The sequence below is a fragment of the Lutra lutra genome, chromosome 11 (assembly GCF_902655055.1).
Source record: "Lutra lutra chromosome 11, mLutLut1.2, whole genome shotgun sequence".
In the NCBI taxonomy this organism is placed as follows: domain Eukaryota; kingdom Metazoa; phylum Chordata; class Mammalia; order Carnivora; family Mustelidae; genus Lutra; species Lutra lutra.
The window spans coordinates 26,338,774-27,375,103 of NC_062288.1; the positions used below are offsets into that span (position 1 = coordinate 26,338,774).

Here is a 1,036,330-nt window from a genome sequence, read left to right on the forward strand (position 1 = left end):
TCAGATGCAGAAACATTCACAGACATAATCAAAACTGTATCAGGCTGTATGAAGTAAACACCTCCATTCATTAGCAAGCTACAATCTACTTCTCCATTTTTACTTTTAATGACCACATTTACAAATATAAAGGTATAATACTCTTCAGATTTAACAACTCCTCTTTTTTCCAACTGTGTGCTCTGGTGTGTAAAATACAATAGACCATTGAAAAATAGTCCCACTTACTAATTCAAATCTAAATATGAAACCCTAAAATTCTTAATCCTTACTGAGATTTGCCTAATTTTTACAAAAATTGCACATCTTTGTGTAATATTGATAAACCTTCAAAAAGAGGGTGGTTTATAGAATACTAATAATTGTAAAATATCCATAGAGTATCATAACAGGTGAACCACTGTGCAAAATAAAGAATATACAAATATTAATAACAAGACATTGCTTATGTCTCTGAGCAGCTCAAACTGGGTGGAGGCAGTTTGCAAGTTAAAAACAAAACCGAATAGGGACTCCTGGGTGGCTCAGTCAGTTAAGCCTCTGCCTTTGGCTCGGGCCATGGTCCCAGGGTCCTGGGATAGAGTCCCACATCGGGCTCCTTGCTCTGCAGGGAGCTTGCTTCTCTCTCCTCCTCTGTCTGCCACTCTGCCTGCTTATGCGTGCACTCTCTCTCTCTCTCTCTCTGACAAATAAATAAATAAAATCTTTAAAAACAAAACAGAATAAAACAAAACAAAACAAAATAAATCTCATGCCATCATAGGAAGACTCTGATAACAAATGGAAAGGAACCATCAGCAAACCCAGCCTAGAGCTGGAAAAGTAATGACTTCTAGATAAAAGGTGTTGAGGATGGATTCCCAAGAGAAATTATGTGACATTTAAAGGCTGAGGGTATTAAAGAGAAGCCTGGTATTCACAAGGAATGTTTGAACACAGGCATGACGTTTATTCTTTTTTAAAGATTTTATTTATTTATTTGGGGGGGATGGGCACAAGCTGGGTGAGTGGCAGAGGGAGAGGGAGAAGCAGTCTCCACGCTGAGCAGGGAGCCCTTCCTGGGACTGGATCCCAGATCCCTGGGATCATGACCTGAGTCAAAAATAGAGGCTTAACTTACTGAGCCACCCAGGTGTCCCATGGCATGAAGTTTAAAAGTGAAGACATTTATGAAGTGAAATAAAATAATGAAAATAAAATGACTGATGTTCAGGAGTATTTGAGAAAAATGAGGGCCCAAAGTCAGTTTGGAATTAGCTATTAGGTCATATTGATAGGTTTTGTTTTGTTTTGAGGTTCTTCTCTATCTTTTTAAAAGCATAAAAATATATATATAATCTATAATCACACACTTCTTTTGAATTATTTCCTTTGCTCAGCATTTTCTGTCTTGCTTAGATGTGCTTCAGGCAATAACATATTCTTCCTAGGACTATAAACTTTAACCAAATTACTACAAATATTCTTTTTATATTGAAGTTACTTTTAAATTTTGGCTCTCCTAAGCAACACATGCAGTTGAGATATTTGTAAATATAAAGAACCAGACAGATAGATAGATAGATAGATAGATATAGACTGTGTAGTATAATACTTTTAATCTGGATTTTAATGAAAGGGAAGGGTTTCAATTTGGTAAAATGACATAGAAAGCACTTTTAGGGTTGTATAGATTAAGGCTGGTGCCTGTGTCAGAAAATAGTGAAATAGAATAGCAATGAAACTTCTGGACTAAAACTTTGAGGGAATGCAAACTTAGTTGAAATATTCAGGACTTTGACAAATGGGGTAATTAAAGCATTACAATTTATAAGAATAAATAAATAAACTATAATAAGAAACCAACAAAAATATTGTCCAAGTTTTATTTATTAGACCCCATATTTACCTAGCTTGCTCTTTCATGCCTGCTCAAATACCATCTCTTAGAGAACCTTTCCTGGAGTATTTGGCTTAAAACAGCAGACTATAGGTTTAGAATAGAATAGAGTTCTTTAAAAAAAGAAGAAAAAGAGAAAATTTAGAAAAATCATCAATATATGTATTTAAAAATTCTTTGATACTGCTACCAGAAATATAGATACCATAACTGAATAAATGCATATATTCTGCTTAGATAATAATCATTAGGAAGAGAAGATACTATCAAAGATCTAGAGTTAGATATATTAATCATCAACCGAGATAGGTATCTATGCCAGAAAATTAATAGTGCAACTTTTTTGGGGAAGAGACAATATAACTTGAAATAATCAATGGTGTTATAGAGTTCTGTTGGGTTAGATCAATTAATTTGTTCTTTCAAGCTTGCTTTCAATTTGAATTAGGTGAGTCTGTTGGATTCACATTTATTCTGAATTTAATGATTATTTTAAGGAGGTATAGATTGATTAATTGATTAATTGGATCATTTACAATTACTTTTGTGATACCTAGTGGTAGTGGTAAGGGAATTTAGATGATCCTTCATGACAATATTTTGCCTATATTAGCAAGTTATATCACAGCACCATTCTAGCAAATACGAAAAGAACTAAATAATTGTATATTACAGTAGGAGAAATCAAAGTGCATGGAGATTAATGGTTTAGCGAAGACCACTGATAATGCCATGGATAGAAGCTGGAAAAAAATAATGGCTATTTGTCTTAGTTCTAGTATTTCTTGCAACAAAGTATATGTAATTTCTGTCAGTATGATCCTTGTTGTTTTCTGCATTAAGTCCTAGAGCAGATTCAAACATGTCCATGTAGATAATTATAAGAGAAAGGAAGCATTTTGATAAAATATTTTTATTATTATTAATAACAATAATATAATCATGGTTATAAAAATAGCAACTTTATTAACTACAGAAACTTTATATACAAGTCATAACCACAGTGTTCCCTTTTTGGGTAAGCATCCAGCTATACCACTCTATAGGCAGCTTATCAATTTCCTATTTACACCAAGACAAACAGTCATAACATCCACAGTATTCCATTTTCAGTTTCCTAAAGACAGAAACTTTCTGTGCAAATGGAAATGAACCTACTTAAATTTACACTGTCAAGGTTTGGGGGACCAGAAAATTTTAACTTTTTTTTTTTGTATTAGTAAATTCTTAGTATGAAACTCAGTTGAACATTGAAGGAGAACTTCTTTTTGAACTTCATTGTGTAAAGTGTTTACACATAGACTATGTCTTTTTATTCAAGTTAACTTTATCATTCAAATGAGTTTGTCTATAAATATGGGGTAAAATTAAATGTGATATGTGGAAACTTAGTAAATCAATTTAAATTTTGTTAGTATGAGAGCTTATTAAAATTCTTTACCTCATGATTTCTATATTGCAGTACTAGTATCTCTTTTAAAAAAGAAAGAAAGAAAATATTTAAAAACAAGAACAAAATGCTGACAACAGTTTCTTACTTCTTGACAGTGCTTTTTTTTTTTTTCCCCCTAAGAGAATGTTGTGGCTATAACATTCACTTTGTATAGTACCATTGGTACCAACAAGAAATATTCACAGGAATAAGTGAAATACAATTTTGCTATCACATGCCATTATTGTTTATTTTTCTTGCCTTCCAGTGTCTCACGTTTCCCATAGTTTGAAACACTTAGATAGCAAGCAGGAGCCTATTAATGCTAGAGACTGACTCAATATAAACCATTTTACTGAGGACCTGCCCACAGCAAATAGGTAAAACTCATTACATATTTTACAATAAAATTAAAGAAGTATACAAAAGGATTATCATCCCTTCTGCACGGCAGAGGCATTATGACAAATATTTTAATTTTATGTTACTATTCCTGGCAGACATAAGAAAATGTCCACAATTACAACAGCACATAACCGTTATTCAAACAGCCCAAACAAAAAATAACATTGAAACTTCTAGATTAAAAGATCTGTTTGTCCATTACTCAAAATACAATGGATTTTGGATAAGTTGTAGTTTTCATTTCTTGTCATTTATTAAGAAAAGAATGACCAGGAAATAGTATTTTTCTCCAGAGAAAAATGACATGATTATTCATTGTCTTACCACCTAAAATTGCATGGATCTTGTTCATCTTGCTTTTACTGTCAAGTCTACTGATCTCCCCTTATTACAAAGGGAACTTTTCAAAGCCAGGACTGCTTTGTGCAGCATGTCTGATGTTTTATTGGTGGTATGTCTTAACAAAATGAAATAAATGGAAAACATTTATAAAATGGGAATAGAATGGAAAACATTGAGTTCAAAATATCTAAAAAGTTAGCTGCATCTTGTATCTATTCCTATTTCTCTTTCCATGGAAATTTAGAAAAGAGACAAGAAAGAAATATCTTAAAATGTGAGAATTTAGATATATTAGAATTTCATAAATGTTTTATAAATATCATTAATATATGATTTAATCAAATTTTACCACTTTGAGAAAAAAACTGAAAAGTTCTTTAATTTGGGGACAATATACCTTTGAAATTTCTAGTGTTTTTATTAAAATGATATATCACATAAGGAAAGAAAAATATAATCAAAGAAGATAATGTGGACTGACCACTTTTTAGATCTTTCTTTACTTTCACTGTTTCTTGATATCAGAACATATTTTATTAGAATATGTTCAATTTGTATGGCACAATCTGGATAGATATTCTGGATTTGAATAGTTATTTCTGGATTTGCTATGCTGTACTCTCTGGACTAAACTTTCAAGTAAATTTAAGAGCGTTTTACTCAAGATTGAACAGTGTCCTATGAAGCGTTGAGCATTGTTTGGATCTCTGGTCTTAATTGATATCATTCAAGAGAAACAAATTAGAGAAATGGGAATACTGGATTGGAATCACTCAAAAAATTATTTCTAAATTTGTACAAGGTGATTTTGTGAAAATTCACAGCCTATCCTATTAGACCTTGTTGTCTCATTTCTTGACAAATACAGGATTTTTAGTTGATCATGCCAAATACAATAACAAATATGATAATTTTGCATTATGAGACAATACAAAATTTGAACGAATATTCCCCTTGGCATTTGAAAGATTTATGTAAAATGAAATAAGATAAAATGGAGAAATTTTCATAAGATATTTCATTCTGAAGATTTAACTCCCCTTTAGAAAATAATTGAAGTCAGTTTAGACAAGCTAGTTCCTTTCTTTTCCTTTTACATTTTTTTTTTTTCCTTTACTTGAGTGAAGTTTCATTAGGCTAAAAAACTTTTAGGTTGAGATATGTATCCTGTTTTTTTTGTCTATTTACAAATCTTTGGAAACATGGAAATTTTCCTCTGAAATAATTTTTAAAAATTTAAAGAAGATGAGCTACAAGCCAATCACAGCAGCAAGTCTTAGAATTAACCTACTTAAGTACTTTTTTAAGCTTCAGTTAGACAATTACCTAAGAATAATAAGGAAAATACTTTAGGAAAGTAGATCTAAAAATATTTTGCATAAATAAGGGTCCCTAAATTTAAAAGAAAGAAATAATACTAATACACATAACCCTCTTCCCTTTAAGAATTAGAAACTACACAATGACTAGGATGATAAATACAGTTAAACACATAGATTTTAGGTGTTACTTAACTTTGTGGGTCATGACCACACCTTAAATGTCAACCAGTAGAGAGGTCATCTGCAGATTACATATACAGAATGAGTTGGTCACTTCTTTCTTTCTCCTTTCCTTGAAATTTCTACTGGTCTTTATAAATTTCTCTTTTTCTCTTAAGGAAAAACTACAGGAACACACTTTCAGAATATTTAGAGGTTACATTAGATATACCATGATTTGAACTCTAGTGCATGCACATGTGTACCCAGGTCTGCATAGTTGGGCACATGATTTTGTAGAAAGCATATGGACCAGTATTAGAGGGTACACAGTGAAGAGAAATGAATGAAATATAATGTATGACATATGAAAGGTAATATAATTTAATATAGAGTTACAAGTTAAGGACAAAGGTATAAATTGTCTTCGTGAGGTTAAAATAATGTTTAACTTACGGTTTATTCATAAACTAACCTTGGAAAGCAGCGTAGAGAGATTAATTGAACTTTTCCATAAATCTTTTATCATCTAGCAATTATACCTTTGCAGTTTTTAATCCATTCAAGTATCTTCAGGAGATATGTTACTACACTTGCATGTACCTTAATTCACTTCAACATTTACAAAATAACACTGACAAACAAAACAACAGAAAACACCCATAAATATTAATGAGTATCTTAACAAACATGACACTCAAGTAGTTGTCTTAGGATTGCTTTAAGTGACATTTTAATTCCACGTTCTCCGAAATCTTCATGTAAAATAGAATTCTATTGATTGAAGCTTCAGACAAAATTCCATCAGCTATGACTGTGGTATCTTATAAGTTAATATAATTTTGTGTATCCATTTTGCATAATATGCTACTCGGACAAAAATGCCAGGACGATTTGGAATGGCACATCCACGACCAGGAACAATGACACCAAGAACCATTCTCATTTTATGTTGTTCACAAACAAGTGGGCCACCGTAATCTCCCTAGGAAGAAAACATGCAACAATAAAAACAACAAAAAGGTATTATACTAGAAATAAAAATTAATAGTTCATTAATATTTCCTATACAGATTTAGATCTCAAATATACACATTTACAAAAAAGGAATAGCTGCAACTGAGATATGAAGACATAAATAGATGTACTAGGCCATTGGTCATCTTTTTATTGAATTACCCAAGTCAGGCTGAGAGAAGTACAGAAGTTCAAAGTGTTCTATCATGTGGAGTATTCCTTTAATAATGACTTATCTAGGGGCACCTAATGGCTCAGTGGGCTAAGCCTCTGCCTTCAGCTCAGGTCATGATCTCAGGGTCCTGGGATCGAGTCCCGCATCGGGCTCTCTGCTTGGCGGGGAGCCTGCTTCCTCCTCTCTCTCTCTCTGCCTGCTTCTCTGCTTCTCTGCCTACTTGTGATCTTTCTCTGTCAAATAAATAAAAATTTAACAAGGTTAAAACAAGGTTAGTTAATGAATAAACCGTAAGTTAAATTTTTAAATAAAAATTTAACAACAAAAAAAAAAAAGAATGACTTCTCTAGGGGAGCCTGGGTTGGCTCTTGATTTCAGCTCAGGTTGTGATCTCAGGGTCATGGGATCAAGCCCCACATCAGTCTCCACACTCAGCATGGAGTCTGCTTGTACCTCTCCCTTTGCTTCTCCTCCTGCTTGCACACACACACTCTCTCTCTCTTTCTCAATTTAGTTAATTAATTATTTAAAATACATAAAAAAGAATGACTTGTCTTATACAAAATATCCACTCATCTTTTAAAATGTTTTTTCTTTGTTGAATGCAGATACATTAACACAAAATAAAAGATAGCTATTTATAAGGTAGGCTTTATATTTATTTTTATTTTCCTCTGATGTTCAAAATATGTTCAATATAGACAATTTAGAAAATGCAAAAAATATAAGAACTTTTGTACTCCACCTATAATCATACAGTTTGAATTATTAAATTGCATCAAAATTTCCCTTATTTCTGAAGCTTTTTGCTTTCCTTCCTTTAATCTTGTCCCCAAAAAATTTTTAGAAAATTAAATATAAATCATAATTGATAAAATAATTCTATTTACTGTTTGGAAATTATGTTTGGGGGCATAAAGAACGAATATTTCTGAATTTACTGTTGTATTTGTAGTTAACATAATTATATTTATGTATTTTTTTTTGTCTCATACCCCCCTTTGTAGAAGGTAGCTCCTGATTTCATGACATTTTTTTTTATATGGTTACCTTGTTTTATCATCACACACAGATAGATGATAGATGAAATATGAATAGATTGATAGATTGATTTGTGTGTATATTTTATAAACATGTATACACTAATGCATATTATTATATATAATCATTACAAATACGCTGCATCATTTTCATGCACCATGCAGCCTTCTAAGATTGCAGTGACTGACTTTTGGCATCCTTTTGTGAAGAAGAGTCTTTGAGACAACCTTAATTTTCTCCTAATGTGATCAATGAAAATGAAACTACTATAGGATTTACTCCTGTAACACATGTAAAGAAGAGCACTATCAGGACGCCTGGGTGGCTCAGTGGGTTAAGCCTCTGCTTTTGGATCAGGTCATGATCTCAGGGTCCTAGAATCGAGTCCTGCATAGGGCTCTCTGCTCAGCAGGGAGCCCGCGCCCCGCCCCCCCCGCCTGCATCTCTGCCTACTTGTGATCTCTGTCTTTCAAATAAATAAATGAAATCTTTAAAAAAAAAAAAAAAAGGAAGAGCATTGTCAACATTGTATGATGGGGAAATCAAGATGGGGGGTGAAACAGGAAATAAAACAGTAAGGGAAAATAAGTTATTCTAAGAGACATATAAATTATGACACATAAGTTAATAAATCTGATTTTAAAAAAAATACAGCAGTGATTACTGATACAAACTCTTTAAAGCAATTCACTTTGGCAGACTTTCACCAAATGTGATCCTATTGCTATTATACAAACATCTGGGAGGTCTTCAAGTGTTTAGATTTCAGTGGCTTCAGGGATTATATTACCTTTTAAATATAAGTGATTAAAAAAACATAAATGCATTTTTGAGAAGTGGCAGAATCAATTTAAAATTATCTTGCCAATATGGATAATAATAACAAATACATGATACTGCAATAAATAATTCAATGCTAAAGTTAGAAATCTAACAATGTATAAATGATAAATCATATTGTAGGCTATTCCTGATGATCAGTTGTCAAAGCATTTTTAGTAATGACAGTAGGACTGGATAAGTGCATAGATTCTTAAATGATCTTAAAGATTGGGTTGAGCTCAAAGCTTTGTATTTAAAGGGCTCTTAGTGTAAATAGTTAGCTAAGTAAGAAATCAATCAATTAATCAATCATTCTTCCAGCAAATTTTCAGTTCTAATAATGAATGAAGTAATACTGATTTACTGGGAAAACATCATACCTGAAAGTGGTTATACACAATCTGTTTCTAACTATGTCATTTTATTTATTTTTTTCAAAGATTTTATTTATTTATTTGACAGAGAGAGATTGCAAGTAGGCAGAGCGGCAGGCAGAGAGAGAAAGGGAAGCAGGCTCCCCGCTGAGCAGAGAGCCTGATGTGGGGCTCGATCCCAGGACCCTGAGATCATGACCCGAGCCAAAGGCAGAGGTTTAACCCACTGAGCCACCCAGGTGCCCCCTAACTATGTCATTTTAAAGCAGTTTTTAAGACTCTTTAACTTATGAAATGTATTTTTTTCAGGGATAGAATCTCAGACCAACATATATAGCACATGCATGGAAATACGTATTTATGCTCCATATTTATTTTCCTACATGTCAAAAGAGATTTCACTTTTTATTGAACTCATTCCATATCTTATCTCACATACTATTCCCCAACTCCAAAGCTCCTAGGCTTGGAGACTGTGTCTCTTATATTCAAAATACATCTAAACACTCCAATCAAAAGACATAAGGTGACAGAATGGATAAAAAAGCAAGACCCTTGTGTATGCTGCCTAGAGGAGAATCATATTAAACCTAAAGACATATGGAGATTGGAAATAAATGGATGGAAAATCATTTATCATGCAAATGGAAGTGAAAAGAAAGCCAGGGATAGGAATACTTATATCATACAAAATACACTTTAAAACAAAGACTGTAACAAGAGATAAAGAAGGACACTATATAACCATACAGGGATGAATCCAATAAGAAGATAGAACAATTGCATGGAGCACTGGGTGTTATATACAAACAATGAATCATGAAACACTAAAAAACAAAGGAGGTACTGTATGGTGTCTAACAAAGCATCATAAAAAATAGTAGATTTTTATGTACCTAACATGGGAGCACCCTAATACATAAAGAAGCTAATAACAAACATAAAGGAAGTAATTTATAGTAATGCAACAATAGTAGGAAAACTTTAAGACTCCACTTACATCAATGGATAAATCATCCAAACAGAAAATCAACAAAGAAACAGTGGCTTTGAATGATACAATGGACCAGATGGATTTTACAGATATATTCAGAAAATTTCATTCTAAAACAGCAGAAGTCAATTGCACATGTGACATTCTCCAGAATAGATCACATATAAGGCCACAAGGCAAGTCTCAACAAATTCAAAAAGATTGAAGTTGTATCATGCATCTTTTCTAACCACAACACTATAAAACTAGAAATCAACCACAAGAAAAAATCTGGGAAGACCACAAATATATTTAGGTTAAATAACATGCTGCTAAACAACCAAAAAATCAAAGATGAAATTTAAAAAACAAACAAACATGGAGACAAATGAATATGAAAATACAGTGGTCAAAAATCTTTGGGATGCAGCAGAAGCTGTTACAAAAGAAATTTATAGCAATCCAGGCCTACTTCAAGAAGCAAGAAAAATCTCAAGTAAACAACCTAACCTTATACCTAAAGGAGCTATACAAAGAATAAACAAAACCCAGACCCAAGGAATTATAAAGATTAGGGGAGAAAAAAAAAATAGGAACTAAGCACACAATAGAGCAGATCAATGAAACTAGAAGCTGGCTCTTTGGAAAGACTAACAAAATCAATGAATCTTTAGCCAGACTCATCATAGAGAAAGAGAGACAGAAGGAAGACTCAAATAAAATCAGAAATGAAGAGGAGATATAACATCTGACAATACAAAAATACAATTATAATTGAATATTACAAAAAATTATATGCCAACAAATTGGACAACCTAGAAGAAATGGATAAATTCCTAGAAACATATAAATTTCCAAAACTGAATCAGGAGAAACTAGAAAATTTGAAAACAGACCAATTACCACCAATGAAATTAAATCAGTAATAAAAAAAACTCTCAACAAACAAAAGTCTGGGACCAGAAGACTTCTCAGGTGAATTCCACCAAACATTTAAAAAAGAATTAATATTTATTCTCAAACAATCCCAACAAATAGAAGAGGAAGAAAAGCTTTCAAATTCATTCTATGAAGTCAGCATTACCTTGATATCAAAACCAGATAAAGATGCTACAGAAAAAGAGTACAGGCCAATATCTCTGATGAACATAGATGCAGAAATCCTCATCCAAGTATTAACAAACCAAACCCAACAATACATTTAAAAATCATTCACCATGACAGATTTATTCCTGGGATATAAGAGTGATTCAATATTTGCAAATCAATCAACATAATACATTATATGAATAAGAGAATGGATAAAAACCATGATTAGTTCAATAGATACAGAAAAAGCATTTGACAAAGTACAACATCTATTCATGATTTTTTTAAAAAAACCTTCCACAAAATGGGTTTGGTGGGAACCTGCCTCAACATCATAAAGGCTATCTATGAAAAATCCATAGCTAATATCATCCTCACTGGGGAAAAACTGAAGCTTTTCCTATATTGTTGGGAACAAGACAGGGATGTCCCCTCTCACCACTGTTACTTAACATAGTACTGGAAGTCCTAGCCACAGCAATCAGACACAAGAAAGAAAAGAAAGGCATCCAAATAAGCAAGGAAGCAGTCAAATTTTCACTATTTGCAGATGATGTGATATTCTACATAGAAAACCCTAAAAACTCCACTAAGAAACTACTAGATCTGATAAATGAATTTAGTGAGGTCACAGGATACAAAATCAATGTATAGAGATCTAATGCCAAAGAGATTACTGCCTATGTTCTCCTCTAGGATTTTGATGGATTCCTGTCTCATGTTGACACCTTTCATCCATTGTGAGTCTATCTTTGTGTATGGTATAAGAGAATGGTCAAGTTTCATTCTTCTATACATAGCTGTCCAATTTTCCCACCACCATTTATTGGAGAGACTGTCTTTTTTCTGCTGGATATTTTTTTCCTGCTTTGTCAAAGATTATTTGACCATAGAGTTGAGGGTCCATATCTGGTGTCTCTACCCTGTTCCATTAGTCTATGTGTCTTGTTTTTTTTGCTAGTACCATGATGTCTTGGTGATCACAGCTTTGTAGTAAAGCTTGAAATCAGGCAACATGATGCCCCCAGCTTTATTTTTCTTTTTCAACATTTTCTTAGCAATTTGGGGTCTCTTCTGGTTCCATACAAATTTTAGGATTGTTTGTTTTTTGAGAAACTTTGAGAAATGCCAGTGGAATTTTCATCGGGATGGCATTGAAAGTATAGATTGCTCTGGGCAGTATAGACATTTTAACAATGTTTATTCTTCCAATCCATGAACATGGAATGTTTTTCCATTCTTTGTGTCTTCTTTGAATTCTTTCATGAGTGTTTTGTAGCTCCTCCTTTACCTCTTTGGTTAGGTTTATTCCCAGGTATCTTATGGTTCTTGATGCTATAGTAAATGGAATCCATTCTCTAATTTCCCTTTCTATATTTTCATTGTTAGTGTATAAGAAAGCAACTGATTTCTATGCATTGATTTTGTATCCTGCCACATTACTGAATTGTTTTATGAGTTCTAGTAGTTTGGGAGTGGATTCTTTTGGGTTTTCCATATAAAGTACCATGTCATCAGCGAAGAGAGAGTTTGACTTCTTCTTTGCCAAGTTGAATACCTTTTATTTCTTTTTGTTGTCTGATTGCTGTTGCTAGGACTTCTAGTAGTATGTTGAACAACAGTGGCGAGAGTAGGGATCCTTGTCATGTTCCTGATCTCAAAGGGAAGACTGTCAGCTTTTCCCCATTGAGAATGATATTCACTGTGGGGTTTTCATAGATGGATTTTTATGAAGCTGAGGAATCTTCCCTCTATCCCTATACTTTGAAGCATTTTAATCAGGACAGAGTGCTATATTTTGTCATTTTGGGACTTCATTAAGATAAAAAGCTTCTGCACAGAAAAGGAAACAGTCAGCAAAACAGAGGCAACACACAGAATGGGAGAAGATGTTTGCAAATGACACTACAGACAAAGGGCTGATATCCAAGATCTATAAAGAACTACTCAAACTCAACACACACAGAATAGATAATCATGTCAAAAAATAGGCAGAAGACATGAACAGACACTTCTCCAAAGAAGACATAAAAATGGCTAGCAGACACATGAAAATATGTTCACCATCATTAGCCATCAGGGAAATTTAAATCAAAACCACACTGAGATACCACCTTACACCAGTTAGAATGGCAAAGATTAACAAGACAGGAAGCAACAACTGTTGGAGAGGATGTGGAGGAAGGGGAACCCTCTTACACTGTTTGTGGGAATACAAGCTGGTGCAGCCACTTTGGAAAACAGTGTGGAGATTCCTTAAGAAATTAAAAATAGAGCTACCCTATGACCCTGCAATTGCATTACTGGGTATTTACCCCAACGATACAGATGTAGTGAAAAGAAGGGCCATCTGTACCCCCATGTTCATAGCAACAATAGCCACAGTCACCAAACTGTGGAAAGAACCAAGATGCCCTTCAACAGACGACTGGATAAAGAAGATATGGTCTACGTATACAATGGAATATAACACAGCTATCAGGATGAATACTCAACTTTTGTATCAACATGGATGGGACTGGAAGAGATTATGTTGAGTGAAATAAGTCAAGCAGTGAAAGTCAATTATCATATGGTTTCACTTCCTTGTGGAACATAAGGAATAACATGGAGGTTATTAGGAGAAGGAAAGGAAAAGTGAAGTGGGGGAAATAGGAGGGGGAGATGAACCATAAGAGACTGTGGACTCTGAGAAACAAACTGCGGGTTTTGGAGGAGAGGGGGTTGGGGGGTTAGGTGAGCCCTTGGTGGGTATTATGGAGGGCACATATTGCATGGAGTACTGGGTGTGGTACATAAACAATGAATCTTGGAACACTGAAAAAATAAAATTAAATTAAAAAAAAGAAATCTAATGCATTTCCATATACAAATAATGAAGTAGCAGAAAGAGAAATTAAGAAAACAATCCCATTTACGATTGCACCAAAGATAATGAAATACCTAGAAATTAACTTAACCAAGGTAGTGAAAGACCTGTGTTCTGAAAACTGTAAAACAATGATGAAAGAAATTGAAGATAACACAAAGAAAGGGAATGACAGTCCAGGTTCATGGACTGAGAGAACAAATATTGTTAAAATGTCCATGCTACACAGAGCAATCTAGAGATTTAATAGAATCCCTATCAAAATACCAACACCATTTTTCACAGAACTAGAAAAAACAACCAATCAAATTTGTATGGAACCACAAAATACCCTGAATGGGCAAAACAATTGAAAAAGAAGAATGAAACTGGAGGCATCACAATCCTAGATTTTAAGATATACTACAAAGCTGTCATAATCAAAACTGTATGGTACTGGCAAACAACAGACACATAGATCAATGGAATGAAATAGAAAATTCAGAAATAAACCCACAATTATATAGTCAATTAAACTTCGGCAAAGGAGGAAAGAAGATGTAATGGGAAAACGACAGTCTCTTCAACAAATGGTGTTTGGAAAACTGACTACAGGCAAAAGAATGAAACTGGACCACTTTTTACACCATACACAAAAATAAATTCAAAATGGATTAAGGACATAAATGTGAGACTTGAATCCACTAAAATCATAGAAGAGAGCACAGGCAATAATTTCTCTGAAATAAGCCATAAGTCATTTTTTCTAGCTATGTCTCTTGAGGTAAGGGAAACAAAAGCAAAATATAAATTACTGGGACTACATCAAACATCAAAATAAAAAGCCTTTGCATTGTGAAAGAAACAGTCAACAAACTAAAAGGCTACCTAATGAATGGGAGAGGATATTTGCAAATGACATATCTGATGAAGGGTTAACATCCAAAATATATAAAGCTTATATAAATCAACACCCAAAAAATAAATAATCCAATGGAAAAATGGTCAGAAGATAAGAAAAAACATTTCTTCAAAAATACACAGATGGCCAACAGACACATGAAAAGATGCTCAACATCACTTAACATCAGGGAAATGCAAATCAAAACCACAAGATATTATCTCATACCTGTTAGAATGACTAAAATTAAAAACACTAGAAACAGCAAGTATTGGCCAGGATGTGGAAAAACAAGGAAACCTCTTGCCCTATTGGTGGGAATGCCAACTGGTATAACTACTGTGAAAGACAGTATGGAGGTTCCTCAAAAAATTAAAAATAGAACTACTGTATGATCCAGTAATTCCACTACAAGGTATTCACTCTAGAAATATGAAAACAGTAATTCAAAAAGGTATATGCACTCCTGTTTATTGTAGCATTACTTAAAATAGCCAAATTATGGAAGCAGCTCAAGTGTCCATCAATAGACAAATGGATAATGAAGATCTGACACACACACACACACACACACACAGAAATATTACTCAGCCATAAAAAAGAATGAGATCTTACTTTGCAGCAACAAGGATGAATCTAGAGTATAATGCTAAGTGAAATAAGTGAGTCAGAGAAAGACAAATACCATATAATTTCACTCATATGTACAATTTAGGAAACACAACAAAGAAAAAAAGACAAACCAAAAAACAAAACAAAACAAAACAAAAACAAAAACACCCAGAATCTTAACAATAGAAAGCATCATGGTTACCAGAGGAAGGTGAAATAGGTGAAGGGGATTAAGATTACATGATGAGCCTTGAGTAATGTGTTGAATTTTTGAATCACTATATTGTATAGAATAAACTGATATAACACTTAATGTTAACCATAATGGAATTAAAATTTTGAATAAAAATGTAAAAAAAAAAGTTCTCAACTTCAGAAATAATTTTAAAAGCACAAAATGTGCATAAAATAAAATAGATACAATTTAAAATATAAAAAAAATGTAAAATAATGGTTTAACAGCTTGTCTATGTAAAATAAAATTTGGAATACTGCCAAGTTGAAAAAAACAGTTGCCTAACAAATGAAAATGTTCAAGCTCTTAAAGTCACCAACTTCGACCTTTTGGTTTTTTAAAATAGAATTCGTTTAAACCACACACACGCACAAGCGCACACACACTGGCTTAACCAAAAACACATTTAAAAGTTTAAAACCAGACATAGAGTTCATTTAGGCAGAATTTGGGAAGATCTGATAACTTTAGAAAACATTAGAAAAATGCAAGCTATTGTATCAAACTGCATATTGGATACTTTTTTTTTTTTCATATTGGATACTTTTAATTTGAACAGCTTTCCCCTAGAGTTCTGGTTGTATTAGTTTATTGCCTTTCTGAGAGACCAATATCATTACAGCTTGCCGATAATGAAATATGGATTTTCTTACTGTTTATTTAAAATAAGTGTACAAGGATAACGAAGGGAGTTATCTTTCCCAAATTCTCTTTATTAGTAGAGAATGATTTTTATTTGAGAAAAGTGGACCAAACACACACACAAAAGAAACATAAGTAGCTATGATATTTATTATATACTTCTTAATTTTTAAAAAATGCTCTTTTTACCTCACATGGTCCCGAAGCAATGTTTTCAGCTCCAGCACATATTTCAGACTCATTCAGAGTCACCTTCCCTTGATGGTATTGGCTGCATTTCTCATTTCCCATAATATAAAGATGTGCTACTCGTAACAGACCATCAAAGCTGATGGCTAGAATGGGATAAAAAATGTACAGTTAGAATTGTTTTAAATAAAATAAGTATGATATTGCCTTATCCTTTTAAAAATAGCTTACATCCAGTATACCCCCAGCCATAAACACTGCAAGTGGTTTTTTCAGGAATGGTGCATCCATAATTAGGTAAATCGATTGTACTAACAAAATCATCCAGGACAGCAGGCCTGAAAATAGAAAATACAATGGTAAATATCTTTGTTTGAATTCAACACAAGATTAACAAATTAAAATTTGGTGTGAATTTTTAATATGAGATTAAGAGAGAATAAACAGTCTTATTTCTTAAGAAAAAGAGAATGTCTAATATACAATGTATGTAGTAAAGGTAGGAGTAGGTAGCAGAGAAATGAGTCACTTCCTTGCTAATATTACTTGCTAAATGGTAACTGCATTTTTTTATTCATTATTTTAACTATTAAAGTTATCAAATGATTATTCACTAAGTTTTGATTTTAGAGCAGGCTGATCAGACTGTTGGTCAAACTTCATTAATTTTTGAAAATTTTGAAGATGACTCTCTTTTTCTCTATACACACACACACAGGACATATGACAAGCTTTTATAATATGTTTACATAAAAGAGAGAATAGCCACATAGCTGAAGAAAAAGCTTCACGAATTCCACTGTAGCTTAAAAATGCAAAACAGTCTCAAGCAACTAACCTAGCAAGCTTCAGTAATACCAGATCTGATCCTTCAGGGCCATATACCAGCTGGGACACATTTAGAACCTGTTTGCGTTTCTCATCTCCTTTTCCGTGGACATCATGAATCCCAAGCCAAGCTTCATAATCTTTCAAGTCTTTGTTTCTACGTAAAAAATTAAAATGTAAAATATAATTTTAAACTGGGTGATATTGTTCACACATATTATTATTTCAGTTTATAAGGGCAGATAAATAACCTAAATTTAAAATTTGAATCAAAGCATAATAAAGAGCAACACATTTGTTATGGAGATTCTGAATGCTACAAGCACACAGAACCAAAAAGAGCCTTTAAACTGCTCAATTTTGAAACAGCTATTTAAGAAAAAAGAAAACCTTTTGATTACGCTTAAGAGTAAATCATATTTGAAAAATTTTCAGGTAAAGCACATTACATGAATTATAATTTTCTGCAGATTTTCCTTCTTAACTTGGTATACGTTTGATTTGTCAATTAGGATTAAAAATTTATACTAACAAAATCAGTGACCTTGATGAGAATCAGGAAGTAAGCTTACAAATGCTGCCTCCCTAATTTTCCTTAGGCTAATTCTCATTAAAAATTATTCCCAGGATATCTACCTACACATACAGCATGCAAGGAAGAAGTTGAGGAAAAGTTATTTGCATAATTCTAGCAAAATTTCCCCCCAAATGAGAGCAATGCCAATTGTGGAAAGAACGGAGCAGGAGTATCCAGTCGTAAATATCCATTACATCAAAGTAGGCTTTGTAAACTAAATCTAAAGAAAGAAATTAATTTATTCATCCCTTGTTGCTGAATCTGTTAAATGAATACACATTCTAAGCCTGAAAGCTAAATGGAAGCCCTACATATTTTTAAGTGCTCAAAACAAATACTGGTTTCAGAAACACTTACCGAGAAGGGAAACATTGTCTTGCCGTAAGAATCCAACTTTCCTTTATCAATGATCCTCCACAGATATGTTTATTTCTATGAGAAACAGAAAAGAGAAACAAGTAACATCTGTGTGGAAAGGGTGCCTGCCAATTAATGCAAAACCTATGGCTCTGTTTGTTAAAAAATAAGTGCATTTGGGAGAAAAATGTAGAAATTAACTCAACTAGAATAAAGTGAGTAATCCTTTGACTGAAAGGATGATATTTGATGATTGTAGCATTAGCATTTTTTAATAATGTGATTACGATTTTAGGAAATCGACTTTATTTTTGTATAAGGAGCCCTGTCACTACACACCAACATCCATTTCCAACACGCACGTTCACATGTGTGTGTCTCTATCCTTGGGAGAGCAAGTATGTACTACAAAAATAGAATAGTTAGAATAAACAAAAAAAAATCACAAAAGAACAACAAAAACAACATGGTTTTAAATTCAGTGTCTGATTATAAAAATGCGAATCTGAGTTTTTACATAAACTATGAAAACTATCTGATGGTAGCAATACATATTTATACACTATTCCCTTCTTAATTACCATTATTTATTTCTGATACATTAACTTAGAACATCGCTGAGTTTGAGTAAATTTGTTCAGCTTAAAAGAAGCAATATAAAATTTCGCTTATAAAATTAAAACAATTTTGTAAATGTATCATCTAGGAAATTATAAAATATTTGCAGAGAATAAAAAATACTAGTACATTTGTTTGATCATATCCTAAATCTGTAGATGCATTATTTTTTGGCAGAGAAATGGAAAAAGCACAACTTTTCACAATTTTACATTTCCAAAGAGTACAGATGTTCAGTGCTTCAGAGGGTAATAGAAGAAGTTTCCCAGACTAAGACCTCAATTATTTACGGCCTGTACCACAGAGGAGGATGAGATTATATATCGAGTTTTAATTTCTGTTCCTCTCAGTAAGTGTTTTGGAAGAATAACTAACCAGCTGTTTTTACTGAGGACTTGGATTTAAAAGAAAAATATACTTATCTAAAAGTTTATACTACTCTAATCTGATGTAAAAGAGTTTCACCTGCTCCTCAAAGGATGGAGACTTCCAAAGGAGAATTCTTATACATTCTCCCGTGGGTAATAAAAAATTTAGAAGTATATGCTTTTTTTTTTCCCCTGGAGTCATGAGATTTGCAAAGAATCACTTATTCATTCAGATATATGGATTCCTGGAACATTTTCTTTCACAAATAAAATGAAACACTCTTCCCCCAAAGTTGGCAGCTTTTATTAAATCTTTATATTTCATAATTGGCTGTAATATTCTGGTGAGTTTCACAATTCTGTTTCAGTACTACACACCTAGGACAGCTACACTATAATTATCAACATAAATATTTGTAAAATTTGATGGGTTTCTCCTTGCAAGAAGGATATATTAAAAGAAGTTTAGACCATCTTCTACCTGGTGTCTAAAGTCTTATGTATGTTTATATAAAAGGATATAAACTCCGTGCTTCTTAAAAATTGGCTTATTCATAAAATCCCAAGTTTCAAGTTGTCTTTATTCTAAAGGTCACTGTGGAGTTTAATTGTAGCAAAAGATGTACTTTCTCTACTCTAGGAAGTTAGAGGTAAAGGAACAAAAAGGGTCACCAAATAGAGGAGATATTTGAGTTAGTATTTGAAGAATGAGAAGGCTTTTGCAGGCACAAAATATGGAGAAAGAAAGCTACAACATTTAGTGGGAACAACAGCTTAAAGGTTTGGAGGGAAAAACATGGGGTATCTTTAAAACAAGGAATAATGTGGTTTGAATTCTGGTGTATTTGGGGTTAAGTTGTATGATGAGTTTCCAGTAGAGACAGAAACAAAGATACTTTAACATTCTGATTACTATATGACAGTATATAGGAATTTGTAAGATCAGATTTTAACTTAACTCCTATTTTCAATATTTAATTCTTCAAACGTAATTACTAATCTTAATTTTTGTATAGGAATATATTGTGCAAAGTGATATTACTGAGAACACATCTTTGATTCTCAAGAGCATTGAGACATAGACAACGAGAATTTTTTTTATCCATACTGAACAGTATAATAGCAGGGCTAGTCAACTATCAATATAGTTTGATATACCATACTCTCAGAATAGCATGTCATTTTAAAAAAAGTGATAAAATATTCTAGAACTTAAAATTATTGTTATTTTCATTTGAATTACAATGAAAAAAAGAAATTAAAAGCAAATGTAAAATTTCTGGTATGATTATGCATGAGTGTGTTAGAAAGTCAAGTCATAATATCCTAGATTAGGAGAAATAATTACATGTGTATTACAACTATTACAGTGATATTAAGGTATAAGTAGTTTCTCTGTGTAGTTGTGTTTTCTCAAACACTCTGAAGCATCACTTGTAATCAGAGACAGTGTCATCACATATGGGACCTCATGAACATTTAAAAAGGCACTATCTCTGAAGGCACATATTGTAAAATCCAGGGATGTTCAGCAAGCAGAATACAGTCAGTCTCTTCTTGTATCCCACTCAAATGGGTGCTTACAACCATCTTGTTGGAAATATGACTTTTGCAAATAATCCAAACACATACGATTTGTGTCTATTAATAATTACCTGTATTTCAAACTAACCATCCATCCTACATTAGTTCGCGTTGGAATTCCATTTACAACTCGTAATTGCTTTGTTTTGGCACAAGATATTACAGGATCTAAAAAGAGGACCAAAGATAAATAACATTTTAATAAAACATTTTGAAATAATCAATGCCTCTCAGTTTCTTAAAAGCAATGGTAATTAAAGAAATGTAACTACTGTAATTTTGTCGTACATTTGGGGGGAAAGAAGGTAAGTATTAAGACTGGAGTGTCAAAGCAGGCCTAAAATGTTTGCTATGCTTATCTAAGGAGACAAGCAACATAGAAAAATGAATTAACTCTAGGTATTTCCACAGTGACAATGATTTTGCTCACCAAGCACTAAGTATAGGCTCTTCAAGACTAATACTAATTGTATTTCTTTCACAAATCTCAATATAAAATGAAACCATTGTATTTACAACAGTTATTTCTAAATGTCAGTGGAAATCAATAGTCTCATTAAAAAAACTATTTATTTTTTTATTACTCCTGAATTTTTATGTTAAGAATGTAGAGCCATTTTGAAACAGCTTACCAACATTGTATTTACTGAAATTATATCCAGATGACATAATTGTTATGTCCAAATCATTATATCCAAATGACACAATACCAAATTCTTTGGAGTCAACTTTTTCCTGACCCTCCTCCATATTCCTTGCCTTATCCTTTCTACTCCTGTGCATGGTCTAAAATTTCCATTTGTTTCTTCAGCCTTGAGTATCTTCCTTTGGCTCAAGAAGTATGTAAAAATCAAAAACAAGCAGCTCCGAAGATTTTCTTAAATTGAGGATTCACTGAACCTCTCAGTTTGTATCATCTTTTACCTAGTGGATCATTTAAAGAGCCTTAAAGATAAAGTAGGATAGACACCCTGCATAATTTTCCGACCTTCTGATTTTATTCTTTCTAACTTTAGCATCCTGATTTAATTTAAAGGATGGTGAAAATCCATTACATACATTTTGTCCAAAATGACAAACAAGAGAAATGCTCTTTTCAAAGTTAAATATAACATCCTATATTTTCTGAGAATTGAATTTTGATATTCAGTATGTAGTTGCCTTTGTAACCTCTTTTACAGAAAAATTAATAAAAACAAATAGATTAACTTATTTTTAGGATAGAAGTTAATATAGTGAAATTTTTCCATGAAGAAAATTATGACATCATTTCTGACACGTAGAGAGTCAAATAAACTATAATTTGAAAAGATTACTTACGGTCTAAATTGACTATTGTAGGTGTGGTATCACCTTCACCTGTAAAAATAAATTTATACACATATGTGTTTCTGTTATATAGAGACATACATATACATACATGTAAATACACAAACATACATATTTCTGTTATATAGAACCAAAACTATATATTGAAATGCAGATGTTTGCTTGGGTCATTTGTACAGATTTACTGTAATTTGGGCACTTTTTATTTTTTCTGAAAATTACTCTTATTTTTTAATATGGTTGAAGATAATTGAAACATCATGTTTCAGAAAACTCTTCAAGAATTCTAGAAGGTAGAAATCAATGTCACTAATGGAAAAAGAGGCATAACAAAATATAATTATGTTTCATTAGAATATTTAAAAGATTGTTTTTTCCATACTGTAATAACAATGTATGAAAAAGGAGAACTAAAACATCATAACTTACTACTTTTTCATAACCTCCCTACTGGGGTTTAATGGCTGCAAAGAGAAAAGCTTGGAAGATGCTAGGATTAGAAAATACTTATGCAATAATGAATGAGGCATAGGACATTTCCTGTAGTTTAATGTCTGTCTGTTCAGAATTGATGGTATAGAGTTTAGCCAGGCACTGTTTAGACCCAGCTGGTTGTTAATCCCTGGAAATGCCCTGAGCTCAAATAAACCGGCAACAAGACAATAATGGCATATGGATTCATTTGTAATACATGCAAATTTGATTGTTATTTATGGGGAATCTCATAAGAATTAATACATGCGAAAGAGCTTTTATTATGTTCATCTTCCAGATCTAGATATTTTAAATGAATAAGTGTAAAGGAAAACTTATAAATTTCATCATTTCCTTTTCCCTTTAGCGTAGCCTGGGGGAGGTTCTGTCTTAGAGTCAGCAGAGGTCAGTGTTTCAGCTCATACTACAAATTAGGATTGAGGCCAACTATGGTCATTAAAACATCAAGGATATTGTTTTTTCCATTCAAATCAATTACTTAAAATTCTAATATTAAAAACTAGATATTTATTCCTTCTGGTATTGTGATGAAGAAGACTAGACTTCTCCTTAATTGTATATCAAGTTTTCTATTTCTAAGCATCAAATTAATAGGTCAACAAAATATTTCATTATTATAATTTACCACAGTACTTAAATTTAAAAAATATATAGATATTGTATATTTGGGAATTTGATAATTTATAGTTATTTTATACTTACATATTTTTCCTTTAAACCGATATTTCTTATACTTTAGAATAAGCTGAAATATCACTTGGAATCAGATTTCTAGAGATTCTGATTTGGTGGCTAGATTATGAGTTTTTAAAAACATTTTAGGTTCTTTTGCACACTTTGAGCCAAACTTTGGGAAACTGCACTCTAGGACTTTGCCATTTTACCATCAAATACTGTTCTTACTTCTTTTTGCCTCACCACAGTACTAAAATCTGAAATTTATATATCATATATATATTTATCATGTATATGTCATATATATATGATACAAATCTTCAGTATTGATTCAATTTAAATTTGAAGGGAAACATATCAATAATAAAACTTTTACCTGTAGAAGTATAGGTAAATGTGTGTGTGTGTGGGGGGGGGGGGGTGGGTGGGTGGGTGTTTATATGGCCTCAGAACCAAATATGAGTTCTTACTAAAAAAAACTTCCTTTAATGTATTCTGAAAGTTTCAAACAAATTCAGAACATTATGGACATCACAAATTTCTCCAGGCAGGTATCTATGTTCCCATTTTCATTACATATTTTAATGTGAATATATATTTGTTAAATTATTATAGTTACATAAATGTCTCTACACTGAGAACTAACCAAAGGAAAAAAATATTGTTTCTATTGCTGTATATTTAGCATATTCTAATATGGGGCTTTGCACACAACAGCCACTCAATTTAAAATTATTAATAAATGAATAATAATGCAAACTGAAATGAAAGTTAAGTTGTCCAAGGCAATTACAGTGAGAGAACTGAAATTCTTAACCAGGAAGTTGAAGCTCTTAACCACTACACTCTAAGTATTTAATACTGAGTATTTTTCCAAGATCTACAAAGTATGTATGTGTATAGATTAATATATAGGCATTTCTATAATTTTATTTTTACATATCTGATAATCTTTAAAATGTATGCTAAGTAATACTCTGTAAGCATTTTTTTAAAAGAAATAAAACTTTTATATGTTTTGTAATACAAATGTATAGTGTGAAAATGATTTATACAGCCTCTACAGTTAAATAAATAAGAACTCAAATCTTCTAAAGATAAATTTTATTAGCCTTTCACCAGCAGGAAAGTGTAAATAAATCCTGGCTATAAATATTATTTAGAAAAATGACAGTATAAAAATATTTATTGAAATTAGTGTTCAGAATATATTGAAATAAAAATGAGTTATCTGCAATAACATTTAATCATATGCTAGTGACACTCTGAAGTCTTCCAATAGCACATTACTAACTTTTAATTTTAAAATGTTAGTTGAAAGTATGTTTTGAAAACATTTAAATTATTAGAGTCCTTTGTCAGATTTATAAACCAAATCACAGTTCGATTCTACAAGAGCATTTTTCTGTGTCTACATGCAATAGAACTGTCTTAGAAATTGGAAGGGGAGGTGAACAATGAGAGACTATGGACTCTGAAAAACAATCTGAAGAGTTTGAAGAGGTGGGAGGGTGGGAGGTTGGGGGAACCAGGTGGTGGGTATTAGAGAGGGCACAGATTGCGTGGAGCACTGGGTGTGGTACAAAAAACAATGAATACTGTTGTGCTGAAAATAAATTAAAAAAGTGATTAAAAAAAAAGAACTGTCTTAGAAGACTGACTTTTTTTCCTTCTTCCTAGACCATTGGATATTTTATTAGCCTCCATTATTCTTTTTTTTTTTTTAAGATTTTATTTATTTATTTGACAGAGAGAGATCACAACTAGGCAGAGAGGTAGGCAGAGAGGGAGAGAGGAGGAAGCAGGCTCGCCACTGAGCAGAGAGCCTGATGCGGGGCTCGAACCCAGGACCTTGAGATCATGACCTGAGCTGAAGGCAGAGGCTTCAACCCACTGAGCCACCCAGGTGCCCCAGCCTCCATTATTCTTAATCATAGATTAAGATTCACAACTCACAAAAAGGTACCATCAGGTAAAGCTAATATTTATAAAAAACAATAATTTAATCATTAAAAAGATATATGTCCCAGAGAGGTAGTAACTTTGCTTTGTAGTGTTAAAACTAGAAAGATATCTTTTAAAGAAGAACATTTTCAGGACCTATGCAAACCCTAATATGAGAAAAATAGAAAATTAGGAACACATGAATTATTGAAAGGCTATGATTACAGCTGATGGAATAAAATATAATAGTATGATATGCTATTTCTTTCCAAACCTATAAGGTGTTTATTTACCATTATATAAATAACTTATTTCTTCAAAATAGGTTGGGAATTTCTGAGTTTTAATTATAGCCATACTAGATGAAGGTCATATTTAAGAAGTTTGCCTTTCTATGCTAAATTTTCATGAAACAGGACTACTGTTTCCACTTAAGGTGAGAAATTACCTCTTTAATTTGCCATAAATTATGTGTTTGTATTTCATGTTTTAAAGCAAACACCATTTCTTCAATCTAATCTTTTTAAAATCGGTACTTCTGTTCCTATTGTCAAGGTACTTGCTACTAGCTTTCCTCACACGAAAAACATTCTTTTAATTTTATTAATAAACATTCTTTTACTTTTATTTATTTAGTTGGTTTTTAAAATTTTAATCCCAGTATAGTTAACATACAGTGTTACTATACTAGTTTCAGGTGTACAATATAGTGATTCAACAGTTGTATTCATTACTCAGTGCTCATCAAAATAAGAGTACTCCTTAATCCCCATCACCTATTTCACTCATCCTCCCCATCCATGAAGAGAAATATTCCTAAATAGGACTCCTATTGAACTTATGCAAATATGTCCTTTTTAGACAGGAGATAGTTTAACATAGTGTTTAAAGATGTTTGTTATAGGGGCACCTGGGTGATTCAGTCGTTAAGCATCTGCCTTGGGCTCAGGTCATGATCCCAGGGTGCTGGTTTTGAGCTCCACATCAGGCTGCCTGCTTGCAAGGAGCCTGCTTCTCTCTCTCCCACACCCCCTGCCTGTGTTCCCTCTCTTGATCTCTCTCTCTCTGTCAAATAAATAAATAAATAAAATCTTTTAAAAAGGTATTTTTGTTATAAACACAGAGCTATGAGATATGTAATCTAGTAAAATGATCTTTCGCTACTGACACAGCTTTCTAATAAGACTTTTTCACTCAATATCATACAGAGGATATACTCCCATCTCAATATATATTATTCAGTGGTACTCATTGGGGATGACTTTGTTCCCCAGGGGGACTCTTGGCAATGTCTGAAGATAGTTTTTGGTTCTCATGACTGGAGGCAGGGGTGGTTTAATTGACACCTAGTGGGTAAAGGCCAGGGACACCACCAAATATTTCATAGTGCATAGGACAGCTTCCTACACCAAAGACTCCTGCAGTACAAAATATCAGTAGTGCCGATATTGAAAAATCCTGAGACATTTCTCAAAATTGACTTTCAGACAAGCTTTCCAATTCACAAAGTAGCACAGTATTGAAAGATTCTGACTATCCAGAACTTCAGTAATATTGGGCATTAACTATTCTTTTCTTATTTGCCAACCTGATTGGTGAAAATGACCTTATGCTACTAAAATTTCACTTTTTCTTACTATTAAGCTTTAATGTATTTTATTTGTTTATTAATTATACTTATTCTTGAAGATTTATTTTCTTCATTTTTCTCCTAAATTATCTCAATTTTTCTTATTAATATTTAGGAGCTCTTTAAATGAGGCATATCAGTTATATATATTTTATGTATCTTTTACTTTACACACTGATACTCTTAAAAAATCATCTTCAAAAGAAATCATCTTTGACTCAGAGATATGGATGGGATATTCTAGGCTCTTTGGTCTTTGGCTAATGCACTGAGAAGAAAGCGAAAACAACAGTATCTCAGGTCTGTCGATGGGTCTGTTACTGGGTGGGGGCTTTGTTAGAGCTCTGCTATAGCTTGAACAGTTAGTATTGGGAGGGGGGTCTTTTCTGGTGCAGTCATATTAAAATGATGGCCATTTATTGCTTCTGGATTTCAAATGAGGATGGTCTGAGGAGGAAAATCTTCTTTAAAAGGTCAGCAGAATGTCTCCTTGTCTACAGGAGAGATGAAGAAAGGGGCGCACATGCATGCGCGCGCGCGCGTGTGTGTGTGTGTGTGTGTGTGTGTGTTGTTGTTGTTGTTGTTGTCTGGAATGCATCCCCACTTTAGAATTGATTCCAACCCTCCTATATTTCCTCCTCTGAATGAGGTATCAATTTAAAGGACATTCAGAGTATTTAAAATATTTCACCTGAAGAAGGTCATTAAAAATACTCACAACGAGAAATAGGACAATAATCCCATGGAATGAGAGGATTTCCTGTGTAACACCAGGGACCATGGGCATCATCATCAGGATTCCGACAGTAATTCTTATTCAGCTTACTAGCATCTGGTTCCCAGAAGATATGCCTGCATAAACAACACACTCTAAACATCACAAGATGCTCACTGCGTCCAACAGAAACAAACTGTCACCAAGAAGATAAAATCCTAGCACATAACTTTCATTATAGATACAACACAAGCTTCTATTTGGTGTGAATTTTGGTTATATTATTTTAGACTTATTTTGTTGTTCTTCCAGCTTGGAAGCATATTCTCTACTCAGAATTATGAAATAAGGCTACAAAATTTGCATAGATAAAATGATGAAATATTTTGTGATTTTGCTTCTATTTAATAAGTATAGTGGCAAGGTGAAAACCAACATCCCTATGCATAGAAATGGAGAAACACTGCCAGAGAAAGAGCAGATGACAAAGAAGATCAAGGTCATAAAATACATAGAAAATGCAAGCTATTGCAAAATCATTTTTCATGTTTCAAAAACATAAAAAGCATTACTAGCAAAATCATGACAGGACAGAAAGATACACTAAAAATTAATAATAGTGTGCTAATGAAATAATTAAAATCTAAACTTTCAGTGATTATATAGTTACAATATGTGAGTTTTTGACAGTTAACCGAGTAACAGTTTCTCACTTTACATCTTAAATAAGTTTATTACAAAAGGAAAGCAAAAATACTCTTATTTTATTAGATCATGCACAGTCATAAAGTATCAGTATTTATTTTGATAAGATTAATAAAGCCAAATTCCAAATGGCCATCCTGACCAAGTCATGAAAACTACACAAGTAACTGAATTGTTTTGGATTATTAATTATGACCATGCTTGAATGTAACTAATGGGTCATTTAAAAACTGGAAAGAGCTTAGTCAGGTAAAGTTGGACTATCTTTCCAAACTCAGGTTCATTTCCTAGACCAATAATAACAGCAAACACAAATAGGACTTACTATGTGCCAGATTCTATTTTATGTGATTTACATATATAACCATAGACCAACCTAATCAGACTGGCTCTAAGATTATGCTAATTTATATTTGATGAACTAGAAATCCACAGAAAACAATTTTTCTGAAATCACATGGCCTATAAGCAGTGGAGCAGAGGTTTGAACAAATGGCTCTTTCCAGAATCAGTGTTCAAACCACCATTCTGTACAATGTCCTTACCCAATTGCAGTTTATTCTTAAACCAAAATGGTACCATGAGACTTAACCATTCATCAATTCACTGCAAATTGTTTTCAAATGACTTTCAACTATTTCCGAATGTCCAACCCAAATTCCATGAATTAAGAGTTATAACTATGAGTTCCCTAAATAAATATGTAATGTATTTCCAATTGTATGTTGATAATGTTTAAAAGGGGACTCTGAGATGTTTAAGAAATCTTTATTTGTTGTCCTTACTAATTTGTGAGGTGTAAATTCTTCTGCCATAAAAATATCAAGTTTCTAATGTCCAAATCTTCAGAGATTTCTGAAGGCAGAGTCAGTATAGTCGTCTCTCACAAATTCATAAGAGCTAGAGCCACCAAATAGCAGTGTTGACATTAACATTCAATCTTCATCATGCTAATTTTCACTTAAAATTCTGTAATGATCTTAATGCTTAAGATAAAATCCAAAGTTCTTAACACAGCTTACAAGGCTGTATATGGTCTTGCTACTGCAGAGTTCCTTTTCTGTGGACATTAACCAAATTACACTATCTTTCTCCCCCACACCCCAAAAAAAGATGGGGGTTGGTGGGGAGCAGAGGGAGACAGAGAATCTTAAGCAGGTTGCATGCCCACTGCAGAGCCCAGCACTGGGCTTGATCTCACAACCCTGAAATTATGACCTTAGCCAAAATCGAGAGAGATGCTTAACCATCTGAGCCACCCAGGTGCCTCCAAAACACATATTTAAATAAAAAGACAAATGACAAATTCGTTTTAGTGATGAAAAATAAGCAGAAGATAAGAAATAGGTGATGGGGCGCCTGGGTGGCTCAGTGGGTTAAATCCTCTGCCTTCAGTTCAGGTCATGATCCCAGGGTTCTGGATTCGAGCCCCGCATCGGGCTCTCTGCTCAGCGGGGAGCCTGCTTCCTCCTCTCTCTCTCTCTGCCTGTTTCTCTGCCTGCTTGTGATCTCTGTCTGTCAAAAATCTTAAAAAAAGAAAGGAAAGAAGGAAAGAAAGAAAGAAAGAAAGAAAGAAAGAAAGAAAGAAAGAAAGGAAGGAAGGAAGGAAGGAAGGAAGAAAGAAAAGAAAGAAAGAAAGAAAGAAATAGGTGCCAAGAGTGCTTTCATTATATGTGAATTTAAGCATAATTTCCATGTGTTTGAAGGGAATTTATATATACATTTTTTTTTTTTGAAATCTCAACGTGTTTTGTTCATTACTTAAGTTTTTTGGTCCTTAACTTTTTCGTTTCCAGAATTTTTGTATATTAAAAATATTTTCTCTTTATCTATAACATACCTGTTTTTTTCAACCTTACCAAAATTATTTCTGATTTTCAAACAATTCAATCTTTGGGCTTTGGGGCAAGCTACTTTTTCTGCCTTATGTATGCTCCTTCTACACTTCCTTTGACAAACTTCTACTTAACACATATATTCTAATTAATTTCTCTTTCTCTAGGAAGCCTTCCTGACCATCTAAGTCTAGACACTTCTTTGCACTCTCATAGCATAAAATATGCTATTTTTCCTGATTTTTATAATATGGTATGGATATTTGCTGTTGGCTGGCATTCTGGAGTGTGAGATCCATGAGGTTAGAATTCTCCATATCTTTGAACTCCTAGAGCTGCAGTGTCCAAAACAGTAGCTACTAGCCACATGTGGCTACTGAAACATTGGTATGTGGCTAGCCCAAATAGAGAGGCACTCTAATTTGGTTATTTTGTTTTAGACTTATTTTGGTGGTGTTCCTGCAGTTTGGAAGCATATTCTCTACTCAGGATTATGAAATAGAGCTACAAAATTACCATAGATAAAATGACGAAAAGTTTTGCGATTTTTATTTCTATTTAATAATTAAAATGGAATTATAGTAGAATTACATTCTAATGAACAGTTACAGTACTATTTATAATTATGCATACTAGATCTTGAAGACTTAATGTGAAAACATGTAAAAAACTCTAACAATTTTCATATTGAATACATATTGAAATGAAAATGCTTTTAGAGACATTTAATTAATAAGAAATATTATCTAAAATAGTCTTGCCTATTCATTTGTACTCCTTTAAATGTAGCTATTAGAAAACAAAAGTGTACATGCAACTTACATATGTGAAATCTGTATTTATGTTGGAGAGCACTGCTTTAGAACTATCACTGTTTATAAAGTAAATTAATTGAAACCATATCATCCACTAGTAAGTACATTTTGGAAGAGAATAAAGTTAAAATTAAAGTATGACTAGAGGTAAAATAACTCAACCTCTTGGAGCCCTTAAATTCTTTTTCACACATACAGAAATATCTTCTAGGTAGGATTGTGATGGCCAAATAAGATAATAACTCACATATAACAACATGGCATAAGTGCTTGATCATATGATACTAACCTTTTTCCTTCTATTCTACTGCATAATCTATTCTGGGATTTTGGAAAACTTCAGTTTTTTGTCACGAGTATGTCTCAGACTTTTTTAGTAATTTCAAACACGCTAGCACTATTGCTAGGGTGGAACGGCAGACATATTTTTCTCTGAATATGTCCAATGTCAAAATCTCTAATTCTCTGAAATATATAATTTTTTTCAATTACATATAATACCTTCCTTTAGTTGTAGAAAAATTTAATTACGTCAAAATAAAGCTATACCAGGAAACCTGTTTCTATAAGTTTTTAATAGTTAAGTGGATATTTAAGGTATATATGTCCATGAAGATGGTCACTTACTAATTTTTCATGAACTGATGTTAATAATTATGAGAACACAATCATATAATGTACTATTTGAAATACTAGATTTGCCACTTAATTTGCACTGTCTTATCAAGTTATACAGTTGTTTTTTCAACATGACCATATCATCCTTGAAGGTGAAGCTAAAATGTATGCCCATTTTTTATTAATGTCTCCTATGGGCACCTACCACAGAACACATCGTAAACATTCAATAAAAATGTTCTAGATTGAATTGCTTATTTAAAAGTTTGGGGGCACCTGGGTGGTTCAGTCAGTTAAGTGGCTGACTCTTGATGTCAACTCAGGTCATGATCTCCAGGTCAGGCTCCCAGTGGGGAGTTCACTTTAGGATTCTCTCTCTCCTTCTGCCTCTCTCGCCTCCCTGCTTTCTCTCTCACACTCTCTCTTTCCCATAAATAAATAAATCTTTATAAAGAAAAAAGGTTGTTACATGAAGGGAATACACTAAGTTGAGTTGCACAGAAAAACAAATCTAATGTTTTTATTAGCTTACTATAATGTAAAAGAGAAATGAAAGAAATGGCAACATGCATATCTGAATATACTATCTGCTATTATCACTACATATTATGTATTGAAAGAAAGATATTTATACACCTGTGTAAGTCTTCCATGTTCTTCTCCCACATCGAACACGTTAGTCCAGATCGGGTTTTGGATAAATTGCCCATGTAATTTTTGCCATTCCCACGATAACAATCTAAACATAAAATATATGAAAAGGACTAGTGAATACAAGGAAGTATAGAACAAAAACATTTATTACAAGCATGCAAATTCATGAAAGTCAACATAAAAGTTGACAACACACTCTGTACAAATCAAAGATACTCAAATATTTCAGATTAAAGTGTCTTTATTTTCAGCCAAATTTCTTCTTCCTTAAATAAGGGTTTATGGATTTCATTACAGATTTTAAAAATAATCAAAGAAAAAATTAATGAGTGGCCCTTAGGGATACCAAAGAAATGGGAATTTTTAGAATGACATATATATTTCCCAACATTTTCTTTGGAAAAATTTTCTCCACAGAAAAGTCACAAGAATGATACAATGAACACTCATATACTTGTCAGATTTACAGTGTTTGGGTTTTTTTCTTTCACGAGATTAACATTCTGAGTCACCCAAGCCAGCTGTTTTACAAGTGCCCTTTAATTCCATTTTGTGTGATTATTCTCTCATGATCAAAATCAAGTTAAGGACAGGATTGGGGCATAGAAGATAGATTGTCCTTTTCAGAGCATTTTATCTCTTGACATCTGATATTAGTTTGTTCCATTGTTGTTGGTGAGTTTGATAACTTGGTTAAAGGATGTAAAGGAAAATTGTTGGGACCTCTGAGACTGAGTAAGTATCTTCATTCCAAAGAAATTTTCATAAAATGGCTTAAGCATACTGTGATTACTTTTGCATGAATCAGTCATTACTAGGCTGGTTTTAAAATAGTTGTTTTTTGGGCTTCTGGGTGGCTCAGTGGGTTAAGCCTCTGTCTTTGGCTCAGGTCATGATTTCAGGGTCCTGGGATAGAGCACTGAATTGGGCTCTCTGCTCAGCGGGGAGCCTGCTTCCCCCTCTCTCTCTCTGCCTGCCTCTCTGCCTACTTGTGATCTCTGTCTGTCAAATAAATAAATAAAATCTTTTTTAAAAAGTTGTTTTCCAACTTCCTACATTTCTTTATTGATTATCATTTTTCTGCAAATAAGAGTTTTTCCTTCTCTTCTACTCCTTCCGTGTAAGTATTCTATTACTACCACGGGTGCTGCTGGAGCCACTGCTGCTACTACTACTAATAGTAGTGCCTGCAGTAGAAGTGGGACTATGCACAGAGACTCCTATGGCCTCTTTGTACTTGGCATGAGAAATAATCTATTCCTGTTGCTCATTCTGTTGCTCAAAGTTATTCCAAAGTTAGCTGATGGAAGCCACTTTAAACTGACTTCTGTGCCTTTTACTGTGTCCCATGTGGTTTTTTCACTTTTTTTTAAATGAGTAATTTATGTTTTTATTAAACATTGATAGAAGTGTCCATATTCCTAGTTTTAAAATAACATGAAAAAGAAGTCAAGTTCTTCCAAACATATTGAGTTGCAGTTCTATATTTAAAAAGAAACACTGTTCCAAATTTTAAATTAATAACACATATTTAAAAAGTGACTACCTATTAAACATTCCTGATTTTTATATGACTGAGGACTGTAGATTTGGGCATAAAATGTTATCTACCAATATACGTCAAGAGTATTTCTGTTTTAAACTTGGTAAACCGGACTCCTGGGTGGCTCTGTCGGTTACACATCTGCCTTTGGCTCAGGCCATGATCCTGGGGTCCTAGGACTGAGCCCCACGTCAGGCTCCCCTCTAAAACCCTCAGTTTGTTTTTCAAAGTCCACAGTTTTTCACGGTTCGTCTCCCCCTCCAATTTCCCCCAATTCACTTTTCCTTTCCTTCTCCATGCCCTGATGTCCTCTATGCCCTTTTATTTGAATAAAGGCTATGATATATATTTTTTTTCCTTCTTAGTAAAGTTTTTATTTTAGACTAGATTTAACTTATAGGAAAGTTGTAAGTTGGTACAGAGAGTTCTCATATACCACACAGTTTTCCCTACTTTTAATATTTAATGACATTAAAATGATAGATTTTTTGTAACTATTGAGCCATACTGATGCATTATTAACCGAAGACAATAGTTTGGCCTTCATGGTCTCAGAAATATCTTTAGTTGTTAACCTAATATCCTTTTTTGTATTCTAGGATTCCACATTTTACATTATATTTAGTTGTCATGTTTGCTAAGGCACTTCTAAATGTTGCAGTTTTTAGACTTGCTTATTTGATGACCTTGTCACTTTTGAGGACAATTGGTCAAGTATATTTTTTTGAACATTTTTAAAAAGATTTATTTATTTAAGGAGGCAGGGGCAGAGGGAGAAAAAGAATCTCAAGCAGACTCCCCCAAAGGGCACAAAGCCTGACATGGAGCTTGATCCCACTATCTCATGACCTTGAGATCATGACCTGAGCCAAAATCCAGAGAGGGATGTTTAACCAACTGAGCCCCCCAGGCACCCCAAGCAAGTTTGGTTTTTGGGGTTTTTGTTTTGTTTTGTTTAATGTCCATTGGTTGGGTTTGTCTGATGTTTATCTCATGATTAGATATGGGCTATAGGTTTGTTTTTTTTTTTTTTTAAGATTTTATTTATTTATTTGACAGACACAGATTACAAGTAGTCAGAGAGGCCCGAAGAGAGAGAGAGGGGGAAGCAGGCTCCCTGCCGAGCAGAGAGCCTGATGCCGAGCAGAGAGCCTGATGAGGAGCAGAGAGCCTGATGCGGGGCTCGATCCAAGGACCACTGGGATCATGACCTGAGCTGAAGGCAGAGGCTTTAACCCACTGAGCCACCCAGGCGCCCTGGGCTATAGGTTTTTAAGAGGAAGACATGAGGTTTCTTTTAGCACTTCTTTACTCGTTAGTCAAAGATATTCCAGCCTCATCTTGTTCTTTTCTTGTCCCAGGCCTCCTGGAATCATCAGTGTCTCCAAGAGACCTTTATTTGTTTTACAGTTGAAAAGTAAGCAGAAGATAAGAAATAGATGCCAAGGGTGCTTTTGTTATATGTGACTTTAAACATAATTTCCATGTGTTTGAAGGGAATTTATATATACTTTTTTTTTCTTTTTTTTTTTTTAGAAATCTTAACGTATTTTATTCATTACTTAAGTTTTTTTGGTCCTTAACTTTTTAGTTTCCAGAATTTTTATATATTAAAAATATTTTCTTGGGGTGCCTGGGTAGTTTAGTGGGTTAAAGCCTCTGCCTTCGGCTCAGGTCATGATCTCAGGTCCTGGGATCGAGCCCCGCATCGGGCTCTCTGCTCAGTAGGGCGCCTGTTTCCCTTCCTCTCTCTCTGCCTGCCTCTCTGCCTACTTGTGATCTCTGTCAAATAAATAAATAAAATCTTAAAAAAATAAAAAAAATAAACATTGGTTTCAACTTTATTTCCAACCAACCTTTAAAATCTGCCAAAGAACAGTGAAATTAACTGAAAAGGGACTCAACCTCTCTTCCCTCTAAAACTTTTAACAGTTGCTCATGAAAAATGGCACTGCAGAAAAAGTTAAAGGATGGAAGAAGTATGTATAGAATAATAAATCTATGAAATGGAGCTTTAAATTTGGCTTGGGCTTTTTAGGATGATTTATGACTAACCATGACCATCATAATTAAATTTATGGCCAAGAATATGATTATTTAAAAATCATAACCCTCAATTCATTATATACTAATAAATGCCCAGATTCCAACATCATCATTAACCTTTGACAAATGATTTCTTTTTTAAACCTATCTCAATCTACTTTTCTGTACTGCTGCTCCCTGAAACAATGATCTTCAATGGCATCTATGTTTCCCAGTACAATGATGATTTATTCCAAACCCCATTGCTATACATTATCTCCACTGCTGACCCCCAGGTCCACATCACTCTCCTCTCTCCTGAATTACTGAAACAGCCACATAATGAATTCTCCTGTTTGGGAGAAGTTGTCAAAAGTTCAAAAATTATGGCTGTTTTCCATAATGCACCCAGAGTCATCCTGTTAAAACTTAAACCAAACAGATCATCTAATTTATCTTTTTGGAACCATACAATAGAGTCCCTTCTCTTTCAGAATAAAAATGTAAATCCTTCCAATTCCTCTAAGGCGTATGCGATTTTAGTCCAACTCTTCTCTAACCACATCCCCTGTGACTCTACCCCTTGCTCTGTACAGGCCACAACGATGTGACTCTAACCCTTGCTCTGTACCGGCCACAGCGATGTGCTTGCTATCTCTTTACCTTTCAAGCACTGTCCCATCTCATGCCATTTGCATTTGCAAGTTTCCTCTACCTCAAATGCTGTTTACATGCTGCTTCTTCCAGATCCTCCTTAAGTATTCCCTTGGTATGTCAGATCTTCCCATACCATTAAAATATGAAATAACACCCTGTCCTCTAACCCTGGGGCATTTTTCTCTCTGGCACTTACCACAAACTAACTCATTCCCACTTCTATTTTGCTTGTTTTGTTCCTGTTTTCTGTTTGCTGGAGTTTCTGGATTTCCACGGGAGTCAGAGAATTTTGTTGTGTTTACTAGTATATCCCCAGTGTCTAAAACAGAGTCTGACACTAGTATAAGCTCAAATAAATGAGTGTTGAGCAAAAGAATGTATAAAAGAAATGCAACTTCAGACTTGGTGATTTTGTTTGAGAACTAGCAAAACTAGTGCAACAAGAAGTAGGTCTCTCTTGAGGCATTTCCCCTGAATTTAATCTTGCCCACCCTGCAAAATGTCAGCTATTACCTTGTCCACTTGACACATCACATTTTGGAATTTGGGAGCAGTAGCCAACTCGGATGTTTGGATCAGTGGTAAAACACCAGGGTGACTCAGCCCCATCTGGATTTCGGCAATAATTTTCTCTTAGGTCCCTATTGAGAATAAGCATGTTAATGTAAATTGCCAGACTTCTTACAAATGGTAAGTTAGCGCTATTAAATTTCTAGAATCCCAGAATGCACGCATGTTTATAAATAGAGTCCTAAGTTTTAGATTTAGGATAGTTACAACAATTTAGAATTCAGCATACACAACTGACATTGCCCACATTACTGAAATAAAGGCTGTCAGATGTCAGTATTCTCTTCATTGCACAGGCCTGGAGTTCCACACAAACACTATTGCTTCATGAAAGGGGAAAAATAGTACCACTTCATTTTTCTCACTCATTCTCAACACTCAGACTCTCAACTATTACAATTTTTAAAAACTGGCCTATTATTTATTATGTTTTCACGGCCCATAGATAATGTAGAAACAACATCTATCTCTCTTTGCTGAAGAAAGGCTATTATGAATAACTGTTAACTATTCTCATTTAAAAATGGGAGTTCTACTTATCCAACATTTGATACAAAAAACCACAATAGCTATTTCTTCCTTGAATTCTGTACTTTTTTTTTACTTAATTTGCTGCGTAGATTTCTTTGCCTTACAAAGTACTTCTTTATTGATTCACAAAAGTTATTTGAAATCTTTATAAATATTTCTATAAAATGAAGGCCTTTATAATACAGAAAACTTAACTGTAAAATAAATTGTCAATGTAGTAAATGTACATCCTTTATTAGCAGTGATTTAATTAACACTGAAACGTTTCAACAAGGAAAGAGTCTATACTAATATTCTCTATATGTAAAAGAATTTTACCTTAACATAGGGTTCACATTAAATAAAATGTGAACTTCATTATTTACTCTTCTGAAAAATGTTCTTTAATTTGAAACAAGCGTGGGTTTTCTCCTCATAGACCCCTGGCTAGTAATTTAACAAAATCAATATTCAACATATTAGAAACTGCCTTATATATATCACTTAGGTCCAATAAGAAGTACTACAATTTTATTAATACCCAAGTTCACAATTAGTAATGGAGAAAATTTTTAAGGAAGAAACTTGGGTTTTGCTGTAAAATCAACAAGTTAAGAGGTTATCTAGTCAAAATCGGTGCTGACACAAACTGTGTTATTTAAGATTATGAGAACAGTGATTGCCAATAGTTACAGCCACTGGACAGCAAGTGTCCATAGTTACAACTCATATTAAAGTCATTAGTTTTCTTATAAAATTATTAAATTATTACGATAAAGATAATCTTTTATTTCTCTTAACTAATTTGCACTTACATTTTAAAAATTTATGATGGTATAAAATATGTGCATTGAGTTTTACATCAAGTTTACACAAGTTTACTATTTTAGATGAATAATTGCTTAGTTAAATTCTCTTGAAAATTTGTACATATACAATTTCTTACTTGAGTATTATTACCAGTCATTAGAAATTAACAAAACATGTGAATGGCACTGACACTGTCTTCTCTGTTTGTCTTAACTAATCTTTTGTCATTTTCTTTGCTTTCTCTACTTTGGTATTTATTTCTGAGGTGTGAAACACATGGGTCAGGAACAGAGAGAACTGCTATGAAGAATAGGAGGGAAGCAAACTTACAATGACAAGTAAATAGTTGTTACTATAAAATAATGAAAATATAATAACGTGAATATTTACTATCTGAGCAAATACACTGAACTGGCTAAAACAAACAAACAAAAAACACTTATAAAATATCCTCTCTCCAGTGGATAGGCCAACTAGTGCTCATACTTCCCCATCTTGAAATGTTAAGCTCTCTTATTAAAAGCCAATTATATAAAGCCAATATATGTTATTTATAGGTGCTATTTCAGCAAAGCCACTATGAATGGCACGTGTGTTATAAGTTTCAAAAGCAATCATTTTATGTTCCTCATAACAAGGCGGACAATTTAAAAACACATGGCATCGTGGCTGTTCTGTGTAGCAAAAGTCAAGTGGTGAAAAAAAACAGCCACGGAGAAGGTACATAACAGCAATATAATTGATATTCAAGGGCAGTTTCTTTGGCTTGATACATCTAAACAATTGGTTTACTTTCCCACTCTTTAAAGGAAATCTGAAACAGCAGAAAACATATTTAAAATTTTAAAAAATAATATTACTTCAAGGTCAAAAATGTATCAGTTTACATTGTTGAGTGCAATCAAGGCATGCCTCTTCTTGTGAAAGAAAAAAATATGTAATTTCCCTTAAAATTAATGTGAAATATTAAGAAGGCACTAATTTGAAACTTGCCTGGTTATCATTACCATTAATGATTTATTAAAGGAACCTGCAAAATCAAAGCTGTGATCAGAAAACTGGGGATGTGTTTCCCAAAATACAGTACATCAACCATCTGATTCAAAATTACCTAGAGTGTTCATTAAAATGGATATTTGGCCTCAGACCTAAGGAATCAAAATATCTGAGTGGATGAATCTGCCTTTTAACTCAATTGTCCCTAGACACACTACAGTTTAAGAATTACTAACACCAAAATTCATTGAGTAATCATTCCACCTCATTTCCTGCAGAGTCTACTGAAATTTATATGTGCCTAATATACTCACTTGCACTTGAAATTTTCAGGAGTTATGTCATGCTGGTGAGGATACTGGGAATCCCAACGCTGACATGGAATTCCATTCCAAATAGTACTGATGGTGCCCCGGTAGCCTTCTCCTTGACCTTGAATGCATTCAGTTGTTTCCATAGGGACATCTGTGTCATTCATAGTACCATGAGCTATTGGTAAGAAGAAATATTAAATTTGAGTAAAATCTTTTAATCTGTCATTTACCTCTTAGTTTTAATTTGCATATGTATTACTAGAGTTTTCTGTCACACAGGTTTTTATAAAAATTGAGGAGAATTAAAATTCAAGTTATCATATTGCTATCTCATTCAACCTAAAGGAATGAGTTACTATGGTGGACTCAACTATAGGATTTCTCTGCTCATGAAATAGAATGTTCTAGCTTGGCTTGACATAGACTAGTTTGAAAGAACATCATATGATAGCACTTAAATTTCCTAGATCTATCCACTCATTGATTAATATTAGATGTAAAATCTTTCTATTTATTAATGTTTTTCAAATGTGTTTTTTAATCACTTTTCTTACTTTAGAAATTGAAAAACATCTATTAAGTAATATAGTGACCACATAGGAAGATTAAAAGGTGCTATGTTGGGGCATCTGGGTGGCTCAGTCACTTAAACATCTTCCTTTGGCTCAGATCACAATTCCAGGGCCCTGGGATGGAGCCCCATGTCAGGTTCCCTGGTCAGCGAGAAGTCTCCTTCTCCCTCTGCTCCTTCCCCTGCTCATGTTCTTTCTCTCTTTCTCTCTCAAATAAATAGATAAAATCTTTTAAGAAATTTTAAAAAATAAATAAAAAGCACTATGCTATATGTTTGGCCATAAAAAAAGTGAGAAAGGGAAAATTTGACTAGAGAACAGTTATTTTTTTAATCAATTTATCATTATTACCAGCCCCATTCCAATTTTCTTTTCATTCAAACACTAAAATAGTATATTTTTTGGAAAAATTCTTTAAAGTCATTTTACTTCCTTGTGGCACTATAACTAATATATGCTAAATAGACAGTATTTTTTTTTGCATTTTAAGGTTACTTATTTATTTATTTATTAGAGAGAGAGAGAGTGCTGGGGGGGTGGGGAGAAGGGACAGAGTGGGAAGCAGGCTCCCTGCTGAGCAATGCGTCTGATGTGGGACTTGATTCCAGGACCCTGGGTTCATGGCCTAAGCTGAAGGCAGACACTTAACTGACTGAGCCACCGAGGTGTCCCTAGACAGTATTTCTGAAATGACTCTATAGTTAATCCTAATGAGTTTGTTTAAATGCATATAAAAGTTGGTAATGGTATTATCCATGATTTTCCTCCAGTATGATAAATATATTCTAAGCTGGTGTCTTAATTTTTAATCAGTTTTTTAGTATTAAAAGAAATCAGCTGTTCCTAGGCAGAATTATCTCCTGTTTTTTTTTCCTAGTCCAAGTACAATTCTTACCACATTTCATGCAGATCAAAAAATCTCCATAACAAAGTAAGAAGTACAAACTTAAAATTTTACTACAACTTGGACTTTCTCTTTAGTCTTTAATGTTTATCCAAACAAAATGTAACTGAAAACTTTCTAGAGCAACTAAAATTCATACACTTTCTCAAAACATACATAAAAATATTTATGATTCAATAAAGTCAATGTAAACTCCCCAGTTACCTTTACAATCTAAATGGTCATTAAAGATGTCCCTGGATAAAACTCAAACTGACATACTCTAATACAATTTAGGATTTGAATAAATGCCTTTGATTCATCCATTTAGGAATTATATGTATCATTTCCCAAAAGAAGTCAGAATTAGACATGCCTTCAGAGGCTAGGGATGTCTATAAAATGTTCCATAATTAATAGTGTAAGTTCTTTTTAAATGGATCCTCAATTTCATTTAAATGTATTTCTTTCTGGAGTGCGTGGCTGGCTCAGTTGGTTAAGTATCGAACTTTGATTTTCATTGTGGTCATGGAATTGAGCCCCACGTGGGACTCCATGTGCAGTGGGGAGTCTTCTTGAGATTCTCTCTCCCTCTCCCTTTGCCCTTCCCTCTGCTCACATGTGCTCTCTTTCTAAAATAGATAAATCTTTTAAAATTAATGAATGAATGATTAATAAATTAATTAATACATAAATACATACATACATAAATTTCTTACAAATTACTACTCTTTATGGCGCTTAATGTTTTATTTCATTCAACTCCATGCAAACTAAGTGGAACCCAAGTTTGGAGTTATTCTATGAAACTTAGTGAAAAAGAAGGAAGATTAATTAATGACCATGTCAACCACTGGAATATGTTGTATAAGCGGATTTCCATATGTTGCCCTTAAAATAACTTTTCTTCAGTTCCATTTAAAAAATATTTTTATCTTATATATCTACTGCAGGCAATGAAAATTTGGCCCAGAAATACCCTAAATTAAAAGGAACTTCAAATGGAGATAAGCAAAATGTCCAGAGAGTGATCCACAAAGTGGTCATTGACAGTTGATTTCTGAGAGTTAATATATACTGATATTGGTAACATATCAATTCAAGAAGAACAAAATTTATTGGCCTGAAGAAATGACTTGTATGGAAAAACTTAGTGCTAGTTAATCAAGTCCTTTATTATTTTAATATTTAAGTTCTTAGATTAGGGGCTTCTGAGTGGCCCAATTTCTTAAACATCTGCCTTCGGCTAAGGTCATGATCCCAGAGTACTGGGATCAAGTCCCACAGCCTCTCCCTCTCCCTTTGCCCCTCCCCCTGCTCATGCTCTCTCTCTCTCTCTCTCTCAAATAAATACATAAAATCTGTAGAAAAATAAAATAAAGTTCTTAAATGAAACAGAAAGTAAGATAGATTATACAGGAACTATATTTTATCAAAACAAATGCCACCAAGCTACTATATTTCTGATGATTTAAGTTAACTGTTAAATGATTTTAAGATACTGGGTGTATGTGGAGGGGAGCATCTTTAAAGGGTGATAACTTTAAAACAGTTAAGAGATCAAACTTGTACTGACCTATTTCATATCTAGTTACAAAACGATGATGTAAAAAAGACAAAAACAAATGTCTTCAGCAACATATCAATTCATTACCTTAACATTTTAAGAAGTAAAGTTTATTCCCCCACTTCCGGGGCACAAGTTCATGGGAAGCAAACTGAGAATTTAGAACCCAGACAAAGGGAGGAAGGTCAGAGTTATGGCAGCCAGAACAAAAGTACTTTAGTTAATCTTCTTAGGGACTATTTTTCTGTCTTGGGTACTTCTACTGTCTCACTTTCCTGTGTATTTGTGTGCATTTGGTTTTATATGTTTATTACTGACATATTTTTCTCAACTATTACTGTGACACTGTGAACATATAATCTAAAAACCCAGTCTTGGTGAGTTTCAGGGTCAATCAGGGCAGCCTTTGGCTAGACGTGGGTCCATCACATCTCACTGAGAACATAGCTAGAGGCTGAGCCAATGAAAGATTAACATGTTCTGCTCTTTGGACACTACAATGTCAATTTAAGATTAAAAATCAGATATTATTTCTAGAATTGTTTTATACAAGAGTAATTGGATTTACAAAGTATTTTTTCATAAATATCTTTATTAAGGCAACATTTTATAGAAATAACCCATGATAATTAAAATTTGAAACACAGAGCCTTAAACTCAAAACAATTTAATTGCATTTTTTAAAATAAAAGGACAGATAATAAACAAATATTATCATAATTCATGAAAAAATCAATACCTAGGAAATTCGGTGAGTAATCACATGTTCATCAGAAAATTTGAAGAGGAATCATAAAATTTTAAGGCTAGTAGAAAGTGGACATTTTCCTAATTTGAGGTAGAAGTTTTCAAATTTTAGGAGTATCTGTGAAAAGTAATATCTATATTACAAAGTAATATCTATATTATAAAACCCTATGTAAAAAAAAACTTGAATAAAAATATTGAGGAAAATATTTCACTATTGATTCATCCACTAAAATTCCAGTGTCAAGTTCAGAGACCTACCTGTTGATACTAACTTTGCACCTCAACTACAGAGGTCCCCAACAAGTTTTAATTAAAGATTTTTTTGCTGCAATCATAAAATCATCATTTGGACAATTTTGTTGAACAGTTTTTTTCTTGAATTTCATTAGTATAATTTAAAATCTTTGATATAAATTTAAGGAATCACTAAATATTCACTTAAAGACAGTGTAAGTTAAAATGAATAAATAAAAACACAAGCTTGGATTTGTTTTAAATAATTGGATTATTTAACAGATTCTAATCTTTTGGTGGAAACTTGAACCTTTTGAAATTATAGAAATTACACAATACAAAGAATTACTGCACATTAATAAAAATAGAGCATAGTACAGAATAAATAGAACTTTTTATTAGACCTTGCTATAGGCTGAATGCTTGTGTCTCCCCTAAATTCATACCTTGAAATCCTGTTACTGGACAAGAGTAATTGAATTAATGTGATGGTATTAGGATGTAGGGCTTTTGGTGGGTGATTAGATTATGAAGGCAGATTGTTAATGAATGGGATCAGTGCATGTCTAAAAAAGATACCACAGAACTCCCTCATCCTTCCACCATATGAGGAATCTCCTGGCACCTTGATCTTTGATTTCTCAGCCCTCAGAACTCTCAGAAATAAATATCTGTTGTTTAGAAGCCTCCTGGCCCTTGGTGTTCTGTTACGCAGCCCAAAACAGGCCTCAACAAAATATTTTAAAAATCTAATTAGTAATATTCTTTTTTAACTTTTATTTTAATAAGCACCCATAACTTTGAAATATATAACCTCAAAGAACTTGATGTTTTAATTCATTGGAAATATTCCTTATGATTTTAACTATGAACTAGCAGTACTGAGATAATTTTTTTTCATTAACTAAAAAGTGCCCTCTGAAGTTAGCATGTCTGTATTTATCCCATTTGACACTCAGCTCCTAGAAGTGACCTCATAAACAAAAACTGCATTTCTGGTGGCAATTATAGAATAAAATGAAAAACTTATTATATTTTTGAATATATTATCTGATGAGGATCATGTGAATGATTTTTCATAGACCATTTACCTGTGATGCAAATGTTTCAACTCTGTTCCCTACATAGGTAGTTCATACTCAAACAAGATGAATTATTCTTGAATTGCCATAAAATAGACTCCTTTATCTGTCCTACTGTATAAATAACAAAACTTGGTGCAAAAACAAAACAAATGTTTCATACCAATCAATTTGGGAAAAACTATTAAATCTGGGGGAAAGCTATCCCTTTGAACTTAAAACTTTAACATGGGATCTAAATAAGAGAAGATTTTGAAGTGTCTAGTGCCAAGCAAAGTGTTAAAGAATCACAAGAACATCCCTAAATATCAGCGGACATTGATCAAGTTTAGCCAAAGCAACATGTGTGTATCTTCATATACACAAACATTTTTGCAAGTATGTCTACCAGGCACACCGAAAATACTAGAAACACAAATAAGAGAGTTCCTCACAAATAAAATATTTGTTCAAGGCTGTCAGTAGTGACTACCCTTTAGAGCAAGTGCAAAAATAGTTATATGATCCTTAGTGGCCTATGAATGAAGAAATGTTTTTCTTTGATGATTGACAAAAAATGTTCTATTTGAAACTGCTTTACAAAGAACATGTGCTACTGACAGTTTTCACTGTCCTTTCACAACATAATCAAATACCATAGGTGCCTCTTGGAACATTCATTTCACCTCATTGGTATGGATGTGTAATGATGATTGCTATAATATCTGGTCAGGAATTTCAAAGTTTGAATAGATTTTTTGAAAGAATAAACATGAACTGTTATGTAATCCTTTAGATGAACATCTTGCCACTTAACAAAAAAGCCACTAGAACAAGATGACTAAAAAGAAATATGATCCATTTTCTCGGTGAAAGTCTAGCCAAATTTTTGCTGAGATACCACACAGCTCTGATGGAGGTCTGAGAAAGGCAACTGGAGAATATGAGTGCATGTGTATGTTACAGAGAGCCATGCCCAGAGCTCATAACCTCTACATAACAATTAGTAAATCCTTGCAGTTACAGTCCCCTTCTCCCCACAAATTCTAAATTTCCCCATCACAGTAAACTATTGCTGTTCTTTTGCCTATAGCTAAAAGCAAGTAGTTCCTTAGACCATTGGACAAATACCTGATTATTCCTTGGAACACTTCAGCCCAACCTAATCTATTCCCACTTCAGCTACTGAAGAGCAACTGAAACATAGGGTTTGCTTTAGGTTGATCCCTGGAGACTGAGAACAGTGTGTAAAGCTATTCTCCCATCAACGGACTTGTGCTTTTTGGTCCACAAATGGCAAGATCAGGCTCAATGAAAATTTAAAGAGCTTCTTGTTTTAAAATTGACATGGGAAAGTAGTATAAAGACCTCCAAAGTACAAACCTCAGATTGGTTGTACATTTGCTTTCCATGTGAATCTAGAATTCCTATCTGAAACTTTTCCTTGGACTTTATCCAAGCCTTTTCTGGTAGAAAATGCTCAAGAGACAAGACTTTCATGAAAGGTTTTCAATTCTATACTCTTATTCCTTAGAAGATGACTTGAAAAAGACCTCCAAGTATAAGATCTGTCCCTTGAGAAAGGGTGTTGATGTTATTGTTTTTTCCTGACTCAGAATCAATGAGATTTTATGTCTATGAATCTCTTCTAGCCTTGGATGAAATAATAAAATACAGAGAAATATAGGCTTTCTTTAAGAAAGAAAATAATTAGCTAAAATTATTTTCCCAACATGTAAACACACAAGGGTACATATTCTCTTAAAATGACACCAATGTACATTGGTTACTGGAAGGAAGGATTCTTTTATTTATTACCAGTGGCAACATGCCTGTATTAGTCTGCTTGGATCACCATAACAAAATACTATAGATGAGGTGGCTTAAGCAATAGAAATGTACTTCTCGCAATTCTGGAGGCTGGGAAGAACAAAATCAAGGTGCCAGCCAGTTTGGTTTCTAGTGAGAGCTGTCTTCCTGGCTAGCAGATGGTCACCTTCTTGCCATGTCCTCATATGGAGAAAAGAGAGAGATCTCTCTCTTACTCTAAGGCTACTCATCCCAGCAAATTAGCATCCCACATTTATGACCTCATTTAACCTTAATTACCTCCTAAAAACCCTATCTCCAAATATAGTCACATTGGGGATTTAAGGCTTAAATTATGAATTTGTGGTGGAGGGGCGTTGCCTGGTTCAGTCTATAACAATAGGCTGAATAGAAAGATATCAAAAATCTGCCTTGGTCACATTTCTGAAATGAAGAGTTGTCTTATGGGTATAAAGTTTCAGTTGTTCAAGATGAATAAATTCTAGAGAACTAGACATTTCTACAACATAGTACCTATAGTTAACAATACTATATCATATACTAAAAAGATATCAAGAGTAGATCTCAGGTTAAGTGTTCTTACACATACTTAAAAAAGTGGGGGCCAGGCAGGAGGAAACTTTTGGAAGTGATTATTATGTTTATTACCTTGATTTTGGAGATGGTTTCATGGATATACAGCCATGTTCACACCCATCAAATTGTATACATTAAATATGTTGAGATTATATCAACTACACCACAGTAAGTTGTTAAAAAAATTAACGAAATGGTTCTGGGCACATATGTATCTAGAACTTAAAAGGAAAAAAGAAAAAAGAGGAAGAGGAAAATAAGGTAAAACATGATGAAACTTGTCTATTTTTTTGGTAAAGAAAATGCCATTGAGACAACCAGCAACAAATGAACAAAAGTAGCTCAGGGAAGCGTGAAACCTTAGGATGAGTTGAGGATATAGGAAGAAACCTTCCTGGGTAGTACTATGTCTAAGAAAAGCTAAGTTGTCATATGAAAGAAAATCTAGAACCATAGAAAAAATTCCAGGAGATGCGCTCGTGCACACATGCACGCACACACACACACACACACACACACACACACACGAAAAGCTACCATTGTGTAGAAATAACATTCATTCATTCAACAAATCCCTGTCATGTCCAAGGCAATGTGCTGACACAAAAAAGAGACATGATCTTTGCTCCGTTGGAACTTAGAAATTTTGATAGACTTATTAATCAAATAATTTCAAAATCAAAGGTAAGGACCAGACTCTGAAAAGTACTTAAAAGGAGAGGTTTATGGTGGTATAAACATATAATAAGGAATTTGACAAGTCAGAGAAGTCAAATGAAGAAATGATAACTGAAGAGATCATAACTGAGTTAAAATTTGAACAATAAGTCACTGTCAACTGGGCGGGGAAGGATGAAAAAAACTTTCAAGGCAGAGGAGATGGCAGGGGTAAAGGAACTGCAAATGAGAATGTGGAAAAAATGAAGTACAGGAAGTAAGCTATTCTGGCTGGAATAGACAGGAATACTATACAGTGGTAGTATAGAAGGTGGGAGATATGGGTAGGGAACTAAAAATGGCTTTGTATTTGTTCAAAAGGTTTTTTGTCTTTGTAAGGTCAAAGTAAATCATTGAAGCATTTTTACTTGGGGGTGTGTGTGTGTGTGGTGTGGTGTATTAAGGATACGAAATGATATACTCAGATTTTTATATCATTCTGTTTGTAGTGTGAAGAAGGGAGTAAGGGGAAAAAAACAAGTAAATATGGATCCAGCTCCTTTCAGAAGGCCATTTAAATATTCAAGACAAAAATAACACTCTCTTACATAAAGGAGACAGCATGGGAGTGATGGCCAGATTTGAGAGGTACATACAAGAGAAACTGACAAGTCTTAGTGATGGACCCAATGTGAAGAGTAAAGGAAAGAGCATGTCTAGGATTATTCTAGGTTTTTGGATTTTAAATGTAATGGTGGTACCAGTCGTACAAATGAGGGTTGAAAAGCAGATTAGACCATCCTACAAGATAAAGGAAGAATATCAAGAACAGTGATAGATGATGGAAATCTCCAACTGGGTGAGTCACTGGTGGTAAGAAGTAGAAGACAATTGGAGCAGCCAACAGGTATATGAGAGTTAACGTATATTCTTTTTTTTTTTTGAGTTAATATATATTCTAATGGAACCTCAGCCTATTTTTCTGAAAAACATAGTTATTTTTAATTTTAAATATGTTGTATTTATTAGCATCCAATTAGATTACTATTTTAATGAATTAATATTTTAATTTATATTTTAATTTCCAATTTTATAAATATTGATTCATATAGTTCAATACATGATTTGGGGTTCTCAATAATGGTAGAGTGTAAAAATATCTTCAGTCCAAGAAGTTTGTGAACAACTAATTTATATAATCAATTAGATTTTCTATGACATATCAAACAAAAGACAGATTTTCAATTTCCAGAGAACTATTTCCACTTCAGAAAAATATAGTTACTCCCAACAAATATTATATCTCTTTGAAAAGTAGTGAACTAATCTATGGAACAAACTATTATTCAGAATACAAAGTGATTATAGAGGAAAATCATAAGAAAATCAGTACTTCATTCAGGGGCTATACAGGACTCCCAATCTTGTTTAATATTTGTAATGTCTTAAAATTCCAAATACCTGGAAATCTGTTAAAAATTATATAGCTTGGTAGACCCACATATGGATGGTGCAGAGCAAAGGTCACTCTGTGCAGCACATGTGAAACATGGTCGTGGAATTTTTAAGGAAGAAGATCCATGAAGACACCCGTGCCCATTAGCTCCTTCAGGCCAACGTCTCAGAGTTCCATTTCATCCAGTTCTGCTCACTCAACTCAGATGTTGTCGGGATAACTTGGTGAAATGACTCCCTCTGTGAGACTCAGTGAGTCTACCTCAACATGGAGATGAGAGACTTGGTGAAATGACTCCCTCTGTGAGACTCAGTGAGCCTACCTCAACATGGAGATGAGAGACTTGACCCAAAATTCTGAATCAGGTGACTCTGACCCCTGAAACAATCAATTGCCTTCTACATGCTCCTGTTGACTGAGAAAGAAGCCTGGTAGAGGAGGAAAAAGACAGAACAGGAGCCAGAAATAGGATGACATTCAGGGGTGGGGCACAGAATTCTCTCAGGAGCAAATGGGAATGCCTGGACCCTGCTCAGAGGGCCTTGTACAGCGATGTGATGTTGCAGAACAAACAGTAGGAACCTGGTCTCTCTGGGTGAGGATAACTAGCTTACAGATGACAGGATCTACCCTTGGGTATCTACATTTTCCCTCTGTGCCTCTAGGGAGCCCCTGCACTGATTGACTGAGATAGAAACCTTATTGACTCAGAAATAGAAAGCTTGCTTAATAGCAGCATCTGGACTTGAAACTTGCCCCTTCTTCAGATGACCAGCTTACTTCATTCCACAACAGGGGTGGCTCCAGAGCGTAAGCATGCTGAAACCTTATGGCAGCTATAACGTATCCAATTCCCTCTTTTCTACCCCTGTGCTTTTTTGATTGAGTAATTCTTAGAAGAGAACTGGATATATGCATATTATACTATTCCGGATGCATTCAGAAGGAGGCAATCTGTTCATAAAATTTTGAAACCACTTCTCAGCTTTCTTGAGTATAACTGTCAAATAAAATTGTAATATGTTTTTAAAAAGGTACACAGCCAGAATATTTGTGAGCGGTTGCCATTTGGGTAGAAATCGCCTACTGTGTGGGGGGTAACTGAGAAGGCCAGTCCCAGAACCCTGAGGCCCACATTCACTTTCAGGGATGTACTCACTGATTATAGGATTAAAAGATTGGAAACAAAACGACAGGAACAAATTTGTGGTTCATTCAGCTATTTAACAAATAAAAGGAACAGAACAAAGTATTCAAAACCTCTACTCTGAAAGGGCTCTGAATATGCCCATGTCAAGGCAATATCAGCTTTTACTTTACTAGTAAGAACCAATGCTCTGAAATTCCAATTTTATATAAAACTTGGAGTGTTTTGTTCACTTCTATATCCCCAGAATCTAGAAAAGGGTTTCAGGTATAAGAGCTAGACAGTAAATATGTATTGAATAAACCCTATGGAAAAGGGGCCACCGATCTTTCTTGTGTTTTCTGTGTGCTCCCTGGAATTGCTGCTCATACAAGCATGAGCTTCAGAAGAGACTGAACTTAGATGTGGTCTGAGCACAGACATCAAGCACATACACTTCGACATAAGAAGGACTAAACTTTACCTTTCTCCTCAAAGTTACGTGTCTCTTAAATATGCATCATTTATCTAATAACTTAAAAAAATATTTGACTTTCCTCTCTCCCTCCCTTCACATCCAACTTGTCATCATATATTGGACACCCAAGCTCTTCAATATTGTTCACATCCTTCCTCACCTTGTTATTCTCACTGCTTGTTGCATTAATTCACATGACTGAATTAATGCAGCCTGTTCAAATCAGCTCTTCTCAGACCCACCTGCCTCCTTTCTCAGCCCTCTCCACACCAGTTACTGGGAATGTATAGTAATTCTTCTGGTTCAGTGGTCTTTAGCTGGTGTTGGTATTTTTCGTTTTGCTTTTGTTTTTTGTTCCTGTTACTAAAAGAATTTTTTTTTAAGTATTTAAGTTCCCTCACATGTTTTTAAGTTGACATCTACATTTTTATGGCTGCAAAAGATGTGATTTCTAGCATATGTTAACTACTGACATGTTGAAACCAAAAATTTTATATCACACTTTTATATGTGTGAATGGACTCTAAATACTGGAGTGATTTGAGACCTACCTATTCCTGGATAAGTGTACATTATCAAGCTCTTTTTCTCCTTGAATCATTTTTTATTCCATTCTACTTTACTCATGGAATGTTATTTGAATTTAATGTATTTTATGTTGGAGAGACCTATTCTTCACCCTATCATACTTTTCTGAAAGACTTTTATATTTCAAAATTATTTATTTACATTTCTTGTGACCACAGAATTCCAAGAGATAAATACGAATATACACAACACACGCATATACACACACAAACATATATATGCTGGATAGAGTTATGTAACACTACTGCATAAATGATAAGCAGCATGAATATATAGTATTTTCAAAGGTCTCTTGGTTGAGTGTCACCAAGGTTTTTAGGACAGTGCACCACAATAAAATTCAGGAAGGATGGGCAGCTTGCCTTTGTTCAGTAGGTAAGAAAGGGAAATTATGAATGGGAAGGAAGGATTTTGAACTTGACTAACTCCTTAGTAACACATGCACTTCAAGCAGAAGATTTGGGGCGAGAATTCATACGGAAGTAAAAGAGCTAGAATTTGAACCTCTAAGTTGTTCATGCCCACAGACCCTGAGGAGAGACTTTGTGTCCCCCTGACTACCTGGATACCAATTTGGAGACTTCTGTAATTAGCTTATGCCATACATCAAAAGTGAAGAGATTTTGCAGGTGTAAGTAAAGTCCCTAATAAGCTGACTTTAACTTAATTAAAGGGAGTTTGCCATGGATGGTCCTGACCTAATCAGGCGAGCTCTTTAAAAAAGGATGTAGAGGGGCGCCTGGGTGGCTCAGTGGTTAAAGCCTCTGCCTTCGGCTCAGGTCATAATCTCAGGGTCCTGGGATCCCGTCCCGCATCGGGCTCTCTGCTCAGTGGGGAGCCTGCCTCCTCCTCCTGTCTCTCTCTGCCTGCCTCTCTGCCTACTTGTGATCTGTCTGTCAAAAAAAAATCTTTAAAAAAAAAAAAAAAGAATGTAGAAGTCAGAGGCTCAAACTAACAGAAAACTATGCTGTTGGCCTTGAAGAAGTAAACCTCCCTATTGTGGAGAGAGTCATGTAGTAGGAAGTATCAGACAGTCTTTAGGACCTGAGGACCTCAGCACTGCAACCCAAGAAACTGAATCCTGCCAACAACCAGTGAACTTGGAATGGGATGCTGAGTCTTAAATGATACAGTGTGGCAGGCACCTGGGTCATGGCCCTGTAAAGTCCTATGCAGAGAACCCACCTGAGTCATGCCTGGACTTTTGACCCCCAGAAATTATGACATAATAAATATACGTTGTTTTAAGCCACTACGTTTTTGGTAATTTGTTATACAGTGATAGAAAACTGTTACACAGTTAAAAGCATCACCAAATGTCTTGGTGTTGCATCATAGGCTGTACTGTAAATGTAGACCAAAATATTTGGAAGCATATTCATAAAACATTATATCATAGGCTTTCCAGAATTGCAGAATGTCAACTTTAATTCATTTGAATAAAAATGTAGTCTCCATATATGATTTTACAAACTAAAAGCCTTGCCGTAATGAAATATTTCTAAAATATTCCCAATGTTTAAAACATTATTTTGTTCTTAACTCTATAGGTTTGGCTTACAAATTCTACCATCCTTTCCTTAGAATTAACATCCTATAAACATCATCCTCTGTTTAGCAAAGTCATCTGAATCATTGCATGTTAGTTGCATAATTAGCCAACTCTTCTTTGGACAGAAAAGAGAAAGAAATCTATCTAGTAGTGACGAAGTGTCATACTTATTTTATTTCTTTTCTCTCACAATATCTTTTAAAATAACCAAACACTGATTGGTAAATGTATAGAAGGACAACAGTAAATGTGCAGGTGAGCATGCATGTGAATGTGTGTGTACCTGTGTGTGTATTTATACAGATCTTATTCCAGAGACAATTTATAAAAGTATGAGTACTTAAAACACACACACATACACACACCCAGAATGGAAGGGAAACAAGGTTTATAGTACCTAAGTAGTCTATAACAATGGAAAGCTTAACAAGATTTTAAAAGTCAGTGAGTGGAACTAACCCGATCTATACAGAGAAACACTGTCACAGGAGTCATCTTTTATTTTAAGGGACCAAACAGATGATTCAGTTTCCTTGGAACATTGTGTTCGCGTCGAGAGCCTACCAGATTCTGCAGTTACTTCACATATGCTAGACACATCCTCTTTTTATGGGCTTTATTTGAGTTGTCCAAAACATTTCCTTTTATTAGCAGGTCTAAGTGGGGAGAGATTTACTTTGGCACTATCTCAGTGTGGATAATATTGAATTAAGTTTGTTCAAAGGAATATCTCCATCAGGCTGTACTAGGAAAATATGCAAATGCCTATCCCTACCCTCAGAACTGTCCACTTATCATTTAGGCTGCTGGCACCTGATCCTATGTAAGTTATTTGTCTTTATATATCCATATGTATGCATATCCTTATATTATCAAGCCAATTTATAATGTAATTATACCTTACTAAACTCATGTGATTCTACTGGTCTTAAAGCATTTTAGGATCCAGCTGAAAAAATAAGACTTGTACTCATAGAAATAAAAGCATGGCCAAATCTAATTATCCAGAATTATTTCAAAGAGTAAAAAAGTGTAAGTTAACCATGGAGGAGAGGACCAAGTATACAGACTTAAAAAGCTACCACAAAGCAAGTGAGGACAGAAGGTTTTATCAGAAATGCAGGAGTGTTGAGTAAAGGCCGGTACATAGAAAACAACCATAGCGCAGATAGAGGACAGGTTGGAACAACACAGGCTGTGGACAAGGCAGACAGAGAGGTGGGGTCAGCAACCAGAGATTAAGGATGTCTGTGAGAATCTTCCAGTAGACTTCTTAGTCTTCCTTGCAACTCTGCCATTCACCAAAAGAGGTTCACCGTCACTTGACAGCTCATGTTATGTCTGGGGAGGAACGGTATGGAAAGGATACCAGGTTGGAAAGTAAAAATCTAAGGTCCTTGCTTTTATGGCCCTAATGACATTAGGATACTGCACATATTCCCTGATCTTTTTCTCCCTCAGTGGGGTTTTTTTTTTTATAACATGAGAATGTTTAGGCCTTCACTGTAATTATAAATGTTTTCTGTATATATGTTCACTTGCATATTTATCTCTTTCAAAACAATGACTCTGAAAATTCCAAAAATTTGGGTAGAGTTATGTAACACATTCTTAAAATATTAAAACCTACACACACTAAAGCATCAAGTAAAATAGCTGTTAACCTGTCTCACTAATAATCGCCTGCTTAGACCCAGTCTGTGAGAGGAAAAGGAAGCAATAAATTTGACCTTAACTTACCGCACATTTTAATTGCACAGTACTCCCACGGGGTGTCAGGGTCAAGAGTATAGCACCATGGCCTCGGCTTGCCATCAGGATTGCGGCAATAATTATCATCAAAGCCTTTGTCGGGATATCTGCGAACCACACCAAGAAAAGTGTCGTGTAAATCTGCCTGGAAACACCACCCACCCTTCAGTTCACAAAATAATGTTCGACCTAGCTTGGCTACTACTAGATGGGGGAAGAAAAGATTTCCTGTTGTGCCTTACGAAAACTGCTATTTATCAACTATTGCATCTGTTAGCTTATGTATCTAATAAGTACAGAATACATCCCTTTTGCTGATAAGTTAGGTCCATTTGGTACCTGTCCACCAGCTGAGGTCCCAAACTGAATCCTCTTCTCACAAAGCCCAATTAAGGACAGATTACATAAACATGACCTCAGGTAGAATGCTCATTAAGAAAAGGGGTCCTTTTCTGAGGATGGCTCAAAGTTCAAACTGAAAGTTAGGTTCCAATAGTTCTGTTACTAATGATAGCTCAATTTTGAAAATAGAGCCCTTCTAGGTCATACCCTCTCCTCCACCATGGCAAGAGAGAAACTCCATCACACCAGTCTCTCTATACCTTCCTCTCTTTAAATTAATAAGGTCCTGAATTGGTGACTTGATTTTAATTGCTACCATATTCCTTCTGCACTCACTTAAAAGACAAGAGATACACTTAAAAAAGCCCCAAAACACATAGTTTGAATTTAAGAGAACAACAAACAAACAAAAAGGAAAAAAAAAACCACCTTTCAGAAAGGTGGGGATAAAGCTTCCCCTATAATTGTATTTTTATTCTTTATAATAAAAATAATTTTTTACTAAATATTTCATATGAAATGCATGAACCAAAGTAGATATATTTTTTAAACCATTTTATCTCAAAACCCAATCCTGAGGAGAAAAGTAGATTTGGTGGCATGACTTCTCCAGACTGGCAATTCTAAAATACGCTAGGATAAAGCAGCCAAAGAATTGTTTGCTTCACCTTGCATTCCCTTCCTATGGGCATAACTTATGTCATGGTGTCACACATGTGACCCCACTTTACCCAGTCACTGAAGATGTGGCTTTAGAAGGACATTAGCTTGTATCTAGCAACAATGCCTCCTCCCATAGCTTGGACTATGGTCATTACTTAATGAGCCTCTGTCTTTTTCCTGCCATGGAAGAGAAAGAGGAAGCTTCTGTTAGTGCTCCCCCTCTGCACCCCACTGATGCTCCTGTGTTCAGGACCATTATGACTTCAAGGGACTCAGTCTACTCAGCAGACACCAGTCAAATGTGTAGCCAGCATTCTCATATACTTCATAAGTCCCTTCGCCCCAAGGCTATCCAGAAAATATGACATAAAGAGAATTTCTAAAGGCAGTTCATCATGGAGCAAATGCCAGTTTGTAAAAAGAATCATTGGAAGGATGATTTGGTAATATTTTACCTTTCTGGCAAGAATTTGTGCCGGTGTGGTGTCTGATGATCCCAACGCTGACAAATCTTGCCTGATTCTGTGTGATCCATGGGACCTCGATAACTTTCCCCATTGCAGGTCATGCATTCAACTAATAAAATTAAAGTATGGCATGTTAATTGCTTCTGACAGAAAAATCAAGAACACCACTTTTCCATTGAAAGAACATTAAATCATCTCTCTAGCAAAAAGATTTTTAGAACAATTTATGTACCACTTTAATGTTGAATTGGGGTCTAATGTCCATGAAGAGTGACATAAAATACTCCCTACAGAGCTCTTCATATAGTTTACATGGTATTTGTGTAGTTAGTGTCATGCATTTTTGCCATAGTACCAGGACGCTACCTTTCTAATTTTTCAATAGCTGTCCAAAAAGCACCCAGAAACTGGAAATATAAGACAGGCCCTTGAGATCTACCCCTTCCTGGTCTAAAATGCACAGAATTTCAGTGTCTATACTGAGAGTAGAATAATTCTCTTCTCTCAATGTACCTCAAAACACATAAATAGGAAATACACAGTTTAAAATGAGTACACATCATGCCCCTAGGTTTAATGCCAAAATCAGGACCAGGTAAACTTGAGAGATCAACTTCAAACATAAGTGTGGTACTATTCAAAGAACAGCAATATTTTAAAAGAAATCATGGCTCCTTTCTGTTCCTGAGTATCCATGTTGAATAACTGGGCAGCCTTACATTCTTATCTAGACTAGGATAGAAGATGACCTGCTATTGAACTCCTTGTACTCACTGTCTTTAAAATGTATAAGCTCGTGTAATTATGCAGGATCCCACTGATGATTCTGTGAGGTTAATTAATAGTTCTCCTCTGGCTGGCCTCTTATGTCACACTGAAAACTCTGAATCACATCAGCTAGCTGAGAATGAGACTTCTCAAATGGACAGGTTGATTTGTAGCACAGCAGGAATCCTGTGGAATAAATCATTGCTTGGCTTTCTTACGAATCCGGCAAACTTCCCCAAACACATCATTTGTATCTTGTGACTACTGACCATCTAACTTTAGCCAAAGCAGAGAACAGATATAAATGTTTAGCTTTATCCGTTGGTATCTGGCCGAATAGGTATCTGTAATAATTTGGGATATAATATTAGAATAATCACTTCTGGACCTTTGATTTTTATAACCTAATAGAACAGTAACTATTAACTTTCTGAAATATAAGACCATTTGGCTTGATCCATCTACTTCTTTTTATGTAGCTTAATCTATGAACAAGACAAGATATGAATTCAGCTTCTTCTCATTCAATTCTGAGATTCCCCAGACTACAGTCAATAAACACCTGAACTATAAATGAGAGGTGCTCTTTTTGGCCAAGGTCATTTCCACAGTAACATGTTCAACATGGATTATGCATTATCACATCTCAGCTTTCCAGTTCAACGGGGTACAGATTTATTTAGTTCCCTTCTTCAGAAGAATGCAAGGTTTGATATCTTCACAGAAAATAATGTGGCATTTATCATTCTTTGTTCTTTTGTACTGAATGAAAAAGTAGAATAGAATACTATGGTCAGGGGCGCCTGGGTGGCTCAGCGGGTTAAGCCGCTGCCTTCGGCTCAGGTCATGATCTCAGGGTCCTGGGATCGAGCCCCGCATCGGGCTCTCTGCTCAGTGGAGAACCTGCTTCCTCCTCCCTCTCTGCCTGCCTCTCTGCCTGCTTGTGATCTCTCTCTGTCAAATAAAAAAAAAAAAAAAATCTTTAAAGAATACTATGGTCACATGTAAGAAATAAGTGTCCACATGTTCATTCTCTAGCCTTGTATGGTACACAGGAATCAGAAATATATCTTTGTCTCCTTTAGCAGATGCAAGTTGATAAGAGTATATCCCTTTCTAATGAGAGTGAATTAAATTATTTTCTGCAAAGCAGTATTGTGGGGATTATTACAAAACATTTTTCCTAAGCTTTAGGATTTTTAATCTTCTTAAGGGAAAATACTATACAAATTAAACAAATGATTCTATAAGACAACTGCTTTACAAGAATGAGTGTGTTAGATCACTGCTACTCCAAACCTCAATGTACATCAAAGTCACTTTGAGATCTTGTTAATAAACAAATTCTGATTCAGAGGATCAGGACGGGGGCATCCATCATTAGTTCCCAGGGGATACTGATGTTTCTGGTCCTTGGAATTCACATTGAGTAGAAAGTGTGTGGATAATTCATTCTACTCTAGAAGTTCTAAGTGTTTGTTGATAATGGCTTTGTAGGAGAGAATGGATTTTACTCAGATATTGAAGGGAGGATGGATTTGGATAAGCTATTATGGAGCAAAATAAAACAAAATGGTACAGAAACATAAATTAGTGTATTATGTTTATAGCAAAGTGAAGAGAGAGTTATGGATGCAGTTGCAGACCAAAGAAAATTTTTAAAAATAATAAAAGTCAGCAAGAATAGCATCAGATTTTGGTAGGCAATGAAAGTTGTTGTTGGGGTGGGAATAAAATGTGTCCTGTGATAGAACTGAGATGATAAGTATATTATGGTTATAAATTCTTTGATTACTCAGTACTTTTAACATATAAGAAATCATTTGACCCTTGCAATGAGGAAAACAAGGCTTACACAAGTTTTAAGGGACTTACCTAAAACAGAAAATTTCAGACTTGTGCCTGGAACACGGACCTTCTGACCACAGTCCAGGGTTCATTCCATTCTTCCTAATAATCTTTTTGTCTCATGTATTTTAATTTGTTTCTTATGCATTCTGATTGGTCATACTTTTAAGATAGACTCTTAGCAATAATTTTAGAAAGTCAATCTTCCTGCCTTTTCAACATTGTCTTCATTACCCACTCTGCTTTCCTATTCCTAACAGTAGGTTGCCCTGTTGTAGTCTCACCTATTGGAGGATGGGGAGAAGGGGAGCAAGTAGATTGGCCATCTTACTCGGGCTGAAAATTTTGTTGTTTCACTATTCCATCAAGCATCAGGTTTCTAGTAAAAATTTCCTCAAGAAAGCCAAGTTTTAAACTCATAGTCACTTTTCAAACTTCCAGAATTCTGTGAAGGTTCTAAGTTGTTCAAGCTCAGTCAAGCAGTAGGAATGGAAATCAAGTCCATCTACTCAGGGAGGTAGGTGAAAGTAGGATCTATATAACACATAACATATAGTATGATCTATAGAACACTGAGGATCACCCCTCTTCCTCTATGTCCTTTTGGCTCTTTTTTTGCCAGTGTATTTTCCAATGGTTCTAGCAAGTTCATCCTTTTAAAAACAAAACAAAACAAAACAAAAACAAAAAAACAAAAGCAAAATACTGTCCCAGGGCACATAGACTCAAACTAAGTAAATGTTTCTATTCATAACTAGTTTTCCTAAATATACCACTGGCCTAAACAAAAGTAGAAAACTATATTAACTACACATGAATTATAATATGAATAGTATTCATTCAACATCTTTCTTATCATACTAACCAACTAACTCAAAAATTATTGTGTTCTATTTTTCTCAATTATAAAACTACAAGTGATTTGAGTTTACAGACTAAAACAACTATTTTGAAAATATCTCTCATAAAAATCCATGCCGGTGATTACTTCAGCAAAACTGTATGTTTGAAATATGGATAGTTTCACAAACCCACATTTATAAGTAATCGTTTTATTTAAATCTTTGTTTTTAAAAGTCCTTCTCCACAGAATATGAAATTATACATATAAAGTTATAGCAGTATTATTTGGGATTTTAAATGTAAGTTATTAAAAATAATGAGTATGACTTAAAAAATGTATTTACTTGAATATTTGGCAGTCATTAAAAGAGACATCTGTTCCAGTAACTGGTGATTGCTTTGTTCTAAATCCCAAGCAAGTGTTAAAGCAAGAAATCAGATTTTAGATACCTAAGTTTGCCATATTTGAATTAAACATTAGTGCTATTATTTTCTTTACATAATTGTGTAAGCTTCTAAATGTGATAAAAGTATTCATTTTCTCTTGTAATGCTTAATATATTTCAAAGACTAAATGAGAAAATAATATTAATCACTGGATATCAGAAATACTTCTCTTATGAACCAAACTTTCAGATAAATTTCAGATGACAATTTAGCCAAGAGTTTAATAGAGTTACAAAAATTTTAAGAAATACATCTACATTATTTTGTATATTTTGTATTACTCATTTTAAAATAGCTCTGTTTTTCTCTATTAATGTATTGACAGTGCTTCTTATTTTAGATCCTCTTCAGTAAAATCCTGCTAACGCATTATTCAATATCGTGTGAATTTAAATATCACAGCTCAATTCACGCTCCCTGAAATATGTTTAGCCTATAGGGCAGGTGTTGGCTCACTCTTCTCACAGGAGGTTATTCAACTACCATCAGATTTCTAATTACTTCCAGAAAAAGCCTATCTGCAACCTTTAGTGCCATGGTGATCAATAACATCATATGCCATTAATAGTAATGAGCAATGCTCTTTTCTAAGGGAAATATAATAACCCCAAATTATTAAAGGATAATAGAGATGTACATTCTAATGAGATGTTGATAACTCGAAATAAGATTTTTCCAATTACTTCTTTTCTAGCATGATTATTCTATGTTGTCTTATCAGTCCAGATCTATGCCAGTGTACTTTGATGAAGTTTCTTGTAAACCAGGGTTGAGACATCATATTCCCACACGAACTAGGCAGGTAACATAAATGCTCAGCTATTTAAAGTTCGACCAAATTACCTTCCCTTGAAAATACTTTCCCAGGTCAAAAAAAAAAAAATCACTAAACAAAACTCCTTGCAATGACTTTCAACCTCAGAAAACTGTGATAGTGGAGAGCTCCCCCAAAAAAGTAGGGTTTTTCCCTTCCATGTGTAAATTTAAAGCAAGTATTAATTACAGATTTATTCATACAAAACAGACTTGTTCATAACGTTATCACAGATCAGTTTATTATTTTTAAAAGAGAAGAAAACAACGAAGAAGTTATAGTGAACAGAATATGATATGGAATGGAAAGTAAGAATTTACAAACAGAGATGGAACTGGCTCTAGCACATGAAGTCAAGAATTTTAAATAACAACAGAAAACAAATTCACCTTCTCCATGACAATTCGCTAACAATGGCCTTTTTATGTGATCAATATCGACCTAATATTAAATGGATATTTATGGAAAAAATAGTTTAAAAAATTGGGTTAATAACAAACAGGTAAGATATTTTACTATAAAAAATTGGACAGCGTCCCAGCCGCCCTCTACCCCCAAGTATTTCAAAATCCGACTAAATTTCTATCAGAACTTAATCCATGTTTCATTTGGATTTTTAGAATTTTAGTTTCTGACAGAACTGAAAAGCCAGCTGTTCGGTAGACAGGCAACTAAGAAAAGTGAAACCACATGCAATGCTGAAGTGGTTACTCTTCCTTCTTGTCAGGCCTTCAGTTTTCCAGTGCAAGAGTGAGGGCAGGGCCCCCCTTGTGAGGGGAGGTAAAAACAGACATGGCCTTAGGGTGCCTGCCTTCAAGAAAGCGTGGGCTCTATGGCTTTGATCTCTTCAGGTACTATTCTCAGTGGTGTGTAGTGTCAGTCTATGTATCAGATTTGCTTTTCACCAGAAGGCACACAACCCGATCGAACTTCCAGCGACCCCTCCCCATAGTCTCTTCTGGGCTCATATACTCTGGCCACACCACTTCCGGGTAGGTTTGACAAAATTTCTGCAGAAGCAGGTGCTGGATGAATAGAATTAACATTACTCTTAAAGAGCTAAGCTTCCTTTGGCTCCTTTCAGGTGACATGTGGGAAGAGACTGTGAGGTATGTGAACTCAAGACAGTAGGTGAGGAAGCCCAAACTTTTACTCTCCCCAGAGAGATGCCTCAGGCTCCGTTGAAATTCAAACTGATAACCCCTTTGTATTAATCTGATGAAAATCAGTTTTTAAAATACCGTGTAAAAATGCTCAAATAATTATCTATAGTTGCATTTGAATGAACAACATATTTATTACGGTTTGATTCATCTCTGTTAACCTTTAATGCGAGTTGCAGTTCTACAGAAAGCGGGAGCAGAGTGCCCCACACGGCATTCAGGTTCATTTACCTTCTGAACACTGAGGAATGTCACAGACTTCGTAGCGTACCTCTGGATTGCTTGTGAAACACCAAGGTCCCCCTTCTTCCCCTCGAGGGTTTCGACAGTAGTTTTCCTGTAGGTCTTTACCCCGATAGCTCGAAGGCAAAAAGCTAGTTTTAAAATGATAATCATTACAGTATAAGAGCATGCAACTTTATTTTGGGCCTCTTAATTTTACTCATTAGTGGGCAAGTTTTTCCTGAAGTACAGAAATCCTTTATTCTACCTCAGACCTCCATATCTCATCCACCCTTAAGATACTTAAATTTTATAAATATTTACCTGACCAAATTCCCACATTCAACATCATTAACAATGACTAATCTCTGGAGTAGCTAATAGCCAATCATTCTAGAACCTAACTGACATTGTTCGAACCACAATTTCAAAGCTCCCCTCAAAGACAGCACGTGATTGAGCAAGGCCAAGTAGGAGAGAATGGAAGAAACACTGCAGTCGACCTTGAAATCTCACTATTACACTGCTTATCTGAGATAATTACTTGTTTATTCCTTTTCTCGTGAAGAATAGCCCACTTTTTTTCTGCCCAGCTGAGAAACAGGTTGATGAAGTGACACAAACAAAAGGTCTAGAATCAAATTAAACCTGGATTCAAATTTCAGTTCTCTCTTTGACTAACTGGAGACCCCAGCAGGTAATTTAGACTCTCTCAGCCTTTTAGCTTACCTGCACACGGAGTATAACCATAACTTACAGCATCCTACGCTTTTTAGGGTGTTTTTGAGAAGTTCAAAGAGATGACAGAGTAATCAACATTCAATAAATGCTACTTATTATTAAGCTCACTCCATTTAGTAGTGTTTACCCTGTCACAGTGAAAAACAGAATTATTTATTCTCTTCAAAAAATGAGCAATCTTCACTGCAACTGGGGTTTAGTGGATTAGTGCTTCCAGACTGTGTTTGTAACAGTTTGCCACTGGGTGCAGAGACTATAATGCATTGCCTTCTTTTGAAATTTGTAATGCCCTAGTTATAGTTATATCAGCATAGAGTATTTCAACACAAAATCAAAAAAATCCAACGGCTTTTTCATTCATTTGTACTGCTTGTGGCATTGGCCTCAATGATGCTTTCTTCTGCTGGACTGATTGCAAAAAAATCTTGTAAGGAAGAATATATACCGTGGGTGACGCTAAACTTTTTTTGAAAATCCAGTTACATTTTCGATACTCAGTTCATTATTGCTATAAAGCTTTATTTGTAATCTTAGTATTTCTGAGTTTTGACTTATACTTCTAAGTGAAGTCAAATGTGTTTCTGATCCATTGAAACTTATTTAGACATCATTGTTTTTTTGTTATGTTGTGCCACAAAATGTATATGGATGTGTGCTGGGTACCCAAAAATATTTCATAATGACATTTTTTCATTTGGACATGAAATATGCCAAAGTTAAGTCCTCAGAAAATATAAATTATTGGTTAAAAAAGTTAAGAGACTTACTACTAACCAAACATTTTCAAGGAAACTAGTGTTATAAATATTATGAAATTCCAAAATGTCTTTAGATAGAATTTATATCCTTACTTCATTAGATTTTTAAATGTGGGGAAACAAAAATTAGACATCAGGCCATATCATTGACGTAAATTGTAATACAATTAACGCTAATCATGATTTCACAGTTTCTAACAGTATTTAATTTTAAAATAAAAAGAAGGCATTTTTTTAATTAATTTTGGCCCTTTTATTCCAGAATAGCTTAAGATACCTTTTGTTTGTTCCACTGCTTGAAATTTTCTTATAGTTTTGCCAGTTTTCCAAAAACTTTTCATAATAAATTTCTAATGAAATACTCATTTTTCTGACAGAATCAAAACTGACTTTTACTTCAGATTGTTTTTTGTAAAGAAATGCATAAATTTATCTAAGAAAATGCTCCTATAACTCTATTTTATGGAAAAAAAAAACTTGGCATAGTAGAGTAGAAAGAATAAATTATTGTTAATCATAAAATCTACATTGTTGCCCCCAAAAGAACACTTGGCTACTTATATGACACTAGTCTTTAGTCCCTACCTAATTTATTTATTCTTTGCTTTTCACTTCTTCACTTATAAGATATATGGCGTGAATTTATTATAAGGTACTTTTTGCTATTTTATGTATTGAGTTTACTTAGAAGAAATTAAATAATGGATTTAGTTAAAAATCAATGATTTTGGAGTAGACCTTTGTTGTATACACACACACACAAACATACAAAGAACACATATACCTTGCCAGTGGATTTGTAAAGCTAAAAAGAAGCTGTAAAGAAGTAGTGAATGAATCAGTCAATGGTTTAGTAGTAAAAATACAAGTAAGAAGAGAGAAAAAGTAGAAATCAAAATAGATATGGCAGAAATATGAATAAAATTTTCTCACTGGGGGCACCTGGGTAGCTCAGTGGGTTAAAGCCTCTGCCTTCGGCTCAGGTCATGATCCCAGGGTCCTGGGATCGAGCCCCGCATCGGGCTTTCTGCTCGGCAGGGAGCCTGCTCCCCCCTCTCTCTCTGCCTGCCTCTCTGCCTGCTTGTGATCTCTGTCTGTCAAATAAATAAATAAAATCTTTAAAAAAAAAATTTCTCACTGGAACTAATAAAATTCAACTGAAAAGGAAAGGTGCTGCTTTCCATGATTCTATGTCAATGCATATGAAATTCCTTTTTAGGACATTCATGACAGTCTGGTCATCTCTTTCTTCATCCTTTGGTGTATATGGCTTTTTATCCAAATTAGCTGATTTTCTTTTGTGTCCTGAGGTATAGCCTTCTTTTCTTTAGCATGCTATTCTTGGCCAAGGGATGAAGCCAGCCCTGCTCTTTCCACTTTTCTATGTTCATTCAACCAATGTTGAATTACACACAAGTCCTCTGCCAGTCAAAGGCTCTGTAATAAACTTTTATTCACATATATACTATTCGTGGTTCTTTGTCATTGTTAGCAAGGCTTTAAGAGAGAGAAGTAAAGAAATATTTAAAGCTTAGTAATATCATCATATACTTTGAATTATAAATTGGTTCTTCTGGGTGCTAGTCACCTTTTCTTTTCTTTTAATATAAACTGCATTTATGGGAAACTTGATCTATTCTATCATCTGCTTCATTAATGAATGCTGGTGGCCAGTGAAGGATATAGATGTAGATATCGAGTCACCTGATTTTCTGGTTAAGCTTCTATACTAATTTCATCATCTATCATCATCTTCCCATTAAGCTACTTGTAAAATATTTCAATTTAGGAGTCAACAATAAATCACTCTTCCAGACAGATATATGTATATTTTTTTCCATTTCTCATAAAGTTAATCTTTAGGTAACACTTAACTTAAAAGTGTAAAGTTTTCATGCAGATAAACCAATAATCTGCTACTCGATAAAATTTAAGTGTTACCATTGTTAAACAAAAAAACAAACAAAAGAAGATTTGATTAATATACAAGATCTTCTCAGCCCTAAATCTCTATATCACAAGGAAATGTTTGTTGGTAAAATAGCTGATTGGACGGGGAAGCCAGTTCCCAGGGAGATCTATTTCACATGTACTCTTCTCACACAGAATCACAATCATAGAGAATTTGGGTTGAAATAAGACCTCTACTGGGTCAGTCCAGTGCACTCAACTAGGGTAGGATTGATTTCAAATGCTATTCCTTTGTTCATGAAAAACTTAGATTGATCTATTTAAATAAAATCTTTTCCTCATATGGTGTCATGGGAGTCACACCATGCAAATGCTTATGAGGGAAGAAACCAATTATATTGGATTTTTTGCTTTGTAATATAACGCTATGTTTCAGAGGTATTTGTGTGTTATTGTAAGTAACTAATTTGGGGCAAAAATTAGTTGTTTTCTGTTATTAGAACCCTGTAAACTAATCAGCTTAGATACTTACTAGCAAGTGTTAAATTAGGCCAGAATCACAGGTTTGATTCCAGTGTGGAGCAACTAACTCTTTTTCTTTATAGATGGGACAATTAACTCATGTCTGTTTATAGAAGTAAAATCATCTTGCATAATTATGCCCCTCAAAAATGAATGAAATGATGGGGTGCCTGGGTGGCTCAGTGGGTTAAGCCTTCGGCTCAGGTCATGATCTCAGGGTCCTGGGATCGAGCCCCACATCAGGCTCTCTGCTTAGCAGGTAGCCTGCTTTCCCCTCTCTCTCTGCCTGTCTCTCTGTCTACTTGTGATCTCTCTCTTTCTGTCAAATAAAATCTTCAAAGAAAAAAAAATGAATGAAATGAGATAAAAAAGTGAATTAATCAAGGCGAAGTCATCTACATTATTGCAAAAACAAGTCACAGTCTGTGTCCTACTACTCAGTGTTTCATGCTCTATTTTATGTTAAAAACACAGGTTAGGGACCCATGGGTGGCTCAGTTGGTTAAGCAGCTGCCTTTGGCTCAGGTCATGATCCCAGTGTCCTGGGATCGAGTCCCACATCGGGCTCCTTGCTCGGCGGGGAGCCTGCTTCTCCCTCTGCCTCTGCCTGCCATTCTGTCTGCCTGTGCTCGCTCTCTCTCACTCTCTCTCTGACAAATAAATTTAAAAAATCTTTAAAAAAAAAAAAACACAGGTTATACAGTGACACTGGCTGGGTTCACAGTCCGGCCAGAGCACTTACTAGTTGTGCATGACCTTAAAAAGTTCCTAAGGCTCTTTGTTCTTCAGTTTCACTGTATATAAAACAGAATTAATAAAACCACCCACTATGTGGTTCTTGGGGGGATTAAACGAGATAGGCAAGATAGACTGCTCAGCAAGGTACTTGGCTCATGGTAAACTAGATCTTCCAATGCACTTACTAACCAGGGAGAACTGTTTTAAACTTAGTTCCTGTCCAAATTATTTGTGAAATAAATCCTGAAAAACTGGGGCTAAATTTAGTTCTTTAGTGAGTATTAGAAATCTATGTTTCCTCCACGATGATTAAAACTCTCAGACTAATGAGCCCATGGATGCTGTGTTTACTCATCTTTAAATAGAATCCATCTGTTATAATGAACACAATTCTTCTCTGCAGTGTAGACATTTAATTTCCACGCAATGAGAAGTTTTCTCAAGTCATTAGGCAATAGGTAAAATGGGAAAGCTGGTCAGTCTCTGGTATGAGTTATTAGCAGAGGTTCTCAGTTTTGTCTGTACTTTGGAATCATCTAGGGAGCTTTAAAAAACAAAATGCCAGTGCATGGGTTATTCCCCTAAAAGATTCTAATTTAATTGGCCTGTGTTGATGCCTGGGTGGTGAGATTTGTTAAGGGCTCATAGAAGGTGATTTTTAAAGTGTAGCCAAGGTTGTGTACCACCATAGTTAAAGTACAGTCAGGCCCTGGCTCAGGCCAGAATCTGATCCATCATTTTTATATCAGGGTCAACCTCTCCACTCCAGCTGGAGAGTGCTGTACTTTCTGGAAGGCAAAGAGAGGAGGAGGAAAAATTTTTTTTTAATCACCTTTTCATTACTTCCTCACCAACACCAAGATGTATGAGCTGACATTTTTGAGGTAAGATACCGTTAGGCTTCATCTTCATGATAAATTTATTCATCTTTGAATCTCAGTCATGAATTCACGTAATCCTTGGCTTAATGCAATTCAGCAAAATTGGCCATTATTATAGAACCGTAGGATTATTCTGAAGGACTCACAGGAGATTGCTAACACACATGTAAAAAAGAAAGGTTCTACCCTCTTTTTTTCATGCTTTTCTTACCTGTGTTCATGAGGGATCATGGAATTCCAGGGTTGGCATTTGATGCCACTCTTAGTGATAGATACCGTTCCCTTGTAGCTACCTCCTTTACCAATGATGCAGTTTCTAATGTAGTCTATCAGAAGAAAGCAGGGAAAAATTTTATAACTATGCGTAACATATATTATATATATTTAAAAAGAAAAAGAAAATTCTATCCAAATCTTTAAGTATTTAATGTTTATAAGTTCTCTCAAATCATACTGACATTTCTTGCCTACAGTTTCTACTATTTTCAAAATAATACATTTCAGAATAATACAAAACAAGAAAAAGACTTCTGAGAAGTTTTAATTTTATGACTATATTCCTGGATAACAGCAGAGATTAGTTTATGTACTTAATGTAGATTAGGCTATATACACAACTGGCCAGGCAAACTTAATTTGACAGAATGATTTGCTCAAATATACATACTATTTTAAGAAAATGTTAAAAATAAAAATTAAATAATATGTAAAATCTATTCAATTCAAAGGGTTACTTTAAGATAATAAAAATAACTAACTTATCTTTATCTTAATAAAATTGTATAGGTTTTTGTATATGCGTCTGTGTGTATGTCTAAGTGACAGTTGTATTACGTTGATTCTTATTTTCTATATTTTTGTTAACTATTTGGCTGCAAAACTATAAAGCAATTCAATTTAAACAAACTATATATTCCTATCAAATAATAGTATATACAGTTACTAGCAACCTAAAAAATTAAAAGATGATCTTATACTAGATCATAAATTATGATTAGGATTTATATGTAGAGATCATCTTATTTTCTTTTTTTTTTAGGATTATCTTATTTTCTATCATAAATTAATTTTAATTTAAGTGTCTATGTTTTTAACAGGGAGATATTTGTGTATATTACCAAATACTCAAATTTAATGACACAATACAATTTAAGAAAATACTTAACTTGAAATAAATACTATCATAAATATAATCCATAATTATTATTTCATGTGATAAGAGATTTATTTTGTAAAACTCATATTTATTTAACATTCTCCAATTATTTCCTTGATATAAATCTGCTTTGGACCAAAGTAAATACCTGTGAATATAGTATCAGATAAACAAAATAGACACATTAATAAATAATATGATGTCAATTCTTCTTTTAAAGATTTTCAAAGTATATAATTAGGAAAAGACACAACTAATATTTCAAAATCTCCACATTTTATTATCAGCAATCACCACCATGACAGATTAGTTACCGGAAGTTTTTAACATTTAAAATACTATGTAATAAGATCAAAATATACTATAATATAAGGTGTTTTAAACTATTAATTTAAGGTGGCACTTTCTAAAATGAACATGGACAACATCAGTTCTAGGATATGCTCCTAGAAATAAAGAGGGAAGTTTGGGAAATACTCTCTTTAAAATATCATATTGAAATAGTCAAGACACTAGTATACTCTGTCTTAAAGGACTAACTGACTGTGTAACAGATCCAGCATATAATAGAAAAATTAGTGGGAAAGAGCACTGTGACAGAAAATTACATATATTTTATGCTTTATATTGTTATGAAATATTTAGGGAGAACCAGTTACCTTTGTTTTCATAGAGATCAAATTCATGACCAAACTCTTTTTTCACTCCACTTGTCATGCTATTGAAAGGGAACCAGAGGCATCGTTTCCTTGCTTTATCAAAAACAAAGGCCCTGAAAAAAATATCTAAATGAAAAGAAGGAATACTACAATTTATACAGTTTTTAAAGAATGGGTACATGATTTAACCAAGGAGGGCAATATAAAAGAAAACACACAGTTATATCTGCATAATAAAAACATGAGTGATATTTGAAACTACCAATTTTGAAGGCCAAATACGAAAGAACAAAATTAAGTTTTCATACGTGTAGATTTAAATATAAGAATACTATTTAGATATGTTCTCGTTACTTTAAACAATGTGTAGAAAAACGAAGTCTTAAACAAGCAAAATCAATATATAACACAACTGCCTGGATTATTTCTGAAGACTTTTTTTGTAAGTACACAGCAAGTGGGAAGATTTTGTTTGTAAGTATGTACAAATGATTATATCTGATATATCATGACTAATTCCCAAAGTTTGTAATTGTGTAAAGTACATTCTAAAAGGATATTTCCTAAAATGTATTAGACAAATCACAGTCCAGGAGATTCTCTTGGCAAAAGGGATCTGAAATCAAATGTCTGTAAAATTTGGCATATTATATCCCTTCTTGGTGAGTTATAAAACATGGAAGCTTATTAAAGGCTATGAAAATCTTGTATCAGGATCAGTGTTTATGTAAAGCAATGTTCCCTAAATAGACTTGCTTGCTAGGTATTTTTAATTTAAAAAATCTATTAATATCACATTGCATATGCTCTTGATATATCTGTCTTGAAGAAAATTTCTAAAATGTGTCACTCCTACAATCATCATTCCTATAGCTAAGTACGATATTGGGTTTTGTTGTTCACTAAAAAAAGTCTCTCTAAACAAAATGATAAGTAGGAAAAAACCCTTAACTGAGAATAGTGAAGAACTTGATAAAATTTTCAACATATTAAGTGTTACCATGTCTTACAATGTAGAAAATGAAGTGGAAATGTAGAAATGTAGAAACTGAACTGTTTACCTTCCTTTAAGAAATGGTATTAAAACTCCTCACTATGTTTGTGCTAATTACAATGCCACCACCATTAGCTTAAGTAACTAATTAAAAGAAATACAGATTTTCTAAGAATAATGATTTTTTTCATTTCTAATCCATATAATATCTTTTAAGAACACATATTTTTCTCATAATTTTAGATATTCCAAGCTAGTCCCTTATTTCTTAGTAATTGCCAACTTTTAAATAATTTTAAATACGGAGAAATAACTTTTATGAAACATAAAATATGTTATAAAATTATTTAAAGTATTTTACCTATGATCTCATATTTTTATATAGTACATTTTATTCAATATCCAAATAACTTCAAAAAATTATATGCATAAACTTTGAGCTTTGACTTACACATTGAAGATTTGAAATATCTAACTACAAGAACATCTTACAGCTGAAATTGTAATTAAGAGCAAATCATAAAAAGTATATTTTTGCAGCGCTGGCAGGTAACTTCAGAGGATTGGCTATTAATAGACTTGAATTTTGATCTGGTGGACTGTAGCCTTATGCAATACATGTTAAAGTCTCTATAATGTTATTATAGCATGCTGGGGGTGTGTTAAATGACTTTGAAGGCATAGTAATTAGAAAAAGACGACATATTAAAAAAACTAAACAGACATCTAAAACCAAATGTTAAAGTTACAGTTGCTACTTTACTTCACATTAAAATAAAGTTGAGCCACACATATATAACTACTTTTCTATGGATAATATGGCTTTGACATGAGAATGCCTTGGAGGTGACTCATGAGCCCCATCAGGAACATGCAAGATTTGTTTCCATGAATACACACAGGCAATTCCATCTGACAAGTGGGTAACCAAGTTTCCAGTTTGCTGACTTGACTTCACCCTTTTTGCTCATTCCATTACAATGCCATATTCTCTCAGAAAAGTATTTCCTTGAATCACTTCATGCCTCCAAATAAACTGGATCCAAAAAGCAGATTCTAGAGTTGCATCTTCTTTTAAGTTTGACTTTAAGAGTCTTTATCTTATCCTATTTTAATTATTATATTCCTTTCAATAATTTACTTTGTCTAGTTTCTAGTTGTTTACAGCAGGTAGGCAATTCCAGTACCAGTTACTCAGTCATGGGTGGAAGAAGAAAGCCTCGTATTTTCTTCTCTTGACTCAAGTCATGGATAGCAGCTTTCTGAGGAGCTTAGAATCAGGCATTCTGGTCCTCTTTCCTACCCAGCAAAAAAGAACTCCGATCTCTGTAAAATCAATATTGTTGATACCTTCTCAGGAGGAGATCGTGTTTGAGAATGTTCCACCCCTCACCCACTGAATCACAGATGTTTTCACACAGCATTGTTGGTGTTTTCCAAGCACTTTGCATATTTGCCATTGTCTTTCAATGACTCTAGTCCATTTAACAAGCCTGCAAAAAGATCCTTTAATTCATTAAGAATCTAATTTCAGAGTATCACAATATGTCCATTCAGTTTTGAACAACCAATGTATTTAGTGATTGCAAATACATGTGCATATATATAGACAAGTGAGAAGGATGACACATTTCTGGGCAGAAGAATTCTTTCTGTACAAAGATATTATACATGTGGTTTTCTGCACAGTTTGCAGTAAATTTGAAGGCTAAATGTAACTCAACCAGAATATAGTAGGAAAGTATGAAACCTCATATACATGGGATATGCAAAGATTTGTAATCAATTTACATGTGTTCTTTAATGCAGCAAAATCATCCTAGTTCCTCCTAAATAAAACATAGGGAAGGTTTTTGTTTTATTTTGCTTTCTAGAGATAAGGCTGACTAAGGTGAAAATGAAAAGATAGTAATACTTTCCTTTCTCATGGATTCAGGACACTGTATTTTCAAGTTCAGAGTTAAAAATAAATAATAAGATGAAGTTCTCCCATTTCCCTTGCCCCACCTTCCCAAGCCTGTGAGGTGAGAATACAATAAATCCAACCTCCTCAATTGTCAGAATATCACCATAAATCTACACAGCTCTGATGTTGATTGGGAGTAGTTTTCTCTAATTTATTTTTAACAATCCCAAGGCACGAAAGTCAGGAAAAGAAACAGAATTATCATAGGAATATACTTGCAAAGTCAATTCCCCACTCCACTTGCCAGGAAATATCTCCCTGAAAGTGGCAGTTTGGCAATAAAAATACTTTCAGAGGAGCTGTAAATGAATAGAAGGGAGATAGTCTGCCTCCACTACATCTGTTGAGGACCTCCTCTGACCAGGTCCTTTCCCCCAGGCCCGTAACACTCATTTCTCTGAAAAAGGTAAAATGAGATTAGCATCGCTTGCCACAGCATTACTAAAATGGGTTCACATTACATGTCACTGTCCAAATGCAGTAGAGTAGAATTCAAAACTGAAAGGATATCATGCACACTCCTGTAAAAAACAGAATGAAATAGGGAATAAATGGGTATAAAGTAAATGAGGGGATGGGAATGTTTACAAAGAAGAATGAGGATTGCATTTTCTTCTGGCAATTCAGAAAATTATTCACATGCACGAGTCTCCTTTGTGGCCCAAAACTCCCAAGTCTTATCCTTGAGATCATTGGCAAAGTAGGAAGGAATTCTTCCCTATGTGGTTATACAGGGAATTTCAAATGATAAGAAAACCCTCCATTTGGATCCCCTCATACCTCTTTGAATCTTTCTTTAACTTTTCACCTGAAACTTCATCATCACTACACCTAACTCCTTTTGAACAGCCTTTGCTGCTGACACCAATCCATTTTTTTTTTTATCTAATTCTTTCAACACCTTTTATTTAAATCCCTAAAGACAATGATTCAAGTTGCAGTAAATTCTGGCTCTGATCCAACTTATATTCTGAAAATTCCTTCACTCCTCTTGCAAGAAAAAAAAATTTACTCTGAATAGAATATTTTAAAATGTTGGATAAAAGGCAATCTAATGGAATTTTAGTTTCTAAAGTCCAACTGTTCATAAGATGAGAAAACACAAATTCCATAACCAAAGGCACTCTGAGATCTAAAAGATACCTGTATATGTGCTCTCCTTTACTCATATTTCCATCAACTTAGAGCTATTTTTTCTGTTATAATGAGTTAAGACTAAAGTCAAACTTATGCTTTTAAGGGCAAATTACACTGAATACAAAGGAAAAAAAAAACAAAACCAAAAAACCCATGATGATAATTAATAGATGCTATATTTGGATAGTTATCCTAAGAACAAAATGAAGCAACTTACTTGCAAGTGAATGGAAGTCCTTTATTCCTAATACATCTATTGGCACATTGGTCTGCAGTGTTCATTTTTTTTGTTTTTATCTTCAGTAATGGGTCTTCTTTAATTAGAGTAGTCTTTGCTGACTTTTTGAATTCATGAAGTGTGTTTCTTCTTTTCTTCTGTCCTTCTATTAATAATAATAATTTTTTTAAAAAAAAATGGAGGAAAAGCTTTTAAGGCTCATATAGAAAAAAATCTCCTTAAGGATCATCCACAAGATAGTGATTTTATCTGAGAACATTCTAGAGTTCCAAGGATTGGGAGTGAAGTGAGGTGGGGATTGATACTCTTGGATAGTTAAGAGCAAGAGAAGAATATTGTAATCAGTGAAGAATAAGTAACTTGTCATATAGGGTCACTCAACTACATACTTTAAAATGAAATATGCTTTTAAAAATTAGGACAGAGTTCACTCTACAGAAATAAATGACATGATATTCTCCAAACAGTATGAAAGCAAATGCCCAGGCATATCATATCATGCTCTATAATTAAATTTGTCATTTCCTTCTACAGTTGGTCTTTATGTAAGTTATAGTATTAATTAGATAAGTCAATTCAATTACACGTGAGAAACTTCTCACTAAAAATGGTGCAATGGATAAATTCTTCTGGCTCGCTTTAAAGTATTTCATATTATTCATATTTTAGCCCTTCTCATTTCCTACAGAAGTGTTTTCTGTGCTTGGGGGCACTATTTTTTAAGTATAACTGAATTGTTTATCTTGAAATTAAGCCAAATGCTATAAATCAAATGTATGTAAAACTTCAAGCTTTAATGTAGCAATATCATTTTTCTTCATGAGTGTATTCTACAAGGCCCCTAGATAATCTAGCACAAAGCCTCCTATTAAAAATGGGAAAAACAGCACTAAAACATCCGAAAGGACTTAATCTTATAGATGACTTTAGAGTATCAAGAACTACTGCTTCATTCTTGATGTACTCAAAGTTACCTAGTTTCTAGTGATGGTTACCATCTTCAAAATGAGGATCAAAATGTCTAAGAGACTGCATCTGTTGTACAATAAGGATGGGCATGATTGGGCCTCTCTTCTGCCTGCCAATTCTTTTGAACATCCTTATAACAAAGGCAGCAATAATATATTCATTTTTAAGATGAAAAAGCCAAGACACAGGGAAAAATTAATTGCCCATTTAGTAAACCTCCTATGAAACCCAGCTGCCTCACTTCAGAACCCTCAGCCCCCCCTCTTTAACAGTCATGATGCCATCTTTTAATTCTAAGTAGGTAGAAATATGGCTTATAAATATTTTCTGAAGATCCGGTTCAGAGCTATCAGTAGAGAAGAAACTTGGATGCTCGAACAGGAAATGCATTCCTGGTCTTTATATGTGGTGAAATGTGCCAAGAAAAGAAGGTGAAAATTTTTGTGCAGAAAACTTGGAAATATGGCTAGCAGAGTGAGGTACAAACAATGGCATCATACCCTCAATTTGCCAGCAACCGCTGGCTCCAGTTGGTTCATTAAACATGCAGATGCTATTCATTAATGTCCAGCCTAACCTGAAGTCCACAATAAATAAAAGAAAACATGAAGTCCTCTAAATTTCTGGTCCTCTGTAAAACTCTACAGCACAACCACCAAAAGACTGGTACTAATTTCTGTAAAAACGTTTTCATTTTTAACTTTTCTTTGCCCTACAAGATGGAATGGCCATGGTAAACAGATATAATTTAAAAGACATTTTAACATAGAAATTCATTCAACCAAATAATCTATCAACATGTTATTTATTGAGTGTGGAGCAAATGACTTGCATAATGTTGGCAGACAGATGATAATCCTGGCATTCTTACCGACTTGCCAAATGACTTTGTTGAATTACCTGAAATGCTAATATACTGATGACTCAGTCTACTAAAATAAAAGTTATGTTATATTTGAAGCTATTTAAATTATAATTATTAAGTAAATATTTAGACATTAATTTGGATAAAAATGTTATGAATATGCAAAGTTTCAGCTTTGTTTTTGAAATTCCATTCTTTAATTTCTGACATAGAGAAGAAATTGTTATTCTCCCAAGCAAAGAAGTGGTATAATTCTTTTCACATTTTGGTTTCTGCCACAGAACCATGTTAATGGAAGATATGTCTCTGCATTAGGAGTTTCTTCCTTTGACCGTAGTGCACTATATCTTAAGTGCTGTGAAGTGTTTCACAGAATAGTAATAATCTGATTTCCTATGTAAATTGGAGTATTTCTTAGAAACAAATAGTAGTTTATGGATGCTGAAAATCTATTAAATAAAACTATATAGAGATATGTGGGTTATATACATATATATATTTCTCAAATAAATTCTAACTGAATTTAACTGAATTCTAAAAATATAGAATTAAAATTGGCCTGATGAATAATGTGTTTATTATACATATCTAAATGTGAGAGAAGAGCAGAAAACTAAATTTTAAAAGCCTGAGGCAAACATTAAATTCAGAAATGTAGGGGCGCCTGGGTGGCTCAGTGGGTTAAGCCGCTGCCTTCGGCTCGGGTCATGATCTCAGAGTCCTGGGATCGAGCCCCGCATCGGGCTCTCTGCTCAGCAGGGAGCCTGCTTCCTCCTCTCTCTCTGCCTGCCTCTCTGCCTGCTTGTGATCTCTCTGTCAAATAAATAAATAAAATCTTAAAAAAAAATTCAGAAATGTATTTTACTAATTAGCAAATAAAACAGAACCCCTTGTGGATGCTCCAGCTTCTTGGCTCAATACCATGCAATATGAAGGCAAGTATTGAAGACTACTGTAGAGAAAAGAGGTCTCTGTGGGATTGTTCGTTGTGTTTAATCCTACTGATCCTCAGTTGTCCTATTGAGATGTGTTAATGTGTGACTATACCTCATAAAAGTAGTCTAATTCTTACTTGTTGATAAGTTTTTCCATCACCTCTTTCATCTAAAGATCAAAAAGCATTCAGAAAAGCAAATAAATCTATGATTTCCCTTTACTAGATAATAGATAGGATATAATAGATAATAGATAGGAGTGAAAAGCTTGTATGGGGCTACAGAGCTAACCAAAGGCAATGGAAACTAGATACCAGAATCCTCTTTTCACTATTTATTTCTCATGATTTAGAAGCTTTCCTTTATAGTTTAGTCATTTCTACTGGGTCAGTAACAAATTACTCAAAAATGTGAAGTTCAAGCTCGTTGTACATCATGTAATCTAGGCATCTACAAAACTAATTTCTTCTTCAATAAAAGAAAAATTTAAACAGGCGTCTGGAAGACAGCATGTCAAAATAAAACTCCTTTTCTGAAAAGATTTCCAACTTTTTCTTCCATATGTATTAACAACTGATGATTGTTTTACTGAAAACAGTTAAAAGATCAGCTTAATTTGGGAACAAACTAACTAAAACAAAAACAACAACAACAAAAAAACCACCACTTTGGATCAGATTTTTCTGTTTGTGTGTGTGTGTGTGTGTGTGTGTGTGTGCATAATTATTAGTTGAAGTTTAAAAACAAAATATTGAAATGAAATCAAAGGGTGAGAGATCACTGCAACTTTGTCATGCTTTCTTGTACTTTAAATTACAACTCCTTTCTCCTCACCTCCCAGTATGGGAAAACATTCTGGAAGCTATATTTCCTGAAGAACCAGAAATCCCTGTTTTAGAGCTGAAATCATTAGGATCTTAGTGAAAACCTACAAACAGAAAGTAGGGTCAAATGTATCAAGGTGCTTGAAGAAAGACACATTTCTCCCTCTGGTCCGTGGCTTCACACTCATTTCTCTCAGTACCTCATATATTTTCTTCTCTGTATGGACTAACCACTGACTTCAAAGGAAAATCATGCAAGGAAAGGATTTGCAGGGTGTGGGAAGAAGCAGGAATCTGGCTCCACATATTCTGAGAGACCTACCCACATGATTAGTGATTAACAGCTTGAAGTGGCAAGATGTTAAGATGAAAGTACACAAATAATTAATGGAGGGAATGGTTGTGACTGGAGATTTTAGCCTTCCCAAGGACAAGAATCATAAATACTAGTTCACAGTTTCATTGCTGTTATCTAGGACTTGGATTTCCCAGTGGGTATTTGAGAAGTAAGCGAAATAATCCCTTCCAAAGAGGTTTATACAATGAAGTGATAGTCAAGGTGTGGTTCAGGGCCTCCCTTCTTCATCTTAATTCAGCTTCCTTGTTCAGGATGTCATTGTCACAGACATTTCGTCCTGGTCTCTTCCCTCACCACCTGTTTCTGCCAACAACTCTCCCTCCATGCGGTAACCAAAACAACCATGCTGAAGTGCAACTTAAGTCAGGTCTCTTGTCTACTCTTTAGATTTCCAACTACTACCCAAGATGTTCAGAACAGTTTGGCACAATATTCATGCTTATGCATGCAACCCTATCTCATTTTTCTAATCACAGGCCATACTACTCAGGTGCTCAGTACATCAGTCGCACATGGTTACCTATCCTCATACTTTTCACCTCTATGTCTTTGGCCACTTTGTGTTCCCCCGACTTCCGTACTGACCATACTATTATCCATTTTTTCATATTCAATTTGGGTACCATATTTCCCCCAAATTTCTTAAGCTAGAAATGAACTCTAAACCATAGTATTATAGTACTTCTAACACGGAGATTTTCATATATTGCTTAGCAAAATGGATTTTTAAAAAGCAATTTCAGTTGATTTCACTGTTTCTAGCTTCAATATAAATAAAAGGGCAAAAAAAAAAAAGCACATATTGCCTTCTCATAGATTTGGGTAGGAATCTCAGCTCTATCTCTTTACCATAAGATAATTAAGGTCAATTTCCCCATGTAAAATAAGTTGAATACTGCAAATCTTATTAGAGTTAGATAATTTCTTTTTTAGGACATTGTCCATAACAGTTGCTTAACAAATGTAGGTTTCTTTCTCATTTGTCCATCTTTATATTCCCACAGGTTCCTGGACATTAGATGCTTACTTAGTGCTTCTTTTGGTACAGGGAATTGTATATCTGTTTCCAGTGTAGGTGGAAGTGGATGGGGGTAATTCTATGTAGATCAGCTCCTCCCCTTAAGGATGGCTTGGATCCCCTATTTGCGTATTTCTTAAGAAACATTGCAATAAATGATCTCCATAATACATTCTGCTTATAATTGGTTGTCACCTCATTATAGTATCCACTACTTTTCTAACATTGTATTATTTTGCAATATGTACAAGTGTAGACTGATAGGATAAACCTAAAAGTATAACCAAAGCAATTAACAACAACAAAAAATCCTAAATGTTCAATGTTAGAGGATACAAAAAAAGACAAACTTTGTATGTTCTAAGGACTATCCATGGTCTCCATTTTGGAGAATGTTATTAAAAAAAAAAAAATCCATCAAAATAAACTTGCCACCCAACCTAAGCCAGACCCTTTCTTGATGACAATTTTAGCATTATGCACTTCAGGAATTATTCACAGCATATCTGTAATTCCCAGTTGGCCTTGCCTTGCCTGCCAGCACACTCTTGGGCGGCATTCTCCCTATACTCAGGAAACGCAGTCATTTCAACATTAGCCAAAGTGAAATATAATTGTGAATGTATATCTCCTGCCAAAACATCGTAATGCATGCCAAAAACAAATAGACATTGTCTATGGTTGATCTACCGTTTGGGTTTTCCACATTGTGTTTCCTTTGCTTTAGCAAGATGATTTCAGGTAACCATACTATACTTCAGACCGTCACCATTTGAATCCTTAAAAATGAAAGCCCTCCAAATATTAGCCGTGATTTCAGTTTACGCTCAACATCCCCTAAAATCAGCAATGCCTTATGAGAGTTCATTTTAGCATGACACACCTCAAGCATGATAACCTGCCTGATGGACTAACTTCTTTTCGCCTCTTTGGAAATCGTACCTACAGGTTTTCAAACTGGTCCTTCCTGCACACTGTTGTTTTTCACAAGGACCACTTTACAAAATAGAAGAAAGCCATGTGGGTAGAATGCTTTCCCTTGTCATTTAGCAAATTCTCGATGTTTTCAACCAGGGTATTACATCAGAAACTGATCAGAGCTCTGATAAATTTCATATTTAGCTTATCTCCAAAGATATGGCCAGTCCTCTGGTTTGTATTATGAAAGGGCCATGTCTACCATGTGGGCATTTGTTCCATTCTTTTATTCCCTCGTGCCTACCCATGGTGCTCACTACCTTCTCCCATTGGCATCTCAGCCACTACAATGATAGTACAAACAAATACAGATGTTTCCTCTTGCCCTGATAACAACAGAAAACTTCCCAAAGCGGCAAATGGAATCTCTACACTTCCAGGAAGGTAGTATGATTTCGCCAGCAGTTCCTTCCCAACCTGTAAATTCGAGGGAGAAAATGGGAGACTGAAAGGAGCCGTTCACCAGCTTTAATCAGAGTCACGCAGTTTGTGCCTCCCTTGCACTGCAGTTTCAAAGGGCAGGCATCCATACCCAGACAGAATGAGATCTCAGAAGAGAGGCTTTCTCTTTCATTTTTATGACATGCATATCTCCAGAGTTTAACCTGCCTTCTCCAGATGAAAACCTGTATAAAGTCATCATTTAGCCCTGAAGGTTGACTGAGTGACATGGGGTAGAGGAATGTCATGGCAAATAATCCTCTGGAAAGAAGGGAGTCCCTGCTGTACTGACAGTCACTCTCCCCTCTTCAAGCCCAGACCTTCTGTTCAGCTTTAAACTTGTCCAAACCCAGCAAAATTTCAGCCAGCGTTAGCACTTCATTCCTGCCCCACAGTCCACAACCAGGAGGCTAAAGGGGAGCCTGGGCTGGGGTTGGGGAGGAGGACACATTTGGGGGGGATGTTAATTATCATTGTAAATGATTTGCAAACAGAAAAAGAGAATACCAAAAGAAAGAGCCACGAGATGTTTAAAACAAAAAACAAAAAACCCATGCCACACACTGAGTTAAGAAAGGATGCTGAGGCTGGGGTGAAGAGGGTGTTAAGGAAAGGAGAGGTTAGCAGGAGAGAGTTAAAGAAGACTAATAAGGAAGAAGAGAAGACTAACCTGCATAGGGGATGGCGATGGGAAGCAGAAGGAGATGGAGGAGGACATGCTGCAGCAGCAGGACTGGCAGAAGTTTGGTCCCCCACATGGTGCTGCCGGACGCGCTGGCGGATCCCACTGGACGAGATGCCTGGCTGAGAGAAGCCTGTTCCGACTCAGTGCCTAAAAGAACCAGTCGGCTCTGAGCAGCTTTTTATTGCGATGAGCTAAGTTTGTTGTGTGATTAACTGGAAAGATCTAGGTCTGAACTCCCTCTTACGGTAAGAAACTGTTTAACAACAGCCCTTACTCTCTTCCACCCCCTTTCTCTCCTCACTAACTCCCCCCCCCAACAACACCAAAGAGATCCCAGGTCCCCACCGCCCCCCTCCCCAATGCTGCTTAGGAAAGAAACTTACAAAGAAAAGGTCACCTGGCCTGAGGCCAGCTCAATTTGGAATCTCGAGCTCCAGATCCCTGTGACTCCTAACCGAGTAGGGAAGGGAGGAGCAAGGCTCAGCCCAATAGCTAAATCAAGGCACAGGCAGAGGATCAACTCGCTAAATTTAAACAGGAAAATACATGTGTTTACATGTCTCTTTGGGAAAAGAGGAAGGGGAAGCAGCAGCAGAAGAAAGCGAAGAGCTGCCTTTCAGTCAAATGTGCTTTAGCTTCTAATCTGTCTGGTTTCCCTGCTGGAGCAAAGTAGGGATTCAAAACACTGACACAGGTTCCCTGGAGTGGGAGAGACAGGGAGGGAGGAGGGAGGCAGGCAAGGAGGCAGAGCCAGGCAGGTCCAGCCCAAATAAAAGGACCTTAGTAAGAAAAGATGTGGTATTGTGGGGTAAAAATAAACAAGCAACAGACACCCACTGTGTCAGGTAAGAAAACTGCCCCAGCCCGAAATGCTCAGAGCAGGCAGCTTCTTTTGGCAGCTACACTAACCTGTGCAAACAACACAAATGTACCTAAAGTGCATCAGAGCAACTTGCCTGATTTGGGATCCGTGATAAAATCTGGTCATGTTCTCTCTTAAAATATCTAAGAGATTAGGATTATCTGCTGCCCATCTCTGACAGATAAATGCAGCATGGACTATGTGTCCTTATACCGCACGCACACATGCACGTATGTCTGTATGATGCACGTAACTTCTAAGACTTTAACTGGAAATCTCTCAATCTGTTTTAATTCCTAAATAATGAAAGTGCCTCTCTTCTCCAGCTCCATCCCTCTGAATTAACCCACTAGCCTCCCAAAATCTAAACAGAGAAATAGAGCGATTGCATGGGGAGAGTGGAAGGAGGTTGGGGGTGGGGAGACTCATGTCTGCAGAATCTGTCAGATCATGGCTCAAACCTTTCCTTTTACTGAGAGGATTGATTTATCTTTGCATCCCCAGGTGATGCTCTGACTACTTCAGGCAAGAGCTGACTTTATTTGGAATGGCTTTGGGGGGATAGTTCCCTGTGCATCTCTGAGATGGGCACAAATTGGAACCAGCTTTTCTGTTGACAGAGGAAGAGAAAGTGGGCATGATGTGAAAATGACTCTGGGGCAGTGTGCAGCTGCACAGAAGTGGTAGTGGGCAGAATTAATGCCATCCACACAGAACTGCCTTCCCTTCCAGTGCGGCTGTCATTCCTCCTCCTCCAGCTCCACCCACCACCGCCCCTCCAGAAAACACCCAAGTTTAGGATAGCAAGAGAAGCCTGGGATTAAGAAAATTACTTTTCAGTTATCTACTTTATAGTAACTTCTCTTACTGTAAATCCTCTTTAATCATTTTCTCCTTATAAAAACAAAACCGAGCAAACTGAAAAATCGTTTGGCAGCCTCTCCCTGGTGTCCCAAATATCCATGTTACTGTCTTTTTACTTTCTGATAGGCTTTTTGGAAAATCTCAATTTCAGTGTATTGCCTGGCCGTGATCCTGAAATGCCCCACAGCATCTCTTGTGCTCTATTAGGGATTCAAACTCTTTTTTAAAGAAGCTAGATTTTGCTATAAGTAAATACTCGTAGGTAAAGAATAAAGGAGACCAGTCTTTGTTTTTTGTTTTTGTTTTTGTTTTTGTTTTCTCTCTCTCTCTCTCACAGAAAGCAGAATCAGGGCTCTAAGCATGATTGCAATTATCATTATAGGCTTGGAGCAAAAGCCATCTTGGATAAGAGATTTAGAGCACCACAAGGAAGTTGAATAAACTTATTTAATAGGTCACACATTTTCACAATTTTTATTGTCACACTAAATACAATAAACACTTAAACCTATCTATAATTATATGTTTATATTTCTCTTTTGACAAGTTATTTGGTTTCTCTGTGTTAAAATGATAGCTAATATGCGTTGAGCTTTTAGTATATGCTGGCATTGGGTCCAATGCTCTTTAAAATTTGTCTTATATAATCCTTACAATAAACTCATAAATAGAAAGAATTATTATAATTCCTATTTTATAGCTGAGAAAATTTAGGTAAATTATTTCTCTCCTAAAATAACTTCCAAAAGATCCCAAAGGAACAAAGATCCAGGTATAAGACTCAAAGAGTTGGTCATAGCCCATAGAATGGAAAAATTTCTGTAAGTCCATGAGAAGAACCACCTGTCTTTTGTTTAAGATTATAATCTCCAAAATTAGCCCAGGATGGAACATATAAGAAATGCTCAGTAATAAGCTACAAAACAAACCAATATATAAATAACTTAAAATCTCCCTAAACTATAAAGAAATATGCACATGAAATAAATTATTAGTTGTGCTATTATTTCACTTTGTCCTGGTAACACATTCCCTTTGTTCTTTCTAAGTTATAGTATTGATGATTTGCCCATCCCTTGCTCTCACTTTTATACTCTTTAAGTGTTAAACTGTTTGGAAAAGTCCCCCAAAATGTGTCTGAAAATTTTTTGATAAAACAGAGAATCTTGTAAGGAGAATTTTTAATTGCTACACCCTGTGTAATTACTTAAATGCAAGTTGAATACTCATTGCCAATATAATATCATTTTAAATCGTTGATAACTTTGAAGTCTCTAATAAGCCATATAAACTAGATGGATTGATAGGAAAAAATGTACATTATTATACTTGCTGTTTTAAAAAGTTGTCCATAGTTTTAAAAAATTATATTTTCAAAAGCCCCAACTTTTCAAGCACAAGTGATATTGGCATTTGTATACATGGGGAAGAAGCTGGTGTGACTTTGTGCTTTGCAGACCACTGATGAGTTCTGTGCTCTTGGACGAGTCATTTCATTTTAACAAATCACTTAACAGTGACTGGCACGTGCATGGTGCCATTCTGTTTGGTGCCTCTACTCTTAGACCCAGTTTAGTCAGATACCTGGTTTCAGGTCCCAGCTATATCATGAAATGAGCCGCTAATTGAGAAAATTAATTACGCTCCTTAAGCTCTGTTTCCCTACCACTAAAATGGGACACTATGTGCCAGATACTGTGCTAAACATCTCACAGGTATTATCTCACCTACCAATCCTCCTATCTGGGGGAAAAAAAAGAGATATGTATATCTAACAGGTATGTATTTCTATTGTCACTGACTTATAAGTAAGGAAACTGAGATTTGGAGGTGGTATGTAACTAGCATTCGGTTAAACTGTTAATAAAGCATGACTTGAAGCCACAGCTGTCCAGGTATAAGTTGCCACATTGACAGAAATCCAGATTGAGAGATTTCCAACATCCTTCCCAGCTTGAAAATGTGATTATTCTACTGAATTCTTTAGGAGTCACCATACTTTTATACAATTCTTACCTACCACATCTGAGAAAGAGGCACCTGTGTAATTTTTGGTGTTGCTTATCTTTCCCATGCCCATATTTTCTTATTCTTTCCTTCCTTATTTGTTACACCTTCTAATTGGTGATTTGTCATCTATAGGACTCACCACTGAAGAATTCGTGTTGACTAACTTTAATGTAGGAACGTATTGCGAAATTCATCGTCATTTGTTTTAATTTTCTTTATATAATATGGTTCATTTCAGAGCACGTATATAAAATGTTGGTCAACACATTAATTCACCTTGGCCTAAATCCAAGGGGCAATCATCTGAACGTTTGTGTTCCCCCAAAGTGCAAATACTGAAATCCTAAGCCCAGGGATGACAGTATGAGGAGGCAGGGGCTTCGGGTGAAATCCTGATGAACAGGATTAGTGCCTGTAAAAAGAGACTCCAGAGAGATCTCTCACTTCTTCCACCTTATGAGGGCACAACAAAGCACCATCTGTGAACTAGAAAGCAGGCCCTCACAAGACCGAATCTGCTGGTGCCCTCATCTTGAACTTTCAGCTTCCAGAACTATAGGAAATAAATGTCTGTTGTTTGTAAACCAGCCACTCTGTAGCATTTTGTTGTAGCAACTAAGGACTAGGACATGCGTATCTTTTATAGGAGCTCCTCATGAAAAAGGAATATATACTCCAAGGACAGAAAATGGCTATTGGGTAATTGCTATACAGAAAACAAAATTTAAAAGTGTGTCTAATGCCTAACACTGAGTAGTAGTTCAACTAAAATGTTGGATCAGATAGATAACCTTTTTAAATATATGAAGCGGAATCAAAAAACAGAACGATACAAGCAGGTGTGATGGCATATTCAACTGAAGAGTGGGTACAGTGATCACACAAAAGCCTACATCTGTACTGTCAGTCTGAAGGCCTCAAGGCATTTATGCTTTCATAAATTCCAGTGGAAATTAAGTAAAACTAAAACTGAACTTTAAAGTTGCACTTTGTTCCAAATACTCAATAGCTAAATGTGTGCGGCCACCAGCTCTCCTGGTGGACGATGCAGATAGAGACTTTCATCATTGCCAAGAATTCTATTAGATAACATTGCTCCAGTCTAAGATGGTTAATATAAATGTCATCTAAATGTGATTACAGGCTCAATGAGAGGGGCATGGCAAGGCAATATTAATGATAAAAGAGGATACCAAAGAGTAATCTGTATACTGGTGACATTTCCTCTGAAGTTCCCCCCTTTCTCTCCATTCCTACTTCACACAGCTTGAACATGCCTAACAGGACTTCAGTTACTTCATCTTTTGAACATAGAGTAACAATGACTGAAGACAGCCCATTGTTTGAAGGATGAGTCCAGCACATAGTATGGACACACGCACAGAGAAATTGGCCAGGAGAAAAACTTTTTAAAATAGGGATTTTTAACAAAACTTCTGTCTTCTAAGGAATCAGATGCAATCTATACTTTTGAGTAGAGGGTCCTGGGAATGTGGCAAGTCTTTGCCTATAACATTAAAAAGAAAAAAAGAAAAGAAAAGAAAAAAAAAAAGACCTGACTGAAAACAATAGACAGGACTTAAGGATGAATTATAGGCGTAATGTAAAGTGTTTTTTTTTTAATTCAACATGGATTAACCACTAAAAAGACTCTAAAGTTTACTCAAGCAAATCATAGACTCATCCACTCACTCATGACTTTTGCCACACTCCCAGGAAATCTGTTGCAGAGTTTGTGGTGAGACCACAAAGCAACATCCAGGGAAGCGACAGTAACAGTTAAAGTATGTCATCACAAGGTAGGAATTGTCAAGTGAGTTAAAAAGCAGGGTTATCGGGTGCCTGGGTGGCTCAGTTGGTTAAGTGACTGCCTTCAGCTCAGGTCATGATCCTGGAGTCCTGGGGTGGAGTCCCACATCAAGCTCCCAGCTCCATGGGGAGTCTGCGTCCCCCTCTGACCTCCCCTCTCTTGCTCTCTCACTCTGTCTCTCTTTCTCTCTCTCAAATAAATAAATACAGTTTTTTAAAAAAGCAGGATTATCTTTCTTCTAGAAATATGTCATATCCACTTCAACAGAAATCAGCATTTTTTTCCTTGCTGTTCACAGCAGTAGCATGGCGCATATTAAAAGAAATTCTCCAAAATTCAAAAGGACAGTCCTAACTAGAGCTGTTTCTTGCCTTTTGGGAGTAGAGAAGATAGGCATTGAGAACACCAGGAAATCTGAGCTAAAACTAAACTCTTATGATGCTGCCTTTCGGTTTTCTTTTCTGAGCCACGAGGGGCCATTCTCTGAATCCAGGGGGCCTAGTTAACTAACACTCATCACCTTGTGCTTAGAGGCCAGCTTTTATGTATTTCCAGGTGTTGGCTGCTTTGTTAAATCTGCAGTGCCCCCAAACTTATAAAGCCCAAGCATTCCACACCTGGTATGCTGGGCACTGGCATATTAGTAAAATGTATGAACTTGGGGAATCGATATCTTTTTTTCTGAGTTGAAAATCCAACGAGGATAAAATCATTAGTGTGAGAAAAATGAAATATTCATGATAAGACCCTTTTCAAAGCAACTGTTTAATCCATTCATTGAGTATCTTAAAAGCCACATAATAAAAGCGAGGTTTCCCTTTTATTATATGTACATGTTGCATGTTTATTGTGGTCTTGGGGATATCTGAGGGCAACTCCATTTACCAGATGGCACTCAACACCAGGAATTACATTTCAAACTTGAGAGAAAAAGGCTTCACCTGGTGAGGCACTGCTTTTGTGTGAATGTGTATGTCTATATATGCGTAGGGGTGTGTGGGGGGGGGAGGGTTCTTTATAATATACTATACTATGTAGCATCTGGTATATTGGACCTACTCATGAATTACTTAAAGAGCTATTTAATGCTATGATATCATTGTCCCATATAACATAAGGACTTGGTAATTTTTTTGAAATGACTAAATTTATATCTAGTTTGTTTGTTAAAAGACCGTATGGTTTAGGTTTTTTTGTTTGTTTGTTTGCTTTTAAATCTTACACTTAAATTCCTAATCTGTGAGCCTGGGACTTCTCATTCTAAATGGTGCGGTACTTGGCAGACTTCTTACCTCTCTCGAGTTTGGGTGTCTTTGTACTCACTGGACTCCTGAGACTTTATAGAGCTAAGGGACTCTCAGATCCACCAGAAACATCACTGTTTTCTAGCCATGTAATGTTGAATATGAGGAGGCAAATTATGGTTCCTTAAACTGTCTATATTCCTTAATTAATCTTGCTATATTTATATGCTTTTATAATTCACAATAATGTTAGGAAAAAAATAGCAAAGTTATGGAAATTGCCAAGCTTAAAGGACAGATGAAGTATGTTGCTCAATGTTTTAATCTAATTCTGAAAAAAGAGAGAAAAATGAACTCTAGAATGAACAAAATATTCTCACCCTGAAACTCTAAAACAGAATTATACCTCGTATATTTACTAGGTGATGACATTTAGCAGAACACCCACAATGAAGAACACCAGATTATAACTATCTCAAACTTATTTTCTTCTTTGCCCTGATAAAAGAAAAAAATGTTCCTAGAGTTTTCTGAATCTCTTTCACATGCTTCGTTTACTTATTTATTTATTTTTAGGAGTAAGAGAGGTTACAGCCTTCTCTTCTAAAAGTAAATAAAATAATTTCTTTAGCCACCTCTGTCCATCCCCAAGAGAATATACTTATTCTAACATTTCTTAGTTTAAAGTCATACTAATATTTTTTCCAGGTTTGGTTTTTTTTTTTTTTTTTTTTTTTTTTTTTTCCTCAGAAACAAATTTCCACCTCCCCAAAGGTCTACGTGCCTTGTGGTTACTCAGCAGCATCACAAGAGTTACTTATCAGAAGAAAACATTGTGTCTTGCTTAATTTTTAATTCAGGATTTTTGTACAATATATAGCTTTAATGCCCTGTGATTTAACATTTCTCATTATGAATTTATTTAATTTTCTTACGCATACAAAAAGATAAAGTCAAGGCCCACTGCTTCAAACCCTAAATAAACCACTGACTAACCGAGAAAACCTGAACAAATTAATTCACTTAACTCCTCTGAAAAATGATTATAACAAAGGTGTGACAGTGATTTATAATTATATTTATTTTATAATAATCAATTATGTTAACGGTGGTTAATAGTCATACAAAGCATGTGGGAAATATTTAGGAACATAATACAATTTTAGTTATTATTATTCTTATTGGTACTGAAATATTTAAGATACTCTTTTGGTCATTAATATCTCAAACAGAAAATACCTAAAGTGAAAACGCAAAGTGATGACATACGTTTGGCATAATGATATTAGGAAACAGCTATTTAATCTAAAATTCCGTTATTATTTTACAATAAATTTTGAGTAACACTAACTATGAATTTAAATTTCCAGATGCATCACTGTATTAACTAATCTAGAGAGGCAGAAAAAGTCACAGAATTCCATGTGATAAAATATTGCTAGTGAAAAATTGTATATAAGTAAAACTTTGATATTTTAAAATGTAAAAATTTGGGGCATGCTTAACTTTGCATTGGCATTTTGCCTGGCTTCATGCCATTACAATAATTTTCTTGAAGTTACATAAGGGAAATACAACATCCAGAAACTCATTTGTGGGCTTTTTTTCCATTAAATCAGTTAAAAAGAAGACCGACTGTTGACATGCTCCATCCAAAAAAATCCTTATTGACTCAATTTCTCAATAATAAAATATTAACTTTTTCTTATATCCAAATAATTCAAGCTAGTTCCTCATTTTACATTCAAGTCTATAAAGTAAACAAAGATACTGTCCACCTTGCAGTTTATAGCAAGCGGTGTCTAGAACATCTTACTGACTATTAAAAGTAGGCTCTGGGTAGGCTTTATTAATTTTCCCCTAATATACCCAAAATGTGTGATGTTTGTCTTTAAGCAACATGACAAGAGAGTAGCAAATTTACCATTTAATTTTATGCACATAAACACACATATACATATACACACATATGAATCATAAATAAAATCTTTTTGTCAAAACCACCCCAAACTACTCTTAAGAACACCAGTTTACCAGCTAGTGGACTGTTAGATTTTTAAGTGACCCAAAGTCTGTCAATTTACAAAAGAAGAAATTGAAACTGAAAATAAAAATCTACTTTTCTAGAACTCTCAAAGACCCCTATTCTCTGACACACATCTTTAGACATTGATTTAAGACAAAACCCAAGATCCATGTCCATTGATGCTCTAATGAAATTGATTTCAGCTCTTAGAAATACCATCTTAATAATATATCATTTTTCATAACAAAATTTAGGAGCTATTAACATGCATTGACATTAGAATTTATTACTGATACTTAAAACAACACCCAAGAATATATTTATGAGCATATACTAAAATAAATTCTAAATTGATATGTTTAAGTCTTTTGACTTGGAATCTTTTGACTTCAAACAATTAGATATTTCTGTAACCATACCCAAGCTCTGTAAATTTATGTACAAGTGCTGTGTATTTCCTAAATACAGTTCCCTTATATCTTTAATACATTGCTTTATGTATCTTTCTATTCATTCATTGATTCAAAACATTTATGGAGCACTCTGCAAGGTGCTAAAGATACTACATTGATTTTATATGTTGTGGTAGGCAGAAGAATGGCCCCCAAAATGCCCCTGGTCCTGGTGGCTCCACCCAATGAATGTCACCTTACAGAGCAAAGGGACTTGGCATATGTGATTAAGGTTAAAGACTTTGGGGTGGGAGATTATCCTGGGTTATTAAGGTGGACTCTACCTCATCCTATGAGTCCTTTAAATCAGAGAACCTTCCCCAGCTGTGTTCAGAGAGACCTTGCTATGACGGCTGAAGAAGGGTCAGAGAAATGCAAATTGCTGACTTTCCAGATGAAGGGAGAGGGCCACAACTGAAGGACTGGGGCAGCCTCCTGAAGCTGAAAAAGGCAGGAAGCAGATTTTCCCTTAGAGTTCCCACAAGGAATGCTGGTAGGCCATCATGTGCATTTTTTCCTAGGGAGACTCATGGGAGACTTCTGACCTACATGAACAAAGATAATAAACTTGCATTGTTTTAAGCCACTGAGTTTGTAGTAGTGATTACAACAACAACAAACATCCACCCATATGTGTTGTCTTAGTTTTCTGAGTAGTTTGTAAACTCGTTAAAGGTAGAAGTTAGGCCTTACATTTCTTTGTATCTTTCAAATTATTTATTTCTAGCTTTTCACTTAGTAAGCACTCAAGAAATCTTGACTGAATGATATAATAAGGAAGTTTTAAAAAGTTATTTATACTGATTAAGTCGTGATGGCAGTCTTAACCTCGTAGTGGTTTCTGTCTCGTCCTGCGCAATGATGCTGCCCCAGAGAAGCATTTTGCAATGTGCTGTTTATTCAAGTAATCAGGAGAAAGCACAAAAATTACACTTGACATTGCAGGAAGATTAGCAAACAATAGTGCTGTTTTGAAAGACAGAGATCTGTATCTTTGAAAGGGGAAGTTGCAAAACTGTCTTTTCCTTTATCTGTTCAGATTCCTAAGGAAGGAGGATTTTACAGCTAGTATTATCCTTGTTGGAGGTTCTTTTATAAGTCTGGCGCTCCTCCAGTCCAAGTTTATCTGATACCCTAAGGCTTCCCAGAGGCTCCTCTGGGATCCAAATCCAAAATTCTTGAGCAAAATGTAACTGAAAAATTGATGTAACAGTGCAAAAAATTTGCCAAATAATTTATTTAAGAGGAGCAGAAAATAGAGGAATTACACAAAGTCTGTCAACTACAGATGGGTTTTGCTAAAAATCCTGGCCCACCTCCTCTAGGACCTGTGGGTATAAAGTGGGTAACTGAAAGTATTTTTATCCGCCTCCCCCCCCCCCACCGTATTGGCCCATTTACTATGTCTTGGATGACTGTTGTATTTACACATCTTATTACAAACATAAATCATATGTTAAAACCTACTCCCATTCTTGCACCTGCTGGGAAATGACATTAATAATCTCTGAGTGCCCAATGTACTAATAGATATGAGGTCATACAAGGAAGTAGGAGATATGCTCTCTCCAGCCACAGTAGAAATGATCTTCTACCAGTAACCCTAACAACAATAACCTAAGAGAATTGCTAAAGCTATATAAATTTATTTCATGGATTTTTTTACATTCCATTTTGCATCTCCATTCTTTGTATTACATTTTTCATGATTTTTAAGCTATAAGTAGGACTGAATTTATTATCTTTCTTTCTTCCTCAAGTATCCTTTTGATCATTGTGATGGCTAGTCAGTACTGTTCATCTGATTATAGTTTCTGCAACCTTACTATTTTCACTATATTTTTTTAATTTAAAAATAACCAGAAATACCATCTTCATTAATGTGCCTGGGAAATCACCAGATTATCTCCCTTATTGATTTTGCTATAAGTAACTTAAATGCATCAACTCTAGAGCATAAATAATAATAGACATTTATCAGAGCACCGTTTTAAGCATATTCCACATTTTATGTCTCTTAAGTATTTTTGTATATCTTCATGACAAACATATGGATAACTATTATTATTACCTGCACTTTACAGATAAAGTATTGAGGTTACCTGTATATTTTTAGTACATGAAAATCTAGGATTGGTACCCAAAGTTATGTTACTAACCTCCAACAAGAAAAAAAAGAAGAAAGAAAGAAAAGAAAAAGAAAAAAGAGTAAAGTACTGCACAAGAGTAAAGTCTACAACAGAGGATAGAGTTTTTCCTCTAATTTAAATTTGAATTAAACGTGGAAAATGGGGAAATTTACTCCTTAGCAATCTTCTTGACTTCTCCATTTGGTTGGTGGCAGTATGGATCAGTCATTTCTCTTAATCACAACGCAAGACTTCCCCATGCCCTATATACATCTATATCACCTTCCACTTCTTCTGAACCCTCTTAGTGATTAGTTCTTTGGACATTGAAATAAAACATCAATTCTAAAATACTAGTTACCCATTGCCACAAGCGACACCTTCAGCTAACAGTCACTTATCTTCTCGTATTTCTTCGAAGAAATCCACAATCATTTCAGGTAGTGCTTTCTGCTGTTGATCATGGATACCATTGGAAATTCTCCTTCATTCATACTAATCCGAAATCTACCACCTTATAATTTTCAGGGATTTGGTCCTGATTCTGCCTCTCAAAGACAATTACTATTCCCTTTCAAATAACGAATATGTGTACCACTTCAAGTGACGGACCTCATCTTTGTCCTTTCAACTACTTACTTTCAGCTCTCGCTTATGTTCAAATGCCCTCTTAAATCACTAAGTTCAGAGAAGAATGAACACCATCAACATGATCCAAGCTACACAGAATAGAACTCAACTTATCTCTCTTCAGGCATTAAAAACTAAAGAGATGTCAATTGGATTCAATCCTTTTAATGCAGAATCTGCCATCTATTGACAGGCTATTATAGGTCCAGAACTGGGCAAGATTTTTATATAACATCATACCATTTAATCCTCATAACAACCCCCCGGGGTGGGTCATGTGAGGAGCAAAGCATACTATTTCTGCCCAGATGCAAATTTTCTTTCCCTACATTTTGTACAGTGCGGTCTCTCAGTGCCCACCCAGTATCACTTCTTTAAGCAGCCTTGTGAAACTTCTCTTACATATTTTGTGGATATTTAGGAACAATAAAATATAAAATGTACATAAATATATTTTATAGCAGTATTAAAACAATGTAGTAAAACTATTCCCACATAATAAATCCTCATAAATGCAGTAATTTTAAAGTGTTATTTTCCCATGTAACCCATTCTTTAGCTCATGCTTCTAAGGTTATGTCAGCCCATATATTTACATACAATTTGATTATGTAATATTTACAGATAAATATTTGGTCATAGAATTTTTACTCTTTTTTTTTTGAAGTTGAAATCCACCATGAATAGAAAAAAATACTTATTGTTAAGGAAAAGCGTTTGGAACATAAAAATAAAAACACCTATACAAAAAGTACCCATAAATCAAAAGCCTTTGAAACATTTACCCACTTTCAAAACCAGAGACCTTGTTTTTCAACTAGAATAAAATTTAATTATGATACCATTAAGATCAAGAATAGCTATCCAATAATGTGTTTTAAATTAACTAAATGACACCTTACACTCCTTTCACATCTACTCTAGGAACCCCTGATCTTCATAGTTCACAAAAATATAAACAGACTTGTCAGACCTCACTAAATTTATTAAGGTTTGGCAGAATGCCTATGGGGGGAAAAATCATATTTCAGAATAAAGTTTAAAATGAGCAAGAAAAATAACCTCTTGAAAGCTAAGCAGCAGAGCAAAGCCGATTGCAGCTTACTGGTAAAATAATGAGTTCCTTTAGTACTTATCTGTCATATATTTACCATTCTTTTTTTTTTCTTTTTTTAATAAAGTTCTAAAACAGATTTACTGCAGACTGAGTTCTGCTCATTCTGGCAGATGTAATCAAAATCTTACTGAGGTAAATATGGGTCGAGAAAATAAAGGAGCAAGATGAAGATAAGGATATGAGCTAGATGACGCTGTCTCGTACCCTGAAGCCTTCAATTTGTTTTCACCTGCCCTCGAGTTTATATAATACTTGGTAAATCACCCTTATATTATGTGGGCTTATCGGACTTTAGGGGTAGGACTGTGGCTACTTCAAAATAATAAAACAATGGATAAAATAGTTCATAATATGTATAGAAATAAAATGCATTTAAATTACCATCCTTTAATTTCCTTATAAGGAAATTAAGAAAATATTAAAGAAAAATGAATGTGCTTATATGAAAATGTATTCACAGATTCAAAATGTGTATAGGGAAACTACAAGTAGCAAATTCACAGATAGTCCTTAAAATAACTGAGTGTTTGATGGGATTATTCTCGAAGGGTCATCTCCCCAAAACTGTGTTTGCTTTTTACTTACAAAGATTTTGATACTATTCATTCAGGATTTCTGGTGGTGTAACATTTTTCAAAGACAAATCCATTTTAAAGTATAATGACTCAGTATATTTAAGAACAAAAAACTTTTTCAGTAGGGTATAAGTTACCCAAGGGCTTATTAATGTGGTGCATTAATTATCTTCATGATTAACGTAATTTTCTGCTACTGTAGTTAAAAGTGTGTGTGAGAGTGTTATAGTCCCATAAACAGAGGAGATGGATTTTTCAAAGGGATCTACGATTTAAACTGATTGTTTTTAGTGACAGGAAGGAAAACAACTCCTGAAAAACAACAACAACAACAACAATGAATTGTTATATAAATTTTTTATTTTACTTTAATCCTTGAAATAAAAACAAAAAGAAGTCAGTGTTCTACCTCCTATCAGATATATCATAACAACAAAGACATTCAAGAGAAAATAGTCAAAACTCAAACAAATTTGAAGACTAAACTATTAAGTATATAATTACCCCATGAGTTACAGATTAAGTGTAGGTTTCACTAAAATAAAATTTAAATGGTAATAATTAAAATGTAATTTTAATTTTCCGCCAAACGAAAGATTGTTTTCATTTTTGCTAATCTTTTCCAGCTATTGAACTACCACTAATGTTACACTTAACTCCAAGTAGGGCCACTGATTTCAGAGGAAGATGGTAATATATAACAGGCCAAATATTGTACTCTGATGTAGAAAAGGGCAATTCTACTTAACTGTGAGGATATAGCACATAGTATTATACTCTTTTCTACTCTTATTATATATTCATTATGTTATACAAATGTGACATAAAAGCACATGCAAATTTGTATTAAAAATATTACCATAGGAAAACTTTAGGAATGTGTGGGGCCAAGAGCAAAAATACTATAAATTAACTCATGACTCATCTTTGAATAGAACTAAGAGTTAATAAATGAGCATCTAAGTAAGTCCTACATATTTTTTAATGATGTCTGAAATTAACCAGCAAATTACATTTTAATTTTTTTTCATCCTATACCATAAATGTTCACCAGGAAGCACTGGTGACAATTTAGACAAAGGTCTCTGGTGATCTGGAGATGATATTTTGGTGGGGAGAGACAGCCGACAAGTAAATAAATAATGACGAAGATTATTTCAGATAAAAAGTGCTATGGTGGAAAAAAAGCATAGCAATGTGTTGGAATGGTGGGATAGGTAAGGATGGAAAATTTAGATTGGTCTAGGGAAGACTAAGCGGGAGAGGTGACAAGACAGTTAAGACCAAAATATCAAAAGGAAATAGTTCTGAAAAATGTGGGACAGGGAATTTCAGGCAGAGGGAACAGCAAGTATGATTTTAAAGTTACACTTCCAGAATGTGCTGTCACCTGACTTACCCTCTCAATAATTTTCAGTTATCTTTTGGCCATCTCCGTGAATATTTGGACATCAATTCAGAGTCCCTTTAACAGACCAACATATTAACTTTATTTTAAATTTGCCAACCCATTTAACTTGAAAATGTTTTTGATGACGTTACAATTTTCAGATCACCGGGTTCAGAATCTTGAATTAGCTGAGACCTTTTTCAGGAAGCACTGGCCATTATTCTTTTAAGATGCTCTCCTATCTTTCTTCTTGCTTCCCTGGATGGGTCAACCTAGACCAGTTAGGTGATTTCCTTAAAACATAGTTTCTCATGTGTAAAATAGAGATAAAAATTAAATGCACTCCTAGTGGAAATAACATGGTTTTGGGAAAGAGATAGACAAATTTAAAATGTGGTCCAGCACTTACCACTATGACATCAGGAATGTAGACAACCTATTTTAATATCCCTCACCTTATAGAGAGAGATTCCACAAAATAAAAATGGTGTATTTGCTTCACAAAATTTTTGTAAAGAATAAGGGGAACCTAACAAATAATTAATGAGTGCCAAGTAAACTGTCTTTTCCTTTTTGACCGTGGAACTAAAGGAATTAATATAGGAAAGTACTGACGATATAAAACATTTTGTCAATTTTTTGTGTATGTTTTTTGTCCCCCTTATATTCCCAGTGTCACCATCTGATACAAATTCTCATCTCTTCCCACTTAAATTTTTCACTGATCTTTGGATGCCAAATAAAAAATTCAGAATTCTTCTGCCTTTAGCTTTTTCATGCCAAGCAAATTGGAATTGGGACATTGGAGCATACAGCCTGGAGAATTTCTCTAGAATAGGTTATAGGAAACAGGAAGTGTGATGAGGACAGAGTCTTGGCAGTTAAAGTGCCATGTGATTCTTGCTCCACTACAGAATTCCCTGGGAATGAGAGTCGAAGTTCAGGGTAAGGTAGAAAGTGGATTCCAACCACTTTATTAGAAGAATTTTCTCCATTAAACTGTGATCTCCTGGAGGTCAAAGCCAGATCTCATTCATCTCAATACCACGGGTGCATAGCACAGTTTTTAGAACATGGTACGTGCTTAATAAATGCAAGTATTTATTTTCACATGATGCTGATATAGTCAAATGAGTCTTGAAATAGGAGGGGGATTGATCACTGAATATAAAACCATATAAAAGACTTCATCACAGTGCCCATGATTGAGTTTCTAAGGGTGCAGAGGTTTGCATGGAACAATCTTTGACTCCTGCCTCCAGGTGACTCGAGTGACTGGTTGTCCTGAAAGGACTATATTCGATGAGCCAACTGGGAAGGGAGTCCTCTCTTAGTCCTGTAAACCACCCCCACCACCCATGATCAGGAGCCTAGCAGCTTCTTCTGCAGACTTAGCCAACACAATGACTATAATATAAGAGCAGGTCCTAGCCCTCAAAGAGCAACAGAAAATCTCTTTTTGAAGCTATCATTCCCTGCACTGGGAGGTCTAGCAAAGAGGGTCTTTTGCTGTGGTTGCTATATTTGTTTTCATTTTCGGTTTTGTTTTTGCTTTTGCTTTTTTTTTTTTTTTTTTTAACAAAGTTCAAGGCCAAAGAAGTGTATCGCCCATAAAGTAACCCCAGAACTTCATGCCAGAGGAATTTCTGACAAAATGAATGGTTTCAAGTGCAACAGCCTGCTACCAAGTTCCCAGCTTGCAATCTCCCTGGAATCTGAAGTCTTGGATTAGCCCCCAGCAAAAAAGCCCCTCATTCTGATGCCTCTGCCATCCCTATTGTCTGCTCCAACCCTATGGACTCTCCAGGCTAGGCAAGCTAATTTGGACAACTAGATGTGTGCTTATACTCAAAAGCCATTTTGTTCTATTCCTTCCAAATATATTTTTAAATGAAACTGAGGAGAAAGTAGCAAAGCTTCTTTAAAAACCCAAATTCAAACACAGCAGAAGGAACACAGGAAGTTTTACTGAGTAATTGAAGTGATTACATGCAAAGCACTTTCCCATAATCAAGGAGTTTCAAAGGAGGGTAGAGGGTGATTGACAGTGTTGGCCACCCTTGAAACTACATCCTGATTGGAGGAAATAATTACAAGCAGGGAGAAAGAGACCCAGTACTCTACATTTTCCTTATTTTCAGATCTAATCTGGAAGAGGAAAGGCAATGGTAAAAACTAATATTTCAAAAGTTTGGAAATCTTGTTCTTGGGGAATAAGAAAGCAAGAGACCCAGCTTATACCCACACAGATTTTCCTCCTCCCCACCCCCCTTTATTTATTTACTGAACACCTATTATGCTCCAGGCTGTGGGAAATATCAAAAGATATGACGTCATGAAAGCCATCCTTGTGAATTGTGAACTCTAAGAAGATAAAAGGTGTCACTGGGGATATTAAATTTTTAAGAAAAGTAATTAGAGCCAAGGGACAAACTACAATGCCAGATGGAGTTTGCTTCCTATCTGCCAGGATGGACATCCACATACACATATGCACTGATAGGTACAGAGCAATTTCAGTTGAAGCAGGCAAGGGGCCACTTGACTCCAAGAATTTCAGAGCTCCAGGAAATCATTTGAAAACCACTGGGCTAGAAGAAAGTATTCATGCGTTTCTGTTTCCTACTGACAGTTTGGCCCCTCAGAAAGATTCAGGCTCTTTTCCTGACGTCTGTGAAATGCTTCCGCCTCCTTCCTTCTATCTTGTTCTTTCACCTTAGTTCTTGATGTTTTTTTTTAATTCCAAAAAAACAAAAGCTTGACCATCTTCTCTGCAGATTCCTGGATTCACACTTATCTTTTGATTTCTCCCATTTGCCTGTAGCAGCTACTAAAAATACGGTATCTAATTTGTACATTTTATTACTCATTCAGTGCATGATTTTATCACAAGCCCCTAAAAACTCATGAGATAATTCTCTACAACTTTTGGAATACTTACCACAAGTGCTCAGTCTTTGGAGTCAGGTTTAGAAGACTTGAATCCCGGCTCTACCACTTAATGGCCATTGCCTTTAAGTAAGCTACTTACCAGTTCTCTGCTTCAGTTCTTCAATTACAGAATGGTCTTAATATTAGTATTTTCCCTTTATAATTGTTTTAAGTGTTAAATAAAATAATGAGTGTGTAGTGTTTAGCATAGTGCCTGGCACATAGTAAGTACTTGATCAATCTCAGCCGCTATTATTATCAGTATTATATTATTTTCTTAGGAAAGGCTTACGAAATGGAATTCTGTGGAATAAAAACTAGAAGAGGTCTATGTTTCACATTCTTTCTCAAGGAGAAAAATCGAAACTTTTCAGAATGCCACCCATTCACAAGAATGCATTGCCAAAGCCAAATGGGAAGGGACTAGGAAATACTGAATGGAACTGGCTAAGCAGAAAGTATATTAGACTAAACAATAAGCTGGGTGATGGAGGGGGATAAGGCATTCATGAAAAAGCATTGGCTTTGAAATCCCTGGTCACCCATGGTCAAGTTGGATGAGCAGAACATGATGTGGCCCAGCTGTCTTCCTCTCCATGCTCCTTCCGTGCTGCCAGACTTTTTTTATGATAGGCGTAACACCAACAGTATTTAATGCTATCTCTAAGTATTCTGACCCATTTTATTATTAAATCATTCTCTAAGATCTTTAGTAGATTTTGTAAAATTAATTATAGCTGCCAGAATTTAATTGGTCTAGAAGCAAGTACAGAACTTAGATGTTTTGAAAGACACAGAATCAGCCCTCTTGGTGTAAGGCTGGACCTCTTAGTCCTGCTCTGTGCCTTAGCTAGTGATATAGAGAGTGAACCATCAAATCCCGAGCAAAACTTTAGATTCTACCAAAGAGAAAAAAATTGTAATATTTACAAAACAAAATTATTTTATGAAAGGTACATTACACAATGAAACACCTTTAAAGGACTTGCTTTAACCATGTTCGTGTAAATCTTTAATCTTGTAAATTTGTCCAATTTGGTTGACATTCTCTGAGCCATCTTGTTAACTAAAATATGTTGGCTATTTGTCCAATACCATCTTGTATGTACAAAAAGCTACTTTATAAATAATTGAAATTTTAACTACTCCATCCTGTATGTGACATATAAAATAAAAGCAAAATGTTGAATCTCATCAAAAAAATAAACTGTATAAATTGTATAATCCACTGGAAACATTTATGATCACACAAGTAATTAAATTACCTTAGACTCAACATGTAGTGATCATTTTGAAGGGCAGAAGAGAAGAGATAATATTTTTAATTCTTCAATTATTCTCCTTATTTTAAAGCCAAAGAATCATAGGATAAAACTAAGCCTTTCATTTCACATATATTTATTAAACTCCTTCTATGGCCCTGAACAGTTATAATTATCTGGTGTACAAAAAAAGTTACATGCATTTTATTTTATTATATATATTGTGTGTGTGTGTGTAGCAAAGAGCTCTTTGCATGTGTTTCATATAGAACTCTATAGAAAGTATATAACTCTTTTCTGGTGCCATAAATTTCTTAGAACATTTTACCCATTTAAGAATTTAAACAACCCAGAGAAATATATATTATCTACCATTTCGTTGATGAATAAACTGAGACTCAGAGATGTCAAATGAATGCCTTAAAATCCCACAGCTATTAAGTAGCTATAAACCTAGCCAATCCAGGGTGCCTGGGTGGCTCAGCCAGTTAAACACCTGTCTGCCTGACTGCTTTTGACTCATCAGGTCATGGTTTCAACAGTCTTAGAGTCCTGGGATTGAGCTCCACATGGAGCCCCACATGGAGCCTGAGGTCAAGACCCACACTGGGCTCCCTGCTCAGCAGGGAGTCTGCTTCTCCCTCTCCTACTCATCTTCATGTTCTCCCTCAAATAAATAAATAAATAAAATCTTTAAAAAAAAACAACAAACAAACAAACAAAAACCCTAGCCAGTATGCCTCCACAGAAGATGGATGAAAAGAAGAATTCTAACCATGGCAAGAACTTTTGATCAAGAAGAAAACCAGAACATTGAATTTGTTTTTGCCAAGTTCTTGGCTGTTTGATGACAGAAAAGAAATTTTTCTTTCTTCTGAGTTTAAACAACAGGAGTTTATGTTCAAGAGAAACTTTTTTTTTACAGATTTTATTTATTTATTTGAGAGAGAGAGAGCACAAGCAGAAGGGAGGAGCAGAATCAGAGGGAGAAACAGGTTCCCCACTCTTCAGGGAGTCCCACACTGGGCTCAATTCAAGACCCAAAGATCAAGACCTGAGTCAAAGACAGACACAACTGACTGAGCCACCCAGGTGCCCCAAAAGAAACATTTAATCATTACTTATAAAGCTGATTTCTCTCTGGTTCTTGAATCACTCTTGCATTGATAGTCTACTTGGGAGAGGCTTCGATCACAACACCTGGCATTTATATAAAGTTTATGAAAGATGGCTTTATTTTTTTTAAATAGTAACAACACTCCAAAAAAAGAAACTTTTGGAAAAGATTCTTCAGCTTGGGTTTGAAATGTTTCTTGTTTTATCATTTCTTGGCCCTTGGGCTAAGATCAAGTGTGAAATTTTTCTTGCATTTTTTTGGTTGTTGTTCATTACACCAAATTACTTCCCAGGCAACGAGGCAAATATTGTTTTGTCCATTTAACAGATTAGAAAACTGTAGCATAAAGAGGTCAGGAAACTTGCTAATTCCATTACATTGGACCAAGATGAGACTAAAAGCCAAGTCACTTCATTCTTATTTCAGCGTTTCTCAGCCACTCCATGCTCCTTTCTTACATCAAATCATAGTGTAAGCACTGAGGAGTGTATAGTGGATAATGTTGGTAGCAGATAATGTTGCTGTCCCATCCAGTTTGCCCTTTATCTGCCTACCCACTGGGTGATTTTACTTTCAATATCCAGCTCCTGTGACTCTTCTTCTGAGGGTGACTGCTAGGACTTGGGAATTTTTAGCCCTCTGGAATGGCCTAGAAGCAATCCTAAATGTACCTAAGCTTTCTTGCCTGAGAGAACAAGGATGAAGCACAATCCAAACTTCAGAGTCCCCCTACAAGGGGATGTGGCTGACTCAGTCAGGAGAGCCTGTTACTCTTGATCTGGGGGTGGTGGGTCTGAGCCCCACATTGGGTATAGAGATTCCTCAAAATAAATAAATAAAACAAAGTTCCCCCACAGCATCAGGTCAAAGCTGCCTCTTGTGGGATTTTGCCTATGATCACTCTGTTGTTTGGCCCTGTCCTGCCTTCCTCTTCTTTTGCCACAGTCCCCTGAGGGGTCCTCCTTAATAAATCACGCACACCTGTGTCCTTGTCTGGAGTTTGCCTCAGAGGAGCTGAATCTCAGACAGATGGCATTTGTTTATTATTGTTAATGTTATTGTTATTATTGTCATAATAACTGAATTTTTGCTTTCTGTACAGTCCCACTGCCCAAACTACTCTTGTGACACCTCCCTACTGCTCCTGAGAGCTAAATTTAGGTTGGCTACTACTGAGCACCATCTATGTTGAAATTTCGAAAGTCGTCCTAATATCCAAAACAGGGTCCAGAGTCTTCCTACATTCTTGCTGCCTCTCCTACTTATCTCTACTAGTGGAAATTTCTAAGGAAAAAACATCAGTCATTTTAACATTTTAAAAAATATTCTTCTATTAAAGTTGTTACCAATACCTAACTGTTCATACATTTTTTAGAATAATTTTTATTATTTTCTTTTCATTACTACTTAGTTTATATTCTCATCAGTTGCTTCTTGTCCTAGTCTAATAATATTCTACATTCCCTCATAGTCTTCATTACATTCCCTTAAATTTATCCTACACCAGAATGATCTTGAGATTTGACTATGTTCTTTGCCCGAGGAACTTAAGGCTTTCCGGGGTCGGGGATACAAGCCCCATCCCAACTCAGCTGTAATCAAATCTCCAGTCTCATCTCATGACAAATTCCTCTACTCTATGCAGTGCCAAAACCAGTCAGAGTTACGGGCAAGCTTTATGAATGCACCCTGAACTTGACATGTGAGTGTCCGTGGAGTGTCCTCTCTGCCTGGAACACACTCTTTCCAGTTCATCTGGCTTATGCTCATCCTTTATCATCCTATTTTACAACCCAGCACCTCCACTGAATTATATTCTCTGTCTTCACCAGACAATAGTTCTTCCCTCCTCATTTGTATAATGCGCTGATTACAATATTTGTCACATGGTTTTATCTACGGTGTGTCTGTCTCTCTCACTTTAGACTCTTCTTAGATCCTTAAGGGCGAGGACTGTATTAAATATCTTTGTATTTTCAGTTGGAGTCACAGAATAGCTAAACAAAATATGAATGTTAAAAAAACAAATGATAGATATTTTATGAATAAAATACACTTATTTTCTAAGTTTTCTACTAAGTCTGAGGTCTGACTTACAGAACTCTGCTAAGTTACTTTCCTGGATTAGAAGTTGTCCAACCCACATTCCAATTCCAAGAAGCCCATTAACAGTGTCCTTGATACGTATGGTTCACTTACAGTGTGCTTGGACACAATGTTCTGAGTTTCATTTCCTTGTCTGCAAATGAGTATAATTATATCCACTCCACAGATAATATGTAAAATAAGCAAATGACAACAATAAAACTCAAGACACTAATCAGCTTTTACCAATGCAGATGTTACTGTTGGCACTAAAGAGTAACAGCAAGAGAGGCAATAACCTTTGAGAGTGTGCCCACTGCAAGGCCATTTCCAGGAGAAAAGATTTGTCTGTTACACTGAACAAACACATTCTTTTTAAGGAGATCTCTCAGTCCGCATTTCAGTAAACAGTGGTCATCTTAAAATGTTAATGAAAATGCCATATAGTGATCTTTCAAAGGACAAAAAAGCATACTTAGGTCTCCAGAATCCTCAGTGACCTCTAAGTACATCAGACTGAATCAATCAAAAAATTCCATTGGGTGACCAGTGGGTTGCTATAGATTTGACTGTTTCTAGATTTATTAGAAATAACTTCTAGATTCTCTCATCATCTCATCTCATGAAAACAACATATTTTCATTAAAAAATAAGTTAAACATTGTAGGTTCTGTGTTTTGAAGTTTGTTTATTTCTAAGAAAATACCATTTGCTTCTAGATATTCTTTGGCTCCATGTAATTCTTTGATCCTTATAAGATAGAGATCGATGTGCAAACTGATATATAGATTGCAATCAATATTTATATATGTGCTTTGCTAAATCAAAATACATGAGAATACTTAAAATTTCCAGATTTAAATGATAACACATTTAGCCATGCCTGTATTTCCTGTAGCCCCTACTTCTGATTTTTAAAAAGTGTAAAATATACATATTGACAGACACTTTTATTGAAACACCCTGACTGATCTCGATCTCTCTAGGTATTGCCCTAAAGAACTGCATTTCTTTGTTATATAAAAAATGCAAAAAATTTTCCGGTGAATTTTATAATGCATGTTGTTCAGTGAAGTTTATAAGATGGTACAAACGGTAAGGACTTTTATTTAAATTACTCCCAAGGAAATATCGAGATAGGTTAGAAAATAGCCAAGGCGTAATAGGAAATGTGTTTACCTTAGAACATGGTGTATATATATATTTCCTTAGGGGTGGGAATAATAATCAGGAGTTATTTGCTCCATTGTACTATAGCCCTATATTGAAAAGGTTCATAACAGACTTCCACTAATTAGACAGTGGCTGAAAAGAACCCTGGTACAGAATTTTAAATCCATTTAACCAGTGTTGGTCAGAAAATCTCCACCAGCACCAAAACACGAAATCAAAATGTAAATAAAGATCAAAGGCTCTGCACAGCTGGCGATGGTGGCCATCAATTCACACCAGGCCTCACTGAGCAGTTAGCAAAATCGTGGTTAATGGCTGTGCTGAGTGTCAGTGTCACCCCGAAACCAGTGTACGGCTGGAGATCAGGGAAGGAAAATGGACGAGGGGTTATAAAGAAGGGAAGCTGAAACTGCCAGCAAATTCACCAGGACAACCTTGCCCCACAGAGAACAAAAATGGTTTTGGCTTTCAAACTTATTTTGCAGATTCGTTTTGCGGACAACCATTGTAAACTGTTTCTTGAATCAGTAAACATTTTATTCTCAAACAAGGCTACAGGGCATTATCAAGTAACCTTAAACAAGATCGGACGCACAGTACATCATCAAGCTCTCTCTTTAAATCAGGCGTGCAAATTCCAAGTCCCTTGCTAGGGCTCAAGACTGAATTATGTCTTGCTTATTTAAACGAGGTTGCTTTATCCACAGACTCTTCATTCATGGAATAATGTCAAGGAGCATGGTGATAAATATGAATTAAATTCTTCCAGAATGAGATTATTATACAGAGCAACAATGGGTGGATCCCACAGTTTGAGAAGTAGAACATTTTCCCCTTGCCTTTATAATGCTCTTTAAAGTCTGTCTATAATACATCTGGTGTTTGTTCTCCTAGACTGAAAATAACTAGTAGACCACCAGTAATTTAAATTGTACCCTGTTCCAAGGATATTTGACATGTGGTCCCTTTGGAAGAGCTAATGCAAAAAACTGGCTCTAACCCTGGAAATAAGGTTACTATAGACTCACAGAAGGTTGCAATTAAGTAATATCAAGAAGATTAACCTGCAAATTTCTCTCTCAAATACATACTAATCTCATTTGTAAACCATTTTATGCAGTTATAGAGAATGAAATAATAAGGGTTATAATGTTTAATTTTAAATTTGATTTCTTTTCTCTAAAAAGAAAAATAAGAAGGAAATGTCACATTAAGTTAATAGTTACCAGTTTGCCAAAGAACACACACGTGGTGAATTTATTTAATGTCTCAAGTTTTATAGATAGATATGAAAGAGAGAAGGAGAGATTCCTTCTGAAGACCACCATACCTGTTTTTACTTAAACAATTTTAAAAGAAAGACATAAACCTTGATCTTTGAAGGGCTTCTTCCATCATTCTCCATCATTTGGATTTCCCAGTCAGGTAGGGGTAGGGGGAAAGGATAGACTCATTAGACTACTGGAGCACAAAGGGTTGGAAATTCTGTAATTTACCCACTGCACTGCACCTCACAGATCAGCAAACTCAAACAGATCACTGCGGTGACTTGCCGTGTTGTGCACAGTTACTGGCAAAAGTGAGCTGGAAATCTGTTTTCCTGATTCAAAGTCCAGAACCCTTTTTTACAATACCATGGTGTCTCTCATAAAATATTCTGCATGTATCTCTGTAATTGATAAAATGTGGCCATACTTAACCAGAAGGTTAAAATGGAAGCATATAAAACTTGGTGACAAATTTAAATAAATTTCTGTATAAAAAAAATCTCCTATTTTAGAATATTTTTTTTAATGGAAATGGGCAAAGAGAGTGACTTTTCTAATTAGAGGAAATCATCCATTTACTTGAGTTTTTAAAAAATAAATACATAAAGAAATCTAACCATGAAACATTTAAGACTTACCAATAGTTTAAAGAATTACGTTAGTTTCACATTGACTATTTGGAACAAAGTGCTTAAACTAGAATAGGGAGGGAGGCACACGTTACTCCAGTAGCCTATGAATTAGGGAGTTGTCTATCCATGCATAAGAGGATGAGTAGAAATTCCTGGGAGATTTTCTTTTTTTACCTCGGTTCCTTAAGAGATCATGTTGTAGAACCACACACCAAGCTAAAAAAGGCAAAATAAAATACAATAATATAAAAAATTGAAACATAGAATATTAATGTATGTGACAATAAAATAGAAGATTTGTCTATAAAATAAAGACCAATATATAATTATCTTCCGAGTAAATAACTTATTGATCACTTTAGTCATTTATGTTTGCTCTGCAGCCCTGCTGCACCCTCTCCCCAAGGACCACCTTCTTTCCTGTGCTTTCCAGTGTTCTTTTGTCTTGGCTATCCCTCTTTGGAAAAGAGGATAATGCATTTTTTCCCCAATATAAATATTAAATACTGAAATACAACTCATAACATCATTAAAGCCTAAAACTATAAGTACTGTTGCACTGAAATCATTCTTGGTTCTTATAACATGTTCAAAATAAAGAAAATTGAAGAGTGGATTTGACATTAAAAATGTGAACAGTCCGGCTGAAATGTAGAACTTTAGCATGGGGAGGGAAATGAACATTTGAAGGACTTAAAGTATTATCACTAATAGTATAGTTAATAATCCCCATACATAAACCCATCAGTATCTACAAGTGATATTTTTGTAAAGGAAAATATTTCCTGTATACAAAATATTTCTTGTATAAAAAATATGTCTTGTATATGAAACTATATAAAGTGAAAATATCAGAAAATGTTATTTTCTGATCATGAAATTTTGACATACTATTGACAAAATTTTACTCATGGAGATCTGATCCTGAGAAGTATGATAAATCAGAAAAGATTGAAAAAATATGCAAAGACAAATGAATAAAAACAATATTTGGCAACTGCTTCATATATGATCAAGTTAATTTCCAAAAGTTGGTGTAGGAACTTTTGTTTTTGAGACAAATTCGCCTTAAAGGAAGTATATCAAATTTTACCTTCAAGGTCTGGAGAAAGGTTCTTCTAGAAGGTGAAGTTATAAAGTAGCTATGAAATCATAGAGATTAGCAGTGTGACTCACTGCTCCAATCTCTTAAACCACACTTTCCTCATCTGAAAAATATGGAAACCAATAAATGCCTTACAGAGTTGTGTTGAGTTTCATGAGTAGCATACGTAAAATGCCCGGTGCACAAGAGGAGGATAATAAATGATAGCTAGTGTTATTAATGTGATAGGAGGACATAGGCTCAGCAAAGCATGGGGGAAATTTCAGACAGAGGAAATGAATAGAAAACACCACAATTTTGTAGGGTTTGGCTCTATTAAACATCATCTTGGCAAGAACAAATCATTTGTACAATGTAGCATTTTTTTATGCAGGTGCAAATGCATGATTTATGTACTTATAAATAAATCTGGCTTTACACAAAGTTGACTATGTAAAATGGGACTTTTTTTCCTGGGGATTTGTGATCATGATATCTGTGTATAAATGAAAGCGGAATTGTTGAGAACTCATAACAATAGGAATTGTATGACAATATTAGGAAAGCTTGGGATATTTGAAAATGTATTCTATATATGAACTTTAATATTGTCTTCCCCAATTTCATAAAATAATACACTAGACTTCTAAATGGAATTAATGAAATTCCTATGTTAATTTTAGAATTGTTGACAATTTTTTTAAGACCTACCTTGACTTTCCTAGAGACAGAATAATTTTCTTGATTGTATTGCTACAGAATAATTTTGTTAAATTTACCTCTGAATATTTTTATTAGTCTCTAGTAGTCTCTTGGGTTTTCTCCATATGAAAATCATATAATTTGTAATTCAAAGTATTTTACCTCCTCTTTTAGTGTTTGTATCAGTTATTTCATTTTCTACTTTTATTGTCTTAGAGAAATGGAACAACCTCAAAAATGATTCCAAATATAGAGAGGTAAGAAAACAACAACAACAAAAAACAAACAACAAAAAAAAAAGAAAATGCATTTTTTTAAATGTTGTTATACCCAAACCCGTCATTATGTTTTACTTAAAAAGTTAATAGTGGTGTTTAATACAGTATAATCAGCATCAGTGTGCAAGAAATTATATTCTCCAGGTAACTAGATGAGTGAAAAGAAGTTTATAATTAAATTCATACACTGTGTTCTACCACAGAAAGATCTATATGGGATCATTAAACGGGGGGTAGGATTTTGGTTGTTCAGTTTCTATTGGGACCATAGACAAAACACTGCATTTTAGCTTTACTAACAATAAGTAAGCAGTGTGTTGCTGCTTTTCTCTTTTCTTTTCTTTTCTTTTCCCTTTTCTTTTCTCTTTTATCTTGTCTTGTCTTTTATAATTGTTTTTGTTTAGCCATGAATTTCTTCCTTCAGAAGCTAGTTTACTTATATGCTGGCTATTTAAGGCAGATAAAACTCCATCTTCTTTTTTTTTTTTTAAGATTTTATTTTATTTGATGGAGAGAGAGATATCACAAGTAGGCAGAGAGGCAGGCAGAGAGAGAGAGGGGAGGAAGCAGACTCCCTGCTGAGCAGAGAGCCCAATGCGGGGCTCAATCCCAGGACCTGGGATCATGACCTGAGCCGAAGGCAGAGGCTTTAACCCACTGAGCCACCCAGATGCCCCTCCATCTTCTCTAAATGAAGCATTCTTCCAGCTTCCAGATTGGCCTGCATACCTTCATCCTAAACATTTCATGGTACTACGGAGCTCAGTTTGAAACAATCTTTTCAGGAGTCTTTTAACAGAAAAATGTTTGGTCCAATAGTTCATTTACTACAAGTGTTAACGCTTTTCTTAAAAGTATTATCTCCCTTGGAGCACCTGGGTGGCACAGTTGGTTAAGCTCCCGACTCTTGGTTTTAGCTCAGGTTGTGAACTCAGGGTCATGAAGCTGAGCCCAGCGCAGAGCCTCATGTCAGGCTCTACTTGAGATTGTCTCCTTCTCCTCTGCCCCTCCTACTGGTGTTTGCTCTCTCTCGGACATGCATGATCTCTCCTTCTTTCTCTAAAATAAATAAATCTTTCAAAAGAAGAGTATATCTCCCTGTTTGATTATTCAAAGAATAATTACCCTTTCTCATTCGATAACATTTTGACATGAGTTACCCACAGTTCTGAAAAGATAGGGTGGTATGAAGTAAGTAACTTACTTACTTAGGTTTTAGGGCAACAAAATTTGATTTGGTTCCATTGCCTCCATTTACACCCAAGGTGACCTTGATCAAATCTGACTTCTGTGAGGCTCAGTGTTCTCAGATGTGTAATGTACACAATGATCTCTACTTACCTCAAAGTATTGTTGTGAACTTCCAGTAAGATAAATATTAAAAATTGCTTATAATATTTACAACATTCACGACCTATACTAAAACATCAGATTTCCACAGATTCAGGTTATAAATTTTTGTTCAATATGCAAATTGATTACTAAGTCACTTCTCTCTTTAAATCTTTGCAAATAACTACTTTGGAGGATAAAAAATACCAACTTATAGTTATCATTAATAAGGCAGAATTTTTCACTTACAATAACATATATATATATATACACACACACACATTTATACATTTTTAAAAAGATATATATATATGTATATATATATATATATACATATATATATATGAGAAAAGAGAGAGAGCAGAGGGAGAGGGACAAGCCCTGCTGAAGGCTGAGGCCAAACTGGGACTCAGTCTCAGGACCCTAAGATCCTGGCCTGAGTAGAAACCAAGAGTCAATGCTTACCATCAACCAACTAGTCACCCAGGTGCCCCTATACTTTAATTCTTAATAGAATTGCAATGTGTGAAACACATGGGAATCTTTGACTCTAAGGGAGGTAATTATTCAGATATGTCAAATCAATGTTATCGGTGTGGTCTGTTTCTTTTATTGACATTGATATGGCAATTAGATTTCACAGGAATCCAGTCACTTTTCATATACAAACTCAGAAATGCCAACAATGATATGGAAGCAGATAATCAACTTTTTGGCTTTCCCAAGGCCTACAATGAAGATAAAGCTAATTAGCACATTTGGGCCAAATTTAAGGACTGAAGGAGATCCCTGACTTGTCTTCAAATGTATTTAAGCTTCATGAGTTCTTTCTTGTTTTCCCTTTGTTCTTTTCTTTCTTTTGTCTTATTCTGAGACCGTGGAAATGATTATCGTTTCAAATCTATCCAAGGTAATTTATAAAGATGTATTCAGGTTTGCTTCCCTGTTCCAAGTAGGGAAAGTCTGCCACACAGTGTGGGAGCCTCACAGCGCCCTGTGCTCAGAAAATGTGTCTCTCTTGGTTTAATACTCGTATGTGGCTATCTTGAAATCTTTAATAAGTTTTGAACAGTGGGACCGAATTTTTTTTAACTGAGCTCCACAAATTATGTGGCTCTTCTTGTGCAAAATCCACTTTTGTTTCCCCTTGGGTCAATTTTATTCTTCTCATTGTTTACCCTGTTCTCTTATTTTGAAGTTGTTTCTTCTCTGCCTCTCTCTAGACATCTTCGGTTGCGTGCTAATTTTTTTAAGGGGAACCAATTGAAAATGGTTTTGGTATATGAGTGTTACAGGCAGGGCTTTGCCTAAGGAAACTTCCCCTCCCTGTGGTGACTTATAGCTTGTTCTTGGCATTCACTTTCTCCACAGAACAAATTTCTAGTTAAATTTAATACTGATACAGTTACCTTTCAAGTTAGGGTCACTCTAAAGTACAAATGAAAACAGACCCCTCCTTATCCTCCCCATCTAGGAGAAGACATCTATATAAAATATTTTCTCAGAAAAATTCATTTTCTATGATGATCCTCCTGTTATTTTATCATCAAACATCTAACAAATGATTTGTTTCCAGAATTAAGTAATATAAAATGTTAAGATTGATTTAGTGGGAGAGATGAGTTTTGAGTAGCTAAAGGAAAGCCACTTTATAAGTAAGGTGGTTCAGGCATAGAAAATACTTAAGGAAACTTCAAGATAAGATACTTCCGTGTTCATTGGATATGAGAAAATGTTACCCCTCTATATCCTGTGCCCACATATGTTGGTACCTCCACCTGCATCTCTTCAATAATAGTAAGTAGGTGAATTGAAGAGAGTTGGGATGTACAGAGATGCCTGGGGATGCTGAGAAAAATTAGTAAAATCGAGTCTCAATTTAATCTGTCTTGCTCTTGCCCATTTCCTATTCAAAGTGTTTATATGTTTTTAATTTTTTAATTATTTTTTTATTAATTTTTAAAATTTTTATAAACATATAATGTATTTTTATTCCCAGGGGTACAGGTCTCTGAATCACCAGGTTTACACATTTCACAGCATATTTTTAAATTGAAAGACTACCTTAAAAGTGTAGTCAGTAATTCCTTTCTCAAAAGGTACTCAAAATAATAGAAATTCTCTGTAACAGCTCAATCTATGCAACAGAGATACAATTTAAATTTGTAACAAAATAACACCATTTTGTATGTGTGATTATATATATATGTATGTCATGGACTTCATGGCATATAATGGCAAAATTTCCTGGTTTAATCTCTCAGTACACCTTCCCATAAATAAATTCACAAGTTAAAAAAAAATTAAAATGGGAGGTCTTACCATAGAACTATTGTCCCTTGGAAGGTTTTATGAGTTAATGAACTCTGCAAATTATTCATAGACTTGTGGGAAGCACATATGTACATGCAGGTGTATTTATGTACATATTTTTTTTTTCGTGAGAAGAGTAGAGAAAAAAGATTCAGAGTTATTATCAAATTCCCCCATGGTTCTGAACCTCAACAGAGTTAAAAAAATAAATAAATTAAAAACTAAGAATAGAGAGCAGTGACAGAAATTAGGATTAGTAGAGGGATATATTTCTTCAATTTCTTATCCTTGCAACTCTTAAATAATTTCATGATCATTGTCTTAGAGGAAAATATAAAAGATATTTAAGATTTAGTGCTATGTTGGGGCGCCTGGGTGGCTCAGTGGGTTAAAGCCTCTGCCTTCTGCTCAGGTCATGATCCCAGAGTCCTGGGATCGAGCCCCGCATCGGGCTCTCTGCTCAGCAGGGAGCCTGCTTTCTCCTCTCTCTCCCTCTGCCTGCCTCTGCCTACTTGTAATCTCTGTCTGTCAAATAAATAAATAAAATCTTAAAAAAATAAAAAAGATTTAGTGCTATGAAAGTTCAATAAATTGATAGGCTTCTCTTTTATTTAGCTTTAGTATACATGCTACTGAAGTGAACACTCGTTTATTTGGCTTTAATTACTGGTTAGAAATATACCATAGAAGTTGAACAGCCTGCTTGTTCTTTGTGAAGAGGAGCATTTTCAAAACTTACACCTTAAACTATTTTCATCTAGGGAATGGGACTAACTGGCAGCAGATTTGGGAATGACTGACAAAGAATTTTGTTTTTTAAGTTGGGAATATCTGAATTTTTATAAAATTATTGGCAACAGATTTTTTTACTGTTCTTGTTTTTTTTTAAATATACAAATAGCAAAAAATAATAATAATAAATTACCCTGTCTGGACTAGAAAGATACATTTATCAAAATACACAGAGAAAATACATAGAGAAAACAAAATCTCTAAAAAACAAACAAGAACAAAAATCACCTTTATTTTTCCTGAAATGGTATTGACCTATTGATATCGACCATTGACAGTCTCCTGTGTTTAGGTTTCTTTTTGGCACGCACTGGATACTAGAGTGTTTTTTAAATAATATATTTAACATAATTTTCACAATGTATTTGATTATATACACAGGTGTATATAAGTTCTGATTTTGCATTTATCTTCATGGAAGCAGCTATATGAAGAGTTTCTGCATCTATTTTAAAACAGTGAGTGTTGGTGCTCATAGGGATTCAGAACGAGAGTCCTGTAGTCAAGTTTGAATCCTTATTCCATCCGTGACCATCTGGGTGTCTTTGGCAACTAACTTACTAAAATCACAATTATAAATGAGTGTACTGCTTTCGCAGGGAGGTTGTGGGGCTGAACAAATGTTAAGTACAAATAACAGTGTCTAGCAGATGGTAAGCACCCACTAAATGTCCGATAAAATACTGCTACCATGGTGGCTGCTGCCGTCCTTTGTACCGGGCATGGATCCATTCAGGATCGATCATTCAGCAATCCATTTCCCCTATTGTAAGAGAACACTGATTTCCTTTTGGAGAATTGTCACTCGTCACTCTGTGTAGCCTCAAAGGGATCGGTGGTTAGGATGCCTCCTTTCCTACCAGGGAGGCCAGTGAGCTCCCCGGAGGTTCCTTAGTCTGGGCAGTCCCCTTGCTGCCCCAGACAGCATTCCTAAGGGCTTGAGTGTTACCCAAGCTCAGCCGGTCACTTTCTCACCGGACTTTACATCCTGAACATCTTACGGACATGGAGCTGTGTTTTAAAATGTTGGATTTTTTTTTTTTTTTTTTGCTTTTTTAGGGTTAGCTCTCTACAGTCTCCTCCCTGAAGGCAGATTCTCTCCTCCTTCTTCCTGCACTCTGGCCTGGAGGTAGGGGTGAGGAAGAGAAAAGACTAAGATTCCCACTGAAAGTGCTTCATTTTCTCCTGAAAAAAGTATGTCTTTAAGTGCACTGATTTGTAGTCTCATTGGATTATTAAATTTCATTCTCATTTCAGTTCTATATTCTCTCTCCCCTCAAACTCTTTTGCTTAATTTAACCATATTCATCTTGACCCGCCAAGGTCCGTTAGCCATTGACATAGTGGGAAGAGGTTAGGGAGACTCTGATGGCAGGAGAAGGGAAGCAGCTCCAGATCTCAAATGACTGACACAAGTAAATCCTTGTTATGGAATCAAGGGCATCAGAAAAAGCTGGACCCATTCATTAGACTAGCGCCAGGGAGAAACTGTCAAACTCCTTCTGCTATTGAGACACAGGTCACCTTGTGATAGTCGCAGACACTGGGACGGCAGGGGAGTGGCATCATTGAAGTGCTACTGCCTGGGAAAGGCTGTCACAATGTTCCAGCTGCTAAGACTCTAAAAGACCTGATTCCTCCTGGGTCCAAGCCTGGTTTTTCAACTTTCCCTTTGATTCTGAGAACTCCCTCATATCTTTTCAATAAATTTCTTCATGTTACCCAGAGGTGCTTTCTGCTGTTTGAAACTGAAAACTAACTGAATCAATGCTATACAATGTCACTTACCAGATAAACTCCTGAAAATTAGTGCCACAAGAAACTTTGTTTCCCTAGCATTCTCTTACTTGTCCCATGAGATAATTTGTTCTATTTCTCCTTCTGCTTAGCTGCTACAAAGTTAGGGCTGGAAATAGTTCATAACTACCATAGTTCTTCTTGCAGTAGGATTTTGGGGGGGAAATAATGCCCTCTTTTTCTCCTATTAGTACCTATGTGCCTTATTTTAATTATGTTTTACCTTATTTTAATTTTAACTACATATCTGCTTTTTATCACAAGTTGCTTCCTTTACGCTTAGATGGATGCAAAAGTTTTTTTTTAAGTGCACCTTTTAAAAATTACCAACTCAGAGATAGAGATGGTACATTTTAATTTCAGACTGTTAAAGCATTGCCCCAATTCCATCTACTCTGCTGTTCTCCTACACATACCCCAAAAGAGTCAGCTGTGAAGACATAAATTTTTACTCTGTGTAATAAATTAGTCTTTAAGTTTCTTTTATCGGATTTCTTTTAAACCTGATCTTTGCATATATGTATAGTCATGAACTTTCGTGTCAGTAAGTCAGATTATCATGAAAATTTGTACATTTTTTTCCCTCTGATATTTAATGTCCTTGGACTCTTTTCATTATATTTAAACTCTTCAGTGACACTCACTAATGATTAATGACCCACTGGCTCGTGCTGCCCTTATAACATGAAAGTCACCGAAATGCCTTTTCCCTAGAGAGCAATTATTCTATGGAACAATATCCCCTACCTGGTGCATTGAAGTCCCAAAGGCTGGCTGTTAAACTTGCAGTTGTAATTCGTGAAAAAGTCCAGAAATCCAAGTTTTGAACTGCTGGGGATTTTATGCAGTTTCATTTTACTAGAAAAACTTGTTCCTTTTCTGCCATTGCTTGCAATGATTTTGAATATGTGGCAGGACTGGCAGTAACTTAAATTAGATGTTTTCTATTTGAGTCCAAGGACACCTAACAGTGAGCTATGTATTTTTCAGCTTTTTGGTTTGTGAAATTATGCTGCTGACATGAAAAATTTTCAGAAATTCAGGCATGTGTATGTATTCAGATGCTCATTAATTTTGATATGACAATTAGACAAGATGATGCAGCTCAGGCATCAGAGTTACATTTTAAATTAGGATAGGAAAAAAAATAGGATAGAACTTCAATATATAATTTTGCATGTAAGTCTCTAGTCCTTAAAGTAAAGGATGTTTCCTATTCTGATACTTCCCTTGTTAACAAAATATTCAAAATATTTGGCTCAGGGTAAGTATATAAATAAAGCTAAAATTATTCAACTTGTAAAAATCTAAAGAAGTCACTCATTTCCTTGAGATATTTGATGCCAAGGGATGCCTTGCCCACTTGTCCTGTCTGCTTATTAAAAAATAATAATCCATGTTTAATGAATCAGTTAGTAAAATATCACTTTTATGTGTCTTCAACTGTTTTGACACTATGAGAGGTGCAAGTGATATTAGTTCTACATAATTAGTATTTATAGTCTTTCTGATAAGATAAATACATCATATCCATTAAAGCATAGTGGAGACCCAAAGCACATGATACTGCTGAAAAATCATATGAATTCAGGAAATAGAGAAATCATACGAACTTTTTCAATCAGAGAAAATGGGGGACAATGATTTTGAGCTGAGCTTCCAAGTATGATTATAGTTTGAGTAAAAAGGAAAGGTAAGAAGGAAGGAAGAGAAAATTATTCAAGACAAACTTTGGTAGCAGAAATCAAGTGACTTGCATTGGAAAGTGGATGGAAAATGGTCTCCCTCAAGTCGAGAGTAAATGTTAGAAAATAGATTAGAAAGACTCAGAATCCCAGAAGAAGTATTTGGACTAACTAGTGGCTGGGAATACTGACGGGCCACTAATCTGAGGCCAGAGTGGTAGATGATGGAGTATAGGCAAGGGACCCCATCAGTAATTTAAGTCTAAGGTGATGAAAACCCTGAGTACGAGGAAGCTCTGGGAATCAAGCAGGGGAGTCAAAGATGAAGGGATGAGAACTCTCGGGGACAGATCGTAATTAGTCGACGAAGGAGCAGAATGAGTAAAAGATGACTCTAAAATTTCTAGTCTCATTCAGATGACTAGAAGAATAACAGTATCTGTGAGAGATATGATGCAGTTAGGACTTGATGAATTGAATGCAGTGGCAAGACAGTTCAGTGGAAACACCCTACAAGCAGTTGGAAATATGACTCAGGAGAACTGTTGAAAGATCCCATACATACATACACATACACACATATATATATCTTGGGATGTAAGTGTTTCTATGACACTATGACACTTGGATGAGTGCCATAGACATTAATAAACAGGGAACTGGGAAACCTAAACTAATTTCAATTTTGATATAAGTAAAAATAAAATGCCATAGTAAGAAAGCCTTTTATTCAAACATAATATCTGGCAACTCCAGAGAAGTGCCTTGGCCACTTTAAACACCAGTGTCTCCCTATCCATAAGCTGGCGTTAATAACCTCAGACTTTCCCAACTCAAAAAAAAAGTATCTCAACTTTTTCATCTCAGTAATGCTCTATACTTATAAAAAAATGCCTTTTAGTCCATTAGCCAATAAGTCGAAATCTTTTTTGTGTTTGCATTTTGTATTATCTCTTAGTGATATAAAGATATATATATATATATATATATATATATATATATATATATAATATAAGCTATATGTGGCAATTTCTGACTAATGCACACATTCCACATCTATGTTTGTTACTTATGATTAACTACCTCAACTGGCCAGCTGTGGGGCTTACTCTCTGGTTACTATAGACTATATCACTTGCCTTCCCCAACTCATGGGTAACGTGATCCATTAATGTCTAATAAGCCTACTGCAACTCACCACCACCTGCCTAGCATGATTTCCTTCTGTCTCTTCCATTCTAGAGGTCTGTGGGGAGCAGGAGAACATAGCGGCACAAGCAGTGGTATAAGGAGGGGCAAGTTCTGAGAAGAGGGTGTACTGTTCCCCAGATACCATCAGGCTGTGAGCAACCATAGCATTCCACAGTTCTCCTGCTGCAGTAGAGAGGAAGTAGAATGAAAAGGAGAAGAAAGAGGCCAAGAGTAGTGTTGAGAAGGACAATAAATCATGGGGAAAGAACAAGATACAATCCTTCTCAATTCCCAGCAAGTGTTCTGTGGCCCCTCCTTACTTTACCAATTTAAGACTTCACCCCTATTTCTTGGCCCTCATCTCTTATACTTGAATTCTGCTGTGTCTCTTCTCTCCTCTCTCTGGACTCTTTGCTTTCCACAGTCCTCAGGTCCAGGGTATTGAAGATGGTTTAATTAGTCTGGAGTTGGGGACAGACCTGTCCATCATCTTCTATTAACATCTGGCAGGCTACAAAGAAATGGAACAGTGAGAAACGAAAAAGAGGGATAGTTTTTGGCCCTTGGAACTGTTGTACAATCACAAATGAGATCTTCTTCACCTTGAAGGTCACTGTTATAAAAGGGATTGATGGCATAAAAATGTGAAGATTTTATTGTCCATTTTCTCTCTGCTATATGTGATGCATCTTCAAAGCTCTTTTTTTTTCTTTTTAATTTTTTTTAACTATTTAAGCCTTGGGAATTCTATTTTATAGTGTTCAGTTCATAGTGTATTTATTCCATTTTTTTTTAAAGATTTTATTTATTTATTTGACAGAGAGATATCACAAGTAGGCAGAGAGGCAGGCAGAGAGAGAGGAAGGGAAGCAGGCTTCCTGCTGAGCAGCAAGCCTGATGCGGGACTCGATCCCAGGACTCTGGGATCATGACCTGAGCCGAAGGCAGCGGCTTAACCCACTGAGCCACCCAGGCGCCCCTCCATTTTTTTAAATCTCTAGGCTAGATCCAGTTATTGATATTTTCTAATTTGACTTTTAATTAAATATTTTAGATCTTCTCTATAATTCTGTAGGAAAGAAAGCACCAAATCAATGTTTTTAATTTAGTTTTTCCCAACTCTGCCTCAGTGGCCTTGGGCAAATCACAATGATGTCAGTCTTTCTAAGTGTATGTCATCTCTGAAATTCAGTTCCCTCAATGTAAACTTGTGGTAATAATATTTGTCTTACTAGGCTCTTGTGACCTTTAAATTAGGTAATGTACTTTGACTATTTGGTAACTATTATATTTAGTAATAGCTTTAACATTTTATCTTTTTTAAAAGATTTTATTTATTTGAGAAAGAAAGGGGGGGTACAGAGGAAGAGGGGCAAGCAGACTGCACTGAGAGGACACTGTCATGACCTGAGCCAAAACCAAGTGTCGGATGCTCAGCCCACTGAATCACCCAGGCACCCTTCTCCTATTACTCTGTAATAAGAGAATCACAAATGTGTTGCCATATGGGATGAATTCATTAGTAGAATGGATCATGAAATTAAGAAATCAAGGCACATTTTGAGTTGAACATTTTTAATTCAAAAACTCTTGATTTTATAAAGACCTAAAGATTGTTTTCAAATAGAAAGGTTGCATTTTAAGACAAAAGAAAGTTGGATAAAAATAGAGTTGACAGATGTCTAATGCCTCAAATAAGTAGATGAATACCTATGTGTTCTTGGAAAATAAAACAGTGAAACCACACTGCTGGTTCTGATCTACTGTCAGCCTTGCCTTTTCCTTTCTCAGTTGTCACCTGCTCTGTATTTAAGTAGTGTTTGAGCCCCATAATTAAGGCAGTACCAGAGTTACAGATAGGGAAACACCAAGTGCCTGCTTTAGCAGGTATAGTAGAAGATAACTAGGTGGTCTTAATGATGTTGCAAATGAGCTTGTAAATATATTTTTAAATTTAATTTGATTTGATTATTAGAATCATGAAGATTAAAAATAAAAATATAAAATTTGAATTATGTCAAAAAGAATTCAATACTAGAAATGGTTTGACAGATTTACAACATGCTTGTTTCTTTCACTATATGTCCGTGCCTTTCGGTGCCAAGTTCATTTTATGACTAGAGGAATTAAAAACCACACCTGTATTCAGTTGACATTTAAATAAATATTTTAATAATGGAAAAATAGATACTCCATTGTAAGAAATTTTGCTTCAATTTTCCCAAATCTATGACCTTCCTGTAGGTATTTCCATACTTAATCAATAAGGTGTACAAGTATATGTTTATTCATCTGAAAATTAGTAATATCATTTTCCTCTATTCATTCACATTCTGAGGGAAACAATCCTGTTTTGTGTTATAATATGTATCATAAAGATAGTATGTGAATTGTTTGCAAACATCATACTATCAGCAACCTTGAAGAGAAAAGATTAGATTTCCTCTATTCCATCGTTTGGCACTTTGAATTGTCTTTATAAAATACTTATTAACTTCAGAGGTTTGGTCTTTAGCATGTTTAGAGATAACATAGAAAGTATATATACAATGGAAAAAGGCCAAGTTCGTAAAATACCAGCTCAACTTCCTGGACAAGTCATTTCATTTCCCTTTGCCTTATCTATGAAATAGGGGTGCTGGGATGACTTTCTAAGTTAAGTCCTGACTCTTGATTTCGGCTTAGGTCATGATCTTGGGGTCGTGAGCTCAAGCTCCACATTGGGCTCCACACTGGGCATGGAGCCTGCTTAAGATATCCTCTCACCCTCTGCCCCCACCCCCAGCACTCTCTTATGCACCCTCTCTCTCTGTAAAATAAATAAATCTTTTTTTTTTTTTTTAAGTGATGCCTGTGTGACGGAGTTGTTTAAGTGATATACTCTTGATTTGGGCTCAGGTTGTATCCTCAGGGTTTTGAGATCCAGCCCTGCATTGGGGTCCAGGCTCAGCGCTGAGTCTACTTGAGATTCTGTCTCCCACTCTCTGTCCCTCCCACTTATGTGCTCTCTCTGACTCTCTGTTTCAAGTAATAAATCTTTTTAAAATATAAAAATAAAAAATGAAAGAGATAGAGCTAATAATGCCCTTCTCATTAGGTTGTTAGGATCAACATAGCACATAAAGACAACACATGACCTAGGAAAACTGTTCAACACCCCTCCCATGCTTGGCATTGACCTGGGACTGGGAGGTTAAGGGCATGAGCATATGTGCACCCAACACACACTCCTTCCTCCTTAGGGCTGAAAGAGGCAATGACGCTGTTCTGAAAAGCACAGTTTACAAATGCAAACTCTGTGCACACGAACATAAAATACATCAGATTTGAATTAATTTTCTCTTTTGACCTCCTGTACCTTGCTCTACCAATCACAACTTAAACTGCAGACCCTCAAGTCAGTGAAGCAGGGAGCAGTTGTACTCTCTACACGTGACTGCACAGTAGGCGAGATGCATCATCTCAGCTTCCTATCAGCTGGTTTATAACAGCCTCCCCTCAGGCCTCAGAAGAGTGCAGGTCTAAAGGAAAGTCATCCTGTTTAGGACACTTCCCAAAACATAGCAAACTGGACAGTAGAGCAAATTTTAAAAGGAAAAGAAATTTTAGAAGCCCAACTTGAATGCCGCTTTGCTCTGTGGCTCGGGGCTAGTTGGCAGCCGGCCGGTAAGCACCTTACATGCTCATGGGAGAGGCCTTCTTAGACTTTTTAAAAAGAGTTTCATTCTGTAACTGGGATGAGACAATGCAGGACTAAGACTTGACCCATTCAGCAAGAGGCACTGGGTGGGGGAAGTTTAACCTCATGTATTGTCAGACCAGAAAGACCAAAGTTAATTTAGGGAACTTAGCAAGAAGTTATGCCAAAAATATATTTCCAGTGATATAGTCCTTATATTTTGATAGTTTCTAGAGTTGGTCTTCCCATGCAGAGAAGAGCCCAGTCTTGATTAAACACAAGAGCAATGGTCTTTTACTTTTACTTGGGGAAAAGAGAAGGGAGTGATGCTGTCCTCACAGTAAACCTAGTCTCTCAGGGTTTCAGGAGTGAGGACAAACTAGGAGACTTGCCTACAGTGGTCAGTGCAAGATGCTGAACTTACCCCACCAGGCTGTACGATCATGTGTCCACCAAAGCCTTGCGCTGACAGCACAGGGATTGCTTGCTGAGGCAGCAGGATTATTTTTAAGTATTATTTAATGGTCTTGAGTCCCTCATTGGAAAAAAAAAAAAAAAAAACAGTGAGATAATAATTCCTCTTTTTCTTCTAAGTATGGCAATGTATATGGGGAGGCTCTGACCAGATCACCGAGATCTGATGCAGTGAAGGTCAGCTGACCCACTCCGTCACCACACAGAGACCAATTTAGGGATGAAGAGAAGACAGCAGGTCCTATAATGTTTGTCCAAGAGCATTCATTTCAGAAATTCCCTTACAACAGTTTGTGAAGGAAATTAATCACGGAATGAGCATATCAGCCCTATTGACCCTAAGAGAGCTGACTCTAACTAAACATATGGTGTGGGTACATAAACACAGGGCACAGAGGTACTAAGGCCAGCACTGTTGGTCTTTGAAAAGAAGGCAGCTGTGGTTAAGACTGGGTTCTGCCACTCATGTGACTTTCTAAGAGGCTTCCTGGTTTGACAGTTCCCTAAAGGGATTATCTGTTCTTTGTAATTGAGAAGTGCGAAAACTTTATTTGGTCAACATACCACAAGTAGTCTACAGCAAATATATTAATCTAGCTTATAATAATCTCTGGATAAGTCAGAATGACAGTTATCAATTTACAACAAGAAATGCAGTTGTATTGGAAACTGAAAACATTGTTCATCTGACCATTTTCTTTCTGTGATAGGCTGGCATGGGAATCCAAACCATAACTCAAAGTGATAAGCACAAAATCAAAATAAAGGGAATTAGCCCGATCATCTGAACTGGGGTGCATATCTAGATCTTAAGCTAAAAATATGGATTACCTAGCCATACTCTGGAGATTCTGAGTGGGATGTGGGAATTGTATTTTAAAAGCACCTTGGATAATTCTGCTGCATTTGGGAATGATTAAAGGATTATCTAATGTGTATTAGACTTGCTCTAGGACAATGCAATGTGTTTACCTCCGCATCAGTTTTTGACTGAACAGTTCATATCCTCATCCCTTGTCCCCTGGACTTAGTTACAAGAAGACTGACACTGAAGTGCCTTCTCGAAGTATCTATCATTGAGTTTCTAACGAATATTTTCTTTATTTATGCACTTCCTTAACGTCATTTGATTTTGTTATAACCAGGGATCTAATCTGTTCCTCAAAGGCAGATTGCTCAGATAATAATATTATTTATAGAGCACCTATTTCTAATGTAAGATCTGATGCAATGTATTTCACAGACATTTTCCCATTTAATCTTCACAATTGCCCTGATAATTGATTCCTATTTTACAGAGAAGGGAAATGAATTTCAGTGAATTAACTAACTTTCCCAAAGTAAAAACTAATAAACAAACAAACAAACAAAACCTGGTGAAACTGGAAATTAGCTATATTTTGGATTAATTTCTATCCCAATACCATAACCACAAGGCATATTGTCTTGTATACTGGTTTTATACTTCAGCTTATGAAGGACACTACTAATTCCAAACACTTGTGTATTCTCCTTCTGTTTTCTCTTTCTCTTCGTGTATTTTCTGCCTAGACACTTGAGAAAGCTGATTGTCTAGCAGAGCATTTGCCTGTCCAAACAAAGAATTAAGGAATTTTATGTATTTATTTATGTAGTCCATTTCCTAATTCTATGCATAGGCTCAATGACAAAATCCTGGTATTAAGCTCACATTTGTTTTAATGGAATATTGGGGAATGTCTAATAATAGGGGACAAATTTAAATTAGTTGTTTTTAAAGCAGAAGTTAAATAATAGTATAATTGGAGTGCCTGGGTGGCACAGTAGGTTGAATGCCAGACTCTCGGTTTCTGCTCAGGTCATGATCTCAGGGTCATGAGACTGAGGCCCGGTGATTGGCTTGCACTCAGTGTGGAGCCTGCTTGGGATTCTCTCCATCCCCCTCTGCCCCTCATGTTTGTCTACTTGCTCTCTCTCAAATAAACAATAAATCTTTGTAATAAATAAGTAAATAATAGTATAATTTTATTAGGAGAATATACACAGATATGATGGAATAGGAAATGACTAATAAATGTTGAAGAAATTGTGTTCTTAATTCACCACAGCATTCTTGGAAAAATGTAAATTGCTTAATCTTGAAACACAAGAGGTCAGAATACTCTCCTCATTTTTGTTACTTCCCTTCCTCACCCATGGTGGTAAGGTAAGATTAAGGCAAGGTGTATTGGTAATAGGATGATAATACAAGGAATGAAAACACATACTTAGTTTCCATGAAACTCCAATTGGAAACACATGAATTATTTAAAAATTTCTTCTGGCAGTGAAAGTAACTTTGCTACCTGCCTGCAGGGAGTATGATCTAGAATGTCCATTATTGCAAGGACATTTCTCCTTAGGACCACATCATGAGAATTAGAAATACTTGAGGAGATGATGGGAAAAAGAGATAGACAGTAAAAGTCTATGGTGAAAGGATTTCAGAACATTGGCAAAAAATTCTAATTAAGCCGAAAATTAACTCAGTAAATAAAGGAAATGAACATTTGACAGCACTGAACAGCCTCTAGACTTTCCTAGCATTCTGTGTCATCTGAAATGTTTGTTTCCTTTCAAGTAGGAAACTGTACCTAAATATCTAGAGAGATGTTGAAGATATAAGAGATTGGCTTATGTTATACAGATTCTCTTCTAGAAGCTTGTCCATTAAAGAAAGTGGTATCACTAAACCTCAAATTCTGCCAAGTCCTACCTTATTATTTTGCAGAAAGTATAAGTGTACTTGGCTAATGTTCAAAGAAGAAAAATGTTTATTCTACTCCTCCCTTATTCCATGTTTACTTCTTCCCAATTTGATTTGGAAATTGTTCAACTTGTATTCACTCAACAAACTTTTGTTGAACAACTAGTATGATCTAGGCACAGTTGTATAGTGATTGATCTACTTGTAGATTAAAGTTTACCACTTGATGAGTTCATAACAATTAACCTTCCAGTTGTTTATTGTGTTTTTATACTACTCAAGGTCTCCCTGCTTGCTGTCATGTCTTACTACTCTGGTCCCAAAATTAAACATCTTGTTCATATTTTAAAACTTAGGCCAGGGACGCCTGGGTGGCTCAGTTGGTTAAGCAGCTGCCTTCGGCTCAGGTCATGATCCCAGCGTCCTGGGATCGAATCCCACATCGGGCTCCTTGCTTGGCGGGGAGCCTGCTTCTCCCTCTGCCTCTGCCTGCCATTCTGTCCGCCTGTGCTCGCTCTCTCTCCCTCTCTCTCTAACAAATAAAAAAAAAAATTAAAAAAAAAAAACTTAGGCCAAAGTTTACGTACTCTCTTAAGCCTTCCTTGACCCTTCCCAACCCTCTAGAGCATTGAACATCACTTCCTTTGTTCTTTGATTAAACTCCGCTTTGTTTCTACAATGATTCCTATGTTACATACATACCCTTTTAAGTATCTGTAATGGACATATTTTATGTTTCTTGCCGATTTTTGAAAAATTATTTCTTCCCATTTTAGTCCTTGTGATTCAGAGGGACCTGCCTCCACTTTCTTGCTTGCAGGATAGACACACAACCCAAGTCAAAGCCAATCATAATACTAAATTTCCCTGGTTATGCTGAATAACTTAAGGAAAACAAATGGCCAAGTGGTAAAAACCAGATTTCACTCTGAAATTGACATGGACACTTGAAAAGAAAGTGTCTCTTTTCTAAGATCACAACTGCTAAGCATCACGTAAATATGTGAGTGAAGCCAGTAAGGAGTAAAGAACCAGGAAGTCGAGAGAAATAGCATAAACCCTACCAATATCATTTCAGCACCTAGATTTAGCTTTGGCCACAGCCATTGATACTGCCAGATATTTCAGCTCTTCTCGCTAGTGCACATTTTTGTTTGGGTTGTGTTTTCATCATTTTCAACTGGAAGAAACTGCATTAATATATCATGTCTCTCTCTGTCTCTACACTGTGACATAGAAATTGCCTCTCTGGTTTAATGACACGACTAGGAACAAAATGGGCATTCATCTTGTTTACTGATTAAACAAGTAAAGAATGAATAAATGAAAATAAATAAATAAATGAAATATAGCCTAGGAATACAAGAAAAATACATCTTTTGCCCAAGTCCCAGTATATCAACACTTTGATGCCATCCTACCAAAATAAACAAAAATCTTCCAAGTGAAAATTAACTATGTTCAAATTATGGTACTACATATGCTGGGTCATAATGGGTCACAATTCCTCAAAAAAAAAAAAAATCCTTAATATGTCTTATTCAGATTGAATGGATTTAGTAAATATCTTGGGATAAGCAAGCCCTTTATTTACTTCTTAACACCAAATGATATCCTCCAGGTCCTAAAGTTATTTTAAATGGCACATGAGATGGCGTCTCTGTCAGTTCCCTTGGGATTGGGTTTCATGGCCTAATCAGACTCACCATTAACAGTCTTCTCCTGGACAGGAGCAGAACTAATCTAGTGTGATGAGAGAGTGTTGGCCGGTGGCTCAACCAGCTCCACAAGTCTGCACATGTGGATTCTATTTCCAAACCTATGATTGATTTACTTTCTGACTATAGCAAACCACTCCATTCTCCCATATGATGCTTATCAACAAATGGTGTCTGGTTAACTCATTTATTGAGAAAAATATAACTGCGTTTCAAAAATTGGGAATTATTTCCCACGAACAATTTTTGCTTTCTTACCACTGAGCTGTTCTGCATGTGTGATTTACTACCTGATCAAAATAAAGTCACTTTGGGACAGTTACTTAAATTTTGGAAATTTATTATTTCCTCCTAATAAAGATATTGACCTCTTTTGATGATTCGATATTTCTCGTATCTCAATTCCTATGTTATTTATAATCTCTAAGGTAAAAATACCTTTTGAGGATGTATTGTCTCTAAAAGTTCTCCAGTTAGTTCTCTACAGATTGCAAATTCCTTGACAGGGAGGGTTGAGTACTGAACAAGCATTTGTTGATTTGACTTATTGACTTTGGAACTTGATGCAAGAATTATCAATTTCACGTACTCATATACAGTGATGTGTGTGTGTGCGTGTGTGTGATTTCCAAATGCAAACTACTAGAAGGAAAAGGAACTTACTTGGGGTTCTTTTTTTGATGTTATAAATTTGAGCTAGCTTGTATTGGAGAGAAATGCCATGAGCTGTGAAAAATAATTAGGGTTCCTGAATTTCTGCTGTACCTCAAAGTCAGGAGTTAGGGCAAGGACCTTAAGGGATACTTTAGAAGTGATTCTGCTATTTCAAAACTGGTAATGGATTATGGGAGAAATTATAAAACATGATGTCTTACGTCCAAATTTTTTCTTTGATTTTTTTAATCTACATTTTTGTATATGGATTTATAGTCAGAGTAATGCTGAGTTAATTTCCTGTCTCTATGATATGGAACACATTAAATAAGAGCATCATTGTCAATTCCTTCAAGAACTGAAAAAGAAAAGCTACTTGGAAAATTATCTGAGCCTGACACTTTGCAAAGAGTATTAACTCATGATTCTGTGGCCATTTTCCCCACGGTGAATGGTTTGTTCAGTGTTTCTCCCTATGCTAGGATCATTTATTTGTTAGTTCTTTTCTTTTCTTTTTTTAGCTTTTTTATGTCTATTGGTTTTTATTAGAGAAAATGTATGTTTTTTAGGTTTTTGCATTTATTTACCAACACTTTTAAATTGCCCATGTCTGTGCCTTGTTACTTCTGTTTCCTTTTTTTTTTTTTTTTTTTACTTTTTTTCAGTGTTCCAAAATCCCTTGTTTATGCACCACACCCAGTGCTCCATGCAATAAGTGCCCTCCATAATACCCACCTCCAGGCTCATCCAACCCCCCACCCTCCTCCCCTCCAAAACCCTCAGTTTGTTTCTGAGTCCACAGTCTCTCATGGTTTGTCTCCCCCTCCAATTTCCCCCAACTCACAATTGTTTAATTTTGTTTTATTTCTTTTTTTTTATTATAAATGTATCTAAAAAGTGGCTTTTTGCTTTCTTTTTTTTCTTTTTTTCATTAATTTGTGACTGTTTTAAACTCTCTTTGTACCCTTTATTATTCTTTCCTTAGATTTCTTTTGCGGTCTATGTCTTGTTTTAGTAAATGCTTAATTTAATCTTATAACTTCTAGGTTTTAAATGTGCATATTTTATAATTTCCTAATAGTGCCTTATTTTTTAATTCTGTGATGACATGGTTTTGATTTTCAGTTTGTTTCCTCAGTTGTATAGTCTCTATTTTTAAAATCACTCTGTTGTTTCATTATCTCATCCTCGATCTCATTTGGTTTATTTTTTGTTTCATGGGTTCCATGTTCCTTAACATATTTCTTCTAGATTTCAAAGTATTTCTTAAGAAAATATTTTTCAGTATCTTTCATAAATTCTCTAAGAAGGGGATTTGATCTTATATTGCACTTTATGTTCTTAAAAATGTTGTGGCATCTCTTTTCATAATGATCAGAGTCTTTCTTTTCATCTTTCTCATATTTAATGTGGGTAGTTTTGTCTGAATATTTTCCCCCAGATACAGTTTATATGAATACCCCATGATTCTTTTACTTCCATCTAAAACTTCTTAGTGTTCACCTCAGACTGTCATGTAGTTGAGGACCAAGTATTGCTGGTTTGCCTTCCGTCTGTATTTTGGGGCTCTTATTTTAGATGGAGGGCATGGGTTCATCAGTGGAAGCTGTGTGTTGACATGTTGGTGGATTTGGTATCTGAACTTTTTTTTTTTTTTAAAGATTTTATTTATTTATTTGACAGAGAGAAATCACAAGTAAGCAGAGAGGCAGGCAGAGAGAGAGGAGGAAGCAGGCTCCCTGCTGAGCAGAAAGCCCGATGTGGGGCTCGAACCCAGGACCTGGGATCATGACCTGAGCCGAAGGCAGCGGCTTAACCCACTGAGCCACCCAGGCGCCCCTGAACTTTTTTTTTTAATCAAAGGTTTTATCCTGCTTAGAGGTCTCATCACGTCTAACAGATGATACATTTGAATTTGATACCAAATGAAATAAAGAAGATTTCATCTTGGAAGGGGTTGAGCTCCTCCCCTTTGCCAGCCTTTCCCCAGAGCACCTCATCTCCTCTCTCAGCCAGAGGGGACAAAAACAGACATACTTTGTAGAATCTAAATAGAACTTTTTTTGAGGCCCTTCCCTTGGGTACTTACACAACCTCAGAGTTCCTGTGTTACTCACCTCTTTTGTGTTTCTGGCAATCCTATCTTCATTGTGTTGGCCATTATCATTCTATGTTGCCTCTCCCACTACCCTCTGTAGAAATCTGGGAAAAGACAAACTCACCTACCTTTAATGAATAATTCTTATGATGATGATGACATTTGCCTTCTCTTCCCTCTAGTTATCTGTCTGCAAATAAAATTAATTACTCTGGAAATGAGGTTTGCCAATTATTTAACCTGAAGTAATCCCATTTTCCACAGCTCAATCAAAATTCTGGGAGGTAAAACGTTCGGAAAAAATTGTTCTTCATAGTCACAATGATAAACCAACCAAAATACTCATTTTATTCTGAAAAATACTCATTTTGTTTTCTTAGTTCTGTAATGATGATGAGACACACCAAGTCTTATAAAAAATTTCGTATTTTTTATTTTAAAATGTCTATAGGCTATGATTTCTTGGAGGCTAAAGGGAAGGCTATTTCTTTAGCTTTGCCACACTAATTTGTCCTGGTCAAGCCAAAATATCATTTTAGTTCATGTGGTATTTAATTGTGAACAGCAATGGCTGGAGAATTTTAAGGGTCACTAGGTCCAGATGTCTGGTCATTAGTCACCACCATATAACCCACCTTCAATATAATAAATATGGATAAAATAAGGAAACACTTCAGCCGTCAACAAGATTAGTGTTCAAGACTAATAGGAGCCTGATTTCTGCTTTTTAACTTTGTTAACATTTAACCCTTTGAGGGCAGAGGATTTCACTTGAAGTAAATCTCTCCTCACACACTCTGCTCTTATTTTCTGAAGTTTATATACCTTCATTAATGGCACGTCCATTCACCAAAGAAGTGCAGGCATGCTTTTAAGTATTTTAATACTTAACATCACACTTCATATCTTTTTCTTAACAACATATTGGAATGTTTAAGAAGGTGGTTTTTTTGGACAGTCAGGTAATTGTCTGATAGAGTGACCTATGTCTGTGGCTATGGAGCCCCTATTTAAAAGAATTTATTGGACATATTGGGCTGATCTGTATTCTCCCATACAATAAAAATTCTTTTAAAACCCTCTTTGTGTGTTTACTTTTTTGGAATCATATAAAATGAAAAGTAAATATCCTAAAATCTTTTCTCTCTAATGTAGTGTTTCGCACCTGGTGCGATGGAAATAAAAACATGCAGCCAGATGGTGCAGACCTTAGAATCCCACTACCCTACAAGCCATTATCTGTAGGTTCCTCTGCAGAAAACTGGGGATAATGACAATACTACCCATGTGGAGTTGCTGTTTGGATTTAATGAGATTATGTAGGTGCCCAATAAATGCTTATTTTCTTTTTCTTATTTGCAGAGAAATACAGTGCACACATATGTTTGCAAATCAGAAATATGTACTTGAAAAAGTAGATGATATTAATGAATACAAAGTACATAGTACCCAGTTTGGATCCTTTTGCTGATATTTTGCTGGTATTTTGGTATTACATAATACCTGTGATGTCCATTATTTTACATCTAACCCTTTTATGGAAATTCTTATGTTTCATTATTAGATGAAGTATCTCTTGGATTCCATATTTGGGCAAATTTTTTTTTGTCAAAACAGTCCTCATTCAGAACTATTAATAAGTACCTGAATTCTAGCTATATCTTAAAAAAAATTCTTAATTAGAAAAAACAGAAAGGAAAATATATACCTTTGGTTAGTTGATTTGGATTATCAATGATTTGGATTATCAAATTATGTATTTTTAATAAAGTCACAATGGCAGTTATGACCCCCTTGATTACAGATTATCTATGTTCTAGTCCATTGCTCTATATCTTTAAGCCTTGCCCTATGAAAATCATAACTTGGCTTTCCCAGGCCTTTGAGGCCTTCCTTGACCTATCATAGGAGAGAGGTGGCAATGATTCAGGTGAAATTAATTGTTTCACGGAAGCAAAGTAGTGGGAAAACAAAGGATCACCCAGTCCAAGCAAAAAGTGAGAATCCATTGATTAAATCCCACAAAAGCCTCAGAAATCCTTTCTCTCATTATGAATTGTATAGCTTTCTGTTTTCTTCTATTTTCTCCTCTCCTTACTCCTGCTTCCTCTTCTCTCTTTCTCTTTCTATAATTTATCCTTTCCTCTGCTGCACATATTAAGACAAGTAATCCCATACCATATGGCCAATTCTCCTGGTGCAATACATTTTTATGCAAGAAAAAAAATAAGTAATTTATTTATATGTCAATTACATGATTGCAAAAAGTCAAATATTTGTAAGCACCTCTGTATTAATTAGCTGCATTGTTCAATTTCTGTTGAAATGTTTTCATATTTTGAAACTCAATCAGCTTTTGGTTTTATTTAAATATTAAACCAAATTATCTGTTTGCTTATCTACATTTTTCAAGCGAGTTTGTCAAGACTATTTCTCAATCAAAACTTATAAAATAGTTACATTTAGTATGTATATGTAATGCATCCATAGATAAGTATACACTGTTCACACCAGTATATACATGTGTGTAAATAATTATGCAAATTGATATTCATTTGCTCTTATAAATCTAGAGATAAACTCTCCAGTGCTTACATCTATTCCTATTGAATCTGGAAACGTTGTCACAATTCACGTATGTGCTTCTATATGAAGCTAGGAGAAAATATCCAATTTCTTTTTCAAATGTCAACCAAACACTTTATAGATTTTTTTTTTCTCCATCCCCTCCTGTAACCCTTTTAGTTAAATTAGTACAGCTGTCCGAAAAATCAGATTTAAAGCCTTCAAACGTTTCCTTGGTCTTAGAACAGATGCCTCAGGAGACTTTCTAACAGAAAGGTACATTGGATTAGCACAGCCTGTTTTCCTACCACATTCTTTAAACAAAACTGACAGCCCCCAAATAAGGAGGACAATTTATTGTCAGGACATATGTGGAATTTAAAGAGAGGACATAGTTTCACCCTACCAGCATGGAGACAAAAATAGATTATTTTGTAAACAATTTTATACCATTCTGGTGAACTATAGGAGGTCAAATAAAATACTTAAAACTGGCAGGCTTCCATCAATGAAATGGATGCTTGCAAAGTGAGAAGAGGTTTAAGGGCAATAAAATTTAGTGTTCTCAGTTTAGAAGAGCTATCAATCCAGATACAATCCTATGCTAAAGATACTTGACATATAATAGCAATCTTGAGTGCACACACTATGATCTGGTTTTATTGGAACACACATCAATAGAAGCCATGTTTATTGATTAGGCAGAAATGAGGCATGTGAGACCTGAGACAGAATCTGCAACCTTTGAAGAGAAAAATGGGTTTAGCTATGAACACAGCACCTGCTGCTGCTTTTCACCAATGAGATTTGAAGATCTGCTTTTTGTTTCAGTTTTTTTTTTGTTTGTTTTTTGCTTGTGTTTATGTTTTGGTGTGTGTGTGTGTGTGTGTGTGTGTGTGTGTGTGTGTGTGTGTTTAACTCTGATCTAAGAATTTAGACTTTGGATAAATACCTGACAATTGGGAAACACAACTGTCAGATGAGAAGTAAAACTATGTCACCAATTATAGAGAGGTAACTCATAAAACATAAATAGGAAATATATGCAAAATAAAAAGAATTTTACTGCTCTATTCCAATTAGGTGAAGGGGGAAATGGGACTAAGTACAAACTTGTGTTTGGAAGATCTACAAAGATTTCCTCTTTGGCAAAGGAATATTCCTTCATGAAACAATAGCTTTTGTATTTTGATATTTGTATATAGCTTCTGATGTAGTTTATGCAGGCACTAATCGTGCTAATGGTGTTATTCACATACTGAAACACATTCTGATGGAGTGAAGATCAAGAATCCCCAAACAACCTGCATGTGCATTTTCACTTCATTATTTTAAGAACAAAATATATTTTGATTTTAATGCTTGTGAGGCAAAATTGCAGCTAATTATGATTTCTTATGCATATCTAAATTTTTTTTACAAAGCTATACCAAATAGAATAGTCTTCTTTAAGGCAAAGAAGAGGCTACACTTTCAACACCAACCAATCAAATCAATCAATCAATAAAATATATGAGAAGAGACAAAATATTTTTTGAGTATTTTCTATGGGCCAGTTGACTTTAGATTTCTGGTACAATATACCAAGAGCTTGGAAATCATCACTCTCATCTAGACATGAAAAATGCTGAATAGACTGAAAGTCAATATTCTTTTTATATACCAAAGAATTCAGGTCACAGGCCTAACTGCTAAAAACTGAAAGACAGACAGGCAGATACAGAGAATCCCTACTTATTTGAAGCAGAAGCACAGGAGCAGAACCCTACGACTGGAGCCAGTATCAGTCAAGACTTTAAACTATAATTGAGGAATTGGGGGCAGCACAGTAATAGTTAAAAACTCATAGGTGACCCATTCCTGGGGGTGAGGGGCATGGGAAACACAGCAAATATAAATACCCCCTACACCCCGAAAGACATAAAACCTTACACAAAAGTCCTATCTACTTCACTTCCTTTTACTTGGTAGTCATGTACTGCTTTTAACAAAAAATAGCAAAGCATAGTTAAGACAAAAACACACTCTGTAGAGGCAAAGCATCAAAACCAAAACCGGATATACTGCACCCCCCATTCACAGAATATATATTCCAAGAGCTTCACTACATGTGTGCAATTGTGGATAGCATACAACCCTATATATGCTATGTTTTCCTATTACATAAATACCTATGATAAAGTTTAATTTATAAGCTTGATACAACAAGGAATTGACAACAATAATAAAATAGGACAATTATAACAATATACTGTAATAAAAGTTATTTGAATATGGTAGCTTTCTCTCAAAATATCTTACTATACTGTACTCACTTCTCTTCTTCCTGTGATGATGTGGGTTGGTAAAATTCCTGTGTGATGAGATGAAGTGAGATGAATGGCACAGGCATTGTGATGGAGCATTAGGCTACTATTGACCCTCTGACAATACATCAGAATGAGGATCCTCTGCTTCTGGACTGTGGTTGACCACGGGTAACTGAAACCATAGAAAACAAACACATGGAAAATGAAGTTATGGAAGGCAAAACCATGGATAAGAGGGGACCACTATGTAGGAAGATTTTTAAATGGTCACCTTGGGAATTTAAAATAATTATGATTAATATGTTTAGGGGTTTACTGGAAAAGGCAGACAAGATGTAGGAACAGATAGGTAATATAAGCAGAGAGATGGAAAATCTAAAAAAAAAAAAATAAGAGGAAATGCTAGAAATAAAAAGACTAACAAAAATATCCTTTTAGGGGCGCCTGGGTGGCTCAGTGGGTTAAGCCGCTGCCTTCGGCTCAGGTCATGATCCCAGGGTCCTGGGATCGAGTCCCACATCGGGCTCTCTGCTCGGCAGGGAGCCTGCTTCCCTCTCTCTCTCTCTCTCTGCCTGCCTGCCTCTCTGTCTACTTGTGATCTCTCTCTGTCAAATAAATAAATAAAACCTTTAAAAAAATATCCTTTTAATGAGCTCATCAACAGACTAGACATAACTGTAGAAAGAATTAGTAAATTTGAAGCTATGTCAATAAAAACCTGAAATGCAAAGAGAAAGGGAAAAAAAGATGGAATAGAGTATCAAATCACTGTGGGTTGATTACAAAAGATGTAACATATGTATAATGGGAAAACCAGAAGGAGAAGAAAGAGAGAAAAGAGCTGAAGAAATTTTTGAAAAATAATAGAATTTTCTAAAATTAATGACAAACACCAAATTAGAGATGTAAGAAGCTCAGCAAAATTAAAAACAGGACAAATACTAAAATTCTATACCTAAGCACATCAGGTTCAACTTTAGAAAAATCAAAGCCAAAGAGAAAATTTTGAAAGAAGCCCAAGAATAAAGAGCATTTCTTTCATAAGAACAGGGATAAGAATAACATCGGACATCGCTTCAGAAACTGCTGAGACTATACACGCAAAAAGCGAATGGAGTGAAATATTTAAGTTATTAAAAAGAAAAAATGCCAACTTAAAATTTTGTTTTCAACAAAATTATCCTTCAAAGGTAAAAGAGAGTATTTTGATGATTCTGGTGTGTCAAGACCAGCTCACTACTTGTAACAAATGTACCACTGTGGTGAGAGATGTTGTTAATGGGGGAGGCTATGCATGTATATGGGTAGGGAATATTTGGCAACTCTATGTAGCTTCTCCTCATTTTTTCTGTGAATCTAAAACTTTTCTGAAAAAAAAAAAAGTCTTTTTAAAAATTAGTTTCTTAGATTTAAAGAAAAAAGCGAAGCAAAAATACTTTCTCAGACAAATAAGACTTAAGGGAATTTGGGGATTTTGTTTTGTTTTGTTTTGTTTTTCTGTCTTCTTTTATTGGGAAACTGACACAGGGCATATCACAGGGCAGGAAAGAGTGTGATGCCTCCTGGCAAGATCCAGGACAATGGTAGCCAGAATCAGGGATCCCACCGCCATGGCCAGAACCTAAGCCCCACATCACAGAGGTGTGAAGAGAGGTTGACCCCTCCACACCATGATCACCAGTCTTCCCCAGGAAGATGAGAGGCTCCACAGCGACATCTGCTTCTTCTGTCACATGCCTGTGATTTTCATTTCCAGAAGCAGACTTGTGCCACCCTCTTTCTCGGTGGGACATTCTCCTGGAATGGCCTGGAAAGCCACAGCTACCTTTGTTACAATATTGACACTTATCAGCAGTACCTTCTACTAGGGATCCTCTGTTGGTAGACTTAACCCACAAGAAATGTTTAAAGAAGTTTTTCAAAGAAATGACAAATTATACAGGTCAGAAACTCAAAATTACATAAAGAAAGAGCGTTAGAGAAGGAGAAAATGAAGGTAAAATTTTTTTAAAAAATTTTCTATTCTTAATTGATCTGCTAGATAATAGTTTGTCAAAATAATAACAATAATGTATCTGGTGATTATAGCTTATGGATAAGTGAAACAAATGACATCAATGTTACAATGGATGGGAGGGACGAAATGGGAATACTCTGTTACAAGTACTTGCATTACCTATTAATCAATATGGTATTATTTGAACATGAATTTGGGTTAGTTTTAAATGGGTATTGTAAACTCCAGGGCAAATATGGGCCAGTCATCTTACATGTTTAATTTACATAACTTATCCAGCTCTGTGTTGTAATACTTTTATTCTATTATAAATGTGAAAAGGAAACATAGTTTAGAAAATCAAACTAAACATTTATAGAAGAGAAAACTAAGGCTCATAGAAATTAGTTAAATCAAGTACTTAATACGTGGAATACTCATGATTTTAACCCATTTACGTCTGCTTTCAAAGCTTGTGATTTCTACCACAGTTCCATGATGCTTCTCATTTATGAGCTGCCTTTAAAAGATCAAGGAGCAAACTCATTAAATGATAAAAGAAAATCAAAACAAAACAATAGATAATATTATTTTTTAAAAATGAGAGAAGGAACATACTGGAAGTAACACATCTATTTGTCACATTTACCTTAAGTAAAGGGTGGTGGTAGAAAATACATATTTGAAAAAGTCTAATTCTTTATAATCCTAGGGTCATACTGATATTAACCAACCTAAAGATATAAATCATCAAGAGATGGAAAACTGATGTCCTCCAGTCTTCTGGAAAGGCATCCAGATCTTACTTCCTAATTCAGTTCAAAAGTTCCTGCATGCCTCTCATAAATTTTATCCATCAGGTACACCATGTCCTGGAGGAGAAGACCCTCTGGGATTTGTGTACCAGAATAGCTCTAATTGTTAGAAAGTTCATCTTTATATTGTATTAGAAACTACCTTCATTGGTCCTAATCCTGCTTTTTGAATAAAAACAAGTACCTTTGCCACACGACAGTCTTAGGCATATTTAAAGTATGTCTCATGACTTGTCTGGACTAAACATTCCTGTGCTTTCCCTTTGGGAGGAAGAGTCAAGACTTTGAATTTTCTAGCTGCTATCTCGAGGCATAGTTCCAGATTGGTGGTGCATGCTTGCAGAATATTTTTCGTGGCCCACACATAGTTAAAAACATCAATTGCCAAGATGAAAATTTAGAAGATCTGCATAATAATAAATCCTTCTCACATTTTGGGAAGTACTTGAAGGTGTCCAGATCAAAGGCCCCTAACATGGTCACCCCTTCACCAGGGCACACACTACCCAGTTCATCACAACCTTCACCAGTCACTGCCTGAGGCGGGCCAGTGGCAGCTGACATGTCAACATCTTGCTCTTTCTTTCTCTCCCTCTCTTTCACACACTGTCTCTCTCCCTCCCTCCCACTCACTCCCCTCTCTTCCTGACTTCCTTTCTTCCTTCTTTCTTTTCATTCTGGGTCTACTTTACTCCTTTTCAGTACCTGCCTGGCACCTGAGGCAATTAAATTTTTTCCTAAACCATGATGTTACTGTCCTTCACAAGACTTTATATCCAGAACTAAGCACAATACAGCATTTTTTTTAGACCGCCCTCTTTGATCATGATGAAGACAACTGCACTACATTTCTGGTATTTAATTCACAGTCAAGTGCTACTTTCTACACAGCTGGAATTCCTTGAAAACCACTTGCAGACTCAACACTCCCCTACATCCTAGAGGGATACTTGGAGCTCCAGCTAACTGAGACAAAACATAAGTCTCTCCAGCAGTGACTCTTAACTGTGTTCCAATAAGTCAGCTTTTCCCCTATTCTCACTTGAACCTTTATTGTAATGATTAGGTCCTTGACTCTTTAGCTGTGCTAAAGCTCCTGCTTGGAAACTTGTCATTCCAGAACGTGCACCTGGTCTTTAGACTTAGTCTTTAAACTGATGCTGTTCCTGACCATAAATGGACAGCCAATTGCTTGCATGTCAGAATGAATCCTGATGTTGGATTTCACCGTTATACCAGCATCATTATTTGTCATTGTCTTCCCCTAGCTGCAGGGTTAATATGCCTGCTTCTGCACAGGGCTCTCGTCCCCTCTGTGGCAACTGTATGTCTGGGGACAGGATCATATCCAGGTCCCAGACATTGTTAGCGGTCTGCATGATGCTTCTGTTAAGTTAGTCACACACACTTTATATGTATATAAAGTGTGTGTGACATATATATATATATATATAGTAGTTATATATATATATATAGTAGTTTTATATATATATATATATATATATATAGTAGGTAAGTAATTCTTTGTTCCATGCCATTTGAATTTTTAGTCTCAATATTTACTAGTAATATAATTAACAATGTAGCATATGACTGTTTTATATTAGCATGGAGTTACATTCACAAAATATTCACAGAGGGCCATATTTCTGAGTTTTCTTTTCTTTCAGTTACCATCAACCTCCTTGTTGCTCAGCTGAGCACTAAACCATAAGTTGCAGTTGGATTTTTTGACCAAAATGCGGAATTTTATGTCCCTACTACATTTACCTAGCTAGATATAGCCTTTCGCTTCATTTTATAAATACCTTTACAGCCTTGATTAAGTCAATCCATTTATTACATATGCATTCTAATTTTCAAGCTAGAAATTGGTAATTATCCCTTTCTTACCTACAAAGTAACTAAAGCAAACTGTGAACAGGCGAAGTACAGAGACTTGTGGCTTCTTACTATTGATGATTCTCTGAGTTAGTACATTTCCTGATTTATAACCTCATTAGGACTTGAGTTTTAGTGTTTTCCCCTCTTATTATAACAATGATGTTTTTAAGAATTGGAGAATATTCAATAAATAAAAATAGATTATGGTATTTAAAATTCTGAGTTAAAATTTCTTCACCAAATACTCAAGGTGGAAATGATAGAAATTTGATGTATAAAAGATATATGTAATATTTGAATGTATCTGCAGATCTTGGGGGCATTTGGGTGCCAGAGTCCGTTAAGCATCCAACTCTTGGTTTCGGCTGGGGTCCTGGGAATTCAGCCCCACAGGCTCTGAGCTCAACACTGAATCTGCTTAGGACCCTCTCTCCTGCTCCCTCTGCTCCTCCCCACTGTGCACTCTCTCTAAAATAGATTTTTTTAAAAATCTGTAGAAAAAAAAATGAATCTGTAGAACTGAGGCTAATTCAAAGTGAGGCAGAGAAAATAAATCAGAATCTAGTCTGACTCCTAAGTCTATGATGCGTGATGAGGTATATGGAGTACCCCAGCTAATAAAGGATGGGACTTAAGAAGGAGGAAGAGAGTAAATTCTATTTTAGGTATGTGGTGTGTCAGGGTCCTATGGGACATCCTAGTATAGATAGATGTATTAATTATGCACAGAGAGATGTATTAATTTGGAACTCTAGAAGTTCTGTAGAGGAGGAACAAGATCTGGAATTCAATAGTGAAGAGGCATGATGACATGAGGATGAGAAAGGGGAATGTGCAGAAAAAAGAACATTAAGGGACATTACAGGACTTGCTTAAATTGTGATGTTAACTACCCCACTGAATAAACAATATTCAAAAAGAAATCGGGGGCGCCTGGATGGCTCAGTTGGTTAAGCGACGGCCTTCAGGTCAGATCATGATCCTGGAGTCCCGGGATTGAGTCCCGCATCAGACTCCCAGCTCCACGGGGAGTCTGCTTCTCTCTCTGAGAGAGTCAAGAAGGACTTATTAAAGGAAAAATTTTAAGAAAAAAGTAGCTTATTCTTATCTTACATTTGAAAATAAAATGAAATTCCACACTAAAACTACCAAAGACAATAATGATAAAATTATGAGTAAAGCTTACTTAAAATTGTTGATCTATGTACACAAATGCAATGTGAGCTGGTCCTTTCTTATTAAAATCAGACACCATGACTGAAAAGGCTTTATTTCAAGAGCACATGGATGGTTCAATAAAAGCAAATCTGATAGTAATATCTAATTTCAAAAATAATGGATAAAAACTGCATCTCAGCATAGCCCAGAAAGTGTTTCATAAAATTCAATATCCAACCCTAATTAAAAGATAATAATGCCAGCCTAATCATTAAAATAATATTTCTTAACATGGCAAAAAATATTTATATAATAAAAAAATGGTATTGAACAGTGAACTAGTAGATGCATTTCTATTAGAATTAGGAATAAGAAGAGTGTGACAGTCATTACTGTATTAGGTTATATTCTATAACATAATAAGACAAGAAAATATCTAATATAAATGAAAGAGAAAAAAGCATTATCGACATAAAATATTTTTGATGCTTAGAGAATTCATGAAAAAAGGTAGCAAAATATTCAAATTTTGAGAGAATATAGAAAATTTTATTAAAAGAAAGTTTTAAAAATCATTACTTTATTTCATACTAGGGCATATCAGCTAATCATGAAAAGTTAAAATTGTCTTTCTATTCTATCTAGTAATAAAGATAGTAAGCTTAAAACAGAGGCCATATTTTGGTTTTGGCTACTCACTATCTCTTCCTCCTGTTTGATATAGTAATCTCCCAGTTTTATGGAGGGGAGCTGGAGATGTCCATTCCATGAGCCATCTAGATCCCAGAGCCACTCTGGCCATCTGTTCTTTTTGAGACCATTATTATCCTTTGTTTATAGAGATACCCTATAAAAGTTTAATTGATTTGAAACTGTTAGGGTAGTTTTATTGCTTTCAACCAAGGAACTAAAAAATAGATATGGGGACCAAAAGAAAGAAAAATGTAATCACGAGAGCCAAAGAACATATGAACAATTAGGTGTATGTTGCTCCTGGAAGGAGAGACCCAATCAACAAAGATGAAGTTTTTCCCCAAATTAAGGATTATAACTCTATGCAAGCACAATTCTACTTTTGGAGATGTGACCTTAACTAATTAACACTGTATTTTATTTGAAAAACAAATGCAAGAATATAGGGCAACTTTTACAAATATAATGCTATGCCTCTTCCCATCAGATAAAAAATAATAATAAAGAACAAATAGGCCCTGTTTACTATAGCAAGGAACAAGAATAAACACATAAAAAGACATTAAAGAAATTCTGGCAATAACTGCACATAGGATAAAATTATAATTGAAAAGTAGCAAAAAATTATTCGGTGATATGGTCTCCCCCTATGTAACACACACACACACACACACACACAAGATTCCAGTTTCATTAACGTGTTTAGATTTAGACTATAAAATTAAAATTTTCATCCCCTTGTTGTAGGATGGGTTTAGGTTTGGGCGGGGGGAGGAGAAGACCAAACATCATAAAGGACTGAAATATATCCATTTACATGAAAATATAAAAATAAAAATCGGTGCATTTCAAAATTCGCCGTAGATAAAGTTTAAAATACATTTGACAAGTGAAAAGATATTTTCCCTCATTAGCAATCCAATATTGTAGTTGTAAACAACCAATCAAACTGAGAATGAGTGAACAAACCTAGTGGAAGGAGGACCCCCAAACACTGTGGAGAACAGATCAGTACATTTCTAAAGGGCAATTTGGTAAAAAAAAAAAGAAATAAATAGATAAATAAATAAATTTTAAATTCTAAGTGTACAGCAATTTCTATTCAGCAAATTTATTTCTAGAATTTATTAAAATAAAATAATGTGACCAAAAAAAACCACATAAGTGCATGGTTCTTTGAACATAACAGTAATAATTTGGAAATGACCTGAATGACCAATGGCAGTGAGTTATTTATAAGAAAGTGTAGCATAACCATGCTGGAAAACACTATTTAGTCATTAAAATGTCTCAATTATAACTAGTGGTAATGAGCACATAGCCACAAGATAGCAAGTATAATAGAGCTGGTTGCTATATTCAGTATACAGACTCTACTTTCTGGGGCACAATCCTAAATTATTAAATGAAAGTCTGGAGGAATAGACAGCAAATAATTAGAGTGATTACTGAGGCATAGGAAATTAGGCTTTTTAGTTTTTCTTATTTTTTACTTCATACATTTTTGTGCCACTTGCATTTTCACAATAGGTCAACTATTATTTTGTAATTATAACAGTAATAGAAGTTCAATTTTGAAAGAAAACTTGGGTCAGAAAAAAATAAATCATACTTTTGGACCCAGTAATCTCACATACTATAGTTGATTCAGAGAAAATAATTCAGAAGAAGAAAAATCTATAGACTATTTTATTGGAACAAAATTTATAATTGTTAATTATTAAAACCAACAATGTATCCAACAATAATAAAATATGCCATTTGATATAATACTGCAAGCTATTTAAGTATGTTTATGAAGTTCCGTAAGAACCTGACACAATGTATTTGACAAAAATAATGAGTGACAAAGCAAGATATAAGTGGTCTGTGTATAAACAATACAACTGTGGGCATATAGATGATAGATTTCAACAGGCATCATTAAGGTGGGTAGGAATTTTGTTAGTGTGTAGATTTATTTCACTTTTTCACATTTCCTAAGTTCTATTTTTTCCAGTTTTACTAACTTCTAAGCAATATGAGGGCAACTACCAGATCTGTTTATTTATACTTTTCAAATAAAGTTATTACAATATTTCCACATTTACACCTCAGTGGTATTAATCTCAGAAGAAGATAACACCCAGATTGGAAATTAGGTTTTATAAACAAGAAAGAAGGGCCCAGTAAGGGGATGGTGGTGGGAACACACAGTTGACACTGATACAGTCCGTTAGTAGGTTCTAGGCACTGGCTTTTTTGTTTGTTTGTTTGTTTTAAGATTTTATTTTTATTTATTTGACAGACAGAGATCACAAGCAGGCAGAGAGGCAGGCAGAGAGAGAGGAGGAAGTAGGCCTCTGGCGGAGGCTCGACCCCAGGACCTGGGACCATGACCTAAGCCGAAGGCAGAGGCTTTAACCCACTGAGCCACCCAGATGCCCCGGTTCTAGGCACTGTTGCAAGCATGTCACAAGCATTAACTTCTTTAATCCTCATCCTGTCATGGAGGGACTATTGATAAACTATTTTACAGATGAAAAAAGATGCCTTATAAAAAATGTTAAAGACTGATGGAAACAGTCTTTAACTGCATCTGAATGCAGGTAACCTGGGACATTCTGACCCCAGAGTTTGCCATTTGTAACACCTTATGTTAGCTAATATGGTTCTCACATAACATTCCTTTTCTCTAAGTCCAAAGTATTATTTAAAATTAAGAAACAAAAATGCATATATTTAACTTACACAGAATCTAGACTGTGTGGGGAGTTTATCAGTATTCATTGTTTGTTTGTTTGTTTTTGAGACAGACCAAGTAGATAAGACTGACAATTGCAAAATATGGTTGGTTGAATTTTTCCTGAGTCATCTTAATGGATCCCTGGCAGTGGAACACAAATTTCCATTACATAGAGAGGAGCAGCCACTAATTCTGCTTAAAGCCAATCGACTGAAAGATTTTGGTCAGAAATGTTATAAAGTCATTTGCAATGCAGCACAAAAAGTATTTTCAGCGAGAAAAAATGATTATTTTTAGCAGGTAGATTTTCCACAGGGTACAAATGTGTTCCTCACTTATATTTCCTATGCTTTTTGTGAACTGTAAACTGTACAGATTAAGCTTTACATCTACTGCCAATGCAATACAAAGTCAACTATTAAGCTGTTTCAACTGTAAGGATAATTAACTTGTACGTCTTAGAGATAATGCTTTACAAATATAATCATACATTTGTAAGCCCTTCTTTTTCTTCATTTCATAATGGTTTGAGGCAATTGTATCCTATAGCTGGGATGGTCCTATCTAGTCTGATGTTATTTTATTGTTTTGGTACACTTGATTTTAAGAAACATAATTATCTTTTCAACAGATCTACGGATGGTACTGTGAGACATTAGCAATCTACAAAATCTACATTGAGCAATCTGCAAAAGCATGACATATTTTATACCTCTTTGATGATATGATAATATGAAAAGCATTCATATTTTATACTTCTTTAAGAGTCAATGAAATGGACGATAGCGCTCTACTATTCTGTAATATATAGCAATTTTTGTTTCTTTCTTGTTTTGAAGCACCCAGTGCCATCTATAGCCAGTGGATCTCACACCTCTAAAAGAGTGTTTGAAACAAGATGATAGACAAAAAAGCTCTCAGGAAGATAAAAATAGAGCAATATATTCTTCTCTATCATTCTTAACGTTTAATTCTTACGCCTTTTTTATTACATCTCACTCTCCCTTTCCTTCAGCCTAAATATCTAACCTCCCTCCTTTCATCCTACAGGGGGTAGATTTCCTGCTAGTCATCAATCAATGAAGACATTCAGTCTACTTTGGGTATGGTCAGGGAACTTACCTCACATTCCAAAATTTTCATTAACTTATGTTTAAACAACGGGAGTAGATAAGCCATCAATTCACTATACTGTCATTCAAAAATTAAACCTATCTAGTTAAAGCATCTGTGATTTGACACTTCCTTTTCTGGTCTTTAAATTCATATCTCCATCACCTTAAATGGATCCCAGCTTGAGTCACAGCAGGAAACATCAGTTAATATAAAACACGTGCACTTTGATATCAGACAGAACTGGGTCCCCATCCTTGTCTTGCTATTTCATGTTTGTGGGTTTACCATTGACCTACGTAATCTTTCTAAACATTGCTTTCCTTATCTGCCAAGTAAGCCCAGAAACAGGGCCTCGCAAGTTGTTATGAAGTCTCATACATCCTATGCCGTTTAACGAACCCTCTCTGTGTGATAAGAAGTGTAGTTTTTTTTTTTCTTTCCATAATAGTTAAATCAAGTCCTCTTTGGACAGTGATTTTTAAGAGTCCTAAATAGTCTTTAATACCTAGATGATAGGTGGTATAAACTCTTTGCCTCTCGGTCTTAACAGGCGTGACCAAATTACATCTAAGCCAAAGGTCCTGAAACATCCAAACCAATACGGTATTTGTTTGAGAATTAGATGTATCCTACAGGCTAATTGGGATTCTAGATGTTTGGTTTTCTCTTTCATTCTGCCTGCAACCGAGATGAGAACTGAAAAGAGATATAAGAAATGTTTACAGTTCAGTTTATCCTCCCGTGTTCTTCATTAACTTACTGCGGGTGTTGTTCTTTTAAAAGGCCAAGGTTCACGGTTCTGTTTTTTAATTGCCATTCACTCTGTCCTACTTCTTCCAGGAGCATCGGCTTTATCATTGCCTGTGCGATTTACAGTGCTTCCTTCCATCGTCAGCTTGCTAATAGGCAGTTGTTGAACTCCCTGGAGTCTAAACTAGGAAATCTGAGCAGTATGTAATTGCTACAGCTGGAATCGCATTCCACTTCAGAAGCTCCTAAACAGCATTCTCAGATGTGTGAATATCCATTAGTGACCCAAGGGGATTACTCCCTGGCACCAAGTTACCCTTTACGAGAGGCCTGGACGATGAGACTTTCCCCTCCCGGAAGCAGAAGGTGAGGAGAGGCAAGGGGCGTAGAGTTGGTGAATTCAAAGAGAAAAGGGGTGGCTCAAGCCAGTGCTTTTAAAAGAGAGGAATTCCAAAGGGAAACTATAAAATTTGGCCTCGGGGGTATGTAAGTTTAATATTTATATTGAGTAAATAGCTAACATATTTATCAGAACATCCAAGGGCACTAAGGCTAAGAAACATGACTTGATCTTCCTGTGTCTGTTTATGTGGATGGTAATTGACAGTAAGCAACACTGAACTTTCACTTCCTGTTCGCTGTATCTAGGACGGACAATACTGGGAGGATGACTCAGTTGCTCCAGCAGCAACTGCCCTTTGAGGAAAAAGCTTCCTGATTTCACCATGTCTTTTTAAATATTTCTACTCTTCCTGCCCACCCCCAACAGCTCTTCAGCTTCTCTTTTTGCAACAGCACCTCTAACCACTGTCCCCTCGATGTTCTAGCAATCAGAAAAGCTCCCCTTCCCAGTTTTCAGATCAAGGGAAAAATCATTTTGCACAGATATGCCTATTTTACAGAAGAGGTTCACGGGTTTTCTTGCATAAATGATGTCTGCGTTATTACATTTGCACAATCAATGTGAAAAGTCTACCATGTGTTCAAGTATATGCATGGTGAGAGGAGAAACAAAGAGAAAATTCTAGGGACAAATTTATGTTTTAAAAAATTTTTTTTATCAAATTTATGATTTAAACCCATGCTATCAGCTAAGTGAGGAAAGAGTCCAATTCAGAATCAGGAAAGTATCTGACCACATTGTGTAGTTTTTCACAATGCCTAGGAGAAAATTTTACTTCTCGTAGTAAATATACCGTGTAATATGAGTGTAACAAATAGAAGATTCAATAAGATAAGATTTAAAATGGTAAGTTTTGAATGAATAAGTGAATGCATGAATATAAAGATCATTTCATTGGGATTAGAAATTTCCTAGGCCAAGAGTAATAGCTTGAATGGTTCATGAACAGATGGGTCTTCAGATTTCATCCATTACAAGCATGTTTCACAACCCTGGCTGCACATTAGAATCACCCAGGGAGCTTTAAAAAAAAAATGTTGCCTGAGCCCCACCTCCAGAAATGCTGATTTAATTGGTCTGCGGTGGGCCTAGGCATGGGTATTTATTAAAATCTCCCCAGGTGATTCTAATGTGCAGTCAGGGTTAAGAATCACCACATTACAACCTTGCAGGTAGGTTCTTAGAATGACTTGCAGATTGAGGAATACACATCTTTTGCTGATCAATTAGGGGAAGGGAAAGAGAGAAAGAGAGAGAGAAACAAGGAATAGTGTGAGAATATGAGAGAGGAAGGACGAGAGAGAAAAGAAAGAGAGGGAGGGAGGGAAAGGAGAGAGAGAGAAAGTCTGATTATTCTAATTTATAATACTGTAACATTTTTTGAACTGAGATCTTCATTACAAACAAAGATGAAAAAGTGGAGTGTTATGTGACAGAGGGGCCTGCATGTACAAATGTCCTGAGCCAGTAAGGCTGTCATATAAAGATAAGGGAAGTATTAGTTTGATATGTCCCTAGAAAAATATGCAAGAGTTAGTTCATGCTTCTTGGCCATATAATGTTGGTTTGTGTGGCACATTAAGGCTTTTTTTTTTTTTAAGATTTTATTTATTTATTTGAGACAGAGAGAGAGAGAGAGAGAGAGAGTGAGTAGGGGGAGGGGCAAAGGAAGAGGAAGCAGCAGACTCTCCACTGAGCAAGGAGCCAGATTCTGGCCTAGATCCCCAGACCCTGATAAGGCAGACACTTAACCAACTGAGCCACCCAGGCACCCCCCTCCCCATTAAGGCTTTGATTATTACTCTAAAAGCAGAGGAAGTCAATGAAGCATTTTAAATAAAAGTGAAGTATTATCAGATTTGTATTTGTAATGACCATCTAATCATTAGGAGGAGACTATGTTGGAAGAAGGTAAGTGTAGATAAAGGGAGACTAGCAAACTAGTCTGGGTAAGAAAAGATAGAAGTTTGGCTTAGGGAGTTAGCAGCTCAAACGAAGAGAAGTAGAGGATTTCAAAGGGCATTTAAAATAAGAAATGTAGTGGGGAAATAAAATGTGGAAGAGGACCACATTTGGGGAGAAGACCAGGAATGTTTTTTTGTACATGTCAAATTAGAGTTAGTTTTAGATCATCTAAGTGAAAATATCAAGCTAGTTATAGGTTTTGTGGGTCTAAGGTGCAAAGAAGAGTTTTTTAATAGGAAATACAAATTTGGGAGTCATTTGCAAAAAAAGTGGGTTAATGAATACCAACAGATGAAATTCTTTTGGAGAAAGTATAGGGTTTGAAGAGAAGAGAGCCTAGGGCTTGATCTTTAAAAACATCTGGTATTGCGACCAGAAGAAAACTAGAAAAGCATGTCTTACATTTATTTCAAATTTTTCCCCCTTTCATTTTCCTGGATTTATGCATCACGATATAGACATTTCCATGAAGTTAGGATTCATTTATACCAAAACATTGTCATTAATGTTTTTGTTCCCAACCAATACACTTCTCAAAGTCGTAGATTTATTATAGTTTTATAATAAAGACACACTGAGAAAGGATGATCTGTTGCTCAGAGAAAAATAGATGATTTGAAAGGGAGTGAGAGGTTTAAAATTATTTTAACACCTGAAATTTTATGAAAATTAGTATAGATCTAATCAACAGGGTACTGATGATTAACAACTAGTTCTTGAAAATGGAAAAGCAAATCTGATTTAGAACAATTGTCCATTTTTATGGTGTAAATATCCCCACCACGGTTGATTTCCAGTTTCCACAATGTCACTGAATTCAGAGTTCAGAGAAGAGTCACAAAATTGGTTCTAACACAATAGGTTCTAACTCCAATAAGAGCCAGTTTGAGGAAAAAATGAAATCTCAAGAGACCACCCAACTTCCATAATCTCATAGTTTTCATAATGTTTCATAAACTTTCATAATCTCATAATCTCCTCACAAAGTGCAATATCTGAGAAAGAACCCAGATCATCTCATGAGTCCCGTGTTTTTTCTACTCACCTTGTTAATAATAGTAATATAGACCAGTGGTTCTCAAAGTATGATCCTGGGACTAGCAGCCTCAGCAGTATCTGAGCAATTCATAGACATGAAAAACTTACAAGCCCTCCTCAAGCCTACTAAACTGGAAGATCTAGGACCAGGCAAAGTGTGCTTTAGCAAACAAGGGTTTCTGATACATGCTAAGGAGATGAGAATCAGACCTGGACAATACTATCTTGACTTTTTAGATACTTGATGCTTCTCAAGGAATTATTATTCTCTCAGCCATGTTTCCTATAAACCCTAATTCTAATAACAGTGTAAAACTGCTCTTTAGGAAAATCAGCCTGGCAGCTTTCTTGAATTCGACAACGGGAAAATGAAAATTCAGAAAAAAAATTGAGATCCTGATTTATTTTGCTGTGAACCAAACAAGAAATGGTCCCAAGGTAGAAGCTGTAGCAACATCTTAATGGAAGTGAAGCCTAACAAAGAAATTTTAAATGTCTCCAAGGTTTTCAGCTTGGTGAGCTAGAGGGAGAAGGGTTTCATCAAATAAAAATAGTAATTATTATTATAGTCTTGTCCACAAATCTATCCTTGTTTCTCTGCAATTGATGATTCCTTGTCTTTTGAACACACTCAGAGCTATGCATGTAACTTTTGTAACATATATTCTATTTTATTTTCAATCTCTCCACTGTGGATACAGGTCTTTATTTATATCCCTTGCAAAATTTGGTAGAGTGTCTTTAACATAGTAGATAATTCTAATAACAGAAATAAGGAGTTCATATGTAGAAATCACTTTGCAAAAGTCATTAATTTGGTCAGTATTTACTTGAGGGGCGCCTGGGTGGCTCAGTGGGTTAAAGCCTCTGCCTTCAGCTCAGGTCATGATCCAGGGGTCCTGGAATCGATCCTGCATCAGGCTGTTTACTCAGCAGGGAGCCTGCTTCTCTTTCTCTCTCTCTGCCTGCCTCTCTGCCTACTTGTGATCTCTATCTGCCAAATAAATAAATAAAATCTTTAAAAAATATATATTTACTTGACACTTCAGGACAATGGGACACAGTTGGAGTAAACTTTGCAGGAGTGCCCTGACCACACATAAACCTTCAGAACTAAGTTCAAACCAATGCATTCTTTTTTTTTTTTTTAAGATTTTATTCATTCATTCATTCATTCATTCATTTAATTTAGAGAGCATGCACATGTGCACACATGCAGTGGATGTGGGGGGTGGAGGGAGAAAGAGAATCTTAAGCAGACTCCCTGCTGAGCACAGAGCTGGTCACAGGGCTCAATCCCACAACACTGTGATCATGACCTGAGCTGAAATCAAGAGTCAACACTCAACTGAAATTGGTCCCAAAGCAATTGGCCCCAAACCAATACATTCTTAAGTGAATTTCCTTTGCTTCAGCCAACATGCATTCCATACACCACAACAAATCCCCCTGATTTTAGTGCTCCCGTGATTTGTTTATATTCCTATAGTTTTGGGTCCTAAAACTGTTAAACCTCTATTTTATATTCACAGAGAGGCCAATCTCAATTATGGAACCTATTTTTTAAAATTTAAATGTAGAATTATACACCCAAATATATCCTTAAATTAATTCTATAATAGTCTCTCTCTCTCTCTGACATATTTTAGCTAAGGGGAAAGAAGCATAAACATTTTTTTGCAGAAAATAAAATTGAAACTCCTAGTAAGTTTATTAAATGAATAGGCATTTCTGAGTTGGTAAGTGAAAATGTAAATATGTTTGTTTTGGAAAAGAAGGAAGGGAAGGAGGGAGGGAGGAGAGAGAGAGAGAGAGAGGAAGCAAAAGGAAGGAAGAAAGGGTGGAAGGAAGGAAAAATTTTACATTTTCAATATATGTTTAATTTCAGAAAAAAAATGTTATATTTTTGGGACAGTTCCATTCCTTATATTCTTCTACCCTGAAATAAGCTAAATTATATGGATCTGAGTATGAAAGAGCATGCATACTAGAACAAGATTCCTAGAACTGAACCAGTTCTATCCCTTAAACTCTGACCTTTATTTCATATAGGTCTCAATCTGAAAAATTTGAGATCATAATAATATTTACAACAAAGAAGACTAAAATGTTGGTCTGAATAGAGAAATCAGCACAGGACTTGAACCAATCACAGCCCATGCATCTAAAACCTACATAAGAACATTTTAAGAGGTAAGAATTTAGTTAGTTGAAAGTCACTCGTATAAAAGAATTCTTATTTATTTTTAGTTGTCATAATTGGATTGTGGTTATGTTTTTGTTTAAAGAATATTTGTCTTTTAGAGATTTATTGAACTATCCATAGAAGAAATAATATAATACTTAGATTTGTAAGTATTACTTAATATAATACTTAATCTAGTGAGAAGCCACATATGAAACAAAATCAGACACACTGCTGAAATTAGAATATATACACATGGGTTTTATTTTACTATTCCATTCATTTTTGCATACATTTTAAAAACATCTAATAAGAATAATAAGAGTTAACCAACGAACTACACTCTCCTGTGCTTTAATTCTTTTTGCTGTTCTTTGAAAAGCTTGACTCAAGTAGGCAACTGCTTCGACTATATGCCCATGGCTTTAAGGACTGACAAAATGTAAAGAAGTCAGTGAAATAACTCTCTCCTAGCGACAAAGAGGTGCATCCCTCCCACCCAAACATATGGATAAGGGGGATTTTCATGCAAAAAATAGTATATTGTATATAAATACAGTAATTTTTCAGTACCTATGAGCAAGAACAATACTTTCTTGTGGCTCAAAGGTCTAATAACCTAGTCAATTTAGAAAACTGTCCCGTTGGGTGAGGCATATTTATATATTGATTAGACAGCAAGGAATAAGGCAATTTCAGTATAAAGGGATATCAGAGTAATGAAAACATGGTCAGTGGTGGCCAAATGACAAATTCACCACAACTATTAAAATAGAGAATACTTTTCCAAACCTTTGCATATCTACCTTTGTGGAAAAGCTTTTTAAGTAACAGATGTGCTCTACGAGAATCAAAAAGAAAATGCACAGATAACATTGAACCTCATTTCACCTAATTAAGTCTTAGGTAACTGAGAGAAGGCAGGTTTCAAACCATCCCTAAATAATGCATCTCAAGATAATATACATATATAATATTTATATTAAATATACATATTTCTAGTATATATATTTCTTCCATTTAGATCTGATTTTGGTGGTCTCTCTTATTAAGTTGCTTTATATTTATCAGGACAAGATTGTTTTTGATCTTTTAATGTAACCCATTGTTAAGTCATCGTTGTGGCAAAAGAGAATGTTTGACTTCCAAGGAATTTTGATAAGGAGATGTTGTATGACTTTGGTAACTAATATACTTTAATTAGACCTATTCTTACAAATGTTCTAAATGTACCTATAATTTTGGCTTTCCTCTCTTACAAATATCTGACTTTCTGACAGCCAAATACTGGTAATTAAATATAGATTCACTGTAAAGATGAGAAGCCATAAATCATAGTATCTTTCTTAAAATAGCTTAACGTGCAATGTATTTATTTCAGAAAACTGGGCGTATGTTAAGTTTGCTCAAAACAAAGCAAACAAACTCTTCTCTATTACACTTGAGGTGTATTATTATTATTGCTGCTGTTGTTGTTATAGTCATTTAGCAGTTAAGAGAAGCAACAGACAAATTTCTAATTCATGAGAGCTGAAGTTTTTTTAAAAAATCCATTTGTTTAACCTCAGAAGAACTTGTTCTGACATTATCCTCGAAACCTAATATCAGACTACTGAAAAGAAAAAAGATTAGGTTGAACAATGTTATTTTTATAAGTAGTATTATAAAGCATGTCCTTGAAGTTGAATTTATTGATACTCATGGGCAGAATTCATGATACTTTTCTACCTAAGCAATTGTTTGCATACAGTTTGATTTATATGCAAAGAATGCATGAGAAACCACAGAGGCTTATCTTTTATTTTTAACTTTACATTCTTAGGTTATGGCGGTATAACATCCATGGGTATATTGCACTAATTTTAAGTTAATGCTAATGAGTTATGGTGTCCAGGGAAAGGGGGCTTTGAGTTTTACAGTTTTGGGGCACATTTTATTTTTTCAAACATACAAAGTCTCTCCTTAGCCCACATGGCATTATTATAGGATGTTACTCACCGTTAGTGATAACCCTTGACTTTAGCGGTGCTGTCAAGCAACAGGCTGAACAAACAAGTAGCCTTAGATGGTGATATGATCGCATACTCTTTTCAGTTGGATTTAGACAGTATTAGTGTTAAGTTACCTTGCATTCATCATGATGACATGAATACACATGATGTAGTGTAGGAACAGACACCTGACCCAAACTTTGAACTCAGTCATTGTCCTTCGCATGGATACTTCTTGATCTGCTCTGAATAACAGAACAATTCCGTTGGTCTGACAGACTAATTAAAGCTAAGCATATTATAAATCCATCAGATGTCTCAAACTACACTCAGACATTTTGTATTTTACTGTTTATATCATATGTCATTTTGTATTTCATTAAGCTGCATGTTATTTTTTAATTCGTTTTTTTTCTTTGTGCACAAATCTCCCAATATGTGTTGCCTTTTGGGGTGGCCCCTGAAATCAAAGCATCTCCTTCTAATAGAAGGCATAATTGGCAAAGAAATAAATGTGTCTTGTATTTCTCATATGCATACTTTAGAGGGAATGAAATCCAAATGTCTATTCTTTTAGACATAAGCTATCAAAATTTTGGAGAACTAACCCAAGAAATGTTTGTTTCCCACTTCAAAGAAGATTATATTAGCACATGTACATCAATCTCAAAGTCATGCATTCTATTTATGAAACTCGGAGGAGGAATTTCTCACACATTTTCTCACCCATATTCCTTTGTATGCCTCAAAAATCTCCTCTCTCTCTCCCTCTCCCTTTCCCTCTCTCTATCTCTCTCTCTCAAACACACCATAGACTCTCCCAGCACCTCTAATATTTTTTTATGCTGCAAAGATATTTAGGTCTATGTGGGTCTTAAAGAAGACATTATCACTGATACGAGAGAAAATGTTATTATTCTTTGCTTTTTCTTTTAGAATAAGTGAAGTAGATGTTCTACATTTAATGCAGCTCTCAATACAGGAAGAAAGTATATAACCTGCTCTTTTTTCACTCAGATTTAGGAACAATATTGTAAGGAACTTGCACAAAGAAATTGAACAGGAGTACATGAAGACAGCGGGAGCCTGTGATTACTAGACTACATGAGCAGATAGATGTTTTGTTTGTTTGTTGTTTTATCATTTTTTATTGAAGTATATTTGAAGCAGACGTAAGTTTTAAGGGATGTAGTGAGATAACCAACGGTCATTCATGGTAGCTCAAGGATTATTGCACAGATTTACAAAATGGTTGACATATTTAGTTTTGACTCCTAAATTAGTGTGACAGAGGAATATATTTAATAAATACTAACAGTATGAGGATACTAATGATTTGAGTACTGATCAGATCTTTCTCATACCCCTGCAAGTTATGAGTAATTTTTCAGTTCTGAGATCTAAAGGCAATAGGTATATCAAACAGTCTTTTTCATAACTCCAGAATCCCTGTCTGACCCACAAAATGTGTATTGGGTAAGTCCCTTCTCCAGAGGATAAGTTTTATAGTCCAACCCCTAGTGGAAAATGACTCTCTGGAATGCTGAGTTTTCTATTAGGGGTCAAAAGATCATAAATAACTATGAACCAAACTGAAAAAAAAAGAACTATTTCCTTGTTTTAAATATTTAAAATTGTAGTAGGAGGAATATTTTCCATTTGTCACTTAAGTATTTTTAATAACAAAGTAGTATAAGGTGTCATGAAATTCTGCTGATTAATATCATCATTTCTATGTCCTGAATTCTAGATTAGTATTGCAGTAGGTTAAAAGCTGGCATCTAAAAAGATAAGGCTGCATCCTAACCCCAGGGCCCGTGAATGTGATCTTATCTGGAAAAAAGAAGTCTTTGCAGATGTAACTAACTTAAGGGTCTCTAAATGAGATGATTGTGGATTATCAAGGTGGGTCCTAAATCCAGTGCCAATTGCCTTTCTAAGAAGTACACAAAGAAAAAAACTAGAGGGAGAAGAGGAAAAGCCAAGTGAAGATAGTCAGAAATCGGAGTTGTACAGCCATAAGCCAAGGAATGCCAGAAGTATCCAGAAGCTGGGAGAGGCATCCAAGATTGTCCCCTGGAGCCTGTGAGGGACTTTGGCTCTGCTAACACCCTAATCTCAGACTTCTGGTCTCCAAAATTGTGAGAGAATAAATTCTGTTGTTGTAAGCCACCCACTTTCCGATAATTTATTATGGCAGCCTTAGGAAATGAATTCAGTGTCCAGTTGAATAAATTAAAGAAAATATACACTTCAGTTGTAATTATAGACCATTAGACAGGCCAGGCAGGAGCTCTACTTCTTTGGGTCACCACCAGACACAGACAGCCAGGCACAGAGCTGATGCTCAATGTGTGCTAATTTATCTATCATTTCTTTTAATGCCACAGTTCATATGAAGTGGAAGATTTAAAGGACAGAAAGTAAAGATTTCATATCCTGTGGGTTTTTAAAATTATATTAAATATGTATAATGGGGGAAGCAAATTTTCAGTGTTTCTAAAGTTAGTGTAGAATCGACAGGAATTAATGAGCTGAGAGAGAACCTCACACCTATCCTTTGTGAAAATACACTGTGTAATACATGTCTTTTTTGAAAGGAAATTTACATTTGAAAAGATTGTCAAAGTACCGTAGAACTTGATTTTGGCAGAAAGCTGAATTGAACAACACAAGAGTTTTACACTATTTCTGTGTCATAGGAGATACGCACATGACAAACAAGTAGAACATGTCTTATATATGTTATGAAGTGCAGAGAAAGAGCAAAGACAGACCCTCTTCCCATTCACTTCAAACTTAGCACATCAGGCACGAGACTGGTTTTAGTTCTGTCCTTCTGTGGCTTCCCGCCCCTCCCCTTCCACCCGCCCCACCTCTATCACTTTCCTTTTGCTGCTGAAAAAAATCAACAAATCTTAGTGGCTTAAAGCAACAACCATTCATCACTGCAGAGTCTGAGTTCTCTGCCTCAGGGAAAAGTGAAATGTGCTCATTAAACGTACCATTGTGTTACTAAAAAGCTTCTGTGTCCCAAAATGCTTGGGCCCAAAATGCTGGTTCCTAAAGCTGTTTCTAAGGTTCCTGGCCCAACATGGCCAGTGTATTCTGAATCAACTGAGAAGTAGATAGATACTAGGATCAGATGGAACTCAAAACTTTCTCTTTATTTCCAGTATGGCTAGATTAGAAAATGCAGTTTGATTACAGGAACAAACTCAAATATCGTCATACTATTCCTTCTCCTGCTATTGAATACAGCATTACACCCAGCCATCTCACAGTAGACCATTAGTCTAACCTTTATTTTTACAGTATTCAATGCTACTGCTGGTTCTGTAGGCACTCAAAAACTTTAAGGAATGGGGTTCTTGGGTGGCTCAGTCAGTTAAGCATCTGATACTTGGTTTCAGCTCAGGTCATGATCTCAGGGTCATGGGAGCGAGCCCCGGATCTAGCCCTGCTTTGGGCTCCATGCTTAGCAGGGAGTCTGCTTGAGACTCTCTCTCTCTCTCTCTCTCTCTCTCTCTCTCTCGGAAGCTAAGCAGGGTCGGGCCTGGTTAGTACTTGGATGGGAGACTCTCTCTCTCCCTCTCCCTCTGTCCCTCCCCAAGCGCGCACTCTCTCTCTCTCTCTAAAAATAATAAATCTTAAAAAAAAAAAAAAAGATAAGGAAACTTGAAGTTTCCAAAGCAACACCTGAAGCTTCATTTCATTCCAGAAATGAAGAGGGAATATAAAAGCAAATGGGAAATTCACTAGCTCATGCTTCGGAAGGAAGAATTAGGCCTTAATATAGAATCTGGCATCTAGGGAGCTGAAGATTTAATAGCCAACTGCAAGAGAAAACATGGTATTGGATCTGAATTCAGAGTCAGTTGGAAATTGGACTTCTAAATAAACCTGGGGCTCAGAAGATTTGACCACTCAAAACAAACAAAGAGGTTCTAAAAAAAAATAATTCTCTGTGTCCTATTGTAATGATACAGAAATCTTGCCTATGTCAGGGCTTTCTTTGGGTGGCAAAAAAAAAAAAAAAAAAAGTCATCCATGAGAAGTAAAATGCCAAGCTTTCACACAGCTTTTTTTTTTTTTAAAGATTTTATTTATTTATTTGAGAGAGAGACAGTGAGAGAGAGCATGAGCGAGGAGAAGGTCAGAGAGAGAAGCAGACTCCCCGCGTAGCCGGGAGCCCGATGTGGGACTCGATCCCGGGGCTCCAGGATCATGACCTGAGCCGAAGGCAGTCATCCAACCAACTGAGCCACCCAGGCGTCCCTTTCACACAGCTTTGTACATGTGTCACTCTTTGCCGGGGGAGGGGGGTGGTATGGGGGATGGGCATCTTACCAAAAAAAAATTATAAAACCACAGTTAGAACACATTCGCCCTAAGGAAGACAGTTAACAAGGGGTCTGTTAAAATGGCCTTGTTAGACCCTCAGACCAATCAGACTGGATATGAGACAACATTTATTCTACCCCAAGCATAAGAAAAAAGACTTATCCTCTTTAGTATTGAAAGATACATATCTGTAAAAGCCCAAATAAGGATGCAATTCTGGAACGCTTTTTGAGGCTATTTCACTCGTTTCCCAAGGCTGCCGTAACAAAGCCCCCCAGACAGGTGGCTTAAAACAACAGAAGTATATTCTCTCACAGTTCTGGAGGCTTGAAGTCCAAAATCAAGTTATTGGCAGGGCCATTGTCCCTTGAAAGGCTTTGGGGAGAATCCCTGCTTGCCTCTTTTGGTTTGTGGTGCCTCCCAGCAATCCCTAACATTCCTTGGTCTGTGGCTGCCTAACTCCAATCTCTGCCTCTGTCTTCAAGGGTCTTACTCCCTGTGTCTCCTCTGCGTCTCCATGTGTCTCCAAACCTCGCTCTCCTTATGGAGACTTCAGCCCTTGGGCTTAAGGTGCACCTTAATCCAGGATGATCTCAAATTAACTGTATCTGTCAAGACCTTATTTCCAAGTAAGGTTACATTCACAGATACATGGGGTCAGGACTTTAACATTTCTTTCTGGGAGACACAATTCAACTCATGACATATATAAATGCTTATGATAATTCAAAGACATAGACATTCTCATAATTTGCTGCCAAATGTTTGGCAACTATGCAACAATAATAATCAAGAGATACAAAATGTTTCATTTACAATAAAAGAATATTTAAAAATGCATACTATTTCTATGAAAGCCTTTAAAGTCCGTATCAAGTAATACGTAGGAAAATGCTAATTAAATAATTTAAAGTAAAAAATAATGAACCACAGTTCTTGAGGTGTGGTATTCACACATTAAAAGATCATTTTTTAGGCACCTGTAGTTTTTTCTTTTCCTTTTTACGTATTTGTATGTGTTTTTTCAAGTTTTCTCCAATGGGCATACACATGTGTTACCTTTATAAGTCAGGAAAAAAAATAAAACAATGTTATTTAAAAAATCCAGCTATTCTTGTGGTCATTCCCACTGCAATGACCTCTCAATCTCCAGTTGTAATAGATTGTATCTGTTCATCTGCTTTTCTGTCTTTTGTTTTCCTGAATTGTAATCAGGTCTTTCCTCAGGCTCTTTCGATCACTGCTGTTATTGTTTTTCATGTCCTACTGAAATAATAACGTACTATGTGTGATTGCAGACCTACTGAGGTAAATAGAAAATGATCCTGAAAAACAGCTGCTGGAGGAAAAAACAAAAAAGAATACTACAAACTCTATCAGACACATGTCTAGTGAGTCACATAACACTCTAAAAGCATGCTGAAAAATCATGCTATTTCACAAATATGGCAGACAGCCACCAGTGAAAGGGTAGCAAAGAGACCATAGCAAGAAGGAAAAGGATCAAGAAAAACCATAATAATCCACAACTGGGAAACTGAGGAACTAAGTAGCTAAAATACACTCAAATTTTTTGGATTATTTCAATATAATGGGGAACTCCTTTTTTGTTATCTTTGTTTCAATAAAAGGTACAGCCAAAAAGTAGGATCTCTCTATAATTCAGAAATGAGCACATGCTGCTAGTATTTTATTACGCAATGTGTGATGAGCACCAAGGAGACCTATCCAGGAAATCCACTCTATTGGTCTGCAGTGTAGGAATTTACAGTCTTGTTATGAACAACACCTTAACATTGGGAACCTGGAGAGTAAAAATTTAGATTAACTATGATGGTAAATTATCACAATATTAAACAATCATTTAGAGCTATGAATTGAAAAGAGAAAAGTTAGACCTGAGAGCATAAATTTTAAATTGAACATTGGGGTCAAAGAGAACATCAAGAAAAACTGGGGCATAGGGAAAGCATGAAGGGCAGAATGAGCTATGACCCAATCACTGGCTACAATATCCCTGTTGTGAATATATGTCTTGAGGACTTCAGAGAAGAGATTTGGTTGTTAATGAACCTGACATTCAGCAAGAGTAAAATGAAACATTCTGCATGCCATTAGCCATTCAGTCTTCTTACAAAAACCTCATGGATGAGAAAAGTCTTCAGATATGTATGTATAATATTTTAGTGAACTGAGGTTGTGTGTGGAAGTTATAGAGATAGGTAATTGCTCTGAGATGCTATTGCTTCTAAATCAGTTACACACCTATTCTAACATGAGGTCTTTTAACCACAGTGATTATCAATAAAAAACTTATTTGAAACAATATCCTGCTGTTTTCTTATATTGGACTGTGAACTTTAACAAAAATGATTTTGCTGATTGTTGTTGGTTCTCTTTATTCTGTTCGCACCTGTATAAATAGTTCTTCCTTTAAACTGTTGGCATACTCTTTTAAGTGTGCTGTTTCCTGACTGGACAATTACTGATATTTAATTTTTTTTACAAACTTTGCCTCCCCAAAATAGACCTTCAACATTGTATTTAGAACTGTTACATATATATTTGAAGAATGGAAACAGGGAATCTCCTTATTTGAAAGAATGGGACACTGCTAATTTGTGGCTTGCGTCGGTATTACGATTACTCACAGTACCACCAGTGGTGGCATGGGATGGAATGCTGGTGGAGGGTAAGGCATGCGCAAATCCTGTGGTAGTGAAGCCTTTAGTCACTATGGTGATTATAAAAATGTGGGACAAGTTAGTTTGTTCTAAATAACATAAAACCATGAAAAAGGAGAGACACTTGATTTACAAACTCAAAACATGGATGAAAAATCAGCTAACTTTAAGGCAGTTATAAAAGAATTGTCTTATGTAGCCACAGGAAAGACCAGCTGTGGGTCTACTCACTGGGTTACAGAATTTCAGTTCCGTTAAATATGTGACACCTTCGGCTTCTCTGAAAGATAGAGCTTTAACGGGAAGAGTACCCCGAGATGGGGCATGGCGGCCTGTGGGCAGACCCCGACAAGACAGAAGGCACTGAACACTCAAATCCTTCTCAACAATCCCTGGACAACTGTTTCTTCCTCCCTCTGGCCCCCAGAGAACAAGCCTCCCCTTTTATAAAGACTTTAAATAACTTCATCAGTAACAAGGAGTTACAGATCCTCTTGGTCACTTAGGGTAATCCCCTCAACCTTAGGCCCCTAGAAGATTTACAGCTCAGCACAGCCCGGGTATAAAAGTGAAAAACCTGCTCAAAGGACCTTGTCTATTTGCATAGCCAGGAGGTGAGGCAGCATAAATGGAAATTATTTACACAAATGTAAGACCACAGAGGACAGAATACAAGATTGATTTTAACTGAATTAGGGAAACCGTCCTGGGACGAATTTAATGTTAGCTCAAGAACTTAGGACTGCAGTTAACAGTGGCTTGGTTCATTAACCAAATGAAAACCGAACTCAGTGGTGAAATACTACCAATGAAGTTGAAATGACACTTTTTGGCATGCCAACGGAAGGAGTGTGAGGGCCTTAGGGATATCGGGCAGATCTATTTTGTGTAAGCTGCTCAGGCCCCCTACTGCTATCTTCCTGGAAAGGCCAGAAGACACTCTCTTCTCCAAAGATTTAGTGAAAGCTCTGGGATAACCGTCTTCTATAGGCTGGAGATAATGATGGGGAGGGAGGATGGATTGGAAAAAAAAAGATGTTTGGATTTAATTTTAATGATAAACTCCTGGTCCTCCATGCCAGAAGCAGGCCTAAACCATAAGACACAATGTGGCCACAGTGTAACCACGAATCTTTCTCTAAGTCTTCCCCAAATGGAGGGAGGCGGTGGTAGAAATCTACACCAGAGATGAAAATAGGCAGATTTTTGGAAGATTACTGGAACTACCCAGAGGCTCTTCCCTGAAGTTAATCCCTAGAAATCAAACCAGTAACCCATCTTGTGATTATTTATCAGTAGTAGCAGACACAATAAGAATGTAGGTAATTAGTAACTGGCAAAACAATCTATTAAATAGCTGACTTATTAATTAGCTGACTGTGGGGAAGGGACTATTATGAGAGAAAAATTTTAGCTTTAGTGGAAGCCCCTATAAATGCTACTCTCCATTCAAAATAGAACTTTCACGGCAAAACTGCATCTATCGGGGAAGGACAGAAGTTGTTAGAACTATCATTAACATCTTGACAAATGCAGGGTTTGCAATTCCTCTTACATCACTGTTTAGCTTGTCTCTTTAGCCATTACCAAACCAAATGAGCCTGGACTAATGACTGAATTTTCTTCAGGATGATCATTAGCTTGAGCTAATCCCAGCTGCTCTTGGTACCATTGCCACAAATCAGTCCTTGGTGCTTGATATACATCTATTGAATAAGAAATCACTTTCTTTTGTAGAAGTAATAGATCTGCTCCTGGAAAGGTAGAAGAATTTTGTTTCCTGGATGTGGCCTAGAGGAATAAGCAAGCATATTACATACATTGTAATCATCTAGTGTAATGTTCTTTTTTTTTTTTTTTTTTTTTTTAGTGTAATGTTCTTTTAATGGACCAACAAGGTGATCATAGTTGCTCTGGGTTACGACAGAAGGGAGAGTTGACACAGTTCTGAGATGAGGCAGTGATCATATACACCTGCCTTTTCCTCATATCATTCAATTACCTTTACTATCTCTGTCAATGGAAACTGACCTTTAAAATGGTCAATTTGGTAGCATGTAAAATAGGATCTTGGTAGAGCTGTTATTTATGAAACCATGGATTCTGGGAGTGTAGAAGGGATGGGCTGTTGTGATTATTTTTTTATTTTGCCCACCAGATCTGCCTCTCCCTTTCTCTGCCACCACTCTTGCTCTCAGAGGCTTTCCTTCACAGTGTGTATCTCCCAGACTCCCAGCAATGTTTGGCCTCAGCAGTCAGTCACAGGATGGAAAGAGACATATCAGAGTGTTTACTCCCTTTACTCACTGCCTGATGAACTAGAGGTTATTAGTATCTGTTTCTCTACCTAGAGCCATCAGCTGCTGTAAACAGGTAACAACATCTCTCCTCCTGCTTTCACTCTTAGGATGGTAATGGCTTCCAGCTGTTGCTAGTCTGTGGGTGTTTTCCCATGCCGCTGCAGCCTTCCCAGTCCTTATAAATAGTCCCTAATGACCCCTTATGTTACGCTTTTGCGTGGTCAACTCTTCTGCCGGAACGTCAGCGGGTGTGGAAGTTCTGGCCGCGATGTGAGAAGGTAAGATTTGCGAAGATACTCTACGAAGGAGCAAACAATATGAACATACAGAGAAAGAGTGTTTTATCACAACTTCAGAGCAGACGCTAAGGTTTTGAGACAAGAGTATAACCAACTACCTTGCTGAAGAGGCAGAGAAGGACCAAATTCTGTTGAAGTAGAAAAAACAAAGGGGAAAAATTATGCAAAATGAGAGTAGATGTTGGAAAGAGTATGAGATCATGTAGTAACTGGAAAGTGCTTGTGGAGACTCTGGGTTTTAAGCTGTAAAATGGGTAACAATCAGAAGGTTAAAATGCAAAAGTTAAATTGTTTAATTGGATCACTCTGGCTGCTGTGTGGTGAATAGAACATAGGGCCAAGGGTGACAGAGATACTTAGAAATGATCTTGCAGTGATTCTAGAGACACAAGGGACTTGGATCAAAGTGGTAGCTGTGGCGGTGATGACAAGGACTCAGTCTGAACACAGTTTGAAAGTAAGACCGGTGGTATTTGTTTCTGGATTGGACAGAGTGTAAAAGAAATAAGAGGCAAGAATGACTACAACTCTTATGATTTGAGTGAAAGAAAGACTAGATTCACCGTAAGTTGAGAGGACCTTTGAATAGTTTCAAAGGAAAACAGAATAAACTTTTAATTATTAATACACATCTTAAACTTTTGAGAAGAAACATAGTATTTTTGTCTATCGGCCTTATCTCCCCAGATACAAGATTAGATAACCTGTTGGTTTATTGTTATGTCGTTTTATGAAGATATTCTAAATATAGTTTTATTATGTTGTTTTATGAATATGTTCTAAATAACAAACCTGCTAAAATTCTCACAATTTCCTCGTTTTAAAGATGCATGGAGTTTTTATACTCTATTTTCATAACACCGTGTATAAGACCGTATAAACTAAAGAACTGTTTGATAATGGCTTCTCTGTCTTTAGAATCATCCATCCTTTTTTTTCCATGTTAATAATACACTTACATTACTAAAGAAAATGCTAAAAGTGTTTCTTGGGAATGGCTAGGATTCTGAAGATCATAAAATATACTGTCAAGGGTACTTTTAAAAAAAACTCAAGAAAAATTTATTACATGTGGTTAAGTCACTGACGTCAAAGCAGTGATGTCTCTCAAGAACAGATGGAGGTTTTCAAAAATTTCACAAATTTAAACACATTGTTTTCTTAGAAGTGTTTCTGTTTACAGTAATTAGAATCTGATGTCTATTTAAAAGAATTTGAAGTTATTATTGTGAATGGTCCCACAACTGGCATAAGATAAAAATGAACTATATTGATGAATTATTAAGACACTGGTTAAGGCTCTGTATTTCCCTTTAAGAAGTTTATTGAAACTTAAAAAAGAACTTTATTATTGAATATTCAGACACAATTTTAGTGAGGCGTGATTAAACACTTAAATTAACGTCCACACATGGGTTTATCAAGACAAAATCAGGAAGCAAGAATGTTGCCTTTAATTCCTTTTAATGCAAACCTGGTTGCATCCCTTTTCCTCTGTATAGAACTCCTTTAGGAAACTAATGTTAGTCAGCTGAAAGACTGACTTCATCTTAGGTTACATTTGTAATTTTACAGATTTCTAACAAGGGCAAAGGACATAACTGTCATATCTGAGTGTCAGAGATGATGGTAATAAGAGTAAAAGTCAGCAATCCAACAATCACAATACCGTAATATTTTACTGGGCCTTGAGAATTTCAGTGGCTTTTCATTGAAAATGTATTACATAATTCTTAAAATGACTACATGAACTTCCATCTGGTTAATTTGTACATACGGTATATTGTGATTCAGATTATAAAAGTTTATCTATTGAAACTGTCTTTTTACTATACATCCATGTCTTTCTACATATAAAGCCAATAGCCCAATTTTGGATGGGTCCCCAAAATAATTCTCTTACATGAATATCTAATGGTGATTGTCTGCTGCTCATTAACCAATACTTAAAATGAAATGCTAAATCTACCTAACATGCAGTCATCAATACTTCAATAGTATCTGCACATACACTCTCATGAATAATAGAATAAAACATGCATGGAGCTCTTGCTAACCCAGAAAAATATAGAAGGCAGATGGGCATACAAAAACCATTTAAATTACCACTTTAATGTAATTGTACTAATTTTGATGAGCAGCATTTAAAAACATGAATGAGTTGATTAGGTTTATTGCTAAAATAACATATTTAGAGTAGTGGGGTCTTTGCATATACATAGCACTTTGGTTTTTTAAATCTCTCTGCCCCATTTTGTTGGCACTATTAATTTGTTCTGGGAAATATTTTTAAAAACCTATCAAAAGTGAATTTAAGTAAGACTGCTGAAAAATTTTTCAGAGTCTAAAATATTGGAATCTAAAGTAATGCCAGAAACTGAGTTTTGTCCTTAATTCCTCTTCATTCCTAACTACATAGTCCCATTCAATAACGGCTTTTAAATACCTCTACAGTATATACATTGCATTTTATATTGTAATTTGTGTTAAATACAATTCCCTAAGAAGTCTATATCTTTTTTACGTCCAATCTCAAATTATTCTGAATGACTGTCAATACGACAATGACAAAGATAACAAAGATACCTATGATAGAATTCTGAACGATTCATGTTTTTTTTTTTTTTAAGATTTTATTTATTTGTCAGAGAGAGGGAGAGAAAGCGAGCACAGGCAGACAGAATGGCAGGCAGAGGCAGAGGGAGAAGCAGGCTCCCTGCCGAGCTAGGAGCCTGATGCGGGACTGGATCCCAGGACGCTGGGATCATGACCTGAGCCGAAGGCAGCTGCTTAACCAACTGAGCCACCCAGGTGTCCCCAACGATTCATGTTTAAAGGCCCTTGGGGGCTTTCCATTGTTCCAAACATCATACCCAAAATAATAATAATAATATTATTATTAATATTAATAATAATATTATAAATTATTATAATATTTAATATTTAATATAATATTATAAATAATAATAATCCTTAGTAAGCTTCCATGATACTTTTTTTATTAATAGAAGCATTTTTAATAATTATAAAACAAGTAATGGATAAAAAATAAACAACCACATTAAAGCTCATTTAAAATGCTTCTTTATAAGTTAGATAATGCTATTTGTTTGTATTCCAATAGGAGTTTAAGCCGGTGAGTTGTGAATCTGTATGTGAAGGTGTCACAAGTTGCCATGAGTGCAGATCTCATTGATGTGCCTCACCATTTCTCTTATGTGTTTCCTCTCCTTTATTGCTGGTAGACATGGAGCATGATGGGTCTTTGAGGGCTCAGTACATTTCCATCTTTTCCGTTGATAGTTCTGTCCATAGTCACCTGTTTGATGGCATCACCCAAATGTTGAAGTTGATGGGGCTTCAGCTGTAATAGTTCTTCATGTCTCTCTCACTGACCCGCACTTACCTTTCCTTCTTATCTTCTCCAACTTCCTAAACTCTACAAGTCTGCCTTTTGCCTCAGCCATGCTGACTTCCTTGAACATTTCCTGAATTTTCCACATTCCCTTCTAGTCTTTGCACATGCTCTTCTAAAGGTTAACTTAAAAGTTCCATCTTTCTGTAAATTTTGTTAACCCTCCCACCTTTTTAAAGACTGGTTTAGGTGTTCCTTCTGACCTACGGTATCATTCCAATGTATTAATCACTTTGTTGGTCTCACTGTCTCATTGGTCATTTAAGCACCCATCCTTTTATTCCCAATACTTAGAGGTCCTCCCATCTAAAAAGTAAAATTGATTTGATCCATGACATTGTAATTTCTTGCATATCATTTACTTTATTTGAAGTCACTAAAAGGTTGCTGAAACAGTGGAGAATAAGCAAAAATTAATGGCGTAATCATCACAGTTGTTGGAGGCCCTCCACTTGACTCTGCAGACTAGCTCTCCCAACACAGCAGACACCTAGTGGCCATAGAAAGGATTTGAAACAAAAATCAGTGATGCTGATTAGATGGTCTATAAAGCCTTATATGATCCAGTCTAACTCCTACTCTCACTCTCAGGCCACTTCAAGTATTGTGTAGTTTCCTCCCGCATCCTAGATCCTTCCTTTAGGCTTCTTAGAGGAGTAACTGTCTCTGCCCTGAGTTACTTGCATGACTCCAGCCCTGATTTAAGTCTTGCTCAAACAACAACCCTCAGTAACTGTCCTAGGCACACCATCTAAACTGTCAGTTCCTCAGATGCCACCACTCTCTTGCCTAACTGTAATTTCTATGTTTTCTAAGTAGTTCTTTTCAATACCTGATAGGGATTTGTGTATTTATGCATTTAGTGACTCCCCTAATGAGAATATAAAGTCTGTGATAACAAGGACTTTGTTTCATAAGCAGCTGTATTTCCAGAATGTTCTAAGAGTATATCTGGAAAGAAGAATAGATTAAAAAATTTTAACTGTTAATTTTTTAAGCAGTTTATTCAATGCCTTAAACTAACTGAATAGCTGCCTTTGTCATACAATCAAAATAGGTCTTTTAATTAATTTCAGATTTTATTTTATTTATTTGTTTTTAATTAATTTCAAATAATGGATGGATTAAATGGTAGATTTAGTGATTGTGTATAAATCCTATCAGAATTACATATATTTTAATATATTGTGAATGCAATAGAAATTTATATAAAATTTCACTAATTAAGGAGATTATAGTCAGGATGTTTACTAAATACTTGGACTTTTTTATTTTTTTCAATGTTTATATTTTAACAAACTTGTCTCTGGGCTATTAATTCCATAAATATTTGAGGGTTGACCATTGCAAAACACTGGGGGACATAATAGGGACTTTAGCTGGGTCAATAATGATATTTTATTCCCCTAGCTTTAATGGTTCAAGTGATGGCAAGTGAACCAATCTCGCCCTTCTGAAAAGCAGAATCTTTGAAAGGATTGTTTAGCAGAAGTAATCTTTTTAGCTTCAGAAGTGAGCTTTTGAGGACTGAGCTGCAGGTGGCTATTTCCCCCTGCTTTATGGAGAATCCCGTCTATAGTTACACAAAGATAAATCACAACTAGAAACAGTGATAGGCAAAATCTTACAGGCATTTGTGGGGTGGTTTGAACTGGTCTGACTTTGCAGCTGTCTGCTGGATACTTCGGTATGCAGCTTTCCTTCAGTTCTCGGTTCTTCCACAGTACATGTCCAGTACATTGCTTGTTAGTGATTAAGCTATTATGAATTGATTTATCTTTGGAACTAAGAGTTCTGATAAACATCAAGATTATTTATAACAGAATATTTAAAAAGAAAGTAGTATACCTGAACTCCATGAAATTTGTTGATTTTCAAGAACATGAAGGGGTGCCTGGTTGGCTCATTTGGTTAAGCATCTGATTCTTGATTTCAGCTCAGGTCGTGATCTCAGGGTCCTGAGATCAAGCCCCATTTTGGGCTCTGCACAGAGTCTGCTTGGGATTCTCTCTCTCCCTCTCCCATCTCTGCCTCAGGCTTCCTCCCTCAAATCTTTAAAAAAAAAATGGAGATAAATTAGCACTTGGAATTGGCCTCTGTATACTCTATGAACAAATCAAAAATAGCATACATCCTGAAATATCATTTGGACTGAGAGCTGGGAGTACTGGAGAGGGCAAGAGAACTTAATACATTGTATATTATATTTAAAATATTATGTTTAAACTTTTTAATAAATGTAGTACTATTTAAAAAGGAAGTAAACAAAGAAGAATCTGTTTGCTAATCTAAGGGAGTTTAGCCTACACTGAGAATACTAATGCTGTGTACTAAACCATGTATGTATATTTGTTAGCTAAAATGTTGTCAGTAAGCAGACTATAATGACAATTACACTTTGACCATTTTTTGATTGCTACGAACCTCCCCCCCCCCCAATAAGGCAACTCCATAGACATAGTGTATGGTTCTGAGATCAAGTCAGGATCTTTATTCAAGTTTTATATGCTATACTGCAGAAATTTAACAATGTGGAACAAGAGGTATATATAGCTAAAAGAAAAAGAAAATTTCTCCCTGTAAACAGTTAAGAAAGGAAACCCGGAGCTAGGGTTACACACAGATTATTTTGTGTAGAGACACATTTTGGACCCATACCCTTTAAACTGCATTATAAGGCAGAGAGTGAAGCTCTTAGTCCTAGGGCTCACCTGCTCTGTGGTTAACAACAGACACACAGTTAAGTATTGGTTGGCATTTTGGGTCTAGAGTCTCACAGAAATATGATGTGGCTTTCCAGCTGTTGCAATGAATTAACTTCCCATAGAAAATATGATACTTCTCATATCAAGCACTGATGCCACATAAGAATTACTGGAATCAACTTGGGATTCCACAGTGCCTGGATCCTTTTCATCAGGTAAAGATGATCTATCAAAGTGGAAAAGAGCAGGACATTTGAGTCATTCCAGTCTGGATTTGAAATCCTGATTTTACTACTAAGCTTTGGGATTTAGAGAAAATGATTGTTTTATGCATGTTTTCCTAGTAAGAGAAATGGGTTGCTAACATGGAATGTATAGTTAACAAAAACGGTGTGTTTGTCACATAATAGTACCTCAATTATTTAGGACCATTAGCCTTACTCTAGCCAATATCCAGTTCAGTCACACTGAAAAGGTGTTGAGTAAAAACCTCATAGTGAGTAGTGACAGTATATTTTAATATTTTTCTATGAGCAAATATTTTAACCTTCACTAAATACACCAATTTATCAGTTATTATTTTAAGAATGTAATTTGCTTAGGGGCACCTCAGGGACACGGTCACTTAAGCGTCTGACTCTTGAGGTTTTGGCTCAGGTTGTGATTTGAGGGTTTTGAGATTGAGCCCTGTGTCTGCCTTGGAGCTCAGCAGGGAGTCTGCTAGAGATTCTCTTCCTGCTCCCTCTGCTTCTCCCACTTGTGTTCTGTCTCAAGTAAACAAAAGACAACTTTAAAAAAAAAAAAAGAATATAATTTATTTTGACTATTAGAGTACCACATTAAATCTAGTAGAAATATGATAGTCATTATGACTACAGTAAAAATTAGCATACATCCTAAGCTTTCAGAGATGAAGCCTATGGAAGAATTATCTAGAATTTCGCATCTAAAAATGATCTCACTTTGTAGAATGGATCTGAAAGGAACTTCCCAAATTTTACCTGTAAGAATTTACTAAAAGTTGGGGCGCCTGGGTGGCTCAGTGGGTTAAAGCCTCTGCCTCTGGCTCAGGTCATGATCCCAGGGTCCTGGGATCGAGCCCCACATCGGGCTCTCTGCTCAGCAGGGAGCCTGCTTCCCCCTCTCTCTATGCCTGCCTCTCTGCCTACTTGTGATATCTGTCAAATAAATAAATAAAATCTTTAAAAAAAAAAGAATTTACTAAAAGTTGATTTCAATGCATAAGTTCCTCAATGGCTATAATTAGCTTTCAATAATTTACAAGCCTTAAGTAGTCGTTGGAGAATAGAGCTTTTAAGAAAAAGGTGACTTAATTGTTTAAAAAGCCAGACAATAAAATAACTGGTTTTGGGGAGAATGAGAAAATTGCAACCCAGATATCTCTTGCTTGTTTGCTCTAATGTAATCCTAATTGTGTGACAGGATTTTTTCAACAACTTCTGCATTTGTACAGACAACAAGACCAGCAAGTATGATTTCCTTTTGTAAGTCCCATCAGGGTACAGTGTCCTTTGCATGAGTGACAGTTGATACTAGATGACACGCCAATAATGAGAAAATAAAAGGGGCCAAAGAGAGGGTCTATGCAAAAAAATAAATAAATAAAGGGGGGGGGTGGGTGGTGCAAAGACAGGATCTAGTGGAGATTAGATCAACTCCTGATCCTTTAAATATTCAAATATTTCAGTAAATGTCCCATTTTTTATGTTTTAATAAGAAAATTAATAGTGATCCATAAAACATCTTAAGAGCATAGGATTCATAAGATTTATATAGCTTTCAATAGTTCAACGGATATTTATTTACAAACTTCAACAAATACTGCTTCCATTCTATACTTAGACCTTGGCATCCTTGAACAGATTTTCCAGAAATGAACTTGGCCCTTTGCTTCCTCTGACAAATTGAGAGAACTATTTGTACAAGAAGTTTTTATCTGGATACTAGATAACAGAAAAAATATGGAGACTAATGACTATTCAGAATCCCAAATGTCATGGCTATGATATATTAATGTCTTAGTTACAGAATATGTTTTTAAAAATGCATTATACTATGTGATAATTTAGGATAATGCAAGTTAAGTCTCCTAAATAAACAAATAAACAAAAAATCTAAATTTGTTCAAGATTTAGATACAAAAGAAATTAGGGTTAAAGCCTCTGCCTTCGGCTCAGGTCATGATCTCTGGTTCCTGGGAATCTCTGCTCAGCGGGGAGCCTGCTTCCCTTTCTCTCTCTCTGCCAGCCTCTCTGCTTACTTGTGATCTCTGTCTGTCAAATAAATAAATAAATAAATAAATAAATAAATAAATAATCTTAAAAGAAAAAACTTAGGGACACAAGCCAGAAGGAAATAGGATTAAAGCAAGACTACATCACAGCAGTTGACCACACAAAAACTGTCTGTAGGAGAAGCTTTGGAAATGCTAACTTTGGATCCTGCCATTTTGCTTCTAGGAATGTTAACAACATATGTGTGTACCCTTATGTACAGAGATGTTTTTTGCAAGTAGATTGATAGTAACAAGAAATTTAAAATCTAAAAAAAACTTAGTATTCAACCCCAATTTTTTTTTTTAAGATTTTATCTACTTATCTGAGAGAGAGAGAGTAAGAGAGAGTATGAGCCAGGGGTGAGGGGCATTGGGGGTAGAAGCAGACTTGCTCCTGAGCAGGGAGCCTGATGCAGGACCCAGTCCCAGGACCCTGAGATCATGACCTAAGCCAAAGGCAGATGCTTAACTGACTGAGCCACCCAGGTGCCCTTAGCCTCATGTCTAACAACAGAGTGACTGAATTTGACTTGTTATAGACCTAAAAGGGATAATACATTCTTAAAGAACTTTTAAGGAGAAGGGATGACGCTAATGCTGGATTAAGTGAAACTAGGACGCAAGCACAGTGCAGTTCCATTGATGACAAATAATAAGGAAGTGTTAATAAGGATTGTGGAGTGGCAGAATTGGGATGATTATTCTCTTCTGTATATTCTATATTTTTAATTTTTATAAAGTCACTAACTTCATGTTTAAGTGAAAATAAACATCAAACTAAAAAACATGACATGTATATGCATGTGACTTTGTCTAGCTTTGTAGATGAGGAAGACAATTGAGGTTTTGGTTTTTCAGTTCGTGAGAGCTTTTCTAATCTATCAGTGACAAGCTTATTCTTAGTAAAACAAATACAAAAACAACAGAGCATTTTCTATAAATACCCATTAAATGAACAATAGTAATCAGATTAAGGGGGTGCCTGGGTGGCTCAGTGGGTTAAAGCCTCTGCCTTCGGCTCAGGTCACGATCCCAGGGTCCTGGGATCAAGCCCTGCATGAGGCTCTCTGCTCAGCGGGGAGCCTGCTTCCTCCTCTCTCTCTGCCTGTCTCTCTGCTACTTGTGATCTCTGTCAAATAAATAAGTAAAATCTTTTTAAAAAATTAATATTAATCAGATTAATGGGATTTAGCTATGACAGGTTTCGCTGAGGGATCTGGAACAGAGCACATTTTTCTTCGCTTACATTTTTTTTTTCTGAAAAGAGTTTGATACTTTACGTGTTAATTGTAGTATATACACAATAGTTCTCAAATATTTAAAAAGACCTATCAGAACCTCAGGCAGGAGGACAGTACCCCCTTTAATGGAAACAGCACAGAGAAATTTGGATGCCATCTTCCTCAAGAACATGCAGTTGTCACCATGGCTAAAATGATGTTTGTTGTTCTAGTTTGAAGCAAGTTAGTGTAACAGTTGACAAAATAAAACTCGAAGAATATAGTACACAATTTAAAATCTCTTCTGTTTCAAATATCTCCCCTTGCTCATAAAGTCCATTTTGTCCAATTGTAGTCACACTAACCAGATCTTTCACTCACTGATTGCTATTTATTCATTACACACACATTATACTAATAGTATATTTAAACCATGTTTAAAGGGAACCTCAAGACTAATGTCATCTTTTGATAGCATAATACATTTCATAATAAGATACAACAGAAGTGATAAATGATAAAAGTTGTAGCCATTAATGTCCTACTTTAAAAATAAGACAATAGGTTATTTCCAGGTGTGTTGTGTGTGTATATATATTTCCAGGTGTATGTTGTGTGTATCAGAGTATGTATGAGTTTCTGATACTAGTATCTTGCTCCTCTTCATCTTCTGTGGACCAATAAAGACAATAATCTCTCTAAATGTGGGTTTTATTATGAAAAAAATTATCTGAGGGACTGTAATCATCTAGAAGAGTGCGAAGATAAATGAGAATCAGGGATGATAATAAAGTGAGGTAAAGGGGATTGATCCATCAGAGCAGAAAGATAATACAACTGACTTTCAGAAATGCAAACAGCATAGTAGAAGAAAAAAGCACATGCTTGGTTCCAGGTCATAAGCTATCCTCTTAACAGAGTGGATATAGGCGAAAATGCTAGCTACTCTTTAGTGACTAGTTACTTTCTCAGGTGCTATAAATGTTTTTCCTAATCACCAAAAACAATTGAAAGAAATTATCAGTGCCTGGCATATCCTAAGTACTTAACAGGTATTTATTATTTTTACTACTTTTAAATATTTATGTAGGTTCGAACAGAAAGACTCACGTGACACATAATGATATCAATTTCACCTGCCAAGTCAAACACGAACAAATGTGTTTTAAACAAGTGTGTTTAAACTAGACAGTTACAATTTTAAATGTTCTCTCCAGCTCTAAGAACTGTCTTTCTTACAGAATTTCTTGGCCTTGGACTGTTGTAGTAACATTATTATAGCCTGTCCTCGTTACACTTTCTCCCCAGGTGGAAATGATTACTCTTCTCCCTCAACCACAGGTATTTCTTTGGCCTTTGGTCATTTTATGAATTCTCCATCTTCACAACTGTCCCAACAGCTGTTTTTGACTATCTTGTCCTTAGACCACAAGTTAGAAACAAGAAAACATGACAAAATACAAGTTGACCACTGAAACAATTTTCATTATTGAAAACCCAAGATTTATTGGAAGTCATCAGTGTTTGGAAGTTACCAAAGATAGCCACAAAGATGATACTCCTACTAACCCCAGCATTTTAAAAGACTCCAGTTGGATGGATTTTCTCATGGAGGGCCCTTAGAAGCAGTGGATTCCATGTTTTATTTATAAACCTACAGGTAAAATTTGAAGCTCCAGATCAATAAACCTATAGATTGGAACCTATTCAAAACTACACAACTATAGTTCTCTAGGGAAAGGAGTTTCCATTTTTTCAATGTCACCATTCTGTTCCACATGGTCAAAGCTATTGACAGGAATGCTCCTGCTGTAATATGTGTTTGCCCAGTCCCCTGGCTTCTCTACAGTCTTCTGTTTTGCTCACATAGACTCCAATTTGCTGGTCTTACAGAAGTATTGTTTTTCCAGGACAAAATACCTGGTCACCCTGGTCTCTGATACAGTAGATATGGCCATGCTTTCTCCAACCTACTCTTGCAGGAATCTCAACCGAGTTGACTTTTAGGATCAATCTCTTTAAATTTCTCATACATACTGTTTATATTCATGTTGAATGAGGTTCCTCAGGTTTTCCTTTCACATGACTTATGTTCAACATTTACTTGTGCCTATCATTTATTGGTACATAAATTTCTTGGTCCTATCAAATTTTTCACAGCTTCATTTGAGTGTCTTCTTCATTACCATAGTCCTGGGTGATAAATGCTGGCCTGAAGAAGTCAGCCTATGAAACAAAGCATCATTGCTTCTGCATGGTAAATCTGGGACAGTATAGAGAGCTCTGGTTGAATCATTATTTTTTCAGTGAATAATTTATTCCCATTCGATGAGAAAATTGAGATACAGAAATGTTTAGAAGTGCATCTACATGGACTCAAGCAGCAAGTGTAGCATTATGATCCATTGCTGGATCATCCAGACTTGAAAAGTTCTCGGCTAAGTCAGCAACTACCATCAGCAACCTCAGGACATTCTTGTTTTCTTACACCCAATCCCAAACCTGGGGCAGATGCTAATTGATCATACCACCCTTCCAGCTGGATCTGAACTTAACCCTAGTCTTAAGAGAAATGTGCACACAAGCACTAGCAATTGACAAGAGTTGGTGGTCTGACAGAAAGCTGTATTCTGTCCCAAAGTTAGAATTCTCTCTCTCTCTCTGAATTTTAGCTCTTTGTTTATGTATCTGCAGAATGGCAGAATTGGACTAGAAAATTTCTAAAGTCTTTGGTGATCTTTAAAAAAAAATTAGTCTGGCAATCTGTATATTCCCGGGGAATCCATAGTTAATGAATTCCTAGGTATTCTCCATAAAAAATATATTTGAACTATAATATGTTTACAATATAAAAGTAGTGCTACCTATGAACTCACATTCATTTTGCTTCCCTTCAAACATTTTTTCCTCGGGGTGGAAATTTCTCATGCTTGATCACAGCCCAGAGATAATTTGGTCCTGAAAAATACACACACCATATCTGTATTCATCTAGACGGCATATCCTGTATGTGAAGAAAAAGGAAAAAAAAAGTGAAGAAGAGCCACACACAGTTGAAATATTCCATGTGTCTGGTCTTTACTAAGGCATAGTCTCCTGAGAATAACCATTTGAAATATGTTTTACAAATTGAATTTTTAATGGAATATATGTAGTATGAGGTCAGGAGAAATTCTTTAGTTACTTCTTTGAAGTTTAGTGTTGTAAAAACAACGCCAATACAGATTGAGGAATCTTTTGAAATTACATAACTGTGGTTTAGTCTTGCTTTTTAACCTGGAGGTATAATCTTTTTTCCCTTTTGAAAGACACCAGCAAAGCACTGCTCTGAGAAATCTCTTTCCCACCCACCCCCTGCATTTCAGCCAAAATTATGCTCACGCCTGTCCAGAGCTGATGAAGTCCCAGCCACCACGTGCAACCTCTGTGCTTTCAGCCTGCAGTCCAGAAATTACCACCTGTGTGGGCAGTTCCTTAGATCCCACAAAGCAAAGGACTCAGTGAAAGAGATTTGGGAGAGAAATGGAGGGAGTGGGGAGAGAGAAGGAGAAAGAAAAAAAGTCTCTGCCTCTTCCACCAAAATACTTATCATCTTTGAGTGTTTCCTAGCAAGGGTTACAAAGCAGAATAGAGAGTTGATATATGTTCTCTTATAGATGAAAACAAAGCAAAATACATAAAATACCTTTAATGACTTTTAAGAACATGTTTACACAAAAATAATAGATTCACCAAGTGAAAACTCTGTGCCAGAGTTTACCCATTTACTCATCACCTTGAGTCTATTTACTAGATTATGATCTCCACATGGTAGGTGAAGAAATGGACACAAAGAGTAATAAACTGTCCACAGTTATGGGGGGCTTAAGTAGTGATGCTAGCATTTGGTTCCTGGGCCTCTAACCCGCAGTCATAACCCCTGACTTATTATTGTCCCACTGCTAGAACGTATTTATGCATAACCCATGCATCATTCTTAGAGCCTTTATAGCACCACAGAAAATAATGTGTTGTAATTATTCTGTAATAGGAAACAAGTATGGGTATATCTGTCTTGAGGGCTCATCATTCTGCATAGACTTTAGCCTGTGAGCAGATGCTATTTTGGGAATCATCTACATTCTTCTCTGCTCTGCAACACCCCTAAACAACCCCTAATATAACCTAATAATCTAATAGGGTGGCACGCGACTAAGTCATTCATTCATTCCGCCCCTCTCTTACCCTAAGCAATCCAGGGGGACATTAATACACGATCAACTTAAAGAGGCAGGTTGTGTAGCTGTCCTCCCATTTTGCAGCACTTAATATTTTAACTCTAAATATCTGAAACCTCACCAGTAAACAGTAGCCTCCATGGTATCTAAAAATGAATTTGTCCATCTCTGAGTTCCTCTTCCTCCCTTCCCAACACTGGAAATGTTCAAGCAGAGAATGGTGACGCATCTTCCATGGCAATAATAGAATACCTGTACCAGTAGAAAGTTTGGATGGGAAGGTTCAAGAGCCCATCTTGTTATAAGTAATTATGATTCTGGGAGATTGTGTAGTATTCCTGTATTAGGAATAAAGAAGGATATAAATCTTAATTATGAGTTTTAAGCTATTTAGAATACAAATTAAACCTAAACCAATTTCTATATGAGTGGTGGTAAATTGAATTAGGTTTTAAAAAAAAAAAATCTTTTGGCTATGTTCCCTGCAGCTAATCTATATGGTTATGCCATGTGGTTGGGACAGGAAACACCTGTCTCCCGGCTTGCTAGCACTCACTTAACATGATCCCTGGCAAAACAGTTTTTTCAGGCCTGTCCAATTCACCAGAGGTCATTTCAATATGGACTATTTCAACTTGTATTACAAACCATCAGTGTTTAACAATTTTCAAGCACTTTCTGGATATGAATCATTATATAGTCACCAGAGGTTTTTAAACTATTGTCCTGAGGTCCTCTGAAAGAGATCATTTGCAAATTTCAAATTCATTGGGATCTCAATACATAAAATACCTTATTTTTACATTTTTATTGTCAGAGAGAGAATATATCTCACCTTGCAAAATGGAATGTGTATTTCTAGTTCTTTGTTTTTAAAAAGCATAATAAATAAATCCATTGTAAGAGTTTCAAATGTCAATGCAATATATTTGCCTTAGGGCTTTTAGTCTCTTTCTTTCTTTTTACAGTGCTTGAAAACAGAATCCTCACCCTCATATTTAATATCCCACTCAGATTCTGGCTTTGAATTTTGCAATGCAAAGTTTGACAGTTACCACCAATACAGATGCTTCAAATATGCCAAAAATGTCAGCTTTGGGAATGAATATCTAGGTGGGTTTTTTTTTCTTCTTCTTTTTTTTTTTTTTAACATTGCCATGGTTTCATAATTGGCAATCTGCCTAGAGTGACCAAGAAAACAGTGAGTTTGGGCAATTGCTTTACCATTCCCTCTGGTGTGAGTATATTTCCTTTTTTAAAAGGAGATTGGAATGAAAAGACCAGATTACCCCCTCTCACACTTGGAAGGGTTAGGAGGCAAATATGGACTTAAAAATAGCAAACTGCAGAATATTTGTTAGAAAACACCAATCCACAATTACTGCACTGGTCGGTCATCTTGTGTGACTAATTGGGTGCTTGAAAGAGCAGTTTTCACCCCTGATTTAACCACTCTTTTCTACCTATCACCGGATAAAATTATTTGATATCCCAAGTAAACATCACATGGCTCTAGCTTTCCATTACCCTGACACTCTGTACCCTACCCTTTGAATTCATATCAGTGCTACAGCATGTTTTACAACCAGTTTCATTCTAAAAAGTCAGTTTGACAGACATCAGTCTAACACCATGTATCTTCAATGAAAACAAAAATAAATTTTATGCATAATTTAAAATTTGGTAGCCTGCTTGTGAACCATTTAATAGTCCATCAGCTTACCTTGTACAGAGGTGGAAAAAGAGCTGATGAAGCCTAAATTGAGCAGCCAAGCAACAGGGTAAACTATAAGACCAATGTTGGATTAAGTAGATCAAATTAGAAATGTTGGCATATTGCCCTAACTTTGCAATACAACCTAGCCCTGTATCACAACTCCCACCTCCAGGACCTGGAGACGTTTTTGTACAATTATTTCAATAATGAAGTTGATCCAGGGTGGTGGGGGAGCACATGGTGTTGGAGGGAATCATGTGTAGTGTTCAAAACAAGAAAAGCTGACAGGCATGAGTTCTCTGGGCATCAACGTGCCTATCCATTGTAGAAATAGGCAACCAGGGGCCACCTGGGTGATTTAGTTCGTTGTGTCTGACTCTTGGTTTCAGTTCAGGTCATATCCTAGGCTGTGAGATCATGCTCCTTGCTGGGCTCCAAGTTCAGCACAGGGTCTGCTTGGGATTCTCTCCTTTTCCCTCTGCCCCTCTTCCTGCTTGTGTTCACACTCTATCCCGCTCTCTAAATAAAGAAAATTTTTTAAAAGGCAACCACATGTCAACATTTTTCAGGGATCAATCTCTCCCAATGAACATGTCTGTCTAAACCCAAGGAATTCTCTGCCAGTTCTCAATTATTGCACAGTATTAAAAAAATGCATTATACTTTGGGAATCCTATCCTTACCAAGAAAACTGTGGCTCAAAGATGGCTCAGGAGAACATGAGCAAGGCTTTTTCCTTACAGCAAAAAGGTATCAATTGCTGCAAGGGAATATTTCAAAATTGAAATTAATTCTTAAATCATCCCATGTTTACTTATTCTAATTTGGAGATTAAAAAATAAAAAGAAAGGAGGGAAATAATACCTTACTAAATAAAAATGAAAATGGAGCAGAGATTTACCTTTGCCTTTGAGCCAATGGCCTACATCCAGGTTATCAAAGCTCAAAGAGATACACTTCCTAAATCCTAAAATACCCACTTAAACTCTGGCCAAAGTTTGAGCTTAATTTTTTTTTTTTTTTTTTTTTTTTTTTTTTTTTTTTTTTTTGGTTAGCATGACTCAGCCCATTATAGCCAATCAGCAAGAATGTAACTAACCTCATTCTAATCAATGAGAATCATGGCCTATGAACTTCTTCCTTTGTGCTTCATAAATCTTACTGTAACATTCCAGAAACTAGTTTCTTTGTGCTTTTTGGTTTTGAAGTCTTCTCTTTCCAGGCACAGTTTGTTTCTTGGCCAGTAAAAACCCCTATCAAGTGAACCACTTGGATTATTTTTTGATACCCTTTACACATAAAATCTTAATTTTAGGATGGGAAAAAGAAAAAGGAAAGCAAAACATTCAATAGGATAGTTTAGGTGAAGTAAAAATTTTAAAAAAAAATTGACTTTGATTTGTATCCAGTAATACCCTGAACAACTTGGGCCATTTCTTCTGGGCACAGATTTTGTGAGATTTTCCTGCTCTTGTACATTCTCTAGTTACAAGATGATTATGAAGACACAGAAATAATTAGCTTATAATCATTACCTCCCCAAAAGAGTTTATGAAGGTGTTTTTAGGGAGGGGTTTTGGGCTATTCTACTTTCTAATTAAAAAAAAAAAAAAAGTAAAAGGAGATTTGATAACAAAAAGAAAGTCACTCCCCCACCACCTGAATCCAAATCTCTTTCCTTCTACCACCTCGCATTCTGACTTCACACAAAATGGAACTCCTTTGACCAATCCTCTGTGTTGATTTTCAGTTGATTAAGTGGTATTTCTTGAGTTTTAGAATCAATTCAAAACAAATGGATATCTTTTGTGAGGAAAAAAAAACATTTTCTTAGTGGTGATTTCTCCAGGAAAGACCGGCAAGTTCAAATCCTTATTATATATTATTGAAGCACCTGGGTAAAATGTTTCATGTTGTAATTTGAATCCCAGAATGAGGTCTACTGTGGCAGGAGGTTTTGAGCACTTTGCTGAAAAGTGTGGAATAGTTTAATTTACTTTGGGTGAACTTTACTAAGTTCTTAAAAAAAGGAGTAGACCTCAAAGTCCATTGATATGAAGGCAGAAATGGAACTTTCTTAAAAAAAAAACAAATCTTACAACAAGGTTCTAAAACAACTAATTGTAAAACAGAATCCTGCAGAGCAGTAACCTCCAGTTCTCTGACACTCGCTGAAGTTCACAGGGGAAAAGGCCTGAAATTGGAAATAAATTGGCTTCTGATAAAGAAGAGAAATGGGAATAGCCTGAATCTTTAGGTACCTCCAGATTAAGTCCTGTGTACTATTTCCCCCTGAGTACGTAACAACATTCTCTCCTTCTTCCCCACGGCTTAAAGTGGGGCTCCCTCAATATAACATTGAGGTAATTGGCATATTACATCTGCCTCACATTTGAATAGGGGAGGTAAAAGCTGAGACTGTAGCTTTAATCTGGGAGCGAGATCTTTTATCCCAGGGGTTAAACAGCAATGTTCTCTAAGTTACCAAGAGTTAGCTTTGTCAGAATACACCAAGACTAGTAAGCATAGATAGAAGAGTCCTTATAGAATGTTCCAGAAACAGTAAGACTCAGAATCACTGGCTTTTTTAATCTCTCTGTTCTATAAGCTACCGCAGTATACTTTCCAGAAAAATGGGGTGGTGCTTCCCCCTCACCATTAAATAACTTGAAATCAGTTTCTTCTTCCTCTAAAGAATTCTAATTGTTAAAAAAAAATGGAAATAAAAACCAATTTTCTCAACAGATATAAAGCAACCTGGGTTTTTGAGTGGGTATCCTTGCCTTAGCCTCATAGGAAATATTAATGAAGCCTTTTGAAGTTTTTGTTTTGGTTTGGTTTGGTTGGGGTTTTTTGTTTGTTTGTTTGTTTTTTGGGGTTTTTTTTGTAAGCTGCCATTCCTAGAGGAGGAGATGGGAGAAGGGGAATTCACAGCATGTGAGCTTTCCAGTGCTGGGAAGTTTTCTGCTGACTGAAGTCAAGAGTTTATATATTAGATTCACTACAGGGAAGAATCTGAAGACACCTGGGAAACTTGCAGCCTTCTTTTGAAGATGACTTCTGCTCAGACAACCTCGAATTAAAATGTGGATTTATTTCTTGTCTGACAAAGACAACATCAGTAAGGTATATCTTGCCAAAGATGATGTCAGCCCTGAAAACAGAAAAGACTTGACATGATTTCAAAGTAATGTTTTCGAGAATTTCGAATTTCCTTGACATAAGCTGCTCTTATCTGGAGAAGTGGCTATGAAAATTCACTCCATTTCTTTTGCTAATGCTCACTTTTATGAATTAGGATTTTCTGTATCCTGCTGTTAAATAGAAAAGGGTCAAAATTAATTGTTTGTTAATAATAGCATGTGTATTACCATGTGAAAGACCACTTACCAATTCAAATTATTATTCATATCCACAACAGCAGCCTTTATATTGAAAATTACTTCAAGCAGAATTAAACTAATTTGCACAAGTTGAACTTAGCTCTATTTTTTTTGGGGGGGGGGGGACTGGCATTCAGTTTTGCAGGAAAATTCCTAAAGATGTTTAATTTTTTATATAAAAATTTTTAAGTTTAACTGTATGAGGGAAATAAACTTTGAATGCAATACAGTAAATTTTAATACAAGTGTTGATACAGTAGAATAAACAGAAGTGGAAGAAGTTTGTAATCTTAAAAAGAAAGGCCTATGGTAACAGTATGGTACTGGCACAAAAAATAGGCACATAGATCAATGGAACAGGGTAGAGTACCATGCTTATATGGTCAATTAATCTACAACAAAAGAAGGGAGAATATATAATGGGAGAAATAGAATCTCTTCAATAGATGGTGCTGGGAAAACTGGATCACTCTCTTATACCATATACAGAAATAATGTATACCATACACAGAAAATGGATTAATGACCTAAATGTGAGAACTGAAACCATATAATTTGTGTAAGAACCCATAGGTAATAATCAATTAGACATCTGCTTAACAACACATTTTTGGATAGGTCTTTTCAGGCAAGGGAAACAAAATAAAAAATAAAGGATTGGAACTACACCAAAATAAAAAACTTTTGCATAGCAAAAGGAACCATTACAGGGGCACCTGGGTGGCTCAGTCGCTAGGCATCTGCCTTGGTTCAGGCCATGATTCCGGGGTGCTGGGATTGAGTCCCACATCCAGCTTCCTGTTCAGCAGGAAGCCTGCTTCTCCCTCTCCCACTCCCCCTGCTTATCTTCTCTCCCTCACTGTCTCTCTTTCTCTCTCTCTGTCAAATAAAGAAACCATTACAAAAGGAAAAACAACCTAGTGAATGGGAGAAGATATTTGCAAGTAATATATCTGATTAGGATTAATACCGAAAATATATAAAGAACTTACATAACAACAAAGAATCCCAAATAATCTAATTAAAAATGGGCAAAGGACATGAATAGACAGGTTTCCAAGGAAGACCTAAAGATGACCAACAGACACATGAAAAGATGTGCAATATCACTAATCTTCAGGGAAATGAAAACACCGCAATGAAATATCATCTCATGCCTGTCGGAATGACTAGTATCAAAAGATTAGAAATAACAACTGTTGGTAAGGATGTGGGCAAAGGAACCCTCACATACTGTTGACAGGAAGGTTAATTGGTGAAATCACAGTGGAAAACGATACGGAGTTTCCTCAGAAAATTAAAAAGAATACTACCATAGGATCCAGTAAATCCACTACTGGGTATTTACCCAAAGGAAATGAAAACACTGATTTGAAAAGATCTATGCAAACTTGTGTTTATTGCAGCATTATTTAAAAGAGCCAAGATATGGAAGCACCTGAAGTGTTCATTGACAGATGCATGGATAAGGAAGATATTATACATATGCACATTTATACATACTGGGACGAGATCTTGCCATTTGCAACAATATGGGTGGACATAGAGGATGTTAAGTGAAACAAGTCAGAGAGACAAATACCTTATTTCACTTATATGAAATTTCAAAAAAAAAGAAAAAAGAACAACAACAAAAACAAAAACTCATAAACTAATAATTGCCAGAGGGGAAGGGTTTGGGGGGTGAGTGGAACAGGTGCAGGGGATTGAGGTACAAAATTCCAGGAGCACCTGGATGGCTTAATTGGTTAAGTGTCTGACTCTTGGTTTCAGCTCAGGTCATGATTGCAGGGTCATGAGATCAAGCCCCACAGTCTCCATGTTGCATGTGGAGCCTGCTTAAGATTCTCCCTCTCCCTCTGCCCTTCCCCCATCTCTCTCTCTCTCCCTCTTAAAAAGAAAAAAAAAAAGGTACAAACTTCCAGTTATAAGTCATGGAGATGAAAAGTATAGTGTAGGAAATATAGTCAGTAATACTGTAATAATATTAAAAAAAATCCAAAATTAAAAAACAAGTCACTTTTATGTAGTTTCCTTTTTTTGTAAGATTTTTAAATAATTGGCAATATATAAATCGTGCCTGCATTTAAAATTTTTTCTCTAATATATTTTGATTATTAATAAGTCTTCTGATTTTCATTGTATAAACATAATTTAACATTATTTTATGAACTCTTAAAATTGGAGCCGCATAGATTTCTATTGAATATACTTCTTGTTTTTAGGCCCTGTTTATTAAGGGCTATATTTTTAAATATCCATATGAACTTTGAAGTATTATTTTTGTAGTTAGCCTCCATTTTGCCATCATATTTACTGAAAGTATTCAGAAGACTGTTTAAATGTCTCAATATCCAAATGCTGGTCCTTTTTATTTTCCTTTTTCTTAAATATGCATTTCAAAAATTGATGAAGTGTTTAATATTTCTAAGCCATATTGATATCTGAGAAAAACTTACTATAGTTTTCAAACAAAATGATCATTCTAACTGCAAATGTGAAATTCTTATAAACTTGTACTTTAAAACTACAGTGATAATGTGATGTGGTGGTCTAGATCATCATCTTCAGTTCCAGTCTGATTTTTGCTCAATTTTAAATTTTTATCCTCTAAAATTTGTTATAGATTGCTATAACTCATATTTTTATTGTATTGTTTTATATAAAATGTGTTTGCTAAACTCACTATTTTTTCATGATATGAGGAAAAGTATAAGAAAAGGAATGAATGGGTATTTTTTTTAGGAGTATGGAGACTGATTATATGTTTGGTTTTATTAGTGCATTCTTCATGACTGGTATAATTTTGATACCTTGTTAAGAATTACTAATTTTCAGGGGTGCCTGAGTGGCTCAGTGGGCTAAAGCCTCTGCCTTTTGCTCAGGTCATGGTCCCAGGGTTCTGGGATCGAGTGCCACATTGGGCTCTGTTCAGCAGGGACCCTGCCCCCCCCCACCTGCTCTCTGCCTGCCTCCCTGCCTACTTGTGATCTCTGTCTGTCAAATAAATAAATAAAATCTTTTAAAAATATTACTAATTTTCAAACATTGAATCCTTTTATCCGTCCACAACATATATTTTCTTTGTTTTCCTAAGGCTAACCTACTTGTCTATTTTTACATCATTATAATACCATAGATGTGCTCTCTACTGAATTGATTTAATTTCTGTAGTGTCTATTCTATCTACCACCTGAAATATGAATTTTTACTAGTACCAATATTTTAGTTAAAATCATTTAAAAAATCTTATGAGTAACAGTCTTACATCTTTCTTATGTATGTGTGTGTGTATATATATATATATATATATATATATACACATATATAAAAGGTATTATGAATGGTTGTTTAATATTGTCTTTTTTTTTAATTTATAATTTTTGAACCAATTTCACCCATTTTGTTAAACCCTCACCTCTGGCGACTACAAACCCATTCTCTGTATCTATGAATTTAGTTTGTAAATTTCACATATAAATGACATGATAAAGTATTTGTCTTGCTCTAGCTTATTTTGATTACCTTTATGCCTTCAAGGTCAATCATGTTTCACAAATGCCAAGATTTTATTTTTCTTAATGGTTGAATAATATGCCACTCTATTTGTGCACACGTGTGTGTCTGTGTATCACATTTTTATTCATCCATTGATGGACACTTATGTTGTTTCCATGTCTTAACTGTTGTAAATAATATTGCATTGAACATAATGGTGCAGTTATCTTTTTGAGATTTTGCTTTCTTTGGATAAATATCCAGATGTAAGATTAGTGAGTCATATGGTAGTTGTATTTTTAATTTTCTGAGGAGTCTCCATACTATTTTTTATAGTGGTTACACCAATTTACATTGTCACCAACAGTATAAAAGGGCTCCCTCTTCTCTACATCCTTACCAACATGTGTTAGATTTTACCTTTTCGAAAGTATTCTAGTAAGATAGTCATGTGGTTTCAATTTGCAATTCCCTGATGACTAGTAATATTTAGCACCTTTCTTTGTACTTGTTGGCCATTTGGATGTCTTCTTTGAAAAAAGGTCTATTCAGGTCCTCTGCCTATTTTTTTTTTAATTAGGTGGGTTTTTGTTTTGGTTTGGTTTTTTGCCATTGAGTTGTATGAGTTCTTTATATATTTTGGATATTAACCCTTTATCAGGTAAGTTGTTTGAAAATACTCTCATTCTATAGAATAACTTTTCAATCTTTAATAGTTCTCCTTGCTATACAGAAACATTTTAGTTTGATGAAGTCCCACTTGTTTATTTTTGCTTTTTGTTGCCTTTGCTTTTGGTGTCAAATCCAAAAAATCTTCACCAAGACTGATGTCAAGGAGCTTACTTCCTATGTTTTCATCTAGGAATTTTACTCTTTCAGGTATTACATTCACATCATTAATTCACTTTGAGTTGATTTTTATGTAAGATGTAAAATAATGGCCCAGTTTCATTCTTTTGTGTGCAGCTATCCAGTTTTCTAAGCACTATTTATTGAAGAGACTGTCCTGTCCCCGTTGTATATGCTTGGCTCTTCTGTTGTGAAGTAATTGACCATACATGTGTGAATTTACTTCTGGGCTCTGTATTCTGTTCCATGATTTATGTGTCTGTTTTTATGTTAATACCATACTGTTTTGATTGCGATAGCTTTATAGTATTGTTTGAAATCAGGAAGTGTGATGTCTCCATCTTCCTTCTTCAAAATTGCTTTGGCTATTCATGGTCTTTGTGGTTCAATACAAATTACTGGATAGTTATTTCAATTTCTGTGAAAAATGTCTTTGGAATTTTGATAGGGATTGCATTGAATTTGTAGATTGCTTCAGGTAGTATGAACATTTTAATATTCTGTCCATGAGCATGGGATGTCTTTCCATTTACTTGTATGTTTCTTAATTTTTTTCATTAATTCTTCATACTTTTCAGGGTACTGGTCTTTCATTTCCTTACTTATATTTATTTCTAGGTATTTTTATTCTTTTGTTACATTTGTATACAAGATTATTTTTTTAATTCCCTTTTATTATATAGCTTATTAGTAATGTAAAGGAATGCAACTGTTTTTTGTATCACATATTACAATAATTTATTTTGCAGTATGCATTCATTTGCAATAATAATTGCATATTGCAAAATGCAAATTGATTTTGTATACTGTATTTGTTTATTAGTCTTTTTTTTTAAAGATTTTATTTATTTATTTGACAGAGAGAGATCACAAGCAGGCAGAGAGGCAGGCAGAGAGAGAGGAGGAAGCAGGCTCCCTGCTGAGCAGAGAGCCCGATGCGGGGCTCGATCCCAGGACCCCGAGATCACGACCTGAGCCGAAGGCAGCGGCTTAACCCACTGAGCCACCCAGGCGCCCCTGTTTATTAGTCTTAATAGGGTCTTTTTTTGTGGTATCTTGAGGATTTTCTGTATATAGTATGTTGCAAATAGACATTTTTACTTCTGTTCTGATTTGGATGCCTTTTATTTCCTTTTCTTGTCTAATTTCCCTACCTAGGATTTCCATTAGTATGTTGAGTAAAACTGGTAAGAATGGGCAGCCTTGTCTTGGTCATGATCTTAGAGGCAAAGCTTTCTGGTTTTCATTTTAGAGTAAGATATTAGCTCTGGGCTTGTCTTGTGCATCTTTTATTATGTTGAAGTACATTCCCTGGGTAGTCACTCTATGACTTTTTATCACAAATAGATGTTGAATTTTGTCAAATGTTTTTCTGCATCTACTAAGATGATCATATAATTTTTACCTTTCATTTTGTTAATGTTCTATACCACATTGATTGTGGATATTGAACCATCCTTTCATCTTTGTAATAAATCCTTCTTGATCATAGTATATGATTCCTTCAATATGCTGTTGAATTCAGTTTGTTAGTATTTTATGAAGGATGTTAGTCCCTATATCTGTCACAGATATTAGCCTATAGTAATTTGTGTGTATGTGTTAACTTTGCTTGATTTTGTAGTATCAGGGTAATGCTGTCCTCATGAAACAATTTTAGAAGTACTCCCTCTTTTGTTCGTTTGGTTTTTTTGAAAAGTTTAGGAAAAATTGGCATTAATTCTTTGATTATTTGTTAGAATCACCCATGAAGCCATCAGGTTCTGCACTTTTCTTTAGGTGACTTTTTTTTTTTTAAAGATTTTATTTATTTATTTGACAGACAGAGATCACAAGTAGGCAGAGAGGCAGGCAGAGAGAGAGGAGGAAGCAGGCTCCCTGCTGAGCAGAGAGCCCGAGGCGGGACTCGATCCCAGGACCCTGAGATCATGACCTGAGCCGAAGGCAGAGGCTTTAACCCACTGAGCCACCCAGGCACCCTCTTTAGGTGACTTTTGATTACTGATTCATTTTCTGTATTTTTATAGATCTCTTCAGGCTTTCTATTTCTTATAAAGTCAACTTTTGTATATTGCAGAATTCTGAAATTTCTTGTATGTTATCCAATTTGTTGATATGTAATTGTTCATAATTGTGCTTTATGTTTTTATTTGAGATATTTATTTTAATGTCTACTCTTTCATTTCTGATTTTATTTATTGAGTCCTCTCTTTTTCTTAGTTAATATAGCTAAGAGGCTGTCAATTAACTTTTTCAAAAAACCAACTCTTCATTTGATGTTTTTGTCTAGTCATTATTTATTATTTATATATTTATTATTTATATAATATTTATAAACCACATAATTATATATTATTTATAATGATTATCTAGTTATTATTTATTCCATACTTGATTTATTTCTACTGTAATCTTTATTTCCTTCTGTTAACTTTAGATCTAGTTCTTTTTATTTTAGTTCCTTGAATTGTAATATTAGTTACTTATTAAGGGTTTTTCTTCTTTTTCAACAAATGCATGTATTTGGTGTAAATTTCTGTCTTATTTTTGCATTTGCTATATCCCATAGGGTTTGATGTATTTTGTTTTCATTTTTTCTCAAGATATTTCAAAATTTCTTCAACAAATTTTTGTTTAATAAGGTTTTCTTGAGTTTCTATGTATCTATTACTTTTCCTATTTCCTTATCATTGATTTCTAGTTTCACTCCATTTTGGTTGGAAAAAAAAATACTTGAAATTATAGGTGAACCTCAAATAATAAATGGTTTTAATTTTTCATGTCCCCTTATACACAGATTTTTTTTCAAAAAATACGGTACAGTCCTGTAAATGTATTTTCTCTTATGATTTTCTTACTAACATTTTCTTTACTCTAGCTTATTTATTATAAGAATTTCGTATACAAAATATGTGTTAATCAACTGTTTCTGTATCAGTGGGGCTTCCAGTCAACAATAGGCTATTAGTAGTTAAGTTTTTGAGGAGTCAAGAGTTACAAAAAGTTACACCTAGATTTTCAACTGAAAGGCACATTGGCACCCCTTACCTCCATGTTGTTCAAAAGTCAACTGTATCTTGATCTCCTTAAATTTGTTAAAACTTGTTTTGAGACTTAGCTGGTGGTCTATCATGAAGAATATTTCATGTGCATAAGGAGAAAACTATGGGCTGAGCTCTAGCTGGAAAATTCACTGATTAGATTAGTTACATCGGTGAGATTTTTGGGATTGTTCAAGTCAATTTTTTTAAATTAACATATAATGTATTATTTGCTTCAGGAGTACAGGTCTGTGAATCATCAGTCTTACACAATCCCCAGCACTCACCATAGCACATACACTTCCCAATATCCATAACCCAGCTACCCTATCCCTACCCCCACACCCCCCAGCAAACCTCAGATTCTTTCCTGAGATTAACGGTCTCTTATGGTTTGTCTCCCTCCCGATCCCATCTTGTTTCATTTTCTCCCTCCCTGCTCCCCATGACCCCCCACCCTGCCTCTCAAATTCCTCATATCAGAGAAATTATATTATAATTGTCTTTCTCTGATTGACTTATTTCACTTAGCATAATCCCCTCTAGTTCCATCTATGCATGGCAAGATTTGGGGGTTTTTGGTGGCTGCATAGTATTCTATCATATATATATATGTATATATATATACACACACACACACACACACACACACACACACACAACACTTCTTTATTCATTCATCTGTTGATGGACATCTAGGTTCTTTCCATAGTTTGGCTATTGTGGACATTGCTGCTATAAACATTTGGGTGCACATGCCCCTTTGGATCTCTATATTTGTATCTTTAGAGTAAATACCCAGTAGTGTGATTACTGTGTCGTAAGGTAGCTCTATTTTCAACTTTTTGAGGAACCTCCATACTGTTTTCCAGAGTGGCGGCACCAGCTTGCATTCTCACCAAAAGTGTATGAGGGTTCCCCTTTTTCCACATCCTAACCAATACCTGTCATTTCCTGACTTGCTAATTTTAGCCAGTCTGACTGATGTGAGGTGGTATCTCACTGGGATTTTGATTTGTATTTCCCTGATGCCAAGTGATTAGCACTTTTTCATGTGTCTGTTGGCCATTTGGATGTCTTCTTTGCAGAAATGTCTGTTCCTGTCTTCTGCTCATTTCTTGATTGGATTATTTGTTCTTTGAGTGTTGAGTTTGATAAGTTCTTTATAGATTTTGGATACTAGCCCTTTATCTGATATGTCATTTGCAAATATCTCCTCCCATTCTGTCAGTTGTCTTTTGGTTTTATTGACTGTTTCCTTTGCTGTACAAAAGTTTTTGATCTTCGTGAAGTCCCAATAGCTAATTTTTGCCCTTGCTTCCCTTGCCTTTGGCAATGTTCCTAGGAATAAGTTGCTGTGGCGGAGGTTGAAGAGGTTGCTGCCTGTGTGCTCTTCAAGGATTTTGATGGATTCCTGTCTCACATTGAGATTTTTCATTTTGAGTCTATTTTCGTGTGTGGTGTAAGGAAATGGTCCAGTTTCATTTTTCTGCATGTGGGTGTCCAATTTTACCAACACCATTCGTTGAAGAGATTGCCTTTTCTCCATTGGACATTCTTTCCTGCTTTTTCGAAGATCAGTTGACCATAGAGTTAAGGGTCTATTTCTGGTCTATTTCTCTCTATTCTGTTCCATTATCTATGTGTCTGTTTTTGTGACTGGACCATATTATCTTGATGATTACAGCTTTGTAATAGAGCTTGAAGTCTAGAATTATGCTGTCACCAACTTTGGTTTTCTTTTTCAAAATTCCTCCGGCTATTTGGGGTCTTTTCTGGTTCCATATAAATCTTGGAGTTATTTGTTCCATTTTCACAACATCTATTGTTCCAATCCATAAGCATGGAACATTTTTCCAATTCCTTGTGTCTTCCTCAATTTCTTTCATGAGTACCTTATAGTTTTCTGAGTACAGATTCTTTGCCTCTCTGGTTAGGTTTATTCCTAGGTATCTAATGGTTTGGGTGCAATTATAAATGGGATGACTCCTTAATTTCTCTTTCTTTTGTCTTGTTGTTGGTTTATGGAAATGCAACTGATTTCTGTGCATTGATTTTATATCCTGACACTTTACTGAATTCCTGTATGAGTTCTAGCAGTTTTGGAGTGCAGTCTTTTGGGTTTTCCACATAAAGCATCATATCATCTGCGAAGAGTGAGAGTTTGACTTCTTCTTTGCTGATTCAGATAGATGCCTTTTATTTCTTTTAGTTGTCAGATTGCTGAGGCTAGGACTTCTAGTACTATGTTGAATAGCAGTGATGATAGTGGACACCCCTGCTGTGCTCCTGACCTTAGGGGGAAAGCTCTCAGTTTTTTCTCCATTGAGAATGATATTTGCTGTGTGTTTTTCATAGATAGCTTTGATGATATTGAAGTACATACCCTCTACCCCTACACTGTGAAGAGTTTTGATCAAGAAAGGATGCTGTACTTTGTCAAATGCTTTTCAGCACCTATTGAGAGTATCATATGGTTCTTGTTCTTTCTTTTATTAATGTGTTGTACCACATTGATTGATTTGCAGATGTTGAAGTATGATATAGTGTCCTTCCTCATCTCTTATTATAGGTTTTGGCTTAAAATCCAATTTATCTGATATAAGGATTGCTGCCCCAACTTTCTATTGATGTCCATTAACATGGTAAATTGTTTCCCACCCTTTGACTTTAAATCTGGAGGTGTCTTTGGGTCTAAAATGAGTTTCTTACAGACAGCGTATTGATGGGTCTTGTTTTTTTTTTTTTAATCCATTCTGATACCCTATGTCCTTTGATTGGGACATTTAGCCCATTTACATTCAGGGTAACTACTGAAAGGTATGAATTTAGCACCATTGTTTTGACTGTAAGGTAACTATTACTGTATATTGTCTCTGTTCCTTTCTGGTCTGTGTTACTTTTAGGTTCTCTCTTTGCTTAGAGGACCCCTCTCAATATCTCCTGTAGGGCTGGCTTGGTGCTTGCAAATTCATTTAGATTTGTTTGTCCCAGAAGCTTTTTATCTCTCCTTCTATTTTCAGTGACAGCCTAGCTGGATATAATATTCTTGGCTGCACATTTTTCTCATTCAGTGCTCTGAATATATCATGCCAGTCCTTTCTGGCCTGCCAGGTCTCTGTGGATAAGTCTGCTGACAATCTAATATTTCTACTGTTGTATGTTATAGACCTCTTGTCCCAAGCTGCTTTCAGGATTTTCTCTTTGGCACTGAGACTTGTAAGTTTAACTATTAGTTGATGGGGTGTGGACCTATTTTTATTGATTTTGAGGGAAGTTCTCTGTACCTTCTGGATTTTGATGCTTGTTCCCTTCTCCAAGTTAGGGAAATTCTCGCTATACTTTGCTCCAATATACCTTCTTCCCCTCTCTCGCTTTCTTCTTCTTCCAGGATCCCAATTATTCTAATATTCTTTCATCTTATGGTACTATTTATCTCTCAAATTCTCCCCTCGTGGCCCAGTAGTTGTTTGTCTTTCTTTTTCTCAGTTTCTTTATTCTCCATCATTTGGTCTTCTATATCACTAATTCTCTCTTCTGCCTCATTTATCCTAGCAGTAAGAGCCCCCATTTTTTATTGCACCTCATTAATAGCGTTTAAGATTTCAACTTGGTTAGATTTTAGTTCTTTTATTTCTCTGGAAAAGGGTTTTATTTCTCCAGAAAGGAATTCTTTAGTATCCTTCATGTTTTTTTTGAACCAAGCTAGCACTTTGATAATCATCATTCTGAACTCCAGTTCTGACATATTACTAATGTCCATATTGATTAGGTCCCTAACCATCAGTACTGCCACTTGTTCCTTTTTTTTGTGGTGAGTTATTCTACCTTGTCCTTTTATCCAGATAAAAATAAATGAAAGAGAGAACAAAACACTAAAAGGGTAGCAATGATCCCAGAAAAATATACACTAGCCAAATCAGAAGAGACCAAAGACTGGGGGGAGAAGAAAAGAGAAAAAAAAAAAAAAATAATATATATATATATATATTAGACTGGTGAGTAGAACAGAGCCACACACTTGATTTTGGGTGTATTTTGGTCTTTTAGAAGAAACTACATACTAAAATTTAATAGGAAGAAAAACTTAGATATATACAAAAATAAGAGTACACATGATGAAGGGACAGAATATGGCTGTAAAGATGAAAATTTAAAAAGATTCTAAAAAAGGAATTGATAAGAAATTGGTTATAAAAAGAAAAAAAAGAGGAAATAATGATCATGCTGGGGACTAGAACAAAGCTATGTACTAGATTTAGGGTATATTTTGATCTATTAGAAGAAACTGTATCCCAAAATTTTAAAGAAAGAAAAACCTATATAACACAGAAAATAAGGTTAAATACAATGAAGGGATAGAATATGACTTTAACAATGAAAATTTTAAAAGATTTTTTAAAAAGGTATTGATAAGATAAAATAGTTTAAAAAATGTTAAAATAGGAAAGAGGAAAAATTAAAAATATAAAATAAGAAAAAAATAAAATTTAAATTTTAAGTTTGAAAGACTAAAGAATCCTGGAGAAAAAGCCATGAATTCTATGTGTTGCTTTCCCCTAGCTCTGGAGTTTTGCTGTTCTCATTGATCAGTTATAGCTAGATATTCTTGCTAATCTTCTGTGGGAGGGGCCTATTGCCATGATTTTCTAATGTCTTTGCCTGAGGTGGAATTGCACCGCCCTTGCCAGGGGCCAGCTAAGTAATCTGCTAGGGTTTGCTCTATGAAGCTTTTGATCCCTGAATGTTTTCCTTACTGCTGTAGAGGATGGGAATGAAAATGGCCTCCCAATCTCTGGCCCAGTAGGAGCTGAGAGCTCAGAGCCCCACTCCTCAATGTGCCCACAGAGAAAAACAGTCAGTCCCTCCCATCTCCCTGGTCTCCAGCCATACTCTGTGCTCACCTGAACTGTGACCAAGCATTTCTGTCTCTGGTGCATGGCCCCATTTGGAATCTCCAGACCCAGCATTTTACTGCAGCATACTTCCATGCTGCTCCTCCCAGAGGAGAAAGGAGGGGTCTTCCTGGATCTGCAAATTGTGGAGTTCCTCCTAGAAGAGAGCAGCCCAACTGTGCCTTGGATCACAGTTTAAGGTAACCCCGAGCTGAGAGCCCACTCCTCGGCTCTGTCTCTGCAGATGGCTTACCTGCTTTGATACCTTGGGGCTCTGCTGCATCCTGGTCTTTTTGGACCCTATGGGTCCTGAGTCCCCACTCTCCCTGCTAGGTCTCCACACCCCGCTTAGCCTCTGGAGCAATGTCCTCAGTGGAGCAGACTTCTAAAAGTTCTGATTTTGTGCTCCACTGCTCCACCGCTTGCCAGGAGCTGGTCCCTCCCCCTGTGGTCTCTCTTCCTGTATATTGCTTCGGATTCATGCCTCCACATGTCCTACCTTCCAGAAAGTGGTTGGTTTTCTGTTCCTAGAATTGCTGCTCTTCTTCTCTTCAGTCTCCTGTTGAGTTTATAGGTGTTCATAATGGTTTAATAACTATCTATCTGTACTCCTGGGACTTGATGATATTTAGGTCTCCTACTCCTCCACCAAATCAGTCATTTTTTGAGTTACATCTAAAAGTTCTACCCATTATTGTTAGTAGGGTATTGAAATTCCCTGCTAGTATTTACTAGTGTTGTCAATTTCTGCCTTCAGATCTGCCAATATTTGTTTTATATATGTAGCTTCTGTGATATTGTTTGCATTTATACTTAGAATGGCTTCAGCCTCTTCCTGTTAAGCAGGCCCTATAATTATCATTATGTAATTACATTTTTTATAATAACTTTTTCTCTCAAAATAAGACTTTAGAGTCTACTCTATCTGATAACATTATAGCTAATCCTTTCTTTGGATGACCATTTCCATTATTTTTTTTTTTCATTTTTCATCTCTTTATCTTCAGCTTATGTGTATCTTCTAAAATGAGTCTCTTCTAGACAGCATATCACTGAATCTTGTTTTTGTCTTTCTTTTTTGAATCCACTCACCCACTGTATGTCTATTGATTGGTGAGTTTAATCCATTTACATTTAAGATAATTATTGACAAGGAACAAATTTGTATTACCATTTTAATTATTTTCTATTTATCTTGCAGGATTTTTTGGTGGGGTTGGGGAGGCATCCCATTCATCTTCCTCAACTCATTTCTTTTATTATTTGGTTAATTTTTGTAGTGATTTGTTTTTCTTTTTTTTGTGTATGTTTTATGTGTTGTTGTTGTGTTTGTGTTTTTTGTTTTTTGGGGGTTTTTTGGAGGGGTTGCCCTGAGGTTTAAATAAAATCTCTTGTAGTTATAACATATTTTAAGTTTCAAACATGTAACTTAACTCTCATACAAAACATTACACTTTTACTTCATCCCACACATATTTTGTGTTCTAATAGCCAGAAGTTGATTCTTTTCATGTTGTATATCCATTAGCAAGTTTTCACCTATTAACTTTTATATTGGGATTATAACAATATTAAAAACCCTTTATGGCACTCTATTAACCTGTATATGTGTATATACTTAGCTTTTCCTCTGAGATTTATGCTTTCATATGCCTTCACACTATTGTTTAGTATTTTTCACTGCAGTTGGGAGAATTTTGTTAATCATTTCTTATAAATCAAGTCTAGTAGTGATGGGTTTTCTCGGTTTTTGTTTGTCTAGGAAAGAGTTTATTTCTCCTCTATTTTTAAAGGATAATTTTCCTGAGTGTAGTATTTTTGGTTGGCAGGGTTTTTTTTTTTTTTTAACTTGGAATACATAAATTATAACATCCCACTCTTTCCTGAATTGCAAAGTTTCTCCTGAAAACTTTGTGTATATTCTTAATGTATTCCTTAATGAGGATTTGCTTTTCTCTGGATGCTTTTAAAATTTCCCTTGACTTTTACAATTTGATTATAGTACAGCTTGGTTAGCCTTCTTTGTGTTGTTCCTGTTTGAGAAACTGTAGTTTTATGAATGATAATGTCCATTTCCTTCCCAAAGTAGGGACGTTTTTATCCATTATTTATTTAAATAAGTGTTTGTATTTGTTCTCTCATTGGTTTCCCTTAGATTTCTTCACTATTTTCACACTTTTCCTTTTTTTGTTCTTTTTTTCCTCTTTATCTTCTGACTGGATAACTTCCAATGACCTGCCTAAAAGTTTATAGATGCTTTCTTCTGCTTGAGTAATCTGGTCAAGCTCTTAAAATACTCTTAAAGCTCTTCTTTGTATTTTCATTTCATTTACTGTATTCTTCAGCTCCGGTATTTGGTTCTGTGTGTGTGTGTGTGTGTGTGTAGTTTCTCTTTGTTGTGTTGGCCTTGTAGCTTCCTTATTTTTTTTTTAAAAAACTTAATTTAATTTTTTTCAGTGTTCCAAAATTTATTATTTATGCACCACACCCAGTGCTCTATGCAATACCTGCCCTCCTTAATATCCACCACCAGGCTCACCCAACCTCCAAACCACCTCCCCTCCAAAACCCTCAGTTTGTTTCTCAGAGTCCACAGTCTCTCATGGCTTGCTTCCCCCTCCAATTTCCCCCAAGTCACTTCTCTCCATCTCCCAATGTCCTCCATCTTATTCCTTATGCTCCACAAGTAAGTGAAACCATATGATAATTGACTCTCTCTGCTTGACTTATTGCACTCAGCATAATCTCTTCCAGTCCTATCCATGTTGATACAAAAGTTGGGTATTCATCCTTTCAGATGGGGGCATAATACTCCATTGTATATATGGACCATATCTTCTTTATCCATTCATCTGTTGAAGGGCATCTTGGCTCTTTCCACAGTTTGGTGACTGTGGCCATTGCAGCTATGAACATTGGGGTACAAATGGCCTTTCTTTTCATTACATCTGTATCTCTGAGGTAAATACCCAGTAGTGCAATTGCAGGGTCATAAGGTAGCTCTATTTTTAATTTCTTATGGAATCTCCATGCTATTTTCCAAAGTGGCTGCACCAACTTGCATTCCCACCAACAGGGTAAGAGGGTTCCCCTTTCTCCACATCCTCTCCAACACTTGTTTACTATCTTGTTGATTTTGGCCATTTTAACTGGTGTAGGGTGGTATCTCAATGTGGTTTTGATTTGAATCTCCCTGTTAGCTAATGATGATTAACATTTTTCATGTGTCTGTTAGCCATTTGTATGTCGTCTTTGGAGAAGTGTCTATTCATGTCTTCTACCCATTTTTTGACCTGATTATTCTGATTTGTGTGTGTTGAGTTTGAGGAATTCTTTATAGGTCTTGGATATCAGCCCCTTTGTCTGTAATGTCATTTGTGAATATCTTCTTCCATTCTGTGGGTTGCCTCTTTGTTTTGTAGACCGTTTCCTTTGTTGTGCAGGAAATTTTGATCTTGGTGAAGTCCCAAAAGTTCATTTTTGCTTTTGTTTCCTTTGCCTTTGGGGTCATGTCTTGAAAGAAGTTGCTGTGGCGATGTCGAAAAGGTTATTACCTATGTTCTTTCTAGGATTTTGTTAGATTCCTGCCTCATGTTGAGGTCTTCTATCCATTTCGAGTTTATCTTTGTGTATGGTGTAAGAGAATGGTTGAGTTTCAGTCTGCTATACATAGCTGTCCAATTTTCCCAGCACCATTTATTGAAGAGACTGTCTTTTTTTCCACTGTATATTCTTTCCTGCTTTGTGGAAGATTATTTGACCATAGAGTTGAGGGTCCATATCTGGGTTCTCTACTCTGTTCCACTGGTCTATGAGTCTGTTTTTGTGCCAGTACCATGCTGTCTTGGTGATCATAGCTTTGTAGTAAAGCTTGAAATCAGGTGGAGAATTCTATCAAACATTCAAAGAAATAGTACGTATTCTCCTGAACCTGTTTCAAAAAACAGAAACAGAAGGAAAACTTCCAGACTCTTTTTATGAAGCCAGCATTATCCTGATCCCCAAACCAGGCAAAGACCCCACCAAAAAGGACAATTTCAGACCACTATCCCTAATGAATATGGATGCCAAATTCTCCACAAGATCCTAGCTAACAGGATCCAACAGTACATTAAAAAGATTATCCACCATGACCAGGTGGGATTTATCCAAGGGATGCAAGGGTGGTTCAACATTTAAAAATCAATCAATGTGATAGAAAAAATCAATAAGAGAAGAGAGAAGAACCACATGGTCCTCTCAATTGATGCAGAAAAAGCATTTGACAAGATACAGCATCATTCCTGATTAAAACACCAAAGTATAGGGATAGAGGGAACATTGCTCAACTTCATGAAAAACCCACAGCGAATATCATTCTCAATGGGGAAAAGCTGACAGCCTTCCCTTTGAGATAAGGAACATGATAAGGATGTCCACTCTCATTTTTCTTAAAACAACTATTTTGATTTTTGTTTTATCAGGCAATTTGTAGATCTTCATTTACTTAGGGCCAATTTCTATAAAAGTATTGTGCCTTTTTTACATCATAGTTCTTTAATCAGGTATATGTGTGTGTATGTGTGTGTATTTCATAGCTTTTCATTGATGTCTGTTCATTTGAGGAAGCAGTCACCTCTTTCAGACTGGCTTTTACTGGGGAAAGAACTTCATCTATTGGTGGGGGTGATGGTGCCATATGGGTGGGGTGCAGCAGCTCTTACTGTTGTAGGGGTGCAGTGCAAAGCCAAGGTTATGTGTATCCATGGTGGTAACAAGGGCTGCTGGTGTCTTTGGTAGAAAAATCTACTGTGATCTGATTTTTCCCCCTGTGGGAGAGATCATAGTTGTTAGGGTCTTTGTTGGCACTGGCCCTAGTGACACTGAGCCTAGTGCCTGGGCACAAAAATGGTAGCAGCAGTGCTGGGATCTGGGGAGTACATGTCCTTAGGGCAGCCAGTGGTAATGGTGTCAAGAGTGTGGGAGTATACTGAATGGCCACAGAGCTAGAGTCCAGAGCTCAGGGGTTTTCAGAACAACTATGGCACCTGGCCTAGTGTTCAGGCTCACTCACCACAAATGCATCCATGTCTGAAATGTAGGTATGTACTGAGTGGTCGATTTGGGGTCTAAGGCATGTATGTGGTTGCAAAAGGGGAATGTTGGGTGGTGTAAGATGTAGCCATGGATCTGGCCCCAGGAGTTGGGGGGCAAGAAACAGAGATGGTTCCAGTCCCAGGGTTTAGGTTGGGGTTTAGTTTAGGTGTGTCAATAGTAAGTCCTTTTTCCCAGCCCCAGAATAAGGATTGTACACACAAGGCCCAAATACGCTTCATCTAGATTCACCTATTCCCATTTTGTCCTACTTGATCAGTCATTCGTGTTCTTATATGTGATCTTTCTCCCTCTGCACCAATATTATGGCCTTTAATATTTCGGTTGGTATATCCTAGGGATATTCTAATTCAGCACACTGAACACTGATGCAGTACTTTAACTTACTACTCATGGTTCTTGAGTTTGGCCAAGAAAGGACTCAAAGCAAAACTCTTAAGTAAGCAGGGGTTTAATAATTTAAGTAAAAGGACACTTTTGAGAAGGAAGAGTGGGCAGGCCCAGAGGTTGCATCTGCAGTGGGGCTCAGGGTTGTCTTTGCTTTTTATGTTTGAATAGATTATGGGTCATAGCTGTGCAGTTCCTGACTAGGGTTACAGCCAGTCATCTAAAAGAACTCCTCCAACAATTGAGACAGGAAGTTTTGGGCCCTATTTGGTCTTTGTCAGCCTTCCTCTGCTCAAGGCAAGAGGGGTTAAGACCACAATGTAAGTATATTATAATGAATCCATAGGTTAATGGAGGGTAGTGGTCAAAGAAGAGAGTGCTTGTGTATCCCCTGTGGTCTGTCCCAACTCTTGGAACATGATTTCTGCCTTTTTATCAGTCAGAAAGCGCTTGTTCCTTGCTCATATATAATTAACCGCCTTGTCTTTCAGATGTAGCGATGGGACTCCAGGCAGCTTCTTCAGCCCTCCTCAGTTTCTGTGACTCCCGGTGTTTCTGCAAATCCTTTATTGTATTCTAGAGCTTCCCCAGAGCTATTTTTCTTGTTAGACAGTTGCTTATTCCTTCTTTTTGTTGTTTCTGTTGGGTGGGTTCCGCGGGCAAGCACTGGCATCTCCTAGTCTACTATCTTGTTCACCTGTTAGCTTTTCCTTCTTTATTACCTATATCATCCTCCTCCAATAATAAGAAACCTGGTTCCCACAATCCACTGTTTTTTATATTTTTTTGATTTATAAATTCCTTTTTGTCTTTAGCCCTACAATAGGCAGTCAAACATTTTCCTAGATTAAGTCCATTTTTTCCCCACTTATCCTTTAGTGTGGTCATGTCATATATTGTTAATGCAATTTATTTCATTTGTTACAGTCTGCATTCCATTATGGGCATCCCCCAGCATCCTGACTGATAATCCTTTTACCTTTTCAAACATTGTATACATTAAATTTAATTTCTGGTGTATAGTTCTATGAGTTTTAACAAATGCAGATTCATATATCCACCATTGAAATATGATAGAACATTTCCCCTCTATGTCCTGTTTGTAGTTAACTTCCCACTCCACTTGAGTAACCATTAGCAACTACTGAACTGTTTCCCATCTTGATTATATTGCCTTTCCCAGAAGTTTATATAAATGGAATCAATTAATAGGTAGACTTTTCTCTGTGGATTTTTCTACTTAGCAAAATGCATTTAAGATACATTCATGTAGCATAAAACAATACTTCCATTTCTTTTTATTTCTAGACCATATTACATTATTTGTTTTTCCAATTCCCTGTTGGAAGACAACTTAGGTTGCTTCTAATTTTAGCTATTATGAATAAAATTGCTATAAGAAGGTTTTGTGTATGACTATAAGTATTCATATAACCTGGGTGAATACCTAGAAGTGTAATTGCTAGATCATATGATAAGTCTATATACATTTATAAAAAAAAAAAAAACCGCCAGGGGCACCTGGGTGGCTCAGTGGTTAAGCCTCTGCCTTCAGCTCAGGTCATGATCTCAGGGTCCTGGGATCGAGTCCGAGTCCCACATCGGGCTCTCTGCTCTGCAGGGAGCCTGCTTCCTCCTCTCTCTCTCTCTCTGCTTGCCTGTCTGCCCACTTGTGATCTCTCTCTGTCAGATAAATAAAATCTTTAAAAAAAAAAAACGCCAAACTCCCCTCCAAAGTGTATGAACCATTTGGAATTCTCTAGGCAAATAAATGTCCCACATCTAAGCCCACATTAGCATAACAGCTTATATATATATATACACATACATACATACATATACATATGTATATGTATATATATATAATTTTAGTTACTTAAATTAGTGGCATCTCATTGTTTTGATTTACATTTCCCTAATAACAAATGTTGTTGAGCATCATTTTATGTATTATCCAACTGCTTATCTTTGATGCAGTTATGTTCACATCTTTTGTCCATATATTATTGGGTTGTTTGTTTTATTAAGATTGAATTCTGAGAGTTTTTTTAATGCATTCTGGATCAAACCCTTTATTGAATAAGTAATTTTCAAACCCTTTTCACAGTCTGATTTGTCTTTTTAATCTTCTAGTGTCCTTTGCAGAACAATATTGTCCAACTTATTTATAATTTCTTTCATAGATTTTGCGTTTTGTACTGTCTCTAAAAATAGCTTGTCAAAGTCAAGGCAATAAAGATTTTCTTAGACATTTTATAGTTGTAGACCTTAGATTTTGGTGTATGTTAGTTTTTTGTATAGGATGTGAGCTAGGTGTTGGTGCTTAGTATGGTTTTTATTTTGGCATACTGATGTCCAATTTTTCCAGTCTTATTTGTTAAAAATACTATCATTTTTCTGTTGAATTACCTTTGAATTTTTGTTGAAAACTGTTGACAATATTTGCATGGAACTATTCTTGGGATTTTCTATTGGATTCCTTGATTTATGGGTCTATCTTTTCTCTAGTACTACATTGTCTTGATAACCAAAGTGTTACAGAGTAAATCTTGAAATAGGAAAATGTGAGTTTTTCAACTTTGTTCTTCTTTTATAGAATTGTTTATCTAATCTAGTTCCTTTGCTTTTGCATATAAATTTTAGAATCAGCTAGTGAGTATCTAGTAAGTGCTTTTTGAATTATTGATTAAAATTGTATCAAATCTATTAACCAAATTGGAAGGAACATTTTAACAATATTCAGATTTCTAATTCATGGATGTGATTTTTTTCTCAAGTTATTTGGATTTCTTCATTTCTTTAATCTGTGAGTTAAAGTTTTCTACATATATATAATGGGCAAATTGTATAGGTTTATACTGATGTATTTCATATTTTGGTTATACTATAAATGGTATTTTTAACTTCACATTCCATTAGTTAATTTCCAGTACCTCAGAATACAACTGATTTTTGTAAATTGATCTTATATTTTGAAACCTTAAACTAATTATTTCCAGGAAAAAATTATAAATTCATTGGGACTTACCACATAGAAAATTATGTCTTCTAAATAAAGACAGTTTTATTTTTTTCCTTTCCAATTTGTGCACTTTTAATTTTTCTTGCTGTATTGGTGAAAGAATACATTCTCATCATGTTTCAGATATTAGAATAAAATCATTCAGTTTTCCATGATTAGGTAAAATGCTAGCTATAAACTCATAAATACCCTGCATTAAACATTAGGTTAAAGATCTTATTTTCTATGCCAGTTTGCTGAGAATTTGTTATAATGAATGGATAATGCTTTTTGTCAAATGCTTTTTCTACATCTGTTGATTTGGTCATATGGTTTATTCTATGGTCAAATCTATTGATTAAATTTCAGTTTTGAGCCAGCCTTGCATTCTCAGGATAAACTCCCCTTGGATATGATCTGTTACCTTTTTTTATATATCACTGGATTAGTTTGCTATCAGATTTTTTTTAGGGATTTTTGTGCCTATATTCATGAGAGATAATGGTTGATACTTAAAATGTCTTTGTCTAATTTTAATAATATGCCAGAATCAAAAAAGGTGGAAGTGCTCCTTTTGATTCTGTTTTCTGGAAGTGATTATGTAGTTCTACCAGTACCTATACTGTGTAATTCTGCCATTATAAATAACTGGCATTGTTTACTTTTAAATGTTGAGTAGAATTCACTATTAAAATCATTTGGTCTTCAAGTCTGTTAAAACTGAAAATTTTAGGGGCACCTGGGTGGTTCAGTGGGTTAAAGCCTCTGCCTTCAGCTCAGGTCATGGTCCCAGTGTCCTGGGATCGAGCCCCACGTCGGGCTCTCTGCTCTGCAGGGAGCCTGCTTCCACCTCCCTCTCTATCTGTCTGCCTCTCTGCCTACTTGTGATCTCTGTCTGTCAAATAAATAAATAAAATCTTTATAAAAAAAAACTGAAAATTTTAGGGGTGCCTGGATGGTTCAGTTAGTTAAGCACCTGATTCAATTTCAGCTCAGGTCATGATTTTAGGGTCATGAGTCTGGGCCCGATATCAGGCTGTGTGCTGGGTGTGGAGCCTGCTTAGGATTCTATCTCTCCCTCACCCTTTCCCCCTCCATGCAACTTGCTTTCTTTCTTCTCTCTCTGTCTCTCAAAAAAAAAAGGAAAAGAAAAAATAAATACTTATAATTTTGAACTACAATGTGATTTCTTTAATATGCTTTAACCACAATTTAATTTAATAGACATAGGAATATTTGGTTTAACTATTTCTTCTTTAGTAGAAATTTTTGTAGTTTTGTGATTGTGTTTTTCAAAGAATTACTCCATTTCACTTAAGTTATTGAATTTATGGGCATTTTTTTTGGTAGTATTTAGTTATCCTTTTAATCAGCAGTGAGGTTTCCATTTGATTCTTGATATTGATATTGATAAATTCTTGATATTGATCAATTATGTTCCCTCTCTTTAGCTTGGGTAGAATATAGATTTCAGCTAGTAAAACAACGTATACGAAATATAAGGGGAAATGGAAACAGCTTGTTAGAAATAGGGTATTTTAATATGTATTTCTCTCAAATAAAGCCAAAGGATAAATATAGTAATTCAAAATATATTTAAAAAGGAAGATCTAATTGATATACATCAAAGAAATTATCTTCTTTTCCATGATTTATGAAACAGTCACAAGAATCGACCATATCTTACTTCGCAAATGAAACAGCCTAAAAATATAAAGGAGCAGCACTATTATAAACAACATTCTCTGATAACACTAAATAACAAGTAAATATTAATCAATGACAAGTATCATAAACAATTTTGGTAGTAAACCATAGTGATAATGGCCTTATTAGATATTAAGCCATTAACAGAAACCGGGAGTTTCTGCCTTGTAAGACAAGCCAAAATGAAAGCAAATCAAACCAATTAAGGCGTATATAATTCCTCTTTGAAAAATCACCAATTCAACCATAGTGAATACTGCATGGAACTAACCATTTAAAAATTTCTGTGTGCTAGTAGTAAATAGCATAATTCAACATCATTACTTCTATTTATAATTTTTTTAAGTAGAAAGTTACTTGTGCACCTTCTTAAATTTGTAGCATAAATATATAATATCTCACTTAAACTTTATAAAATTTTTGATCAATTTACACCATACTCTAAGAATGCTTCTAGTTTATTATAGAGTTTTTACAGTGCTCTGAGGTGATTCTAGAAACATTAGGAGAGGTAATTTTATATTTTGTATTAATAGTTTATCTTAAATGGAGAATCTGTAAATTACATAGTTATTAATACCCTTTTCATGACATGACTTTAGATAGTGGAGACCCATGTAGTAATTGGAGATGAAACTACTTCTTTAAGATGTAGTAAATGCATTTAATCCCATACATTGGAAAATGTGGACTTCCAAATATTAAATTTTTAATAACATGTGATCAAAAAGCCACTTTTCCATTAAAGCTTCATATCACATAGTAGATGCTAGCTATAGAAGGGAAAATAAATCTTTCAAGCTTGCTAGAATTTTATATCTAAACAGAATTGATGAGGATAGATTAATTTTATCTTTGACATGTCTAGTGAATTTCCATTCTAATGGAGGGTTTTTTGTGTTTTGTTTTGTTTTTATAGTGGTTTATTTTAAAAGGCTACAAGAGTATCAACAATAGATCTATAGTCCTACTAAGAATATGTTTGAAATGGTGATTTAATGATGTTTAGTTATGACAATCAGACACTGTTGCCATTAGGAGACTATTAAGATTGAACAAAACATTTTTTATTGCAGAATAGAAAATTAAAGGAATTATGTCAGTTTCATACAAAAATTAGTGAGAACAGTCACCTCATATTTTTTTCTCAGACTTCCTTTGGGACTATTTTAATTCTACACACTGGCTCAATTCAAATGCAGATTTGTTGATTGTCACAATGCATATTTGTTTCAAGAAACAAAATTTGAATCCTACTTTCCCTATAACTTTATCTTTCTACAATTATCCGCTGAATAACTCATTGGCTCACTAGCAATGTAACATACTTTTAATGCCTTTATGTCAATTCCTGCTTAAGTCATTAAGGGTGGTTTCTGTCCCTAACACTTCATTGCCATCCCCGTCATTAAGGTCAGTGGTTGGTGAGTAATATCTACTTTGTTTAATCTCATCAACACCATTAACCTAAAGTGTCACTCTTTCAGTCTCTCTCCCCCTTCTTCCTTTTTTACTATTCTTCCTCATTGTATGACTCTCCTTCTCTTGTACCTTCCTGATACTGGGCATGAAATCAGCAGTGAAAAAGTCAAAATATTCCATCTGCAGGTAAACTGTGTGTGCACTTTGGCAAAAAAAAAAAAAAGAAGAAGAAGAAGAAAAGAAAAAGAAAGAAACATTCCAGAGTGTGTAAAAAATAAACTTTCAGATGACCCAAATGTCATTTTTGTATTTTGGTTGAAACAATATGCCTCTCCTATAAAATATATTATAAAATGAACACTAGTGATAAATTAACCATATTGCTCAAAGGGTGTAAAATGAATGACTTCTCCTGAAACAAAAATGAATACATACAATACAGTTGCTTTGTTAATTTAAGCATTTTAGAGGTCATTTTTCAAACTGTTTCAGTGGCCTAGAGCCAAATTCTATGCTTCAGGTGAACAAAAATCTATCCTTTCTAAATGAAAAGTATGGACTGGCAGTTTACTTAGGGGGGAGAAATGTTAAATGTATTTTCTTTACTAAAACTATCAGTAATGATATAAACTACAAAATTTAAAAAAAAAAACACCTCTGGGTAGAATAAGCACTTTGCTTCACCTCTGTGTTAAGATAAATGCAATTTGTATTCACAGAGAAACAAAAATCTAAAATCTAGTGCTATGTCATATCAGTCTTAAAAGGCTTACTTATGTCTCGACCATATGGATGAACATCAGAAAAAAAAATGTCAACTAGATATATGTTTTTAGCAAAAGAAAAAAATATATGTGTTTTCATTTTCTGGCTTAAAATATTGCTGTTTTGAATGTTTTTCCCCCTCCAAAGCACAGGAGTATACCATTCATCTAAAATAATACCAGTGAATTATGAAACTGTAAACTCTCCAGTGTTTTAATAAATTAATAATGGATATGAAATTATGCGATAAATCCACATAGCATCTAGCACACAATTAACTCTTCATGGACTAATAATTTTTGAAACTCAAATCAGATTATTTTCCAATAAAACATGTCATAATAATTTACTTTATGGTTGCGATTAGGAAAGTAAGATATAATAAAAAGTGATGTCAAGGTTTATTGACTCAATATGTAAAGGCAAGGGACATGATTATATCTTTATAGCAGCAAATATAAGAATGCTGGTAGTTTCAGTTGTAGTTAAATAGAATTGATTCAAGCAGCATTGTTTGTTGTGCAGTCTATAGGAAGGAAATGTATTATCAAAAAACCTGTGATTAGTTTTTCTCTATTTGTCTTATTTCACTTAGCTTAATACCCTCTAAGGTCCATCCATGTTGTTGCAAATGGCAAGATCTCAATATTATATAATATTTTTTATGGCTGAGTAATATTCCTGTTTGTGTGTGTGTCTGAGGGAGAGAGGGAAAGAGACATTTTTAAATTGAAGTTTAAATAACATTCAATATCTTATTAGATATGAACACTTCGGTTGCTTCCATATCTTGGCTAAGTAAATAATGCTACAATAAACATAGGGGTAAATCTATATTTTTAAATTAGTATTTTCCTTTTCTTTGGGTAAAGTCCCAGTGGTGGAATTACTGGATTCTATAGAAGTTCTCTTTTTAAATTTTTTGTGGGACCTCCATACTGTTTTTCACAGTGGTTACACAATTTATAATACCACCAACAGTGCACAAGAGTTCCCTTACCTCCACATCCTTATCATTTTGATACTGGTCTTTCTGACTGATGTGAGATGATATTTCATTGTGATTTTTTTTTAAGATTTTATTTATTTATTTGACAGAGATCACAAGTAGGCAGAGACGCAGGCAGAGAGAGAAAGGAAGCAGGATCCCTGCTGAGCAGAGAGCCTGATGCAGGGCTCGATCCCAGGACCTGAGATCATGACCTGAACTGAAGGCAAAGGCTTTAACCCACTGAGCCACCCAGGTGCCCCTTCATTGTGATTTTGACTTGCATTTCCCTGATGAATAGTGTTATTGAGCATCTTTTCATCTGTTAGTTAGCCATCTATATGTCTTTGGAAAAAGGTCTTTTTCAGTCCTTTTTTCATGTTTTAATTGGATTATTTGGGGATTTTGGTGTTGAGTTGTATAAGTTCTTTATACATCCCTCCATGGATAAAACATTTGCAAATATCTTCTCCAGTTCACTAGGTTGCTTTTCTGTTTTGCTGATGGTTTCCTTTACTGTGCAAAAGCTTTTTATGTTGGTGTAGTGCCAGTAGTTTATTTTTCCTTTTGTTTCCCTTGTCTGAGGAGACATATGCATAAATATGTTAAAGATAATGATTGTTTGAATGTAAAAAAATAAAACAATTTAATATACAGAGAACAAAACGGTGGTGGACAAAGGGAGATGGGTAGGGGAGTAAGCAAAATAGTTAAAGGGGATTAAGAAGTATAAACTTTGAGTTGTAAATAAGTCACAGGGATGAAGTACAACATTGGAAATATAGTCAGTAGTGTAATAACATTGGAGTAATGTATAGAATTGTCAAGCCAATATTGTATGCACCTGAAACTAATAAGATATTGAATGTTATTTAAACTTCAATTTAAAAAATGGATGGAAGCAATGAGGTCAAGGTAGGGTTAAGCTTTGGGCTGTGAAAGGGAGGCCTCAGAAGAGACTTAAAGATGGAAAATGTGAGTCAGATCAGAAGAACAGAGCAATTGTTATACTGACAGTGTTGGTAAGCTGAATGAGGCTGGTGAATGATGTAAACCTCCCCCGCCCACCCCCCCACCATTTCAGATGACCTTCAAGCCTACAAACATATATACCACATCTTTATCCATTCATCAGTCGATGGACATATGGGCTGCTTCCATAATTTGGCTATTTTAAATCATGCAGTAAATATAAAGGTCATGTATTCCTTTGAATTAGTGTCTTTGTATTCTTTTTCATTAAATACCCAGTAGTGCAATTCCTGGATCGTAGGGTACTTCCATTTTAATTTTTTAAAAGATTTTATTTATTTATTTGATAGAGAGGGAGGTCACAAGTAGGCAGAGAGGCAGGCAGAGAGAGAGGAGGAAGCAGGCTCCCTGCCAAGCAGAGAGCCCGATGCGGGGCTCAATCCCAGAACCCTGGGACCATGACCTGAGCCAAAGGCAGAGGCTTAACCCACTGAGCCACCCAGGTGTCCCCATTTTTTAATTTTTTTAGGAACCTCCACACTGTTTTCCATAGTGGCTGTATCAATTTACATTCCTACTAATAGTGTATGAGGGTTCCTTTCTCCATATATCCTGCCCAACACTTGTTGTTTCCTGAATTTTTATTTTAGCCATTCTGACATGTTTAAGGTGGAATCTCATTGTTTTGATTTGCATTTCCCTGGTGATACATGATGTTGGATATCTTGTGTCTGTTAGCCATCTCCCTATCTTCTTGGGAGAAATGTCTGTTCATGACTTCTGCCTATTTCTAATTGGATTATTTGGGTTTTGGGGTATTGAGTTGTATCAACTCTTTATATTTTGGGATATTAACCTTTTATCAGATATGTCATTTGCAAATATCTTTTCCCATTTAGGTTGCCTTTTAGTTTTGTTGGTTGTTTCCTTTGTTGTGCAGAAACTTAATTTTGATGTAGTCCCAGTAGTTTATTTTTGCTTTTGTTTCCCTAGCTTATCTAGGAGAGTGTTGCTGCAGTTAATGTCAGAGAGGTAACTGCCTGTCTCTCTTCAGGGATTTTTATGGTTGCAGTTCTCACATTTACATCTTCTAACCATTTTGAGGGGTTTTTTGTGTGTATGGTGAAAGTGGTTCAGTTTCACTCTTTTGCATGTGGCTATCCACTTTTCCCAACACCATTTCTTTAAGAGATTTTGGCCCATTGCATCTTCTTTCCTCCTTTGTTAAAGATGAATTGATCATATAGTGGTGGGTTTATTTCTGGGTTTTCTGTTCTCTGTTGATCTATGTGCTTATTTTTATGCAATATCATACTATTTTAATCACTATGGCTTCATAATATAAATTGAAACCTGAAATCGTGATACCTCCAATTTTGTTTTTATTTTTCAAGACTTCTTTGTTATTTGAGGTCCTTTCTGGTTCCATACAAATTTTAGGATTGTTTGCTCTAGTTCTGTGGAAAATGTTGTTGGTATTTTGATAGGAATTACATTAAATTGATTAGATGGCTTTGAATAGTATACACATTTTAACAGTAATTTTTCTTCCAACCCATGACCATGGAATGCCTTTCTATTTCTTTGTATTGTCTTCAGGTTCTTTCATCAGTGTTTTATACTTCTCGGAGTACAGGTTTTTAGCATCTTTGTTTAAGTTTATTCCTAAATATTTTATTGTTTTTGGTGCAATTATAAGTGGAATTTTTTTTATTTAACTTTCTGCTGCTTCCTTATCGGTGTAGAGGAATACAGCTGTTTTCTATTTATTGATTTTTGTATCCTGCAGTCTTACAGAGTTCACTTCTCAGTTCTAGAAGTTTTTGGTGGAGTCTTTATGGTTTTCTGTATATATTATGTCATCTGTAAATAGTGAGAAATTTACTTCTTCCTTGCCAGTTCGGATGCCACTTATTTCTTTATGTTGTCTACTTGCTATGGATAGTACTTCCAGCGCTCTATTGAGTAAAAGGGTGAGAAGAGCACGTAGATGGCTTAGTCGAGCCTCCCTTTGGCTCAGGTCATGATATCTGGGTCCTGGTACAGAGCCCCACTTCAGACTCTCTGCTCAGTTTCTCCCCCTACCCCAGCTCATGTTCTCTCTCTCTCTCTCAAATAAATAAAATCTTTTAAAAAATGAAAAATAAATTTTAAAAAGTGGTGAATGTGGACATTTTTGTCTTGTTCCTGACCTTTAGGGAAAAGTTCTCAGGTTTTCATCAAGTATAATGTTGGCTGTGGGTTTTTCATATAAGACCTTAATTGTATTGAAGTATGTTCCCTTTAGACCGACTTTGCAGGGTTTTTTTTTTTTTAATCATGAATGGATATTGTACTTTAGCAAATGCTTTTTTCTGTATGTATTAAAATGATCATACAGATTTTATCCTTTCTCTTATTGAGGTAATGTATCACATTGATTGTTTTACAAATGTTGAACCTCCCTTGCATTCTGGGGATAAATTGAACTTGATCATGGTGTATGATTTTCTTAATGTAATGTTGGATTCAGTCTGTTAATATTTTGTTGAAGATATTTGCATCCATACTGAGAGAGATTGGCCTATAGTTCTCCTTTTTAGTGGTGTCTTTGTCTAGTTTTGATATCGGGCTGATCCTGGCCTCATAGAATGAATTTGGGTTTTCCTTTTCCATTTTTTGGACTGCTTTGAGAAGAATAGGTATTAACTCTTTAAACATTTGGTAGAATTCACTGTGAAGCCATCCAGTCCTGGACATTTGTTTTGGAGAAGTTTTTTGATTAATGATTTAATTTCATTACTGACAATTAGCATGTTAACATTTTCTATTTCTTTCTGCTTTGGTTTTGGTAGGTTATATGTTTCTAGGAATTTATCTGTTTCCTTTAATTTGTCCAATTTGTTGACATATAAGATTTCATAATATTCTGTTACAATTGTTTGTGTTCTGTGGTTTTGTTGATATTTCTTCTCTTTCATTAGTAATTTTGTTTATTTGGGTCATTTCTCTCTCTTTCAATGAGTCTTGCTAGAAGTTTATCAAATTTTTTGATATTTTCAAAGAACCAACTCCTGGTTTCATTGATCTGTTCTATGTTGTCTCTATGTCATTTATTTCTATAGCATTTATTTATTTCTACATCATGTATCGAATCTTTATTATTTCTTTCCTTTTGTTGGGTTTTGGTTTGCTCTTTTGGGGGGGTTTTGGGTTTTTGCTCTAACTTCAGGTGTAAGATTAGGTTGTTTATTTATTTGACATGTTTTTTGCTTCTTAAGGTAGGTCTGTATTACTATAAACTTTCCTCTTGGAACCACTTTTGTTACATCCCAAAGATTTTGGACTGTTGTGTTTTAATTTTCTTTTGTTTTCAGGTAATATTTTATTTCTTCTTTGATTTCTTCATTGACCCATTCATTGTTTAATAGGATGTTATTTAACCTCCATGTATTCATGCTCTTGCCAGATTTTTCATATGGTTGATTTCTAGTTTGTGTTGTGGTCAGAAGAGATGCGTAGTATGATTTTCATTTTTTTTTAATTTGTTGAGACTTGTTTTGTGGTTCAATATGTGATATATTCAGGAGAATGTTCTTTGTGCACTTGAAAGAATGTATATTCTGCAGTTTTAGGATGGAATGTTCTGAATATATCTGTTAAGTACATCCGGTCCTGTATGTCATTCAAAGCCACATTTCCTTATTTCTTTGTTTGGATGACCTTTCTGTCAATGTAAATGGGGTCTTAAAGTCCACTACTATTATTGTATAATCATTTATTATCTCTTTTATGTTTGCTATTAACTCTTTTATGAATTAGGGTGTTCCCATGTTGGGTGCATAAATATTTACAATTGTTATAGCCTCAAGTTGGATTGTCCTCTTTATTTTTTTTAAGGTTTTATTTATTTATTTGAGAGAGAGGGCATGAGAGAGCACAAGCCAGTAGGGGTTGCAGGGGAGGAGCAGAAGGGGGTTCAGAGCAGAGCAAGGAGTGGGAGGGTAGAAGGAGAAATGGGCTCCCTGCCTGCTGACAAGGCAGACACTTAACTGAGCCACCCAGGCACCCCTGGATTGTCCTCTTTATTATTTTTTTTAAAGATTTGTATTTATTTATTTACTTACTTGACAGAGAGAGAGAAAGAGAAAGGACAAGCAGGGGGAGCAGTAGGCAGAGGGAGAAGCAGACTCCCTGCTGAGCAGGGAGCCTGATGTGGGGCTCAATCCCAGGATGCTGGGATCATGACCTGAGCAGAAGGCAGATGCGTAACAACTGAGTACCCAGGCACCCCTGTCCTCTTTATTATTATATCATGTCCTTCTTTGTTGCTTGTTGCTGGTCTTTGTTGTAAAGTCTATTTTGTCCAAAATAAGCACCGCTACTCCAGGTGTCTTTTGGCATTCATTTGCATGATAAAGGTTTTTCTGTCTGCTCACTTTCAATGTGGAGGTATCTTTATGTCTGAAATGAGTCTCTTATAGGTAACATGTAGATCTTGTCTTTTGATTGTAGCATTTCGTCTGTTTACATTCAAAGTAATTATTGATAGTTATATATTTATTTCCATTTTACTGCTTGTTTTGTGATTGTTTTGATATTCTCTGAAATTTCTCTCGCTTTCTTCCCTGGTTTGTTGGCTTTCTTTAGTGATATTCTTGAATTCCTTTATCTTTATTCTTGCATATCTATTAGTGGTTTTTTATTTGTGGTTACCTTTAGGTTTGCATATCACATCTGCACATAACAGTCTATATTAAATTGATGGTCGTTTAAGTTTAAACCCATTCCTTCCTCTTTCCCTCTCCATGTTTTGGGTATAAAGTGTCATATTTACATCCTTTTATTTTATGAATTCCTTTAGTGATTTTAATAGATAATTATTTTTACTACTTCACTGTTTTTTACTTTTGTTTTCTTTGAGAGAGAGCACCCATGACCCTGAGATCATGATCTGAGTCAAAATCAAGAGTCGGACACTTAACTGACAGAACCACCCAGGCACCCCTAGCTTTTTTTTACTTTTCATACTCTCATTTATGGTCTCTCTTTGCACTCAAAGGTCCCCCTTTAATATGTTCAGTACTCATGAATTCCTTTAATTTTTGCTTGTCCAAGAAACTCTCTCCATTTCTTCTGAACGATAGTCATGCTAGATAAAGTATCCTTGGCTGCAGATATACCCCTTTCAGCACTTTGAATGTATCATACCACTACTTTCTGGCCGGCAAAGTTTCTGCTGAAAAATCCACTAATAGCTTATAGGATTGCCCTTGTATGTAATGGTCTTCTTTTCTCTTGCTACTTCTAAGAATTTTTAAAGACTTCATTATTTGTCAGAGAGAGAGAGAGAGAAAGCACATGCACAAGCAGGGGGAGCAGCAGGCAGAGGAAGGGGGACAAGCAGACTCCACACTGAGTAGGGAACCCAGTGTCAGACTCGATCCTAGGACCTTGGGATCATGAACTGAGCTGAAGGCAGACTCTTAACTTACTGAGCCTTTAGCTATGGAGTCTGTTCTTCTAGTCTTTGAACTGTTTCTGGGTTATTTGTGTTGATAGGAATGTTATCTAGTTGAATCTATGGGTTGGGGTAAACTTAGAGTCCTCCAACTCTGCCATCTTCCCAGCTGACCTTATTTTTTCATATATTCTTTCCCTTATGAACTTTGAAGTTAATATGTTTAGTATTAAAAATAAATTCCAATTATTTTTGCTTTCTGTTAATTTTAGAAAAGGTAATTGAGTGATAACTGGCATCCTTATCATAGATTTTCTAATTAAACTCAGAGAATGTTCTATTTTAAGTTTCTTAGAAGCGCTTATTTTTTTTTTTTTAATTTGTCAGAGAGAGAGAGAGAGAGAGATCACAAGCAGGCAGAGAGGCAGGCAGAGAGAGAGGGGAAAGCAGGCTTCCCACCGAGCAGAGAGCCCAACACGCTGCTTGATCCCAGGATCTCGACCTGAGCCGAAGGCAGAGGCCCAACCCACTGAGCCACCCAGGTGACTTGAAGCACTTATTTGACAATTTATTTTTCCACATTCTCTGTTAATATTTTTTCCTAAATATTCTTTTTGTTCTTATTTTCTAATCTCCTATTTGTATAAAAGAAGGTTCTTGATAACATATATTAATTTTGCACCCACCACTTTACTATATAACTTAGTGTTTGGAATATTCCGTCGGGTTTAGCTAGTACTATTTCATCAATTAGTTTTGTCTTCTCCTTCACAATTTTTTAAACTCGTTTCTTTTTTCTTTCTCATTTCACTATTTACATGGTACCATTCAAAATGCCTATGTCATAATAACTTTGTTAGGTTATTGTGCAATTTTTTTGTGGAAGAGGAATATGTCAGAATGTTTTGAAGTATTGATGATCAGAATGAATGGAAAAGTAACTGAGAGGAATATTTTGTGAGAAGTTTCTGAAGTGGAGAATAGGACTGATGTAGGTCCTGAGTATTCCAAGAAATGGTTTGTTGACTTCATTTTGCTGTGCAAGTAACCAAGGCAGAGGTAACACTTGCTTTTTGGTGTTACCCTTGTTTGATCTAACATAGTTTGGTTTGTTCTGTTTCTCCTAACTGATATCTGATGCTGATTGAGGGTCTTAAGCTACTCTGGTTGTCACTTCAACTATTCAGTGGCCTGTCTTTAGTACTAAGTGTGGTAATCTCCCATGTGCTACCACTTACATGTGGAATTTACTTCCCACTTGGTTCCACTAATCACTCAGGTTTATCCCGGAATGATAGCTCTCTTCACTGTTATTCCCAGTACTAGAGCTTGTCTTTCCTGCAGGGACTGAGCCCAGTCCAGTATCTTGTGACCTGCTTTTTTCAAGGGCAAAACTTGGAATTGATTATGTAACTCATGAGTTCCCAACCTTGACAACATATTATGATATGTAGGGAGCTATAAAAAACTTGTACATGTCTGTTTCAACCCTACATGTCTGAGTTTCAATTCTAGATATCTGATTTTATTAGTCTAAGATGGACTCCACAACTGCGCAGTTTGAAAGCGACTCATCTTACCTGGCTCTAAAATTCCTTCTGCCTGGCTGACATTCTGTCACTATATGGACACCTATGGGTAACTATGGCCTGGAGTAGTCTGGGTTTAACAATTTCCTTTGACCATGCTTTTTGTATTGTCCTCTGGTAGATACTCTCTTGTCACCCTGGTTCACCTATCAGCCTCTTCAAATCTGGTAAATGGTTCCCTCTTTTTACCTTACCTGGGATATAAGGACCATGCATAATTAATATTTCAGTCACTCATATTGGTAGTTAGTGGCAAAACCAAGGCCTAAAACCAGGTGTACTGACTTCTAGACATCTGTTCCTTGCATTATGCCTGAATGCCTTTAACTTGGTTCATTATTTACTTTGCCGTGTTCTAGATTCTATCTTTTTCCCCTCATTTGGGCCTAGTACACTCAATAAATATAAGTTGGCAGTTATTTTTTTATTTTTTCACATTTTTCTCCCTTTGTACACATATCTTATTTTAGACAATGCTGAAAAGAACATGATTCATTATTCCACATAGTAACTAACAGCTGGAGTCAATTAAAGGGAGTCTAATTCATATACCACATGGTACAGAAGCTGGATGAAGTTTTTATTGAAGCTAGACATTGGTAATGTAATATATAATGTATACAGACTCTTTATCATGTTTCATTCCACATGTCCTTGAACTTAGGTGCTATAAGAAGGGCAAGATCAGACAATGAGAAATTATGAACTCTCCATTTTTTTTTCAAATAATTAATTGTTTCTTCTAGCTTACATCCCGACAACTATGCTTTAAAACAAATTAGAAATACAAATTATTTTTCACACTCTTAAGACTAAGAGGATCTTGAAATAGAAAAATGTGACCTAAGGCATTTGATAACTGATGTTTCTTATAAGGAAGTCATTACATTTGTACATACACATATACACACGTATATGTACATACATACATACATGTAGATATATATGCATATACATACACATACATATATATATATTTCTCTTTAATGAACAAGCAAGAGGCCTTTTTGCTTTTTAAATTGTCATTGATAACCAGGATTTTCTATTTTAAAATTAATCTACTAGGAAGAAAAGTTAATCCAAATATGGGCCTAAAAAAAACATTTCCAAAGATCATATTTCTAAACTAAGCTATCATACTAAACTTGAACATCATATTATATAGTTCAATACTTGGATCACTTAAATCTTACAGAGATATATATTTGGCTTAAAACAAATAGCAAAAAAATAGCAAATATTAAATTGTTCAATGTTATATTGTCAAATATAGTTGGACCAAAATGAAAAAAATCATAAAATATTAAAGTATTTTTCTTAACTGTGGGAAACCACACTCAAATGGCATTGTATGTGAATCTGAGAGACATTCATAGACTTTAAAGTTGAAAACTGAGCCTTAGATCATATTGTTCATGTGTCAAATCATATTCAGGACTAAACTCTCATTCTTACTCACTGATTAGGGTAGTTGTCTAAATAGTGGAGAGAAAAAGTTTTCCTACCGCATATAATTGAGCAATGCAGTAGAGATCTGTGGGAAAGGATATGTCTAAAATAAAAGTTTTTTCTCAACAGAAATGCTGTAGTGGTAGGTTAGTCTTATTTTATGATTTATTTTTATAATTGAAACTCTTTTTTTTCCTCTCACATATTCCAGTAACTGTGTGATAGCATACTTTAATGTCTCTCATCTCTAAATCTAGTTAGCATCTTCACACTACAGTCACACTACTTATTTACACACTCTTTAGGATATATCCTACATGCAAACATGTAATTGTGACTTAGTTCAAAGATCCTTGGCTGTCACCAAGATAAAGAAGATTGGGAAATTTCTGAACGTGATGCAAAATGTGGGTGAGATTGTGAAACTGGCATGCCTGCTGAGGATTTGCAGTGGAATGGGGCAAAGGAACCCTGTAACTGAGACTATAGAAGGGTAATCTATGGTGTATTGGGAGATGCCAGAGTTCAGAGCATCATATAGATGCAACAAAAACTAAGGTGAGACCTATATTGACAGGAGGAGAACCACCAAGCTCCACTTCCAAAAAAAAAGGGGGGGGATGGGTGCTGTACATTTCCTATGGAAGTAGAGACATAAATAATTATTCCATCTGGGAACATAAATCACTGCAATGGAAAGACATCTCTTAGGTAAAAATAATCTTCTGTTACCCATAGTTATTAAATTTTTTAGACCCTATATATTCACAATCCTGTATCTTCCCTCCCTGATAAATCCTGAGTTTCTTCAAGACAAGTACCAATTACCCTTTTAATTCTACTGCAATATCAAAGCTTAAAATTCCTAAAAAGAAAGGCAGTGGTCAAAATCATAGATCAGACATGGAAGTTTATCAAGGACAGACATCAGCATCTGGAGCAGATATTGCACTCCTAGGTACCTCCAGTTTCAACTCATCCCTTCTACCAACAAGAGAAGCAAGGGAAGAGAAGAGTTCTGAGGGGGCCATGCTTAAAAATCCTAAGTAGCTAAATTACCTTGAATGGCCAGATAATTATCTCTACTGCCAAACAGAAATTGGTATTCATGAGCTAAAAATGAATTTAATTAGGAACCGGTATAGACACTATAAATGGACACTGTAATTGTGCTCATTTTGTAACTGCAACCATTTAAAGCATATTATAAATTCTGAGTGCACTGCCCTACTGTCTACTCACCTTCAGGAGTTCTCTTTATAAGTCTGGAAGTATTTTAGCCAACATTTATAACAGCTGACAGGTCTAGGTACTATTGTAAACACTTTAAGGTCTAAACAACTATAAAAGATAAAAGCTATTATTTTCATTTTATGGTTGAAATTCCTGAATTACAAGTTAAATGAATTGCCCAAATCACACATTTCATAAATTGCATCACCTGACTCTAGAACTCAGGTGCTTAAATAACTAGAACTGGCACTTTCATGACAGTCACTTTCTCACTCTTTTTTGAATGACTGAAAAAAAAAGTCTTTGGAAGTTTTAATATCTTCTCCTTTATTGTCTTGGAGTTTAATAAATATAGTTCTAAGTGTGAGTTTTTCAAATTTAAAGTGATAGGCATTTGGTGAATTTTTTCATTCTAAGTGTCTCTTAATGTCAAATCTATTTTCTCCTGATTTTTTATTTTCTCCTATTTTTTCCTGATTTTGTGGGACCTTCCAAATACTGGAATGATAGCTCAACTCTGGGGTACAAATGCCCACAGTAAAAAGCTTGGTTTTCTCATTGTATGAAAAAAATTGGGTGTTAGAGTATAGGCAAAATAAGATAGACTCTATTTTTCTAAGATAAGTAGTAAACCCAAAAAACTTAGTGACTTCAACCACAGTAAAGATTGTTGCTAGCCTGTGATTCATGGAAAGAGGGTTCTTTTTTTTTTTAATTATTATTTTTTTAAGATTTCATTTATTTATTTGACAGAGATCACAAGTAGGCATAGAGGCAGGCAGAGAGAGAGGAAGGGAAGCAGGCTCCCCACCGAGCAGAGAGACCCACGCGGGACTCGATCCCAGGACCCCGAGATCATGACCCGAGCTGAAGGCAGTGGCTTAACCCACTTCTTGAAGGGTAACAAATGATCCTTCCTCAAAAAGGTCACATATTTGTCTGACAATTCAAAGCTCATAACCATGTTCCTGTACAACCATCCATGAATTTTCTCAGGAATACGTATGGGTTGATTGTGATTGTGTTCAGAATTAGGGAAAAACAAATATGTGTCTAATGACAGTTACTCTATAACCTAAACTTTAACTGAATTTTAGCCCTGTTTAGCCATTTCTACACTTCATACCTCTTGACTCTGAGATGGGAGCTCCTTAGAATTTCTTTGGAAAAATTTGCTCCTACCATCTTTATGGAATATGTAGGTTGGACCTTCCCTACTATCTTCAAAGAAATGATTTTTTTTCTCATTGGTCAGTGATGCTCACTTCCCACTCTTGTTCTTGATGTTCTACTATAATTCTTCTTTATAACTCATTCCATTTATTCCAGTGGCATCACACAAATTAGGAACCAACTATGACTATTATATGACGTCTATAATCTTAAGTTAGAGTATTTTAAGTCTATTATATTCTTACTTTGAGACATAGCTAATCTGAGGAAAAATACATCAAACGCCTTGAGATCACCCCTTTTTCACAAATCAAAAGTATATTACAGATCTATTCTTACTAGATTTATAAAACAAATACAGTATGAAAATGTTAAGCTTTGATATTACAGTGGGATTATAGAGATAATTTATCCATGTCTTAAAGAAGCCCAGGATTTATTATGGAAGAAATGTAAATGAATATACAGTATTATTTACAAAATTGAACACATAAAAGTAATATTTGAAATGAACATGCTTCCTCTTTTCTACCCTCCTCTTCTTTTCCTTTCCTTTCTATAGTCTAATTTTCTTACTCTGCAGTAAGCCCATCTGTTCTATGTGTAGGACACATTCAATTCCTGCATAGGATTTTGAGAAAATTCCTACTCAATATGTAGGGTTTATTTCAAAAATGATCTAAAACCTCAGACATAATTTTATTTTAGATTTTACCTAAGAAGCAGACAATTATTTGGGCACACTTCTGCAAATTAACATCTTCTATTTAGACAGAAAACTTCTCCAGAATTTCCAGTGAGAGGGTTTTGGAGGGCATTTCCTACCCCAAAATAATCCCTTGTGAGGAATAAATATTTCTCTAATAAAAAAAAAATCTGTTATATCCTTTAAAAATCTATAATTACAAGAAATTTAAATAAGATTGGCATAAAAGAAAGTCTAGGGATCAAATAATTCAATAGGCCAAATACTTTTCTTTCCTAGCCTACCATATCTGAACCTATGACTTCAAGCACTATATATATACTGACTCCAAAATCTGTATAATTCCCTCTGAATTTTCCTGCTGAAATAGAGACTCCTATTCTACAGCTACTCTATATCTGTGTCCCATATGCACATAAAACCCAACCTTGCCAAATGAACTCATTGTTATTCTTCTCAATCCAGTCTCTGCCCTGGCTCCCCTCTTATTTCGTGGAAGGTTCCATCACATATCTGAGAGCATGGTTAACTTTTAGTTTGGTTTAATTCAGTTAGTGTTCTTTGGTTCCAAAAAACAGAAAGGTTGACTAAAATATGAAGAATTCATTATCCTATCTACTCAGTTATTGTTTTAATTGCTTCTTATTCACTCCACTGGTAAGTGAGAGATTCCCCCTCTAGGGCTATAGGGATAGTTGAACACAGAACATCCAACAATAGACAAATGAGATCCAGAGTACTTTATTCATCACATATGCCAACAGCCTGGTGTAGGATGATATCTCACACAATTAAGAGCCTACATGAGGGTTACTCTTGAGAACAGTGTGAACAACCTAGTGTGCTGGGAGGTTTTGGAGTATCTGGACGGTGAATTGCCCTGTGGTTCCAGTGGGAGAATGTGATTAGCTTGCTTGAATAATTCCATTTGCTAGTAGAGAATTGAAATTTGTTAGGCAGGAGCAGGAAATTTGCCTGGTATATTTGATAAATAGAGATCTTATCCACAGGAGGACAATGGGGAAGGAAAATTGAAGTTAGACCACATTCAAGGTGGGACTTACTACCTGGACTCAATTTTAGTTAGGCCTTACACTATAGTTATAAAGAGTTGTTTTCTAAAAGGTAACATAATAAATTAAAAAACTAAAAATAAATAAATGATAGATGATAGCTAGATAGATAGAAGGTAGATACCTGAGGTGATGGATGTGTTAATTAACTCCATGGGGAAATCCTTTCACATTATATAACAAATAATCATGTATACTTTAAATATTTTAAAATTTAGTCAACTGTGCTACAAAAAAAAAAAAAAACTCAAAAAGAAAAAAGCAGTTTTTTAGGGGAAATTTCCTGTGGCCCTTCCTAAAGGATAAGAATATTTGTAGGCTTCAGCCAAATTCTTAGAGCTCCATTCACATTAGTGTTCCCCAAATTTTGAGTCTTCTATTACCCTTTCCAAGGCCCTGATCATTAGGGTAAATTATTAGCTATTATCCTAGTGTAGATACTAATCTTAAGTCATGACTTTACAGATGAAGTGGAAATGAAGGGATAGTGCTAATTGTCTTATATACAAGGAGTATTCCTTTTCTTTTTTTTTTTTTTTTTTTGAAGATTTTATTTATTTGACAGAGATCACAAGTAGGCTGAGAGGCAGGCAGAGAGAGGGGGAAGCAGGCTTCCCACTGAGCAGAGAGCCCAGTGCAGGGCTCGATCCCAGGCCCCTGAGATCACGACCCGAACTGAAGGCAGAGACTTTACCCACTGAGCCACCCAGGTGCCCCTAGAAGTATTTCTTTATTCGTTTTATTTTATAACTAATCTTGAGTTGGACTTAATACTATAGACTTCCTCAGTAAGCTGGTGCTCATGAATTGCACAGAACTTTCTATAGTGGTTTTTATTGTCTCTTTCAAATGGTCATAGGAACAATCCGTGAAGACCTAGTTGGGGTGAGTAGGGGGTGGTGTGAATAGGAACACTGTGAACTTGAATACCTTGTTCATGCAACTTATTTGTGCTTTCAGAGTGTTCACTGGTCTCGTCCAACATACCACATCCTTTAAGGATGGGATGTCACAAGACACACTTGACTCCCCCAGTGGTTGAAATAGATGAATAATTCAGGACACATTATAAATTCATGTGCCATAAACACACATTTGGTTTGTGAGATGACATATTTCACTTCCTCCAAAGACTTTTTCCCCCCAAATCTTTTTGCTTCTTACTTTGTCCCTCCACCCCTGAATAAGAAAGCTAAATGTCCTTAAACAACCTACTGTGTCAACTCACAGTGTCAACTAAGAATCTAAATTTGATGCATGTATTTTGAGCTTCAGTGGATCTTCAGGTTTATAAGATTGAATAGCAGGGATGTATGCACTGATTGTAACCTAGAACATATAGAACCTTCTTTTGCTAAAGACATCAAAGTGGTAGCTGTTCAGGCTTCTCCACAAATATTTTAGAACAGCATATCCAAAACCTTCACCCCCAGTAGACAAAGAGGCTATTCAAGCATACGGTGTTTTTATTTTGGGGTAGTATTTCTTTTTTTTATGTTGGAAGTTCTGACCTATATCAGAAGTAAATACCAATGGAATCTCTTAAAATAAAAGTCCTGTGCATTTTTGTGAAGGATTTTGTCACTGTTGTCATACTGATTTCCACAGTGCTTACATTTGCCTGTACTTAAGATGCAGAATATGTCATGTTGGGAATTGGATTAGGAGAAGAGTATATTAATTATTTTTTAAGCACTCAGCAGAGATTCTATATAAAATATATACACATTAAAGGCTGATTGTTGATTGGATATATGAACAAGAATAAGGAATGGGAATAAAAATATGGTAGGAGAGTGGGGCGCCTGGGTGGCTCAGTGGGTTGAGCCGCTGCCTTCGGCTCGGGTCGTGATCTCAGGGTCCTGGGATTGAGCCCCGCGTCGGGCTCTCTGCTCAGCAGGGAGCCTGCTTCCTCCTCTCTCTCTGCCTGCCTCTCTGCCTGCTTGTGATCTCTGTCTGTCAAATAAATGAATAAAAAATTCTTTAAAAAAAATATGGTAGGGGAAATTTAAGTATAAGCTTTTGAAACAATCATGGCTCAGTTCTATTACTTGAACACATGACTATCTTAAACTATAATCTTACTTGCTGACCTGTCTCATTACCCTACTATTGTTAAGAGTAGTGAACTGGCTTAATAAAATGCTCTACATATCCATAATTTGGGATTTAATGAGTTCCTATCTTATGATTCTTGTCAAACTCTGTCACATAAAATGATATTACCTGATTTATGCTATTAATATCTATTTTATTTAGGGAAATTCATTATAGCAGATCATGCATTATAAGCCCATGTCTCAGTATTGAACACCACATTTAAACCACAGTATCACAGAATTATTTTCCCTTTAGTCAGCACCAAGAATGTGAAGGGATGGACAAGAGGAAACTAAGAGTCAAGTATGCATCTTTGTACAAACATGGGAATTTTTAAAGAAATCAACCTGTAAGCAAATTCACAGCAGGGTTAATGCCACAGGATGGAAACAGTCAACCCATAGTGTGCTCCTGGGATGTACTTCTGGGAGTATCTGGACTACTTGTTCTTGAGTTAGAGCCATTAGGTAAATTAATATAACTGATATTTAGAAAAATACCACTTCATAAAACATGTATTTTACTATTATATGTATGTATTGAATATTTGAAAATACCAAGGCTCCTAAAATTCATCTATATGGAATAGTATCAGGCAGTTATGTGCAATGAAGATGTATATTGTTTGATAGTGAGGACAAAGATGACCTTTGGAGCAGTTCTCCTCATTCACTTGTATGTACTTTCCATTCCCCACCATAAAATGTGACCTAATTCAATTTCAGGATCTTGATAATGACTGACACTGTAGTATTTGCTATATATCAAGTTTTATTTAACTCTCTTACATCTATTAACCCCTTGATTTGCAGCTATAATGTCAATACTATTAATATGTTAGTACTGTTATTCTGTTCATTTTATGGAGGCTAGAAAGGTCAAGTAAATTGCTCAGGATCACAATATGAGTACCCAGAATAGTTCAGGGAGAGATGCTAGTCACACTAAGAAGGGTGGTGATGAAACAGAGAAAAGAAGACAGATAGCCAATATAACTTAGAAGGAAAATGGTAGGTGTTGTTCAAAGTAGGATATTGGTAAGAGAAAAAGGGCATGGATTATAATAATCCTAGGTTTTGGCTTGAGAATTCTGTACATGATACTTCCATTTAGTAAGTTGAAAAGGGGGATGAAACAGTTTGATGGAAGGGGGAAAGTCAGGGTGATAGAGGATACATTATATTAAGAGTTGTTTTCCTGCATGACTCCTAAAAATAACTATTTTCCTAGGCTAGGTTCTATGAAAGACAGGCTCTGAAACAGACACTTGTATAGAAGTGGTTTATTGGGAGGTGCTCTCAGGAACAATACCTAGGAAGGAAGTAGGATTATGCAGGGAGAAAGTTGTGTCATACTGTTGCAAAAGAGATTTCAATCAATGTTGTGGGAAGCTCTCTAGCTGGGATGGCCTCTCAGAGATGGACTGAAGGAAGGCAAGTGTTTCAAGTCTTTAAAACCTCCTTGTCTGTCACTTTGAGGTGTATATGACTTAGGGCAAAGAAGCCTCCTTCACCAAAAGGTAATTTCTGGGAAGGGGCTTAGTTGTGAGGCACCGTCAACTCTTTGGGACAATGGGAAAATGAATGTCTCAGTCAGGAACATATGATCTGGTAATTGTACCATATCCTCTCCTACATCTTTAAATACTTAGGAAGAGCAGTCAAATTGGCCATCTGAGGATTTATTGGCCCTTAAAGGGGATAGAGAAGGAAAAGACAGACACAGGGGAGAAGGTCATGTGAAGACAGAGAAGAAATAAGAGGCTGCCACAAGCCAAGGGATGCCTGGAGCCACCAAAAGCTGCATGAGGCAAAGAAGGATTCTCCCCTAGAGGCTTTGGAAAGTGCTCTTCTGACACTGATTTCAGATTTCTGACTTACACAACTTTGAGAGAATAAATGTCTGTCACTGTAATTCTGAGCTGCTCATACTATATGTAATCAACTCTCTATGCCTAAGACATAAAATAAAAAGAAACTAATGTCCGATAAGAATAGTAACAAAGATTTAGACACTGCTAAGGAAAACACAGGAAGAAATTTAGTGGTTCCCTTTTGAGTTACTTAGGTTGAACTCAATAATATTGCATATTTTCATTTAATTAAAAATATGAAGGCCAAAGCACTAGTGAAGACTTTTCAATAAATTATTTTTATATACTATAAGAAAGATATACTAATAAATTTTTATAATGTATATTTAGGAATTTCCTGGAAGAGAAATACACAAAATAAGTGAGAACTTGAGTCTGCTTTTGAAACAGAATCATTCCTGGTAGGTTATAAGAAACAGAAATACGTTGAGAGAGTTGATGGAATTTGTCTTCAACGTCTGTGTTTAAAGAACTCCAGATTCATAGAGTGGTTTGGTATGAACTCAAATTCTCAATATCCCATGAAACAAATAGAGCATGGCTGGACACACCTTAGGGCTACACTCCTTCTGGATTAGAGAGAATGACTCAAACATGCTCAAATCAGCAGCAAACTAGCTTATGGTACCACATTTCAATTTAATAATTTGGTATCACCACCCTAATGATATATCTTAGAGTCGAGTGGCTCTGAGACATGACTGTTACATGGAGATTTTTAAGACATACACTGGGTGTTGAGAAACACCCACTCTAGTTTTGATAATGGAATTTTAATTTTTTAGATCATCTTAAAAAAATAGACTTCCAGGTTTAGCTTAATCATTCTCCTGGGTTTTTGGTTGAGAATTCCCCCTCATTTTCCATTCTTGCTTCATAGCATGATTAATTCTTTTAATTGACAAGGAATACAATAACATATACATGCAAACCCCATTTGTAGCATGATAGTGTCATTTTTAGAGATGTAATTTAGCTATTTTTGCTACCACTTCCTTTATATATGTGTGTGTTTCACTATACACACCACATACACATATGGCATCAAATGTGTACTTCTCTGTAACCAATAATGTAAATTTGTTAAGGCTATTTTTCAGTTTTACTGGTTTTTTTCCTATTTTATGCCATTTGAGTGTAATAACATTTCACTAAAGAAAAAGAGATTGAAATAACAAGACAGTGAAAAATTGGTGTTTTTTTTTTTTTGAAGAAACATTTCCCATTATAGTTTCTCCAAATGATGGATTATGCTATTTTAGAGACAAGTGAAATAAAAATAGGATTTGAGACTTCCTCCCTCTGCCTGTGTTGGCCAACCTAATTCTTATATAATAAATAATAATAATACAATGGGATATTACTCAGCCATCAAAAAAAAATGAAATCTTGCCATTTGCACAGACGGATGTAACTAGAGGGTATTATGATAAGTGAAATTAGTCAGAAAAAGATAAATACCATATGATTTTACTCATACATGGAATTTAAAAAACGAAACAGAGGAGCATAGGGGGAATTTAAAAAACAAAACAGAGGAGCATAGGGAAAGGGAAGGAAAAATAAAACAGATGTAATCAGAGAGGGAGGCAAATCATAAGAGACTCTTAACCATAGGAAACAAAGGGTTGCTAGAGGGGAGATGTGGGAGATGGGGTAAATGGGTGATGGGCATTAAAAAGAGAACTTGAGATAATAAGCCCTGGGTGTTATGTGCAACTAATGAATCCCCAAATTCTAAAACTAATTCTAAAACTAATTTAAAAATGGAAAAATAAAAGGAATAATTAAAAAATATTATTGAAGTACAGCTGGCATATAGTGTTGTATTAGTTTCAGGTGTATTAATTTCAGCATATTGATTCAATAATTCCACACATTACTCAGTGCTCACCACACTATGTATAGTCACCATCTGTCACCACACAAAATTATTACATTATTGGTTGTATTCGCTCTGCTGTACTTTTTAATCTCTGATTTATTTTATAACTTGAAATTTGTACCTTTTAATCTCCTTCACCTATTTCATCCCACAACCCCCGCCATCTACCTCCCCTCTGACAACCACCTTTTGTTCTCTGTACAGAAGAGTCTGTTTAGTTTTGTTGTTTTATGTTTATTTTATATTTTAGGTTCCACATAAAAGTAAAATCATACAGTATATTTATTTCTCTAACTTATTTCACTTAGTTTAATATACTCTAGGTCCATCTATGTTTTTAGAGATGTAATTTATACTCTAGGTCCATCTATGTTGCAAATATTCCATTTTGTGTGTATATATGTGCGCGTGCACACACACACACGCACACACACACCATATTTTCCTTACGCATTCATCTGTCAATGGATGTTTGGGTTGCTTTTATATCTTGGCTATTGTAAATAATGTTGCAATAACTATTGGGATGAATGTATCTTTTCAAATCAGTGTTTTTGCTTGCTTTGGGTATTATCCAGAAGGGAATTATTGGATCCTGTGGTAGTTGTGTTTTATTTTAACTTTTTGAAGAATCTCCATACTGTTGTCCTCAGTGGTTCCCACCAGCAGTGCATCAGTTCTCTTTTCTCCACATCCTTGCCAACACTTGTGATTTCCTGTCTTCTTGATACTAGTCATTTTGATAGTTGCAAGGTCATATCTCATTGATGTTTTGATTTGCATTCCCCTAATTGGTGATGTTGAAAATCTTTTCATGTGTCTTTTAGCCATCTGTACATTTCCTCTGGAAAAAGACATACTCGGGTCCTCTGCCCATTTTTAATTGGGAGTTTTTTTATGTTAAGTTGTACAAATTCTAAATGTATTGTAGATATTAACCCCTCATTGGATGTTGTTTACAAATCTCTTCTCCCATTCACTAGGTTGCCGTTTTGTGGATAGTTTCTTTTGCTATGCAAAAGATTTTTATTTTGGTGTAGTCCCAATAGTTTCTTTTGCTTCCCTGTCCCTTGCCTGAAGAGACATATTCATAAAATATGTTCTTAAGGCCCATGTCCAAGAGATTATGGACTATGTTTTCTTTAGGAGTTTCATGATTTCAGGTCTCACATTTAGGTCTTTAATCCATTTTGACTTTATTGTTGTATATGGTGTAAGAAAGTAGTATGGTTTCATTCTCTGACATAGAGCTATCCAGTTTTCCCAGTACCATTAATTGAAAAGACTGTTTTTTCCTGTTGCATGTTCTTGCCTCCTTGGTCATAGATTAACACACATAAGCATGAGTTTATTTCTGGGCCCTCTGTCCTGTTCCACTGATCTGTGTATTATTATTATTATTATTTGCACCAATACCATTCTGTTTTGATTACTGTAGCTTTGTAGAATATTTTGAAATATGGGATTAGGATATTTCCAACTTTGTTCTTCTTTTTCAAGATTGTTTTGGTTATTTGAAGTATTTTGTGGTTCTGTACCAATTTTGGAATGATTTCTTACAGTTCTTCAAAAAAATGCTATTAGTATTGTGAGAGGGATGGCATTGAATCTGTAGATTGCTTCAGGTAGTATGGTCATTTAATGATATCAGTTCTTCCAATCCATGAGCATGGTATATCTTGCCATTTGTTTCTGTCATCTTCAGTTTCTTTCATCAGTGTCTTGTAGTTTCAGAGTAAGGTCTTTGACCTACTCGGTTAAATTTATTTCTAGGTATTTTATTCTTTTTGGTGCAATTGTAAATGGAAGGAGAATAACTGTAAGAGCATATCAATATATGCATGAAAAGATTTACACTTGTTCCTGATCTTAGGGGAAAAACTGTTCTTGACCTTTGGGGAAAAATTATTTTTCACCATCAAGTATCTTAGCTGCATATTTTTGATATACAGTCTTAATTATATTGAGATATATTTCCTTTGAACCCACTTTGTTGAGAGTTTTTTTCTATCATGAATGGATGTTGCATTTTGTAAAATGTTTTTCATATGTGTATTGATATGATCATACAGTTTTTATCCTTCCTATTTTTAATGTGATATATCACATTGATTTGGGAAGCATTCTTGTAACCCTAGAATAGAATAAGTACAACTTAATCATGGTGAATGATCTTTTTCATACATTGGTGAATTATTTTGCTAATTTTTTTTTTCTTGAGAATTTTTGCATCTATGTTCATCAAAGATACTGGACTGCAGTTTTCTTTTTTAAGTGTCTGTTTGATGTTGGTATCTGGGTTGGAAAATTTCCTATTTGGTTTTTTTTTTGGATAGTTTGAGAAGAATAGGTATTATCTTTCCTTAAACGTTTGCTAGAATTCACCTATGAAGGCATCTGATCCTGCAGTTTTGTTTATTGGGAATTTTTTAATTACTGATTTAATTTCATATGTAATCTGTTCTAATTATTAAATCTTCCTGATTCAGTTCTGAGCAGGGTTTTTAAATTCTGAAGTCTACATTTTGCTTTTATGTTATAAACGAATTTTTATGGATTGTAACAGAAATATATCTGCATATTATGGCAATTTGTAGATGGAAGTATAATTTTGCTTTAGAATATCATAGAATGCTCCACAGAGGTGGCAGTTTGGACTGGGTGTTGAAGTGTAAGTAGCTTATAGGGGAGGTTAGGAGAAGTTGTAGGAATCGTTTGGGCACTAAACAAATCAATGTGTTATATTTGAAGAACTATAGGTTGTTTGGTGAAGTGTAAGATAAAATTGCAATTTTTGGCATCGGGATGGGAAGCGGAGGGAAATAAAAGGTTAGATTTAGGCATAAGTCAGTTGGTAATTGGTTTCATATATCCTCCTAAGGCATTTATATGTTAATTATTTATTTAGTTTTTTTAAAGATTTTATTTATTTATCAGAGAGAGAGAGAAAGCAAGAAACAAGCACAGGGCAAGGCAGGCAGAGGGAGAAGCAGGCTCTCCACTGAGCAAGGAGCGTGATGTGGAACTCAATCCCAGGACCCTGGGATCATGAGTTGAGCAGAAGGCAGACACTTAACTGACTGAGCCATCAAGGGGTCCCTTATATATTATTTAATAAACAGTGTGGAACCACTGAATGTTAACAAATAGAAAAGATATCATAAGAGGTAAATTTAATAAAAATAAATTAGCATGGTATATTAGATGAAAGTGGAAAAAACAATTCAAAATAGGGAAACTAGCTGGGAACCACTTAAATTGGGGAAGATATGATGAAATTTTGAAGCAAAAAAGGTAGCAGTAGGCATGAGGAATTGTAGAGAAGAAAAAGATATTTAAGAAGTAAGAAGCTTGTCAGAGTTTTGTTCTAATCTAATGACACTGAAGATTGTAGTTTAGGTGACTAGGGCTCTCTGACCAGGACTTTAAAAATGCAGAATCAAAAAGGAGGGGCATATATTGAGAAAAAACAATTATTTTCTTGGAATATGTTTAAGACATCTAGGAATGAATATCCAGTGGCAATTTTGGAAATCTGGACCATAGAATATACAAAGACACGTTTTTAATGAAATGAGAGTAGTAAAAGTTTTAAAGTGAGATAAGTATAGAACTAAAGATGAGACCCTACAAATACCAATATTTGTGAGTTAGAAGGTCTTGAGAAAGAGTAGAAAGAGGAAGAGAGTGAACAGGAACACAGTGGAGCTCTGGAACCCAGAGAGGTCTTGAGTTTTCAGAAGATAGAAGATGACAGGAAGAATGCATGGAGATTGGACTATCATCAGAAACAGTTTTAGAGGAGAGGTAGAGGTGAAATTTCAGGAGATTGGAACTGAGATGAAACTGGAACTAAAAATGGTAGTATATCAAGTGATAATTAAGCACAGACCAAATTCAAGAAGATTTACAATAAGAGAAAAAGAAGAAAAACATAGGAGATGCATTTTTCTTCAGAGGGACTTGAGTATGTGTCCATCAGTGCAACAGGGTTCCTTCTTGCACAACCCACACTGTTATCTGGAGTCAATTTCTCCTAAAACTAATAATGTCACCATCTGCCTCACCATAACATTGATGTCTGCAGTGGTTCCCGATGTCTAATTTTTATTCTCTTTTTAAATTTGAAATACATTTGATATATAACATTGTGTAAATTTATGGTATACAGCATGTTAATTAGATACATTTATATATTATAATATGATTCCCATTGTATCAATAATTAGTACCTCTGTCACATTACATCATTATCTTTGCAGTGGTTGGAATAAAGTTCTAGTCTCATAGGAATTTTTATGATTATAGTACAATATTGTCTATATTTACTATCTTATGCATTTATCTTTAAGACCTATTTGTTACTTTATTATAGGTTTGTACTCTTAAAAAACACCTGTCTTATGTCCCCACTCCCAACTCCTATAACCACCATTTTATTTTCTGTTCTTAAATTTTGGCATTTTTAGATTCCACATATAAGTGACATCCTAGAATTCTTGTTTTTCTCTGTCTGACTTCTTGTACTTAGCATAATGTACTCAAGGTTTATCCATGTTGTCACAAATGGCAGGATGTCCTTTTTTCTCACAGTGAAATAATATCCCATTGTATATACAGCTGACCCTTGAATAATGTGGGAATAGAGTGTTAAACCCCCAGGCAGCTGAAAATCTGTGTGTAACCTTTGACTCTCCAGAAGAGTCTGTTGTCAAGCACAAAGCCTAACCAAACACATAACACATAACAGTCAACACATATTTTATATTTTATATCTATTACATACTGTATTCCTAGAATAAAGTAAACTAGAGAAAAAAAGTTAAGGTAATATGAAGAAGAGAAAATTAAATTTACAGTATTACATTGTATTTATATTTAAAAAATGACTTTAAAGTAAACCCATGCAGTTCAATTCATGTTATTCAATAGGGCCATCTGTATATAACACATCTTTATTTATCCACTGAAGGACACTTAGGTTTTTTCCATATCCTGGATATTATGAATAATGCTGCAGGAAACATGGGGGTGCATATATCTCTAAGTGGCCTGTCTTTGTTTCCTTTGGGTATATACCCAGAAATGGAATTGCTGGATCATATGGGAGATCTATTCTTAATATTTTGAGGAACCTCTGTATTTTCCATAGTGGCTGAACCAATTTACATTGTGCCTAACAGTGCATGAGGGTTCCCTCTTCTCCACATCTTTGCCAACACTTAACTCCTGCTTCTTGATAATAGCCATTCTAAAAGGTGTGAGTTATCTCTTGTGGTTTTGATATGCATTTTCTTAATGGTAAGTGATGTTGAGCATCTTTTCATGTACCTGTTTGCCATTTTGATGTCTTCTTTGGAAAAGTGTCTATTTAGTTTCTCTGCCCATTTTAAAATTAGATTTTAAAAACATATACTTGTTTGTTTGTTGCTTGCTTGCTATTGATTTGTATGAGTTCTTTATATATTTGGGATATTAAGTTTGTCTGATAAAGGATTTGCAAAACTTTTCTCCCATTCAGTAGGTTAACTTCATTTTATCGTTTCTGCCATGCAAAACGTTTGTTTTTTTTTTTTTAAGATTTTATTTATTTATTTGACAGACAGAGATCACAAGTAGGCAGAGAGGCAGGCAGAGAGAGAGAGGAAGAAGCAGGCTCCCTGCAGAGCGGAGAGCGGGATGTGGGGCTCGATCCCAAGACACTGGGATCATGACCTGAGCCGAAGGCAGAGGCTTTAACCCACTGCGCCACCCAGGTGCCCCCATGCAAAACGTTTTATGTTTGATATAGTTTCATGTGTTCATTTTTGCTTTTGTTTGTGCTTTTACTGTCAATTGTAACAAATCATGCTGAGACCAATGGTGAGGAGATTCGTTCCTAAATTTTCTTCATAGTACCAGATGTTATGTTTAAGTCTTTTTTTTTTTTTTAAGATTTTATTTATTTATTTGACAGAGGGAGAGACACAGTAAGAGTGGGAACACAAGCTGGGAGAGTGGGAGAGGGAGAGGCAGGCATCTTGCCAAGCAGGGAGCCCAATTCGGGGCTCAATCCCAGGATCCTGGGATCATGACCTGAGCCTAAGGAATATACTTAATGACTGAGCCACCCATGCACCCCTGTTTAAGTCTTTAATTGATTTCAAGTTAATTGTTGTGGGTGGTGTAAGATAGGTGTATAATTTTATTGTTTTTGCCTGTATTCAGTTTTCCCCAAATCATTTTTTGAAGTGACTATCTTTTCCACATTAGGTGTTCTTGGCTCCCTTGTTGAATATTAGTTGACCATACATGCATGGGTTTAGTTCCAGATTCTCTATTTTGTTCTCTTGGTCTATGTGTCTATTTTTGTGTCAGTATTATACTTTTTTTTTCTTTAGATTTATTTGAGAGAGAGAGAGAATGCACACATGAGTGAGGGGAGGGGCAGAGGGAGAGGGAGCATGGAGCCTGACATGGGGCTTGATCCTAGACCCCAGAGATCATGACCTGAGCGGAAATTGAGAGTCCACTACTTAATTGACTGAACTATCCAAGCGCCCCCTCCCATACTATTATTTTTAATTGTAGATTTATAATTGAGTCTGAAATTAGGGAGTGTGATATCTCTACCCATATTCTTTTCATCAGGATTTTTTTGGCTATGTGGGGTCTTTAGCAGTTTTATACAGGGTTTAGCATTCTGTTGTCCTATTTATGTGAAGCATTCCATTGTGATTTTGATGGGGATTGTGTTGAATCTATAGATGTCTTTGGGTACTATGGACATTTTAACAATATTCTTTTAATCCATGGGCACAGTATGTCTTTCCATTTGTTTGTGCTTCCTTTGATTTCTCTCAGCACAATCTTGGTTTTTTTTGTACAGTTCTGTCACTTCCTTGGTGAAAGTTTCTCCTAGATATTTTCAGTACTTTTATGAATGGAATAGTTTATTTCATTTTCAGATGTTTCATTAGCTGTGTAGAGACAAGCAACCAATTCTGTATGTTAATTTTACATCCTGCGACCTTACTAAAGTCATGGATTAGTTGCAAGAGTTTTTGTGGAGTCTTGGGGATTGTCTATGTACAAAATCATATCCTCTGAAAATAGAGGTACTTTTACCTCTTCTTTTCCAATTTTGATACCTTTTCCTTTTCTTACCTAATTGCTCTAGCTAGGATTTCCAGTACTATGGTGAGAGTGGACATTTTAATTCCTGATCTTAGAATAAAAGCTTTCCCAATTTTTCTCCATCCAGTATAATTTTAGCTATGGGTTTGTAATTTATGGCCTTTATAATGTTGAAGTTTCTTCCTTCTATACCTTATAAATCAAGGGTTTTTTTTTATCATGGAATATATTACATTTTGTCAAATGCTTTTTTGGCATCTGTTGAGATGAGAGTATGATTTTTATCTTTCATTGTATTAATGTAATGTGTTACTTTTATTGACTTGTGTATGTTGAAGTATCCTTGCATCCCAGGGATAAATCCCACTTGGTCATGGTGTATAGTGCCTTTAATGTCTTACATTCAGTTTGCTATTTATTTTAGGAATTCTTGCACCTACATTAGGGATAATGTTTTGTTTAATTATTTCTGAGATTTGGATGAAGATACTAAGGACAGTTTGGATCTTCCATTTAAACCAGTGCTGTTTGCATCAGGCCCTGTTCTCCCCTTTGTCATCACTTCTTTAATTACCAAGATCTTTTATTGCAAGTTGTTTTTTTAGATTTAGTAATATGTTTCTTTCTTTCTTTCTTTTTTTTTTTTTGGATGAATGCTCTCCCTATGCTCTCCTATAGCTTGTGTTGTATTTGTATTTCTCATCATTGTCATCATTGTATCCCTAGTACTCAGAAGAATAACTGATTTGAAGTTCTGGCAGTATTCCTCACAACCTAGGAATCCTCTTGATAACAAATTTTTCTTGTTTATTTTATTTTATTTTTTGATGTTTCAAGTTGTATTTAAGTTTTAGTTAACATCTAGTGTAACAGTAGTTTAAGGAGAATTTAGTGATTCAACACTTGCATGTAACACCCAGTGGTCATCACAACAAGTGCCCTCCTTTATGCCCCCTCACCCATTCAGCCCATCCCACACCCAACTCCTTCCACTCCAGCAATCCTCAGTTGATGCCAAGATTTTCTAAGGCTGATATCATCACCATCAGACTGAGTTACTCAGATAAGAAATAAAGGCATGAACGACTATTAGTAACTATTATCATTGTTTTTATGTACAAATATTTGTGGACTCAGTAGTGTAAATTAGACTGACAGAAAAGAGAAGGAGATGATAAAACATGCCCAAATTGGGGACCTGGGATGTGGACCCAGGCAGTCTGATGCCTGGAATCTCTACCATGTATCACCTGGCCCCTTTCCTCAGTCAGATATTTTTGAGATTCTGTGGATTAAGATGGATAGGTAGTCTGAAATCAAAATACTCCTCATATAAGTGAGTTTTTTAAAGGCTCGATTAGCTTTTTATTAAGGAATAGCCATTATTAAATATGTATGGAATCTGGATTGTCAAGTAATGTAATTTTTTTTTCCAACTTGCAGTATCATTTGCTGTAAGAATGAGAGAGATTGGCAAAGTTCTTTAATACTATTTATAGAAAACCTGTAGTTCAACTCTATGAAACATTTGATATCCTTAATGTGACTTAAAAGGGAATAGAATCTCCTATAGTACGAATTGTTCTAATAGTGGATCTTGATTATCAGTCATAATTGATGAGAACTTAACTGATTACCCTATGTACGGCTATAGAACTTGGATTCAAAGAAAAAAATCAAACATTAAGTACAGTCTTCAGAGCACCTGGGCGTTTCAGTCAATTAAGCATCTGCCTTCCGCTCAGGTTATGATCCCGGGATCCTGGGATGGAGCCCCACGTTAGGTTCCCTGCTCAGTGGGGAGTCTGCTTCCTCTTCTGCCCCTCCCCCTGCTCATGCACATGTACTCTCTCCCTCTCTCTCAAATCTTAAAAAAAGAAAAAGTATAATCCTCAAAAATATTGCACTTGAGCTAAGTTCATAGGGGGTGTTTCAAAACACATGTTCAAAAAAGGGGGTTATTTAAAATTGAACAAATAACTTGCATCTAAATAGGGTTTCATAAAGTATGATTCAGAAATTACCTACATCAGAATTGTCACATTTGCAGTCTAACATGCCCATAGCAGGGTAATTCTGGCCACACAGTGAAAATACCAGAGATTCTGAATTTGAGTAGGTTCTGGGTATTAATCAGTGTTTAAGCCAAACCAAAACAGATCAAGAAAACCTCCAATAAGAGTTTTAAAAATGATTTAGTGTTGAGAATCATCCTGGTGTATATATTGTTAGGTGGCAGAGACCCTTTCTTTTTTGTTTATCATCAGCAAAGTACAGATGCTCATACAATGAATTCAGTCTTATTACTCCAAAGTTCAGTCTCTCATTTGCTCCTCTGGACTTGTCCTGCCTATCTCAATCCTGCCTCTAGTAGTCTCCTATGTTCCCTACCTTGGGGGAACAACTCCCCACATTTAAACATTAGAATGCTGGGACTCATTGTGAATTTTGTTTTTGGATTATAACAGGTGAATCATGGAATCCTCTCCTTTCTCCCCTTCTAAATATTGCTAAAATCAGTCCATTTTTATCCATCAAGTTTCCTGTGCTAATCAACAAGTTTCTCATCTTGACAGTAGTCTCAACTAGTCTCCTTTCTATAAATGTTCTTCTACCAGTAATCCACATTTCATCCAGAATGGTTTTCTTGAAATGCAAATCTGATCATACTGTTCTCTGCTTAGAAGTTGCCAGCAGTTTCCAAATGCCTAACACCCCTCCACCTCCATCCTGCTGTCATGTGTTCTAGGGAGGACTCCAGTCTCTGGCCCTTTTCTCTAAAGACTCATCACCCACACCTTAAGCCATCCTGAGCCTCATATTCAGCTACCTCTACTGCCTTGAATGCACTTCTCAGTGTTCACACTTTGCTCTCTTTGTGACAGTACCACAAGGTGCCTGGGTGGTTCAGTCATTAAGCATTTGCCTTCAGCTCAGGTCATGATTCCGGGGTCCTGGGATGGATCCCCAAGTCAGGTGGGGAGCCTGCTTCTCCCTCTCCACTCCCCCTGTTTGTGTTCCCTCTCCAGGCTGTCTCTCTCTCTCTGTCAAATCAATAAAATTTTTTTAAAAATGTTAAAATGAAAAAAAAAAAAAAAAACGGTACTGTGACCACCTTTCCTCAACTTGAAATCATGGCAGGATTCTCTGGCCAGCTTTTTCTCTCTGGGTTATTTTACTGTCAGCTCCCATAGTTCCATTTATTTCTTATATCCTAGCAATGTCCTCAAACTATTGTCAGTACTTAGAAATTTTCAATATTCCCAGCCAATAGTAGTTCTATAAGGGAGGGGACTGTTTTTGTTATTGTAATCTATGTAAGGTTCTATTTCTAACACTTCGGTTGAAAAATGAGTAAAGTTTCAAATGGCAAATCATGAAAATAATTAGGGTCTTAAAAGATCCAGCCCAAAATGATGACTGTGATGATCAGGAAGATGATTGGGATAACAACCCGTAATCCTAATGGATGGCCTTGTTGAGTGCTTACACTGTGCTGGGCCTTATGCTAAGTGCTTTATGGTAATTATTGTATCATTTAGTCCTCATGGCGACCCTGTATTTTTTAATGTATTAATAACAATTTATAGTCAGATGTTTGAGTCTAGGTTTATACTTTAAAGTATTAATGGTGGAATTAGAAAAACCACCTAATCTATCATTACAATAAAGGTGTTGAAGATGTGTTATGTTAAATTTAGCGCATTTGACAGTGATATATGCTAAGAGCTTATGGATTTTTCATAATAGATAGGAACCTGTGACCTTAACTACTAATTGTGGCAAATTATATTGGTTTCCCAATTATGGTAGGGATAGTAGATTTCCTCCTTAAACATATTTATTTTAAAAAAGTAGAGTTGGGATAAAGGGCTGCCTTTCGGCTCAGGTCATGATTCCAGGGTCCTTGGATAGAGTCCCACATCCAGTTCCTTGCTCAGCAGGGAGCCTGCTTCTCCCTCTGTCTGACACTCCCCCTCCTTCTGCTCTCTTTCTCTGACAAATAAATAAAAATTTTTAAAATGTCCATTAAAAAAATTAAAATAAACAGCATTATTGATGTATACCAGTTTATGGAAAATGATGTAGGAGCTCTATGAATAATTCCACTTTAAGTTACAAAGCCTTTGACTATTAAGAAATGCCCAATACCTTGAGGCAGGGCACTGGGGGGATGGGGTAACTGGGTGATGGGCATTAGGGAGGGCACATGATGTAATGAGCATTGGGTATTATATGCAAGTGATGAATCACTGATCTCTAACTCTGAAACTAATGACACACTATATGTTAGTTGATTGATTATAAACAAAAATATGTAATACCTTGAATTTATTAGGACCTCATACCAGTAATTTAAATTTTCCAGTGGTAGTAGCCCAAAAGTAAAGTTCAGGGATAATAAGCCTTTCAGATCTAAAATTTTAAGGCCCCCTTGAGTATTGAGTCCCAGTTGAGTTGAACTTCAGAAGAGACTGTGGATGTGCGAAGGAGTTGAATCCTAGGTTTACAGCTCGGAGAATAAGGATAAGAGGCAAAAATGGATGTTTAATTTTTGTTTTAAATAGAGGTGTTCTCATTGTGTTTGCAGGCAGAAAGTAGTAAGCCTGCAGAAAGAGACTGAATGTGCTTGAGGAAGGAGAATTGATGAAGCAAGATCCCAAGGGAAGAGGTGGAGATGGGTTCAAGATGATTGATAGAGGAAATGAGGGTGTCTGGGGAGGAGGATTGATTGAGGAGATAAATTGGTACAAAATGAAGCCAGATGTTCAAAAACAAATGTTATCCACCTTACACTTTTATGTAGGCTTTTTTCCTGCTAAAATGCCTTGATCAGAAACTGGAGGTTGGCCCTTCCAATAATCACCGTCATTGGTACTCACATCTTGCCTTCTTCCCACGTGTAGTAATTTGTGTTCTCTTATGAGAGTCCATGGAAAGAAAAGCAGGCCTACATTATACTAGATTCCACATGGTATCAGGCTCATTTATTTATTAGGTGAGCATATGAGGGCAGCATATGAGGGTATAAATGTAAAAGAAACATAACTGGTTTTGTTTTGTTTGTTTTCTCTTTTTCCTTAATTCTTGACACTAGACCTCACTCCTCCAGCAGCTGATAGCTATAATGTAACTAGGAGAGATATTAAAAAAGTCAGATGTATAATAGATATACACGCTTCATTAGTTCTAACTTGTCTCTTTTAAAATATTTTCCCAAGGTTTTAAAGGAACATGGAAACAATATTTTTATTTCTGCTGTTTTTTTTATTTTTGTTTTTGTTTTTAAACAACAGAAGCCCAAAGTCTGAATTAAGAACTTCCTAAATACCTTGATGGCAAAAGCCATATGTAAAGGGTCAGAGCGAGAAAAGGAGTTACAAGCACTTTTGTTTGTGAGTTGAGGTTTGCAATAGTAAAAGCACTTTCCTAATCCCAAGTTCTATTTCACTATCTTGAATGGTCTCCACAGGAAGGACTGACAGTAATATATTTATAACTTCTGTCTCTTTCAACTGGATTTCATGTAATTAAGTAATCCAAACTGGTGACTTTAAATGATAAACTTTTATTCTGAATATACTGTTTTTGCACAAGATTTAACACAACATTTTCTGGGATTATAAATATTTTTATAACAGTATTATACAAATTTTTACAAAATTTTTTTTATCAGGCTAGTTAATTTCCACAAAAGTGTCAAGAGAACATAATAAAGGGGAGAAAAGATCTTTTGTTCACAAAGCCAGTTGGTCTTTTGCATGGATGCACACTGAGCATTTCAATAAAAGTATCCCTAAAAAGCATGATCCAACAATCATACGGCACAACAAAAAAGACAGCTTTGTCAGGTCACACTGTAAACTCAGCTGGCATCTATACAAGACAGTATCCCATTAGTCTCAGTGGAATTTCTTTGAGTTGATTATGTGAACTAGAAATAAGGTAGAGGAAACTCTTGGTAAGGGTTGTCTGAGTCTTTGAAATTCTGGAATTTATTCAACACTTGATACTTCCATTGTATTGATTTGTTCTTTATAGAAGTGTACACGAAATATTAGCAATATTAATATTCTGCTAATGGGAAAACAACACGAGTTCTAGATGGTAATAAAATATTTTAAGTTGGGGGCAAGTGAAATCATCATTCTATTCTACACTTGAAAAAAATCACAGCGCTCACTTTGTTTCACAAGGTCAAACTGTTCACCGCTAGATATTTTAATGTCAACTAACAATGGAATAGTTCAGTTTAAAATTAAGACACAGAATTTAAGCTTTGGTGGAGAGAAAGATTTAAATGAGACATAAAATAGAAGAGAGCATCAAATAAGCAAGTAACACTTGGGTTGCAAAGGTCACTTAAAAGGGATACTGCCTATTTGAACCCAGTAAGGCCAGTTTTAAAGTTAATAAAAGGAATATTCTAGGAAAACTAACAAATGGCAGCAACACTGTTTTGTTTTGTGTTTTTTTTTCCCCCCAAGTAAAGCAATAACACCTCAAGCATTAGAAACATGAAAAAAGATCATACTAAAATCTTATAGGCCCAGGACCTAAAAATCTCTTCAATCAAACTTGCTAACTATGTCATGTTAAAAATCTGTTACAAATATGGACCACGATTGGTGTTTGGCAGTAATGCTGGTTGTTCAAATGAAGAAAATATAAAGAAACCATTAATGTTAAAGTCATTCCTGTTACTCAACACCAACGTTAAGACTTTACTTTGATTTTGTTCTAACGACAAACTACATTAAACTGGATGAATAGAGCAAAAGTGAAAGAAGCCGAAGAGTTTAAAAGCTTTTTTTCTTGATCATTTAGTCTTTGAAATCAGTATTTATGACAGGCTATATAATTTGAGTTCTTGTCAAGAATTAGAACTCAGACAAAAAAATCCTAAATTAGACAATTTGATGGGATGAGTATTACTGTCTTTGAAAAAAATGCTAAAAGTATCAAGACTCATATGAGTGAGGCATGAGAACAGTTTTTAGTCAGAAAGCACGTTCTTACCCAATTTATCATCAAGTACGTGGTTCTCATATATAGGTTTATTTTATAACAGAAAAGCAAGGATCAAGCAAGACTCGTGCATGTAAATCTATTTTGATGGCAAATGGAACCAATAGGACCCTGCCAAGAGATGCCAAGTTCAACTGTGATTAATGCAACAGTAATGTAGATGATGAAAACACTATTTCAATGACATTAGCCATGAAAATATATTTAATAGATTTTAAAGATAATTTTAAGGTAGTTTGTTGTATGCTGGAAGCAATTCAGTTGTTTTAATGTGCGTCATAGATACACATGAACTAACATAATTTTATATTTTGATATCCCCTTCTCAACACTTTCATGATTTAAAATAGTCTAGCAAAAGTTAACAATAAGTTTTAAATATGTAATCAACAAACAACATGATTGAAACATAGTGTCACTAGAGTGAGAAGTTTCATTTTTTTTTTTAATCACTTTGGTGTTTTCTAAAACGTCAATACCAGTTACAAATGAGACTACAAAATTACAACAATGCGTTAGAAATGGTAACTGACGTCAACTCTTAGAACAATAGCTGGCAAAGTGATTCCATTCCCACCCACTCCCATTTTTAAATAAAAAATAGTTTAAATAAGGAAATATACACAAAAGGTTCCTAGGGCATATTGGTGGTGGGAGGGAATTACGAATGTCTGCAAAGCTAAAAACAAAACAAACGTATTTTAAACTATGCTAAAGACTTGGTTATGTCTTTGATACACGGAGCATCTTAAAGCATGCTGGATAATGTTAATAAGGTATTGAGTTAAAAATAATGTATAAGAAAATGTCCAGCATAGACACACACCAATATTTGGCATGTTCAAAATAAGAACAAAAGTATTTCACCATAAAAAATATTTGTATACTTCCAGCCTTCGGCAGAATTACTCATTTGGAACTAGAATTACACATTCGTTGTTTTTACCCTTTCTTCAAACACTGATGACTCCTAAAAATTATTTTTAAAAGCATAAATAATAATCTACCATATTACTCTATATTGAAGTACCCGGTTTACTACACTAATCATTTTCACCGGTGAGGCTGTAGAAAAACAATTTTGAGTATTCACAATCAAGTATTCATGTGCATACATACAGATTCAAGGTTTCCTATTTGTTCAGATTATTATAAAACCGTCATCAAACTGCATGGAATCTTGGTCACGTGATCGTATCTACCTTTTACAACGGCGGGGAGAAAAGCAGCAGCGGTGGAAATGTCTGGAGCATATGTGCTTCTATTCAAACGAACAAAGAGGAAACCTAGTGTGAATCTTCATTGAGAACATATATGTACTCTTCAAAAAATAAATGTGTCAAATCTGATTTATGTACTTAAAATATCTGTACATAGGTTTTTCAGGCAAAAGCATGAGTCTGTATAAAATCCATTAATTCCCATTTCACCATTTACCTACCCCAGTCATTCAGCATTGACATTGCACAGTATATTCAGAGTAATTTAACGACATTTTAAAGGATGACTTAAGTGCATTACACTGTAAGGTTCAGAGTCTTACATAACAATAATGTCACTCAGTTAACTTTTCAAAGGACTATACTCTACAGTAAGAGAAAAACAAACCAAAAGTTAAAATAGCAGCAGCATCATGCAAAATACCCTTGGTAACCAAAGTTCATTTATCACAAGAAAAGACGTTTTCCCCTCCCCCCAACAAGCTTCTCTTAGAGCATTTTGAATTATTTGGCTAGCACTACATAACTTTACTGTGAACAAAAGAAACATTACATCGAAGCATTAAGGGCCTACATTTATGAGGAAATATGTCACGTGTTCAAATTGCATCTTCAAGCACCTTTAGTTTAATAGTTTCTTAGTTATTATTTTCAAACATCAATTCATTACCCCAGCAAAACTTAATTGGTCATCACTTGTGTTCTGTTTTTGGCAGAGAAGCCATTCTTCATAAGGCATTTTATTTATGGCAAATTTCTTTTTGTAGGAAATTAGCCATTATTTCTATTTCAACAGATTACATCCATCTCTCCCTATTTCATTTTTCAATAATAACTACTCAAAGCAAGAAATAATTTTTTAAAAGAATACGTGAAGGCAAAAATAACTCCCTTTTTTTTTTTTTTTTTCCCTCTAGAGATTTTCTTGGTAAAAGAACAAGAATTGCAGCAGGTCAAAATTCCAGGTCAAGGTCAAGACAATTTGTAGGATTCATAAACAGTATGGGGAGCCCTTTTACATATAATCACCAACAACGCAAACAATGAACTCTCCAATTTTCCAATAGAGCATGTATAGAATTTTGCTTTGATGTTATACATAGATGATGCAGCATTCACACAAGTTTAAGGATCTGAGACCCTGACATGCAGCCAGTGGGGGCCATATGAGTCTGCGCCTTAGATTTAGCGATGGTATGGGCCCAGCTAGTGTTCTGCTCATTCCACAGTTGACCCTATTTGAACGCAACTGAGGGCTCATGTTTTGGCAGGGTCCGGAGTTTAATTATGCAGACTGAGTTTTAGAAGGTCATAACTGGCAGTGTCTACTGCCAGATAAAAGCCAAAGTAGAACAAACTGGACTCCGATGATGGACCACAGGGAGGGATTCAATCCAGAAACACCACCACAGTCAGTAAAATCCTCCTGTTGTAAAGAAAAGGAGAAAGAAAAATCCTGAAGAAATCCTTAGTAAGCCATTTTTCAGAGCACCCATGTTTAGTCCACTTCTGAACTCACCTGATAAAATGGTTTTAATTTAAACCCAAATAAATGACATTACTCTGGATTTTATAGTAACAGCAATTTTGAATAAAGCAATATTCCTAGTATCATTTCAAGAAGGCTTTAAATTTTGAGTTGCAAATTCTGATGACTAAGAAAATACTAGAAGAGTAAAGGCTGTTTTGACCAATACACCAGTTGTTAAATTAAAAAAAAAAAAAAAAAAAAAACAACCTTTCAGAGTAGGAGATATTCCTAGATATCTACAAAAATAAGGAGTAACTATAAAATTTACTCTAGGGGGGCACCTGGGTGGCTCAGTGGGTTAAAGCCTCTGCCTTCGGCTCAGGTCATGGTCCCAGTGTCCTGGGATCGAGCCCCACATCAGGCTCTGTGCTCTGCAGGGAGCCTGCTTCCCCCTCTCTCTCTATCTGTCTGCCTCTCTGCCTACTTGTGATCTCTGTCTGTCAAATAAATAAATAAAGTCTTTAAAAAAAAAATTTACTCTAGGTTTTATGATACCCAAGAATTATCATTTTAGCAATTATGCTCAATAAGGCAAAGTTTGGGACTGGTTAAATCATTGTGAGAAATGATCTCTATTTTCCATATCTTTTATATCCAGTTTCAAAGGTAAACATACCAACGTGCACTTGTAGCATCTGGACCTTCACCAAAATTAAAATAATAGTGTATTTGAATCATACACGAAAAGACACTCCAAAAACATATTCAATATAAAGAGCTAAGCTAGCAAGAGATATTTGTTTAATTTACAGAACCATGAAATATAAGCAATTGATATACCTATTTGGATCCCCCCCACGTTGTCTCATGGTAGCTCATTAAGTTCCTTTAAATGCAGAATTATCCTTTATCTTTTATTCCTAGGTTCTGTGTTTGTAACATTTTCTACATCCTTTGATTTCTTTTAATTACTGAATTTCATAAAGGATGTTTAGGAAAATAAGTAGATGTAGATATGAGGCTTGTTAAAAAATACATTATGCCAAGTTCATCATCCAATAACCCAAGTAATAGGTTATATATATAAATAAATGAGTAAATAAAATGTTCAGAATGATTTTCCAAAGACTCTGAGCTCACAGAGAAGAGAACATTGGCTTGTTTTTTGTCATTGGGGTTTAATACAGTGCCTGCCCCCCCAGTGAAAAACTTAAAATTTCTATCTTGAGCTGCATTTTGAGGCAGAACACTTCTTCTGTTTGTTAAAGAGAAGTCTGAAAGAAACAAAAGAATCTATTAAAAAAAAAAACTTATTTTTCAAAAGCTAGCTCCTAAATCTAAAGAGTAACACAAAATGATGATCCATTCTTGGTCCTCATCTTATTTTACTTTTCATGAGTATTTGGGAATGTACAATATTCTCTCCTTAAAATATTTTCTCATGTATATTTGTCCAACACATCTGGTTTCCTCCAAATGTGTTTTGGGCTCATCTTACTCTCTTTAGCTCAACCTACTTCTCTCCATGCGTTCTACATGATAGACTTTTCCAGCAGTTACTTCTCTCTCTTTTTAAATTTACACTTTCTTCCTAAGTAACCTAATCTAGTTCTATAGTTTTAAATGCCATTCATTTGTTAACAACTCATAATTTTATCCTTAATATGAAAATGATTTTTGCTTGTGTTTTTTCATTTTGCTTTTAAAATTTTAACTTTTCGCTTTAATAGACAAAATTGTAAGATATTTAAAGTATATATTTCGGTTATTTGATAGACATTGTAAAACGTTACCCTCCCCCCCAGATAATTAACATGTCTATTATCCACATATTTATCGTTTTTCCCCAACTGGTGAGGATACTTAAATTTTACTCTCTTGGCAGATTTCAGTTCTATAGTGTTTATCAGCTATAGTCATCATGTTTTACTAGATCTCCAGACTACTCATATTATAGCCAAAAGTTTGTATCCTTTTGCCAACCTCTCCCTACCTCCCCCTAGCCACTGGCAACTCCTTTTCTACTCTTGGTTTCTATGAGTTTTTTTTTTTTTTAATAGAATTCACATATAAGTGATGTCATGCACTATTTGTCTTCATCTTTCTTGTTTCATGTAGCGAAGTGCCCTCAAGTTCCAACACTGTTGTCAAAAATGGCCGGGTGTCCTTCTGTCTATCTACATACCACTTCTTTTTTTTTTTTAATTTATTTGACAGACAGATTACAAGTAGGCAGAGAGGCAGGCAGAGACGGGAGGAGGAGGCAGACTCCCTGCTGAGCAGAGAGCCCGATGCGGGGCTTGATCCCAGGACCCTGAGATCATGACCTGAGCCGAAGGCAGAGGCTTTAACCACTGAGCCACCCAGGCGCCCCTACATACCACTTCTTTATCCATTCCTCTGTTGATGGACACTTAGGTTGTTTCTATATCTTGACTATTAAAAAAAATGCTGCAATGAACATAGGGGTGCATATATCTTTTCTAGTGTTTTAATTTTCTTCAAATGAGTACCAAGAATTGCCAGTTCATACAGTAGTTGTATTTTTAATTTCTGAGAAACCGGTTTTCATAGTGGTGTACCAATTAACAGTCCCACCATTAACACAGAGGACTCCCTTTCTCCACATCCTTGCCGGCAATGGTCATCTCTTGTCTTTTTGATAACAGTCATTCTAGCAGGTGTGAAGTGGCATCTCCTTAAAGTTTTTGATGTGCATGTCTCTGCTGTGTGATGTTGAGCCTGTTTCACGTACAGACATACCTTGGATATATTGCATGTTCCGTTCTAGTTGCAGATATTCAATAAAAGGAATATTGCAATAAAGCAAGCAAAAATAATGTTTTGGTTTCCCAGTACATGTACAAGTTAGGTTTATACTATACTGTTGTCTTTTAAGTGTATAATAGCATTATGTCTAAAAGAGCATACACTTTAAAAAAAAACTGTAGCAATAAAAAATGCTAACCATCATCTGGGTTTTCAGTGAGTCTTTTTTTTTTTTTTTTTTTTTTCTATTCGAGGGTCTTTGCCTCGATTGTTGATGGCTGCTGACTGGTCAGGGTGGTGGTTGCTGAAGGTTGGGTGGCCATGGCCATTTCTTAAAATAAGACAACAATGAAGTTTACTGCATTGACTGACTCTTTTAGGAACACTTTCTCTGTAGTCCGTGATGCTGTCTGATAGTACTATAACCACAGTAGAACTTTCAAAATTAAAGTCAATCCTCTCACACCCTGTTGCTTGATTGACTAAGTTTATGTAGTATCCTAGCTCCTCTACTGTCATTTCAACAATATCAGTAGCATCTTCACCAGCAGGAGATTGTGTCTCCAGAAAACACTTTGTTCATCCAGAAGAAGCAACTCTTCATCCATTCAAGTTTTATTGTGAGATTGTAGCGATTCAGTCACATCTTGAGGCTCCATTTGTAATTCCAGTTCTCCTGCCATTTTCACCCCATCTGTAGTTACTTCCTCTACTGAGGTCTTGAACCCCTCAGAGTCATCCATGAGGGCTAGAATCAACCAGGTGTATTCTCAGTAAGCTGTCATATTTTGAAAGGGATTTTTCCCCCCTCAGTACTAGGTCTCAACAGTGGGCTTCAAATGTTCAGTAAGCCATGTTGTCATGTGCTGTTCTCCAAGCTTTGTTGCTCCATTGATAGAGTATAGGTAGAGTGGACTGAGCATAATTCTTAAGGGCCCTGGGATCTTTAGAATGGTCAACGAGCACTGACTTCAACTTAAAGTCACCAGCTCATTAGCCCCTAACAAGACAGACAGTCTGTCCTCTGAAGATGGGTGGTGACTTCTCATCTCTAGCTTTGAAAGTAATAAGATGACACCTTTTTCCAGTGGAAGGCTGTTTCATCCATATTGAAAACCTGTTGTAACCCTGTTTGTTTCCTATAGTTAGGAAGTTGCTAGAGGGGAGATGAGTGGTGGGATGAGGTTACTGGGTGATGGGCATTAAGGGGGGGGGGGCACATGATGTAATGAGTACTAGGTATTATATGCAACTGATGAATTCCTTAACTCTACCTCTGAAACTAATAATATACTACATGGTAATTAATGGAAATAATTTTTTCCATTTTTAAAAAAAACCTGTTGCTTAATATAGCCACTTGCATTGATTACCTCAGTATCTGGATAAGTTGCTGCTTTACCTTGTACTATTATGTTGCAGAGCTGGCTTCTTTGCTTTAATCTCAAGAACTAACCTCTGCTAGCTTCAAAATTTTCTTTTGCAGATTCCTCATCTCTCTTAGCTTTTATAGGTATGAAGAGAATTAAGGCCTTGCTGTGGATTAGGCTTTGGCATAGGCAGTGTTGGGGCTGGTTTGATCTCCTATCCAGACCACTAAAGCTCTCTCCATGTCAGCTATAAGGCTGTTTGACTTTCTTATCATTTGTGTATTCACTGGAATAGCACTTTTCATTCCCTTCAAGAACCTTCCCTTTGCATTCATGCCTTGGCCAAATATTTGGTGCAAGAGGCCTAGGTTTGAGCCAGGGCTGGCCTTTGAAATGCCTTCCTCACTAAACTTAATCATGTCTACCTTTTAATTTAAGGTGAGAGACATGTGACTCTACCTTTCACTTGAACACTTAGAGGCCATTGCAGGGTTATTAATTGGCCTAATTTCAATATCATTTCATCTCCGGGAATAGGAAGTTCCCAAGGACAGAAAAAGGGCTGGGGAAACAGCTGGTCTTTAGAGCATTCAGAACACACACAGTTTGTTGTCTTAGATAGGCAGGGTTTATGGAGCCCCAAAGCAATTACAATGGTAATATCAAAGACCACAGATCACCTTAACAAATTTAATTACAGCAAAAAAGTTTGAAGTATTGTGAAAACTATGAAAAGGTGACATAAAGACAAAAGTGAGCAAGTGCTATTGAAAAAAACGACACAAGTACAATTTGCTTAATGCAGGGTTGCCACAAACGTTCCGTTTGTTAAAACAAAAACCCTATATTCGTGTGAAGTGCAATAAAGCGAAGTACACTAAAACAAGGCATGCCTGTTTTCTGGGCATCCTGTATTTGGGATATTGGCCCCTTACCAAATAATGCCTCCCATTTCATGGATTGCCTTTCAATTGTGTTGGTCTCCTTTGTCATGCAGAAGCTTTTAACTATGCTGTAGTCCCATGTTTATTTTTGCTTTTGTTGCCTTTGCCTTTGATGTAAGATTTAAAAAAATCCTCGCCAAAACCCATGTCAACGAGTTTACTTCCTAGGTTTTCTTCTGGGAGTTTTACTATTTCAAGTCTTAAGCTCAGGTAGTTAACCCATTTTCAGTTGGTTTCTGTGTATGGTGTAAGAATTGGTCCAGTTTTATTCCCTTGGGTGTGGCCGTTCCTAGTATTATGTATCGAAGAAACTACTCTTTCCCCATGGTATGTCCTTGGCTCCTTTGCCATAAAATAATTGAACATATAAACATGGGTTTACCTCTGGGCTATTTTGTTCTATTGATCCGTAGGTCTGTGTGTGTATGTGTGTCTATGTGCATGCACATACCAGTACCGCTGTTTGATTACTGTATGTATATAATATAGTTAGAAATCAAGAAAGTGTGATGGCTCCAGCTTTGTTCTTGTTTCTCAAGATTGCTTTGGCTATTAGGGTTTTGTGGTTTCATTCATATTTTAGAATTGTTTGTTCTATTTCAGTGAAAAATGTCGTTGAAATTTTGATAGGAATTGAAGTGAAACTACAGATTCTTTGGATGGTAGGAGCATTTTAACAATAATCATTCTAATTCATGAGCACTGAATTATCTTCCTATTTGTGTCTTCAATTTTATGTTACGGTTTTTAGTGTACAGGTCTCTTACCGACATGTTTAAATTTATTCCTGGGTACTTTATTCTTTTGGATAAAATTGTAAATGAAATTATTTTCACAACTGATTTATTAGTGTATAAAATTCAACTGATGTTTGTACCTTCCTTTTTTTAATCTGGCAATTTTACTGAATTTGTTTATTCCAATAGGTAGAGTCCTTGGGGTTTTCTACATATAAAATATTTCATCTGCAAATAGAGATAGTTTTAATTCTTACTTTGCAATTTGGATGCTTATTATTTCTTTTTCTTAACTAATCGCTTTGCCTAGAACTTATAGCACTGCACTGAAGGAAAGAGGCAAGAATGGGCATCCTTGTGTTGTTTGTGATGTTAGTTCTTATCATTGAATATGAGGTTAGCTGTAGGCCTTTGTTGTGCTGAGGTATATTCTTTATATGCCCATTTTGTGAGGAGTTTTTCTCAAAATGGAGGTTAAATTTTCTAAGTGCTGTTTCTGCGTTATTGTGACCATGCGATTTTTATTCTTCACCTTATTAATATGGTGTATCACACTGGTTGATTTATCAATGTTGAACTGTCCTTGTATCCTTGGAATAAATCATACTTGATCATGGCATTGGTCTTGTATTGCTGAATTCAGTCTGCTAAAATTTTGTTGAGATTTTTGCATCTAGGTTCATCAGATCTAGACCTGTAATTTACTATCTTGGGGTGTCCTTGTCTGGTTCTGGTATTATGGTAAGGCAGGCTTTGTAAAACGAATATGAAAGTGTTCCCTTCTGTTATTTTTTGAAAGAGTTTGAGAAGGATTGATATTAATTCTTCTTTGAATGTTTGGTAGAATTCACTAGTGAAGCTGTCTGGTCATGGGCTTTTGATTGTTAGGAGGTTTTTGAGAGCTGATTTAGTTGCCTTACTAGTAACTGATATGTTCAGATTTTCTATTTTTTATGAATCATTCAGGATAGGCTATATATTTTTAGGAATTTATCAATTTCTTCTAGATTTTCCAAATTTTGCCATTTAATTTTTATAGTGGTCTGTTATGATACTTTATATTTCTATGATACCAATTCTGATGTCTCTTCTTTCATTTCTAGTTTTATTTATTATAATCCTTTTCTTTTGGTAAGTATAGCTGAGGTTTTATCTATTTCATCTTCTCAAAAAGCCAGCTATTTGTTCCATTGATCTTTTCTATTGTCTTTTTAGTTTCTATTTCAGTTGTTTCTGTCATGATCTTTGTTATTTCCTGTCTTCTAGCATTGAGCTTAGTTTGTTCTTAATCCTTAAGGTATAAATCTATTTGAGACCATTATCCTTAGTATAGGTCTTTATCACTATAAACTTTCCTCTTAGAACTGCCTTGCTGCTTCCTAATCATTCTGGTTCAGTGTATTCCCATCTTCATTTGTCTCTAATTTGTTTATATATATATATCATATAAAATATAAAATTTCTCTTTTGCTTTCTTCTTTGACCCACGGTTGTTAAGTGTCATGCCATTTTTATCTCCACATATTTGTGAGTTGTCCAGTTTTCTTTATATAGTTAATATCAAGTTTCATACAACTGTGGCCAGAAAAGATACTTGAGATTTCAACCTACTCAAAGGTATTAAGGCTCCTTCAGTGCTCCAACATAAGTTCTATCCTGGAGGAAGTTTCATGCACATGTCAGAAGAAAGTATATTCTGCTTTTGGATAGAATGTTCTGTAAATGTCACTTAAATCCATCTGGTCTAATGGGTCATTTAACTCCACTGTCCCCTTGTTCATTTTCTGTCTGGGTGATCTATCCATTGATAAGTGGGGAACTGAAGTCCCCTACTAGTATTCCTACTATTACTACTGTTACGTTGCTGCCCACTTCCCCTATTAGGTCTGTTAATATTTGCTGTATATATTTAAATGCCTGTGTCAGGTGCATAAGTATCTACAAATGTTACATCCACTTTTGATTGATTTTGATTATCAGTATATTATCAATATATAATAGCTTATTACAGTGTTTGTCTTGAAGTCTATTGTGTCCAAGTATAGCTACCCCAGCTTTCTTTTGATTTATATTTGCATGGAATATGTTTTTCTATCCATCCACTTTCATATACTTTAAGGTGTGTGTCCTTAAGCCAGAAGGATGTGGTTTTGATTTGTATTTGCCTGATGACTGCTGATGCTGAACATCTTTTCATGTAGCCATTGGCCATTTTGATGTCTTCTTTGAAAACATGTCTATTTAGTTTTCCTGCCCAATTTTTGTTGGTTTTTTAAAAACTTTCATGAGTTCTTCATATATTCTGGATATTAACTCCTTGTCATAGATAGATACATAGAGATATAGAGACATATATATGTATAGATATAGATATATTGCTTGCAATTTTTGGCCTCGTTCTGTAGGATGCCTTTTCTTTAGTGGTTTCTTTGGCTGTGCAGAAACATTCAAAATTGTCACAGTCCCATTTGTTGATTTCTGTTTTTGTTGTTTGTGCTTTTGGTGTTGTAACCAAACATCATTGCCAGGACCAATGTCAAGGAAATTCTTCTTACTTTATCTTCTAGGATTTTTATAGTATCCTGTCTTAAAGTTTGTGATCTATTCTGAGTTAATTTTTATGAGCATGTAAGAGAGGAGTCCAGTCCCATTGCTCTCCATGTGTTTATTTTCCCAGCACCATTTGCTGGAGACCATCCTTTCCCCAGTGGGTGTTCTTGGCTATCCTACTGAATATTAGTTGACCGTATGTATTTGGGGTTTCTTTCTGGGCTCTCTTCTGTTCAATTAGTCTATGTGTTCATTTTTGTGCCAGTACTATACTGTTTTGATTACTGTAGATTTGTAGTATAAAATAAAAAAAATTTGATACCTGCAGTTGTGTTCTTTTCCCTCAGGATTGTTATGGTATTTTGGGTCTTTTGTGGGCCATAAAAATTTTAGATTTTTTTTTTTTAAATATCTGTGAAGAATGCTGTTGGTATTTTGATGGAGAGTACACTGAATCCACAGACGGCAGTGGGTAGTATGGACATTTAAACATTATTCTCTAAATCCATAAACACAGGATATCTTATGTTTGTCTTCTTCACCATTCTTAAAGTTTTCGTTGTGCAGTTCTCTTACTTTCTTGAAGTTATTCCTAAATACTTTGTTTTTGATACTATGGTGAACTAGGATAGTTTTCTTTTCAGATCTCTTATTATTAATGTATACAAATGCACCTGACTTCTGATTTTATATCCTGCAAGTTTACTGAAATCTCCTCAGACCTCCACACTGATTGATCTCTGCCTCTTCTCCTCTCTGATGTCTTTGGGTGAAGTCTTTGGGGTTTTCTGTATACAGAACCATATCATTTGTAAGTACTGGCAGTTTTATTTCTTCCTTCCCTATTTGGATCCCTGTTATTTCTTTGTCTTGCAAAAAATTCTAGCTAGGACTTCCTGTACTAAATTGGATATGAGCAGTGAGCGTGGGCCTTCTTGTCTTATCTCTGAGACATTTTCCTCCAGTGAGTATGTTAGCTGTGGGTTTGTCATATGGCCTTTATTATGTTGAAGGATGTTCCTCTATACCCCCAATCTGACCAAGGTTCTTACCCTGAAATGTCATATTTTGTCAAATGCTCTTTTCTTAGCTATCTATTCATGTCATTTGTATCTTTTATGTTATTACTGTGATACATTACCCTCAGCTCTGTGACTTTTTTGTACTTTTTAATATTTTCTATTGTTCATGCGTCTCTGACTTTGGTAAACATCTTTATGACCATTATTTTGAACTCCTTAATGTCTGTTAGTGGAGTTTTATGTTGTTGTTGTTGTTTAGAACATATTTTTTCTGTTCTGTGTTGGTTTCTATGCATTAGATAAAACAGCCACCTTTCCCAGTAGTTGAGGTGGGCTGTTATCTGGTGGTGGGGGGGGAATATCATACAGCACCTAGATGTAGGCTGATTAGAGCCTGGAACCTGAGGCAGCAATTTTTTTTTTTTTTTAAGATTTTATTTATTTGTCGGAGAGAGAGGGAGAGCGAGTGAGCACAGGCAGACAGAATGGCAGGCAGAGGGAGAAGCAGGCTCCCCACCGAGCAAGGAGCCCAATGTGGGACTCGATCCCAGGATGCCAGGATCATGACCTGAGCCAAAGGCAGCTGCTCAACCAACTGAGCCACCCAGGCGTCCCAAGGCAGCAATTTTTAAGGTATGCAGTTAGACGTTTCCCTTTTAGGGTATGACTGATAGAAGAGCATTTTTGTCTGCTCTCTCTCTGCTGAGCCCTGGGGTAATAGAGTGATAAGAACTATTTATTCGCCACTGTTAGGTGGTACCTGAGAACAGCAGCCATACCGGCCACCACAGCCAAGTGGTAAAGGGTGGGGGCTGTTCTTTGGGCAGTAGCCTCAAAAGCCCAATGCTGGCTGTGTTCACAAGCTCCTTTCAGGCAGAGACCAGCGACCTGGAGTGTGGATAGGGTGAAAATGGAGGCATGTGCTAAATGAGAAGCCTTAGTCCCTCAGGCAATCGAGGATATCTGCATACTTCAGCCACTATCAGGGAGAGTGCGGGAGTGGGGCATTTTTGTCTAGTCCATCTTCTCTGAGCCCTGGGAGGAAAGCCACAGTCAGTCCGTCTGAACCTGATGAGAACTGTTTCTTTGTTTGGTCCTATGGGTCTCATGGACATAAGCCCTATAAGACTTTCAGAGGTAGTTGTTGGGGAGACCCCACATCTAGAGTGCTAGATGTTCAAACCAAACCCTTCATTCCTCAGGGTAAAGCTCAGAGTTACAAGTTCCCTCCCGATTTTATGTTGCTAGGTCAGAGATGGGGACTATGGAGACAGTGCGTCTTCTCAGCCTTTCCTACCTGTTTTGATGTGGCTGTTTTCTCCTTTACCCAATGGGTATGGGTCATTCAGATTCTTGATTTCTTTCAGAGGGAACTGCTTTGTTTATCCCACAGAAACACTAAACCTGTAACTATAAAGTGAGTTCGGGACTTCTGTCACCAGCTTGCACCAGAATCACAATACCTCACACTTTTATAGCTTTGGACCTGAATTCTCTCCTCTGACTAGCACACTGATCTCTGCCACCTCTCCTCTGAGGTCTCCGAAAGGTCTCAAACTTGCACAAAAAGATAGTACTTTTCTGAACGACACTTCTAGGAGAAATAGATCAGGGCAAACAACAAGTCATCTGTGATTGCTACTTTATAAAAAACTTTTTTCAAATGTAATTCACCAGCATGCATTGTTGACATTCCCAAACTTATCACTCCTCAGTCACCATCACTCCTTCAAAAGCTGCCTCCTTTGTCTCTGCTTCTACTCTTGCTCTTTTACAATCTTTTTACCAAAGTGGTCCCCTCAGAACCATACATCAAGTTTTTTGTTATTATCTCTCAGCACAAAATCCAAATTTTTCTTAGCAAGGCCTAGGGAACCTGGCTGCCTATCTTCTTCTACTCCTCTCCCCTCACTAACAACGTCCTCTGCTCCAATATCACTGTCTTTGCAATGGGGCAAGGTGTGTACTATCTCTGGGAATTCGTACGTGCTCCTCTTTTTCAAATACTTTTCCCTCTAGATAGGGTAACAAGATCAAAGAAACAATGCTCAGTTACATTTGAATTCCAGATTAAAAACCCATTTTTTAGCATAAACTATCTCAAATACCTCACGCCCAGCAGAATGGTCTAGTTCAGACGTGTATAGTAAGTACTAATTTGATGGGATGGAAAATTAGCACACAAACAAGACCCATCAATGTATTAACAATGTATTTTGTCAAAGAAATTCCAATTAATGTAAAGAAAAAAGACTATCTCCGGCTCTGACTCCATTGCTTTTAATTTTATATTTCTAGTTTTTTTGTTTTTTTTTTATTTGCTCAGTTGCATTTCTTGTGTGAGATAAGGTTTCAGTCTGGGAGGGGGATAGTTTAGATAAGTTAATTGGAGTTCCTCAAGTCTACAAGTTGATTCACACTAAAAAGTCGGTCTCTGCAGTTTCCTGTCATGTTTTCTGCATATACAACAAGCCTTGAAATTAAGTCGCAAATGCACTGATGTGGGAGAAACCATAGCATTTTTTCTGTCTTAAGGATAGACCAAAATTTCCTGAACACTGATTTTCTTGCTCATAAAGATGGGTACTTTGTTTCAGTTTAACACAATAAAGTAAAGAAAGACTATGCAGTGCTAATATTATATATAATTTTGAAATATGATAGTAATTTTCATCTAGAAACGTCTCTCAAAAGATTCTTAATAAATATGTCAACTAAGAATTCCTTTTGCCTATATTCATATGATTTTGCCCCAAGGTTTTCTTTTTAAGACCCTGTATACTAGTGCCTAAATCTTGTTAAACAAGTATTGCTAAACTCTTAAATCTGCCTGTCTTTCCCAAGCCAGAATAACTAATTATAACTAATTAGTAACTAATTATACATAGTAAGAGCTCAATAATTAGTAATTCATTTATTTACTGAATTACAGTCATTACCTTCAAAAGGCAAATCACTGGTGGAGACATCTCCCCCGTCCCCCAGATCAATCCATGAAGTAGGTAAGCATATTTGTTCAACTATTGAAATGTACGTATACCTACATACACATATCTGCTTGTTCATGGACCCAAAGATGTGCTTTCATAAATCAGGTTTGCATAAAATAATGAACTTTCTCACTGGCTTTACTCGTTTCCTAAACTTTAGCTTTCTTTTTCTTTTGTTGTTGTTTACCACTTAAATCTTCAAGATGATCTTGTCAGAAGGTCTCATTTGAACACTTGTGTTTTAATGAAGTCCTCATTACTGCTTTATCTATAATTGATACTCTTCTTGGACTTCACAGGATACAAGGGTCTTGACTTTAGACAGTCCTTGAAATGCTTAGAGAGAGATGATCCTTAAGAAGATGTCGGAAATCTGGGAGCATAATCTCACCCACCACAAATTCCTAGTTAGTGCTAGACTAGTGCTGAAGCTTACTTAGACTTTCACCTTTATTGGTCTTCAGTGTCAGGAACAACTGTCAATTAATCTTAGTATTTTGGGATAATGTTTACATTATTTTTTTCAACTTCGTTGTTTCAGAGAAAATGATACTTTTGATGTTATCATAGCAACACTCAAATTGCATAAACTAGATTTGGTGTTCCATACTGATAACTATGTTTTTAAAGACTCAACCCAAGTCTTATTATTGTAAAGTATATGCCATATACATCACCTTCTCAAGACTGCTCATTATAAATTCCTCAAGGACATAGTAACAGGGAATCCCATGTGTGTGCTTTCCATCTTACAAAAATTATTTCATTAAATGTACTGATCCCATCCAGCTGAATCCACAGTGATATTTATTTTCTTGGTAAGTTTATAGTTATGGTGAGAAAGAATAATACCATAGAAAAATTCATAATCACATTTTTAAGGGGATAATGCTTACCTATAAATTTTTAACATAAAGGTAAAAGGGAACTGACCTATATTTTTATGTTAATGAGCTGCCTATATATCTTACCTAAAAATTCTAGATGGATAGAAGTAGAGTGAATAGTTACATTATTCCTCACCTTTTCCCTTTAGCTCTGTGTTTCTGCTCATTTCTACCATGATCACAAATAAGGAGAAGTATAAAAAATAGAACATGGAAAGTGGGATTTATACTATAATTTTCATATGTAAATGGTATAATCACTTGGGCAGGGATCAGTAAAACCTTGCTTCAAATAGCTACCTTGTTATCAATTTTAAAAATACATCCATGGAGAAGGGATCAATTAATTTTGGTCTTTCAATTATCCAAATCAGCTAGCTTTCTTTCACTTGGAATCTTTTGCTTTGAAAACCGTTATTAACCTAGAAAAAAAAAATGTAGTCATTTTCTGAGACTCCTGCTGCTACTCCACTTTCCTGCCCCTCTGATGAGCTCACTCCATTCACAGTAATGGCCATATCTCCATCTAGTGGTTCCCTAATCACTGAATACCTGGACGGCAGTGAAGAAAGGACAGGAGAGAAGTTGCTCCAGTAACACCAGTCAGGAGGATTTCAGAGTGTCAGAAAAGAAACTGTAGAACTGTACATGAATCCCGGAGCACAAGCCCCAAAACATCTACTCAGTCATATTGACAGAATTGAGAAATTGGGCAAAGGTTAATGAAGGATCATTTTAGCCTAGATACTAAGTAAGATGATCTTACACATTGGAAGCACTTGTACTAAAATATTTCAGTAGGAATATCTATTTTGGTAGTAAAAATATAAAAAGTTGATTAAGTCATATGTTTTTTAAAAAGGAAAAAACTGAATTACTGACTTGGATAAAAGTTAAATGGTTCATCATTAATGTTATTTTCCAACACTATGTTCGCATCTTTTGAAAATAGAGGTAATTTCCCCCATGCTGACTTAATCTTTATAAAAACCTTAAAAGAAATACTGATTTTTAAGTAAACACAGGAAAAGGATATGCTTGATTTCGGATTAGAAACTTAAGCAATACTTGCACTCAGCTATTGCCAAAACAATATAGGTAAAGGGATTTTAACAACCTGGTTTCAGGACACTTATCATAGTGGATTTAGGGATGTGGATTATTTAATAAAATTTCAAGCCAAACACACACAAAAAGAAAAAATTAGAGAAAGTGACTGACCATCCACACCACATGAAAACTTGCAGTAAAATGAAGATAGGAGCTGACATCATGGTACAGGCACGACTCGTTGTGCACATAAGTTGATCCTATTTAATAACGGGCAAAGTAGCAAGTACAGGAAAAGGAAAGAAAACACAGAGAAGAAGACATGCAAGATGAGATTTCATGCAGTTTGCTGGCAGTTCATGTGAGCATCCAGAGCAGATGCGCAGTGACCATTGCAAAATAAGCATTACCAAAGTATTTCACCGCTAAAGCAGCACGAGCCATGACTAGCAAGGTGAGCTACTGAGCAAGACTTGTACTTTCACACACACCCTGATGTAGAATTCACAAGACTGGAACCACTGCAATTTTTTTTGTCTTAGTTCAGTCTTTCCAGGGCCTTGGAACAGATCGTCTCCTAGGCTGAAGATATTTCGGGCAACTGGGCTTTTTAGGTAATCTTTCAAGTTCAGCTGATTGAATTTAATCTCAGTCTGTGCTGACAAATAGTTGACAAATGAAGTCTGCCTAATGAGCAGCACTCCCCTGGGCCCACAGTCAACATTCTTTGGGGACTGATTTGACATGGGCAAAGCTCCTGAAAATCTAGCAGATGGAACAACAGAAGTCCTCAGATCTGGATTGTTCTTTAAGTCTAACCGGATAAAATGGAAAACAACAGTTAGGGGCAACTCAGACTCACTTTCTCCATCACAGAGAAGTGATCAATAGTCCAGGCAGAGATAACTGGGGTTTACTGTGACACATCTTTGCCTTACTCCTCCTCATCGATCTATGTCATCTAATTGCATATTATGTATCTGTGGAAATACCTTATTTTGGGGCGGAGGACAAAGGTGGCTATGTGTGCATTTGAGGAAATAAGTACGGAGTTGATAAGTCTGTTCTAAAAAAATTATAGCTTCCATAAGTGCACATTAATCAAGAGGTGATCTGACATTTGTTTAGAATAAACAATGCCTAAGACAATGCTCTCTTTTTGCACGATCCTTGGGAGTCTACAAGCCACTTCATGCAAAGGCCCACCAAGAAGAATAAGAACCGAGGAAAATTACATTTAAAATTAGTTTATAAAAGTAAGAAGGGATTACGGGGTGGCCTTCACATCTGAGAATGCAGTTTCTTAATGGTTAAAATGATTTTAAAACCAGACAGCTGATTGCATGCAGAGTATGTCACAACAGTATTTGTCAGAGGATGACTGCTGACCTACAGGAAAGCAGTGGTCATCCTGACATCAGATACGAGAAAGATGTTTTGTATAATTTTACCAACTTAACCCTTGGTACTTGACCTGGTCTAATATCATGTAAGGTAAAAATACAAATCTCTGATAGAGTCAGAAACCATGTTAAAAAAAAATATATGGTAATAGCTGTTTCAAAGGTTTTTATATACACTAAACTAATACAAAATACCTTTTATATCTTCAAGAATAAATGATGGGAGGCAACTCATATCATAAATAACACTGTCAATTACTATTGATGAGAAGGTGTTTAAAATGGTCAGACTTGTGACTGTGGACTATTAGTAAATTCACCAGAAATGTGTTTGAAAGTACAATTTCTGTGTGAAGGACAGATAGAAGCAACTGTGAAGCTTAGGCTAACTGTGAAAAATACTGAAATGAAAAATCTAACCACCAGCAAATACATCATGCTAATGAGAAACACTAGGATTATGTCTGAGTTAAAATTGTAATCTGTCTCCTTAAATTCTTGAGGACAATGACTACTTGAGTTCTCATATTCTAATACAATAAACGTTTGGTCTTACCAAGACATTGTTATCAAAGCAGACATCAGGCCCTTTTCGATATCTGGGTTGCTTAACCATATCGCAAGGATCTGGACCATCAGCTGAAGACACTTGTTAAGGAATACGAAGTTTCTTTCTCTTTTCACACAAACAACAAAAGAATGGACACCTACGCCATTAGTCTAGTCCAACCCAACGAGTTCCAGTGCTTAGGGATTTAAGGAAGTAAACTTCTAGAAATTTTCTTTTGTCAAACTAGTGGCTTTGCAAAGGGATCGTTTTTATTTTTACTCTGTAGAGCATGCCCTTGGGCAAGTACTGAATAGATATTTGTAAAATATTAAGTGGATGAAAGGAAGAAATGATGCTGAGTAGAAGAGTTATACGTATAAAACAGTGCAAGAAAGGACATGGCTGCCTCTGATGGAGCAAGACAGAAATACAAACTAATTGCTAATAGTAAACCTCAATGTCAAACTCCCTCCTCCCCCGCCAGAAAAAACAGGGGTAAATGCAAAGAGTGTAGGTGCTCTGTAGAATCTCTGCGGTCCACAATGATTTACTAGTCATTGCATTGTCCTTTAGCATATTTATAACCAGGAAAGTTTTGTTGTTACTACCACTGCAGCTGGAGCCCAGGACAAGCCCCCCATTTTTTTTTTTAAGGCTGAATAATATTCCACCATAGGCATACATCACACTCAAACCCATTTATAACCATCAAGTGTTGACAGCTTTCTACCACACCAGCCCTGGCTAGCAAGAGCAAAAACCCAGCACCTCTCTAACCACCACTGAACCCCAAACCAGTTGCCCCTTCAATGGCCCCTCAAGCCATTTCCAGATTTCCTTGGAAACCTGCATTATTGCCTACACAAAGCCTCATTCTAGGAGCAGACAACCTTTCACATTCTACTGGTACCTGTGTGGCATCGCCCGTCTGCACAGTCAAACCAGATTTCATGTGAGGAGTCCATTCTGCCCCTGTGGGGTAATCACAGCCATCAGAATGTCTTTCTCTTGGAGTGTAAACGATGTGACAAGGTGACGAATGCATTCCTGAAAGATGGCAATTCTTTCAACATCTCTGGCCCCAAAAAGGATACAAGTCTGCTCTGCCTGTATGAGTAGTCGTGTGTCGCAGGGACAAGTCCCTTTGCTCTCAACCATAATGAATATTAAGTTGGTGTTCATGAGTTTTTCTACATGGAAGATTCTGTAAAATATTTTTAAAAATTACAGAAAACATCTCCTTTTGCAGAGAAAAAACTCAAAATCTTTCGAAAAATCTTACACATTAAAATGAAAGCCAACATCTGACATCTTGAGGCACAAATCATCACCAATATAAATAGTGAAACAAAATGAAAATGATTTTTAAGCAGAGAAACATGACCATGTTTTTATTCATTAGCATGCACATCTTACCTCTCCGGAATACTAGAAAACTGCAATAGATTTTTAAGTGTCAGTCCTCAATGAAAAATAAGCACTCCTGAGTTGCTGTAACTCACAGAATCAATGTTTTATTTGACATGGCTAAGCAATTGTATTTATTACTGAATTAATCTACAGGTAAAAAATAATTAGAAGCCCAAAATGTCTAAATATCCTACCCAAGCTAAGGGCAGAGTTAGGTCAGTGCTGTTCAACAAACATGGAGACAGAAATGTCTTCTGCTTTGGCCAGTATGGTATACAAGCGCCACCTGAGGCTCGGGAGCCCTTGAAATTTGATTAGTGGGACTGAGACACCAAGTTTAATATTAGTTGTAATCGATAATTGAAGTAGCCTCTCGGGCTTATAACTACTAAACTGGACAATACAGATACAGATGGAATAAGGGCTTTCAATTCCATGTAGGGTTTTTTTTGTTGTTGTTCTGTTTTTTTTTTCCCCCATGTCTTAAGCTGCTTCTGTTGCCTTTAATGACAGTAACATTTTCATCTTGGTTGCTAAAGAGTCATTTCTTTATGATTATACATTTTCCAAAAAAAGTGGAATTTTCTTTTTCCCCACTGAACGTGGGATACAAGGATAAAGTGACTCAAAGCCACCATGATTGAACTTAGTATACTGATTACAAATCTGTACATTATATTTAACTTAGCAACCTGTGCTTTAAAAATTGATTATTACCAGGTACCTGTTAGTCAAAGGCCAAAGGATTCTGAAATTTTGAGATAACCATACAGCTACAATTCTGTTTGCGGAACTTGACAGTTTGATATGCTAAATTCTATACAAGATGGTATGATCTTTTTTTTTTGAGTTGAGGCCTGACTCTTCTCTTCCTATCCTCAACGTCCTCCTAGAACACAGAGATCTGCTAAAACTCAAAAAGTCATACTGACCAGGTCTGTTAAAAATTCATGCTAGTTGCAGTTAACCGCTGCTGGAAAACGTCTGTTACCAACGTCTGGATCCCCTAGCAACTCTCCCAGCCCTTTCACATGCTCAGATGACCTCACCTCCTCCTATTTCCTCTTCTCTAGGTTAACATTGCTTCTAGAATTACCTGCCCTCAAGTGTCCCCAATCTGTGCCTCTCTGCTCTGTTCTCAGGGATCCTGTGACACGGGGGATCGCTCCTCTCAAAACTTTGCAAAATCCCACCTTGCCTTTTCTTTCATCCCTCACAACCAAATGAAATTCTCAATCTCTTCCAAAAATTACTCAGGATGTGTTATGCCTACTGGTGACTAACATTAACCTTGATTTTTAGGAACTGGTATTTTTCTCCTAGTTTTTCATCCTAATTCAAAGATGCATTCAATTGTCAATTAGAAATAAAACACCTCCCTCCCCAGAACACCCTTCTGTAAAACTACTTTGTAAATAGTGATCGATCATATATTTGGCTTAGAATCACTCAGAATTACTATAATTCTATTATTATTACAGTCAGTGCCTTTAGTTCTATGACTTCAGAAAAATTCTTAGAAGGGTCCTTTTAGACAAAAATATAGTAAAATACAAACAAAATTTTCTAGGTTCTGCCTCAAAGTTAGTGCAATTTTCTTGATCCTATTGTGATAGTTGACAGGATTACAACCTAGCCACTGAGGATGAACTCTAGAGAAGGTAAATTTTAAAAACCTACAGCCAAACTAAAGATCTGTTTTCAACTACAAATGGTGGTCCTGTGTCTCTCTGATGTGAACAATAATCCCCCTCATTTTCTGTAATGATTGATTATGAAAGTGAATCCAGTTTCTTAGTGAACTAGGACTGTTCCTGAAAGGAAGACATGTTTACCTGGAGCAGTTTCCACAGTCTAATACACCACTGAATGATTTGCTATCATTATCGAAGAAATACTGGGTTTGTTCAGTAATGCAACTCTGCTTTGACAGAGAAGCTGTGAAGTCCTCTTCTTCCATCTCCACTGTGGGGAAAAAAACACAGATCACCACGAGGAGACACTATGGTCCATGCCCAGACATTTATGCCTCAAAGAGAAAAGCTAGGGTATAAGGGTGGGCACTCTTCGTGGCTTGTTTATTGCTGGGTAAGGCAGAAGCAGCCCCCAACAGATGCCCAATAAATAACAGTAAATTCAATAAATAGGAGGTTACAAAATGGAGGTCAATAGGACATTTTATTTTTTTTTTAAAGATTTAACGTTTTATTTGACAGATCACAAGGAGGTGGAGAGGCAGGCAGAGAGAGGGAGAGGAGGAAGCAGGCTCCCTGCTGAGCAGAGAGCCCGATGCGGGGCTCGATCCCAGGACCCTGGGACCATGACCTGAGCCGAAGGCAGAGGAGAGGCTTAACTCACTGAGCCACCCAGGCGCCCCCCAATAGGACATTTTAAAGAAGGTTGCCAAAGCATGAGCTAAGTTTTGGCAAAGAGATTCCAACCTACCAAATGCATGGGCTCTCTCTCTCTCATAGACACAAATGCACATATTTTCTCACTAAGTTGGGTGAACTCAGCACATCCCAAAACAAAATTTTAATTATTATGACAATAGCTGAGTATTCGCATACCTGCTTCAAGAAGTCGTGGAAAGGTCAAACTCAGGAGGAACTGCTGTAGAATAGACCTAAGTTGTAAATATGAATGATTAGTGATCAAAATCTAAACTACACAATAAAACCTGAGCAATTTTTGCCTGTACACATTTCTTTTGCATCTGTTAAGAAAAAAATGGAGAATTGGCCAATAGAAAGTTGAGGAGCATTTTTATGTAAGTATTTCTTAAATTTTACAGAACAGTGTAATTTTGTGAAGTCAGAAATGTTCAGGACCAGGTGAGGGATACGCAGGGGTGAAGAGGCCTAAGGAGACACGTGATCGTGGAGGAGTGGTAGCTCTGGTGTCAATAGTTCATGACATAGGTTTCACGTTCAGGAGTGCTTCCTTAGTTTAGTTTTAACACTCTGTGGTGGAGAAAAACAAAAGACCAAACAAAAACGACCTTGTGCCATCTGTCTGTGAACTCTTTACTTGACAATATAGAATATATTTGGAGATACAAAATGTGACATTCATGAACTAAAATATACCTATGATCTAGGGCACACAGTACAATTCAGTTTTATAGTAAATGACAATTAAGCCAATATTATAGGATAGTACAGAATTACCTAGAATTGAATTTAGTTAGAAAAAGGGGGGTGAGAGGTAGATTCTGGCCAGGAAAAAATCATATACCATGATATTTAGAATACATGAGTCAATTAATATATAAATACCAGTGTCACAACAGAAAGCACCATTTTCCAGGTTTTTTTCCTAGAAAAAATGGGATTGTTAACATAAAATCTTTGTTCCGCTTTATGAAAGCGACCACTTAATTTCAGCTGGGGAAGCCTCACCATCAAATGAATGTTAAAGATGAATCCACACGGAATAAGGGTGGGATGATATGGTAGGGAAAGGCTACAAAAGAAGGGGGAGGGGATAGGAAGGAGGTAAGAAGGAGTTGAGGGAGAGAAAGGATCCCAGACAGAAAAGGAGATTGACTGACCAGAGCCAAATGATGACAAATTTGATCTTACAGACTTTCCACAGTGCCTCAAACAGTTTAAATGTCTTATTTTCATAGGTGGTAGAGTACAAGTGAGGTGTAGAAGGAGGGAGGGAGGGTCAATCAGTGAAAAGATAGACCTATCCATTTCAGCAATGTCTCTAAAACTCTGCCTGCCTTTGTACAAATAGGAGGTGAAAAGAGAAGTCATGAGGTCTTGACTTTGATCCACAAAGACATCTAATTTGGATATTAAAGGCAACAGGTAAAAACTTTTTATAGGTTAACAGACCTAAAATGTAAAGAATGGAGTGTACAGAGAACACAGAAGAGAGCTGCAACAGATCTCTGAAGAGGTTGGAGTTTGCAGGCGCAAACCCTGTTTTCGTATGAAAAACTAAACAACTGTAACTGCTTTAAATTGACCGTGGAGGAGAAACTATTTGTAAATATGATCAGTGTGTGACTTAGAAATGAAAAAAAGGAGTTCCTGTAATAACGACACACATGCCTCAAAATGGGCATTGCCATCAAATCTGTTACTATTTTACACCCGCTTTCTCAGTACCAGTGAAAATAGGGTCTTACCAGGCAGCAGCAGTGGCCCACCAGCCAATGTGTAGTATGTCTGCTATCGACGGCTGGAAAATAGAATGAAACGGTTGTTACACGAATGGACTCTGAGCGTTTGCTGGAGAGGAATCGGGGTGGGGACGTTACTGACCACGTATGCCGAGCGGTGCCCTGCCCCTTGCTTGGGCGCAGCGCCGGGTTCACACACGGACTGATAATCGTAAGACTTGTTAAAAGCGTAAACCGATATATTAACCAGGTGTCTCATCAAACTTGGGTCGATCTCCCCAAAAAATCTTCCAATCTAGTACAGAAGGGAAAATGAGAAAGTTTCAAATTGACGCCACATGGGTACACCCCAACTGTTGCCACGACGATCAGTGAGACGAACTGTGAACTGAAACTACTCTGGGGCTGACCAACCAGAGCTGGGGAGCTGAAAGGGACATTCCGAAAGAAGTGAAGAGGAGGAGCTCTCACTGCTCAGGGGCTCTGTGTGATGTTTGTGGAAAGAATGGACACAGTTGACTAAGCGTTAAGGTCACAGTCCGATTCCTTGTGGGGAAGAAGAAAGTAGCATAACTGAGAGAAAGGGGTGGGACTGGAAAAAGACGAGGAACCTCAAGGGGCAAACTTGAGGCTCATCAACTCCAGCCCATAAACATGGCCAGTTAAGAAAATGCTCATTGTTGGGGTGCCTGCGTGGCTCAGCTGGTTAAGCCTCTGCCTTAACAATAGGTCGTGATCTCAGGGTCCTGGGATCAAGCCCTGGGTCAGGCTCTTGCTCAGCAGAGAGCCTGCTTCTCTTTCCCTCTCTGCCCTTCCTCCTGCTCGTCCTTGTGCTATCATGGTGTCGCTTAAGTAAGTAAATACAATCTTTAAAATAAACAAGAAAATGCTCGTTGTTGAGAGATCTTTTCTTTTAAAGAGAAGCTGGAAAGGTAGATTCAGAGACAAAGTAAGTTGGCAACTAATTCTAATTTGCTTAAAATTCTGTGGGAGTCAATTAGCTTATATGCTGCCAACATGCAAATTTGGGAACAGAAACTTCATCAGTTTAAAGCAGCCATATATTAAATTAGATATTAATATTTAATGTGAACAAGGACAAAAAGTTCCTCTCATGTTAAAATTCTCAACTATATGTTGTAATGTTAACTGTTAGTACTAGAAAGGAAATTCTACTAATATTAGGAAACTGTATTTAGAATGTATTTATTAATGGTTTATATTTAGCATTTTAAAATTTATTTTATGGCAGTATTATAATAACTCATTAACTCCTATAATGGTTTGAAGGACTTTTGTAATGTTGATCAGGGAAATACACTTTGGAAAGTACACTTTGTCCCAGTCAGGTACCTACCTGGTTCGTATAATCATCATGATTTGCCATCAAAAGAAATCCACCATCGTCTAGAATCACACAATCCATTACCTAATGAAATTTTTAAAACAACAACCCACATTTTGAGAATACATATCATTACTCCATTAGAGGTAGATATGACTATAACAACAAAAAATAGGAGAAAGTTTCAACTTAAACATATATAATCAAGATATTTTGATGAAATAAATTAAGGACATGCACAGATTCATATCAAACTCTCAGAGCTTCATATTCCCAACACCCACCCAGGTAAAACTGTCAACTCAATATGAATAAATCCTAAGAACAAATCAGAAATAAGTTTTAGCCATTCCAAATAGCACTCCTGTTGCCATTTGGTCATCTAAATGATCCAGGAAATTGGATAAACCAAAATATTTAAGAATGTATAAACATACGCTTAATACTTTGAAAAGACATATCTTTAAAAATGCATTGTAGTCACCATGCTTCAGACTTAAAAAAAAAAAGGCAGCATGAGGATACTTAGATGTAAAAGCAGAAAGCAAAACAAAAAATGCTCATCACAGAAATCAGTTCCCACCCAGTTTATATCACGTTTAAATGCATGAATCAGTTTAATAATTTCTATTTTATGAAATAACAAAAACATTGCTTTCAGAGTTGAGGACATATGCACTCCATTTTCCTAATGTGGAAGCAGCTTCCTAAAAACCTTGACTCTGAATAGTCTTCGTAATCTATATTTATAAAGTCTATGTAAAATGGAGAAACTATAAAATGATTGGTTGATAATTTTGCATGACTAGAAATGATAAGATCATATAAACCACTGGAACTATACATACATATAAGAAGACTAGAAGAAAATAGTGGAATTCATCCCTTTTATTCTTGGAATAATTAATACAGTCATTCTTAGAGAATGTTTAACTTTTGAGAAAAGCTGATGAAGAAACAGAAGTAATGGAAGACAATGTAAAATCCAATCCATATAAGTGGAATTTGATTAAAAAAACATAATTCCAAAATTTGGCTCAAAAAGTTTTCTCATCACTGTAACTATAGTGTAACCAAATACAGGTAAATTATGAAAGAAAGGGGAAGATTGCCCTAAGAACCAGTAAAGGACAGTTGGGTTAGAAATTACCCATTCAGGGGTACCTGGGTGGCTCAGCACCTCATCTCAGGGTCGTGAGATTGAACACAACTGAGATTGTAGAGGAGAGAGTCCATACAGAAACAGGCTTTTTAAAAAAACTTAACATGTGATTATTTTTAAAAAGGAGGTTAGGAACACTGCATCAAAAACTAATGATGTATTTTATGGTGATCAACATAACACAATAAAAATTTTTAAAAATAACTTTAGGAATTACAAGCATGTAACAAGGATGTAAGATTAGTTCAAGATTGCATAAAGTAATATTTTAATGTTTATTTAAAAATTCCTGCAATTTTAGCATTAAAGTCTAGCAATGGTAACACAAAAAATTACAGTTAAAAATTTTAAGTTTTCTTACATCACTGTTCCTTTTGCAGTCACAAACTGGACCAGCACACTGAAAGACAAAAATATAATTATTGCCACACATTTCTACTTAAAAAAAGATTAAATAATATACTATTACCAGGTGAAAAATCTTAGAATAATTTATCAAGTCTAAAAGTAAGAATAAATGACAGCCTAGCCCATCATAAAAAAGTAATTTTATAGATATAGTTTGAAATGCTCGATAGCTATTTGATAGTTTTATAACATTGACATATTTTTCTTATTAACTAATTTAAACAAACAAAAAAATCTTTCCAAAAATAGTAATTTATAGTTCTGCTTCAATTTAGGAGCATTGAAAATTTATTTTGTCAATTTTTAAGATTTTAGTTTCTTATTTGCATTTGACATGAAATATAGCATAAACATTAAAAAAAAAAATCTTACCGGATCCCTGATTGATGTTTTGGTGAAATTCTCTATCCAAGAATTTACGTCAATTTTAATTCCAACAACTGAAAAATGATGTGAAAAAAAATTGACACATATATTTAAAAAAATATGGCTGTGATTCTTAGTATCTATTTTTCCCCTCACATTTGAGTATTCCTGAGCAGGCAAATTTAAGTTTCTTGAGATTAAATTAATTGCAGCTATACCCTGAAAAGTTGATTCAATTTAAAAAGTTGCAGCTTTAGGAGCCATATAATATTTGCTGTATGATACTTTAGCATTCAATTTGGGTTGAATCTAGTGCTTATTACAAAGATCTATTTCTTGGAATTTTCATCAAGAAGTAATGTTAATAGCTCCTAAACTATTAAATAATTTTATGTATATATACAACATAGTTTATTCATTGGCTACAACCTGGCCAATTAACTAATACACAGAGTAAGCTAAAAAAAAAAAAAAAAAAAAGTGGGTAGCGTCAGGAATAGCCTTTCCATAGGAGATCATTCAAGGAGATTGTGTTAAGAGGCTTCCCTAGCCTTATCAACGCACGCACCAGGTGCTGAATATATGTATGTCCAGGATAGATAGGAAGTGCGAGGGTGAGAGGACAAGCGACTGGGAGAATGAGTGAGTAAATGAGCCCCCGAAGGGGTAAGTTAGTGATGGAGTTGGTGGTTGAACCAGTGAGGGGTAAAACTGCCCTCAGGAGCAGGAAGGCTATCGACCATCCCAATCTGGCCTAAAGTATGCTTTCTTAAACATTCAGATACTGAATGATACAATGAAAAAAGAATTTTCTCTTTTATTGCATCCACTATTCTAGTCTACTTCCAGTTCCCACTGATGCTCAGTTTTATGAGGTTTCTGTTTTCTTGATTTATCAAGAAAAGTCATTTTTCTATTTTACTGTAATTTTATTTAAAAAAAAAAGATTCTTATCTAATCCATTTTATCAGGCACATAGTGTAGATATGCCAGAACTTATTCATCTTTTCCCCCAAAGATGAAAACTTATTCTTCCTGTTTAACTTATTACAGACGCTCACATCCTTGGCTGAATACCCTTTTGTGTCCTTGAAAGTACCTTGTAGGACAGACTTATGGAGTGGAGGTGCTGGATCAGTCTGGCATTTAGAACTTTGATTTGACTCCATGAGTTTGTGTCAGCATTGCATAAACACATGCGCTGAAAATCCCTCCCCTCTGTACAGTATCAACTTTGTTCTTCCCCAGTCTCAGAGGTAACTAATTGTATTTTACGTTTTTACAAATTTGGGTGTCTGTCTTTATGTTGCTTCAGGCTTTCTGATGATCTTCCTGGTTAAGTACTGCAAACTTTTAATACAAATACTAGGTCACATTTCATTTTGGTCACGTGTCTGTATACACTACACACTCTTACCTGCAGGTTTAAGAAGCTTTCCTTGGATATATATTTCGACAGCTTTGCTTACCATAATGCCTGATTCATAAGCACCAGGTCCGCTTTCTAAAAAAGAAAAACAACACTAAAAAAGGAAAACAGTCCTGTCAAGATACATCAAATAGTGAATTTCTCTTAATAGGTGAATAGTGTTTTGCTTAAGTATTCTAGAATAGAGAGGTAACAAGGAGGTGTGTAGTCAGTCCTCTCTTCCCTCTTCTTTCTCTACATACCACTCCCTCAGGGGAGTGTCCGTGAGTTATCTTGAATGAACTGACTTGGGGATGGGAATTATACTTCCACAACGTAATAGGTGCTTGCCAAATCTCTGCTTCGTGACATTTGCCAAAATCTTGGGGAGGCCACTGAAGTGTAGTGGAAGATTGTTCTTAGAACCCAAAATGGCCTTTGCATTTTAGAAGACCAACGTTCCTCGACAAAACTCCAAAACCTCTGAACTTCTGTTTCCCCACTTGTGAACATGAGGATGACTAACACCTCCCTTCAGAGAGGCTCGGGGATTAAATTAGAAAGGTTTTGGGGCAGAACCCAGGAAAATATTTTAAAATGTGGGCTACTGATAAGTTTCATAAAAAATATATTGAACTAAAACTGATTCATTATATTTTTGAAAGTCATTAAACACTCATCAACTATTTGTAGTTTGTGAAACAAAGGATTATCTCATGTATTGCTATGTACTATGCATGCCTGGAGACATGCCATCTCTTCATTACTGGCCATTTCCTGTGTAGGCATTTTACCTCCTCAACTAAGTGGATGCTTTTGTCTTTCCAATGTCATGCACAGAGTATATACTGAATAAGGACTGTTCTGAGCAATTAACTTAAAATATACGGGGGGGGGGGGCAAGCAGGTGGGAACAATAATTTGTTTTAATAAGAAAGGAAACTTAGAATGCTGAATTACAAGTAGTACTTACTGTTAAAGTAGGGAGCAGTGAAAACATAGTTATCATTATCGAGACTCCTTTTATAAAAGCTGTCCTCATATGTTTCTGGGTTTTCTTGCCAGTTTTCTCCAGCCCTAAGGAGAAAATGGCTCATCATTTTTATTCTTTAATCTGCCTGATAACCTACTTTGCCATGAACATCATGAAATTTTACAGATATGCCTACATCTCAGGTATGTCTAAGAAAGTCAGTGGTAATGGATGGTATAAATGATACTCGTTAATAAGCAATACATCACTGTAGAAAGATACTGAGAGTCAGAAAAAGCTCTTAGTTTTGCTCTGCAGGTAATTATGTACAAGTCATCTAATAGGTCAATTAACAGTAATAAGCCTCCCCAGCTCACTTTACAGACTGCTCTGAAGAGATAAGATCCACAGAACAGTGAAAACAATGAAGTGCTGTGGAAGCACTGTCAATAGACGATGACCATTATGTTCATTTAGGTTAGCTTGTGTCTACAGAGACAAAAAAAAAAAAAAATCTCTTTTAAATTTTGGAATAAATACCCAAAATATCCAAATTATCACTGAATAATCATATAGCATTTTGAAAGAAATATGCATTTTAAAATATTGTTCATAGGTTAAGTGACTCCATTTTAATCTAAGAATCAGTTTCTCTACACAACGGCTTCCTTACACAGCAATGTACATAGCCTAGAGTAGTCTCTTGTAATACACCTATTTCTACAGATGTTATTTGAACTTACTCTTTGGGATAAACTCTGGTAATCCCGCCATCAGTCACAACAAACCGCGCTTTCACTCCCTTGCTAAAACAGAAGACAGAAGAAGGAAATTTTTTAATCCACTTACTCTCCGTAAGATAATAATTTAGGTGTTGATGTAATAATAAATGAGTAACAATAACTAATAAATGAAATAAAATGAATTCCTAAAATAAAGGAAGACAAAGTAAATATATCAATATATGTAAACTATGTTTTTAGAGTGAAACTATCTGGAAAATGGAGGATTCTCAAGGAACACACCACTTAGTAAAGAAGAATACAGCTGCATTTTGAATTAGCAGAGATGACAGCAGGAACAGGAAGCTCTTACACGTAGAGCCCAAGAGTAAACATTAAGGGAAAGCCTATGAAGAATGTGATATTTGGTATCATGAAAACATAAGGCATAAGGTAAGAAGCAACAGGAAGTAAAGTTTCAAGGACCAGCTTCTTGAGACTGGTCAGTTCATCAATGATATTGACACCTATGCCAGAAAGCTTCAACTTTATCCTGCAACCGGAACTGCATTTTAAGAGTAAGGACAGGCAGGGGTGAGTTCTGTGGGGAGTGGAGTTGGAAGCCCTACAGGCAGAAACAGCAGTTGCTATCATTTCTTAGAAATGCGAAATTAGGAACTTGGGTGTGAAGGAGACAGGGCTATGTTGTTAGGAATATTTAGCATTTGGTGACTGACTGGAAATGGAGTAGAGACCGTAAATGAGAACCTTAATCGGATTTCTTACTTCATTGACTGGGTGTATGGTAGTGTTATTAAAAGGTCTATCGAGCGTTCACTGGGAGCCCTGTTCTATCACAAACACTGAAACACTAACGCGCCTATTTAACTTGGTTTGTCACACTGCAGCATATAAGCCGAGAAAGCTAAGTAAGGGCATGTCTTTGTCCTGACACACACCCACAGCTGCAAATATAAGTTGTCAACAAATGGAAGATGTTTTTCTCAGGAAATTGTTATTAATGATAGATGATAAAGTCTAAATTTATGAGACCTATTTTCCAAAAATTTCTTGGGGAAAAACTGAACTGAGATGCTATACACGCACACAAACACACACATATATATTTAATAAGAACAAATACTCACATGTTTTTCTGCTTACTCCAGTAATTCTGGACAAGTTCATTTGTAAAGCCTGCATCCAGCAAAACTCTATTGATCAAATCTGTGTTACCTAACACAGAAAGAGGATAGCCTCAATTACATCCACATAGTTTCTTCATTAGGATACTAATGAAACAAATACATTCTCTATTTGTAAAAGCAACTTAAGAGTGGATACTGTTTCTGTGAATTACAAAATATATCCAATATTAACTTTCCGCATTTTTTAAAATATTGTTCATCTTACCTCCTATTTTTCAGGCTATGGCCAGGATTAATAGAAGAGCCAATTCTAAATGAAAATTACTTTGTAAACTTTAAGAAACATTGAGGAAATAGCCTTCCTCTCTCCTTTTTTTTTTTAAGTTAGTATGGGGATTCCAAACAATCATAATTTAATGGACAATTTTATATATAAATATAAAACTATATAATATGTATAGTTTTCTGTTTGTATGTTTTGGCCAAGGAACGGAATAACTTAACACAGAATCTGCAGGTAATGGTCAAAGACCACAGGCTTCAGGTTGTCATTTCTGGAATAACCAAAGGACATCTTAGCCCAAGTTCACAGTTAATGGAGGGACAGATGGCCACGACCAACAGTCAATTAACAAACATTCTTGAACAAAAACTTCACCTTTTCATTTCTCTTGGATCTTCTGTTTTAAGCCCACAAAACTCTGAATACCTCCAAGTATCCTCTGGAACTTCCCATTTTTTGATAAAATTTCATTTTATTCAGGTAAGGAATAGGGGGTCTTAAGATCTTATTACTACAAGAGGTAGGGAGTAGACTGGAGAACATCTTAGTTGATACTTTTTAATGTATCTTTCACCCAATTTTAAAGGATCAGATGAACCCATATTTTAGACCTCATTTTAGGAACTATTTTTATCATAGCAGAAAATGAATCACTTTGAAAAACAGTCCATTTGAAAAGTGAAAGATATATATGCTGCAAATCCTTTTAGGTCAAAGAAATGAGACCATTATTCTAATTTATAATCTAAATCAGTGTTGCGAGTTATTTCATAATTACATTCATATTTTAATTACACTGTAATTTTAAAATATGTCTTGAAATATATCTGCTGGATACATCAAGAGATTATCAGTATTGAGCTCTACCGTCTTACACACATATAATCTCATTTTTATATTCCAAAATAATGGGGGATATGAAGAAGACAACAGCTTTACAGCAGAAACATTTAGGTAGGAGAATAAATTAAACAGTGAGAACTGTAATTTTTCTGATGGATTAAGTACTTTGATAAAAGCAAAATTAAAATAGCCGGAACCCCTAAAAGAGAAACTATTTAGATTTCAATCACTGATACTTTTAGTTTTATACATTTTTTTTTAATAACTTGAGCTGAAGCATGATTGAGTAAACTACAATATAAAACACTATCAGAGGAAAATACAAATTTTACAACTATGTTTTTAAAGGTTTTATTATTAGGTCATGTACAACCTGGGTGAAGGAGCAGAGGGAGAGGAGAAGCCTAATCCCTGCTGAGCAGGGATCCCACCACTACTCTCTACTTAGGGCTCTGGGTTTTGATCTACCCATGACCAGTTTTCAGAGTAGCTCATTCTAATTCTGGTAGCTAATGTGAGTAGTACTAGGAATTTCCTTCATTTTATGAGATAAATTTAAATTTGAGAGATGGCTTTAGTTCACTTTTTATAACTGAGGATGTGCTTTCTTTAACTCTTCCTGAGGAAAATGATTTAAAAAAAAAAGAAAAACACAGGGGCACCTGGGTGGCTCAGGAGGTTAAGCATCTGAATGTACTTCAGGTCATGATTCCGGGGTCCTGAGATGGAGCCCCATCTGAAGAATGAGCCAGGAGCCTGCTTCTGCCTTTACTTCTGCCTCTTCCTCCTGCTCGTGTTCTCTCTCAAATAAATACATAAAATCTTAAAAAAAAAAAAAAAAAAAAGCACAGGAGGAGAACAAGTGATGATGCAAGGAGGAGGAAGAAAGGACATAAAAGTCAATTACTATTACTTTTTGTTTTTTTTTTCCCCAAGTTATATTTATTAAGGAAATTTTTGCCATGCAGTTGGTTTTCCTCTCATTTACCTATCTCCACTGCATCTTTTCATGGTGGTATTTTTATAGGATATTTTTAGTAAGAAAACAGTTAAGATTTTTAAATGTTTTAAAAGCAAGAATCCATTAATTTCTATTCAAGTTTTATAGTATGACTGACATAAATTTCTCTGAAAGACAAGTGTACTGGTTAAAGAATAATTATTAAAATTCCTATTTACTCCAACTTGTTCCAACTTCATAAAATAGAAGCATCTGTAAATTGATCAGAAAACACTAAGTGATATATTTTAATTTATGCCTTGTTTTTATTCTCATCTTAAAACTGTTTATATAAATTGGAGGATAGAGATACATCAATAAAAACATGTTGTATGTTTTCTTCTATATAGCAAGAACAATGCAATGAAAAGCCTTCAAAACATAGAACACTATATCTGAAACTTATGATGTACTTTAAGTTGGCTAATTGAATTTAAAATAAATAAATGAGAAGAGGCTACAGAGTGCGTGTGTGTATATATATATCTATCATCAAAATTAAGTTCCTTAAATTTGAAAAGAGCCAAGATAAAGATACCCTATTTACATTTAAACATTTGTAGGCATATATCACCTGGCTTTGAAAATGTCATTTTCCTTCATAATGAAATAAAAATTCTTTTGTATATAAAAAGTCAAATTGTTACATTTTACCATTAAAAATTTAAACATAAGTCAAGATGCCAGCATGCCAACACACAAATCTGAAGCAAGAGTTGACCACATTGGATACAGTAATAGTGACACCAAATAATTACTACAAATCTATCTATACTTACAGGATGGGTTGTTTGGAGTTTTTCTATCAATAAACTCATTGAAATTTAAAAGAAATTCAGTGTTGTTATCTGATATTTTAAGGTCATTGCAGTAATCTCTGAAAAAAAAAATAAGACATTAGTTATGAAAACCACTTTTTTTTTTTTTTTAAGTACACAGCCGCCAGAGGAAGTAAAAACACTTTTACTACCTCTGTGACTTTGCAAGCTGTTTAATTTCTTATTTCCATTTCCTCCTCTGTATAATGGAACAAAACTTGACAATAAGAGGTGAGTGGTGTGGATAATATATATTAAGCACCTGCCCTCTGGCAACAGGTGCTCAACAAATGTCACCTTTTGTTGTTCTAAATGCACTATTTTCAATGTATGTTGTATATCTGGAGTTTCCATATAGAAATTAACAGAGAAAATGGGAAATACTAAATATCCAGAATAAACCCATTCCATATTAACATTTTTATGAGAAATTACTGTTTGTTTTTTTAAAATAACCTATCAGGGAAAAAGAAGTGGCACTGATTTACCTATTTGCAAATCTCTAATTCCGGACTTAATTGAATGCAGAGGCATACTTTTTTCTAGCAACAGCAAGATTCTATTTGGGCACATGAAAAAAACGTCTTCTCCTAAAGACATGCAGTTGGAAAAGAAAGAACTATTTTATATGCTTCCCAAGTGTTGTACCTCTTCTTCTTCTTCTTTTTTTTAATAATATACCAAAACTTAATTACTAGTAATTTCTTGGTAGTTAGTTGTAATATGGAATTTGAAGCAATGAACTTTTTGTACTGTTGCATTAAAATTCAGTGCACTATCTTACATTTTAAATCAACCTGATTTTGCAACATCATGAATTGGTCATTGGGAAATCTGCAGATCTGCCAAATGACGACACATTTCACTATAAAATTGAAAAATCACATTCATTATTATCACTAGTCTCACCAGATAACTACGGGGATGCAGTAAATACGAATTCCCCCCAGATTCTTACTTTTGTGTGAAAGCACAGATTTTGTCATGAGCAACAAACACTGTTATTTTCTTCAAAGCAGAAGCCTTACTTGGTTATTGAGAAAATGTTCATTGAATACCTAAGTCATTCTGTCAAGTAAAATTCTATTTCCTGAAAAAAGTGCAAGGAGCACCTATTTTAGCTCTGAATTCAGTCACACAAGTGCCTGCCTTTGAGATAGCCAAGTTACTCTGGTATGCAGCAGAACTCCCATTTCCTTCCCACTGAATAGTAAAAGACATGTACTCAAGGGTAAAGTTTCAATAAAACGAATAATTTTTACTGATTCCATCAAAGCTATTTTAAAGTGAGACTGGCTTTTCTCCCAGCAAGGAAGATTACAATGGCTACCAGGACCCTTTAGTGTCACTGCCTGGGTTCCTGCTAAGGTATCAGCTCCTCATGGTCTTTCTCCTGTCCTGGCAAATGTCGATGTGAAGAAAAGACAAACATCACCGCTGTTTTAGGACCTGGTCAGTTCTCTGAAAGGGCCTCTGGAACCCACAGGGTTTTGAGACCCCCTACTTTGAGAACTGCTATCCTAAGTATTTTGGAAATTGAAAACAAATAGAAAAGAACATAAATGTAAGGTTGTCATTATACTAACTAGGTTAATGCAACATATGGGATAATCAAATATTGAGGACAGAAGTGCAATTGTGTAGTGAACATTTTCAGAGGCAAGACCATCACCTAAATAGAAAGCCTCAGAGAGCAGAAAGAGAATGTCAGAACTTCTTCCAAAACAAACTTAAAACACACACACACACACACACACAAAACACAAAACCACAAAACTTCTCAGTTCGTAGAAATTTTTGTTTTGAGACAGGGTGGAGAAAGTTTGCATGATTGACAGAGCTAAAATGGACTACCTCCCACAATCAGCTTTAATTACAGGCTATCACATACTATTCCTTTCCCATTCTAACCCATCTTTGAAATGCCTTTTTCATTTCTGAAAAATAGCCAAATTATTCCATTTCTTAGTCACTTAGACCTTTCATCCCTCTGCATAACTTTTAACAGTAAAAACAATGCTCTATACATTTATATTTTACTCAGAGGCACTGGATGTTTTTCCAAGATCGATTAGCCTTTGATAATCAATATACATACTTAGATCTTGAAATAGCAAGGAAGTTTCCTAATCTGTGAAATGGGATAATACTAACTTACTACAGAGTTCTCTGGAGCAGTAAAAATAATCATTCCTGTAAAAGGTTCAACAGGTTGAGGTGAACGTCACTGTCCCACAAGCTGTAACATTTCCCTTCTCTAGTATTTACTTCTTCTCTAAACACATAGGTAAATTCTACTTTTCCAGTCATACCACAGAAATGGTTCATATGTTAATCCTTGCTGAACTCAACAGTCATTGCTTATAAATTGGGAACTGGAATTCAGAGCTACATTTATCCTCTCTGTGAGCACTGGGACTTCTGCCATATTTTCCACACTGTCTAACAGTATGGCTCAGAAAGCCAGTCTGCCTGGTCTGCTATTCAATAACTGGGAGAGATGGGTGAAGAAGTTGCCTAGAGAAAAACAGATCGGAGATGGAAGGAGAGTCTTATCAATATATCACATCTAATTTCAACACTCTTACACCATGTAATGAATCAATATGTTAATATTCTATGGGATCTTGTTCTGCCTTTAATATTCTTTCTAGCTAAAACTGGTTTTAGCAGTTTTAAGATGCTCAGTTATATTGGAAAACGTGTTAAGATTGCAAGTATTTTAATAATCAGTTTTAAAATATTCTTTACATCTTTATAGATTCTACAAACACTGTATATATTTAGTCAGCACCTACTGTGTGCCAGGCAATGAGTGGGATGGATGCTGGGTACTGAATGGTGAGTCAATTAGATTGAGTTGTTGCTTTACTGGGGAAAGTAAATGACGTAAAATGGACCAGTGCTCTAGTAAGGGAAATACAGTATTCAATGAAACAGTCAGCAAGGATGTCTAATCCAGTGAAAATGGTAAGGAAATTCCTAGATCGAGGAGCTTTGAAGTTGGGGTTTGGGAAGGGGTGGGTGGGCTGCCTGAGTGCGGACCAAAATAGAAAATTAGTGGATCCAGAGTTAAGAGGGGGGGGGGGGAAGCACACATAGGAACCAAGAGAAGTTTAATGTGTTTGGAATTTAGAGCAGAGGTTGGCAAACTTTTTGTTTAAGGGCCAGATAATAAATGATTCAGACTCAAGGGGCTATAAGGTCTATGCCACAACTCATCAACTCTGCCTTTGTAGTGAAAGCTGCCACAGACAATACAGCACCAAACCAGTATGGCTGTATTCTAACAAAACTTTGTATAAAACAGGAGGCTGCAGGTTATAATTTGCTGGCCCCGAATTTAGAGTGTAAGGACCACACTGTAAACTGGGACCCAGTAACAGAGTAGCTGAAAGCTACGATATAAGGTACAGAGAGTCACAAGACACTGTTGAGCTATTGGTTCACATTTAGTAGATGAGAAACATAATTTTATTCACATTCTAGAAACTCTCTCCAGTTACAGAAATGAGACCAGACTGGGAAGTAAAGAGGGCTTTGGGGAGGTAGGGACGTCAAGTAGGAGGCAGCTGTGGTAGCTTAGGTCTGAGAAAGCACTGATCTGGATGAGAAGAAAGTTAGCAGAGTTTTGCAGAAACACTTGATATTCATACAATAAATTCTGTTTGGCAAGACTTGGTGATGGAGTAAAAGATATAAAGGAAAGGGAGCAAAGACAAATGCTTAGGAGACGCTGAGCTGAATCACACCAAAGAGATATTCCTGTTAGTTTTCCATAAACATGAATGTCTCCCACTGAAATACGTATGTAGACATAAAGTCTGGAAACATATTGCTTGATCCTATATTATAATGTAATCTCAATAAATGGCATGCCTCCTTTGTCTCTAGACATTATGGCCATTTTGTGGATTTTGAAGGCATTGCCTCAAACTATCAACATCAAAGAGATGGGTGGTGTGTCTGTAGACACAGAATAACAAGAGGGCCTAAGCTAGCACCCTCAGGAAAGAGACTCTGCAGCCCAGGGAGGGAGGAAGAAGAGCCAAATAGGGTGTCACAGGCAAGAGGAGGCAAAGAATACCCCAGGATTCAACAGTATCAGACAATGACGGAAATTCAAGTAGGAGAAGCTGCTAAAGGACAAAGTCACTCATGAAGCCAAAAATACGCTTTGTTAGCAGAGTTTTGTCAAAAAGTATTCCCTCCCAAAATTGGTCTGAGTTACTCTTTAATTTTGTGAGCTGTCTTTGGGTTCTTACAGGAATTTCTTTAAGAAGTATAAAATGTGAGAAATTATTGATATACCATTCTAAATCTTTTCAATAGTTTAGCCTAGGTTAATAGAATTATATTAATTTGATATTATTATAGGTGTTTGCTACAGAGTGCAAATTAAGAACCAAGGAACAAAGGGAAACAAAGCTGGAGGCATCATAGTTCTGAACTCCAAGTTACATTACAAGGCTGTAGTAATCAAAACAGTCTGGTACTGGCACAAACAGACACAGAGATCGACTGAACAGAACAGAAAACCCAGAAATGAACCCATGACTATATGGTCCATTAATCTTTGACAGAGCAGGAAATAATATCCAATGGGAAAAAGTCTCTTCAACAAATGGTGCTGGAAAACTGGTCAGCAATGTGCAAAAGAAAGAAACTGGACCACTTGCTTACACTAGACTCAACAATAAATTCAAAACAGATGAAAGACCTAAATGGGAGACTTGAAACCATGTCTCCTGAGGGAAACGAAAGCAAAAATAAGCTATCTGGACTTCATCAAAATAAAAAGCTTAGTTTTTATCTAAGAAAAGAAGCACTCACCGAAACTAATACGCAACCTATGGAATGGGAGAAGATATTTGCAAATGACCTATCTGGTAAAGGGATGGAATCAAAAATATACAAGGAACTTATAAAATGCAACACCCCAAGACAAATAACCCAATTTAAAAATGGTCAGAAGACATGAGTGACATTTTTCCAAAGAAGACACACAGATGGCCAACAGACGCGTGGAAAGATGCTCAAAATCACTTATCAGAGAAATGCAAATCGAAACTACAATGATGTTTCACTTCACACCAGTGTGAATGCTACAATCAACAACACAAACAACAGGTGTTGGCAAGGATGTGGAGAAAGCGGAACCCTCTTGCACTGCTGGTGAGAATGCAAACCGGTGCAGCCCCTCTGGACAACAATAAAGGGGGTTCCCGAAAAACTTAAAAATAGAGCTATCTTACAAAATACCTCACTACTAAGTATTCACCCATAAAAATAGAGCTATCTTACAAAATACCTCACTACTAAGTATTTACCCAAAGAATAAAAAAATACTAATTCAAAGAGATACGCCCCCTGATGTTTTATACAGCATGATCTACAATAGCCAAATTATGAGAACAACGCAAGCATCACCCACTGACTGATGAATGGCTAAAGCAGCTGTGGTATATACACACGATAGAATATTACTCAACCATAACGAAGAATGAAATCTTGCCATTTGCAACAACATGGATGGAGCTAGACAGAAGCATTATGCTAAGCAAAATAAGCCTAATACTGTATAATTTTACTCAGATGCGGCATTTAAGAAACAAAGGGGAAAGAAAAGAATGAGAGAGGCAAACCAAGAAACAGAGTCTTAACTATCGAGAAGAAAATTATGGTTACCAGAGGGGAGGTGGATGCGGGGATGGGTGAAATAGGCGATGGGGATTAAGGAGGGCACTTGTGATGAGCACCAGGTATTATATGGAAGTGGTCAATGACTATATTGTATACCTGAACCTAATATTACACAGTATGTTAACTAACATCAAATAAAAACCTATAAAAAATAAAAGAACAAAGAAAAAAATAAAAGAACACTTGAATTATTGAGTATCAAATAATTACATGAAAATAGAGGTAGGGAGAAAGATGTATATTAGTGTTAGAGAAGGGGGATTATATGAGAAATAAAATTAGGGAAGAGGAAAAAAGAATATTAAAAAGTATGTGAGAAAATGTCACTATATTAAAATGCTTTTGCAGAGCATTATTAGAACACTCAAAATAAAGCAATTATGATGTTCAGATATTCTAACCTTATGTCTATACACACATATATATCTGTAGATATCTCAGTATATCCCCCGTGTGTATGTGTATATTATACACACATACATACAGAGTATGTTTGTGTCTGTGTACGCACAAAGGCACATACCCAGTTCTTCACTATCGATGGATACCACTGTTATTTCCAATAAGAGCAAAGTCTACCTCTGTCTTATTCACTGATATGTCCCTAGAGTCAGAACATTGCTTAGCCTAGGATGTTGCTTACTGAATCAATGAACGAATAGAATATAGTTTCAGTTTTAAAGTTATTGCTCCCTTTGGTTCCATAATTCGGCACAGGATTAACTCAGAACTGTGACTGAAGGCTTACTTATCCATACAAGTTATAAAAAAATGAAACAAAACAAAACCAACCTTGGTGCTATGAATGTGTAGCCAGATTCTTCAAAATTATCCGGCTTCAGTGTTTCAGAATCTGCAAAGATAAAGTTACAGGATTAGATAAGCCATGCAGTGTACACATGTACACATCTTGGGTTTCTACGACGATATGAAGGCATTAGAATGATAACCTACTAAGAAAAAACTAAAAAGAGTACTTTATCCTAAAAGGTCCTTAATACTGCATAATCTAATTATAAAATCCATTTTAACTTCATAACAAAAATTAGACCAGGTATATAAGAAAAATGCTGTCTTAGAAGTTTTCCATTTACTAAACATACCATAACCATGGTATCTTTTATATCAATGTTACATCAGAGTTATTTCATTTAAAACCTCAACATAAAATTTTTATCAATATTATGGTAAAGAAAATTATTTCAATAAACTCATCAATGCCTTTAGTTAATTAGTAACATTCTTTGTATTAGGTATGAATTAGTAGGTGGAAGGCTAAAAACACACAAGTATTTAAGCCTCAAAAAAACCCTAAATGTGAAATACATTGCATATGAAAACACAAGCATATTCTTTCCACCATTTCTGCTGCTAAGGTTTGAGTGATCATGGAGGAAAATCTAGCAGATGAGAAGCACAGAGGATAATATCCAATAGGAATGGAAATATCAGTGGAAATGTCAAGTGTACTAAACAGAAAGAAATTGAGCAACAAGAAAATACTTGCCCTTCATTTTGCTCTTTTTGGCTGTGAAAATCCATCAGAAAGAGAAAGCAGGGAAACAAAAAAAAAAGAGGGTAAAGCAAAGGGGGTCACAAACAATATTTTATTCAATGACTTTCTTGAATAAAAATATTGTGCATAGATCAAAGGTATATTTATGTACAGCTGAAGTCTGGAAAAAAAAAGACATCTCTTTGAAGACTGGAAGGTATGTCCTGTCAGTTACTACTAGAGCTCCCTCTCTGTACTGTGGCGATTTCAAGGGTCTATTTTGCAAAGTGTTTAATGCAGGTGCAATGGCGACGATGTTAGCCTATATTCAGAAGCATTAACCAACCCTCAAAGACCAACTAGTCATCCCCTCATTTATCAAGTGAAGAACCAGCTCATGCAAAGTTGCTGGTTGTTAAAAAGACCATCATATCTATCAAGTCAAAGTGTAAATATAAGATCCTAAATTTAGCACAGTAGGAACAAGGATTGCGGAGAGAAAAAAGAACCAACAGGAGAATAAAAGAAATTACAGTTTACTTAAAGTCAGATGTAAAAGGTATAAAAGGTATATACACACATTTTTTTTTTTACTGTATCATAACAAAAAATTTAGGTTGTTAGTAATAGCTGATATACAAAGGATATGATGGTCATTTTACTTTACTAAGTCTAGTCACCAAAAACAAAGATTACTAATGACTTAAAATATGCACTAATGTTAGTAATTACTCCACATTCTAAATGATGCTTTTAAAAAATAATCCATGAGTTATTGAAGACATTATTCATTTGGATTATGAGAAGGAAGTTAATTGCCAAACCAAAGCCAAAGACCAATGTAATTTAACTTATTCAAACAAAATAGAAGATGTGGAGCACAATATTATTCTAGCCAAATGCAAAAAAAAAAAAAAAAGAAAGAAAAAAGAAAGAAAAAGAAAAGTTAAAGCCTTATTAGCACAGTGCCATGAGTAGAGACCATGTGAAACATTTTGCACCAGCTAGCAGACCCTTAAAATGACAGCAACAGAGAACACAGCACTGCAATGATTCTATGAGCACAAAGCGAGGCAGGGTAGGGTGGTGGGGATGCCAGTGAGACCGGGTACCTGCTCATATTCTATCCACGTAGAATATTTCTTGTTCCTTGCATGTTTGGAATGGGTTAGAATCATTGCTGTAGATTTGGTAGTAACACCTACTAAAATATATAGGCCTTGGGCATTCTAAAATCTAGACAAATTTATACATCTGATGCTAAGAGGTAAATAGACTCTGGGGTCACTTTCACAGTACTTACATCTGGCCTGAGTTATTGTCTCTTCTATTTTGGCTTTTATATAGTAAAAACTGTAGGTTGGTAATACCAAGGCCAAACTGCAATAGAAACAAGAGAAGCATAAACACAAACAAACAACTTAAAAAAAAAAAAAAAAGACACATCCAGTTAATGGAAAATCCAAAGATCTTCCTCATGGGAAAGAAGAGACATATTACTATGACAGGAAAATGCATTCAGCGAATAGAGTACTTTATTCAGTCTTGCGATCCAGAGTCCTCCAGTTCTCTATGTTGTAGGGAATCAGAAGAGACACAAGGAAAATAAGCTACTAAAGGTGCCCGCAAATTAGCTGAGAAAGAAATGTCATATGTACTGTATTTCCAGGAACGTGTACGGAAACACTTGGAGTGTTGAAAAAGATGGAGAATATACGGTCAGGTTTAAAGAAAATAAATACTATACTAATTGGATACCCCTCTTTCATGAATTATAAACCATGTTCGAGTGCTCTGCGGCAAATGTACGCTATTTAAAAATTACAAATGTTAAGTATTATCATTTCTACAACACGATGCATAAAATCATCTGAAAAATACCCCTTTGAGGGTTAAAGACCTCCCACATTAAGACTATAGTCTTGAGGCAAATTCCCTAATGTTTGCTGGTAAGAAAATTCAGATCCCCTTACAGCACTAAGAAAGACTGCCTGCTCACCCTATTGGTTCTTATAGCATATAAGACCTTGGTATATTTTATTATTACGCAGTTTGAAATAACACAACTGCTTGCATGTAATTCTTCTACCCTTGAAAGGGCTAATGTATTTGTGTAGGACATAACTACTATTCCCTATCTCCATTTACACTTGCAAATGACTTTCACTATGCTTTAATACTGAAGGAGAATTACAAACTAATGGTACAAAAAATGAGGGCGGAAGAAGATTCCCAGGGAACTAAGTATTTTCAAAAAGCAACTCTTGATTAACATAACCAAACAAGTCACTCGGCACTCATTTTTAATATTTGCTCTCAAGTTTCACAATGCACAAGCAAAGGTGTGTGTTTCTAGGCTTCTGAGTATTTCTGCCTGTTTGCAGATCTTTTAAATCATTCAAGTTTCATGTTTTCCAGGCTTTTGAGAAGAATGCCCAAACTGTAATCTCACTATCTACTTCTTTTTTTTAATTGGAAAACACATAACAGGGAAAAAAAATAAAACTTCAGGTTTTCCTTCTTACAACTGTATATGATAGAAATTCACTCTACAAAGAGGGGGAAAAAAGGTTTATTTCCTACGATTTAATTATGCAGTCAAGATAACAAAATGAGTGGATGCTTGTTACCTCCAATTCCCACATCTTTCTCCTTCATTAAGTAATTCATAGACTGTCCTTATGGGAAAAGGTCAGAGAAATAAAATGTTATGTAGATTTAATGAAAATCTCTCCATTCTTTTTATAGGTAACTTCCTTTAAGTGGAGGCAGAGATTAAAATTAAAATAAGCAGTGCAATTAGTCTGAAAGCAAGATGACCTTTCATGATTCACTTGCCGTTTATAAAATGTAGAGTAGAATTACTGAGCATTTGAAGATTGTCTCCTACAAATTCCTCTCAAGGGAAATTAGGACATTTTTACTGCTCCATCAGCATTTATCGCTAAGAGAAACTTCTAATTAAAACCGATAACGTTATATCATGTGGCTGCCCCAGCGTCACTCTCTAAGCTTGGGTTACATCTCATGTACCATAAAAACAGTGTTGGAACTCATGAGGAACACAACAGAAGTTTTAAAACTGACATATCAAATATATATTTTATTGGCCTGCCCGTCTCAGGCTGTTATTAAAAGCTATACTTCATTTTATAGAAAAATAGAGTCACAGTTAATTTACTTGCATCTCTAGGCAATGGTTCTTTCTTCAACATCTAGCAGGTAAGATCTTTACCAACATTCTGCATCGACGATGTTGTCATAGGGCAGTGTTTGCTGTCTCTGCCCATATAAAACCAGCGGACCAAGGCTGTTTTATTTTCTCCTAAGGACTAAAGCCTAATAAAGCCAGCAGCCACCAGGTGAATGTGAGAGCCCATGCAATGTTTTTGTGACTCACATACACATGGTTACCTTAGTTAAATGGAATGTAACATCCTATTTAACTCAATCATGTTTCTATAAAATCAAATTCTCCGTGAAAAAAAGAGCAGTCTGTAAAAATAATTAATTACTATAATTCAACTGTGATAACTGAATTACATCAAGGCTTATAAAGACAAAAATCACTAAATGAAATTTGGAACTTCATTCATTAAGTCAAATCATGCCATTTCCTTTTCTTCTCCAACAGAGATGTTCTATTTTGCTCTACACTGTTACTTGTGCACTTATTTGTACACCGATTCAGGGAAGTACTTTTAATGAAAACAGACCGAATCTGGCCCTAAGTGGTACATCTGGGTAGGGAATGTGTGAGGAAAACATGCCAAAGTGGAAAAGTTGGGACCGTTCAGAGAGCAGCGACTGTATGGGGAGGACAGGGAGAGACACAACATGCACACGGGCTGGGAGAGAAATGTGAGATGAGAAAATCAGACTTGGAAGTCCCAATTTAACCTGGAGGAAAATGGAAACAAAACAAGGAATGACATACTCGGAATTGGGGTATTAATCTGGCCACAATCAGTCCCATCACTGTGTGTGAGGGGAAGAGGTCGAATGTAGGGGACATTTGTGAAACTTTTACGAACACATTTAAAGCAAGGTATAATGACAATTTTAAAGAATTATGACTGCCATTATTGTTGACTCATTGTCAAGGTTAAAGGGATCCAGTTTTTTCTACTTTAGAATTTGTTCATCTAAGAAAAAAGGCAGGGAACACTTTCCCACACAGTAAAGAGGAGATAAACTGAGAGTCCAAGTACTAAAAAACTCATCGATGTCCATGCTGTTTCAGTGTGGGCCATGGACCTGGCCCATCTGCAAACTCTCTATTACCAACTCAGAATGAGTTGAATAGAGAAATTGGAGAGCCAGCATTTACAAAAATTTTCAATAATGTGGCAGACTAATTCTAGATCTGGGAAATCTAATAATAAAAATTTTAAGCTTGCATTTTGAAATCTTTTTTAAAGGTGATTTAGGAAATAAATTTTGTTTTGTTTCAAGAAAGTGTGGGTATGTCAAAAATAGCATGAGAAATAGTGATCTACATGAATGAATAATTAACAGCGAGCCAGAAAGTGAAATCCTACAGGAATGCAAAGAAAATGACTTAGATTTAGAGATGGGGATTTCAGAGAAGAGGAAGAGCTAATGAGTAACAAGAAGGAAATATTCCTATCAACCTCAGTGTTATGAGCATGAGGGATAGGACCACAGGGAAAGCTATGACCTCAGAGAAGAGTTAGACCAAGAAAGCAAAGGAAATGCTCAATGAGTGAAGCAGAGAGAAATTTCAAGGCACTATAGGGTATTAGTCTGTCCAGCTTTCCAAGGCCCTGTCCATGGGAGTGCTCAGGATATCACGGACTTGCCACGCATGGAGGAAAATTGTATCGGTTGAGCATTTTATATCAGATCATATTATGATGTGACAAGTTTTAAGTTAATTTGCTACCTAAATGTAAGCAATGCAAACTAACTGACAATTTAAATGAGGAAATCAGTGGAAGCAGTAACTACAAACTAAGTATTAGGGGGTTTTGTCGACATTAATTATTGCTAACATAGATATGCAAAATGATCAAATGGATTTATATCACGCAGGTTTTCATTTCTAAATTTTATAATCCTAGCTTTTTTCCATCTTTTCCATTTTGAAAATCAGAGCTATAATTTTAATACATTTTTACACTGGAAATAATAACTTTTCTGTTTTAATTATAATGAAAATAGTTTCTAAAAATGCAAGGACTTAATATTTATTTACTGCAAAAATTGCTACTAGAAATAGGTGAAAGACACTCAACAGAAAACTCTTGTATACAATGCATATGTAAATCTAATTAGTTACCTGTAATCTGTGCCATTCACAGGAGTCCATGTGTATGTCCTGTTTCCTTTGTCAATGTACCTCTACAACAAAAGTTTTGATATGGTTGTTACCGCATTATAAAACCTACGTGAACTTATATGAAAAGCAGAACACTAAAATTTATTTATAAATTCTGTGGTCATTCAATACCCTCCCTCACAAATGATCTATTCTACATTTATTAACTGTTACGGGTGTGTGTGTGCGCGTGCGTGTGTGCGTGTGTGTGTGCATATGCATGCGAGTAAAGCAAAATTTTAGGACAAAAATAAATACCTGCACATGACTTTTAAAGATTTCCAAGTGCAAAATCTTAGTAATTCATGTTGAATTATTAACTTCAAACCTTTGAAAACATTTTCTAAAAAACAAATTTTAAATTATTAAAATAGGACCAGGATATATTAGATAAGCCTCAGATATTTTCATACTAGAGTGTGTTTGTGAGAAATTGGTAATCTCAGGAAGTTAACGCACTGTTTCTAGATCCAAACATATGGTTAGCGTATTACTGTTCTTATTAAGCCATTGTTATAGTATTTATCATAAGAAACTAATTACTTTGTACCAGTGAGGGTCAGAAAAACAACTATATCCACCAGAGCTCAACACCTTGATGGATACAGAATTCTTCATATGTCGCTACCGAATACTAGTAAAGAAATTATCATTCTTTCTTTCATTAGGTATGGTGATGGCATATATACATTTTCATATTTTTCTAGTTCTCTCCAGCTTTATCATCCTCATAGAACAACAATCTTCACTGATATGTTACTTCGTTTTAGGCAATACACTAAGCACTTTACAATCACTGTCTAATTTAATCAACCCCTGGACAAAATACTATTCTGTTCTACAATTTATTAATGAAATAAAAATATGTAAATCTTCCAAAAAATCTAAATTGACAGGATGAAGGAAATGTATGATGCCAAATTCATTTTAAAGCAATCATACATGTTGCTTTATTCATCAAATATTCCTCTGGTTTACGTGTGTGGAGGATGGAGGGAGGGAGAACAGGAACTGATGAGGAGGTTTTTGGACTAGTGAGATTCTTAAAAATAAATAAATAAATAAATAATGTTCATGTATTTCATACCACTCATAAAAAAAATGTCAAAGGGCGCCTGGGTGGCTCAGTGGGTTAAAGCCTCTGCCTTCAGCTCAGGTCATGATCCCAGGGTCTTGGGATCGAGCCCCGCATCGGGCTCTCTGCTTAGAAGGGAGCCTGCTTCCTCCTATCTCTCTCTCTGCCTGCCTCTCTGCCTACTTGTGATCTCTGTCTGCCAAATAAATAAAAGATAAATAAAATCTTTAAAAAAAAATGTCAAATTAGTGATGTTCAGCAAGTTAAAAACAGTATATCAGATTAAAAAAGTAAACATACAAGATAATATTTTCTTTCAATATTATTAATAAGAAAAGTCTGAAAGTGGTTAGATGGTTAATAAGAAAAGTCTACATATTGGTTAGAGGAATTTATGGTAAACTAAAGGAGGAAAACATCAATGTGACTTAATATAAACAAAATTAATTTATAAGTTGAGGAAAGAATGTGCAGGGCAAAGAGTTCTTGGCAGAACAACATGGAAAAGTCAGCAGAACTGCTTAATGCTTTACATCTTTCCTCAAAGAGAGGATGGGTAAAGAACATGGCTACAGTCTAAGGAAAGAGAACTGAAGTTTCAACAATGACTGAAATTGATATATACCTCCTCCTGTCTTCTGGTAATGGGGACTCCTAATGATATTAAGTGAGAAAAGCCAAGTGCTAATGGAGGATCCTATTTGGATCCTAGCTCCCATCTTAGAGAAAGATCTGCTGAGGAAGTCAAAAGAAATGTTTACATTTAAAATGATGGCACTGTGAGGGAAAGGATAGAAGTTAAACAAAAACACTTAAATTTCCAGGCTCCAAAGCCTCTGGATTCTGTGTATTTTTCAAATATTCAAATATATTAATGTCTGTGTATTTACTCCACATACGACTGATAATGGATAGACACACTGCTCTTGTACAGTTCTTCTACATCAATGTAAAACAATATGTGTATTACATATCTGTTCCAGTAATTTACGGGTATAGTTGTGCTACCCCTTGATTTAATTTCAGATTTAAATGCAAAGAATTATAAAGTGCATAAATAGTGAAGGAAGATAAGCCAAACAAAAGTAGACAAATAACAACAACAACAAAAATAATATATGAAACTCAACAAGTAGAACATGTGCATGCACAGATCACTTAATGCATACAGTTTTAAATATTAACTTCAATTTTGCATATGACTGAAATGCCCTAAGAGAAGATGGCACAACCTTAAATTGGGTGCTCTGTTTTCTATGATGATAAAAAATGAGACCTAAAATATAATTTTCAAGAACATAGTGTTGATAAAATGTAAAACAACATCAAGAAACATAAAGCAAAATGTTTAACAAATATTAAAGAGTTTAAAATATATTTAAAATATCCTTCAGCAAAGAAAGTCTTAAAAACATGTATTTACTTGAGACATCTGTTTTATAAATACTGCTTTAACAGGAAGGACAAACTACCAATATCATTATTGATCTATACATTTTACTTAAGAGTAAGCCTGACTCAATTCTTACCTCATCTTGAGATTTAACCAGAGTTCTAAATGTTTTTTCTCCACTCTCTCCATCGATCATTTTATTTCGAATCTACAGGAAGAGGAAATAATCGCTTTGTTGCAAGTATTCAGTTGATTACCAAAGTGTGATTATTAAAGTACTGGTTTCTTAAGCTTTATACCTTGTTTTAGAAGAGACTGAATAAAAATAGTAGGGTGGTTATACTAGTAGTGGTAGTTGTCTTTGGGCATATTCTTTTTAAAAGTTATCCCATTATAGTCATAATAATAGAGGCATCCTTAATTAAGTATCCTCATCATTAATTTTTTTAAATTTTTTATTTCTTTTCAGCATAACAGTATTCATTGTTTTTGCACCACACCCGGTGCTCCATGCAATCAGTGCCCTCTCTAATACCCACCACCTGGTTCCCCCAACCTCCCACCTCCCGCCCCTTCAAAACCCTCAGATTGTTTTTCAGAGTCTCATCATTAATTTTTTAAATGTTAATGAAAGAATGGGCAATTACTTTATGGGACTGACAGAGGGGAAACGGAGCCGTAACAGGTTAGATAGTATTATTACCGTCACCCCATGGCATGAGGGTCCAAAGACCACACTCTGCAACATTACATGATCCTGCTCTCTCATTTTGAAATAATTTATAACAAACATTCATTAAACACCTAAGACATCCCAGCACTAGCCTTGGCCTGGGGTAGTAATAATAATTAAATTCTGTTGTTCTACAATGAGAGAGTCAATGTGGAAAATGCCGTAAAGCAAGTGCATATTAAGACACTCTCTGACAAATTCTAGAAGAAATCTTTGCTCTGAAGCGCAAGAGCCTGGTTCAAATGCCAGTCCTGCTACTTCCTGGCTGAGTAGCTGGATACAGGCTTTTTAACCCTCTGGACTTAAAACATACCATCAGTATGACAAATAATGATCATATAATGACAGTACTTACTTCAAAGGCTCTTGAGAATCTATGACTGACCCATATTATGTACTTAATAAATATTGTTATTTTTAATTATTATCCTCATTATTATAGAAGATCCTCTCAGAGGAAATGACATGCAATTTTGGTTTTGAAATAAAATAGAAATTTCTGGGTCAAGGGTACTAAGACAAACATGGCAGGTTTTCTCCTCAGGTTGCTTTTTGGGTGGTTAGATGCCCTCCAACTTTTCTTCCAACTCTACAGCAATGTCCTCAATCTCTATGTTGTGTACTGAAATTTACAAGTTACATTTGTACTGAAATACTGAAACATCTCTACACATGGAATGAGAAAGGAACAAACTAATGTCACACCTAAATTAAAATATTGATTCCTTTCCATATGACCGTTTGGATGAGAGAACCCAGGATCTAGATATTTTAAAGACAAAGAACATTCATCACTGTGTACGTAGTACCTAGGAGAGAAGCTAATACACTGAAGCTGTTCAACGGGTACTGTGGGACTGATGAGCCTTGGCATCGGGCCCGAGAACACTACTCAGGCGTTCACTCACCTCCACCTTAATGTCATTCTCTAATTCTGCATCAAGGAAATCCAAAGTTACTGGCTCCTGAGATTTGGGGTTCTACACAGAAAATAATAATAATTAAGCATATACAACCTTATAAAAAGATGTTATATATAAATAATTTAGTGTATATTCAAATGTGAAAATAATTCCATAGATGTTACTTACCTAAGGTATATTAAATAGCTACATAAACATATACGGTTTCCTATACATATATTTTAAAGTAACAATAAGTAGGCTAGGGATTTGAGCTTTAGGTGCAGCAGGAAAATTTTAATTTGCCACCAACCAAAGACAGTTTCATTTTGAGTGCTGTGTTAGATACTGCATTTGTAATTACAAGTTCTGTGAGAACTGGACAGTTGAAGGTCTACTCACAACTTTCTTTCCTTTAATTAGGATTGGAAAGGAGCAAAATAAACCCATCTGGATAACATATTTGGCAGTTAGACCGGGCAACATAAGAGTAATTCACACTCTTTATATTCTATAAAAAGAAATAATATGAGGGAAAAATCTTTTAAAAACTACATTTGAATTTGCTATGTGAAACTAACTCTTCTAAGCATATTCTTAAGAAGCATTAAAAAAATCCAAGTTTACTTCATATATTGGAATCTCAGAAATGTGACATATTTTAGCAAGTCAAATAAACCTTATAAGATAAAATTTGTGGTCAAGTCACAAGCACTTGAATAAAGATAAGCTATTGTAATTAAAATCTAACTAAAATAACAACCCTTGGGTTCACTAAATACGGTCTCCTGCTTTATATCTCCTACTGCTTCTTCTTGCTGGTGTGCAATAATAAGGACAATTAACTGGGGAACAAGGCAGACTCTTTATTTACATAAATATATCAAATAAAACTGTTAGCCTGGCAAATTCACCTCAGATGACGTTTAAAAAACTTTCTCAATCATAAAATGAACTTATTCAATTATTTGATAAACAAAAATACACTGAGGCTCTTATAACACCGCTAAGTAATAGAACATGCCGTAAAAGAATATCAAAGTTTATTACAATAATACAGTCCTAACAGGCGTCCACAGTTTTACAACTACTTAATTTTAGAAACTGGGTTTTTAATGTTTACTAAAATAAATACCACCACAATGTGGTATTTAATGAGATAGAAGTAAAAAATACAAATTACTCTGTATTAGCGCAAGGTCACTGGAATTTTAATGATCTCAGCATCACGGGCTCTTCCAAAACATGTTCAGATTATCATTATTTTTTTAAAAATTTTTAATTTTCTTAAACCACCAAATGAACCAGAGTATCACTATTTTAAACAGTTTTAGGAAGACTATAATAGTCTTAAAACAATAATAGTAATTAAAAATGTGTTAAAACTAAACACTTATTTCAAACGCTGAATGACATTATATATGGCACATGTTTATTTTATAATTGAGAAAAAAAATGCCTTCCTTCAAGGAATAACTCTATTTAAATAATCAAAGTTTATGATTCCCATGTTTTGGTGAATGGGTACTCTTAAAGGCAAATGAAAAAACAATCTCAACTGTGTCTGGCACTTTTATTAAAAAAATATTCACTGCTCATGAGCTTGATATCTGGAGTCAGAGGGTCTAGAATACTGAAAAGGAGTATTAGATTGTTTAATAGGGTGATAATACTGACCACTGTTTGGACAACAACATATTGCCTCAGAAGAAATACTCATTGAAAATGTAGCATATTTCATAAGGAGAAAATAAAAATCAATACCAAAAGTAATTATAATTCTTTACTTAAAATACCAAACCAAGGAAGTCACTAGCAAAAGGATACTCTAAAGTGGACAATATTATTCAGAATTGCTTCTTTAAAGTCCCCTGAATTAAATCATCTTCACACAACACCATAACAGCATTAAAAATTTAACACACTCACTGCAAAACAAAGTCAAGATAATCAAAATGATAAAATATAAACATAAATGAGAATATTATCTTACATGCAATGGATAATGCATAGCATGACCAGACCCAAACAGCATGCATGGAGGAGGCATTATCAGGAAGAATTGGCAATATGAAGATCATGTCCCAATCCAACATATAAAGACACAGAGAAGAGAATGAAATCATAAAAGCAAAATGTCATGCATAACTTGTACTTTTTAAATGGCAAGCTAGCTGACCATTTTTTAAAAGACCAATGACAGGCACAGTGATTGAAAAACCTGGAAGTAGAATCTTCTAGTAAAAAAAAGCACCAAGCAAGTCTTGATTCCCAAGAAGGGAATCAAGTCCCTTCTGTCCCAATGCTTTTGTTTGGTATTTTAATATCTAACATTCCTCATGTACAAAATTTTAACATCAGCTGACATAAAAACAACATCATTTGTAGAACTAAAGTAGGCTTTTACACAAATTTTAAATGGAAATACATAATAGCTAGTATTATGAAAATTACTATCTACTTCAAATAATATTTTTCCAAATTAAAAAATCTTGTGTGGTCACCAATTTGCCATTTCAGCTTTCCTTAGAAGGAAAAGGAAAATAAAACAAACCATTTTTTTAGGTTGTTTATTTTCAAATTATATCCTAATATTTACATGCAATATTTGAAAGTACAATAAAAATGAAAATTCACTAAAATGACATGAATGTAAAAAGTGTCATTGAATACACAAAAAGAAGCATGCAAGGAGAGTAATATAAAACAACTGAATAAATCAAGGTAAGACATAAATAAAATTTTAACCTCTACAGTTATCATAAAAGATATGAAGACTGATACAACAACATGAAGATAAGAATGCACAGAATTCTAGAGCTACAAGAAACCAGAAGGGTCTCTGCACTTGAGAACAACCTGGAAAACTTGAAACACTATTCATTAACCTGGGTCCCATCCCTGGGCATATTAAATCAGAATTTGCAGGAGAGGGAGCTGGAGATCAACATGTATATTTAATTTCCTGGGGGAACATACAATGTAGGATAAAAAGAAACAATTATTCTTAGTTCAATCCTCCTGCTTTTCAGGTTAAGAAATTAAAGTAAGATGGGGTTTAATGAACTCCTCAAAGATACAGTATTAGCTGTAAGTACAACTAACGTAAAATTCTGTTTTACTAGTTCACAGCTTAATAATCTCTTCTTACTATCATACTACATCTCCACTATATCATTAATTTTATTTTAAAGCAATGACAGACTTATATGTAAAACATTAAGTCACACTGAACTTCCTTTAGAATTCTGAAATTGTCTTACTGTACTAATTCCCTTACTATACTGCACTAAACTGGAGAAGTATCCTTTCTGATGATTTTTAGTGTAACTATAGAAATATGCGTACATAAAATAACATTTAAATTTTGCTGACAAAAGAGAAAAGATTTTGCCATGAGCCTGTTAGGCAATAAAAATGCACCTTTATTTGCAATTCTGGACATGTTAGTTAGCTTAAGGGAAATTTTTCTAACCTCTAATCCCCAAATACACTTTAGAAATACAAAGAAATTTGGCTTAAATTTTATGATTTATAGAAACTACCCCATCAGAGTTGCATTTTTATTTCCACTTAGAAGTTAATTTTGCAAACCATTGTTAGGATTACATGGATTTGACACTAATGTCACAATATTTAATAACAAATTTATTTTTAGAGGCCATCTCATTATGATTGCTCTGATTAATGAATTACATAGTTTGCCAGCAATCTTGAGTTAGCAAATGCATACCCTCTGCCATCATTAATAACATTTTTGCTCCAGTTTATTGAGGAATGATGCTCATCTCCAACTCATGCTCTGGAAGCTTGAGGTCAGGAAAAGCAGCATTAATCATATGCTTTTAGGAAGAGAAGCTTAATCTCAACTCTGATTTAGCAAATTTGAAGCCACTGCTAACTTCATTCACAGTTACCTGAACATTGGGTCTCCTTTTTCTTAAATTAATTGTTGGTATACCTACACCAATAGGCTGAAGCAACAGAAAGATGGTAATTCATCGTGCTACATATCAACACAGGTAAGGCTTCTACCCTACAGTCAATTTTATGAGATAGTTCCTTGATCAGAAAGAGATACCACAGAGTCCATGATGAGTCAACAAATAAAATGAAAGTTTAAAAATATTTGTGGTGAATAAAAAATTTTATGCTAGTAGAAATACTCAAAAAAATGTTTAGCAAAATGACTCCTTATTTTCCATTTTTTTTCCTCCAAAGAAATACATATTTGGGAAGTGAGAAAGATAGTTTGCCTCAGATAACTTTTATGCTGATTAAAAGAAAAAAAAAAAAGCAAATTTTAGAATTTACATGATTCAAATGTGTTCAAATATAAATATTATAGGATATTGAAAAGTGTTAATATTAAACCCCTAAAATTTGTGCCTTGTTTTCTGAAGTGTTACCAAATGTTTTATCCATGGAACTAAAGGAGAATTTAATCTTAACACTGTAAAATGTATTCTATTTTTTATAATTTTTGTAGACTCATTTTAAATATTGAATTCTAAAATATTGACTTCTAAAAAATAAAATATTATGTCCAATTTCCTATACAATAAATATTTCTTAGGATTGACCAAAATTAGGTATCTAGTAAGTATACCTGATCTGGTTATTTCCATGAAACAAAATGGAAGAAATTTAAAATGCATTTGGAAACAAAGCAGTATACATAATCCAGTATTTGTTAAAATGTGGTCACGATAGAGACAGTATGCTCTGAGAAATAGTATTCCTTAGAAAATTAGATAAACAAAGTTTTATAGCTACTTTATTTCCTGTTACCAAGTCTTTTTAAAGGATATTCATACAGCCTTCTACAAACTACAAAATTATACTGATAATTTAAGATTATAGTTTCAGGAAGCAAACACAAGGCGCTCAGCAAAGAATACTTGTAATAACACTAAACTTTGACCTTGTTAAATAATAAGGGATACTACAGAAGCAGAGCATTATCTTCCTTTATTTCTACGGGTTAAGCCGCTGCCTTCGGCTCAGGTCATGATCCCAGGTCCTGGGTTCAAGCCCCACATCGGGCTTTCTGCTCAGCAGGGAGCCTGCTTCCTCCTCACTCTCTGCCTGCCTCTCTGCCTACTTGTGATTTCTCTCTGTCAAATAAATAAATAAAATCTTAAAAAAAAAAATATGAAAAGCTGACATACTCTTGAAGAAAAATCACTTGGGCTATAATAAGGGTTTCTATAGAATTTATATTCTCATTGTAATTTTATGAGTTTTAGTAAATTATTCCAAATCTGAGCCAAATGTATGTTAACATCAAAGAGTAAAAAAAAAAAATTTCTCCATAAATACTGGTTATTAGTAGAGTGTATAGAAGGGGAAAACGCTTTTCAAATTACTGCCTCTAAGTGATAGATTTATATCTATATATCATATGTGCATTATTCTCATTATTCTTTATTTTTTTGTCTAAATAATAAAGTTCCTTTGGGGGAAGGGGTTAAGACCTACCATCATAAAAACGGGGATCCTTCACACCCTTCAGCACATAATACTGTTACTGCTTTTAAATCACTTCAGTTGTGGAAATATAATTGAAAATATACTGGATATACAAAGACCAAAGAATAATATTGCAAATTTTTAAAAAATCTTAAGAATGATTTAGAAAGATAGAAATTTTCAACTGTGACAAAATCACGGACTGTTTAGCTAATCATAAATAACTTTATTAAGAAGAACTCAATAGACATGTTTATAAAGAGCTGTGATAGGATTCATAATAATGGGGAAAATGCCTATACTACATTTATAATTTTAAAAAAGCCACTGAGAAATAATGCAGGGTGATCAGGAGCTACATTTGATTAGCTAATATTTACATCACGATGGATTTTATATGGACCTTCCAAAGTAGAATTAAAATTGACACCATTTATTGTAATCACTTAGTATGGTTTTGTATTCAATTTCAGTGGTTCTTAATTATCATTGACTGGAATATTTAAATGACTCAATATTAAATGTATGTGTTTATGCACCTCCTTCTGTATGCCCTAAAATACCACGAACATCAAATTCCCGTGGCTGAGGGAAAGAAGGTAGTAAGCCTAAATTCCAATGTATTTCCCTCCAGCATGGGTCAAAGTATCTTCAGAATTATCTTCAAAGTTAAACAGTATCTTGAAGATGCTTATAAATTACAACAACGTAATATAGGAAGGTTGTGCCACTTTCTGCTTCTAGATAAATATATATTCACCCCACCTGTGAAGCACTAATAGAAAGTAAAATAAGTTGGAGGAGACATGTAGGAAAATATTTATATCTTGGCATAAAGATTAGGATAAAATGGTTTATCTATGGAATTTTATCCCTTCTGCACAACTCCCTGATGAATAAACACTTCCCATTTCTTTCTTTTTTTTTTTCTTCAGTGTTCTAGCATTCATTGTTTATGCACCAAACCCAGTGCTCCATGCGATACGTGCCCTCCTTAATACCCACCACCTGGCTCATTTCTGAAGCCCATCCTGTGGAGTTTTACTTAACTGATTTTCATTCATAGTTTTATAAGCCTGTCCAAAAGTAGAAAGAAAAGCCCTCTGGGAAATGAAAAGGAGAGATAATTACCAGAACAAAGGGTGTTGGAACCTGTGGCCTGAGCACAGAGGAACATTACTTACACTTATCAGGTTCACACCCATCTGGGGCAATCTCCTCACTACCTTCCCGCCTTAATGACAATCCCAAGTGGGATGTGTGAACTCAGGCAGGGGCGATAATGGCGGTCTCTGAGGTGTGAATACTGGTTAGTCAAATATTCGATAGAAATATGGGATAGCTGAATTGCTAAGAGAAAAATGAGACCTGCTTTCACACTTTCATATACTATAAACTGTGGTCTTGTCATCCATTAACATTATAGATATAACATTCTTTTATATGTAGTCCTGTGTAGTGAGTTTAACACTAACTATTAATTTTACAGAATTGCATAAGTCACTATAAACATATTATATACATACCTTTGGCTGAAGATTTGGGTGTAATAAAACATAACCATTAGGATCAATTGCAAAATAATAGCCATTGGGGCACAGCTGGGAAAAAACAAAAAACAAAAAACAAAACTTTCAAGATGTCTGAATCACAATCAGAAATCACATTCTTTAAAAGAAAAAAATCTTTAATACATTTTAAAGCACGAGGAAAGATAACATGGTATCTTTATAATTTAAGATCCTTTTTAACATTTAGCTCTTTCATGAAGTTAACTGCACATGATTTTTGAGAATTACTTAAATACTTTATAGACAAGCTAAATTAGTACAAAGCTCTAAAATGAAAAAGATACCCAAAAAGTAAATTTCATCTTACTGTAAAACGTGGTGTTAGTCGTTTAATATCTTCCAAAGACACATCAACTCCCATCACACCAAGAATCAGCTGGTTCTATTAATGAAATAGCAAAAAGGAAGTGTATTTTATACTCAAAACACATATATTTCTACACAATTGCTACATACGCTCATCCTTTGCTTGACAAGTTGTATTCCATACTAACTAAAACATAATAAGGGTAAGACACTTTTTGGTATCAGTCTACAATGATTCTCACCCACAACTTTATGATTATCATTTCACTTTAAAAAATGACATCTTGATAAAAAATAAAAAATAAATAAAAAAAAATAAAAAAATAAAAAATGATATCTTGATAAGTGCAGCTAAAATAGAAAAAATAGGAAATTTTTCTTTGATGCCTCTGCTTGTACTCGTTATCTCTATTATTTATTTTAATTACTCTGTATAGTCAGTTGTAGTTATATATGAGAGAGTACTTAGTGACTGTGGTATACTGTGATTAAAACATCACAAAAATGTCCGGCCTGAAGATATTAGGTAACGTGAAATGAGAAAACAATGGATTTTTTTTTTTTTTTTTTTGGTTGTTGACTGTACCTATCCTGAAAAGTATGTGACCTCATTGTAATAAAACAGCAGAAACCCTCAAGACCCTGTTTCTCAGTGCCGGTAACTTCTAAATATGAAACAATGGGCATCAAAACTTTAGTTCCAAGTCAACAGGGCTAGGTGGCAAACTGCTATCATAATCTTCCCCGGGACGTTAAAGATGAAAATGGTGTTAAAATTTAGAATCGTGAATTTTTGTTTTAAATAGAATTACGTAAATTACAAAATAAAATGTTACAAAGAAAATTATAAAATCCACTCAACAGTTATTATGAGAACTCTGTGAATTTTGTATAGGTACACAGAGAGTGAGAAAGTTTTGTCAACAATCATATTCTTTTGCTAGGGACCAATCCTACTCTAAACAAGAGTTCCTAATTAAAGCAATTCCTTACATGGTCCATCTGAGAGTTAGACAATTACTCTTCTATGGATTGATTTAGATCCCACAGATATTTAATAATAATGGTTTCCCAAAGAGGAATAACTAGTGTTTTTGATGGCCACAGTATTAAAAGAGAAAGAGTTCAACTGAAATTTATAATAACTAACAAAGAAGAGTAAGTGCAGAAGATTTCATTATGCCATAAACCGGAAATAAATTTCCCTCTAATCTGGAATGTCAAGCAAACCATAAAATCAGTATTTAGTATTAAAAAAAAATCTGAATTTTTCCTGCAATCCTAAATTCTTTCTGATGCAAGCTAAGAAACAGGAATGCAACACTACTTCAAAATCAGGAGTATTTGAAAAATAAGGAATGGAATTTAGCAAATACAAGATATAGATTTTTCAGAACCTTAAGTTGGTAGCATCTTATTGCACTAATATTACCAGTGCTCCAGAAATCAACACTGCTAAGAAATTCATGTAGTATTTTTCTTGAATCTTAAAAAGTAGAAAAAAATGGAGAATTATCCATTTTAAATCAGACACTTATGTGATGCTTAAAAAATATTGGTTGAATGGGAATTGGAGGAGGAATGATTCAATAAATATACCTCTATACACTGGCTACAAACATCACCATGGTTTTTGTTCTTGGGGTTTTTCTTTCTGAGCTACAAGGATATCTCAGACACATTAAAAAAAGTGGGGGGGGATACCATAGTATTGCCCATTTATCATGTAATTATTCCCAGAGTCTGAACTTGTGCTCTCATCAGTTCATACTTAAATAGAGTTAAGTTGAATCCTGGCTCTGGGGAAACAGAGAACTTGACCTGCATTTCCTTTTTCCCAGGTGGTTATCACATAGGCAGCTGTTCCCTCTTACTTCTGGTCTCACAAGACAGTTACTTTGTATGTATTTCCTTATAGAAATATCTTATCCACACTCAGCTTCAATGTCACCATTTATCATTTATTATTATTAATTTTATCAATTAACTTTTAACCTTTAAGTTTGTCTTATTTTCAACTTGGCCTGTTATGTTGAAGACCGGAAGAGTTCCAGTAATGACAAGTCCTAGTTCCTAAAAATAGATTCAGAAAGAAAAGGCAAATTAGAATTACAATTTAAACTTTGTCATTCTGCATTAGTCTCTGGTATCTGACTGACTCTGGATTTTATGGTTACATTATAAAGAGACACAAAGAATTATTAAGGCATTTTGAAAGCTTTTTAAAAAAATTCTATTTTTATTTTCTTTAAAACGTCAATGAAAAAGTCTGGGAAATAATCAGAATCGATTAGGCAGCTACTGAAGTATGCAACATCTAAAATAATAGCCCAAGAGAGCACTGCAAATAACTTAAAAAAAAAAAAAATCAAAGGACACTAAATATTTCAGTCACCCTGCCCTTCCACCCTTCTGTTCACAGTGACACTTTACCTGACATTATAGGATTCCATAAGCAGGGTGATAATAAAATACTGTTTCATAGGATTTATTTGCCTTCCTTTTGCTAGCTTCATTCTTAATTTTTTCATGCCCTAAGCCAAAGGCTTCATGCTACATCACAGATGTAGAGCAGGATAAACAGAAGAAACACATTATCAATACTGCGTTTCTGCAACAGTCTAGGTAAATACTACGCTGTTCTAAAGATGAAATAATGCTTCTAAATACCCTCCAAAACAAATAGTACTTTTTGACAAAGTAAAATAATGTAGCTAACTGTAAGCATCAAATCCAACAGTCTGGTCATGAAGCAAAATACACATGAACAAAAATAATGACCTAGTGTTAATCAGAATGGACATAATTTCAGATATTAAATGAATCCAAGGAGAGTGGTGGAAATTTACCGATTTTCAGGTCAGAGTTTTTTTCTTTTATTACTGCTATCTATAGCAGTTACATATAGTTTTGCCATTATTTCATGTCAAAACTACATTTTCAAAAGAGCCACACTTTATTTATTTTTTTAATTTATTTATTTGACACAGAGAGAGAGATCACAAGTAGACAGAGAGGCAGGCAGAGAGAGGAAAGGAAGAAGTCTCCCTGCTGAGCAGAGAGCCCGATGCAGGGCCGGATCCCAGAACTCTGAGACCATGACCTGAGCAGAAGGCACTGAGCCACCCAGGTGCCCCTAGAGCCACACTTTAAAATGGTTTAAAAATTACCACTTAAAATTTCAAATTTGCTAGGCTGAGAAAATGTTAATAATCTTCTTGTGAATAACAACCCCAAATCAACATCTCATGACCCTTGTTCTAATTCCAGAAACAGCATGGCTTCGAGGAGAAAATGTCTTGGGCAATAGTTCATAATCATGTGGGAAGCCCAAAAACAATGGGAACCGAATTAATGAAGGACAATCACACAGAGGCTTTTAGTATAACAAGATACCAAACTGTTTGGGACAAACACAATTAAGAAAACAGCTACACATAATTGGTGCACGATGATACACACGGTGGCTCTCGATTGAGTTGTAAGCCAGAATATTCAACAATGGAAACAGCCTTAGTTAAATATGCAAGTTCACATTCGCAATGAAAATTTTCCACCTCAATAAAGTCAGATTATAGATAATTCATACAACTTGTTTCCAAAACATAATTCTGTAAATATTCCTTTCGGAGAAATTATTATTTGAGTTACAACGTATATGCACAGCTTTTAAAATGCTAGAATGATATACGATAAAGTATATATGGAGACAATCAGCACTCACATTTGCATTTATACAGAGGATGGTAATTTGCTTCTAAATATGGTAATATCTGCCCTAAAATAAGATACTAGACTTCTAACAAAGGAGACAACATCACTGATGAACTCATTGGTGCCCAATTTCTATTTTGTCTCTCATTTACTAAGAGGACAAAAAAATTATACTCTATTCCTAGACACTGTGCCAGTCTCTAGAGGACAAAAAAGAGAAATAAGATTTCTGCTCTCCAAGAATTTATGTGATATTTTTATTTTCTTGATTCCAACTCTTTTCACCTTTCTTTTTGTCCAAAGAACCTTATTTTATCTCCCAAATAAAATGAACCATCACAGTCTTGTTTCTGTTCTTACCTCCAAGTGACCGAGGTAGCATTTTTCCAACATACCCAGCACCTGCCTGATCATACCGCACCCTTTTTGTGTGGGTTCACTGCTCCCCACCAACTGCAGAAACCTCACCTGAACTCTAAAGTTCAGCTAAACTATCACCAACTGTTTAAGCTCACCCTACACCATCCCCAAATATACAGCTTTTTTTTCTTCTGAATTGCCAGAGTTCTTCTCATTGTTCTCATTATGTTTATTACATTTTTGCCTTGGTATAGGTCTTGGAATATTTACTTTCTTTTTTTTTTTTTAATGTAACCGGCATGCACTGAGCAGCATATACTGTGAATCTTCGACATGCAGAGATTATACACATGTAATTAGAAATATAAGACACTCACTTTTCATTCTCAAGTTAGTAAAAGAATGCTCTATGTGTCCACTGGCTGGCCAATTCCTGTGACTCCTATTTTTTTTTTCTTGTTTTACATTTAGTTTCAGCTTATTGAACAGCACATTTAGAACCAAAAATCTCTCCCTAACGTCATTTGTGCTATCAGTAAGAAGCTTACCAACAATGCAGACTGCTGGTTAATGAACTTCTGGTCATAGGAAATCCTACAAGGCATAATTATTGACTCCTCCTATCATACCCTGTCCTGTGATGGATTCGGAAAAATGAAGCATTTTGACCATAGCCTAGATGACCATGTGACCTTAAATAAATATGTGATGTCAAGAAGGAACACTGGAACACTGGATGGTAATTTTAGTTAGGACTTGAGGTAAGCAAGCTTCACTTTATCTTTCTTAGCATGCAAAGCTGCTGTTAATAGTGCCTATTTTTCTTCCAACTTCCTGTATATGTTTATTTTACAAGAACCAAATGATAAGTAATTCTAAATGGATTGCATTTTGCCCTTTGGGGTCATCACTGCATTCAGAGAAGTAGTATCAGCATATAATTGTACTCCAAGTAGGAGAAAGGGTTATTGAATCAGCATTTACTTTTCAGGGCTCAATATTTTGGTTCTCCCTGATATATTACATTAATCAAATCATCAATAAAGTCCTCTCATCAAGATTAAGCATATGAATAAATCTTAAGTATGTTATTTACTATTTATAACTTTAACACTAGGAAAAGTAAAACGTACATTAAACAAGTTTTCTGAACTTAAGCTCTAATGATCTTTTGAGCTGAATGATTCTTTGTTGTATGCACATGCATGGAGTGAGGGGTCCGTCCTGTGTATTGGACAACGTTTGCTATAAGCACATAATCCCTGGCCTCTACCGATGGGATGCCAGAGGCCAGCCCTCCCCATCCTAGTCACAATAAGAGAAGACATCCATAGATACATGCAAATGACCTGTGCATGGCAAAATCACCCCCAACTGAGCACCGCTGCTTTGAAATACCATAGCATACTTATATTAAAACTTCCATTATACAATGGAAAACTTAATGTTTTTGTTATATCATACCACGTTTGATCATTTCAATGGCTTATTTCCATAAAAATCTGGGGTTGAATTTGAAAGCAGAGATTATATACAAAGAGGTTATTAGGTTTGTGATGACTTCAGACTAGGCTAAGATTCTTTGCCTATTTACTTCTGAGCTTTGTTGGGTCTGGCTTGAGTTGGGGAGGCTGTACATGCATCTGCTAGCTGAAGTCTACTTTAAAAACCTTTCCTCCAATTTTTATTCAAAGTCTGCAGTAGCAGGTATACATTCACATGACTTTAGCATACTATTTTTTTTTAAAGATTTTATTCATTTATTTGACAGAGAGAGAGAGAGACAGTGAGAAAGGGAACACAAGCAGGGGGAGTGGGAGAGGGAAAAACAGGCTTCCCGCTGAGCAGAGAGCCCGATTCAGGACTCGATCCTAAGGCCCTGGGATCATGACCTGAGCTGAAGGCAGACTCTTAACGACTGTGCCACGCAGGCATCCCAGTTTTTTGTTTGTTTTTTTTTTTTTTAACATAAAAATTCAAAATGTTATTGAAAGGGCCACAAATTCAAGATTTGAGGTTCGAGGGGCGCCTGGGTGGCTTAGTGGGTTAAAGCCTCTGCCTTCTGCTCAGGTCATGATCTCAGGGTCCTGGGATCGAGCCCCACATCGGGCTCTCCACTCAGCAGGGAGCCTGCTTCCCCCTCTCTCTCTGCCTACTTGTGATCTGTCAAATAAATAAAAAATCTTTAAAAAAAAAAAGATTTGAGGTTCGAAATCCCACATTCATAACAGATCACCTAAAAAATAAAGTAACACTTTACATTTGTGATTAGACAAGTCTAAGTTTTTAAGTGTATTATCTAAATTCTAGCAAAAAAAGGTTGCAATAGAAGAACTTTTGGAAACGATAAATGTCACCTAGAAGGTAGCAGAAATGGCTGCATGCTTTTGTTAAGGATGGTCTGTGGCTGAACAGCCAGTGTCTTACCAGTGCATCCAGGTACACATTTGTCCATTGGACTTGCTTAGCCTTGTCTCCTGCTAATACCATTGGTCTACCCAGAACATCCAAATATTCCTATTAAGAAAAAAAAAGAAAGAAAAGGGTAAGGGGTTGAAAACCGGAAATGCTATACTAAAAACAAAACCAAAATAACTCTACAGAAGAAAATTACCTAGAGGTAAAAATAAATATGGACTCAAAGAGAGTAAATATGTAACCATTTAATTCCTATTTTGGACAGACCATAACTGGTATCTCTACATACTTTGAATCAACAATATTTAGCTCATGTTGTTTATATAATATATCTACCCCAGTTTTTTTCTAATAACAAAACATTCTTTTTCTGAGGTACAGCCAATGATAAGTGAAATACGTTCCTTGTGAATTGCTTTATGTTAATCTAAACTATTTAAGTCTCTGTGATTTACTGGATGGAATCACGCAAATGTGAAATAATAAAGCAGCCACATACTTGCTTTCATATCACAGATTGTTTGGCTGAAATTCAAAGCTACATTTAAACATATCAAAAAATAAATGAAATACTTGTGCCAAGTAAGACATCAGACTGAAGTGCAGCTGCTGTTTCATTTCAACATAAAACACAGTCAGTATTCAGTTCCACAGATGCCATGTTATTTATGTTCAATTTTGACTTAGTCTATTTTGTGGATCCTCAGTTATGTTTAAAGTTGAGTAATGATTTTAAATTTTTATGAATACTTGAAAATAATATACATTTAAATTAATTTGCTTCACTCTACAAGGTTATTTAACAGGCATATTTTAACTGAATGGTTAAATGTGATATGGGGATAAGGAAGGCACTTGTTGGGATGAACATGGGGTGTTACATGTAAATGATGAATCACTACATTCTACTCCTGAAACCAGTATTACGCTTTATGTTAACTAACTAGGATTTAAATAACAATTTGAAAAAAAAATTCAATAATTAAAAATAAAATAAAATAAATGGTTATAGAAAAAAATCATCTCCTTGTCAAAAGTTTTATTTTAAACAGATAAATAGATCTACAGCGGTTATTTGAGAAGTTATCTGAATTCTGGTTAGAATCCATATAGTTTGTCCAGATTAAGTATTGCTTAACTTTCTTTGTGGGACCTGTACCTTGAAGAAACTAATTTAAGTCTCTGAAATAGAACCAAGTTCAAGTTAAATGAAACAAGACTGTTAGTAAATTTTCATTTTATTTATTTTCAGTGATGTTTTTAACATCTTAGATGAACAGCATACACAGTTTTTTACCTGAGTTTTCAATATGTGAAAACACTTTGAACTTTAATGAAATAGCAATCAATACATCACCATGATACTCATCATTTTGTTACAAATACAATACTATGGATCATTTTTTCACTTTCACCTATTTTCTCCAACTGAGCATATTTAAAGCAGCAAAGAAACATCTTTTTCTTTGAAAACATAATTTAAACAAATTTTTAATAACCATACCTGAGTATTGATTCTTATTGCTCCAATGGAAGGAATTTCATAATAATAACCTGAAACATACACATACATATTTTTATATATCTAAATATCACATTACCATACATGGCCACGAAACTTTTTAGGTCTTTGGAGGAAAAAAGACCTTTTTTTTTTTTTTCCACTTCTAATTGAGCAAACACTAACATATCAATACCACCAATAAATGTAGAAAAGGTTGGATTAATGTATATCCCTAACAAATGCATAATCTTTGTGAGAAATTTCACTATGTTTCTTATAAACTGTATCAGATATATATGTGGTTTTTCTACTTCACAGTAGGGAACCTGGCATTTTTTAAAATACTCTATTGCTGGAGAAATTCTTAAAGACACATGATAATGGGTATCTGACAATTACATTTATATGAAATATTTGCCTAAATATGATTTTCGTCATAAATTGAGGTTCCCTTTATTGCTATGTGATCAGTTTTTCAAATAACATTTTCAGTTTTTTTCTGTGTACCTAGGGAACAGGGGCTTACTACACAAAACGAGAATTACCTAGGAATGTGTAAGACATTTTAAAGAAAATTCAATCACTCAGGAAAAAAAGGAACTTATATGTCATACTTTCTTACGTGTAAGTTTTATGTAATTCAGATATTCGTTCATTCCTAATTTTTCAGGTAAGATTCTATTTGATGAGTAGCATTAAATATCTTTAAATAAAGCATAGAATGATATCAATATATGATATCAGATATCATATGATCAAATGTCTGAATTTTTATATACTGTAATAGTAATAGTAATAATTTCCAAGTGTTTTGCGTGTGGGTTTTCTCCGCAGAAAACACATTTAACATCTTGGCGCACCTAGGTGGCCAGTCAGTTAAGTGTCTGTCTCTTGGCTTTGGCTTGGGTCCTGAGACTGAGCCTGCATCAGCAATGTGGGGGCTGCTTAAAAGACTCTCTCTCCCCCTTCCCTCTGCCACTCACAACCCACGCCCCCCACTGCCCTGCTCTCTCTCTCCCAAATAATCTAAAAAAAAACCAAAAACCAAAAAAAAACATTCAACATCTTACACTTGTCTCTATTCCCGTAAACATTAGCTACAACTGGATCTTAAAAGAGAATACGTAGAACAACAACTACCAATTTAGTTTTAGTATTAAAATGCAGTCGAGAAAGCAGATCTGTTACCTTTATTTTCACAGGCCATCCACTGAATAGGTCCTCTGTCATAATTATGCTGACCAACTGAAAATGTGAACACGCGCACCTAGTGAATTGGAACACAGGGATCCGTTAGCCTGTGTGCAATTTAACTGATGGCAACACAAAAGAGCCAAAGCAAAAAACAAATGAAAGCATGCTTTTCAGCTGATAAATGTGACAAGAAAAATCAAGGCAGTCAATCTTTTAGGAAGTCACCAGAGAGAAACCCCATAACCTACTCTCAACAGGGACATCAGTCACTCAGTTTAAGATAGTACTTGGGTGCCCGATACCCGGTCCCGATCCTAAGGTTGCATTCAAAGAAATGGCATCTTTTACGCCCAACCGACTTCGCCTGTCTCACCTGGTTCAAACATATTATCCGCATACCTAGTCACTGCAAAAAATAATCAGTAGAAATAATAATTCCTATTTCATAAATATGTGATTATAACGAAGTAGGTAGGAGGGAGGTCATCATGCTTTTATTTGTTTAAGGCAATTATCTTAGTGATAGTTTCACTACTTTCACACCATGAAAATATTTAGTATGTACATACGTGATTATGGTGTCCTATTACTTTCTATAAAAGAGAACTCGCATATATAAATACGCATATTAAGCTCCTAGAATTTTGAAAGACGACCAAAATATCGACTGTTTCTAATGTGTTATAAGATAAGCAAATATTTTTAAAAACTCAGTTGAGATCGTTTTTAAATTATAGTAACATAAACGTTTATCAGAAGCCATTATATTTAATTATGAAAAGACTACAATTTCATAATAATATAAGAATATAGAGGATAAATTCAATGTCAACAAATTTTTAACAAAATGGCTATTTAGGATATATTGATTTTTACCAATTTAGTAATCTAAGTAAACCAGCATTTTAAGTTAAACATTTTAGCCTTTTCTAAAGATAAACATGCAGAAAATCACTTTTCCATGAATTCACATTCTGGTTTGAACTATGTTAACAGCTTTTCCCTAATTCATGTCGATTGACTGTTTGAACTGACATTTTCTAATTGTTTCGCCTGTTTCATCTTTGCACATGACCGCAGAGCACAAATCTCAAAAGAGATTTCACATCTGTTTTCTGTTCCTCCACTGGTCTTGGCCACACAGAGATCACTTCATAACAATCCCTGTCCCAAAACGTACACTGGAGATGGTGCTGTTTCACTGGTAAAGTTTTCTGTGAGTCACCCTTCACTCGTCCTGGCTTCTGGCTTGCCTCAGATATTTGCAGGACACATCTGAATTTGAATCATCTCAACTTAGAAGGACAAGTGACCCATTCTACGTTAACGGAAGTTGCCGACACCTATCTTAACCCTCAACCCGTATTCCTTAAATGTGTCAATTTCCTTTTCTTAAATTCTAAAAATTTATTTTGGGGGCTATCTATACAGATCATATTTCAAGGTTAGTGTTGCCTCTGACATAGTTGAACTTACTCCTAAATGGAAGTATTTCTGTAAACAGGTATGTCACCCAGCTGATAATTCAATTTCACTGCTATACCTTAAACAATTGTCACACGAATTAAGGGCAGGGAAAAAACCCAGATGCCCCAGAAAGCACGGGGGAAATCTTCACAGTGAAGATTTGAAAGTGTGCCTCAAATTTTCAATTTAAAGCACTGGTTTGTCTTGGTGTCTCTCTTGCCACAACAGTGTTCTGGTAAAATATTTTTCCACAAAAGACTTTTCAGTGAAGAGAAATAAATAAGACTAAATGAATTATTCTATCGATGTCCCTAGTAGAGAGGCAAGCATTTCTACTAACATAGGGGTTCCACTTAAACACATACCATGTGATTTTGACTGATGCTAGTCATCAAACAGTCCAAATAAACACAACCCAGTCAAAATACATACTAGAAAAAAAGCAAAACAGAAACTTCCCTCAAACAACAAAAATACTCGTTGCTTTGTTTTACTCCAAAAGTTGTGGCTAACCCTGAGGTTTGCAGACATGAAGATCTTAGAAGTTATCCAAATTAAGAAATTCAGAATCAGACCTGGGTGTAGAGGTGTAACATCTTAAAGCACACCAAACAGTGTGTGTGTGCCCCTCCCTGTGTGTTACTTTGCCACACAGAACCTCAGCTCTGTGAATAAAAGATTGACTGAATTATTCCCATATTATAATTTCATAATCTGTACCTCTTAATTTTTATTTGCCTTATGTAGATGTTGTTAGACACTATTTTTCTGAAATTTCCCTCCCCATGGTGACTAAGATCTTAAAGAATTTTAAATTCAACCTTCTTCTTATAATCTTTGCAACTGCCTTACCATTACAGTATTTCCAACATCTTTCTAATATACCCAAGACACTTATATTTTTCTTGGTAGATACACACATGTGCATGTGTACATGCACGCACACACACAGACACAAACACACACACTGTGTACATTTTAATGATTTTATAGGCTGCTCAAAATATTGATATTGATCAAAATTTTTGATATTAATCAAATTTTGATATTAATCAAAATTTCTTGGTTGAGAAAAAGTTTAATACAGAGCACCCTAGCTTTTAAATTCTTTGAGTAACAGTGAAAAAGCCAACATAAAAACTATTCCAATCCCAGCTGCCATACTCATGTTACATTTCATTTCTTGCCTTACATATTTTACCTAATTATGTACTAAGAATTTTAACTTCATTGATTTCAGGCACATGTGCAATATACAATGTTATAATGCATGTTCACAATAAACTGGTGAAATTTACAAGATCATATTTACATTCCTAACTTTCTGTTTCGAATTTTAAATCGGTTCATTCTTTCTAGTCTGTGCTCTATGACTGCCACCCTGTGGAATAGCGAACGAACTATCTCTGAAATTCCAAATGACAAATCCATAGAGATGATTGCTACCCTCCTTCCTCTGATGTTTTCCACTTCTTTAAATTTACTGTTTTCATTTAGCTGTAATTTGGGAGAAAGAGAAAAAAAATAAAGCAATTCCTTGAAATAGACACAATGCAAAAATTAAGGTAAATTACATTCTCAAGGATGTATATTTTTAGAATTCTTTTCTTTTTAGTATATTGGCATGATACATAAAAACAAATAAAATGACACATAAAAAACTCAAAATCCCTAATGTGTAGTCACACAAGCTAAATTTTTAAAAAAATATTTACTTATTTTACAGAGAGAGAGAGAGAGACAGCACAAGTGTGCACAAGTAGGGGAGCAGCAGGTAGAGGGAGGGGGAGAAGCAGGCTCCCTGCTGAGCAGGGAGCCCAATGCAGAGCTCCATCCCAGGACAACCTGAGCCAAAGGCAGATGCCTAACCTTCTGAGCCACCCACGAGCCCCTAAATATTTCATCTAAAGTCTCAATTAAGCAAATTACTTACTCTGAACCATGCCTTCATCAAAGCAGTCAACTTTTGTGGAGGAAAAATTTCTTTATCCATGCCCAGTAGTACATTTGTAATCCCAATACAGGATTCACATAACAAATGCATGCCAGAAACTTTGTAAATAAAATATTTCTAGAAAATGTGTTAAATGTTCCTCCACTAATCTGGATGATTTTTTAGTTAAGCTCATGTTTTTAAAAAATGGCCTCTTCAGGGTCATATATGAGACATACACAGTTTTAGATGGACTTAAAAATATTTTTCATCATGCTGGCAATTGGGTCTTTAGTAGAAACTTTTAATTTACAGCAAAGTTGGTTACTTAAAATAGATTATTAATTTGTTTCTTACAATATACCACCATTTTATAACTTTGTCCTACAATTCTAGACTTCTGCTAATCTGTTTTGTTTTGTTCTGTTTGTTGAAGACTAAAATAGTTGTCTTCAATTAAGATTTTTCCAAAGCCACAGGGTCAACCTATTTTAAAAAGCCATAGGAATTTCTTGTTTCCCAGCAGAACCCAGTTACTGGAAACTGTCACCTCAACAATTATCAGTTACCCAGAGTTCAAGTTTAATTTACAATAGGCAAATCTCCAAGGAATAATGGAACTGAGACTATAAAGAAAAGAAGCCAATAAAACTAAAATAAAAACTTCAGCTATTGAAACATGTTAGAAAAATGATGTCAAAAATGGGTTTTATTAATTTAGTGTGTGTACTGAAATTTTTGGCCTTCAGCCTATAAAAATACTAGATTGGATTGAATATTTTAGGAGAAAATTCTACAGTGGTTACCATAATTCACAAGAGTAACAGAATCCAGAGCGTTAGGATAACCCACATCCCTAGTTTCCTAGTATTATGAAATAAATAAAAGTGTCCACGTCCACCTTTCACACTAAGTTTACTTTATAAAGCCCAATGATCTGAAAGGTATTTGCAGTCTGCAAAGTTTTGATGGCTTAGTTTAATCTGTCTTAACCTCTTAACGCTGCAAGAAGCATGTCCCTTAGTGGAACAGTGCTGCTGTCTGACTATAAGGAAGGCTCCTGGGTGGGCAAATGATTGGCATAGCCCCACAAGGCTGCCCGGGAGACAGAGACAAATGACAGGCTAGGCGCATTCCACGTGAGCTTAGAAAATCTGGTCTGGAGATCATTTAAATTCTTGACTCTGCCACTTAGTAGCTGTATGACTTTTAACAAGCTCTTTAACTTCCCAAGTTTTGGTTTTCTAACTCCAAAATGGGGAGGATGGTGATGATGATGGTGGTGGTGGTGGTCATAAAAATATTTTTATCATATGATCATCCCCATTGTAAATGAAATGATACATATAAAGCTTTTATGTTACATGGAAAATTATAAGTTCAATCACTATTAACCATGGTAATGAGGATGAGGAGGAAGAGGACTACAAGTTCTACTGTCAAATTATCAGATTTCCACGGGGTTACATTTTCCATGAGTGAGACACTAGCCTACTATGCCTCAAAAAGAACTAAAAATAACTCGAAATGACACCTTTCTAGAAGAACAAATTTGGCTTGCTTTATTACATTTAGCGATGAACTAAAGAAAAGGGGCCAATATAGTCTAAATTCCATTGTGTCCATGAGGTACATTTACATGAAATTTCCTAGGGTCTGACAAAGGCAGGAATTTAATCAAGGACTATTGAATTTGTACAAGCAAGTAACACCAAATCACTTTATAAAGGAAAACGAAATGCAGTAGTCACATAGGTTTTGCATACGTGATCTTATTAAAAAGAACTGAGCGGCTCTTTCTCTCTGGTGTCCTACAGTTTGGGTGGATAACAACATTGATACGTGCCCTGGAATTATGTCAGTTTTTAAAACTTATTAACACCAATTAATATATAATTAACTCACAGTGTCATATAATCTGTGAGTTCACCCTCACAGTGTCAGATTATAAGTAAGTAATTTCTAGTTCTCCTTCCCTCTGCATATGTTTATAGTTCCTGATCAAGGAGGAATAAGCTATGGGCACACTGTATTTCCAAGCAATTTGTAGCTCTGCCAAGACTATCATCAGCCAGGAGGTCAGAAAAGAAGCGATATATGGATTTATTTCACATATTCTTGGGTAACGCCAAATACTTCACTGGCACGAGTAATGGGAGCAGTTGTGAAAAACTACGTGTTGGATGGATTAAACGGAAAGACGCCATCAATGCAAACATTTCTTGTATAAATGCAAACCCTCCTTCCTTATAAGATGATATATACAAAAATGGAACATCAATTCTACTCCACATTCCAAGCATAAGGAAATAAATATTGTTTTAAATGATTATCTTTTAAAAGAAGAACAGAGCTATTATATTTTTCTTAAGTTTACGCATTTCTTGTAGTTGGCCCCCTCAGGAGCTTCTTTACTGCGTATTTACCGATACATCTAACCCATCAGTCAATATCTAGCAACAATGGGCAGCAAGCACTGCCCTAGCCCCAAAGGATTCGAAGGTCCATTTACAGACCGACATAATACCCACTTCATAGAACTTCAAGCCCATCTCATCATCTGATAACGTGAGCGTGAGTCACTAGAACTGTCACCAGTAAGCGTAACACACCAACATAATCTCAAGGCGTGTATCTGTGTTACGCACCCACATGTAACACGTGACAAACATCTTTTTGGTTCTTTACGACCACGTATACAAACCGACGTGACCATTGCATTTGCTTTTCTTTTTAAAGTCGTTTTGTGTTACTAGAACAAATTCCTTCATGGAGGGAAGTTAAGGCTAGTGAACAAATAATTAAAATAACAGAAAAGGGGAATCTGGGAGAACGAAAGAGGACAGACAGAGGACAGACGGTGCTGGCAGTCTGGGCGAAAGGGAGTGCCCACAAAGACTGAGCAGAAAAGATGTCTGCAGAGGCCTGTGGGAAGCGGAATTCTTCATCAGAGAAGCGAGCAGCCTCAGAGAATGCAGAGCAGCGGACTTTTTCTGGTCTAACCATTGAACCCAAACAAAGGGCAATCCTGATTCTAGGTGACAGAATTCTACCTAGAGATTAATTCAGGTGCATCTGCTGTACATTTTCTGTATGTCTTTCTATATACTTTGCAGTTCTTATAGTCCCTAACTTCATTTTTCATTAGACTTTAGATATTAAGTTAAGGATTCTGTAAAATGTGTGGTAGTACTCTCATTGAAACCTGAAGAGAATGTATCTGATAATATTTTCCTTAGTTCAGGGAATGAACTGTCAACAATTTTATATTAAAAGAAACAAATGTAAATAAATCTGTCAGAGAGGAAGACACACACACACACACACACACACACACACACACACACACACACCCCATGCCTGTTAAATGGATCATCTCTCTATTGGCAGGGCCAATGTTACTGGCAATTACTCTTTTCAATTCTATAGTAACTCTGGCATAAATAACATCCTTGATTTTTATGAACAAAGGTACATTTTCTTTTTTTTTCCTCCCTTTTTTTTTTTAAAAAGATTTTATTTATTTATTTGATAGAGATCACAAGTAGGCATAGAGGCAGGCAGGAAGAGAGTGAGGGAAGGAGGCTACCCACTGAGCAGAGAGCCTGATGTGGGGCTCAATTCCAGGACCCCGAGATCATGACCTGAGCGGAAAGCAGAGTAGCTTTAACCCACTGAGACACCCAGGCACCCCACAGGTACATTTTCCATTCTAAAGCTGGAAAACTTTTGGTAACTGTTGAAAGTGGCAAAATACCTAAAAGCAAACTTTTTTTAGAGCAGTGCATTTGTTAAATGGTATTACATATTTTACAAATCTGAATGCCACATATATTCAAACATTGCTTCCAAAGGTTTCATTCTTGCCTGGGAGGAGCCAGGCAGGGACAGGAGAGAAGGCAACAAATTACTTTCCTTACCATCTTTTGAAAAATTAATTGACTATGTTCACTGTTACTATATAAAACATAGGCAGATTCCATCATTTGTAACTTGCTTTAGATATTTGTTGGCTACAGATTATTTCTTTCTACCATGGATCTGACACAAAAATAGGAAAGACATCCCTTATCACTTTCTAAATAATTTTTAAAAAGTAACAATGCATCTCTTGTCAGCCTCTTACAATTTTAGCTATGCATTCTTTATTTGAAATCAGTCTGTCATAGTTCCTATTTGCTCCTCTTATTCAATTTACTCATTATTTTGAAACTTTGGTTTTATAAATTCTTGATGCTTTTGCATTTCTTGATTACTTCCGAGAATTAAGCTAAGAATTCGAGGACGGTTTTCTACCGGACTAGAAGATCTTCAGTGTGTATGGCTAAGCGTATGGCTAACCGATCTTTCTGCTATTCTACAGAAAATCAAGTATCTTTAATTTCGCTGGGCCTGGAAATTATCTTTCAACTCTGTGTCTGGTTTCACTTTCCTTTACTCATTTGTTTGGACTTTATGATAGAGTTCATTTTAGTTTTGGCACCATTTTTAAGGAAGTGTCATACACATGGGTGAACCCTAAGGAACGGCATTGCTGCAGGTAAAGATTATAAAGTGAACGCATTTTAATATGGAACAGCTGTGTGAGGAGATTAACACGGACTCCGTTTTAAAGCTGTACGTATCTATAATCAGTCAGATTAATTCCCAAGAGTAATGCATTTCGAAAGAACCCAAACATTTTGTTCTAATTCTCCAACCTTTTGGCCTCATTAAATTGTGCTGTTTATCTGCAGCCTCATTCATCAGCTCTCTGGATGGACGTACCTCGGCACACCTACCTGGGCTGCTCAGAGTGATTTCTAATGTCATCGGGATGACAAATGAATGTAAATGAAGCATTTAGCAACAACGCTGATGCCAAGCAAAAGGCTTGGGGGGAAAGGCAGAATTCAAAGAGGAGTTTCCAGATTTTTCTTTTAAAGCTCATCCAACTTTCTTTATGACTTGGTAATTTTGCTACTTTGAGAGCCGCAAGTGAACTTTGTTGTTGAAGAATAGGTTTTAACATAAAGCTCTAATCACATGCAGAACTTTTAAGAGTCTTGAAAGTTTTTATTTTATTCAACCTATCAGATTTTTACACGCCGGCCATTTGAAAGATAAGGTGGCTGGTGAAAATCTGAGTTGATCAAGTTGTCATGTAACAAATATTAATTTTCCAAGTAGGGGACTGGTCTGTCATACATGGTTCTAGATAGTTTCACTGTAAACATCTTTGTGGCAAGCAATTTCACTCCAAACATCTGACTGCATAAGTATTGGCTTTAAGACAATTTTGCTATAGAAGATAAAATCACAAGAAATTAAATAACATCATTTATTTACAAAGATTTTAAAAGACCTTTCTTGTGAGATACAAAATACTTGAATACATTCAAAATGTATACTGCAGATTCAGAGCAATGCTGCAAATCTCACTGCTTTTATTCTGCGGGTTATACCTAAGCACCGGTCTTTAAAGTCTTTCATTCTTACTGTTAATATTTTTCTGTGATTTTGTTGGCTTGTTCATTTGTCTCATCCGTCGGCATCAGGCTTTTTTTTTTTTCTCTTTTTGCTAAGATCTCTTCCTTCACCTTGTGACAGGTAACAGTCTCCAAACACTAGGATGCCTATCTGTCACTAAGCTTTGTATTTATTTTATTTTTTTATTTTTTTTGTATTGTGAAAGCATTCTCCACAGTTGTTCTTTCCTTGCATACTGGTACATGTCCAGTGCTAGACATTCTAAAGTTCTATAGGAAATGTGTATACACCAGTATGAAGGCTAACATTTCTGCCATACAGAAATAGGAGTACAATCCATAAATGCAGCATGCATCAATAGAGAAAAGAAATCAAACTATCAAACCAGTTTGAGAAACCAAACTGTCGAACTGATCTGTCAATTTTTTAATTTTAATTTTATTTTATTATTATTTTTTTAATTTTCTTTTACAGCAAAATTGCCTTATGACCATTTAGTTATAAGGTGAAAATGTTTGCAATGAAAATGCTTGTGGCAAAGATGTCTATGGGAAAAATGCTTATGGCAAAACTACTGAACATTCTGTATCATACACAACCTTATGTGACAAAGATAGTCAATTATCAGTATCTGTGGGATTCAATCTTCTCACAAGGTGTGGGACAGTGGAATTCTGAATATGGAGAAGTTATAAAGGGGTCCTCAAGTTCATCCAAAACCATCTGAATTCATATTTGAAGACAGTGAAAAAATTTTCTTTTATATATATATATATATATATATATATATATATACACACACATACAACACACACACATATGTATGTGTAAAATTATATACATATAAGATACGTATATACATATGTAAGAAATTTTTATATAAGACATTTTTTCACGGTCTTCAATTATATTCAGATAGCATACATGCTATCTTCAGTTTGTACATATACCTACACACTATATGCATACATTGGCCTTTCATATAAACAATTAACTATGTAAATGGTATCTTGACAAAATACAGATCTTCTCAAAGGTCTAACTGACTTAAAAGTTGTCATCTGGTATCCTCTATCTTCACTGTTAGTGGATATAGAACTTGAAAATACCAAGAGATGAAATTTTTGCTTAACAAAGGTTTCCCACATTAGGAAATATGGTAAGCCATTGAGCAAAACAGGAGAGAGCAAAAGAAATGGGGAACAGCAATGTTCCCATAAATAGAATTCCTGTTTGCTCAAATCAGAAATCTATGATCTGTATCTCTTTGTCCCTTCTTTTTCAAGGATCTCTATCAGTTATTATTTCTCGATTTTGCATCTATAAGCTTTCCCCGTGTGTGTATCCCTTTACTAATCTGTAACATAGACTAATGAATTAGCTCTTCCATTCTTAAAAATACATATATGTGTATATACATCCATACCTGCATATCTAAACAACCTGACCTAGAGTTGATGGTCTTACTTTTCCCCCAATATTTCTTAGCAAATTTGCAAGGATTTTGGAGGAAAAAAAGGACTTTATATCCAGATTTCTATTTCCTCACCTCTCCCTTACTTCTCAACCACCTGTTGGCTTTTAATCATATACCTTTATATAAAAAAACGCATGCCAAAGTAACACACATGGTCTCTTGTTTGTGGAGATACAATGGACAGAGAGGATGCCTGTTTAAAATAGAGAGAAATGTGTGTGGCTCTACCTGTGTATGTAGGTAAGCATGTATGTGTAAGTGTGCTCATCACAGAACTTTCTACAGCCACTGAAAGTAGAATCACAGAACCAATAAAGTATGTAATTCCAAGAACATCTTCATTTTTATGTTAGGTAAAAATAGCATTTAATTGCAGAAACTAAGTGCAATTCATTTCCAAAGTTGCTTTTTGGCTTTAATAATGCTGTGTGGCCCTAAGTGTCCATAAAGCACAGGAGTCACTACATGAGCAGACAAACAGCAGGATCGTTAAGACTAGATTCATCAGTTTTGCAGAAGTGAATGTGATCGGATTCATTTATTATGTGGTTTAGGATGTCACAAAATGCTTTGTTTAAAAACTTAAGTTTCTGTAAAAGGTGAAGGGGGATGAGAAGCAGTGTTTCAAGACATTAATATGGGAGGGGATAGCCTGGGACATCCTCCAAGGGGCAATCACTGCCCTGAATTTTGAAAAATGATATCTTAGATTAATGCACCCACATCTTCCCATGACCGTTAACTCTGATAATGTTTTTTTAAAGATTTTACTTATTTATTTAACAGAGAGAGAGAGCACAAGTAGGCAGAACAGCAGGCAGAGGGGAAGGATCCCTGCTGAGCAGAGAGCCCGATGCGGGGCTCAATCCCAGGACCCTGAGTTCATGACCTGAGCCGAAGGCAGAGACTTAACCCACTGAGCCACCCAGGCATCCCTCTGATAATTTCTTAGAAAGAACTATTCCTAACATCAAGTTATCATTTGAAAGTATTCAGTCAATGGTTAAATTTATTAACTTTTTCAAAAGAAATGGTATCTCCATACAATTAAAATCAGTAGGTATTTAGGAAACAACAACAACAACAACAAAACACGAAAAGCCTCAACCAATGCAGTAAAACTTATGTCATGACATAACAGACAGCATATATAGTATTCAAAGAGCTCCGTGTTAAAAAGATTTGTGATTAATTTGAAGTTATATGTGTGTGTATGGTTTTAATTCTTCAATCATATTCCAATCACATATAGGCTAAAAAGCACCTGAGTATTTCAAAGTGTCCCAAAAATTTTCATCAACACTGTACCAAATTATTCACAGCACTGTGTCTGCAAAACTATCTAAATATATTAATTCACCTTTTTCCTCTCGCCTTTTAGTTTTTGAAATGCATATAAAACCGTCCACTAGACTAGCTCATAATGAACCACACCTTTCTAAATGGTGAAAAGTTCAATTAAAAGCAAAGTAAATTGGCATTTTATTCAGAAGAGACTTCTGGATACATATGTGATTTCTTCTGGAATTTGTTAAACACAAAAAAATAATTTATATCACCTTTTTTTTTTTAACGGAGCCTTAACATTTTAAAAAAACCAAGTTGAGAATCATTCTCTTATCACATGCCAAGAGTTAGTAAGAAAGATGAAATAAGCTGATGGCGGGATTGCCAGAGGAACAGTCGCCATTGATATTCTCCACAACAGCAGCAGTTTTCACTACATGGAAGGACATTCAAAAGAGGTCTCCCTACAATACTTTCCTCTGCAGTTAAACGAGCAACGAAAAAAAGACATTCCACCCTCCAAACACTTGTCTTCAGATTCTTTATTAAATACCGAAATAGAACATTTTTTACACACCATACAAATAATCTAAGATATTTTCTTGAAACTGTACAACTGAATGAAGGTAATCTCATTTAAAGTAGTGTTGGGAGACCAGAAGGGGAAGGGGGAATGGTCATCATCACCACCCCCTCATCAGCCGTAGACCCCCAAAAAAGAGGTACTTTGCATTTGCAACAGAAGATGCCTACTTAACTACTTCAGCAGGAGAGTTTCTCCTTGCCCAGCAACAAGCTCAGCCAATAACAAAATATCTCAACTCAGCCAATGAGAAACCATCACCACCCTGACCTCTGGCTTTCTTCCAATGGACTTTTGCTCAAAGCAGCTTTTCACTGACTTCCTCTTTTTTTTTTTCCTATAGCGTAGTGTTCCTTTTCTTTGATATGGGCACTGGCCTATGGCATGCCACGGTTCACATGTCCTGTGATGGAATTTTTCTGCTATTCCTGAATAAACCCATTTTGCTGGTAAGAGAACTGGCTATTTTACTTTTAAGGTAGACAAAAATAAAAAGGATTTCAAATAAGGATATAGTTTTTGCTGTTATAAATTGATTTATTTGTAAATCAACAGAACAATGTCTGTTAAGATAATTTTTAGGCATCTGTAGGAAGTTTTAGTATTATTATAATCTTTAATAATTAAATGATCATAAATTTATCCTAGAAAAGCTCAAACTGTTTCTATTTTTCTGTTCTCTTCTGGTTATTCTCTTCCTATAACAGTTTTTATATAGAATTTATATATAAGAATCAAATAGGATTTCATAGGTCCAAATTATTTTATTAATAAATTAGATGTAAAGTCATTATGAATCACATAAAAACATAATTCTTAATCATTCTGTAATTTAGCCAGTGGTTTATAATCTATGATCTGTATGACTTGATAATTGGCACACTAATATCCCTTCTTACTACCCCTGCCTGATGGTCTCTTTAACAACCACCTACATTGACATTAAGATTAGAATAATATAAAATTGGGTTGGCTGAATAGCTTAGTTGCTTAGGTTAAGCATCTGCCTTTGGCTCAAGTCATGATCCCAGGATCCCGGGATCGAGCCCCATGTCAGGCTCCCTGCTCAGCAGAGGAGACTGCTTCTCCCTCCCCATCTGCCTACCACTCTGCCTATTCTCTCACTGTCCAATAAATAAATAAATAGAATCTTTATAAAAAATAAAATAAAATACTATAAAATTGTACTCACTTTTTTGTCTTTGTTGTATTTGGCAAATATCTCCTGGGCTCTCTCTTCTCCTCCGTCCGTGAACAACATGATAATCTTATTGCAGTTGGCTCTGGAAACATTATACTGTAAAGAAAACAAAAGAATGTATATCATTCACAATAAAAGGTAAAGAATATAAAACAATACATAATGAACATAAATAAGTTGCAGGTAGTGGGTAACATCTGTTCAGTAAGTGTATTCTAAAGAACCACTTCTGAGATCAGAGCAGGCCCATCCCTACGAGGGCCTCCTCCCGTCCTCCCATCATCCGTAGGTCTCACTTCCTTTGTGTCTGTGATCAAATGTCACCTATCATTGAGGACTTGACTGAAAACTATGTTTTAAAGGGCCATGTCTCTCCCAGATTGTATTTTCCCTCATAGCATTTACATGCTTTTATGTACACATTATCTATTTTGTTTGTTTATTGCTAGCTTCTGCTGATTAAATCTAAGTGCCAAAAGGACATGAAGGTTTGTTTGTTTAAGATTTTATTTATTTACTTGACAGAGATCACAAGTAGGCAGAGAGGCAGGCACAGAGAGTGGCGGGGAAGCAGGCTCCCCGCTGAGCAGAGAGCCCAATGTGGGGCTCAATCCCAGGACCCTAGGATCATGACCTGAGCTGAAGGCAGAGGCTTTAACCCACTGAGCCACCCAGGCTCTCCGAAGGTTTGTTTTTTGATCAAGAGCCTAGCATATAATAACCTCTCCATGGTTGATTAATAAATAGATTTAAATTAATGGTTATTATGTCAATTTCATGCCCTTATAATTTGTACCAGAAACAGTGTGAACGAAAAATGTGCATACCCACCCACATTTATTTTCAACCCATTTGAAAACATTTCTGCTCCCTTTCATTCCTCTTCATCCTACTTTATTCACTTTACCTTTCCAAAATTATAAACTCGTAGTTGATCCCTAACACCCAATGCTCTTACATCTTTGTAAATGCCAATACCTAATCCCAGAATATCCTGCTATCTTCTCTCAATCCACACACGTACTCTAACTCTAAAAGACTCAATTCCGGTGGCAAATCCTCTCATAAACTTTAAGGTCTCCAAAGAGTCAGACATAGGAGAACAATGGATTAGCACCAAAGGGCCACTAAAATGAACAACTAATTTAGAAAGGTAGACTCTGAAGTTCTGAAATTACAGTCTCAAACGTCTACTGTGGTGGAATGTGTTTGCAAAAACTGTTCAGAATAAAAGATTACACTAATTTATGAATGCTCAGCTTCTTTGAGAATGTCAAGGCTCCGGCTCAGTACTATTCACTGGAGGTATAATGCAAGTCAAATCTGTAATTTTAACTTTTTTTTTTTAAATTTTTTTAAAAGATTTGATTTATTTATTTATTTGACAGACAGAGATCACAAGTAGGCAGAGAGGCAGGCAGAGAGAGAGGAAGAAGCAGGCTCCCTGATGAGCAGAGAGCCCCATGTAGGGCTCCATCCCAGGACCCTGAGATCATGACCTGAGCAGAAGGCAGAGGTTTAACCCACTGAGCCACCCAGGTGCCCCTAATTTTAACTTTCTAATAGCCACATTAATCAAAGTATGAAGAAATCTCTGAAATTAATTTTACTAACATATTTTATTTAACCCAGTCATCCAATATGTTGTCAATTCAACATGAAATCCATATCAAAATTATTGAGATAATTTGCATTTTTTTCTTTCATAATAGCTCTTCAAATTCTGGTGTGTATTTTACATTTACAACACATTTTTCAATTCAGACAAGGCACAATTTTAAGCCTCAATAAGCCACATGGGATTGTGGTTACCATACTGGACAGCACCGGCCTTGGCCTTTAAATGAGAAATATTTTTGAAAAAAAAAAATGTTAATTCTTAAGTAGTGTTTAGGCTTATTGAAAGACTATACCCTATCTTACTTTTCAAAGAAGATAAATCCCATTTCCCATTGTAAAAGTTAGTCAAGACAATATTACACTCTAGTGATGAAAAGATCCTGTTTCATATAATCTCACCCCATTGATTAGGCCATTAGAACATTGGCAGTTAAAGCTGTTAACCAAGTATTGTGAAAACCCAAGTATTAAATATTACAATTTGTCACATTCAAGCATAGTTCTCATCTGTGAAGAAAGCCATCTGAAAATTTGACTATAAAAAAAGTTACATATTTTATCATCAAAATACCTCTGTGAAAAAACATTGAAATCCCTTAACTAAAATTAATTTCTTTGATGATTTCTTTTTATCTGCCTACATAATATGTACCTAAAGGGCTGTTACAGAAAAGTGATTAAGCAAGAATTTTACATAAGGACTTGGTTTCATTTTTGGAAGTAGTGGGGGCAACAGGGTTAATAAACACAAGTACCAGTGTAAGTAAGCACATTGGGTCTTGCTGATCAGTCGTGTAATTAAAATAATAATGTTTCCCCAGAGAGAGAGAGAGAGAGAGAGATGTTAGGACATACACAAAAGGGGGAATAAAGAAATGTTTCGTTTTCAATGCGATCTTTCCCAGGAGTAGCCTCCTTAGTAGATGTGTGATAGGCAAATTCAACAACCAGTCAGAGGATTTGCAATTTTCTAAAGAATTACACAATTCTAACAATTATGTTATGGTTTGTAACAAACTGAGCAAAGGAAAGAACTTGGCTATTTCAATAAAATGACTAGTAGAGTTGGTAATTTGCTTTAATACGTTATTTCATAACAAATCATGTTAAGTGTATCCCTGTGTTTCCCAGTATCACCGTGCAGACACGACACAGCACACCAGCTACCATTTATGGACTTAATAAAATGTTTTTTGAAAAATAAATTTTGGTTTATTTGTAATATTTTACGAAGTGCCATCTGAGGACTAACTCAAATCCCAGTTTAAGGTGTACCATGCGATAAGTGATACATTTAATCCTATTTGATACTGCTTCAGGGATCTTAATGATAAACCTTACAAGGACAAACAAGAACAAGAGAATGATATTGTGTGACAAGAAGACTGCAAGTATTGGAAATAGGTAAGAAAATCTGCTTCAACTTTGAATAAGGCTAGTAATGACATCTGGGAAAATTATTTTTTTTTAAGATTTTATTTATTTATGTATTTATTTATTTAAGAGAGAGAGAGAGAGAGTGAGCAGGAGAAGGAGCAGAGGGAGAGGGACAAGCAGTCTCCACGCTGAGCACACTGCTCATGCCTGGGCTCAATTCTATGAGTCTAGAATCATGAGTCAACTGCTTAACCTACTGAGCCACCCACGCACCCCTGGGAATTATTTTAAAATGACGAACGGGGGCACCTGGGTGGCTCAGTGGGTTAAACCTCTGCCTTCAGCTCAGGTCACGGTCTCAGGGATCAAGCCCGCTTCAGGCTCTCTGCTCGCCCCGGAGCCTGCTTCCCCCGCTCTCTGTGCCTGCTGCTTTGCCTGCTTGTGATCTCTCTCTGTGTCAAATAAATAAATAAAATCTTTATTAAAAGTAAAATAAAGAATAGCAATATATAAGGGTTATGTGGAAAGCAGAACATGAGACTTATTTCAGGAATAACTGAGAACACATTAAAAATCATTTACAACTGGCAGTAGAGGTAGTGTGAGAGGCCAAGTGGAGTTAAATCATATTTAATCAGCAACTCAGAGTGAATCTGGGAGTTACTGTGGCCTCTCTAATGAGACAGCCTCGGAAATAGTACACGAGGCTTGAGACCCCTAATCATTTCACAACTGAAACCTGAATACGAGGGAGTGAAGTGACACAATTAACAATACCAAGAAGGGTCATCAAAATGCCACAATCTAGAAAAACCTGATTGGCTCAAAAGAAAAAGAACTTCTATGAAAAAACCCACAAACTTCTATTTCTTTACTGCAGAAAGAATACATTGTCATCGAATAGTTCATTACATCTGAATCTCCAAGTTCTGAGTTTTCGTCCTTCTAGTTAACCAACATACACCCTTTAATAAACTTACGCATTTTACCAAAGAGAATTCCCCCTGGAAACTGCAACGGTGAGCTGCTTGGCTTCCTGGTCTCCTTACTTGCTTATATAACACTACCTAATAAATAACCACCACCTCAATGTCCACATAACTGAAACTGAGCTTTTCCTACCCTCAGAGTCCCTCTCTAGAGTCCTGTGTCACTAGCCACCAAGGATTCGAGTCCAGAGAACCATCCCGTTAGTTACCGTGTCACTCTCCTTAACCTTTCTTTGCTTTGACTCCAACACCAGGACTTGTAACTTCAACTCCAACACCAGGAGAGCTTAACTTAGAACACCCATTAGACCACGCCATTCTCATATTATCAACTTTTCATTTGCTCCTAAACACCTCATTAACTGATACCTCATGGCCTTTTTATTTCCCTCACAGCTCCTATATTGCTATGTCCCGGACTTGGGGAAGCACCTGCCACTTTCTCAATGTGCCAAGACGTCTCCTACGTCTGTGCCTTTGTCCATGTCATTCTCTTTATCTGACATGATTTTCCCTCTCTCATCTACCTGCCTAAATTCTACTCACTCTTCAAAATCCTGTTTTCAAGAAAATGCCCACTTTCCTCCTTTGGGTAAGTCGAACCCCTCTTTGGTGCCACTCAAATAAACAGACTCTGATTATGCCCCATAACAGTATTGACACACTGTTCTAGGAATGATCATTAACCGTGCCATGCTGTACATTCTTACGATCAGACAGTCTGCTTTACCTCTGCTATTCTAGCACTGGTAAAATGACAGGAAACTGTGAGGCTTCCAATAAATACCGGCTGAATGAATGAATGGAGGAAGCAACCAGTCAGATATCCTGAAAACTCTTTGAGAAGTTTACTCAGGGAACAGCAAAGTAGGATTCGCAGATAAGACCACGTGTAAGGGCTTATTCAGTGACTCAGCAAATATGGTATGAATTCCAAGTTCACCCTCTACCAGACATGTGCTAGGCATTAACTATAGTCATAATGATCAAGACACCAGTATCGAGCCAACAACCCACGCTCACATGGGGTTTGCTATGTGCCAGGTTCTGTGGACAATCCTACCTACATCCCTCTGAGGTATGTGCCACGGTATAAGGGAGGAAACTGAGGTGGAGAAAGTTTAGGTCCGCACTTTCAACCACCACAGTAATACTGCTTCATGAGAGATAAAAAAGCTGAATGATAAGTCCCGCGTTGAAGAGTTCAAAATGAAACAGACGACAAAGCCATTTGAGAACAGGAGTCTGGGGTGTGAGATACACGCTCTCATATGGGGCAGAAAGTAGGCATGCTGGAACGTGAGAGTCTGAACGGAGATATCAGTGGGTGATTTGTTTGGGGGGCGGATTGTCACTGAGGAAGGAATTCCTTCTCTGTTATCTTATGTCCTCTTCACTTTTCATGTCTGTCATTTGGACCTTTCTGTACATTAAGAAACAACTACAAGAAACAAGTAGATGTTTAAAACTAAAATATTCGGGTGCCCGGGTAGCTCAGTCAGTTAAGTGGCTGCCTTCAGCTCTGGTCATGATCCCAGGGTCCTGGGATCGAGCCCATGTTGGGCTCCCTGCTCAGTGGAGAGCCTGCTTCTCCCACTCCCTCTGCCTGCCACTCCCCCGACTTGGGCTCCCTATCTCTCTGTCAAATAAATAAAATCTTTAAAAATAAAAAAATAAAAAAATTAAAAAAACTAAAATATTTCCACCAGCCATTGGAGGATTTGAAAACACCAGTCTCCAGATAAATACAGTAGCGATTGAGAGAACAAAGTGAAACAATAGTCTACATATGTCAACTAAGTTGGAAGTGTTTATACAAAATGAAATAATTATCTTACAAATGTGCTTCTTATACAGTTTTAAAAGATGATGGAAGAAAAGATATAAAAGAAAAAGAATGTCTATATTTTGTATGTTTTTTGAATTTTGGATTTAAAAATAAAAGTAGTTCAAAGATTTCTACTGCCAAGACACATCTGCTTTTAAATTAAATGAAAACCAGCACAGTTATGTAACTCATAGTGACTGATGGTAGTAAGTACCAGCATATTGAAATTCAGATGCCGTGACTCAGTAATAAGAGAGAAAAGGGGGGCGATATGGATACTTACATTAAGCAGCTGTTCAAAAGCAAAACTAAAGCCTTTCTTATAGTCCGTGATTCCTTTTGCTGTGATATTATTCACTGCGTCTTTCAGCACTTTCTTATTTCTCACATTGGCTTGGACAAGGTGCTGAAAACAGCTCACGTCCTGGGCATTGCTGTTAAACTGTGAAAGACAGAAAAGTAAATATATAAATGGACATGAAAATCAATCACATCATCTTATTTGAATCTGTGGCCTGTACGTCCCAGTCCTGTTGCGTTGTTTCTATCTCACAAAGTGAGTAAATTGAGAACAAAAGCTCACTAAGGATCAAGCAGCAATTTTCACCCGAGCCCCCCACTCCTAGCGCAACCGTGAGCCGGTCACTCAGCTTCCTGAAGCTTAGTTTCTCTGATTATAAATTTGGGACTTGAATTACATAAGGCCCCTTTCAGCTCTCAAATTTTCTGAGCCTTTAGAGGGAGGGAAAAAAAAAAGCCATCAAACAATGACATGTATTCAGAATCCCAAAAAAGATATGGTGATATGTGGCCGGGTTCAAGGACAAACTAACCACTTGCTTGCCTTTCTTAAGGAGGAGCTGGGTGAAAAAGCCAGAAAGTCGATGACAGGAACCAGATTTTAGTAATCCTCAACTGTGATGGTACAGTCTTTCCCCCGGGGTTAACCCGGGAAAGTAAGGTTAAAAGAATCAGGAACAGCAGGTGGCCTTTTAGACCTGCTCGCTCTAGAGCGTCTACGCAGAAGGCAGGGCAATGACGGAGGCGAGGCCAAGGACAAGCAGATCCTTGCAGACCGGGATGGCTGTGAATGATGAAGGCCTGAACAACCAGGAGGCTGCAGGAGGAGAGAGCGTCAAACCTGATGCGTGTCCCAGCGTGAACATTTAAGAGTCATCACCGACGTTAGTATCACCAACCCTATAAAAAGTATTCATGGAGTTCACTGGGTATTTCCAAAAAAAGCTAAGAACAACGAGTTCTGCAGGGAGATCCAGGGCACTGAGATGAGTGGAAACATCCCATCTTTTATTAGCTCTGCTATTTGTATGAGCCCTGTAGGCTCTCGGGGCTGAGTGTCACGTCGGCCAAATGAGGATGATAATAAGACCATGCCTGCTAGGAGGTAGGGGGCAGGCCAGATGAAATCCTGGAGATTTTCTCAAAAATGTATCATTAAACGATTTTAATGGGTGGATCACAAACCGAAATGTAAATTTTATAACTGATTACATATTCTTATAAATATAACAAGTGTTCCTTTTTTCTCTGAAAATCAATGAAGCTTAATTATAAGGTGCACCGCACATTTCATCAATTCAGCAAGCAAAAATTTACTGTCAGCCTGTTACAGGTCAAGAATTGTGGCAGGTGACAGTTCTGTGCCTTCAGGCATTAGGTAGATTATGCACAAACATACACACACGCATGTATGTAAGTGCCTATATGGTGCCTACTAGGTGTTGGGTTTACTCTACAAATATTAATCATTTCCGCTTTGTAAATGCCCTACAAGGCACGTATTATTACTATTCATGAAGAAACGTAGGCATTGGGGGGTTAAAGAACTTGCCCACCTTCCTAGGGCACATAGGACATAGAGTCAGGCTCAGACTAGCACTGTGACATAAGGGTATGGGATTTTAACTATTCCTGCAGAGTATCTTAACATATTACAACACATTATGAGTAGTTCTGTAAAGCAACAGAGTTTTATTCCCCAGGAGACAATATCACAAGTGGATTCCAGTTTGGACCGTGAGTAGTCAGGGGAAAATCCGCATGAGAAATGGCATTTCCTGTGATTCCAAAGAAGTGTTTCATTGAAGACTATGGAGGAAGAACATTCCAGACAAACAGAACAACAAAAGGAAAGCCTTTTAGGGATGTATAAAGAAAGAGAGTTTAGCTCAGTCACACGTGAGTGAGGACAATGACATAAAATGTGTTTGGGGAGGGAGGCGGGCTAGTCGTGCAGGGTCCAATAGAAATGCTAAAGAACCGTGCTTTGAATTTCTGTCAAAAGGCAAGTCACAGAAAGATTTTAAGCCACAGAGAAAATAATTTAATGTAAAAATTTAAGAGATCATGTAAGTTGCTATTTGGGAAATGGATTTAAGGTGAGCAAAATTCAAAGGAGAGAAAATAATTAGAAGGCTATTATAGGAATCTAGCTCAATATAATAAGTGGCTTTGGCATGTCTGGAGATGGTCAGAAAAGAAGGGGCTGTACATTGATTTGGGAGAAAGGATCCACAGCGTGTGGTGGTAGACCGGGGATGTGGCTGAGTAACAGCCTAGTACCAGGAATGCCGTGCAGGTGTCTGATACGGGTGTCAGGATGGCCAGAGGACTAGAGCAGTGATGGGCTCGGGGACACTTGAGGAAGAGGCAGGAGAAGCACAGAGTTCAAGTGAGGGTGAGTTTTCAATACAGGTGAGACATGTAAATGGTGAAGTCAGGCCATTATAGCATTTGAAGTATGAGACTCAAGGTATACCTGGATGGCTCAGTAGGTTAAGGGTCTGCCTTTGGCTCAGGTCATGATCTCAGGGTCCCAGGATAGAGCCTGCATCTGGTTCCCTGCTCAGTGGGAAGTCTGCTTCTCCCTCTCCCATCTCCCCCGTCCCCCACTTGTGCGCACGCTCTCGCTCTCGCTCTCTCTCTCTCTGTCAAATACACAAGCAAAATCTTTAAAGCATGAGCCTCAAAAGAAGTCTTGGCTAAAGATTTTAAAAAGAGAAAAGTAGAAGGCTTCAATATAGAAGTATGGTGTAAAGCCATAGACATAAAAGGAAAACAGAGGAGTCCCTAAGTAAACTTCGTATAAGTAAGCTCCTGTGGAGGCAGGAAGGAAATCAAGAGACTGGGCTGTTTGGAATGATGAGAGAGAGAGAAAAAAGAAAGAATAGTATTAGTGAGAAAGATAGTGCTGTTCAGATACAAAGATGCAAAATTCAAAGTGTCCACAGAAGTCAAACGTGTTACACGGTCAGTGTCCGGGGAGAGGGGCAGGGCAGAGCCCACTGGAATGCTGAGAAGCACATGGGAAGTGGTGGCCAGTGCCGTCTTCAAAGTGCCTTGGCTGGGAAACAAAGAAGTAAAGAGGTGGGTACCTCTGAGGGAGAACCTGGGGTCAAGGAAAGGCTGCCTTAAAGTGCAAGGTCACTAGAGCAAAAGAGTACTGATATTGAAGAGTGAAGGAGGAAAAGATGCAGGAAAAGAGAAAAGAGGTAAAATATACAGTTCTTGTGAAGGTAGGGAAGGACAGACAGCCGGCGTGTGGAGTGACCCTTGAATGGGTATCAACTTCATTGATCTGAAGAAGACGAGTGGGAGCGGAGTATAGGCGCTGCTGGTGTATACATAGATTTGGGGTTGAAAAGGTGATGGTTACTGCCTGCCTTGCTGTTCACTGAGGACACAAGCCACAATCAAGGTAAAGGAAGAAGATGGAAGGTTTGGAGAGAGTGGAGATAAAACAAGAAGGAAAATATCCTGCACAGATACATAATTTGAATTCTTTCTTATTTTTACTTTGAACACTATTTTCAGTTATATCCTACATAGGAATAAAAAGCTCTAATATGTTTCCGTGCTGTTTTCCATAAATTTGAATGTTGGAAACGTAGTATCGTCAGTTCTAAATTCCACTGCCTCTTTTATTCCATTCTTTGCTAATCTGACACAATCTTACTCTACACATTCTGTTCTGGAAACAAAAGAAGGTGAGAATTCCCATGTCAAAAAGTTAAAAAAAAAAAAAAAGTTTGCCAATGAATCAATAGTAAAATGTCTGACCTTAGAGAATGATTAGAAATGGTTACAGAAAATGTTATTAACTGATTTAAACCAATCATGATAAAATTACAAGTTGTGCAGAAAATGAGCACTAAATAATGTATTGCTCTGAGTCTTTCGGTTGGCCTTGACCCGCTTTTAACACAGAAAAATGAAGCATCTCATTAAGTCGCTTTAACACAAACTGATTAATGTAAATTCAATTCATTAAATACAAATTCAGTGGTGTATAACAGAAATACTACGATTAAACTCATAATAAAACTCATAAATAATGCAGGGCAAGGAACAGCTTATAAAGTCTAAGTCCCCACAGCAAGTCTCACTCTCCTAGGAAAGCAAAGAGAAATTTTACAAGTTCTAAAATAGTGTGTATTTCACAGACATCTCACACTCATCTATCTTTAGAATAGACAAAAAGAACAGGTTTATTTTCACAAGCTGAAACTGCAGTCTTTGGTAACATGTACCTAAATTCTAATTTATAAACCACATATTTAATACACAAATCACTCCTGGTATTAAAAACCTTAGGACAAAAGTTTAATAAGATAGTATTACAAAGCTTTGAAATAGTATATTGTGAGTGAAAATAGATTTAAGGACCCTGGTTTTGTCACCTATTAAGAAAATGCTTTTTTCTAAAAATGTATATTTAACTAACCCCGGAGTCAGAAATCCAAACTAATACCACACTGATTCCTTTCCTGATCCCAGAAAATTCAACCGAGTAGGTGTCTTATAAGAGTCATAGAGAAAAATTTCTGCTAGCATGCTGACAATGCTGACACAGAGAGATGTGTGGGTTAAAGTGAGCATGTGGGGTACAACTCACGCGGAACTTCCTATCCCTACTCCAGCCAATGAACATTCTTTCATTTCCTCCTTCCACATAACACGTTCTTCTACCTACAGCACATCTTTCCCTCAACAGTCTTTCCTTACAAAGGCTTTCATGACCTTTCTTGACTACATCAGACCACCCCATTAAAAGCCCTGCTAGGTCTACATGTATCTTACACAGAACACGACTCCATTAAAATTTCCTGCTTCTTTGTAGACTATTTTGACAGATTCTTCCCTGGCTTCAAAGCACACATACTCAAAGAAAATAGCCATCCCACCATGCAACCTCGGTACTGGGTATATAATAGTATGCCATAAATATTTAACAAGTATATATATGGAGTTTCATTAGACGACAGTGTGAAATGTTGATCAAAATCAAGCTACAGATTTAACATCGTAGAGATATTTTAGCTTTATACTATGTTAAGCTTATATACTCATACATGTAAATATTCTATCCAAACAGATGCTATTAAAATATCCAAACAAAGATGTATGTAAACACCTACTGAAAAGTCTGGCCCATAGATGTTAAATCAAGTCCAACTCTAGCATTTAAAAAATTATTTTAGTAAAAACATAAGTATGCTTATATCACAACAGATTCCTAAATTAATGAGAAAGATTCTGATAAGTGGTATCAGCTTTAGTAAGCCTTAAAGTTCACTAAGAAGACAATGCAAGTATCCTTCAAACACAAAGTTAATGTTTGAAATAATCTCTGAAATAACCATGAACAGTAAATGTCAATGCTTCCGAAGAACCTTCCTATTAAATATCATAGTCAAGTACACACATCCTATTAAAAGATAATTTCGGTGCCAAAATAAACTGTTAACCTCTCAGATGAAGTAATTAAAACTCTTAGTTTTATAAAGACAGGATTTTTGTTCTCAGGTACTCCTCACAAAATGTTTCTGAGAGATAACTCTGCTGCCCCTTGGATAAAAACGAAATGGTGGCACATCGTAAGTCAAAGAATCTTCAAGTTCCTCGAAAGCAAGCTTGTGTAGGAATGGCATCCTCGTGGGATGTCATAACACATTTTCACAGGGCACCGAGTCTACCTTTGAAACTGTTAGTGGATCAGTGCTTTTCCTCTAGAAACATTAAGAATTAAAGACAAAAGAAAACCCAAAGTGCTATTATTTGACTTGGAACTGCAGAGAAACAGAAGCAGCCCACTGAATCTTTGACCATTCAGCTCACCTTTCATTTTTACTCCTTCCCCTAATCCATGTGTCACATAAACTCTTACAAAGACAGACTTGCTTTAGGGTGTTTTGCATATTGCTTAATTATAAAACATTCTTTAATGGGCAAAAAAAAGGACAAAATTTATAATTTCTTGGTTTCTGAAAAATTGTTCAGTATCTAAATTATTCCTCAGAACTTGTCTTAATGATTTGTTTTCTCTTTTTTCCATGTAAAAGCAAAATGGCAGGCTCAAACTGCACATAAACCAGCAGAAAACCTCAAATTCAGATTAGCCTGCTTTGAAACAAGGGTATTTTTTAAATTACAAAATAAAATTGAGGGCACCTGGGTGGCTCAGTGGGTTAAGCCGCTGCCTTCGGCTCAGGTCATGATCTCAGGGTCCTGGGATCGAGTCCCGCATCGGGCTCTCTGCTCAGCAGGGAGCCTGCTTCCCTCTCTCTCTCTCTGCCTGCCTCTCCGTCTACTTGTGATCTCTCTCTGTCAAATAAATAAATAAAAATCTTAAAAAAAATACAATTGAACTTATTTATATAATATAACCAATAACTTATGCAACCAATTTATATTATGTAAAATTATTAATTTAAACGAATTACCTAAATTAAATTACAATGCAATTTTGAGTATTGGGCGGTTGAGTATTGAGTATAATGCTGGTGTCAGGAGCTATCTGCGTGTTGGACACCAGAGGGCAGTGCAGGAAAATAAAAGCAAAGTGAACACAGGGTGTGATCTTTAAAATTCTTGGTTAGGTTTCATTCTTATTAAAAATACTTCATTTTGATTCTCCGATTTTTATAAGAAATTTGTAAGCCAGGGTTAGTATAAGGAAACAAGATGGTTATCCTAAAACTCAGAGAAACAGGTGATAACATTTATCCATACACATATGCACATTATACTCCCAGGGAAGAATGATTTTAAGGTTCCTTAAGCAATTATTGGCAACTTACCTTACAGAAATTGCATGCCCATTTATACTATATTTATAACGATCTCATCCCACTTTCATGAATACTTAACATTTTTATTTCCTAAATTCTAAGAAAAAGATTACTTCAATCTTTCAATTACTTGAATTTCCTTGATAGCTAGCAATGCAAAACTTTTTTCTCATATATTAATTTACATATAATCTTGTGAATTGTCTTATTTTTTTTTGGTTTGTTGCCTACTTTCCAATTATAACTTTTAAACCTATTCTTTATGACTTCTTGAACTACGCTTACATAACTATTCATTAATCAGATAAATTTCATCTATATTCTCTACTAATATGTGATGGTTTTGTTTGCTTATTTTACACTGTAACACTTAGTCAGGGTGAAACTGATTTCCCCTAATAGTATGAGGGGACAATGACATGAAGTGGTTTTTTTCCTAGATGGCAAATTTCCCTTTTATTGAACTATTACTGGTTCGTGATCCATTCTTTATAATGAGTTAGGATTTGGGATACAATTCTGGAACTTTTTTTATTCCTTTACTAACTTCTTACCTTTAATATTAATAACACAAATATAAGCTAATGTATATGGAGAATAACAACTGCACCAGGCTAAGCACTTACCATGCGGTAATTCACGTAACCTTCACCAAGCTTATGGTTTTGTTTTGTTTTTTTTAAGATTTAAAAATAAATGCTTCATGAATTTGCATGTCATTTCTGCATAGGGGCCATGCTAGTCTTCTCCGTATTGTTCCAATTTTAATATATATATATGCTGCTGAAGTGAGCACTCGTTTTAGTTTTAATACTTTCCATGATGCAGTTGAGGAAATGAGACAGAGTATTAAGCAAAGCACCCAGAGTCACCCAGTGACCAAGAATCAGAGCTCTGCTTTAGCCCCAAATGCCTGACACACTCTTATCTCCAGTGTCTCATCATTTTCAATTTATACCAAAAGTATAAGCTGCCATACCCTGTCACGCTGCTTCTTCCACACTGTTTTTCTGTTGAACTTTGGAATTATATTTTTTATCTTATTCAAATTAACACTTACCAATAAATTTTGGACAAACTGACATCATCATGAGTCTCCTATTCATTTCAAGAAGAGATATATAAATACATCTCCACTTCAGCTCTGGTACATGTATCTCATATTCTCTTTTCTCAAATGCAGATTCTAAATATATTATTAAAAGTATATGATGTTTTGCAAATACAGTGAATAGGATTCCAATTTCTATTATGAGTCCCTGTCCAGGGAAAAGCAGCAGGGGTGATCACTCTGGCATAGTTAGAGATGACATAAATTTGTTAGTAGAATAGAGATGACATAAATTTTGTTAGTAGCACTCTGGGACTTGAAAACTCTCATTTGCAAATTGATATTGCTATCCCCCAACACTGGCTGCTGGTTTTCTGTGGCCTATTGTATGAATAAATTGATAAAGAATTTTCCACCTTTTAATCCAATTTAGGAAAGTCAGGTCTAGCCCAAGCCCTGCCTCTAATAATCATCAATGGCCACAAATGATTCAATTGTGTCCTCTGAGCTGCAGTTTCCTTCTTTCTGGAAGAAAAGGGAGGTGGGGGTGCGGTACATTACTAGATCAACTAGAAAGGCCCTCAAATTCTAAAATCTTAACATTTAAATCTGATAGTTTTAAATATCAAAGGAATTACTTTTAAAAAAGGAATAATGAATTCTGTAAATGTCAAAAGAAAGCCACATCAATGAAATTGAAGATAATGACATTATTAAGACAAAACTTATTTGCCTGTAATTATAAATCATTGCCCACCAAAACTTTTGGTGTCTTTACTTTTAAACAAATACTTCAAGCAGTTTTTTTTCCTTTTTTCTTTCTTTCTTTCCTTTTTTTTTTTTTTTTGGAGAGAAACAGAGCACTTGCATGGGGGCTGGGAGTGTAAGGGAAGAGGGAGAGAAACCTAAGCTGACTCCAGGCCCAGTACAGAGCCTGAAGCAGGGCTCAATTTCTCAACCCCAAGATCATGACCTGAGCTAAAACCAGGTGTAAGATACTTAACCAACTGAGCCACTCAGTTGCCCCTAAGCAAATATTTCAATTAACTTAAATCATGACATGCCCAAAATTCAGTCTGTTGACTTTTGCTAAAATGTTGAGTAAGTTTGTGAATTAGCCCAACTATCATTTTAATACATTATGTTTATATTTTGATACAGAAAACTTCTAAACCTCTCTAATTACATGAACTTAGAATTTTAAACAATTGAGGGCATACTATTTTTTTTGCTTCCGAAGTAATTTGTACTAAGCTTCCTCACTCATCTCTACTTGATATTTATGTTTTCTTTCTCAACCATCACTTTGTCAGCCACTGTGGAATCCTGATTCCACAGCATGTGCCCATCTAGAAATATGGGCAGGTTCTCTCCATTATTCTTTTTTTCTTTTTTTTTTTTTTAAGAGTATTCTTAAATTTTTTAAAATTTATTTGGAGGCGGGGGAGGCAGACAGATACTCCTGGGCAGGCTCCATTACATGACTCTGAGATCATGACCTGAGCCAAAATCAAGAATTGGACACTTAACCAACTGAGCCACTCAGGCACCCCTACATGATTCTTAAGATATAATAAACATATCAGTATGATTTTTATCACAGTTTTTTTTTCATATCCCTGTGGAAATTTGAACACCGACTCCCAATGATGCAACTTTAATGAAATGATTAACTGATCGTATACTCTTTGATCTTTTCCTCTTTACCAACAATGTGAGGCAATGTTGGCCAACGCACTCAATGTTTTTATGGTGCCTGAAGATGATTGCCTGGAATGTCTTCCCTAGTTGAATTTGCCTAAAGAACTTCCCTAGTGGATTTGCCCAAAGAATATACATATATAATAGATTTGCCGAGAAGAGATGCTACAATACAGATACAGTGAGGATGACTCTTGTCATTTAAGAACACAAAAATGTCCCATCACTGGTTGAAATTTTTATAAAATTCTGATAACTATGTAGGACTTCCCTCTCCCTGCACTATTACAACAACAAAAAAAATACTCAATTGAAGAAGCCCCGCTATGTGCCTTAGAGTTTTCTATATACATTAACATTTCGGCTAAACAGTATAGACAGTGTTTCTATACCCAAAACAAGGAAAATAAAACCATCCATTGGTGCAGAGGTGGGAGTACAAGGATACAGAAGATAAACAACGAACATGTATATAAAGTATCAGGTGGAGACAAACATTATGAGAAAGGAAATGAGGTAAACTGATCAACATAGTTACAGTGATTGTATAACTAAAACAGGAAAGATACTGGAGGTGAGGTAGTCAAGGGGGTCCTCTCAAATAAGGAAGCATTTGAGCAAACATCTGAGCAAAGTGGGGGAATCAGCATGCATCTATCTAGACTCAGCAAGTATCAAGACTCGGGGTAAACAGAAGTGATTTCTAATCTGTGCATATGTGTAAGACACGTACCTAATAGAACAAATATATTTTTTAAGGATGGTTAGTAACATCACCAGTGAATTCTCTTCAATATGAAATAGCATTTAGGATCAACAAAAGGACTACCAACACCAGCCGAAGACCTGATATTCAAAGTAACTCAGTACCACTAAAATCAAATATATAAATATACATAAATACATATATATATTTGAAAATATATTTCAATTATATAAATATTTTAAAAATTTAGAGTTTGATTATGGTAGAAACTAAAGACAAAACTGTATGAAGAAGATACCTATCGATAGAACATAGGGTTAAGCAGGAGAGAGATCATGAGGAGTGCCAAAAATTTCTGGCAATATGTTTATGGTGCAAACATTGGATGAAACATTAAAAAGATAAATTATGAGAAAAAGCAAAAGCCATATTTGGAATTTATAACAGAACTTAATATGTAAATAGTCACTTTATGAAAAAATCCCTTACAATGAAACATGTAACAAAAAAATATTTTCAGGTCTTAGTCCATGTTCTCAAGCTCTAGCATCAACATCCAAATTCTCAAAATGCTTTAGAACCATATGAATGTGTTGAAATGAGATTCTGCTATTTGCAAATTAAGGTTAAAGTTTATGCATTCTGCAAGTAAGCACCTTAGTGTAGTAGCAATTTATGTTTCAGTTTCTGCTGATTTGAAATTGACTAAGTAATTAGGAGCAAACATGATAGTTGAACTTAAGTAACTATGAGCAACTAGGCTAAACCTACAGCTCACGTCAGCCCAAGCCACTCTTTACCTCTTGTCATAATTAAATGAATACACGGACCCTGAATAATTTGATCCAGTAAATAGTGATACACAACTCTGCTTCTTGGGCATGGACTCTTTTCCCAGTTCTTCAAGTCCCAGCAAGTAAGTGCTAACTTTTATATTTTTAAAAACAACAGGTCAGTTCAAAAGAGAAGTATTCCTTCTGGCTCACCATAAGTATTTATTACTCTGCCATTCCTAAAACTGAAGATGTAGGGGGAGAGGTAAGGTGATGGAGGAATGGGGGACTCTGTTTCAACTGGTACCTGAGTTTAGCTAGATATCTACCAAGCCACTCTGAATAACCATGAAATCAGCCTGAGATGTAAGATTATACAACTGGATCACTACAGGGGCAGAGGATCATCAGTGGAGAGGATGCACCTTGCCAGGATTTTGGTTGATGTTTTTGGCTGTACATCCCCTCAACCACAACTCAACAGAGTATCTAGAAGGAGGAACTCCCAACAAAGAAAAGACCCACAGACAATGGCCTCCCCTGCAGACCTAATAGATATGCATATAAGCAAGATGTCAGAAACAGACCTCAGGGTAACAGTTATGGAGACAATAGCTAGGCTGGAGAAAACCAATAATGGCAACATAGATTCCCTAAGGGCAGAAATAAGAGCTAATCAAGCTGAACTTAAAAATTCCATAAATTAGATGCAGTGTAACCCAGATTCTCCAACAGCTAGAGTAAATGAGGTAGAACAATGAATTAGTGATCTAGAAGACACACTGACAGAAAGGAACAGGAAGAGGCCTGGAGCAAACCCCTTAAAATCCATGAAAACAGAATTAGAGAAATAAATGATGCCATGAAACATTCCAATGTCAGAATTATTGGGATCCTTGAGGGGGTGGAGAGAGAGAGAAGACTAGAGGATACATTTGAGCAAATCCTAGCTGAGAACTTCCCCAATCTAGGGAATGAAACAAACATTTGTGTCTTAAAGGCAGAGAGGACCCTTCCCAAGATCAAGAAGAAGAGACCAATGTCACAGGATGTAATAGTAAAACCTGCAAATCTCAAAACCAAGGAAACCATCTTAAGAGCAGTTAGGGGGAAGAGATTCCTTACATATAGAGGGAGGAACACCAGCATAATGTCAGACCTGTCCACAGAGACCTGGCAACCCAGAAAGGGCTGGCAAGACATATTCAGGGTACTAAATGAAAAGAACATGCAGCCAAGGATACTTTATCTGGCAAGGCTGTCATTCAGAATGGATGGGGAGATAAGGAGCTTCCAAGACTGGCAGAAATTGAAAGAGTATGTGACCACTAAGCCAGATCTGCAAGAAATATTAAGGGGGATTCTATAAAAGAAGACCCCTAGAGTGATGGAGAACAGAAATTTATAGAGAGAATCTATAGAAACAAGGACTTCACAGGCAACATGATGACAATAAAAACATGTCTTTCAATAATCACTCTAAACACAAACAGCCTAAATGCTCCCATGGAAAGGCCCAGGGCTGCAGATTGGATAAAAAGACAGGACCCATCCATATGCTGTCCACAAGAGATTCATTTTGATCCAAGCCTCACTCAAAAAAATTGAAAAATCCCAAATTCACTAACTAACTTTACATCTTAAAGAACTGGAGAAAAAATAACAAATGAGGCTGAAGCCATGTATAAGAAGAGAAATAATTAAGATAAGAGCAGAGATCAATGAATTAAAAACCAGAAATACAGTAGAACAGATCAATGAAACTAGAAGCTGGTTCTTTGAAAGAATTAATAAGATCAATAAACCACTGGCCAGACTTATCCAAAAGAAAAGAGAAAGGACCCAAATTAATAAAATTAGGAAAGAAAGGGGAGAGATCATGACTAACACCAAGAAAATAGAAACAATTATCAGAAACTATTAACAACAACTATATGCCAATAAATTAAGCAACAAAGAAGAAATGGATGCATTCCTGGAAATCTATTAACTACCAAGACTGAAGCAGGAAGAAATTGACAACGTGAACAGACCAATAATCAGTAACAAGATTGAAGCAATGATAAAAAACCTCCCAAAAAACAAGACTCCGGGGCCTGATGGATTCTCTGGGGAAGTCTACCAAACATTCAAAGAAGAAATAATACCTACTCTCCTGAAGCTGTTTCAAAAAATAAAAAAAGAAGGAAACCTTCCAGACTCATTCTATGAGGCCACTGTTACCTTGAGTAAGAAGCCCCCATCAAAAATGAGAAGTTCAGACCAATATCCCTGATGATTACAGATCCCAAAATTCTCAACAAGATACTGGCAAATAGGACCCAAAAGTACATTAAAAGGATTCTCCATCATGACCAGGTGGGATTTATCCCTGGGATGCGAGGGTGGTTCAACATTCACAAACCAATCAATGTGATAGAACACATTAATAAGAGGAGAGAGAAGAGCCATATGGTCCTTTCAATTGATGTAGGAAAGCATTTGACAAAATACACTATCCTATCCTGATTAAAACTCTTCAGGGCATAGGGATAGAGGGAACATTCCTCAATATCACAAAAACCATCTATGAAAAGCCCACAGTGAATATTATTCTCAATGGGGAAAAGATGAGAGCCTTTCCCTTAAGATCAGGAACATGACAAGGATGCCCACTCTCATTACCATTGTTCAACATAGAACTAGAAGTCCCAGCAAAAGCAATCAGACAGCAAAAAGAAATAAAAGGTATTCAAATTGGCAAAGAAGTCAAACTCTCTCTCTTTGCAGATGACATGATACTTTATGTGGAAAACCCAAAAGACTCGACCCTCAAATTACTAGGACTCATATAATTCAGTAATGTGGCAGGACACAAAATCAATGCACAGAAATCACTTGCTTTCCTATACACTAAAAATGTAACTGTAGAAAGAGAAATTAGGGAATTGATTCCATTTACAATAGCACCAAAAACCATAAGATACCTTGGAATAAACCTAACCAAAGAAGTGAATGATCTATACTCCAGAAACTACAGAACACTTATCAATGAAGTTGCAGCAGACACAAAAATATGGAAAAACATTCCATGTTCATGGATTGGAAAAATAAACATCATTAAAATGTCTATGTTGCCCAGTGCAATATATACTTCTAACGTCATCCTGATAAAACTACCATTGGCATTTTTCAAAGAGCTGGAACAAACAATCCTAAAATTTGTATGGAACCAGAAAAGATCCCGAATCACCAAGGAAATGTTGAAGAGAAACAATGCTGTAGGCATCGTGTTGCCTAATTTCAAGCTATACTACAAAGCTGTCATCACCAAGACAGCATGGTACCGGCACAAAAAAAAGACACACAGATCAACGGAAAAGAATAGAGAGCAGAGATATGGACCCTCAACCCCATGGTCAACTAATCTTCAACAAGGCAGGAAAAAATATTCAGTGGAAAAAAGACATTCTCTTCAATAAATGGTGCTGGGGGAAAAGGTCAGCTATATACAGAAAAATGGAACTCGACCATTCTCTTATACCATAAACAAAGATAAACTCTAAATGGATGAAAGACCTCAATGTGAAACAGGAATCCATCAAAATCTTAGAAGAGAACATAGGCAGTAACCTCTTCTCCATCGACCACAGCAATTTCTCTCAAGACAACGTCTCCAAAGGCAAGGGAAACAAAAGTGAAAATGAATTTTTGGGACGTCAACAAGATAAAAAGCTTCTGCAGGGCAAAGGAAACAGTTAATAAAACAAAAAGGAAAGCCAGAGAATAGAGAAGATATTTACAAATGACACTACAGATAAAGGGCTGATATACAAGATCTATAAAGAACTTCTCCAAACTCAACATCCCCCCCCCAAAAAAAAAGTCAAAAAAGGGGCAGAAGACATGAACAGACACATCTCCAAAGAAGACATACAAATGGCTAACAGACACATGAAAAAATGTTCATCATTCGCCATCAGGGAAATTCAAATCAAAACCACACTGAGATACCACCTTACACCAGTTAGAATGGCAAAAATGGACAAGGCAAGAAACAACAAATGTTGGAGAGGTTGCAGAGAATGAGGAACCCTCTTACAATGACAATGGGAATGCAAGTTGGTGCAACCACTTTGGAAAACAAGTGGCAGCTCCTCAAAAAGTTAAATATAGATCTACCCTATCACCCAGCAATTGCACTACTTGGCATTTACCCCAAAGATAAAGATAAAAAGAAGGGCCATATGCACCCCAATGTTCATAGCAGCAATGTACACAATAGACAAACTGTGGAAAGAGCCAAGATGCCCTTCAACAGAAGAATGGATAAAGAAAATGTGATCTGTATATACAATGGAATATTACTCAGCCATCAGAAAGGGTGAATACATTCAATTTTTGCATCAACATGGATGGGACTGGAGGAGATTATGCTAAATGAAATAAGTCAAGCAGAGAGAGTCAAATATCATATGGTTTCACTTATTTGTGGAGGATAAGGAATAGCATGGAGGACATTAGGAGAAGGAAGGAAAAAATAAAGGGGGGGGGGGGAAATTGAAGGGGGAGACAAACCATGAGAGACTATGGACTCTGAGAAATAAAATGAGGGTTTTAGAAGGGAGGGGGGTGGAGAGATGGGTGAGCCCAGTGATGGGTATTAACAAGGGCACAGATTGCATGGAGCACTGGGTGTTCCACACAAACAATGAATCACAGAACACTACATCAAAAACTAATGATGTATTGTATGGTGACTAACATAGCAAAAAAAAAAAAAGTTTTTTTAACTGAAAATATAATTTCTAAGTACCAAAAACTTTTAAGTACCAAAAGTTTCTAAGTACCAAATTTTTAATATACTACATAATTAATGGAAAAAATAGTTATCATGCTTGTCAACACCTTCTTATAAACTTTCCTTCTACTTGCAAAGCAATAAAGTTATCCTCTGGCACTCTCTTTCTTTAAAACTAAATAACCTTGATTACGTACCCTGTTATTATATCTCTAAATCTGTCCTTTGAGAGTTTTCTCTTCACAGCCCATAATTTCTTTATGAGTCTTTTGAATGAAGGTAATTTTAAAAAGCATCCATCTTAACCTTTTAAAAAACATTAAGTATATATGAAAGAGAGAACTTTGGTTCCTTTAAGAAACCTAACTCTACTCCTTCCTTCCTTTTAGTACATCCCTCCAAAAAGCAAATGGCTACACTATAAAAATATTCATAAACATCTGTAGTACTAGTAATGTTATGAAATACCAAGATCTTAAAATCTACATCAATAATAAGCACTATAAGTTACAAGAAGTTCCAGACACATGCCTTGCTGGGCTTTGCTAAATGCACCTCCCGAGCAGGACTTCCCAATTTCCTCACTGCTGAGGGCTCACTTGAGAGAGAGGTGCTAAGTGAAGATTCTGCGTTGTCGGGTGTGGGGCCGGGCGTCTGCATTCCTAATCAGCTGCCAGGTGCTGCTCGTGCTGCTGGCCCACAGGCCCCACTTGAAGTTGCAAGGGTATGAACTACCATATTCTTGTTCGACATAAAAGAGATATGAATCCATATAAAAATTTCTTGAAATGTAGATAATGATGATTTTATAAGACATGAAATTACTCTCCTAGAACTCGCTTGTCACAAAAGTGCATTGGCATGCCAGGTATCTGTTACTTCATTTGTGACCTGCATCTGCTTTCTAAGGGTGGGGAAAAAACAAAAAAACAAAAAAAAAACAAAAACACCAAAAAGAAAACCACTTTCAAATGTAAATCGTGCAACAACATACATATATGCTCACTGTCATATGCCAAGTAAAAAAAGTTCTAAGCTAACCAAACCATTCCCTTGTCTAGGAATGCAAGAGACCTATTTTGGAAGGAAAACCAGAATTTAAAGCACGTGAGAAAAGGCACAATCCAAATCACGTCTTTCGTGCAGATACAGTGTAATTTCGTACTTAAATGAACCTCCACTCTGCGATAAGTCGGTGTTAAACTGTCAAGTCAGAAACCGGGAGTACGGAGGTTTCATCCTAACCGCAAGCTCATCAGTGAGCCTAAGGCTGTGTGTCATCTCTCTGCAGTTCCACCCGCGCATCTGAGAGGCAGTTTTGTCTGTGGTAAGTGGGAAGCAGGTCACCCAAGCAGAGGTGAGCCTCATTAGCGCCACCAGCAGGACATCGTGATCCGCCCTGTCCAGCTTCCCCCTGTGATGGCTGGGGCTCCGCACTCCTCAGCCTGCACCTGCATTTAGAGACTATCACTTCCAGAACGGTTGTTTGGTGACTATAATCTGGGCGAAGAGTAGAACTTACTTTACAAAAGTTCTCTCCTACAACTTACAGCGAAGATATTATAAGGAAGTATATTGTGATTATTTCTTTCTCATGAATGTTCACAGATTATACTTATAATGACTCCAAGCTAGAAAAACTTACAAGTAGAAAACGGGACTGAAAAACCCTTCATGTCATCCCGGCATTTGCATCTAATTCTTAAGTAATGAGGTCTGTTATTTTATTGAAGCACATGCCCTTCTTCTTCAGTTGTTAACTTTTCACATACTTGTCATCATGGGCACACACTTTCTTTTCATCCTCCTCTGGCTCGTGGTATTTTACTTTGGAAAGGTCAAACTCCCTCACTTTCAGAAACAAATTCCAGCCACTGTGTCAACAGCTGAAATTATGCCTGTAAGTCAGAACGCTGCGGCTGCTACCATCAACCACTCACTTCCTTCAAAGCACGCAGCCGGACTAGTGTGCAATCAGCTACATTATGCGTGCATGAGCTCAACCCAATAGGGGGCTCTCCTTCTGCAACATGGACCCTGGAGATAATCCAGAAGGCAGTAGGACATGACATGGCCGTACTTCTGACCTCTTACACATGATTGAAGCGTAACACTTATCTGTTCTTCACAAAATATTAAGAGACTTAGAAATGTAAACCTAAAAATGGAAAAAACTCTGTCGGGAGTTCTAGGCAACTTTGGCAAGTGCTTCTATCTACTGCATCCCAGCTCTTTGGATGACTCACACGAGCTTTGGTATGAGGAGGAAGAGAAATGCGTGATGGCTTTGTGGAAAAATTACGGTCAGAGTTAATTACACAATCACGACAGGCTTCCTGAGTACCTTAATGTAATGACTCCCTGAAGTTATAAAAACTAAAAGTTCCAACATTTCTTTCCTAGACTTTCAGTTTCAGAGGAAAAAAAAAAAAATACATGCACACGTGTGTACACACACACCAGGACATTATAAATACATTTTGAAGAGTTTTTTCCTTAGAATTTCCATGTCATTAAATTGTAAAATTTGCATTTAATGAGAAAGACCTATCTGTTGAAGACAAAAAAAATATTTTTGCTTTTCTCTTACCAAAATGATGAATAATAATTCATTCTCTTTACATGTATCACTTTCAGTCATTCAATTTCAGGCATTTTATAGCTCCAAAATATAGCATGGTAACTAATAAAGCTGAAGAATTTCTTTTAAACTATTAAGTTTATTTGGTTGATATTAAATATTATATAAATGCAATTAAGAGCATATGAAGTTGATAGGAGCAAAAGACGCATGATAAAGCAAGTAAATACATATATTAAAAGAAAATATATTACCTAGGCAGGATGTATAATCCAATATAATGTTTAAGTGTTCAGATGCAATTTTAAGAACAATCCAATTTGGGGCACCTGGGTGGCTCAGTGGGTTAAAGCCTCTGCCTTCGGCTCAGGTCATGATCCCAGGGTTCTGGGATCGAGCCCCGCATCGGGCTCTCCTCTCAGCAAAGAGCCTGCTTCCTCCTCTCTCTCTGCCTGCCTCCCTGACTACTTGTGACCTCTCTGTCAAATAAATAAAAAATATCTTTAAAAAAAAAAAAAAAAAAAAAGAACAATCCAATTCATATATGATTTTTCAAGCCAAAATACGGAAACATTTACTGAAAGAATTTCTCCACCAAAACAAAAAATAATTCTTTTTAAAAAATGAATAAATTTAATCTTAAAACTAATTTCTTTTTGCTTTTATAACATAATTATATTCTATCTTAGAAGTTCTAACAATTCCAATATTTCGGAATATATCAGATTTCACAATAAAATCAGTTTTATTTTATAAAAATAAAAAAATTTTATATTTTCCTCAGCATTCAGCCACATAACTTTATGGTTATATATAGACTCATACACAAAGATGGCTGTGCTCCAATTCTGTCTTCTAAGAACAATAATAGTACCTACCTCACAAGGCAGCTGTAAAGACTAAATGAGTTACCATGGAAAACACAGAGAGTAGTTCCTGCCACAAAAGCAGTGTTAAAAAAAAAAAAAAATCACACTGAAAAGTCCCTATGAATTGTGATTAAATGAAGGTTAATACATAAATAAGATAAAAAATGAACACATAACTACCTGAGATCTTGTTCATACTGATTAGTGAAGGGCAAATCTAAGCCTGGTATAATCAGCTCATTTAAAATCAATCAGTGACTTTTCAATCATGAAAATGCACTAACGATTTTTCTGAAATAATAAAATTAAACAACAGTACACAGTTAATAAAAAATTCAGAGTATAGTTGGCAAAAATGTCTTTTTATTATAAATGAGGATCATAAATGATGAAAGTAAATTAAAGGAACTAATTGAAACTAAACAAGACAATATACAGGAGCTGAGACCAGCAATAAATTTCTTTGGGAGGAGAGTGGGAAATCACGATGGCTTCATCTTTCAAATAGCTTCCTGCATTATTTGCCTTACAATCTCCCTGGGTAGTGCATTTTCCAGTATCATCCTTCTTTCTGATTTTTGTATACATAACTGGGTATTTTCATATTTAACTTGAGATATTGAGATACACTATTTCCAGTTCTTTCTACAATCAACATATTCCATTTGCCAATGCACCTGTAGCTTACACAGTCAAGCTGCATCAAGTAAGGACGCACAGTATGGATCTGAGAAGAGCTGCCAATGAACCGACAAGGTCTACTGGCTCACAGAAACCACAAGGAAGTATCTTGCAATTATGTTTCTTAAGAAGTCAGTTAGCAATTTTCTTTAAAACAATACATATTTAAAAGCCTTAGTATTTCGGGGTGCCTGGGTGGCTCAGTGGGTTAAGCCTCTGCCTTCGGCTCGGGTCATGATCCCAGGGTTCTGGGATCGAGCCCCGCATCGGGCTCTCTGCTCAGCAGAGAGTCTGCTTCCTCCTATCTCTCTCTGCCTGCTTCTCTGCCTACTTGTGATCTCTGTCAAATAAATAAATAAATAAAATCTTTAAAAAAAATAAAATAAAAATTTAAAAAAATCTTTTTAAAGCATATTTATTAATAGCATTGTTTAGTTTCTAGCTAAGGCAGATGCTACTGATGTCCCATCCATATTTCCATGCACGCCAGCCCAAATTTAACTGCCTGAGATTTCTGCAAGCCTTTTGCCTGTGTACGTGTTGGCCTGGGAACCCCAGAGAATTGATGTCTCCTGGGAGCAACTATTAACTTTAAATACTCCAGCCCATTTTCCTCTTGGAAGCGATAACTCTGAATCATGTAATGTACGGATTCTTAGAACTACCCAGAGCATTAAGCTGTACTTATGCAGAGTGGTAATTTATTTGATAAACCATCAAATAAATTATTATTTATTTGAAAAACCATCAAATAAATTATTATTTATTTGATGGTTTATTATTTATTTACTATTTATTATTTTTTCTCTCTCTTTTAAACTTCTCACACTTCTCTTAAGTATTTCCTAGAGTTACTTTCTCAATAGATGATTTGTACTTAAATCTTTGTCTCAGAGACTGTTTCTGGGGGAACCCAGTCTAAGTTGATACTGGCAGTGGTTTTAGGAAGCAGATCCTCAGGATGGGATTGTAGAATTAAATCATCACTCTGATGAGTCTCACCAGCCATATGACAACAAAGACTCCACTGGGAATTGACCGTATACGCGTCATAACTAGGGTCAAGAAAACCCCTCAGAGGCTGTAGCATCACAAATTCCAAGCGTTTCACCTCCAGTGATTGGAACACAATATAGATTGAAGGGAAGGTGCCTACCATTTCAGATATATAGTCGCAATATTAATCATAAAGGCTTGGAGTTGGTGGGTTGTTGTTATATTCGCTGAAGAAAATGATAACATCAAGTCAGTGAACTATCAACTGAAGGCAGTGTGTGTACTGCAGAAGACTTCTAGGGCAAACAATGAAGAGATTCCCATCTCCTGTTGTGAAGTCAACGTGCGCCAGAAATAGGCACAGTATGTGCTTTTCAGAGTTGCATCCTTAAAAAGGACGCTGCATTTGGAGACTTGTCAGGCTTCTATGTTACAGTCGGGGCAATGCTAGGCAAATAAAGGGACCCTAAGTGTAGAACATCCAGGTGAGTGCAACTGAGATCCATGAACTTCCAGATTCCCCTATACCCTCTGGATAGGCAGAAGTAACCTCTTCCACCTAGAAGATAGTAGTTTGTCTGTTCCTAAACACCATAAAAGATGACAGGGGTTCTCCTGAAGATCTGATCTCATTTTCCCTCATGGCTTTAAGCAACAAGTAGGTAAGGTCTCAAAACATCCCATCTGGCAAAGAAGTCTCTGCTCCAGGAAAACAAAAAGAAGAGATAGAGAGAGAAAGAGAGAGACACTATTCAATGGAAGAGATATAAGACCTGCACAGTAGGAACCAGAAGGTCATAGGAGGATATGCAGGGAAGGGATGCTGAGGGATCATGAGGCAACATACACCCAGTCAGCAGTGTGGTATGGGGGAATAAGCAGTTTGAGAGAAGAGACACACAGACTCCTACCCAGTGGCAAATGGCTTGAATGGTTGGCCAATGCCCTGGAGGAGCCAGACTGGAAGACCTTCCCCAAACAAAGTATCCTGGAGAAACAGCATGAGGATGTACCTACAGAGTAGGCATGGAAAGTGCAAATTGCTCTGTTTCACATCAATGACCACTAAAGAGCATTCATCACAAAGTACTGAACAACTGGGTAGATGAGTTGTCACTGGAGGTCATCCAGCCTTTTTGTGTGGCAAATGTAGTGCTTGCAAAATGGGCTCATAAATACTGTAGCAGGGTAGTGGGGATGGGAGCAGGGAGGGGGGAGACGGAAACAGATACACACAGAGAGAAAAAAAGACATGAGAGAATATTATACATGGGCCTAAAAGCATAGGCTGTTTCTCACCTAGTGTAATATAGCTACAGACACTGGTGAATGACCAAACAATTGTCCAATGTTTATTCTTCAATATAGTACCACCTTTCAAAAAGACAAACGACAATGTCATGTCAATTAGATAATCATCAATTTCATACCTCTCTAGAGGGGGTGGGATACATTGTTTCTTGTTACTGACAAACATTCTACTTATGAGTTCCTTTCTTGTTCACGGTGCCTCTCCCAGGTACACATACTACCTGATTCAGCATCATGGGATATCACCATGGGGTTGTGCATCAGCTGCATAACCAAGAACCTCTTTTATGGGAAATGAGGTCCAATAATGGGCACATGAACATGGGATCCACCGGGGCCACCATTTACTGCCCTACTTAGGAGCTGCCCACATGATAAAACACTGGGGCAGTCTCTTAAATGCACAATGAAGGCTCTAGCTTGGGGATGACAGTCTTTGAATTGAAATGTAGTCCTTCAAGATATAAAATGTACTCTCGACTACGGTGCTATGTTCATTGATGTGCTGGCACCAGCTTGTATCTGCTCATTTAAAAAAAATTTAATTTAAAAAGTATACTTTTCAGGAATCAGTAAAGCCGGCTGACTTCACATAAGTAGCTTGAAATCAGCCACGGTGGGAGTATTTATATTATGAAAATTAGCAAATGCTACAAATCAGCTTGCCCCTCCCCACACTGGCTCTGCCCCCAAAAGGCAGAATGCATGAGTGTGGGAACTAAGGGATGGATGTGGGAGCAGCGTCTCTCGCCACCACAGAGCGTGAGCTACTTGGGAAATCTGCCCACCCTGTGTCTGCAACTTTAGGCTATACGGACCACAAATGTTCTACTTTCCACGTGGGGGTATAAAGCTGAGGTGGTGCTCCCACCAGGGTCACAGTAAGAATTTCACTTAACCTAAATCTATACCTACTATCTCGATATTTTGGATTTCTCAAGCCAGTAAAACTATATGCAAAAAAAAAAAAAAAAAAATCTGGCAGAGCTCCAGCTGACTAGGAGATCATCCTGAAGGCTGTTGCTACATAATGTGGGGAAAGCAGAACCAAGCATAAAACTCAGAGGACTCATTCAAGCCCCTTCCGTGCTTGGTGAACACTGGACAATTTCAGGAGCTACTGTGAAATGCACACACAGAGACTGTGCATTCCCAGGCCTCTGGGTTTCAAGTTCAGGCCATCTCACTAATCAAGCTGCTGACAGAGAGTTAATGTGCAGGAAATTAGAAAGGGTATGAGAGAAGAAAAAAGATAAGTATAAATTACAGACCTTTGTTCTAATGCTAGCAACCCTCCTTCATGATGTATTCTCAGCTGGGCTTTTTGGTTGGTTTGTTGTTTTAATTGTGAGCAGTCACCTGTCTTAAAGGATCAGTGACTGGATAAAGAGGGCACTGGTGAGGTTTCTCACTACCATTACCTACAACTTTTGGTCTCAGTTTCCCCTCTTGTGGCCAAAATCTACTCTGCCTACATATGGGGAAGGCTGGTACATAAAACCCCAGATCTTTAGGGATTTCGGCAGAATAACTTTGAAATTCATATTCTAAGCAGCTTCTGGGATTCTTTAGTAGGATAAAGTTCCTTTAAATGAAGTTGAGATCCTTTAATCGGTTATCTCCCTCTTTCTCTTGACTCAATTCCACACACTCCTTTAACTGGTAGTGTTTCCTGGGATCATGTCCCAAATCAACTACCAGACTTTGAATCCATGAGTGAGAATCAGGCAGAAGCCAGTTTAAGACAATGACCATATTTAATAGCTGTTGGTTTTATATAAATTTTATTAGATAGTCTGAATCCATATCGAATTTAATGTTTTTACAATTTTCTCTTTTGTTAGGTTTTGTGATAAATGATACGTTTATGTACAAGTGAACCTAAATAACTACCTTTCTGATCATTTGAGAGATTACATTTTACCTGTTCACATTTTGTTAGGTGCTGAGCAAACGTAGAGAGCAGAGTATAAAATAAGAATGGGACGAATCAGATCTTAGGCAGTATCAAGCTTTATGAAATAATATCAAGGATACAGTCAAGCTAAAGGATTGTGAAGGTTCGGGTAAAGCAGAGCAAGATCTGGACATTGACAGTGGGTCCCCAGAGATTATGGGCTGGATCGCATCCCTTCAAATTCATACTTTGAAGTCCGAACCCCTAGTACCTCAGAATGTAACAGTATCCAAGGATAAGGTCTTCGAAGAGGTGGTTAGGTTATAATTAGGCTATTAGGATAAGGACAGCATCTACTAGGACTGGTGTCCATATAAGAAGAGACACCAGGGATGTACACGGAGAGACAGATCACCATCTAAAGACGCGGCAACAGGCAGCCATCTGTCAGCCAAGGAAGGAGGCGGCAGGAGAAACTGACCCTGCCAGCACCTTGACCTTGGAGTTCCAGCCTACAGAACCATGAAAAAATACCTTTCTATAGTTTGAGCTACCCAGTCTGTCTCATTCTGTTACGGCAGCCTTAGGAAACTAAAACACCAGGTCGTGCCTCACTGTGGTGGAGACACACATGTGGCCCAGAAGAGAAGAAGTCTCCAAAGGAGGTTTGCAGACTTCCTTGCATGTATCACCTATGGAACATTTTTACAAAGTCTTGCCTCATTGATCTTGGGTTCTACAGCTACCTTCAGCCAGTGATATCCTGCGAAAAGCATTTTAGTTATAAATCCCCTTCCTTTTCGTAAACATCATACATCCAGTTACCTGGAGTTCAGGCTAACAGAGAGATGATACTTGGTTCTCTTGACTACTTCCTTCCTAAGGATGCCCTTCCAGTGAAGGAAGTTGCTTTAACTTCATCCTCCCAAGGGGTTTCAAAGACAAATCTCTTCTTTTATGTTCAATACAAAATGACGTCACCACAAATTGCTCATTTTCATCTCTGTGCATATAACCACTTCAAATGTGAATTATATATCAATAAATGATCATGAAATATCTTGCTTAAATTCTGAGATGTGCTAACATTCATTTAGTCTGTTTTATTTGCTTTAGAGTTTGACCTCCTTTACCTATGAGTAGGAAGGTCTACTATGGTTCTTTGGAAATAAGATCTTTTAAAAAGCACATTGACATATCAGTTCTTATATTAACAATACTTTGAAAACATAATACATTATTATCATTATTAATACATCATTAGGATACATATTACCAGTGGCATTTTCCACAAAGATGGAAAAAATAACACTAAGATTTATATGGAATCACAAAAGACCCTGAAAAGCGAAAGCAATCTTGAGAAAGAAGAACCAATCTGGAGATACCACAATCCTGTATTTCAAGATACACTACAAAGTAATCAGAACACTATGGTACAGACACATAGATCAATGGAAAAGAGACACATGGATCAATAGAACAGAACAGACTCCAGAAATAAATCAACGACAAAAGAGGCAAGAATATACAATGGAGCAAAGATGGTCTCTCCAACAAACAGTGTTAAGAAAACTGGACAGCGGGCGCCTGGGTGGCTCGGTGGGTTAAGCCGCTGCCTTCGGCTCAGGTCATGATCTCAGGGTCCTGGGATCGAGTCCCACATCAGGCTCTCTGCTCAGCGGAGAACCTGCTTCCTCCTCTCTCTCTCTCTCTCTCTCTCTGCCTGCCTCTCTGCCTACTTGTGATCTCTCTCTGTGAAATAAATAAATAAAAATCTTTATAAAAAAAAAAAAAAAAAAAAAAAGAAAACTGGACAGCCACATGCAAAAGAATGAAACTGGACCATCTTCTCACACCATATGCAAATAAACCCAAAATGGGTTCAAGAGCTAACTGTGAGATCTGAAACCAGGCAGTCACTTCTCTGACATTAGCCATAGCAACATTTTCCTAGATATAGCTCCTAAGACAATCAACTATTGGGACTACATCAAAATAAGAGGCTTCTGCAAAACAAAGAAAACAGAAACAAAACAAAAGAAGCAACCTACTAAATGGTTGAAGATATCTGCAAATGATATATCCAGTAAGAGGTTAATACCCAAAATATATAACTCCTGTAACTCAAAAACCTCCCCCACCAAAAATACAAAAAACAACCCAATAAATAATGGGCAGAGGCCCTGAATATATTTTTCCAAAGAAGACAGAGAGACAGCCAACAGACACATGAAAAGATGCTCAACTTTACTCATCATCAGGGAATACATATCAAAACCACAATCAGATATTGCCTTAGACCTGTCAGAGTGGCTAATGTGAAAAAGACAAAAAACAAAAAAACAAAAAAAACAAGAGTTGGGGAGGATGTGGAGAAAAAGAAACTTTCATGCGCTACTGCTGAGAACGTAAATTGGTGCAGGCACTGTGGAAAATAACATGGACATTCCTCAAAAAATTAAAAACAGAAATACTACATGATCCCGTAATTCCAATACTAGGTATTTACCCAAAGTATATAAAAGCACTAATTCAAAAAGACCTATGTACCCCTATGTTTACTGCAACATTATTTATTATAAGCTAGATATGGAAGTGACACCCAAGTATCAACCAAAGGATGAATGGATAAAGACAGAGTGAGATACACACACTGGAATATGACTCAGCCCTCCCCTCCCACAAAAAATCTTGCCATTTGGGACAACATGGGTAGACCTAGAAAGTATTATGCTAAGTGAAATGTCAGGTGGAGAAAAAAAAATACCATATAATTTTACTTGTATGTGGAATCTAAAAAACAAAACAAATGAACAAACACCGAAGAGACTCTTAAATACAAAGAACAAACCAGTGTTGCCAGAAGGGAGGTCGGTAGGGGGAAATGGGTAAAATAAAGGGGATTAAGAGGGACAAACTTCCTATTATAAAATAAAAAGGTCACAGAAATGAAAAGTACAGAATAGGGAATATAGTTAACAATATTTTAATAAAATTGTACGGTGACAGATGGTGACAACACGTATCATTGTGATAACATATAGAATTGTTGAATCAATATGTTGTACACCTGCAACTAACATAACACTGTGTAGCGTAATTATACTTCAGTTTAAAAAAAAATAATACATTATGGATACATGTCCAGTGTGAAAAATTGAGTTTTATAATGAAGAGAAAATTGCCATCTAATGATACTGCCAAGTTGCTACTTATTAGGAGTTACAGTGATAACAGCAAGTACAGGGTTCATGTCACCTGTTTAAGCTCCTTGGTGTGAGGGAAGAATTATCTGCCATGTTTTTTTTCTTCATTATTACTTCAATTACTTCACTCATGGCAAAAGCCTTAGACACTCAAAAAGGACCTTGGCATGGAAGCATAGGAGAATTAGCAACAAGCAGAGGACTGCTCAGTAAGACAGCTTTATAATAGATCAGACCTACCTCAGCCTATCAGTGATAAAACACTATAAAATATTTAAAATCAGGGGGAGATAGAAATTGCAGAATTAATTCCACAAAAATGCAGTCAACTTATACTTACTGAAGCCACATTCACGAAATCGTCATCTGAGAGGGTTTCCAACATTTCGGAGACAGATGTTCGGATCAGTTTAAGTGTCAATCCGCTGACACTTCCACTCCTATAAAACAATGGGTCCATGACCACATACTGAAGCAACACCACACATCCTAACAATAGGAGACTTTCCCACTAACTCTAGGTCATTTATATAATATTTAAGTAATTTTACCTTCAAAAATTAGTAAAGAGAGTCACATTTCTGATGGAGTAGAAATATATTGTAAGTCCTATCAGCAACAGAATGTATACATTTCTAACTCTAACGATGAAAATTGCATGTCCAGGGATGATTTTAAGAAATTATGGATACTCATGACATATTTACTTATTGAAGAAATAGATAAACCGAATACCAGCTCTGTTAGCCAGGTTGAAGGGTTCTAGTCCTTATTTCTCTGGTCTCTACATATTCTACGGATCCTTGGCGACCTCATCTCACTGTGAGACTCACCTCTAGACAACGAACTCACCCTTCTTTATCTCTAGAGCTCTCAACTTTTCCCCACTTTTAGACTTCTGGCTTTGTTAAACAACTACAGGGTCAATATACAGAATGGCAAACTACTCCCACACATATTTTTTTTCCCTATTAATGATCTTGGTACCAATCTGGCTGGATTTCAGTCATCCAATTTCCTCCTTCCTCTCAACTTTCTCACTCTTTTGGACAACCTCTATTTTTCATTCCATTTCTCAGTTCCCAAAGAGGTGGCCTCTTCTCCATCTTCTCTCCACCCTGTGTCAGGTGTGTCTTACCTGAAGACCCTGAGCTTGGGTAACAGCCACTCCATCCAACTCTTAGCCTCTATTCCTCGCCATGCAAACAGGTGAAAATTCTAGAAACACATCTTGAGCTAATACTGTTAATAGTTCATAGTTACCTACTAACTAGCCAGTGATCACAAGAGCCCTGTATTCAAAGACTTTCATTCCCTCCCTCCCTCCCTCCCTTCCTTCCTTCCTTCCTTCCTTCTTCTGCTCAATACAGTGCCCCCAAATGTTTTCACCTATGTCACTTCGCTCCTGTCAATTCTTCCATTGGAAATTCCATTCTCTTTCCTCTCCTCTCCCATGCCCACCTTGTGAAATCAATTCTAATTTTACTTCCTTAGTGTTAAGTTTTTTCTGACACTTTCAGTCAGAGTGTTATTCCCTATGGACTCTTAGTACTGGGTCATACTTTACATCTATCACCTTCTACAATTATTTTAGTTACTTGGGAATATGGTTAAGTTTCAATAATACACTTGAATTATCTTTGAGAGACATCTTAATCATCGTTGTCTCTACATTATCACTTTGTATAAAGGAGACCTTCCATACATGTTTGTTGAAATAATTTTTAAAAATGCTATTTGAACTTGATATGCATTTTTAATCTTCTAATACACATGTGGATTCTAAAGATTTTAATATGAAGAATTATTTCTGGGAATTATCACATATCCAAAAAGATTATAACATATTGAATCACCACTTAGGTTTATACTTAAGAAGAATATCAAAGATTAGCATATAACTCCATAATAATTTAATTAAAATATGTTCTGATTTACATATATTTTAAGAAATGAAATGGGAATTAACATGTAAGTTAACATGTTGAATTCCTTTATCTTCTCTTTCTCAGGCTAAGTGATATGTTTTTAACTTGTTTATTTCAGATCATTTTTTAAATGTTTTCAAATGATGATATTAGCTTGTGATATGGATTTAGCTATCTACAAAACATTGGATTCTGTTTCTTCCAGTATGACAAAGAACTTAAGAAGATTTAACTTTTTCTCTCAAGGAAAATAAGCATTTTATACCTCTTGTTTTTAACTCCTTGGCATTGCTCTTAAAAACTTATTATTTTCTATATTCTACAATTTCATCTTAAATTTTATTAGAAAATTATACACACATACCCCTTAACTCGAAGGGATGTAAAAAAATAAAATGACTAATACAAAAACTCATGCTATTCCTTCCTGTATACCAGCATTTCCCTTTAAAAAGTCCCAGTATTGGCCTTTAATATATTTGATATTTACCTATTTTGTGGCTAAATTCCTACAAATTATGTGAATCATTAGTAGCTAAATGCCAACTTTTTTTTATTTTTTTTTTTGGTAGCAGGAACTGCTAAGTTTTAGCAACCAAATACTTTATCCTGTTTAAAATGTAAAGCAAAAATTTGAAATAAAAGAATAATTTTTCAAAAAGCTCTAACATTAAAAATATGCCATAATTTTCAATTCCAATGTAGATTCTTATTTTCTGTAAGATAATTTTTGTTTTGTTACTATCTTGATATGGCTTTTTTCCCTGGATATAAAGTCATCATAATTTCTCTTTGCTTTTTTTTTTTTTTTAACCCAACCTACTTCCAACATATTACTGTTATCTTCCTATCTTCCCTAAATTTTCAGTATATATAGAGAGAATATTTAACTACTCACACATCAACCAGGATAAGCATGTCCTTAGGCGATGCAGCTCCTTGGATGTACCTGAAACAAAGACCATATGAATACCTTTTTTCTTGAAAACTATTAAACATTGATATGTTTTGAATTGGTATTCACTGATTTTTTTTAGATCAGGTATTTTTTTCAAGCATCTCAGTAGGCAACGTGTTTTCATTCACAGTTCTACAATGTCAATTTTTAAAAAGCTCCATTTAACATAATAGAGATGTCAGAGGCAGAATATGTTTCACAGATAAAACAAGAGATCAAGAGATGTGTTCTAATATTAGAAGCAAAAGAAATTACCTCCTGGATATGAAAAAAAAATATATATGTATACATATATGTATACATATACATATATACACACACACACGTACACATATACATATATACACATATGTGTGTGTATACACACACACACACACACACACACACACATATATCCTAAACTCCAGTTTATTGACCATGGGGTTTAAAACTCACTCTAAGGAATTTAAAGATTATATCCTATTTCTCAATGCAGAAAATAAACATAGCAAGAACTAGGTGGCCTAGGAATGTGAGAAAACAACTATCAACAGAGAAGAAATACTAAGGGGTAATACAAAGTGATGATAAAGTGATTGAAAACAGAGTAACGTATAACATTACCAAGAGTTTCAGGTGATGCCTCTCAGAACTTTAGTGTCTGAGAATCACCTGGAGAACCAGTTCAAAACATGGATTCTCACATTGACCCCAGCCCAACTGTAGTGATAAACTGAATTGCAGGTGAGTGATCCCCCAAAGTTCATGCTGCTCAGCCACAACCTGATTGGCGGGGAAGCGGGGCGGTGGGGACGGCTGTTCTGATTTATCCAACAGGAAGAGCTAAACCTGAACTCAACATTTTAGTTATCTTTGAGGCCTCTCTGCCCAAGACTGAATCTAACTTCTCAGAAGCCTGTGGAAAACCTGCCAATTTGTTTTTAGACAACATCCAAAACAGTGAGTATCTACTCAGGACTACGTGTTCATGAAACAGAGTGTATAACGTGCACCCAAGTCCATTTCTCTGTAAGAAGGTGAAAGCGGTAGGTTTGCCAGGATATTCCAATGAAAGGCAAATCTAGTTCATGTTCAGCATCTGCAATGGTCCATTGGAATATGAGAGGATAGGCTAGTAGGCTGGCACCTTGCTTCTAAGGTCCCCCCCAAAACAACAGTTCCTAAACCCAATCTATGTGATCTATGTGATATCCCAGTCTCGGCCTCCATTCAACAACCCGTAACTCCAGGGCCACCAGACCTGGAAAAATATTAACAAGAATATTACGTGGATTAATAATATCTGGTACTATCATTCGTGGCCGGTGTTCACGTAAATCGCTACTGAAATGGTTAACAGGACATTTTAAAAGTCGTAAATATATTTCTTCGATTCAATCATCATGCATCTTGGAATTTGTTTAAACCCTCACAAGTAGTTAGAAATAATCTAAATGTCCAATATAGTAGGGGATTTTCAAAATAAGTTACCATATAATCATTCTAAAATGACATTAAGCATGTCTCTCATGCGTAAGCACTCAAAGGTATTGATATGAAAGAACAGGTTACAAAGCAGTGTACTGTACAAAATGTGAACCCATTTAAAAAAAGATCAATCCTCACATTAAATACATTTTTTAAAAATGGAAATAAAAACGTGTGAGTTTAATAGTTGTTTCCCAGTGAGTGCAATTGTGAGCTATTTGCTATTTTTCGAGGTACATGTTAGGAGAAGAGTTGCTTTAGTAGTGAGGAACAAAGCAGCTTTCCTTTTGGGAGAATGAAACCTAAGCTATGTGACCATGACTAGGGGCACTCATACCTTGGGGCCAGTTCTCATTAGTTCACTGCCAGAGGCAAACCACCTTCTACTCTATCGAGACACTTCATTAAAGCTCTACTCCAAGCAAACTGGGAGCTTTTCAATAGAAACCCCTGCTAGCTAAAAGAGATTTAGAGAGGCACACTGAATATAAAACTTAAAAAACTAGTCCATTTGTAATCACTTGATAAGTCATCTCAACAATTTTCACTATTATTGCTCACTTGAACTCACTATCTTGAATTTTAACTGTATTTATTTATTAGCTGGGGAAAAAAAAGTCACTAGCTCTTTGAAATAATTAGACAATATTCATTCTAAAATGGAAATCCTTTCAACTTTTTCACAAAAAAATGTGACCTTCTTTTGTCTAGTTCATTTTTTCACAGCTACCTAAAAATTCTTACCATGGTCTTCTGCGTACATCATAAAGATCAATCTTGTTTGGAGTTCTACTGTTATCAACCCATGGAGAAGCTACAAGAAAGAAATTAAGTTAAAAACAGAGAAATGAAATCAACATAGTAGATATGATCTAGAAAGATATTTTTAAAATTCATAAAACTCCACTGAAACATTCCACAGCAATAGTTAAAACGGGCGTTTCAATGTATATAACTCATAGCCTTTTTTTAAATGGCAAAAAACGCAGCAGTATAAAAAAGTTAACAGAAGTCAATTTTCTTTTTTCACATTATTTCATAACTAACTTGTACACATAGGGATTTTCTGGATGCTAACTTTACATGCTTTATCGGGTGTCCAGAGGTTATACAACTTACCTCCTCTCTACTAACACCAAAATTTACCTTAAAAGAAAAATTACCTGCCACTAATGGAAATTATACGTTCAATTATTTGATCCTTATACTTTTATTATCTTCTCTTGAATTGTTATTTACATGAAGGCATGATTTCTTTAATCTTAGTCTTCACATATTCAATGATGGCCAGAACATTTGTGATTATAATTAAAAAGTTAAAGTAAAATTAAAATAAACCCATGGAAAAGTCTTTTTCTTAAATTTATTTGAATGATTTGAGGTAATTCAAGTATAAATTCAAGAATCTTGTGTTAGTTTCAGAGCCTTTATCATTTTGCAATCATCAGAAAAATAATGTTAACTGCATTGCTCTTAAATGCAATTAATTTACACTTATTCTAACCAAATCTACACTTTAATTAAAATTAAATGCTTTACACACACACACACACACACACACACACACATTCCTTAGACCTAATGGATAGTAATAAAAGCTGATAAATCAGATGATCATTTTACGCTGAAGAAGTCCTCTCCTTGAACATATGGCTCTTAGGAAAATTCCTATAATAATTTACATGACTTATGTCTCCCAATCTATTTTGCCCTTTTCCCTGCTGAAAAGTATGAAAATTATGGAAAACTGTACCGTGAATCAGGTTTATCAGCCAAGTACAATAATTTGGCCAATTAGGTTATGTCAAAAAATAGATAACTTCTGAGTCTTTCCTTACCTACAAAATTTCCTTCTCATTAGTAACTATATTATAAAATGACATTCAGGGGCACCTGGGTGGCTCAGTGGGTTAAAGCCTCTGCCTTCGGCTCAGCTCATGATCTCAGGGTCCTGGGATAGAGCCCCACATGGGGCTCTCTGCTCAGCGGGGAGCCTGTTTCCCACCCTCCCTACCCCCCGCTGGCCTCTCCGCCTACTTGTGATCTCTGTCAAGTAAATAAATAAAATCTTTAAAAAAATAAAATGACATTCATTTTAAAGCACATTTATATAAAACAGTTTAAATATAGCCCTCTTCCAACAACCATTTACAATACAGTCAATGAAAATGAAATGATAAAATTACTGTTATTCCTACAATCTGCACTTGCAAAAACTTAGAGCCAGTGAGGTAACATTTCCCTTTTTCTTTTTGTGGGAGCCCTGGAATAAAGCAACAAGCATGTGGGAGACATGCCAGTTCACGTTCAACTAGTCCTCTATAATATCTGACTCCCCAAGCCACGGTCTAGGTGATAACTACAAATTCAAATGAATGATATCCTTTCAGTACGTTTTGATGGTTGTATACATTTACTGCCTCTCAGCTTCAAATTCACCCATTTATCTTGCTCTATGAAAATGGATCTGGGCTCTTTAAATATTTTTTGCTCAGCAAGTAGCATAATTTTAAGCTTTGTCAGCAGGTGATGAATGAGAGACACTCAATGAGAAAAGGGGTTTTGCTTCCTGTTTCTGATTCGTTTGCTCAAAGGCTCTCCAGCCATGGGAGGTTTTCCTGGTGTCTGGCTTCAGACAGTGCCTTGTATTCTCCACAGCCCCACTATTACAACTTGGGTAGGTCTTGGAGCACTCTCAGACTCTCCAGAAAAAAATGGCCAGCAGTACTCCTGGACTACTTTTCTAGTAGACTGCTGTCAAGGAGACATTTTGGACCCTAAAGGATGAATTACCAGCAAACCATTCTAGCAAGACATCATAGCGACTTCTGGTCATTTGGTGGGCATGGAAGTGTCTCCTATAAGATCTGGATCTCAGGGTGGGGGGCGGGGTGGTAAGTGGCTCAGTGGGTTAAATGTCTGCCTTTGGCTCAGGTCATTGTAGATGTCCCATTTGCTTTCCATTAAGATTTTGGGATGACAGGAGAAAAGGAGGGGAGTCCAAAAAGTGGGCATGTTATTTCTGACTGCCACTGTTAACAGTGAGAACGACTGGTTATGAGAATGTTTTCTCTGATCAAAAATGAACTGCGGGGGCGCCTGGGTGGCTCAGTGGATTAAAGCCTCTGCCTTCGGCTCAGGTCATGATCTCAGAGTCCTGGGATCGAGCCCCACATCGGGCTCTCTGCTCAGCGGGGAGCCTGCTTCCTCCTCTCTCTCTGCCTGCCTTTCTGCCTACTTGTAATCTCTGTCAAATAAATAAATAAAATCTTAAAAAAAAAAATGAACTGCGGACACGTCTCTGGCTAAGTCTATTGGACTACAATTCTATTTCACATGATACTTGAGGAGAGCTATGCTAGTTACTGAATCACTGATTTCAAAAGGTACTTAAATGTACGATTACACAGAATACTGAAATATAGGTTACAGAAATATTCTTGAGAAACTATGCAGATTGTAGAACCATTTTCTGGTTAAAATGCCCTAATAATAATAAGAGTACAGTTTTTCATGTCAGCTTCTAGGAAATAATAAAGCATGTAATGATGAATTGAGGGCTGATTCTCTTGGTAGAAAGAAACACCACTTCAAATGACAGCTAACTGCATTTCCCATTAATGAGTTCAACAACATTTTTCTAACTCTAACAGATTTTGCATTTTTGGTCACATACAAAAAAGTAAACTTCACATACTCAAAAATGCCTTTAAAACCCAACCCTGGTCCTACCGGCTGGATCTAATTGGTATTATGTGGATCATTACTTTCAGCTCACCTCGGTCATCTCTTATGGATTATTAGTGATAGTTCTGAATTCTTAGCCATGATAATGAATTTGGACTGTTGTTAAACCCAAATTAATTCAATAAATGTGTACCATATAGTTCACAAGATTTCCAGGAATCTCAGTGTTGCTGCCCAAATACTACTGTCCCAAAATGAATTCTCCACATTCCCTAATTCATATCATGGCTCCTATATCAAGGTCCAGGATGAGTCTCAATAACAGACTGAGGGTTATGCACCCACACAAAAATGCCAGAGAATCTAGAAGGGCAAATAGCTGGTCTTTTCAGATTCTGTGTTACAAGCTGGGCTCTGCTCTCCAGTAAAACTTTCAACCTGGGAAATACTCAAGATACGGAAAGGATTCTCTATCTGCTACAGTAATACAAAATAACTTAATGAACAATCTCAAATCTCCTGTTTATTAGCACAAAGTTTATTTCTTACTCATATGAAGTCTAAGCGATATATTACTAGCCCCAGGGGCACAGATACTGCTACAAGATGGTATTCAATGACCTAGAGCTGGTAGCGCTTTTGTCTTTTTCAGCGTCAGGTTTCTAAAGTCTCTCAGGAAGTGTGGAGAGGGCACACCACGTCCTAACAATCACAGGTTTGAACGGAGACCTCTTACTTCCACTCATACTACTGGTGCTAGATAGATACAAAGGAGGTCTGACAAGTATAGTGCCTGGTGGGGTGTCATTTGCAAAGGCAAAAATTCACAATGGAATGAGAAGACACAATTTTGGCAGGCAGCTAGCAACCTTGGCCATAGGTACAGATGGACAACTAAAATATAAGTAATGTCCACTACTCTAACATGAGTTTTCTGTTGTCAGTGACGTTTTGAGTAAACGACCTCTAAAATGAGAGATGAAGATGGGCTAAGTTCAGAACTCAGTTAAGTATAAAAAAGATGTCGGATTTAAGAATGATTTCTTGGGGCGCCTGGGTGGCTCAGTGGGTTAAAGCCTCTGCCTTCGGCTCAGGTCATGATCCCAGGGTCCTGGGATCGAGCTCTGCATCAGGCTCTCTGCTCCACGGGGAGCCTGCTTCCTCCTCTCTCTCTGCCTACTTCTGATCTCTGACAAAAAAAAAAAAAAGTTCTGATTAAAAAAAAGAATGATTTCTTGATTCAGGCCCCTAGGTGTCTGACCCTTGATTCCGGCTCAGGTCAGGACCTCATGGTCATGGGACAGAGCCCTGCCTTGTGCTCTGTGCTCAGTGGAGATTCTACTGAAGATTTTCTGTCCTTTTGCCCCTCCCCACTGTGTTCTCTTTTTTTTTTAAAGCTTGACTTCTAGACTAAATCTTAGGACTGAGATTGCTAGCACAAGAAACTGACTAGAAGAAAATAAGTAGAAGCCAACTCTGTATTGTTTTTGATGCTGTTTGTGTTACCAATGCAACTACAAGTCTAGACTGCAGAAATCTTGTCCCCGTTTTGAACCCAAAAGCAGTATCTGGGCTCAAAAACTTCTGCAGAAATAGCAAGATAGGAAAGCTGTTTAGCCCCAAGCACATCCCTCTTCGGACCTGCCAGAGAGGGCTACAAACAAAAGGGTTACTCCCAAAGGAAACCAATGGGCTAATCAAGAAATCTTCTTTATCCAAGAGTAGGCGGTCTTTGTGTTTCTTACCCAAGGAATTGTGATAGGTAACCTAAACCTGTGACTGCCGTGTACTTCCTACTCTTTTTTCAAATGACACTTTTTATTATGATCATCCAGAAGACAGTATCATTGCATAGAAGATACCTGGGCAATAATGGAAACGGGGGGAAAAAAAGAGTAACTGGTATTCTGCTGTATTAGAAACAGTAAATTAGGAAAAGTTGTATCAACATGATGGAAAGTATTGCATGTTCCCTGGAGATCCTGGATTTTTATCTGGATGTACTAACTTGGTGGGATGTTGGATCATCTTCTATGGAAAGATGGTGAGTGTGTTCTACATGTCGGGGGGAAAAACTTAGGCACAGATATTCGGATGACCAAAGAAACAGTCTGTGGGCTTTAAAATACTCTTCTCCATCCTCCTAGTAATAGTACCTCCCAAGTTTTAGGTGATTACGTACTAGAAACTGTATTTCTCAGTCTCTTTTGCCACAGTGGGGCCATGTGATGAAATTCCCATCAACAGCATTTGAAAAGCAACACATGTACAACTCTTTGGTCATGCTGTTTGCCTTTCACTAATTTTCCCCTTCTTTTTCACCTTAACGATAAATATGATAAGTGTCGATCCAGTTTTGGTCATACAGATGGGGACAACAACCCAAAGAATGGCACACAGATGGGACCACATTTGCTCTACAACTAATCTACCATTAAGGTAAGAGTTTTACCTGAGAGAAATATATGTAGTCTCTGTCATGTTAGCCATTGTTTAATTTAACTGAACCAATAATCTGATAGGGGTCAGAACTCTACCCCATTATACAGAGCTAAATGTAAAGGAATTAAGTGAACACTTCCCAGAGTGTCGGAAATCTCCTTCACTATTTCTTTCTGACATTCCTCTATCTTCTTAGGACTGTGTTATTTTGGCCCCGAAGCAAAAGCTTATTGCTTAGATGCTGATATTACTAAAACCTAGTTCATTTTCATGTCTTATCTTTCATCTATCATTACTGAATTTAGGGGCACACATGGGTCTGAAAAGCAACAATTTTCATTCCCAAGTTTTCAAATGCTGAATGACTGAAGCTTGATGGCACAGAGCCACTGAGGAGATGCAGAGGCAGAAGGCAAAACTGGCAGAAGGAAGCCATTCCACTGGAACCAATGCTCATAGGAAGAGTCTATCCTCTTGTCTCTTCTTTACATGTTCTTGTCTGATTGGTAACAGCCCAGTGTAGAACTTCAGAAATCAGCTTGGTGCTAGTCTACCTAAATTTTTCATTGCTTGAATTACTGAGCCTTTTTCAGTAAAATGAGAGGAAGGATGCCTATTTCCCACTTCCAAGGGTTATAGATAAGAGTCAATGATTTACACACACAACACTTAAAAAGTTGGCACATAATAGGCAATTCATATGTGAATGTTAGAAAACAGTATCATTGGGTCACTGGAACTACTTATAGAGAGAGGTTTTAAATAGAATAGACGATGTGCTGAGATTTTCACTGCCTACAAGCACGTTCCTATTACTAGGGCTTGGAACGTTCTATCATTTCCCATCCTACTCCATTGCCAATGATGCAGGCTGCTGTCATAGAGTCAATAAAAATTTCCTGGGCATCTAAAAAAGGACTACATGAGGTCATTCCAGAAATCCCATGGAGAACACTGGCATAGATTAAGGGGAGTAGGATGGGAAAGGGGTATAGGCACAGGGCTAGAAAATTGCAACAATGAGTTTCTTGTCAGTTTCCATCTGTGCTTTGCCCTTGTTTCACTTTATTTAGAAATAATTCTCTTAAATTCTACTTGGATAAACTTGTTTTCAGCTGAAGTAGCTGTTATGTTAATCTGTCCAGCTTAATTTAACACCTATTATTCACTATACACAAGGCATTGTCATAGGTGATATGGGAAGTATACACACAAACACACACATGCATGCCCACACAGACATACCCGCACGCCCACACAAACACGCACACATGCACACACCCCAGCTATCACTACCAGCAGTTGCTAACACTGCAATGCTTTTTATAAAGAATATATACAGACTTTATTTGGAAGGAAGATAAAATTTGATGGCTATTATAATATCAGTGAAAAACAATTTCTCTGAGAAAAAGTAAAAAAAAGATTGCTTTAGGGGAAAGCTTTCACATGAAAGGTGGTGCTTGTATTCTATGTAAATGACAGGTAAGATACCTATGACCAGGGATGGAGCTCTGATATTGAAACACTGAGAAGATCTGAAAATAGGTTATAAAAAATAAAACAAACAAAAGGAGAGAAAGGGGCAATGTAGGAGTACGTGATCAAGATTGAACCAGGTAGTAAGTAAAACCAGAGATGCACATTGGGTTAAGGTCTTCGGACGATCCGAACTCTGCAGTCAGGGAGCCAGATGTCATTAAGTCAACAATTCCAAGAATGTATAATTTGACTTGAGAACTGATAACCTAAACTGGGTTTCTAACTTGTTAATCTACTTATCCGCTATCTCTTGGCACTGCATTTTAATCTAACATGTTCATAATTTTTTCTCTCACCTGTGAACTTCTCCAGAGCAAAATTCACTCCTTCTAGTATTTGAATTCTTAGAATAGTTTGGTTTCTTCGGCAACAGGCCATTTGCTTGTTCTTACCACTTTACCAACTTGCAACCCATACTTGACTATATTGATTCAATTAATGCAATTTTGGGGGGATTTTAATTTAGCTACTGAACCATGAGGTTTGATGTCCACATATCCCTGTTTTGACTTGAGAGTGCCGTTGAAATCACTGGGGTAGTATGTCCAGAACATCTCTAACTTAGAGATAAATGAGCAGCACTAACTCACATACAGACAGACTGTATCATATCCAAGGATAAATCCCTGTAGTTCGAAAAACAAAAGCATTATTGCAAAATGATTTGCTGGTAATTCTACCGATGCCAGAAAAGCAATACGGAAAACATTTTCATTGAACATAAAGGGTTATCTGTCTGTCAGCAGGAGCAGCAGACGACAAACACGTTGTGTAGTTAAGTGGAATATTCAGTAAATAGTGCACAAAGACATACGCATTTAGATGGCCCCTAAGTAGTTATTAGCTGTGGCTCAGAAATAAGCTTGAAAACACAAGTCCTAGAAAGATGAAGATTTACTGAAGAATCATTTCAGGTATGTGCTACATAGAGAAAAATGAGAACTCTGACAGAAGAAGTTTCCCATTTGGTAAGCAAACAAATCCAATGAGATAATATTGATATATTCATAAAAGCAAAAAAAATTTTGATTCTACAAAAACAAGTTACCTGTTTTTTGTAAGTCAATACCTCTTAGACAATGTTGATAATACGTTCCTTACTTTATTTGGCATAGCTAACAGAAGTGCTTAGAAAGGTGCCTGAATTTGTGACAAAGATGTTAATTTTTCCTCCATAAAATATAGTGAACATAAAATGAATTACACAGCAAAGATGTTCCTATGTATATAAAAATGGGTGGCATGAGGCATAGAAATGGAACAATGTGTAAAAGAAAAAAGAACAGAATGAGAGAGCTCCTTCAGACGTTAAAAAGAACTGAAGCTTTTTAGCAAGACTTATTCTCATATTTCATATACAGTGTAATCTACCATCCAGGTTTACAAGCAACTTCCAGGTTCATATTAGTATCTAACTACTCTTTCCTGTCAGCAATAAAATAAATCACTTAATTTAAGCTTGACTGAATCCATAGTTGATTGCAAAATCAACTATTACAAAATCAACTATTACAACCCTTATGTGTGAAAAACAAGACAGGTTTAGGTAAGAGGGGTGAGAGATGAGGCTATACAAAAGGCTATTAAAATAAGCCTACTGAATCTCTGTGAATCAGGATCAATTGCGAATTTCAGGATAATATTGTGTGTGTGTGTGTGTGTGTGTGTGTGTGTGTGTGTGTGTGAGATTACTGTTCTAAACCAAACTTACCAGTTTACTCCTCAAATAAAAATCCTTCTGGTATTTTTTTTCAGCATACAGTGCCAACATTCTCATATCCACTCAAACTAAACATTATAGTCATCTTAATTTACACCTTTGTCTGTCACCAAATTCATTTATTTTATTATATTATCAGATATAATTCAGATATAACAATGCATTAATTTGATACACTTCTCTGGGCAATGCTAGGTGAAAATGTCAGACAGATAACAATAAATATTATATGATCTCTCTTACATGTGGAATCTAAGGAAGCTGTACTCACAGAGAGTAGAATGATGGTGGCCTGGGGTGGGGGGAGAAATTACAGAGTGAGGTTGGCCAAAGGGTACAAACGTCCATTCAAAAGATGAGTAAGTTCTAGAGGAACAGCATGGTGAGTATAGTTAGTAATATATTACCTACTTGGAAGTCACTAAGAAATGGTATCTTAAATGGTCTCCCCACAAAAGAGAAATGACAATCATGTGAGGTGATAGGGAGGTGTTACCCAGCACCGCAAATCACTTTGCAATATATAAGTGTATCAATATATTTTTTTTGTAATGTCTCTAATATCCTCATTTTTTTCTATCCAAAGAGTCTCCTTTTTAAATTCCTATTTGGGAGGTACCTGGGGTAGGGGTTCAGTTAGTTAAGTATCAGCCTTTGGCTCAGATCATGATCTCCGGGTCCTGGTATCAAGCCGCATGTCAGGCTTCCTGCTCAGAGGGAATATGCTTTTTTCTCTCCCTCTGCCCCTCCCCATCACTCATTCTCTCTCTTTCTGTCTCGCAAATGAATAAATAAAATCTTTTTAAAAATTTGAAAAATTGATTCCCGTTTGGTCCCTGTTCACATCTTTAACATCCCACATCTGATCGTTACAATAGTGTACCTTCTGGTCAAGGTTCTCTTGGTGTTTCTCCTTCCCATGAGAATATACACTGTTTTAGCTACTCTATTCCATGGCTCAGAATGTCGGTGGTATTTTCCTACACATTTAATCCCAAACAATTCTGACATTAGAAACCACGTAATATGCCGTTAATCGAAGTTTTGATCTGATAGCACACTTCTGTAACAAACTCTTAGATTAACTGGGCTTACGAGCCTCTCACAGTATGTGCTCATCTCCGGTTCTCACTTGGTGCCTTTCTTCCTTCTAATTTTCCTTCAACTTGATTTTTCAATCCATAGTTCATAAACCAAGCCCATAACTCTGGTCTCTAATCACTTTGCCTCTTTCAAAACTCCTATAGCAAATCTATTGTTACAGCCGGTCTAATTTATCTGACATTTAATCATTTAATGATCTGTATGGTAATCTAAATTTCAAGATATATAAAGGATGACTCCCTAATTAGATTAAAATATTAGGCAGATAGGAAAAATTTGGTCTTTTAAAACACTCATGTGGGGGCACCTAAGTGGCTCAGTAGGTTAAGCATCTGCCTTCAGCTCAAGCTCATGGTCTCAGGGTCCTTGGATCGAGCCCTGCTTGGCGGGGAGTCTGCTTCTCCCTCTGCCTCTATGCACTTGATCTTTCTCTCTCTCTCTCTCTCTAATAAGTAAAATCTCTTTAAAAGCTTTAAAATATAAAAAATAAAAGACAAATGTGCACAGAGTAACCATGTCAGAGGTGTTTTTGTCCTTGAGTATCTCTCCTCTCCTTCTCACCTAGTAGAGCTTCTGCTTCGTCAGCTGCATAATGACCACCTTGAAGGTAACTGGGCCCATGAGGCCACTAAATTCTGGCCAACATCCCACAACAGGAAAGGTTTTATGTGACGTCCAACAAGTACCCTCAATAGGAGGGAGAATACCATTCTTTGTCCCTTAAGAAAGAACACAAGTAACAGTGGTGGGCCTAAGGCAGAGGTCACACTCAGATGACAGAAATCAAACAGGCCGTGGACCCCTTCTTTGGGTAGCATCCCTATCAGCTCCTGTCTACACAATGATGGATATGCTGACTTAAGGGAGAAACTAACTTCCATAGTGTTGAAATCAAATCATTTTTGTAATTAGTAGTATTCCTAACCAGTATACTGGATTTTAAGAATTACTAGCATAAAAACACGATAGTGTAATCACTTCCATCTCAAGTTTGTTTATACAGCGATCTGCAAATACAATACATTTATAGTTAAAACTTGCATCCATTCACGAATGGCAAAGTAAAAAAGAAAATGGCATTTTTTAAAAAAGAGAGCTGATCACCGGAAACATTACTTCTATACATACCATAAATATCAAGGCTCTTCTATACATACCATAAATATCAAGTACTTCTATACATACCATAAATATCAAGTACTTCTATACATACCATAAATATCAAGTACTTCTATACATACCATAAATATCAAGACACTATCCCATTTTCTTCAAAGTGGCTAGAAATCGATCACAAATGCTGCCTTCATAAATAACCAAGAAGGGGGACAAAAGTATTCTTTGGATTAAGCTGTCATCTGCTGATTGATATTTCAAGTACTTCTGAGCTCTTTTCCAAAAAGTACTAAACAACTCAAGACCAATTCACCATCCATAAGGAAAAAATATGTCACTTCATACACTTTGCACACAGGTTCTTTTGCATTTTATTCTAGCAAATCTTAGCAGATATAACAACAAAGAATTGTCTCCCAGAGGTATATTTAACACTAACTCAACAAGTAATGAACAAATGAAGGAGGGCAGAGAAAGAACAAGTGCTTAATAAGACATTAAGAAAATGTCATATGAAAATGAAGTCGATTTTTGGTTTTTTATTCTGCAAATACAACTAATTATCTGAAAAAAAGAGTAAGTACTGCTTCCATCGGCATTTCAGTGAGCCACTAATTCCTAATTACAATCCCAATTACAGCAGGAATTAAAACACTTGCAGGAGATATTAATAGGTAAATGAATAATTAGGATAATAATTAGAATAATTAATAATTAGAATAATTAACGATGGGTAAAAATTCACAAAGTTGACAGCTCTTGAAAGCAGTTTAATAGCTTTAAAGTTCATTTATCCAAATCATTTAAGAGCTTTCAAAGGAAGGCACTCATAAATTAAAGTGATTTTCCAGTTAGCACATACTCAATGAAGATGGCTCTAGACATGGGCTCTGGCTTCGGCTATGCCATGAAGCTAGTCCTAGGACTTCTTGTCCCACAACAAAGACCATGGACTTCGCAAATACTGAAGCCTCAACATTTAAGTAGGTAATGTTACTGTCTGTACTGCAAATCATCTTCCATCATCCCAAATTAACTTGTGATGAAATAGGCTCACAGGTATAACATGACATAACATGACTTAGGCAAAGTAAGCAAATCTGCTGATAGAACTTTTCACATGCATCAAGACCTCTTCTTCACCCAATATGCTGTCCTTTCCATTATCACACAGCCAGGACCCTGGGATCATGACCTGAACCAAAAGCAGACACTTAACCAATTGAGCCACCCAGGCACCCATGTGGCAAAAAATTTTTAAAAGATAGTTGACAGAATTTTTTTTTAAAGGTTTTATTTATTTATTTGACAGAGATCACAAGTAGGCAGAAAGGCAGGCTGAGAGAGAGGAGGAAGCAGGCTCCCTGCCAAGCAGAGAGTCCGATGCGGGGCTCAATCCCAGAACCCTGAGACCATGACCTGAGCTGAAGGCAGAGGCTTTAATCCACTGAGCCACCCAGGTGCCCCAACAGAATTTTTTCAAATATAAAATCTCTACACTTCGATTAATATAATAAATTCTGTTTGATCCCCACAAGAATTCTATGACATAATGTGGAAGCTGATTTTCCTGTATTACAAATGCAGAAACTCAGAGCGTGACAGATACAGTTGATAGATCTAGCTAAAAGAAATATAAGACACCAAGTTAAATCTGAATATTGATAAAGATTGGATATTTTTAGTATATTTCCCAAATATTGCATAACTATATTAAAAAATTCTTTGCTGTCTGTGTGAAATTCACACTTAACTGAGCAACTTTTATTTTACCTGGAACCCTCATTGAGAAGTGTCTTAACCAAGGTCAGAGGCTAAAACCTTCATCTCTGGACCACCTCCACCATGTGGTATTAACTGGTAGATATTACTGCTTAGAATTGTGGAAGGGGTTATAAACAGATGGCTATTTCAGTTTCCCTGTCAACTGACTCTAATCTCAATTATGTTCGATTTCTCACATGAAGACAAAAATGAATTTAGGCAAAATTATTCTAATTGATACTCACTCTTGTAAAAATGCCTACTGTTTTCTATTTCCAAAGTACTTTACAGTTTATTATCTCATTGGTAACAACTTTCAGGGAATAAACTGAGAAGTTGGTGTGTTTTCTTGTCTTGTTTTATTTTCCAGATTTGATGATCAAGGCTGAGCAAATTTAGAAAATCCAACCAGTTTCTCACAGCTACTAGGGAGATCTAAGCCTGAGGTATAAATCTTATTATATAAAAATCCAATTATGTAAAAGTAACATATATTCTATTTCCATTCATAGTAAGATAATTAACAATATTAAAGGCTATTTTTGACCTTTACTTTAACAGATACTTATTAGGGATGAGACACTCTACCTTATCCTGACCTGTATCAAAATGGTAAGATCAGAGGAGAAAAGTATGACTTCCTGAGTAATTTTTAAAAATGACTTCACTTTAAAAAAAAAAAAATAAGTCTTGGGCGCCTGGGTGGCTCAGTGGTTTAAGCCGCTGCCTTCGGCTCAGGTCATGATCTCAGGGTCCTGGGATCGAGTCCCGCATCGGGCTCTCTGCTCAGCAGGGAGCCTGCTTCCCTCTCTCTCTCTCTCTGCCTGCCTCTCCATCTACTTGTGATCTCTCTCTGTCAAATAAATAAATAAAATCTTAAAAAAAAAAAATTAAGTCTTTAAACTTGAAAAAAGTGTTGGATGTATTAAAAGCCTGTCAGCATCAACACAAATATGGTGGCTTAGTTCCAAATTTTAATTTTATCTTAATGTCTTTGATAAAGAGACTTGGTTCTATTATATTGGTAATAAAAAAAAAAATTCATTCAGGTTTTAAACAAAAAACAAAAAAAGGGTGGGGGAGGAAATTCTGCCATTTGTGACAACATGTATGAACCCAGAGAATATCACACTAAGGGAAGTAAGCCAAACAAAGAAAGAAAAATACTACATGATACCACTTCCATGAGGAATCTGAAAGAGCAAAGTCACAGAAGTGGGGTAGAATGATTGTTGCCTGGGGCTGGGGCATGTGGGAAATGGGGAGGTACTACTCAGAGGATACGAAGTTTTAATGATGCAGGAGAAATAAATCCTAGAGATCTTCTATTTAACATAATACCTATAGTTAAAATTACTATATTACATATCTAAATAATTGCTAGCCCTCTTATCACAAAAAAATAGAATAATAAACAAGATGGTGGGAAGAAATTTCTAGAGATGATAGATAGGTTTACAATACTGACTGCAGCAATGGTATCAGGGGTGTATACTTATCTCCCAACTCATCAAGTTATACCTATCACGTACGGCTTTTGTATGTCAAAAGGTAGTCAGAAACAAAATGAAATAAAAAGAACTTAGGAAAAGATCACCAAAGTTTCAATTACATCAAGTGTATATCATAGTAGTCAAGACAGCCATTTTAAATGACCTCCTCTAACAGGTAAATGAATTCAAGCCATCGGTCCCCAGGGAACCAACTTTCTGGCACACCTTTGTTGAAAAATTAAGTATTGCGACAGGCTGAGGGTTGCTTCCACGGCTAATATTATGGAGGTATCATAAGGATTCAGCTAAATTAAACACTCAAAAATCTTTTCCAAAATAAAGTGGACAAATGTCAACAAATTTAAAAATATATGAAGAGGGTTAAGAAAGAAAAATCAAAGCTATTACCTTTGATTAGCCTTTAAAAGAATATAGAAGATAATTAATAAGGCTAAAAGTTAACTGTTATTTGTAAAAAGAACCATCTTTAAAAAATGCTCATAACTCAACCTATCTTTCCTTCCTCCTTTTGACCCCATGTTTTCTCTCTCCTTTCTTCTTAATGCAATCTTCCCTCTGTTCCCCCTTCCTATTTCTCTTAGAATCTTTGTCTCTGTTGTTTTTCTCAGCATCATTAATTTCCCTTTGGTACTGGGCTCTTGGTTTTTCATTGTTACACCAATTTTCTCTCTTCTTTTTCTACCTTTCCATCAATTTCTCATAAATGGAATTAGTAATGAGGCAATATATTTTAGAAGATTTTACAGCTATATAATGCTATAAGTTATTGACAGATGTATTCTTATATCTGTGTATTACTGAATAGGTCACCAAGCGTCTAATTACTATGTCTCAAAATGACAATTAGAAATGTTTTTGTAAGACCTGATATAAATACCTAAATAACTTTATAAAATTATAAACTTTATAAACTACATAAAAACCTAAATAACTTTAAGGTTTATTATTTTTTAAAAGAATTTACCTATTTATTTATTTGACAGAGAGAGAAAGAGAGAGAACAAGTAGGCAGAGCAGGGAGAGGGAGAAGCAGGGACCCCATGAGCAGAGAGTTTGATGTGGGATTCAATTACGTATTACATAGATACTAACATTATTTTATTAACTCGTGATTTTTTTCAACAATGAAAAATAAAGTAGGTCTTGACTAGCCCACTGGGTTTCTACAAAAGACCTGTCACTGATCTTACCATCTGGCGTTCACATCCATGCAGAATGTCTACCTAATCTGAGTGCTATTCAGTCTGAGGAGGGCCACATAATTGTCTATTTAATGTTACTGCCATACAAAGCTACAGATTAGCTAATGCCTATTTCTCTCCATTTTCACTGGTGTGTCTTTTTATTTTGAATAACTCTACTTGTTAAAAATACTTAGAAAACTTCAGTCTCACAAAAAATTCTTCTATATATCACAATTGTTTAAAGCCAAATTACCTAACATCCCATAAAGATCAAGCAAAAAGCATTTGTGCTTGTCAGCCTGCTCTAAAAGGTGAATTTAGAAATACCAGCAGACATTTCACTTAGTCTTTTCAACAGGTTCTTGGGATCTATACACATCATATACTTTTCTTTTTTGTTCATGATTTATTTCTCCTTACACTCCTTTGTGAGAATAAAGGATATTACAAAAGGGTTCATTCATTTTAATGTGTAAAATACACTGATCTTCTCTGAATACACATCATCACGAAGATGCCCTCAGAAGTAATCCAACCGGGTACTTACACGAGCTCTATTTTCTTTGAATTTTCATTTTATTTCTCATCATACTCATTTGAACAAATCCCCATTCACGGATTAAAGCAAAGCATCAACACTCTTCAGATAAAACAACACTGACTTGAAATCTAGAGAAATATTTCAGGGAGCTTCTAAAAATTCTATTCCATTCTCCACTGCGATTCAACACGTTGTCCGTGCTGAGCAGATGGACCCTCGTCTCAGAATTGTTTTAAGATTCATGATAACCTCCTGTCCCAAGTACACAGACACCTGCTCACGGCACCACTGCAGCCTGGCCGGACTCCAGACACCAAGAGCGGCAGCTGCGCCTGAGGCCTCGTGGTTTAAAGTGATTTGGGTAGATTCAGAACCATGTAAGGAAGAATACACTTTCCTCATCAAAGTAGCGTGATATCTTTTTCTCACAATATGGGAGAAGCTAACAGATATTAGAAATAAAGAAATATTAAGTCTGGTACTTACATTTTATTGGATACCTACTGAGTCATTGAGCACTTACCTGGGTAATACCGGGCAAGGCCCGTGGCACTGCCAAACACCTGCCACAGCAATGAAGGATCTTCCTCTCGATTTTTTTTGAAAACTTCATCTAAGGCACTTGTCCAGTTGAGTTCATTTAACACAATCGTTGCTGATGAAAAAAAAAAAAAAAGAAAAAAGGAAAAATTCAAATTTATTATTACTATTTGAATCCATCATTTATTTGCCAAATAATGTTACAGCTTTTCATCAGCTTATCTCTAAAAGTGCCCTAACGCTATGCTTGTCAACAGGTTTAGACTAGGAATTATTTCTCCAGACAAATTTTTTTATGACGGAAGCCATGGTGACCATCTGGGCTGGGTAACTCTTTGTTGTGGGAGCTATTCTGTGCTTTGTGGATTGTTTAGCAGTGCCTATGGCCTCTACCCATTAGATGTCAGTAACCACCCCCACCCACCCACCCCCACCAGCTGTGATAAGCACCCTGTTTCCCTGACATAGTCCGAATACAAACAAAACCGCCCCCTGTGGAGAACCACTGTGATACACAGAATAGGCAACAGCAGCTCTGTCGGTTGAGCAGGGGTGGGGGGACGCATACCTCCCCTTGAAGCAGCTCAGCTCTGAAGAAGAAACCTACTGAGGGCATCAGGACAGAGTTTAATGGTCACACTTCCCTCAACTACTGATGATTCTCTGTAACACTCTAACATAATTTGGTCCTTATGGGAATGAAAAAAAAAAAAAAGATGTTTGCCATTTAACACAGTCTGTTAACTGTGTTTACACAACAACAAATGTATACATCTTGATAAAGAAAATCATTCAGAAGCTAGACAATACCAATGCTAGAAATCCAAAGTAGCTGATGCTTTACTATTACTTTTTTTAAAAAAGATTTTATTTATTTATTTGATGAGAGAGATCACAAGTAGGCAGAGAGGCAGGCAGAGAGAGAGAAGGGGGGAAGCAGGCTCCCTGACCAGCAGAGAGCCCGATGCGGGACTCGATCCCAGGACCTGAGATCATGACCTGAGCTGAAGGCAGAGGCTTAACCCACTGAACCACCCAGGTGCCCCTTTACTACTACCTTTGTGAGCAATGATTCTTTTTCTCTGGTTAGTTCAATTAAATATTAGAGAATGAGGCTACTAAAGGCCAGGCCACGGATTTTGATTCTTACTTACAACTACTAACTGAACTTGGATAGGTACTAAAAACATTTGCCATCCATTATAATGAAAGAGAAGCTACCATAAGGTGGGGTTTAGTGTATCGTTATGGGGCTCCGTGATTAGAGCATCTTATTTTTTAACACAGTGAACATTTACTTAGCTTAGAATATTATTTTCCCTTTACACAAAAGGATGACATACATCATCTCACATCTTTCTCCCCCCTTTATGTGGAATATATGTACCATGCCCCCAGCAGATCAGGAGACTGGACCGCTGTGCACTTGAGAATCTACGGTCAAGCCTAAACAGTGGAAATGTGTGTGGGATAAGGACTGGAGAAACTGCTTAATTTCTATTTTCTGGGACCACAGCAAATGAAGGAGGCAAATGCAGTCAAGGTTAAATCACACCCAATATTCTGTAAAGGTCAAAGAAACAAAAGAATTTCTAACAAGAAAGATGCACAGCATATGTGTTTATACTTTTAAGCTTATCATTTACAAAAAAAAAAAAAAAAAAGAAAACAAGGGTATTGTGAAATTGTCCTGGGACCGGCATCCAAATGCATTTCTCATTATTGAGAACTAACAAGATTTCCATCTTTATGGATGTGATTACTGGCAGAAAGATCAGTTGTGCGTGTGAATATTCATGAGCTGGGTGAGATCCACGGTGTGTCTGAGATTCTAGTGAATTTATATTCAAAAGCATGATCCAATGAACATTAAGTGACCCATTATATAAAAATTCATATTCACATGGATAACCTGAACTAATACTATTCATGAATATTTATAGTTATATACAAAACATCACAGAAAAAGAGGAACATTGTACTTTTCTTTGAACAGTCATGAATTTTACAGTAATATTCTACTGAATAATCATGTTTATTTATGATTCAGATACACTTTATTAGTCACCAATCTACTCTAGCTATCTCTTTAATTTCCTTCACTCTTTAATTCACATCAAGCAACAACTGGTATCTAATTATTTTTAATAAAGTTTTATTTGTTTTCAAGGCTGCTGATTGTTTTCTTAGTTTTATTTGATAACAACTACCAAGTATCAGGCTTTGATATGCTGATTGTTAATTATACTTTAGGTACTGGGGGTGGGGGGAGGGGGAGTCAAGCTCTGAATTTTTTTTTAAGATTTTATTTATTTATTTGACACAGAGATAGCAAGAGAGGGAACACAAGCAGGGGGGAGTGGGAGAAGCAGACTCCCTGCTGAGCAGGGAACGGGAGGCTGGACTCCATCCTAGGACCCTGGAATCGTGACCTGAGCTGAAGGCAGATGCTTAACTGAGCCACCCAGGCGCCCCAGAATATTCTTATTATGGTGATGGGTCTTAAACTTTGCAGTTTATGTATCTGAAAATTCCTTTGCAGATAAGACATTAATGAAGTAGGTATCAAAATGTTTTTCTCAAAACTTGTTCATCTGCGAATGAGCCAGGGACTTAAAGAATCTACAGTAATAGGCGCCTGAATGGATTTTAAGTTCCATTCAAATGAGAGAAAGGGAACTGTATCTCTGTCAGATGTGCAAGGCTTAATCCCAGATTAGGGCTACAGATGCTTCCATTTGCCCTCGTCTACTTATCAAGATTTTCTTAGTGCCATCGTTATTCTGTTACTCATTATCTTTACTTGAACATCTGAAGCAAGAAATCAAAATCAAAGAATCTGTTGCGGGAGTGCAAAATTAGCTCCAGTCTTTCTTCAGAGAACTTGAGAGAGACGTTTAGAGAGAACAATCCTACTGTTCCAGTACCTGAAAACACCAAAACTACAAAGTAACATAAATTGCTTCATTAGAAATTAATTTTTTCTCGGGGTGCCTGGGTGGCTCAGTGGGTTAAGCCGCTGCCTTCGGCTCAGGTCATGATCTCAGGGTCCTGGGATCGAGCCCCACATCGGGCTCTCTGCTCAGCAGGGAGCCTGCTTCCTCCTCTCTCTCTGCCTGTCTCTCTGCTTGTGATCTCTGTCTGTCAAATAAATAAATAAATTAATTAATTAATTATTTCTCAAATTATACTGAACAAGTTAAAAATGTATTAAAAACAAATGTAAAGCATCAAAGCCAACCGGAAAGTATGAATGAATTTTAGACCCCTCTTGGCTATTTGGCTGTATTTTCCTGATCCACTCTATGTATTACATTTCACTAATACATCTATCTTATTTTAGTTTCTTAAACTAGGTCCCTAAAGTGAACAAACTTTTATCTGCTTAACCTTATAAAATTAAATAGCTTTTCCAGAATCATTTGGTGTCTCATCTCTCTCCATTTCTATGCCATTAGCATAACTCAGGCTGCACAAGACTGAAATGACTGGGTAATCTGCAGATGATAGAAGATTGAAACTAATGCAGATTATTGGCCCTGCTGAAATGAAGTTTATGTCATTTCCTGAATCTATTCTCTTGCCCTGCTAGTTCCATTATAATTACCTACACTTTTTTTTCTTTCTTTCTCTCTCTTATCTAAATTCGTAAGTAGACTTTACTTAGGAAGATGTTTTTAAATAATTCTTCTGGCACAACTGTGTAGAAAGCCTGGTGCCTTAAAAAAGTTAAAAGTTACTGTTAGATTTTTTGTTTGTTTTGTATTACCAAGTGTTTATGCGGTTGGGCTGTGCCTTTCTGTCCTCAACCAGTATTTTCAGTCTCTTCCTCTTTCCTAAGACCATAGTACTTACAAGATATAAAACATAATCTTTTTATGATGAAAAAAATAATAAAACAAGCCCCAAATACCTCAGAAAATTATTTTCAACAAATATTACTGTTCAATAGGAATATGAAAATATATTGTTCTTTCTGATAAAGACTCAACACTCAATGAGTAATTGTGGCATCCTGACTCACTAAAATTCAACATACTTTGTTTGCCTTTGTCATTGTATATTACCAAGAATTTTGAAAGCAATTATTTTCTGTAAGTCACAATCTTTATTTGAATGTCTACACAAAGAAACCAAAATGCAAAGTATTCCATCTAATTGCAGAAATTATGATATAAATTGGTAGCCAAAAAATATTTCATATAGTTATTTCAAAATAAATTATTTTTTTTTAGAAACTCTGCAATATTTCTTGGCCCCAAACAGAATTTCATGCTTTTAGTCAGATATACTTAAGAACACAGATAACAGCTCTGCTACTTTTCTATAGGTTTAACAATATTTAAAATATCTTATTTCACATTTTCAATTACACATTGTGTGTGTATTGCATTATTTAACATATGCTACATTCACTCATGCCCTTTTTCTCACTGCTCCCTGCAACCTTCTAACATTCTCCATTTACAACAACTTTGAATTTCTTGGTTGAACAAATCCTACAAGCACACGAGTGGCCTACATTTTTTTCCCCCACTGTGGAAGACAAACTGGTCTACAGTGATCTAGCCCTGAACCTAGTGCCAATTACTAATGAACTTAACTAAGTGTCTTATGGCTGCATGAAGAGTAAAGTTAGTCCTTATTTTACGACCACTTTTAAGAAATGGAGATTTTTATCTTTGTAAGAATGTTTTATTCTGGGGGGAAAAAAAAAAAGTCTTATAAATATGCAAGGCTAAGCCTGTTAGAAGCCATGAATGCTGGAAAAGTCAACCTTGACTCGGGCCTCTATTCTGAATGGTATGACAGGATTTCACTGTTAATTGATTCAGAAGGCCAAGCATCCATCTCTATTCTTCCTATAGTTAGTTTTCAAAAGCATGGCCTTGGTGTTCAGCAATTCTCTTTCAGAATATTCTATTGTTCAATCTGGCTTCTCAAGGGAACAAAGAAAAATCTAATTTATAACAGGACAAAAGTGCCTTACATTTCCTGCTAATTCTTCTAAGATACAGGACTTAAAACTACATCAGACTTATGACATGGATTATAAAATCATTGACAAGTTCTGAATCCCATTTTCCTCCACAAATTTCAACCCAAAGAGTGTTGCACTACTGCTCCCATTTAAATGTGAAGACATTTTCTTTCTTTTTTTTTTTTTAATGTTATAGTATGCTTTAAATTTTTTAAGGTCAATTAAATACAATTTTTTTTTTATTTGACAGAGAGAAATCACAAGTAGGCAGAGAGGCAGGCAGAGAGAGAGGAGGAAGCAGGCTCCCCACTGAGCAGACAGCCCGATGTGGGGCTTGAACCCAGGACCTGGGATCATGACCTGAGCCGAAGGCAGCGGCTTAACCCACTGAGCCACCCAGGCGCCCCGTGAAGACATTTTCTTGATGTAGTCAAGGTTCAAGGCTTCATCATGCTTCCAAAGCATATGACTATTTGAAAAACCTTAAGATTATTTGTAATGCCCATAAATGTCAACTAAATCTTTCAAATGAAACAGATAGAAGCTAGTAAAAATAAAGAAAAAACGTAGTAGGATTTATTCAAAATATAAAATAACTTTGGTAAGTCTACATCAAAAATGCATTTTCTAAAATATAAGACAGTTTTGATCAGCCTTAGGTAAGACCTATAGATATTAAAGCCATGAAACAAAATAGATACTAAAATTACTTTTGTTTAACCATGCTAAATATGTTACAGTTACATAAGTAAAAAACAGGAGAACTGGTCAAAATGTTTAATACACTATTTCCATTTAACCAATAATACTACTCTATTATAGCCTTGCATTTAGGTAACATTGGTGTAGGTTATTTAAACTATAGCCACTGATAAAGTCAGTGATATTTAATTAACCACATACTGTGGCAGGAAGTACATTATGCCATTTAACTTGTAGAATGGCACTTTGAGATACTAATAGTATCTCCTTTTTTATTATGACAAAAATAAAACCTAGGAAAGACTTTCAATTTGACAAAACAAAAAACAGAGCTTTAGAGACAGCATTCAATTGTGTCCGATTCTAAAATTGTACTGTTTATGAGCAACCAATTTCTAAGCTTTCATTTTATATGTAAAATGATTATTTAGAACTGTTTATTTAGATTATCTGATTATTTAGAACTTTAAATATGAAAAAAAATAACTGTACTTTTGTAGCACACTGCTTTTCAATTGAGACCACTATTTCTCCCCGAGGAATAGTCAGCAATGCCTAGAGACATTGTGATTGTCAAGATCTGCAAGGGCCTACTAGAATCTAGTGGGGAGAGACCAGGGATGCTCTGACCATCTTGCCGTGCACAGGAGGACCCCACCACAGACAATTACCAGCTCAGTCAACAATGCCAAGTTGGGGAATCTTGCTTAAGTACAACTATAAACACAGGACATTAATGCACTTTTTAAAAAGCAATATTGTCCAGGCGCATGGTGGCTCAGGGGTTAAGTGTCTGCCTTCGGCTCAGGTCACAATCCTGGGGTCCTGGGATCGAGCCCCACATTGGGTTCCCTGCCCAGTGGGAAGCCTGCTTCTCCCTCCTCCACACCCCCTGTTTGTGTTTCCTCTCTCCTTGTGTCTCTGTTAAATAAATAAAATCTTAAAAAAAAATAATCTATTCAATGAACAGTGTCAACACAAAGCGAAAACAAAATTTCTTCAAAGTGAAAGTTAATATAATTTAAAAACACTACTTCATGATAGCAAATTAATACTTTGGGCCACATTATCATATCCTTTGTTTTGGACAAATTTTCATTTTAGTCTCAAATTCTAAGACACTATTCTCACACCTGAGTAAGTAAGAGTTTCAAAGCCACTTCTCAGTATTATTAAATATCCTTTACCACCCCATTTTTGGACATGCACAGAATATTACAGTTTTGCTTTATTTTTTCTTTTAATGAGTCAATGCTTACTATGTGATTCTAAACTAAACTGATTTTATCTTCACAGCAAATGTTCATTTTATCCTATAGTATATAAGGTAGTTATTAAAAATTATATTTAACAGCAGAGCTGAACCAGATGTCACTAATTTTATTCATCATCTCTGAAAAGAAAAATGTTAATAACAAGAAATCCACTGATCCAATTAAGTACACACACAAAAAGAATCCACTTTAAGGACCAGACAGTGTGCATAAATATTAAAATGAATGAATCTTTTCAGTGGATTTGGCTAATGGAATCTCATCTAATCCCAGTATAAATGAAAGATTAATAAGGTACAGGGAGATTGGAGTACCAAATCTCATCTCTCTAATCACGTCTCCGGCACCAGAATCTACCTCCCACTGGGGAAGGCTGAACAGAAGGCTCCAAAGGCACACGTGGACCCTGATGAGGAGATAAGCTGTATTCCTACAGTGAATTTGGTACAAATATTAAAAGGCCCTTGTCCTTGTCAGTTCTCTAACCTCCGTATTACGGAGATTCCTGGCCTTGCTCCCTCTCTTTAGTTTCCCATAGACGGAGCACCTGGCTAATGCCCAGAACCCAGCTGTTCTGCTTTAATGAAATCTGCAAATTATGGCATGCATAGAAGGAGCTCAGAAGAAATCCACTTTGTCAGTACAGAAAATAAGAATAATGCAAGGGAAATGGAAGACACTGGGATCTAATGTCATGTTTATTAATTGAAGGATTTTAATGTCACTTCCAATAAAATGGTAATTACTTGTAAGATTCTTCTTGGAGGCTTGTACGGATTCTGGCTTGAGAAATATTTTAAGTATAAGAAACAAGAAAAACCTTTGTTTTACCCTTCAGGCATTCTAAGTTTTTCCGTTTTTTGTATCATCAAGACCAAATAAACAATAAGTAACTTCCGTAGCCAAGAGTCTTTATCACTGGTACAACAGGCTACTTTAATTATTTAACCCCTTGTGTTTCTGTTTTCATCGGGGGGGGGGGGGGGGGGAGACCTCAAATACAGTAAGGACCCTAGATGATCTGCAGGCTGTGAACGTCCAACAAGTTTACAATTAAAATGCAACCCATGAACAACGGCTATGATTACAATCCTTTCCTCAGCTGCTTATAAACCTGTATGGTACGTACCTCCTTTAGCTGTTCGAGACAGATGAAAGATTCCTTCCACGGCTCAGCGTATTATTCTAGTCCTGTCAGTTATTTTACTTGAACAGCAATTCTCCTTTTATATACAGCAATGAGACTGTAATTCTATTTATTTTGTAATGAACCCACTTCCCTTCCATCTGCTTTATTTAGAAGCTCTCACATGGAGAGGTATTCTTCACTGGAATCATGTGACTGAAATATTGTCATTTGAAATGTGAAAACATAATGTGTAAATATAAACCAGCAATTTTGGAGTAATTGCCTGAAGATGATCCAATTTCTCCCAATGATACTATTCCAATGTCATTTTTATCATAAATTTGACTATTTGTAATTAAAATTATTTTTAAAAAGTTAAATACCTATATTAGTCTTTTTATTTCAGTAAACACAGAGCCTGCTAAATTTTGAACAAATGAAAATACCTAAAAATGCCCTAAACATCTTTAAACTTTTAAAAGTGAAATAAAATATGGGAATTTCCCCCCCAAAAATAAACTCTGAGATCACTCAAATGGAGTTGGGAGCCCTATGAGAATATTCAATTAAGACCAAATTTTAAACACCTCAGATCGAGGGTTTTGTTTTTGGTTTTTGTTTTTTTTTTAAACACATATAATATTTTCCTGGTGGGATCCTTTCCTCAAATACTTGACATTTATGACTTTACTCTGTGAATATATGTAGTGTAAGCAAAGACTATGCTCACTGACTGCCTTCCCACCCAGAGACCCCAGGTCTTTGATGCCAGAAGGAACTAACTGACCTTAGGAAAATGACCCTCTCAAACCTCCTTTTCCTCACCTGCACAATGGGACTGAGAGCGTCTGCTTCACAGAGCCGTGTTCAAGATTACATGAACTTAGAACCCTGTGACTTACTAACTGCACAAGAAATATCTCCAGTCCTTACCATTATTATCTTATTTACCTCTTAATTGCCAGCATACAAAGAATTTTTTTTTAAATATCTTGAAGGGGGCACCTAGGTGGCTCATTTTTTATTTCAGTTCAGATCCTGATTTCAGGGTCCTTAGATCGAGCCCCGAGTTGGGCTCTCCCCCAGCGTGGACTCTGCGTGAGATTCGCTCTCCTTCTCCCTTTGCCCCTCCCATTACTTGTGCACTCACTCTCCTTTCTTTCTCGCTCTCTCAAATCTCAAAACCCCACAAAAATAAAAATACCCTGATGGAACAATTCTGACAGAGCTGCTGAAACGCTAGGAGAAGGAATTAAAACCTTGTGTTCTCCCCTTTCCTCAAAGAACATTTTCTTTCACTTTGGCCCCCAATTAATGGCCAACACTACCTCATTTTACATTACATGAAGAAAAAAGTGTGTTAACTGTTCAAAACCACTGACATTATAAGAGAATGCAAACTGAAAGAAAAAACAAGGATATCATTTAATGTACCACGTAATTTGGGGGAGGAGGTAATTTTTGGCAACGGGATACTTCCAGTGCTCCTGAAATCAAGCCACGCTGGTGAACGTGGCCCTGAATACAGCAGAGACACACTGAAATTCCGGTGGGAGAAAGTGTGTCACGTGTGTCATGCACACGTGTGCGTGGAGTTCTGAACACACGGTTCTGGTAAAGCTGAGAAGAAACTGGGGCTGAGAATTACAGACCAAATTAGACCTGGGAAACCCCTTGCCTTAGCTCGCAGACTGCCTAAGTGCATAGACAATTCAGCGTCTCCGTGAAAAACTAGACTGAATTCACTAACAAGGCTCATAAAATACTAGAGCTGACTAACAAGACACAGCTGAGGAAGAAGGATAACAAGGCTCCTGGGGAACAGGGTGATGCTGTCAGCGAGGTACGGGCTGCCTGGTGCGCAGGGGTTTGTGTCAACCAGTTTCAGAACGAAGAGTTACCTGGTGATTTTAAGGTGGAAAGAGCAGAGGCACAGAAACATAGAATGTGGTAGCCGGCCGGGAACAAGAAGAGCAATCGTTTGGTGGAAATACCATGCACGGATTTCACAGTGAAAACAAAACATATCTAAGATATTGAACCAGATTGTTACAGACTTGTGAATAAAATCAAACATTTCTTTTTTTTTCTTTTTTTTTAAAGATTTTATCTATTTATTTGACACAGACGGAGAGAGGGAACACAAGCAGGGGGAGTTGGAGAAAAGAGAAGCAGGATTCCTGCCTGCTTCTCTCGATCCCAGGGGCTCGATCCCAGGACCCTGGGATCATGAGCTGAGCCAAAGGCAGAAGCTTAACGACTGAGCCACCCAGGCGCCCTTCTAATATCGTTTCTAAGACATGAGGTTAATATCCTTGTATCTCTGCTTGCACGTAAATCGAGATTTGTCCCTATGCATCCAGCATACACACCAGCAGAACCCTTAGGACATACTTTGCTACTTATACAAATAGACATCTACAAAATACATCAACTCTCAGCTTTCAGGATACTTACATCACACTGAGCATGATTTGTTCAGATTTTAAAGTACATGTTACAGTTACTGACATATGAAATTTGTATTTATCAATCCTGGCTACTGTGTTGTTCAGCAAATAACTTAATAATGAATATTTTTTTATTTTAATAAATCAGATGTTCAGTAATAAATTAATAAATCATACCTCAATATTCCACAAAATCTTAAATTTATCAAAATCAAACAGGGGGAAAAGCTCTTGTTATTTTGACATAGTTTTAAAATATAAACGATTCAACACCTGCTCAAAACAAATCATTTGCACGAACTATTAGAAACGGCTAAAAGGTTTTTGATCTGTGAAACGTAACAAGATGGTAAAGGACCAGGTCCTGTGTGCGAGCCCCTATGTACTCATCTTCTCTTACTCTAGGGCCACATTCACTTAGGTCTTTGGCAACAAGCTTCAGGTAGTCTCCCTGCTTCCAATTTCCCCTCCCTTTCACCCATTCCTCCCACTGTTGCCATAGTGTTCTACTCTGCAAATGCCCTCCCTAATTCTAAGTCTTCAGTTAGTCTCCATAAAAACTGGTCTTACCTGGTTGTCTTCCCAACCTCCCAGTTGGGTCTTCCATTACTTTTCCATGTGCCATAAACCCAAGCTCTAATGAGATCTGTGCCTTCCTCAGAGCAGGCAGTGCTGCCCCCTGCCTCCCACAGCACTGCACATACTGTCTTCTGGCTTTGGACTCAGTCTACCATGCCCACTTGTCAACCTCCTCCCTTCACTCTTAGGACAGCCGGCATCACCTTCTCTGTGGGGTCTTCTGTGATTTTTCCACCCCATCTGCCCCTCGTTTAGGAGACAATAAACCTCCCCACTCTCCTACAGCTTCTTCTGTAAACCTCAATCACATGCTTCCCACATTTCACCATCCTTGTTCATTTGCATGCTTCCTTATTACACTGTCCACTACTAGGGTAGACACTAGGTTATTTATTTTTCCTCCAATGCCTAGGACATGGTGGAAAAGGTAAGGGGATAGGACCATTCTGTGTTTAATACACAGTTATACAACACTGGGCAAACTAAACAAATGGATTAGGGTTCTAGATTTTAGGGTAGAAGATGGAGAGAACAGTACCTAGGATATCCAGGGTTGTTAGGAAAATGCAAAGAATGCTACATTTAATGCATAGTAGGAATTCAAAGAACAATAATGATTAACATGAGTAATTACTCAAAAATAGTTTTAAGGGGCACCTGGGTGGCTCAGTGGGTTAAAGCCTCTGCCTTCAGCTCAGGTCATGCTCCCAGGGTCTTGGGATCGAGTTCCGCGACGGGCTCTCTGCTCCACAGGGAGCCTGCTTCCTCCCCTCTCTCTCTCTCTCTGCCTGCCTCTCTGCCTACTTGTGATCTCTCTCTCTCTCTCTATCAAATAAATAAAATCTTTAAAAAAATTTTTTTTCTCAAATAGTTTTAAGTAAATGAAAAACCAAATAAATATATTAACTGTAGTCTCATGTGTTAGATCACCTTTCGAAGTTAGAGGTAATTTTCAGTAAAGGGTAAAACACTTTTAGTTTAACCTTCATTATGCTACATTCTAAGCAGGTACAAATGACCCAAGAATTCCTTCTCCTCCCTTCGATTCAAAGTGACAGGCGAGTGCTGTCAGCATCTGAACTGGAGGAGTCCCATCACTCTGGTCATCTCTTCGGCTTCAAGTTCGGTAATAGGTCAATCCCTTTTAATATACAGGTTTTGAAGAAGTTGGTGTATACACACCATAGCCCAGTTATTAGGAAGCCCTTGAGGTCAACAAAAATATCTAAGAAGCTCCCTATTAAGTATCTCCCAATTTGTGTGCTTCCTTTCTTACTCACATAGTTTCTATCGTACACTCATCTAACAAACATTTACTGAGCCAGGCACTGATCTAAGCCTGTGAGCAGGAGCTGGCAAATACTTTTCTTGAAGGACCAGATAGGAAAAAATTTTAGGTCTATGGCCCAGATGGTCTCTGTCACAATGACTCACACTGAAACTGTAGAAAAAACTGCCAGAAGCCACATATTAACGAATGGATGTGATTTTGTCCCCATAAAACGTTATTTACATGGCTCAAGTTTAAAAAAAAAAAAAAGACAAAAAAGTGTTGGTGAAGATGTGGAGAAAAAGGAACCATGGTTGATAGGAATGCAAACTGGTACAGCTGCTATAGAAAACAGTAGAGACGTTCCTTAAAAAATTATGAATAGAAATACCCTATGCTCCAGTAATCCCACTTATGGATATTAACCTAAAAAAAAAAAAAAAAAAAAGGCAACACATAATTTGAAAAGACACATGCACTCCTTTGTTTACTGTAGCATCCTTTATAATAGCCAACCTATGAAAGGAACCTAAGTGTCCATTAATAGAGAAACAGATAAAGAACATGTGGTATACACATATATACGTATGTATTTTATATACATAATTACACACCCATAGAAAAGGATAGGAACTTGCTATTCGAGACAACATGGATATTCCTAAAAGGTATTATGCTAAGTCAGACTGAGATTTGATTATGATTTCAGTCATAAATTTTATCATAAAATAACATATTAATAAACAAGAACCGATTCAAACTTCTATATCCAGATAACAACCTGATGGTTGCCAAAGGGGATAGGGGCTGGCAAAACTGGGTGAAGGGAGTGGAAGATATAGACCTCCAGTTATGGAGTAAGTCACAGGAATAAAAAAAACTTACCAAAAAAAATCCAAAGCGTAATGAATACAGTCAATGATAGAATAGTGCAGTGATGTGTGGGGACGGATGGGAGGTACACTTGTGGGGAACGTAACAATGTATAAACCTGCCAAACCACTGTGTTGTACCCCTGGAACTAATCTAACACTGTATGTGAACTATACTCAGATATATAAATAACATAATTACAAAAGTAAGTGGTGGGCAGGCTCTTTCTTCAGAACTACAGGGTTATTCCCACAGTCAAGCCTTGTAACATCCTAGTAGAAGCCACACACAATAAACATCTGAATAAATAATAACCTATCAGAGTTGTTCAGTGTTGTTTAAATAATTGAAACTGGGGAGGTCACAGAGATTGGGTGACTACGTGAGACTAGACTGTCAGGAATATTCTCTCTGAAGAAATACTTTAAGCTGAGACATGAAAGACAAAGGACGCACCATGGAACGACTGATAGGATATAAAGCCTTCTAAGGAGATAATAGACGCTAACGATACTGACAAATGGGAAATTCAGAGAGCAACAGAATGGCTTCATGATCTAGAACAGTTTTCCAAGGGTAAGAACTCACAACAGTCTTCTTGCAATGCCAAAATATCCCAACAGATAACATGTGTCACAAAAGAATGTAGAATAGATTAAAAATGGTGTGGGCACTTTTACTATAATAAATGAAATCCTAGCAAGGTGAAGGTCTAATTCCAGCACTGTACTCAATCATTCAAAAAACATTCATAATCCTTGATGAGGCTCTTGGAATTAAAATCAAATAAATTGTGAAAATTCTTCTCAAGTTACTCTAAATCTAATAGAGAAGACAGAGAGAGAAATCAAAGCAGCTTTTATCAAATTCTGCTTTTGGATCCCAGACTCTAGTAACAGTAAACCTACCTATGAAGCTAAGTAAATGTTTTCAGAGATTCAGAGGAAGGTGTGGTGGTCACTCCCGAGTTCCTGGAGGAGGTGGCAAACACAGTTTTAAAGAGGAGTTAGAGACATGGTAGGAAGGCGAGGGGGTTGATTCAGTGATCACCCCATGCAGGGCACAGGGATTTTTGTTGGATGTGGCTTGATTTGTTTTTATTTTTTTTTTAAGATTTTATTTATTTATTTGACAGAGAGAAATCACAAGTAGGCAGAGAGGCAGGCAGAGAGAGAGGAGGAAGCAGGCTCCCCGCTGAGCAGAAAGCCCGATGTGGGGCTCGAACCCAGGACCTGGGATCATGACCTGAGCCGAAGGCAGCGGCTTAACCCACTGAGCCACCCAGGCGCCCCTTGATTTGTTTTTAAAGGGGCATTCTGGGAGCTGGATGCTCTTCAAAATGATTGAAGTTGGGGGGTGTGTGGGACAACAGGGGCAGACTAGGATTAGAGACATACAGCTATGATGATCCACAAGTACTAAAAACAAAATAAATATTCTGAGAATTACAGAGACATATAAGCTGATGTGCAAAAGAAACATATTTGCACTTGAGACCTCCCTCGGAAGTTTTTGTTTTGTTTTTTGTTTTGTTTTTAAAGATTTTATTTATTTATTTGACAGAGAGAGAGATCACAAGCAGGCAGAGAGGCAGGCAGAGACAGAGGGGGCAGCAGGCTCCTCGCTGAGCAGAGAGTCCTATGCAGGGCTAGATCCCAAGACCCTGAGATCATGACCAGAGCTGAAGGCAGAGGCTTAACCCACTGAGCCACCCAGGTGTCCCTCCCTCAGAAGTTATTATGAAGGAAGACAATATAGATGAGAAGACAGATGTGAATGGGGAACAGAGACAACGAGTACAGTCAGGTTAGAGAGGAGTAATAGTGATCTGAACTTAAAAAAAGTGGTACACCTGGAGAATGCAAAGAGATTCAAAAGATGGAGAGCAGAGGGAGGCCTGTGTGACTTAGTTGAACATTCGACTGTTGATTTTGGCTCAAGTCATAATCTCAGGGTAGTGAGATCAAGTCCTGCATCAGGCTTCACACTCATTGGGGAGTCAGCTTGAGATTCTCCCTTTCTGTGTCTACCCCTCCCCAACTCTCTGTCTCCTTCTAAAAAAAGCAAATCTTTTTAAAAAGAAAGAAGAATAGAAATCATCTTCAGATTGTAGTGACAGACAATAGGAAAGGGGGAAAAAAAGAAAACTGGTTTTCTGGCTTGGGCCTGAAGAGCACTATTAACAAAGGTATGAACATTGGAGCAGGGAGGATATTTAGGACAACAGTGAGGAACTCAATTTTAAGCGTAATAGGGTGTACCTGTGAAGATACCCATTAAAAAGGGTTATCTCACAGACACTTAGAGAATTGAATCTATAGCGTAGCTATGAAAGCCACATGGAAGAATCAGGTTGAGGAGTCACTCTTTCAGTAACTCCTCAAAGAACTAATTTGGATGAAGTTCATTATTGACACCAATAAGCACTGTATATCCTCAAGTACTGAAGAAGCTTTACGGATCAAAGAGAGATTGCCAAAAGGAAACAATGTGGACCTCTCATAAACGAGAACATTTTCCCCATAAAAAGTAACCAGTGAGCAGAATGCTTTATGTCTAAAGTTTTCATTTTTTTCCAAAGATTTTATTTATCTGTCAGACAGAGAGCAAGCGAGCACAAGCATAGGAAGCAGAAGCAGACTCCCCGCTGAGCAAGGAGCCTGATCCAGGCCTGGATCTCAGGGTCCTGGGATCATGACCTGAGCTGAAGGCAGACATTAACTGACTGAGCCACCCAGACACCCCTAAAGTTCTCATTTAATGAAAAACAAAATGTGCCTTTCAAATCTGATTTTCACATCTGCATTAAAATAAATGCACTGAATACAAATTCCACGTATCTATTCATGCCTCACAGTCCATTGAGAGAGGAAATAAAGATACTGAAACCAATAAAAACCCATCATCTAATGCCTTTTTAAAAAAATTTTTGCTTTAAAAAAAAAATAAATAAATTTTGCTTTTTAAAATAGTTATTGACTTAAATCAAGTACCCAGGGATACAATGCCTGCATGTCTTGTATGTAGAACACTGTAACTAATGCTCACTGCGTACTCAGAGAAGCAGCAATTTCCCTTCTGCCTCCCTCAGAATGATGAGGTGATCTGTTCTGCTTTACACTTACGGAGCCTCAGGAGACCGAGGCTCGATGATTACATGGGCTTCTAAGACCATAAAGTTCTACCACAGGAGTCGTAGATGTATTATAAAAACACTTCAAATTGCCAAAACAATCTCTTCTCACCATCACTGTGAGGCTCTCTTCTGCAATGCACTTACCACCTTTGACTTTCAGCAATGATTTAAATCAGTATCATCTCTGAATGCACAAATGCCAACCACCCTGATTCCTCAGAAGGCAAGAGTGACAAGATTTAATTATTGAGAAGCCTACCACATTTTTACTCCGAAAAAGAAAATTTCAATTGGCCTTTCAGGAAAATGTAGTATCGGGAGGTAACAAACAGATCAAGACTTTTTAAATCTTATGTTTCCTCAGACAACATTAAGCAATTGTTAAGAAGAAATAAACTCTATTTAATCCTAAACACACAATTAACATTCTGATACAAACATGGATGGCTTACTGAAATGGATTTTGCCATTCTTGGCAAAATGTCTTTTCTTGGATATTAATCTTATTCACATTTTTTAAAAGAAGCCTGTACTTTCTTGTCACTTTATGTTCTGTATCAAACTGATGGAAGCCAGTATCTTTTCTATTACTTGTCAGTTTCTCTGGACTTCCAAATCAGTCTGAAGCAAAGCCTTTTGTTTCTTTGATTCAACCAAAATTCTCTTATATTTATTTTACTAGAGTATCAATATCACATTTTTTTTGGCCTTTTTATCTGCTATTCATAAATATGACAATACCAACATTTGGGGTTTAAAAGCAAAATCCTGTGCCTAAAAACAAATACATAGGTCAATGGAACAGAAGCGAAAACCCAGAAATAAACTCAAGCATATATGATCCATTAATTTACAATGATGGAGGTGAGATCATGCAGCAGAGAAGAATTCGTCTCTTCAGTAAATACTGCTGGAAACACTGGACAACTATATGCAAAAAGGATGTAACTGAATCCTTATCTTACACCATATGCAAATATTAATTTAAAATAGGGATTAGAGACTTGAATGCAAAATCTGAATTTATAAAACTCTTAAAGGAAAACAGGCAGTGAGCTCCTTGATGTCAGTCTTGGTAATCATTTTTTGAATCCGACTCCAAAGCTAAGGGCAACAAGAACAAAAATTCACTGGACTACACCAAACTAGAAAACTTCTGAACAGTGAAGGAAATCATCAACAAAATGAAAAGGTAACTGACTGAAATCAGGAACTTACTTGAATATCATGAATCTGGAAAGGAGTAATATCCAAAATACTTAAAGAACTCGCGCTACTCAATGACAACAGAAAAACAAGAAACAATCCAACTTAAACACAGAAAGAGAACCTAAACAGACATTTTTCCAAAGGAGACATGCAGATGGCCAAGGGACAGATGATAAGATACTCAACATCACTCATCATCTGGAAAAGGCAAATCAAAACCACAATGAGACATCACTGCACACCAGTCACAGTGGCAGGTATCAAGAAGACAAGTACAAGTGTTAGTGAAGATATGGGGGAAAGGGAACACTCGGTGTGCCACTGATGGGAATGTAAATTGGTACAGCTACTATGGGAAACAATATGGAGGTTCACCAAAAAACTTAAAAATAGAAAAAGAAATTAAAAACAGAACGACCTTATGATTTAGCAATTCCACTTCTGGGTATTTATCCAAAAACAAAACAAAACAAAAACAAAACTAAATATGCCAACTGAACAAAACACACAAAAACATGAATTGGAAAAGATAAATGCACACCTATGTTTACTGTGCCTTATGTACAATAGCCAAGGTTTGGGAGCAGCTCAGGTGTCTTTGGACAGGTAAATGAAAAAGATGCGGTGTGTGTGTATACAATAAAATATTTCACAATGAAATATTACCCAGACATAAAAAGAATGAATGACATCTGGCCATTTGCAACAAAACGGATGGACCTGCAGTGTATTTTGCTAAGTGAAATGAACCACAGACAAATACCAAATAATTTCAATTGTATGTGGAATCTTAAAAACAAACAAAACAGAACAAAACAAAAAAACATGAATGAACAAAACAAAACTCATAGAAACAGCAAACAGATCAGTGGTTGCCGAAGAGAGGAGGGTTTGGGGTGGGTGGGAGGGTGAAGGAGGTCAAGAGATACAAAGTTTGAGTTATAAATTAAGTCACGGGGGCAGAATGTAGAACATGGTGACTGTAGTCAATATTGGATTGCATACTTGAAAGCAGCTAAGAGTAAATCTTAAGAGTTCTCACTGCAAGAAAGTTTTTTTTTTAACTTACCTTAGTGATAACTAGACTTAATGTGATCACTCCACAATGTATATACATGTATCAAATCATTATGCTGTATACCTAAAACTACTAGATTGTTAGGTATCAATTATAATTCCATTTTTTAAGAAATGCTTCTGTATTTCATTAACTTTTTTTGAAATTTTTTCTACTTTTTAAAATTATATATCCTTAAAAAAAGTAGCAATACCTTCTAAAAGAAGGTAGGGATGTGTGTGTCTGAGAATCACTATGGGAACCAGGTATTTTTCTATTATCTATTTAAACTCATGTATACTTATAATGCACATAGTCAATACCATTTAACTTATTTTAAAAGCACTTAGTTATAATAGTCCTTCTAGACACTGTCAAAACTTCAAATTTGTGTGTGTGTGTGTGTGTGTGTACAGAAAACACATTTTTATGCCTTTGGAAATTCCAAATATAATGACATTGCCTTTCAACTTACCATTTCTTTGTAATTCTCAAAGCTTCTCCTGAATGCAAATTTATTCCCTTCCTTCCAAAGACGTGCCCAGTGATCCTTCCACCAATTGGAACCCATTTTATCATTTTACTATTTTTTATAAGTATATTATAAGTATACTTTTTTTTTTTAAAGATTTTATTTATTTATTTGACAGAGAGAAATCACAAGTAGGCAGAGAGGCAGGCAGAGAGAGAGGAGGAAGCAGGCTCCCTGCTGAGCAGAAAGCCCCGATGTGGGGCTCGAACCCAGGACCTGGGATCATGACCTGAGCCGAAGGCAGCGGCTTAACCCACTGAGCCACCCAGGCGCCCCCATTTTACTATTTTTTAAACCAAATTTTAATATTTCCTGCTACTGGGGTGCCTGGATGGCTCAGTGGGTTGTGCCTGCCTTCAGCTCAGGTCATGACTCCAGGGTCCTAGAATGGAGCCTCCCCTCCCCCATCAGGCTCCCTGCTCAGGGGTAAGCCTGCTTCTCCCTCTCCCCCTCCTCCTCCCCCTGCTCATGCTCTCTCTCCCTCTCAAATAAAAATCTTTAGGGAAAAAAAAATATGTTACTGTTTAAAATTTAGCATCTTTTATTTAATAAATCTTTCACAGGTATTACTAGTTGTTTGAGCATAAAAATGTGTTCTTAAAATGAAATCTTCTCTAAAATTTATGAACATTGTTATATCCACTTCTAAACAATTCTTTCCCTTAGCTCAGAAAAAGTTGACATTTGTACTATCAACATCAAAATATAGATTATGGGAGGATACTTTTTTTCCTAGCTTAAGGTATTCAGTGGTTTTTTTTTGTTTGTTTTGTTTTGTTTTTTAGATTCTATTTATTTGATAGAGAGGGCATGAGTGGTGGAGAGGGGCACAGGAAGAGGGAAGAGCCAACTCCACCCCAGGAGCAGGGAGCCCAATGCAGGGTTCGATCCCAGGACCCTGAGATCATAACCTGAGCTGAAGGCAGACACTTAACTGACTGAGCCAGCCACCCAGGCACCCCTAGCTTAAGGGGTTTTTAAATGAAATTTCAGTCAATGCAGTTTGCTAGAAAAAGTACTTCACTGGAAGGCTATACATATATGAAATGTATACATGCATATATATGCATTTTTACAAAGTAAAATCATGATTAAGATTTGAAATAGTATTTTAAGTATTTAAATTTTCAAAATATTTCAAATAGTTTTTATTTTTCTGACAAATGCATTAGTGTCATCTTTCTAAATAGAGAGCTTAGAAATTTTTAAAACTTATCATTTCTGAAATACATAAATCATAGTTAAGACCAGGAGTTTATGGTTATATATTTAAGATACAATGGCATCTAAATATCTGATACTCTTTTACATTGAAATATATACCTTACTATTTATATCAAACACAAATTAAGTGCAGATATAACACATATATAAATATAACACTCCTTTATAGACGTCTATCCTCAGGGAGCCTTCTTGGTATTTATATGATTATATGAATAGATTAATTTTGTAGTAACTACAAAATTAAAATGAAAATCTGAAGAAAAGAACAATGCACATATACTACTATACGTACTAAAAGAATTTTAAGTTTGAAATTAAGAATGTCTTGGTCATGGGGCGCCTGGGTGGCTCAGTGGGTTAAAGCCTCTGCCTTCAGCTCAGGTCATGATCCCAGGGTCCTAGGATCGAGCCCCGCATCGGGCTCTCTGCTCCGCGGGGAGCCTGCTTCCTCCTCTTTCTCTGCCTGCCTCTCTGCCTACTTGTGATCTCTGTCTGTCAAATAAATAAATAAATAATCTTTAAAAAAAAAAAAAGAATGTCTTGGTCATAACAGAATTTTCATCTTTCACTGTATCAAATCGTCCTTCTGTATCTTTACTGCTAGAGAAGGTCTAAACTCAGCACGGCCAAAATCTTGGGGATGTGGACAGAAGATGATGGGCCACACATGAGGTCTTCATTATTTCCCCATAAATTCAACAAATGAACACCAATAAAATGCCAAATTAGACACAGAACTCATGAAACAAATGAAAACCTAAAAGTGCCAAAATGAAACTTTTAAATAACATTAGTTCATCATTACATTGAAAATCATGAAGGCACATACAATCCCAATTTGTCCCACTGAAAACCTTTATTTTTTTTTTCAGTTTTCATTCACACTTCCTGATTCATCATAAGACTCGACAGAAATATTTCAGTATTAAATTTGTAAAAAATCTATATTCTTTCTATATATATAAATTCTTTATAGTCAACTAATTCAGGTTAAACTTAAATCTCTTATTTTGAAAAGGTCTTCTAGCCTAGTGATTACAGTGTACATGTTAGTTCAATTATATTGTCATATATCATCAACGGTCTAATCATGTCAGTGGGAAGGGTTGTTAACATCACATATTGTAATAATTCAGAGTTGTTTTTTTTTTTTAAAACAAACTGATAAATTAGAGCCTATCATTTCAACATGTAGGATTTATGTATTTTTATAATACTTCAATTTGACTGTTGACTTGGAAATGAACCAAAACATGGATTTAAAACTGTCAGTCTGAAATTAATCGATCATTCAATGTCCTAATAGAGAAAGCTTTGAGTTTTTGTTTTCCCTAAACAGTCATATTTTTAAAATGTGCATTAAAGAAAAACAGAATAAAAGATTGAAAATAAAAATACCAGTGACATTTATTTTATAGTTACAGATAAATATGTCTGATAATGGATTTAATATTTGGTAAATATCAAGCTTTACAACTTATTTTGGAGATAAACTTTGAGATTAAAATTCTGATTTTCAAATATTTAGGGGAAAAAAATCCTGAAAGCAGGGGAAGCCAGGTAGTTAGTCATTTTATAAACAGAATGATGGCACAAAAGTAAGATGAAAGAGTACTGTTTTAGAAATTGAGGTAGAACCATCAGAGTATTGTTGCCAAGTGAGTATGTGACTATATATGAATATTTACATGCATATACTATGTATAAGATTTTAGTGGGTAAAACATGAAAGCAGTTTGTGTGCTTTTCCTCACTCATCCTACAAACCCAGAGCTTATTGTTAGTGGGATCCAGGTACAGAAGAGTCTTTGCAGTATGTACTCACTCCACACAGGGACTTAGACTGATTCAGGTTTCATCCATTTCCACCCATATGGTCATGGGGAGGGAAGAGAGTTCCAGAAAATCTAACCCAGACACTTAAATTTACCAGCCAAAAGCCACACGCAGCACTACCACCATAACCACTGGGCAGCACCAGTCAAGAACTGGTTGCAGGCAGGACAAGGTGTGATCCTCCAATTTGTCTAAAGAAAGAGACTCAGATACAGATGACACTGCCGTCTCTACCAAGCTTCGGCCTGTAACACAAAACACTCAAAGCACATCCATGGAATGATTCTTTTTAATTTCATTAAAAACATAACGTATAAACTAGACAACAATGGCTTCTCTTTTAATTATGATTTAGATAGAAGAACACGAAAGGAACAACCTAATAAAAGGCTGTCAGAACTGCCTTTGGAATCATCTGTGGAACATGGTTCCATGGAGAAGACTGCTCTGATAAAGACAGCAGAAAAAGTTGGCCACATACTGAAATTCTCAAAAGGTAGAAAAAAATATTATTGTGATTATGCTATTATAGGACACACAGTCCAAATAACTCATCTTTCTACCTAATTCCTAATGCTTACTACATAGCTTATACTCTATGTAGTTTGCTGTAATACTGTCATATACAAAATGCCCATACGTCAGTTATTTAACAGCCTTATTCTCATTCTTATATTTTGATTTCCTCATATTCTCTGTATAAATCAATACCAGTTATACAATTAGATCCTTGTAAACTAGTATACATTTATTCACATTTTCTTAGAACACATTAAATCAGACATCATGATCAATTTTAACATGTCCTTTTAGAGAAAATGAGAAACAATGTATGTAATGCCCTAAAAGTAAAATATTAAAATACCCAGATAGGTATTGCTAATGCTACTCATTCTTAAGAATTGGCTTTATGGTAGCAAAATATTTTGTTTATCAGTTATGCTTAGTAAACTTAACTGAACTTTAAAGATCAAAATCTCAGGGCACCTGGGTGGCTCAGTCATTAAGCATCTGCCTTCAATTTGGGTCATGGTCTCAGAGTCCTGGGACTGAGCCCCACATCATGGGGCTCCCTTCTCAGCAGGGAGCCTGCTTTTCCCTCTCCCACTCCCCCTACTTGTGTTCCCTCTCTCAGTGTCTCTGTCAAATAAATAAATAAAATCTTTAAAAACAAATAAAGATTAAAATCTGATCAACTCTGAAAATATACCGCTTATTACACAAAAGACTACAAATTAAAACTTTATGTCCTTCAAAGTAAATATACTTTCAAATTCAGAGTTTTGGACTCAGTCTATCCATTAAAATACTAAAATCTCAAAATTTGCTGAAGTTTATGTTCACAAACTACAAAGGATATGGTAATAACCTTGACCAAAGAGCTATAAATATAAACTAATCAGTATCAAATAATTCCTAGTTCACGGACACTGGAATTAATTCTATAATTCACTATGTTTTATTGAATATTTATTAAACATTGGTTTATCTTGAATGAATGAAAAAGAGGATATATAGGTGCTCAATTACACGTTAAGAACTTCTAGAGGACATTATTCATTAGACTAAGATTAAAATTTAAAAAAAAAAGAAAATGTAGGTATAAATTAAGATTTGTTTATTTGAGGGAGAGAGAGAGAGTGTGTACATGAATGGGGAAAGGCAGACAGGGAGGGAGAGAGAGAGAATCTCAAGCAGACTCCCTGCTGGGTGTGAAGCCCTATCAGGGGCTCTATCCCATGACCGTGAGATCAGGACCAGAGCCAAAATCAAGAGTCAGATGCTTAACCGAGTTACCCAGTCACCCCTATTGCTAAGTTTTCTTAGGAAAATGAGGGCTGCTAATATAGGATGTATTTTGTTTTAACACTCATCTAACAATGGTCTGCTAATTTTGAGTGGGGTTTTTTTTTAATCCTCTTAACAGACCTCTGAGGTAAGCACCAGAGGTGTATATCAAAATATTCTTACAAACGCCAACTTTATTTTTGCTAAATCGTTGTTAACTTAAATATTCACTGGACTACCATTTTCCTTTAATTATTTTAAAATTTCCCTACCCCTTAATTTTTTTTTTAAATTTTTGGTACCATTCTCTATTTCTATTAAAGGCTATCCATTGTACTTCAAACTTTACCATTGTAGTACTTCTCAATTTTTCTACTTCAGAAATTTATCAAAATTTTTCAAAAATAACCTACACATCCTTCTGATAATAAAAAATATCAGACAATAGGGTTAATAAATTTAGACTCAAGATTTTAACAGGACTTGGTTTAAATAACAAACCATAATAGAAGTGAAATACAAATAAGTAAGTATGATCTGTGACTTCACTACAACTAAAATAAATAGCTTTCTACATTAGGATGATTACATACCTAATGTTTGCATGGTCTTAAAATTAGAGATGGCTATCACTCAGTTCTATCAATTATATACTTGAGAGAAGTTTCTAAGTCTCAAACATATTATAGTTTCATATCGTGAATTATATTTTAAATTGATGACAAACATTTTGGCTCTTTCAGGAATTATTTTATGTTTCAAACCAGCTATCAATCCTTTTGAATTAAATGTGATGAAAACTTTGACTGCTTTTTAATATGGTAATTATTTTATTCTTTATTCCCTAGACTAGAAAACTGTTTTTGAAGCTAATTATAAAAAAGGAATTTTTAGATCAAAATACCAGAAATAGGGGCGCCTGGGTGGCTCAGTGGGTTAAGCCCCTGCTGTTGGCTCAGGTCATGATCCCAGGTCCTGGGTTCGAGCCCCACATCGGGCTTTCTGCTCAGCAGGGAGCCGGCTTCCCTTCCTCTCTCTCTGCCTGCCTCTCTGCCTACTTGTGATTTCTCTCTGTCAAATAAATAAATAAAATCTTAAAAAAAAAAAATACCAGAAATAACACATATGCAAAATAATTGTTTAAAAGTTCACATTTAGAAAGTAAGCATTTGTTTTTTTTTAAAGATTTTACTTCTTTGAGACAGAAAGGGAGTGTGCGCACACACCAGCAGCGGGAGGGGAGAGGCAGAAGGAGAAGCAGGCCCTCCACTGAGCAGGAAGCCTGATACAGGTTCTATCCCAAGACTTGGAGATCCTGACCTGAGCCGAAGGCAGATGCTCAACCAAGTCAGATGCCCCAAGAAAACCATTTTATGAAAAATGGTTTTTAAATTTGATACAAAAACTTCAAACAAAAAATGACAAAAATACAGAGGAGAAAGATTTTTTTCCATTAACCTTTCCATTAGAAATGGAAAAAAGTGGCATGTGTGTGCTGAAAAATTATTGAAACACTTTTTCTTGTCAGTTGTTTCTTAGCTTGGGGTGCAGCTAAGGTCCAAAAATTAGATTATTCTGGAATAAGGATCTTCTTCTATGGGTTAAGGATGCCCTCCAATTACAAGAGATCAAAAATTAAATAGAGAAGTCATTTTAAGTATTAAAAAATACCATTTAGGGGCATCTGGGTGGCTCAGTTGGTTTGACGGCTGACTCTTAATTTGGCTCAGGTCATGACCCCAGTGACATGAGATGAAGCCCATGCTCCATGCTGAGCAGGGAGTCTACTTATTTTGCTTCTCTCTCCCTCTGTCTCTGCCCCTCCTCCCAAACATGCACTCTCTCACTCGCTCTCAAATCCTTAAAACAAAATGAAAAAAAAAAAAAATACAGATACCACGGAATACAAGATTACTTTCTTTAAAAAATAAAGCCTTCCACTATTTGTGTAATTCTCCCGGAGTCTTATTTTCTCTATCCTAAGTGGCCTGATAATTGCTGATCATTTCCACATCACTGGCAATGATCACCAAGAAAGTACAGAAACAACAATGGGTCTTCACAGACTTGGAAGGGTAGTCATGGAACATTTCTTCTAGCATGTTGCAGACCCAGGGAAGAGGAGACAAGAAAGGGCCCCAGTGTCCATGGGAGCTAATAAAGAACTTCTCCCAACTTCCACTTACAATCATTGACAAGAAAGAAAAACAACTTTTACACAGGAATGAAATAACCAGCAAGGCCTATATCACTCTATCTTTCCAATGCTATATACCTTAAGCACTTTTTTTTTTTAAAGAGTTACATATTATTCATTAAGTTAAAATAGAACTTCATTTGCTCTACTGACAGTAAGTACCAACTAAATCCAATTTCAATACTTGCGTAGCTCACAGTCCCTGAACTTTTAAAATATGATCTATCTTGAGATAAAATAGTGTTGGAATCTTTAGTCCATTCAAAGTCTTTCTTTTCGGGGCGCCTGGGTGGCTCAGTGGGTTAAAGCCTCTGCCTTCGGCTCGGGTCATGGTCCCAGGGTCCTGGGATCGAGCCCCACGTCGGGCTCTCTGCTCAGCAGGAAGCCTGCTTCCTCCTCTCTCTCTGCCTGCCTCTCTGCCTACTTGTGATCTCTGTCTGTAAAATGAATAAATAAAATCTTTTAAAAAAAAAAAGTCTTTCTTTTTAAATAGGACTTATAAAGATCTTTTAAATGCCTTTTTATCTCTAGGGAGAAATCTGCTAAGATTTTATACATGAAGCAAAATGCCAGATGATTAAAAATTCTCATCTCAAATTCCAGGCCTCCATTTTCTCTCCAATTGTCAATCCCTTTTTAATTTGCTGTGAACAGTACTGTTAGTCTGTTTGGGAAGCTATTCTAATTTAAGATTTCATTATCTCTCTTCTTCAACCTTTGAATGGCCTGTCACTTGTTATATGCATCATAGAAAGCTAGCCAAGTACACTTCTGATTTCCAGCTATCGAATTTACAAAGGAATTGCATTGTACACACATCCTTTTATACTGTGCCTCTATGTTCCCTCTCAAATTTCTTTAGAGAAACAAAAAAAACAGTTAATTTTTATTTGTTGTTCCCACTCAACTGTAAGCAAAAGTGTAGCAGTTACTGGACCTTTTACAAATTCCTATTCTTGTTCAAAAATAAACTAAAAGGGGCGCCTGGGTGGCTCAGTGGGTTAAGCCACTACCTTCGGCTCAGGTCATGATCTCAGAGTCCTGGGATCCAGCCCCGCATCGGGCTCTCTGCTCATCAGGGAGCCTGCTTCCTCCTCTCTCTCTGCCTGCCTCTCTGCCTGCTTGTGATCTCTCTGTCAAATAAATAAATAAAATCTTTAAAAATAAATAAATAAATAAATAAATAAATAAATAAATAAATAAAATAAACTAAAAAATTTCACAGAGTATTTTCTTTTTAACACAGTTCCCAGTAAGATATGAAAAATAAAAGGAATTAAGGACATTTAATAAACATGCTGTGTAATATCTGATCTCTTCCTTCAGAAGAAAACAGAAATATCAACTCAGAAAAGAAATGAAGATCTAGGATATTCCTTAGTGAGTTATATGCACACTAGACCAAGAGCTGAGATTTATATGATCTAAATATGGATGTTAGCCTGATTAGATGAGGTTTACATTTAGTTCAGTACCAAAATTAACCATGTATGTTGACAAAAATTTCTAAACACCTTCCTAAGTACTCTTGACTTAGAGAACATTTTTCATGAAGCTCCTAACAGAAGAATTTCCATTTGGCCAAATATGTAACATGAAGAGAAAAATTCTGTAATAAAATCTAGTATAAAAGACATACAGTAAGGGACGCCTGGGTGGCTCAGTTGGTTAAGCAGCTGCCTTCGGCTCAGGTCATGATCCCAGCGTCCTGGGATCAAGTCCCACATCGGGCTCCTTGTTTGGCGGGGAGCCTGCTTCTCCCTCTGCCTCTGCCTGCCATTCTGTCTGCCTGTGCTCGCTCGTTCTCCTCTCTCTCTGACAAATAAATAAAATCTTTAAAAAAAAAAAAAAAGACATACAGTAAAACATTATGAACTATACCACATTTTATGCCCCAACTTTGGCTGACTTAGTAGCATCTGCTAAGATGGGCATGAAGCATGTAGACGTTACCATTGTCCTATAGTTCCCGTGGTTCCGAGGAGACCATTCTAAAATGCCACCCAGGGCTATGGAGTCAACTAGCATTAAGTTTTCACCATATAAAGATGTGTCTGTTGAGTCAAAGGAACTAGAGAAGAGAAGAACCCAGCAAGAAATGTCTCAATAACCCATAAATCGCTCCTCAAAAGAAGAAGTTAAAATTACCTGTAAGACCCATCTTCTACCCAGCTCTGGCCTAAAGCCACCCAGCCCAGCAACAAGGATCTTCTTCCTTCCCTTCCTCTCCTTGCTTCTACCTGGTGGGGGTAAAATTCAGAGAATGGCTAGGAAATGCTCACCCCCTTGGCCCCTTTTCTACTGTAGGCTTCCATTAGCTCTCATCTAGGACAGGGGAGAAGAGTTAATAAATAGCAAGTCAAATTGGGAATTTTGACTATTACATGGGAATACACATTTTAATTTCTGAGTTGAAACTTTTTAAACTGTTTTTAGGACTTCAAGTGACCAAGGCCACCTTATTATTATAAAGTCCCAAGGAAAGTCCCTTTTAGCCACGGTCACTGACTAGAAAAGTTTAGGCGGCTGACAAAATAAAGTTACATTGTCACATCAAACCATGTGTACACAAGAAAGTAATTCCTATAGAACATAAAGTTAGTTATAAATTTTATCAAAATTATTGTGCCCACCTGTCATTAGTAGAAGATCTTCTGAGTTAAGAGGTTAAGTGTAATAAATGAAATACATACTTGTGAGATGTTAATGTGACATATAAAATGGAAAACACTGGGTAAAATGACTTAAATTTTGTTTAGAACATGCCATAAAAATCGCTAGACATAGTGAGTCGTTGTCAGTAACATGGCAGGTGATACAAAAGACAGAAGCAACCACCATTACATATGTTTACATAAAAGAGCTGAGTGAACCTTCAACAGTAGCTCTCTCAAGAGCTAATTTACAACTTTTTAAAGCGAGCTACAGATTTTTGTAATTCTAAATATCATAATGGGTTAAAATATCCCTCAAGTTTCAATCAAGGGACTTCGCAAATTCAACCAGGTACAGAGTGTTCCAAAATGTAATCAATTTGTAGTGTGCATAGAACAATAATTTCTGCACAAAACAGTAAACAATTTGTCAGCACCATCCTTGACACTGGGCACCATGATCAATCGAATGACTAGACAATCGGGTTGTTGGAATAATCTTCTGCCCGCTTTTAAATGTGACAAAACAAAAATGAAACAAACCACACTTCAGTAACTATAAATTTCAATCTCTACATCTGCAAAGCCTACATATCCCTAAGTAACTTAGGTAATTCTCCAGGAAAATGATCAGTCTGATCATTACTATAGAGGGTTAGAATTGCAAGTTTGCTGTCGTTTCAGTCAAGTCTACTCATTTGTTGAGTTTGGTGAACATTAACTGGTTTTCAGGGCTCAAGTGCTTCAAGGGGAAGTACAGAAATCGTGATTCTGAATCAAAATGCAAAAAGGGGGGGGGCTGTAAATCCAAATATAACAGACGAGTATTTCTCAACTATTATATTTTAGTACAAAGTATGAAATACCCAATGAACTTTTTCATAGCTTGTTTTTATTCTTTTAAAACATGAGTTTAAGACTACAGCATTTTTTTCTCAGGAAATAAATTTGGGTTTTAGTCAGCCCCGACTACCATAATAAAATATCACTGACTGGGTGGCTTAAATGAAAAATTTATTTTCTCACAGTTCTAGGGCTGAGAAATCAAAGATCAAGGTGCCTGCCTTTTTGAATTCCTATGAGAGCATTCTTTCCAGGCTCGTAGACAGCTGCCTTCTTATGCCCTCACATGCCCTTTCTTCTGTGTGAGTACATATAAAAACCTCTTTTAGAAGGCTACCAATCCTGCAAGATTCACGGCCCAACCTTATCAGTTCATTTTACCTTCATTACTTCCACACAGCTCCTACGTTTGTGTCCTCCCAAAATTCCTAGGTGGACACTCTAATCCCCACGTGACAGTATTAGAAGTGGGGCCTTTGAGAAGTCATCAGAGACAGAGGAGTTTATAAAGATAGAACCTCCAAAGCAAGATTAGGGTCTTCCCAAGAAGAGGAAGGGAGATCAGAGTTCACGTGCTCGCTCTCTCCATGTGTACGAAGAGGTCATTTGAGCACACAGCAAGATGGTGGCCATCTGCAAACCCAATAGAGAACCCTCAATAGAAACCAAATCCACGAGCATCTTCATCTTGGACTTCACACCTTCCAGAACCATAAGAAAGAATATCTGCTTATTTAAGCCAGTCAGTCTATGGTATTTTGTTAAAGTAGACTGAACTCTAACAATATCAGTAAAAATCAAAGTCTAAGCAATTATCCATTAGGCTATATATGACAAAGCCTCTGAAAACATTTTAGCTCTACAAATGATAACTCTTTTTTGTTAACTTTTAAAAAACTACTACTTTTGGGGGCGCCTGGGTGGCTCAGTGGGTTAAAGCCTCTGCCTTCGGCTCAGGTCATGATCCCAGGGTCCTGGGATCGAGCCCCGCATCGGGCTCTCTGCTCAGCGAGGAGCCTGCTTCCTCCTCTCTCTCTCTCTGCCTGCCTCTCTGCCTACTTGTGATCTCTCTCTCTGTCAAATAAATAAATAAAATCTTTAAAAAAATAAAAAATAAAAAAATAAAAAACTACTACTTTTAAAAAACTACTTGGATGTAACTAAACCAGTTACATCTCAAGTAATCTGCCTTATTCATATTAATCATTCTAAGTTACAACAATTAATCCTGTTTCCCATGGCTGCATTTCCTTCAAATCACTTATTATCCAAGAACTCACAATTTTACTCTTTAATTTCAGTTCATTTAAGAAAAGACATATGGGACAAACTTTATTTCTAAGTTAATTACAATTTAAAAACTAAGACTATACACTGAAAATGAGTATTTTACCAATAGGATATAAAGTTTCTTCTTACCAAATATTTGGTGAAGCAATACTATAAAGTAACACCAATCTAGTGAAATCTTTTCACATGCACTCTAATTTGTTGAAAAAAAATGTAAATCCAGCCTTTTGCCCAAGAGCACCAAATTTTATTTATATTTATATTTATATATATATATATTTTTTTAAAGATAGTTTTCATCTATCTTTACAACTGTTGAAACTGTCAAGTCAGATAGCCTTATTTGGAGCATGCCAATCATTTAAAATATTAACTTTCTAAAACTATAAAAAAGATTATTACCCACATTGTTACTTGTTGGAATAATAAAATGAGTTGTTCAAAACAAACATAAACTATTAATTAGCACTCTACAATTAAACGATGTCCATCTCTTGCAACAGATTTGTTGTTAAAATTTATAAAGATCAAAAAGCTAGCTATACAATTGTCCGCAAAGGCAAGGTAGCTTTTTACTCTATTCTTTTTACTGATATCATTTGAGATATTGTAGCTATAAAGACAAAATAAATCAACATCAAGATAAATTGCAATGGCAATATTAGTAATTTTAATTAATAAAATTAATATTAAGGATTAAAATTAGTAATCAGTTTATTAATTAAAGTTATTGATTTTATTTGTAAGTTCAATTTGTAAGTATTGTTAGTAAAGCAAAAGAGACTTTAAAAGACAATACAATTTAATTACAAAAAGACAACTCCTGATAATTGTCTCCCTTTATCAAAATGAGTACTCCCTTCTGATAAAAGACAATACAATTTAATTAATAAAAAAAGACAAGACAACTCCTGATAATTGACACCCTTTATCAAAATGAGTACTCCCTTCTGATAAAAGTTCATTTTTTCCACTTCTAAATGGAAATAATTGTCTTGCTTACATTACAATGTGTAAGGACAAAAGTATTGAGTACCTGAAAATGTTATACAATTTGGAATTATTATTTCCCCTTATTACCAAAGATTCTCTTGGAACTATAATTATTCTATAAATAAAAATTTCTATTGATAGAGGACTATAGAGCATTCTATGAAGACATTTCCTATACTTCAATCTAAAGAGATTTAAAAAATAAAGTTCTGTAACTGAAACCAAATGGTCTGAATATTCAAACCTTCTTTTACTACTTTCTATGTTTGTTTTTTTACAGTCCAACAGATAAATTGGATCTGAAAACTAATTATGGCTTGAAAGCCTTTGAAAATAAAAGTACCAACCAGCGAAATTCTAAAAAATGAACACTTTTCAGATATGGTTCTAATTAAATGTACTACTCTAAAACTGTAAATATATCAATGAGCAAAGATAATCACATGCAATTCTTGGGACTTTAAAAAGTAATTGCCTCTAAGAAATTAGAACATGAGATTCCTTATGAGAATAAAGACAGTCACATAACTGTCTTAGTGAAAGAAGAGGCTGTTTCCTTCAGTTAAGCCTTCAATTAAAGTAAGCTTTCACATTTATTAAATTCAGAAACCTAGAGCAATCCTGTAAATCTGATATATTCCGATGAACCACATGAAGAATAGCAGTAATTATTAAATTTCAAGATCTTGTTGACATTTCTGATTTTACTCCTGTGTCATTTACTCCCACGGTCCATAACATGGAATATGAATTTTAGAAGAGTAGAGGCCAGGCAAGGTCAGAGTCTCACTGATGAGATTTCAGCAAAGGGGGAGAAGCCAATATTAAGATAAATGAGACTAAATAAATAATCCAAGACAGAGCCTTTTCTTTTTTTAATTAAGACACGTTCCCAAGTATATCTCAGACTTCTAAAAACATCTACTTAAATGTTTTATCTCATTTTCTAAATCAAAGTATTTTTTATTCCCTGAGACAATTAAAATCATCTTCTGAGTATGTGTGCACCGTTTAAACTGCAAAGAAAAAAACATTTATAGAATTCAAAACTTTTGCAACATACTAACAACAACAAAAAAAAAAACCCTAAACCTATGTATACTGTGTCACAATGTTATTTTTAAAAAGTATGTTTCGATTCACTTTGTGTCCATTTTTATGTGTCTTCCAGCATATACAGAGGAAGACTTTAACTATGAATGTGATTTCAACAACAGAAACAAGAAATCAAAGAAGGGGGATAAAAAGAGTAAGAAAATAAAGATTCTCATGTAGAACACATTATCTTACTAACTCTAGTGGACAATTCTGTCCCCCAAATAACGTTGAGTTAAAATTAACTCAAAAGTAAAATAATCAAGAATTTCATTTACTATAGTGATTGAAAATATAAAGATCGGAATTAGACTTTTTTTGAAGTTTGACCCCATCTCTTATTAATAATATGGCTTTTCGGGCGCCCGTATGGCTCAGTGGGTTAAGCTGCTGCCTTCAGCTCAGGTCATGATCTCAGGGTCCTGGGATCGAGTCCTGCATCGGGCTCTCTGCTCAGCAGGGAGCCTGCTTCCCCCCCACCTCTGCCTGCCTCTCCATCTACTTGTGATCTCTCTGTCAAATAAATAAAATCTTAAAAATTAATAATAATATGGCTTTTCTTTGAAGAGTGCTTCAGTTTTTCCTTCTTCAAAATTACTTTAACAGTGTTATAGTAAATAAAGGAAATATTACATTTTAAAAGGTTGGCGTGGAGTCAAATAACTACAAATTCAGGAAAAAATGGTGTCATTAACTAACCAGACCAGTGGAATTGTGGACTCTTCTGACCTTTATTGTTCACAAAATGTACATACAAGGTAACTTACTAGACTGGTAAATTGGCACTAATTATCTATGGAAAAAAATGAGAAATCTCTTTTTTTCATTTATTTCTCCAACATGTCATTGAGAAATAAGCACAGTCACTTTATTTTTTCTGGGTAACCTACTACTGAGGAGAAATCTTTCTCCTATTTTCACCCTTCTAATACCTTACCAAGAATCTCTAAGTTGAGGAAAAAAGCAAATTGAAAAGCAGTGTAAAAAATCTTCTTTGGACGATTAGTTGCCACATTTACTCTACAGGACTGGGGCCCCTACCTGTTAATCATGATAAATCGTCATCAGCTTCAGGAGGTACCACTGCTGGAGATTTTAATTTTCTATGTTAAATATGTGTGCTATATTAAAATTTGCCATCATGGTATATGCTTTTTAGAGAGGGAAATTCTAATGAAAAATTTAAGAGTTTCTTGACAACCCCTCATTGATTGCCTGAACCACAAAGAAATTTTTCTACGGAGAGGAAAATAGATTTACTGCTCTATAGGAGTGTGAACTAGACAAAGTATGGGGAGCCTCATTATTCTGTGTAACTGAAGGGAGGGAACTGGGCTGAGTGGGTCAGGGAGGTAATGGAATCTGTATACCATACTGGTCTGAAATGGTGTCTCATGTGCCATCTAGACCAGGAAGTAAGCTCCTGACCTTAGAGAGGCATCAGTAAGTAGGCTCAAGCCCTGCTGTTAAGTTTCACAGGTGAAGACCACCCATGTCCATCAAGGAACAGTGCTGTGGCCCACTGTTTCTTTCAACCCTATGCAATGTGGGCAGAATCAGCAAGGAGCCAAAGCTCTTCAAAACATCCCTCCCAACTTCCCCAAACCTCCACATTCACACGCAAGCAGATTAAAACCTCAATACAATTGACCTTATTTTTCTTTTCTTCTAGCACAACAAACAATCTACGGACTTGCTCAGAGAATCCATCAAGACTACGGATACTGGACAGGCCTCCTCTCCGGAACATAAGGGGTTAAGGAGGTAGGGGCTCAATTCATGCCCTCTTTATTTCAGTCATAGTGGTTCTTGTTTTAATTTCTTTTACATATGTTTCCATGCAAATATATATTTTAACAAAATGTTCCATAAATTATTACAAAAAAAAAAATCAATGACTTGATTATCTTTTTGATAACGCTACTGATTTTCAGGAGTAAGGAAAAAATAAAGCTCCAAACATGAGGCAACAAAACAGAAGAACAATAATAACAGTTTTCTACCAAAATGAAAACATTGAAGTTGGCCTCAATTTCTTCAACATAGTAATACAGAACCAAACCCTCCCCCCCCCACCCCAAAATAAAACCCCGTGCCAGGAAATCCGTAGAGTATGGACAAAAAATTATTTTGACTCAAAACTTCCATATCTAGCCAGTGTGTTCTTCTAATGTGAATTCAACAGGAAGATAATACCTTAAAGTAGTAAGATTATTTTGTTGGCATACCCAACAAACGATGGATAAAAAAAATCTTAAATGAAGGCCAATAAAATATTTTTTTTAATTAGAAACCATCATATAGCTCAGTATTGTCTGAATAGTTGTAACAATTACAAAATGTAATGGCAAATATCAAGATAATGCTTTTAAAAAGTACACAATGATCAAAGTTTAAAAAAAAAATCTGAACCTAAATCCCAGGTAATTCCTAAATGGACCTAGAATTAACAGTAAAGAAGTCTAATTATGTTTAATTCTCATGTAACAACAGAAACTACCTATATACACCATTTTGTTTCTTTTATCAAGAGAAAAGTCTTACCTTAAAACAACTGATAGGAAGAAAACATTATGTACTTTTTAAAAATTAAAAACAGAATACAGTAATTTGATCAAGAGGAAATTTGTTATGAGAAGAATCACACATGCATTTCAAATTCCCTTTAAAAAAAAAGAAAGATTTTATTTATTTATTTGACAGAGGGAGAGAGATCAGAAGTAGGCAGAGCAGCAGGCAGAGAGCGGGGGGGGGGGAAAGCAGGCTTCTGGCTGAGCAGAGAGCCTGATGTGGGGCTCAATCCCAGGACCCTGGGATTATGACCTGAACCGAAGGCAGAGGCTTAACCCACTGAGTCACCCAGGCGCTCCTCAAATTCCCTTTTTTTTTTTTTTTTTTAAAGATTTTATTTATTTATTTGACAGAGAGAGATCACAAGTAGACGGAGAGGAAGGCAGAGAGAGAGAGAGAGAGGGAAGCAGGCTTCTTGCTGAGCAGAGAGCCCGATGTGGGACTCGATCCCAGGACCCTGAGATCATGACCTGAGCCGAAGGCAGCGGCTTAACCCACTGAGCCACCCAGGCGCCCCTCAAATTCCCTTTTAAACAATCTCACAGTGAATCCAAAATATAAATGATAATTTATATTCTTAGTCCCTGTCCGTAGTCCCCTGTGCTTAAATAAATTTGAATTATAATTAATAGGAGCATTTAAACATTTAAATAGCACCTACTACTAGGCTGGAAAACAAGTATATTTAACCTCCTTTATCCTCACTCATCTTTTAGGTTAGTTATCTTATTCCCATTTTACAGGTGAGAAAATGCTTGCACAAAAATTTACAGCATTTGCTCAAGAAAAAAATACCACAGGGGCGCCTGGATGGCTCAGTCCGTTAAACATCTGCCTTGGGCTCAGACCTGGGATCAAGCCTCACATTGGACTTCCTGTTCAGCGGGGAACTTGATTCTCTCTCTTCCTCTGCCTGCTGCTCCCCGTGCTTCTGCGTGTGTGTGCTTCTGCGTGTGTGTTTTCTCTCTCTCGCTCTCTGTGTCAAATAAATAAATAAAATATATTAAAAAAAAAAAAAGAAAGAAAAGAAAAAATATTTCGAAAGGGCACTTGGGTGGTTCAGTTGCTTAATCGTCTACCTTTAGTTCAGGTCGTGATCCTGGGGTCCGGGGATCTAGGCCCACTTCAGGCTCCCTGCTCAGCAGGGCATCTGTCCCTACCCTCTCCGTCTGCATGCCCCCTGCCCTTGTGCTGTCTCTCAAGTAAATAAAAATCTTAAAACAAAACCAACCCTGCAAAAATTTAGCTTTGAACTCAGGCCATCTGGCTCCAGAACCCAGGAAGTTATAGATACCCAACTCACTCTACAGCCTCTCTAATTAAGAGGAATATAAGAAACACACTTTAAAAAATCTCAAATGGTCCTTTCTTCTTACTAATTACTTAGGCAAGCAGGGAGAGTAGTAACTGGTTAGAGCAGGGTGAACATGGGAGACCAGGGCTATGACTGAACAAAGCCCCTGCTTTCGGGGTCTCGGGTACTCCTCATAAATAGATTATCCTAGTCAGATTCTCAGTCTCTACACCTACTAATACATCAGTTATCTCTGAGACTCTACTGGCACAAGCTCCCTGCCCTCTATTTTCCTAAGTAACTTATTCCCCTCACTGAGTGAAGTCTTCTCAAGCAAGTCTTCCACTCAGTGGTTCTCGACTTCTTTCATCTTTCCCCAACTTCAACTTGAGTCCACAATGTATTGAGAGGCATGTATTTTTTTAACTATATCCTATAGTAAGACGGGATTTAAAACTGCATAGTCTAAAATATATCAATCTCTCCCTTTACAGTTTGTATGTGTATTTGTGTGTACTTGTGCTATGTAATTTTGATTTTTTAAAAAAATCTATTAATTTTCAGTTTCAATGGCAATTGGGAAGGCAGAATTTTTTACTCAATAATAGGAGGACATCCCCAATGGATGCAGACTCTCCTACAAATATTCAAATAGTGAGGCTATATGAACACAATCTGCTTGTGAAAATAAGATTTCTTCTTTTATAGAGAGTTGACCACAGACTCTTCAATGACATGGAAAGAAAACAGTATCCCATTTGTTCCTTTTTCTTCCCCAGTTTGGAGACAGAGAAGACAGACAAACGCATGGTATTCCAACAGCTGTTTAAATTTTATTACTTACAGCCCTCATAGATGTCTGTGGGAATATGGACTGCGGCATGTTGATAGGAGATCTGTCGTCCAAAATTAGCATCATCAATAAAAACAGGTTTTATCCTCTGGCTGCCTGGCTCACTCTCATTTTTTTCGGGCTGTATCCAAAAAGATAGACAATAAAAAGAATATTACAACTTGAGATAACAGTCTCATATCGCTGTCTTCATTTGACAAATGTGTGGTCTTCAAAAAACACATCTACAAGAATATTTAAAAATACAGGACCATGATGACCTCTAGACTTAACGTGGTACTCGTTTTGCAATATACAGAAATACCAGTAACTGTTTTACACCTGAAACCAATGTTCTATATTAAATACATCAGAATAAAAAAAGAAACCACATAGAAAAAATATAGAAAAAAGTATATAGTACCATGATGATATCAGATACACAAATTACATTCAGGTATCAGAATTAGTATTATCTTCATACTATTCACATTAAAATCTAACTTCTCTCCTCGTTTCTTCAGCTGGAGTCACTGTGGATCCTCCTGAGGGGACCAGACCTTTTTCATATGCAGCACTTATTACAAAGAACCTTAGAGAACAGGACAAATTCCTTTAAATAGAATCAAATTAAGATTATCCCTCAATATAAATTTCACTATGCTACTCAATTCTTATAATGCGGTTGAGGGGAATTCTTCATTTGACAACTTATGGTAAACATGACTGCAAAAGGATAGCAATGAAGGATTATTTTATATCCTGTTCCCTTAATTTTTGCAGGTTTTCCAGCTGTACCAATTTTTGTTTTAAAAATAAAGTATACTAACAAAAAAAGATCTTTTGTAATTAAGCACAATTAAATCCTAACTGCAACCATTTTGTCTCCTGAGGTGGGGAGTCAGGTCCAATCAATAATGATTCAAGAAAAGCCCACAAAAGTTTAAGGTTGAGAATTCATTTTCTACCTATTCAAACTAGGCTGTTGATACTGAACCACCTTATTGGCCTTCCCTCGTAGGAAACTGAGAATTCCATTCATTGATGCAAAATGCAGCTCTGTAACCTTTTTGTTGTTGTTGTTGTTTTGGCTAATTACATTAATTTTTTTCCCCAGTTCAAATACAGTTGTTTTAACCCTGCCCCCCCCTTTTTTAATTAACTGTGGTTTATATTTTCAACTCAGTGTTGGAGACTATTTTCCATATTCCAAAGGTAATCTCCTCAAAACCATACTGAAAAATCACATTTGACTCCTTTTGGCAGCACACTACAATGATACAAGTGATAAACAAGAGAAAAGACGTAACTGGACAACCAGAAAATTTCCCAAGAAGGCTGGAAGACAGTGCCAACAACATAAAGTCATCAGGCTTACAACGAACTGTGTCCAGCTGTCCATACAGCCCTGAACATATAAATGACCAAGTAACACATTAATATCCTGAGATATTAGGACACACATGTGTATGTGTGTGTACGCTCGTGTGTTTATTTTTTCCTAGGGAAACTGCAACATTGGAAATATTTTTACATTGATATGAACAATATGGCCTTAAGTGAAAACCAAAAAACAAAAAATCAGTGTCTTCCAAAGCTGAAAATCCAACCCACCATCAGGTAATGAAATCAATTTTAGGTACTCATAAACCAAATTATTCTTTAAATGAAATATTAAATTTGGTTATGACCAAATTATTTAAGTGAAACATACTTTATTAAAAGAAAAAAAAAAAACCTAAGACTTTGTCAGAGGGAGAGCACAAGCAGGGGGAGCAGCAGGCAGGCTCCCTGCTGAGAATGGAGCCCGAGGTAGGACTTGATCCCAGGACCCTGGGATCTTGACTTAGCCAAAAGCAGACACTTCACCAACTGAGCCACCCAGGAATCCCTAAGTGAAAACATATTTTAAAAATATAAAAAAGTACACTCTGTATATTAAAATGAAGAGCTATTTTGTGAAACTCATGTTTCAGATAGGACTGTATGTGTTTATATGTGCATATGTTAGACCGTGATGCCGACTGTAAAATTGGTCACTGACAAAAATATTTGAAAACCAATCACTGAATTTTTTTCAAATGAAAGCCATAAGTATCTAATAGTTATCCACAAAGAAACTGAATATATAACCAAGCAATAATGTTTCAGGTCTAAAATCTGAAGCATTAATCATACTCTTTTCTAAAAGAAAAGGGTGTGTGTGTAGCACATGCAGAGTGTAAGAAAGGAGAGAGAAGAGTTAGAAGGAAAATAGGAACGAGAGAGCGAGAGGAATTCTGAACCTAACACATCAGCCTTGATTGCAATGGTTATTTAATAAATAATGAAAATGGTAACTGGGATTCGGCTGTGGATTCAACCCTGGATTTTACGACATTTAAAAACTGACACTCCATTGTCTGTTCCTGAGCACTACTGACTTGAATAAGGAAAGGGGCACATTAAAACAAACGACTTTCAGTAATAAGATGAATGTAAAGAGGACACCAACTATGAATGATGTCCCCACTTTTCGCAGCTGAAAATATTCTGAAATTTTCAACATTTATTTTACAACAATGGTTTCTCAAAGAATGGACCTTGGATAAGCAGCAGCAGGATCCACTGAAATTTTTTAAATGTGGGCTCTCAGGCTCCAACCCCAAATCAACTCAGTCAGAAACACCCCGGGGAAAGGCTGAGAGATCTGCAGGGCAACAAGGCCTCCAGGTGATGCGCTACTCGCTAACACTGGGGGGTCTACTGCTTAAAACTACCGGCAGTTGAAATCAGTCACGTTTGTATTTGGAACCACTCACGAAGAAATTTGGGTTGATCACTACTTAGCATATTAACGAACATCTACTTTTTTAACGCTCCATGTATAACAGTTTTATGATTTGTGAACAGAGGCACAAAAATGGTAATATGGTGAGGAGGATTTGTCAAAAGAGGTTTTCAGAAGAGAGTGGCTCCGTCCTTTGAGCGTCCAACTCCTGGTTTCAGTTCTGGCCATGATCTTAGATCAAGGCGCCCCTACCCCCAACCCCTTCTGCTTGAGATTCTCAATCTCCATCTCCCTCTACCCCTCCCCCTGCTCATGCTCGCTCTCCCTCACGCATGTGGTCTCTCTAAAATATAAAAATCTTGGGGCGCCTGGGTGGCTCCGTGGGTTAAAGTCTCTGCCTTCGGCTCAGGTCATGGATCCGGAGTCCTGGGATCGAGCCCCACATCGGACTCTCTGCTTGGCAGGGAGCCTGCCTCCCCCTCTCTCTGTGCCTGCCTCTCTGCCTACTTGTGATCTCTGTCACATAAATAAATAAAATCTTTTAAAAAATAATAAAATAAAATAAAATATAAAAATCTTAAAGAAAAAACTTGTTTCATAAGACAACAATCTTTCAAGATACTCTAGGGGCTAGTGCCATATTGACTTAGATTGGGGAAAGGCTGTTCCAGTAAGAGAATAACAAAGCACATTGGAATATCAAAGGCTCTGAGATAGGCCTCACTCAAGATTTTAACCCAGCATTCTCAAGCCTATGTGACCCTGGGACTTTTTTCCCACTAAATACCTCTTGCAAAGAATATACTTACAAAATTCCGTAGAAAAGCCGAGCGGAAAGCATGCTGGCCGAAACATTTGGTTCTGTCCTGTTGCATTAATAACCTCTCCTACTGAGCCACTCAGCGTTCCGTGGCGTTCAGTTTTCTGGCTTATAAATCAATGGTGTAAGGAGGCCACAGGTGGTGTCTTTAGCCCATGGGCCTAATCAGAATCAGCTGGGGAACCTGAGGCCCCACTAATGATAACATGATCACAACAAGGAGGCTGTCTTTTGAAAGCATCTCTCAGTTGATTCTAATATTCTCTCCTACCTTACGTTAAGAAACCTCAACCAAAAAAATCTATAATTTTCAGTTCTGAAAAAAATTAGAGTCCCGTTTCTATAATTTTAGAAAAGAACACATTACTTTTCATAAGCCTCTCTTTCCCAGAAATTCCATTTACATCTATTTCTAGCCAACTTTACTAGACATATATGAAGAGTAGGATCAGATGATAGATTAATAGACGAATAATGAAGTACATGCGTGTATGAGGGTTAGGAATATGTGGACATTTGCAAGTATCTCATTCATTCAGTCACTTGAGACATATTTGTTGGCAGACTGGAGAAGGATTTATTGACATTACGTTTATAGAAATGCCATTTAATATCTAAACCTGGATACAAGTTAAATGTTCAACAATAGCAAACTGTCACACTTGGGTGTTATTAAGTAATATAAAAGAGCAATTACATTGGGAATGCATATATAAACTGTGTTTGTTTAAAAATGACTTTAAGCATAAAAAGGAAATGTTAAGCAAAAAGAAGGGGGAAAGGGCCTATTATTTTCTTTAAGATTTTATTTACTGATTTGAGATAGAGAGTGAGCGAAAGAGCACAAGTGGGGGAGGGGCAGAGCGAGAGGGAGAAGCAGGCTCAGCACTGGGCAGGGAACCCGACTCAGGGCTCGATCCCAAGACCCTGGGATCATGACCTGAGCTAAAGACAGATGCATAACCTACTGAGCCACCTAGGTGCCCCAAGACCTATTATTTTGAGAGAAAGACAGGTATACAGAGAAATGAATGGATGAGTACAGAGCAAACGGTATAAGCACTCTGGTTGGTTTTGTAGTTATGAGATGTAACTATATGTTTCATGTTTGTGTTTTCTTGTTTTTTCCAATATACAATGAAAATGTATTTGTAATAAAAAGAAAACATTAATTTTTGTTTTGAGCCCTTTGCACTATCAAGTACTGTATGATTATCTTACAAAGATAAAAGTTGTTTACACTTTTATCTCTCACACTTAAAAATAATAAGTTTTAAATACATTTTATGGAGATTCTTACACTTTTAAATTACCACATAAAGAGTTTGAGGAATAACTTTAAAACAATAATGCAGTTTTCAAAAAAATTAAAAATTATTAATGTCCTTCTCAACTTGTATAATCATGTGTCAGGATTAGTTTTAATGCACAGTTGATAAGTATATGAAGAAAAAAGTTACAATAATAAAAAATAATTTCATGAAAATATTAGACTTTCTAATGTAACTACTTTATTTCCTTAAACTTATGAAATTATTGTAACTTACTTATGATACCCTCATAAGTCATGTCTTTGCCTATCTTGATATATTATGGCATTATATTATATAATGAAAATATAGCAAATATTAGATACAAAAGCAAAAGTGAGAAAAGGAATTCAGAGAAAAGCCTCTTAACATACATTGTTTACTATGTTAACTATAAATTTCAAATAAATTCCCTTCCTGGAATTAAGATTTCCTATTTACAAGAATACACAGGAGAAAAAATAAGCATATCTCTTACCAACACGTTTCCCCCAAAATACCTCTTTTGAATTCTCCAGACTACCCTACATTAAAAGTTACCTGGAAACTGAGTGTGTCTATTCTAAAATGGATTTGATTGCATTTATTAGAACACATAAGTGAAACATGAGAAGTATGTTTCTCATACTATTCATCTCAATATAATCTCAGTCATTAAATAATAGATTAGATCACTCAGAGACTAAAGTACAGGCCAGTGTTGGATGCGTAGGCCATTCAATTTTACAAGCAGCACATATTGGCAAATTTAATTTGGAAAGTCAAAAGGATAAGCCTATGGCAGATATAAGAGGCTCTGGCACATTTGATACACTTACCTCAAATGAAACATTCTTAGATTTGGTATTTATACTAAAATATTTATTTTTAATGTTTTGTTACCTTTATCGTGTTAAAACAATTCTGATAGCAAAATGTTTATAAATTAAAATTAAAATTATACTTTACCTAAATTGCAATAAAAAGTGTCTTAACCAGTTCGTCACGATTCCAACTGTACATGCTCACCTAGAAACCCCGTTCACAATCATACTCTGGCTAAGTTTAACTTCCCTGCTTCTCCATTATTTTTTGTGTTCCGTAACACTGAGAAAGCTAGTTGCCTCTGAGAAAGAATAGTTCACTAAGACTCTCTACAGAAGCATCACGATTGGCATTTCTATCGCCCAAGTGAAAACAGAGTTAAATGAATGAGTTCTTGTGTAATGACCCAAATTCTTTATAACTAGAGACTATACCCTGGTGTACAATTCTCCTTATAAAATTTCCACCTCTAAACACATTCTTTTCTTTTTTACAACTGTTTTATAGACATTATTTACAACAGATATCTGTAACTTTGACAATGTAGTCATAACTGATTTTAGATTTTTAGTTTAGTTTAGTTCTACTGGTATTTCCAGTCTCAAATAAAATCCTGGATATATAATATGCCTTTAGGCATGGCATTCATCATCCAATATAAATAATTACCATGCATGTATTATATTTAAAATGCACTTTCTCAGTCACTAAATTTGAAATGTCTGGCATTTGGAATCAATTCCACAGATTAAAAAGCAAGTTTGCCTGTGTAACCACTAGTTCACCCTTGGTATCTAAGCATTCTGTAGTGCTCCATTAGTTAAGGCTGAGTACCTGTTCTGACCTTACAGAGGAAAGCCTTCTTCTTCTTCTTCCTTTTTTTTTTTTAATATTTATTTATTTATTTATTTGAGGGGGGGGGGGGAAGGGCCAGAAGGCAGAGGAGAGGGAGAGACAGAATGTCAAGCAGATTCCCTGCTGAGCGTAGACCCCCGACCCGGAGCTCGATCCCCCAACCCTGAGGTGATGACCTGAGCCAAAATCAACAGTCGGATATTTAACCGACTTAGCCACCCAGATGCCCCCAAAGCCTCCTTTTTAGTTAAGTCATTTGCATCAATTAGAAATGGAGATTCATCAAAGCTGCTGCCAGCTGACCATGCCCAATTAATTAATAATGGATAGAGAGAGAAAGGTGCTAAGTGTCATCCAGCCTTCATCATTCTGGTCGGGCTGTGAAGCCAGGCTGAACATTAAATGATGATCCAGTTGCTGTGGCAGGAAGAACATTGTTGCGTCTCCAGAGTTAATTGGTTTGCGATGCTATTTTCACCTTGAGGTTGCTATGACTCAGGGATGCATCCAGCGAGTGACTGGTATTAAAACAGAAACATGAGTGGGACGACACAGTCTAAATTACACAGTAAAGACTTCAATAATACACTTGAATTTTGTTTGACTGAATCATAACACCAATAAGAATAAAAATTTTATATTATGAATTTAATAAATGGCCCTATTGTCCTTACAGAAATGTGTTAGTTTAGCTAATCATAACATGTTCCACAAAGAAACAAGAGGTTTTGTTTAAATTCAGAGGATTTCTTCAGGTAATTAAAAAGTTATAATTCCTTAGCTTTACCCTGCAGAAAAACTATGGCATTAATTCTTCAGAGGCCATTCACTTAATGCATTAATAAAAGAATGCTTTAAAGTTAACATGAAAAGCAAATTTATAACATTAGTGGTCAAAGGAAATTTGAAGAAACAATTCTAGTTCTTAAAGATTAGATTTATTGTTAAGCCTCCATGTATTTTCTATTACTAATTACCACATAGAAGAGAGAAAGAAGAAACAGTCTGAAATAAGCAACTTTTGCGGGGGGGAAAGGGAAGAGTAAGCAGCTGACACTGTGCAATAACAAAGACAGAAGTTAAAAATACTGAAGGGGGTAATAAAGACATATATACACGTCTGCGTATATGTATATATAAATACTGAAGTGGGTACTAGTATAAGTATTTATACTAAGTATAAATACTAAAGTGGGTATATATGCATACATGTATGCATATATGTATATATAAATACTGAAGGGGGTGCTAAACACATATATACATGTATGCATATATGTATACACACACATACATACGTATAATTCTATATGTATAAACTAGACATCAATTAAAAAATTGGTATACTGGGACGCCTGGGTGGCTCAGTTGGTTAAGCAGCTGCCTTCGGCTCAGGTCATGATCCCAGCGTCCTGGGATCGAGTCCCACATCGGGCTCCTTGTTTGGCGGGGAGCCTGCTTCTCCCTCTGCCTCTGCCTGCCATTCTGTCTGCCTGTGCTCGCTCGCTCTCCTCTCTCTCTGACAAATAAATAAAATCTTTAAAAAAAAAAAATTGGTATACTATTTTCTAAATAGGACAGCAAGTCAAATCTAGTATGAATGTGAAATAAAACACAGAAAATTGGACTAAATTAACTGAAAAAGAGAGATCAATCACTGCAATAACTTGTTTATTAAATCACATTTTAAAAGTCAAAATAGACGTTCCTTAAGTAAAGTGTATTGAAGTTTCCTGCTGATGATGATTACCATGATAACATTCAAAAAAGCTAAAAGACAGACTCTTAGAACATCCTCAAAATAAGATTGCATGATGGGTGAATGCATGGGAAAAACCACCTATGCCAGGACCTACACCCAGGAAGAATGCAAGCCATTAGAATCTCCATACCCCCCCCCCTCCAAAAAAAAGAATCTCCATACAGGTAAGTGTGATCACAAGAAGGCTTGGGGGATGGTTTAAAACCTGCCACGTGGAATATGAGATTTCCAAATCACCAGCATTAGAAAAGCACATCATACTATCATAGGTATGTATATTTAAATAATTAAAATTAAAAATATTAATATATTAAAAATTAAGAATTAAAATATTTAAATAATTTTTTAAAATTATTTTATTTCAAATATAGTTGTTTGGGGTTTTTTTTTAAGATTTTTTATTTATTTTTTTGACAGATAGAGATCACAAGGCAGGCAGGAGGAAGCAGGCTCCCTGCTGAGCAGAGAGTCTGATGTTGGGCTCAATCCCAGGACCCTGGGAGGCAGAGGCTTTAACCTACTGAGCCACCCAGGCACCCCTCAAATATAGTTGTTTAAATGCACATATTTTTATACATAAATATATAAACTAAATTTTGGGAAATGGCTGATAGGCTATTTTTCTCTACTAAGGAATTATGAAACGGTATCTCACATATGTAAAGAACTATGTGATTTTAGAAAGTCTAGAAGTTCAATATATATATTCTTATATATATTATAGAAACATTTACGTGAGGCCATTCTATTTCTTAAAAAAGGCATATTTTTATATTATAAATATTAGAATAGACAAATATACTTTGTAAAATATTGTCAGGGCAAAAGATGTTTAAAAAACTGCAAGGTACTAGGAGCCTGGGTGGCTTAGCAGTTAAGCGTGTGCCTTTGGCTCAGGTTGTGATCCCAGGGTTCTGGTATCAAGTCCCGCATCAGGCTCCCTGCTAGGCGGGAGGTCTGCATCTCCCTCTCCCACTCCCCCTGCTTGTGTTTCCTCTCTCACTATGTCTCTCTCTGTCCAAAAAAAAACACAAAAAAACAAAAACAAACAAACAAACAAAAAAAAAAAAAAAAAAAAAAAAAAAACTTAAAAAAAAAAACCTGCAAGGTAGAATCAACTATTTTCCCTTAATATACAAGTAAAGACTGGCCAATGCCATATAACTAAGGTATAGTTAGAGAACCCAGACTCCAGGTCTCCAACATCCCACACCAAACTTACATGACACGAATAATGGTCTATGGCCTGCAAGACTCCATATGATGTATTTCCCACCTGACAACCCTTCCTGCTCTCCATATCCTTGCTCATTATGTTCCTGCCACATTGGCCTGTTTTCTGGTCCTTCCACATATCATGCTCTTCCTGGTCCAGGCATCCTTGTACATGCTGTTCCCTTTGCCTGGATTGATTTTCCCTGCACCCGACCCCAAGAAAATCTGTAGGCAAACTTGATATAAAACATTAGTTGGGCTTTAACTCCTCGATTTCACAGATTTGATTCCTTGTTACTTCCCTCTAGTGTTAATCGAGGCCATCATTTTGATAAGAACTTAAATAAAAATGAATGTTCCATGTGTCCACGGTCTCCAAAAGAATTCACTGGAAGGCTGGATGAAGACATAGAATTTGCATTTATTTCAAGTAAATGAAATAAGAATAAAATATTAAAGTCTGCTAATACATACTGTATGGATTGACATTAGCACTCCCCTCCCCTGCCTTACTCATTGTTGTGAGCTGGTCTCGCATCGTCCGTCACACTCCAGGTAGCAAAAGGAGAAAGTGGAAACCCCTCATGCTGACGGGTTATGATGTCTTCTCACCAGACAGTCACTTTCAATGTAATATTCTATGCTTGAATGTAAATTTACATGTTATCGTCTCTGGTTTAACCTATTTAACACGGGCCAGTCATTTTAAAACATTTCCTTATACTTTAATTTCCTTAATTAATAATGATGGAAGATGAAATTCAAGTCATGGAAGCCACACTGAACAAAAAGGAAATGACAAAGATGATGCTTCTATTTCCAGCACTGACTTGTTACAACACAAAAACTGTGGTCCAGTTAGATTAGGCAGGTTAGTTTAAAAAGTCAATATTATCAAGACTATTATACATTTGGATCCATATTTACCACTGATAATAATGCCCCATGTTCATGTGGCCTGCTGAGATATTTCCCACAGTAATATGAAGTCATCATTATTATTAAGCATCATTATGCTTTTACTTATGATTTTTAATGCCATATGCACATAATCCAATACTTCGTAAAGTCTCACCAAACTTAAAGCCTCTTTGAGACTTGTCAATATATTAGTACAGTAGCACATATACAGAATATGTAAGTAAATATTCTTATAACAAGAGGCGCATTTAGCTTTTAAGTAATAATGCATGTGCAAACCAAAAACAAAGGTTGAAGATACCATTCAAAACAATCCAGTCCCCATCTTTGTTCACTCTACAAACTTTTACACAGGATAAGTATAAACAGCCCACATAACGACTTTTAAGACTTTTAAGACTTTTCCAAACTTAATGAATGTTCACTGAGTTCTAAATAAATGTACCATACATTACTTCTGAAAAGAAAGAACTGGGGGCACTGGTGTGGCTCAGTTGGTTAAGCATCTGACTCTTGATTTCAGCTCAGGTCATAATCTCAAGGTCATGGCATCGAGCCATGGCTTTGCACTGGAAATGGAGCCTGCTTAGGATTCTCTCTCTCTCCCTCTCCCTCTGCCCGTCCACCTGCTGTCTCTCTCTATCTCTCTCTAAAAATGAATGAATGAATGATCTTTGAAAAGAACTGGATATGAAATCTAAAAGAAAAGTATATAGGCCACTACTCCAACCAACTGAGAACCAATGTTCAAACTATCTGTGCAAAAGGAGTATATGCCTAAGAGCACAAAGCGTTAGAAAACTGTCAAAAGATACTGAAAAAATCTTGAAAGCTTCCAAGACCAAAAGGCAGAATTCCTAGAAGAAACCAAAACTGATCTAATCTTCCTTTTCACTAGTTTCATGGTTTTTTTTCCCACCCCGTGAATCTTAATGTGACTATATTTCACACAGTAGAGCATGCATAGTTTTAAGGTATCCATAGTAAATATCACTGGGGAGAGCAGATCAGATCAGTACTGATTTATAATGTGAAGTCTAACAACCTTTTCAATCACCATGATTTTACCCACTGCAAATCACCATAAACTAATGACTGTCAATGATGAAGCTGACTGGATAAAATACAAGCCAACTCATTAAATATGGACAGACTAACGAATAGGTATGATAAATTTTTTTTAAGATTTTATTTATTTATTAGAGAGAGAGATCACAAGTAGGCAGAGAGTCAGGCAGAGAGAGAGGGGAAGCAGGTTCTCTACTCAGCAGGGATGCTGAGGCAGATGTGGGGCTCAATCCCAGGACCCTGAGATCATGACCTGAGCCGAAGGCAGCAGCTTAATCCACTGAGCCACCCAGGTGCCCCTAGATATGATAAATTAAAATTGTATATCAAAACTCTCAAAAAAATTTAACCTTAAGTCTTGACTTATCACAGCTGCATCTCGGGGCCCTCTCCTATTCCCCACAGGTGCCCAGAGTATAGACAGGTGACACAGAATAGGGACACACGACTCTCGCTGTGGATCATACTAACGGCACGACATTCAATTCCCTGCATGATCAAATATCATGTGTTTGACGATGGGCAAGCCCTTGAACTCATTAAATTGCACTTGTCTTATCTGAAAATCATTAAAATAATAGTATGTGCCAGAATGGATTAGTGTGGCCTTTAAAAAGTCCATTGTATATAAAGCATTTACTATCAAGGATAGAATAAGTATATATATGTTGAGTATTGTTATAATCCAAATATGTACTATCCAAAATATGTAAACCATTTATTTTAGACTCATGCACAAAGCAATTCTGATTAGACCGACTACTATAAGGAAGCAATTAATAGTCTATTTCTATGTTCTCACTTATGTGAGGAATCAATGTCAGTCATTAACAGAGCCTGAAAATAAAGGTTGCATATTATAAGAGAGTGTTAAAAAAAAAAAAGTTAGAAAAGAAACCTAGACTTTGATTGTTTCTTGAATAATTAGAATGGATTGCTTGCTGTTCGATGCATACCTCTGCTAGCTCATTCTTGAATTGCATTTATTTCTCTAAAATAAAATAAAATCATGAAAGATAGGGCTTTTAAAAAGACATTTAATAGGGCATTATGTTGGAATTAATTTTAATGTGGGCAAGATTCTGCTAAGAAAATAAATAGCAACATAAATATGCAAGGGAATTCAGGAGACTAGCCAAATGTCGCAGACAGGTCAAATTTTTAACATGATCAATACAATAAAATGTAGCAAATAAATCAACTCAATTTATCGACATGGGAATTCTGGGTTGAACTCATTTCATCTGGATTTTAGTCAGAAACATAGATCTTGGAATTAGGTTAATAAGAGTTTGTAATGATCTGCGCTTTTTTTGCTTGCTCTGGGAATTAGGAAAATAGTGCAGCTTGCTGGCACAACTCAAGCCTTCTGGGGAATTTGCTTCACTAACCTCCAGGGAATTTAAGGATTTGTTGGGACAGATGTCTCTAAAACCTAAACTAAGAACCTCAATCAGTTTTAAATTGAAGGAGAACTTGAATGTGAAATTTCATTAAAAACTGTTGCATTAGTAGCATTTTCTTTTCTTTTTTTTTTTTGACATTAAACCTTTCAAATCTGGTTATACAAAGTCTACAATGGTACAAAGAAAAATTGCTGCATTGTGTTCATATTTTGAAAGTGTTTTTTGAGGATTCCACTCAGATTTTTATTTTGTTATGCACTGTTGTAAGTTTTTTACACAAAGGAAGGATTTTATTCATACGATAAAAAGGAAAATAGCTCAATCTAATACACCTTCATTATTGTTAACAAATACACACATACAAACAGGTTCCACTTGGGGTTAAAATCACATCAAAGAAATCTTAAATTTATTACAATCATATTGATAATTATTATTTTTTTTAAATGATACTCCTTAACATTCCTGGATTGCTTACTGTAAGAAAGGAAAATTCTACCTGCTTTATATATATTAACTAATTTTCACAGTAACTGTGTGAGGTAGGTATTACTATAACCTTTATTTCACAGACAATGAGAGTAAAACACAAGAGAGATTATGTGACTGCCAATATCACTGCCTGGATAGCTCAGATGGTTGGGCATTTGCCTTAGCCTTGGGTCATGAGCTCTGGTCCTGGGATCGAGCCCCATATCGGGCTCCCAGCTCAGTGCGGAGCCTTCTTCTCCCTCTCCCCATGCTTGTGCTCTCTCTCTCTCTCTCTCTCAAATGAATAAATAAAATCCTTAAAAAAAAAAAAAAAAGGAAAGAAAGAAAGAAAGAAAAGAAAAAAGAAAATGGCAGATCTGGGATTCAAATCCAGGCAGTGGCACTCCAGAAAGCAATCTCTTAACCATCACACTCTACTACCTCCTCACACAACAATGTGTATAGTGATCACACATGTATGCCTCGTCATCACTTAAAGGGAAAAACCAAGTTGCACAGAGAAGTAAATAGGAATGAAACATCATATATCTAATTTATCTTAAAATATTTAAACAATTAATAGATGAAGCAATTGTGGAGATACTATAATATTCTGTCTCCTAATTTATCTTAAAATATTTAAACAATTAATAGATGAAGCAATTATGGAGATACTATATTATTCTGTCTTCTACATATTTAAGACATTTTTTCGTGGTAAAAAGTTAAAAAAAAAGGGTGCCTCGGTGGCTCAGTGGGTTAAAGCCTCTGCCTTCGGCTCAGGTCATGATCCTAGGGTCCTGGGATCGAGCCCCACATTGGGCTCTCTGCTCAGCAGGGAGCCTGTTTTTCCCTCTCTCTCTGCCTGCCTCTCTGTCTACTTGTGATCTCTGTCTGTCAGATAAATAAATAAAATATTAAAAAAAAAAAGAAGTTAAAAAAAACTTACACTGAAATTACCCATTTTAATGCTATCACTTCTTTGGAAATGAAATTCAACAACTATTATTTATTCTAATTATGTGCAGAATCAGGCAGAACTTTAGTTTGATGGAGTAAATACAATTAGCCTGATACCATGTGTCATCTCAGAGATTCTTAATAATTTAGCTTAGCAGATCTGCCCAGACTTGGAACCCAAACTCCTGATTCTTATGGCACTTATGGCAATTAAAAACAAATATTCTAACTCTGCTTATCCCCAAATTGAATCAGTGTTGGACAGAGGGAAAACTACATTATCTATTTTGATGTTATTCTTAGTCCTCATGACTGTTTTAGGGGCCAAGAGAGGAAGAGGCAGATGAGAAAACAGTGTCCATAGTCAAGGCCAGCTTTGCCATTCCCCTCTTAACTTGTTTCCACCCAAATTCGAAATGAAGTAAACAGTTTCATTTCCACCACGCTTGCCAGAGATTTCCTAGTTGCTCTGCAAATAGAGCACCACTTTAAAAAGTAAACATGTCCTGGGACACCTGGGTGGCTCAGTCAGTTATGCATCTGGCTTTAGCTCATGTCATGATCCTGGGGTCCTCGGATGGAGCCCCACATCAGGCTCACTGCTCAGCAGGAAGACTGTTTCTCCCTCTCCCTCTGCCCTTCTGCCCTGCTTGAGCTCTCTCACTCTGTCTTAAATAAATCTCAATCATTACTCCAAACTATTACTAATACTAGAGAGAAAGTGAATAAGATCCTTATCTCAAGTTGCTACAAATATAATAGATTATCCCTGTATACAAATACTATAGTGTAAAGCATTGTGCCATCAAACCAGATAGGTCTAACTATTGTTTAGAACACCCAGAGGAAGGAAATACCATTTGCTTGCTACCTATAAGAACCAAGGAAGGCTTCCAAAGAAAGTAGTACTTGGATTGGTTTTTATTTTTTTTTTAAGACTTTATTTATTTATTTGACAGAAATCACAAGTAGGCAGAGAGGCAGGCAGTGGGGGCGGGGGGGAGCGCGGGGGGGGGGGGGGGAGCAGGCTCCCTGCTGAGCAGAGAGCCCAATGTGGGGCTCGATCCCAGAACCCTAAGATCATGACCTGAGCTGAAGGCAGAGGCTTTAACCCACTGAGCCACCCAGGCGCCCCTGGATTGGTTTTTAAAGAATACTTCGTATCTGATGAGAAAAATGGTTGAACATCATGATTATGTAATTAGAGGAGAGACTCTGTTAATATTAGTTAGCACATCGGACACAGGAATGGTTGTCTTAAGTTTCCAGTAAGAATGCGTTTATTACATTCTCCACAGAACTGTGGCTCACCAAATAATTTAGCCCAGTTACACCTGCACCTTTAAGTTTCAATTGGAAAATTTGTTTAAATAACTATAGTCATAACTTTTTATCATACTATGCAATCCAAAGGAACATTAATTTTACCCTTTATTTCAGCAACTGCTTCAGCTAAATCTGGCTGTTACTGAGTATTTATTTTTATACCCATAAGGTGAATATAAATACCACTGATATAAGAGTACAGAAATTGTAAAATGCCCCTGAGGAATTGTCTCGTATCACAGCCATTGTAAAGCTTATAACCCCATAGCTCCCCTAAAATTGACTAATTCAGATGCAGCCAACTGAAAGGTTATATTCCAAAGGAATAAATTGATCACCTCTGAATGCTTGTTTTACCTTTAAGTGAGGCCATGTATCATCATTATAAGGAACAAAATCAATAGACTACACTTGAATAGATCATTCTGTATATTCAAATCCTAAGTGGTGATAGACCAGCATAATAAACATGGAAGAATAGCAGGAAACGGAGATTCCAAATTTAATCTGGAATCCAACATACACTAAATTTATGGCCTTCTTTGTATGATTTCTTTCTATTAGGAAAGCCACTCCTTGTTCATTTCCAGCTACTCATATTCGACACTCCCTACCCCTGCCCACACCTTCCCTTACAGGTTGGTGTGCCAAGGATGCTCTCCTGTACATTTTTATTTTTTATGTTGTGTAGACAGGTGCAACAGGCTGAGAGTGAAGCAATAGAGTAATGGCAAACTGGACAATGTCTCACATCCCAAATCACGCAGACTCCTTTTGATTTTAACATTGCGCCAGCACACTGAAATACCGTATCCATAATTGAATCTTTGGCTACACCTGAAACTTCACACTGGCTGAGCAAATGTCAGCCACCTGTTTTCAAAGTCCACTCAGAAGCTAAGCATAAAAACAGTCTAAGCCAAATTCAATTTTTAGCTGCCTACAGAAATCTCCTCTGGTATATCCTTGAGCAAGTTTTTGGTATAAATGTTCTTGTCTTCTGAGCATTTTGGCTAAATCCTTTAAAAATCTTTGCTAAAAAATCTTCCTAAATCCAGTGTCCAATCTAATGTCAACATATTCTCTCCTCCAACGAAAGAAACACTGTAGCCATTCAAATCTATAATTATATACAGATTTCTTCGCATGCCTGAATGCTTTCTCCCGTTAAAGCTTTATTATCTCTAATCCATATGCTTTGACTTGCTCTTTGAGAACACGTGATCTGCGGTTTACCTCACTGCATATTGTTCTCCTCCATATGTTCTCTTTCCTCCCATAACTTTTTTTTTAACCTTTTTGACATTCTGGGAGTATTTCCTGTCTCTTCTTCGCATCACTGATGGGTAGGTAATCAGCACTGGCAAATTTGTTAGTTCTTCCAATGGAATTGTTATTTTAGCAGCATTGATTCTGATGATTTTACTGCAGTCTATTTGTCACACAGATCACTGGGTCTTTCTTTGGAGACACTAGGCATACATTTAATGTTGTTTTCAGTGACGTACGTGAAATAATCCCTCAAAAGAAAAATGGCTTTAATACTTCAGTACTTCTACTGTACTGTTACTGATCTTTTGACGTATTCCTCCACTAACGGGTTTCTATTCGATTAGTATTAAATGAAGACCTTTCTTGTCTCAGGATTAGGAAACAGTAAAATGGTACAGATTTCTTTCCAAGCATTTGTTCCTGCTTCTGTCGTATCTGTAACCTGAAGGCAAAGAATGATATAGAATGTATGCTATGGTTTCTGGTCAACGGGAAGCATGTGCAAAGGGTGAGTGTTTTCTTCAGGGTCTTTTGATGGCAATCCTTGAGATTACAGAAACTCACGCCGGTCTGGGCTGACACTGAGGGCAGCTGTGAAAGGGCATCCTTAAAAATGAGACCACGTGTGGAGCGCGGAAAGGGAAGAGCCATGCTGTGACTCTGGTATCCTTCCCCGGTTTGTATTTGTGTCACGTGAAGCTGCTGTTGGAACTTTGACTCACTGACTTCTTAGGGGAAGGGGAAAAAAAAAAAAACAACCTCACTGAGGGATTACAGTGTGCGTTATCGTAAGACCTAGGTCACCTGCTGTGAGCACCCGGGAGCTTGCCCTCTAGGAAGTTATACTCTAGGGAAGGACACCAAGGGAACAGTTTATAAAGACTGGTTGTGCCTCCAAGGAGAAATTGCCATTTCTTTGCAAAATTCATGACAGCTTAGGAAAGAACTAGTAAGCTTTCATCAGTGTCTTAAATATCAAACAAAGGCAATAATAACTGATATGAAGATCTCGGGAATCAAAAAAGAATTAGGATATAACATTTTAGAAATATGTAGATATTAATAATGCGTAATATATTAAAGGTACATAGATAATTTAGAAGCATAAAATAAAAGGTGATACCATTTCAACAGCCCTTAAATAAATAGTTGAGAATAATGTCTAAAATCATACAATCGTCATGGACATGGAAATGAAATGATTGATGTGAGAGGCAGAAAATAGAGAAAATGACCACTATCCCACTAGGCACGATGATAGAAAAACAAATCCTCTCCTACTAATGCAGAAATAGGGAAAAAGTTAAAAATCATAATCACAGGCTCAGGATTTACAATCTTTCAGTCTCCTTCAGGAGGCATAACATTTAAAACAGAAACTTTATTTAGCTCTCAAACATTTATACTATCATTCAAACAATGAGGATAAATTTATTAATTGAAAATGTTATCTCAGTATTTACTATTCCAAAGTGTTCTTTTGTTCATTAGAGATTAGCGCTGATGTGTGAGATAAAACTCCCATTCTATAATTTCCAATCACCAATTTTTAATAAAGGATGTGGCTTCATGGAATTGAGCAATAAAAATACCGTACACAATTAAATCAGTATAGACTAAATCTAGGACAAAGAACTATGATGGCAAGCCATTTTGAAACAAAACAATGTGATGGCATCAGGATTTGTGAACTTTTGATATATAAAATATCAAACACTACATGTATGAAATTACGAGTATAGGAGCCAATTAAATCCACCTCCATTGGAAAACTTTTGGTAAGATTTATAAATTTCATCATCCATGGAAGTCCAACTTCATCCATGAGATAAGCAACAATCTTCAAAAAAAATATGTAACTACTTAAAAGTCTAAAGTAGATCATCAAGGTGCAACTTTTACTTACATTTATTAACTTTCTTTCATTGTAAGAAAATAAGTACTTCCACTGTAGAAAATAATTTGATCGTAGTGATCAAAACACATGCATTAGGGAAACTGAATAATACTCAATACATAGCATATAATTTTACATACATTTACTATAAAAATAATTTTTTCCTCAGTTCCAAAGTTGAAGGATTTGACTATAGTTAAATGATAGAAGCCACTCAGATAAGTGAGTAGAATTTTGGAATTAGCTTCAAAATGTCAAGAAGAGCAAATGACGGATCAGTTCATACGCTGCTAATTATTCTGCAATTAGTATTTTCTTTGGTCTCTCTTTAGTAACAGAACCCTCTATTTTGTTTGGGTACATGCCTACGTTGGGGGTGAGGATTATATTCCACATTTGTGATACACACCGGTGAGGCTGGGCCCTAACCTGTGCACAGTGGAGGCAGATAAAAGTGATGTCCATGATTTCCAAACATACCCTCACCTCCTTCCTGTTCTCTAGAATGTAAAAATCACTGTGTACATTGGAGCACCCATCTTGGATCCCAACATGAAAAAGCTCACTGAAGAGGGGAGAAAACTTGAAAGAAGGACCCTGGGACCTAGAAGATTGAGACTCACTCCAATAGGTCTTATATGAGTACAAGAGAATGCGTACATTAGACAAGAAGAAACTTTTGTCTTCTTGTAGTCCCTTTTACTTTAGGTATCTCTCTAAGAGCCAAACCAATACACCAGTCATTAAATGTGGTTCATTTTTATTCAATGTCTGAGGGTTTACAAGAGCAACAGTATTATCATATCTAAAGCACTTTAATCTTCCCCAATAAGAAGTTTTAGTGCAATATAAATTACCTCCCAGTTCTTAATAAATTCTCAAAAGATTTACATGAAATAGTAAAATTTCCCAGCAATTTTGACCCCGCGAGCACTATTCCAAGAATATTCTGAACTGCAATGAAATGTGTAGATCACCTCATCACCTGGAGCATGTCTTAGGTGAGACGCAAACGGTTCCAATTTTAATAAGCTTTCATGCCCTATGAATGAGTACAATTTTAAGGGTGAAATGGAGCATGAACCGAAGTCTCCAATTCCTATCCTAGCCCTCTTCCTACTATGCAATATTCTTTGTAAATTATTCTGGCACTGTTCTTATTTATATATAAAGAAGTGAAAGTAGTTTCTCCAAATCCTGAGCATCATTTCTTTTTTTTTTTTTTTCTGGGCACCATTTTTAAGTTTTAAATTCTAAAGTTGATATTTTGCTTTTTATAGAGTCTTGATTTAACTTGCTAAACCTCATCTCTTGGCCTACAAGAATGAATCTTTTTTAATGGGTATATTTATAATCCATGGTAATAATATAGACTTTTGGGGATGGAAGAAGGCAAAAAAAAAAAAAAAAAGAAAGAAAGAAAGAAAAGAAAAGAAAAAACAAACACACGGCAAGTTCACTAGGTTCACTTGCACTAATCCCTTTCTCTCTTACATAGGCTTTTATTTGAATATATGAATAAAGATCCATGCAGGCAAATTATGAACCTAAAGAGCTGAGCACATCTCAAGTGTTAGCAGTACTCGCCCCACGCACACTTTTCCATTTATAAGGGACATATTGCTAACTTCGCAGCATAGTGATTGAATACTATGAATTTGACTATTGAACTATTCAATGATACTACTGAGTACTAACTGGGGTGGGACTCCCTAAAAAGTTACATCTCCATCTGTGCCTATGATTATTAAAATCTGGAACAAAGAAAACTCGCAATTTCTATGCAAAATAAAAGAACTCTAATTAAGGAGCAAACCTGAGTAAAAAAAAAAAACTGTTTTAAGTGACATCAAAAATTGGACTTCTTTCATTAGTTTAGAGGAAAGAAAAACATATTTGCAATTTGGTATCATCATCTTTAGGCAACACTCAATTCGCAGACTGGACCAAGCATGTCAATCCATCCACTTTAATTACCATGAAATCTTTGTCATAGTTTTACAAACTAACTGCTTTTTAAAAAGCTATAACTTGTGTAGCACCAGGAAGGCTGACTGAAACTTAGCATATGCATTTTAAACAACCACATAACTTTTAAATATTAAATACTAATCCTAACAGTGAAACAAAATGCCTGTTGAAAAATAATACTCATTCTAACACCAAAAAATAAACTATTTTTTAAGAGTTATTTATTTTGAGAGAGAGAGAGAGAGAGAGAGAAAGAGAGAGAGAGAGAAAGCCAGTGCGAGCAGGGAGGGAGGGGCAAGGGGAAAGAGAGAGGAGAATGTCAAGTAGACTGCCCGGTGAGCCCAGAGCTGGGTTTCATCATCGCCAGACCTGAGCCATCAATATCATGACCTGAACAGAGATCAAGGGTCAGGCCCGTAACAGACTGAGCCACCCGGGTGCCTCCTCATCTCATTAATAAACTATTAAAACATTTTTTCTTAGCTGTTGGTTTGCCCTTAATAAACCTCCTACCTCATTAAAATGATATATATAATTATCATAAAAGGATAACTGTTATCATAAAAGCAGCAGCAAAACACCTATGGCTAGTAAAAAGAAAACACCTTTTTTTTTAAAGATCTTATTTATTTACTTGACAGAGAGAGAGATCTCAAGTAGGCAGAGAGGCAGGCAGAGAGAGTGAGGGAGAAGCAGGCTCCCCACTGAGCAAAGAGCCCGATGCGGGGTTCTATCCCAGGACCCCGAGATCATGACCTGAGCCAAAGGCAGAGGCCCAACCCACTGAGCCACCCAGGCGCCCCAAAAGAAAACACTTTTTAAAACAATCCTAGTTCTTCATTTATTAAATGAAGAAAACATAATCTCCTCCTTCCTTCATAGCATCATCATAGGAATTAAATAAAAAAATTTGTGTAGACTGGTTAGCAGCATGCAGGGAAAATTAGTGCTCAGTAAACTATGAAGGTTCCGCAGAAGCAGTAGTGTGATTTGGAAAGATGTGGCATCTCAAGCAAACTACCTTTATTGTTTTTAAAGATTTCTTGAAGGCCAGCTTAAGTAGCTGGAATAAAGTAGCATATACACATATTTTTGATTCAGATTAAAAAATGAATAACAAATATATATTTTTTATATTTGTTTTACTTGTTCACTGATAAATCACTCCAAGCTCATGGAAGAACACGGAAAACACAAGAAGCCCTCAACAAACATTTCTGGATACATTCGCTAGTGCATATACATACTTTTCCCCAATAGAAAAGTCACAGATATGAGAATTTAAATGAACTTAAGCGTAAAATTTTGTTTTGTAATTTTGCAAATGCTTCCACCATAGCTAAGTAATTACAACATCTCCCAGAAGTCTGTCCAAAGGTGGCATCCTAAGAAGTAACTTCTCTGTGCTAAAATAATCCATGTTGGAACATCATCTGAGTATGTACATGACAGTCATCGGTTTAAAAAGGCAGACTGAACACCCACTAGGCTTCAAAAATTGGCTGGGCAAGTCCAGCTGGTGCGCCGTTTCTAGGGTGTCATTCACACTTTAAGGGAAATAAGGGTTCCCCCTGGTGTGTGTGCAGGTCAGGCCAGAGGAGACCTGCCTTGTAACCCAGGTGACAAGAGTTGGGCGACAGAGATGGATGGGACCCAACCTCAGTATGCCACATGACTAACAGAGTGCAGGGTAACCGAGCCAGTGCAATGGATTGAGGTCCAGACAGGGACAGAGAGAGTTCAGATCCAGAGAGACACATGGCGTTTCCACCCCAGAAGACGCCCAGGATAATTTGTTAAAGATCACATAAGCCCTAAGATTCATCATGGCCCTGTTAGGGCCAACCAGTAATACTGCTTAACGCTATAGAACGTCTTCTGAAAAACTCAACCTGCTAGGTCAGCTTGTTCTGTAATGCCAGTCATCATAGTGCATTTCAGTTTATCTTGAAATTTAATGTGAAACTTTTAATACTCACATCAAGATCATCCTTTGCATTGTAGTAGACAACTTCATTGCTCTATAAAAAAAAGAAAAGAAGAGTGCTTTACTGATATGAGTAAAAATGTAAAAATATACTGGATCAAGCACTGAACACATTTTAGGCATATTTTAAATAATAAACCTCTCATGATATTCTTCTCATAAAACACTCCACAAAGATCCATAAAGATTAGCCAATATTTTCTAAAAACATTTTAAAACACTGTATCTGTGATATTGAAAAGTACATTCTGCACCGAGGAAAAAATATCTCAGTATAGGTCTGAGACCCATTTGTCAAGAAAAAATAAAGAATGCATGATGCAAAGAAGTTACATACACACACACTTACAACACACACACACACAGATCCCTAAATCATGAAATTATAAACAGAATAATTCAAGAAAAATGTGAGAATGCGCCTTGTTAATACTTTGCTGACAATGAGACTTTTAAAATTATATATATTACATGTTGAAATTAGTAAGGCAGGGTGTATCTGGATGGTACTGGCAGAAATTTCTTCATGAGATTCAGAAAAGGGATCAGGAATAATTGAATTTAGACAGCAAAAAAAATCAGATTATCTAACACACTGATACTATCATATTCTCCCAAAGTGGTGAAGGAGCATTGGCTTTTCAAGAATAAATGTATTCAGACATTTCTGCCAGCCACCAGTGTTGCCGAAATACGCCAAAACTATAAATTACGGATATAAATCGAGTTACAGAATGAAAATGGAAAGGAAAGAATGAACAAAATGGTGGTCAAGGAATTTAAAAGTTTTATTCTTTGAGACTTCAAGGTTAGTTCTATGCACTGTTAAAATAATCCACTTATGCTAATTTATTTTTCCTTTCTTCTCCTGAACTGATTGGAAAATATAATCCATCTTCCATACATTTTCAGTAGTAATCAGAGGATTACGTGAAAAACGTGTTTTTCTGTGTCTCTTTAACATCAAAAACATGGACACTCCAAAATTGTATTAAAAGAAAATGCAATACACATTTTTAATAAGAAAATTCCTCCCAAAAACTCAATAAATCAGTGCTTCTTAAAATATACATCACCTCCACTACAAATCACTATTTCTTCAAGACATTCCATGGCCATATGACTTCAGAATAAACAATGAAGTTAAAACCTTCTCTTTTTGGCTCCTGAGTCTCAGTATATGAATGTACATTATACATTTTCAAGAATAAGACAGATCTTGTTGTGTTTCTCCAATTTAATTGCTGCCAAATCTGTCTCCCTTTTTTAATCTGAGAAATATATCATGAGCCTGAAGTTCTATAAAAGATTGCTCTAAGACCAAATGAATCAAAAACTTATTAATAAATAACAGAACACATACTTCATGATAGTGAATGAAACCATGACTTTGAATTTATTTCATTTAGAATCAACAGCTCTAAAAATTACCATTTAATTAATTCTTTTAAGAAGAATTAAGTAGCTAAAGAATTTAAACATGCATAAAAGTTCTACTTCCTGAAGCATTTCTTACAGCATTAATTTTGTAACAAAGTTAAAACACAAAATCAGAATTCATCACATACACAAAACAAGAGAATCTTCTGAATCCACCAGAGCCCCAAATCTAATTACTAGTTTATTGATCCCTCCTGTAACTCTGTAATTTATACTTTGGAGACAATTTTCAACTTAAAATGTGGATTCCATCAAAAGATAAAATATTGAATAAGTTTATCTTCATTTTAGACTTTATTTCTGCCAACTCCTTCCTCATATTTATAGAACTGAAATGTAGAAAACAAGGTGAAACTTCATTAAATTTTAAGTGATTCAACATCATTATTTTCAACAAACATTCATTAAATATCTATATGCACACACTCCTGTTCCAAGAGAGATGCAAAATAAGTTAAATGTAACTATCCCTATCCTTTAGATAAAATAACAGATACAGATCAATTATATAAAACAACTAATATGTTTAGACTTACATTTGCCCCATGGTACTAGAGCGAATGGACTAAACTGTTTAATTTTTTTTTTCTTATATGTGGCACAGGGTCACATATAACAAACAAAAAAGAGAATTTAATTAAAACTAAAATTAAGAGTATCACATACAATGTCAAAAGAGTATAAAGTATGATAACAAAATGCTAATTTTAACTAAAACTATGTATTTTGATTCTATTACAATAAAGTGTGCCTGAAATAAAAATAAAAAGGAAGAAAATCTAAGTTTGAGAATTTTTCAAATGTTTTTCCTCTTGTTACTACACTATATTTTATGCAAAATCCTATTACTTCTCTTCTAGAAACTCTATATTGCTTCTAAAACCTATGCAAATGTGTTCTGCAAAATTTATTTGAATTTTATGCATTTGCACAAGGCTTTCTAGACTCCAGAAGACACAAGATTCTCTCAAAACTCATTTTATTTTTCTATTAAGTAAACTGGGAAAACAAAACCAATACCTTAGTCATAAAATTATACTGCATATACAATAACCATACTCATTGTAACTGGGATATTTTATATTTCTACTTTTATTTTTTTTTTAAGATTTTATTTATTTATTTGTCAGAGAGAGAGAGTGAGTGAACACAGGCAGATGCAGAGGGAGAAGCAGGCTCCCTGCCCAGCAAGGAACCCAATGTGGGACTCGATCCCAGGATGCTGGGATCATGACCCAAGCCCGAGGCAGCTGCTTAACCAACCGAGCCACCCAGGCTTCCCTATATTTCTACTTTTAAAAAGCTTCCTTTAGGGGTTCCTGGGTGACTCAGTCAGTTAAGTGTCTGCCTTCGGACTAAGCCACAGGTCAGGATCTCCGCTCAGCGAGGAGCCTGCTTTTCACTCTCCCTCTGCCTGCCACTCCCCCTGCTTGTGCATGTACTCTCTCTATCTCTGTGTCAAATAAATAAATAAAATCTTAAAAAATAAAAGTAGCTAATTAAATACGTGTTCTTAGACAGTTTGTCATGATTTAATAGGAGAACAAAGACCATAATGGAATTGCAACTGATCAAGTCCACTGTCTTCAAACAAAATTTCTTCTTCACCCATATGTGTTTCTCTAACCCTAAACTTTGCAGGGAGAGCATGCACATTTCATCTATTCCCTGATTTTACCTAACAGAAAAGCTCAACTGATCCCCTTCCATAAGCATAAATTTATGTAGAGCATCAGGATTTGGGGAAACTGTTGCTGCATTGAATTTGTCAAGTGTAAGCACACTTACATGGCAGTGTGAGACTGAAATTAAGGGCAAAAATTCACAGAACATCTAATTTGTATAACCATGTATAAATAATTTGTCCACTCTCAGTTCCTCATGCTTTCTTACAGAGAATTACAATTATTTACTTTATTGTGGCTTTTGTTTAGGGTTGAAGAGTGGCTCAGAAAGAATTTTAAATATAAGCTTGAGGAAGAGTCTAATTTGGTAAAGGCATAATTCTCTTTCCTATCATATTCATTTATAGCTATGTCTTCTGCTATATAAAAATACATGACATGTGTAGCTATGTTAAACTACATCAGTCTGAAATCAAATCGCTCAAAATATATCCAAACCCAATCCCAACAGGATTGGGATAAAAGATAATTCTCAGGAATAAAGGGCCATCCACACTGAATCAGCCCAATTCTTGTGTTCTGGTGTCTTATAGCAGCGAATGTAGGTTAAAATTAACACTGTGCTAAAAGAAAGTTAGGAGACCAAACTGTATAAAAAACAATTAAATGGCCTGAGGAGGGAAGAATTAAAAAAAAGAAAAAGGAGGTATCAGTTGAATTCTTTCTTCCTTTACAGGGTGCCCTGCCTCCGTCCCACTTAGACTGTATACAAGGAGATTTTGGTGTGTCCCAACCAACAGACGGAGCCACACATCACTCATTCAACAATACTTTGGTGGCCTCACTCTGTGCTATTTCGGAGAAATAAAAATGCAGACTGTGCCCTGACTGTAAGAACCAAGTTCCTCACCTTCCTGATACACAAGTGGCCAGAATATCAGAGTCAGTTGCTCTGATCTGTTATAATTGAAGACTATATCTTGTCATTGTTGGATGACATGACCACACAAACTGAAACTTTCTCAGGTTTCAAAATAGATGACAGTTAAGAACTTCACAGAGCTAAAACATCCTCTTCTATTTCTAATCAATTCAAGCATGTGTGGATGTGCATGTGTGTGTGTGTGCGTGTGTGTTTCTCATTCAGTCACCTATCCTACTGCTCAAAACTGCCTCAATCCCTCTTCCAGAAAATAGAGTTATGTCAGTTATCCTTTAATATTTTAAAATGATGGCATATAAGCTAATTATCATAGACACAGAATACAAAATTGAGTCATCTTGTTTTTCTACTATCGTTCTGGCTAGATGTTTTCATGCAAATTATTAAACATCATCATCTTGGAAGGTATTTACACTCCAATACAAAAGTTTTTAGTGGATTTTAGGGTATTACACGCAATATGATAGGATAAAGCCAGCAACGGCCTCAAACCAGATTCAAGATTACTGAAACCTTTAGAGAGCTATTTTTCATCATTTGAGCACCACCAGATGACAAGAACAAATTGTTTTGTTTCTGATTTTTAACCAAGTAGTTTAGTTATTTATTATCTCCTCCAAACAAATTTACCCAAATGTTCCATGCTAATATAATACTGCCGCTTGCTGAAATTTAAAGCTTCCCCTAGCAAGCTGAGAGATAAATTACTTCAGTGCCCATTGTCTACTGGGAGTCAAAATTAAATCTGGCCAAAACAGACCATTCCATCTTAAAAACGTATATTGTGAGTGACAGTCCCTTATATGCCACTCTCCTATAAAAGCTGGCCTCTGATGAATAGAATAAATTTATGTTAAACATCGGAAGCAGAAGTACAAAGCTTCCACATGGAAGTGAGATGGTGCCAAAGATTTAAATATTGGAACTGAAAATCAGGATTTTAGAGCCAACATCTGAAATATATGACACATTCAAAATCCAAATAGAGATTAAATTCCTGTCCAATTTACTAATTCTCTTTTCTTGGCTGCACACCTGACTCTGCACATGATCCATAGCCTGACAAATGGTGAGCAACCGTATTGTCTGCTAAAGTTGCTTTTTAAAAAAAAAAAAAACATTCTTTTTTTTTTAAGATTTTATTTATTTGACAGAAAGAAAGAGAGAGAGATCACAAGTAGGCAGAGAGAGAGAGAGAGAGAGAGGGAAGCAGGATCCCTCCTGAGGAGAGAACCATATGAGGGGCTCAAACCCAGGACCCTGAGACCATGACCTGAGCCAAAGGCAGAGGCTTAACCCAGGGAGCCACCGAGGCACCCCTAAAAATCCCATTCTTAATTGTTCATCACTCTTCAGTTTCAAAAAATGAAGTCAGTTAGACAAATATTAAGGACACTCTTGTAAAAGGAAGGGGGAAAAAAAGGATACTCCTGTTATCAATGAGTTGTGTTAATGGTTCTTGCCTACCAAGATCCATACTGTGTAGCCCAAATCAGTTACAATGTAAATATCCTGCTTCATACATCTTTGTAACAACCTGACCTGGTAAACCTACACGCCACTGCCACTGACCTATGCTCAAGTCAACCAGGGTACAAGGGACACAATAATCATAGCACTGCAACCCTGTGTGAAATACAAGAACTTAGGAACCTACTACGTATGTGTCATTGTGTGTGCATGCATGTGTGGCTGTGGGCAGGGGTGGGTAGTGGTTGGTAATGTGAACAAATTTTTCCAAAGAGAGCTGAGAGTGGCTGACACAGTAAATTAAAGACAGGGGCTTCTGGGGGGGGGGGGGAGGGGGAATTTAAATCTTGTTTTTTTTTTTTTTATTTGAGAGAGAGCAGGAGTGGGGGAGGGGCAGGAGGAAAGGGAGAAGCACAGTCTCACTGGAGCAAGGAGCCTGACACTGGGCCCAAGAGGTGGGGCTCCATCCCAGGACCCCAGCATCATGACCTGTGTGGAAGGCAGATGCTTAACCAACTCAGCCACCCAGGCACCCCCCAAAAAAATACTTTTTATGTCGCTGGATACATGAGCATGCTAGTGATGAACATAAAAAGGAAAACTAAAGATGGGCACATTCCATCTGGATGTCGGTCTCAGCAGATTACTGGACTGAAGGCTAAGAAAAACCTACATTCACATCATGACAAAAGACAACTGATGTAAAGTGTCTAGCACAGTGCCTGGCACACAATATTTGCCCTGTATGTTATCAACTCTTATTCTATATATTGAAAAAGAAAAACCAGGAATATCCATAGACATTATCTGTTAGCTTTAGCTTGTAGTTATATATGAACTAAAGTTAATGGTTATCATTTATTTTTCTTAGACTAGTTAGTATGCGCTGTGTCTATTTAATTCATTAAAGTCCTTTCTTCAAGGATTCCACAGAGACCCTGGAGAAGAAATGTGATTACTAGTTGCTGTTATTATTTTAATCTGATATATTAAATGAGGTAATTCATTAAAAAGTCTAATATAGGGATGCCTGGATGGCTCATTTGGAAGAGCGTGCAACTCTTGCTCTTGGGGTCATGAGGTCGAGCCCCATGTTGGGTATAGAGACTACTTAAAAAAATTTAGAATAAGTCTAATACAGATGGTAATGTGTGAAGGTTTTGTATGCATCCTGTCCATTAAATCTGTTACTGTCCTTCAAATTTCTTTGTGATTCTAAATTTACTCTTTCTAACCCCACATCTCCTTAACATCTCCATCCTCACACGCTCCTGCCTGGAAAAATTCCAGCTCTGTATTAAACCAAAAGTTTGTGCATCCATTTGAACACCCAAACTGGGGCATCTGGCTGAAGAAAATTATATAAACGCCTTTGCATAGAATAAGTCAACGGTCCTCATGTTTTAACAATCATAGTAAACATGAAGATTTGCTTTATTAGATTTTTTTTCCTAGTCAGAAACTCTACTGACTGTGGCGAACCATTTCTTCCAATCATGTGATTCAGTTGGCTAGCAAATTATACTAGCTCACTTCTCTGACCAGAGAAACTCAGAGATGCCAAAATCTATGTAATGATAGTATCTCATTTCCCTATTCCTTTCTTAGGAAGATTCTATTTCTCCAGATGTAGTTATGGTTGTAAAAGCTGAAATGCTTAAAGTCTAAATCCTTTTGTGATAGAGGCTACTTCCGTCTGTTTGTTCTGTTATAGAACCAGTAATTTATTACTTTTTTTTTTTTTAGGCTTGTTATGTTTTCTAAACTACAACTGATAGTACTAATACAATACCACAGTCCCTACAATGAGGGGTTTTTTTTCCCCATTCTAATTCTATTACTAGCAGTCAATACTATTTGCTTAACTGACTGAGCCATCCAAGTGCCCCAAATATAACAATTTATTAGGGCGCCTGTGTTAGGTCGGTTAAGCACCTCCCTCGGCTCAAGTCATGTTACCAGGATCCTGGGATCGAGTCCTACGTCAGGCTCCCTGCTCAAAGGGGAGCCTGCTTCTCTATCTCCCTCTGCCTGCCGCTGCTCCCCCACCCTGTTTGTGCTCTTTCTCTCTCTTGGTCAAATAAATAAAATCTTTTAAAAAAATTCTATTAAAGATGGAAGTGTGATAGTGTTGCTAAGATGGTGTTCAATGATCAATGAATACAATAGAAAAATACAGAGAATCTATTCTTTCTCTGAACTCTCAAGCATTCATTCATAAGAAATATATACTGAGCATTATACACATGTCAAACTTTATGCCAGAAATCCAAATACGTGTGCTTTTTTAGACTGACTGTTAAAATTAAACTAGTGAGACACTAACAATGAAGTGTCTAATATTCTTTGAGACACGTTCCTTTGTCTTATCTGTTCTTTTAATGTTGACTTATAATGTTTTAAAATGTGAATTTAATTTAATACTAATTTTTTTAGCTTAATGGAAGAAGAAAGAACTGGAAAATCACTTTAGCCTTTTTAAAGCTTACTTCTACTTTCAGCAAACAGCATTTTACATTTATTCATCAAGTAACTGCTATAATGTATTTGTAATATTACACTTGCTATGTTCTTTAGGTTTCCATTCTGTTGCTAGTAAATTGAAGAATTCCTTAGTAACTGCCCCAGCACATTAACCAATCAATGACCCACAGTCCTCTAAGAAGAGTAGTCACAGCAAAAGATAATAGACCAGGTGTCTTTGCTATAGCTAATTACCTAATTACAAAGACGCTCAAGTGCTCCATCCCCAAGCCATACTATGAGGCTAGCAACACAATTGGAAAGATCACCCTACATGGAAAAAAATAATTGTAATATTCGCCAAAGGAAATGTTCATCACTTCTGCATAAAAACAATTTAAAAATAAATTGAGGGAAAAAAAGAGAAGATTACATTCTTTTGATTTGAGTAGAGACAGCACTGTATTATGTGTCTATTCAGTGCTTGCACAAAGTCTGCGATGTTGTATGAACTACTACTGAACGGACAGATAAATGAATAAATGAGTAACATAAGCCTTGAAAGAACTATCAGAAATTCTAGACTAAAAAGGAAAACAAAACACACACAAACGTACATATGTGCACACACACAATGCATCAGAGTAGAGAAAAAGTATGTGGCTTTAAAAAAAAGTTCCAACTAAGTCAAAGTGTACTCCACTTTCACTCTAAAAGAAATCAAAGAGGAATTCCAATTGGGCTGTGATTTCAGAGCTCCTTGGTTGTTGAACTTCAAAGATCAATTCCTATTAAACAGTAAAAGCTACAGTAATTTATTTCTTTATCTGATAAACTTCAATAGAATCTGCCTGTAAGGTTTTCTTTTTTAGTGCTTCAAATAAAATTGATAAATATATGATTTAAACTGCAGAAGAAAAGCAAAAGCAGAATATGAGAAGATAAACATATTATTTTTCTTCAGCTACCAAATCCCCCAGGAAACTCAGCCCAGAATTGGACAAACACATCTATAATGCTGAGGAACTTGCTTTAATCTCCTTTAATCTAAAACTCTAATGAAGCTTTGGGTATAATCATCTAAAAACTTAAAACTTAATCCCCCAAACATATTCTATTTTTTATGCTTCTTCCTATTGACTTTGATTTTCTTGACTCATGATCAAAGTTAACAGCACTTGATCATAACAATATATGATGTCCTAGTATTAGAGTCATGTTAATTTGTCCAATTATAATATTAGCACTGCCTTTTCAAATTAATCATTATCAACTTCAGAAAATTATCATACCAACACAATCTATCAAGACTTAAACTATGACCAATCATTTACTGAGCATAAAATAATCTGGCCAAAATCGGAGCTTTAAAGAACATTAAACTAATAACCATTATATCCATTTAGTTTCTCTTTCATTGGGTTTAAGGGACTGTATAGGATGGGAAAGAAGGAGGAGAAGAGATTTTGATGATGTGTGCATTACATGAGGGGCATTTCCATATACCATTAAATGTTATATAAAATTTCCTGAACAGGGGCGCCTGGGTGGCTCAGTCAGTTAAGCGTCTGACTCTTCATTTCAGCTCAGGCCATGATCTTGGAGTCCTGGGATTGAGTCCTGTGTCTGACTCTGCACTGGGCCTGGAGTTTGCTTAAGATTCCTTCTCCTTCTCTGTCCCTCCTCCCTCCCATGTGCATGCTCTCCCCCTCTCTCTCTAAAATAATAATAATAATATTCTGACTATATCATAGATATGATCTTATTGAAAATAATAAATTGATAAAAACATAATTAGCCTTATATCATGGTATCATTTTGCTTTTTGATTTCCTTTTCTTTCTTCCTCTCCATCCCAACTCCCCACTATTGAGAGAATCAGTTTGGCACTCTAAGGTAAATATTGGGGTTAATATAAATACACTGTTGTTCAGCCTGGGTATTTCATTAGGTTTAAGTTCCTATCAGGCAGGCAATAGTTTTAAAAGCCAGTCTTATTAGAGAACAGACTTCTAAATTTAAGAAAATAGGTAACTTTATATAGAAAGATAAAACTAGAAATTCTAAACCATAAGCGAGAGTTAGAACACAACATATGGAATAAGGGATGTTCCTTACCATGAGGAAATAACTGCTGAGACTTTCCTGAGTTGGGTTGGAAGCGTACAGAGAGCATGAAGAGTGAAATATACATGGCCTAGCTCCTTTTACCCGTAGAAAACAGTAAGAAAGGAAAGACTTGGGAGAAATTTTAGAGGAGTGGCAAACTGCCACTTTTTCCTATTTGGAATTCTGGAATTATGGCCTTTTCACACCTGGTGTATAGCCATGAACCTTTTCTTGTTGTGGAAAATTTCCCCCACTTTCTCACTTCAAATCACAGTTAAGTACCCCTGTTAATCTGTCACAGCACCTTCTGACATTTTCCTCCTCTCTAAATCAGGGAGAACAACAGTAGGTAGGAACCTCACTAGTTTGTTGTGTGGAATTAACAAGTGAAAGTCAGATCCAAAGATCAGCTAAACCCCCTTCCTTGACCCTTGAACTTATCACAATATATTGTGTTCACTTGCCTGAGCACTGTAAGGGGAGAGACACTATCTTGATCGTCTTTGTGCTCAATGCCTGGCTGGAGGTCCGTCAAAAATTACATGCCAATGACTGAACTGAATGAGCCTGCCTTCCTCACAGTTGTTGAATGGTCTGCTTAAGGATCTTTATCCTCTACAGACAAGGTCTTTGAGAACAGGTTTCCACCCCTGCCTTCAGTTTGGTTCCCCAGAAACAGACACTCAATTAGGATTTAAGCACAGATAATCAACGAGAGAGGTGATCTCAGGACATAATAATAGGAGAGTGGAGAAGTGAGACATGGAGACAACAGATTTCAATGTGATGTGTATTAAAGAGCAGGTGGGCAACTGGGGTTCAGTTCCTGTGGGAATCGCTGTTTATCAAGGGTGGTTTTCACCAGTATAGGTCATCATTGCTTGGAGATGTTTGTTTCCACAAATTTCTGTCCCCACTGAGGGCACTCAAGCAAAGATTTTCAGATGCTTGAATAGAAAGCTACAGGAGTGTGTGTGTGTGTGTACATTCACGTGTGTGTGCTGAGAAGATGTGGGCAGGAAATCAACATCTATCACAGACACTCAGTGTTGTAGAAATATTTACTGAGCACATGACTTGAGTCAACAAATGGCTTTAAGCACTGACTAGTTAACAGTGTGACTTTCTTAGGCTTTGGTTCCTCAACTACAAAGTGATGACTCAGTTGATAAATATGGTCTCTAGAATCCTTCCACCTATATATTTTGATATTTCCACTGAGTAAGTGTTTTGTTTTAGACCACACACGAAGATCCAGGAGCTGTGTTCATCTCTTTCTTTCAGTGAGCCTTTGATTACTTTCTCTTCTGTGAACACGCAATAGAATTTAAAGAGATCTCTTTTAGTTCTGAAAGACAAAGGCAGTGCTTCTTTTTTTTTTCACTTGAAATTCCTCTGACATATTTCTTTAGAAACAGGTACAAGTGCAAGAAGCTCTACATCATTATTTTTCTTTATATCTTGAAAGAGCAAGTCAAAGTATATTCACTTATCCCTGAAAAACAATAACCGTTTTTCTAAGGATGCAGGTGTGGAGATAGAAACACTCCCCAAATAGCTTGAATGAACCGCTTTTTAAGATGTAAATATGAAAAAAATCAAACCCCTTTACTCCTACCGAACAACAACCTGGCAATCTCTCCATTAGAGCATAAAGTAAGTGTTCTAGATCAACCACTGCTACCTTTCATTAATATAATGGAAGACTATTCATGTATGTTTACCTAAAGTAGAAATCACAGTTTTTTTCCTAAGGGCTGGATTACAGTTTAAATCTGTACTACCTCTCTGTGAAAATAGTTTCACTAACAGTACAAAGAAAGGAAGGCTGCTGCAGAAGGAATGAATAGAATAATTTCTGACATTTCAGAAGACACCCCCCCGCCGCCATTCCAGCTGAATAATACAGAATCACTTTGGAAACAAACAAATTCCTACCAGTCTATACTTCATTAGCCTAGTTTTAGTAACTGTATTTAATTAAGTTGTATTTCAAACAGCTTTTTTTCAATTCAAACTCTTCACTCAGATATAACTTGTCTCTAATTAAAACATGCATAATTGTTAAAGTGTTAATTTATGAAAGCCACAATCCAAAAGATTCTCAAGGAATTCAGAAGACTCTCAACATACTCTTCGTTACATTTTGTCTGTTGTCCAAAATTTTTAAAAAGAGGGATGGAGAAAGGAAATTCTGCGGACTAGGCTTCTTCCCTCAAACATACTTTATACATTATTCATTTTTATTTTCATAATGTGCGATTTTTTTAGGGAAATGTAATCTTTTTTCTTGAGAGTATTAATTAAAGACATTTTTCAAAATATTACAGAGTTGTACCAAGCAGAGGCAACATGATGTAATACAAAGGACAACTTAAAAAATCTGAATCCTATTTTTCAGTTCAAGTATTAATTTGTTGACAAACAAATTAATCTCTCCAAAGTTGTCTGTCTCCTAATTTATCACCTGGACAAAGAGCTCCAACTTTAAAGGGTGGCATGATAATGTAATGGTATAATTTAACTGAAAGAACTTTGTAAATTTTGAATATATATATACTTACATATGTGTGTGTGTATATATATATACACACACACATATATATATAACTAATATTATTATCTGGTATTCAAATTATATTTAGACTGTTTTATGCAATTATAACCAAGGCCATGATTTAAGTTCCCAGAAAATATTTGTGTGAGTAATATAATTATACAAAAAGAATACAATAAAAGAAGTTGAAATATCAAATAAAATTTTCCAGAAACAAAACAAAACAAAAAAGGCATTCGTCTTGGCTAAGAATAAGCAATGAAATTTAGATAGTTTCAAATAAGAAACTGAGGACAAAGGAAGATTGATCAGCTAAAGAACTTGCCTAAATGAAGATATTTCAATCACAAGAGGCTGGTGTCACTTCAGTGGAGAGCAAAAATCCTGCAGAGAAGCCAAGCCAATTATAGAGTTGTCTACATTTTAAACACATGCTTCCAGATGTGTTACTGAACAAAAGAACACATCAATGTACTCATCTTTTGATCATATTGGCTTCTTTCCTAATGCATAAGAAAATCAGTATGAAAAATATTTTACATATAAAGAACCAAGAATTTCAAAGTCAATATCCAGGTGAGAAGTGGGAAGAGAAGGTATTAGCAGCCAATTAACCTTTACAGACACAATTTCCTCTCTACAAAATTAGAAGGCTGTGTTTTTTCCTCCAATCTGTTGTATATTTTGGACACTTTCATGGATTATTTATTTGGTAAAAATATAGCAGTTCTAGAAACACCCAAGAAGAACAAGTAAACTAAAAGCATGGCAAGTGAAATTATCATTTGTATCTTACATGTTAAAGGTAAATTTTTCAAACAGTATACAATAGATGAGAGAAACCTAAAAATGATTAATCAAAGTTGCTAAGTATTAATATACATTATGTCCTCTCCAGTCCCCATCAAGTAAATGATAGAAAAATCAGTTATGTAATGGACCTAGTATTGTTTACAAACTTAAGTTTAGAATTCCTCAGAAAAAGAAATCATAGCTCAATAAATATAAAAAGTTGAGGAAACCTTGGGCTAAGAATTTTTACGTATGAGCTTTAGAAAATCTTAGTACTTCGGCACTGAGAGATAAAACAGAGATCAGAGGACACCCAATTGAATGTGAATTTTGGATAGTGACTTTTTTTTTTAGTAAAACGTATGTTTCAAACCTATATTAAAATATATTTGTTGTTTATCTGAAATTGAAATGTAATCGGGCACTCTATATATTATGTACTAAATTGAGCAACCCTACTTTGTAAGATACTATTATATCACTTAAATATATTCTTTTTTTTAAAGATTTTATTTATTTATTAGACACAGAGAGAGAGATCACAAGTAGGCAGAGAGGCAGGCAGAGAGAGATGGGGGAAGCAGGCCCCCCGCTGAGCAGAGAGCCCTACTCAGGACTCAATCCCAGGACCCCAAAATGACAACCTGAGCCCAAGGCAGAGGCTCAACCCACTGAGCCACGCAGGTGCCCCTTAAATATATTCTATATTATTTCCATTTTATTCTATTTCCAACAATTTTTAAATTAAATATTGTTGCAGGAATGTTTTGGAAGGGACGGAGATGCTGTACCTTTGAACACTAGAAATTAAATCTAGAACAATGATTTCAAAGAAGTGACATCAAAATTACAAACTTCTCCAGCCTTTAGAAAAATCTTTAGTTAAATGCACTGTATGCTTCAATATTTCCAATTTTACATATAGAATTATCTGGCATTGTTCATTTAATTTAATTCTCATTTTGAAATACATAAAGGCATCATCAAAAGGACTGCATCGATAATTCAGCAGTAGTTTGTTATTTATTAATCCTTTGAGAAAAGTCAGAAAAGAGAAAGATGGCTGTCAAATCTAGCAACAGACCACCCAGGTTGATGGCCATGACCTGACCAGCAGGCTGGTTACCCACTTAACTTCAAACCTATTATGTGATCCTTCTTTCTTCGCACACCAGGTCAAATGGTACAACTTGCCCAGAGAGAGGTTATTCCTGCTGTCAATGGTACATGAAATGCTGACAACTTGGTAAAACCCATCAACTAAGAATTTTAAGTGAAACCTAAATAATGTTGTTCCTGTGGCCACCAGCTATTTTGTTGAAAAGATTATGAGTCTAGTTTCCTTCGGAATGCATGAAAAGGACACAGGACTATTTGCAATAAAAATTCTAGACAGTTATAATTTCTAAAGTAAAGACAAGCAAGTCATATATTAACAAAACCGCTAACAGAACTTATAATCCTGCAATGAAGCATTAAATTTAGCCATGAACTAACTATTTGACAGACTGGAAGAAAGGAAATTGTGATCAGTAGCATTGGTCTAGTCTGATGAAAAGGATAAACAAGATTTTTCCCTTGAGCCATAAGCTTCTTCTTATACCGAGGCCTAAAGGACATTGAAAAATACAATGGCCATAGGCCTTCAAAGGTGTTTTCTCAACAAACACACAAAAAAATTCTTTAGTCAGTCTCCCTACCCCCTCTGTCTCCATACACTTCCCTATAGAATAAGTATTATATGCTTGTATACATAGACAATAGACAACAATCTAATACCATTCTTTCTTTTAAGATTTTTTTAGTATTTGCCAGCACAAAACTTTAAGCAAAATATTTTAAGAAATATGTGAGTTTTATACATGTGCAGAGGAAAAAGAGAACCTAAAATGACCAGCGCTCATTTTTCTTCCCAAAAAGAACACTACAGCACATGGAACATATACGCATGCTCACATAAATACAGGAAAAGACTTGTGCTGAGCATAAAATGAGGTATAAAATAGGATTCAAAAAATGAATGCCAGTTGATCTTTGTAGAGCCATATTTCTTTCTTTTTTTTTTTTTTAAAGATTTTATTTATTTATCTGACAGCGAGAGAGGGAGATCACAAGTAGTCAAAGAGGCAGGCAGAGAGAGAGGAGGAAGCAGGTTCCCTGCTGGGCAGAGAGCCCCCGATGCCGCCGGGCTCGATCCCAGGACCCTGAGATCATGACCTGAGCTGAAGGCAGAGGCTTAACCCACTGAGCCACCCAGGTGCCCTTAGAGCCGGATTTCTAAAACAAGGTATAAACAATAATAATGATCATGTTCTGCCCATTTATTGATAATTTAGGCTGAAAAAGTATACAATCTCATGCAGTACTCTCAACGATCAACTAGATGGCTATTACTATAATCTAAAGATAAGGAACTAAGGTTTAGGATGGTAAGCCAATTTCTCAAAGTTTCTCACTGAGGAGCAAAATAGAATTTGACTCTAGATCTAGCTAATACAAAAGCTCATATAATTTCCTCTAGACCAAGTGAATGTCCTCTTTTCATTTGTCATATCACCCTAGTATATTCTATACGCAAATATGATGCATACACTGATACACTATAGAAACGTCCTTAGTACGGGAATACTAAGTCTTAAATCTCTCAGTTTCTAAATAACAGAATTCCCTCCTGGTCATCTTCTAACTAAAATAGTATTTTTTTGTCATTAGTGAAAGAAAATGAGCTCCTCAAAGCTTAAACTCTAAGTTGGTCTCTGGGCTTCTTCACATCTCCCTGACTGGTTTTTACCAGGAAGCCCAAGTGTAAGGCAGATGACCTAAAAAGAAGAATAATAATCCAAGACTTTTTAAAGAGTATAAAAGATAAGGTTTCATCACCTGAAAAAAAAAAAAAAAAGGTGTGAAAAATTACTGTCTTCCCTTTGTTGCCCTGAGAGGGCAACAAAAATAGCTCAAAATTGAGGGAAACACAGTCAAGAATGTCAGCAAAATACTATCATTTTTTAACAGCAATCTACTGAGCATGTCATGTTTGCTTAGATAATGTCATTATTCACATTAATAATATTTTATTTACCACCTTCTCTAATTCTTCAAACATTCAATTTACAAAAAAAAAAAATTGGAATGTGAATAAAACAGGTGCAGCTGCTTAAAAAAAAGCAGGGTTAGAACTACAAATGAATTTTTATATCATTAAAGACTTGGCATCGATATGTAAGATTTAAAAGATTAAACACACACCAAAAGGTAATTGCAAAATATCTAATGGTGTGATTTAAAAAAAAAAAAAAAGTACACTAAATATGTTGGCATGCTAGCAGTCCACTTTATACCCACCCTTCTGCTCTAACTCAATAAACCCTGCTTTTAAATTTAGCAACAATCAGCACATACAATGCCTATTTAATTACCTGTTTTGTTGACTTCTCTTTACTTTTGCTTTCTATGCACTTTCGGTTTCAGGTATCCTAGCAGGAAACCCTTTGTAACCAAACTGCCTTGCACAAGTCAACCTGCAGGGAAGCTCACAAGCCCTTTAAAAGTTAAACTCTTGCCCTATGTCAGTTTTTTCCAAGCTGGGAAATCAATCTCAAGCAACTCAGAAATAAGTTCTGATTTCTCTATGTAACCAACCTGCACTCTATAATCCCACATAATATATTGTTCCCTGAGTTTTAAAGGAATTATATATCTCTCCACATACATTAACTGCACCTCTTAAAAAGTATATAAATAATTGAGGAAACTATAATTTTACTATGACAGTAAAGAAACTCCCATCTGGGGCACCTGGGTGGCTCAGTGGGTTAAGGCCTCTGCTTTCAGCTCAGGTCATGATCCCAGGGACCTGGGATCAAGCCCTGCATTGGGCTTTCTGCTCGGCAGGGAGCCTGCTTCCTCCTCTCTCTGCCTGCCTCTCTGCCTACTTGTGATCTTTGTCGAATAAATAAATAAAATCTTTAAAAAAAAAAAAAAGAAAGAAACTCCCATCTTTGTCCCCAAAACGGAGATGTTCATATACACAATCTCAAATAACAGATTCATATACAAAATCTCAATAACCAAACTATTAACCACAATTAGTCACTTACATTTTCTTTCCTTTCTTTATTTTGAAGTGAGATAGAGGGGGAAATGAAATGGAAAGCCAAGTCAATTTCTCTCTTTCACAAAAGTGTGCTTTAACTTCTTTTGCTCAAAAGCTTTAGTAAATATAATCTATTGTGAAAGTTGCTTAAAATTTATAGTTTCCCTATCACCAAGTTGACTAGCATTGATGTGACTATACAGACTTCCTCTCAAACCATGCAACAGATGTTTGATACCCTTAGAAATCAAAGTAGTTTGATGAATTTAATTCGCTCAACAGTAACCTTGAATTTTACATCTCCTGAAGAAGTTTAAAGCTGTTGAAAGATACGGCTTTCTTGGCACTCTCAGGCAGAGCTATGAATTATAGTACAATTGCCCGTCTTCATTCTAAATTCACAAAGCTTTCAACTTAGCCAACAGTGTTTTTGTAGATAGACCTTGGCTTTTCTTGTCATTGCTGTTTTTTCCGGAGAGTCACAAAGCATGAATAAAGGCAATTTATATTCTTTAACGAAATACCCTTGACATTTGAGAGCACTGAGAAAAGAAACAGCAGCAAGTAGGTCATACAAAGCCCCCATGCCAGAGAATACAATGTTCTAAAGTTCCACGACATTCTCTTGGTGTTTATTCCATTACCTTCAGATAAGAAAATAGACAGTCTGATGAAAACGGCGCATGTTGTGGATATTCATTTTTGGATTAAAAGTATTCAGTTTTTCACCATTCTGACTTGCAACCACAAACTAATAACTAATTATGAAACAGAATATAGAATTAAAAGTCCGCAAGATGGGGTCCCTGGGTAGTGCACTCAGTTGGGTGTCCAACTCTTGGTTTCCACTGGGACTGTGGTCTCGGGGTTGTGAGAAAAAGCTCCACATGGAGCCCCCATTGGCCTCTGTGCTGGGCACCAGTCAGCTTGGGATTCTCTCACCCTCTCCCTCTGCCTCTCCCACTGATGCTTGCTCTCTCAAAGTCTCTCTCTAAAAATAACCCACTGAGCCACCCAGGCGCCCCTTCTCTCTCTAAAAATAAATAAATGTTTTTAAATAGTTAATAAAACCCAGCAAAATAAAATAAATTTTAGAGATTAAAGTCTAGGTTATCAAATGAAAAAGATAATTTCATGAATCAGAATTTCAGACAAAGTTCAGAAAGCAAAGAAGCAGATTCTAACATAGTACCAGAATTCCTAACTAGAGCAATCAGGCAAGAAAAAGAAATAAAAGGTATCAGAATTGAGAAGGTAAAAGTAAAATTGTCTTTATTTGCAGACAATATGATTTTATATACAGAAAATTCTAACAACTTAACCAGAACACTGCTAGATCCATTCAATGAATTCAGCGAAGTTGCAGGATACAAAATTAATACATAGAAATCAATAGCATTTCTGTACAACAAAAATATTTCTGAAATACAAATACAGATATTGATTCCATTTACAAGAGCATCAAAATAATAAAACATTTTAGGAAAAAACTGAACCAAAGAGTTGAGAGATGTCTATGCTGAAAACTACAAAATGCTGATGAAAGAAATCAAAGACACAAGTAAGAGAAAGGTATTCTGTGTCTATGGATTGGAAAATTAATATTCTTAAAATATCAATACTACTAAAAGCCATCTATGGTTTCAATGTAATCCCTATCAAGATTCCAGCTGCATTTTTTTAAAGATTTTTAAAATTTATTTATTTTAGAAAGAGAGGGAATGGAAGGAGAGGGCAGAGAGAGAAGGAGAGAGAGTCTTAAGCAGACTCGCACTGAGTAGAAAGCCTAATATGGGTCTCGATCTCGTGACCCTGAGACTAAAACCTGAGATGAAACCAAGAGTCAGATGCCTAACCAACTGTGCTACCCTGGCGCTGCCCAACTGCATTTTTTATAGAAGCTGGGGAAAAAAACCAAACAAACAAAAAAACACTCCTAAAAAGTTACAGGGAATCATAAAAGACCCCAAACAGCCAAAGAAATTCTGAGATAGAAGAACAAAGCAAAGCGTGATGTATCACACAACTCCTGATTTCAAGCTACACTATAAACCCACAGTCATCAAAACGGCATCATACTGGCCTAAAAAAGAAAAGACTAAGAGAACGGAATCAAAAATTCAGAAATATACCCAAGCAAATATTGTCAAGTTGTTGTGGAGAACAAAGGCAAAATAAATTAATTAAATTAAATTAAACTCTCATGACAAGTACTTGGGATAGGCAGAGTGAAATTTTTCTGGGAACTCAACTAAGTCAATGTTAATACTTTGGTAAAGGCATAAGGCAGCCTTAGCTTGACATTCATTAGCCCATACTCCAGGATCCTCTAAGTCTCTTTAACATATGAAAACCCTTTGGGAAATTCCCCTTATCTGTACTGCCCGCCCCCAACAGGATATAGGTTAGCAATCATCCTCCAAATATATGGCCCACTGATAAATACCTGAAGGGTCTCATGACTAAGAGCTTACTAGGCAGTAGTAAATGTTCCCTAACAACAGCTAGTCCCCTCAAGGTCCTGGAAGGTTTGCTTCCAAATTACTTAGAGACTCACTCTATCCCTAAGCTGCAGCCAGCTTGAAAGTATATACATAGTCATTCCTCACAAAACCAGTGCAGCTCTTTCTGCCCCTGCTTCCTGTCCCCATGCTTAAATAAAACCACCTTTTTGCCCCAAAGACATCTCAAGAATTCTTTTGCTTCCAAATCCCAACATTTCTTTTTTTTTTTAATAAAGATTTTTATTTATTTATTTATTTGACAGAGACCACAAGTAGGCAGAGAGGCAGGCAGAGAGAGAGGAAGGGAAGCAGGCTCCCCACTGAGCAGAGAGCCCGATGTGGGCTTGATCCCAGGACCCCGGGACCACGACCAGAGCCGAAGGCAGAGGCCCAACCCACTGAGCCACCCAGGCGCCCCCCAAATCCCAACATTTCAAATCCAACTAACATTTGATCCAGAAGCCAAGATACTCAATGGAGAAAAGAGGGTCTCTGGACTCCTATATCACTCAGAAAAAGTAACTCAAAATGTAATAAAAACTGAAATGTAAAACCTGAAACCATGAAAACATGGAAGAAAACATAGGGAACTTCCTTGTCATGGGTCTTGGTAATAATTTCTCAGATAGGACACCTTAAAGCATAAGCAACAAAACCAAAAATAAATGGGACTACAGCAAACTAAAACTTTCTTGCACAGCCAAAAACAAAACAAAACATCAACAAAAAGTGAAAAGACAACCTTAGGGATGAGAACAAAATATCTGCAAACCATATATCAGATAAGGGTTAATATCCACAATATATAAAGAATCCATACAACTCAATAGCAAAACAACAACATATAACATACATGATGACGATAGTTAACACTACTGTACAGTGCAGAGGAAAAATTGTTAAGAGTTTTCATCACAAAGAGAATCTTTTTTTCTTTTATCTTTCTTTTGTTGTAATTATATGAGAAGATAGCTATTACCTAAACTTATTGGAGTAATCATTTCACAATACATGTAAATCACCATGCCAAATCTGTTAACCTTACACAGCGCTGCATTTCAATTATTCCTCAATGAAACTGGGAAAAATGAGAATTTCAAAGTAAACCCTACAAAAACTAGAGAAATTTCTGGGAAGCCTCGGGATTAACATCTACGCTATTAAAATAACAGAAACATTGATATTCTCTGTCAGGTCGTTTCATTTCCTTTTAGCCAAAGAAATAAGACTGCAGTCATCTCCAATATATCATTTGGTCATTTTCACTCAGCACAAGGATTATGAGAAAAGAATTTAGCCATTGAAGCATCAAACGTACATTTCAGATTTATTACAACTTGGATTCTGTAATCTGTTCTCTCCTGAGTATAACTAATGCTCTTTATTTCAAAACCCAAAAACCCTCAGAACATAAAAACATAAAAATGCTTAAGATTTTCAAATACAAGTGTGGAAATGTAAAATTTATTAGATTTTGCCGATTGTGAGCTGGAAGGTAATGGGATTCCAACATTGATACCAACACTAGGAGTGCAGAAATGCTTTCGGGACATTAACAGGCTAAAACAGCTGTGCAGAAATATACATGTGTGTGTGTGTTTCTGCTCAAAGAGAATATAATTTATCAAAATCGATATTTTGATTCTGTATTGCCATTGTTTCTTTAACATTCCACAGTTACGTGTTCTGGAAATCTTTAAAAATATGTTTCCAAAGGGAAAAACAGCACATTTGCAAGCAAAATCAATGTCAACGCAGTGTATTGATTATGCAGATGTATTTGTGTTTGATGATGGCAGATTGTTGGATACTTTGCAGATCCCACCTGGAAGCAAGCAGGGGAATATGGGGGAGGGGGAGGAGACTAAATTCGATTGTTAATAAAATTTCAATCATATTTCTTTACCCAACATTGAATGCCATCAATTTCTCCAATAATGTGATGTCATTTGTATTTCCTTTACTTAAGCTTGATTCTACTTAAGCGTCCCAACCCAGCCTTCACCTCCTCCCTACATACCCACTCACCCTCCCCCAGTTACAACAGAGAACCGAAAAATCCAGAGGACGAAGGAGAGAAAGCAGGACGACTTCCAGCGTAAAATTCTCCAACCGCCCCCCCCCCCCCAATGCGGGGTGGGGCTCCGGAGGTCAGAGATCCTATAGGGGCTGGAAGGGGAAGTCGAAGGGGCTGGGGATCACTCACTCAGGTCAGGCCCAGGCGGTGGCTCCCAACCTCACACCATGGGGCAGGGGTGGGAGTGGGGTTCACGCCGGGTGTGGCCTGCTCCAAGCCCAGACACGTGGAGGGCCAGGAACGGGACTTTCCCTGAAGGCTTCCATGCATTATTTCAATTAAGTTTCGAAACAACTCTACGCTATTGGTACCAATATCATTCCCATTTTATTGGTGAAGAAACTGGCCAAAAAATCACACTATAAGAAATAATCAAACTCTTTCTGGCACCTAGGTTGGCAATCCTTTTAATTAGAGTATGTCCCTTTTAACTATAATATTTTCTGACTTGTTTAATGGCTCAAAAATAATTTTAGACTTACTATTAAATTAGAGGACAAAATATTTTATTGAAAGAACTGGAATCAGAAGCACACTCTGAATCAGTATTTCTCATGTGCAAACCTTTAGGGTGTCTGTTGAAATATCAGACTATTTCTTTTCTGCTTTCTAGATCTTTGCAGTGGTTTACATTATAGTTTGCTTCCTTCTTTATGTTTCCTAATAAATTGTTTAAAAGTAGAAATTACAATATCCATCTGGTATCTAGGGAATAATCAGACTTATATTTGCAGGAACGTTGGTGTTAACATTTCCCATTTTGGCTTGGAAAATGCAATTAATTCTAATACCAGCTAATGTTTCCCTTTTTTAACCTAATAAATGATAGCTATAGAACATAAAAGGAAATAAATCCTAGTAGGAAAAAGAAGTGGCAATCATCACATTGCTACAAGAAAAGCCATGATTTAATTGTTGTTTTCCATACCTTAAGTCTCACTGTCTTCTTGAACGTTAAAACCAGTCTGGAAACACGCCAAGTACAGAACATATATTGGGAGGGCAGTTCAGACTATTCACCTTCGTGGAAACCCCAGACTACCTTGGGATTCTCTCTTTTTAATTCTCCAGCATCATCTTCCATCAAATCGTTAGTTTACCCAGAGATTCAGGAATCCTTACAGAGCCATTTTGTGGGAAGGGGAAGGGAGAAAGGAAAACTAACAAAAGACAAGTGATTCTAAAATAAAAATAAGAATTAAGACCATGGCTCTTCAGTCGCAGAGAAATTACAGACTTATTCTTTAAAATAAGGGGTAGAGAGAGAGGGGCAGGAAAATCATGCAAGAGAATGAAGGATAGAGGACGTCTAACGATGAGATTATTTATAAACTAGCAAAGGAGCTGCCAGAACTGACAGAAAAGGGGAAGACGCAAAACAGATTATTTAGAGAAGTAAGCTACATGAAAACAGGGAAAGCACAGATGCATATGAAAAGACCATCATCCCAGACAGGCCTCAGGAAACCATGCCAAATGAAATGAAAAAAATAAGGATCCTTTAAAAAAGACTAAAATAGAGCAGACACCAGTTATGGAAAACAGAAAAGGTGGTCTAATTTACATTAAGTCATATTCCTGATAAAAAGAGTATTAAAAAAAAAAAGGAGGTAGACAAAAATATTCAAAAAGATGCTGGAAGTATACATCTCTGAAATAAAATTAAAACTTGAATACAATGACACCAAACAATCAACAAGAAGACGCATCATTCCTAGTTCAACCTCAAGACTGAAGCATGTATTAGGAACAAGCAAAAAATTCAACTCAATTCAGGATGGGGTCCAGGATTAGAATCAGACTGGCTTATGACTTCTTTAGAGCCACTATCAATGACAGAAGACAATGAAACAATGCCTCCAAATTTCAGGTTTAAAAAAAAGAAGAAAACAAAAAGCCATACTTAGCTCAAGTTTCTTTCAAATCCAAAATGAAATCCCAGAACTTCTCAATCATGCAAGAACTCAGAGACTGCAGCATCCAATGGCTCTTCTCTGTCAAACTACTCAACAGTAAAACCCGTCCAATCAAATTACAAATTAAAGAAAAACAACGTTATAAAGAAACAAGGTCTGTATGGAAGAGTTACAGTAGAAGTTCTGATGATAGCATTTAAGCCATCACAATACACAACCAGGATTAAACACTGTGGGAATTATGGTTTTTGAGCCTAAATTGTAACATCAAAGTAATTTTTTTTAAAGATTTTTATTTATTTATTTGACAGAGAGAAATCACAAGTAAGGAGAGAGGCAGGCAGAGAGAGAGGAGGAAGCAGGCTCCCTGCTGAGCAGAAAGCCCGATGTGGGGCTCGAACCCAGGACCTGGGATCATGACCTGAGCCGAAGGCAGCGGCTTAACCCACTGAGCCACCCAGGCGCCCTCAAAGTAATTTTATAAGATTGGGGGATGAATGAGAAAGGTGAGAGAAACACAAACATGTTGATTTATTCTCAGTAGAATGCACTCTCCTGTTACAAGTTTGTAAGTTCTGTTCAAATCCTATAACTATGTGGTGTTTTTTTTTCTTTCCTGGTATATGTCAGGAAATAATACTTGAAAAAAAGAGATAATAGATAAACTGAACATCATAATGCTCACGAAATATAAACAAGGAATATATCTGGTTGTGGCAATTAAGAGATTTTAATTTTCCTTTTGTAGTTACTGACATCATTTGGATTTTCGACGTAATGATCCTGAAATATATATATTTTTTAAAGATTTTATTTATTTATTTATTTGACAGAGAGAGATCACAAGTAGGCAGAGAGGCAGGCAGAGAGAGAGTGAAGCAGGCTCCCCGCAGAGCAGAGAGCCCGATGCGGGGCTTGATCCCAAGACCCTGAGATCATGACCTGAGCCGAAGGCAGAGGCTTTAACCCACTGAGCCACCTAGGTGCCCCGATCCTGAAATATTTTTACACAAACATTGAAGATACTATTCTTTCGGAAGGAAAGTGACTGAACAAGCTTGACTACTCTCCCTATTGCTGTCTGGGTGTTAAACTCAACTATATATTTTTTGGAACATCCAATGTCTTATTTTCTATCTTCAAATCTATTTACCATTCAGTCCCTTCTAAGCTTTAGCATTGCATTCAGACTCATCATTTTTATTCTTAGAATTAATAGGTCCTCCAGTTAGTGGTTGTCAACCTTTCTTCAGTCTTAACACACAGGCCAGATAGATCACACTCCATCAGTTACACTGCTCACTAGAGGAGGAGGCTCAGTGTCTTGGCTACACCACCATAAGGAAGTCACTGAGAACTCTGTGGGGAAGACGTAAGGGAAGACTTTGGGAAGGGGTAAAAAGAAACAAAAACAAAAACCAGCTTCCGGGTGATTCTTTTCAGATCCCCAAGGAAGACTGTCTACACTGTGGTGAAACACTATAACAAAGTAAAACAGTTTTGGCAATGAAGGAATTTCATAATTTGGGGACTCTAATAATTTAACATATAATATATCCCATAGCACACAATACTATAACGCGATGATAACTAATTTTCTATAACATTCAGCAATTATGAGCTCTATTTCTCAGACAGACCAATAGGCCTTCCAATGGAGCAGAAAAGGTATTTGTAACTGTTAATTTAAAACTGAATTCACATATAAAATTTCACATTTTTCTGTGCCATTAATTTTCACTAAAAATAATATTTGGTTTTTTGTTTTTTTTTTTAACTTGTTACTTGTGCTGCCTCGATTTTATTGTTGCTGCTATCACACGGGCATATTTTTCATGGGCAGTGTGAGAAAAGCAGCACAATGCTTTCTAAATTCAGGTTTGTGGCACCTACACTACTCTGTTCTGATATTTGGTTGTCCTATTGATTAAAAATTTTCAAACCTGTTGGTTTTACTTGATTCTCAAAATGTTAATGTCAGAAGGATATGCAAAGCTATGTTTTCCACTATCTTAAAAAACTGTCTGTTGATAAAGCTGCATCATTCTATAAATGAGTCTAAAATCTTATTGAACTATGTATATAAAACAAAACTGTGGATACCACAGGGCTATAGACACTCTGATTCATAATTTGATTGACAATTTCAAAATTATTCTGCCAGATTGGGGGGGGGGGCGACAAAGATGAGGGTAAACGAAATGAAGGGAAATAAATAGAAGAATTATATATTTGAAATTGACAGAATTTATACATGGATTATATGAGGGCTTACGGCAGAGAAAGAAATTAAGGTTCACTCTTTGATTTTAGCTAAACTAACTGGGAAGAAGGAGACAGCATTTGAGATGGGGAAATTAAGATGATCAGGATACTAGGGGAGAGTCATGGAAACAGCAGTTCACCTGAGCATGTTAGTGACATGCAAGCAAGACAACCAAGTGAAAACAGCAAGTGGTCAGTTAGATAAATGAGCCTAGAGTGCAGAAAAGAGACTTGAGTGGAATTATACTGAAATCCAGTGAAATGGATGAGGTGTCCTGGGACAAAGTAGGCAGTAAACAGGAGACTAAGAAGGAACAGAGAGTGAGAAAACAGGAAAACTGGATTCAGGGGGGTTTCCTGAAAACTAAGAAAAAAAGTATTTGAGGAAAGGGGAACTAGTAAGTGGTCCATGGAGATGATATAAACAGGCCAAGTACGACAATACCCAGAGGATGCCTATTAGACTGGATGACAAGGACATGTGAACTACAAAGAACCACAGATGAAATCCACAGTCAGATTGGAGCAGGCTGACAAGGGGGGACAAAAGGGGAAAATGGAGAGATCACGAACGTCTACATTTCTTCTGAGTTTTGCAGTATAAGATAGCAAACAAATATGCTGAAGCTAAAAAAGGCGAGAAATATTTTAATGATGAGAAGAGAGTAGAGCAAGGTTGTATTTTGATGAAAAAGTAAAAGGGAAAAAAAAGGTTGACTAATTAGAGAGAGGATAGCATGACAAATAAATCCAATGAAAGGCTGTTTTGGAAAGTCAGAAGATAACAAAGGGCATAAGCTTTGAAGAAGTTGGATGGTGAGTTGGTCATTCCTACAAATTCCCAAATAATTGTTCTCATATGTATTCAAATCCAGTACTAAAGTCTACTTACAAAACTTATGAAACTTACAGAAGAATATTATCTAGGCTTCCTTTCCATTTTTTTTTTTTAAATCTCTCAGGTTAAAATCAGAGAAATCTCAAAACTTTCTTCTGTCTAGAGACCTTTTTTTTTTTTAATTAAGCTTTTGGGTGCAAAATCCACTCTCAACATTATCCAAACGCCTGTCTGAGCAGTTTTCCCACATTCTGGACGCATAATATCCCTCCAGCTAATCCAGTATGCTAAACCCTAAGTCCCCACCATGGTCAACTGTCCCAGCCAGCTCCCAAAGTCAAAATGTACCCTACTAGTGGCTGAACTCCATGACCTACATGAACTGCCTATTCCTCAAAATTTGCTTCTTTATTTGAAGCTCCAAGTTTCAACCATAGTGTTAAGCCTTTAAGAAGAAAACTCTCTCTTCTTCAATTTGTGAAACATTCTCCTTCCATAGCAATATGAGCAAAGTTGGTAACACAACCCTAATTCCACTAAATTGAAATTATTCCAGCATCTGATGTAATTCTCAAGATAAAAATTATCTTTGGGAATAGCGTTATTGCTCTGGGGCCCCAGTCCACAAGGATCTACAGTAAACAAATAAATGTATTAGTTCTGTACCCCCTAAAGATACATTCACATACACTTTTTTTTTTAATTACAGAAAGGACTGTACCAGAGTTGTTTTAGGCACCGAATAAACCAGAACTTCATACAAATGTAAAGACAAACATCAATGATAAGTAAAGACTTAATTTGGTTACCCTCCATACCCTCACATCACTTCCAAATGCAGGCATTCTACATGAGTACAGTCTTATTACATAAATGAAATGTAAGGTAAACAGAATTTAAGCCAATTGAATAAGTATTTATCCAGTGCCTATTGCAGATGGGCAATGCACATTTTCCTACTTCAGAAGGTGTAATCAGCCATACTTAATCATTAAAAAACAATATGCCAACCTTTTGGAAGAAATAAATCTAGAAGGAGACAGTGCCTCTTCTACTAAAATGATCATTTTTGAAGACCTTCCAAAGTGCAAGCATATTTACATAAACCGTCTCATTTAATCTCCAGCAGGTTTTTGGAGACAGAATGTATGTAGCAATGGGTCCTCCATGATGCAGCTGAACTACATGGTAATAAAGGTTAGGGGCTGGAAAATTATCAGGAATCTGTTCTCAGGCACTCATCTGCTGGAGGTCAACTGATTGCTTCCTAAAGGAGAAATGCATAAACAAGACTTCAAAGGGACACTGAGAACGAGAAGAATACAGTAAGAAATAAGTCTCTTCAAAGACTCCTAAAGAAAGGTGTTATGCTCTCACTGAGAGAAGTATTAAATAAATAATGAATGAACTCTTTTCTTGATCTTCGTGACTCAGGGAATATGAAAACTAGCTTCAGAGCCCTGGTGATTAAAAACCTGAAGGGTTGGGATTTTTGTTGTTGGGTTGTAGGAGTTCCTTATGTATTTTCAAGATTCACCCCTTATCAGATAGATACATGGTCGCAAATGTTTTCTCCCATTCTGCAGGTTACCTTTCACTCTATTAATTGTTCCCTTTGCTATGAAGTTTTTTCTATTTTGTGTAGTTTCACTTCTTTATTTTTGTGGCCTGTGCTTTTGGTGCTGTATCCATGAAATCATTGCCAAAAACAATGTCATGAAGCTTTTCCTCGATGTTTCAGTCTAGGAGTCTTACAGTTTCAGATCTCATCTTTAAGTCTTTATCTACGGCATGACAAGTGTTGGCAAAGACGTGGAGAAACTGGAATCCTTGCACGTTGTTGGTGGGAATGCAAAATGGTGCAGCCACCTACACAAGAGGCTATGAAGATAACTCAAAAAAATTGAAAGTAGAAGTACATAGGATCCAGCAATCCCACTTGTGGGTATATATCCAAAAGAATTAAAATCAGCATCTCAAAGATACTAACACCCTCATTTTCACTGCATTCTTATTCACCATAGCTAAGATGTGGAAACAACCCCAGATGTTCATCTACAGAGGAATGGACAACGAAAATGCGGTGTATATAGCACCTACACTATAATTCAGCCTTTAGGGGCGCCTGGGTGGCTCAGTGGGTTAAGCCTCTGCCTTTGGCTCAGGTCATGGTCCCAGGGTCCTGGGATCAATCCCCGCATCCAGCTCTCTGCTCAGCAGGGAGCCTGCTTTCTCCTCTCTCTCTGCCTGCCTCTCTGCCTACTTGTGATCTCTCTCTGTCAAATAAATAAATAAAATTAAGAAAAAAAGAAAAATGTTAATTCAGCCTTTAAAAAGTAGGGAATTCAGCAATACAACAACATGGATGGACCTTGAGGACATTATGCTGAGTGAAATAAGCCAGACACAGAAAGACAAATACTGTGTGATCCCACTTACACGAAGTATCTAAAATAGCCAAATTAATAAAATCAAAGGCTGGAATGGTGGTTTAGAGGAGGTCAGGGGAGGGAGAAATGGCAAGTTATTAATCAACAGGCATAACATTTCAGTTAGGCAAGATAAGTAAGCACTGAAAATCTGCTATACATTGTACCTGTAGTCAGCAATACTGTATTTTATTAAATTTTGTTCAGAGAGTAGCTATCATGTTTCTTTTCTTCTCACAAAACTTTAAAAATTTGGTATTCGGTTTAATGGATGTTTGCATTCACTTTTTCTTTTCAAACTAGTACAAATATTATTTATCTAGGTTTTTAACAACCCCTCCATGGTTGGAAATAGAGTCATTCACCCTATTTCTGCCTAAGGCACACTCTGCCTTGAGCTCAAGGGCTTTGGAGCCTGCAATGCAGTGACAACCACCTGAGCAGAACCGTATTCTTCCATTGGAGCAAACAGAAAAGACAACAGCCACGGGAGCTAGCAGATGCCCTCCAGACTAGGTGAACAGCCATCCACCGACCTCTGGTCAACCCACTAGTGAACACATGGAGAAATCATGAGGTTTCTGGAAAATATTTTCCTGGGTTGAGAGACAGGGCTTACAGGAGAACAGAGAGGCAATTACTGAGCAACTAACAAAAATAATTATGTTGGTAGAGAATACAAAACCAAGAATTTTTAAATAAAGAAAGTGATATTCCAAAAGTTATTACTTTCTGAAAAGTGCATTGCAAGTTAGCGGCAAAGATAAAATTTGAAATGAATTTGCATAATTCCAAACCCAGTGTTCTGTAACTATGCCATGGCGGTGGGCAAATATATTCAGACATAAAACGTGATGTTCAAATACATTTTTCACTATATCTCCAGTATAACTGACCATAATGTTTAGAGTAAAAATAGATATCTCAGAACTATAAGTAAGTAATTTAAAAAATTACATAAAGGCTACTCTGTGTTATGGATTGCATACTAGACTACAATTTTCTTAGCAATGCATCAGCCATAGTTCTTATCCTCATAAGTTTACATTTTAGTACTGAAAGAAAGTAGAACAAGGAAAGTAATGTAGTGAGTACATTTTGAATAGGAATACATATTGGGAATGAGGGGACTATATAAAACAGACAACAAATCCAAGATTGGGGGATCAAAACCAAGAGGAAATTGGAGAGATGGGGGAGACTTCTAGGCAGACATCATCAAAAGGTCTGAAGATGAAGGAAAGAAATAACGTGGCAGAGAAACATCGAGCAGTTCACTGTTTCATGCTTGGAATTTCAGAATGATAACAGCTACTCGGGGATGTCGCAATAGAAAATTTAGGAAAAGTAAGACAGGGGCAGACAACAGTACGCCATTTATGCTAAATGAAGAGTCACTAAAACTTTTTAAAAAAGGAAATAAAATGGACAGAAGGTGATACAGCAAATTATTTGCAGACAATGCGATATTTGTAAATTGCACTGATTCATAATGTTTATACATTTTTGTTCGTTTTTTTATTTCTCCTGTGGCTGAAAAATTAATATAGTAAACCCCATCTTAATACAAATAAATTGGTGTCCAAAAATTTTAATAATATGCAGCTAAAGTAATGGAGAAGTTAATGAAATCACTAAGTTGGAAAATTCTCCTGTGATAGCTACAAGTTGGCACCAGCTGTGACAGTAATCAATTCTAACTTCAATGTCAATGAGGATGATTCTGGGTGCTCTAGATGGCTAGCATTTTTAGAACATTGGCACCGATTCCAGGAATCTCCCAATAATTTAGCAATATTTTTATCAGTTCCACATTAGGATACTAAAGCAGCAGATGGGTCTTGAAAACCAGAGAGACCCACGATCCATCTCCCTGTTTCCTAAGTCAGTGATACTGTCTTTGCAACTTCTCCCTCCCTTTCTGAGATAGGGGTCCAAAAAAAAAAGTTTTACAGCCCTATTTAAATCTAAGTTTGCAGTATCCTAAACATACTGTCATGATGTCTTACTTTAGGATGTTCTACTGTACTATCATGTACTATCATGTGACCTTAGCTTTAACAGAAATAATAGAAAGTGAAGTTAGGAAAGATTATTATTAAATATTAAAATTATGAAAAATGAGGGCACCTGAGTGGCTCAGTCAGTTAAATGCGTGCCTTCAGCTCAGATCACGATCCCAGGGTCATGGGATCAAGCACCATGTCAGGCTCCCTGCTCAGTGGGGAGTCTGCTTCTCCCTCTTCTTCTGCCCCTCTGCCCCTCCCCACTGTTCCTGCTGTTGCTTAATCTGTCACAAATGAATAAATACAAAATCTTAACAAAAATTATGAAAAATTAAGCCAGTGTTACTGTATAGGTAATTAATGTACAAATATTTAGCTTCTATTTTTCAAAAAAGAAAAAAGATAAGGGTTACCCACCTAGAATAACTAACCATTTAAAGCTCATGGTTATGGGGCACCTGGGTGGGTCAGTGGGTTAAAGCCTCTGCCTTCAGCTCAGGTCATGATCCCAGGACCCTGGGATCAAGCCCTACATCAGGCTCTCTGCTCAGCAGGGAGTCTGCTTCCTCCTCTCTCTCTGTCTGACTCTCTGCCTACTTGTGATCTCTGTCTGTCAAATAAATAAAATCTTTAAAAATAAATAAATAAATAAAGCTCATGGTTATATTTTCAACTCTGCTATATTATAATGCTCTAACTATGGACATTCATATATATGCATAAACAAAAAGAGTAAGGCATCACAAATATGCCTCTTTCCCATGAAATTGGTTGTCCAGAATCTGAGGAGGAAATCAGTTTTGCTCTGTGGCTCCTTTGCATCCATCTTCATAACGAGAATAGATGGACAAGACTCTTAAAAGAAAGCAATAGTAAAAAAAGTGGAAGACATGTAGCAAAAATATATTAAAATATTTTATATTTTCCAACAGGGCAATTCCACCAAAGGAAGAAACTAAAACAACAAAAACAACAACAACAAAACACACAAATACAAAAACACACAAAACAAAACAAAAAATTAATCCATCTAGAGCCCAAAATTATTTTGGTAATCTACCAAGTTCATTCATTTAATTCATTTATTCACTACTATATCATGCCACTTCCCCACTTTTTATTCCTGAAAACAGCTCTACCACATCTAGAACCTATACCAATTTATAACTTAGAACAATGTTGACGTTGATATGATATAACCAAAATAAATATTATATTTTTTACAGTTTACGTATTCACAATTGTTTGTGCCTCAATCAACAGAAGAGACGCAGTTCCATGAAATGAATAAGACAGATGAAATAATTAAATACCTAACACCCATACCTATTAATTTAACTCCTATAAACACAAAACTCTTAAAGCAACATTTCAAAGTGCAATTTGAGCAAAATGATTTTTTTAAGAAACAAAAATAACGCTAAATTAGGAGAACCAAGTTAGCATGATTGACACTCGATAACATTCAGCTTCACCAGAAAAAATTTTCACCTTCTAATTTAGTTTCTCTGTAGAGCTGAAGCTAAAAAAGGCTCCTCAAATGTTTTATTTACTGGCCAATTTCTAGGCGTCTGTACTCAGTCTGCAAAGTAACAAGCTGATGCTAATAAGCCATACATAAAGATCCTACTTATTAAAATACAAATTAGGCACCCCTTATGTTTATACATGTGTAAGTACAATTAATATCGCAGGCTTAGTTGGAAACAAAATTGCTTAAGTTAACCAACCATGGCAAAGTAATCAAATGAGATTTCAAACGCAACTGGAAAAGATCTGTTCGGTAGAAATAACAGCAATTATTGTACGCAGAACAATTAGTTTTCTAAGCTCTCTTTTTTCTTTTCCCACCTGTCCTTAATAATTTGTCCATCATAAGTGACATAAAATGTCACCTTTAACACCCGTAATTTGCGTGGAGACCTGAAAGGCAGCTGGTAGATACAGCTTATTTACAAATATTAGTTTGAACTTGTAAATGCATGACCGCATAAATCTTAATCCATTTAGAGTTATGCCCTTTGTTAGCTCAATTGTACATTCAATTGGGAACTGAGTGGCGCGGAGGGAGAGTGTGAATTACAACAGGGGCCTTTTCTGGCTGCCAACATTTTCAGCATTTTAGCGCTCTGCCTTTTGTTCTTGTTGTTCCTGAGATTTCGCTACATTAAAGAATAGGAAATGTTAATCAACATTTTGCCTAAGTAATATGAATGAATTTTGCCTACTTACACTGGAAGGAAGAATCAGACAATTATATCTTTGGGAAATGTTAACATACCTCTTAGGAAATGATTCCTGCCTTCTAAATCACCTTACTGTTAAATTACTAATGGGTGGCATTAAAGAATTGTCACAGTGATACAAAGAGTTAAATATCTTAAAAGACAAAGGGATTATAAAATTTAAAAAGAGGGCCTTTTGGAATCTGGTAGCATCCACCTTCAAATTAAACATTTTTAGATATTTGGGTAAAGTAGTGATAAAATTTGCAATTATTTTGGGTGGTCTCCTAAAAGAAGAGGAGATTTAATGTTGATTATTTCTAGTTTCTAGACAAAAATTTAAGTTTGATTTGTTTTATGGCGTCGAAGGATTTGTTGACTCTTGCTACATAACATGCATTGAGGCATCATCTGGTTCATCAGGCAGAAAAAAAGGGAAAAAGTGTGTCTTATTTTTGCAATATTTGAGTTTAGACAATCTGCATTCACATTCTCTTCTTCAAACATATAATAACATGATATTTCAAAGGGCTCTTCAAATATGAAGACTGTCGTGAAGACTGAATGTGGCTGGCATGATATGAGACGTAAAGTATCAATTCTCCGTGTGCAAACTGGGACAGTTTTGTGTTCTGTGCACATTGTTCACAATCCTTCCAGAAAGGTACTCAGGAAATGAGTTGACAGAGCTCTAAAGTGAACTAACTTGTTTTCCCTTTAACAATCTCTTTTGATGTCAATCAATATGTTCATAGGTCCTAAATAAATTGTAAAGTAATCTAGGGGGAAATTAAGAACAGAATTTGTCCAAGAATTCTCTTACACGTTGGTCACTATTTGCTAAGAACTCCTAATACTTACTGAGAAAACCATTTACTTTCTATTTAACCACGTAAGACGAGTAATAGCTTCTGTGTCATGGTGGGACCAATGTGTCCTCTTGCATGACTGATCCTAGCAGTGTTACTCGGTGGGGACAGGCATTGAGAGAGCAGAGAATGGGGGTTACAGTTCAAAGTAAACTTTTTCACATTTTGACACCTGAGAAGTCAGAATACATCTTAAAATTGCTAATGCCTCATAACTTAATTGGCTTCTTTTTTTCTTCCTTAGCAATACATAAATGATAGGGTGTCTTACAACTGATGATGGCTCGGATGCCATAAAATATGGTAGAATATGTTAACAGCCAACACATATTGAGAGTTTTTACGTCATGGACAAGGGTTGCCCATTACTTCTGCAAGGAGAAATAAATCATTGCCAAATGTCAATTTAGTGTTAATCATTTGACAATATCAAGGGATTTACAATATATCGAGAAAAGAAACCCTTAAACCAGAAAGCTATAACATAATAATTAAACAAAACAATACCAATGATACCAATGATATAAATGGCATTACTCTATCGCTGCTTGCCTCTTTATTCTTGACCACATTATTTCTCCTTAGGAAACTGAAACCGACCTATAATTAATAAATGGCTATTGAGAAATATTACCTAATTCCAAAGAAAAATTATGAACAGCAGTGGAATCAATATATTACAAAAGCTGATCTGTGTGAATTTAATGATTTTTTGAGTTCTAAGAATTACTCAAAATTTAAACTAAAACAACATTAATCGTACTAACCCAACACTAAGCAGAATAGAAGGTCTAGCTTTATACCCACTATGTCTTCACATTGCCTTTACAATGCCACTTTCGAGATGGGAGGAAAAGATCAATTTTTATTTAATATTAACTAATTATTTTTATTTAATATTAACTAATCAAAAGATATTTATTTGGACAAATTAGTTTGGCTACTTTTTGTCTATTAGATGTGTGGCTAGATAACAACAACAAAAAATTCAAGTTTGTGTTCCTTTCATCAAAAAGAAACTAACAATTTGTAAATCCCTTCATTGGATGCACTTACAATTAGCCCTCAATACTCAAACTTATGTTTCTAGGTTAATCACCAATTTTTTTCTCTATAGATTATGGATGACACCAATTATGTCCAATTATGGGCCAAGCCAGTACCTACATGACACCAACTCTGGCAATATGACCAATTGAGTAAAAGAACCAAATAAACTGACTGTAGTCAAATAGAGTCTCTAGCTGGTAGACTAGGTATTTGGTTTAATAAATATAAATCTCAGGAAAAGACAGTAACAATAAATAACACCAGAGGCATGGAAGCTAACCATTACCATATATTATAAGTGAATATCATATCATGTAGCGTATTTTCCTTTGATATACAACATAATCATGCTAACACAAAGTAAAAGTGCTAATTCCTAATTGTGTTCTTTGAAGCACAACTTTCTTACCCACAATTTTGAGACTTCTGTTTTACAAAACATACAAAACCAATTTAATAACAATCAAGCTGTCACTCATACTCGAATTCTATTTTAAACATCCCTCAAATTAGTTATATGGGACTTTTCTATGATCAGAAACTAGAGAGATTTTCACTCTAAATGAAATAATTCAAATATGTAAGATAAACATTTTAACAATGAAGGGCAAATTTTTTTCACTATGTCTCTGACTATAAGGAGACTGGCTGATTGGTTGATTGGTGAGTTGAAAGACTGGATACATTGATAGATGTATCAATACATGTATGGATGCATACACAGATACAGAAACAGAAGAAAGAAGATGGATGGATAGATAGATGGATGGGTGGATGGATACATAGAGAAAGAAGGAAAGATAGATGATAGATAAGAGAAGATGGACAGATGGATGGATAAATGGGAGGAAGAATGGATGGATTAAAGGATAGACAGAGAGATGGATGGATGGATGGATGGATGGACAGATAAACAAAATTCATTATGATGAGAATTTCTGCTATTTGTATAATTAGCTCAGTAACTCTTAGGGTATAAGCTTATCAAAAATATATATGGAAAAGCTAGTATCAGTTAGAACTTCTAAAAATAGGCCACAGTGAAAGAAAGATTGATTCCAGCTAAAGTGGAGCAAATTAAATTTTACAAAGTTTAATACATTCATTCTTACTTCAGTCACACTACCCACCACCAAGGTGATGGTAACATGCACAAAACTTCTTACAAACTCCCAAGTTGTTAAATGCATCTTGTTTTTCAACTGGTGTATCCATATTATCTACAGTGGTGATTCAGATATAATAATGTAATTCTATCTGGATGTAATTAATTTTACAAGTAACTGTGATTATAGGAGAACATTTCAAAAGACTTATTTTAATATGGAACATAAGCAAGAACATTTTGACTAACTTACTAGCCCTAACTACCCAAAAGCCAATTTTTTAGAGAAACAAAACATAGCACAGTTTTGGTCTTAAAACATTTAAGATTCTATCACTAAGAAAAATGTCACCCTAATCATAATGGATCAAGAACAAAACATCACTCAAGTGCTTAAAAAGGGTCCTTACCGCAAAATCCTCTCTCCACTGGTGGGCTGCTTGAACCTTCTCTGCTTCCAAGGCCAAGCGCTGAAAAGGAAACATCATATCTTAGAATTCAAATGACCACATGCATATATATTTGTGAATACACAAAACACTGAGGTTTTTCAAATCAGTTATAAGGACATAAAAAAGCAAAAGAAACTCCTTATTCATGAATCATAAATTCCCAATCATTTAGTAATCTAACCTACTAGAGCTGATATATGTGTATTTACTCAAGTAGTATGAATAAACAACTATTCCTGAATAACATGGTTTATTACCTCTGTTGTCATCAGAGGATGTGGACACTAGGAATGCCTGCTTTCAATGACTAACATTTCAGCTTTAGAGAAAGCTTTAATAAGTAGATTATATTCATCTTGGTAGAACCCCATTTTTTGTAAATACCTTCATAGCATATATTTTTATCTACATAAAAAGGAAATGATAGTAAGAGACCAATATGGGTTCAATGCCATCCTAGGCATCTTTTTAACAGCATATTAAGGTTTGTTTGTTTTTTTAAACCAAAAGCCATCGAAATGAAGTAATTTTCTTCTTGCTGAAGTACATTCTTATTAGTTCTTCCAGAGATAATCTGTGAGTACCAAACTGTCACAAGCTGCATATCTGAAAACAGCCTTATGTCATACTTGCTCTTGTATATTAATGTAGTTCAAAATTTCTAGCCCGGCTTTTCCTTTAGCACTTTTAAAACATTATTCCATCAAGTTCAGTTGGAGATAAAATGTCTGTTGTCAGTCTGCTAATCACATTTTATAGACAAACTCTATTTTTTTTTCTTTCTCTAACAGTTTTCAGATTTTTCTCTTTGTATGTCTCAGAGTTACTATCACGCTGTGTGAGAAGCTTTTACAAGACACAGTGACATTTAGTGATAACACAGATCTGAAACCAGACCGCCTCGATTGAAATACCAACCCTGCCACATACTAGCTGGGTAAACCTGGGAATTCCCTCAGGTGAGTAATAGCGAAGTAGGCTCCTGGGTGGCTGAAAGGATTAAGTGAGTGATTTAATGTGCAGTGCTTAGAACAGTGCCTGGTTGACAGTGAGGAACATAGATGTGAGCTATCTAACTTCGATTATTATGATTCATTCCATTTGTACTCCATGTCCCTTTGAGAAATGACTCAATGTTAAGTTCAGCGGTAGCCTGCCCCCAAGTGCAGCTAGGAGACGACGGCAGAAACAGGAAGAACAGAACAGTAAATATAGTAAATATAAATATTAAACTCATTCTTAAGAAACAAATAATCAGGATTAGGTTTTAAAAAAGTATAAATCTTGTAATGGATTACTGGTTCACGTTTTGATCTTCCACTGCGAACTACACCTCAGCGAGGGCTCTTCCAAAGGAGTCCAGACTGTACTTGATAACGGAAACATATCTTTATGCCAGTTTTTATATTAGTTACTGATTTGGAGGCCCTGTTATGTAATACTATGATCACTTCACTTATGAAGCTATTAAGTAGGTATTACTGATGACTATAAAATACTGCCAAATGGGAGATCTACAGTTAGGAATTCCTAAGCGGAATTTAAAAGAAAACTTCTCCAGTGTGCTTAAAATGACAATGGTTTCGGTTTATCAGCCAGTACGCAAACATGGATTAAATGAAGAGGTAGTAGAGGCAACTGGGTGGCTCAGCTGGTTAAGCACCCAACTCTTGATTTCAGCTCAGGTTATGGTCTCAGGCTTATGAGATCCAGCCCCATGTCAGGCTCCACACTGAGCATAGAGCCTGCTTAAGATTCTCTCGTCTCTCTCTCTCTGCTTGTGTCCCTCTATTGTTGATGTCTCTCTCTCTCTCTGTCAAATAAATAAATAAATAAATATTCTTTAAAACAAACAAACAAACAAAAAATACAATACTTCTGAAAATTCAAATTCAGTTTGAAAATGCTGCAGAAAGTTAATAAAAATAGGTAGAAATGGAAGCAATGTCTCTGTAGGAAAACTTTAGAATGGGAAGATAAAGAAAAGACAAAATGAGAAAATAAACCAGAAGGCATATTCTTTTTTTCTTTTTTTAAGATTTTATTTATTTATTAGACAGACAGAGATCACAAGTAGGCAGAGAGGCAGGCAGGGAGAGAGAGGAGGAAGCAGGTTCCCCGCTGGCAGAGAGTCCGACATTGGGCTCGATCCCAGGACTCTGAGATCATGACCTGAGCCGAAGGCAGAGGCTTAACCCACTGAGCCACCCAGGTACCCCCAGAAGGCATATTCTTGACAAAATTCAGAATACAGGTCTTCATTTTTAACAGGCAATACACGATGAGCTAAATGTTCATATGTAAAGGATGAATAATGAAGATTTTGAGAATTTAAACAAAATACTGGGTAAAACTTACATAAGTTATATAAGTTTTTTGACTAAGAAAGAGTAGAACTCTAAAATGTCTTTATGTCTTAGAAAGGAATGTTAAGATTTTTCCTTGCACAAAACACAGAAGGAGGTCGCCATTCCTACAGACAAAACACACTAGAGGACATTCTCACCCACAGAGCCATAACATGCTTTTCAAAGCTCCAGCTCTAACTACCGCATTGTTCTCTATGCTGGAGAGCATAAGAAAGTACAACTTAATTGATCTGACCCTGAATCACATGGCTTATGATACGAATATAATCTATGTTTATAAGCTATAATGACAGTAATTGTCAGTTAATTATTTCTAGAAAAAAAATTTAAAGGGATAAACAATGGCAACAAACTTCCAAAAGACAATTCTCCTAGGAGGAGAGACCAAGTCAGCTTTATTTCTTTACTGATATATATTCCCTTATTGATATATATATATATATCAATATAAAATCAATAAAAATATAAAAAATATATATTTTTAAACACTCATTTTATGAAGGAATGTCATTTATTGCAAGATTCTAAAATGGTTCTAGAAACTTAACAATGAAGTTATGTATAAGAAAAAAAGGTATTTTGAAAGATTGGTTTGATGCTTAAAAGTTGCTAAATTTTATATCCCCAGCTTAGAAATCTATAAATACATAATCATGAAAATGCACTACTTTGCTCATGCAAAACTTAATGAAATATTTTTCATCTAGTAAGTTTCATGATAAAACATAAGACTGAACTTTACACTTACAGAGTGTCTTGGGGACCAATAGTTGATGATGGTGCTCTTTCCTGTGGCAAAAGACCAGCTAGCCATGACTTGGAGAAAACTGACATGTCTTCTGGACACTTCAAGTCCTTAATTAACTTCTATTCTGGTCAAGTGACATTTTAGTTTTAAGGCCAATGATCTACAGCTAAATGCCATGGGCAAATTGTGTTAAGACTGATAAAATTCCTACCTAATAAAATGTGAACATTTGCTCAGTATATGACTCAGTATATAACTACAAGTTATGGCCATGGTGCCATCCTATAACAATAACTTAATTCAGAATAAGGAAAATGTGTTTTTTCTCATTTAATTTATAGTACAGTTTAATCTAGTATCAAACATTAAAACCAGACCAAGTATAGACAGATACAAAAGACTCAATTCAGCATAAATACCTTTGAGAGAAGATAGAAACAATTCTGCTCTTATTAAGATAAGTCAGATAGATTCATTAAATGGCTTTATCATAAATGATACAGCATACGTTATATGAAAATTCCTTGGGTATAGAATGATAAGTATATATACAATGTTATGGATGTATTACTAATATACACATCCCTACCTACCTATTGGTTTACGCATTTAAAACAAAAAATCATTTCAAGACTATTTTGAGGACTCATCAGTTTAACAAAATGACTTTAAGCCTTCTGACTCTAAAGCTTATACTCAGACTACAAAACCAAACAAGTCTCCATTTAACCCATTAAAAATGTTAACATTACCAGACATTCAGAGAATATATAAAGATACAAGAGTACCAAAACCAGAAACACTGGTAGAAAACTATTTCAGGCTAATGTAAAATTTCCCAGCAAATTTTTGGAAATCACTGAAGACAAAAAACAAAACAGCACAAAAAATCATATATCAGCTGAGGAGCAGTCTTTACGTTGGTCTTGCCCTCAGATCCTGAGAGAACACTGCTAATCAAAGAAAAGGCTTTTGATATGCAGTGATCTGTAAGGGAAAAAAAAAGAAAGAGATGAAGAAGATGAAGAAGAAAAGAAAGAAACAGAAATAGAGAATGGGAGATGTTTATCAGATCAGAGAAAGACCAGCTCCCTTGAAGGCCTATTCATTCTCAGCCTTCACTTTTTGTCATATCCTTATCTCTTCCACTAGCACTGAATTCTGTCAGGTGATATGAAAGTCTAATACAAGCGGTATAATTATACAGTGTATACTGAAATAATTCTATCATTCCCTTTTATAATACCTAAATATGTTTTCTCTTGGAATAGACTATTTTCTAAACCTGCATATTATAAGCTTCCTAGACTGTTCGTTAATTGCAGATGAAAAATAAACGTTTTTTGAAATATTTAATTATAAAGAATTTTCTTTTAATAGCTTTGAAAGGAAACCTTCAGGTATCTCTGACAGTTCAGTTAGATTCCAATAATGTCGACACTCATGTTAATATCAAGAATGGCTTAGAAACCTCATTCAAAGAAACATCTCCAATTTAAAACAATTTCTTTGGCTGGTGGATGTCAAGATTTTTCTTTCTAATAAAGAGATAATAGATGAACACAATAGACTAATCTAAGTAAAATATGCAAGTTAATGTAATTAATGTACAAATACTTAACACCCAATAAGGATTAGCCATTTGTTGTGTTATGCCTATGTTGACAATTTTTTAATTACTCTAATGAGTTTTGCTTATCTTCATCAAATGTTTTTAACATATCAAAAGAATCGGGATAATCATTCCATGGTCTAACGATACCTTCTGAAAACGGCAGACCTGGATGAACGAAGAGACTTCTACGTTTGCTCCTACAGGTACAGGCAATTACATTGAAGGTATAATGCAATGGGCACGAACTTTTCAATCAAACAGATCTGGTTTCCAGATCTGGTGCCGCTACTCACTAACTATGGGATTTTTGGCAATGGACTTAACATTTTTCAGCATTTAAGAATAATATCTACCTTCATATTTTCTATTTCTAAGCTAAATATCTAGCACATTAGAAACTCAATGAAGTTTGCTTCTTTTTAAATCTTTCAAATGTAACTTCAAAGACTAGACTGGGTTAGAACTATAATCACTGAAGACCAATTCAACATGGACATATATGAGTGAAATGAATGGAAACATCTTAACAGTCCCTACATTTGCACTGTATTTTGCCCTAAATAAAATCTCTTGCCTATAGAACAACAGGGTGGTCCAAATGCAATTCAGGGGATATCGTGATTTAATATAGTAGACAATAAAATGAGCTCAATTTTATTTTAATTTATTTTTGCCATAAACAGAATGAGAAAAGAGAACAGATCATTAATGTTCTGCTTTCTTATCTCATTTCTTGAAATATTAAAAAAAGAGAGTGAGGTGTAACATTTCTTTAGCATTCCTTATGTTGAAAGGAAGCAGTAAAGACCTCCAGTAGACATCATCATACTTTCATATCTAATACAGTGTTCCATTTCAAAGGTAAAAAAATGTACTTCTCTTTCCAATATCTTTAACCAAATAATGGGAAACAAGGCAGTGTTTCTTTTTCACATAAAACAAAGCATAAACAATTTTATTTAAATTGATATAAATACATATACCCCTCAGGATCTATCAAAGTTCTTGAACAACTTACTACATCCTGGTGAACAAAAATATGACTATAAAAATTTTAACATGTAGACAAATTACTATATATATATTTTTTCTTTTTTTTTTTTTTTAAGTCACATCTACTAAACTCTTTGAAAAAGATCAATTGGCTGAAGAAGTCAGGTTGGAAACTGGAATTTAAGATTGAAAAGTTATAAAATTTGAATAGACTAACCAAGATGAGTTAAATGTGGCACATTTCAACACTTGATAACTGTGATCACTATGTAAATACCCATCCTGACTGGGAGGAAGACATATAGTAAGGATATATAGTAGTATAGATAGATAGATAGATAGATAGATAGATAGATAGACAGACATATATAGGAAGATATATAGTAAGGATTTATTGAAAATAAATATATTCAATATATATACTCAATATATTGAATTTTGATATATTCATATTAAATATGTTCAATATATTATATTATATTCAATACTTTTATTCAATAAATACTTATTAAATACTTGCTGTACTGGAACTGTTATGTGAATAAAAATATAAGACATAGTCCCTACTTTTAAGGTGTTTATACACATCCCTAGATCATATATTATAAAACCAGCACATACACACACAGACACACACATACACACAAACACACACAAACAGATCATGTCATCGGTGTTTGACAGATGTTTTCTTAATGGTTACAAAATACATACTTTGTTAATTTTACTTTATGTCAGTGGAATTTGTCACATGGAGAACACATTTTTTAAAGTTGTGCTTTTATCAAAAACGGAAATACCTCAAATAACAGGATAGATTCTAAAAAGAATGTGTACTCCTGGACATTGACACTTAGCCATGGGTCTTTTTATTTGTTTGATCTTGGGGGGAGATTAAAAATACTGAAAAGCATGGAAAAAAAAATAGTCTGAAATCCATTACTCAGAATTCATCTTTAGGTTTGCTTTAAAACATTTTATACACAAAACACAATATTAAAAGTAACCTTGATGTTCTCTTCATTCACCTCCCCTGACGAATTTCCCTACCCAGAGCAATCTGTATAAGGCATTGATCTGTATCCTTTGGCATTGTTTGGCGTGTATTTTTTTTTTAATAGCATAAATGTTATCTGTGGTTGACACCATGGATTCTTCTTTCTAATTAATAGTTTGCATGCAAATTGAACGCCAAAGAGAAACTACCTGCTTTAAGGGGGTGGAGGGGTGTTTTGTCTGAGGAGAAACCCATCACCCTGGCAAGTGACAATTTACACTGAAAATGAGAATCAATTAATGTCAATGAGTTTTGACAAATGGTTTTGGAAAGTAAAGATAATGCCTAGAGGGGAGAAGAATGCTCAGGGAAACAAAACCAGAGCTATTTCTAAGACCACTTTTTAGCACCAAACCTCTATGCATCTTCACCATCAGAACACACTTATTCCTTCTTTCCATCAAGGGACCATCATTCCTTCTGCACAGGCATTACATAAGTTTGAAAGAAGCTAAATCAACACTTAACCGAAACTACTTTTCAAAAAACATGTCGATTCCCTCTCACTATGGAGCTATGGGTTACTAAGCCCACGTTTACAAAGATAACCAAAATGCTATGGTGACTGGGTGGCTCAGTCAGTTAAGCGTCTGCCTTCACCTCAGGTCATGATCCCAGGGTCCTGGGATCCAGCCTGCATCAGGCTTCCTGCTCAGGGGGAAGTCTTCTTCTGCCCCCTGGTTTGTGCTCTGTCTCTCTCTTGCTCACTCTCTTTTTCTCTCTCAAATAAATAAATAAAATCTTAAAAAAAAAAAAAAAGATAACTAAACGCTGTTCTTATGTTTTACTTATGCTTGCTTAAAATACGCTTCTGGAGACTTCCTGCTTTTGTTTGATGACATGAAACATGAGCACATAATTATAATCATTATCTTTCTTTTTTTCAAACTCATTTTTGTTATTCTAGCAGAGCAATCTCAAATTGATTCCAAGACACAAGAAATTATTTTTAATAAAATTTTATTTTAATTTAGAAAAAATACATTCCAATGATTGGAAAATTCTAATAGGCCCTGATAAAATAGCTTAACACAAGTCCATCTATTTGAGTTTATGGAGGAGGAAAAAAAAGGAGTTTGCATCGTGACTATTTATTATGAGAAACTGGTTACATAATATGTAACTTTTAATACAGACATTGATTAAAATTATTCATAAATAAACTGACCAAGTAGAATAAAGTATGTGGTCTTATTATTTAAATCTTTTCAAATATTTTAATACTTCTGTAAATACTGGAATTCTGACATAAAGGAATTATGAAAATCAATAGTAAAACATTAATTTGTGACTATATTAAGTCAAATTACATATAAATCCTATACTGTATAAGATGCAAGTAAGGCTACAGATTAATTCTTTTTGATAGCCTATCATTTTCTTACAATTGATTTGATTCCAGGTTATGTGAAATAAAAGTTTCATAATACAAACACTATTTCTCTTTCAAGTGCAAGCTTTAAGGGAGTATAATATATGCAAACCATATAAATAAAAGCTGTTGAAATCAAGCCAGTCATCATTTACTCTTCTATTAGTGAGTCCAGGGAAGAATAAATCTTTTGGAACATGGCTTCTGGATCACATTGTATAGATTTCAGTCTGGATCTGCTATATTCGGAAACTGCTTTTGAAATTAACCACAAAGCTTCAAGTCTAATCTTTGGAGATGTAATTAGCTCCAAATAAACTGGCAGACTCTTGGAACACAGAAGACGGGCTAAAGGAGATGTCATCTGGTAAGAACAGCAAAACTCCTTTGAGTAGTAGTGAAAGTAAATAATACACAACCGGTAATTATCATTACCTTTTCCCTGTTTTTTTGGCTCTACAGCACAAAACAATAAAATAAAAAGATTGTTCAAGTGAATTAATTTCTGTATCGGCTCTCCACATTGAAACCTGCAAAAAGTCACCAGATGGCTTTCTTCAACATACCGCACACAAACCCACTCAATCCCACCACCACCCAAAGATTCTGATTTCTATACATGGTGTCATTACCAGTATCTACACTTTTAGTACACCTTTTCCTGGGACTAAACCTTGAATCCCCCTCCCCTTCTAGAGGAAAACATCTGTAGCTACCTTAGACATACGGATTTAATTACTCTTGGAGAAACGATGGCTTAAATAGAAGTATAATTTAATGGAAATCAACAAAAATAACACACTGCCTTTGATGAGTGCCACACAATGTTGTACTCATCTTCCTCGCTCCCCCCCCCCTCAATAAACCCCTAATTGGGTTCATTACATGCAGCATGCAGTTCTTTTCTATCTGTCCACCTCCAACATCTCACAAAACGTATAGCAAGAACAGGCACTCAATTAAATGTGTGTGAAAATGTGGGAATAATCATTTCCAAGTATTTTCGACGTTTTTATCCAGTTGCTTTTAAGACTTAAAACTAGGTTCACTAAATTATCATCATTCATTATCACGGTACTTTGAGAGGCCACAGAAGTTGTCTTCCTACATGACAAGCATCTTGCTAGATTAATACATCATTACCTAATTCACCCAAATTGCTGGATTAATTCATCATCACCTAATCCTTAAATACATTAGTAGAATTTGCCTGTGGATGCGGTAGGGACCCAGGGTCCATGTGATTGCACTCTAGAATTCTAGAATTAATCTACAATCAGTGGCCTTATTCTCTGACAGTTGAGCACCGATGCAGATTCAGAAACCAAGAAAGAATCAGTGTGGAAAAGGAAGAGAATTTGACTGGCGCGGCAAAGGAAAGAAAAGCAGCAACAAGGCAGTTTCTAAAACTAGTCTAGCCCTGTTCTTGCTGATAATCTGCTCCTGAGTCCCACACAGTTAAGGAACATTATCAAGGTACTTACATGAGGAAATCCCATACTCAGGTCATACAAACATCTCCTCAGCCGAGATCTGAATTCTGTTAAATACATCATGCTAACACCTTGCCGACCAACAAACTGCCTACAAATATATCTGATATCAAATCTAAGTCATCCTATGATGGCCATTTTATGTCCCTAAGTAACCTCACAATTACACATCCAGCTTTTATTTTTCACTACTGACAACCACAGAAGAACAGAAGATCACAGTACGGTGAAAACAGCCCTACCACCTGTTAGGATGTGACCAAGTACTAAGTTAAATAGCACCTTTTTTTTTTTTTTTTTAAGATTTTATTTGTCAGAGGGAGAGAGAGAGAGAGAGAAAACACAAGCAGGGGAAGTGGGAGATGGAGAAGCAGACTCCCCACTGAGCAGGGACCCAGATGCAGGGATTAGTCCCAGGACTCTTGAGACCATGACCCAAGTCGAAGGCAGACGCTTAATGACTGAGCCAGCCAGGCGTGCCTAAATAACACCTTTTTACCTCAATTTTCTAAACTATAAAACAAGGATTATATAGCACATATATCATGTCATATGTAAGAATGATTATAAAGTCCTTAAAAGGGGTGCCTGGGTGGCTCAGTGGGTTAAAGCCTCTGCCTTCGGCTCAGGTCATGGTCTCAGGGTCCTGGGATCGAGCCCCACATCGGGCTCTCTGCTCAGCAGGGAGCCTGCTTCCCCCTCTCTCTCACGCCTGCCTCTCTGCCTACTTGTGATCTCTGACTGTCAAATAAATAAATAAAATCTTCTAAAAAAATAAATAAATAAAATCCTTAATAGATGGAAGCTACTATGAACTTAAAAACTGAAATACAAAAGCAGTTAAGTGACTGAAATTATAAAGTTAATAAGCTGAAAATCCTGAGGTTGTTATCACCAAGAAATAATATACATACTTCACTACTTAAGAGTGAAAAATCCATCTTAAATTCTTTCTGGAATAAAGAAGGTCATCAACCAGGTGCAACTTCGTTGAGACTAGAAACATCAAAAGGGTTTTGACTATTCCTCTGAATTTGTCCTACTTCCAATCACCATGCTGGGAGACAATTCTCCATAGGTCTATCATGTTTCTGCATGTCATGGGAACAGAGGAAGGGAGAGCCTCTGCTCTAGAGTATCTTTTCTAGAACATTTGTATAGCAAACAGCCTTGGAAGACAGAGGGAGTGCCTCCCTGCAGGATGGAAAACAGATTTATTTGTTGCTCAGGGAAATAGAGGGCAAAGTTAGACAGGTTTGCTGATAGGCTCCCTTTGAAAGATTGGGATCTCCCAAGCCAGGCTTCCTCAGCTATAAAACAAACTCACAGCATATGAGTATCCATCTGGGCTACTGAGCATGGCCCCACTGGACTTAGGGTCAGGAGTAACTCATGTAAACATGGCGCCCATGCAGTCTGCTGTGCTGGGAGTCACCAAGGCCACCACGTCTGATTCAAGGGAGTCTCTGAATCCCTGACATTGTAGGGAGTTCAAGAAGAGTAAAAATCTCAGATCTTCTATATTTCTTGACCCACCCCATCTGGTTGCATCTGCTTCCATAAAAAATGGTCGCTGGTCCATCTCCATACCTTCAAACTCTCATCAGCACTTAACTGATGTCATATTTATTTTATCCTCCATTCTTTACGCAGCACGCATTTTCACCCTGCTTCAGAGTCCTGGTGTCTCTAGAACAGTGCTTCTCAAAGTGGGCCCAGACCAGCAGGAGCAACATCGTCTGGGAACTGGTTAGACAAGCAAATTCTCAGATCCCACCCCAGGCCTGTGGAATTAGAAACTCTTGGGGTGGGTCCCAGCAATCATGGTTTAATAAGCTCTCCTGGTGATTCCAACGTAGACTACGGTTCGAGAAGCATGGCTCTCAAAAAATAAGAATAAAAATAAAAATTCATAGCATTGTTTAACAGAAGTTTGTGTTAGTTTAATGGCAAGCTCTTACAGCTGTGGGAAATAAAACAACAAATATTTGTTCTGAAGTCCCTTTTTGACAAATATGTTGACTGTCAAGTAAAGCATAAAGCACAAAAGTCTACACAAGGTAGAAAGGGGGAAATTACTATAATAATAATAAAATGCTCAAATCTTCATGGAAATCAGATAATATAAAAGAACAACCGCTTTAAAAGAAGGAAAAGGGGTTACCTGGTTGGCTCAGACAGTGGGGTATACAACTCTTGATATCGGGGTTGCGAGCCCCACATTGGGTATAGAGATTACTTAAAATGTATTTAAATAAATAAATAAACAGAAGGAAAAAGATCTGGAAAGGCCAATTTTCACTCACACATACTTTGTGAGAGGCTCCACCTGTCTTTAAATCTAGAAATGTCTCAAAGTTCATGTGGATCTCATTAGTTTACAGAAAGAGAAAAGACACAGCTTAATTGAAAATGATGCAAATTGATGTAATAAAAAATGCATGCCAGATGGAAAAGTGCCTTTGAAAATTCTTTTTTTGGTATTTTATTTCTACCTTTTTTGTTTGTTTTTAAGAAAAAACAGAGAATGAATCTAAAGACTTCAGTTCCTCAAAGATCATAAAACTGGAAGCAAGAATACAAATAAATACATACAACAAAAAACCATATACTTATAATTTATCATCAGCTTCATTTACTCACACATATAAGTTTATACATGTAGTAACGAAGTGAGGGGAAAAAAAAAAAGATTAACAGGAAGGGCACATAAAAACATTTACCACATTGGGGGCACCTGAGTGGCTCAGTTGGTTAAGCATCCAACTCTTGATTTTTGGCTCAGGTCATGATCTCAAGGTCATGAGACTGATCGCAGAGGTGGGCTCCACACTAAGCATGGAGCATGCTTAAGGTTTTCTTTCTCCCTCTCCCTCTGCCTCTCCCCCAACCATGCACACAGCCGCTCTTTCTCTCTCTCTTTAAAAAAAAAAAAAAAAAAATCAAATTTATTTTGCTAGCTTAGAGTGGAAACTAACTTAAAAGGTTTATCCTCTTAGCAAAGGATCATTTCTTTTTGCATGTATGATTTACCTTTCAACATTTTATAACCCCTAAGTGTTTACCACTATATTTTCCTTGCCTTAGTTTAAGAGTTTTGAAACAGTCTAATTTATTAACTTTCCAAAGCAACCCACAGACAGACATCCACTACCTTCCACTGCACGCAAGCCGCTCTTCGAACAGATAATTGACCCGGGCAGCTACTATATATATGTTTTAATCACCAGTAAATGCAACAACATCTTAATATTAACATGGTAACAAAAAATATTACATAGAGTGCTCCCTCAGCTGGTCTGAATACAATGCTGAAATTAGTTTTCACTTTGAGTTAAAATCTTGTGAAACGCTTATTCAAAAAACTCAGGAAACCATAAAACACGTATTGATTTTGGAAACATGAGACAAGTTATTTAATTTCTCTGCACTTCCATCCTTCATCTGTAGAAGAGAAATAATAATACCCATTTCACAGACTTGTTTAGGGATTTCATGATTTTTACAAAGCAAATACAGCCATGACATCTGTTAACAGTAGCTATTATGAATCATCAGGAAGGGGGAAAAGGAGTCATTCCTTTATTTCGCTGAAGGTTATAATCAAAAAGGTATCCATCACCATGGTCTAAGTGTACAGCAATGCACCCTAGATCCTGTCAGATTCTATCTCTTTCAGCCGACTTCCATCCTTTTAATTTTACCATAATGATTTGCCATCCCCAGCTCTCCTCCGCCAACCCTCCCCCTTTGATTCTTATTATATCAAAGGAGGTGTGTTTCCTTTTCCTCGAGCTATGCTTTCACTGGTTGTAAACAATTTATCATTCCTGCCATGTTATCTTAATTTCTTTTCACTTTTAAATAATTTATCTTTGAGTTTAATTAATTCTCACAGGCTTCCAGTTTGGTGAGTGGGTGGGATTAAAAAAAATATGATCTTAGACAGTAGGCAAATTTTCTGTTTTGCTAATGTTGCTATGGAAACACTTTTTTTTTCCGCTCATTTTTGTTAATAAATTGGGAGTGAAGTTATCATCCTCTGTAGTGGATAAAAGTATGTACCATGTGCTCCCTTCCCGCTTGTATAATTTTTCCTCCTAGACCTTGGAAAATCATTATGATGTGTAAATTAGTCAATCACATTGGTAAAATATTCAATATACTAGGTTTTTAAATATCAGAAACATCATCCAATATAAATCTGAAAAAAAATGCCATTCCTGATTCCTCCTTTTCTAGAGAATATGGTTCCTAAGTAAGTTGCTATATTCAATAATTCTTTAGATTTTCTTTCACCTGAATTATACTGTTACCATTTTTCCATGTTCTCAAGTGAGTTTTTAATGATCTCAATAAAAAGCTTCCAGTATCTGACATTATCAAAATTCTCTTAATAATTTGCACAATTATTCTATATTTCTTAGATTTAAACTTCCAAGAAATGACAAACTTTTAAACCTCTGGCTCTCAAGTGGAAAGCTCAAGAAGGTGTCTTTCTTTTTTTCTGGGAAAAAATAAAATTACATATTCATTATACAATGCACATGTTATTAAGAATAATGATGGTTAATATGTATATCATTTTTTATAACTTACAAAATTACTTTTGTCCTATGTAGAACATAAGGAATAGTGCAGAGGACCACCAGGGAGGGGAGGGAAAACTGAATGGGAAGAAATCAGAGAGGGAGACAAACCAGGAAAGACTCTGGACTCTGGGAACCAAACTCGGGCCACAGAAGGGAGGTGAAGGGAGAGGGTAACCGGGTGATGGATATTAAGGAGGACACATGTGGTGATGAGCACTGGGTGTTATATGCAATTAATTAATCACTGAACACTACATCAAAAATTAATGATGTACTATATGCTAGCTAACTGAACATAAAGATTTAAAAAATTACCTAAAGACGATATCTCAGTTGACCATCATAATGAGGTCTAAATAACAGTACGAGATGACATCTCTTCAGTACTGATTCTTCATCAACCACCTTAGAGGAATTATCCCATCTCTTCCCTACAAACTTAATAGATACTTTATAGAAGAGTCAACAGACTTCCAAGAGCCAGAAATGAAGGTCAACTTACATTCTCTAAAGCCTGTTCACCCATTTGTAAGTGAAGCTAGTGACAGTGTCTATTAAGTTTATAGGAAGGATAGATGGGATAATTCCAATAAAGGGCTTAAAGAGAAAATGGCGGACAAGTAGGCATTTGAATATGGCCACCTTTTCCATGGCCCTTGCCCCAATCCCACCCGATGGATGGAAGAAGTTATACAACTTGCTCTGCACATCACATAATTAGAAGAAAAACTATAAACAAGGGGTAATTAATTTCTTCTGATTCCATATACACTAGAGAGTAGATCAGATCTGTATTAAACAAACCATTAAGCACTTGAAGAAAATCTCCCATAGCATGTCTTTGATTTTCTGTTCATTTTCTAAATCTGTAGCATCCTTTTATATCTGATTATTTGTCTCTCCCCATCCCACCGCACTCCACTGCTCTGCTACTGCATTCATAAGCGAGGACAACAGGTCACATGAGATAAAGCATATAGCTAAAAATTAGGAAAGTGTTACCCATCCTGGTAACTTAAAAGGAGCTGTCAGTTAGAATGACTATCAACAATGGACAAAGAATCATATCATAACAAACAAATAAAAAATAGATTGAGGAGGTAGGGTTTTCTCCTCTAAAACTCTATCGGCTCTACTCCTTCCAGAGAAATTTAGGATCTCCATGATTAAAAAGGCAAGTGAAAGAGGAGGACTGTATTTACTTTGGACACATAAATTGTATTCACTCTGCCAATGTTTCCACAGAGATTTAACACCCAAAGTATTTATAAGTTTTCAAGAAAATAATTTATTCTAAATAAAGGGAACATAGATGCAAACACATTTGCTTTAAAAAGAGGGGGAGAAGCTACATTTGGGAAAGGTGGAAAAGGTTAATGCTGGAGGAAGCCTCTTGAATACATACTGTCCTTATCCAGGGTCCCCAAGGACACTTGAAGAAGAAAAAAAAAAGTAAAAATCACTGGACTTCAAAACCTCCATAAGAGACTAAAAGCACAAGGCAGTGTAACTTCAACATGTGTTATAGAGCAAAGGAAAGAAGAGGGCACAGGTATTTCCTGTCATTGGCAACACTGAGGCATGTACAACTCACAGTATGTTTAAAAGTTCCTCAGACCTAACAGAGATAGAAGGGTATTATCATATCCATGGAGCACCTGGCTGGCTCATGTGACTATTGACTTCGAGGTCATGAGTTCGAATCCCACCTTGTAGAGAGTTTTTTAAACTAATTTTTTCTTAAAGTTTATTATCATATCTAGAAACTATCACAAAGAAATGTTTGGGTAAACATGTGTTTTAAAGTTTACTATACCTTAATCTTATTTCTAGAATGGGAAACATGTTGGGGAACAGATTACGACAAAGAGAATGGAAGGAGTATAATGGAAGATTTCTAGATAAGTTATCTAATACCTAAAGACCATAATAGCTAAAGAGTATATACCTATACATAATTATATAATAGATCTGAGAAATATGCATGATGGAATAAGACACAGATCTGAATTCTAACTATAGATATAGGTCTCTAAATCACAATTTCTTCTCTTGTAAAAAGAAGACAATGATCTCCCTCACAAGTTTATGGTAAAAGGTACAATGTCACAACAAACATAACCCATCTAAAATTTAATGAATTCACAGTAAATGCCAGATCTCTTAAGTTGTCTCTTCCTTCCATAGCACTTGATCTATTTATAAGATCACAAACAAGAATAAATGATTTTATAAAATGCATGTATTTAACACTTATAAATATCTGGCTTTAAATACATACCAGTAATAAAAAATCTGGCATAGTGAAAAAAAAAAAAATGATTTGGTGAAACTTAAAAAAAAAATGGGGGACACCTGGGTGGCTTAGTCAGTTACGTGTCTGCCTTCAGCTCAGGTCATGATCTCTGGATCCAGGGATCAAGTTCCACACTGGGCTCCTTGCTCAGCAGGGAGCCTGCTTCTCTCCCTGCCTGCTACTCTCCCTGTTTGTGCTCTCTCTCTCTCTCTGACAAATAAATAAATAAAATCTTTAAAAAAAAAAAATCATCTCGGGAGTACCTGGGTGGCTCAGTTGGTTAGGGAACTACCTTCGGCTCAGGTCATGATCCTGGAGTCCCAAGATCGAGTCCCGCATCAGGCTTCTAGCTCCATGGGGAGTCTGCTTCTCCCTCTGACCTTCTCCCCTCTCATGCTCTCTCTCTCTCTCTTTCAAATAAATAAATAAAGCCTTAAAAAAAATCATCTCTACTCTCAATCAACCTCAAAGGCTAAAGGAAAGTACCATAATAATGCATAAAATGAAAACATTTTCAAAAGGATTAGTAATTCAACATTTAAAATTATACAGAAAATCATTAAATTGGTATTCTTTCAAGCATGATGGAATAGCAAACCCAAAATTATCTAACCTACAGAGTAAGCATGAAAAAGTATAGGTTAATTTAAATTCACCTGATAGAAAGTGGACAGAGCTCAAGAGAATTTATCATGCCACCAATATGTGTAGACGAGAACCATTTCAATGGCAACATCCGAGAAGATCAAAAGATGGGTACATGTGACAAGAAAAAAAAAAAAAAAAAAGACAGTAACAGCCAAGATTTCTGAGGACATAGCTGAGATCCATCGACAAATTAAAATCAAATTATTAAAATCAAGTAGAACATATTTAAAAGCACCTACTTTCTGAACATAGAACTTAATTTTAGAAGCTTTGTAGAATGCTTTGTAGAATGTAGATACCTATAAGCTAAACTTCGTGCCCAAATTATGGAACGTCATCATCTAGCGAAGAAAATACTGAAGAAAAAAAGTATGTAAAGCAGAATGGAAGTATGGATTTGTAAAGAAAGAAAGCAGAACAGGATTTCAGCAGACTGGGAGAAAATGGTATCTGCTGGGTGAGATAAAAACAAAATGATACAGTATTCACATAAGGCATATTGTACTTGTTTGGCTCATTGAATGTCATATAAATTGATGTAGCACAATTTTGTCTCAGAAAATAAGATAATACGCTGTTGAAAAGTCTCACTGTAGGAATTTGGTACAAGGTCTACTTTCCAAACAGCCAGCAAAAAAAAAACTATGGGTTTTAGGAATCCACTAATTTCAACACTATGAAAGGAGTACTGGGCCTACAGTGTTCTGGTCTTACTGAACATACAGACAGAAGATTAATGAGATTATTTAATGGTTAAGCAGAGTAACAGAGTGAGTGAGACTCCAGAAAGATACAGCAGGCTATCTTTGTGCCTCAATTTTTCCCTGCTTGACCAATAGAGGTCAAAAGTTTCTCCATCCAAGATTCACTCACTTGCCCCAAACATACACTATCCACTCTAAAAGTACCTTATTATTTTATTTTATTTTATTTTATTTTATTTTATTTTATTTTTAAAAGTGCTTTTAAACTGAACTATCCACGGGAATAATCACCATGAATTTTCTTAGCATGGAATTACTACGAATTAATTTATATTGGTTTTAGTTGGAGGACAAAATACCAGAAAATGGGAAATTTTACAAAGATTTCAAAGCAAAGGAGAACAAAAGGATTATTTTAGAATGAGAGCTACCACCTGGTTATGGCATGGGAACTTCAAGCTTCCAAGCGGCAGACCCTGGAGAGTAATGGAAGAATACAGAACTTGAATTTTACAGGAGAGGGAAAAACTCATGCAAGAAATCTTTCTGTAGGAAAAACTGAACATTCATTCCTGGAGTTTAATTGAGCTTCTTTCACTAGGCTAGCTGCTGGAAATACACAGATCAATAAAGAGTACTAGCTGCATTAGGACTATTGCAAGAAATACATACAATTTTGCTTTAGGAAAGAATTCAAAAGAATTCTTTTAAAATTTGTGAACATTGCTGTGGGTGAATTAAAAGTTTACACTAAAAAAAATAAAACAACAGTAGCCACAAACTTTATTATGGATATAGTTCAAAGCTAAACCATTTAAAATGACTTTATCATTTGAAATAATTAGCTAAGCCCTACCTTGCCTTAAAAAAAATAAAACATCTCTTACTATAGAGTTTGCAATCAAACAGTGTAGTGTCTGACCGTGGGCAATTGCCATTTTGGACTCTTTAGTGAATGCTTTGGAAGAGACAAAGACACACAATTTTGTAACTGAAAGTGACCATTTTAGAAGCCAAAATGATATTGCTCTTCACGTCCACAGAAAAAAAAAATTAACTCTACAGCAAAACTGCACCGCTGTTGTTCTGTGAATGAAGAATTCAGTTTATCAATTACCTTTTCTTTATCCTGAATGGAGGCCAATGTTTAACTGCTTCATATCCATAATTGTATTAACTGTGAATAAATTGTTTTAAATTTTAAAAAAATTTTGTTCTATGGGACAAAGGAGATTAATTACGAAAAGGTAGTAGCAACCCTTTGCTATCAATCAAACATGAAGAAAAGCATGGCCACCTAATGTGGATTCAGCTTCATTAATTTTCCTCAAATCTCATTTGCAATATAAAAGACCACCATATATTCAATTTTCGGAAAGATAAATTTAATCAACCTAATAGTGTGTGGATTTGTTTACACCCTTACCATCTAACTGCAATCTCACGCTCTCTTCAAATTGTAATACCATCTTATTAAATATTTTCTGATAGTGCTGTGGACTATTTTCAATTAAATAAAGGAATCCTCCCAATCTCCTTAAATCCATCATCATGTTCTCTCATGAAAACCAAAAAGAAAAAACATCAAGATTTAAAATCATATGTTTTTAAAGATTAGAAGGGAACTTTGAGGTCACTGAGTCCATCCATCTCACTTTACAGAATGACAAAATTGATAATATAAAGGATCAGTATTTTGAGGCACTGAAAGTCAGTAAGGGCAACCCCAAAGTATTTTTGTTAGAAAGGAAGGCACGCTACTGAATGATACTTCAAAATTACAAAATGCAGGGGGACCTGGGTGGCTCAGTGGGTTAAAGCCTCTGCCTTAGGCTCCGGTCATGATCCCAGAGTCCTGGGATCAAGCCCCGCATAGGGCTCTCTGCTCAGTGGGGAGCCTGCTTCCTCCTCTCTCTCTGCCTGCCTCTCTGCCCACTTGTGATCTCCAGCTATCAAATAAATAAATAAAATCTTAAAAAAAAATCACAAAATGCATTCCATTGCATTAACAGGTAAACAATTCACATTGAATAAAAATACTGCTAGTGATGGCAATCGTAAACACTACGCTCATAGAGAAGATGAAGGTTTTATTACAACTCCAACAACTCTATGATCTATAATGATTTGCTTTTCTTCTTCATCATCATCTCCATACGATCCCTCTAACAAATAATTATTAAGAATTTGTAAAGAGCAATCTGAGATCTAAGCAGTCATAAATTTATTAAATTGTCTTAACTATTGTTAGAAAATAGGTCCCAGCACACTTAGGGACTGTACATCTTATACTTTTGAAGAAGATATATTTTTTGCATCTATGCAACATAGTATTCTAGAATGCATATTTATTTAAGTATTTTTAGAATTTATTTTCAGTCTGGGAAATAATTTTTCAAAAGCTATTAGTTTAAAAGACTTTTGCAATATTATCTTTCTGATAAAAGCTTTGAGAGATTCCCAAAGCAATCTGGATTTATCGAGCCGCTTTTCAGCAAAAAGGTGTTTAATTAGGTTGTCTCACACTTCTCTAAATCTGAAAACCTAATCACCACCCTCAAACTCAAATAACACAGGCAAGTTGCTTTGAATATTATCCTGTATAAAACCTTTGGGTTTTTTTTATTCCACTCGATTCCACCTTCTATCTGGGAAAACTTTGGCTATAAAAAAGTATTTTGTATTTTTTTAAATGAAAGAAAAAGTTATATACAAAAAAAAGTCAAAGTCACAACATGAATACACCCAAATAATTTTCTTCTTCTCTTATTAAGGAGTCGTGTACGTGTGTGTGTATAAAATCAACTTCAAGCACAAATGGGTATTTGAAAGCAGCAAATCAAAAGAAAGGAACAAAGAAAAGTAAAGAAAATGGAAAAAGTGAATTACAGTATTAATGGATCTATTTCAAAGGAACAAGCTGCAATAGACCAGCTTAATCAGAAATACTTTTCTCTCAATTAGGACTCACATTCATCTTAGAAAGCCAAAGAAAGATAATCACAATGTACTGAGAGTTTGAGCCCGACGCCCCTCCACAAAAAGCCTCACCATATATTATGGGTAACTTCTTTTTTTAAAACATGTTTTTTAAGGTGCTAGCTTTTTTTTTTTTAATTCAAGTATAATTAACATGCAGTGTTAACACTGGTTTCAGAAGTACAACATAACAATTCAATAATTCTATCCATTACTCAGTGCTCACCGTGGTAAGTGTAGTCACCATCTATCACCAAACAACATCAGTATCATCTTTTTGACAACACAGACTTATTGCCACAGGTTAACTTCCTAAAGCCATATTCTCACAAACTCATGTATTTGAAAAAATGTTTGAATCTTGACTATCCCTCTCTACTGTGCTCTTTAAGCACCAAGTACAGTTCCTGCTCTTAAGAATTTCACAATTTAATGTAGAAAAACAGAAGGGGGAAGAAAGAGAGAGAGAGAGAGAATAACGAATGTAGTACCCCAAAGTTACTTAATATTCAACAGGACTCCCAAGGAAGAAAATAAGAGAATTATAACATTTAATCACTTAGTACTGCGTGCCAAGTATCGTGCCAGGTAATTTCACAAAAACCCTATCAACAGGAATTACTACAACTATATTGAAGGTACAGAAATCTTTTGGAGAACAGGCCCAAGATCAGCAAGCTAATTAAAACAGGAAATCTAGGGGCGCCTTGGTGGCTCAGTGGGTTAAGCCTATGCCTTTGGCTCAGGTCATGGTCCCAGATTCCTGGGATCAAGCCCCGCATTGGGCTCTCTGCTCGCCCGGGAGCCTGCTTCCTCCTCTCTCTCTGCCTGCATCTCTGCCTACTTGTGATCTCTGTCTGTCAAATAAATAAATAAAATCTTTAAAAAAAAAAAACAAAACAGGAAATCTAGAAGCATTTTATTCAATAATAAATGAAGTGAATCTCTAAAGATGGAGAAAAAATAAGAAATCAAAGTCTGGGTGGTGTGTGGCTCACGGAAGAGAGACCAACAAAGGGGTGATTTGGACTTGGAAACTAAATGGAATACAGGGGCTGCATAGGGAAGAAGCAGAGTAAGGATAACTGGTATTACAGAAAATTATTCCTACAAATAATGAATTCCTTCTCAGGAGACTAAGTCCTGTGAAATAGAAGCCTACTATATTCAGGGGTGATCTAGCCAGGTTTACAGACGCAAGCTTGGAAGTCAAGCTTCGGCAAGCGGAATTACTCTGCATAAGGGAAAATGAAACCCCCAGGGAGGTGGTTCCAGGGGGTGTGAGGAAAACAAGGAAAAAAAGACACTTCAAGGCGGACTCTGGATGGAGAATACATGGAATGAGACCAGTAACAATTTCTTTATTTTTGGATAGTCCAAAAACTTTTTAATTAACTGGGAAGCTTAGTTCTCAATTTGGTGTTATTTTTTGACAGAGACTTAAATCACTTTCCTAACTTTTCCCTGAAATCTTTAAAATGACACTCATGCTCGTTCTGGGAAATCAAAGAAATGCAGTCAGTGTATTTGAGGCCAGCGTGTAAGAAAGAGGCCACATGGTGACACCATAGTTCATAGTTCAATACGAAAATGACATTGCTATTTCGTAGAAGTACAACAATACTGAGAAAGGATTTTTTGAACCAAATGTTAAATGTTCAGTGTGGCATTCTGAGTTGCATGTGGACACTGGGAATCTGGGGAGAGATTTCGGTGTTTGGGGAGGGGAAAGTAGGGCTTAAAAAAACCCAAGTTACTGACTTGATAGCCATCTTCCTACATGCAAAAGAGAACATAAAGAGAATGGCAAGTAAAGTCAAGGGCCAGTCCTTGAGAAACATGTTTGTTAGGTAGAAGGATCAACCAGTAAAGAAGACAGAGAGCAAGAATTCAAGATGTTTCAGCGTCGGTTCCATTATGGACACGTAATAACATTTTCAGTGATAATAATAATGGAGGTAATAACAACAAAACATAATAAAATAATAACGGGGGTGTAAGTATTAAATCCACTCCCTTTGGCTAAGGGCCAGCTGTCTAGATTTTCCTATGCCAACTCTTCAATACTTTCCATTGTTTCTATATTTTCTACTTAGATTTATAGAAATAATAACTAGAGCAATGATCCCGTTTCTATTTTAATTTATTGCAAAATCTACCTTAAATACCATTCACACACAACACACACCATACATTCTCTCCATATACCTTTGAAATTGGCTCCAGGAAGTATGATTCTCCTGTACAATGGCAACTACCCTGACCTACAGAGAAAATATTAATATTTCAGTCATCATCTCCTTAAAACAACAACCAGTTATTATTATCAAGGTCACCTTCAAATCGTTAATTCAACTGTAAGTAGATTCCATCTGTTCTAATTCTTAATCCCCTTTGTCTGATGGGTTTTTTGGCCAAACTATACTGGTGAGTAATATGCTGGTCTCAAAGGGGGTACACCAAGATATAACCAGAGGCTTTACAGTTAGATATAGAGAGAACCATACATTTCACCTGAGTTCTAACTCTTAGCAATTCAAAACGGTAAACAAGACCAAACATCTGAGAGAAATGCTTAAATACTATTATGTTAAATACAGCTGGAAATTTCTCTGAAGTAATTTCAAACAATACACATTAACACATTATCTGGGGTTTTTTTTTGATGACTAATGGCCATATGACAATAGAAAATTAATCTCTTCTACATTTGTGTCCAAAATAGTTCCAGGCAAACTGACAAATATCTGGGATATTTTTGCAGTCTTTGGAATTAACAATAATTGCTTTCATTGTACTTTGCCAAATCTTTAGAGATGTGTGGGTTTGTAGGCATATTTTTAAGTCAAAAAAGATTTAGCGTGAACAAAATGAAAGGTCTCATTTATATAGTATATTAAAAAAGAATCTAAGCAAAACATGTATTATACCTGAGCCGTAAGCTTTAGAAGTGCATACAACATTAAAGTGAGTGTAAAAAAGTTAATGCACGGAATTTCACAGTTTTCTAAATCACTGTGGCAATATTTTGGAAACCTTGTAGAATGCTTGAAGTATTAATCTTTCCCTAACTCCACCCAAAATTCAGTATTGGAAGAAGGTGTATTATTAAAAACCAATGTATTTAACAACCTAGCCAGGTAGGACACTTGATATGTTTTGACTTTACCTTAGCTGCTCTCTAACCTGAATATTCATTTGGTGGTCTCAAATGAAATCTAGTAACATATTTATTAATGCTTTCAAAATATTCTCTTTATCTATGATGTATATTTTATGAACTTTAATATATATATTTTAAGGTATCACATCTGGATAGCTACTTTCAGAGTAGACTGCAATCTCACTAAAATAATTTATCCATCAAAATTATGAGACTCCATTGTTGTTTAGCAAATCCCCTTCAGTGAGGAAGTCTGGGTTAAATTAAGTTTCTTAAACCAATCAACCTTACCAGAGTAAGATTTCAAAGTAGCTACTAAAAGTCCTCCCTAGCTCAAAAGGACTTGGCACCAGTCAGTGGAAGAGTCCACACTGCTCTCCTGTGAGCAGCTCAGGGGAGCTGGGTATTGGTTCCCGGAAACAACCTCCCGCTGAGAGCCCACCGGAAGCAGCTCTTCTAGTCCCATCATGGCACAGGAACCCCTGTGACTGTCTCCACTCAGCCCTTCAAGATTACAAACATTATGCTTTGCGCCAAAATCACAAATAACAATAAGCCTCTGCAAGTTCATAGAGGGTTAGAAAAATGGGTTCCTATATTGGAACAGCAGAAATTGAACATTTTCTTCCCTTCATGATTTGTACGTATGGGAGTGGATGCACAGGGATGTACTGTACGAGGGCTGAGGTATTTGCTCGGTGGTGCCCACACCCATTTTTCCTTAAATTGCTTTTGGGTTTTTTGTTTGTTTTTGTTTTTGTTTGTTTGTTTTTTGGGTTTTTTTGCTTTAATGAGTTATAGCTAATAAGCTGAAGTCATAACAGAAACATCAGAAATCTTAACGAGAAAAGCCAGCAAACAAAAGCACATTGTATTTTTATTCATATATATTCATGTCTTAAGGAAAAATTAATTCTGGAAACACTTTCAGATGTGGGATATGGCATCAATAACACTGTATGGCAAGGGTCAGATTGGGGAAAGAGGGAGTTGAAAGAGAGTAAAATTATCTGTGAGGAAGGACTGAAATATCTATAGTGAAAAGGAACTCTCAAGTGTATTCTGTAATGAGATAAGAAACTGAAAATACTTGATGGATGAAGGGTGAGCAGTATTGTCCTTTGACATCTTTCCAGCACAAGGATACAGTGAGAGAAAGACAGAGCAGAGACCGTGCACACACGAGAGAGAGCGTCCAAGTAGTTACACAAAGGGAATCATAATGGGCACAGGCAACATTTTGAATTTCATCTGTTACAGAAAATATTTTTTCTACAATCTTTTTAAAAAATTCTAATTTGTGAACTACAAAGTATTTTTTTCAGATTTATATCTCAATGTAATGCTAACATTATCAATTAATTCTCATTTACAAAAGTATTTAAGTTTATTAAAGACCCTACAACCTGGATCAGGGATGCAGCTATAAAAGAGAATCACATAGTCTCATAAGTAAGATAAAAAAGGGGGCACATGGGTGGCTCAGCTGGCTAAGTGTCTGCATTGGACTCAGGTCATGGTCCCAGGGTCCTGCGATTGAGCCTTACATTGGGCTCCCTGCTCGACAGCGAGCTTTCTTCTCTCTCTCCCTCTGTTGCTCCCCTGCTTGTACTCTCTCTCTCTGTCTCTCTCTTATATAAATAAATAAAATCTTAAAAAAAAAAAGAAAGATAAATAAGGTCACTAGGTTAATGGGTGGTAGGGTAGAAAAGAGTGGGATGCCCTAGGAACATTGATGGGAACACCTAAGGTGACATGGGGTGTGCTGCGACATTATGGGAGGCTCCACTGAGAAGGTGATCTCTGAACTGCATCTTAAGATCAAATAGCAGTCAGTTAAGTCAGTAAGGTGATGAAGGCTATTCAAAGTACTTTGGTAAGACAGAGTTTAGGATTGGAGGGCTGGTGATGAAAAGCGAAGCCAAATAAATAGCAAATATTTAAAGGATCTTGCTTGCTACCAGAACTGGAGTGATTTTCTTTCTTAATAAGTCTGTTGGACACTGTAGGGACAAGTGGCTGCCTCTCTTCCTTCAATGCCAAATTTCCTTTCCCTGACCCTGGAATGTTATCTCCTCCAGATTCTGTAATTTTCTAATACCCTTTCTGTATTTAAAAAATAAACAAACAAACAAAAACACCAAAAACCCTCTGGCCTAATGACATCCCTCTCAATTGAACTTTTCAACACTCTTACTTTAGGTTGTCCTGACTCAGGTAAAGAAACTTGCAGAATAACTCACACTATTTTTTCCCAAGCTCTGTATCTTTCCTTTCCCACTTGCTGCACCCCTTCATTAGTTGACATAGGGGCAAGAGAGGTAATGGCACAAAGGGTCTTCCTTGATTGCAACATTCACTATTACAATTCGCTGTTGTTGGGTATGAAGGAATCCCAGTGCTAATTCTGCTTCCTGGGAAACCTTAGCAGTTCCACAGAAATTCCCTTGCTGGAGATTTCCAAATGTGGCCACCTAGAAATGGTGATTCCTTCCCCGGCTAGCCTGTGAACCTTTCCATCCAACTGGGATTCTGGTAATCCGACAGCCTGGCACTTCTGGTTGGGGACATCTTGACTCCCACCAGGGTTCCTCTTTGCTTTTTATTAACTAGTCTTAAGGTGAGAGATTAGGAAAAATTAGAACTAGATTGCAGAACTATTCTGCAAACCCTATATGCATGGTATAATATCTCTCCTTAGAGCAGGGATCCTTGGCACTCACGATTCTTTGCTTTGGGGCCCAGCCAAAATTTCCAGACAGGAACAGCCTCGTGTTAACAACCAATTTAATAGGCTACGAGTTTTGGATTTTAAAGGTCCCTGAGGCATTCTATGATGGATGCTGGCAAGATAGGATGGACATTCCTGAAGTAGGGATCCCTGCTGAACAGTTACAGACCTAAAACAGTAGGAAGAAAATGATGAGATCCCACTTTCAAACAGGGACACCAAGAATGGTGATACAAAGGAGGTTCAAGAAGCAGAAAGCGGTGGGCACCTGGGTGGCTCAGTGGGTTGAAGCCTCTGCCTTCGGCTCAGGTCATGATCCCAGGGTCCTGGGATCAAGCCCCGCATTGGGCTCTCTGCTCAGGGGGAGCCTGCTTCCCCTCCTCTCTCTCTGCCTGCCTCTCTGCCTATCAAATAGATACATGAAATCTTAAAAAAAAAAAAAAAAAAAAGGAAGCAGAAAGGGGGTAGTAATGAGAACTGGGCCTATGTGGCCTAGAGATAATGTTTTATGTTTCACTGGTCTGTCTTTCCACAGATTTGTTTACTTTAAAGAAAGAACAAGAGAAAACAATAGTTGATGGAGGGGAGCCAAGTCATTAAAGAGTGGGGAAAGACATCCAAGTAACAAGAGAAGATTGCTGGACTTAAGCAAAGCGGAGTCCAATTAACCTGACTGAGTCAGAAATAAAGGAGAGAGATGAAGACGGTTGCCGATGAGAATCAGATGAGCAAAGACATTGAGGAGGTTCCCACCTGACAGCCTCTGTTTTCTCTCTGAATGAACAGAGGTCAGTTGCTTTAAAATAAAGGAGGATAGGTGGAGTGGAAAGAAAGTAGTACAGTTTTGAAATAATACTTTTTTTGGAGAATTAAGTGAGGGGATTATCTAGGGATAAGTAACATAAATTATATAATCTTTGATAATTTTTAAGGAAAAATATCCTTTTTCTTAATGTGAACTGAAAAAAATCAAAGTATTGCATAAAAACAAATCAGTCAAAAATTGTGGCTACTCTAAGTATTTACTGTCATATACATGATTTTGTTATTATAACGCAAAAAAGAAAAAAGTTGTTTCATTAGAGATTAAAATGTATATAAAGATTACTTAATGAAAAACATCGTTCATGTGGCAGGATACAATGACTGGGAATGTTCAAAGAGAGTAGCTAAAATATAAAGGAGGCTTATGAGATGAATAGAAGAGGGTATTTTAAATTTCACCCTACCCATGGTTCTCTGAATAACATATCGGATGTTTTAGGGACTTCAGAATCTACTTCTAAAATAAGCTGATTTTTATAATTCAAGAATATTAGGAATATTTAAAATCACATATGTGCTATAACTCTGTAAACCATAAATCACAATATAAATGTAGGGCATTCTACTGCAAGGACTAGAATTTAAAGGCATATAACTTTCTATTATATGCAGCAGAACAATGAACTACAAATGTTCCTTTTACTATGTGGAAAGAATTACTTTTAATGTACTGTGATACATTACAAGCACTTAAGAAACCTAATATTAAACCTGGTGATTCTTCACAAATTCTGTTGTTACATGGATGTTCCACAGACATGACACAGACAAGTTAGAAACCATTTTTCAGAGGACTTAAACATTCAATTATAATTACTTCTAACACAATATGCAGAAAACTAAAATTCAAGAAGAGAATTAAGTTACATATCTTTTCCTTCTGATACCTCTTTAATAACCTATTTGCTACAATGTGATTCCAACTACATTTTATCTTAGCTTATTATTCTAATGTCAGTGACACCTATGGGGAGTTTTATACATACCATATAATAAATTGTATAAATATATTATACATGTAAATATGTAATAAATAAAAATGTAGAAATAAATATGCAAATGCATAAATTTTAAATAAGGGGAAACACTTTTTCCCCCACATTGAAAAAACATTCATTAAACATCGAGTCTGTACTGAATGCCAGATAGGGAGAAAGAAAACTCAGTCTCTGTCCTCAATGAGTTCACTGTCCTTTGGGTATCTCATTCATTTCGTGCCCCAGTACAAACAGAAACAACAGCAGTAAGTGGATATTATATGCTGCAAATCAAGCACCATGCTAAGCTCTCATGAAGCATAATCTTTTTTGACCAGCCCAACCACCCTACCAGTAAGTACCATCAAAACCCCCATTTTACAAATGAGAAAACCAAAGCACAGGGAGATTAATTACCTAGAGAAGCAGTAGGATGGGAGGGTACAAGTATACTATAGGTAATCTTGGCTCTGTCACAGATATTCTATGTTAACCTGAGCAAGTCCTTCCCTCCCTCTGGGGCTCAGCATTTTCATCTGCAAAACGAACGCATGGAGCCCTATGAGCTACGAGGCTCTAAGATGGCAGTTCCCAAATGCTGCTGCACATGAAAACACCAAGGAGCTTCCAAATACATTGATAGCTAGTTGGATCCCAGGCCAATGAAATCAGAACGTCTGGAGTGGGAACGGCAGTGGTATTTTGTGTGTGTGTGTGTGTGTGTGTGTGTGTGTGTGTGTGTGTGTGTGTGTTTTATTCATTATTTGATAGAGAGATAGGAGAGCACAAGTAGGCAGAGCGGCCGGCAGAGGGAGAGGGAAAAGCAGGCTTTCCACTGAGCAGGGAGCCCAATGAGGGGCTCGATCCCAGTGTCCTGGTATCATAAGCTGAGCTGAAGGCAGGTGCTTAACTTACTGAGTCACCCCGGAGCCCCAAGGCAGTGGTGTTGATGAAAAACTTTGAACAAGTCTGTGTTATAGTTCAGTGTGAGACCAGGAAAACAAGTTGGTTCCCTATACATAGTCAAAACAATCAAAGGGATATTTGGGATCAAGAAAGAAAGAAAGAGAAAGAGAGAGAGAGATGCACGATGCACACTATTGCCCTCTGGATTGCCATGAAGGAAAGAAAAGACATTTTAGAAGAGAGACCGAACAAAACCTTAATCCTCTGCTCCTTTAATACTACGCTGCTCCAGGGATTTTTGATCTTCCCTTTTATTCAAAACTAATGAGTCACAATTTTTGTAACTTCCAATTACACATGGGCTTTGTGAGGAGCTTTACTTAATACCTTGAATTGGGGTTATGATCATTTCTTCTCATTTCTTCAATATTCAGAAGGAAGAGCTTGGATTTCCCTTGCCTCTGTCTTAATGGAACAACCAATATGCAGACATCTTCCCTCCCAGACATTCATGATTTTAGTTTATAGCTGTGGTAGTCATGGGTACTGTTTCCCCCCCCACCATGATGTCAAGTTGTTCAAAAAGTATAATATTATTTACATATTGTATTCTTTTCATGGACTTATTTAGCTTTGACTGACCTGTATTTACTTATCAATTATTTGCTTCAATGAGTCAATTTTATAAATATTGATGATCATATGTGTAATTTGCCTCTGAGTATAGCCTTGATATATGGCGTATGCCCAAAGACAATAGCAAGAGCAGGAAACAGATATTTTAGAAAAATTAATGAAAACAAAATGTCTTATGCAGTTATATTACGATAACTATTAACTACTGAAGTAGTTACATTTGTTTTATCATAAAAAAGCATGAGTTTGGGGGCTCTGAAACATGTAAAAATGATTTAAAAGAATTCACCCTAAAAGCTTTTATTCACTAATGAATTATCCTGGCTTTGTGAGACACATTTTTATATAAGATATATCCACATACAGGGACAAAGATTCTAAATGCTTCTGAACACTTCATCTTTACCCCTATTTAGGTGATGAGAGATATATTAGAAATAATTAACATTTTTTTAAACCAGAAATTACCTTCATACTGAGTTTTCCTCTCAGGTAGTTTCTTATGAAATTACATATATTCCCATTTTAGAACCCAACAACTCCAACCTAAATACACAACTCCACTCTCCCCCAGCACCAAACACATGCAAAATAAAAACATGTCCACAAAAAGCCCTACAGAGTATTTTTCACTGCAGTTTTATTCATAGCAGCAAAACAAAACATCAGAAACACCACAAATGTACTTCAACAGGAGAAGGGATAAATTGTGGTATATTTATGAGAAATTACTACTATACAAATCAACACATAAATGAATCTATACAGTAGTATGCTTAGTAAAAGAAGACAGGTACAAAAAAGAATGCATACCACATTATTTCCTTTTATGAGGCACAAGAATATGGAAAACTAAAAAATAAAAAGCAAAACTAATTCACAGACAGAAGTCAAATGGTGTCTGCCTAGGGCTGGGGGCAAACTAGAGCATCATTAAAAAGAGAAACACCTCTGGATGTGTACAAACAAACATACCTGTACATATAGATTCCAAAGACAATGCAGCAAAATAAGGTTCAAAAATTATGAATGTTTAACATTCTTTTCTTTTTTATTTAAATTCAATTAATTAACAAATAATGTATTTTTTTAATATTTTATCTATTTATTTGAGAGAGAGAGAGAGTATGAGTAGGGGGAGCAGCAGGCAGAGGGAGAAGCAGACTCCACACTGAGCAGGGAGCTCAATGTGGGGCTTGATCCCAGAACCCCAGGACCACGACCCTAGTCAAAGGCAGATGCTTAACCAACTGAGGTGCCCTCATATATTATTATTAACGTTCGTTTTTTATAAACCAACTAGAATGTATATTTTATATAGTTTACCAAAAAGAAAGATGTATATGTTTTTATCTACCACATATATTTTTTTCATATATTTATAAAATGTTCATATATTGATGAATCACATTAATAAAGATATAATAATTACATCTTTTATTCTTGTCCTAAAATCCTTCATACTATCCTATTTTTCTTTAAATCATAGCATATATTTTTATTTTAAAAGAATATTTCTATTTTGAAAAAGAACACAACAGTTGAGTTTAACTTCATTTCTATCTTCTTGATGAACAAAGAACATGATTTCTTATATATCATTTGTTTGGCTTTGAATCTGTACCATGGTACTCTACATATTTTTTAATCTTTATTTCTTAATGAACTTTCTTCTTTAAGGCCTTTATTTTGATCCTTCACCATCGTACCTTTTCTGCCATAAAATGCTGCCTATTTGTGAATATACTCTAATCACAGGCTATTTCATACTTTACCATAATGACCCTAAAAAAGAGTCTGAACACTCATTATGCAAAAGTACATCACCAGAGGAATGATTTGTGTGAAACTCTGAGTATTCAGGAATGTGAAGCTGTTTAGATAAGCTATTTAGTTTATCTAAGCGAAGCCAATTATACAACAAGAAAGACAGAGAGTTATGCAGCTTTTAGGGCTAGAAAACTTGCTAAGGGAGAATGATAGTGCCTGTCTATGTGCTCGAGCACGTAAGCTAAGCACGGAAACAGAGATATACCCTTTACAAAGAGTTCCTAATAAACATAGTTGAAAAAGAATCACAAAGTGTGTATGTTTATTCATTATTCAATTCTCTCTAATACTAGGTGGCCCCATTCACGTACAGCATCACCTGTTCATTCACTCAGCAAATACATAGGAGGGGCCATTAAATACCAGGCATTGAAAGAAGTGCTTGTTGACAGAAGACTAACACGACACTGCATAATAAGGGTGCCATCGACCATATGAACCTGTGTGCTGAGAATGACAGAGGACATGGTGAGGGTGTGAGAAAAGGCTAAATGATATAAATGAAGAAAAGTGTCCAGATTTAGGGACACTAAAACCTCAGAGAGACTTTCAGTCAATTTGTATGGTATATAGTTTGCTTTTTTTGGGTCTCACAGATCTAATCACACTGTTTTAGTCACTAGAGAACGCGTATCATAAAGATACTTCAGGGACGCCTGGGTGGCTCACTTGGTTAAGTGTCTGCCTTCAGCCCAGGTCATGATCCCAGTGTCTTGGGATGGAGCCCCGCATTGGCAGCCCTGCTCGGTGGGAAGCCTGCTTCTCCCTCTCCCTCTGCTGCTCCCCCAGTTTGTGCTCTCTCTCTCTGTCAAATAAATAAATAAAAGTTTTTTTAAAAAAGATATTTCAAACAATGCATTACATGTCTGAATGATCTGACCAGTTTTATAACCTCAGAACGATTACTCAGCAAATACTTACAGATTACCACACATGACTTAATTGATCGGACAGCGGTGGTGCCTGTCAGCTTACCCTCCATGGAACTTCAAGGTGGCCAAGCACACCCAACCCTCAGCTACAGAGGGTGTTAGCTGCAAACATTTGGCTGCCCCAACTGAGCGATCTCTTTCCCTGTGTGTGGGCAAATACTGTTGCAAAGAAAATCTTGATAGTATACAGTAGCAGGTGGCCAATAATTTATCAAAACCAACTGGTACAGACTAACAAATCTTTCCCACAGTAACCTCTTGCTCTTATACATTGTATATATTTTTCACTCCTATGTTAATTTATATCGATCTTTTTTTTTTTTTAAGCTTTATTTACTTGTCAGAGAGAGTGTGTTTGGGGAAGAAGCAGAGGGAGAGGATTTTCTAGCAGGCTACCTGCTTACTTCAAACAGATCCCCTGCTAAGGACAGAGTCCAAGGCTGGCTCGAAGCCATGACCCCTGAGATCACAGCCTGAGCCAAGACCAAGAGCTGGATGCTCAACAGAAGGAACCACCCAAGTACCTGGATCGCTGCTATTTGAAGCTCCCAAATAAGTAATTTACCCTTTCAGGCTGGTCACTATAAAATCCCTCAGTGAGATTCTGATAATAATTTCTGGGTATGGAGCGCCTGGGTTGCTCAGTGGGTTAAAGCCTCTGCCTTCGGCTCAGGTTATGATTCCAGGATCCTGGGATTGAGCCCCAAGATGGGCTCTCTGCTAGGGAGGGAGCCTGCTTCCTCCTCTCTCTCTGCCTGCCTCTCTGCCTACTTGTGATCTCTGTCTGTCAAATAAATACATAAATAATCTTAAAAAAAAAAAAAAGAAAAAAAGAAAGAAAGAATCTCTGGGCACTTTGTTCTCCATACATAATTGCAGCAATAACTGGGAAACAATACTTCCAGGTTTCAACAATAACTAAGATAGTGCATTATGACTTGGAAGAGGATAGAGATAAAATACGGGAAAAACTGCATGGACAAACATTTTAAGAAATGTCAACTAATTTTGGGGGTAAAAAAGTAATTACAATAAAATATTCTTAGTTACTAGAAGAATGTAGATAGTCACAACTATTTGTACATTGTACGTAATTGCAAATAATAGATTTCCCTACGTAAAGGGGTTTAAAAAAAAAACAGATCTACATGAACATAAATTCAACCCATATTGTTTGCAACTGTTAATGCTTTGAAGTATTAAAAAGGCTTAAACAGAGAAACTATAGTATGATACACTCTGAAATAGTTCCCATAAAGAAAAGCTAAATCAAGTTCAATTGATTCCCTCTAGAAATTTCAATCCTACCAAATAGGATGCTTCTAATCTTTTTTTATGTTGGTAGATATGCAACTTTAAAAACTCTTTGTATAAAAAAAATCAGTTAAGTAAAAGTTAAAGAAAATTATAAGCACATGGAATGGAGGTTTCCCTTTAATGTCTAAAGGATTTGTTTCTGAGGTATATGGTACATCTATTAATTGTAACTTTAAAATATGTATTTAATAAAATATGGCATGAATGTGAATATTGTGTTGTTTTCCCAACTTATTAACCAAATGTTGGTCTCTTACTTTTGGAAGCATATTTACAAGTTCAGTGTGAATCAACTGCACATAGGCCATACATCCTATTTATGAAAGATAAGTATATATCTTTATACATATACATATATATGTATATACATATATTTATATTTTATACATATATACATTATTCAAAGACTATGCTTTAATAGGAAAAGACTATCAAAAATTTACCTATTTTCTTATCCCCCTTCATGAATGAGGAAAGTAGGAGAGGCAAATCTACAATATCCATGAAATCAAACATCTATTTTACTTAATTGTAATAAGTAGCAACATTGTACATGATATTTTATTTTTATTCCATAACTACTCAAATGGCAACAATAACGTTCCACAAGCCAAATTGGATATTTAGGAAATAAAATAGTTAGCACCATTCAAATCAGTACTAAATAGATGCAAAACCATGCAAGTTTAATTGCAAAAGGAACACTTGCTGCTGTTTCTTCAGGCAAAGCCCGAGGCTAATTACCTTTCCCCTTGGTCTCCAAGGCGGTATAATAGCAGGATACAAATGTAAAAGAGGGTTAAAAATTACTGTTCCAATAGTGAGATTACTAACATGGAAAAAATCAGAACTAAACAAAGCACACTAGATAAATAGAAAACACAGATATGTTTTTATGTGTGTATGTTATAGGTGACAGCCAAAATGGGAAAGAGGAATTATAATTATCCATTTATTATTTTACTAATTCTACTTGTAGTATTCTTTGGAAAATAAACATTTTTTACCCATATAATCTTACACATTTTATAAAAGTAAATGAGGGGCGCCTGGGTGGCTCAGTGGGTTAAGCGGCTGCCTTCGGCTCAGGTCATGATCCCAGGTCCTGGGTTCGAGCCCCACATGGGGTTTCTGCTCAGCAGGGAGCCTGCTTCCTCCTCTCTCTCTGCCTGCCTCTCTGCTTACTTGTGATTTCTCTCTGTCAAATAAATAAATAAAATCTTTTTAAAAAATAAATAAATAAATAAAAGTAAATGAAACAAGGAATAAATGTATGAAGTGGAATTTAAACATGCAAATAAAATTATAAGAATCTCCTTCCCTGGTATGCATAGGGATTGTAAATGTCTCTCCACAGACATATGACAGGATTTGGGGGCAGTAAAATTCTGCTGTGAAACTATCCCTGCCGCCCCCCCACAACTGCCAGCGACTGTTGGGGCGCCTGGGTGGCTCAAGTGGTTAAGCCTCTGACTCCTGGTTTCCGCTCAGGTCATGATCTCATGATCTCAAGGTTCTGAGATTAAGTTCTGCCTCAGGCTCCAAGCTCAGGGCAGAATCTGCTTCAGATTCTCTCTCCCTCCCCCTATCTTTCCCCACTCATGCTCTCTCTCTCTCTCTCTCTCTAGAAATAAAGAAAATCTTTTAAATGAATAAATAAATAAGTGAATAAATGAATGAGTAAATGCCAGCAACTGTTATTGTGACAACCGAAACACCCTGACACAATCTCATAAACTCCCTTGGTCGGAGGCAGGAGTGAGGGAGGGTGAAGAGAAGGTTGTTCGATCACCCCTGGGTAAGAGCATGATGAAACAGGGCTCTAAAGGAACAGGCGGAATTTAGTAAACCTGATTTATCCTAAAGACTGTGTGATCTTAGGCAAATCACTGTCCTTTCTGTGCCTCAGTTTATTTTCCTGGGATGTGACTTTAATAACAGCTGCCCTGGAGCCTCACAACATCATCGTATGGATCAAAGGAGACCGTGGCAATAAAAAAGCTTTAAACAATGTCAAGTGCCTCCCAAAATGGTAACAATTTGTTCCATTTAACAATTATCCAATGTTGTAGTTTTCATGGTTAATTAGGGACGATGTGAGATTTTTTTTTTTCTTAAAGTATGTAATACTGTCTAATTTGAACACAAGTGTAGTAATTTAAAGGCTCTGATTTTCTTCAGTCATCCACGCCGGAAGCAATTCCAATCCTTGACCCTGTGTTACAGCCGTAATGAGGCTCCAGTCACCTGCTGGTAGCTCCAGTATCCAAGGAAAAGAAGCTGCTACTTAGCAGGGATTTAATAACCTCTTAAGGGCTGATTCGGAAAAATCCAGTCTTTTATAAATGACAACATCAACAATATGCCTGTTTTAATGTACTTCTGTGGATTTAGGAAACCACAGAGTTTTCCAGTCCCTGGTGGTGGTGGTTGTTTTTTTCTCCCCATGTTTTTACAAATATACACAAAAAACACACACAGTATCTCACTAGGGAAATGAGCATATACATCAAGTACAAAACCATCTCTTTTCTTCATTACTGAAGAAAACCTTGGGCCTCATAAAAAGCTTATAAAGCTGTCAAATTTTTAATGGCAAAGAGCAACATGTCACATTGACTGGCTGTGAACTTGCGCCATATACCTTAAGGGAGAGAAAAGGGGGCTGTCACTTTTCAGAAAGAATGGTGCTTCTGTAAGAGAGCAACAGAATTCACAGCCTAAATGTGACAATGCAAGAATTACTAACAAAAAAGAAGACTCAATTTCAGATGTTTCTTAAAATTGCTTCCTACTTTTTAAGTGTCTAATAATAGAAAAGCATTTATATGTATCTAATATACATGAAGTATACTAGATTCTGTTCTTTTACATAAGCTTTCATGTCAAACACTAATGACTCCTATCATAAATAATTTATCAAAACCACAAAATTTACATTAAAAAATTATAGGCTAACGGTTCAAGCTATCAAACTTAACATCTTGTTATTTTTGTGTCATACCAATTTCAGACAAATAGCTTAGATTGAAATATATAATTATAATGAGATTATCATGGGTAACTTCTCACATAAAAAATACTTTTTGAAGAAAAATCACTTAAAACGAGTGACCTATTCTTATCATTCAAACTTTAATGCCATTAGTCATCCACCCAATCTCAAATTGTTTTCTTCAAATGTGATTTTTCAAAAGACATCTGAAAATGATGTCAACATCACTGTCAAGCATTTAATTAAAAATTTAACAATGTATTAATACCCAATTTTATTAGCTTGTATTTATCCAAAAAAAAAAAGCCCAACCTAAAAGAAAAAATTGATTTTCAACAACTGCTTATAAAGTCTTACCACTGAAATCACTGCAAATTCGAATACACACAGGACACACACACACGCGCGCGCACACACGCACGCTTAAAAGGAAATCCTGCAGAGCACATTTCAACCAAATTTAACTGGGGAAAATTAAACTGGGAAATAGAGACCATTCATAGATTCTCAGGGCACTGGCAAAGTCTTCCTGCTGCTACTTTTCATTCGTGAAAGCCGTCATAAATCTGTGTCCACTGATCCACTCGCATTTGGCATAAGGGTTGGTAGATTATTTATTGAAGGGATTTCTGTCATACTGGGATTAAGATGTCCTAAAAATTCCCAAGTGGGCAATTCATCACAACACAATTTAGAGAGCCACAATAGACCTCGGTAACAAAGTGGAAGTGAGTGATAGGTGAACCAAAACCCCCGGCTTGATCTAAAGAAAGCAGACAACATATACCAATGGTGTCAATCAAACTGTCTCCTGAACGGCCTCATGAATATGAAATAGGGAACAAACAGATTGGTTTTTCTTTCCTCCTTCCCAAGAGTTATAAGAAGATATTCCAGCACTAATGAGCTCATTTCTGTATATACGCCAGGTAAAGTTCTATCTCTAATTCTTTCTTACAGTCAAAGAAACAAAACCAGGCATTGTTTCTGAAATAAGGGAGGTCGTGAAATGTTTCTCTGTTGCCAAATTGCTCCCTCCGTAGCCGCTGCCACATGTGTGCACTGTGTGAACCAAAAAACATCTAGCCTCTTTCTTTCTAAAAATCAACAAACTAAAGTACATTTTTGGCACTTTCAGACCAACATTTACAACACAATCTAAAAACATCCTCAATGTAAGTGTGAATCTTAAATCACCATGTTAATCTTTGAATTAAAAAAAAAGAAATAGCTTCCAACTATAAAGCAAATGGCCTTATGTACCAGAATTCTTTTGAGATCAGCAATCATTAACTTAAGACAAAATTTCTCAACTTAAATATAAAACCAATTTTTCACAGATGCTAATATAAAATGATGATAACAAGAACCCTGCTTAGGAAATAGCATGTACTATGCAAATATTGTCATACAAGTGAATCAAAAAGATCATTAGTACTGGGTTCATTGTTTTGCTTGTTAACTTGAGTTCAAAATAGCTCTCTTTAAAATGACACCAGATACTCAATAGTTTGAAGCTTTAAGTCTCATTTTATTTGAAGTATTCCTCATCTACTGTATCTATCTAGACAGATAAATTTTTGCTCATGTTAACAACTATATAATCTGGATGGGTCTTTACAACGGATGATTAAACCTAGTTTATAGATTTTTTTAAATGTAATATTATACTAAATCCTAAAATTAATGGCATCTCAGATTTAAAAAACATTAGTGAGGGGCACCTGGGTGGCTCAGTGGGTTAAGCCTCTGCCTTTGGCTCAGGCCATGATCTCAGGGTCCTGGGATAGAGCCCCACATCAGGCTCTCTGTTCAGCAGGGGGTCTGCTCCCCACCCCCTGCCTCTCTGTCTACTTGTGATCTCTCTCTCTCTCTTTCAAACAAATAAGTAAAATCTTAAAAAATAATAAAACTAAAAATTAAAAAAAAATAGTGAAACCATATTTCCCTGCTGTTATTCTTATCTCCAAGCATGTTAATTATCGCTAGCATCCATTGTAATACTAACCATTAATTTTCCTGCATTATGCATTGGCCTGTATGCTTTGTCTTCTCAATGGGACTGTGAGCTTCTGAGAGCAGAGACTAATTCTTATATTTCTTTTTGACCCTCTAATGCCTTACACAATACTGGCACATACAGTCATTCTATATGTAACCAACCAAACAGTTAATGAGATTAGTGTGCAGCATGGAAACTTGCCTTTCTGTCCCAGCTTTCTGGGAATTGCTCGGTCTTAGATCACCACAACCTCTTATCCTTCCTGCATCTACACCACTTTATAAATTGGCACATGATGTGGACTGAATGTTTGTGCCCCCCAAAAAAATTCATGCTGAAATCCTAACCCCCAAAATGATGGCATTTGACTTGAGGCCTTGGGGAGGTAATTAGCTCCTGAACGTAGAGCCACCATGAATGGGATTACTGCTCTTATAAAAGAAACCCCCAGAGAGCTCTCTTGCTTATTTTCCACTTCAAAAGGAAAAAAGAAGTCAGCTCTAGGTAACCCGGAAGAGAGCTCTCAACCAGAATCCAAGCACGCTGACATCCTGATCTCAGACTTCCAGGGTCAGAACTGTCAAAAACAAATCTGTCGTTCATTAGCCACACAGTATGGTATTTTGTTGCATATCAATATCCTCAGGGCTTCCCTAACTTAAAAAATAAGTGGTGTTCTTTTCCTTATGTAGCAATGGCTAGCTCACATGTATATGAGAGTTAAATGAGTTAATGGTTGTCATGTGCTAGGTAAAACATCTATCATACCCAAAGCACTGAATAAATGGGCATTATCACCAGTATTAGGTACTAATAATGCAACTTTTCATACATGAGTAACATAATGAGGGGCATTTGGTACCTATTCTTTCACAGAATGATAATTAAAGAAATGGAATACAGTCCAATTTATAACAACGCTGCACATAGGTTTTCTCTTGTACAGAAATGCGAAGTTATTTTACCACAATATGGGATAAGAAAAACTTAAATATCAGGGTATGACGGAATTAATTTTCTAAATAAATTAATTATGTATGTATCTGTCTGCTGCTTATTTTCAAAGAAGTTGAGCATCTGTTCATTGTTAATTTTCAAAGAAGTTGAGCTCAAAGAACTTGTGTAAGTAAGTATGGATTAGGGAAAAGACGATACTGGTAGGACTGAGATCTGTTGGTTAAAAGAATGTTAAGACAATAACTGTTGTCTAAACTTTATAGATAATTTGTCAATTTACTTCAAAGAGATACATTTCCATTCCTTTTTAGAGAGATGTGCATAGCGATTCGGAGACATTGGCTGGCCCCATGCAATGCTCCCAGAATTCATAGTTAAGGTATAAATATGCCTCCCTAGTGTGGTTCCGGTCAGATCCTTGTCAGGGAGATGTTTTATGACAAAGCTAAACATCTTCTTCCTTGTACAACTCTTCTTCCTTGAGGTTTCTAAAATAAATAAATACATAAATACAACAACAGCAATCTTGGTCAATTTTATCTTTGGTTTTCTGAACAAAGAGGACTGGAGAAAACGGTAAATGGGGAGAATCACTCTTTGAACAACTTTCTTGGTTGGAATGAATAGGGATGCTTCATTCTTTCTCCTCAAACGGTCATTTGAGCAACTTCACAACTCTGGTTTTTCTCTAATATCAGGCTTAGTTTGCTATAGCTTTCCTAAGCGAGACCTCTTATCTACTACTTTCTCTGTTGTGTGGATTGCGTAGGAGGCTGGTTGATATCAGAAGATTACAGACATACTGATAAAAGTCACCATAAAAAACAGAAATAGCTCTGGGAAAATAGTAATAACACTGAATTATCAGGTCTCCCGAACGGTCTGGAAGACGAGACTTCCTTTGTGCGAGGGTGGAAGTTGAGAATGTCTCTCTTAGGCTTTATAACTACAGAAGCAGTAATTTTTAACCTTCGCCTGTGACGTTGGTAATAAAGGGTCATATAAGCTGGGCACTGGAGACAGAGTTTAGATTCCTGGGTGGGTCTGTGCAAGGTTACAGGAAATATGGCTGAGTCCCAGGATGGAAGGCAGACAACCAGCCTCTGTGGTTGGAAACATGGACTTCTGCAGAACTATCACTAACAGCCAGCTCCACATAAATTATCTAGGGACTTAAAATGTCCATTCTCTTTGAGCTAGTAATTTCTCCTGTTCCCAGGAAAAAGTTCATTTGGGGAGGGGGAAGCATAAAGATGCTCAACAGAATTGTCTCACCATTCTCCTGCTGTTTCCTTTATTCCTACATGAAAATTGTGAAATAATACAAAATTACTCAGTACCTGTTCCCTTAATGAATGGAGCAATTAAATATGTGTTAGAATCAGTAGAACAGTAATAATATGTACAGTAGAAAACATTTACTGAGATTTCTGTGTGCCAGGCACCGTGCTAAGAGGTTTCCAAGAATTATCCACAGGATGTGATCTTCACAGAAGTTCTATTAGATACAATTTTTATAAAACATTTCTATTTGTTGATATGTTTTTGTTTACTCTGTGCACAGCATCTCATCTTCCATACTACCACTTCAATTTTTGTTGTGGGGCTACCTCTCCCCCTTTCTCAATCAATCCATTTGTTTGGGGCTGGAGGGGAGTGTGGTGTTATCTAATGAGGGTTGTAACCAGGCCTAGTGGACACTCCATCATTGTGACCAGAGTGGAGGATGCAGGAAAAGACAAAGGCCCTAAGGAGGGTGTCTAACACCAGCAAATAAAAATACAGGATAACCAGTTCAATTTTAATTTCAGACATACAACAAATCATTTCTTAGTGTAAGCATATTCCATGCAATGTTTGGGTCATAATTAAAAAATGATTCATTGCTTATTTGAAATTCAAATATATTCAAATTTTATCTAAAAATCCTACAAGGAGAGATGGCAAGATTCAGGCCAGCACTTATATTAAACAATTGGATGGAAGGCACTTCACATTTTTTCCACAATTGCTAAATTTGTAGGACATACGCCTAGAGTTGCTGGCTGCCATCTTTTGTTCATTGGGGTAAGTCTGTCTGTGAATGAAGCCCTCACAGATTCAAGCAGAGATACCATCCTAATGATATCATTGGAACTCCTGGATCCATGAAGGCCTCTCGACTTTGGATTGGCACAGTTCAAAGTTACTGTGGCAGGGTATTCTATTCTTTATTCTACTTTCCCTTTTTTTTTTTTTTTTTTTTTTTTGAAACATGAGTTTGGCTTATGTCACATAAAACTGAAACATTCTCACCTAACCTGTCATTATTATTCCCATAAGTAAAGACATGGGTATTCTTTTTGGTAGATTTAAGGTCTCAGAGCAAGTATGTGATAGATCTGAGATTTAAAACATGTAAGTCTGTATTTCCTTTTTTTTTTTTCTCTGAAGTAGGCTCCATGACCAATGTGGGGCTTGAACTTATGACCTGAGACCAAGATCCACATGCTCTACTGATTGAACCAACCAGGCGCCCCACAGTCCTATTTCTTGAACAACATTCTAGACTGTCTTATTAAAAGACAAATAGTTCTTCAGAAAATTGCAAAGAGTCCTTCAAAAAACATATTTACCCATACATACTCAAAGAAAGACACGCTTGAGTCTCTTGTAGCTGACAGAATGGAGAATCCCATAGGTATACGCATACAGCTCACCTATCTACAGGCAAATTTATACCTCCAAGTAACATAGAAGAAACATCTCTCCGTCCTCAGCTGGTTGTACTTCTATACGACTATATTCTTTCACTTCAAACCACTTGGCAGACTTGAAATCCAAGCTCATTAAAAACCAAAACCCAAAACAAAACCTGTTCACAATTAAAATTATAGAAGAAAATACATCTAAAACTTACACATCTAAAATTTGATCATGTCACCTTCCCGCTTACAGGCAAAGTATACTTTCACTGTGTTTACATGTAAGAATTTTAATGATCTTGCCATGGCCTACTGTTCTATCCTTATCTCTTGTCAATCTCTAAGTGCACCTGCTGATTCATCATGATGAACTTCTGGCAGTTCTGTACCTGATCCAAGTTTGTTTTTTTGTTTGTTTGTTTGTTTGTTTTTGACTTCCAAATGGCCTATGCTGTTCTGTGTATGTACCTGAAATACCTGCTGGCATCTTCTCCTCTTTCTCCATTTGAAAAGGAAACGAATGTATCTCCTCTGAGAAAGCCTTTCTTGATCCGTTACCACCAGATCACTGGTGGGATAATGTTCTTCTGTTTCTGAAAGAACTCGAGGGATAGGATGCCTCTTTCATGCTGTATTTACCCCCTCATCACACACTTATGCAGACTCTCTCTCTGAAGAGACCTAGCTGTGGGCAAGGTGGCTTTCTTGGTCTGAATGCCACCAACTCTCAAGTCTCCTAGCAGCTGAGAGAATAAGGGCTTCCATCCTCGAGGGGGACTCCAAGTGAGGATTTACATGGGGCCAACGGAGCACACGTGTCCAGTCTGGAAGTTAAAGGGGTCTGGAATGAAACCACATCATCAGAGATCAGACAAAATATTCTATCCTGGGATTGAGCCCTCCATCGGGCTCTCTGCTCAGCAGGGAGCCTGCTTCCCCCTCTCTCTCTGCCTGCCTCTCTGCCTACTTGTGATCTCTGTCAAATAAATAAATAAAATCTTTAAAAAAAAATTCTATAATTTATAAAAATGAGGGGCACCTGGTTGGTTCAGTCTATAGAACATGTGACTCTTAATCTCAGGGTCATGAGTTCAAGCCTCACCGTGGAGGTAGAGATTACTTGGGGGGGGGGGGCCCTCAATAGAATAATGAGCATAGTTAATGCATCCATTTAAAAGGAAAAACAGCATAAATGACTGTAGCAAATTCAGTGTACATACAGTGGTTCTGTTCACAATACATCAAAATTACTCATTATAGCAAGTTATGTATCAAGAAAATCAATTAATTCTTAGGGTCTTAATAATCTAGTAAGTGAGGGGTGCCTGGCAAGCTCAGTCAGTCAAGCATGTGACTCTAATCTCTGGGTCGTGGGTATGAGACCCATACTGGGTATAGAAATCACTTAAAAATAAAATCTTTAAAATAGTAATAATAATAATAACCTAGTAAGCTAAAAAGCATCCATAAACTTCCAAAGGGTATAACTATTATGAAGCAATTTAAACAATAGAATTTGTTACTCCAGCTTTATCAACAGTTTCTTTCTTTCAGGGAAATATCAGAAAGAAATATCACTTAAGTCCGCATTCCAGAGACAATTAATTTAAAGAAAGCTTTCATAAAAAGCAGTTACCTGTATATTAGAATCATAGTAGCAAGCAGAATTTCTTGTAGTTTTGTTTCAAATACATCAAGAATCTTAGCCCCAGCATTTATATTTTACATTCCATGAAAAGAAATATTAGTTTCTCAGAATGTTTTAGCAATAAATGATACAATATAAAATACAATTAATGTCTACTGTAATTCATGTACAATCATCTATAACTATTTTAAAAAATCACTGTTAAGCCTTTTCATTTATCCAGTATGTCCTATATAGTAAGCACTTAAAATAATTTTAATTCATTAATACTTTGTTAAAATCCAGCATCACAGTCTTTAAATTACCTTATATTTCTTCTTCACCATGAATTCTTCTTTTATGCCAAAATCACTTAACAGCAATCATTTTCTTAAAGCATTAAACCCAAAATTTCTTCCACCTAAAAATGTTTCTTTGGGGGTGGCTGGGTAGTACAGTCGGTTAAGCATCTGACTCAATTTCAACTCAAGGTATCTCGGGGTCCTGGAATCAAGCCCCCACCCCGGCCTCCACATTCAGCAGGGAGTCTGCTTGAGATTCTCTCTCCCTCTCCTGCTCGCACTGTCTCTCTCTCTCTTTCTCAAATAAATAAATAAATCTTTCTTAAAAAGGTTTTTCTGATTAATACTGTTAGAATTTTTGCATATTTTCTTCATCATTGGGTACATTTACTGATAGGTAATGAAAAATTCTGTACGAGCTAAACACTGCCTAAGTACAATTTAATCAGACATAAAAATAGCAAACAAACAAATCTTACTGCATCTTCAAAAAAAATTGTCAGCCATTTTGCCTCAAATTGAGATTTTTCAGCTTAATAGAGCACTTTCTCACTTAAATCGTAGGTTACTTGGCCATATTGACTAACTATGAAACTATGGTTCTTCATTGTTTAGTATGTACTATACTCAAAATGCAGAGGTATTATATCATCACCTTCAAAAAGCAGACCTTTCAGGGCACCTGGGAATCTCAGTTGGTTAAGCAACTACGTTCAGCTCAGGTCGTGATCCCAGGGTCCTGGGATGGAGCCCTGTGTCAGTGAAGGGGATGGGAGGTCGTCCCTGCTCCCTCTGCCACTCCCTCCCCATTTGTGCACTCTCTTTCTCTCACCCTCCCTCTCAAATAAATAAAATCTTATAAAAATTTTTAAAAAATTTTAAGTAGACCTTTCTATGCTATAGAGTTATATAGCTTCAAATATCCTGAATCCTAGCACATACAGAGCTTTGGACATAGGCAAGAACATTTTTTAAAGCATCGCAAACGAATGCTGTGGTTGAAATAATTTTTCATAAACAGGATGTCAGCTCAGGACCAATTTGAGGAGATGTTCCCAGTCTAGAATAATCGAATAGAAAGGTCAGGAGGAAACCACAGAGTCCACCAAAATGGAGATCAGCAAACTATTTCTTGTCTTGAACACAGGCAATTTATTACAAAGCACCAATGTACTCAATTTGGCCTAGCATATTATAAAAGTAATAGATGGCTTCTCTTTTTTCCTTTTATTCTCCTGACATTCATGCCTCTTTTTGTTTCCAAATATTCCTTACATTGTTTAAATTTCTCAGCACAAAAACCAAATTTTTCAGACAGACTAATAACAGTAGAATATGAAGCAGTTTATCAAAATCAATTTGGTTTGCTGTATACATATTCATGAGATATTTCATTGTAAATATTCTGAATTTTCCTTCCCGAAAATTAAACTACTGATTTATTCTTCCTTCTATGAAACATTCTGGAACTCAAAGCATCACAATAAGACAATTTACTCCTAAGAATGGCTTCACTTTTGTCAAATATTTTAGCTATGCAAAGACCAGACTTCTGGCAAAATCAAGTAAGGAGAGTACAATGAATCCAAAAATAAGCAAAAGGAGATGATGTTCCAAATAGGGAAAAATGTCCATAAATAGGCAACTAAATGGGGGCGCCTGAGTGGCTCCAGCAATTCAGCATCTGACTCCTGATTTCAGCTCAGGTGGTGATCTCAGGGTCGTGAGATCCAGGAGTGGAAAATACTTAAGATTCTTTTACTCGCACTTTCCCTTTGCCCCTACCACCCCCTGCTCACCACACTCTTTCTTTAAAAAAAAGAAAGAAAGAAAGAAAACAAACAACTAAAAAACTAGTAAATAAATCTAATGAACAAAAACCAAAACAAAGCAAATAAATAGCTATAGACTCAAAACCTCTTCATCTTCAAACTGGCCATAAACCTAAGTGAGTATCACTAAAAGTTTAGGTAGCTGTAATACGGAAGGAAAGAAGGAAGGAAGGTAGGAAGGAAAGGGGGGTAGGTGGGAAAAAAGAAGGGATAGGTGGAGAGAGAGAAAGGAAAAAGAATGGGAAGGAGGAAAGGGAGAGAGGAAAGAAAGAAAGGGAGATAAAAGGAATTCTGGGGACTTCAACTACTGTATTTTCTACAAAGATGATGTTGAAGACATTTTAAGTTACATTATATGATATCCTTTTTATGCCAAATCAGTGGGAAAATAGCTCAGTCACTTCCTATATAAAGTGCGACCTCCCTTCTCTTCATAATGTCTGACTTTCTCCATTAACAACAGAAGCTCACATTCCTTTATTCATATCACCCTCCTGCCTGGCCTAGCTTGCGAGTGATTTTTAATTTACTCCTCTCAACCTCCTCTTCTCTGACCCCTTTAAACAATATACTTTGAATTAATTAATCTCAAGTCACGCACACAGGTGACAGCAATCTGAAGCTGTAAGATCTAAACTAGGAAGCTAATCAGAACATGGAGAAATCAAGATTGGTACTTGACGTTACATTTATGTCTGTTACATCTTGTTTTCTTGTTTTGTTTGGTTTTGTTTTGTAAATATCTGGAAAAAGACTATGTCTCTGACATAATGAACTTGCAGAACTGGGTTCAAATAAACTAGATACAACATTTCCAAATTCAACCCAAAAATTATTCAAAGGAAAATTAAACAGAGGCAGGAAATTCCACTTCAGGATATAGATGCGACTGCAACGGTCTTACCACAGCTATTAGATTATTGCCAATCAGGATCTGCTAAGTTACGGTGAAGGTTCACACACATACACAAACAGAAATATCTTTATCATGAGAGTGACCAGATGTCCATATTATTAACTTCAAGTAAAAGAAACGCAAAAATAAACTTCACAGCTATTAAAATTCAGAATAGTTTCAGGGGCAAAAATATCACTAATCACTCCTTCTGAAAACTTTTCCCATTCTCTCTTCATCAGTATTGCCACCCTCATCACCAGTGTCACTACAGACAACAAGTATTACTTTCGTTTTCTCCATCACGGCTGAGAAACAGCACAACACACATCCAGCTCGGTCTCATATGTTTACTGCCATTTGGTAGAAAGTGAGCTATTTTTCTCAAGAAATGTCAGGCTGTTCAAGTGGTTTATTTATGCCATGAGCTGACTGAAATCCATAACAGTTACATATTTTGGATTTTTTTAAGAACATTTTTATACCATGAAAATAAGGAAATCAGCCCATCAATAGGAGAAAGAAGCCTGGGTAGTGAAGTTTTGCCTCAGTGGTCTACATGGGACCCTCCGTTTCAGGACAGCTACTTTCCCTCCTGTGGTGTGGATAATTCACTGTAAATTGTACGCACTTATCAAAGAGATATTTTTGGAACGTATTCATTTGTAAAATCACAATGGTATAACCCAAGGAACTTAAAATTGTTTGAGGTAGTTGCCTAATAAATACCTAAAAAAAAAAAAAAATAAGTGTTTTTGGAGGGCAAAGTCTTAGAAGACAGAGACCTATACAGACTATAATCACATGGATAAAAGTAATATAGGTCAAATGTTCATGATTTAGTAAAAAAAGTATTTCCTAACTTTATTATTGGCAATCATATTAGAATTAGCATACGTCACAAAATTATTTTATAGATTTTTTAATTTGGAAAAGAGCAAATGTGGTTATGAGGAGAAGATGTACCTTTTTTTTTTTTATTTTCTGTAGGGCTTACATGAAGGCATCAGGATCCCTTCCATGTTTACAATTATGTTTCCAGTAGCAACAGAAAATCATACATTTTGAACTATTTAATATTTTTGCTGTTTATGTGTGACTTTTTAAAAAATATTTCCTTATACATTTTTTAAGATTTTATTTATTTATTTATTTGAGAGAGAGAGAGAGATCGCCAGAGAGAGCACAAGCAGGATGAAAGCAGGTACCCTGCCTCAGGGCTTGATCCCAGGACCCTGCGAACCACCCAGGTGCCCTCATGAGTGATTTTAATGTATAACAATTAAAAGATTATCTATTATGTATGGTATTTATTTTAAATAAAGAATTGTAGCTAAAAGTCTAGGTGACATTAAGTTAGGTTTTAATATTTCAGACATATTTTCAAGGGAAGTTGTTTTCTGGGACACCTGGGTGGCTCAGTCACTTAGTCATCTGCCCTCCGCTGAGATCATGATCTCAGGGTCCTGGGATCAAGTCCCACATAAGTCTCCTTGCTCAGCAGGGAGCCTGCTTCTCCCTCTGTGCACCTCTTTCTCTCTCTCTCCATCTCTCTCTGGAATATACATACATTTTTTTTTTTAGACATTAAGTCATTTCGGGGACCTGGGTGGCTCAGTCGTTAAGCGTCTGCCTTGGACTCAGGTTGTGATCCCAGGGTCCTGGGACCAAGACCCTCATCAGGCTCCCTGCACTGCAGGGAGCCTGCTTCTCCCTCTCCCTCTGCCCCTGCTGTGCTCCCTCTCTCTCTGTGTCTCTCTGTCAAATAAATAAATAAATAAATAAATAAAATCTTTTTTTTTTTTTAAGTCATTTTCTTTGGTTAAAAAAAAGATATTTTTATAGTTTTCTCACTGTCAATTTTTATACACAAGAAAATGGTCAGAAAAGTTAAGAGTTATTTTAAATCTATTCATACTTAAATAAAAATTACAAAACTGTTCCTTAAATTCCAACTATATTTTAGCTACGAAAATACCTGAGCAACTTTCTCATCTATGCGTTATGATTTCACTAGATCTTATTCTGATTTAAACATTTAAAAATCAATAGTAAAGGTACCTACGAAAGAATATCCATGCAAAAATACTTCAGACATTGAAGGAAATCCACGACGTTGCCAATGGATTTTTACGTGTAGAATCTTTATGAAATGATTATAATTTTTCCTTTTCGTGACATAAAGATTCATGTAGGTTTCTTAACTGGTTTCTTTTTTAAAAACAGAAAGAATGGGGGATTCCTGGCTGGCTCAGTCAGTTAAGCATCAGACCCTTGGTTCCGACTCCAGTTATGATCTCAGGACTGTGCACTGGATGGAGCCACGTGTCTGGCTCTGTGCTCAGTGAGGGGTCTGCTTGAGGTTCTCTGCCTCTCCCTCTCTCTCCCCCTCTTCTCTCCTCCTTGCTCGCAATCAATTGCTCTCCCTCTCTTATTCTCTCTCTCTCTCTCTAAATCAATGAATAAGTAAAATCTTTAAAAAAAAAAATACAAAGCATGGTTTCTGGGAATGGCAGAAGCCAGTCATAAATGAAAAGCCTATAAAAGCACATCAGTCAGTTTGGGGTACTATGTGTTATAAATTATCACAGACTGCGTGGCTTAAACAACAAACATTTGAAGTCTAGAAGTCTAGCACTTTGAGATCAGGGTGCCTGCCTCGATGGGTTCTCAGTGAAGGCCCACTGTCTGGTTATGTCCTCACATGGCCATTACTGGATTCCATGGGTCCTGTTCTTTTTATAAGGGCATTAATACTACCACGAAGGCTCTTGATCTCCTCATGATCTCTTCTCACCCTCATTCCCTCCCAAAAGCCCCACCTGCAAATACCATCACACTGGGGGTCAGAGTTTCAATATATGAATTTGGGGGGAACAAACATCCAGTTCATAACAAGAAGATTTGGAGTGCCAACACTTTGTTTCCACCTCCCAGCAGAGATCACAGAGTATCCTTTAGTCTTGTGTATTTGTTAAAATCTACCCAGAGTTCCAGGGATTCGTTGTCTTAGCAATACCAAGAAGAGTCTGAAAAGAAAATTCTTCCAGAGAACTTCGTATTACAGGTCTGATACAAATCAAGAGTGATACTCATTGCCGTAAAAATCTACAAGATGCAGATTTTGATTTTGAGTATCAATTTTAAAAATTAGCTGTCTAGATTTAAAGGAATCTTTATTGTGTTTTGTTGAAGGCAGTGCACATCCTTATGTCAAGGACAACAATTTTTTATACCAGGTGTTTCTGGAGAGGTTTAATGACCTCTCTAGACTCTTAAAAATTATTGAGGACCCCAAACAGTTTTGTGTATTTGGGTTGTTGTCTATTAATATTTACCATAATTTAAATTAAACTGAGAAATTTTTACATCATTATCTATTCATCCATTTAATAAAAAATAATTCTACTAGTAATTAAATGAATCTTTCATGAAAAATAGTTTTTAAAACAGTGAGAAGAATGGAAGAAGTATGTAGTTGAAAACAAAGGGATATTTTAATAGTCTTTATTAATAATGGTGGATAATCTTTTGTGATAACTGCACTAAAAATGAACAAGTGGACATTTCTTAGTTTCTTAAAGATTAGTGCATAGTGGGGGCACCTGGGTGGCTCAGTCAGTTAAGCATCTGCCTTCAGCTTGGGTCATGATCCCAGGGAGACCCACATTGGGCTCCTTGCTTAGCAGGGAGCCTGCTTCTCCCTCTCTGCTCCTCCATCTACTTGTACGCACGTGCGCTCTCGCTCTCTCTCTCTCAAGTAATTAAATAAAATCTTAAAAAAAAAAAAAAAGATTAGTGCATTGTGGAATCTGAAATCCTACCAATGAACTTTTCATTCTTGCTAAATTAAACCCTTTTGGTCTGTCTTGCACATAGGATGTATCCTTTACCAATGCATGATTTATACCTTACAGACCCTCTGAATGGGTTCTGGAGACTTCTAGATGTCTCTAGACCATACTTTGAGAACCAACGTGCTTGCGTATTTTAATGTAGATGACTTATGAAACATTGCTACATTATACACACACCAAATAAATATTATGTTTCAGGATTTAAATTACACATAAGACTCACTCCTAATGCCTTTTCTGCAACAAATTCTCAAGGATTCTATAAGAGCTAACACAGGGCCTTGGAATTCCAACCTCAGAGTGAAGCAACTAATAAAAATATTAGTTTACTACAAATTCAAGTGGTGTATTAAAATGGCTTCAAGACAAGTTAAGATATAGGATATTTTATATAATGGCACTTTTAAAGTCAAGAGCCATGATTTTGATATAAAGAAAAACTCCTCTAGTCTGAAAGCTGAGCAGTTTGGGATGAAGAACAGCCCACCAGATGCAATGAAATGAAAATAAGAGGTTCCTATTAACCTATGTATAATGGGTTTTTTACCAGTAGATGAGGAATCCCAACCTCCATGCAGACGTTAATACCATCTCTTTGGGTGCCAGAAGAGTATCATTGAAAAATGAGCAAATGAGGATTCTGATAGGGGATGGAAAGAGATCAGACAAAGTGTTTGCAAAATCAAAAGCAGCAGCCCACAGATGCAGCTCAAATCAGACAGTAGAAGGTGGAAGGGCCCAAGAGAGTTACTGCCACATGGTAGGGATTCAGAAAATGCTCAGTCAGGAATGGGACTTCTTGGAAGGGACTTCCAAGAGAATAATGACCAGAAGCTGGTATGATTCATGGTAGACTGAGATCTGGGTGGCCAGAGCAAGCTCTTAGAGACTACAGCTAGGTTGATATATACCTGTAACTGCAGTCAAATACACCCATGACTACATTTGTGTGGCTCTCCATACTGAAGAATGACAACTTTTTTATTCCACGGTCAAGACAACTTTTCAATTGTGTCCAAGTTTAACAGAAGCAATGATCTATCACAAATGCATTCTCCTGTCTGAAGACTTCCCTGGCATCCTCAAGACACATAACCGATTACTTACTGCTTTCTAAACTTAAAATAGAAACTTAAACTTTTTCTTTGATATAGGTCATTATCATTTATTATACAGCTAAACTCTTATAAGTAGGTATGTCTATTCATTGTTTATCCCAAGTAGCTAATATAGTACATGCCACATACTAAGTATTAGATAACTGTAGCAATTATTTATTCAATAAATAAATACCCAATTAAAAGTTAAAAGTTGTTTCAGGGTTTTTGTTCTTGTTATTTTTTGGTTTTGTACTTTCCTTCTAGTGTTGTTGTTTTTGTTTTTTTTTTAATGCTAAATTACTGCTCATCTTGTTCCAAAATAAGTTTTGAATTTCCCTTTTTTTTTCTTTTATTTTCAATGCATTGGATCTCAAAATTAAAACTCCAAAGCCTCAGCAGAGAGACAGAAAGGAGTACAGAGGAGGAAATAAATGAAAAGAAAAAACTCTAAAACCTACTACACAACCTCTTGTAGATTCTCCTCAATCTACCATCCTTACAACCTTTATCCCCGAGGTACCCACTGGGCTGGAATTTATAGTATGTGTGCAAAAAGAAAGTTTAAACGCCGCCGGGTACTGATTGATGTGCTGCATTTGTAATTTTTCTTTTTGTCTTCTATTTTCAGCTCCAGAAAGAGCATCATGCTATATTTCCACTTCAAATGCATGACCTTGGGCAAATCATTCCTCTAAATGGTAATAATATATTCACTTTTGGGCTGTTGGGTGGATTTGGCAATATGTATGGAAAGCACCGGGCTCATGGTTAGGTATTTAATATATTATCAGGCCTTTTTCTACACCTTCAACCATTATCAGGCTAGCCCCAAACACCATCCTTTCTAACTGAAACCACTGCAACAGTTCCTAAATAACCTTCCTCGTTCCATGCGTGGCCCCCATGCTCCACACAGCAACCACAGTGAGGTTTCTTACAATGTAAATCACATACAGCACCCTGTTGCTCCATCCGGTGGCTCCCTGCACCTGCTAAGGCTGACAGGACATGCGCCACCAACGCGCCAATCTCATCTCTCAGTTTGACATTCCTACCCCCGGCCTCCAAGTGGATCCTTAAATATGCCAAGCACACTCTGGCTTTGGAGTCTTGCTATACCTGAAAACCCAATGCCTGGAGTGCTCATCTGTTCACTTCTCATACTTGACTTCGACGGTCAGCTCCAACATCCCCTCACTGGCTCACGTTAGCAGCCTCTTTTGGCCACACTCCATTAATGCTTCCTTCATTGTTACCTGTCCAGGATCTAAGGCAGTGCCCGGTACATAGTGATCCCCCCAAACTATTTGCTGAATAAATAAATACATTACCGGTAATAATTTCTAAAATTCCCAGGTAGCATGCAGCAGAATTACAAAATCATGGAGAAACATTTTTCCTTAGCTTAAACTGAAAAATAAGAACAGCTTTTATCACCTGGGTGCTTATTTACTATACACAAAGCATTAAGTCATTTGGTCTTCCTACAAAACGTAAAACAGAGGTAGAATCATTGTCCCCATGTGGCAGGTTGAAAAAGCTGAGGTTCAGCCAGTTGTATAACTGTAACAGTAAATAATGGTATGATTTTGAGCTCCAGCATTCCAGATCCAGAAACTAATCACACACTAATTTCCAAAAGGAACTTCCCAACAAAAATATCCTGGTCTCCTCGCAACATTCATTTCCTTGTAGGGTTCACAAAATCATTTTGATCTACTGTTACTATGTGTCAAATGATTTGTTACAATTCAAAGAGCATTTTTTCCTGTCATGTTAGGAAGGGTAAGAAATAAGACAGGACTTAATTCTCAGTCAGCCCACACTTGATAGTTCACAGAGGTCTGAGGAGACGTGGATCCCTGTTTTAACAGCAACTGTGTGAACCGCTCCTGTTCATCAATCTTGTAGTGGCTGTTTACTCGTCCCCAGGCCACATCTCTCTCCCTGTGGCATCTGGGTCTTCCCCTCAGCAGAGCCAAAATGTGTAACGACAGATGAAATTTCTGCTTCTATTTGGATGTGAAATTCAAACCTAAGTTGGAATGTACCACTGTTGGAAAACAAACTTAGATCACTAATGAGATGCAAAGTTACTGCGTGATAAAATCATCCAGTGTAAAATGACATCAACAACTGACTGTCAGGACAAAAATTAATACTGAGAATTATTCAGAAAGTGTTCCCTTTCTCTCTTAACTTTTCCCATTTTCTCATTTATACATTATATGGTGTCTAAGTGACCTTGTTACTTTGCTGAGAAAGTGGGATAAACGGAGAAAACAAACTGACAGAAAAAAATGGAAGGAATAGCAAGAATTAGGAACAGAAGTGTTTATGTAATGTACAACACATGCTACACACCCTGCTGATTATGGAATTAAGTCACTGTGGACACAACTAGGAAATAAGGGAAGAAAATGCTAAGAATTAAGAAGCAGCCTTTTTTTTAATTTGTGTGCCCCTGAAAAAAGTAGCTGAGTGACTTATCTCCTCTGAACTTCAATAAATTCATTATAAAATGAAACAAATTGCTAAGATTTCCCTTAACTCAAGTTCACTGAAGAACAGCGCTGACTCTGGGATTCCTGAACCATCTACCGACATTAGATTCAGAGGTTTCATCAATTTCTAAAAACCATTCACAAAATTTTGTGTATATATGTATGTATCAATTTTTCTATCCCCCACCAATTTTTCAAGGGAATCCATGACTTAACATAGAGGTTTAGAAAAAGACTATTCAATATAATTGTGACAAAAAGTTGATATTTGTATATTCTATATACACACATACACATATATATGGAAGAACATTGTTAAGACATGCAATCAAGCATTTCCTTTGGGAAATTACCATCCTACATAAAGGAAGGTCAACCCACCCTCTATCAGAGGACAGCTTCTAAACTGTTGGCTTTACCAACGTGTTTAGTAAACAGAGGTGTTCCTTCTGATTCTTATTCTCTTTTAACATGAAGGTATTTCTAAAATGGGTTTTAATTGACTACCTAAGCATATTAATTAAGGCTGTCCATGCAAATGGAGACTTGGGATAAGGCTAAGGTCTTTAAAAAAACTAAATGCTAATCAAATTATTGTTCACATTCAATCAAAATAAAACCAATGTCAAAGTGTAAAATATGTGTTAGGAAACGCAACATAATTCTACTTTAACATGGTTTTAATACCAAATATGAAACTAGTATTTCTTTAATGTGTCCCAGGTAGTTAGTTGTTTGGTTGGCTTATAGGCAATCAGCTTTTCTCTGACATCTTCTGCAAAGCACAGGTGAGTAACCGTCTCATTGATGGCCAAGTAACTTTCTTAAAACAAAGATGCACTGATTCACAGAAATGCTTATAGCTGAAAATACCATCGCCAACATGACCACAGCCACGTCATTTATTGAAGGCTGACTCACACTCTGCTAGGCTTTTCATTTTCTCATTTGTCCTCACAACAACCCTTCAAGAGAGAGATTGAACCGCATTTTAGATGAGGTAAGCAAGTATTACCGAGACCTCCTTTCTGAGATGAAGGTTCTTCCTATTGCCCATTCTTTTCATTGAAAGGGAAGAATGGATTAAACTTCTCAGGCAGGTGTGCAGGCTCTGAGACACTCTGTCATCCTGCTAGCATCCTGGCTCTTCAGAGAGATCGATTAAAAACAATTGAGTTACAGGACCAACAAAGTAGGCTTCCTGAGTACAGACAAGGAAGGAACTCACTCAAGCATCCATTACATTAGAAATTAAAATAGACCCATAGACCAAAAAAAGCAATTAATACCCTAAAGAAAGAAGAAATATAGGATTCAGAGGCTTAATTCTGTAACTACAGACCCGGAAAGTATCTCAGTATTTTGTACCCCTCAATTAAGCCCCAAATAGCATGTTCTTATATGCTACATTATGTGCTGAATATTTTCAACATTCCTTCTAAATGAAGGATCATTTGAGCCAGACACAGTGTTACAGTTCTTACAAGGCCCTCCCTTTGCATTATATAAAATAGATAAATATTATCTTTTTTATTTGGGCAAGGACAGTGGACAACTTTATACTACTTTGTTACTTTTTACCTTTTCAAATCCATGTTAATAATTAAAAATATATTCTTTAGAAATCGAGGATACAAAGTAACAAAATTGAAAGATGTTGCTACAGAGGTCAATATAGCCTTCAGATATAAATAGTTGAAAAAGTAATAAAACAGATCCATTCTTCCACTTAGGGAGAAGAAATTTATTAATTCTAAATGAGCTATGGACCTTCAGCCTAAAAGAACATGGCACAGGCTAGGAGAAATTGAAAATTAGTCAGCTGAAACTATTGTCAAGGTCTTAAATGACTCACGGAAAAGAACAAAAGGGCTTTAAGACCTGAGATAACGAGTGCAACTGATTTTCTGAAAGGAAAGTAAAATAAACTATATAAACGACAAAGTTGAGAGTTTGCTAGTAATTCTGGACCAGGCTCTAGGATGATGGGTTTGGAGCCCTGAGAAGATAGAGTCAAACAACAGGCTAGTGATTGGTTAAGCAAGCTATTAAAATCTTTTCAAGCCTAACATTTCAGACATACCCATAACAGGGACTTGGTTTGGGTTCTTTTGATAAGCATGTTCTTGGAAAGATGACAGGAAATTCACTAGATGAGCACAGCTTAATAAAAATATCCCATGAAGGCGTACAGCCTGGTGGTTCAGAATGATTCCTCCAGATTTCATTAGACCAGCTTCCACTACTTACTCCAGGTCCATAATCCCTCACCTAAAATCTTGAGACAAGACAGTTTAGAATATCCTTTCTTTGTTTTGTTTTTTTTTTTTAACTTCAGAAAGGAACTATGATGAATATTCTGTATATTATATTAACATTTCCAGCACCTGATAATCAAACTTAGTGACCTGTTTGAATACTCACACCAAATAGGATAAATAAAGGCTATGGATAGCCTGACCTTAGTTTAAGTCAGATTCTGTCTCTGTAAATAAGGACTTGCATACCTCTATTTGTGTAACTTTAGACAAATTATTAAATTGCTATAGGCATGTTATTTAATTACTATGAGCTCCAGTTTCCTCATCTTTAAAAGAAAGATAATCATAGCAACTATGTCATAGGATCCTGGCAATAATTTTAAGATATCTAAAACACTTCATAGAATACCAGCAACAACCACACAGTCAAACTTTATAGATACACTGATACAGATATTCATTTTACAACCTTTGCTCTAAACCAGTGGATCTCGACATGAACCACACAGCACAATCACAAGATCTTAAACAACAACAAATAGCAGTACCTGGGCCCCACACCCTATCAGTTACATTGCATTCTATGTCTGCTGGTAGAGATAGTACCATGTACGATGTTCAGTCAGATTAGGAACCACTCTCCCAAATATATGGTCACAGAGAATCCAGACATTTTTGTGTGTGCATGTAGCATTTAAAGGCTATTTCTGAATAAACTTGCCCTCAAGAAAAGGAATGTCCAATTATTGAACAAGATATGCCTACCACTTCAAGTAAATAAACTGTCCTTCCATTATAAATCCCTCACATAAGTTCAGTAGGTATGGGCTTAGTTAGGTTAGTTAAGTAGATGTTTTCCCATACCCTGTTACTGTGGGGATAACTGACAGATCACAGGTCTAGCCCCCAGAATGGAAGCCATCAAGACTTCTATCCAAAGTATACCAAATGTGAGACGCTGGCAGAGCACATCGCTTTCCCTGTAGCCTGTCCATTGATTCCATTTCCACATGGTTCTTTCTATGATGACATTGCACAACCAAACAGATAGGCTCAGATTGTACAGGACCACAGAACTCTGACCCACAACTTCCCGAAGCAACCAACCTGGGAGGCTAAACCACAACTCTGCAGCAACATGCCCAGAACCAACGGAACTCGGTTCAAGACTGTCAGCTTTTTGTGCTTGTTTGTGTTTGTTCATTTTTGTTTTCACACTGGCTTCTACCTCAGGACAAACTAGAGAAAGTCAATTCTGCTCCCCAACCAATCACATCAGACGCCCTGCTTCTCACTAGCCCACAGCCAGCCACACGACATTCCCATGCCAACATCCGCCAACCACAGCACGACTGAAGCCTTCCATTTTTGTCCCCATGCTTTCCCACTGCCCGCCTTACCTCTGAGTCTCTGCACATTGTGAGCAATGGCGGCTGCTAGAGGGAGTTCTGAGTAAAGAGCCTCTGCTTTTGCTGGTGGTGATATGATCTTCATTTATTCCCACAAACAGCAGAATAGACGAGGAACATGAATGTTAGGAGGACAGCTCCATCTCCTGTTACATTTTTCCAACGAGTCACTTACTTTGCTAATTTTTAAAGTCTGTGTTCAGGTATAACATTGTAAAAAACAAAACAAAACAAAAACCCTAAGTGTCAAAATCAGCGAATTTTCACACACTGAACACACCTGTGTCATGAGCACGCAGGTGAAAAAAGTTCAGGTAATTGGCAGCCCCCAAACACCCTCTTTTGCTGAGTCTTCCCCCAAAAGAGCAACCTCTGTTTGTGAATACCATAGCATAGTTTTGCTTTATACTTTACTGACAGGGAATCAGAGAACAGTATCTATATTTGGTGTCCATCTTCCTTTGCTCAAAGTTATGTTTCAGTTTTCCTTACTTTTACGGGCTTTCACCGCCATGTGACATTCCAGTGTAATAAATGTACCACAACTTAAGTTCCCGTTTCACTACTGATGGGCATTTGGGTTGTTTCTACCTTGAGGCTATTAAAAATAATGCCGCTATGAGCATTTGACTGCATCTCTTTTGACAATTTACGTATTTCTTCTAGAACATATCTAACCGTTAAACCGAAGGCTCATAGTGTATGCACGTGCTTCAGTTGGATAGAAACAAAAATTATTCTTTAATAATAATAATAATAAATCATGGTAGGCATGTTATTTGTGCTTAACTAAAGGAGGGAATTTACTATCCAAACAGGCACAGCTCCAACCTCGTATTTTCTATTATGCTAATGTTAATTTTTTTTTTTTAAGGATTTTATTTATTTGCCAGAGAAAGAGAGAGAGAGCACAAGCAGGAGAACCAGCAAGCAGAGGGAGAGCGAGAAGCAAGCTCTCTGCTGAGCAGGGACCCCGATGCAGGACTCGATCCCAGGACCCTAGGATCATGACCTGAGCCGAAAGCAGACGCTTAACCAACTGAGCCACCCTAAATAACATTAGCGCCCCGCTAATGTTATTTTTTTAACTATATTTTTTCCTAAGGGAGGAAAAAAAAAACAAACCACAGGTATGCCAGTTTTACTTCTACAAATATATAGGCTATGAAAAATGTAAATTACATCTACTGGAAATATGTATATCTGAGAATACCCGTGTAATAAAAGCATCCTTGGCTTCCTTTTTGTGTCGTATAAAAAGAAAAACAAGCTGCTTGCATTTTAGGGAGCCTTGAAATTAAGCGGGACAAACTTCTCACTTATATAAACTGCTTGAGGCAGGACCCGGCCAGATTCGTCTTCATATCCCCTCCATCCAGACCTCAGGTACACAGGAGGCTCTGGCTGAATGTCTGTGGAATAAATGAATCCTCAAAAAGCCATGTCAGCAAACGTTCCCCTTGAAATGTTCTTTTAATGAGGTGGTAGGACAGTTGATAAAATTCATTAAATCTGCCTTCCTAGCCCTCCCTTTGTTGTTTGTGCTTCTAGCCCTAAAGCACAGGGCTGAGAATAGGCAGACAGGCCATGCCCCTCTGTGGGAGGCTGAGAAGGGCCTGAACCAGAAAAGAAAGGAAAGTAAATGTTTACCTTCTACTCCCTCTGCCTCCACAGACTGCTAGCCTATGCATTCACATAGACGCCCTCCAACCCTAAGGCCGGATAAAGCAAGATTCTGCTCTATGTGGTTAGAGCTAGAGTTGCATCCAAGAAGGGATAACAGCAAAACACAGGTTAGTCACCAAACCTGGAAGCTTCCAGAAATCATAGCATATTCATAGTTGCTGCTCCATGAACTGTGCTTATAAAAGAAGTTACATTTAAATTAAAAAAAAAAAAATCTTTAAAAGGGGGGTGCACCTGGGTGGCTCAGTGAGTTAAGCCTCTGCCTTCTGCTCAGGTCATGATCCCAGGGTCCTGGGATCAGCATCTGGCTCTCTGCTCAGCAGGGAGCCTGCTTTTCCCTCTCTCTCTGCCTGTCTCTCTGCCTACTTATGATCTCTGTCTGTCAAAAAAAAAAAAAAAAAATCTTAAAAAAAATTACATTTACCTTTAAATTTACTAAGACATACTTAGGTCAAATTTCAATGATCTCTTTTGGAGAGAACCAAACACAGACAGAATTCCATGGCAAACATCCGAATTTTGCAAGATTTTAATATACTGCCTTTAAAAAAAGTTACACTGTACAGTAAACAGAAACCAGTGTGCCAGGAAAAATGTTCTTGGTCTAATTAAAAAGCAACTTTTCTTATTTTTCATTGAGTACTCTTTCCCTCTCCCTCCCCACCTCACCTTATCCCAAAGGTAAAGAATTATAACATTAAAGGAACATTATCACCCCAAATTCTAACACCTTAATTCAAGAGATGTTTACATGTTCCTAATTCTTATAAAGTCTTTGTTCAATTATATAATTATAAAAATAACGGTAATCATGATATGCATGATTTTTACTTTTCTCCATGAAACACTGCATATTTAAACAAACACTTCAAAATATTTGTTTTTAGATTATATAGTACTCTACCCATCAGATAAATTCAAATTCTAACTACTCTACTGTTAGGTGACATTCAGGCCACAATCTTTTACTATTCCATGTTTGTGACTTCGCAGCCTTTTTTCTATTTTTCAAATTATTTCTTTTTTTTTTTTTAAGATTTTATTTATTTATTTGACAGGCAGAGATTACAAGTAGGCAGAGAGGCAGTCAGAGAGGGGAGGAAGCAGGCTCCCTGCTGAGCAGAAAGCCAGATGCTGATCCCAGGACCCTGGGATCATGACCTGAGCTGAAGGCAGAGGCTTTAACCCACTGAGCCACCCAGGCGCCCCTCAAATTATTTCTTGAGGATACATACCCAGCAAAAGGAGTTCAAAGGGAATGAACATATTTATTGTTTCTAAAATAACTGGGACGCCTGGGTGGCTCAGTGGGTTAAGCTGCTGCCTTCGGCTCAGGTCATGATCCCAGGGTCCTGGGATCGAGTCCCGCATCGGGCTCCTTGCTCAGCAGGGAGCCTGCCTCTCTCTCCGCCTCTGCCTGCCTCTCTGCCTGCTTGTGTGCTTTCTCTCTCTCTCTTTCTGACAAATAAATGAATAAAAATCTTAAAAAAAAAATTTTACAAAAAAAAATTATAAAATAATTTTGTCAGTTTTACAAATTAAATAGTCACAGAATTAAAATATAAAACCAAGTAGCAGATGAAATTAGGATCCCATCCTCATTTAGCCCATTCTCACATCACAATGATAAATGTCATCTACACCATAGAGATTTTTCATCTGGCTAATGCTCTCATAAAATGATGCATATTTCAAAGTAACAAATGTTCATTTCTTTGTATTGCCAACAAGCCAGAAAACCCATCCATTTCCAACAGCAGACTGAGGTAAGATCTCCATGGAGGAAAAAGGAAAAAAGAAAAAAGAAAATACTAAACAAAAAACTAAATTTTACTGAAAACACATCCAGTGCCACACCTTATGCTACAGACTTTCTCATGTCTCATCTACTTAAAGGCTAACAATTACATAGTAACTGCTTCTGTTTTTACAAAATTCAGGATAAAGCACAGGCGACATTGTTTCTACTGCAACAGCCCAAAAACACAAGAAAGAAATTAACAAACTAATTACAAAGATGCTTCAAGACCACTTTCAAGCAGAAGTGTTGGAACATGTAAAATCTGTTAGCTAACTTCTTATGACGTACAATATTTAAGTGGCCACATAGAAGACAATTTTCTCTTTCCTGGCTGAGGGGGGTGAAAAACCACTTCATAAAGTCTATTTTAGGTGAAATAAGGCATCCTAAAGCATCTTAGAGTGAATTCTGTATAGAAGTATATTTCAAAGCACATTTTTAACTTCAACAGGTCAATATTTTCATGACCAATTCTAGAACTTTGTATAGGTATCTACAACTTTTTTCCTAATTTAACTTACTGTTGAAAATAGTCTACATACAGAAAAGTGTATAAATCACAACTTGAACAAGGTAAAAGTTCTCTTATTGAGCACTTAAATCGAAAAGACAGAAATTACTAGCTTTCCACAAACATCCCTTGTGCTCTAACTTCTAACACCAGAGATGAGTTTTGCCTTCACAGATGTTTTTTAATCTAGCAAAGCTCTGATAAATTTGTTGTGACCTTTACTGAAGTATTCATTTAATTTCTGCTAGCTCTTCCATTTCTTCACTGAAGAGACAAGTTTATCCCATGAGATCACGGAAAGTGAACCTGATGAAAATAGTAATATCAAATTGGCACTGACTGAGACAGACTTTGAATGTCTATCATTGGCACGCACTATACATTATAAGACCCTTATTTCCTCTCCACTCCTAACAACCACACCAAAGCCAAAGAGACTGTTTCACTAAAACAACTTAGAGATAGTAATTATATTTGCATAACATGATTTATTTCTGCTAAGTTCACTACCATCTGTTTTCATATTTTAAGTAGAAAGGTTTATACATAAAACAATCTTATATAACGTTCACATGCTATTTTAAAGAACAATTGGCCCAAATCCATATTATTTTTTCTATGTACATAAAGTTGTTTCCAAAAAGTAGGATGCTCTCCACATCAGTATTTTTTTCAGGAGGAATCATTTAAGTCTTATCACAGTAGTGATAATGAAAATTGCTTATTCCATTTATAATACATTAAATGAAATATGCATAAAGACATATACTTCCTGATATCAAATATTTCAATCCCTAAAGAGAATTAAAACATATATTGAACACAGGAGAAAAAGAAAACAAAAATTTACTTTTATTAATGTTTATTTTCTCTGAAATGGCTCAAGATTCTTCTTCTAATCAAGAATAAAATAGAATTATGTGAGAAACTAGATAATTATTTTAATAAAAATGTTAGGATTTAATTACCAAAAGCACATATACATTTAATATATGCTGGCTCATATCCTATGCTATCTTAATAGGTTTTTACGTACTTAATAAAATAAAATACAACAAATATTTTATTTACATAAACCTGATCATTTATTTACCTACCTAAAATATTACATATTTGACCACACATTAAATATCTGTTCAACAAACTGATGTCTTTATTATATATTAGACTATTCTGTGATCTATGATTTTTGAAATCACAGCCTTAGAATTTTCCACAGTATCATTTTAGAAAAAGATAACTCTTCTTCAATCTTGGGAATTTTACATTATTTGACCACAAGGGGGCCATAACTATCTTTGAATTTTTTAGAAAACCCAACTAGCAGAGAACACTGAAAATGGATCCAATCAATTCATGAAAATGAAGTAGTTAACATAAGAAAACATTTATTAACATAAAAAGATGACTGCTGAAAGTGAAATGAATATGAATTACCTTGGTTTGTCCCATAAATGCTATGCATTTGGAGAGAGAAACTTTTTCCTACCTCTCTTTCCAAAACAGGCATATCCCTATACCATTAGACTCAAGAGTTTCATTTTAAACATTTAGTATTAAGTATGATCGTTTATGAGAATTACTCATAAAGATGAAATTTTTTAAAGGCCACGACTTATCACTTGACAAATAATCTCTACCCAATACCTAACTCAAGGACCAGTGGTGAAATGAGAATGAGTAAAACTACCAAAACAGGGCCACCAAGCTAAAGAAGCAAACTAAAAGATTAAAGTTCTAACAGTGGAATGCATGCTTTAATTCTGTTCCTTTATCTTCTCATTAAAATTACCAAACAGGTAGACTGGTAAACTCTAGAAAGCAACTAAACATTGTGTTCAAATATTCTCTATGGGTACAATGGGCAAAATCAACTCTTCCCTCTCCAGACAAAAATATTATAATGATGCTTTTCTCCTTAATGCAACATTCTGAACCAGTGCTAATATAAAATGGAATTAAACCAATTATCTTTTAATCCTTTAGTTAGTGCCTGAGAAAATGTGATCTGGCATAGCAAAGGGAAATGGACTTTCCCCGGCAACATGATGGCAACTTAAGAATTCACTGGATCAGATGATTGATTGTCAATAACTCATTCTATTATCACGCTTCAAGTTTTGTGATACCAGAGAAGTGAAGTGTTGATGAAGGTGACGATGAAGATGACAGTAATGCTAGAATAGCTAAAAATTAGTCATCTTAAGAATACTGATCGATCTATTGATGACAGTTCCAACTCTACCTTTTCTATTTGTGCTCATGCTTTCATAATGTTTGAATTCATTTAATTTTTCTAGATTTTGCCTAAAATGTCAAGGAACAATGCCAAACCACTTTGGTGGCTGGACACTGGTCTGGAGCAATAGTGTCATACCCAGTTAAGGGGACAAGACTGGACTGCATGCATTCCTCAAATGTCACTGTGGATGAAGCCCAATGATGTCTTTGAACCAAAGAATTGAGATTTCCATGCATCACACTTCCCATCTATCTAATGGAAATATACTGAATATCGGAAGCTGAGTAAGGGCCTTGCATGAAATAACACTATTAACTTTGCCACTCAGTAAGTGAAAGGCTTAGCAGTGAACCGAAAGAAACAGTCTAACCACATTTGGCAACATTCTTAGTCCTGTGGCACCATTCTAACTGAAATACTTGTATATTAAGGAGAACCAGCATTTAAGAACACAGAGCAGAAACACAGAAAGAGCTCTTTAGAAACTCCTAGCAAGTTACTAGATAAATCTCGAATTATGGAAAATGAAAACCAAGTCCCTAGGCAAGAATTTTTTTTCCTACACAGATTTTAAGAGGTTCTGGATCTATACTGTAGCATAGGCTCATAAACTTCAAAAGGAAAACAGAAACAATGTGATTCCAAGAGCCAACATGAATTAAAAACAGTGATGATCAATAGTGTACTTGGCATCTGTATTCCAAACTGGTAGGTACTCAAGGCATGCATAACTAATGCACAGTCTTTCCTACTTGTTTTTCAAAAGACCTTCAACAAGTTGCACTTGACATTCACAAAAGTGCACATTCTCTCTGATGCTATTTCTCTCTTTAGTTTTAAATTAAATGTGACATTCATAATTTGATCTCTACGCTAACCAATTGTATACCAAAAAAAAATTGACTTGGAGTAAGCATTTTCTTCATTGATTTAAATTAGAATGAGGAATTCACACAATGGTATTAGAAGCTTTTGTCCCTTGCCTTTTAGTTATGTTGCTTACATTGGGTTATTTCTAAAAGAATCTAACTTGAAGCAACACAAATGGAAGCAAAAACTTAGTATTTTTTACGTTCTATTTGACTGATATGTTCTTTTTTATTTTTAAAAGATTTTATTTATTTACTTGAGAGACAGAGCAAGAGAGCATGCACATGAGGTGGGGATGGGAAGACAGTCAAGCAGACTCTCCACTGAGTGCAGATTCTGGGATCCCAGGACCCTGGGATCATGACCTGAGCCAAAATAAGACACTTAACCAATTGAGCTACCCAGGCACCCCTGACTGACAAGTTCTTAATAATATTTCCTCACTTACAACATTTTCATGCCATAAAACTAATTTACCATCTAAAGAAGGTAATTTTTATTCTAAATTTTGAAACTATATATTGAAGAGTCAAATAAATTAATAAATAATCCAATTAGCAAGATCTTGCTTGAGGAGATCTGTTTCCTCCACAAATGCTGGCTCCACTTCCATTTCTACCTGGGTATTTTTGTACAGTTATAAATAAAAGTGTTCTTTATTTTAATGGTCCACCTAAATCATATACTAGCACCAGTAAAAGTAAAAATTATTGCACTAACTCTATGACACAATTAATATATTTTAAAGTAAATTTTTCTAATAGTTCTTTCCTTACTTATCCAGTGCTTATGTAAATTATGCAAAAACTCAGAAACAAAAAAAAGAATATGTTCTAAACCTTAAAAAAAACTTTTCAAGTCTCTTTGCATGCTTTATAAAATTCCACATACAAATAATCCTTTCCTTTCTTCTCTCTCTCACTTTTTTTTTTTTTTTTAATATGGGGTAAGGTCAGAAACTAAACAGAAAATATGATACTGAACATTTATTTTTTTTAAGATATTATATATTTATTTGTGTGTGTCTGAGAGAGAGAGAGAGAACGTGCACAAGCATGTTCAGGCAGGCAGAGGGAGAAGCAGGCTCCCTGCTAAGCAAGGAGCCCAATCAGGACTTGATCTCAGGACCCTGGGATCATGACCTGAGCCAAAGGCAGACACTTGGCCCACTAAGCCAACAAGGCATCCCAATATCTAATATTTCTTAAAACTAGCTTGGTGAATTTTTACTGAACACAAGATACCAGAGTTGCATGTGTTATTGGCAAAATGTCAGACACACACACAAACACACGGATACCTATTTCTGTTCTGGTTTTTTGTTGTTGTTATTTTTTTCCCCTATCTTTTGTTAGTTCTCCTCCCCCCACCACCATCCCCCCCCCCGAATTATCAGGTATAAGGAGGTTGTCTCAAGCCTTAATCCTTTAAGTACTTTTTATTTTACAACCATATAATGGACCAATCATTAACCTTAACATTTCAATCTCCAATGGGATTATTTTCTGAATGCAAAGTGACTACTGTTGCAGTTGGTGACTTACCTAGAAATTAAAGATCAACTACAAAATAGGAGATACAAGGGGCACTTAGAATGATGGAAACATTACTTGCTGCTCCTGTCACTGATAAGTGTTTATAGTTAAATAGTAGTATCTTTTCAAACACTATCTCCTATAGAGTTCATTCTATCAACCATCCTATACTTAAGAGAGACAGCTACTATCTTCCTTTTGTGGTTGATGGAACTGAAAGGCAGATGTCCTGAATTTTCTCAAACAGTAAATCGAACAACAAATTCATACTGAAGAAGAGAATAGAATTCAGGGTGGTCTGTATTCTAGCCCAGGGCCCAATCACTATCTAACATGTGCAGAACCTATGTTTTCTTGTGTTCTCCCTTAGCAAATGGACTCAGACTAACCTTCTGAACAAGTCCATATTTTTGACACCCCAATTTACTTGTGGCCAATCTAAAAGGAAAGCAGCAAAATTACATCACACCAGTAGTCAGTCATTCCCAAGTGTGTACTGGAGCTATTCATTAGTCATGTGAGGGATAGTCCAAAGAAAATCAGGTCTGAAGAGAAAGCCTCACTGACTTGAAAATACCTTGAAAATGGACTTGAAAGTGCCTCAGAGTCTAACGTCTTCAACATTAACACGTACTACAGGCCAGACCCTAGCTGACATGGTAGGAGGCTATGAACACACAACTAGCAGCCAGGTATGAATACATTAATGACTCCTCTAGGGTGATTTCCATAATCTTTATGAACTTTTTTTGATCATCTAAATATTTTGGAGTCTGCCCCATTGTAAAGCTCTTAGTAACTGTGAACTGGGAGAATAAATAACAAAGCGTAAATAATTCTTTGAAATTATATTCTTGTTTATTTATCAGAAAATAATATACTCATCTGAAACACACCAGCATGTGTAGGGCTGTGTCACCTGTCTGGTCTATAGCTGGTCTATGCCACACATCGGGCACCTCCTAGGGTCCAAGGCTCATAGGCCCACTATACTTTCGTGCATATTTCATGTTTTCCTATAGCTTCTCTTTTATCATCTGTTGTTCACTAGGAATATGACATGTAACTTTGAGACTCCATTAGATATAAACCAGTGGACCTCTGTATTAAGGCTAATTTAATTGAAAGAATACACATTGAAAACAAATTTAGGAAGTGTCTTCAGTAGGTCTGACCTATACAAAGATCATCTCTAACAACCTTAAGGAGGGTGACTATAAATCATGTTTACACTTGTCCGACAGGAAATGCCCATGGAAGTACCCATGATATGGTCTCCCGACATTCTCAGATCCCTGAAAATTATAGGTACTTGAAGAATTTGTGGAACAAATGACCTGCCAAATGTCAACAATGGGCCAGTGGCCAGAGTCTGTAACAGTGAAGGTTCTCGTTAATGAGACGTTGTCTCGCCTCTGGCCTTAGTCAGTTTATACTCCAGGATCTGTATTTTTAAAATAAAACCAATGTGATCCACTGAATTCCCTCAGTTGCTGTCTGTCATTTTCAAGAAAAATCCCAAATTCTTTAACATGGCATTCTGTGTGGCTACCAAAAACACAGGAGAAAAAATGATTTCTTCCGTGGGGTTTCTTTATTTCCGCCAAATTACTTTTTGCTTCCAAACATGTTTTACATTCATCATTCCCTAGGGCAGGCAGTAGCAGTACGATTATTACTCCTGGCCCAAGACAGGTAACCACTCCTTCTGTACCTCCCCAGAACTGTCAACACAGTTCTAACAGCCATAGCCATTATTGACTATAGACTACATCTCTGTTTGCTAGAAGAATCTGACAGAAGGAATCTTTAACACCCCCCCAAAAAAAAAACTTATTATTTATTTTTATTTGAGAGAGAGAGAGAGCACAAGCAGGGGGAGCAGAAGAGGGAGAGGGAGAAGCAGACTCCACTGAGCAGGGAGCCCGATGCAGGGCTCAATATATTGAGGGACCCTGGGATCGTGACCTGAGCCAAAGGCAGATGCTTAACCAACTGAGCCACTCAGGCGTCCCAGACCTCCTAGGAGACCTCGACACTTTTGTATCTTCGATGCTATCACTATGTCTGTTATACAATAGACATTCATTAAATGCTTGTTAAACTGAAACATTAAATAATGCCAAGCATGTAGTTGGCTCTGATGAATCTGTCTCTGTTGATAGACTAGATGTTGCTTGAAGACAAACATGGCAATTGAATTCATTCATCTTATTCTCAAAACTCATTATAATATCTGACACATGACAGATGTGCCAAAAAAAAATCTTTGTCGAATGAAAAAAAAAAAAAAAAAACCCAACACTGAGTAGATGAATGATATATTAAGATATGGACATTTTGAGAGAAGTAAAATATTACTAAGCAATATATTCTTGGGAAGTTCCTTATTATAGGTTGGAAGTCACTATACTCAGCTGATAGAAAGAAACGGCAATGCAGAAGAGGTTCTAGTAATGACTGTTTTAATTTTTACAACAGTATTTTAGTTCTATCCACACTTTTTCCTCTTTTCTCTAATATCTTTAAGAACAACAGAATGAATTTAGAAATACTACTGTGTCAGGAAAACAAAAGACATTAAGACATTAAACAAAACAAAAAACAAAAGACATTAAGAGAGGATGCTGTTAGTAGAAACTTAGATTTTCTTGCGCCTAAATGAAAGTAACAGTCAAATAAAGTCATATATGGGCCTAATGTGATAAATTTAGAGTATGTTCTAATAAAAAAGCCCATGTGAAGACACCACAAAGGAAATGAAATTTTAGCACTACTCAATCATGATTCAATGGACCAATAATTTGAAATATTCAATAGACCTAATTCCCTTCTCAAAAAAACCCACTGCTATAGTGATGCCTCCCTTGTTCCTTCCAAGTTTCTCATTAGCAATGATACCAGTAGCAGCTAAAAATAATTGTGCTATCTGGTACCTTTCTTCTAGCAAATGTATTCTTCTCTTTAATGCACATTAATGTAGTATAAAGCTTTTTACTACCAAAAAAAAAGAAAAAAAAAGAAAAAAAGATAAAGAGTAATATTCCCAATATCCATTACAAAGATATCAAAACCTATATTGTTAAAGTCAATGCCAGAATTTCCATAGAGTAGAACTAAGTTTGTCTCCTTTTTTTATTTTATTAGGAGCCAATTGTAACATCATACTTTGGTGGGGTTTTTTCATTGTTGTTTTTTTTTTTTATTATTTTATTTATTTATTTGACAGAGAGAGAAAGAAAGAAGAGAGGGAATACAAGCAGGGGGAGTGGGAGAGGGAGAAGCAGGCTCTCCACTGAGCAGAGAGCCTGTGTGGGACTCAATCCCAAAACCCTGGGACCCTGACCTGAGCTGAAGGCAGCAAGCGCGCTTAACAACTGAGCCACCAAGAAAGACTGCCTGCATCGTCATACTTTGTTGAAGGCAGAAAAACCCACTGAAGTATTTAGCCTATTCACAGGGTCTACTTGAATTTGTCTATGTGCTTGTGATGTACACACACGCGCGCGCGCGCACACACACACACACACACACACACACACACAACCGCAAGCACCACCACCACGACACGGATGAGTTTTCGATTTCTTTATGTACTAACAATATCTCAGACACTGTGCTTGAGCTCTTTTCATAATAAATGATAAAAAGGAAAAGACATTAAGTATAAGGAAGCAGGAATGAGTGTAGACGTCATGGATTTAGCTAAGAATTAGCACATTAGAGATGAAATAGTACTGAGCAATTGGCCAACTATAATTTCAGACTCTTTCCAGAGAGTACAGAATAAGGAAAGGACCCTCAGGTCTGGAGTCATTCAGATTCAGATGTAAAGCCCATCCTACCTGTTGTGTCACTTGGGCAAATTAGTTAATATCTACAAGCCTCTGTTTCCTCCTCTATAAAACTGGAATAATATCACTGAACTCATATAATTTTACTGAGATGATTAAATAAATGATAGAACTAAAAGAGCAGGTTCTCAATACACGTCTCTTTACCTTCTCCAACTCCTAATTTATTATAAACCTCAAGAGGGTTCAAACTTCATTCCTGTTCTACAAACCCCATTTTATATTTTGAACCCAAATCTATATCTGAGTTTAGAAAACTATTGGCCTCCTTTCAAGAAAATACAAGACATACAATGAGTTTAAAATCTCAAAGTTGACTTGACAGTGTCAACACATCAAAGTATTCTCACGAATCATATTTCTTATTTTGTATTGTTTTATCTACCATTATTAGTTCATCAGTTGATGTATTAAATTATTTATTAATTTCCAAAAGCCCTCTTCCTTACATTTTACCTAAAAGGCACCTTTAAGGTTTTGCTTAAAAGGTGTTTTAGGTGAAGGGAAGGAAGAGGCACAAACTTCCAGTTTTTAAAATAAATAAATCACAGGGATGAAAGGTACAATATTGTAATAATGCTTATGGTAAGAGATGGTAACTAAACTGATCACGGTGAGTGTTTCATAATATATATAATCATGAAACCATATGCTGTACACCTGAATCCAACATAATATTTCATGTCAACTACAATTAAAAATAATTTTCAGAAAGTGTTTTGAGGTGTAGTTACTGAAATCCTTCAAAATTAGAGCTGAATTAAGAGTATGCAAACTTAGGGCACATGGGTGGCTTTGTTGGCTAAGCATCTGACTCTGGATTTCGGCTCAAGTCATGATCTCAGGGTTGTAAGATTGAGCCCTGCATCAAGTTTTGTGCTGGGCATGGAGCCTGCTTAAGATTCTCTCTCTCCCTTTCCCTCTGTTCCTCCCCCGACAACCTCTTGTCCCCTCTCTTTAAAAAAAAAAAAAAAGTACACAAACCCGAGGACCCCAATCAGTCCTTAAAACATCTACAATTTCATCTCAGGCTCTTGGTATAATAATTCTACCAGTTGTATAATAGGACTGATGTAAACTCATACATATACTGAAAAGAACATTTCAGATTTTCTCAATGGTTATTAACCTGATTAAGAATCAGACACCTTGATAAGCTTTATTAATGGTTTAGATTAATAGATTATTGCTTCTTAAAATAAAACTGTATCTTTGTACTTCAAAGTCTTTGCATTTCTAACATAAATACTTTTTCCCCCATATGTGTTGCTCTCTCCACCATATGTAAACTGCAGAGAAAGTTGTGCTACTCGGGACTACATTTTACACTAATTTGGGGACTTCTGGAGCTCCAGGGAACTGCTATTCAGACCTGCTTAAGGTCAGGCAACTGAAGAGAAGCCAGTACCCCACAATGAAATTTCAAACGTCCTGGGACTCCTTCCCCCGTGGGATCAATTTGGGGACTCATGACAAAAGGAGTCCTGGGAGACCTACTTATACCATCACGATCTCACCTTTCCTATCTTAATCTCTTAATCATTCTAGAAAGCTTATAGGAGAGAAGGAGAGGGAGACAGAGAATGCCCCTGTGTGTGTGTGTGTGTGTGTGTGTGTGTGTGTGTGTGCGCGCGCGCGCGCACGCGCATGCTAATGATAAAAGGAAGGGAAGGAAGGGGGAGACAAGGTCAGAAGGGTTAATGCTGGGCGCAAGCACACATATGTGGAATTAATTTCTAGGTATAGTGTAAATACTACTATATCAACAGTATGAATTTAAATACAGCAGCAAGCCAACAGCATAAATCAATGCTACCATCTTTAAGTCCTCTAGGAGTACAACTGCCTAACTATTCATGGTGTTGCTGTATTGAAGGTCCTGGGACAGGAGAAAACATAATTTCCTGGCCTGTAAGAACAGACTTATGATGACACCTCTCCAACTGCTTTTAATCATTAAAATAAGTTTCTAAAATAATTCTCCAAAATTCCTTTACCTTCATAAAGAAGACAAAATCAGTCATCAAAAGGTTACTATGAAGCTCAAATAAAGAAAGAAAAAAAAAAAGGGAAAATGTCCAGTATAGTGTATGACCTATTTTAATTATTTAGAAGTTCTACATTCCGTGGTTTAGTTCTTGCTTTATTTCTTGTGTAATTTCATTTTCCTTTTATTTCAACTGACATGAAGATGAGTAGCCATGCCATTCTTTTACTTGCAAATGGGCTTTAAAAGCGCATCTTTAGTCTGAGAAACAAACTGAGGGTTTGGGAAAGGAAGAGGATTGGCAGGGGTGGATGGGTGAGACTGGTGGTGGGTATTATGGAAGGCACGGGCTGCATGGAGCACTGGGAGTGGTGCATGAACAACAAATCTTGGAACACTGAAAAAATTAAATTAATTTTGTTTAAAAAGTTCTACATTTAACTCCAGAGAGTTATGATACTAAAACATTCTGGTGTATATTACACAGATACTTGTGCTTCCAATATCTATTTAAATTCTATACCAAAACATTTTAAACTGTACTGTTCTGGTTCTATATTTTACAATAGAACCAATCCTTTAAACATGGCATATGAAACTGAACTGGTTCTCTTATTCCCTCTACCAGCCCACCGTCCACAAGCACCACCAAAGTAAAAATCATATTTATAATAGATCTTTCCAAAGAAGATAAGAAGGAAGAACCTGGCTGATTTTCGTTTAAAATCATTTAAAGTTCACGTCTGCGGTCTATTTCATGTCTTGTAAGTCCTTCTCAGATGTTTTCAAATACACATTTTGGACATACAATTGAATCTTATCTTTTGCTGCAAGAAGGAAACAAAATTTCCAATTGGAACAGACCAACGACCCAAATATTTACTTGTTATTGCCAGTAATTATTATTATCCATTCAGGATTAAAATACACATTTACCGAATAAATGCTATTTGCCAAGCGATATGGTGTTTTACACACATTCTCTCTTTTAATCCCCAGAACAAGTCCATGTCATGCCCATGTCAGAGATGAGAAGGCTGAGGCCCGGAGGCCCGGAGGCCCGGAGGCCCCGTGGCTTGCACACCCTTACACCACACTACATGAAGCAAACACACAGAGCTAGACTCCAGATCCCAGGCCCTGAAACTTTATTCTGCACAACCTCCAAGCAAAACCACAGAATTATTTACAGTTAGCTCTAGCTTTTGAATTTTTTAAAGTATGGTTTGTAGTTCCTGCATTTAAATGTCAAAATTTCCATTTTCAAAGGGTGACCAGAAATCCCATACTGGCTTCATAAAGGGAATAAAGACCAAAGACTTTTAAGAATTTTCTGGGCTGAGCTCACTGTTTTGTCAATGGACTAATTTAGAGGTATAAAGCCTTTCATATTTCACCTTGATTTGTATCTTAAAATGAGAGGGAAAAGAGCTCTCATTCATTAATTAATATGCATATTAATGAGATAATTTGTGGGTTTTATTATTTTTCAAAGGCATTGATTGAGCTTCTCAAGGGAAAATATCTCACAGACACAAAGTTCATTCTTGTTATTAAAAATGCCATTTTTATCTCAATGGATAAGTACTTCATATGTATATTCATTTATTAGGATTTGAATCAGCTTTAAATTCAAATCCTTCATGACACTAAGGGATGAGGTATCAACCTTACACATAAATCCTTTATTTATCAAAGAGGTTTCTATGATCCCATAAGACAAAAGGGAGAAAGTGAGCTTAAGAAACAAAGAAATCTAAAATAACTATTAATCATGATTGCATTTTCAAATGGTATTCACACACATTTTCTTATGTGCATATTGGATGTCTAGTTTTAGTTTTCTTCAGTGGACCAACAGCCCTAGCCTATGTGAAACGGAATCAAGTACGAACTTCTAAGAGATGCGCTTTTAAAGCCCATTTGCAAGTAAAAGAATGGCATGGCTACTCATCTTCATGTCAGTTGAAATAAAAGGAAAATGAAATTACACAAGAAACAAAGCAAGAACTAAACCACGGAATGGTCATGACTAAAGAAAGCTAAGAGCCACAGAAAAACAAGGTCCCACGAAGGAACATTATTGTCAATAAGAAACGTGTTCTCCAATACTTAGGAATTCTTGACCTAGTATCCCCTCTCACAAATTACCTCCATGTTTAGTATACTCAAATTTTTAAAAGTATCGAAACATCCGTTATCTTATTTGATCTTAAGTACATAGTGAGTAGCTTTCATATATCTCCCCAGGCCATACGTGAGTAATTTTTTTTTACATAATGTCACATGTGCAAATGGGTGGCATATCATCAGTCATCTTATTAATTTAATTTTTTGTAGTACACTTAGTTTAAAAATGTGTATGTGTGTGTGTGTGTGTGTGTATTAAAACTGTGGTCTCGTTATTGTTCAGTTACACTATTCCTTCACGTAAGACTTTCTGAGTCTTTCTCTTCAAGGTTTATTCATAGATTAACTTAGATAAAAATGTCTTTTAAAAATGTATTTAAGGGGCACCTGGGTGGCTCAGTGGGTTAAAGCCCCTGCCTTTGGCTCAGGTCATGATCTCAGGGTCCTGGGATCAAGCCCCACATCGGGCTCTCTGCTCAGCGGGGAGCCTGCTTCCTCCTCTCTCTCTGCCTGCCTCTCTGCCTACTTGTGATCTCTCTGTCAAATAAATAAAAATATCTTTAAAAAAATTTTATTTAAAATTTCTTGGAGACTCTGGGGGCAAACACATACAGCTAAATTAAAGTGCCGGAGTAACATAAAGAAATCTCAGAAATAAACAAAGGTAATGAAAATGCAGTGCTGGGGGCTCCTGGGTGGCTCAGTCGGTTAAGCATCTGCCTTTGTTCAGCTCAGGTCATGGTCCAGAGGCCTGGGATTGAGCCCCAAGTAGGCTCCCTGCTCAGTGGGGAGTCTGCTTCCCCCTCTCCTTCTGCCCCTCCCCCTGCTCGTGCTCTCTTCTCTCCTCTCTCTCTCTTACTCTCTCAAATAAATAAATAGAATATTTTAAAAATGCGATGTTGGATAGTAGAATATTCTACTTAACTAATGCACAAACATGATTTGTATCTGGAGACAGATACTGTATTTCTCACATTAGATGAAGTACTGAACTAAAGGAGGCAAAGCAGAAGTAGCTTAAAAGTTGTAAAGGGAGGGACACTTGGGTGGCTCAGTCAGTTGGGCATCCACTCTTGGTTTCAGTTCAGATCATGATGGCGTGTGTCATGGGATTGAGCCTGGCATTGGACTCTGTGTTTGGTGGAGAGTCTGCTTGGGGAATCTCTCCTTCTACCCCTCACCACCCCCCAGTAAGTAAATAAATCTTTAAAAAAAAAAAAAAAACCTGTGAAGGGTGTGGCTGCCTGGGTTATTAATGCAGACCACAATTATTCCACAAATTCCATCTTCAGTAAGGCGCACAAATTGACAGCTTGAAAAAGCATACCCCGGAGGTCTGTGTTAAAGAGTAGCTGAAAGATGAAAACACTTAAGCCTTTGAAAGATCTACTTCCAAAATCTTTCCTTAACAGTCCCAGACTTGCAACTTTAACACACACAAACACAATTACCAGGATTATTTTAATTGTCGAATTTTAACCACATTCTACTTCTACAGACAATTGCAACGTGCGTTCCATCAAAATCATATGAATTATACATGGGAAAAATCGTTGATCATTACTGCCTCTCACAGTTGGGAAAAGTGTAAGAAGACTGAAATGTAGCAAGGGCTCAGAGGTGACTTTCTAACAAAGCATAAAGCATCCTCCATCATGTCCACTCAAATCCAATGAGCAGCACTGATTCCACACAAGAACTGCAATGTGTCACCTGGACAGCAATTTCATGGCAAACCTTAGCCTGGCCATCGGAACATTAATGTTTCATAGTATCAGTGATTACAGTCTTACTCAAATCACCATCCTCACAGCTGAGGCAAAATCCTCTGAATCTCCCTGGGCTTGCGGCTTATTCAGCTCTGCAATGATGCACAATTGTTTTTGTTTTGAATAAACCTCTGAACAACTCTCTATTCATGCAAAAGTCTCCACTATGTAATTGAAGTTCACCTATAATGGCTTCCAAGGAGAAAAAGAAGTCTTCAGTTTGGTGTTTACCAAGATGGAAGAAAACTCTAATAATGGTGTAATTAACCACTATATATAGTAAAATTTGGTGAAGGCTCTTGTTTTATAAATAGCAGTGGAACCCCCAAATCTTGCTAAAGATGAGTGTTCTTAAAAATTCAGTAATTTGATATGTTGCAAATTCTTATCCAGATAAACACACACACACACACACAGAGTTTAGAAAACTGTTAGTTTTGTTAAAATGCACTTTAAAGAAAAGGTGGAAAGTTCTCCATTTTCACTTACTAGCAATAAACTGGCAACATTAGAGAATAAAATACAAGCGGCTCTGTGGCTTAGCTGGTTAAAGCGCCTGTCTAGTAGAGAATAAAATACATGCTTATGTTCATGGTTTCTTATGTAAGTCCTGATGACTTCACTCGATAGCATAACATAAGCCATAGATTTACACTTAAACGTATTCTCTTTGGGAGTTTATAAGCACTTTATTTAAAGTTATATATGTGTTCTACACACCCATTTAGAAACGTGTGGCCTCACCTTATTAAAGGTCAGATATTATACCGGCTGTATATATTGGGTTCATTGCATTCAGGGTAAACTCATCTCAGGCTCTCATAGGAACAGCCCTTCAGAGCACTAAGCCTCTCTGCATCTGGGAATCCTGATGAATCACTATGTTTAAAAAATATGCATATATATATTTATTTTATAAGTGCCTCATGCTCATCATAGGGAAAAACTAGAAAGCACTGATAAGCAAAATAAGCAAATGTTCTCTAGCCCACTCAGTTAATATCTCAAAGTATATATTATATCTATATGTACTTCTACATTTTACCCATAGAGCTATTAATTTATATATTTAATGCATAAATATTTTAACACTTTAAAAATATCCTTGTGTAACTCTTCTGCTCACATTATAGCAGGATGTGAATGTATTTTCAGGTCAATAAACAAAGAATGGTACCATAAACATACATCATTTTTAATGAACCAATTCATGATTACTTATACCAAAATATATAAGAAACATCACAGAACTTTTTTTTTTTAATGCTGCATGAGAAGAATTTTATTTTAGAAACTGCTTTATGAGTATAGTTGGGACACAGTCTCTCTTAAGCTTGTGTGTGTGTGTGTGTGTGTGTGTGTGTGTGTGTGTGTGTGTGTTAGAGAGAGAGAGAGAGAGAGAGAGAAAGCGAGCAAGCAAGCAGGGTGGGAAGAATGTTGGTGGGGGTAGGAGGGCTGAGAAAAGGGATTTTCAGCTGACAAAACAGTTGAAATATCTGTACAAGCCCCTCCAACTGGTAGTTGTTCTATAAAAGTGTTTTAAACTTATTTTGGGGAATATTCAGACAGCTCTGATCTTTATGAAAAGGGCAGAACATCTCTAGCTGGTGATACAGACACAGGTTTGTGGGAGAATGAGACAGAATTCTGCTGCCCTTCTGGCTCAATTCTGTCAGTTTTATATATCAACAGACTCTTCATTTTCACTCCCCTCCCCACAATTGTTCATGTGTGCACATGTGCGCGCACACACACACACACACACACACTGAGCACAGATGAGCCACAGAGAAGGCCCCCACACCTAGGGTCTTCTTCTAGTTCCTCGGGTCACCGCTCATCCTCCAGACTTACAGCTTTGAAAGGAAGGGAAGCCGCAGTGTTCTGGACAGAGTATAAGGTAAAGTCCTAGGACCACCGACCACGTTAGTCTTCCTTCTCTTCTCACAGGCCGCTTTTTTTTTTTTTTTTTTAAGATTCTATTTATTTATTTGAGGCGGAGAGAGAGAGAGAGAGAGAGAGAGAGAGAGAGCATGAAAGGGGGAAGATCAGAGGGAGAAGCAGACCCCCTGCTGAGCAGGGAGCCCAATGTGGGACTTGATCCAGGGCCTCCAGGATCATGATCTGAGCTGAAGGCAGACTCACAACCAACTGAGCCACCCAGGTGCCCTCTTCTTACAGGCCTCTTGGGAATTTTTAAAACAGGGATTTGGAGCAAGGAAATAACAACTCAGTGACTAACTTGTAATTAAACCATATGAATCTTTTTTTTTTTAAGCCAATTTGAGTGTGTAACTCTGCAAGTCAAAGTACAAGGGCCAAACTCTCCTCACGGGACCCCACTGAGCTCTGCCCTGAAACACACCCTCGCATGTGCTGTTGGATTTGTTGGTACTTTGTCACTGATGACATCAGGTAGGCAAAACAGGTATTTTTTTTTTAGTTATGAATAATATAGAGAGAGGCTCCATGACCATTTTCCTCTAATTTGTAAGATTTCCTTAGGATATATTAAGTTGGTGTTTTAACCCATTCATAAAGATGTTTTAACATTATAAATTCATTATTTGGTCATCCTGAAATTTGAAAAGAGAATGTACAAAGAACAAATCTGAACTCTATGAGGTATACACACACACACACACACACATACATACACTGAAATATACAGAGAAATATACAGAGAAAGAGAGAGAAAGATGACCCCTAAGCTCTTCAAACAATAAACTTCCTATTTGACAAAAAAAGAAAGTAGGAAGTACCAGAAACGTGTGAAAAGTCACAGGTATAAGCAGCAGATACTAAGCAATTTATTATGCAACCAAGCTCACACTTGAAAACACTGAGTAGGCCAAGCAAAGAAGATAGATATTACACAGGCTCTCTTGTGGACTCTAAGATGCCATAGGTCGTGACCACGTGTATTAGTAATAATAATAATAACCACACTAAAATAACAGTGTCAAAGTGCTTCATGCATTAGGTTAGTGATGCGCACTCAGCAGTCAGACATTCACTTTGCCTGTTCTTCAAAGCTGTTGGCAGATTTCCCTGGGTCCCTACATGAGAGTTCTCTTCCTTAATGGCACTCCTTTTGGGAGACTGATATCTGGGGTCAAGGGCACTTCAGGTGACCTGAGAAAAGAAGGAAGCTCTCGGGCTCACACAGGAACTAAACCCAAGTAAGACCCTATTTGACCTGTGCCATTTGTTTTCTCAAGCACTTTGCTCTCACAATTATTTAAAACAGGATTTTCATCATTACGAGCATGTGAAAGGTAAGAATAGAATCTATGTTTTCTTATTCACAGGCTAACACTTCAAATAACCAAGGGATTTGTTTTCCAATAATTGAAGGTGACACGGTGAACCCACGTTCACAATATTTTTCTCGCACCTCACGCCATTTGAAACACGATTATTGGGGTCAGTTTCATACAGTGAGTACCATATCAGAATGCAGCCACATCTCAATTATGAAAAAACAGCGTTGACGTCTTCTATCAAAATTCTGTGATAGTACCATTAGGGAGAAGGGGCAGTTCTCTGAACACAATAATAAAATATATCTACACTAAAGATGCCATAGCAAGACAGAAGGCAAAACTCCTTACTTAAAATTCAACATAGAGGTTTTCTGCTTCCCAAGGTGTCATGAGAGCACAGAGGAGGTACGCCATAATCGGTAGATGCAACAGGGGCAAAAGATGCTTCTAAGAAATACTTCAAAGAGACAGTGTTTCAGTCCATTCTGGCTGCTATAACAAAAATGCCATAAGCTACATGGCTTATTAAAAAAACAAAAAACTATTTTTTACAGTTTTGGAAGCTGAGACATCCAAGACTGTGGTGTCTAGTGGGGGTCCTCTAGAGTCATCTTTTCATTGTAACTTTACATGCATAGGAAACAGGAAAGCTCTTTTGGGCCTCTTTTAGAAGATCCCATACTGTTTTCCAGAGTGGCTGCACCAGCTTGCATTCCCACCAACAGTGTAGGAGGGTTCCCCTTTCTCCGCATCCTTGCCAACATCTGTTGTTTCCTGAAATAGAGCTACCCTACAACCCAGCAATTGCACTACTGGGTATTTACCATAAAGATACAAATGTAGTGATCCGAAGAGGCACGAGCACCTGAATGTTTACAGCAGCAATGTCCACAGTAGCCAAACTATGGAAAGAGCTTAGATGTCCATCAACAGATGATTGGATAAAGATGTGATATAGATACATATAATGAAATACTATGCAGCCATCAAAAAAATGAAATCTTGTCATTTGCAATGACATGGATGAAACTAGAGGGTATTATGCTGAGCAAAATAAGTCAATCAGAGAAAGACAATTATCATATGATCTCTCTGACATAAGGAATTTGAGAGGCAGGGCAGGGGGTCATGGGGGGTAGGGAGTGAAAAAAATGGAACAAGATGGGACCAGGGAGGGAGACAAACCATAAGAGACTCTTAATCTCAGGAAACAAACTGAGGGTTGCTGGGGGGTGAGAGGGTAGGGATAGGGTAACTGGGTGATGGACACTGGGGAGGGTATGTGCTTTGGTGAGTGTTATGAAATGTGTAAGACTGATGAATCACAGACCTGTATCCCTGGGCAAATAATACATTATATGTTAATTTAAAAGGGGGTGGGGGCATGCCTGGGTGGCTTAGTTAAGGGTTAAGCCTCTGCCTTTGGCTTAGGTCATGATCTCAGGGTCCTGGGATGGAACTCTGCATCGGGCTCCTTGCTCAGTAGGGAGCCTGCTTCTCCCTCTCCCTCTGCCTGCCACCCTGCCTGCTCGTGCTCTCTCTGTCAAATAAATAATTAAAATCTTTAAAAAAGAAGAAGAAGAAGAGCACTAATCCCCGTCAAGGGCTACACCCTCATCACCTCATCACCTCCCAAAATCTCACCTTCTAATACCATTACATTAGGCATTAGGTTCAAATTTCAACACATAGCTGTTGGGGACACACGAACATTCAGACTATAGCAGACACGAAACCTAGAGTTGAGTCTTGAACAAATGGTAGTCAGGCACTCAAAACGCATGATTAAAGGATTCTAGATAAAGGGACTTGAAGGAAGAAAAAGAATTCGGGAGAAATAAGAGTATGGGACAATCTGGGAATTCTTCACAGAATCACATTGCTGGGCAACAGAATGGAGATGAAGCTGAAAAAGTGTGCAAAGAGCTACATCATGAAGGACTGATTTGGGCATGTTAAAGAAAGAAAAGGCTTGTCCTTGACTCTGACCAACTTTGTGTTACGTTATCTCTAAGAGGTCATCTTCACCTTTGCCAACGTCATGGTTGCACAATGGCTGGAAAACAAGCTGAAATCATCCTTCCTTTTATCTGGTGGGAGAATAAGGGTCAGAGTCTCACAATTATCAAAGAATAATCCTGAGCCTAAGTCTATAATCAAGCAGAGATCTTGTGCTGGTTGGCTTTGACAGATTTTATCAACAATAATCCTGAACCTGGTTCATTCAGAACCGCCAGAAACCACCTGTGAAGCTGTGCCTCGTATCAATCCAACCTAAATCTTATGACTGATAAAGTGGGGAAGCTTTGAGAAGGAGCCAAGGTGGTGGGGGGCGGGGGGGGGGGGTGGCAGGAGCAGGGAATGGTGGTAAGTAGGCAACTAGCCAAACGGTCTCCACACTTGCCATGTCATTTTTCTGCATTTTAATGAAGCTTGATCATATTAAATCAAGATGTCAAAGCTGACCCCATGTAAAAGAATGTTTGTAATGGGAAAGTATTTTGTTTCTCAAACACCATACAAATAAGGACTTACCATATCCTACAGAGTAATCCCGAGATTATTCTCCTCTTTATCTCATCATATAACTTAGGACAGACAAAGTAATTTTTAGGGACTCACAGTTAGTGGCATTAATTATCTTCTCTCTCAGGGTGATCACAATGGCAAAGGAGTCTAAGCTTCAATTGTTTTGGAATAAGCAATGACTTTATGTGTAACAGATCTCACTTTTTTATAAATGTCAATTTCTAACTCACTACAATGTAATGAGACATTTTAATTGAATCTTATATTCAGCATTCTGCTTTTAGTACACAACATTCTTCTAGGAAATTAAATATTGGCTCTTTTGTGTGTTCTTGTCTTTTTAAAAAGATTTATGGTCCACTGGTAATTTCCAATATCTATCATTTGAAATTTTGTTTTCTACCACTATCATTTTTTCCCAGAATACCAGCAATCAAAAATCACTTTTCACTTGCCACAAAAATACCTAAAGACTTGGCTTGTGTAATTTTTAATAATCTTTTCCAGATATTTTTAAATGTTAAGAAAGTAGGCTATGCACATTTATCTATGTGTTAAAATAAATGAAGCCAGGTACAATAAGGAAAAGTCATAAGAAACATAGTAAGTCAGTTATCTCTATCTTTATTCAACAATCTTCATTTAGTCAAGGGATGTAACAGAGAATGTTGATCTCTCATATTCTTCCATATCTTCCATCTCTCACTGCCATCAGGTAATAAGAAATTACTGAACAATATCAAACAAAGCCAGAAACACCAACTGCTTCTGCCACCTGCATAATTTCTACACTTTTAAGAGGCTTACATAATGGTCAGTTTACTGGCATCTAAAATAGGTTGCTATTGTGATATCAGAAAATGAAGAGATTTTAAAACATCCACTAAGATCAATCAGGAAAGGGGGTATAAAAGACCCTTTTGGCATACTGGAAACTGTCTATATTTTCACAGGAGTCTGGGTTTCATTGCTATATAACATCTGTCAAAACCCATTTAATTTCACACAAAATTTGTGTATTTCATGCTACATAAATTATGCCTCAAATTATATACATAAATACAGACATATATTAAATAATCCCCCAAATTGCAATATATTCTCACTGTGACACATTAATTAGATCCTTATAAAGCAATCGCTCCATAGCCAGGCCCAGGAAGAACAGTATGGATGAGCAAGGATTGAACTGTGATGTATTTTTCCATTTTCTTTCTCTGCTTTGCAAGTGATTTGGTGCTGCTATGCCCTCTTTCTTTTTCTTTTCAGAGCCATACATTAAAAACACTCTTCCAGCGTTTTATATGCCACATGTTAGGTTCATTAAAATAACTCCCAAGTTAATTAAGAAATGCCAAGAGGTCCGTTAGTGGTTACACAAGGGGAAGGCGCGGGACCTGGGAGGCAGACCTAGACCCGCCTGACACCAAAGGCCTAGTTTCCTGTAGTCAAACTCCAACATTTTCTGTCAGTAAACAGATCTCGAATGCAGAACTACAAAGGATGCATGAAATTTAAAAGGCTAACAAATCATCCCCTATTTCTCTAACTCATATACTTTTCACTACCTGAATTTGTATGCCCTTCAAAATACAAGAGTATCAAGTTCTTTATGTCACTTGCTATTTTTTACTTATTAGATACTGCAATGATGACTACTTCTTTTTTTTTTTTTTTTTTTTTTAGATTTTATTAGAGAGAATGCGTATGTGTAAATGCACAAGCTGAATGGAGGGACAGAGGGACAAGGAGAGAGAGAAGCAGTCTCCCTGCTGAACAGGGAGCCCGATGCGGGGCTCAATCCTAGGACTCGAGATCATGACCTGAGCTGAAAGCAGACGCCTAACCCACTGAGCTACCCAGGCGTCCCTTGATGACGACTCACAAATGAGAAAGTGAATATGCTTTAGAAGAGACAAAATAAGGATACTGTATACTGTAACTTTAATAAGCTTCCCTCCTTTGCAATAAAAATAAGAGATAACATTCCTCTAAGCACTGATGATATGCAAAGCATTTTGCTGTTTTATGGAGTTCTCAGAACCATGGGTCCAAGGTTGTTATTTTTGTAGCGTTCACTTTTCAATCAGGAAAGTAAAGCATAGACAGGTTAAGTAACTTTCCTCTTAGTAATAGCTGACAAGTAATGGAACCAGGACTTGAAAACTGGCAGGGCCACCCGGTCTTATCACAACTACATGAGTCACACTTCCTCTCTTCATTAAACATGCATTTGGTCATTCATTAAATATATATTTACCGAGTGCCTACTGTACTCATCAATGGAGATACAGAGTTCTTAGACTCAAGGAGTCACAAAATAGGGGACATCACAACTCTAGAAAATGTCCCTGCAGTGTGATAAGAACTCAGCTATTTAACCAAATACGCTGCCCTCAACCCAGATACATTGTGGTAGGTGAAGAAGGTGAGTTGGGAGAGAGAGAGAAAGCAGAGTAAAATCTAGGTAGGTTTTGCAGGAGAAGCCCACTTTTAAGGATAACAAGTTCACCAGGTGAAGAATATTATGAAGGGTATTCAAGGTCAGAACACAGTGTGTGGGCATTCAGAAAATCTAAGTGTGCCGGCTACAGAGACAGGAGGAGGAAGGGCCAGAGAAACGGGGCTTCTGCCAGAATGCAAGCTCTGTTTGGCTTTCAAAATAATTCCAGTTACATCCTGAAGGGAATGAGACAGGAGTATGGAATTTGGGGTAGAGCAATAAAAGAAGTTTTGAATTTAAAAAGGACGACTGGCACTAGTGTGGAAAATCAATCAAATCAAAGGGCAGTGAGACTCTAAGGAAGAGGACGGTTGCAAAAACAGGTCAGCAATGATAAAAGGCATTAACTGAGGTAGGAATGACGGCCATGGCCAGTGAGACTTATGAAATTTACTTAAATGGGGAATCCATAAAGAGAGAAAGGAATTGTGTGAGTACAGTACTGCTATATATTATGTATCGTATAATGTCCAAGAACATTAGTCAAGGACACAACGATAAAAACTGTTGGTTATGGAAGACAATTTTATCAGGAAATTTGAAAGATACTGATAAATATTTTAAGACAACCAAGAAGAATGTGGTAAGATGTACAGTATTGGCATACAAACTGAGTGTACATTAATATTGTATATTAAATCCTTCTCTCTTATTTTTCATTTACTAAATCTCATGGTGTGACATAATGTATTTTTATCATATGATTTTCAACAGAAATAAAATAGAGTTGAGGTTTATTCTACAGAAATGTGCAAGGTTTTAGAACAGATTCCTTGAAGCTACTGAACCAGGCATGAATTTAGAATTTAGTATATTCCCATATGGCTAAGAAACATAAGGTTAAAATATTTTTTAAGTGGCACTTTTTTTTTGGACAAAAAAAACAAAACAAAAAGAAAACAAAAACAAATCTTTCATCCATGACAAGTCAATTTGATAAATAGCTTCAACTTCTTCTTGACTCGGTGTTTGGAAGTGTTTCTAATTTGACTTAAAAACAAACTAAGGGACGCCTGGGTGGCTCAGTTGGTTAAGCAGCTGCCTTCGGCTCAGGTCATGATCCCAGCGTCCTGGGATCGAGTCCCACATCGGGCTCCTTGCTCATCAGGGAGCCTGCTTCTCCCTCTGCCTCTGCCTGCCATTCTGTCTGCCTGTGCTTGCTCTCTCTCCCTCTCTCTCTCTGACAAATAAATAAATAAAATCTTTAAAAAAAAAAAAAACTAATATCAAAAACTGAAGCCACCAGCAGATGATTCATCTCATCTTTATTTTACCGATAAGGAAATACAAATTATATTATTGCTTAGCCACATACTAAGTAGAGGGCTATGAGAAAGTGGATTACATATCATTAAGGGCTTAAAAAGATCACATCTTTCCCTCCTCTCGCCTGATTCCATCCCTGAAATTTATTTTGGCTAATTTGTATCCTGCCCTTCCAAAAATGAATATCAAACAAACAAAACAAGTTAACATTCAGCATAAATCCCTTGGATATCCTATATTTTCCTGAAATGTGCTTAATAGGAAAAAAAAATAGCATTATATATATAATTGTGGAAAAAGAAAGCTATAATGATTACTTGTTTTCATCCATCTTTCACTGCTTCACTTTTCTTCAAATTTTCATTTGTTTAGCCCTATTATTTATTCTGTGCCTAATTTTTCATGTGCCTTTTTGGTAGAGATTCCTCATTGTGGGAGGACAGAACATGTTTAAGACCAACAGGAAGAGTGCCTGGGTGGCTCAGATGGTTAAGCATCTCCCTTCAGCTCAGGTTATGATCCTGGGGTCCTGGGATCGAGTCCCACATCGGGCTCCTGAGCAGGGAGCCTGCTTCTCCCTCTGCCTCTGCCTCTCTGTCTCTCATGAATAAATAAATAAAATCCTTTAAAAAAAAAAAAAAAAAAAAGGCCTGCAGGAAAACGGCATTATTTCCCTTTAGGCTAAGTGGGTTTTTTTCTCTTTGCCCAAATAAGCATAACATTTTCCGAGTTAGCAAGAGGGGTCCGTCATATGTTTTGAAACAATAACTATGTAACATTTTGATATTGTATAATATTATGCTATCATTCATCTCTTTGCTAGCATACACAGAAGAAATCTACAGGTTCAGGTTGTAAGAAAAACTGGCCTCACAGAAGACCTCACAGGGTAGAGTACGTTACCTTATTTAAATTTACAACATTCCAGAGTCAGACTCTCAGCTTTCGAGATTTAGAATCCTGGTTTCATTAGTGCCCTTGACATTGATCTCTTAGGTGTCGATGTAAAACTCTCCTATTTATTGCATTCAGAAAAAAATCCAAACTCACTGATGTATAAGGTTCTACTTAATCTGGTGTCTCCCTTCATCCCCAGCTTCACTGCATCCTATTAGCATTCTTCTATACACTAAAACTCTAACCTGATCAGAATATTTGGTTTTCTCCTCTTAGAAAACCATTGTCTACTCACTTGCTAAACAAATGTTCCCAGCCTTTATTTCCTACCTCAGGTATCACCACGCTCCAAAGTAGTCCTTTCACTCCCCTACTTATTCTGTGTCATATCATCATGCTCGTGTCTTTTCTTGTATTCCTCTCAGTGTCAATATATACTTTCTGTCTCACCACTCCAGAATATAAGTTTTTTCAAAACAAGCAACTTGCTTGTTTGTTCACTGATTTATCCCCAGAGTACAAAATAAAACTGATCCCATTAGTGAGCTCTTGATAAATACTTTGTTAAGGAGAAAATGAACACAGCTCATAAGACACAAGAAATATCATTTTCTGGACTACTATCATTGGCATAACCTATGTGTTTTCTCCTTGAGGGTGAAACCTCTTCAAAAGCCAAATGATAAACACCTTTTTAGCATGTGATCAGAATAAGGTCCCCGGATGAATCACATAGTTAATAGTAGTGAGTAGAAGAGACTGATGATGCATCTAGCAACGACTAACGACCGTCTCTTCAATGGTTCCTAAATGTCAACTATCAATAGCTAAATGTCTCCCTCTAGAGGTAGTGTTTAGTCATTGTCAAAGGTTTTTCTCTTGCGATGTCCCTTCTTTATTTAAACTAAATAACCAACTGCCCTTCAGCTTAGTGCTTTCATTCTTTAAATAAGTGAATACATTCTGTCAAATTACTGAAGCAATCATTCTGGATTACTAAGACTCATACTTCAGGCTTCCAATATGTATACGTGCCTGTGCATATCAGTTAAAATCTGACTATCACAGTTTGATTTTCTTTCCAAGTTGCTGTCAGAAGCTTCAACACTAGGCTTCCAAGTACTAAAAAGAATATACAAAAGTATAAAATTTATTCTCTCCTTGTACAATTCATTGTGTGTTTTTTAATACATTTTATAAGCAATCACATTAAGTTGGACCATAGAGTAATCCTGATTAAGTAAAGCATGTAATCACTGCACACATTTATGGGTACAGGAATATATCTATATACACACATACACACACATATCTCTCGATATTTTACACATATAGCATATACTTCAAAGAAAGAATAAAGATTACTGGTACAGCATTGTAAGAACTGGGTTTTTTGTTGTTATTGTTGTTTTTAAGATCTTATTTATTTGTCAGAGAAAGAGTGCACACAAACAGGGGGAGCAGCAGGCAGAGGGAGCAGCAAGATCCCTGATGAGCAAGGAGCCAGATTCAGGACTCCATGCCAGGACCCTGAGATCATGACCTAAGCTAAAGGCAGACGCTTAACTGACTGAGACACCCAGGTGTCCCAAACTGTTTTTGAAGTATATTTGAATCTTTCAAAATGAGTTTACTGTCCTGTTTAGGAAATGTTAGTTAGTTATAACCTAACTTATAAACTAATGTTTATGGACAAAAACCCCTAACCAAATCATTCATTAGAAGATACTATGATAATATTATCTCAACAAAATAGAAGCACAGAGAACTAAAATAACTTGAAACTTTAAGCTATTTAAAATTTGAAGCAAAACTTTTAAATCAGCTATATCTCATTAAAGGTTTGACTTAATGTTCTGATTACATGCTCTGAGTACATGCTCGGATTATAGTACCATCACTGGAAATAATGGTTTCAAAACTTTAAGTTCCTTACCCACAATATGTGTTAAGGCTTCATTAGGAATAATGCCAACAATGAGGGTGGCAGAAATAAGTCTTACCTAAATTATTATAATTTTGAAGTATTCCATTATTATTCCCCAAACTAACCGTATTATACTATACTGTCATTGTTATTTGTATCGATGTCAAATTTTAATATTTTTTATTACAAAACAAGAAAGAAAGAGAGAAGGAAGGAAGGGAGGGAGGGAAGGAGGGTAGGGGAGGGCGGGAGAAAGGGAGAGAGAGAGGTAGGAGGGGAAGAGAGGGAGAAAAGGAGGGAGGGAGGGAAAGCAAGCAAGCTTCTTTGAGTTTCAGTCAAGAAAATGGTTCATTTTTCCCTCCTTTTATGACACTCAGTATGGTATCTTACATAAGGCATCCCAGGCGAGCAAATCAGCTCTAGTCAGCTCTGCTCCTCGAAGGGACTGGCACAGAATGAGAGACAGGACTCTGGCCCCAAGCCCATAGCAGTCTATATTTTACCACCAATCATACACATTACCCCTGGCTTGACACTAAAAACACACACTCAGTGCCAGTCATCTATTTTCAGGGAAAATGCATATGCATCTTGGGATAATTTCCATTTACAACTGGCAACTCAATCCACTAAATTAAATCACACTCCTTGTTTTGATTTAAAGCCAATGTGGTGATGCCTAAAATATGAATACAGGCACTGAGTTACAACAATGAGATCACAACAAAGACATGAAGGGATTAATGAGAGTAAGAATTCTACACACCAGGACTATATGCACCTTAAAATAGGTAGTCAGAACAGAATAACCATAAACATGTCCTTTCTCTTTTTATGATGTATAATAACCTCCTTTTAAGAAGGTAAATTGGTGAGACACAGTAATTGTTATTAGACTTGTTAGACCATTAAAAACTCTCTAGACTACTTCTCACATTAAGAAAAATATACTGGTCCATGAAACTGAAAATCTGGGAAGCTCTGGTATAAGTTGGCTACAAAGGAGCGAAGACACACATTAGCTAGAAGGAACACAGGGTTTAAGAATATTAATTCTGGGGCGCCTGGGTGGCTCAGTGGGTTAAGCCTCTGCCTTTGGCTCAGGTCATGATCTCAGGGTCCTGGGATCGAGTCCCACATTGGGCTCTCTGCTCAGCAGGAAGCTTGCTTCTCTCTCTCTCTCTCTCTCTCTCTCTCTCTCTCTGCCTGCCTCTCTGCCTACTTGTGATCTCTCTCTGTCAAATAAATAAATAAAATCTTTAAAAAAAAGGTTATTAATTCTGTTTGTAGCTTTATCGTATAAAGATGGAAAAGACTAGAGCATGCATAAACTTACAAACTTTGAGGCAGGAGCTGTCCAAATGGAAGAGATTGAAAATAAAATAGGAACAAAGACTTGGTGGAGGGAGACCCCAATGTTGAAAGAGATGGGAAACAAATGTTTTTGGAAACAGGTAATGCCATTAGCTTCCAGCAGAGGAAAGGACATTTTCTCAGGGACTGAAGAGAAAGAGGCACAATGGATACAAGATAAAGTTTGATGACATTAGAGCTGAAAAGGGAAGGAATCCCAGCCTTCACTCTTATGAATAAAATAAAGCAAACATTCTCCATTTTATAATCATGGTGGCTTTTTCTGCCCATTTTCATAAGCAATTATAGTCCTTCAGTGTGGTCTTCACTTACTCGTTCTCCCTATGGAGAAAGAGGAAAATAGCATTTCTAAGAGTTTTAGCCAAGGACAGAGTTTCTTGGTCAATCTGAAAACATGTAAAACCATCCAGTTCAATGGACAACGGTATGCATTGTTTTCCTTAAGAAATGTCTACTCCTGGACATTCCTGACAGGTCCACCATTTAAGCCCTCCCTTAGATAATCTTTTTTTGAGTCACCAGCAATTACAGAGCTAAAGCTTGTAGTTCAGTCACCTCGGTTATGAAAAACATGAATTTCAGGATATCTGGGTGGCTCAGTTGTTTAAGTGTCTGCTTTCAGCTGAGATCATGATCCTGAGATCGTGGGATCGAGTCCCACATCAGTCCCCTGCTCAGCTTCTCCCTCTGCCTGCTACTCCCCTTGCTTGTGTGCACTCTCTGACAAATAAACAAATAAAATCTTAAAAAAAAAAAAAAAACCTATGGGTTTAAAACCCATAGTGCCAGGGCACCTGGGTGGCTCAGTGGGTTAAAGCCTCTGCCTTCGGCTCAGGTCATGATCTCAGGGTCCTGGGATCGAGCCCCGCATCAGGCTCTCTGCTCAGTGGAGAGCCTGCTTCCTCCTCTCTCTCTCTCTGCCTGCCTCTCTGCCTACATGTGATCTCTGTCTGTCAAATAAATAAATAAAATCTTTAAAAAAATAAATAAATAAAATAAAATAAAACCCATAGTGCCACTTGAAACAGTTTAGGATAACAAGATGAATTATAACATCAAGAAAGCTCCTCTGAAGGTATTTAAATATTAATCACACCCCTGTGTGATTTCACTCAATAATCACTCATCTGACCTAAGAGGAATATATAAGCCAGCACTTTCGAAAGTTTCTTTTCTACTCATTGAAAGAAAACTGTAATGATTTAAGAAAATTTATATCTGATTCCTAAATAAATACTGGGATACAAATGGGTAAATGGCATAGATGATGATGCTGACAGGTAGACAGGTAGATGAAGGATAGACAGACAGATGCACTCTTTTGGAGTTGTCATCTTCTATGCAAGAAAGGACCATTAGGTAAGACCTCAATGCAAGTAGCTGAGGTGGCAATAAGGTGAGAATGCAAAATTAATTTTCCTAATTTGATTTTAAATTATAGATATTCCGTGTCCTTTTGTATGTACATGTACAACATTCACATCACATCTGGTGTTTGAACTATTGGTATGTGATCCAAACCTATCATATGGACCTCTTTGTAATATTTCTATGATACATATTTGAGTTCTTTTGGCCATGAGCCTGAATTTGAATGTAAATTATTCAGTCACTGAGCCTACCTAAAGACCCCTTCCACTACTTACCACCATACCATCCCATTTACAAATGGGAACTACAAAGGACTGAAATCAAATGCTTTTTGCAATTCTGTAGATTCCAACAGGTCTCTGAACATACATGTTTTGATTGTCAAACGGTTAATGAATGTCATCTGAATAAATATTCTAGAGTATTTTAGAAACATTTCACAACATAAGAAATAAAATTCTTCTTTCTCAATTGAGAACATACTACTTTCAGTCCTAAATGGTACAAGGGTTCTAAAATAGGTAGGAAAACCATTCAGGAACAATGATATTGGAATGCTAAAAAACTGACAAATTAGGCTTGGCTGGGGCCATATTCTCACGCAGGTGGGAAGTGAGGAACAAGGCCTTTCCTGAGGGCTCTTCTCTATATATGGTGTGGTGGGGAGGAGTTCAGACACCGGAGTCCTGTTGCTTGAGTCTGTCCACTAACTCAACCACCTACTAGATGTGTGACCTTGAGCTCGTTTCTTAACTTCTCCCTGGCCCATGTGTTGTTGTTGTTGTTGCTGTTTGGGGGGAAGGGCCAATAAAATTGAGATGATTACAGTAAAGATGTTATGGGGGTTGGTGTAAGGATCAAATGAATTTATATGTTAAATTTATATCATATATACAAGCTAATACAAAATATATAAATATAAATATAAATATATAAATACACACACACACTTGAATATAGCACTTAGAATAGTGCCTGATACTTAGCAAGTGCTATGTACGGTCATTATTAATGATATTGTCATCAACATCAACGTCACTATTGACAATCCCACCAGGATCACATGGAATACAAATACTTTTTCCACAAGAAGTACAAAGAAATTTCAAGAAGCAAAAACAACAAATATTTACTATAGGAAACTAAAGGTTTCCTCGAGGAGTAATGCTATGCCCATAAAATAATATGCAAATAATTCCAACAAGATAATTACACAAGGTTAACCGTAAGCAAATATTTGAAATAGGCAAAATACGACTTTAAAGATAACATTCTCTCACGTGTATTATCTAATAATATTTAATAATGACTATACGATAGAAATTCACTAAAAGTTCTACACATATTATGGCATTCTATCCTTAACACAATTGTGTGAGTAGAAATTATTTGTACTAGTTGATAGTTGAAGAAGTAGGCTTTGGAAAGGTTCAGTAACTTGCTCAAAGTTGCTCAGTTTGACAGAAGCAGATTTTGTTTTACACTGTTGAGCTGTAAAAGCCTGTTTTTATTTTTATTTTTTTAAAGATTTTATTTATTTGATGCAAGCAGAGGGAGTGGGAGAGGGAGAAGCAGGCTTCCTGCTCAATCCCAGGACCCTGGGATCATGACCTAAGCTGAAGGCAAACACTTAACGACTGAGCCACCCAGGAGACCCTAAAGCCTGTCTTTAAAACTTATACCAGGGGCACCTGGGTGGGTCATCATTAAGCGTCTGCCTTAGGCTCAGGTCATAATCCCGACGTCCTGGGATCAAGTCCCCACATCGGGCTCCCCACTTAGCGGAAAGCCTGCTTCTCCCTCTCCCACTCTTCTGGCTTGTGTTCCCGCTCTCACTGTGTGTGTCTCTCTCTCTCAAATAAATGTAAACATTTTTTTAAAATAAAAAAATAAAACCTACACTAGGGTGCCTGGGCGGCTCAGTTGGTTAAGTGTCTGCCTTAGGCTCAGGTCCTGATACCAGGGTTCTGGGATTCAGTCCCATGTCAGGCTCCCAGAGCAGGGAGAGAGCCTACTTCTCCCTCTGCCTCTCTCTCTCTCTCTCTCATGAATAAAATAAAAATAAACTCTTAAAAAAAAAAAAAAAACTACACTAGTAGCTCTCAAACTGTTCGAAAGTATGTCCAAGGAACATTAGTTCCAAACATTTATATACATATACTCAATCGATCTTATGCATGCATACACACATATATATAAATAAATAGTATTCAAATGATACTATGATCATGTTATACATATATATTCACATATATACGTATATATATAATTTGAATATATATAAAACATTGGACTAAAGACACTTAAGTAGACCTTCCTACATAGAGACTTATCATGCCTTTTAAGTACCCACAGGTTTAGTGAGGTCTATGAAGAGGGAAATAGATTATGAAGCATGTCCAAAATGATTTGGGTCACAGCCCACTTTTTCAGTATGTCTCTTAGAACCTGGGTGCTGTGGAACACACTTTGGTAAGCCCTACAATGTGCTATAACCCTTTCTTTCCTTAGCAGCATGCGCAGCTCTAAGAATCTTCTCATCTCCAGACTTCTCGGACCATTCTTTTCCTATTTTTTTTCACAACATCAAGAGTGAGTGAGGCCAACCTACTACGTAACCATGGTATTTCCATTTTAATAAGCGCCCTTAGGCTGAGGAAGGCTCCTGTCAGGCACCAATCCATGACGGGCTACAGGCTGATGAGACAGAACACTGTCTCTCTGAGAACTCCAGAGTCTCATAAAGGTAGCAGCTCCGCCTATACATAAGAACAGTATTCTCCTTAATCATTTTCAGTCAAATAGAAGCCACTATATGACAGAGATTATAAGCACCAAATAGAGAAAAGAGAATGTTAGAAATAGACACATTTTCATTCTAAGTAGAAAAATGGGGTAAACGCTATTGGTAAAGCCAGGTGTGTTATTGGAACTTTTCTTTCAGTGACCTTGGCATTCAAAGTGTTAGAATGGAATAATCTTTCCCGTGACTTATTTGGATGTTAATGCCAATTTCAAATGCTAATGAGGAAGCTGACCAACCTGTCCTTTTTTCTGAAAATGACAAAGCATGGAATATTCCCATGCTAACAAATAACAAGAAGCATTAAGTTTATTGTATTTGTTGACATTGTTATCATTTTATCACGCAACACCAATGGACCTACATGTAAAAATCTGCTGGACGAGATTTAGTGACATAAAGGAGAGAGAACACAAGACAAGAGAGACCGATGTTACTTTTTTATAGATACACACACATCAACAAACCAGGAAAAACACATTGGCCATTTGACTCCAGACAAATAGAACTTTAACTCAAACTTAAATGATTAAACCCGCAGGGTGTTACTTTTAAAACACTGCTATCAGAGCACCTGGATGGCTCAGTCATGTTAACATCCGAATCTCAATTTTGGCCCAGGTCATGATCTCGGGGTCATGAGATCAAGCCCCACATTGAACTCTGTACGGGACATGGAGGCTGCTTAAGATTCCCTCTCTCCCTCTCTCTCTGCCCCTCCCCACCCTCACCCAATCGCACGAGCACACATTCTCTCTTAAAAACAAAACAAACAAAAAAAAAACTACTACCAACTCAAAAAGAAACAAAAACAACAAAGAAACAAACAAAACAAAACAAAACTTTCCCCTCAAAACCAAACAACAACAAAAACAAAACCCGTAAAATTGACCCTATCCAGGGGCACCTAGGTGGTTCAGTTAAGCGTCTGACGTAGGCTCAGGTTATGATCCTGGGGTTCTGGGACTGAGCTCCAAGTTGGGCTCCCTGTTCAACAGGAAATCTGTTTTTCCCTCACCCTTTGTCCCTCCCACTCCCGGCTTGTGCTCACACTCTCTCTTTCAAATACGTAAATAAAATCTTAAAAAAAAAAAAAGAAAGAAAGAAAAAGAAAAAGAAGAAGTTGACCTTACCCAGAAAACTAACTCTGAAACTAGAAATAAATGTGACTGAATAAATGTTAGACAAAAGTGATCAGACCAATGGAGTATTAATATATTTCTCATAGGGACATATTAAAAGCAACATATTAAAAATGAAAATAAAGGTATGGATACATTTAATATTTTTCCATTTTAATGGAATTAGAATCAGGCCACTTTTCATGCAGAAGAAAAAGGCTAGGAAAGCAAAGGTATGTTTGATATTCCTCTAAATGGCATGAATAAAGTCATGGGTATGGTAAGCAAAAATAGAGAAGTTTGCCTCAATCATTATGCAAAATGAAACACATCACAATATGCTTTTTCCCCCAAGACTAAGATGAGGCTATAAAGAAACACATCATATGGGTTTATTTTTTTCCTGTTAATTTGGGGAATATTCTAGTTTAACATTATTAGGTAGGCTCTCACTGTTTTCAAAAATTGCATTAGGCCCATAAAATCATTCTAATAGGCAGATTAAAAAAAAAAAATGATGTTTATGTTTACAGATGCTAATGCTTTTGAGAAAACAGACACCCACTTCCATTTCTTTGCTTCTCAACACATCACGCTGGTGACAGATGTTTCTGAACTATTTCAGTGTCCCTGTCCAAATATAAAATGCGCACTTAATGATACCCATGTGTGTATATTTATAGTCCTAGTCATATCTTTATATATCTACAAAAAAATTGTTCCCCTTGGTAATTATATTTCTATTCAATATTAATGAATTATTGGCAGAGAAACATCTTTTATGTATGTATGCACACACAAAGACCTGCTTTTGCACATTATAATGATTATAGATACACACTTGTGTTCGCTTCAGTGCAAACGGTCACAATGTTTTATATATTTTCTTTTAAAAGCTTCAATGTCATACACTTATTTTCAAGGCATACAGTCAAGGTATCATTTATTGTGAGAGAGTAAAAGAAATGCAGCTTAGTGTTAGCTCTGCTGTCTTTGACTAATCTGCAAGCCACCCACTTTAATGGCTCTTCATAAATAATTCAAATTTTAATTATGCTGCCAGCCTCTGACCTGAAGAGAAATGAAGAAAGAAAAGGAAAAGAATGGACAAGGGAAAGCATATCAGTGGAATCAAATTTTGCCTCCAGTAAATGACAGCGTCTCTAAGCTCCACTTTCTTACTCAAGGTGCACCTGCTTCCTCATTTATGATTGTTAAAAATAAAATTAGTGTCATCTCCAATACACCAGTGATGATGGAGCCACTGACTCCAAAAAGAAGCCTTCTTGCCCTTATTTTAACAAGCTATATCTCTCAGTGTCTATCACATATAGAGATTTACAAAGCAAAATATACACTATATTAAAGCAGATTTTCCCAACTAGATATGTCCTGTTTACCATTTCAGTCTATCTTCTCTCCTGAAAAGTCAGTGTGATTCATCCCATTATCAAGCATGTTCATATCACCGCACTGACACATCTGATCTCTGCTATATTAAAAAAGAGACACGTAAGTCTTCTTCCAAACCCAGGTCTTATAAGTTATTGTTGGAGAGACCACTGCTAAATTAATGGCTGGCTGAATAGACTTAGGAAAAAACTAACCGCATCTGTCACAAGGAAAGCTGGCCAACACAGAGTTGACAGGCGATCCATGGCTGAATGATCTCCTCCCACCTAAAAACATCTTTTAATTGCATCAGGTCTCTCAATACACAGTTGAGCATCTGCTCATTAGAACCAAATTGCTATTTTCAAATTGAAATGCTAAATTTCACTGCATACTTTTTTTTCCAAATATTGCCTTACAATTTTCCTAAAGCAATGCAAACCCAATCATATTTGATCTAAGATCTCCAGGGCCAAATCTAACCCATGCATATTAATGTGGTGGGTTTTTTTTTTTTTTTCATTTTTTTTGATGTCTGTGTCGTTTTTGTCCTCCTATTTAGTTAAAAAAAAAAAAAAAAAAACAAAAAACACCACACACACACACATTAGGATTTCATTCAAGAAATTCCCAAATCCCATTTGCCGTAGGGTCCTTTTAGCTTATTTTGGGGACTCACGGCTACATATGCAGAAGTTTATTTCATCTATTCTGGGTTCCTTTTCTTTTCTGAATATCAGCCTTTTACCGCAAACCCATATGAAAGATGAAAGATTTGGAAAGTCTATTGTGCTCTACATGAACTTACACTGTTGCTGTCTCAAAGAGAAACTGATCTTAAAACTATACCTGATTCTTCAACCACCTCCTGCTATTGGTAGTCCATTTTCCATCTCCTTATACTTTAAACTTTTCATTTTTCAATCATTCTCTTCTTTATTTTCCTTCTCCCTTATCCAGAATTTGATTCTGAGAAGTGAGAGGCAATACAGAATCTTATAACTATATTTTTGGGTAGCTATTTTTAATGATTCTAGCTCTGTCTATATGATGATGAAACAGTGAAAATTATGTAATATAATTAGATGGAATGAATATACACGGAAATATATTCTACCTCATTCAATCATCTACTTGATCTACCAGATGTGGCTTTCTTTGTGTGCATCTAATGCATTATTTTTTATAAAGTTATAGAGAGACAGTCTTAGAGGAGCCATTCAATTACCCTGAAAAAAAAAAAAAAAACCCACAAAAGGATTTGTATTCAATAAACCAATTTGAAGAGTGAAAGAAAAATTGCCTGGCCTTTGGATAATAATGAGGTACATCTCCTTTGTCTATCTGAAATCTGGGTTTTGAGTTAAGGTTTGTAAGTGCAGGGTACTATTGCTTCGCAGAGGACAGACTCCCTCACAGGTCTCAGCTGTGACAACAAGCTCGAGCTCTCGCTGCATTCAGTAAGTGTATGCTTCTCCAAATACTCTTAAGGGAGTTCAGAACATTTTGTGAAAATGGTTACACATTTACTATCACTTACATGTAAAATAAACTGTAACAGCTGTAGAAATGAACTCATAAGTAGGATCTTACGAAACCCCACATAGAGGAGGTCAGTGCTTGAAAGCTTTCTATCACTGTCTACTGGTGGAAAAGCTCTTCGACTAATTCTTAACAAAAATGTGTTTGACCTTTTCCGATGCCCAGATAAACTGGAAGAAGAACTTTATTAACCTAAAAAAGGCTGAATCCAGGAAGCATTTGATTTGTTCTATGTCTACATTTCAATCACAGTACAAACTATTTCTGAAATACACTTTCATCCACCAAATTCATCACCCAGAATCTCCCAATGAAGGTATCCAGAATCTAGCCTCCATAAATTGACAAATTAATTTAAGAGTCAAGGCAAATACCAAAAGCCTCCCCCAAAATCCCTTATAAACAAATAAACAAAACCCACTTATTTTTCAGTTAAAAAAAAAAGTATCTTTGGAAAAGGCTATACCGATGTTTTGATTTGCATTTCTCTAGGAAGGGGATAAACACCTTCTTATGTTTATTGCGTGTGTGGGGGGAGGGATGTCTTTTCTTATACTTGCCTTCTTTTTCAACGGATGGTTAATTTTTGCTTAATGATTTGTTGAAAGTCTGACTTATTAATATTGAGACACATGATAGCCCTGAAGTGTCACAATCATATATATGCCAGCACCAACTGATATTGAATCCAAACAGAAAGACAGCTCAGAGTAATCTGTTTGCTAAAAAATCGTCTTAAGACATTCGATTACAGGGGTGCCTGGGTGGTTCAGTTGTTAAGAGTCTGCCTTCAGCTCAGGTCATGATCCCAGGGTCCTGGGATCGAGCTCCATATCAGCATACTTGCTCAGCAGGAAGCCTGCTTCTCCCTCTCTCACTCCCCCTGCTTGTGTTCCCTCTCTCACTGTGTCTCTCTCTCTGATAAATACAATCTTAAAAAAAAAAAAAAAAAAGACATTCAACTACAGCACTTAAAATGTATAACACGGTATTAATGTGTAATGTCATTGGACACTTGTCTGTTAGCCCATACATTCCTGGACCACAGGTGCTAAAAAGCATTTTTTTGTATAACCATCACTTCTCACTTTTCCTCCTACGCAGCATCAATGCGTGATGCCCTGCTGAACTGAAGAAACTAAAGGTTTTAATGCCAACCTTGTTAAATCAATAGATTATACAAGCTGTCTTATTTGGACAACAAAAATCAACAATCAATAAGTAAGAATTATTTTATTATCTTTGGTGAACTCAGTCACCAAAATACTTCATATAGGAAGAGAAAAATCTGTTTTTGGTGTAAAGTTTTGTTTTTAGTATGGATGACAAAAACTTTTAGTGAAATATACACAGAGAATGGAAATATTAAAATTGATCAAAGGAAACACAGTGTTATAACTGCACCAAAGTTAAAATTTGCCTTTGAGAAAATTCTGTAATAATGGCTAAGAATTTAATGTTTCAGATATCATCTCTATAAATATGCAGTAAGTACTTCAACTGAAAATGCATAAAATATCATAAATATGAGATTAACGTCTAAAGGCTCTTTTACAAAAATAGATGAAACCACCCGTGAACTTGATACAAAGCAAACTGGAGACACACGGTTTGGGGTTTATTTAATTACTACATGTATTGGCACAACCCAGTTCTTCACCCTTCCTTCAATCTCACATTGTCCATTCTTACTTCTCTTCCTCGCCTATTTATTCAACCCAAACCAGCCACCCCCAAAAAGAATTCTGAGCTAATTCCTAGAGTCATGTGAACCAGGGATGGCAAAAAAGGCTGAGGAACTAGTTTGGCCCCATGGGGGGCTAGGTGCCTTGTGTAATGATTAGAAGGGATGAAAAGCAAGGATGAGCTGTAGAGAAAACGGGAATGGGAAGAGACTTGAGAGACACCTAGGACCACCACCACCCCGCCCAAAAAGAAGATAAAATGAAGGATGGGGACTAGACACGATGATAAGAACCCTTTACCAAGACAGTAAATCCAAAGAGCCTGATAAATGGCTGAAGAGAGGAAAAAGACAGAAAATGGTGTCCGGGATGCTCCCAGCCAGTCCTGATCTATCCAAGAGGGTGGCAAGAGGACCCTGAAAAGACAGTGAGTGGTTCCTCGGGCTGGAAGCAGAGCACGAGCTGAGACAGCGTGGAAAACTGCGAGGAAGTGTGAGCAGTTTGCAACCAAAGCTGGATGGATGCTCCGACCACACACTAGTGCTTAGCAAAAAAGCCCAGAGTCCATCTGATTATCCAAACCAAAAACCTAAACATCTTCTTTCCTCTCGATGTTCACATGCAAGAACTCAGGATGCCCTGGACGTCCTCCTGGTTCATCTCTCACCTGTCCTGCCTTTGCACGGGAGCCGTTTCCCTTTGGGCTGTCTTCACTTTCCAGGAGTTTTGCAGCAGCTTTCACACTGGTTGTCCAAACCAGATTCTGCAGTCCTTCGGCCCAGACCTCACTGAAGTGGTCAATGTGAACTCACAATAAGCCCAATTCCTCTTCTCCTTCCCTGACACCTCTAAGAGCTCCCCTGTCGTCATAGAACCACCCTCACTAAAATAACAAGTGGGGCTTTCCATTTTTAATTCTCATGAGCCTGCAAAATGGACACCAGTTTCCCCACTTTACAGACAAGTCATGAAATTCAAACCCAAATGTGCCCACTCACTCTCTAGTGTGCAGGCTTCCAAGGGCACACGCTGTAACAGTCCCTTTATTTATCTGGACTCTACTTACTTCCCTCGTCTCATGTCTCACCATTTCCTTCATGTGTCATAATCACATGGTGCACCACCTGAAATGTCCCCAGGCTTTCTCTTCACTGCAGGAGTGGAGAACTCTTCCACAGACTTCCGTGGTCCTTGTACGTCTATGAACATTGTTTGTCTCTCTGACAATCCTCACTACTTGGACTGGAAGTCCGTTAAGGTAAAAATAGCACCTTTCAATGGCAGCATATCCTTAATACCTACCTCAGTTTGTGCAACGTAAGAGGTACTTGGTAAAAATTTTCTGAGCTAATGACTGAGGCACAAGAGATACTAGGAAGAAAGTGGCGCGAAAGAATAAAGATCTTCCGGCATATGTTCCCCTCCTCCCAAGTCAAAGTATGAAACTGTGACTTCGGAGGGAAAAAAAATGCACATGGGAGAGACTCGTACGTTGTTCTATAGCTCTACACTGTCCTTCTTCCTCGTCGGTTCCCTGACTGTGAATTACAGAGCCATCATTGGCTTCAGGTAACTAAGTTCTTATTCTTTCCTCAGCTCTTTCTGACTTTTCCTGTTATTTATTTGTTTGTTTGACTTTTTTGGACTTGATTCATGTGTCTTCATGCTTAGTGAAGTCAACAGCTGGCCTCCCTCCTCAGCTACCCATGCCTGACAGAACTGTTATTCTGACTTCCGTGAGCACGCATTAGTTTTTGCCTGTTCTTGAACTTCATGTATATCAAGTCATACAGTATATACTCTTTTCTATCTGGCTTCTTTGGCTCTTCACTCTCTCTGTGAGATTTAGAACTATTGTTGCACGTAGCAGTGTTTTGGTTTTTTGTTTTGTTTTTTTGTTGTCGGTTTTCTTTTTTTTTCTTCTTTTCTTTTTTTTTTTTGTTTTGCTGTGCAATATTCCAGTATACAAATGTAGCACAGATTATTTATCCAATCTTTTGTTGAAGAACATTTGAGTTGTTTATAGTTAAGAGCCATTGCGAATGATTCTACATCATTTTTAGTAGATACTTGCACTCATTTCTCTTAGGTATATTCTAAGAACTGCTGGGTCAGAGGGTTAGATACTGGTGGTTGCTGTAAATATGGGCATCCCCATGTCTAGTGAATTTAAATTCCAGTTGTTCTGTATATTGGCGAACAATTAGCACTGTGGGTCTTTCTTAAAAATCTGGCCACTCTAGTGAATTTGAACACTGACCTTCTTAATGCCTTCATCACTAAACTCTCTTTAACTACTTCCTTAGGACGCACCCATTACTTATTTCATTATGGCCTCTGCCTAACTATGCTAATACCCATGACGTCAAATTCATCTCATTTTCTCCATAATCATCTTTCTTTAACTGTATTCCCCAGTAACTAACTACAAACTCCTCCTCTGCACATATTTCTTCTCTCCATGTCAATGTCATCATTCCCTTGAGACTCTGGCTCTCTTCCCCACTTCCATCCTATAAATATAATGCCTTAACGATAGATTCAGCCCTCTGCTCTTGCTTTTTCATGTCAAGTGCCGCCTCAGTAAAACTACGTATCTACTACCATCCTTTCTCTCAGGAGTGTCAATCCTCCAACTTCACTTGCTGGTAGGCAGCCACCAAGAAAGCCTACCATCATCTCAAATTCATCATGTAAGGAAGCAAAGCCACTGCTTTCTCTTGAACCTAGCTCTCCTCTAGGGTTTCACCTTACTACTCAAATTACCACTATTCAGACAGCCATTCAACCTCAAAAGCTTGAGTCATTTATTTTTACTCTTATTTCTTCCCTATATGCAATAACTAAATGAATGATCTTGATTCTCAGACTTTATATCCATCCTTTATTCCATAAAATATACTTATTCCACCAAAATGGAAATTAGTCATTATAATTGTATGTATCCTTCACCATCTTAAGTGAGCCTGTTCCAAATGGCCAAATTTCACAGAAGCTTTCTAGTTTTCAATTTGCTGATTTTGGTCCTCAGATTATCACCGCTACCACCACCAAGAACAAAGCAATAACTAACATATCATAGTTTCTTTCCCTGAAGCACCACAACCACAATCACCTGTGGATAAATTTCTTTTATTATCCCTGTTTGGAAGCTGAGAGAAATTGAGCTTTAGACAGACAGTTGTTAATGAGAGCCAAAGACATAAAAAGGCTTCAAGAGTGAGGTAAATGGCTGGAACCGGGAAAGAAACTAATTACAATGTAAAACCCTATTTAACATTTTCTTCTATCCTGAATCTATCTGATTTGAAATAAATAATATTTCCAGTCCTAGACAGTAAATGATAAGCCAACAATACAAACAGTACACATGAAAAAACTGTAGATTTATGTAAGTCAAAACGCATTTAAACAGAAATCCAAAAGATCAATTTATGACACAGAATCTATGACAAAATTTTTCCCTCAATATAATCTCTATAAGATAGGTTATCCTAGGGATACCTGGGTGGCTCAGTTGGTTAAGCGGCTGCCTTCAGCTCAGGTCATGATCCCAGCATCCTGGGATCGAGTCCCGCATCGGGCTCCTTGCTCCGCAGGGAGCCTGCCTCTCCCTCTGCCACTCTGCCTGTGCTCACTCTCTCTCTCTCTCTCTCTCTCTCTCTCTCTCTCTGACAAATAAATAAATAAAATCTTAAAAAAAAAAGATAGGTTATCCTATAAAAAATGATTATAAGCTAACTTGTAGGATTCCAAATTTTTAAAAAAAATTTTGGCAGCAAGGTCACTGGAATCGATGAAACACTCATAAAAAAGCCTTTATTAATAGTGAGGTGGTACATTAGTTGTCCAATAGCAGTAAGAGTTGTAGCAAGATGGCCCATGCCTATTAAATGCCAGGGAGAAATTGGTAAGAACTATTGTGTGGCTTTAAAATACGTTTACAAATTCTCTCACATTCCTTTCTTCAAGTGGTAGGCCTGACTTATTCTACTTTTTTTAAATTTTAACTATTTATATGAAAGACAGAGAAAGAGTGGTGGGAGGAGTAGAAGGAGAGGGAGAAGCAGACTCCGTGCTGAATACAGAGCCCAACATGGGGCTCGATTCCATGACCCTGAGATCATGACCGGAGCTGAAATCAAGAGTCTGACACTTAACCGACTGAGCCACCCGGGTGCCCTAGTGATTCATTTCCAACAAACTGCACAGAGTAGAAGTTACAGTGTGTAATCTAAGAGACAAGGTCATAAGAGATACTATGAATTGGTCCTCGTGGTCTCTTGCATCGTTCGCAGTGGGGTACAACAGCCACCACAGCCAAGCAGGGTGCACAGAGGGCCCCGTGGAAAGGCACTGAGATCTCCTGCCAATAGTCATGAGATCAAGACACCTCGAAAGCAGATCCTCTAGTGCCAGTCAAGCCTTCAGATTACCCTGATCACATAAGAGACCGAGAATCACCCACCAAAGCAACGCCCGAATTCCTGACCCATGGAAACCATGAGATAATAAATGTTTGCAGTTTTAAGACACTGTGTTTTGGGATAATGCACTATGCTGACATCGATAACTAAAACAGCAATATAATAAACAAATTTGACTTCATGTCCTAAATAAAACCACAAAAGAAATAGATAAAAGTAAGATACCATTTGTGATCTGTCAACTCAGATGTTTAAGAAATAATAACCAGCGTTTCAAAGGAAGTAAAGATGAAGACACTCTCATATACTGCTTACAATTTCAGATGGAAATTTTGGCAAGCTGTATCCATATAATAATAATGACTTCTGATATGTCTCCACCTTGGAAAATTCTGCTAAGGAAATTGGAGTTTTAGATACATACCTTCATATACAAATGTTTATGGCATTCATATTTGTGATGCTAAGAAATTGAAGCTTTTAGAAATGAGCCACAGATCTCAGTATATGCATATGATGTTACCATTACATTTCATATGTTTATTGTTACATATTACTGTATATTTCATATATTATGTAATACCATTCTTTCATCATTACATTTGATGACCTAGATAAACATTCTTAACAGAGCAAGTGCCAACAGCTTATTTTAAATATGTAAGGAGTGTAACTTCAATTTAATAGGGCCCCTGGGTGGCTCAGTCCATTAAGCATCTGCCTTCAGCTCAGGTCATGATCCCAGGGTCCTGGAATCAAATCCCACATTGTGCTTGCTGCTCACTGTGAGTTTGCTTCTCTACCCCTCCCCTGACTTGTGTACTCTCTCTCTCTCTCTCTCAAATAAGTAAATAAAATCTTTAAAAATAAACTTCAATTGAATAAAAAGTTGCACATGTGTGCACATGTATCTGTGCCTGCATGCACATGCATGTGAGTAGATGAGGACAGAAAGAGGAAGAGAAATAAAAGCGCCAAACGTTATTTATACCCAAGTGCAGAATTATGAGTATACAGCTGACCCTTGATCAACATGGGTTTGAACGACGTGGGTCCATTTATACATAGATTTTTTTCTTTTTTTAAAGATTTTATTTATTTATTTGAGAGAGAGAGAGAAACAGCGAGACAGGGAACACAATCAGGGGCAGGGGGAGTGGGAGTGGGAAAGGGAGAAGCAGGTTTCCTATAGAGCAGGGAGCCCAATGCAGGGCTCAATCCCAGGACCCTGGTATCATGACCTGAGCTGAAGGCAGACGCTTAACGAATGAGCTGCTCAGGTGCCCCATATGTGGATTTTTTTTTACAATATAGTACTGTGATTGTATTTTCTCTTCCTTACAATTGTCTTAATAACATTTTCTTTTCTACAGTTTACTTTAGCACAAGATGACACACCAAATACATATAATACCTAATATATGTAAAACATAAAATTTACAAAATATGTGTTAATCAACTGTTTATGTTATCAGTAAGGCTTCCTTCCAGTTAATAGCAGGCTGTTAGTACTTAAGGTTTTAGGGAGTCAAAAGCTAGATGCAGAATTTCAACTGTGTGTGTGGGAGACCTGTGTTGGTCAAGGTCAACTGTATTTTCATTACTTCTTCTACTCATCAATTTCTTAATACTGAGATAACAATAGATCCAGTGAAGAAAATAAGTAAATAGTCTTTGTCACATACCCTGCAGATGCTCTTCTAGAAGACTATACATCATCTGAACCTGGCTACCTCTCTGAACTCTTCTTAGACACTCTCACAGCTCCAGTCACACTGGCCCTTCTGATTCTGGAACACAAAGAGCTCCCAGGGCCTCAGGGCCTTTGCACTGACCACCCTCCCCCCCAGAGTGGCACCTGCACAGCTATATGTAGCTGCTTCCTCCACCACATTTTCCTCTTGCATCAGGTTAGAGGACCTTTATTTTTTTATTTATCTTATTTATTTTTTTAGACGACCTTTATTAACCACCATATTCAGAGCAGCCCGCCCAGGCAACAGATCAAGAATTATGTTCCTCTGGTCACCAATCTTCAGAGCATGTTTCATTATACAAAAATCTCTCTTTAATTTTCTTTTGACTTATTGGTTATCTCCCTTAATTTATAAAATATAAAACTGCAGCAGAAAACTCATCTGTCTGGATAACTGTTGTACCTCTAGTCCCTAGAAAAATGCCCATCCGATAGCTGGAACTCAAGAAATGTCTTCTAAATGAATGTTAGGAAAATTGGACCATCGCCTATTCTTCTAATTAAGAAGACTTCTTGGTTTAAAGGCCCTGCACCTGGTTTTTCTTCTTCATTTCTAGCACGTACTGCTTCATCAGGCCCTGATCCATCACTGCTAGGTTATCCTTACTGACGCATGACAAGGGGTCAAGAAAAATGGAGAACCCCATCCCAACATCCTCAACAACGTGCAGGGGCTCATGGTAATGCAATGCACTTCCACACTCAGAGTACGAGAATACAAGCTCCATGAGGGAGGTGACTCATTCCTGTTTGTTGGGTCTAACCCCTACCTACATCAGTGGCTGATAAATATTAGGCACTCAATAAAAATATGTCAGGTGCCTGTATTTCTGAATGACTGAATGAGGAAGAACCAATATATTGTGCTCCATGCATCCATAAAGATGACATAATGTATGGGAACAGGAAAAATAAGCCAAAGAAAATTCTAGGCAAGGACACACACACACTGCGATCTAGCATGTGGCAGCAAATGTATACTGAAGGAAAAGCCTTGCTCATGAATGGGTCTCAGATGCAAGCATCAAATGTGGTATGAAATATATACACTGTTGCACAACACAGAGCTTTTTCCACCAAGCACTAGGTCGCTGATAGGGCCAATTAAATCACAATGTAAATGTATTACTTCAGTTAAAGATCAGAATTTACTTAGGACATACGGCAAGATCGTTGGCTCTGTCGTGTGTAGTTCCCTGAAAAGAAAGAGAATCAAGACCACGTTTGCCCTGTTTTCCCAAGTAACCAAAATGTCAACACCACTCCCACCTTTTTAACACTTCTTTCGATATAAATGCATCTTAGAACACGTACCCAGCAGTGTTTGCCCATTATTTAATATTTTCTTTTTAACTTCTCTGACCTTCTTTAATGGATAGCGCAGCTGTTCCCCCAAGGTGAAGGCTGCTTTCCCTATCAAGTTGTTCTGGATTCCATGAGTACAGAAAGCAGCTCTGTCATTATCTCTGAAAGGGGTCTTTCTACAGAGAGCCCATACTTTGTGTATGTGTTTCATACACTCTTTAGCATGACAAGCACCATCGAGCTGGCTTTACACTGTCATTTCCATTGAAAACCTGTAATTACTTCCCACAAGCAACACTCCATCCTGCCAAGCTGACTAAAGACGATATGCCCCAGAAGCCGAAAAGCAGCAGTCCTCACACATCCAAGTGTGTATCTTGTAAGCAACAGAGCAGGAGCATGCACACAGTAAGCACTAAATAATTGTTTATAGACGATATATATCCCCTTTGACAGACGGTATAATTAAAGTTGGGGTTTTTTTTATGGAAACAGGATATATTTTTAAGGAGTTAATGAAGCAGACCATAACAGGCTTTGAACTGTCATTTAATAAAAATATTCCACCATAAAAGATAGGCCATTCCAAGGTCTCCACTCACATCACCTCATTTACATCCACATCAAGTAACTGTTTAACTGTTGCCATTTCTTCACAGACAAAACCATCAAACAAGGAGTTCTGCTTTATCATATTCTCAACCTGAGTTGAGTTGGCTGATTCAAGTCATCAGGTATTCTTGAGGTGTCAAATCATTTTCAGAGAGAAGAGTTCACAGATAGCATCCTCAAGAAGTACTTACAGGGCAATTAGCTCCACTTTATAGTGGACATTTGTCTCAGTTTTTTACTTATCTGTTTTTGGTCCTTGAAACATTTCTTTGGTGAATTTCCCAAGATGTAAACTGTGTCAGGAAGCAGTGGCCACATCCAAGTTTAGAAATCAAAACTGCTGATGCTTGCCTGTTGGCCTCTGGGACTTGGCCCACCACTTTGACTCGGCCAGTTAGACGGATTTGTCCTGGACTTTGAATGAAAAATTAGTGACTCAGGGAAGGAGGGACAGTGACAGACTCATCCTGGCTGTGGCAGAAACATCCAGAAGCAACAGCAGCTCCAAGTGACCAGTACTGACGGGAGCATTGTAAGGATGATGTCTACATACAGGGCTTGTGGCAAGTAGGTCAACCCTAACCTGGCTCTGTAGGCAACTTCCTCAATTCTGTTAATTACGCAACACATGCTTTCAATAAATATGTCTGCTATTTAAATCAGCTTGTCTAGATATTTGGAACTGTAAAAAAAAAATCTTAACAAAGACCACTTCTGAGTAATGGATACTTTGAAAGGTTACACACTGACATTCTTTAAAAAAAAAAAAAAAAATTAATTAAGCTCTGCACCCAACATGGGGCTGGAATTCACAACCCTGAGATGAAGAGTCACATGCTCTGCTACCTGTGACAGCCAGGCGCACTCCCCCCATCTTTTTTTTAACATCAAGTAATATTTGACCATTTAGAACTGATTCAACTCAGTACTACTGAAGAGCCAATGGTTTTTATTGGACAGAGTTTTTACCTTTAACTCTACAGTAGCAATGGCATCAATGTAATTCTGTATCGGAAAATTAATTGTATTTTGTTCTTTTAAATCTTTCTTTTTTTTCTTAAGATTGTATGTATTTATTTATTTAGCGAAAGAGAGCACACAAGTCGGGAGAGGACAGGAGGAGAGAAAGAATGTCAAGCAGACTTTGAGCTGAGTGGAGCCCAATGCGGGGCTCAATCTCACGGCCCTGAAACCATGACCTGGGCTGAAATCAAGAGTTGGACACCAAATTCACTGAGCCACCCAGGCCCTGTCCTTTTCAATCTTATATAATCACTGTAGATTAAAAAAATAAAATTACTGATCCTGGGGACATAAACATAAGTATGGTTACATCACGTGTTGGGACAATGACAGAAACTTGATCCAACAAAAATAGCCAATCTCTAACTTCAGTTGGAGGTATACATATATCTCTATGAATCTGCTTATGTGTGAAAATGCATATATAGAAACATACACACACAAATATGTTGAAAATATATAATTAAGATTGTATCATAAAAAAGGAATAACAAAATATTTATAACTTTTAGCCCTCTGAAGGACAGTTCCTCTCTCCCTTAATTTGTACATTCTTTCCTACATGCAATTTTATTAATGTATCACATACAAAAACAAATTGCTTGCATGTCAACCCATTATTATGTTAATATGATTTATACAACAGATAGAATGAAATTTAATTTTTTAAACACACTGATAAGCCTAATATAGTGATATCAACAAACAAAATTATACATCTTCCCGACAAAAGAAATTCCTATCTTTGGAGGAGACCAAACAAGTTCCAAAAATGGAAATCTGATAAAACTTATCATAATAGGGGGGCCCAGGTGGCTCAGTGAGTTAAAGCCTCTGCCTTCGGCTCAGGTCATGATCTCTGGGTCCTGGGATCGAGCCCCACATCAGGCTCTCTGCTCAGTGGGGAGCCTACTTCCCCCTCTCCCTCTGCCTGCCTCTCTGCCTGCTTGTGATCTCTCTCTGTGTCAAATAAATAAATAAAATCTTAAAAAAAAAAAAACTTATCATAACATTTCATGAAACCTCTTATTTCTTTGATATAAGCAATTGAAAAAAAACGAATGATAAACCCCACAAGATTGCCATTTAATCCACAAATTAAAATTTTATTATTTTCATGGCATTGGAGGGCATATAGGGCATTAAGACTTAAAAGGCAACCATGTGTAAGGCTCTAACTGATTATCAGAGATAATCCTGTATAAGTATCAACAGAACATATGCATTAGTTCTTCATGGATTCAAAGGTTTCTGGGAATTTAAGCAAAATGATCTGACTTCCTTTCTAGCTCTTGGCACTCTTACCGTTAGCCACCTATCCCAAGATTTCTAGCCAGAAAAGCTCTGCAGAAAAATCTGCTCTAAAATTTTCCTCTGTTTTCATGAAAAATTTATTCCATCTTGTCAACCAGTTACGTGGTCCTGGTATTTAAAGAAAAAAATACTATCTGCTTATTGAGGTGACAGATAGATTTATCTGCATTTTCAAAGAGGAGCAATAAACTGAACTGAGTATGTTCTGGAGAAATATGTGAGGACAGGATCCTTTCTGCTCCTCTTCCATTCCAGGATACAATGTGCCCATTTCCAGCAGTAGGTTGCCAAAGAAGCAGCCACTTCCAAAAAGGTGCCAATCCAAACTTTGAGAAAATGCTTATTTTGTAGATTAACAGACCATATACAGAATTTGATTATCAACCAAAGAGTCTGTATTTCCTAGAAACCACAATAACTGGCCAATAATGGCCCCTTGAAGATATTTCCTCATCATCGGATATCAATGTTTCTAAATCTCAGAAACCACAGAGAGATGAAGACCTCTTCTCCAGGTTTATTCTTATCTGAATGCAGATAAATGTGCATGAGATTGAACCTGAACTAATTCCTTAAATAATATCCAATCTCCTCTTCTTGCCCAACTTGACACACTTGCAATTTCCTTGGGCTGTGGACACTTTTCATAACCAAGTTGCCTCTGAAACACTGATCTGTTGTTAGGACCTACAAATAAATTAAGTTAACCTAAAAAATAAGTACTATATGAAATGCTTATTACTGGTAACTTATAATTTTATAGTTATAAAAAAAACTAAAATGTTATGAGGTTGTATCTTATGACAAGACTAAATTTACTTCAGGTAATTTTCATGCAGTCTGGTCTCTCCTCACCGCTTCAATGATCAAAGGTAAATTATACTTGGATACCCATTAAAAAAATAAGCAAACAAAAAATTATAATAGCCATGACATTTTTCATGTCTTCACTTTTAAGCAATATGAAGAAAAGTCATAGTGATTTAGAAAACATAAAATCTGGCATTCATTTATTAAAGTAAATCTGTGAATCAAAAAAGGCAGCAATTAAAAATATATTGGTGTTGGGGCACCTGGGTGGCTCAGTGGATTAAAGCCTCTGCCTTCGGCTCAGGTCGTGATCCCAGGGTCCTGGGATCAAGCCCCGCATCAGGCTCTCTGCTCGGCGGGGAGCCTGCTTCCTCCTCTTTCTCTCTGCCTGCCTCTCCGCCTACTTGCGATCTCTCTCTCTGTCAAATATATAAATAAAATCTTTAAATATATATATACACACATATACAGGTGTCAAATGTAAATAATAAAATTTATTGTAAACCATAAGTGAAAACAAATACTACTTGTAATAATATTTTTAATGTTAGGTTTTGGCTACTATCTATATTAAGGCATTAGTGAATATGTAAAAATCGTGGGTCATATGTGTGTCTGCAAATGCTCACATACATGTGCACATACAGCATATATATGGTTAAGAAACATTTGAGTGACGAACTCAGAAATCTTAATTTTCAGAATCCTAGAAACAAAAGATCTCAGAGAAACAAAACTCAAGGCTCACATAATTAATAAGGAAATTCTGTGGCATTTTTCTACTCATGGTACAGTCTACCCAGATGAAACTCTGATGTGTGTCATCTTAATATATCCCAGAGAGTGCACAGATCTGTCATCCCACTCTCAAGGTCTATAATTTGTTGATAAGTGCCTAGAGGACTAGTCTAGCTCTGGAAGAAGTTAATCATCTTCATCATTAACCAAAATTCACATATTGCTTTTCTTCCCCCTACTTTTAATCTGGAAACCAATTTAGGATCTCAAGATTCTAGAATTTTAGAGCTACAAGGAGCCTTTTATGTCATCTTGTTCTACTCCTATATAGAAATAACTTGTTTGCCTCAGGTCAAACTGCAAGCAAATGGAAAAGCTAAGACAAGCATTTAGGTTCCTAATTTGGAATCCAGGTCAGAACTATTTCCATGGCACCAAGTATATAAGTCAGGTTTCTTTCATCTGCAAATAAATGAAAACTGAACTCAAACTGACAAGACCAGCAAAGGATTTATTTGATGGTGGAAATGGTAAGTCCCGAGGTAAGATGTCATTCGGTGTTCCTTGACTGAGCACCTCAGCAGAATGAACAAGGCATCAAGTATCCTATGATCCAAAGGCTCCTGTCTTGTTCTTAGGAGAGCCAGGCTCCAGATCAGTGGGGAAGAAAGAGGTTTCTCTTCCTCAGTTACTGATGAAGAGATAACCTAAATCAGTCCTTCTAGACAGTGTAAGGTCATGTGTTAATTAGCTGAGTCCTGGGTATTATTAGAATCAACTGTTTCAAGAGACAGTACATGTGAGAAACTGGTAAGTGTCATCCAAACAAAACATGCTACACCGAAGAGAGGGTAGACTGGATGTTGAAGAGAAGGTCACATTATCTATCGCAACAAGAGAATGTAGAGACAACTTCTTCCCGTAAACAATTATCTACTAATTGCCATCCCTTAGAGAGTGAACATTCTCAGTTATACTGGGTTAAGTTTCACATAGATTACTAAGCAATGTTACCCCCAAAAGATTTAAAAAGTTGTGATCTGCCTTTTGTTTTGCTTACATATTCTCACAAAGAAAGGAAGGACCATTGAAAGACTGTAAGTATACCGTGGGTATTTTATAAAAAGATATGCTATTTTTATACAGATTTTACATCAATACGACAACTACAATACAAACAGAAACATTGAATGCACATATATGTCATTATGAACTTTAATTGAATGGCCAAAAAATTTATAAATTCAAAATGTTTATTCAAAACTCCTTAATTCCATCTTAAAATGGCATTACGTCCTATGAATGTAAAGTCCTCCCTACTGAAATGATTTATGGTGATTTTCTTTTTATGACAGCAATCTAGAAAATCTTTCATTATATCATAATTATCAAGAAAACCAAGCAAGTAAACTCCATATGCCAAAGCAAAATCTAATCTGTTGTCACGGTCATGTTTAGATCCGCTGACTGATCTAGGGAAGGTGGAGAATATCTAAGCCAAAAAAGAATAGCAAGATCCAGACAGAAAAATCTGTGTAACAGTTGAAACCGATGCACCCTGGGTAACCCCCGTGAGTCAGGGGAGAGCTGAAGGCAGAGAGGTGAGTAGGACCTATGGAGAAAAACTCTTAGCAGGAGGAGGGCATACCTGATTCTCTCAGTAGAGCTGGCTCAAGTGATTATCCCATTTTCTTACACCTACAACTAATTCCCATACTGCCAACAAATAAAATCATAATTCCATTTTATTAAAGAAAGTGCAGCAGAAATAAAATTGAAAAATGGGAGAAAACTCATAGAAGGTGTTCTGTAAGGATATCCAAGTCAATAAAATGGATTGCAAAGTGAAAACACATTTCTTAGATTATTTCTGATAAGCTCCCTTTTGTTCAAATCTATTACCTGGGTGTACAGTGGGGCCGCAGGGACAACTCAGGTATATCATGTAGTTTCTGCAATATATTATAAATTTAAACATTGCAATTCCCCCCAATGTAAGAATCAAACTGAGTAAAATTCTCAGTGCCATGGCAATGGTGACTATACTTCCAGAATTTTTCAAGAAACTTTAACTTTACAAGAGAACCTTAAACATCTGAAACAAGACATGGATTTCGGTCTCCCATACTTCTTACAGATTGCTACAGGAAACTCACACCTACAATTGTGTTTTGACCATATCAGACCTTCCCTGAAGAGTACCGATCTACCTGCTGCTAGAGAAGAATTGAAGTTAAAAAAATATCATTTCAGAAAATAGTGCATCAATCTTTTCCAGTCTATACTCCAGAATTCAGCCTGACCTCCCTCAAATTGTTTGATGGCTTAGGATACATTTTCAAAGCTCCCTGCCCCAAAGGTCCCTTCTAATGGTAGGAGAGGAACATGTAAGGGTTATTATATACAAGGTGAGGGCAAGGTGAATAAAAAAGATAAGCCAGGAAGGAGCAGCATATGAAGAGCCTTTGGTTTTGTAAAAGGTTAAAATTTACAAACAGAATAGATATTTATTCGTGTATCATAATACACAATAAAATGTCATAGGTGCCGGTAGACTTGCTAACAAGCAATTGGATTTGGGGATTAAGACATTAGAGACTTTAAAGAACAGTATCTATAAATATGGAAAGCAAGATTATATACAATTAGGAATTAAAATTATGTATTGGGGGATAAGGTTATGGAAAGATTCTGGTAAAGCTATACTCACACGCACCATGAAGAATATCCATTTCTTAAATAAGCAAGGTTATACGTGGACTTTGAGATATTAAATTGCACAGTAAAGGAAAAAAATAACATTGATGCATGTTACTAATAAAATAATATAAAACAGATTAATGGAATAGAGCTATAAGTCTAGAAACAAAGGTGTCATTTCAATTGCAGGTTTATGATAAATTCTTTAATAAATGGAGACATGATCCTGGAACCATTAGTTAACTATCTGGATAAGGAAAGAAAAGGAAGGTGCCCACTTCACTGCATATGCCAAAATCCATCCAAATGGATTAAGGTTAAATGTGCAGAGAGAAAAAAAGGCGGGGGGGGGATGTTACAAAAACAATGAAGAAAATTAGCTAAAAGAAAAGGAATAGCGCCAAATTGGAGTTTTTTCCTAAACAAAATGGTTAAGACAAAAATTATAAAGAAAAAGACTGATAACACGCCAAGTAAAAACTGAAAGGGAGAGGCAAATTGGAATAAATGTTAGTATCACGACTGGGTGTCCGTAGCTGTCCAAGCAGGCGGCCCATTCAGGCCAATGCAGACCCTGAGTCCTCCTTGTTCATCAAAACCGACACTCAGGTAACGAATTTTAAAGGAATGATAAAGCAGCGTGAAATCATAATATATAAAGGCTCATACAAAAAATTACAAAAAAATAAACCCATGAAATAAAATTTGGCAAAAGACAGAAATAGGAAATTTACTGAGAAGATGAAAAGCCACGTAACAAAAAAATAAAAACAGTGAATGATTCAATCACACCAGTTACTAAGAAAATGAATAGTAAAGTGTCTTTTTTTTAACTGAAAATTAGAAAAAAAATTTAAAAAGAAATGTAGATAATATGAGTTAAGGTTTAGGAAAGTAGGAACTTGGTAGTGCATCTAAGAGTATGCAGGAGCCCAGTTTAGCAACACGCATCGAAGCCTTGATTTCATACACGATGTAGGCATTCAAAATATTCTAGAAGAATACCAAGCTTTCATAACATAATTATTATAATTCTAGAAAAAGATAAACCTTTATCTTCAAGCATATTTACTACAGTGTTTTTTAATAATAAAATATAATAACATCAAAACGTAATACATCCTATTACATCAATTTGGCATGAGAGTGATCTTAAATATTCCAGGAAAACCTTAAATCCTCACAATATAGTTATAAGGGAAAAAAGAAACCTGCAAAATAGTAACTACAAAATCCAAGCCCATGGGCATGTGTATTCTCTTTGTCTCTCTGACCTTACATTCAGCTACAGCTCTTATTCGAACTCTATCCTTGTCTTTCTCTCTTCCATCTTCAGCTCTCCTGCAAATATATTCTTTCTCTCCCCTCTCCCCACTCCTAGAGACATATGCCTGGGGACTAGAAGGAATATACCAAAACATTAACAGTGGTAATCTTCAGGTGAGAAATTAGAAATTATTTTTATTCTTTTCTTTAATACTGGAATTACCCAAAATTTTAATAGAAAAAAAAAAGAATGAAAAGTAAAGAAAAAAAATTTTTAAGTGAGTTAAGTAAAGATGATGATGATGCTTGGAAGCCGGAGAGAAAAGGAAGGTGCAACAGTAGCTCCCATTACTGGAGAGTTAAGAGAAAGTGCTTGGATTTGAGCATATTGTCAGATTACAGGTAGGGGTGAGCACAAGAAGGCAAAGAGGCACATGTAAGGAAGTTTGCAGGGGGAGCGATGGCAATCACTGTGGGTTCTGTTGCACGTGTGGAAGACTGAACTCGTACAAAGGACTATCACTACCATTAGCCCAGCAGGCTACTAGTCTCCTCCAGCTCTAAATGCCTGAAGACTTAAGGGTCTCCAGGGCTCTGTTATAGAAAAGACCCCAGGTATTTAACTAACGTGGACCCTTGCACAAACCCTTTATACAATTTATAAAATAGAGCCAACATTTTCCTGGTCTTAGGGGCTCAGCCTCTCAAATGTTGATACAGAGTTTATAATTTTAGATTCTATTTCTAGTCTCCATGTCCTTGGAAACGGTAAAGGACAGCATCCCCTATTAAGAATGGAGAAGAGTTAATATTTGCCACATTACTTATATCACAAATTCACCTTGGCAAGAACCTTTGAGAGAGTCCTAGGATGTCATGAACTTACCAAGCTTCGTTTGAGTCTGAGTAGAGAGTAAGTATAATAGTCACTAAATCAGCATCACAAATGACGACAGATCAACGTAATACCATTGCCTGCCATGCTGGTGCGGTGGTCCGTCTGCTGGACACAGTTCAGAGCTGGACCAGGAAAAGGGACAAGGCTATGATCACACCACAGCAAGGAGTCTAAGAGGGCACAGGGGTAGCGCCTTTGTTATATATTTGGAGAAAATGTTTTAGGACCTCAACTGATCAAAAAAAGCGACTAGAGTGTGTCTAAGTATTTGCCATCTTCCCTCTTACAGTAAAGGCTAAGAGAACGCACAAGCTGTTTGGATTGTCCTTGTAACCTGCGTCAGACCCACAGTGGTCCAGCCCTTCATTCAGTTAATGCTAAGAAGATGCATGGAGCAGCCTGTTAGAGAAATGAGCCAGGGATGCCCTGTGTACAAGAGTATATGGTTATTTCTTCTCAGCAGACCAAGCCCTATTAGCTCAAAAGCCCTCCGGCACCAATCTCAAATTTGACACAACTAGTTGTTCTTAAAATAGCCCCAAGAGATGCGGAACCATTTGGCAGCTGCCTCCTTTCGTACCCCTCAACACCCCACCCCATGTGTGTGAGCAACAGAGAAGCCCTGGGCCAGGGAGACCCATGGACCCTGCTGCCATCAGAGCATTCCAGCTAGGATTCCCAGCAATGCGAGGTGACGTCACCTAGACATGGAAGCCCCTACCTGCCAGCCCCCTCCTCCAGGAGTCTTCATGCCTTCCCCCTTTTCCGGATGGTGGCCCCTGTGCCATCAGCTTCTGGAGAGTCACATGCTGTGAGGGACCCGCCCTCTCATGTCCAAGTGCTGCCCAGTTCAGCTTACATGTTCCTCGAATCAGGCCCCAAATCCCTACATGGCCCAGCTCTGGGTAATCTTGGAGTCCCAGCCCCTTTATCTTTCAGAACTACAAAGGATGCCGGTATACAGTAGATCCTCTTGAAATAATTATTTCCTGTTTACTTTTAACATATAAGGGGCTTGAAGGTTTGTTAACCCCAGTTCTTTGATGAACCAAATAACGGTTATAAGAAATCTCAGCTACCGGGTAGGAGTGATAGGAAGGTCTCAGTGACGGGCCTGCAGACACATGGTGACAGCTTTGGCTTGGAACACATTGGCTGGATCCACTGTGATGAATGGACCACATAAAATTTTGTCAAAATGTAACCATTTGGTATAAAAGTGAGTGCTGAATATGTAAACGCATGGGGCAACAGACAAAATTAGGACTGCTCTGGGCAAAATGAAACGTAACGGTACCCTAATTATTTTGGCTATAACACAATGAAGAGTCTAGAGCCCACAGGACCATCTATGAAGAATGTGGGTTATGAACTATCTTTTCCCAATTACATTAAATAGGTAAAATAGGCACAGTCATTTAAGACCGTTTGGAGTATATACCGGAATGAATAATCAGTTCTGGTATTTGTAGATCAAAGATGAAAAAGGCACAGAGTCCGCCACTTACTCCTTAAAAGATGAGAGTGGTTTTGCAGGCTATCCAATAGCTGTGTTTCTCCCTCTCCCTTGTCTTGTATGTCGCCTAACCTCTCTGCCCTCCAGGCCCCTGACATCATACCATAGCTTTCAATTTTTTTGGTTTCTCCCTCTCTCCCACGTTCACCTACATGGCAATTTTGTGTCAGGAGCTTCCATGGACATCCATTTGTCATCCAGACAGCACTGTGAAGCTCGCTGGGAGGAAAGAACCCCAGGGATTGGGTAACACCTCTTTGTGGGGAAGTTGGATGGCATCTCTCTGCTCTTCTTCTTTCCTCTAGGCCCTTGTCTGTGCCATTGTCCTGCTTCCTTACTCTGCCCCTTGCCCGATTCCTTTTCTTCTTACACTTCCTTCTTTTTTTTTTAGTAGGCTCCACACCCAATGTGGGGCTTGATCTCATGACCCTCTGATTAAGAGTCGCATGCTCTACCAACTGAGCCAGGCGAGCATCCCATCTTCTTATACTTCTGAAGAAAAAATGGATTTAGAACTACTCACAGGAAATTTTGATTCCCCAAGTATTTGAATACACACACACACACACACACACACAGAGTCTATGCAAAACAAAACAAAACCCCTCATTGAAATGGACCCCAGTTCCAATATAGTTTAAAAGAGAGAGAGAGAGAGAGATAAGTAATCCTACAGTTCTTTATAAACTAAGATAGCAAAGTAAAACACGACAGATTGATTTCTTCAAAATCTTTAATTTTTGGGGCGCCTGGGTGGCTCAGGGGGTTGGGCCTCTGCCTTCGGCTCAGGTCATGATCCCAGGGTCCTGGGATCGAGCCCCACATCAGGCTCTCTGCTCAGCGGGGAGCCTGCTTCCCTCTCTCTCTCTCTCTTCCTGCCTCTCTGCCTACTCGTGATCTCTCTCTCTGTCAGATAAAAAAAATCTTAAAAAAAAAAAATCTTTAATTTTCTAGTTTTGCTCTCTTCCCCCTGGTTTCCTTACTTTCATATTCTGAATCCCAGACACTGATTATTGATGTAGCACAACCTGGTCGGGGGAAGGCAGATTAGATCATGTCTCAGTACCTCCTTTGGCCTTAAAAAGCTTTAGTTTGTTCTGATAAGATAGAAAGAAGGAAGCAAAAATAAAAATGTTTTTATTAGACAGAATTTCCCCCAATAGGTTTTTACTTCCTTAGCCAAGTTACTTTGCCTCATTACTGTTTAAGTGTGTGTGCACTCTCCTTCTTCTCTTTTTTCCCCCATTTATAAAGATGAAACGGTCTCCATGGGCTGCTAGGAACATACCTGACTTATCTATAGGTTTCAAAGGCACAGCAGGTCCAGGTCATGGGAAAGACAGGCAGGTGCTCTCTGCCTTCTGTATCATTTAACAACCACATATAGATTAAAGGAGTTATTTCGTTTTTAATCATCAGATGATCTAATTTACAGTTCATTTACAATTTATTACCATCGTCCTTTGAATACTCTTTTTTAATAACATATGCCTTCATCCCAGGGCAGCGACAATTAGCACCAATGTATTTTCTTTCCTTTTTCAAGGATTTCCAGAAAGAAACTTCAACACCAACTGTCCAGTTAGGTACATACAGATCAATTAACACATGGGAAATCTAACCTAGCATTTTCCTTCTCTCTTTCCTCGGGGAGCCCCTTTGTATGTCTGTTTAGTTGGTTTTTTTTTTTTTTTTTTAAATAGGCTTCTGGCCCAGCATGGAGTCCAACACGGGAGTTGAACTCATGACCCTGAGATCAAGACCTGAGCTGAGATTAAGAGTCAGATGCTTAACTGACTGAGCCACTCAGGCTCTCCCCACCCCTTGTTTATTTTTTAAAAATATTTCCTACTAATTGAAATTATATTCAGGCGGGAGTTTAGCAGTAAAGCAGCCTTGGGAATGGATGCTATACTTGGTTGGGATATTCCAGAGAAAAAGCCAGACTGAAATCTATTACGTCTCCTCCCAATCGAATCCCACTGCACGGTTGTGTTTGTTTTCCGTTTTCTTTCTCATACACAACATCTGTCCTATATGCTTCACTGCACCGTCTTTTCGGTGAAAAAAATACAGCTGAGAGAGGAAATGAATATCAAATGCAGAACTCCCAGGAGGGCTGACCCAAATTCTCAAAAGATGGCATTAAAATGCACATTCTACTTTCAGATCTGGGATATCATAATATAATTCCTTAATGATTCAAATGTCATGTATTCCGGCAAGCTATCTTTGACAAGCTTTTTTTAAAAATGATGTGGACAATTAAAATAATGAGAAAACAATCTGTGGGCTTTCTCATGACATAAATATAAAGGGATAAAGCTCTGAGAGTCACCAGGACTAAGAATAGAACTTGTTTATATTCTTACTTTTACCTTGGTTACAGCCTCCCGCACGGTTATGCTTTTCTCAGCTCAGATGTGGAGCAGAGCAGGGGATGCTGGGCACTTGCTGATGCCGTCTGTCTGCTATGTGACATGTCATCAGTTCCTGAGATACAGTCTTCCCAAGAATTTTATATATAGGTCTTCAAGCACCACAGAGTAAACATTCTCATGGTTGTCCTCTTGACCTTCATTCCAAATTTAGAACTTGGTCTTGTTTTTCAATATTTCTAATGAAAATGTTATTTTGGGGGCAACCTGGGTGGTTGTGTGGACTCTTGGTTTCGGCTCCAGGCATGATCTCAGAGTCCTGGGAACAAGCCCTGCATTGAGCACCATGCTCAGCATGAAATCTGCTTGAAATCCTCTCTCCCTTTCCTTCTGCCCCTCCCCCCACTTGCTCTCTCACTCATTTAAAACAAATGTGTGTGTGTGTGTGTGTGTGTGTGTATGGAGAGAGAGAGAGAGAGAGATACACATCATTTTTTTTCCTGGCTCCCTTTGGTCCCATCCTTGTCCACCAAAAGTTATCCTATGAATGATTTAAAGGAAATTGAGAGGAGGTAGGGCAGCTTTGGGGTTAAGGAGCCTGGGCGGAAGACGGGAGAAGCTCATATTAAAAGCTTCTTTGAATTCCCTACCTAATAAACACACACACACACCCCTGAATACTTCGCTTCTTTATTAAGAGTCATTGAATTGATATATTTTGTTAAGTAGTCTAGGCAGATTAAAAATTATTCCTACTTAAATATTTGTATCTCGCAAGCACACACTTGTCTCGTACAGACACCAGCTTAATATTCCATATCTGTAAGGAATCTGATGCTAATTGAGCAGGTTTTCTTCTGGTATTAATTTTAATTATTTAGAGCAGCATGAAGCTCTTCGTAATTTCCCACCTGACAACTGGGACCCAAAAGAACAGCTGCCTATGGTTTTATGCTTCTCTGAACACACTGGATATCAGAGAGTCAATGAGCTTAGGCACTAATTCTCTGTGTGTTCCACTGAGGTTATGAAAATGAATCCTTTCGGAGGAGTTCAGAGGGATCTGCAACGGAGAATGATGTCCACGCCACTGTGCAAAGTAGGATGACAGTCGCTGATCTCAAAGGAGCTGCGGGGAGAGCAGCTCCCCGCTGAAAAGAACACAGCCCATAGTTAAATAATAAATCACAGTCATGTACCAAGCCTGCAACAGCCACCACCTATCAGAAAGGCACCATGACCACATAGTGCAAATACTGAGTTCCACACAGTTGTATATCTTGATGGGATGCAACTGAAGTAGTTCCCTGTTTGGCCCTCCGAAAGAAGATGAATGCTATTTGTTTATGATGAATTGAGATGAAATGATACTTGAATGTATCCAGTGCAAAAAAGTACAATGAAACCTAGTTATATATCCCCACATTCAAACATACCCCCTAGCATGACTGAAAGAAGCAAATGCCCAAAATATACATAATTTAGCACAAACATCTTTTGACACTTCACATATTTTTTTTCTTCTCTCGCGAAAGAACAAAAGGCTTCCTGCACAAACACAAGGTATTATATGTGCTCTCAGATATGCCGATTCAGGATACAATGAACCATATGAATTATTCATCTTGAAGTTGCAATCATTTGCGGATAGGGGAGAGCAGAGGCCCGGAAAAAAAAAGTAAGGAACAAGAGTTAGAGAAACGGACAGAGAGGAAAGGGGCTCACCATAGCAAAGAATGTAACCATCTCCATAATTCATCTCTAAAGCTAAAGTATAACAAATGAAAGGGCCGTGATTAAAAATAAGTAGTAAACATTGTAAAAAAATAATAAATACTATCCCCAGTGCGTAAAGACATACAGGGGAAAGAGCCACCATTTAACCTATCATAGCTGAAATAGAATTCATTGATTCCGACCCTCTCTTGGCAAATACTTGGCCAGCTATTGGCTCTGAAACTCTGGCCATCTCTGTGAAAACATTAATACTGACAGCATTGCGACCAATGTGACTTAAAAGCGAAGGACCTGTCTAATATTTAGAACCCTAGTAGCTCACAGAGCTACTGACATATATCCGTGGTCAGTAAACAACGTTGAGTGAATCACCTTCTCACTGGTACCAGGAAACAGACATAATAATGGCTTCCTCAGGACAACTGCTTTTCCATTGGAAAGACATGGCCTCCTCTTTCCCTTAACTCTTTTTTGTTCCCTGAAAGAACTTGCATCACAGCTATAACTTCTGAAGTTTAACCTGGAAGCATGGTAGAACAAATCAATGCACAAAGAGACTAGGAGTCAGGAAATCATTTCAGAAGCTATCACTGCATTCCCGTCGAGAGCACTCTCTGGACTGAAGGAACGTCTGGGAAAGGAAGACTGGAGGACAGAGACCGCCATTACACAGGGAAGGATCAAAAGGACGCCTCCAATACATGCCGAGGCACAGAAGGACAAATTGGTGCTGTTTCAACCTTATTGAATGCAAAACTGGAGAATTCGAGAAGCAAACAGAACTTTCAGCAATATTAGACTGGATAAAAATAGGCACAAACAGAGATAAGAAGCAAGAGTCCAAGATCAGTTTGAGAGGTAATACAGCACTTTAGGTAATATAAATGTAGTATGTTTACTTCCAAATAAAAACTGCATGAAGTATTTTATTGTTCATTAAATTTTACGTTCCTAAATAATTCAGATAGAGGCTTAATTTAAAAGTCAATACGTACTACAAGTCATAGAAGACAAAAGAAAGCATTATTTTTAAAAATTATGCCACACCCTTTTCCACTCCCAGTTGATTCCCAGAGCCAGCCATATGCAATCATATTACACTCCATTATGTTTGTTCAATCATATTTATCCTCTTGTTACATAACTATATCTTCAAATTTAACATCTAACTTTAACTTCAAATCTAAAACTGATATATTTTTAAAATCTAGATAATATCCATAGAATTTCTCCAATGAAAAGTATTTGTCATGTTACTTCCTCTTCCCCAGTACACACATACATGTACATTTTTTTCCCTCCTTCGAGTTTTCCAGCATAGACAGTCACAAATTTTAGGTAATTCAATTTTCAGAGTTGACATAATTTACAGTAATGTAAATATTAGTCATAGCTAAGCCATGTAGGATACTGTGATAACATTTTCTTTCTTTTACAACCTTTTGATTTCCCTGAAGTTATACATTGCCAGGCTCTTGAAAGAAACCGTCAATCCTTTTGGTCAAGCCCTTAGGTCAGTATACTGAGCAATCTATCTGCTTTGTTTTTCCGTACGTAGAGACATCAATCCAGACGCCTCCATCATCTTGCACTTACTTGGAGTGATTTATTGCCAGCCATCCAGCAATTTCCTTACCTTTTGTATTTTCAATTCTTTGTCTTTGTTTTGTTTTGTTGAATCTATGTATTCCTTTTATTACTTGCTTCCTCATTTTGCGGGAGCATTCCTACCAGTGGTTTCCTGAGAAAGATGTATGGGAGAATAATTTTCTGAGAATTTACTTGCCTTACCTCATGCTTGATTGATAGTTTGACTTGGATATATAATCTAGTTTGGAAATTAGCATTTTTCAGTGTTGAAAGCAACTCCTATGTTCTTAACTTCCAGTATTATTTTTTTTAAGTATATTGCCTTCTGACTCTCATTCCAGTGTAATATCCCTTATTTCTCTGCCTAGAGCTATAATATCTTCTCTCTAAAAACCTATTGCCAATGTTTTTCTTTCTTGTATTTCATACTTAGAGAGTCCTATCCATCTGGGTTTCATGTCCTTTACAGGAAATTATGCATTGTATATATAATTGATGCATAGATATACATAAACATTCATATGAATACATGGATATGCATTCATAAGGTATATAAAAATAGATAATAAAAATCATACATACACATACATATGCCCATCTTTTTTTCCCATCCATTTTCTTTTCTTTCTTTTTTGTACTCTTATTTTATTTGGGATCTCCTAGACTGACTTTCTAATTTTCTAAGACTTTGTCTTCTATTCCTTTACCTTTTTTTCCATAGGAAAGTGTTCCCAACTTTATCTTCCCTCCCTTCTACTTAATGTTTTTATTTCCATTATCAATTTTTATATGTTCTGTGAATTAGATAGAGCACTCTAATCTTATTTCAAAAATAAAAGATTAGCTAAGGAGGATTTTTTTATAGCCTTTTTTTTTTTTAAAGATTCTATTTATTTATTGGATAGAGAGAGAGAGATCACAAGTAGGCAGAGAGACAGGCAGAGACAGAGAGGGAAGCAGGCTTCCCGCTGAGCAGAGAGCCCCATGCGGGACTCGATCCCAGGACCATGAGACCATGATCTGAGCTGAAAGCAGAGGCTTAACCCGCTGAGCCACCCAGGTGCCCCAAGTTTTCTAAACTTTTCCTATTTCCTGCACTGTGTTGTCTCTGTTTTTGATTTTGTCCTTTTCTTCTTTTTATCCAGTTTTTCATTTGGACTTTCTCATTATGTTCAAAACTGTCCTCAATACATGTAATCTTTGTATCTCCATATTTAAAAGTAAGGCATTGAAGAGCTCATTAGGAGATCTTTGTGCATGGACTTCCCTTCTGATATGGGGGCTTTGCCACAGGATGATCAGTTGGTGACCTAGCCATTTTGCTAGTGAATGCCAGAACATCAGTCTTTGTAGGACTTACCTCTTGGGCCAGTATCTTCAGAAACTAAGTCTCCAAATATCTAATTACAGGATTTAAGAGGGAAGGAACCTAGGAATTTCCCAACACAAGAGAGACTTCATTTAACTCTTTAGAGTTTCCTTTTTTAGGCTAATGATACCTCCTTTAGAATGAGGACACTCTTCATATCTCCTGGTTTCTCCAAATTCAGAGCTTCTTGGGTACAACTGAAGGCTGAGATCAGTGAAGAAGGGACTAGGAATGGAACTTCGAAACATTCTCAACCAATCTCTGGCCTACCCTGAGCCCAACTTCTCACAGTCACCTGTGACTCCAATTTCTAAACTCTTCCAGAGCTCTGATGAACAAATGGGTTTCTTCCTCAATGTAGTACGCGTTGATCATGTATCATCCCAAAGCAGGTACTTAGCTTTTTTGCTCTTCTTAGTCAACGATCACTCCTTTCAACTTTTGTTAGCATCCCTATCTGGCATTATCTTCTCTTTTACAATCTTTATCCTCAAGGATTTAAGTCTCATCATCCCTTAATTTTACTTTAATGGAGTTTCAGGAGGAAGTAAAGATAAATGCAATTGTTTAGGCCACCATGTTTCATCATAACTCTAGTACTTTTAAACCATTTGTTTAACAGCAACATAAGCTGGAGTAGCTGTATTTTGACATGGTTAAATACTTTTTACCATTATACCAAATATTTACTTTTTACCATTAGAAATTACTTAAAATTGATAATAAAATACATTGTGTTTATTATATAAAATTAGAAGTCTGTTTGTTTGTTTGCTTGATGTGAGTCAGCTACAACACAGAAGCATGATAAAAATAATTTTAACCTGCTATCAGGCTCCTTTATCCCAGGTCTTTTTCTCTTGAATCTAGGAATTCAGAGTTATTCGCACCTGACGTTTCTATAAAGTAGCAGGACTCATCGTTTATTTTGATTATAATGGGATTTTCTGATGCAAAACAAATATGACTTTTTGTAGTTTGAGATGACATTTTTTTTTCCTTAGGAGAGAAATAAGGTTTAAAAATGAAAAGACTGACTAAAGGTTAATAATTAATTGTATCACTAACTATCTCCTGATGTTCAAAACCTATTTCAGAAGTCAAGGAATCTAGCATGTGTAAAATAATTATAGTAGAATCCCTTGTAACAAAACAGATGATTACCCAGAGGCAGAGTAGTTGTGTCTCTGAAGCCTAGTCATGCACAACAGAATTTAATCTAACAGTCTAAAAAGTATCAATACTATCTTTCTGAAACTTTAGACGGGGGTTACACTAATAAATTTAGAGCTATTTATTTTTAAATTTATATCTTCTACCTACATTTTATATTGCTAAAACAGTTTTATTCTGTTTTTGCAAGATGATATATTCACTTATAAAAATCCAATTAACAAAAGGCAAAGAAAAAAATTAAACCAGTCCAAAATATGTCAGCTGAAGATAACAAGTACACAGAGATTCATACTTATCAATATTTTTACATGCTAATTTAATCAGGTAACAGAGGGAAGCCTTGCCATCTAATTATCAGTTGCACAAAATCCTTCAGGAAAGGAAGGTAAAATAGGAGACATCATTATTTGGGAAGAAAACCTTTATTTCTAATGCTCCATTTGCCCATTTCCTCAAATATTCTATAAAGAAAAAAAAACAAATTTATACAGTAATGTAAAATATTCCTTATTACAGTAAGTAACAAATATCAGAGGAGAAAAAGATTCATCTCTTCAAATTTCCATAACAAGAGCACCTGGCCCGCCTACTCCCACGCATGGCCAGAAAGAAAGAAAAAAAAATTATGCTCTGACTCAGACATTGTACTGGGAGGGATAATTTCAAAATTCAGCAGGACGTACTATTTAGTGTCTGAACATAAATGAGTCACTATTGCTATAACACAGGACAACTTTGCGACAGCATAACTAAAGGATGGGGAAAATGTGAGATTACTAGGTGAACATGCAGATATTGAATAGGAAAAGCTGTTTCTATAAGTGACCCTGTTATAATGGGGTTAATATCTCAGAGCATTTGTGACATCTGAATCATCTGCTCGATGTGTCAGGCTAAATTTTTGCAGTCTGAAGAACTACAGCTGTTACAAGAGATGAGGCTTTGAGCTACCACAATTAATTAGTGGTAAGAGACGTAATTAGAAACCTTCCTGGAGTAGCAGGAGGATTCTGATGAATTTACAGGAACTTAGACCTAGGAGACCTAATTGCACATTTTATTTTTACCAGTATGTCTCTTTTTTAAGCTGTCAAACTTTTACTCACTTCATTCAGTATGCACTGGTTTCCAATGCAGCTACAGCATTCCCTGACCCCAACCTAACGTCAACACCATGAAGTTAATCATTCTCCCCTATGTATTATTATTGTACCTTCTATGGTCTCAGTTTCACAGGTGGTATAGTATCCTGATTGATTGTATATAAATATGAATTCTTGTATCTCTAATATCTATGTACCTGACTAATGGTCTATATCCAGTAAAAAAAAAATCTAACAGTTGATAGCAAAAGGATTTGTGCATGTAGTTGAAGATTGCCTATTATGGTATCTTTTTTTTTAATTAACATATAATGTATTATTTGCCCCAGGGGTACAGGTCTGTGAATAATCAGGCTTACCCATTTCACAGCACTCACCATAGCACATACCCTCCCCAATGTCCATCACCCAGCCACCATATCCCTACCCCCACCTCACCCTTCATCAGCCCTCGGTTTCCTGAAATTAAGAGTCTCTTATGATTTGTCCCCTTTCCTGATCCCATCTTGTCTCATTGTTTCCTTCCCTACCTCCCACAACCCCCCACCCTGCCTCTCAAATTCCTCATATCAGAGAGGTCATATGATAATTATCTTTCTCTGATTGACTTATTTCACTCAGCATAATTGAAGATTGCCTATTATATGCAAAGATCATTTTATATTTCAGGGTCTAGGATACTAGGTTTATTCACTTAAGAAAATCCTATTAAATGTACTACCCCATTCAATAGTATGACAACAACCTTGATAATCAGTATGACATAAATGTTTTCTGACAGCTCATATTGAAGAAATACATTATCCCCCCCCCATTTAATTTGGGGGGAAATAGGTTTGAAAAATAATCTACCACTTGTTTTTTATAGGTAACTTTATCCAAATAAAAGCAAATAGTCCTAATCTTATTGTAAAAGCTACAGAGTAACAGAATGTGCAGTATTTAGTAGACTAACAAAACTCAAGCAAGGTCAACATTCATTTTTAAAGGAAATTAAAATGTAGAGAAGTTTTACTGTAATTAAAGAATAAGGAGGGGCCCTATAAAAAAAGTATGTATTTCTAAGATATAGTGGCTACAGTTATTCCCAAAATTACCTTTAGCCTTTTTAATCTAGCAGGGGTCTTCACTAATATCTGTGACTTACGGCTTTGTTCAGCTCATTCTGTAGAACATCACCTCTCAGGAATGTATTTTATCTAAGGTGCTGGAGGCCAGTAATAAAGAATTTTGCATTATAACAGAAGAAGTAATAAGCAATCTTAAAAATAATTATGTATTCATTCACCATACACAACCTTATTACCAAAAGAGACCCAACCATAATGCTCTACAGTTACTCTTGTAATATGGATTTATCAGAAGCAGAATTTATTGCTAAAGGGTAGTTTTAATTAGAACCAAGTAGGGTATAACTGAGGTTTAAATTTTAAAAAATTAAAAAATAAAAAAACTTTTTTGTTCTTCAATGCATTAAAAATTATTTTGAAATGCATAATTAGAAAACATTATTCAAAATCCTTTGATTTGATACAAAGAAATATTTGCAGCTATTGTAGAATGTAAATGTTAATCAGAATTACTAAATAAATGTTACTATGAATTATTTAAATGCACTAATTAGTAATAGTCTAAAGATCTATATCACATAAGTATTTGCTATAAACTGGGAATCCAAGGACAATGTGGACATTCCTGCAGGGACATTCCCATCTTTATATTCCTGCACTTCTCAATATTTATTAAAGAAAAGGACAGTAACTATAGTTGCCACTAAAGGGTAATAGTAGAGTCACATTATTAAGTCCTCTGAGGTCCCCCTGGTTTCCTTTCTTGCCTATATATTTCAGGAATTGCCAAAATCCAAGTTTCCCATTCACTTCTATAATACTCTTAATGTCTGGGTGGCAGTATTTTTTATTTTACATTTCATATTGAAAGTTCAATCACACTATGGAGTTTATTTAAAAGGAAGGCTCCCACAAACGGTTTTTATAATAGTAAAAGTAAGTACGATTTAATTAATGAGTAAAAACAAGGGTAAAAGCCCAATCATTTTTGTCTGACTTGGTGAACTGGAAAAAAAATAATTTCTCTCAGGGCATCTAGGTGGCTCAGTCCGTTCAGCAGCCAGCTCTTGCTTCAGCTTAGGTCATGATCTCAGGGTCATGGGCTCGATTCCCACATAGGGCTCCATGCTCAGCAGGGAGTCTGCTTGAGATTCTCTCTCTGTCCCCCTCCCTCTATCCCTCCCCCTGCTAATGTGTTCTCTCTCTCTAAATCTTTAAAAAAAAAATAACAATACTAATAATTTCTCTCTGTATCTTATAGATATGATACTAACATTAAAGAAAAAATGTAGACGTTGATCTTAGACCAAACTATGCTCAGTAGTTGTAGTTGTTATTGTTTTTTATTTTGAGGGGGTATGTTAAAGTTGGTTCTTTTATTTCCTCATTTTTTTGCTTTTTTTTTTTTGTATTCTTGGAAACAAGAGCAAAGATTGTTTCATGTAAGAAGGAAGAATACATCTACATGAGTTCAATGTCTCCTCACTATTATTTCATTCAAACTTTCAGTTTTATTACTATATGAGCAGCAATCATATAAACATGATTCAAATTCATTTCTAAATCCCTAAATGAATAGGATTAAAAAAAAAACTAAGAAGTATTAGGAAGACTATTAAGGAAATAGAGCTATATTTTAATCAGTAAGCAACTTTTTTTTTTTTTAAGATTTTATTTATTTATTTGAGAGCGAGACAGTGAGAGAGAGCATGTGGGAGGAGAAGGTCAGAGGGAGAAGCAGACTCCCCATGGAGCTGGGAGCCCGATGTGGGACTCGATCCCGGGACCCGGGGATCATGACCTGAGCCGAAGGCAGTCGTCCAACCAACTGAGCCACCCAGGCGTCCCAGTAAGCAACTTTTTACTCAGTAAATATTTATTAAACTGTCCAGTACATCAGGCACTATGTGAGGCAGGCAGACATAAAGAATAAGAACTTAAATGGGCCTTCATGGACGTTAGCACTTAAGGAGACAATGAAATAAATGAACAAAAATTGTATAATTATCAATTTATAATCACTGCTCTAAAAGCAATGTAGGACCTAACTCAGAAAAACAATTCTGGGTGAGGTTTCTGATTCAAACAATACAGTCAAACAGGGCTATTTTAATCAACTGACCCTCACACTGAGATCTAAGGAATGAAGACAAAGCACTGACCTGGGAAAGGAAACAATATGCAAATACTCTGGAAAGACTGGGTGGCTCAGTCTGTTAAGCATCTGCCTTCAGCCCCTTGGGTCATGATCCCAGGGTCCTGGGTTTGAGCCCGCATTGGGGATCCCTGCTCAGCAGGAAGCCTGCTTCTCTCTCTCTCTCTCTGCCTTTCCCCTGGCTTACTCGTGCACTAGGTCTCTTTCTCTATCAAATAAATAAATAAAACCTTAAAAAAAAAGAATATGCAAATACTTTTACATGAGAATGAAGATAAAAAAAGGTCCAGGAACTGAAGCATTTTGAGAGGTCAAGAGAAATGAAATGAAATCAAAGAAGAAAAGAAAAAACAGATCATACAAGGGCTGACAGACCCTGATAGAAATAAAAGATTTCATTCCAAATGAATAATATTTTATATAGCAGTAAATGGAACTTGGAAAGCTCTTCTGTGATTTCCCATACAGATGATGTTGTCCATATAAAACAAAACCAAAAACACTAATTCACATAAAACTAGAGTTTTATTCAGAATATGTGTGTGGGGGAGAAAAACATCAGTGTTTTCCTTCCTTTTGCTATCCTAAGTATGCAGGAAAGGCAATATTTTTGCAGTAATTATTTTTATCTCCTTAAGAACAGATACTATCAACTTATTTTTTTCTACTAAGGGCACATGACAGTTAAAAATGTTATGGATATAATATGAATGTATAATATACTTTCTAAAATTAAAATATCTACTATATTCATATAATCTCTCTTTCAAAACAGAGCCAAAATATTTCAATATATTACTAAGGAAGTAGTATCTGGATTACCAATATTAATGATTATAAAAAACAGTTGATGGCAACTTCCAAATTTAAATTTTACAAAAATATGTAAGTTAATAAATAATATCCAAATTTAATTAATTTTACATTGCAATTTAAATTTACACATTGCAATTTCATTATTATTGCATAAAAGCTGCAAGGGTAGGAAAGTGAACAGCTAAAAGAAGGTTTGTTATGTGACTCCTTTGTGAATACATTGGGGAATATTTTCTAAGTTTAATAAATCTAAATATGCAAGTATTTTACATGGACTACAAAATGTTACTTGTTGTCCCAATCATACATAATGAAAAAGCAGAGTTGCTAAGAATAGCTTTATAGAATTTTATTAATTTCTACTAACATATTAGATGACAAAAATAATCTGATATCTAATTTTCAAAAATTTCATTCTATTTTTAATAAGTTTTTTACATAAATGAGGAATGTTTGCATTAAATTGTACATTGTAGGGCTGTCTGGGTGGCTCACTGGGTCATAATCTCAGGGTCCTGGGATTGAGCCCCGCTTCGGGCTCTGCTGAGCAGGGAGCCTGCTTCCCCCTCTCTCTCTGCCTGCCTCTGCCTACTTGTGATCTCTCTGTCATAAATAAATAAAATCTTTAAAAAAAATTGTACATTGTGTTTGTTAAATTATATACTTTTATATTCTACAATGAGAGTATGTTTAACATTTCTTCCTTAAAAAAAGAATGTTCCATGGGCATTTAAACTCTGTGGGAGAGCAAAATCTTCATTTAACTGTGCCCATTATTAAAACTCTAGATTTTCAGGGTTTTAGTAATTCATGTAGTATCATAAAGAATATATTAATTAATGATAAAATTTTCATTTATGCTGTTGCCACATATTTTCAAATATTAATACCCAATATAAAACTGGGTACACTTAAATGGTGGCACAAACTCTCAGAGCTCAGTTTGAGATAAATAATAAAAAGACCTGAAATGTGCATAGCCTCAGCTCTATGGTCTCTAATTTGTAAAATTTATTCATGGGAATCATCCAGGATTTGGGAAATGACTAACTATAAGGATATGTATCCCAGCATTACTAACTCACAGAGAAACATAAATCAAACTTAATTGTCCTACTGAGAGGGGACTGTTCAATAAACTTTCTTATGTCCAAACGATAGTTTAGGCAAGCACAAAAGGCATGTTATAAATGAAAAGGCAGTAATACAGGAAAATGCAGGAACTGTAGTGATGTGTTAGGGAAATGATACAACATAATTTTTAAGACTCAAAGCATCAGTTGTTACCAGTTTCAAATGGCCCTAACTCTACCACTAATTAATCTTTTGATTTTGGGGGTGTCCCAGGGGCTCAGCTGGTGGAGTGTGTGACACTTGATTTCAGCTCAGGTCGTGATGTGAGGGTGGTGGGATTGAGCACAGCATGGAGTCTGCTTGGGATTCTCTCTCCTTTTCCCACAGCTCCTCTCCCCCATGTGTGCTCTTTCTCTCTCAAATAGACAAGTTTTTTTTTTTAATCCTATGATTTTGAAATATATATTTATCTGAGTTTCAGATAACTTTTCTCTAAAATAATAATTATGATAATTATGAAGATTAACTGAGAAGATAAATTTGAAATATTTATAGCAAGAGTCCGATTCATGAATGCACATACTCACAAAATATGTCAGCATAACCTAACTTCTAAAGTAAATATTGTTATAGAAATAGTGGAATGATATACACCAAACATATAAATCATGGCTATCTCATGGCTATGATAAGATTTAAAGTTTTTCTCATTCTCATATTTCTTATATCAAACATGTGTATTTTATAAAACAAATAATACATTTTACTGTAAAATAAGTACTAAATAAAAAATAAAACTGTATTATATATTGGTTAATGATATCTACCAATTACTTAAATACATTTGTAGGTAATATATATTATTTTCAACCAATTTTATTTATATCCCATGCTTCCATGAAAGAAATCATACCATTCTAAAAGAATCAGATGAATAATTAACATTTAAGCCATTACATTTTCAATCTTAATGTTTGGTTTCTTTTCTATCTGACTCTTAAAGTATCAAAGGTTGCCAATGCAGAAAGGTAAATACTTTTGGTTTGATTGATTTCATTGTTTTCTATTTGTTACATTTGCCATCTTAGCTTAATTAAAAATTGAAGGAAAAAAATAAAGTTATATTTGTCTTCATTAATTTTTTACGGACACTAAGGAAATTATACTTGTGTTCAAAATGCTAAAAGCATTTAGTCTTCCAGTTAGCTGTATGTGCTGGGTCATTAGACAATGTGAGAAAGCCAGAAAATGTTGTTTTCATCCAGCTCTTCTGAATACCAAGATAATGAGACTTCTGGCAAAAAACCGTCTTCTTATTTGTTCCCATAGTCAGTATACCAAATAAACATAGTGAGTATCAACAATATGTAGGAAATATTGCAAGGAAATCTAATATTAGTGAGGTGTGCTATCAATGATCTTACAACTCCAGAAACAAACAGGTTGTTCAGACCTTTGCACGTTACCTTTTCCTTTAAAAAAAATACTAGAACCTTACTTAATTTACTTGATTCACATTTGCATAAGAAATAAATGACATTCTATTTTGTTTTGTAACCTTAAGCAGCAGGCCTTCTCTCCTGACTCAAATGTCCAATCACCCTAGCAGCAGTAATAATGTTTTAATATGGCACAGAAATGCATGAGATAAACTTATCCATCATTTTATCTGTGATAATGTGAAGATTCAAAGCAAGTATGAGTGATCACAATGGCTTCTGCACCCTTCACCATGCTTCTTCGTATTACACTGTTGTGGGATAAAAGGACAAATAGCTTTTTCTCTCTCCTGTACTGGATTTTTAAGCCTATCACCCTTCTGTATAAAGGAGTCAGTTACCTCTGGGTCATTGTAGCTATTAAGATTTGCGTTAATTTGCTAGGGCTGCCATAGCAAAGTACGACTCTTCTAGATGCTAGAAGTCTGACTTCAAACTGTCGGCAGAGTTGGCTTCTTCTGAGACCTATCTCGTTGACTCATAGATGGCCAAACCACATTCACCCCGAGTCTTAAGATGATCAACCTTTGTGCTCATCTGTGTCCTAATCTACCTTTATTATAGGGACACCGGCCATATTGGATGAGGGCCCACCAAATGACCACCTTTTAACTTAATTACCTCTTTTTAAATATTTTTTAATGTTTTTTTTATTTTATTTATTTGACAGAGAGAGATCACAAGTAGAGAGAGAGAGAGGAGGAAGCAGGCTCCCTGCCCAGCAGAGAGCCCAATGTGGGGCTCGATCCCAAGACCCTGAGATCATGACCTGAGCTGAAGGCAGACACCCAACCCACTGAGCCACCCAGGCAGCCCCTCTTTTTAAATATTTTTTAAAAGATTTTCTTTTTATTTTTTTGACAAACAGAGATCACAAGTAGGCAGAGAGGCAGGCAGAGAGGAAGGGAAGCAGGCTCCCTGCTGAGCAGAGAGCCCGATGCGGGGCTCGATCCCAGGACTCTGGGATCATGACCTGAGCTGAAGGCAGAGGCTTTAACCCACTGAGCCACCCAGGCACCAGAACTTAATTACCTCTTTAAAGATCCTATCTTTGGGATGCCTGGGCAGTTCAGTCAGTTAAGCATCCAACTCTCTAACGAGATCTCAATTCTGGCTCAGATCATGATCTCAGGGTCAGGACATCTAGCCCCACCTCAGGTTCCATGCTGAGCCTTGAGTCTGCTTAAGATTCTTTCTCCCTCTCCCTCTGCCCCACCCCCTGTGTATGCTTGCTCTCCCTCTCTTTCCTTCTAAATAAATAAATAAATAAGTACCCTATCACAAATACAGTCACATTTGGAGACACTGGGAGGGGAGCTGAGTCTCTTAAAAATGATTTTGAGGAAGGACACAAATCAGCTCACAGTAAGATGCAAGAGTAAAACACTACAGAGCCTCTTTCTACAATAGGGTAAACATTTATTGGAAGTTGTACTGATACCCCATGAGAACTGAAAATAGAAGATTCAGGAAGAGTTGGAATTTAGCATCTATGTTGCCCTCACACCCTACACAAAGTTGGATGCAGTCCCCTGTGACATTCTTTGACCTCAAAAAGCCAAGAAGGAAAATTTCTGCAACTTGTTCTGTGTGTGGCTGTGATAAAGTACTTTAGGGAAATATGGAGAATATGATACAACTGCATTTTTTTTTAACTAATCTTGCAAATTTTGTGTAAGTTTAAAATTATCTTAAAATTATTTTAAAAATAGAAACAATTAAAAAAAAAACCCACAAAGAGGAAATGAGTGAGGTTAGTTTTCCTTGTTCTTAAGGTTCAGAATATGCAGGGAGACTCTAGAAAACAGAACTGATTAAAAGCTCTGTTACAATATGGGCCCAAAGAATCCTTTGCCCTTCAACCCCTGTGGGATTCTTGCATTAGGTTGATTTCAATCACCAGACCATAACCCCAGGAGGAACAGATAAAAATTTTAAGTCCAGAGAGAAGGTTAAGTAAAATGACCAGAACATACATTAGTGAAACAGAACATAAAATCAAAAAAGAGGAGCTCATGAAAAACACTAAAATAAATGCAGGGAGGGGTGCCTGAGTGGCTTAGTCAGTTAAGCACCTGACTCTTGATTTCAGCTCAGGTCATGATCCCAGGGTCCTGAGATCCAGCTCCAAGGGGCTCCGAACTCGAACTCGGCGGGAGTCTGCTTGGGATCCTCCCACACTTGCAGGCATTCTCGCTCGCTCTCTACCTCTCAAAATAAATAAATAAATCTTTAAAAGATAAATAAATAAATGCAGGGAGTAACATAAAATCATGAGTTTACATGAACAAAAAATTAAGCAGGTGAATTAAAAAAGAGGGTAATCATTATAGGTATCTGAACTATGAGACTGAAAGTTCAAATGTAAGAAGTTCAAACTGAAAAAGAAAAGACATGGAAATAAAGGAAAAGCTAAAAGATGTGGAGAAGAGATCCAGGCAACCAAACAACCACACAAATAATTAAAATATTTTAAAACAATATAGAGGCTACAAAGTAAACATACACTAGAAAGAAGCACACATGTGTTGGAAAAAGACCTGAGTCTGAAGATCAGAACGGCTCCCAGAATCGTAAAGTGGATGTATCAGAAATGACCCTCACCTAGGCATATCCTGGTAAAATTCTCGAATTCCAATAAATAAAGCTTAGACATAATGAACATACTGCATTCAGAGGAAAAAAACAGATCTGCCCTAGACATCTCATCTGAAGCATAGAGAATAGAAGACAGGAAGATAAAATCCACAATGTACTGAGAAACAAGACTATAGCCCATGAGCTAAAGATGTACTGCGTGGAAACACACAATTTAAATGCTTAAAAAATAGCCTTGAAAGAGAAACTGAAGGGACACACTCTCAGGGAAATTCTAATAAGAAAAATCTGTCTCTTGGGGCACCTGGGTAGCATAGTCGGTTAAGTGGCCAACTCTGGATTTCAGCTCAGATCATGATTCCAGGGTCCCGGATGCAGCCCGGAATTGTGCTCTCTCTGCTCGGTGGGAGTGGATTGAGATTCTCTCCCTCTGTTTCTCCCATGCGTGCTCTCTCCTTCTCTCTCTCTAAATCAGGAAGGAAGGAAGGAAGGAAGGAAGGAAGGAAGGAAGGAAGGAGAAGGGAGGAAGAGGGGGAAGGAGAGAGAGAGGGTTGAAGGGAGGGAGGAAGGAAGGAACGAAGAAGGTAAGAAAGACTCTATCTCTTAAAGTTGTACCAGTAGGACAGAGGAGGGTAACAAAAGTAAGAAAAAAACAGTATCGATGTGGGGAAACCATAGATCTTATTTATTTAGGTCACTGAAAAAACAGAAGGGAAAAGGAGCCATGCAAGGATTCAAAAAACACAAGAGAACTTCCAAATTAAATACCACTGGGGAAAACAGAAAGAAAACCAATTTGATCAGAGTAGGGGAGAGAGGGAGGGGTGAGAAAAGCATAAGAGGCAGCAAATTTGAAAAACAATAAACAGTCCCACGGAAGGAATAAAACAGAGGTTTTGTTTGTTTGTTTGGTCAGTAAACTATGAATGGACTGAATTCTTCCAGTTAAAAAAAAATTATCCTATTAAATCAGAAATTAAAAATTCATTAGATATTGTTTAAAAGAAACACTCTGGCCAAAGGTTGAAAATGTTGCAGAGGGAAAGATGTGCAAAATAAATAAATAAAGTGAGACAACACTACAAGGCAAAGTGATTTTTTTACAAATTCACCTGCTCAATTGGAAATAAAATGTCATTCTCTATTGATGACATGAAGAAAATGAGGAAATTAAGACTCTAGAAATTAAATTCTGAACAAGACAGAATACAATCACTGTCTTTCACAGTATAGCTAATTTCATATATAAATCAAGTCCACAAATATCAGAATTAATTAAAATTTAATTTATTCTCTGTTTTTTTTTTCTTACTAATTTTTTTTCTTTTTGAATAAGCTCTATGCCCAATGTGGGGCTTGAACTCATGACCCCGAGATCAAGAGTCAAATACTCTATCAGCTGAGCCAGACAGGCGCCCCTCACTGAATTTTAATTCATCACTGATTATGCTTTGCAAATACTGGATGATATTATTCTAAAAATTTTAGATTAATGCCACCAGGTGAGAGGAATTTTTTAAAAATGTATTATTTGTTTTGTGGTATGGGACTACCAGGGTCAGAAAAAAGTAAACAGAGTCTCTAGAAAGCCTAATATATATTTTACTTATTAACAAATGACAATATCAGAATCACTAAGCATTATGAAGGAACAAGATATTGAATAAGGTAGTTTTAATGATTTTATATAATAATTAATTTAGCCATTTAAATAACTGCTTTAAGCATATTTAACACACTGTTCTAAACACTGATAGGACAGAACAATTCAAGTTTTATCTCTCACTGAGGTCTGCTGATTTGTGTTTGTATATGTTCTTGATTAACTCAGTAATTTCCTTTCATTACTAGCTGTCTTTATAAACATGAGTGAAACTATTCTCTGATCAACACTGGGGGAAAAAATAATATCCAGTATCTTCATCACTGCTGGTTCTACCTCCAATTCTTTTCTCACCACCCCCATTTATCATAAAGTCAAAAATCCGGCTCCTTGCAAGGAGACGGGCCTGGGAGTATTTTCCCTCCTCTCTAATAACAAGAATTAAATACAACAGAATGGTTTTGTTGTTTGAAGCATAAGGAAAGAATTAATGTGACTGAATCAGGATTTACTGGGTAAATCAAAACACTTCATGCCATAATACTTGACCAGTTAACACCACAAGTGAATCAGAAAAAGATACACCAACGTCACGAGGGCACATGGGGCGGACTCCAGTCTTTCACGGGTTCACGGGAGCTGAATCTTATCCACTTTTAAAACATCAGCTGTACCATAAATACGATCTTGCATTTACATAAGCTATCAAGAGTCTTTGGGAGCTCACTGCTTCCTAAAATGTGTACATTATTTTCCTTTTTAAACACTGTCACTAAACGGGGAAGCGGGAAATTACTATTGTCACACAAACAAACACAACAAAAATGTACGCTGCCGGCTCCCTCCATAATGGACGCCTACTTATGTGGCAATAAAACACTGGCAGATCATAGGGATAATTCCCATGCGTGTGCGGCTGAGAGGAAAAGTATGGCCTGCCTTGACAGGAACTGCCTTTAAGTCTTTAAACTGTCCTCCTTCCAGTATTTATTCAGTGCTCCTTCTGCGCAGCGGAGAAATGCTGTTTCAAATCACTGAGCCTGTCTGAAATACTTCAGGGAGAGCAGCTGAGGATCTCTGTGGTAACTAAAACATGGTAACTTATTCTGGGGCAGGCATTAGGGGCCAATTGCTGCTTCTTAATATGCTGATTTAGCTTCCAACAGTGATAGGGCAGTGGGTGTGAAATGTCAGCTAAGGACTAGAGACTACATTTAGTGAGGAGAAATTTGATCATGGAAGTGCAGCCACATGAAGCAGGCCTCGTTCTCCAGGCCAGAAGACTGGCAGACATCTGACATCACTGAAATTAAAGGAAGAGCTATCCCCCTCCAAATTCCCAAAAGATAACATCATTCTCGGTATTATAAAGCTCCCGTAAATAATCTGAGGGCAAAAGAATAACAGTGAGTACATTAAACACCTAGAACTTTGGAGGCATAAAAATTCTAGGAGAGTTGTCGCAAGTTCTTTGTATTCTACTAGAGAAACTCAGGGGCTGTCTGTGTTTTACCTTCCCCTCCCATGATGCCCCCTCCCTCTCTTTCTCCCTCTCTGCACATACCCATCTATTTTAAAGGCAGACTGTCACATGCAGTGCCTCATTTGGATGACCACTGTAACTTCCCCTACAAATGGAACATAAGAGTTTGTTTGCAGCTTCCAGCAGGGAATCACAGCTACAGAGATACCCCCCGAATGAAGACTGAACCTCCTCTTTCCAGAAGGTTGTCCTCTTCGTCACAGAATGCAGCTTCAGGAAGGGTATACCCGGAGCAAGCAGTGAGGGGGGAGGGGAGGGCACACCACCAGCCAACCAGATCAGCCAAATCGACCCTGGTGATCCGTGGAGTGACCAATGTTGAAGCCAGATCTCCCTCACATCCAACTGCTCACTGTCTGTAATGAAATGTTGGTCACTTTAACATATCTTAACTTTAGAACGCCAAGTGATACACTCAGCTCTGCATCTGGGCTTATAACCCACCAGTGCTTTAGGAGCTAGTAAAATTTACTTACTAAGATGTCAACTAACTGAGCTATATAGAGAGAGTTGGTTTCACTGCTTAGATGAGAGTAATTATCTGGCTGGTATTTAAGCATAAGTATAGAAATAAGACTAATTCTAATTATGTTTTATCTTTTACCACAACTGTGTATGTTGTAATATCTAGACCACAGTATCCCTAAACCTCTCCCAGAATATATTTATTTTTCGGTGTAAGAGTCCCAGCACAACGTGTGGCTTACAGACACTCTTAAATGGCTCATTTTCTCATATAAGCCCAAGCAATACACTGAGCTTAATAAAAAAAATTTTTAAAAATTTAAAAATTGGGATTTTGTGATCTCTGTCTTCATCAGCTGACACCCACACATTTTTACATAAGTACTAAAGAATAAGAGTAGGAAAAAGAGAGGAAGAAGGAGAGAGGAAGAGAAAGAAAAGAAATTATTAACTGGAATAATACATGTAAAATACTCCACAGAGTATCTGAACCACAGTAAGTCAGGACAGAATGAGGAGAAATGCTGCTATAAAGCTTGGGAATTCAATGGATCTAGATTCAAATCCTTGGGCAAAATATCACCATAAAATAGGGATTATGTTAACACCAAGTGCAGAAGTGTGTTTTAAGGATTAAATAAGTAAATGCAATAAAGTTCTTAGCACAGTGCCTATTATACAGTCAGCACTTAGTAAATTATTGTTATCACTATTGTCCTTCTATCTAAAATGTTATGGAAGATATTTGTTATTTTTGAAACATTGTACTATTTCAACTTAAAAATGTCATCACTCTACTGAGAAACTGTGGGGATCAATTTCATCTCAATGGATACAATTAGTGAGTCAAAATATGGTTACCAAATAAAGGCATGAGAAATTATATACTATGTATAGTGTATATATATATATATATATACTATAATAATAGAAAGTATATATATATATATATATATATATATATATATATATATAAAATGTATTTTATTTCCTAAGTTTAAACAAGCCCATTCAAGAGGGGATTGTTGATGTGTGCAGTCATTTAATGACAATGGACATTTCTGAAAAAGTCAAACTCATTACAATTAACTGTAAACAAAAATGACTATTGCATAGCCATGTTGTGAAGAAGTCTTCTGAGCACATAAACATCATACTAGATGATTTATTTAATTCTCTTCCTTTTTAAGAGATCATATTATGGGGGCGCCTGGGTGGCTCAGTTGGTTGAGCCCCTGCCTTCGGCTCGGGTCGTGGTCTCGGGGTCCTGGGATCGAGCCCCGCATCGGGCTCTCTGCTCAGCAGGGAGCCTGCTTCTCCCCTTCTCTCTCTTTGCCTGCCTCTCTGCCTACTTGTGATCTCTGTCAAATGAATGAACAAAATCTTTAAAAAAAAAAAAAAGAGAGATCATGTTATGTTGTTTTAAAGGAGGAAAAAATGGCACAGGCAGTAAGGTACAGGGCAATAAATTCTCTGTAAACCCTCTCATAGAAAATGAGTCATTATGACGTGTTATCGGACTTTGGAGTCAGCTGACCTGGAATTTCTGAGAAAAGACAGTGCAAACAATCAGAAGCAATTGGATTGTCAGGCAACAAGAGACCAACCTTTATAAGAGCAGCTGCAATTGGGGAGTAATTGGGACTAAATGAATAAATTAGCCACAGAAGGCGTAGACAGTCTTTTGTAACTAATGCCTCGGCTGTCAAGACACAACTTGATTTTTGCTCTTAACTGGGCCTCGCTGGTGTCAGTTGCCCCAGAATACAAGGTATGCCGACGGCAGGATCACTCATGCAGTGTGGCACGCTGGCATCCTGCCTGGGGCTGAGATCATGCGTGCAAGATAGAGCAGATGAGCTGGTATGTATAATCAGCAGCTGCAACTCTTAGACTGAGTATTTTTTTTTTTAAATAAATCTGGAAGACAGATGTTTGCCCCAGCCAGCCTGTTAATTTTGCACTGATTATGTTGCCAACAACAAAGGCACTAATCTGCAGAGAACAGTATGAGTTTTTGACATTATTATAATAATTAAAAATATATCTATCATTTAAAATTAATTCCAGTTTTAGGAACCGTATTTAACTTATTATATGGGGCCAAGGGCAACCTTGTCACTCCCACCTGAGTCTATCAAAAGCCCTGTGATTTAAAAACAAATATAAAAAAGGGGAAGAAGGAATTAGTGGAAAGAATAAAGATTTCTATTTCCTTAAAAGAAAAATATAAATGCCCCATATGTTTTTTAGTCAACCATTTATATGGCCTAATTCTAATAAAATAAAAATCAAACCTTTTTCCATATATAAAGATGTGTTATAAATAGTACCGGCATTGTCTATATCAAAAATACAGAAACAGTGGGGGAAAATATCAAAATAGTGCATCTCAATAGGAGACTGTCAAATAAACAACAATATATTGACATAATTAAAATACTACAAAGCTATTAAAAATAATTATATGCATTATTATCCAGTGATATAAACAACTCCCGGATATACTGGTAAATAACACACACACACACACACACAATGGCCTTAAAGGGTAATCACCAAAAAAAAAAAGTCATTTACTCTAGTAGACTCTTCAGAGTTTTTGTGTTTCATCTTACACTATATGTTCATATAGTGTCAATTAGTTAAAACAAGGTATACTTGTATATTTATCAACATAAGTTTAAAATATAACAGAATCATCTAACATACATATTACCTACCATAGAACCCACAGAGAATAAGTAACAGCTCTCACTTTGGATCACACGCAAATGAAAAATGGTTAACTTGCAGTTGTACTGGGATTTTTCTGAGCAGCCCCTTTTAAATTACCATCTTTACTTCCGGCCTCTGTGTTTTAAGGAAATTGGAGAATAAATATTTGGTAAGTTCCAGAATATAGTACAAAATGAAAAAGGAATGAGAAATATGTCCAGATATAGAGGAAAGCTAAAGAAACCAGGGTTCCTTAGGTTACAGAGCTTAGCATATTAAAAAACATGGACTTTATAAAGAGTCAGAGATGCCTGCGTTTAAAACCTCTTCCACTTGGTTCTCTGAGTTAGGTAGCTTTGGCCTTGTTAAGTAAGACCTCTAATCTTCAAACACCATAATGTACCTGCCACATAAGCTTGACTTTGATAATATGTGTAAAGAATTTAAAACAATACCCAGCAATAATGACCATTCAGCAAATGAGAATCATCATTATTTGCTAAGAACACTAAGCTAGGATGACCCAACGACAGTCTGTACCACCTTCAACCCTCCCAACACACACACACACACACAAACACAAAATGAGATATTCTTTTAAGGAGAAGGCCAATGGAAATTCAATGCACATAGAGAACAGAAAACAAAGTAACTTTAAATTGGACAAGGACGTGGAGGTTAGAAATAATTTCTTGAAAAACAAGCTAAGCAACTAACAGGGTATTAAAACTTTGGAAACGTCATCACTAAAAATGTTTGGGAGAACTAGCCCTCCCTAACCTTGGTGGTTTAGCCCTCCCTAACCTTGGTGGTGTACCTATCTGAGAAGAGAAGACCTGAAAAATGAATTCCCCAAATTTCCTTTAAGATTGATGGTTCTATGATATTTTAATTAAAATTAACAGGGCTTTCTGTCATTCTAATGGTAGATTGTGTCAGGGGATTTTAAGGAAGGCAAAGACAGCTCGTCTTTGCAAATGCGGTTCTTGATTTTAAAAGCTCTAAAAAATTATTGAGAATAGATTAGAAAAACATATATATATAAAAGCAGGGCTGGCACTGCCTATCTCATAAAGGGTTTCTTCTACCTGCATGTTACTCAGTAAAAGCTAGAAAACTAATTCACCAAAGAAGGTTTAGAGTTTATGTAATTCTGTGATAGGATAATACGGGGTTCATGGATAAAAAGATAAAGTGGACGTCACTAGATTAAAAAAAACAAAGTTAGGGACGCCTGGGTGGCTCAGTTGGTTAAGCAGCTGCCTTCGGCTCAGGTCATGATCCCAGCGTCCTGGGATCGAGTCCCGCATCGGGCTCCTTGCTCAGCAGGAGCCTGCTTCTCCCTCTGCCTCTGCCTGCCATTCTCTCTGCCTGTGCTTGCTCTCTCTCCCTCTCTCTCTGACAAATAAATAAAATCTTTAAAAAAAAAACAAAGTTAAGAACATTCAGGAGCCAGACAGCCATGGAAGTTCAACTCTATTAAATGCTAAAATGGTGTTCACAGTTAACAGTGTCTGATCATATTCCCTCCAAATTTACGGCATGCTACGAAGTTCAACCTACAGATTCTATTATGTGAATCAAAGAGGGTGCCCTTAGATTAGCCTGGTTTCCCTGGATTTATTTTTATGCCAAACATCATGCTAGCACATTTAAATCAGAGCATTTCTATCATGCTGTTGAAACAAGTTTGTAATTTCATAAAACAGAGGTAGAAAGAAAAATGGATTTTTTTTTTTTGCCTCACTTTGAGCGAATCTTCTGACAGTCGCTACAGGTTTCACAACCTCCCAAGTCACCAGGTAAAGATTATGACGATCACCCCAGGCACAGCACTGAACAAATCCCACGTCCAGTTCCAGTCCTACCACTAATCACCTGTGTGCATGGCTGGCCAGCTTCCCGGGTGTGTGACCTGTGCAGTCGGATCGGGCCCTGGGCTCACTCAGGTAGACCCCCATCTGGTATAACACTCAGCAGCTGTCATCTGAAAATTCTTTATCCTTTTTAAATAGGGCCTCATTAAAAAAAAAAAAAAATAGGGCCTCATATTTTCATTTTGTATTGGGCCCCGCAAATTACATAGTCATTCCTGCCTATGTGAGCTTTGCCCTCACTTTGTGCATCAAATTCTCATTTCCTAAATGCAGTCAACAAACCCATCACTCTTTTATTCAAGTGCCACATTATTAGAGCATTCGTTACCCTGGTCAGATGGTGAACAGAATGAGGCTCTTCCTGATACCTGAAATATTACTTTTGGATCCTATGAAATGAAGGCAACCCAAGACTATGAAAATCGTATTTCCAAAAGACACTCTTTTCCTATAGATTACAACTTTTGCCTGAAACCTTTCCTCGTCTGAACACCTTCTATTAAAAAATTAGGGGAGGGAGCTACACCATTCATCATGCTCTGCCAGTTAAAGGGATACTTGTCAACTACCTTTCTTTCAGAAGTGTCTTTGTTTAGACAGTCATCTAGCGCAGACACTACACTTCATGGAATGAAGGAGGGAGAAAATACTCTCTCTCACACCGAGCACTTTACAAAAGCACGTGTTGTTTCAAAACCCTTCACTGCTAGCATTTAAAGAATATCTTAATCAAACAGAATACGATAAAAATGAGCACACTGAGTGTGGTGAAGAGTAGCCTTACAGTTACGGGACATATGGCTCTGTTTCCCTCTTAGTGTCATTTAAGAGGTCCTAAACACAGCCCTGGGTTCTTTACCATCCCTTCTGTTTGGCCCCAAATTCCTATCGTTACCATCACATTAGATTGAAAAATCCATAAAGTTGCTTCTAAAGTGTGTAAGCTGAGAGAGGAAATGTGATGGTATTGCTAGAGATTTCCATTTGACACATTAACAAAAGGCATCAAGAAATACGGGCATCTCCCATATAAGTCAGGAATCTGCCTCAGAAAAACCTGGTATTTTGAGTGAAAATTCTGATAATTGATCATTTATTATGTGCAATGGAAATGAATCCATCGTGTATCTGCATCATTCCACACCCCCAACCAACTTTTGAAAGCCTAAGTAAAACAGTCCGTGTGTACTTATCAAATGCCCAATTGAAAAATGTAAGAAACTCTTAGATGAGAGTATAAAATGCTACAAACATGGCTTCCGGATGAAAAGATGAACAGGATTGTTAACAGACAATCAGCCCTGCTTGGCCTCTCAGAGCCAAAAGAAAAAGCACGCACACCTCCTTGGTTGGCACCTGGCCTGCTCTTCCAATCATCTACGTGGGATTCTGACGTGCTACTAACCGCATTTGGAATGTAAGTCAAGACTCTTCCCAGGTATCACATTCTTTACCAAAAAATAAATAAATCATACTGAGTTTGGAGGCAGTAAATATAAATAGTTGTGTTATAGGCATCGGCTCAAAAGAAACCCAGAAACAAAAACATTGTACTGAGAATCGGTCTACTCTGTGAAAATTGGATTTCAAAAGTCAGCAGTCATTCTATTTCAATAACATTAACTGGAAAGACATTCCGCATGTTAGGTATGCCTGTATGCTATTTAGTAGCAAAATGAATGTTTTAAGTGTGTGTTAGATGCTATGGGGCAAACAAAATAGATGCTGACATTACAGGAACTAAATCCAAAGGGTCCATGAGACCCCATTAAAGTCACGATGTCACCTTTACAGAGAGACTGAAGCTGACTGGACAAATGACACATAAATATATTTTGGCTAAGATTATTCAGATGTCACTGAGGTGAGAAATAAGGTGCACAGAGCTACAACCTATAGATTCTAAAAATAAGAATTCAAGCTCAGATATCTCACTCTAGGTAAGACTTGGTCAAGACCTTTAATTGATCTTCTGGGGGTTGGGGGGGGGGTGGTTTCTGATGCCCTGTGAAGGCTAAATGAATTGATGTAGTAAGTTTTTAAGCTTAAAGAGGCACATAAGAAACACCAAATATTTTGCAGATATACGTAAGTGGTTTTGAATTATTTGCCCAAATTTTTTAAATTCCCTGGACTTTCCCTTTCTCATCTATAAATGAAAACAATTATACAAACTTTGCAGAATATAAATTATATTAGAAATACAATTTATGGGGGTCCCTGGGTGGCTCAGTGGGTTAAAGCCTCTACCTTTGGCTCAGGTCATGGTCCCAGGGTCCTGGGATCGAGCCCCGCATCGGGCTCTCTGCTTGGTGGGGAGCCTGCTTCCCCCTCTCTCTCTGCCTGCCTCTCTGCCTACTTGTGACCTCTGTCTGTCAAATAAATCTTTAAAAAAGAGAGAGAGAGAAAGAAATACAATTTATGGAAGAGCCTAGCAAAGTGTCTGGACCACAGCAGATATTCATTAAGTGCTAATTATTAATTTGCTCAGCACTATTAAAACTTGAAAAACTTTCACTCTTTTCTAATCTAACCTGCTCCCTCACTCATGCCTCAACCTCGCTATCGCTAGAACTCTTAATTTCTTTCATTTCCATCATTTACCACAATTTCTTGTTTCTCCGACATTCCCTATAAACTTATAGTTTATCCACATAAAAATGTCTACTCTCTTGAACTTGTCGTTCTTGACCATTACCAGACCCTATGTATCATGGTTCATGATTTCAAATATTTCAACTCCTGACTAATTCTTAAGTATCCTTGATGTTTACAAAATGCATTCTGCCAATCTTCAACCCAAGACAGATTTGACAGTCTTTTCAACTACTACTACTCACATTGTGCCAAGCCTTGTTAGAGAAAGCCGATCTGATTGTGCATAAAAGCATTATATTGAAGGAGTGGAACACTATGTACATCCAACCATCCATCCATCCATACATACATACATGCATACCAGCAATGTTTTCCTCTCTTTCCTCTGCTTCTTTAAAATGAATTTTCTCTAGACCTTCTTCCCTAAAATACACACTAAATCTTAAAAAGGTCTTCATGTAGACACCAGCTGGCTGGATACCCATTTTAATTAAAGGTCCCACATTTCTTACTCCCTGTTGCAGACAGGAGTTACCGAGTAAGATGGACACAGAAGTAGCAGAATGGGACTTCTAGAAATCTCTTGAGCTACCTACCTCCAGGTTTCTTTTTACATGAGCAAAAACAAACCTGCAATCTGTTCAAATCACCCATTAGTTGGCTTGAGTATTAATCATATTTGAACACAATTTTATTCCTTATATATCCTCTAACTTTTCCATTCTGCACTGAATATACAACTTTTATACCTAAAAACAATCCCAACTAATCAACTAAAATATCCCATCTAGGTTAAAAATTAAAAGTCAAAGCTCAGCTTAAAATTTATCTGTTGTCCCGTTCCCGGCTTGGGACTAGTTGGGGCTGAAAAACTTCAGGAGTTTCAGGTTGAGGACTGTGGGAGATTTCTATTTCCACTCTCTGAGCTTTTCCTCCTGATCCCATGCGGACCCGGCTTACAAGCATCCGGCGCTGATTTTAGCAACAGCACTATGAGAAGCTGGCCATGGAAGACACTTTCTTGACTGTAATTACATGTTGGTCCTCTCTGGGAGTGGCGAATGTTCAACACAGACTTGTTCCCCTACTAGGGTGCTTTCTGTACTGTTTGAAGGTAAGCAGTTCATACAACTCCAACACCACACTCTGGGTGCCATTTACAGCCCTACTCCTCAGTTTCCATCTGAGAGGGTACATCTATCCTCTTTCTGCTATATTGGCTTTGGCCCTGGAAGGAAATTCTACTGGATCGAGTCACAGACCAGCTCTGTCCTGTAAGGCCTGCCTCTGCTGTGTGGGAGCTTATACCCAACGAAGCTACCTTTCACCGCTCAGCCACCAGGCCAGCATGTCTAGCCTCAGCACTTCAGTTTTTAGCATCCAGAGGTATTTATCAAATCTAAATAAATAAAAGTAATCTCAGCTTTGCAAAACAAATAGTAGACTACATGGTCCCTTTACCACTCAGAGTGAAAGGGATACACGTAAGGTATCTGAGTAATCCTCACAAAGACATTTATACTAACGTTAAAGAGAAGAGGAAGCACACTTTTCTTCGGGGAACAGAAATAGCACAACATTCCATAATTTTTCCAAAGTAATTTCTCTTGTTCTCGTCAATCTGGATAAATTTATAACCTCAAGATAAATTTTGGACTAGTGGTCAAAACACACACACACACACACACACACACACACATTTCAGAAAGCTCTTTCAAATTTATATGCAGCTTAGGACTTCATTTTTAGAATATGAAGCCATTTTATGACTTCTGTTTTTTCTCAATGTTAGGAAGGCCCTAGGTTTTATTTATCAGCCATTTCATTTACCCACAACAGACTCTTCACTTTTTCTTACTCTGATTTCCCAAGTCTTTAGTGTGGTCCTGAAGATCCCACAGCCCCTTCATTCCTTGCATAAAATATTAACTTCCACTCTGCCAAGAGAGAAGCAGTCATCCAGTATGAATTTCAGATTTTCTGTACCTGCAAAGTCTTTATTCATATTTAATATCTTTTTCTGTTTAAGATTTATTTATTTACTTACTTGACAGACAGAGAGAGCAGCAAGAGAGGGAATACAAGCAGGGGGAATGGGAGAGGGAGAAGCAGGCTTCCCACTGAGCAGGGAGCTCCAATGTGGGGCTTGATCTCTGGACCTTGGGATCATGACCTGAGCTGAAGGCAGATCCTTAATGTCTGAACCATGCAGGTGGCCCCATATTTAATATCCCTTTTGTCTCAAGTGAAAAAAACCACTATCTGTTCAAAGATAAATCACATGACTCTGATCTTCTCTGTGCCTACTTTTTCTGGAATCAATCTTCAACATTCAGACATTTTTTCTTATTTTCAGATGTCACAGGTTCCTTCCCTTCTATTAACATGCTTATATGTCCTCCATTCTCAACGACAAACAGAAAAGAGAAACAAAGTCTTTAATAGTACTCCATGTTTCTCTTCCTGTACTGTGCTACCAAATTTCACGAAAAAACAAACTTCTTGACAATTTCTCACAATCTAATCACTTTTTAACACTGTAGCCTTTATTCTGTTCCAATACAGTCTAATGAATCTATTCTCGCAAAGGTAAACCAATGACTCCTAATACTAATAACCCAAAATAATACATTTTTTGTTCTTCTGTGAGTCTCTGAAGAATTTCACATTTCCTCCTGAATCTCTTTACCACCTCTTTGGACCCAATTTTCTGAAATTTCTTCCTATAGCTCCACATTAAAATCTCTAGAGATAAAGGCCAGGAATCTGCATTTTAGCAAACTCTGGAGGCATTTTTGACAAACATGAGAGAGACAGAACTATGGAGTTAGGAGCTAAAGAAACATGTAAGAAAACAAAACAAAACAAAACAAAAACAAAACCATTTAGTTAAACAACAACTAATCCTTCCAGAATAAAGACCCTACCTAAGAGTCATTGAAAACATTTGTTATTTTCTTCTTTTCATTACCTCATCATAGCTCAATATCAAGGCTGAAAAAAGAGTTGGGCATATTACAGTACTTAAAGCTTTATAATAAATTAGAGTCGTTTTAATTAAACTTACCAGGACACCAGAGGGAGATAGGATACACTATAATTGGAAAAGTGTCACTACAGAAATTCAGTTGTTTTTTTTTTTAAAGATTTTATTTATTTGGCAGACAGAGATCACAAGCAGGCAGAAGACAGGCAGAGAGAGAGGAGAAGCAGGCTCCCCGATGAGCAGAAAGCCTGATGCGGGGCTCGATCCCAGGACCCTGAGATCATGACCTGAGCTGAAGGCAGAGGCCTTAACCCACTAAGCCACCCAGGTGCCCCCAGAAATTCAGTTTTATCATAATCTTGCTCCTCTTTTCTTTGAGCAAAATGTCGGAAAACCTTCATTTACTCAGTAGGTCTCCTTGGCCATGCAGGTTGATGAACCATGAGACCAATGATCTCATTCACCTCCATCTTCCAGAAGGCACCACTAGAAAGAAGCTAGATCATTTGGTTGAAGAGCTTTCTCCCATGAACTATTCATATACAGTTGCAGATTTTTCAGCCTAGATCAGGCCGAGATAAATGTTGGTAACAATGTTAAATGATCATTGTGGTTTGGGGGTGTTCTTCTGGAGGGGGTTGTTGCTTGTAAACACTCTTTGAGTATGTTTTAGAGCAATTCAATAATGTTAGCAATTAATGTTAATATTGATTAACATTAATAGTCATCACATTGAGCCATTTTCTGAGAAAAGGATGTAATAAGTGCCAGAGAAATAGTCACTTAGCAGAAGATTTTGAAAATAAAATGGTCAAAATTACCAGTGTGGGCTTAGAGGAGGGTAAAAAAACTTTAGACAGACACCTTAAAATTGAATTCCACCACTACCTCTTGTTACCTGTATAAGCCTTAAACAAGAACACTAGTCTTGTCTGAGTTTCCTCATTTACAAAACGAGAATAAGTAGATGTTTCATGTGCCTGTGTCATAGGCTTTCTGGAATATCAATCGTTAGAATCATGTTTTTATATGGTTATAAAGACAAAACAAAACAAAAAACTAAGTTCAAAAGTCTGTTTTGCTTTTATAAAAGACATAGTTTTAGGGCAAAGGAAATTAAAACTTTTTACATTGGTTTCTCTTTCAGCTCTAAGGCTGGCTAAAGGAACACATAAAAAGACCATAGCAGATGTGGTCCATATACACTCTGGAGTATTATGCCTCCATCAGAAAGGATGAATACCCAACTTTTGTAGCAACATGGACGGGACTGGAAGAGATTATGCTGAGTGAAATAAGTCAAGCAGAGAGAGTCAATTATCATATGGTTTCACTTATTTGTGGAGCATAACAAATAGCATGGAGGACAAGGGGAGTTAGAGAGGAGAAGGGAGTTGGGGGAAATTGGAAGGGGAGGTGAACCATGAGAGACTATGGACTCTGAAAAACAATCTGAGGGGTTTGAAGGGGTGGGGGGAGGGAGGTTGGGGGAACCAGGTGGTGGGTATTAGAGAGGGCACGGATTGCATGGAGCACTGGGTGTGGTACAAAAACAATGAATACTGTTATGCTGAAAATTAAAAAAAAAAAAAAAAAAAGACCATAGCATAAAATGAGTGTGAATAAAACATCAAAATCAATGCTGAAAAGAAAAAAAGACAATCTTGTCAGAATAGTTTAGAGTCAAACACATAAATAAATTCAAGATAAATAAAAGGCAATAAAATTAGTTTTAAATCAACAAGCTGTTGTTTAAAAATGTAAGGTTCAAAACCTTAAAAATCTGTGTACATGCATACGTAATAAAATATATCACAGATATTAAAAAGTAATCATTCCACTTAATGGAAGGAAGGAAGGAAGGAATCCCACGTCGGGCTCCCTGCTCAGCAGGGAGTTTGTTTCTCCCTCTGACCCTCTCCCCTCTCATGCTCTCTCTCTCACTCTCTCAAGTCTCAAATCTTAACAACAACAACAACAAAAAAAAAACTGAATTATCAACCTAAACTGGCCTTTTCTTCAGTAGATATATGAGTAAACAACCAATTCAAGCTATTTCTTCCTCTTAGGTTGCTCACCTTGATACTGAAGAATAGAGGCTTAAAATTTTCTCACATTCAAATAAAAAAGAAAACTTTTTCAATACTGTATATTTTACTTCATTGAGTCATTTTTTGAAGATGGCTAATTGATACAAGAGTCCCTTAAAAAAATTCGTAGCCTTCCAGAATATTCTACCAACCAGAATATCCAAGTCTTTTTTTCCTAATCCTTCAAAAGTTTTTGTTTATTTATTCTTTCTATCATTGCATTTTTTCCTTTTATTTTTTTAATTTAAATTCAATTAATTAACATACATTATTAGTTTCAGAGGTAGAGGTCAGTGATTCTTCAGTCTTATATAATGCCCAGTGCTCATTACATCACACGCCCTCCTTAATGTCCATCACCCAGTTACCCCATCCTGCCACCTCCTTCCCCTCCAGCAACCCTCAGTTTGTTTCCTGTGGTTAAGAGTCTCTTATGGTTTTTCACCCTCTCAGATTTCATTTTGTTTTATTTTTCCCTCCCTTCCCCTATGCTCCTCTGTTTTGTTTCTTGAATTCTACATAATGAATGAGGTCATATAATAATTGGCTTTACCTGATTGACTTATTTTGATTAGCATAATAAATACCCTCTAGTTCCATCTGCGTTGTTGCAAATGGCAAGATTTTGTTTTCTTTTTGACGGCTGAGTAGTATTCCATTGTGTATATATATATATACACTATATCTTACTTTATCCATTCATCTGTCGATGGACACCTAGGCTCTTTCAGAGCTTAGCTATAGTGGACGTGGCTGCTATTAACAGTGGGGTGCACGTTCCCCTTCAGATCACTGTATTTGTATCTTTGGGGTAAATACCTAAGTAGTGTAATTCTTAGTCACTCTGAATGAACAGTAATTTATAGCAAATTCTTTAGCCTTCCTTTTATCCTCTACGATTATACACTTTTTTTAGACCAAAGAATATATTTATATAGTAGGTAAGAATGCAACTCTTAAAATGGAAATCAAGTCTGACACCCCTGAATTTGAATGCTCTTCCACTCTTGCTAATTCAAAGTATAGTTTTATACCAGAAGTATCAGTATCACCTGGATGCTTATTAGAAATGTTGTCTCTCTGGCCAGGTCTACTGAATAAGCTTGTAGATTTTAAGAAGAGCCACAGGTGAACCAACACCATTAATATTTAAGAAGCGGTGACATAGATTAGTTATTAGATACACTTCCTTGAGCAAGTTAGAAGATTTCTCAAAGACCCAGTTTTCTCATGGAAAAATGACACTAATAATGATGTCAAGAGCTTAGTCTTATTATGAGAAATAATTAGATAATGCTACTTAGTAAATACTCATAAGGTCGATCTGGCATTAAACTTTATCTACCTCAAATTTGTACATTCGTGGTATTTTCTGGTATGTTTACTTGTGGAATTACATTGGCATCCCACCCAGATAAATTAAGCTCTTTTAGTCTAGAAGTCTCCCAGAGTATAAGCCTACAATAAAAATAGAAGTTAATTAATAATGCCATCTTGCATTCATTTACAGTACAATGTAGCACCTGTTTTTCAATTAGCCTCAAAACATTTCCCTTTGAAATAATGTGTGTTCTGTTTTTGTGGAGTCAAAAAAAGTTAAATAAAGAATTTAGTCTGAAAACAAACATGACTCTTTCCCCCTGACATATAATCTAATTCCACATTTAATTAGTCATTGTGATTTCTGTATTCTGCCATTAATGCATTTAGGATAGTCACTGGTCCCCCACAGAACTCAAATAATGTGCCAGGTGTCTAGAGCTTTAAATCCAAATGGTGAAAAAGAAACTCTCAACAGGCTCAATTTTAATCCAATTAAAGCAAGAGACATGATATTTCATTCTGTGATCATTTTTCATGGAACTTTGATGTCCGGATTATCCACTTCTTATGTTTGGAGGAAAAAGGTAAGCTGGTAAAAATTAGTATAATTGGAATCCTTTTCAGTTGTCATTGAGTGAGTTAATTAATTAATTACTTAAGTAGAAAGTACTTATTTTTATTAAATAAACTTTTATTGAAAACACACTTTAACATTTGTAAATGATGCGTAAAAATGGTATTCACATACCCAAAATTTACGAGAAGAATGCTTCGAATCTTCCAGTAATGAAAACTTACTTTACCATGGATAAGTCATGTATCTATTTCTTAAAAATTAAATGTTTCAACTTCTGGCAATATGGCATTCAAGTATTCCAAAGAACTTTCCTTTTATATTACAATAAGATCCTGGATATTTTAAGAACCATAAAGATTTATAAGTGCCAAAAAACCAGGCAAAATTTCTGAGTGCCCAGATATATAGATAGATAATAGAGTAAGCTAAAAATCTGAACTGTGAGTGATAAGTAAACAGGACATTCGGAGTTGTCCTCGGACAAATTCTCGTAACAGCACTGTGATTTGTAGACTAAGAGAAGCTAAACACAAGCCCCAGCATTATCTCTAACAGAAGATGTATAAGAACTTTACAAAAGAATTTTACACTATTATTTAATAGAATAAAAACTTGCTCAGTGTCAAGAAGAGTCTATTTATAAATGAGAAGGACAAAATATCATAATGATATCAATCTTCCCAGTTTGGTCTGAGTCAATGCAAACACCAATCAAAATCCCAGGAAAGATTTTCTTGGATAATGGCAAGATGAATCTTAAACTCAGATTAAACTTAGAATCTAAAACTTAGATTATGAAGGCTCAAGAATACTCAAGATCCTTCTGAAGAATACGGGAAGGGACTGGGCTTGCCAGAAATCTAGCTTGATATTTGGAGCTCTCTGGGGTAATGCAAGCTAAAAAATGGCCATGGGAAATTTGGTTAGAAAAACATTTAATCTTAAGTGCAACCTAGGGACCCGTGGTTAAGCATCTGCCCTTGGCTCTGGTTACGATCCCAGGGTCCTGGGATAGAGCCTGGCATCAGGCTGATGCTCGGCAGGGAGAGCTTCTCCCTCTGCCTCTCCCCCTGCTTGGGCTCTCTCTCTCTGTCATATAAATATACATATATAAGTGAATGAGTGAATGGATGAATGAATGAATGAATAGAAATAAACTGCAATCTAACAATATATACTGACATTAGTCTCAGGTAGAGTAAATCAACGTGAAAGACAGAACTTTTTAGAATAAAATATATAAAGAATGTTTACAATCTCAGGATAGAGAAGGATTTCTTAAAACACACACCCTGAAATACTAATAACATTTTTTTACTCATAAGTTTTTTAAAAGGTCACTGTGACTACATTAAAATGAAGAATGTATTTTGTCAGAATAAAACCACCAGAACAATGAAGACAAGTCACAAGCAAGTCACAAAAAGATATTTGCATTACACAGAACTTAAATGAGTTACCATCAAGAATATATGACCAAAAATCAATTTAAAAAATTAAAATGTGCAAAACACATGAACAGATATTTCACTGAAGAAACAAAAATGGTGAGTGGATAATGAAATAAGTTGTCTGTCTCATGACTAAGAAGGGGAGGTTCTACTTTACACTTTACTTCCATTTGCTGGTCCACAATTAAGAAATCTGTCATGGCCATTTATGGGCCAGAATACGGATCAGTGGGGACTCGTATACAGCTGGCGGAGGTGTAAACTGATACAACCATTTTGGAGTACACTATGGTCTACTGATTCTCCTGTCATGTATATAACACCCTACAGGTATCCCTGCATTTATGTACCACGAGACTTGTTCAAGAAAATTCAGCAGCAGTATTCACAGTAGCACTCATCTGGAGATAATTTGAATGATAGTTTGCCAACAGAGAAGAAATGAACCAATGGAGATATGCCCTCATAAGATAATTTTCAACTGTGAATGAGAGTGAATTTGAGCCAAGTGCGAACACTCAGATAAATACACACGTAACGTTGAGGGAAGAAAGCAAGTGTTGACAGCTGTATACACTACAATATTTTAATAAAGCTGAAAAACAAGCAAACTCACAACCACCGTTTTTTGCAAAACATTTATGCGAGGTGTGTCTATTTTTAAAAAGAAAAGAAAGTGAGTCCTGGCCGCCTTACAGGGAAAAGAGATGATTACAAAGACAGCTTGAAGGGTACTGGCAATATTTGTGGGTCTTATGTTGTATCATAGATTTAAACATGATGAATGTGCCACATAACTTACAAATAGATAAACAGAAGTATGCCCTAATTAAATACACTGTTCCTATGTTATAAAATCACCTAACATAAAAAATAAACTAATCATCAGAAATACGCTGATTATTTTGCGTTCCACTGTGAAACTGTGATCTCTCACCTTTTAGGAACACGTTACCTCGACATTGTTTCCAAGGTAAAGGAAGCATACTAGAGAAAAAGAAGTATGAAAAATAAACAAGCAATGGGAAATAATAAAATGAGCAGATCCAACTTAAACTCACCACCAGTGCTTTAGATCTGTTGCTTAGAAGTTTCTCAATATCCCTGGCTGCAATTTCTACCAGCTGCCGTGCATTATTTGGCTCCACAGTATACAAATCTTGATACTTCTCATAAATCTGCATGGAGAGAAAAGAAAATTAATGATAATTGCTTATGTGGTTCCTAAGTTCATAGTAGAATGTATTTTAAACAGACCCACTTTAGAAAGACCCACTCTTTCCTTTCTTTATTGTGATCTTTTTGGAATATGGATGTGTCAAAAATATGTATGTAAATAAAAATTCGCTATCAGACCACCAGCTAGCATGCCCTGTTAAAAGGCTATAAAATAGGGGCACCTGGGTGGCTCAGTGGTCCTAGGATGGAGCCCCACATCCAGCTCTCCACTCAGCAGGGAGCCTGCTTCCCTTCCTCTCTCTCTGCCTTCCTTTCTGCCTACTTGTGATCTCTGTCAAATGAATACATAAAATCTTAAAAAAAAAAAAAAGGCTAGAAAATATCTTGTACCACAAAGATCTGTGTACACAATTTTTAAAGGTTTTTTTTTTTTAAGATTTTATGTATTTATTTGACAGAGAAAGAGTACAAGCAGGTGGAGCAGCAGGGAGGGGGAGGAAGCAGTCTCCCACCGAGCAGAGAGCCTGACGTGGGGCTCGATCCCAGGACCCTGGGTACGTGACCAGACCCGAAGGCGGATGTTCAAGTAACTGAGCCACCAGGCGCCCTTGTGTATTTCAAGTTTGTGACTTGAAATTATACCTCCCTAAATGCAAAACCTGGTATTAACTGCCATTGGGATTTTTGTTTTTTGTTTTTTGTTTTTTAAAGAAAGGCCATGCTAGAAAACAGTAGGACAGAAGCATGGCAGGTCAGACTTGGAGGATGTGTGCAGCGAACCAAGGTAGGAGGAAGGGGGAACGAATAATGTACTGAAGGAGACTCCCCATGGTTATCCTGCCAGCTACAACCACTGAGATTAAAGTGTATGCTGCTAAACCTTATGAAGGGATGGGGAGAGAGCAGAGAGGTGGGCAGGGAGAGAGGGAAAGAGAGAGAATGAAGCCTCTGCTCTGGTTCACCCAGGTAACACCGGGAGCTTTACTACACAGAAGGGTTGAAAGTCACTGAGGTCTACATTCAAGTTCGGTTAAATCTGTAACTGTAAATATTTTTCATTAGCAAACTGAATCTTTGGGGTTTGGTCTTCTCTGAATCACTAAATCAAACTACACTGGAAGCAAGCTAGGCAGCAAAAGCCTGTAATTTTGCCTCACATCAGTGTCCATAGAAGGATTTCCCTGGAGTGGCCTCAGATGCACCTGTTTTCAGAGCCCGCACACTCCTGGCAGGGGGGAGGAATTAAACAAGGAGGGGTGAGAAGAAACAGCAACCATGCTTGTGGCTACAGGGCTGAGCTGAGTAGGAAACCCCTTATGCATCCAACAGATGGGTTGCACATGCATGACTAAACCATCTTTGAAAGCCAGGACCTGGCAGGTTTTTATCGTCTTAGGAGAAGTGAATCCAGGGCACATGCAGGAACCAGTTCAACCCTGTTTTTTCTGGCACAACTCCAGCGTTGTGCAATACTACCAACAGGTCCTACAGCCTGCTTCCAGCTGACCACGGTTGCTACTGGTAGACGCTGCTTTCACATATGCACAGATGCATACGCTAACATGTATTTGTAACCGGACATGTTAGTTTTACATGAAGTTTTCATATCTTTAGGGGATTCAAAATTAATCATTTTAAAAGATTTAAATCCAGCTTTTACTCCTATTTTTTTTAACTTATTCAAACTATGAGGTTTTTCTCATAGTCATTTAAATTTTGACCCTATAGGTTCATCATCCCAACTATTCAAGGCACAGTCATCTGGTCATATAAAATCCCCACATTCAGTTTTATTTGGAATTCCTGCCTGTTACTGGATTGCTCAGACTTTCTGCTAAGGGGCAGATTATGGAGTCCTGTTTTAAAGACCAAGTTGCCCATGAATAACTCCATCCAGACCAAGGCTCTCTCTTTCATTTGAGCCTAAGATTACATCCAGGAACATGAACTCCTAAAAAGATTAATTGATTTGGGGTACAAACAGATAAACCTCAACATCACTGTAATTGATCCAGAGCATTTAGTTCTTTGCAGGAAAACCAATAAAGCTAATTGGTGTGAAAGCACTTGTGCTTTGTGCCGTTGATATTGTGTTCATTTCTAAATGAAGTCTGACCTTCTTCCTGTGGTACAGGGACTATGACAGAATTTAGAGTCGGTAGAGATCAGTTCCAAATATACAATCTGTACTTTGCATTATGTACGAAACGTAATGTCACTTATTAAGTCACTACCTACATATGCCAGATATAAGTTCTTTAAAGAACGAATGGAGTATGAATCAGACAAAAATGATTCAGTTCAAGTATATGCAGATCCTCTCAAATATATACAGAAAATTCTCCAAAATTGATTCTAGGGTAATTTTTTCATGCTTAGAAAATTAAAAAAAGAAAACAGAACCTAATTCACAAATAAACTTTAAATAAGCGAAGTCAAGGAAGCTTACATCTACAGCCCCAATACAAATATCCTATTGTACTCTGTTATGTATAAAACCACATTTGAAATGTTTCTTGGTAATAAAAATTAATTAAAACCATATAACTGCCCCCACCAAAAGAACTAGTTCTTGCTTCTGTTTTATTAAGATTTTATTATTTATTCATTTGAGAGAGAGAGAGAAAGAGAAAGAACACAAGCAGGGGGAGGGGCAGAGAGAAAGGAAGAGGCAGACTCCCCACGGAGCAGGGAGCCCAATGCAGGGCTCAATCCCAGGACCCTAGGATCATGACCTGAGCCAAAGGCAGATGCTTAACCGAATGAGCCACCCAGATGCCCCTTTTTGTCCTTTTTTCAAAAACAATTGTCCGTTTTACCATTTTATCCAATTCTTTCCAGAAAAAAATAAAAGAACACAGTGTAAATAACATGAGTTTTCGATACCAGACAGAGCTCCGTTCAAATCATATGTCAATTCCTCTTATGTTATGTTGACACTAGCTTCCATTTCTTCTACTAGAAAGAATGTAGTATATAATGAGAATCCTAGACAAGATATTTTTCCTCCTGACTGATATACTCATATGCTTTAATTTTTCTGCAGTGCAAATCCTCTCACTTCCATCCTTGCCACAAGTTCTGACAGAAAAAATATCTGTCACCTGTCAATTCTTACTTTCTTACGATCTTAATTAACTGGCTTTAATGACCATTCACTATTACATTCATGGACAATAGAGAATATAGTTTCCCTTTCTTTTTCCACTGGAAACTTCTAAGTCTCTTTGCTCCACGTCCATGTTTCAAGATAATCTTCAGAATGATACATTTAAAAGTAACCTCAAGCATAATATTAAAAACTGACACCACTCATTGATATAATTACTTCATAAACATACCTAAAGAAATATTTCAGAAATCATAATACTTACTATTATGCCATGGAATAACACAGATAACCCAGAGCAAGATAGGCTTCTGAGTTTTGGATGCAAATCCAAATGGGTTCAAAGTGATTAGCAATCACGTTGAGGCTTCTACTCTATACCACTCTGAGGCATTTCACCTACATTATACCATTTACTCACTTTAAGAAACCTGAAAAATACATTTAATTAACCATTGCATTAGTGAGAATACCGAAATCCAGGCTTTAGAGTATCAAAGTGGAGCCAGTTTGGGTCCCAGATCACATCGTAAAGGAGCAAACCACTGCCCGGGGGAAAGCAGCCGAAGGGGAAATGGTAACGTGGCACGTTTAGGCAAAGTAGATCTGTAATACCACTCAGCCCGGGATCTCATCTGGCTTCAGCAGGACGTGGAAAAAAAGAAAGGCTGCTGGGATGAACAAGAAAGGTAGCTCAGAATTAATCTGTCTGCTAGGAGACTAAGTCAGTGATAATGAAGGGAATTTCAATGCAGAGCTTGAGAGATGGACAGTGGGGAGCTGAGTTCCAGCTGAAGGATGATGGTGCAAACATTGAGGGGCCCGACAGAGGCTGAAGAGATTGGCCAAGTATTAGTAGCAATCATATTCATAATATCTATGCCAAGAGCACAGAAAACAGCGAATATACTACACATTTTGTCACATGCTTCCCCTTGCACCCAGATGCCAAGGAGCAAAGTTTTTAAGAACACCAGAGATTATTGGAAGGGAGTTGGGAGAGACCTTGAAATTCTGCAACTAAGTTTTTTTTCCCCCCAGGGGGAGAGAATGGCAGGTCTTAACTAAGTTATGTTCCCTTAAGAGAAACAGAAATGTCTGCATATTTAGTCTTAAATATGTGAATTTTGACAACCCTTTCCCTCCCATGGAACTCATCTTGAATAAGCAATCAAGATTTCTGCCATGCCCACAGTCATCTTTCTGAGACAAGTTTTCCTTTTGACAGTCCCCAATGAAAGAAGAGTCCTACACGTTTCCTTACAAATGGGTAGCAATATTCTAATGTATGACCTTGATCCTGGCCCCTGACTAATTGCATCAGGACATATCAGATCTAGAAGCAGCTAACTTCTGACTTGAAGGCCTGTGAGGCAACAGGTCCAAAGGATCTGTATAAATGATGACAACACACTGAACCAATCAGATTCTTTCGCCACATGTGGGACAATAGTTAGGTGGATCAAGGGCCATAAGGGGGCCATAAGCGCAGGGAAGGGCTTCCCGATCTATAGGCTGTAAAATAACAAATTTGTGTTTTAAGCCAATACATTTTGAGTGACTTGTCAAAGTAACAATAGAAAATTAAAACAATGAACTATTTGTGAAGAGCTCCTAGCTGAGAGGTAACAATAATCATCAGCCTCTGGACAGTAAGTCTATAATAAACTCCTCAAGTGATTCACTCTTCCAAAAAGTAAAAATGCTAAGAAAGACCTCAGGCTTTGAAAGTCGTGATTAACATTATTAATTACTACTTTGCACCTTCGTTTCATTACTCATTGGATTCATTTCATTCACAGGAAGAATGAGCTCTATTGTGAGAAATGTACAATTTCCGTTCGACTTTACAAAATAATGAAATTATCTCAGGACTTCTATTATGACCCTCACAATAATGTGAGATTCTGAGAAGAAATTCTAGAGAGAAAAAGCTAAAAATATCAAAATAGATGCACACACATTGTCCAAAAATATATGTGAACTGGATGAATATGATCCTACCTCATAATAATGAGAGGGATTAAAAGAAAATGGAACAGACTCCCACCATCATTATCACTTCACTGTCTTTACTGGCTAACAGGGGTACGTTCTCACATCTTCAGTACTAATGCAGGCAGCAAAGAGATGCCTGTTACCTCAACTGCTTCAGAGACTCAAAAATCAATTTCACTTACTTTTACTTAAATTTTGCAATATGGGAAGGCTTCGTTATATTTTTTTTCTTCTTTATTAAGTGTTTTGTGGGCTTTTGGACTACTCGTTCCCTAGCAACTGAGAATGTCTTGTGTCTAAAAGATGTATTAACACAAAGAATGATATAATCTTCTTCTGTGGTCACCTTCAAAGATCAAAGTTCCCTTACCTTAAGAAATTTTGCAATGATTCACAAGTATAATAAAGTCCTTCTTTTTTTTTTTTTAAAGATTTTATTTATTTATTTGGCAGACAGAGATCAGAAGTAGGCAGAGAGGCAGGCAGAGAGAGAGGAGGAAGCAGGCTCCCTGCTGAGCAGAGAGCCCGATGCGGGGCTCGATCCCAGGACCCTGGGATCATGACCTGAGCCGAAGGCAGAGGCTTTAACCCACTGAGCCACCCAGGCACCCCTAAAGTCCTTCTTTTGATTTATTGTAAGTTACATCATCAGACAAGCTACCCAACAGAAAGAGATCATCAGATATGTGAAGAATCCTTCATCTAAGGTAAAAAATATCTATTGTCACTGATCTGAATTGATGTTAGAATATATTTTACCAACAACAAAGAAGATTTTTTAAAGGTCTACCTTCCTCCATTGAAAATTAGGTGAGTTAAAAAGAAATGAATACTGCCATAAAAGAATATGCAATATTTACTAATTAACTCCTGATCTCTTCAAACTCTCCCCTCCTCCTCTTTAATTAAAATAGTAAATGATGCAATCTCAGAAACAAATGTCAAGTTTTGAAAATCTCTCACTCTTTAATGCTCTTTAATACATTGTCAGTTGTATTTAACGCAGTTGGTAAAGATCACTTTTATTTCCTTTCTCCTATAACCCAGTTTTCTGAGATACATTACTACCTTTGAACTTTTTATGGCTTGAGATTTCTATTTGGCTACCTTTAAGCAAATGCAACCATCATCTAACATAATTTATTAAGTATCATGTTTGTTACGTATTTCCTATTTCCTTTAGGAATATAAATTTTAAGGGGACAGACATTTTTGCCTGTTTCGTTCACTGGTACAGCTCAGCACATAATACAGTGCCTACCCAGTTACTAGTTACTAATTACTAGTAACTACTAGTTACTAGTAACCAGTATATAGTTGTTACTGCACCCAGGCCTTGCTAGCAATGTGAATGCTGACTTACAAGTTCCTCCTTGTACTTTAAAATTAATATTTATTTTGAACCTAAAAACATAACAAAGCCATGTAAGGTGTTATGCAATTAGATAATGGAATGTAAATACAACACCCGAACGATAATTAGATCCCAAAAATAGAGTAAATGCACAAAATGAGGTAACAATAAATACGAAGAACAATAGTGTTCCACTGAAGAGATCCAGAAAATTGTGTTGTCAGAATTCAGAGGGAAGTACAATCACCTGGGTTACAACAGACAAGAAGATGGGACTGTTGCCACACTTTGAGAGATACATGTGTTAATGAGGGAGGAAAGAAATCAGAATGTGTGTGTAAAAGGAATTATTGGAAAATACAGATTGAAAGGCAAAGTGAGACACAACCATGGGCAGCTATGAAATGCAGGGCACTTCCTCGGCTTGGAGGGGCATCCCAGCCAGGTTGTGCCGGCGGGAGGATCTTGTGATTTCAAAGGCAGAATGTTTCCTGCCTACATTCAAGAGGTGAGTGAAAAGCCAGCCAGTATCCCCTGGGGCAGCAAGATGCCTTCTGGTCAGCAGATGTCCGATTTTGGTGGCCGCAGCACCGGTGGCTGGGTGCGTGGGGTCAGCTTCTCTGTCAGCGGGAGCTGCCTGGCCTGGGTCATTCATGACAGTACCGTATCCGTTGCTGATGCCTCCAAAACCGTGCAGGTCTTAACTCTGGAAACAGAGTTCCTACCCCTCCTAAGTGTGTCATTTGTCTCAGAGAATAGCGTTGTCGCTGCAGGCCATGACCGCTGCCCAATGCTCCTTAACGATGATGACTGTGGCTGCTGGGCTTTCATGTCCAAACTAGACGTTCCAAACCCGAGCCTCCAGCGCAACACAGTTGCCATGGATCGCTTCCGCAGCACGGACACGAGAGCCACGACTTGTTACTTGCGGACCGTAACACAGCCTTGGAGACGCTGCACCAGAAGAGCGTCACTTGAGTGGACAAGAGAGACTGTTGCAGATTTTGCACTACTGGCATCCATGGGAGCCATGACAGTTTGGGATTTCAGGACTTTAAGCGTCTTCCATCTAGGGCCTCCTGATAACGTGAAGCTGAGTGAGCCTCCCAGATCCAGCATGACAAACTGACAGAACGACCAGCTGACAAATGTGCAGATGCAGCCCTGCCCTGGGCATGCGGTGAGGAGAGCCAGCCGCAAGGAAACGCTTATGATGTTTTGTGCAAATATCATTTGTCAGGGGGCACCTGGGTGGCTCATTGGGTTAAACCCTCTGCCTTTGGCTTGGATCATGATCCCAGGGTCCTGGGACTGAACCCCACATCGGACTCTCTGCTCAGCGGGGAGCCTGCTTCCCCTCTCTCTCTCTGCCTGCCTCTCCGCCTACTTGTGATCTCTGTCTGTCAAATAATATATATATATATAATATATATAATAAAATAATATATATCTCAATATGCAATAACAATAATACATACAATAATACAATAACAATAACAAAATTATATATATATATATATATATATATATATATATATCTCGTTTGTGTGTTTTGCTTTGAATATAAGCAATATAAGTGGTGACAGTGTTGGTTTTTTAAAAGCAGCAGTGATTTGGGTCTTTTTGGTTTTGTTTTTGCTATTTCATTCCATTCTTGACCAAAGCTGCCCTTTAAAGTAGTTTATTATGGAACGTTGTCACACTAAATTAAAGGGAAGGATGGGAGATATGTAAATTATCTAATCAAATAAAATGCTGAATGTGAAAAAAATATATTCAGGGTAATGGTTTATACCTTATAGTTAACTCCAAGCTATCTTGCTCAGAAGGCCTAGGAAAATTAACACATAGGAAGAATTCAAAATATAACATAGGCTTACTATAAACATCCTCTGAATGTATGTACACACACCCGTGTAATTGTACACACATACACACATACACATGAATACACATAATTGATCATTTTCTTGAATTCATAGTGCATATATTTCTTTTTTTTAAGATTTTATTTATTTATTTTACAGAGGAATAGCACAAGCAGGAAGAGTGGCAAGCAGAGGGAGAGGGAGAAGCAGGCTCTCCACTGAGCAGGGAGCCCGATGAGGGGCTTGATTCCAGACCCTGGGATCATGACCTGAGCTGAAGGCAGATGCTTACCCCACTGAGCCACCCAGCCCCAACCCCATAGTGCATATATTTCTGATGATAACTACATCAAACTGCCATTCAAAAATCAAACACAGCAGTCTGATATTTCCCTAGTCTTTCCATTCTTTCTATTCGATATGATACAGCTTTTTAGCTGAGACAATATGACATTTCAAATGAGACATTTCAAATTTAAGAAGAATATTTAGGAAGAATGAAGTCAGAATTGGAGAACCTTCCACAGCATAAATTGCTACATACTCTAGTTCTTATTAACAAGAATTTGATGGTGACGCTATCAATCTTGCATTAAAGATGGTAGAAGGGAAGGAAAAAAAAAAGATGGTAGAAGGACTAGAACAAGCAACAACCATGAACATGCCTGTGCTATCACCATGCTACTACACATTGAACAGGTGCTAATATTTAGCTGCAAATGCAAGTGCAATATAAGGGCTCATTCCTACAACACAGTAACCAAACTACAACAAAGACTAACTTGAGCAAAAAAAGAGATGCATAGTAACAATTTTTCAGTTTTTAGCTTGGAGACATTTCACACATAAGGTGAAGAGTAAGTTTACCTTCAAGAATACTCAGAATTGGGGGCGCCTGGGTGGTTTAGTCAGTTAAGCGCCTGCCTTCAGCTCAGGTCATGATCCCAGGGTCCTGAGATGAACCCTGCTGGGGGCTCCCTGGTCAGTGGAGAGTCTGCTCCTCCCTCTTCCTCTGACCCTCCCTGCCCATGCTCTCTCTTACTCTCTAATAAAATCTTTAAAAAAAAAAAAAAAGAAGGAAAAAATACTCGGAATTAAGGACATACTTGATCAAGCCCCTGACTTTTGGTTTCAGGTCAGGTCATGATCTCAGGCTCTTCAAATCAAGCCCTGCATCAGGCTACATGCTCAGTGCAAAGTCTACTTGTCCCTCTCCATCCCCCCTCTGCCCCTCCCCCCTCAAATAAATAAATAAAATCTTTAGGAAAAATACTTGTAATTTTTTTTTAAAAAATGAGTACCCCGAATTAAAACAAGCATTAAGAAACATAAAATAAGAAGCCAGCTACTTGGGGTTCTTTTGTTTGTTAATCCCAGAGATATTATTTTAACCTAGCCTCTTTCATTTTGCATATCAGGAGCTATATATGAATTGCGTATGTATTTTGAGCAGCAAATTCATATACAATTAAAAGTGGAAGAGATCATATTAGATACCATTAAAGTTAAATTAAAAAATACTCAACCATAGCTGAGTGAGCTGCTTGCCTAATGTCCCTAACCCCAAACGACCCAAATTCATTTTATTGCCAACAAAAGAGTTTTAAAAATCGGCACTGTTTAATTTGCTCTTAACCATTATACCTTATTAACAAATGGCTTTTCTAAAGGAAAACTGCTACCTACCAAAGCTGATAGACAAGTTTACAAATTTACATTCATTTAAAGAATTCCATACCTTTACCCTTGCCTCAAATGTCTCAGTGCTTCTAGAGCAGTTTTTCAACCTGAACGCTACAGACATATTCACCAGATACCTCTTGGTGGTGAGAAGATGTCCTGTGTTTTGTAAGATGTTTAGCCCTATCCTCAGCCTCTACACAGGAGGCTCCAGGAGCACCCCCACCCTTCACCAGCTGTGACAATCACAAATGTTTCCAAGCACTGACAAATGTCTCCTGGGGGACAAAACTGCCCCTGGTTGAGAACCACAGCTCTAGATATAAAGACAATAACTGTCATCAGAAAAAATAAATAATAAGAATCTACACATTGTATACCGAGAGGGTGCAGTAGCAAATAATGATCTTTTATGCCATTCATCTTCGCTCTAGAGAAGCTACCGCTTGGCTATATCATTTAGCGGTTTTTAGTTTCCATCTTCACTGTGTAGCTCAGAGACAAGAAAAGGGCACAGACAGCATTACATCATTCTCTCTGTAATTAGTATTACCAAACCATTAGATTGCTATTTGGAAAAACAATGAATAATCATGCATCCCTCTAGTACTAGTATAACTTAAGTGTTAATTATTGATAATGGTACAGATTGGTAAGGTAAAGAAAACACTGTAATAGTCTCTTACTATTACTGTTCATAAACACACAGTACCTCATTGAAAAACCTGTTAATAAAATACTTAAAGTCACTATCGGATTAGAAATCCCCTAGAGTTTATTCCACACCTTTGAAATTGAATGTAATTACACTGTTAAAAAAAAAAATCAGCTTCTTACTTTAAAATCTCCGGTAGGAGGGTAAAAGGAATCCATATTCTCTACTGATAATACTATATGCAGTCAAAGTAGATTTCTGTCTACTTAGAGAGATTAAAAAAAAGTATTTCCCCTTAAAATAACTATAATCTCAAGTTGCCTATGCAATTATGGCAATTCATTTGGTTACATTTCATCACTGAGAGAATAAGGCAATTATAAATAAAACCAGAATGTGAAATTGCAATAAATAGTTGTATCTGAAAATTAATTATACTATTCTCACAAAATAGTTCTATTACTTTTATAAATTATGTTACTTTTATAAAGGAATATGAACATAAAGCTACATTTTGCATTTAACTTTTCTATAGTATCTTTTATTGCTTTCAGGTTTCCATATTCCCTTTTACCCCTAAACCATTTCTGTAAGGAAGAGAGTGTTAGGCTCTATCTCACTTGACAAGCAGGTAACAGGACATCTAACACCAACCAGCTAAGCTACTTAGCCCCACTCCCCAGAGCAGAAAAGAAGATCCCAGTCCTTGTTGTCTCTGCACCATGGTGATTCCCTAAGTCAAAATCACCAATGATTAATTACATTCTGCTCTGGAGTATCTTCCTTTGTAAACAGATTAATATACTAAACTCTCTGCCACCGAGAAAAAGAATATTCTATTGACATAAATGACGTGACCACAATGTCAAAGTAAAAGCATCAGTCTGTTAATACCACGAGTTACTAATGAAAAGAAATTATTCACTTAAAACTCTTACGTAAATACTAACTTAATTAAGAGTACTGAATGCTCAATATTTAGACACGTTTCATATTGACAGCTTTGAGAGCACACTGAAATGTGAAGGTATTGATTTTAACATAACTCTATGAAATCACAGTAGTGAATCAAAAACCAGCAAGTTCTATGATGATGCACTGCAGAATGATTTTATCTTCAAAAATACACTTCTGGGGTGGGGGGATATTTTAAAGATTTTATCTATTTGAGAGAGAGAGAGAGAAAGTGAGAAAGGCCATGAGAAAGGAGAAGGTCAGAGGGAGAAGCAGACTCCCCATGGATCTGGGAGCCCAATGCAGGACTCGATCCTGGGACTCCAGAAACATGAGCTGAGCTGAAGGCAGTCACTTAACCAACTGAGCCACTCAGGTGCCCATCCCCAAATTTTCTTAAATATGCTTGCATATTCTAGCCAAACATGTCAGAGACCAGAAAGAATTTGTAGTTAAGAAGAAAGCCTTAAAACAAGGTGACAGGCGTAATTTCAACTCTCTTAGAAAGCTAAAAGGATACAATAATCTCTGTTAAGAAAAAGTTTGGGGGTGCCTGGGTGGCTCAGTGGGTTAAGGCCTCTGCCTTCGGCTCAGGTCATGGTCCCAAGGTCCTGGGATCGAGCCACGCGTCAGGCTCTCTGCTCGGCGGGGAGCCTGCTTCCTCCTCTCTCTCTGCCTGCTTCTCTGCCTACTTGTGATCTTCGTCTGTCAAATAAATAAATAGAATCTTTAAAAAAAAAAAAAAAGAAAAGAAAAAGAAAAAGTTTGGACACCCAGACCACCAACACAGCATTAAAATTGAAACAGAAGTGGACTATGGGGCAGTGTCAGATAATGAGGGCAGAGATTTCAAAATGCATATATTGTTAGGAATAAATACAGGAATAGCCAGTGCATCTTCCATAAACACAAAATGAGTCTCGGAAGCTTACAAAGCATTTAAAAACAAAAACAAAAACCTGTAAGAGAACCTAGTATCATATGTAGGATGGGAAAGGAACAGGGAAGAAAAAGCAGCAGAGAGGCTTGGGATTCGTGTGGTGTCCAGAAGGCCGCAAATGTCTGTGCCTCCAGCCACAGGGAGCAGAAGATATAGAGCAAGTCCAGGTCTTTATTGTCCCTGGGCCCCAGTCAAGTGAGGATCCCAGTCACCCAGGGCACGAAATTTCAGGAGCTCCTCACTCACTTGACTCTCCAAACTGGTGCCTCCTTCCATTCCGTGTCCTTGGTACATCACGTACCTCACCTCAGTCCGGTTCTGTGGGTCCCCCCAACCCCATCTGACCCCCATCAGGGAAAAGAGATGTACTTGGAATGACCTATTTGGAAAAACTCTACCTCTTTCAAAATACAGTCTTCATACCGCTGCCTAGTATCATATTTGTTCTGCTTAGGGACGAAAGAGTTACGATAGACTTAATGTGAAGGATAACCATCAGCCTTTTTTTTTTTTTTTTTTTTGTAATAAAGAGGACGCCCTGAGAAAGCCTTGGATTCCTAAAGGGAAAGGGGGAAGTGCAAAGAAAGAGAACAAAAGAGACAACAAACTCCCAGACGCTCGAGATTTGCTTACAGTGTCATGATCTGCTCCCCTGCCCACCCCCCTCCATGGAGCAGCATCTCTCAAGTGGGGCGGCTGAGGATCTCTGACCTCTTTGCAGAGTTCTATTTTTTTTTTTTTAAAGATTTTATTTATTTATTTGACAGAGAGAGATCACAAGTAGACGGAGAGGCAGGCAGAGAGAGAGAGAGAGGGAAGCAGGCTTCTTGCTGAGCAGAGAGCCCGATGTGGGACTCGATCCCAGGACCCTGAGATCATGACCTGAGCCGAAGGCAGCGGCTTAACCCACTGAGCCACCCAGGCGCCCTGCAGAGTTCTATTTTGTTTTGCTGCGTTTGAACATTCAGAAGTGGATTTTACAGAAAAGCAAACAGTAGTCTGTACTTATCAATCTATCTTTTAAAAAGTTTTTCACGGGGCACCTGGGTGGCTCTGTCAGTTCATCAAGCCCACTCTTGATTTCAGCTCAGGTCTTGATCTCAGGGTCAGGAGATCAAGCATCTGGATTGAGCTAGGCTTGGAGGCTACTTGAGATTCTCTCTCTCAAGGACACCTGGGTAGCTTGGGCAGTTAAGTATTGGACTCTTGATTTCGGCTCAGGTCATAATCTCAGGGTCCTGGTTTCAAGCCCTGCATGGGACTCCGTGCTCCCCAGAGTCTGCTTGTCCCTCCCCCTCCGCTCCCCCACCCTGCTCGCGCTCTCTCTCTTTCAAATAAATAAATAAATGAAATCCTAAAAAAAAAAAAATCTCTCCCTCTTCTTCTGTCCCTCCCTCAATATGTGTGCACGTTCTCTCTCTCCCTCTCCCCCCAAAAAAAATCTTTTTCATAAAACAAATTCATTATTACAGAACCTATTAATTCAGAATACCTGATAATTTAGATACTGGTTGAAATTTAAGTATATCTTTACATGAAATATTTTATCAACTTATTATATGAGAAAATGGTTGCTGGTAAATGTTTTATAAAGTTAGAAACTTTGTTTCCGGGACGCTTGGGTGGCTCAGTCAGTTAAGTGTCTGCCTTCGGCTCAGGTCATGGTGCTACAGTCTTGGGATCGAGTCCCACATTGCATCGGGCTCCCTGCTCAGTTGGGGGGGGTCTGCTTCTCCCGTCTCTGCCCCTCCTCCTTCCCTGCTTGTGCTGGAGCTCTTTCTCTGACAAATATATAAATAAATCCTTTAAAAAAAAATCTGTTTCTAAGATTTAGACCATCTTGATTTTTTTTTTTTAAAGATTTTATTTATTTATTTGTCAGAGAGAGAGAGGGAGAGAGAGCAACCACGGGCAGACAGAATGGCAGGCAGAGGCAGAGGGAGAAGCAGGCTCCCCGATGAGCAAGGAGCCCGATGTGGGACTCGATCCCAGGACGCTGGGATCATGACCTGAGCCGAAGGCAGCTGCTTAACCAACTGAGCCACCCAGGCGTCCCGAGACCATCTTGATTTTTTAAATGTTATCTCTTCATTAATATATAATGATCAGCCTTTCCATTTGCCAGCTACAGGAATTTGTATGTCTGTGTGTGTGTGTATGTTTGTTTCTATTTTTTTTTAAGATTTTATTTATTTATTTGACAGAGAGATCACAAGTAGGCAGAGGCAGGCAGAGAGCGGGGGAAGCAGGCTCCCCGCTGAGCAGAGAGCCTGATATGAACAGAGAGCCCAGGACCTACTAGATCATGATCTGAGCCAAAGGCAGAAGCTTAACGACTGAACCACCCAGGTACCCCAGTGTGTTTATGTTTAAAAGTAATAAAATGTCTTCCCTTTGTTGAAAGATTTCAAAGAAGACACAAACAAATAAAAAGACATCCTGTGCTCATGGATTGGAAGAATTAATATTGTTAAAATAGCCATACCACTCAAAGCCTTCTGGAGATTCAACCCCCATTAAAATATAAAAGGCATTTTTCAAGAAATAGAAGAAATAATCTGAAAGTCTGTGTACAGTTTGTTAAGAACAGACAATCACAATGTATTAAAGGTATGTAATATGACAGATCTCATTATAACCATACTGCAATACATAAATGTATTAAAGTAATACAATGTCCACCTTAAATTAACACAATGCCTTAATCATTATCAACCCTCCCTGGGCTAGTGTTTGAGGACACTAGAAAGCCATTTTTGTAAAATTGGAAAGATGTCTGATTTTAGCTATGCTGCCTCTTGGAGCTGTTTCTGGGCCTTTAGATAAAAACTTAGCTGTACTCCCTGATGCCAATAGAAACAATACCATTAAATAATTTGGGAAGAACTATCATTTCTACAACATTAAATATCAACCTAGGAATCTGCTTAATTTCTCTATTCAACTTCTGATCCTCACTGTGCATCTAATAACCCCAAACTCTGCATAAAGTCACTCTCAACTCTGGTGCCCTTCAGCTACTCTGTGTTTTAGGTTTTCATGGCCAAAAAGAAACGCAACCCTTTGGCCCCCATCATGGACCTTTGCTTTCTAAGCAAAAGGAAAGGGGCATATGGAATCATTTATCTACACAAAATAACACTCTTCATGTGTCTCAGTATTTAAATTCTTTTCCAATAATAGATTCTGCTCTCTCTCTCTCTCTTTCTGCTCCTTGTTACATAATATACAATTTTCTATTTGTATTTTTTATTTGTCACTTTATTAGGTACATGTCTCATAAACAGAACATTGTGGGGATTTTCTTTCTTCCTGCCCATTCTATTTTTTTAATCCTAATTCAGACTAGGCCATTTATTCATTCAAGATTTGCATTGTTCTTAGTAATCTATACTTGATAAACCATAATGGAAATCAGGTGAGTTTTTTTTTTTAAGTGATTCAGTACAAAAAGCAGGTTCAATAAAACGGTTCACAGATGAACACCAAAAGGAGAAGTGAGGTCAGCCAAGAAAGTGGTTTTTGAGGCTAGAGAAACAGTGGAGAGGAGGGAAGAAGAGCTCCCAAGAGCAGTTTATTTTTAATCTCAAGCTGTCAATAAAGAAAGTCATATAACTTCTAACCAGAATCTGCCAATTCTCATTTCTTTTTTTCTCATTTCCACAAACTCCATCACTTTGACAGAGGCTCACTTTATTATCCTGTCCAACTTGACATTTTAACACCTTTTTCTATAAGGATAATCATCGAGGACCCCAAGCATCAGGTTACAGTAGCTTTCAGGAACCTTCACACTCCAAAGGGGGATTTTTGAGTCCTACAGTGTCAGTCCTCTACAGAGAGGAACTGCATCTCTGTCAGCCTTTGGCAGCCTGGACAGAGCCTGAGACATAATCTGTGCTAATAAGTGTTGATTAGAATTACATTTAGTCACTGTTATTCAGAAAGAACACTTTTCACTTCCCAAAACATTCCTTATCTCATGTCACAAATACTTAAGTTTCTTGAACATACTTTGGTATGTTTCTTCATAAAGTTTGATCAATACATGAGGTAACCATACATTTCAGTGTCTCCCAGGGAAGAATACTAACATATATATATTCCTATGATAAATATTCATATACCCTCCATGAATTGCCTTTTATACCATATCTCACCTCTGTGACTCATTACATTTTTGGAAAACAAAAGGTCTCATTGTATCACTAAGAACACAAGATAAAAGTACTTTCAAATTGTTGCTAGAACTGGAAAGCAAGTAGTGAGACTAAAGAAATGACAATTTTTTTTTTAAAGATTTTATTTATTTATTTGACAGACAGAATCACAAGTAGGCAGACAGGCAGGCAGAGAGAGAGGAGGAAGCAGGCTTGCCGCTGAGCAGAGAGCCCCATGCGGGGCTCAATCCCAGGACCCTGAAATCATGACCCGAGCCGAAGGCAGAGGCTTTAACCCACTGAGCCACCCAGGCGCCCCGACAATTAATTTTTTTAAAAAAATCTTATGAAACCTACACATATAAACACTCTTATCTGGGGAAAATAATCTATGTAAGATGCTCTACTATCATTTATATGTTGCTATCATTTTCAAGAATCATTTTGGAGTGACTCTCATAGGCATTTCATAAATCGTAAGAAAAACCATATTTTAGAGTGTCTTCTTTTCTTGCACAAAAATCTTTATTACCCATCTCAATGACTCATTCTAGTCTCTAGACATGGCTATAAACACTTTCCAACCATTTTTAAAAATAAAATCTACCCTCAAAGAAAGAACATGTGTTCCCACTGAGGATATTCAAAAGAATCCATCACAGGACCTCAAGTCACCACTGCGTGAGAGATTCTAAAATATACTCTGAAGAACAGGAACATAAAACCCCAAGATGAGTTCTAGGGGAATCTACATATCACATGAACTCATCTAAGGAAAGGCTGTAGGTAAGCGGTAACGTGTGTTGAGAACGCTACATGAATTGTTCAGGAATGGCATTTTTTTGTTCACAATAACTAACAGTATCAGGGCACCAGTTAAGCATCGGTTAAGCATCTGCCTTTGGCTCAGGTCATGATCTGAGGGTCCTGGGATCAGCTCCGCACTGGTCTCCCTGCTCAGCAGGGAGTCTGCTTCCCCGTTTCTCTCTGCCCCTGCCCCCAGCTCCTGCACTCACACACGCTCTCTGTCTCTATCTCAAATAAATAAAATCTTAAAAAATAACAATAATAGTAACTAGCAGTACCAAGGCTCCTTGTCTGATTCCACTACCCAATTCGCATGAAAAATCATGTCCTATTCATAATATAGAAGTGCAGTTCCTATGGAGCACCTGGGTGGCTCAGTGGGTTAAGCCTCTGTCTTCAGCTCAGGTCATGATCCCAAAGTCCTGGGATTGAGCCCCACATCGGGCTCCCTGCTCAGCGAGGACCCTGCTTTCCGCCCCCCTCTCTGCCTGCCTCTCTGCCTACTTGTGATCTCTCTGTCTTGCAAATAAATCAATAAAATCTTAAAAAAAATAATAATAATTCAGTTCCTAGAAGGTAGGACAGCATTCCAATCAAGGAAAAGATGAACAAAGTTCTTGGGATCTCACTCACATCAACGAGCTGATTGACTCCGCTTGCTGTTTTCGCCAGTGTGACCAGGTCTTCCTGCATTTTATCCACCCATGACTTGATGCTGCAGAAATCAGAAGACAACATTCTATCAGATCTCTGGCAAACTGAAACCACACACATACTATACTCGTGCTATAGATAATTCATTAAATTGCCTTTATAATTTTCTTCCCCCTCCAAGTTCCTTCTATGTCCACCCTTCCACCCCACTTTCAAATTACAAAACCAATGAACCTTCAGTGGTCAGCTTCTCAGGATGCTGAGATGCCACAAAACTAAAAGAAAATGCCATAGATGTCTTGTCCAATATGAGGGTACTTGTTTCCTTAATTTTTATGAGAATTCTATTAATAATTAATTACTATATTAAATAATATAGTATATATTTATATAATTAATTACTAATTAATTACTATATTAAATAGAATATTCTAAATATTTTTAATATTCTAAAAAAATAGAATATTCTAAACTAAACTTTACCCTTTAGCTTGTAAGTATTCTTAATATAATACCAAGGGTGTGCTACATATAGAATATTTGAAAAAGAAAACATAAATAATTTTAAATTTCTCATAATTCCATCACCCAGGGATAACCACTGGGAATATTTTGATGTATTCCACCAAACATTTTGATATGTTCTGGTCTTTTATTTTTTTGTTGTTGTTGTTTTGTTTTTGTTTTGTTCTGGTCTTTTAAAATTCTTTCACATGGTTGAAAGCATATTATGTGAAATTCACATCTCTGTTTGCTTTTAGGTCATATGATAAATATTCTCCCATGCCATTACAAATATTTTATAAACACTGTATTTTAATGGCCACTTAATATTCCATTATCTTTATATCCCATAATATATTTGACCATCCTTTTTTGTTAAAAGATAGAATATCATCAGCTTTAACCACTACGAATTATGAAGAAACAAATATCTTAGGGCATAAAGCTTCATTTCCTTAGCTAGACTCTTAGATTTGAATTCTTCGTTCAAGGATGAAGTTTTAAAGGAATGTTTCTGAACATTAAAATTATGATTGAAAGATTTTAGTTCAAATCCTTTGCATGTATATATTTCAGATTAATGAAATGGAGATCTTAAAATACAAGTTACAGATATCACGACATTTTAGGAAAGCTTAAATCAATGGTCTTACTTCTTCCTGTCATTAGAGATATTACCAAAGAGCACACAATGTTCCCTATTCAAATCAATATAGTTTGTAATCCCTTCATATATTGCATTTATTCATCCTTATTTATAAAAAGACACATGATATGTATTCTTTTCTGCCCATGCAAATATAAGAAAACACTAGTAAGAATGGTATTTAATGACTTATATTTGAATTTGAACTTCTCTCTACATATGTATGACATGTATATCTATCTGTTGTCTATTTATTCTACTTCTTCAAATTTTATTAGGACCAAGTGTTCTCCCATCTTTAAGAGACCACATCTAAGAGTGGCTTAGGAAAGTGTTGTTTTAAAAATTAACTATGGGCGCCTGGGTGGCTCAGTGGGTTAAGCCGCTGCCTTCGGCTCAGGTCATGATCTCGGGGTCCTGGGATCGAGTCCCACATCGGGCTCTCTGCTCAGCAGGGAGCCTGCTTCTCTCTCTCTCTCTCTCTCTCTCTGCCTGCCTCTCCGTCTACTTGTGATCTCTCTCTGTCAAATAAATAAACAAAATCTTAAAAATAAATAAATAAATAAAATAAAAATTAACTATTATTTCATAAGTGCTCCATCATGAGATTTAACCCTGTTTGTCTTTCTTTTCCTTGGAAAGATAAGAATTCCAAGAAAACTACAATGTTACCAACTTTTTGTCAGATATATTTAAATGTAACAGAATTTAAAAAATTAAATGTGGCGGGGGGAGCATAATGTAAAAAAGGGCTTTAAATGAGGTGCAGGTAAACATACAAAAGATAATAAACTGATAAACTAAAGAGGAACAAGGAAAACAAAGTCAGTCACAGAAAAAGGGTGGAATGCTTTAAAGAAAAACACAGAGGTTTGACTCACATGTGAAGCAAACTAGTTAACTAATGAAATACATAAAAGCTGGTGATACTTTCACACAAATGAAGATAAGGAAGAATAATTATTGACCCAGGTTTATAAATATAACCTTAAGAGGTAAATAATTATCAAGAAATTTTTTTTTAAATTATCAAGAAAATAAATAAATAAATAAATAAATAAATAAAACAGGAGGAGAGTATGGAAAGAAATTTATAGAACCATTAAAATGAAGGCTGTTACATTATTCTAATATTATACTTCCTGCTGTTTATAAGCTAGTATGTATTATAGGGGCCAAGGACAGGCCACCAAGATGGGCCCAAAATGGGCCACTCTGGCAAGAACACGATTTTGAGTCAAAGGCAATCAAAACCCAGTAGATTCAGGAAAAGCTCTTTACCTCCCCCTCAACTGCCTACTTATATAAGGAAGACAGCTATGAACAGCAATTCTTCTTTACCTAAGAAACTTATCTCCCTAATAGGGAATCTCCTCTCACCTTCCTGCTAATGGTCTTTCTCACTTCTGTATCCTCAGACCCCTCTCTCCTTCTCAGCTCATAAAATAAGCCTCAATGCCTTTGGAATTTCCATGTCTGTATGGACTCCCCACAGGTATGCTATTAAATTTGATTTTCTCCAGTTAATCTGTCTCAGGTCAATGTGATTCTTAATCCAGCCAGAAAGAGCTTGAATGGCAAAGTAAATCCTTCTTTCCTGATAATCCATTTGAAAAATACTACAAATACGAACTACTAATATTCTTATTACTATTATTAGATAAATACAATTGTGCTCCATTTTTCCATTCAGAACAATAAATTACTTTAGGGAGTGGGCAGGAACAAAGAGCACTGACACCATTTTTTAAAAGATTTTATTTATTTTTTTGAGGTGGGGGGAGAGCAGGAGCGGGGAGAGGTAGAGGAAGAGGGAGAGGGAGAAGGAGACTCCCGGCTGAGCAGGGATCCTGAAGCAGGATTGGATCCCAGGATGTGGAAATCATGACCAAAGCCGAAGGCAGATGCGTAACTGGCCAAGCCACCCAGGTGCCCCCTTGATGCCATTTGCTAATTCACATCAGACTATCTCATTTCTCCAAGCAGTTAGTGAACAAGTCCTAAGACCTAGAGAAAATAAATCAGCTCTTCTTAAAAATAATTCCCAACATAAACAAACAGTAAGAAGTGTTATATATCCCTTTAGCTAAGAAACTAAAACACAAAGAAATATATTTAAAAAAAAAAAACAAAAACTTACCTCATGCCTGAATTCTGATTTATGCTAAAGTGATCCAAAATGTGCATTCTAACTTGATACCTGAGTGTACTGTCACTGCTAATGTTCATCGAGTTTAACCTATTTTGGCTAAAAGCAATGGAGGACCTATCCAGTCTCCTTGCCATCAATGACAAGCTGTCAAGAACAGTTCAGGGGAGCAAGGATAATTTTTCATAGATATGGGGTGTTACCTGGTTTTCCTAAAATTCATAAGTACTATGCCTTTCAAACCTGGAATTGAAGATTATAATGGCTAAGAAATAAGCAAAGATCCCACTCATCATGAAAGTGAAAAATTACACAACAGAAAACACTCATACGTGCAGATTCTTTCTCAGTCTTTCTCTTTCTGGGTAAACTGTCACGCACATACATATACTCACTAAGCCCTATTTTATCAAATATCCCCAGAAACTACTACGAAATCTTGGAGAAAATTACAGAGGATATATCCCTTTCATATAATAAGAAACTAACACAGGACTCCACAAGGAAGATTTTGTTTGCTGTTGACCCATTCAACAGATACTAAAAACACCAGGTGCAGAAATGAAAGATATATGCCTTACAATGTGGTTGGTCTTGAAATCAGATCTGGCAGGAAAAAGGCAGAAGAGAACAAAAACATGGTGGTGTAGGGGAAGAAAAATATCTTTTTCTTCTACCTTTTTAAGTTCTTAACTTAGAGAATACTTGGACAATAGAAGGCCCCTATAACAAAAGGCAGTTAAGAAAAAAAAACAAAACAGACACATCTATTTTATACATATTTTACATGACAAGAGAACCTTCATAAGGAAATGGGGACCCAAAGAAATGGTTAAACCTGAGCATTCTTATGCTAATCCAATAAAGAGTGAAAGTAGGGAAAGATACATAGAGACAAGAGTATGAACCATGTATGTAAACCAGAGGGAACTTAACAAAGCCTATTCATTCAGAGTTTTCTCTCTGTCCCTTGTCTTCAGAGATAAGAATGTTCTTCTCTCCTGGGTTTAGGGAAGGCAACTTTCCTATGAGGGGAAGGTCAGAAAGTCCTTCACGCATACACCATTTCTCAAACTCCCTCAGCTTAAAATATTCAGTATCATCTTTTGGGGTAGTGTGTGCTGAATCCCATGAGTGGGATACATTTCAGGACCAACAGAGAATCACTTAGAGTTTACTAGGTAGTAGGGCAGGGAGATAGACAGGGAAGGCTCTGTGGGCTAGTAGCTACTTTTAGTGAAATTGGAAGACAAGTGGAATTTGACAAAACTGAGAAGGCAAGTAAGAAAAAATGAAGGCAGAGGGAATACAAAACATGGGACACGCAGCAACTACAAGTAGCCAGAATGGCTGGAGTCCAGGTCAGTTCAACAAACGGCATCGGGTGGGAGCAGGCACGGCAGGGACAAAATTCAGGCAGACAGATGGGCCAGAGCAAGGGTCTTAAATAACATTCCGAAGCATTTAGATTGTATTCCCAAAATAATAAGGAGATCATGGAAAAGGCGGAGTTAGAGAGTAAAAAGATCCAGCAAGTGTGTATCAACATGATGAAACCATTTTTTTTCTGATAGCCAAGAGGATGGTGGCTTAGAGGGAAAATGAAAAATAAGAAGGGAAGGTCTAGACGAGTAAGAAATGAGAGGGATTCAAACCAGCTCAGTGGTAGTAAGAGGAGAGAGAAAAGTGGAGGAGAGGCTAAGTATAAGAAACTATGAGCTCAATTAAAAAAAAAAATCTGAAGTGCGGACAACAAGTTTTCACGTAGTACGGGATGTAGACAGTGAGTGGAATTTGGGGATAATTCATGGAGTTCCTCAGTTAAACAATGATAGGACATGTTGATATACACACAGGAGAAAGAACAATTTAGAGGGACATGATTGTGTCTGCTTTTATTGGTTCAATTAGACATGTTTCTGAGAGATCCATGTGTAGGCAACTGAATATACCTGGGTTGGAGTCCTCACAATTTCCAATAAGAATATCAAGATATGGTGTTTCCAGTGTATATAGAGAACATAGGTAAGTCAATGTCTGACTCCCAAAGGACAGTGTACAGAAGGAAGGAAATACACAATACTGGAACTCTGAAAAATAACATTTACAAGAAGGGACAGAGGATCTGAGTAGTAGCAAAAGAGAAGGGAATCCAAGAGCAGTGATATGACAAAACCCAGAGAAGAGGAAGATTTCCAGAGAGAGGATGTAGTTATGGAGTCATCAAATAAGGTGGGAGAAATTTATCCAAACCTTACATGTAAGGGTAATGAGAGAAACAGTGTGGAATCTAGGAAAGAAGGGAAAACAAAGAGTACCTAGAAAAAAACGAAGAGCAAGGAGTACTTATTTTTCTTTTTTCTTTTTTGAGATTTTTACTTATTTATTTGAGAGAGGGAGAGAGCGCAAGCAGCGGGGGGGGGGGGGGGGGCAAAGGGAGAGGGAGTACGGCAGGTGGATTCGCCACTGAGTGTGGAGTTCGACACAGGGCTCCATTCCACGACCCCAAGATCATGACCTAAGCCAAGTCACATGCTTCACCAACTGAGCCACCCAGGCACCCTTATTTTTCTTTTTTAATAGGAGAGATTTAGGCATCTTTCCATGTACAAGGAGAACAACAAGTAGAAAAGGAGACACTGAAGATTCAGGAGAGAACGTGTACTGTATTGACGGAGCAAGTTCCTTCAGAAGCTCTAGATCAGGGCTGTTCCTGCTCATCCCCCGCATCCAAACATAAAGGTGGGGAACGCGTGAAGAAATAAGCATAACCCAGGAGAAGCCTAATCCACGGTTAGAAGGGAGGATAGCTCCCCCATAGAATTTGGAGGGGAAATATAAAAGCTTTGGGGTAAATGGAAATAACCAGAGCAACGTGATCAGAAAGCTGAGACAGTTCTACTTACTGGTGTCTATTTCTTTTGTAATAGAAGAGACAGTCATCTGTTCAGAGACAAGCAGCAGTTATGAAGGTAGGGTGGTTGGAAAGGAAGTTGGACGTTTAAAAAGAGCACTAGCCAGAGGTTATTTAAAGATGTGCCCTAGACTGGAGGTCATCACTTTTTCTGGTACTAATCAGCATAAATGTGTGAATGTCTTCACCATCTCTTGACTGGAGAGGGAAAGATGAGAGAAAAAAAGGCATTCAGATGAATATGGGGCAGATATCAGCATGTAGGAAAGAAGGAGAAGGACAAGTGAATTCAAGGACCTGAAAATTTCCAGATCTCTATGCATTCTAAATAATAAAGTCAACCAAAAATCTCATTAAAATGTTACAGTATTTTATTTATAAAAAAGGTTTATTTTCCTTTTTTTTAAAGATTTTATTTATTTATTTGACAGAGATCACAAGTAGGCAGAGAGGCAGGCAGAGAGAGAGGAGGAAGCAGGCTCCCCGCTGAGCAGAGAGCCCGATGTAGGGCTCTAGCCCAGGACCCCAGGATCATGACCTGAGCCGAAGGCAGAGGCTTTTAACCCACTGAGCCACCCAGGCATCCCATAACAAGGTTTATTTTCTAATCACCAAGGAACCTCATACATTTCCATGTGTGCTGACTGTCCTTTTCCATGTTCTGCGTTTGCTCTCTAACCTCTCCCTGAAATTAACCCTCCACATCCATTGTGATGGAATAAATTCCACAAGTACTGAACTATCACATATCACAACCTCCCACACTAAAGATTTTCTCCTCTATCCACTAAAAGCCAGAAGCCTTTAAATAACTGAATTTTGTGTTTATTCTCCTGTACACTTTCCAGATTAGATGGATATGCTTTTATTCTCATTCACCACTGAATCCTCACTATTTTTATTACAGTGCCGTGCAAATAGTAGGCACAGAGATATTTAACGAATACATAGAAAAATGTGTTAAAATGAAATATAATTGCATTACTGTGTCTTTAAGAAGCACAATTAACTTTACTTAAGTAGAGAAAATGATTGATTTACTAAATCTCTTCTTCTCTCCACAATCCACATCCAAAAAAATGAACTGCTGGACCCACGCATCTATAAGAAACACCCACTTTTCAACAAGTAGCAAATTTTCAAAATATGACTATTATAAGGGGATTATTAAATCTCTAAAATAAACACCTCATCATTCCAAATCTTTCAAGTACGTAATGAATGTCATAGGGGGAAAAATAGTCTCATAATACTTCTCTGCCCCTACAATAACTCAGAGTCAACTAGCAGAATATGTTGTCAACAGATGATGTCTGCAAACTCACATTATATTGGAGAACTCACTATGAGATCTCTAAATATTAAGACAAATATTTTGTTCACTAAGAAGATAATCTTTTATATCCTGGACTTACTTCATTTCATGGTACAGAAAGAGCCCAAATTTTAAAAGCAAATATATAAGATAGTCAAATTTTCACTAAATTTGAAAGAAAAATACTTGCCAAGCAATTAATACTGTTCCTTTTGAGATCAGATTTGCCTGTTATACAGCTTTCAAAAGGGTAGTGCCTACCTAGTTCAGCAAACTCTTTATTTAAGAAAAGAAAAAATATGGTAATCCATTTCATTTTGCATGCATTTGAGGAACATCAAATTCAGAACAGCACAAATTATACCCTGTTTAATCTATTGTAAAGTGTAATGGTTGAGTACGAAGTGTCAAATCTACATAGTTATCTATTTAATTGTTTTAAATGCTACAGAAAGAATTTGCCTTTTTACTGGTTGAAACAACGGAGCCAAAGTGATAGCTAAGAATTGTTAACAATAGGTCCTACCAAGACTAACTGTCCTTCCTTCCTCTATTTTATGTGGTAAGTCCTCTAGAAAAGAGAAGGCTGTATATGAACCCACTGCTATTAGCAAGAAGAAAGTAGTAAAACAGCCATCTTTATTCCACACCCTCCTTGAATTACCCCATTAGCAATTATCATAGAGACTAAAGCAAAAGAGGAATCCGAGATACACAGGAGAAGGGGAAGGGAGGGGGGCTGTTACAGTAAGGCGGAGGGAGAGAGTGAGAAGTCTGCAGCCTTTAAGGTCCTTGTCCTAAGCATTCTCCGCCTATGCCACTATTCTTGAGAAATTATTTTTAACCCAAGGAGGTAAGAGACATAGTTATCCCCTGTGGACCTGGGAAAGAATTAGAATATCACAAGATCTAACAATCTGACCACTTCAGTTGTGGTGGTATATATAAAGAGCTTATTCATAAATTTGAAATAATAAGATCATATATTTCAAAAGTGTTCTACTTTCTATAAATATCCCACCAATGCCACACTGCTTTTTGTTATGTAATAAACCACCCACAGTGTTCCTATAGTTGGATAAATATAACATAAGTAAGCCAAAGATGTAGATAGCCCAGACACACTATTTTGCTAACTAGGCATTTCTTACAATGTAGATAAGTATATCATTAAATTCTTTTTTTTTTTTTTTTTCCGGTGTAAAAGGCGTATGCTTGATAGCTGCTTTAAATCCAGGATTGTTTGTGAGATGGGTGTTATGCCAGGAATGTTAGTTCCTGAAATTATTCTCAATTGAAACCATTTTTAATAACTCTGTTACTGTTTTTAGAAAGCTGTTTAGACTTGTGAAATGCTTTAGTATTCCATTTTTATCTAGAGTCAATCCTGTAAGAAATGCAGAAAGGGACGTGAACGTGCTAATCACAGTGGAAAGGTAAAAGTCCTTGACAGTAGGAAAAAGAAGGAGGGGTTATCACTAAAATCAGATTTTAAGCTGTTCACGTTCCTCTGCCTTCATTTTCTGTTGACCTTTTGCTGTTCCTGCATGTGTGTGTGTGTGGGGGGGTGTTTGTGGGTGTGAGTGTGTGTGTGTGTGTGTTCAATCTGTGTCATAAATATACACATTCCTCACTCTCAAAGATCAAAGGTTCTTCATACCTACTCCTTATACTATCTTCGATTGATTTTTGTTTTATCCAAGAATTTTTTCATTGTTTCTTTAGTGAATATATTTTGCCTCAGCTCCAGGAATTTGCTTCTAGCTTCCAAGACAACCAATGAGCCAAACACTTTAGGGCAGGTATGAATGAAAGTTCCATGGTTCGCTAGAAGGGGGAAGGGTGCTCCTGTGAGGTATTTGGTCTCTTGAGGCCCTGAGAGTCTTTTATCCTTCCCTATCCCAGAGAGTTACAACCTCTAGTCTCGTCCCTCTAGCTTGGGACCAATGGAGGTGTCCAACATGGGCCACGCAATCTGTTACTGGTATTCCATAAACGAAATCAACTGCATTTCTATTTGCTTATTACTAAACCTCCATGCGCTTTATTGAAGATCTTCCCTTGCACTGTTTATCTGTATTTTTTTCAGTCATTGCACTGTTCCCAAAACTTATTCAAGCTGTATTCAAGCATGTGAATATTATGTAATGTCCTTATTTCTTTCTTGTCTGAATTATGAACTGCGTGTTCATAATATTTTCAGTACTACCAAATACTCAAGTGTTTATTATATTTGGATTCTAAACGGCCAATCCAATTCCCCGTATGGGTCAATATCTACAATCAAGCTAGTTCAGCTGCCTCACAATCATGGCAGTTTTGTCATGTTAGGCAATAGTGTTTTCCACTCACCTGAAATTACCTAAGTCCCCTCAGCTCCCAAAATTCATCCTTCAAGTCTGTATTTAGATCCTACTTCTGGACGACCCAAGTCCTCAAAGCCTCAGAAATTGTACTTTTCCCTACGTTTCTAAGATTTACATAGCCTGTCCTACAAAATGTCACACACGCTGATATAGGTCTTATGTTAGTATTATTCTTCTCCAGCAATACTTAATTTCAGGGAGCAGAGAGGCCACAGCCTATAGTTCTGTATTCTGAGAATATCTAACACAGTTCTATGCATACAGCAGACACTCAATGGATAGTAGATAATATCCGTTGAGTGCCGAGTGTGAGGAGCTGTTCTAAACAAGTCATGGGAAGGAACATCCAAGAATCTACTGAAGCAGGTATGGCGTCCTACTTTTCAGATAAGGAAACTGAGGTATAGGGAGGTGAAGTTACTTGCCCAGGATCAAAGAGTTAGTAAATGGCAAAGTGGGACAAATCGCCCTAAGAAGCCAAGAGAGCATACGGTCTTAATGAGTGCTAATTGACAGGGTGGTCTGAAACATGGCTGGGCTCTCCTCATTAAACCACCGGACAGGAGGCCTCAACTCTTCTCTTATCAGAACTCACAAATGTCTCCTGTCTTTTATTTTACAGAGGGTCAGAGCCCTGGTTCTAAGTTTGCTTCACCAATGTAAGGAAAAGAAATGACAATTACATAAGTCTTATTTTTATACGGCAAGAGAAAAGGAAATTAGGAAATGAAGATTTAAATAATCGAGAAAACTCAAATATTTTATTCCTTAAGAAAAATTTTGTGAAGGGGCACCTGGGTGGCTCAGCTGATAGAGCATCAGACTCTTGATTCAGGCTCAGGTTGGGATCTTGGAGTCCTGAGATCAAGCCCCTGGTAGGGACTCTGCACTCAGCACGGAGTCTGCTTGAGATCCTCTCCCTCTTTCCCATTCCTTCCTCCCTCCCTCTCTCTCTCTCAAAATGAAAAAATAAAATCTTTAAAAATAAATTTTTTTTGTGGAAATATGCACGATTACTGAAATGCCGTCATTTTTCCTCACATTTTTTTAAAGATTTCATTCATATTAGCAAATAAATAAGCACTATTTGTTTTATTTTCAAAACCATGAATTGCTCTGCCTTCATTACCAAAGCATGGTCGATATTAGGTACACAGGCACGGACTCCCCTGTTATTCACAACATGCACACAGATTTGACATCAAGTAGCAGGTTAGATGTAGAGTCAGCCCTGCTATGTTTCTAAATAGAAAATATTCTCAAAGAAACATGAAATCCTTCAAATAGGGATGGAAGATATGACTTTCAGCTGGCCTTCATTGTCTTCATAATGAAGGTTCAGATACACAAACATCCAAGTATATGAAAGCCTAGACCCAGACTGACTGTTCGGCCCTCCTTGTAAAGACAGCCCATAGGATCATTTGTCTGGCAGCCTTTCCAGGACAGTGTTTACTTAACAATCAAAAAGCTGTCAATGCAAATTTATTAACTTGCAAATGCGACAAATAAGAACTCGCCTTCTGAAAACCATCAGAAAGGAACACGGCAAGGGTGGCATATCCCCAACTTTTTAAATTCCTTTGCCATAAGGCGCAGAAATTCTAGAAAAAAGAAATTGGAATGAAACCTTCAAATTTAAAGTGATAAACATCCTTTCAGCTCCAGAAAATACATTACAGTTTAATTGCTCTGAACCTTTTTGTCTCCACAGACACGTGCTTCTCTTTGACCCCCTTTGCCTGGGCAATGCATTCGTGGCCCTTGTGCTCCTCTCTGAGGGTCTGGGCACAGTGCGCATGCCCAGCAGGAGATTGCTGCATGGGGGGGCGGGGGGGGGGGCGGTGTGAGAGCCAGCTGTCCCTCCTGACCTGCTCCATATAAACACAGAGCTAAACTGGTTGTTTTGATCAAATCGTTTTTCTCCGTTATCGCCATAAAACTAACAATGAGAATTGTGCTCAAACGTGAATTTATGCTTATCAAATGGTGAAAAACTGAACAATTTCTAGCACTATCAAAGAACTCCTTGCAAAGAATATGAATCATCAGTGGAAGTCCTATATAAATATCAGAGGAATACAGGAAAAGAAATTAGTTCTAGTTTCTTAGTCACATTTTTTATTTGAATTAAATTTTCCAAATAATGTAATGTTTAAGTTACAACATTATAAAATTCTGGGCTTTTGGGACGCCTGGGTGGTTCAGTTGGTTAAGCGGCTGCCTTCGGCTCAGGTCATAATCCCGGCGTCCTGGAATCGAGTCCCACACACATCGGGCTCCTTGCTCAGCGGGGAGCCTGCTTCTCCCTCTGCCTCTGCCTGCCTCTCTGTCTGCCTGTGCTCATGCTCTCTCTCTCTCTAACAAATAAATAAATAAAATCTTAAAAAAAAAATAAAAATAAAATAAAATAAAATTCTGGGCTTTTATGTATTGTATGTGAAAAAAATAACTGAAAGTCGAGGCAATTAAATAGAAAAAATTATCAGGGAGAAAAAGCACTTTATGGAGCTAAATCCAATTGAAATGTCTATGTCATAGCCAGTAAATAAAAAAAAAAAAAAAAAGCAAAAAAGCTGTGAAGCATGATTCACATACCTATAACTACTTAGAAGCCCTTTTTAAATCTATACTTAAAACATGAATTTTCTTTTTTTTGTTTTTAAGATTTCATTTATTTATTTGAGAGAGAGAGAGAGAATGAGAGAGAGCAAGCATGAGAAGGGTAAGGTCAGAAGGAGAAGCGGACTCCCTCCTGAGTGTGGAGCCCATGTGGGACTCGATTCCAGGACTCCAGGATCATGACCTGAGCTGAAGGGAATCGCTCAACCAACTGAGCCACCCAGGTGCCCTCAAATGTGAATTTTCTAGGTAAATCTTTATTATTAGATGATTTGCTATCACTAACCAAGAAAAAAAAAAGGCAATAAAAAAAATCAGCCCTGGGTATATTTTGCCTTTCAGGAAGCAAATAACACAATGATTTCTGGTATTTAAATTATTCATATAAAATATGAAAGAAAAACTTCACAGTGCAATGGTCAATCTCCTTATAGAAAGTCCTAATGTTGTTGTATCTTCCACACTGGAAATAATTCTTCTGCAATTAAAAGGAAAGACTTAAACACGCATCTCATTGAGTCATCCAAGAAACAACAGCAAGCATGTCAGAAGCCCCAGTGAACGGAGGACACCACTTTGGTAAGATGGCACACCCGTATAACCCATCATCTTTATGAACTATGAAGGAATCATGGAGCAGCCAGTAACATGAATTAAACATCAACCATCAGAATGAATCGTTGCAGAATTCCAATTTTTTTTAACAGCCGTTCTGTCACTGTTCCTGGTGCTCCGTTCAGTGCACATCCCAATGTGAATTTCAACAAGCAGTTTTAAAATGGACCACCCCGTCTGGTAACATGGAAGTCTAAAGATTTCTAAAGCCAGATGTGTGACTCATATGTGACTCAGCGGCTTCCCACAGGTTTGACAGCCCATAGTGTCTCTCTCTGAATGCTCCCTGTGCACGAGAGGCTGAATGGACTCCTCATATTGCTACTCAGAAAATACAAAAGGATTTGAGTGTAGGCAAACTGTCAGAATTCACATTACCTGTTTTAGATCACCTGTAGTAGTAGAAGGGGGGAAAAAGCCCACTGACACATCTCTTACTGTATGACAGGCTGTCTTTTCCACTATCCCTGGTGTATCTCCCCAAGGTCCAGATCGTCCTCACCTATATCTTGATTACATCAGGGAGATGGCAGCCTCATGGGAATTTACATCACCTTGGAGCACTGTGTAACTAAATCTCTTAACTGAAGTTACTTATCCAATGATTGTGGGTAATAAACGTTATTTTCAGTTCTAGTAAGTGCAGAAGAAGGAGACATCTTAGTCTTCCTGTCCAGTTTCCTAGTTAATGGAAGCTGCCCATATACACTACCCATGAAAAATTATCATGCCAATTCTCCCAATCTCTTTCTGTGACAGGCATTATCACCTTACTAACAACCTTGTTGTTTGGGGACAGAACTAAGATCTTCTGGGGACAAAAGAAACTGTGGTATATCTATCTTATAAACTATTAGCAATCATCTAAATAAGATTTAGTTTTTAATATACATTCTATATGGCTTGATTTTTTAATGATGATTATTGATTTGGAATTTACAACTGAAATTATAAAAATTTCAGAAGAAAATTAAAGATGTCTTTAGACATCCAATTCCTAATGCCTAGCCAAAAGAAAATAGATACAACAGACTTAATTGTGGCCATATGACTGCCATTTTTATTTGCCTTTAGACTCAAACAGAATGAAAGGGGTGAATAAAAATATATGGGTATCATGAGCAAAATGAGAATCTGTATCTCCTCCCTGGTATTAAGAGAAAAACAACCATCAGCAACTAAGGGCAAACAGATGATAATGATTAATAATCATCTACGTAAGTTTAATAGAAGCATCTTTCTCACCAAGTGGTAAGTTCTAGGACCTAGGTTTGGGGTTTAGGAGTGGATTGGAGTCTGCCCTCCACCCAGGTTCTTTGGACTAGGTATTTGAGGAGGATCCAGCACCTCATGTCCTAAAGCAAAGCTGGAGTCAAGAATCAGAGAAGTAGCCCATAGGCATAATGGTTCAAAGGGACTAGGCAGAAAGAATGCAGAGCTCTAGGAAGAGAACGGCTACTGGAGACAAGGACACAGCAAATTCCAAAAAGAGAGTAAGTAACTTCAGAATTATGGATCAAAAAAGTTTTATCCCAAGAACTTCATAAGCTGACTGAGGACCTATCAATAGAGTCTCTGCTTTCTTGGCTATCTCTGGATACAAAAAGAGCTACTAAAAGCCCAAACTGGTTAAGAAAGGTGGCTATGAAGTTTTGTTTAAAGACCTCCACTCTCTATGTATCATTTCTTACTCTGAAATCCCAACGCGTGGCATGCAAAATGTTACCACAATGTGAAATTAATTTGGTTTTCCTATTTCTTTAGGACAAGTGAAGTTAAAGAAGTAAATAAAATAAAATTATTTATGTAATAAATATTTATTATTTATTATCTTTATGTTAACACTGGGCCTCAAATTACATACAGCAAATTATGAAAGCAACCAAATTGTCCATTGATGAGTGAATGGATAAAGAAGTTGTGGGATATATATATTTTATATATACACACACACACACACACACACACACACACATATATATGAATATCATCCAGCCATTTTAAAAAAATGAGTATGTTCTGCCATTTGCAACAACATGGGTGGATCTTGAAGACATGCTATGTAAAATAAGTCAGACAGAGAAAGACATACTGTACGATCTCACTTATATGTGGGATTTAAAAACAACAACCAAAACCAAAGTCATAGAAAAAGAGATCAGACTTGTGGGTATTAGAAGCAAAGGCTGGGGGCGCCTGGGTGGCTCAGTGGGTTAATGCCTCTGCCTTCGGCTCAGGTCACGATTCCAGGGTCCTGGGATGGAGCCCCGCATCGGGCTCTCTGCTCAGCCGGGAGCCTGCTTCCTCCTCTCTCTCTGCCTGCCTCTCTGCCTACTTGTGATCTCTGTCTGTCAAATAAATAAATAAAATCTTTAAAAAAGAAAAAGAAAAAAAAAGAAGCAAAGGCTGGAGGGAGGCGGGTGGTGAGGAAGGGGAATTGGAGGAAGGGAGGGAACTGGAGAAAGGTGACCAAAAGGTACAAACTTCCCAGGCATAAGATGAATAAGGACAAAGCCTGTAATGTACTCCACAATGACTACAGCTAACACTGCTGTATGATATGTAGGAAAGTTTTTAAGAGAGTAGATCCTAAGAATTCTTACCATAAAGAGCAAAAAAAATTTTCCCTCTCTTTCTTTTCTTTTTTTGTATCTGTATGACAGAATGGATGTTAGCTGAACCTACTCTGGTCATCATTTCTCAATATATATAAATCAAACCATCATGCAGTACAGGCCTCAAACCCTCACAATGATATAGGTCAATTATCTCTCAACAAATCTGGGGAGAAAAATTAGAGCCTTATTCCTCAATCTCTCAATCAAATTCTTCCTGCTAGATTTTTTCAGAAAGTCCATGGAATTCACTTTGGATAAATTCAAGAACAGGGTATACACTCTCCATCCAAAGAAAATACCTCTGTCAGAATTGTGGGAAAGGTGCTCTAATTTCCACCCAAGGGGTGTATTCTAGGTTTACTCTTCTAATTTAACAAAGGGGGCAGTTTGTGAAATGAATGGGCAGACAAGAAAATTAAAGGAAGAGACTCCATGGTGCCCATCACAGTATCTTTCCTTTTCATTAGAGAAATCCAGAGGAGTGAACAGAGCTGGGAAACCCAGGGGAAATAACATGCTCCTGATTAACCAACTCTCCCTGAATCTGTAACACAGCCACCTGGTAGCAGATAAGATTAAATGAAGGAAAATGAAACTGAAGAAATTGAAAGAGATTCAATGGACCCAAAGGAAAAGAAAGAAATCAAGGGAAGGAATGAGGAAGAGGGACACATGGAGTTGGAAGGAGTGGGGAGGAAAGCAGAAAAATAAAGGAGACCAGAAATAAAAGCACATTTTTAAAAAATGAACATGAACTTTCTTTTAAAAACATGAAAATTTACCTTAGCGCCTTTGAAAAAAATTGGCTCATCACCAAAAACTTTAGACAGTGCACAATATATTATTTTCAAATAATCATTGTAACTTTTAAAATATGCATTTAGCAGTCCTAGAGACTAAGAAGATATACAGCCTTTAATCCAATTACAATGGAACATATGGTTGCTTTGGTCTATTCAACACAGAACTGGAAAGGCAAATCTCTTATAAGATTTTATTTGTAAGAACACTTTTCGTTTAAATTTAATTAATTGTTAAGAAAGGTACTGTTAATTGATCTTTATAATTCAAGTATACATCTTTTCAGGGTGGATGAGGGATTTGAGTAACATTGATTTTTGCTATACAGATCAATGACAGATCAATAAATGAATGGTGATTTGTTTGTAGCAGTCATTAGGTTGGCTCCCTGCAATGGAGTTCACATTTGTGCATCTCGATATCTTAGCCACTCTTGCAGTTACACATTTCCTTAAAATCTTAATTATTTCATTGCAGCAAATACTGAAAAAGCTATAGAACACACTATTTCTAAACCTTGGGCAGCCAACTTTCACATTCTCTTCATGAGTTCTAGGTGGCTAATAAGCAGAAATTTGAAGAAGGGCTGAAATTATGTTATTTGATTTGCATAACCCTAGTTTCTGCTGAATACAGTGGATGACATAAGAATTGGGTAATCAGGGGACGCCTGGGTGGCTCAGTTGGTTGAGCAGCTGCCTTCAGCTCAGGTCATGATCCCAGCGTCCTGGGATCGAGTCCCACATCGGGCTCCTTGCTTGGTGGGGAGCCTGCTTCTCCCTCTGCCTCTGCCTGCCATTCTGTCCGCCTGTGCTTGCTCTCTCTCCCTCTCTCTCTGACAAATAAATAAAAAATCTTAAAAAAAAAAAAAAAAAAAAAAAGAATTGGATAATCAAGCTACAATGGGGAGGAGCCTTTGGTTGTTCTCTAAAATCCTAACTGGGGGTATCTTAACTCCTTAATATTTCAGCTAATGAACCAGGGAAAAGCTTTAGCACTCAGACTCAGTGGAGAGAAAATGAACTCAAATGAGAAATAACTCCTGAGCCAGCCATCGTCACAGACCATGACTGTCACAACACAGATATACCGCTCCATGCATTCACTAACATTTTGGGTAAGAAGAAATTAGGATCTTGATGTTGTCACTCTATGTAGAATTTGACATCATCACTGAATAGCACGTTCTTACCCGCTGCTTCTTCTGCCTACCATGTTTTCCTCCATGTCTTCTCATTCCTTCCCATCCCTTTAGGCCCCGTGACCAATGTCATCTCCTCACAGACACACTCCTCACCACACTAGCTAAATCCATCACTTTTCCTGCCTCCTGTCCCTAACATCGGGCGTTTATGATTTCTTTGGACACTCACAGTCTTGCAATTATTACATTTAATTGTTTTCAGTCTCTTTCCTCTAATAGAATGTAAACAATCTAAGAGGTCTGTCTTATCTGAAATCAAAAAAGCACTTAGCTTTGCTGGGATAAAATACTTGCCCAATAAGATATTAAATAAATAAGTATACAACTCTTTGGGGAAAAGCACAGAGAAAGTCAAACAGATATCTACATTTAAGCGTGAGGCAGGGTAAACAAGGCTTCCACTGAAGAAGCATCGTCTTAAATCCAGTAACTCAACTTTTGTTTTCTCTTAATGGAATGGAGAAGAATGGGTAAAAAAAATTCTTGGCTGACACAGAGACCATAAAGTTTCTATTAATGCCATATGCAAGTAAACTTAGATTTCAAATTCTGAATTTTCATACAAATGCCCATTATTTCAAATCCTTTTGGAACGAGAAAAATAAAAGAAACCTTGTGGAACGCCTGGGTGGCTCAGTTGGCTAAGCATCTGCCTTTGGCTCAGGTCATGATCTCAGGGTCCTGGGATTAGGTCCCCCATCTGGCACCTTGCTCAGCAGGGGAGCCTGCTTCTCCCTCTGCCTGCCGCTCCCCCTGCTTGTGCTCACTCTCTCTCTCTCTCTCTCTCTAACAAATAAATAAACAAAATCTTTTTTTAACTAAATAAATAAATAAAAATAAAATAAATGTTGTTTCCCCTATAGCAAAAATCAGAAAATTCAACAGGGATGAAGCCAACGCGTCAGCAACTGCTGATAAATCAGAGAGTAACAATTTGCGGGCACTGTCCACCTCTCCCAGCTTTGATCCAGGGATACAAACCACTAGCAATTTGCTCGGCGACGAGACTTCAACTGCCAGCATTTGATGCGATTATGGGAACGCACTACATCACTTGCAGAAACTTCAACCCAAGGGACTGCAGAGTTATTTCCCTATGAGGCTGAAGTATTGGCATACTAAAGTAAATATTTAGATTCTTCAAAGAAAAACAGCCACACAAATTGTGTGGAAATACACCGAGGTTACTGCTTAACACTGTATAGCTTTGCCAATTGTTAAAATTACTTTTTAAAGCTCATTAAGTTCTATGAAGCAGGAAAAAATGACTCCATAGCTGATCTCTCATTCAAAGTCAAAAGGAGATTCTGAAATTAAAGTGCAAATAGAATAGCTCTATTTCTGCATTTTTAGGCTGTAAGCAAATCAATGGACCATTTTACTTTAAATTGATAGAAAATATTAATTCCGAGAAATATATAATTTTACATATTTTACATATGATTTAATAGAGTCTCAATTTTCTAGATCGCTGCTAAGGGACTGCATTCCCTCTATTATTAAACAATAATAACAAGAACAAAAAAGTAAAGCCCTGCCTATTACTCATAATAGCCAGATCCTACCATTTTACTTCCTTTTCAGAATTTTCCTGTTCATTTTACTCCCTGTTCAGAAATTTCCAGGTATATCACAGTCAGTTACATTTTCATATTTTGCAAGGACCTTCCAAGAACTAGCACGTCTTATATTTCCAACCTTATCTTCTATTGATATTTTCTGTTCTTTTGCTGAACATAACAAGGATCCTTGTATCAGTCTTACTCTAGAATTATGTGAATTCATCCTAAGATCATTTTGCATAAAAATCCAGAAATCTGAAATAATTTGAGTACAGGATATTACTAACAACATCACATGCTGTATTCTCTCTGGTAGACATATCTCTCTCTTACTTGAAATCTTCCACCTAGAAAATGTTCATTCATCCCTTAAGGCTAAATTCAAATATTTACTTCTCAGTAACTCTCTCCAGGATCCTGTACAATTTACTTACAATATCAAAAGGGTGTTGTATTTCATAGTAATTATTTGTTTGTCAAGCTCTCCATTCAACTTTTAGCTTCAAGGTGACAATGAGAGTGACTAGGGTTTGACACACGGGAGGAATTCGCTAACCACTGAGTAAGTTAGTATTAACTCTGTTACATGCAAGACTCTGTCATCTCTCCCTTTCCATTCTCGCGGTCACTGCTTTGAAGGACTTTTTCATCTAGTGTACAGGCTACTACTGCTTGAGTGGCCTGCTAACTGAACAATCTGCCTCCGGCTTCCTCTGCCTCCAGTAATTCCAGAAATTATTGCTCCTGAGCAAACATAATGATTTTTTGAAGTAACATTATTTTTTCTGATTATAAATTAATATGTATACATTAATTAAAGTTTGAGAAATGGCAAAAAGTTATCCCACTACTAAGACAAGGCCCTCCTCCAAAAGACTATAAACTGATCTCACCTATGAATATAAGCAAACAATCTCTATAAAATTCTGATTAACTAAACCAAAGAGGAAATTTTAAAAAATAATAATAATGCACCATGACCACACAACATTTATTCCAGGAAGAAACAGATGTTTCAACATTAGGACATTTTTAGTAACAGGAAATAAAGAAAATCAACCTAAACATACAAGGATTCCTTAAGAAGGTGAAGACAGACACATCAATTCCATGGAATACACAGCAGTTGGAAGACTGAATGGAAAAATGAAGGAACGACAAAAAATGAATGGAAAGATCTCAAGATCTTCCGTGGAAAAAGCAAGTCATAATAATACACAGAGTATGAACTTATCCATATATATCTGTAGATAACTAAATACTTTCTTCGGTAAGCATTCATACAAGAAGTTAAAAGTGGACATTACTGGAAAGACATACACCAAACTGGTACCAGTGGGACAGGTAGTGGGAGCAGGGAGAGGAGTCCAGAGAAGTGGCCTCTATAGTTTATTTTGTCCATGTTATCTGTTTAAATCTTGTACAACATGATGTATTATAAGGTAATAATTACAGAATTTTTAAAGGCTAATTTACAACCCTCCTGAGACAGATATGGCCTACCAACAATTAACAAGATTTGGAGCAAGGCCTTCCCAGTCAGCAGTATCACAGTAATTGTGTTAAGCTCCTGGGCTCTTGGTCAGAATTCTTGGGTTATTTATTTATTTATGCATTTGACAGACAGAGAGAACAAGCAGGGGGAGAAGCAGGCTCCCCCATAGCAGGAAGCCTGATGCGGGACTTGATCCCAGAACCCGGAGATCATGACCTGAGCAGAAGGTAGACACTTAGCCAACTGAGCCACAGAGGCGCCCCCCAGACTTCTTGGATTTTAATCTTCCCGCTGTTTACTAGATGAGGTAAGACTAGATGAGGTTGCTCTATCATTTGAGAAATTAGGCTCATAAGAGCACATAACTCACAGGGCTCTTGTGAGGATTAAAAAAGATCTTACCCATGAAGTGCTCAAAACAATTACCTGCAACATAGTAAGTCTTCGCTAAGTTACTGTGGCAGCTCCCCAAAGTCTACAAGGTTAGAACTAGAAACTTAAGGTTGAGAAATAAATGTATTACTAATCTATATCCTTAGCTTTTTCCACAGGGAACATTTATTTACATTGGGATAACTGTGCCTTTGATGTAAAACTTGACTGAAAACTCACTTGTTCCAGATCAGATTTGAGAAATAACTCTCACTATAATGAAATTTTTTGAGATCCATAATATGCTATTTCACTGCAAGACTACAGGCCTGAAATGTCGTACAACTGTCATTTTCATGTTTTTTTTTTTAAAGATTTTATTTATTTATTTGACAGAGAGAGATCACAAGTAGACGGAGAGGCAGGCAGAGAGAGAGAGAGAGAGAGAGAGGGAAGCAGGCACCCTGCTGAGCAGAGAGCCCGATGCGGGACTGGATCCCAGGACCCTGAGATCATGACCTGAGCCGAAGGCAGCGGCTTAATCCACTGAGCCACCCAGGCGCCCCCATTTTCATGTTTTTATTAAAATTCCCCTCTGCAATTCTCCCCCTCTGTATTTTTCTATATTTAATATACTTCCTATTATTAAAAAAGTAAAATGAAATGAACTGATCTTCAATTTCACATATTAAACAAATTAATAAGATCAGAAGCTTAAAAACTGTAGTTATTTTGCTTGTATATTATATTTAATATAAATTTTTATATAAGATAAAAAGTATGGTTATTATAGTATTAACTTACATATAACTTCTAAGATAATACTGTCAGAAATAAAAATACAGCATTAGTAACACAAAAATAAACTGTAAAATTTAAGATACTATGTAATATCACTATAGCATTTCCAAAAATACTGGGTAGTTTTAGCATGACCATTCCTCAAAAAAATCTGTCAATCCCCTGGAAATTAAGGAGATTCCCCTGGAGATTCCTCACTGCATTTAAGATATACATGAATTAGTTCCTGAATAAATAACTTACAGAACTGATTAGTACAATGAAAAGAAATAATTTTCATATGGGACACCTGTGTGGCACATTCGGTTCGGTTAAGTGTCTGCCTTCAACTCAGGTCATGGTCTCAGGGTCCTGGGATAGAGCCCCACATCGGACTCCCTGCTCAGTGGGCAGTCTGCTTGTCCCTCTCCCTTTACCCCTCCCTCCCATTTGTGTGCTCACTCTCTCCTTCTCTCTCTTTCAAATAAATAAATAAAAGCTTTTTTTTTTTTTTTTAAAGAAAAATTTAATAGGGCAAAATCTCATTCTGTATTAAATTATAGTAATATAGGTTAGAAAACAGATTTTCATCTTCTAATCTCACCTAAAACATAAAAGAGAATAATTTTATTCAAGTTTAGAAGGGTTTGCAGAGAAGAATCTTGGCAACTATTTATAAAATCTTAAATATTGATAAAACTGGGAAGGGGAGGTCTTGCAAGGAACCTAGGACAATGGATAATTAAGTATCACTGTGTCTAAAATAAAAAGAAAGGCTTATGGTTTCCTTTATGTATTTTCATATTTTATTATCTTAAGGTATAGCCAGAAAAAAACAAAGATCACTAACATGAACAGGAGCGATACCGAATTGAGAAATTGCCAGGTTGTTAATATACTGTCATAAGCCTCATAAGTCCTTTTCTTTGGGAAAGAGGAGTCTAATTGAAGTCACTACAATCAACAACTCTTTATTGCTTTTTTGAATGTAATATTAATATCCTTCTCCTTTGTTAAGGGAAACCACACAGTCCACAAAAACACTCCAAATGCTCAGAGACAAGGTGATTAAACAAGATCAGCCCTGTACTCAAGCAAACCTCCCCCATTATGATTCATTTTTAAGAACTTAATTTTCTGTGCTGTCAATTCCCCCTTTTTAATTGTTGCAGGATCTCATACATAATACATAATTTTATGAAAACACATCATATTGCCTTGTGACATAGCAGGAGTTGTCAAGTAAAACGTAATCATCTTTGGCCTCAACCCACCCACTGACATCAATAAAAAATGAAATACACATACGAACTGGCAAAGAAGGCTTTTATAGGGTGGCATTCGTAACTCCCTAGCTAAGAGAGAGAATACTTGTCTCCTTAGCCACTCTCCTCCCTATTACAAATCTATTCCTCCTCTGTTTTCAAGGGTCACATTTATAAATACTGTTCTTCACTGAACAAGTCTATGCATTAGTCTATAATCTGCAAATAAGTTCAGGTTGATTGTACCATTTAAAGAAGAAAATAGGCAAATGCTGTTTCATTTGCTTATATCTAGATATAGCTAGGAAAAAAGCAAGTTGTAGTTTTAAACACTACAGCCTCAATTTCATTCAGAGCCATATTTTCTAAAGAAAACCCTCCCCAAGAAAAGGCTATTTAAGAAAATCATACTACCCATGGGCAGCCCTTCTTCTGGTGCCAGCAAAAGGTTGACAAGGGTCACTCCACATGAAACTGGACATGAGTGACATTCAAGGCAAACCAGTTCCAATATAGCTCCCTTTCCAGGGAACATTCCACTTCTCCTCCAAGACAGGAAATGTTTTAAGGTCAGAAGAACACAATGCCTGTCAAAGTGTTCCATGTATGTTAAAAAGACAGGTAATTTAGGAAGAGTCTCTGACATTTAAAAGGGAATCATGCTTTCATGGTCTCCCCGTCCTCCAATCTGACACGTAATTAACCAGCAATACAAAACAATATAATTGAACAGATGTACTAGTCATTAACAGGAATTACCCATTCTCCTATCAAATCAGAATGTACGGAGAGGGCTCTATTTGCAATAGGGTTGACTTAATTGCCTGAAAATTCCCCAGAGAACTGTACAAATGGATCAAGACATCTAACACGCACACTCACAGGCGTGCACACACGCCCCACAGCAAACACAAGTGCTCCTTCTAGGATTTGATCCATGCTTTTGTCACTGTTCCATCCATCTTTGCAAATGAGAATTTATGGTGGCTGCAATCAGTACCAGAAGATCAAATAAATAGGTAGAAAAATAAAGAAAACCAAATGAAGAGTAAGAGAATTCAGATTTAGCAACAGTTTCATAAAAAGGTTCTATATGGCAATGTTGTTCATAAAAGAGTTGTTTAAAAAAACTTTTTTTGTAAAGACAGAGCACAGTAAACAAACAAAAACATCCATAAAAGCAGAAACAAAACAAAAAACCACATACACAGAAGAGGGAATTGCATCTTCCAGCAATTTACTGCGCAACATTTGTTACGTCGCAAGAACAGATTCTCAGTCGCTGCAGTTGCAAGGTCTGCTGATTAAATCAGCCTATAGCCATCATTAAGGGGAGTTCAGAAATCCTGAAATGTGCCAAGTGATTCTCCTCACTTCCTTATGCAAGGCACAGAACCCAGAAAGTTAACACAATTATGTTCTCTGTCCCTTTGACTAACTGCCCTCAAAGGTATGTATATAGTTATCTGTGGACTGATGTGACTCAGTTTACCCTTATGAAAATCTCTCTCAACAAAAGCATTTGGAAAGTAGGAAATAAGGCATTTCCATAAAAGGCTAAGGGAGTAGCTGAACTGTACAATTTATAGTCTAGAAGTCACATGCCAGTTTTCTAATCCTCTACAAACTCCAGGCATGAAATTGATGGAATATAAGAGATTTATTCCAAAAACTATTATATTACGATCTGAATTTCTGCAGATAATGCAAATGAAAAACTGGCATTCCCTACCAGGGTCAGAGATATACAAAGAGAAAAAAATGAGGAGCAGAAAAGATAGAGGAACACAACTTTCAATCTGAATGCTCCTAGGATACACACACACACACACACACACACACACACACACACGCACGCACAGAGAACACTGAGGTTTGCCACTATTCTATCTGTCCTACCCCATTATCCACAGGGTCTGCAGTTATACAGAAATGCCCCTGACTGATCCCCTATCACCTAAGTCTCATTTCAGGCCACTAGAGAACACAAAGATACTGGTGGCTGCTTGTATTTCAGAAGCTAGAGGTGACGCTGTCAGGCAATGTTCCTGGGCATTTTCAGTGACACAGATTTTCCTACCACATCATAAAATCTCTATCAAAACTGCAAGTGCCTAGATGAAAATCCCAGCTATCTGTATCTCAGGAGCACAGGCGTAGGGAGGGATGGAAGTTTGTGCCCCATTCAAGCCTCTTCCTGGGCAAATGTTCCCAGTGGCCCCAGGTCCATGGCTCCTCTCTCCTCTTCAGACCCCATATTACATACAACACTTCCTTCATCAGGTGGAGCTTCCAAACCTTCTTACAATTCTGTCTGTTACTCATGTCGGAGAGGTTAACAAGCTTCCCATGTGTAGGTTCTCCTCCAGAAAGATGCAGAGTTTTGTGGTGGTACACACACATAAGTGTATTTAGCACAGTGGTTAGCAAATATACACTCTACCCCCCATATATTATTGATTTCCTTGTAGACTGTCTTAATTGCCTACAGCCCCAAACACTGTGTCTATGGGGTCCCTAGGGTGAAAATCAGTTACTGGTGATTGCCTCAGGCTCTCTCGGCTCCAGGAGCAGTCTTAACGACTGAAAACACATTGGTTGCCTGTCGGTGGTGCAAACCACGTGTCCCTGTGATTCTGTCAGCTAGAGCTGGGGGTAAAGAAAAGAGGTGTCACAAAAAGGATCTTTAGGGCATTGGGCACTCTACCTCTTAGGAAATACAAGAAATCTGTGTGTGTGTTGTTTTTTGGTTTTTGGTGTTTTTTTTCTTAAGAAAGAATTATCTGGCTGGTTTGGTGCAATTCACCAGCTTGAGTCAGTTAAAAAAAAAAAATGTGGCTGGATCTCAAACATCAGCAAATCTAGTTTTTTAAATTCTTTAAAATATATTTTTAAATGACTAGGAGCTTTTAATGGATATTTTTTCCCCTCTTGCAACACGTCTTAAGCAGCTCAGTGCGTACCTGTCATTCACACACTACAAATAAAACAAGCATTAATGCACGTGACACCACACTTACGGTTCGCCCTATTGTTATCATACACAGAAGACAGCTGGGAACTTGACAATACCAGCATTAACACTCAGGATCTGCAGTAGATCTGTCCGGGCTTCCTTCCCTATCACAAGGCTAACATTTTCTTCAAAGAGAAAACAACCAAGACGTGACATATAACATTTGACTATGCACTGTATATTCTCTTCACAGCTAAGTAAACAGTAATCCAAAACAGCAGATATCTTATTAATTCAGTAGTGTCAGCAATGGTTAAATTCTTCTCATCTGAAAAGAACAGTTCCATGCTTCTTTTCCAAATATATACCACCGTATCTAATTTAGAAGAATTCATGTGGGTTACACTCTTGATTCTATATATGCATGCAATTTCCATATAGTACCTAGCCCAATTAAATTTTTCCTCGCAACTAGCCTTCTCAGACACTGACAAGTAAAATATTTGGCTTTCAACAGCATTTCAGCTCACTGTTCATGAAAGTAAGTTGTATTGAGCAATGTCAAGTTTATACTTATAAGAAAATCTCTAAGGCAATAGAGGAAAACACAAACAAAATGAACACAAGTTTAGAATAGAATGCTAAACAATGAAATGGAGGGTTATTAATTCTCTACCACTTGAAGATTGTTTCCCACCCTTTGGCACGCTGAGATAATTATATACACATGATACTATTATACGTGCTGTTTGCCTACTTCAAAACAGTTCCCTAACGCAAGTATTATTGATTGAAGCTTCTTGTGCATTATGTTAGAGTCACAAGAAATTACCTAATTTGCAGTGGAGCTAATCCATTACTCAAGTTTTGTCAAGGAAATTCTAGATGTACTGTACAAAATTATTAGTTTCCATTCCTAATAAAAATTGATTCTTTTCTATCGGGGTCATATAGTCAGCTTTAAAAATCTAATACCTCTTCTTTTGCCAAAATCTAACGTTCCAATTATTGATTAAAGCTTCAGAGTTGCTCTGGAAGGTATTAGATTCTCTTTTCCATTTAGATTGGGATTCTTCTATTAGATCAATACAACTGGGACCATCTGTTGGATTCAGCTCTTCCCATCAACTTGTCTCGGTATGTAATTTATCTACAGAGTTGGTAGGGTGAGAAAGACTCTTAGGTGGTTTGGGGAAACCGTCAAGAATGAAGGCTGGAAAATCCAATAAAGATTGTAAGAGAGGGAACAGTTTTGCTTTATGTCCATAACATGAAACACTTGTCTCCTTCCTCCCATACAGAAGCATACCTCCTTACCTTTCTCTGCCTAAAGGAGGGATTTCCTAATCTCACTGGTTTGTACCTGAAATACTGATCCATGTGTGCAGAAGTCACTGTGGCATAAAGGGCAAGGATACTTGAAGAGAAAAGATCTGCTTCTCTCTCTCTCTTTCTCTCTCTCTCTCTCTGTTTTGCATCCTCTGCACTTTTCCAAAGAATTATCAGACCTTAGACTGTATTAGTAATGCTCTCCAACTTCTTCTGGTCTGAGAATTTGGATGGAGGAAAAAAAAACCAATTCCCTTTGTGGACCTAGCTTTCTCTTCTCTTTTGGTCTTGCTTTAGCTCTTATTGTTTCCACAAATATAGGAACATTCTGGGCCCAAATTTTAGATTCACAAGACATTAATTACAGTTAAGCCATCAGCTCCAAAACACTGCATTATGCTATCAATCACCTGGGAAACCTCTATGATAGTATTTCATTTCCTGAATTATATATATGTATATACAACTCTTCTGAAAAAAAATCCAAAAACAAGATCAGTGTTTGGCAGGAATTCATGCATTTCCAGATCTTCCTTTCAATAACATCAAGTTACACCAAAATGCTTTCTTACAATCTCCAGAAAGATCAGCTCTGCTAACTACCTGATGGGAAATAGGATTGGTCTTCTTACCTAATGCCATTAAATACTACAACCGTAACTACTAGAAAGACATGTCAAGTTGGATTCACATAAGATCAAAGAAAATCATTAAGATGTGTTAATGACATTAAACACAAAACAAACAAAAAAGGCCATCAGCACATTTAACTCAGACTCTCTTACAAATATGTGTCATCTAAATATATTACATTTAGACGTGATCTTCTTACGTGGAAGTTCAAGATTCAGTGTCAGAAGAACTGGGATTTCCTGTCACATTCAGCCTGTAAGATCCTACTCAGGAGAATCAGTCTCCCTGAATCATCCTTTTCTCACCTATAGGATGAAGCTATTTAGCAATCTCTTCCCCTTTCGGATATTGTGAGAATTAAATAAAATAACAGATTAAAAGGATGTAAGAGTATTTGGTACACAAGTGCTCAATGAATAGCAATGATTATCACTGGATTAAACATTATGAGTCATGACAAGCTCAGCTTCTTGAGCTGGATTTTATTTTCATTTTTTTAATTGACAGAAGAAACATCTTTCAGGTGAGCCATACTCTGCTTTCTCTAGGATTTTCACTTCATTAGCCCTAAATGTCTGATGCTTTCATATCTAATTCTGTCATGAATTCTTTGGGTTTGATAAAAATATCAAATTATTATTCTTCCTAAAATATGATTCCTTGCTACTTTAGCATCCTAGTCAGTCTCCTTGAAAGTGATTTAATTTATCAATAAACTTATTACATAAAATTTTGACTCTGAGACATGACGCCAACATGCAAGTTGTCATCTGTCCAGGGCAGAGTTCTGGGTCTCATTAGGGATGGAGGGTATTGCTTACAGTCAACTTGCAACTGCTGAAGGGGGGTGTGTGTGTGTGTGTGTGTGTGTGTATATCTGGGTGTATGCCATACTCAGGAGCTATGTCCAAGCCTGTTCCTAACTCTGTACTACAGACTGTAAAATATAACTTAAAGAATTTATATGTTTTCCTGTTAAACTGTATTTTTCTTAAAATTGGGATGAGGGAAGGGACTGGAAAAGGACATGGTACTCTCCTGTGTGTGTGTGTGTGTGTGTGTGTGTGTGTGTGTGTGACCTGGACCATTTACTTTTTATTCAAAGTTTCTCAGTGTCTTTCCCTCACCACTTGCATAATAAATTAAATGTTTTTAAAATTACACATTTGCTGGTCCAGCCCCTTGTCCTCTGAATAATGAATTTCAGAGTATGGGTCAAAAGAATTCATGGGCGGGGCACCTGGGTGGCTCAGTGGGTTAAAGCCTCTGCTTTCAGCTCAGGTCATGATCTCAGGGTGCTGGGATCGAGCCCCACATCAGGCTCTCTGCTCAGCAGGGAGCATGCTTCCTCCTCTCTCTCTCTCTCTCTGCCTGCCTCTCTGACTACTTGTGATCTCTATCAAATAAATAAATAAAATCTTAAAAAAAAAAAAAGAATTCATGGAAACGTAATTCATATGACTTTTTTTTCTCATAAAGCTATTAGATATTTACTTCTCCCTAGAAAAACATTTCAAAGACAACCTTCATAAATAATAGAAGCACTACCATTTTTAACCATTTAAAATCTGTAAAGTACTTACACAAACATAAACCATGATTACCCATACAAAAACTGTATGCACTTATAAAAACAATTATGTACATCTAATTTATTTACATCTACATAAAATGCTTTGAAAATAGCATTGGGGGTGGTGTCTGGGCAGCTCAGTTGGTTAACTAACTACTAATCTCAACTCGGGTTTTGATTTCTTTAAAAAAAAACAAAAAACAGCATTTAGGAAAACCTGCATGTATATGTAAATATGTGTACTATCCTCAAACACACTCAAATATTTTTGACTAATCAGATTTCCTAAAATTTCAAACTTAATATACCCAGTGAATCACTCATTAGCTGTTCAAAAATATAAAAATAAAAACAATACATGGTATGGAAAGTTCTGAAATGAAAAGTAAAACCTTTATAGCATTCCATGCCTAGTTCTATTTCATGAAGGTACAACCAATTTTTCCAGTTTTTCTTTTCATTTCCTGTTTTAGCCATGTTCATTCTTGAAATAATCTGTTTTCACCTCCATTTCTTGATTCTTCAAATGTAAAAAGGGCCTACTTACTCCTATGAAATCTATGGAAATTAACTCCCATGTACTACTTCCCTAACTTCCCCCATATCCCCATCTGTCTTTCTCCCTTCTTCCAACTTTTCTTAGTTATAATTATTTTTAATTTTCTATTATTTTCATCCTTAAACTGAAATAGTATCTTAAGCATCTACTGGACTATCCATAGGTTTCAGGCAACATTTCTTACTCATTAAGTATGAAAAGTAAAAAAAATAATGTCTTGCCACATCCCTTTACCACCTTCCCTCCCTCCTTACCCAGCTTCCTCCCGTTACAGCATTACGCTTAAATCATCAACATTTATTATATTTACATTCTGTTCTAACTATAATTGTCTTCCAATGCATTAGCCAAGAAGCAGAAAGTTTCTGTTTGGCATTAAAACACTGTTCATTTCAAATCTCACATTCTTCTCACCCCCAGAGACGATAAAATTTAAATAGAAAAACTAGTGTTATGACTGATTGGAAAGGTAAAAAAAGTGAAATAAGTCTATGAAAATTCCAGCTTGTGCTTTCAGATAATTCATAACATCAACTTTGTGTCAATACTTCCTTTATATCAACGTCCATAAATAAAGAAAATATCTTAAGATTACTGGTTGTTTGGGGGCACCTGGGTGGCTCAGTGGGTTAAGCCTCTGCCTTCGGCTCAGGTCATGATCTCAGGGTCCTGGGATCGAGCCCCGCATCGGGCTCTCTGCTCAGCAGTGAGCCTGCTTCCTCCTCTCTCTGCCTGCCTTTCTGCCTACTTGTGATCTCTCTCTCTCTCTCTCTCTCTGTCAAGTAAATAAATAAAATTAAAATTAAAAAAAGATTACTGGTTGTTTTGAGGATAAGTTTAGAGAATTCATCACTTGATTGTTCATGTTTTGGAGTAATCCAGAACTATTACATAAAGAAAAGCTCACTGTAACTCTAGATACCCTCTTAGAACACATTTTTACAGAGAGCTAGGTGACTGGCGTTGGGGGGGGTGTGGGGGGGAGGTGGGTAAATTCATTTAATAAGCATTTTGATCAGATAAACTGCATCTTCACCAAACTTTCTAACCTACCAACTACTCTTTCACTGTCAATGTAGTATATAAATATGTCTCCAAGAAGCAACAGAGATCATCTAGGTTCCAGGGTCCTATGAGAATATATTCTCAAATTATTGGTGACTGCTTCTATCATTAGCCTAATGAAGTAAAATGATATTTATGGAAGACTGTTTAAAAACATTCCCTGGAGTCTAGATCTTATTTGTCGACCAAAGCTATGTTGTTCTTGGATCACATCATCTTAAAACCCCATAAAATTACTTTTCCTAAGTTTGATTTTGCTATTAATCCCTCAGCTATAATGTAGAGAAGTCTACAAATCTAGTCTTACAGATATTAATCCTTCAACAACGCATATATGGAAACCCATGGATGAATCTCTTTCAAATCTAAGTACCAGAAAAGGGATTTGAGCTCCCCTGTAAAATTAGTACACTACTTCTATATATAAATTTTATAACAGACTTACTTCCCTTCTTACTTCAGCCTCTAGGAGACTCAAGAATGAAATCCGCAGGCCAATTTTTTACAACTATGGAATACTCTGTGGTTTATATATTTGGATTTAAACTACACTAGCCTCTTATTTACATTTACCCTTTTCCTGTCTTTAACTCTGTATTATTTTTATATTCTACTGTGTTATGTCATTATAAGTGGATAAACACAAAAAGATTCACAGAAGTACAGTTTTTCTTAACAGACTTGTTTTGCCCATATTACAGATGAGAGTCTTTTTTAAAACCACACATCCAGAAGATAAATAAAGCAATCTAACTTGAAGAATAAAACCTCAATAAAGAGAGTTTGAACCCCAAAGTAATAAAGTTCAAGTTGAAGCTGGGTTATATCCACACAGAGTCCTAGTGAGAAAGCAGACATGCATGATAAATAATCGTACACAGCAATTCTTTTAAAAATTTAAGGAAATCTCCTGATTTTCTGAGAAGCCTGAGTTTGGCCCTTCACCTCGAAAATTCAGTAGAATTAAAGTGAAAGGAAAACAGAAGCAACCAGTCCTTCCACGGCTTCTCATCTTGGAGCCGTCCTCTGTCAAGTGGGTGATTTAGACCCTAAAGTGTTCTTTTGTCTTCTTTGTCTAAAGTCATTCCCAGATTAGTTCGTGACTTGCTTGAACATGTTTCTCAGCAGTGATCCTGGGCTCTCCCATTCACTTCTGACCCCCACCTGCTCTTTTCAAGTGTTGCACCAAGAGTGGCGAAGGCCTCAACAGAGGCGTGCTGGCCCATTCACAGAGACTATTCAGAGAACTGCCAGGGGAGGGGCAGTGGGCGGAATGGAGGCCCTCCAGAGAAGAAAGGAGAGTGACCTCTTAAATCAGAAAATGACCTTCTATTTGTCATTGGTTGTCTCAGTAAGTGTAAGGGGACCACCTCCTCCATAATACGCTTTGTGATACCGTAAACGTTACACGGCCTAAAATGGTGCTTCTGAAAAGACTGGATGAATTATGGGTATTTAAGACTAATCAAGTGACATGTTTAGATATTCAGAAAGAGTATAAAATCTATTATGGTATGACTGGAATTCACAAATATTTACTCTTTGTTCTAAAAACTAAGCAGAAATATATTTGGAGACATTTCTGCATGAAAATATACAATGGTGGCAAGAGATGTGCAGACGACAGAAGATTGGTTTGGGAGTCAATGGTTCAATTGCTTCTATTGATTGGGATTCCATGGTTTGGGATTCACTTGTTCAATTGCGTCTACTGAAAGAGTGCCATGATTCTTCTAAACCATCCATTCCACAATAGCAGAAGGACTCACACTGATATTTTATCTAGTAATGGAAAAGTCAGCAGAAGTTGTAAAATCAACCACCAGGGATATTTACACATTTGCCATTTCTAATGCAGTCTTGATCAGAAAACAGACATTATTCAAAGTGGGTATTTCTTTCCACTAGACAAGTTTGCAGAACTTGTGTTTCAAATTCTTCTACCAAGATTTCTGGGCCACTGATCTATTCCAAAAGAGAACAATTATCCCTGGGCTACACTCTTCCATCCCAAGGATGTTTGTAGGCAAGACTGCCGGCCGTACCACTGCCACTCTGAACCGGAAACGATTCGCCACTCAATTATTCATAAGCAACCCTTGTCTGGAAGAGAAAGCACTAAGGAGAAATAGAGCAGCAAATACACAGACTGAGAAGAAGGAGGATTTTTAATAGTTATGATGGAAAGGGGCGTCACAGAAGAATGATGGTATCTGAACAGGGGAGAGAGACAATGTACTCAGAAATTCTGATAAAAACTGACAGCATCCTCAGTCTTTGTAGACACAAAATAAATTAGTAGCAAATAGGTCTGAAAAGTTCAGTGCAATGCAGAATGAGCTGAGGCTCTCAGAGCAGGAATGGTATCTGTATCTTTTTTTTTTTTTAAGATTTTATTTATTTGACAGAGAGAGAGAGACAGACAGCAAGAGAGGGAATACAAGAAGAGGGAGTGGGAGAGGGAGAAGCAGGTTCCCTGCTGAGCTGGGAGCCCAATGTGGGGCTTGATCTCTGGACCCTTGGATCATGACCTGAGCAGAAGGCAGACGTTTAACAACTGAGCCACCCAGGGGCCCCATGGTACATATTTCTGTCACGTTGTGTCTATACTGAGCTCTGCTCTCCCTGGACCCATCTCCACAGGAACTTTATCTCTTGGCTTAAACCCATCTATTTTGAATTAGCCCTATTTGATAGTAATGCTTATTGACTAAAATGCACATGCTAGATTCCTATCTTACTCAAGGTTCTTTTCATACAAATTAAATTTTCTGACACTGCTATCAGTAAATAACTTATATAGTACCTCTTTACACTAAGGCATGCAGATGACCAAAATTTTATATATTTGAAAAGCCAAATGATTTTTTTTTAAAAACTAAATAAGCCAAAGCAGCTTCTGGAAAAATCTGCAAGTCTGTATGAAGTATATATCCATTACATGTAGCCAAATGAGTGCTGAAAATACAAAATGGTGAAATACTACAGAAAAACCAGCTCCTTGTCAGTCATACACCTAAAACTCTCATTAATCAAGGTTCGCGTGACAAAACACCAGAGAATTAATGTAGCAATTGAAAAAGCTCCATGGGGTTTTAAACTTTTACTTAATTTCAATGCTACGGATTGAATTATGTTCCTCCCCAAAATCAGTATGTTGAAGCCCTTCTCCTTGTAGGGAGATAACTGAACTCAGATGAGGGCATCAGGATACAGTCCTCATGATGGAATTAGTGGCTTTATAAAACAAAGGTAAAATCTCTCTCCAGCAGGTGAGGGCACAGTAAAATAGTGGGAACCCACAAACCAGGAAGAGGATTCTCACCCAGAACCAAACCACCAGGCACCTTAATCTTGAACTCCTTAGCATCTACAACTGTGAAAAATAAATATCTATTATTTAAACACGCAATATATTACCGTGTTTTATTAGAGCAGCCCAAGCAGACTAATATAATTCACTGTAAAATATTTTGAAATTAAAATAAAATAGATCAGGGGCGCCTGGGTGGCTCAGTGGGTTAAAGCCTCTGCCTTCGGCTCAGGTCATGGTCCTGGGATCGAGCCCCGCATTGGGCTCTCTGCTCGGTGGGGAGCCTGCTTCCCCCCTCTCTCTCTGCCTCTCTCTCTGCCTGTCTCTCTGCCTACTTGTGATCTGTCTGTCAAATAAATAAATAAAATCTTAAAAAAAATAAAATAGATCATTGATAGTAAAATGAGTTAAAAAAAAACAAAGAAAAGAAAAGAGAGAAAAAGGAAAAGAATACTCTGGAAAGAATTTATGTTTTACAATACAAAATGAACATTGCATTAAGAGGCTAAAGATAAAAGAATGTAAAGCTTACTTGTCCGCCTGATATATAAGTAACAAAAATAACTGGTTGAGGAAGAGATACTTTTCATATAATTTGAAGTCAGAAGAAGTTAGGGCAGAAATCAACAGAAAGTGTATTTCACTGCTGAAAATAGCAAAGATGGAGTTGTTTTTAACTGAGTGTTGATGCAAGACACAAGGGAATAGGGGGCATGACGTAAGAATCAATTAATGCACGTAGATGGAGCATAAATCACATTAAGGTACTGAGAGGCTCCCATCCCGTTAGCCCCTACTGAAATACGGGCCCACTGCAAATCCTTCTCCTCGGGCTGCATTAGTAGTTCCCATCTCTCACTGCAACATCTCCTAAAGAACTTCACCATGTCACAAGACCACGGACCTAACGATTTTCTGCCTTCCCTCTAGATGGCAAGCTCCCAGAGGAAGAGGAGCACATCTTGTTTAGTTTGTGCTTTGCTTATCCTTCTCTTTCCAGCCCTGCTACTGGCTACCCAAAAAGGCTGGAGACCCTTGGGTCCCATTTGTGAAATAAGGAAGATACTTCAAATTGGAATGGATTAGAAGTTACTATGGAAGGAATCAGCAGATCTTTAGAGAAGGGGACTCCTGTATAGGTATTTCTACCCTCCACCCCTCATGTCTAAAAATGTCTCTCATTGACGCCCATGATGAATAAATGAGCACGAAAGTCTGGTGGTCGAGTAGAGTTGGAAATCGTTCTATTTTAACTCATCTGGTACATGTGGGTTAAATGGGCTTTACAAACTGACTTGGGAAACTGTTTTTTTTTTTTTACGATACAATACATTATTTGTTTTTCAAAGAATTCAACTTGCAAATACACTTTTGGAACACTACAGCAAAATACCACCTATGCTGGATATACTTTTTGACATTTTATTTGGTCTTTTAGAAGTTTTATTTATTTATCTGAGAGAGAGAAAGCAGAGCAAGAGAGAGAACAAACTGGGGGGAGGGGCAAAAGAGGAGGGAGAAGCAGGATCCCCGCTGAGCAGGAAGCCTGCCCCAGGGCTCCATCTCAGGACCCTGGGATCACCACCTGAGCCAGAGTCAGACATATAACCATTTAACCAACTGAGCCACCCAGGTGCCCCTTATTTGTCTGTTTTTAAATTCTATAGCATTAATTACACCCTAGCATTAATATTTAGATTTAGAGTTGTAAGAACTTTTAGAAACACTGAACTGGAATTTTCCCAGGTAATTTCAAAATATTTTTGGTTCATGGAATCACTACGCCTTCTTAGAATCTTCTGCAAACTCCCCTAGAGACCACCAGCTACCATTAAGTAAGTGGCAGCCTCTGCCTGTTCAAATCAAATAGCAATAACCACTGCAATTAGCACACTCAGCAAGAAAAGGGGGAAAAAAATGGTAGTATTGAATACCCTTCCATTTTAATCAACCAGATTCCCAATTCTTATTTTGTACTGCATTCTCCTGGGATGATTTTATATCAAATGCAATTGCACATCATTAGAAAGTGCAAAATATACAATACATTAGAGATACATTTGCACATGAGAAGGAGGAAGGAAATTAGCTCCTGTTTCAAATTACATTTTAACATAATCATAACCTTTGGAAGCCAAGGGAGAAACAGCAGAAATACACACGCAAGTAAGAAGAGCAAGGTAAAATATGTCCCACACCACTTAAAAACTCTATATGCAAAACCTAATCCACTGTTAATCATTTCATTGTAAAAATACATGTGATCATTAAAAATTGTTACATCTCAAGCAATTAGGTTAGCACCCTCTACATACATACATACACACACACACACCCAGTTAATGCATACAGTATAAAATAGTGACCACTTAAATATATATCATGTGGCTAAAGAATAGTTGTGACAGTTTAATTATTAATTATTGCACTTAAGATAGCTATTTGGGAAAAAACCCCATCTCCAATGGCCGTATGTCCTTTATAAATCATTAAATGCCTTTACTATGATGGTGAGCGAAGTAATCCATACTGCCAGTCCTCCCCAGGTTTAGTTTTTCCATAAACAACCATTAGAAATAGTACTAATGAAGTCATAAATGTTTGTGAAATAGCTTAGGAATAATTGTAGTCATCTTACCCTGCAAAATTTAAAGCATTCTTTGCTGCTATTCCAATCCCCACTCCCCTCTGCCTCATGTTAAAAAGGGTATTTTCTGTATTATTCTTCTCTATGTGAAACGGAAGAACACTGCTGGATCAGGGAAGCTCAGATATGAATCAAAAACATACAATTTTAAGCAATATTGTTTAGCTTATTCTGTACTGCCAAATTTAATGTTTCTTCAAATTCACAGATGTCTTACCACGCTTCAAAGTGCCAAGGGTGGCAAATTTTATTTATGAAGTTATAATAAGTGGATATGATGATCCAACAATGAAAGAAAGCTACCAAGAAAATATCAGGTTTCACTCTCCTAAATGGCCCCTTAATTCTCCGAGGAACACAAATGACCAGGAGGAATCACAAATAAAAAACTACCTTTCCTACAGGATTTCAGACATTGTCAATTTCAAAGTATCTGAGACCACAGCAGTGGCCATTTCGTCACTTCCTTAGCCATTTGCAAATGTGAAGTAGCAAAGAAAACGAAAATACATTAGAAAAGCGTAAGTTGTTCACGTTCAAAGTGAATGTTTCTCGGTTCAAGTTAAATCAGAGCGGATCTCTTCATCTCTAGATCTGATTTTCCATTGGCAGAGAAAGAAGTATATGAAAACAGGGAAGAAGTACTGACTTTCTTTTTTTCTTTTTTTTAAAGATTTTTTTATTTGACAGACAGATCACAACTAGGCAGAGAGGCAGGCAGAGAGAGAGGAGGAAGCAGGCTCCGGGCTGAGCAGAGAGCCCGACTTGAGGCTCAATGTGGCTCAATGCGGGGCTTGATCCCAGGACCGTGAGATCATGACCTGAGCGGAAGGCAGAGGCTCAACCCACTAAGCCACACAGGTGCCCAAAGTACTCACTTTCTACTTATAAATTCACTTTTCTTTCATGAATTAGCAAATTTTCTACAAATTTCATTATATTTGATAATCAAAGAAGGAGGCTACAGTTTCTTGTTGGTTTCCTTTACTAGGGGTGAAAGGGAGGACTGACTGGCTAGAGAAAAGGTTAGAAAATAAATTCCAGGTGTTCTAATCACCAGTACACTGTTCCGAGAACAAAATGCACAAGACTGTGAAAATATACTCAAGTTGGTTGTTCATTTTTTAAGAGCGTTCTCCATGATCCACAAAGGTCAGGGTATCTAAGCTATGAGCAGCTCTAGGGTACACAAGAGAACGGCAGCAGGATGTCAACTAAGAAGCAAAAAACATTCAGCAGAATTCAGGGGCATCAAAGACCACCACACTTGAGGCTTACTTGCTTCTCCAGGGTGGCATTTTCTCAGGAAAAGAAAAAGGGAAAGAAAGCCTTGCTTGAAGTTAATGTGAGTCTTTCTACAGTTTCACCTTTCACAAACAAGATGAGAATACATAAATTTACTCTAAGGGCAGTATGTTCATGATCTCGCCTCAAGAATTGACAATCGAGGGGCGCCTGGGTGGCTCAGTGGGTTAAGCCGCTGCCTTCGGCTCAGGTCATGATCTCGGGGTCCTGGGATCGAGTCCCACATCGGGCTCTCTGCTCAGCAAGAAGCCTGCTTCCCTCTCTCTCTCTCTCTCTCTGCCTTCCTCTCCGTCTACTTGTGATCTCTCTCTGTCAAATAAATAAATAAAATCTTTAAAAAAAAAAAAAAAGAATTGACAATCGAAGCTCTGTTTTCCAGAAAAAGTGAAAAGAAATTACACAACTGAAAAAAAAAAATTAAGGTAAATCAGACAATAAGGATGGAAGATCATTTTTAAATACCTAGACTATTTTCTTCGAAAAACAGCTCTCATTTTGGCTGTCATTTATACTCCCACTTTTTTTTTTAAGATTTTTTTTTTTTTTTTAACAGAAAGAGAGATCACAAGTAGGCAGAGAGGCAGGCGGGGTTGGGGGGGAGCAGGCTCCCGGCTGAGCAGAGAGCCCAATGCGGAACTCGATCCCAGGACCCTGGGATCATGACCTGAGCCGAAAGCAGACGCTTAACCCACTGAGCCACCCAGGCACCCCGTGCCCCCAAATATTTTAATGCACACTAGAGGTCTGAATACTCACAATGGGTATATCTGACAAAGATATTCTAAAGTTTACTTATATATTACATATACTCTGATTTTTTTTTAAAGATTTCCTGGTCCTTTACTTCATCTCCCTTTTTTTAAATATGCAGTCTATTAATAAAGTTGCATTTATGTGCATGATAATATAAGGTATTATCTCTACTAGAATAATCTCCTAGTCTCCCTACACCACAGGCTTCTTCTTTTTTTTTTTTTCTTTTTTAAGATTTATTTATTTGAGAGAGAGACTGCACATGCACGTACAAGCAAGGGGAAAGGCAGACGGAGAGGGAGAGAGGGAAACTCAAGCAGTCTCCATGCTGAGCATGGAGCCCCTCACAAAGCGTGATCCCAGGACCCTGAGATCATGACCTGAGCCGAAATCAAGAGTCCGACATTTAACCGACTGAACCACCCAGGCACCCATGCCCCACAGCCATCTAATGATGTAGCTGGCTCACTTTGCTGATAGTTGAGTTTGATGCCTCATTCTCACTTGACATTACCACAGAGACTCTCAACCTTGGTTACTCAGCTTTAAAATACAGATAGTGATACCTAACCTATTGGGTTGTTAGGAGAATCACATCAACTAGTGTTTGTAAAAATAAGCAATCAGATAAGTTAAATATATCGCACATGCTATTCTGTGTTGTTATTTAAATTTAAAAAGCTCAACCTTGGTTACTCAGCTTTAAAATACAGATAGTGATACCTAACCTATTGGGTTGTTAGGAGAATCACATCAACTAGTGTTTGTAAAAATAAGCAATCAGATAAGTTAAATATATCGCACATGCTATTCTGTGTTGTTATTTAAATTTAAAAAGATGTACATGCATCAGGGTCTCAGAGGAGAATATGGGGTAGTGGGAATTTCTCTAGGACTTTAAGGGGTCAGGACAGAACAAGCAAAATCAAGATGAACTAGCATTCCAGAAATCTGGAAAGGTTTACAGAAAGGGCAGTACCTGTATGGCTCATTTCAATGACCATCCCTAGAACATTCTAATTTAGTCAAAGTCAGTAAAAGAATCTGTAGGAGAAAGACTGGAGAGAGCAATTCTTCTCTTGGGTCTTGACCAACCTTTAACAGAAAGCGGGATCACTGGCCCCTTACCTATGTGCTAACCTTGATATTCTCTTGGAGGAAAAGAAAAACCTGTTGGGAAAGTTGAATATTCATTCTCCCAGATTTCAAGCAATTATATGAAACAAGAGTTGAAATACAGTGGAAGCCTGACAGACTCTTTAGCATTCCTTAAATCAGGTCTTAAGGACTACATCATCAACAAGAAATAGCTAGTTAGCAAAGAAATGAATAGCAAAGATGGAAAGCTACTTCTAAAAAAAAAAAAAAAAAAAAGATTTATTCAGCAATTGCTGTGAATGTGTACAGTTCCAGAGAACTGGGAAACCTGATCCCCACCTCCCTTCCATGAAGGACTTGAAAGACATCTTTTTTCCCTTGAGGTGCTTACCATGGGTTATGGGTAAGTACCTCCCACACATGCACACACACACACACATACACAAGTACAAAATTATGTATCCAGTATAGAAAATGTTAGTTACTGAATAGAATAACAGAGTTATAACACTGTAATATATTTTGGAATGTTTATCACAGCAACTGCATGATTTTGAAAGAAGTATTATTTTACATAATGCAGTGACTCCGTTTACTAAGAGCGGTTTTATTTAAGGTTGATACTGTCCTGACATTCACTTTTTTTTTTCCCATGAAAAAGACGTAAATGGACTTCTTTCCAAGGTACGTAGCATAGAAAAGCAGGGGGGAAAAAAACCAAAATTGCCAAAAAGCTGTACTTCTAAGCAAGACAACTGGCTCATTGACAAATGTCTCCATCAATATCTCACCATCTGCTGTTTGCACTGTACTTGTCAATATTGAGCATCACTCACAGTTCATATGACCATATAAAATCTCAGACAGCACAGAGCACCAAGGTAAAAAAAAAAAAAAAAAAAGGCGCCAATTCAGAGATGGTTTTAGAATGTGACAACACATTCAGCACGCAAGGATATAATTAGATTATTAGGTAGTGTGCATGCTTTATGTGTCAGGAGGAAATTCCTCATAATTTCTAACAGTGGATTGAACAGGACTGGCAAATTACGCAGTGCGATCTCTCCTTCTCCCTCTGACTCACCTGACTTTTTACCCACTCATCCAATTCTGAAGCCTCAGATTATCCAGAGTAACCTGCAAATTCGAAACCCACTGAAATTTTCATCATCAACATCAAAAAGAAAAATCAGTATTATGGGGCAAGCCAAGAGAGCATACAGCACAAAAATACTGTATCTGGCTTTTACGTGCCTTAACTGTGGTCACATAATAGACTATTTTTCCTTAAGTTCTGCTTCTTTGCACAGATGCAAACTGAACAGAAAACAGGAGTTGTTTGCAGAGATAAAGTTGGGGGTTCTATATGGTGGGACTTAAAGGGGGTCGGAAAAATTAACTTTCTTCCCACCTGCAATCAGTCATTCCTTGTTTTATATAAACTTTTTCTTTCCTGAAATGTTGTTTTATTTTAAAATACTCTTGTGAGGGCTGCCATGCTAAATCACTATCGGTTTAGAAAGAATGAATTTATTATTATGATTGAGAGAATAGATAAAACAATACATGAACAAGGGGTGCCTGGGTGGGTTAAGCCTCTGCCTTTGGCTCAGGTCATGATCTCAGGGTCCTGGGATCGAGCCCCGCATCAGGCTCTCTGCTCAGCAGAGAGTCGGCTTCCCCCCATCCCTGGCTCTCTCTGCCTGCCTCTCTGCCTACTTGTGATCTCTCAAAATATATTAAAATAACCACGTCAAGTAAAAAGGGAATAATTTTATCCTGTCTCATGTCAATGCAAAAATTCTAATCATAAATGTTTTCCCTTGGACTTAAATATTCTAGTGCCTCTGTAAGTCATTAGAAAACAGCAAAGACAATAAATAAATATATTAGCCCTTTACCTTGAAAGATAATTTCTCCTTTCTTAGTAATATTCTGGAAGTGGTATCAATTAGATATTATCAACATCATGAGTTTTATAAATAGGAGTTATAATTAATCAGTCTTCCAGCTCATTACTGAAAGATTCAATATGATAAAATTTCACACCTACACACAGAAAGAAAGAAAGAAAGAAAGAAGACGACGTAATATCACTTGAATGACCTTCAAACAGCAACTGCATGTAAAATTTTTACCTATATACAGACACGTACTTTTTTAGTGAAGTAATGGAAATGAAGGTCATCTTGCAAAAGGGAAATGCTGAATCCTTCCACAAAGAACAAATGCTAACCATGTTCTTGAATACAAAGAATGTATAATCCGTATGAACGGCTACACAGATATGTTGAAGTTACATCATGCTCACATGAGTACTGAATCCATACCAACAAAAATACAAATGAAAAGAAAAGCTAATAAAATACACATTTAAATTACTGAGTGAGATTAAGAAAAATATTTAATTCTTTTGGTGTTTCATTCTAATGTCATGGCAAAAAAAAATGTACTTTCTGCACATCCTTAAATTATTTTAATGTAATCAAAACTAAGACTTGAAAAAAATTCTCCAACAAGTAAAATCCATTTGTAAAAATATCTGCCAGTGACTGCAGTCTCTTGGGCACAACCACTAAGTGCCACACTATATGGATACTAAAGCTTTCATCTGCGTTTTCATGATATAGAGGAAGACTTAAAAAATAATAATCATCATAAAGAAATATTTATTCTTGATATTCCGAACTGCAAAATCAAACATACTTGCAAAATACATAGGCATTTGAGTTACTTATATATGTACATATATATAACTTATATACAATTTCTTATTTGTAGGTAGATATAGATCCCTAATGAAACATCAATGAGAAAACAACCCTTTATTGAAATAAGAACTGGGGAACAACAGAAGGTTCAAGTGAAAAGAACTGAAAAAAACTGCCAAGGTAAAGGGTGAAAAATAAACTTACTGAACCTTTGGTACGTGCCAAATATGCAATGCAAGGAATAAAAGATATGCAATTCTTACTTTCAAATAATACAGAAGAAAAATGGAGTAAAATCTCATTAAAATTAAGGACATCAATAGGGACAAGTATAATGTGGAACAGGACCCAAAGGAGGGTCTGATTAACTCTGGATGCAAGTGGAATGAGAGGAGTCAAGGAGGGGTTCGGATGGACAGAGCTCCAGACATGTCTCTCTGCATTTCAAATCAGAATTCAGAGATTATATCATAGTACCTTGGCTCCTCTTTATAAATTTTAAACAGCTTACAACAAAAATTACACAGAAAAAAAGAAAGGGAAGGAAGGAAGAAGAAAGGAAAAAAGGAAAGAGCCAAAGAGGGAAGGAAGAAGCAGAAAGAGGAAGCACAAAATTGGAAGAGAAGGAACAATGGAAAAAGAAATTATCCATATTAAAATCTACCATGGATAAAATCTATCATACATATATAGATAGATGATGGGTGCACAGACGATAGATAGAGAGATAGGTAGATAAAATAGGTAGGTAGATAGCAGGTAGGGAGAGAGAGAAAGAGAAAAAGGTAATCAACATTCAAGATCATCTGCCAGTTAGTCTGATTCGTAGACGTTGTGTGAGAGCAGTTGATCTTGCATGGAGAACAGAGAATAAGGGACCATTCCCAAAGGAGCAACAGGTACGGGTTTATTTAGGGGAGTTTTTAGGAGCTGTTTGGATTGTTGGCTTTCCTAGAATCCTTTCTATTTAAAAAAAGATTTCTCAAAAAAATGACAAACATTTCCGGCTACTATTAACATTGAGTATATAAAGTTCCTAAGCCCTGATAATATTATACGGGACCTGTGAGCTTCCAAATCAGTTCTATATTTGGGGGGAGAAAAATTACAGGTTAGCCATTACAATGAATTAGCTACAATTATCGCATATAAAAAATGAAAAGGTAGAGAAATAATAAGGACGAGAAAAACCAAGCCGTAACACCAATGGCTTAAGTTACTAGTCTCAAGTTCAGAATAAACCCAAACATCAGAAGTAAAAGAATCAAAGGCTATTTTTATGTACAAGGAGACCAGAAAAGGATAAGTATAACAGGAAAAGAATTGAAGATGTTGAAGGCCACTTCAAAGCTTTATTAGTGAGGAGTACATAAATCTATCCTCTCCACTATCTATGTTTGACTAAACAGAACTAACCATCAGATACTAACATACTTTACCAGAATGGAGAGCCCTTCTGCAAAACATCACCCTCTTACTTGGAACAGTTTATTTGTAAACCTCTTTCACCCTCAACCACAATAATAGAAACTAACCATGATAATAAAAATAAGTGACAGCAACAACTAACATTGTCTATTTGTCAGGAATTATGGGAAACGGTCTTCATTTAAAGCACCCCATTGGCAAATAACACAGGCGTTCACTTTGAGATGCAATTTTTTTTTTTTAAAGATTTTATTCATTTCATTTGACAGACAGAGATCACAAGTAGGCAGAGAGGCAGGCAGAGAGAGAGAGGAGGAAGCAGGCTCCCTGCCGAGCAGAGAGCCCGATGCGGGGCTCGATCCCAGGACCCTGAGATCATGAGCTGAGCCGAAAGCAGAGGCTTTAACCCACTGAGCCACCCAGGCGCCCCTTGAGATGCAATTATTGAACGCCTACTACATATGTACGCCATCATTATAGACATTAGGAATACTCCACTGAGGGTGCCTGGGTGGCTCAGTGGGTTGAGCCACTGCCTTCGGCTCAGGTCATGATCTCAGGGTCCTGGGATCAAGTCCCGCATCGGGCTCTCTGCTCAGCAGTGAGCCTGCTTCCCTCTCTCTCTCTCTCTCTATCTGCCTGCCTCTCCGTCTACTTGTGATCTCTGTCAAATAAATAAATAAAATCTTTAAAAAAAAAAAAAAGAAAAAAAGGAATACTCCACTGAACAAAAAAGACAAAAACCACAACTCTGACAGACTGTACAATGTGGAAGAGTAAACTGAGCTATGGAGAACTTAAAAGATACTTGCCTGACACTGCCCCCTGAGTTAAGTGACAATCTAATCCCGGGACCCACTCCTTTACACTATGTGCTTTACCTGCTGTGGAAGTAAAATCATACTTGCCAGGGTTCATGCCTAGCATTCCGCTTTGAAAAGCAGATTTTCCACCCAATATTATGCTAGTAGTAATTCAGTGCGATTAAGTTATGGTTTAAAAAAAAACCTCTAAGCAGAACACTCATATTAAATATGAAAGGCAAAAATGTTTATTCTAAAAATGTTAAAGGAAATAAATTGAATATTATGTAGTTCATTGACAGGTACTGCTGGTTACAATTAACAGTTGGAGTATAATTAATAATCTAAAGGAAGTGAGAATAACAAGCCTATCTATCTGTACTTATAATACAACACTTTAGACTTTGGTCAATGTTTAGTAGTAAGTGCATATTTCTTCAGCCTATAAAAATATTTTGTAGCAGAAGAACATGATAATTAAAGTCAGGCAGACAACTCAAAACTTCTTTATTCCAAATAGATTTGGACTTTCAAATATATTTTATTATTTTGGCAATTATTAGTTAAAATCGTTCTATGTATAATTCAAATAAAAAATACTCTGCGGGGCGCCTGGGTGGCTCAGTGGTTAAAGCCTCTGCCTTCGGCTCAGGTCATGATCTCAGGGTCCTGGGATCGAGTCCCGCCCACATCGGGCTCTCTGCTCAGCAGGGAGCCTGCCTCCTCCTGTCTCTTTCTGCCTGCCTCTCTGCCTACTTGTGATCTGTCAAATAAATTTAAAAAAAAATCTTAAAAAAAATAAATAAATAAAAATTAAAAAATAAAAAAATACTCTGCTCTTGGGGCACCTGGGTGGCTCAGTGGGTTAAAGCCTCTGCCTTCGGCTTGGGTCATGATCCCAGGGTCCTGGGATCGAACCCTGCATCCGGCTCTCTGCTCAGTAGGGAGCCTGCTTCCTCCTCCTCTCTCTCTCTCTCTGCCTGCTTCTCTGCATAGTTGTGATCTCTGTCTGTCAAATAAATAAATAAAATCTTAAAAAAAAAAAAAATACTCTGCTCTTAACCCCTTAACCCAACCTCATGTTTTAGGAACCATTTTTTCTCAGTTGACAATACCTTCTCCACTGCCATATTGGCCCTTTCCTCTCCAAGCTTTTTCTTCCTAACTTTTAAGTTTTGTCTAATTTTCAAGCAATGCAGAGTTCCAGGTATCAACCTACATGTCTCACAGTTTGGATCTTTAAAGATGAAGGTGAATATTTGAATGGTCTTAAGTTAGCTAACATTTCTTAATATTAACATTAGCCTTTCTCACAGCTGATTCACTACTCAGTGAATTCACAATGCATTTCTGCCCTGGGGTCCTGCACTCGCTGCTCTTTACTTCTACATAACTATTCCTCAATTTGTAATATTCCCCTTCATTTTTATTCATTATCTACAACTTTTTAAGTGAAACAATTATTCTGAAGCTTGATTTTCTTGGCAGTGGTCTTACTACTTCTGGTATCCCATTAATGAAGGAAATCTATGATAAAACCAAGATCTAAACTATTACTCAAAATACTAAAATATGGGCCCACAGATTGGCAATACAGAAAACATGAGAAAAAAATGTCTTTAGGTAATCGTTTGATACTCCATAACTGATGTTATGAAATATAATTCCTTTTAACTTATATTCCTTAACTGAAAACAAAGTCTAACAACATCCCCAACCACCCATATATTTCTTTTTTTTTTTAAGATTTTATTTATTTATTTGAGAAAGAGAAAGTGAGAGAGAGAATGAGAGAAGGTCAGAGGGAGAAGCAGACTCCCCGCCAAACTTGGAGCCGATGTGGGACTGGATCCCAGGACTCCGGGATCATGACCTGAGCCAAAGGCAGTTCATTAACCAACTGAGCCACCCAGGCAGCCCCCACCCGTATATTTCTAACCAATTTCTGATGCTGTGAACTTAAATGCTTTTCTTTTTCCAGTCTTATATTGAGTTCTTTGTATTTTTCATCAATTTCAAGGTTTTTCATACAAGCTGCATGATACTCCTCTCTCCCCTCATTCTACAACAGGTTGCCAACCACAGTCATTTGGTCTTGGAACCAGAATCTAGACAGAAGAGGCATTCATTGACCAACCCATTTTCCCTTCAGTTTGTTTTTTGTTTGTTTTTGTTCTTGTTTCTATTTATCATTAGCGTTTGGTCTTTCCAACTAACAAGCTCCTTGCTCTCACATAGATTGCCCATACCATTATATTCTTAATTATTGTTAATGAACATAAATGGTCTTATATTGATATAACAATATTTTTTTAATATGCTTGTATTTAATATGCTCATAGTTTAGTACTCAAAGTTCTTTCTTTCCTCCTCTGGCATTCTTTTGATGCTCTATTTTCTTCTTTTATAAACAGTTATCCAACACTTTATGTATTTGTATTTACGACATTTTTAGATTGTGATTATTCTATTTTTTTTTTGAGATTTATTCATTTACTTATTTGAGAGAGTGAGAGAGAGAGCACATGAGCGAGGTGGGGAGGAGCAGAGGGAGAGGGAGAAGCAGATTCCCCACTGAGCAGGGAACCCGGTGTGGGGAGATCATGACCTGAGCCAAAGGTAGACGCTTAACTGACTGAGCTACCCAGGCACTCCAGATTATTCTTAGCAATATTCATTTTGCCCAAAATTGAGCATTTGAAAAATGCAGAAGTCTGTGCCAACAGAGCCCACAAACTACTAGAAAACATAAAAGCATACCAGCAATTATAATTAATGCAGTAAGTATATTAATGAGGCATTTGTTCAAAGAAAGAGCAATATTAGCATAGAAGGTAGCATTTAACTTTTTCTGACAACCAAAGTCATTGCATATATTGTCATATGAAAGACTGTGCTAAGTACTTATGACTTCAGTTAATCATCAACGCCAATGTCTATCTGTGATAGACACTGTTGCACAAACGAGACACACAGAGGTTAAGGAACTCACCAAAGGAACAGAGTAGTAGAGTCAAGATTCAACTTGCTTACTCGGTAAGACTTGAAACTGGGTCTTGAAAGATAAGGAGGAAAAGGGCAAGCCAGTTGGTAGGAACTGCATGACTGACAGCCGAGAGTAATGAGTAGGGGAAGGGACTGGTGAGACCAGCCAGTGGGACAGAAGGTGGACAGAGTGGCCAAGGGCAAGGCCTCTGAGGGAGACTACATCCAACTGCTTTTCCCCCTAAATGTCTAGAGATGAAGTCAGTCCTTGCAAACCAGGGCCGTAGGAGGCTGAGACCAGAGCACAACCAACTCAATGACCTTGGAGCCTCAGTAATAACAGCCCCTGCCTAACAGGGAAGAGAGAGACTTAGGGAAGAGGGAAGCACCCCGGGCTGCGAGAGGAGGATCATGATTGCTTCATGATTTTTACTGCAGCAAATCAGTTAATTTACCACTTCCGTAATTGGCTCGTTGCCACAGTAAGGACAAACATCATTCTGTTCAGAGAAGCTTATTAATATAGTTTTCAAATCAGAGAACAACTTTGCGGGTTCTTTAATTCATTATTATTTATTACGTGTTGAACTACTTATTATTACAAAAATGTATGTGTGTGTATACATGTATATGTACCTGTATATCCACACTACTACATCCAGAGAAGCTAAATGCTGCTGTTGGGACACAAAATATATGTTATTTTAGAATCACAAGTCAGAGAGAGTCTCAAAACCAAAAACAAAATTACTGCAGTCTCTTTTCCTTCTTGCTTCCATCCTCTCTCCCTTCCTCTTTCCCTCTTCCTTCATTTTTTTTAAAGATATTATTAATTTATTTGACAGAGAGACACAGTGAGAGAGGGAACACAAGCAGAGGCACACCCCCTTCTTTCCTTTCATCCTTCTTTTGTTCTTCCTTTTATTCTTTCATTCCTTAATTATAAACTGAGAGTTATTTTGATCTTTGAACAGAGAACCTTCTACATTTAAGTCACCAATTCAAATCTAACCAATACAATCGCCAATATCTGGCTAGATTTCCGTTATTATGACACAGAAGTTTTCAGTCTCATAAAAGCCATGATCAAGGAAAAGGCACTTGTGTTTCCACTCAATTGTGTTTATCTCTGTTGTGATTTAACAAAAACTGTGTGTTTTAGGAACTGAAATATTCTCACAAGACAGAAAAAGAGTTTAAACGGGGAAAAATGTTCTTGGGGCACCTCTGTAGCTCGATCGGTTGGGTATCTGACTCTTGGTTTTGGCTCAGGTCATGATCTCAGGGTCGTGAGATCTGAGCCTCATATCCAGGTCCACCGTGAGCGGGGAGACTGCTAGAGATCTCTTTCTCCCTCTCCCTCTGCCCCCTCCTTCCCCTCCCCCTCTCTCTCATTCTCTCAAAATAAATAAATAAAATCTTTTTTAAAAAAATGTTCTTAAGGAAACAACTTTATATTTCCATTTTATAAACTGGAAGACAGGGAAAGTGGCAAAACTTCCACGTGACAATGGTAATCCACACTCTGTGTAAATGAATAAAAACTAAGAGACTCCATCTCCCTTCTTACCTTCTTTCTTCTCTTTTTGTACCCTCCATTTAAAAATATATATATTTTTTAATCCCGAAGGGGGCACCTAGGAGATAGCACTACAATTCACCCTTATCTTCTCCCTATTAAATGCATCTAAACCCTAATAGAGAATCTTCTACATTTAAATCACCAACACACATTCTTCCAATTTTCCAGATGTATAGCATAACTCATTCATTTACTCAGCTATGTTTCTTCGGCACCTAACCTATGGCAGACACTATGTTAAGAAGTAGAAATTTAAAAGAAAAAAGAAGAAGAAGAAGAAGAAATAGAAATAAAAGATAAATGAGACACTCATTCTTTCATCCCCTCAATATGTGACCTCTCTTAGGGACTAGGGATGCAGCTGTGAATAAAAACACAAAAATCCCGACACCTGGATGGCTCAGTCCATTATGCAGTTAAGCATCTGCCTTTGGCTCAGGTCATGATCTCAGAGTCCTCTGCATCGGGCTCCTTGCTCAGCAGGGAGCCTGCTTCTCCCTCTGCCCCTCCCCCTGCTCACACTCTCTCTCGTTCACTCTCTCTCTCAAATAAATAAAATCTTTTAAAAAAATCAAAATAAAAAAGGAAAAAATCTCTATCCTAATGGAACATACATTTTAGTGAGAAAGATTTTTTTTTAAAAATGTGAGAAAAAATATTTAGATAATTGTATCACCTAAATCTAAGTGCTGGAAAAAAAAAAAAATACAAGTAGCAAAGGGAAGTGTCAGGGTAGAGATGTAATTTTAGAAGGTGGACAAGAGTTAGTCTCTGGTCTCAAAAACTCAAAAGGGAAAAAAAAAGGCTTTTTTTTTCAATTTTTTTTTTTTACTTTAATTTTTTTTTATTTACTTTTTTTAGAGAGAGGGAGAGAGGGAGAGAGAGCATGCACATGTGCATGTTGGAGGCAGGGGCAAAGGGGAGAGACAGAGAAAGAGAATCTTAAACAGACTCCATGCTGGGCAGATTCAGAGCTCAATCTCACAACCCTGACATTGTGACCTGAGCAGAAACCAAGAGTCAGACGCTTAATGGACTGAGCCACTCTGGTGGCACTAACTTTAAAAAATATAAATATGGTAATACAGTGCAATAGTTGCTATGAAAGTTCTTAACAAAATGCACCTTTTATAACAGAGGGAGCTATGACAGCTTTACAGAGGGAAAGAATCAGCTGGAGTATAAAAGATAAGACTTGCACAAAAAGCCTGGGCAGGACAGGCAAAAGCATATGCAACGTCACAGAGCCCGATTTCAGCAGTAACTCCTACCTTTCAGTGTATAACAGCAATTACCACCTAATCTAGAGCCTCCCACATCCCAGACACTCACACATGACCTATATTAACCCTCACAATATATTTATGGCTTGATGAATATCCCTCTAATTTTTAAAATGATGAAGTGAGACCAGAATGAATACCTTTCCATCATAAAAAGTAGGTTGAGGCCAAAGAGTTGACCTTTATCCTGTAAGCAGTGCAGTCCACTGAAATTTTTTAAATAAAGAGGGGGCATCATCAGTTGTTTTGTCTTCGCTTGCTTGTTTTTTTCAGCTATTAGACTACAATGTGAAGGACAGGATGCGTGGTTAAGGGACCACAATGTTAACAGATTACTACTTTTAATAAGAAAATGCCATTAGAGGTAGAAAAGGCTGGCACCAAGCCATTTATCAGTAGGGATAGAAAATGAAGGAAGAAAGAAGATGTGATAGCCAATTGATTCTGGGTTTGAGTGAGACAGAAGAGCATCAGAAAGGGAAGTCCTGAGATGAGTTTAAGTTTCCTGACTTAGAACATTTAAGGGTGACGCCATTAGCCAAGACAAAAGAAAGAATTTTGGGATAAGAAGGGTGTGGTGCAAAGAGCTCTAGTTTTGAACTTGGTTATAGTCAAGTCAAGAGAGACAGCTGATGACAAGACTGACTGGGGGAAGGTCCTAAAGCCAACATATTTGAGAACTGCCAATAAACATATCTTTGTATTCGCAAGAGTGTTTTTGATAGCCAGTGACAGAAAACTCAAAGTCCGGGGCGCCTGGGTGGCTCAGTGGGTTAAAGCCTCTGCATTCGGCTCAGGTAATGATCCCAGGGTCCTCGGATCAAGCCCCACATTGGGCTCTCTGCTCAGCAGGAAGCCTGTTTCCTCCTCTCTCTCTGCCTGCCTCCTCCTCTCTCTCTCTGCCTGCCTCTCTGCCTACTTATGATTTCTCTGTCTGTCAAATAAATAAATAAAATCTTTAAAAAAAAAAAAAAGAAAGAAAAGAAAACTCAAAGTCCTAGCTCATTTAATAGAATTATTTTTACCATACTTGTTAAAAATCTCTAAAGGTATTATGAACTTCAAGTATGGTTCAATTAAGACTCTAATTCTCCTCCTTTACAGTTATTTTCACACTGCCTTCTGCCCTATATCATGTCACAATGGTCTCACCTGGGGGAGCAAAATCATGCAACAATCCCCAATTTCACATGTATCCTACAAAATCCAGAAGATAAATATTCTTTTCCCTACATATTGAAAAATAGTCCCAGACATTCTTCTAAACCAACTTGGGTGTCATTCCCACCAGAGTCAAGAGGGATGGGATTGCACTGATTCGCTTGGAGCTGGAGCCCTCCAAAATTATATGGATATCACACGGTGGGCAGAAAGTGGAGTGAATGTGGGGAAGTGATCCCAATGTCCCCTAATTCCCTTCCAAAGCTGACAGTGATTTTTTAGACCATTACCTTGAAGGATTTTTTTTTTAATCACAACTGAAACAAAACAGTATTTTCCTAAGATTTCTAGACTTTTTTCAGATTGTTTGAGCTTCCAATATCACCCAAATCGAACCACACTCCCTTGCTAGATGTAGTGATAATGGAAATATTCAAGTTGTATGACCAACTGTATTAGTAATGTAAGTGCTCAATAGTTTCCATGCAAAGCAATAGCATCCAATGCTGTTAACTGAGAATTTACTTTCTTCCCCCCTTCTCTGACCCTCACCCCTAAGCCCTCCATGGAGTTACAGGAGGATACCAAAGTACACAGACCAAAGAGTCAAATCCTTGGATGGGAGTTCTAAAAAAGTTCTTGAAACTCTGGCCAAAATAGAGACACAGGAAGTGGCTGATAGAGGCCAGTGACCTGAGGGAACCTCACGGTTGCAAAGAAGAGGACAGAGTGACCGGTGCAGAAACATGCATATCTAAGGATCTGCAGTAGGGACAAGGCTCAAAACAGATCAGCCATTAGATTATCAAAGGATACTAGATTAACCCTCCCTTTCCGAAGCCTGGAAATGGAATTGCCACCCCTGGCTCACGTGGATTAGTGAAGAATCCTTAAATTGACTGTGGTTAGTTGTAAGTAACTAGCTTACATTTTCTACTATCATTCTTCACGCTCAAATTTAAAATTTAATTATAGAGGAATAAATATATTTCTTGCATGCCTGCTTTTGTATGCATTATAAAACAATTAAGGTCAAACTCTTTAATTCCACATTTGGCACCATTAGATGACTTTTCAAACTCACTCGTTTTTCACACCCTCTGTCAGTACTAACTTGACACTGCAGAAAGAACACCATGACACTACACCCAACGTCGCACGTAGTTTCCCTCTGTGGTCAACAGAAAAGATATTTGCTGGATCAGTAGAGTCCAGGGACAGCAGTGATTTGCCAAATATGACCCATCGGAACACTGAGAATTCAGGATTAGGTTTCAGCATTTGTTGCTGTCACTCAAACACTAAATCTATATTTACTTGGGGTAGTGAGTGGAGATTTAAATAGAAGAATCCAAGCCATCCAAGATACTTTCCTTTCCCATGTAAGCTGATATTGAGAATTATTCTCACTGAGCTAGAGTGTTTCAAAACTGGTTAAATAAAATTCTCTTGGTATTATAATAATTTTTCTTGAGGTAAAATAGGATGGTTAGCAAAAAATATTGATAGTCTCTTTCACATCTTTAAATTATCTGATTGGTCATTTCATATCATTGTTCTTAGGGGTTCTGAACATAAAATACAGTCAAAGGCATATATTTCAATATGCTGAAAGGCAACAAGTGTTCTCAATTTAAAAGTGAAGATGGTGGCGCCTGGGTGGCTCAGTGGGTTAAAGCCTCTTCCTTTGGCTCAGGTCATGATCTCAGGGTCCTGGGATCGAGCCCACATCAGGCTCTCTGCTCAGCAGGGAGCCTGCTTCCCTTCTCTCTCTGCCTGTCTCTCTGCCTACTTGTGATCTCTGTCTGTCAAATGAATAAATAAAATCTTTAAAAAAAAGTGAAGATGCATGTCTAATTGAGATAATCATCACATGAAAATAATAGGCCATTAATACCTTTTTAAATGTATATATTAAGTACATTTTTAAATGTATGTATTAGGGCGCCTGGGTGGCTCAGTGGGTTAAGCCGCTGCCTTCGGCTCAGGTCATGATCTCAGGGTCCTGGGATCGAGTCCCACATCGGGCTCTCTGCTCAGCGGGAAGCCTGCTTCCCTCTCTCTCTCTCTCTCTCTGCCTGCCTCTCCGTCTACTTGTGATCTCTCTCTGTCAAATAAATAAATAAAATCTTAAAAAAATAAAAATAAAAAGTAAATGTATGTATTAAGTATACTAAAATTTAGCAGAATGGTCTAAAACAGACATACAATTAAGGTTTAAAATCAAAATACAAATTTGGATATACAAATAAATTTATGCAAAAAGAATCTTATTTCTAAAGCTGAGGAAATTACTTCATTTCTAAGTAAAGGCATTGCAGCATCCCTGGCCAAAACAAAAGAAAAATAAAACAATACAGGAGCTGGTCAGTAGAAAAATGGACAAACTAGGAATTCATACTGTGGCTGAGTGGCCAGCAGCAATATTAGCAATGTTCTCTGTGGAATTCAGAAGGGGATTTAGGGACATGGCTCAGTCTGTACTTCTGTTATTTATAAAATGCAAATTATCAGGTCTGAATTGGAACTACGCTTCAAATAAGGGGATTAGAGTTTGAATGGGGCTTGTTGGAAGATATTCTCCAATGTACCATCAAAAAACATCATATTCCGGGTGCCTGGGTGACTCAGAGGTTAAGCATCTACCTTTGCCTCAGGTCATGATCTCAGGGTTCTGGGATTGAGCCCCACATCAGGCTCCCAGCTCAGTGGGGGGGTCTGTTTCTCCCTCTTCTCCTTCTGCCCCTCTCCCCTCCCTGTTCATGCTCTCTCTTTCTATCTCAAATGAATAAAAAAAAAATCTTTAAAAAAATCATATTTTCAACTCTTTTCACATCTGGGTTCACAGTTTGGACTCGTGTACTATATATAAAAGGAAAAAGATGTCACTAATGGGGGAATCCATGCACTTGCAGAGGCACAGGGGATATGGGAAATCTAGGTACTACCTTTCTCTCAATTTTAATGTGAACCCAAAACTACTTTAAAAAATAAAGTCTTTAATTTTTTTTTCCTCACTTTGGAGAAGACCTGGCTTAGAAATCATAGTTTTGGGGTTCAAAACACTGCTTTTTTTCTTTAAATTCTTACCTGAACCTTGGAAGATCTTTCTTTCTTTTTTTCTCACCCTTTTGTTATTTTTAGACTTTCTTATTTCTTTTCAATTTTATCCAGGTAATTATTATTATTCTTTAAATTCAATAATTATACTGCATCAACAGTAATGTTTAAGTAATTTCAACGGATAGGCCTAGATACGTAAAAACAAATCTCAATAATCAAATATGCTTATTAACTCCCTAAAAAAAAATTATAAAGAGGCCAAGAACTCAGATCCGTTGGTGGTAAATGTCTTCTGTCCAATTGAAGTTGGGGATTGGCAGACACAGAACTTCAGCAGAGCTTAACTTAACAGCTGCCTGACAGTTGTCTTCAACTCTTTGTTCCAGTGTTTTCTGAGGGCTCTGCCTGCCACACAAGTGACCACACTTACCAGGTGTGTGAGCTTACATTGCCAGAGCTATGAGAATATATTCGAAATTCAAAGAGGCAATGGGAAATGGGAATGACATCCATATTTGAGTACGTTTATTTTAGACAGAGATAAGTAAAATAACTGTGCACAAAATAGCTCATAATATTTCTGTACCTCTATTAGATGTATACTTCCTACCTCCCCCAAATACTGAAAGACTGTTATTGTTTTAATTCACTTAACTAAATTTTTGTAACTATCTGCACGCATGCCACAAAAATGACTGAAAGCAAGGCCCACTAAAATGTGTTGAGTTGAGATATAGTTGATGCACAACACAGACAGCTTCAGGTATACAACGTCATGATTTCACACTTGTATATACTGCAAAACAATCACCACAATAAATCTAGTCACCATCCGTCACCATAAAAAGTAACAAGGAGACTCTTTTTCCTTGCCATGAGAACTTGGAAGATCCATTCTCCCAGCAACCTGCAAAAATCCACTACAATCCTTTGACTATAGTAACCACACTGCGGCTCGTGACCACATCCCCAGACCCACTTACCTCACCACAGGAAGTCTATACCTCCTGAATCCTACAGGGCATTCACCGACCCACCCTCACTCGTCTCCCCCTGGCGACCACCACTCTGTTCTCCATACACATGAGTTCTGTCTGGTTTGTCCATTTGTTTTGTTGTCTAGATCCCGCACGTCTGTGAGATCCTATGGTATCTGTTTCTCTCTGCCTGACATTTCACTTGTCATAACATCCTCACAGTCCATCCATGTTGTCACAGCTGGCTTAAATTTTTAAATGAAGATTTCTTTTAACAAAAAAAATAAATGAAGTGCATAGGCCCAAATATAATTTGTTAATAATAAGAGCACTGACAAAGAACTGAGGAACAGCAAAAATTATTATGAATAAGACAGTTTCCATGTCTAGGCCATAATGTTTGGTGCCCATAGGGCTTTGAGGATTCCTTGGAAACAACTTCATGGTCTTCTCTAATGCCCCATCAGAGCATGGCAGTAAGAAAGCCCAGGAAGAGGGTTCAATGCTTATTAAGGTCGGTTTTACTCTGTGTTCTGGCCATAACATTGACCCTTAATAATAGGTCGCTTTTCTTCAAGGAGTGCCAGCCATCAAGAAAGACAATTCAGGGTTACCTGAGTGGTTCCGTTGGTTAAGCATCCAACTCTAGGTTACAGCTCAGGCCATGATCTCAGGGTTGTGAAATCGAGCCCCAAGACGAGCTCCATGCTCAGGATGGAGTCTGCTTGACATTCTCCCTCTCTCTCCCTTCTGCCCCTCATCCCATACCTGCACATGAGCTCTTAAAATAAATAAATACGTATAATCTTTAAAAAGAAAAAGAGTTCCAAAACATGTTGGTCAAACTTAGTGAACCATTAGCTCTTTGCCACTTAAAAAAATATCATTTTAATAAATAAATTGCTTTTCCCTTGCTTTACAGAGTCCCTCTTTCATAACCTCTCCAATGTGAATTCTCTTTACAGCTATAAAGAAACATGCCAACAGTGGTATCTCTCACAGTCCCACATATCAAACGTTCCATAAAAAGAATGATGTGTACAATGAGATGAACTTATTTCCACACTTCAAAGTAACATTTGGAACACTAACTAGGATGTCACAACATGCTACATATTAACTCATGGTGACAGAACCATTTTTTAAAAAGTTTGTGTAAAGCAAAACATAAAGGTTTAAAGAACACAGACAAAAAGTAGAAGGCAGAAAAATACTGTAAATGCTCACTCTTTTCCATGTTGGCAGCTTTATGTGAGTAGATAGGAAATTTAAAAATGTCACTCAGACCAATACTTCTGATACAATCTCTGACTGCTCCCAGCTTTTCTCACTATTTCATGGAACCAAATTCTGCCCACTCTTCCTTTCTATTATTTCTTCTCCCCATCCTTCACTTCCATTTCTTCATTCCCTTAAGCTGAGATCATGCGGATGAGGCATCACCAAAAGCCTTGGTGATGTCTAGGTAGCTTTCTTCCCCAAGAATCCATCATTATCGCAGCTGCATGTACAAAAAAGAAACACCAACAAGGACCCAACAGAGACAGAACAGGGACTGCACTTGGGTCCCCTCAACACAGACTGCAAAGTCCAGCATTCTTTGGTGGACTTCATAAAAAAAGAAAAAAAGAAAAAAAAAGCTAAAACCCTATTCCTCTTGAGTAGAATATCTCACAGGAATGCAGAAGGAGGATGCTTCCTGAAAAGGGGATGCTTACTACAAAGACTGGGGGATCCACACCAAACCAATCTGTGCCCAAGATGGACTCCGGTGCTAAACTTCCACCAAATTTTCCCCTCATTATACTAAGAATCACACCCAGGGGTGGAGCTTTAACATGCAAACGAAACATACAATGTATGAAGACTCATGTTCTATCAACTTCACCTGTGCAGCCAACTTCCCATATTCTCTTGCCCCAGCCTGCTTAACACACCCCTCGTTCCCCACCTCCACCCCGTTCAAACTGCCTGACCACTGTTCGGGCAGCCAGTCTGACACTCCACCCACGACTGTGCCCCCCGCTTCAGCTCTAGCTATTGCCCCAGGAAAGCCTTAAGTGTGTTTGTACATTTGGGGTCCAGCCTCGTTCCTACCGTTGCTGGGTCGAAGGACCTGAGTTTCGTAACGCAATTACCCAATAGGCTGGTTCAACAACAGGATATGAAAGGGCAGATGCCGTATCATAATTCTATCTCCAAAGTGTAAGAGTTCTAGATTAAAAGCACTCATTAACACAGCTCTGCTCCCAGGGGTTAGCTACTGTGGAGAATACAATATGTAGTCAATAAATTTTTTTTAATGAATAAGCATTTTTACCGAACTGATATAATCTATGTATCTCTGCCATATCAATGTTCCAAAATTCCAAAAATATATTCCCTTTTCAAATATCCTCAATGGCTCTCCCCTTCCATCAGGATGAAATCCATTCTTCAGACCAGTATTCAGTCCATCCTCTTTCTCACACTTCCTTTTGTCCCTTCCCATGATTTCTTTGTAGCAGGCAGCACAGCAGAGCGCAGAGAACAGTGATTCTGGTATCAGAACAGGTTCTGGACTATGTTTGAATTTTAACTTGATGACTTATTAATGTGTAACATTATAAACTCTTTGGGGGGGTTGTTTTTTGTTTTTTGTTTTTTTACTAAATAAAAGTAACTCATACCTGACAGAAGCTATAAACGTAAGATAATAACAAAAATGCACTTAGCCGACGGGGCACACAGAAGATAAATTGTACAAACTCTATCCACTACTACTGTAACTTTCCTTTTTCAATCAGATATACTGTTTACCTTTGCACTAACCTGAAGTGGGAAAATTCAACGTACAATCCTGGCACCTATGTTCCACTCATTCTGTGAAGGCCATCTCAAGACCTACCCTGCTCTGAGACAAACATCATATTCAAGGATCAAGCAGTTGTAAACAAGAGGCATAATCAGCTAATTAAGGATGGTCCCAAGACAATGTGCTGCAATGAAGAAAATCTGTCTACAGGGCAAAGACTATAAAGAGGTCTGAGCCAGTGATGTGACCTCAGCACTTCTAAAGTAGGGACTGAAATTTTAAAAGAAAAGCTGTAGTGGGGAGGACTACAAACTGACATCTGGTAAACTTTGCAAGCGACACACCACCTCCTGTGAACTGTCTATGACCAACACGAGCCCAGAGACAGTACTCTTTCTACATTCAGTACAACACTGTTGTCCGTTGCTGAGAAGCACACATAGCTTTGGAAGGTTAATTATTTCTTAAATTCTATCTATTAGCTCCCCCTAATCACACATAAATTCCTTGAGAACAAACAAAATGCCAAATCCCTCAGTCTCTCTCCATCAGCCTCCTACATAGCAGATATTAAACGAATATCATACCTTACTGAGTAATGAAAGCCTTGAGACTTTTTAAATTAATGCTAGTATACTTTAAAATAGGTTATTTTCTGCAAGTTATGTAAATCCTATCTAACCAGATGTATATACTTCTGAATGCACCTCACAGAGCTGTCCAGTGTTTAATAGACGTTATCTCTCCTAATAGCTCTTACTACAAGAAACAGACACACGAAGTGGTGGAATGTGGAATTCCAGATAACGTATGTATCAGCAGGAGCAGAACTAACTGCTGTTGTGTTCACGAAGTTCGTGGTTTTCAGCCATGGCTACACAATAAAATCATCTGAGGAAATTTTTTAAAAATACCAATGCCAAACCAATTATCAAAGTCTCTAGGGTAGGACCTAAGCGTTGGTAATTTCTGAAAACTTCCCAAGTGATTCAAATGTGTATCTGTGCTATAAAACCACTAGATCTCTCTCATTTCAACGAACAGCATGCCTGCTGACAGTTCCTGAGAAACTGATTGCCTCAGATCTCTCCTGCTCACTATTGTTTTCTGGGTTTTAAATTTTTAAGTAATTGAAACTGTGGCTCTTAACAATACCTTTTAAATTGCTACTTCTACTTTTTCTTGAGTAAAGAACATGCTCTGGATAAATTGCTAAATAAGGGTTCTTATGATTACACACATGCACAATTTTAGTAAGAAAAAAAAATGGGCTCTGTCTGCTTTTATTACACCAAAAAAAAAAAAATAGTATGTTTGTGTGGTTTGGGACATTTATGAGAGCTTAGCTATTATAAGGGAGAACCCGAAATATTCTTTTTCAGTCCTCTCCCTATGAATCAATATATCACAGCAGTTTAATCCGCTCTTTATTAGGTATTTTTTAATCACTCCTGTACCACTATCTATCCAACCCCCTTTCATTCTGATTGCCTTCATCTTAAGAAATAACCCATACGGGGCGCCTGGGTGGCTCAGTGGATTAAGCCGCTGCCTTCGGCTCAGGTCATGATCCCAGGGTCCTGGGATCGAGTCCCACATGGGGCTCTCTGCTAAGCTGGGGGCCTGCTTCCCCTCTCTCTCTGCCTGCCTCTCTGCCCACCTGTGATCTATCTCTATCAAATAAATAAATAAAATTTAAAAAAAAGAAAGAACCCATACATGGTAACAGGCAGTAGAAAAATTACCTCTCTTATGAGCTCAGTGGATGGAAGAAGCAAGCTACATCAGGGTGGCTGACCCAGGTGCCTGGCCTGTGACAGTCAGGAAGTCCCTCACACCTGTCAAGCGAGGCAAAGACTGCAAGAGAGAGGGCGAGTCTGACTGAGCAGGCAGGCACATCAGGGCAAACAATGCTCCAGACTGCCCTTCACAGAGCTCTAAAAATAAAGCTAGAAAGGCATGGAGAAGGCAGAATGAATGCTTAACACTTGTTCTCTTCTATTTTAGTCTGGTTCGAAGCAGGTGACCTCAGTCCCGAGCGATGAGTCTCTTAACTTTCTCCATCCCTCACTTTCAAAAATGATCCTCAGTTGTGTTTATCAGGGCTGAATTCATTCCAGCTGCTTCAAATTCATAATCGTAAAGAGAATCTTTTCTAATCTTTCAAGACTGCTCTCGTAGGATTACATTCTGAAAGAAGCGTCTTTGATATGCATTTGCCCAATTTACTTTGAAGATTTCTTTCACATGTATTATTCTGGAAAATGTTTATTCCATTAATACTTTATGTATTCTTTTGGGGACTCATCTCTAAGAAGCAAGAGTTAAAAGAATCATTAATTTATCCAGAGAAACAGCAGTTTAAATGTTCTCCATTTAAAAATCACTGACTTAGAGAAAGAAAAACTATAGACTTCCCAATACTATTAATAATATTCTATATAACATTAATACCATATAATTATATATAATAGTTATATATTATTATGGTAACTCTATACTGATATAATTATATAATAGTAGTTATTAATATATAATGTTAAAATATTAATAAATAATATTTAATGACTCAAATAAGGTCATCCTTATTTTAGGTGTTTTAAGATTTTATTTGACAGAGAGGGATACGGTGAGAGAGGGAACACAAGCATGGGGAGTGGGAGAGGGAGAAGCAGGCTTCCCCCTGAGCAAGGAGCCCGATTCGGGGCTCAATCCCAGGACCTTGGGATCATGATCTGAGCAAAAGGCAGATGTTCAACTGACTGAGCCACCCAGGCATCCCAGGTCATCCTTATTTTTTTTTTCTTAAGAGAGAGAAAGAGAGCAAGGGAGGGGCAGAGGAAAAGAGAGAATCTCAAGCAGGCTCTACACTCAGCACAAGCCCAGTGCAGGGCTCAACCTCATTACCTGAGACCATGAGCTGAGCTGAAATCAAGAGTACGATGTTTAATTGACTGAGCCACCCAGGCACCCCTTAAATGCTATTTTTAAATGCCTGTGAACCCAAGCCGTTCTGCCTGAGAAGGCAATATAGTGTTGTGAGAGACAGCCAGTGTAGAATCCCACAGATCAGAGGCATATCCCTGTCTCACTATTCCTATCTCTGTAGTCCAGGAAAGGACATTTGATTGCTTAAAACCAGTTTCTTCTTCGCTTATAAAAACAGAACATAATGTCTACCCCTATTTTATAAGGTTAAGGTCAGAATTAAATAAGGTAATATAAGTAAAACATTAGCATACTGCCTGGAACCCAGCACTTAATAAATGCTAGCAGCCATGGTTATATATAAGCAGCCGATGATGAAAACATCAAGAGGCAATACGATTTCAAATGTTGCTGATGTTCTTCAATAGGCACAACATTTATATCCAAGAATCCGAAATCTTAAAGTCTTTTTTTTTTTTCTTGTAGGTATGTGGACACCTTGCCTTTACCAATTTTTCTGGCATATAGTTCAGAGGAGCTAACAGGGGTAGGAGTAATCTTGGGGAATTTTTTTTTTTTTTTCCTGAATCATAAACCTCACTGGAGGAACTTCTGCATTTTGGTATATTTCCCATAACAGACATACACAAGAGACGTCTAAATTTGAGAAAAAAATTGAAAAAACTGCATAGAAATTGAAAGTTGCTCAAGATGTCCATCTACTCACCTCAGGCCAAAACATTTTCTCATTCATTCAATCATTCTCTCTCTCTCTCTCTCTCTGTCACACAGACACACACACACACACACACAATCTATATTTGAAAATGTCCCCAAATCCTAGGTCAGTGTTAATTATTATCTCTTTACCTAAATCTCAAACAATGTAATTGAGTTATCACCCTCCTAAGTGTCACTGAACAGAGAAGAAGTAATTTTAAAAAGTAAACTTGAATCAAAACACTGGCCTCATTTCACAGGCACTGCCTCTGGGCCTTGATCAGCCTCCCCAGAGATGGCTCTCGGCTTCAATTACATGTCTGCGTTTGCGTTTGAAGTTATCTGTGCAGGTAACTGTTTCAACCATTTCTTTTGATTTAGAAAGAAATCAATTGTTAATCTCCCAGTGAGCACTAGTTTTATTTTTGAAATACATACTGAATTGCTCCTCAACTTACTCTTCAGACCAGAAGTCATCAATTCTTGGTATAACTGTGGAAAATTACACAGAACCTGTGCTAAAAGGAATACTTGAAATTCAAAAGGTCTATTTAGAGTAAACATTATATGTCTCCCTTGAGATTTTCAAAACACTCTTAAATTCAGAATTAAATATTTCGCAAGTTGTTCAAAGACGTAAAAGGAGACAAAAAAGCTCTAAAATGCTTATGAACCACTCAAGTATTAACAGTTTGCTAAAAGTGAGGTATTTTTTTACTAAATTATTTTAACCATAGTCATTTTATCTTACAAATTAAAAAGATATTATTTTAATTCATCTGCATATGTATTTGTATCTGTTAAAACAAACTAAACAGACAGCCCTTAACTCTTCTGGGTAACTTTTCTGAGAGATTCTTAATTGGGCTTTTCTTAGCCACTCACTTTTTTTTTTTTTAAAGATTTTATTTATTTATTTGACAGAGATCACAAGTAGGCAGAGAGACAGGCAGAGAGAAAGGAGGAAACAGGCTCCCCGCTGAGCTGAGAGGAACCTGGGATCGTGACCTGAGCTGAAGGCAGAGGCTTTAACCCACTGAGCCACCCAGGTGCCCCTAGCCATTCACTTTTTATCTTTTATAATTTAACTGGAGAACCACTTTCATATCTGAGCTAAAGGAACTTTGTATTGACTTATTTAATTTTTGCTCCATAACATTGAACATTTATCCAAAGAAAAATGGGTCATGAGCAAGTTTATTTCCACTCATGCCCTGATTTCTCAGCCAGAGAAGTGATGTGCCTGCATTTTCAGGCCTGGACAGAGAACTGGCTGATCAGAGGTCTTCTCATCTATGCCTGGCCGCATGGGTCTCATACTTCTTACCAACAACTTTCTAAAGGGGCTCTGGGACAATGGCTGATGTAGTGTGGCTCTAAAGCCTCGTTATTTCTTAGGAAGAGAAATGGAGCTTGTTCTATTATTTATACTTCATGGAAAAACTTCATACTACTTTCTGATTACAATCAAAATACTTGTAAACTTAAAATAATTTAGAAGAAAATTTTAATAAGTAAATTTATTTATTTTATTAATAAGTAAATTTTATTTATTTAATAAATAAAGCAGATGATAAAGGGGTGCCTGGGTGGATCAGTCAGTTAAACGTCTGCCTTCGACTCAGGTCATGATCTCAGGGTCCTGGGATTGAGCCCTGCATGGGGCTCCCTGCTAGCGGGGAGCCTGCTTCTCCCTCTCCCTCTCCCTCTGCCATTCCCCTTGCTTGTGCTCTGAATCTCTATTTCAAAAAAAATAAATAAATAAAATCTAACAAAAAAAAAAAAAGATAGCAGATGAAAATACTTAATAAATATTAAATATTGCTTATATTATATATATATAATGTATTACATATATAATATATTATTATCTTATAAATTATCTAAGGTATGCTCTTATTCTACTGACTTTGTTTGTTCAGGGACTAATATACTGCCTGGCAGTGTTTACTAAATTACTGCATAGACTGTATTACTGAGTAAATATGTATACATAGCATATACATGTATATTATATACATATATATACATGGGATGATAATACACAAATTATTTTATTAAGGAGGATATATTATCATGAATAACATTTACAACTTACTTTCGCCCAATCCATCTGCCAGAATCTCAACTCGTAAAATACTGGAACGATAAACCAAGATATAATTGTAACATGGTTACAATTTTAAATTATAGCATATAGGGGCGCCTGGGTGGCTCAGTGGGTTAAGCAGCTGCCTTCGGCTCAGGTCATGATCTCAGGGTCCTGGGATCAAGTCCCGCATCGGGCTCTCTGCTCAGCAGGGAGCCTGCTTCCCTCTCTCTCTCTCTCTGCCTGCCTCTCTACTTGTGATCTCTCTCTGTCAAATAAATAAATAAAATCTTTAAAAAAAAAAAAATCACAGCATATAAATACTGCTGTCTAAACTGCATTTCCAAGATAAGGTAAGCTCAGAAAAAGCTAGATAGTGAAATAGAGTCCAGTGACCAATGTTAGTGGTGAATTTAATATTCTGCAAATCCAACATCCTGGCTCAGTGAGGAAAATGAATAGCCTAACATCACTTATCAATGTTGAGCTTCATAGTTCTCAAAGTAGTCACATTGACACTACCTCACCTGAATGTCACAGCACAGTGAGCTCACTACGAAAGAGTATGTGAAAGCATTTTACTGCCCAGGAAATGGAGAATAAGACATCGCCCACTGGACTTATGGACCCACGCCTAGCACAAAGACCAAAATCACAAAAGATCCTACACCCTGGTGGAAGGAAGCATCGAACAAAGCAAGAAAAATACTGAGGAGACCTACTACACAGAACTCCAGACAGTGAAATTTGAGTATTAATTTGTGAGAAGCAAGAGTGGCGATGAGTGTTATAAGCAGATATCACACATTCTAGCCAGGGAGGCCAGGCGGGGAAACAGGGTCAGGTCCTGAAAGAGAGCACACCCAGGACAGATTCAGCCTACAAGTGATTGTTATGCTTTCTGGGAAGGTGTAGGTGTCTGGTATGTTTACTGTAAACATTTTTCTCTTCAAGAAATAGAACATAGTTTGGGGCGCCTGGGTGGCTCAGTGGGTTAAAGCCTCTGCCTTCGGCTCAGGTCATGATCCCAGGGTCCTGGGATCGAGCCCCGCATCGGGCTCTCTGCTCAGTGGGAAGCCTGCTTCCTCCTCTCTCTCTGCCTGCCTCTCTGCCTACTTGTGATCTCTGTCTGTCAAATAAATAAATAAAATATTAAAAAAAAAAAAAAAGAAAGAAAGAAATAGAACATAGTTCTAGCGCTAAAACCTCAATGTGACCCTGACCTCTGATTCTAGAAGAGTATACATCCTGGGGCTGTATGCCTCTGAGAAACTCTGTATTTAATGCACTGGTTATGGCTACCCATTTATATTTATAATCACATCATTAGCATTCTTAAAATGTACATGTCAGGGGTGCCTGGGTGGCTCAGTGGGTTAAAGCCTCTGCCTTCAGCTCAGGTCATGATCCCAAGGTCCTTGGATGGAGCCCCACATCGGGCTCTCTGCTCGGCGGGGAGCCTATTTCCTCCTCTCACTCTGCCTGCCTCTCTGCCTACTTGTGATCTTTCTGTCTAATAAATAAATAAAATCTTAAAAAAAAATGTACATGTCAACCAATTCATACTATTCTAACTTAAAATGTCCCAAAGTAGAAGGTACTGTTATCACATTATTTTAGAAGAAAAAAAAAGATGTTCAAAATTGGCTTCCTTTTATTTTTCATTAAACATATCTTTAAAAGCCTAAGGATTGTCTTTATTTCTTGAAAAGACTATTTGGCAAGATTCATCCTGTTTACCCATCACACATTTTTCCAAACCTGGAGCAGATCCATTGGTGTTATGCCAGAGAGCAGCACAGGACAAAACATCAGATATGTCTGTCTCTGTAAGCGAATACTCAAAAAACCTCCCTAGACATGAAGTGTGGGAGCTGCATGAAATTACCTGGAATATTTGCCTTTAAAACCTAAGAGACGGGGTGCCTGGGTGGCTCAGTGGGTTAAGCCTCTGCCTTCAGCTCAGGTCACGATCTCAGGGTCCTAGGATCACGCCCCACATTGGGAAAAAAAATCTCTGCTCAGCGGGGAGTCTGCTTCTCCCTCCCCACTGCCTGCCTCTCTGCCTACTCGTGATCTCTCTCTCTCTCTCTCTTTCTCTCTCTCTCTCTGTTAAATAAATAAATAAAATCTAAAAAAAAAAAAAAAAGTTTAAAACCTAAGAGACAAGCTACATTGCACCTATCTTCATTCTAGCCAATAGGTTATGCATGAGTCCTACCCACCACATAGGTTCTAGAAACCTATGCTTCCTAAGACTTTAAATTTTTTCTTTTAGCTTTAAATGCCCTGCGCCTTATCTTTGGGAATACTGGGCTTATCAATCTGTATTTTCTTACAAGAGAAAAAATATCCAGAAGAAAAGCAAGGTAGATGGGTATGTGTTTGTAGGGTATGGGGCACATACCCAGTAAAAGATCATTTGTCCAGGAGTATAAATAGAGAAAGTATTTATAACCAAATGTTCTAAAGTAATTATTTTTAATGATGCCATATTGAAAATGAAACTATAGCAGCAACTGTGGTATATGATGACAAGTATGATGTACCAGGCTTTAAATAATTGAAGGCAATGTCATGAGCTTCCCTACAGAGCTGCTCAGACATGGTGATGGTGTCTGAATTAGTGTCTGGCAGTTGCCATATGTGCTGGGGTCCAAGTTGTCCCTGCTTATATGGATATAGACTATCCAGTATGACCTAATCCTAACCAATTTAAAACTTCAAAGATGGGGATGCCTGGGTGGCTCAGTCGGTTAAGCGGCTGCCTTTGGCTCAGGTCATGATCTCAGGGTCCTGGGATCGAGTCCCACGTCGGGCTCCTTGCTCCGCAGGGAGCCTGCTTCTCCCTCTGCCTCTACCTACCACTCTGCCTGCCTGTACTCTATCTCTCTGACAAATAAATAAATAAAATCTTTAAAAAAAAAACTTCAAAGACGTATATAGTATATATACATATTATACTATTATATTATATTATATTATTATATAATTAATATATTATATTATAGTATAGTATAGTATAATACTGGTTTAAGGACTAGAATTTAGTGATTCCTCCCTTACATATAACACCCAGTGCTCATCATAACAAGTGCCTCCTTAATGCCCATCACCCATTTAGCCCAGTCCCCACCTACCTCCCTCCACCGAACCTCAGTTTGCGCTCTATCATTAAAAGCATTTTATAGTTTGTTTCCCTCTCTCTTTTTTTTTCCTTCCCATATGTTCATCTCTTTGCTTCCTTCATTCCACATATGAGTGAAATCATATGGTATTTGTGTTTCTGACTTATTTCACTTAGCATGATACACTCTAGCTCTGCCCACATCATTGCAAATGGCAAGATTTCATTCTTGTTGATGGCTGAGTAATATTCCATTGTATATATATCCACCACATCTTCTTTATCCATTTGTCAGTCAAAGGACAGTTGGGCTGCTTCCATAGTTTAGCTACTGTTGATAATGTGGACCTAGAGTTTCTTGATCACTGTGCTTTTTTGAGAATAGATCTACAATCCAGACAGATGTTTAGAAGTTTATATATACTCAAATATTTCTACTATCACATTATACAATAATAGTAAATAATCTAAATTTCCTAATAATGTCACCATATACTGGATTACACGCAAAGACCTACTGGTGAAATTTCCTAAGCACAGGGTATCCACATAGTTTGTTATCTGAACCTGGATATTTTTGAGAGTGAAAGGGCGTTGTTAGTAATCGGGCAGGACAATAGGCAGAAACCAAAACGATCCAAATAAAACCCAATATGACAGCAAACAAACGGAAGAGCTGAGCTGAAATAAAATGAGGTAGGGTCAGAATAGATTTTGCCACATTTCTATAGTACAGAAAGTGAAAGGCAGTGATTATTTTGCTCATGTATGAATAATGAGCACCGCCAAAAAAGGAGAAAAATATGTAGAAATGTGCCAGATTTTCCATACAGTAAGAGCTCAGTATTTTTTTTTTTAAGATTTTATTTATTTGAGAGAGAGAGAAAGAGAGCACGAGCGAGGAGAGGAGCAGAGGGGGAGGGAGAGGGAGAAGCCAACTCCACACTGAGCATGATGCCGGACGTGGGGCTCCATCTCACAACCCTGATAACATGACCTGAGCCAAAACGGAGAGTCAGACATTCACCCGAATGGACCACCCAGGTGCCCCAGTATATTTCTACTTTTGTTAATAAAACGATATGTACAAGAAAAGGTATCATAGAGAGCACAATATAAAAAGGAGACACTGATCACATAAAAGTGGGTTTTTCTGGCATCTCCTAAGTCAATCAGCAAAATGGATCCAAAATACTTCAAGAGCCCCACTTAAGCCAATCAACTGAAGAGGTAAAATATTGTATTATTTCTTTGAAGCCAGAAGAAAAAGAAGCAGAGAAATTACTTTTTGATCAAATAAAGGAAAAAAATTGCCATGGACCATTCTGAGTTTTCATTTTCCCTCATGTAATAGCATTCGCTCCTAACCAATATAGACAGCACTCGCTGGGATTACGGTGTCAATGCTACACCACTTTGTGTTGTCATTCTTGTAAGTGCAATGTCCTCAAAGAGAATAAGCCAGCATGTAGCTGTTCTCCATTTACAGAAAGTCGATGAGCAGAAACACCTGGTATTCTTTTCATGCTCATCAAGGTATTTTTGGTATATGATCAGCTCAGGCAAGCCCTATAAAATTTCAGAGCCACCCATAAGATAGAACACTGCACAATACACCTTAGTAGTACAGTGAGCTCACCCGAATAGTGTTCTTTTTGTTTTGGGGTCTCTGTTAATTGTTTCCCTCTGAAAAAATGGAGCACTTTTAGCCAAGAAAACCTTCATTAGTTTTCTAAGTAGCTTTCCCAGGTGAAACAAATACCCCTAGCAAGAATGTGTGTGTCCATGTTAATTACAGTTTGCCCACAGGCCACCCTGGCAAGTGTCCAGCATTTCTCCTATCTACAAAGCATTTTATGCAGTGTGCACAAGGACAGGATGGATTGTCTCATTTCCGCTCCAGACCCAGCAGGAAAGAGCAGACACCAGGACGCTTCTGTTAAAGACATGTTTCACTGCAAAATTTTCCTTCAGGAAATTCACAGATCTCCAGGAACAGGAGAATTGTACCCCTGTACATTTGACTATATGTTAAATAATTACACTTCCTGCTTCACAAAGCACTAAATTTAACAGTTTAATTTAGAAAATATTTTGAACTAGCCAATTTACCTTTTTTAATAGAATACTTATTATCAGGGATTAATGAATAAAACTCACTGATGTGACAAAATGTTACCGAAATGGAAACACCACATAAGTATTATGAAACTGAGCCAGAAATAGACAGCACTGGCAACAGGAACACATATCATGTGCCAATTCATTGTGCAGATTTCACTTAGATCAGTAGTTCTTAACCAGGGGTGATTTCATACCTCAGGAGACATCGCACAATGCCTGAAGACATTTTTTACTCTCATGACTTGGGGTTGGGTTGCTTGGGCTTCTAAGAGATAGAAACCAAGGTACACTAGAATATATCCTACAAAGCACAGGACAAGCCTTCATTACAAAGAACAGTCTGTCAGAGAATGACAAATACCATCTGATTTCTCTCATATGTGGAATTTAAGAAACAAAAACAGATGAACGTAGGTGAAGGGAAGGAAAAGTAAAATAAGATAAAAACAGAGAGGTGGCAAAGCATAAAAACTCTTAACTATAAGAAACAGAGAGTGGCATAAGGGGATAGGGTAAATTGGGTAATGAGGAGTAGGGAGAGCACCTGATGTAATGAGAACTGTGTGTTAGATGCAAATGATAAATTCTATCTCTGAAACTAATAATATCCTACACATTAGCTAAAGTGAATTTAAATTAAAAATTAAAAAAAAAAATAAACTAACAAACAAAAAACTGTGTGGTCCAAAATGTCAATAATGCCAAGCTAGAGAAACCCATCCTGAAATTATGCAGCAAAATTAGCAGCTTATAAATTCCACATGGTATGGGGTGCCTGGGTGGCTCAGTGGGTTAAAGCCTCTGCCTTTGGCTCAGGACATGATCTCAGGGTCCTGGGATTGAGCCCTGCATCAGGCTCTCTGCTCAGCAGGGAGCCTACTTCCCCCCTTTCTCTATGCCTGCCTCTCTGCCTACTTGTGATCTCTGTCTGTTAAATAAATAAATAAAATCTTTAAAAAAAAAAAAAGATTTTACCACATGGTAATACCATCTTTCCTAGGTGCATTTTTTTTTTTTAAGATTTTATTTATTTATTTGACAGACAGAGATCACAGGTAGGCAGAGAGAGGAAGGGAAGCAGGCTCCCTGCTGAGCAGAGAGCCCGACCCTGACCCTGGGATCACAACCTGAGCCAAAGGCAGAGGCTTTAACCCGCTGAGCCACCCAGGTGCCCCTCCTAGGTGCATTTTAATAAACCTTAATAGTTATTTTCAGTCAAATTTCTCTAATATCATTCAAACTTGTCAAAATTATACATTGTTACCAAACACTATACATTATGAAATATAAACAAATATCATAAAATTAAACTAAAATAGTTTAGCCTTTATCCCGCTATATCTGAATCTGGGAAAAGACCAAAACTGGTAACAAATATACAGGAGTCAAAACTGAATTGCATATAATTTTAATTAAAGATCCCAAAAACCTCTTTCCAGTTTTTATCCTATTATCAATTTCTTATTTTGTTTTCTTTACAAGATAAAACATCACTTTTAACCTACCACATCTTGGAAGCCAGAAACAGAACCACTCCCGTTGTCAGATAAAAGCATGAGACAAGTATTTAGAAAGGTACCTAACTGTGTATAAAGAAGAAACCCAGTTCTGCCTCTTAAAAAATGCCAGACTATCTTCTTTGTAAAACACTACAAGGAATAATTGCTTTAAGTGTTTTGAGATCCTTGTTTCCTTATTCTAAACAACAATTTTGCAGAGCACTTGCCTTTGATAAAATTGTATTATGTTTTATGTGGAGTCAATTTTCAACCTTCAATTCAGAACGACACAAGATAGAAAAATCAGAGCACAAAAAGAAATCAAACCACACTTTCCTCTCATGTTGGTTATATCATGTAGTTCTTTAAGTATGTAACTCAATTATTCTCTACAATTCTTTAAGTGCACGTCCTTGAAAACATCTTTGTCCCTCTTATCCTAATGGTCTGCCCTTCTTAATCTCCTACACTGGCATTCTACTACCTCTAATTTTATAAAACAGCACTCCTGTTTAACTGTTATAAAATACTACACAAACCCACAGTAGTTCTTTACTGGCCATGCTTGGCTCTATTACCTCTCTATCTGTGCCACTGATAGCTACCAAAAATGATGACTTTTTTACAATAATATCTGATATTTAAAGAATAGAATCTGAAGTTAGACAGAAAACCCTAAGACTGAATAGTAGCAGTTACAAGACTGAAGAGAACTAGAGAAATACAAAAATAACCCCTCTTTAAAAATAAGGTCTGCACTGATATGGCCTATGCATTAGAGATTCATCTGTGCTCAGCTCTCCTTCAAATGCTATCTCTAGTTTACTCAGTGGGTTGGGAAATAAGAGTTCCTCTTAGGTTGTTTGGTTGGTTGTTGTTTTAAGAGAGTGGGAAGTCTCAAATCATGGATGGAACATAAAAGCAGGAATTTGATGAACCAAGGAAGAGCCTGTGGGCACTTGATCCATGAGGAAAAGAGTCAATATTATGGCAGAAGTATAGAGAAAGAAAGGCAGATGGACACAAAACTACATTTAACCCAGTTGGTGACTGCCTCCTACACTACTAAATGTAATGACCATGTCACTTCCACGGTGCTCACCAGGCGGCAGGTCTAGCTCAAAATTAATCAGATCAGGTATGAATAAATTTGCCTTAATTTGAAATCTAATTAAAGATGGTCAGGGAGCGCGTGGATGGCTCAGTGGGTTAAAGCCTCTGCCTTCGGCTCAGGTCATGGTCCCAGAGTCCTGGATGGAGACCTGCATCAGGCTTTCTGCTCAGCAGGGAGCCTGATTCCCTCCCCCGCCCGGCCCTGCCTGCAGCCTGCCTCTCTGCCTACTTGTGATCTCTGTCAGTCAAATAAATAAATAAAATCTTTTAAAAAATAAATAAATAAAGATGGTCGGGAAAGAGGACAAATAACTCAAAGACTTTCATTTCTCAAAACCATCAAATGTCAACAGAATAATCTCATAGATAATTTGGAGATAACACCTTGGCCTCATAAAAATTACATGAAGCAACAAAGGATTTTGTGCTTATCCATATATAACCCTTAAACCTATTTTCTCTCCCTGTTGCTCTACGTAGTTGTAAGAAAAAGGCCTCACCAAACCCTAACCAAACCTGCTTACAAAGAAGATAATACTTTATTTTTTTATTATTTTTTTAAAGATTTTATTTATTTATGAGAGAGAGAGAGAGAGAGAGAAAGCACAAGCGGAGGTGGGGCAGAGGAAGAGAGAGTGAATTTCAAGCAGACTCCCCACTGAAGGTGGAGCCTGACACAGGGCTCGATCCCAGGACCCCAGGATCATGACCTGAGCTCAAGGCAGATGTGTAACTGACTGAGCCACCCAGGCACCCCAATAATACTTTATTTTTAGATGTAAAGTTTATAAGACAATGACATCTGGTTCTAAATTCTCACCCACATTTCTGGCCAAATTGCAAATGCATGAAATTAAATTGAAACAGTCATATATGAGGATCATCTTGCCAAGATGTTTTAAATGATGTGCACATAAATTAATAACAGCTACTAATTTATTGTAATAATTAACTGTAATGGTTACCAAGGTGCTGGACAATTTCTATTAGTAAAATTTCAGCAGATTTCTCAAATCATGGTCTTTCTAATGCTCTAAGTTACCATTCTCTTTCTTCAAGGCAATACTCAAACTACATAGAAACAGCCATAATTTCGAGTATGTAAGACCCATGAAATTATGTTATAATGGAATTTATCAATAAGGTATTTTTTTGTGAGCTTATCCTGAAAATCACTTAGAAGTGCGAGCTGCTATGGGAGGGTTAGCAGGAGTTTGTTTAGCAATGTCAATATGGCCATTGTTCTTGGCTTCACAGCCTAAGTATTAGCTGGGAGATGCAGCACCTTTATCAAGAGTTGTTAAATTCAATAAGTTTTAAGTGACCCACTGAAGAATTGAGTAAGGACACTTGAAGGGATTCTTAAAATACATAATTCTGGGACTTTTTTAGAAAACTAGTTTATCTCAATAATTGGGAAAAACTCTGAAAGTCCTTGAGACAAGCATTCAGGAATAAATGTACAGTGATAGATGCAACTCAGAAGAGACTGCATAGAATGGCATAAGATAAAGAACAGATCATCTTGTTTTACCAGTCTATGGCTAGAACTTCGTATGTTTTGGTTTCGTTAGATAAAAATCCTACAATTTGAGAACATCTTTAGCAAAGGTTGTCAGAAAAATCTCTAGCTGAAGTGGGAGAAAATAACCAAACCTTGATCAAAAATCAACAATTTCTTTTCATACATTATAATTTCAATGTACACAAGTGCCTAAGGAGAAATCAGGTTCTGCAAAATCAAAAGATTCTGCAATTCTTACTACTTACTAAGTGAACATTTGAGCCATTCTTTGAAAACTTTTAATTGCCTTTAAGAGAATCCTATTGTTTGAAACAGATGTTTTTCAATACAGTGAGAATGTTTATACTTTTCTATTTTGGCAGACACTCTGAGATATGAGGTTATCTATGGAGATTTTTTTTTTTAAAGATTTTATTTATTTATTTGACAGAGAGAGATCACAAGTAGACGGAGAGGCAGGCAGAGAGAGAGGAGGAAGCAGGCTCCCTGCCGAGCAGAGAGCCCGATGCAGGACTCGATCCCAGGACCCTGAGATCATGACCTGAGCCCAAGGCAGCGGCTTAACCCACTGAGCCACCCAGGCGCCCTCTATGGAGATTTTTTTATATACCCTCAGCCTCATAAGCCAAATACACTTTATACAGATTTTTTTAAAAGGGGGGTGGGGGTGCGGGGAATCAACCTGCCTCAGGTATGTATTAAAATGTTTTCATCTTGATTCTGGGACATAAGATATTTGTGGAGTAACAATACTGGATCCATCTGTTTCTTGAATATATCCAAGAATCCATCAAAAAGGATTAGCTACCTTCCTATTAGCTCTGATTTACAGAACTAAATCATATAAAGAATATGCAGTCTTCCCCTTTATTGCAATACCAAAATATCTGCTCTGCCAAAGCCAGTGTTTTGGCTCATTCAAATAGTAAATGTTTTAAAAAGAATACACAAAAAGTCAAATTTGCTTGTAAGTGACATGAAATTCTAAGAAACTATATACCATGTAGCAATCTGAAACAGGCAACCTTTTAAACTAAAATATTATGCTTATTTTGAGGAAAAAGTCTATAGCTTTCCAACGCCAAAATAAAAAAGTAGGTTATGTCACTTTAAAAAATGATTTAACATCAAAATCTATTTTTTAAATGTCACTGTTAAATTGAAAACAGCCATTTAGTTACCTTAAACCCCAAACCAATTAAATCAATGTTACTCAAATTGCACTCTGCAGATATGGCTCAAGGAAAACTATAGAAATGGAGAGTGTTTGGACATGTTTGTAATAGTTTAAAAAAGTAATGTCGTAACTATTTAACCTAAAAACAGAGCCATATCTTTTTAAATTGCATTTTCCCACTGATTTTCACTATATTTTACAAAAACCAACAGCTGCAATGGATACAAAATTTACACACACACACACACACACACACCCCCGAACAAAAGAATCAACTCTATTCCTTTAGCACAGTTACAGTGAAAAGCACTGCTTAGACAATTACTCTGGCTGGAGTCCCCTGGTGTTAGCAAATTAATTAGTGCTAGATGTATAACAAGAGAAATCCTGAACAAATCAGGCAATCAGCAGTACCTCCCAAATGAAATGAGCAAGGGAGTACTGCATGCAGGATAGTAGGCCCCCCTTTTAAAGGTAAACTTACTGAGTACCCAGTACTCAGGTATTGTAAAGAAGCATTTTATGATCATCTTCCTCTTTGAAAAGCAGAGGTAAATCTATTCACTGAATAGGAGAAATTATACATGGATGCTTTCAGTTACATATAAACATTTCTGCATCAATACTTTATGATTAGGGCATTAGTTAGAAACATTCCCATTCCATATCGAGATGTATTTTTTAAAAATGTTGATTAGGATTTGAGAAAATCACCTAAGTTTATACAAGCAAGGAAATGCAAATAATTTCAGGAGACCTAAGATTTCATAAGGTATAAACCTTAACTCAGAAGTAACTTAATCCTTTATATTTCAAAAGAACTTCCTTACAATTTTCCACACACTTATTGACAGTAATTGTGTAAACTGGCTTAAAAATGGCATAGAGAATTCTTTCTTTTGCAGAGGGTGAAAAGTTCATCTAAACACTAGTAACGAGTTGTTAATGAGCCATTGTAATTCACTTTCCGTACAGGATGGATCAGAACCATTGCGAAAAGCACAGTTTGCCCGGAGGCAAGATGATAGTTCATCTATTTCCAGCATTTCCAAAGTTTGTGAACATATAAAGTGGGAAAGAAACGAGTATCCTATTTTCTAATTTTGGGTGTTTTTATGATTGTCTTATAGTAAAACCTATGAAAGGAAGGATTCTAAGTTGGCTGCCATGTGTCCTCTACTCTCCTACAGAGGGGGTCAGACATGGGATTATGAAGGGACATGGCTCTTATGTGGCAAAGGTGAAGGGATTCTGTAGATACAAGTAAGATCTCAAACTGCTTGATTCCTAGTTAATCAAAAAGAGATTATCTTGGGCATTCTATTTATTTTTTTTTTAAAGATTTTCTATTTATTTATTTGAGAGACAGAGAATGAGTAGGGTGGAGGGACATAGGAAGAGAGACACACACACGGACTCCACGCTGAGCAGGCAGCCCAACACAGGGCTCCTTCCCAAGACCTGGAGATCATAACCTGAGCTGAAGGCAGATGCTCAACTGACTGAGCCACCCAGGCACCCCTCGGGCATTCTTTTTAATCAGTTGAAAGTTGTTAAGAGAGACTGGGCCCCGCCTCCTGAACAGAGAGATTGTCCTGCTGGCCTTGAAGAAGTGAACCACTCGGTGAGAGGAAAAGAAGTAAGTGGCATCTAGGAGCTGAAAACAAATGGAAGCAGGGAGGAGGTACTCCTACAACCACAAAGATGTGTGAACAACCACAGAAGCTTAAAAGAGGAAAAGAGAGTAACCCAAGAAAGGAGAGCAGGCCAGTCAACACCCACCGCAGCCTTGTGAGGCCCCGAGCAAAGGATCTAGATAAGCCATGGCTAGACTCCTCACTGAGAAAACGGTGAGAAAATGCACGCTGTGTGAAACCAAGTTTGTGGTAATATACTACGCAGTATGAAAAACACCAAATTGAAATAAATAAATGAATCTAGACAAGGGATTCATATCTATCCATCTTCATGTAAAATGCCTTTATAAAGATGCTGTCTGGTTTGCTTTCATTTAAATCGGTGGTCAGTGCTCAATCCCTTTTATGTAATTTGATTCAAATCTTCTTGGCATACATGCTGAGAATTTAACAAGTTTCCTGACTTCTCTCATTTAATCACTAGGAGGAAAGCGAGTCAACTGGGCACGCACACACACACCCCCCTCTGAACTTTAAGATACATGATGAGCTTAAATACAAATTCTTCTTGAAAAAATAGAATTTATATTTTTCACAGTATAATATAATTGATCTATACTTTTTTTTTTTTTTTTTTAAAAACACTTCATGATAGGGGCATCTGGGTGGCTCGGATGCTTCGGCGGCTGACTCTGCTTCAGCTGGGCTGGTGGTCTCGGGGTCCTGGAGTCAAGCTCTGTGTCAGGCTCTGCACTTGTCAGGCTCTGCACTCGGTGAAGGGTCTGCTTGGGAGTCTCTCTCTCCCTCTGCCCGGCTCCCTCTGCCCATCCCCCACCCCAAGCAAGTGCATTCTCTCTCTCTCTCTCTCCCTCCCTCTCTAAAATAAATGAATCTTAAAAAAAATTCATATTAATTTATCCCTCAAGGTAAAATATGATATATTTATCACTAGTCTTACAAGGGGGAGAGGGGCACCATTCTATGTTATACATAGTATAGTATCACAATTATTCCTGATACGGTTTTAGAGTTACCAGCTTCAGGTAGTTTGCAACAATTACTAGAAATATAGCATCAAGGGAGAACATCTATAGGACCTCTTTCACAGAACAAATTCATCAGGTAGACATTGAACCACTAACGCTGTTCTTCTGTACACAGAATGCTGTATCACTAACTTCATTATATTTTCTTAATATGCCCCTCAACCAGATATAGATAGAAGCCTGGTACCATACTATGCTTTAGTGCAATTTAGGGGTAGCACACAGTATTAGAAAGCACAGAATAAAATCAAACTTCAGAAAGATCAGAAGAGAGAAAACTAAAATACGGGGGTGGAAGGTGGGATCTTTTCCAAAACATACCCACAGGCACTGGAGTACTTGAGTACCTAGAAAGATCTAGTTTCTGTTCAACAGACACACTATAATACCAAGTTGTTAGGAAATAGTCGGGTGCTGAGCAATTAGGTGTCAGAAGGTCCTAAAGCCAGGAATTCTTCCTCAGGTCCCACATTATTAGTGGGAACCTAAGTCACCTGACTCCACAAAAGTCTCTTGCTTCTAATGAAATTATATTCATTGGTGCTTTCTATGTGCCTTCGCTTTACATGAATTAACATTCTTCATTCTCCAAACCTTGAGAGGTTTTACCAACCATTCAAGTTACCCAGTTAATAACTGGACAGCTGAGCTCTGAATCCACACTTTCAACCAACCTGGCAAGTTCCATGAGAGAATTAAGCCTTAATGTTCCAAAGCAACCATCCATTTAGGAAGTAACTTCTCGGGGCACCTGGGTGGCTCAGTGGGTTAAGCCTCTGCCTTCGGCTCAGGTCATGGTCTCAGGATCCTGGGATCAAGCCCCACGTTGGGCTCCCTGCTTAGCGGGGAGCCTGTTTCCCCCTCACTCTCTGCCTACTTGTGATCTCTTTCTCTGTGTCAAGTAAATAAATAAATAAATAAATAAATAAATAAATAAATAAAATCTTTAAAAAAAAAAAAGAAGTAACTTCTCTGTGCTTCAAGAATGGTACCAGTTATGAACCACTTCTGAGAAAACTGAGAAACAGTTTCTCAAATCACTGTCGGGGGTTCTGCGGTTCCGGTGAAGAAGCCTGGTTAGAAAGGCTGAACCACACCACAGATGAGCAAATTTTTGAAATCTAAGAACTTGGTAGTCAGGGCCAAGAATGAAGCTTTAATGATATTTAGCATGAATCCAACATCCAATTCATTTAAAATACAAGAGACCTACATGTCTTGGGAGGAACCTGTTTTAATGTGGTAAGCGGAGAGGGTCTGGTCCCGATGGACAGCTGACGCAGCTCATTACCTCTCCCAGTGAGGTACAACCCAAGGTCAGGTGACCACCACCACACAAAGCATGAGGAACCATAAGCCCAGCCTCAGGACACTGAACAAAGTTCTGGGTTAGGTTTAACATAGTCCTCCCATTCCTATGCCCATTTCAGCAAAGGCTTTCTCCCAATGCTCTCTGATCTATTCAACATGAACAGAGTAAGAGCTTATTTAGAAAAATCAAGTAATCCCTAATAATGTCCAGAGACTGCCCTAGGAGTGGATTAAAACTGGGAGGAAAAACCTTCAGTTCTACTGGTTTCAAAGTAAATGGGATGAAAGAAACTAACAGTTTCCACCCTTCACTCCATAAATTCAGAGGGAATATACACACACCAGGACTTGATGGCTTCTCATCTAAGCCTCAGAATTTCCCTAAGAGGTATAGAGTAGGATTCCCCTTTTACAGAGCATGAAACTGCAACTCAGATCAACTTCCCACAATTACAGACTGTATCAGAGGCAGGCTTTAACCTTCACGTTACCGGACTCAAAACTCTATTTCTTTCAACCATACCAGAGTGCCTAATCTGAATCCCTGGGACTTTCAGAAGACAGACTAGTCTGGTTCTGGCTTTGCTCAAAAGTCTATCAACATGCTTCCGAGCAACTTTCTGAGGCAAGTGCGACAATAGGGAATCACCGTGGGGTGTGGAAGATGTGAAAGAGTGGGATCCACAGAACTCAAAGATGACCAAAAATTAAAATTGTAATCAGCAAGCATACATCCTATCCCAACCGTTTTTTTTTTAAAGATTTATTTATTTGACAGAGAGATCACAAGTAGGCAGAGAGGCAGAGAGAGAGAGAGAGAGGGAAGCAGGCTCCCTGCTGAGCAGAGAGCCCGATGCGGGACTCGATCCCAGGACCCTGAGATCATGACCTGAGCCAAAGGCAGTGGCTCAACCCACTGAGCCACCCAGGCGCCCCCAACCGTTTTTTTTTTTTTAAGGTTTTATTTATTTATTTGACAGAGAGAGACACAGTGAGAGAGGCAACACAGCAGGGAGAGTGGGTGAGGGAGAAGCAGGCTTCCCGTGGAGCAGAAAGCCTGATGCGGGGCTCGATCCCAGAACCCTGGGACCATGACCCGAGCCAAAGGCAGATACCTAACCACTGAACCACCCAGGTGCCCCTATCCCAACCGTTTTGATGCTTAAATTATTCCTAATGAAATCTGCAATCCTTCATATGTATGACAGCACTTCTGGGTATTAGGAAGCACTTTCAGCTTTTATAATGTCTTCTAAATATATATTCTACATCCGTGTAACATCTGAATCTAATAGAGTACACTTTACTAAAGTTTTATTATTTTCATTTCATATACATTATGTTTATATTATATACAATATCTACATATAGTATGTTTACATGTTTACATATAATGCTTAATATATGTAACATATATCATTCTAATATATTGTTATATATGTAATAAATATAAATATGGTGTAGATATATGGCGTATATATATATTTATAAATATTTGCAAGAAATCATATTTATATGCTGCATATATATTTATATATATAAGTAATTTTATATTTTATATTTTATATATATATTTATATATAATGTAAATATAATTATGTTTATAAATATATAAATATTTATATATTTATATATATTTATAATTATATATTTTTATATTTATATAAAATATAAATATATATAAATATATATAAATAAATATAAATATATATTAATTTATATATATAAATACATAAATATATATTTATATATGTAAATATATATATTTATCATATATATAAATATATATGCAGCATATAAATATGATTCCTTGCAATTATTTAGGATGGGGATGCAGAGGAAACAGAAAAAAGAAAGAAAAGAAAGAAAAAAACAGATTCTGAGCAGCTTGTTGATCCCTGTGCATATTATAAAAATGGAATTCCAGGGGCCAATCTACTTCATTTGTAGAAAAACCCAGAAAGGGTGGGACCAAATCCAAGGCTTGAAATCCTCAAACCACCCCTCTGTCATGGTCATTTACACCCAGGGACCCAGCTGGCTTTTAGACAACACACAGACAGGTTGTGTCACATCTGACAATTTAAAGAGATGAATGACCTCATCTAATTAACAAACATGGTTTGCTCTGTGATGAGTTACCATTCCCCTATGTTGATTTATTACCGTAGAGTATTAATATAAATTTTAAACAATTACTCACCAGCAGACCTTAACACCATGTATCAATCCCCTGGGAACTGAGCTCCCCATGCACAATAAAAATTTCCCTCATGAAAATTAATCCTGATTTCTACATGTATATTGACAGAAAAATCAGGTGTTTGGAGAGACACCCAAGCATTCTGCATGTCTAATTGAGAGCAGTCTGTCCACCCTCCATTGTGCCTATCCTCCTGAGGCTTCACATGGCCCATTTGTTTGTCTCTCCTAACATTTCTGCAAATGCAAATTTAAGTCAATTCTAATATAATGTCAAGACAATGAAGGGTTTGGTATCTTTAAAATGACAAACATCGTAAGAATCTTGCACATTCCTTTCCGTGGCAAATGTCAAGATGACTGCCATAAAAATGCTGGTCCTTGGCACTTGAAAACGAGCAGCTTCAATGGTATCCCCAAGTTGTACTACTAATGCGTCATGTTATTAATGCACATTTTCATCTAAAACATCGCTCTCCTCCAGGAATCAATTAGATGTGTGCAGTAGTAATTTTATTTAGGTGTTTTATTTTTACCAACAAAAGGAGAGTCTGTGGCAAGCTGACCTCCATTTATACCGTAAAGGGAAGGGGGTGGGCTTAAATGAGTAACTAATCATGCTGGATGAGTCAAAAGAAAATTGGTCTTTTTCAGTAGGCTCTTGGCAGATTTTTACCAACTTCTGCGTTGGTTGCTAAAAATGCAACTGGCCTCGATTTTACTCCTCTGTGCTCACCCAATTTGTAGGGTTGTCTGAACTCATTTCTATAAACATCGTGGCCACGTTGCTTTATTAACTTTCCAAGAGTCTGTCTCAAAGCTGAAAACTCACATCTGTGTTTGAAAATGAGAGGTTATCAGCAAAGGGATGGCTTTTTAAAAATAGATTCAACTTCCTGGGGCACAGTTCTCAGACAACAGGTGTTGGCTGAAACATCAAGATAAAACACATCAATTTTTTTGTGGTTCTGCTGTCTTCGTGGTCCCTTTTAGGACACGGGTTGTGTCCTGAACCCCGAGACAGAACACTCTAACTAGTCCTTTCATTTCCGCTTTAGGATTAAAGGCTACACAAGGCCTTGGAAGAGATATTTCTCAGGGCTGCTAAGTGTTCCTTTGCCCATTCAATTCAGGCTTTTCTAATGGCCTGAGTGATATATTAGCACAAGAATCTAGCTCACTAAACCTCAGTCATCAATTCATGATCTCTGGAAGACAGAAAACTCACCAAGTGGTACAAATAATAAAGTCTGCCCTTTAAATAGTCCTGCAAATTTCCCTATGCATCCTCTCCTCTGATCCTTAGAATATAACACTGTGGTTCAAGATTAAGTTAATATTATCCTTGTTCTGCAGATGGAAATACTGAAACTGAGAGTTGCTTCTGCTCCGCTTTACAATGATGCCACTTTGCACTCGACCCCACGGCTGGACTATGCAGCCGTCCGCAACAGGAGCAGGTGGGAGGATGGAGGCCAGCACACAGAGCTCCGGCCGTAACAGGATAACAAAGTACAGCAGGTAGGGGTCGGATTCTGAATCAATCTGCTTGGAATCAAATTTTTCGGTCCTAAGAAAATCCTGAAAGGTTCTTCATACTCTAAAGTTAACTTTCCTCATCTATAAAACAGGGAAGATAATACTTCTCTTAGGGGACCAGCTTGAGGGTTCAATGGCTTAAAAAACACACCGTGTTAATTCCCAGCACTTGGCATACACCAGCAGCTGCAACTGATCAGAAAGCAAAATTATAATCGTTGGAAGATAGCTGTTAGTAATTACTAGTGTCCGGACATGCTGCGGGAAGAGACATCAACATAGACTCAAGTACAATGTGAATACCTACAAGAGAGAAAATAAGAGTAAGGTCGCAAAAGGGAAATAAAAAGTCCACTCTTCCCGTCCGACTCTATTCATCTCTTGTTACAAACCACAAGGGTGGTTTTTCCACACTGAGCTGGGACCAGTGAGATCACGACTGATTCTTAGATCCACTGGCATTTGCGATCCAAGCCATTCATTCAGTCATCTTGGACACTCAGGGAACCGCTGTGATGGCAGCTGCAGGTCATTTCCAGATCTTCGGGAGACCTGAGATGCCTTTGTAAGGAGCGAACAGGGAAAGGCTTTGCCGGAATATGGGGGGGTTGGGGCGTTTGCAATCTTATCAACCTCATTGTTTTGTTTTCTTGACAAAGATCTGTTGCAATTCAAATTTCTGCCCTGTGCTGAAGATTAGATATGGGGTTGGGTGGGAGCACTTACAGGGTGGGGCAGTAAACTACCCCAATCTGCCAAATAACAAATAAATTGTGTTACTGGCCAAATAAAGAACTATTTGCTCTTTTTTTTTTCTTTTCACTGATATCTTGCAACATCTTCCTACAATAGACATATGCATATATTAAAACCTGCAAAACTGCACAGACCTTCATGGTAATCTGTCCAAAAAAAAAGGTAAAGAAAAAAGAAAAAGAACGGAACCAAATGTTGTTGTCCAAAGGGAATACAGTGGTAAACTAAAGTTTTGTTACTATCAAGTCAAGAAAGACTCTAGTTGGTATAACTCAAAATCTGAACATTGCTAATGTATATGTATTACATTTCTGAATCATGTCATTCCTTCTTGAGAATGGAATCTGTAATCTGGAGCATTCCACCAAAAACATCTCCAGCAAATTAAAAGTGTGTCTATCCAAGGGTGCCTGGGTGGCTCAGTGGGTTAAAGCCTCTGCCTTCGGCTCGGGTCATGATCCCAGAGTCCTGGGATCGAGCCCCGAATCGGGCTCTCTGCTCAGCGGGGAGCCTGCTTCCTCCTCTCTCTCTCTCTGCCTGCTTCTCTGCCTACTTGTGATCTCTGACAAATAAATAAATAAAATCTTTTTAAAAAATCCTCTAAAAAAAAATAAAAAAAATTAAAGTGTGTCTATCCTGTTCTCCAACCATCTGCTTTAATTCTCAAGGCTGTTTCATATTTCAGAAGTTACTTTGTAAGACATTGTTCTTCCTCTTGATCCCTTCCTCACCTGCCTCCGTGAGAATATTCTCCCATCAATCACGGCCTCTCTTGGGCTCTTTCATCTCTGCCATTTGGCCTTCTCCCTCTGATAAGCCCAAATCTCCCGTCTGGTAACACTTACCTAGTTGTCTCTACAACCTTCCCCACCCTCCACAAGCCTTTTTCTAAGAACTGTCTCTTGTTCTATTCATGGTAATAGCAACTGGCCTGTTGCAATGTAGGGCCTCCCCGGGAGATGGTACCAACGTGTGCAGGAGTGACCCAACAACACCAGGCACCCAGAGTCCTTTTTACAAACCCCATCTCCCAGTCACAACTGAACGGGCTATAGATGGTGATCCGGCCCATATTCAGAATATCGACATACCTTGTTTAGGAGGCTATGTTTTGGACTAGGACTCTAGTCTCAAACTGGTTCGAAACTTCAGTGGAGAAAATGTAAGCCCTCACAGCCATTCAGTAAACACTGGGAAGCAGAGAAAGCAGATTTGCAGGCACAGAGAGGAAGGAAGACTTAGGCAAAGAAAACCAGAGACGGGAATGAGAGATGATCCTGATGGCAGTCCCACCCCCTTCTGCAGTTGCTGGCACATGCTTGACCTTAACTCCCATGAGGGGTCGTCCCTCCAGCCACTACCACTAAAAAACATTTCCCCTTTTAAGATAGTCCTATGGGTTTTTACTATGTACAATTCCAAACTGCTTGATAGAACTCTTTATTCTGTAAACAAAAGAATGCCAAATCCCTTAAACTTCCTATCTGAACGAATTCTCTCGATCTCTCCTCACATTGCAAAATGCCTTTAAAGTACCTGCACTTGCTGTTATAACGCCACCGGCTACCAACTCCTCAAGGCACCGAAACCACAATTCCTTCTTCAACACTCTACTGGAACTGTTCTCTTATATTATCCAAGTCCCCTTCAAATACCTATTTCTTTTTTTTTTTTTAAGATTTTATTTATTTATTTGACACAGAGAGATCACAAGTAGACGGAAAGGCAGGCAGAGAGAGAGAGAGAGGGAAGCAGGCACCCTGCTGAGCAGAGAGCCCGATGCGGGACTCGATCCCAGGACCCTGAGATCATGACCTGAGCCCAAGGCAGCGGCTTAATCCACTGAGCCACCCAGGTGCCCCAAATACCTATTTCTAACGGCCTAACAGTCATCTACAGAGACCCTGCAAACTCAAGATGTCCTTCAGTGAAACTACTAGTACTTCCACCATTCCTCCTGTGTTCTCTAGTCTACCAAGTTCAATGTAGCCTGGTTTACCTGATAGGGCTCTTAGAATCATCTCTGACTCATCTCTTCCTGATTCCCCAAATCCTGTAACCAACAGCACCTGAAATTTTACTTCTGCCTTATGTTTCCCATCTCCTCTGCTCTCCCCTCACCACTATTCTTTTTTGGACCTTAGGCATCTCTCGCTCTGGAAATGCTGTAATGGTTTACTAATGGCTCTCCCTGTCTCCACTTCAATTATGGGCTCTCTTGAATCTATCATATACATACTGTGATTCAACACGTATTACTTTTCCTTTTTTAATTTTAAAAAACCCTAGGATGAAAGCCAACATTGTTTGAATATGCAGAGCTGGGCTACCACAAACGTCCACATTGTTGGGAACGCTGCCCATCCCCCACTTCAGGTCTTATAAAATTACAGCCCTGATGCAAACATTTTACAACCCAGACTCAAACCCAGCAACATCTCTTCCCATCTGGAAGCCCTATGCCTAATACAAAATAGACGGTTTTTCTTCAACATGCTACGTGCTTTTCCTTAGTCATGCTCTGACAGATCCCTGGCTGCTTTATAGAATGTTTGGAGATGTAAATGTCTTCCTTGGGGACTCTCTTCCTCACTTTGGATATTCTGCATGTAGTTCAGTGCACTACATAATTTACACTGATTACCAATACCTGTGTTAATCGTTAAATTACATGTGATGTTAAAAATACTCGAATCAGGAGGCATTTAGAAAAAAGCGCAAATTAAAACATAACGTGTATTACGTACTCAGACGTCCGAAGACTACCTACCTGCAAGGTATTTCATTCTAATTGTCATCTAATTGAAGAAATTTACTTCTGGAATTTCCTTTTTCATAATCAGCACTTAAGCTTTTAATAAAGTGTTATACTAATATCTCTTATCTAATTAACCATTATCCCAAGGTTTTCTTCAAAAAGAATTATGTTTAATTGCTTCTATATTTTGAGATCTTGACAACTGTATGGTCTTTGATTTCTAAGGTGAATGCCCATATTATAAATATTTAGGTCTCTATAAATGAATATGTTCAGGAAACATCATTTCCAGAATAGCCACGCTCAGCTGGCAAGTGGGGGGAGAGGGAAAGAAAATTTTTAAATTACCAGTAGCCCCTTTAGCATCCTTAATGTAAATTCGTACCACATGTAAATCGGAAAGCTCCTTTGTCTGCCCCTCATACCCATGCATCATTTCTCATGGCATTTTCACCACAACACCTCTTGATTGCTTTTCTAAAACAGATTTCCTGAGTGTGCCTAAGCCCATTTATTTTACTGAGCCATTCTTCCTTTAACCCTCAAAATAAGACATCATTAATGTCTAAACATCCCTTTCTATAGCCTGACAGTAGGCACCTTAGACAGAGAACAATTTTATTAGCTCTTTCTCCTCTTTCCCCTAATTATCCCCCATAGTAGGTGGGAAAATGTCAAAAGAAACAACTGTCTAGACTGTTTGACAATTTTGGTAGAAGTGTTGATCATGTATTACCGATTTATCTGCGCATCAAAATCCCTCAACAATTTCCCTATAGAGACAAATGTCCGAGGATAAAGAAAAAGACCCCTGAAACTGTCAAAGAAGCAAGAAGGTCCTGAGGTCTGGTCACAGGTCACTTGGTAGAAAACAAAGCAAAAACTCCCCATTTGATCTGATGTTAGAGACAAATAATAATAAATCATGATTAAGAGTAAATGCATAGGTGTATGAAAGAGAGAGAAGTAGCAATTAATTGTTTGAATGAAAGAATACAGGAGTTATTTTTCCGGTTTGCCCAGAGACAACTATAATAAATTTTTAATGACCCAGGAAAAAGTATTTTCAAATTGACAGTAAGATCAACCCCAAATCTGAAGCCTTTAAAATGGGCAACACCATTATTATCCATTGCCATCATTTCTACTTTCAGTTGTTCTTCCATTTATGATACAAAATTTTAAATGTATCCTAATTTTTTTAATCCAGCAGAAGCATATGGTTAAAAAAAAAATCAGCAGAAGCAAATGTTAAAATAACATTTAGCCAGAAATATCCCGCATTCATATTCAAAGAGAACTTTAAATATTGCTTCATATGCAACAACCTGATCCTGCATTATTGAAATTAACTGTAAAAGTGTGCCAGTTCGTTGAGACCACAATATCAATCCTTTCCTTGTTTATGATCTCGTTAAAATCTGTATAAATGGCAATTTTAAAGGAGCAATAATACTGAATTACTACAAGTTATATAAACCTGTAACAGAAATCTAACAGCTTATATTTTACAAATAATTTTTTTAAACTGTTCATATTTATACTTTACTCCTAAAGCATGTCATACCAAATATGTTTAATTCTCACAAATTTCTAAGTATCCCATATCTAAATGGCCAAAATAAAATCCGCTTAGTATGCAAAGGTCTTTTAATAGGTGCCCAACATTTAAAAGCAGTAGTTTCTTCCCCATACTTATTTTGCTAAAAAGATGGCAAAATCATACTTTGTTACTCATCAATTATGTTAACAACTCATCTCTATAGGACCTGAGCATTTCAACCTACTTTTGTATACAGTATCTCATTTGATTCTCTTCACAAATTATTCTGAAACATTAGTGTTATAAAAATATTTTGAAAGAGATTCAACCACAAAAAACAGATGTGGATTGGCAGGAATCTTCAAGCATACATGACTATTAATAAACTTACCTCACTGACATTTTTCTACTCTAGCAAACCTTGAAGAAGGTTAAAAGAAATACATGTGTGTGCATGCACTGATAAATAGATACATAAAAAGAAAATATCACCAAATAAATAAAATACTATAATACAAAGTAGACGAGTTATCTATGTATGCAAAGTTAATATTTTAGACCCTGAAGGAAAAGGTAAATACATTATTTTTACAAAGTACTACCATTTTTATTTCAATTAACACTGAAGTCAATTGCCTTTTTCTTTCAAATCTGTCAACAATATGACACAATGAGTTTCATCATTTGGGACACACACACACACACACAATAAATCATGCATAAGCTACATGGTTGGCCATCTTGATACAGTTCAAAGTTTACTGGAAAGCAATCCTATGAAAGGCTTGGGGAGGTTCATGGTACTAGACATAAACAACCCATGAAAAGAAAAAGTGGCTGACACTGTGTGACACAGTGTCTGATGCACACTATGAGCCTTAAGTAAATGAGGATGGATGTGATAGAACAGAGCTCCTTCCCCACGGTGAACAGCTTACACACTTTTCTGAAATACTACAACAATACTACTACAAATGATGGAAGTCTAACACTTTAGTAATCACAAAATGTTACTTTTTTAGAAATACTGAAACAAATTCTGACTTTTTTTCAAACTCTTATCAAGTATGTTTATGTTGGAACTGGTTATGTCTATACAAGTAAAAGACTGAAGGGAATCAACAAATCAGATGATTTCCCTAAAATACTTCACTTTATTTTAACCATTTAAGTCTCCAGTTGAAGGTTACAAACAGTTCAAAGACATTTATTAGAAAATAAGATGTGCATTAAGAAGAACAGATTACTTTCCTGGAAATCTGTATCCGTATTAAAAAACAGGGAAAAGAACAGAAACTTCTGTGTATGTGTTTTATAGAATGATATTCCAGAAAACATATCAATTAAATAATACCTTGTTATGCGTACAATTTTTAACTCTTTAAAAATTCCTAAAAGCATTGTTTTTTCTTACATATAGTTATAAATCTAAACAGTAAATGTGAATATCTAATTTGCGTGTGCGATGTATATTTTTGCAAAACCTTACAATGTATAAATCCGAGAATGAAAAGCATTTTTTTTTTTTAAATCAATGTTGGAGAAATAATAGAAAAGTGTCTGTACAGCCAGGTTTCTTTGAAGAAGAAGAGTGGTAAAGTTTCTATTTTCAGAATGAACAACTTGCTATAGATTTTAATTTTAGATGCACTTATTAAATTATAATTAAACTACTAAAAGCCATACTAAAATAATAAACATGTTTTATTTCCTTTTTACAAACCATAATAAGCTTAGATTCTTATACCTTTCCAAAATGCCTTTTAGATCACTTCCATTACACTCTGCTTAAGGCTCATTCAAATGCCAATCCAAATAGCTACACATATATCCATGTATAAATATTAAGATGCCATGTTGCTACTTATCTGAAAAACATACCTACTGTTGCATCTTTTAAATATACACCTGTGGAATAATAGATGTTGTCTTATAGTTAAGCTTATGAGAACAAATTGAAGACCTGAGAAAGGGATTTATTAATGTCATTGTTCTTGGGTTCTAATTTACACTTTTCACCTCATATTTTAGCTTAAGGCACATTTCCTTATACATGTAGTATGTGAATAGAAATTGTTAAGCCCAATGAAAATAATTATGTCACTTCTAACACGTGAAAAAGATACCCATTCCAATGTTATGACATAAACTTATTTTCTATAGCCTTTAAATATAAATTTGTCTAATAACAGAAAAATATTTATATCTGAAGTATTTAAACCCCAAAGTGCTATTCTTTCATGAGATATATCTATTTCCTGTAGATACCTATAATTCTTATTAATATATGTATCCTATTACACAGTTTATATTAAAATCCCCATATAACAATGGGCTTTCAGCCAATTATTCTGACTGACTGGTGTTATGATATGACTTAGATAGAAGTTTAACCTTAGTAGTAGTTATAACTACAGTGATTTTTTTTTTTTAAACCTGGATTTGTAAATAGATTCTAAAATAAAGAGCAACAGAGTTAACATTACAATACTGGCTAACATACATATTATTCTGAGTTTTAAAACAGAAGTATTTTCATTTACGTGCTAAGAAATTATTTCTAGAACAAGCGAGAACTCCCTATTTGAAAACTCTGTCTTAAACTACCAATATAACGTGTGCATACTATAACATGAAAATGATGTGATTTCCATTTATATATAAACCAATATGCATTAGGTGGTTGATACCATCTGGCATATTTATGATTCACACTTTATTGAGACAATCATTTCCAAAAGAAAAGCCAAACCTAGCAAAAGAACTGTATATCAAAATTCCTTTCTTGGTTGGGGGAGGGGAAGCTTGTTATTTTAGTGTTAGGTCTTAGAACAGTTTAACTATACTTAAATCCAGAAGAATATGCTATATGAGGATATATGCTAAAACAGGAAATTTTTAAAAAGAAATTTAAAATGACACATTTGTTTTATTATAATAAAACTTAAACCTTTAATATTACAGTAAACACTACTTAAAAAAATTAAAGCTTTGTATTAGTAATTCTAATTCAGGATTCACTCTAGTGAGTGCACAATTAATTTTATACTGTGTTGATGGCATGCTCTTCTTCTAAAACTACTGATACTGCTTTTTCTGGGGAAAAATAAAATTGTCAAAAAAAAGTATTAATGATTTCCAGAGAAATTTATATAAAGAATGTAATAGTTTGCCTTTAATGATACTATAATCTTTGTACTGAGTTTTTATAAGCTTGAAATTTTTTCCCAAGATTTGAGATTTATCATGATAAACACTCGATACCAATTCTTTTCTTGCCAGAAAAGCAAATGGCACATTTTGATAAAATTAACACTACTTTTTAAAATTTCGTAAAGTTTAGTCAGAAACCTAACTAGAAGTACAAATGTCAACTATCATTTCTCCTCTCCTCAGAAGACGGTATTTTAACTTTGGAAATAAATGACTGAAGGCACACAAGACTTACACAAATAGCACTGTTACCTACAGGAGACTGACTTAGCTCTACAAACTCTTTTATTAAGCTTTCAATCTACAAAATTATTAATGTTTCATATTATTTGAAAATACCTTAAATTCCCACTCTTAAAAAATAAAATTTTATATCGTTTCAAAGGAAAGAAATTGTGGTTTCCCAATTCCTATTTTTCTCCACTATTTATTTTCTTTATTGTCTCTAGTGAATCTCTGACCATAAACACTAAGCTATTTTAATTTTAGGAGAGCATTTTTTGCAGATGTCCTCACAGTAAGGATCTGTACATTAATATTTTACAATGGCATAATCAGGAATAAAAGGTTGTATTTTGTTGTATCTTTAAAAAGTCACAGTTTCACCCAGTGGGGTGAATGATGCATTCCCTCCAAATGAAAGAAATACTGATAAATTGTCCGTTAAAAATGACACGTTAAAAATATGTAAACTGCACACACTGCCTCCTTTTTAAAGAGCCACTTCTTCATTTGATACAAATGCAAGCGAGTCACTTGAGTTCTCGCTCTATAGGCCAAGCTACAAAAAGAATAAAGAATTCAATCAATAAAGGTGTAATTTCCTATTAAGAGTGAATAATTTTGAAGCATCTTTAGAGTGATTCTTACCCTATATATTTCAAAATATCCACTTGGAACATCCTGCCAATTAAAGAAAGATCTACAGATGGCATTTACCCTTTCATCACAAAAAGGATCTGCAATCATTTTTATGGAAGATTATCTAAAAAGGAACATGACCGTAAATCAATGACAAAAAATACTCGACACTCCCCTTCTCCGGGTGAGAATGTGCATCCTTCGGATTCTTGCACTGACACCTAATGTAATAAATACTTTAAGCTGCATCTTAAATAACGCTGCAGGGTTTCAACTGGTAAAGGTTCACTGTTAGCATCCACCCAAAACTCCAGTATTGAGCACGCAGCCAACAAAGAACAGCAAATAATTCCCAACAGCAGAAATACCGGGGAAGGCTACCTTGGGCTTTGTTTTTGTTATGTAAAATGCATTAAAGTGACTCATCCATTTAAGATCACCTACTCTTAGAAGCTTTAAAGTAGCTTTAAGGACCAAAATAAATGCTTTCCCAAAATGCCCGATAGGCTCTTCAGCGCATTTAAAAAACGTGTATATATTTTTATGAGCTACTGACTTTGCTTCTTTTTTTCCAGCCTAAGAGAAAAGAGAATTATTTTTCATTCCCTTCCTGCCGTGTGACTTATACAGTTACCCTTAAAAACTCTATTTTCCAGAACAGCTGCGAATTTTTTAAGCTATTTTAGAAATGTGAAAAATAAGAAAAAAAAATTGCAGGCGACTCTGGAAACGTTCATCCCTCCCTCAAAGAATAGGTTCTATTCATTCTAAGAACGGGAACGGTGTATCTGCCAGCACTTAGATGCTCCAGATGAAGGATGAGGAGGTTGGATGGCGTGGTCCCGGTACCTGCGAGCCCCGGGAGTGGACAGCACTCGAAGCTGCGTCGAGCGAGCACTCCTCGGATGAGACTGTCAAGTGCTCCCAGTAATTTGGGATCTAAATGAGTTTGGGCACTACAGCAATTAGAGAGCATCCCCCGGGGCCATGCGCGGGAGAAGTCCATGCTACCCTGGCAAGCGTGAAATCACTTACTTGTAAAACACCCAAGCAAACACAACTTTTTTTTTCTTTTTCTTTTCTTTTCTTTTTTTTTTTTTTTTTTTTTTTTTTTTTTTCTGGACTGGGTTTGAGGACAGCGGATATCTGGCTGGAAACTTTTTTCTCCCCAATACAGCTAAACTCTTTAAGTCTAAAGAATCCTTTCCGAGACGGGCTGAGGCGCCGCGAGTCGTCGGCGGACGTTTCCCGGGACAGCCCGGCCCCACCGAGACGCCCGAGACGCCGGTTCCGCGCGCATTCCGGCGGCAAGCGGCGCGCACCTCCCGCTCGGCCTCTCCAGATCCGAGCCCAGATCGCTCCCCACCCCCACGGGCAGAAAAGCCCCGCGAGTCGGGAACCGTCCCCGCGCCCAGCTCCCGCGGCACCCCTCGGCCCGCACTCCCGGCCCTCCCCGGCCCGCCGACTTACGTGACGGCCGAAGGGAACGGCTCCTCCGACGAGGGGCCGATCAGCCAAGATTGGAAAAGTGTCAGAGTCAAGGCCAGCAGGCAGCCAGCAGCCATCTTCGAGATCGAAGATCAATCCCGCCTCCCTCCCCAGCCGGGGGGAAGGAACGGTGCCGGAAACCGCGGGAGGAGAAGGCGCCCACTCTGCCCGGACCGCGGACGTCTGGAGAGCTGGCGCGCCCGGGGCCGGGGCACGGACTGGCTCGGGGGGCGGCAGGGGCGAACCCCGGCGCGAGGGAAGGGGCGGCGGCGGGCGGACCCACTAGCGCGCGTCGGCTGCTCTGCGCCGCGGCTACCGCGCCTCCGCCGCCATCAAGGGCGACTTTGGAAACAGACCTGGGCGAGTCCGCCGGCGCTCTCGCTATCTCTGTGCCTCCCGATTTCCTCCCTGATTTATTCCCCCGATTGCCGGGGGAGCGGGAGGAGGCGGAGGCGGGGGCGGAGGAGGGGTGACGGCGCTGGGGAGGGGTGGGGGTGGATGCGGGAATGGGGGAATGGCAGGCGGAGAGACTTGTGGCAGGGAGAGGCTCCGTCTGGCTTCTCCCGGCAAGTCAGAGGGAGGTGGCTGGGGGTGGGCAGCAGGAGGGCTGGGCGTCAGAGCAGTCGGGCGGAGACGGGCCCGGAGCAGCCCTCCATGCAAGGCAGAAAGGAACTCCCAAAGTCGGCGTCGGCTTGCTCCCGCCGCCCCGCGTGAGGCGGGGGAGCGGACCCAGCCCTGCGGGGCTCCCGGGAGACAGCCAGCCGCCCGGCGGGCATCCACAGGCTGGAGAGCTCCAGCCGAGTACTTGGCTTGCGTCTTCGGGGGTTATTTTTGCACAGGCAGGAACATTACCCCAGCCCTTCTCCTAGGCGCAGAATCCACTGCCTGCCTAGGAATCGTGGAGAAGTGATTTGACAACAAATGCAGGTGGGGGCTGTATTTGCATTTTAAAGCACCGCTTTCACCTCTACCAGGTGGCACTATTTATTTGCCCCGGAGTGCCAGAGGTTAGAGCCTCTGGCAAGGCAGAATGGCAGTCGTGCCAGCGGCCCCACGCCCAAGTAGGGCTCACCTGGCGAGGACCAAGCCTCAGGGCCCGGGCCGAGGACTGTCAGAGGAGGACCTGACGCTGTAAAAGCTTTCCAGACCTGCCGTTCGGTAGGACGGAGTGGTGAAGGGACGAATTCTCCTTCCCGGGACTGTGACAGTGCCGCCAAGGGCTTTTTAACATCCTAGTGAGACTACCTCCAAAAGGTTCAAAACGCCCTGCTTTGGCCACTGGGCTGCCTTGCCTTGACAGGGCTGCTGCAGGAGTGACTGAGTTCCCTTGGTCAGTGTGAAGGCACGAAAAGGGTAGGCAGCAAGAACAGGTGGCAGTTTGCGAAATGGACTTGAAAGGCAGAGGAGGGATGAAAGGTGGGGGGTATGAGCCAGGGAGCAGTCCTATCAGACCAGTTTCATCTCCCCGCCCCCCCCCCCCCCAGGAAAAGCAATGGTGGGGCGAGCTCAGCCCTTCTAAAAAGAGCAGAAGGGTCTTGGATTAGGCCTCTCCCTAGGGCACAGGCCTTCTTCCAGAAGGAAATGGTGTGCCAGTGGTGGAAAGGTTTCCTTGAAAATCTTAAATTCTTAAACTCCCTATAGTTATGTATTGGAGCACTTTTGGCAGGAAGTGAAAAGAATACCATTCCTGATGGGAAAAAATGACCATCCTGCATATGGGTAAAACCTGTAATTATGGGATGGCAGTAAGATTTTTAATTAGCTCCTTTTTTAGTTTCACCAGGACCTTGTGAAAGGAAAAAGACCCTTATTAATTCAGAATTGATTTTCCAGCTTTCTGAGGGCAGCCTCCCCAAACAGAGAAGACTCATAGTACTTACTAGCAAAAATGTTAAAGTGTATGTGATTTCATGATTCTTGACCCCGTGATGTTTTCTTCTCCCTTCCTCCTCCTTTTTTGTGCCTTATTTGTTTTCTTTATATTCTCTATATCTCTAGCGTGCACTCTGTTTCTTTCTTCCTATTCTAAGTGGCCTCACAAAAGGCACCCCACAGAGACTTAACTCGGTTTGTTTTTTGCTAAGCATAAAGAATGTGGCCACGGGAGCTGGCAAATGAGAAATGAAGTGGATGTGATGGGATTGAGAACTAGAGCTTGGGAAGGATATTTTATGTAACTGAAGATGGCCTTCCAGTCCAAATTTAGATAACCAAATAGTCAAGCCTATCATTTTTTGCTTCAATTTTTAATGATTCAAAAGCAGATTTTCTTTCGCAGCATGGGGATTATGAATAGCAGAATTAGATGCCCATTACTGTCTATGTGATATGTTGGTATCATAATAGCCTCCCTACATAAAAATATTGTATTATATTCTGTCAATTATTTCAGTAATGACTTCAGACTTCCTACTAAGAAAGTACACTGTTGCCAATTTATATCTCTAAGAGGAAGAGCTTAAAGAGCAAAAGGAATGTAATAAACTTCGAGAAGGTAAGTCAGCCTTCATTATTTGTTGGCCTTTGAGCCAAATCTCAATTTCTTTGGGTTCCTCGGATGAAGCACTGTGTTCTCTAATATCCGAAGTTGATGAAGAAAGATACTGCTTCTACAGGTCTTTCTGAAAGTGCTGGTTATCAACTGTAAGCCTAAATCATTGCTTAGTATTCTGTTGTGAGGTTTGCTATTAAATGCTTTATTATCCTAAACCTTTCCAATGAGGATATTCCAAGTGTGGCTTGTATTTCTTATGTATGGTAACTAAAACAGGATCATTTTCACAACATAGCATTACGTGTCTATTGGGTTAGCCATAGCCTTGTACAATGCATTGTTTCAGCTCCGTTCAGTTATTTTGAAAAATTCCATTAAAACCAGATCATATCCCATTAATTGGGATAAAATTTTGCTTATTCACCAAAATTTGCTATTCCAGATAAAATGTTTATGAAACATAAGGATTGATAATAAAACTTGTATTTTGGGGCTCCATAAGCAAGAAGTCAGAAATCAATATCTACTATTCATTTAAGAGAAAATAATCTAATAAGGAAGATTAATGAAGATCAGATGTCTGTATTAATCATTTTTAGAAGAAAGTTTAATCCAAAATATTTAGTTCTGACTTTTACTCATGACCAATTTATGATGTCTTCTAGCTCTCAATTGTTACTATATGTAAATGTTTAATTTGTTCCTTTATTAGAAATGGACAAAGAACAATATGAACCTAATGCCCATGAAATGTTCCCTCTTACTCCTTCTTGGTTTTAGGTTATACTATGCATATGGTAGCATAAAATTTAAGTTTTGTTGCATTTTTCTGTGAGCATATTTTTGTATGTGTATATAAGAATTTTGTGAAAAAAAATTTTCAGTAAATCAAATCTAATTTCTTCAACATTTTTGCCTTATGAGTAAGAAAATGTAAGTAAAATGTTTTGTTTTTCTCTTATATACAAACACACACAGAGAGACTCTAGAAAGAAAAAATAGTTCTCCTTGGCCAAAAAAAAAAAAAAAGAAAGAAAGAAAAAAGTTAAAGGCAATGACTAATTTTCTGGGTTTTTTGGTATCCGTTAAGAAACTAAAAAAAAAAAAAAAAAAAATGACAACAGGCCTTATTTATTTACATGCCAGAAGAAAGATAGGACCTATCTCTGAGATGTATAGTATGAGTCAGAATCAGAAATACTTGTGACTTGAGGCAGTACGCTTCTAAGCACACACAGATGTGTGCCAGAGAGAGTCAAAGTTAAAAACAAATGGACAGAAAGCTTCAACTATCTCTGTCCTTGGGGAATATTTTCAGGAGATGGGAATAAGAAAAATAAAGCAATTCCCAGGAGAATGGTTAAGGGCGCATGTGAAGATTTTTACGTCAGTGTTCACATTCAGTATTTTTAAATTAATGCAGCACAGAGAGGCCATTATAGAAAGAACCATAGAAAAGACATTACCTTGAGATGAAGAAAGATGGTCAAATATTTCTACAAACGAGACATATTTAGAGGACTCTGTGGCCCAGGTAATACAGTTATTGACAAGGCATTAAACTTTTTAAGGGAAGAATGATTGCAAAGTAACATTAAATAAATGCTAATGGATAGTAATAAATGAATACAAAGTAACACTGAACAGGTACCAATTGGAAGCTTATTGTTTGTGCATCAGAATCCTATACTGACAAACTTCTGCTGATTTAAGTATTAGGAAATATTACCAGTTATATTAAATGCTATCAAATCCTAAACCAAGCAATGCCTTTTACGCTACTGTGTTGTTAAATTTCTGCCAATTTCTTCACTTCTGTCTTTCAACCTTCCCCATTAAGTACAAGCACATCTCAGAAAAAATCAGTACTTACACCATGAGTTCCCATTAAAAACAACAAAAAAACAACAACTATTGAACTTGAAAATCTAGATTTCATTGTAAGATCCTTCTTCACTCTATAGAGTTGGAGTTTTTGTTGTTGTTGTTTTCTCTTTTTTTAACCATAAGTTATAGCTCAAAGTATAGGGAATCCATTTACTTAGGCCTACACAAAGGGAAGAATTCAGTTATTTAACCAAGCGTTCAATAGCAGCAAAAAGACAATGGACGATGGTTCCTAAGACATAGAGGGTAACACAGGAATGACCAAAACCAACAACCTTTGGCACTCCTTCCAGTTGTTTTGTTTGTTTTAATTTTACGGATGCAGCCTCTGATGATAAAGAAAAAGAAATATGGATGATTGGTATTACTCTGATACTAGGTTTCTAATATACTTTAGCACAGTAAACCACCATTGTAACCTAGCATATTTCTATAAGATTGTAGGTATGTTATAGATCAAATTCACTGCCCATACAGATAATACAGAATTCACCTATTCAATGAGTGTTCATAGAAGCACCACAAATGATGTTGCCCAAATTTCCCCCCTACAGTAATGGATAATGGAGAGAAAATAAGAGAGCAGTCATCTTATTTTTATGAGCACAGATTTTAGGTTTATATGATTAAAGTTCCTGCTCTTATTGCAAAGAAGACATACCAGTAAACATAGAGTCACAAACCTACATTAGATAGAGAGATGACAAGTGATCTCTGTTTTACTCACCTATTACAGATGGGAGATGCAAACTTATAAGTTTGAAATTTGGAAACATTTGAAAATCAAGACAGTACAAATATTTGTATACAGTAATAACATATTCTTCGTAAAAGGTGGGAGGGAGATTCTAAGGGTTTCTAACGATTTGGGGAAGAAAGATAATGTGATGCCTAATCACCTAAAGAATATTGTTGTGTGCTATCTAATGTCCTATTGTTTTTAATGTAATTAATAATAATTTCATATTTTTAAAACTAAGAATAAGTATCTACACAATTCTAAAAATAGCTTGCCTCATCTACAACTAGAAATTTAAACACATTTTCTTTTCCTTATTCACAATTCCTTCAATTTTACTCTAAGGTGACCCATTCTTTAAGAATATGATCCTGTTGGGACGCCTGGGTGGCTCAGTTGGTTAAGCAGCTGCCTTCGGCTCAGGTCATGATCCCAGCGTCCTGGGATCGAGTCCCACATCAGGCTCCTTGCTTGGCAGCGAGCCTGCTTCTCCCTCTGCCTCTGCCTGCCACTCTGTCTGCCTGTGCTCACTCTGGCTTCTCTCTCTATGACAAATAAATAAATAAAATCTTTAAAAAAAAAAAAAAAAGAATATGATCCTGTCAGAATGTCCACAGCCGGCTAGAAGAAGAGTTGATTTCATCAATTTGCCAAACTGGGTGAAGATAGCCCAAAGTAAAACAGCAAACTGAGTCTTGAGTTTCAACCTAAACAATTATTATCTGGATGTTACTGCAAGTTGTTCTGTTACCCACAGATCAATCTATTTTTGCCAAGCTATCATTCATTTTTGTGGATAGAATTTATAATGACAGGACACTTGCAGAGTAAATGTCAGTAAATTAAACAAATGCATATAACTCTAAAATATCATCTGGATAACTTCAAAATGCAAATTTTTATTTTTGTAATATCCTAATAACATTTACAAATCTAGCTTCCATTAGTAGGAACTTTAACTTCCTTTAATTATGTCATTCACAGTGTTCATAGTCATTATTTTTAATAAGAACATGCATGAAAATATTTTGGTTGGGAGAGCTGTGTAGACTTAATCATCTTTGTCCCTTTACTAATACCTGAAATTCCTTATACTCAAGACCTGCTATTTTCAACAGTAGAGTGTTATGAGATTTCCTATGTATTGGATTGATTATGCAATTATTTTAAACTTCATTTCTATTCCTCAAATTATATACAACTTCTCCCTGTGAACAATGACACAATACTTATCACAGATGAACTGTCATCATAAACTTACTTACAACGCAGAGACAAAACTTCAATTCAAGCTTTAACAAATGTCCATGATTCATCAGTGTTCAGGGACAGAACCCAGTTCTGCTGTTTTTTTCCCCTTTTCTTCCCGAAGTTAACTAGCCAACCCCACTCCGCCCCTTCTCCACCCCTTCTTTTGATTTTTTTCTTCCCGGACATACAATAGTTGAGTGACTTTAACACATGACCAAAAAAGGTATTCTTTTTTAGTAAGGAGAAAAGGAAGTAGGAAAATTTTGAAATGCAAAGAGAAATTAGCCAAAAAGAAAAACAAAAAAAGAAAAAGAAAAATGTAAATATGAAGGAGGAACAATGTGCAGGGGAAAATGAGTTTTTTCATACAACGCAGCTAAACACAATGCAGAGATAAAACAGAAACAGCAAGAAATGTGAAGGCCAAAACCACCTACACAAGAAACCAGTACCATAAATGAAGCAAAAGAGTAGGACAACAAGTTTACTGCAGTATTCAATCAACCAAAATGTTTATCACTCAATAAAATATATAATGTTCAATATCTCCCTACTTATAGAAAATATTAATAACCTTCTAAGGTTCTCTGAAAGTGAGAGAGGTTATATAACGTGAATATTTAACCACTTTTTAAATTTTAAAAAGTGATATGAAAGTGTTATATAAGATACATCTACTATAACATAAGTTTGCAAATTCCCTTTGCATTTGATATCACCATAGGCAGCAATCTGATCAATTTATCATGCTGGATTTTTATAGAACTCCAGGGAAAAACATCATAAGCCACGTCATATAAAATATTGATTTGTATGTAACAAACATTTTTATAGTAAATCACACATAAAATTTAATGAACCTACATTCTTTCCATGTACAACCTTCAGAACCACTTCTTTCTCCTAATACCTTTTCCTCAGGAAATAATTCATCAACAATCAGAAGGTGCAAATGGGATTAGGAAGGAAGGGCAAAAGTGACTTAGCTGCTTCAATGACTCGGTTCTCACCTGAAAATGTGTTCACATCCAGAAAATGTTCCAGAACCCTGAAGTGAATTAAATGTCATATGTCCCAGACTATGTCCATGTCTTATACTAATTTGTTCTTAATGAGAAAACTTGAACTCATTCATCTCTAAGAGCTCCGTCAAATACTCAAATTCTTGACTTCAGATAGTCTGTTGAGTCGTGAAATCATTAGAAGCTTTCAGCTGCAGAGAAGTACGCGCCCATGCAGTGGGGTGGTAGAAATGACACAGACCTACCGAACTACAAAGCCTAGCTCTGTCATTTAGGAGTTCGGAGATGTAGGCCAAATGACATGGTCTTTCTGAGACTTGGTTTTAAATTTTTAAGTTGAGAATAATCCCACGAGAATTAAATGACGCAGCGTTTTGTTCATTCATTCCATTTTCTCATTAATCTGTAACCACCCCTCTCCCCCTGTCCTCTTCCACTCCCCCCACAGTGAGTGATGCTTCCAGATAAAGCATTTAGCCATGCAACCTCAAAAATGTCTTCCTCGGGCGCCTGGGTGGCTCAGTGGGTTAAGTCACTGCCTTCGGCTCAGGTCATGATCTCGGGGGTCCTGGGATCAAGCCCCGCATCGGGCTCTCTGCTCAGCAGGGAGCCTGCTTCCTCCTCTCTCTGCCTCTCTGCCTGCTTGTGATCTCTGTCTGTCAAATAAATAAATAAAATCTTAAAAAAAAAAAGTCTCCCTCTGTGCTGACTTAACACTTGATCAGTCTATTGATAACAAAATTTTTTCTATTTTTTAAATTTTTTAAAAAGATTTTTAAAAATTTATTTATTTGACAGACAGAGATCACAAGTAGGCAGAGAGGCAGGCAGAGAGAGAAGAAGGGAAGCAGGCTCCCCGCCAAGCAGAGAGCCTGATGCAGGGCTCGATCCCAGAACCCTGGGATCATGACCTGAGCCAAAACAGAGCTTAACCCACTGAGCCACCCAGGCGACCCGATAACAAATTATTTTTAAGAAAACTAAACAATAACCTGTAAGGACAATTAACTAGCATGCAGTATACATTTAATGAACCTTATGGTACACACAGCTCTAAGGAAGTACCGTCATTTTTCTCACTGTTTTGTCATCTATGTGCACGCTTTGAAATGTACATATTATGTCAGTACACTAATGATGAATAAAGGTAGATTCTATTTGATCTCGTGTATAATAACAAAAAATGAGAATAAATAAGCCCTTTCCAAGGCTCAATTTATGGAGGCAAATTTAACTGGAAAAAATAGTTATTAGAAATATAAGGTGTTTTTTCTAATTTGTTATTTTTTAACAGTTTTATTGATGTAGAAATCACATACCATTCAGTTCACCCATTTAAAGTGTATGTTCTTTTTTTTTTTTTAAGATTTTATTTATTTATTTGACAGAGAGAAAGATCGCAAGTAGTCAGAGAGGCAGGTAGAGAGAGAAGGGGAAGCAGGCTCTCTGGAGCCTGATGCGGGGCTCGATCCCAGGACCCTGGGATCATGACCTGAGCCGAAGGCAGAGGCTTAACCCACTGAGCCACCCAGGCGCCCCTAAAGTGTATGTTCTAATGGTTTTTTGTATTATAGAAAGATTTTCAGTATCGTTTTTATTTAAGAAGATCAATTATTACATATTTAAACAGGGGCACTGTTTGATGAGGCCCGCAAGTATTAGCTATGTAGACATGTAGACATATAATAAATAGTAATTGAATTTAACATTGTTAGACAAATGTTGATGGCCTTGATACCTAAATTATACAAATTTCTGATGACTAGGATTTTTTTCAAATATACAACTGTAGCCTATATTCTATACATAATTTACTTAAAGCAATTGATCATAAAAAGTTTTTATTTCAACTTATATAAAAATTAATAATCATTTGGGCACACTGTTGTCATATATATCATATATGTGTACATATATGATGTACATATATATGTATGTATATAAATGTAGGTGCACATGTATGTATATAAATAAAATAAAATTATAATTTAAATTGGCATATGTAACTATTTGTATCACTTAGGCATATGTTACGGAGTTTATTTTGTGTTGTCATCTTGTACTTATACAATGAGAAGTTTATTTATGATATTGAAGTATGTGAGACTATAAATGACATTTGCATTTATCAGATACATCCACTCTGCTTCTACATTTAATCACTGGCTAGAGCTATTTACTACTTCATGTACTGTTCTTCCATAAACAGCAATACCTCAGGAGGACACCTTCAGAGTACTGATTTTTCTCCCTTTCAGTGGTGATGAGGAAGAAAAGTTTTATAGAAATAAAACATCCTCACCTTGCTCAAGTCAATGAGAAGCTTTAAAAAGTGAATATGAAACTGGAAAAATTAGATCAATAAAATCTATAATTGCATTTCATTTTGATAACTTCTATTAGATCTGCAAATAAAGCATTTGTCATTTTAATTCTCAATGAACTCTTAAGACAACTGAATGAATTTAGTGCTTTCTTAATGCAGTATTTTTGAAATTTAAGTAAAAATATCTCTTAAACGCTATAATAGTAATGGTAATCCAAAAATATAGGCAACCTTCAACCTACAAACATGTTCCAAACAATTATTTTTTTTATCACTGCTTAGAAACACAGGCTTGCATTTTCTCATGGAAAGAACATGTCGATTTTAGTCAGCAACCTGAGCATGCGTTCGAATTTCTGCTTAGCTTCAATTGCTAGGTCTATAATTACTATTTCTAATCATAAAGTCTAACAGACTTCAAATAACTTTTAAATTAATAACCTTGGAATTATCAACTGATTAATGTAGGTTGATGGTTATCACTTATTCTAACAGCATTAAGAATAATTTATTGTATTTCACTAAGAAAAAAAAAAGTTTTGCCTTTCACACATGAAGCATCTATGTGTGTGAGTGCACAATGGAAATCTAAAGAACTTAACATATGTTTTGATGAAAACTAGAAATGTAGAGGTATCTTTATTCATTCATTTATATAATTACTATTTCAGTCAGTCATCCGTTCACTTGTTATTAAGAACCTCCCAAGAGCTTAATATTCTGATAAGAATTTTGCTTCCTGAATTTATATGTTTCTATTTGCCACCCCAAAAGTGGATGAAAGGTGTGTTTGTCTGTTACATATAAATTTTTATATGAGACATCTATGTCTTTTCTCTGATCTTAAGATGTAAGATGCCTTTGGTATTAAAAAAAAAAAAAGTTGAGGTGCCTGGGTGGCTCAGTGGGTTAAAGCCTCTGCCTTCGGCTCAGGTCATGATCTCAGAGTCCTGGGATCGAGCCCCACATTGGGCTCTCTGCTCAGCAGGGAGCCTGCTTTCTCCTCTCTCTCTGCCTGCCTCTCTGCCTACTTGTAATCTCTGTCTGTCAAATAAATACATAAAATCTTAAGAAAAAAAATTTTTTTAAAGTTGTGATTTTTTTTAATTGTATTTATTTATTTGTGAAAGAGAGAGAGAGAGAGAGGAAGAGAGCTCACAAGGGAATGGCAGAGGGAGAAGCAGGCTCCCCATTGAGCAAGGAACGCAATGTGGGGGACTCCACCCCAGGACCCTGGGATCATGACCTGAGCCAAAAGCAGACACTTAACCAACTGAGCCACCCAAGAGTTCCTCCCCACCTCCCCCTCAAAAAAAGTTTTAAAACTTGGAACTTGTGTGCCAGGTCAAAAACTTTTAGAAACTACACTGCAGGTGGGACTATAAAAAGGGACAACTGCTTTGGAAAAGGTTAAACACACAATTACCATATGACCCAGCAATTCCACTCCTCGGTATTTACCTAAGATGAAAACTTAGCTACACAAAAACTTGTACATTAAATCTCCATAGAAGCAATCTTCATAATAGCCAAAAAGTAAAAAGCCAAATGTCCCAACTAATATAATGAAGTATTATTTGGCAATAAAATTTAATGAAGTATTGGGGCACCTGGGTGGCTCAGTGGGTTAAAGTGTCTGCCTTTGGCTCAGGTCATGATCTTAGGGTCCTGGGATCAAGCCCCACATCCGGCTCTCTGCTCATCAGGGAGGCTGCTTCCTTTCCTCTCTCTCTGCCTGCCTCTCTGCCTACTTGTGATCTCTGTCTGTCAAATAAATAATAAATAAAATCTTAAAAAAAAAAAGTTAATGAAGTGCTGACCCATGCTACAACATGGGTGAACCTTGAAAACATGCTGGGTGAAAGGAGCCAGTCAGAAAAGACCACCTGGTATATAATTTATTTATATGCTATGTCCAGAAGAAGCAAATCCATAGAGACCAAGTATCTTAGTGATTAAGTAGGACTAGACTGGATTATTGGGGGTGGGAAGGAGTGGGGAGTGACTGCTCATGGGTATGGGGTTTCATTTTGGGGTCACGAAATGCCCTAAGTTGTGACGGTTCCACAACTTTGTAAATATGCTAAGAACCTTTGGAATCATACATTTTACATGACCCCATCAACTATATCAAAATTACATCTCTGCCACAGTACTGTCCAGTGCAACTTACTCGACTGCAAATTTTATATATAATACTGTTTTGAATCAAGAACCTGGGCCAGTGGGCATTCTATAAATATACGATGAAAGAAACAAGGCAGGTAGATAAACAAGCCAAAAGCATTATATGCAGAAAAATTAACTGAAATTTAGTATTGTGTTTGTTTCAAGTAAACCCAGCCTAAATGAAATCTGTCCTAATTATCTTCCTAAGAGCCAAGAGAGATTCAAGGGAGGGTCGAATCTGTAGACATGAATGTCTGTCCTCCCCACTAAGCAGTTTCAAAGGACATATTCAGCACCAGGGAACTGAGACAGAGGCTGGACCAAGGGCCTACTGGTAGAAAACCTTAATGATAGGAAAAACCACTTTAAGCTACAGTATCATCCATACCCATGAGTGGTTCTCACATTTTGAGCTTGCATCATAAGCACTTGGAAGGCCTGCTAAAACCCAGATTACTGGTCCCAGCCCTGAGTATCTGATTCAGTAGATCCAGGTGGGCCCTAAGAATTTGCATGTCTAACAAGTTTGCAAATGAGATGGATTCTGCTGGCCAGAGGAGTTCTGCTGGTTCTTTCTAAAGTGAATATTCATATGTTGGAGATGATGGGAGGTGGCCTAAGGAAAAGAAGAGGAAGACATAAAAAGCAATGACACACTGAATACAAATTTTATAAATCAATAGTGTAGAACTAAGCTTCCAACACTGGTGGACCATCTTGGTACATGGTGAGAATGGTGATTCGGTGAGGTGAGTTTTATTATCAGGTGTTATTGTTAACACCAGTTCCTGAATTAAATTGCCAGTCAGATCTCCTGTTGCCTTTCATGTATCCAATTCGCTGATACCTGCATGCCTGAAAACAGCTCTAGCAACGTGTGAGGCCAAGCTGGAGCCCTTCTCAGTATGACACAGGACGTGTCAAAGACCACATTCTCCCCGAAGCGAGTATCCCGCAAGGCCATCTGCAGCCCCTACTTGGTTTCGAACTCCATTATTGAACTTACCGAGTTAGGTTAGTTAAGGAGTGCATTCATAAGCATAAGCCATCACTGTGAAAGAACCTCTTCCTCAGACACATAAATATGCATCTGTCATGATAAAAAATCAGTTTATCAAATGAACTAGCTACACCTTGAAAGGAGATTTCCAGACACGATGAGAAGCTATTTTGGTTTTGGTAAAAACAACAACAACAACAACAAAACCCACCACCAATAATCAACACAAAAGGATTATTAACAAAGAGTACTTCAAGCACAGTCTTAGGTGTTTCTCAAATATACTTTGTGTGACACTGAAGGATACTTTTATGTATTTTTACTCTCTAATACTAAAGGCTCATATTGATCACAGATTCCTTTCAGAGAACATAAGCAAAAAAGTAAAACTCTTTATAGGTTAAAAAAAAAATGGAAGCTGGTCTCACTGCCTTGGGCAGAAAAGTAATCTAGGTACTATAGTGAAAGTATGGTTATGGAAATAAAAATAATTCAATAGAGAAGGTATAGAATTGTAATCGGCCTTCATCTTCTTTCAATTACCTGAGTTTTCCAAAGAAATCTGTGTCATCTGGAGACAGATACTTTGTTCTTTTTTTTTTTTTTAAGATTTTATTTATTTATTTGTCAGACAGAGATCACAAGTAGGCAGAGAGGCAGGCAGAGAGAGGGGGGGGAAGCAGGCTCCCTGCCGAGCAGAGAGCCCTATGCCGGCTCGATCCCAGGCCCCTGGGATCATGACCAGACCAGAAGGCAGAGGCTTTAACCCACTGAGCCAACCAGGCACCCCTGTTCTTTATTTCTATTATGTAAGTATGAATAAATAGCATTAGTACAGAGATTAGCATTGGTAAGCACATGGACTGCGTTACTGTAGGTTTAGGAGTTTCACTTAGAATTTTGTAAGCATAGTGACTTTTGAAAACCATTTCCAAAGCCATGTGATGTCTTGTTTGTTTACCTTTTTAAAAATATTTTAATTTATAAGAAACATTGCATTGGAAATGTAACTATTTGATCATTCACTATTCCATTTGGTATCAGATTATGTAAAGGAGCAAGCTAATTCTTGAATTGAAATTAAAACAAAAGTAACATTACTACACTAATGTGATACTATAAAGGGAGTCAAAGTCCTGAAGTGTTATGACTAAGTTAGCAACAATTTACAAAACTAAATAGTTAATTCTTGTCATGATACACTCAACATTTGCAGGTATTATTATGTATTAAATTTGATTCTATTTATACTCCTTTTACATAAAACAATAATGGTAGTTAATAGTTACATATTTTTTTCTCTTTACTACAAAAATTGTTCCAAACTTAAAGTTGATCTGACAAGATTATATTTCTATAAACATAATATAACCAGGACCCTTAAAAATAAAAATTAAGGATTGTGCTAAATTATATCAAACAATGTATTTTATCTTCTTACTTTTAAAAGAATATTCAACAGAACATTTTTTGTTATTTTAAGCACTTATGTTCCTAAATAGTCACAAATTTTAACACTGATCAAAATAGTCACAGAACTAATTATTTATGCACTCAGGTTGTGATTTTCATAAATTCTGGGGTTTTGATAGGGGAAAGATGTATCTACTTTATTTTTTTAATTTTTTTTTTAAGATTTATTTTATTTATTTATTTGGCAGACAGAGATCACAAGTCAGCAAGAGGCAGGCAGAAAGAGAGGAGGAAGCAGGCTCCCCGCAGAGCAGAGAGCCCGATGCGGGGCTTGATCCCAGGACCCTGGGATCATGACCTGAGCTGAAGGCAGCGGCTTAATCCACTGAGCCACCCAGGGGCCCCAAGATGTATCTACTTTAAAGTTAATTTTTTCTTTTATATGATTAAGCCCCTCCTCCCGACTATATAGGTAATTCTGTATTAGGAATATTGTGATTTATGTGACAAATAATACCTTACATTTTAAGGACTTAACATGGAAGAAATGTATTTTTTGCTTATTTAGTAATCTAGTGCAGGCTAGATTGTCACCAAGCAGATTTCTCCTAGTGGTAACTGAAGGAGAAAATTTCTTTCCTTCTCGTGGCTCCTCTGTCTCCTGGAATCTTGAACTCAGACAAAAGGAAAAAGGGACACTGAACAAGAATATGCACTTTTTGTTTGTTTTTTAAGATTTTATCTATTTATTTTCAAGAAAGCATAAGCAGGGGAGGGGCAGAGGGAGAGGAAGAAGCAGGTTCCCCATTGAGCAGGGAGCACAATTCGGGACTCAATCCCAGGACCCTGAGATCATGACCTGAGCTGAAGGCCTAGCCTTAACCAACGGAGCCACCCAGGTGTCCCAGAAATCTCCACTTTTCGATGGCTGGAAACATATCACTTCTACCCTCATTCTCTTGTGGTAAACTAGCCAAATAGCCCCACCTAGATGCAACCGGAGGTTGACAAATGAGGTCCTTGTCCGAACAGCGACTTTCCATAAATACTACAGAAGCTAGACTACAAATTTTGGTAGCAAGTTAATGGTCCCTGTCACGGGCTATCCTCTGACTATCAAGTGTCTGTGCTTCCTTCTTACCACATGTAGAGCCTTCTTTCTTCTAAGCTAAGTTCCTGTGCCTTCCCTCAATCCAGCTGCACGTCAAGGAATTCTACACAATGCACAATTCTAATTCATTCACATATGGCCCCCTATGACACAGCAACCTCTGAAGAACAAATTTCTGGCTCCTCCCTGACCACAAGCCAATAATAAAGAGGTTGTTCAATGCAAAGATTACTATTACCCCCCCCCCAAAAAAAATTCCATTTGCAAAATGAAGACTGGTATATACACAACTGTCACTGCTTCTCAGTAATGACAAAATCCTGCTGAGTAGACATGGTAAAGAACACATACCCTTCAAGAAGTTCCATGATAAGGCCCTGATTTCTGACTCTAAGATGTTCTTCCTTATCTATTATCTTCAATGGTTGCTTCTTCCAATCTTGTCAATTATGCTCCACGACTATTTCTGAAATGAAAAGTAGGAAGTATACCCACTATGACAGGGAAGAACCATATCCCCCCAAAACAGTTTACACTTTCACCCTTAGAACCTGTGAATATGTTATATTACATGGCAGGGGAGAACTAAGCTTACAGATGTAATTAAGGTTGCTGTCTAACCTTAAGACAGAGAGATTAACCTGGATCATCTGGGTGGGCCCAATACAATCAGAAGATTCTTCCTACATCAGGAACGAAGGCAGGAGAGTCAATGTCCGAACAGCAAGACACACAAAAAATTCACCAGCCAGTGCTGGCTTTTAAGATAGAGGAGAACATGAGCTAAGGAATGCGATGGTCTCTAGATGGTGGAAAAGGGGGAAAAAATTCTCATGGAAGAAAAAACACAGCCCCAGTTGACATTTTTATTTAAGTCCAGTGCACACTTTGATATTCTGACCTCCAGAACCCTAAGAACATAAGTCTGTGCTGTTTAAAGCCACTGCATTTGTGGTGACTTGTGACACCAGCAAAAGATTTTGGATCACAAGTCCTCTTATAACTTTGAGGGGACAGAGGTCTTTTTTTTTTGAACAGTTGTAGCTTTTTCTTTTAGGCCAGGATCATGTTTTGGTTTGGTTGGTTTGATTTTAACAATAGAATTCTCTAAAAAGGTAGAGGTTCCTGGTCTAATCACTTCCATCAGTACCAAGTGATAATAACCACACTCAACAGTTCTTTCTTAGACGGAATAAGCAAATCTGCCTTTAGTTCTTGTTTTCCTCTCCTTCCCTCTCTCGGTCTGTTTCTGTCTCTCTAACATCAGTTTCCTTAGTGCTATATGAAATCATAAACATCTTTGGAATAAGAGACTCTTCAACCAACCTCTGCCATAGTGCTGAACTTTTCATCCTGTTCTTACATGAGTCCTTCTCTTTCTTGTAGAATTCCATGAAGTCATCCAAGAAATATCCAACATGCACTACCTCCATTATGGCCAGCCAGCCCACCTTCCACCCGTCCATCCGTCCTTCCTTCCTTCCTTCCTTCCTTTCATCTTTCCTTCCTCCCTCCCTTCCTTCCTCCCTCCATTCTCTCCTTCCTTCCGTCCTTTCTTCCTTTCCAGAGCTATAGTTTTGTTGGTATGTAGTGTCTTTATAAAGTCCTAATGGTCCAATTTGATGAAATGTTTTGACACTGCAGAATATGAGTCTCTATTTTCCTAGCCTGTGAGATCAACTCCTTTGCTCATCACCTCCTGACCACTGAACCAAAGCCACATTATAAGGGTTTTGTTCTGGTATCACCCAGTTTAAGGAATCAATTTCAGTACCAGTTTAGGAATGTTAACTATTGTTACAAATAAACCCATATGTTTCAGTAGCTCAACAAAATGGGCATTTCCTTCTTATTCTATAAACAGTAAAATATGGGGAGTCACCCAGATATTAGCCAAAAAGGTTCCCTTAGTCTTGTGACACCCCAGCTTCCTAAAACTCACTGTCACCTGCAAAAGAAGACAGGAGAATGAAGGCTTTCTTTTTTTAAAGATCTGCTATAAAAGTATCTCACAGAACTCCTGGTCACATTTCAATGGGGAGAACTAATTATATGGTCCTGTCTAGGAGCAAAGGGGGTGGGAAACAGTCTTTTTTCCAAGCCTGGGCCTGCCAAAGTCAGAGTTATACTATGGGAGGAGGGCTACACATTGGTTAGACAGTCAGCTGTCTATGCTACTAATACATATTCATCATACTCAAAACATTATTTTAAAATTTTTCTTATAAAGGTTTTGCTAACTAGGACTATGTCCTCAGCCAGGATGGAAAACCACTGCTTAGCAGTATGATGCCACATCCCAGGAGAAGGAAAAGCAACCAAAACTGATTATTTGAACCTGGTGAGTGAATAGCTCACGGAGATACAGGTCAGGAATGCCCCCAAATTTTAAAAGACTCTGAGAAAGAGGAAAGGGAGAGAGAGGGAAAAGAAGGGGGGTGGGGAGAAGTAGAAAGAGAGCAGGGAGAGAAGAGGGGAGCAGGAGGAGGAAGCAGAAAGTGAAGAAAAGGAGAAGAATGTACAATGGGTCCTATACTTTTGGACCTTAAATTTTTTTCAGGGAAAGGGCATAAGCAAATAACATTTCATCACAAAAGGTGAAAAGTGCAATAAATGGAAAATAAAAGATACTCTAAGAAAGTTCAACAGCAAAACTTAATATCAGTTGATGAGTCAGGAAATAGTTTCTCAGAGAAAGACATATAACTAAAGAATGATAGGTAAAAAGTTGGGTGAAAAACATCCAAAAGAGAGGAAAATCATGTGAAAAAGTTGAGGCACATTTCTTCTTCTGATAGAATGGAGTAGCTGGTAGCAGACCAGACTTTCTTTTTTTTTTTTTTTAAGATTTATTTATTTATTTATTTGACAGATCACAAGCAGGCAGAGAGAGAGAGAGAGAGAAGCAGGCTCCCTGCTGAGCAGAGAGCCCGATGTGGGGCTCGATCCCAGGACCCTGAGACCATGACCTGAGCTGAAAGCAGAGGCTTTAACCCACTGAGCCACCCAGGCGCCCCAGACCAGACTTTCTTTCGAGAAAAATTGGAAGAGTCATACAAAATGTGAAAAAGCATCAAGGAACTCCTAAATCAATCAGAGTAAAGGGGCCAGAATTCTGGAGAAAGAGAGACTGTAGAAAGGGGAGTGGATGTTCCTCAACAAATGCCTGAGACATGGACTCTGCCTGGGCAAAAGATCACCCATGGAGGAAAATCAGAAGAGATCAGCAGTCTCATAAGGCTGAAAAAAGAGAAAGAGAAAGGAGGCCTGGGGGCCAAGATCCTGATGAGAAGAGAGGTCTGGAGAATTACTCCTGACACATTGCCAGTTTAATAAGCAAGAAGTAAGCTCTGGAAAAGCATAACAGAGTTTTCAATAGTTGCACTGTGCTGGGACATGGGGGAGGGAAGAATTAGAGCTCTGGAATTCCAGAAGAGGAGCTCAGATGTTTCTTTAAAATCCCTGGAGGTGGGGTGCCTGGGTGGCTCAGTGGGTTAAGCCTCTGCCTTCGGCTCAGGTCATGATCCCAGGGTCTTGGGATCGAGCCCTGCATCGGGCTCTCTGCTCAGCAGGGAGCCTGCTTCCCCCTCTCTCTCTGTCTGCCTCTCTGCCTACTTGTGATAATAAATAAATAAATAAATAAATAAATAAAATGTCAAATAAATAAATAAAATCTTAAAAAAAAAAAAAAAAAGCTTTCCAAATCTGAGGAGACTGGTTGGAGGGAGGAGGATGATAAATAGGGGAGATCAGGAATCTGATTACCAAGACTAGGAACAAAAGGTATTAAAAGAAGACGAGACATATTTGGAACAACTGAGGCACACATTAAGAGAACTACTACCAATGAGGATTACTTGATCTTGGGTCTCTAAGCACTGAGTGAGATCTTCTACAAATGCCTCCAACCAGGGATACTGGCGAGGCTGAAACTACTGGACAGAGTCCAATGGTCAACAATCAAACCTCGGGCTTCCTGAAGGCAGCCAGATGATGTCCTGAGGATTGCGATTCGGCTCATTTGCCTGAAAAGATATTTTATCCATTATTTTGGTTTAACCCATATGATTTTTTGAGCTGTTGAGCCTACGTATAGTCATAATGGGTATAAAAATCTACTTGGGTTAGTGGAAGTTCAGGAAACTAAAAACTGCTAAGCACTTACTAGCATCGGACACTGTATGTTTTACATATATCAGCTCACTGAATTTTCACAACTACCGTGTGAAGGAGGTCTAACTCCCCTGATACAAACTGAAGCTAAATTTAAAGGATTTGTTGAGAGTGAAAACAAGATTATGAAACTTTTTTAGGAAGGCACCCTGCCAGGCTTCACTGACTCTGAAGACTATGCTGTTCCTGCTGTATCCTGATCTGGAAAACTCTTTGGATTTCCTCACATTCTCCTCACACTTACAGTAAGGACTGAGGTGGAGGGTGGATTTAGGTTCCAGAGAAAGTTGGGCTGGGAAGGATGTAATCACTGCTGTCTCAGGTTGTGGAACCACAGGGTTGGGGAATAAAGGGAAGGTGATTCACTTCTGATGATTATTCTGAGCCTTTTTCCCCCAGCTTGATGAGTCATATGTAATTTTGCTTTATGACGACTCTTCTACTAACTACAATGATAAAATATTAATAAGCATATACCATTTCACAGCGTAAGGTCATCACAATGATGTCAGAAATTAAGAGATGGTTATAACATACACTAACATTTTGGGAAAATATATAGAATCTTACCATTTTTCCTTGTTTGTAACAATTTATGATGGTTTCTGGGTATAAAACTCCACACTGGCACTGCCCTCAGTGGGTTTTCACTTAAGACTAGGCTGAAAATATGGAATATACTTTCCAATTTTATTCTTTAAGATTATGTACGAGATGAAAAATCCTATGCATTATATAAGACTTACTATTTCTCTGAGAAGAGGATGAAGGATTGAAAGATACACTAATGCATGAAAATGCATTTAGTAAAAGTGACCTAATGCCCCTGCTACAGATTCCAAACTCAGTATCTCATGCAGGATGACCAGTCTGGAGAAGAGACAGGCAACTGTAGAATTTCTTAAAAGGTAAAGGCAGAAACTCAGATTTTAATTTTATAGCTCCTGAAAACAGTTTGCCTGATTTTCATGAGACTAAGCACAATTCCCACAAATGACCTGGTTGTATTCTAGAAAAGACTGAGGGAACTTCATGGAGGCTTCGCCAGAGAGGCTGACTTACTCCTTATCTGGATGCCATGATTCTTGAGCCATAAGAAACCAGCCTGGCTGTATGGGATTCATATCCTTGCTCCGCCACTTACCAAATATGTGATTTTTCAAGTTTACTGGGATTTATTATTTCCTTTGGTTTAATAATGTGAAAAATGAAAACAGCCATAGAACGTCTTCCATGAAGTTATTGTAATGGTCAGATACGTGACTATATAAACCAAGAATACTGCCTGGAAAATACTACATAAACATTAGATACTACGTCATCATTACGTTTTTTCAATCCTATTATTAATGTATCATCATAACCAACATTTCTCTGTTCTTTGCAACTTTCCCTTTGGGATTTCCATTTTGCTCAGATAGACTGGTCCACTATTTTATCCTCTTTCTTCGTCATTACATTTCCCCCTTTATTTTTCATGTTTTTCTTTCTCCCTCCCTCCTGTCTTTTCCTTTGTAATTCCATGTTTTAAATTTGTTTACATTTACTATTTTATATACACAAAATATTCATAACAAATTATAAGTTTTAGTGGAACAATAACTTCACTTTATATAAAATATAATTAATACATTAAATGCTCCTATACTGACCACTCAGGTTAGAAAATAGAGCATTTCCAGGATACCTTGAAGTCCTTGCTTGCTTTGCCCTGCTTCCATCACTCCCCACCCTTTGTTCACCAGGAATTCACTAGAATCTTGAACTTTGTTTGTCACGACTTTTATGTATAAATATTTTTATCTCCTATGTCTGTATTTCTCATCAATGTGTTGCTTAATGTTGCCTGTATCACAATTTTAAATAAGTGGGATTTTACTCATGTATTCCTTCATGTCATATTTTTCTTCTCAACCTCAAGACTCTAAGGTATGCTAATATTCATTTTAAGTACAGATCATTCATTTTTCTTGCTGCCTAACATTCCATTGTATAAATTTGCAAAATTATTTGAGCCATTTTATTGTTGATAGACCTTTGTGTAGTTCCTAATTCTCTGCTACCACCAATAGAGTTCCTGTGAACATTTTTGTACCTATTTCTTGGTTTGTATGTTTGAGAATTTCTTTAGGACAAGACTCTAAGACTGAGTTCTTGGGTAGTGGGGTATGCACCATTTTACTACATAAAGCTAAATTGTTTTTCACAATAACTACCATCAATGTATAAGAATATAGGTTACTCCAGAGCCTCATTTAACACCTGACAATCTCTTTTTTTTTTTCTCCCTGCTACAGCAAAAATTTAAAAGGAGATTGAATTCAGAATATAAGGGTTTCTAGCATTTTGTGGGGCCAAAAGACATGCATCATTTTATCATAGTTAATGAACAATTTCACCTTTGAAACTTCCAATATTTTTGCTAATTTGGCAGATGAGAATATTGGTAAGAGTAATTTATAGAAAGTTAAATTTTTCAGGAACATAATTGGCCCTCCCATGTTCAAGCACATTTAAAAAAAAAGAATATAACTCAGTTGGTTATAATGGCTGACAGTTTAAAACATATCATTGCTATATGAACATGTTGACAAGCTGGAGGAGATTCTCTACAGAAAGGTTAGGGATCAAGGATACAGAGATTAAATTCCTCTACCTTGTGCTTTTGGAAATGGCATTGAGTCATGCCAGCCAAGCTCAGTGTGGAGGCTGACTTATCTTAGGAAATATGCATTCTCTAGCTCTGCAATTCCAATGACAATAGCTAAAAAAAAAAAAAAAGAAAAATCAGATGAAATAATTTGCTATTATTAAATATTTAAACTATACAGTATGCATGTTTCTAATAATTAAATGCATAATGAAAACCAAATATATTTATCTATATTTAATATCCCTTTTAATAGAAATTCCTGTGGTTTCCAATATTAGGAGTATAAAGTTGGGTCCCATAAGCACAATTTTGAGAAGGGCTCTTTTGGTCTTTGAGAATTGCGATATAAAAGATTTCCAATGGAGAGAGTTAAGGTAAGTGTATGTGCGCGTATATATATACATGGTGGGGGGCTTAGGGGGTTGACAAAGACTGCTTGGGAAGCAAGAAGTCTTGCAAAAATTATCAGGCCTATAAACATTCCATTCTGGCTGCCAAATTTGCATTAGTCCCGCCCACAGATTGAAATGTCACCCCACCCTCTCTTTGCCATCTGCACCACCACCTACTGATTCCTATGTCTCTAGTCTTAGAGAACAGAAGCATCTGCCTATGACAGGCACATTCAGAATTGCCCCCCAAACACAGAATCAAATCAAAAATTGAAAGTATATATTAAAGTCAGGATGTACATTTTAGAGTCAGAACTTTACCATCATAAGGTTCTCAAGTTGGTTTCTTTCTCCCTGATTTCTCCTATGTTATAATAAGACAATGAAGAGAGGATTTTTACAGTGTTTCTAAGATCACTTGGATTAGTAACATACAACCTGTGTAAACTTCTTTGCTTGCTGCTACTTAAGTGATATTGCTATTTTTTCCCACTGATTATTTGCCACTTATTAATTTATTCATTCAAAACACAGTTCTGAGTCATACAAGGATCTAGGGAAATATCAACAAAATATATTTCTCTACGTTTGAAGACTATGATCTAGGGTAGTGCTATCTAGTAGAAATCTAATGTATGGCACATATGAAAATTTTTAATTTTCTAGTGGCCAGGTTAGAAGGAATGAACAAAAAAGAGAATTTTAATAATTTTTAGCTCGGTATGTCCAAGATGCTATCATTTCAAAATGTAAACCATATACAAAATTTTATTGTGATACTTTATATTATTTTTTTTTGGTCCATTTTCAAACTCTGATGCAGACTTCATATTGACAGCACAACTCAATGGGGACTAACCCCATCTCAAGTGTTCATGAATCCCCAGTGGTTAGTGGCTCCAGTACCGGATTGCAGAATTCTAACAGAGAAAAGGCATTCACTCATCATCCCAGACTGAGGAAAACAGCAAATAAATAAATACAATGCAATCAAGGGGTAATGATGATAAGAAGGGGGTATTTAGGGAGACCAGCAAATCTTAAGAAACTGGTATGGTTTTCCAGAATAATTTCAGGCCAAGGACTGATGATGAACAGGAATTATACTTGCAAAACAGAGAAGCAAAAGGAGAGAGGGAGACAGTTTTCCAGGCCAAGTGAATTCCATGTGACAAGTTGAGACTCTGAAATAAGTCCACTAAAGGGAAGCATATGCAAAAGATAACAGTAGCTGAGTTTATATAATGGATGAACGTTCAAGTTGCAATGGGAGTATGTAGAACAGAATAATTCTGGGATCAGGAAAGAAGGCAAGAGTGTAGCCAGGACTTGAAGAATGGATAGTTGTTTTAAAAATGGAGGAGGAGGAGGATTGGGAAGGAGAGACAGCTTCCGAGGCAGAGTGTAAAGCTTAAAGCTATGAAAACAGTATGGGCACATGTGAGCTTTGGCACAGTTCCTTTAGGCCAGAAATTAGGGTGTTAGTGTTAGTGGCAGGAAATGAATCAGAAGTGCAGGAATGGGCCCAGATCATGAAGGGTCTTGCTTGCCATTATAGGTAAGAGCTTTATGCCACAGATGATGAAGTATGACTGAAGAGCAAGCCAATGCCTTGCTCAGGATCAGGCTGGCACAGTAGAGCCGTCCCTCTGCAATGGAGAAGCACTATCGAGGGCAGGAAGACTGCAGATGGAAGTGCTGTGGAGGTGGGCCTGGGGGGGTCGACAACATCTCCAACTGCCTTATTTCTATTATCCTGGAAATTTCTTTATATAGTGACACTGAAATTCTTATTTGACTCTTGCCTGGTCATTTTGCCAAGTGGTAATCACAAAATTGTAGAGTTGCTTGTTTTCGTGTGTTAGTCTGTTTAGGCTGCCATAAGAAAATACCACAGACTCGGGGCGCCTGGGTGGCTCAGTGGGTTAAGCCTCTGCCTTCGGCTCAGGTCATGATCTCAGGGTCCTGGGATCAAGCCCCGCATCGGGCTCTCTGCTCAGCAGTGAGTCTGCTTCCTCCTCTCTCTGCCTGCCTCTCTGCCTACTTGTGATCTCTCTCTCTCTGTCAAATAAATAAATAAAATCTTTAAAAAAAATAAAATAAAATAAAAAAGAAAATACCACAGACCATAAGAAAATACCATAGAGGCTTAAGCAAAATATCATAGCCTGGGGGTCTTAAGCAACAGAAATTTACTTTGTTATAATTCCCGAGGCTGAAAAATCTAGGAATAGGGAGCCAGCGTGTTAGCCTTCTGGTAAGACCTCTCCTCCCAATTAATAGATAGCCACCTTCTCCCTGTGTCCCCACATGGAGGACAGAGAGAGCTGGCACCTGCCTCTTCATATCAAGACACCAGTCCTATCAGATTAGGGCTCTACTGTCATAAATTCATTTAACCTTAATCACCTCCTTAAAGATTCTATTTCCAGTTGAGCCACATGAAGGGTTAGGGCTTCAACAATGAATTTGGGTCGACAGAAGTCAGCCCATAGCACAGCCTAATCAAATCAAGACACTTAGCCCCAATCTCTAGGTCTAGACCACTTTGGTTCCTGGAAACCATCTTGCTCCCTGGCAGAGATAATATTGGAAAAGACTAAAAACTGAGCACAGCAGCTTAAAACCAGCCTCAAATCTGTTCTTTTTCCACACAAACCCATAAACTCAGCTATCACATTCTAATCACCAGAGTCTTACAGACCAAGAAAAGGCTTGCTTCTGGATACCATATTTTTGCCTTGGCAACTTAGAACTTCTAGAACTTCTGCTCTCTCACTTTGCCTTTCTTCATTTTGCAATTGTAGTATAAGCCTGCCTTTTGATAATGGACTCCAGTATCCTACAAGCTGGATATACGGCAACTTCTCATCATACCTGCAATCCATTGCTTATATCTAATTGACTTGCAGGTTCTGATTGGGTCCTAAGAAACCATATGTATTCTTCAAGGTCTACCTTAAATGCCACCTCCTTAATAAAGATTTTTAAAATGTCATCCATTGGAAATGACTCCTCTTTCATTTGAACTCTGTTTTGATTTACTAGTATATTTTATTTTTTTAGAAGATTGTGTATATATATATATATATATATATATATATATATATATATATGTATGTATTTGACAGACAGAGAAAGTACAAGCAGGGGGAGCAGCAGACAAAGGGAGGGGGGGAAGCAGGCTCCCCACTGTGCAGGGAGCCCAACGTGGACCTTGATCCCAGGACTCTGGTATCATGACCTGAGCTGAAGGCAGATGCTTAATTGACTGAGCCACCCAGGTGCCCCTATTTACTGGTGTATTTTAAATAATATACTTAAAGAAAGAAAACTTACATTTTCTTTAACAGGATTTACAACTTGGAATCAATGTACTACAGTGTGATTAGAAGTGGAAAGAACAGTGAAGAAAATGTTGTGGCATTAGAACAGTAAAGGTCTATGTTTACCCTCCTTTGATAGTGGTCATAAAGAAGTTTGCTGATGTATGAACATTTGATCAGAGACCTGAATGAAGAAAAGGAGCAAATTGTCGGACCACTGAGGTGGAATGATTCCACAGGACATATGCAGGGGCTGCTTGTCTTGGTAGAGGGCTAATCAGGAGGCCGGGAAGGCTGCAGAAAACCAGCAGGAACAGTGAATGCATCACAAACTCAGCTAGGGGCCAGATGAAGCAGAGCCCCCCAGGCCACAGTCAGAGATGCAGATACTATTGTTAGTGCTGCGTAAAACCATTTGTAGGATTGAAGCAGCAGAGAGATGTACTCTGACTTTTATCTTAAAAGGATTGTACTGACAGGTGTGCATGTGCAAAAGAGACTTACTGTTGGCAAAATTACAAGGGTGAGCAGTACAGAAACGATCACAAATGTCCATGCAAGAAGTGACAGTGGCTCAGATCAAAGAGACAGTAGCAGAGAGGGATGGAAAGTCACCAGAGTTTGATTGTATTTTGAACTCAGATGTGGTCAAAGCTGCAGAAGTATTTGCAATTGAGTATTAGTTTCAGAGTGAGGTCAAGACTGAGGTTCAAGATTTTATTTTATTTTATTTTATTTTTTTAAAGAATTTTTTATTCGTTTATTTGACAGACAGAGATCACAAGCAGGCAGAGAGACAGGCAGAGAGAGAGGAGGAAGCAGGCTCCCTGCTGAGCAGAGAGCCCGATGCGGGGCTCGATCCCAGGACCCTGATATCATGACCTGAGCCGAAGGCAGCGGCTTAAGCCACTGAGCCACCCAGGTGCCCCGAGGTTCAAGATTTTAAACTCAACAATTGGGTAAGGTGAACACTTATCGAGATAGAAAAGGCAGAAGGAGGAGCAGATTTGGGGTAAGAAACATAAGATTTCTGTTTTAGGTATGCTAATTTTGAGGGAGTATGCTAATTTTAAGATTGTAATTTCTCATGCAAGTGGAATTGTTGAGCAGGCAAATGGGTATGTTCGTTAGAATTCAAAGGTGAAGGGTGCCTGGGTGGTCCTGACTCTTGGTTTCGGCTTGGGTTAGGATCTCGGGGTCCTGAGATGGAGCCCTGCCTTGGCTCTGTGCTCAGCAGGCAGTCTGCTTGGGGTTCTCGCCTTCTGCTTCTGCACCACCCTCCCATAGGTAAATAAATAAATCTTAAAAAGAAAAACAACGAATCCAAAGGTGAGGTTTGGACTAGAGATTTACATTTGTGACAGACTTATACACTGTCCCTAGGTCCTTACTGGCTTCCCGGGTTTTGTGGATGCTCACGTCATTTCCCTATTGAACTGGGCTCTGACCCTTGGAGATCCTACTGAAACTCCCTGAAGCTCTTCATTCCAGGCATTTGTACTTCCGGGTGAAAGACCTCTGAGTCTCTATTGTCCCACCAGTCTTCATTGCCCCGGTGCTCCCCCATCTAGATATCTCCTGCCTTCGGGGCTAGGGAAGGATCACAAAGAATTCTCCATGTTTCAACCTCTTTCATGATCTCTCCAGGAAAGTAAGCTACTAACTTCAAATATTTTTAGTTTCCTCGGATACAGACTTAATACTACAATGTTCTTCAAACTCACACATCTCATGGGGAAGGGAAAGATATTGTCCCTTCTCTCTACTTTAGAAACATCTCTAACCACCTTCTTCCCCAAGTACCAAGACTCATTTGATGTCTTTCTACCCCATTGCAGATGTACCTGAGCACTACAGTTAGGAGGGCTAATATAGTAAGATGCTGATACAAGTTTAAAGAATTTAGAAAATCTCCCCCCCTTTTTTTTTCAAAATCACCTGGAGTTTAGACAACAGTTTTGCAAGACACCCCCAAAAATCCCACTTTTGTTCTCCAAAGCTAAAGAGCTATTTTTTTTTCTTTGACAGCTTTAATTCTGCCCCATTACATATGTGCACAGTAGCTGATTGGTGGACGATTACATAGTATAGACACATGAGAGAGAAAAGCATGTTGACGTATTTCAAAGGATTATTATACCTATTACATGTGTGAAGGTGTGTGACCATTTCTTTATTCCTTTCGATATATTATGAGCTCCACTGGACATTGGTTTTGTTTCACTAATTTATTCACTGATTTAAAAGTATCTGCTGAATACCTATTATGGTCAAGGCAGTATTCCCGTGCTAAATAAATAGGGATGGCCTCACTGAGGAAAGTGCTAGGAAGAAAAAAACAGGATAATTGGATATCTAATGTAGCAATGCAGATGCTTCCTATCTGAAGTTATAGGAAAAAAAAAATTGGGAAGGACAATGATTATCTCACATAACATGAAGGCGGAGCTAGAAAAGTTCCCGGATGATCCATTGAAGAGCTTAGCTATCTCACCATTTACAGAAATTCTCCCCTCTTTGATATTTTTCTACATCTTGGCCAGTCCTTTTTGCCTGGATATCCTCAGGAACTCCAAATTAGCTGACAGTCTCAGATGTTAGATATCCTGGGGTAGTAAAAGGAGCATTCTTTTTAAGAGATACATTTTTCTAGAACTGCCATGCTTGCTGTCTACCCAAAGCAAACTCTGAACAGTATGACAGATTTATGCCTAAATTGATCAATTAGGAATCACCTGAGATGACCATTCTTGCCTTAAAATAACCAAAAGTCATGCCTCGGGGCTGAGAGAGGTCTGGTCTCCCTTGAAAACTCTGCACTTCTAGATGTGAATAAAATCAAAGCTCTGTTATCAAAAAAAAAAAAATGGCTGTAGAATAAGCAGCTCGAAGTGTCTGCTGCAGTGAGTGACTGGTTTAGAAGGAGTGGGAGCTCTGAGAAATCTCTTCGAGATAAAGTTGAACTCAGATGTGACTGATGACAAAGACACAACCATGCAGAAATCTGGGGGCAGAGCATTCCAGGCAAACTGAAGAGCAAGTGAAAGACACCCAGGATGGGGGGAGGTTTGACATGCCTGAGGCACATGAAACAGGCAGCAGGAGTGAGGTTCAGAGAATACCTGGGAGAGGGGCATGAGGCAGGGCCAGCAAGGGAAGCTACGGGGTCTTGGAGGCCCCTGTAAGCTGGTTTCGTTTCTACTCTGAAGTGAAAGTTTTTGTAAGAGTTTAAGCCAGGGAGCATTTTAAGTCATCTTACCATGGTCATTCCGGCTACCATATAAGAAGGATTTACACTGAGGAGTGAAAGCCTTTAAGCAGCTAATGTAATCCAACAGGCAAGAAATGGTAAGAGCTAGGACAATCATTGTGTGCTAGGATAGCGAGAACGAGTGAGACGTCAGGTTTATGTAGGAAACATGCTGACATGACCCATGAATGGACGGCTTGTCAAGAATGTGGAAAAGAGAGAAATCAAGCATAGCTTTGGAGCTTGAGGCCTGAGCAAATGAGTTGATATGGGTGGGGGGCTCTCAAGGAGAAACCGATCTTGTTGGGCTATGGGAAATCCAGAGTTCTTCTTTGTATGTGTTGAGTTGAATATGCCAATTCCACACTGAGAGAAATATCAATTGAGAGTCAGATATATGAGCCTGGATATCTGGACAGAGTTTCCAGCTGGAGACATAATTTGGGTAATAAGAATATGGATTCGATTTTAATTTGGGGGTCTGGATGAGATCACCTAGGAAAAAGTTTGATGGAGAAGAGGTATGAAAGTTTATCCAAGGGCCCACTAAAATGTACAGTTTTGTGATATAAGCAAAGGTTAGCAAAGTAGCCTGGAGAGGAGCTATGAATATGGGAAGAGAAAAACTTAGGTACTGTGGCATCTCAAAAATCATCGAAGGAAGTTCTTCAGGACTGAGAAGCAGTCAACTTTGTCAGTGCTGCAGAGTGGTGGAGAGAAGGCTGCAGGACTGACCAATGACTTCAGCAAAATGGAGACTGTTGATCACCTTGATAATAGCCTTTAACACAGTCAATTCTAAATAAAGAATTTAGGATACTAAGTCAGTGTATAGAAGTCTGTTGCATTTCTATAGACTAATCATGAAGCAGCAGAAAGTGAAATTAAAAGAACAGTCATTTACAATTGCACCAGAACAAATAAAATATCTAGGAATAAACTTAACCAAAGAAGTGAAGGACTTGTATTCTGAAAACTATAAAACATGGTTGAAAGAAATTCAAGACAATGCAAAGAAGAGGAAAGACATTCCATGTTCACAGGTTGGAAGAACAAATATTATTAACATGTCTATACTCCTCAAAGCAATCTACAGATTTAATGCAATTCTTACAGAAATACCAACAGGATTTTTCACAGAACTAAAACAAACAATCCCAAAATAACCAAAGCAATCTTGAAAAAGAAAAACAAAACTGAAGTATCACAATTCCAGATTTCAACTTACATTACAAAGCGGTAGTAATTAAAACAGTATGGTACTGGCATAAAACAAGACACATAGATCAATGGAACAGAACAGAAAACCCAGAAATAAACCCAGAATTATATGGCCAATTAATCTTCCATAAAGGAGAAATGAATATGGAAAATAACAGTGCCTTTAACAAATGGTGTTGGTAAAATTGGACAGCCACAGGCAAAAGAATGAAGCTGGACCAATTTTTACACCATACACAAATAAACTCAAAATGGACTGAAGACCTAAATGTGAGACTTGAAACCATACAAATGCTTGGAGAGAGCACAGGCAGTAACTTCTCTGACATTGGCAGCAACAACATTTTTAGATATGTCTCCTGGGGCAAAGGAAATCAAAGCAAAAATAAACTACTGGGACTACACCAAAATAAAAAGCTTCTGCTCAGCAAAGAATACAAAGCAACAAAACTAAAAGGCAACCTACTGAATAGGAGAAGATTTTTGCAAATGACATAGCTGAGAAAGGGTTAGTATCCAAAATAAATAAAGAACTGATATACCTTAACACCACAAAAATAAATAATCCAATGAAAACATGGGCAGAAGACATGAATAGACATTTTTCTAAAGATATCCGGATGACCAACAGATACATGAAAATATATTCAACATCACTCCTCATCAGGGAAATGCAAATCAAAACCATAATGAGATATCACCTCATACCTGTCAGAATGGCTAAAACCCAAAACACAAGAAACAAGTGTTAGTGAGGAGGTGGAGAATAAGGAACCCTTGTGTACTGTTAGTGGGAATTCAAAGTGTTGTAGCCACTCTGGAAAACAGTATGGAGAGTCCTCAAAAAATAAAAAACAGAACTACTCTATGATTCAGTAATCACACTACTAAGTTTTTACTCCCAAAATACAAAAACACTAATTCAAAGGGATACATGCACTCTTCTGTTTATTGCAGCATTATTTACAATGGCCAAGACTTGGAATAGCCAGTGTCCATCAATAGATGAATAAAGAAGAAGTGGTATGTATATACAATGGAATATTATTCAGCCATAAAAAACAATGCAATCTTGCCATTTGGAATCACATAGAGAGAGCTAGAGCATAATGCTGAGCAAATTAAGTCCATCAGGGAAATGCAAAAACCATACGATCTCACTCATATGTGGAATTTAAGAAGGGAAACAAATGAACAAAGGCGGAAGAAAAGAAAGAGACAGACAAACCAAGAAACATACTGCTTAAGTATAGAGAACAAACCGATGGTGACCAGGAGAGGTGGGTGGAGGATGGGGGAAAAAAGTGATGGAGATCAAAGAGTATGTTTATCATGATGAAAAAATAAATAAAATAAATTTAAAAAAAATTACTGTGTTAAAATGATATTCTGGTTTGTCTTATCTTCTATCTCACTGTCATCCCAAACCGCAACTGTGATTGATCTCTAAAGTGTAAACAGTTTTATTACAATAAATAGCCTTTTTTTTAAAAAAAGATTTTATTTATTTATTTGTCAGAGAGAGAGAGAGATCACAAGTAGGCTGAGAGGCAGGCAGAGGCAGAGGGAGAAGCAGGTTCCCTGCCGAGCAAGGAGCCCGATGTGGGACCCGATCCCAGGACGCTGGGATCATGACCTGAGCCGAAGGCAGCCGCTTAACCAACTGAGCCACCCAGGCGTCCCCAATAAATATCTTTTTAATCCGGCCTCACTGATTAGGCATTCTTAAACAACTTGATTTAACGTATCATTGGGAGTAATTCTCCATAGGTCTCTTAGATTTCTGTTCAATTTGCTAGTAGAGGAACTTAACAACTTTGCTCCAGACTATCTGCCTGAGGTCATTTGAATAAAGAACAATTTTTTTTTTTTATGATGACAATAGTGTCTCCCTCTGGAGCAAAAAGTTGGCTTACTGTTGTGCATAAATAAATATAATGTCTTCTTCTGGGGCAAAGGTCAATCAAACTTACTGCCCATTATAAAGGATTTATTCTCCAAACCCAGGATTCTTCTCTAATAACGTAACTCTCCAGCTATGGATAACATTTATTTCTCTTCAGATCCTTCTGTGTAGTTTGGAGTGCAAGCTTAAATGTTAATACTTTGTTATCAGCTGATAACAATGAGAAATAAGGTATTTTTCTTTGATCCAGAAGGCTGTTTTGTCAGCAACTATGAAACTGTGGCAAGCCAAATTGTTCATTTGCAAGTATGTTAAAATTTTGAACCCTTTGCAGGGCTTGATAGGAACCTCAGGGATCTTAAACAACAATTTCTTTCCAGGACTTATTATTTAGTAAGTCTCCAGGTACATCATGTTTTTGCTCTATGACAACTTGTAAAAACTATGCACATTGGGGTGCCTGGGTGGCTCAGTCGGTTAAGCCTCTGCCTTTGGCTCAGATCATGATCCCAGGGTCCTGGGATCAAGCCCCACATCGGGCTCTCTGCTCTGCAGGGAATCTGCTTCCTCCTCCTCTCTCTCTCTGCCTGCCTCTCTGCCTACTTGTGACCTCTGCCTGTCAGAGAAATAAATAAAATCTTTTTAAAAAAATTAAACAACAACAACATCAAAAAACTATGCACGAAAAGCCTTAACAATGGTTTTGACCACTATTTCTACTAGAAAAAGAGGCATTACTTGCAAACATTTAGTTCAACGAAGTATCTTAAACAGAGAGTGTATATCAAAACAGGATTTCTAAAGCCCTCTGCAGATGCCACCAGACTTTGGAGTTTCCATTTGACTCCCCCACCCCAAACCGGAAATAGAAAATTATGCTGTTTTGAAAAGGACACATCAGTTTCTGTGAAGAAGCAAAAACAAAAACACTGTTATTCTGTGGTAACAAATATCACTTTGGTGATACAGGATGATTTATCTCCGCCTTTCTCACACTCAGAATAGGAAATGACAGAGCTAGGAGAGCATGATTTCTAGCTCCTACTTTTGCAGGTAGAAACAAAGTCAGGCTAAGGAAGTTGCTTTTGTGAGTTTTAACAGCAGGACTGGATTTAGACCGCTGCTTGTCAGGTAATTTTTTCTTCCACCATGCTTTATATGCTTGTTGCCTTTCTCCTCGGTTCCCTGTGAATTCCTTAGTGCTGAGAAGGAGAAATGTTTTGAAAAACAACGTAGACTGAGGAGGGGGGTTAACAAGTCTGGCAAAGGGAAAGAGTGAAGGCGGAGTGTATAGCTGAGGCTCCCCAGGGTCCTAGAGCCGCCTAGTGCCCGCAAATTCTACTGAGAAACAAAGGACCCAAACTGGAATTGTATCATTTTGCTCACTTAAAAAAAAAAAAATCCCATCGGCTAGGAATTCAGAGGAATTCAAATTGATGAGGGAGCAGGAGACTGGCTGAAGACAAAGCAAAAGCAAAAGCTTTGCACCCCCCTCCATCCACTTCCCCTCAGTCATATGTGTAGCATTCCTCAGGCACCCCTGACTGCCATGAACAATAAACAAATAGTTAACTTGCCGAGATCACAATCCTGCAAGACAGGAGTCTCCCTTGGTTTACAAATGTCCTAAATCTCACTAACAAAGATGCTTGATAGCAGAAATGTGAATGGCTTGCCAAAAGACAGCACTGATCAAACCCCAAGGCCTCCGGTATCCTGGCACCTTGTAGGTCCTTTCTAGCATATGAAAACTCCATTGAAACCTTCCTTCCCCTCACCTTCCCCCAACCGCAGGGTATATAACCCGCTATCCCTCACAACCCGGGGCAGCAGCTCTTCCTTTCCACGGGTCCTGTCCCCGTGCTTTAATAAACCACCATTCTGCACCAAAGATGTCTCAAGAATTCTTTCTTGGTCATTGGCTCCAGACCTCAGCCCACCGAACCTCACCTAGGTTCTAGAACTTCATCAAAGTCATCAACAAATAGATTACCACCATCCCCACTTCCACTTATTCCTCTCCTTAGTTTCCTGGACCGGTCAAATGATTGAATAAACCAAATTTGTGACTATTTCCCATAAAAGCTTGGAGCTTGATATAAACACAAACGCACCCCCAATTTTTTCTTATACGACTGGTGTCTAGTCACATAGAGACATGACCTGAGAATCCTTCTGCTACTGGAGGCTCCCTGAGACTTTTTATTAGGCTAGGACTCCATTCAGATTGGGTCGGTGGTCTCTATTTAATTGTTCCTGCAGAGAAGATAATGCGTTTCAATTTTCTATTTATCCTTAAGCACAATAACAATCTTCAGTTTATTTGAAAGTCTAGAGTTGATCGTAATCTTTTGAATCCACGAGAAAGTGCACAGAGAACCTACCATACCATTTTTTTTCCTGTGATGTGTGCTCTTGTTGATGACGGCAGAGTCAGCTTGACTTTAAGAAGGATTGATTTCTATCTCAAACCAACCATAAGAATTTTGTTCTAAATCAGCTCCACTGAGCTTCTGAATTTACTCTGACTTCAGAGCTAGAAAACTATTCTATCTTATTAGCAACAAATAATATTATCTATCAAGTTCTTGATGTTTGGCTAGAAACTGGGAAGTTTATCCGCGGCCCCTAGCTGCGGAGAACTATTTTTACTGACATCAGTCATTTCTGCGTTTAAATGAGAAGCAGCAGTGTGGAGAGTCTGAGCACAGCAGTCAACAGCTGTTAGGACAGAGCCATTTTTTTCCTTTAAATTAGCATCCGCATTATATCCCATTGCTCATTAAGACCACTTCTGGTGTTTCCGAGGTTTGTTAAGACTTTGAAATGTACTTCTGTGTTATGGTTAAGGAACCAGTGGTACACAGAAAAATTTCTTATTTAAGCCAACAGATACTTGAACTCATTCCGATCCATCTTAACAGCTCATCTTAAAAAAAAATATGCAGAACTGTCATGTTTCTTCTGACAGAGTATATTAACATGCTTATCCCTCAGTTTGCCAAGAGATGCCACTTATTGTTTAATAAGTGGGATTCAATTTCACAGCACAGCTAAATTTAAATGCAGTTTCATTACTCATGAAGAGACAAACAAACCCAAATGAATTTCTCGCGAAGAGTTAGCCACGTTCGAGTGAGTGTCTGTATGATCACCGTACATTATCCTTGCAACTGAAAAGCTGTGAAGAAAAGCGCAGTGTTCTGCCTTGTAATCATTCTGTACTTAATTCAAAGACTTGCTCATTCTGTTTGGTTGATCTGGTGATACCTCTTGCTTCCTTGATTGCATTTGGTTGTCTCACTCTGGTCAGCCTATCATTTCTTCATTACCAAATGGAAGTGAAAATACCTTAATAGTGCTCTTCTGACCTTTTCCAGGAAAATTGTAGCCCACTGCTTCTGTTTTTAGACCCTACTCTCCACACAGCTGCTGTGATCCACTCATTGGTTTTATGTCACTATAGCACCAACAAACAAAATTGTCTATAGCATGACCCCTAAGGTATATTATGGGCCTGAAGTCAAAAAGAGTTAATCTCTATTGCATTGTTAAATTATGGTTAATTAAATTTCTAAACTACTGATAAGTGGATAATACATTGCACTTAGTCAAAACATCATTATTCACTTATGGAAATTTATGTAAGTGCTTTTTTTTCCACATTAAATGATCAAGGGAATTCACTAAAATGGGAGCTAGGAACTTATCTCAGCAAACCTATTTACAATTTAGTAGGATCTTTTAATAGAGCATTTAACTGCTCTAGACAGCTAGCTTTTAAAATTAGCTTAAATTATTTGCAATAAAGTAAAACACATACACACTCAAATTTCCCTCTTTTATTTATGTTTGCCTACCACCATTAATTTTTTTTCAAGTTTGAAGCAAATTATTAAAAGTCGTGGTGTATTCTTAATCTATTACCTACTCTGTTATAATTGGCTTTCTTCTCAATTCTTACTAACAGCTTGTCCCAAATACTGCTGTAAAATTAATGTCCTTAAATTACAGGTCTTGTATCATTATTCTGTTGGAAAACATTCAGTGAGTCCAATTTACTCTTAGACCAAAGCCAAATGTTCTGGATATTAAAACCATCCACAATTTGACTCTAACTTTTTTTTTCAAATCTTATCCCTTTTTATATTATTTCACAGAATCTAAGAGTTTATAGAACTCAACTGTGAACTATTTAGTGGTTTTTTTTTAATCAAAACTACTTTCAATCATCTTAATTAGAATTTACCTGACTTAAACAGTACTTTTAAATTCTTTGACTGAACTATACACTTTATTTTAAAAGTAGACTTCATGCCAAGCATGGGGCCTGATATGGGGTCACCAATGGGAAACCCAAGCGGGGCAAGCCCACAAACCTGAGATCAAGACCTGAGCTGAGATCGAGAGTTGGACGCTTAACCAAATGTGCTACCCAGGCATGCCAATGCTACACACTTCTTATAAGCTGTTACATGTTCCTTCTTCATCTCTTGATAATTTTTGATCTCAGACTAAAGTAACACTAACCATAGCACTGATAACAAACACACCACTGTGTGGTTTCCAACTCACAGGACGTCATCCAACACATTTTTTATTTTCTGAAAACTGTGTGGGGCTGCCTCACTTGGAATTATCTTCAGTTTTCAAGTGAAGAAACTGAAGCTCAGAAAGTTGTCCTTTGCTTGATATAACTTAAGTGACAGTGTCAGGAACAGAATTTCCATCTTTGATGTTAGTCAAATGGGTTTGGCTTTTCTTCCATAGTTGCGAACTGCCTCTCTAATGTGTTAGCATACGAACATTGTTTGGTATCACCAGCATTATTATCACAGAAAAAGGAAGACAGGCAAGGAATCAAAAGAAAATGGTAGTGATTAAATAAATACTAGACATTACTAAGTCAATATGATTAATAATTATATAATTGTTTATGCTAATATAGTTTTTACAAAATAGCAAAAGCAAATATGAAAACTGAGAGTCAAAAATGTCTGGTGGATCTTTTGATGCCTGGGGCAACATTTTATATACCATTTCGACATGACATGAAACTAAAAAGAGATTATGATTGAATCACTCGGAAAGCAGGATTTTTAGGGATATCATATCATATCATCACCAAAATTTAAGATTATATGAATTTAAGATCTAGAAATGAATAATAAATAACCAAAAATGGGTGTAAACTTCAAGATTGCATGGAAATAGATGAGAACTTGAGGACTTTTAACAATCTCTTGTACTTCGAAACAACTGAAGTTGAAAACCTATCAACGTATTAGGGGCTAAATTGCCTGAGTTGGAATCCTGGCCCCACTCCTTACTGGCATGAGATAAGAAGCAAGTTGTTAATTCTCTGTTGCTCAGTTTCCTTATCTACAGAATCAAGACAACGAAAGCTCCTTCCTCCCAGGTTTGTTTTGAAGACTGGATGAGTTAATTTGTTTTACACCCTCAAAATCATTTTTGGCTCATTAGACAAGACCATTGTGGCCTCTGAGTAGTGCCTGGTTTAGTAACGTCAGCCTTCAATGTGGTCATCATGCTTATAATTGAAAATAGTATTAAGGAGCCTATGAAATTGATACAAGTAAAATTTGAAAAAGAAACATATACCCAAAGATGATACATTTTCCAACAGGAGTTTTGGGTTAAAAAAATTAAAGAACTAAATGATGTCTAGCTGGAAATGTTTAATGAAGTTGATTTTTTTTTTAAAGATTTTATTTATTTATTTGACAGAGAGAGATCACAAGCAGACAGAGAGGCAGGCAGAGAGAGAGAGGGAAGCAGGCTCCCCGCTGAGCAGAGAGCCCGATGTGGGACTCGATCCCAGGACCCTGAGATCATGACCTGAGCCGAAGGCAGCGGCTTAACCCACTGAGCCACCCAGGCGCCCCTGAAGTTGATTTTTTAAAAAGATTTTATTTATTTATTTGACAGAGAGAGATCACAAGTAGGCAGAGAGGCAGACGGGGCTGGGGTGGGGTGGGAGGCAGGCTCGCTGCTGAGCAGAGAGCCCAATGCAGGGCTCTATCCTAGGACCCTGAGATCATGACCCGAGCCGAAGGCAGAGGCCTCAACCCACTGAGCCACCCAGGCGCCCCAGTGAAGTTGATTTAAATAAATCTAACATATGATTAAAATGGAGACACTCTGAAGAGGCTAGTGATGCTTAGAAAGTGAATTTAGGATTTATCAGGAATTGTAATCATTCTAAACATTTTCCCTAAGTATACTCCTAAATAGATTTCTGTTCTATCACAGAGTGTGTGATTATGCTTGAATAACAGACTTCACATGTTTAACATAGGTATTGGTTTATTTTCATAAGTTAAATCTGTCAAATTTATCTAAATGATAAAAAACCCTAACTAAGGGTTGCCTGGGAGGCTCAGATGGTTAAGCATCTTCCTTCAGCTGAGGTCATGATACCAGGGTCCCGGGATCGATCCCAGAACTGCCTTCTCCCTCTGCCTCTCCCGCTGCTTGTGCTATCTCTCTCAAATGAATAAATAAAATCTTAAAAAAAGGGGTGCCTGGGTTGCTCAGTGGGTTAAAGCCTCTGCCTTCGGCTCAGGTCATGATCCCAGGGTCCTGGGATCGAGCCCCGCATCGGGCTCTCTGCTCAGCCGGGAGCCTGCTTCCTCCTCTCTCTCTGCCTGCCTCTCTGCCTACTTGTGATCTCTGTCTGTCAAATAAATAAATAAAATCTTAAAAAAAAATCTTTAAAAAAAATCTGAACTAAAGCATAAAACTAATGAGTCTTAGCTTTTAGTTGATAAATCGCTTTAAAAATGTCACAAAATGTCATAGGAAAGACAGAGGAGGGCTCCATTTCTAGTTAGCTGGCTCAAATCAAGTCATCAAATCACTGTGTTTATAAATTATCTCAAAGTATGAGTATGACTTCCTATAATGAAATTCTATGAAGATAAATATTACTTGTAAATATAAATTGTCATATATTGATCCAATGAAGTGTTGTTCTGCAGAAAGACATTCATGCTGGGAACTGCGCTTGTGTTTTTCAGCTCACCCTCTAGTGGCCTTAACCCAGTACTGCATTACCCCTTCTAGTCGGGGCACCAGAGCCTCTCCTCTCTCTGGTTAAGGACTGTTTCACAGAACAAGGTTGAATGATTTAGTCACATCTCCAAACTCATGTAGAACAGTTTTTCAGTCATAGAAAGAAAATGGATTTACTTTATTGTCTTAATGATGTTAACAGATTAGGGACTCAAGTCATGAGTTGTGACACCCACTTCTTTTCTTAAAAAATTTTATTTATTTATTTGAGAGAGAGCGCCTGAGAGGGGAGAAGGTCAGAGGGAGAAGCAGACTCCCCATGGAGCTGGAGCCTGATGTGGCCTCGATTCCAGGCCTCTGGGATCATGACCTGAGTCAAAGGCAGTGGCTTAACCAACTGAGCCACGCAGGTGCTCACCCACTTCTTCTCTAATTAAGCATTTTTGTTGAGGGTTTCATACCTCCAAAATACATTCTCAAGATCCTTGTGGAGGGAAATAGTAATTTATATTCTTCTGCGTGTTTACCTTTATTTTTATTATTTTTTAAAAGATCGTATGGTTAAATAATCTCTACACTCAAAGTAAGGCTTGAACTCACAACCCCAAGAGCAAGATCTGCATGCTCTGCCAACTGCGCCATCCACATACCCCTGAATGGTCACCTTTAAATCAGTTTTAAAATCCTAACAAAGTGAAAAAATATTATAAACTTGACAAAAGACGGATCGATGTACACACATTTTACTAACCTTATTTGAAAGTTTGAAATATATTTCAGTTTTCCGTGAAATGCCTAATGAATGAAAAAAATCAATTTTTGTTTTTAAGTTCAATCATTTATGTTAATTGATACTGATTTCGATTTTGTTTTTACCATAATGAGAAGTAAGCAACTGTAAAATAATCTTACTAGAATGACAAGAATTCCCAACAATGGCACTGAGGACACATCTGATGTCATAGTTTGTCAACAACCATCCAAATAACTTTTCATTAAAACCCATTAAGGAGAAAATCAGCCTGCAGATATTTTTTATTTTTCAAATAACTCTTTTTCTCCAATAATTTTATGAGGGAATTCAGAATTCCACTATTTATTATTTAACAGAATCACTGATGACATTTTCAGATGAGCCGAAATGCAAACCAGACCTTGTTATCTGAAGTTTTTTACACAAGATACGCTGTCACGAAGGGTAAGACTTATGCTCCGGTTTGGCTTTACATCTGTTGTTACAGATTAATTTTTAATGTTGCTCATTTGTACTCTCAAAAGTGCCCCAGTTTAAGATAATGAATAATACTGTCACTTTATGAGACAGTAGAAGGTCCAAAATAGAACCTATCAACAACAGCGTGTCAGACTAAAACCTTCCGGCCATTACTAGAAGCTGCCCGGTACTTGTCAGTATCATCAACTGTAAGCCATAAAAACTCTGTGGAAAACTTAAGGGAAAAAACAAAAAGGAACTTCTTGGCGGATGTGAAGAGAAAACTAGAGAGCCTGTGTCCCAGTGCACAGGACAGAGAAGATCTCCTGGAGGCTAAGTCACAGAAGCCAATAAACCTTCTTGCTAGAATGCAACACATTAGGATGTTTTGCCTGTTTTATGGTTTGTGGCATTCTGCTAAGATTTTTTCCTCTTCATTCATGTGTCCCTCCTGAGGCTAGAGAAGGTCTGGGCCTTTTCATTGGCTGTTCTGCCAAATCAGTTACAATGGAGTAGCAACACTGGAGCAAATAAAAGGAAGGAATGTCGGGCAGACAAAACACAAATGTCCACCATGTACTGTTGTGGGGTGGTATGAAGAAATTAGCTCAGAGGATGTTTCAACAGTGATAAATCCTCTTTTGTTTATCTATTTAATTTTATTATTTAAAAAAAATTTTTTTTAACTTTATTTATTTCTTTTGACAGAGACAGATCACAAGTAGGCAAAGAGGCAGGCAGAGAGAGAGGAGGAAGCAGGCTCCCCGTTGAGCAGAGAGCCTGATGCGGGGCTCGATCGCAGGACCCTGCGACCATGACCTGAGCCGAAGTCAGAAGCTTTAACCCATTGAGCCACCCAGGGACCCCAAACCAATGGTTTTTAAATGTCGACATCAAGTTTGCTTTTGAAGAATCTCTCAGGTCAAAGAAAAGAGATCTGTAATGACCAACTGCTGTTTTCAGGTAAACAAGTTCATTACTTTTCAATTGATCCAGATCTTAAGTTCACATTTTCATTTACAGATGGAGTAATTCAGGAACCAAATGAAAATATTAATACAATGTTTTGGATCCATACTTCTCAATCCTGCATTTAATATCCTCCATAGGTGAAGCCCAATCTCATTTCCACTGCTCTATCACGCACATTCAATATCCTGGGAAATAAATCTCTTTGTCACTTCCAAACACACATAGCATTTGCTTGATCCTTTGCCTTGCTGGATCCCCTTAGCATAGCCAGCTGTGATGTGTCCTTCAAGGGCCAGCTCACCTTCTCCTCACTGGAAACAGCTCTATCTTACTATCTCAGGTCAGAGAGAGTTATAGCTTTGCCGGACAACTGCAGTGTCTTGCACAAATTATTTTTCATGTGAATATGTCCTATACTTTTCATAACAGCACACATTTCCTAAGGGTCAGAAATGATTTCTCATCATTTAAAAAAAAGATTTTAATTATGTGTTTGTCAGAGGGAGAGAGTGAGCAAGCATGAGCCAGGGAGAGGGGCAGAGGGAGAGGGAGAAGTGGGCTCCCCGCTGAGCAAGGAGTCTGATGTGGGGCTTGATCCCAGGACCTGGGATCATGACCTGAGCCAAAGGCAGATGCTTAACCTACTGAGCCACCCAGACGCCCCATTACTCATCATTTTTTTTATATCCATATCAGTGTGCCTTGACATTTGTTGACTGAATTCCAAATTAGGTTTCAAGTAGAAATAATCAACATCTGCAGATAAACCAAAATAACTGCTACACTCCTTGCTTTTTAAATATATAGATTCAAAATTACTTTCCTACTATCTTTAATAAGTTTATTTGAGCAAGTCTCCCTATCTTTTTAAATACCATTGGGACCAAAGCCAATTAGGCCAATGAGCTCATATCTGTTTACAGACTCAGAATGAGGGCACGCCTCCTGCATGACTCCAGCTGATGTAATTCAACATCCTTTTATGACCTGAAAACCAGAGTGATAATTTTAAAAATGATGAGTCCTGTAATTCCAAGCATTTGAATCACCCAATTAATTTCAATGTTTGCATTAAACATAACGCAAAAGAACATTTTCCTTTCGTTCCTTTCTATTAGATAAACTCTGTATACTGCTCCTAAATTTTCTGCAATATAGAGTTGCTGACAAATCATCAAACATTTGGCTGGTTTTATATAAATCTTTGAAAGAGCTTGGAAAAAATCCAAGAGCAACATACAATTCTCTTATTGAAAACATCTACTGCTGCCTCAAGTTTACTCACATAACTATAGTTACGGTATCTTCAAATGCTAGAATTTTCTACTAAAAAGATGGCACTCTAATTGATAATTACAGATTCCTTTCTGTCACCTGTAATGAAGTCGTCTGGTGCCCTAAAAACTATTTTATTCTACATATACATGCATAGCTCAAAGATTTCATTTATCTGGCATTTAAGATAGATAGATGATAGGTCACAAATTCCCCTTTGCTCATAATTGGTCGTTCTCAATTTTTACAGTAGTAACTTTAAAGTGACATTGAAAATCTGTAATGTTTTTATCACTAGCTACTTGTGTTTGTTTATCCAGTGCTGTTCTCCTACCTGTAAGAATTTCTCAGTTGAAGTTTTGAAGTCTATAATTTCTCGGTCCAAATTAAGATCTACAGATTCTTTGAAGCTGAATGTGCTCATTTGAACATGCAATCTAACCAATCACTTCATATGACTATGGTTCTCTGTGATTTGACACATACACTTGAAACTGTTTAAAGCCGTGGCATTGTCAGGTCAAAAGTGCATCCAATTCTCTAAATTTAAGTGACAATGTAGTTACTGGAAAACATAGTGTTCATTTAATCTTCTATAAAAGCAAACATATATACTACAAAAGTCCAAGGCACCATCATATGCAGAAATGTGGCCAGGGTCACACTATAATTACCCCAGGATTTATTAAATGCAAATATCGATACGCCATATTGTGGGACATTCCCACATCCACATTAGTGTTATAAACTCTGTTTATTTTATATTCAGGGTCAACAACTTATCAAATATAATTATATGCCTCTAAGGGAAAATGCATAATATCAAAAATAAATATGATTCTCCAAACATGGCAGCATCCTTACTAATGCACCCAAAGGGTAACCTAGTGGCATTTGGTCTCCTTCCATAAAATCTCTATAAACACAGCTCCGTATCTGAGCTTTGGAATCCAGCTCCTTTACTGGGGTTTCACTGTAGGCATGACTGACTAAATCATTGCACACATGAATGAACTCAGTCTTCAGAGCCCTCTCTTCCCTAGAGGTCAGGTTGATTGGTATGTACTCAAAGTCCCAGTCTTCTAGCCATACAGTTGGTCTCTGGCCTGAATAGCCACCATTCTGAGTCATCTTCTCACCTTAAACTAAGCAGGGATCTCTCGTGAGTCACCTTGTTAGTATCAATTATCAGAATCCACCATGAAAACAAAACATTTCTATCACCCAGGAAAGTCCAAGGATTTGAGGCTACCTCCCAGGAACCAGGGACCAAGGTCCATCAAATTCTTATTCTACACCACCCTAGCCCAAATCAATATTCTCTCTTGCCTGGACTATTGCAAGAGTCCCCTAACTGGTATTCCTCTGATCTTCTTACTTTCTTACAGCCAATTCACATGTCAGCTAAAGTGTTCCTTTCAAAACCTTGGTGGAGTCCTGTAATTCCTCTCTCTGCCCAACACCTCCCAGCAGTGGCTGTTCCATTCACTTAGAGTACATCGTAAGGTGTTACCGTGGCAGATGAGGTCCTATGTGACCTAGTCCACAGTCACCTATCTGAACTCAACTCCCATCAATCTCCTCCTCCTTTATTCTTGGTAGCCCTGACAGTTTCCTAGCTATTCCTCAAATTTACTGAACAAGGAAAAGAATTTCACAGTTATGGTCCTATCTTTCTCCCTGACTTCACCTTTGGCCTCTCTCTCACCTGGGGTGTAATTGTACTTATTTGCGTGTTGCTCAGGAAAATTCTACCAGGTAATCCAGAGTCTGAATCTTGCAATCTTCAACGAAGATTACAAAGTACAAGCAATTAAAACAAGTTCACAGTTGTAGACTCAACATATTTTAACAGGAAGTTCTAACTTTAAAACTGAGAAATTTATTATTTTTTTTTAGTTGACAATATTGTATGTATCAGATTAAGGAAAAGCAATCTAAAAATATTTTTCATCAATTATTAAATGTTAATATGACCAAGCGCTCATTTATTGACCAAAATAATCAATTACTGAATATAGTTACTAACACATCTTTGAAATAAGGATAGTCCACTCTTTCTCATGTCAGTTTCTGGGCTAGATTAATATCCTAGTGTCCTGAGAAGGTAAAGTAGAACACTGTAAACAGGAATTGACAAGTTTTTCTTCAAAGGCATAGATAGTAATTATTTTCAGTGTTGTGCACCATAAAGTCTCTGTCACAACTACTCAAATCTCCCATTGTACTGCAAAGTAGCTATACATAATATGTTAATCAATGGTTGTGACTATGATCCAGGCCAACCTTCCTTACCAAAACAGGCAGCGGGTGATTGTAGCCTGCGAGTCATAGGTGGAATAAAAGAGATATCAGGGTAACTGATTATTTGTGTCAAGTAGAATTTTCTCATTTTGAAGCTTAAAAAAACAAAAGAAAAGAAAAGAAAAAAGAAAAAGAAAAATTAAAAAACTACCCGAATCAACTGGTTGTTGAAGGTCACATGAGACTTCCGTCAAATAGTCTTGCTGTTCTCCTGATAAAATCTGTGATAAATAAAAGCTATCAATTTGAAAATACAAATTTATTTTTGGATTTCCACTTCCAGGAAGATGGAATAGACATTTTTTTTTTCAGAGCCCTCCTACTAATTACAACTAAAAATCCTAGACATTACATATAAAACAAAAATAACAAAACTCAAAGGCAGAGAGGAGAAGGCAGGCCAGCTTGAAATCCTGGGACCAGAATATAAAGCATGATGTCAAAGAGTGGGTTTTCTTTTTGCCTCATATATCTCAGACTGGAGGCTGGAAAAGTGGCAACCTGGAAATACAAATGGGGCAGACAAAAATAACTCCAACAAAAGCCTCCTCTCTTTAGCCAAATGACTAGGAAATGGGCAGCTCAGGCAGAGAGAAACATGTTAAGCAATAAATAACTGCTCTACTCCAGCCAAACACCAGAGGAAAAACTAGGGCTCCAGCTTTGCCTCCCTCATCAGCAAAGACTGAGGAAAAATTATCTCCAGGTTGTAACAAGGTTCCCCAACCCACCGTCTTGGGGGGAAGGCCAGGGAAGCCCAGGCTGGGAGCTAGGCCTTCATGCCCACTGTGTGGTAAGGAGTGCCCTCTTTCCACAATGTCAGTGGAGACTGTGTGGGGAGCATGGTCTTCCACGACCAGCTACAGTAAGTGAACCCCCCTTCTCCTCCCCACCCGGGTGATGTGGACGAGGACTAGTGATAAGGAGGTCACTTCCTGTCCTGATGTTCCTGGGCGCCAGAACTCCTACTTCCACTCAGTTGAAAGGAAGCACACCTAACTTTCCCAGCCAGGGTGGTATCCGCAGAGGCCTAGAGTGGTTCGGAACTCTAACCTGCCCAGCAAAAAAAGACCCTCCCAGTCTCAATGGAGGCCAGATGGGAAGTTGGACTTCTAACCCTAGCTGGTGCTAATAAAGTGCCCCTCACTTTCAGGACACCTGGGCGGCTTAGTTGGTTGAGCATCTGCCTTCGGCTAGGGTCATGATCTCAGGGTCCTGGGATTGAGTCCCACATCAGGGTCCTTGCTCAGCAGGGATCCTGCTTCTCCCTCTCCCACTCCCCTTACTTGTGCTCTCTCTCTCTCTCTCAATCAAATAAATAAATAAATAAATAAATAAATCATTTAAAAAAGAAAAAAAAAAAGTGCCCCTCCGCCTGGGTGGCTCAGTGGGTTAAAGCTTCTGCCTTTCGCTCCAGTCATGATCTCAGGGTCCTGGGATCAAGCCCCACATTGGGCTCTCTGCTCATCAGGGAGCCTGCCCCTCTCTCTCTCTCTCTCTCTCTCTCGCTGCCTGCCTCTCTGCCCACTTGTGATCTCTGTCTGTCAATAAATAAATAAAACCTTAAAAAGAAAAGAAACCTTTAAAAAAAAAAAGTGCTCCTCACTTTTGTCCCCAGCTGCAGCAGTGTCAGAGAAAGCCAACTCAAAAAGGTGTCCATGAAATCCAGTCTCATAATTTAATACCTGAAATATTACACTATATAGAGAACTACGAAGACCACAGTTTGAATTTAAAAAGAGAATAAATATAAACACTGAGATGACACAGAAATATCTGACGAAGATTTTAAAGCAGGGATTTTAAAAATGACTCAGCATACATTAAAACATGCTTGAAATAGGGGGCGCCTGGGTGGCTCAGTGGGTTAAAGCCTCTCCTTTGGCTCTGGTCATGACCTCAGGGTCCTGGGATCAAGCCCCGCATCAGGCTCTCTGCTCGGCGGGGAGCCTGCTTCCCCCTCTCTCTCTGCCTACTTGTGATCTCTGTCTGTCAATAAATAAATAAAATCTTAAAAAAAAAAAAACGCTTGAAATAGAAAAAAAAAAAGGAAAGTTTCAGAAAGGAAGTACTCTCGGGAAAGAAGGAAATAGAATCAAACAGAAACGGTAGAAGCGAAGTACGCAATAACCGCAGTTAAAAATTCAGGGGATGGACTCAACAGCCGAGTGAAGAAGATGGAGGAAGGATTCAGTGAAGTGTAAAATACAACAACAGAAATCACCCAATGCAACAACAGAGGGAAAATAGACAATAAATAAATAAACAAGCAGACAAATAAATAACAGGGGTGCCTGGGTGGCTCAGTGGGTTAAGCACCCTTTGACTTTGACTCAGGTCAGAATCTCAGGGTCGTGAGATTGAGCCTCACACTGGCTCTGTGCTGGGGTTGGAGCCTGCTTAAGATTCTTTCTCGGGGCGCCCGGGTGGCTCAGTGGGTTAAAGCCTCTGCCTTCTGCTCCGGTCGTGATCCCAGGATCGTGGGACTGAGCCCTGTGTGGGGCTCTCTGCTCAGCAGGAGCCTGCTCCCCCCCCACCCCCTGCCTGCCTCTCTGCCTACTTGTGATCTCTGTCTGTCAAATAAATAAATAAAATCTTAAAAAAAAAAAAAGATTCTTTCTCTCTCTCTGACACCCCCCCCACCAGGGGCAAAAAACCAAGACCAAACAGAGCCTCAGGGCCTTGTGGGATAGTAACACAAGATCCACCCCTACTGCTGTTCCAGAAGTCCTGAAAGAAAAGTGGACAGAGGGCAAGACTGAAGAAGTATTAAAGCCTAATGACTCAAAAGTAGAGTCTAAAACAATAAGGAATTCTCAAATCTCAATAGTAAGTAACTAAACAATCAGAAAATGAACAAAACGCATGAAAGCTACATTAAGGTGAAATTCAGAAAGTTTAACGTCCCGATCCTGCTGGAAGTCCGAGTGACCATTAGCCAAAAAGAGGAACTTTTTCATTCTTTCTGGGTAACCTGGGAATTTTTTAAAACTCATACAGATGTACTCAGTCAAATGCACCTCCCAGGAGCGACTAATAATGAAAAGCCTATGTGTAACTTAGAGGGCAGTTTTTCAGCAGATCGGTTACTTTTGTTAATACCACATTTAAATGGTATGTTTCCCTCTGAGAACAGTTTCCTTTCAGAGGATTGCTTTTACGGAATATAAAAGGCTAATGACGCTAGCAGTAGTAACAATGATTCCCACCATCACATTTTGCTATGACTTAATGGAAAAAAACTCACTAAGAAGTATTTATTTTACACATGAATGTCCAAGACTACATATGGCACAATTCTGGTTTCATATCATTCATGTATCAATGTGAATGGAGAGCATATATTACTATATGGCTAGGTAATTCTTATGGGGAGCTGCTGTTGGTAATATATTATTTAACACTGATTTCTTTGGTTAAGTTCAGCCACTAATTTATTTCTACTGACAACTCAGTGTATAACAGCCTTGACATGAGTCTGTGGGAGAGAATATATGAATTTCACAATATGTATGTACCAAGCTAAATAATTCTATAAGGCTTCCCTGATACTATTCTTAACATTGTTACTATATATGAGTAATTATAATTTGGCTTTAAACCAAGAGCAGGTTAATAAATATGGTGACAGTTTTTCCTTATTTATAATAAACAGCCTAAGTTGGAAATACCTATCACATGTATGATCAAAAGGTAGGGTTTTTGTTTGTTTTTTAAGAAAACTACTGTCCCCTACTCATCTTCATTTTCCTCTCAGGGCTACTCAGAGTACTCTCCACCTACTAGACTTTCAAAATATTTGTTGAAGGAAGGCATGAGTGTGAATATTTATTCTCCTTGAAATGTTTGTCCTAGGTTATTTATCATTTTTAAGGACAACATTCTGCAAATTTATCACTGGAGTTAAAATGAACTCACTTGTGGCTATGTTTTGAGCATTCATTTAACAGAAAACAAAACATCACAAAAACTTTGCAGGCCAGAAGGGAGTACAGGATATATTCAAATACTAAAAGAAAAAATCAGCAACCAAGAATACTCTATCTAGCGAGGTTCTCGTTCAGAATAGAAGATAGAGTTGCCCAGACAATCAAAAATTAAAGGAGTTCATCATCAGTAAACCGGCCTTATAATACATGTTAAAGGAAATTCCTTGAGTGGAAAGAAAAGGCAATAATTAAGAGTAAGAAAATTATGAAAGGAAATATAGAAGCGATATGGATGTTAAAGCACAGAAGCAATAAGATCAATTATATCTATAGAAAGTATTTGAGGGATTCGCAAAACAAAATGATGCTAATACGACATCATACATTTAAGCGTGGTGGGGGGTTTAGTTCAAATTTAGAGCTTTTAGAATGGGTTCAGACTTAAACTACTATCAACTTTGTACAGGCTACTGTAGGCATAAATGTTATACATGAACTTAATGGTAACAGATAAAAAAATCTGTAAAAGATCCATAAAAAATAAAGGGAAAGGAATTCAAGCCCAACACTAAAGAAAACCAGCAAACCACAAGGGAAGAAGAAAGGAACCAGGAGGAAGGAAGGAAGGAAGGAAGGAGCAGCCCTTGACTTTCAAAACTTGTCTGACCTTTACAGCTAGTCAGTGTTATCAGAAGCTGGCCTGTCACTCAAAGCTAAGGCATGTCATTGTTCCATTGAAAAACATTTTCAGAGGACATCAATGTCAGACAAGCACACTCTGAGACAAAACAAATCCATTTTATAATTCTATTTAAATGGCCAAACCCAAGGTCATCATGTCTCCTACAAACCACTACTTTTCCAGGAAATATGAGTGACTGCTTTAAAAAAAAAAAAAATGAATTACAACTTTATCTTCATTCTAGTTGTCTCTCTCTGTATTTACTTTTACACGCATTTATTGAGATACCCGGTCTTAACATTGTCACCATTTTTTCTTTTTTGAAATCATTCTAAAATCAGATATGTCCTGTGTTATCTGGGGACTGAAGAAGCTCAAAAGCACTTTTCTTTTGAAAAATTTTAAACCTACAGATGAGTAAAAAGAACAGGACAAAAAACAACCATAGAGATCCCATCTAGATTCAACTGTTCTTAACATCTTGCTACATTTGGTTACCCACACATATACACACACACATATAAGTTGCGGACTTTTTCCTAAATAGTTAAACATGTTTCTCCTAAGAATAAAAATAATTTCCGGGGCACCTGGGTGGCTCAGTGGGTTAAAGCCTCCAGGCTCAGGTCATGATCTCAGGGTCCTGGGATGGAGCCCCGCATTGGGCTTTCTGCTCAGCAGGGGGCCTGCTTCCTCCTCTCTCTCTGTTGCCTCTCTGCCTACTTGTGATCTCTGTCTGTCAAATAAATAAATAAAATCTTAAAAAAAAAATAATTTCCCAAGTGACCATAATACCTGAGTTGGGTGGAGTGATACTCTACCTTCTGCCTCCCTTCCCACCTTAAAAAAAAAAAAAAATTAAAATTAAAAAAAAAAAATCCACCCCCAGTATGGAGAACCTGGGAATAGTTACCTTGCTGATGTGATTAAATTAAGGGCCTCGAGACGAGAAAATTATCCTGGGGATGTGAGTGGGACTGACGTAATCAGATGGATCCTTAAAAGTAGGAATTCTTCCCCTGCTGTGGTTAGAGGGTGATGTGAGAGGGAAGACAGGTTAGAGAGATGGAATATTGTTAACTTAAAAGATGGAGAAAGAGAGCTCCAGAGCTACCATTGTTCGTGGCCTCTGAAGGCTGAGAGAGGCAAGGAAATAAATTCTCCTTCAGGGCCACCAGGAATGCAGCTCTGTCACCACTTTGATTTTATTTTATTTTTATTATTTTTTTTAAAGATTTTATTTATTTATTTGACAGAGAGAAATCACAAGTAAGCAGAGAGGCAGGCAGAGAGAGAGGAGGAAGCAGGCTCCCCGCTGAGCAGAAAGCCCGATGTGGGGCTCGAACCCAGGACCTGGGATCATGACCTGAGCCGAAGGCAGTGGCTTAACCCACTGAGCCACCCAGGCGCCCCAACACTTTGATTTTAGCTCCATTAGACCAGTATGGGACTTCTTTAATACATTTGTTGTTTTAAACCAAGTTTTAGGCGATCTGTTACAACAGGTATTAAAAAAAAGGAATGTAACTATTTTCATCTATAAGAGAATGGACTATGATTTCATACCGTCCACATTAAATTTTTTCTGTCTCCAAAATAACTTACCTTTTTTTTTCAGATACAAGATCCAGTGAATGTTTATATATTAACATTGGTTATTTTGTCTCTTCAGTCTCTTTTAATCTAGAACAGTGCACTTGCCCTTGTTTTTCATGACACTGATTTATTGACGAGTCCAGGCCAGTCATCTTGTAGAATGTCCCTTATTCTGAATTTGTCTGAGTGATTTCCACATAATTAGATTCAAGTCAGATAAATTCTTGGCAAAGACACTTCATAGGCAATGACGTATATTGTTTTTATTGCCTGAAAACTTCAGGAACATAATGTTATATTGTCCAATTTGTGGTGACACTAAATTTGATCACCTGGTTGAGATGGGGACTGCTTAATTTCTTCATTGTAAAAAGCTATGCATTTGTAATAGATAAGTCATCCAGGCCTAGCATTTTGTGAGTTCCAAATGTCCTGTTCCCCAACTACTTTTCACCCAGTGGTTTCACCACTGATATGATCAACTGACGCAAGATGGTTATTTTTCTCATGTAATGAGTCCTTATACGTTTATTAAAATAGAGACATTTTCCTATAAATTCAAGCTTTCCCATTTTCCCCATCCATCCTCTCCCTCCCTCTCTTTCATTTCCTCCTTCCTTCTCACTCAATAATAAGGTTACTTAGGGAATTCCTAATTCAATGTACAAAAATCCACAAGTCTCTTCAAATCAAATACTCTGTGTCTTTGAATCCCACTCATCTCAGATAATTTCCTTACTTTCAGGCGTAATAGGATATCCCAGGTTTACCTAGTACTCTTCCTGCTCCTAAACTGTAATCAAGCACTTCCATATGGACAGGAGTCTCTGGCTTCTTTTAGTGTATGTGCTGCCGAAGTGAGCACTCTGGTTTCTTTTAAAGAGGAATAAAATATAGAAACCAAGCCCTGATTGCTATATGCACTCACTGCTTCCCAAGATGGATGCTAGCTTATTGATTTTTTAGGAATTTTTCTTCTCTATACATTTCTAAATGTGGCTTTAGCAGCATTCCATATGTTTTGATATGAAATATTTTGTGGTCATTTCATTTAAAAATCTTTAGATTTCCTAAATATTGTGATTAAGTCACTAAGTCATTCAGAAGATTATTATTTAACCGTCAAACCTGTGAGGATTTTGGTAAGGTGGGGGTATTGCTTTTTTTTTTTTTTTAAAGATTTTATTTATTTATTTGATAGAGATCACAAGTAGGCAGAGAGGCACACACAGAAAGAGAGGAAGGGAAGCAGGCTCCCCGCTGAGCAGAGAGCCCAATGAGGGGCTCGATCCCAGGACCCCAGGATCATGACCCGAGCTGAAGGCAGAGGCTTTAACCCACTGAGCCACCCAGGTGCCCCTGCTTTTTGTTTTTGTTTTTTTGGCTTTTAATTTCTAGCTCCATTGGTCTGTGATTGGAGAAAACACTGTGTTATTTTCGTACTCTGAAGAATGTTGAGATTTGCTTGGACCAGTAAATAATCATTTTGTTAAATGCTCTGTGCGAACTTGAACATTAATTCTATTTTGTGTAGATGTAATGTTTATTAATATGTTAATTAGGTCAACTTTGATTGTCCTGTTGTTCAAAGCTTCCATATCCTTATTGAGTTTTATCTGTTCTATTAGTTTCAAAGGGATTTGTGTTAAAATCTCCAACTCTGGATGTGGATTTATTAGTTTTCTATGGTTTTGTTTTATACATCTTGATGCAGTATTATTAGGTATGTAAAAATCTAGGATTGCTGTATCTTCCTAATGAATTGAAACTTTACTTATGAAATATGTCTTTATTGATGGTAACGCTTCTTGCTATATATAAGTAGAGTTATATCAGCTTTTAAAAAGTTTTTTCATGTTTTTAAAAATTCTTTTACTTCCGGTCTTTATATCAAGAATATCTTTTTTTGTAAACAGCATAGTTTTTTTTTTTTTTTAATTTTTAGAAAGTTCAGTTTGACAATACTTGTCTGTTAATTGGAGTGTTTAACCTACTAACATGTTAATAGTGTTTAACCTATTAACATGTACTCTACCTCTGTATTTGAATTCAAATCTTGCTCTCTACATTCTGTACATCTCTTTTGTGTGCTTTTTCCCTCATTCCCTGACTTATTTTCTTCTTACTATATTGTCTGCCTTGTTAGACTTATAATTACATATGCTTTTAGTGATTACCCTAGTGATTACGTCGTTGACTTATTCAAGTCTAAGATAAACTAATAATCATTTCCTAGACAATGCCAAGATATTGGAACATATTAACTGGATTTATGTCACTCCTGTTTTATGTATTATTATTAAAAGTGTTTTAAGCTCCATAAGACACTGTTGTTACTGCTTTATCAAGTTCGTGTTTATTCAGATTCACCCGTGTTATTTAGATATCTCATTGTTCTTCATTCCTCCTGTATCTCCATGCTGCCTTAGTGGTCTTTGTATAGGTGACCTTTAGAGCATATCTCTGATAATGACTGAGACAATATTACAATGTTAAAAAATGATCACAAGATACAGTAGATACAGTAGGGATACGGAAAACAAGTTGGGAAGAGTTAAGTTTGAAGAACTGGTAAGTTAGCCACAGAAAGGTCTATTTTTAAGAGGGTTTCTGATTCTCTGAGGCGGACTGCAGGCTTGTAGGTTTAAGACTTAAATCATCTAAGAATAGGAGTCAACTTTAAAATTTAGATGAAACCCTAAATTGAAATCAAACTGACTTTGAACCATGAGAGAACTTGGTCCAAAGACAATATTTTGGACATGATGTGAGTAGAATTATTCTGTGTAAATTGCCTTCTACTCTCTAGAATTTATATATGAGCCCAAAGAAGGAAAGGGCTAAGAAAGAAAAAAAGGTAGTATATTTATTTTAGTTCCATTTAGAACATGGTTTCTGAGATGGTCCTTAAATTTGACGTTGGCTTTTTTTTTTTTTTTTAAGATTTTATTTTTATTTATTTGACAGAGAGAAAGAGATCACAAGTAGGCAGAGAGGCAGGCAGAGAGAGCAGGGGAAGCAGGCTCTCCGCTGAGCAAAGAGCCCAGTGTGGGGCTTGATCCCAGGACCCTGGGATCATGACCTGAGCCAAAGGCAGAGGCTTTAACCCACTGAGCGACCCAGGTGCCCCTTGACGTTGGCTTTTATACTTTCCAGCTTTTTGATATTCACCATTTCTCTTTTTGACTTTTTCATTATCTTAGCTAGATAATGATGTAATGAAATTGATTACCTGGGTTCTGAGGAATAAATGAATTTATCCTTCTAAAGTGATAATAAGTATCTTGTACTTAATAAGAGCTCAATAATGTTAGCCAACTACATTCATACATATATAAATGGATATGTGTGTATGTGTATACTGAATATAGCGAAGTCTTTTTTTTTTTTTTTTGACTCATGACTGGTCCAGAGGAGTAGAGGGCAATATGAATGAGAAGATCCTATTCACGAAGAAGTTGTCAAGTATGTAGCAGATGGCATTGATATCTTCCTCAGGTCTCCTGTACTGGCCAGTGCCCCCCATTCTCCAGCTGCTGTGTGGGTTAGCTGATAGCAATGCACAGCTGCCCCGTGCACAGAAAATTGCTGAACTGCTGTTATCTCACCTCAAAAGATGTCCCTCACCCAGACCTGGGCACACGGGCCTGGGAACATACATGGGAACAGGCTGCTTCCCTTGCTCCACATGGAAATAACTGGTTGGTCTAACCTTTGCTCAGAGCTTCCTCGGGGTCTCAAACTGAAATTAGTCTATCACTGAGACCATATTCCTGCTTTCTCCTGCTCCCATCACTTCCCTCTTCCTGGGATATCACTTGAACAAAAATCCCAATTTCAGTATCGACTTCCAGAGAACTTGACTTAAGCCAAAAGGAGATATGAAAACAACTCTCAGTAGCCTTGAGTACAAGTGAATATCATTGAAGAATTTTCTTTTCCAGATTCCAGATTAAGTGTTTTATGGCATTAAGCAACTGGGATCATCTAAGGGATATTTAATGAACATTATTTCTACTCTTCAACTAACCATACTCTTGCCTGTTACTAAAAAATGTCTTCTTCTTTTTAAGAAAATTATTTATTTTAGAAAGAAGTGGGAATGGCAGTAGTGGTGCTGAGAACAGGGGGAGGGGCAGAAGGAGAGAGATAGAAAGAATCCCAAGCGGGCTCTGTGCCCAGCTGAGGCCAGGGTGGAGGTCAACCTCACGACCCTTGAGATCATAACCTGAGCTGAAATCAACAGTCAGAAGCATAATCGAGGGAGTCACCCCAGTGCCCCATCTTGTGCTTTTTCTTACTGAATTTATTATTCTTATTAAATTACACTTTAACTCACTCCAAGGTCATACTGTGCCCTCTCCCTTTGGAAGCAACAGCTTCAGTGTCTCTACAGGCTGGTCTAATGATCATAATAGGAATAACAAATGCTGCCATTTCTTGAATACTTCTACTTTCCAATAGCTGTTGCAAGTCCTTACATGGATTAATTCATGTAATCCTTCTAAATGCCTCCCGAGTTACAGACCATCATGATCCCAGTTTCAAAGAAAAGGAAATTAAGGCACAGAATCATTATAGGCAACTTCTCAAGGTCAAAGTTAATAGAGATGCTAGGATTCAAACTCAGGCCTTCTGAATCAGAGCTCCTATGTTTAACCACTGCTCTCTTCCATCCCACATACTCTATCTAAGTCAGCGGGGATGATACAGTGGCTCTTCTGGGTGCTGGGAAAGGCAAGACAACGGATTCCCTCTAGAGCTTATAAAACAGGAACACAGCTGTGCCCACACCCTGATTTTAGTCATGGATACCCATTAGACTTCTAAGCTCCAGAACTGTCAATAAGAAATTTGGGCTATTTTAAACTGGCAAATTTGTGGTCATTTGCCACAGTAAGGATAAGAAGCTAATATGGGGGTTCAGTGAGATGATATGCGTAAGGTACTGATCCAGGTACAGAGCTGGAACCCAGCCCTAATCTCCCAGTACTAAATATCATTATTATTGCTGGTACGATCTGTTACTATTTATTATTAATGATATTCTGAATGTCTGAGAAGGCTTCAAAGACTAATTGTAGCATGGATTGGTCTTGAAATATTGATAAGCAGTAAACAAGGGGAGGTGCCAGGTAGAAGGAAAAATGTTGGCAAAAAATATAAGAATGGAGTAACACAAGACTGACTGAGTACCAGGTTTTGGAGACATTTCAATGACAACCTTCATTCTGTTGCAAACTTTAATAGTTGGTGATATGTTGGAAACTGTTTTCAAGAACTTAATCTGGCACATAATTAATTGACAGCAGGAAAAGTTCAGGAAAAGGAGTCTAACTCCAGTACTGAGATAAAGGCATGAATTAAGGAAGCACAGGGAAGGAGAAAAAAATGGATAGGATAGGAGTTTCCTGAGGATTGGCATTGTGTCTACCTTTCTTATACACACCTGAGAGAATGTGTCTCAGTACTGGTCACTGAATACATACTAGCTTATTAAGGAAAGAAGCCATATATTAAAAAGACCCAATCAGACATGGCTTATAACTCTAATTTAATTGTAAGTCCTTGAAGTGCTAGCTTAGCATCTAACATACTTCTTTTATTCTCAGTATTTGGGTGTTTCCACTTACACTCAAAAAATACTTATTTTTCAGGATTTTACGATATCATTCCAACTCAATAATGAACTAGAGCTCTGTGGAGAAGCCAGAATGGGAGATATTTGAATGCCTTTAAAAGGTGATGACTGAATCCTTAAGAATGGGCCGACTAAATCTTAGACTACAGTCTACACAGTGAAAAGCTCTGAATGATTGATCCAGTGATTACTACAGCTTCCCAGAATCTGAATCTCCATCTTCTCATTTCTTCACCAGTGCCTTTAGAAATATTAAACCAATTATTATTATTTTTTATTTTTATTTTTTTAAAGATTTTATTTATTTATTTGACAGACAGAGAACACAAGTAGGCAGAGAGGCAGGCAGAGAGAGAGGAGGAAGCAGGCTCCCCGCCAAGCAGAGAACCCGATTCGGGGGCTTGATCCCAGGACCCTGGGATCATGACCTGAGCCGAAGGCAGAGCCTTTAACCCACTGAGCCATCCAGGCACCCCTATTATTAAAAGATTTTATTTATTTATTTGAGAGGGAGTGAGGGAGAATACAAGCAGGCAGAGGGGCAGAGGGAGTGGGGGAGGGAGAGAGAAGCAGACTCCATGCTGAGCAGGGAGCTTGTCGCAGGCCTTGATCCCAGGACCCTGAGATCATGACCTGAATCAATGGCAGATGCTTAAATGACTAAGCCACCCAGGCACCCCTAAACTAAGAATTAATAATAATCATTTACTAGAAGATAGATCTACCTCCAATGTTGCTGCGATTTTTAGTTACCAAATGTAAATCTTGAGGCAGACACTGAAGGATTGAAAGTATCTGGAATAACGATTTAGAAAACATTAAGATGTTATTTCTGTATTAACAAGGATTCATATGGTTTTATTTGTTCCTAACAAAAGAATCCTGATTTCTTCCTACACATCAAATAATTTGATTATACACTTGGTCTTTTTTTTTTTTTTTTTACGGGTTTCTTTTCTACACTTGGTCTTTTAAGACTTCCTAAATGTCATGCAGTTTTAATATGATCTTTGTTTGTATGCGGGTGTGTATTTTGGGAGAGGTATGTTTGCTAATAAATTTAAGACAGCATGGCTGCCTTTTATATGGCACATAACCTCAGTTCTGTGAAGCATTGTCATGGTTACCTGCAAAGTAGCAGGATGTATGTGGGTGAAAGACAAGGTTCAAACAGTGTAAGAATAGGCTCTTTAACAGAAACCAAAGATTATGGACAAAGAGAGGAAAGTGGAGGAGGGTAGGAGGAAGTAGGAGCCAACCGATGTTCCGCTGCTTTTAAAGTAAGAAACTGGCTAAAGAATTATTGTCTGTAGTCATGATCTGATAATTATGAGTTTCAAATGGTTATGCCTCAGAAAGTGCCTTCCTTATGGGAGTGGTCTCACAGAAAATTTAAAGAAAGTGAGAATAAAAATATAAGTAATGATAATAAGAGAACTGATGAAGAAAATATTGAATGTGTTCATCAGGACATGTTGTGGTCTGCTGACTTCAGGGATTTTAAGATTACTGAAAAACTTAATAATCTAATTTGCAAACATAACTACATTTACCTAGAATATTTAGCCATTTGGTGTTTAAACTGCTTTGCAAGCATAATTTGTTGTTTATAAGCTTTCTTCTAAAGAATAAAATTTCCTTTTATAGATATTCAAATTTTTAATTATTGCTCAGAGGTGTCAAAATCTAATTTCACTTATTTGTAACAACTTCCTCATTATTTCATTCTGTTTCTTACATTTCAGCAGCTTGGTCAAAGAGAAATATTCGCTTTTTATTTTTAGACTCTTCTATAGATTTAAAGGAAAGAAAGAAGGATGAAAGAAAACCAGTTGATTAAAAAATAATCTAGGTAACTCAACAGAAAATTCAACAACTATCTAGCCCTTAGCAAGTACCAATCTAACTGTTGTAACAACAACAACAAAAACCTGATAAAATATGATCTCTGTCACTGGGAATCTTACACGAGTGAGAAAAATGCCACATGCACAAAACAGATAAGCAGACAAATGTAATGAGGCTGGTGTTAGGCTGAGGAAGAAGGAGACTTAGGGAATTAAGAAGAAAGAGCAATTCAAAAGAGGCTAAATTTGTCAGCAAAGATTATTCAAAACAAAACTAAGATACAGGCTTGTTTATTATACCCAAAATGAATAAGAGAAGATTTAAAACAGTTTTCTCAACATCTCACTTTGGTAATAAAACTAGAAACATTCTCTCACCCAAACACAGCACCAAATCATTCATGAAAAATGGAGGTTTTTAAAATCCTGTGTTTTCAGTTTAACTTGCCCAGTTCTATAAATAATCTCAGATTAATGTTTTATAATTGGAAATCCATTTCTCTTCCAATTGGCTTAAAATTATCTTTAAAATACACATAATTATAAACATAGGCTGAAATGCTCATACAATGAACATAAAGTTTGCCAAAAAATACACAACTTCAGGATATAGGATCAGATTTATGAAGGTGTTACTTCCCATAAGGTTTACTTTTTTCCCTAATAAATATTTCAGTACTATCAACTCTGCAGTTTAAATTGATGCTCAAGAAGCACAGGAATGAAACTGGTAAGAAAGAAGCTATGGTTTTCCTATTCCCAGGAGAAAATCCTTGAGCTATAGAAGGACAGTTTTTCTCCAGGGTCCAATTATAACACAGCCAATTATGTTTTGTGATGCGTTTACAATTCTCCTGTATGCCCATGGAGTAAAACTTTCCACCTGTATGTGCTGGAATCTGCTAATGCCTATTCCAAACATTGCTTCATTTATCAACAGCACTTTCTCTCCGAAGGGGAGATGGGAGCTAATGCATGCCTCATGAGCTTTCCAAATGATGTCAAATATACAGACATGTTTTCAGAACAGGCTGCTAGTTCAGAGTAAGCCAGGGCCTTCAAAGTAAGAACCAACGAAGCAACACAGTTTCAACTGATGGTATGATTTTGTTCTTAAAAAATATTACAACTACGTTTCTGCATTCCTTCTATCTCCCTACTACTAAAAAGAAATCTTTTAAGACTAGGAATTTAAGGGGGCACCTGGGTGGCTCAGTTGGTTAAGGGTCTGCCATCGGCTCAGGTCATGATCCCAGGGTCCTAGGATGGAGCCCCATATTGGGATCCCTGCTCAGTGGGGAGCCTGTTTCTCTCGCCCTCTTCCTCTGCCCCTCCAAGTGCTTGTACTCTCTCTCTCAAATAAATAAATAAAATCTTTAAAAAAAAGAATAGGAATCTAAGATCTCATTTGCAGCCTATTGACCCCCAATCTTTAACGTTGTGTACATGTTGTGAAGAAAAGCTAATGTTTGTCACAATTAGAAAAAAGATGCAGAGAGCAATAGGAACATTTGCAAAGGACAGAATCTTTTCTTATGAGCTTTTGGTATGACTTCTCTTTAAAGTGACTGAGCTGTCATTCTTTTCTCCTATAAATAAAAACTTACTGTTTTAATGCCAGCTGGTTTTCCCCCATCAGAATTTTTAATAAAAAGAGGATTTTTTTTTTTAAGATTGAGATTCTTTTTTTACCCTCTTTAATAACACTCTGCCTTCTAGTGCTTGTTTTGGCTTTCCAAAATATACAGTCAGAAAGTATACTCTGATAATTAGAAGACCATTTTTAAACTTATTAATAAACATTTTTATAATAGGCTTAGAACCGTAATTGAAGAAGTGAAATAAGTACAGTGATCTTTCCATCTGAGCTGATCAATTTTATAGGCTTGGGCTTGAGATCCACAGAAGTTCACTGATCAAGGTCCCCTATGAGAGTTAGGAATGACACTAGACCTAACATCTTCTGATGGGGTTTTATAATTACTTAGAAGGGGAGAAACTTTTGAATGAAATATTTTGTTAAATCAAAAGAAAAAAAGGCAGCAACACTACATTAATGATTCTGGGTCAACAGGGAAGACTGGAAACTCAAGCTTATGTTCTTCCTTTCCCCAAATCCTAATACTGTCATAATGATAAAGACTTTTAAATTGTATCCTACTACATCAACAGAGAGGACAGGAAGGCAGGTTATCAGCAGACAAGAGGTTTATCAAATACCTGGAAAACAGTGGAATGAACAATGCCAGTAGATAGCGCAGGCTGTGGGAACCCATTACACAATTCCGACAGAAGAAATGAAGAGGAGGTAAACCAGATTTGAACATGGAAATATTATGTATTACAAGCACTAGGTACTTGACACCCTATCCCCAAGCCTCCACAGTAAGAACAGCCTGTTGCTAGCATGTATTCAGTTAAACCTCCAACAGAGTGTAGTTTTCTCTAAATAACTCAGTGGAATTCTGGTGAGAAGGAAAAAACTGAGAATGGATGTTGGCATCCCAGCATAAATTTTGGAATTTAAGTCAAACTCAGCATAAATTCAGGTCCTTGACTCACCTTTTAGAGGGTTGGTAAACATCCTTTATGCGTAAGATAAATAGCCCTCTTTCCTATTACTTATGAATCAGTAATTGACGTTATTCATGTTATTATTATGAACTGATAATCAAGATATTTGAAAGTATAAGAGAAAATAAAAAATAAAGAAACTTTTAAGAGGAAACAAAGGTAATTTAAAGAACTGAAGATAAAATAGTTGGTTGCTGTCATTGAACACTTCAGTAACATACCATATCCAAGGGAAGCAGCAGAAAGAAAAAAACAAAAACCTACTGGAAAGAAAATGCACAGTTGAAAAACATACAACCATGCTGACTTTAAAATAGAGTCAATAAAATCTCTCAGAATGTAGCCTGAAAGAATGTGGGGCAACAACATGTAGAAGAAAAATCTAAGGGAGAAATGACTCATCTAAAGACCCCAATATCTGACTGACTGGAGTTTAGATAGAGACTAGAGAAAATAGGAGTCGGAATAGGAGGAACTATCAAAGAAATAAAAGCATAAAATAGGGACTAACACATGTTCAGACTGAACATTCCATGGAGGCCTAGGGCAGAGGAATCAACAAAGGCTTAAGGATAAAGGTAAGATATGGGAAACTGAGAAGGTGAGCTCCCTCTGGAAAGGGAGAGCAAAAGTGAGAGAGACTTGAGAATATACTTTGGCAAAATAATGGACTAAGAATGATTATGACACTGAGTCCAGAAAAAAATAAATTTAACCCATAATAAAAACAAAGGCACATCCTGGGCTGACAATCAGATAGCAATCTATCCCAGTTGAGAAAGATGGATGGATGGCTCGTGGAGGGACCTTTGGAGGTGGAGGGAAATTTGACAAAGAAAATATACCTGCAAATTAGAATAAATTAAGGATATAAAAAGGTAATAGCATAATCTCACAGTAAGGTAAGAAATAAGCATGGTATTGAAAGAGCTGAGAAAATATTGCATTCAGTTTTATTTTAAAGGTATTTATTTTGAGAGAAGAATGAGAAAGAATGAGCTGGGTCAAGTTTATGCCCAGAATTTTCATTCTAACAGGCCAAGGGAAAAAAACCTGGTCCTTCAAAACTTAAGGGTCATTTAAGTATCTGTGCAAGAATATGTGAATCTAAATACAGAGACGTAAATCCAAATTAGAGCCAAAAAATCCATGGTCTCCAAGAAAAGCAAATGTTGCTTTCCCCAAAGGAAAAAAAAAAAAGGCAAGAAAATCTAAGAAGAAAAATAATAGAATTGTTCAAAATATTCATGATCCAAATATAAAACTAACCAGATTGTGGCATTAGTTAGAGTCATTCATTTATCCATTCTTTTATTCATTCATTTTATTTAACAATGATCTGTTATGTAGCAGGTACTATCAGATACACAGAAGAAACAGCAGTGAACAAAACAGATACATCTTTTCTAAGGTTTCATTAAGTGGAGGATCAGATAACAGTCAAGAGATAATATAATTTAGTTGGGGCACCTGGGTGGCTCAGTGGGTTAAAGCCTCTGCCTTTGGCTCAGGTCATGATCTCAGAGTCCTGGGATCGAGCCCCATACCGGGCTCTCTACTCAGCAAGGAGCCTGCTTCCTCCTCTCTCTCTGCCTGCCTCTCTGCCTACTTGTAATCACAGTCTATCAAATAAATAAATAAAATTAAAAAAAATTTTAAATAGTTTAGTTAAAGTAACCTTGCAGGCAACTAAAGCAAAGTCAGAAAACAGGGAGTAATGAATATACTTAAAAAATCATGGTCAAGAAAGGTTTCCTTGAGGAAATGACATTTAAGCATAGATAAGCAAGGAGAGAATCACCTAGAATCTATAGGGAAGAAGTTATTCTAGAAAGTACAAAGGTCAAGCAAGGAGAAAGTTACACTGAATTTATAGGAAAGTTTTCTAGAAAGTACAAAGGTCGTGATGCAGGACCATGCATTGGTATCAAGGACACAAGTGTGGCTCAAGTCCAGTGAGTAAGAGGAAGGACGGAAAGATCAAAGGTTGTATAGAAAAAGGTAGATGCCAGATCAGGTAAACAGTTTGTATTCTCTTCTAAGTGGGATGAGAAGTTCATGGAGAGTTCTAGACAGGGGATCTTATTTACATTTTAAAAGCATTGGTCTGGTTATTACAGGAAAGGCAAGAATGAGAACAGAGATAATTTAGGAGGTGAAGGCAGTAATCCAGGAGAGAGATCGGTGCGGTAGGCGTGGTTCTGAGAAAACACTCTTTTGGGGTTCTATTTTGAAGGTAGGGCTCATGGGATTTGTTTGAAGATTGGCTGTTCAATGTGAAAGGGAAAACAGGGTCAAGTATAACTCTAAGATTTTCATTTAAAAAATTTAGTAAATGGGTTTGGGCACCTGGCTGGCTCGGTCAGAGAAAGGAGCAACTCTTGATCTCAAGGTGAGGTCAAGCCCCACACTGGGTATAGAGATTATGTAAAAACAAATAAACATAGGGGTGTGTGAGTGGCTCAGTTGTTTGGCTCTCAGACTCTTAGTTTCAGCTTAGGTCACGGTCTTGGTGTTGTGAGATTGAGCCCACCAGGACTCTGCTAAGTGTGGGGTCTGCTTGAGATTCTCCTTCTCCCTCTTCCCCTCCCACTCATGCACATGTGCATGCCCTCTCTAAATAAAACCTTAAAAAGTAAACAACAAAAATTAAGTTAAAAAATTAAAAATTTAGTTAAGTGGTGTTGGAATTTACTGAGACAAGGAGGAATGGGGTGTGGCTACAGCAAGTGAACACCATTGCTGTCTAGATGATTTCCTCTACTATGGGTTTCAAGGGCTATTTAGAAAAGCATAACAATGATTTTGATTCTTAAGTCTGAGGTATGGCCATCTTTTTCTCCATGGAAATTCGCATAGGAACCTACTGCGGCTACTTCCAAATTGAGAGAAGAAATGGAAATAGACATACTTTGAGCAAAGTAACCTCTGTTGCTACTTCCATGGGAAATCAATAGAATATGTATGTATAAATACAGAGGCATGTGTGCATAAACATAGATCTTACATGCACACTCCTGTTATAGCATCTGTGAGACATTTTTTAAAAATTAATTTAATTATGTTCAGTTAGCCAACATATAGTACATTAGTTTTTGATGTATTGCTCAATGATTCATTAGTTGTGTGTAATACCTAGTGCTCATCATAACACGTGCCCTCCGTAATACCCATCACCCTGTTACCCCTTTCCCTTCCCCTTCTGTAACCCTCAGTTTGGTTCCCAGAGTCCAAATTCTCTCATGGTTTGTCTCCCTCTCTGATTTCCTCCCATTCAGTTTTCCCTCCCTTCCCCTATGCTCCTCCACACTCTCTGTGAGACACTTTTAAAAACTAATCATAAAAAGGTATCCTAAAGCATCTCACAGAAATGTGAATGCCTGTAACTTACCAAGGGAGTGCTTTTCCTTGGGGGAAGAACCATGACAAGGAAGGGAGTGAGAGGTGAGAGGAGTAGGATAGGAATGGGGATGTTGCTGAGCAAGAAGGTGGTCTCAGTAAATTCTAGACTTTAACATGATGGAGGAACAGACCTCTGGAGCACTGCATGTGTAATTCCTTTCACTCTGAGATAAGTGGGCTGGACTTCTGTACTTCTCTATCAATCACTGAGTGATTATGGGCTGCCCTGGAGGGAAAGACCTAACTCTTGGATGAGGTGGCCCCTGTTGGTTAAGGGCAATTCTCTTAAGAAAAGGACAACTGTGAGCTCTTAATTGCTAAAAATCATAGCAGTTAGGAAATGGGCCCACTCGTCTGGTAGAGGTGACATGGATGCAGGTCAAGTGGGAACAAATAAAATTTGGAACAAATTAACAAACAACATAGGAGATTGTAGGTTAAGATTATCTACACCAAAAGCAATATAATCATTACTATTAAAAGGTTCACCTTCTAAATTATAAAATGACTTTCCTAAGTAGCTATAAGGTCAAGGCAAAATTCAAAACTAAAATTACAGAAGAAGTGATCACAGCTATACTTAGGAGCAAATCCATTTTATGGATTTAATTACTTAATTACTAATTAAGTGAGAATAAGATATGTATTAAGCATTCAACTCAAGAAGTTTGAAATAAAGACAAAAAGAAGGGAAAAGAAAACCAGAAAATCAGCTCTCTGCTCGGCAGGGAGCCTGCTTCCTCCTCTCTCTCTGCCTGCCTCTCTGCCTACTTGTGATCTCTCTGTCAAATAAATAAATAAAATCTTTAAAAAAAAAAACAAAACCAGAAAATCAGTTAGAATACAGAATTTTATAAATAAAGCCACTATCTCTAGCGTGTTTTCTTCCACTTTGACAGGTTTATTAAAGTATAATTTACATACAATAAAATGTACATATTTAAATGTACAAATTGATGTTTCAACATATGTATACACTCATGAAACCATTGCCATAATCTAGATGATAAACATTTGCCATCCTGAAGTTCTGTTCATGTTATTTTGTAATTTATCTCTGATCCTCAACCCAAGCAAGTACAGATCTGTCTTCTGCTACTGTAGATTTCCAATTTTTAGAATGTTATACAACATGAGCTTTTTTATGTCTGACTTCTTTCACTCAGCATAATTATTTCAATTTTTTCTTGTCTCTATGATCTGTTCTTTTTTATTGTTGGGTGCTATTCTATTTTATGTGTATATTATAATTTGCTCATCTATCTGTGGATGAATATTTCGGGTGTTTCCAATTTTGAACTACTACAAATAAAATCGCTATGATCAGGAACAAGGCAAAGATGTTTGCACTTGCCAGTTCTAACCAACATTGGATAGAATGTTGCTCAAGGGAGGGAGATAACCAAACTTTGTTTCAATCACCCTCCCCTGTGCTGCACCCTGGCCACTGGGGCCATTAGACTCACTCTGTTTGTCTTCCATTTTGAGAGGAAATTTTCATGGCATTTCTACATGTTTTGTGACAGCTTTGGTCCTGGAATAGTTTTTCAAAGATATTTTCAAAGATATTTGTACAGCAAACAGCCTTAGAACACACAGACAATTCTCCCTCTAGAGCAGAGGAGAGAGTTCTGACCTGGCTAATAAATATAAATTCTTCCTCCAGGGCAAAGTTTGGCCAGGTTTTCTACTAGTCCCCTAATAAGACTGAGGGGTCTTGAGGCACCTGGGTGGCTCAGTCACTTGAACATCTGACTCCTGATTTTGGCTCAGGTCGTGATCTTGGGGTCATGTGATTGAGCCCCAGGTCAGGCTCCACACTCAACAGGGAGTCTGTTTCCTCCTTCTCCCTCTCCTCCTTTTTCTTCCCTCCCCCTTCCACTCTAAAACAAATAAATAAATCTTATAAAAAAGATTGAGGGGTCTTCTAAGTTCAGGGTACTTCTCCTATAACGTACTCCCAGTGTGTGTACAAGTAACACTCAGTCCTCATAATGGGAACCGAGACTGGGAAAATCCACTCCAAGTTGTTACTACTGCTATAAGTATTCAACTGTCCAAATCCAGTCAGGCAGTCCCTTTGTTGGTCCAATCTATGGAATCGTGGCAAATCAACCCAGCATCTGCCACCATGCTGCTGCTTAGCAACTACCTGACTACATGCCATCTCCTCTTTCAGGTGTCACCTTCCTGCGCTGCTTGATGTCAAAAGTCTGAAAATCATTAATAATGTATTTTGCATTGATTTTTAATTGTTCCAGGTGAGAGAATAAGCCCAATTCCTGTTTCTTGATCATAGTGAGAAGCAGAAGCCCCCAAGTTGATTTTTTTTTTCCAAACAAAAGCTAAAAATAATAAAAACAGATAGCTACTCAGTAGTTCTAGTCAGGACAAATCAGGGGGAAACAAATTCAAAAAATGAGAAATAACCTTTTAACATAGCCAGAAGAGACTAAGTATTTTAAGATGATACTCATGGCAGATACCATGTATGGCTGATCTAAGATGTATCCTCCAAAGAGAGTGTTGATGAAATAAGTAAATAAGTTAAGCATTGTGGGAACAAGCTTCCTCAGTATCATAGAAGGGAAGTGGAAATATGGAAAGGGAGAAAATGAAAATGAACCCTGTGGTGTTGAAATGGAGCTGATGTATCAGTGTGAACTAAGAGTTTCTGACATATGGATAGATAAAGCCATAAATATAGAGTACAGTGTGTGTATGTGTGTGTGCACATGTGCGTGGCTACCGACAAACACTAACTCTGTTCACGATCTGCCATCAGTGACACCTCAATCACCTAAGCCAACCTAGAGCTCAGATCTTGCCTTCTCAAAACCATTTCTACTAAAAATAACCAGGGCACTTGGAAGAAATGGTAGCATCATGTTTGCAGCAAGATTACAAGATGAACCTGGAATATCTCGTACCAGGGAAAAGGCGATGCTCAAAGAATGATGGGACATGTGAAAAGAGCCACTCGAGAGGGCTCCCATTGGTCACATCAGAAACAACATTAACAACCCAATAATGATATTGGTGGGTTATAACCCACTGAATAAAACGAGAAATCATAGATCCATAGCAAAATAAATACATACAATGAATACATTGAATATATAATGTGGAAGAATATAATTAAATAGCTCAAACTATCTCTGCACAAAGTAGATACTAATTTCAAAAAGAAAATAATGACCTTGTGGTGGACAATCCCAGAAGATATCATCTTAATCAAGGGGTCAAAGTGAACCACCAAGAACACTGGGAAAAGTTGAAATCACGTGTCACCTGAAAGGCTCCAAAGAGGAGGATGCAGCCATTGCTGTCACATAATCTGAATCTAATCATGAAGAAACACCTGAAAAATCCAAATGGAGAAGCATTCTACAAAATCATTACAAACAATAGCAGTGCCAAGGTCAAGAGAATCAAGTATGGAGGAACTCTTCCAAACTAAGAAGACCACACAGATATGCAAGCTAAGCACAGCTAGTAATTATCAACTGAATGATTTTGCAGAAAAGACATTTCTTTTAATATATAGTGAAATTTGAATGGGATCTGAGAATTAGATGGGAAAGTTTATCAGTGCAAATTTCCCAATTTTGATAATCATACTTTCTTACCTAGAGGGAAAGTCCCTGTTTATAGGAACTGCACAGTAAGTTACTTGAAAGTGATATGCTATCAGCTTGGGAAAGTAAGTTTCAAATAATTCATTAAAAAATCTTACTGTTCTATAAATTTGTGATTATCCCAAAACAAAAAATAAACAAACCAAAGAATATAGGGACTCAAAAATATTCTCAAAATTATTCTGAAACCAGGTAATTTGATTCTGTACCTTCAAAATGTGTTATTTCTTATTTTATGGGAATATATGATCTTTACACTATTAACTGATGCAGAATCTAGACCAAGAGGAATAACATTTCAATTTGGTTTATGAAGCTATCATCATTCTGACACCCGAATGCCAAAATGTAGTATATATGAGAAGGAGCATAATAATTTCTGTGAGTGTAATACAAAATCTTAAATAAAATACAACCATTCTGAATTCCATAGTAAATCATGAGCAATTAGGCTTAAGAGTAGGAATAGAAGGCCTATATAAAATATAATGATTAAATGCATGGGCACTGAGGTAAAATAATGTGGCCTTGAGTCTTGAGTTGCCAATGACTAACTGGGTGAAGCTGGAGAGATTACCTAACCTCCTTAATCCTCAGTTTTTTCCTTAATAACCTACTTCATATATGTAGTGTATATGTTATAAACACACACTAGCTAATTATTAAAAGTAGAAGATACATCAGTATTTATCTAATCAAAAAAGTGAGTAGCTTCCTTTGATTCTAAAAGCACTTAATAAATTATAATACCTAATGTACCTAATTCAGGACAAGATACACATGCACACACACACACATATCAGGCAATACAGTGATTTTAACAAAATAGAGACTATAAATCTGTATTGGTTCTTTATTGTTGTGTAACAAATTTCCTCAAAATTTAGTGACTCATGCAACCATCAGCTTATCCTTCTCTCAGTGTCTAGGAATCAGGAATTCAGAAAAGGTGAGGCAGTTCTGTTTCTGAGTCTCTCATGATATTGGTCAAGATGTTGGTTGAAGTTGTAATCATCTGAAGGCTTATATAGGGTGGAAAGTTTTATTTCCAGTGTTGCTAGACCTCATGGCTAACAAGATGAGGCTGGTTGTTGGAGAAAGGACCCAGTTTTTCTCCATGTTAGCCTGTCTTCCAGGCTACTTGAGCATCCTTATGACATGGTACCTGGCCTCCCTTACAGCGAGCAATCCAAGACAGCAGGGGTGAAGCTCTTATGTCTTTTATCCCATAGCTTTTGATATCTTCCATCACCTCCACAGTACTCACATGGAGCAGACAAGGGTGTCAACAACCAAGGTTAGGGGATCACTAGAAACTGTCTTGGAGCCTGTCACACTCTCTTAAGCCAATAGTTCCTCTATGGTGGAACTTGGAGTAGACAACTTGGGGTAGACTACATGGCCCTCCCCCAAATCTCCTTTGTTAGTGACATTTACAAACTACAAGCCCAGTGGTGCACCAGATACTTCCTGCTTCTTGGAACTGACTCAAGGCCATGGCCACATTTATTTGGTCTATATGACTCAGACCAAGGCAGGCAGTACCCTCTTCTCTTACTAATTTGCCTAAGGACAGGACGCTTCCAATATAAGCCTGGCTATCCTCTTAAAAGGAGGTATTCTATCCTAGGAAAGTGAATGGTCACTTCGCAGTGTAAGAAAAAAATGAAGCAATGTACAAAGAGATATTTCTGAGAACTGGAGAGAAAATATATACTGCAGTGGTTACTGGTTTGTTGCCAATGGAGCATCGATTTTTACTTTTTACGTTCTCAGCACATCTATATTCCCTCTAGGTAGGATCAGATATGCTTATATCATTCCTGTCCTGTGGAGCAAACCACATAACCAAGGCAGGGCTGATCATTCCATTTCATCTTCTGGATGTAACAGTGGCTTGGGGCCTTGTGAACATAGTGAGCATTTGGTGTCGTGAATCTCAGATTTTTAAAGACACATGCTCTTTCCTGAGGGAATAAGAATGCAGATAGCCTTCGGATGTACTGGGTGTCATGTTGGAATCAGGTTTAGGATAAAGCTGGCACTGAGGAAGACAGAGGGAAGAAAGAGTAAAACAACAGTCCCTGTTAATATATTCAAAATATATGCTCAGCTTTCTATAAAGCCTCACGTACCTCTAGATTTTCAGTTATATGAACCAATAAAGGCACTTTACTTTTTGTTTATTTCCAAGACAGAGGCATTTTTATTTTGCAATTACCAGCATGTAAAAAAAATTCTTTTTTTCCCCTTAAAGATGTGCTGGGAGGAAATAATAATTTCCAGATCTCTAGAAGTAAACGAACATGCAAGTATTTTTGGATCTGGCAGTATTTTCACATTTCTTTTATTTGCAGAGCTTCTCTTCTCTCCTCTTATAGTTCAGTGATAAGTTACACCTCTCATTATGCAAGGCGGACCCACAGTGGGGATAATTTTCTCCTCATATAATCATCATCAACCTAACAAAAAGGCTGAGTTCTTTCTTCTGGCCTTCATAATACAATTTGAATTCATGTCCATATTGCACACAAGATGGTTTTTCTTTATTCTTATGTGGTTTTTTTTCTCCTCAAAATTTTAAAGAATTTCAAACTTACAGAAATATTGAAAGCATTTGCAAAGAAAAACCATAAATATTTTGTCCAGATCATTGACCATTTGCTAATATTTTTTCTATTTGCTCGTTCTCTCTCTTTCCCGTGAACCTGTGTGTGTGTGTGTGTGTGTGTGTGTGTAGATCCACAAAGATCCACAGATCCTGTTTTAGTTACTCATTGCTGGGATTTGTGTACTCTAAAACTTAATGGCTTGAAATACAACTGATTATCTTTCCTGGTTCTGTAGGTTGACTGGGCTCAGCTGGGAAGTGGTTTTGCTTGGGATCTTCCATATGATATGTATTACTCAGTGGAACAAGTCACCTGAAGGTTTCAGTGAGCTGAACACTCTGTACGACCCACTCATGTGGCCATCATCCCTTGGCCAGAATGCCCGCCATTATAGTAATTCCATTTTCTAATTTTCTATATTTCTGGCCTGTGAGCCCTTGTGGACTAAGGAGTTACTGCCACCCCCAGAGCTAGCCAATTCTTAGAGATAAAAATGACGTAGGGGCGCCTGGGTGGCTCAGTGGGTTAAGCCTCTGCCTTTGGCTCAGGTCATGATCTCAGGCTCCTGGAATCAAGCCCTACATCGGGCTCCCTGCTCAGCAGGGAGATTGCTTCCCCCTCGCTCCCTGCCTGCCTCTCTGCCTACTTATGATCTCTCTCTCTCTCTCTGTCAAATAAATAAATAAAATCTTTAAAAAAATGACTTCTCAGGGTGGATGCTCTTTTGCATGTAAACTAACCAATCAAAAGTTAATACTCTTTACTACCTCCTCTGTCTGGCCTGGGAAGCAATATGCCCCTGGCCTAATCATCACAGCACTAGGTACCAGATCAGTAAAGACAGTTCGCGATCCCAGAAGCTGCTGGAATTATTCTAACTAGCCAATCTTAAAACTGCTTACTTGGCCTTGCCTTTCCTATGGACACTGAAATAAAGACTCCTACCCCAGACGTTCGCCTCACTCCTCCTGCTTCCTGAACCATGTGGGTGATTCTCTATGGTACGGTATCTCTCTTCTCTTGAGAATAATGAACAACAGACTACCTTTTCAATGGCAGTTGTTTTCTGATCTGTTAGCCTCACCATAGCTGGAAAATAAAATTCAAATTTTAAAACTCCTCTCTATGTGGTTTGGTCTTTGTACAGCATAATGAGTGTCTATAGGAATGAGACTCTTCCAGGCTCTCAGTGCTTAGACCCAGAAACTAGCACAGTACCATCTCTGCCATTGTCTACTGACCAGAGGAGCAACAAAGCCTGCTCATACTCAAGGGAAGGGTACATGAGCCCCCCCCCCCATCTTTCACAGGAATGATCAAGAAATTTGTCACCATTTTTAGTCTGACAGAGTCCCTCTTTTTTTTTTTTTTAAAGATTTTATTTATTTATTTGACAGAGAGAGAGAAATCACAAGTAGGCAGAGAGGCAGGCAGAGAGAGGAGGAAGCAGGCTCACCTCTGAGCAGAGAGCCCGATGCAGGGCTCGATCCCAGGACCCTGAGATCATGACCTGAGCCGAAGGCAGTGGCTTAACCCACTGAGCCACCCAGGCACCCCCAGAGTCCCTCTTCTATCCACAAATTATTTATATCCTTTTATATATAAAATCTATAGCCTCTTCACCCCTCCCAAGAACCCAGTCTCATGGTTACAGCATCTTTCTAGGACCTGTCCTCTAATTCAGGTCCAAGTCCAGGTGAAGCTACTGGGATGATGTTCACTGAGTATGGTGGCTTTCAACCTGAAGGCCTATAGACTAAACAACCAAGTTATCTGAGGTCCGCAGACCCACATACAACAGTGAAGCCAAGACACAATGATCACAGTAGACATTCCCATTGAAAGGGATGTGAGAATGGGAAACTGAATCATAGTAGTAACTGTTCTATACCAATACTGAAATCTAGCTGAGACTTGTCTTAACTGATTAGCGTCTAGTCCTAGTCCCTGGAATGATTCTTTGAAATGTCTGGATCTAGGCTCCTGGTTCTACTGAATGAGTTATCCTGACATTTTGGTAAACAACAATGTGTATTTGCAGCTGAAGAGATTTCTGGGCTTTCTATATGCCTTGGAAGACTTAGGAGCCAAAGACCTCTTTTGACTTTCTACTCTTTCATTGTTTTTTTACAAATCATTATGGGAATCATTCTATGATCTGTAAGTCATTGACCCCAGATCTTGTCAGACAGACCTTTCTCTATTTGTACCCAGTGTGAAAATTTTGTGGGAGAGGGCCCCCGAGGCTCCTAGGAGTCTTAGAAAGGGACTGCAAGTCAACCTGTTCAGATCCTCAGGTAGTTTTTGCTTAAATAAAACACTCAATTAGATCCTTCTAACTACAGAAACAGGAGGTCCAGCGAGGCATCCTAAATTTATCTTTGCCCTGAAGACATAACTTACTGTGTGTGTGTGTATGTGTGTGTGTGTGTTTTCAGGGAAGTACTGGTAATATGAAACAATCTTATTATTTTTTTTTAAAGATTTTATTTATTTATTTGACAGAGAGAGATCATAAGTAGGCAGAGAGACAGGCAGAGAGAGAGAGGAGGAAGCAGGCTGCTTGCCAAGCAGAGAGCCCGATGTGGGGCTCGATCCCAGGATCCTGAGATCATGACCTGAGCCGAAGGCAGTGGCTTAACCCACTGAGCCACCCAGGTGCCCCGAAACAATCTTATTTTTAAATCCAGAAAGTCCTAGCTCCTTTATATTATCTTATAAATTATCAAAAACCAAACAGGCTCATTAGTAGTTCATCTCTTTCTTTTTGTATTTTTTCCACAATATATTAGTTTCCTAGAACTGCCATAACAAATTGCCACCAACTAGGTAACTTGATACAATAAAAATTTATTGTCTCACATTTCTGGATGCCACAAGTTCAAAATCAAGTGTTGATAGGACTGTGCTCTTTCTGAAGATTCTAAGGAATAATCTGTTCCATTCCTTTCTCTTTGCTACTGGTGTTGCCAAAAATACTTGATGTTCCTTGGCCTGTAGACCCATCTCTCCAAACTTCGCCTCTATTGCAACATGGCAATTCCCTCTGTCTGTGCGTTTATGTCTCTTCTCTTTATAAGGACACCAAACACTAATATTTTCAAAACCTTATTAAAAATCTCCTTGAGGCTCTTCCAACTTCTATTACTCAATACCAAATTCAACATCACATGTTTGCTGTTTTTTAATACACTGTCCCTCACACACATACACACACACACACACACACACACACACACACACACACATTTATATAGTGAAATAAATTTTCAGAAATCATGACACTATAGATCATGTCTTAGTACCCTGGCAAATGTCTTCTAAGAATTGGGTTATTCCCTTTTTTTTTTTAATTAAAAAATTTTTTTTAAAGATTTCATTTATTTATTTGACAGACAGAGGTCACAAGTAGGCAGAGAGGCAGGCAGAGGGAGAGAGGGGGAAGCAGGCTCCCCGCTGAGCAGAGAGCCCGATGCAGGGCTCAATCCCAGGACCCTGAGATCAGGACCTGAGCTGAAGGCAGAGGCCTAACCCACTGAGCCACCCAGGTGCCCTGAGGGTTATTCCCTTTTATTACCACAACTATGATTACTTGATTCAAGAAATTTAACTTCGATAGAATTTGTTTACTTACTTACTCTTCAAATTTTTTCGGTTTACTAGTTTTGTTTTTTTTTTTAATGAATCAGAATCCAATTAAAGAGTTCACATTTCAATGAGTTGTTAGGTCATTTTAATCAACCATAATTTTCCAACTCTTTTTTTTTTTCCACAATGTAAACATTTTGGTTTTTTTGTTTTTTTTTTTTTTTTAAGATTTTATTTATTTGACAGAGAGATCACAAGCAGGCAGAGAGGCAGGCAGAGAGAGGAGGAAGCAGTGGGGCTCGATCCCAGGACCCTGAGATCATGACTTGAGCCGAAGGCAGCGGCTTAACCCGCTGAGCCACCCAGGCGCCCCACAATGTAAACATTTTGAAAGAGTTTGGGTCAGTTGTTTTGCAGAGTATCTCACACATAAAAAAAAAAAAAATAGGTTGAATCTTACAGCTGTTGATATTTGGTCACCTTTAACCTACAAAAATGAAATTTTCTATCACTCAACATAATAAATAGGTGATACTGTCTTTAGACTCATAACGTCAGTTTCATTACTGGTTTTATTAAATTTAATAAATGATTAAGGTGAATATCTATAAAAGTTTTCCATTGAAAATCTGTCATTTTATTTTGTAATTAATAAATCTCTGAAGTAATACTTGAAATTTTCTGACTACCTTATTCAAAAATCTTTCATTCAGTGGTTTATGAATCCATTGAGAATCTTTTCTTGTTTCAATTATTATAATGGCTCTTGGAAATGGGTGATTTTTAAATTCCTTTAACATTTAATAGTTGACTTTTCCCTCTTCCCTCCAAATCTGTCTGTTCATATTATAAAATCACTTGATAATAGGTTTTTTTTTATTGTAGCAACTAAAAGTATCCAAAAATTATTTAAAAATATTTGTTTTCTAAATGATAATTTTAAGGAAATTAAATGACCTGGTATACTGGACAGACCTGAGAGTGTCCCTATGATTTTCGCCACTGGAGTTCACACCCTGTATAATTCTGTCCCCTTGAAAGTGACTGGGACCTGCAATTTGTTATTAACCAGAAGTATATGGTAGTTTGACTTCTTCTTTGCTGATTTGGATGCCTTTAATTTCCTTTCGTTGTCTGATTGCTGAGGCTAGGACTTCTAGTACTATGTTGAATAGCAGTGGTGATAATGGGCATCCCTGCCGTGTTCCTGACCTTAGTGGAAAAGCTTTCAGTTTTTCTCCATTGAGAATGATATTTACGGTGGGTTTTTCATAGATGGCTTTGATAATATTGAGGTATGTGCCCTCTATCCCTATACTTTGAAGAGTTTTGATCAGGAAGGGATGCTGTACTTTGTCAAATGCTTTTTCAGCGTCTATTGAGAGTATCATATGGTTCTTGTTTTTTCTTTTATTAATGTGTTGTATCACATTGATTGATTTGCGGATATTGAACCAACCTTGCAGCCCTGGAATAAATCTCACTTGGTCGTGGTGAATAATCCTTTTAATGTACTGTTGAATAACCAGGAGTATATGGTAAATGCAAAGGAATTTTACAGATATAATTAAGGTTCAAGTCAGTTCATTTGAATTAATCAAAAAGGAGGTTATTCTACACTCTGGAAAACAGTATGGAAATTCCTCAAAAAGTTGAAAATAGAACTACCCTACGACCCAGCAATCACACTACTGGGTATTTACCCTAAAGATAAAAATGTAGTGATCTGAAGGGGCACATGCACCCACATGTTTATAGCAGCAATGTCCACAATAGCCAAATTATAGAAAGAACCTAGATGTCCATCAACATATGAATGGATAAAGAAGATGTGTTACACACACACACACACACACACACACACACACAGGAATACTAAGCAGCCACTAAAATGAAATCTTGCCATTTGCAGAGACGTGGATGGAACTAGAGGGTATTATGCTGAGTGAAATAAGTTACTCAGAGACAGACAATTATTATATGATCTCTCTGATATGGGGAATTTGAGAGGCAGGGTGGGGAGTTATGGGGGGTAGGGAAGGAATAAATGAAATAAGATGGGGTCAGGAGGGGCACCTGGGTGGCTCAGTGGGTTAAGCCGCTGCCTTCGGCTCAGGTCATGATCTCAGGGTCCTGGGATCGAGTCCCACATCGGGCTCTCTGCTCAGCAGGGAGCCCGCTTCCTCCTCTCTCTCTGCCTGCCTCTCTGCCTGCTTGTGATCTCTCTGTCAAATAAATAAATAAAATCTTAAAAAAAAAAAAAAGATGGGATCAGGAGGGAGACAAACCATAAGGGACTCTTAATCTCAGGAAACAAACTGAGGATTGCTGGGGGGTGGGGGGGTAAAGAAGGGTGGCTAGGTGATGGACATTGGGAAGGGTATGTGCTATGGTGAGTGCTATAAAATACGTAAGACTGATGATTCACAGACCTGTACCCCTGGGCAAATAATACATTATATGTTAATAATAAATAAATAATTTTTTAAAAACAAGGAAATTGCTACCATTTATGACAATGTGCATGGATTTTGAAAACATTATGTTAAGTTAAATAAATTAAAGACAAATACTGTTTAAAAAAAAAAAAATAGGAGGCTATTCTAGAGGAGCCAGAATTACTTAGCTGAGAGCCCTGAGAAGAGGGCCTCATGAAATTGAGAGACTCTCCCTCCATGCTGGATGCAGTAAGAGGCCCCATATCACAGAAAAGTACATACCACCCTCCCCCTCAAAGCAGAAAATCGCATAGCAAGGAAATGAAGATGGCCTATAGGATGGAAAGGCAGACAATGAAATAACTTTCAGCTACAAGGAAATGAATCTGCTCAAATTCTGATTGAATTGAGCAAAATATTCTTCCTTTGTCAGGCCTGCAGATAAAAATGCAGCCTAATTCCCTGTAAGACACTGAGCAGAAGACCTATTTACATTGCACTTTGATCCCTGACTCACGGAAACCATGAGGTAAAAATTAATGTGTTTTACACTCCTGATTTTGTGATAATTCATTACACAACTACTAAAAACTAATATACTAATAAAACACAATTAAAAAGTAAGTATATGAAATTAGGAAAGATGAAGGAATAGGAAGATCCCGAGCTCACCTTGCTTCACAGACACATTGGAGCAACAACTACATCTATAAGCTGACTGGAAATGACCTGAAGACTGGCAGAACAGACTTTCCACAGCAAGTCATAGAAAGATGGCCACATCGGAAAGGGTAGGAAGGGTGGAGATGTGGTCAGAAACCAAACTCCCAACGCGACTAACAACAAACAGGAGGGAGATCACAAAGAGAGAAGCAAGGGGACAACACATCAGGTAACCTGAGCCCTGGGAACTCACACTGGAAAGACAAAGCACCCTTGCCTGGCTTTGAAAACCAAAAAGGCTAATTTCTGGGACAGCTAGAGGGTGATAGGAAACTAAGTCTCTGCTCTTAAAAGCTAGCAAGCTAAATAACAGTCTGAGACATAGCACAGAAGCAGCAGTTTGAAAAGCACCAGGGATAAATTGAAGATTTATTGACTAATCTTAGAATGTGTGCTGGAGGGGCAGGGATCTTCAGACTTCTCAGGAAACAAAAGTGCTGGCAAGCACGATTTTTCTAGCCCTCCCCTAGCCTAGATGGCCGGACTTGGGAGGCAGTGCTAACTTTCTCATTTCCTGCTAGCACCGTGTGCCCCTCCCTAGCATTCTTCTACACATCCACGCCGTCCAACTTACTTGCCTCGACAGGGTATCATCTAAAGCAACTTCTGCCATATATGACAGGCTTCCCTAGCTGATCTGCTCCATTCCAAAGTGGTTCCTGCCCTGGGGACTGGGAGAAGATAACCCCACACACTAGCATGCACAGTTCCTGTAGCCAGGGCCCCTTAGTTGGCTGCATATGGAGAAAGCCCTGCCCTATCTGGTGCCTTCAGCTGTACCCAAGAGGCTAACTACAGAAAGCTAGACTGAACTGCTGGCCCCATTCCACTGAGTTTGTGATGGCTATAGCAGGGCTTTTCAACAGTATAGGGAGCAAAGCTTGCCTAGTGCACTCACAGCAGTACAAAGCAAGTCACTGCAACCAAGGGGGCTGAAGGCAAATGTGGCTCAGCTACAAAATGAGGATGCAACCTGGAACACCTGGTTCTGGTGACCAGGGTGGGGTTGTATTACTGAGCACCAAATGACATTATCCTTATAAGGTCACTACTTTCAAGACCAGGAGACATCGCTGACGTACCTAATATACAGAAAGAAACACAGAAAATTAGACAAAATGAGGAGACAAAGGAATATTTCCCAGATGAAAGAACAGGACAAAATCAAAGAAAAAGAGCTTAATGAAGTGGAGATAAGCAATATGTCTGATAAAGAGTTCAAAGTAATGATCATAAAGATATTCATTGGACTTGAGAAAAGAGTGAATGAACTTCAACAAAGAGATAGAAAATTAAAAACAAAATAAGACAGAACTGAAGAATACAATAACTAAAATGAAAAAGAAATTAGAGGAAACCAACAGCAGATTAGGGGAAGCAGAAGAATGGATCAGCAATCTTTAAGAAAGGGTAATGGAAAGTAATCAAGATAAACAATCAAAAGAGAAAAAGAATAAAAAATGAGACTAGATTAAGAAAATCCTGCAACAACATCATGTATAGTAATATTTGAATTATAGTGATTCCTGAAGAAGAAGAGAGAAAGAGGATGGCAGAAAACTTATGTGAAGGAATACTAGCTGAAATCTTCCCTACTCTGGGGAAGGAAACACACATCCAGAGAGTTCCTAACAAGATGAACCCAAGGAGGTCTCCACCAAGACACATAGTAATTAAAATGGCAAAAAGTAGTGATAAAGAGGGAATATTAAAAGAAATAAGAGACAAGTTGTATATATGGGAAACTCCATAAGACTATCAGCTTAATTTCTAGCAAAAATTTTTGGTGAAGAGTTTCCCAAGCAAACAAAAAAAATTAAGGAGTTCAACAATACTAAAAGAGTCTCACAAAAAATGTTAATTGCAATTCTTTCTAAGTGGGAAGAAAAGGCCATAACCAGAAGAAAATTATGAAAGGAAAACATTTCACAGGTAAAAGCAAACATTCAGTAAGATAGTAGATTAATTAGTTAAATAGCCAAGATGAAGATCAAACCATAAAAGTAGTAAGATCAATTATATCTATAAAAATTAGTCAAGAGATACATAAAATTTAAAAAAATGACATTGTATACATAAAACGTGAAGGAGGAAGTAAAAATTTCATGCTTTTAGAATCCATTCAATCTGAAGCAATCATCAACTTAATATAGACTGATATATACACAGGATTTTATATATGACCCTAATAGTGGGGGATGCTTGGGTGGCTCAGTCAGTTAAGTGTCTTGCCTTTGGCTCAAGGAATGATCTCAGGGTCCTGCGATTGAGCCCTGTATCGGGCTCCCTGCTCAGTGGAGAGTCTGCTCTTCCCTCTCCTTCTGCCCCTCCCTCTGCTCAGGTTCTCACTCTCATGCTCTTTCTCTCTAATAACTAAATAAAATCTTGGAAAAAAAAGATGTTTATATATGAACCTAATAGTAACCCAAATCAAAAACCTGCAAGAGGCACACAAAAAATAAAGAGAAAGGAATTCAAGCATAACATGAAAGAAAGCCACCACAGCACTAAGGATAGAACAAGAATAAAAGAACAAAGAAGAACTTAAAAAACACCCGAAAGTAATTAACAAAATGGAATAAACATAGGGCTATCAATAATTACTTTGAGTGTAAATGGACTAAATGCTCCAATCTAAAGAACAGGCTGACTAAATGGATAAAAAAAAAAAAAAAAGACCCATCTATATGGCATCTATTAAAGACTCAACTTGAGATAGAAAGGCACATACAGCCTGAAAGTAAAGAGATAGAAAAAGATATTCCATGCAAGTGTAGGCCAAAAGAAAAAATTAAAAAAAAAAATAAATAAAAGCCAGGGTAACAATACTTGTATAAGAAAAAATAAACCTTAAAATGAAGACTGTAGCAAGAGACAAAAGAGGACATTAGATAATGATAAAGAGATCAGTCCGACAAGATGATGTAACAGTTATAAATATGTATGCAGCCAACACAGGAGCACATAAAGCAAATATCACACATAAAGGGAGAAATTAATAGTAATACAATAACAGCAGGGGGCTTCAACATTCCACTTACATCAATGGATAGATCATCCAGACAAAAAAAAAATCAGCAAGAAAACAATGGCTGTGAATAACACATTAAACCAGATGGAACTAACAGATATAAATAGAACATTCCATTAAGAAACAGAATACACATTCTTTCAAGGGCAATGGAACATTCTCCAGGATAGGCAAAATGTTTGGCTACAAAACAAGTCTCAGTAAGTTCAAGAAGACTGAAATTATATCAGACATCTTTCTGATCACAACAATATGAAACAAGGAAACATTATAAGAAAAAAAAAACTGGAAAAAACCACAAACACATGGAGGCTAAGTAACATGTTACTAAACATCCAAGGGGTTAACAAAAAAATCAAAGAGGAAGTAAAAAAATTTGCAGAGACAAATAAAAATAAAAACGCAATGGCCCAAAATTATTGGGATGCAGCAGAAGCAGTTCCAAGACAGGAGTTGATAGCAATACAAGCCTACTTCAATAAATAAGAAAATCTCAAATAAACAATCTAACTTTATACCTAAAGAAACTAGAAGAACAAACAAAGCCCAAAGTTAGCAGAAGGGAGAACATTAGTAAAGATTAGGGTGGAAAGAGACAAAATAGAGACTAAAAAACAAAACAAAAATAAACAAAAAACAATAGAAAAGGTAAGTGTAACCAAGAGATGCTTTTTCGAAAAGAGAAACAAAATGGACAGATCTTTGGCCAGATACATTGAAACAAAAAAAGGACTCAATAAAATCAGAAATGAAGAAGGGGAGATAACAACTGATACCACAGAAATAGAAAAATTATTAAACAATACTATAAACAATTATATGCCAACAAATTGGTCAACCTAGAAGAAATCGATAAATTCCTAGAAACAGTATTCTGATATTGAATCAGGAAGAAATACAAAATCTGAACAAATTTATTACTATAACAAAACTGAATCAGTAATCAAACAAACCCCCTCCCTCCAAAAAATCTAGGACCAAATGATTTGACAGCTGAATTCTACCAAACATTTAAAGAAAAGTTAGTACCTATTCTTCTCAAGCTATTCCAAAAAAGAGAAAAGGAGGGAAACCTCTAAATATGTTCTATGAGGCCAGTGTTCCCTCATATCAAAACTAAACAAAGACACTACAAAAGAAAAAGAGAACTACAGGCCAATATCTTTGATGCACATAGATGCAAAGTTCGTCAACAAAATGTTAGCAAATCAAATTTAACAATATATTAGAAGGATTATTCACTATGATCAAGTAGAATATATTACAGTGTTGCAAGTACGATTCACTATTTGCAAATCAATTGATGTGATACATGATATTAACAAGAAGGATAAAAACGATATGATTATCTCAATAGATGCAAGAAAGGCATTCGAGAAAATACCACATCCATTCATGGTAAAAACTCTCAATAAAGTGGGTTTAGGGGGAACACACTTCTGCATAATAAAGGTAATATATGAAAACCCCAGAGCTAACATCGTACTCAATGGTAGAAAGCTGAAAGCTTTTCCTCTAAGATCAGGAAATAAATGAGGATATCCACTCACACCACTTTCATTCAACACAGTACCAGAAGCCCTAACAACAGAAATCAGACAACAAAAAGAAAGAAAAAGCATCCAAATTGGTAAGTAGGAAGAACAACTGTCACTCCTTGCAGATGACATGATACTATGGGGAAAAAAAAAAAAGCAAAAACAAAAAACTCTTAAAAACTCCATCAAAAAAATGACTATAACTAATATATTCAGTGAAGTTGCAGGATACAAAATTTGTATACAGAATTCTGTTTCATTTCTACACATTACTAAGAAAGTAGGAGAAAGAGAAATTAAGAAACAATCCTATTCACAATTGCACCCAAAAGAGTAAGATATTTAAAAATAAATTTAACCAAGGAAGTGGAAGACCTCTATATGGTTTTAAAACATTAAGACACTGATGAGGGGTGCCTGGGTGGCTCAGTGGGTTAAAGCCTCTGCCTTCGGCTTGGGTCATGATCTCAGGGTCCTGGGATCAAGCCCTGCATCGGGCTCTCTGCTTGGCAGGGGGCTTGCTTCCTCCTCTCTCTCCCTGCCTCTCTGCCTACTTGTGATCTCTGTCTGTCAAATAAATAAACAAAATCTTAAAAAAAAAAAAAAAGACACCGATGAAAGGAACTGAAGATGACACAAATAAATGGGAAGATATACCATGCTCATGGATTTGAAGAATTAATATTTTTAAAATATTCGTGGTACCCAAAGCAATCTGCAGTTTCAATGCAATCCCTACCCAAAAACCAATGGCATTTTTTTTAAAGAACTAAAGCAAATAATTCTAAAATTTTTATGGAAGCATTAGAGACCTTAAATAGCCAAAGAAATCTTGACAAAAAACAAAGCTCGAGATATCACAATCCCAGATGCCCAAAAATACTACAAAGCTGTAATCATCAAGATGTTATGGTACTGGCACAAAAACAGACATGTAGATTGATAGAACAAGATAGAGAGCTCAGAAGTAAACCCATATTATATGATCAACTAATCTATGACAAAGGAGGCAAGAATATAAAATAGACAAAAGACAGTTTCTTCAATAAATGGTACTGGGAAAACTGGACAGCTACATGAAAAAAAATGGATCACTTTCTTACACTATAAATAAAAATAAATTCATAATGGATTGAAGAGCTAAATGTGAGAACTGAAGCCATAAAACTCCTAAAACATAACACAGACAATAATCTCTGAGACACTGGCCTCAGGAATATATTTAAGGATATTTAAGGATATGTTTCCTTTGACAAAGGAAACAAGGCAAAAATAAACTATTGGGACTATACCAATATAAAACTGACAGAATTGCTCATATAACTCTATTCCACATTTACTTTATTTTTGTTCATTCACCTCTTACATACCATTTTACATACCATTATGGCTGTGATAAAAGTCATCATGTTCTGAAATACTGTTATGTCACCAAATCTTAGGGAAAATAGGATAACAGTAACAAAAAGATGAAGAAATTAAGTAGATGGTTAGTAAATTAAGAAATTAAATAGAATGGTTATTTCCAAATTTTGTTAGATTACAAAATTTGTCCCTCTTGGCTCTATATTTTTATAGGAACAGAGTTCTAAACTATTTGCTTTTATGGAAGGAGTCAGCCTGTATGAGAATTTCTAAGTAGGAAAAAACGTGCCATAGGAGATCTTGAAATATCATATTTGCATCCCTTTTCAGTATATAATACAATGATTTTATAAACTGAAATTACGAAAGAAAGAATACTTATATCAGCATACAAATAAGGGCCATGGTATCTCTCAATGCTCTGAATGAAACTGATTTGACTCTAGGGGCTATTTCTTCTATCTTTATGAGCCTAAGTGATTTCCTATTATTTATTATATTACTTAATTAAAAATGCTAACTAAGAGGCACCTTGGTGGCTCAGTCAGTTAAGCATCTGACTCTGGATCTCAGCTCAGGTCTTGATCTCAGGGTCATGAGTTCAAGCCTCATGCTAGGCGTGGAGTCTACTTTAAAAATAAATAAATAAAAATTAAAAAAAATTTTAATAAATAAAAGTGCTAAATAAAATGCCATCTATTACCTTCAATTTGCTTTTAAATATTGATTTGGCATGGGAAGATGCCAATTTTCCACGTAATAATTATGAAATGAGACTATTAACCTCTATGCTGGTTTATGCACCGCAGACTGCTCCGGTAAGGGAGATCAGCAGAGGTCATATCTAGTGTCATTTGTAGTCTATTTTCACATTATTTTCTTGTAATGAGTGATGAAATAACACCAAATTATTATGTACGTTCTATTTAAGGAGGATGATATGTAGAATTTTATAAAACTTTAGCCATATTTTTTAAAAATTAAAGTTATATCCCATGTTAAGAAAATTTTCTCAAAGAAAACTAAATGTATCCAGATGAAGAAAGTAATTGTTGAGGTATCACAAGGATTAATATTTATACTTTATTTCTTGACATTTTATTGAGTTCAAACACACAAAAAAGAGTATCTTCCTAAAACTCACTGTAAAATTAGTAGAGACTCAACTAACTCTTATTTTTTTTATTTCGAATCAAAAATAGCCATAATAAGCTGCTACCTTTTTGACATGGATACAGTATTTTTCATTCATTTTCTCCTCAAAATTACTTCTTATATCAGAGTTATTATGGAGTAAGCATTACAAGGAGAAACTATATCTATCCATATGCACATATAGATATCTATCTATAGGTAGATAGATGTATATAGTTTCTATCTACATGCATAGATAGATAGATAGATAGATGTATTTCTACATATTCTGAGCCAAATTTTCATGAGCATTCCAGGCACACTGAATTTATTGGTAATGGCTTCCACACAGGAAAAGCCTTTTAGGTTATGGTATCAAGGCCTACTTTCTTTTACAACAAGGGCCTGAGGTTTCATATTAAACAGCAGAACGGAAAAGAAGAATCATCTGGGAATATATGACACACAGAAAGTAGATAATTAAAATGGAATTTGTAACATCTACATAGAAATGTATTGTTGCACAGTATCTAATCATTAGTCTGCCGGGTCTTAAACGAAGCAGGAATAATACCGAAGGTTATTCATCTTTCAATTTTCACAGCAGTGCATCAGCATGAATTTATTTAGCACAGCCACTCGCATTATTTTGACACATTAGAAAAAAAATTGTTCCATCTAATTGGCCTTCAAACTCTCACTTCCACCAGGACGCTGTGTTAATCTATTATTATTTCACAGGATCTATGTTATATGGCACATCGTGAAGGCTGCCTGGTTTCAGATCTGCTGAGAAAGTTTCATTGTGCCAGCCCCGCATCCCCTTTAATCACTCTCCTCTGCTTCTGTTGCCATGATTACAAAAGCGGACATCTTCAAAGAAAGTGAAGACAGACATGAAATCTACAGTAGCAGTCTCAGTTAGGCCCATGTACAAACTCACTGTCTATATGGCTGAGTAGATTCTGAAGGCTGAAAAGTGAGGCAGGTGAGCCCTGTGGCATGAGGGCCCCAAAGACCTTTTTCCCCTCATTTCGTTATCTTCAAGCAGCTTTATCGGAGTCCACCATGAGAATTGTTCACTACCCCAAATCCATCAGATGTCAAGATAAAGTGATTTCACAGAAAAAGTCATCTGAGAAACAAGGCACTTTTATGACTACATCACAGCCTTCACTTGTTTATAAACAAATGCTTTGACGGAGATTCGTTAGAAGAAAGATCTGCCTGAAAAATTCTTTCTGGGTTTCCAGGCCTATTTCATATTTCTCTTCTCTTTGCTAACTTCTTTTGGTCCCTCACTGCTTCCTTAATCTCACTTATTATCTTGACTTATATTAGATTTGTGAAATGAGAAGCATTCATTTAGGAACTGTGAATTCTTCCCACTGAGTTAGAACTGTGCATCTGCTCACAGGCACCCTACCTTCCCTATTGGACAAAAGCTCCCTGCTTTTATCAAAGGTGAACTTGAACTTCTCTGCTTCAGTTCTGGGTCCCACTTCCTCTCACCTCAGCAACCTTGTGCTTATAATGCCTCTCTTCCTAACATCGTCAATTTCTTCCCACCCCCTGGATTATTCCTATCAGTGTGTAAACATGCTTTAGCACCACTTAAAACAAACAGAACATGCTGTCCCACATCTTCTCCAACTGTTTTACCATTACTCCTATTCACAACAAAACTTTTGAAAGAGATGCCTAGAATTATGCTCCACATTATTTATCCACATTTATTACCCAACTTTTGCCATTCTTGCTTCTTCTAACTCGGCTTTTTTTTTTTTTCTTTTGCTCACATATTTCAAAATAAATCTCAGACATCTTACCTTTTTGTTCATAAACACATCAACATATATGTCTCAGATAAAGTCATCTAAAAGTAAGTACAATATTAATGGCATACTTTAAAAAATAAGCATAATCCTGAATGATTTAATATCCAGTTAACAGTGTTAACCTCAAAATATTTAAGCGTTTGCAGTTACATTCCAAAATAGAAATGCTCAGATCCAGCTGTGGAAATTCAATTTTAAAATATCCAGTTAAGGCCCAATTTTTCTTAATTATATCACAAGTTCAGTGTCCCACTTATCCTTTTAAAATGCTGCTTACTTTTTGAAGCAACTGGATCACATATACCATGGGGTTCCCCGATTACATTTTCTTGATGTTATCTGACATGTCTCTCTATCCTCTGTATTTCTTGCAAGTTGACAGATCTAGAGGTATAATTTTTTTTTTAAGATTTTATTTATTTATTTGACAGAGAGAGATCACAAGTAGACGGAGAGGCAGGCAGAGAGAGAGAGAGAAGCAGGCACCCTGCTGAGCAGAGAGCCCGATGCGGGACTCGATCCCAGGACCCTGAGATCCCGACCGGAGCCGAAGGCAGCGGCCTAATCCACTGAGCCACCCAGGTGCCCCAGAGGTCTCGTCTGATCTCGGAAGCTAAGCAGGGTAGGGCCTGGTCAGTACTTGGGTGGGAGGTATAATTTTTTTTTAAAGATTTTATTTATTTATTTGACAGATAGAGATCACAAGTAGGCAGAGAGAGAGAGGCAAGCAGGCTCCCTGCCAAGCAAAGAGCTCGATGTGGAGCTCGATCCCAGAACTCTGGGATCATCACCTGAGCCGAAGGCAGAGGCTTTAACCCACTGAGCCACCCAGGCGCCCCTAGAGGTATAATTTGATTAAGGTTTGATTTAGGGGTTTTTGTCCATATTGGCTATACTAGTTACATGGCCAAGGATTCTCACCTAAAAAAGTGAAGTCACCTTTCTTCCCTAATTCTCTCCTTTTATAAAGTTAGTTTTTTGGACCTTCTAAAAGTACCAGCTCACCCGATTTCCTAATTCATGTTCAATAGATAACTTCTCTGCTACTTTAAAAGGAAAACCATTGGGAGGAAAATCTCCCAACATCCTGCTACTGAATTAGTAAACGTATCCACATAAACAGTTGAATTTGTTTTCACTAAAAGTGGAAGTGATGTTTTTCCTAAGACTCACCCAACCCTTAGAGAACATGTTCCATTGACTTCTCTCTTCTAGTTCAACCGTTTTTTTTTTTTTTTGCTTTCATTCCATTAGCTTCTGAACATGCTCCCATTTAAAAAATAATCAAAGAACTCTCTTTTAGTCTCTCAACCTTCTCCAGCTAATTTGTTCATCCTGATTCATAACAAAACCCTTTGAAGGAATTCTTTACACTCATCACGAATTCTCTCTTACCTCCCACTCATTTCTCAACCCATTGCAAACTGGCTTCTTCTTCCCAACAGTTCCACTGAAATTGCAGTTGCCAAGGAAATTAGCAATTTCTACAACACTAAACCAAATGAGCATCTCTCAGTCTTACCTTGCTTTAGTGTCTAGAACTATTTGTCAGTCTGGATGACAACTCTTTTCTTGAAAATATTCTCTGCTTTGTTAAAACATAAAATGATTTTGGCATACCTCAAAAACCAACTAGCCAATTAACTAAACAAAACCCAGCACTTGGCTACTTAGGAGCCATTCCCAAAAGAATAATTTTTAGCCAACTGCCACTTCAATTGGAGTGACACAATTACCAGAGGAGGATCTCTAAACTGACACCTTTGGAATACAGTATGATGATAGTTCCAAGATTTGTTCTGCTTCTATTTTTTCATAATTTCAATCTTTGCTATAAAGAACCGTCATTAAATCCTAATGTCCATTTCCTTCATTTAAAGAGTTTTAATCAGATAGTTAACTACTTAGGAGAAAAGTCAGTCTTAAAAGTGCACTCTTTATTTTATTTTACTACAGGCAAACAAGATTTTCTTTCTTTCAAAATCAGCTAATTAGAATGGGTGACTCGAGTCTGGAAACAGAATTCCTGATCACCGTATCTAAGAAATGTTTATGCTGTTGATAAAGCAGTATTTTTTTTTTTAATTCTAGAGCCCCAAGGATTTAATTAGAAGTACAATCAAATAATGAATAGAAGGGTGAGACAGTCTTGTTGGATAAGACATTTTTATAATAATCAGTTACATTTGCACAATTCTATAATACATATTAAAGCAGCCTCAGATTAGATGCTCTAATACATACATATATATGATTCACATTGCTCATTTGTGAATCAAAATTTTCTAGCTGAATAATTCATTAAAATAATCTTATTGAATATATTTTATAAATACATTTTCACAGATTTTTGCAAATATTTTTAAATGATTTTTTAAATAAAGAACTCTACAGAAATAGTAATACTATTAAGAAGAGACTAACACAGTCACAACTGGATATGTGACCCTGGCTTACTATCCTTGTTAAGTCTGTTTGAGGACCACATTGGTCTCAGTTTTACTGTACTATAGAGAATTTTATTTCTATGATTAAAGGAAATACTGTCTAGACTCCTTGTCGTGTTTTATCTGACATCATATGTGATAATGCATTGACACTGGAAAAAATCTAATTACTTAGTTAATATTATCTGGTAGTTATCACATAAAACTTGACTAAATGTCAAGGTAAGCATGGTAACATCAATTTTGTCTTATTTGCACATAAATTATTTGTTTGTGATCTGGCTGTACTTTCTACTGAATTTTTTATGAAATTATTTCAAAGTTAAGATAAATATTTTGGAGTACTTATTTCATAATCAGGCAAAACATTATCATTGCATAGTGAGTTATATAGCTGAATATGTTACTCACTTCTACCCATTGAAACAAATACAGATTTAAGTATACCATTACATAAAACTAAGAAAGATGTAGTGATAATGTATGGCATATATATGACCAGTAAAGTCAGACCAGTGATTCCAGAAGTCGAAGGATCCAAAGCAATCTAAAATGTGAAACTACACTCTATAAAATGCAAAAGGTAAAACTGGTTGTATTGATGTAGAGATTCCAATTTGATTTTTTTTTAAAGATTTTATTTATTTATTTGGCAGACAGAGATCTACAAGTAGGCAGAGAGGCAGGGAGAGAGAGAGGAGGAAGCAGGCTCCCCGCTGAGCAGAGAGCTCGATGCGGGGCTCAATTCCAGGACCCTGGGATCATGGCCTGAGCTGAAGGCAGAGGCTTTAACCCTCTGAGCCACCCAGACACTCCTCGTTTGATTTTTTTTAAAAAGATTTTATTTATTTATTTGACAGAGAAAGAGAGAGAGCACACAAGCAGGGGGAGCAGCAGACAGAGGGAGAAACAGGCTGTCCCCTGAGCAAGGAGCCTAATGTAGGCTTGATCCCAGGACCCTGGGATCATGACCTGAGCTGAAGGCAGATGCTTAACCAACTGAGCCACCCAGGCATCCCTCTAATTTGATTCTTTATCTTTATATAAATAATATCCAATTTTCACAAGACTGTCAAGGTGTGAAATAAAAGCACTTTACCTCATATATGTATATATATTCTATCAATTTATTATTTATCTATGTGCATGAATATGTCAGAAATGTAGGGTTGTGTGTGAGTAGATAAAATTTTGTACTCTAAAGCAATACAAATATTAAATTATTTCTTTGGGGGCACCTGGGTGGCTCAGTGGGTTAAAGCCTCTGCCTTTGGTTCAGGTCATGATCCCAGGGTCCTGGGATTGAGCCCCACATGGGGCTCTCTGCTCTGCAGGGAGACTTCTTCCTCCTCTCTCTCTGCTGCCTCTCTGCCTACTTGTGATCTCTCTCTGTCAAATAAATAAATAAAATCTTTAAAAAAAATTATTTCTTTGAATTAAGGTAAGAAAAAAATCTTCTTTTATGCAAAACAATGCATCAACATTCAGGACAGAATCCAAATTACAGAAAACTTTATGAAAATAATCTAAAACTAGCAAAGATTATTCATTCTAATAAATTAAAAACACAGGTTCTAATACTAATATATTTTTATATTGGAGTTATATTGCCAATAGTATACCAAGCTTATTACACAATAGTATACAACTGTAGAGTACCTTGGTTTACTCTTTAGTTCATAACTATCACCTATTGGTAGTAGACAGCTTCATGGTTCACCAGAAGGAAAATTATCCTTTTCATTTATTCCAGATTTTCCCATGAAAAACAATGAACAAGGTTATATATTTATCCAATGGTAATCCAACTACACTAATAGTTACTTATTCAAAAGCAATTATACTAATAGATATTTATGCAGGAAAAATTAAAGGGAAATGAAGTACCCTAGTAGATGTTTATTGAGGAGAAATTTAAGTAGGTATTTGTGTTCATTCAACACTTGTACCTGGGCACCTGGGTGGCTCAGCTGGTTAAGCGACTGCCTTCGCCTCAGGTCATGATCCTGGGGTCCCAGGATCAAGTCCTGCATCAGGCTCCCAGCTCAGTGGGGAGTCTGCTTCTTCCTCTGACCTTCTCCCCTCTTATGCTCTCTATTACTCTCTAATAAATAAATAAAATCTTAAAACAAACAAACAAACAACACTTGTGCCTGAATGTACAGTGCACATTTATAAAAGCCCAAACTGAAAAGAATGCAAATATCCATCAGGAGATGAATGGATAAACTATGGTGCATCCATAGAATGAAAAGGTACTTAGCCATCAAAAGGCATATCTGCTGCTATCCACAAACTAAATGTAACTGAATACCAATATGCTAATAGAAACAATAAGACATAAACGATTATTATATACAGTATGGTTCTATTATATAAATTCTAGGGAAGGCAAAGGCACCCTATGGGTCCAAAGGCATTACATTGCCCCTTGGAGCCAAGTATAGAAAGATTAACTCTAAAAGTGTGCAAGGAAAATTTGGGTAACAAAAGTACTCTATATAGTTTATCTTTCAAGGTAGATATCACAAGGTAGATAAAACTCATTTCTGGTTCATGGGCTTTTGTTGTCTACTTCCTATAATTTTATCATCCTCTGCTATAATTATCAATTCATTCTTGTATACCTGGCTCTAAGTATATCTTTTGGGGAACAGGCAAATTACTTTGTTTTGCTTTTCATGGAATTCTATCATTCAACTGCTACCCAATGAAAACTTCTTCGATGATATAAATAATCTATATGTGCACAGGTCACATAGTAGATACTAATGATATGTAGCTACTGAGCCTCTGAAATGTGGCTAGTACAACTGAGGAAGTAAACATTTCTTTTCAATTGATTTAATTTTAATCAATTTAAATATATAGATATTTTAAAAAGATCTTATTTATTTATTTGACAGAAAGTGAGAGAGATAGAGAGAGCACAGAGGGAGGAGGGTTAGAGGTAGAAGCAGACTCCCTGATAAGCAGGGAGTCTGACATGGGACTGGATCCCAAGAGGACAGGATCATGACCTGAGCCAAAGGCAGTCACTTAACCAACTGAGTCATCCAGATGCCCCATCAATTTAAAGAGTCTTTTTTTTTTATTTAAAGATTTTATTTATTTATTTATTTATTTGACAGAGAGAGATCACAAGTAGACGGAGAGGCAGGCAGAGAGAGAGAGAGGGAAGCAGGCTCCCTGCTGAGCAGAGAGCCCGATGCGGGACTCGATCCCAGGACCCTGAGATCATGACCTGAGCCGGAGGCAGCGGCTTAACCCACTGAGCCACCCAGGCGCCCTAAATTTAAAGAGTCTTATGTGGTTTCTGGCTATTGCACAGCACTGGCCCGAACAATGGCATCTCATATTGAATTGACCTAAATATGCAAAATAAATAAGATATATTGCTACATAAATAAATTACACATGTTATATAGTTTTAAAAACTTGTCTTGCAGAATTGAGAAGACATTTGGCATAAGACTGACTTGTCAGTGATTCTGGACTCTTTTATCATGCAGTCACTTTGTAAAGAGTTGAAATGAATGCCAATTTTTTTTTTTTTTTTTTTTTTTTTTTTTCTGATTTTGCTTTACTCTCTGTATGGGAGTGGGAAGCCTTTGGCTGCTTCTCTCCCTGTAATTCAGTGCCCATGTCTTCTGGACAAGAAATGGTATTTTTCTATTTTTATAATAAAAGTCTTGAGATTTACTCTTATTTGACCATTTAGGTCAGGTTCCACCCTAATTAATCACAGGGACCACAGGAATATAGTGTTTAGGACAGAAGGCTAGAGTTTACTCCTTTGAGAAACATTTGGACTGAAAGCAGAGAAGCAAGGTGTTTTCCAGAAAAAAATCAGAGTATGGGTAGTAAAAATGGGAAACATATAACAGGTGGCTGAAAAATCATTACTGTTCATTCAGAGATGCTCTAAATAATTTGACCTCTTTGCTTCTTTTGAAAAGAAAGGATTTAGAAACCTTTTACTTTTAGTAAGGAAGAATGTGTTATGCCTTAAAGTGTCATTCAGAGTTATCAAAATGAAACTACCATAATGTATCCCTCAAAGAAATGATTGTTCACTGTTTTGATCATTCCACTAATTCTAAAGTAAGTAAGATTGGCCTACTTATTACCTTGTCTTTATTACTGATACTTTCAACAAAAACTGATACTTTCATTGGTTTTTCAATGGTAAGTCATAGTCATTTTGTTGTTTTTTCAGTGGTTAGTTTATATATTTCACTAGAACAGAGTGACTTATAAATAAAATCATGGCAGCCCAAAAGCCTTAGTTCTGGCATGGACTTAAGAGTAGAAGTATTGAACTGATCTATTTTCTAGGTGTAGAAACTGAATTCCATAGTCTGGTTACTCAATGACATTTAATGGGCAAGCTGAGAATAAAACTCATGTATGTTCTCTATTAGTATGCCTTCAGATCTCTCAAGAGTCAACAATTCTCATGCATATTTCTGGTTAAAAAGAAGATTTCTTTTGTTAAATGCATTTATGATAATTAATAATATTCACACATATTGAGTGAATGGATGGGAATAGATTTAAGTAAAAATAAAAAAAAATAGCAGGAAGTAGAGGGGATGAGAAGCCCTCCCATAAGTTTAACAAAGGTCCAATGTCTGAGATTTTAAAGTGAACTACATTTCACATGAACAAGAGAGTCACATACTCAAATGACAGAGACTAGTGTACTTCTTCCTCTAATAGTCAAAGAAATGACTCTTAATAAGTGGAATTCTGGGTCATGTGTTGCTCTGAATTTTAAAAGCAGCTTCAGTAGTATATCCTATGATGGCTGTGAAATTGCATGTGTTCCTTTTTATTGATTTTTTTTAAAGTAAGACACACAATAACATATGGTAAATGGGGTGGGGGTGGTTATATTACCATTTACTTGTTTACTTACCCTGAGGTCTCTTTAAAGTACATATTTTCTTTACAAATACATTTCTCTCAATCGTTTGTGTAAATATACTTTACAACATTGTAAAAAGCACATTCTTCTCAGGCTTCTCTTTGAGGATTGTTTTCTTTGAGGTATTTGTTGCTTTAAAATATCAGGGGAAATACTCAAAATCAATTCTATTCCATTGTAAGACATAAAAGGACAAAAGATATTGTAGTATGATTTGAGAATACAGTGATTTTCTTCAGCATAGCATAAGGCCAATTTTGACCTGGTCATGTATAAATTCAGATCCATATCCATCACTCACTTCTATATATTCAGTGACCCAAATATAAGAAAGAACTACTAAGTTATTTATTAAGTGGTACTTTGCTAAGCACTGCTAAGTACTATGTTAAACACTTTACCTACATAATATGAAACTTCACAACTCTGTGACAGAAGTGTTATTATATAATCCCCATTTTACTGCAGAAGAAGCAGAAGCTTAGGTAAGGTTGGTTAAGGCTGCAGGGTCATTGTTGGTAGGAGATGGAAAGATTCCAGTCTCCACGGGATCCCTAACCTAGGCTCTACAGTCAGTGCCATATAAACTGCCTAATACTGGGACGCCTGGGTGGCTCAGTTGGTTGGACGACTGCCTTCGGCTCAGGTCATGATCCTGGAGTCCTGGGATCGAGTCCTGCATCGGGCTCCCGGCTCCGCGGGGAGTCCGCTTCTCTCTCTGACCTTCTCCTCGCTCATACTCTCTCTCACTGTCTCTCTCTCAAATAAATAAATAAAATCTTTAAAAAAAAATAAACTGCCTAATACTTCTTTCTCATAAACCACCACGTTATTTAACACCCTCATGTTTTTATGTATTCAATTTCTTTCTTTTTTTTTTTTTTTAGATTTACTTATTTATTTATTTGACAGACAGAGATCACAAGTAGTCAGAGAGGCAGGCAGAGAGAGAGAGGAGGAAGCAGGCTCCCTGCCCAGCAGAAAGCCCGATGCGGGGCTCGATCCCAGAACCCTGGGATTGTGACCTGAGCCGAAGGCAGAGGCTTTAACCCACTGAGCCACCCAGGTGCCCCTGTATTCAATTTTCATTGCCAGAAATGTCTTTAATCCTGTCCATCAGAAAAATACCTGTATGTCCTTTCACCAGAATCTCAGATGAAGCTTCAGCCTCTCTTGTCCGTCCCTCCACTCTACACCATGGTACTTATCATAGGGCACAGTAATTGCTTGTTTTCTAATAAGATGTTTCCTCGGGTTGTGAATTCCTTGTAGATTGTGTATTATATATCTTTGACCCTGCAATCTTGCATGTTGCAAGTCTCTTAAGTAAAAATTTAAAAAATAAGATAGAACAGGGGTACTTGATAAACACGGGCATACTGCATCATTGTATTTCTCTTTGACACTTTACCCGACTGTGTAAAGAAGAGTTGGTACAATCCATAAGTAAAATATCTTATGGTTCCCTCATCAAGCACATAATAAAATCTTGAAAAACGTTAAATCAATTCTTTTTTGTTTGCTTTTTCTTTTTTTTTTTTTAAGATTTTTATTTATTTATTTGACAGAGATCACAAATAGGCAGAGAGGCAGGCAGAGAGAGAGGAGGGGAAGCAGGCTCCCTGCTGAGCCGAGAGCCCTCACGTGGGGCTTGATCCCAGGACCCTGAGATCATGACCTGAGCTGAAGGCAGAGGCTTTAACCCACTGAGCTACCCAGGTGCCCCTCATTTGCTTTTTCTATTCGTCTTCTTTTTTAACTTTAGGTGCAAACGATGTAATTCAATCCTTACTGAATCTCCGGGGTGGCAGAGTTTTGAGGACAGCTTTCTAAGATATGAAACTGGTCTCTGTTGGGATGAGTGTCTGCAAAGGGCAGAGAGCTCCATGTTCAACTGCTTTCTTCCTCCTCTGCTCTAATTCTTTACCCCATAAATCTCCTAAGACTCTGCTGCTTTCAGCTTGGGTTGGCAGTAAATCATTACTTGATCTTGTTTTGCTTGGCGCACTGGCAGGGGAATGGTGCCCATGGGGCTTAAGGTGGGGTCTGAATGATCAGAAACCTCTCCGAGGGTCAGTGCTCCAGAACAATAGCAAAATAAAATGATATGGGGAGGGTTCAGAATAGCAGGATAGGAAGATCTTGAGCTCACGGTCTCTCAGGAACACAATAAAATCTATAAGTGCATATCTAACAATTCCCTCTGAAGAGGACCCAGACATTGAATAAACAGAGTATCCATAACAAAGGACTAAGATGGGTAGAAGAGACAGAGGTACAATCTTGCTTAGTAAAAACCACACCCCAGGCATGGTGTTCCATAGTCAGAAGGGATCTCAAAGGTATGGAAATTTTCTCTCAGTTAGAAAGAAATCTGCACCCTTAGATCCTACACAGGAGAGAGAAGACTATAAGACCCCTAGCTTTGAAAACCAACTTTCAGGTAATACTTTCAGGAAAGCTACAGAACTGTAGGGAAAGGAAAACCTGCTCTTACAGAGCTTGCATGCAGAGTCACTCAGCCTGGAAACTAGTGCAAAATATCAGATCGAAGGCGCACACGCCAAATGTAAGGGGGAAATGCTTATTCATCTTATAGAGGAGGCCAGAGAGGCAAACTGCAGCTGGGCCTCCTCCTGCAGACTATGACACTGGTAGTAGCCATTTGTGCTACTCATTCTGATATGCTAATCCAAATGTACAATGGGAATTCTTAATACTGCTAGGGCACCTGGGTGGCTCAGTTAGTTAAACGTCTGACTCTTGATTTTGGCTCAGGATCTGAGGGTCTTAAGATCAAGGCCTGTGTCAGGCTCACACATTGGGCATGGAGCCTGCTTAAGATTCTCTCTTCCCTCTCCCTCTTCCCCATCTCCCCCCAGTGCTCTCTCTCTTAAAAAAAAAAAAATACTGCTAATGCCAGGGAGTGCATCCCACGGACAGCCCCACATAATCTTGCACCTTGGCTGGATCTTACAGCCAACAGAATGATAACCCTGCCCATCAGCACACCACCAGCAGTCATGGCTCTGCTAACACAGGACAACAATGTAGTCAACATAAGAAATACCACTGGAGGGGCGCCTGGGTGGCTCAGTGGGTTGAAGCCTCTGCCTTCGGCTCGGGTCATGATCCTAGGGTCCTGGGATCGAGCCCCGCATCGGGTTCTCTGCTCAGCAGCGAGCCTGCTTCTTCCTCTCTCTATCTCTCTGCCTGCCTCTCTGCCTACTTGTGATCTCTGTCAAATAAAATAAATAAAATCTTAAAAAAAATCTTAAAAACAAAACAAAAAAAAGAAACGAAATACCACTGGAGAAACTGGCTCAGTGGCCAAGGCGTGACTGTGCTTCTTGAGTTTCATAAGACAGCTCCCACAAAATCCTAACCTTGCCTCATCACATGGATACTACCAGATAACACCCACATCAGTGTAAATAACCCAGCAAAAAACCTGAGGACAGGTAGAACAGATTCTCCACAGCTACGTGCAGAAAAGAGGCCACATTAAGAGGTAGGAAGGGAGAACACACAACCTAGAAATAAATGGACCCATGGTACCATCTGTGGGAGGCAGGGATACCACAGGCATTAGAAGGGTGAGACATATACCTTCACATCAGGTGCCACAAGCATGGGGAACCCAAATGAGAAAGATGAATCTCCATATTTGGCTTTCAAACCAGAAATGCATATATATATTTTTTAATTTAGACATTCCTAAGATCAGAAAAATTGAAAGAAGGCATTCTATGTGAAAGGACTTACATCTGATAACTTTGGTTTTCTTGTGTTTTTTTTTCCTATGTCTTTATTTTTTAAATTTAAATTCAATTAATTAACATAATATGCTATTAGTTTCAGTGGTTGAGGTCAGTGATTAATCTATCTTACATAATAGTGAGGGTACATCATATCATGTCAGAAGTGCAGGCCTTGAGCCCTGGTCTCCCCCCCACAGCAAACAGCTATAGAGCTACATTCAAAAGAATGAAACTAGATCACTTTCTTACACCAGACACAAAAGTAGAGTCAAAGTGGATTAAGAACCCAAATGTGAGACCCGAAACCATAAAAATTCTAGAAGAGAGCACAGGCAGTAATTTCTTTGACATCAGCCATAGAAACATTTTTCTGGATAGGTGTCCTGAGGCAAGGGAAACAAAAGCAAAAATAAACTATTGGGACTACATCAAAATGAAAAGCTCTGCACAGCGAAGGAAACAATCAACAAAATTAAAAGACAGCCTACTGAATGGGAGAAGCTATTTGTGAATGATGAATCTGATAAAGGATTAGTATCCAAAATATATAAAGAAGTTATACAGCTCAACACTAAAAAGATAAATAACCCAATTTAAAATGGACAGAACATATGAACACCTATTTTCCAAAGAAGATATACAGATGGCTAACAGATACTGAAAAGATTTTGACATCATCATTCATTAGGGAAATGCATATCAAAACTACAATAAGATATCACATCACTGTTGTCAGAATGGGATTATAATAAGGATAAAGAAATAAGAAATATCAGGGAGGATGTTGAGAAATGGGAATGCTAATGGACTGTTGGTTGGAATGCAAATTGGTACAGACACTATGGAAAACAGTATGGAGATTCCTCAAAAAATTAAAAATAAAAATGGTATATGATCCAATAATTCCACTACTGGGTATTTACCCAAGAAAACAAATACACTAACTCATATAGGGTGTGTATGTGTGTGTGTCTGTGTGTGTGTTGGAATATTATGTAGCCATAAAAAGAAATGAGTTCATACCATTTGGGAAAACATGGATGGACCTGGAGGAGAGCCTGGTATGTGAAATAAGTCACACACAGAAAAATGAATTCCATATGATTTCAATCATATGTGGATTCTAAAAAACAAGAGAATAAACAACAAAAAGCACAATCAGACCTGTAAATACATCAGTAAACAAACTGATGGCTGCCAGAGGGAAGGGGGGAATGGAGAGATAGGCACGGTGGGTGAAAGGGAGTAGAAGATACAGGATTCCAGTTAGGGAATGAATAAGGCACAGGAATAAAAGGCACAGCACACGGAACACAGTCAATGACAGTGTAATAATGTTGTATTTTGCCAGATGGTAGCTATAATTGTACTGAGACTAGCACAATGTATAGAGATGTTGAATCACTGTATACCTGAGATTAACGTAACATTGCATGTCAGCTATATTCAAAAATTTTTTAAAAGAACCATATACCATGATCAAGTGGAATTTATTTTAAAGATGCAAGGATGATGGTTCGATACACACAGAGCAATCAACATGACATGTTAACAAAATGAAAAATAAAAATTATATATGATCATCTCAAAAGATGCAGAAAAATCACTAGACAAAATTCAACATTCGTTTTTGATAAAACAGGTAGAGAAGGAATATATCTCAACATAACAGAGGCAATGTGTGACAAACCCAGCTAACATCATGTCTAATGGTGAATAGTTGAAAGCTGGCTTTCCAAGAAGAAGAACAAGACAAGGATGGCCATCTACTTTTATTTGCTTAATATTGGAATTCCTAGTGAGTCAAGAAAATTAGTCAAGAAAAAGAAATAAAAGACATCCAAATCAGAAAGGAATAAATAAAGCTGCCACTATTTGTGGATGACAAAATATGTAGAAAATTCTTAAAGCTTCTGATAAATTAACATGACCGCAACCATTTTTAAAAGAGAGCTTGAGCAACCACCGCTGAGATACTGTCTTCGCCATCGCTGAGCTGGGCCAAAACATGTGGCAAAACTGCAATTGTTTAAACAATTGCTTGAGAAGTTAGTGGGAGAATGGATACTCTGATCATAAGACTGATGGTTGTGGACTCTCTGAACAGTGTATAACTCCAAATAGTTTAGCTTGTTAACACCCAAAGAAAACTTTTTCTTCAACTCATGTAATTGTCCCCACTTCCTTTTCCTCACAAAAACCTACTACTTTCTCCTTACAAGTGGGACAGTATTTGGGTTTCTACTGAATCCAGGCTTCCTGAGTTGCAACTGTTTTCTCCCAAATAAATGTGTGTTTGTCTTTCATAGTGACTCTTCAGTTCCAGGGGAACCTATCTGGTTTTGGAAGTGATCTCTCCTTCATGGACTGGAGTCTTCTAGAAATGGGCGAGCCCCTTGTGCTCAGCTGCTTCAACAGATGACCTACTCCTCCTACTGTAAATTTCTTCAGGCTTCTGACCTTCTTCCTTTTGGTAGAAGTTACTGCCTTTTTTTTTTTTTTTTTTTAAATTCTAGAGACAATACCCCAATGTAGGTATGATCACCCAAGGAGATAAGAGGTTTCTGCTGATTCATCACCATGGCTGTCTGGAGGTGTTTCCCTATATGGTAAAAATCCAGGTTAATTGGTTCAGATTCCCCTATTTATTACCCACTTTTCTTTAAGATGAGACTTAAAGTTTCTAAAAATCCCTGAGGAATTCCTCCTTTGTAAACCCTAGCTGAGTTTATGTTCAGAAATTATGGCCCTTTTTCCTGTAAATTTTTATCTGAAAGGAGTGAAATTAGTAATGATGATTTAAAACAACCACAGCCACTTTGAGACTCCTTTGAACCTCCATAACTTGTCTTTTTGTGCACTTGAGGTGAAAGACTACAGATTTCAAATAAGATTTTTAATTTTATGAAGTTAAGAGTGCTGTTTTCTAACATACTTGCCTAGAGAACAACCTCTGAAAGCTGTAATTATCTATAAAATGACAGTCTCATCATTTCATTTTGTGTCCTGAGAATTTGGCTTAGTAACTTGAGACCCTATGATTGGACAGAAATGTGGGTTAATACCCCTTATTGGCTAGATATGGCTGAACAAAATTGTGGGTGAAATTTAATTTTTAGCCTGGGTCTTACCAAATTGTTGTCAGCCCTCAGGAGAAATACAACCTAGAATAACTATGACCATAATGAAGAACATAATGGATTTAGGAAAAATCAAATGGGAAGTACACTTAAAAACACAGTCATCAAAATTCTAAAATCGCTTTATTAAAAGTTTTATTACAAAATGCTAATGAGAAATTAAATATATAAGAGGTGTTACAAGATGGCACCTGGAAACAAAGATGGCCAAATTAATGACCTTATAGGTCTCTCTAAGGAGAGCCTCCACACAGACCCCACCTAGAGCTGAGGAGATTCTAAACGATTTTCTCATAAACTCCTCTTCCTTAAAATAAGCCAAAGGCAAATTAAAATTAAAAATTAATGGGAGGAGCACCTGGATGGCTCCGTCAGCTTTTGCCTTCAGCTCAGGTAATGATCCCAGGAGTTTGGGGATTGTGCATTGGATTCCCTGCTCAGTGGGGAGTCCGCCTCTCCCTCTGCCCCCTCACCCCACTCTCCTGGTCTCTCTCTCTTGATCTCAAATAAATAAGTAAAATCTTTTAAAAAATTAATGGGATTATTCAATATTGTCAGAAATATTTGCTGTTTGTCCTGGCTGAAACCTGACAAGATATTTGGAAAATTTAATAACTGTAATAAAAAATTTGGCCAAAATGAAAGCTGACTTTCAGAGCCTCCTCTAAGTGTGTATCAGAGGCTTGTTCCTATAATTTTAAGACAAAAATGTTAACTAGTGTGCAAATAATTTCTTGAAAGTACAATCTTCAGGGAAGTAATTCTTATCAAATGAAGAACAAAAAGGGAGAAAAGGACATTTGAAATTTAGAAGGGGGGAATCCTCTCAAGTGTCTTCTAAATTTTTGTCCAGTTTGCATGATTGTGTGTATCCTAGAGGCACAAATATTAAAATGTAATTGATTAAAAGCAAACATTTGTAGGGACTCGGCATACTAAATTTTCAGGGGAAAAAAAACAACAACAAATTAGCGCAAAGTGTTCTTCAAGTTCAAGTGATTTGGAAAAATATTCAGTATTAAATCTAATTTAAATATGTCAGTTTAATTGAAATAGACTTATCTTTAGAAGTATCAGCATTAAATATAAAACTTCTACCTAGATTTACTAAAAATAAACTTGTGTTACCTCTGTTACAAAATTTGTCAGCAATAACTTGGTTTGATGAAAGTTTTACTTAAAAATAGCTCCCAAAATCTTTCTGGTAACTTAAAACTTTGGAGATTTGCGAAGTTAAATAATAGCAATTTAAATGTTTAGATCATTTCCAAATAAGATAAAATATTAACTATTAACCATACATTAGCCTATTTTTAGCTTCTTTATTACAGGAAAACTAAAGATAAATTTAGGTTGGTTAAACATGTTTTATATGGGGCACCTGGGTAGCTCAGTCATTAAGCATCTGCCTTTGGCTCAGGACATGATCCCAGGGTCCTAGGATTGAGCCCTGCATTGGGCTCCCTGCTCCACAGGAAGCCTGCTTCTCCCTCTCCCACTCTCCTTGCTTGTGTTCCCTTTCTTGCTGTGTCTCTCTCTGTCAAATAAGTAAAGAAAATCTTTAAAAAATAAACAAAAACATGTTTTGTACTTTATTGAAAGACTACACTATGATAAAGATCATGTATCTAGGAATTATGAAGTATATTCATAAATTTGCCAATCTAAAGAATGGTGGTCTAACACATAATTCATAATTCCTTACTTCTCAGTTTTTGCTAGAAATTAGGTCTAAAAGTGAAGAATTCTAATAAATGTAATTAAAACTAATAGAAATCTTAAGGGAAACATTTACATATATAGAAAAAATAAGATGTGTGCTTTTGGTAAAAGATATGAAAAATGGACATTTATTTTTTTGAAGGAAAAGAAGGTAATTTTGTCCTAAAGTAAGGTTGGTTATTTAAAGAGGGAAAACTTAGGAAAAAATGTGAACATAGAAAAAGTTTCAAGTCTGTAGAAAAAGAATCTTTAAAAAGGAATTTTAAGTTTGCTCAAATTGGCTAGGATTAATGATTATTTAAAAAGAGTTTTAATATCAAAAGTACACTGGTGTGAAACTATAATTTGGTTGGCTCTCTCTGAAAAGGACAGTTTCTTGTGCCCTTGGTCTGCTCTTGATAAAAGACTGTAAAAGATTTTTCCTTAAAAATGGCTTTATAGTTCTTTGGATTACTCTAAACCCAGTCTTTCCTACTGGAAGAGCTAAGGTTCCTGTAACTTGTTACACTTCAGTATTTGAATGCAGTCTTTATCACCATGGCTGAAGAAGTAACTGAGTATTATTTCACAGTGGCTTATCGTCCTATTTGACCAAGAGTTTTAAAACATTTTAATATTTTAACAAGCTTCCCAAAAGTGAACCTGTCACTTGTAATGCCAGTTATACTAAAATACTGTGCCACAAAAATAACCAAATTGTTTTCATTTCCATTTCAATGAATTCTCATTACATCTTTAACAGCGGACAATAAAATCTATAAACATTGTGGCACATGTGGGCAAAATCCATTCTACTTCTCCAAAAAAAAAAAAAAAGGCCCCTCATTATCAGACTTTTGCCATCCTGATGTCTGTATACCATGTCGACAGTCTGCATTAGAAATTAAGATAGGTAAAAATGGTTATAAATTGAATGAACATTGGAGCTGGAGGAAACTCAAGACAGCCACTTGGTTCTTCCAGGCTCCCTGGCACATCACAGTTTTAGTTTTTGCATTCCTTCCACCATCTTAGAGTATTTAAGGAGAACTATTTTTGTCCCCAGAGATCTCAGACCTCCTCCCACCAGACTGTGTGAACATCTTCACCTGGACTTCTTTCGATTGCTGGGAACTATGGGTTACTGTAAAATCTGTTTCCCACTTAGGGCACACCTTTCACAATCCTGAATAATCGTGGCACCTACCTCTCTGGACAAATTATACAAGCCATAATGAAAACTTTATAAACTTCTTAAAACTGTCACTGTCAATGATCATGCAAGATCCGCAAAAATAATGACAAAACTGGCCCCAAGCAGAGTAAATATTAATTACATTGGACTGAATGAATATGGCCATTTTTAATGAATTTTTGTCTGAAGTATTACTGAATTTGATTCTTTCATCTTTCCAGATTTTTTGAAAATCTCTTCTTTTTAAGTTGTCAACAATTTGGCAAAAAAAAAAGTCAACAATTTGGCAAAATATAATTCTGTAAGCAAAAGTGTTCATCATTTCTCTTCCTACTTGATCCCTTCAGAATCCAGAAAATAGTGTTAGTTATTTACATAAATTCAATAAGAATCCATTCTCATCATTACAAGACAAAATTTTAAAAATTGGCTACCTTGCCAAGACTTGGACTGAAATGTGTTTGATGAATATATTCAGAGACTCAGATATGACAGACATTTTTAAGAAACTGCTTGGAAAAATCAGCCTAATACCTTGCTTATAAAGTATGCATTTCTGTTTATTCTTAAAATTTTTGTTCCAGTATAAATAATATGAGGTATAGGTGTACAACATAGTGATTCAACAATTCTATACTTTATTCAGTGCTCATGATGGTAAGTGTACTCTTAGTCTCTATCACCTATTTTAGCCATCCTCCTATCCACCTCACCTCTGGTAACCATCAGTTTGTTCTCTCTGGTTAAGAAATGGCTTCTTGGGGGGTGCCTGGGTGGCTCAGTGGGTTAAAGCCTCTGCCTTCGGCTCAGGTCATGATCCCAGAGTCCTGGGATCAAGCGCCACATCGGGCTCTCTGCTCAGCGAGGAGCCTGCTTCCTCCTCTCTCTCTCTGCCTGCCTCTCCACCTACTTGTGATATCTCTCTCTGACAAATAAATAAATAAAATCTTAAAAAAAAAAAAAAAGAATTGGCTTCTTGGTTTGCCTCCTTTTTTGTTTCTTTCTTTGTTTTGTTTCTTAAATTCTACATATGAGTGAAACCATACAGAATTTGTCTTTCTCTGACTGATAGATCTTGCTTAGCACTTCACTCTCAAGATCCATCCATGTTGTTGTAAATGCTAGGATTTCATTCTTTTTTATGGCTGAACATATTCCATTGTATGTATGTATGTGTTTATAAATATCACTTCTTCTTTACCCATTCATTTATTGATGGACACTTGGGCTGTTTCTGTAACTTGGCTATTCTAAATAATGCTGCAATAAACACATTGGTGTGCATATATCTTTTTGAATTAGTGTTTTTATATTCCCTGGGTAAACATCCAGTAGTGTGATTACTGAATCTTATGGTAATTCTATTTCTAAGTTTTTTGGAGGAGCCTCTATATTGTTTTCCGTAGTAGCTAAACCAGTTTGCATTCGCATCAACAGGGCACAAGAGTTCCCTTTTCTCCACGTCCTCCCCAACACTTGTTTCTTTGTTTTTTGATAATAACTATTCTGTTAGTTGTATGGTGGTATCTCATTATTTTGATTTTCATTTCCCTGATAAGTCGTGAGGTTGACCATATTTTCATGCATCTGTTGGCTATCTGTATATCTTGTCTGGAAAAAAAATTCATGTCTTCTGTCCATTTTTAAAATTGGATTATTTATCTTTCTGGTGTTGAGTTATAGAAGTTCTTTATATAATTTGGATACTAATCCTTCATCAGCTATGTTATTTGCAAATATCTTTTGCTATTCAGCCGGTAGTCTTTAATTTTGTTGATTGTTTCCTCTACTGAGCAGAGCTTTTTATTTTGATGCAGTCCTAATCGTTTATTTCTGCTTTTGTTTTCCTAGCCTCAGGAGACAAATCCAGAAAAATGTTGCTATGCCAATGTTAGAGAAATTACTGCCTATAACTTTTCTTCTAGAAATTTTTGTGGTTTCAGGTCTCATGTGTAGGTTCAAACCACATGTCTCATGTGGTTTCAGGTCTCAGGTCCCCTAATCCATCTTGAGTTTATTTGTGTGTATGATATAAGTAAACTTTCTACTTTCATTCTTCTTCATGCTGCTCTCCACTTTTCCCAATACCATTTCTTTCTTTTTTTTTTTTAAAGATTTTATTTATTTATTTGACAGAGAGAGATCACAAGCAGATGGAGAGGCAGGCAGAGAAGGAGAGAGAGGGAAGCAGGCTCCCTGCTGAGCAGAGAGCCCGATGTGGGCCTCGATCCCAGGACCCTGAGATCATGACCTGAGCCGAAGGCAGCGGCTTAACCCACTGAGCCACCCAGGCGCCCCCCAATACCATTTCTTGAAGAGACTGTTGCATACTCTTGCTTTTTGTGAAAGATTAATTGACTATATAATCATGTGTTTATTTCTGAGCTCTCTATTCTGTTCTATTGATTTATGTTTCTATTTTTTGTGCTAATATTATACTGATTTGATTATTACAACTTTATAATATATCTTGAAATCTGGGATTGTGATGCCTTTAATTTTGTTCTTTATCCAGATTACTTTGAGCCTTTGGCAATTCAGGGTCTTTTGCAGTTTCAAATTTTAGGATTATTCTAATTGTTACAAATGCTTTTGGTATTTTGATAGGGATTGTATTAAATCTGTCAATTGTTTTTGGTAGTATGGACATTTAAAAAATATTTGTTCTCCCATTTCATGAGCATGGAATATTTTTCCATTAGTTTGTACTATCTTCAATTTATTTTACCAATGACTTATAGCTTTTAGAGTATATGCCTTTCATTTCCTTGGTTAAGTTCATTCTTAGGTATTTTTATTATTTTTGGTGCAGTTGTAATGGGACTGTTTTCTAATTTCTCTTTCTGCTTCTTCATCATTGGTGTAAAGAAATGCAACAGATTTCTTTATATTGATTTGTACTCAAATACATTGCTTTTTATTGATTTTGTTCTGCAACTTTACAGAATTAATTTTTCAGTTCTAGTAGTTTTTTGGTGAATTCTTTAGGGTTTTCTAGGTACAGTATCATGTCATCTGCAAACAGAAAAGTTTTACTTCTCCCTTACCAATTTGGGTGTCTTTTATATCTTTTTCTTATCTGATTGCTATGGCTAAGGAATTCCAGTATTATACTGAATAAAAGTGGTGAGAGTGGACATCATTGTCTTGTCCTGACTTGAGAGGAAAAGCTCTCACTTTTTTTTTAACCATTAAGTACGATATTAACTGGGGTTTTTATACATGACCTTTATTATGTTGAGGCATGTTTTCTCTAAACCTACTTTGTTGAGGGTTTCTCTCATAAATTGTTGTCAAATACTTTTCTGCATCTAATGAAATGATCATATGGTATTTATGCTTTCTCTTGTGGATGTGGTGTATCCTGTTGACTGATTTGCCAATATTGAAACATTATTGTATCCCCCCCCAAAAAAAAACATTTTATCATGGTGAATGATTTTCTTAACATATTGTTGGATTCAGGTTTGCTAATAGTACATGAGGATTTTTGCATCTATATTCGCCAGAGATATTGACTTGTAGTTCTCTTTTTTGATAGTGTCTTTTTCTGGTTTTGGTATCAAGGTAATGCTGGCCTCATAAAATGAATCTGGAAGCATTCCTTCCTCTTCTATTTTTCGGAATAGCTTGAGGAGAACAGGTATTAACTCTTCTTTAAATATTTGGTAGAGTTCCCTTATGAAGCCATATGATCTCGGACTTTTGTTCTTTGGGAGTTTTTTGATTATTGATTGAATTTCATTATTGGCAGTCTGTTCAACTTCTTCTGTTTTGGGAGGTTATATGTTTCTAGAAATTAGTTTATCCATTTCTTCTAGGTTGCACAATTTGTTGGCATATGACTTTTCATAATATTGTTTTACAATCATTTATATTTCTATGGTGCTAGCTCTTATTTCTCTTTTTTTTATTTCTCTATGGGCCTGGCTAAAGGTTTATAAATTTTGTTGATCTTTTCCAAGAACTAGTTTCTTGTTTCATTGATCTGTTCTATTGTTTTTTTAGTTTATATTTTATTCAATTCTGCTCTAATCTTTGTTATTACTTTCCTTCTACTGGTTTTGGGTTTTGTTTATTCTTTTTCTAGCTCCATTTTGTGTAAGGTTAGGTTATTTGATATTTTTCTGGCTTCTTCAGGGATGCCTGTGTTGCCATAAACTTCCCTCATAGACCATGTTTGCTGCATCCTAAAGATTTTGGACTGTTGTATTTTCATTTGTGTCCAAGAATTTGTTTTCTTTTTGTTTACTTGATTGACACATTCATTGTTTAGTAGCATGTGATTTAACAACCATGTATTTGCATTCTTTCAACATTTTTTTCTTGTAGTTGATTTCTAGTTTCATGGTGTTGTAGTTGGAAAAATGGATGGTATGACTTCAATCTTTTTGAATTTGTTGAGAGTTGTTTTGTGGCCTAATGTTCTGAAGAATGTTCCATGTGCACTTGAAAATAATGTATATTCTGATGTTTTAGGGTGGAATTTCTTTTTTTAAAGATTTATTTATTTATTTATCTATTTGACAGACAGAGATCACAAGTAGGCAGACAGGCAGGCAGAGAGAGACGAGGAAGCAGGCTCCCCACTGAGGGGAAAGCCTGATGCGGGGCTCGATCCCAGGATCCTGGGATCATGACCTGCACCGAAGGCAGAGGCTTTAACCCACTGAGCCACCCAGGCACCCCTAGGATGGAATGGTTTGAATATATTTGTTAAATCCATCTGGTTTAATGTGTCATTCAAACCCACTCCTTCATTGTTAATTGTCTGTTTGAATGATCTAGCCTTTGATGTAAGTGGGGTGTTAAAGTCCCCTACTATTATTGTATTCCTATCAATTACTTCCTTTATGTTATTAACTGTTTTATATATTCGGGTGCTTGCAGGTTGGGTGCAAAAATATTTGATTATTGTATCTTTGTGTTGGATTTTTCCTTTTATGATTATATAGTGTCTTTCTTTGTTTCTTGGTGCAGTTTTTGTTTAAAGTCTATTTTGTCCAATATAAGTATTGCTACGCTGGCTTTCTTTTCACTCCCATTTGCATGGTAAATGGTTTTCCATCTTTCACTGTCAATCTGCATGTGTCTTTAGGTCTGAAATAAATCTCTTTTAGGCCACATATAGATGGGTTTGCTTTTTTAACCATTCTGTCACTCTTTGTCTTTTGATTGGAGTGCTTAGTCCATTAACATTCAAATTATTGGTAGGTATATCCTTATTGGTGGGTATACCCTTATTGGTAGGTATATCCTTTTGTTACTTGTTTATGATAATTTCTGTAGTTCTTCTCTGTTCCTTTCTTCTCTTGCTCTCTTCTCTCATGGTTTTTGGCTTATCTCCATTTTGTTTAGGTCTCTTGCTTTGATTCTCTTATTCTTTCATTTGGGACATATTCCTCTGTTTCCTTACTTTGTCCAACTCTCCCTGTTTCTATGTGTTAGGAAAGTCAGCTGCCTCTGCTGCTCTTGAAAGTAGTGGCCTTATGAAGAAGAGATTCTGTAGTGCCCTGCAGCAGAATGTCCCCTCTTCATCAGAATCTGGCACTTCAGGGACATCCCCTATGTGTGTTGTGTACACTCTGCTGTCATGGCTGAATACTTTTTCTTTCAGTCCCATCATCAACAATGGTTCCCTTTGACTGTTCCAGGTAGGGTTTTGTTCCTTTGTTGTTGGTGGGCCATTCTAGGGCCACCTTGGGCTTGAGTTGAGTCAGATTAGGTGTTTTCCAGATGTGTAGTAGCACTGAACTTTTGGGTGCTTTCCTTGTGTTCTCCCCTGAGAGGTATTTGCTGGTTGGTAGGGCCTGCAGTCAGACCAACTAGTTGTCTTCCTCTAGCCCACTGATGGGGCCAGAGTTTGGCCAGTGTATGTGGTTATCTTTCCCTTTCCTTGGGGCAGAAGTCATTTTGGAGTGGTATTGGTCTCTGTTGGGATTTCTTGCACACTTCCAGGCTTGTAGTACCACTTTGGAAGGGCTCTGTCCTTCCAGGGTCTGCAAAACATGAGGTAAAGTCCATGGTGCCAGTGAGGTCTGCAACTGTCCACTGCAGGAGGGGACATGCAACTGCTGGGGACTGAAGTAGGCTGGGTTCAAGGGAAGTGCTCTGCAGATGAGTGCCAGGTCAGGATGTGCTTATGCGCAACACAGGGAGCAGGTATTTGTGCTGCAGTGATTCCCACAGGTGTCTTTGTGTCTAGGTTGGGGGTTGGAGAAGGAAATGACACCTGCCAGCTCCTTTGTTCCTGGAGAAATATCCCAATGATCCTGCCCCTCTTGTACACATTCTGAGGTTAGTAGAAAACTTCCCTACTCTATATCCAGGCATTTTTTTCAAAATGCTGCTTTTATATTGTATCTCTGGGGGGGGGCTGTTTCTTGTGCTGTCTCTTTAAGAATGGGGACTCAGTTTCATATAGCCCTAGGTTTTAAGCCCTGCTGATTTTAAGAATTTATGAAATCTACCCCACTCCGGTTTCCAGAGCCAAAAGTTACCAGTATTCACCCTTCCCGTGCAGATTCCTTGTGCCTGGGTTGCTGGCTATGAGAGTTTGCTTTCTTCCCCTCTCTGAGCCTGCAGAGTCACTTTCTCCTGCAGACAGTCCCATGGGTCCATTTAGTTCATTTAGCTCCAACCACATCTCCATTCTTCCTACCCTCTTCAATGTGGCCTTATCTCTTCATTTAGCCATAGAGAGTCTATTTTGCCAGTCTTTGGGTTATTTACATTGCTTGAGGTGTTGTCTAGTCGGATCCACGGGACAAGGTAAGCTTAGGGTCTTCATCCTCTGCTATCTTTCTGAGAAATCAACAAAATAATCTTAAAAGAGTTTACATAGTCTGTCCCTATTCTTGCTGTTTTTACATAATCAGGTCACTCTTAAATTATTTTTGTTATCTTTTATTTTAAATGAGGTAATTATAGAAAAATTGTATTTACCCTTTTGCCTATATTAGATTATAGTCCTACAGATATTCTTTGAGATTTTATTATATTCCTATAAGCTGGACTGGATCTTAAATTTTTCTAGTTTACTCAAATATTAGGCTATGACTTTCCAAAATAATGCTTCCAATTTTCTTTCACCTTTTTGATTTGAAATCAGTAAAAGCAAAGACTGCCCTTAAATCTCCCTGAGGAGACTATACCAGGTCTTCCTCACTATTCAGATGGCAGCCAAACATCAGGGAGTTGTGCCTTAAGTATAAGTCTCACTGTTAAAGAAGTGCCTACCTGACATGGGACCCTGTACAAACACTGGGGAATCTCCAACTCAAACTAAGAAAATGAAACAGATAACATCTGATATGGATAGCTAACCCAAGACTCTGAATCAGGGCTGTACCCTCATATATGTTGTTCTGACTCTGCTCTTAATGCTCTTCATATTAGATCTACTTTACGACACAGATGAACTTCTTAAAATGGTAACAGTCCATTTCTCTGGCTTACCCCAGTATATTATTTTTATTTTTTTTATTTTTATTTTTTTTAAAGATTTTATTTATTTATTTGACAGACAGAGATCACAGGTAGACAGAGAGGCAGGCAGAGAGAGAGAGGGAAGCAGGCTCCCTGCTGAGCAGAGAGCCCAATGTGGGACTCGATCCCAGGACCCTGAGACCATGACCTGAGCCGAAGGCAGCGGCCCAACCCACTGAGCCACTCAGGCGCCCCTATTTTTAAAGATTTATTTATTTATATTTTGGGGCAGGGAGGGGGAGAGGGAGAGAGAGAAACCCTAGCATATTTTACTCTGAGCATGGAGCCTGATCTGGGGCTCAATCTCGTGACCCTTAGATCACGACCTGAGCTAAAACCAAGAGTTGGATGTTTAATTGATTGTGCCACCTGGGTGCCCCTGGCTTGTCCCAGAATATTGACCCTCTCTTGAGCAATAAAAGGAAATCATATGTTGGCTATAATAATTTGTTTCTCTTCTACTTTTTATCTTTGCCTGGAGAGACGATTCCACTGTCTGCAGATCACAATCTCTTGCATATGGAGGAAACTTAGATTGTTGGATTTGTTATTGGAGGCCTTACTCTGTACATGAATCAGGAGATCCTTTAGTACATCTAATTATTAATCTTTGTGCCACTCCTCTCATAACTTCCTGTGTTAATTGTACTGTTGAGCCTTCATAGAGAGTGCGGCTCACTTGGACTCTTCCTAGATTCCTTACCTGACACTCAAACCAAAGACTGGAAGGATTTTATCTGTAAACAGAAAAATATAAAGGCTACCTGATTTCTACCAGTTTAATCATTCTCTACAGATAACATTCTCAATTCTTCATGCTCTTCAAGCCCTTGATTTGATCCTTTTCATTCTAATGACCCCATAATTTGTGCCATGATTTTTTTTCACTTGTATTTGGTGAAAAGACCTGTGGGAAACATAGTGTCTAAATCCCTACCAAAATGAACGTCACCGTATACTCATATTAATCATGTTGATTGGTTATATCCATTTCATTGTATATAATCAACCAGAAATTCAGCATTAGGTATCACCTTTACATTTACTTCACACACTAAATGGTTAACACTGGCTGCATGAGGACGGTTCAATGCTTGACTTTATCAACCCCCGTGCAGGTGCCAGGTTTGGAAGATTACTTTTTCCCTGGGGAGGCACTGCCATAAACAAATCCATGATCAGAAATTGATCTAAAAGCCTGGGAGATACTGCTAGCTCTTGCTAAAGCAATAGTTGCCCAGGAAAGATTCCCGGATTTCCTGGTTAGAGTAGTATTAGATAACAGAGTTGTTTTTCATTACCTACTAGCTGAAGAGGGTGGGCTTTGATCTGCGATAAACACCTCTTACTATATGTGGGTAAACACCACTGGCAAAGTAAAAAACCAAACTAGATAAAACCCAAGCACAAATCTGATGTTCAAATGCAGTGCCCACTGACACTCCATGGTTCTTTGATCGTTTTTTTAGCTGGCTACCCTCAGGAATTGTTCCTGGTGCAAGCCAATCTTCCAATTTGGACTCAGCATTTTGTTTATTATTCAAATTTCAGTCATTGCCAAACTTGGTCTCTTTTGTATGGCTGAATGTCATAAAGAAATCACCCAGATAAGGGTCATTCAGTATTTTGAAATTATTTCTAAGGCTTATAAGACATCACAGCAGGAAGCTCCAGAAATTAAAGAAGACATTTGGCCTTCAAGGAACTTGACAGTAAGGCCTTCCTCTGCTCTGGAACTCTTGTTGCTCATATGTGGCCTATGGCTCCAAGGGAAATCATTTTCCTTCCTTCATGACATACCAGGAATGAGCCTTCCTGGCAATGAGGGATCAATAATGTTTGATTGCTGACCAGCATGGCTTTCTAAGAGTCTAAGAGTAACGCTTTCTAACGACTACTCAATTGTACCTTCTAATGGTTGCTTAGTGATACTTTTAGAGATTGAGATCATATGAGGGAAATATGAAGAACTGACACGACTGGAGCCATTTTAAAAGAGCCAGAGAAACTGCCTTACCATTCTTTGAATAGTGCCCAAATCTTTACACAGGGCACAATGGCAACTGTTCCACATGATTGCTTGAGAAGGTGGTAGAACAGATGTCCTGATTACAAGACTGATGGTTGCAGACTTTCTGAAGATAGAATCAGAAGCCAATCAATATATAACTCAGAAGAGTTTAGCTTGTTAACACCCACAGAAAACCTTTTTTTCCCCTTTCTTTTCTTCAACTCATGGAATTGCTCATGTTTCTTTTCCACCTAAAAATCCCTTGCTTTCATCATAGAAGCAGGACCTATTTGGGTTTCTACTTGAATTTGTATTCCCCAAAGGGCAATTCACCAATTCCAAATAAATATCTGGTTGCCGCTCATGGATACTTTTTAGTTTTCAGGTTAACAGTCTCCACCAAAAACTATTAGAACTAACAAATGAATTCAGTGAAGTTGCATAATACAAAATCAATATACAGAATTCTCTTGTGTTTTTTTAATACTAATAATGAACTATCAAAAAAAGAAATTAAGAAAACAATCTTATTTATAATTACATCCAAAGACTAAAATATCTAGGAATAAATTTAACCAAGATGGTCAAAGACCTGTATTCTGAAAACTATTAAGACAGTGATAAAGAAATCAAAGATCGGGGCGCCTGGGTGGCTCAGTGGGTTAAGCCTCTGCCTTTGGCTCAGGTCATGATCTCAGGATCCTGGGATTGAGCCCTGCATCAGGCTCTTTGTGAACTCTCTCTCTCTGTCAAATAAATAAATAAAATCTTAAAAAAAAAAAAGAAATCGAAGATGACACAAATAAATGGAAGGATGTCTATGCTCATGGATTAGAAGAATATTGTTTTTATTTTATTAAAAAAAATTTTTTTTATTTGACAGACAGAGATCACAAGTAGGCAGAGAGGCAGGCAGAGAGAGAGAGAAAGGAGGAAGCAGGCTTCCCTCTGAGCAGAGAGCCCAATGTGGGGCTTGATCCCAGGACCCTGGGATCATGACCTGAGCCGAAGGCAGAGGCTTTAACCCACTGAGCCACCCAGGCGCCCCTAGAAGAATATTGTTAAACTGTCTGCACTATCTAAAGCAACCTACAGATTCAGTGCAATCACTATCAAAATACCAATGGCATTTTTCACAGAACTGTAACAAATATTCCTAAAATTTATATGGAATCACAAGAGATCCTGAGTAGCCAAAGCAATCTTGAGAAAAAACAAAGCTGGAAGTATCAAAATCCTAAATTTCAAACTATACTTCAAAGCTGTAGCAACCCAAACAGTATGGTACCAGCACAAAAGCAGACATGTGGATCAACAGAATAAAGAACCCAGAAAGAAATCCATGCTTATATGGTCAATTAATCTATGACAAATGAGACAAGAATATACAATGGGAAAAAGACAGTTTCTTTAATAAACCGCTGGGAAAACTGGACAGCTACATGGATGAGTGAAGCTAGACCACTTTCTAACACCATATACAAAAATAAACTCAAAATGGGCTAAAGACTCAAATCTAAGACCTGAAACCATAAAATTCCTAGGAGAAAGCATAAGTAATAAGCTCTCTGACATAACTCTTAGTAATTTTTTTGGATTTATCTTCTCAGGAAGTACAACAAAAGCAAAACTAAACTACTGGGATTACATCAAAATGCAAAGTTTTTACATATCAAAGGAAATCATCAACAAAATAAAAAAGTAATGTATTGAGTGGGAGAAGATATTTACAAATAATATATTCAATGAGGGGTTAGCATCCAAAATATAGAAAGAATTCATAAAACCAAACATAAAAATAATCTGATTAAAAATGGGCAAAGGACCTGAATAGATTTTCTTCTAAAGATGATATACAGATGACCAACAAGCACCTGAAAGCAGCTCAACGTCAATAAACATCAGAGAATTTGAAAAAAAACCATGATATCACCTTACACCTGTGAGAATAGCTATTATCAAAAAGACAAATAATAAGAGTGTTGGGAGGGATGTGAAGAGAAAGGAACACTTGTGACTGCTGGTGGGATTGTAAATTGGTGCAAGCCTGTGGAAAACAGTACAGAGAGTCCTCAAAAAATGGAAAATGGATCTAGCATATGTTCCAGCAATTGTGTGTCTTGGTATTTACCAAGAAAAATGAAAACGTGAATTTAAAAAGACATATGCACCTCTGCTAATCACAGTACTTTTCTTACAACAGCCAAGATATGGAAGCAATCTAAATGCTCATCAACAGATGAATGGATAAAAAAAAAATGTGATAACACACACACGTGCGAGCACACACACACACACACAGGAATATTACTCAGCCATAAGAAAAGGATGAAATCTTGCCTTTTCAACAACATGAATCGACCTAGAGGCTATTATACTAAGTGAAGGAAGTCAGCCAGAGAAAGACAAATATGATTTCACTTATATGTGGAATTTAGAAAACAAATGAACAATACAAATAGACTCATAGATACAGAAAACAAACAGATGGTGGCCAGAGTACCCTCTGGGGTGGTGGTGGGATGGTCAAAGTGGGTGAGGAAGGGCGTGACGTACAAAATTTTAGTTATACAACAAATAAGACATTGGAGATAATATACAGAATATGGAATATTAATAATTCTAACAACTTTGCATAGTGACCGAGGGTAACTAGGCTTATTGTAGTGATCATTTTGCAATGCACATAAATATAAAATCCCTATGTTTTTCATGTGAAACTAAGAAAATCTTGTATGTCAATTATTCTTCAGTAAAAAAATAAAATTATACTCTTCACACTGGAAAGACTACTCCCTGTTAATGTAGGTTTTTATAAATTCTGTTAAAGGAGTGTCCATATCTAGTTCAAGTTTACACAGCCTGCCTTTTTATTCACGTGTGTGTATGTCAGGCTCCAGAACATGGAAATAGAGGAGATTAGAAGGCAAATCTCTGCACCCTTACAAACCATTAATCCTTCTTCTATAATGGTCTTTTCTTTCAAAGACTTCCAAATCTGGCTGATTGTTATAATCACCAGGGAAGCTTCCTTAATTCTAACTGAGCAGGTATATATTGGAGCAAAGGAACCTTTATTTTAAAAATAGCTTTCCAGGACACCCAGGTGGCTCAGTAGGTTAAGCATCTGACTTCAGCTCAGGTGGTGATCTCAGGGTCCTGAGACTGAGGGCTGATTGGGACTGCTCAGCTGGGAGTCTGCTTGTCCCTCTGTCCCTACTCACGCTTGTGTTCCCTCTCTTTCTCTCTCAAATGAATAAATAAAATCTTTGAAAAAATAGCTTTCCAATATTCTGGTAATTTTACAAGTCTGGGAGGTATTGTCTTATACCTTGAGAGTCATCAAAACATTCTTATCAAGGACCACTGTTTACTACTTCTACCTCTTCCATATTAAAATATAATTATTCCATCATTTTATTACAAGACTTCATGTCTCTTGAACTACTTTAGTTATGAGCATGCAGCCTGTGGTGAAATGCTTGAAAAGACAAGAACGGAAGAGAATGAAGCCGCCACAGTGTTGGATGGGGAACAACTTTCCATGCAGTTGACAAGTATTTAGAGAGTGCCCTTGAAACCAAAAAATGGTGGGAGGTCCTGGGACAGGAGTATAAATGAGGTCTAAGGGACACACAAAGGAGAGAGTGCTAAATTATGTCACGAGGAATGGAGATAAACTTTACAGAAGTCATTCTGAGTTGGACACTTAAAATGAAGAGCAGTTCTAAAAAGTTCATGTGTGTTATGGTAAGGACTCTAGATTTGCTATGTAGTTAATAAGAAACCAGTGGACGTTTATATAGGCAAGTAACTTCACCAGATACATGTTTCAGAAAGATCTGCCTAGCAACAATGCAGAGTCCATGATCAGAGTTGAGGCTGGAAACGGGAGACTATTAGATTATTGTAATTATCTGGTAGTGATCAACTTGGACAGCAGATTTAATGACGGGTTGTACCTTTTTTTTTTTTTTTCAATAGATATTATCTGTGGGTTAAAAGTGGTAAGAAAGGTTTCCAGATTTTCTAGAATCAGCACCTAGGTGTATAAAAGTGATATGTTCCCTGAGCACAGAAGATTGGGTTTAGTGAGAGATTTAGTGTTCAGATTTGTGGATTTTGAGTTTGATGCACTTTTCTTTTTAATCATCCAGAAGGAATTGTTTCATAGAAATAGCAGTTTTTGGAAATACCATCATTAGCACAGTACAACTTCCAGACACCAAAATATTATTTCCTCACAGTTTTTCTTATGATCTCCATACTATGCTCCTCCAATTAGTAAATAACTGCTGTTATAGTCTTGAAATCTTTGATGTTACAAAGAAATTTATCTTCTTATTTTCAGCGCAATTCTTGGTTTACAAGTGGTTGAATGGATGAATGTACACTATAATTTCCAATCAATAGTTCAAGGACTCAAGACATATAGACATTAATGTTAAATATCGGATAGAGCAAAAATATCACAACATACTTGAAAAAAAACGTGGTATTTAGTCAGGCTTTGAAGAAAAAACAACTAACATTTGGGACTGTTTTATGAGAAAACATTTTTACATATATTTATTGTCTTAAACTCAGTTATCGTCCTTTAATAGTCTGTTCAGGCTTAAAAAAGAAAAAAAAATCTAATTAAATACTGATTCTTTGTACTGTTCAGAGTCACCAACCTGTACTAAAGGAAATTTTAACAGTTCTAGATTTAAAATGACTTTTGGACCTTTAAATTATACCTAACAGAAGATTCAGTATAGGTATTATTTCATGAGAAGGAAAAGAAAAGAGAATGAAAGCACAAATTACTTTAAGTAGGCAAAGTAGGGAAAATTGTATGTGAGTATTTGTTGCTAGCATCCTCAAAAGTAGGCATGTGGTGGGTGCAACTGTGTAGAAATAAAATGAAGATTAAACCAGGGAAGTTTATAGAATAATCCTTTGACCTTTTCTTTGGAAGTAGGTATTGTGACATATCAGGGTTTTATGGATATGAGATACTTAGTAAGGTTAAGCATTGCCTGTACAATCAATTAACATAACCTCTACATCAACAATGAAGATATAAATATAAATGTAGTATGGGCAAGCAGCAGATGGTGACAATGGAAGTCTGTGAGTTATATTTATCTAAACAGAGTTATAAAATGCACCAAACCAGGAGAACACTAATATGACATCAGAAATTTTTATCCTCTTATCCCAATTTCAACTTTAAAAAATTCACAGTTTAAACAAACATATAATATTTTAAAAGGACGCACTTTCTTATATTCTTTAAATGTCAGTCCCATTAATATGGAAGTATTATTGTTTGTATTTTATTCAGAACCTTTTCTAAGAACAAGCTTCCTTTATACAGGTAATTTATACATCAGTCAAAGAGAATTCTAGACTCTTTAATAATCATTTCTGCTGCTCTTGGTGATATAACAAACATTGAATTCTTAATAAAGACCTTTCTTGACTTTAATAGATGCCATCAAAATCAGAATTACTTCAGTTATTGGAGTCCCACTTTAAAGTCTTCACATCACCAATACTAAAAAAAAAAAAAAAAAAAGAATTGTCCTGCAATTACAATCAAGAACTTTAATTTTTTTCCCCCTTGCAATCCTTATTAGATCTAGTTGTTCATAAGAGGGCCCGGGAGCTGGAATGAGCTGCTAAGGACAGAGCGAGGTTGATATGTATATAAGCATTGCTGAGACTCCCCTTGGTTTTTAAAAGCCATTCCAGTGGCTGGTATTAATTCTTGACAGTTTTATTTCTAATATCATGTGATTGACATAAAAGAGCCTCTGTCAGTTTTGAAAATGAGGAGAGTGGGAATAGAAAGCCAGCTGGAGAGTGGGCTCTAATGCACCTGAAGTGGCAATTTTTTTTAATCGAAAGGAGAAAGGAAAGCAGCCAGGCCTAGGAAAATATTGACTTTGGAAATTCACAATTAATAGTAAATACCTCCTTTAAATCCTTTTTGTCCTGCTGCACGCAAACAGGCAGTATTGTCTTGTTAGCAGCTTTCCTGTCTGTGAAACATTTTATTTTTGGCACATTTTATTACATGCAGCGATGTGCCTGACAAATTGGTTTCCGTTTCTCTATCATGCAGATGGAAGCTGTCTATACTTTTCTCTTACGCACTTTTTGCAAAGTCATTAAGAATAAGTGGGGGTGGCCAGAGACACTTTTGGTTTACACGGAAGAAGTCAATGAAACAATATGGGTAGGTCATTTAATATAGTTGTAATCGATTGCTGCTGTTGCCTTTCCGGCCAAGCTGGTGTGCAGGAACAGATTTTTAATTAAATAAATAGCTGGGTCGACTGGCAGGTGCGCCTGGGCAAGCAACCTGCCCCGGGATTTGGCTTGCAGCGGTTGCTTGGCAACGCAACACAGCCGGTCTCTGAACAACAGCTGCACCCTCTGTTAGCAGCTAGCAGATGCTCACACCTCAGAGAATGGCATCAGAAATAATGATTTGTGAAGAATAGTTTGCGGAGCTAATAAACAAGGGGAAAAAAATAGCTCGAATGATAAAGGGCAAAGATATTCCAGACCTTGTTAGTGAAATGTGAGTTTAGATCCAGTGAAATTATTAGCAGACAGTGCAGATCAACTATTATTGGGTCTACTGTTGTTGAAAAAGAAGAGAAACTTCCAGCATGTACAAAGCTGAGTGGGAGATGTTTTCATATACTATCTAGTTTAATCTCCTCATAAACTTCTAAGGTGGTATTACTATATTTCAGCAGATGAGGGAGAATTTAAATCACCTATGAAGTTTTATAATTATTTTAGGGTGCCAATTTAAAATCGTGTGGAAAGTAGAAACCAAAGAGGCAATATTTAACACACTATAAGAGGAAATACATAAGTGTGTCCTGTAATAACCTTCACTGCTAGCTACGTCAATTTATAACTGCATCCTCATGTTGTGTCTATAGTATCCTGTGGCAATTTAAAATAAATATTTAAATCAATCTGATTTGCAGTCAATTAAAAATATTACAAAATGTGGAAAGGAAATTCTTAATCTCAGAACTCCTAAGAACCTATAATTAAGTTTTCACGAACCAGAACCTCCTACTATTTTATTCTTATCTGATTATCCCATGCCGTGAACATATGTCCCCAATTTTAATGTTCCTCTTGGTACAAATTCAGTTGAATGAGAAAGAGTATGGTCTATTTGCATATTGGTAAAATCTAAAAAAACTGCTTTCAAATTTATTTAAACATTTTTAACATTTGTATTTTACAAGAGGCTTAACACCGTCTTTAGGCAGCGTGTGGGCCAGTTTCTCTTTTTTTGTTCTAGTCCCTCATGCTAAGCATGTATGGGGAACCATAATACCACACAGACTACATGACCACACAGAAAAATCTGTCCCCTCTCAAACCTCACACAGGTGGACAACATGCCCTTTTAATTTACAGTACATGGAGACTGAGTAATACCGAGGCAAGCTCTGTCGTCAAAATATATGCAATAGAATTTTTCATTGTATCTTTTTTTAGTAAACAAAGTATATTCCCTTACAGAGCCATGCTTAGATGAAAAAACACAGCTTCACCAATTCTGTTGGTTCACTGTAATGGTTTTCTATGAATCTTTGGATGAAAGATGTTTATTCATTTTCTTCTTTAAAACTTCACAAACAGGAACTACTTCAACAGCATTTGTAAGTTCTCACATATTGTGAATGAATAGCTACAGCTCTTTTAGAAGGAAAAGAAAAAACCTCGCCCCAGCAACTGAATATATAATTTTGTGGTTTAGCACTGAGAGTAATTTATTGTGTGGTAGCGATACTAAATCCTTGCCGGGTCAACAAATAGGAAGTTGCAGATAATATGTGACCTTCTTAATCCTTCTCAAGATATAAACAAATCCAATGAATCAGGCATCATATACATAAAGAATTGGATACCTAAAAAGTAATCCTTAAGGCAAGAATAGTACTACTTTTCTTTTCTTTTTTCTTTTCTTTCTTTCTTTCTTTCTTTCTTTCTTTCTTTCTTTCTTTTTTTGGAGGAGGGCAATGTTTACTGCTTAGCTATATTATTGAATTCTAGGAAAAAAACCCTCCACTTTTTTTTTTACCATAGGCAGACCTAAATGCTCAATTTGTTTTCTACTAATACTTAAAAAACACTTCAATGACTCATCAGTGTCACGTAGGTATTGAGGGCTAGACGTAGGAAGGACCCTTTTCAATTGCTGGTTCAGCTTGAATTTTTAGATAAAATGTAGATCATGTAAAGAGTTCTTCAGCATCAGAGCTGATGACCACTCTGGTTAATGCAGGTAAATTTAATTGTAAATGAATTAACTGTCCTCATAGTCAGACTCCTCCTAGGATGGCAGTATGAATCCTTGATTTACAAAAGTGAGAGAAAGAAGTACAATATTAAAAAGGACTTTATTACATAAGGTTTAAATATCTAACATGTAGGTAGGACTATCACTGCAAAATAGAAGAGTGAAGATTTGCCTTTGTAGTATCATTTAAGGAGTCCTGTGACTATTGCCTAAGATGAAGTAATGAGCTTTCTATATTGCTTCTGTGATATTATGGCTAAAAATACATGACCCAATGTAATCATGAAAAAAAAAGTCATATACACCGAAACAGGCATATTCTATGACATAATTCTGCCAATATTCTTCAAAAGTGTGAAGGACCTTGAAACACCTTTCTTGTAAGTCAGGAAAGCCTGAACAGCTATTCTAGAATTAAGGGAGACCATGGAGAAATTGTAACTAAAGGCAATGTGGGGCTTTTATTGGATCCTGGACCAATAAAAGAGAACATCAGTGGAGAAGTTGGCAAAATTTGAATAAGGTCTATAATTAGAAAAGTGTATTGTATCAATACTAATTTCCTGCTTTCTATCATTTTGCTGCAGTTCTATGAAATGTTACCCTTAGGGGATCTAGCTGAACCATAAACACAAATATGTTAGACTATTTTTTGCAAAATTTTTGTAGGTATGAATAATTTTGAAATAAAAACCAAATGTTTAAAAACTCATGAAGCCATTGGTGGATACTAGTCAGTATCTCCTAAGAAAGAGTCCTGTATTAAGTCTTTTTAACATCAACATTATTTTCTTTGTGATGGTGACTGACATCATGAAAGATAAAACATGTATACAGATCAAACCAGATTCCTGGAGAGTAAAATGGGCAGTTATAAATACGGTTACAAAAGAAGTAAAAAGGGACAGTTCGGAGCAAACCAGAGTATATAGCCATTTAGAGACTCTACTTAGAGAAAAACTCTAGGTTTATAGAGGAATGGGCTGTAATGACAATGATTCACCCATCTTTGCCTGTTAACCACTTAGTGCAGTGCCTTACACAGTAAAAACTCAATACATGTTTATTGAACCGCACAGGAGCTCTGCAAAAAGGTTCCTTCTTTTAATGAGACAATGGCATATTTCATCTGTCTTACAATTTAATCTGGGACTGGCTAGCCCACTCAATAAAGAATGTTTGGGAAGATGCATTTCCCACCTTGTTCTGTTTTCAGGATTATTAACATTCTTTGTATTTATTACCACACGGAGGATACAAATCCAAGGCCCAATTGGCCTTGTAAACTCAGGAAAGGGAGTCTCAGAAAGAAATGAATGGGCTGCTAGGATGGTCAATAGAAATACTAGGAATTTCTGAGGTTAAAAAAAAATGAGTAATTTTTACCTCTTTACAGGAAGCACAGGAAATGAGTCATTATGGAATAGACAAGCAACTTGGCGGAGGGCAATCTAATTGTTGAATGTGCCCCCCCGGGTGGTGTAAATCAGAAAATCATTGAACACCACTAGCTCCCAAATCTCTCTCATCACACATAAACAAGAGCCTAGACAATCAATTGAGCTATTCATTCTGTGTCATTCTGGTGCTGTGTCAAAGACATTGCCAAATGCTACATGTTATATTGCAACATCCTTCAGTAAATAAGAACATAGTTTTTCAGTTTCCTTTTAATAAAAGTACATTTTAATATATACTTGCAGTCTTCCGTAAGTCAAAAATATCCACAAAGCCTTGAACTGCTTTAGACCACCTGAAGAACATCTCAGGGCATTCCCCCTCATGAGTTATAAGTCTCAAGTAGTAATTCTGTATTTACATATTGCTAATTGAAAGGAGTGAATGTCACTTTACCCTCCCTAATGAACTTTCTCTAATTAGGGAATAACTAATAAAGCTTTATAGATTTTTGCTGTCGACAATGAGAACATGGAAAGATTTTTTTCTATGTTCACCAATTTAATCAATAATCATGTGTAGAAATGTATTTATGTAAAAGACAAAATGATTGGGCGCCTCGGTGGCTCAGTTTGTTAAGCATCTGCCTACGGCTCAAGTCATGATCTTGGGCTCCTGGGATGAAGCCCCGCCTTGGGCTCCTTGCTCAGTGGGAAGTCTGCTTCTCCATCTACCTTTGTCCCTCCCCATACCCATGTTCTCTCTCTCTCTCAAATAAATAAAATCTTAAAAAAAAAAAAAAGCAAAGTGATTTATGAAAATTGTGAGGATGGATAAGGATAGCAGGGTATATTAAAGGGTATATTTATAAGAATTTTTTGGTTCTATTTAGGAAAAAAAAACTCGTTAAAGGGCATCTGGATGGCTCAGTAGGATTAAGCATCTGCTCAGGTAATGATCCCAGGGTCCTGGGATCAAGTCCTGCATCAGGCTCCCAGCTCAGTGGGGGAATCTGGCTTCCCTTCTATCCCTCGCCACTGCTCGTGCCCTTGTGCATGTACGTGCTTTCTCTCTCAAAAACAAATAAATAAATCTTTAAAAAAAACTCATTTAAAGACACAAATAAAAAATAATAAAAGGAACCAAAACATTTAGATACTGGGATATTTATCTGAAATAGGCATATAGTTGCCTATCTTACATTAGTCCTTATTATTTAAAGAGTCTTGAGTGATACTTTTCTATGTCAGGAAGACCGCTTCTCATTTCCCCCAAAGAAAGAGGAATTAGAAATCAAGCAGTTCTACGTCCTTATGATCTACCTTGTACACAGAGATCTCTGACATTACACTGAACTGGAAGGGCGAATGGAGGGAGGACTAGAAAGTATTAAACATGTTACACAAATAGCCCAAGCTATGAAGAACATTGATTCATTAGAAGTAATGCATCTGGAGATTTAAAAATTTTTTTTAAAAGATTTTATTTATTTATTTGGCAGACAGAGATCACAAGTAGGCAGACAGGCAGGCAGAGAGAGAGGAGGAAGCAGGTTCCCCATTGAGTAGAGAGCCTGAAGCAGGACTCGATCCCAGGACCCTGAGATCATGACCTGAGCTGAAGGCAGAGACTTTAACCCACTGAGCCACCCAGGCACCCCAACACCTGGAGATATTTAAAAGCAAAATGTTTTCTCCATAATTTTTGAGAAGTCTTGCCACTTTACTCCTAACTTTTACCCATATTTATCTCTGAAAACTTAATTGATCTGTGACCCCTTAAAATTAGACAAATGTTCAGAGGCCGAGGATGGTAATGAGGGAGTAAGAAGTGGAAAATAAAGAAGTGGAAAATAAAGTGGAAAATATTTCTCTCCTTATTTTTTTTTTAAAGATTTTATTCATTTATTTGACAGAGAGAAATCACAAGTAGGCAGAGAGGCAGGCAGAGAGAGAGAGGAGGAAGCAGGCTTCCCGCTGAGCAGAAAGCCCAATGTGGGGCTCGAACCCAGGACCTGGGATCGTGACCTGAGCTGAAGGCAGCGGCTTAACCCACTGAGCCACCCAGGCGCCCCAATTTCTCTCCTTATTTTAGAGTAGAGATACAAAGGACAGGACCAAGTTTGAAATAGTCTATATCCCTCGGATACAAAAAATATGCAAATGAACAGTATTTTATTTCTACTAAATTTATATGGGTGAGGTATAAATCATGCATGAAAAAGTTCCCATTTTACTCTCAGTTTAGCATGAACAAGAAGCTAAAATTGAGTCATTTGTAATTATTTAAATCTTAATACCTATGCTTTGCTGCCATCCATATCACACATTCATTGTTTCATGAACCCGAGTCCCATCTCCAATCTTAGCAAATATCATCTATAACTTACACATACTATATATCACCGTGGATTGTCTTAATACATCTTTAAAAGTATTGTTTTGTAGTGAGAATATAGAAGTCCATGAGGTTTTGGAGTGAGCTGCTTTTTGGAAGCTCAGAGCATGGGACCGGGTAATTGTTGATTTTTTGTAAATAAGTGGTTTGGTAAGAATTGCACGGTAGAATCACCTATAAAGTTCCCCCCTCCCCCCGAGAGGAGAGAGAGAGAGAGAGCAAGAGTGAGAGCACAGGGGGAACAGCAGAGAGGGAGGGAGAAGCAAGCTCCCTCTAAATGGAGCTCTACATGGAGCTCCATCCCAGGACCCGGGGATCTGACCCAAGCTGAAGGCAGATACTCAACCGACTGAGCCACCCAGGCATCCCCCCATAAGCTTTTAAAGAGACTGAGGTCCAGGTCCCAATCCAAACCAATTAAACCAGAATCTCAGGACTGAGCAGTGGGAAATGTTATTTAATTTTTTTTACAACTCCCTAGAGGCTTATGTGGGGGTAGGGTTGAATAACATTGGTCTAAGGGCTTTAAAAGGGATTAGGTCGGGCGCCTGGGTGGCTCAGTGGGTTAAGCCGCTGCCTTCGGCTCAGGTCATGATCTCAGGGTCCTGGGATCGAGGCCCGCATCGGGCTCTCTGCTCGGCAGGGAGCCTGCTTCCCTCTCTCTCTCTCTCTGCCTGCCTCTCCGTCTACTTGTGATCTCTCTCTGTCAAATAAATAAATAAAATCTTAAAAAAAAAAAATAAATAAAATAAAAGGGATTAGGTCCTCTCACTGGTCAAATCCTTGCTCCCAACCTGCCCCTGACTCCCGGCTTTGTGATCTTGGGCAAATGTCTTCATCTACAAAAGTAGGCAGAAAATAGAAAGTACCTCATGAGATTGTTAAACAAATTAAGTGTTAATATTTATAAAGTAGTTGGGATAATATTAATGACTGTGTCAATGTCTGTTAAATAAACATTAAAAATAAATCAGGCTTTGGAGGTCAGAGGGAAGAAGTTTTAGGACAGCAAGGGAGTCAGGGCACAGTCTGGCCTCCTTCGAGCTGGCGTCCTCACTGTGGGCGGAACATGATTCAGGGCTTCATCGAGAAGCACAGTCGGAGGGCCTGGGTGGCTCAGTCAGTTAAATGTCTGTCTTCAGCTCAGGTCATGATCCCAGGGTTCTGGGATTGAGCCCTAAGCTGGGCTTCCTGGTTGGAGGGGAGCCTGCTTCTCCCTCTCCACTCCCAACCCTCTGCTCATGCTCTCTCTCGTTCGCTCTCTCTCTCTCTCTCAAGTAAATAAAAATCTAAAAAAAAAAAAAAAAAAAAAAAGTTCAGTCAAACAGACAGAAATTGGAACACCTTGATGCTTGATGTAGTTCTAAGTAACAGCTAAAGCTGACTAAGAGCTACTCATGCATGTTAACTGAAAAGACCAGTGGCTCAAATGAGATGATGAGGACTTGCAAACACTTTCTCCTATTTCTTGTCTTCACTTTCTTATCCCGGCTTTATTTTGGGAGAGTCTGCTCATCTTTATGGCAAGTAATTCTTTCTACCGTGTGGTTCAGTCATCAACTCAGGGAAATAGAGACCTTCCTTCCCTCTCCAATCCCAGGCAAAGTCCCAAAGCCCCGAGTTTTGTGGTCTCTGCCTTGCCTTGCTCTGGAAAATGTCCATGTGCCTCTGTGTTCCTGACTCTCCCTAGTTGCCCAATGATGAATTAATCACTGAGTCCAGGGAAATTTGATGCTCAAATTTGTTAAGCTGGAATCATAGGCTCATTTTGGAAGCCAGGGTTGGAGTTAACCCTAGACAAACCGCAGAGACAGAGGGAGGGATTAACAATCCTTTAAAAAAAAAATCGGGTATTGTTACAGAGAAAAGGAAAATGGATTTGGGGCAGGTTATCAATAACAGGTGTCACAGTTGTTAAAGAACAATAATCCCATGTTTCTTTGAGACTTTTTTAACTGGAAGCTTCCTAAATTCAACTAGAATCTGTGGGGTGCCACTTTTGGAGACCATGGGAAGAACCTTCTCTCACCGGACAAAGTTTTCCTACTTGCTAATTCTTGAAATTCTCTTAAGAGCATTTATGTTCAGACTCAAAATGCAAAGTAACCCTGGGCTAAAGAACACACTTATCTGAAATCAAATTAAAATATAATTGGCTGACATGAGGTCCTCTCTGGGGAAGGAAAAAAAAGGTCTTGACAGAAAGAGAGGAGACAGACGCCAAGGAAGAAATAAATGGGCAGAGAAGGGTGAGGCCTTGGGCACTCTGGGCAAGCAGCCGACGCCACGTGGTTGCCAAGGCTGGCGCTGTCCCTTATAAGGGCTCTAAAAACTAGATCCTTGCACATTCCATTCTGGCAGCTTTCAACGCTAAATGTAGTTCACCATTCACGATCCGCCTGAAATACCTTTGATTCAAAATCGATTCTTGGGGTGGCTGTAGATGGGATGGATTGTGGATGCCAAAACATCCCCTCAATTCAGTGAAGGACTTGATTGCTTGACATTGTGTGGATTAAGTACTGTGGTTATTGACTAATTTCTTTCACATTTAAAGATCTTGTTGGGACCTCCAGCGGACAAGCCAGTTTTAGCTCAAGCAAGTGCCAGGAGTGATGCTGTAACCTTAACACTTAAAAACTTTTACCTTGAAGTCTGACCACGAGAAGGCTGAAAAGCTCTGCTTCTCTTTCTCTGTCCTCTCAGTAGAGGGTTGTGTCTGTTTGCCTTCTTGTTTGGCTGGTCCTCTTTGCCCTCAACCTTCATTTCCTTCTGGTGAACAAGTGTCTTCTCAGGGATTCCTTGGTAGATGACTTCTCACACAGTGCTTCATGCAGGGTAATGAGGGTTTTAAAAAATCAACTTCTTTGTGACCTCGGAAGTCAATGTGCTCAATCTCTAACTTTCAATTTGGTTTTCATTTTTTCTATGATGCTGGGATGTTGATTTTACCTTCCAATTTCTTTCTTTCTTTCTTTCTTTTTTTGTTTAAGATTTTATTTATTTATTGACAGAGAAAGATAGTGTGAGCCGGGGGGAAAATAGAGGAAGGGAGAGAATCCTCAAGCAGCCTCTGTGATGAGTATGGAGCCCAACGTGGGACTCAATCTCATGACCCCGAGATCATGACTCAAGCCGAAATCACGAGTTTGATGCCCAACCAAATGAGCTACCCAGGTGCCCCATTTCTCTAACTTCTGCTTTAGTTTCTTCACTTTTTGTTCAGAAATAGAACCATGGGTCTTTACGTCCATGTGGCCTCAGGGTTTCCCTAACTTCTTTCTGTTGGCTCCTCCACGATCTGCCTCCCCCCCTACCTGTAAGTGTTCTTTTCACCAAATTCCCTTAGTTTCTAAGCTGTGTTAACTGTCCCTCCTAAGTGTTCCCATAATGCCCTATTAAAGTAAAGTAATCAGGAGCACCTGCGTGGCTCAGTCAGTTAAGTGTCTGCCTTCTGTTCAGGTCATGATCTCAGGGTCCTGGGATCGAGCCCCACATTAGGCTCCCTGCTCAGTGGGGAGCCTGCTTCTCCCTCTGCCTCCCTCTGGCTGTCCCTCCCCCTGCTTGTGCTCTTGCTTTCTGAAATAAAAATCTTTAAGAAAATTTAAACAATAAAGAAGTAATCACACTGCACTGTAATGAGTTGTTTGAGTGCTGATACCCCTACATGAACTTAAACCCTAGGGAAAAAATTGGTATCAATCACTGTTTTAACTCTACTACCCAGCCCAGTGCCTACAACTACAAATAGACTCTTTGCCCCTCATAAAATACATCCGAGATACTTGGCCTGAAGGAATTGCGTAAGAGAGAGGATCAGGCCACTCTAGGTGCAAGTTATAGTGGGATTAGAGATAATGCTTTATGGCAGCTGCTCCCAAAACTAGAAAATTATAGAGCTCTTCTGCTCTAGCTCTATGCCAGCAAAATCTCAGTCAATCACCAGACGGTTGTGATAATTTGCAAACTAGTGTCCTATACTTGCCGTTATGTATATACACTTAGACCTAACTCAGAAATAGGACAGTACCTTTTGCCATGTTTAAAAGCATGTTAAACCTCAACACTGATGAATTCTGAGACTAAAAGAATAGCTGAAGATCTGTGATTTTATGAATGTACACAACAGTGATTATCATTGAACCATTTTATTTAAAAAAGTACACGTTGACCTGACCAATTAACTTATTTCTAGACATTTGTACGCTGATGAGAATACTAAAATATGAAGAAAACAATAATGCTGGAAGCGAGTATTGCTGACGTAATGTTCTTGGGTTGTCAGGAGGGGATGGGCTCTTGATCAAGTAGACAGGTTGGCCACCGTTAAGACCACAGGCTCTCCATGTAACAGGAAAGAGGGTACCCTCTGGGCCAAGACACATAGGGGATTGCCTAAATCCTCTTCTGTCTGCTTCTGTTTTGACATCAAAAACAGGTCATTAGCTGAGAATGAGGAGGTACTTGCAAAAGGAATTTCTAACAGAATGGGATGGCAGTGAATGACTTGCACATGGCTGAATCCATTGGTTCATTCTCCGTTGGACAATTTGAACAACAGGCAGCATTGAACATGCTTTGTCACTCCCTCCTTAAAATATTTCTATCACATTCTTTCTCAATTTTCTCCAGCTTCCCGACCCTTCCCTCTCAGCCTCCTTGGCTCACTGTGCAGCCTATCTCCAAATTCTCAGAGTTTCAAGTACCCCACACCTCGGACCATGAAACTCTTTTTCTACCTACACTCTCTTGGTGATTTTTACATTCTGATAACTTAAAAACCATCTATGTGTTGATGGCTCCTAAATTTCTATCTCAAGCCTAAATGTCTCCTTTGAATTTTAGGTTAACACATACACACTCTGTGTCTCCGACTGGAATGGTACTATACGTCTCAAGCTTAACAGGCTCAGAATGGCACCCCTGATCCTGCCCAAATCCTGACCAAACCCACTTCCCCTGTATTCTTTCCAAACTCAGCAGCTGCCAGCCCTAGTCCTCTGATGACCCACACACAAACCTGGGAGTCACACTTGGCTACTCTCTTTCAGGATGCCTCATTTATTTATTTATTTATTTGACAGAGATCACAGGTAGGCAGAGAGGCAGGCAGAGAGAGAGGAGGAAGCAGGCTCCCTGCAGAGCAGAGAGCCTGATGCAGGGCTCAATCCCAGGACCCTGGGATCATGACCTGAGCCGAAGGCAGAGGCTTTAACCCACTGAGCCACCCAGGCACCCCCAGGATGCCTCATTTTGAATTCATCCATAAAGTTTTTGGCTACCATTTCAAAACACATCAAGCTATCCCTCCCCAAATATATCACACTTTTCCCAATTCTACTGCCCGCCCCCACTTTGAGGTAAGTTACCATCACCTTCACCCGACTAGTGAGGTATTTTTTGGTTTGCACTTTCTATTCATGTGTCCACTCCTGCTCCATTCCATACCTCACTGTTCCTAAAACATGCCAGGCATGTTCCGAATTTAGGGCTTTTGCACTTACTGTTTTCTCTGCCTTAAACACTGTTCTCTTTGTTAGCCATATGGCCTCCTCCTAATTCTCCTCAAATCATTATGGATGTATAGAAAAACGTATGAAAGGATGTATATCAAAATGTTATCTTTAAAGTTTACAGAACATATACACACACACATGCACTTAACTGGGTCTCTCCAGATGGTGGAATTTAAGGTAACTTCAAAGTTTCTATATGGATATGTAAATATTTTCTTAGTGTATTCCAATGAAAATATAATAATGAAATTTAAACACTTGAAAACTGTTTTTCAAGGGAGTAAAACAGTCTCATGCATTATAAACCATTAGTGTAAACTAAATTTACTGAGTCCCAATTCACCACTAATACAGTAATATACTCTTTCCTCACTGACACGGCTCTTCGTAGTAAATGTTTTTTGCTCTGTCTCCAGCGGTCCAATCTCCTCTCATCCATTACTCAGTTTCATTGTGTATACATTTGTGAGGATATAGAGATCCAACACTTGAGGTTTACAATGCCATTTTATTTTATTTTTTTTAGATTTATTTATGGGGGGGGGCAGAGAGAGAGGCAGAGAGACAGAAGCAGACGCCCCGCTGAGCATGGAGCCAGCTGGCCCATCTCAATCCCAGCACCTGAGATCATGACCCGAGCCATGACTGAGATGCTCAACCAACTGAGCCACCCAGGCACCCCTACAATTACATTTTAAAATTCTGTATTCACCTTGTACAGATTAGACAATGTAGTATAAACAGATGAGCAGTGCAGCAATGACTGGTATCTCAGCGATGGGAATAATAGTAACGAACACTGTTGAGAAGACCATATGCCTCATCCTACATTATAAACACACTATTGGGGGTACGTGGGTGGGTCAGCCAGTTAAGTGTCTGCCTTCAGCTCAGGTCATGGTCCGGGATTCCCAGGGTGGAGCTTAGCATAACGCTCCCTGCTCAGTGGGGAGCCTGCTTCTCCCTCTGCTTGCCGCTCTGCCTACTTGTGCTCTCTCTCTCTCTGTCAAATAAATAAAATCTTAAAAAAAAAAAAAACACACTATTGGAATCAACCTCGAACTAGCTCCATGAAAAGAGAGGCTGCGGCTATCCCCTTCTGAAGATAAGCAAACTGACAGGCAGAGAGATTAAGTAAGAGTTTAATTTGTCCAAGATATAATAAAACAAGGAGCCTAAATTCACAATGAGGTTTGACTTCAGTGGCTTTGGTCTTGACCAATATACTCTGATATAACAAAAAGGTCACCTCTCTGATAATAAACACCAAAAGATGGGAATCAGATTAATCTGTATTAAAAACAATCAATGGAGAAACCTACCAGAAGGATTTTTTTCTCCTGGCACCAGATGCATCGTGAATCTCCCTAAAGTCTCCTGATAAAATGAGCTGTGAAATTATGGGTTAAGACAAAGGGTGTAAGGAGATATGAAGAAACATTATCTTCTAGTCCTGTCTCCTTTACAAATTGAGTGTAATTTTCCACAAGTTCTATCTACATCACAATTTTCTTATTTAAAAAATAAATAAATTCACTTTATTTATTAAATAGATTCATTTTTTCCTCTAACAACACTTTAAATTTCAGCATTAACTTTTGGATAAATATTTGCCTCAAATGTGGAAATAGACCCATGGCAATTCACTATGACTACTGGAATCTCAAAACCCAACTTTACAATAAATTATTGAAAACAGAAGTTTTGATGAATAAATCGTGCATTCCTATCATGTTCACAGGTGCTGGTAAAAATCATCGCAGAGCATGAAGTCGTAAGGTATGACCTTACATATTTTCAACAAATGCTGCTTCAACAGCAGCAGGCCGCCAGAATTTTGATAGCTCCTGCTCTTTCCCTGGACAGGAGGATAGAAAAAACAGGTTTGTGCCTTTGTAAATGTCTATCTAACGTAAACAAAATCTCAGGAAGCAGATTCCTCATAGTGAGAAAGTAAAGGTTGAATGTTCAAAGCTTCTTGTAATGCTCATTCATGGCTAGCGTCCTTTCAAGAACTTTAAACATAATGAACACTGGGGACATGAACCCCGGGGGCTTGGCTAATCAACATGAAGTTGAATGTAGATGGAGACTGACAGTGTTCCAAGAATATACTCTGAGCTGACTGACACAAATTTGACTCTGGGAATAAATCAAAATTGTCCTTTAAGCCTATTATTACTAAAAAACTAGAAAAGTAAAGGGAACGGAAAATAAACTTTATCCAGTCTTGGGGTCAATAAAGGTATCTCAGGGCACCTGGGTGGCTCAGTGGGTGAAGCCTCTGCCTTCAGTTCAGTCATGATCTCAGGGTCCTGGGATCGAGCCCCACGTCGGGCTCTCTGTTCAGCAGGGAGCCTGCTTCCCCCTCTCTCTGCCTGCCTCTCCTCCTACTTGGGATCTCTCTGTGTCAAATAAATAAATAAAATCTTAAAAAAAATAAATAAAGGTATCTGAACATGCAGGTGAAAAAGGACTTGGAATCTGGAAGCCTTAGGTAAATGAATAGTCAGGCAGTGTCATCAGATCTTTCCATTTAAAGGTGCCCAGTTTGTAACAAGGAAGTAAAATGTTTAAAAGCAGTGAAGAAGAAGGATTCGTTCTAACTAGAGTAAATTCTGCCATCAGCCAAGAAGTTTGCCTTCAAAATACAGGTTTGCATAAAGTAAAAGTTTGCTTTCTAGCAAGGTTAGTAAGTGCCGGACCTGTTGCAGCCTTCCCCTGTTCCAGCGGTTTGGTGGCTGGAGTTAAATCCATCCCGGCTGTGGTTTGGCGCCATCTGGTGGAAGTTAGAATCTGGCTTTAGAAGCATGCGGCCGGATGCAGAGGATTTGTAGAGGGCGATTTCTGGAACCTCCCAGTTAGCAGGTACCGATTTTTTTCCTCGTCAAGAGCAGCGTGAAGAGAATCTGACCCATGAGAATATTGAAAATGAGGCAATCCACTCTCTCTCTTGATCCCAATATGAAGGTTGGGAAGGGTATAGCCACCAATCCCCAATCACCCTATATCCAAATTGGTGTTAACTATACCATTTAACTGACCTTATGCTGTGCATTAACTCCTGTTTCAACCTTAATTCTGGAGGCTAATGCTGAAATCACTCACTCCTGTAAAAGCGGTTGTATTTTTTTCTTCTTTTCTAAGCTGACCCTCCTTCCAGTTTCCAACGTCCCTAACATGGGGTTATTTTGAAGTTTCTCCCTTTAGAGAATTTCAGAATCTTTTTACCATTCTTTGCTGTTGGTGGGAATGATAGCTTGGATTTAGCTTTTTTTTTTTTTTTTAAGATCTTTATTTGAGAATGAGTGAGCACAAGCAAGGGAGAAGGGGCAGAGGGAGAGGGAGAAGCTGACTCCCTGCTGAGCAGGGAGCCCAGACACGAGTCTCAGTCCCAGGACTCTGACATCATGACCTGAGCCACCAGGTGCCTCCGCTTTGTTTTTTTATTCTATTTTATAGTCTTCCAATAATAACTGAATCTTTTAGGTATGTATTTCTTTGACCTTTCATAGAGGTTTAGAGAAGGAGAAGTAAATGTATTTGCTACGTAGTCACCTTGATAGGGAGTTTGTGTTCTTTTTTTTTTTTTTTAATATTTTATTTATTTATTTGACAGAGAACACAAGTAGGCAGAGAGGCAGGCAGAGAGAGAGGAGGAAGCAGGCTCCCCGCTGAGCAGAGAGCCCGATGCGGGGCTCTATCCCAGGACCTTGAGATCATGACCTGAGCCGAAGGCAGTGGCTTTAACCCACTGAGCCACCCAGGTGCCCCTGTGTTCTTTTTTAATAGGTGAATTTATTAATCTCCATTATGTTTCAAGAGCCACTCACTATTTCCTGCTCTGTTTGGATTGTAACTGTGTTGCTTCAAATTTCTTATGTTAAAGTTCTAACCACCAATATGATATTATTTAGAAATAGGGTCTTTGAGATATAATTAGATTGAATGAGGTCATGAGGGTAGGGGCTTTATCATAGGATTAGTGTCCTTAAAAGAAGAGACACTACAGTACCCCCCTCCACACTGACATGGAAGACTAAGCATGAAGGCAGCTGTCCAAAGCCAAGAAGAAGGCTATTACTAGAAAAATCTCCAGCCATGCTGGTACCTTGATCTTACACTTCCCATCTGCCAGGACTGTGAGAAATATCTGTCTATAGTTTAAGCCTTTCATTCTATAGTATTCTGTTACAACAGCCCAAGCTAATACACACTTCATGCATTCTTGGTTTTTTGTTTTTTTTTTTAAAGATTTTATTGATTTATTTGACAGAAACTGAGAAAGAGAACACAAGCAGGGGGAGCAGCAGGGAAAGGGAGAAGCAGACTCCCTCCCTGCTGAGCAGGAGGCCTGATGTGGGGCTGGATCCCAGGACCCTGGGATCAGGACCTGAGCCGAAGTTAGAATGTTTAATTGACTGGTAGCACTTCCTTATTTACAAAGTGCTTCCATAAGCTATCAGTTAAGTCCCCAACAGCCTTGAAACCCAGATATTTTAATTTACCATTTTACAGAGAAGAGAAATCAGGCTTTAAATCATTTATCCAAATGAGAAAAATTGGTAGGTAATGGAGTCAAGATTCAAGCCAGAATCTGATTCTAAATAGCACTGTGCCACCCTATTTCCTCATTGGGGAGATCAGTGATGTACTGTGTTGTTTTCCCCGCCCCCTTATGCTCTCATTGAATGGCTTCTTGCATATCAGGTTAGACTCCTTCTAGGGTGACACAAAATCTACCATACACATGTTTCTCTCAAGCCATTTACAAAAAGCCAGTTCTACTTTCAAAAAGACTCTCCCTAAACATGCAAGAAACCCCAGACTGCTCTGCTTCCCACTGTCCCTCTTCTTTCAAAGCAGGAAGTCTATGAGTTATGGAAAAGTTGCCAAAATCGCTACTGGGGAGAGATGATGGCAGGTATCCTAAGAAACTGAAGCCAGGTTAGTACAACAGTCTGATTGCTAGATTAGCTTTTTAACTCCAGAAAGGCCCAAACAACTCTAGAGATTGAGGACAGAGACCAAGGGAGGCAGTCTGGGGACGAAAAGGGGTGCAGGCTTTGATGAACGGGGTTCATGTCTTGCCCTCCTCTGACGAACTGAGTAACCTTGCTCAATTCTGCTGTTGGATTAGAGTCTAGGTTTTATCTGCAAAATAACCTGTTGCATGTGGCACAGAGTGGACGGGGAGGGGCCTACAATGCTACAAAATATAAAAAGCACTCAATTCAGTGTCCAGAGCATCGATGGTATTCTATAATATTATGTCCAATTATATACAAGACAATTCATCTGAAACTAATTAAATCTCTGCACCCATTTATAATTCTGTCATCTAAAATTATTCTGGACTATGATTTTTTTAAAAGGTGTTTTAGGGGTGCCTGGCTGACTCAGTCGGCCGAGCATGAAACCTGATCTCTGGGTTATGGGTTCGAGTCCCACATGTGGCAGAGAGTTCACCTAAAAATAAAAAAAATCTTAAAAAGCTATATTTTAATGTTACTGGCATAGTGATGTAAATAATGTCGAACTATATGCTTTGACTTGAGAAACCCATGCCTGCTCTGAACAAATTAATCCATTGAGTAACTATTTACAGAGCATTTATTTCTGCTCAGGGCTGGGGAAAAACACAAGTATCTTTTTGGTCCTCATAGAGTTTATATTTTATTTACACTTCCACTTAATGGTCCACATAAAACGCGGATGCACTTTTTAGAAAATCTGGCCATTTGTAAGTCAGAATTTACTTTTAACTTTGGTATAAACTTGCCTTGACAACTCTCACTCCCACGAGTAAAACAAGGCAAGAGATATGTTTGGCAGAGCAACTATTTATGTCCTGTCTTCTGTGTTGCCAGGGTGATGGTAGCAATAATGAAAACATTGGAGGTGGTTGTTTTATTGGCAAGGATCCTGACTTTCACTTCCAAATGAAAGGACTGTAAAAAGCAAATTGTAGGCTGGGGTGTAGGCAGTGGACCGGCCATGCCTGGACATCGACTAGATGAATGGATTATTGGTGATTAACCAAATGTGGGTGCCGTGTAATACTCATAGGCAGTATTTTTGTAATAATATTTTAAAACATGAATATTTGTGATCACCTCAAATATTTGGGTTTTGTTTTTGTTTTGTTTTGTTTTGAAAAGCTAAAACCATATCTTTGTATGCTTTCCAATGTTAGTTATGTTTTTTACCCACATTTCTCTACCTATCTCTTCTTTCAGAAACAACTCAAAAGGTACGCTGTGCTTTTGATCTCTCTTTTAACTAAGCATTGAAGTGTTACCACAGTCCAAGTTCAGCTTCTAAAGAATTTTTTAAACATACTGATTATGTACTTTAAAGGGAATAAATTTATGTAGCAATACAGAAAAGAGAAAGTCATCTGTTAGGTCAGCTGGATTTTGTGTCTTACTTGAAAGCATCACATTTATGCAGATTCGTGGACTGCGGGTCAACTGCTGACTTTTCCCTCCCTCACCAACTTCACGAAATCCATCTCTTAAATTCAAGTCAGCGAGGACATTGACACCGAATGAAACACAACAAGAACAAAACTTCCTTGTGAGGTGTTGTGAGTTGACCCTAACAAACTTCATGTCCTCCTCCCCATTGTTGGGGGAGACATAGACGGTGTGTGGAGACAGAGATGGAGATAAACCAAGACTACATTTCTTCAATTTCTGTGGTGCTAGTTGGTTTTTTTTTTTTTTTTTTTAGTTTCAAGTGTACTTTATTTGTGCTACCATGAGTAGTAAGAATAGCTTAGATGACAAGTTGGTTTTGATACAATTCTGTGTTATGGCAACTACAATGGTTACTGATGTTTTCACTACTTTGTGGTGACTCCACCAACTGGGGACAGGTTCCATTCTATTCCAATCTGTGTGATATTAAACATCCTCACAACAACACTATAAGTTTTTCTGCTGGCTGGTGCTGCATTAGCATATTTGTCGAGAAAATCCAGTGAGTATTTTATGTGGCTCTGTCTTGCCATAATTTGCTCAGTGCTTCTATTCTTGAGATCCTTAGTATATTTCTGGCCGAGGGAAACATCACGAAGGTGTGATAGGATTGCATTTGATTGCAGCTGCCAGTGTACTGCATTGCAAGAAGCCCTGGTAGGAACTCAAATGCTCTTCTCAGAAACTTCTAGATTCAGCTTGTATAATCAGTTTATTGTAAAGGATACATTTCAGGAAAAGCCAAATGGAAGAGATGCACAAAATAAAGAATGGGGGTGGGGGGAGCTTCCACGCCCTCTCTGGGGGGCACCTCATCCTCCTAGTACATCAACGTTTTCACTAACTTGGAAGCTCCACTGCTGGATTTCTTGCTACTTACTAGGTTTTGTCAATTATATGCCATGATGTGATATTCGAAAAGTGGGAATAATAAGGAGATATTTTATATGTTTGACCTGTTTGGTTTCTGTTGGTAATTAGTCATACTGACGTGGATTTCTTTTCTGCACCAGTTTTAACACTCGTCTGCAGAGTTTTAGTGTCTATTTTCTAGCTTCGTGGGTTTCGAGAAACATTTTAGAGCCAGCTCTAGAGGCCCAATATGGAGCTCACTTCTCCAACTCTTTCAGCAATGTTAAAATTACCTAATCCTCTGTTAAGTTACTTTCTGCTCAAAACACTGAAACTAGTTTTGGTTTTCTATACTAACGTGGTCTGATATATGTCTCATATCCTTCTCTTCTCAAAACTTAACCTAACCACTCTTTATGGGAAATTATCCAAATAATTAGCATCACATTGAAAGGGATGTATTATGATGAATTCCTCACAATTGAGATGTATCTTTTATTTTTCCATAGAATCTGTTCTCTTCTTTCCCAAATTCACTTACAATCCAGGATAGGTAGCACACATAAGTTTCCTTTTATTTCTCTCCCCTTCAATTTGTTTATTGCCCTCTACCTTTCTTCAAATTCTCATTCCAATCCTACACTTACATGATAAACCTCCTCTGATCATTTAACCAGAATTAATCTTTTTCTTTCATAGCTAAACTAATCTAGCACTGTATTTCTTTTAGAGCATGGGAACCTTTCCAAGACTTGAACAGTGATTATTCTATCCTCCAGCTTGCATCATCTATTTACCCAAAATTTATCAAAGACTTAACTAATGAGCAAAGTCACTGAGGTAGGCACTGGAAATATGAAAATACAGTCCTTGTCTTAATGAACTTTACGTCTTACTATGCTAGATGATCATTAAACAAATAGACCCAAAATAAATATGTAAGTGTCAACTCTGGTAAGTTCTACAAAGAAGAGCATTGTGTGCCTATTTGAGAGAGTTTATGTGGTTTGAGAGTGAGGGAAAGCGGAGCATCACTGGCCGTGATAATAAAGGATGCTCTGACGCCCAATGGAGTGAGGAAGAACATGGGCAACATGGCGCGTCAGCAAGGCTTTTGCTAACCTAACACTCAATAAGGAAATGAAGTCCCTGCCTCATCTAGGGAGACTTCATCTCTGAGTGATTTTAATGGAGCCTCCCTCTCACTTTGTTTTGCAGGTGGAGGAACGACTTTTTTCTGTATCAAATTACTCTCCGCAAAGAATACCCTTCCCTTTCCACTGGGCTCACCACACCATGCCATCAACTCTGTCTCTTCTACTTCTCAGTTTTTTACACATTCTCTCTCTCTCTCTCTCTCTCTCTCTCTCTCACACACACACACACACACACACACACACACACACACACACACGGTGGGGGAGGGGATGGTTGTATGAACTATGGACAAAATAATGCATTTGTTGCCAATATATTTACCAGGGGCCAGGTACTTTTATATTCATTTACAGCTATGTTGGCCCTTAATCTTCACAACAGCTGAATGAAATAGGTATTTAAAAAGGAAGACCTTGAATCACAGAAAATATTGAGTACTTAATAAATACTAGATATAAGTACACTTGAGCATTGACTATGTGCTAACTAGAACTGTTTAAGGACTACTCTCATAGTTACTAGGGTTCCCATTTTCTTGAGGGCTGGAGAGGTGGGGAGACCAGCTTCCATCTGGTTCCCCAGCTGTGTGACTAGGTTTGGATCCGAAACGAGCTGAGTCAATGCTGTGTAGTGCTACTCACTAGCCGGCAGCCTTACAGGGTTAGTTCTGATCCCTTGGTGAATTCTGCAGAGAGGATTCTGACATCCATTTGGGGGTTATCTCTTTAGAAAGTGGGAGCTTAGTACTTCTTTCTTCTCAGCTTTGGGATCTAGTCACCAATCATGGGATGACCACAAAATTCCCATTCGCCATCCTATCATACATGCAAAATGCCTTCCATCTTTCAACACACTTCTTCTGTCTCTTCTAGAGTAATATGTGCTGAGAAATGTACACAATTTAATATTAACAGTAATTAAGATATAATTAGGGTTTACATTGCTTCAAACGTCATGTAACCTCAGCCTATATGCCTTGTGAATAATGCATTATTTTGGCTGATGCACAGTATCATTTATTTCTTCTGTTGCTTTGGATCGGTCAGAACTAAACTACACTAAAAAGATGTAGTTAATATATATTCACCAAGAATGAAAAAGAAAATAGCACCCAGATCATTTTCCTAGTGGCGAGACCAGCACAATGAACAAATTAGAGACGTGACATGTAGAGAACTGGTCTTGCTACTCGCAGATTCTTCGCCATTACATGAAAATGTAGAAGCAGGTTTTCAACAGGTCCCAGCTTGAACTCTAAGGGTGCCTCTGGAAGAATATTGGGGTGTCAGTAAACACCTCAAAATTCTATGCAAAATTTCTATTTGTGTACCTGTACTTTTTCCTAGGGAAAGAGTCCATAGCTTTTACCAAATTTCCAGAATAGTTTCGCAAAAAGGTGAAGAAACACTGATGCAGGGGCACCTGCATGGCCCAGTCGGTAGAGTGCGCAACTCTTAAACTTGGGGTTGTGAGTTCCAGCTCCACGTTGGGTGTAGCGATTACTTAAAAATAAAATCTTAAAAAAAAAAAAAAAATAGAAAGGAAAAAAAAACCCCACCAATGCAGGCATAGTGATGAAATTATCAATGCTAAGTAGATCTAAGAGAATATGTTCTATTTATAATTATAAAAAAACACTCATCATTCCCTATTATATAAAAAAAGACCCATGATTTTAAAGACAGACTAAACAAACCACAAAATAAGCATTGATTAATATACCTCTGCCCTGGATGAAGTAAAAATGGGCCTCAGGCAGATCATTCCCCTGGAACTGATTTCCTGGCAACAAACCTTCTCTTGTATCATCAGCTCATTTTATCCTTTTTCTTATATCTTCATTTTTATTTGAGGTCATTACAAGTGAGATAAAGTTCAGGTACCCAATATTTTTTCAAGCTTAAATGTTCTGATAACTAAAAAGTCATAAAGACTAATTCCCCCTTCCGCCCTCTAACTTCCAGAAGACACAATTATTTGGGTCTCTCTGGTCACAACAGAGATATTACAGTAGAATAATCTGACGGACAGCCATCTTTACCAGGCAAAATTGCTACTTCTGCCTTGGGTAATGTTAGAAGATCACCTGATAATCATACTGGGTTTAAGAGATTATTTTGTTATCTACTAATTTGTATAAATCTAAAAAAGTAGATCTGTGTGATTTAGAATCAAAAGCAAAAAAGGGTAAATGTGTGTGTGTGTGTGTGTGTGTGTGTGTATAAATACCTAAGAGATAATTTTTTCAACAATTTTATACAAACTTAATTTCCAATTTGGCAGATGGCACACTTATTTCAAGAATTATTTTACTTAATAAAATTTCAGATGAATAGACCAAAATTAGACAATACACTGGATCATATATACTAACATTTGCCTTAGCTCGGAATAATCTCCTAGCATTTGCTTGTATTATATGACACTAAAAATGTTTTCCAAGCAAAACCCAGCCTCATAGATAACAAAGAACAGATTGGTGGTTGCCAGAAAGATGGGGGTCGGGGCAAGATGGGTAGGAGATTCAGAAGTACCAACTCTGAGTTATGAAATAGGTTATGGGGATGTAATGTACAGGATAGGGAATATAGGCAATAATATTGTAGGATCTTTGTAGATTCTTACAATTTGCTTACCAGATTTATTGTGCTGACCATTTTGCATTACATACTTATGTCAAACCACTGTGTTGTACACCTAAAAGTAATACTGTACCCCAATTAACCCCAATAATAAAAATGTCTTCAAATTGTATAATTACTGACTCTTATAGTACAACTTCCTCCAAAAATCCTAAAATTAAAAGATTTTCCACAAGAGAGACTACCCAGAAGGGACAGATTTGCAAGAAAAATGGACTTTAAAAACAAAATAAAATAAACATCACACCAAAGAGGATTGGGAAGCAGAAATGTGGGAAAAGTAGGATGATGGTTGTTGGTGGTAGAGTCTGCTTGCTGTCTTCTGACCCTGTTCTTTCATCATCTTGATAGATGACTGGGCTGTATTTGTCCTGGTCTCTTGTAGTTGGATGTCATCCTATGATTGATTTATCTCAAGTGGATTGACTGAAAGTACTATGTGTCCACTTTCAGGTCTACCTAAGTTTGCAGACCTCCGCAGTTTTTCCTCCTTCTATTTAAAGTGATCCTGAATGAAGATGACATAAATGCCCTACAGACACAGCTTTTAACCAAACTTAATCCAAGGATTACCACTAGATGGAATGCAGCCTATCTATGATATTTGGATGGTGAAAAATTGATCTTCATTTTTTATTAATTTAGGGTTTTCTTCTGTTGAAAATTTAGACAATAAACCATAGAATTAATAGTCCTTGTGGTTTTGGCAAATACAGAAATCAGATATTCTCAAATCGTATTACAGCCATTGCAAATATCTTAAAATACAGTGTGTGTTCCCAATTGCTTCAAAATTATGGCATTTATAGCTATAATGTAGGCTTTTAAAGTCCCAAAGAAGCATACATTTATATATTTTGATTATGGTATTTCAGTGTTATTCGATTCCTTTTTAACCTGAAGCGTTTTATTCATTCAGTCAACTTTACACATAAACATTATCCATAAATATACTGAGTTATTGAATTACTATGCTTTACACCTGAAACTAATGTAACATTGCATGTCAGCTATGTTTCAATTAAAAATTAAAAGAAAAAAATTATTGCTAAGACTTAAAATAAGAATTTTTTAAAAAGATTTTATTTATTTATTTGTCAGAGAGAGAGAGGGAGAGAGAGCAAGCACAGGCAGACAGAATGGCAGGCAGAGGCAGAGGGAGAAGCAGGCTCCCTGATGAGCAAGGAGCCCGATGCGGGACTCGATCCCAGGACGCTGGGATCATGACCTGAGCCGAAGGCAGCCGCTTAACCAACTGAGCCACCCAGGCGTCCCTAAAATAAGAATTTTTATACAGAAATAGAGTACCAATGCTTTGATACAATAAAATGCCTATATAAGCTTTAAACTGTTAGCTGTAAAAGCTAAACAAAGTAATAATAAATTTTGAGTATATTATGCTCAGATATACATGAAACAGTGCAGAACACTGAACCTAATGATTGAAAAGCCCAAACAAGGCTATAGTCAACAAAAATGTATATCTCTTACAACTTAACCAGCCTGAGTCACTGTGAACCCTGATGAGTTTAAGCGCCTGTTCTGGGCAAATCATCCTTCAAACCCATATATACAATCTGTTAATCCTATAAAAATTTTACTTCTTCCTGTTTCTCTCATGCACTCACTTCCCTGATCAGTTTACAGTCCACAGTCAAACTTTAATTGTCCTCTTTCATATACCACAAACCTCTTCCATTTCTTGTTGTATTCTCTACCTCTACCCGTGTCAGTTTCAATAGAAGGAAAACATGTTACCCTACTCATCACTCTCATTTAAACTTCATGACTACTAACTTCAAGTGGGCTCTTGAAGCAACATGAGCAATACTATTATCCCACATTCTGAATATTTTTGGTCTTCAACTCTCAGTATCTGTGATTCTTGGTAATGGAGTTTTGAAGAGACACCATCTTTTCCCAGTCTTGCCCAATCTATACATGTACCATCATCAACACCCTATTCTCAACCTTCACTTTTTTGATTCTGCATGTCTGTGCTCTTTTAGAAAGCCACATTCTCCACTTGTACATCAGATTTCACTTCCTCTCCCCGCTCAGGGACATGGTTCATTTAATCAGTCTCTGTACTTGTTCATTCTCATGGCCATAGGTAATATGCTGTGATTTCTCCCATTGTTAAAAAGAATCTCAATCCCACATTTCTCTGTAACAGCTGTCTTATTTCTTTTTGTTTTTATAGAACTTTTGGTGGTTGTCTATCTTTTCTATTTTCAATTCCTTTCTCTTTTCCCTCTTGGATCCATTCAAAATAGCTTTTGTGCAAAACTGCCCTCCATCAAGAGACTTATCAAGGTCACTGGTGACTTACTTCCATACTGGTAAATACAACAATCAGTTCTTGATCCCCGTCTTACTCTGCCTACGACCAGCATCTGCCATAGATGGTGACTCTTTTCTTGTGTGAAACATTTCCAGCATTTCCAGGACAAAACTCACTCCTGGTCCTTTTCCAATCCCCATCACCAACTAAACTCTCTTACTCTTTTTCTGTTTTTTTTTTTTTTTTTTTCTTCTTTTCTCCAGACATAATATTGGAAAACTCCAGGTCTCAGGCACTGTCCCCTTATGTTTTTTTATCTGCTCATACTCCCTTAAAGACTCCGAGCACCATATATTTAACTGACATTTATATCTTTAGCCCACACTTGTGTCTGAACCCCAGGCTCATACATAAATCTCAAACTGAATAAAGTGAACTCATGATCTTTCTCTCTCAACATGCTACACCTGCAGTTTTCCTCATGTGAGAGTAGAGGAATGGCAACTCGATTTTTCAGTTTTTCAGAACAAAAGCACTGGACTCACCCTTGATTCTTTTTCTGGAACATTTTCATCTGAATGCTGTAAGCCTTGTCTGTCTTAGCTTCAAAATACAAAAATCTCACCACCTTTCTGCTAAAACGTGGTCCAGGGCACCATCATCACTTACCTGGATTATTCTGAGTCTTCTGACTAGTCGCCCTGCTTGTCTGCCTTGCCCAACTTCAGTTAATTCTCCTTACTTTCTTCTTGAGCCTGTTATATGTCCGTAAAATATAATTAGAGTACAATTTGTCGGTTTCATTTACAGTAAAATCAAGATCTCTTATCATCATCTGTAAGTCTCATATGATCCACAGCCTCTCTGACTTTGTTTCTTACACTGACTCTCATGACCAATCTCCATCCACCTACGGTGCCCTCGCCATTTCTCATCTTACCTCAGAGCCTGTAACTGTTTCCTTTTCCTGGATGCTCTTCCCCCAGGATTCCATTTAACATTCCTGGTCACCAGCACTAGGGTCGCCTTTTCAGGGAAGCCTTTCCTAATCATTCTGTTTAAAATTCACCCTCCCCTTACCTCTGCGCCTCTTTGCCCTTCTGGGCTTCAACTTTCTCCTTAACTTTTCTTGCCTTCCAACATATGATGTAATATCCTTTTATTTAATGGTTTTCTCCTCCCATGACAATGTGAGCTTCATGAGGGTAGAGATTTTTGTCTGCTATGCTCTCTCACTTAAAGGTACAAACACATAGTAGGTATTCAGCAAACTTTAACTCCTATTGTAATTTTTGTTATGACTGACTTAATTACTTGTTAATGCGATCTGGCTTCGGCTATGTAGAGAAGAGAGAAATCACTTTTATAGTTTATACGAATTGGAAAGGGAATGGGAACATTTGATTACATTAATAGGACTTATTTTCTAAAGCATCCTTTATTTCTCCAGCGAAGGTTAAATTGGCTCCATTAAAAAATTTTTTTTCAATTTTAGTTCAAAAACAGTAAGAATTTCACCTTTGCAAACCAAATATTAAATGAGGTTTCATATATCTATAAAATGGAATGTGTACGATGACCATAGGGTATAAATTGGATGGCTAACATGTATTCAATACTTGTTTTAAAAATTTTAATATATATATACACAAAAGAATATATATAATGTTCATCATAGTTAAAAAAAAGAGAAGTGCCCTACCCATGATGAATCTTAAGAAATAGACTATTTCAATGTTTGAAGTCGCTATGTGCCTTTCCCCAGTAACTCTCCTTCCCTGCCTCTAAGAATTAAACACAAGAAGTTGTGTTCCTCATTCTTTGCTATACAGGTTTGCCATATATGTTTACTCCCATAAATATGCTTTTTTTCCCTTGATTTTAAAATCTATTTTAATGTAATAAATACTTTGGCTTTCATCTGTAATTTTCTTTGCATGCCCAGTGTCATGCTCCTGAGATGCACCAATGTGAATTTGCTTCATTCTAACTCATTTAAAATCATGATCCTAGGAACATTCTTGATATGCCTTGAGGACCATATATTCAAACATTTTATTAGGCATCATGGTTTTCTTTTCAAAGAAGTGATAGATCACTCTCAACTCCTGTGTAACCACTGTTCCACATCCTTGCTATTATTAGAAATTATCAGTTTCTACTTTGCTTAGTGAATGTGGAATGATGTTACGAATTTAACTCACTTATTCTTGATTACTAAGGAAGTAGACACTTATAGTGAAATTAAAAAGTTGTTAAATATAGCTGCATTTTTTAAGCCCTCCTTAAGAAATTATTGTAGTTTTAGTATTAACTTGTTGGAACCGTTTCATAGGTGTGTCCCTATATTGCCTCTTCAAATAATTTGTGTTTTATATTTAACCCCTTGATCCATTTGAAATTATTCTGTATATGAGAAGCTGAGTTCTATCATGGGCCATTAACTAAGTTATCAATTCTTACTTTACTTACATGCTTTCTATATATCTTCAGGTATATCTATGGGCTCTTCATTCTATTGTGTACCAGTCACCAATACAATACTTTCTTATTAGTGTAACTTTAAAATGGTGATAATGTCTGATAGAGCTCATCTTTCCAGTTTCTATACCTCTTTCAGTAATGAATTAGTTATTTTGATCCACTTCATTTTCCAAATATATTTCAGAGCAGATTAGTGGATTTTAAAGAAAATTCCATTTTAAAATTGCAACCTGTCACAATTCCATCCCCACTATTTTTACTCATTGAGTTGCCTCTACTTTTTGTTCATAGTCAAGTATCACCTTCTATCATACTATGAAGTTTATGTATTCATATGTCTATTGTTATTTTACTTCCCTATCACCTACCCATTTCCTACCCAGATAGATTATAAACTCAAAACTGACAAAGGTATTTTTGGATTTGTTCATTTGTACATCTCAAGCACCTAAAACAGTAGATGCTGAGGCAAAGATAGGTACTCAGTACATATTTGCTGAGTGAACAAATTTAACTTGAATTTATGACTCAACCAGGAAAGCTGACATTTTTTTTTTTTTTTTTTGGTCAGGTTTTATTTATCTATTTGAGAGAAAATATGAGTGAGAGAGCAGAAGCAGGGGAAGCATCAGTGGGAGGGAAAGCAGACTTCCTGCTGAGCAGGATGCCTGATCTGGGGCTTGATTCCAGAACTCTGGGATTAGAACCTTAGCCAAAGGTAGACACTTAACCGACTGAGGCACCCAGGCATCCAGATAGCCTTCTAACAGTAATTTTTTAAAAAAAAAATGTATGGATATGGTGTCTTTCCATCTATCTAGATCATCCCTAAAAGATTTCAATAAAGTTGCAAGTTTCCTACATGAAGTTTTTACACAACTTTGTTACATTTATTTTTGTGTAACTTACACATTTGTCATTGACACTTGCTTTGGATTTAATAGTATTGTCTATTTTCTCCAGTAAAATGTAAGTATAATTCTATTTTATACAAATATGTATATTTTTAGTATAAAGTTGAATATAACATCTGTGCAAAATATTTTCTCTCATTTCTTGAAGTGTAATTTTCACACGGTAACACTTACCCCCTTTAAGTGCATAGTCTAGTGAATTGTGGTAAATATATATATAGTAGCCAGTACCAAAATCAAGATATTGACAATTTCCCATTACTCCAAAAAGTCCATTTGAGCCTCACTGCAATCAATTCTATTCCCCTAAACCCAGCCTCTGGCAGACGCTGATCCATTTTCTGTCATTAATGTTTGGTCTTTTCTAGAATGTCATATAAATAGAATCATACAGTATATATGGTCTTTTGTGTCTGGCTTGGTTCTTCAGTGTAATGCACTTGCAACTCATTCATATTTTTGCATATGTTAGGAGGTCTTTCCTTTGTTCATTTACTTATTTATTTAAATTTTCGGGAGGTCTGTCCTTTTAGTTATGGATAGCATCACATTGTAGGAATGTAATGCAATTTGTTAACTCACTCACCTTTTTTTTTTTTTTTTGAATTATTTTTTATTTTTTTTTCAGCGTAACAGTATTCCTTGTTTTTGCACCACACCCAGTGCTTCATGCAATCCGTGCCCTCTCCAATACCCACCACCTGGTTCTGCCAACCTCCCACCCCCTGCCCCTTCAAAACCCTCAGATTGCTTTTCAGAGTCCATAGTCTCTCATGGTTCACCTCCCCTTCCAATTTCCCCCAACTCCCTTCTCCTCTCCATCTCCCCTTGTCCTCCATGCTATTTGTTATGCTCCACAAATAAGTGAAACCGTATGATAATTGACTCTCTCTGCTTGACTTATTTTACTCAGCAGAATCTCTTCCAGTCCCATCCATGTTGATACAAAAGTTAGGTATTCATCTTTTCTGATGGAGGCATAATACTCCATAGTGTATATGGACCACATCTTCCTTATCCATTCATCCGTTGAAGGGCATCTTGGTTCTTTCCACAGTTTGGCGACCGTGGCCATCGCTGCTATAAACATTGGGGTACAGATGGCCCTTCTTTTCACTACATCTGTATCTTTGGGGTAAATACCCAGTAGTGCAATTGCAAGGTCATAGGGAAGCTCTATTTTTAATTTCTTGAGGAATCTCCACACTGTTCTCCAAAGTGGCTGCACCAACTTGCATTCCCACCAACAGTGTAAGAGGGTTCCCCTTTCTCCACATCCTTTCCAACACATGTTGTTTCCTGTCTTGCTAATTTTGGCCATTCTAACTGGTGTAAGGTGGTATCTCAATGTGGTTTTAATTTGAATCTCCCTGATGGCTAGTGATGATGAACATTTTTCATGTGTCTGATAGCCATTTGTATGTCTTCATTGGAGAAGTGTCTGTTCATATCTTCTGCCCATTTATTGATATGATTGTCTGTTTTGTGTGTGTTGAGTTTGAGGAGTTCTTTATAGATCCTGGATATCAACCCTTTGTCTGTACTGTCATTTGCAAATATCTTCTCCCATTCCGTGGTTTGCCTCTTTGTTTTCTTGACTGTTTCCTTTGCTGTGCAGAAGATTTTGATTTTGATGAAGTCCCAAAAGTTTATTTTCGCTTTTGTTTCCATTGCCTTTGGAGACATATCTTGAAAGAAGTTGCTGTGGCTGATATTGAAGAGATTACTGCCTATGTTCTCCTCTAGGATTCTGATGGATTCCTGTCTCACGTTGAGGTCTTTTACCCACTCACCTTTTGATGGACATTTGAATTATTTTCTGAATTGTAGCTATTATGAATAAAGCTGCTGTGAACATTCATTGAATGATTTGTGTAGACAGAAATTGTCATTCATCTCAGGTAAATTTCTAGTGGAACTGATGGAGAAATAAGAAATTTTCTAATTTTATAAGACATTCCAAACTTTTCCAAAGTGTGCCATTCTTTTCATTCCCACCATCAGATTAACATAATTCTGGTTGCACTAAATTTTCATCAGCTCTTGGTATTAAGAGTCTTACTTTTCTCCATTCTGGAGGGTAGGTAGTATTATCTCATTATGATTTTAATTTACATTTCCCTAATGATTAATCATGTTGACCATCTTTCCATGTTTTAATTTGTCATTTATAACTACTATCAAAATGTCCTTTTAAATCTTTTGCCAATTTTTAAATCAAGTTTTTGGTTTATTATTGAACTGTGAAGATTAGTTATATATTTTGGATACAAGTCCTATTCTCCCCAGCTCTACAGTAGCCTTGAAAATCATCAGCATCACAACCACAGGAGTTATGATAAAACAACAACCTTACAGACACTAGTGGGCGTAGGATGATTTTGTGGCTTCTCAGAAAGCCCATCCTCAGAGAATTATCGTTATGTAAGTGGTCTTGCATTCCCTTGGAAAATACCTGTTTACAGAGTACTGTCACTATTTGACCCAACACAGAGCTCGCTTGCAGGATACGTCTGATAGAGAACTTGTATCCAGAATGCATAAAAAACTTACACCTCAACAAGAAGGTGAAGAATAATCAAATGAAATTTGGAAAAAGTATCTGAATAGATCTCTGCTCAAAGATGACACACAAGTAGCCAGTAAGCATGTGAAAAGATGCTTGGCATTAGTCATTAGGGAAATACAAATGAAAATCACAGTGAAATAGTCACTCTACACATACAAAGCACCTATCACCAGTAACATATATGGTAAGTATTGACAAGATTGTGGAGAAATGGAATCCTCATACATTGCTGGTAGGAATGTAAAAAGGTGCAGCTACTTTGGAAAACAGCTTGATAATACCTCAAAATGTTAAACAAATACGATGTCACCATATAACCAGCAATTCCACTTCCAGGTATATACATAAGTTAAATAAAAACATGTATCCACATCAAAGCTTGTATATAAATGTTCATAGCAGCGTTATCCTTCATAGCCAAAATGTGGAAACAACTCAAATGTCCATTAACTTCAGAATGGATAACCAGAATGTGGTAGATCCATACAATGAAATATTATTCAGTAATAGAAAGAAATGAAATACTAATTCATGTGAACACTGAATCCTCCCAGAAAAACATTATGCTAAGCAAAGTAGCAATCATAAAAGACCACATATTACGTGGTCACATTTATACGAAAATACTCTGAGTAGGCAAATCTGTACTGGCAAAATACATCAGTGGTTGCATGGGGGTAGTGGTGACGGGTGGGAATGTAGAGTAACTCCTAACAGGTTCTTTCTGGGGTGATAAAACCGTTCCTAAATTAGGTTGTGTTGATTGTTACATAACTCTGTGAATATACTAAAAATAACAAAATTGTATCCTTCAACACATACACATAGGATGATAAACCATTTTGACAGATTAGAAAAATTAGAAAGTGTGATAAATGCTGCCAAGTTTGGGGGATCACAGAGCAGAGGGAGCTCTCATTCACTTTTGGTAGAAGGACACATTCGGGTCGTCAGTTTGAAAAACATTCTGTGTTTACCCAGCAGTTGTGGAGCAGAGAAACTATTGTCCACACATACCAGAAACCATTCCATCCTTAAGAGCCCTGTTCTTAAAGGTAAACATGGAAAACAGAGTGACTAAATACAATATAACATCTTCCTACAAATACCATTCCTCTGTGTAAACAACCTCACACGTCAATACAACTGATTATTTACTATATAATTAAATAAGAAATTAAGTAACAAGGACTGATTGGATAGTCCTAGAAAGCTCAAGAACATAAAATAACATTCTTGTGGAGAAATATGTGCTAAAAATATAAAGAAAAACAAATGAAAGACGAATATAAAATTCTGGTTAGTGTTTTTCTCTCTGGGCAGGAAGAAGGACACAGGACACTTCCAAGGCTGTGATAATGTGGTACATGTCATCCTTAATGAAATCCCCTGCGACAAGCCTCATTGTTTATTAAATACCTGGCCAAGAAGTGAGAGCAAAGAGGCAATATGGGAGCAAAGAATCTTTGAAAAATGACAAATTCTTAAAAACTGCCTCCAAAAAGCCTATTTCCCAAATGCTAAGCTTGTCTCTCTAAATGTATATAAGTAGGTTTAATGTATATACGTATGTTAAATATAAAATTATGTATATAGTTTTGTTATATAATTTTATTACTATATATTTTATATCATATACCTATCTGAATATATAAAGTATATATACATATATGAATGTGTATGTAACACACATATTTGAAAAGAAATGAAATCTTGGTTGTATTTTTTAAGCAAAACTTATTTATGTTAAGAGCATTTTCTTTTTTGTTGTTAAGGGCATTTGAATTAGCATCATTTAACTATTTTACTGAAAAAAACAAAAATGTTTCAAACTTAAATGCTGAAAGCAATGAGACTTATTATGCAATTTTCTATTAGACCTTCAAAGTATTTTTATTCCTTCTCTGGTCTTTTAGTAGCTAAATATTTTCTTGATCATTAGTGATTTTTATCTCTTATCTGGTGGCAGGGAATTTTTATCGTTACATATGGACTTTTGTGTTTTCACATTAAAAATCACACTTGGTGAGATTTTATTTCTCTCAAGTAAAGCACAAAAGGGGAAAGATCAGTCTCTAATAGAACAATGCAGTGAAACCGGAGCTGAAAAATATCTGGCAGAAGCAGAAGCTCACCTCGGAGAGCTAAAGGTTACCTCTTCTCACCAAGCTGTCTATTCTCCACCACTGACGTGACTGAAAAAGAGCTTTTAAAAAAGTACTTTCTATCTCTCTCATTTTTATCAGATTGTTTATACACTAACAGACACATTTAATACACAAGTAAATTATTATTATTCAATAATTCTTTACTCTTGGTATATTGACTTAATGCTCACTCAGTTAAAGGTCTATGGCCAGATCTTAAATAGCTTTGTCCCCTAGTTCACAGACCTGTCCGCTTACTGTGTAATTAGAATAATGTAACTTCCGTTCAGCCCTCCATCCATTTACAAATTACTATTTTTAGTATTACTCACTTCTTCCTTCCTTCCTTCATTTAACAAATATTTACTGCTTATCTCCTGCCACGTACTACACATATTTCTAGAGTTAAAGTAAGGGTAAACCCACAAAGGATCCTTATCTTCATGGAACTCAGAATCTGTGTGTGGAGACAGATCACTATGATCACCATTTAAAAATCGTAAGCAGGGACGTATTGGGATTAGTGGAACAAACAGAGGTGTTCGGTGGTTGGGTTGGGGAGCCTGAGGTAGAACTGACATGAGGAAGGGTTAATAAAGGAAAGAGAAGAAAAGCGCATAAAAAGCCCTATGGTGGAAGGACTGAGGGTGCTGAGGACAGAGAGACTGGCACAGAGAGATCAAGGAGTGTGAGATACAGTGATGATATAAAGGTTAAGAGATTTCAAGTCAGGCAGGACTTGATCAGCTGTATATTTTTGTTTGTTTTGTTTCTGGGTGTTTTTTCCTGCTTCGTTATCTTTCAAAAACAATGGAAAGACAGCGAAGCCGCAAGCAAGGTAGAGGCATGTCTTCACCTGCATTTTGAGACCCCCTGGCTGCATTGCTCAGCAAGCGCTCCTGTCACTCAGTGTCCAGCACTTCCCACCCGCTCTGTGGCTGAATTGCCACTTACCATCCTAACCACGAGCTGGTGCAGCAGTTTTCCAAAAATCCAACTTCTCGAGCAGACTGCCCTGGTGCATGAATTTGAGTTTGTGAACTCTGCAGAGAATTTACATTCCTCTAAGATTCGTTAGATTTTAAATTCTTCTCAAAATCTAATGGGTCGTCAACACCTCTAACGATACACTTACCCTATGCTGTGACAGGAAGCAGAGACATACACACAAGGGTAGGACACCTGACTGGCCCCGTTGGTTAAGCGTCTGCCTTCAGCTCAGGTCATGATCCCAGGGTCCTGGGATGGAGCCTCACAGTTTGTCTCCCTGTTTCTCTCTCTCCTTCTGCCTGCGGCTTACCCTGTGCTCTCTCCCTCTCTCAAATAAATGAATAAAATCTTTAAAAAAAAAGAATAAATAAAATCTGTAAAGGGTAGCCGTGGGGCAGAGGAGCCAATTATTCTGTCTGGAAAACAGGGAAAACATGTGAACAGGTACAATTTAGCGGGTCCTGAAAGGTGTCTAAGAGGTCTTGTTTTTAAGAGAAAAATGGGAACAACATTCAGAGAAAAGGGAATTTTATGGGATCACTGATGTTTCCTGGGAGACAACTAGAAATCTGATGTATGTGAAGGGACAGAGTGAATTTGGGAAAGAAGCTCAAGATGAATATGGAGAGAAATTTTAGGACAGGATAAAACTGAGATTCCAGCCCTTAGCACCAGAGAGGCACAGGAGCTTAAAAAAAAAAAAAAAAAGAAAGAAAGAAAGAAAAAGAAGCTGGGGAATGATTCTCTGATGGTACTCTCAGAACTGTTTTGTCTGCTTACAAGATTAGAATTCATCTCCCTGAACGTCCAATGACCTTATGTGGCTGCCCAGCCTCACTTTGTGTTGCGTGTGAAGACCAACTTGCTAATATGCTTCGGTTCAGATTCCAAAGATCTTGCTCTCTCTGTATTTCACCTGGGAAGCAGACTAGGCACATGGAACAGAATTTACCTTGACCCAAAGGCCATGCAGTCATCCAAACTAACAGGCTTTCTTCTTTAGTTTGACTTCCAAGTCAAAAAAATTGGGGGCCTTCCCGAGAAGCCAACACCTTCACTTCCTCAACACCCTCCCCAAAGAATTCAAACATATATTTATTTCTGTGAGATAATAAATATTCCCTCCCCCAATTAATGAATTAAAGTTTTAATTTTAAAACATTTGGCTCCTAAACACATATTGTCTATTTTGTTAAGACAAGCTGATTATAGCTTGTAAAAATAAGATGTAGACATTGATAGAATGGGAGCATCAATGTTTAAGCACAAGGGCAAACGCCAGGTTTTGGATTATATATAGTAATGATTCATGGGCATAGCCATAAATCTTAAATAACAGAGCACATCGATCTTGGGGGACTGTCAGGAGCGTATGGAACCTTCAGGTGCTCTAGTGACTAATGACTATTTGTAGACTAGAGTGAGAGTACAACTTAATGTCTGTGATGATGTAAGTACATGATAAAAACTATATTGCTATTGGGGCAGTTTTTTTCACTTGTCTGTTATGGATTCCAGAAGAGAAAATTACTGAGTAAATAAAATATTGAATGATTTTTTTTCAAAAAAATAGAATGATCATACTCAAAATTACAGGCTGCGTGTATACAGGTATATACTTTTTAAAGATCTTATTTATTTATTTGACAGAGAGAGACACAGTGAAAGAGGGAACACAAGGAGAGGGAGTGGGAGAAGGAGGTTCCTCGCTGAGCAGGAAGCCCGACGCGGGGCTCAATCCCAGGGCGCTGGGATCATGACCTGAGCTGAAGGCAGATGCTTAACCTACTGAGCCACCCATGCACCCTGGTATATGTGTTTAAATGTACAGTCTCTAAACAGGGACGTCTTTCATGCCTTCATGGATATTTGGAACGGTGTTTTTTGCGGTGAATTTATACACAGACATATGCACAGTTTTTGTTTTTGTTAAAGGAATACTTAGCAAACAAGAGGCAGCTGGATAAAGCAGAGAGAAGGAGTTCTGATGTGGGAAGATGGCATCCAGCATAACACCTGCATTTTTGACCTGGATGACTAACCATGGGTTATTTTAGGTATTAAAAATAAAAGTTTAATTTATCAGGAGATGCTGCGAACGAATTGGGAGGACAAGAACTAACTTAAATCCGTCTGTTCCTCCAGTGATCTTTATGGCTAGGACAGAAAGCCCATATTTAAAAGCTGATGTGGTATTTTTAGAGGGTGGGGAGGGAGGGAACAGTAGTGCTCAATAACACTAAAAAACAGTGCTCAGACCCGAATGAAAGGAAAAATCCCCCCTCAGCGTTTAGAGATAACTGACAATGCCTGATGATCCCTGCTAGGTTTCTCTGTTCTCTATAAAACTGAGCTTAGAGTAAGCTGCCTGGTGTCTGTTTCATTTACTCCAGTGGATCCCACTTACACAAAGCTTTCAATATCTAGACAGAAATGAGGGACTCCATTTTCCAACAGTTCCCTTCAGGACTGTTCTTCCAGGTAAACTGGCAGACTGTTTCTAGGTCTTGAGATCCAAAGTACCAGCTGAGGAGCGAAAACAAACTAAAGGGTCAGACTTTGGGGAATTTTCAAATTCAGCCACTAAAAGCTAGATAAGCAGAATCAATTATGCACACCCCTCCCTCCCTTTCTCCCTCCCTTCCTCCCTTCTTTCCTCCCTCACTCCCATCTCTGTATTTTATTTATTTACTTGAGAGAAAAAGAGAGAGAGAGCGTGTGTGCACAGGCACACGCTCCTGGGGTGGGGAGGGGAGGGGCACAGGGAGAGGGAGAAGCAGACTCCCTGCTGAGCAGGAACCTGGACTTGGGCTTGATCCCAGGATTCTGAGATCACAACCTGAGCCAAGGGCAGCCGCTTAACTGACTGAGACACCCAGGTACTCCTTCCACTTCCTAAATTTAATTTCACGTATATTCTACTTTAAATAAATTTGCTTAAAAATACAATAAACCTTTCAGAGCAGCTTTGTATGCAGAAAAAGCAGAGAAATACAGAAAACAACTGACTGAAAAAAATTTTTTTTCAAGCTGTCAGGGTAGGTTTTAAACCTCCTATCTATCAGGTTTCTTTCTATCCTCTAGGAAGGAGTCAGACAATTTTGACAGAATAGACATAGATTATCTTTGGCCTTAGACCATTTCCTTCAACGTGTCTGCAATTTGATTTTTGTTGATTTCTCTCTGGGATTTTTCCTGATGAATAATTAATTATAGTCCATGTCAATTTTCCATAGGCATTGAATTCTGTAGAAATCTTCCTATAGTAAAACTTTTGATTTGTAAAAGTGATTTGGTACATAGTCTCCTTTCCTTGCAATTTTAAGGTTGATTATGTCCATGAGCTTTGTCATTAAAAACTCAGTTAGCTTTCAAAGTATAATCCCTGACAGACTTTCCTTGTTATGCTCTCCCCTTTATCTCATCAACAATACCCCAGGAAACTTTTATTAGAGCTTCAGTAGTTTGTTTTATTGATTTGAGTATGATTCAGCAACCACTTAGCATCCATGATATATTAGATTATAAAAATATGTAGCTGTTTTGTACTCTTATGGAATTCTTAATCTGTATTTGATGAAAACATTTTAAGACCTTCTATACCAGAAAACAGCATGCAAATAAATGAATAACAAGTAATGGACTCAAAGAGTGAGAATCATTGAGATAAGAAACCACGAAATCCATTTGCGGTTAATTTTTGCTCGAGAATATGGATGATTCTACAACTTTCCTCAGTAATTTTATGTATCTATTTGTACATTAAGAGTTTTATTCACAATGGATTCTGGAACACTGAAAAAAAAATAAAATGGAAAAAAAAAGAGTTTTATTCACAACTAACATCTTTCACATGTTAAAAAATACATTCTCCTTCTCCAAACATCTTAAAAAGTATTTCTGCTTCAGTCTCACTTTCTTAAAATTTTCTCTAATTTTGACCTTTGTAAATCATTTAAGGCTTCAAATTCTTCCTCAGATAAATGAAATTAAGTCCAGTGTGGTTTCAACTGATTGTGAGTCTAAAACAATCTATAATTCAGGCGCCTGGGTGGCTCAGTTATTAAGCATCTGCCTTTGGCTCAGGTCATGATCCCAGAGTCCCGGAATCGAGCCCTGCATCAGGCCCCCTCCTCGGCAGGAGGCTTGCTTCTCCCTCTCCCACTCCCCCTGCTTGTGTTCCCTCTCTTGCTGTGTCTCTCTCTGTCAAAGAAATAAATACAATCTTCAAAAAAACCTTAAAAATTAAAAAAAAAGAACATTCTATAATTCATTTCATTCATATGTCACAAACTCTTGCCCACAGTTTAATTCCCTTATTCCCTTAAAAAATAATAAATATAACATTGCTGACTTGGATTCAGTTAAGCTCGTTAAAATAAGTAGAAACTCATGTTTTTAGCATTTTGTTCCTTTTCCTGATTTTTCAGATTTTAAAAAAAAGATTTTATTTATTTATTTGACAGATCACAAGTAGGCAGAGAGGCAGGCAGAGAGAGAGGGGGAAGCAGGCCTCCTGCCGAGGAGGGAGCCCGATGCGGGGCTCTATTCCAGGACCCTGAGATCATGACCTGAGACGAAGGCAGAGGCTTAAGCCACTGAGCCACCCAGGTGCCCCGATTTTTCAGATTTACTAATACTGATATTGGATAAAATGTAATATTTACTTGAGGTTCATGATTTTCCACCCTCTACTCTTTTTTTCAGTTTTCTTAATCTGTGTCATTGCTCATTTTTCCTACACTCACGTCAAGACAGATTCACTCTCCCTGTGATCCGGATTTTATATATTTGCTCTTCCTCCTTCACACCTATACCTCCTATTCTTTTTCTTTTCATTTATTTATGTAAGATACTCCTGCTTTTCCTAATTCCTTCCATCAAGTTTCTCTTTCATCAAGCAGACCCAAGTAAGCGCTTGCATCTCTGAAATGTCATAGCAATGATTTGGTTTGCAAATTAATTTGGCCATACTTCCATTCAACAATATTATTTCTCAAGCAAAGCCAAATGAAAACAGAAACAAATCAATGTCTTAAGGAAGCTTATACTCCAGTGGGTGATGTCAGACCATAAACAAAACAAATACATGATTCTATAGGATATTAAACAGTGAAAAGAGAAATCAAGCAAGGGAAGGTGACAGGGAGCAGGCTTATGGGGAAGGGGGTTCTGCTTCTATTTTGCATTTTTTTTTTCCTCTTGGGTTTCTGTCAAGTTCTACTTTCAAATGCATGATTTTGGATTGAATGTCAGAATGCATATGAAAAACGAGAGAAAGATTCTGAGGCTCTAATTTTAATCCCTGTGAAGGCTGCATGGTTTTCATGCTACTCTTATTGAAGTACTAGGTGGCCTTTTAGGTTGTGAACAAAAGCCTCAGCAAGGCTTCGACTACAGTTTTAACTCCTCTGCCCCCTGAGTCAGCCAGTTCTGCTCAACCTCTCAGCTGAGTTGTCTTGGGGAGTTGTCTTGCACAGTGCACTACTGGTGGAAACAGAATAGGCTGTGAAAGGGGGTGGTGATCTTAAATCATCAGACCAGGCATCTGCACGGAACGTGCTGTAATAATAGAGCTTGTTAGTTTTTTAGCAAGGACAATGATCTGTGGGATTCTAATGAAGAGCTGGGGCTTCCTGGAAGGTCTGATGCTTCTTTAGTCAGGTGTTAATCTTTGAGGGGATGAACATCTCACATCTGCAGCATGGTCTCTGCTATCTGTTCAGGTCTTGTGGAGAGAGGTCATGTGCAGAAACTTCCCAGTCAGGAAGTCAAGAAGCGGTAACTTCATCTAAGTCACCTAAAAAGGCCATTTCTCATAACCTTTCTCTGTTCCATAGCACCTCTAGGGAAATTAATACCTATAACTATTTTCTTCTAGAAATCTAAGAAGGTAATAAAATCCCTTGGTCTGCATGTTTCTCTCACCGTATTTAGTGGCCTACCACCAGTTGGAATCTAGGTAAGAGGACATTAAAACATATCTACCATTTCCTCCTTTACTCTGGTCATCTTTTTTCCTTCTTTCTCCCACAACTTTCCAGGACCAAAAAGGACAGACTTCCTCCTTCCCTGCAAGTATGTGCTTCTGTCACCAGCTAGACTCCAAAACCTGACCTTTATGCCCTCCCTGCTTGTACTCACCAATTTTTGTCCCACATTTTTGCTTAAACCCTTGTTTCCAGTTTAACTCTTAACTCAGGCAAAAAAAATCAACGGGAATAACATCCTATGATGGAAACCCAAACTACGTACACCTCAAGCAATATAGTCACTACCCTAAGGAAGAGGTCTGACCCACCCAGACTGGTCTGAACTCAACCCTCAACTCACACCTATGTAGGTGGACCATACAGTGACCCATGGAGGGACTGACCATTACCTTTACCTCGTTATAACACTGAAATCTCCTCCCAAGGAGGAGCACAAGCCTCATTTACATAACATCCAATGCAGGAATAGGCATGTTTCCTTAAGGGGCATGTGTGACTTTATGCCTGGCTCTACATATGACAAGTCTCCTCCATCTCAATATTCACCCCAACCTAAATGAAAAGAACCCATCTGCCCTTGTTTGGGAAATCAGTTTTGTAGGTTTTCCCCCATAATCTCCTTATTTTCTGGAAATAAAATTTCCTTTGTGCAGCTCTCCCTGGTGTAGTTTCTATCTGTGACTTACCAAAGGGCAAACTTGTGTTATTTGGTTACACTTCCACCGCAAGTTTTGTGTCTAAGGTGTTGGGTAACACTGTGGAAGAATCCTCTGTGCTTTGTCTTCATATTATTTTTAGCAAATTACCTTACATGAAACCAAGCCTTGAAACTGCTACCTTGGAAAAAAGGACACAGTTTTACCCCTCCCCCCTACCTCCTCACTCTGAGGTGATAATCCTCCAGACATGGCTTTACAGACTGAAGAGCACAAAAGGATCCTTATTTAATGAGAGAAATTCAAATACATCAGTTTAATCTTTCTAAAACATTAGTCCTGATAAACTCAGTTAACTCTTACTAAACAATGCCCTCATAACTATGGCTTCTTAGACTTGATCAGATCGTGCCATGTCTACTCAAAAGTTTGTTTTAGCAATTAAATCCCAATAATTTATGTGAGACTCTAGCATTAACGGAGAAATTTATCACCAAAATCAGTCAGAAAACAGTAGTTGAAAATAAGACATCACATACGAACTACTGGAAAGAGAAATGCTTATCTAAACATTCAGTTTTTTCCCCATATGATTTAAAACAGATTTCATCAAACCCCAATGAGTATAACTTAGTACAAAGAAAACAGGTATTTTTTACTGATTGGTTAGGTTTCCCAGATTTGCCTACAACCCCTAGTACCACGGGCTTAGTCACTGGCAGAGTGTTGGTGTTGAAAGTAGATGACTGACCTTAAAACATAAAACTATCACTTATTTTACCCATAAAACATGGATTTGGAAACAAGAGAGAACTGCAATACGGGATAAGGAAACTATAGCAACACCACAGGTAAGTTCACTAAACGAAGGAGAGAAACCGGCTCTTACAAAGAGGAAAGCAGGTATTTGGGGGAAGATTATTACGAACAAAAAAATCCGATGGAGTGAACTGAAGGTTGTTAAGTATAGTGGCCTTTCATTGGCTGAACTATGACTATCTCCCATTTGCTGGGCTGTTGCTGGGGGGAGGAGGAAGACCTTCCCCGCTGCTGGTAGAGTAATTAGTATCCTTGGGCAAGGTCCATCGCTTTCTGTTGGGTTTGCAGTTGATTGTGAGTAGTAGGGCATGACAGCTGCCCTGGCAAACCATTCTAGTGATGTTTCCTTTTATTAATTTTCGCAAGATTCATAAATATTTTCTATAGATTTTAGTTACAATGTTTTTCACTCTTGTGCAATATTAAAACCCTATCTCCATTATTAAAAAGTTACCGAGTTTAATGATGTCTCTGCACGTAAGGAGAAACTGAGGCACATACAGGTTTCCGCATGGAACAGATTACAAACCAAGAGGCATTTGGGAACTGGGCAGTGAGATGTGGGGGCTCTGAACTGTGAGCCAAAAGAATCAGGAGTTAATGACTTCTGGGAATAGGCACTCTTAGCACCCTTTCCATGGGATTTTAAGGGTGTAGGTCCTGGGGGTAGACTGCCTGGGTTCAAAAGCTATCTCTACTATTTAGGATTTATGACTTAGGGCAAGTCACAAAACAAGTCACTGTTGTACTAGAAACAAGTCTTAGTAGATAATGTCCTTGTAAGTGCAGCTCCTTCGGATTGGTCTCATCATGCCACTTCCACGTAGGAGACTCCTGCACCAATTAAGTTCCAGTAACTTCTGTGAGAATCTAGCTTCAGTGCACGCTTTTATTTATTTATTTATTTTCTTACCTCTGTACACCAGTTTTCACTTGTAACATAGAGATAATGACAGTGCCCGCCTTATCTGGTTAGAAAGATGAAATGAGTCCTTGTTTATAAGGCACTTAGAACAGCCTGGTCCAGATTACGCACTAAATACCTCAAAAATCAACAGAAGCCCAGTGGCTATCTTCCTATTAAAAAACTCAGTATTATATGGAATTACTTTCTAATTCCACACTGGACAAGACAGAAGAGTTTGCAGAACTGAAAATTACGTAAAGAATATATACCATTTCCTTGATAACAAACAACTGTAGAAAGCCTTTCTCAACGTCCATTTTGAAGGAATTGAACTTTCTTATAACCAAGAAATACCTAGACCTCTGCACAACTGAAGATAAAACAAATTCTGTAAACAAAATCTACACTGTAAACAACTGTTACTGATAGTAAACATCATGACAACAATAAATATTTATACCTATATATGCATATATCTGTGTATATATATAGAGAGAGAACTGTTTAAATAACTAAGTGGTTTTCAGTTCACAGAGCCCTTCAGTCACTTTTAGTAAATACTCTTGAATAACATTTCAGAGAAATTTCTTATAAATAATTGGACAGATGGGGACCTAAATGAGGAGAACTCTAGAAATAGGTAGTTCAGATAGACTTCATAATATGACGCCATACTGGTAAGAAAACAACGTGCAATCATAAGATTACAATCATTCCTAGGAACTTTAATGTATGGGGAGAACACAGGATTGTGAAGAGGAACACATAGGATTATTAGCACATTTTTTTCTTTTTAAAAATTTAAACCTCAGGGGCACCTGGGTGGCTCAGTCTGCCCTTGGCTCAGGTCATGATCTCAGGGTCCTGGGATGGAGCCCCGCATTGGGCTGTCTGCTCATCAGGGAGCCTCTCTGCCTACTTGTGATCTCTCTCTCTGTCAAATAAACAAATAAAATCTTTCAAAAAATTATAAAAATTTAACTCCAATATAGTTAATGCGCAGTGCCACATTAGTTTCAGGTGTATGATACAGTGACCCAATACTTCCATACATTACCCAGTGCTCATCAAGACAAGTGTACTCCTTAATCCCCATCTCTTATTTTACCCATCCACCATCCCTCCTCCCCACTCTGGTAACCCTCTGTTCGTTCTCTACAGTGAAGAGTCTGTTTCCTGGTTTGGAAAGACACTTTGTTTTTTTCTTTTTTAAGAGAATCAAGAATAAATATAGAAGTTCAAAGTCTGGATTAGTATCTAGAAATAGAATGTACAATGGCTTGAAAAAAATATGGATACTACTTATATAAACTACTGTATAATATAAATAATTCATATACTTGTAGATTTTAAATGCTCAATTACTCTGAAATAAAGTAAAACTGATTAAAAAAACATTTTTTCTTGGGCATCTAAACATTACAAATATGATTAAAATCCTGGGGCACTTGAGTTGCTCAGTCAGTTAAGCATCGAACTCTTGATTTGGGCTCAGGTCACAATCTCAGGGTGGTAAGATCCAGCCCTATGTCAGGCTCTGCACTCAGCATGGAGCCTGCTTAAGATTCTCTCTCTCTTCCACTTCTCCCTCTCTTCCTCCCCTCCCCCTACTCTCTAAAATAAAGAAATCTTTTTAAAAAAATGTGATTATATTCTTTTAACAATTATATGTTGATATGGTTCACTTTCAAACCCCTTAAAAAGCAGACATACAAAAATGACCACGGAAACTCCTTTTTATGTATACACCCCTTCTTTAAAATTCAGCACCATAGGCTTAATATGATTTTTTAATTTTCCTAGATCGGTTTAATGTATTTCTAATATCATTGTCATTCTTATTTTCATAACCTCTAGGGATTCAGTGATGATGTTTTGATTCCTTCTGAGGATTTCAGCAATGGTTGCAGACCTCCTCTCCCCAAATATCTTCTCAAGCCCACTGAGGTTAGAGATACTGGATAGAAGATTCATCAATTCTAATGGCAAAGCGTTTTTTGTTGTTGTTGTTGGTGGTGGTGGTGGTGGTGGTGGTGGTGTGTGTGTGTGGTAAAAATGGACTGTGATGATGTTACACAACTCTGAATATAGTAAAACCAGTGAATCATATGCTTAAAATGGGTGAATGTTATATATATGAATTATTCCTCAACAAGAAAAAAAAGTTTCAAATGATTCTTGGTTGCTTTTCTCAAGGAGGTTCAAGATCAAAGCACTAGTCAGGCTAAACTTCCTTTCAACAGTTAACTTTGTTTCATCAATGTGGTTTTTAAGCACACACCTTTCATGTTTTATGATGGCCTGTTTTATGAAGCCTGATGTCCTCATCACAAATATGTCTTTTTAAAAGTCTTACTTGGCCACTGTGTGAAATATAATTTTAATATCTTAAAATTACCTTAATTCATAGGAGCATCTATGGGCTTTCCTTCTGAAACATCAAGAGTGAGTCTGAATAGTTCAACTCAAAGGGTCCCTGTGACTTGTTTGATTGTGGAGAGGTTAAGCACACTGGTCCTGGAGTCTAAATACCTAGAGTTAAATCACATCTCTGAATTGTTAATAGTTAACAATTAACCTTGTTAACTGTGTGATCACCAGCATATTACAGAATCTCTGGGTCTGATTCCATCTGTAAAATGGGAATAATAATATCTAACTCACAGCTATTAGAAGGATTGCAAGAGTTAGTACATATAACGTAGTAGAACATAGTGAAAGCTATTATTACTATGAACTACTATTAATAATAAACAATTCATTTCTTTTTTAAGATTTTACTTATTTATTTGACAGAGAGAGAGAGGACACAAGCAGGGAGCCCAATGCAGGACTCGATCACAGGACCCTGGTATCATGATCTGAGCTGAAGGCAGATGCTTGACTGAGCCTCCCAGGTGCCCCCAAATCTTTAAAAAAATTTTTTTTGAGAGAGAGAGCACACACATATGTGCATGTGCAGGGGGAGGGGCAGAAGAAGAGAGAAAACCAAGTAGACTCTCCACGGAGCCCAGGGCCTGAGGCAGGGCTCAGTCTCACAACACTGAGATCAGATTGGAGCTGAAACCAAGAGTTGGAGGCTTAGCCAAATGCACCACCCAGGCACCCCTAAATAATTCCTTTCTATCTATCATTGCTTTGTTCACTCTATTGACATGTGTTTATTTTTTCTGACCACTAATGTTCATTAGTCCTTCCTGTTCTCAATGTAGCATCTACTTTCCCTGAACTACGCGGTTTACTCATTCTTCTTTGTTCTTCCATTAAACAGAAATTTTTATTTATATTTCTGCAACTGACATATAAAGATTATATATATATATATGTATATATATATATATACATATATATATATATACGAACACACATTACTACATTTTAAAGTGAACAGGACTAGTCATATCCTACTGTAGTCACCCTAATTTTGCTTGATCTTTATCTTTCCACACACTTTAACTTTTCTTTTGTATATTTATGTCTCTGTTCTTGTATAGATTATGTTCCAGTTGTCATCTTTACCACCATGATAATCAACATTTTAGTTTTATTTTAATGCTCAGATTATTAAATTTGACATGAAGAGCTAGTTTAAGTTGAACATTCTTTCTAGCATTGCCCTTAAAAGTTGCTGATGGGTCTTTAAGAGGATGATGGACATTATCCTGTTTACTTCTGCCCTGGCCATCAAATCAGTCATTCTTAAGAAGTTCTGATTCTTTATAGGGAAGAGTATAGGACAGAGTTCCAAGTGGACCCAGCAAGTGCACTGGAGGATTTGGGTCAGAAGGAGGATCTCTAGGAGACAGATCTAGTTCTTGAGCTACTTCTAGCGAGAAGACAATTGGGATAAAGGCTCCATAAGGTTGTAATTAAGCTCAGTGGTAATGAGTTCATATTCCTCATCCTATTTTTCTCCAATTTAATATGTTGCACTGCTATTCCATACTTTTAGTATGTAATTGCTTCTGCCACTTAAACTTACTTCGACTCTGATAATAAAGTAATAACAAAAATTTTTTTTTCTAAAAATCCAGGCCTTTAGGATATTTGCTGCCTAATAAGCACAAGTTTCATGTTTGGCCAACAGCTTACTACTGATAAGAATTTTTCTTTGATCTGTTTCAGCTCTGGCAGTTAAAGAAGCATACAGCAGAGATAATTTCCTTCCTAACTAAAGAATGTCTTGTAAATGAAGAAAAATTACTAATTTATGTCATATTGTATTAAACCTTTCTCTTCCTTTTTCACAAGCTGAACATCTCCCATGTTCTCATTTCATATACCTATTTTATCTTAGAGCAATCAATGAATAGATAAAATCTTGTGTACTGGTGTATACATATGCTAATACATCCGGTCTGACTTGTATTATAAAACAATCCAGTGATGTGACAAGCCCTTGGAAAAGAGAATTCCAATTTGAAACTCCTTTTCAATCCTTCGTGAGCTTCTCACCCTTACAGGTCCCTAGAAACAAACCAGCATAAGAAATTGACAGATTTTGATTACCTGTAAGTTGAGAAATGATAGCTATAGGTCAGGTTCTATGACAAGTACTCCACGTCAACGCTGCACCTAACCATTTTCATTTTAAATCAATCAAGTGAATTGCAAGTAAATCTAATGTTTAGGTTTGGTATAAAAAGACACCATGTTGTGTTTCCTCTGCAGAAATGTACTTTTGTACCATCTCCAAAGAAAAATTCATTTGGTAAGATCATTACTACAATAAAGACATTAGAAAAATTCTTTCAGGACACCAATTTGGCAACAATTAAAGTGCTAATAACATATCAGAAGAGCTTTGAAAAAAAGACAGACTTTAATCAAAGTCCTGGTTGTAGCACTTACTAGCTCTAAGACCCAGGGCACGTATACTTAATTGCCATAAGCTTTTGTTTCTTCACATTTCAAGTAAGAATAGTATCTGCCTCTTAAAGGTGTTAAGAGAATTAAACCAGATGAGATTTGGGACAGTGAAAATTACTAGCAAACTGTTGAAGTTATTATTAAATGGGTTTTCTTTATGGGATATAGGATTCTATAAGGCCCTTCTTCCCTACTCAGAGTAACAGTATAATCATACATAGCTTTTTCCTGAAACACAATCAACTGTGATGATCCTCAAGACCTAGCATTTCTGGAATGCATTGAGTAAGGACTCCAGGTGGTAGTGAAACAGAGAAGAGCTCTGCACAGAGCTCAGGCTATAGCCTTTCTAAAAAATCCCTTGATGTTAATTTGAACCTGACCTTTCAAGGATAGAAATATTAAGCAGAGTAGAAAAGACACATGGGACTATTTGATCTATTACATACTCCTTCAACTCAACTAAGATTGAACATTGAACACTTCATTAATCTCATTTAGGCTTTTCAAAATTTAGACTAAGAATTTGTTTGAGATTTAATAAGATATTATTATGTAAGTTAATTTATGTAAAGCTCTCAGCTGATAGTAATTTTAATAACACTAATAAGATTTCTTTGGTGTGGTTGAGTTGGAGCTTCAAGGACTGCCATGAATCTCAGGGAGAGATACTTATGAAATAATGATGGCCATTTAGTGTCACAGTGAAAAGGGCTCATACTGGGAAATGACCCGGATACATGAGGTTTGGTAATTAAGTTCTTCAATATCTGGAAACGTAGTGTTATAAACACAGTCCTGGCGCCCCCTAGAGTACAAATGAATTATTACAGTTACAATAACACTTGTCTTTGTCGTTGGTACTCTTTGAATGGGAATAAAACTCCAAAGATCTGTGAGAAAACATGCTAATAAGGGCACTTGTCTGGCTGAGTCAGTAGAGCATAAGACTCTGGAACTCATGATTTTAAGTTCAAGCCCCCTGTTAGCTGCGGATATTATTTTTTAAAAACCGACCAAAAAAAAGATGCTAATACATGGATCCCAAAAACATGGTATTTATAATGTCTGTATCACCCACCCTCTTTGTGCTATATATGAAAATCCTTTGTTATTTCTATATTGTCAAATATCTGCTATGCTATTCAGTGACCCCGATACTGAATTTAGAGATTCTTGACGCCCTATTCTGGGCTTGTAATTGTGTCACATAGATAAACTAGGATAAAGTAGATTTCCTCAGCATTCTTATTTAGCCTAGACTGTGCATCGTAAATAGGTAAGGCCATTATTTTAAGGCATGTTTCTTTATTCAAAATATGTTGTCCTAGGGACACCTGGGTAGCTCAGTCAGTTAAGTGTCTGCCTTCGGGTCAGGTCATTATCCCAGGGTCCTGGGATCAAGCCCCACTTTGGGCTCCCTACTCAACAGGGAGTCTGCTTCTCCCTCTGTCTCTCCCCCCAAACCCCGCCGCCCACTGTGCTCACCCTCACTCTCTCTAAAATAAATCTTTGAAAAAAAATTTTCCTAATGTAGGTTGTAAATATTCTATTGTGATTTTTTCAAATAAAAACCAATTGGTTCCTTATTCCACTATAATCCATAAAGAGTAAACTAGATTTAGATTATGTAAAAGTTTGTCATTTATGCTTGAATATTTTTCCATTAATATCTTTTTGGAAATTGATTTAGCCAAGAAAATTTTTTCAACAGTGTTTATTCATCTCAAATTCAACACTAACTTTTTGTTACTCTAATTTTTTTAATGTTTTCTTTATATCACTCCTTGTAGTTTTTATTAAAGCTGTTCACCAAGTATTTCTAGTTCTCCTCTGAGCACATAGAAGGAGACATCGCTGATCCCATGAATTAAGCAGTGGTCATGTAACTTGCTTTGGTCAATGACATATGAGTGGGAATACATGTTTTACTTTGGGAGGTAAAATTTACAGATCAACTAGTTGCCTCTTTTAAAAATTTATTTGAGAGAGAGAGAGAGAGAGAGGCATACGGAGAGGGAGAGAGAGTTTTAAGCAGAATCCCAGGTGAGCATAGAGCCTGAAGCAGGGTTCGATCTCATACCCTATGAGCATAAGCTGAGCTGGAATCAAAACTCAGTCACTCAGGGGACTGCGCCACGCAGGGGCCCTGCCTCTTTCTTTATCCCTTTCCCTCCATCCCCAACCTTGCCATGGTGAACCCAGTACTCCAGATGGAGGCTGTTTAGTGTCCCAGAAGGTAATAATGTAGTGTAGAGACTCCAGAGGAACCTCCAATGGCAATGGAGCATGAATGAGAATTAAAACCTTTGGTGTTTCAGACCACAGAGATGTGGAGGTTGTTCCTGATTTTAGCATGATGTAGCCTATCATGACAGATACACTATTCTTTTTACATTTACCTTTTTACTTCTTTGTTAAAATTACTATGAATTACTGATAGCCTCTGAATTTTTAAAAACACAATCCATAGGAGAGAGAAAATAACATAGAAAAAATTTTTAAATGACCAAAATCTCTCTGCATTTTGTGAGAGATACCATTTGCAGAGTGAACAAATACCAAGCTTCAACCATCATTTGCAGGCAAAAGATAGATGTCCAATTTGGAAGTTTTAGGAAGCAAGAGCTAATGAAGAAAAAGATGCAAAATATACAGGTGATTTAAACAAAACTTGGTTGCATGCAATGACAAAATAATGCCCCCATGTATTAGAATAGTATAAAACTGAATTATAGGATGACAGTAAATCTGGGAGTAGATGTGGTTCAAGCACTGCATGGGAAGGGGGATAAGTAGTGATTATCCTCAAATGTGAAGTTTCATATGTAGGTAGATACTGAAATTCTAGATATGTGGTATATAACATTCATAACAGGAGAAGGAATAAATAGGCTCATAGCAAATAACCAACCCAGAATTCTATAACCAGAAAACTTACCATGTAAGTGTAAAATTTAAATACAGATATTTTCAGTGAGGACAAATTCCCCCCAAATTGTCTCCTATTCACCCTTTTCAAAAACCATCTGGAGAATATACTCTGCCTAAATAGTAGTAGGGTGGAGAGTCCTAGGGGCTGAAAGGTCAAGGTACAGAGCCGGCTTCCTGTAAGGCCTCTTTCCTTGGATGGAAGATGGACAGTCTTTTGCACGGTTGTCCCTCTGTGCATGCGTGCTCCCACTGTGTCTCTGTCTTAATGTTTTCTTGTGACAACACAACTCAGATTGGATCAGGGCACACATTAGCAACCTCATTTTAGTTTCATCACCTCTTTAAAAGCCCTATCTCTAAATACAGTCACATCTTAAGATACTGGACATTAGGGTTTCAATCTATCAGTTTGGGGGAAACGATTCAATCCATAACAGGGGTCTATGAAATAAGGGTAGTAGAAAAGCATTATTCTCGGGCATCTGGCCAAAAAGCAACTGGTTCGGGCTAAAATCAGTAGAGGACTCTTACAGTGATGTCAAGAATAAATTCATAGACTGACCTGAAGTGTTTAAAAACATTGAAAGAATATTTATTCTTCTGGCAGCTATCTAAGAATGAAATGGTGACAGACACATAGGTAACTAAACTAATCAAGATGGTAGCAATTAACTCCATGGAGCGGGGAGAAATGCTCTCCAGGAGAGGAAACAAGCATAGCACATGACAAGACTTATCTATAAATAGTATTTTCATAGTTATAGCAACAAAAACAATGGTAAATTTTTGTCATGCACTGAAATAAAGTTCTCAGACAATGATCTGAGCAAACATGCAGGACTGCCTCCGTGAAGGAGAGCGACAGCAGCTGGATTCTGCATATAGCTTCTGTTTGTTTTATTTATTTTTATTTTTTTATTTTTTATTTATTTTTTTTTTAATTTTTTTTATTTTTTTCAGCATAACAGTATTCATTATTTTTGCACCACACCCAGTGCTCCATGCAATCCGTGCCCTCTACAATACCCACCACCTGGTGCCCCCATATTTTTATTTTTTTAAAAGATTTTATTTATTTGACAGACAGAGATCACAAGTAGGTAGAGAGGGCAGGCAGAGAGAGAGGAGGAAGCAGGCTCCCTGCGGAGCAGAGAGCCCGATGCTGGGCTCGATCCCAGGACCCTGGAACCATGACCTGAGCTGAAGGCAGAGGCTTTAACACACTGAGCCACCCAGGCACCCTGTGTTTTGTTTTGTTTTAATCAGAAAAGCAAGGACAGATGTGTCAAAGCATGGGGAAGGAGTAAAAAGACGTAAAGCAGGCCTGCACCTCCCCCACATGCAGGCACGCAGGAAGGCAGTTATGGGATAAAGGTGGAGCAGGGTGACTGCACTAGCCATCACCCAAGGCAGGAAGGTGGACTGGGGGTTACATTCGTCCCTACCTGTTAACCGATGCCCAGCCCCAGGGGGAATCATGGGACCCTGTTCTTTGCGTTCAATAGCTCAAGACTAGGAAGGTTGCTTGCATTTCAGCTGCTTCCATAGTACCTACCCCCTTAGGGCTTACAATTCATTTGCTAAGAATAACTTCATAGTTCCCCCTTTTTGTTTATTGGGATTTGTAGGTGGACTATCGAAGGGGGTGGTGAGGATCTGTGTGGTCGCTGCAAGTGTGTTTTGGGTCCTCCAGGTGGAACAGCAGGAGGGGCTTGCCCTGATGACGATAATGAGAAAGAAGATCATTAAAAGCAGTATAGCCTTGAAAACCAAGAGCGTAGACTGAGCCCAGAGAACCAGCTTTTAGATAGAACCAGGTAGAAATATCACTGAGAGTATTAATGGTAGCTTGTTGACTTTCTTGTTGGAGTTCTTGTATTTGTACTTGTAACCTAAGTTTTAGATTTTCAATGGAGAGATTCAAGGAGGAGCAAAAGGCTTAATTAAGATGAATTTTCCTTTGCCCCCAAGTCTTGTTAGAGGGAGTCAAAGTAATGCAGTAGGAGGTAAACTCCTAGTCACAAGTTAATGAGGATCTGGTCCAGAGTGCTGTTGATGTTCTCCTAGCCAGACGAGAGGCTTTCAGAGCCTACAGTCTAGCTGAAATTTGTTGATTAATCTTGACCTGTTCTTCTCCATCAGTTGTAATGTTTTGCATATATGAAAGCACTTGCTGTGCCCTTTGGAGGGAGACAGCCAAGGATGCGGGAGTGGTTGCCACGGTAGCAGCTACATCGAAGACAGCTCTAATAATTGTCAGTAGGATATCGAAGAACCAGTTTGTTCTTTTTCTCTCTTCGGAAGTGTAAATCAATTGTAGGGGGGAATCCCCCTTGTCAGGGCCTGGACAGTCAAACTGGGAGCCAAGCCAGGGCTTGCTGCTTAGCAACATATGCACAGGTAAGGTTCATTCGTGAAATGTTAAAGGTTGAAAAGCTGGAAGTCATTATTGTAGAGTTGCCTGCAGACTGGATGTGGATTATGTTAAATATAGGGGCTCCAGCAGCTAATAAAAAGATGCAAAGATGGTCATGCAGATTCAAGTATCACTGCATTTATCTTTATAAGACCAATTAAATTCTCCTTTGGAGAAGGTAGCAGGGCTTTGCCTACATTTTCATTGAACAAAGGGGAGGCTCATTCTCCAGGAAGATTTTTTTTTAAAGATTTTATTTATTTATTTGACAGACAGAGATCACAAGTAGGCAGAGAGGCAGGCAAAGAGAGAGGGGAGGGGTAAGCAGGCTCCCCGCCGAGCAGAGAGCCCGATGCGGGGCTCAATCCCAGGACCCTGGGATCATGACCTGAGCTGAAGGCAGAGGCTTTAACCCACTGAGCCACCCAGGCACCCTCAGGAAGATGTTTTTATGGAAGAATAAGATTTGTTAAGATACTTAGTTCTGAGAATTGGTCCTTCAAAGCCAGGACTCCACATTGGGTCACATGCACTACAAAAGGGAGTGACCAGTTCCAGACTTTTCCTTCCTGTGTTCTATACCTTTCCATTACAGTCAACCCTTGGGGTTACCAGTTTTCTAATTGGATACTGTTATATGGGTTTAGCCAAGCAAAGTCCCATGAGGGGCATAGATTCCCAAGAAAAACCATCATATGAGCCCATTTCTAACCACAGTCTAGTGCACACAGAAATAAGGGGCTTCTGTACACATTTTTCATCACATAATTTGCCGCCCACACCTATTGTTAGAATAAGATTCTAATATTTAATAGTACTTGTATGACTTCTGGGGTTTCTCAAAATGCTATTCTTATATCATTCTTTATGGATGGGAATGCAAAACCGGGGTTTGTACTGCGGATCCCCAGGTTATAGTAAAAACATAAAAAATTTCCCAAATGGGTAAAAGTCTAATTTGTATTGAGTTTACAAAATGGGTAAACAGAGGGGTCCGCATCGTTTATAGGGATGCAGTGACCACCTGTGAAGGAGTCCTTAGAAAAAATAGAAATTTCTGGATCTTCCCCAAAAAACAAATTAAAGATAGGCGGGCTGAGTATGTGGGCTCAATAGGTGTGATCTTCAAGTATCAGCAATCATGGGGAAACATAAAAGAGTAAGCAGTATCATCATTACCTTAGAGTTAGCAGATATACAAGAAATGACTGAAAGGAACATGTTTTCAGGTGTTATGGGTGTGCCAGTATTGATCAAAACCTCCTCAACACAGGTCAACTGTTTATCACCCCATGAGATGTCTTTGATAGGTATAGCTTCATTCTTCCCTTTCTTGGCTGATGGCATCTGGGGTAGTGGAGTTACCGACATCAGGTTGAATCGTGGAAGTGGGTGTTTGAGTCTCTCCTGCTAGCTCATGGTGAGGCTTAATTAACTGAGTGGGTAGCCACATAAGACCTTGTGGAGAAAGTACACCAGCATAACTGCTCCCCCATGTCAGGAAAGGTACTGAGCCATTCCACCGTGCCCCCCATTGGGCAGCCTATACCACACTTGTGGTTTGAGAAGGGGTTCCTCAGGCTGCAAATGCTCTGAATGAGCCAAGTTAAAATGTTTGCACAATTGTAAGTGACTAATAGTAAATGCTACCTTCATTAGTCTTACTCTGGGGGCCTCAATTCCCCCTTTTTGTTTATGCAAAAGTAGTTTCAAGATACTGGCACGTTCAGCAATGGTTTGACCTTGATTGTGGGGCATGTCAGTAAATGGCCTAATGAAAACTGATACAGCTATTTAAAAAACAGCCAGGGAAAATATAAAGGAGGAAAACCCTCACCTTATATAGTTGGAAGTCAAGATATATCACCTAAAACTTGAGGGGGAGAAATGGTGATAGGGCGTGTCATTTAGAAATACGGCAGGAAGAGAAAGAAGAGCTGTGGTTGGGGAAGTTTGTGCCTGGGAGTGAAATCGCTGAGACAGGTAGCACTGAGGCAGGATGCTATTGTTTGCATTAAACCCTTATAAAAAATGACTTTTAAAACTATTAATCTACTAAAACATTCCAAAGTTGAGTTTCCACTTAAGATCTCTGTGCTATTAATTGCCCAAATGAAATTCCAGTCAGTTATCATCTGGACACCGCTGTCTTGGCTTTCTCGATGACCCCCCACTGTGTATTTCATAGGTAGTTCTAACCGAACCCCCAGTTCTCCAGGCTTGCTGCTTGTTCTTCTCCACTCTTCGCTGACTACCCACCCCCCCCAGGCAGAGAACAGCACCATTTTGCAGCCAGTCACCCAAGTTAGAAAACTAAACATCACACTTTCTCTGATTTACTCCCAACACAGCATCCTTGAAACCGATCCATTCTACATCTTTCAAATATCTGGAAAAGGGGCGCCTGGGTGGCTCAGAGGGTTAAGCCTCTGCCTTCGGCTCAGGTCATGATCTCAGGGTCCTGGGATCAAGCCCTGCATCGGGCTTTCTGCTGAGCAGGGAGCCTGCTTCCCGCACCCTACTCCCCCCCCCCCCCGCCTCTCTGCCTGCGTCTCTGCCTACTTGTAATCTCTCTCTCTGTCAAATAAATAAATAAAATCTTTAAAAAATAATAAAAAAATAAAATATCTGGAATAGGTCTTCTTTTCTCCATTCCTGCTGTTTCTCACTTAGCTCTGGTCTTACTGAACTTACTCATCAATGTGTCACATACGCTCCTGCCTTTAGTTCTAATCATACACTGGTCCTTCTGGTTGGACCACTTTTCTTTCTCTCTTAGGGATCAACACAAGTACTGGTTCTTCCCAAAAGTTCTCCCTAACAAAATCATCCCATTAGAGGTTTTAGCCTAGATATTACATGTGTGCCTATCCTATGACTGATACCCAGAAGACAATTGTTTCAAAAAAGAAGGAAGGAAAGGATCAAATGAGTTAGAATTTGCAGGTTTCAAGGGAATGGGTCTTACTCTTTCATCACTGACTCGAAATCAATTTTAGGTTACCGTGGTAGAAGTAAAAACCATTACAGGTCTATTCTACCTAAGTTCTCTACTGCACAGAAAATGAAGTATTTTAATGAGAAGTCCAAATGTTCTATCATCTGCAAACTCAAACATCATGGCTTTTACACACAACACAGAAAATTGTGTATCAGTGTAGGTATTTTCTCTAAAATATAGACAGTGCAGAAAGAAGGTCTTTCTACCTAAGGAGGGGTCTTCCGCTTGGGAGGTTAAACTCAATGTTAGAGCACTGTCTGCTTCAAAGACATCCATCTGAGAATTAGCTGTGCCTTTTCCCCCTTTCATCTCATAGTTGAACAACTGTCAGTTTGGCAAGAGAGACCTCAACCCTTCCTCTACTAGACTGTCAGAGAGATGCATATTCATCTAGGCCTGCCAGGGACAGGGTGAACTTGGGTGGCTGCATTTATTTTTAGCGGAAATTTATTTTAAAATAAAAAAAACTTCTTCCTCACATTAGGATATAATTTTGACAGCTAAGGGGGTAAATAGTCACAAGAGGTTGCCAAATGGAAAAATTCCAGTAGCACGAACTTCAGGAAGAATTTAAAATCAAAGGGCTGTTGCATATGCAACATAATTACTTTTGTCATCTCCTTCAACTTTTCAATATTGGAACTTTCCAGTAGCTAAACACACAACTAGAATAAATCTATTTTCTTATTTCCTCATACATATTTTTAAGTAGGAGGTAGCAAATAAAAATATGCTTCTATGTACTTACCACACATTGATACTATGTGAATGTGGTTTGGTAGAGAAAACTGCCCTGGGGAACAGAAATCATGTGTTCTATTTGGGTTCATTCCTTTGTGACCCTGAACAAATTATTTTCTACCAAATGGGGATATTAGGTCTTGCCAAATACAATGTTTAAAAAATATTTATATAGAAGGATATTATAACTGTTAAGGTGCTCTATAAGTGCAAATATTATTCTTGTCTATAATTATTTTGACATTTCAATAAGTACTATAATTGTATATTACAATAATAGTTATAATTTATATAATTCTATATGTAAATATTTATAACTTACATACATTAGTTATATAAGTATACATTAAAATTATATGATTATTAAAGCCTCCAAGTAAAATTATAAACTAGAGATGTAGATCACACTCAGTAGAGATTTGTTTACATGGTTTGTCCACAGGGTAAGTTTCGTGAATGCTTTGTAAAAGCAGGAACAGTTCTCTAGAATAGGTAAGGGTTGAGCTGTGAAGGGACTTGATGCTATGATTAGATGTTCAGAGAAGATTCGTTGTCAACATGGACTAGGATAGTTGTCATTCATATAGTTGAGCTCTAATATAGTTGAGCTACTGCTACGTGTTAAAAACAGAAAGATGATTATCACTCTGTCAGCTATCTCTGCTTAGTCTAGGAGGGATACGGAAAGATGAAATTTGTAAAATATTCTACACATGCTACTGAGTGCTGTGAAATCATAAAGGAAGACCATTAGCTTTGAATGAAAGAAGAACGGGTCAGAAATATTCCACAGAGAAGAGTCCGGAAGGTGAAGGATGAGTAAGGGGAGAAAATGAGATAAGGAGAAATTTTAAGTGGGAAAGGAAAGAAGCATAAAGTAATATAACGAGTTTGGGAATGCAGGGCAAGCTGGTGCTTTAAGATTAGGGCACACGGCCAGGAAAAATGGAGGATTAGAGAAGAAAGGGAGGCAGGGGATAAAAAGCATTTTATCATGCTAAGAAATTGGAACTTTATTCTACAGGTACTGGGTTACCTTCAAAAGTTTTAAGCAGGAGGTGTCCTCGCCCAATTGTGATTGTGTCTGTGTGTGTTTATTGTTCAAGGAGGGGGAAGACTTTACTCCAGTGTAAAGAGGCCAGAGTACATGAGATTATTTTAACAGAGACTTTAAAATGTGAAGCTGTGAAATGAAGTGATCTTCATGGAGATAAAGACTTGGGGGCAGTCTGGTTGTATATTTTAGAAGTCTACTGACAGAATAATGACGAAATGGGGTGGCATCAACAAAGGTAGGGTGGTGGTATGGATAAGAGCAGTGGAGAGAATTAAGCTGAGATACAAGTGTAGTTAAGTTGTTGAATTATGTAGACCATTCAAAAGGAAGTCTTTCCTATGAAGACATATACACAAATCTGTGTCTCTAGAGAATTGATACATAGGAGAAATTTTATCTATAGAGTTCCATCTTAATAAGTTTACTCATGTGGAATGAACATGCGGTCACTTTTTAAAAAAGAAAAACAGGGCACAGTCCTATCATTTGATTTATGATTTTAAACATTCTAGCTCAGGGGGTATCTGAGTGGCTCAGTCGGTTAAGCATCTGCCTTCGGCTCAGGTCATGATCCCGGGACCCTGGAATTGAACACTGCACTGGGCTCCCTGCTCAGCGGGGAGTATGCTTATCCCTCTGCCTCTGCCCTTTGCTTGCTAGTTCACTCTCTCTTTCTCTTTCAAATACGTTAAAGAAAACAAAAAGAAAAAATAAAAAAAATAAAAATTCTAGCTCAGGGACACAAGGATGGCACAGTTGGCTAAGTGTGTGACTCTTGGTTTCAGCTCAGGTTATGATCTCACTGTCGTGAGACTGAGACCCTTACTGGCTCCACGCTCAGCGTGGAGTCTGCTTGAGATTCTCTCTCCCTCTCCCACTCATGTTCTCTCTCTAAAATTAAAAAAAAAACAAAACTCTAGCTCAAAGACAGATTTGTGGTTTTAACTTAGTCTTGCTTTCTAAAGAAAAGTGGGTAGAGTTTATATACATTCTAACTGTAAATGATATTTAGTCAATGGATTTTCAAGAATATGGCTATATTTATGTCACTAAATGCTTCGTGTCACCAGATTTTTAGAAGTGAAATATACACTATAATTTGTCTAAGAACAGAAGACAAGAAGCACTGATTTTTCTCTTAATTACCTGGCAAGTTACCTCCTTTAGTAATTTTCATCCATTGTTCATTCTCTAACATTCTCTACGACTCTTTGGTCACCAATACCTCTCTCCACGTGCCTACTTGTGAGTCCTGAAGAACTGAAAAATCGTGTATCCTGTTTTGACAAAAGCTTTGTCCTTTCTCTAGAACTTAATGTTCTTACTTCTTTGTATTTTTTAAAATATTCAGGTTTTTCTTTTTAAATATTTACTTCCACTATATTAACATAAAACATTTGATCTCCTCATATTTCATAATTCAGAAGCATTAAAATTCTATTTAATAATTTTGTATTATTTGAAATACCTAGAGATATATTTAGTACTATATTCACAACTTTGATATATGTCAATTTTCAACTTTGAGACATTCTTTTTTCTTAATTAATTTGCTTATGAGAGAGAGAGAGAGACTGAGCGTAAGCAGGGAGTAGCTGCAGAGGGAAAGGGAGAAGCAGGCTCCCGCTAGAGCAGGGAGCTCAAAGTGGGGCTCAATCCCAAGGCCCTGGGATCATGGCCTGAGCACTTAACCAACTGATCCACCTGGGTGACTCAAGACAAAATTCTGTTATCAAGGTGGTAGCCCTTCTAATAATTTATTCAGCAGGACAGATTCCACCAAATTCAAATATACTAAAAATTTTCTTGTTCTCATATGGAAATAATTGCCAAGCAAATTTTCCATAGATATCCCATCTTAAAGATTTTTTAAAGATTTTTTTTTTTATTTGACAGATAGATCACAAGCAGGCAGAGAGGCCATCTTAAAGATTTTAAATATTGTCCTGTTTAAATGTATAATTCCAGAAGGTAAAATTGCTTTCATGATTATTAACAAGGGTCAGCAAATTTTTCTGTAATCCTACATAATAAGTAACAATCTATATATTGTCTTTTCATAAATTTCATGTTTGATTATCTTCATTGCAAGTCAGAGTGATTGGTGGCAAATGACAGAGGCTTCTGTGCAGAGGAATCGCTGTGCTGTGAACGTTATATAGTTTTTACCCTCCGGTGGGGCTGTGCTAGGCTTCCTTTTGAGGACTTACAAACAGTTTTGTGTTAGTATCTCACAGAAACACTGCACACAAACATCTCACCAAGTTTTCCACGGCAGTAAGAACATGACTATAAAGAGGCTCCCCAGGAGAAGGGTTGGAGCCCCCCATTCCGCCCATCCAGGTAATAGGCTTCAAGAAGCCCTCACCCTCCAACTCTCATCTGCTCAGCTGGGGGCACGACCAGCATCCAGATACAGCTCTGGCCTCAGTGATGAGAACTGAGTGCTTCATTCTCAGTAACTTTAAGCCTGCTACTTAACTTAGAAATTTGGACAACTCAGGGTTAAGCTTCCCTTTTGTTCCTGCTCTTATACCACTACTATTAGCTGGGCTAGGTAGTTCTTAAGGACTTTTGATCCTTGCCCTAGAGACCTGGTCTCAACATGTTGGCTTTCAAATATGAATCTGACCTCAGTACCAGGCTAGCTCGTATCTTCTCTAATGCCAGGGTGCTTCCCTCATAATTGCTGTAAACCCCAGCCTCGTAACCAAGGCACTGCTTCCTACTTTGGACATCTGGACACTGTGTTCTCATCTGTCTTTCTGCTTCTCTCCATAGTCTGGCCAATACCAGCAGCTTTATTGCAACTTCTCAGGAATGATGTTTCCCAAATGCCTGCCCATCATCTGGGGCCATTAAATGATCACGTCTCCTGTACTGAAAAGAAAAATTAAGAAAACTGAAGTAAAAATAATTGCTTAATGTATTTTGATTTTTAGTTACATCTTTCCCAATATTGAAGTTGAATGCCCTTCAACCTATGGATTAATACTGGCTGCAAGTGTTTGATATCTGTCTTCTATTAAAAAACTAATGACAATCATGTGTTTGCTTGAAGTTTTGGCATTTTGCTAGATCATAAGATCTCTAAGTGTGGATGGAGGAGAGTTGCAGTTTACCCTTCTGTCACTTTCCCAGACACCAGTGGTCTGTCCATGATCTTTCATTGCCAGTTAATCTGCTAATGGGCAAGATTTCACTTGGTCCCATGGCCTGAAGAGCTGTCCCCAAGGATGACTGTTTGGCAAGGATTTACATATTTTATCCAACTACACAGCACTGACTACAGGGCTCAAGTGACAGTGCTATGTGGTCAATCAATGCCAAAGTGGGGGCTAAAATGAATGCTAGCAATTCGCCAAGTGACTACAAATCAGAGTGACCGAATCTATTCATCACATCCAATTCTGTTCCAGGAAACAGGCTTGATGAAACACAATAACTTAATCCACACAGAAACTGGCCCTATCCATCATGCAAGCGAGATAACACCTTCATATTTTTCCTGCCCAACAACTCAAGTTTCTCATGGAAACCTGCTAGATTTGTCGGAACAGCTCTTTGTGCTTTACCTTCCTGTAAACTTACAGTCGCCCTCCTTGAGTCACTTAACCGAGTACAGTATTAGGACTGCCTTCACCAAGCATTATTAACAAGGTGTGTATGTGAACAGACACTTGTATGTATTTTTCTTCTGTGCTCATCAGGAATTTTTATTAATTATTAGCACATGAAATTTAATACTGAACCTTGCAAAGAGGTTTTTTTTTTTTTTTTCCCCCGTTATGTAGGCAACTGAGAACAATTTTAACCGGCTGTATTTTGGAACAATCCTTCTGCTACATTTTCCCACTTATGCAAATGCATTATGTAACCAGCGTCATCTTAGATGTACATTATGCAATCGGGTCACTACTCAAGAACTGAAAATACCACAGAGATGGAAATAAATTTTGGAGTAAAAAAATGTTTTAAGACATGCCAAACCTTCCAATTCCCCAAGAGCCCCCGCTTAATCATGATCAGCTCTGTAGTGGGAGACCGAAGGACAATCGCAGAGTGTTGTTTATCTACTTGGAGAAAATTCATTACCTCCAACATTATTTGACACGAAAACAGATGTACCTCTGTCACTGCTTTGACCTCTCTAATAAGATGAACAACCCGGCTGAAACATTTATTGATCAGAGTGAAACCCATTCCACCGGAAATAGACAAGAAATGCACACCAGTATAAATGAGGATTTAACATCTGTTCCTAGTAGATTGGCTATTAATCTGGAACCTAAAATGACACAACTGGCTGTTTGGCAGTACTACCTTTTATTGGAGGTACACAGAAAAAAAAGGACTTCTTGTATTACTCAGTAGGCAATATTTCATGAATACGGGTCATCGCATATGAAACTTGTAAATCAAGTAAGCCAAACTCTGCCTGCATTCTAAGTGTGTTGAATATTGAAAGCGTTCATCATTTTGCAATTAAGTTGCCTTGTTCTCCTTTCTAAAGGTAACAGGAAGAATTTGTGAATCTTAGTGTTTATCAAATAATTAATTGATTCAGGTGCTCTTTCACTGTTACTGATATTTTCACTATTTATCTAACTATCTTACAAAAAAATTATATGCTAACAATATGTTAAAATAAAGCTTACATGTGATAAGGTACAGAGCATTTTGAATGAGTGTTTTAAACACCTAAATTTGTTTATGTTAGCAGGGAGCTATTCTGTACACTTTACCAGTATCCACTTCTTGTCAAGTCCTTATATGCTTTCTAAAGACTTAAAAAAAAATGGAGAGGGGCAATGAATATTTAATGCAAGTTTTACATATATGACTAGGTAGGACAAGGATTCATCCAGTGGTTTTTTTTGATTCAACTGCGTTAAGTTATACCTGTGTCTTGGGAAAGGGATAGTTGGGAAAGCAGGATAGAATGATGGAATCTGGATATTTCCATGTATTTCTATTTCTCTTCAAATACCCTTTCCTGCCATAAAGTAAAATACAACTTTATTTAATCTTCATGTTGGATGAATATATATTTATCTGATTAGACTTTCTGCCCATTTAGTCAAACTTATAGAGAAGAATAATGTGTGTTTACTGGGGCAAATAATTTGTAGTGCAGAAACATGAATCATTCAATATATTTTTATATGATCTCAATAGAACTTTTGTGCCAACTCATATGTTATAAATAATAGATATGCCATACTGAAATTGCTTTTCTCCTCACAGAGAGAGAGATTGACTTACAAACTCTAACCCCTCAACATTCTAAATATGGACTTGATGCAATGATAAATGTCATTAACCATTCCTGTGTCACTTGGTTGTTTTCTGTTGTTTTAGTTTCTTCGTCTATATGCAACTATACTCTTTTCCTAGGTGTCATGAAGAGTTTTCAAGTTGTCTCTGTTTTAGAGCTCAATTCTTTTTCATGCAATGGAATTGAAAGTTGCTTAATTAAAACTCTTGTTCAACGAAACTGATTATAAATTTGGGAATGAAAAAAATTATAAAGACAATGTTCTCAGAATCAAAAGTCCATTTCTGAAATCTGGACATGTTTTTAAAATTAATAATTTGTGGTAGTTCTCCATCAGTACCCAGTTATAGCACCTTCTTCTAATAGTCTGTTAATTTGAAAGTATAAAATCAATTACATAATCAGAACAATTATAAAAATGACACTACCTGGAGATTTCACTCCTATGTAAGTAAGTCAAACTTGCTTATAGGTCAACCAATTTACTCATGCTGATGTTCTTAACTATTCAAGTTCTTACTACAATTGATTTCCTACCATATTTACTAGGAATTTTAGTTATAGAACAAGTAAAAGAGTAGACAGAATGATAAAATACTTGTGATCCTTTCTTTGAGACAAAATATATTGGTCCTAAAATATGGTATCTTGAGGTTATCAGAACTACTCCTACTTTTTTTTAAAGATTTTATTTATTTATTTAACAGACAGAGATCACAAGTAGGCAGAGAGGCAGGCAGAGAGAGAGAGAGAAAGAGAGAGAGGAGGAAGCAGGGTCCCTATGGAGCAGAGAGCCTGAGGTGGGGCTCAATCCCAAGACTCTGGGATCATGACCTGAGCCGAAGGCAGAGGCTTTAACCCACTGAGCCACCCAGGCACCCCCTTTTATTGTTTTATATCCAACACTTCAATAGAGAAAAAATGCCCTGATTTACATTTCTCATTTGATCTCTAAGTTGATTTTAATAAACTGATAGCATAAGTAGGTAGGTAGAGATATTTCTCATCATTTATTCTGAGACTTGTCGAGTGTTTTATTTTCGAGTGTTTTATTTTGAGCAGCCATAGAGCAGCGACTCAGCTAGTAGCCTTTTGATTCCAACTCTAGCTTCTCTATTATATCAAGCTGCTGATACAGTTGACCTCAACTGCTTTATGGTTTGGAGAACATTTAAGCACTTGCTCTTGCTTCTGCCAGATCTTCATTGCAGTAACACTGTACCCACTTTTAAATTCAGAAAACATGTGAGATAATCCATAATACTTTTGATTGTACTTAATAGAGAAAGGTAACATCCAGAGAAAAATTATAAGCTTGCATAGAGTATTACAAGTCCTGCTTGTGTGCCAAGAGATTACTACAAAATTGAAGTACTTGAAATTCATAATTTTATGGAAACCTCTAAATGGCTGTTTTCAAAATTTCTCTTCTTACCCCTTCCCCATCACTATTTGGAAAAGACATCTGTTTATGAAATCTCCTTGACTTTTCTTTTACCTCCATACATAAAAAACTGTAATGCTCTTACCTCATTCTCTTCCTCACAGCAGTCATTGTAGTGACCAAATGGCTAGCAGGGTTGCAAATAATAGGCTAAAATTCAGGGAAATCTCCCCCTAGAGATGGCATCATATTGAATGCTGTAGTCATCAACATAGTCAATTTTATGTTCTCAGTGTCCAGCAGTTAGTCTAGCATATAGTAAATACCCAGTGTTATTTCACTGTTAATGAGTGAATTCATGGTAAGAGACATGGAAGGGAAACTGCCAAGAGTCAGCAATGTAACCAACACAGACAATTAGAAGATTTTAAAGAGAAATTACTATAATAGTATTGTAAGCTAAGTTTGAATTCGGATTACTTTCTTTCATTTTCCTCTTACGTGTTATGTATATATGCTTTAATAGAACCTTTGTACAGATTTTAATCCCAATAGTTCTGCTTGACACTTTAAGAAGTCATTTGTACAATTATAATATTCCTACACATATTTTTAAATGCCTAATAGTTGCCTAAAAGGGTTTAGGAATTTGCTTCAACATTTCTCCCTCATATGTCTTTTAGTTTGCTTAGATTATTTAGGATTTTTATTTTTTATTTTTTTAAAGATTTTATTTTTTATTTGATAGAGAGAAGTCACAAGTAGGCAGAGGCAGTCAGAGAGAAAGGAAGAGAAGAAGGCTCCCTGCTGAGACAGAGAGCCAAATGCGGGCTCCATCCCAGGACCCTAAGATCATGACCTGAGCCAAAGGCAGAGGCTTAACTCGCTGAGCCACCCAGGTACCCCAGATTATTTAGGATTCTTAAAAATGAGTATCTGTTTATATCCATAGCTGCTTAACAGATTTGGATTATTTCCTTAGAATAAATTCCCAATAGAAGAAGTTAGAGTAGAATGATATAGTTTTTAAGGATGAAAGGTTTTCTCAATGTCTGGCTCAATTTAGTTTTCATAAGCAGTTTGAATACACCAATTTCTCTGTGACTTTGTTATATCTTTATTACATTAATGTGGTGAAAGAATACGTAAACTCATTCAGTTACCTCACCTTTCTTTATACTCTTGAGTTAAAACTTCTCTTTACTAAAGACCAATATCTTCTCACTTGTAACATATTTTCTCTCATGAATTTATTCCTTTGTTCAACCGTACTTAGTGAATTCTTATTCTTTGTCAAACACTGGTTAACACTAAGATTTTAAAGTTGAGAATAAAGTCCTTACCTTTTAAAAAAAAGATTATCTATCTATTTATTTGAGAGAGAGAGAGAGAGAGCCATAGCAAGGGGCAGAGGCAGAGGGAGAGGGAGAGGGAGAAGACAACTCCCCGCTGAGCAGGGAGCCCGACATGGGGCTGCATCCCAGGACCCTAGGATCATGACTTGGCCCAAAAGCAGATGCTTAACTGATTGAGCCACTCAGGCATCCCAAGTCCTTATTTTCAAACAGTTTATAGTTTATCATGTACAGAAAAGCCAGAAGGGCAAAAATAAGTTGCTGGTGTTCATCTTTTTTCCCTTTATCAATTGTTATTAAGTCGTTTGCATTATCTGACAAGATATAATCCAAGAACTTAATTCTTGAGGCACAGATAAAAAAGCAGATGGGGGTGTATGGAGGAGGTGGTTGGGTTATGGACTTTGGGGAGGGTATGTGCTATGGTGAGTGCTGTCAAGTGTGTAAGCCTGATGATTCATAGACCTATACCCCTGGGGCATATAATATATTATATGTTAATAAAAATAATAAAAAATAAGTAGATAAAGCATGTATTGCTAATATGAGCTGAAATGATAAAATGAGCACAAAGGTGCTAAGATACAAAGCATAGAAATTTATTGGAAAATGTCAAATGAGCCTTTAAGTAAAACAATAAATACAAACTGCCTGTATAAAATTTAAAAATGCAGATGATTAGGACACCTGGGTGGTTTAATGGGTTAAGCCTCTGCCTTCTACTCAGGTCACGATACCAGGGTCCTGGGATTGAGTCCTATGTCAGGTTCCCTGCTTATCAGGCAGCCTGCTTCTCCCTCTGTTTGCTGCTTCTTCTGCTGGTGCTCTCTGACCACAAAATCTTAAACAAAGAAAAAATGCAAATTATTCATAATCTCTTCCCTTTTATAAAACTGCCAAGACTTCTCTTGTCATATTAGATTAAAATGTCCCCCTCCTCAAATTCTTTCTAAAATGCTTCACTACTATCCCATCTATTTACAAGAACTATCATCAGCTTTCTATTCATTTTATTCAATAATCACATTTAGGACATTGTAATTTGAAAAGCTAGGATAATTACATAACATAGTTAAGTCTATGGATCTATCTTAGAACCTATTGGGGCTACCACTTAACATTTGTATCATTGTTTGTAATTTACAAAACACACTCAGTGTAATAATGTCTTGGAATCTGCTGCAAGGCATGCGAGGGAGAGATGATGAGTCAGTTCTCTTTCAGGAATGTGGCATGGAAGGAGCCAGAAATGTCTAGCAAGACACCCAATTCTCCAACAACACTTATTGTAAACCTTCTTTCCATCTATATTCAGCCTTTTCTCCTTAAATATCTTAGGGCTTCACAAATGCTGTTTCTTCAACTTTTTTTTTTTTTTTTCAACTGACGAATTTGAAAATTTCTACCAATCTCAAGATCCATATATAATTTCCCTTTTCTCTGTCTTCCTTCATGTGCTGGGCAAATTCGTTTCTATTTCTGTTTGTTCTCCTAGCATTTTGTAACTTCAAGTAAGCCATCCACATATGGTAATACTACTGTTTTCTGTTTGATTTCCTCCCTCTCCAAGAAATCAGCACCTAGGACAACTCCTGACTTGATGACTGCTTGGGGGGAGGGGAAGACAAGTTAAAGGAATTGACTTCTTTGTACACTTGGAGTATTGAAAGTAAGTGTAGAGGGGCACCTGGGTGGCTCAGTCAGTTAAGTGTCCACCTTCGGCTCAAGTCATGATCCCAGGGTTCAGGGACCAGGCCCCGCATTATCTCCCTGCCCAGTGGGGAGCCTCTTTCTCCCTCTCCTCCCCACTCATGCTCTCTGTCACTATCTCTCTTTCTCTCCGTCTCTCAAGTAAATAAATCTTAAAAGAAAATAAAGTAAGAGTAGAGGTGCAGTACATTTGGACTAATCTGTAATACTCAGTATAGAGATTCTGGAGAAGGCAGGGAAATAGAATATAATCAACAAGCCTATTTAAGATTCCACCTGCAAGTGTTTGTAGTAATAAAATCCTTAATTAATACTTTTCCAATAATAAAGTTTTCATTTTATCTGAATTATATTTACCTGAGTTCCAAGGCATTTTAACAATTTCTCATTGAACCATTTTGTGTGTAGATAATTGTAACATTTTAATCCCCTATGCAACAGAATTTAGCTTTTATATTAATTTTAATTTTTCCTTAAGAAATAACTGTTCTCACTTTAGGTACTTTTTATAACAGAACAATTAAAAAGAAGTGGATGAAGAAAGTATTTTTTAAAACTCTGGAAAATATATCTTACCTTAGATTACACTTACTAATACCAAAAGTAACAAACTGAATCTATCATATGTATTTGTTCTTTTTTTTTTTTTTGAAAGATTCATTTATTTGAGCAAGAGCGAGAGCCATGAGCAGTGTGAAGGACAGAGGGAGAAGCAGACTCCCTGCTGAGCAGGAAGGCAGATGTGGGGCTGGAGCCAGGGACTCTGGGATCATGACCTGAGTTGAAGGCAGACGCTTAACTGATTGAGCCCCCCAGTGCCCTGTATCATATATATTCATTCTATCAAGAAAAATTCTAACAGAAAGACAGGTCTACAATCCCTTATCAGTAGTTTTGGGGGCCAGATGTATTTTGGAACTCAATACGGCTTGGATTTCTGAAAGGCAGAATGATGATACTATTAGCTAACTCCCCAGAGGGGTCCAGAACAGCACTTCAATTATCTACAGTATGTTACTATTTGTACAATAAATCATATGAGTAATTTTTATTTGCACTACTGGCTTTGAGTAAACAACTCTTCACTTTTTTTCTGGTCAATTTTTGCAGCTTGATGAATTAAGAATAATTTTTCATTTTTTCAGAACTTGAACTTCATCATCATGGATAGGGGATAGTATCTGTTATGAGCTTATAATATATGCTGTGTACATTAGACTATAAACAGTGGGCCATAATTCCTGAATTCATATACATCAAACTTAGTATTAAAAAATTTCTAACTAAGTACTACACTGATCATCTTCTTAGTTCCTAAATACTTAACTTGAATGAGTAAATTTTGCTTGCATAAATAGTTCCTCTTTGCAAGTGCTCATACAACATGCACATATGTCCATCCTATAATGGCCATAATGACGGGTACTACAAGATGTAGAAGCTATAGGGCAAACACTTTCTGATCACATTTTACGATAAACTAGGTTTTACATAAAGAAACCCCCCCAAACCATAAAATTCCTACCCTCTTAAGATTAAAGTTATTAAAAAAACCCTCCATAAAAATGCTGGCATCAAAAAGGAAGTAACACCTAAAATAAAAAATTTCTTTGACAAAGCAATATTAAAGTCTATATATGAAACTGCTGGACTTAGTGAGAACAGTAAAATCAGAGCTTGGAGGAAGAGACAGAGATTGAAAGTCACCTAGTTTATGAAGAAAGTATTAGATGATGAATTAAATCTTCAAATCAAGAAATAAAAAACAATGAAGGAAAAACTTCAAATAAGCAAAGGATGGAATCAGGAAAAGGTAAATTAGGTAATCAAACCAACCAGTAAATAGTCCAAAAAATATTTTCTTTTTCAGTAAATAGATAAATTGATTACAAACCATTTTAAAAAATAGGAGGATAGGGGAGCCTGGGTGGCTCAGTGGGTTAAGCCTCTCCCTTCAGCTCAGGTCATGATCTCAGGGTCCTGGGATCGAGCCCGGCATCGGGCTCTTTGCTCAGCAGGGAGCCTGCTTCTCCCTCTATCTGCCTGCCTCTCTGTCTGCTTGTGATCTCTCTGTCAAATAAACAAATGAAAAAAATAATCTTAAAAAAAAAATAGGAGGATAGAGGTGAGCCTGGTGGTGGGTATTAACAAGGGCACATATTGCATGGAGCACTGGGTGTGGTACATAAACAATGAATCTTGGAACACTGAAAAAATAAAATAAAAAAAAAGGACGATATAAGATAAACAACAAAATGGGAGGTAAAATGTACATTGGATATTAAACTATGATCACTTTTCCAAATTAAAAAAAAATTTATTGGAAAAGAATGATTCCTAACAAAATATTAATAAATAATATTGACTATAGGAGAGAGAAAAATTCAGACCAATTTTTAGGCAAGGAATTGAGGACATAAACAACTGTGATTTCTCTTCAAGTGCCCGACATGGTGAATTCTATACAATACTTAAGGAAAAATCTTTCTAGATTGTTTAAACCATTCTAAAGCATTATAAAAGAAAACTTGAATTCTTCTACTGAAACAGATGTATCTTTAACATAAAAACATTACATAAATAAAACTACAGAATTCTCATGTCTATTAATTTTAAAAATTTTAATACTAGGGAAAATTCATGCAACATAACCAAGGGAGGTTCAATTTAGAAATGCCAATGTATTTCAGTGTCGATAATTCAACTTATAAATAGACCAAAAGAGAAAAGTCACAGAATCTTCTTCACTGTTATGAAAACACACTTGCTAATATTCAACCTATCAATATTTAATACACATTCTTTTTTTTTTTTTTTAAAGATTTTATTTATTTATTTGACAGAGAGAAATCACAAGTAAGCAGAGAGGCAGGCAGAGAGAGAGGAGGAAGCAGGCTCCCTGCTGAGCAGAAAGCCCGATGCGGGGCTCGAACCCAGGACCTGGGATCATGACCTGAGCCGAAGGCAGCGGCTTAACCCACTGAGCCACTCAGGCGCCCCTTAATACACATTCTTAACATATAAATCTACCAGCAATTTCTTAATATAGCATGATCAATGTTTAATAATGGGAAAATTCCCTTAAAGCTATCACTTAATATTTTGAGGACTCTATTTGCAGGCTCATAGAAAAGATGAAACAAAATTAGAGAAGACTGCCGCTTCCAACCAAGAACAAGTAGTAAAGACAAAATGGCCGCACAGTCTTGGGTAAGACATCCCTGCAGGTACTCCCAGTGAGTGATATCCTCAGGTGTTTCCCTCTCCTGAAGTTCAGGCTGGAACTGGCATCTGCTTTTAGCCCACAGAATATGGACAAAGTGAAAGAATTTCACACACATCAACTCCCAGATCAGCTGATTCTGAGTTAACCAAAAAGCAGATTGTTCTGACTAGACTTGGCTTCTAACAGCTGGCCTAGACATAGTTAGCTACCATGGAGTAAGAGGGCAAGGAGCTCCATGTGGCCTCTAGAAGCTTCGGTCAGCCCTGTGTGAAGGTCGGCAAGAACACAGATCCTGACACCTACAAGTGCAGGGAGTGGACAGGTGGCCATTCTGCTGATCACCAAGTGAGCCTTGACGAGAATTCCAAAGTTCAAAATAGCAGTACTGCAAACACCTTGATTTCTGGCTTGTGAGACTCTGACCTAACCAGAGGACCCAATTATGCCATGGCTGGTCTCCTGACCCATGGAAACTCGTACACATGTGTTGTTTTAAGCTGCTCAGTTTGTGCTGATCTGTTATGCAGGTATAGAAATCTATACTTCAAATAACTAGAAAAATTAGTATATTAAATTGTTTTTAGACAGCTAATAAGGGGTATGGAGGAATATGATAACCCCAAGAAGGGAATTAATGTGAGTTGTATGGTTTGACCAGCTTTCTGCTGGGAGTCAAGGCCAGGCTGCAGTGCTGGGAGGGAGAATATGAATATGCCCGTGGTCTTGTTGGGTTAAGGTGGCCGAGGTCTGAGTCCAGAGAGGCCCAAACAGCTACACTTTATGGGGTTCAGTCAGTCCTAGGGAAAAAAAATACTACATGGAAATGGAGAGGGGCCTAGACATTTGCAGAAGAATCTTTTAAGCCTTTTTAAAGTCTTTTAAACCTTCTTAAACCTTTTAAACCTAGAAGAGCTAGGTATTATTTGAGCTCCACAGTGCAGCACATGGCCATCAGGCAGAATCCTTAGCAGGGTGTCACCCTCGTAGCAGTGGGGCCAAATTAGCCCTAGAATAATGGCCACTCTGGACCTGTCCTAGCAAAGCCTTGCAGCAGGCCTCAATAGGCTTGTGGTGGTGGTTACTAATGGCTTACTAAAAACAAAACCTAAAATGTTTAAGAACTGCAACAAAGCCAGCAATCACCCAAGTACACACGACATCATCTGACATCCATTAAACAGTTCACAGGTAGGCAAAGAAGCATGACAATACATTCCTTAATTTGGAGAAAATGTAATAGGAACCAACCATGCAGTAACAGAGAGGTTAGCTCTGGCGCAGATGCAGGACCGACCTCAAATCGTTACTGTACGTATATTGGCTGGATGCTCCAGAAAGCAGAGGGAGACAGGAACAGGATGAGGCATGGAAGATATTTTAAAAGACAGAAAAGAACTTTCTAAAGATCAAAAACACTATCTTCACTGAAAAATACACTGAAGACAGCGCAGGAAATAATAAATTCGTAAACTTAAATAAAAACCGTCCAAAACGAAGCACAGGAGGAGTCCAGCTCCTGGTTAAAAACCTGTACATGTATTTTTTAAGCATGACAACCATAAGCCTTTAGACACTCTGACAGCCCTTCCTTGGGCCCCGCAGGAAGGTGCCTTCGCCACAGAGCACTTGGTTCACAGCCAGATCTTTCCAGTCTCTGAAGAGAGTGATGGTCAAGCACTCGGGCTCATCTGTCTGGACATGCCCTTCCCATATTTGCAATCTTAGCCCAGGCAGCTTCATTCTTATTTCTTTACTGGTCTTCAATTATCTCTCCTGAGGCCTCCTTTTGGGTGGACATGGGTTGGCGGCGGGGTGGGGGTGGGGTGGTGGCGGGCAGGGAGAATGGGTCTTGAAGGCAGAAGGAAACACAATACACCTGTCCCTACTCTGATTCAGTACCCAGTACTGTACTTAGCCTCCCCCACCACCATTGTCTCTCTGATCTCAGTGCCCACAAAACTGTCCAAACCTTTTGTTGTGTGTGTGTGTGTGTGTGTGTGCGTGCCTGTGTGCGTGCGTGTGGGTGGTGGGGGGACCATCAACTGTGAGCAGACTCCCCATGTCTGTACTGAGCCACTTTACCTCTTCTAGATGTGTTCCATGAGGGAGAATGGAACAGGGAAAGTGGGCACATTCTCCTGTTTTAGCTTCTTGCTCATACCACCACAGAAAGTGATAAAAGGCTTAATTCTTATTTTGGGCTGTGACTTATATCAGTTCAACACCTGGTAGCTCAGCTTTCTCTCCCCCAGCTCAATGAGCTGACAGCTCAAAGAAAAAAAGAAAAATAATCAACATCCATGATGTAAGAAAAAAATATCAAGTAGTTCAACATTATGCCATTGAAGACAGAAGCAGTAGGGGGTGGCATGCCGAATAGAAATAGAAAAATAGCTCAAATTGTCTAACTTTGAAAATTATAAATCCACAAATCCAAAAATTTTAATGGATCCCAAGAATAATTTTTTTACTTTATCAAGATAAAAACTGTCATTTCTTAAGTAGTATGACTGTATAAACTTTTCATGGAAAAGTATTTTAGCAACAAAATATGTAACATGGAAAGTTGCACAATTATCAAAATAGCCATGTAGGAGAAAACATTTAGAAGAAAAATATTTACAGTAGTAAAAAAAAAAAAAGAATTAAATTTCTAGGAATAAAATTTGTAAGATCTGTGCAAAAATCTAACTTTCAAAAATGAAGAGGAATATTTATTCCCTTTTGTGTGATAGTCTTGAAGAGACTATCTCAATTATTAAAATGATACCAAGTTACCCTAATACTTACTTTCTTTAATCCAGATAAAATATGTGATAACTTCAATTGCCTAGAAAAGATTAAATTTCATATAAAAATACAGAAACGATGTGCTATGGGGAAAAAGGTATTAATAAGGAAAGACTAGAAAGACTAGCTTTATTATTGGATAAAGCCGCAAGATTTAACAATTCGGTACTGAGAACGAAAGGGCAGATTTCAAAAAAAGACACAGATGTAAATCAGTGTATGAGAAACACCCATTTCTGATCAGAGGAGAAATGGATTAATCAATAAATGAGCTAACAGTCGTGTGATAACTCTTAAGAGCTCAGGAGAATGACTGGAAAACAAACTGAATCTCTTCCTAAAAATTCCACAAGAGTTAAAGATAAATATATAAGAATACTTTAAAAGTATAAAAGATGCAATAAAAATATGAAGAAAAAAACTTTGAAGTATTTTTTAGAAGATTAATTTTTAAAAAAGATTTTTATTTATTTGAGGGAGAGAGAGAGAGCACTTGAGCAGGGAGGAGAGAGAGAAAAACGGGCCCCCTCCTGAGCAAGGAGCCCCAGGGGAGACTCCACCCCAGGACCCTGGGATCATGACTGAAGGTGAAGCAGATGCTTAAACAACTGAGCCATCCAGGTGGCCCAAAAGATTAATTTTTTAAAAAGATTTTGACTTATTTGAGAGCAGAATCCCCATTGAGTAGGGAATCCAAGACTTCCTGGAAGTGCCCTTAAAAGATTAATTACCAAGGTCTGAGCACTGCACCAAAACTTGAAACTACCTGTCAATGAATGTGATCACCTAAAATTTTTAATGTCAGTATAACAAGTGTATTACAAAAAAGCTCATAAGGGGGGCACCTGGGTGGCTCAGTAGGTTAAAGCCTCTGCTTTCAGCTCAGGTCATGATCTCAGGGTTCTGGGATCGAGCCCCATGTCTGGCTCTCTGCTCAGCAGGGAGCCTGCTTCTTCTTTTTTTTTTTTTTTTTAAGATTTTATTTATTTGTCAGAGAGAGAGAGGGAGAGAGAGCGAGCACAGGCAGACAGAATGGCAGGCAGAGGCAGAGGGAGAAGCAGGCTCCCTGCTGAGCAAGGAGCCCGACGCGGGACTCAATCCCAGGACGCTGGGATCATGACCTGAGCCGAAGGCAGCTGCTTAACCAACTGAGCCACCCAGGCGTCCCGGGAGCCTGCTTCTTCCTCTCTCTCTGCCTGCCTCTCTGCCTACTTGTGATCTCTGCATGTCAAATAAATAGATAAAATCTTAAAAAAAAAAAAATTGAGCAATTGTCATTTTAAAGGAGCTATCTGGAGGCCCATTGCAATCGCTTCTTGGCCTTTTGGCTAAGATCAAGTGTGGAGGCCCATTGCATATGTAATTACAGTCTCACTCATAGTTTTACTTTCGGTCAATTAACTTGCTACACTGAGTCATTTACCATTTTTTTACTTTGATGTGTTGGTCTCTAATTTACTAGTAAATCCTAATAATGTGACAAAATCTATCATATAAAATCAAATAAAGATTATATGAAAGGTAGTATGTGTATGTGTAGACTATTGTCAGTGATAGAAACAAACAAAAAGTCTAAGAAGCTGAAAGTAGGCAATTTGATTTGTAAAAATCAAGGGGAAGAATTTTCTTTGATTTATTCCCTTGTTTCCTAAACCTACACTGGGAAACAAAGAGAGCCTACGTGGAAGGGCAAAACTACCTGCTCATTTTGCCCTGAGTGGATATGAAAACTTGGCTAAGAACTTATCCTACTCCTCATGCTTTTTATGTTGTCTGTTCCTGAATTTGGAAGATTTACGAAGTTTCCTAATATATCCTCCAAATTTTTAATTTTTTTGTCCTTCCTGCATTGGGCACTGTTTTTATTTCCTAGATCACCAAAGTGCTTTTTGTATTAATATTTTATGTATTTACTTAGAGAAAGAGATCGAGCATGAGCGGTGGGGGGAGGAGGGCAGAAGGAGAAGGACAAGCAGACTTCCTGCTGAGTGGGAAGCCTGATTCGGGGCTTAATTCCAGGACCCTGAGATCGTGACCTGAGCTGTGAGAGGTCAACCAACTGAGCCACCAAGGCACCCTTAGTTCACTAGTTATTGAAACAAAACCTGCCAGCCTCCTTTGACTGACTGCCTATAGGGTGAGTGCATGTGAGGGAAGCATCACACTCTTCATTATAGTTTGGGGATTGTCTGATGGAAGCTAATAGAGTATCTTCCCAAAATAAGTGGTCTACAAGTTAAGATGTTTGATGTTAGGACACTTTGCAGAAGATCATTAAACACCACTGGAGGAATTAAAGACTTGCTATCTGAAGACATTTGTTCATATATATCAACTTTGCAAGAACAAATTCTAAATGATCATTTCCCAAAGCGACCACAATTTCATACAGCGAGTAGGGTATGTAGCCAACACTGTTAGAGCACTAGGAGGACTTCAGCCTTTCTAACTTGTAGCCGTGCAGAAGAAAATTTTTTCCTCTATGCAAACAGCATTACTGATAATTCATGCACTGAGTAAAAATAAAAATACAATTCATCTATACGAATAAAGATGTCCACTGCATCATTATTATACTAGGTTTTTGTAAAAAATTGGAAATAGTCTAAAAATGATTCCATAATCACCCTACCTCAATACAATGAAACATTATGCAAACACCTCAACATGGAAATATTATGAAATACTGAAGCAAGAACACATACAATGGTATTAATCATAACTCATTAAAATATTAGACATCTCTGGGGCTTAATCTTGTGTCTTGCTGTATTTTTAGCTATCACCTCCTTCAGTTTGCATGGCTTCTCAAAGAATTGTAGTCATCAAAACTTAGTAGGGAGAAAAATGTCTTATGAAACGGACATGGATTACACAACGTATTTAGTCTTCAGTGCGCTTCTATAATTTAGTGCTTGGAAGAGGCACTGCTGAAGGCCTGCCCTGGGAGGGAAATGCACCCCATTTATTTTCTGAATGTAAACAGCTATAAGACTACACGGCTGTGCAGACTGGTGATGGCATGAGAAGATTATCCTCAGCCTCAGACCAGCTTCAATGGGCCCAATGGCAAGGAGAGTCCACAGGTATCTCTTATTACTGAGTGGGAAAATCTAAACTTATATCCAGGTAAATTTGAACTGAAGTATCAGGTTTAACAACAGACTTTTTTTTAAAAGATTTTATTTATTTATTTGATAGAGATTACAAGTAGTCAGAGAGGCAGGCAGGGAGAGGAAGGGGGAAGCAGACTCCCTGCTGAGCGGAGAGCCCAATGCGGGGCTCCATCCCAGGACCCCGAGATCATGACCTGAGCCAAAGGCAGAGGCTTTAACCCACTGAGCATCCAGGCACCCCACAAGAGCCATTTTTTAAAGAGTTTATTTGACAGAGAGAGAGAGAGAGAGAGAACAAGCAGGGGAGAAGGAGGGAGATGCAGGTTCCCAGCTGAGCAGCGAGCCTGGAGCGGGGCTTAGTCCCAGGACCCTGGGATGTGACCTGAACAGCAGGCAGATGCTTAACCCGCTGAGCCATCCAGATGCCCCAACAAAGTATTTTTTACAAGCCATCTCCATAGGGACTCCTTGAAAAGCAAACTCTACTCAATTTACTACTAGTTCACTGGGAAATTTTAGTTGAAATAATGTCTTAACCTGACCCTTTGTTGCATAGATCGAGATATATGTGTGCTGGGAAGTAAATTTTGAATTAATCCGATTCCTTCAACTGGTCATTTTTCTGTTCAAGCTCCACAGTTTAGTAGTAGTTTCTCTGTGATAATTCTGTTTGTTCTTTGCAACAAATGATAAGAATTTTTTTAAAATTTTCTTTATGGATTTGAGAGAGAGAGAGAGAGAGATGGTGCAATTGAGTGGGGGGTGGGGGGAGAAGCAGAAAGAGAGTGAGACGCTCTCAGGTAGGCTCCCCACAGAGCACAGACTTAGATGGGGGGCTTGATCCACGGACCCCAAGATCATGACCTGAGCTGAAAACAAGAGTCCGACGCTGAAACGACTGAGTCACCTGGGTGCCCCTAGAATTCTGTTATTCTTTTTTTTTTTTTTTTTTTTTTTTTTTTTTTTTTTTTTTTTTTTTTGTCAGAGAGAGAGGGAGAGAGAGCGAGCACAGGCAGACAGAATGGCAGGCAGAGGCAGAGGGAGAAGCAGGCTCCCTGATGAGCAAGGAGCCCGATGCGGGACTCGATCCCAGGACGCTGGGATCATGACCTGAGCCGAAGGCAGCTGCCCAACCAACTGAGCCACCCAGGGGTCCCGAATTCTGTTATTCTTCAACATATATTCTCACTGCTGAACTCGTGATGCACATTTCAGTTTTTACTCTCGGAATTCTCTGAAGTATTACTTGCTCCGAGAAGAGAGATTCATCTTGTTCCTGGTGGGCCAGTGGCTCATAAAACCCTCTATTAGGGAAATGCATGCCCAAACCAATGGTCTGGCCTTAGATGCCCTTCCACAATCTAGATCAACTTACATCAGCTTCTCTCTTCCCCTTCCCCAGAGCAGTGCTGCAAGGTCGGCCAGAGACTCCCATGAATGAGACAGCAGAAGAATCCAGATCGGACTTTTCAGCTGAAAAATATGTGACTTAGCCTCTTAGCTTCTTATTACAGAGGCACAGATGCCTCCCTGAAAGCTTAACAGAAGGTGGGAAACTTTATTTTAAAGCTTCATCTGTGCAGAAAAAAAAAAAACAACACATATCCCTTCAGTTTATTAAATTTGTGTATTCAACTAAGCAGAGTGGCTAAAGATTGAGTTAAAAAATCTTCATAGAAGCTTGCCTCTTACTTCATTTACCTATTAATTGTAAGAACATGAAATGAAAGGATCATAAATTTAGGAGAGATGGTCTCCCTTGAACTTATTAGGTCTATTTTTATTATTTATCTTTTAACTGAATAAACTGAGTTTTTCTGGTCATTTCACTATACCTACACAATATCAACCATCAGTCACCTATAATCAGAAGGCACGTATGTTTAAACACATTTTCTCAATGCTCATTGAAAAACTATTAAATATCTCCTAAAAAAAACACACAGTAAACACTTGTTTTTGATGGAAAATGGTATATAGTTTATATCCAATGAAAGACTGTGAATTTTTAGCATAAACATTTCTAACACTCTGTCCATATCAACTTTGCCATTAGGTTTGAAGTTTAAAGAATGGTATATATAAAATATGTGACTAGGGTAGAAGGAGGACATCTGTCAAGCCAAATGGATCAGGTAAATTCATTCCAGCTGTAGAGAAATAAAAAAGATGTCACAAGTGGGTCATCTCACCTTCTCACCAAATGTGAGATCTCTAGACTCACAGCTTACAGCTTGGCATACTTATTCCATCTATCTTATTGAACACCTATGGCAGACACGGAGTCAGATCTCAAGATTCAAACTGCTATTGGGATTTAAAAACACCACACTTCCTTCCCTATGAAGCTTTAAGTCTAGTGGGTCTAGGAAGGCCTGCCAATTAACCATGAAAATACAGTTGCAATGCAGCGTAAGTAGGTACAGTGTGTCATCGGACTTAAGTGAATACTCACTGATTGCTTCAGGTAGGTTAGGAGATAGTCTGCCACCTCCATCCCTCATCACATTTGTTTTTGGATAATGAAGAGACATGTTTTCGTGTGAGCTGAGGAGAGAGCGTTTCACAAAGAGGACACAGTTTATGCCAAAGCACCAAGACTGGAAGGTCTGCAGGTGCTGTGGGGCCCGACCACTCGTAGTGACCAACTGTGGATTCCCCTTGCAAGTGTGGCAAAGGTTAATGCTTACATGATCTTATAAACTATGCGAAGGCAGTTCAGTTCACCCTGTAGAACTGTCAAGTTTGGAGAATGACATGATCAGCTCTTCCTTTGGAAAGATTGGGAAGAGAGGTTTTTGCATGAGCAGAAGACAAGGAGCATAGTGTCGGGCAGTCCCCAAGGATAGTGCATGAGCCAAGTACTAAGAGTCAAAGGAGGAGGGGAATGAAAGGTCCTAAGAACTTGGACCAACACAGTCACGCAAAGTACGTGGCTTTAGAAGGAGCAGTAACCTCTTGTCACAAGACAGCCATCCTGGAAGACCTGACATGGAAGAAACTGCGGGATTAAATGCCTGAGGCTTTCTTCTCATTGTCGTCTCCTGCTGAGGCTTTCCACTGGCCAAACCCAACCTGAAGCCGGAGAGCTCAGAGCCAGGTGGAGGTGAATCTTGGAGGGCAAGCCAAAAGCATCTGGTATTGTGGTGGTTCTAATTTAATAATGTAAAAGTTGGGGTTAGAGCGGGTGGCATTTAAAAAATACATAAGAAGTGGAACCATTAGGATGTGGCGTAACCATCAAATGTGTCGTAAATCATCGTCACATACGACTCCAAGATTTCCAGCTTGGGTAACTGAGAGGTGATCAGGTGGCAGATACAGGACTGACATCTTGCTCCTCCTGCAGATCTGAACCATTTCACTCCTAGTTCTAGGTCATCACCCTCCCATCCTCATGTATAGGCTCGTCCTCTTTTGAAGTTTATATTAGTAACTACATCACAGCCCTTCTTACCTGGTCATCTAGTAGGCTCATGACCCCATCACTTCTGTGCGTCTGTGAGCAGAGTCCTAGCTTGTACTTCTCATCTTTGCCCACTCCTAGGTGATTGCAGGATCCATATACATTAGACTCATCAAAAACTACATGTAGTTTCAGCTACTCCATGCCTGGAGGACATCTGGATCTTGCCATCACCCAGCACATCTATACTTAAAAAACATTTTCTTTCTTCATTACACATCCTCAATTCTATCTCAGAAATATTGCCTAGCAGTACTAACTCTCATAAGCTTTTGTTCTTCCAGCCATCTCCTTTTGTATATCTTGCATATACTGTCTAAATACATTAATTAAATGCCATACAAGGTACACAGGTATCTCAGAGGAAAGGGCATTTATTCTGCCTATCAAAGTCAGACTTCACAAAGAATGTAAATGTAATCCTTAACTTGAATACTGGAAGATTACAAGTTTCTTAGTTCCACAAAAGGCAGAAGGGAATTCTATAAAGAGAAGATTATGCTCAACCATATGAAGGTATAAAATACTACGCATGTTAGAAATTGCAAGTAGTTCCTTGCTAAATAGAATGATCGGGTAAGGGATGGCAGAATCCCAAGGCAGAAATAGTGAGAGAAATTTATAGGAGGTAATTATTATTATTATTATTATTATTTTAAATTTATTTGACAGAGAGAGACACAACTAGAGAAGGAACACAGCAGAGGTAGTGGGAGAGGGAGAAGCAGGCCCCCTGCAGAGCAGGGAGCCTGACACGGGGCTCGATCCCAAGACCCTGGGACCATGACCAGAGCTGAAGGCAGATGAAGGCCCAATGACTGAGCCACCCAGGTGCCCCTATTTCTTTTTGTTTCGAGGGCTACCAGAATTAGGAAAAATATGATCACTATCAATGCATCAATTCATAATAGATAGCTAATAAATATCCACTCATTAATATGGAGACTGGCATATAAAATAGGCATATATGTGAACATAACATTGTCTATTATATGAGTCAGATTGACCTGCCATAAAAAAACATCATAGGCTGCATGGTTTAGAAAAAAGAAATTTATCATGTTAACAGTCTGAAGCTGAAGAGTACAGGGGTTCACACACAGACACAGGCCAGCTCTCTGGTATTTCCCCTTATATGGACACTCAGAGGATCACGGCCTCACCCTGTGACCCTATTTGCCCTTAATTATTCTCTACTCTAAGCCACAGTGGAGGTTAGGGTTTCCACATACAAATTTTGGAGGGACGCAAACATTCATTCCATGGCATTCTACCCTGGCCCCAAAATGCATGTCCTTCCCTCATATACAACACCTTCATTCTATCCCAATAGCCTCAGAAGTCTTAACTCATTCTTCCATCAACTGTCAAGCCTAAGGGCCCAAGACTCATGTATTTATCACTAAATCCACAAATCATGGAGTGAGACTCCATGAAGGATTCAGCTCGAGGCACAAATTCCTCTCCAGCTATGAACCTGAGGAACCATAGAAGTCACAAGCTTCCAAAATATATGGGTGTGGTGGGCATAGGATGATATGCACAAAGGGAAAAAGTGGAAAGACAAAGGAGGCGATGAATGCTGAAGCAAGTTGAAACCTAGCAAGGTAAATTCCATTAGCTCTTAAGTTTGAAAATAACCCTCCAAGTTGATGTTCTGTCCTCCAGGCCCCCTGGGCTGGCCATATTACCCCTTTGGCTCCGTAGGGTAGCACTGCCTGGACAACATGGGCCAAAGCCTTGCCCCTGAGGCACTGGGGAGTGGCATTATGGGCCCCCAAATCCCAGAGGCCCCACTTCTTGAAATCAAGGGGGAACCAGCCTTGCCCCCTGGACCTGTAGTGATCTCTGAACCACATTTTGGGGTCATTCTTCCTTTTTCTTGAAGGATAAAACAGGTTTGAATCTGAAGAGCTCTATAGTCCCCTACTATAGAACACAAAAACCCAGATAGCCTTGCTTCATTTCCTCTGAACCCTTCAGTTCAAAACTGGTTGTGTTTCTCCGGATACAATTCCACCTCTATTCCTGCCTTCTGTTGAGAAAAATGATCCAATCAGTGGTTTGCATCCATACCAGTCTTCTCACCAAGTGTTTGCTCAGCCACACCCTTAGCGTTCTTTTCAGAAGAAGTTTTTCAGTTTTTCTAATATGGTTAGGCTACGAATTTTCCAAATCCTCAAGTTGTGGTTCCTTTGCTTAACAATTCCTTCCAATTAATTCTCTCCTCTTGCATTTTACTCTAAGAGGTAAGGGGAAAAAACCCAAACCACTCTTACATAAATTTGCTTAGAAACTTCCTCAGCAAAATATCCCATCTTATTGCTTGCCAAGTTCCAATTTCTGGAAAATGCTAAAACACAATTCTAAGTTCTAGGCTACTCTACACCAAGGGCTACACTTCCTCCGGTTTCCAGTAAGTTCTTCATTTCCATCTGTGGCCTCAATATAAGGACCTTTCATGTCCTTACTGCTACCAACATCCTGTGCATATGGGCACGTATTTTCTAGGACTAAAGCTTTCTCTCCAGCTCTCTTTTCTTTCTGTACCCTAACCAGAATCATCCCTCCTGTCCATTTTTCTATCAACAGTTCCTCCCCAACAATCTAGGTTTTCCTAACACGTACCTCTGAAGTCATCCAGCTTCTTCTCATTACAGTTCCAAAGCTGTTTGCACATGCTTAGGTATTTAACAACAGCAGCACTCCACTTCTCAGTACCAAGATCCACATTACACAGTCTTGGCTGCCTTAACAGAAACCATAGGTTGAGCGGTTGAAGAGCAGACATTTATTTTCTTGTAGTTCTGGAGGCTGGAAAGTCTCAGATCTAGCTTCTGGCAGGATTTGGCTCATGGTAAAAACCCTTTTCCTGGCTCACAGATACATACTTTGTCCCCACATGGTGTTCCTCTGAGGGACTATCAAATGTCTGGTGTCTCTTAGATGAACACTAATCCTATGGGGTCAGGGATCCAGCCTATTGAGTCCATTTATCTTTATTATTCTAAATATGGCCAACCACACTGGAGGTTAGGGCTTCATCTGGAGTTTTAGGGTTACAAGCATTCAGTCCCTTACATGTAGCTACAGCTAAGCTGTTGAAATAGTGAGGTCAAATATTCTATGCAGATGATTGGCCATTTTATAGACACATTGGCCAATTCTGTCAAATGTTAAGCCTTACTCTTTTTAGGTTCCAAACGAAATACAAGGTCTACTTTTTCTTGTTTATGGTCAAAATACAGAGAGTCGATTTTCAAAATTTCTCACATCCCTTATCCCACAGTTGAGTTCTGAATGCTTTTATGGGTTTTTTTTTTTTTTTTAGTTAAAAATTTCCCTTAGCAGATGTCCGTGACAGATTGTGTAACATGAGACCATTGATAGGTGGACGTTATTGAGCAGAGGGCTGCTGTCGCTCTTCCTCAAGAATTTGCCAGACCAGACCAGCAGCTGAACAAGTCCATTAACAATTTGGAACCTCTGAAGTGCTATACAAACCGAAGAGCCTTAGAATGTGTAACACATGGCCTCACAAAATCCCATCAAAATGCCTCAAGAGTTTTCATTCTGTCTCTGTACCAGAATCTTCGTTTAAGACCAAATCAGACTAAGAGCATCACCACTGCACTCTTCCCTTCATCTCATGAATTTAACTGAGGCAGGCGGAGTGCCATTCAGCTCATGTTTGTTTTTCATTATAAAGTCACAAAATTCACTCGAAATGAATGGAAGATTCTGTGTTGTCTAGTCTGGTCCTTCTGACTTGCCAGCCAAGCATAGCATTTTAATGTCAAACACAGAGCTCTGATTGGAGTGTAGTGCGTCTTCAATCAGCTCTGAGGTTTATCCAGATGGAGCTGGTTTCACCCAATGTGTCATTTTTATATTAAATGAACAGTTTCACCATTAAGCGCTAAGGGAAAAACGAACTTTTTTTTATTCCTTTGTGAATGAACTCAGGCTCTCTTTGAAGCACTGAAAAAGTCTGGAGAAACACTTTGGGGGTTTTAGGATCAAGATACCCACATTTGGAGAATATCTCTTCTAATAAATTAATCAAAGCATCTTTAATTTTTCTGACTTTTTTCTTTTTGTTTAACTCAAACAGGAACCTCCCTAAAATTGACTATCAACACGTTTCCATAAATCAAATTAGAGTAACCGAGGAGAATCTCTCCTTCCTCTAGGAGACACATCTCAGATGTTAACTTGTTCTTTCTCCCCTGGTGCTCCCTGGCAAAGGGAGGATACAGATCCTGGAGTTCAGAAGTGTGGGTTGATGATTAATGATTAATGATCATAGAGCAAGTACTTCTAATTGCTCCTAATGAGCCCTTCATGCCTCCTTCTGAGCACCTTAATCCAGACACTGTCATTTTCTCTTTACGCTTGTCTCCACTATTAAATGAAGCTCCTCAGGGGAAGGACGGGTCTTAAATAGCTTTACATTCCTGGGACCTAAGACATTGATCGGCACATAGTGAATAGCAAAAATATTTAATTTCAGGTAGTATTTGGGAGCACTAAAGAGCATGTCTTCCAAGTCAAACAGATGGAGATCTTTAATCGGAGGTATGGCTCTACCACTGGAAAACTAGATGACCTCAGGCACATGCAGTCAACACCTGCTGTTCATTCCTACCATGACCCCCCTACCCTTCTTTCTGTTAAGGAAACCTGAGTTTTTTCACCTCCTTCTGAGGAAAGGGGATGTGGATTGGGTGGTCGGTCTGACTTGATGTGCAGTTGGTAAGATGGTCATGTGATCCAGGCCAAATAATCTATATTTGGCTCAAAGACAGGTACATCATCCAAGTCTGGCTTTTGTGTGTAAGCCCAGGGTCTAAAGTTCCTCAAAAAATTAAAAATAGCTATATCATATAATCCAGTAACTCAACTGCTGGGTATTTGCCCAAAGAAAACAAAAATACAAATTTAAAAAGATCTCTGTACCACCCCTACCTTTATTACAGCATTAATAGCCAAGATATGGATGCAACTGAAGTGTACACTGTTAGATGAATGAAGCAGACTGTGTGTGTGTGTGTGTGTGTGTGTGTGTGAAATGAAACACTGTTCAATCAGCCATAAAAAAAAGAATGGAATTTTGCCATTCATGACAATATGGATGGACTTAGAAAGTATTACACTAAGTGAAGTCAGAGAAAGACAAATACCACATGATTTCACTTATGTGCAGAATCTAAAAGACAAAATAAGTGAATCAACAAAACGGACTCCAGAGAACTCTTGGTTGCCAGAGGGGAGGTGTGTGGAGAGGGTGGGCGAAATAGGTGAAGGTGATTAAGAGATATAAACTTCCAATTACAAAATAACTAAGACACCAGGATGAAAAGTGCAGCATAAGGAACACAGTCAATAACATCATAGTAACTTGTATGGTGACAGGTGTTTACTATTTACTACACTTCTGTGGTGAGTACTGTGTAATGTATAGAATCCTTACATCACATATTGGGCACCTGAAACTAGTGTAACTGTGTGTCAATTAGACTTCAATTAAAAAAAAAAACTGGGGAAGAGAAGCTCCTGTCAAATGACAAAACCAAAATAATTTAGTTACAAGTTTGATGTCCTTATTCCAGGGACAGAATCCAGGGACAGGGGCAGGCAAGGTTGGGGGATTACAGGGCCTCCCAGCTGGTATTAGAAGAGGCTCCGCAGAAACAGGGCAGTGCTTGGCTAGGAGGTCCAGGGATTTCCTCATAAGCCTAGCAGGTTCTCTTCTCCAGGGTTAGGCAAGCTAGCTACAGCTGAGTTAGAGGATTGTGATTGGTGTATGTTAGGATTCCTTGACAGGTATTTCTGGTAAGGGCAGGCAGACTTAGGTTTTGATTTGTGATGAGGGTTGCTGGGACGGCCTCCATTTTGGGGGTCCCCACAGAGGAATAAAGTATCACTCTCTTTACTAGGAATTAGCAGAAAGGATGAGGTGGAAAGAGGGTATGTGGTTGTCCTCTCAGAAGAAATAAATGGAAATAACACAGGTCCCGATACAATCCTTTGAACATCAAGAATGCAGACATTGCTGGATTCTCTGGAATGTTAGCAACAGACACTAATAAATTCCCTTTAAATATTCAAAGTGTTTTCATTATATTTTTGATATTAGTCATAGAAAGGATCCTGACTAAGCCATCAAGTTACTTAAACTCTTTTAGATGCAGTGTCTACATATATAAAGAAAACAGAGAACTTACAATTGGATTAAGGGGTTTTAATATAAAAATTATACATTATATACTGAGACAGACTCAAATGCCAGATACTCCTAGAGCTATATGTTCCAGGCACTATTCTAAATGCTTTACACATATTAACTCCTTAATCTCTGCAACAAGGCTTTGAGTTAGTTATTCTGAAGAAATTGTTCACAGTCATGGAGCTCTTAAATGGTGAAGGTAAGAACTGAAGGCTGGAGAATCTGGCTCCAGGTTATGCTCTCCATCACTGTGCCATACTGTCTCTCTGCAAAGCTTACGAAGAGCCCCTCCCCTACCCCACGTTCTCTAGAGACTCAGTGCTTGTCACAAAGTAGGGATTCTGCAGGATTATCTTTGCTCCTATTATTTTTAGGTGCTCATTTTATGTGAATTGTTTCTTTATCAACTGTTCCCCCTTTCTACAGTTCATGTTATATATATATATTTTAAGTGCATATATATATACTTATATATATATACTTATAAATATATACTTATATAAATATATACTTATATACACTTATAAAATATATATAAAAAAAATATATATATCTCTTAAGTAAGCTCCATACCAAGCATGGAGCCCAACATGGGACTCGAAGTCATGACCCTGAGTTGAGATCAAGAGTCAGACTGAGGGGCACCTGGGTGGCTCAGTGGGTTAAGCCGCTGCCTTCGGCTCAGGTCATGATCTCAGGGTCCTGGGATCGAGCCCCGCATCGGGCTCTCTGCTCAGCAGGGAGCCTGCTTCCCTTCCTCTCTCTCTGCCTGCCTCTCTGCCTACTTGTGATCTCTGTCTGTCAAATAAATAAATAAAATCTTTAAAAAAAAAAAAAAAAGAGTCAGACTGAGCCACTCAGGCACCACAGCTGAGGCTATTTTAAAGCAATTGTTCTCACATTGGAGTCTGCATCCAAATCAACTGCAGAGTGTTTAAGCTGGGACTACTAGACTCGCCCCAACAGCTGACGTCTGTCATTGGACTGGATGTGGGCCAGTCATTAGCATTTCCAAAGAGTTTAAGATGATGCTGATGTAACTGACCCCAGTTTTGACCCCTTTGAAAACCACCGCTGCTAAGTGACCTGGCACCAAGCGTGGCCACACTTTCTCATTAATTATTATCTACTTTTTCCCACCCCCAAAGTTAGCAAATAAAGAGACTCAAAAACGGTAAAAAATTTCCAATAACGTAAATTCATCCCATTCTGTAATGCAGTTTCTTGGGAGTTCCCCATCAGCTCTTACCTCCCTGTAACCTCTCGAGATTTAAAGCTTTGAAATGGTTTCTTGTACTGATACAATTGATTCCTACTCCTTAGGAAGGTACCATCCTGCCCTGCTAAGAGTTGCTGGCGTGTGGAAAAGAATGTTATTTTGTTTTTCCAATTATGTGTACAGCATGATTTTAAATTATTAGGAGAAGGTGGGGAAGAGACTAATATCGCCTCCCTCACTGACCCCTGACATTCAAACTCCTTCAGTGGGAACTTAGACTTTGATTGCTAAATTATGGGTGTTACTAATGGCACAATAGTTTATATTCATAGAAAGATATAAGTGACTCAACTTTTAAGTCCAGACTTTACAATGCTATGACTGAAAAAAATCTACTCAATAACCCCAAATTCCTGTTTTCACTCTCACCTGTGGGTTAGGACCACCCATTCTCCTTGGAAAGTTCTGCAAAGCTTTGTGGGACTTCCCAAAATGGAAAGCATTGTGCATGCTGAGACAGTGCCCCTTCTGAGAAAGTTCATGTTTCCTACCCTGCTCTGCCACTACTCTCCCCCAAATTCCACTTCATCTGGTCTCAGAACATGGGGGAAATGAACGGTGTCCAAGTAGAAAAAGGTACATTTACCTTTCATTAAACACTAGGTCTGTCTCTCTCATTTTTTAATATTGTATTCATTTATTTGTGTGAGAGAGAGAGAAAGAGAGTACAAGCAGAGGGAGCAGCAGGCCCTCCACTAAGCAAGGAGCCCTGTGTGGGACTTGATCCCAGGCTCCTGGGATCATGACCTCGGAAGAAGCCAGATGCTTAACCCACTGAGGCATCCACATGTTCCATACAAGTTCAATTCCTATCACCTGAGCAAGTGCGGGCGTGTATGCGTGCACGCGTGCGCACACAGACACACAACCAAAACCAAACCAAACCAAAAAAAAAACCCTGTCCCCAAAAGCTCATGACAATAATTTCTTTATCTTCTGACTTAACAGCTCTTTATCTGTTACACAGGGATTCTCAGAGCAAGTAGAGAAAAAAGATTCATCAGTCCTAGAAGCTTTCTTAAAGCTCTGCAAGTTGTCCTCACTTCTCTCCTTACATAGTGAAATCCTGACTGAGAGAGGTTTGTGTGGGGAGCGATACAGCTATCAGGACTGCGTGGGTAGAAAAGCAAACAAACATATATTGAGACTCCTTCCTAGGACAGTAGGACAAACATATATTGAGATACTTCCTAGCCAGCAAAGCCGGCTACAGAGTAAACTCACCTGAAAAGCTTTCAGTAAAACACGCATGCCCTGAGAACAAAACAAAACCAACACAAAGAGCTGGAAGTGGAAATAGGTAGGAGATTTTGTCGTTTGGATTTTTATACATATTTTAGCTTCTATATTACTCACTCTGGCTGCCATAACAAAATACAATAACCTAGACAGCTTAAATAAAAAAAATGTGTTCCTTACCGTTGTGGGAGTTGTGAAGCCCGAGATAAAGAGGCAGGCAAGGAGGTACTTCTTTCCAGGCCTCTGCTCTTGACTTCTAAGTGGTTGCCGTCTGGCTTTGTACTCATGTGACTTAGTCACGTGTGCAGGCTCTGGGGAGAGAGAAAAAGAAAAAGCTCTTGTCTCTTCATTTAAGGGTACCAATTACATTTTGAGGCTCCTGCCATCATAACCTTGCATAACCCTAATCACCTCCCAAAAGCCCCGGCTCCAAATTCTGTCACATTGAGAACTATTCAGCAAACAAGTTTTGGAGGAAACACTGAGTTGCTTCCCAGGTGGTTTCAGTATATTGTCAGAAAAAAGGATCTATCAACTGCAAACCAACCGTTGACTTGTTTTGTGTTTTTAACTTTTCCATGGTCCCTCAAACTAGGCAATACAAAGAATCACCGAGGAAGGGGTTCCAGAAATATGTGTTGGATAAATAAGTTGTGCCATATACGGCAGAGGGCTTTCAATACTATTCTTGGCATGCCATTATAACATAATGGGAATCACTGGTTTAGAATTCTGTATCCTACTCTGGGTTGCTAGAGAACATTTCTCCCTACTTTCACTGCCTAATTTCCAACAATTTTTAATCTTTAATCTCCAATTTTTATTGTTATTTTTTAATCTCTAATTTTAATCTTACATTATGACCATAACCAGAAATATCAAACAAAATCATCAACCTTGCAAAAAAAGACATCATAACAGTTACCTACATATCAACAGTTATGTGATTTATAGATTAAGACAAAATTTTTTTTACTTTTTTTTAAAAGGTTTTATTTATTTATTTGACAGAGATCACAAGTAGACAGAGAGGCAGGCAGAGAGAGAGGAAGAAGCAGGCTCCCCGATGAGCAGAGAGCCCGATGCGGGGCTCGATCCCAGAACCCTGGGATCATGACCTGAGCTGAAGGCAGAGGCTTTAATCCAATGAGCCACCCAGGCATCCCAGATTAAGACAAATTTCAAAATCATGCTCTCCTTTTTGAGTGGTCCAAGTAATACCAAAAAATAACATATGGACCACAATTGTTACATCAAGAGAGCAGAAAAAACAGTACCCATTCAATTGTTTTTCAAATGAAGATTCTTTTTTCTACATATAGAAATTAGGGTTTTTTTCTATATATAGAGTTGGCTTTTAGTATATCAGACACTTTCTTAAACTCTCTCTCAATACCACATATTGAGTACGCTAGATTTTAAGTCATGTCCACTGATTAACTAGGGATAGGTTAATGCGTCCTTTACTCATATATGGAAGTTCAAAGATGCCTGTTATCCTTTCCTGATTGTAGTAATATTATTAGGGAGAAGAGAGAGCAAGATTCAGGTATTTTATGGACCCAATGTTTTAGTTCCTGGATTCAAACATTTTCTGCTACAAAATATTACCTTCTTCCAATTAAAAAAAAATCAGTAGGATCTTCTTAAAAACAGCAGATATGGGGGCGCCTGTGTGGCTCAGTGGGTTAAGACTCTGCCTTCGGCTCAGGTCATGGTCTCAGGGTCCTGGGATCGAGCCCCACATCGGGCTCTCTGCTCAGCAGGGAGCCTGCTTCCCCCCCCTCTCTCTCTGCCTGCCTCTCTGTCTACTTGTGATCTCCCTCTCTCTGTCAAATAAATAAGTGAAAAAAAAAAACAAAAAAACCCAGCAGATATGAACTTAAGTATTATTTTTAGCTTCCTGAGAATTAATATATTGTTTTAATAAACTCTTCCTACTACTGAATGTCACTATAAAGAATCATCTGCCAGTGTTCACACGTTCAAGAGAATGTATTAACATTTATTACAGCAAATGTCCTCATTAATATTTTATAGAATGGCTGGCACAGAAAGTGGCATTAAATCTCCGAGAGGCTGCTGTCTTGTTTATTTTTTGCTTTTCCTTGAATTCTGTAATGGCAGTAGAGGACCAAAGTTTGTAGGTGATTCCACTGAATTTTAGACAAATTTAGAGTACAGTCACTACTTTTAACTTATTCATTATTTGCTGCCTTTCCTATTCTAAATACAGAATGTTAGCCAGTAAGGAGATAAAATATTTGGTTTACAACAAGAATAGGTAAATAACTATTAACCTTTTAAAGGAACCCTTGAACATGGATCTTATGTTAAGACACTGTGAGGTATGATGTAAGTTTGATGGAACTTTATCCCTCTTGCATGTCTTTATGATAGAGCAGCAATTTTTAACAGAATATTCTGCACTGATGGAAATGTTCCCTATCTGCTGCATGTTATACTATGATAAGCATCTGGCACATGTAGCTTTGAACTCTTGAAATGTGCCTACTAAGACCCGGGAACTAAGCTTTAAATTTTATTTAAACTTAATTGATTTAATTTAACTGTTGTGACTCAGGGCCACAAAACTGGACAGAGTAGCCATAGAGGGTACAGTGGTTATAAAGCTTAAAAGTAATTTTCTCTGTATCTCTTTGCATGCGGCCATGTATCATGGTTATGATTGATGAGACTGTATCTCAGAGTCTAGTCATGAGAGCAAAACCACTTGATATATAATAATAATAACAATAATAATATTATGAAGATGATGGCTACATAATTGTTGGAAAGGCTGAGTGTTCTAATTTATCAGTTAGGAATGTGTTCGGTAGCAAGAAACAGCTTTCAGGAAATCCATAAAGGATGGCATTATCATCAACGGAATAGTTCTACCTAGAACCGCTGAAAAAATGGTATTTTCTTATGAATCCCAAATAGAACTCAAATAAAGAAGAAATTAGTCTGACTTTTCCAGGATCTTTCCAATGAGTTTCCATTTCTATTTTGGACTTGCTCACTATTGTGCTTTTGTTATTATTATTATTATTATTTTTCCCTGTCATTTTTCTCCCTGAAACATTGCCTTAGTACACTGTCACTGGCAATATTTCAATGAGAAGGAAAAGCTAATGCTATTCAGTAAGGAATAATTTCCTAGGTTAGTCTACTTTTAGGATCACACCTCTCAAAGTAATAAATTCAATATTAGAAAAGTTGAACATTAACTTATTGGAAAAATGTGCACGCTTTGAGTTTTTTCTGAGAAATAAGATATTAAAACAAAGATCTGTATGGTTAAATAATGTTACAAGGCCATTAAAGTCTTCTAAATAGGCAATAAGTATGGGCAATGATAGAGTGAATAATAGAGGACATTATTATTCTATTGCTTACAAATGTTTGATGGTTTCCTTTTATCTAAAAAGATAAATCCTAAATGTCAAAACTATAAACTATGGCATCTCCCTCTCCTTAATTAATTAATTAATTAATTGACACAGAGAGAGAGAGAGAGGGAGAGAGTGAGCATTGTGGGGAGGGGCAGAGGGAGAGGGAGACAAACTTCATGCAGACTCTGTGCTGAGCACAGAGCCTGGATGCAGGGTTTGCTCTCATAACCCTGAGATCAGGACCTGAGTCAAAACCAAGAGGCTGACACTTAACCTACCGCACCACCCAGGTGCCCCTTCCTCCTGTCTTCACATGCTGCCTGTTCTGTTTCCTCCTAACTCTTCATCATTAAAGGGAAATGCTCCTTGTTTGCCTACTTCCCTGCCCTGTACTTCCTTTAGCCTGATTCTTCTTCTGCTCTCCGTAACTAGCAAACTAGTTGACCTTGAGTTTGAACTTCAACAGGCACTTCCCTTTCTGTAACAAAGACAGCCTCCATCACATTCAGATCAGTTTTTTTCATTATGTTCAGTGATTTTTTTTTTCCTTCTCTATCAGTAGAACCTATATTCTAAAAAAAATTATGGAAGTGTTTGCTAATCTCTTTATCCAAAATATCATGTCTAGTATGTAACAAGCTTCAAGAAATGTTTGATAAATTAGTTTATCAATTAGCTCAGGCCCAGTTAGGCTGACTTAAAAAAAAAAAAAAAAGACCATCAAAAGAAATGAAATCTTGCCATTTGCGACGACGTGGATGGAACTCGAGGGTATCATGCTTAGCGAAATAAGTCAATCGGAGAAAGACAACTATCACATGATCTCCCTGATATGAGGAAGTAGAGATGCAACATGGGGGGTTAGGGGGGTAGGAGAAGAATAAATGAAACAAGATGGGATCGGGAGGGAGACAAACCATAAGTGACTCTTAATCTCACAAAACAAACTGAGGGTTGCTGGGGGGAGGGAGGTCGGGAGAGGGGAATGGGGTTATGGACATTGGAGAGGGTATGTGCTATGGTGAGTGCTGTGAAGTGTGTAAACCTGGCGATTCACAGACCTGTACTCCTGGGGATAAAAATACATCATATGTTTCTAAAAAAAAATAATAAATAAAAAAATTTAAAAAAAGGAACACACACACACACACACACATACACAACTTAGTATGTCTTCATTCTTGATAACCAAAGTTAATTTCGATGTCAAGTTATGTGTCTGACACAGGTTGGTTGTGGTTCTGCTCCATGTTATCTTCATTCTAGGCCTCAGGCTAAAGGAACAGCCCCTGAGACATTTCTGGTCTCAAGAGAGAGCCAGGGGAGAGGTGGTAGAAACATGCATTGGTTCTTAAAGCTTCTTCTTGGGAGTGGCCATTTACAGTCATAATGTATTGGCTAAAGCAAATCATACAAGACATCCATGGAATGAAATATAAAATCTTTCCATGGAAGGAAAAAAATAATCATAAGGCAATTTAAAATAATTGTCCATAAAAACCCAAAACTTAATGACATGTTCGATATCAGGCACAGTACTAAGTAGTTTACATAAATTATTCCCAATACAAGGAACTTGAGGTTCCTAGAAGTCAAGTCATTTATCAAGTCATACAACTAGTACATGGCAGCCAAATGATGAAGAGAGTTTAATTTGAAGACTAAGCATACGAGTCTTCATATTTCTTTCCCACAAAAGATCAATAAATACATATAATTCTCAAGAAAATGAGCAGATCTAAAAGCAGCAGGCTACCTGTCAAAACCATGGTTTCGGTTATTAACTAGATGATGAGGTACACATGCTCTCACACAGCCTGTCACACATCTGTGTCCTGGGTAGTAGTTCTTAACCAGGGCCAACTTTGCCCAGCAAGGACTTTTGACAATGTCTGGAAACGTTTTGTTTTTTTTTTTTTTTTTAAAGATTTTATTTATTTATTTGACAGAGAGAAATCACAAGTAAGCAGAGAGGCAGGCAGAGAGAGAGGAGGAAGCAGGCTCCCTGCTGAGCAGAAAGCCCGATGTGGGGCTTGAACCCAGGACCTGGGATCATGACCTGAGCCGAAGGCAGCGGCTTAACCCACTGAGCCACCCAGGCGCCCCGTCTGGAAACGTTTTTTCATGTCAGTGCTGGGAAGGGGGATGGGGTGGTCGCTATTGCCATCCAAATGGTAGAGCTGGAAAACATCCCACAATGTACAGGTCAGCCCCGCAACCAAGAAGCATTTGGCTCCAATACCAACAGTGTCAGGGTTAAGTCTAGAGCATGGATAAAATATCCAATTCTCCTTTAAATAGAAAGGAAAGACTTTATTCTTAAAGTAGATAATTATAGGAAGTCATTTTCTATCTTGATTAGAAGCATATCATTAATCTTTGCTCCATATCAATTTAAAACAACACCTACATTGTTGTGTTCACATTTTCTACAAATTATCCACAGTAGAAAAAATTCAAACTCTACATGTTTGGAAGGAAGATGTCATTATGTCATTCAGCAGGAAAGTGACATTTGGAGGAGAGGCTCTGAGCACCCCAGGACGTGGTCGCCAGTTAAGGAGCTGAAGAGGCGGAAACTGCGAAGAGCTCAGTCAGCTCTTAGAATCACATCACTTTCGATGCACTCCAGCGACATTTTTCCTCTCCTACATCTCACAAATGCACTTTACGCTAATTAGCTAATGACTCAAGTGTTTTAATAATGAAAATTCAAATAAATAATAAGTACCATTGAAGTCCATTTGGCCTCCTCTTGTTGAACAAGAGTAACATAATTTACATAGTAGAGGCAATATTATTTCTTTATATTAGATGCTCAGTTTTTTTTTTTTAAAGATTTTATTTATTTATTTGACAGAGAGAGATCACAAGCAGACGGAGAGGCAGGCAGAGAGAGAGAGAGAGGGAAGCAGGCTCCCTGCTGAGCAGAGAGCCCGACTCGGGCCTCGATCCCAGGACCCTGAGATCATGACCTGAGCCGAAGGCAGCGGCTTAACCCACTGAGCCACCCAGGCGCCCGATGCTCAGTTTTTTATTCTTGATCTAGTCCTTGGATTATTTCTAAATTTTTTTCATATTAGTGCAAAGTTTTAAAGAGAGGTTTTCAGGGTATTTTATGACACATCCAGGCCTTATAAACAACTTCACTGATCAATTTGTGTTTCGACATGTCTTTTTTTATTTCCTTCTCCAAATACATCAAATGACTTAAGCTGTGTCATTACTTAAAAACTAAATTAAATAAAGAGCAATTTTAGGATAAATATGCATCAAGCATTTTTAGATGGTGACAGGAGTTGGAGAATCAAATAATCAATGTGGAATCCATGTTAAAAATCCTTTCCTGACATTTTATTCATATAAACAAAATTGATCTCTTTATTCAGATCAGCTCTAGTGACATTTTGAGAAAATACCCTAGTATGAGGGTTATCAAGCTTTTTCTACAGAGGACAGAGTTTTGGGTTTCTTAGGTTCTATGCAACTATTCAACTCTGCATTGTACCACAAAAGCAGCCACAGACAATATGTCAACCAACGGGGGTGGTTATGTTTTCCTAAAAGTTATTTACAATAACAACAAAATTGGACGGGTCAAAATTACCCTGCAGAAGACACTTTGATGACTCTTGCCCTGGTCAAATTAAAAGAGTTCTCACAACTACATAGAAGGAAAAATTTTCTTTCTAATGAGACCATAAATACAATACAATCTCTCTAGCCAGGTAATCAAAGCTCTCTACCACCTGACTCAAACTCCATTTTGAGGTTTTTTGTTTTTTGTTTTATTTCCTTCTCCTTAAGTTCCTTTACATACCCTATACACTAACCCAAATATTTCTCTAGGAGATTTAGGAATTCCATGCTGGTTACTCCTACCTCCTTTCTAATATTTAGTATTCTACCTCAAATTCCAACTTTCCTGGTGATGCTTAATGCTAGAGGATGACCCTGTCTTGTGTCCTTGACCCTGTATCTCACACAAGATACTAAAACCTTAGGGTTGTGGGAAAGCATAGGCATTAGGGGCAGAAGCATATACGTCTAAATCTCAGCCTTGCCACTCCATAGTTATGTGACTTTGCACAGATACTTGACCTCTTTGAAGCTGATTTTTTTTTCATCTATGATATTGGATAATTAATACCTGCATAGAAGTACTAAGGTTAGAAATCAATCAAACAACTCAGTGAGGTGACATAAACAGGTGCCCAGGGAAAGTCAAGTATTTTTCACCTCTGCTCACCGCTAGGGAATCATAATCAAAAAAAGCAATTGAATAAATAAAATATTTCAAAGCAAAGTCACCAGGTAAAACGTTTGTATTTTTTTTAAAGATTATTTATTTATTTATTTGACAGACAGAGATCACAAGTAGGCAGAGAGGCAGGCAGAGAGAGAGGGAAGCAGGCTCCCTGCTGAGCAGAGAGCCCAATGCGGGACTCGATCCCAGGACCCCAGGATCATGACCTGAGCCGAAGGCAGAGGCTTTAACACACGGAGCCAACCAGGTGCCCCAAAATTTTTATATTTTTACTGGAAATACCTAAGGCAGTATAATCCAGGGGGGAAGAAAGAGTCAAGGAAATGAAACAGAGACTTTCTCTTTTTTTTAATACATAGATCCAAGCACCTAGGGGCATTGGGTTGATGATAATTGTGGCATATCATATTTTCAAATACAAAAAATTGTTAGAGTTCTGGAAAATATTGCCAAATGGAACAAACAACAAAAAAAGATACGTTCCCAATGCTCAAAGGATTAAAATATTAAAAAAAAACTCAGGTGATTAATAAAACTGAAGAAAGTATGAATGAATCTATTCATAGAATTGGAACATGGAAAAACTTTTGGACTAGCCATTAATTAAAAGATTGAAAGTTTGACCTTACAGAATTAACAACAAAAAAAAACGACGTCTGGATGACAATAGATATATTCTGAAGATGAAATTGAAAAAAAAGAAGCTGAAAAATATTATGCATATAATATTCTTAATTTACAAAAAGCTTATGCAAATCAATGAAAAAAGATAGACAAACCAATTTCTTTTTTAAATTATTTTTATTTTATTATTTTTATTTTAATTTCATTATAGACAACATAGTGTTATATTAGTTTCAGGTGCATAATATAGTGATTCAACAATTTCATACATCACCCAGTGCTCACCATGACCAGTGCATTCCTTGATGCCCATCACCTATTTCACCTGTCCTTCCAACCTCCCTCAATCTGCCCTCCAGCAACCCTCACTTTGTTCTCTATAGTTAAGAGTCATTTCTTGGTATCTTAGTTTGGCAATTATAGATATTGCTGCTATAAACATTGGAGCCCAGGTATCCATCAACAGAAGAATGGATAAAGAAGAGGAATATTACTCAGCCATCAAAAAATGAAACCCTACCATTTGCAATGATGTGGATAGTATTATGCTAAGGGAAATAAGTTAATCAGAGAAAGACAATTAGCATATGATTTCACTCATATGTAGAATTTAAGAAGCAAAACAGAGGATCATAGGGGAAGGGAGGAAATAGAATAAGATGAAATCAGAGAGGGAGATAAACCCTAAGAGACTCGTAATATAGGAAACAAACTGAGGATGGCTGGAGGGGAGAACGTGGTGGGATGAAGTAGCTGGGTGATGGGCATTAAGGAGGGAACATGATATAATGAGCCCTGGGTGTTATATACAACTGATGAAGCACTCAACTCTACCTCTGAAACTAATAACACACTATATGTTAGTTAATGCAACTTAAATAAAATAAAAATTTTTAAAAAGAATCATTTCTTGGTTTGTCATTCTCTCTCCCTCTCTGTCCTTTTTTCCCCTTTGCTCAAACAAATCAGTTTTTTTTTTTTAAAAGCAAGGTGTCTTAAAAAAAAATACAAATCATAGTAAAATGTATGCAAATAATTTTCAATCTTTTTCTTAAAGATTTTACTTATTTATTTGACAGACAGAAATCACAAGTAGGCAGAGAGGCAGGGAGAGAGAGAGAGAGGAGGAAGCAGGCACCCTGCTGAGCAGAGAGCCCAATGTGGGGCTCGATCCCAGGACCTTGGGATCCTGACTTGAGCTGAAGGCAGAGGCTTTAACCCACTGAGCTACCCAGGCACCCCAAACAATGTTCAATCTTGATTACAATGGAAGAACTGCAAATTATGAAAAAGTATATATTTCTCTCCTCCTAAACTTACAAGAGTTAAAATACTTGTTTTTTTCAGTGCTGGCCAGGTGTGGATAAGTAGGCTGTCTCATACAATGCTTTGGAAATATAAATTGTTCTGGAGGACAACTTCACAATATCTGTCAAAATTTAAAATATTTACACCTTTGGCCCACTGCTAGAAATTTAATCTATTAATTTGTCCCAATTTATGTACAAGGATATCCAGTGCAGAAAGTTTTATAAGAGCAATGCTAAAAACAACCAAAATGTTGTTCATCAAGAAGGGAAAGATTAATACATTATAATATATAATATAATGGTAGACTCTGCCATAATAACAAATAATGAAATGTTGAAATAGGTACTAGTAGGAAAATATCTCTAGGATCTATTTTAATGGAAAAGAGAAAGATGCAGAATAATATGTTAAGATCCCTTTTGTGAAAGTAAATTTAAAACTGACTGGGAGTAGATGAGTAAGTGTAGGTTTTGGTAAGGAGAAGGAATCACAATAAACTGTTAATAGTGGGTGTTGTGAGGAGTGGGACAGGTGGTAAGAATTTTGCAATTTCCCCAAAAATAAAAATTTTCTAACATTTTGTAATACTTTACATTTTTCATCATTGCATGTCTTCGCCGCAGCAGTCAAGAGGGTAGTAAGGATGTGGCACCATGTACTTCAAAATTACTTAGAGTAGATCTTTAGCATTCTCATCAAACACACACACACACACACACACACACACACACACCACACACACCACACTACGTGAGGTGATGGATGTGTTAATTATCTTGATGTTGGCAATCATTCCGCAGTGTATATCTATATCAAACCATCAGCTTGCATACTTCAAATATATATAATTTTATTTACCTGTTATTCCCAATTATTCCTCAAAAAATAGATAGTGGGTATTAAGAATATAGGCTATTTTACAGTTTCTTCTGTATTTTGAGAAAAAATGGGTCAATATTTTATTTTTGTTTTTATTTTGCTTGTTTTAGAGAGGGAGGGAGAAAGAGGCAGAGAGAGAGGGGAAAGAGAGAATCTTAGGCAGGCTCCACGCACAGAGCCTGATATGGGGCTTGATCTAATGACCCTGAGACATGACCTGAGCTGAAATCGAGTGTCTGATGCTTAACCAATTAAGCCACCTGGGGGGCCCTAAAATGAATCAATATTTTAAATATAAATACAGAACACACACACATATATGTTATTTTATTTTATTTTATTTATTTTTTAAAGATTTTGTTTATTTATTTGTCAGAAAGAGAGAGAGAGAGAGCGAGCACAGGCAGACAGAGTGGCAGGCAGAGGCAGAGGGAGAAGCAGGCTCCCCACAGAACAAGGAGCCCGATGTGGGACTCGATCCCGGGACGCTGGGATTATGACCTGAGCCGAAGGCAGCTGCTTAACCAACTGAGCCACCCAGGCGTCCCACATATATGTTTTTAAAGGTTAAACTATTCTCAAGAAACTGTTTCCAGTGAGAATATGTGGTTTCTACGAGAGTGTGTTAAACATAAGGTAGATATGCAGAGAACGAGATGCTAAAAACCAAGGAAATGATCATTTAACAGCTTGTGGATAAATATATCTTGGTTTCTGTCAATTTTTCTGCTCTCAACTACTATTTCTTAAAATATTTATGATGTCCTAAGCACATGTTGTTGAGGTATTACCAGCTCTACATTCTTTTTTCTTTTATGTTTGATTTCATAGGACTCTTTCCTTTGTTCTTTTCCTTTATTTATACTGATTCCATTTTTGTTTCCAGAGTTGTTAATGGCAAGATTTGAATTCTACATGGTTAACACAATAATTGTAAGAGTATAAATGGCTTCTTCATTGATGTGTACGATATATTTTTTTAACCAATAAATGGACCGGCTTATTTGAAAAATCAGGTTAGTATTCTGAATAGAGACAGGGTCTCAAAAATAATTTTTCATACTATGTTGAAAACCTCTCCACATTTAATATATGTAATAAACACTGCTTTCAAAATGTATTTAAAGGCCAGTTGTATAGTTTGTAGTGATAATGTAAGATGCTAGAGAAAATTAAAGAACATATGCACCCCTACTCATAACTTTCCTTTCTGCTTGCTGTTCCACAATTACTCTGTATGTCTTGAATCACCTTCTTTCCCACTCCCCACATCAGCTTTCCAAAGTGGTCATTATATTTCTTACAACCTGTAATATTAACACTGTTTTCTTTTCTTTTTTTCTTTTTTTTTTTTCCCCAGAAAATACATACAAATCCATCAAGGGAACTTAAAATAAGGGTGGTGGGGATAGGTAAGATGAAGATTATATGAAGTTCCATCTGGGGATCTGACATTGAATATCTCAGATCTGCTTCACCATATCCTCTAATAACATCCCAGATTCCATTATCTCCATAATTTTTATTGTCTTCTTTCCTATTAGAGCATAGAGTTGGATTTTTTTTAAAACTTCACATATTTGCTATATAGGCTTTATACAAGTTAGCATGATTTATTATTCATCCATGGATATACAACTTCATGAAGTACAATTATGGTTTCTAACAATAGTACTGGTACCAGAATTATTTTTTTAAAGATTTATTTATTTATTTGCCTGTGAGAGAGAAAGAAAGCACAAGCAGGGGGAGCAGCCAGCAGAGGGAGAGGGAGAAGCAGTCTCCCCACTGATCAAGGCGCTCAATGTGGGACTCAATTCCAGGACCCTGGGATCATGACCTGAGCTGAAGGCAGAAGCTTAACCAACTGAGCCACCCAACCATCCCTAGTACCAGAATTTTGAAGAGGACTAATTTGAATGGGTTTTTCAAAAGCATACCTCAACATAAGAAGGGCACAAGGAGGAAATTAAAATAATCACGCGAGTTCCTGAAATCAAACACAAAGAGCTTACTTCTTTCGATGCTCTTGACTGTGGCATGTAGGTCTTACTTTAGATACAGGTTCTTACAGAGAGGGAAGAAAAGGCTAATGAAATTGTGAGAGATCTTACAAAATGAAGAGGGACTTGAACCAATTACACTTTTTTTGTGAAACTGTCCTCCTATGTTTGTGGCAGTATGATAAGATGCATTCTCTAGCAGAGAGTAGACATACATCTCAAGAGAGAGAACAAGATTCTGTAGGTCAGGACAGTCTTCACCATGCCTCTTCAGTGACTGCAAGTCACAGCCACTCAAGGATTGTTAATACCCTACTTCTCAAAGACTTGAGTCTTTCAACTTCGACTTTGTCCTTCTTCCCTACAACAAAATACTGGCATCTGACACTTCTTTCTCTTCTTCCTACAGTCTTATGGGGGGAAAGTTATTTCTTCCAAGGCTCATCACCTCAAACATCGAAGAGGTTGCTATATCAAGTATTTTCATGTTTTTTCTCTTTTTTCTACTTTCATCTTTCTCTATGATCTTTCTTGCCTACATATAAATATACTCATTTATCTTCTTATTTAATAAGTAAAAAGAAGGAGAAGTAAAGTTTTTTTTTTTTTTGTCTTAATCTTTTTTTCTAGCTATCAGGATGTCTTAAGTCTTACCCTAACGGGTAAGCATTTTAGAAGAGTGTATTTTTGCTTCTTGACTCTGATTCATCACCTACCACTCCTCAATCCACTGAAATCTGCTTTCTGCTTTTTTTGCTCCCAACACAGCACTCATGTCAAAGCAGTCATGCCTTGCCAATGCTGGAAGCAACTGACAATCTTCATGATTTATTTGACCTCTCTGAAGCATTCAAAGATGTTGCCACTCTCTTGTATTTATTTAAATAATAGTTTCTATATATCCGGCTATATTCTAGAACTCACTTCTCAACCACCCTTACTGGATTTCTGCCTTTACTACCTGCTCTGTAAATGTGGCCCATGCTCCCCTCTTTCCTCTTCCTTTAAGCAAAAATAACTAGGTTCATCATTTTTAACTTCAATTTCCAAACTTACATCTTGATCTCTAACTTCCCTCAGGCTTCTATTCAGTACTCCCAGGACGTTTCTTTTTGGTGCCTCCCAGACTCCTCAGCCTCTACACAATTAAACCTGAACACCGCCTCTCCTTATCTGCTCCAAAACTGAACATTCTCTCTCCAAATCTGCTTATAATGGAAGACTCCTTTTTAGAATCTATTTCTCCTCCATATTTTTTTTCAAATTTTATTTATTTATTTGAGAGAGAGGGAGAGAGTGAGAGAGAGCATGAGAGGGGAGAAGATCAGAGGGAGAAGCAGGCTTCCTGCAGAGCGGGGAACCTGATGCAGGACTCGATCCCAGGACTCTGGGATCATGACCTGAGCCCAGGCAGTCACTTAACTAACTGAGCCACCCAGGGGCCCTCTTCTCCATATTCTAGACCTGTTGTATCCAGATGCATATCTAGTTTGGTCAAGTGTCACTGTTTAAAATATCATTCCATTACCCTTCACCCTGGCTGTACTGGCATGTGAGGCAGTGCCCAACTCAACAGGTGAAGCAGTTGCTTCCTGGGTAGCCTGCTTTTGTGATAGAACTCTAGGAATTATCTCTGAAAGCTCAAGTGAGAGCCTGCATCAGCAGCTTTCCCAACTACCCTATTTGTCCATAATAAATCTCTTGGTGCTTATTTTAGAGAGCAAATTCTGATCTCTGAAACTGGATCTTAACCAATAGACACTGCCAAAGTCATTTTCCTGTAATAACATTTGTTACTTTTAATCACATTTTTGTGGATGGGCCCATTTCCCCGACTTGACTATGAACTACTTGAAGACCTTCTTGCTGTAATGGTTACATAGCAGATATTCAAGATTCATAAATTTAATGAATTCACAAACAAATGGTATTCTTATGCAAAGATAACCTCTCAGTAATTGCTCTGTCTACTAGGGACTATTGCATAAAGTAACATTATATTTAAAATATTAAGATATGACTTCCACTCAATATGCTAAAAATATCTTTGTGTAATAAAAATTATTTCCTGAGACTTAACAATTTTTCTCTAATAATTATATCTCATTTCCAGGTTTTTCTTTGATCAAGAAAATTCCTTTTGTTGTCCTAGAAGTTTTCATGCATGATTTCATTTTCTTTGTTGCACTTGAAAATAGAAATTGAAGTTATAAAGTTATAACCTTAAGATACATTGATGCTGTCAAACTGAAGGCCATGTAATTTATTCCTTGCATTTCTCCCTGGTTCTTAGCATGTCAAGGATGACTAGTCACTTTCATTAAACACTATGACCCGGGTATGAAAATCCAAAGATATTGCAGGGCTTGTCAAAACAGCTTAGCTCTTTTAGAATCTTCTATGCCATTTATTTTAAAGTTTAAGAAGGAGAAAACAAAGAGTGTTATTGAATAATGACATAATCACAACTAATAATTATGAACAATAAGTTATAAATTCCATTTTGTAGTGCTCATATTAAATAAAGTCAGCTTGGAACAAGGGATACAAAGTTAAGTGTCCTCAGGGATAGGGCAGGTTGTAGAACCAAGGGAATTGGGCTGAAGTGAACTTAATGAGTCGAGAGGACTAAGGGAAATAAGATCATATTAAGGGTCTTACGGGGTTATCACTGCTCAAGAGGAGAGACTTGCTGTCTTGAAGAAAGGTGGGCTCACTGTTCTGATTTTTAGAAAGAAAGCAGGGACTAGAGTTTTTATGAATTCTCCTGAATTTTAAATGTTGCCAAATATATCAAATTTACATAAAAACAAAACTAAACCAAAACTGTGCAAGTCAGTTTTAGCTCACTGGCTCCTGGATGCCAAGTTTAGATAAGAATCTATTAAGAGGAGAAGAGTTCATCAGCACATGATCGTTTCCTATAATAGATTTACATTACATTTCTAGGAATAAATATTTTTAACCACCTATGTGACAAAAACAAATGGACTTTGGCCGGTGATTTTGAGGTGTTTTTTTTTTATTGTTTAGATCACTACTTAGAAACCTAATTAATGCTTTAGTCATACTTATTAAACAAATAAAAAAATGAGTGAATGAATAATTTATGGAATAAGAAAGTGAATGTGGAGGAAGTCTTCATCATTTTTTTTATTATTATTTTTTTTAACATGGATCTTGATGTCAGGGACTTTACAATGTAATCTTTAAATAAAGTGCAGATTTAAACACAAAAGTTAAAATAAGAAAGCAATCAATTACTGGAGACTAGTAAATTGCAATTAAGCATTCATTACACATAGACTAAGCAGGTGTTCATTGCTGTACCAGAGCAAGTCCATTCTTAAGGGAAATAATGCTAAGTAGAAAATACAAAAGAAGAAATTACTCACAATGTTCACACATATCCATATATAGACATATGGTTGAGGTTTTATATAGATATGTGCCATATATATATATATATATATATATATATATATATCCAAGAATGACTTTTATATTTATCATCAACATAACAAAAAAATGATACCAGGTTAATTATTCAAGTTTTGTAGTCACACTTCCTGACCTCAAATGTCTGTTCTACTGCTTACTACCTGTGTACTCAAGTACATTACTTGGCCCAACCCTCAGTTTCCCCATAGCATGGAGCTGTTAGGAAGATGTAATGAGAAAAGCACATGGGGCAGGAAATGTCACATCATAAGCAATATTAACTCTTATTTTTTTGTTATCAGACGTTTCCCTTAAAGATGTTTGATGGGCTAATTTCCTTTATGTCTAGATTCTCCAAAGTTTTGATCTACTGAACAAATATTGTAAGTACTAGATATGAGGGCAAGAATAAAAGAAAGATGTAGCTTTTATCCTGGAAGTGTTCAGTCATAGTAGAGGAAACAAATACACACATGACAAAAGTTGCCAAACGGTGTGACTTACACTAATAGAGATTTTTTATAAAATGTTAAGAATATAGGGACCAGGAAAAGGTCAAACAGAGTGTACTATAGAAAAGATATTTTAAGCTGAGCAAGTGTTGCAAGATGTGCAAAGGTTTTCCAGATGGAGGAAAAGAAGGAATCTAGAGTGAAGAAGCAAACAGGGTATCGATTATGTGACAGAAACATTGTTATCTCTCAAGAGCATGCTCAGCCTAAGTAGGAAATGGGGAATGATTTTGACTCAGTGAATTGTAAGAAGCTGAGAGATCTGGGTCATCTTGAAAGCCATCATCATAGATCAATTTAATTTGCAGAAAAGAAAGCAAGCAAGAAAACAAGCAAGAAAGAAAAGAAAATCTTCATATAGAGTTTCTCTTCCACTGATCTCTAAGAATTTTACTTACATTAACTTTTGTCAGAATTCTATTTAGTTAGTACTATTATCATCATCCCATTTTTACCGATAAGAATGATAAACACAATTACATCACACAGACAGTAAATAGCAAGGTTGGATTCTGAGTACAATGATTCTCAGAAAGTCTTTCTTCTCTACAGGTAGTTTTCTCAATGTAAGCTTGATAAACTGGTTGGAAGTGTTTATATGTCTGAAAATAGTCATTTTAAATACAAGGATATAGGAAAAAAGTAATGGTTAGTCATTAAAACATTGATTTTATGACATGCATTTTGGCAAAAGTTTATTTTCTAGAATTATTATTTAATAAGATTAATAATATATATCATCATGACAGGGGTGTAATAAAGTAGATTTTACAGTGAGTGAAAAAACAGCACTAGTGTTAAACATAATAAAATATTAGCAAGTGGCACAAATATGTATCCTTTTCTTATAGTGAAGGACTTGGGGTGCCGATGTGATCCAGTAAGATAAGCCACCAACTCTTGGTTTCTGTTCAGGTCATGATCTCAAAGTCCTGAGACTGAGTCCTGAGCCAGGTTCCACACTCAGAATGGAGTCTGCTTGGGTTACTCTTCCCTCTCCCTTTGCCCCTCCCCCTCATGAGCATGCTCTCTCTCTCTCTGATACTTTTTTTTTTTAAGTGAAGGACTTCACCACACAAGCAAAAGCAAATACAAAAAATATTGAGGTTAATTAAGCTCCACTCTCTAGACTCTACTTTCTCCTCTTCCAGAAAGAATAATATGGTGGATCACATTAGCCCTTTTCTTCTTAATCACTTCAGCTTTTCCTTCCATGGTGAATTCCTAAAAAAATTTGCAGTCTTGGTGATATTTTAATTTTCTTGCTGTTCTTTCTGTATTTCTACTGGAGTTTATAATAGAAAGCATTACAAAACTATAGGTAGTATCCCTACAAACTGTGGACTATAGCCTCTTCTGGAGACTCTATCCAACACTATGTGGCAAGTACAGATTTTTCTTGGTTTTTAAAGCCATTGCTCACCTAGACTATTTTCTTTCTTTATTTCTTCAGGTCCCACCACATCTCTTCTCAGCATCAATATTCTTGACCAAGAAAGTAAGATCATTAAGCAAGAGGTTTCTTAACTCCCAATTACCTACCTACAAATTTTTATGTGTCCACAGCCACACTTGCCTCTGTAGGCAGAGAATTTCTCTTTGCCTCAGATGCCCAAGGTCCACTTTCTCTGATGGGAGCATGTCCTCTGTGGCCTATCTTCTGCTTCACCTTCAATCTCCACCTTCAATTTCCACAGGTGAGCACACTCCCTTTGACAGTCTGCTGTTTGTCTCCACAAGAATCATCAAAACAGTGGACGTGAGGCGGATTTTCATCCTCTTTCCTTCCCTGTGCATTTCTCTCTCATCACCCCACAAAACTGAATATGAGGACAAGCTATTCTTTAAGATCAGACTAATGAGAACGAACTATAACATAAGAGAGGAAATAGTCAAATGTGACTTTCTCTGCCATAATTTAGGGGGGAAAACATTTAAGAAGTAAAAAGTTCTAAAGAAGATCTTAATCAAATGGAAGCAATAAGAGTCTTCCAGAAATTCAGAATTTGGAACTGTGACGTGTTAAAGCTATAGAACTGAGTCACCTGTGAGCTCTGTAAGAAAAAGATCTCTTTTGTACACTTATGCTAAAAGATACCGGAGCTGCTGTGGATTCTTCTTTGCCTGAACTCAATTGTACAACTTTTCTTTCGTTTCTTTGGTATTCTTTGAATAAAACATCTTTTTGGTCAAAACAATCCAGTGAGTTTCATCTGCTTTGCATCTGAAGGTGGCTTATCTATTAACACATGATAAGCACCTGTAGGAAAAAAAAATAGGGGCAAAAAGGGAGGCAAACAGCAAGTACAAGAAAAGAGGCTCAATCTCACTAGTCATCAGGGAAATGCAAACTGAAACTACAAAGAGATATTCCCACAGATTCGCTAGAATGTCCAAACTTAAACAATGAGATGATACCAAGCGTGGGTGAGGACAGGGACTAACCAGAAATCTCATATCTTGCTTGTGGGAGTGCAAAAGTCATACAGCCCTAGGGGTCTCCTGGAGAGCTAAACACATACTTAACAGAACTGAGTCATTCGGGATGCCTGGGTGGCTCAGTGGGTTAAGCCGCTGCCTTCGGCTCAGGTCATGATCCCAGCGTCCTGGGATCAAGTCCCACATCGGGGTCCTCGTTCTGTGGGGAGCCTGCTTCTCCCTCTGCCTCTGCCTGCCACTCTGTCTGCCTGTGCTCGCTCTCTCTCTCTCTCTGACAAATAAATAAAATCTTAAAAAAAAAAAAAGAACTGAGTCATTCAATTACCATCTACTTATCCAAGAAAGAAATAAAAGCACATGTCTAACATAACTAGTCCATCTTTTGCTCTGCATGTGGGAAGGCTGTTTATGAGGATTCTCTCAATAGAGCGGACATCTTAGAACACTACAGGAAGAACATTTAGCTTTACCTGTTAGGTTTATTTTTTATTAATGGGAATTCTCCTTATCAAACATAAAATAAAGGGGACTATGTCTAGGTTTCTCTATGAACACCCAAATATCATGACCAGAAGATGATGAACTAACAATTCTCTCAAAAGTGGTCTGAATGAGATTAGAATATAATCTTCTTTGATGTGCCTATTTGCCAAAATTTAAAAAGTTCTCTGTGATCTTTATGCATGTTCCTATAGAGATCATTCTTGTTTTTTTCTTGGATAAAAATTACTCTTTCTGAAACAGAGGTTGCTGAGTACAACCTGTAATATAAGGCTTTATAAATATTATATTCAGATTTCTCTAAAGATTTAGTTGAAATTTTACCTATGATGACAGATGGGATAAGGAAGACAGGGCAACATTCTTTACTCTGCCTGTATTTCGGACAGACAGGATTTATGTTGTTTTTTCACAAAGGACAGAAGATGCCGGGCTTCTCTCATAAATCCATAGTTGCTGTGGAATAAATATCACAGCCTAATGTTTGAGTGGCTTAACTTGAAGTTTGAAAGAGTCATTCTGTTTCAAAATGGGGGAAACATGAGATGATAGAAGTGTTTAAAAGCCAGCTCTCTGAAAAAAAAAAAGAAAAAGAAAAAGAAAGCCTTCATTTGTGGCATTTATTGATTTCCTTGGTGTAAATACTCCCACCATTTTCAATTTCGAGTCACCAGTGTGATGTTAACTGGCTTACAAATTTCTAAAATTTCAATCCTTGTTTTTGCAACAGTCATTATGAGTTGGCTGTAGCATGTCACTGAATGGAACGAGATTTGTTTTCAGCAAGCAGTTACCAGCTTATGAATGACAAGACCAAAGGAGGAATTACAGTTCATCCTTAAAATGAAAGTGGAATATAAACTTTAGCCCTTATTACACCAAACTTGGACATGTCACTGTATTATTGCTTTAATATAGAAGAAAAAATATAAATGATCTTTGAAAAAATGACATGAAAGAGAGATATTTTGTGGATTGTTTTGGGTATGGTCTTCCTGCAAGTGCCTATTATCTTCAAAATCTACATTTAGAAAAATAAACCATGGAAATTAAGAAGTGAATACAAAGCAGTCTTACTCCATTTAAGGTCATTACACTGGTGTATAACAATTTCTGGGACTGAAATCATAATAGTATGTCAAGTAACTGGAATAATTCTTATCTATAGACAAGGCCAGGAATAAAATAAAACTAATGTACAAGAATATCTCCTAAAATATATGCAATGCATATAAAATTTATCTATTTGTAATACAACTTAAGATTCTTATAAATTAAAAAGAAAAACAAGGAAAAAAGTCCAGTCACATAAACTAGGAATTCTCATGATGTAAGCCCTATTAACGTTTCACACATAAGGAAACTGAAGTTTAGAGAGGTTAAGTGATCTAAGACCACAGAACTGGTAAGTGAAAGAACCAGGACTCAATCCAAAATCTATGCTTTTAACCAACCATTAATACCTATTTGGATCCTTTGATCTGATAGTTTAGGATCATCTATGTACTGGCTGTTAGCAGGACAGGCTTTCTCAGGTTTCCTTAAGTAATGTGGGAATATTAAGGACAGGAATTATATTTGGTGGCCAAGTTCACTGGGACTGAGAAAACAAAAACAAAAACACACACATCCAACTTTCAGGGAACAGGCAAAAATTGTTACATCCATACCTCATAGAACAGTGCAACAATATTCTGAATTCAATGCACCTCTAGCTCTTACACGATCTTGTCCTCTCTGCACTAAGAGTCCATAGATCCCTGCCACTGTGCTCTGGAGTTAATTTCTCTACTTTTTGTGTTTGTTTGTTTGTTTTTAATATTTTATTTATTTATTTGACAGAGAGAGAGATCACAAGTAGGCAGAGGGGCAGGCAGAGAGAGAGAAGGAAGCAGGCTCCCTGTGGAGCAGAGAGCCCGATGTGGGGCTCAATCCCAGGACCCTGATATCATGACCTGAGCTGAAAGCAGAGGCTTTCACCCACTGAGCCATCCAGGTGCCCCATCTTTTTGTGTTTTTCCAAATTCCTTGCTCAGACTGAAGAAAAAGGAATTATCCAGCCAAGAGGCCCATTCCTATGTAAGCAGAGGGATCTTTATAATGGACACTGGGTTATTAAGGAGAAGAAAGGAACAGGAGAGATAGGGACAGCAGGCTTTGACAACTGGATGGATGTCAGTGTCCTTCATCGCAACAAAAAAGACAAGAGAATGGGGGGATCATGATTTCAATGTCGGATGACTTGAGTTTTAGTAACTGCAAAATCCAGGGTGGGGGCTACTCATTAGCGAGAAAACTTCAGTGAACCATAGGTGAGGAAAGCCCCTGCACGTGACCCAGCAGTGTACTTATCATGGCGGAATTAGAGTGTCATGCAATAACTTTGCTTCATCTTCCTTCTTTCTTATATTCCTTTTAAAGTCGTGTTTCAATTAAATATTTAAATTAAATCCCAATGCATTTTGGGTGTGAAGTTTTAATTAAAAGTCAGTACACTATGGTTTTCTCATGTAAATTTGTTGCTTCAAGGCTGCCTGGCAAATAAAGAAAGGATAAAACAGAAAATGTCTTTGAGGTAAACTCAGCGAAATCATAGATGCGGTTCCTCTGAGTACTGCTGCATTGAAAATCCCTTCGGAGACGGGGGAAAAATATTCCTGTCTGCAGTACTGCACATTCCCCAAACTATAGTCTTTTGAAGCAGTCATTAACATCTGTATCCTCCATGCATACTGTTTTATGGTCTCACTGTAAGTGACAACATTAAACATCATTAAAAAGGGTAATTAGAATAAAAATGGAAAGTTCCATGTATCTCTTGAAATACATCAGATGTAGTCTGTCCTTGAAACCAAAAAAAGGACACAGTAATAAAGTTATCTTTTCTATCTTCTAAAATATACAGACAGAATAAGAAGGAAGTCTCCAGATTGCTTTCAAAGACAAAATTAATAACTCTAAGACAAAATGTTAAAAACAGTATATTTTACTGCTTTAGAAGACAGTTAAGTGAGTGAAATAATGTTTTTAAGTTAACAACTGGGATGCCTCAGTGGCTCAGTCAGGTAAGCATCTGCCTTCAGCTCAGGTCCTGACCCCAGGGTGCTGGGATCAAGTCCCCACTGGGCTCCTTGCCCAGCGGGGAACCTGCTTCTCCCTGGGCTTGCTGCTCCCCCTGCTTGTGCATTCACTGTCTCTCTCTCTCTGACAAATAAGTAAATAAATAAATAAAGTCTTTAAAAAACAATAAGGTAACAACTAACTGAGCAATAGAGTAGAAGAATAAAGAAAAGCAGAATACACATAAATGTCTTCTTGAAGGAACCAGAGTCAAAAAAAGTTATTGCAACGTTAGTGGAAAATTGGAAAAAAAATCATAAACATCCAACCTAAATATAAAACATCCTTGTAATGGTGCACTATATGAACATTATCAGATATGTCTTCAAACTGTAGTTAGTAATTTTAAAAAATCCTTACACTGTAACTGTAAGTAAAAGAACTCCATAAAGAGAATAATTTAAAATCATAAAATCAAATATTTACTAACAATTGTCTCACTATGTAGGTATCCTCTGGAATCATTACTTGGAAACAAATAAAATTAATCATTTAAAAAATTATTTAATAAGATAAGTTAGTTTTTTAGAGGGTCTCTAGTGACTTTTTCTACCAGGTAAATGAAATTTACCAGCCTAAGTGTTCCACAGAAATTCTGGGTGTGGAATGCAAATCTTGGGGAACTGGTTATCACCAGCGACTCAACTGAATATAAAGCAAGCCTTCTGCTCCTGCATAGGGAGATGGAGGTTTAATTAAAAAGATTATTCTTGTTTTGTTTAGGAAAAACGTATGCTTTAGCTTTGGGTTTAGGGAGAGCTGAACCAGTACATGTATTTTTTGTTTATTATGCTTAGTTCTGTATAGCAATTGCACTCTCTAAACAATCGTCTGAAAATTAGTATACAGTTAAATGAGTATACTATTTCTAAAGAGTGTTTTAATAAAACACATAAAGATGTGTCATAAAAAAACCCAAAACATTAAGTTGAAAACATTAAAAATCCCATGCTAAAATTAAATCTGTGTTTCTGATAAATAGATGGGTCATTGTGAGAATTACTTCCTGAACTGGTTCAAATATTGACATGCCAGAGATGTTTTATGAATTCGCCAAGGCACTGTGAGATTGAAAGCCATGATTTCCATTAGGAATGAATTTACATTCTGCTTCAGGGGAACAAGATGTCTTTCACTTCTTCATCATTCCGTGTTAAATACTTAGTTAGTCACAACTCGAGCTTCAAGCCTATAGGGGGATTAGCAAGTAGGCACCAGAAAAGATTGACAACACTAAATTAAAAGATTGACAAAGTCCTGACTTAATGAACAGGGGCTTTTTTTCCCCCTCACCAAGTTTAAAATTGTAAGCAGGATCGTATTTTTACCCACCAAAAAAACCCCCAAAACAAACAAACAAAAACCACTTTGAGAGTTAAAGGATATGAAATAAATTTCAATTTTAATACACATTTGGAAAAAACCCTTCAACATGCCTGTGTGATGCATGTGAGGCTTAGAAATCTTAGTCTCACTGAAGAAACTTAAAAAGATCCTTCCCTGTATAAAACCAGATGAAGCCTCAACAGTTGGTTGATGAACAGGGGCTAGAGCTCCTGGACCATTTCCTGCTACCGCTCAGCACTGCTGTCTTTAGGAAGAGTCTTGCAGACATTCCATGTGGCCTTTGCTACTCATAGTGTGGACCAAGGACAGATAGTGTGAGCATCCCTTGGAAGCTTATTAGAAATGCAGGATCCCAGGTTTTACTAAAGACTCAGTGGATAAGAATCTGCATTTTAACACAATCTCTAAGTGATTTATATGCACATTATACTTAGAAGCATGGCTTAAATTCTTGAGGTTCTCACAGGTGGGATCGTCACCTTCCTCAAGCATACACCCTAAGCTCAGAGGTCTTTTTAAAATCACAACTATTTCCAAAGTACCCTTTCATGCCTCAACTAAAATTACTGAGTTCCACATTCCCTCCTGCGTTTTAAAGTTCTCCTCCTAAATTGCACTGGGTTAAGTTTCTTCTGCTGAGGAGTGGGAGGTTTGATATTAAAGTATGTTGGAAAGGAGAGCAATGACAGTGGGTTTCTCAGATTCTCCAGTTACCATTAACTTTTCCCTGGAGTACCTATAAGAGTAGACATATCTTAGATTTGAAATTTTCCTGCTGAAACCCTCTGTTGGTTTACATGAGATTTGAGATTCCCATTTTGCTTATAACTTAGATCTTATTTTCCTAAACAAGAATTCCCCACCTGGTCCTACCTGAAAAGGTGTATGTTTTGGAAGGAGTGGTACCTTACATAATGGGTTTTTCCAAATGTTTCCTTTTCTTAAGGAGGTCAAGTTTCTTCCAGTTTCACAGGACTGAAGTTTTGGAAAAGCCCTCTTGAATAAAGTAAGCTGTTTTTATATAAACAAACCAAGTTTTAATGACTCACTGCCTCAAGGAAGAACACATCACACTGAAAATTCCAAAATGGCAATTCATTAGGGGAAGTAGAAGCAAGTTTTTTATTGCTTATGCAATGAGCTCTGGAATTCTTAGGGCAGGATATTAGAAACAGGGCAAGTCTTTGGATTGGCTGACTTCTTAAGTTATGAGAGTCATCAGACATGGTCGGGGGTACAATCACAAAGTTAAATGGTATTCTGTTTTTCAGGAAGATGAAAGAGAAAGGCAATTAAACTAGAAGTTTGCATTTCCAAAAACTAAAGTCTCTATTTTGCCATTATTCACTCTGTGAATTATACTTCAACAAAACTTCAAATGCATAAGATAAAAACCCGAATGAAATGCCATCTTGTCCTCAACAGCTAAAAGCTAGGGTAAATCGATTCTATTCATATATTATGTGTTTATGTAAATATCTTGTTTTATGAAACTAAAATATTTCAGACTAGGAAGATGATTATCTAAATCCTTCATTTAATGGATGTGAACACTGAGATCTAAAGTTTCTACTAACTGTTCTGAACCCATTTGTTCATTCTTTTCCTTTGTATGCCAGTTAACAACTAGGATACTGGACTCTGAGATTATGATGTGTGCAGCAAAAATAGACTTGGCCAATGTTTTCCAGTAACATAATTTAATGGGTGAGATACACATATGTCAGATAGTCATACTAATAAATACATAAAGTATGACAGTGCTGAAATTTATTAGAGCCTTGAGATACTGAAAAACAGCCTCAGTTAGAGAAATCTCCTACCCTTTATGTCTAGGAGATGGCTTACTTCAGATAACTGTGCTTCCCTGTATGATTTAGATAAGACAGAGACCTTCCAAATTCTCATTTTTTGCTCATAAAGGATTAACCGAACTCCTTGGCCCCACTGATGAATGGGAACAAAGTGACTGCTCATTAAACTTTGTGTAAACTTCTCTCCTTCTAGCCTCCTGAATCTTGACACACTCTCAGCCTGAGCTAGCAATACAGCCTCTCTAGAGTATACATTAATCTTAAGGTAAAATGTTCTTTGATCTGTCCAATTGTTAGGTAGAAGGTAGGTACTAGCAGTACAAGGAATGCCCTGAGGCAGAGAGTCTCTAGACCTTGCGGCAAACAGACCATGAGACTCGGATGCAGAGCCTATGCTCTCTTCTTCCACTCTGCCCCACATTATAATACATTAGAATGTATTTGCATCGTGGTTACTCCCCCTGCCCCCCACCTCCCCCCCCCAGCCTCCATGGAGAAAAGCTGCCTTGAAGGTTCCAGGACAAACCTTGTATGGTCAAAAACTCTCCCTCTCAACCTGTAAGAGGAGTTCCCCAAACGGTTGGAAGCAGCCTCCATTAGAGACCACAGGATTGGACATTACAGCTCCTCCCAGCCCAGAGAGACCCAAAAATATCCAATCCCAAAACAGCTTGGGGAGGTTCCACCTCAGGGACACTTTCTGCGCTTCCACCTGCAAAGTGTACTTTCACTTTAATAAACTGCTTTGTTCTTTTGTTCTTAGTACTTTCCTTCTGGCTTTTCTTTTCTTTTTTTTTTTTTTTAAGAGTTTATTTATTCAGAGAGAGAGAGAGATTGAGACAGAGCGTGTGCCACAAGGGGAGGGGCAAAGGGAGAGAGAATCCCAAGTCATCCCACCTCAGGGCCCACAGTAGGGCTCCATCTCATCACCCAGAGATCATTCTGAGCAGAAACCGAAGAGTCAGGGGCTTAAATGACTGAGCCACCCAGCCACTCCTCCTCCTAACTATCTTTATTGGAACACTGATCCTCCCCTAAATCTTTTCATAAGGAATCCAAGAACCAAGACCTCCATTCATACAACTCTCCCACCGGTGACACCATTAAGCTACTCATTAACCCTGCTTCCCCACAACATTTCTTTCCAGCCTAATTTCTTCTTCTCTGTGAAAGAAAGATCCTTCTTGCCTAACCAGAGAGAAGCTTGCAGGTCTTATGGTCAGAGCTCTCCTCAGTGTAACAGTTTCTCCCTACCTCCCTCACCTCTACCCCTCCTCTCTTAATAATCCTTTCAAATAATGTCTCTCTTTGCTTACTTCAATTTGTTTTGTATTTGACAAGTAAGATAAGGAAAGAAAAGCTGCTCTTGAGATCTGCCTGAAGGCCTACAAAAGGCTTCTTGAAGAAGAGACTTTTGAGTTGAAGAGGGAACTGGAGGTGGGGAAAGCATCACTGAGAGAAACCTGGTGAGTTTCAAATCTACCAGAGAGACTGGGGGCTGAGTTCTCTGGGAAGAAACAGACACAGCCTGGGGAGAGAGAAAGGGGGAGGAAATGGAACTGCCACTTGTTAGAGGGGGCCAACATATTTTTAAAAGCTACACAATATTGTATTAGAAACATCAAACTTGCTAAGAGACTAGATCTCAATTATTCACACCACAAGAAAGAAATGATAAGTTGTAATGTGATAGAAGTGCTAACTATCCCTACAATGGCATGACATCATATTAAAATACATAAATCTATCAAAGCCACATGTTATATACCTTAAATATATGTATTATATGTCAAGGATATGAAAAAAAAAAGTAAAGACCTATCTTAGGATCTTGCTTTTATACTACCTATTCAGCTTTTCATCATTATCATAATAAATTTCATGTAACTATATCAACTTGATAGTTTAAAAATCTATCATGTTATCACTGAAGACTCACTTGATTTTAGTTAGGTTTTCACATTCATTTTTATATTTCTTGAAAAGAAAAGAGCCGGCAGAAGGAAAGCCACAAAGCATTTATATTCTGAGTTTAATTTTACAACTTCAGCTTTCCATATTTATACATTTGCATTCTTTGTCCTCATTTTAACTTCTTTGAATTATTAGATTAAAATTCTCCCTCATCCGTGTTTTTCTAACATGAAAATCTTCAAAAGAAAAATTGAAAGAGGTGTGAATTGAACACCCAAATACTTACAAACTAGATTCTATAATTAATGTTATATTTTATTTGCTTTTTAGCAAATAAATATGCTTTTTAGCATATACCTATGCATGTAATTAACTAGAATCCAGTTCTTGTTTACATACAATGAAATTTGCATTCTTAAGAGTAATACCACTAAAGTTCTCTGAAAGTTTCTGATGTCCCTTTCCAATCATTTCCTATCCCCTTGCTTCCAGAGGTAAGGACATTTTGATTTTTCCCCCACAGGCTGATCCAGAACTTCACATATACAGAGTTATTCATGTGTTCTTTATATAAATAGAATTATGTATGTGCCCTTTGTGTCTTTTAAAAAAAATTACTGAGTATAATGCTTTTGAGATTCATTCATATTGCGTATTAGTCATTCATTATTGAGTATTTCATATTCCATAGTATGGATATGGCATATCCATATTATTTTCTTACACGTTTACTCATTTTCCATATCAGGCATGTTAAATATTTTTTACATGCTTGTCTAATTAATGTTGTACTTTCTGCAGATAAGAAGTATACTAAAATGCATTTTGTATAACTTGTCTTATGTCCTGTGAACATACTTATAATAGCTGATTTTAAAGTCTTGGTCTAGAAAGCCCAATATCTGGGCTTCCTCAGGGACAGTTTCTACTGGCTGCTTTTTTCCTGTGTATAGACCATACTTTCTTGATTCTTTACATGTCTCTTAATTTTTTTTTTAAACTGGGCATTTAAATAATGTAATGTGCCAACTCTGGAAATTAGATCCCTCCACCCTGACTCTTGTTATTTCTATTACTTATTTCTTTTTACTTGTTTAAGTAAAGAAGTTTACTTGTTAACTGATTCTTGTTATTTCTATTTACTTAGTGAATTTCCTGAACTAATACTTTAAATTCTGTATTCTTTATTATGTGTGGTCATTAACATCTCTGCTCTGTTACCTTAGTGTTCAGGTAATGACTGAACAGAGGTTGTTTCAAATTCTTTGAGTAAGTCCCTCACCTTTTGCTGAAGAGCTCCTTGTGTGTATAGATATGTTTCCAGTGTTCCAGCAGCCAATTTAGAACACTCCTTAGCTGTCTCTTCCAGCTTGTGCAGAGCCTCGAGGTCAGCCAGAAATGACAGACAGTAGCTTTCTTAGGTATTTTGTGGCCCAAAACACACCCCTAAATATGCATGTGGACACTGAAATCCCCAGGAATATATCAGAGTTTTTCACAGCCCACTATGGACCTCCAAGTTCTGTTTATCTTTCTAAGTGTTCTGGTCAGCATGTTATTAGGGCCAACTGGCAATGCTATTTCAGGCAGTTCCAATGTTAAGCAATTGCCATTGGTTGTTTTCTACTAATGTCCTGGGGTTAGTGCTGTTCAGCAGAAGGATTTCTGAGTTGAATCAAATAAAAACTAGCTCTGAGGCTATTTAGCAAGCTGCCAGGTAGGTCAAATAATGACAGTTCCTTGGGGATGGGGCTTTTAGAATGTTCCCAACCAGTCTGATTTTTAAGAGGCTGCTGTTTTTCATAGTTATTGTAGTTGTGAGCCTTTGGTTTTTCAAGGCTACTGCAGAGCAGGGAAGAAAGGAGGGAAATAGGGCACAATAAATGCTCTGTTCATACAAAGATCCAACCCTTTTTCTTGAATAAATGTTCCTCAGCTTGTTGTGTAACTTTAGTTAACTTTGAGCATTCCAAAAATGTTTATTTTGCATGTTCTCATTGTTTCTATGGAAGAATAGATTTTTGGAGTCTTTTCTTTGCCATTCCACAAGTTAGCCTTCTAACTTACAAATCTTACTATTACAAGTGGAAAAGTACTACCATCTGACACTAGCAAATCAATTTATATTTTTCTAACTGCTCTTCTAGCCCTCATTCTTATTAATGCATTTATCTAAGTATAATACCAAGATTTGCATTCTGATTTCTTTTTTCTTTTTTTTTTTTTAAGATTTTATTTATTTATTTGACAGACAGAGATCACAAGTGGGCAGAGAAGCAGGCAGAGAGAAAGAGGAGGAAGCAGGCCCCCTGCCAAGTGGAGAGCCCGAAGCAGGACTTGATCCCAGGACCCTGAGATCATGACCCAAGCCGAAGGCAGAGGCTTAACTCACTGAGCCACCCAGGTGCCCCTGATTTCTTTTTTCTTGATACCAGTCATAAACATGTTCTGTTTCTCTACCTCTAATTTTATATTCTATACTATCAATATCTTGTAATTTAATGCTTCATTCCTTCTCAGATTATTGGTTTTCAATTGATATCTTCAAAGAAAAATCTGTGATGTCTATATTCATATATATGACATGTGTCTTCCTTTGGATCTTTTTATTATGAAAAATCCCCAGGGAGGGGTACCTGGGTGGCTCAGTTTGGTTAAGCATATACCTTCGGCTCAGGTCATGATCCCGGATCCTGGGATCGAGTCCCCCTTTAGATTCTCTGCTCAGCTTTCTCCCTCTCCCTCTGCCTGCTATTCCCCCTGCTTGTGCTCTCCCTCTTTATATATTTATATAAATAAATAAAATCTTCAAAAAAAAAAAAGAAGAAGAAGAAGAAGAAGAAAGGAAGAAGAAAAGAAAGAAAGAAAGAAAGAAAGAAAGAAAGAAAGAAAGAAAGAAAGAAAGACTCCCAGGGATAACAATTAGCAGATCAACAGATTCTAGCTTAACTTTTTTAAAAGCATGACATACCACTGAAGGCAGGACTGTGCTAAGAGTTGTTTATTATTTATTTCCTCTCTTTGCTTTTGTCCAGGTGTCTGTCTTGTAAACATCTCCTAAATCTCTTTATTTTATGCACTTAAAAGACCTGACATTTACAATTTCTTTTGTATACATTTCAAAAGCAGTTAAACACCTTATCTATTTGTAATTTTTCTAACATATCTTAAAATAATTAGGATTAAGCTAAGTGAAGTGTTTTGGCTATTTAAACTAAAATAATCTTTATTACCATTTGTGGTAAAAGCTTCACAAGGCAATTTTGAATTTCCTTAAACCACTGCTTCTAAAACTTTATTTTGGCTATTATTCAACTGGACACTCTTGTTCAAGTGCAGATTCTATATCAGCAGGTCTAGAATGGAGCCCAAGACACTGCAGAAATGCAGTATGATAGAACTTAGAAATAAGTTTTATCAGCTATGTACCACACTTTGAATACCAAGACCTTAGGACACTCTTGTGCTCTTGTATTACAGATCAGATCTGTAAGAGGATGAATATTTTATTTTACTTTATTTTATTTTATTTTACTTTATTTTTGAGAGAGAGAGAGAGAGAGAGCACGAGTGAGGTGGGGAGGGACGGAGGGAGAGAATCTTAAGCAGGCTTCATGCCCAGTGCAGAGCCTGATGTGGGACTCAATCTCATAGCTCTGAGGTCATAGTTTGAGGTGATATTGAGAGTCAGATGTTTAACTGACTAAGCCACCCAGGGACCCCATAAGAGGATGAATTTAGTCAAGTTACTTAGTCCTGGTTAGATCTTACCTTGAAATCTTCATCATGCTCAGTGTATTTTTTTTAAGTTACTTCTATGCCCAATATGGGGCTCAAAATCATGACTCCAAGATCAAGAGTTGCATGCTCTACTGACTAAGCCAGTCAGGCACCCCCAAATCTTCACCTTCTTTGTAGAAATATGAGATCAGGTTCTAAATGGAGGCAGATGTAACAGTGATTCCTGGTGCATCATCATGGGTCAGATATTCTCCTCCTTATTAACATCTCATTCTTCTAAAGACAGCATGCTTTCCTTTCTCCCATCTATCTCCTCTCCAGGATCCTATTTTAGTAACCAACCTTAAAGTTGAAGTCTAGATAAAACACCTTGTTGCTGTTCACTGTTTGTTAAGTTGTGTCTAGGATATAGATTGTTTCAAAGAAAAATGTATGTTAGTATTACTACTTATTTTTCTCTGATTTTTAAATTAATAGTTGAAACTAGGATCATAGCATACTCCCCGGAGGCATATGCCTCAGAACAGTAGGCAATGTTTCCAGTTCCAAAGACATTTTGCTATGCCTAGCATCTTCTATTTTTTTTAAATAAAAATACAGACAGATGGCTATTTAGATTTAGTAATAGATTAAAAACATAAAGGACATTTATAAGGATGTGTGTTCCCAGTAGGATTTAGGATAAGAGTTTATTATTTGATTTTTAAGTATTACATTAGAATTCTCTTTTTAAATGGAACTGAGTATTACTTGTTAGATGGAAATAATGTTATGTTTAGTTTAAAAATTAGCTGCTTTGTATGGCTTAGTAATACAAAGTAAGCATCTTAATACTAGGTAGGTCACTTATATCCATATTTAAGCAAACCAGAAGGACCTTGAGACAACCATATTGGATTTTGCAGGTCTCAGAAGAGAATGTCTTAGAAATATCATACCATAAAGAAAGTGAACCAGGTGTGGAACAGATAACACAAAATTGCAGTTAAAGTCTTCTGGGATGTCCAGAAAATTTTTGGAGTTTATCTTAGTGTAAGGTAGTCTTAAGCTAATCATAACCTCATATACAAAGCAGAAGCAAATAAAGGGAGTATCTTATTTACTGTATTAAAGGCTTCACATTATTTCTTTAAATGATTAAATACAATAACAAACAAATCCAAAGATAACTAGGCACAAAATGTAAATAGATTTCAGGAGAAAGAACAAAAACAGTAATAACAGCAGTAGCAGAAACTGCTCTTTAAAGCCTTAACATACTGGAATGATGTCACTCAAACTATGAAACTATTATGCCAAATATATTTAAAGAAGCATCAAACAGGCTCAAAGATATTGCTGAAAACAGGAAAGTAGTAAAAGTGATGAAATTATTAAAAACAAACAAAAAATTATAGGTATAGAAATGAGTGATAATAATAGAAAATTAAAAAATCAAGACATCAGTTTAATTGTAGATTAGACATAGTTAAAGAGAAAATTAATCAACTAGAATTTATGTCAAAAGAAAATATTCACAGTGTAGTTATGGAGACAAAAAAACGAAAAAATAAAAAAAAAGAAGAAAATACAAAAGAGCTGAGAAGTGACATAGAGATCAGGATCCCAGAAGGAGAGAAGAGAGAATGGAATGGGATGATATTTAAAATGATAATATTTTAGAGTTTTCTAAAACTGATTATAGAGTTTAAATAAATTCAATCAGGCGAAAAAATGTGAATCTAAATAAATAAAAAGAATTCTGTACCTAGGTACACCACAAAGAAAATGAAAAAAAATAGAAAATACTTAAAGTAGTCAGACTAAGAGTGACAGATTACTTTAAGGGGTGTTAGACAGACTAAGAAGAAAAGGAAAATTATTTCCACGTGAAAAGAAGTGAGATCCTGAACATACATAGGCCAATTGGTCTTCAAATGGAGGAACATACACTCCCTAGTAACAAGAGGGGAAAAACTTGTTTGTAGTTGAAGACATTGTCTGTAGACTCATGGGTGAGATATGAGAGTTCCCATCAAGAAAGCATGAGCCAGAGAGTAGAAGACAGGAAAAATACTGGGATTTTAAGCATTAGGGAGTGATGTTAAACAAGAATTACAGAAATGTGATACATAAGACACTAGCTCTAGCTTGAGCAAAGCAGATCCCTGGACTACAGAAGATCTGAGACATTCTTGCAGCCTAGTGGATCAAATGACTGGAGGCAGAAGGCTGCCCAAGACTGGTTGAATCCTAGCTCTGTACTTTGCACGTACAAGAGCTATCTGTATAAGAATACAGGTTGTATTTTGTGACACACTCACTCATTGATCTCACACTCGTATGTGGACAGAGAGCTGTTCTAGCACATTGCTTTGCCTGTGTGTGCAGGGAGGCAGAATATCCTATCCTAGTTCTTTTCAGGTTCATCTTGAATATAAAGTAGCAGAGAAGCTCAAAGTCTGTGAAAAAGCTCAAAGATCATTCCTTGGGCATTATTTTATCACCTCTCATTTGTGAAATGGCAACAGTCAAGCACATTGAAATATGTGAATTAGTCTACTCTTATAATCACTAGTTTAGTTGGAGAAAGAGAGTAGGTAATTTGTGAGCTCTTGTTCCAGTTACAGCTTATAATGTATTTGAACAGCTGGGCAAACATTTCTTAAATGAAGAAAGAGGAGGTAAGGGCAATTAATCACCGGAATGATGGTATACAAATGGCTCCAACAAAAGCAATAGTGGGGACCATTACATCCTAAGGGAACTCCCAAGTACTTACTGCACTTAACTACCCTGAGTTGCTGAGGAAGGACAGTTGTGTTGTATGTGGCAGCTCTAATCAGGGACTAAATTGAGTGCTTACAAATTCAACATCCCTCTAGGCAAAAAAATGATTTAAAGGATTAGTAAACAATTTTTTTCAACAGTAACAGATTAAAAAGCAATTTTCATGATACTTAGATTTCTGCTGACCATTCAACTTTAACACACCTTTCGAGTTGTCCTAAATTCCCTGGTGTCTTCTTACAGGTTGTAAAATGTAAGTTTGCTATTCTGCAACAGAGTAGCACCTCAATAACTGAATGCCAGTTTAAGGGCTGAATGGAGTTATTACTTTAGTGTTTGGTTTACCATTGTATTTCTAGCACTTAGGTTAGTGCCAATCTACTGTTATTATAAATGTTGCTTGAATTAAATTATTATACTTAACTGTAATAGTCATAGTCATATTAAAATGCTCAAAATCTGGGGCGCCTGGGTGGCTCAGTGGGTTAAGCCGCTGCCTTCGGCTCAGGTCATGATCTCAGCGTCCTGGGATCGAGTCCCGCATCGGGTTCTCTGCTCGGCAGAGATCCTGCTTCCCTCTCTCTCTCTGCCTGCCTCTCCATCTACTTGTGATCTCTCTCTGTCAAATAAATAAATAAAATCTTTAAAAAAAAATAAAAAAATAAAATGCTCAAAATCAAAGTTTGGAGTACAAAGTAAGTTTTTGCAAAGATCTTTACCTAAAATTGGAGTAAAGATGAATGCCGTACCTTGCATTATTATGCGTGTCTATGTTATATTGTTCTCTTTGTATACTATATACATTATTTAATTTAGTATGTTTCTCAGAAAAGCATTGTTTGTTACTAAGTCCAGGCCTGGTCCTTAGTTTGTATAGACTTCTAAAACTTAAATTCTGCCAAGTGGTTAGGGTTGGAGGTTAACTCATTGCAACCAAACTCTGTGTGTGTGTGTGTGTGTGCGTGTGTGCGTGTGTGTGTTTTAAGTAGGCTTCACACCAAGTGTGGAGTCCAACTCAGGGCTTGAACTCATAGCCCTTAGATCAAGGCCTGAGCCAAAACCAAGACAGACGTTTAACTGACAGAGCCACCCAGGTGCCCCTGTGTGTGTGTGTGTGTGTGTGTGTGTGTGTGTATAATGTATTATTTACAATGAGAAGTATAACTTCTAGGTGGAACCTTGTAATCTTTGAATGGGGAATAAAATTATTTTTACATTGATGTTGGCAGTTACCGGATCTAAACTAGGGCTTTGTTTTGATATTTTCATGGATAATTTATGCAACCAGAGTTTCTTGCTTCCTCATTTCCCCTTAAAGCCTTTGCCAACCATAGGGGTTGGTAAAGACAAAATTTATAGTTTGGGACTCCTGGAACAGTCAGGAAGAACGCTGTATGTGTTGTCTTTTTTAAATTTAATGTAATTTAAAATTTTTTTAATGCAGACCATTCATCTCTTCTCTTGACCTGGTTTATTAACAAATTAATTTCATTGTTCAACTTTAGATGAACTACAGGCCTAGAACAAAGTTACATTCAGATTTCTTGTTTGAAATGTTAGTGCTCCCAGAAATTCTTTTTTTTTTTTTTAAGATTTTATTTATTTGACAGAGATCACAAGTAGGCAGAGACGCAAGCAGAGAAGGGGTGGGATGGGGGAAGAGCAGGCTCCCTGCTGAGCAGAGAGCCCCACGATCCTAAGACCCTGAGCTTATGATCTGAGCTGAAGGCAGAGGCTTAACCCACTGAGCTACCCAGTAGCCCCTGCCCTTAGGTACTTCAGACAAAATAAGGCATAATTGTCCAAGCAATAGAGGCAAAATTTAACTGTGGAATAATCACTTAATATCTTTTGCTTCTAAATCAAGTTGCTCAGTAAATGGAATGGATAGAGAACTTGGTGAAATCAGGCCAGTAATAATACCTTGTATTCGCATGACATGCTGTCTTTTATAAAGCATGCTTATAAACATTACCTCAATTTAGTTATCATTCCAAATTTTCTTGACCAGGATTAGCCTGGTTTTGTAAGTGTGTCAACCTCAGAGAGGTTGGGTTCTAGCTAGCAAAATAGAAAATGTGGAGAAACCCAAGGGCTATGGGTAACAATTTTCTGCCTATTATGATGAATGCTAGTGGACAGTAATCAAGTTGAAAGATAATGTCTGTCACATGGAAATAGAATGCACCAATAAGTAGGTGCTTAGAGGATTGCCAGAAGTTAGAGGCTCAGACAGTAACCGAAGATGATAAAAAATAATATTGTGATAGGAATGTAATAGAGATAGAAACCGAGTGAGTCACTTTTGTAAAGATGGCTATTTTTGAAGTCACACAAAATGAAATTTAAAGTATTAAAATGAGCTTAACGGTAACAGTTCTTAACATCCATGCATATATATTTGTTCTTTGACCCTTGGAATGTTCTTATTTATTCAACTGAACTTAAATCTTCTGATATAGTAGCTGAATTAATGAGTGTTCAAATTTTGCCACTCTGTAATTTTTCTTGCCCATATTCTAAACATAATTTTCTTTTGACCTTTTGGTTATGAACTGAATATCTAGCATGAACTTTGGAATATGAGTTTGAGTTCACTATATATTCATCAAATATACATTTATTGGGACTGTTATTTTTGTTTTGTTTTTCTCACAGAGCAAACATCATAGAACTTGTGAGCAAACATTATCATAGAATATTATTCAGGACATTGACAGGAAGATAAAAATACTATAAGAATATTCAAGGGGCGCCTGGGTGGCTCTGTGGGTTAAAGCCTCTGCCTTCGGCTTGTGTCATGATCCCAGGGTCCTGAAATAGAGTCCCGCATCGGGCTCTCTGCTCAGCAGGGAGCCTGCTTCCTCCTCTCTCTGCCTGCCTCTCTGCCTACTTGTGATCTCTGTCAGTCAAATAAATAAATAAAATCTTAAAAAAAAAAAAAAAGGAAGTACAAGTAGAAGCAAGAGATCAGCATGGAATCATTGTAAATTTGTGTGGTAAACATTACAACTGGTTGTTTAGATTGCGGCAGTGCCAGTCAAGATGGAATCTACAAAGTGGATTCCAGATATATTTTGGCTCTAGAGTCAACATGAATTGGTGGTGAATTAGCTATAGGAGAAGAAGCTTGAGAAAAAGACAGAAAATAAGAATGGCTTCCATATTTGCAGCTTGAATCAATGGGTGATTGATAGCTTTATTTCTTAAGATGATAAAAAATAAGTAAAAGAGATTTAAAAAAATTCAAGAAGTTTTTTAGCCCCTACTGGATTTGGATGTCAATTCAGTATCCTGAAATGTCAAGTAAGATGGAGTGGAGGAAATGAGTCTAAGCTAAATATTTGTGATTGTTAAAGTATAGATATTTAAAGCTACAGGACTAGATGGAAATTTATCTAGATCTCTTTAGAGAGAGAAAAAAATAGATTTTCATTAATAATACAAATCACTGTGTTGTGATCGCATATGATGTTTTACTAATATAATCTCAACTGCTTCCAGAATTTTGCTGGGAGGATCAGACATGTTAGGGGAAAAAAGAATGCATGAAATTAAGAGATAGTGTAGTTGCTGGTTGAACTAACAGAAATCACTGGTTTGTCAACTAAGACTCACTAAAAATATAGATCTAACTATTGAGCTTCATGTAAATAATCAAGAAGCATGAGAAAAGATCCAGAGTATGGATCCTCAGCATCTTCCTTCATGCATGGCGGACCTGCCTTCTGGCCCAGAGTCTGAGATAAAGTCCCTGAGCGAGCTGTGCTGGTTACCTAACACAAAGGAGAGCACTTCATGTCATGAAATACATCCATTTTGTAATTGCAGAGTTACATAGCTGATAAGACATTCTCTAGAAAGCATTCCTGGATAAACTCACAGATTTTGGCTTGTCCTGATGAAGGCTTTCCAATAGACAAAGGTTTTCCTCCTAGAATGTGCCAGTAATTTGATCATTCGGGAGTCAATTAATAGCATATTTACAGTGAGATTAGACAGAATCATCTGGGGTCATTCTTTTCTGATAATGTTTCCTCTGTACTTCCGGTAAAGGGAGTGAAATGGACAAGAGGCTAGCTGCTTATCTTCTTTTCCTGCTGGTATCGTCAAGGAAAAAGCATGACCACAGGAATGGAGTATACAGGTCTGTGGCACAGCTGAATAACCTTGAAACTAAGGAGATCTTGGTCTTGTGTCGGAGTTGCCGGTGAACCTGCCCCTCCTACTGTCTACAAAGAAACATTATCTTTAATACCTGAAATGCCTCTGGGAAGGAAGACTTTAGATTTATTACCCTGTGACGTAAACCAATCTGATCCCTGTTTTGGAGCAGTTTTGAAAACAGCCTTAAAGAAAACTGTCAATGCCTTTTGCTCAGAAATGCTGTAGAAATGCGAGCATTAGTTCCCAGCATGTGCACAATGAAAACTGTAAAGGAAGGTGTGGCTGAGACTTAACACAGCCTGGTACAGAGTATCTCAAATTATTCCAATTTTAAAAGCTCTTGCATGTCTCTTGTTTTTTTCAGACTGTTTTCCAGTCCCAAATGAAACAACAAATTAAAAAATTTGTCAAATGGAAACACCATAATTAATAAGAAGAATGCTAGTGTTTTATACTATGGCTGGGTATACAATAATTGTATTTTTCTAACATGGTCAGGAAATGACCCGCTTAAGTGAGTCTTCCAAATAATTAAAAATCAATACTTTTTCAAGAATAAACTATTTCTAAACATTTCTTAAAATTTGGGTTATTTTAGTTTCCTGATCCCTTACATTTCGTGAAATTGAGACTTGAAGTTCTCCCAGAGTTTTAGGCCAGTTTACAGGCCCATAAACTTCTAAGTATATGAAAGTGAATGACAGAATATTCTAGTTTTAAGGGTAAATCCTTTATACCTTTTATTTATTTATTTTAAAAGATTGTGCTCGCTTCGGCAGCACATATACTAAAATTATTTATTTTAAAAGATTAATCAATTAATTTGGAGCGTGAGCATGGGGAGGGGCAGAGGGAAAAGGAGAGAGAATCTCAAGCCAACTCCATGCTGCTCAGGGAGCCCAAAGAGAGGCTTAATCCCATGATCCTGAGATCATGACTTGAGCTGAAATCAAGAGTCAGACACTTAACCAGCTGAGCCACCCAGGGTCCCTGCTAGTGATTTTCAGAAGGCTGAGTTGTCATTTCTGTTGCTCCTGAATAGTTTTTGACAGAAGTCATATTCCCTCCTCATTGTGACATTAAGACTCATTAAGACTCCACTTAATAGCTACAAGAAACCAAATCTGTGACTCCTACTGATTGTCTAGCAGCCACACAGAATGCAGAGAGTGAACATTTGGGAGCTCCGAGATTATCATAGAATTGCTAACCTAGGAAAGTGAAGTCCCCTGTAGGCCAATCTAAGTACTGTCACAATTGCCAGGAGGTATTTTCATCTAACTCTTATTATCATACACAATAGAAAATGGTGCTCCACACACCTGTGACCACTTTTTAAAATAGCCTTTATCATTTTTTTCTTCATTAAAGATATGTTGCAACTGATTTGACCATAGAAAGTGTAAGCAAGGAAATGAAAATCATCTATAATCTTATTACCCCCAGAGAACCACTGTTCTCATTTGGGCTTCTTTTCTCTGATGGCATTGCCTCTTTCCTCTGTAAATGTGTGTGGATCTACTAATGTTGACATGAAGATCATTGTTTTGCATTCTCTCTCCCTCTTTCTCATGACCATTTTCTCATGTGAACATTTTTTAGTCATTTTCAATTCCTGAACTTACCCTCCGTTTCTATGCCTTTAAATCCCTCCTTTTCCTGGTTATCCCTGTAACTCATGTTGAATTGACCGATCCCTTCTATTCCCAGGGATGCTTGCAAACAGCTCCAACAGAGCTCTTGGTATATTTCCCTTTGCTAGTTTTTGTCTCTGTCTTTAGAATGTACACTTCTTGAAGTCAAGAGCAATGTCCTTCACCTTCACAGCATTACATTTTACTCAAAAGGAGAAGAAATTCATTCAAAGTTTGTCGAATGAATGAATAAACACAGTTTCAGGGGTCAGTTTACACTTGATCTTAGCCAAAAGGCCGAGAAGCGGTTCAGGGGTCAGTTTAAATACTGTCTTTTTCATGATCATTACCTCCATGGGAAAGTGCCATATCTCTTTTGGGAGTTTTTATCACTTTGTTTTTCATGGTTATTTTTTTTCTACATATTTTGTCATGAAAATGAAATCTTCTTGAGGGCAGAGGCAATGCTCTGTTTAGTCTCAAATTTCTCCCAGGGCCCTATAAAGAAGTTACAAGAAAAACTGTCAAATATCAGAAAAATATCTGGTTATTTGTATTATTGATTATACTTAATTTTAAATTTCCTTATGAGAGATTTTTATGATGATTACTTATAGGACATTTATATATATTTAGAGAAAGCATTGTTCCCTTGTATCTCATTTTGTTATAGATAAGCATGTCTATAAAAAATTTTTATTATGATGGCATATATATTTATTTAAGAAGTCCTAAATGATTTCAATCAAAAGTCAATTTCGCAAGACACTTTCATGAATAACTGTGTGGTTTCTGTCTCTGTCTCTGTCTCTGCCTCTCTGATTTTAGTAAAAATGAGGGCATTATTTGGCCAGATTTTTAGAATTAATCTTCTGAAAGACAGTGTAAGTTTATGCCAGATTGTGTGATGTTCTCTCTTGTTCGACAAATGCACATTTTTGAAACTGTAATATAAATATTATGATTCATAAAAATTGAAAAAATATGGCACTATTATGACCTGCTGTGCTCTTTTTTCTAAAAATAATTCATATTTATTACATTTCCTTATTGAAATGTTAATATCTGGGTAGTATAGTAATAAAACTGTTCCCTAAGTATGTAATGGGTGATATTATTTTGTTAACTACCTACTTTACATTACCATTATACATAATTTTGACATTCATAAAGGTGATTGAGTATTATAATAAAGTTTAAAGCAGTTACGCCATTTTTCAGTTTTATTTCAGGTAACAGAATATTTTGTTCCAAGCATGTGGTAACCATAGTATTTGAATATCTAGTCCTATATATGGTGTTCAAGCTGTCATGTTCCATTAGAAATATCCTTGGACTAAAAATTTAAAAACTGAGTTTTTTCAATCCAATTTCACTACTACACCAGAAATCATTTGAATTTAAAGAAGTTCTCATCCTAAGTCCAGTTTCTTTTCCTGCAATATTCACCTCAAACCCTCCATAAACATTTCCTGAGCACCTGCTATGTTCCAAACACTTAGTGCAGGGTTGAAAGGCAGAGACTTTAAGAGATTAGTGTTGTCAGAGTAGAATTTTAAAAAAGTTGAGTATCTAACTTATCCACGAACATAAATTGAATCGATGTCAAATCTTTAATTCACTCATTAATGATGGAACCAGCAAGGTTGATTCAAAGAGAATTGGAAGAGAATGAATACTGGAACAAGATTACTAATTTAGTTATAAGCCTAGTTAATGTCATATAGGGCAATAAGACTGCATTGCTATAGGTCAAGCATCATTTCAGTCTACCAGTTAATGACTACCCTAACAGAGTTATATAGTCTCTAAATCAATAATACAACAGCAAGCTAAACAAAGACACAAACTCCTAGGAATCAGATAATCACTAGCTGCGCCTAACAATGTTCCACCAAAATATAGAAAGAAAACAGAGCAAATCCTTTATTTATAAGTTTGAAATACTTTTCTTAGGGGAGGGAAAGAGAGATCAGGTACTCAATGATGAAAACATAAGTACTTTGATGTGGGCAGGAGCAAGTTACTATCAAATTACAGCAGAACAGTCCCCCCTGGGGACTGTGGGATAGGAGCAGAGGTGTTTTCAGTGAAGATGCTAGAATGCTAAGACTATTTTCCCTGAGACTTGAAAAACAAAAAAACCAGGCAGTGAAGATTCTTTTAGGAAAATGAACAAGAAACAGAATGTAAATGAGAACTGTGCCTTTGACACTTGAATGACTGTTGTGTGTAGCACATGAGACAAAAAAGAGTAGAAAAGAATTAATCTGATTAATGAGCATATGCAGGGGTGGGAAGCAGATTTTTTTTTTTTAAGATTAATCTGACTCAGACACTCTAAAGCAAATTAAATAGTCAAGAAACAAAAGACACAGTCTTGGTCTATTCAGAAATGCTTCAAATACATTGGGAAAGACAATTGACTGGGAACAATTTTGGTATCTTGACCATGGATTACCCATCACTTTCATAAACTACTAGTACCAGTAATATGTATTCTTATATTCTCTTGTCATAGTTTCCTGACAGAAAAAGCTAGTTTGATGTCATGACTGTAGATTCCACAAGGAAACTTTTTCTTTTTTTTTTTTTAAGATTTTATTTATTTATTTGACAGACAGATCACAAGTAGGCAGAGAGGCAGGCAGAGAGAGGGGAGGAAGCAGGCTCCCTGCTGAGCAGAGAACCCTATGCGGGGCTTGATCCCAGGACTCTGGGATCATGACCTGAGCTGAAGGCAGAGGCTTTAACCCACTGAGCCACCCAGGCACTCCCCTCCACAAGGAAGCTTTTTCAAGTATATAATTGTTCTTAGTGACAGACCAAAAAAATTTTATCATCTGACTTTCCTTTACATGGAAGGAAGATGCTTAATCTCCCCATTCTGCACTATCTTCTTCAACCATAAACCTTGGAAACACCATTGCAATCACCAAATTTTAATTTGATTATATTTAAACCATCACATTTGCTATTATTTTCAAATTCCTAACTTTTTCCAAGTTCTTTTCTAAGATAGAAAAATAAAAGTCTTGTTGAAATTCCTGCTATGCCAATTTTAAGCAACAGAAACCTGAAAGTTGACAATGTAAAGTACTTTTGTTTCATTTATCTCTCATTATCTTCTAACCTAGGTCTTTAGGAAACCAAACAAAAATAATTTTAAGAAGTATATATTCATAGTACTGAGTGAAACTATGTTTGTAATGGTAGGTTATGTAAAATTGTACAGGATAAATCTGTGCATTTTATATCCTGAGAGACCATTTTCAAATCCATTTTTTAGGGGTACCTGGATGGCTTGGTGGGTTGAGCTCCTGCCTTCAACTTGGGTCATGATCTCAGGATCTTGGGATAGAGCCCCACATCAGGCTATCTGCTCAGCGGGGAGCCTGCTTCCCTCTATCTCTCTGCCTGCCTCTCTGCCTACTTGTGATCTCTGTCAAATAAATAAATAAAAACTTTAAAAAATAAATTTTAAAAAATCAATTTTTAAAGGTTTTATTTATTTATTTGACAGAGAGAGAGAGAGAGAGAGAGAGCACCCACAAGCAGGAGGAGCAGCAGGCAGAGGGAGAGGGAGAAGCACGTCCCCGGCAGAGGAGGAAACCCGGATACAGGGCTCAATCCCAGAACCCCAGGATCCTGACCTAAGCTGAAGCGATGTGCTTAACTGACTGAGCCGCCCAGGCATCCTTCAAATCCATTTGACTGGAGATGTAACTTGTAATCAGTTTTGCCTATCTAGAAAATTATCTATGATTTTATTTGTATATATTTTTCCCTTCCCTGCTTTCTATGATTTGCTATTCCTCTATTATATAACCTAATTTATTTCTGTGAGCAAGACAAAAGCAGCCTCTAGTAGCTAGGAACTGCTCTTGAACCATCAGTTAAGCCCCTGGTCTTGTTAGCTGCTGATCTTGTGTCTTGGCATTCTTCTGTTGAACATAAATAATTTTATAGGACGTCAGCATCAGACAATACCACAGATGCCACCAACATCAGTGACTATGAATGGAGGCAGACCAAAGGAAGACGACTCCCTATTAACTGTATATTTCTCTGTATTTTTCTCTGTAGAAACAGAGAAAAATGAAAACATTATCAAAAGTATAAAAATGACCAAATAACCTCCTATCCTGGTTAACATGAGTGAGCACTCCTTCTTTACTAATCATGGGATTTAGCCATGCTCTATTCTTCCCTTGTCCTAGAGAAGATTCCTTAAGATGCTTGAAGCAACATAAGGTTGGGATAATGATCCCGTTATCCCACCTACTAGCTGTCACATCCATGTGTAATCCCTGTCCCTTGAATGTAGACAGGGTCCCTGACTTGCTTTGAACCAGTGGACTATGGCAAAGATGATGACATTTTACATCCACGATTACATTACATAAGATTTAAATTCTCATTTTGCCAGCAGACTCTATTGATGAGCTGTCTCTTGCTCACTTTAATGAAGTAAGTTGCCATACAGAGAAATCCATGTGACAATGAACTGAAGGTGTTCTCCAGCCAGTGAGGAACTAAGGTCCTCTGTATGACAACTCATCGAAGAACTGAATTCTGCCAACAAGCACAGGAAAATGGAAATGAGTTTTCTCCTAGTGAACCTTGAAATGAGATTACAGCCCCAAGTGACACCTTGTGAGAAGATCCAAAGCAGAGGATTCATCTTAGTTATGTCTAGAGCCCTGACTCCGAGAATGGTGAGGTAAATGTGTACTGTTTTAAGCTGCTAAATTTGTAGGAGTTTGTTATGCAGCAATAGAGAGCTAAAAAAGTAGCCAACCCTAGGATTGCCTCCAATTCCTGACAACATCCAATCCACAAACAACATTCAACATGCAATCCAAAGCTTCCTTCAAGTTGTCCCTAAATCACCTAATAAAAGCCTCAATTTTATTTAAGAGTTTATTTATTTGAGAGAGAAAGAGAGAGAGAGAGAGAGCGCATGGAAGGTGGAGGAGAAGGAAGCAGACTCCCCGCTGAGCAGGGAGCCCAGTGAAAAACTTGTTCCTGGGACACTGAGATCATGACTTGAGCTGAAGGCAGACACTTAACTGACTGAGACACCCAGGTGCCCCAAAGATCCAATTTTCTGATGCATTTCTAACACCCTGTCAGAGTCATATCAACAAATCCCCAGTGTGCATGTTGTTGTTGTTGTAATGATTACTGCCCCCATACCCCAATTTTGTTCAACTTTAATATATCTGGAGTGGTCTTAGTCTACTGGACATTGACACTCGTTCCTTTTGTCTCAACACTGAATTAGTTACAGCTGTTGAACATTGTCCTCCCCAAAGACCAACAGAGGCATCTACTGATCAAGCTAAACTGTGTATTGGACCTACTGTAGGACTCTACCTTGACAGTCTTAGTACCATCTTAAAATGAAGAACTTAAGAGAGGATATTAGTAAAGTTTTAGGGCCTTGGCTGGATGATTTTAAAGAGGGTCCTGAAAGGCAGAGAACTGGTTGGGCCTGAGTCGAGTTTATGGTATAATTATTATGAATTATTGAATACAACAAGGTGATGATCTCGAAAGGAGCCTTGATGAACATCACTTTCATTTAGGTGAATAAGCTATTTTAATTTATTCTTTGTTATTTTTTAGAAGCAAATATTTCCCAGATCAAATAGCTAAGTTATTTTTACTTTTGTTTATTGTTTAACATAGGATGTAACTATACGTGTTTGTCTCAATATTGTTTAGCACAGGGACAGGGAATTAGATAGGTTTCAATTTTCATATCATTGTATTGTACTCCTTGTTTCTAGTTTTAGGTAATGAACTGTTTAGTAGCATAGTTCAAATTTTACTTTAAATGCAGATTCTAGGGGTGCCTGGGTGGCTCAGTGAGTTAGGCCACTGCCTTCGGCTCAGGTCATGAACCCAGGGTCCTGGGATCAAGCCCTGCATCGGGCTCCCTGCTCAGCGGGGTACCTGCCCCCCTCTCTCTCTGCCTGCCTCTCTGCCTACTTGTGATCTCTCTCTCTGTCTAATAAATAAATAAAATCTTTGAAAAAAAATGCAGATTCTAACTCTTCTGTTGTTAAGGAAGATTGGCCTAAACCTAGTTACCCCAAATTCAGTTCTACTTACATCTCATTCTCTATTGTCATCATAGGGTTCTATAAAAATGTAGCAGGAGGATAAACAAAGGAAGAGTTCTTAACCTGTTCCTTTTTGGCAGGATCTTAGTCTCAGACCCGAGTTATGAGTATACCTGGGGATAGTATGCATGTTCTAGCTTTTTTTTTTTTTTTTGAGTAATACTATTAAAAATCTTTCCTGTGGCCAGCATGTTCAAATTTACTATTTAACAGACTCTTATACTGTATATCCTATGATGATATTTAAAAATTTCCAATATTGGAATAACAGCTTCCTGGATAATGTGGGACCTTTCCTTTTACACAATCCTAAATAAGACTAAAAATCTTTTAAAATGCATTGCCTTGTGGTAAAATGTCAGATTTGGATCTTCTTAATAGTAAATCAGCATGGGCTTAATTCAAGGCAGGGACTCCTCTTTCTGTTCTTGCAGCTTTCAGTTTCACCAAGTCCCCAACTGCATCCCCTTTGGATTTTTTCTTTTCCATTTTCTGGCTAAATCTAGAAAGGCAGTTCCTACCCTCAGTCTTATCAGGAAAGTTAGTGCAATTATATCAAGTGTGAATCACATATGTACATTATGGGTATCATACAAACTATGATAATAACTGGAGATGTGTATTGACCATTGATTTAAGGCACATCAAATGCCATGAACAGATATATATAACACAAGTCATGAATTTGAAGTAATTAATTCTTTAATTGAGTGGAAGAAAATAACTTCCCCCTTTTCCCTTCTGTACAAGAGCTTGGTACATCACAATAGGCCATAATAGTGGTTGATTTGATTTCAAGCCAAAGAAATTCTGATGTAGTGAAAAGAAGGGCCATCTGTACCCCAATGTTCATAGCAGCAATGGCCACATTCACCAAACCGTGGAAAGAGCTAAGATGCCCTTCAACGGACAAATGGATAAAGAAGATATGGCCCATATATACAATGGAGTATTATGCTTCCATCAGAAAGGATGAATACCCAACTGTTGTATCAACATGGATGGAACTGAAAGAGACTATACTGAGTGAAATAAGTCAAGCAGAGAAAGTCAATTATCATGAGCATAAGGAATAACATGGAGGACATTGGGAGATGGAAAGGGAGAAGTGAGTTGGGGGAAAACAAGGGGAGACAAACAATGAGAGACTGAGGACTCTGAAAAACAAACAGTGTTGTGAGGGGGGGATGGGGGGTTGGATAAGCCTGGTGGTGGGTATTATGGAGGGCACATATTGCATAGAGCATTGGCTGTGGTGCATAAACAATGAATGCTGGAACACTGAAAAGAAATAAAATAAAATAAAATGGAAAAAAAAGACAAAAAAATTTCAACAGATATGAGAGAGTTCCTTTTACATGCCAATCACTTTTCTAAGTGCTTCTGAGAAAAAAAAGATCCCTGCCTTGTGACACTTACACTCTAATAGGTGCAGCTAGCCAATAAATAATACATACAGTGATTAAACTCTGTGACTTGGTAGAAGCCGGTAAGTACTATCGTCAAAGAAAACCAGAGCCAAAGAGGAGTAAATTGGTAAAGAAAGAAAGGGAAGAAAAGAAAAACAAACTATTCAGGGCCTAGGTTAAAAAAGAGCTCAGGGGAGCCTGTCTAGAGTTTGGTCAAGAAGGGAATCATTATCAGTATGTGAAAAGGAAAAAGTAGAGAAAAGGAGAGAAATGAGGGAATGGTGGCAAATGTATTGCTATATTGGAACAGTCAGACTTCTGTGAGGAGGGAGAATTTCCCAAACCATATCTCAAAGGAGAATTTTCAGTCAGAAGAAATAGCCAGAACAATGGCTCCGGGAGAGGGTCCCCAGCAAGTTAGAGAATGAGAAAGCCAGTATGGTTGGAGCAGAGTGTGCAACAAAGGGCAGAAGGAATCAGAAAAGGGATTTCTTCACTTCTTTCATCCCAGAGTTAACCAAGACTTACTTGATCAAATTTATCTTTTTCAAAAATCACTTCCATGAATAGCACAGTAGCCAAATGAATATAGGAAATATTTTGGTATTTATTACTCCCCATAATAATGTTAATGGTAAGTGGAATTTATTATTTAAGTATATTATTTCATGATAATGGGTCTCATTTCGAGTTATAGAAGATAAAAGGACAAGACCCAAACATACGCAGTTTACAAGAGACTCACCTCAGCTTTAAGGACACATGCAGACAGAGTGAAGGGTAGAAAGGATATTCCATACAAATGGAAACCGGAAGAAAGTTGAGGTAGTATACTTATGTAAGACAAAATAGATTAAGACAAAGACTCTAGTAAGAGACAAAGAAGGTCATTACATAATGATAAATAGAATGACTGCAACAAGACGACATAGCGTTTATAAGCATTTGTGCACCCGACATAGGAGCACTTAAATATACAAAGCAAATATCAATAGGCTGGAAAGAGGAAAGAGACAGCAAAACAGTGTTAGTTAAGGACCCCACGTTCATCAATAGATGGACCAACCAAACAGAAAATGAATAAGGGAGTTTTGGACTTAAATGAAATGCTGACCAGATAGACTAAATATGTATTTACAGAACATTCTATCTAAAAGCAACAAAATATACATACTTCTTGTGTACACGTGGAATATTCTCCAGGAGAAATCATATGTTAGACTACAAAGAAAAGCCTTAATAAATTTAAAAAGATTGAAAATATATGAAGCATCTTTTCCAAACACAATGGTATAAAACTAGAAGTCAATTACAGGAAACAGTGAAAGATACACAAATATGTGGAAATTAAACAACATGTTTCTGAACAACCAATGGATCAATGAATAAATCAAAAGAGAAATCTCAAAAAACCTCAACAGAAATGAAAATAGAAATACAACATCTCAAAACATATTGGATGGAACAAAAGCAGTTTTATGGGGGAGGTTCATAGTTCTCCATGTCTATGTTAAGAAAAAAACTTCAAATGAACAACCTAACATCACACCTCAAGGAACTAAAAAAGAAGCCCATGTGACAGAGAACTAGAATGAGTAATCCTAAAATATGTATGGAAGCACAAAAGATCCCAAATAATGAAAAGCAACCTTGAGAAACAAGAACAAAGCTGGAGGTATCACAATCCTGCATTTCAAGACATATACTACAAAGCTGTAATAATCAAAACAGTATAGTACAATCACAAAGATAGACACAGAGATCACTAGAACACAAGAAAGAGCTCAGAGATAAATCCATGACTATATGGTCAATTAATCTTACCACAAAGGAGGCAAGACTATACAATGGGAAAAGACACGTCTCCTCAATAAATGGTGCCAGGAAACCAGACAGCTACACGTAAAAGAATGAAACTGGACTACTTTCTAACACCATACACAAAAATAAACTCGGTATGAATTAAAGACATAAATGTGAGACCTGAAACCATAAAAATATTATAAAGGAACATAGGCAGTAGTTTCTCTGATAATGCTTGTAGCAACATTTTTCTAGTTATGTCTCTTCAGGAAAGAGAAAGAAAAGCAAAAACAAACAATTGCGACTACACTAAAATAAAAAGCTTTTGAACAATGAAGGAAACCATCAAAAAAACAAAAAGGAAACTTAGTGAATAGGAGAAAATATTTGCAAATGATCTATTTGAAAAGGGGTTAATATCTGTAATACGTAAAGATCTTATACAACTCAACACACACACACACACACACACACACACACACACACACACAAATCTGATTAAGAAGTGGTTGGAGGACCTCAACAGACATTTTTCCAGAGAAGACATACACATGGCCAACACACTCATGAAAAGATGCTGAACATCCCTAATCATCAGGGAGATGCAAATCAAAACCACAATGAGATATCACCTTACACCATTTGGAATGGCTAAAATAAAAAAGAAAAGAAATAACAAGTGTTGGTGAGGATGTAGAGGAAAAGGAACTTTCATGCGTTGCTGATGGAAATGTAAATTTACCCAAAGAAAATGAAAACACTTATTTGAAAAGATATGTGCAACCTTCTGTTTACTAGAGTATTATTTCTAATAGCCAAGATATGGAGCAACCCAAGTGCCTATCAATCAACAAATGGATAAGGAAAACATGATATACAATAGGACAGAAAAAACATGAATAAACAAACAAAAAGCAGAATCATGCTTATAAATAGAACAAACTGATAGCTGCAGAAGGGTCGGGGTGGAAGGTTGGGCAATATGGGTGAAAAGGAGAGAGGGATACAGGCTTCCTTATTCATTCCTAGAATGAATAAGTCAATCAAGGCACAGCATAAGGAATACAGTCGATGGTACTGTAATAGTGATGTAATGGGACAGATGATAGCTACACTTGGGGGGAACATAGCAGAATGTATACATTTGTCATATCACTAAGCTGTACATCTGAAACTGAGAGAATGCTGTGTGTCAACTCTACTCAGATTCTTAAGAAATGGAAACAAAAAGAAGCAGCCCAACATTAGTAAAATGAAGGAAATAACAAAGATCAGAGTGGAAATCAATGAATTAGACTAAAGAGAGAAAGGTAGAGAAGATCAATTAGATTAAGAGCTGGTTCTCTGAAAAGATAAATGAAATAGACAAACCTTTAGCAAGACTCATCATGAAAAGAAGAGAGAGGACTCAAATAAAATAAAAAATGAAAGAGGTGCTATAACTGTTACCAGAGGAATATAAAAGATCATGAGACCACAATAAACAATTACATGGCAACAAATTGGATGATCTAAAAAAAAAAAAGAAAAGAAAAAAAAAGGATCAATTCCTAGAAGTACACAACCTACCAATACTAAGTCATGAATTAAAAGAAAATCTGAGCAGACCAATTATTATTAAGAAAATGGAATCAATAATAAAAAAAAATCTCCTAATAAACATAAGTCTATGAGCAGATGGCTTTCTTGGTGAATTCTACTAAACATTTAAAAAATTATCACCAATCTTGTCAAATTCTTACAAAAATTAAAAGAGGGTGGAATACTTCCAAATTCATTCTTCAAGGCCAGCATGACTCTGATACCAAAACCAGACAAGGACACCACAAAAAAAGATCACGGGCCGACATCCCATGTGAACACGATGCAAAAATTCTCAACAAATTACTAGCAAACTTAATTTGACAATACATTAAAAGGATCATACACCACAATCAAGAGGGAACTACTTCAGGGATGTAAGGATGGTTCAATGCTTACAAATCAGTCCATGTGATCTATCACATCAACAAAATGAAATGATTATATGGTTTTTACCCTTCAATAGATGCAGAAAGCACATTTGACAAAATTTAATACCCTTTCATAAAAACTCTCAACAAAATGGGTATAAAGGCAACATACCTCAACATAATAAAGGTCATTTATGACAACCCCCCAGCCAAGATCACACTCAACAGTGCAACTTTAAAGCTTTTGCTTTAAGATTGGAAACAAGACAAGAGTGCCTACTCTTGCCACTTTTACTCAATATAGTACGGGAAGTCTTAACCAGAAAAATGAGGCAAGGAAAAGAGATAAAATCATAAAAGAAGAAGTAAAACTGTCTCTATCTGAGGATGACATGACATTATGTATAGAAAACCTTAGAGTCCATAAAAGCTTATTAGAATTTATTTAATTCAATAAAATTGTAGGATACAAATCAATATACAAAAATCATTTGCATTTCTATACACTAATAACAAACTATCAAAAAAAGAAATTAAGAAAATCCCATTTATAATTGCATCAAAAAGAATAAAATACTAAGGAATAAATTTAACCAATGAGGTGAAAGAGCTGAACACTGAAAACTGCAAAAAAAAACACTGATAAAAAGAAATTGAAGATGACGTAAAGGGAAAACATATCCCATACTCCTGGCTTGGAACACTTAATATTGTTAAAATGGCCAGAGTACAGAAACCAATCCATAGGTTCAGTGTAATGCCTATTGATATTCCATTGGTATCTCTCACAGTAGACCAATCTTAAAACTTGCATGAAATCACGGGAGATTCCAAATAGCCTTTGGAACAGACATTTCCAAATGTCTCCACCTGGTGGAGGCACCATGCTTCCTGATTTCAAATTATATTACAAAGCTCTAATACTCCCAATAGTACAGTACTGGCATAAAAACAGGCACATAGATCAATGGAACAGAAATGAGAGTCCAGGGGGAAATCATGCATTATATAAATAATTAATCTAAGACAAAGGAGGCAACGATATACAATGGGAAAAAGTCTCTTCAGTAAGTGTTGTTGGGAAAACTGGACAGCCATATGCAAGAGGAAAAAACTGGGCCATAGTCTTATACCATATACAAAAATAAACTCAAATGGACTGGAGATGTGAATGTAAGACCCAAGGTCATCAAAATCCTGGAAGAAAACATGGGGTAAACTTGACATGGGTCTTGGCAGTGCTTTTTTGGATTTGACACCCAAAGCAAAGGCAACAAAAGCAAAAATAAACAAGTGAGCCTACATCAAACAAGAAGGCTGTACAGCAAAGGAAACCATCAATACAATAAAATAGCAGTCTACGGAATGAGGGAAAATATTTGCAAAGCATATATTAACTATATTAAAAACTCATTCAACTCAATAGAAAAAAAAATCTCATTTCAAAATGGACAGAGACTCTCAATAGACATTTTTTCAAATAAGACGTAAAGATGGCCAAAAGGAACATTAAAAAAGCTCGTCATTCATCATCAGGGAACTACAAATCAAAACCGCAATGAGATATCACATCACACTTTTTAGGATAGCTATTACCAAAAAGATAAAAGAGAGATAAAGAGTGTTGGTGAGGATATGGGGGTGGAGGAGAAAGCTCTCTTGTGCACCAGTGGTTAAGAATGCAAGCTGGTGGGGAACTAGAGAAAAGAGTACAGACGTTCCCCAGAAACTGAAAAACAGAACTATTATGGATCCAGTAATTTCATTTCTGCATATTTATCCAAAAGAAACAAAATCACTGTCTCAAATAGATATCTGCTCCCCCACGTTCATTACAGCATTAGTTACAATTGCCAAGACATGGAAACAGCCTAAGCGTCCATCAACAGAAGAATGGATAAAGAAAATGTAGATATATATGGAGTGAAACAACACTTGTTCGTAAAAAAGAAAGAAATCCTGCCATTGGCAGGATGTGGATGGATCTGAGGGCATGATGCTAAGTAAGTCAGAGCAAAATAAATACTACATGATATCACTTCTATGTGGATTCTTTAAAAAATCAGATACTGAGCACACATTGGTGGTTGGTAATGGCACAGGTCGGGTATGGGCAAAATAAACATAAATGGTCAAAAGGTACAAACTTCCAGTTTTAAAATAAGTCAGTCCCGGGGACATAATATACAACATGGTAATTACAGTTAACAATACTACACTGTACATTTAAAAGTTGCTAGGAGAGTAGATCTTAAAAGTTGTCACCAGAAAAAAAAGTATCACTACGTGTTGTCATGTATGTTAACTAATCTCATTATGCCATTCACTATGTAATATATGTATATATTTATACCCATATAAGATCATTATGTTGCATGCTTAAAACTAATGCAATGTTGTGTTTCATTTACATCTCAAAAAAAATTAACGTTCTACATAGAGCCAAAAGAACCAAAGAACACTCCCCCTTGCTTAGTCAATAGAAGTGAGCCACACTCAAAAGGGCATAATCTCCGCGCAGGAGATTCTCTGCTGCTGAGGCAGAAGGAGCTAATAGCTAGAGGCTGTCTGTGGTTCAGATCTGGAATGTGCACTCAAATGTCTACCACAGTAACTAATATAAGTATTTCAGGGTAGGGCAATTATGAATGAAGCTACTATCAGTATATTGAAAAAAAATGGAAAAAAGTAATTTTTAAAAATAGAATTTAGGAATATCAATAGACAAATTAGCAAGTTCTAAAAGTAAAGTTCAAGGCAATTAAAATATATAATCAGAGACCCAATTCTACTATATTGCTCAAATTACAGAATCTCTTAGTTCTTTGTCTCTTTCCAGATTTAGGTAAATGTTTTAGTGATTAGTGACATCTCGTGGCACTTCTTGGCATAGCAAGCAAGAGTTTTAAAACATGTTTCCATTTTATCCTTCTAAGAAATACCAGTTGTTAAATATGTATGAAATGAACAGAAATTACAGGTGCATGGAAACACTGAAATACTAATTAGACCATTGAAAATATGTTAAAATACTGACATAGGAAACAACAAACGTAATCAGTGAGAGACTAACAGTCTACAGTCATAGCTCAGTTGGTCCCAACTGGATACTGGATAGCAGATTTTCAGAATTAAGTCCTTGATCTTTTTATCTGAGATTATGAGAGTCAAGATTTGAAGATACTTCTCTGGCCACAAAGAAATTGCAAGTGGCAATCATTCTAGTATGAAACCAGATGATATTACTGCTTACTTGAAGGTAGGACTGAGACAGTTTTAAGAACATTTAATCCAATCACCTTAAAAACCCAGGTCATTCCAGATGCTGGCGAGGATGCAGAGAAAGGGGAACCCTCCTACACTGTTGGTGGGAATGCAAGCTGGTGTAACCACTCTGGAAAACAGCATGGCGGTTCCTCAAAATGTTGAAAATAGAACTACCCTATGACCCAGCAATTGCACTACTGGGTATTTACCCTAAAGATACAAATGTAGTGATCCGAAGGGGTACGTGCACCCGAATGTTTATAGCAGCAATGTCCACAATAGCCAAACTATGGAAAGAACCTAGATGTCCATCAACAGATGAATGGATAAAGAAGATGTGGTATATATACACAATGGAATACTATGCAGCCATCAAAAGAAATGAAATCTTGCCATTTGCGATGACGTGGATGGAACTAGAGGGTATCATGCTTAGTGAAATAAGTCAATCGGAGAAAGACAACTATCACATGATCTCCCTGATATGAGGAAGTAGAGATGCAACATGGGGGGTTTAGAGGGTAGGAGAAGAATAAATGAAACAAGATGGGATTGGGAGGGAAACAAACCATAAGTGACTCTTAATCTCACAAAACAAACTGAGGGTTGCTAGGGGGAGGGGGGTTGGGAGAGGGGGGTGGGGTTATGGATATTGGGGAGGGTATGTGCTATGGTGAGTGCTGTGAAGTGTGTAAACCTGGTGATTCACAGACCTGTATCCCTGGGGATAAAAATATGTGTTTATTAAAAAATAAACAAAAAAAAAAATAAAAAACCCCAGGTCATTCATAGCCTTCTTTAAATCTTCTAAGCTCTAAATCTTGGTTGTTCCTTCACTCACTGACCCCTCAAATTAGGTGACAGTGTTTTTGGTGTCATTTTTCTATTGAAAGTTCACTTTTGATTGGTTTATTTTCAGATGTATTTATGTGTTCATTGATTGATTCAATAATTTATGCTTTATAAACAGTCAGCTCTGCCAGCCCTTTGCATAAGTTAAGAGTATTCCCAGAGGAACCCTCCTACACTGTTGGTGGGAATGCAAGCTGGTGCAACCACTCTGGAAAACAGCATGGAGTTTCCTCAAAAAGTTGAAAATAGAGCTACCCTATAACACAGCCATCACACTACTGGGTATTGACCCTAAAGATACAAATGTAGTGATCCGAAGGGGCGCATGCACCTGAATGTTTATAGCAGCAATGTCCACAATAGCCAAACTATGGAAAGAACCTAGATGTCCATCAACAGATGAATGCATAAAGAAGATGTGGTGTGTACACACACACACACACACACACACACACACTGGAATATTATGCAGCCATCAAAAGAAATGAAATATTGCCATTTGCAATGATGTTGATGGAACTAGAGGGTATTATGCTGAGCAAAATAAGTCAATCAGAGAAAGACAATTATCATATGATCTCCCTGATATGAGGAAGTTGAGAGGCAACGTGGGGGGGTTTGTGGGGTAGAAAAGGAATAAATGAAACAAGATGGGATTGGGAGGGAGACAAACCATAAGGGACTCTTAATCTCACAAAACAAACTGAGGGTTGCTGGGTGTAGGGAGGTAGGGAGAGGGTGGTTGGGTTACGGACATTGGGGAGGTATGTGCTATGGCGAGTGCTGTGAAGTGTGTAAACCTGGCGATTCACAGACCTGTACCTCTGGGGCTAATAATACATTATATGTTAATTTTAAAAAAAAAGTATTCCCAGAGAAGCACTGATCTGGGGACTATGAGCCCTGCTCTGTCACTGTCCCCATGAACACAGGTCACATTTAGATGCAGGTTTCAATCATCTGGTCTTAAAATTGAGGCAAGAAATATATTCTCTTTATAATTACATTCTTACTATACTACAGCTTTATAATGAGTACATTATTATTATAAGACTATATCATATTATTAATATCATTTCCTACTCAATCACATACTTGAATCTTGGAAATGACAAAGGTAATGGAATATTTTTCTCTGGGAACCCTTAATTCAGTTAGAAAATTTGAGGTTCATCATAGGGACAGGAAATCTAAGATAGAAAAGAATTTTTAATTATTCTGAAAATGGCAAAAAATGGAAATACTGATACATCTTATGGAAGAGTAATCTAAATACATACATGCTTAAACATCTTAGAGCTAAAGGAAAATATTCTGCTAGCTGTTGTCCCAGGATTACTAGTATGTTGTTGTCTCTGCAGTTTTTAATTTCAGGAGCGTAAAATTAGGGAGGCAAAATATTACATGCTTTTTAAAGAGGTGGGATCAGTTAGTTTATAAGAAATTTTACTAACTCACCATTGCCAAGCGAGGCTTAAATTGCTAATGGTTTACCTGCATCAAATAAAATATAAATTAGATATTTATTTTTTAAAGATTATTTATTTATTTATTTGACAGAGAGATCACAAGCAGGCAGAGAGGCAGGCAGAGAGAGAGAGGAGGAAGCAGGCTCCCTGCTGAGCAGAGAGCCCGATGCGGGGCTCGATCCCAGGACCCTGAGACCATGACCTGAGCCGAAGGCAGCGGCTTAACCCACTGAGCCACCCAGGCGCCCCTTTCTTTTTTTTTTTTTTAAAGATTTTTTATTTATTTATTTGACAGAGAGATCACAAGCAGGCAGAGAGGCAGGCAGAGAGAGAGGAGGAAGCAATAAATTAGATATTTTAAGTAACTTTAAATTGGTAAAGCACTTTGTGTTTATTTTTACTATATTGTGTAGCATAGATTTCGCTGGGATATATCCCAGCGATATTATGAGAGCACAAAATACCTTTTATACATTGTCACTTTCTACAGTAAAATAAAACACAGAAGCATTAAGCTTTTCTTCAACACATTACTCATCTAAATCCTGAAAATTTGGGGATAAAAGTATTACTGAAGAGCCTGAATAAATATTATTTTGATTTTATGATCTTGATTTTAACATCTTGAAGTAAACGATACAGTTCTGGGAATAGGTGATTTTAAACATCACTGTAAGGAGAGCAGTTAAAGACATTAATCAATAGTTTTAGAACTTGTTTGCTGATAAGAATCATAAGGGACATTTGTTTAAAATACAGTTTGGGGGCGCCTGGGTAGTTCAGTCAGTTAAGCATGAGCCTTCCGCTCAGGTCATGGTCCCAGGGTGCTGGAATCAAGTCCCTCACTGGGCTCCTTACTCAGCAGGGAGTCTGCTTCTCCCTCTGCCTCTCCCCCTTCTTGTGCTCATTCTCTCACAAACAAATAAATAAAATCTTAAAATAAAATACAGCTTAGAGGTCTCCTTGCATGACCTGTTGAATTGAAATCTCCAGGGATGATTATACGTCAATGATAAGGCAATGAGCGCCCAATCACTTTATGTAAAACAGCTGGCATCGTGTCTGGCATAAATTAAGGCTCTAAATAACATTAGCTGTGATGATCGCTTATCATTATCATTATTACAATGATTTCCATTCTTATAATGTACTTAATTGTGTCAGAAAGATGTATTCACAACAGAAAATTTGTATAGTTTCTAAAACCACAGAAAAATTCAACTGTTGGAGCGCCAAAGTGGTGCAGTCCGTGAAGCCGCCACCTCTTGGTTTTGGCTGGGGTTGATCTCAGGGTGATGAGCTCTGGCCCTGGGTGGGGCTCCACTTGAGATTCTCTCTCCCTCTCACTTTGCCCCTTCTGCTCATGCTCTCTCTCTCTCTCTCTCTCAAAAAAAAAAAATAAATAAATAAATAAATAAAAATAAAAATAAATAAATAAATCTTATTTAAGAAAAAGAAAAATTCAACTGTGAAGCAAAAAGAAGCTGTACTCATTTGTTTCATTTGTTTTTATAAATCTTCAAATAAACAGGTTTGGGAAGTCTTTTTTTTTTTTTTTTTAAACTTCAAAGAGTTATACCGCCACCTTGTGGCTAAATGACTGTAGAGCAACGACAACAATTCAGCTTAGGGATCGTGGAATATAAAAAATGATTTGTACAAGAGCAAACAAATGAAGCTCTACAAAGAGAGGTCAAGGAGTGTAAATGAATGAAGAAAAAAATAAACAATAAAATCCCTAACCCAAGAATTAAAAATTATTTTATAAGTGTTTTTAAAATCCCCTTAGAAAAATACTTAAGATGAGTTTTACATCAAATCCCAGTTTTCTGCTTCCCCTTCCAGAACACCTTGATTTTCAAAATGATGGAGATAATGGATTTAGAATGTCAGCATACCTTTCATGAAAATTTTATATTATTCCAATTTCTTTTTCAGAATGAATAGTCAAAGATGGAACATTTATCTAATCTACCACTTATGTAAAATACATTGATATTTCTTATTCTTTTGATAACCTTCATCAGCAAATAGACTTTACTACTTTCATCTGCTCAAATATAGATTTTTACTACTTTTGACATTTGTCTTTTAAAAGAAAGATTTATTTATTTATTTATTTGAGAGAGAGAGAGCAAGCAGTGGGGAGTGCAGAGGGGGAGGAAGGGTCTTCAAGCAAACTCGGCGCTGAGCACAGAGCCAATGTGGGGCTCGATCTCTCAATCCTGAGATCATGACCTCAGCTGAAAACAAGCCTCTCATGCTCAACCCACAGAGATCACAACCTGAGCCGAAACCAAGTCTGTGACGTTCAACCCACTGTGCCACCCAAGCACCCATCTTATCGACATTTTTCTGACCAGATGAAATTAATTTTTAAAACCCATTTGGCATAAAATAATTAATTGCTTGTAAGCTCTTTAGTATGTTCCTATTTTTCTTTTAATGAAACTTCTCTGAACCCACCTTGATATTTCCTATTTAATTCTCACTCATCGGTATCCAATTATCACTCCATTAACATATGCCCCAACAGTGGCTTCCTTGGTTTACTTTACCATGCCAACAATTAGTAGGAGATTACTCATGAGTGTGGGGATGGGGAGGGGACTATTTCCTAATAGAGAGTTCCCTGAATTTAGAGAACGTGAAACTCCATAGAATAACATAACTTGAAAAAAATGTTCCTGTTCTTTTAAAATAAAAGATTTCCTTAAAAATGGGCTAGAGAAATATGAAAGCTAAAAGAACATGAAAGACTCCTCTCTGTTGTGTGTGGTCATGTGATGATACAAGACTTCAACAGAGCTTATTTATTCCTCAGTGATTACGAAAAACTTTGTAGCTACAGCGTGCCAAACCATCCGCATATACTGATTAAGCTGTCCTTTAGAAATGTGGTTGTTCAATGAGCTTGGATAAGGACAAGACAAAAATATTATGGGAACAGGGGCGCCTGGGTGGCTCAGTGGGTTAAGCCGCTGCCTTCGGCTCAGGTCATGATCTCGGGGTCCTGGGATCGAGTCCTGCATCGGGCTCTCTGCTCAGCGGGGAGCCTGCTTCCTCCTCTCTCTCTGACTGCCTCTCTGCCTGCTTGTGATCTCTCTCTGTCAAATAAATAAATAAAATCTTAAAAAAATATATTATGGGAACAATGTAGAGTAGCAACTGCTAGGAGACTTCAAAGATGGGAGAGTTTACTTCGGAGAGGGTACCATTCCCAGCTCCCCATACTTTCTCTCCTTGACCATTACTATTTAAGATAATATGGCTATTCCCACCTTCTAGAAACTTGCACTCTCGTGGCTGCTGCTGACAAGTGGTTACAGATGCAAGAAAACTACCTTTTTCTTTTACCCTCTAAGTTCTCAGTCATGACCCCTGCAACAAAAGACTGATGAACCAGAGAAAAGCCTACATGTTTTTATAGGTTTCACGCGACACAGGAGCCTCATAAGGAGTGAAGACCCAAAGAAATGGTTAAACCTGAGTGTTTTTATGCTAGGTTTCATGAAGAGCAGAAAGTTACAGTAAAACGTGATCGGACACAAAAGGGTATGAGCTTAGAATGGTCCACTGGGGGGAATAGCAAGGCTTGTTCATCCTGATTCCTCTTGGTGTCCCAGAGATAGGGATGGACCTTTTTTCCAGATATGGAGAAGGTGCCCATCCCATGTTGGTTTTATGGCCTGAGTCCGGGGAAAGTCAGACAGTCCTTTCTGCATGGGCTCTTTCTCACATTTCTCCAGCTTAAAGTATTCAGTATTCCCCAGTGTCATATTTTGGAGTAGTGTATCCAGAACTTCGTCAATATTTAAGACCACTAGCCTATATTTTAGGGGACCACAATTAGATTTATCATAAAATGGTATTTATTTGGTGGCTTCAGTTTCCAAAAGTAAACTGTTCTGCAGACTTTTTCAAAGACACTTAAAGTGTGATACTTGAAATGAGATCAAAAGTGTGATATTAGCAAAAAGAAACTCCTGGGAAAATGCCCTGGGACAACAGGGAAGTAAGGGGTTTGGACAAACTGCCAAGTCAGCATGGCTGCAAAAGAGAAGGAGGAGAGTAAAAAAGAAGCTGAGCAGGGGCCCACACATGTCAGCCTTTGTCAGTTCTGTCCTAACTGCAATGGAAAATGAATGATGAATGATGAGGTTTCTCCTCTAGGTGAAATTTCCTTCAGACCGTTCCTTACTGACTTGAGGCTCAACTCCAGGAATCTTGCTTCCAGAGCTCATTGATTAGATGCGGGCATGTGACTAGTAGGGCAGTAGACACACAACTGGAAAGTGACTAATAAACTGGGGGCCAGTCTCCGTAAGATTAGTGAGGACAAACCCATCCACTTTCTCAGGAATTTCAACTAATACATAAAGATACAATTCCAGTTATTGGAAGCTGTCTTAGTAGCTGAGGATCTGCCCAGAGAAGTCAGGATTAGTTGGATTAAAGACCTAAATGTGAGACCTAAAATCATAAAACTCCCAAAAGAAAACAGGTAGTAATTTATTTGACACTTGCCATAAAAACATTCTGTACATATGTCTCCTTAGGCAAAGGAAACAGAAGCAAAAATAAACTATTTGGACTAAATAGAACAAAAAGCTTTTGCATGATTAAGGAAACTATCAACAAAATGAAAAGGCAACGAGGGCATGTGGGTCACTCAATCAATTTGATTTTCACTCAGGTCATGATCTCAGGGTCATGAGATAGAGCCCCAGGCTGGGCTCCACACTCAGCATGGGGTTGGTTTGGGATTCTCTCTCTCCTCTCACTCTACCCCTCCCCCTTCTTGCTCGCTCTCTAAATAAATAAATAAATAAATAAAATCTTAAAAAAAAAAAAAAAGAAAAGGCAGCCTACTGAATGGGAGATGATATCTGCAAATGATATATCTGATAAAGGATTGATATCTAAGATATATAAAGAGGGCGCCTGGGTGGCTCGGTGGGTTAAGCTGCTGCCTTCAGCTCAGGTCATGATCCCAGGGTTCTGGGATCAAGTCCCGCATCGGGCTCTCTGCTCAGTCGGGAGCCTGCTTCTCCAGCACCCCCCCTGCCTGCCTCTCTGCCTACTTGTGATCTCTGTCAAATAAATAAATAAAATCTTAAAAAAAACCCAAAATATATAAAGAATTTCTATAACTTAACACAAAAATACCCAAATAATCTCATTAAAAAAATGGGCTGAGGACCTGAATAGACATTTTACCAAAGAAGACCTACAGATGGCCAACGGAATATAAGAAGATACTCAACATCACTCATCATCACGGAAATCCAAATCAAAACCACAGTGAGCTATCACCTCACACCTGTCAGAGTGGCTAAAATAAACCTAAGAAACAACAAGTCTTGGAAAGTATGTGGAGAAAAAGGAACCCTTGTGCACTGTTGGTGGGAATGCAAACTGGTGCAGCCACTGTGGAAAACAGTATGGAGGCTCCTGAAAAATTAAAAATAGAACTACCATATGATCTAGTAATTCCACTACTGGATATTTACCCAAAGAAGATGAAAACACCAATTCAAAAAGATAGACATAGGAGGGATGTGGTAACTGGGTGATGGACATTAAGGAGGGCACGTGATGTAATGAGCACTGGGTGTTATATAAGACTGATGAATCACTGACCTCAACCTCTGAAACCTATATTACATTATATGTTAATTAATGGAATTTAAATTTAAAAATATTTAAAAAGATAAAATGCAAAATAAAAAGAGATATATGTACCCCTGTTTATTGCAACATTATTTACAATAGCCAAGATATGAAAGTAATCTAATTGTCCATCGATAGATGGATAGATGGATAAAGAAGTAGTGATTATATATATATATATATATATATGTATATATATATATGTATATATACACACACACGCACACACATATATAATTAGCCATAAAAATAATGAGATCTTGTAACAACATGGATGGATCTAGAGGGTGTAATGCTAAGTGAAATAAGTCAATCAGAGAAAAACCAATATGATATAATTTCATCCATATGTGGAATTTAAGAAACAAAACACATGAACAAAGAAGAGACAAAAGTATAAGCAAAAAACCCCAAACTATTAAATATAAAGAACAAAGTGATGGTTGCCAGAGGGGAGGTCAATGGGGGATGGGTGAACAGATAAAGGGGGTTAATAGTACACTTCTCTTGGTGAGCAATGAGCAAAGTATTGTTGAATAACTATATTGTACAACTGAAACCAATGTAACATGATATGTTACTTATACTTCAGTTAAAAAAATTAGTATTTTGGGGCGCCTGGGTGGCTCAGTGGGTTAAGCCGCTGCCTTCAGCTCAGGTCATGATCTCAGGGTGCTGGGATCGAGTCCCACATCGGGCTCTCTGCTCAGCAGGGAGCCTGCTTCCCTCTCTCTCTCTCTGCCTGCCTCTCTGTCTACTTGTGATCTCTCTCTGTCAAATAAATAAATAAAATCTTTAAAAAAAATTAGTATTTTGATATGGGAAAATTTTTCACATTCTCTAACTTTACTTTTTTTAAGTATACTAAGTATCGGAAAGCTCCAGTCTTACCATTTTAACGTAGACATAGACTTGGGAATGTAATTAGATAGATTTCAATATGAGCCCTATCACTTGATAGATGTGTAACTTTCATCACATTATGCCTTCTTTCTGAGTTACAATTTTCTCATTTTAAAAATGGGAATTATAATATATACATTATAAATGTAAAGATTATAATTTATATAACATAGTAGGTACTCAAAAATGATTATTATTGCTATTAAATTTGGTTAGCTGGGAAAGGAAAAGAAACGTATCTTCATTACATTCAAATTTTCTAAAATATAAAGTCTCTAAAATTGATAGAGCTTATGATTTTCTCTGACATAAAATACAGTGGAATTGTATCAGGGTATTCTTAAACTGCAGTCTTTTTTCTGTTTTCTACAGGAATTCCTTTGGGGTCCTTTTAGGACAACCTGAGCAGGATATCGACAGCACTGATGGATGTAAAGATTGATTTGGGCTTATATTAAATGCAATTTTCTTTAAACAGCGGACTTCTCTCATGCCCTCTAGCTACACTCTTTGCAGAAAGAGACCTTTTGTGGAAGACGAAGATATGCACAAAGTACTGGCAGGTGCAAGTAGGGATGTGTATACATTTGTAGGGATCTATAAAAACCCAAAACACTTTAAATATAGATTTTCTTATTAGGGGCAGGAAATGATGAAAGCAGAATGCTGAGGATCCAAAGCTGCCAGAAAAATCTGACAAGCCTCGTTAGTCATTTAAGAAATAAATCACAAAGAGATCATAGTAGAAAGGCTTTGGTCTCTGAGGGACGACTGAGTACACATTTTGTGTATCTTTCGGTTAGTGGGATCATCACTGATCAAAGTGTTCATGTTACTGCCCTGGGTATAAATAATCACGTGGTTTATTTTCCACAACCTTAAACTGAACTCATGGGGCTCCACTAGAGGGCCGTATTCACAAATGCTGCAGTGGGGAAACCAGCTGTGTGTGTGTGTGTATATACACACACACACACACACACACACACAGTCAAAACATACTTTATATACTGTAAAAATATATATGGTAAACAATTTACTGTAAAATATATGCTATAAATATACATATATACATATACATCTGTAAATATACATATATACAATATAGACATATTACAGTATCTAGTGTTTTACAGCATATGTGTATACATATACTGTAAAATATATATACTATAAATATATATACATGTATCAGAGAGAGAGAGAGAGAGAAAGAGATGGATCTGGAATTTCCAGCCTGTTTCAATCTCAGATGCCTTTCTGTTTGCAGTGGGCTAGATTCAGGTAGTTAATATAACAAGCTAATACAACATAATTCATGCTTCTTACCCTAAAAAGAAGGCAATAAGAAACAGGATGCTGGGGCAGAGGAGTAAGAGACCTAAATGACACCAGGTCCCAGGAGTTCAGCTAGATAGTTATCAAACCATTCCGAACACCTACAAACTCAGCAGGAGATTGAAGAGAAGAAGAGCAGCAATTCTAGGAACAGAAAATCAACCACCTTTTGGAAGGTATGATGTGTGGAGAAGTGAATCCGAGGCAATATATGGGAAGATAGATCGCGGGGGGGAAGGGGCCGGCTCTCCACAAGCAGTAGAGCAGCAGAGCACAAAATCGGAACATTTAGAAGTCTGCTCCACTGAGGAACATTGCTCCAGAGGCTAAGCGGGGGGTGGAGCCCTTGTGGGGACAGTGTGGTCTCAGAACTCGGGGGCCACAAAAAGACCGGGGAACCAGAGTGTGGCTGAGCTCCCAGGTATCAGAGCAGGGAAGCAGATTAGAGAGACGGAGCTGAGTAGGGGGCTCTCAGCTCGAGGTTACCTTAAACTGTGATCTGAGGTACAGTCGGACCACTACTCTTTGAGCAGGGACCCCACAAGTGGCAGATCTGGAGAAACTCCCTGCTTTCTCCCTGGGGGAGAGTGGCGCAGGAGCGTGCTGCAGGAATCTGCTGGGTTTGGAGATTCCAAACGGGGCCATGCACCAGAGACAGAAATGCTCGGTCACAGGCTGGGTGAGCTCGAAGCGCGGCCAGAGGTCAGGGAGACGAGAGTGATTGAGCACTTTTCTCTGAGGGTGCACTGAGGAGTGTGGCCCAAGCTCTCGGCTCCTCCTAACCAGAGATTGGGAGGCCACTATTTTCATTCCCGTCCTACAGAGCTCTACAGAAAGTGTTCAGGGAATAAAAGCTCCCAAGAGTGAACCCGAGCTGATTACTTCGCCCGGACCCTGGCAAGGGCAGTGCAATTCCGCCTTGGGCAAAGACATTTGAGAATCACTGCAACAGGCCCCTCCCACAGAAGATCAGCAAAAACATCCAGACAAGACCAAGTTCACTGATCAATGAGAACTGTAAAACTTCAGAAATATGGGAATACAGCATATGGAATTCATGGCTTTTTCCCCATCATTCTTTAGTCTTTCAAAGTTAAATTTTTTAAATTTTATTTTTAAAAATTTTCCTCTTTCCTATTTTAACATTTTAAACTATTTTATCAATACTTAAATTTTTTTAAAAATTTTCATTGTTATATTCTATCCCTTCATTTTATTTAACCTTATTTTTTATATACATATAGGTTTTTCTTCCTTTAAAATTTTGGGATACAATTTCTTATAATAGGTCAAAATATACCCTAAATCTAGCACATGGCTTTGTTCTAGTCTCCAGCCTGATCACATTCTTTCCTCTTTTTTTTCCAACCATCTTCTTATCTTATCAGTTCCTTCTTTAGAATCTTTATAAATTTTCATCTTTATAGTCATATTCCATCCCTTCATCGTGTTTACCCTTATTTTTGTATATATATATAAGTTTTTCTTTCTTTAAGATTTTGGGAGGTAGTTTCTTCTAACAGACCAACACGCGCGTGCACGCGCGCGCGCGCACACACACACACACACACACACACACACACTGGAATACTATGCAGCCATCAAAACCCCAAAATCTTGCCATTTGCAACAACATGCATGGAACTACAGAGTATTATGCTAAGCAAAATAAGTCAATCAGAGAAAGACAATTATTATATGATCTCTGTGATATGAGGAATTTGAGAGGCAGGGTGGGGGGCCATGGGGGGTAGGGAGGGGAATAAAATGAAACAAGATGGGATCGGGAGGGGGGCAAACCATAAGACACTCTTAATCTCAGGAAACAAACTGAGGGTTGCTGGGGGGGTGTGGAGGTATGGATAGTGTGGCTGGGTGATAGACATCGGGGAGAGTATGTGCTATGGTGAGTGCTGTGAAATGTATGGGACTGATGATTCACAGACCCATACCCCTAAAGCAAATAATACATTATATGTTCATTAAAAAATTGTTTTTAAAATAAACAATAATAAATAATAGTAATAATAATTTAAATAACCAAAACCCTGATTTTCTAGAGAAAGATTAATTATTGACTAACATATTTTAAAATATTTATTACAAAAAGATTTTTTTATAATTATTTTAAAAATGTTTGGATATGTGTCTTTCATTATGGATATGAGCTGCATTATTTGGTCTAGAATTTGGGGGAAAGAAAAAACTCCACATTTTTTAATGCCAAGTTAACAGCATCTCTCAGGGAAGAGAAATGATTGTGTTGAGAAATCACTCACAGCTTGATAAGGGCTCTTAATAATGAATTCCAAACAGCATTAGAACAAAACACTGAATAATAATTAACTTTGCTTCTTCGGGCAGTGTCTTAAAATGTTTATGTTGTACTTAAAAAAAATATTCCTGGTGTCAAAATTCTTCAGGGAATACAGGGAAGCTCTTAGAGGAGCCCAACTTCTTCGACAGGATTGTTGGTCTCCCTGGGATCTCCTGATCTCAGAGCACACTGTGAACAAAATATTGTACAGGGGGCCAGGAAGGGAGGGTGGAGGTGGAGGGGTCAGGGCTCTCCATGTCCAAGGCAGGCTCAATTTCATGAGAACTGGGAAAATCACTTCCATGAGCTCTCTCTCACCTTCTGACTCAAGCTTCCAGCAGTTACTCTTAATGCTTCTGAGAACTGTGGGTTTGAGTTTGTCACATGTACGTGGCCCTCAGCCCCGAATCTGGCCTGTTGCACATGGGGGAGCACAAACATTAGCTCAGATTGGCTAAAAATGCACACACACAGGATGAAGTGATACTTTCCGCAGTGACTTCTGATGATGTTGTTAGGGATAGTGAGGGTGATGAAGAAGGACACGATGCAAATAGAAAAAAAAGGACAAGAGAGAACAGAAAACAAATATTAATATGGAGGGTAATAAGCTACATGAGTTGCAATGTAGGCCCCAGACCTCAACAACAACAACAACAAATAATTTCTGTGGCAATTACATGTCTGACTGTATCTAGGTCCTGGGGATTTTTTCTTCCTTGGGAGCAGACACACTTCCTATTCTGCTTACAAGAGTACCGCACGACTGCGGGGACAGAGCTCCAAGCGTTCCTTTGAAGTATGTCAAAGGAGGCGCTTCCAGCCCTGCTGAAAGTGTGGTGCACCATTAGTAAAGGCAATTAAAATGCAGGAGCCAAAAGCATGTTTACACCAGGCTAGAATTTTTTTTCTCACACATCCAAAGACCATCAAGCTCCCTAAAATGATTTAGTTAAAAAGTCCGTTCCTGTTTACTCACCCCCAAGTAAGTCATGGGACCAACACTATTCTTTTCATCTTAGCATTTTTTAGTGTTTCTTAGCACATTTTTTTTGAAGGGAATGCTTTACTTATACAATATCCTATTTGGTGTGGGAAATGAACTGTTTCAGGGAACCATGTTCATTTGGATTAAACAGCTCAAGTATGCTTAAAACTAAAACCTGTGTTCTAGCAGTCACCAAAATAGAATGGAGGGGCCCTTGGGGGGCTCAGTCAGCTAAACCTCCCACTCTTGGTTTCTGCTCAGGTCATGATCTCAGGGTCTTAAAATCAAGTCCCGCGAGGGCTGTGAGCTCTGCGTGGAAGCTGCTCAAGTTTCTCTCTCCCTCTCCCTCTGTCCCTCCCTGTGTTCTCTCTCTTTCTAAAATAAATAAATCTTTAAAAAAAATAGAATGGAATATGAGGCACATGAATTTCTAATTCTAAACCTCACCCCCTTTTTCTATAGTCTAAAGTTTTCATTGCCATTGACCTTCCCTAGCTTTCCTCTGGGGATTCTGCATTTTCTGGTGGATTCATGCAGATGACTGTGGTCTCTGTGGCAATGCCCAGTCCATGAAACCGGCTGAGGGGAACATAGTAGACCAACGCCTTTAGCTGCTCCCCTCATGAGCACCGAGGCCACACATCCCAAAGTTGTTCCCAGCTAGTGGCTGAGCAGGGCAGGGGGACTGAAGTCTGTGCGTGGTGCTGAAGTGACACTCCCGTGGAGAACACATTTTCCCTAGAGTCTTTCCTCAGCTTGTCCAAGATTTTCTTAGAACTCTTCTATTGGTCAAGGCGCCCTCTTCCCCAGTCCTTATCTTGCCACTCTTCACAATTCTCATCCTCCTGTCTCTGTCTGAAGGCTCTGTCTGTCTGCTTCTCCTCTCCACTGCTTATCCTTCGCAGTCACTACCCCCCCAATTCCTTGCACATCCCGTCCTGCCCAGGCATTTCCTTCTTAGAGGATTCAAACTGACACGAATGGGGAAATATGAGGGCTGCATAGTAACCCCATAAAAATGGCGGCCCATCCGATGATGATATCATGAGTGGTGACTTAGGAAAAAGTCCCCAAGAAGAGGAATATTCTTGACAGCGTGATGACTGGAGCATTTGAAAATAGAGGGTGAATAATGTCTATAAGGACAGCAGACTTAACTGTTTACCATTAAATGGAAATGATGCCTTAGAGAGGCCTAAGGATAAATTGAGGGCAGTTAACAAATAGCTAAGATTTAAGTGTGACAGCCGGAGGGCCTCTAGGGTAGTTGGCGCAGAAGGCCTGGTTTCCTGCAAGGCAAGAGCAGATGCAGTAGGGGAACCAAATTTCATGTTAGAATTGCAGAGCTCCAGAGACACAGAAATGTTCAGCAAAGACAATACTGGTGCCCTGAGGTCAGGACAGTAGCTGGAAAAATCTGGAACTCTGACAGAATTGGAACACCTGAGTGAGTGCTGACCCAGACGGCCTTAATGTTCTCCTCAACGTGACTGAACTTTAGAGATACTACTTTGTACCTCTAAGCTCCTGACCTATCTTTCCTTAGAGCAGTTACTTTGGAAAGTGTGTAACTGTAATTTTTTTCTTTGTCTCCTTGAGATATAAATCTTTTAAAAAGCCTCTTGACTGTTTTTCAACTCAGAGAAATCTTTCTTTAGGACAAGAGAGCCATCTTTTCCCAAATCTAATCATGTTAAGATAGTACACCATCTTCCAGTCTCTGTGAGGGTAGGAGCTTAATTTTCATGGACACCAATTAATAAACACAAATGGCCTGATAACAAAGAAAAACATTTAGAAACTCAGTGTGCTAGATACATCCCATCCACTGACCCTTTCAAACTGCCCCCCACCACCACCCCCTCTCCGCCCGTGCACTTTTCCTCTGGTTCACCTCAGAGCCTGAAAACCTTCCTACCTTTTGTTTGCAAGGAGTTGGAATCAGACTCGGTTTTGGCTTCTCTCCTTTATTTCAGTAGCCTTGAATCAAGTCTCCCTAACCTTGTTTAACACTGTCCTGTGCAATTTTGGCTTTAACAACATAGCTGAGAATTATAGCTCTTCAGACCCTCTGACCCTGAGGATCAGGGAGGAGACTGTCCCTCCTTAATGAGAGTTAGCATTTCTCACATGCAGAAAGAGGCTCTAAGACAGTAGGTGGTCCTCTCAACAGTTATTCCTGCCCCTGGTCCTGGATACCAGACTGACAAGTAATGATTAAATCCTAGCATAATCTAACCAGAGACACGATGGCCCTGATAAGGGAGGAATGACATTCTACACTGAAGAAATTGCAAGAATGAACTACCTACCACCTGCAAACCGTTGCCAAGAGAGTATTCTTGTACTGAGTATTGAGGGTTCTTCATCAAGAGGAATAGAATTAAAAACTGAATATGAACATTTTATGGATTGGCAAAATTTTCTTGGAATACTTGATTTTATACCCCGGTAAAGACCCCCCAAAATGGACCAAACTCACGGCCAGGGGTGGCTCTTACAGACCAGGCATAAGTGATAGCCTATGCTAAGCAAGGTGCAAATGCCCATGTGGCAAGGCTGATTTTAGAGGAAGGGAAAGAAAATTCGGGAATGGGGGCCTGGAGGAATGAATATCACATGAGGCGAGATTACGATTCCTGGGAGGTCCTGTGGAATCCAGAATCCAGCAAGGCCATCAGGAATGCATTGGTAGTATTCATTGGCACCAGCATTCCTAAAAGCACCTTCATGGTGGTTCATCTAGGAGTGACAGGGAAGTCTGGAGGAGATGTGCTCACGAGCCTGTCTCACAGTCAATATTCACGAGGCTGATTTAACCTTGACCTGAGTGAAGTCAGATGGCAGTGCTAAGTGTCCTGTGCAAGGGACCCACAAGAATAAAGTAGTAGCTGGGTGGGGGGGAGGTTTGACCTTCAGACAGGTACAGATATTGTTACTAGAAAATGACATCACTAGGTACAATATGACAATGAGTGTGTATCTAACATCTACACTCAGCAATAGGCTAAAATGGAGGACAGGAAGTGGAGGGCTCCTGCCTCAATAAAAAGTTGCAATCCTTTGCCCTATTATTAAACTCAAATCAATCTTGAGATGCATCATCCACTCACTGAAGAGATGACCTTGTGCTCAGGAGAACAAGTCTGCAACACCTCAAAAAGTACACACTGTAATGATTCTCCAAATCCTTCCCCAAGTGGACCTGCAGCCATTTTCTCATGTGACCATATGCTAGGGAGAGGGAAATATCCAGACAGAGGTCTACTGGATACAGAGTCTGAGTTGACATTGATATGTAGAGACTCAGCACATCATCATAGCCCCATAGTTAGAGTGGAGATTACAGAAAACATGTAATAAATGGAATCTTATTAAAGTCAGACTTAGAGTGGATTCACTGTGTCCACAGACACACCAGGTGGTCATCTCCTTGTCTCCAAGTAAGTGAGTTGTCATTTGTCAGCTGGAGCATTCTCCATATTGGGTCCTTGTACTTATAGGAAAGGCTAAGAGAAAGGACTCCAAAATTACTGCCCCCTACTCACTCCCAAGCAAGATGATCAATCAGAGCACCTCTGGAGATGGGAAGGAAGGGTGGGAACCAGCATCACCATTAGAGACCTCGAGGATGCAGGGACACGGTTGTAACATATTCCTTATTCACCGCTCTGGCTGCTGAAGCAACTGAAAGCATCTTGGAAAATGCAGACCACTGGCAGCTCAACCAAGTAATAACTCTGGCCACAGCTGCTATGCTATGTGTGGTATCATTGTAAGAGTTGACCAAGAAGGCTGCAGGTACTTGATATATGGACACAGGTTTTACAAATGCATACTTTTAAAAATTATGATCAGAAAAGATCAAGGAAAGGTTACATTTATATGTAATGGACAACCATATTCACTTCTAGTTTTTCCTCAGGACTATATTAACTCTTCCACCCCTTTGTCATAATTTATTCAAAAGAAATCTGGACTGTCTGAACACCTGGTTGATTATTACCTTGATGACATCATGCTGATTTGGGTAGAACAACAACAACAACAACAACAAAATAGGTGGCCAGTATATTAGAGGCCTTGCTGAGACATTGTATCAGGGAACTGCTTTTTTAGTCAAGTTTTTAGGGGTCTAGTGGTCAGGGGCATTTGAGATATCCCCGACAAGGTAAAAGACAAATTGATGGATCCTCCAATCCCTATCATATAAAAAGAAGCACAACACCTGACAGAAATTTCAGAGTTCTGGCTGCAATACATTATGCACACAGAAATGCTGTTGTAACTCAAGTCCAATAATATGAGAGATTTGAATGAACCTCAGAGCAGAAAGAGTCTTACAATTGGTCTAGGCTGTGGTATATGCAGTCCTACCACTCGGGCCATATAATCTGGCAGGATCTATATTGTTGGAAATGCCAATGGTGAGAAAAGATGGAATGTAAGTTTATGGTGAACCACAGTGGGAGATTCATAATGCCTGCTCTTGGGATTCTGGAAAACGGCCATGCCATCTGCCGTAGAGAATTATATACTCCATTTGAGAATCACCTGCTAGCATGATGCTTGGCCCTGATACAGAAACTTGACCATGGGGTGTCAAGGGACCATGTGTCTGGAACTGCCCATAATGAGCTGAGTTCTCTTAGACCCACCATGTCATAAAGTCAGAAGGTTCAACCGCAGTCCGTCGTGAGCTAGAAATGGCACATCTGAGATCAAGTCTAAATGACAGCAGAGGACACAGGCCAGCTGTATAAGCAGATGGCCCAAACCCCAAGTCACTTGCAATGGCTGTACTGGATGCTCCTTCATGAGTAAATTCCCTATGAACAGCTGAAGAAAGAAGAAAAAACCCCAGCTTGATTGATGGGCGGGCAGTTTGAGACACATGGTCTGCACACTGAAGCTCGGTAACAGTATACTGTGTTGCTTGATAACAGTGGAGAGAAAAAGCTCCCAGTGCATAAAGGTGCAAATGGAGAACCTGGTCATCCATTCTTTGTGAAAGGAGAAGTGACCTGAGGGGAGAATACATACAGATTTCTGGACATTTGCTAATGGCTGGTCAGCAGCACGGAAAGAAAAGACTGCAAAATCACAGATAAGGAGACCGGGGAGAACATGTGGATGGACCCTCAGGAGTTGGCAGTGAGTACAGTTTTTGTTTTTGTTTTTTAAGATTTTATTTATTTATTTGACACACAGAGAGAGAGAGAGATCACAAGTAGGCAGAGAGGCAGGCAGAGAGGGAAGGGGAAGCAGGCTCCCCACTGAGTGGAGAGCCCAATGTGGGGCTCCATCCTGGGACCCAGCGATCATGACCTGAGCCGAAGGCAGAGGCTTTAACCCACTGAGCCACCCGGGTGCCCCTGAGTACAGCTTTTGAATCACAGGTTAATATCTAACAGAAAGCATCTACCAAAGGAAAGGCACTGAACAATGAATTAGACACATGATCTGACCAGTTGAGATTAACCACTTTTGTCATTGGCCATTTCGGAACTGGCATTTTACATATATGAATGGAATGGCCACAGCCCCAACACTGGTGTTTCTTGATCATAAGCAAAGGTTAAATAATGCTGATGCTTATTGGCTTGTCTTTTGACTTTTCCCCATAGCTTTCTATTGTGCTTAAAATCTAGAAGCCATGAACTATAGCAACTATAGAAGACATGAGGTTCAGAAGAAAGTTATCAACACCAGAATTTGGTAGCAAGAGAGAGCTCTACCAGAAGCACAGTAAATTCCATAGAAAGTGAGCCTTATTTTGTTGATTGCATATTTTTAGATTCAGATATTGACTCAGAGTAAATTTTTAAAAACCTTATTTTAAAACTTGGCTAATTATAGTGACTTGCAGGGGAGGGGCCAGAAATTATATTAAGTGGGCAGCAAATCAGTCAACAGAAAGGTGTTTTGTCATTTGTTTGTTTTTATTTAAGCAGGTTCCACTCCTAGCATAGGGCCCACCCAACACGGAGCTTGAATTTAGGACCCTGAGAACAAGACCTGAGCTGAGATTAAGACTGGATGCTTAACTGACTGAGCCACTCAGGCACCCCTCATGTTTTTTTGTTTTTAATATCTTATTTATTTATTTGGCAGAGAAAGAGAGAGAGAGCATAAGCAGGGGGAGCAGCAGACAGAGGGAGAGAGAAAAGCAGGCTCCCTGCTGAGTAAGGAGCCTGATGGGGAACTCGATCCCAGGACCCTGGGATCATGACCTAAGCTGAAAGCAGACACTTACCACTGAGCTACCCAGGCACTCCAAAAGAAAGCTTCTATTAAAGAAAGCAGTGCTGTTCCCAGTCTTTTTAGACCTATAGGAAACTCTTTGGATTATGTATTCCAACCCTTTAATTTGGGAAAACTAAGGCCTTGAGGAGGGAGAATGTGTTGTAGCGTAGATTGCGGTATAAGTATGGTTAGAACCCATTTTTTCTGATTGTCAAATGCTTTTCTACTAAGTCATATGGTCTCCTGAATACAGAATAATGTTATTTGAAATTACTGTGGTTTGCCATATGAGATTCATTTTCTTTGAATGAATTTCAAAGAAATGACTTCTTAATTTTTCATAATGATGACCCTCAATAACTCAAAGAAGCCATTCTTTAATATAATTCAAGAAAGTGGTGGTATAATGCTGAAAAAGTGCGAAAAGTGATAAGAGAGCATGTTGAAAATTCCAAATTACTAATTTTTCTCAGTCATGTGCTCACATTTTTTAGAGTGAATATCTTTTGGATAATGTTAATTAACCTAATTCATGGCTGGCACTCTTTCTTTGATTACCATGTACCTTCCTAAAATGAGGTTGCAAGTTTTCAATCCTTAATTCTAAGATCTCATTTAAAATTTTTATATGCTTTTGGTCAGTTTAATAACAACATCTCACTTTCAGGGTTATTTCTATTTCAGATTCTAAATGTCAGACTATTTCTGGGACACTAGCTAATCGGTATTCCATGCAGGTTTTCTTTAAATTTTTCCCATTCTTTTTCAGATTCTTCATCAATACAAGTATTTTCATCACTTGGATGATAATACTAAGATCATAAAGTGATGAAGCCTTATCTGAGAATAATTTTCTCCTTCTCTCTGTATTTCACAAGTTCAATACATTTATGGTAAAATATTTTTATTGTGTAACATGTATTCCGGGTAATAGTGATCTCTTAATGTTAAATTCATTGACAAATAATACTTAATGACAAGAAATATTTTGCCAAATTTTGTAAGAAGAAAACATACTCTTGTCTGAGCTTGGACAGTGCTAGAGTCAAGAAGAGAATTTCACATAAGGCCAAGAAAGTTTAAGTGATTTTTCACCCCACCTATTCTCAAAAATATCAAAACTGATGAAAGTCTCTTACTATTATACCCATGCCTTTCTTGTCTCAGTCCTTTGACCTTTTTTCTTTCCACACTACATAACCTGACAGGCTATCCCCTAGCTCCCGACCTTCCTCTTTCGAAAATTCTAAAAGGGAACTGGTTTTCTGATCTATTAGTGTTTCTCCTGACTTTGAAGCCACCTACTTTTTGTCCTTTTTTTTTTTTTTCCCAGAGAAAAGGAAAGTGTGTGGATGTGTGTGTGTGCATGCGTGTGCATATATGTGAGCAAGGGGGGGGAGCGTAAGTGGAGATTGGGGGGGTAAGAAGTAGGCAGGGGAGGAATTTGAGAGGCGGGGCGGGGCGGGGGCCGTGGGGGGAAGGGAAGGGAAGGGAAAAATGAAACAAGATGGGACCGGGAAGAGAAACAAACCATAAAAGACTCTTAATTTCAGGAAACTAACTGAGGGTTAATGGAGGGTGGGGGGGTTAGAGATAGGGTGGCTGGGTGATGGACATTGGGGAGGGTATGTGCTATGGTGAGTGCTGTGAATTGTGTAAGCCTGATGATTCACAGACCTGCACCCCTGAAACAAATAATACATTATATGTTAATTAAAAAAATAACAAATAATATATATATATTTTTAACGATGGCTTTAACATTTCACCCAGCTTAACCAAAAGGTAGACAGTTTTCTTCTGCCTCTAGGTCCCTGTATCCCTTTCCTTAGTGCCTGCTTAAGTTTCAATTTTTATTTTAGCAACTCCATTGAGGTATAATTGAGATTCAAAAAGCCACGTATTTCATGGATACATTTGATGAATTGGATGCACATAAACACTAGCAAGGGAACGCATATCTTCGTCGCCTCCAAAAGTTTCCTCATGTCCCATTTTTCACAGTGCTAAGAATACTTCACACGAAACTTACTACTTCAACTTTGCAAGTGCACAATGCAGTATGTTACCTACAGGCATTCTACTATACAGCGGTCTCTAGAATTTGCTGATCTTGTGTAAGTGAAACTTGCCATGAACGCAATGGTAACTCCCCAGGGCAAGCGGTGTAACTCAACAGAGAGCATTTGCAATAACCTAACTGTGAGAATTAAAGAAAGTGAAAGCTGAGTTGTTCTGATGGCTTGAGGTTGAGGGGGAGAATGAAAGAGAAGATGGTGTAAGGATATTGTCCAGGGTTTTGCCATGGTTCCGGTGATAGGAACCACTGTGGAGTTTTAGTGAGGACATAGTATGGCCAGATCCATAGGTCAGCGAGGTCATAGGTGGCAGGTGGAGGACACATTTGGAAAAGATGAGGCAGCAAGGCCATGAAGAGGCTGGTATGAAAATCTGAGTCAGAGTTGCAAATGCCTGAGGGAGGCATAACTGAATTCGATATTCTAGGCCGCTGTAACTCACTCATTTTGTCTGCAAGTCCTAACTACTAATAAAAGGAAGTGATTCATTAGTATATGACTTTCTTTTAAATGGCTACAGCAATAAATTTGAGCAGCCCTTTTAAAGGCAAGAGTTGAACTGTTCAAAAACTTTAATCAATAGACAATAACAGATCCTTGGATTTCATGGGTAGAACAGAAAATTAAATTCTCCAGCTCAACAGAAGAAAGGTGGCCCCAAAGCAGAACCTTTTCTTCCCTGAAAGCAGAAATGTCAAGTGAACATCTTGAGGTCAGTAGGAGGTTGGTAAGGCATTATTACACAGGGAATGAAAGAAAATTGGTCAATTTCGCTAATAATCAGTATTGTCTCTGGTTCAGTTATCTTGCTTCAAACTTTTAGGCGCAATTCTGTGTAGAGCGAAGGAAATGGTAATCCCTTATTTTTTGGAAACATGCTCTGGAGTACAGAGACTCTTACATAATGCCTAGAAATATTTTACTTGCAAATTTTCCCATTCGTAAATAAAATATAGAATCGGATATTGCCTTTTCTGAATCATAACACTTATTTCATAGCAATATCATTATTCCCCCAAATCAAAATTGATGGCACTGGATACAATCTGATTCTGGATAACTTGCAAACCTCTCTCTTCAACTCTTCTCTATCATGCAAACTTTACTTGGGAAATACAGTTGCCCAGTGCCCAGCGTTTCTGACATAAGCAATGCATTTCACAACACTTCACTTGTTGACAGTGTTCTCTTACCCTTAACTCCTATTCTCTTGGTTCAACTTGTAAATTCTAGTCTCCTTGTAAGATTTTACTCATCGTTTTCTCTCCCTGCAATCAGCCTGATTTGCCCTGGAAAAATGTGTTATTTCATCTTTAGATTTGATTTTTTCCCTCTTTGATGATTACACATTCTACGGTTCAACAGGTCCAACAACTTAAGTCATACCTTGCATATCTTTTGGTCTAATCCATCTGTTAAGATCTATTCTCTTTAAAACTTACCATGATTATCATGTGATCTCTCTGATATGAGGAATTTGAGAGGCCGGGCAAGGGGTCGTGGAGGGTAGGGAGGGAAAAAAATGAAACAAGTGGGACAGAGGAGGGAGACAAACCATAAAAGATTCTTAATCTCAGGAAACAAACTGAGGGTTACTGGGGGGCGGGGAGGTAGGGATAGGGTGGTTGGGTGACGGACATTGGGAAGGGCATGTGCTATGGTGAGTGCTATGAATTGTGTAAGACTGATGAATCACAGACCTGTACCTCTGAAGCAAATAAGACATTATACATTAATAATAAAAAAAAATTACCATGTCTGTTCTCTGCCCCTGCATAGAAACTCCTAGCCAAGGCTGGGGAAAGTCAGGTCACGAGTCAGACTGGTGTCACTGTGTGTTGTCTCTAAACTCAAGAGGGCCTTCAATATATTTAGCATCTTCTCTTCAACTTGCTTTCCCACCCATCTCCAGGACTCTTTTAATCCTCCTTTACTCTCTACAAAGATCTAATCCATATTCCCTTCCTCTTCTCTGTAGGTAGATTACCTCATACCTTACCTCAATAAGAAACTTGGAGCCATCAGAAGGAAATGGTCATAACCTCCTCATATCAAGCCTACGGTCTGTCTACATTCGTACCAATTATCTCCTTTCTGGTTGTTTCATTAGGGCAGCAATTTTATAGCCTGACTGCACACTGACAACAGCTAGGGGCTTTGAAAAGACACTTAACGCTTGGCCCAGAAAACAGAGATGACGATTTGAACGGTCTGGTTTGGCGTGTGGGAATCCATGTTTTTTAAAGCTCTTCAGGTGATTCTAATGTGCAGTCAAGGCTGGCAGCTGACCTACCCTGAAAGAAATTTTCCTTTCTCCTCTTGAAGGGGGCTTGTTGAACAAGTACTTAGATTACGTCTTCTCATACTGCATGTTAAGATTTACTCACTTCCTCTTCTCCATGTGTAGACAGAATGTAGAATCATTCCCTCGCATGTATGTCCTTGCCTTTGACTTTGCATCTTATTCAGTCCTCTCTCATCTTTTTTTTTTTTTTAAAGATTTTATTTATTTGACAGAGATCACAAGTAGGCAGAGAGGCAAGCAGAGGGGGCGGGGGAGAGCGGAAGCAGGCTCCCTGCTGAGCAGGACCCTGAGATCATGACCTGAGCTGAAGGCAGAGGCTTAACCCACTGAGGTGCCCCAATCCTCTCTCATCTTAAAAATCAAGTCAAACCAAATCAACTGGCCCACCAATCAATCAAACAACAAGAAAACTTTAGATTTCCTCTTCATACCTGTGACGGTCTGGGTTATGTGCCGACTTGCTTAGTTGTAGCACAAAGTTACCGAACAGGACTTGAGGCCTGTTGTGATACGATTGTGTAGAGGCGACCCGCGGTTCTAGTCAGCTGACTACGTGAGGAGCTTGTTGTCAGTGTTTGCAGGTGGGCGCGCCTAATCTCTCCCGCTGAAAGGCCTTAAAATCTTTCAAGAGTTTAGGTTCCAAAATGAAGAAGAAACACCACCTGTGGACTGGGGCGTCTGCTTTCTGCCCGAGTTTCCAGTCTGCCCTGATACAATCCAAGTGTCTAAAAAGATTTAAATACTTGTTGAATCCATTCTTTAAAATTGGTTCCTGTCCCCATCATTCGCAGCCTGCAGGAGTTATAATCAAACTTGTTTTGCCAAACACGTTTTTTTCCTTCTTTCTGGAGAGGCTTCATTTTTTAACCATTACTTATTCTTGCTCTTTTGAAACTGCTTTAAATTGTGAAAAACACGATACACAAAAGAATGTGTGGTTTAAATAATAATTGCTATGCAAATTTACATATAATCACTGCACAGATTAAGAAATAGGACATTGCTAATGTCTTAGAAATCCCGTAAGCACTCTTCCCTAATGACATCTGCTTTATCCCTCTAGGAGGCAAGCTATTCTTCCTTTTGTGTTATTCAATCCTTTAATTTCCTTTTCATGCTTTTTAGAATCACAATTTTTTTTCAATAGCATATTACTCTTTCTCGGTGTATTTGTGAAATTCATTCATACTGATAAGTAGAGTTCTTGTTTATTCATTTTACCATCTTGCATGATTCTGTTGCCTCGCTGCACCACAAAATATCCATGTCATTGCTGGTGGATTGGGGGGCGGTTTTGAGTTGGGGGCTACAATGAATGATACTGCTGTAAGTACACTTAAAAAGAAGATACTCAAAATGCATAGTGGTATATATGGCAAAGTCGCACACCAATCACAAGTTGTCAAACTCAACTGAATTGAAGCTGGACCAACCAGAAACAAATCTCTCTGGGATGCTGTCCCAGTGTGTAGAGGCTAAATAACCACCCACACTTAGAAATGTCTCCTGACCTACAAATTCAAGAATTTTTCTGATGTGTGGATCTAGGAGTACAATTATTGACTAGTAAGGTATGAAAATCTTCAACATACAACGTAATTTCTGTTGTTGTTGTTGTTTTTTAAATTTTATTTATTTAACAGAGAGAGACACAGCGAGAGAGAACACACAAGCAGGGGGAGTGGGAGAGGGAGAAGCAGGCTTCCCGCTGAGCAGGGAGCCCAATGCGGGGCTCGATCCTCTGGGATCATGACCTGAGCCCAAGGCAGATGCTTAACAACTGAGCCACCCAGGCACCCCAATTTCTAGCCATTTTTAAAATGGTTGCGACATTTTGTACTTACACCATTTTATACTTAATGAGAATTCCATTTCTAACATTTGGCTTCTTCAGACTAGATTTTTCCTTCTGTATGTGCATAATTTATCACTGTAATTTAAATGGAATTATCTTAGAAACGAATGAAGTTGGGCATCTCTATTTGTTTTGTAACCATTTGGATTTCTTCTCATCTCAAGTATCTGTTGATGTGTTTTTCCTGTATTTCTATTACGCTGCTTTTCTTTTACCTCGGGTTTGTGTTATGTATTTTTGACACTAGTCTTTTTGTTTGTTTTTTATATCAAATATCTTTTCTGATTTTTTGATTTTCCTTGTCACCTTTTTTACAGTGTCTGAGGAACAGAAATCTTTATTTTTATGTAGTAGTATTTACCTATTTTTCCTTCTGGATAATGTGTCTTTTTTACGAAATCTTTTCCTCTCCCAAGTTTATGAAGTTATTGTCCCATATTACCCTCTATATGTTTTATAAATTTGTCTTTCATATTTAAATCTTTAAATTATATGGATTTTTATCTTAGTGAATTGTGACAGGGTCCAGTATCATTTATTTTTTTTTCGAGTGGCAACTGAATTAACTCAGGCTATTTAATTGCAAGTTCATGGTTTTTTGCAGACCTGCTTTACCTCCTCTGTTGTATATATGTCCATTTAAGGGCCATTTTGTTCCATTGCCCCACTTATTCTGCATCAGCACTATATTAATAATTTCTGTATCTTTATAGTACGTCTTAGTACCTGCTAGAAAGTATTCTTGTATCTTGTTCTTGCTTCTCAGTGTGCTCTTCCTTGGCCTTTGTGTGCTTCAATGTAAATTTTATAATTGGCTCATCGATTCCTCTCGCATTTAAAAAATTTAATTGCATTGCGGGCGCCTGGGTGGCTCAGTGGGTTAGGGCCTCTGCCTTCAGCTCAGGTCCTGGGATCGAGCCCCGCATTGGGCTCTCTGCTCGGCGGGGAGCCTGCTTCCCTTCCTCTGTCTCTCTGCCTGCCTCTGCCTCCTTGTGATCTCTGTCAAATAAATAAATAAAAATCTTTAAAAAAATTTAATTGCATTGAATCAATGGATTTATGATTTGGGAAGAATTGCATGTCACTACTATTTTCAGTTTTTCAATCAATGAGGGTTGTATTCAGTTCTTATTTACTATCTTAATAAAATTGTATTTTTTTTTTTTGTAGAGGTCTTGAACATCCTTAATTTATTTTTAGGCGTTTGATACTTTTGATGCCAGTAAAAATCATTTCTTGAAATTTTCATTTTCTGATGATTTCTTGTTCACAGTCAGAGAAGAAATTTATTTCTGTGTAGTTTTTATAATTAATAAATTTGACAAATTCTCTTACATACTTTAAAAACAAATTGTTGATTATTTTGGATTTTCTACACACAAAGATGTATAATCTAAATAATTATAGTTCTTTTCTACTTTCCCACTTCTTATACCTTTACTTGTCTTTTTCTTCTCTTGCTTTGACACAATGGCTAGAAACTCTGGTAAAAGTATTGAAGAGAATGGTGACAATAGGCATACTTGCTTTGTTTCTGGTCTCAAAGGAAGAGCCTTCTATCCTTTCACCAGCAGAGTTTTTGTTTGTTTGTTTGTTTTTGTTGGATAACATTCAGCAGATTTAAAAAGTACTCCTCCATTCCGAGAGTGCTATAAAGTTTTTATTATGAACGGATTTTGAATACCCGGTACCTTATGATTTTTGTAGTTTAGCATATTAATGTACTAGATTTCATTAATTCATCCTCCAACATTGAACCAATCTTGTGTACCTGGGATAATTCAACTTGGTCATGATTCTTATCACTTTAATACATTTCCAGATCTTTGGATTACTTTTTTCCTACCTGAGAATGGTAACTTGGCCTTCTTCCTCCTTTGTCACAGACTTGTTAATTTTATTGCACTTTTCTTCAAAGAATCAAATTGCTGGAAGGTCATTTTTTAGTGAGTAACCCATGGAAATAATTCTTAATTCTTACAAATAATAAAATAAAAATATGATATAAAATAAAATAAAAGATGAAACTTTAAAATAAAATTTTAATTTATTTGGAATTGTCATTTAAAGAGGTAAAAGATTTCAACATTTTTGCCATCATAATTTTATTATTATGTTTTGATAGAAAACTATTTTGGTTCAGTATCCTATCAAGGCTTTAAACTATAGATGTGGGGACTTTTCAGCTCTTAAAGCCTAGATAATCAATAGTCAAATAATTAATCATTACTTAATTACAACCTTTTAGATCTGACATTTTCTTCAAAAAATGTTCCAAGATATGTTTTACCTAAGAATGCTATTAAAAGTTTGCCACATTAGATAATATACTTGATGCTACAATTGATCTTAGCCAAAAGGCGAAGAAGCAATACTAAATCAGATAAAAGTTGATCAAGTAGTATCAATGCATTCTTAAATTTAGTTATTTTTAAGGAGATAAATAGAAAAATATAAATTCAAGTTAAATAAATCTCCTATATTATTTTAAGGTTGAGGGAATGAAATATAACTTTCTTGCCAGAAAGAAGTTATCAACGAGTATAAGAAACATATAAGTTCACTCAAAGATGTCCCAAACTCATTAAGAAAGGTAAATTTAGCATGAATAGGAATAATAATTTCAATGAATTTAATCATAAAATTTTGAATCACTAAATTCTTCTCCTGAAACCAATATTATACATGTTAACTAAAAACTTGAAATTAAAAAAAAGAAAACCCCCCCCCCAAAACAAAAAACAA

General features: G+C 37.0%; 2 protein-coding genes and 3 pseudogenes across 14 annotated transcripts; 1 reads left to right on the forward strand and 4 right to left on the reverse strand.

The window, feature by feature from the left end:
* Positions 1-3,446: 3,446 nt before the first annotated feature.
* Positions 3,447-81,540, reverse strand: HGF (hepatocyte growth factor). 5 transcript variants are annotated; one of them, XM_047695636.1, is made up of 19 exons: positions 81,446-81,540; positions 81,048-81,209; positions 73,969-74,134; positions 69,655-69,767; positions 68,051-68,165; positions 62,298-62,440; positions 56,172-56,292; positions 54,700-54,818; positions 39,630-39,804; positions 36,943-37,070; positions 32,187-32,289; positions 27,581-27,714; positions 22,110-22,148; positions 20,861-20,957; positions 18,220-18,294; positions 17,296-17,442; positions 16,689-16,795; positions 16,458-16,603; positions 3,447-6,524 (listed from the first exon to the last, which is right to left on the reverse strand). In XM_047695636.1, exons 2-19 carry the CDS (start codon positions 81,133-81,135, stop codon positions 6,348-6,350), a joined length of 2,193 nt encoding a protein of 730 aa, XP_047551592.1. In that variant the 5' UTR covers positions 81,136-81,209; positions 81,446-81,540; the 3' UTR covers positions 3,447-6,347. The 5 variants fall into 5 exon arrangements, with proteins under 5 accessions (XP_047551592.1, XP_047551593.1, XP_047551591.1 ...); XM_047695637.1 differs by lacking the exon at positions 81,446-81,540 and having other exon boundaries at positions 62,298-62,425; positions 81,048-81,329; XM_047695635.1 differs by lacking the exon at positions 81,446-81,540 and having other exon boundaries at positions 81,048-81,329.
* A 157,599-nt stretch (positions 81,541-239,139) lies between these two features.
* CACNA2D1 (calcium voltage-gated channel auxiliary subunit alpha2delta 1) lies at positions 239,140-745,923 on the reverse strand. Of its 9 annotated transcripts, none has more exons than XM_047694235.1 (40): positions 745,096-745,918; positions 651,191-651,272; positions 632,915-633,031; positions 474,982-475,041; positions 437,788-437,829; positions 414,993-415,122; positions 377,152-377,283; positions 360,759-360,828; positions 358,488-358,538; positions 356,002-356,101; positions 328,299-328,457; positions 322,193-322,297; positions 308,779-308,857; positions 307,591-307,640; positions 306,096-306,185; positions 301,590-301,667; positions 299,596-299,670; positions 299,244-299,318; positions 296,163-296,219; positions 292,252-292,308; positions 290,747-290,818; positions 288,104-288,165; positions 284,105-284,181; positions 282,814-282,834; positions 282,099-282,159; positions 275,565-275,662; positions 272,660-272,747; positions 271,533-271,595; positions 270,790-270,893; positions 269,826-269,912; positions 268,415-268,482; positions 267,996-268,034; positions 266,485-266,556; positions 265,270-265,422; positions 265,134-265,186; positions 263,563-263,618; positions 262,828-262,957; positions 260,677-260,786; positions 259,589-259,671; positions 239,140-243,265 (listed from the first exon to the last, which is right to left on the reverse strand). In XM_047694235.1, the coding sequence occupies exons 1-40, from the start codon at positions 745,188-745,190 to the stop codon at positions 243,149-243,151; spliced, it is 3,318 nt and encodes a 1,105-aa protein (XP_047550191.1). In that variant the 5' UTR covers positions 745,191-745,918; the 3' UTR covers positions 239,140-243,148. The 9 variants fall into 9 exon arrangements, 8 of the variants coding, with proteins under 8 accessions (XP_047550191.1, XP_047550190.1, XP_047550197.1 ...); XM_047694234.1 differs by having other exon boundaries at positions 292,252-292,323; positions 745,096-745,917; XM_047694241.1 differs by lacking the exon at positions 745,096-745,918 and adding an exon at positions 712,203-712,317 and having other exon boundaries at positions 292,252-292,323.
* Positions 335,795-335,885, reverse strand: LOC125081525 (uncharacterized; annotated as a pseudogene).
* LOC125081256 (actin-related protein 2/3 complex subunit 1A-like) lies at positions 633,751-640,622 on the forward strand (annotated as a pseudogene).
* A 137,040-nt stretch (positions 745,924-882,963) lies between the features above and the next one.
* On the reverse strand, positions 882,964-883,205 carry LOC125080470 (cytochrome c oxidase subunit 7B2, mitochondrial-like; annotated as a pseudogene).
* Between the last annotated feature and the right edge of the window lie 153,125 nt (positions 883,206-1,036,330).

What these genes read in the sequence shown, in the direction of transcription:
- CACNA2D1 (XM_047694234.1), bottom strand. Translation starts at nt 745,190, where the DNA reads ATGGCTGCTGGCTGCCTGCTGGCCTTGACTCTGACACTTTTCCAATCT. An exon ending in ATTTCGTGAATGTGGCTTCA is followed by an intron (nt 328,458 to 356,001) that starts GTAAGTATAAGT and finishes TGTCTTTCACAG; the next exon opens with TTTAACAGCAATGCCCAGGA. An exon ending in AATACAACAAAGACAAAAAA is followed by an intron (nt 308,858 to 322,192) that starts GTGAGTACAATT and finishes CCAATTCACTAG; the next exon opens with GTGCGCGTGTTCACATTTTC.
- HGF (XM_047695636.1), bottom strand. Translation starts at nt 81,135, where the DNA reads ATGTGGGGGACCAAACTTCTGCCAGTCCTGCTGCTGCAGCATGTCCTC. An exon ending in GGACTTCCATTCACTTGCAA is followed by an intron (nt 69,768 to 73,968) that starts GTAAGTTGCTTC and finishes TATTTTTTTCAG; the next exon opens with GGCCTTTGTTTTTGATAAAG. An exon ending in CATTCCTCAGTGTTCAGAAG is followed by an intron (nt 56,293 to 62,297) that starts GTAAATGAACCT and finishes TAATTTTATTAG; the next exon opens with TTGAATGCATGACCTGCAAT.